We start from the raw sequence: 1153433 nt of genomic DNA on the forward strand, positions 1-1153433 counted from the left end.
AATTTGTTGAAGAACCTGGGGGCATATTAGCAACAAATAGCGATAATTATCACTAGTGTGCCTAACACATTTTTTTTAATCGCCGGCTATCGGCAGATATTATCGCAGAGATAACGTGCTATTAACAACGTATATTTCCAAAGCGATAAAATATCCGGCGATAGCAGCTCAATGCATGAATATTGCTGGAAATTGCTTTGTCTGCCTTGCTAATAGGCGATAGCTGTGTTAGCGACTGCTTTCAGTCGCTAACAGGTTGGGCCCGCCCACTTTGCATGTCGTTAGTGATAAGTATCACTGACATGCAAAGCGGGCACCAAACCTGTAGCTATCGCCTACAAGCTGTCGCTAACTGCTGTTAGCGACCCGCTTGCTAATAGGGGAAAGTCCTGCTAAAGCGGCGATATCGCCCTTGCTAATATGCCCCCAGAAACCTAGTTATTATAAAGAGTCTCGATTCAAGGTACTGGTAGCTGCTTATAAAGTGTGGAAGCAGGTTAGAAGATGTCTGCAACTTGGTAAAATATGCTACATTACACCTACATCTGCTTCACAATTGCTACCCCCCATCTTCTATGTTATAGTTATGGAAAGATGGAGACAAAAGGGGATAAACACATTAGGAGGCTTTTACACTGACAATCGGATTCGTTTGTTTTCTGAGTTGGAAGAAAAATACTTATTGTTAAGGACAGATTTCTTTACGTTTTTACACATCCGAGACTTTCTATGTAGAAAGAAAAATAGTATCACTACAATGTCTAAGAATACCTTAATTGAGGCAATCAGGCGGAGAGGCAGAATTGGTGTTCTATATGATTGGCTCTTAGAATCTCTGATGGATGATTTTGAGATTGAATAACAACAGAGAAATACTACAGGAATCCATTGCGATGGGGGAGAAGATTTTAATCTTATCTAATCTGAGGACACAACCCTATAAAAAGAACTTTAAATTATATTACACCCCAGCAAAACTATCGAAAGGGGGAGGAGCAGCTTATGGTAAATGCACTCGGTGTGGGGCTGAACAGGCGGAAATGCTTCATGTGTTTTTCATGTATCCAAAATTAAGGCAGTTAATAGGGGGAATCGAGCAATTGCTGAGCGATATTATAGGTTCATCTGTCACCCTTACACCCTGAATGATGCTGCTAAGTCTGTTGGATGAGTCACTGACCAGCTGGACTGTGAGAAAAGGAGAAAAGGAAGGTATGTGATCTTTGTTGCAACAGCAGTGGCCCGGTTATGCATTGCCTCACACTGGCTGAAAAGAGAGCCCCGCCCTTTGAAATGTGGAGAGCAAGACTTTTCCAATCTGTAATCTTGAGTCCACCCTCTATATCCTTAAGAGTCCTAGAAAATGTAAATTAGGAGAAAGAGTCTGTGGCAATATGGTAGATCGGATGAATTTCTAAATTCCTGTAGTTGAGCCAAATTTCTATCCCCAACATATGAAATAAGCATTTTTAGCTATAGAATGGGATTAGATAAAATGTTGTACTGTGCACTTTAGGTTTTGACCACAGGTCAAAAAAGAATTGAGTTATTACTAATATACAAACATATGTTAGTTATAAAGTATCATCAGCATTATGTGTTTGTCTGACCATGAAGAATTAAAAAAAAAATGACTAACTTACTAATGTGAGATGTGGAGAGAAAGGAGGGGATAATTGTAATAGGTGAATGGTTAATATGGGTATATAGTGAGAGGCATGTGGTCAGACAGGGAGACAGGGAAAACCTAATGTTGGATATAGTTTGGTGTACATAAACATAATGTTAGTGACATCGCAAATTCACATGGTGCATTTAAAATAGTTTTAAAAGTTGTACTTACCTTCTATTTTGTTGTGCATTGTATTGTTGTTCATCCATCAGTGTTAAATAGGGTCTCAGGGTTTAAAGGAGCTCATATATATTGCTGGAGTAGGGGTTGGCTATTAAAGCCCTTTTCCACCAACATAGGGTTGGAGGATGAAGCACAATGTTTCAGTTAATGAAAATTATACTTTAAATATGGTGGATGGAGTAGTGTCTATCTTTACATCGTATTTAGGGTATACTGGTGTCAACAGTAAAGACAATGTTGCAAATGGATGGTGGACTTTCATATGTCAAACCCCTGTACATACATAGGATGACTGTATCTCCAGTATGGTGGACGAGTAAACAAACAGCCCATCGGCAGCCCCAACCTTTAAATTAGGTGCTTAGGACCAGAGATGCTCCGTCTCAGCAAACCTGGGGTGAAGTTAAAATGCAAAGGTAGAAGGTCTTTTTTTATCATGGCTCATCCTATTGTAACTTAATACCCAGAAATATCAAGGGCATTTCTCTAAATTAATCCAAAATAGCCCTCAATATGCAGTGGCAACACAGGATCTGTTCTAAGATATCCTTGAGTACTGAGCTCTTGGACTATGTCATAAATGAATCATTCTCCTCCATCACCCTCCCCATTGTGTTGGGGGCTTGGTGATGTCTCTGTTCCACAACTTAAAAAAAGAACGTCTTTGCATTTAAAGACCAGGTATATCTACAAGTCAAATGAGTGGCCATGGGGAGTTTGTTTGCCAAATATCTATATGGCCTACTTCAAAGAAAAATGGTTAAAAGGCACCAGCAACATATATTTGACGTACATCAAATCCTGGCATTGGTATATTGAGGATATCTTTTTGTGTGTGGCAAGGACCTACTAGCCGCCTGACGGTGTTATTTGAGTGGCTTAATCACGACCTCCAGATTTACACTTCACAGTGACATATAGTGAGGAAAGACTGGACTTCCTTGATTTCTGGGCTATCATATGTGAAGGCTGCATTTACATTAGTTTCTACACTATGCCAACAGATGATAATACTTTGCTCCACTATACCAGCAGTCAGTCAAATTCTTTAAAAGACAAATCACCTTACTGGCAATTTCTGCATATTCACAGAAAATGCAGCTGCAAGTAAGACTATTTTCAAAATGGCATGATGCTTTGTCAAAAATTGATCGAACGAGGATATCCCAGGAAACTTGTTAAACATTTCCTAAGAAGCCCAAAGAGAACGTGGTTTACTCCAAGAGAGTCTCTCTTACTCCAAGGGGTAAAGATACAAGTATTACTTTAACCTGTGTGCTGACTTTTTCCAATCTGACTTATAAGATAACAAAAAGTAATTTCAGCCAATATGAAGATGATAACCTCTTTTACATCAGGAAACCGCTGTTTTAGTTTAAACAGGGCTATAAACCTGAGAAAACATCTTTTAAGGGCAGTCAGGAAAATGGAGCCAAAAGTTCTTACGGGACTCCTGAAGTTACAACCTGTTACTGTACATTACAAAATGCAGTCAATGTGTAGCATACAATTTAACTTTAAATGTGAAAGAAGTCGCAGTTCATGGAATCATAAATAAACATCAGAGATTCTCCAATTGCAACACCAAGAATGTGGTGTACTGCATTTGGTGCCCATGTGACAAATATTATATAGGCAAAACCACACAGCCTATAATAAAACGCATCCTGCAACACAGATTAAGGATCTGGTGCACAGCAGGGGCATCCTTAGTGGAACATTTTTCTGAAAGACAACATTCTGAAATGACTTGAAATGGTCAATGCTAGTCGTAGCCTCACTGGACAAACACAGCAGAGCAATGGAATCATTGCTGCTTCAAACCGAGGCCAAATTAATGACCAATTATCATACCTATGAACAGGACTCAATGAATTGAGAAGTACTATGGGTACTAATCAGACATTAGAATGTTTTTTGTTCCTTCTGAATTTATCTCAATATTTGTGAAGCACACATCATATAATGCAATTTCATCTTGTACATTTCAGTCTAGCTCCGTATTTTGTTGATGGATTCATTTTGTATGTTGTTTTTCACATTACAGAAAAAGAAGGGACATTCACTCTCATTTTTAGCTCTTAATCTTTACTCGTGGTTACAAATTAACCTTTTAGAACTGGGATAATGAATGTATTTATACATATTTGAAACTTCGATATGCACTTTATCTAACTACTATACATTTCTGTAAAAAATATTACGTGTTTTTGGAATGTTTTGATCCTTGTCTTGTTCTTTCTAATGTATCTCACTGTAAATAATATAATGTGCTCTACCCTCCTTTTGAAAACATACTTTATTTGTAAATTGCATAGAAATTGCAGAGCTCTGCACACCAGAGTCATCTGCTGAATCATACCGCACATTATTACAGGAGCAAGTGACTTTCATAGGTATTCTCCAAGAAAATTTTAAGAATGCAAAACACAATATAACCAAACCCCCCAACTCCCCCTCCCTCTCGCCACCCCCTGAAGTCGCACACAGTTAGACCTGTCTGCCTTTGGGTAGTCCCTCCAATTTATTATTTATTTTGTCCCCTTTTTGCCCCTCAAAACCCTTTTCAATCTTTTTGTGTCCACTGAATTTTTATGGTGTTGTCCTGGGGGATAGATGCTCTTTCGCCCTCATAGTTCTTTCCTGAGGCCTAGGTGCCTTTTCTGACTAAAAGTCATCCAGACTACAAAATGGTGGTTCCCAACTGCCATAACTGTCACCCCTGAGACCTGACCCATAGGATAGAATAGGGTATTCCAGAACCTTCTGGTCCCTTCTGGACCTCCTAGGGTCAGCCTACATAAGGCGGAAGGCTGGGCAGCCATTTTAGAAGGGTGCCAAGTAGTGGGCATCTGTGAGGAGCTGTCTGGAGCACCGACTGCAGTGAATAGGGAAGGGAGATCTTGTCAGGGTTGATGGTCCACTTAGGTCTACTGCTCGTACAAAGAATCTGCCTCCCTTGCTGCTGATCTAGCCCAGCTGAGAGAAACTTTATTGTGGCAGATTTCATGGTTATGAGCCAAGTGAGGACCGGAATGGTGGGAGCGTCATAGGAGCACTGCCTGGTTGGGCGTCAGGAGAAGGAGCTGAGGTGTCTTCCTCTACCGTTCCCCACCACGTCTGGATTGTGAGGGAGACTGGAGCAAAGCAACCCTTCGCTTCACTTACCCGCATTCCCGGATTCTGTTAAAGACCGGAAGGTTGTTCCGACATTGAGCCGGGGAGCATTTGGTTCTGGTGACCCAGTTCCTCGAGAAGAATCGAATCGAGGAGATTTGGCCGGGTGCTGAGGTGTTCGGAGAAGTGAGCGCTGCCGAGGGAAGTGTTCCGCCGGCCGCGCATGACAGGAAGCGAGTGAAGTCTCCTTCCTGAAGAGGGCGGCGTTGCGCTACAGTGTACTGGCTGCCGCGCACACTCCGTGAGGCGAGGGCTGGTGAGAAGTGTCTCCTCGACGGCGCAGCGCCGGAAGGAAGCAGAGGCTCGGCTACATTCAGCGGGAGTCACCCCAGGACCGAGGACCGCCAATCGGCACAAAGGATTACCCCCCTTTCAGCTGAGCTCACGGGAACACCAGCGGAGGGGAGGGCTCATCGCTCCGGGAGCTGGAAAACGGCCTGTACCTGCCACCGGGGGGGAAAAGTCTGTGGTAATATTGAGGACCACCCGGCGGCCAAGAGAGGTCATTGACAGTTGCCACACACACCACAAGTAAGCTGGGGGAGTGGGGCTTGGGTGGGACACCACTGCAGCAAGGTGATTGTCGAGATCGCTGAGTAACCCAGGTGAAGAGGGAAGGACTACCAGGGGTTCATGGAGAAACCAAGACACTCCTTCTTAGAGGCAGGAGTCTGGCCCAGATTAAGTCGGTCCTGGGAAGTTCAAATCAGAAGCCAGGGAACCGCGTGCTATTAGACCAGGGTCAGAGTCCTGATAGAGACTAACCATCCTTTGATTCCTATAGCAGCCTCTGGAGCCCACTCTGACAATAAAACTGCCTGAATCCCACCTGCCAAGGAGGGCGTGTGTGTGTGAATTGTAAAGTTGAGCCCAATTTCTAACTGGGTTTTATAAATAGGAGAAGGTTGAAGAATTCTGTAGAAAACTACAGGGTGTCATTCCTAAAACGTTAGCACTGAGTGAGTTTGCTAGGATCAGTGCTAAAGAGTGGGAACATATCATCCAGTACAATGCAATGCAATGTCAAGTGTTTGAATTGTTGATGTAATTAAACCAATTGAGTAACCTGAGTTGTAAAGAAAAAGAATTGACAAAAGAAGTGTGAAAAAGTATTAGAGATAACCAAAAGCTATTTTTATAAACCAGTCCATATTTTTCCATAAAATTGGTGTAGTGTCGTTTTTGTGTGGAAGTGCATTAAGTTACTGCAGGGTGGTGTGCAAACCTTACACTTGTGTTTCTGGGAACTGACTGTCTTACCCTGGGCCAGGGTACCCTATGTGATCTGGTAACACTAAGTCCAACACACACCATCTGCGTAATCCATGTCACTGTCTCGATATATATCAACAGAAGCTCAGAACAATTCAACACACCACCCCGGATCCCCCCCGTCCTGCACCCCCACGTCCAGGGGTACATCAGAACTCATCCCAACGGATGAGCCTCCAGGCTCCAGCCACAACCCCCGGTAGTCGGCCCATACAAAAATCCAATCCGTTCTTCCAGGCGGTCACCGATAGGGCCTGGGGCGCCTTCCACGCTCTGGCGATATCCCGCTTCGCCAGGGTGAAGCCAAGTTGCATGAGATGCCGTTTATAAATGTTACCCCCTATGCCCTCCATGACGTGGAGCAGAGCCAGCCGTGGCGTCCATGGGAGCTCCCACCCCAGGACCTCTGACAGACATGAAAACACCCCCTCCAAAACCGGTCCAGAGAAAGGCAGAGCTAGGTAGTATGTATGAATGTACCCTCGTCGCGACAAAATCTGAGGCACTTCGGGGAGGCGATCAATCCCGCTCGGTACAGTCTAGCTCAAGTAAAGTAGACCCTATGCAAATATTTAAACTGGATGAGGCAAAGATGCATTGCTATATCCCTATCCCTAGGCGCTGCCAAAGCCTCCCTCCAGTCCTCCTCCTCCTCCAGCTCGCCCACATCCGACTCCCAATCTCCTCACAGCTTCTAAAGGGAGGTGGAGCAGTGTATAACCAGGGATTGATACATCCGGGAGATCATCTTGGTCTCCAAATCCCCCATAAAAACCATGGCCTCCAGTGGAATAAATTCAGGGAGAGATTCCAGACCTTCGATGCTAGGGGACAAGGCATGGCGAAACTGGAGATACTTATAGAATCGTAGGGCCACTAGCTCTGGTAAGCGCCCGTTGTTCCAAAGGGGGTCTCCCTAGTCAAAGTATTCCACCAACCTATACGGCGCAACACCTTCGACCATACCAGGAAAACCACCTGTGTGGCTGACGGCATCCTGCCACGCAGCAGCGCTGAATACAGAATGGTGTGCAACGTATGAGACCCCATGAGCAGTCGAGCAGTGCATACGCCGGATCCCTTCTATCTCCATACCACCACTCATTGAGGACAAACAAGTGCGAGGCCTGATAATAAGAGAGGCTATCCGAAGACGCGAGTCCTCCGCAATAGGGGGACTGAAAACCCGTGCGTAGTGCCACGCGCACCTTGCCTCCCTCCCACAGGAACTGCCCCAGCACAGAATTCACCAGCCGGAACCATCTGGGCTGGATTGGGTACGGGTGATTCTGCAGCTGGTAGAGCAGCTGAGGAAGCGCCGCCATCTTGAAAATCGCTGACCTGCTGTACAGTGTCAGAGGCATACGTGACCAGGTCTTAAGGTCCGCGCGGACAAGTTCCCACACTGGTACCAGATTTCGCTCCCAGGATACGGCCGGTACATCTGACAGGAACACTCCCAGGCACTTCATCCCCCGCCGCTAACTGAAGTGTGTTCACCTAAGCGCCCTGCCTCGTCCGATCCCCCAGAACCCATAGCTTAGATTTGTGGGGCTCATATAAAGTCCCAACGTCTGCATGATCTCTAGGAGCCGTGGACTCATTCTATCTAAGGCCTGAGAAAAAACAAGACATCATCCGCGTACAACGTGATCCTGTCGGATAAATCCGATGTCCACTCAAAGCCCCGGACCTGTGCATCCATGCGCACCCATGCCGCCAGTGGCTCCATGGCTAGCACAAATAAATACGGAGACAGGATGCATCCCTGCTGTGTACCCTTCTGAATCGGGAAGATGGGAGAGGCCTCCCCCGCCACCCGCACCGTCACCGTCAGGCCTGTATCGAGAAGCATTACATAAGAGAGAAAGCGCATGCCCAGGTTAAGTCTGCGTAGCAATGCAAATAAATACACCCAACTCAGGGAGTCGAACGCCCTGCCCATATCAGCTAACAAGAGTGCCACCCACTCCCTAGTCTGATGAACCGCTGCCACTGTGACGTGTGCTCACCGTATATTATGCCTGGTTGCCCTCTGGGGCATAAACCCAGCCTGATCGGAGTGTACAAGTGAGGCAGAAGGCGATTAGCCTATGCCTTTTCCAAGATCTTAGCCTCCACATTTAGGAGGGAAATGGGGCGATATGAGGCCGGTTGTTTCGGTAGCCGGCTGGGCTTAAGAAATACTACCACCTCTGCATGCCTCCAGTCTGAAGGGAGTATGCCCTTTTCCCTGGCCTCTTCCACCACTGCCCGGTAGTAAGGAGCCATATGCGTGTTATAGCGTCTAATAAATTAACTCGGAAACCCATTGGGCCCGGGGGCCTTCCCAGTATTAAGCTCTCCCAGGGCCGGTCCCAATTCCTCGTCAGTTAAGGGGAGTTCCTGTAGGTCTTGCACGTCATCCAACACCGTCTTGGGCGACAGGTCGGCTAAGAATTTGTCGACTCTGGTCGCAGGCGAAACTCATGGGGGCATATAGATCTGCGTAGTAGGTGGCGAAGCTCCCTGCTATAGTAACTGGATCAGTGATCGGTGTCCCCTTCTCGTCTAGAAGATCCGGGCGGGCCTGGGCATGAAGGTGCCCTGACAAAGCCAATGGAGCATCTTTCCGGACTTGTCCGCCCATTGGTATACCCTGCTACGTGTCGCCAGCCATACTTGACAGGCCTCTTCCATTAGGAGGGCGGCACAAGACTGTTGTGCCTGAAGCAGTTGCCTCACAAAATGCCCCCCCTCCTCCTCCCGCGACTGGCGTTCGAGTGTCTCTATGGTAGCCTCTGCCCGAGCCAACTCCTCCCTGCGCTTAACGCGAGCCGCCGCACACCAGGATATATCCACAACACATAGAGTAGGCTTCAGAGCCTCCCACATAGTCCCAACACTAGACACTGACCCCTCATTCGAAGTGAAGTATTGAGCAATGGCCTCCCACATGTGTGTATCGTATTCGTCATTCTGTAGGTGCCACACAGAGAGACGCCACCTGAAGGGTTGTCGCCCCCGGCCCATATATACCTCAGGGACGTCGGGGAATGATCTGAGAGGCCACGGGGTAGAATCTCAGCCTGCGCCATCTTACCACCCAGCACCCAGGGGATAAAGATGTAGTCAAGCCATGAGAAGGTTTTGTGAACCGCCAAGAGGTATGTGTATTCTCGCCTGTCACCGTGAGCACATCGCCACACCTCCAGCCAGTCGAGACTGGTCACCAGTGAGTTTAACTTCGTGGTTTGCCCCTTTCCCGGTCCACCCCCACCCCCACTCCTATCCCTGACCAAGTCCATCACATCGTTAAAGTCCCTGCCCACCACAGAGAGCACATCTGGCATATCCACCCACAGGGCAAGTAACTTCTCCACAAAGGACCACTGTAAAGGGGGGGAGCATAAACACAGCCCAAAATCACCGGGACCTGCCCAGTTTCCCTCTGAATAAACAGATACCGTCCCTGAGTGTCAACTCACTGCTGCGCATGAATATATGGGACCCTGCGATAGACCAGGATCGCCACCCCCCCTGAAGCCCCTCATGAACCTTGCATGGAAGACCTGTTGGTACCCATAACGCTGCAGGCTTAGTGTCTTAATCCCCATGAGGAGGGTCTCCTGCAACAGAAGGACATTCGCCCTCGCCCTCTTAGCCTGATGTAGTATAACCCCCCGTTGAATCTTGTCCCGGGTCCCTCGCACATTCCAGCTTATAATCCAAAGAGTTCCCAGGGTCCCTGGGTCTACATAAGGCTCGCTAGCCATAGGGCAGGGGACCTGCCAATACCATCGAGAGAGAACCACGACTACGTGTGTGTAAAGATTCATGAAAACAAATCGGAATTGTGACTCGGAACTTTAAACAACCCCCCCCAACAAACCCCCCACCCCATACCTCAAGAACATTGAAGTATCTGTCGCGGCGAGGCGAGTTCCCGAACCTCAAAGGGGGTCCCAGCACTGCCCCATCCAATGCATCCCCAACTTACAGCCCATATTCCCAGGCACAGCCCGTGCCGGCGTTATACTAGGGCGGTGACGCCAGGCAGGAGAGGGTCAGGGTGGGGGGTTTGCAAAATGTGGGATATGGACCATTAGAGGAAAGTACCGATAAAAATAAATAAAACGAATTTCGTTGCCCACGCTGCATCACATTTGGCGATGGAGCGTAGCCAAGGAATTTTTTTTTTTTTCGGTACTTACCTCTTGTTAGAAATGGGATCCCTAGCTGGCCAGGGATTGCGCCAAAGTCAGTCAGAGACCACCACTCCTAAGTCAGGGCAAGGGAGTTACACGCCAAGATAACCCCTGCTCACCCTCTAGGTAACGTGGCGCGAGCAGCAAGGCTAAACTTGGAGGCGATGTGAGTTAAGTATTTGCGCACGCACCCCAGCAACAACACCCAAGGCCCACCAAAAAGGAAACTCCACACAAGGTTATATATAAAAATAGCCTTTGTATTACACCAAAACACATTAGATAAAATCACACACTTTACAATGTGCCAACAGGCACGGGCAGAATTTACAGGGGATATGTACAAGACAGGGCCACATGAACCACTGTCAGGAATCAGCACTTTTAGAAATTGAAATACAGTTAGAACTAGCACTTAGAACATAGAGTATAAATCACTGTAGCACAAAATAGAACATAAAGCACACAACCAGTAACTACTGGTAACCGGTAAGTACCCCCTACGCAATCCTAACCACCTTAGGAACAGGTCACGCAGGGAACCGGGACCTCACTAGCAACACCTGTACTAGCAAGAACAACCACCTAAGTATCACAATACCTGTAGGGGTATAAGCACATAACACATGATGCAGAACATACATTCAGAGGTGTAAGGAGCAAGGCACATGACGCATAAAAACACATTCAGAGGTGCAGCACAGGAGAACACATGATGCCTAAAAACACATTCAGAGGTGTAACAAAAGAACAATTGCGCCAACTCACATAAGTCACCACCTGTGACTGTCCAAAGGCCAACTGGCCTTGTTGGGGCTAGGACGCCCTGTGTCCCAAATGTCAGGGGCCTAAAGGTGGCAGTTGCCCACAAAGTGCTGGCCAACTGGTAGAAACAATGGTGGGACAACGTTGGAGCCTCGTGGCTCTAAACAAACAGAATGGCCCTCCCGAGCCTCTCAGGGCTCGTAAAACAAATGTGCCGCCTTGAGCTTCTGTGGCTCGCCAAACAGAGAAATGCCGCCTGGAGCCCTCGTGGCTCTGAGAACAACTGTGGCAGGGGGGCGGCCCTCTGGTGGAGCCTTGCAGCGCTCCAAACAAACAATGCCCCCACGAGCCTCTCTGGGCACGTCACTACCGTTGGAGTCCCTCCTGGGGGACTCAAAATAAAAAAGAAATGGGCCCGAGCCTCTCTGGCTTTCAATGAAAAAATGCCCCCTGAGCCTTTCAGGCTCGCGCACCAAATGCGGCCGTTGTTGGAGTCCCCCTCCTGGGGACTCATGGACAACTGTGGACACCAAGAGCCTCTCGGGGCTCAAAAACATAAAATGCCTCAGGCACTCACGGAGCTCCCGCCCAGCCCTTCGCACTCACTGGGCTTCGGCGGGAGATCTCCACTCTGGCTGCCGGGACTCTCTGGCGGGGAGTCCTTCGCATAGGAACCCTGTGGGGCTCCCCCATCACTCACGGGAGACTGCGGAGGCTGTGGACGGAGAGCTCCCGCTCCTCGGGACTCTCCGATGCTGCGGCCGGGTTCCTCTCTCCCCGGGGATCTCTCTTCACATGGGAGCCCCGGCAGGCAGCTTCCAACTTCCTCTTCTTCCGGGCTGACCTGCGGGTGCGGGACTTCCGGTCCTGGCCCCTAGAACTTCCGGGTCGCTGCGGGCAGCGCGGCGGCCCTTTTCAGGCAGGCAGGCAGGGAGGCAGACGACTCAACCGAGGGGTTGGCTCCCTCGAGTTGACCAACAACGGGGCAAATCAATGCCGGGTGGGCACCGGCCAAAGCAATCAAGGCGGCGCCAGAGCACAAATAAAGCGCTCCTAGTGCTATATGTGGAAAGTAAAGCGCTCCCTGCGCTAGGACACAAATAAAGCGCTCACAGGCGCTGTGGGGACAAAATACAGCGCTCCCAGTGCTGGGACAAAATAAAGCACTCTCAATCGCTATAAAGACAAATTAAGCGCTCCCAGCGCTTGAGGGTAACAAACAGTCCAGCAAAGTTCTTCAGGTGAGCAGGGGGCAAGGCTGGGCACAGAGCCAGCTCCAGGCAGGAAGACAATCCAAGTGGCGGTCCTCCTGGCGCCCAGCACAGCAACAGCCCCCCTCAGACAGGATCTTGGAAGAGAACAGTTTGTGTGGGGACACAGCCCCCTTTTTATACTATGAAAACCTTTGTCTGTAGGTGCAGGGTGGGGGAGAAACCAGTCGCAGCTGGTTTTGGAGCACCCTTGATGGCTCAACCACCCATTTCATTCACTGGGGGGCTAGGGTCGTTAGACGCACCACAGGGAGCGGAGCCAGCATTGTGTGGGGAAAGCCCAGCCCCATCAGGAACCAGGTGCACTCCTCCACAGCCATCAACATGCTAATCTCACACTCACCACCGGGCAGACCCATCCAGCCTTCCTGGAGCCAGGCTCACCAGCCAGCTCCAGCCAATCACACTCCAGCACCCTCACAGCACACGTACAGCCATGTCTAGAAGTGGCACTTCCCCACTAGACACATACACGCCGCACATACCATTGCGCAGCATTCACTCTCACGAGTTCGCACATACCAAACTCGCGCATGCACACCTCACGCATCAGGAACTACCAGGGACACAGACATTCCCCATGCATTCCTATGAGAGGGCAGGCCAACCTCATTCCACGCACTCAGAGTGCGCACGCACTTTCCGCTGGGACACAGTGAAAGTGTGCAGAAACCAAAAATCACTACCACTGGGTCACAAACACAAAGCAAAAAGTTTAGGGGTGAACCTGCCAGAAGGGCCAAGTCCAAGACCTCTAATGGTCCATATCCCGCATTTTACAACCCCCCACCCTGACCCTTCCCTGCCTGACGTCACCGCCCCAATATAACGCCTGGCACGGGCTGTGCCTGCATATTCCTCGGGCAGGACCCCGACCAGCCCAAGACTGGCGGGGAACTAGCCCACTCTAACGTTCCTCCGACAGATATACATCAGAGTACTTGGTGAGCCAAAGGGACCACCACTGCACCAACTCAACCCCAAGTGTCAAGGATCTAAAGTTTGGTGCCCAGAAGTAGGGCCCCCCTTAGCGGAAGCCCCACAAGACAGAGAGCGTCTCTGGGAGCGTGATCGCCTGTTGCCCCTCTGCTGCTGTCCCCCAGGTCCCTTCTGGGCAGCCACACTGGAGGAGTCCGACTCCCTGCTGAGTGGCGTGTGGGCCCTCACTCGCACCTTCTCATCCGTCCACTGAAAGACCTTTTCTGAGGTGTCAAGGAAGTGGGTGCGGGATCGATACACCACCCTCAGGTGAGTGGGATACAAGAGGGCGTATGGGAGTTTAAGGTCCCGCAAGTGGTCCTTCGCGGCCATGAACGATTGACGTTGTTGCTGCACTTGTCTCGTCTCGTATAGTCGTGAAAGATTAAGATGTGCACATTGTCATAGAGCAGAGGTTCCTTGGCCGGGGCCTGCTTGAGTATGGCGTCACGGTCTAAGTAGTTCAGGAGTTTCGCTATCACTGGCCGCGGGCGAGCCCCCGGTGGTGGTTTCTGCATGAGTGCCTGGTGGGCCCGCTCCACGACGAAACATTTCGACATAGCGTTCTGCGCCAGCCAGCTCTCCAACCACTGCGTGAGGAAGCGTTCCATGTTACCAGCCTCGCAGCCCTCCAGAAAACCCACGAATCTCAGGTTATTGCGTCGTGGGCGCCCCTCTGCATCTTCCACACGAAGCGCCAGACCCTTCTGATCCGCCTCCATATTTGCAATTTTCTGCTTCAGTATGGTAACATCATCCTCCACACCAGTGATACGGGTCCCCACCTCTGTGATGCGAGAGACTGCGTTGCGTACGTCTTGCCAAGCAGCATAACATCGGACCCTATTGCCCCGATCTTAGCTTCCAGCATGTCCTTGGATTGGGTAATGGCTACCATGAGGGCTGCGTTATCCGGGATAGCCTCCAATTGACCCCCCCCAACCGCACCTGCCGTCGCTCCTGGGCCTGTGAATTTATCGATCGACCCATGTTTGGTGGACCAGCTCCCTTTGTCTCTCGTCATAGCTGCCCCCGGGGTCTCCCCGCAGACCCAAATGAAGCGGGCTAGGTGCTGGTATGGATACACAAGGAGTGATGGGTCGCCTCCTAGGGTCCGATTCCCCCAGGTGCCCCGCACAGTGTATCCTGCTACTGGGGAGGGGGCCAGGCCCAGGCGTGCAGCCAGCCGAGTACCACCACTAGGCACAGTGATTTCTGAGTGTCAGAGTCATATGGCCAGAACGGCCCCCCGCACAGGTGTCTTTGGACCGGAGGATACGGCATTCAACCGCACCCCCGCGGCCCGATAGTGCCGCTGACCTATCACCGCCAAGGCGCGCCACCCACCACCGTCTGAAGCCACTTGGAGGATGTGGGCCCAACCTGCGGCAGTCCGTCTCACTCCCACTTCAAGCGACTCTCCTCCTGCCCACAGAACTCCCTCTCTCCTCACCTCTGTGGCCCGACCCGGCCTCCGCGCCGACCTCCCGCTTCCTCACAGGCAGCTCTACGCACTCAAGGGGGAGCAGCCCATCCCGGGGCCACCTCCACCAGCCCCCAATGTCACCCCAGCTTCCTGGGCAAGGCCGCACACAAGCGGGCAGATGGTCAAGATCCTGCAGGCCCCCGCTGTGGGCGCTCGTGTAGTAGGAGGGGGCCTGGTGCCAACTGCGGAGCTCAGCGCCACATGGCCCCACCGTGCACAAAGTCTACACCACAGCTCTGACCGACAATGAAGGATGCAGCTGGGGGGGGGGGGGGAAACAGAAAAGCACCCCCCGCAGCTACCCTGTCATCCGTGTGTCCAAGCACTCCACAGTCAGGAAGCGCCCCCGGAGTCAGGGAGCTAGGCCACGGCCACCACCTCTGCCACTGCTCAGTCCTCCTCTCCGGTGCCACTCACTCTGGCCGCCCGGTGATCCTGGGGCTCCACGCCGCCTGACGCCCCATGAGGCCTCGGGACCGCAGGACTGCCAGTGACCGTCTTTCCAGCACCAGATCCCACAGTCACTCGATCCACCAGTCACCCGTCCCCACTGCAGGCGGAGATCAGTAATGTGCGCAGTCCTCGATGCCTTCCAGGGATCCCCACGCAACTCCCCGGCTCCTCCTCAGCTGCCGGGCCCCTTTTTTTTCTCACACGATGCGATCTCGCCACCAAAGTGCGTGTGAGCGCCCCGAAATCCCGCCAGACGTCCACAGGGGTGAATCAGCAACTCGGTGGCTCCTTTAGTGTTAATCGGGAGTCAGGGGAACCAGAATAATTGAAGGATCAAAGACGGGCTGGACACATGTCCACCATACTGGCTCGCTAGGCCACGCCCCCGCCGCTCTACCCTCCTTTTAATGTTATTATTTTTTCATTGATTTCACAACAACTGATTTTCTAACATAACCCCTTTCTGATTAAACACTGTCCTGTTGCATGCAAGCATTTTCTGGTGCACTTCAGTTTTTGATAATTAAATTTTTTTATGTCAATTGTTTGCAGTCAAGCACCCTGGCAGATTTACATCATGCATATTTTTGAGATATGATCATTATATAAGCGGTGTCTTCTTTCCAGCATACGGAAGTTTTAGGAACCATCAGGCATTATAACTTTTTCAGCAGTGCAAGATAGAGGCTGTTCCAAGGAGTTTTTTCTATTCCATTTCCCAACTTTGGCATGCCTCTGATGGCAGTTCCACTAGTCCCAAAGGTGCCTGACGCTATATGAGGAACAGGGATCGTACGGTCCAGTTTACATTCCGGATTGGCTGACTGCAACAGTTTGTGTACTCAACCAAACTTGCTATCATAGAGTTTCCATGCCACGCAGACTCAGCCATATTAGTAGGTATTATGTAGGTTTGTCGTTCGACACAATTGGGGGCACACTCTTTATTGTTAAGCCTGAACATTTCCATCTGCTTAATTTAGGGGCGAGTTTTTGAAACCAGCATCTGGGGTGCAAAATTTGGAGGACGTTTGGTTTTTGCCTAGACATACTTGCTGACAGTCTGCTCCGGATTTTTGAATAATCATTTGGAGTTTTCTCTCAGAATTCTCCGTGTAAGATACATCTGGCTTACCGGTGTTCTTTTGCCCATTTTTACCTGATCAGTCATTGACATGTTTGACTTTTTTTGTTTAATCTTTAATTTAGATCTTTGTTAGAATCAGTTTTAGGTAAGCATGGTTTTCTTTACATGGAAGAGTGTTTTTGCTTGTTGGGCTCTACACACGGAGATTCACTTTCCACTCCGTTTAAAAAGAGAATAGATGCAGAGAAGGGTTCATTGAGACTGAGCATATATTTCATCATTTCTGCACAGGGTGATTACTCTTTTTTGTATGCTTCTTCTACTATGTCTGGTGCTGTTATTTTCTTTTGGTCCCTTAATTGATTGGGGCACGATGATTCTCTTGTGTGCTCTTTCACATTTGGCTGTTCTTATTTCTTACTGACTCTTTTAAATTGTTGGGCTTGGTTATGACTTGCAAAAGAACGACTGCTCATAACAGCATAGACTACACATTTCAGGGTAATGCACACAAGATGTCCAATTCAGTCGTACTTGCAGTAATATCTAAAATGTGAGTTCCATTAACATGTATTTATTTTATTTCTTTTGTAAGTCTGGGTGATTCTGGTTCCAAACTGTCCTAAGGAGGCCATAACTGGAATGCCGAAACGTGACAACTCTCACTATCCAGGACCAATGTAATTCATTCAAAAAAGATATACAACAAGCACTGGCGTTGCCAATAGGTCTCGCATTAGGAAAGTTTGAGCTATTGGTTTTGTAAATGACTATGCCCTTTATGTTTTAAAAATGATAAAAAAATAAAAGGCATTGTTATTTGCAATAGTAATGGCTCCAACTTTCCTACTGCGATACCTATTGGGAACGTGAGTGGTGTAGCGTGTGTGAGTGGCGTTGCGTGTGTAATTGGCGTTGCATGTGTGATTGGCGTTGCGTGTGTGAGTGGCGTTGCCTGTGTGTGTGGCGTTGCCTGTGTGAGTGGCGTTGCATTTGTTATTGTTGTTGCATGTGTGAGTTCCGTGTCATGTGTGAGTGGCGTTGCATGTGTGTGTTGCGTGCGTGTGCGAGTGGCGTTGCATGTGTGAGTGGCGTTGCATGTGTGAGTGGCGTTGCATGTGTGAGTGGCGTTGCGTGGGTGAGTGGCGTTGCGTGGGTGAGTGGCGTTGCGTGGTTGAGTGGCGTTGCGTAGTTGAGTGGCGTTGCGTGGTTGAGTGGCGTTGCGTTGAGTGTAGTTGCATGTGTGAGTGGCTTTGCATGTGTGAGTGGCGTTGCATGTGTGAGTGTTGTTGCATGTGTGAGTGGCGTTGCGTGGTTGAGTGGCGTTGCATGTGTGATTTGCGTTGCGTGGTTGAGTGGCGTTGCGCGTTAGAGTGGCGTTGCGTGTTAGAGTGGCGTTGCGTGTTAGAGTGGCGTTGCGTGTTAGAGTGGCGTTGCGTGTTAGAGTGGCGTTGCGTGTTAGAGTGGCGTTGCGTGTTAGAGTGGTGTTGCGTGTTAGAGTGGCGTTGCGTGGTTGAGTGGCGTTGCGTGGTTGAGTGGTGTTGCGTGGTTGAGTGGTGTTGCGTGGTTGAGTGGCGTTGCGTGGTTGAGTGGCGTTGTGTGGTGAGTGGCGTTGGGTTGTTGAGTGGCGTTGCATGGTTGAGTGGCGTTGCATGGTGGAGTGGCGTTGCATGGTGGAGTGGCGTTGCATGTGTGAGTGGCGTTGCATGTGTGAGTGGCGTTGCATGTGTGAGTGGCGTTGCATGTGTGAGTGGCGTTGCATGTGTGAGTGGCATTGCATGTGTGAGTGGCATTGCATGTGTGTGTGGCGTTGCGTTGTTGAGTGGCGTATAATAAAAAAAAACGGAGGGAGAAATGAAGGGAAAAAAATAAAAAAGGCTAATGGAAATTAAGGATATACATTAAAAAGCGTGGTATCCATTTGAAATCAGATGAAAGGTTTAGTGTCTAATAAATATTAGTCTTCAGGCGCATAGAGAAAGACCACACGAATGTTAATATTAATACCACACAAATGAAATCTGTAAAGATGAACAAACTGGTTGTCTGCAGCATTGAGCGTGCCCGACAGCGCTTTAAGACCCTTTAAAAGATATCCAGGCACAGTGCAGTGATTTTTTAATCTGCTCGACCCCGGCACGTGGTGAATCTGGCTGTCGGGATGCCAGTCCAGTCTATGAAGCGTTTCCAGGAACCACGAGAGAGGAGGGAGATTCTGGAAGCTGAGGGCAAGCAGCAGAGAGCAGTCACCAGGAAGAGGCGCGAGGTGGGCCGAGGGGAGCATGGAGTGGAGGGGGTGAGAATACTGGGTAAGTTGAGGGCGAGAGAGGAGAGGAGTGAATGCGGGAGTCGGCTTGATAGAGGGCAGAAGGGGACTGAAGAGGATGAGGGGAAAAAAGGAAATAGGTTTGGCAGGACAGAGGAGAGTAAGACATTAAAAAACAAGGCAGAGAAGGGAAGGGGGGAGGAGAAATCCGACACGGCGGGCATGGGAGGGGGCCAACGGCAATGAGAGTGTGAAGCAGCAGGGGCCTGGGGGAAGCTGGCTGGGGAGGGGGAGGAGAAGTGAACAGATGTCCGTGAGGTGTGGGAGGAGTGCCTGATGCCGGATGGGGGTGGGAGAGCCTGGGATGCGAGAGGCTGGGCTTGCATGCGATGCCTGGGGGAAGACGTCAATAATTCAATCGCAAAATTGAATGTTGTAACAAAAACAGACCAGGGTAGAATTACAGAAGGGATTAACACCCCCTCTGAAAATGGTAGGTGAGAAGGGGATGCTGCTTAATGAACATGACTGTACGATCTTGCATTAAGGTCAGAGCTTGGTGGAACTGACTGTAAAGTGAGCACACACACCAGAAATCACTACGGATGCAGATATGAAACAGATCAAGCTTAACAGGAAACGGCCAACACTGTGGAGGAATAATGAAAGAGTGCTTTTGTTGCACTGGCTCAAGGCGGTGCTGACATTCTGTAACACATGCAACAGAATCAAAACACGCTTCTGAGATAAAAAAAAATAATACAGGAAGATAAAAAAGTGTAAGGAATGACGAGGTGCCTGAATATTTAGATACAGCGCACTCAAACTTACCACATCACATGGTGGACATGATTTAGCAGTTTGGATCGATAACATCGGCCATGATGAGCAGATATGAGCATGTTATAAAGAGCACCACCCTGAAAGACGACCAAGTACCGAAACAGGCCTGCACAACGTGCTGAGGCCGAGTAAAATATAAACAAGAGTGGAAGGGTTGAGGAGAGCGAAAGTGAGCAAAGCAGAAGCCATGTGACGGAGCTGGGTTGTGTTGTTGGGACAGGCTCGGCAGTGCGGCAAGGCTGTGATTGCGTGGAGAGAGAGGGGAGGTGCTGGTGTGGGAGGGGGGAGGTGCTGGTGTGGGAGGGGGAGGCTGTGATTGCGTGGAGAGAGAGGGGAGGTGCTGGTGTGGGAGGGGGGAGGTGCTGGTGTGGGAGGGGGAGGCTGTGATTGCGTGGAGAGGGGAGGTGCTGGTGTGGGAGGGGGGAGTTGCTGGTGTGGGAGGAGTGCTGCTAGGGGAGAAGCCTGATGCCGGATGGGGGCGGGAGAGGCTGGGCTTGCATGCGATGCGCGTGCATGTTCACGTGAACTTCATGAAAACCGCGGGGCTGAAAGCCCTTTGGTTTGAAGATGTTTTCGCCACATGAATTCTCGCTCCGCTCGATGCGCTTGCGCACATCGATAGGTCGCGAGACCTAAAAAACCCACAGGGTCTTGGACCAAAAAAACACTTTTGGATGTAATTAATTTGAGCTATGATTTAAGTTGGTCTATTATAAATTGATGTTGTTACCCGAAGATGGTTTCTCTATTGTTGTTGTCCTAACAATGGCAGGTTATCCGTCATTACGGTAACTTTTTCACCAAGTCTAAAGTATTATTTCATGGTTTGTTTCACCTTTGTTATAACTTTGTGTTGGACTTGGCCCTTTTTGCAGGGTAATCCCTAAACTTTTTGCCTTTCTCCTAGCCATGGTGTTAGTGGTTTTAGGACTCTGGCACTTTAGCATTGCTATTCAGTGTAAAGTTTGTGTGCTCTCTGTGATAAACATGGTAGATTGGTCTACATCTAGTTGGCCTATTTAATTTACCTGTCAGTCCCTTGTAAAGTGGTATCTCGTATACCCGGGGCTGGTAAATTAAATGCTACTGGTGGGCTTGCAGCGCTGATTGCGCCACCCACCAAAGTAGCCTTTCAGACCTATCTCAGGCCTCTGCCATTGCAGGGCCTGTGCGCGCAATGCTACTGCCGCTGTGACGTGGCACCTATAGTGTGTGCCATGTCTGTGACCCCCCCTTTTACTACATGTCAGTCACCCCTAAGGTAGGCCCTAGCTAGCCCTATGGGCAGGGTGCTTTGTAAAAGGTAGGACATGCACCTTAAGTGCGTGACATGTCCTGGTAGTGACAAACAGCCATTTTTGTTTCTCACTGCTGTGAGGCTGCCCTCTCATGGGGATGGATAGGGAATTCCCTGATTGGTGTTTCAGTGGTGATTCCTGATATAAGAGGAGCAGCGTGGTAAAGTTTAGTAAGCCTGAACTCAAATTCTAAAGATGCAAATTTTCATGAAGGTGATTTTTACATTCTGTGTTTGAAAATACCACTTTTAGAAAGGAGGTCTTTTCTTGCTCAGTCGTCCCCTTTGCCTCTGCTGGAATGTGGATTGCCTATCTGGGTTTTGGATGACAGAAGGCTTGGGAGCCGGAGTGGCTCCAGATAATCTAGGGGGTCAGGAAAGGGCTGAATAGGCCAGGGCTGCAATAAGGGAAGGGGGAGGAGATTCCCTTGCACCTCAAAGGGCCTGGTCTGCCTCTGACCCTGCCCTCTCCTCCTCCTGCCAGGAAGTCACACCAGAGAAGGCAGAACTGGTTCTGGTTGGGTACAGACCCTCTCTGCTTGGGAGATCAAAGGACTTGGGAGTATAGGTACTGGGGCTGTGACTCCATGGGGTGGTTGTTCCTGTGCTTAGGGGGCTTGCTGCTGCTGGGCCTCAGGAGGAACCACCACGAGGGACTGCCTCCCTGCTGGAAGGCCCTGTGTACTGGCCTGCCTGGGCCCAGCTTTGCCCCTTTCCCCTCTAAGGACTTTTTGCCTCCAACACCTCTTGAGCACTACATTCAAATTGCCAAAGAAGAGCTTGTGGGCTCTGCAGCATGGAGCTGCTATTTACGTCAAGGGAATCCCGATGTGGGGATTCCCCCACCTGGATGCCAAGAGGAGCGGGAACCCACCCGCAGTGTGGTGCTGAGCGGGAGCCTACCCCGCTTTATGTATATTCAAAACACCCCGCATGCGGTGCTAGTTGGCGGGTGCCCACCCCGCTTATATGAGTATTTTTGAGGAGTGTGCCCACCCGCACTTTGCTTCTGCCAGAGAAGTCACCGCTGTGGCCCCGGAAGTCAGGCAACCCACCTGTTCGGGGGCAGAGCCTCCTGCAGCCAAGACCCAGAAGCTGACAGCTGTGTCTGTAGAGAGCGGGTTCGCGAGTGCTAGTGGGAGCCCCGGGGGTCATGGAGAGGAGGCGCGGTGACCTCCACTCCACAAGGAAATACGGAGTGCTGCCTGGTGACCAAGCAGCCTCAAAGGAGCGACTGGAGCCCCTAGAGGTCCCCATGCAGTGCTACCCCGCATTGATGGAGACAGAGACGGCCCATCCCATGCCCCGGTGAGTGGGGCAGAGCTAGTAGTATTGGGAGGGTACAGCGGAAGCACCAGGCGAGCCCGGTGAGTGGGGATGCCTGGTGACACATGGCCAGTGCCTAATTTCAGAGTGGACTGCAGGAGAGCGGGGGCACTTTGTCTTTTCTCAAAAGCACTGGGCTGTGTCGGGGCACATTGTCGGTGGCCTCCCCCTGTGGTTGCTCCTCAGGCACCAGTAGTGCCAGTGCCTTCATTTGCTTCTCACGGCTGTACCGCCGTGGTGGACTGCTACAACATGGGGAATCTTTCTGATGGAGCCCCAGTGGGGCCCACAGGGCACAGTAGTGCCAGTGCCTGATTTATGGTTCTCAGTTGCGCCGCCGTAGAGGGCAACTGCAAAGTTGGGTGCAATACTTGCGTTGAGAGTACCAGAGCGGGGCCCCAGAGTGCCAGTGGCCCCCATTTTGTTCCCCAACCACGCCGCACCAGAGCAGGCAGCTGCAATGATTGGCACATATGTCAGGGAAAGCCCCAGTGGGGAGCCCAGAGGGCACAGTGAGTGCTAGTGGCCACAGTCTCTGCACAGCTGCCCCGCAATTAGCGGCAGTTGCAACGTTTAGTCCAGTTCAGTGCTAAGAGTCCCAGTGGGGACCCAGGAGGCACAGTGGTGCCAGCGCAATTGCGCGCTTGTGATTCTGCTGCATTGGCAGCCAGCCCTGACACTTGGGACATAGGGCATTTGCGCCTTCTGAGAAGGCCAGTTGGCCTGGGGCCAGTTTCAGTGTGTGAGGCCCTGATTAATGCGTAATGTGTTGATGCTGAGGAGGTTTGGGCCTAATGTGTTTGTGCCTAATTTCATGTTATTATGCAAAAAAAGAGTGCCTGTGCTCGGATATGTTAAAGACTGCTCTTTATTTAAAAGCAGCCCTGGAACTTCGTTTTTTGGATTGCGAAGACTCCTGTATTTAATTCATACATTAAATTTCAGTTTACCTATATTTACACATTATAATTGAGTCAGAGGTTTTAACACATCTATAACATAAAACAGTTAATACAGACGTAAATCATACACATAATGATATGTGGGTACATAAATGACAACATTCAATGACATTTAAACATATTGATTAAACAAAATTATGTTAATGAAACAAAACAATTCGGTACACCAGAGTTTGTTTCTGTAGTAGTCCTAACTTTTTAGTATTCAAAGTTTGTAGGACTAGTCACAATGGGCCTTTCGACCTTATGATTCCTTAGAATTGACTTTGATCGCCCTATTTGTGAACTTAGGTATTCCAATCCTGTAACCACCAAGGTGTAACTTTCCTTGGAACAGCCAAACAGCTGACGCGTTTCCAAACCCTTAACTAAGTTAACCGGGTTCTTCCTCAGGGCTGAGCTGGGTACCTGCGGTGTAAAAATTGGGGATTTTTAGCTTCTCCTGTTCCCTGAATTATTTGAATTGCTATTCGTCATTTTGTATGAAGGGTTACCTTAATTTTCAGAGCGTTCGTTCTCTGCCGTCCCCAAGCCTGCAGCCTTTGTTCCCTTTTCAAGATCCTCATTGAATAATACTGAGCGATCGACGGCTCAAAAGCACCCTGCACCCAGCCGCCCGAGTGCCCCTGGCAGTACAACCTGTACCCTATCCTACTTCCCCATTTGCCCTGAGCAAGTGACCAGGAGCCCAGCTCCCACAGCCGCGTGGCCTGCTAGCCAGCAGCCACCAACCGAAGGCCCCCTGCCTCTCATTGGATAGCATAGGGCCTAACTTCCTCTGCACCCGGCCGTCCCTGTGCCGCTGAGGGTGTACCCATTGTACCTACCTGACCCTGGGGGACCCCTGATTCTATGACCAGAACCTTAACTTCACCAGTCGAGTATTCACCAGAAAACCGATGACTCATTTTCCTGCCATAGGATAACATTGACTGGTTTGACTCGAACAATCTTCAAAGTATGAAGTTTTGAAACTTTAAAATATTCCTATAAAATCAGCCGAATACCGAATTCTGAAGTACTCCCCTGGGATCAGGAGAGAAGCCGGTACTGTACCTTGTAGCCCAGTACTGAACCGCAAAAGTAACCCTAACCGGGTTTACTAGTAATCTGAATTTTCTCCATAGGAATCCATTGTCTGCTTTTCTATGAAATTTCTTCTTAGTGTCTACTTAGTGTCTACTTTTGAAAACTTGAAATATTTCCTAAAAATCGTACCTACTGCTGAAACGTAATTGCTTACCTGTTTTAAGTAGAGACCCAAGTGCTGGGCCTAGTAGCCCAGTCCTGGGTCACGAAAGTAACGCAAACGTACTGTACCTGTAACCTGAATTTTCTCCCTTTAGATAACATTGCTAGATTTTCACTGAAAAGTTTCTGTGAACTTTTAAAATACCTTTTTATTCTTTAAAAATCATTGCAATAACTAAAACGTTTTTACTAAACTGTTTTCAGCTTAGGTCTCAGGACTGAATCTAAGAGCCAGTCCTGGAGTTACAAAAGTAATCGATAAAGTAATCAGCTGCATTTATGTAGAAAAACCCATTGAGCTCAATGTTAAATTGTGTTTAGAATTGTGTTGCCTACTGCAACCATTGTATCTATTGTGTTCACAAAGTTTATTGCCTCTTTGCAAAGTAATTACATGAGAGTACTCATATCGAGAAAAGTACATTTTGATAGTTGTTCAGGGCTCGAAAATTCCACTCGACCGCTTGCATAGTCGATCTAAATTTAACAAGGTCGAGCTGATTTTAGGTCCTACTCACCCTTTCTGGCAAGTAGGAAAACAAACCAACTTTGTCCTCGGTCTGTGAAAACAGAAACAAATGTGACAAGATAACAAGATTTAAAGGCATTTTTATTGCTCACAAAGTTAATGAGCAATAAAGATGCCTCTAAATCTTGTTATCTGGTCACATTTGCTCTGCTTTCAGAGATGGAGGTCAAGTAGGTTGCAGTTAGCTCGAGGACATTTTTTAAGGAACTAGTCCTGCAGGACTAGTACCATTTTGGGATTTTTCGAGCCCTACCTGTTGGTTCTAAAAATAAAACCACTATATCTTTGGATATAAAAACAATTGGCTTAGAGTTCAGTTCTTGAGTGTGTGAAACCTTTTGCTGACTGAGTGTGTACAACAAATGCTTTACACTGTCCTCTGGTACTGCCTTACTGCTCAACTAAGCACCGACTTTGGAGAGTAAGGCCATACCTGGCTTTAACCTCTGGGATTTGTGGACTCTATACCCACTGTACCTTATTCTGGTCAGTATATATAGAGCCACTTTCTCACATCCTCCTTTTGACCCTTACCTTCATGCCCACCCAGCTCTTTCCCAAATTCACTTTCAGCCTGTGTGTCTCTCTGAGCTGTATTCCTAAATCTTTGTCCCCCTCTACCTGTCCCACCTGCTCTTTCTCTGTCCCCGCCATTCTGTTTTCCCCTCTGCTCCAGTAAAATGTCACTCAAAGTGTCACACAAAAAAATGCAGTAAATGTCACACATAGGTACTCTAAAAACAGAAAAATGTAACACTGGGGCAAATTGAAAACTTTACAGCTATGTTATTAACCCACCAACATCCATTTACACATTTATCCATACAAGCACCCATTGTACATCCATCTGTCTATCCATCAATGCAGCAAGCAGGATCCATCATCCACTCTCTCACCAAGATCCAAGCACCCATCAATCCATTCATCCATCTAGCACCTAAAAGCCAACCATTCGCCCATCCATCCACAAACATTATTCCACTTACCCATATTCATTCATATCACTTGTCCCATCCATCTACCCGTCCGTCTCTCCATCCATTCATTTATCAACCTATCAAGATCCATCCGCTGAGCCATTTTTTCCTCTCGACCAATGAAACTAACTATTCACCCATCCTCCCATTTACAATCTCCATTCATCAGTCCATCCACCTACTCATTAGATGTCCCTCTGTTCGTCTATCATTCAACATACATCGACCTCAAACAGTAATGAATGAAACATGAACGTGCTCAATTTAAATGAACAGTAATCTGCTATGTAATTAAAAATCGCAGTGTCCTATTGAGGGGGTGAATCCTAAAAAATGTAAACCTGCAATAAAAGCCAAACAAAAAAAATGAGCAAATGAAACAAGCTAGAGCTTTTAAATGTCCTACAATGTTACTGTGTGCTATTAAAATATCTATTTAATGCATTCAGTGCTTAAAATCTTTGACGCTGCACTGAAAGCCAGTTGTGATACTCGCAACATTAGTTGGCAGCTGCATAAGGAACCAGAAGGCCGTAAAAAGAAAGTGTCCAATTTACGGACAAATGCTGTCCGCTATCAGATAAATAACGGACAATGGACGTCAGGCTGTAATGACGGACCCGTTTGTGCAATTTACGGACAGAAGGAGATTCAAAAACCATCAGGCAAGTCAGCAATTATTTCACTCTGCGCTGTTTTTGTTTTTTCCCAGTTGATTTTTATGTTTAGGGTGAATCTATACAACTGCATGTTCCAGCATGCAATGCACGGCACGAAAATAAGCCTGTTGAAGGTGCTTCCAGGCAAACTTCTAATTTTCTGCACCAATCCAACATTGGACTTTTCCTCATTAGCAGTTCATTTGCCTTTGATGCATGTTTTCGATTTTCCTGCATCAATTCGACCACAAAAGGAAAGCTGGTCGTTAACTGCTAGATAGGCCGACTTTGAAGCTGGGGACCCGGGTTCGAGTCTCGGCGTTCGCTCAAACATTCTTTGATTCTGTGCAAATCACTTAAACTCCCCTTGCCTAAAAAAAATCCGTATGCAATTGGTGCTCTTGAAAAGCTCTCCGATACCTTCGGGTCGAGTTCGCGCTGTTAAAATTGAAGGGAAAAAAAAGCTGGTCTCACGCACTTCCGGTGGCGCCGGAACCGAGAGCTGGTTGACAAGCATGACTCTTACGCACTTCTGGTTGCACCGGAAGTTACCTTACCTGCAAAGCCTCCCCGTTTGGTCTACGCTGCGAACTGCGAGAGAGGGAGATGGTGGAGAGACATTGTGGTCTTTTAAAGTGTGGGTATGGCGTTTCTTGTGCTTTTCGTTTTCTGCGCGCAGACAGACCTTGAGTGCGTGGTTGAGAAAATATTTTATAAGCTAAGAACGCGAAGATCAGATTATCATCTCCAGGAGGACGATCCGGTTAATTATTGATTTCTGTTTTGGATGGAGATTTTTGGCTTCTGCTGTTCGATTAAAGGAGTTGTTTTTCAAATACTCAACGGGACACAAACAAACGGCGCAAACTGTAAATGTGTAAACATGTAGTCATGTGTACAGGGCTAAATTCTCGCAGGGACAATTGAAGTTGCTGGTGTATAGTGTTAGCAGTAACTTTAGAGGGGTAAAATCCCTCGCAGATTCCATTTTTTTTTTTTTACTTTCATTTTTTCTTTAAGTGCTATAGTGACCAAAATGGGTGATTTTCTAAGTGCAGGTCTGTCTTAGACAGGAAAAATAAACATTTCCTTTCAGGCTGGATAGGGAAATCGAGTGTTTTTAAAAGACAAAAGAAAGTTACATTTTGGTCAATGGTTTGAAAAAACGGGAGCTAGTTCTGTTAATGTTTTGGACAGTTAACCTGCTATAAAGAGCAAAGCGAAGCAAACTAGTTCTGTGCAGACTCAGCCTACCACATCAATGCGTCCTTTTACTTAACACTATTTCATTCTTTGTGAGCACTGAGATGTGAGTACACCTCCCTACATAGCAGACCGCAATGAATTTAGGGTTGTACCAAAGGTAGTGTGTGTGTTAGGTGTGGAAAACTCACCTGGGCTCGGGTTAATATAGGCTTTTTTTATTTTAAGTGGCCAAGGCTTGTTGCATTTGTACGTGTCACTGCTTCGGGATCTGGCGAGTCCCCTCACTGTATTTTCCTGGTAATTATCTGCAGCGCTATGAGTACGTTACTAAGGTAGTATGTGTAAATACAAAACTGGCTGTTCGTACAAGTGCATATGCTATACATGTGTGGTCAAATGCGTGTAGGTGAAGTTGAATTTATGTAGGGGTTTCTGACCAGACCAACGAACATAGCTTCATTCTGGACTTTGCGTAGAACAGTTTTACATGCATGCTAGTACGCGGCACAACTAACAATGTGGAGTTTTCTGTACAATACAAGATTATAAAGTTGTGTGTGCATGGTAGTAGCTCCTACAGTATGGAGACCATTTTTGTGTGCGCGAGGGTATATGTTTACTAAAAACGTTTGTACACATTTGCGCTCATGCTTTTGTTACAGTTTGTGCGTCTTGGTGCATACTTAAAAGGAAATACTTGTTTCGAGTGTGCGAACTGTGTGTGTATACAACCATCAGAGTGCATTTGTTTGTTTCGGAGTATATTTTCTTGTAAGTGGCTTACGTTTCAAACTAGTGTGCAATTAGGCGCTACGGGCACTTTGAAGTTTGACTTTGGAGTCTGTGAAAGGCACTGGAACGAACGCACTAGAGGTTAAGGATGGACATGTTTTACCTCCGGAGTTTTGATGTTCGTTTCCACCTTTTGAGTGCTGTGTTACTGCTAGTGTCTTGATGTAGTAGCTTTCCATTGGTTGTGATGCAGTGAGTTGTTTTTCAGTATTCTGAGGCTCTGGAGGTTTGAAGTTGGGAAGTGTTCTGAAGCAACAAGTATTGTAAATGACTGGTCTTGTATGCGTCTCCTGCTTTATTATTCTGATGCTGTGAGAATTTGAACATGTTTATTTTGAGTCGTGATTATTTCTTTATATTACAATTCAAACATCAGCTGGGGGGGGGGCACTTGCTTTATTGCACTGGAGCTCATGACTCATTGGCTTCGCCGCTGCTGGTTCCCCATGTGCATCTCTAGCCACTAGACCACATCTCCTGTGAAAGCTCAGGTCATTGAGGTTCGGGGTTCCAAGAGGACTTCACCCTGAGCTGTTAGTGGCTCGCCCACGTCTATTGAGCGGTGTGTGAGCTCACCTCTCAACACCAGTGGGGCAAGCTCAGTTGAATTTCATGCTTTATTAATGTAAAAGTGTGTTTGTGGGAGCCTATCTGAAAGTGGTTGAATGTGGCACTTAATTTCGAAAGAGGTGCCAGTGGGAGTTTGTGTCTCAAAGCCTGGTCATGTTATGTGTCATGAAATGTCAGAATGTGGTTCTCCAGTAAAACGTAATCTTGATGGTATGACTGACGCTTTATTATTTATAATCCAGAATAACTATTCTGAAGCCCAAAACAGTATTTAATAGCACAATGAAAGAGTCACTACTGTGTTTCTTGGTCAGCAGAGTTATACATTAGATGAGACTGGCCCAGGAAAGATAGTTGTCTATCATCATATTCAGATATTGTATCACTATACATTAGGAGGCAGAGGTGTACACTTTCTCGCTCTCCCTCAGTAGCTGCTTTTCTTGATCTACTTTTTACCTCCCTCCTTTCCTCCTCTCCATACTCCTTTCATGCACTGCCTGTTTTTCTTCCTACTCTTTGCTCTCCCCTCACCAATTGCTTTTCATTTCCTGTCTTTCCCTTCCAATTTCTTCTCTCTCCCCTTTTACTCTAGCCTCTAGGTCAGTTTCCCCCCACCCCCTCTTTCCACTTGCATAATTTTCCTTTCTTGCGCTCCAAAATCTGCTTTTCCCGGTTCTCTTCACTCATCTCATTCCTTGTTTACCCAATTTGTCTGGTTTCCACATACATCTCGTCCACACTCCCTTTATTAGGTCTCGACAATTCTATCCCGTAAGGGATAAATAGACGAGAGTATAGAGGGCAAACCAAGCTCTGAAACCACCGCGGATTGCGTCCAGTTCATGTGGTGCACTCGTGCGGAACGCGCGTCCACATCAAAGCCATCAGCCTCCCTCCCACAGGCATCTGAAGCTTCCCCAGTGTGCGCTCGGCCTCAGGCATTGAAGCGTGAAGCTTTCCAAGCGCACGCTCAGCCTCCCTTCTCCTCCCCTCCTAATTCACCCCTGCCAGGCCCCTAAGGCTGACTTCTTAGGACTGACTTTATCTAATCTCTGTCCCTCACCCCTTCTTTATTTATTCTTTCTCTCACCCCTTTATTTCTTTTCTCGTCTGCTTCTTTTCTATGTTTACTTCTGTCACCCCTATCGTTTTCTCTTGCTATCTCACACTTTTTCTTTCTCTCTCCACACTATTCTTTCCTACTTCCCGCTCTATTCTCCCTTTCATCCTCATTCTTTCTCTTTCATCTCCCCTCCCCTTCTATCCTTCCTCTCTTTAGCTCTCTCTTCGTATTGTCACGTCTTCTCCGGTCTCTCGCCTTTTCTCTTGTTTGTTCTCTTTCTCACTCTCTCTACTGTCGTTATCTCCCCCGCTGCTTCTCAAGTGACTGAAAGAGTGTGTTCTGAAATAGACGATTCAACAGAAGTTGGAATTTACTTGAAAAACCCACTATAAGCTACAACATAATGCATTTAAACCTGCGAGGATTGTACCTCGGGAAGACTGGGATAATTGCCGGCTTTGCCTTTCTGCCTTTGCCCTTTCATGAATACATGCCCTCTTTTGTTTGGTTTCAGTGCACCACAGTTGTCTTCTGTCTGTGTACACACACGTACAAACAAATCAGCCACATGAATGCACACGAACAAATGCTCCCACGTGCAACATCTAAGATACACATCTACCACGCAAAAAAGACACACACCTAAACAACCAACCACACAAACAAACGCACACGCAACTACCCAAATATACATACACAGTTACACACACAGACGCAACTACTCAAATACACGTATCTGGGCAAGCAAATAAACCAGACGCCTCACAGACACAAATAACCACATTAATACACCTACTCTGCGAAACGCGCAAATGCAACCACAACAATACACTTGGTACCCATGCAAATATATCCACACGCACAGACGCAGCTATGCAAATATACATTCGCACACATTCATAAGCTTCCATATACACACCTACCTGCACAACCACATAAATATGCACACAGACATACGTACATTAGCAAATATACCCACTCACACACGCAACCACACAAATAAGCAAAGATTACACCCACACAAACATTCACAAACCACCAAATACACATAAACCCCTACACACAAACGCCACCACACAAAATACATACGAGCACACAAATGCCCGTACATACTTACACACACACACACACACACACACACACTAAAACATGCTCACATATACACAGATATGCTTGCATGTACACCCATGCCTATACGTATCCACACACACACACACATACATACACGTGCATAAATACCTTCAGCGGTTCAGTTGTTTGATTATTCGGTAGTCACTGAAGCAATATTCTCGTGGTGTTTAGTAAATATGTATACTATTTGCCCGTGACGTTTCTCTGGGCTCAGATAGCTGGACCAAGGAATGTAATGTTTATGAAATGCGTGAATGGCCCCTCCACTGTTTTCCTCGTTAGTCAACAAAAAACAATATAGGGTTATACCTAATGTTTATGAAAACACAAGTCCTGTAGCAGGACCCATGGGAGTCGGGAGAGATACAGGCACAGCCTACGCTTTTAAAGTCATTGTCTTATCAGAATGTTCGACCTTCACCATCATTGGTCGCATTAGGATACAGGTAACTGGAAACAGATAGGGAAAGGCTGGGGATTTCGAGCACATAGAGGCAGTAAGGGCCTGTGTAGCCAGAACCACCACAGCACCACCCCAGCATCACTCAGCGCCACCCTAGCATCACTCAGCGCCACCCCAGCATCACTCAGCGCCACCCCAGCATCACTCAGCGCCACCCCAGCATCACTCAGCGCCACCCCAGCATCACTCAGCGCCACCCCAGCATCACTCAGCGCCACCCCAGCATCACTCAGCGCCACCCCATTATCACTCAGCGCCACCCCATTATCACTCAGCGCCACCCTAGCATCACTCAGCGCCACCCTGGCATCACTCAGCGCCACCCCAGCATCACTCAGCGCCACCCCAGCATCACTCAGCGCCACCCCAGCATCACTCAGCGCCACCCCAGCATTCACTCAGCGCCACCCCAGCATCACTCAGCGCCACCCCAGCATCACTCAGCGCCACCCCAGCATCACTCAGCGCCACCCCAGCATCACTCAGCGCCACCCCAGCATCACTCAGCGCCACCCCAGCATCACTCAGCGCCACCCCATTATCACTCAGCGCCACCCTAGCATCATTCAGCGCCACCCTAGCATCATTCAGCGCCACCCTAGCATCACTCAGCGCCACCCCAGCATCACTCAGCGCCACCCCAGCATCACTCAGCGCCACCCCAGCATCACTCAGCGCCACCCCAGCATCACTCAGCGCCACCCCAGCATCACTCAGCGCCACCCCAGCATCACTCAGCGCCACCCCAGCATCACTCAGCGCCACCCCAGCATCACTCAGCGCCACCCCAGCATCACTCAGCGCCACCCCAGCATCACTCAGCGCCACCCAGCATCACTCAGCGCCACCCAGCATCACTCAGCGCCACCCAGCATCACTCAGCACCACCCCAGCATCACTCAGCGCCACCCCTGCATCACTCAGCGCCACCACAGCACTACTCAGCACCACCACAGCACTACTCAGCACCACCACAGCACTACTCAGCACCACCACAGCACTACTCAGCACCACCACAGCACTACTCAGCACCACCACAGCACTACTCAGCACCACCACAGCACTACTCAGCACCACCACAGCACTACTCAGCACCACCACAGCACTACTCGGCACCACCACAGCACTACTCGGCACCATCACAGCACTACTCGGCACCACCACAGCACTACTCGGCACCACCACAGCACTACTCGGCACCACCACAGCACTACTCGGCACCACCACAGCACTACTCGGCACCACCACAGCACTACTCGGCACCACCACAGCACTACTCGGCACCACCACAGCACTACTCAGCACCACCACAGCACTACTCAGCACCACTCAGCACCACCACAGCACCACTCAGCACCACCACAGCATCACTCAGCACCCCCACTGCACCACTCAACACCACCACAGCGCCACCCCAGCATCACTCAGCGCCACCCCAGCATCACTCAGCGCCACCCCAGCATCACTCAGCGCCACCCCAGCATCACTCAGCACCACCCCAGCATCACTCAGCACCACCCCAGCATCACTCAGCACCACTCAGCATCACCACATCCTCACTCAGCACTACTCCAGCATCACTCAGCACCACCCCAGCATCACTCAGCACCACCCCAGCATCACTCAGCACCACCCCAGCATCACTCAGCACCACCCCAGCATCACTCAGCACCACCCCAGCATCACTCAGCACCACCCCAGCATCACTCAGCACCACCCCAGCATCACTCAGCACCACCCCAGCATCACTCAGCACCACCCCAGCATCACTCAGCACCCCCACTGCACCACCCTAGCATCACTCAGCGCCACCCTAGCATCACTCAGCACCACCACATTATTACTCAGCACCACCACATTATCACTCAGCACCACCAGATTATCACTCAGCACCACCACCACAGCATCACTCAGCACCACCACCACAGCATCACTCAGCACCACCACCACAGCATCACTCAGCACCACCACCACAGCATCACTCAGCACCACCACCACCACCACCACAGCATCACTCAGCACCACCACCACAGCATCACTCAGCACCACCACCACAGCATCACTCAGCACCACCACCACAGCATCACTCAGCACCACCACCACAGCATCACTCCGCACCACCACCACAGCATCACTCCGCACCACCACCACAGCATCACTCCGCACCACCACCACAGCATCCCTCAGCACCACCACCACAGCATCCCTCAGCACCACCACCACAGCATCACTCAGCACCACCACCACAGCATCCCTCAGCACCACCACCACAGCATCCCTCAGCACCACCACCACCACAGCATCCCTCAGCACCACCACCACAGCATCCCTCAGCACCACCACCACAGCATCACTCTGGAATACCACAGCAGCACTATGCGCTACCACAGCATCACTCAGGGGCACCACAGCATCACTCAGGGGCACCACAGCATCACTCAGGGGCACCACAGCATCACTCAGGGGCATCACTCAGGGGCACCACAGCATCACTCAGGGGCACCACAACATCACTATGCTCTACCACAGCATCACTGAACGCCACAGCATCACTCCGCGCCATCACAGCATCAATCTGTGCAACCATTCAACAACTGGTTCAAATATGTTCTCTCAATGTTTCAAGCTTTATTACAAATGTCACAAAAAGATGTTAATATTTCACTTCTGTTCTTGGATTTTCGTCGCAATAAAATACACTGAACATAATCTTCACAAAAGTTATTTACAAAAGTTTAAGCTATTGCCATTATAAATTACAATCCCTTTTATTTAAGTATTAATTATTTAAAAAAATTAAAAGCCATTGTTATTTGTAATATCAATACATCTAAGTCACGTAAATACAAAACATGTTACATTACAAATGCTATCGGTGTCATATTTGCGAAAGTTATAACTATTGGCATTGTAAATGACAAAGCTATTCATTTAGCTATTTTCAAAACAAACACATAAATAAAAAAAATGTAGTTAACAAGACCAATAGCTCAAACTTTCCTAATGCGAGACCTATTGTATTGCAAATGCTTGTCTGTTTAGGTCTCGACCTCTGGCAATGCCTCTGGCATTGCAGATGTCGAGACATATAGAGGTGAAACAGGAAAGCTGAACCAGGCGGATTACGCCGAGTGCACACGCTTGCAGTCTGCTGCCACAGCAATGCCGAAATCTTCACACTTCAAAGGAATGCTCTTCCCCGCCCCCCTCTGTGCAATGCCTCTTCTCTCACCCTTTCGCTATCTCCCCCGCCCTCCCTCCTTCAGCCTCTTTCTCTGCAGTGCACTCTCTCTCCTCCTCACACCCAACATTTGTCTCTCACACCACAGGCAGCTGCTATGTAATTTGGGGCATAGCTTTAAACCTGTTAACTAAAATCTTGTGCATCAAACGTGCCACTGTCTGTTGTATCTAGACGTATTACTAGTAGGGCTGGCGCACAGCGGGTTTAAGAAAAAGTTTCTCCAATTTAAGGTGCTATGCAAGTAACGTCAGGCGTCCCTCGACGTTCGTTATAACACAGTAAGTTTGTGGGGCCAGTGGACCACTGGTCCCATCCTTGTATGCACACTATTTTGCCTCCATGAAACACAGAGGATTCACGCTGTTTTAGTGGTGGTTTAAATGCGTTATTTATTCATCAGAATTTCCTCGATTTAACTTCACATTGGTTCAATAATATTGATCATTTTCACCACATGACACAATCCTTTATACACATCCAATGCATTTCGGGGTTATCGTGCACCCCTTCATCAGGGAAAGGACACTACAAACAAAACATGAAAAAATAACAGTAAAACAGTTTGTCGAACATATGGGTTAAATGCTAACAGAGTCGGGGAGGGGTCGGTTTGTGCAGGTTGGCAGGGTGTTGTGAGTTCAAGTGTCATTTAGTGGGTTCACCTTAATGGAAACAAAATCCCGTGAAAAAAATAAACTTGGTTGAACCATGCTTACGTGTAACACGTTTGTCGTGTCGCCTAGTTCTGTGGGTAAAGGGTAATGGAGAGTATGTTAAGTTAACGAATAACGGAAAAGGTTAGCGCCTGTGAAAAGTATCCAGGTGCTAGCGAAGTGAAACTAACCTGTGGGTAAATGGCGAATTGCTCCGATCGTGTACGCGGGTCCGGGCGGAAACGCCTCTGACCGCGTTTCGTGAGATTCAAAAAGGCACAATCACGTGATATCTCCAAAGTGAAAAAAACGCTCACTCGGAATTAAAGGGACCGGGAAAACGTGAACAATGGCTCGTAGTGAGTTAAAAGAACATGAGCAGGGTCAATGGAACGGGATGGGGTGATTTAGCTAGTGTATATGACATACTGTTTTGAGTAGGGAGAAATGGAGTCTGTAACAGGTGGTTAAATATATTGTAATCAGCGGAACCCAGAAACTGGATACTTAATAATCAGAGAATAACAGGATAAACACTGCAAAGAATAATATACAATAAAAAGGGTAAATGAATGCGTAATCATCCGATCACACAGGAATTACTGAGTCAGTCCATGAGCAACCTTATAGGTAACAAGAGAGTTCGATTCTGTCGTTTAAACCAAATGGCTTCTGTGTTGACAGTCTTTGGATCCAAGTGTTTTCTCTTTGGAGAAGAAATTTAGTATTGTCTCTACCTTCACATTTTGGAATCATTTCCAGTAGGGTGAACTTCATTTGGGAAATGTTATGTTTTTCTTCATGAAAATGTACTGCCAATGCAGATTTGGTATTTTTAAGACGGATATTAGATTTGTTGTCAGTAAGTCTTGTTTTGATTTTTCGTTCCTTCTTACCAATATATAGTTTTCCACATGGACATTTTAAAGCATAGATGACATTACTGGTGTCACATGTAGCATTGACCTGTAGTTTTATCTTGTGACCTTTCATTGGGTGGTTGATTGTGTTTCCTCGGATGATGCTATTGCAGTTTCCGCAATTGAGGCATGGTTTGGTGCCTGTATAGATGGTAGTTGTAACAGGTTTGTGTTGTACTAGTTCTCCAAGATTACGTGCTCTGGTGAACGCAAATAATGGAGGTTCCATGAAAATCTGATTGAAATCCGGTTCCAGATTCAATAATGACCAATGTTGGTGTATAATCCGTTTGAACTTGGTGGTAGCTGTCGAAAATTTTGAAACAACCACTATACGGGTCTGTTGTTTTTTGACACTGGGTTGTAAGAGTTTTTGTCTGTCTGTATTTGTAGTCTTCTGTTTAGAATCTCTGATGATATTGTCTGGGTATCCTCTATTTTGAAATTTGGTAGCAATTTCTTGGATTCTGTGTGTGGCTTTCTCTGGGTCTGATGTAATTCTTTTGGCACGTGCCATTTGCGAAAATGGTAAGTGTGTCTTTAAGTTTGGTTCATGGAAACTGGTGCAGTGAAGCATGTTGTTCCTGTCGGTTGGTTTAATGAATAGATCTGTTTCAAATCCTTGGCCCTTGATGGAAACTTAAACATCCAGGAAATTAACACTCTTTTCTGATATTTCCCACGTTAGTTGAATATGTTCATCAATATGATTGAATTCCGTCAAACGATGTTGCAGTTCTTCTTTGGTGTTTTTCCATACGATAAAGATATCGTCAATGTACCGTGTGAAGAGTAGTAGGTGGTCTGTCCATAGTTTGTTATTGAATATGTGGGTTTCTTTGAATTGCTGCATAAAGATGTTAGCATACACGGGTGCTGCTGAATTGCCCATAGCCATTCCCACAAGCTGTTGATACCATGTATCTTGATATCTAAAGTAGCTTTGGTACAGTGTGAAAAGCATGAGTTCCATCAGGAACGTTTGAAAAGATACCTCCATTTCAGAATTGAGTAGAGACTGTTCTATTGCTTCAATACCCAGAGAGTGGGGTATTGAGGTGTACAGTGAGCGTACATCTGCAGTGCACAAAATTAAGTTGTCATTTGCGTCAACAGTTAAGCTCATGAGTTTAGAAATGAAGTGTGTGGTGTCTTTGGTATAGGTTCGCATCGCTTGTACCATTGGTTGGAGATACTTGTCCAGCAGTTGACCTATGGGTTCGTGGAGACTCCCGCATGTAGAGACTATTGGTCTCCTGGGGGGGTCCCATAGATTTTTGTGAATTTTCGGAACCATTCTCAAGGTTGGACTCTTCGGATTGGTTTTAATAAGACTGTATACATTGCAATAACGTAATTCAAGGCTCAATTTTTACCCATCCAATGACAGGACAAAAAATCTCCTTACGACACTCTAGCACATTGATACCAAGGATGTTATTTATGGAATAAAGTGCCCTTGTGGTAAAATTTATGTTGGCCAAACAGAAAGGAAAATAAAAATCAGAATAACAGAACACAATAGCAATATTCGCCTTAAAAATTTGAAATCCACAGTGGCAACTCATTGGTCTGAAGCAGGACATAACATAACACAATTGAGATTCACTATACTGGAAGTAATGGAACCACAAAAAGATTTAGACCCACATAGAAAAAGACTAAGAGCTGAATACTACTGGATTAAAAAATTGGGAAGTCTACACCCAAGCGGTCTTAACGACAGAATAGCATTATCATGTTTTTTGTAACCACCAAATTAAGAATGTACTTGTCTTTTCTGCTCTACATGTAACTGCCTAAAATACATCTAACATAAGATCCTCATCCAACATGGCCGACATTATGTTCATTGTTATTTTTATTTTCCCTTTATTTTCCCTCCTTTTTCGTATCCTGATCCCCACATCTAATTACACCCGTTCTATTCTACCACCACACTATTAATATTCGTTTACCAGATGATTATAAATATCACCCCGATTATTGGTGCACACATCTAAAATTGCTTTGTTTATCTATTTATTTATTATAATGACCCGGGAGTTTTTTCTAGTAATCCTCATGCGTATTTATACCCATACATCACACACATTAATCTCTAAATAGTAAAGAACGATTATGCTCATATATCCCGATCACGTGACCGGCCGTCTACCAATTAGACGCGCTCGTTCAACGTACGACACCCATTTAATTCCAACACCCGGTCTGATTTGTTATCCAATCGACAATCTCCGAACGACGGGAGAACGCCGTAAGCAGAACCACAGAAGTAAGTTTCCACGACTGAACGTTATTTATACCCCCGATAATGCCGGTATTCTCATTTAACTAAGCTCTGTTTACACAACGTAGAAAATGGAGAGCCACCCAATAATCCCCCAGGGACTGGGTATATTCAATAACAAAATTCAATTGCCCCTCGAGGAATCATTTGATTCAATATGATAATTTATAACAATGTCACCTCCGTGATCAATAGTTAACTTTGAGCAGGAAACAGTCACCCAATATCAATGACCAACTGTATCAAAAACAAGTTTTATTCTTGTATCAAAATATTTTTTATATTTTCTTTATACTAGGCAACATACACAAAACTGAAAAGATACAATTGATTGCAGTCGTGTAAGATCACCATTCGCCAGGATTATGGACTTTTAAAATACCATAATATGTAACAAAATCACAATTATACATGTATTTGTGTGCATCCTAATTGCAACATGTACGCAAAATGGTGATACAGTGTCGACGTTTCGGTCCTCCTTTTGGTCCAAACGATCCTTAGGACCATCATCAGGACGATGTAGTTGCTCATGTATGTATCTTATCCTTAGTAGTTAGATCCCAAAACAAAACCGGGTTTTGTGTATGTTGCCTAGTATAAAGAAAATATAAAAAATATTTTGATACAAGAATAAAACTTGTTTTTGATACAGTTGGTCATTGATATTGGGTGACTGTTTCCTGCTCAAAGTTAACTATTGATCACGGAGGTGACATTGTTATAAATTATCATATTGAATCAAATGATTCCTCGAGGGGCAATTGAATTTTGTTACTGTTTACACAACGGGCAAGAAATCGGAAAGGCAATACCGACATTCAAACACCGTCTTGTTTGACACTCTAACCAGTTAATGCCCGATACTAGTTAGGACCCACATTGTACACATCGATCGTTTTTTTCATTTACAGTTAAACTTTATTTCTCACTAATATTCGATTCAAGCCAAGTCTTGCATTCAAAAATTGCTACTTCTATGTATGATTTGCAGTGATTCATTTTATTGTTGCATTCAAAACATGACTGTTTCACGATAAGATCGTATATATTTGCTCACCTACTTATGACTGTATTAGAAAGAGAGATATATTGAGAACATTGTAAATACTAAAAATCATGTTATATTTAGGCTAGCCTAAGTTTCCTGTTCTTTCCCTTTCACAGACCCCTGAGGAAGGGTCCAATCTTAGACCCGAAATGCATTGGGTATATGTGGAAATATGACAATCAAATGAAACTGATGCAATGCAATCAGCTAAACCATTGAATGTGATCAAAAGGAATATGGAATAATAAATATTTCTAATGAAAAACGATTTGAACTGTTTTGTAAAAAGAATAAATTGAAAAGACTTGAATGTTCAGTGAAGTGTGCACTCACCAACCAGGACGGAATATTTTCCTATCCTAACTATCAAAGTTTATATGAGTGTTTTTAGACAGAACACTGGGCAGAAGTTGCACAACAATTACTGAGGGAAAGCAAGACTAAATATTAAATAATTCAGAGTGCGCCGAAGGACTCAACTGTTTGTAAAACCAATTGCGCCATATTTGGCAGAAACATTATCTGCACTGTATTTTATTGACAAACTGAACAGTGAAAAGATTACCCTAAGAGTAAGGTTACAGGATCAGCACTTGTACTTGTACTGCAGTTTTACAGACCTAAAACTACTGTGGTAGAAATTGCTCTTGTGGAACATTGTTGGGAAGCAGAGGAAAAGGTGGTAGATGTCTCACTTCTTAGCTTTTGCAATTTAATTTGTATGCAGGAAACCTTTACAACTTAATGAATTTCGAGCTTTTCAAAGATTTTGGATTATTTTCAGCTAAAGGAAGTGTAAAAGGTGGCATAATGACAGAGTTCACTAAACATGGGCTACTGGAACACAGCATAGTAGTGTCCAAGGACTAGGCATTCACAAGCATCACCCATCAGACATCCACAAGCGTCAGGCATCCAAAAAGGGTCTGGCATGCATAAGCGTCAGCCACCCACAAGCGTCAGCCACCCACAAGCGTCAGCCACCCACAAACATCCGTCATCAGCCATCCAAAGGCATCAGCCATCCAAAGGCATCAGCCATCCACAAACATCAGGCGTCTGACATCCAAAGGCGTCTGACATCCAAAGGCGTCAGACATCCAAAGGCGTCAGACATCCAAAGGCGTCAGACATCCAAAGGCGTCAGGCATCCAAAGGCGTCAGGCATCCAAAGGCGTCAGGCATCCAAAGGCGTCAGGCATCCAAAGGCGTCAGGCATCCAAAGGCGTCAGGCATCCAAAGGCGTCAGGCATCCAAAGGCGTCAGGCATCCAAAGGCGTCAGGCATCCAAAGGCGTCAGGCATCCAAAGGCGTCAGGCATCCAAAGGCGTCAGGCATCCAAAGGCGTCAGCCACCCACACACGCCAGGCACCCACAAGCGTCAGGCATCCAAAGGCGTCAGCCACCCACAAGCGTCAGCCATGCAAAAGCGTCAGGCATGCACAAGCATCAGGCATCCATTTTTGTAATGCCAGAGGGAAGTGAAGATGAAACCGGTTCATGCATCACCCTCCTTGAAAAATGCTTTCCACAATCACCAAGCTGCCTTTCGAGAAGCCCTTGGAGTTTGACCGGGCACACAGATTCCAGCAAGGAAGCTACCGAACCTAAGGCACCTTAGACCCATTGTCTGTAAACCATTGAGATACCAACACGTCAAACTCATCTTATCATTCATGAGGAAGGACCAACATGTTCTCTAGAATAACAACAAGATCTTTATGTCACAAGACTATTCCAAGGCAACAGTGGATACTAGAAAAGGCGTTCTCGCTCTCTGTCCCAGACTGAGATCCCTCTAGCATACCAATTCTCATTTGTGGTTCCTGCTAAGTAACCAGTTGTGATACAGGGCAAGTCCCACTTCTTCTCGGACCACGATACGCGGAAGAAATTTCTCGACGACAATGAGGACCACACAATGGATAGTTCCACACAGAAAGACTCGGCAGAAAGGCGTTGATCTTCATGAAGCCAATTTGAGTATCATGAGAAAGATAACAAAGTCTATAGTCAATGACTAGATCTTGTTTAATGCTTTAGAAAATGCTTGCTCTTACTATATAGTTCTATAACTAAGTTGTATAAAGTCACTATGCCAACTCATTATTATGCTAGTTATTACACTAGTCAGACCAGGTTGCTCCTACTATATGATGCCATGGCTAAGCTGTTTAAATGTTACACTGTCACTATGCCAAACTCATTCTTCCGCTAGTTACTATGCTACTTAGATGAGGTTTATCATAGCTGTCATGCTGGTTAAAACCATTCAGCTAGGCATTATGATCAGTTGCTTGGCCTTTCATGACCTGACATACTATAATGTTTTCGTACTGTTGTAATGTTGTACTAACTACTAGTTACTTGTATTAGTTACGATGGTTAATCTTAGTCACTATACTCATCCTAAATAACCGAATGCGCTATTAGTGACTTCTATTACTGATCGAACAGGTAGTTTAACATTTGATGCACTCTCGGCTCGTTTAGGAATGTTATTAAGGAATCTTAATATTTTATGGTTTAAATCTTTTATTGTTTTTCAGAACAAATAGCATAGGTGAAAACACGACCCTCGGCTCTAAAAGTCAACGTAATACAGACATCAAGTGTCACAGTTAGCGTTTTTACAACAGTAAATGCATGGAGCGGGTCTGTAAGAGCAATTATTCAGAAGTGCTATAAGAGGCAGTGCATTAAAAGGAAAAAAGAAAAGGGGTGAAACCCAACTATCTCCCCCTCTCTTCCCCCCCCCTGCCCCCCCCCCCCAGCCCACCATACCAAATACATCAACAAGGGAAATGGAGAAATGTGAGGCACATTGAGGTTCATCGTGGTCTATGTGGCTTGCGCGAAGAGCTCGCTTGTGGTATATGTGTGTCAGCTAGGCGCAGTAAACGCAGGTATGTAGGGCAGGTCAGCTCCCTAAATTCTGTGATAAGCAACGCAAGAAAGGGGCGCCATAGCTCAGGGAACTCTGACCCCCTACCCGCTAGAGTGAGAGTGCATTTCTCCATCCCCAACACCATCCAGAGTCTCTGTAGCCATCCACAGTGTGGTGGAGGTTGAACAATGCGCCAGTGTGCAAGTATGTTCTGGGTGGGTGCCCCAGGGCGATGGCGATCAAGCGCCCCCTTCGGGACTTGGCTGGGTATATTAATGGGTTGGGTAAACCTAAGAGAATGTAGTCTGGGAAGTGAGTCTATCTCATCTATGATTTGGGACCAGTATGGTTGGATGCGGTCACAGCTTCACAAGAGATGTTCCAGTGTACCTACCGCCCCACAGCCCCTCCAGCACAAGGCACTCAGGCGAGGGTCGAAGTGATGGAGACGTTCCATCGTGTAGTAACAGTAGGTGATCACCTTTGTCAGTGTCTCTGTGAGGTCTGTGTGGTACGCTGAATGCCGGGCCCTGTAATACATTCTGTCCCATTCCTTGTGTGTAAGTGTGCGGCCCAGTTCCCTCTCCCATCGTGCCTGCCCTGCATTATACGTTTGTGTGGTGGTGAGCAATAAATGCTTGTAGAAGTCTGAAATGAATTTTTTGTCAGTAGAGCGGGTAACAAGCCATTTTTCGTACCCGGTCAATAGTCGCTGGGCGCCAGGCCTGACTTGTGGCTGGAGAGCACAGTGTCTGAGCTGCAAGTTGGACAGTCTCTCCGTTTCTGGACTATCGTAATCTGTCTATTTGCAGAAATTGTATAATACCTTCAAGGTCAAAGAGATGACCCGGCGCTTTACAGGGAGTGGGGCGCCAGTGTGTGAAGGCCTTGGCGACCGTGCCTGGATGAAACTCTGGATTGTTAAATAGTGGTGTGATTGGGGAGGGGAACGTCGTAAGCTCGTGAGCAGTGGCAGTGCGGTCCCAAGCTTCCATCGTGGTGCTCGTGATGTAAGAAGCATATAGGTTAGGCGGCCTATGTGCTTTAGGGAGGAAGCACCCCGGCTACTGCTTGGTCATAGAACAGCCAGTGCTTCTCGGATTCGATACTACTCCATTCTACTAAGTAGCGAAGCTGTGAGGCATAAAAATATAGCTGCAAGTCCGGGACCCCATCATGACCCTGTTCCGGTGGTATAATTGCTATGGTATGCTTGAACCTGGGTTTGCGACCCTTCCAAATGAAGTGCGCTAAATCGGATTAGGTTTGCTGGATCCAGCCTGCAGGTGGACGCAATGGGAGTGTCTGGAAGAGGTATAGAATCTAGGGGAGTATGGTCATTTGAGTAGCCGCTATTTGGCCGAGCCAAGATAGTGTGATGTTTCCATTGGTCAAGTTCTTTACGAATATGAGTACGGAGCCTCTTGTAGTTGGCAGTGACAGTAGTAGGGATGGAAGTGCCCAGCTGCACTCCTAAGTATGGTATGCTTGAAGTGGACCACTGTATCGGATGTTCCTCCTGGAGGTGGGCTAGTGTTTGCGGTGTAGGGAAGATGTCTAGGGCGGTCGATTTTTCCATATTAATCTTAAACCCTGACGCCTGTGCAAAGCCACAGAGTTCAATGAAGAGGGGCCTTAGTGCTTGGATTGGGTTAGGAAGGGAAAGGAGGATATAATCTGCATATAGGCTGATGGTATGGGTATCCCCGCCGAATTTGATCCCAGATATGAGGGGGTGTTGTCTTATTCGCCGTGCCAGTGGCTACATGTAGAGTGCAAATAGGGAAGGGAGAGTACACCCCTGCCTCGCACCTCTGCCTATGGAGAATCGGGACGACATCTGGCCGTTCACTCGAATCGTTGCATTAGTGAAGCAATAGCAGTTTAATATGTGTGCGTAATTTGTCCCCAAAGCCACATTTCACCAGGACTTGTCTCTAGATAAGGCCAGAGAACCCTATCAAAAGCCTTTTCTGCATCTATGGCCAGTAGCATAAATTCCCCCGAGATGCGAGAGACCTTTTCAATGAGGTGCAGTACCCTTTTAATGTGGGAGGACGTTCTGAAGTGGTCAGGATACGGCTTGAGGATAAGCCTATAGGTGGCTCATAAACACTGATAACTAGTCCAATGATTACATCAATCCATGGATTAGGTGGTGGGGGTTTTCAGCCCCTCTCCCTTTATAATAGACCAGTGCCATTGACGGTACGAGTCCGAAACTGCTTGGACCACAGGCGATTGACGGTGTCTACAATCGGCCCAGAGTGCAGTAGCCATGGTGTAATGAGGACTATTAAAAAAAAATAACAATCTCAAAAGGATGGAAAACTGAGTTTGTGTTTTGTAGGTATTTGAATTTGTGACCTGCAGATTACTAGACATCTATATGTGTATTTACCCACAGAGCCATTTTCTTGATGTCAAAAAAAGAGGGGGTGCAAGCTGTCATGACAGTAGACCAGTATGGATAGTTTGAGCATATGGTTCTTGGAAAAGAGTGAGATTGGAAGGTATTGGATTGAAAGACTGATGGCAGAAAGTGGCAGTTTGATTCACAGAAGTGGACCAATGAGTAACACTGAATAGATGTTTAATGGAACCGATCAGAAAAAATGGGGTTTACCATTTCATAGCAACAAATTCCTGGAATATATTTTTTTTCCAAATTGTCTTTGTCATACTTACTTTTAAGTTGTAAATGCAGTTGTTGCAGATCTTACTTTTAGAAACCGTTTTGTTAGATATGTATTTCAGTGCGTTACATCTGGAGAAATTAATTCAGATTTATATATTTTACATTGTCAGACAACTACATTGGATGCTTTTCATTCACTGCCCCACCCCATCTATTCCTTACACCTCACAACCCATAAATACCACCCATCCTCATCTCCTGAAAATCATTTACCACGCCTAAACTTCACCCATCTCTGAACTTCACCTATCCTTGAACCCTAAACGCCTTTCTTCCCCTATACTCCATCCATCCATGATCCCTTAAAACCACCCCCAAACCTAAAAAATGTTGCTGCCCTCAAAAAGCACCCATCCAGGACCCCTAAAACCCTTATCTCTCCTACACTCTACCCATCCCAGAAACCTAAAACCCCTTTCTACATCTTAATTCCACACATCCATGAATCCTTAAAACCCCTCAACACTCTAAACTCCACCCAATCCTGAATGTTAAAAAGTCTTCACCCTTTTAACTTCAACCATTCTTGAACCCGAAATCCCCTTTATGTGTCTTAACTCCACCCAGTCCTGCCAACAAAAATCCCCTCAGTACCCCTAAACGCTACCTATCCTTGAACCCAAAAACCAGTCACTTATCCTAAACTCCACACAGGTTTAATGTAATTTTGGATTTGTCCTTAAAATGATAGTTCCTTTAAAGTGTTTCCTTTATTGTTCAATTTATTTATATTTCCTTAAAATGGGGTTTTCCTAGATTGTGTTTCCTCCCATGTGGTCTCGCATTAGTTTTCATTTTTCCATTAATCATGTATATCACTGAAGATCATTTCAACTCACTTTTTAGAACAAGTGTCACGATCCACCTACCTTTAATTGATGTAGGTAGGGCGTTTTTTCTTTTTTTACTAACGAAAGCATTGTGTGGTAGCACATTGTCATTTTCAGAAAACACATTTTTTATTGAAATGGCAACTGCATTTTCAAAGGTATAAAGTTTTGCTGCACTGATTGGGGACACTCCAAACTAAGAACTCATTTAAGGGAGCAATGGTGAGGCTGCACACACAGCGCTGCTGAGCTCCTGTGAGGATGTTTATGAGGAACTCCAGGAAACTGCTGCTTTACACGTTTTGAGGAGATTGACGGAAGAGCGCTTGTTAAACTGCGTTCATAAGAAGTTTTGTTAGTTAGTTGATTCACAAGCTTATATGACACTCGTGCTGCGCAAGCTCTCGTGAAGGGCAAGAAGTTTCAAGAGACTAATGCATAACGAGCTGTCATGAGACTGCTGCTGTAGGAGCTTGTGTGATATTACTGCCTTACCCCTGGTAATGGCAAGTGCACATTTGTGCTGCAGCTATGGACGAGAGACCTATCCAGGACTGCAGTTGGATACGCCACATGGAATTTCAGTTCAGTTCTAAACAGAGAATGTTTCAAAAGCAATATGCAGCATGCCAGGCCAACCCCGGTTTAACCCCTTCGCTGCTAGGCCTTTTCCCCTCCTGTGCTAAGCATTTTTTTGGCTATTTGGGGTAGTGCGTGCTTAGGGCCCTGTAACTTTTTGACCACATAAGGGATCCACGTCATTTTTGCGTCCTTTTCTTCCAACATCATGGGGATTCTAAAGGTACCCAGGGTTTGTGGATTCCATTGGAGGGGTCCCAGAAATTAAGCAAAATACAGTGACCTTTTTGTTTTTTTCCAAACAAATTGGAAAAACATGCTGCAAAGGAAGGCCTCTGGGGTTTTCCCTGCAAATGGTATTAAAAAAGGGTTTGTGCGACTGAAATCACCATTTCCCCAGCTTTTATGGAATGGCAGTCTTCTGTCAGAGAACAAACATTTTTCACACAGTTTTGGCATTTTTCTGGGACATAGCCTATTTTTGCTATTTTTAGTGCTTCCAACCTCCTGCTAGTTAATGGTAAAAATGAGTATGAAAGCAATAATGGATCCTGGAAAGCTATACATTTAATGAAAGTAGACACAATTCTGAATTCAGAATGGGGTCATTTGTCTAAATCCATGAAGGTTTCTTTATAGAAACTAGCAGTTAAATATTGGAAAAAAGGAAAATTAGTTGAAAAAAACAGCCTTTTGTGTCAACGTTTTCACCTGTAACTTCTTATAATCATGACTGCTCTTTGCAAGCAATATACAGTTACATTTGCTGGACCTTCCTGGTTGTGGGGATATATAGGACTTGTAGGTTTACCAAGAACCCGATGAATCCAGAGCCAAAAACTGCGCAGCAACTTGCAATGGAATTTTATTATGTACCGGGTTTAGAGCAATTATTCTTTGAAAATGTATACATGGAAAAATCGGTATGAAAGGCACCTATGTATTTCTGAAATGGGTACGAATTATAGAGTTTAGAAACAGTACATATTTGCACATTTTCAAAATTGGGAATACTCCTACTAGCATGAGAAATATTGGTCATTTTTCAAAATTACTTCTGTTTTACACAATGTCTTTCATTTGGAAGGCAGAAATGCATCAAAACTCAACAGGAAATAACAGTTACTTTACAAATCTAAATTACCCTAAGTCTCCCGATAAAAATGGTACCTCACTTGTGTGGGTTGGCCTTGTGCCTGTGACAGGAAACGGCGCAAAACACAACGTGGACACACCTCAATTTTCGCAGTGAAAAATTACCCTTTTTTGACAGAGTGCCTAGCTGTAGTTTTTGTACCCTAGTTCGGCCGGCACGTAGGGAAACCTAGCAAACCTATACATTTTTGAAAACTAGACACCCAGGGGAATTTATGATGGGGTGACTCGACTGCCTCCCACCAGGTTCTGTTACCCAGAATCCCTTGCAAACCTAAAAAGTTGACAAAAACCACTTTTTCCTCACATTTCTGTGGTGGAAAGTTCTGGAATCTGCGTGCGACTTTGCCTATGTCAAAACCACCATCTTTTTGCAAGGGGGGGTCACCTGGGTTTATGGCCCGTGCTAGACGGCCATCTAGGGAAACCTACCAAACCCACACATTTCTGCAAAGCAGACACCCGGGGGCTTCCAAGGAGCTATGGCTTGCGTGGATCCCCCAAGGTTCTCTTACCCAGAATCCCTTGCAAACCTCAATTTTAGCTGAAAAAAATCATTTTTTTCACACATTTTTGTGTGGGAATGCGTGGCATCACTGGGCTCACACAAATTTCCCCCCCACCCAGCTTTCCCCCAGGTCTCCCGATAAAAATGGTACCTCACTTGCGTGGGTGGCTCAAGGACCCGCAACAGGTAAGGGCCCAAAACATAATGAGCTGACATCAAAATAACCTATCACAAACCAATCTGGTTTTGCAAGGGGGTTCCCACGAGTTTTTGGCCCCGGGCTCGGTGGCCATCTTGGGAAACTACAAAACCCAAACATTTCTGAAAACTAGACACCCGGGGGAATTCACAAGAGAGACATCACCATATATACTCCCATGGTTTAACAATAATATCTACATTTAGTAGGTTATTCTTAGCTGGAATGTACACCTTAACAGAGACACTCAAAAGTCAAACATTGTAGCACAGCTATGTATTCCTCAAACACACACACATACTGGTTGGATTTGGCACGAGGGCGAGTGATGGTTCAGTACATAAAATGTATTTAACAATAGATTTCACACAAATGAAATGCTCTGTCAATAATTAAATGCATAAAACCGAACCATTGACTCGCAACTCGTGAGCTGTAAAGCCACGACAAGACACCAACCGTTTTACAGGCCATTCACGCACCTTTCATACCCGATACACACAAGACCATTCACACCAGCCAAGAGCAAATACAACACATTACAATATTCACAAAAAGGGACAAGATACACCCTGCTTCAGAAAGAGAAAAAAGACAAATATTACTGCACAGCCATCTAATCCTCAAGCACACACACATACTGGTTGGATTTGGCACGAGGGTGAGTGATGATTCAGTATATACAATTGTATTAGCAAGTAATTTCACAAAAATGAAATGCACTGTTAATAATTGAAAGAATGAGAAACTGAACCATTGACTCACAGCTCGTGAGCTGTAAAGCCACGTCAAGGCACCAACCTCTTTACAGGCCATTCATACATCTTTCATACGTTTGACACATACAAAACATTCACGCCGCGGGCCCATCACATTACAACACTCACACCAGCAGACCGCGCCATTCAAGGGCCCATCACTTTCACAAACCCACATTCCAGACGCAGCAACTACACAAAGTGATAGACTGCGTGGAGTGGCGCTCAGCTAGCAGTGTGTGTAGTGACCCAACAGAAAGAAACTACTCACACACCGCCAGCCAAGCGCCAGTCCACCCACACCACCATCCAAACACCAGGCCATGCACATCGTCAGCCTAGCGCCAATCCACACACTCTGCCAGCCAAGCCCCAGTCCATGCACACCGCCAGCCAAGCACTAGTCCATGCACACCGCCAGCCAAGCACCAGTCAACACACACCGCCAGCCAAGCGCCAGTCAATGCATACTGCCAGCCAATCGCCAATCCACGCACACCGCCTGCCAAGCGCCAGTCCACGCACACCGCCTGCCAAGCACCATTCCACGCACACAGTGCCCGAACACGCACACCGCCAGCCAAGCGCCCGCCAACACACACCGCCAGCCAAGCACCCGTTCACACACATTGCCAGCCAAGCACCAGTCCACACACACCACCAGCCAAGCGCCAGTCCATGCACGCCGCCAGCCAAACACCAGTCCATGCACGCCGCCAAATAATTTTTTTAAAAAACAAAGACAAAAATGACAAACCATTTGGAACTAGATACAAAACTACAAACAGCGGTAACTAAAAAACAAAATACTAATGCCACAGGTGAAACTGAATAACCAATAAAAAAACCTTACAGACCATGCAGTAGACCATTAGACTCCCGGTAGCTCCCAAAATTTCTTTTGAGTGTGATACATTCTGAAACATCTGGGCACACACAGCCCAGGATGAGAAGGACAATTGGCACAGTGCATACGAGTATCCGACCGCAAATCTCTTCGATAGCAGACTTTACATCTCTTACAGGGATTGTTTTTTTGGGCGTGGGAGGAATGTAATCAGGAAAGTGGCGATCTCGCAATTTAGCCACTTGCTCCACCACTCTGACTCTAGGAACATGTGCCTGGCCCACAACAACAAGGCTGCCCATCACAGACTCCTGAAAGTGAACAAAAGTCAACTTTGACGCTGAAGAACACTCGTTGAACACAACAAAAGCATTAAAAGTTGCTAAATTAAAAAGATGGATTGCCAACTTCTTATACCAAATGTAAGACTTACGAATAGCAGTGTAAGGTTCCAACCTCTGATCTACTCTGTCAACACCACCCATGTGATTATTGTAGTCTACAATGCACACAGGTTTACGCACTTCAGCAACCTGACCCCAAACAGGCACAGATGTAGTACTTTCATCATGGATGGAAGTCAGCATGTACACATCCCTCCTGTCGACAAATTTTACAGCTAGCAGTTCATCACTACGCAAGACACTGCACTGTCTCCTCTGAAGCTTTTTGCAAACAAGCTCTTTAGCAAAACCTTAACGGTTAGAGCGGATTGTGCCACAGGCAAAAGTGTCCACTTTGAACAACTCCTTAAACAATGGCACACCAGTGTAGAAGTTATCAAGGTACACATGATGGCCTTTGTTAAACAGTCTTCTAGCATGATCCCACACAATTTTCTCAGACATTCCAAAAGTGGACGGACAACCAGGGGGTTCAATAGTGGAATCCTTACCAGTGTACACCTGTAAATTACAGATATATCCTGAACTACTCTGACAACATATACAGCTTAATTCCATAACGTGCCCTCTTGCTAGGAATGTACTGCCTAAAAAGCAAACGGCCCTTGAACAGGACCAACGACTCATCAATAGATATTTCTTTGCCTGGAGTATAGATCTCTGAAAATCGATCTACAAAATGATCAATAACAGGCCGAATCTTAAAAAGGCGGTCACAGTCAGGGTGATCTCGTGGCACTGGCAAAGCATTATCAACAAAATGCAGCATCCGAAGCAAAAGTAAATACCGATCACGACTCATAACTGCAGGAAATATAGACGTTGCCATCAAGGGACTGGAAGACCAATATGAAGCCAGGGAAGGCTTCCTTATCAAGCCCATCAAAAAAGTCAAACCCAAAAACCTCTTCATCTCATCCAGATTTGTGGGAGTCCACCGGGTAGCTCTAGAGTGGGGCCCAAGTCTGGCGCTGTTGTCCCTCAAAAAGTGTTCCGCATACAAATTAGTCTGCTCAACAATCTCAGCCAAAAATACATCATCCATGAACAACTGAAAAAACTGTATAGGCAAGACATTTTCACAATCCACTCTACACCCAGTAAAGTCAGACAACACCGGCTGCACCATGTTTTGATCAACCCAGAGTCCAGCACTTCCAATGGTAAGGCTTGCAGCCCCAGGCTGCAATCCAGATGTCTCTTGCACCATCGGCACATCAATCTCCTCCTCTAAAACAGGCACTTAGTCCGCACTGAGAGTGGATTCATCATCAAATGATTCCATGTGGAGAGAAAACCCACTGCCTGAATCTTCCCCTCCCTCCTCTCCCTCAGACGCACTGTCAGTCTCATAATCCTGCTCAGAGGAAGATTCAAGAAGCAAACCAATCACCTGCTGAGCAGTCATTCTATGGCTAGCCATAATGCTAACTAAAAAAGGTAACTTGTCAAACACGTGAACAACAAATCCTTTGGAAAAAAAAGAAATAAAAACAATGTTGCTTTATCTCAAAGACCTATATACTCCTCAAACACTATACCACTCACTTGACAGAAGCAGCTAGACTCAACACCACCTACTCTGCACAGACACAGAAAGGATCAACAATATCCCACTAAAAAAGAAAAGGAAAAAAACAAAATTACACATAAGACAACGCAAAACACATCGCAAAGAATTTCATGCTCAGAACACAAACAGAAATACAGCCATTATGACAGCACTTACAAAAAATACATTTATGCATGACATTAATACTCATTTGGAGTAAATCCAACAAAAATGTTTTTCTTGCCAAATAAATGCAAATAGGCAAAACAACCACTGCCGAAACCGGAACCACAAGCTTTACTCTACAATAAAAAGGAGAAGAAAAAACATTGCAATCACATATTCAAATAATGCACCAGTCAACACACAATACACCAGCTAAGCTAAGGGGTAGGTGGGCCTAAGTATAAATAAAATATTCACCCCTGTAAAAGGGGAGCAACCCTTGCCCTTGAGGCCACCCCCCACACATGGCTTCATTGGTGGTCCAGTGGGCGAATACATTACCAAACATTCAATCTGCCCCCGCCCGCGGGGGGGGGGGGGGGCGGCAGACAAAGCCAAAATAAATTGCACCCCTTGGGGAGCGACCCTTGCCCAAGGGGCTGCTCCCCACACACATCCCTGGTGGTCTAGTGGGCCAAATGTGGTGCGTAATAGCCCCCAATGGAGAGTGACCCTTGCCCAAGGGGTCACTCTCCTTACAAACATCCCTGGTGTCCTAGTGGGCCCTACAAAAACGTAAAAAACTGCTTGATCTGCCCCCCCCATGGGGGCAGACAGCCAAAAACATGCCCCTTTAAGGGGAGTGACCCTTGCCCAATGTGCCACTCCCCATATATGCCTGCATTGGTGGTCCAGTGGGCCAGTAAATGAAAAAGTATATACCCTGCAGACACCGTAAAATTATTGCACCCCTTGGGGAGCGACCCTTGCCCAAGGGGCCGCTCCCCACACATATCCCTGGTGGTCTAGTGGGCCAAATGGAGAGTGACCCTTGCCCAAGGGGTCACTCTCCTTACAAACATCCCTGGTGGCCTAGTGGGCCCTACAAAAACGTAAACAACGGCTTGATCTGCGCCCCCATGGGGGCAGACAGCCAAAAACATGTCCCCGAAGCGGAGTGAACCTTGCCCAAGGGGCCACTCCCCATATTTGCCTGCATTGGTGGGCCAGTAAATACAAAAATATATACCCTGAACCCCCCCCCCCCCCTCCTCCCCCGGGGGGGCACACACCGTAAAATTAATTGCACCCCTTGGGGAGCGACCCTTGCCCAAGGGGCCGCGCCCCCAAACAGAAAACACAGAGAAAAAAAATCCCTGGGTCTAGTGGGCATTCCTGCTGCACAATCGTGCAGCTGGAATGCAAAAAAGAGGCATCAGGGGAAAGGAAAACCCTTTGCATTCCCCCGATGCCTCTTTTGCTGGAATCGCCCCCTCCCCGGTGATGAAATTAACCTTTCTTCCCTGTGGCGCTGCAAAGAAATGGCGTCCTCCGCGTCAGGGAAACAAAGTAAACACCAATGACGTCAGCGCGGCTCGCGCGCTGCCATCATTGATGGCGTGGCGGGGGAACGGTGGGGGAGGCTTCCCCGGCCTTCCCAACTTGAAACTCCGCGATCGGAAAACCGCGGGGGGAGCACCTGAATTCCCCCCCCCCCCCCCCCCCAAATCCCCCCCCCCCGCCGTGGGTGGGAGCCATGACGGGCGGGAGCCGTCATCAGCACACGAGCACTGTGTGCCATTACGGCTCCCGCCGTCATCAGCACCGAAGAGGTTAAAGGACTCAACATTAGTTTGTAGTATGCAATTGGGCCTGTCTGTTTTGGGAAGTGAGAGACGCATGCTGAATCCATTTGCTGTGATTATCTTTGTAGTGCCCTTAGTGTCCAAAGAATGGAGCACCTCCTCGTGATGCGAATCTCGTATATTGAATGTAACGGGCTTCTTTGAGGAAGCAGGTTAGACATTCTGGGCTTGAAGCCAGTGGGAAACTGGGACCGGTAACTTGGGGATGCAGTCAATTGTTAACAGTTCTCTTTTAAGAAGATAGACTAGTTCATTATGAATTCTTTTTTACTAAGCTTACCGGAAGTAGAACACATTAGGGGCGCACCTAGACTTAAACTTTGGAGGGCTTGCATGTCAAACAGTGGGGGCCGAGGCAGCATTATAGCCGTGTACAAATTACTTGTACGGCAGTCATTTATTTGAGCCATTTGTTGAAAAGTTGCTTTTACAGCACACTGGCTATAGAACATTATTTTCAGCATACCCGTTATTTAATACAAGTTTTAGTGGTTTGGGAGTTCGATGTGAGTTATAGCATCGTTAATGGCAAATGTTTTCTTTTATTACAAGTTTGGCTGGTAGACCTAGCGCAATTTTGAATGTTACGTTCTACTTTGTGTGAGTTAATGGCGTGACATGCTTCAAACACACTCGACAGGCTACACCAACCTAATAGGACTTAAAACACACCTTTAAGCAGATATTTGATCATTTTTCCCTAAAGGAAGATTTGGGAAATTGGTAGTAAAAAGTGCAGTTTAAGAACATTTCTTTAATTATTGTCATATTTATGTTGTATTTATCTCCGCACATAATTTTGTTATTTGCCGAGTAGGTTGTTGGTATAATAAACTCTTATTGCTGTCTGGTAGGAAATGCCTCTTGCCCAGTCTCGGATACACATAGGAGTTTCAAAATATATTCATTAGTACTGATGTAACTCCATTACATGTTCTTGGTTTTGAAATGCTTGATAGGTATGCTGCGTAAAACATAACCTATGTTTCTAAAGATCTACTAAAATAGCATTCATGAAGGATTATCCATGCTAACCTCACATCACTCTTGAGATGCCATTAGGGTTTACCAGGTATAGCAGTTACAGCCCGTAGATTACCATTTGATATCCGTAGAACTACCCTTGCTACCCATTGTCTCGGGGTTAAGATTGTACTGGCAGGATCAAAAACTAAAAGCACTCTTAAAATCCCTGTTTAGCTATTTTATTTAGTTTAGACGGTTTTCCCTCCACCTAGACACAGGGCAGCCCAATACCTAGATGCTGAAGAGCCAGGTGTGTGTGTCAACTTTTCTGTGTAATATGCAAAAGAAACAATTGATGGACAGAATGCTGGACAATTCAAACATTTACCCCCAGTCACAAGGATCTAGGTTAAATCCATCATTCTTTTGTTCACCACACCACCCCAGTTTGGACCCAGCCATATGCAAATCCGTCTTGACCCTGTTCCTTGTGGGAACAGTCCAGCCCGAACTGCCAAGCCAGATCCCCCTGTGACCTGAAACAAGCATCTTGGGACCGGTTTCAGGGCATCACTCTTCCTCAGCCAGGCTAGCTTGAATCCAGGGGTGTAGTGAGCATAAGACCCACAACTGGGCATATTCTTCCCACTTAGGGCGACATGTGCAAAAGAAACAATTGATGGACGGAATGCTGGACAATGCAAACATTCACCCACAGTCACAAGGATCTGGGTTAAATCCACCATTATTTTGCTCACCACACCACCCCAGTTTGGACCAAGCCATATGCAAATCAGTCTTGACCCTGTTCCATGTGGGAACAGTCCAGCCCAAACTGCCAAGCCTGAAACCCCCCCCCCCCCCCCACCCCCCCGGACCGTAAACAAGCATCCTGGGACCAGATTCAGGGCATCACCCTTTCTCAGCCAGGCCAGCTTGAATCCAGTGGTGTAGTGAGCACGGGACCCACGTCTTGGCTGAAGAGGGGTGAAACCCCGAAACCGGTCCTAGGATGCTTGTTTCTGGTCCATGGAGGACCTGGCTTGGCAGTTCGGGCTGGACTGTCCTTTGAGGCACAGGATCAAGACTGATTTGCATATGGCCAGGTCTAAACTGAGGAGGCATGGTGAGCAAAAGAATTATGGATTTAACCTAGATCTCTTGACTGGGGTTGAATGTTTTGACACCCATAGATCCTTGTGACTGGGGGTTAATATTTGCATTGTCCATCATTCCGTCCATCAATTGTTTCTTTTGCATATCATATAATAGCATTTTCAATCCTGTTTACCTCTGTTCTCATATCAGCCTCATTCCCCCTCCAACTTCCCCTCCAGGCCCCCTTCAGCTAAATGTAACTGTTTCATGGATGCTCATGAAAAATGCCTTTAGAAACTCTGGGCCTAACTTAGAGTTTGGCGGACTGGTTACTATGTCACAAACATGACTGATATCCCGTCTGCTGTATAACAAGTCCGTAGAAAATCATGAAGCTGTAATACGGCGGATATGATATCGGTCATGTTTGTGAGAGATTATCCCCATCCGCCAAGCTCTAAATCTGGACCTATGTCAATTCCTGCTTCCCAGGGGATCTCTTTTGCCTGACCAGATATCATGTTTTCATTTTAACAAATTCTGTGACTTGTGTACTTTTACCCTTCGTATTAGTTCCTGGTAGATGAAAAGCAGTAATGTCTTTGCTGAAATGAGTTTTAGTTTTAGGTTCCCTTAGAAGGCACATATGACCTGCAGGTGCATTGTTTTGGGATGTTTTACAATTGCATTTATATAGTGCGTCAAACTTCTTAAGTCAGGATGCAATATTTATTTTCCCACTTGTGTAGTTTTGCACATTATGAGTGGTTAACTTGTAATTACAAAATAAAACAAACTGCTTCTGATATTGGTGTTACAATGTCATGCACTGTTCTGAGTTGAACCCTTTCTACTTTGAAATCTTAACTCATTCAGGCATACTGCTGTTAGCCCAGTGATATGACTTAATGTCTCGCTTTTGTTGCTCCGAAAGCGTTACAGAGGACTCCTTCTTCAGTTTGTGGATGGGGTGAGAGTTGACAACAGTGGCTTTCAACCCCCACTGCTGCTTTGCAATGTAAGGGGATTTGTAGAGCGCACAACTTGTCACCCGTTAGAGTATCCAGGCACTAAGTTGGTGCAGGTTTAACAAGCAGGATGAGTTGAAGAGACAGGTTTTCAGTTTCTTGCTTAAATCCGTAAGTGACACAGTTGTCCTGATATGTTGTGCGAGGGCATTGCAGGATTTGGCTGCCAGGTAGGAGACTGCCCTACCCTCCTTTCTTGCTTCTATGAGTGGGGTTGAGGGGGCAGGTGGCAGGGCAGGGCTGGAGGTTCCTGGTTGGTTAGTGGAATTGTAGACAGTGGTTGAGGTAGGTGGGACCTTGCTTGTGAAGTGCCTTGAAGGCGTGCTTGGGCATCTTGAGCTGGCAGTGTTTCTGAATAGAGAGCCAGTGTAGTTTTCAAAGGTGAGGTGTGATGTGCATTCGGTGAGGAAGGTTGAAAATTAGTCTGGGGGTTGCGTTTTGGATGGCTTGCAGCTTGTGTAGTGGTTGTGCAGAGATGCTGTTGTAGAAGGTGTTGCTATAGTCCAGGCTGCTTGTGATGAGGGCCGGGGTGACTGTCTTTCCTGGTGTCAGAAAGAAACCTTTCGGTGATTTTTCTGAGCATGAGAAGTATGTGAAAGCAGGCGGTGGTGATTGTTGATTTGATGTCTCATGGTGTGGTTGGTGTCCAGGATGAAGCCCAGGTTTCTGGTGTAGTTAGCGGGTGAGGGGGGGGATCGTAGTTCTGTGGACAACCAAGTGAAGTCCCAGGGCGAGTTATTGTTGCCGAATATCAAATCCTGAATCTGGTCAGCATTGAGCTTGCATTAGTTGTCTCTCATCCAGTTGACCATGTAGGTCATGTACAGTATGTTAGGTGAGTCCTGTATATGTTGGAAAGAGTGGGGCTGAGTGAATAGCCTTGCAGCACTCTGCAGATGAGGTTCTTGGGTTCTGAGGTGAACGGAGGGAGGTAGATCTGTTCGAGTCTTCTGGGCAGGAGGGAGGCTGTTCACTTGAGAGATGGTCCCTGGATTTCCATTTCATGGAGTCTGGAGAGAAATGCGCTGTGGGAGACTTTGTCAAAGGTGGCGGAAAGGTCCAGAAAGATGATTGCAGTAGTGTGGCCTCGATCTAGTATGTGCAAATGTCGTCTGAAGCTTCATTAAGGGCCGTCTCAGTATTGTGGTTGCTTGAAGGGGGTGGGAGGGTTAGAGGTGGGGGCTAAAGCCCTTTCAGTCCAATGGACGTTGCATGCATGGAACTCATGCAATGAAGTAGGACTTTTTTAGATAGTAAGAAGCAAGCCAAACTAGGTGTATTGCATTTGGTGTGGGTACTGACAAAGTATGTTCGATAGAAGTGTGTGACTTTCCGAATAAACCATTTATTCTAATGGTAGTTGTTGTAAAGTACACCTTTTTGACTCGTCATCCTAACGTTTTGCCTCATAAATAATGCAATTTTGACAGAAGTGCACCGGGCTCCTTCTATCTAGGCCCCTAGTGCCAGATCTTTCCCTTAAAACTGTACTATTGTTTCCTCAATTGGCAATACCTTTAGCACCCCTGTAATTCCCTTGTAAGTGGTACCCTTGGTAACCATGGCACAGATGCTAAAGGGGGTCCCTAAGGGGTGCAGCATGTATTGTGCCACCCTTTGGGGGTCTCTCGCCACTCTCGTGCAAACTGCTATTGCAGACTGCGTGACATGGTGCAGACAAAAGTGAAGACATGACCAAGCACACCTCCTTTGTGCCATGACTTCAAACGCTGCATTTAATATATGTAAGTCTCTGGGATACTTTTACCAGCCGCCCCATTATATTGATGCTAGAATGATTAGAGGTGATAGACCTGGCAATGATAACATTTTTAACGTGGCAGTAAATAGCAGGTTCGAACCCCTATCTACTTTAGAGCAAATAGATTGACTCAACAGTAGGACAGATGACTCGCTGCCGCAAAGGTATGAGGATATATACCCAACATTAGAGAGAACGGACAACAATTTGGAAGCTGCTTTGAGGCCAGAAAATGCACCTCTGAGTATTCACCTGGGTAAGCCATTCGGAAATATCATTAAAGGGCCTTTTAGTGAAGTGAGCAATATGGTGGTGCAACATCAAAGTGTACGGGGAACAGCAGAAGTTATTCTTCTAGACACGCTAGTGGACGACTCCTTAGCGGAGTCGGGTGAAAGACCAGGCTTAATATGTCCCAATAGAGAATGGCCTGAAAGGCTGGAGGCCCATGAAGACAAGATGGGGAAATATCTCAGTATTATTTTGGAACATCGCTGGCCTTCGCTCAAAGCTCACAAATTCACTATGGTTAGACTTTATTGAAAAATGTAACATTATATATCTCCAGGAAACCTGGATCGTTGACCATATAAATATTAATATATAAAGGACGTTTCATACATCAGCTGTCCCAGCCACACATGGCAGATGTAAGGGGGGGGATAATGTTAATAAGGTAGCCATGGTAACATTTGATACTTACTATCAAATTGTGACCATGTATATAGACAATTGTTGTTATGCATTGATAAATTGTTATAATAATGCTAAAAGGGACCAAATTGCAAATGTCCTACAAAGATTAAGTTGGGATCTGAATAAATTACAGCAAGGGAATGTGAGAGAAGTAGTTGTTGTCTGGGGGGGGGGGTTGATTTTAATGTTGGCCTATGCCCATTGAGCGGAGGGAAAAATTGTGGGCTTCAGCTAGAGAGCAGTGATGAATGTTCTCACTTTCCCCACTCAATGTATGGGGAAGGTTTATATGAGATTTTATTATATTTTGACCTAGGTTTTACGAACAACCTATTCTCCCCTCCAGTTCCTTTTACTCAGACGTTTAATGGAAGAGGCACAAACTCAATCATAGACAACATAATGTTACCTGATAGATGTTCCACAAGACTTAAAAACTTTAGTACCCATAAGATTAGTGTTGGCGATCATTTCCCTTTGAGCATAATTTTAACGTGCCCTAACAAAATGCATAATTTAAAAAATGATAGTTATATGCGGTTAAAAACATAGCTGTGGGCAAAACAAACAGCTATTCACTACAGTGGGGAAAGTTAGACTCAACAGAGTGTACTAGTAAAATTGTTTAAAAAAAGTTCGAATTCCCTCTTAGTCTGTTTGGATGAAACAAGCTCTCATGCTGACAATCTAGAATCCTACGTCCAAACAAAAAGAGAGGCAGGGAGAGTAGTGTGACACTCTTATTCCCCGGTAATAGTCAATAAACAAGAAAAGAGTGTCCAATGGTAGTATTCGACCACCGTCAGGAGCAAGTAAACGGCTTCACTTAAGGCGTTAAAGAAAGCCCTTACTCACCACCTAGTGATGACATGCTTCATCATCGGGCCCCACCAAAAAGACCGAGTGTCTCTTTGGTGTGCTACAACGCTAGATTTACTGCGGAGCGGGTTGGTGAGTTCAGGCAGTGATGTGCAAAGAAAACTAGTGAGTGATGGATGGTTAAAAAATAGTCCGTGGTGTATCAAAATTAACTTTATTCTAATGATCACTAAGGACGGGTTAATAAAAACGTATGTGTTGGAAATTAGTCCACAATTGATTGAGTGGTAGTTTCCTAATTATCAGTCGACATGTTTCAGCCACAAAACGGTATGAATTTACCTGGCATTCATCAGGACTCAGCGTGTACTAAACCCTGGTGGAATGGACTCTCTAAGGCCAACCCTTACCTAGGGACCTGAAAGTGAAAATTAACAAAAAGGTGTAAAGTGCAAAAAAATTTGGAGGAGACATTGTCTTCCTAATTACTCCTGGTTTAGGAGGATTCCGGCTTTACGGTTTCTGCACCTGTAGATAGAAAAGACAAGGACATACATGTAGGACAGAACATACATTGAGTAATGATGCTGATCACTTATGTCAATCCATTGTGCTCCAGTGTGTGGTTTAAGAGACATTTGTGGTAAAATAACAATACAGTTATCACCACCATGGCTCCCAGACTTTTGACTGCTAAAAGTGGGTAGTGCTGTGTATTATACGTGCTATGAAAAAGTAGTGTCACTTAAAAAGGAAGGGTATTTCCTTGATCGCTATCAAAGTAAAATGCAGGCGCGATCGCGCTAACAGATTAAAAATTCTCACTTTTGTGGTGTTAAGGATTCACACCATGGGTCACAGGAGGGGGGTGGGAACGTAATTGGCACACCCTGCGATTTGTCGAAAGAAAGGGAGTAAACGCACAATAAGTTACATAGCATTAGATAGGTACTTAGCTTAGTGGTGTAATCAGAGGACGATTTCTGCTTCTACTCACGCCCTCGACGCTCGGCACCCACTGTGTACCTGCATCTACCCTCAACTGGACCCCGAAGATGTGGACGCGAGGACAGGAGAGCATTAAATGGATGTTTTTCGCTGATCAGCTTCCGGGTGGGCGTGGTTCGGACTACGTCGATGCCCACGTGTGGGCCAATCAAGGAGTTGTGCCGTAATCTGACGATTATCGTCACGTGGTCGCGAGGTTGTGCGGGCCAATCAAGAAAGGTGTTGTCTGTTGTTAAGGTGACAGCAGACTGAAAGACCGAAGCGTTCATTCACTCGAGTGAAATGGAGGCTTGGTCAGGTGCTCCAATCGGGAGCCCTTTGTTATGGAGCCCGGGAGTTTGTTTACGTGAATGATCACATGGAGATGTCAAATGTCTGCACAATGCGCGGTAGAAGCGCAAATATGTGTAAAGTGACAGAGCGGTTATTTTTGCAGAACATGGTATTAAATTTATCGTGAGGGGATTTTTGCAGAACATGGTATTAAATTTATTGTGTGGGGATGCTGAGTGGAGCGCTCCCTTCCTTACCATATGTCAGTAGGTATTAGGACATAGGTGGTTGGGGTTCTGTGGCAAGTGGAGCAATATATAAGATGTGTACAGTGCAGAGTGCTGAACTATCCCACAGTTATGGAGATGGCTGAGTGACAAGGGGCCCCTAGAATTCATTTGATCAGAGTTGCATGGGATATCGTCATTTAATCCAAGAAGGTTGGTCCCCACCCTATAGACCCACCGCCGTTCTTTTTCAAAAAGACGGTGATTGATGTTATTGCCACTACTAACATGTTCAAAAACTGTCCATTGCATGTCATTTGTTGTGTGGTTGAGTTCTAGAAAGTGTCTGCTCATTTTGGTTGTAGATTTCTTACATCTAATATTTGATCGGTGTTCACAGATTCTCTGTTTGACCCTTCTGCTGGTCATGCCTACGTAGCGTAGTTCGCATGGGCACGTAATGAGGTATATCACGTTTTGCGTGTTGCAGTTGGTGTGATCTCTCTGCATCCACGTCTTGCCAGGCTCGAGTTCTAACGTTTTCGAATGCGTCGTCAAATGGCAGACGCTGCAGTTAGAACATAGGAAATGGCCAACCACTTTTGGCAAGCCCCAGGTGTCAGTCACTGATCTCACTGTCTCTGTGGCTTTAGGTTTTGGTCGTGTGTGGACCAGTGCATCCTTTAGGCACATGTCAATGGAATGGAATGGAATGACCAAAACCTAAAACCACAGAGACATCAATCACCGTCTTTTTGAAAAAGAACAGCGGTGGGTCTATAGGCTGGGGACCCACCTTCTTGGATTAAATGACGATATCCCATGGAACTCTGTGATCAAATGAATACAAGGGGCCCCTTGTCACTCAGGCATCTCCATAACTGTGGGATTGTTCAGCACTCTGCACTGTACACATCTTATATATTGCTCCACTTGCCACAGAACCCCAACCACCTATGTCCTAATACCTACTGACATATGGTAAGGAAGGGAGCGCTCCACTCAGCATCCCCACACGATAAATTTAAAACCATGTTCTGCAAAAATAACCTCTCTGTCACTTTACACATATTTGCGCTTCTACCGCGCATTGTGCAGACATTTGACATCTCCATGTGATCATTCACGTAAACAAACTCCCGGGCTCCATAACAACGGGCTCCCGATTGGAGCACCTGACCAAGCCTCCATTTCACTCGAGTGAATGAACGCTTCTGTCTTTCAGTCTGCTGTCACCTTAACAACAGACAACACCTTTCTTGATTGACCCGCACAACCTCGCGACCACGTGACGATAATCGTCAGATTACGGCACAACTCCTTGATTGGCCCACACGTGGGCATCGACGTAGTCCGACCACGCCCACCCGGAAGCTGATCAGTGAAAAACATCCATTTAATGCTCTCCTGGCCTCGCGTCCACATCTTCGGGGTCCAGTCGAGGGTAGATGCAGGTACACAGTGGGTGCCGAGCGTCGAGGGCGTGAGTAGAAGCAGAAATCGTCCTCTGATTACACCACTAAGCTAAGTACCTATCTAATGCCATGTGACTTATTGTGCGTTTACTCCCTTTCTTTCGACAAATCGCAGGGTGTGCCAATTACGTTCCCACCCCCCTCCTGTGACCCATGGTGTGAATCCTTAACACCACAAAAGTGAGAATTTTTAATCTGTTAGCGCGATCGCGCCTGCATTTTACTTTGATAGCGATCAAGGAAATGCCCTTCCTTTTTAAGTAACACTACTTTTTCATAGCACGTATAATACACAGCACTACCTACTTTTAGCAGTCAAAAGTCTGGGGGCCATGGTGGTGATAGCTATATTGTTATTTTACCACAAATGTTTCTTAAACCACACACTGAAGCACAATGGATTGACATAAGTGATCAGCATCATTACTCAATGTATGTTCTGTCCTACATGTATGTCCTTGTCTTTTCTATCTACAGGTGCAGAAACCGTAAAGCCGGAATCCTCCTAAACCAGGAGTAATTAGGAAGACCATTTCTCCTCCTAATTTTTTTGCACTTTACACCTTTTTGTTAATTTTCATTTTCACGTCCCTAGGTAAGGGTGGGCCTTAGAGAGTCCATTCCACCAGGGGAGTCCTGATGAATGCCAGGTAAATTCATACCGTTTCGTGGCTGAAACATGTCGACTGATAATTAGGAAACTACCACTCAATTAATTGTGGACTAATTACCAACACATACGTTTTTATTAACCCGTCCTTAGAGATCATTAGAATAAAGTTAATTTTGATACACCACGGACTATTTTTTAACCATCCATCACTCACTAGTTTTCTTTGCACAACACTGCCTGAACTCACCAACCCGCTCCGCAGTAAATCTGGCGTTCTAGCACACCAAAGAGACACTCGGTCTTTTGTTGGGGCCCGATGATGAAGCATGTCATCACTAGGTGGTGAGTGAGGGCTTTCTTTAATGCCTTAAGTGAATCCGTTTACTTGCTCCTGACGGTGGTCGAATACTACCATTGGACACTCTTTTCTTGTTTATTGACTATTACCGGGGAATAAGAGTGTCAAACTACTCTCCCTGCCTCTCTTTTTGTTTGGACGTACTTAGCAGCGCAGAGCTTTGAGAGCTGTTCTTACCCAAGCCTACCTTGGTTGGCTTTCTTACTAATTTTAAATCTATATTCTCTCACTACCGTGTGGTCACCATGTCGAACCTAGGACTAACGTACTCTGAGTCTGAGATAGCTGACATCCTGTCTGACTCGAACCTATTTGCTGATCTTGCAATTTCGCAAGCAATAGCCCATACCTCTGAATGGGAAAATCTTACTGAAGTCAAACGCGAGAGAATACGTACCCATTCTCCATGGTACCATACTGAAACAGTACCTCCTTAAAAATACGGCTCCTAGAGGGCTATTGGTCACCAACGCCCCTAGGATTTTCCTGAATGATGCCACCTTTAGGAAAGAATGGGCCATGATCGTGTGGCACTGTACCGCGACTGGCTCGTCCTTATAATTAAGACCGCTCTGAGACTTTCCGAGACCCTACTGGTTGAAATTCAAGAGACTGAGGCTCGTTTTAAAACAACAATAACAGTTTCCAAAAAAAAGCTAGATGAAATTAATAAAGATCTAAATGAGTACAAGGAGAACCTAATGCAAGCCAAAGTCACAAAGTTTCAAAAAGATTTACTCGCTCCTGACGGTGGTCGAATACTACCATTGGACACTCTTTTCTTGTTCATTAATCTAGAATCCTATGCACAGTTTACAAATAAAATAAAGAGACCCTGTGGGTCGTGAACCGGAAAAACCCAGTGAGTAATCCAGGGTGGTTTGGCTCACACTGCAGTAAAGCTGATGCAAAATTAAAATGTGCTTTGCACAAATCAGACAGGAACATCAATGAGAGAAGGCTGTGCAGAAGGGAATATAGTCAGGCCCAGAAAGTCCGGAAAAACAACCTAAAGGATGAGGCATGGGTAAGGTTGCACAAAGCATCACAAAAGAGGGACAGCGCAGCATTTTGGCAAGCAGTAAATGCCCAATTCTTTAAAACTAAAGCTATGCCAATCCTAGAGATTGCCATTAGTGAACACCAATAGGCGGACTTCATTTCCAAAGTATATAAAATGGAAAAAGAGAATAGCATTCCTGATAACATACTGAATTCACAGGGGCCATCAACTATAGCTAATTATTCCCATTGATCTCTCCTTTTCTCTTAAAGAAGTAACACGTGCGATAATTGAAAGTAAGGGAGGCAAGGCACAGGGCCCGAATGGGGATCTCGGATGATCTCTACAAATCCAATTATGGGGTCCACTTCTAACGCAGGCTTTGGCCTCCTGCTCCACTGGATTTATTGAGACCTGGTCGGAATCTTTCCTTGTGCCTATTTTAAAAAAAGGGGATCGGCAGTATCCTGCATGCTATAGACCGATATCCCTGCTGGATTCATTAGTAAAGTTTGCGGGTCGGATAGTGTTTAACCGGCTCCAAGACTGGGCGTAAGATAATCATGTGCTGTCGGACATGCAATTTGGGTTCCTTCAGGGTTTGGGTATACTTGAACAAGGACTGAACCTCAACATCCTGATCGGGAAGTAGACGTGGTCGAAAAAAGGTAGATTATTCCTTGCCTTTGTAGATCTATCGGCAGTTTTCGACTGCGTGATACATGACAAACTGCGGGAGATTTTAGCCAGTATGGGGGTAGAGACAACATTGATCCAATTTTTAAGACAATTGTACTGTAACGCTAAAGCAAGAGTCCATTACGGACTTGAGGGAGAATGCACTGCACATTTCAGCGTACATAGTGGGGTTAGACTGGGATGTGTCCTGGCACGGTTTTTATTTAAAATTTACACTAATGGCTTGGAACAAATGCTGATAGAGGAGTGCCAGGACTTACTACAAATAAACAATCGTCCTATACCTGCTCTCTTGTACGCAGACGATGCAGTTCTAATGGACCGCACTCAACTCGGCCTCCAAAGATTACTTACTAGTTCCACGAGGTACATGGAGAGGCTGGGTCTTCGTGTTAACATTTGTAAAACCTATGTAATGAAGTGCGGCAGAAATAGTTCTAGGTGCAGGGGCATTTTTATTGGCAATACAAAGGTGAAACCCACTATACCATTTCCCTATTAAGGTATTTTATTCGACAACAAGGGGACATGGCACCCGGCAGTAAATAATAGGAGCTCTTTATGAAAGCTACTGCAGCCCTGGCCAATTTTGCAAGAAAGCTGGGTAGAAAACCACCTGTGGAACTTCTCCCAAAAATATTGGGCAAAATGTACCAGCATAGCAATGTGTGGTGCGGGTGTGTGGGGTTACTGGGATACTAAATCTATTCAACAAGTAGAGAATGCCTTTTTAAAATAACTTTTTGCAGTTCCGGATAGTACTTCCACCTATGTATGCCACTCAGAACTAGGATTGCCCTATATTTCAGACCTAATAAAAATTCAACCGGTCCTGTTGTGGCACAGGATCTGGACTTCCCCCCAAAAACATTTTTAATTGTGATATACTGAAAGATAGTCTTGCGTAATATTTGGCCTTGGAGATCCCATGGCTGAATTACATAACATTTTTTATGAATTACATTGGCCACTCTGAATTTTTTAACAACCCTGGGATTTTACATTCTTTTACCAGAAAACATCTTTAAAATGTTGTTTGACACACATGGAGGCAAGTAGACTTCGTATTGAGGCAGTTAAGCCATCGGTTCAGTCGAATCAACTCATACTTACTTCTTATGGCATACAGATGTACTTAAATCACACATTAAGCGGGTTCGATCAATTTGTTTTAACCCATTTCAGACTTGGTCTCTATCATCGGTTGATAACTTTTCCCGAACCAAATGACTGGTCTCCTACACTAAGTAGTTGCCCTTGTGATAAACAATCTCAGCAAACAAATATGCATGTGGTTTTATTTAGTACATTTTATGTAATGCAAAGAAAAAGATGGATCTTACCTGTTTTACGATTGTTGGGGTTGAAACAATGCAGGCCAGCGTTTTTAGCATTGCAATTTTTAGATAATAATTGTTTCGCAAAGTCAATAGCATCTTTTTTTAAAAGCATTGTTAACTTCAGGAAAAGAATTGTCATATGAAATTTACTGGAGAGGATAAAACGGATCTGTAAATTATTGGAGGAACTAATCCTTGTATCCATGAGTAATGTATTTTTTAAGACATAGGGTGTATTTTATAATTATGTAATACTGTCTTTTTTAATTGTTTGCTTTTATGGTTTTATCTACAAAAATCGAATACAGCTGGCATTGATTGATTGATTGATATATGTAAGTCACCCCTACAGCAGGCCTTACAACCCTAGGGCATGGTTCATTATATTACATGTGAGGACATATCTGCATGAGCAGATATGCCCCTGTGATGTCCAATTCGGTTCTTGGATATTGTAAGTGAACAGGAAAGCCTTCTTGAGTATATGTACTGGGCACTGGTAATTTAGAGTTCCTCAGCTACATGATGGCTTCACTGAAACCAAAGATGTTTGGTATAAAAAATTGTGTATTAATAAGCCCACACTGATTCCAGAGATGGATTTATTAATACATGCAATCAGAGGGTACCTTAGAGGTACCCCCTGAAAACCTGCCAACCACTAGTGTACTGGCTGACTGGTGTAGACCAGCCTGCCACCACAGACTGGTTTTGGAACTCCTGCAGGTGAGAGCCCACGCTCTGAGGGCAGACACAATGCCTCCTCCAACTGGATCTGTTGTCACCTCCAAGCAGGATGGCTAAGTGATCAGCATAACCAGGTAGGAGGCTTCAAAGGCCTTTGCCGCCCTTGATATGCGGGTGGCATGGTGAGCAAAAGAATGCTGGATTTAACCCAGATCTCTTGACAGGGGGTGAATGTTTTGATTTGTTCTGCGTTCCGTCCATCAATTTTGTGTCTTCTGCTTTCTCGCCCTTTGATATGCAACCCAGGCTTTCCCCAGACGGGGGAAATGCCACCCCCTGCCCGGGGCCCATTTGGCAGTACTACAGGCAGGAAAATTAGCTAGTCCGAAGGCATGTTTACTGTTAGGCCAGTTCCACCTTTAAGGTGGGCTTCCCGATGTGATCACTAAAGCTAGAATTCCACTTTCTTGGATTTTGGTGTAATTGGGTTCACCGGGTCAGGGTTATGCCCACTTCCCAAAGGAAGTGGTCATATAGGGGATGTAGTCACCCTAAAGGTGGGTAGCCCATTGGCTACGGTCTGTCACTCCCCTTAGCACTCCTAGAGTATTTTGGTGACATCCCTGGTGCCAGAAACTCTGATAAGACTGACCCAGAAAAAGAGGACAAAGATGAGCTGCTGAAACAAGAACCGAAAACTGGCCATGGACTTTTAGATGCCAAACCCTGGCTGCACCAGTCTTGACAATAGTGAAGAAACCGACTCGTCCTGCAGCTGAAACTCTACCAAGAACCTTGGTAGACTGCCCTTTGCAAACTGCCAGCAATCTCCTTTGGAGTAGAGGAGATACCTACTCCTTTGCAGTCTGCAGTCACCAAAACAACAGAGTCCTTGTACAGTGCTGTCGCCCCCGGGTCATACTGACACTGCAGCTGCCCAAGAAGAAGTCACCATTCTCTGGAAGGTCAGATTTCTCTCTCCGCCAAAGATGAACCAGCGCCGCACAGCACCAATACCCTGGATACCAGACCCCTTCCAGCAATAAAAGCCTGGTTTAGGCCATTCCAGACTCAAAGCCGAGCAGCCATCGAGGGACGCCAGCACCACAGAAACCCACTTCCAGAGTGGCACAGCTGTTCTGGTTTTTGCACACTCAACCGGCGAGACCAACAGCAGCAAGGTTCTACGACTCACCAGCCCAGCTGATCTAACCGTTCTGCACCTGAGCACCCAGGCCCGGGTTCTCGATAAGGCTGTGCTGCCTTCCTCGCAACACCCTTGTGAATTTGAGCCCCCCGTTGGAAGCTCCCGGACGTGTCCCCAAGTCCTCCTCTGCAGCTTGTTTGTAGGTGGCCCGTCTCTCCTTTAGTGTAGCGCATAAGGCTGCCTACACGACTAGAACCTTTGCACACAGACTCCCCAGGGCAAGTAAACTCTAGCTGCTGGGAATACTTTAGCCCGTACCAACCTTTCACCTGATACCAAGAAACCTACGGCAAGTACCTGTATGTGTCTTTTTCTCCCATGGGAGAGCCTTATGCATAAAGACGCATTTAAGTGAATATTTTACATATTTTAAAAAAGTACTTCCTGCTTACTAAGTTCCAGGTATCAAAATCTATATAAAAATACGAGTTCTTTCTCTAAATTGGTTTTGAATTTGTTCTTTGTGTCTTATTTATTGCCTCTGTGAGTACAACAAATGCTTAGCACTACCCTCTGATAAACCTAAACCGCTTGCCCATTGTACCACAAAAGAGCATATAGTGTTCTCATTTTTGCATCTGTAAACCAATAAGAGTTGCCTGGAATCTATACAGTGTACTTTTCCTTTATATAGAGATCCAGCTACCTACACCAATGAACTGCTAATGTTTTATTCTAACCAGGAGAAATATATTTTTATTTTCTTGCAGGTGTAGGCTGTCTGACCCAGGTGGTAGAGAACCCTTGCACTGTTGTCTCCAGTCAAAGCTCCCTTCCCAACAGACCGGCTGCATCATCGCTGACCAACAAAGGCAATAAATGACAGTACTTTTGAATTGTAGCCATGCTAAACTGAAACTCCACAGCTCACCCAATCGTTCTCTGCATGTCTGTTTTGGACTGTTATGATGGTGTTAACATAACTACTGTGAGTTAGGTAATTATAATACTGTTAATTACATGGCCGAAAGTCTGGTTTATTGCATGATGTACATATTGTCTTATGGAATCTATTTTTGCATTTATTTTAATTGTTTATTTAAGGGATTTGTCAGTAAAATTTGGATGTCTTTTTGCATGATTCTTTAAATGATTTAAAACATTGGAAGAGTAGCGCATTGTCAGGCCCCGAACATCTCTTCATCTGCTTACCTTTGCAACAAAGATTTAATGAGGCCATAGGATTTGACCTCTTTACTCGACCCAAGTAGCAAGCAAGTCAACTCATTCTTAGTAATATTTGCATTCACATAGAAAAACTTTTCTTACTTGTATTACTATTAGCTTAGTGTATTATCACATGCATGTATCACGAGTAAAGTTTGGGCAGAGTCTATCACGTCACCCTTACCATTGACCTTCTTCAAGGGCTAAGTACTAGAACGTTCACATGCCAGCATCACCTGTCAAAGATCAGTATGGTTAGATAAGGGTCAGTCACAGGACGAATTGGCTTCTGAAAGACTGGTTCAGTGTTGCTTTACTGAAAGAGTAGATCTGGGCAAGTTCAATCACATATCTGGATCACATCGGAAAGGCTGGAAGTGGAATTAGTTATGTCTGTCTTGCATCACAGAGGGCAATCGAGTTGGGGCACAGTAACATCACATATACCTTTTTTGTATTTGTGGCTTCTCCCTAGCACTACTGTATCACATGAGAATTAAGACATAAAAGGTAAATGTGTAGAGAGCACATTCATCTAAGGGTCTCATGGCGCAATTGAAACAAAATTGATTTTTGTTAACAAACTAAATAGTACTAATTTTATCAACCCCCAACAAATAAAAGGCTTTTAGGTCTTACTGGGGTTTGAACCTGTGACCATGCGGCCAAACGTACCATCTGTGCAATAGATGCACAGGTTCGCTGAGTTACAACCCCTTTTTTTAAGGCAGTCATTTTGATAAGTTAAAATCTCTACACCTAAAATGTACATTCCTCTGATTGAAAACACAAGGTTGCATAGAGACATGGTTGCTCTAGAAACCTAACATTGTATTCAACCAGTATGCGCACCAGCTGGCAAATTGTTACGCATGAAGTACAACTAGAAGAGGAACAGATGTAAGTGCTCTTCTTTCTAGAGATACTGTTGCCGGACCAAAAGAGTAACCATTAACTCCCACTGTTTCAGACTTGTCCAGAGAGGTTATCAAGGAACCCACTGCAACAAAATCTATAACCCTAAGGGTGAAAAAGAAATAGTTTTTCCTCTGGATATCCACCAGATGTTCCAACGTGTGATTTCCCACATCCACATATTAATGGACATTTGTTGGATCAGATCGTCTCTAATTCCACCTAACTGGTAATAGGAGACCCAATCCCGGTCATTTGATCTGATCACTGTATTTTCTTGTTCAATGTCCCTCTGGCCAGTCCCATGGTAACCCGTAAGGAGGGTGTTAAATGTGAAACCAGAAAATGGGTGATGGTCACCCCGAAGACCCTCAACACTGCATTCTCGAATGGGGGGCACTCGGCCTATAAACGACATTGAGTCGGTCAACCAACATCTCGAAGACTGGATCATGGGGGCCCTTGATAGGATTGCACCATTGAGGGAACATCGCACTTCCTGCTCCAAACCATCAGCAGAACGGTTTAACGAGTAGCTCCTGTTATGGAACAAAATCCTGCAAATGTCTAGAACGTATATGGCGTAAAGATTTCAGTGGCAATAATAAAGCCACCAACTCTTTGACCCTGAAGGAATAGCACAAGCGTATCTGTACCATACAAAGCAAATTTTATGCACATAAGATAAAGTCCACATCCAGTTCCTCCCGAAAACTCTTCCAAATTGGTAAATCCCTATCATCTCTGGAATGTGCATCCGCCCACATAGTTCCATCCCTAGAGAGCTACCACCTGATTGCTCTCTTTTAAGACAGTCGCAAACATTTGACTACTTCCTCCCAACAATAAGAATTCCAGTGACAAAAGGCCTAGTTTGATGCTCCAGCCCATAACGATGACCTCCCCACTTTCACTCTGCCCTCCCTAGATGAATTTCACACTCTCCTCATTATATTTAAAATCTGGATCCCCTTCTGATCCATCTCTTCTGAGAATTCTGGTCCATGGAATGGAGACCATCGTTCCAAGGTTGAGCAATCTGCTCAACATCTCCTTCGCAACTGGAATAATCCCTACTTGGGGCCAAATTACGAGATTTTGGCATAGCGGTGCAAACCGCTGCACCATCGTTCCGCCAAAGCTTTCGTGGTCCGCCAGCCAGACGGACTACAACTTATTCGTAGTCTGGCAGGCAGTGTGGCGGTTCTCCTTGTAATGCCTTTTAAAAAGTCACTGCAATTGGATCGCCTCACAAGGATCCTGCATGGCATGGACTCGTAAGCACACACCGTGCAGGAGCCTATGTGCATGCACACAGGGGAGCACATGTTATTCCCCCCTGGGTGCATCCACATATGTCTGAAGCACGGGGGCCCTGTAGGGCACCCTTTGTTTTCTCTCTGCCAGGCTTTTCATAGTGGGGATACCATCATGAGAAGCCTGGCTGAGAGGCAATTCGTAATATGCTTTGCGGTCCCGCGAAGAATATTGCAGCCTTTGCCCGCCACTCCTACACCAAGTAACTGTGTTCCCTGGCGGAGCCGGCAGTTCTAGTGCGGTCAGATTGCGAGAGTCTTAATCGGGCTGTCGTACCGTAGGTGCGGAAATGGCTGGATCCGCCACCGCTGCACCACCACGAGTCTTGCGGTGAGAGGACAACCAGAATCGTAATCTGTTCCTAATGAAATCATGCTATTGTAAAACCTCTCCTTAAAAAACCTGTAATCGATCCGTCCCTTCCAGAAAACTTCAGTCCCATCTCACTTGTCCCCACGTTTAAAAAAATCGCAGAGAAACATATTAATGATCAGCTGATACGTTTCATGGAATCAAATAGCATACTCCACAAATCACAATCATGATTTTTTGTTCAGTACCGAATCGGTCTTACTGCCTGCCTTCAAACCTCTTCGATTCTGTGCTGACCAAGGCCAAACTGCTGCTCTGATTATGCTGGACCTTAGTGCAGCATCCAATACCATATCCAATGGCCTCCTGTAGAAGACCTAGGAAACTACTGTATCAGGAGCCTAGCCTGAACGTGGCTGGTCTCCTTTCTCCATGACCGTACCTTTTAATTGGACAAACTCTCTTCGGTTCGGGAGTGCTTCCCCTATATCTGGGATTGCCTCAGGGCTCAATATTTAGCCCTACATTGTTCAGTGTTTACATGCAACCCTGGCTGATGTCATTAAGTGGCACATTGTCACCATAGTGTCCTATGCTGATGACACACAGCTTATTGTCACTCTTTTTGGAGGAGGATAGGGCTGCACCTCAATTTAGATCTTGCCTTAGGTATGTTGCAGAATGGATGAATAGGAATTGCCTAAATTTGAACACTAATAAAACGGAGGGACTCGTTGGGAAACAACCCTCCGTCTGGTTATCAGTTGGGTAGCCAAAGGAACCTGGCCCTACTCCAGACCCTAAGCACAAAGTACAAAACGTGGGCTCTCTGTTTAACTCCAACCATACTTTTGACAGGCAAATATCCTGCATGGCTGGGAGGTGTTTCGGCACTCTTAAGACTCTGGCCAAAATCATGGACCTCCTTTTTATATCTTTCGCGAAAACAATTGTTCAAGCCTTCTAATGTCCAAATTGGACTACTGTAACTTACTTCGCATTGGAGCTACACAGGGCAGATTAAATAAACTACAGAGAGTGCACAATGCGGCGGCACACCTCCTGGTGAAACTTGCAAGAAGGGCACCCGCAGGCCCTGCCCTGGAAGATTTCCACTGACACGACTGAAGCAAGGACAGTAAAATGTAAGTACATGCCAACCCTTCTGTGAACATGGAAGTGGAAGAGGAGGGGGCACCAGGGGAGGAATCAATGCAAACAAGTAACTGCTCACAGAGTACCCTCCTACACAAGTCACCGGTGGGAGGGAGAATCTGAGAATTACTAGATGAATGGAATAAGGTCTCTGACAAATATATACAAAATATCCAAGATGTGGCTATTCCAGAGTTAAAGCCACCTCAAACAATATCACTGAAGAAGGGAGACTCAATATCGACTACGACAGGAAGTAAATGACCTGTTACGCAAACAAGCTTTAGAAGTAGTATCAATACATGCCTCAAAAAATTATAAAAATGTTACCAGACCTGTGGGTCTAGTGACTTGAATAATCTGCTCAACCTAACCCATAAACTGGTCTTAAATTGTATGATTCTATGCAAATATTTTATTTCATTGAGTTGCTGTTTATTGCATTACCACATAGAAGAGCACCTTCAAATATGTTGGTTTAGCATGTCTGCTGTAAAACGACTATTTAGTTTGAATTGATAGACTATAAACCTTTGCTCCATGTCTAATAAGAATGTAGCCCACATATAGGGTACATATAACCCCTGATTCGTCTTAGTTCTCAAATAGCATTTTCATGAGGATGGATAGGTATGTTGCTCAGTTCATATTTAAAAACTCTCGCTTTCATTCAATGTTTTAATTAAGCACTATGTGGTAGTGGACTGTCATTTACATACCGCACATTTCCCAATGAAATGGCTACAAACTTTCCCACTAACATGGAGTTAGATGCTAAAACTATATAACATAGTAACAATGATCTGTGGAAATATGGTTTAAAAATATTTTTCACATCCCCTTAAAGCAGTGGTTCGGGGACCCCAGGGGGTTTGTAAAGCCTACTTTGGGTCTGCAACTGCCTAGAAAATTAAATAGCAGATTTTTAAAGTGTATATAACAAAAAAAAAAGGCAATATGTAAAGTTGGAATTTTTTAAACTTTCTGTTAATATGAAGGAATTTGAAAATTCGGGGCTAAAAATTAAGTTAATATCCTCAGATGGATTTCTGCATTGAACTGAATGTAGTATGGACAATGAGTGGCCTCAATTGAAGTTGGAAAATCTCCCACATCCCCATATAAATGAATTATTTATTATTTTGTTGTGAATTTAAATAAAATTGTTCATCTTTTGTGTATTTGTTTGATGAATGCTTGTTTCTGTGTTTTACATTTGCAGTTCAATCACAAATACTGAGGCCGGGGTCCTCCGCTTCCAGTAATAATTTGTTGGGGGTCCTCTGTTTCCAAAAATGATACAATTGGGGTCCCCGTGTTCCAGTAATGATTAAGTTTGGGTCCACAGAAGTCAAAAAGTTAAGAATCACTGTCTTTAAGTTTTCTAATTTGTTTTACTCCTTTTAAAATCTTTATTTCCATCACACTACAGAATTACACAAAATATGCTTTTCTAATGCCGATATATTTTGAAATGTTTCTACTGTTCATTTGCAAGCTACTGAAATGTGTGTTAGGAACAAAAACTGACATCGGGCATTGCATTTTACACTCCCTGTAACAATGCATGATTGTAAAGCTGTTCACTTTATGGGTTCGTTGAACTTTGCCATCGGAGAAAGAAAAGTATACACAAATCTGCTCGATTAAGTAAGCAGCAAGTTGTGAAAAGACCTAAGATGACATTTAACCTCCGTTTTTGAACGGACAGCCAATATGACAAGATTGAAACAAGATTTAACTGCATCTTTATTGTTCATTCGCTTTCTGAATGAACAAAACACTAGTTATTTGCCAGCTCTCTCTGGAACAGAGCTGTAGGTCCTAAAATAGCTCACACTGATAAAATCTGACTTGCCATATTGAGTGGGCAAGTAGATATTTCAAAACCTGCACTAAGGGAAAGACTCACAGGGGTCAACTCAAAGTATTTTCTGGTACTAAAACCAGGCAAGGCACTAATACCAATACTAGTTCTAAACACTAAACAAGTCCATTAAACACAAATTCAAGATGACATCTCTTCAAGAAGTTGTTCCTTTTTAGGGAAAGAAGACTGACTGCATGGCAACTATAAACCACACGGGTGCTGACCTCTACATACCAATAAACAATCGGCACAGACAGTTACTAAGGTTCATAGTAGCTAAGATACACTACCATTTCAAGGTTTACCTTTCAGGATAAAGTTAGCACTGTGGTTATTTACAAAATGCCTAGCCATGTTGGCAGCGCAACTCAGACTAAAGGGCATACACATCTACCCATACGTGGGCGACTTGCTGTCAGTATGTTCAGCCAATGCAAGGACAACATCAACAAGGACATTAGATAAACTGGAATTCTCCTTCAACTACGTAAAGTTATCACCAAGACCAGAAAGGAAGATCATCCTTCCAGGGGCAGTCCTACATTTAGAGACCAGAGCATTACCAGTGCTTTACCAGTGGACAAGAGGATCAAGGCGATGATAGGGCATCCCCTAGTGCTACATGCAAGGCTACACAAGACCAATACAAGAATGGCCACAACATCAGTGGTCACAAGCATTGGGAGTTGGGACAATCTACTGGTTGTTTCTGACAAGGCTTAGAAGGAAATGCAATGGTGGAACCTGCAGAACATCACAGCAGGAAAATCATTTAAACTGCCAACTCCCTCAATGACCATCACAACTGACTCCTTCCACACAGGTTGGGGATCTCACATGCACAAGCTAAACATCAGAAGTCTATGGAATTCTGAAGAAGCAGTACAGCATATAAACGTGTTGAAGTTGAAGGCTGTCTACCCAGCCCTGAAATCTTTTCAAAAACATCTTATGGTAAGGACAATACTTGTTCAAACGTAAAATACCACAACAATGTTCTACTTGAATAAATAGCAACATACCTACTAGGAGAAGTAAACACAAAAGTGGATAGACCAGGCAGTCAAGAAAACACACACAAATGAACGAAAGCAATAAATACTGGTAAAGATCTTTCAGTTTTGGTGAACACCACAGGTAGACCTATTCTCAACTCACAGGAACGCAAAATGTCAACGCTTTGCATTCAGGTTTTATAATCCATAATCGCTAAGGATGCCTTGTTGATAAAATGTTATTAATCAAAGGGAGAGCGGACTGAACTGGTTTTCTGGTACCTGGGTTACCTTGAGTGTCAACCCGAAACCCTCAAACTGTAATTGCCACTGGTGGTGTCAAGAATCACCACTATGTTGTTTTATTGTATGCGGTTATCATTGGGTTTGACACCTAGGTACTCTCTTCCCGGGGTGAAACCCACCTCAATCTGAGGGAAGGTACTGGTTGGATCCATACAGTGATTTGTAGAATTACCCAAAAAGGTGAAGTTTAATACGTGAAGAGTATTAGGGGTAAGATTAAAAGGTGAAGTGGTGACAGTGTTGGGACGTGCTATTTGTCCTTAACATTACACTTGAATGGTCAATGTTTTTCCGCCTCAGTTGCCCTAACGGGTTTAGGCCTCTATCAGGACTTTCTATTTGTAGTAGTTGACAGATTCCTTCTGCAGTCATATTATTATGCATCCCTAAGAGATTTACCTGCGCGTCTTCTTTTGGTTTGTATACTTGGGTGTTGTATAGGTTTGTGTTGAGCCTGTAACTGCGGGAAAAGAGAAATTGAAAGGGAGTCCCAGACCAGTGATTGATCGGACACCATGTGGCTTTCTTGATTACATTTCTCCCTGTGAGCATATCTGACATACACAATGTGATTTTTTTATTTTTTTAAATGCTTGTGCAATCAAAATTGGTTTGTGCGAGGCATACTAGGACTGTTAGATCTTTTGTGTGTCCAACTAGGATACCTATTTTTTGGTTGCTATGGACATTTAGCTTATCCAAACATCTTCACCTTTTAATCTTAACCCTATACTCTTCATTTACATTGAACTTCACATTTTTAAGCTATAGGAGGTAATTTTATAAACCTCTGTACGGATGTCAAGTGCCCCACAAGACTTACCTCTGCTTGTGAAGCAGATTCCGCAGAGACAAGAGCACCCGTCCCTGTACCCACCTGACCCTCGTGGAACGCAGGACCCAGCAGGGATGAGATGGACGAAGGGAAGGGAGCCAGGATGAAGAGGCTAGCATGGGAGAGGAGCTTGCGGGGTATCTTGGTGCCAGCTAGAAACCAGAAAAGAACAAGATCAGAAAAAGAACCACACCTCCCGCTTTCCACGCAACTCCTCAAAACACACACAGAATCAGTGGCCCTCCGGGAACTCACCAGAACTTCTGTAGACTGCGATACCCAGATATCATGTCAGCTCCTGATAGGACAGTCCAGGTGAGGCGCTCCTGCGCGATGTACCCAAGCTAATACCAAAGGAAAGCGCTCCTGCGCGAGGTACGAATAAACCAATGTCAAACCAGAAGGCAAAGCGCTCCTGCGCATATGGCATGGAGTAGAACTTAGTCACAATACCTGTGGCATCCCTGGAAAACAAAAGTAAGCTATGTACAATGCTCCAGTTCAGCGGAGCTATTTCCCCAAGCAGCGCTCCTGCGCGAAGGGGAAACCAAGTTCAAGAAAACAAAACCCAAAAGTAAAGCACTCCTGTGCAACAGACTCTAAACCCCAGTACAGCGCTCCTGCACGGCAAGGGTTAATGGAGACAGAACTGTATAAACTCTGAATAGCGCTCCCGCGCGGTGTAGACGTTAAGGAAAATAAGCAAGCGCTCCTGCGTGGGTTTCAAATGGTGCAAAACACAAGCGCTTCAGCGCGGCGTATACCAAACAACAAACAGCGCTCCAGCGCGGCGTGGGCCAGACACAAAATAACGCTCCAGCGTGGCGTAGACCAGCTAGTCTCTGTTGTGTCTCGGCTCCGGATACGGCTCTGCGTATCAGGAGAATCAGGATAGATTCGAAGCACTGAGCCGGCGGGAAACGCGATGTTTAAGCGTTTCCCCCGGAAGTGCTTCAGTAACCCCAGGTCAGCTGCCCAGGACTAGATCGGGACCCGACTTCCACCCGGAAGTGAGTATCCCGGCAATTCTGTGTGTGGTATCGAGGATGGCAAGAAGCGGCAAGCGCCGCGAACCGTGACAACGGATCCCACCAGTACCTTCCCTCTGAAGGAGGGGGTACTCGCCTAGGGAAGCAAGTACCTAGGTGCAAAGCCCAATGATGATGCCACCCAATAAAACACCATAGTGGTTATTACTTACACCACCAGTGGCAATTACTTGTTGAGGGTTTCGGGTTGACACTCAAGGTAAACCAGGCACCAGAAAAAACAGTGCTGTTAACTCTCTCAACGCCTCTACCTCCCTCATTTTTGATTTCCTTGACTGTTGATGAAATGGTCTGCGAGATTTGCCTACATTGTACAAATAATCCCTTTTTATACCGCATGTTCTACAAAACTGCAGGCAAGAAAATATCACCTTGATCCTGAAAGCCTCACAATGTGTTGGACAGATCTAGTTCTCATATCTAATGGAGATATCTTAGGGACAGGTGATAGCACTCCCAATGCATCGGGATTTGTTGACAATACAGGAAGGTCAATTATGGCATCCGGAACCAGACACCCTCCGTTTTGCCAGCATGGCTCCTCAGGCTTTAGAGTTTGGTCTCCTTAACCTACCGAAATGAGAACTGGAAGTTCTGAAAGAAGTAAGGAATCCAACAAGAAGGTACAGCAACAAGTGGAAGAAAATCTTAAACTGGTGCAACAAGGAAGGAGGCCACAGGAATTTGTCACACAATACCACCATGATCCTATACCAGAGTGCCTCTCAAGAGGGGTACTAGGCAGAAATGTTTTCACTACACCAATGATGAAACATTTTCTAAAGGGAGTGAAAAAGGTATTGTCCCCAAGAAGTGCACCCATGCCCACCTGGAACCTGAATGTAGTGCCTACTCGGCTAATGAAATCACCGTTTGAACCAATGCTTAACCCACAACTCACTTTCTTAACCTTAAAAACTCCCCTTTTAAGTGTCATCACCTCACTAAAGAAGGTTAGCAAGATACAAGCTCATGTGGATGGATGATGCGCAGATTTTATCACCCCTGCAAGTGGGGTTTAGAGAGAGTACAATTACCATTGACCGAATTTGTACTTATTCTCTGGAAGTGTGCAATCATTAAAAAAGAGCATATCTACATGGTATTTGCCAATCTACATGCTGCGTTTTATCTCATCCGCAGAGGGAAATTATGGGCAGTCCTTGAGCATATAGGTGTCCCTTAGAATTGATTACATATTATTATTATTAGATTCCACACTGGAAACTATGCTTAAGTAAGATGGAGACATAGGGCTGACTTAACCGAACAAATTAAGGTGGACAGGGTACTGCGACATGTCTGTACCAGCCCTGACCCTGTTCACCCTATATATTAACAGGTTGATTTAGTCCTTGGCTGATTGTAATGGTGATTTGCCTGTTCTTGCGAGGCATAAAATAGTGTTACTACTATTTACTGATGCCACCTTAGTTTCTAGTAATAGTCATAGTAGTAGTAGGATGTACTTCTCTGTGTATGAGCAGCAACAAAAGAAGGAATTTGGCTGAAGGTTTCTTGGATATATGCATGTTCTAAAGGGTTCTAGAATGTTTTAATGTTGTATTCTATTACAAGTGTTTGTTGCTGCGTCACACACACACACGCACGTACGTTCTAAAACAAAATGTTTACACATGGCTAAAAGAGTGAGCTAAACACTATGAATGTAAGAAGGCTTTTGGTCAATTAGAGGTAGTGCATACATTGGACATATCCGAGGCCAGTGAGTACTCTTGGTGCACACCACTGACATGTACACAATTCTGCTTAACATTCTCCTGTGCCAAACCCTTTGTCTCAGACACTTGATTTTTAAAAGGAGCCATAGTTGCTTTCTATTCATTATCCGTGCATTGTAGGCCATGTAAGCTTATTGGGGTCATGGACTCTACTTCGGTTGTGCTGTGTGTAGGAAACCTGGAATTTTGTTGCAGTTGTGCCTCCACTTTTTGCCCCATTTACAACTACTATAGGCTAGTTTGCGACTGAGGCGCCAATGCTCTTTCCTTAAAACAAAGGCCTGCTCAATTGTTCACCAGTTTAGTACCCCTGTATCCCTAATAAATGGGTACTAAAGAGAGTCCCTTAGGACTCCCTAAGGGCATGCAGCCTGCCATTGCAGGATGCGTGAAAGGATGGAAATCCTCGTGAAAACACGACATGACACACTCCCTGTGTGCTGTGCCCAAGTATACTGCATGTATTTTATGCAAATCACCCTTACAGAAGGCTTTATTACCCTAAAGGCAGTGTGTATTATATACCATGTGAGGACATATCTTATTATGCAAATATGCCCCTGTGCTGTGTAGATAGTACAAGTTGTGCAGGGAGTCCATCTTAAATGTGTACTGGGCACTGGTCATTACGAGTACTCCACTTATGCAATGTCTTTACTGAAACCTATGGTGTTTGGTGTCAACCAACTTGTCTTAATACATCTGTCCTATTGCCAGTACTCAATTTCTTATGACATGTACCCAGAAGGCACCTTTGAGGTGCAACTGCCACCATAGATACGTTTCTGACCCCTGGAAGTGAGAGCCGGCCCACTCGGAGGTCAGAAACAATGCCTTCTCTGGCAGGAAGTGTTTACACCTCATCCAGCTGCATGGTTAGTGATTTCGCACATGAAGGCCACAGGCTTCAAAGCATCTGCTGCCTTTGATATTCAAACCCGGCTTTCCCCAGACCTGGCAGGTGGCACCCGATGCCCTGAGGCCCATTTGGCACCACGACATGCGGGAAAATTAGCTAGTCAAGAGGCCATGTTCACATTCAGGCTGGTTATACCCCTAAGGTGAGCTGCTTGAAGTGAACACAAAATGAAGGGTTCCATCATCTTATTTTTTGGTGGATTTAGAAACACTTGCACAGGGTTCTGCCAACTCCCCACAGGAACTGGTCATATAGGAGGTGTAGTGACCCCAGGGGTAAGTAGTGCATTGGCTACTATCCTTCTCTCGCCTTAACATCCCTAAAGTCTATGTTTAGATGGTCCCTTGACACATGGAAAACAGATCAAGTCAAGACTTCGACTACTGGGAACTGACTAAGACTAAGAAAGACCGACCGAGCGAGAATGAAAGACCTTCGCCAAAACCCTTCTAAGCTGCTTGTCCTTTGCCAATCTTCAAGGCCGATTTCACAAAGAGCTAGACACCCTCCCCAAACACTTGGAGGGCCATCCAGCACCGCAACAGCCGTGAAAAATCTCCCTTGGAGTCGAGGAGCTACTTCCCTGCACCAGCAGGAACCGACTGCAGCTGCCTGGTCCAGCCTTCTGTTGACACCAGGGCCTACCGATGGAGCAGCACCCCAGGAAATGGTCTTTGTGCACCAGGAGGTCAGATCGGTCTCCTCACTGAGTTTGGAGATTTTATTAACCCCAGGATCCGCCCTGCACCCAACAATACCTGGGGTAGCAGAGCAGTTGCTGCAACAAAGGCTTGTTGCGTGACCACCGGGTCCATCGATGCAGCAGTCCTTCAGTAAGAGGTCACAGTGCTCCTTTGAGTTCTGCCAGATTGGTCCCCAAGTTTTCTCTTGCAGTCTTTCTTGCAAGTACTTTCTGCCATTGACGTTCGGGGCTACCACAGCTGAAAGCATTTCTGCACTCGGACACCCCAAGGCAGGTAAAACTGAACTCTAGGTGCTTTCTTGGACCTTGGCGCCTGGCCCCTACTCACCATAAGTCCAGAAGATCACTCCTGTAAGTCATGTGCAAGTGAAACTATGCAGTGAATGTTTCTCCCATAGCATAACAATAACACGTTCAAGGCTCATGCCTCAAATCTGACAGCTGTAATTTTCTACTGTTGGTACTGTAAAATGTAATAATGTCTAAAGTACTTACCCGAATACAAAGATCTTGGTGTCTAAACTTATGTTTAAAAAGTTATTTTTCTAAATTAGTCTTGTTTCTAAGTGTGTGTCTCATTTATTGACTCTGTGTGTACAACAGATGCTTAACACTGCCGTCTGATAAACTTAAACTGCTCGCCCACAATACCACAAAGAGAGCAATTGGTATTATTTAAATCCTGTAAGCCAGTGAGGGGGGGCTGGACTTTTGACATAGAGGACCTCATTATACTACAACGTGGTTCCTTCAAGTCTTTTTTTTTTTTTTCCTCCCTTTCTTGGTTCTATCTCTTTTCATGGGAGCGTGTTAAAGGTGAGTATTTGGGGGTACATATGTCAAAATGCTAGCAAGGAAATTGCATTGCAAGAGTAAAGCCACTGACTCCCAGGGCTGTACAGAACCAGTAGTCCTGCAGCAGCTCCCTCGCCACACTCCAGTGTCTGAACCACCTCAAGCTCTTTGACCTCCCTCTGTCCCTCCACTCCCATGCCACAGCCTTCTTTGCTATCAGTGAGGGTGTTCCTGAACTGTCCCGGTTACCTGTCAGAATCTACTGATCCTGTGAAAAGGTAGTCTGTTCCGAACCAACCCTCACAGAACTAGCATAATGGTACGGCTGCTTCCATCTTGAAATACTGCCAGATCCAGGGGGCTACTCACCACTTTGTCCCATAAGGCAGAGGGCAATGTAAGATTATTTTGCCATGACCAACAATATTACAACTTTGTCCTTCACCCTCTCTGACTTAACCCTTTTGTACTCATACCTTGTACTGCTGTAAAGGCACATGTAAGGAGCCTCACTGGAGTTTAGAGCTGATCAGTCCCTATACCACCCAACGCCTCTTGAGGTCATCCTCTGGAAACTTTTTTGCACCCCCTACCTTCCGTCTGAAATCTAGAGGGGGGAAGGCAATGGCTGCCCTGGGAACGAAAGCCTGGAATTCCTTGCCCTTCCAGTTGAGACTTGCACATTCTGAACTCATGTTAAAAAAACTGCTAAAGACCTGGATCTTTGCTGCCCCAGACCACACTGCTATCTTTCATCTGAGACATATTTCATGTGTTCTCCTAACCCAGGGGTACTCATAGTGCGGCCCGCGGGCTGCCAGCGGCCCGGCAAGCCTTCCCTGGCAGCCCGCGGACCGTCCAATCGTCGTACCCGTGTTTTAATATATATATATTTTTTAATAGTGTTAGCAAACACCCCTGCGGCAGCGCGAGTCAAGAGACTGCTGCTCTGTGGGGGCCGGGCGATTCCGTGGAGCTGCAGGGCCCTACGAGGTGAACAACGCCTCATGAACATGGGAATGGTCTTTTAAAGACCTGTTAATTGCTCGGTGCGGCTGTGTGTGTGTGTGTGTGTGTGTGCCCGGAAGCGGTCTCAGCCCAGGCACACACAGGCAGGATTTGAAGACAAAGGTGTGTATAAATCTGGTAGACTTTGTGCTTTAACCCCTTCGCTGCTCATGACGAGCTCAGCTCGTCATGAGGCACACTGGTCGTGTGCTTATGACGAGCTGAGCTAGTCATGAAACAATGGGATTCATCTATCAATCAGCACAGGAGGGGAAAAGCCATAGCAGCCAAGGTGTTAAACAAGGAGAAATCTAGTTAGCGATACCAACTATAGTTTGGCTTCTGAATCTAAAAACATCTATATTTGGTATTTGTGAGCAAACCGGCACCAGGGGGAGGATGGCTGGCTACCTGGTCTAAAAGAGGTACAATTCATCCCAGTCTGCCAACCTACCAAATGGCGCGATTTGAAAGTCAGGGGGAGCTAGGGTAGAACCAGTCCCAGTACAGCCTTGTATCTCTAAGGGAATGAGGGCTTTGGACGAGTGAGACCCTGTAAGGCCGACGGGGCTGGGCCAGCGTCAGCCACACTTGTGCAGCTAAGCGATGAAGAAAGACTACTAGGCTGGTCACTGCATTTTAAAAGTGCAGAAAGGTAGATGTATACAGCAACATTATATCTATCGTCTCACCTTTAACATCTTCTCGGTTTTTACTGATGAATGACAACTTGGCCGCACTGTTTTTGTTATAGACATGCACGGACTATTTTCTCAGTTTAGGTCCTATCTGGAAATCAAATGAGGCGGGCGGAGTCAGTCGCGTTGTGTTATTAGGTTGGCATAGAAGGGTTTGTCATTCTGTTTGTATCTGGAAGAAAATGGAAAATGAAACACTAATTAAAAAGGGAAAAAGTGTTCCAAGAAATGACGTTTATAAGGGAAGACAAAAGCAAATATATGTTATATTAAAATGTCTATATATGGAGAGGAACTTGAGTTTGATCCTTAGTCTAGATGGGTCTAATGAGTTTTAATTAAGGGTCTCAGTTAAGGTTTGACGGGTTGGGCACCAAACCATTGGGCTGGGGCTTAGGACAGATACACATCTCCTTTCCACTGACATACACTGGGGTGAGTGTTGTGGGGCTTAGGACAGACACACATCTCCCTCCCTGAGGGAGAGCAAGGGAGAGGCAGACGGAGGGAGAGGCAGACAGAGGGAGGGAGAGGCAGACAGAGGAAGGGAGAGGCAGACAGAGGGAGAGTGATGGAGAGCGATGGAGAGCGATGGAGAGCGAGCGAGGGATGGAGACAGAGGCAGACCGAGGGAGGGAGACAGAGGGAGAGCCAGACAGAGGGAGAGCAAGGGAGAGCGAGGGATGGAGACCGAGACCAAGGGAGGGAGACAGAGGCAGACAGAGTTAGAGCGAGGCAGACAGAGGGAGAGCGAGGGAGAGGCAGACGGAGGGAGAGCGAGGGAGAGGCAGACGGAGGGAGAGCGAGGGAAAGGCAGACGGAGGGAGAGCGAGGAAGAGGCAGACGGAGGGAGAGCGAGGGAGGGAGACCTAGGCCGAGGGAGGGAGACCGAGGCAGACAGAGGGAGAGCGAGGGAGGGAGACAGAGGGAGAGCGAGGGAGAGTAAGGGAGGGAGACAGGGAGAGGGAGGGAGGCAGAGGCAGACAGAGGGAGAGCGAGGGAGGGAGGCAGAGGCAGACAGAGGGAGAGCGAGGGAGGGAGAAGGAGAGAGAGGGACACAGAGGGAAGGAGGGAGAGGGAAGGAGACAGGGAGACAGGGAAGGAGGGCGAGGGAAGGAGAGAGGGAGAGGGAAATAGAGTGAGGAGAGGGAAACAGAGAGAGGGAGAGGGTAACAGAGAGAGGGAGAGGGTAACAGAGAGAGGGAGAGGGTAACCGAGAGGGTAACAGGGAGAGGGAAACAGACTGAGACAGAGAGAAAGTGAGACAGGAAGAGCGGGAGTGAGCGGGAGTGAGAGGGAGTGAGACAGTCCGAGTGAGTGAGACAGACGGAGACAGAGAGACAGAGAGACAGAGGGAGAGAGAGGTAGAGAGAGGGAGACAGAGGGAGAGAGAGGGAGGGAGACAGAGAGAGAGACTGAGAAAGAACGAGAGAGAGAGATGTGTGTATGTCTGGTCTGGTGGCTCAGTGGACGAAGGCGTCCGCTGCAGGGACCAGTAATCAACCTCATGGTACCAGTTTTTTTTGGTGCTCGAGCCCTGCCCCCTCCCCCACTGACCCCGCCCCCACCGGTGCGGCCCTCGGCCACAAACCACACTTTAAATTTGGCCCAGAGAGAAAGTTTGTGAGTACCCATGGCCTAACCTTTCCCTACCACAGATCTCCGAGGTCTTTTTCCGCTAGCGCCAAGATGCTCCTTGGAGTGAACGCCACACTTTACAAACCTACCCATTCATCAGTTTGCTTCAGAACCCGGCTACTCCTGCGCAACCGCATGCCACTTTCTTATTATAGGAAAATCGTGCCTATTCTTGTTGAAGGAACATTTAGGTGTGTAACTTTGTAAATTTCTACCTTTTAACCCATTGTCAACAGCATAGTATAAACTAACTAATCCTTTTTAATTTTATGTTAATCTGCTAACAGTATATTTTCCATCTAGGCTACCAACAAAGACGTCTTATCAAAACCTTCCTGAAAGGCCACAGCACCATGCAACAAGGCACACACATTCATTTTTAAGGTAAGTCTCGCCATTGCTTGTTGTCACTGATGGTTGGAGTCGAGTTTCAGGTGTATTGTTGTTGAGCTCTTAAAGTGACCTCTGAAGCAGCTCAGTAAATCTACTCTCCAGCAGACCACTTCGTCATAAAGGCAGACAACCTAAAAAAGAACACTTCCGTATAAAAGCAGGCAGTAATTCTAATAGGCAATAAGCGCTCCCAGCTTTAGATCTCTACTAAGGAAGTTGCGTCCAAAATACAACCTATTTCATTCTTATTCAACCTGTTAGCAATAAAAGATATGGAAACTGTAAACACACCGGAATCGACTGCGGACTCTAGTCCTCCCAAAAATACATTAAAGCATAATTTCCCAAACTGCTTCTCTGGGTCAACTAGAGGGTCGTAAGCCATATTTTGGTGGGTCATAAAATTCCCGGTCTATATGTAACTTATATTGTAATAATTAGCCCTGTTTGTGTACCAGTGCAAAGGTGCTGACCGATGTCCCCAAGTCCAGTTTTAAAACTAACCCTTGCAATTATTCCCAAGCAAGACTCCGGATGAAACTTCGAGTGTTTGTTGCTGCTGTTTTTAATTTATGAAACCATTTCAATTCTGAATGTTCTCACTATAAATGACCATAAATAACCATACCACTTGTGTATGACTTTTACTCATAAATTGAGAAATAAGAATGTGGCCTAACGACTAGAGCTGCTAAGTTTGGATCTTTGGAACCAGGTTTGAGTCCTGGCGTTGGCTCAACGTCCTTTGATTCTGCATGAACTGAATCTACAGTGCTTCTAATCAAATTAATCTGACCTTTTGTAATGTAATCTGGTGCTCATGTAAACTGATCTAATGCTTTTGGGCTGTGTTCACTAATTATTTTGTGTGTGTTATTGGTATGTATGTATGTGTATATATGTATGTGTATATGTGTGTGTGTGTATGTATGTATATATATATATATATACACAATTCTTGCTACAGAGTTGCGGTAGCCACTCTATAGCTATAGTTAGGATTCCCAAGTACAGGAACTCCTCATAATTTTGATCGCTAATAACTGCCCCAGTTTGACGAATTGCCACAACTTTCTAGACCTATAGCTTTTTCCACGTAGGCGAAGGATGGAAAGTTACACTGATTGTGCAAGGAGGGTGCAATGTCTTGAGAACAACTTGTGAGAAAGTGCCATCTTTCTTGCATGGTATGTTACCTCGTCGCCAGTATTGTAAATAAGGCAGTCCTCAGAGACCAGTTGATGTGTAGATATATTCATAAGATTTATTGATAAGTAAATGACCTCAATATCCATGGAAGATGGTAAGTCCAAGTATTGCCCCACCAGGAGCAGCCTCTGTCCTGCTCAGCCTGCACACTCCAACTGACACTCCACAGCTCACCAAGCACCCAACACTCCATGACATCATCATACATCCAACATTCTAAACATCCTCAGGCACACCAACACTCAAACTGGCTGAGCAGTATAGAAGAGACTGCTGGAGGTAGCACTGCTCAAAGAATGAGGAGTGTCCCCCGGGCTCCTCGCCAGTCCTTATGTAAAGGTTTCACCAAAATCCACGATGAAAATCGGAGGTTTTACCAATGCTTGTTTATTATTTCTTCATAAATCTGGTTTCATTCACAAGAACATCATCGGTTCACAAGAGTCTTTCATTATTCAAAAATGCACTCGTATAAATCCCAATGCATTTCGGCATTACTAGGATGCCTTCTTCCAGGGGATTAATATCTGTCAATGAAGAAAATGGGATGTGTATGAGAAAAAGACCTTGGGTGTGAAAATATAAAAGTGCTATTGTGAGTTAAGAACGTGATTAAATATCGTGATGATGAAAATAAAGATGCCTGAAACGGTGAAACAGTCAGGGTGCCAAGTGCAAAGTGAATGAATTACAAAACCGACGGTGAAACTTTAAGCCCAAGAGCTGCGAGAGTAGTGCACGCAAGTTGGACATGCAAGTATAAAGCGTAGTTTACCAAAAGCGGAGTAAACGGGTCCCGGTTGCTAAGAGGCTTACCGTGGCGTGCACAGGAAAGTAGAATGTCGGTGACGCGTTCGTTTGCCGGGTCCGAGTGGGTTGTCAAATCCCGGAAGTATATGAAGATAGGCGGTTGCTAAGCTACCCGTGACGTAAGTGTGCCGCGTCATGGAGATTAATCAAACAAAGAAACGGGACTACGGAGCGTAATGTAAAGGTGAAAACATGCTGAAAAACGGGGGAATCGGGTCGTGATAGGAATAGACAGAGACTTTACGTGGTGAAAAAAAGAAATGCGTATCATGCTGCCAAATGTGTACAAACAATCACAATAATTATATTAATTATAAAAATTATACTGGAATCCTAAACTGGATAAACATGACATGGTGTATGGGTAGGGTAAATGAAACATGAAAAATAGGGTGTACAGGACTGTCCAAAAGTCGCATTTAGGAAAAACCCAAGGGGGTTTACAATAATAGTTTATAAGTAACACGAGAATTCTACTCGGTCATTGAGTCCATTGGGTTTCATGCTAGACAAAGCGAAAATCCAATAATTTTCGCGTTTTAAAAGTTCATTGTGATTTGTCTTTGCCTGATTCCTTGGGGATAGTTTCCAGTGCGCAAAAACGTAATTGGCTGATTCCATGTCCTGCTTCGAGAAAGTGTTGAGCAATAGTTGATTTGGTTTGTTTGGTTCTTATGTTGAATTTGTGTTCCGTTCCGTTAGTCTTATTTTGAGTTTTCTTTCGGTTTGACCAACATAGATTTTGCCGCATGGGCACTTCAACATGTAAATTGCTTTCGAAGTGTTGCACGTGGCTGTTGCTCTGATCTTGATTTGATGCCCTTTCATGGGATGACTAACAGTTGTGCCTTTAATTACACTGTTGCAATGATTACAGTTCCAACAAGGACTCGTGCCTTTGAATGTATGACTTGTGTCTTTGGAATGTTTAATGAGTTCCCCCACATTTTTAGCTCGGGAGTAAGCAAAGATGGGTTCTGTTTCGAAGATTTTATTGAAATCAGGTTCCACTCTGAGTATATCCCAATGCTTTTTAATGATTTGCTTGAATTTGCGGCTGGATGTGGAATATTTGGAAACTATGGTAATGACATCGGTTTTCGGGGTTTTTGGGCTTAAAGTTTCACCGTCGGTTTTGTAATTCATTCACTTTGCACTTGGCACCCTGACTGTTTCACCGTTTCAGGCATCTTTATTTTCATCATCACGATATTTAATCACGTTCTTAACTCACAATAGCACTTTTATATTTTCACACCCAAGTTCTTTTTCTCATACACATCCCATTTTCTTCATTGACAGATATTAATCCCCTGGAAGAAGGCATCCGAGTAATGCCGAAATGCATTGGGATTTATACGAGTGCATTTTTGAATAATGAAAGACTCTTGTGAACCAATGATGTTCTTGTGAATGAAACCAGATTTATGAAGAAATAATAAACAAGCATTGGTAAAACCTCCGATTTTCATCGTGGATTTTGGTGAAACCTTTACATAAGGACTAGCGAGGAGCCCGGGGGACACTCCTCATTCTTTGAGCAGTGCTACCTCCAGCATTTTAAGACACCCCCTGTCGGAGGGTGATACTCCGGAGCACCTCACAACTTTCGAGCTTATTTACAACAGCGCTGTGCGTCCAACTACACCCCATCAGTATAGAAGAGAGACATAGGCAAGGGGAAATGCAGCAGTAGATTATAACAGTATGCCCCCACTTTTTGCTGAATTGCTGATGTAGTTTGACTGAGTGTGCCCTGGGCTCCTGCCAATCAGGTACCCAGGGCCTGTGTTCCTTTCCTAAAACTGTGTTGAAGCTAAAACCGAGTTGGCATCTCTGGCCACATGTCAGCCCCTGGTAAATGGTACTATAGGTACCCAGGGCATTGTGACCAGAGAAGACCCCTAAGGGCTGCAGCACTTATTGTGCCACCCTTAGGGGCCCTGCACCCCGACACGCACACACTGCCTTTGCAGGCTGAGTGTCCTGGTGCAGAACTAAACAAAGAGTTGACATGGCACACATCCCTGTGTGTCATGCCTACAAACCCACTGCCCTGGCATACATCAGTCACCCCTCTAGCTGGGTGCCCTATGCCAGTGGTGTGGGCACAGGTGCATGAGCCCTGTGCCCCTACAGTACCCAGGGCCATTCCTGGGCACTGTAAGTGCAGTGATGCCATTAAGAGTATATGGTGCTAGGAGGTTGTCATTCCGAACTCCACAGCACCATAATGGCTGCACTGAAGAGTGACACGTTTGATATCAAACTTCTCAGCACATTAAACCCACACTGATGCCAGTGTGGGATTTAATGTAAAATGCACTACAGAGGGCATCTTAGAGATGCTCCCTGAAACCTAACCTACAATCCACGTCTTGTCTGAGAGGCTGCCACACAGCAGACACACAGCAGACATGTTGCTGGACCCCTAGGGGGAGAGCCCGTGCTCTCCCGGCCTGCAACAATGCACATCCTGGGCGAGGTCCTAGGTCTTCTCCCCCAGAATGGGCAGGGAGAAGCTTCAAAGGCATACCTCCTTTGTGAGCTTCTCCAGGCCACTTGCTGTACTCAGCAACTGGCCCGCACCGGTTCTGATCCCCACTCTGGCGGGAAGACTGGCGGGAAACCCTGCATGAGGAAAGGGTGTGCCAGCCTGTGCCAACTCCACCCCTCAGGTGGGAGAGACGAGGTGAAGCACAACTACGGGCTCTGGCCAACATGAGGATGAGGAGCCCAACCCAATCAGAGATAGGTTCCTGCCGCCCTCCCACAGGAGAGGAGCAGGATAGGGGCTGTACTCACCCTAGGACAGGGACCTATTAGTCCCTGCCTGCCTCTACATGTAACGCCCCTAAATTTAGTAGTTAGGGGTGTAGAAGGTGGATATTTGACTATATGGTTACCCCAACTTTTTGCCTAGTGTTTAGCTGGTTTTTGACTTAGTTGGCCTGGGATCCTGCTATTTAGGGCCCCAGGCTATCTGCTCTCTCTGTAAAGTGGACTCCATGTACTTTAGGTACATACTTGAATGGGTATTAAGTCACCTTTGTGAGCCCCTGTATAGTGTACCAAAGGTATCCAGGGCATAGGTGCATCCAAGGCCTACCAGGGGCTGCAGCATGTATTATGCCACCCCTGGCTGGCCATCCAAACTGACAACACAGGATGATAACTCAGCTTGGGCAAGGTGGTGTAATCACCCCTTGCTTAGATATAGTATACCTATATCTAACCTTATATATAGACGCATATATACCTATAAGTCACTCCTATGGCAGGCCTTGACAATCTTGAAGGCAGAGTGCTTGGTTTTATGTGAGAGGGTGCTCTAGCATGAGCTGAGCCCTTCTGCAGCTTTCAGAACCATATCCTTATAGCTGTTCTATGATACAGCCATAGCATATACTCTTAAGTGCATTCTAATCCTCGCGGTTAATGCTAACTTTGGTTTGGCTTTATCAAAACATGTTGTGTAAGGTGTCAAACACTTTAGAATACTACCCCCCGCCAGTCCTGGCGGCGGGGGTAGCATTCCACCCTTTTAGAGGGAGAAGACATGTAGTTACTGCTTTACCCGGTTAAAGTTAAACACCGCCTCAGCATCACAAAATGGATGCTGCTGCCACAGACATGAGTCTGACCTCCTGCAGCTGGACGAAACTCCGGCAAGGGAGGCCTGGACAATAGGTTTCCTGTCGAGGGAGGTGCCAGCACCTCCCCAGACAGCCTGTAGTGTAATGGGGCAGGGTGGGTTCAATGGAAAGATGCTTTTCCAGACACTGCCTGGGGCACACAAGGTGCTCCATGCATAGCCCTGTTCAAACCAGTTGCTGAGGCACTCCAGCCCCAGCGCGAAACTGGACAAAGGGAAAGGGGTGTAACCACCCCCTTCCCAGGTTCCACCCATAAGAGGGACCTAGCAGGTAATCCAGCCCCTTAGTTTAGTATAAAGATAGGAGCTGTGTCTAGAGACATTAGATTATCCAGGACTGAAACTTTGAAACGCAACTCCTTGGATTTTCGATGTTCTATTCTGACTAGAAAACTGAAGACATCTCCCTTGTGGTCAAGGAGTGACCACCCTGTGCAAACAGGCACCAAAAGTAACTTGCCGGTTTGCTTTGACTTCCAGACTTCTCCGACTCCGATCCACATCCACAGCAAAGCTGAGACCCGTGTCAGACACAAGAGACGTGGGATCGGACACCCTAGACTACCTACTCTTAGCTAACCGTGCAGCTTCGGAGGTATCCTCGAAGTTGTGCATTGGGGTTTTAGAAGCCCCAGACCCGAGCAGCATTTGCACCGAAGCTCAGCCCTCCACACTGCACTACTGCGCCTGCATTTCAGCTTGACGCGTCTTCCCGGTTGCTAACCCATTGGCTAGTGAGCCCTACGAAGACTTCCTTGTGAAACTATACCGCTTGCCTGGTTGCTCCAGCTTCTCTGCAAAGGAAAAGCTCCCCAGACCTTGCTGGTCTGACCTGAAGTCAATCTTCCCATCCTCTGCGGATTATGTTTGCCAAGGCTTGTTGGGTCCAATCCGGACACCGACACCGCAGTCAACAAGATCCTTCGTGGGACAGCTCGAACCCAGCGCCTGGTCGTCGTCGATGCCTCCTGGTCCTCGTGGCTGCAGAGACAAGCTTCACCTCTTCACCTAATTGCATCTCAACATCGCCTGGTTCCTTTCTGGCACTGGCTAGTGACCCAGACTCTGTCCCCTCTGCTTTCAGGTTCGTCTCATCTTCGACCCACCCTTGGATCCACCCGGACACTTTTCTTCTGGTCGCCTGCAGCACTTCTTTGCAGCTCTCCATAGGAAACAGCGAAGAAACCCGACACGAAAAGACACCTATGCACCCGGCTTTCCTGGGTAAAGTAACTCGAGTACTCCGGTGCTCCCGTGGGTGTTAACTATCCAAGTGTCCTAGTGTAAAAGGGTTTTACAGTAGTCCACCCGGAAGTGTCTTGAATCTACTACTTTGTAACTTTTATGTTCCCATTCTAACTCTATGGTAACTCGGGTGTGTGGGCTTAGACACTGCACACGGCTTCCATTGGTCTCCTACTTCCTAATCTTTGGTTGTTCAGTGTAGCCCTAGCTTCCTTAAGCCTATTCACTATTCCTGAAGTGGTTCTTATACCACTTACTTAGTATATGGTTCGTGAGGCCCCTAGGGCAGAATTGTATTTGTGCAACTTAAAGTATGCTTATTGAGTAACTTGTACTGTATCTCGATCTCTGACCTCATAAAGAGTTCAGAGGGGTTGTGTTAGTAACAAATACATATATATTTTATATATACCTTGTGTGGTGTCCTTTCATTTGGTATTCAAGGGATTATAATTGGTAAAACAGCTGGCTTTACATGCTCTTTGAAGTTTTAGCTTAAGACTGCTTGTCCATGCTACCACTAGGATAGCTGGTCTATAAGGTTGACTTTACAACCACCGTCGTAAGGGTCGTTTAGACTGGTGCAGGGTGCCCACTAGAATAGTGGACATCATATACCAGGCTAACTTCTCACATTGGTGTGCAGCGGTTGGGATAAGAGCTTGCTGTTGTTTTACCATATAATCTTAAGATATAATTTGAAAGATCACATTAAGGTACCTAGAGGTGCATATAAATCAAGTCTTACAATACTTAAGTTCTACTGAACTTAGTAGTTGTAGAGAAAAGGGCCTAGCACACCCTGACTACAACTCCGAGAGCGGTTTAGTAGATAACACTTAGTGTAGGTAGGTGCACACACCACACTAGAAAATGTTATTGGTTGGAGAGCCTAGTGTGCCTACACCCACAGAAGATGACCCTCCCAGGGCACCTTCTAGATATAACACATTTACCTTCCATGAGCTGAGAAGCTTATGTTCAACTAGAAAGTTGAAACAAGGTTCAAACCCTACTCTTAATCACCTGATAGAGATGCTAGAGAAGTATTGTGAGAAGTTGGCCTGATATGTAGTGCTCACTATTCTAGTGATCACTATGTATCATTCCAAACGACCCTTATTGATGATTGGTTGTAAGTCAACCGTTAGACCAGCTATCCTAGTAGCATGGACAAGAGCAGTCTTTAGGCTAAACTCTAGAGGGCGTGTTCAGCCAGCTGTTATACCATCACATATACCCCTTGAACACCAAGTGAAAGGACACCACACAAGTTGTTATGAAAATAAAGTATATTTATTTAGAACACAACAGCCCTGGACTCTTTATGAGGACAGGGCGCTAAGCACAATACAAAGCTCTTAGGAAAATACGCAAAGTCGCACAATTTACACAAATGCCCGAGAGGCACGAAAAACCATATACTCTAAAAGTGGAATGCGAAATTACTAGCAGGTAAGTACTACACTAATAGGCTTTGGGATCGCTAGGACTTGACTACTGAACCTTCAGATTACTAGTAGGAGGCCTAGGGAGATCGGGTGCAGAGTGTGCACTCTCACGCGGGATGCGGAACAAAGTCTATGGTTGCTAGGAAGTACAAAGTTAGTGATATCGGACGAATCAGACTAGGTAGAGCTGAAACGAAAAAGGATCTGGACCATTGGATAGCAAGACTATGCTGGAGCACCGGAATGCAGAGTTTACCTAGCCCAGGGGCTGCGGATGCATAGGTCTGGAAAGACGTCGGGAATCCTCGTTGCAGTCTATGGAGCCTGAAAGAAGTTGTTGCTGGCAGGCGACCAGTGAAGAGATTCGGAGGGATCCAAGCCTGGATCGAAGATGGAAGACACCTGTAAGCAGAGGGGACCACGTTCTGAATCACTAGCCAGTGATTAGATGGGCACCAGGATGGCACCGGATGGAGTCACCTCGACCAGGTGAGTGGGCGACGCTGGGCTCTGCAGTCTCACGGACCAGGAGGCGTTGTCGGCGACCAGGATGGAGGTGCGAGCTGTCCCACGATGGTATCTGCTGTAGACGTCGCTGGACCCAGGATTGGGGCAACAAGTCTTGGCAAATGCAAGCCCACGCGGTGGACTCAAAATGGCGTCTGGAGTGGACCAGGAGGGTCTGGGGTGCTCCTCTTTTGGAGGGGAGCAAGGGCCAGTCTGGAGCAACCAGACCAGCAGTGTTGATGTCGTCGGTCGTCGTCGGGAAAGCCACAAGCCAGCGGGCTAGTAGCCAGACAACGCGGTAAGCAGCAAAGAGCAGAAGGGCCCCACGCAGATCTGGTGGATGCTGGAGGGCTGAACTTCGGTGCTGGAGCTGCTCAGGGTTGGGGCTTCTCGTACCCCAAAGCACTCACTCGAGGATCCCTCGGCGGTCGTGCTGGGCAAGCGTCGTGCAGTCTTGAAGATGGCCGGTCCCTCGAGATCTCATCGCACCCACGGATCTCAGCTGAGCTGACGATGTGGGTAGAGGTCAGAGGTGCCAGGGAAGCCGGGTCTCGTCGTGCTGGTCAGTCGGATTCCGGAGGAAGGACGTGCAGCAAACCGCAGTGTTCTTGGATGGTGCCTGCGGGTGCAGGGTGACTACTCCTTAGCCACAAGGGAGAAATCTTGAGAAGAAGTCGAGAGTTCCTTTCGTAGAAAGTAGTTTCAGGATTCAAAGATGATCTAATTTGAAAGGGGGCCCGCTCCTATCTTTATACTAGGAAAAGGGGCTAGCACGCGACTAGGTCCTGCCCATGGGTGGGACCAGGAAGGGGGGTGGTTACACCCCTCTCCCATGCTGGACTTTCCCCAGCTCAGGGGCTGGTGTGCCCCTGGAACTGGTTCTAGCCGGCAGATGCATAGTGAGCACCGGGGTGCCACTTGCAGTCACCTTCCTCTAAAGCCCTGCCTACCCAGGATACACAAAACCCTGTCTGGGATGGTGCTAGCACCGCCCCTGACAGGAAACCCTCTGTCAAAGCCTCCCTCGCTAGAAGGACTCCCAGCAGCAGGAGGTCAGACTTGTGTCTGTGGTGGCAGCATCCATTTTGTGATGCTGAGGCTTGAGTTAACTTTAACCAGGGTTCACAGTTACATACATGTCGTGTCCCTCTAGAAGGGTTGAATGCTAACCCCGTCGCCAGAATTGGCGAGGGGTTAGTATTCCAATTCGTATGACACCTTACTCGACATGTTTTGATAAAGCGATACCAGAGTTGGCATATAACCGCGAGGATTATAATGCACTTGAGAATATGGTATGCGTTTTCATGGAAGAGCTATTAGGACTTGGTTCCGCAAGCTGTAAACGGGCCTTGCTCATGCCAGAGCACCATCTCACACGATTCCAAGCACTCTGCCTTCAGGATTGTCAAGGCCTGCCATAGGAGTGTCTGATAGGAATCTGTGTGCCCATTTTAGGGTTAGAATAGGTATACTATATCTAAAGCAAAGGGTGATTACACCACCTTGCCCCAGCTGTCGTGCAGCCAGTTGTGTCAGATTTAGATGGCCAGCCAGGGGTGGCATAATACATGCTGCAGCCCCTGGTAGGCCCTGGGTACACCTATGCCCTGAGTTACAGGGTCTGATAGGGTGGCCCAGTACCAATTGGTTATGTACCCAAGGTACATGGAATCCATTTTACAGAGAGAGCAGTAGGCCTGGGGCCCTGAATAGCAGGGTCCCAGGTCAACTAAGTCGGAAAACCAGCAAAACACCAGGCAAAAGTTGGGGGTAACCATAGTCAGGTATCCACCTTCCTACAAGTATGATGTAGCTAAAACATCTAACCAAGGTCCATCAGGCAGTTCAGAGGAGGGCCATCCCTCAACAGAAGATTCCCATGATGGCAATCTAGGGGATGATGATGATGAAGTGGATGCTGATCAGGTCCAAGTAGGAAAACTTAACCAGATCAACCTAAGCCTACGTGGGGCCGGAGGGGGCAGAGCCCTATCCAGGCCCTCAAACAGGCTTAACTCTGAGCACAGAAGGAGGAGATCCTTTTCCAGGGAATCTCACCACTCTGGGTGCCTCAGCTCTCAGGAGAATGAGTTCCCCTGAGGGAAGAGAACACAAGGCTAGGATGAGAGAAAGCAATCTTAGGGTCAAGAGGCAAGAAATGGCCCTTGCCAAAGAAACCCTGGCTCTTGCAAGAGAGCAAAAGTTAAGTGGGTTAGAATCCACTGGTGGCAGCAATATCCCTAGACATAGGGAAGGGTCATATGACCATAGAAACCTAAGTAAGATTGTCCCTCCCTATCAAAGTGGGGATGACATCCACAAGTGGATAACTGCTTTGGAGAGGGCCTGTAAAGTACAACATGTACCCCAGAGTCAGTGGGCAGCTATACTATGGATCTCCTTTTCAGAAAAAGGCAGAGATAAACTCCTCACAGTTAGTGATGAGGATGCTGATAACTACACTGTCATGAAGAGTGCTCTGATAGATGGGGTTGGCTTAACCACTGAGCAGTATAGGTTGCTGTTCAGGGATACCCAGTAAACTCAGGACTGGACTGATTTTGTAGATTGTGCTACTAAGGCTCTGGAGGGCTGGTTATTGGGCAACAAAGTACATGACTATACAGGATTGTATAATTTGATTATGAGGGAGCAGATCCTTAATAATTGTCAAAACCAGCTTCTACACCAGTACCTGGTGGACTCTGATCTGACCTCTCCCCAAGAATGAGAATTTGCCTAGCCTTGGTGCTGGTAAATTCCAATTCTATTAAGGACTCGGAGGCGAGGATTATGCCTTACTTTCTTCACTTTATTTCTCACAGCAGCAAGAAAAAACATGTAAAAACTACTTTTCCCATGAACACCAGGGAAAAAAACAGGAAATTGAACAGTAAGTCCTTTGTCAGTCTCTATGCACCGGCAGCAACCATCATGCCTTGCATCCACTTCCTCTTCCTTCGCGCGAAGCACTCCGTCCGGTAACCTCACGCATCTTGTTTTGGTCCATCATTCCCTGGAAGAAAAGCTCAGAGTCAGAATCCGACCTCTCGAAACATCCGGTACGTAGCATCAATGCAGACAGAACAGTACCATTAACAACCTCGTGAAAAAATCGTAAATAGATTACTTACAGTCCGTACGGGGAGGGTCCACTTCGAGGAAGTCCCTGGGGGGGGATAATGCTCGCCTCCGAGTACTTAATAGAATTGGAACTTACCAGCACCAAGGCTAGGCAAATTCTCATTCTATGGCAGGACCGGAGGCTTCAGATTATGCCAGTTCAAAGCTTATCGACCACAAGCCGAGCCACTTCTGTTACTGGCTTAAAATAGAACCTCTTGAAGGTGGAGTCCGAGGACCAATCCGCGGCCCTTATCAGGTCCTCCAACCGAGTCCCCAGCGCAAAAGGCTTTCGAGGCCATAGCTCCCCTAGTCGAATGAGCACCAAACTTCTTTGTATCAATCCCCGCCTCATGCATCACCCAACGCACCCATCTGGCGATGGTCGGGGAAGAAACAGCCTTGTACGGTTTCCGTAGGGCAATCAGCAGTTGTCTCTCACCTGGAGGGCGAGTATCATCAGTCATATCCTCATATGCACGGAGGCACTGCACTACACACAGCTTCGGGGAATCCGGGAAAGCCGGGTATGAAATAACCCTCGTAAGAGTCTTAGTTCTCCTGCTCACTGTAAAGGACACCCCATCCGGGGAAAAGGTCCGTGCCGTAATATTGAGCGCACGCACGTCAGATACTCTTCTGCAGGAAATCAGACACAATAGCATTGCTAGTTTAGCAGTAAGCTCTTTGCGAGACAAAAACCTATTCGGCTGCCAGGAAAGAAACAAGTTCAGGACCCTGTTGACGTCCCAGAGGACTGAGTATCTCGGTTCGGGGGGCAGCGAGAGGCGAGCCCCTCTTAACAGTCTGCAAACCAAAGGGTGCTCCCCAATCGGGGAACCCTGAACCAGGTCATGACCTGCCGAAATAGCCGAGCGGAAGGTATTTAGAGACCTATAGGCCAAACCCTCGTCCGCCAAGTCGGCAAGGAAATTAAGGACATGGACTATATCCGTCCCCACGGAATCGAAACCCCGTCGCACACACCAGCGACGCCACCTGTGCCATGCCGATCGGTATCTCTTGGCGGTGCTGTCCGCCCATGCCTTAGAGAGCAGATCCTCTGCCTTTCCCGAAAGGCCTGGGAGAGACCAGCGACGCCGGAGATCCGCCATGCCATCAGCCTCAGTGAACCTTCCTGAACCAACCTGTGGGGATTCCAGTCCGTGTTCAGGAGAATGTGAGGAGAGTGGGGGAGTAGGATTGGAAAATCCCAAGAAAGTTCCAGAAGAACCGGAAACCAAACTTGAGACCTCCAACAAGGCGTGATCATCACCACCTGTGCTGACTGACGGCGCAGTAACGCCGACACCCTCACACATCGAGAACGGAGGGAACGCATAGCCCTGCTCGCTCGACCAGTCTTGGAGGAACGCATCTGTCGCCTCCGCCGACGGGTCCGGGCGCCAACTGAAATATTTCGGCAACTGATGGTCCAGCCGCGAGGCGAACAGATCCACTGAAAACGGACCCCACCGGTCCATCAATAGGGAAAACACCCCCGGATCCAGCTTCCAAACGCTGGCATCCAGGAGGTGCCGGGAGTGCCAATCGGCCACCTCGTTCTGACGTCCCGGCAAATATTCCGCCGTGACCGAGACCTGATGATCCAGGCAAAAGTGCCAAAAATCCCGCGCGAGGTCCGCTAGCATCTTGGATCTGGTGCCACCCAGATGGTTGATATATCGGACCGCAGACACGTTGTCCATCCGTAGAAGGACACACGATTGTACTCGTTCCTTGGTCCAGCACTGGACCGCAAAGGAACCTGCCAGCAATTCCAAGCAGTTGATATGTAAAGACTGCTCGAGGGCAGACCAGGCGCCGCCTGTGGAGAAGTCCCCGCACCTGGCCCCCCAACCTGCGCGACTGGCGTCCGACTCTATCACAATGTCGGGGGCGGACCCAAATACGGCACGACCATTCCAGGCCTCCATGTGCGTCAGCCACCAGCGCATTTCGTCCCTCACGTCCGCTGACAGTGGAATCAGCTGCGAGTACGTGAGACCTTGCCTGAGGTGGTACGCTTTCAACCGTTGCATCGCCCGGTAGTGAAGCGGCCCCGGGAAGATGGCCTGAATCGAAGATGACAACAGGCCCACGATTCGTGCTAGGTGACGCAGCAAGATCATTGACTTCGCCAGGGTCTGACACAACTCGTGACGAATTTTTGACATTTTCCGTGCGGGAAGACTCAAGGATGCAGAGACCGAGTCTATGCTGAACCCGAGAAAGGTTGCACACTGAGCTGGGACCAGGAGGGATTTCTTCTCGTTTATTACAAACCCCAGGCCCTGCAACAGGTCCACCGCAAACTGCGACTGGGCCGTCAAGCGCCTTGGACACTGGTCCATGAAAAGCATGTCGTCCAAGTACACTATCAGTCTGACCCCGCGCGCCCGCAAGGCTTCTACCGCGGGACGGAGTACCTTTGTGAAACACCACGGTGCGGAAAAGAGCCCGAAGGGCAGCGTGGTGAACTCGTACACCTGTCCGTCCCACTTGAATTGGAGGAAGCAACGGTGCGGAGGGAAAATCGGGACCGCCAGGTAGGCGTCCTTCAAATCGAGCCTGGCCATCCAGTCGGCCGGCCGCAGGACATCCCGCAGGAGGTGGATTCCCTCCATCTTGAAATGGCGGTAAACCAGCCACTCGTTGAACTCTTTGAGATTGATAACCGGACGGCGGCCTCCATCTACTTTGTCGACTAAGAAGATATTGCTGAGGAAGCCGTCCGGGTGCTTGCACGCGCGGCAAATCGCCCCTTTGTGAAGGAGGGCGGAAACCTCGTCGCGCACCAATGCCCCATCACGCTGTGAAAATGCAATGGGGCGCGGACGCTGGGGCTGCCGAGGACGGCCATGGAACTCCAGCTGGAAGCCCTGAACCGTCTGTAGTACCCAGGCGTCCTTGGTAAGGGAAAACCATGCTGGGAAGAACTGCGCTAGGCGACCCTCTACTCGAAAACTCGCAGAGGGCAGGACACTCACCTCTACCACCTTGCTGTTGGCCTCGATAGACGCCACGTCCTCGGAATTTCTGACCTCTGGTGGGGTAAAAGTTATTGTATCTGGAGTTATGCTCTTGACCATGTCTGCGTCCGGAGCCTTGCCCTCTATCGGAGGGAGCACCCCGACCGAACGAGCGGCCCCTGCCTCGTCCGGCCCCTTCAAAAACCCGAGGGGCAAACACCTTTTTGATATTTGACTGGGCTCGGTCCAGAGACGTAAACGTAGCCACGAATTTGCCCAGCTCCTTGATAAAAGGATCACCAAATAAGCCGCCCTGCGCTACAGCGCCCGCCTCCGAAGAGGCGAGGTCACCCAGCTTGGGGTCGATTTTGATGAGCAGTGACCTCCTCCTCTCAGTAGAGAGGGCGCAGTTGGCGTTGCCTAGGAAGACTATGGCACGTTGTGCCCAATTTGACAAGATTTCCGGAGAAATGACGTCCCCTGACACCTTAGCCTCCTCCGCCATGTCGAGGATTTTGGTCATGGGGCCCACTGCGTCTAGCAGTTTGTCCTGGCACGTGCGCCAGGACCTTTTCAATTCCCTTCCGGGGATCTTTGACGAATTTAGCGAGAAAGGTGGCCATCTTAGGGTCAATATCTGGGGTCATTGCCACTTTTCCCTCCAGAGAAGGTCTGGGACACTCCGCCCTAAGGCGGCTGCGAGCGTCCTTGTCTACCGGTTTACGGAGACGGTTCGCCACATACGAGGCCACCTTGTCCCCCGGGACCCATTCTGAGGATCGTGGGTGGACGATATCGTCCGGATCCAATATATCCGAAGGGGACGTGGATGGCTGGGACGGGAGCCACGACCTAGAAGAGCAGGCTTCCTCCTCCGAGTCCGGAGAATCGTCATCCTGCCGTGGCTCTGGGGACAGAGTACAGGGAGTAGGAGGGGAGACAACCACCTGCTGGGCGAGAACGGGTAGGGGCTCCTCAAGCGCCTTAAAGGCGTGCCTGACCTTATCGAAGGCTACTGGATCAATCCCCTCAATGCAATCCTTCTTAGGCGGGGGGGGGGAACCGCAGACAGGGAAGGATCCGAGACCGGGGTAGGCGCCGGAATGAGGGCCGCAATTTTCGCGTACGCCTCATCCAAACGCGCCGTCAGGCGTTGTTCTAGGGGCACTATTGCTTGATCCACTGCCTTATAGATGGAATCATCCACCGCCTGGTAAAAGTCATCATCCCAGGAGGTATAATTCAGAGGGTCTTCCTCTGGGTACTGGCCTGACTCCCCCTGCATGATGAGGTAAGTTGGGCTCCACAGGAGGGAGGTACAGCGCAGCCAATTGACAAGACCCCTGAGGGCACGATATGGATCTGGGCAACTCAGAGGATATGGTGGCACAGAGGCACAAATTTCGGGACTAGCCCAGGGAACGCACAGCCCTCTAAGTACCAGGGCGCTACCCAGTGAAGCGTTCCCAAGCGCTGCGCACCAGCGCCAATTTCTACCCAGTCAGGGTGTCCAGCGGTCCAAATACAACCCACTCGGGCGTCAGTTTGAGGGAGAACCTAATTTCGACCCCGCAGGGTGTCAGCACCGGGTAGCCAGGGACAGCGCTGAAGCTGTAGAAAACGCGGTAAAAAACGCGTTTAAAACGCGAATTATAACGCGTCTAGCACAGAGAGAGCACTGCCCCCTAGCGGCGCTCGGAGCGCACCGCACTCTGCTGGGGCTGCAAATCGCGTAAGGAGCGCAAAAGCGTCCCGCGATGGCAAAGGGACCTGAAGGGGTCGCAAAACACCAGCGCTATCAACAAAGCCACGCGCTGCCCACAGAAAGCCCCCAAAACCCAGGAGAGAAGACAAAAAAACACTTATCTTGCTGCTGAGCAGCGAAGAAAGAGGAAGTGGATGCAAGGCATGATGGTTGCTGCCGGTGCATAGAGACTGACAAAGGACTTACTGTTCAATTTCCTGTTTTTTTCCCTGGTGTTCATGGGAAAAGTAGTTTTTACATGTTTTTTCTTGCTGCTGTGAGAAATAAAGTGAAGGAAGTAAGGCATAATCTGAAGCCTCCGGTCCTGCCATAGAATTGGGTAAGAAGGCAGACAAATGGGTCAGAACCAGGATTAGGCCTTAAAATCAGGGTGGTGACCAGAAGAAAGATTCTTCAAGCCTCAAGAGAAAGGTGGGAATACATCTAAGGACAAATCCACTACAGGGCCCCAAAACTCCTCTGAGTGGGGTAGGTCCCAAACTCCTTCCTCTAATATCAAGAAACCGTATTGCCATGTATGTAAGCAACCTGGCCATTGGAAAACTGACAGCAGTTGCCCAAAAGCCAACAATAAGGAAAACAGTCCTCCAAGTAACGCTCCAAGACCTCCTGTTACTACTAGTAGTAATCCCCAGGTGGTGGGAGTACCGCCGAAACTGTGGCTGGGTATACTTGGGGAACTCAGGTGGACTCTGGCCTAACCAGGTCCCCTAATACAGAAACTCTAGTCTGTGAGAATGGCATGGGGTTTGCCAACTTCACTGCTTGTCCCAATAACTTGGGCAAATACAGACAGGAGCCCCTCATTAATGGTCAAAGTTGAAGCCTATAGGGACACAGGGGCTAGCATTAATATGGTGACTGAGAGACTAGTCCCCTCAGGACAACTTTTACCTGGGTTCACATACCAGGCGATCAATATTGATGGAGTGCAGAAAGATCATCCCATGGCAGTAGTAAATCTCAGCTGGGGAGGTGTCACTGACCTAAAGAAAGTGGCAGTGCCTACAAACTTGCCTGTAGATTGTCTACTGGGAAATGATCTAGAGATCTCAGCCTGGGCTGAGACAGAAAAAGAAATCCATTCCAAGATGGTAGGCCTTCCTGAAAAGGTTGGTAGGGCTGTTATGGTCACAGCCCAAACTCAAACAGATTTTTGTGTTGTGAAGCCTGAAACTATGGATCACTCCACTCGGAGAGTATTGGGGAGGAAGAAAAGTCTCCCTATCACCAGAGATTAGGTGAGGGTCAGCCTCCTCAGGCAACTGACCCCAACCCCTTGTGAAGGAACTTCCCCAGAGGTAGTCGGGCCTAGCCTGGCGGAGCCCCGGATGTCAGTGGACCCTTCCAAGGTGGGACCCAGTCTGTAGCAGGTAACCTGTCCCTCTCTACCCTGCCTCAGTCAGCCCAGGGCTGTAGAGGTCAGGGAGGCCAGTGGACCCCAAAGGGCCCCCTGTCCAATTGAACCCCCCCATCAGCAGATTAGGGGCACCCAGGCTAGCAGCCCTAGCCAGGTGAAAATTCCAAAAACTTCTGAGGGATCTCCCTTCCCCTTAGGTAGGAACCTCCCGCAGAGGGACTCTGTTGGGCACAGACAAACCTGGGACCTAGTGGCCCCAAACCTGACCTGTCCCTCTAGTGGTCCAACAAAAGGGACCCAACCTGCAGCTGTAGGTAGCCAGAGGTTGACCCTGAGAGCACAGTGCAACTCAGTCATGGAAAGAAAGGCATACATGGTGGAAAGTGTTAGTAGGAAGCTGAGCCCTACATTAGTGGAGCCTCACTTCAGTACTTAATCTCAGCACCAGCCTTTTACTTTGCCAAAATACACCACAGATGGAGATTCCCTATGGTGGAGACCCTCTAATACCCTTAGAGTGAGGGATTGCTTAGTGGACCATGAGATAGGGGGTAACCATGCTAGTGCAGGTACTTCTTATATGGCCACTTAGGCAATAAAGGCTTACCTGGCCGCGGATAGCCTTATTTCCTTTAGTTTGGGGGGGGGAGGGGTGCGCGTAGGAAGGTGGATTATCTGACTATATGGTTACCCCAACTTTTTGCCTACTGTTTAGCTGGTTTTTGACTTAGTTGGCCTGGGATCCTGCTATTTAGGGCCCCAGGCTATCTGCTCACTCTGTAAAATGGATTCCATGTACTTTAGGTACATACTTGATTGGGTATTGGGTCACCTTTGTGAGCCCCTGTATAGTGCACCATAGGTACCCAGGGCATAAGTGCATCCAAGGCCTACCAGGGGGTGCAGCATGTATTATGCCACCACTGGCTGGCCATCCAAACTGACACCACAGGCTGATCACTCAGCTTGGGCAAGGTGGTGTAATCACCCCTATCTTAGATATAGTATACCTATATCTAACCTTATATATAGACGCATATATACCTATAAGTCACTCCTATGGCAGGCCTTGAAAATCCTGAAGGCAGAGTGCTTGGTTTTATGTGAGAGGGTGCTCTAGCATGAGCTGAGCCCATCTGCAGCTTTCGGAACCATGTCCTTATAGCTGTTCTATGATCTAGCCACCGCAGTCAACAAGATCCTTCGTGGGACAGCTCGAATCCAGCGCCTGGTCGTCGTCGACGCCGCCTGGTCCTCGTGGCTGCAGAGACCAGCTTTACCTCTTCACCTGATTGCATCTCAACATCGCCCGATTCCTTCCTGGTTCTTTCGTGGCGCTGGCTAGTGACCCAGACTCTGTCACCTCTGCTTTCAGGTTCTTCTCATCTTCGATCCACCCTTGGATCCACCCGGACACTTTTCTTCTGGTCGCCTGCAGCACTTCTTTGCAGCTCTCCATAGGAAACAGCGATGAAACCCGACATGAACAGACACCTATGCACCCGGCTTCCGTGGGTGAGGTAACTCGAATACTCCGGTGCTCCCGTGGGTGTTAACTATCCAAGTGTCCTAGTTTAAAAGGGTTTTACCGTAGTCCAGCCGGAAGTGTCCTGAATCTACTACTTTGTAACTTTTACGTTCCCATTCTAACTGACGTAAATAATTAATTTACTCTCTTAATTTCTATGCAGGTAAGTACTTAATCAATAATAACTCAATCGGAAAGAAAGAAAACAGAGTCCGTGGTGTTAGAGTTCTTAGGGGTTTTATTCCTCAAAAAGGAATGGTCTAGACCAGGATATCATGTCCTGACCACCACAGGGGTGTCAGAAGGGATAGAGCGCTCTTTTATTACATTACATAGCTTATATACTTAATTCATGTCATAGGAAACAGTTATAATGGGCGTAACAGCTGAGAGAAGACAAGATAACAGTATACACGTGTTACAAGTACGTAATCAGAAGGCGTGAACTAGAGGTGTGTGCTAGAAACGTCACAGGTAGGTGTCACAAAAGGGGTGGCACTAACAGAAATGTTGCAATGTCAGCAGAAATCGGAAGCTTGGATGCGCGCGCAGCTGCATGACGTGTGATTGACGTGAAGCTGGAGGGTGCAGGGGACTTGACATTTACACTGACGGAAAGAGACAGAAGTCTGGCATGTCAGATCAACTTGTGCTTCTATCATATCTGATATCTGGTGTTTAGGAACTAAGCTATCTGGGCGGAAAGGTCTCTAGGGCAGAAGCTATCCTGTACTGACTGTGAGTGCGTGTATAAGCGCCTGAGTGTCTGTATGAGAAGCGTGGGGGCATGGGCCTTCCATGGGAGCATGGCAACAAGGGCTATGAATTACTTGAATTATTTGCACAGAGACAGGCTGACCCTTTGGCTCTGCAGCTGAGGGGAATGTTTACTGAAGCTAGCAGGCAGGAATGTATTTTCGGGGAGCGGAACAGATAACTCGAAGGTTATAGTCAATCTTGGCAGGCAGCAGGCTAAGCTGAGCGCGAGGGGCCGCGCTGAAAGTAAGTCCGAGTTCACGGGTACAGAGGCAGCCTGGGCAGAGGCCCTTGGAGTCAGAAAGCCAGAAAAGAGGCTCGGTGGCAGAAATTCAGGGCCTACTCAGCTAGAGCTGAAAAACGTAGAAGTACACTACAAAAAGACGTTGGCATAGCATACTTAGGAACGGACCATTCAACCCATTCAGGATGGGTCTGAAAGAGGACATGTTGACGTTGGACGCAAATGTATTTGCGTCTTCATAGCTGGTACAGGAGGGAAGTTACATGCACTTTAACTCGTACATGGAGACGGTGGGGTACGCGCTAGGGAACACATCTTGACCATAAAATTTATATTTCCTCATAACTCTATGGTAACTTGGGTGTGTGGGCTTAGACACTGCACACACCTCCCGTGGGTCTCCTACTTCCTAACCTTTGGTTGTTCAGTGTAGCCCCAGTGATGCCCTAGGCCTATTCACTATTCCTGAAGTGGTTCTTATACCACTTACTTAGTGTATGGTTCGTGAGGCCCCTAGGGCAGAATTGTATTTGTGCAACTTAAAGTATGCTTATTGAGTAACTTGAACTGTATCTCGATCTCTGACCTCCTAAAGAGTTCAGAGGTGTTGTGCTAGTAATAAATACATATATATTTTATATATACCTTGTGTGGTGTCCTTTCATTTGGTATTCAAGGGATTATAATTGGTAAAACAGCTGGCTGCTTGTCCATGCTACCACTAGGATAGCTGGTCTATAAGGTTGACTTTACAACCACCATATTAAGGGTCGTTTAGACTGGTGCAGGGTGCCCACAAGAATAGTGGACATCATATACCAGGCTAACTTCTCACAAGGGGCACCCTGAACCTTCCTTCCTCAGATCCCTTTTCAGAAACAAGTTGAAGACCAAGAAGAAGAAGACCTGCTGTGCAGCTGCTAACAAGAGGACAATACCAACTGACTACCAGCCTGTTGATCCTTGAACCAACTCCTGGCATCGCCTGCGGACATCAACCTCGAGAACCCTGGAGGACCTGCCTGCCTTGACCCTCTTAGAGACTGGCACTCGCACGATCAGTGGTTCTGCTCAAACAGCAATACCCCTGGTGCCGGCCAGGAACCGCGAATCCAGCACACTCTGCATCTGCCAAGCCCGGCCTGTGCCTGATTGGACAAAGACCCTGAGGGCGTCCCGGAGATTTTGACCAGGAATCTAGTGCCCAAGGACCCTCCTCGACGACCCAGACAACGCCTGCAGCCTCAGAACCATTGACCCCTCCAACCACGACCGGCAGAGGCTAAGATTTCCCGCCGTCAAATGACACCCCTGCACCCGGAGCGCCCCCCCCCCCCCCCCGACACCTGTGCCTAACTCCGGGGTGCCCAGCTATCCTCCTAAATCCCAACTTACCCCTCGAAGTGTTGGTCGCTCCTGAAAAATCTCCGTCCCCGAGCCTGCAGCCTTTGTTCCCTTTTCAAGATCTCCATTGAATAACATTGAGCGTCCTACAGCTCAAAAGCACCCTGCACCCAGCCTCCCGAGTGCCCCTGGCAGTGCAGCCTTGGTCCTAACCTACTTCCCCATTTACTGTGAGCAAGTGACCAGGAGCCCAGCACCCATAGCCGCGTGGCCTGCTAGCTAGCAGCCACCAACCGAAGGTCCCCCTGCCTCTCATTGGATAACATTGGGCCTAACTACCTCTGCATTATGCTGCCCCCAGTGCCGCTGAGGGTGTATCAACTTTACCTACCTGACCCTGGGAGACCCCCCGAGTCTATGCCCAGAACCATAACTCTGCCAGTCGAGTACTTACCTAAAAGCTGATAACTCACTTTTCTTCCATAGGCTAACATTGACAGGTTTTACTTGGAAATTCTTCTAATTGTGGAGTTTTTAAACTCTAAAATATTCATCTAAAATCAGCCGAACAACAAATTCCGATTTACTTACCTGTTATCAGGAGAGACCTCAGTGCTGCATCTTTCAGCCCAGTACTGACCCTGAAAAGAACTTTTAACCGTACTTACCAGTAACTTGAATTTCCTTCCATAGGATATCATTATCTGCTTTTTGCTGAAAAAGTTTGTCGATTTTTGAAACTTACAAATACTCTATAAAAATCGTGCCAACGATGACAACGTAATTACTTGCCTGTTTTAGATAGATGTCCCAGTGCTGAACCTAGGAGCCTAGAACTGGATAACAAAAGTAACGCGAACATACTTTACCTGCAAATTTAATTTCCTTCCATAGGATAACATTGGTAATTTCAACTGGAAAAGTTTCAGAGTCTACTTTTAAAATGCAATGATATTCCTTAAAAATCAATACTGTAAACAAAACGCTTTTACTTAACTGTTTACAGGACATGTCCCAGAACTGAATCTAGGATCCAGTCCTGAGGTTAGAAAAGTAATCTACAAAGTTACTAATTGCATGTAACTAGAAATTCCCATTGAGCTCAATGTTGCATTGTGTTTAAAATTGTGTTGCCTATTGCAACAACTGTATCTATTGTGATCAAAAATTCTATTGCCTATTTGAAAAGTATTTAACTAAAGTAACTCATTCTGAGGAAGTATATTTTGATACCTTGTTGGTTCTAAAATAAAAAAAGAACTTTATTTTTTTTTATTTATTAGCATTTTTCATAGTTGCAATACAGTAACAGTTTCCAGCAGGAATGTGGGGACATTTCAACATCAATACCACAGCATCAATTTCTTTATGCAATAATAAACAGCAGGACAATAGTAGCATGTCCCATTGATCCCACTCTGTTCCGCCCCTACCAGCCCTCTGCCCAGCTCGTCTCAAAACCTCACTGAGATTCAGTAAGCGTAAGTCCATAGTGTTTAAGCCACGGCTTCCATATTCTCCAGAACTTTTTGGGACAGCCCCATGCCTGATATATTGTTTTCTTTCCCAGCTTATATGTATCCATGCTTCGCTTCCATTCAGTCAGTGACGGGCGTAGTACCGCCCCCCCCCCGTGTCCTGGCCAGATAACGCTTTGCCACCACCAGTCCCAGCTGGATTAGCAATACTTTTGTCCTATCAACCTCTGTTTGAATTCCCAGCAGAACTAACTGAGGGTTCAGTGGGATCGTCCCCTCCAGAATAGCCCCCAGTTCTTCCAACAGATTCACCCAGTACCTTTGAATCTGGGAGCATTCCCAAATTGTGTGGAAGAAGGTGTCCTCTGGCGCTCGGCAGCGCAGGCAGTTGGGCTCCTCCGCTCTCCCTATTCTATGGAAACATGTCCTATCGTAATATGCCCTGTGTAAATATTTGAATTGGATCAATCTTAGTCCCGATTTAATGGCCTCTTCGCGAGGATGCATCAATGCCATTTCCCAGTCCAGATCCTCTATCTCTCCCGCATCCAGTTCCCACTTAGCCCTTCAACTTCTGCAAGGAGTCCTGCTTATTATTGATGATAGTCCTATATGTCCATGAGACTGCCTTTTCTCCTATCAGGAGGCGACCCTCTAGTGGAGCGTACTACGGAATTTCTGTTGTGTGAATTTGTTGTGCCTGCCACAGGTGTACCAGTTGTAAATATTTATAGTATTGGGATTTGGACGTAGCATATTCAGCCTGGAGGTATGAGAAGGTCACCAACTTTCCTTGATACAGTACGTCTTTGCTGTGAGAAGCCCAGCAGGTCCCATTTCCGGAAACCTTTCAATTTTGAGATTTCCTTAAGTCTGTTGCTCACCCAAAGCGGGGTTTCCCTCGTCCCTCTACCTGCCCATTTCATCTGTCGTTCCGCTTTTTTCCGGATTGCTACCACTATCTGTGTGGCCGTTAGGAGACGTGTGAATCCCTTTCCCCCATATATGTAGTGCGTGTATGGATGTTCAGTGAATTATGAGTGTTCAAGTGCATATGTAGGGTGGCTCCGATCTACATGTTCCCAGTCATTCACCACTATTCAGACCCTCCAGGATATCGCGATTTCGCGATTTGCCGCGAAATCGGCACTTTAGTAAAAATGCCGCGATTTTTACAAAAGTGCCCGCGAAATCGGCACTTTTCGTAGAAATCGCGGCATTTTTACAAAAGCCGCTATATCCTGGGGGGGTCTGACTTAATTTGTTTATTGGGGCGGGCGGGAAGGACACAGAAGCACAAAAGAATGACATTCCGGGCTTAATGGGGCATTAGCAGCTCACTCAGCTCACAATCGATAGAAGCGCGCAGACCGACCCGAGACTGCAGGTGGCCAGAGGCCGGGGGCAGCTATCTTCCGGAGGGGCGGGGCAGAGAGCAAGAGGTGTCTGCTGGAGGGGGGCGGCGTGCTTTCCAGTGTGTGTGTGCCCTGTGTACAGACTGCGCTCCTGTGATGTGGGGTGCGTATGGACACCGCTGCAGGGCGGGCCGGGGGCTGCAGGTGGCCAGAGGCTGGGGGGCATCTATCTTCCAGAGGGCGGGGGGGGGGGGAGTAGAGACAAGGTGAGGGTGTCTGCTGAAGAGAAGCGTCGTGCCTTGCAGTGTGTGTGTCTGCCCTGTGTACAGACTGCGCTGCCTGTGATGTGGGGTGAGCGTGAACACGGCTGCAGGGCGGGCCGGGGGGGCTCGAAGTGGACACCCGACCCCCCCACCTTGAAGACCAGCCTCAGTGTAATCCCGACATTCCTCTCGGTAATGAACTCTGGAGCCGGGGGGGGGGTCTCGGGAGGGAAATTGAAACAAACACGAGGATTGTGATGGGATTGGATTCCCAGCAGGAAGCGGGGGCTCGCACCTCCACCGCCCACCATACGGCAGAGAACCCACAGCACTGAACTCCTCTTGCTTCACAGATAAAATTGGCAGTAAACCTAGGTCTGACATGCAAAGGCAGGTAATGAGCTTCAAAAGGAAATACGGCCATTATGGATAAACGATAATTAGAGTCAAATGTTCAAGTGTCCTAAACGATAAAGCCATGCTACAATTTCTACCGGCCCCTTGAAGATATCCTCAAGACAGTCTTGATACTATCAACAAATCACGTTGCAACGTCAGCAACTACAGAGTAGCACATCGGAATAAGTGCTACTTTCAAATTGCACATTATCTAGCATCAAAAAGTGTGTCACTTTCACTTAAAAGCCTGAGTAATCACCGATGTGAGTAGCCTCCAGCCAATGGAAGACAGCCTATAGCAGCCTGTGCTTACTTTTGCCCTATCCAGTAGCAGTGGAGCGCAAAGGTAAAGAGGGGGAGCAAGAATGAAAACTGAGGGTATGGGGCAGGTGAGACGAGAAAGAAGGGGTGAAAGAGAGGGGGAGTGAGCAAAGAAGTCACAGGTGGGAAAGAAGTAAAGGGTAGTAGGGGGTGAGAGAAACTGGGCGAATGAAAGTGAAAGGTGGAGAAAAGTAGAGAGGAGTGAGCAGGAGAGAAAGAGGGAGGGTGAATGCGCGAGAAATAGGGCGAGAGAGGAAGGGGAAGAAAGACAGTGTCTGGAAGAACAAAAGTATGAGAGTTAGAGAGAAGAGAGGGCTAGGAAGGGAGAGAGGGCGACAAGAGAGAACTAGAGAGGCAGGGTGCTAGAGAGATAAGAAGATGGAAAGAGAGAGGGACGGGGGGAGAAGAGACTGGGCTGATGAGAGAGATATCGATAAGGAGAGAAAGATGTGTGTGTGTGTGAGAGAGAGGATGAGTGAATGAGGCACAGAAAGGAGGGGGCATGAGAAACAGAAATCTGAATGGGACAGTGGAAAGAGTGAATTAGGAAGGAAGATAGAGGAGCTAAAAGCGGCAAAACACAACTAAGAGGGAGAATTGGGAGGCAGAAAGAGTGTAAGGAAGGGCGGGTGACGGATGGGGTCACTGGAGGCCGTTTTATGAAGGTCCAGGGCCAAATGAAATGCCGCAAAATTGCCGCTAAATTTCCTTATTTGTGCCGCTAAATTTCCATTTTTGTGCCGCTAAATTTGCTAATCCATGCCGCTATATCCTGGGGGGGTCTGACTATTAGGTGAGTTGCCCAGTAATAGGCCCGTAGGTCAGGCAGGGAAATACTGCCATTGTATAGGTTGCGTTGTAGTGTCTTGAGCGCTATCCTCGGTGGTTTCCCATCCCACAGGAACGTCCTCAGTGTGCCCTCAATCCTAGTGAACACCTCATCTGGAATCCATTGATACGTATTATGCAGGACATATAGGAACTTCGGGAGCACTATCATTTTATAAAGTGAAGCCTGTCCCAACAAGGTCAGTGGTAGAGTCTGCCATCTATCAATATCCCTCCGGAATTCCCTGTGTATTCTGTAAAGGTTTCGTTCCAGCACCATCGCTTTGTCCGTTGTGCCATATATACCCAAATATTTCATACCTTCTGAGGCCAATTGGAGTTGCCGCACACCCACTGCTGCCTTCCCCCGCGTAGAGACATGATTTCTCCCAGTTAATTTTGTACCCTGCATGAGCTCCGTATGTTTCACAACTATTCATTATGTTGGGGATGGATATGTCTGGTCTGGTGACATACATCAGTATGTCGTCCGCATACAGTGAGATGCGTTCGCCGAGCCCTCGTCTCCTAAACCTCGAATTACCGTTATGTCTGGGTGTACTCTGATAGCACATGCTAGCGGTTCCAGAACCAGTGCAAAAAGCAGGGGAGACAGAAGGCATCCTTGTCGTGTACTCCGGCCTATCGGAAATTTCCTGAACACTACCCCATTGACTAGTTCTGGCCAGTGGTTTTCCCTGAGCAGAGGTCATGTACACAGCCGTAACGCCAGCATCCCGGGGGCCTGGCGGCGCTCTCATAGGAAATAAAGAATAAAACAAAATCAGATTGTAAAAACAGCTGACGACTGATATCAAAAAGATAGTATAATTAAAACTGGTGCTGACACCCCTGATCTTAGTTCGGTGTGCAAAGGTAATGCAGTCCGATCTCAGGTGCTAAACCAAGTCTCGGAATCATGAAGATAAAATCTCCTAGGAGGGGGGGAAAAAAGGTGCAATAAACCCACAGTCAAATACAAACCCCCACCCTACAAACAAGCCAGCCTACCCATACCCGTGTCCACCCACCCACCTGCACTAACTACCGTGACTATAGATGAACGTAGGACCCACAGCTACGGACCCGAGGGCCCAATGGAATGGAGCAGAATTCAAGAAGGACCACTAAAGTCACCCTCCCAACACAGCCTTCCCAGGGATTCACACACTTGCTTCTCAGTTGAGACCCGGATAGAACCCGTCAACCACCTCCAAGAAGGGAACAGTCAACCACACATCTCGTCAACCTCTGCTATCGCCACCCCGCCCTCCTGCAGTTCATCCAACTCCTCCCCTTCAGGGTCTGATTCACTATCCCCTTTAGCGCACTGGTATTCCCTATATAACCCCCAGAGGACGACTCTTTGGGGTAGGCAGTTCATTATACACCTCAGACTGTGTGCAGCAATACAGCAAATCCGCCTCCCAGCGCTTTTTAGTAGGAACCGGCCCCCTCATCCAGCACAGCGCAATCAGGCGCTTGGCCATCAGCAAAGCCATGTCAGCGAGTCGCCTCATCGCCACCGGCAACGGTTTAGAGAAACCCAGCAGCGCCAGCGCCGGGCAAGGCAGAACCTCCGTACCCAGCATAGAGCTATGTTCCGTGAATACCTCCCGCCAAAACTTATGGATACTAGGGCAAGTCCAGGACATATGTAGGAAATCCGCGGTGGGAAAATGGCAACGCTCACACTCCGCTGACTCCCGCAGTCCATATCTATGTAACCTGACCGGAGTGTAATAGACCCGCTGTAGGTACTTAAAGTGAATCAGGCGATGTCGACTATTGAGTGAAATCTTCCTAGTGTTTGTACAGCAATATAGCCACATCTCATCCGAGATCGGTGACTGAAGGTTACACTGCCAGGCCGATCTGGCCTTGGAGGAAGGGTACTGCCGGTGCCCATCTCCGAGTTTCTTAAGAGTAGTTACCAATTTACGGGGAGAGGGGTTCTTAATAACGTGCGTAAGCTCAGGCACTTCCTGCGGCTCTGCCAAGTCCGGGCCCAGCAACTCCTGCAACGCTCTGCGAACCCGGTGGTATTGGAAGCTGTGCAATAGCGTCGCCCCAGGGTGGGAATGCAGGGCCTGCTGCGACGTCTTCACTATGCCATTCAAAAAGAGGTCCCCCATCTTGTCTATGCCCAAATCCCGTAACGCCTTCAGGACACCCTTCTCCGTTAGCGGGGCCAACCACACCGCCCATTCCACACGCAGTAGGGGAGAGTACAACAGCTCACTCTCACGGGAGCGGACCAGCTCATGCCAAGCGTGGTTTGTGGCAGCAATGGAGTCCAAGTTACCGACCCTGCGATCGACAGGACAGCATACTGTAGCCGGAAGCGGAATGGGGTCCGCAAAGAGGCGCTCCAGCTTCACGTGCGGGATGCCAGGGTCCCCATGGATCCAGGTGTGGAGATGAGCCCCCTGCGCAATCCTATAGTACCTTTCTAGGTCCGGAGCCCCCAGACCCCCGCGCTCATAGGGAAGCAGGAGAGTTTGCCATTGAACCCTCAGCTGTTTGCCCCCCCACGCAAGTCTAATAAGCGTTTGAGTAAGCTGCCGAAAAAAGGCCTTAGAAAGTACAACAGGTATGTTAGTAAAGAGAAAGAGGAATCTGGGGAGAACCACCATCTTCATTATTGCAATCCTACCCATGAGACAGCGGGAGCCTGCACCACACCTCAATGTCATCCACCAGCTTGGAATAGGCAATCCCATAGTTCTCACGTATCAGGATCTCGGGATCGGTGTGAATACGGATCCCCAAATAACGTATGGAGTCCGTGGTCCATTGCAGCGGGTATTCCGAGTCGAATGGGAGAGTCACCGGAGTCAAAGGCAATGCCACAGACTTATTCCAATTGACCCGAAGACCCGAAAGGGCCCCGAACCTCACCACCTCCCGCAAGACCGCAGATAGATTCGCCTCCGGGTCCCGGACATACAACAAAGTGTCGTCTGCGTATGTCGAGATGCCGATCTGATAAGAAGGGAAGTTGATCCCCCTCGAACCCGTGGTTTCTCTTATAGCGCAGGCCAGGGGCTCCGCCACCAGTGCATACAAAAGCGGGGAAAGGGGGCAGCCCTGCCGAGTGCCCCTGCTGATCTCAATCGGGGCAGTGACCAAGTCCCCTATCTTTAGTCGCGCAGTTGGCTTGTAATATAGGGCTCCTAGCATCTGAAGGAAGGGTTCGCCAAGCCCATATTTACGGAGGACTCTGAGCATAAATGACCACTCTACTGAGTCAAAGGCCTTTTCCATATCCAGGAAAATAGCCACAGCCTTATTCTCCTGCCGTACATGCTGAATAGTGCCCAGCACCGTACGAATGTTATAAGTCAAATTCCGGGCGGGGACAAATCCAGCCTGCTCTGGGGCAACCAAGTCTGGGACCAGAAGAGCCAACCGCGTCGCCAAAACCTTCGCATACAATTTAGCATCTACGTTAATCAGCGAAAGCGGCCTATATGAGCCACATTCGTTTGGGGGTTTGCCTGGCTTCGGGATGGTGATGAGAAGAGCCTCCCTCATAGACTTCGTCATGCTACCCTGTTGACAAATATCATCAAAAAGGAGCATCAAGTAGGGGACCAGCTTATCTTGAAAGGCCTTGTAGAAGGCCACAGTAAGGCCGTCCGACCCAGGAGCGCTGCCCGACCTCATCCCCTCTAGCGCCTCCGTGATCTCCTCTTTCTGGAACGGGGCCATCAGGAATTCCCTTTGCCAGTCGGCTAAAAAAGGCATCTGTATGTAACTCAAGTAGTCGTCTATTTCCTCCTCTAGGTGGCTCGATTTCGACGTGTATAGCGCTGTATAATAAGTATGGAATTCCGACAGGATATCCTGCTCCCCCGTCACCACATCACCATTAGCTGTTAACAACTCCTCGATCACCAGGGGCGGCCTGCTATTACGCATCAGTTTAGCAAGCAGGGAACCAGGTCGGTCCCGTTCTCCATACGCTCGCGCTGTGGCATATTTACCCATATGTTTTATCTCCCTGTCCGCCTCTTCATGAAATTCCGTTAGCAAGGGCTTAAGTCTGTCAGTTATGTCTGCGGCTCCAGCACCTCCCGCCTGCCGCTTCAGATCAGACTACTGTGTCTCCAGAAGTTTCAACCGTTGTCTGATAGCTTTAAGCACCCCAGAGTGTTTGGCCATCGTCATCCCCCGGATGTACACCTTAAATGCATCCCAGAGCACCTGGACACTATCCACCGACCCCACATTAGTTGAAAAGTACGTGTCTATGTCTTCAGCCAGTTCCCCTCTAAAGGCCTCGTCTAGGAGTGAATACGGAGGGAACCTCCAAGTAAACGGGGGTATCTTCCTAGCCGGGGCATCTAGTATCAAAAGCAGTGGCGAGTGGTCAGATAGCGTGCGAGGCAACACAGCACACCCCTTCACGGAGTCAAGCAGGGATCGGGAGGCAAACCAATAATCAATCCTCGTGTGGACATTATGGTAAGCTGAGTAATGAGTGAACCCACCCTTCCCCGGGTGCCTATGGCGCCACACGTCAAGCAAATCGAGTTTCACTAGTTCCGCACGCATAAGCAATGCCGAGGCCGCCGGGTTCCTAGGAGCACCAGCCGATCTATCCAACTCCGGGTTCAACACAAAATTGAAGTCCCCCCCCCCCCCCCATAGCAGCCTGGAGCCCACATACTGTCTACAGAGGTCCGCCAGCGAGGTATAGAAAGCGGGAGTATCGTAGTTTGGGCCATACACATTCACCACCAACAAATCGTGGCCTTTCCCCACGCACCGGGCAATCGCATACCGACCCTCCGGGTCCACAGCGACCTGCTGCAGAGACAACTGAGACCTGGGATTAGCCCACGTAATCACACCTCTTGCATGCGTAGTGAACCCTGCAGTCACACAAGCACTCCCAAGACCCCTGGTCTGCAACATAGGACTGGTTAGAGGCAAGTGGGTTTCTTGTAGCAAGGCGAGATCAACCCGGTGCCGCTGCAAATAGGCTATAACCTTCCTAAGTTTACGAAAATCATTCAGCCCCCTCACATTCCATGATAGCAATCGGAGAGAGTTGGGGCCGCTCTCCAGCCCTAGGGACTCAACATTCGCCATTGTAGGACAGGAAACAAATCGGAGTAGCACAGATGGTACAGTAGACACAATTCAGTAGCTGGCCCAACCAGACCCTCCCCCCCAACAGTCCCCAAACAACCCACATATCATGTGCATCAAAAGAAGAACGGAGCAAACACCCTCCCACCCACAGCCGACCAACCCCAACCCGGTCAGACAGGACTCGCCACCACCCACCATTGACCCTCCCCAATGAAACACACTACAAACCCAAGCGCCCTCCGGGGAGCCAAGAGCCGAAAGCGCAGGGGCAGAGGTTCCCAGCTAGACAGCAATGCAATCAGGACAAGGACCACAGACCACAGTGGCTCCCCCACCCTGCCCCCTAGCGTTGTCCGGCACCCTCACCAGCTCAAGAAAAAGAAGTATGACAAATAACAGACCCCCCACCCGGGGGAGAGCCTCCCCCAAAACTATCATCAAGCCGTAAACCATGGTGATGCCACAGCCCCATTGCAATCCACGAACAGCAAAATCAAACCCCACATTGTCTAGTAAGTAGGTTCATAGGACCTGCAGCCGAGACAAACGCACAGATGAGACCCAGCCAAGCCGGCTAAAAGGCCGCAAGGTAGATTACCCCTGGCCGTCCATGGAAGCTGCCTCCTCCGCGTCCTCACGCTGACCCCTCGGGCTGTTGCGTTGTTCCTTGGCCCACTCCTTCAGTGATTTTTTTCAGGGCTGCTGGGTCCGTGAAAAAGTGCGAGTGTCCTTGTTTGTTGATTCTGAGTCTCGCTGGGTACAACATGGCGTAGTCCAGCCCCAGGTCTCATCTGCTTCTTATATGGGGCAAAGCGCTTCCTCTCCTCTTGCACTCTCGCCGTGAAGTCAGGATAGAGGGAGATGTTCATGCCCTCGAATTGCAAATTACCCTTCTCCCTTGCCAGCCGCAGCGCCAAGTCTCGGTCCCTATAGTTCAAAAGTTTGGCGATAATCGGCCGCGGCGGAAGGCCAGGTTGCGGCTTCGGTCCCAGGGTGCGATGAGCCCTCTCGACGATGAACATAGGGGAGAAGGCCTCCTCCCCTAGCAGTGTCCGGAGCAACTTTTCCACAAACAACTCCATTTTACCAGTGTTGGTAGATTCCGCCACCCCAGTTATGCGGACGTTGGAGCGCCGTGAGCGTGCTTCCAAGTCCTCTGTCTTGTCCTGTATGACTTGGAGTAGGCGACCGAACTGCTTGCGATCTTTATCCCATTCCGTTTGGGCTTCCTCAGCTTCCGTTAACCGCCGCTCTGCCATATCTAGCCGCTCAGCATGTTTATCCACCCTCTCAGACATGCGGTCCATCCTGAAGGACAAAGCGTCGATTTTCGTGCCAATCGCCACCATACTGTCTTGTAAGCCCTTCTCCATGGCACCCAGCATTTCACGGATGTCCGCACACAATGAACTGTCGGCGGGCGTGGGCCGCTGTGAGGCATCCGGAGCCGGCCCCTCCGCACCTTTCGGCTTCCGCTGATCAAACGACAGCTTCGGTTGATTCTTATCGCCTTTCCCCATAGCGTTCTCGGTGGACCGTCAGCAAAGCGCCCTGCTGCCAGCAAAAATGTCGCCAGCCAGTACTGGTGGAGCGTAGGGGGGGCGCTGGGGAAGCGAGCTCCGTGAGGCGAGTTGTTGCGCAGCAAGAAATGCAGTCAAAATGGCGGCCGCGGGCCCGTAGACACAAGTAGGCCCATGAGCCAGAGGGGCACGCCACAAGGTGTTCACATGAGGCCAGGCCCCATCGATGTCAAGCAAGCTGGCCCCTCACACTCCAGTGCACTCCCGAGTCACCGCACCGCAGCGGTCTCCGAGGTGCCTCAGGGGCAGGCAACTGACGACTAACTTCGCCGTAAGGAGATAGCCAGCTGCCAAGGGTCTCCCGCGCCCTGCCAGCGCACCACAAAGCAACAGCAATCCTTCTCCAGTAAACGCACCACCATGAGCAGGTCCACCACAGTCGCTCCCGGGAACACAGCTCGAGTACACACAGCAGGAACTGTAGTGCAGTCACCAAGCGGGCGGACCGACTCCACTCCGGTACCACTTGCCGCACGTAGCGTGACGCAGCTCGGGCAGCCCCTCAGGATAGACCGCGGAGTACGGCCTGGTCCGCCACTCTGTTCTCCGTCGACCAGCGGAGCGAAACCACCACCGATTTCGATCGGGGAAAGGCCCCCCAACAGGCCGGGCGGTAGATGAAGAGTCCACCACAGAATTCAGGGCCGGCTAGGCGCCGAAAGGATAGATTTGTCGAATATTAAAGGGGCTCAGGCGAGGAGCTCAGCGCTCACACGTCTTTCATGGACGCCGGCAAGCTCCGCCCCCCCTGGCCAGTGGTTTTTCATAGAGAACTGCTATCCACTGTCTAAATAACGTGCTAATCCCGAACTCTTACAGTACTGACATAAGAAACGGCCAGTGGACAGTGTCAAAAGCCTTTTCAGCGTCCAAGGACAGGACGAAATGTGGATGTTCTTTAGTGGTTGCCATCTCTAACCAGTTATGTAATCTCCGGAGGTTGTGTCTCGTTGACCTTCTAGGCATAAAGCCAGATTGATCCCGGTGTATGAGTCCTGACACCACCCCAGTGAGTCTGGTGGCCAATATCCTAGCCAGTATTTTAGTTTCCATGTTGATGAGGGAAATCTGACTATATGAACTACACTTCTGCGGTGGTCTACCCTCTTTGGGGATCACCACAATTGTGGCAGTCTTCAAGTCTCTAGGAAGGCCACCTCATATGCCTCCAGGTACATTTGAAGGAGGTGTGGGCAAAAGAGTACCACGCTCTGCTTAAAATAACTCCGGAGGGAGCCCATTGGGGCCGGCGACCTTACTGGTCTTTATCTGGCCGATGGCCGTTACAATTTCCTCCTTGGTGATTGTCTCATCTAATATCTGGGAGTCACGATCTGCCAACTTTGGAAGGTGCGAATTCTGGTTGTAGGCTGGTATCTGTTGTAGTCCTGCCAAGTCGCGTTTGGAATAGAAGTGTTCATAATAATCTGCAGATGCGTTGGCTATTGCCAACGGGGTGTCTTGCGTCTGGCCGGTGTAAGTCTGTATCTGTGCCACCCACCTGCTTCCTACTGAGCCATGCAAGTAGCCGGCCTGTTTAGTCCCCTGCATCGTATAACCGTTGGTGCATGGCTTGTAGCGTATGTTGTGCGTCCTTTTTAGACAGTGCAAAATATTCCCCTCTGAGAAGTTGCATACTATGCTGTAGCCCCGGGGTACTACATGTGCTGGCCTGTGTTCCAATTACAGTAGTTGAGATTCCAGTCCTCCAATCTGTTCTCCCTCCCTCCGTTTCTTGTATGCTATAATGTTTTGGGCTCTATCTCTCGATACCGGTTTATAGGCCTCTCATAGTGTAATGGCCGAGTCCACGGACCCCACATTCTCACTGAAGTAAAGGTCGGAGTCCACCCTAATTTCTTTGGCGACCTGCGAGTCTCTGAATTCCCACGGGTTAAGTTTCCATTCCCCTGCTGGGTGTTGCGGCCGAGTACCCACCGTAAGCCACAGTGGCGAGTTATCTGAAAGGCCTCTCGCCAAATATTCCACTTCGTATACGTCTCCCTATTCTTCCACTGGAGTCAGTATATAGTCTAGACGCGAGAAGGAGTTGTGTGCCCCTGAGTAGAAAGAGTAGGCTCTGGTTAGGAGTTCCCACCCACAGAATCTTAAAAATAGCATTCCGTATGCAGAACAGCTCAGAATAAAAAGGAATCGCAGTGAAGCAACAACCCTGGAAATTGCACAAACTAGATTCAAGTATAGAGGATATAACTCACAGGTACTTAATCAAGCACTGACCATAGTAAATACCATCAATAGAATGACATTACATCCCAGTAAAAAAAGACAGAGAAGCTAAAAGAAATAAGAATGAGACGCACATGATCACTACTTACAATGCCTACCACAGCAGGGTGAGAAACTGTCTGAGTAGGCATTGGCATTTGGTCATCCTCTGCATCGCCTGGTCCTCGCAGCTGCAGAGTCAAGGCCCCTGTCATCTTTCCTGAGGCACCGGTCACTCCCGAGTGATATAGACTCTGTCCCCTCTGCTTTCAGGTACTAGTCTTCAAGAATCCACTTTTGGATTCCTCCGAACACTTTCTCCTTTTCCAGCTGCGGCACTTTCCTGAAGTCCTCCATTGGATTTTTACTACGGTTTCCAACGCCACTTTACACCTATGCACCCGGCCTCTCTGGGATAGGTAACTTGGGTACCACGGTATACAAGGGTGGGGTGGCTCACCAACCTTCTGTCTTCCACTAGGTTTCCTCAGGGTCCACTGGGAAGGGATCGTAATCTTTAAAATTCCAGCAGTGACTTACACATAGACTTGTACGGAGCACACAATCGTGTTCACACACTCCGTAGGGTCTCTATCCACTTACCTTGGGTGGTTCTGTGGGTCCCTAGCAATTCTACGTCCTTTCGACATTTTCCTGACTCCAGTCATGGTTCTTATACCACTTTCTTAGTATATGGTTTGGTCCTCCCTCTCCCCCCTGGGGCCAACTGCGTATTAGTGCTACTTACTGTGATTCCTTTGCTAAAGTACTGTGTGCTTTGTGTCTATCTCCTTGTAGGAGATACTGTAACATACTAGATAGTGGTATATAATAGATACATATTTTTACAAATACTTTGTGTTCTTTTTCATTTAATCTATAGTATAAGATTGCATTTTGGTTAAACAAGCTGCTTTACACTCCTTCAATACTAAGCCTGAAGGCTGCTCTCCACATCTACCACTTGGGTGGCTTTCTAAGGTTGTCTGAGACCTCCTAAATCACCATAAGGCTTGTCGAGACTGCAGCAAGGTGCCCACTTACATTTGTGGACATCCTATACCAGGCCAGCTTCTCACATTGCAGCGGTTGGGATTCAAGCCTGCATTGTTTTACCAGATACATCTTTGTATTGATTAACTGAAAAATAACTAGTACTAGGCACATATAAATACAAGCTTAGAATAGTAAGTTCTACTGAGTCATAATCCAACAAGGGAAAAGACAAAAAGAAACCTTGGTGTTACTTGTGTAAGGTAAAAAAGCCATTGGACAAAAGATGCAGATTGTCCAAAAGCCAAGTAAACTACCCCTACTACCCTTAAGGCAACTGCTCCCCCTAGCACAAGTACTGGTACAAAGGATTAGTTGGGTTAAACTTGGGATCTGAGGTGTGTTCTGGCTTAATCAGAACTCCACCTCAGGCTGTTTTAGTCTGTGATGGTGGCATGGATATTGCCACCTTACTTGTCAGTCCCTGTAAACTGGGCAAGTACAGACAACATCCTTTGATTATTGGAACAGAGGCAGAAAGTACCCTCTTTTTTGCATGACTGACACCACTTTTCCTGAACTGCTCTGACTGAGTGTGTCCTGGGCTCCTGCCAAACAGGTACCCAGAGCCTATGTTCTTTCCCTAAAACTGCATTGAAACCAAAACCCAGTGTGTGTGTGTGTGTATGTATGTGTGTATGTATATGTGTATGTGTGTGTATGTATGTATGTATGTGTGTGTATATGTATATATATATATATATATATATATAATTATACACATACTTTTTTTTTTTTTGCAGGCTGCTTTTTTTGGTGCAGAACAAAGTGAATAGTTGACATGGCACACATCCCTGTGGGCCATGCCTACAACCCACTGCCCTGGCATAGATCAGCCACCCCTCTAGCTGGGTGCACTATACCAGTGGTGAGGGTACAGGTGCATGACCCCTCTACCCCTACAGTGTCTAAGCCAACTCGTAGACATTGTAAGTGCAGTAATCCCATTAAGAGCATATGGCGCTGAGTTTGTCATTCCGAACTCCACAGTACTATAATGGCTTTACTGAAAACTGGGAAGTTTGGTATCAAACTTCTCAGCACATTAAACCCACACTGATGCCAGTGTGGGATTTAATGAAAAATGCACACAAAGGGCATCTTAGACATGCCCCCTAAGAACTGACCTAACACTAGTGTCCAGGCTGAGTGGCTGCTCCCCAGCTGCCACCACCAGACATGTTTCTGGACCCCTGGGCCAGAGCTTGCTGCTCTCGGGCTCTGAAACAATGCACATCCTTGGACGAGGTGCCAAGCCTCCTCCCCCAGAATGGGCAGGGACCATGACGGGGAAGCTTTAAAGGCTTGCCACTATTCTGACCCCCCACTTTGGGTGGGAGAACCGGCAGGAAAACCAAGTGAGGAAGGGAGTTGTGCCCACCTTTGTCAACCCCACCCCTCAGGTGGGGGAGGCGAGGTGACGCACAGCTCCCCGTCCGCACCATCTTGCAGATGGTTGGAGCCAGCCAACCAGAGTGAGGCATATGCTCCTCTCCCATTGGAGGAGGGTGGCATAATAGGGGGTGTACCTACCACAATGAAGGGACTCATTGGTCCCAACTTTTATTTGCCTGTAACACCCCTAAATTTAGTATTTAGGGGCACCCCGTCACCTTGCCTCCTGAGACCGGCAACGACCAAGAAGAAAAGAAGAAGGACCGAACAGCTGTGCCGAAGCTAAGAGGAGGAGGATGCCCACGGACTTGGTCCCAGCCCTACCAGCGTGTCCCCACCGTGAACCTACAGAAGCGTAACTCCGGTGTTTCCTGAAGCCAGCAACGGATATATGATGTTACAACGCGTCCTTTTACAACGCATACCATGACCACGGATCCATTACAACGCAGGTCATGTTACAACTGATCCCTTTACAACGCAATTCACTACAACGCAGGTACTATTACAACGCAATACCATTACATCGTAAGTATAAATACAGGTAAGTAAATAAAATTAATATTTAAAGTAAATAATTATTAATGTATTATTAATTTAAATTATTTATTATTAAAAAAATAAAACATATATTAATACAATTAATTTTAATTTTTTTAATTGTAAATATATATTAAAAATAACCCTGTACCCCAAAACCCAACCCCAGCCCTAAAACCTAAAAATACCCCTGTACCCCAAAACCCAAACCCAGCCCTAAAACCTAAAAATACCCCTGTACCCCAAAACCCAAACCCAGCCCTTAAACCTAAAAATACCCCTGTACCCCAAAACCCAAACCCATCCCTGAAACCTAAAAATACCCCTGTACCCCAAAACCCAAACCCAGCCCTGAAACCTAAAAATACCCCTGTACCCCAAAACCCAAACCCAGCCCTAAAACCTAAAAATACCCCTGTACCCCGAAACCCAAACCCAGCCCTAAAACCTAAAAATACCCCTGTACCCCAAAACCCAAACCCAGCCCTTAAACCTAAAAATACCCCTGTACCCCAAAACTTAAACCCAGCCCTTAAACCTAAAAATACCCCTGTACCCAAAAACCCCCAAAAAGATAATCTTACCTATAATTATACTTACGATGTAATGGTATTGCGTTGTAATAGTACCTGCGTTGTTGTGAATAGCGTTGTAAAAGGATCCGTTGTAACATGACCTGCGTTGTAAAAAATCCGTGGTCATGGAATCCGTTGTAAAAAATCTGTGGTAACAGTTGTACACCGCCAGCAACTCAAGAATCCCGAGGACCTTCCCTGCCATCCAAAGAAAATACTTTGTCTCCTTTAAACACCGAATTTGTTCACCCACTGAAAGGGCACACAATGCCAATCCAGCACCCTTCACCCAGCTTACACCTGCACTGCGGCGGGTGCACTTTTTGTGCTAAACAGGACCAACCTGAGACCCCTATCCCCCATTGGATAACATTGGGCCTCAGCACTCTGTACCCGGGCGCCCTAGTGCTGCTGAGGGTGTACCGAGGGTGCATCCTTGACCCTGGGCGACCCCTTGTTCTAACCCCAGAAACTCAACCACAAAGACAGATTACTTACCTGGTAACCGTTAACTTCATTTCTCTCCATAGGAACCTATTGACTACTTTTCTCAGAATTTTTTTTTAAGTGCGGAGTTGATTTGTATGTAAACCTGAAAAATAACAATTGTGCAAAACTGATTTTACTTACCTTTTCTCTAGGAAATGTCCCAGTGTGATATCTAGGCATATCACACTGAGTAGAAGAAGTAACTTAAAATGAATCTAAAAAGTAACTAAAAAGTAATCTGCATAGTAATTTCAATACCTTGACTTACCTGTATTTCAAACAACTGCATTTGAACTTGCATTCACTTGTGAACACTGGGGCCACAACCCCTACATCTCTCTTCACTAAAATCCGGAAATACACCTCTAAAGAACTCCGAACTATCAACTCTCAGGTAACTCTGACCTGTGCTCATAAATACGACCCGCTTGACCTACCTACTCAATGTAGGGACTGTAAGACTCATTTCAGGTCTAAACTCCACACACACAATCAACAACTGTTTAGATCGTTCCTGTTAAATTGCAGGTCTCCTCCAAGACACTGCACAGAGAGCTATCTCTGTTAATTGACGAGAGAAAACCTGACGCTCTTTTTAACTGAGACATGGCTAACCCCTCACTCCGATCCTGAGTTGGTTCAAACCCCGGGGCAGGGATACCAAATTGTAAGACAGGACCGGGAAAATGAAAGAGGGGGTGGCTTAGCCATTATCTTTAGAGACTGTTTCACCTGTCGCTGTACCCCCAACCCCTTCCCGGAATGTGAAAGCATGTCTTTTACCCTGGAATTTTCCCCCAATATAAGTTTCTCTGGAACACTTATATATCGCCCACCGGGCACACCCAAACAGTTCTACGAATCTCTGCCCCCGCTAGTCGCTGATTTGGCCCTATCACCCTCTAACTTCACGCTATTGGGTGATCTCAATATACACTTTGATGACCCTAATAACTCCACCGCCAATAAACTAATCGGGGATTTCTCCGCTTTGCAGCTGCTTCAGCTGGTCTCATCACCTACGCACACGAAAGGTCACTTGCTGGATGCAGTTTTCAGCAACTGTCCGAATTTGAAGGCATGCTCCCCTATAGCACTTCCTTGGACAGACCATGCTTTAGTCCCGCTGCTATGGACAACTGAGAAATCTATACCCCTCACACCTATAGTCCAAGAAACACGAAATTGGTCTAAAATCCCGCTGGCCCAGTGGACCCAGGAGTTACAAAAATCAACTCCCTTAGTCGGTCAGACTCCTTCGCAGGCCAATGAAACATTTAATGAATGGATATATAATTCTCTAAATGCCACGCTCCCCTTGAAGAAAACTGTTTTCAAAAGATCCAGAATCTCAGCTCCCTGGTACTCTAATGAACTACGGGAGAAAAAGCGCTATTGTAAGAGACTGGAACGTAAATGGCGACTAGGATATGCTGAAGCAGACAAAATTATCTATAGAGAGGCCATTAGGGCGTATAAAAAAGACATAAAAAGTGCGCAATCCCTATATTATTCAAACCAGATCGCAGAGGCCAGCTCCAGCTCGAAAGAGATCTACAAAATAATAAAAGCCTTACCACCCTCCCCACACCTCCTCTTACAAATGAGAATCCTCAGCTCCGTTGTGAAGATCTGGCCAACTTCTTTTCCCAGAAAATAAATCTCATCTACTCCTCCTTTCCATCCTCAGAACAGACTACTTTGACCAAAGCATCTTTATGCCCCCCTCAAGAAAATACATCTAACTGCCCTCCGGTGTTGGCGGAATTCCCCCAGTTAGAGGTGGATCACCTTACCTCCCTCATGCATCCAGTAAAGTCAGGCTCCCCTAGAGACCCAGCACCCCCACATGTTCTAGTCTCTGCTATACAGATCATCCTTCCCACACTGCTCGGAGTACTCAACACCTCGATCTCTACCAGCACAGTCCCAGTAGCGTGGAAACAGGCTATGGTGAGGGCTCTTGTCAAAAAACCTAACCTGGACACCAAGAATCTCAACAACTTCCGCCCGATCTCCTTGTTGCCTTGGGCAGCCAAAATCTTGGAGAAATATATAAACAGCTTACTAACAACTTTTCTCGAGCAAAACCAACTGCTCGATCCCTCCCAGACTGGCTTCCGCCCCAAGCATGGGACCGAGACGGCACTGCTGGCAGTCACAGAGGAGTCCAGGAGAATCTTGGATCGGGGAGGATCGGTGGCAGTCATCCTCCTAGATCTGAGCGCTGCATTCGATACCGTTAACCACGGTATCCTTTTGCAGCGTCTCCTGGACACCGGAATATCTGACAGAGCTCTAGAGTGGTTCAGGTCCTACCTGAGTGACAGATCTTTCCAGGTGTATGAGGGCAATGTCACCTCCTCTAGCAAGCCTCTGGGATGCGGAGTCCCGCAGGGATCATCATTGAGCCCGACGCTATTTAACGTCTACATGAGGCCACTGGCTGAGATCGTCCGTCCGTATGGTATTAAGATCGTTACTTACGCGGACGATACTCAGCTGGTGGTCTCTTTGGCACAGGCAGGGGGATCTTCGGCAAGTGTAGATCTTGCTGGTTGCCTGGAGATGGTCAAGAGCTGGATGACCAAGTCTTGTCTCAAACTTAATGGAGACAAGACCGAGCTCATGCTCTTGGGTCACACTGCACCATCTTCCATAGACACTCTTTGGCCATCCAGTTTAGGTCCTGCCCCTGTTCCCAAAGACACCATTAAGAGCCTCGGTGTATGGCTCGATAGGTCCCTGTCATTCGATCAACAGGCAATAAAACTTTCTGCCATTTGTTTCGGCATCCTGAGAGTATTCAGGAAGATCTTAGCTTTACTCCCCTTTGAAGCAAGACAAACCGTGGTTCTGGGCCTGATCCAATCACGGCTGGACTATGGAAACGCATTATATCTCGGAGCTCCTGACTTTACTTTGCGCAAATTGCAACTGATACAGAACTGCGCAGCACGAACGCTTTTACAAATCCCCCGCAGATCCTCAGTAAAGTCCGGTCTAAGGAAACTGCACTGGCTTCCCGTAAGGGAAAGAGTAAAGTTCAAATCACTTTGCATTGCACACCAGGCCTTCTGGTCTTTAGGTCCGGCAATTAATCTCCCTCTCATCACACCCTATCTTCCCACCAGACAGCTCCGCTCTACCTCTGCAAATCTAGCCATTGTGCCGCAAATAAAGAAATCAAGATCTGGAGGCCGCTCCTTCTCTTATAATATCGCCAAGCTGTGGAATGCCCTTCCCCAGCATCTAAGATCTAACCCCGACATCCTCTCCTTCCGTAAACAGCTGAAAACGCTCTTGTTCACCACGTAAATAGTGGAGCTGACACTTCCTTTTCCTGTTATTAGCTTTCAGCTGGTATTCTTAGCGCTTGGACGCCTCAGGGCAGCTATGTGCGCTCTAGAAATCTAAATTCACTCACTCAATATTTTGCAAAGTATTTATTTCACTTACCTGTGCCAGGCTTGGCTTGGGTTCAAGAAATGAAATAACTTAAGAACACAGAGAGTCCGCCTCCCCCCGTTTCGATCCGAGGCCACCGGTCATCTGCGGTGTACCGCAAGGATCATCACTCAGCCCCACCCTCTTCAACGTCTACATGAGACCCCTTGCGGCCATCGCACGCCAACACAACCTCAACATCATCTCCTACGCCGACGATACCCAACTGATCCTCTCCCTCATCAGTGACCCCGCCACCGCCAGAACTAGCCTACATGAAGGGATGAAAGACGTCGCCGAGTGGATGAAGAACAGCCGCCTGAAACTGAACTCAGACAAGACGGAAGTCCTCATCCTGGGACTATCGCCCTCCGCCTGGGACGACTCCTGGTGGCCCCCGGCAGCGCACCCAAGCCAATAGACCACACACGCAACCTGGGCTTCATCCTGGACTCCTCCCTCTCGATGACCAGACAAGTCAACGCCGTCGCCTCATCATGCTTCAACACCCTACGCACGCTCCGTAAGATCTTCCGATGGATCCCGACCGAATCCAGGAAGACGGTCACCCAGGCACTCGTCACAAGCCGACTGGACTACGGAAACACCCTCTACGCCGGAACCACAACCAAGCTACAGAAAAGACCCCAACGCATCCAGAACGCCTCTGCCCGACTCATCCTGGACATGCCCCGACGCAGCCACATCTCCGGACACCTGAGGGACCTGCACTGGCTCCCCGTCAGCAAGAGAATCACGTTCAGACTCCTCACCCACGCACACAAGTCCCTCCACTGCCTGGGCCTCAAGTACCTCAACGACCGCTTGACCTTCTACACGCCCACCCGCCAGCTACGTTCGACAAGCCTCGCCCTCGCCGCCGTACCACGCATCCGAAGAGCCACCGCCGGAGGAAGATCCTTTTCCTACCTGGCGGCCAAGACATGGAACTCCCTCCCCACCCACCTCCGGCTGACCCAGGACCATCTCGCCTTCAGGAGACAACTCAAGACTTGGCTGTTCGAGCAATAGCAGACCCCCCTTCCCCCAAGCGCCTTGAGACCCTCCGGGTGAGTAGTGCGCTATACAAATGCTATGATTGATTTACACAAACAAAATTGGTCTTAGTTCAGTCTTTGGGTGTTTGTTGGGCAAGTGACTAATGCAAACAATGTCAGAACTGACAATTCCTTGGCAGTTTTTAATTTCAGCTGGGGAGGGATAACTGGCCCTAAAAAGGTTGTGGTAAGTTCAGACCTACCAGTAGATTGTTTGTTGGGCAATGAATTGGAGACTTCAGCCTGGGCTGAAGTTGAATTTATGACTCATGCAACAATGTTGGGCATCTCTGCAGATGTGTTTGCTGTGACTAGGTCAAAGCCAAACTGACATCCACTGAACAGGCCCTGAATCCTATGGACCAGGTGCCTTCCAGAGAAGAAGCAGGAGGGGGTAAGGCTACGTCTTCCCCCGACTCAGAGTGAGGATCAGTCTCTTGAGGTAGATGATCTCAGTCCCTGTAAAGAACTGTCCCAGATGAGCTTGACCCTGATCAGGTTGAGTTATTGGGAACAGGGGGCCCTTCCAGGGCAGACTTGAGTTTAGAGCAGCAAACCTGCCCTTCTCTTGAACCCCTCAGACAGAAAGCTGCTGCTGAGGCTACTGGAAATGTCAGTGGGTCCCACATGATCTACTGGGATGAGGGACTCATTTATTCAGAGGGTAGAGACCCCAATTCTTGTGCTACCAAGATGCTGGTTATACCTCTGAAGTTTATGTGCTTCCTACTCACCCTAGCACGGGACGTTCCCCTGGCAGGACACCTGGCCTCACATGTCTGAAGACACCAAGGAGTTTTGTCGCTCCTGTGCCACTCCCAAGCCAGTGGTAAGGCAGGTGGCACCACAAAGGCCACCCTAATGCTACTTCCAGTGGTGGGGGCTCCTTAGAGAGGGTTGGGATTGACATCATTGGTCCTGTGAACCCTCCTACAGCCTCTTAGCACAGTTATATTCTAGTGGTGGAGGACCATGCCACCAGCTACCCAGAAGCCATTTCCCTTAGGACCTCTACAGCTCCTGTGGTGACAAGGGTCCTTTTGGGTATTTTTTCCAGGGTGGGCGTCCCAAAGAGGTTCTAACTGACAGAGGTACAAACTTCATGTCCAGTTATATTACTGCAATGTGGAAGGAGTGTGGGGAAAATTACTGATTCGCCATCCTCAATGCAATGGGTTAGTTGAGAGATTCAACAAAACCCTCAAGGGCATGATCATGGGTCTCCCAGAAAAGCTTAGGCATGAATGGGGTTTCCTTCTGCCCTGCCTTCTCTTTGCCTACAGAGAAGTCTCTCAGAAGGGGGTTGGCTACAGCTCTTTCGAGCTTCGGTTTGGGCATCCAGTTAGGGGTCCCTTGTGTTTGGTGAAGGAGGGATGGGAGTTACCTCGCAAACCTCCCAAACAAGACATAGTGACCTATGTACTTGGTCTCCGCTCCAAGATGGCTGCGTATGAAGAAGGCAAGTAAAAACCTGGAGGCCAGCCAAGAATGGCAAGAAGGTTGGCATGACCAAAAACTGTCCTGACTGTTTGCCTGCCAGGCGAGAAAGTGTTGGTGTTGGAGTCTGTGGCCCCAGCAGCTCTCCAAGATAAATGGAGTTGACCCCACACTATCATTGAGCAAAAAGGTGATGTCACCTATCTGGTGGACCTTGCCACTCCCAGGAGCCCCCACTGGGTGCTCCATGTGAACAGGCTCAAAACATTGTAGACAGGGCTGACATGGGCTTGCTCATAGCAAATGGTGAGGGACAGGAGGAAGAGAGTGACCCTCTCCCTGAACTCCTCTCACAAAACTCTAATGATGGGTCAGTTGATGGTGTAGCCTTGGCATGCAGTTGTACTGACCAACAGCAGATTAATTGCAGAAAGGTCCTCAATCAATATAGGTATATATTTTTTGGACACCCAGGCAAACCACCTGGTGTACCAATGAAGTGGACACAGGGGATAATCTTCCTGTCAAGAATAAAGTCTACAGGCAGCCTGACATTGTCAGAGATTTCATAAGGACAAGGTACAAAAGATGCTGGAGTTGGGAGTAATGACGTTGCCTTTTATTTATGTTTTAAAACCCAAAACATAGATAAGGGGCATTGTCATTTACTATGCCAATAGCTCAAACTTGTGTGGATGCGAGACCTATTGCATTGAAAATGCTTTTTTTATTATACCATGGGACTCCCACCTCGACGACGTGGAAAGATTTAAGAATTTGAATCTATCAAAGATGCCAATACTGGAAAACTACATGTACAGGTAAGTAACTTATTTTCTTATGTTGAGACTGAGTTGCCTGTAGATAGTTAATAGCATGGTTGATGTTTTAGATCTTGAAATTCGAGTTTCGATGAGAAATACTGAATTGGAGAGTTTTAAAAAAAAATTGTCCACTGTTAAATCACGTGCATCATTTCTGTGCAGATGATTTTTTAAGTTGCATACCATTTTTGTTGTTTTAAGTTCTCCACATTTAAGAGCTGGCAGTGTCCAAACAATGTTTGATATGATATTAACCTTGATTTCTCTACTAATTAAGAAGCAACATGGACGTACAATCTAAATATTGAAGTTAGTGAGAATGAATAGTGCAGCTGTGTGTTGTGATCCAAAAAGGGGTTTCCCCACTGTTCTGTCCAGATGTGACTTAGGTAAATTTGATAGCCTCTAAAAACGTTGGAGGCATTAAACTATACTATTGGACAACTTTTATGGTTTGGTGACAGAGTTGATATCTTTTTGGTAGCGCTATTTAAAAGAATTAACATGGGGTTTTGACAAATGCTTACAGTGGTCATTCTTAAGACACACTCTGCTCTTTTAGACCAGGCCTGCGGTAGTTCCAGTGAAGGTACTGGACTTTGCCTGAAGTGCCAAGTATTTGAAGCAACGCACTTGCAAGTTTTTCTTTTTTTTTAATAACAAGCTTGCAAACCCTGAGCTTGTGTTCAATAAAAACAAAATAGCAATGGCCCTGATGCACAGGAAGTTTTCTCGATGTGTGTGGGAAATGTGCTCTTGGGTAAGGCAAAAAAAGAAAGATGACTCTGCCTTAGATATGGCGAAGTGAACGCTACTGATACCCTATTACCCAGTGGTGGTGATCCATCAGGTCATGGATTTAAGTCTGCGATGCCAGCAGAGGCTGTGCCAGCACTCGAAGCAAAGACAAAGAGATGATGGGTGGAGTGCTAAAACTTTTCAGACACTCGCCTCCAGTCATAGATCTGGGTTGAAGCCATCATCGTTCTTTATCTCACTTCGCCACCCCAGTTCAGACCCAGCTGTATGCAAATCAGTCTTTACCCTGTGCCTCATGGAAACAATCCAGCCCAAACTTCCAAGCCAGGTCTTCCCTGGACCGGAAACAAGCATCCTGGGACTGGTTTCGGGGTAACACCTTCCAGTGCTCACCCAACTCTAAGCTGAATACAGGAACCATGGTGTGGTGTTCTCAATGACCCCATCTGACTTCATGTTGGGTGTCCCAAAATGATATGACATCTTATACAGAGGCCGAACGGCAGAATAAAAAGATATTTCACCATAAAACATAGGTGACACTAGCCCGCAGAGCCTGAAGGTAATGAAGCCACAACCTTTTTCTTCTAAAAAAGAAAGTGAGTTTGGTGTAACTGTCATTATAATTAATTTGATTTCTCTGGTAAAATTCCTGATTTTTTTCCTGAGGACAGTGTGCTAATTGCCAATAGACTGCAGACCAAGTTTAGAACTTGCATGATGTTCCATCACAGAAGTGGAGAATAATAAACACTATACATTTTATTACCGCTGGTATTGTTTTGCTTATGTTGACTAAAGGTCGTTTTTAGTTTTTCTTCACTACTGTTTGAGTATAAAAGCTTTTGATTTCTTTCACGTTTGTTTGCTCTTTTTCCAGTCAATACTTTTGCTGCAAGATTTTGTTTATCAGTTAAAGAATGCTGTTTAAGTCCCCAATCACTCAGAACATGTCCTCCTTGTCACCTGAACAGGTTGGTGAAAAAAAGCCAAGACAAACAGGATGTGGCACGAAGCTCGAAAGCATGAGCGAAAGCTCCGAGGGATGATGGTGGATTACAAGAAAAGAGCAGAGCGTCGCAGAGAATACTATGAAAAAATTGTGAGTTTGCATGCTGGCCAACTCTTAACAATGTTTTATCTCAAAGACTGATTAACTTGCAGTGATTAAAATTAACTACTTTAATTCCATTGTTTCTGCTGAGAAAATTACTCTTGATCCTCCTCGATTACAGAGCAAGTGAAATCTATAAAATAGAAATACTTTATCTCTACCACTCTAGAAAGTTTTCATATCCCACTTCTTTGAATCTTTCTAATTAATTTCACTTATGTTGCTGATATGAAGCTCAAAATATGGTCCTTGCAATGTCGCATGTATACAGACCAAGATTGGAAAATAGCCCTTTTCATTGGAATTCAAGCAGTGCATATTTAATCTCTGCAGTGTCTCCTCTCTTCTGTGCGTATTCAAGTTTAACAGTTGGTATGTCTTTAATGTTGGACAGATATTCAGTCAGTTGTGAGATTGCTTGCTTGACTATCGAGAAATGTAAAGCTGTAGTTTGTAAAATCTCTAGCAAATGACTTGAGCTGCTATTTTAACCCCTTTCATGCGGCACCAATTTTCGCACTGTGCGGGGATTGTACTAAGTGGGCCTGATTCGGACAGCCGGGGGCCGTACTACGCACACGCCCACCATGACGCTTGACTGCTTTTGGCCGTCACGAGCATGCAAGGGGTAAATGATAAAAACAGGTTTTGTTGCGCTAACTGATTAAACCTCCTACACATCGGATGGTCCCTAAGCACAGTGTTGAGGCTTGACACATTTGATAAAGAATGCTTTACAGCTCCTTAACTCCAGATAGGACATGGCCTAGAGGTGTTTTTGATACTTTAGGCACTCATCTTACACTTGCAAAATATTCCATAACTGCAGTCTACTCCAGAAAGAGCTGGCTTCTCTGGGTACAGTTTCTGAACATTCAAATGCATTGATGAGTTTAACACGGGTAGTATTGCCCGTCAACACTGAGGTTGTGTAAATGCATCTAAACGTACTAATGGACGATCCATTGTGATCTGAACATATAAATAGGTAAAAGTGTAATGACTGAATGACAATCTTCTATATGCCTAAAAAGGCTTATTCTTACTACACATGCATTGCAGAATGACATTTTAAAGGACTCCTGTAGGTAGGTAGGTAGGTATATATATATATATATATATATATATATATATATATATATATATATATATATATATATATATATATATATATATATATATATATATATATATATATATATACACACATTTACATGGTAGGAAACATTGAAAATACAGTCTAAAAATGCATATATGACATTGTAGTATGTACTAGCTGTAATTAGAAATCTTTAGTGTGACAACAGATCATCTTTTTTGGCTAATATGAACTTGCAGAATAGTAAATATTACCTGCTCATATTCTGCTGGGTTTGAGTTTACAGTATGTTATCAGTCATATCTGAAAGAGATAAGTTAGTGATACTTCCTTACCTTAGAATATTCCCCAGGTGTCAGACTGGATCCGAACGTTTTTCTGCTTAGCAGTACCCCTGTGCCTCGGTAGGTGGTTATGTGCGGCTCCGCGCCCGTCACTGGCATCGTTGGCGCCGGAAGGACGTCACGGAGACTACTTGGGCGCCACCCATGCCCGCTGATGTCAGTTTTCTTTTTCGGCGCCAAAAGCACAGATCCAGATTGAGCATGTACCGCGGTAATTTTTTTACCAATTTTTTGAGAATTTTGTCTCCTTCTCTTGTCTCCTGGTGCACGTAGGGATGCCTGGCCTAAAGTCTTGTGGGTTGTGCCGCCCTAATATGTCGGTGGCGGACCCCCATGATGTCTGCCTCTACTGCCTGTAGACCGACAATGACTCCCGGGACAGTCGCGACTGCCGTGCCATGGCCCCGAAGGCCTTGCGGGAGCGGCGCCGGAAGTTGCTGGAGGTCTGGCACTCCTCTCAATGCCGCTCTGGGTCAAAGGGCCGTTCGCGGGACCGCTCGCGGGACTGAAGCCGTCGCTCTTCGGGCTCTAAGTCGTCACCTTCAGATTCTGGTAAGCGACGCCATAAGAAGTCGAAGAAGGGTGTTCGCTCTCCCACGTCCCCCCGTTGCTCCTCGGAGGCGGACGAGGGAGACAGGGGCTCTGCCCCTGAGTCCCGCGGCCTATCCGCTATACCCTGGTCCCTGGACTCCCGAACAGATGCAAGACTTTCTTGCTGCTATGGACCGCCTGTGTAGACTTTGGGCTCCTGCCTGCGGGCCCGCGGTCCCGTGTCCAGATCCTGTTGGCCCGGCGGCACCGCCTCTGGCGCCGGCCCCAGAGCCACTGGATACAGTGCCCTCTGGGCCGGCCCCGGCACCACAAGGTGCAGCACCGCTGGCTCCGGCGCTGCCCTTGGCTCTGGCCCCAGTGCCGCCCCTGGTTCTGCCATAGGCACCGCCCTGGGTGCCATTTATCCCTCCCCTGCCCCGGTTCTTGGACCATTTCGTTCCGACCTGGGATCCACATTGGGATGCGGCTCCCGTTCGGCCCGGCCAGTGCTGCTCCCAGCGCCGCTGGCCCCCTCTCCGGCCCTGCCGCTGCGGCCGGCTCCTTCTACTCCAGAGCCGGATGAGGACTGGGACGGCTCAGAGGACCCACTTGCGCGGCAGTGTGACTCCGAGCAGGATTGGGTGGATGACCTTCAAGATGCGGGTGAACTTGATGTCTCTTCTAACCCGGGTTTGCCTCCCTTCCGCCTACTATGGATGAGGGCGCTTCCTACACTATGGTGCTGCGTTGAGCTGCGGAGGCTCTCCATCTCGACCTCCCTACGGTGACCCTTAAGACCAGCCTCCTTACGGAGGTGCTCCAGGCGGCATCTGTGTCCTCGGAATAGCTGCTCCATTTCAATGAGGCCCTTACCGAAGTCCTCTTGGGCACTTGGTTGCGGCCGGCCTTGGAGGCACCGGTGGATAAGAACGTCGCTTGGCGTCTGTGAGAAAGTGCCATCTTTCTTGCATTGGTATGCCCCCTCATTTTGCTGAATTGCTGATGTGCTTTGACTGAGTGTGCCCTGGGCTCCTGCCAACCAGGTGCCCAGGGCCTGTGTTCCTTCCCTAAACCGGTGTTGAAACTAAAACCCAATTGGCATCTCGGGCCACCTGTCAGCCCCTAGTAAATGGTATCCAGGGCATGGTGACCAAAGAAGACCCCTAATGGCTGCAGCCCTTATTGTGCCACCCTTAGGGGCCTTGTACCCTGACACCCACACACTGCCTTTGCAGACTGAGTGTCTAAGTACAGAACTAACCAAAAAATCGACATGGCAAACATCCCTGTGTGCCATGCCCACAAAACCCACTGCCCTGGCATACATCAGCCACCCCTCTAGCTGGGTGCCCTATGCCAGTGGTGTGGGCACAGGTGCATAAGCCCTGTGCCTCTACAGTATCCAGGGCCATTCCTGGGCACTGTAAGTGCAGTGATGCCATTAAGAGTATATGGTGCTGGGAGGTTGTCATTACGAACTCTACAGCCCCATAATGGCTACACTGAAGACTGTCAAGTTTGATATCAAACTTCTCAGCACATTAAACCCGCACTAATGCCAGTGTGGGATTTAATGTACAATGCTCCAGAGGGCATCTTAGAGATGCCCCCTGAAGCCTAACCTACAATTCAAGTCTGGTCTGAGAGGCTGCCTAGGCTGCCACACAGCAGACATGTTGCTGGACCCCTGGGTGGAGAGCCCCTGCTCTTCTGGGCCTGCAACAGTGCACATCCTTGGCGAGGTGCTAGGTCTCCTCCCCCAGGATGGGCAGGGGGAAGCTTCAAAGGCTGCCACCTTTTGTGAGCTTCTCCAGACCACTTGCTGTACTCCACAACTGGCCCCCACCAATTCTGACCCCCTCTCTGGCGGAAAGACTGTCAGGAAACCCTATGTCAGGAAGGGGGGTGTGCCAGCATGTGCCAACCCCACCCCCTCAGGTGGGAGAGGCGAGGTGAAGCACGACCCCGGGCTCCGGCCATCTTGAAGATGGGACGCCCTGCCCAATCACAGCTAGGCTCCTGCCCCCCTCCCAGAGGAGAGGAGCAGATTAGGGGGTGTACCCATCCCAGGACAGGGCCCTATTGGTCCCTACCCTACCTGTAACTCCCCTAAACTTTGTATTTAGGGGCACCCTGAACCTTCCTTACACAGATCCCGTTTTGAAAAACAAGAAGCAGAACAAGAAGGAAGACCTGCCGTGCAGTTGCTAACAAAAGGACACAAAAAATCACAAAAGGGGAGGTAGAGTACTGATCCATTCAGTCTCCTAGGATAATCAAAAAAATCAATTGGGAAGGATCACTGGTCCTGCATAACCAAGGGTATGCAGGTCGATTCGTGGTGTCTCACAAAGATAAAAGGCCCTCATGCACGTGTTTTTGGTAATGATTCGTAGCGGTATATTTTGTCTCCCCGCTTAGTAACACGTGTGTGCATAATCATTGGGTCAGTTGTTATGCAACCTCCACCCGGAGGATTTACCCATGGTTAAAAACAGTAGTGATCGTGAATCGGTGACGTGAGAAAAAAATTATTTAAAAAAATTATTAAAAAAACCCGTACAGCCAGTGGTCGAAAATTTATTAGCTCTGGATTCGGGTAATAATGGTCATCAAATAGGCGTGTTGCTCTAGAAAATTAAGGATTTCAGGCACACTGATAAGTGCATTTTAAAATGGTCGACATGTTTCAGCCTAAGTTGCCTATGTAGGTCGTGTGGCTTTCTTCAGGACCAGTGTGAGGTGAACAAGTGAGGTGAAAAATGGATTCTGACCTGATTTAGGTAGTCCACTGTAACTTTGTACCTGTTGTCAGAAGGTTAAGAACATACATAGTGGGATAGGGGGAGGGGTCAAGGACACATAATGAGACACACAAAGACATACCAGAAATAGACATATTGTTAGTCAATTCTAGGTTCTAAACATCTTTAAAATGGCAATACTTTAGCTCAGATACATGCTCCAAAAAAGTGTCAACTCACACAGTCCCATGCCGTGAGTGGAAAATCCATGCATGACTATTTGGTGAGGTTCTTTTGACATATATGGCAAAGTTAACTCATTGCGGCCGGAGGTAGGTCTTGTTAGGAGCCGCGTCTTTAAACAGTGATTTGTGTAGTTTATAGAGAAGTGAGACGTAATGTAGTGCTCTCATCAATGGTAAATTGCAGGATGCCCCATGGTGTTTTTGGTGCGATACATGCTGGTATTGTGTGGTCTAGGGGCCGTTAGCGACGGATGTACTTATTCCTATCAGTCAGGAAACAATTGTAATTAAGCTGCAGAGCTTAGTTAATGAGTCTGGCCTCGTGGTGCTTATCCCGTGGTACATGCGTCGTGGTGGTTTCACGTTGGGCATGTTACATCGTTTAACTAGAGAGGAGGTTGTAAGGGCATTTGGGTGCTTGAACAAAAACCAGCGTTGTCTGATTCGTGAGATAGATGTCAGAGAAACGGGTCGGGCGATAAGGGTGAATAGGCACATACCTCGTTGAGTACTAAAGTTCACTTCATCAGATATTGGGGCTGAGGAAGAGCGCCTCTCTAAGGAGAGGGGAGAATAAAGTACTGAAATAGTAGCATTACCTTCGTCTTTACTGGGTATATCGTAGCGCTTGCCACCCGACATTACCTGTGGCGTTTTCTCTTCCTGCCGCAGCTTGTGCTGTCGCTGCCACCTTCTATCCGGAAACAAAGTGTGCTGTTTCCCGGGCTAGAAGTAGTGCAGGGTAAACATGGAAGAGATACTTCCGTGAGTGTAGTGTTCTTTTTGCGATGTCTCATAAGCACTTTTAATAAACTATAAGAACTGATTGTGAAAAGTAGATAATACTGAATTTTCAAGGAAAATCGTATATTTAGAAATGGGACCCACTCGGCTTGATTTAGTTGATCAAGTTGGTACACTATTTGGTGAAGTGATGTTACAACACTGCTTACTCATATAAAGGAAGTTTTGATAGTAAATATGAGAGTTACTTCCATATCTGGTAATTCAAAAAAAATATAGTCATGTAATTTCCACAGTTTCGGTGGTGCTGGTGGTGGGGCATTTCAGATTAGAAAGAGTTCATTGGTTCATTCAAGGACCGTGTTTAAAACAGTAGTGGCGATGAGTTATCTGTTAAGGCTAAGCCAAGGGATACTGTCATTAAGGCCTCTGGAGTCCGTGCCCAATCTATGTATCCAACGCTGTTCTATTTCGAATAGAATTCTTTCTGCGTTGCTGTCTTTAAAATCCAGAGTTTCAAGGATGATCCATTGTAAGTCAGTTACAGTGTGGCCAGCTTCTAAGTAATGGGTGGCCATTTTCGTAGTACTTTTTTTGCAGTGTATATTACTCCTGTGTTCACATAGTCTTTGTCTTGCCTTTCTGCAGGTCATGCCTATGTATCGCATGTTGCACGGGCATGTGATCATATAGATCACATGGCTAGTTTGGCAATTGGTGTGTTTTCTCATAGTCCATTTGAAATCCGGGAGTAGATCAATTTCTTTAGTGGGCTTTGTCAAGTGGCACACAGAGCAGGTTCCGCAAGGATAGTGTCCCGTTATCGGGGGATTGTTCCATAGACCAGTCCTGTCTCTAGGTCTTTTGGGTGGGGGTCTGGTATGAACCAGTAGATCTTTCAAATTGCGGCTCCTTTTATTGGCAAATCTGGGTTTTTGCCAGCTGAGGGTGTTGGATGTCAAAATTCTCCAATTCTTTTGGATGATTTTCTTGATCTGGTTGCTTACTGGACTGTAAGTTGTGACGCAGGTGATGGTATCATCTTCTGGTTTTTGTGTGGTTTCGAGGAGGGCTTCTCTGGGTTGGTTTTGAGCCCTTTTTTTACATTTATTGATCACTACGGGTGGATAGTCACGTACTTTCAGTTTTTTGCAGAGATCGTTTGCTTGTCTCTTATAGTCCTGTGTTCTGCTGCAGTTCCTCCTCAGTCTGAGGAATTGACTGTAAGGGAGGTTTTCGCGAAGTGGTCTTGGATGAAAACTATTGAAAGAAAGTAAGCTGTTTTTTGCCGTGGGTTTGAAAAAGGTTCGTGTTTGGAGTGTGTTATCCTCAGCAAAAAGGTTGATGTCTAGAAAGTCTAAACTGTGTTTATCTGCCGTGTATGTGAATTTTAGGCAGGTGTCCAGTGAATTTAACCAAGCATGGAATTCCTGCAGGTTGATGGCATCACCTTTCCATATCAGGAGGACATTGTCAATATACCTTTTCCAAAAAAGGATATGACTCTGGTAGGGATTGCTTTCATTAAGGATGTGATTGTTCTCAAGTGTGCTCACGTAGAGGCCGGCCACGCTGGGGGCAAATGTACTCCCCATAGATGTTCCATGGCACTGTAGATAAAGGGTGTCTTTGTATTGGAAATAGTTTTCTGTAAGGGCTAGTCTGCAGCACTCGAGGACAAAGTGTCTAGGTGTTCTGTGTGGCCAATCAGAGTTGTACAGTATGTTCTCCAGGGTATCTAAAGTCTTTTGTTGGGGTAAGCTTGTGTAAAGACTCTCAACGTCTAACCCAACAAGCAGCATAGTCTCTGGGGAGTACTCAAAATTTTTTAATTTTATTAGGAGATCCCTTGTATCTTTTAAGTACGTTTGTGTCTGTTGTACCAGGGGTTTTAAATATTGATCTGCGAATTGGGAAAGAGGTTCCAAAACCGAATCGATCCCAGAAACGATAGGTCTTCCTGGTGGTGGTATCCTTCCCTTGTGAATTTTAGGGAGTGAGTAGAAGTATGGAGTCCTGGGGGATCTTCTTTCTAGATATTCCGCCTCTTTTTTGGATATCCATCTATTAGTTTCCGCTTCCTCAATCATCATTGAGATGGTTCTTTGTAATCGTGTTGTGGGGTCTATTGGGAGGGGCTGATAAAACTTGGTATCAGCCAGGAGGTCCATGCACTGTTTATCATAGCCAGTAGATTTTTTAATTTTTTAATTTTTTTGCTAACAAAAGGACGACAACAACTGACTTTGCCCCAGCCCTACTGGCCTGTTGATCCTTGAACCTGCTCCTGCTTAATCCCGGCGTCTCCTGCGGACAGCAACCTCAAGAACCCCGGTTGACCTGCCTTCCTTGACCCTCTTAGAGACTGGGACTCCCATGAGCAGAGGCTCTGCTCTGCTCCAACAACAATCCCCAGGAACCACAAACCCAGCCCACTCTGCACCCGCAGAGCCCGGCCTGTGCCCGAGTGAACCAAGACCACGAGGACGTCCTCCCGACGACTGGAACCCAAAGTCCAGTGCCCCAAGACCCTCCTCGATGACCCAGACAAGCTTGCAGCCTCAGAACCAGGGACCCCTCCAACCGCGACCAGCTGAGGGTAAGATTTCCCGACGCCAAAAGACACCCCTGCTCCCGGCGCCCCACGGTCCCCTGTGCCTTTCTTTGGGGTACTTACCTCTTCTCCAAGATCCAACTTACCTCTCGAAGTGGTGGTCGCACCTGAAGAATCTCCGTCCCCGAGCCTGCAGCCTTTGTTCACTTTTGAACTTTCCCATCGGATAACATTGCGCGCCCGACTGCTCAAAAGCACCCTGCACCCAACCACCCGAGTGCCGCTGGAAGTGCAACTACTTCCCTACTCTACTTCCCCACTTGCCCTGAGTAAGTGACCAGGAGCTCAGCTCCCACAGCCGCGTGGCCTGCCTGCTTGCAGCCACCAACCAAAGGCCCCCTACCCTCCATTGGATTGCATTGGGCCTACTCTCTCTGCACCTGGCTGCCCCTGTGCCGCTGAGGGTGTAACACTTGTACCTTTCCGACCCTGGGAGACCCCTGATTCTATGCCCAGAACCTTAAACTCACCAGTCGAGTACTCACCTAAAAGCCGATAACTCACTTTCCTTCCATAGGCTAACATTGACTGGTTTTCACTGAAATTTCTTCTAAGTGTGGAGTTTTTAAACTTTAAAATATTCCTCTAAAATCAGCCAAATAACTATTTCCGAATTACTCACCTGGGATCAGGAGAGAAGCCATTGCTGTACTTTCTAGCTCAGTACTGAACCGCAAAAGCAATCCTAACTGTACTTGCCAGTTACCAAAACTGACCAGAAATTTGAATAATATCCCCCCGGATGTACTGGAATCCAAACTCCATGCCCAACTTCTCGCCATCCCGCCCTCACTTAACGCAAATGAGCTTACAGAACACTACAACAAAGCAGTTATCGAAACCCTAGACCTCCTGGCCCCGCTTAAGCTCAAAAACCAAAGAACCGTCACTTCCAAATCATGCTTTAATACGGAGCTTAACAATGAAAGACGCTCACTGAGACAGACTGAAAGAACATGGAGACTGCACCCTTCCCCCTTGCACCTAGCTCGCCTCAGACTTGCAAGATCCTCCTACAAAAAACACATCTTTAAACTAAAAGCATCCTTCTTCAGAACACAACTTGACCAAGCCAAAAACAGACCCAGAGAACTGTTCAACATTGTTCGCAATCAAACCTCAGCCGCTCCACCTGTACTTATGGCCTCGACGACCAGATGCGAAGAAATAGCCCTCTTTTTCTCTGAAAAAATTGCGAAAATAGAGCAATCCTACCTACCCCTACCCCCATACTACACATCCCCCCCAACGGCACCTGCTTCCTGCCCACTCCCCCCCCACGACCCTCCATAATACTGATCTCACTCCCTCCTCCTTTCCCTCCACCCTCCAAAAATCTAATCCCCCTAACACTCGCCCTAAAAATAACGCAGCTTGGCATAATTTCCAGCCAGTCACTGAAAGTGATGTCTTGGACATCATTGCTAAACTCAAACCCTCCTCTCACACTAAAGACCCTCTCCCTTCCAAACTCGTCCAAAACCTCAAACATATCATCACACCTGCCTGGACCTTGATCATTAACACCTCCCTTGCCACAGGCTGTGTCCCCACCTCCCTTCAACTGGGACAAATCACCCCCATTCTTAAAAACCCTACGGCTGACCCTAATGACCTCAACAACCTCCGCCCTATCTCCAACCTGCCCCTCCTCTCGAAAGCCCTTGAAAAATGTGTCCTTCAGCTTGACAGACGCATTGAACTTTATAACTTACTTGACCCCCTCCAATCAGGCTTCAGGAAAGGCTGCAGCACCGAAACCGCCATGCTTAACATTATAGATGACATCCACCACTCCCTCGACAATGGCAAATCTAGCCTATTGACCCTCCACGATCTCTCCGCAGCGTTTGATACCGTTAACCACTCTGTTCTTCTCAAAGTCCTTAAAGAACGATTCGGCTTAATGGCATGACTCATAATTGGTTTGTCTCATACCTGCAACACCGCGCTCAGCAAATTAAAATCCACAATTGCCTTTCCAACCCCTCTCCCATCTCTCTAGGAGTTCCACAAGGATCCATTCTATCTCCCTCTCTCTTTAACATCTTCATGGAACCGCTCACCCTCATTCTCAAACAAGCAGGGATTAACTATCACCTCTACGCTGACGATACACAAATCTACCATAAGATAAAAACCCATGCTGACATCCTCCACCTCAACAACACCCTCATCAAAATTCAAGCCTGGTTCCACTCGAACCATCTCAAACTTAACCCAAAAAAAACTGAAATTATTCTTTTCTCCCCAAAAAACAACCAGCTCCCTATCCAAAAGTGGATCACAGACCTTAACGCCCTCAACTGCTCCTTGTCCCTAGCCTCCTCAGTCAAATCCTTGGGCATCTCCCTTGACAACCGCCTAAATCTCAACGTACACATCAACAACTCTGCCAAAGGAGCCCTCTTTACCCTCCGTAAACTTAAGAAAATTAAGCCCTTCATCCCAATTGATGACTTTAAACTGGCAGTCCAATCGCTTGTTCTTTCTCGCATTGATTACGGCAATGCCACCCTCACCGGAATTCCCAAAACCCACCTGGCACCTCTTAAATCTGTGCTCAACCTTGCGGCTAGGCTTATCACAGACTGCAAACGATTTGAACACATCTCTCCCGCCCTTAAATCCCTTAAATGGCTCCCCATTGAAGGTAGATCCACTTATAAAACAGCCTGCATTACACACAAAATCCTCCACCAAAACACACCGACATACCTCTCCAACAAACTGACGAAAGCAGGCTGCACGCGATCGCTGAGAAGCTCCAACACCCTCCTACTTATCCCCCCCTTCAGAAAAAGAATTCCACTCAGTCACGCTCCTTTTCAGGCAATTCCCCACTTATTTGGAATGCCCTCCCAAAAGACCTCCGCTGTAACCAGTCCTACCCCAGCTTCAAAAAAGAACTCAAACTTCTTCTCCTCAATAAATACTGGGGTTTATAATCACTCCCTGGTAGCCGCGCCCCTCTGCATCACCCCGACTAGCTGCTCCGCATATGACTTGTGACCTCCCGCCTGGCCAACTCCCTTTCCTTCTATAAGATCACCTACCTCCCCTCCTCATGACCCTCAGTTCTCTTGCATGTTTTCTTTTGTATACTTAAGTGAGGCTTCCTGCCAATCTGTGACTGCTATTTTGTATTATTCATAATGTCTAGCAATTTGTTTTTACTCGCTTATCTGAATGTCATGTATCCTATATGGACTTGCTCTTTTATTATTCCATTGTCTATGCTTATACACACAGTACCTGTATTGAAACACCTTGTAAAGCGCTCTGATACTCCTGGGTCCAGCCAGCGCTATATAAAACTTCTTAAATAAATAAATAAAAATAAATTAATACCATCATTTTCTTCCATAGGAAACCATTGACTGTTTTTCTCTGAAATTTCTTCTGTGTCGATTTTTGCAAATTACAAATATTTTTTAATAATCGTACCAACTACTGAAACGGAAATACTTACCTATCTTGGATAGAGGTCCCAGTGCTGAACCTAGGAGTCCAGTACTGGATTACAAAAGTAACGAGAATCTACTTTACCTGTGACTTGAATTTCCTGCCATAGGATAACATTGCCAGTTTTTCACTGAAAAGTTTCTAAGTGTCAACTTTGAAAATACATTTGTACTCTTTAAAAATTACAACTGTAACCAAAACCTTTTTACTAAACTGTTTACAGCTTAGGTCCCGGCACTGAATCCAGGATCCAGTCCTGTGGTTAGAAAAGTAATCCTGAAAGTAATCAACTGCATTTATGTAGAAAACCCCATTGAGCTCAATGTTAAATTGTGTTGCCTATTGCAACCCCAGTTACTATTGTACTTACCAAGTCTATAGCCTTTCTGCAAAGTAATTACCTAAAGTCACTTATATTGAGAAAAGTATATTTTGATACCTGTTGGTTCTAAATTAAAACAACTATATCTTTTGATATAAAAACAATTGGCCTAGATTTCAGTTCTTGAGTGTGTGAAACCTTTTGCTGACTGAGTGTGTTCTACAAATGCTTTATACTGTCCTCTGATACTGCCTTACTGCTCGACCAAGCTACAACTTTAGAGAGTAAGGTCAGATCTGACTTTAACCTCTGTTATACCTCTGTAGATTGGGCACTCTATACACAATGTACCTTACTTTGGTCCAGTATACATAGAGCCACTTTCTTACAGCGTCATCGCCCGGCGCCTGGTGACCCTGCCTTCTGGACCACTCACCCCACGCCTGAGAGCCTGGTCATTCAGGCCTCTGCGTCGCAGAGTGCCTTACCCACGGCTCTGCTGGATAAGGACTCTAAGAAGCTGGACCAATATGGCAAGAAGATGTTTTCCTCGGCCAGCTTGGGGTTGCGGTTGGTGAATACAACCGGCGTGGGGTGCTCACTGACGCTCGGATCAGGAAGGCTTAGAGGTGGAAGCAGCGGGGTGGAGAAATCGTCCTGCCCAAGGAATCAGCTGTGTTCAGACCACACCTGATGGCGAACTTTGCAGCATCCTTGCCCTCCGCGATCACTTGGGAAAGAACAGCCTGGACCTCTTCAGAACAAGCAGGCAGGGGGAGACCCCCTATAGTCACACTTACTTCAAGGGTGGTGCTCCTCCAGAACTGCTTGCCTTAATCTGCTGTGCAGGATTGAGGGGGTCTCTCCTTGCCCGCTGCCAGTTCTAACTTGAAATAGGGGTAAACTCGTAATCCTACAACTTGATAGAAGAAATCCCTTGAAGGAAGGCCGGCGTGACCCTACATGTGGGGCGCACACAAACAGCCGAAAAATGTCGACCACCTGGCAGTAAAGGAGGGGTGTTGTTTTTATCTGTGTTGAATTGTCTTCCCCCACCCTATTGCTCCACCCCGTGCGTGGATACCCCGGGGGTGTATTGTAAGCAGCCCTATGATGAAGCATGTCTCACATTTCTGTGAGGGCAATATTAGCACACACAGCACATGCCATCACAAGATGTAAACATTTAACTTTATATAGAGCCAGCTTCCTACACCACGCCTTTGTAAAATTACAATGTACAGCTGAGTACAGATTTTCTTTTTAAAGCTGTTGCCTTGGATATGCGAATCTGGCTCCTCGCACAGGAGAGGAAGACACCCCGCCCCCTTTTATCGAGAGCCTTTTTGGCTACCTGGACAGGCGGTAAGATTAGCTAGACAGGTAGGCATGCCCCCCAGGCTAATACCACCCCTAAGGTGGGCTAAACTGAGGTGGAAACAACTTTGCAGAAGTAGCCATCTTTGTGAATGCATGGTTAGGATTTCTGGGACAGGGTTATGCCCACTTTCCACATGAAGTGATCATTTAGGGGGTGTAGTGACCCCAGGGGCCAGTAAACTCTTGGCAACTGCCCTACACTCCCCTAACTTCCCGAAATGCTGTGTTTAGGGGAGACTCTGGCACCGGAAAGACAAATCCTGCCGAACCTGAAAGACGGAGAAAGATGTAAAGTCTCATCCTTGCAAGAACTGAAGACACAGCAACTGACTTGGCGCCAACCCTGCCAGCCTGCCTGCGGACTACGAAAGTTTCACCGAACAGTGACTTGTCCTGCAGCTGCTGAGTCCCCAATGCCCGGGAGACCTGCCAGCACTTCATCTAGGACGCAAGACCTCCTTAGAAGTAACGGACAGGCTTCCCTGCAACTTCCAGGCAACCTTTGGACTTTGTGAGGACTTCGTGACCAAAAAGGAAAAATTTCCAGAGACTAAGCTTCTAATTATTAGTAGTATTCGCCCCCTTTAAACACTCCTGAGCCTGCAAAGAGTCAGCCTCGGAGTAACACATATGAAACCGCTCATCCTTGATAATCGTGAGGCAAACTGGCTCCTGCAAAAATACTTGAGCCCCAACAGCTTTCAGAGGATCAATGAATTGACGCATCTTCCATTGTCGATCCACTGTGAATTTACAAAGATTGAACAGGCTACAATTGATTTTGCATTGACCAGGACAGGTGTAGTTTGGCATGCTTTAAGGGAAATCACCTCCCTAAGGAGAATGTTCCCAACATATATTACGATTGGGCAAGACCTTGCTGATTTAAACAGATTGCGATTGAGAGGGAGGTGATGGGCTCGCTGAATTTGAGTCCCAGTCCATCAGATCGGGAAAAGCCTTTCCGACAGTTGCACCATATATTGCATGGAGTAAGCCCCCCCTCCATCCCAATCCAGTACTCCAAACATCCTGAGCCTCTGGTGATTTTCCATGTCTTTGACTTTAGCTTGAAGATATTTCATCTGACCTTTGAGATTCTCTATTGCTTTAACTATTGCTGTTCCCACCTCCTCCACAAGGGAGACTCATTGCTGCAGCTCAGTAATCTGTGTTGTAAGGCTAGTAATCTGCCCAGAACCTCACCCAGTGATTGCAGCTTTTTCAAATTATCTTCCATGGCATGGGCGTAATGCGACAAAGCGCTGGGTCTGAAGAATCTGCAAGATTGCTATCCGCGATGGGCAGACCTCCTTAGTAATCAATGGAGTAGAGTGGTCAGAAAGAGTGCCAGATTATATGTCCAAGAAAGAGTGCCAGATTATATGTCCAAGGTTGAGCCAGAATTAGGAGTGGAGCGCTTAGGAGGGAAGTGTTGTTCTGGAAGCTGTTTATCCTCCTCCACCGCTGGAAGGACTGCAGATATCGATAGTTCTGTAGTAGGGGATCTCTGTGTATAGTCATAATCTAGTGAATAGTCCCGCCCATGTGCGTGGACCCCGGCAATCAAAAATAATCTCTTAAATTGTCAAAATAATGCAGAAACTGCAAAGACACTTAAGAGAGAATTTAAAGACAAATAATGCAGCCTATATCCACAGGCTACACTGTCCAGTACTTCAACTAGAAATTCCACCAAAAAACACTACACATAATACAGCCTGCCAGTTTCTACCATAGAGAAACTTGCCTCCCCCAGTCAAAGACTCTGGAATGATGGAGAGGAAGGTAGGGACAGACAAGCCCCATAGGCTGCCATTATGTGGCTTAAATAGGATACTGTGCCTTTAAGAGAACTTTCCAGAACTTCTCCCAGTATCCCAGAATGCATAGCAGGTCCCTCTACTTTCAGTTCTTTTTTCCGGCTCCTGCTTACAGGACCCTGGCATTGAGCTCTCCCTTGTTTCAAGGGTTTATTGGATATTTTGGCACTTTTGTGTTCTAAAAGTGTTTCAGTTTACTTGCTTGGTGTTCTCTTTCTCTCTTTTGTGCTGTTTCAGGCGTTTTAGGGCTCTAAAATGCCTGGCCTTTTTGATAAGTGCCCAGCGTGTGGGAGGAAGAAGGCCAAGAGCGATCCCCATGATGGCTGCATCGTCTGCCTCCCTGAAGATCATGTCCCTGAGGATTGTCATCTGCCAGCAGTTTACTGCTCGGACTCTGAGGGACAGACTGAAGATCAGGCTTTCTGGCCTTGAGGAGAGGCGTCTGCAGGCTGCAGGTGGGTCTGGGCAGGCTGGGAAGGTTCCCTCTGCCTCTGCTGAGGCCTCTGGGGGGCTCCCCAGGGGCAGAAAGTCCAGCAAACGGTCCCGGTCTCCGTCGAAGTCGATTGCATCGACGACGACGTCGAGAGGGATGACGGCGGTGTGCTCCCCTTCTCCCCGGGGCTCCGGGTCGAGACGGCGTGACGGCTCGACGTCGAAGATCATGGAGAAGTTGCTGTCGAAGCCACCGTCGACGTCATTGTCTTCGTCGACGTCAAGGTCTTCCTATCGACGCCGAAGGCGAAGTGACAAGCATCGACGCTCGCCGTCGAGGCGACGCCGTCGAGGCGACACCGTCGAGGCGACGCCGTCGAGGCGACACCGTCGATCGCCGTCGAAGCACCGGTCGACGTCGAGGGGCTCCTCGACATCGAGAGCATCAAGAAGACAGCGACGCTCGTCGTCGAAGACGGAACGCTCGACGTCGCGGAGGCGGCGTACGACGTCGCGGAGGAAGAGGTCGACGTCGAGGGATCGGCGTTCGACGTCGAGGAAAAGAAGGTCGACGTCGCGGAGGCAGCGATCGACGCCGGAGTCACGGAAGCGTCGTTCAACGCCAGAAAAGCGACGCTCTGCGTCTAGCAGAAAGCGGTCGGCGTCTAGGAGTCGTTCAGCCTCTCCGAAACGGCGCAAGAGGGATTCTAGTCCTAGAAGTCACGCTGCTTCTAGTGGAGGACGCAAGAGGAAGCGATCACCTGCTGATGGGGCTGGCTCTCTGCCCCCTTCGCCTAAAGGGTCACCGGGCTCGGTGTACTCAGAGGTGTACACGCCTTCTCGGCCTCGGACTCCGACTCCTCCTCCTGTTCCTAAGGAGGATCCTCCACCCAAGCCTCCACTTCCTTCAGGCGACCCACCACCACCACCTCCTGTCCCTCCGCATGGGCCCACCCCGCTGCCGAAGGTTCCTACGCCGAGGTCCACTTCCCTGCCGTCTTTGCCTGTTCCTCCTAAGGGGACACCAAAACCGAAACCCCGTGAGGAGCCAAGGAAGACCCCGCCACGAAAGCCGGCGGAGCGGCCACGGGCTGGCAGGTCACGCTCTCGCTCTGGGAGAAGGGAGAGATCGCGACGCAGATCATCCACGAGGTCGAGACGCCGCCATAGGAGGCGCGAATCTCGCTCACACACGAGGTCCTCTGGGACCCGGGACTATTCTCCTACCCTGTCGGGGTCACCGGACACGAGGGTGTCCCCGATTGATGACCTGGTGACGTTCCATGATGTCCTTTTAAGGGGCGCTGCGAAGTTGGGCATATCCCTGACGGTGCCTACTCCGAAGACTTCAGTCATTTTTGAGACATTGCATCAAAAACACCTGTCTCGTCCTCTCCTACCTCTGGTGCCGGGTCTGGAGGAACCGGCTATGGCCCTGTTTCTCACCCCTGCGGTGACGAGGGCGGCTCCATCAAGGTTGCTGAAGAAGTACCGGGCTCCCGATTCGGACCCGGCCTTTCTGAGAACGGAACCCCCTCCTGACTCTGTCATTGTGACGGCGGCCCGCAAGCAACATGCCACCACTCTTTCCTCCACGGTTCCCCCGGATAAGGAGTCCAGGTGGGTGGATTCGGCGGGGAGGAAAGTCTGTGGAACTTCCGCTACCTCCATGAAAGCTGCGAGTGCAACGGCGCTGTTGGGCCGAGACGACCGCGCCCTCTGGGACTCCCTCGAGCGGTTTGCTGAGCATTTACCTCGGGAGAAGCGTGAGGACTTCATGGAAGTGCTGAATGAGGGGATGCTGGTGGCGAACCAGATTATCAGCGCTGCGGCGGACTCTTCCCTGTTGGCTGCTCACGGATTTTGCCACGTAGTCAACCAACGACGCCACGCATGGCTCCGGCTTACGTCCCTGAAACCGGACGCACAGCAGAGGGTGGCCAACCTACCTTTCTCCGGTGAGACCCTCTTCGGGAAGCATGCGGATGATGAGATGGCCCGCATGAAGGCGGAGGCCGAGACGGTAACGGCTGTGGGCCTGGAGAAGCCTAAAGAGACCAAGAAGACGTACCGCCCTTTCCAACGGCGGTTCGGCGGGCAAGGCCGAGGACGAGGCCAGGCTAGGCTTCGTGACAATCGCAACAGCAACACCAGTTCCGTAAGCCGTTCCAGAAGCGCCAGAAAGGCAGGGGAGGCCAGCAGTCCGCCCCGGCGCCCAAGGGCCAGGCTGGGTCTAGGCCCTAGGAACCTACTTCCCCCGGATCTGTTACCTACTCCGGTAGGGGGAAGCATTAAATTTTTTTCTGGCGAGTGGAGAAAAATTACTCCGGACAAGTGGGTGCTGAATATTGTTTGCAATGGATACAGTCTTTGGTTCACCAGCCCTCCTCCAGCAATTCCCCCAGTCAGCTCGCAGTTTCAGCTACGCGAGCTTCAGGCGGAAGCGAATATCCTGTTGAGGAAAAGGGCGATAGAAGACGTACCTCTGTCTCAGAGAGTAAGAGGTCTGTACTCCAGGTTCTGTCTGGTTCGCAAGAAGGACAAGAACGAGTTCAGGCCCATTCTGGACTTGCGGCAGGCAAACAAATGGATTCGCAGGGAAAAGTTTCGCATGTTGTCGTTGCATCAGATTTACCCTCAGTTGCAACAGGGAGACTGGCTATGCGCTATAGACCTACAGGATGCTTACTTCCATGTGCCCATTGCACACAAACACAGGAAGTTCCTGTGGTTCCAAGTCGGCACCAATCACTATCAATTCACAGTACTCCCATTCGGACTGAAGTCTGCGCCGAGAACATTCTCGGAAGTGCATGGCGGTGGTAGCAGCACACCTGAGGAAGAAAAAGGTGTTCGTCTACCCGTACCTGGACGATTGGTTGATCAAGGCATCCTCCTTCTCGGAAGCGCGAGCACACTTCCAGAAGACGTGCGTTCTCTTGAACAAGCTGGGGCTGCACATCAACATGGCCAAGTCTGTCCCGATTCCGGTCCAATGCATACAGTACTTGGGAACCTCCATCAATACGCTGTCAGCAAGCGTGTCGCCTTCGGAAGAGCGACGATTATCACTCCTTCGGAAGGCTCAGGCTCTTATGACAACTCCATCTACAACAGTGAGGACGGTGTCTTCTCTACTGGGATCGATGGCCTCTTGTATCTTCCTGACGCCACACGCACGGCTGCACATGAGACCGCTGCAGGAGTGCTTGGAGGACCAGTGGGATCAGAGGAAAGGATCTTGGGACGACCAGATTCGACTGTCGCTGCATGCTCTTCAGTCTCTGAAGTGGTGGTGTTCGGCGGAGAATCTCCTGAGAGGGGTTCCCTTCCACAAGGACATTCCCTCACAGACTGTTGTGACGGATGCTTCTCTCCTGGGATGGGGAGCGCATTCCGGGACTCTACAGATTCAAGGAACGTGGTCGCCGATGGAGGCCACGTATCACATCAATTTCCTGGAACTCAGGGCTGTTCACTTGGCACTGAAGGCCTTTCTTCCGTCCTTCCAGACCAACTCTCTGCTTGTACAGACGGACAATACCACCACAATGTATTACCTCAACAAGCAGGGGGGCTCGAGATCACGCACTCTGTCACAGGAGGCGCAGGCTATCTGGCACTGGCTCCTAGCCAGAGGGCTGACGATAACGGCCACCCATCTACCAGGTGTGCAGAATGTTCAGGCAGACGCACTGAGCAGACTGGTTCAGGAAAACCACGAATGGGTCATAAACGACGAAGTACTAAGAGAAGTCTTCGCAAGGTGGGGTACTCCAGACGTAGATTTGTTCGCCACCGCCGAAAACAGCAAGTGCAGAAACTTCGCCTCCAGGTACTTCCAGCAAGGGACGCTGGGGAATGCGTTATGGATCAACTGGACGAACGGCTTTCTGTACGCCTTTCCTCCCATTCCCCTGATTCCGGCAGTGCTCATCAAGCTGGCCCGGTCCAGGGCTCGGATGATACTCATTGCCCCGGAGTGGCCCAGACAGTGGTGGTTCACGGACCTACTTCACCGGTCTCTCCTTCCTCACATTCGGTTGCCGTGCAGGCCGGACCTTCTCACGAAGCTCGGGGGACGGATGTTACACCCCAACCTCTCGTCTTTGAGTTTGGCGGCATGGCCCCTGAGAGAGTGCAATATGGCCATCTGAATCTGCCCGATGATTGCATGGACATACTGAAGGAGTCTAAGAGACCTTCCACTCGGACTTCATATGCTTACAAGTGGAAGAGGTTTTGTATCTGGTGCCAGTCTAAGAACCATGACCCTACGACCTGTAAGGAAGATGTCATCCTTCCTTACCTTTTACATTTGGCGCAGTCCGGCCTTAATGTGCATTCCATTAAGGTTCATCTTGCTGCATTGACTGCCTACAGGAAATGCCCTTCACAGACTTCCTTTTTCCAGATCCCTGTGATCAAAGATTTTCTGGAAGGATTGAAGAAAGTATTCCCTCCTGTCAGGCTTCCTTCGCCTTCATGGGAATTGAATGTGGTGCTGTCCAGATTGATGAAGGAGCCTTTTGAACCTATTCATAAGGCTTCGTTGCAGCACCTGTCCTGGAAGGCGACGTTCCTCGTGGCCATTACATCGGCCCGCAGGGTGAGTGAAATTCAGGCGTTGTGTTGTACTGAACCTTATACTGTGTTTCATGCTGCTAAGGTTGTTATGCGTACTCACCCTAAATTTCTTCCCAAGGTTATTTCTGATTTTCATGTCAACCAGACCATAACTTTGCCTACGTTTTTTCAGAACCCTTCATCCCCAGCGGAGAGGTCTCTCCATTCCCTGGATGTTAGGAGGGTGTTGAAATTTTATCTGGATAAAACCAAAGATATTCGTAGGTCTGACCAGTTGTTCATCAATTATGGATCGGCAGTCCATCTCTAGGTGGATTGTGTCCTGCATACAATTATGTTACCAAAAGGCTAATAAGACCTTAGGAGGTAAGCCTAAGGCTCATTCCACCAGGGGCAAAGCTGCCACGACGGCTCTGCTCCGTAACGTGCCGATTGCTGAAATCTGCAAGGCAGCCACTTGGAAGTCGGTTCATACCTTTGCTAAGCATTACTGCCTGGACACTGACGCCAGGGCAGACACTCAGGTTGGGCAGGCTTCGCTGCGGAATTTGTTCGCACAGTAGTGGCGTTATGTATTTATTCTCCACCGCCGCTTTGGTGTGGGGATGGGCTTGCCATTCTATTCACTAGATTATGACTATAACAGAGATACCCCTACTACAGAACTGGAGTTACAGGACAGAAACTACTCCATATGTGCTTTCACCTCTCCCTTAGATGTAACCCATCTTAGCCCTGTAGTCACCCGTCTTGCTTTCCTGATGCCGTTTCAGAAAATTAGAGGTTTGGTGTGATCTGGTCTGGTCCGCAAGCTTCCTTCTGGTGTTACCCTGGCCCTGCGAAACTGACTGTCCACACACCCCCTGAATGCCTATGAAATTATCATGGAGGGCACTATCTGTGTGCTGGGCAGAAACATGGGGGGCGGAGAGGGGCTCAGAACCGCTTGCAGTCCTTAGCGATGTGTTAGTCACCCACCAACTGTGCTGCCGCACCTACATTAGTTCCTACTTCCCGGTAGGCAGCCTCTGTAACCACTGTTGCACCATCTAGATCAGTCCTCAGTTTTCACAGTCTGCGCCAGTACCAGAGGGCAATGTTCCCCATTTAGCTACTGAGAAGGCAAAGTAGATGGGTCATTGAGACATGTCGGCTGAGCCCTGAAACAGTGCTGCAGAGCAGATGCATACAAGGAGTCTGAAGCAAAATCTGCAACAAGCTTGCCATGGTCTATGATCTGATCAAGAGAGCCTGGGGCCATTATTTGAAAACTCATGTCACCCTCCTCCAACTGCTGCTGTTCTTGTGCCTCAAGGATACGTACGCCCTTTTGCTCCCTACAGGCTTCATGACACCCCCCACCGCCTGGGGGTGCATTTTTCTTTTGTGGCGCAATGTGTGTGCTCTAGGGACTGAAATTACAGAAGAGGGGCTGTAAGTAAAGCAGTGAATCCTGGGCACAGCCAGCTAGAAAGTCTTATATAGCTGTAAATCCACCTGCCGCAGAGCTGCCCTATTCACGCTTGGAGGCAATGAGCGGCCACATCGGCAATTGTAGATCCAAGAAGGAAACATTTCTGATAAGCACCAGCTTTGGCACTCCCTGAATGCGGCACAGTGGTTGGCGGCGGTCACAGAGGCAATGGGAGGAGCGAGCACTCAGTGGCGAGGCTTTACCCACCATCTTCCTTCCTCCAGTTGACCGCACTCTGTATACTTTTCTAACTTGTCTACTCTTCTAACTTGTCTACTCTACGTTGTGGCTTTCAATTTCTTGCTTTAGTATTTTTGCTTTAGTCTTTGGTTTTACTATTTATTAATTATCTTACGCTCCCATTTGGAACTCTATATTCTTCACTGCATGCTGGATGGTTGGTGATTCGGGCGGAGGATGGCACACTTATAAGTCTGTCAACCATCCACAGCCAGAGTACAGGTTTGATTCCTTCCCAAGAGCATAGGGTGGGGGGGATGTCTGGGGAGGGAGAAGGGTTTGGGGGGTAGGCAGCAGTGGATGATCCTATGTTTCGGGGTGGCGGGCAGTGTAAAACAAGTTAGATTGTTCTTATCCATTTAGAGCGTATATCCTGCCTACCTTAGTTTGGTGAATTTACAGACTAGGACATGGATGGGTGTCTGTCTGATTCTCTGGGGCTTATGGATAAGATTAAATGCATGTGTTGGAATGTCTCTGGTATTAACGAACAGAGTAAGCGGCAACTACTTCGGGAGGAGATAGGGTTGTGTAAACCCCAATTCTTGACATTGACATAGACTCATTTGGCATACAGTGACCGTTTTTTACTTAGACAGCTGGAATATGATATAATCATTTGTACCTCCGTCTGTCTCCATTTGGGGGTTTGCCATACTCAGCAAAGAATTTTCAATGTAAGGTTTTAAAAAGCATGGCGGACTCAAGGGGGAGGGTGGCACTTGTATAATTGGTGCTACACTCTCAGCAATTTGTCATCTGTGTGGTCTATGGGGTGAACATCGATGACATAGGTATTCGATATGCTCTCCCTGGAACTGTTGGATTGGGTTGAGGAAGTGATCTTAATGGGGTATTTTAATTGTGTATTGAACTATAGCATATATTCCACTAATCGCACTACTACCCAGCGTATTATTCTCATTCAAATCCACTGAGACTAGAACCAGTCTCTCAAAGTTTTCATTTCTTCACCGTCTTTCGTTTAATGGCCGTAATAGAAGGTACATTACAGGGTTACTTATGGAGTTTTTTCCCCACCAATACTGGTATGGTGCCACATCCTATAATCTGGGATACAATTAAGCCATATATGTTCGAGGCATGTGGGCTGCTGAATTCATATCTGTGCATAGATCGCCGCCTAGTGTTGGGTTCGGATGATTGCACATTGTTGTCCTGGAAGAGTCTTCGAAGTATCACGAGATAGGTGGCTCCTCCCCCGGACTACAGTGCGCATGGGCATCCTATCCATCCTCAGATTGTTTTTTTCCGCCATTGGGTTCGGATGTACTTTTCTTTACTCAAGTTCGGAAACTTCTAAAGGCCAAAAGGCCTTCGGGGTCGTCGGTATTGTTTTGATCGGTGCCGAGTTCTTGTTCCAGTTTTTCTTGAGCAGGACGTCGAGAATGGCCTTTTCGACACCGGAGGCCTGATCGTCGATGGAACGGAGCCCGTTCAAACGATGCCCCCTTTGTAACTCAAAGTACCCGCACATCGATGTACACCCGGTGTGCAACAAGTGTTTATCACCGGAGCACGACGAGAACAACTGTCTAGCCTGTGCTCGATTCAGGTCGAAAAAGACGCTTAGACTCCGACGTGCAGGAAGGCAAACGATGTCGAAGCCAGCGCACGACCCGGTGAATATATTTGATGAAGACGACGATGAGGTCGTCAACGCAGAGGATCCAGAACAGCAGTCGGATCCCGGTTCGGAGCATGGCTCTGAGTATTATGAAGAAGACTATGACAACGTCGAATATGAAAACGTCGTAGAGGTAACGGACGACGTATCCCTCCATCGGAGCCGTTGATGACGACTCAAGCGATGAACCAGGCCCACCTGTGGGTACTGGGCCTGACACGGGCACTCAGAGACTTTCAAAGGCTCAGGTCGAGGCATCGCCAGAAGGCCTTAGCCGAGATCGTGAAGAACTTTCTATAGCCCCGCGTCAAGGCCCGGCCCGGCTAAGAAATCATTACATGAGCCATCGGTTCCAATACTAAAAACGAAACCGAAAGCTGTCTAGCACATAGCGAAACCAAAAGTGCTGAAAACAGCCCTCCCGTCGAAACCTTCGAACCCATCGGAGTCGACGAAAAAATCTTGTGTCGACGACCCTGTGGGGTCAAAAGTAAAAAGTGTTGAACCGAAGATCAGGGCGCTGAAGTCTGCCATTTAAACAAAGCACGTCGAACCGAAGACGTCTACGTCAATGGACAGCGACATCAACAAAGGACTCTAGTCTCGGAAGGGCCTCGATCCGAAGCATCAGGTCGACAGACCACAGCTTGTCAAAGGCCTCGAGTCGAAAGTCAAAAGCGCCTCGAAGGACCACGCAAGTCGAGAAAAAAGAGGACGCCTCCAACGCCACAAGCACCGAAGCCGGCGCACGCCCAGAAGATGGCTGGCGAAAAGGCAAAGTCGGTCGGGCCTACATCGACGCCGGCGCCGAAGAAGATCTGCCTGTCTAAAGAGCCACCGATAAAATTCGGACTTCCACCGACTGCACACCCCAAGGCGCTCGATCCAAAACCTAGGGTCGAAACCCCTAAAGTATCATTAGGGAAACTGAGTCATCCTTCAGAAGAGGACGTTATGTACCAGGAGCCCTCATATGATGTCCAGTCCAAATTGCATATGGACTCAGAATCTGGTAAACTCACTATTTATCAAAGGAAAATCAGATCTGAAAATACTTTGGAATCTTACAAAATTCCTCTCAAAAACTTCACCTGTCCTTTTTGAGACTGTGCGTTACTATGGCAAGGACACTTCGGTATATTCACCCACACGCACTACAGAGGATATTGGTTATGATGATGAGGAACAGTATCATTATCCTGTGGACACTGATCAGGATGACCAGGCTCAAACCTGGAGGGACCATGCTGACCAGGGAGAATCACAAACTATCCCTGATACTCCCTCTTATCCTGTAAAAACTTCACCTACTGAAGATACAGCTGCATTCAATGCTTTGATTGAAAGGGCACCACTAAATCATGATGTGGACATGCATGCTGACCCTGTTGAAGAGGATTTCCTGTTTGACACTTTCTCCTCTTCAGAGAAATCTGTAAAAACTTTGCCAATGCTAAAAGGTGTCCTTAAACATGCTGCAGACATCTTCAAAGAAACCACTAGAGCAAGGGTTATTAACCCCAGGATTGAAAGGAAATACAGGCCGGCGCCTGTGGACCCTACATATATTAAGGGACAGCTGCCGTTAGACTCCTTGGTGGTCTCCAATGCCCGTAAGCATGCCAATTCTCAGACTACGGGTGATGCTCCTCCTCCAGACAAAAAATCTAAAGTACTGGAAGCTTCTGGGAAAAGGTTGGCTGCTCAAGCAGCTAATATCTGGAGGATTTCAAATACACAGGCCCTTTTAGCCAGATACGATAGGGCACATTATGACACTCTAGAGCAACTGCTACAACATTTGCCTGAGGCCTACATGGAGGGAGCAGAGATGCTAATACAGGAAGGTAAACTCATTACCAACGCATCCATTAAGTGTGCACTAGACGTAGCCGACACTGCAGCCAGGGCCATCAACACCAGCGTCATGCTCAGAAGGCATTCTTGGTTGCACATCTCTTGTTTCAAACCTGAGATCCAGACCACGCTACTGAACCAGCCTGTGAACCCAGATTTTCTTTTTGGTCCTGATGTGGACACAATCTTAGAAAGGATTAAAAGACACAGACCCTGCCAAATCCATGGGTGCCCTCCAGTCCCAACAATTTAGAGGAGGTTTCTTTCGTCGCTCCGGTAACAGAGGAGCTACACGAGGCCAGGCATCACAACAGGTCCAGTACAATAAAGGTTGCACGCAAACCACCTACAATAAGAATAATAGAAGTGGATACCGTGGCAACAGCAGCAAAGGCAGAGGACGGGGGAATAACAACACCAGATCCTCCGCCAATACTAAACCATGACGCCTTGTCACTGCCCCCGGACCATATAACACCGGTCGGGGGGCGAAAACAACCGTTCCTGCCAGTCTGGGAGAGCATTACCACAGACAGGTGGGTGAGACAACTTATTCAGTACGGCTATTGTCTAGAGCTAACCTCCACTCCACCCAACATACCCCCAAGACACCGTCCTATGTCAGCAGAGCACATAGACGTATTGCAGCGAGAGGTCATCAGCATGCTGCAAAAAGGGGCCATAGAACTCGTCCCTATACAGGAACAAGGTAAAGGGGTATACTCGCTGTACTTCTTAACCCCCAAAAAGGACGGGTCTCTCAGGCCAATTCTAGACCTCCGGCCCCTAAACCAATACATATTGTCAGAACACTTTCACATTCGAGATTTCCTCCAACGCTAGACCTAAAGGACGCATACTTCCACATACCAATACATCCTGCACACAGGAAGTATCTCAGGTTCACCATACAAAACCAGCACTATCAGTTCAAGGTCCTACCCTTTGGGGTGACGACAGCACCCAGGGTGTTTACCAAGTGCTTGGCGACAGTGGCGGTGCACCTAAGGAGGAACCATGTCCACGTCTACCCCTATCTGTACGACTGGCTCGTACAGGCAAAGTCGGCCCAGCCATGTGCCAGCCACATGTTGCGCACTATTCACCTCCTACACAGCCTCGGATTCTCACTAAACTACGCAAAGTCTCATCTCCAGCCCGCTCACGTACGACAGTACCTAGGAGCGTCTATAGACACTCTGGTAGCAAAAGCACAGCCAAACTCCGCAAGAATCAGTGGTATTCAGGTGCTGATTCGAAAGTTCAGGCCCCAACACTCGCTCCCAGCACGAGTGTTTATGCAGTTGATAGGCATGATGGCCTCCTGCATCTTAATAGTCCCTCACGCGAGGCTACACATGCGTCCGCTTCAAGAATGCTTAGCACGGCAGTGGAACCAGGCTCAGGGACAGTTGAAAGACCTAGTGTTGGTGACCGGTCGTGCATACCACTCTCTGCATTGGTGGAACCCACACAACCTTTGCAGGGGACGACCGTTCCAAGAGCCTGTACCACAAATAGTGCTGACGACGGACGCATCTCTCCTGGGCTGGGGAGTGCATGTCCTCCATTACACCGTGCAGGGACTATGGACGACACAGCAAAGGAAGATGCATATCAACCTGCTGGAACTGATGGAGATCTTCATGGCAATGAAGGCCTTCAAAGTACACCTGTGCAACAAAGTCGTGCTGATCCGGACGGACAACATGACTGCCATGTACTACATTCAGAAGCAGGGAGGCACACACTCTACACAGTTGTCACATCTAGCGCAAAGCATGTGGAAGTGGGCCATTCAGAGGAACATCTTCCTCATGGCGAAACACCTCCCGGGCAGAGACAAACAGATGGCGGATCTGCTCCGCAGACACAGCCACCAGATGCACGAGTGGGAGATTCATCCCTCGGTGCTGCACCCGTACTTCCAGCAGTGGGGTCACCCAGAGATAGACCTGTTCGCAACAAGGAAAAACGCAAAATGCCAAAGCTTCGCCACCAGGTTTCCACATCCGCAGTCCCAGGGCAATGCGATATGGATGAACTGGTCAGGCAGGTTTGCGTACGCTTTTCCCCTAGCCCCGCTCATACCACTAGGGGCACGCAAACTGCGACAACACTCCATGACACTCATCCTAGTTGCTCCAACGTGGGCGAGGCAACCATGGTACACCACGTTCCTAGAACTTTCCGTGGTGCCTCATCAAAGGCTGCGGTTAACACCCCGTCTTTTAACGCAGAGCCATAGAGACATTCAGCACCCAGATCCGCAACAGTTGAACCTTGCGATCTGGCTCCTGAAGTCATAGTTTGGTTACCTGAACTTGCCTCCTGACTGTATGAACATTATCAGGGAGGCAAGGAGACCTACAACCAGAGCTTGCTATGCGGCAAAACGGTTTGTCATATATTGCACCAATAATGACATAAATCCGCTGGATGCATCTACTCAAAACATCATATGTTACCTGTTACATTTGCATAGATGCAATCTAGCCTATAGCTCCATCCGTATACACTTAGCTGCGGTGGCAGCTTATCTTCAGAACAGGCAACACCTTTCACTCTTCAGGGTTCCGGCTATTAAAGCTTTTATGGAGGGACTCAAACGCGTGATTCCTCCAAGGCACCCACCTTCACCTGTCTGGAACTTAAACGTGGTTCTAACCAGACTGATGGGACCACCTTTTGAACCTCTACACTCATGTGAGATACAGTTCCTAACGTGGAAAGTGGCTTTCCTAGTAGCAATTACTTCACTAAGAAGGGTTAGTGAGCTACAAGCCATCACTATTCAGGAGCCATTCATACAAATTCATGCAAATAGAGTAGTACTGCGTACAAACCCTAAATTTATGCCGAAAGTAGTATCCCAATTTCACATGAATCAGACTATCGAACTGCCAGTGTTCTTCCCAAATCCAGATTCAGTGGCAGAAAGAGCTCTACATACCCTAGACGTTAAGAGAGCTCTCCTGTACTATATAGACAGGACAAAACCTTCCAGGAAGACTAAACAACTGTTTCTTGCCTTCTCACCACAGCACAAAGGCAACCCCATTTCCAAATCAGGTATAGCCAGATGGATTGTTAAGTACATACAAATTTGTTATCAAAAGGCTAAACGCACATTAACAGTTCCCCCAAGAGCGCATTCCACACACAAGTTAGGGGCATCCATGGCTTTCCTGGGAAACATTCCTCTAGAAGACCTATGTAGAGCAGCCACATGGACTACCATACATACATTTACCAAACACTACTGCGTAGATGTACATGCCAAACAGCAAGCAGCTGTAGGACAGGCTGTACTCAAGACTCTTTTTCAGGCTGCTGCAGCTGGCACGGGCAACCACCGCTAGGGGGGACACTGCTATACATTCTATGCACAGATATGAATTCAGCAGCCCACATGCCTCGAACGGAATATGCTACTTACCAGTATGCGTCTGTTCTTGGCATGTAGGACTGCTGACATTCATATCGCCCTAACTCCTCCCCGGTGCCTGTCGCAGCTGTAGCACTCAGAATTATTCTTGGCATGGACATCACTTACTGTATCCTACTCCATCCCTGCCACAATGTCTAAAATGAATCTGAGGATGGATAGGATGCCCATGCGCACTGTAGTCCGGGGGAGGAGCCACCTATCACCTGATACTTCGAAGACTCTTCCAGGACAACAATGTGCAATCATCCGGACCCAACACTAGGCGGCGATCTATGCACAGATATGAATTTCTGATAGATCCATCTGCCGTGTGGATTCCTCACCTTGTGAATATCCCCCTTGCGCCAGCAACGTTCGGAAAATTCTTCGTAGCACGCCGGCGTGGACGACGTCATAGGAGCACGGCATCGCGCGCGACTCCATCTGACGTCACCGACTCCTCATAAGGCCCACGTCGGCGTGATGACGTCAGTTCCCTTTTTCCGCGTCGTCGACGCTAACGGTTTCTGGGATCTTCTGCGATACTTTTGTATCTTATCACTGTTTAGCTGTTACAGTTTCTCTGTTGAGTTTCACTTATTCGCCGAGGATGTCGTCGAGGAAGACGGGTTTCAAACAATGTGGTTCCTGTACCCGAATGATGTCGATCACCGATCCGCATTCCGACTGTCTGTGGTGTCTTGGATAGGGTCACGATGTTAAGAACTGTCGTTCCTGTGACAAGATGAACCCCAAGGCTTTGCGAGAGCGGGAGGCGAAGCTTCTGCTCGCGAAGGTGAAGAAAAGAGAAGCCGGAAGGTCTTCGAGGTCGGTGTCCAGGCGCTCGAAGTCGAGGCAGTTGTCGCGGTCGAAGTCGAGGTCGGCTTCGAGGACCAAGGCAAGGTCGAGATCGAGAGAGAGATCAAGGTCCAGAGAGAGGTCGAGGTCCAGAGGGAGGTCGAGGTTCGGATCCAAGTCGGCCTCGGGCCATGCTTCGAGCTCCTCGAGAAAGAAGCATAAGAGGAGTAAACATCACTCCAGACATCACTCTGGCAAGAAGTCTTCGGATTCGAGGAAGAAGTCACGTAAACATCACAAGGACTTCGTGTCTCCTTCTCCAGCTCAATCTCATGTTGGTTCTCCAGTTCAGGAGCAGGAACAGGATCTGGAGTCACACCGCTCTTCGGTGCATGAAGAAGAGGTTCCTCGAGCACCGACTCCGGTTGTGGAGCCTGAAGAACAAGAGGGCCAGGGTGCACCTTTGCCGGATCAGCCTACTTCGGAGCGGCCGTTGGGTTCGTACCCTCCCTTTCCAGGTCCAGGTCAATATCCCTCGCAGTTTTTAAACGCCATGTTTGGAGTTTATTCAAGGGCAATGTACCCCACTGGTGCGCCCGTTGGTCCCATGGGTCCCTTGTCTTTTAATTTAGGTGTGCCCCAGGCTTATGCCCCGGCCCCCTTTATGCCGTTTATGCCGACGCCTTGTCCTTGGCTCGGTTCGGCGCCGCCGAGGTCGTCGACTTCGCATGCGGCTTCGCCGACTCCGGATCGGCCTCGTGGTGATTCGGATCGTGGTGCTTCCTGTCCTCAAGCTCCTCGCTCGACTTCGGCTCCGGCGCCGCCGGAGTCGTTGCCGGATCCGTCGACTTCGGTCCGCATGGAATGGTCGAGGCGCAGGGCACAACGCCTCTTGGAGGAGAAGGAGTATATGGACTCCGATATTGAGGAAGGAGAGTTGCAAGATCAGGGAAATTGTTTTGAGGACCTCCAAAGTGCAAGTGGCCTGGAGCTTTCTCCTGAGTGGGGTTTGCCATCCGTTTCGGATACTCCATCTAAGGACATAGCACCCTATTATGTTGTTATTAGGAAGGCTGCAGATTTGCTAGGCTTGACCTTGCCCACAGTTGAATACAAGCCCAACATCCTTACAGAAGTTTTGCATTCGCCTTCTTCAATTGTAGAGCCTACACTCCCTTTTACGGATGCATTGACTGAGCCAATAAAGGAGGTTTGGAAGAGACCTTTGACTGCGCCTGCGGTTTCCAGGTCAGTGGCAAGGCGTTACAGGGTGGCCCCTGATGACCCTGAATTTCTTTCCTCGCATCCTGCACCGGAGAGTCTGGTAGTGCAGGCCGCCTGTTCCAGCAGGGCTGCGGGCTCTTTCTCTCAGGTGCCGGCAGACAAGGACTCTAAAAAATTGAACCAGTCTGCTAAAAAGATTTTCTCCTCGGGTAGCATGGCCTTGAAATCCACCAATGCTACTTGCCTATTGGGGAGATATGTTCATGCGTTGATGGACTCTGTGAAACAACTTTCATCTAAGCTTCCAGAGGACGATAGGAAGAACTTTAACGAGGTGGTCTCTGATACTCAGGCTGCAGCTCGTATGGTTATACAGAGTGGTATGGACACGGTGGACTCTGTTGCCAGGATTATGGGCTCTACTGTTGCAACAAGAAGGGCCGCATGGCTTAAGTCCTCCGATTTTTCTTCTGATGTTCAGTCAACCTTGTTGGACTTGCCATTTGATGGGACAGGCCTCTTTGGTAAGAAGGCTGACGTAGCTCTGCAGAGATTCAAGGACAGCCGGGCTACGGCGAGGTCTTTGGGCCTTCAGACAAGGGGCTCTGCGACTAGGAAGTTCAGGGGATTTGGCAGATCCACTTTTCGTTCCTACAACCAAGGTCAGCAGCAGCAGCAGCGACAGAATCCTCTGTATAAAACCTACAGAGGAAAGCAAAAGGGCCGTGGTCATGGACGCCAGGCCTCCTCCTCCTCCTCCTCTTCCTCTAATAATCAACCCCCTCCCTCTGCAGCAAAGCAGCCCTAGATCCGCCATTCTGGATCATGTGGCTCCGGTGGGGGGTCGGCTTACTCTTTTTCTACGGGATTGGGAATCGGTTACATCAGATCTTTGGGTTCTCAATCTCGTAGAAAATGGGTATGCTCATCCTTTCCAGGAGTTCCCTCCCAATTACCCTCCTTGCCAGGGTTTTTGTTCGGAGGACCACCTAGTTCGCCTGCAGGAAGAAGTCCTGGCTTTGTTCAAAAAGGGTGCGATAGAGGTGGTCCCGGAGCAGGAGAGGGGTCAGGGGTGCTACTCCCGGTATTTCCTGATCCCCAAGAAGGATGGCAGGTTACGTCCAATCCTGGACCTCAGGATTTTGAATCGCTATCTCAGGCAGGAGAAATTCGAAATGCTCACTCTTGCGCAGGTTCTTCAAGCGCTGTTGGAAGAAGACTGGATGGTGTCGATCGACTTGCAGGATGCGTATTTTTTCACATCCCGATCCTGAAGTCGCACAGGAAGTATCTCCGTTTTACGGTGGGTTCGCAACACTACCAGTTTGCGGTCCTTCCGTTTGGACTTACTACTGCGCCTCGAGTTTTCACCAAGGTGATGGCAGTGGTGGCGGCACATCTCAGGAGGTCGGGGATACCTGTATTCCCGTATCTGGACGACTGGCTGATCAAAGCGGAGTCGCCCGAGAAGGTGCTTCATCACCTGCAAGAAACATCGCAGCTGTTGTTCAGGTTGGGTTTTTCGATAAACGTGCCCAAGTCTCACCTTGTGCCCTCCCAGCGCAACCTGTTCATAGGTGCGGTACTGGACACTACTGTATGTCGTGCATTCCCTCCTCCACAAAGGATTCGCGACATTCAGGAAATGATTCCTTTATTTCACAATGGAGCGGTTGTTCCGGTCCTGAAGGCCCTTCGCCTGCTCGGTCTGATGGCTTCTTGCATTCTCCTGGTCAACCATGCACGCTGGCACATGAGGGCGCTCCAGTGGTGCCTCCGCAGGCAGTGGTATCAGCACAACGGAGATCTCGGGGAGTCAGTGAAGATCTCCAGAGAAGCTGCAGCGGATCTGTCTTGGTGGGGCGTGGAAGGCAACCTGTCACAAGGAAAGCCTTTTCATCTACCTCCATCGGTGGCCACGGTGATAACGGATGCATCCACTCTAGGGTGGGGTGCTCATCTGGGGGATCTGGAGGTCAAGGGTCTTTGGTCTCCAGAGGAAAGGTTGCTTCACATCAACCTTCTAGAGTTGCGGGCCATACGTTTGGCGCTCAATGCCTTCCTCCCTTCCCTTCGCGGTCGGTCGGTCCAAGTCCTGACGGACTACACGACCGCGATGTGGTACATCAACAAGCAGGGAGGAGTAGGGTCGTGGTGTCTTTGCAAAGAGGCTCTGCGTCTCTGGTCCTAGGTTCAGGACCACCAGATTTGTCTGATGGCAAATCATCTGGCCGGAGTCCTGAACGTACGTGCGGATGTTCTCAGTCGGCAGTTCTCTGCCGACCACGAGTGGAGGCTTCACCTGGAGGTTTTTCACGACATCTTTCAGATGTGGGGGACTCCTCGGGTGGATCTGTTTGCCACTTGCGAGAATGCTCACTGCCCGTCATTCTGCAGTCTCCAGTATCCGATGCAAGGAGCATTGGGGGACGCGTTTCAGTTGAACTGGGGAGGTCAGTTCCTTTACGCGTTTCCCCCCCATTCCCTTGATTCCTCGGGTTCTGAGGAAGATTCGCCAAGACCGGGCCCAAGTCATATTGGTCGCCCCGGATTGGCCAAGAAGGGTGTGGTACACAGATCTTCTCCACCTCTCCTCTCACCAGCCGCTCCGTCTCCCTCTCAGGGCAGACCTCCTCTCTCAGATGGAGGGGCAGGTTCTACACCCCCACCTCCAGACATTACACCTTCATGCCTGGAGATTGAACGGGGCAATCTGAATTCTTTCTCTCTCCCTCACGATGTGGTGGATGTCATTCTTTCTGCCAGGCGCGACTCCACCAAGTCCATCTATTCGTATAGGTGGTCTAAGTTTGTATCTTGGTGTAGGGAGAGGGATGTGGACCCGTTAAAGGCTCATCTGTCTGATATCTTGTTGTTTGCTCTTTCTCTGGCACGGCAAGGGTTTGCTGTTGCCACTGTCAAAGGTTACCTTTCGGCCTTATCAGCATTTCTCTGTTTGGCGGATCAGCCCTCTCTTTTTAAATCTCCTGTGGTATTAAGATTTTTGAAGGGACTTACTAATAAGTTCCCTCCTTCTCCCTTTATTGTGCCTCATTGGGACTTGAATCTTGTGTTAACCTATCTGATGGGTTCTCCGTTTGAACCCTTACACAAGTGTCCAATGAGGCTTCTTTCTTTTAAGACGGTCTTCTTGGTTGCAATTACCTCGGCAAGGAGGGTAAGTGAGCTTCAGGCTCTTAGTTCCAAGCCCCGTTCTTGTCCATCCATGCTGAAAGAATGGTTCTCAGGACCAGGGCTGCTTTTCTGCCTAAGGTGGTAACTCCCTTCCACCTAGGACAATCCATTACCCTTCCTACCTTTTATCCTCCCCCTCACCCTTCCAAGGAGGAGGAGAGGCTTCATCGCTTGGACCCGAAGAGAGCAGTTAGTTTCTATCTTGATAGGACTAAAGACTATCGTATTGTCGATCAGCTCTTTGTGGGTTTTGCTGGCTGCAAGAAGGGCAGAGCGGTGCACAAGCGCACACTTTCCAGATGGATTATTCTCTTCATCAAGATTTGCTACTCTCTGGCGGGTAAGGACCCTCCTGAGGGTATTAGAGCTCATTCAACTAGAGCGAAGTCTGCTACTTCTGCATTGTCTAGAGGTGTTCCTGTTGAAGACATTTGCAGGGCCGCGACATGGGCCTCCCTCCACACTTTTGCGAAGCACTACTATTTGGATGCTGAGGTGAGGAGGGACGGGCACTTCGCGCGCTCTGTTCTCCAAGATTTCCTGGTGTAGCAGAGTGGACACCCTCCTCCGGGAGTGGGGACTGCTGTGGGACTCTATTCACAAGGTGAGGAATCCACACGGCAGATGTATCTATCAGAAGAACAAGTTACTTACCTTCGGTAACGCTTTTTCTGGTAGATACATTATCTGCCTGTGGATTCCTCACTGACCCGCCCGCCTCCCCGTTGTCCACTCTGCTATTCCTGGTTTTGTGTGCAAATGTATTTATGATTTTGTATATCTGAAATTGTATAGTTTTGCACTTTAATTGTTTTTGGTTGCATGTACTGTGTACATTGTGTGTGTGTATATGTGTATATGTATATATATGTATATGTATATATGTATATATATATATATATATATATATATATATATATATATATATATATATATACTTACTTGTTGGTCCGTCCGGGTGCCTCGAAGGCACGGAAAAAAGGGCGGAACTGACGTCATCACGTCGACGTGGGCCTTATGAGGAGTCAGTGACGTCAGACGGAGTCGCGCGCGATGCCGTGCTCCTATGACGTCGTCCACGCCGGCGTGCTACGAAGAATTTTCCGAACGTTGCTGGCGCAAGGGGGATATTCACAAGGTGAGGAATCCACAGGCAGATACTGTATCTACCAGACAAAAGCGTTACCGAAGGTAAGTAACTTGTTCGTCAGCAGCCCTACATGCCAAGAACAGATGCATTCTGGTAAGTAGCATATTCCTTGTGGTATAACCCTTCATTATATTGTCAAGCAAAATAGGACTACTTTGGAGGATGCTCCCCTCTTGCGCCAAGCTTTTTTACATCTTGAAATAGTACACACTTTAAAAATTGTTCTAGGAAAGGCAGATAAGAAGATCATGTATCTCCAACTATTAGAGAAGCAGTCCCTGCTTGGACGTGGGCTGAAAGATCAGATAGCAGCCAGGTATGCTAAACATAGAACTCTACAATACAAGTATGGGGAAAGGTAGGCCGAGTTTTAGTCCAAATGTACTGTTCATTCGATCAAGGGCATATGTGGAACAATTCATGCAAGCCCTTCAACAGTCTTGGAGCAGTTTTGTCTGTTCTATAATAATCCACATTTGTAAAGCGCGAACAATCACCCGTAAGGGTCTCTAGGCGCTGGGGGTCGTCGGGAAGATTAAGCAAGCTATTGCACCGAGTCACATGGTGCTGGGCTAATCTGCCGCCGGCGCCGGGGATCGAACCGTGAACTCCCGGGTTCATGAGTCAGTCACCCTGACCGGTGCGCCACACCTCTTCCACAAAGAGGCGCTATACAGCCAGTGTCAAATAATCTATCAGGCTTGACTTGGGGAGTATATTCGGCGGTGTGGTTTCCCCTGTCTTGGGGAACATCAAGTAGGCTTGATGCAAGCTGAGTTCTCTATGACCGAGATTGATGATGCTCTGATGGCCCTTCCCACAGACAAGGCAGCGGGTGAAGATGCCTTACCTGTGGAATCTTAGAAGGTATTTAAAGACATAATAGCCGCCGAATTTCTAAAGGATATTCAACATATTCACATGGGGGTCGGGGGCGGTCTTGATACCACTGATACAACTAATATTGTGATATTTTTGAAGAATGGTAAACCTGCAGAGGACATCGGGTTTTATCGACCTATTTCTCTGATTAATACTGGATATGCGCCTTGCCCCCTTACTTTTGATCCTGGTGTCTCAACAGCAGCGTGGGTTTGTACTAGGAAGCTATACCACCAGTCATACTTAAAAAGCAATTGTGGCGTTGATGTAGCCGGCAAATTTAACACCAGTATAGGTATGATTTTATTAGACGTAGATAAGGCCTTTGATCGCGTGACATGGGACTGTATGTGGGCCACGATAGGCACCTTCGGCATTGACTATGGATTTATCGAATTGGTTCAGGCACTATATAAGACCCCACATGCCAGGGTGGCTTAGGCAGGAAGATATTCAAATCTGTTTCAGTTTGTCGAACATCCAATAGGGCTGCCACCTCCCTCCTCCTCCTTTTATTTTGCCCTGTATATGTTGAGGCATATTTACAATCGCTCGAACTGAATATGGGAATCCAACCTTTGATGTTTAGAGGCCCGCAACTTAAATTGACTGCGTATGCACATGAAATGGCAGTTTCTGCCCCTTTTCTTAGTGGCAATTGATCAGGTTGTTGGTGAAGCCGCTGGCTTCGGCGTGTTTTCTGGGTATAAGCTTAACCTATCTAAAACACAGGTTTTCTTGCATTTTTAACCTGATTCTCCTACTCCAGGGGTAATTTTTGTGATATATCTCAGTGTTAAATTGTGTTCTGAGGTCAGGAATATTGTTAAACTGCGCTAGGGACCCTTGTTATAAGCAATTTCTAAGATGAAATCATGCAATTAATAAACACTTTCTATTATTGGGTGAATTAACATTATCAAGATGAATATTCTCCCAAAAACTATTTTATTTGTTTAGAGCTATCCCATTGAGAGTCTCCGATTCTATTTTTCAGTCATCTGGAAGGTGCCATTGTAAGTTTTATATGGGGTTCTAAGCACACAAGACTAGCAATTCGCTTTATGAAACATCCATTCACGAAAGGGGGGAGCTACAACTCTCAGATTTTAAGTTATGTTTTTGGGCTGCTTTTTCTGGTTGTTTGCGTAGCTTACTAATCCCGGCTGATCCGGATCCATCATCTTTTAGCTATCAACCAGCTTTGGAGGCCGGGTTTAGGATTTTCTTCTATCAGTTTGGGGACCCAAATTAGTATAAGAGGGTATGTTTTAAATTAGGGATATCGTTCATATTTGACAGAAGATCTGCATTAAATGTTCAATAGCAATTTTAAATAAAGAAAAAACGCTCTGGGACATCCCTGCTTTTACCTCCTTTTTTCAGGACTCAATTTGCAGGGTTTGGGCTCGACTTTGGGTCAGACACTGGGCCAGCTCTATGATCTGAATGACTTTTGCTCCTTTTTGGGATTACAGGATACGTACGAGCTTCCTTATCACTTTTTCTTTAAGCACTTACAAGTTAGGGACTATCTTCTTTCGGGATGCTAATACTTGTCTGACATTGAAGGCACAGAACTAACGTCATATTCTAAGCCAGGCAGGAAACCACAGATTTGTTTGGTGTGCCTATATACTATTGATGACACTGCGCTATTCGCAGCTAAGTGGAGCCGGCTGCTTTCATCTGAGATTTTAGTCTCAGAGATTCAGATGGCATTTAAGATGCTGGATCATTCGGTACAATCTATTAACTTGAAGTTGGAACAGCTTTGGACACTCTGCCTTCTGTATTATACTCTGGAGAAAATCTCTAGATGGGGAGCGAACGCTGCCTCAGAGAAGACTAGATGCTCCAAATGCAGCTTTTCAGCTGTGAATATACTGCACGTTTGCATTTTGTCCTGCTTTACCAGAATTCTGGGCTTGGGTAATCAAGTTTGTCTTCTGGTTTGGTATGTCAAGTTTTACTATCTAGTAAACAGATGTTGCTGTGAGCTAAATTTTAGTATGATGGAGATATTATTATTGATTATTATTATTGAAGTTTGTAAAGTGCATGGCTACCTCCAACGTAAGTGTCCTGGCGCTAGCATCACATCCTTTTTTAAGGGAAAAGAGACCAGGTTGGACTGTTTGCTCTAGGGCGTAGGCCGAATAGCCAGGTTTTTAATGCTTTCCTGAACACGGCTTCCATGTTGATTTTTCTCAGATGGTTAGGCATGGTATTTCGTACGGTAGCGGTTTTTACCGAGAAAGCACGGCCACCTATTTTTGCCTTAGCAAAACAGGGAATAACCAAAAGATTCTGACCATTAGATCTGAGTGACCTGGATTGAATATATTTCAGAAGTCTCCGCTTCAGATATTGGGGGCCGGTCCCTCGAACTGCTCTGAGTTAGGACCAGAGCGTTGAACTCCACTCTTCTCTTTACTGGGAGCCAGTGTAGACTGCGCAGGTGGGTGGTAATATGATGTCGTGGGGGCACATTCCTAATCAACCTGGCTGCCGCGATTTTGATAAGCTGTAGTCTCTTAATCAAGTAATTCGGAAGACCAATGTAGAGACTTTTGGCATAGCCATGTTGAGAAGTGACTACTGCCTACACTACTGACTTCCTGCAAACCATGGGCAGGAAGTGGAGGAATCTTCGCAGAGCCTTCAGTTCCCAGAAGCACTGAGAGGAGACATGAGCAATTTGTGCCTTGCCAGTAAATTGGGAGTCAAACCTGAACCCTAGGTTTCTGTCAGAGGGAACTGGTAGTGGAGGCGGATTTAACTCAGTCGGCCACCACAGGGCTGATCGGGGTGTAGTAGGTTGATTAAAAAATAGGACCTCTGTCTTATCAGTGTTTAATTGTAGGCAGCTGTCCGTCATCCATGACGAGATGTTTAAAGGACACTGTCTAAAATTGGCGAAAGCTGTCTCGTTATGTTCTCTAAAAGAAAACACCAGTTGTGTGTCGTCTGCATACAAGACAACTTTCACCCCACATTGCTCGACAATTGCCGCAAGGGGAGTCAAATAAACATTAAAAAGTGTGGGGCTCAGAGCCGAGCCTTGAGGAACACCACACATGAGGGGGCTGGAACTAGAGACATGGGGATAAAGAGTCACTTGTTGAGAGCGACCCTCAAGAAATGAACTGAACCATCCCAAAACAGTTCCTCTTAAATGATGGAGTCTATTCAGGAGGATCCTGTGTGACACTGTGTCAAAGGCTGCGGACAAATCCAACAGAACCAACATTGCACAGCGTCCCTCATTTAAGTTTTCACGGATCGATTCGGCCACTTCAAGTAAAGCTGTCTCCATACTGTAACCCGACCTAAATCCAGACTGAGAATCATGAAGATGGTTGTTCGATTCTAGGAAGTCTGAGAGTTGTCTCTGGACTTTTTTCCAGAGTTTTGGCCAGGTCTGGGAGAAGTGATATAGGCCTAAAATGTTTTAGCTCTGCTGGATCAGCATCCTCTTTCTTGAGGATAGGCTGGACAGAAGATTTTTTTCCAGCTAGTTGGAAAAACCCCAGTCTCAAGTGAAGAGTTCCAGATAGGGTTCAATATGGCATTAAGCCAGGGGGCTACTAACTTAAAAAATCTGTCCGGGCATGGGTCCAGCGGGGAGCCTGATTTTATTTTATTTAGTTCTCCCAGTGATGCTTCCATCCCAAACAGGCGGAAAGCCGACCACCTATCTATTGGGGAATGGGTTACCATATCGGATAATCCCGCTAATGGAAAAGAGGAATAGATAGTTGAAACTTTTTTCTGGAAAAAAGTAGCTAAATCTTCACAGAGAGCCAAAGATGGGGGGATAGTGCTCTTCAGGGCTTATGGTTTCATAAAACCTTGGACTATCTTAAAGACTTCTTTTGCGGAGCTGTCCGAGGCCTTGATCTGCTTTGTGACGTAATCCCTGATGAACAAACGCTTCAGGCTATGAAATTTCCTCAGTGCTGCTTTGTATTCTCATTTGGCAGAGGGTTCATAATTTTTTCGCCGGACACTCTCCAGCCTCTTACATAGGCTTTTCTCCGTACGGAGCTCCGTGGTAAACCAGGAACCCGAAGGTTTATTCCTGGCTCGTTTAATAGTCTTGATAGGGGCTATTTTATCCAGGACTGAGTTAACCCATTCATTAAGAACAGAAGCATCGTCTAATGCAATAATGTTAGTGCATGCTTTGCATTGTTAAGGTCATGGATTTCTGTTACTCCCCTAAAGAAACTTGAATGGTGGTCCCTCATCTGACAGATCTACGAGTCAGAACTAGCCTTGCTAAAGCAGAGGTCCTTCTTCCTGAAAAAGTTTGATTACAATTTAGATTAACCTCAGCTGGTATCTTTCAGGGTGTAGCAATGACTGACTTTGTATTCCTCTTTTTTTTTTCTTGTCTCATAATTTTGGATTTTTTTTCTTTTTTTTCATTCTTTTTTCTCTGTTTCTCGATTTTGTCCTGGTGAACATTGTGCTTATATTTGTCTGACGTGAAAATAAAAAGAAACAATGTGAACACAGAGTATTTATTCATTAAAAAAGAGCAGAAACCCAACGCCTGAAGACTTTAGTGCACCCGTCGTTCCTTGCCTGAGTTGAAGTGGGCAAACGGTGTCATCAGTGTCTCCCAGCCCTCCAACGACAGAGTCCACTGTGGTTTAACACCCAGTGAACTCTCTAAAGTCGCCTGAAGCCTCTGCATGCAGGCCCCCTCTACCACGACTGAGAACTCTTGGACACTTTACACAATATAACTCACTTTGATATACCAGATAAAGAGTCATCTTCCTACAACAACCCTCTGAGGACTAGTGAACTTGGAACCACTCTTGGACAACACTGGTCTTTTATCATTATTAAATCTCCCTCTGAACACCTTCACTTCCAGATCCACATCGACCCCAAGACCACACTCAGAGGCACCCTCCTCTACAGACCACCAGGACCCCGCGCAAAATTCAGTGAAGACATCACGGACTTCATCACTCCTCACGCGCTCCCCTCCAAAGACTACATCCTTCTGGGAGACCTCAATTTTCACCTTGAAAAGATCAACGACCGCAACACCACCACCCTCTCGGACAATCTCGTCAACCTCGGACTTAAACAACTGGTCACATCCCCCACCCACATCGCAGGTCACACACTCGACCCCATCTTCACCTCCAGCAATCATGTCTCCTTCAGCCACACTACGGAGCTCCTCTGGACTGACCACAGCTGCGTTCACTTCACCTACAACAAACCAAAACCCACCAACCACCTCCAACCAACTCTGCAAAGAAACTGGAACAAAATCACCACGGACCAGATCTCCGCATCGCTCCTTCTAAACACCCCAGCCCACTCTTCTAACGCAAACGAAGCCGCCGCCAACCTCTCCCTATGGTTATCCAACACCGCCGACACCTTAGCACCACTGAAGAAACGTCAAAACAAACCTGCCAGCAAAAAGGCCTCATGGTTTAACGATGATCTTAAGAAGTCCAAGAAACTCTGCCGCTCCCTCGAAAAGGCCTGGAAAAAAGACCCAACCACTAGCACCAAGGACGCCTTCAAAAACGCCACCCGCACTCACCACCAGCTAATCCGAAAAGCCAAGAAAACAGCATTCAAGGATCGACTTGACAACAACGCCCACAACAGCAAGGAACTTTTCAACATCGTCAAGGAATTTTCCAATCCCTCGGCCAACTCCAACGACATCACCCCCTCTCAAGCCCTCTGCGACTCCCTAGCCTCATTCTTCCACAACAAGATTGCAGACATCCACAACAGCTTCGACAACCAACCCGGAAACCAACCCACCCTACCTTTTTCTGAACATTCTCCCCCCGTGAACACCCTTAACGACTGGAACCCAATCTCCACTGAGGACACAATCCGCCTGATGAATTCCATCCACTCAGGATCCCCCACAGACCCATGTCCTCACCACATCTTCAACAAAGCAGACTCCGTCATAGCACCGCACCTCCGAGACGTCATCAACAGCTCCCTCAACTCCGCCACCTTCCCGGAAGACTGGAAACACGCTGAACTCACCGCCCTTCTGAAGAAACCCACAGCGGACCCCACCGAACTCAAAAATTACCGCCCCATCTCGCTCCTTCCATTCCCGGCCAAAGTCATCGAGAAAGCTGTCAACAACCAACTCGCCGCCTTCCTCGAAGCCAACAAATCCCTCGACTCCTCACAATCTGGCTTCCGAGCAAAACACAGCACTGAGACCGCCCTCATCGCAGCAACAGACGACATTCGAACTCTACTGGACAATGGAGACACAGTCGCCCTCATCCTCCTCGACCTCTCTGCAGCATTTGACACAGTCTGCCACAGCACCCTTTTACAACGCCTCAATAACATCGGAATCCAAGGAAAAGACCTTGAATGGATCACCTCGTTCCTCACCGGAAGAACTCAGAAAGTCCGCCTCCCACCATTCAAGTCCGAGGCCACTGAAGTCATCTGTGGCGTACCACAAGGATCCTCACTCAGCCCCACCCTCTTCAACGTATACATGAGCCCCCTCGCGACCATCGCCCGCCAACACAACCTCAACATCATCTCTTACGCGGATGACACTCAACTAATCCTTTCTCTCACCAATGACCCCAGCACCGCCAAAACTAACCTACACGAAGGAATGAAAGAAGTTGCCGAATGGATGAAACAAAGCCGTCTGAAACTGAACTCAGACAAAACAGAAGTCCTCATCTTAGGTACATCCCCCTCAGCATGGGACGAATCCTGGTGGCTGGAAGCCCTCGGAAAGGCACCCATCCCGACAGACAACGCACGGAACTTAGGCATCATACTGGACTCTTCACTCTCAATGAATAGACAAGTCAGCGCCGTATCCTCTTCCTGCTTCAACATTCTTCGCATGCTCAGAAAAACATTTCGCTGGATCCCCACCGAAACAAGGAAAACAGTCACCCATGCTCTGGTCACGAGCCGACTGGACTACGGAAACACCCTCTACGCAGGCATTACCGCTAAACTCCAGAAGAAACTCCAACGAATCCAAAACGCCTCAGCCAGGATCATATTAGACATCCCACGCAACGAACACATCTCCGGTCACCTTAAAGACCTCCACTGGCTACCCGTCAATAAGAGGATCACTTTCCGACTGCTAACCCACGCACACAAATCACTCTACGACATCGGACCAGAATGCCTCAACTCACGACTGTCCTTCTACACTCCCTCCCGCCAACTACGTTCTTCCAGCCAAGCCCTCGCCACTGTACCTCGCATCAACAAGACCACCATGGGCGGCAGATCCTTCTCATACCTTGCTGCTAAAACATGGAACTCACTCCCCGCTTACCTTCGCCTTACCCAGAACCACCTAGCATTCAGAAAGCTACTTAAAACGTGGATATTTGACAAGTAATCTTCCTCCACTCTCTAAGCGCCTTGGGACCCTCTGGGTATGTAGTGCGCTATATAAATTCTCTGACTTGACTTGACTATATATACACTTTACACAAGGTTCTTAATGGGGTAGCCAGCAAATTAAATATTGATTTGCCTACTAACTCCGCTTGCTATCTGGGTAATCTTTAAAACACTCCATCAAAGGTCTGCCTCTAGACCATTGCTTCCAGGTCTTTTAGAACAAGCTATGGACCGATTTCTGACACCAGCTTCCGTACCAACATGCCTACAGAAATAATACAAACCTCCGGATCAGGATTCATCTTTTCATCGCACAGATCCTACACCAGACTTAGTCTTCATCTCTGCTGCCCACAAACTGCATTCCACAGCCCCATCCTCTACTGTTTCTCCTGACAAGGAAAGTAAAATGTTGGATTCTGCATGTGGAAAAGTGGGCAGTACCTCTGTGTCACCGTGAAGGCTGCTAGCTTGTTTTCTCTTCTTGGGAGATGTGACAAGTCCCTGTGGGACTCTATTCAACAATTCATTAAAGACCTTCTCTGAGACCGATATCAAGAAATTGTCATCGAGGGTGTGATGATGGCAAATCAGATCATTAGTGCTGATACCTCCACACTGGCAGCACATGGGTACGGTCATGGTCTAGCGCTTCATTGCTCATCTTGGCACAGACTAACTGGGTTGAAATTTGATGCTAAACACTGAATTGTAAGCCTCCCTTTTTCTCAAAACACATTTTTCGGTTCTCAGTTTATTTGTGAAGACTGAATTCAACACTTTAAGAGCTGTCAGACTGGAAAAAAGGAAGGAATATAGAGTATAGAAGACATTCCTATAGGCCCTATTACTGCAGTATTTCATCAAAGGGTTCAAACCCCTCAATGGCACAAAGGGCAACAACAGCAACCTTAACAGCCACAGAGATAGCAACCGCACAGACGTCCATCAAGGACAGAGGAGGTCAGCACCCATCAGCCCAAGTCACTAAAACTCCTACCAGTGACAAATAAGGAGTGTGTTCTTCCCCCTCCTTCCTTACCCACTCCGGTAGGGGGAAGTATAAAATCTTATCTGGAAAAGTGGAGACAAATAGGCACTGACAAATGTGTTCTGGATATTGTACAATATGGATACTGTCTCAAATTCAAGTATCCGTCCCCATCCATTCCACCAAAGAAGTCATCTCCTTACCATCGGGAAGAACTACAGCAAAAAGTCTCCATACTCTTGCGAAAACAGGTCTCCTCTGCTCTCAAAGGAATGGGAATTTATTCCTGTTACTTGCTTGAAAAGAAGAAAGGGCGGAGAAACAAATATAAACCCGTTTATACATCTGAAAAAACTAAAACAAATAGATTTGTAAAGAAACGTTCAGAATATGGTCTTTTCATCAAATCAACCCTCAACTTCATCATGGGGGTTGGCTATGCTCAATAGATGTGCAAGATGCATATTTTCACATTGGGATAGCAGAGGAGCATTGAAAATTTGAGGTTCACCATAGGAAGACACCATTACCAATATATTGTATCTCAAATCTCAGGATTTCAAGATCTCAAATCGGCACCACATTTTTTCCCCAACTGCATGGCAGTCGTGGCAGCTCACCTCAGAAAAATGTACATTTTTGTCTATCCATAACGGTGCCATCTTACCAACATTATCAAACGACTGTTGTAGCCCTCAATTAGCTAAGACTGCATGTAAATTACAAGAAATCTGTCTTAATGCCACTTCAATTCCTTTACTATACGGGTGCTGTCCTAGTCTCAGTGCACACAATTTCCTTTGGATTCTGAAGACAACAGCCTATACAACAGCGAGACCAATATCCATTTCCAGGATTCATTTTTCTGTTCCTGAAAGCATCCCCCTACATGAGACCTCTGCAATCGCGTCTAGAAGATAAATAGGACCAACTCTGGAAGATAGGAGGACAGAGTGATTCCAATCACTCATGGAAAACAATCACTTAACTGGTGGAGCTGCTCAGAGAACCTTCTGATTGGCATGAATTTCCATCAAGACACCGCAGCACACACCATTGTGATGGATGCTTCCCTTTTGGGTTAAGGACACTCACATGGAAATCTTCAACGTCAAGCATGTGGTCTTCGAAGGAACAGTCTTATGTCCGCCTCCTGAAATTGAAAGCAGCGCATCTTGCTCTCAACTTTCCTTCTGTCTTTCAAGACAAACTCCCTCTTTGTTCAAGCAGACAATACAACAACCAAGCATTATCTTAATAAGCTGGGTGGCACGAAATCCAGACCTCTATCCCTGGAAGCACAAACAATCTGGAAATGGTTAATCTCCAATAACTACAAAAAACAAGATTGGGGAGTGAAGAGGTAGTGTCCAGCGCGGACACTGGAGGTGGATACGCCCTCCTCTAGAAACTTTTACAAAAAAAAGGGATCTACCTTGAAGGAGGTTCAAAAAGGTGCGTTACCTATCTTGGTAGGGCGCACACAGTGTTTGCTTAAATACCCCTCACACACCAAAAGGGCCCTTAGTGACATACTTCAATATAGGGATCTTCCCGCCCCGGGACGGAGAGTGCTTCAACCTGAGACTACGCTGGAGCACTGATATTACAGTACTATGTGTGGTGAAGGGGTAGTGAGAGGAAGGGTCAGAAGTGAATGCGAGGAGTGAGTTAAAAAGGACCTTGCTTCGTGGACTAAGACACGTTCATAGTCCGTTGAGGCTGGTGCTGTTTAAAGGGGTGGTTCGGAGATGTCCTGCTTGTTATGTGCGGACACTCCTGATTAAGTCGACATGTTTCGAAGCTTCAAGGTTTCTTCATCAGGACTGGGAGTGATCCCTTCGGTACTCCCTATGTTACTATTGGGATGTGAATAAATAGTGAGCTATATACAAAACAGTGGACAAATGCAGAATATCATGCACTTCATACAGTACCTAATGGGTAATTCTAAATGTATGTCTGAAAAGAGAAAGCACAATTAGTAATAAGATTGCGCCTTCCAATGCGCAAACATGTGTACCCTGTAAATACAAAGTGCCACAATGTGACTGTAGTGTCATTAGCCTTAGTTGTAACCTCGAACAAAAAGTGCAGTGACCTGTTGGGATAAACCAGGACGAACGAGAGACACACACAAAACAGAAAACACACACTCTATATTGCAATCTGAGAGAATGAGAAAAGAAACGATGAGTAGGTAAGTGTATAGATCAAAAACCCAAAGGTTCATACATACGAGGATATGTTGGAGACAATGCTTCATGAGACTTTTGACAGGTGGGAAGGGTGTTGCCACTGTATTGTATTCGGTAAAGAAATAGGGAGCTCTCAGCGTTAGGGGCTCCTTGAGATCCTTTTAACAATCTGCAAAGATCTTATACCACTTGTTCCCTACACGGCTATGCCTTACTCACATAGTAGTCAACTCGGCCTCGTTCAAGGTAACGCCAGGACGTTGTGAGAACTAGAGCAGCGGAATTCAGCCAAAAAAGTCCAACCGGAAGTTGCTACACATGTCTCGTTCCAAACTGCTGGAGCGCTAACTCGGTGCTACCGCTGTACAGCAGGAAGTGTGGATGTTCAGAGTGTGAAGCTTTGGCATATTATGGCTGCGGAAATGCATTTGTTTGGATTTTAACTGAGCGCAGTAACTCCAAACACAACCTAACAAAGTTGGAATCCATAATGGGTATGGAATAACAGTCATTGGATACACGTTCCGAGTGGCAGTATGCATTGTGCATCCAGCTGCCTGACCCCAGCGCGTACCGGGAGGCCTTGCTAGTGAGGCCATGGCCTAGGAATTTATATTATTACAAGTCTAAACGGGCTCATAGTATTGTCAAAAAATGAGATTGCACCCATATTTGCATGGGAAGGCTAGTTTCTAAAAGAGTTGTAGCATGATTCAGAGCCTCACTGGATTTTATCAGCAAACAACCGAAGGGGGGGGGGGAGGAGGGGGGGAGGGGTTGGAGAGGGGGGGTACATAAAGAACGTGAGGCTCGTGATGAGGTGGTCCTCCAAGTGGCATTGCCTCTGAAGATGTGTTCAGAAAGTAAGACTTTAGTAAGGATTCGTAAGGAATTTTTGGGTAGAAAAGGAGGGGAGTAGTAGGGTAGAAATGTCTCAGAACCAGTGGTATGCTAGTTCCCTAGGGGGTTATTGTTGCAAGAATGTATAGTGTCTTCTACGATCTGCGGGCAGTATCCCTCTGTGATACTGTCGTATTTTCCAAGTTGTTTGTCCAACATGGTTTTAAGATAGTTGAGCCCAAGGTATGTCTTAGTTAAGACCAGTTATATGGGTTCCCAGACGGAACACCCATCGTTGTTCGGTTTCCAGCAGGCCTTCCTCTTTGTGGATTTGCTCGATCATGGTCCACTTCAAGTAGTCCACGCTGTGGGCCTTCGCTAGGTAGTGACTCGCCATCTTTGTGGTGCCTTTTTACAGCGGACATTGCTCTTGTGCTCGCCGACCCGGATCCTTATTGGTCTAGATGTTATGCCGACATATTCCAGTCTGCATGGACACGTGAACATATATATCGCATTCCTGCTATTGCAGTTCGTGAATCCTCTTTGATCCCAGACGGCGCCATTCCTGAATGTGATGTTCTTACTTCTTCTTGTGAGGTTACATGTGCTACAGTTACCCCATGGGTACTGACCCTGTACAGGTGGAAGGGTAGTGGTGACCATGTCCCTTACAGGTGTCACACGAGGTCTAGTGTGAACCAAGATGTCCTTCAGGTTCCTGCCTCTCTTATTGGAGAACATGGGTTTAAAAAAATTGACACTGCCGCTATTGAGAATTCTCCAGTGTTTATTTACTATTTTTGACTTTTGATTGGAGTGGGTGTTAAAAGTAGTTACTGTAGGAGAGTAGGGTCTGCAATCCTATGATCACCCAGATTTTTTGCTTTTGTTTCACTGGTTTACGACTTTCTCTGGCTGTGGGCCTGCCAATCAGACCCACAGCCTGGCTGTTCTCTTTCTAAATTACTTCATGTACCCTAGGTGCATCTACCAATTGGTACTGGGCCACCTTATCAGACCCTGTAACTCAGGGCATAGGTGTACCCAGGGCTACCAGGGGCTGCAGCATGTATTATGCCACCCCTGGCTGGCCTCCTAAATTTGACACAACTGGCTGCATGACAGCTGGGGCAAAGTCGTGTAATCACCCTTTGCTGTAGGTGTAGTATACCTATACCTAACCCTAAAATGGACACACAGATTCCTATCAGTCACTCCTATGGCAGGCCTTGACAATCCTGAAGGCAGAGTGCTTGGAATCGTGTGAGATGGTGCTCTGGCATGAGCTGAGCCTGTCTGCAGCTTGCGGAATCAAGCCCTAATAGCTGTTCCATGATATCGCATACCATATACTCTTAAGTGCATTATAATCCTCGCGGTTAAATGCTATCTTTGGTATTGCTTTATCAAAACATGTCGAGTAAGGTGTCATACGAATTGGAATACTAACCCCTCGCCAATTCTGGCGACGGGGTTAGCATTCCACCCTTCTAGAGGGACACGACATGTATGTAACTGTGAACCCCGGTTAAAGTTAACTGAAGCCTCAGCTCCACAAAATGGATGCTGCCACCACAGACACGAGTCTGACCCCCTGCAGCTGGGAGTCCTTCCAGCGAGGGGAGCCTGGACAAAGGGTTTCCTGTCAGGGGCGGTGCTAGCACCGTCCCAGACATGGTTTTGTGTATCCTGGGTAGGCAGGGCTTTACAGGAAGGTGACTGCTGAGTGGCACCCCGGTGCTCACTACGCATAGGCCGGTCTGAACCAGTTCCAGGGGCACACCAGCCCCTGGCCTGGGGAAGTCCGGCATGGCTGAGGGGTGTAACCACCCCCCACCTAGTCCCACCCATAGGCAGGACCTAGTCACCGGGTCAGCCCCCTTTTTTAGTATAAAGATGGGAGCGGGCCCCCTGTTAAAATTAGATCATCTTTGGAATCAAGATACCACTTTCTTCGAAAGGACTTCACGATTTCTTCTTCAAGATTCTCCCTTGTGGCTAAGGAGTAGTCACCCTGCATCCGCAGGCACCATCCTAAAGAACACTGCGGCCTGCTGCAAGTCCTTCATCACGAATCCGACGACCCAGCACGACGAGACCCGGCTTCCCTGGCACCTCTGACCTCTACTCACCTCTACAGCAAAGCTGAGAACCGTGAGTGCGACGAGACCTCAAGGGACCGACGATCGCCAAGACTGCACGACATCTTTATTGCAAGCCCACCGAGTCTTCCACTGGTGAGTGCTTTGGGGTCCGAGAAGCCCCAACCCTGCGCAGCTCCAGCACCCAAGATCAGCCTCCCTGCATCTCCACGATCGGCGTGGGGCCCTTCTGCTGTTTGCTGTGCACCGCGTTGTTTGGCTACTAGCCGGCTGGCTTGTGGCCTTCTGAACGACGCCCGACGACAACTCTTCTGCTGGTCTGGTTGCTCCAGGCTGGCCCTTGCTTCCTTGTTCAAGAGAGGCACCCCGGACCCTCCTGGTCCACTCCAGACGCCATTTTAGGTCCACCGCGTGGGCTTGAATTTGCCAAGGCTTTGTTGCCCAATCCTGGGTCCAGCGACGCCGACAGCTTCCATCTTCGTGGGACAGCTCGATCCTCCATCCTGGTCGCCGACAACGCCTCCTGGTCCGTGAGATCTTCGAGTCAAGCGTCACCCACTCACCTAGTCGAGGTGGCTACCATCCGGTGCCCTCCTGGTGCCCACTGACTACTGGCTAGTAGTCTCGAACTTGGTCCCCTCTGCTTTCAGGTGTCATCTATCTTCAAGATCCAGGCTTGGATCCGACTGAACTTTCTTCACTGGTCACCGGCCAGCATCTTTTCTTCCGGCTCCTGGTCCGTCTACGAGGATTCCCGACGTCTTTTCAGACCTATGCAGCTGCAGCCCCTGGGCTAGGTAACTTCGGCATTTCGGTGCCCCAGCATAGCCTCACTATCCAAGGGTCAGAATCTACTTTCGTTTTCTCCCTACCAGGTCGGGTTCGCCCGAGAACACTAACTTTCTAATTCCTAGCTACCATAGACTTTTGTCCCGCATCTCGCGTGAGAGTGCACACACTGCACCTGAGTCCCCTAGGCCTCCTAGAAGTAATCTAACGATTCCCTAGTCAAGTCCTAGCGATTCCAAAAGCTATTAGTACTGTACTTACCTGCTAGGAATTTCGCATTCCACTTTCAGAGTATATGGTTTTCCGTGCCCCTCGGGCATTTGTATATACTGCGCTAACTTAAGTATTTTTGTAAGAGTTTTGGTTTGTGCTTAGTACCCTGTCCTCATAAAGAGTACAGGGCTGTTGTGATCTTTAATAAATAACTGTTTATTTTCATAACACTTGTGTGGTGTCCTTTCACTGGGTATTCAAGGGGTATATGTGTGGTAAACAGCTGGCTTAACACGCCCTCTCGAGTCTTTAGTCTTAGACTGCTCGTATCCACGCTACTAGGATAGCTGGTCTATAAGGTTGACTTACAACCAATCATCAATAAGGGTTGCTGGACTGATACATAGTGTTCACTAGAATAGTGAGCACTGCATATCAGGCCACCTTCTCACATTGGTGAGCAGCGGTTGGGATTTGAGCTTGCTGTTGTTTTACCACACGTATCCTAAGAATATCTTGTTGAAAGATCACATAAGTACTGTTAGGTACACATAACTAAAGCTTAGAATACTCTGAGTTCTACTGAACCAGCTGTTGTAGCTCCTCAAGGCTTAGCACACCTTGGCTGCAACTCTTAGCAAGGGATCAGTAGGTAAACACATAGTGTAGGTAGGTGCATCACTTACACCACACTAGAAACAGTATGTCGGACAAAGGAGGAAACACTGAGGTTCCCCTTGTGTCAGTTGACCCTCCACAGGTCATCTCTTCAAGATATACTGCGCTTAGCTTCCATGAGTTACGACAAGTGTGTACCTCTAGGAAGATTAAGCAGGGGTCTAACCCCACAACTGCCTTTCTGATTGGTCTCTTAGAGACTCATGATGCAAGGAGGGCTGGTAACCCAGACCCTTCTAATTCAGATGGCAACATGCCCTCCTTACAGGGTCCCTTTGATGCCCAGGACCATCCTCTTCAGGAAGCAGATGATGCTGATGATGAGGATGATGATTTGGTATCAGGGGATGAGGCAGAAAAGGAACAGGTAGAAGTCAGCAGACTAACCAGGTCCAACTTAAGCAGACATGAGATGGGCACTAGGGGACCCTTGGGGCCACTCTCAGGTCAGCTTAACATTGGGAATGGACGAGATAGATCTCTATCAAGAGGCTCTATCAGATCCCTTCATACCAATGGCTCTCAACGTTCCTCTCAAAGGGGAATGACATCTCCCCAGAGGAGAATGTATGAAGCTAAGGAAAAGGCAGCCAATCTGAGGATTGAAAGGGAAGAACTTGCCCTGGCCAAAGAGAGGCTTGCCTTTGCTAGAGAGCAACAATTGAGTGGGACAGTCCCCACTGGTGGCAGCATTGTACCTAGCAATAGGGAAAGGAGTTTTGATACAAAACACCTTGGTAAGATAGTGCCCCCCTTTAAACAAGGGGATGACATCCACAAATGGATTACTGCTTTGGAGAGGGCCTGCACTGTGCAAGGTGTTCCCCCAAGTCAGTGGGCAGCTATCTTGTGGCTCTCCTTTGAGGGTAAAGGAAGAGACAAGCTCCTCACCACAAGGGTGGAGGATGCTAATGATTACCAAGTCTTGAAAAATGCACTGGTTGATGGGTTTGGCCTAACCACTGAGCAGTACAGGGTGCTGTTCAGGGATACCCAGAAAACTCAGTCTCAAGATTGGGCTGACTTTGTAGATTGTGCCACTAAGGCTTTTGAGGGCTGGTTGCTGGGCAGTAAGGTTACTGATTATAAAGGATTGTACAATTTGATGATGAGAGAGCAAATTTTAAACAATTGTCAGAACCAGTTGTTGCATCAGCATCTTGTTGACTCAGATCTGACCTCTCCCCAAGAATTGGGAAAGAAGGCAGACAGATGGGTTAGAACAAGAGTTAAACAGAACCAGGGCCAGAATCAAGGTGGTCAGAAGAAAGCAGACCAGAAGGGTAAAGATTCAAAAGGGGAACAAAATGACCAGAAGTCTTCGACAGGTCCCCAACAACCCAAAGAGGGTGGGGGTCAGGCTCCCCAAAAGAAGAAAGAAGGCCAATCTAAAAGGTGGTGCCAATACTGCAAAAGTAAAACTCACTGGTTTAGTGAGTGCACCAAGAAAGGAGGAGGGCAGACTCCTGCCACTGCAGCCCCTAAGGCACCTGTGCCCCCTAGTACAGCCAGCAGTGGTAGTGCACCTCCCAAGGGTTTAGTAGGGTTAACCCTGGGTTCTGAGGGGAGTGACAACTTAGTTGGCACCCTCACTCAGGCTGTCCTTGTCAGTACAGGGGATATGGATATGTCCCCTGACATAAGTCCCAATACTTTGGGCAAATACAGACAGACACCTTTTATTAATGGAAAAATGGCTCAGGCCTATAGGGACACTTGTGCCAGTGTCACAATGGTGACACCTAGCTTTGTGGACCCTGGACAGATCATGCCAGGTACAGAATTCCTGGTGACCAATGCAAGCAATGTCACTACCAATCATAGTATGGCAATTGTAGCTTTCTCCTGGGGAGGGGTAACTGGCCAAAAGAAGGTTGTAGTTAGTTCAGACCTCCCAGTGGATTGTTTGTTGGGCAATGATTTGGAGTCATCACAATGGTCAGAAGTGGAGCAGAGGACTCATCTGGAAATGTTAGGTTTGCCAGCACATGTGTTTGCTGTGACTAGGTCACAGGCCAGAAAATGCCCCACTGAACAGGTGCTGGATCCTGGAACAATGGACCAGACACCTTCCAAGAAAAAGAGCAGTAGGGTTAAGGCTGTGCCTTCCCCCTTGCCCCAGGTTGTGGATCAAGTCTCAGAGGAGGCTGACCTGCAGGAATTGAGGGAAACTGAGCCTAGAGAGTTTGAACTTGATCAAGTTGAATTCTTGGGTTCAGGGGGACCCTCAAGGGAAGACCTGGGGAAGGACCAGTTAGGCTGCCCTTCTCTTGAACCCCTCAGACAGCAGGCTGCTGCTGAGGCTGCTGGGAACGCCACAGGTACCCACAAGGTATACTGGGAAGATGGACTCCTGTACACTGAGTCAAGAGACCCCAAGCCTGGCATGACCAGGAGGCTGGTTGTACCCTTGTCTCAGAGAGGTTTCCTACTTACCTTGGCCCATGAGATTCCCTTAGCAGGACACTTAGGCCAGACAAAGACTTGGGACAGGCTTGTCTCACACTTTCACTGGCCTCACATGAATGAGGATACCAAGGAGTTTTGTCGCTCCTGTGTCACTTGCCAAGCCAGTGGTAAGTCAGGTGGCACAACAAAGGCCCCCCTTATACCAATGCCTGTGGTGGGGGTGCCCTTTGAAAGAGTGGGGATTGACATTGTTGGTCCAATGGAACCCCAGACAGCATCAGGGCACAAGTTTATACTGGTGGTAGTGGATCATGCCACCAGGTATCCTGAAGCTATTCCACTTAGGACCACCACAGCCCCTGTGGTGGCAAGGGCCCTAGTTGGAGTGTTCTCCAGAGTGGGCTTCCCTAAGGAGGTTGTCTCTGACAGAGGTGCAAACTTCATGTCAAGCTATTTAACTGCTATGTGGAAGGAGTGTGGTGTCAATTACAAATTCACTACACCCTATCACCCACAATGCAATGGGCTTGTTGAAAGGTTCAACAGGACCCTAAAAGGGATGATTCATGGACTACCTGAAACACTCAGGCGTAGATGGGATGTCCTGATGCCCTGCCTTCTGTTTGCTTACAGAGAGGTCCCACAAAAGGGGGTTGGCTACAGCCCTTTTGAACTTTTGTATGGGCATCCTGTGAGAGGCCCCTTGTGTTTGGTGAAGGAAGGATGGGAGAGACCTCTCAAAAAGCCTGCAACCAACATAATGGACTATGTACTTGGTCTCCGCTCCAGGATGGCTGAGTATATGGAGAAGGCATCAGAAAACCTTAAGGCCAGTCAAGAACTTCAAAAAGCTTGGCATGACCAAAAGGCTGTCCTGACTGTTTATCAGCCTGGACAGAAAGTGTGGGTGTTGGAGCCAGTGGCCCCAGCAGCACTCAAAGACAAATGGTCTGGGCCCCACACAATTCTTGAGCAAAAGGGAGAGGTCACCTACCTGGTGGACCTTGGAACTCCCAGGAGTCCCCATAGGGTACTCCATGTCAACAGGCTCAAAGCATATGTCGACAGGAAGGACATGAGCTTGCTCATGGCCATAGATGAGGGACAGGAGGAAGAGAGTGACCCTCTCCCAGACCTGCTCACTCAGAATCCTGATGATGGGTCAGTAGATGGTGTTGTCTTTTGTGGCAGCCTCTCTGAACATCAGCAGAAAGACTGTAAACAGGTTCTTCAGTCTTTCAGACATATGTTCTCTCTGACACCCAGTCAGACCAATTGGTGTACCCATGAGGTTGACACTGGTGACAGCCTGCCAGTCAAGAGTAAAATCTACAGGCAGCCTGATCATGTTAGAGACTGCATAAAAACTGAAGTGCAGAAAATGTTGGAATTGGGAGTCATTGAACCCTCAGATAGCCCTTGGGCTAGTCCAGTAGTTCTAGTGCCAAAGCCTCACACCCAAGATGGTAAGAGAGAGATGAGGTTTTGCGTAGACTACAGGGGTCTCAATGCAGTCACTAAGACTGATGCCCATCCAATACCAAGGGCAGATGAACTTATAGATAGATTGGCTTCTGCCAACTACTTAAGTACATTTGACTTAACAGCTGGGTATTGGCAAATCAGGTTAGCTGAGGATGCCAAGCCCAAAACAGCATTTTCAACCCCTGGTGGGCATTATCAATTTGTGGTAATGCCCTTTGGTCTGAAAAATGCACCTGCCACCTTCCAAAGGTTGGTGAATCAAGTCCTTACTGGGCTGGATGACTTCTGTGCAGCATATCTAGATGATATTGCTGTCTTTAGCTCCACCTGGGAGGATCACCTGGTCCACCTGAGGAAAGTGTTAGAGGCTCTGCAAGCAGCAGGCCTCACTATCAAGGCCACCAAGTGCCAGATAGGGCAGACACAGGTTGTATACCTGGGCCACCTTGTAGGTGGAGGCCAGGTTCAGCCACTGGAGAGCAAAATACAGTCAATCAGGGACTGGGCTCCTCCAACCACCCAGACTCAGGTTCGAGCTTTCTTGGGCCTGACTGGATACTACAGAAAATTTGTCAGGAACTATGGTTCCATTGTGACACCATTAAATGAACTGACAAGTAAAAAAATGCCAAAAAAGGTTCAGTGGACAGCAGGCTGTCAAAAAGCATTCGATGACCTAAAGCAGGCCATGTGCACAGCACCTATCCTTAAGAGTCCAGACTACTCCAAACCATTCATTGTCCAAACAGATGCTTCTGAGTTGGGTGTGGGAGCTGTTCTTTCTCAACTGAATTTTGATGGTCAGGATCAGCCCATTGCTTTTATAAGCAGAAGGCTGACCCCCAGAGAGAAGAATTGGTCAGCTATTGAGAGGGAGGCCTTTGCTGTGGTTTGGGCCCTGAAGAAGCTGAGGCCATACTTGTTTGGCACTCACTTCAAGATTCAGACCGACCATAAGCCCCTCTTGTGGCTAAATCAGATGAAGGGTGAAAACCCCAAACTGCTTAGGTGGTCCATTTCCCTACAGGGGATGGACTTTACAGTGGAACATAGACCTGGTACTGATCATGGCAATGCCGATGGGCTCTCCAGATATTTCCACTTAGAACAAGAAGACTCACCTGGTCAAGGTTAGCTTATTGTCCCAAAGTTTGGGGGGGGGTCATGTAGGAGAGTAGGGTCTGCAATCCTATGATCACCCAGATTTTTTGCTTTTGTTTCACTGGTTTACGACTTTCTCTGGCTGTGGGCCTGCCAATCAGACCCACAGCCTGGCTGTTCTCTTTCTAAATTACTTCATGTACCCTAGGTGCATCTACCAATTGGTACTGGGCCACCTTATCAGACCCTGTAACTCAGGGCATAGGTGTACCCAGGGCTACCAGGGGCTGCAGCATGTATTATGCCACCCCTGGCTGGCCTCCTAAATTTGACACAACTGGCTGCATGACAGCTGGGGCAAAGTCGTGTAATCACCCTTTGCTGTAGGTGTAGTATACCTATACCTAACCCTAAAATGGACACACAGATTCCTATCAGTCACTCCTATGGCAGGCCTTGACAATCCTGAAGGCAGAGTGCTTGGAATCGTGTGAGATGGTGCTCTGGCATGAGCTGAGCCTGTCTGCAGCTTGCGGAATCAAGCCCTAATAGCTGTTCCATGATATCGCATACCATATACTCTTAAGTGCATTATAATCCTCGCGGTTAAATGCTATCTTTGGTATTGCTTTATCAAAACATGTCGAGTAAGGTGTCATACGAATTGGAATACTAACCCCTCGCCAATTCTGGCGACGGGGTTAGCATTCCACCCTTCTAGAGGGACACGACATGTATGTAACTGTGAACCCCGGTTAAAGTTAACTGAAGCCTCAGCTCCACAAAATGGATGCTGCCACCACAGACACGAGTCTGACCCCCTGCAGCTGGGAGTCCTTCCAGCGAGGGGAGCCTGGACAAAGGGTTTCCTGTCAGGGGCGGTGCTAGCACCGTCCCAGACATGGTTTTGTGTATCCTGGGTAGGCAGGGCTTTACAGGAAGGTGACTGCTGAGTGGCACCCCGGTGCTCACTACGCATAGGCCGGTCTGAACCAGTTCCAGGGGCACACCAGCCCCTGGCCTGGGGAAGTCCGGCATGGCTGAGGGGTGTAACCACCCCCCACCTAGTCCCACCCATAGGCAGGACCTAGTCACCGGGTCAGCCCCCTTTTTTAGTATAAAGATGGGAGCGGGCCCCCTGTTAAAATTAGATCATCTTTGGAATCAAGATACCACTTTCTTCGAAAGGACTTCACGATTTCTTCTTCAAGATTCTCCCTTGTGGCTAAGGAGTAGTCACCCTGCATCCGCAGGCACCATCCTAAAGAACACTGCGGCCTGCTGCAAGTCCTTCATCACGAATCCGACGACCCAGCACGACGAGACCCGGCTTCCCTGGCACCTCTGACCTCTACTCACCTCTACAGCAAAGCTGAGAACCGTGAGTGCGACGAGACCTCAAGGGACCGACGATCGCCAAGACTGCACGACATCTTTATTGCAAGCCCACCGAGTCTTCCACTGGTGAGTGCTTTGGGGTCCGAGAAGCCCCAACCCTGCGCAGCTCCAGCACCCAAGATCAGCCTCCCTGCATCTCCACGATCGGCGTGGGGCCCTTCTGCTGTTTGCTGTGCACCGCGTTGTTTGGCTACTAGCCGGCTGGCTTGTGGCCTTCTGAACGACGCCCGACGACAACTCTTCTGCTGGTCTGGTTGCTCCAGGCTGGCCCTTGCTTCCTTGTTCAAGAGAGGCACCCCGGACCCTCCTGGTCCACTCCAGACGCCATTTTAGGTCCACCGCGTGGGCTTGAATTTGCCAAGGCTTTGTTGCCCAATCCTGGGTCCAGCGACGCCGACAGCTTCCATCTTCGTGGGACAGCTCGATCCTCCATCCTGGTCGCCGACAACGCCTCCTGGTCCGTGAGATCTTCGAGTCAAGCGTCACCCACTCACCTAGTCGAGGTGGCTACCATCCGGTGCCCTCCTGGTGCCCACTGACTACTGGCTAGTAGTCTCGAACTTGGTCCCCTCTGCTTTCAGGTGTCATCTATCTTCAAGATCCAGGCTTGGATCCGACTGAACTTTCTTCACTGGTCACCGGCCAGCATCTTTTCTTCCGGCTCCTGGTCCGTCTACGAGGATTCCCGACGTCTTTTCAGACCTATGCAGCTGCAGCCCCTGGGCTAGGTAACTTCGGCATTTCGGTGCCCCAGCATAGCCTCACTATCCAAGGGTCAGAATCTACTTTCGTTTTCTCCCTACCAGGTCGGGTTCGCCCGAGAACACTAACTTTCTAATTCCTAGCTACCATAGACTTTTGTCCCGCATCTCGCGTGAGAGTGCACACACTGCACCTGAGTCCCCTAGGCCTCCTAGAAGTAATCTAACGATTCCCTAGTCAAGTCCTAGCGATTCCAAAAGCTATTAGTACTGTACTTACCTGCTAGGAATTTCGCATTCCACTTTCAGAGTATATGGTTTTCCGTGCCCCTCGGGCATTTGTATATACTGCGCTAACTTAAGTATTTTTGTAAGAGTTTTGGTTTGTGCTTAGTACCCTGTCCTCATAAAGAGTACAGGGCTGTTGTGATCTTTAATAAATAACTGTTTATTTTCATAACACTTGTGTGGTGTCCTTTCACTGGGTATTCAAGGGGTATATGTGTGGTAAACAGCTGGCTTAACACGCCCTCTCGAGTCTTTAGTCTTAGACTGCTCGTATCCACGCTACTAGGATAGCTGGTCTATAAGGTTGACTTACAACCAATCATCAATAAGGGTTGCTGGACTGATACATAGTGTTCACTAGAATAGTGAGCACTGCATATCAGGCCACCTTCTCACAGTTACGCAGATAGGTCTGGTTTCCTGTTCTTTGGGAATGTTGTTTTCCAAATGGGCGTCTCTGTGGTTGTTTTGTGCCTGTTTCAAACCTCTCTTCACAATTCGTTCTCGATAGTTGTGTTTTAGGAGCTTGATTTCCAGATCAGAGGCTTGTTTTTAAAAATCATTGAGTTCAGAACAGTTCTTCCGGAGTCTGAGGAACTGTCCTTAGGGGATATTGTCCCGAAGGTGTCTGGGGTGGAAACTATTGTATAGCAATAGGCAATTCTTTGCCGTTGGTTTGAAATGTGTGGTAGTTTTGAGCTTGCCGCTGTCCGGATAAATGTTTAGGTCAAGGAACACCAGGTTAGTGTTGGAAAAAGTATGCGTAAATTTCAGGAATGTTTTTTGTTGGTTGAGCCATACTATGAAAACTCCAATAGATTTCAGCGTCTCCTTTCTATATCACCAGGACATCGTCGATGTACTGTTTCCAGACAATAATATTGTCATGGAACAGGTAGTGCTAATGTAGTATTTTGTTTGTTTCTAGATGGTGTACGTAGAGACCAGCCAGACTAGGGGCAAAAGTGCACTCCATGCTGGTCCCGTGTGTAGGAATGTGGATACCCGACTATGATTAGCCCAGAATTTTTTGCCTTGTGTTTAGCTGGTTTTCGACTTAGTTGGCATGGTTCCCTGCTAATCAGGGCCCCAGGCTATCTGCTCTCTCTGTAAATGGACTCCATGCACCCTAGGTGCATACCCAATCTGATACTGGACACCTTATCAGCCCCTGTACAGTGCACTATAGGTGCCCAGGGCATAGGTGCATCCAGGGCCTACCAGGGGCTGCAGCATATCTTTTGCCACCCCTGGCTGGACCTTAAATTGACACAACTGGCTGATCACTCAGCTGGGGCAAGGTGGTGTAATCACCCCTTGCTTAGATATAGTATGCCTATATCTAAACCTATATCTGGACATATATATACCTATAAGTCACTCCTATGGCAGGCCTTAACAATCCTGGAGGCAGAGTGTTTGGTTTTATGTGAGATGGTGCTCTAGCATAAGCTTAGCCTGTCTGCAGCTGTCAGGACCAATTCCCTTAGCTGTTCCGGGATAATGCTATACCATATACTCTTAAGTGCATTATAATCCATTGCGGTTATATGATAACTTTGGTTTGGCTTTATCAAAACATGTTGTGTAAGGTGTCATACGATTTGGAATACTATCCCCTCGCCAGTCCTGGCGATGGGGATAGCATTCCACCCCTCTAGAGGGAGAAGACCTGTTACTTTACTAAAACGAGGTTGATTTTAAAAGAGCCTCAGCATCACAAAATGGACGCTTCTGCCACAGACACAAGTCTGACCTCCTACTGCTGACCGAAACTTGGCAGGGGAGGCCTGGACAAAGGGTTTCCTGTCACAGGGAGGTGTCACACCACCCCAGACAGGAGATAGTGAATTGTAGCAGGGAGGTTTGAAAGAGACCAGACACTGCCTGGGGAGCACAAGGCTTCCCCTTGCATAATCCGGTCAAACCGGTTCTGGGGCACACCAGCCCCAGTGCGACCCTGGACAAAGTGAAAGGGATGTAACCACCCCTTTCCTGGGTCCCACCCATAGGAGGGACCTAGCAGGTAATCCAGCCCACTAGATTGGTATAAGAGGGGGAGCAGTGCCAATGCACATCAGATTATCCTGACTGAAACTTATGAAACGAAACTCTGGACCCTTCGACATCTTACTCGACGTAGAAGACTGAAGAATCTCCCTTGTGGTCAAGGAGTGACCACCCTGTCCAAACAGGCAGCATCCAGCACCTCAACGTTTGCTTTGTTGCAGTTCCCGCCGGAACTCGAGCGACAGAGTTCGACAAGACCCAGCGTTCCTGCCTTCTAACAGCCCGATCCACAGTCCCTGCAGAGCGGAGACCCGTGGAGGCGACCTGAAGCGTGGGGCCGGCCATCTTGGAAAGACCACGAGGCGCTGACCTTGCAGCTTCCGAGGCTCCCTCGAAGCTGTGCATTGGGGTTTGAGAAGCCCCAGCCCTGAGCCACTCTTGCACCGAAGCTCACCCCTCTACACTCACCGAGTGCTGCGTGGGGCCCTTCTGCATCTTTTGGCTCAACGCGTTGGTCCGGTCGCTTGCCTGTTGGCTAGCGGCCCCAGTACCGACGAGCCTTTGAATTTGAACTGGCAGTCCGGTTGCTCTGGACTGGCCCTCGCTCCCCTGAAAAGGAGCACCCGCTCTGACCTTCCTGGTCCGAGTAAGAAGCGATCTTCGAATCCTGCGTGGGTTGCGCTTGCCAAGGTTTGTTTGCTCCAATCCGGAAGCCGACACCGCCAACAGCGAGAGCCTTCGTGGGACAGCTCGTGATCCACTCCTGGACATCCTCGGTGCCCCAGAGTCCACTTGGCAGCGGAGACAAGCTTCTCGACATCTACCTGATCGCGCCCGACATTGCCTGGTTCCTTCCTGGTCCCACCCTGGTCACTGCTGAGTGACCCAGACTCAGTCCCCTCTGTTTTCAGGTCATCTACATCTTCGATCCACCCTTGGATCACACCAGACACTTCTCTTCTCGACGCCTTCAGCATCTTCATCTTCAGGCACCATAGACCTGCGTGACGAAACCCGACACTACTTTGCACCCGTGCACCCGCTTCCTGTGGGTGAGGTAACTCCGCAACGCCGGTGCTCCTGTACTGGTACACACCTCTAGTGTATATGTCTAAAGTTTTTTCCCTCTAGGTCAGTCAGAAGACTCTTAAAACAGTAACTCGATAACTTTTACGCACCATTGACTTTGCATTGGTGCGTGTGTGTGCTTTAAGCGCTGCACCCGAATTCCGCAGGCTTTTCCCGACTTCAGTATTGCTAGTCCCGATTAGTCCCAGCGATTCCCTAGGCCCTAGACCTAACCACTGTTCGATTAGTGATACTTATACCACTATTTTAGTATATGGTTTGAGTGGCCCCCCGCCCTCATCCTTAATTGTGCAACTTTTGTATGTTTAACTGTGCTTTTGTTTAAACGCTTGTGCCTCTGCACTCATAAAGAGTACAGAGGATTATTCTAGTAATAAATACATATATTTTTATAAAATATAACTTGTGTGGTGTCCTTTCATTTGATATTACAGGATTGTGATTGGTAAAACAGCTTGCTTAACACGACCTCTTGAGTTAAGCCTTTAAGGCTGCTTAGTCCATGCTACCCTTAGGATAGCTTGTCTATAAGGTTGACTTACAACCAGACACCATAAGGGATTGTTTGGACTGATACAAGGTGCCCCCAGAATTGGAGACATCATATATCAGGCCAGCTTCTCACACCGTGTTTTTGTAGGTAGTGTACCCCTTCGTACAGAAAGAAGTTATTTTTCAGGGCCAGGGAGATGCATTCCATGACCATGTTGCGTGGTGTATGATAGTCCTATGTTGTGGAGAATAAAACTACTTCTATGATGTCAAGGGTTTCGTCATGGGGTAAGCTAGTATATAAGCTTACGACATCAAGTCCCAATCCCTTTACTATATGGCTGCTTTTCTAGTCTCAGTGCACACAATTTCCTTCGGATTCTGAAGACAATAACCTATCCAACAGCGAGATCAATATCCTCTTTTCCAGGATCAATGGCATCATGCATTTTTCTGTTCCCGAATGCATCCCTTACATGAGACCTCTGCAACAGCATCAAGAAGATCAATAGGACCAACTCAGGAAGATAGGACAGAGTGATTCCAATCACTCATGCAAAACAATCACTCAACTGGCGGAGCTGCTCAGAGAACCTTCTGACAGTCATGAATTTCCATCAGGACACCCCAGCACACACCATTGTGATGGATGCTTCCCTTTTGGGTTGAGGGCGTTCACATGGATTATCTTCAAAGTCAAGCTTGTGGTCTCCGAAGGAACAGTCTTATGTCTGCCTCCTGATATTGAGAGCAGCGCATCTAGCTCTCAAAACTTTCCTCCTGTCTTTCAAGACAAGCTCCCTCTTTGTTCAAGCAGACAATACAACAACCAAGCATTATCTCAATAAGCTGGTTGGCACGAAATCCAGACCTCTATCCTTGGAAGCACGAACAATCTGGAAATAGTTAATCTCCAATAATCTCAGGATCACAGCTGTCCATCTTCCAAGAGTCCAGAATGTTCAAGTGGAAACTCAGTAGGACCATTCAAGAAAATCCCAAATGCGTATTAATTCAATTCTTCAAGTTCCCTTTTAACAAGAAGTGGTTCTTCCATTTCTCTTTTATTTGGCTAATGTTAAACTGCAATTTTCTTCCATTAATGTAGACCTTGCTGCAATTGCGGCCTACTGACGATGACCTTTACAAATGTCCTTTTGCAAAATACCTGTGGTCAAGGATTTCCTGGAGGGCATCCAGACCATCTGTCCTCTCCGGAGATCACTTTCTCCATCAGTTAAATATTTTCCTTTCTCGCCTTTGGGTCCTTCCTTCGAACCTATTAAGTAGGCATCTAACACCTATTCTTGAGGACTGCCTTCTTGGGCACTATAACATCTGCTTGAAAAGTTAGTGAGTTAGTCTCAATGTTCCCACAAGCCTTATGCAGTATTTCATGGTAACAGGGTAGTAATGAGGATCCATCCTAAATTCCTCCCTAAAGTAGTATCACAATTTCATGTTAATCCGACTATCTCCTTACCTACTTTTTTCAGTGCCTTACATCTTCTGCAGAGAGACCTCTTCATACTCTCAACGTTAGAGTATCAAAGTTTTATCTAGATAAGACCAAACCTTTGAGGAAGTCAAAACAACTATTTGTCAACTATGTTCCCTTACACACAGGATTGGTTACTGCAAAACACTCCTTGTCTAGGTGGATTGTCTCCTGCATAATCCTTTGTTACAAGAAAGCAAACCAGGTCTTACCTGGGAAATGGTGAGTCCGTTCCACCAGAGGTAAAGCAGCTACTACTGCATTATTTGAAAACATTCCAATTTCTAAGGTCTGTAAGCGGCAACTTGGAGATCCGGTCTCACCTTTACAAGACACTATTGCCTTGATTCAGATTCGAGAGCAGATGCTCAAGTTGGGCAAGCCTCCCTAACAAATCTTTTAATTTAATATCATAGTTTGACTCTTCCATTTGTTTAGGAGTTGCGCTAACAACTCTATTCAGTGCTTATGATTATCAATGGACATCCCCTGAGACAAATGGAGTAATTCCTTACCTGTAACCCTAGTTCACTCTCAAGGGAATCTCCATTGAAATCATAGGCAACCCTCCCTCCTCCGCAAGTGAAGAGAAAACATATGATTAACTCTATCCTCCTACTCGCTGCATAAAAAAAGGACCGGCTATACTGTCGCCTACAAGGCATAATGGGATATTGGAGTTCAGAGTGCCCTTGAAGGCGCAACCTTCTTTTCTCAATGTTTCAATTCTAAAGCCTCTGCATTTACATTGGCTTTCCTTCCTACTATTCACTTTAAAAGAAAGTAAAAAATAAATTGCTCTTATTTAGTTTTAAATACCTTTTGAAGACTATGCTTTTTTTCTTCCAGCTTTTAAAGCAAATTAGTGGACTTTTTTCAATATAGCCTGTCTTAAAGCAGCAAATTGTACATTTTGTCACATGCACCCCCCCTGACCTTTGTGAAGTAAGGCGAAGATACTGTAAAAAAAAGAAAAAAATGACTTTCTGTAAAAAAAAATGACTTTGAAAGCTGTCATCCAGGCTACCCCCACATCAGCGGGACTATTTAATCCTTAAGATTTTAATGGAGATTCGGTTGAGAGAGAACTAGGTTTACAGGTAAACTATTTTTGTCCACACTAATCGACTGACTGCCTGACTAAAGAAAATGCCTCACAGTCATCTTTGTCTAAGCGACCTGTTAGGGGTGCCAATGTGTGGATTGAATGACTTATTTTGTAACAGGCTCGAATCACCCCAGACCGGGGTATCTTGGAGCCAATAATGTTTGAATTACGTTTGTCAGATATCTGCTCAAACGCACCGATTCCTGGGCTCGGACCTCGATCCATGCAAATTAAACTACTGTTAGAGAGCTTATGTATTGTCTTTGGAAGAGCCGTTTTGCTTGTAAGTTCAAAGTGGATTGCAACTTAAAAAATATATAAATTGCTTGCTACCAATTGCTCTGTTATCCGAGCCTTGGTTTTCCTGGTTTTTCATTTGTTGAAATAAATGACTTGCCTCTACAGTCATCTTGCAGGCTCAAAAATTACTCCTCTTGAAGGGTTATTATGCATGGAATGAATCTTGGCTTCTCCGTTTTTCATCTTAGGTTTAGACAATTAGATGGTTTATTTAGGTTGATGAAATAACAAATTCATACTGTATAATGTTTTCTCAAAAGTTAACTTTAGTCTCATTTGGCATTACATATATAGGTTTTAAATTAAAATGAAATGTAATAAATGTTAATATTCACTCGCTTTCTATCCTATTTGGGTTGTTTGTAGACAGACAACAGTTCTGTTATTTTTTTTTTTGTAATGCAGTTGAGCTAAGAATTGCTGTTAGGTAACAAAATCACTTGGCTTTCTTATACCCTTGGTGCTGCCTTTTTTCTTTTTGGGGAAGATTATTAGAAAGTATTGGCACATATTAAACGTTTTTCTTGTCATTACCGTCAAGCTCAGTTTGTCGAGGTATCGTTTGACTACTGCATTGGCAATCCCTCAGAGGTTTACCTTGGCAGACAGTTATTGGCCAATCGTTGTTTGTCCTGAAATGGTAATTTTTATATCTTGAGTTAACTCTTAGTTAAATTGCAGAGGGAGGTGAGTGTAGACTTGCTGAAAGGTATGATGTTCTGTGGTTTATATAAGCTTATCAACTGCTTCTCTTGTTTGCAGTTTCCTATCTTCAACTAGTTGTAGTAGTCACCAGTCCCACATTTGAAAGTGATTCCATTTTGTGCCTTGTGAAGATATATCCCAAAACTTGTGCTGATAGAGTGCTTGCTTGATGAGAATAAAGTTATTTTTAGTTCACATATATGTTTGTCAGCACTAAAACATTTTAGAAGTTCAGATCTGTCTGTAAGACTTCCCATATGAGTGACCTAGTGGACATTTAGAACTAAAATTATAGAGGGCCAATGTTAAAAAGAACATATAAAATGCATTGAACTTCTTAGGGTATATCTTACTTTCAAATATCTTGCATGCAAGACTGTCCTGTTTAATTCACTTTAACATCATTTACAAGACTTTTACTATTTGTTTATATTTAAGAGTGAATTATTTTAACTAGAAAAACGGTATTCAGTATTTATTTGCTTTGTGGCTCACAAACTTCTATTACATTACAGAAAAAGGATCCAGCTCAGTTTTTGCAGGTTCATGGTCGGTCCTGCAAGATACACTTGGATTCCGCTGTAGCTTTAGCAGCAGAGAGCCCGGTTAATATGCAAGTACCTTTCTTTTTTTAATTATGGACATCTGTGTTGTGCTTCATATATTTCCAGTTATTGCATCATAACATACTGCCAACTTTCCAATCATGGAAGAAATAGGTCCAACTTGCTTAAAATGTGGTTTACCTTGCAGTTACTTCAACAGATCCAGACCACCCTTGAATTATTTTTTATATGTGGCATATTACTTTGCCATTTTAATTTTTGTTGTGATTTCGCATGCACGCATGGGTGCAAGAGGTGGCAGCAATATTTTACCCATCGGAAGAGGTGCTGGAGAGTTTGCGAGGGGCCCGGTAGAATCTGGAGGAGATGTAACTGGATTCTACGTAAAAGGACCCTAGGATAACATGCTGTAATAGATTGAAGGCTAGTTATGTGCTAAATTGTGGCTTACTCCAGTATTGGAACTTTCATAGATTCCCATGCTTGTATCATTCCCCGTTGTGGAAATGGGAGTCCCCGGTATACATAAAATAGCAATAGAAACCATTACCAAAACAGAAACTAGGCCTAGGCCCATTCTGCTTTTGCAACCTATCCACCTCTTTTAATAAAAGAGACCAAAAAAAATGAACAACCAATCTTATTAGCCTCACCCCTTGGAACCCTCCTGAGAGAAGCTCGGAACCTCAGATTTTCTACCGCACTTTCTGCAAGGGGTCTCCACTGAGTTCTGGTCAGTTTATTCCTACAACTTTAATTCTACAACCTTTTCACCAGTTTTTTCTTCAACAACGTCTTCAGGATTTCAGATAAGGAGAAGAAGGCCCTCTTTAAAGCCTGGGCTACTTGTGCTAAGAAGAGGTTATATATTGAGGACCAGCACAAAGATTGTATTTACTTTCTGTACCCAGACCATAAGGCTACAGACTGTAAGATATGCGGCACATTCTCTACCAAGACTCTACGAGACCGTGTAGGGCTTCTTTTGACCTGGCTCCAGAAGCTAAAATCAAGAAAGGAGCCAGTGTCAGCGAATGAGCATCTTCTCAGATTTCATCCAAAAGGTCTGTAAAAAGGGGTAGAGCTTCTCCTTCACCTTCTGAGAAACGCCCTGGTAAGGCCCAGAAAAAGGCTTCTGATAGGTCGAATCTCCTCACCAAGGTGTAAAGGAGAGGGAAGGACTATCAAAAGGAGTAAGTCTTGAGAGGAAATCCAGTTCTGTTCCTCCAACTTCTCCTCCTGCGGCTCCAAAGACCTTCAAAAAGCCATCATCGTTGACTTCGGAGGTAAAATCATCAAAAAAGGCTCACTCGTCGACATCGCCGTCATCCACTCCGTTGACAAAAGCACCAACAGTCTTCTTCATCTATGACCTCCTTCGATGGGCTCGTCGATGGTGGTTTCCTCGTCACAAGCAATGGCACAGGGCTCTGTGTCGACGAGTTCGACGCCTGTGGTAGTTGTATCGTCGAGGACGACAAGGATGTCGACGACAAGTATGACGACGCCTACTAGGTTGACAACGACTGCGGAGATGTCGACGATATCTACGATGGCTGCGTTGACCAAGTCTATTTGTCGACGATGCTTTCTTCTTCGTCGATGGTGGAAAAAAATTCTATTTTGTTCAGAAAACATCGAATTACACCGAAGATGACGTTCCTCAGGAGGGTGACTCCTTTTCCTCCTGCACTCCTCCTAGAAGAAGAGGAATCGGAAGAGGATGATCGACCTTTTGGATTTGCCGATAGCCCTTCTCAGCTACATGTTAAATGCCAGAACACAGATTCTGAAGGGGAATATGAGGATTTTGAACAGTAAGGTCCTCCCTCACAGTATCAACAAAACTACCAACAGGAGATGTTCCAAATGCCCTCCTCATTACTGACCGACTTGCAAGCTATGCTGTTGGATTACAGAAAAAGGTTCGTAACACAGCCGCCTGTTCCAATGGGGGTGCTGGTTACTACTGTTCTCCCGTATTAGGGGTGTCTTTCATAGATTCACATGCTTGAATATTCCGTCCCACGGTACATAAAATAGCAATAAATGCTAAAATATATGTATGTGAGAACATAACATAAGGAAAAAACTAGAAGTAAATACATAACTGAAACCTCAATTCCTCCATAGGAATGCATGATAGAGAAAGAAAACACTTGTAACATATCACTGTCATTATGTAGTCCAAACTACAGCCAATCAGGCCCCAGCACCCTCTAGAACCTTCTCAGAAGCTCAAGCCCTCAGATGTTCTACCGCACGTCGTGTGAAGGGAGTCTCCCTGAGCTCTGCTCGTTTTTTTCCTCAACTGCTTCTTGTTTCCTGAACTTTCAACATGTCAAGTAAGAAGTCTTTATTCCGACCTTGCTCTTCTTGTGGGAAGTTGCGTCTTTTTAAGGAGGACCCCCACAAGAAATGTATTTATTGTCTCTACCCTGAGGATGAAGTTGGCAGCTGCAAGTTTTGTAGAACCTTTTCTAACAAGACTCTGAAGGTCAGAGAAGGCAGTCTCCTCCTTTGGCTCCAACGTCTTAAAGACAAGGATTCAGCTCTGTCTGATGCTGAGTCTTCAATCTGGACCCTCCTCTGCAGCCTCTAAGCGTGGTAGTGTGCAGGATATGCCTTTTCCTTTTCTAAAGAAAAATAAACTGGCCCTGCCTTTGGTCTCTGTGGTGTCCCCACCAGCTCCTACTACTGCTACGCCCACGAGACCTGGCTCTCAGGCGTCTTCTGCTGCCTCACAGCGTGTTTCCATACCTAAACATGCTTCGTCGTCGACTGGAGCGTCTACGAGCGTTCCGAAGACGAGATCTGCATTGTATACATCAACGACAATGACGACTGTGTCAGCTTTTTGCTCGTCGACGATGGTCTCGTCGACTGCCTCTAGATCGACAAGAGTTTCATTGGCCTTTCAGACTGTCTCTTCGACGATTCCTATCACCTCGTCGACGAAGAAACCAGCATTGTCGACGAAATCCATCAAAAAGTCTTCATCGTTGACGAAGATTCCAACGACGAAGACTCCGTTGACGAAGACTCCGTCGACGAAGACTCCGTCGACGAAGACTCCGTCGACGAAGACTCCGTCGACGAAGACTCCGTCGACGAAGACTCCGTCAACAGGGCTCCGTCTACAGGGGTGTCTACTGCGTCGACGACTTCGGCGGCTTTGCCATCTAGAAAACTTGTGTCGGCGACGGCTCTGTCGACGAGCTTACCGTCGACGATGGATTCATCGAAGTAATCTTCATCGGCAGCCATTTCAGCACCGTGAACGATAACGTCGACGGCACCGTCTGTGAGAAGTTGGCCTGATATGCAGTGCTCACTATTCTAGTGATCACTATGTATCATTCCAAACAACCCTTATTGATGATTGGTTGTAAGTCAACCTTATAGACCAGCTATCCTAGTAGCATGGACAAGAGCAGTCTTTAGGCTAAACTCTAGAGGGCGTGTTAAGCCAGCTGTTATACCATCACATATACCCCTTGAACACCAAGTGAAAGGACACCACACAAGTTATGAAAATAAAAGGATATTTATTTATAACAAGTCTACTCTGCCCAACAGTGTCCATCTGTGGGAGGTCCCTAACTAAGTTTAAAGGGGATCCCTCAGGAGTCTGTTTTATTTTCACTTGGCTAGGTCTGCTAGCTTCAGTGACCCTAATCTGCTGATTGGGGAGTTCTTTTGGACAGGGGGCCCTTTGGGGTCCACCACTGACCTCCCTGACCTCTACAGCCCTGGGCCGGCTGAGGCAGGATAGAGAGGGGCAGGTTACCTGCTCCAGACTGGGTCCCACCTTGGAAGGGTCCACTGACATCAGGGGCTCTGCCAGGCTAGGCCTGACTACCTCTGGGGCAGTTCCTTCACAAGGGGTCAGATCAGTTCCCTGAGGAGGCTGATCCTTTCCTAAAGTCTGGTGGGAGGAAGATTTCTCTTTCTCCTCCATGCTCTCTGTCTGAGTGGAGTGATCCATAGTTTCAGGCTTCACAACACTATTATCTGTTTGAGTTTGAGCTGTGGCCATCACAACTCCAGCAACCTTTTCACGTAGGGACTCAGTTTGGGTATGGGCTGTGACCATCACAGCCTTGCCAACCTGTTCAGGGAAGGAATCTGTCTGAGATTGGGCTGTGACTGGCACAGCCCTCCTGACCTGTTCAGGGAGGACATCTTGCACTGGGGCTGTGGCTATCACTGCCCCACTAACCTTACCATGGAGGTTTACCATTTTAAAATGGGTTTCTTGCTCTACCTCAGCCCAGGCTGAGATCTCTAAATCATTCCCCAGTAGGCAATCTACAGGCTAGTTTGGTGACACTGCCACTCTCTTGCGGCCAGTGACACCTCCCCAGCTGAGATTGATCACTGCTATGGGATGATCTCTCTGCACTCCATCAATGTTGGTTACCTGGTATGTGGCTCCAGGTATAAGTTGCCTTGAGGGGACTAGGCTCTCAGTCACCATGGTGATGCTAGCCCCTGTGTCTCTGTAGGCCTCAACTTTTGAACCATTGATGAGGGGCTCCTGTCTGTACTTGCCCAAAGTGTAGGGACAAGCTGTGAAGTTGGCAAACCCCATGCCAGTCTCACAGACAAGAGTATCTAAGTCAGGGGACCTGGTTAGGCCAGAGTCCCCAGGAACTCCCAAAGTAAATGCACCCAGATTCTTGGGGGCACTCCCACCACCTGGGGGATTACTACTAGTAGTAACAGGAGGCTGGGAAGTTTTACTTTGGGGTATGTTCTCCTTATTGTCGTTGGCCCTTGGGCAACTGCTGTCAGTTTTGTAATGGCCTACCTGTTTGCAGGTATGACAATAAGGTTTCTTTTGGGAATTGGAAGGATTTTGGGACCCACCCTTTTCAGAGGATTTTTGGGGCCCTGTGGTTTGATCAGAAGATTTATTCCCACCCTTCTCTTGAGGCTTGGTTGATTCCTTCTTTTGGTCACCACCCTGGTTCTTAGGCCTAATCCTGGTTCTGACCCATTTGTCTGCCCTCTTACCCAATTCTTGTGGAGAGGTCAGATCAGAGTCTACCAGGTGCTGGTGTAATAACTGGTTCTGACAATTATTTAAGACTTGCTCTCTCATAATAAGATTATACAATCCTGTGAAGTCAGTAACTTTACTACCCAATAGCCAGCCTTCTAGAGCCTTAGTGGCACAATCAACAAAGTCAGCCCAATCCTGAGACTGAGTTTTCTGGGTGTCTCTGAACAGCAACCTGTACTACTCAGTTGTTAAGCCAAACCCATCAACCAGTGTATTCTTCAGGACTTGGTAATTGTTAGCATCCTCAGCTCTAGTAGTGAGGAGCTTATCTCTACCTTTGCCTTCAAAGGAGAGCCACAAAATAGCTGCCCACTGACTCTGGGGGTTGCACTGGACAGTGCATGCCCTCTCCAAAGCAGTCATCCATTTGTGGATGTCATCCACTTGTTTAAAGGGGGGCACTATCTTACTCAGGTGTCTAGTGTCTAAACTCCTGTCTTTTTCTCTTGGGAGAATGCTGCCACCAGTGGGGTCTGCCCCGCTCAATTTCTGCTCTCTAGCAAAGACAAGTCTCTTTGGCCAGGGCAAGTTCTTCCCTTTCAATCCTCAGATTGACTTCCCTCATCTTAGCTTCATGCTCTCTTCTCTGAGGGGATGTCATCCCTCTATGAGAAGAGGTCTGAGAGCCATTGGTACGAATGGATCTGTTAGAGCCTCTGGATAGAGACCTAACTCGTCCATTCCCAATGTTAAGCCTGCCTGAGAGTGGGCCTGGGGGTCCCCCAAATCTATTTCCATGCCTGCTTAAGTTGGTCCTGGTGAGTCTACTGACTTCTACCTGACCCTTGTCTGCCTCATCCCCTGACAACTCCTGATCCTCTTCCTACTCTTCACTTCCTGTTCCATTGAGGTTGAGGTCAGGGTCCCCAAGGGTTCCCTCTAAGGGGCGCATTTTCCCATCTGGATTAGAAGGGCCTGTGTTAGAAGCCCTCCTTGCATCATAAGTCTCTAAGAGACCTATCAGAAATGGGATGGTAGGGTTAGAACCCTGTTTTAGCTTCCTGGAGGTACACACTTGTCTCAACTCCTGGAAGCTAAGAGCTGCATATCTTGACATGACCTGTGGAGGGTCAATAAACACAAGAGGGGTCTCTGCAGACTCTCCGTGGTTAGACATGCTTCTAATGAGGTGTACGTGGTGCACTTACCTACACTATTTGTTTGCCTACTGATCCCTTGCTAAGAGTTGTAGTCAGGGTGTGCTAAGCCCTGTTAGACTACAACAGCTGGTTCAGTAGAACTCGGAGTATTCTAAGCTAAGTTATATGTACCTTGGTACTTATGTGATCTTTCAAATGATATTCTTAGGATACGTGTGGTAAAACAGCAAGCTCAAATCCCACCGCTGCCACCAATGTGAGAAGTTGGCCTGATATGCAGTGCTCACTATTCTAGTGATCACTATGTATCATTCCAAACGACCTTTATTGATGATTGGTTGTAAGTCAACCTTATAGACCAGCTATCCTAGTAGCATGGACAAGAGCAGTCTTTAGGCTAAACTCTAGAGGGCGTGTTAAGCCAGCTGTTATACCATCACTTATACCCCTTGAACACCAAGTGAAAGGACACCACACAAGTTCTTATGAAAATAAAGGATATTTATTTATAACAAGTCTACCCTGATCTCTTTATGAGTCAGGGAGCTAAGCACACAACAAAACTCTTAAGAAAATACTTTAAGTCGCACAATTTACACAAATGCCCGAGGGGCACGAAAAACCATATACTACAAAAGTGGAATGCGAAATACTAGCAAGTAAGTAACCAGATCCAGAGGCATTAGGATCGCTAGGACTACACTACTGAACCTTCAGGTTAGGAGCGGGAGGCCTAGGGAGATCGGGTGCAGAGTGTGCACTCTCACGCGGGATGCGGGACAAAGTCTATGGATGCTAGATTTCGTAAAGTTACAGTTATCGGACGAATCCGACTAGTTAGGCTGAAAACGAAAAAGGATCTGGACACTTAGATAGTGGACCTATGTTGGAGCACCAAAATACTCAAGTTACCTAGCCCAGGGGCTGCGGCTGCATAGGGTTCAAAAGACGTCGGGAATCCTCTATGGAGCCTGAAAGAAGAAGTTGCTGGCAGGCGACCAGTGATGAAGTTCGATGTGATCCAAGCCTGGATCGAAGATGGAGACGACCTGAAAGCAGAGGGGACTCAGTTCTTAATCACTAGCCAGTGATCAGGTGGGCACCAGGATGGCACCGGATGAAGTCACCTCGACCAGGTGAGTGGGCGACGCTGGGCTCTGCAGTCTCTCGGACCAGGAGGCGTTGTCGGCGACCAGGATGGAGGTGCGAGCTGTCCCACGAAGGTGTCTGCTGTCGGCGATGCTGAACCCAGGATTGAGGCAACAAACCTTGGCAAAGGTAAGCCCACGCGGTGGACTCAAAATGGCGTCTGGAGTGGACCAGGAGGGTCCGGGGTGCTCCTCTCTTGGAAGGGAGCAAGGGCCAGTCTGGAGCAACCAGACCAGCGGTGGAAGTGTCGGGGTTCGTCGTCATGAGAGCCACAAGCCAGCAGGCAAGTAGCCGGACAATGCGGTGAGCAGCAAAGAGCAGAAGGGCCCCACGCAGATCTCGTGGATGCTGGGGGGCTGGACTTCGGTGCTGGAGCTGCTCAGGGTTAGGGCTTCTCAAACCCCAAAGCACTCACTCGAGGATCCCTCGGCGGTCGTGCTGGATAAGCGTTGTGCAGTTTTGAAGATGGCCGGTCCCTTCAGGTCTCGTCACACCCACGAATCTCAGCTGGGCTGATGTAGGTAGAGGTCAGAGGTGCCAGGGAATCCAGGTCTCGTCGAGCTGGGCAGTCTTGATCCGGAGGATGGACTTACAGCAAACCGCATGCGCTTAGATGGTGCCCGCTGGTGCAGGGTGGCTACTCCTTAGCCATAAGGGAGAGTCTTCAGAAAGGTTCAAGAGTTCTTTCGTGGAAAGTCATCAAGATTCAGAATTATCTAATTTGGGAAGGCCCAAAGTGGCCAGCTCCTACCTTTTATACTAAAGAAAAGGGCTGGCACGCGACTAGGTCCTGCCCATGGGTGGGACCAGGAGGGGGGTGGTTACACCCCTCTCCCTTGTCCGGACTTTCCCCAGCTCAGGGGCTGGTGTGCCCCTGGAACTGGTTCAAACCGGCAGATCCATAGTGAGCACCGGGGTGCCACTTGCAGTCACCTTCCTCTCAGCTCTTCCTACCTGGGAAACACAAAACCCTGTCTGGGATGGTGCTAGCACCGCCTCTGACAGGAAACCCTTTGTCCAAGCTCTCCTCGCTGGAAGGACTCCCAGCAGCAGGAGGTCAGACTTGTGTCTGTGGTGGCAGCATCCATTTTGTGATGCTGAGGTGTGAGTTAACTTTAACCGGGGTACACAGTTACATACATGTCGTGTCCCTCTAGAAGGGTGGAATGCTAACCCCGTCGCCAGAATTGGCGAGGGGTTAGTATTCCAATTCGTATGACACCTTACTCGACATGTTTTGATAAAGCGATACCAAAGTTGGCAAATAACCGCGAGGATTATAATGCACATAAGAGTATATGGTACGCGTTATCATAGAACAGCTATTAGGACTTGGTTCCGCAAGTTGCAGACGGGCTCAGCTCATGCCAGAGCACCATCTCACATAATTCCAAGCACTCTGCCTTCAGGATTGTTAAGGCCTGCCATAGGAGTGACTGATAGGAATACATGTGTCCATTTTAGGGTTAGATATAGGGATACTATATCTAAAGCAAATGGTGCTTACACCACCTTGCCCCAGCTGTCGTGCAGCCAGTTGTGTCAGATTTAGATGGCCAGCCAGGGGTGGCATAATACATGCTGCAGCCCCTGGTAGGCCCTGGGTACACCTATGCCCTGGATACCTAAGGTATACTGTACAGGGACTGATAAGGTGGCCCAGTACCAATTAGATATATACCTAAGGTACATGGAATCCATTTTACAGAGAGAGCAGTAGGCCTGGGGCCCTGAATAGCAGGGTCCCAGGTCAACTAAGTTGAAAAACTAGCAAAACACCAGGCAAAAAGTTGGGGGTAACCATAGTCGGGTATCCACCTTCCTACACCGTCGACGATAACGTCGACGGCACCGTCTTCATTTGCCTCGTTTCCTCTAGTGCCTTTACCTTCTTCTGCATCTGTCGGCACCGATCTTCCACACCATCGCCGACCAACGCCATGCCACCAGTTGTCTGCTCCTGATCCGCAGCCTCCTTCACCTATGTTTGCCACTACCTCTGAGCCCGGCTCGGACTCTGGTAATGATGTGGATGACACTTTCGGGGCGGCCCACAGTCCGTCTGATCTCATCATCAAATGTCAAGATTCCGGCAGTGACGACGAAGGCGGCGACCAGGAGTTCCATGCTGAGGAACAGTTTGTCCAAGTTCCAATGGCTACTTTGCCTTTGATTTCAAATCTCCAGCATATGCTGGACGACTACAACCAGTGTTTTCCACCAACGCCGCAAGGTACTCCTAGACCATCACCTGCTGCGACTGTGACAGCTCCGCCAACGGTTCTGCCACCTTTGCCATCGACTCCTACACCCCAGGTTCAGACGTCTGTCAAGATTCACACAACTGTGTATCCACAGGATGCGGATGATGAGGCGATTCCTGAACGGGAGGACGGAGAGGTCCATGATGACACGGATAATGATGATGTCTCAACTGGCATGGCTGAGTGGGACAACTACCTAATGCAGACGCCCTCCCCTCCGCCAGGAGAATCTGGAAATTCCCCTCCAGTAGATATTGCCAGTTTTCATCTGTTGATGGATGGAGCGGCTCAGCGCTTTAAATTGCCAAGGACACAGAGAGAGGAGGACTGTTTCCTCTACGATTTCAAACATCAGCCTTTCAAACAAGTCCACACGATTCCAATAATCTATTTCATATGGAAGGAGGGAGTTTAGCTCATGCAGGCTCCGAATTTGTTACCTGCCCAAGTGCCACGCCTTGAGAAGAAATATAAGGCCCCAAATGGTTCACCAGCATGCCTGGTCTCTCACCCTAAGCCGGATTCGGTTGTAACTCAGGCAGCACAGCGTCGGGCCCGTAATCCTGCGTCTCCAATCACCGCACCTCCAGATAGAGAAGGTCGGCTCCTAGACGCTATTGGACGAAAATTCTCCACCATGGCTTCCACTACAGTACGGGCGGCGCATGCCTTAGCCATTTTGGCCGCTACGGCCGGCAGATGTGGTCGGACATATCTGCCCTAGTCGACCTCATCCCGGACGCTTCTATAGCTGACGCACAGCAAATCCTTCTGGACGGACAAAGAGCATCTGAAGAGATGATTGACTGCGCAGTCGATATTGCGGGCACTGGTTTCCGCCAGCTGGCTAGTGCGGCTGCTTTACGACGCCAGGGTTGGTTGAAGGCCACCTCCTTCCGGCAGAAAGTTCAATCCAAGATCCTTGATATGTCATATGATGGTGAATCGCTGTTTGGGTCCCACATTGACGAAGCTCTGGAGTCCATTAAGAAGGACACTGATACGGCTAAATCACTGGGCACTTTGCAATTTCGGAAACAGCCATTTCGCTGTGCGCGCGGACGCGGCACTTCTTCCACTTTTCGAGAAGGACAATCTCAATTTCGCTCCTACAATCAGAGCAACCAACATTACTGTTCCAATCAACAGCAAGGAAATCGACAACAGTCCTCTAAGCCCTATAGGGTAAAGTCATCCTATCGGGGATCCACTCCCAAACGCCAATGACTTTTGTCATCCCCAAAGTGTTGGAGGTCGAATCTCTCTGTTTTATTCTCAGTTGTCCTCCATCACCTCGGACCGCTGGGTTTTGGACATTGTGCTGAAAGGTCATACCTTAGAGTCCGTCAAGATTCCTCCTCACACTCCACCGCCTGGCCCGCCTCCTCCCCATCTCAAGGAGCTTTACCATCAAGTCCGTCTTCTTGTTCAGAAAGGTGCAGTCGAAGTGGTTCCAGTGTCTCAGAGAGGAGAGGGATTTTACTCTTTTTTTCTTCCTCATACTCAAGAAGACGGGAGATTGGCGACCAATTCTGGATTTGAGGGCTCTCAACAGATACCTAAAGAGCCAATCTTTCCGCATGCTGACACTACTGGAGATTCTGCGTCTTCTGGCCAGCGGGGATTTCATGACCACCATAGACCTTCAAGACGCATACTTTCATGTCCCAATTCTCCAACAGCATCGAAAGTACCTGCGCTTCAGGGTGGGGCAGACACATTATCAGTTCAAGGTGTTGCCTTTCGGACTCCGCTCCGCCCCTCGTGTGTTCACGAAGGTGTTGGCTCCTGTGGTGGCTCACCTACGCCTCCTAGGCGTCCACATTTTTCCATACTTGGACGATTGCCTCCTCAAGTCTCAATCACGCCATCAACTGAGCCAAGACACTCGTCTTTGTCAAAATGTGTTTCAATCCCTCGGCTTGGCCATCAATGTCGACAAGTCACAGTTTGCACCAGCGCAAACTAGGAATTTCTTGGGAGCGATCTTAGACACAATGCTTTCAAAAGCATTCGTTTCACACGAACGACAACGGAAAATTCTCCGCCTGGTGTCTCTCCTTCGATCAAGGCAGTCCGTTTCTGTCTGGACATTGAAGTCATTTCTGGGGATGGCATCATCTTGTATTGCACTGATCCAACATTGCAGACTGCGGACCCGTCCCATTCAAGAGGAACTGGACGTACAGTGGCGTCAGGTCTCCGTATCTTTCAACGACCAAGTGGCCGTTACAGCTCACATGAGAAAGGGTCTGTGCTGGTGGGCACAGCCGACCAACCTGGCGACTGGAACATCCTTCCTCATCAACGCGCCAGATCTCACGCTCACAACGGACGCCTCTCTGGACGGCTGGGGTGCTCAACTTCAAGGTCTCTCCAAGGGCAAATGATCTCCACCCCAACGCTTTTGGCCTATCTACAGGCTAGAGTTGATGGCGATCTTTCTGGGACTCAAGTCGTTTCTTCCTGTAATTCAAGGGGAGTCAGTGCTTATTCAAACGGACAATACCACCAGCATGCACTATGTGAACAAACAGGGAGGGACCAAGTCTCAACGCTTGTCTCGACTGGCTCAGTCGATTTGGGATTGGGCTCTCCGTCATCAGATAACCTTGACGGCGGTGCATCTTCTGGGCGTTTCAAACATCCTGGCAGACTCCCTTAGCAGGTCCACATCGTTGACACACGAATGGGAGCTGCATCAACCGATTCTGGATCTTGTGTTTCTCCGATGGGGTCGCCCATCTCTAGACCTCTTTGCGACACCAGAGAATCGGAAATGCCCGTCTAGCGCAAGTTGGCATCACCACCCCGGATCGTGCGGGAATGCCCTTTTGATCGATTGGTGCGATCTATTCGCTTACGCCTTCCGCCGATCCCGTTATTACCACAGGTGTTGTGGAAGATGCAGAGGCAGCCCTGCCACATTCTATTGATCGCCCCTTGATGGCCCAGACAGGCGTGGTTCTCGGAGTTGATCCTTCTGTCCCAGTGCGAGCCCATTCCTCTTCGTCCTCATCCAGACCTCCTGACGATGGACAGGGGCCAGGTTTGCCATCCGGATCCATCCACTCTACAATTGTCAGCATGGAACCTGAGCACCTTGAGTGCGCACACTTGAATATCTTGCAAGACTGCAGAGAGATCTTCGCTCATGCTAGGGCTCCGTCTACCATCAAAACTTAAAAACTCAAGTGGAAGAGATTTTGTAATTGGTGCTTGGCAACAAATGTCCATCCAATCCATTCAACTCCGGAGCAGCTTCTGCCGTTCTTTTTGAGTCTAGCTCAATCTGGACTCTCGCATGCTACCTTGAACGTTTTCCTAGCTGTTCTCTCGCTTCCGGCAAGATGGCTCCTCCTCCCTCTGCTCGTCCAGGATTATCCGCCAGTTTTTCAAAGGGCTTTTCCGGATGTTCCTGCCTATTCGGCACCCTCCTCCACCGTGGCATCTCAATGTTGTTCTGTCGCAACTTATGAAATCACCATTTGAGCCCATCCATAGGGCGGACATTAAGTTCCTCACCTGGAAGGTTGTTCTTCTTCTTGCTCTGACCTCATCTCGTCGTGTGAGTGACCTCCACGCCTTTACTATCAAACTGCCTTATCTTTAATTCAAACCTGATGGCGTGGTGCTTCGCACCAAGTCAAGTCATAAAATTTGTATAGCGCACTACATACCCAGAGGGTTTCAAGGCGCTTAGGAAGGGGAGGAGGATTATTTGTCAAATATCCACGTTTTAAGCTGCTTTCTGAACGCTAGGTGATTCTGGGTGAGGCGAAGGTAAGCGGGGAGTGAGTTCCATGTTTTGGCAGCCAGGTATGAAAAGGATCTGCCTCCCATGGTGGTCTTGTTGATGCGAGGTACAGTGGCGAAGGCTTGGCTGGAAGAGCGAAGTTGGCGGGAGGGGGTGTAGAAGGACAGTCGAGAGTTGAGGCAATCTGGTCCGATGTCGTAGAGTGATTTGTGTGCGTGGGTAAGCAGTCGGAAAGTGATCCTCTTATTGACGGGACCCATCTTTCCTACCTAAGGTGCCTACGGACTTTCATCTAAATGAACCTGTGTTCTTGAAAACTTTCTTCGCTGATCCCAAGTCTCCGGCTGAGCAGCGATTGCATTCCTTGGACATTAAACGATGCCTTAAATTTTACATTAGCAGAACTGCCTCCTTCCGCAGGTCCGACACACTGTTCATTGCTTATGGACGACTGCGTCAGGGGCATCCAGTTACCAAGCCAACGATTGCCTGTTTGATTTCTTCGGCCATTGCCTTCTGCCATCAACAGGCTGGCAAGCCTTTGCAGTCTTCGGTGAGGGCTCATTCTACAAGGGCTATGTCTTCATCCACCACCCTGTTTGCTGGTGTGCCACTTCATCAGATCTGCCGTGCAGCGACATGGTCCAGCAGGCACACCTTCACCAAGCACTACTGTTTGGACGCCATCAATGAGGCGGATACCGCAGTGGGACAGGCAGTACTTCGTCATCTTTTTAAATAAGGTGAGCCTCTGTTCCCTCCTCCTTTCTATTTTTTCAATGATTGCTATTTAAGCTTCCATGACTGTATTACTACTGTTTTCGAGCTTTTCCAGGATGTGCTTTGCAATCACATTGGAGGTTACTGCTCTCTATTCTGTTAAAGCATGTGAATCTATGAAAGACACCCCTAATACTGGAGAAGAACAATTGTTACTTAAGTGTAAACAGGTGGTTCTCCAGTATCGGTGTCCTTCATAGATTCACATGCAACCCACCCTCCTCCCCTCAGAGGCTCTCTTCTCCTCATGCACTCTGGATCACTTTGGTGCTACGAAAATTTGAGGGCGTGAGCTTCTAAGGAGAAGGTACTAGAGGGTGCTGGCGCCTGATTGGCTGTAGTTTGGACTACATATTGACAGTGATACGTTGCAAGTGTTTTCTTTCTGTATCATGCATTCCTATTGAGGAATTGTTTTAGAGGATTCAGTTATGTATTTACTTCTAGTTTTTTTCTTATGTTATGTTCTCACATACATATATTTTAGCATTTATTGCTATTGCATGTACTGTGGGACTCCCACTTCGACGACTGGGAATATTCAAGCATGTGAATCTATGAAAGACACCAATACTGGAGAACCACCTGTTTACCGGTAAGTAACAATTGTTCTTCCTCCTGCTCTTCCCATTGCCCGCAATTACCACAGCTTCAGCCAATACTGGAAGCGCAGGATGCTCCACCGGTTGCGCTCCGTGTCCAGGACGATACCTCTGACTATGACCAAGGCAATGTCACAATCCCGGATCCAGATGCGAAGTGGATTGACTAGGTTAATTCCGATCCAGCTTCTCCTGCTCTGGCACCTGTTGATTCCCCCTGGTAGATATAGGGGGTTTCCATAACTTAACGGAGAGAGCCGCTAAACGATTTGAACTGCCCATGACCAAGGTGGAATCTGAGTGCTTCCTTTATGACTTTAAGGAACCTTATAAGAGATCGGTCATTTCAATTCCAATTGTGGGCCATGTCTGGGATGAAGGCTTAAAGGTAATGCAAAATCCAGCCACAGTCATTCCAGTTCTACCTCACCTGGAGAAAAAATATAAGGCTCCGGAGGATAGCCCAGCCTGTTTTACCAGCCAGCCTAAGCCTGACTCCGTCATCTCGCAAGCCTCCCAGAAGGAATCTAGAAAACCTCAGTTCCCCTTACCACTCCTCCAGATAAAGAGGGCAGGCGTCTTGATAATGTAGGCAAACTGTTTTCATCTATGTCCAGCCTGCTAGTCAGAGCAGCTAATTCTTTGGCTATACTTGGACGATACGATCGCCAAATGTGGTGTGACCTCTCCCCCTATCTTCATCAGTGGCCGGAAGAAGGAAAGAAAGAAGCTGAAAGGATTCTCCAGAAGGGAGAAATAACATTGGCAGAAATCATTGATTGTGCTATGGGTATTGCAACAACTGCTTTCCGCTCCTTGGTTGGCGCGGCTGTCCGTCGACAGGGCTGGTTGCGGGCTACTTGGTTCCACCCAGAAGTCCTACATAAAATCTTGGATCTGCCTTTTGATTGGGGGAAGCGCATTTTGGAAAGCATATAGATGATGCGCTCCAGGATATTAAAAAAGATACAGAAACCGCAAAATATTTAGGGACTCTGCAGTACCGCAAGTTCCCATTCCGAGGAGCGAGGGGAAGAGGTAACTCTACATAAAGGGGAGGTTTTCAACAGCAACGTTACTCCTCTTACGGTTCTCAGTCACAATCCCACAAGCCGAACTACAATCAGCAGCAGAATCAACCTTCTTTCTGTCGCTCGACTAACGGAGTAAGACCAGGACGCCAGGGCAGAGACCACTCTAAGCACATAGTGGCTTGCTGGCTCTGACTACTGTCCCTTCTCCTCCTGTGACAGTGGAAGGCAGAATTTAATATTACCTCCGCAACTGGCAGCAAATAACTTTGGACCGTTGAATATTGATCATCATTAATTACGGCCAAACCCTGGAGTTTGTTCAACCACCGCCATCCAACCCCTCTCGCGCCACTGTATAGAATCATCTCCGTCTTCTACGGTTAGAGGTCCATCAAATGCTCCTCAAAGGAGCTATAGAACCGGTCCCTATCTCTCAAAGGGGAAGGGGGTTTTACTCCCGGTTCTCCCTAATCCGGAAGACGTTAGAAAAGTGACGCCCTATCCTAGATCTGAAGGAGTGACGCCCTATCCTAGATCTGAGGGAGCTCAACACCTATCATCAAATAATCCTTTTGGATGGTTTCTCTGCAAGTCATCCTTCGACTCCTCAACTCAGGGGATTTCATGGCCACTCTGGATCTAGAGGATGCCTATTTTCACATACCCATACATCCAGCTCACAGGAGGTTTCTTCGCTTCAAGGTAGCCTAGAGCCATTTTCAGTTCAGGGTTATTCTCTTTTGACTTCTATCTTCTCCAAGGATCTTTACAAAGATAGCTCTGGTAGCAGCCTTTCTTCGAAAACAAAAGCTTCAAGTCTTCCCTTACCTGGACGACTGGTTACTGAAAGCGCATACCAGGCAGGAAGCACAAGAATGAGTCATAGCATGTACAGGCCTGTTTGCCAATCTCGGGCTAACGCTCAGCGTACAGAAGTCTTCTCTCCGTCCTTCCAGAACCGCCAGATTTCTGGGAGCCATTCTAAACACGTCATTAAACAAAGCTTTCCCGACCTTAGAGAGGCAAGAGAAGCTGATTTCCATGGCCTCCCGATTGTTAAAAAGACAGTCACTTTCAGTTCGCCTCTACAAGTCCCTGCTGGGGTCCATTTCCTCCTACATAACCCTGATTCCTCACTGCAGGTTACAGATTCGCCCACTCCAGGAAGAGTTAGACTTGCAGTGGCCCCAAGTCGACGGATCCTTCGACGTCAAGATCTCAGTTACCGAGGCCATAAGAGACGCTGCATCATGGTGGATGACCAAAGAAAACATTTCTCAGGGTCTTTCTTTCAGGCTTGCCCCTGCTCCACACATAATCACTACGGACGCCTCTCTCGAAGACTGGGGAGCAGTGTTACAAGACCATCATGTAAGCAGCCGGTGTGGCCCCAGCATCGTCTGTTGCATGTCAATGTGCTGGAGCTCAGAGCGATTCGCCTAGCCTTGGAGGCCTTTCTTCCACGAATACCGCAGTCGGCCATCCTTAAACGTACAGACAACACGACAGCCATGCATTATATAAACAAAGAAGGAGGCACCAGATCTCCACTGTTGTCACAAGAAGCTTAAGCAATCTGGGAGTGGGCAATTCAGTAGGAGATATCTCTCCGAGCGGAACATCTTCCAGGTGTCCCCAACAAAGCAACGGACACGCTCAGCAGACTTAAATCAGTCTGCCACGAGTGGGAACTGGACAACTCCACTCTACAGAAGGTTTTTCACAGATGGGGCTCACCTTCCAGAGATCTCTTTGCCACTCCGGAGTACAAGAAATGCTGGTTCTATGCAAGCAGGCTTCACCATCCGGGATCGTTGGGGAATGTGCTTTCGATGGCCTGGTCAAGCGCACTTGTTTATGCTTTTTCCCCCCATTCCTCTGATCCCCAGGCTTCTCGGGAAACTCAAAGCAGAACCGTGCAGGATGATTCCGATAGCTCGTGCGTGGCCCAGAGAGTTTTGGTTCACAGAGCTTCACTTTCTCTCCCTGGACCTTCCTCTTCCTTTGCAGCCGACTAGGGGAGAGTGCTTGCAATGTTCAACACTCCGTCTATCATCCCCTTTGGTTTTGCTTTGTTCGCCCTAAGTTGGCAGGGAATTCCCAGACGTGGGTCCCTTGCTCACTTTGCCACTGGATTAAAGCTAGCCTGGCTGATGACTGCTGATTAGCCAGAAACCGGTCCCAGGATGCTTGTTTCCGGACCAGGAAAGACATGGCTTGGCAGTTCGGGTTGGACAGTTCCCATGAGGCACAGGGTCAGACTGATTTGCATATGGCCATGTCTGAACTGATTGAGCTAAAGAATGATGATGGACTAAACCCAGATCAGTTGACTCTGGGTGAGTGCTTGCAATGTTCAACACTCTGTCATCATTCCCTTTGGTTTTGCTCAGGGCCAAGTCTGGCATCTGGACACTCAGTCTCTACAGCTATGGGCATGGCTCCTGACCAGGGAGAATTTCTTGCTTTGAATCTCTCCCCAGAATGTAAAGAGGTGCTCTCTCCGGCAAGAGCCCCAAGTACAAACAAAACTTGCAGGTTGAAGTGGAAACGTTTCTCTATTTGTTGCCAGCAGAACGGCCTCCAACCTTACAAGTCTGAGCCGCATGAAGTTCTTCCATATATTCTATCATTACCGAAAGCGGGACTGTCTCACTCTTCTATCAAGGTGCATCAAGGCAATCTCTCACTTCAGACGCACGTCTTCAGGCCCTTCCCTCTGGTTGGCAAGAATCATTAAACTGTTTCTCTAAGGACTTTTCAGAGTTTTCCCTCCAGTCAAGCCTCCTCCTCTTCCTCGCTGGCATCTAAACTTGGTTCTCGCCCAGCTTATGAAGCCTCCTTTTGAGCCTATTCACAAGGCAGAGTTGAAATTCCTCTCCTGGAAGGTAACGCTTCTTCTAGCTTTGACTTCAGCAAGGTGTGGGGGAGAATTGCAGGCTCTCGCCATTCAGGAACCCTTTCTCCAGTTCAAAAGAGGAACAGTGATTCTATGTACTAACCCAAAATTCATACCTAAAGTTCCTTCGGACTTTCATTTGAATGAGCCGGTAATTCTTAATACTTTTTTCCCTCAGCAGCCTACTCTGGAAGAGAAAGCACTTCACTTTCTGGAAATTCAGAGGTGCTTAAAGTTCTATCTTCAACGAACTAAAGACTTCAGAAAGTCTTCTCAAATGTTTGTGTCTTTTAGTGACCCTCGTAAGGGTTTTCCCCTTTCCAAGCAAGGAATCGCTCGTTGGATTACCAATGCTATCCAGTATTGACATAAGGCAGCGGGCAAGCGCCTAGAAGGTAGAGTCTGGGCTCATTCCACGAGGGGGATATTTTCTTCTGCAGCTCTCTTTGCTGTTCCTATCCAGCGACCTGGCGCAATGCCCATACGTTTACAGGGCATTACTGCCTGGATTCTGCAATGCAGAGTGGCACAGCAGTTGGCCACACAGTCCTGAGGAACCTCTTTCCGTAATGGTGAGCTTTCCCTTTCATCCCTCCTTCCACGTTACTGTTTTATCATCTCTTGCACATTTTTGAACCGCATGTCTTTGTTTTCTGAAGTTTCTAAGTATGTTATGGAAAATGTCATTTTGATGAATATCCCATGGCTTTCTTCTTGGTTTAATATTGTTTATGGTTCCAATGTGCTGATAATTGCTAGCTACTTTGATACAAGCATGGGAATCTATGAAAGTTCCAATACTGAAGTAAGAAACAAGTTACTTACCTGTAACTTTGGATCTCCAGTACTGGAAACTTTCATAGATTCCCATGAGACTCACCCGCCACCCCCAGGAAAGCTCAGCTTCTTCTATCTTCAGTGGTTTGGTTACACAACGGGTACGAAAATTGGAGGTTCTGAGCTTCTCTGAAGAGGGTTCTAAAGGGTGAGGCTAATCTGATTGGTTAATTTTTTTTTTTGGTCTCTTTTACAAAAAGAGGTGGATTGGTTGCAAAACAAGAATGGGCCTAGGCCTAGGCTCTGTTTTGGTAATGGTTTCTACTGCTATTTTATGAATACTGCGGACTCCCATTTCGACGACGGGGAATGATACAAGCATGGGAATCTAGAAAGTTTCCAATATTGGAGAACCAAAGTTACAGGTAAGTAACTTGTTTTCTTCTTCAAGCTCGTATGAATAATCATTAAAGAATTGAGATCTTCTGCCTCGGCCACAGCATAGTTGATCCCTATGTAAAGGCTTGCCCCCTTGAATATGAAGTCAGCATAGTGGGGAAAAATTTGATCATTGGCAAATATTAGTGGAACACCTCAGCACCCGCTGATTAAACTTTTTTATTTTTTTTTAGCATTTCTTTATTTCAAGTAAACCAAACGAAATACAAACATTAACAGTATACATAGTGCAGTATTGTCTCTTCCGCTTCATTACAGTTTCATTACCTGAGCACGTAAAGGAGAAACAGAAGTCCCATAGTTATTTTTCACTGTAACAGGAGAAGAGAACGTATTTCGGTTATTGTTTCTCTTTTCAGAATTACAATCCTGCATCATAATTTACATTGACGTAACAATTTAGAATCCTGAACAATAAAAATAAACTCCCCCCCACCCCCCTTACCTGTTTTGTGTCAGATGTTATCTCCAATTCTTAAGTATTATAGTCCATTAGGTGTTTTATGCTCCTTTTTCCTAGCTATGTATAGCCGTTGCACTGTGGTGTTCCTCCTTCAACTGTTCAGATTGAGTCTGCACAGTCGTCTCTTCTATCTCTTGCACCATTGCCCCCAAGCCATCAGTATCTCTGGAAGCTTATCATCTTTCCTGTTATTTCTCATGTGTTCTTCCTCAGCCATTGCCCATTCTTTTAAATCCTTTTACCACTTTACTAACTTGGGGCCCTGCGAGGTCAACCAGTGGATTGCTATTCTCCTTTTTGCTACAATAAGTCCCAATATCAAAAATCGTCTGCTAGTCTTACTTTTGGGCTCGCTGATTAAACTTATGAAAAAATGTTTGTTTTTGTTGCCCTCTTGGTGTGTATCTAAATCTAAATAAACAAGAGTTCTAAAAAAGCGGTATAATTCTAAACGCCACCAAAACGTGCAATCACTACCTTTGTGTCCAGTCTGGTACCACTTCACCAATAAGAAAGGACAGAAGAGACTCCATTGGTGTTTGCAGGACTTTTCTTTTTACAGATTAGTGTGTGGGATGAGTACATGGTATGGAGGGGTATGTTAGTAGAGAGTGAGATACAGGAGGTCAAATGGAAATGTGTGTCTAAGTATCAATGTTTTTTTAACCTGTTAAATAATTGTGTATAGAGCAATACAAGTTGCTGGTGTTTTTTGTATAATAATGCATTGCAATCAGAAGGAATTGAATCATTTTTGATATGTGTATGTAAAGAATATAAAAAAAGAAAAATGGCAAAGTAATATGCTATGTATAAAAAATAAAGTGTGATCTGAATCTGTTGTAGTAATTGCTGTTGTTTTACCCAGCACCGCACTCCGGAGATCTTGGTTGTCCAAGCCTCCACATACAGGATTAACCTCACCCTGTTCCCTACTACTCCACCAGATAGGGAATCTAAGAGGCTGGATACTTTAGGTAAAAGAATGTTTTTTTCCACCAGCCCAGCACAGCGGTCTATTAAAGAGGAACTTTCATCACTTGCAGGTTAAATGAGATTATCCCTGGTTTCAAATATTCTGTAAGCATGCTTGCCTGTAACTCTACAAACATTTGTTGTTCACTTTTTCTAGTTTATAAAGTAGAATTTGTTTGAGTCTGGAATAATAACTATATTATTTGAAAATAAAGACGGTCCACTTATCAATTCAGCTTTATATTCCTCTGTATAAAGAGGGGCCTCCTTTGCTGGCATAGTGTTAATATACAAACCTTACCATAAGAATAGGGTAAAGACTTCAATTTAAGAAGCTGTTGCAGTGCAACCACTGCTCTAAACACTCTAATCAGGCTACAAGAGCAACCCTTAGACCCATGGGAACTCGGGTAAGTAACAATCTTGAGGCAACAATGGTTCTCATTGGTATAATTTAGAAAGATAATTCATGAATAAAAAGGACTAAATAGTCCATAAGCATAATAGCATACCAAATGATTTACACTTCAACACCTTACTTGAGAATGAAATTATCTTTGCAGACAATAGACAACAAACACAAGGGTTCAATTACAATTCAGTTCAAATCTGTGTATCATAACTCTTTATCGATACAGGCCCATGTCTGAGCGAGTAATTACTTTTTTCATTTACACAGCTGGGTGTGCATGTTAGCTACTACCCATGCCTTTGCACTTTTATACCTATTTTTCTGGGACTATCATGTAACGCCTTGTCTTTCAGACACCTTACTTAACTTTAAAAAAAAAAAAAAAATTCTAGGATGTCCCCTCTTCCTTAGTACTCTTTACTGTCTACCTCATCCTGGGACGCATTATTCCTAACAGAGACTTGGATTAAAGACTCCTCCAATCCTGACATCGCCCTAGCTCTACCCACCGACTACAGCTTCACGGGACTTAGCCGTGAAGGCTCCAAAACAGGAGGAGGAATCGCGGTGATCCTAAAGAATCACCTGAAAATCACCTCAAGAAAAATCTTAAACATTAACCCTATTGAAGCTCTATACTTCTCAATCACTGAGTCCACAACAGCCATTTGCTCAGGGATTCTGGTCTATAACCCCCCGCACACCCCACAACCCGCTGTCCTAGAGCTACTAGCCGTCACGGCAGATCTCTCCCTCAAACACCCCCACTTCATGGTACTGGGAGACTTCAACCACCACGTTAATGTAAGTAGCTGTAATCGCACATCCCAACTCCTTGAATCTATGCAAAACATTAATCTTACGCAAAAAGTAAAAGGCCCCACTCATACAGCAGGTCATACCCTCGACCTTATTTTCTCGAACAGCGAGAAACTCAAAATCCTTCCCCCCTACCTCTGTCATGGTCCGACAATTTTCTTATACCCTTCGAGATACCTCTGACTCTCAAAACAGAAATCCTCCATCAGATCTCAGGGCAGAAAATGGCACAAACTTAAACTTCAACCCTAGAGCAAAACTACCATAACAGTTTAAACCCTCTCCCGGACGACCTCAACGAAGCGGTGCGTACACTAAATAGCGACCGAACTACCGCTATCGAGAAAGTCGCCCCTCTTCAAAGCCTCACCTCCCGTAGACAACAACCATCGGCCCCATGGTTTACGGAAGAACTACGGGCACACAGAAGCATGTGCAAAAAGCTGGAACGACTATGGAGACAGAACTATGATCTAGGAGCCAAGGCCCTCTATCGGCAAAGCCTTAAAGAGTTTTGCAAACTCAAACGCCAATCTATGAGCACATATTTTTCTGAAACAATTGCCAAAGCAAAAAACTCGACCAAGGCCCTATTCAATATAGTGAAAGAATTCACCCACCCCAGCGCACTCTCCACTCCAGCGCCCATGTCCCAGACACTGTGTGAAAACCTATCTAACTTCTTCGAAGAAAAAATTGCCAACATAGCGGCAGCGATTCTTCAAAAAGATTCCGACATCACCAAAGACCCAACCCCCAACAGCACTCATGCATTCCAACCACTCACCAAAGAACTTACTCTAAATCTATTTCAGGAATGTAAATCTGGTTCACCTCTGGACCCAGCCCCAGCCCTTATCATGAACGAAATTGCCCCCATCATCATTAACCCCCACTCGGCATTTGGAATTCCTCTTTACTCACTGGGGTTGTTCCCTCCGCCTGGAAACACGCCATGTTAATTCCACTTAAAAAAAAAACTGGCGTTGATCCTGCCTGTTTAAATAACTACCGACCGATCTCACTTCTACCCAAGTCTGCAAAAGTTCTTGAAAAGGCCGTCCAAAAACAACTGTCCCACTACCTGGAATCCAGCTCCTTATTCCACGACACCCAATCAGGCTTAAGACCAGACTATAGTACTGAGTCGGCGCTACTCGAGGTATCCGAATCGATCCCCGAATGCACGGACAGGGGAGAGGAGGCCATGCTGGTCCTCCTCGACCTATCCGCTGCGTTTGATACCATCTCCCACAACAAACTTCTTACTCGCCTGCAAGAAGTTGGTGTCGGCGGGCCCCCCCTCGCATGGGTAAAATCTTTTCTCACAAACCGAATACAGCAAGTGATGTTGGGACCATTTCTCTCCTCCAAGAAACATCTGATCTGGGGCGTCCCACAGGGCTCTGCCCTCAGCCCGCTCCTTTTTAATGTGTACCTCAAACCTCTGGCAAAAGTGGTTGAATCCTGTGGCGTCAAAGTAACCTTCTACGCTGACAACACCCAACTGGTGTTCTCCTTCAAAGACCACACTGAAAAATCTTTTAACAACTTTCGCCTCTGTATGCTCAACATCGCCGCCTGGATGTCTGCCAACAACTTAAAGCTCAATACAGACAAGACCGAGGTCCTGTTCTTTAATCAAAAATCGCCTGTACCCTCCAATCTCTGGTGGCCGTCTGAACTCAACCCCCCCCCCGGAACCAGTTCAAACCGCCCGAAACCTTGGCTTTCAATTCAACACCACCCTCTCATGTAAGACTCAAATCAACAAAGTCACCTCAGCCTGTTTCGGGAAACTTCGAATGATAAAAAAAATCATCCCCTACCTACCACTTGAGTCCCGTAAAACGGTAGTTCATGCCCTCATCACTGCTCATCTGGACTATGCCAACAGCTTATACGTAGGCGCCCCTACTTACCTCGTTAACCAACTTCAAAAAGTTCAGAATGCTGCGGCTAGGCTAGTTTGCAATATCCCCTACCGTCATTCTATCTTACCCCACCTGATCAAACTGCACTGGCTCCCAATAAAACTTCGCATTCAATTCAAGGCCTTAACACTAGCCTTCAGAGCGCTCAATGACCGAGGCCCAACCTACCTATGTCGCAGAATGGGGTTTTCAAAGGCACCAAGAAACCTGAGATCCAATCATCTAATCCTCATGGTCTGCCCCCGCTTTCGCCTTACACGTGCAGGAGGAAGGGCCCTGGCAGTAGCCACTTCCAAACTGTGGAATCAGCTGCCCACAGAGTTAAGATTCCTGACGTCCGAACCCCAATTCCGGAAAAAACTAAAGACCTGGTTATTCTCCCAGATCTAACGATACTACTTTACTCCTTCTCGACCCTTCTGAGATTATGTCTTCAGCGCCGGGACACCTCCGTCGGAGGTAGCTGTGCGCTCTACAAAATTCTAAATAAATAAATAAATACTGATAAGACCCTTGTATCTTATGTAGAGGGTCTAAACTTCGTCAACATGTCCTAGTAACCTCCAAACAAGGACGTTTTCCTACTGTAATATGGAATATCTACAGAACATTTTGAGTTGTTTGTTACTCATACATCTGTCTAGGTTTGGATTACTGTAATTGTTTGGCTTTGGCACTTGTCGACAGATTACATTGTGTGGAATTTTGTAATTGAACCCTTGTGTTTGTTGTCTAATGTCTACATAAATAATTTTATTCTCAAGTAAAGTGTTGCTGTGTGAATCATATGATATGCTATCTGAAAGAAACACGTTGGTATTAGATTCCTTACCTTAGAATAACCCCAGGCGTCAGTCTGGATCCGGAAACTTTTGCGTAGCAGTACCCCTGCGCGTCGGTAGGTGTCGTCTGCAGGCGTCCCCTGCGGCTCCACGTCCGTCGTTGGCGTTGTGCGCCGTGATGACGTCGCTGGAGTATATAGACGCCGCCTCCGCGCGCTGACGTCAGTTCTTTTTTCCGCGCCAGTTAGCGCAGATCCGAAGAGCAGTACTCCGGTCTTTTGACCAAAGTTTTTGAATCCTTTGATACTTCTTCTTACGGTGCCGGTAGGATGCCTGGTTTTAAGAACTGTGATGACTGCGACCGCACGATGTCGGTCACGGACCATCACCGCCTCTGTCTCCGGTGCCTGGGCCCGACCACGACGTGGACGCCTGTGTCGATTGCCGGGCCTTGATGAAGAAAGCTAGGCGGGAGCGGTCCCGCAAGCTTCTCTAGCTGCGGGTGTCGGCCTGCGTCGTGAGAGGTCCCGGTCCGGCCGGAGGTCGAGGAAGCGGTCGAGGGAGCGGTCGCGGAGCCGTCACGATTGCTCCGGAAGTCATCACCATTCCCCTGGTTCCTCAGGTAGGAAGCACAAGAAGTCGGGGCGTCGTCATCGTACCCCCGACTCCCCCCGACGCTCGCACGATGCAGCTGGGGGTTCGGGTAGCCCCACCCCCACCCCCGCGGCTCCGCATGAGCTGCCGGCGCGGCCTGCTCCATACCCTCCGGTCCCTGGGCAAGGCACGACGCCCGAGGAGATAGAGGAGTTCCTCGTGGCCATGAGGAAGCTGTCTTCTCTGACGGGGCCTATGGCGCCTTCGGGCCCAGTGCCCTCGTCCGAGGGCCCTAGCGGGTCGGGTGCCCCTGCCTTGACGCCGTCGGGTGCTTCGGCCCCGGCGCCGCCGACGACACCGGTCCCGGCGCCGCAGGGGCCTTCGGGGTCGACGCCGGCTGGCCAGCCGACCTCCCTGGCGCCGATCCCATCGGGGCTGCCCCCGACGCCGTCCCCGCACGACGCCGGTCCTCCGGCTCCGGGCGGCGCCGCCCCCATACCCTCTCCGACTCCGGTCACGGAGGCGAACCGGCGTCGCACGACACAGAGTCCGGCGCCGATGGGGCCTTCGAACCCCGAGGAGCCGGTCTACTATGTTGATCCCAAATATGATGAGGAGGCAGATTACGGAGAGGATTGGGAGCCTCTGACACGTGAATGTCAGTACACTGCGGACTGGGCAGGTGACTTGGGTGACGCCAGTAGTCTAGACGACTCCCCTAACCCTGGCTTTGTCTCGCCTCCTACCGCGGCTTCGGAGGAGGGGGCTGCTTAACCGCATCGCTGCTGCGGTGATTTTTGTGCTGTGCTGCATTTTTCTAATTACCGCGATACATGACGAGCTCAGCTCGTCATCAGCACACGCCACCCGTGGCTGATGACGAGCTCAGCTCGTCATCCGCATCGAAGGGGTTATTCAGTGGTGTTGATGAGGGCTGCCAAGGCCTTAAACCTTGAGCTCCCCGTCGTGGCCGTGAGGACTAACATCCTCACTGAGGTCCTCAAACCGCAGTCATGCCCACAGGAGCCACTGCTGCCGTTCAACGAGGCCTTGTCTGACGTTCTTTTGGGCACGTCGTCCAGGCCCGCTTGAGGTTCGCCTGTTGATAGGAACGTGGCCAGACGCCACCGTCCGTGTTCGGATGACCCCAAGTTTCTGTCCACCCACCCCACCCCTGAGAGTCTGGTGATCCAGGCCTCCACTTCCCAAACCGCATTCCCATCGGCCCGCCCGACAGGGAATCAAAGAGGTACGACCAGTATGGCAAAAAGGTCTTCTCGTCCCTGAGTCTGGGACTGCGGTCTTGCAACACCGCGTGCCTCTTGGGCCGCTACACCCACTCTCTGTGGGACACGGTCGCGGAATTACTGCCACAATGCCCACCGAAGGTAGGGGCGAAGCTCGGCAAGGCTATGATTGAAGGCCGAGACGCAGCAAAATACTCCATTAGGTGTGGTCTTGATACGACCGACTCGCTGGGCAGAGCGATGTCCACGACGGTGGCGATTCGTCGCCACGCCTGGCTGAGATTTGCCAACTTCTCGGCAGATGTCCAGAATGCTTTGATGGACATGCCGTTTGATGGCTGTCGCCTGTTTGGTGACAAAGCGGACCACGCGCTGGAGCGCTTCAAGGACTCCAGGGTCACTGCCAAGTCATTGGGTCTTTCGACCCAGCGCCAGCAAACGGGTTCGTTTCGCTCCTTTCGTGGCCAAGGAAGGGGCGGTCCCACACGTGCTGCCAGCCACGTGCCGCAACAAACTTATCAACGCGGTGGCGGCCGTGGAAACCGCTGTGCAGGCGGTCGGGGACAACGGCGAGGTCAGGCCACACCTCCCCCTGCAGCATCTGACACAAAATCCTCCTAGTCCGTGCTTTCAGGCCCATGTGACTCCAGTGGGTGGCAGGGTTTGCCATCACCACTCCCACTGGCGCACCATTACCTCGGACAGGTGGGTGCTGCAGATCGTCCGAAGGGGCTACTACCTCCCCTTCGAGACCACTCCTCCAGCCATGCCACCGCAGCACCACCGTGTGTCGGGGGACCACTTGGCACTTCTGAAGGAGGAAGTTACGGCCCTCTTGGCCAAGGGGGCCATTGAGCGCGTTCCTGGGCCAGAAGTAGGGCGTGGTTGCTATTCCCACTACTTTCTGGAACCCAAGAAGGACAAGGGGGCCTACGTCCTATCTTGGACCTACGGAACGTCAACGGCTTCCTCCGGAAGGAGAAGTTCAAGATGTTGACATTGGCTCAGGTCTTGGCTGCTCTCGACCCGCAAGACTGGATGGTAGCATTGGACTTGCAGGATGCATATTTTCACATCCCCGTCCTGCCGGCCCACCGGCGTTAACTGCGGTTCACGGTAGGCCAAGAGCACTTTCAGTTTATCGTGCTCCCCTTCGGCCTTACCAGCGCCCCACGGGTGTTCACAAAACTGATGGCGGTGGTCGCAGCCCATCTGCGCAGGTTAGGGGTTTCAGTCTTCCCCTACCTAGACGACTGGTTGTTGAAGGCGGGCTCGCCCCAGACAGTCGTCCACCACCTCCAGATGACGGCAGCCCTCCTGCACGAGCTGGGGTTTTCCATCAATGTGCCGAAATCACACCTGTGTCCCTCTCAAAAGCTCCTTTTCATCGGAGCGGTTCTCGACTCGGCGCAGTTTCGGGTTTATCCTCTGGAACGGCGAGTCCAGGATATACAGGATTTGATTCCCATCTTCCAGCCGTTATCCCAGGTTTCGGTCAGGTTGACGCTGCGGCTGCTGGGGCTGATGGCTTCCTGCATCCTTCTGGTGCATCACGCCCGGTGGCGGATGCGGGCTCTGCAGTGGGACCTGAAGTTTCAGTGGGCCCAGCATCAGGGCAACTTGTCCGGCCATGTCTTGATCTCGGAGGGCACTGCGAGACAACTGCAGTGGTGGCTTACGGACCGCGATTGGGTCAGAGGCAGATCCCTCTCCCTTCCCCAACCGGAGCACGTTGTTGTGACGGATGCGTCCCTCCAGGGCTGGGGAGGCCACCTGGGAGAGGCGGAGATCAGAGGCATCTGGTCTCCGGCGGAGTCCCGGCTCCATATAAATTTGTTGGAGCTACGGGCGAATCGTCTAGCACTGAAGGCATTCCTCCCCGTTGTCAGCGGGAGTGTGGTGCAGGTGTTCACGGACAACACCACCGCCATGTGGTACTGCAACAAACAGGGCGGGGTGGGGTCGTGGACCCTTTGCCAGGAGGCTCTGCGTCTCTGGCAGTGGCTGAAACATCAGGGGGTGACCCTGGTGGTTCAACACCTGGCGGGATCTCTGAACGCCAGGGCGGACGAACTCAGCCGTCGGTGCTCGATGGATCACGAATGGCGTCTGAACTCGGACGTGGTGCAAGGCCTCTTTCTGCGATGGGGAGAGCCTTGGTTAGATCTATTCGCCACAGAAGAGAACGTGCAATGTCATCAATTCTGCGCGTTGGAGTTTCCAAGACGGCACTCGCACGGCGACGCCTTTCGGCGCGAGTGGAGTTGCAGTCTGTTATACGCCTTTCCGCCTATACCACTTCTGCTCAGAGTGCTGAAGAAGATCAGGCGCGACCGGGCCCAAGTCATCCTTGTGGCTCCGGACTGGGCTCGAAGGTACTGGTATACCGAGCTACTCAGCATGTCAGTCGGTCCCCCGATCCGCCTGCCCCTTCAGGAGGACCTTCTGTCGCAGCAGCAGGGGACGGTCCTCCACCCGAACCTGTCCAGCCTCCACCTCCATGCGTGGAGATTGAGCGGCAACAGTTGAGGCCATTTGACTTGCCTCCTGAAGTCTGTGATGTGATTCTGGCAGCCAGGCGTTCCTCCACAAAGTCGGTATACGCCTGCCGGTGGAACAAATTTGTGGCATGGTGCACAGCAAAGGCTGTGGATCCCCTTTTTGCCCCTCTTTCCGAGGTTCTCCTCTTTCTTCTCTCTCTTGCCCAGCAGGGCTCTGCTCTGGGCACTATCAAGGGCTACCTTTCTGCCCTTTCGGCCTTTCTGAGGCTGCCTGATCAACCTTCTTTGTTCAAGTCCCCTATTGTAACAAGGTTCTTGAAGGGCATCACACACATGTATCCTCCTGTTCCGTTTGTGATGCCTCAGTGGGACTTGAACCTGGTTCTGACTTTCTTGATGTGTGCTCCCTTCGAGCCACTTCATTCCTGTCCTCTCCATCTCCTGACTTTATAGACGGCCTTCCTGGTTGCCATCACCTCTGCCAGGAGAGTGAGTGAGCTCCAGGCTCTTTCTGTCAAACCTCCTCTGATGTCCATTCATCCAGACAAGGTGGTTCTGAGAACTAGATGTTCTTTCCTGCCCAAAGTAGTCTCTGCTTTTCACATTGGGCAGTCCATCACCTTGCCCTCCTTCTTCCCGCCTACGCATCCTTCAAAGGATGAAGAGCGACTCCATCGTCTGGACCCAAAACGTGCGCTTTCACTTTATATGGATCGCAAACGCCAGTTCCGGGTGGATGACCAACTGTTTGTTGGCTACGTGGGTGCGAAGAAGGGACGGGCGGTGTATAAACGGACCATCTCTCGGTGGGTCGTTCTATGCATCAAAGCGTGCTACTATTTGGCTTGGAAGGAGCCTCCTGTTGGGCTGAGGGCCCATTCCACTCGGGCCACGGCGGCTACTACTGCCCTGAGCCGGGGAGTCCCCTTGCAGGACATTTGCCAGGCGGCTACGTGGGCCTCGCTGCACACTTTTGCGAGGCACTACTGCCTGGACGGTCAAGTCCGGAGGGATGGCTTCTTTGGCCGTTCTGTCCTCCAGGACTTTCTGGTGTGAATTTGTATTGGTTCGCAGACCCACCACCGGGGTTTGGTATTGCTGGGGTATCTATTCTAAGGTAAGGAATCTAATACTAACGTGTTTCTTTCAGATGAACAAGTTACTTACCTTCGGTAACGATATATCTGTAAGAAACATTAGTTAGTATTAGATTCCTTACCGCCCCACCCATCCTCCCCGTTCTGCGAACTGATACTTAGGGTTAAGGACATCCCTTTCAGGGCCCTAGTTTCAATGGCACCAGTGTTGGTTCTCACATGGCTCTGCGTGTTCTGGCGCGGAAAAGCTGTGTGCAAAGAACTGACGTCAGCGCGCGGAGGCGGCGTCTATATACTCCAGCGACGTCATCACGGCGCACGACGCCAACGACATACGCGGAGCCGCAGGGGACGCCTGCAGACGATGCCTACCGACGCGCAGGGGTACTGCTACGCAAAAGTTTCCGGATCCAGACTGACGCCTGGGGTTATTCTAAGGTAAGGAATCTAATACTAACTAATGTTTCTTACAGATAGATCGTTACCGAAGGTAAGTAACTTGTTCATTAGGCCCTTTTATTCATGACTTCTCATTAAATGATAGCAATGAGAACCATTGTTGCCACACGATTGTTTCTAATATTATAGGCATCAAAACTAATTTACATCTATAACTAAGGCTTGTGCAATCCTCCTTTTGATAGAAGTATGCTTTTTCATGTTACCTTTTAGACTGTCAAATCTTTTCTTAAGAAACATTTTCAGTTTATTTACACTTGTTTGTCGCATGTTTCTGTATAGTATGTATACAAGTTTTATTTTTTGGTCATTTGTTGTTTTAATTAGATGAATATTTTGATTGTCTTTACTCAAAATAAATGAATTGTTCAAGCTACCAACATTGTGTTGCTTGGCCCCACTTGGGGGAAACCATGTTGTACCTCACTGAAGTCAATGTTGCCTTTATTTGGTTCTTGTTATAACTGGCAGTAGACCTGAATCTGACCTCACCCCTATCATGTTCTGCTTAGGATGCCATGGCAAGGAGACACGAACAACATGATAGACCGGTTTGATGTGCGAGCTCATCTTGACTATATCCCAGAGTACAGGCCTCCCCTCCTCACCACTATGTAAGTTATATATTTTTACACATTTGTGACATCTGTATTTCTTTACACGGTTGCTTTGTCTAATCAGCGTGTTGTGCCAGCCACTATCTAAAGTTCAACAACTTAGTTTATTCTGTAAAGTTACATTTTTTCAATGCTCCAGGCATTGCTCATCCTCTGCAGCAGACAGGCCTACTATTACTTCATATTATTCAAGATGTGTAGGAAGGTGGATACCTGACTATGGTTGCCCCCAACTTTTTGCCTGGTGTTTTGCTGGTTTTCCGACTTAGTTGGCCTGGGACCCTGCCAATCAGGACCCCAGGCCTACTGCTCTCTCTCTAAAATGGATTCCATGTACCTTAGGTACATATCCAATTGGTACTGGGCCACCTTATCAGACCCTGTAACTCAGGGCATAGGTGTACCCAGGGCCTACCAGGGGCTGCAGCATGTATTATTACACCCCTGGCTGGCCATCTAAATCTGACACAACTGGCTGCACGACAGCTGGGGCAAGGTGGTGTAATCACCCTTTGCTTTAGATATAGTATACCTATATCTAACCCTAAAATGGACACACAGATTCCTATCAGTCATTCCTATGGCAGGCCTTGACAATCCTGAAGGCAGAGTGCTTGGAATCGTGTGAGATGGTGTTCTGGCATGAGCTGAGCCCGTTTGCAGCTTGCGGAACCAAGTCCTAATAGCTGTTCCATGATAACGCATACCATATACTCTTAAGTGCATTATAATCCTCGCGGTTATATGCTAACTCTGGTATCGCTTTATCAAAACATGTCGAGTAAGGTGTCATACGAATTGGAATACTAACCCCTCGCCAATTCTGGCGAAGGGGTTAGCATTCCACCCTTCTAGAGGGACACGACATGTATGTAACTGTGAACCCCAGTTAAAGTTAAGCGAAGCCTTTCCAGACCTATGCAGCCGCAGCCCCTGGGCTAGGTAACTTCGGCATTTCGGTGCCCCAGCATAGCCTCACTATCCAAGGGTCCAGATCCTTTTTCATTTTCAGCCTACCTGGTCGGATTCGTCCGATATCACTAACTTTGTAAATTCTAGCTTCCATAGACTTTGTCCCGCATCCCGCGTGAGAGTGCACACTCTGCACCCGAGTCCCCTAGGCCTCCTGCTAGTAATCTGAAGGTTCAGTAGTCAAGTCCTAGCGATTCCAAAGCCTATTAGTCCAGTACTTACCTGCTAGTAATTTTGCATTCCACTTTTGTAGTATATGGTTTTCCGTGCCCCTCGGGCACTTGTGTAAATTGTGCAACTTAAAGTATTTTCGTAAGAGTTTTGTTGTGTGCTTAGTACCCTGTCCTCAAAGAGTACAGGGCTTTTGTGATCTAAATAAATACACTGTTTATTTTCATAACACTTGTGTGGTGTCCTTTCACTTGGTGTTCAAGGGGTATATGTGATGGTATAACAGCTGGCTTAACACGCCCTCTAGAGTTTAGCCCAAAGACTGCTCGTATCCATGCTACTAGGATAGCTGGTCTATAAGGTTGACTTACAACCAATCATCAATAAGGGTTGTTTGGACTGATACAAAGTGCTCACTAGAATAGTGAACATTATATATCAGGCCAACTTCTCACAATATGTCTCTGGGATATGTAAGTTTGTAGAACCGGAGGTGGTGTTCCTACCATATATACCAGCTGACAAACTTGTACAAGTCACCATGTATCTTTTCTAATTTGACATGCTATGCATTTTTCCACTATCTAGTGGTTTGGTCCGGCGATGTCTGTCTCTCTTTCTATTTTTCTGGGCATTGTTGATGACAACCATTTGTGGTGTGTCCGTCCCATTGTGACGTCCGACATGTACTCCTGAAGTTCTATGGTGTGGTCACCATCTTCAAATTCTTTTTTCTGCTGTTGGGTCTGGAAGCAGAATAGAGGAGCTCCAATGATTGCATCAATGGTTCATTGAGGAAAGGGCTATGGAGGCAGCAAAGGAAAAGGCAAAAAATTGTGTGAACCTTCATCGGTGCAGACTTTCCTTCGAGGTATCAGACTTCAACCACACGGTCAGAGGATGTTCACTCTGGTACCTTCGGGGACACCTTTTGGGTTTTTTCTCTGGTGTCACCACAAATTTGCACTGAACAGTCACGAAGTGTGCCTTATGTACCTACATAAAGACTGCACCTTCCAGAGGCTGCAAGGCCTCTACCAAATTTCAGCCGAAAACCATTAAGGCTAGAGACAAACAATGGTGGACACAATATGCGACAATGCAGTTGCAGCAACAGAACATCTCACTCAGACATCCGGGTATCCGGCGATAAAGAGGACGAAAACTTAGAGCAGACCGCGCTCGCACAAGGAGTGACTTCCAGGAAGGGGTAATCGACCTCGAAAGGCTGAATGCAGCAAAAGAGGCAGATGCCAAAAGATGCCAGCAGGTAATACCGTGTACACATGGGACCGGGCCATCAAAGATAGATGTGAAATCTCTGGAAAAAAACAACACTAAAACATTTGCCAATTGAAGGTGTTAAATACAAAAATAAGAGCCCCACGGTTAAAGGCCTGAGTACGCCAGGGGAGGTAATACCCTCTGAGAACACTTAGACATCAAGGAGTGATAGAGCGAAATCGAGCGAGAAAGAATCAAAGGGCAAGGAACCTTTGAATTCATTGAAGAAGTAGACTATCCTTGATGCCAGAGAAGTCCACGCAAAAGACGTCAAATGTTGGCTATTTTGCAAAAGAAGGAGGACTTTGACGAGTCCTTTAAGAAGTTTAGAATCAATTTGAAACCACAGGAGCCCTGAGGGGTCGTGTAGGAAGAGCTTCGATGTTGGAGCCATGCGTCAAGGAGCAAGAGGAATTCCTTTACACGTAGGAAGGAGGCAATGTGGAAATTAGCTTAGATGATGGGGATAGTACATAAGAAGAGACATGGCAGGAGCTCGTTGCCAACTCTCCAGAAGAAGCTGTTGACTCCTATCCCTCAAGGCCTTTGCCGCCTAATGTCCCAACAACGAACAACTCACTGGTAAAGCGAGCTGCGACTTGTATGGAGTCAACCTCCTGCAGATGATCATGCCGAGCCATAAATGGAGCCTTTACCTCCCTATGTCCCCTAGCATCTTTGGCAAGAAGAAGTAGGCTTTGCATTAGCTTTGCATTAGCCTGCTTCCTCAAAGATGGTCATCTCCCGATCCAGAAGAAGTATAAGCACTTGACGCAAGAACCTCTGTTTATTATTAGCAACACATGAGCTGACACAGTTATTGTTTCAACAGACAGGAAGAGAGGGAAAAATCCCACGTCTACTGGCAAACCCTCCATACTGAGAGAGTATGAGGTGTGAGATGTTCAGCAAGAAGATGGAGAGAGGAGTTGCGACCCAGTGCAAAGTTGAAAACTTGAGCACTCTCTTCAATCACTATGGCCTTCAGTAGTTGGAGAAAATCAAACACTTAAATCTGATAGAGACTACTAGCCGCAGATTCCTTCACTTAGAATTATCCCCAGGCGTGAGACTGGATCCAGAAACTTTTTTGCCACAGCATCTCTGCGTGCCGGGGGCGACATCACGTGACTCCGCCCAGGCGTCGTCCGTGCACGTGACATCAGCAACGTCACATAAGACCCGCCCCGGCGCACCTATGTTAGTTTTTTCCTTTTCCGCGTGCAATGCGGATCCAGTCCTTGCCACTTGGTGACCACTTCCTGGGGAGTATGGCATCTGGCTATCCCAGGATGCACCATTCTGCCCACTCTCAAGAAGGCTGTGTTCAATCCTCCCTAGCCTCCCCTAGATGTGGCCATCTCTTGGCTACACGCCCCTGGGGAAACTGGTTTGGCTGCTAGTCCTAGTTACCTCTATGAAAACTCAGACTTCCTCCGTCTCATCTCCTGATTGGAAGAAGTCTGAAAGATATCAAGATGAGGCGTTTTCTTTTTTGAAATCACCATGTCCCACATGAGTGGCTGCACAGAAATCCACATTTGAAACCCGTCTGAAATACTGCCTTTGTCCCCTTACCTCAAGTTTGTGTCCCTGGGTCTGTGGGCTCACCTGGTGTGGAAAATATTTACCTGTGACCTGTACTGTGAGCTTTTTAAGTAATGTTTACAAAAGTGCAGGGATTCCAGTGGAAGGGCACCTCAATGAGCCTTTTCACCCCAAGATGAAGGACTCCTATCATCTGTGCCTGTTCCCAGCACAGGATGCCTTCACAGACCCAACTATTTTGTGACTTCTGCATATTGTATTGCACAGTCTCCTGATCCGCTGGTACCTTTCCCTTCAACAAGTGGAAACTGTCCCAGATGGCTGCTGAACTGTATTTGATGAGAGCTGAGCTTGCTCCTGTAGGAAGGTACATCCTGACTATGGTTGCCCCCAACTTTTTGCCCTGTGTTTTAGCTGGTTTTTGACATAGTCGACCTGGGACCCTGCCAATCAGGACCCCAGGCCTACTGCTCTCTCTTTAAAATGGATTCCATGTACCCTAGGTGCATTTCCAATTGGTACTGGGCCACCCTATCAGACCCTGTAACTCAGGGCATGGGTGTACCCAGGGCTGCCAGGGGCTGCAGCATGTATTATGCCACCCCTGGCTGGCCTCCTAAATTTGACACAACTGGCTGCATGACAGCTGGGGCAAAGTCGTGTAATCACCCTTTGCTGTAGATATAGTATACCTATATCTAACCCTAAAAATGTACACACAGATTCCTATCAGTCACTCCTATGGCAGGCCTTGACAATCCTGAAGGCAGAGTGCTTGGAATCGTGTGAGATGGTGCTCTGGCATGAGCTGAGCCTGTCTGCAGCTTGCAGAACCAAGTCCTAATAGCTGTTCCATGATAACGCATACCATATACTCTTAAGTGCATTATAATCCTCGCGGTTAAATGCTATCTTTGGTATTGCTTTATCAAAACATGTCGAGTAAGGTGTCATACGAATTGGAATACTAACCCCTCGCCAATTCTGGCGACGGGGTTAGCATTCCACCCTTCTAGAGGGACACGACATGTATGGAACTGTGAACCCCGGTTAAAGTTAAACGAAGCCTCAGCTCCACAAAATGGATGCTGCCACCACAGACACGAGTCTGACCCCCTGCAGCTGGGAGTCCTTCCAGCGAGGGGAGCCTGGACAAAGGGTTTCCTGTCAGGGGCGGTGCTAGCACCGTCCCAGACATGGTTTTGTGTATCCTGGGTAGGCAGGGCTTTACAGGAAGGTGACTGCTGAGTGGCACCCCGGTGCTCACTACACATAGGCCGGTCAGAACCAGTTCCAGGGGCACACCAGCCCCTGGCCTGGGGAAAGTCCGGCATGGCAGAGGGGTGTAACCACCCCCCTCCTAGTCCCACCCATAGGCAGGACCTAGTCACCGGGTCAGCCCCCTTTTTTAGTATAAAGATGGGAGCGGGCCCCCTGTTCAAATTAGATCATCTTTGGAATCAATGTAGGAGAGTAGGGTCTGCAATCCTATGATCACCTGGACTTTTTTTCTTTTGTTTCACTGGTTTACGACTTTCTCGGGCTGCGGGCCTGCTAATCAGACCCACAGCCTAGCTGTTCTCTCTCTAAATTGATGCGTGTACCTTAGGTGCATTACCCAATTGGAACTGGGCCACCCTGTCAGACCCTGTAACTCAGGGCATCGGTGTACCCAGGGCCTACCAGGGGCTGAAGCATGTATTATGCCACCCCTGGATGGCCATCTAAATCTGACACAACTGGCTGCACGACAGCTGGGGCAACGTAGCGTACCCACTCGTTGCTTTAGGTATAGTAGCCCTATATCTAACCACACAATGGACACCCGAGTTCCTATCAGACACTCCTATGGCAGGCCTTGACAATCCTGAAGGCAGAGTGCTTGGAATCGTGTGAATTGGGTTCTGGCCCGAGCCGAGCCCGGTTGCAGCTGGCGGAACCAAGACCCAATGGCTGTTCCATGATAACGCGTGCCATATCGGTAACTTCGGTATTGCGTTATCAAGACATGTCGAGTAAGGTGTCATACGAATCGGGATACTGCCCCCTCACCAATTCTGGCGACGAGGTTAGCATTCCGCCCTTCTAGAGGGACACGACATGTACGTAACTGTGAACCCCGGTTAAAGTTAACTAAAGCCTCAGCTCCACAAAATGGATGCTGCCACCACAGACACGAGTCTGACCTCCTGCTGCTGGGAGTCCTTCCAAGCGAGGAGAGCTTGGACAAAGGGTTTCCTGTCAAGGGCGGTGTTCGCACCGTCCCAGACAGGGTTTGTGTATTCTGGGTAGGTAGGGCTTTGCGAGAAGGTGACTGCGGAGTGGCACCCCGGTGCTCACTACGCATCTGCCGGTCAGAACCAGTTCCAGGGGCGCCAGCCCCTTAACTGGGGACAGTCCGGCAGGGGAGAGGGGTGTAACTACCCCCCTTCCTGGTCCCACCCTTAGGGCAGGACCTAGTCATGTACCCACCCCTTTCTTTAGGATAAAGGCCGGAGCGGGGACCCTTCCAAATTAGATCATCTTTGAATCAAGAATACTTTCTACGAAAGGACTTCGAGACTCTTCTCAAGATTTCTCCCTTGTGGCTAAGGAGTAGTCACCCTGCACCAGCGGGCACCATCTAAGAACTCTGCGGTTTGCTGCAAGTCCTTCCTCAAGGAATCCGACAGCCCAGCTCGACGAGAACCGGCTTCCCTGGCACCTCTGACCTCTACCCACGTCATCAGCTCAGCTGTGATCTGTGGGTGCGACGAGACCTCGAGGGACCGGCCATCATCAAAACCTGCACGCTTTCTTAATCAGCACGACCATCGAAGCAATTCTCTGGTGAGTGCTCGGGGGTCCGAGAAGCCCCGACCCTGAGCAGCTCCAGCACCGAAGTGCAGTCTCCCAGCATCTCCACGAACTGCGTGGGGCCCTTCTGCTCGCTGCTCAGCACGTTGTCTGGTCACTAGCCGCTGGCTTGTGCCCTTCTTTGACGACATCCGACAACCAACGCTGCTGGTCTGGTTGCTCCAGACTGGCTCTTGCTTCCATCTTTGAGAGAAGCCCCCCGGACCCTCCTGGTCCACTCAAGACGCCATTTTAGGCCCACACCGTGGCCCTGAAATCTGCCAAGGCTTGTTGCCCCAATCCTGGGCCCAGCGACGCCGACAGCATCAACCTCCGTGGGACAGCTCGCACCTCCATCCTGGTCGCCGACAACGCCTCCTGGTCCGTGAGACTGCAGAGCCCAGCGTCGCCCACTCACCTAGTCGAGGTGACGGCCAACCGGTGCCTTCCTGGTACCCTCTGACTACTGGCTAGTAGCACGAACTTGGTCCCCTCTGCTTTCAGGTATCAACGATCTCTGATCCAGGTTTGGATCTCTACGAACTATTCAGCACTGGTCGCCGGCCAGCAACTCCTTTTCTTCCGGCTCCTGGCTCGTCAGCGAAGACCCCGACGCCTGTAAGACTTGTGCAGCCGCAGCCCTCGTGGCTAGGTAACTTCGGCATTTCGGTGCCTGTATAGCCTCCTTACTCTAGGGGTCCCGAGTCCCTCGCTTCCGACTTGCCTTATCGGGTCCGCCCGAGACCACTAAACTTCCCGTGTCCCCGGACACTTGTTTAAATTGTGCACTTGAAGTATTTTCCTAAGAGTTTTGGTTTGTGCTTAGTACCCTGTCCTCATAAAGAGTCCAGGGCTGTTGTGATTCTTAATAAATATTCTGTTTATTTTCATAACACTTGGGTGGTGTCCTTTCACTTGGGGTTCAAGGGGTATGTGATGGTATAACAGCTGGCTTAACACGCCCTCTAGAGTTTAGCCCGAAGACTGCTCGTATCCACGCTACTAGGATAGCTGGTCTAAGGTTGACTTACAACCAATCACCATAAGGGTCGTTGGAACGATACATAGCGGTCGCTAGAATAGCGAACGCTGCATATCGGGCCAACTTCTCACATTGGTGAGCAGCGGGTGGGATTTGAGCTTGCTGTTGTTTTACCATGCGTATCCTAAGAACATCTTGTGAAAGATCGCATAAGTACTCCAGGTACATATAACCTAGCTTAGAATACTCTGAGTTCTACTGAACCAGCTGTTGTAGCTCTTCAAGGCTTAGCACACCTTGGCTACAACTCTTAGCAAGGGCTCAGTAGGTAAACCCATAGTGTAGGTAGGTACATCACTTACACCACACTAGAAACAGCATGTCGGACAAAGGCGGAAACTCTGAGTCTCCCCTCGTGTCAGTCGACCTTCCACAGGTCACCTCCAGATATGCTGCGCTTAGCTTTCATGAGATGCGACAGATCTGTACGTCTCGAAAGATTAAGCAGGGTGCAAACCCTACCATTCCGTTTCTGATTGGTCTCTTGGAGACTTATGATGCCAAGAAGGCGGGTAACACCGACCCTTCTCATCCCGAAATGGAAATGCCTCCCCTCGAGGGAACCCGAGGTGACCCTGACCTTATCCATCTCTCTGCCGAGGGCGAAGAGGAGGACGAGGAACCAGAGACATCAGGGGACGAGGCAGACAAAGGTCCAGTCATAGTTAGTCAGCTAACTCAGGACAACTTAAGCCGGCACGAGTTTGGTACTAGGAGACCCCTGGGGCCTCTCTCGGGCCAGCTTAACATTGGGAACGGACGAGTTAGGTCTCTGTCGAGAGGCTCTAACAGATCCGCTCGAACCAATGGCTCTCGAGGTTCTGCTCGAAGAGGGATGACATCACCTCAGAGGAGAATGTACGAAGCAAAGGAGCGGGAAGTCAATCTGCGGATCGAAAGGGAAGAACTTGCCCTAGCCAAAGAGAGACTCGCCTTTGCTCGAGAGCAAGAGTTGAGTGGGACGATTCCCACTGGTGGCAGCATTCCCCCACGGGAACCCAGGAGTTTAGACACTAAGCACCTGAATAAGATAGTGCCCCCCTTTAAGCAAGGGGACGACATCCACAAGTGGATTACTGCTTTGGAGCGGGCCTGCACTGTACAGTGCGTCCCCCAGAGTCAGTGGGCAGCTATCTTGTGGCTCTCCTTTGAAGGTAAAGGTAGAGATAAGCTCCTCACCACAAGGGTCGAGGACGCTAACAATTACCAGATCCTGAAGAACACACTGATTGACGGGTTCGGCCTAACCACTGAGCAGTACAGGTTGCTGTTCAGGGATACCCAGAAAACTCAGTCTCAGGACTGGTCTGATTTCGTTGATTGTGCCACTAAGGCTTTTGAGGGCTGGTTGCTGGGCAGTAAGGTTACTGATTACCAAGGATTGTATAATTTGATCATGCGAGAACAGATTTTAAACAATTGTCAGAACCAGTTGTTGCATCAGCACCTTGTCGACTCGGATCTGACCTCTCCCCAAGAATTGGGTAAGAAGGCAGACAGATGGGTCAGAACAAGGGTTAAGCAAAACCAGGGCCCGAACCAGGGTGGTCAGAAGAAAGCAGACCAGAAGGGTAAAGATTCGAAAGGGGAACAAACTGACCAGAAGTCTTCGACAGGTCCCCAACAACCCAAAGAGGGGGGGGGGGTCAGGCTTCCCAGAAAAAGAAGAATCAAGAAGGTCAATCGAAAAGGTGGTGCCAATACTGTAAAAGTAAAACTCACTGGTTTAGTGAGTGCACCAAGAAAGGAGGGCAGACTCCTGCTACTGCAGCCCCTACGGCACCTGTGCCCCCTAGTACAGCCAGCAGTAGTAGTGCGCCTCCCAAGGGACTAGTTGGGTTAACCTTGGGTTCTGAGGGGTGTGACGGCTTAGCTGGTACACTCACTCAGGCTGTCCTTGTCTGTACAGGGGATGTGGATATATCCCCTGATATCAGTCCCAATACTTTGGGCAAATACCGACAGACGCCTTTAATAAATGGAAGAATGGCTCAGGCCTATAGGGACACTTGTGCCAGCGTCACCATGGTGACGCCTAACTTTGTGGACCCTGGACAGATCATGCCAGGTACAGAATTCCTGGTGACCAATGCCAGCAACGCCACTACCAGTCATAGTATGGCGATTGTTGCTTTCTCCTGGGGAGGGGTAAATGGCCAGAAAAAGGTTGTTGTTAGTTCAGACCTCCCAGTGGATTGTTTGTTGGGCAATGATTTGGAGTCATCACGATGGTCAGAAGTGGAGCAACGGACTCACATGGAGATGTTAGGCTTGCCAGCACACGTGTTTGCTGTGACCCGGTCACAGGTCAGACGATGCCCCACTGAGCAGGTGCTGGATCCTGGAACAACGGACCAGACACCTCCCAAGAAGAGGAGCAGTCGAGTTAAGGCTTTGCCTTCCCCCTTGCCCCAGGTCGAGGATCAGGACTCAGAGGAGGCTGACCTCCAAGAATTGCGGGAAACTGAACCTAAAGAACTCGAACTTGATCAAGTTGAGTTTCTGGGCTCAGGGGGACCCACACGAGAGGACCTGGGGAAGGACCAGTTAGGCTGCCCTTCTCTTGAACCCCTCAGACAGCAGGCTGCTGCTGAGGCTGCTGGGAACGCCACAGGTACCCACAAGGTATACTGGGAAGATGGACTCCTGTACACTGAGGCAAGAGACCCCAAGCCTGGCATGACCAGGAGGCTGGTCGTCCCCTTGTCTCAGCGTGGTTTCCTCCTTACCTTGGCCCACGAGATTCCCTTAGCAGGACACTTAGGCCAGACGAAGACGTGGGACAGGCTTGTCTCACACTTTCACTGGCCTCACATGAACGAAGATACCAAGGAGTTTTGCCGCTCCTGTGTCACTTGCCAAGCCAGTGGTAAGTCAGGTGGCACGACAAAGGCCCCCCTTATACCAATGCCTGTGGTGGGGGTGCCCTTTGAACGGGTGGGGATTGACATCGTCGGTCCCATGGAACCACCAACAGCATCAGGGCACAAGTTTATACTGGTGGTGGTGGACCATGCCACCAGGTATCCTGAAGCTATTCCCCTTAGGACCACTACAGCGCCTGTTGTGGCAAGAGCCCTAGTTGGAGTATTCTCCAGAGTGGGCTTCCCTAAGGAGGTCGTCTCCGACAGGGGTGCAAACTTCATGTCGAGCTACTTAACTGCTATGTGGAAGGAATGTGGTGTCAACTACAAATTCACTACACCCTATCATCCACAATGCAATGGGCTTGTTGAGAGATTCAACAGGACCCTGAAAGGGATGATTCACGGACTACCTGAAAAGCTTCGGCGTAGATGGGACGTCCTGATCCCCTGCCTTTTATTCGCTTACAGAGAAGTCCCACAGAAGGGGGTTGGCTACAGCCCTTTTGAACTTTTGTACGGGCATCCTGTGAGAGGACCCCTGTGTTTGGTGAAGGAAGGATGGGAGAGACCTCTCAAAAAGCCTGCAACCAGCATAGTGGACTATGTGCTGGGCCTCCGCTCGCGGATGGCTGAGTACATGGAGAAGGCATCCGAAAACCTTAAGGCCAGCCAGGAACTCCAAAAAACTTGGCATGACCAAAAGGCTGTCTTGACTGTTTATCAGCGCGGACAGAAGGTGTGGGTGCTGGAGCCAGTGGCCCCGGCAGTACTCAAGGACAAATGGTCCGGGCCCTACACCATCCTGGAGAAAAAGGGAGAGGTCACCTACCTGATAGACCTGGGAACTCCCCGGAGCCCCCACAGGGTGCTCCATGTCAACAGGCTCAAGGCATATGTCGACAGGAAGGACATGAGTTTGCTCATGGCCATGGATGAGGGACAGGAGGAGGAGAGTGACCCTCTCCCCGACCTGCTCACTCAGAATCCTGACGATGGATCGGTAGATGGTGTTGTCTTTTGTGGCAGCCTCTCCGAACATCAACAGGAGGATTGTAAACAGGTTCTTCAATCCTTCCGGCATATGTTCTCTCTAACACCCAGTCAGACCAATTGGTGCACCCATGAGGTCGACACTGGCGACAGCTTGCCCGTGAAGAGTAAAATCTACCGGCAGCCAGATCACGTTGGAGACTGCATCAAGAACGAAGTGCAGAAAATGTTGGAGCTGGGAGTCATTGAACCCTCGGACAGCCCCTGGGCTAGTCCTGTAGTTCTAGTGCCGAAACCTCACACCCCGGGCGGTAAGAAAGAGATGAGGTTCTGCGTAGACTACCGGGGTCTCAATGCAGTCACTAAGACCGATGCCCACCCAATACCAAGGGCAGACGAGCTTATCGATAGATTGGCTTCGGCCAACTACTTAAGTACGTTTGACCTGACAGCTGGGTATTGGCAAATCAGGTTAGCTGAGGACGCCAAGCCCAAGACCGCATTTTCTACCCCTGGTGGGCACTACCAGTTTGTGGTGATGCCCTTTGGTTTCAAAAATGCACCTGCCACCTTCCAACGGTTGGTGAATCACGTTCTCACTGGGCTGGACGACTTCTGTGCGGCGTATCTTGACGATATTGCTGTCTTTAGCTCCACCTGGGAGGATCACCTGGTCCACCTGCGGAAAGTGTTAGAGGCTCTGCAAGCAGCAGGTCTCACTATCAAGGCTACCAAGTGCCAGATAGGGCAGACACAGGTTGTATACTTGGGCCACCTCGTCGGGGGAGGTCAAGTTCAGCCACTGGAGAGCAAGATACAGTCAATCAGGGTCTGGGCTCCTCCAACCACCCAGACTCAGGTTCGAGCTTTCTTGGGCCTGACTGGTTACTACCGGAAGTTCGTCAGAAATTACGGATCGATTGTGACTCCGCTCAATGAACTGACGAGTAAGAAAATGCCAAAAAAGGTTCAGTGGACAGCGAGCTGTCAAAAAGCATTCGATGACCTAAAACAGGCCATGTGCACGGCACCTATCCTCAAGAGTCCAGACTACTCCAAACCATTCATTGTCCAAACAGATGCTTCTGAGTTGGGTGTGGGAGCTGTTCTATCTCAACTGAATTTTGATGGTAATGACCAGCCCATTGCTTTTATAAGCAGACGGCTGACCCCCAGAGAGAAAAATTGGTCAGCTATAGAGAGGGAGGCCTTCGCTGTGGTGTGGGCCCTGAAGAAACTGAGGCCATACTTGTTTGGCACTCATTTCAAAATTCAGACCGACCATAAGCCCCTCTTATGGCGAAATCAGATGAAGGGTGAAAACCCCAAACTGCTTAGGTGGTCCATTTCCCTACAGGGGATGGACTTCACAGTGGAGCATAGACCTGGTACTGATCATGGCAATGCAGATGGGCTCTCCAGGTATTTCCACTTAGAACAAGAAGACTCACCTGGTCAAGGTTAGCTTATTGTCCCAACGTTTGGGGGGGGGGGTCATGTAGGAGAGTAGGGTCTGCAATCCTATGATCACCCAGACTTTTTTGCTTTTGTTTCACTGGTTTACGACTTTCTCGTGCTGCGGGCCTGCTAATCAGACCCACAGCCTAGCTGTTCTCTCTCTAAATTGATGCGTGTACCTTAGGTGCATTACCCAATTGGAACTGGGCCACCTTGTCAGACCCTGTAACTCAGGGCATCGGTGTACCCAGGGCCTACTAGGGGCTGAAGCATGTATTATGCCACCCCTGGATGGCCATCTAAATCTGACACAACTGGCTGCACGACAGCTGGGGCAACGTAGCGTACCCGCTCGTTGCTTTAGGTATAGTAGCCCTATATCTAACCACACAATGGACACCCGAGTTCCTATCAGACACTCCTATGGCAGGCCTTGACAATCCTGAAGGCAGAGTGCTTGGAATCGTGTGAATTGGGTTCTGGCCCGAGCCGAGCCCGGTTGCAGCTGGCGGAACCAAGACCCAATGGCTGTTCCATGATAACGCGTGCCATATCGGTAACTTCGGTATTGCGTTATCAAGACATGTCGAGTAAGGTGTCATACGAATCGGGATACTGCCCCCTCACCAATTCTGGCGACGAGGTTAGCATTCCGCCCTTCTAGAGGGACACGACATGTACGTAACTGTGAACCCCGGTTAAAGTTAACTAAAGCCTCAGCTCCACAAAATGGATGCTGCCACCACAGACACGAGTCTGACCTCCTGCTGCTGGGAGTCCTTCCAAGCGAGGAGAGCTTGGACAAAGGGTTTCCTGTCAAGGGCGGTGTTTGCACCGTCCCAGACAGGGTTTGTGTATTCTGGGTAGGTAGGGCTTTGCGAGAAGGTGACTGCGGAGTGGCACCCCGGTGCTCACTACGCATCTGCCGGTCAGAACCAGTTCCAGGGGCGCCAGCCCTGGCCTGGGGAAAGTCCGGCAGGGGAGAGGGGTGTAACTACCCCCCTTCCTGGTCCCACCCTTAGGGCAGGACCTAGTCATGTACCCACCCCTTTCTTTAGGATAAAGGCCGGAGCGGGGACCCTTCCAAATTAGATCATCTTTGAATCAAGAATACTTTCTACGAAAGGACTTCGAGACTCTTCTCAAGATTTCTCCCTTGTGGCTAAGGAGTAGTCACCCTGCACCAGCGGGCACCATCTAAGAACTCTGCGGTTTGCTGCAAGTCCTTCCTCAAGGAATCCGACAGCCCAGCTCGACGAGAACCGGCTTCCCTGGCACCTCTGACCTCTACCCACGTCATCAGCTCAGCTGTGATCTGTGGGTGCGACGAGACCTCGAGGGACCGGCCATCATCAAAACCTGCACGCTTTCTTAATCAGCACGACCATCGAAGCAATTCTCTGGTGAGTGCTCGGGGGTCCGAGAAGCCCCGACCCTGAGCAGCTCCAGCACCGAAGTGCAGTCTCCCAGCATCTCCACGAACTGCGTGGGGCCCTTCTGCTCGCTGCTCAGCACGTTGTCTGGTCACTAGCCGCTGGCTTGTGCCCTTCTTTGACGACATCCGACAACCAACGCTGCTGGTCTGGTTGCTCCAGACTGGCTCTTGCTTCCATCTTTGAGAGAAGCCCCCCGGACCCTCCTGGTCCACTCAAGACGCCATTTTAGGCCCACACCGTGGCCCTGAAATCTGCCAAGGCTTGTTGCCCCAATCCTGGGCCCAGCGACGCCGACAGCATCAACCTCCGTGGGACAGCTCGCACCTCCATCCTGGTCGCCGACAACGCCTCCTGGTCCGTGAGACTGCAGAGCCCAGCGTCGCCCACTCACCTAGTCGAGGTGATTGCCAACCGGTGCCTTCCTGGTACCCTCTGACTACTGGCTAGTAGCACGAACTTGGTCCCCTCTGCTTTCAGGTATCAACGATCTCTGATCCAGGTTTGGATCTCTACGAACTATTCAGCACTGGTCGCCGGCCAGCAACTCCTTTTCTTCCGGCTCCTGGCTCGTCAGCGAAGACCCCGACGCCTGTAAGACTTGTGCAGCCGCAGCCCTCGTGGCTAGGTAACTTCGGCATTTCGGTGCCTGCATAGCCTCCTTACTCTAGGGTCCCGAGTCCCTCGCTTCCGACTTGCCTTATCGGGTCCGCCCGAGACCACTAAACTTCCCGTGTCCCCGGACACTTGTTTAAATTGTGCACTTGAAGTATTTTCCTAAGAATTTTGGTTTGTGCTTAGTACCCTGTCCTCATAAAGAGTCCAGGGCTGTTGTGATTCTTAATAAATATTCTGTTTATTTTCATAACACTTGGGTGGTGTCCTTTCACTTGGGGTTCAAGGGGTATGTGATGGTATAACAGCTGGCTTAACACGCCCTCTAGAGTTTAGCCCGAAGACTGCTCGTATCCACGCTACTAGGATAGCTGGTCTAAGGTTGACTTACAACCAATCACCATAAGGGTCGTTGGAACGATACATAGCGGTCGCTAGAATAGCGAACGCTGCATATCGGGCCAACTTCTCACAATCAAGACCCGACTTTCTGCGAAAGGTATCAAGATTTCCTTCTTCAAGATTCTCCCTTGTGGCTAAGGAGTAGTCACCCTGCATCAAGCGGGCACCATCCTAAGAACACTGCGGTCTGCTGCAAGTCCTTCTTCACGAATCCGACGACCCAGCTCAACGAGACCCGGCTTCCCTGGCACCTCTGACCTCTACTCACCTCTACAGCAAAGCTGAGAACTGTGAGTGCGACGAGACCTCGAGGGACCGACGATCGCCAAGACTGCACGACTTCTTTGCAACAAGCCCACCGTGTGCTCCACTGGTGATTGCTTTGGGGTCCGAGAAGCCCCAACCCTGAGCAGCTCCAGCACCGAAGATCAGCCCTCCAGCATCTCCACGATCTGCGTGGGGCCCTTCTGCTTTTGCGTGCTCACCGCGCTGTGTGGCTACTAGCCGGCTGGCTTGTGGCCTTCTACACGACGCCCAACGACATCACTGCTGCTGGTCTGGTTGCTCCAGACTGGCCCTTGCTTCCTTGCAACAGAGAAGCACCCCGGACCCTCCTGGTCCACTCCAGACGCCATTTTGAGTCCACCGCGTGGGCTTGAATTTGCCAAGGCTTTGTTGCCCAATCCTGGGTCCAGCGACGCCAACAGCTTCAATCTTCGTGGGACAGCTCGCTCCTCCATCCTGGTCGCCGACAACGCCTCCTGGTCCGTGAGATCTGCGAGCACAGCGTCACCCACTCACCTAGTCGAGGTGACTTCCATCCGGTGCCCTCCTGGTGCCACCTGACTACTGGCTAGTAGTCTCGAACTTGGTCCCCTCTGCTTTCAGGTGTCATCTTCCTTCGATCCAGGCTTGGATCCATCGAACTTTCTTCACTGGTCGCCTGCCAGCAACTTCTTCCTTCCAGGCTCCTGGTCCGTCTACGAGGATTCCCGACGTCTTTTGAGACCTATGCAGCTGCAGCCCCTGGGCTAGGTAACTTCGGCATTTCGGTGCCCCAGCATAGCCTCACTATCCAAGGGTCAGAATCCACTTTCGTTTTCCTCCCACCAGGTCGGGTTCGCCCGAGAACACTAACTTTGTCTTTACTAGGTACCATAGACTTTGTCCCGCATCACGCGTGAGAGTGCACACTCTGCACCCGAGTCCCCTGGGTCTCCTAGAAGTAATCTGAAGATTCTATAGTCAAGATCTAGCGATTCCAAAGCCTATTAGTACTGTACTTACCTGCTAGTAATTTCGCATTCCACTTTGCGAGTATATGGTTTTTCGTGCCCCTCGGGCATTTGTATATACTGTGCTAACTGAAGTATTTTCGTAAAGGTTTTGTTTTGTGCTTAGTACCCTGTCCTCATAAAGAGTACAGGGCTGTTGTGATTCTTAATAAATATCTTGTTTATTTTCATAACACTTGTGTGGTGTCCTTTCACTTGGTGTTCAAGGGGTATATGTGTGGTAAACAGTTGACTTAACACGCCCTCTCGAGTCTTTAGCCTTAGACTGCTCGTATCCACGCTACTAGGATAGCTGGTCTATAAGGTTGACTTACAACCAATCATCAATAAGGGTTGCTGGACTGATACATAGTGTTCACTAGAATAGTGAGCACTGCATATCAGGCCACCTTCTCACAGCTCCTTCTGTTTTTCAGTGTTGGGCCCAGAAACTGTTTGCCGTCACAGACCCAGTATTCATGAGCACAACTAAAATAACATATAGACTTAGTTCTAGAAATGTGAGCACTTGTGCATGCTGAGAAGTGGCTAGAGAGTTTTGATTTTGTTTGCTGCTCTTCATTTTATTGTGTACATCGAAGTCTTTTTTGGTTGTTTAAAAAAAATGCTAAGTAAGGGACTGATTGTCCATTAATATGCGATATTGAGAATTGTTTTATGTTCTGAATTTCCTACCAACATTACCACCCAAGACTGGGGTTAAAGAAGACTATTGTTAATGCAGCATGGAGTTCAGAAGTGTAGATGCCCAAGGCTCCACTGGTATATGGCTCCAACTGTCACAGTGAGAGTACGGTAACCTTAGTTTGCCGTGCAATCATTTAAACTGGGTCTCAGGGTTTGAGAAGACAAACCTTTCATTGTCAGTGGGTTAATCATATGGTATATTTCATGTTTCCCTAATGAAAGCATTCCTCCATGTATTGATGGTAATAGCTTTCTTTTCTTGCAGTTCTTCAGAACAGGAGTCTGATGAAAGAAAGTGCAACTATGAACGATACAGGGGCTTGGTGCAGAATGACTTTGCTGGCAGTAAGTTGACCTTCTTTCTTGTATGCAGTGTTAAAGAGAAGAAAATTATACAGTTAATGTGTCATATTGTATTTATAGAGTTTCTTTTGCTGCAGAGCTTTCAAATGGTAAAGAGTACAAAGATCTCTGTAAGAGGGTCAAGAGCTTTATGAATGTGGAACAATACATTCTCAGTTACCAATAAAACCTCTACAATGGTTCAGAAGGATTCAGGGATCTTCCCTGGATCCTTGGAAATATGTATTGGTATATCTGGCTCACCCAGATTCACACATTCATTCTCAGATACTACGAATTCCAGAAAGCGTAAAATATGGAAATATTGAAATGTAACACTGCATCTGTGGCTCTTTAGATCAACTTGGATGAACTCTATTTCAAATTATTTCATACAAATCGAACATTTAAAAAATAAATGCATGGTTTGCAGAAAGTCCCTTCTATGTGTTCGTGGATGGTTTGTGAACCTGTAAAAAGAGATGCCCTTTCATAATACTGTGTCCATTGGTTGATCTGCGAATCCTCAAACATCAAATTAAGAGACATCTGATGGTTGCACACTCTACACTTTTGAAAAATTTGTTAGTAGCCTACAGTAGACGAGCTCACTCTTTGGAGTGCACCATTCCACTTTCTACACAGACACTGAGATAGGCAAGTTTCTGGTGCATTCAAAAGGTCGGGACAGCAAATTGCACACATCTAGCGCAAACTTGTCCAGTCAAGGCCACTTATTTCTTGTCGTACTTCCAAGTGGACTGATTAAACACCCATCAACTACGCACCCACATGAGTACTCTGGAGTTCAACCGGAAGCTGTGGATGAAGAAGAAAAGCAGAGATTGCAGATGTTCTCCACATATGCAACAAATGTAAATAAAAAAAAATGTTCTGGAAAAATGAACGAATTGATCTTGTCTCATGAATTGAGTCATCACTTAAAGAATACCACCAAGCCTCTTAACACTTTTGAAGAATTGAAGAGTGCAATAAAAAACTGTTCAGAAAAATAGTTTAAAAAAAAAGCTTAAAGGTATATATATTTAAAAAAAGTCAAAGTTTAGCATAAGAATACAAAACAAAATAAAAAAAATTCTACTTGATGCAACATATTGAAAAATATCACCTCACTACTGGAGTCAGTTGCTTCCTGCATTTTCTTAGTTTCCTAATGCCAGACATCACAGAAGGACTCTTTGGAAATGTTTCGGAGGATTAGTGGTGCCGGTTCGTGGGCAACTGTTATCACTAAATCTTGGGCAACTGTGATCACTGAATCTGTGATCTGTCTGGGGCTTCTATCCAACCATTCATTTGAATGTACTGATCACAGATTCTGTTAGTTCTATTTCACCTAGATATCCCATCACAGACGTTTGTGAGATACTTCTCTCCCTCGGGCTGGAGCTTTCACATGGATCACCCCCAGGTTCCAGGGATTTCGTCCAAAAAATAGATACTGTACAACATTATTCATTTAGAGAAGTGGGCAGTCTATCTGGATATAAAGTAATTCCTCCTAGAATTCTGAACAAACTGCCTCCTTATTTAACGGATAATATAGCAACAGTCTAATATTTAAACAAAAGTAGAAAGACCAGTTCCAGGCTTCTATCATTTGAAAGTCAAGCAATCTGGAAAAGGCTCATAGTGAGAAACCTCTCTATCATTGCATTGCATCCTCCAGCTGTGCAGCATGCATAAGCCATCTTATTCAGAATATCATTCAAGAAAATTATAAGTTGATTCTTCACGATGTAGTTCTGCCATATATATCTCACCGATGGGGTTTTCCTCAATGAGACCTCTTAGCAGATGTAGACAATAAAAAATAGCAAACTTCTCCGCCAGATACTATCAACCAATGATGGAGAATCTCCTATTGATAACTTGGTCATGGATGTTTCTTTAAGCTTTTTTTCTGGTACACCTGAACATCATCCATAATCATTTAGACCTACAGCAGAGCCAGGATTGTCTTCATTGCTTTGGAGTGAGCACGTCAGTGGTGGTTTAATGACCTTCTGCACCTGTGGGTAAAACCTCAAAGGGGGCTGCCATACAGACCTGATTTCCTTCACCAATTTGAGAGACCAATCCTGCCTCTCAACCTTCTACTGTTGAACTTAGTGGCCTGGCTGTTGAACTATGATATGGTTATCTAAATCTACCCCAAGAGACTGTGCATTTTGAAGGACGCTAAACGTCATTCAAATCACATATCATACCCTTATAAAATGAAGAGATCTCTTCCTCTGGTGTATTCAAAACAGCTTTGATCCATTCATATGGCAAGAGGTAGTGCTTCCCTACTGTTTCCACTTGACAAGATCTGGATTGCACTTTTCTTCGCTTAAGGTAAATCTTGCAACTTTTACTGCCTATACAAAATGTCCGTCACAAACCTTTCTTAAGCATGCCCATAATGAAAGATTTCCTAGACTACATGTCCACGACTTGCTATATGAGGAATCTTCCAATGTCCTTTTTCTGAAGGAGACATGGCTGTCAGACATCATGGTGGCTGAGCCACGCTTGCCCCCCCCCCCCGGGTTTTAGCATTGTGACTCTCAATAGAGAAGCTAGAGGGAGATGTATCGCTGTTGTTTTCAAGTGTTGCTATACGTGCACTTTTGTTAAAGTTCCCCTGATAGGCTGCGAGTTTGCACTCTTCTGGATCTCTTAACATCAGTTATACTATGTCTGGCCTACTGATTTATCGTCCAGCCGGACATTCGAAGGAGTTCAGGACTGCGCTTATTGTCGCAGTAAGTTCCCTGGCTATGAGATGTGCCAATTTCAGTGTCATTGGTGACTTGAATCTGCATCTTGAAACAACCTTGACTCAGAAGTGGGCAATTTCTCTGCTGGCTTAGCGGCTTGTGAGTTGTTTCAGCTGGTTCAATGCCCTACACACTCGGCTGGTCATCTGCTAGATCCAGTCTTCTCTAACCTCCCTTCTCTCACAGTCACTATGCCCATCCCGATGTGCTGGTCTGATCATTACCTGATCCCCATGACACACTTGGGGGTCGAGCCCCCTCAAAGAGTGCTCCAAAAATTCTCTCTCAAACGCCCCTGGCATAAGTTGAACTTTGACCAGTTCAAAGCTCTTCTCTTTAGCCTATTGATCCGGATGCTGTCGACAAAGCGATAGTGGACTGGATACTCCAACCTCTGGACACACTTATTCCTGTTAAACTGTCCAAGTTTAGTAACACCAAATCTAGTCTTTGGTATAATGACAGGCTCTCTACCATGCGTAAAGCCTGTAAGAAGTTTGAGGGGGCGTGGAGACGAGATTATTACTCCACTCCACTCTGAAAGGGTGCTACCAGGAGGCCACTAAGAAATACCATAGGGCTATCCAGAAAGGGAGTGCAGCCTATTATGCAGACGAGATTAGGAGCAGCAGTAACCGCACTAAGAGTATTTTCTCCATACTCCAAGATCTTAAATCAGCTGGGGCATCTGCAGCGCCCTCTATCACGTCGCACGAGCAGTGTGAGGCTCCTGCCACCTTCTTTGTCAACAAGGTGGAAAACATCTATAAAACCTTTCCTCCAATGGATAAGGGCCCCAACGCAGCGGGGAGACCCTGCCCCATTCACACGCTTGCCATCTTCCCGCCGATTTCCGAGGATGTGCTGCACTCACTATGCAGCAAGATCAAATCCGGCTCTCCTGCTGATCCTATGAAGTCTGATCAATTTTTAAAACCGCTACCTGTGCTTCTTACACCCCTGGGCCAGGTGATCAACATGTCCCTGTCTATGGCAGTTGTTCCCAGGACTTGGAAGCAGGCGAGCGTTTTCCCCCTGCTGAAAAAACCTTCCCTCGACTCAGCCAAACCAGAAAACTTTTGTCCTATTTCTCTTTTGCCATGTGCTTCTAAGATCTCTGAGGCCTACATAATCTCCATCCTTATAGGCTTCTTGGAAGAGAATGACATAATTGATCCCTTGCAGAATGGCTTTCACCTGGGCCACAGCACGGAATCGGCTCCCCTAGCGGTGACGCAACATCTGAGGGCTGCACTGGATGAGTCGAACGTCGGCACTGATTTTGCTCAATCTCAGTGCCGCGTTCGACGCTGTCTCTCAACAGCTCTTACTGCAAAGGCTGGAGGAGGTAGGCATTGTGGGCCCTTCATTGGCCTGGTTTGCCTCTTTTCTTTGAGAGGTGCCCCCCCCCCCCCATTTCACCTCCACGGTTCATATCATCAAACAGGGCGTGCCAAAGGGCTCTGCTCTGAGCCCAGCGCTTTTCAACTTATATGTCCAACCATTAGCAGCGGTGGCCAGCAGTAGAGGGCTCACAATAGTATCATATGCAGATGATACGCAGTTGGTAGTTGCACTCTCCGATGACTGAGCGGGAGGCTCATACGTTTTGGTGCGATCTTACTGCTGTTGTGGGGTGGATGACTACCAACTGCCTCCAACTCAATGCCAGCAAATCTGAGGTCTTGCTGGTAGGGAAAGATCCTGAGCTGTGGAGAGAACACTGGTGGCCGGCTGTTACTCTGGGTTGTGCACCCACCCCCAAACAGGTGGCGAAAAATCTAGGTGTTAGGGTTGACTCGGCTTTCAGTTCCAAACTAAGAAGGTGGCAGGGATGTGTTTCGGCATTCTACGGCGCAAACCTCTATTGGGCCTTTTTCTTTTACCCATCCATCAGGCAGGTGATTATCCAGGCCTCAGTCCTGTCAAGACTGGATTACACTAGCTCGCTCTACCTGGGGGCTAACCAGTCTTATGTTGTGAGACTGCAGAGGGTACAAAACGCAGCTGCCAGAATTCTCCTTGGTCTGCCTAGAATCTGCCCCACCTCTGGCGCTATCCGTCGGCTTCATTGTCTGCCGGTGGCCAAAGGAGTAGAGTTCAAGTCTCTCAGCACTGCATTTAAGATCTTGAATTTCTCCTCTCCAGTCATCATGGCCAATATGCTCTCATCATACACCCCTACTCGCCAACTTCGCTCGATGGGTCATCACCTGGCGCTTGTTCCCCAGGTAAGGAGGGCACGAGCTGGTGGTCGATCTTTCCGCTTAGTGGCGGCTAAACTCTGGAACTCACATCCTATCCACATCCGCAGAATTGATAACTACTTAGCTTTCCGCAAGGCTATTAAGACCCACCTTTTTCCTTCAATTTAGGCCTCCTTTCTGTTAGCTGCCTCCCTTCTGTTTGCTATCAGCGCCGGGACGTCCCTTTGCTGGGGCAGCTGTGCGCTCTATAAAACCTCATAACATAACATAAAATGTTTTTTACCATGTTAGATATCCTGAAACCTACTTGGGAACTTTACGTAGTACTCTGTAAAATAAAGGAGACTCCCTTTGAGACAATACTTAAGTTATTGTTGCAACATCTAACTTGGTTGTCTGTGCTTCTGATAGTTATGACGTCTGTATACTGAGTTGGTGAGATTCATGCCTTGTGCATCCAGGGACCCTGTTCTGTGTTTCATAGAAATAAAGTCAGACTATTTCATTGCCATATTTTTTCAAAATACATCTTCAGCCGAGTGAGCCCTTTAGACTTTGGAAATAAAAAAGGTCTTAGGCAGTCTGATCATTTATTTTTGAATTATGGGACAATTTCAATGAGATTAGCTGTTCCCAATTGTAGGAAGCTGGCTTTCTTTATAGTGTACCAAAATGAGGTGCACTGTGCAGAGCGTCCAGGTATCCCTTATTAGTGTACAGGGGCTTGCTCTAGCCATCCCAAGGTGCTCTGTTAGTGGTAATGTGGTCGAGAAACCGTAGGCCTATCGTAGGGGAGTGTTAGGCATTTGTTACATACACAGTCAAGAAATGAGACACACACTCAATAAGAAAATCCGACACAAAATTCGAAAAATAAAATAGATTTTTATATTAATTTCTGTCTACGAGATTAGATAAGTACTTTAGCATATGAAGAAAACCTGTTTCAGAAAAATGCTGGAAATGGGGACTTGGGGAACTAATGTGTTGGAACCCAAAGGGTGGCTTGGTGCTTGAAGGTCTCTGAGGCAAGGGTGCACTGGTTGTAGGCTCGGACTTGGGCTGTGTGGTTTGGGTGACGATGTGTTTTGTCCGACGCGTTGCTTGCATTGGAGGCTCTAACTTTTGGGGTCGACCTGGAGATGGGGACAAAACAGGACAGTGGGACCACTCTCGCTGATGCCCTCTCTGGTGCTGATGTCCCACGTCAGTCCAGGTGGTGTTGGTGTCTAGACAGGACACTGAGTATGTCTTGGCTGCTGCAAGGGGTCCATCACGCCGGTTATTGGTGCAAGGTGGCTCCTGGGGTTCCTGGCATCTCCAAACTTGGTGAGGGGACGGAACTGACCTCCTAGAGCACAGCGAACTCCTCCTGTGCATCGGCTGTGTAGGTGGACCAGGTGGTCAGCAGATCAGTGAACTTTGGCATTGTGGTCGGTGGCTCCAGGGAAGTGGGTCCTCAACTTCAAGGGAGAAGTTGGCGGGTTGGCAAAGTGCTGGCAGCCCTCCAGGGCTTGTGGAGGATGCATAGCTGGAGGCCGAGTCCTGTCTGTGCATTTTTAGAGACTGGAGCAGGCAGGCAGGGTTTGGTGCCAAATCCTCAGTCCACCCATCTTAAGTTATTCGACTATTCTTTGTGTCATTTTTTATTAGAGTTCAAAGATAGGCAATTTCGTAGGAATCTGTGTTCCGTGTGTCAGGGTCACCTAAATACTGAATTTAGGAGCACTATGGGAGTCTGGTGTAGTAGCCAATGTGCTACTTACCCTTGGGGTCACTACACCTCCCTATATGACCATTTCCTGTGGGGAGTGGGCATAACCCTGTCCCAGAGTTCCTAATTCCACCGAAAGCAAGATAGTGTAATCCTTCTTTCGTTACGCACATCTGGCAGCCCACCTTAGGGGTGTGACTAGCCTGGTGGTGTAACACGCCTCCTTGCAAAGCTAACTTCCCACCTGTCCGGGTTCCAAATGTACCTCCGGGCAGAGAGTTGTAGCTCCTAGGTCTAGGGGAAGCCAGGGTTTCATATCAAAGACATCAGGGGCTTTAAAGCCCCCTGGCCTTGATATGCTAAATCATTAGCCAATCTGCTGGAGGAGGTGTGAAAAACTTCCTATGGAGCAGGCCTTGTTTCTGGCCTTAGATAGTGGCTCTCACCTGCAGGGGGTCAGAAACACATCTGTGGTGGCAGACTGGATGAAACCAGTGAGCCAGAACACAATATAGTGGTAGGTTTCTCAGGGGGACTTCTAAGGTGCCCTCTGGATGCATGCCATTATAAGTATTGTTCTGACAACAGTACCAAACACCATATTTTTCAATGCAGCTTTCGTGTAGCTAGCAAACTTGAAACGATCAGTGCAAAGTACATGCACTCAAGATGGCTTCCCTGTTCACTTTCACTGTCTAGCAATTGGACTAGACAGCACAGGGGCATATCTGCTCCTGCAGATATCCTCTCACATGTAATATAATGCACCCTGCCCTAGGGCTACAAAGCCTGCTGTAGGAGTAACCTATATATTACATGCAGTGACTTTGCCATGGGAAATGAGTGTGCCATGTCGTGTTTTCACCCATGCTCATGGTTTGTACCATGACACGCAGGCTGCATGTAGTTTGTATGGGGGGGCATAGTACATGCTGCAGCACTTAGGGACCCTCTTTGGTACCCATGACCTAGGTACCAGGGGTACTGCCTATTAGGGACTTATAGTGGTGCCAAAGTGTGTGTCAATTGTGTGACATTTTACCTTGTTTTAGGGAAAGAGCACTGCCATGACCTTGGTACCAGGGGTACCACTTACCAGGGACTTCTAGTAGTGCCAAAGTGTGTGTCAATTAATTGTGTGACAATCAGAACATTTTACCTTGTTTTAGGGAAAGAACACTGCCGCTCGGGCCTTTGTTAGTAGGGTTCCATTGCACATCAGTTGAAAAACATCATTACCAGTGGCAAATAATGGAGGTGACCATGACAAAGGGTCACTTCCCTACACCAGTAAATCTATTTCTAGGAGAATAGTGTCTTGTGTTCTATGTGCCATTTGGTAACAAAGTAAAACTTTTTAGAACAGTCCCAAAGATCATTTTACTAGGGACAAAACCGCTATAAAGGCTTTTCTGAGATGTGTCCCCATCTAAGATGTATGCAAAGCTGCCAACGAGAGGTCTGTCCATACCTTTACAAGACAGTCTTGAATCAGACTTTATGGGTCACACCCAGGTAGGCCATGCTTGCTTATGACCTGTTTCGATAGACAATATTATCACTTGTTCATTCATCTACTTCTTGTTTGGTATTTCCATTGCTATTCTGTTCTGTTCTTATAACTATTTGAGTATCCCATGGAGGAGAGTACAAGTTACTTAGGTAATCTAGTTCTCCTCCAGGGTTTCCTCGTTAAAGTTATAAGCAACCCCCCCCCCCCCCCCCCATCTCACTGGTTGAATGGACAAGGAATCTGTCTCATAATACCCAGAATCCAACGTTCTCTATAAAAGCAAACGTGCCTACTGGTACTGCCAGAGGATAATGGGGTTCTTGAAAACTTTAATCTTTTAAAGGAGCAGTGCTATTTTTTTAAGTCTATACGTTCTGCTGCTTTTCTGTCTACGTTGTCCTACCTATTTCTTGATTTCATTTAAAAAAGATTTGTGAAAGAAAATCTTGGGCACTGTCTTAATGTTGATTAGATAATTTTTCAAGAGTACGTTTTATTTCCTATTTGAAAGAAAATGAACATTTGGCCCTCATAGTGTTCTTTCAGGCTGAAAAAGCTTTTAATTTAGATTTTCTAATGAAAGGATCTATAATATAAAGATTACGCAATGCCGGTTGCCACTGTGTAGTTATAGTTTGGTCAGAGTTTCCATAGGAAGAACATTTTAGTTTCACTAATAACTTAGCTGCTGTTTACCGAACAAAAATTCATCCACCTTAGCTCCTTCCTGCAAAGTATCAAGCCAATGTGCCAAACAGGGGCCAAGAAAAAATGGGGTCACAAAATATTGATATACCATATTAATATCCATAGAAAACTCCAGTTGCAGTACAGAAAAATGTGTGAATGGAATTAAACCAAAATAGGAAAAAAGTTGAAACTTTGCTCAAATTATTCTGTTTACAGTTTGGTGTAAATCCATTCAGCCTTTTTCACGTAATTCGTGTTTAAAGAGAGGCTTGGATTGGGTATGACGGTGTTAAATGAGATCATATCTGGAAAGCAACAGCCCAGATACACCCAAATAGCTGCATTATAAGAGACTAGTCAATCCGGATTTGCTGGGAGGACTTACACCCTGTGACTTGAAAATGAATGAAAACAAATGTATAAGGGAGCAGAATGAGCACAGTGTGACCCCTCAAGGAGCATGTGAGCACCTCTTGGATTGGCTGCCCACAGCATGGACAACATGTTGTGGTATACATCACAATGCTCCGGGACATGGTTCCCATTAAAATGCCTGTTGTGAGCACACATTTTTCAGGGTCACAAAAGAACACATATGAAGGGTGATAACAGCGTTTAGTCATGTTATTTATATTTTGGTGGTGGTACCATGCAAAATTTTTAGAAATTTTGGTGTGTTGCAAGGTGATTTTACCTGGTGAAAAACACTGGCCTCTGCTGGGATGTGATGCATCATATTTCACAGGGAACTGATTTTCTCATAGAAGTTGTGGACGATGCTCCAAAAGCTAAAATGAGAGCACATTTTCTATAAATTCACACCATCTTCCCTAGCCATGTGACAAAGTCTGATATACTGAGTAAAATGTGTACCTTCAACCGCAGCAGCCTTTTGATGTTCTACAGGTTTCTAATGAACAACTAAAGCACTAAAGTTCTGTATGACATAATTACAGCACACCTGAAGCCATCTTGACTGGATCAAAGCTGTAAAACTCTAATATTTCTTTTAAAAATTAACAAAATTAAGGTTTTCTTTTGGTACTTGTGTAGGAAGCTAGCTCTCTATAAAGTGAACCAAAACGCGGTACACTTTGTAGCTAGTCCAGGCAGCCATATTGGTTACCAGAGGCAAAAATGAGAACACTAGATTTTTTCTTTTTTTGGTAGTGTGGTCGAGCAGTTTCGGCTCATCAGAGGATAGTGCTAAGCATTTGTTGTTTTCACAGAGGCAATAATTGAGACACACACCCAATAATAAATCTGCGAAAAGTTTAGAAAAATAAGTAGCATTTTTATAAAACTTTTGATACCAAGAACTTAGTAATCAAGTAAAAGTACCTTTTTAAATATAGATTTTCACATGTAAGTAAACATTTTCACGTAAATGCGTCCTTACGCTTCAATGCTTTCCTTTGGAGGATGGCAGGGGGGGGGGGAGAGATATGTTGCGGAAAGTTATTTACGGTTTCTTTCTGGAGGTCTCTTTCAGGACTCAGGGTTGTCGGGAGCCAAGGTCCAAAGTAACACCAGCAATTACTGAATACCTGCTCTGGGGCCTCCAGGTGCAGAGGCACTGGTAACTTTGCGCACTACGCAGGTGAAAGAAGGGGGGCTCCTAGAAACAGACTAGAGGGCGGAATTGGGGACAAGTCTGGGAGCTCCTAACAGGGGGCTTGGGTCTCAAGGGTCCTGGGAGCAAGACAGGTGGAAAAATTAGCTAGTCAGGTAGGCCACCTTCAGGCTAGTACCACCACTAAGGTGGGCTACAGAGAGTTGGACATGATTTTTCAGAAGTAGCCATCTTGGTGATGGCATACTTAGGAATTCTGGGACAGGGTTAAGCTCACTTCCCACAGTAAGTGGTCATAAAGCAGGTGTAGTGACCCCAAGGGTCAGTAGCTCATTGGCTACTACCATACACTCCCCTAATGTCCCTAAATTCATTTAGGGGAGCCCTTGACATGGAGATCCTAATGACCTATGAAGAAAGACATTGAAGAGCTGTGAAAGCAGAAGACTGAGGAGATCAACTGACTTGGCCCTAGCCCTGCTGGCCTGTCTGCTGCTCCTCATTGAAACTGTGCTAAAGAGTGGCGGGGCAAGATGGCCGCTGCAGAGTTGTGCTGAGAGGTCGCATCTATTGCCTCTCCTGCCCATCAATGGTCTGACTAGCGAGTAGGATGCTGTGTAACCCTGATATATACCCCTGATGGCTCCAGAACTATGGTGGCTTAGAGGATTGCAGGAGTATAGTCATTTTAAGAAGCAAACCCTTTGGATTGGACTGACTTGCGTCTGGGTTAAAAGAAAGGCTGCAAGGTTGCTTGGCATGCAGAGCATGGCACCTAAGATACCCCCCTGGTCTGCAAAATCGGAAAAAGGGAGCGAGAAGGCTAAAGAACTGCCAGACCCTCCAGCAACAAAAGCAGGGGCAGCTGCTTCTGCTACTTCGAAGACGGACACTGCCGCCGGGAAGGGCCCCGACGCGATCCGCAAAATATTTCCCCCGACAGAGAAAGGAAAGAAAGCAGAGATGCGGGGAAAGCCGAGCGCGGCTGCCAGAGGCAATGATGGAACCCCAGCGGAGTCCCAAAATCCCGCTATGATTAAATTCGGGAAAGGGGATGGCAAGCACAAGATCAGAGAGCTAGGAATGCGGCAACCTACCCTGGCAGAGGTTCTTTCATCGAGGACTCCCGAGCAGGCCGATCCGCCTCACGAAACAGACGCATTGGTGGATGCTGGAAGAAACGTCCTCGAGGACGTTACAGACGCTCAGTGCACGGAGAACTTGGTTGCCGGGAAACGGCCCGCTCTAACGCAGGATCAGAAGCTCAATGCAGAGGCTCAAACAGGTGAAGCACACAGCAGAGGTTAGCCAGCGAAAGGAATAAGAGATGGAGGCAAAGGGAGACACGGGGGGTATTCAACCATAGACTTGGGGGATACGAATGCCGATATGTTGGGGGCCTTAATACTCGTGGAGGCGGAAATGAATGCCTCAAAACATTCGGATAGCACCTGGGGCAGCAGGGTCAGTCTGGCAAACAAAGACGACCCCGCAGAAGGAATGAGCAAACAGGCGCCGGAAAAAGGGGATGGTGCTTCTATAGAGGGAGAGTGCTTCTTCTCCCTGAATGAAGACTCAGAATCGGTACTATCATCTGATCGGAGCTCGGAGGAGGAGGGGGAGGAGGAAACCGGTTCAGGGTTTGGTACATCAGGCAAAGAATCTACGATGAAGAGAAGATCCTCAAAATCAAGGAGGCAGACGTCCGCGTCCCCCCTACACCCCGAGAAGCGGTTAGTTTGGGACTACTCTGCTACCTCACAGGTCTATCAGGAGGACGCTAGTGCTGGGGGTGCCTCATCTGGGGCGTCCCCCCGCCGCGATTCTTTTGACATATTATTCAGCACTCTTAAGCAGATGCAAGGGGAGGCAAAGGCAGAAAGCCGCAGAGCAAGACAGGCCTCAAAGAAAATCCAGAGTACCCTGAGGAAAGTCAATAAACTGTATGATGAAATCGTGCACAGAGTAACGGAGGTTGAAGAGCGAACAGGCAGGCTTGAAGACTATGTCGGGAACTGGCAATCATTCAAATCAGAACAGGAGAAACTGGCAGAGGACATGCGTTGGAAGATTTTGAAAACAGGCAGAGACGGAACAATGTTAGACTTTTGGGTGTGGTAGAAGGGCAGGACATTAGGCAATTCGTGATTAATCTGTTAAAGGGGGCTTTTCCGGAATCTCAGTGGGAAAGGGAGGTCCAGAGGGCACACAGGTTCCCTTTTATGATGAAGAAAACCCGAGGTACGGGGGGTACAGGGGGTGAGGGCCAGGGGAACCTGCCCAGGGCAATATTAGTGAATATTGGGAACTACCTGCTGAGAGAAGAGATAATTGACAAGGCAAGGCCAGATAACAGGAGATCATTTGAGGGCACCACTTTCTTCGCCAGATCTGATTTTTGTCACGTCACTGTAGAGAGGAGAATGAAGCTCAGACAGATGATCGCTCCCTTTCAGGCCCTGGGATCGGGAGCGTGCCTCCTCTTTCCTGCTAGGCTCAAAGTAGTTGTAAGGGGGAAAACGTGGATGTTCTCTTAAGAGATTAAAGCCCAGCTATTCTTGGAAGGAATGAGGAAGCAGAAAGGTGGCTAGGGGGCTAGTACATGACTACTGAGCATAGGTATAAGAAGATGGGGTAGCACTGCGCACAGGTAGGAATAGTGGGAGATGGATGCGATTGGCTCAACTTAAGGCGGGCACACATAGGTCTCCTGACCGATTTGCCTGTAAGAGGGAGAGGGGTGGGGGGAGCAGGGGGAGGGGGGCGGGGGGAGGCACAGGGAGGATGGGGGGAAAAGTGCATGAAGTTTTGTTATTTTTAATATGCTGCCACATCACACTTATGAAAAGAATGTAGTAGAATGAAAAGAATGTAGTAGAATGTATACAGTACGTGAACAGGAATGTATTAGAATGTACACAGTACGTGAAGAGGATTGTATGGATTCAACAGATGCAGATCTTCTTTAATGATTCAGTAGCTACATTGGTAGGACAAGGGATGTATCTCTATGGCGTGTAGAATCGCCTCGATAAATGTATGTGGACTCAATGAAGTAAACAAGAGACTCAGGGTAGCTGCATTCCTTAAAACACTGCATCTCGATTTGGTTTGCCTGCAGGAGATTCACATAGAGGGTGCTAAAGGATATCTCTTGGAGCAAATGGGTTTTTCAGTATTAGCGAATTCTGAGCAAGGGACCAAGACTAGAGGGGTAGCAGTTATAGGGGGGAGTGGAGATATAATAGTAAAAAGGAAGAAGGAAGATCAATGGGGGAGGTGGGCAATATTGGAATTAGTTTTCAAGGGGGATACTATTACTTTGGTTATGATGTATGGGTCAACAGAGGATGATCCAGATGTTTTTCAGTACCTGGATGTCGAGCTGGCACAGTGGCCCGAACCGATCGTCTGTTGCAGAGATCTCAATCTTCATGATTTATGTAGCTCATTTGTCCAACCTGGGAGACAGTACTTAGGGAGGAAGAAGAAGGTGTACAGAGCACTCTCAGATATGGTGTTTCATAACTCCCTGGAAGACCCCTGGATGAAATGGCATCCGCAACTAGACGGTAGTACATTTTTTACAGCTCCTCATAAGGTACTGGTTAGGTTGGATTATTTTTTAATTTCAAACAGCTTGATTACTGGTTCAAAAATTGAAAGACACCCCCGAATGATCTCAGACCATAGCCAACTAGTTTTGACACTAAGGCTGGGTCAGGTACAAAGGAGAGATGTATCATGGACCTTTGAACGAGCACTATTACAGGATCAGGCATATCGGGCATATACGGCAGTATGGATAAAGGATTTTTGGGATATAAATAGAGGGACAGCACCTCCGGGGGTTGTATGGGATTCATTCAAGGCGGGGGTTAGGGGGGAAACATGGAGTTTTGTTATTTAATCAAAAGAAGGAGAAATTAAGGTCAGATGAACTACGACAAAATCTTTTGAAATTGGAAGCAGATCTAGCAGTAGCTATAAGTCAGAATTCCCCGCTTGACCAGCTCTTGCTTAAGATTACCGCAACTAGAGCGGAAGCCCTCGAACGAATGGCCAAAAGAGCAGCGGAGAAATATTTGACCCAAAGGGAGAAGGCATACGAACTGAGCGAGAGGGTGGGCCATATTTTAGCGATTCGGAGTAGGCAGAGAGCAGTTATATCTGATATTAAGGAGATCGTTGATACACAGGGCAACTCTTTAAAAGAGGCGGATCGGGTGAAGGAAGTCTTTAGACAATTTTATACAGGTCTTTACTCCTCTGATAATGCAGGGGGTATGGAGGAGGTAGAGGGGTATCTGAGGGATGTTCTTCATCCGGAGCTCGAGATGGATGACAAAGAGGAGTTAGATGCCACATTCCAATTGGAAGAATTTGTATTTGCTCTTGGTAGCCTACCTTCGGGGAAGGCAGCGGGTCCGGACCAGATTCCGGTGGAATTTTTTTAAATATTCCAAACGGTGTTGGCAGCAGATATGTTTAATATTATGTTGCTGGCTCAGAAGGGGGATTTGATACCTGAATCCTGGGGAGCTGCTGACATCATCGTGATAGCAAAGAATGGTAAACCACCAACGGCTCCAGGCTCGTATCAGCCGATTACACTAATGAACGCCGACGTAAAAGTTTACTCTAAAATGCTGGCCAAAAGATTGTCAAGGGTAATCTAGTGCCTGGTAAGTCCCTCCCAGCATGGGTTTATCCCTGGGAAAGGTACAACGCGGCACGTCAAGCAAGTAGTCGCGATGTTCGATGCAGCAGGAACCCTGGGAGACCCTATGGCAGCACTGTTTTTAGATGCAGAGAAAGCATTTGACAGGGTCTCCTGGGGTTACCTATGGTCTGTTATGAGATGGAGTGGCATAGGAGAGGGATTCATAAAGGCTACACAAACTTTATATAAAGACCCGACTGCTAAGATTAGGGTCAATAGGGGGCACTCTGCAGTGGTTAAGATCAGCAGGGGGACCAGGCAGGGCTGTCCCTCTTCTCCTTTGTTGTTTGCGCTTTATTTAGATCCGTTTCTCCGCAGATTAGAAAGAAATCCAGAGATTCCGGCAATGTTGATGAACGGCTGCTTGATAAAAACTCTGGCTGACGATGTGGCCATTTTGACACCCAATCCGGCAGGGGCTATTAGGGAGGTGGAACTGGAAGCCCAAAAATCTGGACAGGTATCGGGAGATAGCTTGAATAGTTCAAAAACGCTGATAGTAGAAAATAGGTATGTTGGTTGCAATGATGGCAGGGTAGTTGGCTCAGCAGTATATCTGGGAGCCGCGATATCAGCAAACCTAGAGGTTGTAGTAGGGAATAATATGGCTCCCTTAATGACACGAGTAAAAGCAGATTTAGATAGATTGAATAACCTACACTTGTCATTAGTGGGCTGCACTAATGTAATTAAGATGCTTATTCTCCCAAAGTTTCTTTTTCTTTTTAGATCCATCCCTTTATTTTTTGAAGAAAGCTGGTTTAATGCACTAGAGGTGATTTTGAATAGATTTATCTGGGCGCAGGGTAAGACGCGGTGGGCCTATAGGTTTATCTCCCTCCCGATAGAGAGAGAGGTGGGTGGGGAGCACCAGATTTTAGATTGTATTATATGGCGGCTTCCCTACAATACATGCAGGGGTTAATCGGAGGGGCGAATCTGGACCGAAGAGTTGCCAGCTTCTCCACGGAGGTGTATTCAGCAGTCCTGGGGGCAGAAGCGGGAATTTGCTTGTTAACCAGTATTGATTTCGGATACTTTAAACGAACAAGGTTTAAGACAATAGCCGCCGCTGTAAAAATTTGGAGAGCTTTTCTGAAGAAGTCAAGATTTACACAGTATATCAGCTTTTTGATATATCACATAAAGAGCCAGATTCCTACAATCAGGTAGCCCACCTTAGGGGTGGAGCTAGCTTGATAAGCAATACTCCTCTCTACTAGATAATTTTCCTGCCTTTTCGGTTGCCAAATATATCCTGGACAGCGGGTGGTATTTCTCTTGTCTGGGGGAAGCCTGGGTCGCATATCTAAGACGAAAGAGGCCTTTGAAACCTCCAGCCTTGATAAGCTGATTACTTATCCAGCCTGCTGGGAGAGGGCTGCAACACCTCCAGCCAGAACAGGTATTGTTTCTGCCCTCAGAGAGTGTGGGCTCTCGCCTGCAGGGGGTCAGAAACCTGTCTGTTATGGGAGTCTGGTCTGCACCAGTCAGCTAGTACACTAGGGATCAGTACGTTTTCAGGGGGCTTCTCTAAAGTGCCCTCTGGGTGCATGTTTTAATAAATGCATCACTTGTTGAACCAATGCCACAAGGTAATCAAGATACTTCATCTTCAGATGATGACGGAAGAGAAGAAGGCGAATTACCTCATGATGATGTGCCTAGAGATCCTTGGGATGACTACGTAATTCCTATGCCTCCGCCTCCTATACCACAACCATCTGACTCTCCACCGGAGGATATCGGCGGCTTTCATAATATCATGCAGAGAGCTGCTACGCGGTTTGAACTTCCATTTACTGTTGAGCAGTCAGATTGTTTTCTTCACAACTTTAAAGAAGGGCATAGGAGAATCACCAGGGCTATACCAATTATAGATTTCATCTGGAAGGAAGGCCTTAAGATTATGAAGACGCCTGCCTCTATTCCTGCAGTCCTTCCTCAAATGGAGAAGATGTATCGGGCAACACCAGATGCTCCATCTTGTCTGCTGGGTCACCCGCGCCCTGATTCGGTAATTTCGCAGGCTGCACAGCAGAGGTCAAAAAATCTGTCTACCCCAATATCTACACCACCAGATAAAGAAGGCAGACAATTGGACTTGATAGGAAAGAAAGTTTTCCACCAATGCTGCTTCATCCATCAAGGCAGCCAATTCTCTGGCAATTTTGGCCCGTTATGACCGCCAGATGTGGTCAGAATTATTAGAGTTTCTGGAGCTGATACCCGAAGATAGTCAGCAGGAAGCACGGAGGATAGTGCTTGAAGGAGAACTGGCTGCATCAGAAATAATTGATTGCGCTTTAGACATTGCAAACACTAATTTTAGGCAGTTAGCAGGATCTGCTGTTCTCAGACGCCAGGGATGGCTCAGAGCGACCTCGTTTAGACCCGAGGTGCAGACAAAGATTCTTGATATGGCTAACGATGGCGAGTCACTCTTTGGTAAGCATATTGATGACTCGTTATTGACCATCAAAACAGACACGGACACGGCTAAGTCGCTGGGTACCCTGCATATAAGAGAGGATCTTTCAGAGGATCTATGGGCCGTGGTTTTTCCTCGAGAGGAAATTACCACAATCAGCAAAACAGACAATATCAATCTCTTTTTTTTTTTTTAAATATGTTTATTGAAGACTTTGTTTTCCCCTTTTATGGGTATAGAGCACAACACAAAATAAAATTCAACTTAATAAACAAGACAAAACAATATATGATACATCTCAATGTACATTCAGGTTTCCCCAATTGTGATTCAAGTGCACATTATCACTCCTTAAATTAAACATACTCAAAGAAGAAAATAGACGAAAGAAAAATAATAAAGACATAAACTAAATATCGTTATTCTCGTCCTTCCATCTAGTTATAGGTTCCCAGATTTTCAATCCCAGTTTCCTCCCATTCTTTACTTTTCATAAATTGCCTTTTCCAGATTATATATCCTAAGTATCCTAGCTAACCACTGTTGATATGTCGGTGCCAATGGGTCGAGCCATGCTGTAGCAATGCATAATCTTAATACTGCCATAGCCACAAAGATGATACCCGCATTCCCTCTGAATGCCATCCGCATTCACACCCATCATTATTATCGAAGGCGTTAAATTAATCGGTATTTCTAATGATCTTTGTACAAATGCTTCGATCCACTTCAATAACGTACATAAGTGGGGACATGTTGCAAATACATGCACAATATCAGCCTGCAAGCTTCCACATCTTGGGCAATTAATACCAGTTAGCCCCCCCCCCCCCCCCCATTGCGCTATTCTTGCAGGGGTATAGTACAACCAATATAATGTTTTATAATGTTGCGCCTGGAGGGCTGCAGAGCACAGGACATTCTGACCCATCTCTAGTGACATTTTAAAGCAGTCTTTATCTACCTCTAGCTTGTTTGCCCAGCTGTCCCCCCATTTCTCCAAATCATCCTGTTTCGTTTCTATTAATTCGTAGTAAAACCTCTTGCGAAGACAGTCTGCCCCTCCCTGTGCCACCTCCATTATAGAGTTTTTAGCAAATCCCATCGGCCCCCCTGTTTTATTTGCTAAAAAACTTCTTACTTGCAGGTACTTGAAAAACTGTCTTGAATCCACTCCATATTTTAACTGTATCTCAGAAAATTGCAACAGTCCCTGCGTCCCCATAACGTCACCGATCTTCGTAATTCCCTTTCTACTCCATTCGTTAAAGACCGCATCCGAAAAAATATCTTGAGGAAGTGTTGGGTTATTCTTCATTCTCTTATATCTGTTGTATTTACCTAGCTCATATCTCTTGCTGAAAGCCTTCCAAATATTATGCGCTGCCATAATCGTCTTAAAACGGGTTCTCTTAAAGTAACTTGAGTCAAATTGTCTCAGCAACACATTTTCCGCCTCACCACCCAGCATCAGGGCGTATATTGCTATGGTTCCCAAGCCGTCCTCCCCTTCTACCTCCACACCGCCTTTCAGGCCCACCATGTACTGCAGGGCAGCCAGCCCAGTAGTAATGTTTTAAATCTGGTAACGCCCAACCACCCCTTTCTCTTGATAGTGCCATAAATCGTAGTGCTCTCCTACTTTTTCCTTTAGACCAAATAAATCAGTTCATAGATTCTAAATTCTTAAACCAAGTATTTTTAAAAAACAGCGGTATTGCCCTAAATATATACAAGAATTTTGGCAGAACCAACATTTTTATGATATTGGTTCGACCAAATATGGATAAATGCAGGTTATGAAGCCTATCTAAATCCCTTCTTACTTTAGTTATTATAGGGGTTATATTTAATTCTACCAAATTGTCTAGCTCTAAAGTGATTGTGATCCCTAGATATCTACCTGCCTGCACCACCTGCCGATCCTGGCAAACCACGTTTTTATTCTTGATTATTTGCGTCTTGGTGGTGTTTAAAGAATAGCCTGACACTCTGCCAAAATTCTGTGCCTCCTATTCCACATATAAGATAGCCTCCGTGGGGTTTGGTGTGAGGACCGCCACATCATCAGCATATGCGAGTATCTTACACTCCCCCTGTGTGTAATTAATGGAGCAATATTCTCATTCGTTGCCATTCTCCGAATCAAGGGATCCAAATACATAGCGAACAGCAAGGGGGAGCACGGGCACCCCTGCCTTGTTCCTCTCTTAATTTGTACTGGCAAAGTAACTCCTGCATTTACCCTAACAGAGGCTACCAGGTCTCTATACAGTGCTCTTGTGGCCTTAACGAAGCCCTCCCCAAACCCTGCCCTGATTAAAACACACCATAGATAGTCCCAGGAGACCCGATCAAACGCTTTCTCGGCATCTAGAAGCATTGCCGCCATCGGGCCCCCTGTGACTTCCATGGTGGGTGTCAAATAGAGTGATAAGCTTTCGAATATGATGAGTAGTTCCCCTCCCTGGTATAAAACCGTGTTGATTACTACTGACTAATGTACTTATAACACTTGCAAATCTCATTGCCAGTGCCTTTGAATAAATCTTTGTATCGGCATTCATTAGAGCTATTGGTCTGTATGAACCGGGTTCATTAGGTGGCTTCCCCTTCTTTAGTATGATAACAATGTCTGCCCAGGCCCAGGAACCTGGTATAGACGCCCCCATCTGTGCTTGTTGTATTGTATTTAACATGTCCTTACCCAGTACATTCCAAAATACCTTAAAACATTCTAGTGGTATCTGATCTGGTCCTGCTGCCTTTCCAGATGGGAGGCTCATCATAGCCACTTTTATCTCCTCTAGTTCTAAAGGGGTATCCAATCTGTCGTTCTTGCTCTGCTAAGACATCCAAATGTATATTCTGTAGATACACTGCTATCTCCCCTAGATCCTTCCCTTGCTGTTCACCATATAGGTCTGTATAGAATTGCCTGAATACTTCCCTAACCCCCTGAGTATCCGTGCTTAAGTTCCCTGAAGTATCCTTGATTTCCCCTACCTCTCCTATCGCAGCCTTTTGCCTTGCCCATACCGCCAACGTGCGCCCCACCATTTCACTAGCCTCGTGACATTTTTCTCTTGTTTGCCGTATATATCTTAGCAGCTCTATTTGCTATGTCCTCCTCTGCATCCATTTTTACCTTCGCTAATTTGAGTGCCTGCTCCACTGACCTACCTGCTACAGCACATTCACTCAGCTCACCCTCCGCTTGTAGCAGCGCCCTTTTTAGTGCCAGGTTTCTCTGCTGTTCTTGCTTCCGTTTATTAGCGTTGTAGCTCAAGGTTTCCTCCCGCACCCCCACCTTGAAGCTATCCCAAACCATGCCCACTGCTGCGCTACCCCTATTTATCTCCAAATAGCCTTCAATCCACTGCGTCATATGCTGTATATAATTCTCATCTTCCATAAGCCCTCTCTCAAAAGTCCATGCTCTCATCCCACTGTTGGTTACTGCCAAAGATAAATTTAGGATTAGGGGATTATGATCAGAAAGTAAACGTGGTAACCTCTCAATTTCAGACATGGACAAACAGGCACTAAGAAACCAAAAAATAGTCTAGTCGTACACTCACCCTATGTGGCGCTGAGTAGTATGTATCCCTTTACTCCCGGCTTCAGCTATCCCAGGCATCTATTAAAGCATTATTTCTTGCAAGGGTACGAACTGCTTGACAAACCCTCCTTTTCCTCCCTTGGTAAGTAGAGTGAGGTCCTAACCCCAACACTAGCCCATCTGCCCCATTAATGTTAAAATCACTGGCTCAATCATCTAACCACACTAAATGTCCAGCCCACCATCGTGGACTCTGCAAAATCCCTTGGCATCACACTTGACTCCAATCTTGACATGCAGCAGCATATTAGCAAAGCAACTAAGGAGCCAACTTCCAAATCAACACGCTGAGAAAACTCAAACCCTTCCTACCTCCCAAGGACTTCCGAACTGTTGTACAAGCCCTAGTCATTCCTCGCATAGACTACGGAATTGTGGCTCTCAGCGGGCTCCCCCTAACAACAACGGCGCCCCTACGAACCTCCTTGAACGCGGCCGCGAGACTCATCACTGGTTCAAGAAAACACTCGCATATATCCCCTGACTTAAAAGCCCTGAACTGGTTGCCTTTTGAAGCCAGAGTTCAGCTGAAAATTGCCTGTATGACACACTCGGCCGTACACCACAAGTCACCCAACTACCTCACTCACAATCTGACTATATCAGGAGGCTCAAGATCCAACAGAAGCACAAAGAATCTCCTACTGAAGCCTCGTAGATTCCGGAAGGAAAAAACATACAAACGCTCCTTCTCAGGAATGGCACCTAGGATCTGGAATGCACTCCCGCCAGAAACTAGGCTTATCCCCTCCACTGTACTCTTCAAGAAAGAGGTAAAAGCCATCCTTATGGCTAAGTTCACCTGAACCCTATTGCTACTGGAACAATGACAGTACATGGCTCCTATATTATCCGCTACCTGAATGCATATCTATGTTAGACTCTTTTATGACTGCCACTGGATCAAAATCATTGCACGGATGCTATATTGGTTTCTAGATTGTTTATTAGGGCTGTACACTATGACTTGAGTGCTTTACTAACTTGCAATCCACTCACTACTGCCTACTATTCTGCTTTCAACAGTGTGGTTACTCACCCTCTGGGGTGCTATAATCTTATTTGAGTCGACATTGCACGGCTTATATGTTATTGTTTCTTGATTGCTATTAGTGTGCATACTCTTGTGCGTTTGCTACCCTATCTCGCAACTCACGCACTTCCAAATTTTATACTGTTTTCAACAGTTTGTTTATCCTACCTACTGTTTCTGTAAAGCGCTCTGATATCTGCAAAGATCTTGTTTGCGCTATATAAAACTTTAAAAATGAATAAATAAATCCCCCGTTGATCCGTAAACTGAGCCAAATGTAATCCAGTCCCCACCAACTAAACACTCTACCAGAGCCCACCTCCCCCATATCTTCCAGTTTTTTCCTAGTGACAGTATCCCTACTTCTCGATAATCTAGCCACTCCCCTGTTTCTAGAACCCTGCTTTGAGAAAGCTAAAACTGAAAACCCTTACTGCTCCAAAAGATATATTTCAGTTGTCATAATGTGCGTCAACCCTCATATTCTTTAATAGAATGGAAACCGTTTGTCTCTTCTGCCTGTCATTTAAGCCACAGACATTCCAAGACAGTATGCGGATACCCATTAAAATACATCTGGTGACTGACCTAACCACTTCAACCTACAACTTTCATTTAGAAAAAAAAAATGTGCACTCTGAAATTGCTTCCTACAAGCAACCCATTGTTCTTTTTTGTGTTTTATATAGTATTTCCCTGTGCTGTGCCCTGTACCATCCCACTTACCCCTCCCCCTCTCCTGAGAGCCCACCCTGACGTGCCCCCCCCCCCCTTCCTGGCAAATATGTCCATACAGACCTATGTGTGACAGCTGTGACCCCGAATTTGTCGCTCCCCACTCCTCTCCCTTACCCTTATTCCTCCCTCTTTATAATGCTGCCACACCATATTTTTTGTTCAAAACATCTTAAAGCCTAAATCTGGGCCCCTTATCAAGAAAAGATTAGCGAGTCTCCTTCTATTGCAAAATCTATTGCTGTATCTTTCGGTTCCCTTGCGTCGTCAAAGCCGCCCTGCCAGACTGAGCTCTATTCTCTTTTAACCATGCCAGATATTCTTGAGCCTTGATCTCAGAATAGAATACCTTAAACTGACCATTCCTAACCAGTTTAAGTCGACTGGGGAACATTAAGTATGCCTCGTACCCTAAGTTGCGAAATGGAGTTATTAGCTCCCTCATCCGCCATCTTCTTTCCACTGTAGTGTGGCAGAAGTCAGGCCTTGCAAAAAACTCTACGTCTTTATAATGACATTTGGCCTGTGGCTTCGCTTTTGCCATAATTTCTTCTCTCAGCAGGTAGTTCCCTACGTAGATCAGTATTGCTCTTGGTTTACCTAAAGTTTTTCCCTGACTTTGAGCGAAAGGGAATCTATGCGCACGCGGGACTTCAGCTTCCCAATCCCACCCCGTTATCTCTGGCAGTGCTCCTCTTAGTAGCTCAATAACATAAGCCCACACATCCTGCCCTTCCATCCGCTCTGCCACACCCAAGAGTCTTATATTGTTCCTCCGTTGTCTGTTCTCAAAATCTTTCTAGCTTGCATAGAACATCTGACGTAATCCTCTCTTGATCCTGCTTAAACTCCTGCCATTTGCCAGCTTCATCCTCCAACTTCCCAGTTCTTTCCTCCACTTCTGTAACCCTGCCCACTAAATATACGTATAGCTTGTTCATTTTCCGTAGGGACCCCTGTATCTTTTAACTTTCTTGCCTTGCTCTACGGCTCTCAGTTCTGGCTTCCCCCTGCATCTGTTTCAGAGTTGAAAACATTAAGTCAAACCCCGAGGCCTGTCCTTGACTTTGTGAGCGATCTTGTGGTGGAATGTTCCTGCCCCCTCTTGATGTAATTGTGAGGTCGCCGAATAGTCTCAGTCCAGTCTCTTTACCACCTCTGGCTGTGGGGGGCTTACAGCCATTTTCGATCTATTCCGCAGCCTGTTCATAGTGCATTTTGATTTTCGACGGGAGGAGGAAGTATCTTTACGGCAAGATGGCCGCTGACAGGCCGTAAGGAGAAGTAGCACTCCCGTCTCTCCCGAAGGAACTTTGTTTGTAGCTGACATACCGAGGATTACTGGCTGCAACCCCCGTCCCCTGGCTATCTGAGACGGAGATCTCTTCCCCGGACTATGAGTGGGGCACGTGTTGATTAATGATTTAAAACAAAAGGCTCTGAAGTATGCACCAGGCATTTGGAGTATTCGACCGGACATTGTACATACCTTACTTCACTGCTGTAAATACCCCGCCTGCTTCAATTAACTTGACTGCCTCTGGCGAAGGGAGGCTGTCCCGCGTTCTGCGGCTCTTAGAGGCAATTAGCGGCGGGAGTAAGTACTGTTGGAGCAAACTGAGGAACGTAATGGCTCTGAAAGTACAGAAAGTAGCAAAGGAAGCCAAAGACCATAAAGAGCAAAGAGAGGAGAAAGAAAAAACAGCGTCAAGCGATTCAGGTCCCCCGGCAGATGCCCCGGCAGCCAACCTGAGGACGAAAACAGACTCCCGCAGATTGGAGGAGAGAACCGCGCTGAAGGATACTTTGAGAGATACTGGGTTAGTGAGATCCAGGCTTTCACAATATCAGAACCTTTTCTTCACTTCTCTAAGGATTACGTTACCTTGCGCACAAATCCAAAATTCATTCCAAAAGTACTGTCTCAATTCCACCTGAACCAGCCAGTAAAGCTTAAGACTTTTTTCCCGGATCCAGTTACACCGGCAGAAAAAGCTTTACATTCTCTTGATGTGAAACGTTGCTTGAAGTTCTACCTTCAAAGAATTAAGGCTATAAGGAAATCTAATCAGCTGTTGATCGCTTATGGCCAAGCCACGATGGGACGAGCTGTTACAAAAGCAACGGTAGCCAGATGGTTATCTTCTGTCATACAATTTTGTCATGATAAAGCCAACAAACCGTTGCTCTGAAAGGTTAAAGCACATTCCACCAGAACTATGTCGGTGTCTACATCCTTGTTTGCTAAGGTTACATTGGAGAACATTTGCCGTGCAGCGACATGGAAGAATGTCCACACGTTCACGAAACACTACTACTTACAATCTGCGTTGCAGGACGATGCAGCAGTGGGAGAAGCTGTTCTTCAACATCTTCTTCGTTAAGGTTAGACTTTTGAAGGTCTGTCATATAACTTGCTAATGTTTCTGATTGTTAAATTTTGTTCTTAAATGTCAAATATGTTAAATGGCTATAACCCTTTCAAATTGCTCGGAAACTTCTCAAAGTCCCGGATCCTCCACCCTTGGTAGAGCCATCTACCATCAGATGCAATGAACACGCAGAATTTTTCGACACAAAGATAAAAAACATCATTAATTCCCTTCCGCCACAAACTCCTGATGCTATCTCCACGGCCAACGGGCCCCATCTGGCTCCTGATGATCCAGCCTATCAACTGTCCCACTTCACCCATCTGACAACAGATACTCTCCTTCCAATACTTAACTCAATCAAAAGTGGTTCCCCCAATGACCCTGCACCACTCAATATCCTCAAGTTAGTTGCGCCCACCATTCTTCCACACTTAACAGAGCTGATAAACATCTCGCTAACCACTGGCATAGTTCCCCCCAACTGGAAAAAAGCTATCGTCAAAGCACTCATAAAAAAACCTAATGTAGACCCATTTGAGCTAGGCAATTATCGGCCTATTTCCATGCTCCCAGGCGTTAGCAAGATAGCCGAGAAACATGTTAATCATGATCTCTCAGCGTATCTTGAAACTAATGGGCTCCTGGAGCCCTCTCAGACAGGATTCAGGCCCGGCCAGAGCACAGAAACGGCGATACTGGCGGTTGTCGAAGAGGCAAGGAAAATCATAGATTCAGGAGGATCAGTGGCAGTGATCCTCCTGGATTTGAGCGCGGCATTCGACACCGTCAACCACTCGACACTGGTCCATAGACTTAGAGAACTCGGAATTACGGGCCTGGTTCTGGCCTGGCTAGAGTCCTTCCTCCACTATAGATCCTTCCAGGTAGCAGATGGTAATTTCACTTCCAGGCCCATTTCCATCAGCTGTGGGGTCCCTCAGGGCTCGTCCCTGAGTCCGACCCTTTTTAACGTTTACATGTCCCCCCTTGGTAAGATCGTCACCCCTTTTGGGATCAAGCTTTTAACCTACGCCGACGACACCCAATTGGTCGTCTCTCTAAGTCAGCAACACCAAGCCCTCACCAACCTCCAAAACTGTCTAATCCACTTAATGAAATGGATGAACCTCTCCCACCTCAAGCTAAATAAAGACAAGACAGAGATTATGATCCTAGACAACCAATCACTATACCAACCTAAAGCCCTGTGGCCGCCCTGTATGGGCTCTCCACCTAATCCAAAACACGAAATTAAGAGCCTGGGAATATGGTTGGACGAAGGCCTCAATTTCTTCACTCAGGCTCGAAAAACGGCTGGTGTATGCCATGGCCTCTTACGATCTGCTAGGAAAATTCTGCCCCTACTCCCACCAAAGTCCCAACAACTTTTGATCCAAGGTCTTGTGTTGTAACGCCTGGACTACGGCAACGCCCTCTATCTGGGGGCCCCTAAAAAGGTAATATCTAAACTGCAGATAGTACAAAACGCAGCCGCTCGCCTTCTCACAGGAACTCACCGTCGCTGTTCAGCCAAACCTGCCTTGAATGCCTTGCATTGGCTGCCTATTCAGGAGAGAATACATTTTAAAGCACTATGCACGACATATAAAATCCTGCATGGTAAGGATCCACCAATCCTACAAAACCTTATCATACCTCACACCACCAAGAGAACGGTTCGATCTTCTAACCGTAACCTAGCATTTGTTCCAAGAATTAAGAAAGCTCGCTCTGGTGGCCGACTGTTTGCATACAATGCTTCCAAACTGTGGAACACTCTGCCTCCAAACATTAGAGCCCAGCCTAACCTCCTTTCATTCCGTAGATCCCTCAAGACATGGCTGTTCCCGTAAGGCTCCCACTGATTCTGGTTCCTATCATTAGCGCTGGGACGCCTACGGGCAGCCATGCGCTCTACAAATCTGTAAAATGAATAAAAAATAAATTGTTTCATATCAGAAGGTTTTTTGCATTTATATGTATGTGCATATGTTAAGCGCTCTATAACCTTCCGGATGAGTGGGGGATATGTAGATTGACGCTTTGTCTCCCACCTTCTGCAAACGACATTTTTTTGGACTTACTGCTTGCTACTCTGATTCAGGCATGTGAATCTATGAAAGATACCCCAATACTGGATAAGAAAACATGTTACTTATCCGTAACTACAGTTATCCAGTATTGGTATCTTTCATAGATTCACATGCACCCACCCTCCCCCCCGGGCAGGACAGTTCTCTAATGGGGATACTTACTCCTCACTTGTGCTAAGAAAATCTGAGGAGAACTGCCTCTACTGGGAAGGTTCTAGAGGGTGCTGACTTCTGATTGGTTGGAACAATTTTCACTTCTTTTTACATAAGGAGGTAGATAGGCTACTAAGATTTGGGCCTGTTTGGGCCTATAGTCTTGTCAGCCTACTACAGTTTTTACGAAGGCACTGCTATTGTATATTTGTTACCATGGGACTCCCACCTCGGCGACGGGGAATGATTCAGGCATGTGAATCTATGAAAGATACCAATACTGGATAACTGTAGTTACAGGTAAGTAACTTGTTTTCCTACTTTAACTTACCTGTTGATATATTTAGTAGCAATAGATTGTGATTATCTTGTTTTCGTTATTTAGTTAATCTGTTTCTTGCTGTTAACTTTTTCTCTCCATTCGCCTAACTCTATTTCCTATAGAAGTTCATTAAGATAATTTTAGTATAGCTCTTCATGGATTTTTGTATTCACAGTGTGGTAAAGCTGTGATTGCATTTTTAGAACTAAAAAAGAAATATAGGATGAATATACTTTAAACAGTTCATACTTTAGCTAATCTGTTAGCACATGGGTTAACCACGCATCCATACAGTTGATGAATGTGCCAGCTACCTTCTTTAATGGTTGCCACAGTATTGAATCAGACAGATGGAGATTGCTTATGTTATGTTGATTGCCCTAGTCAATTGCATAAGTTTCTCTTTCTAAGCCATAAAGGCAAGAATTAGGCCAGTGGAAGATTTGTATACTTCCACGGCTTCCTGAAACAATAACAAATAAACTGTACATATATGTATATATAACTTTTGGTGGTTAGTGTTAACCATGAGATGGGAAATCCCCCAGAGCTCCTAGCATAGCGGTATGGCAGAGGGATGTAGTGAAATGGGGCCGGGCTGAGGGTGTGGCCCATAGGAAACAGGAGGAAACGGGAAAACGGAAGCACCCCATGGCAATGGACTGGGAGGTTATGCTGCTAGAATTGGATGGGCTGGACCTGTCACCATCCCAGGAAGACAGACCGTAAGGTACGCACTGAGTATAGATGCCGAGAAATAGATCATACCAGGGTAAGATTGGTTGGTCAGGATCAGCTGTCAAACATCAGACTGAACTATTTGACCTTTTAGATTCCAACTCCCCCTACCTACTGTTCCTAACTGAAACTTGGTACAGATCTGATTCCCTACCAAGTATACTGGCAGCCCTCCCGCCTCACTACTCCATGCTTCGCGCAGATAGACCTGAGGATAGAGCAGGTGGTGGTGTAGCCCTGATTGCCCGCAAGGAATTCCACTTTCAGATACTCGCGTCACCCAGACTGCCAGTAGCTGACTGCCTCGTAGTGCGTTCCACCTCGTTTAAGACCCCTATCACCTGTGTGTTGATGTATAGACCACCCCAGCCAATTTCTGGCTTTCTTGCTGCCTTCCAGGACTTATTGGCCACCTTAGTAGTCCATAATGCCGCTGTCCTCGTTTTGGGAGACTTTAATCTCTGGCCCACTGACCCCGCTGAAGACATCACTTCCAAAGATTTCACCCATCTACTCCTCAGTCTCAATTTCACTCAGCATGTCCATGGCCCCACCCACATCAGGGGCCACATTCTCGATCAGATATGGACATTAAACATCCCGACCTCCACTCCCACCATATCGCCTTGCCCATGGTCAGATCACTCTCTGCTCGCCTTTTCCTTGGATCTGAGCTAAAATAACATCTTCCTCCCCTAAAAACACCTGGGCAAGGAATTGGACTCAAGTTGACATACCATCCTTGTGTAATTCGCTAACTGCCACCTGCCCAGATCTATCGGGCCTAGCCCCACACTCTCAGGCCACTATTTTGGACCACTGGCTCTCTAAAGCTTGTGAACCAGTGGCTCCCCTGAAACGGGTCAACATCAACCGCACCCATAATGCCAACAAGTGGTTCAATGTTGGCCTTAAAGCCAAGAAACTAGAGTTACGGCAGGCTGAACGAGCTTGGAGAAGGACCTACTGCCCGACCCGAAAACAACTCTTCACCACCCAACTCAGTGAATACAAACAAGCCATCCTGACAGCCAATACAGAATACTTTTCTGGGTGCATCTTAGCCACAGAAAACCAGTCTAGAGAGATTTTTTCCACCGTCCACGAGCTGGCATCATCTGACAGAACCTCACCCAAGATCCCCCCCCCTCCCAGTCCTTATGCAACTCGCTTAACGAGTTCTTCATCGAAAAAATAGTTTGCATCAAAGCTAACATCTCGCCTCCCTCACCCACTTTCACCCATCCGCAGCCACCGGACAACATTCGGTCCCTCATTACCATTCCCTCACTGACTAAAGAATCCCTGCTCCCTCTACTGAGGCGTGTCAAGTCGGGCTCCCCAGCTGACATCTGCCCGGCACGAATCCTCTGTCAGATTTTTACTGAATGCCCAGCCCCCGCCTTTACCCTCCTGAATAATTCTCTTACCCTCGGTTCTGTCCCTGCCTCCTTCAAAACTGCCACTATTCTTCCAATACTAAAAAAACCGGGCGCCGACCCGTACTCCCGGGCTAACTATCGTCCCATATCCCTCCTCCCTTATCTGGGAAAGGTAGCTGAGTCCCACGTCACCCAGGTGCTCAGCTCTTTTATAGAGGACAGTAATTATCTCGCACCCTGTCAGCCGGGCTTTCGTCCCCGCCACTCCACTGAGAAGGTAGTCATTTCGGTTATGGACCAACTCAGGGAGGGACTTGACACTAACATCCCTCAAGCCCTGATCTTCCTAGATTTGTCCGCCGCATTTGACACGGTGGACCATTCCATCCTTTTGTCCCGTGTCAAGGCGGAGGGCATGGGGGAACAGGTACTGACTTGGATAGGTTCCTTCCTGGCCGATCGTACTCAGGCAGTCCACCTTGCTGAATTCGCTGCCCCGCCTTGCAGGGTAAATTGTGGCTTTCCCCAGGGATCTTCCCTTTCCCCCCTTTTATTTAATCTTTACATTTCCCCCTTATTTCTGCACTGCAGCAACTGGAGGTCACAGTCTACAACTATGCTGATGACCTCCAACTCCTTTTTAATTTTTCTTCCCCTTCATCCAGCGCAGCTTGCCTCCAGTCCGTCATGCTGTTTATCCGGGATTGGATGAATGCAAACCATCTCAAACTCAACCCGGATAAGACAGAACTGATTTTGACTGGAGGCAGTGTCAACCCCTGGTCTCCTTTATTTTGGCCCCCTTCCCTTGGCCCACCCCCCACTCCCTCTTTTTCAGTCAAAACCCTTGGTATTATTCTCAATCAGGATTTGACACTCCATTCTCACATTAGTTCTGTTGTTTGTTCTTGTTTTTACACCCTGCGCATTATCAGGAGAGTATCCCGTTTTTTCTCCCCCTCTGCACTGAAACTTATAGTGATGGCCATGGTCTTATCCAAGATCGATTACGGGAACATTATTTATAATGGTGCTCCCGCCTATGCACTCCAGCGCCTCCAGCTGGTGCAGAACCAGGCTGCTCGCCTGGTACACGGCTTATCCAAATATCATCACTCTTCACCCCTTCTCATTGCCCTCCACTGCCTCCCCATTAAACAACGTGCTCTTTTCAAACTTGGCTGTCTTACTTTTCAATCTCGGGCAGGTACTGCCCCTGCTTTTATCAACTCCACCATTGCTAATTACTGCCCCTCTAGAGCGTTACGCTCCTCTTCTAAATCTCTATTAACCATCCCCCTATTTAAGAAAAAAAGATCGGGAGGTCAGAAATTTTCGGTTCTTGCACCTACCTTCTGGAACTCTCTCCCACCCCAGGTCAGACTTTCCACCTCCTACCTTGAGTTTCGCAAAGCTCTCAAGACTTTTCTGTTCCAACAAGCTTTCAGCCTATAGTCCCCTGTGTCCGCCTTAGCTCAAGAACCCTCTAGCGCCAAGAAACTGCACAGTGAACGCACGCTTTATAAATCTTTTTAAATTCAAATTCAACCCTTAACTCTGTAGTAGTGTAGTCGGTACTGAGGGCCGGGAGAACTGTATTGATGAGAGATCACAGCGACCAGGAGAGGGGAGGGCAGAGGGTGGGACTGTTGGGGTGGGGGTAGGGGGATAACATGTCTTATTTTTTGGTTATTTATGTAGACAATGAAACTTAATACAAACTCTTGGAGTGCAGATTCGGCTTATAGCACATTAGGATGTCCGATCTGTCGGTCTAATGTTAAAAGTACTTGATGTAAAGGTGGAAGATTAAGCATTGTTTTAGATGTTGGTTGGGGTGAAAAAGAAAAACCGTGATTGTTGACTGAATGAGATGCTATACAGAGGATGAGCTCCATGTGTACAATCACGAATAAAGAATAAAAAATAAAAAAAAGTATATATATAACTTTTTACAGCAGTATACTACATCTGTGTTTGCAGCCTAAAGAAAAGGCTAACAAAATGGCCACATTTTATTTAATATCCATTTTTTTTTAAAGAATCCAATCTTCTAACAATTCGTCACTGATAAAGTAATTACTATATAGAATCTTTTAGAAACATTTTTTTTTAAAAGAAAGGAAAGAGACTGTGACATTCTTAGCTAACAGGCTGGACTGTAAAGCATAGGTGAGAAAACTGATAGTGTGCCTTCAAGAATCTCATAATATATCCTGCATCCTATCATTCATTACAGATGGCAGTTAGGTCACTTAATTTTTGTGGCTCCTGGAAACAGGATTGTGGGGTCACTGAGGGTTGCTTTATTGACTCTAAATTGTTGGAAAATCATTCCAAACCCTTTTATTTTTATATTCACTCGACATATTTTAGGGCTAAGAATATTCCTCTTTTTTGTGACAGAAAATAAAATATTTTCTTGTTGGAATCGGCTCATGTTAACAAAACCTATTGGATTTAATGACATGTGGTACTTTCCTGTATTGTTGCTGGCACGTTTAAACATATTTGAGTGCTTATAATGCTTTTAAGTAATGTTTTGGTACAATATTTGGCTTTTGACGCACAGAAATAGTCTATTAATCTACATTCTCTTTTTTGTTAACAGTCTCAGAAGAGCAGTGCCTTTATCAGATATACATTGATGAGCTTTATGGTGGTTTGCAGAAACCCACAGAAGATGAGAAAAAGAAGTGAGTACCTCTTTATACATCCACCTGACTGAAGAAATACCCTTGTATGAACTTCCTGAATAAAGGCATAAACTTGTGTTTCTTTGGTTTTAGTGTCCCAGAAAAATGCAATGCATCCAGATTTGGATCTTTCATTGTTCTGCATTCTTTAATAAATGCTCTTCTTCTGGTCAGAAGTCCCTTGTAACATTGCAAATAGTAGTAAACATTATTAATTTAAATGCTTGGCAACATAGCAGTCTTTATTATTAACAATTACCACCAAGGATCCTATGTTTCTGCACAAATTGTCTGACCGAACTGACACTTGTAGGCCTTGATGGGATTACTGGGTGTTTTGTGGGGATCTTAAAAGCACAGTGCCAGGTGTCTTTCTTTTGACTTGCAGTGCAGCATCACTAACAATGTCACACATTCCCTTTCCTTCTCTTTTAAACAAAAGTTTGTGTGAAGAATTATCTATAGTTACTACGTTATTAGTGACAATTTGTTTAGTAATTTAACTCCTTTTTAAAAATGAAAATGTTATTAAATTTAGCCATTTTGTTTGCTTTTTCTTTCTGCTGCAAACATATATGCAGTATACTATTGTACAAAGTTATATATACATATAAATATAGTTTATTTGTTTTTTTTTTTTACAAAGAGAGAAAAAAATGTGCTCCGGGATGCTAGTGAGAGAATGTTCAGTACCTATGACTTTGAGGTTTCACCTGGATGAGAACCAGGATTACAAGTGTATAACTTTTCCATTTCCACTAACCTATGGTATCTGACTCAGTTTCTGCGATATGTTTTTACAAACATCAGTTTATTTGCAGTGCTGTTTGTGTAATTTCATATATTTAGGTCAAAGATTTCCAACTGCACACCTTTCCACCTGGTGTGTATTCCAATTGCAAATTGTCCACACACTGTTGTATGACTTTACAACTCACTTCATGTTTATGATTTGGTGGGAGGGATTTTTTTATTAATAGGATTCAATTTGTGTTTTTACAGGCTGTCTGAAAAGAAGGCTTCTATTGGTTACACCTATGAAGACAGCACAGTAACTGAGATAGAAAACCTGCCTGAGAAAGATGAAGAGGACGATTCTGAGGAAGACAGCAATTCTGATGAAGATGAAGTCATTCCAGATATTGGTAAGTCCTGGCCTGGAACAGTGTCTAATGTTCCAGAAGACTTCATTTTTATTTATTCTTCACCTCCCGAGACCTCCTGTTCTTTGTACTGCTTTCTGTTCTTCATTCTCTTAGCCTTGTTTAATCGTTGCAGAAAATATGGATTTAAAGAATGATTACCTGCACTCCAAAGGAGATGGACAGATGAGTTTTAAATTGCTTCTTCTTAATTAGGGTTACCTTTAAAGATACTTGCCACCTGTTTGTCACCTGCTCTCTTGTGCTAACTTTTCACCCCAGAATTGTTCTGGCCACGCTAAAGGTCTCTAGACTCTTCTAATTAGTATCCAATTCCCATCTCATGCTCACATAACCTAGCTGCAGATGGCAAACTTTTTCAAGCAAATGCAACTGGTGCAGTGTTCTAAAACTGACAGAACTTGTTATGCAATGTGAATCTTTTTTGGATTCACATGTTATGTATTATTTCGTCATCTAATGGGTGGGCTCAGAATTCTTCTTTATCTGTAGTAGTCCTTTTTTTGTTTTGTTCGACGATTGCACCATTTGGTGTCCTATACATCCTCCTCGGACGTCTTACTCCCTTCCCGAAAGCTCCTGGGCGTGGTCGCCATCTGCAGAATCGTTTTTTCTGTTGTTGGGTCTGAAAGCATAGTTAAAGGCTTTCCTGTCTGCAAAAAAATTAGAAATTTAGACTAAGTTTATCGAAGATAACCAGAAGAAGAGAGAATAGCAAAACCGGGGGGGCTTTCTATCAACAATCAAACATACTGTGACTATTTCGGAGAATGCCCGGACAGGGGGGATCCCTGAACATGTGACTGATAAGACTATGTTCCAATTCTGCTCAAAGTGACACCATAAATTCATCAATAAAAGTAAACTTCAGGTGTGTAACTTTTGTCTATCACTTGACCATAAGAGCGACGACTGCGATGCCTGTACAGAGTTCAGTTTGAAAATGCTGAGGCCACAACAAAAACGGAGACAGCCATGCCCTGCAATGCAGGGTCTGAAGCAGGAGCTGCTATTAAAGGACCTGGGTTTGTCGAGTGACTAAGAGTATTTCATCGCCGAAGGGGCTGAAGGAAAAGGGTCGGATGTTGAGAGGGAACTGCATCTTGGGTAACGCCGAAAAAACATTCAGGGGCCGAGTCTTAAACAACAGACTCAAAAACGCAAAAGGGGGTCTTGACATTGAAAAAATCGCTGAAAAGGCAATTCAAAACATAAAGAACCCCTTGGATCCTTCAGCTGGGACACCACATGAGGTAACCCCCCGAAAAGACTGTCTAAAGACGTTGAAAGTAGAGATGTTTCAACAGTGAAAGACTGCAAGAGGTGTAAAAAAAAAAGGGATCGACACATCAGCGACAGACTCCTCAATGTCAGAGAAAATCGATGCTTAACCACAAAGAACGGACGAAATTTTCAAGAAAGAAAACGCGCCTCGAGGCAGAAATGGCAGCTTCATTTCAAAAGAAAAGGAATTTTGATGCTTTCATTATGAAATTCCGAACCCCACAAAAAGCCCCAACGCCAAAAGGACAGGATGAAAAGTAGGTCGAAGATTTGGACCCTCCCTTAACACCAGATCCACAAGAAGAAGAGGAAAACCAGGAATTCTACTTGGAACAGGAAAACCCAGAAGCCATGAGGGTATGTCAGGAGCCTGAGGACTCAGAGTATGCAAAAACAGTGGCAGGATCTGGAAACAGCATGTTCGAGGCATATGAGCTGCAGATAGTACACTATGCATTAGATCGCCATCTGGTGTTGGGCTCGGATGGTTGCACCTTGTTTTCTTGGAAGAAGTCTTTGTAGTCACGAGATAGGTGACTCCTCCCTTGGACGATAGTGCGCATGGGCATCGACTCCATCCTTAGATTGTTTTTTTCTGCCATTAGGTTCGGATGCAACTTCTTGCGCACAGATTTGAAACTACGTTTTCATAACTTTTTCGGCGCACAAAACATCTATAAATCTTCAAATCTAAACTTCGACGCGACCTTCATCTATTCGATTCCGGTTGTTGACCCCGGCCTTGGAGCTTTTCGACGCCACTGGGCCTACAGCTCATGGAAAGTACGCTGTTCAAGAAATGCCCCCAATGAGGAGTAAAATTCCCACACAGCAACCATCATAAGGTCTGTAACCTGTGTCTCTCGACAGAAAACGGCAAGTCCAGCTGCCAAGCCGGCACCTCTTTTCGATCGAAAAAGACTATTCGTGATCGCCAGGCTCGACCACACATCATGGCGCAGAGATCAGCTCCAGAACCAGTGAATATCTTCGATGAAGGCCCAGATGTCCCTGAAGAAGATTCCGAAGAATTCGAAATCGTGTCGGAGGCAGATGTGAAGGACTCAGATGACCCCATTACTCCTGGTCAACGAGTGAGTACTACTGCCCCTGCCCCAACCCCAACATCACAAAAGGCACTGGTCAAGACTTCGCCTGCGGGCCGCAGTCGCGACCGAAAACATGCTTCAGAAGCCCCACCTTTGAGCCCGGCTCCGAAGAAAAAATATAATCCTTCCGGTAGCTCGGTACAGAGTAAACCACATGTGATCTTACCACCGACGCCTAAGATACCATAGCCGAAAGGACACTTTACTCCGAAACCGGTTTCGATTCCGTCAGCGCCAAAAGACAAACTGGCCCGAACAAGCCTAGTGATAAAACGGCTCCGAACACTTCCAACCCTAAACATCACGATTCGGCTCCAAAACCCAAGTCTTCGAAACTGAAAACAGTGCCAAAGGATTCTTCCACGACTCCTAAGGACAAAGACCACAGAATTCAACCACGCTCGGAACCGAAGAACCCGGCGCCGAAAGCTGTTATCTACGAAGAGGAACTGTTTCATCCTGATCATATCGATCCTAAACAGAAGAAAATCCTCATTGATCCCAAAACAGGACATGTTATAGCTGTTCCATCCAACAGCAAGAAATCACATACTCCTGAGAAGGACGGTGCCACCTCACCTATACATCCTTCTTCTCCTGTACATCCTTCTAATCCCCTTCCTCTCCCTAAACCAGCTACACCACAGCCTGTACCTTCTACACCACATACACCACCACAAAATAATGATGATGATTTGCAGGGAGGGTGCGACCCTATGGATCCGTTCACAGTCCCACAGCCTGTACCACTAGATGACTGGGACTTTGATGACCCAGTAGGCCCCTAAACCTTTCAGACTCACAGCCATACCCAACAAAATCATCTCCCCCTGATGACAATTTTGGTTTTAGCTAACTTATAAATAGGGCTGCGGTTTTTCATGGTGTGACTTGAGCAGTCCTTCTTCCTCCTAGAAACCTTGCTGCCTTTGCAAACAAATGGTTGGTTTCGCCCAATGCTGCCCAGTATTCTGTATCAAGGAAGAGAGGCATTCAAGGAGTGTGCCGGGCTGTGACACTGAGGGCAGGGAAGAAATATAAACACTCATCTAAAGACCCACTATATATGAGTTACAGTACCCGTTGATTTAATCATGCACCCATGGCAAGGAAAGGGGCTAATATTGCTACAACATCTGGAACCCCACAGACTAAAAGAAAGCAAAAACAGTTCTCAGTGTGGAGTTGGAAAATCTAAGAAACCCTTTAAAACTGTAACTAAATAACAAAAACGTTTTTACTAACCTGTTTACAGGAAATGTCCCAGTGCAGTATCCAAGTATACTCCACTGTGTAAGAAAAGTAATCTGTAAAGTAATCTACTTGGCATACTACTAAAATACAAAGTATATGTACAATCTTTCAAAGCATTGCATTACTAGTAGTTCTACTGTAATCAAACCAAACGTATACATACAATTGCAATACAAACTGTTTACAAATTGTATTATTACTGCAAAGTACTTATCACTTACCTGTGCCAGGCTTGGTTGGTCCTAGGAAATAAAATAACTAAAAGCATATTTTTATACCAAACCAATTGGTCTGAAGTTCAGTCTTTGAGTGTGTGATATCATTTGATTAACACTAACCTCTGATGCAGCCTTACTGCTCGACCACACTACCACAAATAGAGAGTGAGGTGCTATCTACTTTACCTATGCCTACCTTTTGCGGTCCACTGGACTCTGTGCACACTATACCTCACTTTGGTATAGTATATACAAAGCGAGCTTCCTACAATTAGCAACTCAATTACAGTACAAGAAATGATCCAAAGAATTTCATCAGACCATAGGAGATATTTGCCGTAGGTGGATTTAGCTATAAAGTGCTTCCTTATGCTTTGCTATGAAGTATTTAGAAATAATAACTGGGCGGATACATTTTCTTTGTAAATGTAGAAGACACCGACAGAAAAAAGAAAACATGAACATATCCTGTTTCTTGACACTGCAGTATTGACAACCTGGATGAAAGCAGGTCCCATCCTTTTCAATCCATGTATTTATGTATCTGAAACAGACTATTTTGTATGGATTCCTTGCCATAAAATTAATTTGAATTTGAATTTAAAAACATTTATTGAGCGCACTTTTACCGAGCGGTTTCATGGCGCTTTTCAGGTTACGACCAGCAACAGCAGCAGAAAGAAGGCTAGGCAGTGAAAGCTCGGGAAAAAAGAAAGGTTTTGAGGTTTTTTCGGAACTCTATATAGGAAGGTAAAGTGAGGAGTCGCACAGGGAGAGCGTTCCAGAAAGCTGGGGCAAGGACCGCAAATTTTGCTCCACCAGCTTTCTTCTTTTTGAAACGGGGGGTGACCAGGATTGCCATATGGGAGGAACGGAGTTCTCTACCCGGCAGGTAGGGCTTGATGGCTGAGCATATAAACTCAGGAGCGGTACCCATCCTGGCCTGATAGGTGAGGCAGCCAAGTTTGAATAAAGCTCGCTCTCTCACAGGCAACCAGTGTAATGCCTGTAGCAAAGGGGTAGCGCGGTGAAATTTGGGCAGGCCATAGATCAGGCGAGCAGCCTGATTCTGCACTAGTTGCAGGCGGTGGATGGCGTAGGCCGGCGCGCCATTGTAGATTGTTACCATAATCAAGGCGCAAGAGCACGATTGCCATCACGATGACTTTTAATGCCGGGAGGGAAAAGAAGCAGGAGATCTTCCTGATTGTCCTAAGGGAAAAGAAACAGGAGGACACCACTGAACTAACTTGGGAGTGAACAAAGTTGTGAGTTGAGAAGAATCCCAAGGGTTTTAACTTTGGGGACCGGGAGTGGGGGAACACCAAGTGATGGGGGCCAATAGGAGGGGGACCAGGGACTGCAGTTCATCCAGTCCTGAATGAACAGCATAACTGTTTGAACATTCTGTGCGGATGAGGGGGAATGGAAGAGGTTGAAAATTAGGTGGATGTCATCGGCGTAATTGAACACCGTGACCTCGAGCTGCTGCAACATAAAAATGAGGGGGTAGATGTATAAATTAAACAAAAGAGGGGAAAGTGAAGAGCCCTGGGGAACACCACACTCCACCTTACGGGAGGCAGCGGTGAAGCCGGCAAGGTGGACCGCCTGAGCCCTCTCGCTCAGGAAGGACTCGAGCCATGAGAAGGCTAGGCCCTCTATGCCCGCCGCCCTGACACGGGTGAGGAGGATGGAGTGGTCCACCGTGTCAAAAGCGGCGGACAGATCTAAAAGGATGAGGGCTTGCGAAATTACCCCTATGCGTCAGACTGGATCTGGAGAATTACCCCTGCATGTCGGTAGGTGGCGTCGGTTTACTCTGCGTTCATCGTTGGCACGTGCTTACCAGAATGACATTGCGGTATCTACTTAGACGCCGCTCTTGCGCGCTGACATCAGTTCTTTCTTATTCCGTGCCAGTCAGCGCAAAGCAGGAGAGAGTGGTACCCTAGTCACTTTTTGACTGATAATTTTTTTGACTTTTTGTCGACTTCTTTTTGAGTCTTTGACTCCTGGTGCTTAGGGATGTCACATCGACGGACCAGCTTTATGCCTTATTACTCCTGCCACAAGCTGATGTCGGTGACTGACCCACATTTTGTGTGCCTCTGGTGTCTGGAGCGCGACCACGACCTGAAGTCGTGATCCGACTGCCGGGCCATGGTCGCGAAGTCTTTGCGCTAGCGGTCCCGAAAGCTTCTGGAGGCCCGGCAGTCGGCTCTGTGACGCTAGAGTTCCCGGTGGAGTAGGAGGTCGTGGGTCCGGTCACAAAGCCACCACCATCACTCCTCGTCAAAGTCTTTATGTAAGTCAAAGCACAAGAAGAAGGCAAAGAAGCACTGTCGATCTTCGCCTTTTCCCCGTCCGTTGGCTGATGAGACGAGGGATGCGGACAGTCGTCGTCCTTCGGCTCCCTTCACGAAGCCTGCTGGGTCGGGTCCGAGTTTCCCCCCATTTCTGGGAGCCGGAGCAAACCCTGCCCAACTTTGTACATTTTACGTAGCTCTACACTCCATCTTTGGGCAGCCTGACTCTGCCGGCGCACCTTCGGGCCCATGCGAACTCTGCTGGGAGGTCCCAGACCTTTGCTGGCTCTGGCCCCGGGGACCCCCAAGATCCAGGCCTGGGTCCGAATTGGTGCTGGTCGACCTCACAGCACCTCCTCAGGCGTCAAATCCATTGACGACACCGCCTCCGAAACCGGTTGGATCCCTGGCCGGCATCGACCCCGGCCTCCACCTCGACTTAGATACGGAGCAGGACCGACCCCAGCCGGCAATTTTGTGCCGATTTTCTATCCTGGTGTTCCCTATCGCCCTGAGTGGCAGCCAGGAGAGGGTGAGGAGAACTGGGAGGGGCCTGTTGACCCTCTTGCGGACCAACTTGAAGATCCGGACTGGAGAGAGAAGTTGGGTGAGGCCAGTGGTCTTAACACTTCTCCTGATCTTGGCATGCTTTCTCCTCGTGGCTATGGAGGAGGGAGCCTCCTACGCTGTGGGGTTGCTGAGGCCTTGGGCCTTGAGCTTTCTACAGTGGATGACAAGTCTAACCTCCTAACTGAGGTGCTTCAACTAGCGGCGGCCTCTTTGGAGCCCCTGCTGTCATTCAGTGAGGCCCTTACGGATATCCTTCTGGGCGCTTTGTCCAAGCCCAGCACAGGTGCCCCTTTGGATAGGCTGATTGCCCGACGCAATCGCCTGGCTCCGGCGACCCCATTTTCCTCTCCCAACACCCTACCCTTGAGAGCTTGGTTGTCCAAGCCTCTACCTCTAAAGACTCTCTCCCTTCTGCTCCCAAAGATAGGGAATCCAAGAAGCTGGAACACCTTGGTAAGAAGATATTTCCTTCTGCCAGCTTGGGACTGCGGTCGGTGCACACCACATGTCTATTGGGCTGTTTATCTCACTCTGTGTGGGATACGGTTGAGCAGGTGCTGTCGCAGTCCTGGAGGAGGCCCGGGTCGCAATCTCCCCTGCGGTTGCCGAGAGGCGAGATGCAGCAAAGTTCACCATTTGCTGCAGACTGGACACTGCTGACCCGCTAGGCAGGACTGTTTAAACACCGGTAGCTCTGAGACTCTACGCCTAGCTGAGGTCCACTGGATTTTTGGGTGATGTCCAATATACACTTTTGGACGCGCCCTTCTTCATCGTCGCTTGTTTGGCAACAAGGCAGAAAACGCGCTTGAGCGTTTCAAGGATTCTCGGGCTACCACCAGGTCCTTGGGCCTCGCAACTACATCTCGCCCCATGTAGTCTTCCTTTCGCCCCTTTTGTGGCTTCGGAAGGGGTGCTCTACTACGTTCCTCCCAGAGCCACAGGCCAGTGCAAGCTGCTCAGCCTCTGCACTGCCAGGGATGTGGAACTCAGCGTCGTGGGTCTGGGGGGGCCAGCGAGTGGGCCAGTCCACCAGTGCCCGCTCTGTAACAGCCTCCAAGCCCTCCTATTCTGACCTTTCAGGGCCACCAGTTGCCGGTGGGCGACAGAATCCGCCATCACCTCCCCCCACTGGCAAACCATCACGTCGGATAGGTGAGTTTTGCTGATAGTCCGAAGGGGCTACTCCCTCCCCTTCGAGACTACTCTCCATCCATGCCACCGCAACTCCATTGCATGCCGGAGGATCACTTGGCCCTTATCCACCAGGAAGTTACAGCTCTCTTGGCTAAAGGGAGCTATCGAGTGAGTTCCTGCCCCAGAAGTAGGTTGTGGCTGCTATTCCCACTACAATCTTGTGCCCAAGAAGGACAAAGGCCTGCTTCCTATCTTGGATCTCAGGAACGTCAACCGCTTCCTCCGGAAGAATTTCAAAGTGTTGACATTGGCTCAGGTCCTGTCTACCCTCGACACTGTAGACTGGATGGTAGCGCTGGACTTGCAGGACGCCTATTTTCACATCCCCGTCCTGCCTTCAGTTCACAGTATCCCACGATAATTTTCAGTTCACCGTGCTCCCCTTTGGCCTTACCAGCTCCCCTCGGGTGTTCACGAAAATGATGCCGGTGGTCGCAGCTCATCTGCGCACATCAGGGGTTCTAGTCTTCCCCTTTCTTCACAACTGGCTGTCGAAGGTGAATTCGCCCCAGGCTGTCGTTTCCCACCTCCAGTCTACGTCGAACCTCCTGTTGGCTGGAGTTCACTGTCAACTTGCCAAAGCCACACCTGATTCCCTCTCAGAAGCTCCTTTTCATCTGGGCAGTTCTGGACACAGCGCAGTTTCAGACCTTCCCTCCTGAGCAGCGATTCTGATCTTTAAGCCTCTATCCTGGGTTTCTTTCAGAATGACTCTGAGGCAGCTAGGCCTAATGGCTTCCTGTTTTCTGCTGGTGGATCATGCCAGGTTACACATGCGGGCTGTGCAGTGGGACTTGAAGTTCCAGTGGGCACAACATCAGGGGAATTTTTCTGATTGCGTTCAGATCTCAGAGGGCACTACACACCAACTGCAGTGGTGGCTGATGGACCAGGATTGGGTCAACAGCAAATCCCTCTCCCTTCCCCACCCAGAGTTCACAGTGGTGAGAAATGCATCACGTCTGGTGTGGGGCAGCCACATGGCGGAGGCAGCGATCAGAGGCCTCTGGTCTCCAGCAGAGTCTGGGCTCAACCTTCTGGAGCTCTGGCCTATTCGTCTTTCACTGAAGGCATTCCTTCCGTGTGTCAAGAGAAGAGTAGTGCAGGTGTTCACGGGCAACACTACTTCCATGTAGTATTGCAACAAACAAGGCGGGTGGGGTTGTGGGCCCTCTGTCAGGAGGCCCTTTGCCTCTGTAAGTGGCTGGAACATCAGGGCTTGTCCCTGGTGGTTCAACACCTGGCGGGTTCCCTGAACAATCAAAAAATCAAAGGAGGGGGTGAAGAGGAAAAAGGTAGAATCGTCCTCCTCTTGACACTGTTATCCAAAATAGGGATTCTACCATGTATTATGTGAACATATATGCACCCATGTGGGTGCTGCTATTTTTAAATTTGAAGTGTTTAATCATACTTGAAAATGGTGCAAAAGGATCAGAGCTCCTTCTCTCAATCTGTGGGAAGGGCAATGTTTCAAAAAATTGTAAAATACCCCTCACACACTGAAACCTTATTCAGTGTTATGCTTCATCATTGGGGTCTTCCCACCCCTCTACAGTACTGGGTGTGCTACGTCTTACGTAAACGCAGGAGCACTTTATTCAGTGATTGGTGAGTATGTGTACTGCGTGGGATCGTGAAAAGAAAATGTGAGATGGTTAAAAAGTCTCTGGCTAGTGGAACGAAAATACTTTGTCTTCCGTGGCTGAGAATAGTAAAAGTGGGGAGGTGTAGGTGGTGTACTAGGAGTCACCTCCTACAAGGTCGACATGTTTCAGAAGCCATCCCCTTGGCTTTCTTCCTCAGGACCAAAAAAACGATCCCTGTAACACCTCAATGGGTAATAGAATAAATGTACATATGCCTGATAGTCACAAACACTATTCTTTGTTCCCCGTTATACAAGTGGTAAATGTTTCTACTCCCATATCTTAAGAACTTTAAAATGTAATAGTTATTGCTCCATGAGCTCACACGAGCGGTGTAGGGTGCCTTCAAATAGACAATGCTGAAAGGAGCGCGATCACCAAAGGAAGTACCTTCTCGTGGCTCGTCGAAAACTGTGGCCACAACATCATTGGAATCTTTCTGATTGCGTTCAGATCTCGGAGGGCAAGCACACCAACTGCAGTGGTTGCTGATGGACCAGGATTGGGTCAACAGCAGATCCCTCTCCCTTCCCCACCCAGATTTCACAGTGGTGACAAATGCATCACTTCTGGTGTGGAGCAGCCACATGGCAGAGGCAGAGATCTGAGACCTCTGGTCCCCAGCGGAGTCCGGGCTCAACCTTCTGGAGCTCCGCCTGATTCGTCTTTTACTGAAGGCATTCCTTCCATGTGTCAAGGGAAGAGTAGTGCAGGTGTTCACTGGCAACACCACTTCCATGTAATATTGCAATAAACAAGGCGACGTGGGGTCGTGGAACCTCTGTAAGTGGCTGGAACATCAGGGCATGTCCCTGGTGGTTCAACACCGGGCTGGTTCCCTGAAAGCCAGGGCGGACAAACTCAAATGCCGGTGCATGATGGATCACACATGGCGTCTTCACTCGGAGGTGGTGCAAGGTCTCTTTCAGCAGTGGGGAGAGCCTTGGTTAGATCTGTTCTCCACCGAAGAGAATGTGCAATTTTGGCAGTTCTGTGCGTTGGAATTGCCAAGGTGGCACTTGCTCGGCTATGCTTTTCGTTGCGAGTGGAATTGCGGTCTTCGAAATGCCTTTTTCCGTGTATGCCCCTTCTGCCCAGAGTGCTGAAGATTAAGCGCAACCGGGCTCAAGTCATTCTTGTGGCTCCGGACTGGACACAAAGACTCTGGTATTCCAAGCTCTTGCACATAGCCATCGATCCTCCGATCAGACTGCCTCTTCGTGAGGATCTTCTGTCGCAGCAGCAGGGGACGGTCCTAAACCCGAACCTGTCAGGCCTCCACCTCTTTGCGTGGAGATTGAGCGGTGACAGTGAACAGCTTTCGACCTCTCTCCCGAAGTCTGTAATTTCATCTTGCCAGCCAGGTGTCCTTGCACTAAATCGGTATACGCCTGCAGACGGAAAACATTTGTGGCATGGTGCACAGCAAAGGCTGTGGATCCCATTTCTACCCCTCTTTCGGAGGTTCTCCTCTTCCTTCTTTCTTTGGCCTAGCGGGGCTCTGCTCTGTGCACCCTTAAAAGGCTATCTTTCGGCCTTTCTTCGCCTTCCAGATCAGCCTTCTCTTTTCAAGTCCTCTATTGTAAATAGGTTTCTAAAGAGCATTACTCATCTTTTTCCACTTACCCCTTTTGTAATGCCCCAGTGGGACTTGAAACTGGCTTTGCCTTATCTGATGTTTGTTCCCTTTGTGCCATTACCTAATTGTCCTCTCAGACTTTTAACTCTGAAGATTGCCTTTCTGATTGCCATCACCTCTGCATGCAGGGGGTTTGAGCTTCAGGATCTTTCTTCTAAGCCTCCTTTCTTTGCTGTTCATCCGGACAAGGTTGTCCTTCGTACTCGTCCTTCTTTTGTTCCCAAAGTAGTTACCTCTTTCCACATAGGACAGACCATCACTTTGCCCTCCTTCTTCCTGCACCCGCATCCTTCTAAAGAGGAGGAGAGGCTCCACCGTCTGGATCGAAAATGCACGCTCATTTTATCTGGATCAAAGACAATTCCGGTTGGATCATCAGCCCTTTGGCTATGTGGGTGCTAAGAAAGGTGAGGTCATGTAAAAACGAACCATATCTCGATGGTGGGTCATTCTTTACATTTAAATTTGTTATTCCTTGGCGAAAAAGAAACCTCCAGGAGGGTTGCGTGCCCATTCCACCTGGGCGACGGCAGTCACTACTGCTTTGGGATGTGGAGTCCCCTTTATGACATCTGCCAGGCAGCCAAGTGGGCTTCCTTGTACACGTTCACTAAGCACTACTGGCTGGATAGCCAAGTCCGGAGAGACAGCTTCTTTGGCCGTTCAGTTCTCCAGGACTTTCTGGTGTGAACTTAGTTCGCAGACCCACCTCCAGGGTTGGTATTGCTGGGGTATCTATTCTAAGGTAAGTAATCCATAACTAATAGTCTTTCAGATGAACAAGTTACCTACCTTCGGTAACGATATATCTGTAAGAGACCTATATTAATTATGGATTCCTTACAGCCCCACCCATCCTCCCCATTCTGCAAACTGACTTCTAGGGTAAGGGACTCCCTTTCAGGGCCCTAGGTTTATACACCATTGGTCAGTGTCTTGCATGGCTCTGTGCTTCTGGTGTGGAATGTCGTGTAAAGAAATGACGTCAGCACTCAAGAGTGGCTTCTAAGTAGATACTTCTACGTAATTCCGGTGATCATGACGTCAACGACCAACGCGGAGTTGAACGACCCCACCTATCGACACGCAGGGGTACTGCTAGAGAAAAAATTCTCCGGATCGAGTCTGACGCCTGGGGTTAATTCTAAGGTAAGGAATCCATAACTAATATATGTCTCTTACAGATATATCGTTACGGAAGGTAAGTAACTTGTTCATTTTCTCTGATCGGTAATTGACCAAACTTAAATACAAAAAAAAAAATTAGTGTGCAGTGGAGCATATATTAGTAGTATTGCATCACACCACACCACACCTTGCAAATGTAGAGCTCAATTGCAATCTATTTATCTGAGAGGAGTGGTGCAAATCATCCTGAAAACTTTTTGAATTAGCAGCCTTCTTTAAACGAAAGTTCAAAATGTTACTTTTCTTACATGTTAACACCTCGTCACAGTTCAAATCCATCTGTTTCAAGATGTAGGAATAAATCTTACCTAATGTATAACCACCTTTTCATATTCCGGGAAAATTCTCCTCATATAATCTTTTTCAACCAATTTTCTGGTCTACTAAACAGTTGAAAGAAATAGCGAAGGACTGGACAATAAGCTTGATAATTTATCCCAGTCAAGCCTAGACGAAAACTAATAATTTCAGTTGAGCTCAAATTACTAATAATAAAATATCTGTGAGAAAGTGCCATCTTTCTTGCATGGTATGCCCCCACTTTTTGCTGAATTGCTGATGGGCTTTGACTGAGTGTGCCCTGTGCTCCTGCCAATCAGGTGCCCAGGGCCTATGTTCCTTCCATAAAACTGTATAGAAGCTAAACCCAATTGGCATCTCTGGCCACATGTCAGCCCCTGGTAAATGGTACCATGGGTACCCAGGGCATTGTAACCAGAGAAGACCCCTGAGGGCTGCAGCACTTATTGTGCCACTCCTAGGGGCCCTGCACCCTGACACACACACACTGCCTTTGCAGGCTGAGTACCCTGGTGCAGAACTAAACAAAGAGTCGACATGGCACACATCCCTGTGTGCCATGCCCACAAACCCACTGCCCTGGCATACATCAGTCACCCCTCTAGCAGGGTGCTCTATGCCAGTGGTGTGGGCACAGGTGCATGAGCCCTTTGCCCCTACAGTTCCCAGGGCCATTCCTGGGCAATAAGTGCAGTGATGCCATTAAGAGTATATGGTGCTGGGAGGTTGTCATTACGAACTCCACTACACCATAATGGCTACACTGAAGACTGACACGTTTAATATCAAACTTCTCAGCACATTAAACCCACACTGCCAGTGTGGGATTTAATGTTAAATGCACTACAGAGGGCATCTTAGAGATTCCCCCTGAAACCTAACCTATAATCCGCGTCTTGCTGAGAGGCTGCCTAGGCTGCCACACAGCAGGCATGTTGCTGGACCCCTGGGTGGAGAGCCTCCTCTCTCCTGGGCCTGGGCCTGCAACAATGCACATCCTGGGCGAGGTGCTAGGTCTCCTTCTCCAGGATGGGCAGGGGGAAACTTCAAAGGCACGCCACCTTTGTGAGCTTCTCCAGGCCATTTGCTGTATCCAGCAACTGGCCCCCACTAGTTCTGACCCGAAGACTGGCGGGAAACTCTACATCAGGAAAGGGGGTGTGCCAGCCTATGCCAACTATAGGCGAAGTGAAGCCCAACTCCGGGCTACCAACATCTGGATGATGGGGAGCCCTGCCCACTCACAGCTGGGCTCCTGCCACCCTCCCACAGGAGAGGAGCTGGTTAGGGGGTGTACCCACTATTGGTCCCTGCCCTCACCCTACCGGTAACGCCCCTAATTTTAGTATTTAGGGGCACCCTGAACCTGCCTTTCTCAGATCTCTGTACGAAAACAAGAAAGAAGATCAAGAGTAAGAATACCCGCTGTGCAGCTGCTAACAAAAGGACAACACCAAGTGACTTGGCCCCAGCCCTACAGGCCTATTGATCCTTGAACCTGGTCCTGCTAAATCCCGGCGCCTCCTGCGAGCAGCAACCTTCAAAACCACAGAGGTCTTGCCTGCCTTGACCCTCTGAAAGACTGGGAATCCCATGAGCAATGGTTCTGCTCCAACAGCAATACCCCTGGTGCCAGCCAGGAACCGGATCTCCATCACACTCTGCACTTGCCAAGCCTGGCCCGTGCCTGAGTGACCCAAGACCACGAGGACGTCCCCCCCGGCGACTGGGACCCAAAGTCCAGTGCCCAAAGACCCTCCTCGATGAACCAGACGACGCCAACAGCCTCACAACCAGGGACCCCTCCAACCGCGACCAGCTGATAAGATTTCCCGACGTCAAAAGACACCCCGGCGCCCCACGGCCCCCTGTTCCCAACTCTTGGGTGGCTACCTATCCTCCAAGACCCCAACTTAACTCTCGAAGTGGTGGTCCCCCCTGAAGAATCTCCGTCACCGAGCCTGCAGCCTTTTTCTACTTTCCAAGATCTCCATCGGTTAACATTGAGCGCCCGATGGCTCAAAAGCACCCTGCACCCAGCCGTCCGAGTGCCCCTGGCAGTGCAACCTTTGCCCTATTCTAATTCCCCATTTGCCCTGAGCAAGTGACCAGGAGCCCAGCTCCCACAGCCGCGTGGCCTGCTAGCCAGCAGCCACCAACCAAAGGCCCCCTGCCTCTCATTGGACAACATTGGGCCTAACTACCTATGCACCCGGCTGCCCTGTGCCGCTGAGGGTGTACCAACTGTACCTACCAGACCCTGGGAGACCCCTGAGTCTATGCCCTGAACCGAAACTCTGCCAGTCGAGTACTTACCTAAAAGCCGATAACTCACTTTTCTTCCACAGGCTAACATTGACTGGTTTCACTCAGAATTTCTTCTAAGTGTGGAGTTTTGGAACTTTAAAATATTCACCCAAAATCAGCCAAACAACAAATTCCGACTTACTCACCTGTTATCAGGAGTGACCGTCAATGCGGCACCTTTTAGCCCAGCACAAACCCTGAAAAGTAATTTTAACCATACTTACCAGTAATCTGAATTTTCTTCAGTAGGAAACCATTTGTGAGAAGTTGGCCTGATATGCAGTGCTCACTATTCTAGTGAACACTATGTATCAGTCCAAACAACCCTTATTGATGATTGGTTGTAAGTCAACCTTATAGACCAGCTATCCTAGTAGCGTGGATACGAGCAGTCTAAGGCTAAAGACTCGAGAGGGCGTGTTAAGCCAGCTGTTATACCACACATATACCCCTTGAACACCAAGTGAAATGACACCACACAAGTGTTATGAAAATAAACAGTGTATTTATTAAAATCACAACAGCCCTGTACTCTTTATGAGGACAGGGTACTAAGCGCAAAACAAAACTCTTACGAAAATACTTAAGTTAGCACAGTATATACAAATGCCCGAAGGGCACGGAAAACCATATACTCTGAAAGTGGAATGCGAAATTACTAGCAGGTAAGTACAGTACTAATAGGCTTTGGAATCGCTAGGACTTGACTATAGAATCGTTAGATTACTTCTAGGAGACCCAGGGGACTCGGTGCAGAGTGTGCACTCTCACGCGTGATGCGGGACAAAGTCTATGGTAGCTAGTAAAGACAAAGTTAGTGTTCTCGGGCGAACCCGACCTGGTAGGAGGAAAACGAAAGTGGATTCTAACCCTTGGATAGTGAGGCTATGCTGGGGCACCGAAAGGCCGAAGTTACCTAGCCCAGGGGCTGCAGCTGCATATGTCTCAAAAGACGTCGGGAATCCTCGTAGACGGACCAGGAGCCTGGGAGAAAGATTCTGGCAGGCGACCAGTGAAGAGAGTTCGAAGTGATCCAAGCCTGGATCTTGAAGACAGATGACACCTGAAAGCAGAGGGGACTAAGTTTGTGACTACTAGCCAGTAGTCAGGTGGCACCAGGAGGGCACCGGATGGTAGTCACCTCGACTAGGTGAGTGGGCGACGCTGTGCTCTGCAGATCTCACGGACCAGGAGGCGTTGTCGGCGACCAGGATGGAGGAGCGAGCTGTCCCACGATGGATGAAGCTGTCGGCGTCGCTGGACCCAGGATTGGGCAACAAACCCTTGGCTAATTGAAGCCCACGCGGTGGACCTAAAATGGCGTCTTGAGTGGACCAGGAGGGTCCGGGGTGCTCCTCTTTTGGAAGGGAGCAAGGGCCAGTCTGGAGCAACCAGACCAGCAGCAGTGATGTGGTCGGGCGTCGTTAAGAAGGCCACAAGCCAGCGGGCTAGTAGCCAAACAACGCGGTGAGCAGCAAAAAGCAGAAGGGCCCCACGCAGATCGTGGAGATGCTGGGAGGCTGGACTTCGGTGCTGGAGCTGCTCAGGGTCGGGGCTTCTCGGACCCCAAAGCACTCACCAGAGGGTCACTCGGCGGGCTTGCTGTAAAGAAGTCGTGCAGTCTTGGCGATCGTCGGTCCCTTGAGGTCTCGTCGCACTCACGGTTCTCAGCTTGGCTGTAGAGGTGAGTAGAGGTCAGAGGTGCCAGGGAAGCCGGGTCTCGTCGAGCTGGGTCGTCGGATTCGTGAAGAAGGACTTGCAGCAGACCGCAGTGTTCTTGATGGTGCCTGCGGATGCAGGGTGACTACTCCTTAGTCACAAGGGAGAATCTTGAAGAAGAAATCTTGAAGTCCTTTTGCAGAAAGTCGTGTCTTGATTCCAAAGATGATCTGATTTGAACAGGGGGCCCGCTCCTATCTTTATACTAAGAAAAGGGGCTGACCCGGTGACTAGGTCTTGCCTATGGGTGGGACTAGGAGGGGGGTGGTTACACCCCTCTCCCATCCCGGACTTTCCCCAGGCCAGGGGCTGGTGTGCCCCTGGAACTGGTTCTGACCGGCCTATGCGTAGTGAGCACCGGGGTGCCACTCAGCAGTCACCTTCCTGTAAAGCCCTGCCTACCCAGGATACACAAAACCCTGTCTGGGATGGTGCTAGCACCGCCCCGGACAGGAAACCCTTTGTCCAAGCTCTCCTCGCTGGAAGGACTCCCAGCAGCAGGAGGTCAGACTCGTGTCTGTGGTGGCAGCATCCATTTTGTGGAGCTGAGGCTTCGTTTAACTTTAACCAGGGTTCACAGTTACATACATGTTGTGTCCCTCTAGAGGGGTGGTATGCTAACCCCGTCGCCAGAATTGGCGAGGGGTTAGTATTCCAATTCGTATGACACCTTAAAGCAATACCAAAGATAGCATTTAACCGCGAGGATTATAATGCACTTAAGAGTATATGGTATGCGTTATCATGGAACAGCTATTAGGACTTAATTCCGCAAGCTGCAGACGGGCTCAGCTCATGCCAGAGCACCATCTCACACGATTCCAAGCACTCTGCCTTCAGGATTGTCAAGGCCTGCCATAGGAGTGACTGATAGGAATCTGTGTGTCCATTTTTAGGGTTAGATATAGGTATACTATATCTACAGCAAAGGGTGATTACACGACTTTGCCCCAGCTGTCATGCAGCCAGTTGTGTCAAATTTAGGAGGCCAGTCAGGGGTGGCATAATACATGCTTCAGCCCCTGGTAGGCCCTGGGTACACCTATGCTCTGAGTTACAGGGTCTGATAAGGTGGCCCAGTACCAATTGGAAATGTACCTAAGGTACATGGAATCCATTTTACAGAGAGAGCAGTAGGCCTGGGATCCTGATTGGCAGGGTCCCAGGTCGACTATGTCAAAAACCAGCTAAAACACAGGGCAAAAAGTTGGGGGCAACCATAGTCAGGAGGTACCTTCCTACACCATTGACTGTTTTTTTGTGAAATTTCTTCTAAGTGTCGATTTTTGTAAACTACAAATATTCTTTAAAAATCGTACCAACTACCAAAACGTAATTGCTTACCTGTGTTAGATAGTTGCCCCAGTGCTGAACCTAGGAGTCCAGTACTGGATTGGAAAAGTAACGTGAATTTACATTACCTGCAACTTGAATTCTGTAGTAGGGGATCTCTGTGTATAGTCATAATCTAGTGAATAGTCCCGCCCATGTGCATGGACCCCGGAGCAATCAAAAATAGTCTCCTAAGGTGTCGAAAAAATGCAGAACTGCACAGACACTTGAAAGAATTAAAGACCGATAATGCAGCCTATAAAACCAAGCTACACTGTCCAGTACTTCAACTAGAAATTCCACCAAAAATCCACAAACAGCAAAGTCTGTCCAGATTTCCCTTGCCTTAGCAGCAAAAACCCTCTGGAATGATAGAGAGGAAGACCTGGACAGACAAGCCCCGTAGGCTGCCATTATGTGGCTCAGAACAGGATACTGTGCCTTTTAAGAGAACTTTCCAGAACTTCACAGTATCCCAGAATGCACTGCAGGTCCCTTTTACTTTCAGTTCTTTTTTCCGGCTCCTGCAAGCAGGACCCTGGAGCATTGAGCTCTCCCTTTTCAAGGGTTTATTGGTGATTTTTTCATTAGGTCTCCTGGCGTTGAACCGTGCGTAAGCGCGGTCTCGCCAGAGACCTATTGTGAGCGACTTTGCTTTCCAGGAGAGGGGACAGGAGCTGGCCGCGCGCTCGGAATTGAGCGGGCCACGCGAACGCGCTCGCTGTGGCCAGCTCCTGTCTCCTCTCCTGGAAAGCTCCAAGACCCAAGCATGCGCACACACAGAGAGACAGTCCCCACTGTCTGCTCTCCCCATCACGGCAAACAACTAAAAACAACATAATCCATTTTAGATATGCAGAGATGGGAGATATGCGATTTACATGATTGTGGCCGTTCTGTTCCGGTTAGCATGGTTGCACAATGTTGCTTGTATTGGTCCTTCTCAGTGGACCTCACACACTGACCACCCCCCCGCGAGCTCGGCATCTACAGGATACACAGGATGCCCCCCCCCCCAGCCTGTCCACCTCCAGCCCGGAGCCCCCTGCAGCCCCTGCTTCAAGACGCCCCCGAAAGACGAACAAATAAACATAAACTTTCGCCGGCGGGCAGAATAATAAAGGTTTAAACTTGGTGCCTGAAGGGCTGGATTCATATGGGTAATGCAGGACGCCCCAACCAGCCACCGTTTTGCTTGCAGGATGTGGTACCGGAGGGGTAGTCCTTCCTTTTGGGCCGCAGCACTTTTGCATGTTTTCTGTATTTACCACAAACGCCACCCTCTCTCGCAGTAGAAATAAAAATAACGGGATTGGAAAATGCACATTCCCGTGTCCTCTGTCCCGCTTTGTTGAGCAGTGCACCCCGCATCCCCACGCTCATTACTCTCAGTACGGATCAGACAGGCAGTACCTGCGGCGGGGGCAGCAGTTGCAGGCTGTGGGTGCTCTGCTCTGGATGCCTCTTAACACCTTTATCGCGTGACTGAGTTTGGCGCTGAAGCCCCCCCCCCACGCTCAGACAGGACCCCCAGGGTTGTTTATCATGAGTGCCGTATGGAGGGGGTTCGGGGCGCTCCCTTGAATGCCTCATTGGCAGCCTTGCTCCACAGACTGTACTTGGAGCTGAAGGCCTACCGCTTAGATCGGACGTTCGTGGTTCCAGTGCCTGGTGAAAGCGCCTGGGTAGGGGCTTGGAGGTGTGGCAGCGCCCAGAGCCGAGGGCCCGTTCTGGGGGGGGGCGTGAGTGGGGGGGGGGGGGGAGTTCTCTGACAAGATGGAGTTCGGCCCTGAAGCTTTCCCTCTCACCCCCACACCAAGTTCGTTCATTCTCCAGCGCCTTGTGAAGAGCCTTCGCGAAGGCGCTAGTTGAGGCCCCGCTGGCAGCTCACACAGCCGGGGCTGCTGTCATTACTAATTTAAGGAGCACGAGTGTTCGTCACAGCTTGGGTCGACCTAGGAAACTACACGCGCTGCACCCTCGTTTAGAGATGAAAACATCTCGGATGAGAGAGAACACAGAGGCCAGCCCGACTATACCCAGAATTTAAATCTGAGGATCATTCTGGTGTTTATAGAACACAGGAATCGCACATGACCTGCTATTACAGAGATTGCAAATATAGCCACTTGGACAGATTCTTTGACGGGCAGACTGCCGGGTGGATGCACGGATTGGCGGAAAGACAAATAAAAAGAGTAGGTAGATTTGTAGTCTGACTCTCAGATGTTTAATATATATTCATAGATTCTTAAATCATCTGGTAATACGACAAAGTGACAGCTGTAAATAGTGGGTTGTATGGACAGAAATACACAGATTGGAGTGCATAGATACACGTAGAGGGGCTTAACTAACAAATAATTCATACATAGATAAATGGAGTTGAAAGTATAGATAGAGGTATTGTATTGCAACATTTATATAGTGCTTTCTATCGCTAATTGGGGTGCAGCGCCTGGTACATTATACTTACCTTGACAGGCATACATAGATAGTGCACAGATAAATGTAGGTAATCCTAAGTAGTTAGGCGTAAATAGATGGATACATAGTTGAATAAATGGGTTGATAGTCGTGGGTAGATAGGTACAAGTGACAGGCGAATAGAATGGAGTGCATTGATGCTTTTAGGTAGTCATAAGTAGATAGGCATACACAGATGGCTAAATAGAGTTGAGTGCACAGAATCATGTACAGACAAACGTAAAAGGGCTTAAATATATAGATACATCGAGTGAAGTGCATAGATATATGTAGACACACGTAGATAGGTATACATGGATGGATAAATAGACTGGAGTGCACAGATTTATGTAGAAATATATAAATATATGGACGAACAGATACACCTAGAAAGAGCTAAACATATGGATAAATACAGTGGAGTGTGCAGATTATACACGTAGAAAGATATGAAATATGTGGAGGAATACAGCAGAGTGCATAGATGAAGACAGACATGTGGATAAGCATAAATGGATAAATAGAGGAGTGCACAGATGCATTTAGATAGACAAATGTAAATGGGCATAAAATTGATAGATACATGGAGGGAAGTGCATAGATATATGTATAGATATGTGGCTAGGTATGGATGGATACATTGAGTGAAATGCATAGATATATGTAGAAAGATCTAAATGTATGATTACTAGAAAGAGTACATAGATGTAAGTTTATGGATATGCATAAATAGATGAATAAATAAAGTGGAGTGCATACATAGCCGTAGACAGATATATATGGGTGAATAGAGCAGAGTGCATAGATGTACATACACGTTTATGGATAGGCATAAATAGATGATAGACAGAGTGGAGTGCATACATAGATGTAGACAGATATAAACATATGGATGAATGGAGAGGAGTGCACAGATGTAGATACATGTTTGTGGATAGGCATAAATAGATGGATAAACAGAGTGGAGTGCATACATAATTGTAGACAGCTATACATATATGGATGAATAGAGCGGAGTGCATAGGTGTAGATGGAAGTTTGTGGATAGGCATAAATAGATGGATAAACAGAGTGGTGTGCACTGACAGATGCAGCTAGACACATTAGATAGTCATACATAGGATAAATGAAGTGAAGTGCTTAGACGTCTGTAGGTAGACATAACTGTAGGGATTGATTGGAGGGCATAGATAGATGTACCTAGGCATACGCCTATAGATAGCATGGAGTGCATACTTGTATAGATTTGAAGAGACATAGGCACATAAATAGAGGAAGCACAGAGGGAGATTGCTGGAGTGGCAGACATAGATAGACAGATTAGTAAATGCACTGGGGTGTGTGAATGGATTAATTGACCTGGTAGATACAGACATAAGAGAGTAACATACAAGTAAACGAATAAGTGAACAGACTGGAGTGTGTTAATGATGAATCGACTGGCAGAGGAGCAGGCATAGGAGTAACATACATAAACGGATGGATAAGTGGATACCTCGGGCTGTATGAATGGTTTAATACGCTGGTAGATATGCAGACACAAGAGAGTAATCTACATAAACAGATTTATAGATAAGTGGATAGACCTGGGTGTGTGAATGATGAATAGACCGATAGCTTTGCAGACATAAGAGAAAATTAGACATAGATGGAGAGATAAGTGGATAGATTTGTAAGTGTGACTGGATGAATACACTGGTGGGTATGCAGACCACAGATACATGGATGGGTCAGTGCGTAGACTGGGGAGTGTGAATGGATGAACAGGCTGGTTTGTAAGCATATGCATTGAGTGTCAGACAGTTAACAGAAACGTAGATATGAAATGGACAGAGCGGGTAGTGGACTGATGAAAATGTCAGCTCTTATCCACTATTGTCAAATGTTTCATTCCTTGAAGCTCCCTGTAAAGCTGTTCTGTTCCGGTGACCCAGCTCTCTGCTCCCTAGCATAGGCATGTTCTCCTGTTCATCCTCATGTGACTGCCCCTTTCTGTCTGGAGCTCTGTGCCTCCGCTCGGTCTACACCTCAATCCTTTCACCTTCATATGATTATATCAGTTTGTTAAGCATCTGTAGCTCGTGCTCAAGTGCTCTCCTCTTAACCATAGGCACGGGCAGAGCCAGGATGCAGTTCTTTGTCACCTTGCTGCAGTTTGGATTCTGGGACCAACTATTTCCTTCCATCTATTTCCTACAGTGGGGAAGATCTGAGGGCCAGATTTACGAATACTTTGAGTTGGATCTGCATTTGTTTTTTAACACCGATCCAATGCAGAGTGTTGAGTTGGTATTTACATTCCAAAGCAAATCACGATTGGCGTTGGATTGTAACCCAAAGTAACTTAATGCAGTGCAATATGCTGCCTTGCGTTAATTTGCATCAAGGAGGCTTTCCATGGCTGGTGCTTGGGCATTCCCGTACATCCACCCATGGATTCTGGTGCAAGTCCACATAACAATGACTTATAGACATGGCTTTGCACCAAAAGCCTGCCACGCCCTGAAGCTGGCGTCACGAGAAGAAATATTTTTATTTCTCCTCGTTTTTTCTTCTTTGCATGTATGCTGCTTTTTGCAGCACACATACAAAGATGAAATTGCCTTTCAGCATAATTTTCATGGATGAAGGGATTCCTTCCTGCCAAAAAAGATGCTGACCATAACGTAGACACCCTTGCACTATGGTGCAAGGGTGTCTGTGTTGGCGCACAGCTGCTGATAGTGCATCAACGCAGGGAGAAAGCAGAACAGTGCCCCTTCTTTTCTAGATACAGCACAGTTCTGCTCTCTCACTTTTTCATTCAACGCAGGGCAGTAACTTCCTTTTGTTGCGCTGTGTTGCATGATTTATTTGTAAATCTGGGCAAGGGCCATAGGGTCGGTTTTAAAAAAGTAACGCAAAAGAGATGCAGTGTTTGTAAATCTGGCCCTGAAATCGCTTGCCAACACATCAGGATCTGTAGGCACTGGCCTTAATCCTAGGTTGGCCCCTATAGTAAAGCCATGTCTTTATCTTGTACCCAGTACAGAATGGGCAGGTGCAGCGTCATAGTGTGAGGAGTAAGAAACTTCAAATCTTAATGATTTATGAGGTTAACCTCCAGCAGTCTTTATATAGAGAAGGCCAGATGGGAACCTTGGCAGGGCTCTTTTTAGGTCTCGTGGCGTTGAACCTCGGTCTCGCCAGAGACCTATTGTTAGGGATTCTTCTTTCCAGGAGAGGGGACAGGAGCTGGCCGCGCGCTCGTAATTGAGCGGGCCACGCGAACGCGCTCGCTGTGGCCAGCTCCTGTCTCCTCTCCTGGAAAGCTCCAACACGACACACACATGCGCATACACAGAGACACACACACACACACACGAGCGCCCATGCACGCACGCACACATACATACAGAGAACCCCTCCCACCCCCGCCGTCGCACACACAGACACACGCGCACACACAGACACACGCGCGCACACATCCCCCTCACACCCCACTCACCAGGTTCTTCTCGCGTGTCCCTCGGCAGCCAGCGGGTCATTCTGGGCAACAGGCGGGGGCCGCGGGGCTCTCCACGAGCACGGGAGCCCCGCTAGCTGAGACGCAAATCTTCCGGCGGGCACAGGAGTGCGGCGGGGTAGGCTCCCGTCTGCTTCCTGCATTTGTTCCAGCCGGGCCCCCGTCCCAACAAAAGTTGCCTGGCTTCCTGTTGAAGCCGGGCTGCGGCTGTGAGTTTGCTTGCTGTTGAGTTGGTTACCAATTAACACATCTGTTTTTATTGGGATATGTTTGCTGACATTTATTGAGTATCAGAAACCCGAGAGCATGGGTAGAACCAAATTTAATCGGCTGGGAAACGGTAACTTGAATAGCAAGCACCCTCAGCATGTCTGATATCTTATAGAAAAAAAATACAATAGCTGAAACCCTGTAGGTGGTCTTACTACCAACAAGTAGCATTTTTTTCCAGGTCTTTGCGCATTTGGTTGTTTTTGCACAGAGCCGTTGGAGGTCCTCCTCGTCGTCTGCTCGTCAGTTTCCCTAAAACGAGAGAAAACATTTTTTCCCTGGTGTGCTCCTTTCCAATGGTCATAATCCGCTGCTGCGTTCTGCAGCTTCTCTTCTGGGAGCGGGCACTGCCAGCCACAGTGGTTTCCTAATGGTGAACTGTGCTTGCTGCACATCATGTTAATCGAAAAATCTGAAATAGTACTGTTTGATATGGCGATCGATAGGTGCCTGTGAAAGTAAACCCCGCGGAGCCTGGGGCGGGCGCCACCTGTGCTCAGAGCCCCTACCATCCCTATGTGAAAGGGGAGCCACGCCAGCGTTTAGGCTGAGGGAGGAAGGGGGCGAGTGTCCATATTACCATATAATCCTCCAAAGGCGCAGTTTGGGCGGCCACCTACCCAAAGAACTAATGCGCCGAGAGTGCGATCGTTAGACAGGAAGACAATCCCGCGAATCAGGCGCGCCGCGAGGATGAATGAGCGGCCTGGTTAAAAATAGCCCAGGCCCTCGTCGTCCGAGGCGGGGGCACTGGAGCTGCATAGCAAGCAGCTCTGCAGAGGCAGGAGGTAAATAATTGACACGCCGTCTGGCGAGGAGTCTGCTCGAGTCAGGCCTCTTGCGTGGCTGTAGGTGAGGATGATGTGGGGGTCTGAGGTGGGGTTTGAGCGCACTGCTCGCATGTTCTTTGCGAGGGTGGGTTGGGTTAGGTAGCACCTGTTTTAAGCATGCCGCTAGTTCCTCGGTGTAGACCAGGTGTCCATATATTATCTGCCATGGATTCTCGTCTCACTGCTCTTACCTGGTCTTTGTGCACCACAACCGCTTCATTGGGGCACACACACTTTTCATTCTGTTTTACCCCGTTTCTACTTCTGTTTCGCTTATCACTTCTTGCTCCCGCCCTCATTCACCATTTCCTCCTCAGTCATGCCTTCTTCCTTGCTCTATCCACCATGCTGTCCTCTCCTCTATTTATTATTTTTTGCTTTGCACCTCACACTCCAACACTGGTCTATGCTTCAGCGCCCACAGTCGTGATCTTTCTCCCATTACCTCCCGACCTCTCTGTCTGCTGAGATCTGACAGTAGTTCCTTAAAGAACCACTCATTCTCTTTGACAAAAAGTGTCAAGCAGTCTTCAGAACTGTCTGTCTGTTCACAGTCTGCCAATAACAGCTGTGAGCAACAGCATACTCTTGCACACACTCTCACTGCTCACCAATTCAAAGTTTGCTAAAAATGTTATGCAACGCATTGTCATACACAATGCCAATAACTCAAACTTAAATGCTGCGAGACCTATTGCATTGTAAATGCTTGTTTCAAGTTGAGTCCTTTTTTAAAGTACCTTGGTGCCTTTCTTCTTGTTTATTGCACTCTTTTGATGTCAAATATGCCTGCATTATTTGACAAATGTCCGGAGTGCTCCAGGAAGAAGGCCAAATCAGATCCCCATGAGGTGTGTATCCTCTACCTTCCCTCTTCCCATGTCCCAGAGGAGTGTGTGATTTGTAAGGGCTTCTCTGGCAGGAGCCTGAAGGACAGAAAGAAGATCAGGATTCAGGGCCTTGAGGAAAGAAGACTGAAGGCGCAAGGTGGGTCTGGAGGGGCTTCCTCTGCCCGTGCTGAGGCCTCTGGGGGGCTCCCCAGGGGCAGGAAGACCAGCAAGCGTCCCCATTCTCCGTCTGGGTCGATTGCACCGACTGTGGCGTCGAGAGGGATGACTACAGTCTGTTCCTCGTCTTCTGGGTCGAAGTTACGTCGACGCTCGATGTCAAAGGTACTGAACAGACCACCGTCAAAGTCTCCTGTGACGATTTTGTCGTCGTCGGCGTCATCATCGAGTGAACGAGGTCGAAAGGCCCTGCGTCGGCGCTCGCCGTCGAGGCGACTTCGCCGTCGGCGAAAAGGAGAAGATCGTCGTCGAGGGGATCCTCGTCGTCAAAGAGAAGATCGCCGTCGAGGCGAAGGAGGTCGCCATCGAGGCGAAGGAGGTCGCCGTCGAGGCAAAGACACTCGCCGTCAAGGGAAAGACGGTCGACGCCGAGGAGAAGACACTCGACGTCCGGTCGCCGTTCTTCGACATGGATGGAGGTCTGGCACCATGGGAGGTGCGCCAATGTCCCAGGCTGGAAAGGAAGGCGGATCGCCGGGTTCGGTGTACTCCGTGGTGTATACCCCGTCACAGAGGCCGGTTACACCCCGCCTCCTTTACCGAAGGGGCTCCCTCCGAGGGCCCCTACTCCTCCTCCTCTACCACCACTTCCTCAACCTATACCTCGACCTCAGCTGCCAGCAGACAAGCTGCCTCTGGTCCCTCCGAGGTCGGTCTCACTACCCAGATTTCTGACCCCTCCCAAGGGGACCCCTAAGCCGAAGGCCCCGGCTACACCAAAGTCGCCCGCTCCGGTGGAACCGGCGGATCGACCGAAGCCAAGGAAGTCACGATCACGCTCCGGACGGAGAGGGAGATCGAGTAGTCGACGTAGATCCTCCACCAGGTCAAGACGTCGCCATAGGAGGCGTGGATCTAGGTGCCGCACGGACTCCTCCAGGACCAGGACCTATTCACCGACCTTGTCGGAATCCCCAGGGACAAGGGTGTCTCCAGTGGACAACATAAGCACGTTCCAGGATGTTCTCCTCAGGGGGGCGGCAAAATTGGGAATCACGGCGACTGCTCCAACACCCACGACGTCCGTGATATTTGAGACGCTTCACAAGAAGCATTTGTCTCGCCCTGTACTGCCACTAGTGCCTGGTTTGGTAGAGCCTGCAGAGAAGCTGTTCCTCATGCCAGCGGTGGTGAAGGCCGCTCCCTCCCGACTTCTGAAGAAGTACAGGGCCCCGGATTCGGACCCGGATTTTCTGCGGATAGACCCGGTGCCTGACTCTGTTATAGTGACGGCGGCCAGGAAGTTACATTCTACCTCCCCGTCATCAACCGTACCGCCCGATAAGGCGAGCCGATGGATCGACTCAGCTGGTAGGAAGGCATGTGGGACTGCATCCACGGCCATGAAGGCGTCCAGCAATGCCGCGTTGCTAGGGCGGTATGACCGTGCCCTGTGGTAATCCCTGCAACAGTTCACGGAACTTCTGCCACGAGACAAGAGGGAGGACTTCCAAGAGATACTCAAAGAGGGGATGCTGGCTTCAAATCAGGTCATCAGTGCGGCTGCGGATGTCTCTTTTGGCTGCCCATGGGTACTGTCATGGGATCAACAAGCGGCGCCATGCTTGGCTCAGGCTCACATCACTCAAGCCGGAGGCCCAGTAGCGGGTGGCCAATCTGCCCTTTTCCGGGGAAACCCTTTTCGGAAAGCATGCCGATGATGAGATGGCCCGCATGAAGGTGGAGGCAGAGACCCTGGCGGCTGTGGGCTTGGAGAAGCCCAAAGAAAAGAATGCCTACCGCCCGTTCCAGAGACGGTTTGGTGCACAGGGAAGAGGACGAGGGCAGTCATCGGGACAGCAGCAGCAACAACAACAGCAGTTTCGGAGACCCTTCCAGAAGCGCCAGAAGGGTAGAGAACTCGACCCTGAGCGGTTACTTCCCCTATATCCGTTACCCGCTCCGGTGGGGGGAAGCGTTCAATTTTTTCTGGCAGAGTGGTGAAAAATTACTCAGGACAAGTGGGTGCTGAATATTGTTTGCAATGGATAGTTTTCGGTTGTAAATGTAAATGTAGTGGCATTTATATAGCACACTACTTACCCGTAGGGTCCCAAGGCGCTTCGACCGCTGCAAAACCCTTCCTGGCTTCCCTGAGAGATGGTCCCTTAATGGGTATCTCCAGGGTGAGACCAGGCATCCCCGGCGGTCTGGTGGGGCCGTTAGTGAAGATGAGGCAAGCTAATGCCCAGAGTTGCCGAGTGTGATCGCTGATCAGAGTGGGCACCGAGGCGAGAGAATTATCGAGTCCGCTGACCCTGGTCCAGAAACCTGCCGCGCCGGGAATCAAACCCTGGTCCCGGGCCGTCCTCTGCTCTCGGGTCTGCCGCCTCTAACCAGTGAGCCACACTACTTCACTGGTTCACCAGCCCGCCTCCATCAATTCCTCCGGTCAGCTCGCAGTTTCAACTGCTCGAGCTCCAGGCGGAGGCCGATATTGTGTTAAGGAAAAGGGCGATAGAAGACGTACCTCTGTCTCAAAGAGGAAGAGGTCTGTACTCCCGGTTCTTCCTGGTTCGCAAGAAGGACAAGAACGAGTTCAGGCCCATTCTGGACTTGCGACAAGCAAACAAGTGGATTCGCAGAGAAAAGTTTTGCATGCTGTCGTTGCATCAGATTTATCCTCAGTTGCAACAGGGAGACTGGCTATGTGCAATAGACCTACAGGATGCGTACTTCCATGTGCCCATTGCACACAAACACAGGAAGGTCCTGCGATTTCAAGTCGGCACCAATCATTATCAGTATACAGTACTGCCATTCGGGCTGAAGTCTGCGCCCAGAACATTCTCGAAGTGCATGGCAGTGGTAGCAGCACACCTAAGGAAGAACAAGGTGTTTGTCTACCCATACCTGGACGATTCATTGATCAAGGCCGCCTTCTCGGAAGCTCAGGCACACTTCCAGAAGACGTGTGTTCTCTTGAACAAGCTGGGGTTGCACATCAACATGTCCAAGTCTGTTCCGACTCCGGTCCAGTGCATTCAGTACTTGGGAGCCACCATCAATACGCTGTCAGCAAGCGTGTCTCCTTCGGAGGAGCGACGATTATCACTCCTTCGGAAGGCTCAGGCTCTTATGACCACTCCATCTACAACAGTGAGGACGGTGTCTTCTCTACTGGGATCGATGGCCTCTTGTATCATCCTCACGCACGGCTGCACATGAGACCGTTGCAGGAGTGCTTGGAGGATCAGTGGGATCAGAGGAAAGGGTCTTGGGACGACAAGATACGACTGTCTCTGCATGCCCTTCAGTCTCTGAAGTGGTGGTGTTCAGTGGAGAATCTCCTCAGAGGGGTTCCCTTCCACAAGGACATTCCCACTCAGACTATCGTGACGGATGCTTCTCTCCACGTTTGGGGGGCGCACTCCGGAGACTTACAGATTCAAGGAACGTGGTCCCCGATGGAGTCCTCGTATCACATCAATTTCCTGGAACTCAGAGCTGTTCACTTGGCACTGAAGGCCTTTCATCCGTCCTTCCAGACCAACTCTCTGCTTGTACAGACGGACAATACGACTGACTGACTGAAATATTTGTAGAGCGCACGATTGTCGCAGCGTCTTGGCGCTAACAGATACAGATGAGAGGGAGGCAGAGGAGCAGATCAATCTAGACAAAGAGCCAGGTTTTTAGGTCTTTTCTAAAGTTCGTTTTAGATTTTTGGGCACAAAGTGCTGGGGGTAGCGAGTTCCAGATTTTTGCCGCCTGGTAGGAGAAGGACCTTCCCCCCCAGCGGACTTTGTTTATTCTGGGTTGGCAGACGAGGTCGAGGGTGGATGACCTCAGTGCGCGCGGGGGAATGTATCGGGGAAGTAGGTTATTGAAGTCATCGGGTCCCTTGCCGTGAAGAGATCTGTGGACCAGGCAGAGCGCTTTAAATTGAATGCGACGTCTAACCGGGAGCCAATGTAGCTCCCGAATAGCTTTGGACGTGGGGTGGCGTCTGGGGATGTTCAATAAGGCTCTAGCAGCCGCATTTTGGATTGTCTGAAGTTTAGACAGCTGTTTTTCTCCTGCTCCCAGATAGAGGGAGTTGCAGTAGTCAATGCGGGATAACACAAGGGCTCCCATTACCGTTTTCCTAAGTGTGTCTGGGATGTAGGGAAGAACTTTCCTAATCAGTTTGATATTGTGAAAACAGGCTGAAGTCACCTGGTTCACCTGGGCTTTACATGAGAGTTCCTTGTCTAATAGGAAGCCAAGGTTTCTAACCTTGTCTACGGGAAGAGGGCGGGTTCCTGCTTCAGGGGGCCACCATAGGTCATTCCAAATGGAAGCTTTATTGCCAAACTCGATAACTTCAGATTTATCCGTATTCAGTCTTAGGAAGTTGTTGTTCATCCAGTTCTTAACCTGAGAGACGCAATTCCTGAATCGTTCTGCTGTGGCGTCAATGGATTGGGAGATGGACACAATAATTTGTGTGTCGTCGGCGTAAGACACCAATTGTAGTCCGTGGGATCTAATCAGGGCAGCTAGGGGGGTGATGTAAAGGTTAAAAAGAGTTGGAGACCGTGCCGAGCCTTGTGGAACTCCGCCTGGAAGAGAGAATTCAGCGGATTGCAATCCATTCCAGATCACTTGATTAGTGGGAGTAGTTAGGAAGGAGGCAATGAGGGCCAGGGCAGAACCGGTGAAGCCTAAGGATGTAAGTCTTTTTAATAGGACGGCGTGATTAACGGGGTCGAAGGCCGCTGTGAGGTCTAAAAGTATCAGGGCCTACCGTCCACCTTCGTCCATGGTTTTGCGAATTTTTTCAGTAGCCATGATGAGGGCTGATTCCGTGGAGTGTAGAGGTCTGAAGCCATGTTGTGACAGATAAAGTAGCTTCTTTTCCTCCACATGCACCATTATTTCCTGGTTTATAGCTTTTTCTAGGATTTTTTGAAGGTAATGGCAGACAGGAAATGGGCCGATAGTGTTTGTGTTCAGAGGTATCAAGGGATTCTTTTTTGAGGATAGGCCTAATGCAGGCCATTTTCCAGTTTTTTGGAAATTCTCCTTGAGAAATGATTTTATTGAGCAAAAGAGTTAAGGTATTTGTAATGATCTCAGGGATTTGATGTAGCACATAGGGGGGGGGCATGGGTCCAGCGGAGAGACGGATTTCATCTGGATTAGTAGGTCATGCACTTGCTGTTTTTCGAGTACAGAGAAACTGGAGAAGCGGGGGAAAGTCATACTGTGTCTCGTGGAGTTTTTGCTAGGTGGGCCACAGTTTTAAAACGTTCCCTGGAGGAATAAGCTGATTTTTGGATTTTTTCTGTGAAGTAGGTGGCCTTTGCCTGAACTATTATGGATTTGTACTCTTGTAAGGTTTTTGAATGTTCTAGTTTTTTCTCGAGGCTATAATCAGAGCGCCAGCTTCGTTCTGCGCGTCGGCACTTTATCTTAACAGTTTTTACCTCTGCCGTGTACCATTGAGCGGTGACAAGCCGTTTGCTGGATTTCTTTGGTTCAAGTGGGACAAGCTCGTTCATCGCATCAGTAACCCATTTATTGAAGTTGGAAGCCCAATCTTCACTGCTGCCGTAATCAAAGTCTGGAAGAGTCTTTCCCAGTGCCTCAGCAAGTTGGCTGGATTCAAGTTTTTTCCAGGGATGAGAAATTTCAGGAGGTTGGTAGCTTCTGCGCTGAGTTGCAAAGTTTTTTATTTGTAAATTAAAATAGATGACATTATGATCCGACCAAGGTATGGGAGTGATGGATAGGATTTTGATGGAATGACAGTTCGAGAAAATCCCATTGAGGGTGTGTCCTGCTGTGTGGGTGGGTTTATCGATCAGCTGCTTCATGTCGAAGCTGAGAAAGTTATCAATAAGGGTGGCTGAGTCAGGATCGTTCTTTAGCTCTAGGTGATAGTTGAAGTCGCCTAGGATGGTATAAGAGGCTGCATCAAAGGTGGTTTCTAGAAAGGTGTGTAGAGCTTTGGTGAAGGGAGTCCTGGGGCCGGGAGGGCGGTATACTAGCAGTCCTTCAAAGATCAGATGATTGTTTTCCTTGATCTTAAAGGTCATTGCTTCGGCTTCTAATTCTAGTTGGGCGCAGGTGGTTATTTTGAGGTTCGATCGGTGGATTATCGCAATACCTCCCCCAGTAGACCCTGTTCGATTCAAGCATTCGACAGAGTAGCCTATGGGCGTGGCGGTGTTCCAGTCGGGTCCGGAGGTCTGAGAAGCCCAGGTTTCCGTTAGGAACATGAGGTCAGTGCTGTGATCGTTGAGTAAGGCTTCGATCTCATGTTTGTTTGGGCATAGATCTTACATTGAGTAGTATGCATTTGAGGGACCTATTTCTGTAAAACCTATTTCTGTAAGACACAGTATGGGCCCAGTTGTCCGTGGTAAGAGAGGTAGCCTGTAGTAGGTTACTAACAGCAGGCTGCGATTTTTTGGGAAAGGGTGGTTTGGGTGGGTTCTGTGTGATAGTCAGTGAAGAGACTGGTATTTGGATGCCGCAGGTGGACATGTAGAGGGAGTGTCGATGTTCCCAAGATCCGTTTTAGTCGGTTGGTCGCAGTAGCATTGATCCAGTTTACATAAGTCGTATTTAGAGTATTGAAGGCTGGGAAGACCACGACCACGATGTATTACCTCAACAAGCAGGGGGGCTCGAGATCACGCACTCTGTCGCAGAAGGCGCAGGCGATCTGGCACTGGCTTCTGGCCAGAGGACTGACGATAACGGCTACCCATCTGCCAGGTGTGCAGAATGTTCAGGCGAACGCACTGAGTAGACTGATTCAGGAAAACCACGAATGGGTCATAAACGACGAAGTACTAGGAGAAGTCTTCGCAAGGTGGGGGACTCCAGACATAGATCTGTTCTCCACCGCCGAAAACAGCAAATGCAGAGATTTCGCCTCCAGGTACTACCAGCAGGGGACGCTGGGGAATGCGCTATGGATCAACTGGTCGAACAGCTTTCTGTACGCTTTTCCACCCATTCCCCTGATTCCGGCGGTGCTCATCAAGCTGTCCCAGTCCAGGGCACGGATGATCTTGATTGCCCCGGAATGGCCCAGACAGTGGTGGTTCACGGACCTGCTTCACTGGTCTCTCCATCCGCACATACGGACCTCCTCACGAAGTTCGGGGGCAGATGTTGCACTCCAACCTCTCATCTTTGAGTTTGGCGGCATGGCTCCTGAGATAGTGCAATATGGCCATTTGAATCTACCAGAAGATTGCATGGACATACTGAAGGAGGCTAAGCGACCTACCACTCGGACTTCCTATGCTTACAAGTGGAAGAGGTTCTGTATCTGGTGCAAGTCCAAGAACTATGACCCGACAACGTGCAAGGAAGACGTCATCCTTCCTTACCTTCTGCATTTGGCGCAGTCTGGCCTTAATGTTCATTCCATTAAGGTTCATCTCGCTGCATTGACTGCCTACAGGAAATGCCCTTCACAGACTTCCTTCTTCCAGATCCCTGTGAGCAAAGATTTTTTGGAAGGCTTGAAGAAAGTATTCCCTCCTGTCCGTCTTCCTTCGCCTTCATGGGAATTGAATGTGGTGCTGTCCAGATTGATGAAGGAGCCTTTTGAACCTCTTCATAAGGCTTTGTTGCAGCACCTGTCCTGGAAGGCGGCGTTCCTCGTGGCCATTACATCGGCCCGCAGGGTGAGTCAAATTCAGGTGTTGTGTTGCCAAGAACCTTATACTGTATTTCATGCTGCTAAGGTTGTTATGCGTACTCACCCTAAATTTCTTCCCAAAGTTATTTCTGATTTTCATGTCAACCAGACCATAACTTTGCCTACGTTTTTTCAGAAACCTTCATCTCCAGCGGAAAGGTCTTTACATTCCCTGGATGTTAGGAGGGTGTTGAAATTTTATCTGGATAAGACCAAAGATATTCATAGGTCAGACCAATTGTTTATCAATTATGGAACAGTCAGGACCGGTCTTGTTACCTCTAAACAGTCCATCTCTAGGTGGATTGTGTCCTGCATACAACTGTGTTACCAAAAGGCTAATAAGACCTTAGGGGGTAAACCTAAGGCTCATTCCACCAGGGGCAAAGCTGCCACGACGGCTTTGCTCCGTAATGTTCCCATTGCAGAAATCAGCAAGGCGGCCACTTGGAAGTCAGTCCATACCTTTGCTAAGCATTACTGCCTGGACACTGATGCCAGGGCAGACGCTCAAGTTGGGCAGGCTTCGCTGCGAAATCTGTTCGCACAATAGTGGTATTTTGTCTTTACTCTCCACCGCCGCTTTGGTGTGGGGATGGGCTTGCCATTCTATTCACTAGATTATGACTGTACACAGAGATCCCCTACTGCAGAAGGAGTAGTTTCTGTCCTGTAACTCCAGTTCTTTAGTAGGGGTATCTCTGTTATAGTCATAAGCGCCCGCCCTCCTCCCCGGTGGAGAGAGATTTTCATTTAAGGAATGCTACAGGTCTGGCGTGTTACGCCTTCAAAAAGAACTGAAAGTAAAAGGGACCTGCAGTGCATTCTGGGATACTGTGAAGTTCTGGAAAGTTCTCTTAAAGGCACAGTATCCTGTTCTGAGCCACATAATGGCAGCCTATGGGGCTTGTCTGTCCAGGTCTTCCTCTCTATCATTCCAGTTGGTTTTTGCTGCTAAGGCAAGGGAAATCTGGACAGACTTTGCTGTTTGTGGATTTTTGGTGGAATTTCTAGTTGAAGTACTGGACAGTGTACCCTGGTTTTATAGGCTGCATTATCTGTCTTTAATTCTCTCTTAAGTGTCTGCGCAGTTCTGCATTTTTTCGACACCTTAAGAAATTATTTTTGATTGCTCCGGGGTCCACGCACATGGGCGTGACTATTCACTAGATTATGACTATAACCGAGATACCCCTACTACAGAACTGGAGTTACAGGACAGAAACTACTCCTTTCCTTCCATAGGATAACGTTGGTAATTTCAACTGAAAACGTTTCTTAGTGTCAACTTTTAAAATACAATAATCTTCCTTAAAAATCACTACTATAACCAAAACGCTTTTACTTCACTGTTTACAGCTCATGTCCCAGGACTTAATCCAGGATCCAGTCCTGTGGTTAGAAAAGTAATCTACAAAGAAATGAATTGCATTTAACTGAAAATTTCAATTGAGCTCAATGTTGCATTGTTTGAAATTGTGTTGCCTACTGCAACAAACTGTAACTATTGTATTCAAAGAGATAATTGCCTATTTGAAAAGTATTTAATTGAAGTAATCTATGCTGAGAAAGTATATTTTGATACCTTGTTGGTTCTAAAATAAAATACCTATATCCATTGATACAAAACAATTGGCCTAGAGTTCAGTTCTTGAGTGTTTGAAACCTTTTGCTGACTGAGTGTGTACAACAAATGCTTTGCACTGTCCTCTGGTACTGCCTTACTGCTCGACCAAGCTACCACTTTGGAGAGTAAGGCTATATCTAGTTTTAGCCTCTGCCATACCTCTGGAGACTGTGGACTCTGTGCACACTGTACCTTACTTTGGTTCAGTATATACATAGCCACTTTCTTACAATATCGCTTCCACAAATCAAATTCAATACGAGGTACTTCATTAGAAGAGGACATCGAGCTTCCATCTATACCATACAGAGGTACAGTGGGTACTTTAGCTACGAACGCCTTTAAAAGTGATTGCACATCTCTCTCGCCTTGTGATTTCAAAATTGCAGAAGGCCAATGCCAGTAGACTTTATTGTAGAGAACTGCAATTAATCTTGATGAGCCCACAAAAGCTTGTTTGAATACTCACTACCAAGTAGGTATACTCTTGTAAAACCTTTAACTTACCCCATTTAAAAATCAAGACTGTGATGAATGACGACCTCTTACACCCACTATCATAATTTTAGTTTTTCTCTTATTAACTGAGAGTTTATGAATAAATGCAAAGGTTGCTAAAATATCCATTTGTTTCTGCGAACCAATCTGGGTAAGAGACATTAAAACCAGGTTGTCAGCATACAGCAGAGTACAAACTTCCTTTGATTCTAATTTTGGGGTATTGGTAACCGCTTTACTTAGTAAGGGCGTACGTCGGACAAGTATAAGGAAAATAACAAAGGGCCCAGTATACAACCCTGTTTTAAACCATTATTTATGTAAATTATATCAGAAGGCACTTCTAAAGTCAGCATATGCTATGTAAAACTTCATGTTCGAGACATATGAGCTGCAGATTCTACACTTTGCATTAGATCGCCACCTGGTGTTGGGCTCGGATGATTGCATGTTGTTGTCGTCTTGGAAGAAGTCTTTTGTAGTCACGAGATAGGTGACTCCTCCCTCGGACGATGGTGCGTATGGGCATCGGCTCCATCCTTAGATAGTTTTTTTCCGCCACTGTGTTCGGATGAAACTTTTCCGCTCCGGTTCGAAATCTACTTTTCAAGTACTTCGACGCGTGAAAACTTATTCAAACTTCACCAAACTACTCTTGATGGCTATAAACGTCGACTTGACTCCATCACCTCGATTCCGGTCGTCGACTCGGGCCATTGGGCCTATCCACGCCGTGAGGCCTACACCTCATGGAAAGGACACCATTCAAAAGATGCCCCAAGTGTGGAGCAAAGTTTCCACACAGTGACCATCACTAGGTCTGTAACCTGTGCTTATCGCCAGAACACGACTAATCCAGCTATACAGCCTGTGCATCCTTTCGATCCATAAAGACCATTCGAGATCGGAGGGCCCGTCGACAAGACATGCAGAGATCGGCTCCGGAACCAGTGGATATCTTCGACGAAGAAGATTCAGACAATCTCCAATTTGTATCTGAGGCAAACGACTCCGATGACTCCATACCATCGGGTCAGCGCGTGAGTGCTACTGCCCCTGCCCCATACCCAGAACCCAAATCAAAGGCAAAGGTCAACACTCCGCCTCCGGGGCCCAGTCGCACCCAAAAAACACTTCGAAAGCCCCGCCATCGAGCCCGGCTCCGAAGAAAATACGCAAGCCTTCCCGTAGCTCCTTACCGAGCAAGCCGCGTGCCGATCCCACCAGCTCCCTCTGCACTGAAACCAAAAGGTCCCGGCTCTGAAACAGTCGACTTCTAAAGACAAATCTATGAAGCCAGCGTCTGACTCCTCGAGGCCGACGAGACCAGCTTCTACTCCGAAGCCAATATCTTCAGTACCGAAACCTAAAAGGCCTGATTCCGATGCGCTCAAGCCCTCGAAACAGCCTACGACTCAGAAAAAAATACCTTCGGTGCCAAAACCTGAGCCAAAGGACACAGTAACAACTCCTAAGGCTGAAGACAAGCAGCAACCACGCCCTGAAAATTAAAAATCTGCACCGGCAAAGGTTCCGCAAAGAGAAGTACTTTTCCAACCTGATCCTCTACAAAAGAAGATCTACATTGACCCAAAGACAGGTCATGTATCCACTACACCACACAGGAAAAGGAAATCAGACGGAGCACCTACACCTGCAGTGCCTGTCAAGAAGAAGGACTCTGCCACATCTCCTATGCACCCTTCTTCTCCTATACTTCCTTCTCCTTCATCTCCTGTTCCCCCTAACATTTCACCTCCAAATTCTCCTCAGAACTCTCCTCCTCATACTTCACCACATACACCTCCAAATGATGAGTATAGAATAGGGGGAGGGGCAGACCCAGATGAGCCTTTTCCCTACCCTATTGATGATCCAGATTGGGAATACCCAAGCCCACAAGATGTGCCAGATATTCCTGATCCACATTCATATCCATCAAAACCTTCTCCACAGAAGACAATATTGGTTTTGGGCACTTACTGAATAGGGCTGCCATCTATCATGGGGTCATCGTGCATTCAGATGAGGCAGAGGAAGACTTTTTATTAGATACGTTTGAACAATCACAAAAGTCTGTTCAAATTCTGCCTATGATTAAATGGGTCATCAAACATGCTCCAGAAGTATTTAAAGATCCTGTACGTGCTGGGATTCTAAACCCTAGAATTGAGAAAAAGTATAGGCCTGCTCCTGGGGATCCTGCCTACATTAAAGGACTACTACCCTTAGATTCCCTAGTCATGTCAAATGCTAGAAAAAGAGCAAACTCACAGACATCAGGTGGAGCACCACCCCCTGATAAAGAATCTAAGGTGATAGATGCTTCAGGCAAAAGGATAGCTGCACAAGCTAACAATACATGGTGTATAGCTAACACACAAGCCCTCCTTGCAAGATATACAGGGCTCACTATGATCAGTAAGAGACACTACTACAACATCTACCTGACCAATATAAGGCACAGCCAAACAACCTTATACAAGAAGGCAAATTAATTTCAAATGCCTCAATCTAGTGCGCACTTGAGGTAGCAGACACTGCATCTAGAGCTGTAAACACTAGTGTCCTACTTAGACGTCATGCGTGGCTACGCATTTCAGGATTTAAGCAGGAAGTGCAAACTACCATATTAAATCAACCATTCAACCAACATCAATTGTTTGGACCAGAGGTAGACACAGCACTTGAGAAAATGAAGAAAGACACTGATACAGCCAAATCTATGGGAGCTTTGCAATCCACACAAGCTAGGGGCTCCTTTCGTCGCTCCTTCTATAGAGGAGGCTCCAAACAGACTGGAGCAGACAATACTGCTTCCTTCGAATCCAATACACAGACCTCTTCCAGTAAAGGATATTTTAGAGGAGGCTATAGAGGCAACAACAATAAAGGAAGAGGTTGAGGTAACAACAATAATTGAACCTCTACCACCACAAAACAGTGACTTCCTTCTGCTCCCCCAACAGCACTCCAATCCTGTAGGGGGCAGACTAACACAGTTCCTACCTGTCTGGAATTCCATCACAACAGACAGGTGGGTAAGACAAATTATCCAGTATGGCTACTGCCTCGAACTTACAGCTACCCCTCCACACATACCACCTAGGCAGCGTCCAATGTCTGCAGAACATCTTACACTGTTCAAACAAGAAGTCCTATCACTTCTTCAAAAGGACGTCATAGAAATAGTTCCTTTACAACATCAAGGAACAGGGGTTTATTCGCTGTATTTTCTTATACCCAAAAAGGACGGGACACTAAGACCAATTCTCGATCTCAGGCCCCTCAATCACTATATACACTCAGATCATTTTCATATGATCACTTTACAACAAGTGCTCCCATTGCTGCAACAAGGCGACTTCCTTACAACACTAGATCTAAAGGACGCCTACTTCCACATTCCTATACATCCTCACAGGACGTATCTGAAGTTTGTACTGGAAGGACAGCATTATCAATTAAAAGTCCTTCCATTCGGGGTAACAACTGCACCAAGAGTGTTCACAAAGTGCCTAGCAGTAGTAGCAGCACATCTCAGAAGACAACAGATACATGTCTTCCCATATCTAGATGATTGGCTCATAAAGTCATTCAATCAGTGTGTCCAACACACATCTCCGACAATTCAAACATTGCACGACTTAGGGTTCACAATCAACTACACCAGGTCGCACCTACAGCCCTCATGTACATCAATATTTAGGGGCTACAATAAACACATCTACAGCTCTAGCGTATCCCAGTCCAGCAAGGATACAGAGCATTCAAGCTTTAGTCACAAAGTTTCAACATCAACACTCTCTCTCAGCCAGTGTGTTCATGAGACTAATAGGTATGATGGTGTCTTGCATCTTTATTGTGCCATATGCAAGACTGCAATTGCGTCCGTTACAGGAATGTCTAGCACAACAGTGGAATTAGGCTCAAGGACAACTAACATACCTGGTGTTGGTGGACAGCCGCACACGTTTGTCTCTGCAGTGGTGGAACACCAAAAACTTGACAAAAGGGCGTCCGTTCCTCGAACCTGTTCCACAAATAGTACTTACAACAGACACATCTCTCACAGGATGGGGAGCCCATCTCCTACATCATACGACTCAAGGGCAATGGACCATTCAACAAAGATCGTTCCATATCAACCACCTAGAGCTGCTAGCAATATTCTTAGCGCTCAAAACCTTCCAAGTACAAGTACAAAACAAAGCTGTCTTAATCCGGACGGACAAGGTGACAGCCATGTACTATATACAAAAACAGGGGGGGACACACTCTCTACAGCTTCCCCGCCGTGCACAGAACATTTGGAGATGGGCCATACCACAAAACATACATCTGTTAGCAGAACACCTTCCAGGAGTTCACAATCCGGTAGCAGGTCTGGTAAGTCGACAGACACAACAGATTCACGAATGGGAACTACATCTGCAAGTTCTTCTACCATTCTTTCACAAGTGGGGTCATCCAGACATAGATCTGTTCGCCACACACGAAAACGCGAAATGCCAACCTTCACCGCCAGGTTTCCACACCTGCTGTCCAAGGGAAATGCGATATGGATGAACTGCCATTGGGTTCGGATGCAAACTCCTATACTCCAACTTTGGAATCAAAAACAAAACTTTTCTAAAGGCCAAAAGGCCTTCAATTCGATGGTATTGTTCTACGCTCGGTACCTCTCTACTCGATCCAGCCTTCCGTCTCCAAGCGGTCGTCGACGCGGGCCGTTGGGCCTTTTCGACGACACGTGAGCCGACCTTCGATGGAAAGAAGCCCGTTTAAAAGGTGCCCACAATGCCACTCCAAGTTCCCACATACTGATAAGCACTCAGTATGCAACAAGTGCCTTTCCCCAGACCATAAGGAGGAAAGCTGTCCAGCCTGCGCACAGTTTCGATCCAAGAAAACTATTCGGAACCGACGTGCCGCCAGGCAAGAAATGCAGCGACAGGCACCAGACCCGGACAACATCTTCGATGATGACCAAGATCTACAAGAAGCGCCAGACTCTAACCTAGAGATCGTCACCGTAGAGGACTACTCTGACTCCGATGACGACATCCCACCGGGTCAAATCGTGAGTACCCTGCCCCTGACACCATCTACCCCATTAACAACGGCTCCGGTCAAGCATCGCCAAAGGGCCTTAGCCAAGATAATAAAGTTTCGATTGCCCCGCCATCCAGCTCGGCTCCGAAACCGAAACCCCAGGGCCCAGTCACATCGTCCCAAAGAAGGTTCCAGAACCAAAGGTCGTCGACCCGAAGGGCGTCTATCTGAAAACGGCCGCACAGCCAAAGAGCGTCGAGCCGAAATAGACTGTCGACCCTAAGAAGGCCGTGCAGCCCAAACTTGCCGAGCCAAAAGTGGTTGTCGAACCGAACAAGGCCACTCAACCAATGGGCGCCGAACCAAAAACGGTCGCCGACCCAAACAAGCCTTTGGCACCAAAATCCGTCGACCCGGCAAAAGGCGCCTTACCTAAGCCCACGTCGAAGCCAGAACGACCTATCGGCCCGTAGACACCGACTCCGACGACACCAGTCGATCCAAAAAAGACAATCAACTCTGGAAAGGACACTCATCCAAAAAAAACGAAGTCTCCAGTCGATCCGAACAAGAACATCGATTCGGAAGAGGGCACTCCTCCAAAGAAGCCTACAGAGCACAAAAAACGCGTCGACCCAAAAGTCACGGTAGACCCGAAAAAAGTCCCCGAAAAATTCGGCTGCTAAACCAAAAGTCATCGATAAACCAAAGTCGAACACTCAATCCAGGACTGTTGAGGAAGAACTCTTCCACCCAGATCCCTCTGACGACCATGCAAAAATTTATATTAACCCAGAGACTGTTAAAGTTACCATCCTGCATAGGAAAAAGAGGCCTTTGGACATTGAACCTCAGTCCCCTATTCCACTGAAGAAAAAGGACTTTAAGACTTCTCCTTCTAGATACTTCATTCCTTTTCAACCTATCATGCCTACTACTCCTTTTAATCCATACACTCCTTATTCTCCTTCTCATCACGGGGACGACGAAGGTAACACAGGGGATGAGCCACAGCCTCAATATGACTTCCCACAGGACCCTGACCAACAAGAGGAACCATGGGAAGAGCCAACTGACCCTTACAACACCCATCCCATCCCTGACATGTCCTCTTATCCTACTAAGCCGTCACCTACTGATGACACCGTAGTTTTTAATCAACTCATAGACAGGGCTGCACAGTTCCACAACGTGGATATGCATAACGACCCTGTTGAGGAAGACTTCTTGTTTGACACTTTCCCTACATCAGAAAAAAGTGTCAAAACACTTCCCATGTTAAAGAGAGTTCTGAAACATGCACCTGACATATTTAAGGATACAGCCAGGGCAAGGGTAATCAACGCCAGAATAGAAAGAAGGTATAGGGCAGCTCCTACGGACCCTACTTACATCAAAGGACAGTTACCACTTGATTCCCTGGTAGTGGCCAATACACGTAAAAGAGCCAACTCCCAAACCACTGGGGAGGCACCTCCCCCAGACAAAGAGTCAAAAATACTAGAGGCATCAGGGAAAAGAGTAGCAGCACAAGCCTCCAACTCGTGGAGGATCGCTAATACACAAGCCCTACTGGCTCGTTACGACAGGGCACATTACGACCAGCTAGAGACCCTAATGCAACACCTACCTGAGCCTTTCAAAGCACAAGCCCAAGATCTCATACAGGAGGGAAAATTCATAACAAACGCCTCCATCAAATGCGCGCTTGACGCAGCAGACACTGCAGCTAGGTCAATCAACACTAGCGTTCTACTCCGCAGACATGCATGGCTGCGTATTTCTGGCTTTAAAAATGAGGTGCAGTCCACTATCCTTAACCAGCCTGTTAATCAGGATTTTCTATTTGGCCCTGCTGTCGACACCATTTTAGATAAATTGAAAAAGGACACAGATGGCAAAATCAATGGGGGCATTACAATTTCAGCAACATAGGGGCTCCTTTTGTCGCTCCTCGTACAGGGTGAATACACGAGGACTTACCTCACAAACAACGGCCTCATATAAAGGTAACACACAAAGTTCCTTTACCAAAAACACAACCAGAGGAGGCTACAGAGGTAACAATACCAAGGGAAGAGGACATGGAGGCAATAACACCAGAGCCTCCACTGCCTCAAAACAGTGACTCTATTACACTACCTCCAGACCACTTAACACCGGTCGGAGGCAGACTCCAACAGTTCCTACCTGTCTTGAATCCAATTACCACAGACAGGTGGGCGAGAGAAATTATCCAGTCTGGCTACTGCCTAGAACTGACTTCTACACCACCAAACATACCACCCAGACATCGTCCAATGTCCAGAGAACACATCACCCTGTTACAACAAGAGGTGAACTGCATGCTAGAAAAGGGGGCCATAGAGCAAGTCCCTTTCCAACAGCAAGGGACAGGAGTATACTCCCTATATTTCCTTCGTCCCAAGAAGGACGGCTCTCTCAGACCAATATTGGACCTCAGACCCCAGAAACAATACATACTGTCGGAGCACTTTAATATGATAACATTACAACAAGTGCTCCCGTTGCTACAACAGGGGGATTTCCTAGCAACACTGGACCTCAAAGATGCGTATTTCCACATACCCATCCATCCAGCCCACAGAAAATACCTCAGGTTCACAATAGAAGGTCAACACTACCAATTCAAAGTGTTGCCCTTCGGAGTTACCACGGCTCCAAGAGTGTTTACAAAATGCTTAGCAACAGTGGCAGCACATCTCAGGAGGCAGCACGTCCATGTGTACCCTTGCCTGGACGATTTGCTAATACAAGCAAAATCGTACCAACAATGTGCAGCACACACGTCGCAAACAATCCAGCTGCTACACAGCTTAGGATTCTCAATCAACTACACAAAATCACATCTGCAACAGTCCCACATACAGCAGTACCTGGGAGCCACCATAAACACCTCAGTGGCAAAGGCATATCCAAACTCAGCAAGGATAGCCAGTATGCAGATACTCCTTCGCAAATTCTTACCAAAACACTCTTTGCCAGCTCAAGTCTTCATGCAACTCAGAGGCATGATGGCCTCCTGCATATTCATTGTCCCCCATGCCAGACTTCAGATGCGCCCATTGCAAGAATGCCTAGCACGGCAATGGAACCAGGCTCAAGGACAACTAAAAGACCTAGTGTTGGTAGACAGTCTCTCTCACAACTCTCTGCAGTGGTGGAACACACAAAACCTTTCCAAGGGGCGACTGTTCCAAGAGCCGGTTCCACAACTAGTACTAACAGCGGACGCATCATTGACAGGCTGGGGAGCCCATATCCTTAAATGCACAGTACAGGGGCTCTGGACAAACAAACAGAAAAGGCTGCATATCAACCAACTAGAGTTGCTAGCGATATTCCTAGCCCTAAAAGCATTTCAGAAATACTTGTACAGCAAGACGGTGTTGATCCGGACAGACAACATGACCGCGATGTACTATATCCAGAAACAGGGAGGAACGCACTCTCCACAGCTGTCCCATCTGGCACAAAGCATCTGGAAGTGGGCGATTCCCAAAAACATTTTTCTCCTAGCTGAACACCTTCCAGGGAAGGACAATCAAGTTGCCGACCTGCTCAGCAGGCACAGCCAGCAATTACACGAATGGGAGATTCACCCTCAGGTCCTTCAGCCATTCTTCGAGGAGTGGGGTCACCCAGAAATAGACCTGTTCGCCACAAAAGAAAACTCGAAATGCCAATACTTTGCCGCCAAGTTGCCACATCCATTGTCATAGGGCAATGCAATATGGATGAACTGGTCAGGCAGATTTGCGTACGCTTTTCCCCCAGCACCACTGATCCCGCTGGTGGCACGCAAACTACGGCAACACTCCCTCACACTAATCCTAGTTGCTCCCACATGGGCGAGACAACCATGGTACACGACGTTCCTGGAACTCTCAGTAGTTCCCCATTAAAGGCTGCACCTTGCACCTCATCTTCTAACTCAGAACCATGGAGAAATCAGACACCCAGATCCCAATCAAATGAACCTAGCGATCTGGCTCCTGAAGTCTGAGTTTGGATACCTTAACTTGCCCCCAGATTGCATGAATATCATTAGGGAGGCAAGAAGACCAACCACACGAGCCTGCTATGCAGCTAAATGGAAACGATTTGTTATTTACTGCACCAATAACCAAATCAACCCCTTAGATGCTTCAATACAAAACATTATATGTTACCTGCTGCACCTACAAAGATGTAACTTAGCATACTCTTCAATACGGCTACACCTCGCTGCCATAGCAGCATACCTTCAAAACAGGCAACACCTTTCACTGTTTAGAATACCAGCAATCAAAGCCTTCATGGAGGGTTTAATTAGGGTGATTCCTCCTAGGCACCCCCCTTCCCCAGTCTGGAATCGTAATATAGTGCTTACCAGACTCATGGGCCCTCCTTTCGAACCTTTACATTCATGCGAACTACAATTCCTAATGTGGAAAGTTGCATTCTTAGTAGCCATCACCTCAATCAGAAGAGTGAGTGCGTGCGTTACAAGCGCTTACTATTCAAGAACCTTTCATGCAGGTACATGCCAACAGGGTGGTTCTTAGAACAAACCCTAAATTCATGCCTAAGGTTGTATCCAATTTCCATATCAACCAATCAATAGAACTGCCAGTGTTCTTTCAAAATCCACAGTCAATAGCTGAGAGAGCCCTGCACACACTAGACGTAAAGAGAGCTCTACTTTACTATGTGGACAGAACTAAATCCTTTAGGAAAATAACGCAACTGTTTGTTGCCTTTGCACCACAACACAAGGGGAATCCAATTTCAAAATCCGGAATAGCCAGATAGATAGTTAAATGCATTCAAATATGCTATCAAAAGGCAAAACGCACTTTAACCGTCCCCCCAAGAGCACACTCCACTAGGAAAATGGGGGCATCCATGGCTTTCCTAGGAAATATGTTTGTTTGTAATACTTTGTTCGATAACATTTTTTATCATAAAAGTAGATACAGTTTCATTTATAAAAATGTTAAAATACAAAGTGAATATATACAGCTAAAAAGACCATAGGACATCAAGTGCAGTGTTAGTATTTCCATAATCAACCAGATTAATTAATCTTTGTTTACTAGCTCATTTTCAACTGGATAAGTTTTGAGCGAATCTGCCAGGCTCTTCCCAAGTACTTTGCTAATCTACAAATGACCATCATAGAAGTTGTGTCCGTTCTCAAAATCCGAAGGGCCGTCATGCAATGCCTCACTCCTAGTTCCCTGCATACAGGTTTCATCCATTTCTTTCTGGCTCCCCTATAGGCGCTGCAAGCAAACAGGAAGTGTGCTAGGGACTCGGTGGGATTGGTACATCCTGGGCAAGAAGCTTGGTGGGACACGGAAGATTTCCAGCATTTGGTAAATTCGTTCAGCGGAAGTGTCCCATACCTCAATTTTAGATAGAGAGTTCTATCTCTAGGTGTTTTAATAAAGTCTAAAAAGCGTTCCAGCTTCTTCTCCGGTATATGTTCTAGGAACTGGTCGGTTAAAGTGCCCCACCTAGTGTCTTTTAGATCCTTGTCTTGCACCCAGTCCCAGTAGATTACTTAACCGTTTCTTTCGGGGGAGGAGACTGGGATAGCTAAACTTCACTCAGCCCTAGATTGTTAACCAACTCCTTCAGTTTGTTCAGCCATGCAATTTTCTTTCATCCATTCAACTTATTTAGTTCATCAAGAACTGCAGCATAGCTTGCCAACTCTGGTGTCCTTCTTAAACGCACCCAGTACAACAATGGGCGAAGGTAGACTTGGTCTTTGATGGATCGCCGCCCCATATCTTGTAGGAGTGGTTTTAAAGGGGTAGGCAGTGAGAGGCCAACTAGATCTCTTAAAAACTTGTTCTCTGCTTTTACTAGGTCTGCAGTCTTGTCAAAACCCCATAATTCAGACCCATATACTGCGGCGGCCAGTGCCTTCCCATCGTAAACTTCTAAAGCGGGGGCAATGGGTCTGCTGTAGGAGGCTCGATGATCTCTTGAGATAGCCCCTGACACTCTTTTGAGATTTAAAAGCATTTTGGCCACATGGCTGTCCCATTTCATTCTTTGGTTGACCCTTACTCCCAGGTAGTCAAAAGCATCCACCTCCTCAAGCTTGGTTCCGTTGAGGGTGACATTGATCTTTCTAGGTTTTTTTGTCTGGGATAGTACCATCAGTTTGGTTTTGGTTGTGTTGATGGTTAAGCCTCGTTCTTCGCAGAACAGGTGGAACCTATCTAGAAGTTTCTGAAGGCCAGAGGGGGTTTTGGACATCAGGAGGGTGTCATCCGCGAAGAGGAGGGTCGGTGGTTTTTCTCCCGCCAGGACTGGGGCATCGGCTGGGACCTCTCTCAAATGGTCTGCCACCCCATTTATAAAGAGAGAGAACAGAGTCGGGGCCATCGCACAACCCTGGCGGACCCCCCTGTTCACTGGTATCCTCCCCATCTAATTCTTGCGCAGGTGCCCTCATGTAGTCTTTTTATCAGGTCCAGGAGATATTGTGGGAGACCCATATCCCGGAGCACTTCCCATAATTTGGGACGGGGCACAAGGTCGAAGGCGGTTTTGAGATCTATAAAGGCCAGATATAGTGAGCCTTTCCGATGGACATGGTTTTCCAGTATGTTGCAGCAAATCTGAAAACCTGGTCCATCGTTCCCACCTTCTGTCTAAACCCTGCTTGTAAGTGTGTTAAGATATTTCCCTCCTCTAGCCAGGACACCATTCTAGAGATGAGGACCCTGCCAACCACCTTCTGAATTACATCGATCAGACTTATAGGTCTGTAGTTGGCAGGGTCCTCTTTGGCCCCCTTCTTATATATTGTAACCACTTCTGCCCCTTTCCATGACTCAGGGACTGGGTGGCCCTGGACAAGAAGGTTCATCAAAAGAAGGATGAAATTAGCCCATAAGGTGGGTTCATGTAGGAGTAGATCACCTGGCAGGCCATCCGGGCCAGCAGCCTTCCCAGGCGCTATATTTTTAATGGCCATTTGGACCTCTGTTAATATAAAAGGATCTACTGCGTTAAGGCATATATGCTCAGGTTCTAATACTGATTCTTCGTCTAATGTCTGCTCTGTGTCAGCCTCGCAGCAATAGAGATGTAAAAAGTGGGAATACCATTGCTGTTCAGTTATATGATTTGGGACGGGCTCTATTCCCCTTCTGTTAAGTTTATTTATTAGGTCCCAAAATAGCGTAGAGTCCTTTTCATAGGCCGCTCTTTTGAGTTTCTGCCAGTGGTCTTACTCCCAGACACGTTTTGCTAAATCGATGGTTCTATTATAATCTTTTCTGGCCATCCTTACTGCTATGGGATCTTTTTTCTGGAGAGCCAATGATATAGCCTTTCTCTTTTCTCTACAGTTAGCTGTATCCATAGATTGCCACTTTTAACTGGTTTACTTTTGTGACCTCTGGTAGCTTTAACCTTAAAATATGAGCTTATATTTAATATTAATTCCCCGTAGATTCCACTTAAATCTGTTACAACTCCTTCGTCCTGCACAATAAGGAGCGTTGTTAATTCCGCACTTTTTGATTTAATCAAATTGCCTATACTAGTCAGGATGTTCTCTTGGCAAGCCACCTTATCCCATTTTAGCCTGCGGTTGGAGTTTGTTGGAACTACTTCTTTGGTGAGCAGTAAGTCACTTGACTTCCTCTTGCAGTCCCATTTAATTTCCATGCAGAGAGGGTTATGGTCGCTCTCCGGCGTCTGCTTAACCTCCATATCGACCACATTCCCCCATAGTTTTGTGTCCAGGAGGATGTAGTCGATACGCGAAGGGCCATTTAGTCTGTTAAAGGTCATGGCCCCATCTGGATCCGAGGGTGTTCTACCGTTTAGTGCACGAAGGTTATATTCCAATGTTAGAGCATTAATTTGTAATGCCCTAGCTGACCATCTCTTAATTGGTCTTAATGTCAATACTGGAATAGAATGTTTCAGATCTTGTTCGTTAGACCCCAGTAGATCTTCCTCACTTAAGGGTTCATACGTGCAGTTCAAGTCACCTCCCACAATTATATTCGATCGAGGGGCTATGTTTGATAAGGCCAGTTCTAATGATGCTATTGTGGCAGAATTTTTAGCCCCCGGGGATCCTCTAGCATATACATTGAACAGCTCTACTCTATTGCCATTCAAGGGTCCTTTAAAGGATAGATGTAAAATATCTTCAGAGTTGGTATTGTGAACAGTGATATCCCAATTCAGTGATACCTTTACCCAGATATGGAGACCCCCCGAAGGTAGGAAATATTCCTCTTGAAGATATCTGTAAGGCAGCCACATGGACCACCATACACACTTTCACAAAACACTACTGTGTAGATGTGCAAACAAAACAGCAAGCTGCTGTAGGCCAGCTGTCCTCAAAACTCTTTTTCAAACTGCTGCAGCTGGCACAGGTAGCCGCCGCTAGAGGAGATACTGCTATACAGTCTATGCACAACATATGAATTCAGCAGCCCACATGTCTCGACCGGAATATGCTACTTACCAGTATGCATCTGTTCTTGGCATGTAGGGCTGCTGACATTCATATCGCCCGCCCTGCTCCCCGGTGCCTGTAGCAGCTGCAGCATTCTCTCTGGCATGGCCATCTCTTACTTTACTATCTCCATCTCTGCCACAATGGCGAAAAACAATCTGAGGATGGAGAGGATGCCCATGCGCACTGTAGTCCAGGGGAGGAGTCGCCTATCTTGTGATACTTCGACGACTCTTCCAAGACAACAAGTGCAATCATCCGGACCCAATACTAGGCGGCGATCTATGCACAAGAAATGAATGTCAGCGGCCCTACATGCCAAGAACAGATGCATACTGGTAAGTAGCATATTCCTTGCTACCTTCTACATTTACAAAGATGTAACTTGGCATATTCATCTTTACGCCTACATCTAGCAGCAATTGCAGCATATTTACAAAATAGACAACATCTGTCTTTATTTAGAGTGCCTGCTATTAAAGCATTTATGGAAGGATTAAAAAGAATCATTCCTCCCAGGTTACCACCTTCTCCAGTGTGGAACCTAAACATTGTTCTTACAAGGCTCATGGGACCACCTTTTGAACCTCTACACAGATGTGAGCTGCAATTCCTCACATGGAAAACAGCTTTTTTAGTAACCATTACCTCCCTTAGAAGAGTTAGTGAGATTCAAGCTTTCACTATACAAGAACCATTTTTACAATTACACCGTAATAAAGTGGTTCTCAAAACAAATCCTAAATTCCTTCCAAAAGTCATTACTCCGTTTCATTTAAACCAATTTTTAGTTACCTGTGTTTTTCCAAAACCCAGACTGGACCAAATCCTTTCGCAAGGCAACTGTTTGTAGCTTTCTCTCCACCACATAGGGGCGAAGCCATCTCTAAAGCTGAAATTGCAAGGTGGATTGTAAAATGTATACAAATATGCTACCAAAAAGCAAAACGTACATTAACAGTTCCTCCTAGAGCGCATTCCAAACGCAAACTAGGAGCCTCCATGGCTTTTAGGGAACATTCCCCTAGAATACATCTGCAAGTCAGCCACATGGTCTACAACACACACCTTCACTAAGCACTACTGTGTTGATGTGCAAGCAAAGCAGCAAACTGCAGTAGGCCAAGCTGTCCTAAAAACTCTCTTTTAAAATACTGCAATGAAAACAGGTGACCACCGCTAGGGGAGACACTGCTGCACAATCGATGCAAGGTGTAGAATCTGCGGCTCATATGCCTCGAACGCAAAATGCTACTTACCAATATGAATCTGTTCTTGGCATGTAGAGCTGCAGATTTCTACACGCCCTTCCGCCTCCCCGGGACCTGTATCTGTTCCAGTTTCATCTTAATTAGATATACACATGGACATCCCTTCTTTATTTCTACTAACTCAATCATTTCCCATCTTGGGAAAAAACAATCTAAGGATGGAGCCGATGCCTATGCGCACTATCGTCCAAGGGAGGAGTCACCTATCTCGTGACTACAAAAGACTTCTTCCATGACGACAACAACATGCAATCATCCGAGCCCAACACCAGGTGGCGATCTAATGCAAAGTGTAGAAATCTGCAGCTCTACAAGCCAAGAACAGATGCATGCTGGTAAGTAGCATTTTCCTTTTTCGAGATTTCACATACTTCTCACTCAGCGTATACAGACACACAATATTGTCTTTTTGTGAAGCATGCTTACCAAATCCTGATTGTTTAATTGGTAAAGACTGAGCTGCATCCGTCAAGGCAGCTAAATGTTTTAACAAATATTTAGCAAAAATCTTCCCCTTCACTTCCAGAAGTGCGATTGAGTGGTAGCTTTTTGGAAGATTACAATCCCCTTTTTAGGTCTCGCCTAGAGTGCAGCGCACATGTGCTGCTCTAGGCGAAGGCCTTCTGTCATGGCGACAGCTCACACGCTATTGGGCTTTGCATGCATCTTTATAAAAAGACGGCACGCAATTGGACTAAGGCAGGTGCATGTCCCACCTTTGTATCCACCCACGGCTTGCGAGCAGCAACGGCATCGGTTTTCAATTATCGCGCCCGCGTTTCGCGCTCGCATTAATTGTAAACAGATGGTGGTCGAGCAGCGGCTTTCCTCCCTCGTTTCTAAGTTGTTTCCAGAAACAGTTTGGGGTATTTCCATGGCAACGTGGCCATAGCTGGGCCTTTACTCGCTTTTGAAATGTCGTCAATTAGTTTCAAATAAGACATTTCTTGCCTCTCCCATGAGTCGCGTTTCAAAACCCTGGCACGCTCAGACTTTTGAATCCCTGTTTACACGTTATGGTTGTCTCCTCTTACCATCTGCAGAGACTAACAACCCTGCAGACTGGCCAAAACAATACAGCACTTCCACGCCCGAAGGAGATAAGAAACCCTTGCTCCCGCAGGTAGAGGGGATTCTTCGCAAGGAAACTACCATTATTGATCTAAATGCGGCTAAAACCTCCCATAATTTGCTTTTGTGAGAGAAAAATGCAGAGTTCTAGTGAATATAACATTACAGTACATGTGTGAGCCTTCAAATAATTGAGCCCTTTGAATATCTCTTTCAAGTCTGCTTCTGGCAGCCCGGCAGCCCTTTTCAATCACGGCTTCCACTCACTGATCTCACCCTTGTCTCCTCTAATCCAGGGAACGGAGTGACGTGCTGCAGTCTTCTGAAGCCCTTTGTGACCCATAAAGCCCTGAATCTGTTTTCCTTTCTTTCATTTGTGCCCTTTCGGTTTTTTCAGCTGTCTGGAATGTCCGCCTCGTTGACAGGTACTGATGGCGGGGCTTTCATTCCAGGGCGAAGTTATCCGGTTATTAAGCACTGACGGGGGAAGTTCATTTTGACGTATTAATTGAAGGACTTATTCTTACTCCCTCCACAGGGGATTGCTCGCCTTGTTGTTGCCCCATTCTTTCCCTTTGGTGCTTGGTTGATAAATTCATGGGTACTTCTGCGCCCCTGCATGCTGGGCTCCAGTGTGGGGTTCGCTCGTGCTCTTCTTCCTTTGTTGCTTTCACTTCTGACTATTGGTAGTCCTTGGGGTTGAGATACCTTGATTGGGTTCGACCCGTAGCTTTTCAGGAGACTTTCTCCCTGTTGATGTTGTCTGAGGTTGAATGGTTGTTGCTCTCTGTTCTGACCTTGGTGCCCTTTTCTGTTCCGTGCGGTGGCTGCAGACTTCTTGGTCTGATGTGTATTTTTCACATGCGGAGGCTCTTGTATTAGTTGGCAGTATTGCTTTCCAGTAGCTGTGCCCGGTTTTTTCAAACTGTAGTCCTACCATGTCTTTGGTGCCTTAGTACTTGGTACTATTCTGGATGGTGCTGTTCCTCACCTTTTGTTTCTTTCCCTTCTGTTTAGCTCTGGTTTTCGCACACTGTTTCAGTATTCTCTCAGGTTTGTTTGTGATGGCTCCACGTTGTGCGCGGAAAAGTTCTCCGAAGAAAACTGACGTAGGCGCGAAGGGGTGGGACTTATGTATCCTTGCTGACTTCACGAACATAGACGACGTCAGAGCGGCGTCATGTGGTGCCGCAACCCCCCCCCCCCGCAGGGATGCTGTGGCAAAAAGTTTTCCGGATCCAGTCTCACACCTGGGGATAATTCTACGTTAAGGAATCTGCGGCTAGAATTGTCTCTACCCGATACACTTTTACCGAAGGTAAGTAAGTTGTACGTTAGGAATCTATGACTAGAAGTCTCTATCAGGTAAATAAGTTTCTTACCTTCAGTAGTGCTTTGACTGGTAGAGACAATTTTTAGCCTCAGATTCCTTACCTGCCCACCCATCTTCCCCCGTTCTGTGAGAGTTCTAGGGTCAGAGATGATCCCTTTCAAGGCCCTAGTTTGGACACACCAGTGTCTCTGCACTTCATGGCTCCACGCTTCTGGAGTGGAAAGTTGTGAAAAGTAACTGACGTCAGCGTGCCAATGTGGCGCTTATATAGGTGACACAGATGTCACTTCCGATTGGGACAACACCATGGGCAGCCGATTGATGCCACCTATCTCCGCGCAGGGGTACTGCTCACGAAATTTCTTCCGGATCCAGTTTGATACCTTGGGAAATTCAAAGGTAAGAAATCTATGGCTAGATATCGTCTCTACCAGATACGACGTAACTGAAGGTAACTGACTTATTCATCACTTACTAGGGACTTACAGGGGTGCCAAAGTGTGTTCCAATTGTGATACAAACTGACCGTTGTACCTTATTTTTAGGGAAATGGCACTAGCACTGGGGCCTTGGGTTTTCCTCTGTTATGTCATCCATCAGCGTATTGTTCTATCTTCTGGCCAGCACACCAAACGGGTATGTGTGCACTTGCAAAATCACAAATTAAAGTACAAAGTTTTCCCACTAATTATCACTGTTGCATTGCTAACCGTGCTATTAGCGCTGTATTTATTATTGAACTGTTTGCTTTTTTAGATGTAGAAGTGGATGTGGATGATATAACTGAGGAGCAGGTGTCCGATTTAAATAAACAGGCAACTACATATGGAATGGCTGAAGGAGATTTTGTCAGGTGAGAGTGCTAGGCCTTTAATCTACATATTGTCTTTGGACTCAAAGAATGTTTAACTATTGACTAAAATGTGTGGGCTCTTAATTTGTTTTACTTAGATATTGGAATCTTTCAATGTAGTACACAACCAGGTCTTTGTAACTTGTAATTGTAAATATCTTGGGCTGACTGTTCATTCCGTCTGAACTGTTTTTGAGTCTTGTGTCCTGCTGTACCTCCTAACGAGTTGCTTGTGAGAAATTGCAACACAAACCTAGTTAAAAAACTTCTCTGCGTAAAGATGATTTTGGTTCACAATTAGCACTTTAAAAAGGGGGTTTTGCAAATCCTAAAAAGTAGTGCATCTATGCGCTCGTCCGAGACTGCAACATATTTTTTTTTATCAGAATCATGTTTTCATTCTACATTCCCTGTTAGGCAACACTTAGTGGTATGTTTATGTTCGAGGCATATGAGATGTAGATCGTATACTTGTTCATAGATTGCCGTCTGGTGTTGGGTTTGGATGTTTGCACTTTGTTTTGTCTTGTAGAAAGTCTTTTGTAGTCACGAGGTAGGTGACCCCTCCTTAGGACAATAGTGAGCATGGGCATTGACTCCATCTCCAGATTGTTTTTTTCCGTCATCGGGTTCGGATGTGACTTGCTGCACTCCTGATCGATATCGGTTACGAATCTCCATTCGACGCGCAATCCCTCTCCACTCGACGTTATTGTCTTGATCGCGTTTCCCTTTCGACGCGCATCTTTAAAAACAAAGTCCTCGATCCTCAACGCGGGCCATTGGGCCACTAACTTGGCTGCTTGGGCTGATTAATGTGGAGGTAATGCAATCTGCTGTACAATGTCTAGGGAATCAGAGGACTCATGCTGTTGGGCCCGAACTACTGCGGCTCCTGTGTACCTGACCCCTGTTTCTTGATCAATGGTGGAGGACCTGTCAACAAAATACCCGGTGCTATGCGGCAAGGGGTCCTCTTCTGTTGCTCCTGACTCATCTGCAGAATATGTGGCACTTTCATGAGTGTCATCATCTGAAGGGGGCAAAGGGGTGGGCAAAAAATGTGGCCGTCTAAATTTACTGGTGGGTCCTTTAGGGTGACATCATCCATCCTTCAGGCCTTAGGGACCCTCTTTAGTACCCATACCCTAGATACCAAGGGTACCATTTGCTAGGGACTTAGAGATTCTAAAGTTCTTGCCAATTGGTGAGCAATTTAACAGTTATCTTGTTTTAGTGAAAGAACCTGGTTAGCTGGAACCCACTGCACTTCAGTCAAAATTGCTTCAAATACCAGGCAAGAAGCGGGGTGACCATGTCAAAAAGGGTATATTTCCTACACACACACACCACACTCTGACACTTGTGCCGAGGCAGTTCAGTGTAGAGGTACAAGCTTGCACTAACACAGACAAGCACACAGATGGGGAACCCAGACTGTCGGACCCTGTTGGGGAAGGAAAGAGGGAGCCACAAGGCAGACGGGGGATACTGGGTCATAACCTTGGTAGTTTCAGGTTTTCTACTGGTTTCTTGAGTCCTTCCTGATATGGCTCTAAATTCTGGGCCAGAGCTTTCCCTCCCAGATGACCCTAGCCGTTACAGTCCCGCTAATTCTGTAGCGGAGGCATGTCTTTGGCACATGTACAAATTAGGTCTCACCCACTGGTTTTAGAGTCACTAGTTTTTACCTGTGTTTACATTGGGCAGTCAAAAATCCTTGTGTTCATCTTCTTAGCAGCGCATCTCAGTGCTTCGCTTCAGTCAGGGTTGAAGCCTTGCGGTATCGGCTCAGTGATCTAGCAGGCTGGGCGATGTGATGGCTGTGTTTCTTGACTTCCGTTTTCGTTGCAGCTTCCACTCGTCATCCGCATTGATGGATGGTTACAGTACAGCAGATCCGGGTGTCACAGCACGTCGGATGTATGACGTTACTCCGCATACTTTTACTCCGCATACCGTTACAACGCGACTTTTACAACGCATACCATTACAACGCATAGCGCTTTGAGGTGCTGGATAGTGGTAAGTATAATTTACTATTCTAACTCCAGTCCCCGTGGACCCTAGGGAAGGTGTTGGATAGTAAATTATACTTATTCCCTATCCTAGAGCGCCCCCCAGCGCAATGCGTTGTAATGGTATGCGGAGTAAAAGTCGCGTTGTAATGGTAGTGCGGAGTAAAAGATGCGTTGTAACGGGTGTATACCCAGCACGTCTTCTCCAGCTGTTGCTGCCTCTCGGGCTGTCTGTCTCCACTCTGCTTTGCCTCTTTCAGAAGACAGGCTTATAGGAACTAGGAAGAAGCTATGCTTCTTCAGCACAAAGTACATACTTAAGGCTGTATCACCTCACCTGTGGGAGACTGACAGACACCATCCCAGTTTACACAGCATTTGTTCAGGTACTCTGTGGAGTGGAGATTGACCTGGGTTTGGAATAAAGTGGGTGGTTTAGATCCTACATTTATGCTCATCTTCCAGACTGGGGATGTGAATCTATTTCCTCAAACTTTTGAACTGGTTTGGGTTGGTTCTTTTTTCAGATGTCCTTCTCAGGCTCTGCCTATGTGTAAATTGATGCCTCTCACAGTAGGGCTGTTTTCAAGTAGAAGCAATCATATATTATGAACTCAATGAACGTTTTCTGCACCCAGCTGTCATCAACCTTTCTAATGTCGTTATCTCCGACAGAGACAGGGTGAGCCTGTTGTAGAAAATGCCTCGCCGTTAATAACCGAAACTGTAGTCCTACCTTAAACACCTAGCATCTACAAAATAAAAGTGTTTAGGAAGAACTAAACAGAAGATTCCTGCTAATAACATCTTGGAATTTCTAAAGGTAGCCTTATCTCCATCCTACACTCTCCAGCCACATGAATACAGACAGTACGTTTCCATTGTCTGGGGAAGCTGTTGTCATCCTCCATCTTCTGCCTCGCTATACCAGGGACACCTAAAATGGATCTTGCTGACTTCAGTGTACACACACACACACACACACTACTATAAACACACTACTATAAACACAAACACACTCCCTCTCTCACACTCTTCTATTTATCACAGATACATCTTCTATTTATCACAGATACACCATACATGCACTTGACATACACAGGGATGGCAGACAAAAGTTCAGGGTTTCACATAACAGCTGGACATTACCCCAAAGGGACAGTAGGCCAAACTCTGACAGATACAGATAAAATGGTTTCAACTACTATAAATCACATATTGTGGTATGCTACTATCACTGCTTTATGTGCTCCACTCAGGACAGGGATAGTACTCTTCCTAGTCTGAGGAGACACTTGGTGCGCCTCTCCAGATCACAGGGCAGATTCTGGAACTTGCTCTGCCCAGTACAGGCATAGATCTCTGTTCACATGCTAGGTTAACTAAAGCCAGGAACAGATTAAAAGCCAATCATTTGTTTGCAGAGAAGTATGCAGGGGAAATGCCCAAGTAGTACTTAGAATTAAATGAGAATACATTCTTTGTAAGACAGAAGTCTAGCATCTCCAAGATCATCTGATTGGATTCCATGTAGTACACAGGTTTGGTGGCTAGTGTTCTCCATACTGCTTCCATTCCATGTTCATGACAAATTGAGGTATAGAGGCTTACTAAGTCAATGGTAGTTAGTATGCAATTCTTATCCCATGGGATGTTGTTCAATTTGAGTAGGATGTCTTTTGTGTCCTGTATGTATGAGGGGAGGTCCTTCATGAAGGGCTGAAGTTGCTGATCAATATATTCTCCTATCTTTGAGCAAATGGAGTTCACACCTGCAATGACAGGTCTCCTTGGTGGTTTTGTACTGTTTTTAAATATCTTTGATAAGAGATAGTCGCCATGATGGGGTGTTCTATGTATAACTTATTCCTTTCTTCAACGGTTAATAGATTTTTTCTGTGCCATCCATCAAGCTTCTTTTTGATATCTCGGAGTATTCATTTTTCCAATGGGGTTCTGATATCTAGGGTGGATGAATTCCGGAAACCTAACCGGTGTCTTAGGACCTCCTCTAAAATATTCACGCCCACTTTACTTGTTGTGGCTATAATCTCTGCTCCAGGAGATTCTGCCTCCGAGCTGGTGACTGTATCCTGTGTTTGTTGTAATAGGTAGGTTGTTGTTCCTTTAGTGACGTTGTTGTTGCTTTTTGTAAATGTATAGATCCTTCCAAGTTGGTAGTCTATTTGGTCCGCCGGAATTTCCTATTTTTCTGTTGAATCAGATCCTCCTCGTATTCATCAATGATTCTAATAAGTATCTCATAGTTTTTGGTAGTGATGTCCCCCAATTGGAGTCTTCGATTTTCTTCGGAAGTCCATCCTCTTCGGATTTTTGTTTGCTATGCTCTTCTTCCGCAATATCTATTATTTGTCAGATCATATTGTTGGAAGCTTCCCTTAAGTTTATTTCCCATTTTGTGATTTGATTTGGTTTAGTCGTCTCGACAGACGGAAATATTAGAATCCAAAGCCCTCTTGGGATCTTGTCTGCTTCTAAATATTTCTTAAGGCTGGCTGCTTCCCACCATTTGCTAGTTTCCTTTTTAAGTTCTTTTTCTAGGGCCAGATATACATATTTTGCAGATTGAGGATTAAGGGACATATGTATAAAGCCAATTTGCGATCGCAAACGCTGAAATTCGCAGAATTTCAGCGTTTGCGATCGCAAATTGGCAGTGTGCAATGTATCACACAAAAACCCCCTCGCAAAATAAGGAATCGCAAATTTAGCAATGTAAGAAGCACAAAAGAAAGTGCAAGTTGGCCTTAAGGAATCGCAATTGGTGGTAAATTGCGATTTCACTTAAAAATGCACTATTTTGCATTTTTTAAAGTGCCATGTAGGGCACACATGCACATTTCAGGGGAACAACAGGGTGTCCTTTTTACACCCTGGCACCCTTGAAATTGATTCTCAGTTTGCGATTCTCTAATTGCTAATCACAAATAGAGAATGCCTTCCCACTCATTCCTATGGGCGTCCTAGCCCGTAGGAATGAATGGGAAGGTATTCCTTATTTGCGAATCTCAATTTGCGATTTGCAAATAAGGAATATATATGGGATTTGCAAAATTATTAGCGAATCCCACACACATTACATTTTGCGATTCTCAAATTGCGATTCGTTGAAAATCGCAATTTGAGAATCGCAAGAGTCTATTTTGATAGATAAGGCCCTAAATTGTTGGGTTGAACAGGGGTTCCTGTTGTAGAGAACATTTCTTGTATCCGACTAATACGGTGCTCTCTCCGATCTCTGCAGTTGGCCATAAGTTAGGAGCTCAAGGCTTGATTCCTATAAATGTGTTATAAGTATTTCAGGGTCGACTCCGCGTGGCAAACTCCCATACTCAGCTTTGCATGCCACTCACTTGTGACCTTTAAGCCACTTTTCTCTGTGTTCTTATTAATAACTTTCAATTTCTGTAGTATACTCATGTTCTGCTGTAAAGTTCCCTTTCACCTTGTCCCTAGCTGCTCAGCCAGTGTGAGTGTTCCGTGTAGACTGTTGGCGTGATAGACATGAGTGGAATGCTTGGGTGCCTGGTGTGAGTTTTGTCAGTTGGAAGATGGGCTGAGCAGCTAGCAGGCTGCTCCTGGTTGGGTTTGCAGTAAATACTTCTTAAGGACTTAATAAACTACATGAATTTCATCTCGGCTACATCTACTATGTCTCCTGAACACTTGGGTCCAGCTCACTACAGTTTCATATACTAAGGCCTATCAGTCAGACAGTTGGGGTACCAGTCAATTATGTGATAACCCGTCTCCTAAGCCCTATCTCTCACTTTCCTTGAGCCTCATATGGGGCGGTTATTTTGCATGGGTCATGTGCTCTATATTCCAATTTTCATTTTTGGCCTGAGCACAGTTTTCTGGGACAGGGAGTCACCTGCAGCCTCTGCATGCAGGCTCCCTTGACAGTGACTGCTCCTGGTAAGGAAACCAGATGCCTAAAGGCACCTCTGCATCCGTCGACCCTGGGCAGGGGAGAAAAAGACTCCAGGCATCCCTATGCCCCTGAGCATCGCAAGCCTTGAACCCCCCTCTTTGTTCACCTGACTGGCCTTCCAACCAAAACCCGTAGCCTCTTTTTATAGTGGCCAATCCCCATTGAAACTCATTGGCCTCCCAGTGCTGATTTGCAGCCTGCACACCACCACCCTCATGCTGCTTGTGGTATACTGTTAATACTGCCTTGGACCTTGCCCACCAATGACCTTTACTACCAAAGAATGGTACTATAAGTAGATTTACTGTACTGGTTTGCAGAATCTGTTCATCCTTTCATGGGATAACATTGCTGAACTCCGGAATTGCACTAAGTTTCCACTTATTAAAGCGAAAAGAATTTGTATGTAAAAATGTACTTGCCTGAACCTAATCATGGTGTATATTTTGCAAATGTCTTGCACTCGTCTGTGTTAACCATAAGGCTGCTCACCCACACTACCGCCTAATAGAGCACTTTAGGCTTGCATAGCAAGCCCCTGTCAACTCATAAGTGAACTCCTGGCTTCTTTACACAGTAATGTAATTGCATTTGTATAGCGCTTATTACGCCTGACGAGGCGTCGAAGCGCTTTTTTCAGCGAGTAGCACGCTACTCCGGGACCCATAGAGGATTAGTGCTAAATTAATATAGTCAAACATGCAAGTAAATTTTAAGTGGTGGATAGGTTAGTCAGTTATTTGGATTCGGAAGGGTAGCAGAAAGATAGAGGAAAAAAGGTTTGTATTTATATAGCTCTTGTTTCCCCTGATGGGGTGTTGAAGCACGCTACTCTGGAAACCCATAAAGGATTAGTGGTGAATTAGTATGGTGAAACATGAAAGTAACTTGAGTGGTGGATATTAGTCCGTTATTTGGAGTGAGAAGGAAAGCAGAGGTATAGAGGGAGAAGAAAGGTTTGCATTCATATAGCACCTGTTACCCCTGATTGGTGTTGAAGCGCTTTTATGGCGAGTAGCACGCTACCCCGGAACCCATACAGGATTAGTGTTGAAAATTAGTATCGTGAAATATGAAGTAATTTGAATGGTGGGTATGTTATTTGGATAGAGAAGGGTAGGTGGTGGGATAGAAGAGGGAAAGAGGTTTGTATTTATATAGGGCTTGCTACCCCTGATCGGGTTTTGAAGCGCTTTTTTGGCGAGTAGCACGCTACTCTGGAACTCATAAGGATTAGTGTTGAATTAGTATGGTGAAACATGAAATTAATTTGCGTGGTGGAAATGTTAGTCAGTTATTTGGATTGAGAAGAGTTGGGGAGGGGTACAAAAGGGAAAAAGGTTTGCATTTATATAGCGCTTGTAACCCTGATGGGGTGTTGAAACGCTTTATTGGCGAGTACCACGCTACTCTGGAACCCATAAAGGATTAGTGGTGAATTAGTATAGTGGAATATGGAATTTGAGAAGTGAACATGTTAGCCTGTTATTTTGATTGAAAAGGATTGTTGAGGGATAAAAGAGTCAAGACCTTTTTTTCTTTTTAGGTCATAGCAGTATGAGCAGGCTTTTGGACGACTAAAATGGGTTTTTGGAGGAGAAGAGTCAGAGGGAAGAGTTTAGAAAGGTTTGTTTTTGGGGATCGGTAAAGTAAAAGAGGTGTCAGATGATGCAAGGAGGGGTAGAGTAGGAGAGGGTCTAGAAAGGGTTCTTTTGGGGCTCACGTAGTGGTATGGGGTTTGGGATAAATGAGAGAGTGGATGTAGAGGATATATTGATAGATGTATAGGGTGAGAGATAGGGAAGTGTAGTGTAGTTCCTATTTTCCCTATAGGCCCTGCGCATTGGAATAACATAAACAGCAGTGTAGACGTAGAAGTGCGGTCTTCCAGGTCTCTACTGACTATGCTAAACTTAATTGGGTTTGTACCAACTAGCTCAGAAGTCACTGGAAACTTTCTTGACTGAATAGGAAGTGATCAGCTCCCCTGGCTCAGACAAGAAGGGATTCAGTTTTCCAACAACCGAATAAACATGACAACTTTGCTCCTTAGAATAAGAGTCAATCTCTAGAGTCGTGTGAAACAATAGACCGCTATTTCACTCAGTCAGTTGTGCAGATTACTTTCACCAAGATGCAGAGAATAGAGAGACGGGCGTTTTCAATAAAAAGGTATTATTTATTGAACAGTCTTTCTTCTCATGCAAGAGAAATGAATTGCCACAATTGCAAGACTTGTTATTATAAAAAGTGCGTACAGTAAAAGGAGGATTGCGAAATAATACTGTAAAAGCATTGATATGGTTTCTTAGCCATACAATGGTTAAAATGAATAAAATATATACATTCATATATACATTTAGCTAACGTCCTCAACTGGTGCTTCTAACTACGCCTACCCCAGTGTACCTGACCTAAGCCTAATATGTGGAAGGGAGTAAGTAAGTAGCAGTTTAAGTTGAGTTGGTTTTGCCAAGGGTTTGCTTCAAGAATTCTCTCTAAGGGTTTAGTCAACACTGTACCTCTGGAATAGAATGTTGGAGGTCTTGTATCTCCTCTCAGGACTCGATATCCCAGTCACCCGCAAGGGTAGGCTGGAAACGCCGGGGCTGGATTTTCTCGGCAGGAGAAAAAACAGCGTCTTTCTCAGCGCGTCAAGGAGGAGGAGGGGCAGCGTCCGTGGGCTTCTCACATCTGCTGGGCTCTGCAAGGGACAGCTGTTCTGCTCCTGTATTCTCTACCACCACCGCTGTGTTTGCTTAAGGCAACGTTGGTAATATTTATACCTGGAAGGTGCCTTGTTTGACGTATGTTTTTGGACATAAGACGTCAATAAAGATGTCACTAAGAACCGGTCGTTCTTACAGTGCTCATTAGAATTCTATTACTAATCAAAACATAGCAAGCGGGGCTTTCCCAGGTTGCTGGGGGTTTTATCTGGTGAAAGAACTCTGTGTGTAATCTAGGAATCTTAGATAGTGGCTTCTGCTGTGTCATGTACTGTAATGAGCTGCAGAGGCGAGTTTCTGAAATATGGCTCTGATCGTTTATGCCATTATAGGGGTATGGATGGATTATAGCCGTATAGGGGCATAAGGTCACAATGTCACAATATTGATCGGGGTCCTAGATAGAACACGACACCCACTCCACGAATTTATGTCCATCAAATTACTAAAAACTAAAGCAATAAGATGCGTGTGTAATACTTCCCACCCCAAAATACATATTTGCATTTGGAATGGCGTATTTGAAATACATGAAAATATTGGTACTGTACGTCTTTAAGCATAGAAATCATTCAAAAATTATAGCATATATAATCAGTTGAAAGATTTTGCGAAAAAATTACACATGAAATATCTCTTTATACAGAAAAGAAGGGCGAGATTATTTCATCACATAGAAATGCAATTGCTGTAAAATGTGCTAGAGGCTGAGGTAAAGTTATTTTGTCTCTAGAATTACCTAAAAATAGAAGTTCTGTTCTTTATGAATAGTTCTACTTTAAGCAAAGGTTTTCGTGCCAGAAAAAAAGGTAAATATTTTGGGGAAAGTGTTCAATTAAAAAAAAAAAAAAATTCATGGTGAACGGGGAAATAGTTCCAAAACGCTTTTTAGTAGTATTTGTTGATCAAAACTGAAGGCCGAATTCAGAGTTCATGGGAACGCTGTGCAACGGAATGCTTTCCAAAAATTAATTGTTGTTGTTCAGGCGAGAACATCATAGCAGACAGGCTCTTAAAGAACAGGTCTACATATTCAGGTGACAGTTCGACCAAGTTCGATAACGCTGTAACTTGGCAGGTGTGAGAATGATTGCTATCATCGATGTTTGGATCAGCAAATGCTCACAGGAGGCCGTACCTGGGTGATGTTGCTTTCTTGTATCGCTTCACTGCCGCCACCTAGTCGTAGCACAGGAGTCTCAACGAATGCCGTCATCAGGATTGGTAGCCGCTGGGGACAACATGATGCATGAGCCGTTACAGGACTTAGCAAAGTATCCATATCCATTGGTACTGCTGATGGGAGTGCAAGACAAGTGTCTAACACGAATTCTTCTCCGCATAGCATACATCAAAGCACAGGTAAGATGCAGGTCTGCCATATAGGTCTGAATGAAAGAAACCAGGTCATGTTCAGATCTCTCAGCCTTGCCAATCCAAGGACTCTAGTTATGCGGTCCTGGTAGCGTACTGCTAGGATCGTTTCTTCCATCCGTGCCGGAGTCATGTCTGTGTTTTGGCTTGCCATATCGGAGCAGGAGGGTCAAAAATAAAATGCCTGCTACAAGTCACAAAATCAGGGGTATGCCGCCAAAGACTGAATGGACAAAATTAGGAATAATTCCTAGGATTGCTTTGAATGGTGTTAACAGTCCCGAAAAAATTGTCTTAAATACGCCTGGGATGCCTACGGCATTTAACATATTTAGAATTTGGCTAAGCATTTCTGTGAAATGCACGGGGCAATTTGTTGATAAAAGGTCATGTATCTCCGAAGCTGTCCTTGCAACTTGGAGATCATACGTCTCTTTTGATGACGTTATGGGCACTGTTGTCTGTAAAAGCACAGATTTCATTCTGCTTAAAGTATCAATTTGTATAGAAGAGACATTCAAACTAGGCCAAATGGGAGTCTCGGAGTCTCCAGGGCCGTTTGGAAACAATGCTTGCATACAGCAAGTGACCACGGAAGTTACGCTTACGAGATATGCTTTCCCTGGCAGCAAGCCACAACAGCTGTGATCCGTTATTAGAATGTAACTCCCGTTAGAAAGTTGCTTAAAGAAAGGCTCTATCTGCGTTGCAGGTGTGACATGTTGGTGGCATGAAAGGTTGTTTGAAGTTCCTTCACAGGCCCCGTGTAAATTTATACCCTGGCACAAAAGTATACCGCTTAGTGAATTTTCAATTTTCACCACTAAAATACATTTTTGTTGCTGTCACTATATAATGTGTGTGTATATGGTAATTTCCATGCTGACTTAATGTACCCTTTACCCAATCGTTCATACCGGCCAGTCGGTATATACTCAAGGCAATTTTTAAATCGGAAAGTTGTTATCGGAATTGTGATAATCCAGTGTATTATCCATTCAATGACAGGTCTTTCTGACATTGTCAATGGTAATCTCTCAAGTTTTTCGATGCTCAGGATTGTATAGTCTGCTCCTTTCTGTGCCAAGCTGATTTGTTTATCAGTAAGGTTAAAGATGGAAAACAATGACGTTCTGTTGATTAAACGCCATGGCACATAGCCTGAACGAAGATTTTGCAGCGTCCAGCCTAGCTGTACAATAGAACGCAATTGCGACTGGCCATGCTGTAACATTAGCAAGTCTTTATCTATTATATCGATGGCAGATGATACAATACTGTCCAGTGAATATATTCTGGAGGACAGAGTCATTAACCCATTGTCCACAACAGAAAGTGATTTTTCCAAATTAATACGATCAATTTCTCGTATTTTTTTCAGCTGTTTCAATTTGTGTTACTTTCCAAGCCTCGTTGTATGCCGCATAGATGCTGGCCGCTATGAAGCGTTTTTGACGCTGTTTGCGTGGTCCCATAATGAAATCACCCAAGTCAGCACCATCTTTAAGTAAAGTTAAGTGTTGCTTAATTTCTGCCAGTGTGGATGATTCTAGCCATTCAAGGCACAGTTTCCCTACCCTGTATGTTGTTACTATCCCTGGATGTTGTCTCTGGGAGTATCTAGGGTCTGGTCTGGTCATTTTTTAACCCCTCTGTTTTGTTCAGGAATCTATCTTGACAGTTATTCGTGTCAGTAGGCCAGATTAACCACTTTTTCCAATCAGGATGTGTTCTGTTTAGATGTAAAATTTTAGATACGTCTATTTCAACTTCTGTTGTTGCATTATCAGTTATTGGCTTTGGAATAGACGGTTTGTTAAGGTCTTTAATCTTAGCTAGACCAAGACAGGTTGTTTGGTGAATTGTGTCATTTAAGAACATTATTTGTTCTGGGATCATGCAGGCTCGAAATAATGCTTCTAGGCCTTGTACCTGCCAATCTTTTGTACCCCAGATGGTTTTTGTTTCAATATTATTTTTCCAAAAATCAAAACCAAATGTCATCATTTTTTCATAAAATGCTTCTGAATATATCAATTTAGTATTTGTCAGCATAGTTTTCAACCCTGTTTTATCCAACAGTTTATAATAAAACGTTTCTGCATCACTTGTGTTAAACCCTGAGAAGTACTGGAATTTCTCATAGAATGTTTTCGAACTGCTTTTAGGTGGAGTAGCACAATGTTCCCATTGGTTATATTTAAAAACATTTCTAGGTTGTGCAGATTTATGTAAGTAATGGTCACCGTAATGTGAGAAGCAGTACATCTGTTCATAATTAGACGAACCTTGTAAATAATCATGTTCTGTAAATGTTGCTGACAACACTAAATCAGATATCATATTATTTATACTTTCAAAATCCCAATCATCAGAGAATGTACTTGGTTTAACAAAGTCACTTAATGAAACCTTGAACTGGTGAGGATATTTCAGAATTTCGACCGGGCCATATACTTCATAGTCAGTCTTGTCCCACACTACCCCGCCGAGTATTGGAATGGCTGTGACATTTACTGATAGTCCTCTTTTCTTCACAATGGGATGATTTGTGCGGTTTTAGAACTAAGTTGATGTTCTGACTTGCTGTGTCCATTGAACTGTATTTCCCCTCAATTAATTTTCCCAAAAAAAGTATCATGATGAGCCAAAGTAGGAGGAAAAATGCACCTAGCTCAAACCAAAACTCTAACCATGGAGAAATAAGGTAAGTTTCCTTGAGTTGATTTAAGAGTTCTGTTTGTTTTTCTTTAAAAGTCTTTGTTTCTGGCGTCACTTCAGGGTCGTTTTGATCTTCAGAAAAGGTATCGAAGTTGATGAAGTAGCCAGAGGCAGTTCTGTCAATTGTTGGAATTGTTTTCTCAATTTGTCTTTCTGTAGCACATTCTGATGCCACATCATTGTAGACTGGTGTTTCATGACGAACTGTTTCAATCTGTGTTTCAAGAGGCACGAGTTCCATGGCATTATTGCATAGTCCCTCTCTGTGCACTGCAGGTTTATCAAATGTGATTAGTCTTTCAGTTTGAACCTCTTGGATTGTTGCAAATTTGGGTATTCTGTTATTTCTTGGGAGTCCACTTGGCCTACTGTTGATTATAGGCCACATGATTGTGGTTTTACCAGGTCGATTGATACAACTCGGTTCTCCTTTTTACCAGCAAGAGGCGGTAGTACTACTGATCTTGTTCCGTTGATTGCCAAGACAGGTACTGCTTTTCTGTTAGAAGGCCCAAATTCCTTCTTCACCGCTATTTTCTCTCTGACTAGATCCCCAATCTTTGTAATCCAGACAGGTCTTGCTGGGACAGGTGGTGTGTCTTCAGTGGCAGTTGGCTGTTGCTTTAACTTTTTGTTGCTTAAGGATTGTCTTGTTTCATTCAAGTCCTGTAAAACAGCCAAACGATCTTTGATGTCAAAGTCTTTATTCTTATCTGTTACCACTGAAGCCTGACCATCAAGATCCTGAATATGCATTCTAGTTCCGAACAATAGTCCGTATGGGCTGAAACCTTTTAGAGAATTTCTTGGCAAATTATTTAGACTAAGTTGGACACTTATTAAATGTTTGACCCACCCATCACCCGAACCTAATACCTTCGCTGTTATAGATTGCTTTATGTCTCAGTTTTTTCTTTCCACTACACTGTTCCCCTCAGGGTGTGATGGACAAGAGTATCGCAACCCAACGCCCATACTGGCCATGGCCTCCTTATAAGCTCGAGAGCTGAAAGCAGGACCCTGGTCAGAATGGAACATGGCAATTACGTATGTGCCGATAAAGACTCGCAGATCTTTTATAACAGTTTTGGCGTCAGCCGGAACCAGTGGCCACATTTTTTAAGTCAATCTAGTCTTAAACAATTAATAGGACGCTGGATTGCATATAGACAGCATTACCCTGTCCACAAACGGTAACTGGGCAACAGACTGGACCGGTTCATTACTGCGATCTCTGCTGCAGTCTTGACAGTTTTTTGCAAATATTTGATGTTGCACGCTCATCCCCGGCCACCAGTTAACTGATTGTAATTCAGTCAGGGATTCCTTCATCTGTATGTGCCTTGGACCTTCACCCATGTGTGCGTCTGCTATTAATAACTTTCTCCGGTTCGTGTTTGGAATTTGGAATTACCCTATCCCCCACTCCAGGGATTCGAGCAAAAGGAACGGAGTTTGCATCAATTACGCATGCATAATTGAGTGGATAGTTCACGGGTAGCGCTGCACAGTCGCCTTTTAAGGACGTTTTTACTGCCAGCATGGTTTCCCCATCTATGTATTTTCTGAACGCTTTTTTGTGGCTACGGAAGCCGGTTTATTTGCTTCCGCTGTGGCTGTGTTAGCCAATAAATTCCCTGCAACATGAACGTCAGCACGTTGATGACTCAGAGTGTGTATCACGTGAGTCTTTTGTAGTTCTTTCTGTAAAAGAACTTCCTGTTTCCAAAGCATTTTATGCTTGATTGTGGCACCTGTGTCTCTTTGAAACCATTTTGAATCCAGCTCTGCAACTTATTATTGTAAGAGTTGACGCAAAAATGCGAATCGCACACAATTAGTGTCGGGAATTCACGTTCTGCATTTTCAAGCGCCATCTTTAAAGATCTGATTTCAGCTCGCTGAGCCGAACATTTTCTCAGTGATTCAGTTTTTGTTATTTTTGATCTGAATTTACCGCTCAGCCAGCGACCTTTAACAATCGCACAAGCTGCATCGTAGGATTTGTTTTCTACATTGTAATGCTGTACAAATCTGTCTGTGTAGATTATACAGGAGTATTGTTGTAGAGGAAGAATTTCGATTGGCAGAGGATATTCTTGTTCATAGGTTAAATCATTCAGTTTTTTCATGTGTGGGGCGAAATAGTATTTCACGTTTTCCGCGCCAAGAGAATTTACACACTGTATCCATTTCGGATCCAGTGACACTGTAGGCAGGTTTACTGGGCTGAATAGTGCCTCGAAGGCGGATTCTGCTGTAAGGACAATGATCCTTTTGCCGTGTGCTAGTTCTCGTTCATTCGCTATTGCAGTTTGTACTGCTTTCACAGTATTGTCTGTGAGACTGAATGTTTTTTCTGCTTGTGTGTACAAGTGAGATTTGTTAGCTATTGGTACCGGTTCTCCCTCATTAGAGGTCAGGTACGTGAATCTGCATCTTCCTGGGATGACTCAGATTACAAGGTCGATTGTATTGTCACGTGTCTCTAATTTTGTTTTTGAGTCCTGTTGATTGGTTTAAAATCAGGTTTAATTAATTCGTAGAGGTTTAACCCTCTCTGCGTAATTTAGAATGTGAGTTCTTCCGAAATTCAGGAAGCCTTGAATCGATTGTAAGTTCTTCAGCGTTTTTGGTGCGTTTGATAAGCGATCACACTCGGCAACTCTGGGCATTAGCTTGCCTCATCTTCACTAACGGCCCCACCAGACCGCCGGGGATGCCTGGTCTCACCCTGGAGATACCCATTAAGGGACCATCTCTCAGGGAAGCCAGGAAGGGTTTTGCAGCGGTCGAAGCGCCTTGGGACCCTACGGGTAAGTAGTGCGCTATATAAATGCCTATACATTGGAGTACAGCGCACTTCTCTAAGAAGTTGTCCGCTAGGCTTTTTCCTTCACTTGATAATTCGTATCCTAAAAATAATACTGTCAGATGGGCAATTCTTGACTTTTTAAAGTTGAATTTCTAACCCTTTGCAGCAAACCCAAGTATTATGGTGTTCACCCTTTTCAAGTGAGTATCCAAGTAGTCGTCTGTGAGATAGATGTCATCGACATATGATAATGCCTCATCATCATACATTTGTAGTAACTCTGTTACTCTGGCTGAGAATAATCCTGGGCTGTTCTTGAATCCCTGTGGGAGCCTACAGAAATTTTTCTGTGACCCCATTACTGAGAAAGCGGTCCAGTATCTGCTTTCTGGTGCAATATTTTGACAAAAGAAACCATTAGATAGGTCTAATGTCGTTTTATATTTTTTGCGAATTATGTTATTCATTAGTGCAGCACTATGCGAATTTTGTACTGCAAATGTTTTGCAACATGAGTTAAGGTGTCTGTAGTCCAAAACTAGACAATATGAATTGTCTGGTTTGGAGACAGGAAACAAAGGATTGTTCATTTGAGAGGTGCATGTTTCAATCACCCCCTGGTATTCAAGTTGATCTAAAATCTCCCTGACCTGTTTTTTAGCTTCTTGCTTAATTGGATACTGCCTTTGTGCAGTCGGTTGACTTTTTAACTGGATTCTGTAAGGAGGAGAGTCCTCATCCTATCCTACATGATTTTTGTATAATGCTGGTGCCTGGGCTACTGCCCATTTCCTCGCATATATATATTTAGTGTGAATCGGAATGTGATTCGAGAAGGCAGGCATAATCATTTCTTCGCCACAAGGGCACTCCCTGACAAACTCCGGGGGCCAATCTTTTTCAGCTAACAGGATGTCATAGCCTTTTGAGAGTTTATCCCAAAATAGACCCCTTATTTTCCTAGTCTATCTCCCTCTATACGCAATGTTATTTCGTATATCTTATGAGGTTCGCTAACTCTGGTGTCAGCAGTTTCTACTTGAATGAATTCATTCGTGTCAACTGTCTCCAGATGACTCATCAGGATCTTGCGAGCTATGGTGATTTCTGCTGCACTGTCTAGCATTGTCTGTGCCCACTCCCCGTTTTTCAGCTGTGTCCTCAGTATTCTCGGCATGTTCGATTACTCTAATACTGGCTAACTTCTTTCTTGGAAATTGTGATTATTTTAAGCAGGTTCCTTGTCTTTGGACTTGGTGTGCTCTCCTGGGTCTGACCGTCCTCTTCTTTCCGATTTCTGCGAAAAAGATCGCGAGGGACGTGTATCAATACTTTGATATCTATCAGGCTTTTTCAAGTTCTCCCTATTTCTAAGGTTGTATCTTTTTTGAGAGTGCTCCCTCTCGGGAGATTGGTGTTCTCGAGTCAGAGTCCTTTCCCTCCGTCGAGGAGACCTTCCTCTGGACTGGAAAACTTTTTCCTTGGGAGTGGATTGTTTATTTCCATCCCAGCTTTTTTTTTTAGGAGTGTTTGAATTATTTTTAATAAATAATTTTTCGGATTTTCGAGTAGTTGGGGTTTTATTGGTTTCCCACCCAAGCTGTCTCTACCTAATTCTTCATAACATTTTTCTATAATTCTGGCAAGCTCAATTGGTTGATCTGTTATATCTGTTTCCTTCAATTTCTGGCGGATCGCCACAGATGCTGCTTCTCCTTTTATATTGGCTAGTAATATAGCCGAGACCTGCTTGAAGTCTTTCAGTAATTTCATACCAAGAGTTAAAGCAGGTTCTGGACCGTATTCATTCTGAATCTGTTTTAGCACAGCTGGTATTACCGCCATTGACGGAACACCATGTGCTTTTGTGTAAATGGAAGCAAAGACTGTACCCCAAGTGTCACAGTCTTCCACGTGTGGTGCGACCCCCATTGGAAGGCAGATGGTCAGAATTCTGTGTTTCTCAATAGGGGTAGTATTCGGAAATACTGCCTCTATTTGAGTAATTTTCTGCGCTAACCAGAAAGGAATTTGTTCCCGTTTTATGGGTGTTTTACCAAGACATGATTGAATGGTCTGTGGTGTAATTTTATTTGTGTTCCCCTGATACGGGGTCAGCTGTGGGACATTAACAGCTGTTTGGACTGTTGCAGTCCGCATTACATATTGGACTAATTGTCTATGTATTTTAATTAATGTTTTTAGCTGTGCTAAAAGTTCTTCTTTTGACATTTTTGCAATGTCCGGATGTGGTGCGTAGCTGGCTAGAACCGGCCACGTTGCTCCTGGTCAACCTAGTGGACCGAGCCTGGTAATATGATCATTGTGTTTTAGGGCGCCTTTAAACCAGAGCAGGTGCTCTTGGTATTTTGATGGGATTTCAATCTCCTCAAAAGGAGCGTACTCTTCCGGAGGTTCCTCTGTTTTGTAATAGTGGAACTCGTGTGTTGCAGCGTTTGCCGCTGGAAATGTTATCCAAGAATAGAATACCTGTCTGCCGATATTCGTGTGCCTCTATTACGAAGTCGACTGTGCCACCTTGTGTGGTCAGTCCATTTTCTATAAGTTTTAACGTTATAGTTTTTCTTATGTGGACCAGGATGATTATCGCACCCGGTTCATTAATTTCATCGGGACCCTGCTGAGTCTCATTTACTGCGGCTTCAGTGGTGCCGTTGTTCCCGCCTTCTCCTGGCATTTTACTGTCAGGAAGGTCTTTTGTTGCAGATCAGGTTTCAAGGAGACAAAGATTAGGTGCACATTAATTTGGAACACTGTATCCTTCAACGTTGAATAAACCAGAGCTTTACATAGGAATCTCTTCCTACTAAGTTCGGGCGGATTTTAGCCTTTCACCCACTCCAGACGTCTATTGGAGTATTTACGGGAGAAAGGGTCTGTGTGAAAAAGCACGACTGAGTTACTCTAACGTCTTGTGTTAGTTTTATCGCCTTACCAAACGTTGGGTGCCATGTAGTGTAGTTCCTATTTTCCCTATATGCCCTGCGCATTGGAATAACAAACAGCAGTGTAGACGTAGAAGTGCGGTCTTCCAGGTCTCTACTGACTATGCTAAACTTAATTGGGTTTGTACCAACTAGCTCAGAGGTCACTGGAAACTTTCTTGACTGAATAGGAAGTGATCAGCTCCCCTGGCTCAGACAAGAAGGGATTTAGTTTTCCAACAACGGCATAAACATGACAACTTTGCTCCTTAGAATAAGAGTCAATCTCTAGAGTCGTGTGAAGATTACCTTCACCAAGATGCAGAGAATAGAGAGACGGGCGTTTTCAATAAAAAGGTATTATTTATTGAACAGTCTTTCTTCTCATGCAAGAGAAATGAATTGCCACAATTGCAAGACTTGTTATTATAAAAAGTCGTACAGTAAAAGGAGGATTGCGAAATAATACTGTAAAAGCATTGATCTGGTTTCTTAGCCATACAATGGTTAAAAGGAATAAAATATATACATTCATATATACATTTAGCTAACGTCCTCAACTGGTGCTTCTAACTACGCCTACCCCAGTGTACCTGACCTAAGCCTAATACGTGGAAGGGAGTAAGTAAGTAGCAGTTTAAGTTGAGTTGGTTTTGCCAAGGGTTTGCTTTAAGAATTCTCTCTAAGGGTTTAGTCAACACTGTACCTCTGGAATAGAATGTTGGAGGTCTTGTATCTCCTCTCAGGACTCGATATCCCAGTCACCCGCAAGGGTAGGCTGGAAACGCCGGGGCTGGATTTTCTCGGCAGGAGAAAAGACAGCGTCTTTCTCAGCACGTCAAGGAGGAGGAGGGGCAGCGTCCGTGGGCTTCTCGCATCTGCTGGGCTCTGCAAGGGACAGCTGTTCTGCTCCTGTATTCTCTACCACCACCGCTGTGTTTGCTTAAGGCAACGTTGGGAATATTTATACCTGGAAGGTGCCTTGTTTGACGTACATTTTTGGACATAAGACGTCAATAAAGATGTCACTAAGAACCGGTCGTTCTTACAGTGCTCATTAGAGTTCTATTTCTAATCAAAACATAGCAAGCGGGGCTTTCCCAGGTTGCTTGGGGTTTTATCTGGTGAAAGAACTCTGTGTGTAATCTAGGAATCTTAGATAGTGGCTTCTGCTGTGTCATGTACTGTAATGAGCTGCAGAGGCGAGTTTTTGAAATATGGCTCTGATAGTTTATGCCATTATAGGGGTATGGATGGATTATAGCCGTATAGGGGCATAAGGTCACAATATTGATTGGGGTCCTAGATAGAACACGACAGAAGTGCATCTGAAAGAGTAGTAGAAAAGTTTGAGATGAGTCAAACTTGGGCTAGCAGATATATTGAGAGAAGTATAGGCTGAGAAATAGGGTACTGCATTGAAAATGCTAAATTAGAAGAAGGTGATAAATATATAGATCCATAAGTACATTGAAAGTATATAGATGCATAAAGGAGGTAAGTATGTGTTATGTTATTTATATTTTTATAGCGCGCAGCTGCCCCAGCAAAGGGGCGTCCTGGCGCTTTGACAGACACTATAACATAACACACAAAGGAAAGAAAATTAACCAGACACGGGAAACAGGAAAGTTTTAATCGCCTGCCTGAAGGCGAGCAGGTCTTCAAGAGCTCGGATGTGTACCGGGTGAGAGTTCCATAAACCTGCCGCAAGCACCCTAAAGGAGCGGCCACCCATTCTGCTCAGTTTAAAGCGTGGACAAGCAGCCAGGTGAAGCCCCTCCGATCTCAAGGATCTTGAAGGAGTGTAGGGCGTGAGTAGGTTGGCGAGTGCCGGCGGCGAAGAAAATTTCAAAATTTTAAAGGCCAGACACAACGCTTTGAACTTAATTCGTTGTCTGACCGGGAGCCAATGTAAGGCCGTGATGGTTCCAGACACTGAGCAGCGTCTGGGAAGGCCCACAATGGCCCGTGCCGCGGCATTTTGTACCCTTTGGAGCCTAGAGGCCTCCGCTTGATTCACCCCTAACATCAGCGAGCTGCCGTAGTCCAGCCGAGATAGTATTGAGGCCTGGACCACAAGCCTGTACATTAAAGCTATTGATAGAGGTACAGGATGAGAAATAGGGTAGTGCATTGGATATGTTTTTTCATGAGAAAAGTAACACACACAGATCCAAGTACATGGAAGGTACATAGATGCACAATGGGAGCAAGTACATGTAGACCAAAGATGATTTTTTTTAACACAATTATTCTACATGTTTATACAAAGCAATACACAAAGATAGGTACATATCTATAGTGAAAAAACATTGTGGGTGGGTATTACTAAATGGGAGCATGGGCAGCATTTCTGGCCCTGGTCCCGACCAGTCTCGAACAGGCTCAAACAGGCAACTGCCCTTGTCCTTTCCGCCGATAACAGGCTCAAACAGGAAACTGCCCTTGTCCTCTCAGCCCTTAGTCTCGAGGCCCTAACCCTGGCCTTTTATGGCCTTACTAATCAGGTGACCCCGCCAGCCAATGAGAACCCTAGGCCTAACACTATGCAATTACAACACTACCCATAAAATCTGGAACCAGTAGGAGACCAGGACCTAACAGCCAATCTTAATCGTAGTCCAAGCAACTAATCTGTTTAAAAAAAACCCTGATCTCTACGACCAATAGAGGCCCTAGCCCAACCAATGGCACAGAAAGGGGGTGGAGCTTGCCTGAGACCAAGATGGCTGCATACATTGAGAGCTCTGCCGTGCCATGTAGCTATCCTTCACTTATCCGACAAATGTGTAGACTAATTGCTCAATAATAAACCGGCAATAACACCGAAGAGTGCCGAGATCACAAAGAGCTGCCCTGCTTTCGCTGCGGCCATTCACAAGTGCTGAAACTGGCGACTAGCTTGAATGCCCGGCGGCAGACCGTGAAGTCTGGGCCTGGATTGCAAGCTGAAACTCGGCCAGGAGCTTGAAACGACTTCCCCTCCAAGAGAACATACGGAGAGTGTACAAGCAAAGTCCATGCAGAGAGGGCGCCTGTAGGAAAACAGCACATACCTGGTGGCTCGGAGGGCTGCAGGGAGTCAGGACGGCTGCAGAGACGCTGCTGGGCTCCACCTCGGATTGTTTGATCTTCGAGGCCCCTGCTGCGGAGAGACATGAGGGGTGCGCCGCCGACCTGGGGACCTGTCACAAGCAAGGTAGTGTTGACCCCGGTTGCTGCTGCGTGAGCGGACGTGCGGAGCGAAGAGGCAAACACGCATGTCAGGGGCTCCCCTGGGTTGTGCTCCTCCTTCCTCCCTTGACCGACCCAGTAGCAGAAACAAGGCCTGCTGACATGAAGAGCAGCCCGGTGCGGCCATTTTAGGACCTTATGCAGATGCAAACACTGGGGCGACCTTCTCCAACGCGCTGAGGTGACCTACCTATTGTGAGAAGTTGGCCTGGTATATGATGATCACTATTCTAGTCAGACGCTCCAGATTATCGCGATTTCGCGGTTTGCCGCGAAATCGGCACTTTTGTAAAAATGCCACGATTTTTACAAAAGTGCCTGCGAAATCGGCCACTTTTGTAGAAATCGAGTGGTATTTTAACAAAAGCTGCTATATCCTGGGGAGTCTGATATGAGCATTCCCTGCCGGCGCTGCAGCTAAGCGCCTGGCGCATCTGTTATCCAGCGACGACAGTTCATTCTGCTGCTCTAAAATCTCCTGCAGATTTCCATCTCTGAGCACCTGTCTGCTTCAGACTCCCGGAGTTAGTAAACTTCTTATCCCTTCTCTAGACATTTCTCGCGGGCCTCTTCTAATTCCGTTTGCATGGACGGTCTCCATCACTGCCCGGCCCGGCTCGTCCCGCCGGGGATGAGCGGTGCTTATCTCTCCGCTTCCTGCAGGTCTCGTCGCCAGGATGTTGTGGCCTCAGCTGCCTGACCCCCTCCCGCACTCACATGCGGGGCCTCGGCTCTTTCTCTGCTGTGGGTACTTTGCTCGCATGTTTGCTTGCCTTTATCCTGGGGTTCTCGGATGGTGCAAGCAAAGCGAGGGGCGCAGCAGGAGGGAGCTGCCGGGCGTCATGTCATGCAAACAGCACTTGCTCTCAATCGGGTCCCATTAATTTAATGGGACCCGATTGAGAGCAAGTGCTGTTTGCTAAAGACCTTGTAATCAGCCCTAAAGTGCCTCAGCGTCACTTGTAGCACCGCCATTAACCCCCTCCCCTCTCCTCCCATCTTCCTCACACCTCCGCGCCTCCGTCCATGACAACGCAACGACTCCCCTGCCCCCTCGCCCAATATCAAACACCACATGGCAGACATCACTGCGTTGCAGTTCTGGGCAACTCCGGGTGCTCGCACTGCAGGAAGGCTGGAGTGATTTCTATCCTTTCTATCCAGTACTGTTGTTCTACACTGGATCATCGTGACCCAGTGGCATAATGCAAAATAATGGGTCCCCCTGCAAATGGAAGGATGCACATAAAATGCCGCAAATTTGCCGCTAAATTTCCATATTTGTGCCACTAAATTTCCATTTTTGTGCCGCTAAATTTGCTAATCCATGCCGCTATATCCTTGGGGGTCTGTCTAGTGAGCACCTTGCACCAGTCCAAACAACCCGTATGGTGATGGTTGTAAAGTCAACCTTATAGACCAGCTATCCTAGTGGTAGAATGGACAAAGAAGTCTTAGGCTAAACTCAAAAGGGCATGTGAAGCCAGCTGGTTTACCATATGTAACCCCTTTAATACCAAATGAAAGGACACCACACAGGATATATATAAAATATATGTTATTTATTTCTAGACAGTCCCTCTGAACTCTTTATGAGGTCAGAGCACAAGCACAATACAAGATATTAATTAAAATACAATAAGTTGCACAAAATACAGTAGGGCCCTAGGGGCACGCTAAACCATATACTAAAATAGTGGTATAAGGACCACTACACGGAAAGTGAATAGGCCTAGAGCCCAGGGAATCGCTGGGGCTACGCTGAACTACCAAGAGTTAGGAAGCAGGTGGCCCACGGGATGCGTGTGCAGTGTCTAAACACACACAGGAGTTTCCATAGAGAATGAATGGGAACGTAAAAGATGGAAACTAGTTCTTTTAGGGCACTTCTGACTGGACTCGATGAAAGTTACTTGAAACCTAGACACTTGGATAGTCAATACCCACAGGAGCACCGGAGTACTCGCGTTACCTCACCCACAGGAAGCGGTTGCATCGGTGTCAAAGTGTGTCGGGTTTCGTCGTTGAATCCTATGGAGCCTTGAAGAAAGCTGCTGCAGGCGACCAGGAGAGAAGTGTCTGGTTGGATCCAAGGGTGAATCGAGGATGAAGAGTACCTGAAAGCAGAGGGGACAGAGTCTGGGTCACTAGCCAGTGACCAGGAAGGAACCAGGCGATGTCATGAAGCTATCGGGTGATGTCGGGAATCGGGTCTCTGCAGCCACGTGGACCAGGAGGCGTCGACGACGACCAGGAGTCGGGCACGGACTGTCCCACGAAGGCTCTCGCTGTCGCCGGTGTCTGCTTTCGGAATGGATTCAACAAACCTTGGCAAAGGCACCCCACCCAGGAATCGAAGTTGGCTTCCTAATCAGACCAGCAAGGTCTGATGGGCTGCTTCTTTTCAGGAAAGCAGGGGCCAGTCTGGAGCATCCAGAACAGCGGTGTAAATTCAAAGGTTCGTCGCCAAGATGGCCACTAGCCAAAGGGCAAGTGACCGGGCAGACGCGTCGAGCAGGAAAATGTGGAAGGGCCCCACGCAGAACTCGTGGAGTATGCAGGGCTGATCTTCGGTGCAGATGATGCTCTTGGCTGGGGCTTCTCAATCCCCAATGCACAGCTTCGAGGGGGCCTCGGTTGCTGCACAATTAGCAAGTCGCAGACTTTTCAAGATGGCCGGTCCCATGTCTCTCGTCGCCTCCACGGGTCTCAGCTCTGCTGGGACTGTGGAAGTCGGGAAGTCCGGTTCTTGTCAGGCTCTGTGCTGGGGTTCCGGCGGGAGCGTCGGCAAAGCAAGCCATTGATCGCTGGATGGTGCCTGCTTATGCAGGGTGGTCACTCATTGACCACAAGGGAGATTCTTCAGTCGTCTTCTTGCAAAGTAGATCGTCGAAGGTCCAGAGTTTTGTTTCAGAGTTTCAGTCAGGATAAATCTAAAGTCTTGGGACTCAGCTCCTACCTATATACCAAATCTAGGGGCTGGATTACCTGCTAGGTCCCTCCTATAGGTGGGACCAGGGAAGGGGTGGTTACACCCCTTTCCCTTTGTCCAGTTTTGCGCCAGAGCTGGGGCTGGAGTGCCCCAGCCCCCGTTTGAGCTGGACTATGCATGGGACACCTTGTGTGCCCCAGGCAGTGTCTCATTTCTTTCAGCCCTCCCTACCCCAATACACAAAAGCCTGTCTGGGGTGGTGCTAGCACCTCCCAAGGCAGGAAACCTATTGTCCAATCCTCCCTCGCTGGAAGGACTCCTAGCAGCAGGAGGTCAGGCTTGTGTCTGTGGCAGCAGCATCCATTTTGTGATGCTGAGGCTCTGGTTAACTTTAACCGGGAATAGTAGGAACAACATGTCTTCTCCCTCTAGAAGAGTGGAATGCTACCCCCGTCGCCAGAACTGGCGAGGGGGTAGTAATCCAAAACGTATGACACCTTACTCGACATGTTTTGATAAAGCCAAACCAGAGTTGGCATTTAATCGCGAGGTTCATAATGCACTTAAGAGTATATGGTATGGCAATATCCTAGAACAGCTATAAGGACATGGTTCCGAAAGCTGCAGACAGGCTCAGCTCATGCTAGAGCACCATCTCACATAATACCAAGCACTCCGCCTCCAGGATTGTCAAGGCCTGCTATAGGAGTGACTTCTAGGTATATATGTGTCTAGATATAAGGTTAGATATAGGAATACTATATCTTAGCAAGGGGTGATAACACGTCCTTGCCCCAGCTGAGTGATCAGCCAGTTGTGTCAATGTGAGTTGCCATCCAGGGGTGGCATAATACATGCTGTAGCCCCTGGTAGGCCTTGGATGCACCTATGCCCTGGGTACCTATAGTACTCTGTACAGGGGCTCATAAGGTGACCCAGTATCCAATTGGTAATGCACCTAAAGTACATTGTAGTGAATTTAGAGAGAGAGCAGCTGGGCTGTGGGTCTGATTAGCAGGCCCACAGCCACATTTTATTTTTTTTGAAAAATATGTTTATTGCTGAAAACATAGAAGACATGATCAGGTATAACCTCTCAGAAGCACTGAGAGGTGAAATTAACCACATGCAACATTCAGGATAGTACACAGCCACGTGGCCCACATCCCGGAGGCCAGGCGGCGTAGAGTCTGTAAGTGCCACAAATATAATCATAGTCGTTTGCATACAGTACACGTGCATCTCCAGTATCCGCCGATTTTCATGTATTTCCCCTCCTACGTCCTCCACGGCCACAGCCACATTAAGTCGAAAACCAGTGGAGCAAAAAGTTGGGTGACCATAGGAAAGCAGACCCTACTCTCCTACACCTATCAACAGCTACAAACGGTCTGCGGACGTACCGGTGCCAGGCTGAGTGCCTGGACGCAAATATAGTTAATTTGCATCTCTGCGCGCCTGCTGGGCGGCCAACTGGTGCCACAGTCTTTCCCCGCCAGGCTGGGTGCCTGGACGCAGATATAGATATTTCGCACCTCTGCGCACCGACGGGTGCCACAGTCTTTCCCCGGGGGCTCTCATACTTCCCCAAGCATTGCCTGCACACCTCTCTGCCTTTGCTCATGCAGGAGGTCAGGCAGGGCAGGCCAAAGCGCTGGAAATCTGTCTGGCCTTGAGCAGGGGGTGAAATTCAGACTCTGCAACTCTGAGAAGGGTGCTTGAGACGATCCTTGTCCGGCCCGCAGATTCGCCCCTAATAAATGATGGTAGCGGCCCGTCTTCACAGCGGGCTCTTACCTATTGCTGATACATGTGCACGGAGCCGCGAGTCGCTGGTGACCATCACAACAATTGCTAGAGGACGCTTTGAACAATAGCTCGAACAATTGAAGTGCTCCGGATGGGATAGCTGACCTCTGGCCACATAGTCACTTGAGAGTTTTAATCAAACCTTTTGGTCATGAATGAAAATAAGACAAATTGTCTTTGGTGGCAAATGTTGTTTACACATACTTTCAATGTTAACAGGGTAAAAGCTAGAGATAGTCTTAGAGCCCACTTTTTATTGGACTCAGTGGCAGATTATAGACAGGATACGCATCATTCAAGTTAGGTGCTAGAAGGTTCAGCGACATTATCCCTAGATGAAGTGTGCACTATGCTTCTCTTCAGTTCTCAAAGTACCTTCTATATGTTGCCGATCGGAAGATTGCTGACCTAATTTCATCTTGAAAGCTATTTTGGCTACTATTTTCCACAATTTAAACTCTAATAAAATTATGGACATATTGGGAAGAAACTATAATGGTGACCACCATTTAGGCCTTGGAAATTTCCGCAAACATTCTTTCTGTAACAATTCTTTTAGACAAAACTCCTTTTAGTAATTTCTAAACTACTTGCTGTATTTCTAACTGTATCTGTTACATAGTCTACTTCTTTTCTATGACACGTTTTGCTACATTTCATTTTGTTTCTCCAGTACAAAAAATGGCTTTGTGTTCATACATCTAAATTTTATCTTTCCTGATGTTTGACCACCACAGAATAACTGGCAGCAACCGGTACCTGGTGACCATAGTTAGGATGTCCACAGGCCTCACTACATGTACATCAGCAGCATTGCATTCGTGGGATACAGGAAGTGCAGAAAGTAAACAAACAGATGCCAGAATTTCTCCTGCAACACTTTGAGGATGGGGAATTTAATCATATGTGAAATCCACCAGCATATCCACGCTTTGCTTATAGATTAGTTTCCTACTTATTATACTTCAAAACACAACTTTTCACAGTATAATCTCTGTCAGTGGATACTGAAGAAAGTTTCTTCCTTATCTCCAGCCTACTTCTGTAACTTTACAGCTTTGGATATCACCTCATCCACAGCCTGAAACCAAACATCAGCCCAATTTGTGACGGTCATTACAGATTTCTTAATACGTGATGACTGTGCCCCCTGAAGTGAACACCACTGTCTAAATAAATAGATTTTTGGAAATTGTGTCGATTTTGAAAACTGGAATTCTGAATGTCCTGGATCTTAGGCCTCACACAAAGCCCATATTATCTCTACATATAGTAGGTCCATAATAGCATACCTGTAAAAGTAAACAAGAATCATTCCTAGAAACAGATGTTGAGAACATCTCCACGAGCAAGTAGGGATCTTTAAAGAGCCCTGCAAAACCACATATGAGAGGGTTCAAAACTACCAACCTCAGAGGAATTTGTGACTCCACAGAAGAATCCAAAATTGTCTCTAGTTAAAAATATTTTTCCAATTTTTGATTTGTCTGTGGTTCGGTCCTCCCAGGCACTCAACATGGCACCCTATGAGCACCTTGGAGTACCCCAACTTAAGGAGCTCTTTAAGGCATTGAAAATTGCCAGTGGACCTAAACCCACAAAAGCTCATCTGCAGCAGTTGCTGGCAAAAAATGACAAAACCTTGGTAAATAAAAGTAGCCCCCCAAGGGAAGAAGATGACTAAGACCAAGATACGGATGAGGTTCATACTGGTTCCACTTCTACCCCTTTAGAACACAATACCACTGGGAGCACTCCTTGTAGTGTCTCAGAAGAGATGGACACAGAAGATGCAGCTCTTCGGAATCTAGCCCAGAAGATAGCTTTAGAGGCTAAACTCTTCGCTATAGAAAAGCAAATACCAGAGTTGTGCCTAGAACCCCTCTCTGATGGCAGCAAAATTGTAAATAGGGATGATGGTTTTGACCTTAAAGGGATTTTCCAAAAATACTCAGGGTGATGCCCTCACCAAATGATTTACGGCCTCTGAGAGGGCCAGTAAACTGAGACTGCTAAACAAAAAGTACTGCTGTTCTCGTCTTTGGGAGTTGATCTCAGGAAAGTGTAGGGATAGGCTCCTGACACTGAATGAGGTAAATGCTGATTCTTATGATCTCCTAAAGGCCAACCTAATTGAGGGTTTTTGACTCCCCATTGAAGGATACAGGATAAGGTTCAGGGAGACTCGAAATACAAAGTCAGTCCTGAGGTAGATTCTGTAGACTTTTCAGTAAAAACACTAGGTGGCTGAGGTGAGAGAGTGCACTCTTTCTGCATGGTTGCCCCCACTTTTTGCTGAATTGCTGATGTGCTTTGACTGAGTGTGTCCAGGGCTCCTGCCAATCAGGTACCCAGGGCCTATGTTCTTCCCAAAAACTGCATTAAAAACTAAACCCAATTGGCACTCTATGGCCACAGGTCAGTCCCTGGTAATTGGCACCACAGGTACCCAAAGCACTGTGCCCAGGGAAGGCACCTAAGGGCTGCAGCACCTATTTTGCCACCCTTAGAGGCCCAGTACATTTACTCTCACACACTGCCTATGCAGGCTGCGTGTTTTGGTGCAGAACAAAGTGAAGTTGGCATGGCACATATCCCTGTGTGCCATTCCTACGACCCACTGCCCTGGCGCAGATCAGCCACCCCTCTAGCTGGGTGCACTATACCAGTGGTGAGGGTACAGGTGCATGAGCCCTGTACCCATACAGTGTCTAAGTACATTCTTAAGACATTGTAAGTGCAGTGCTGCCATTAAGAGTATATGGTGCTGGGAGTTTGTCATTACGAACTCCACAGCACCACAATAGCTGCACTGAAAACTGGGAAGTTTGGTATCAAACCTCTCAGCACATTAAACCCACACTGATGCCAGTGTGGGATTTAATGGAAAAGGCACACAGAGGGCATCTTAGAGATGCCCCCATAAAAACGACCTACCACTAGTGTCCAGGCTGAGTGGCTGCTTTCAGCTGCGGCCCCAGACATGTTTCTGGACCCCTGGATTGAGAGCCTTCCTTCTCTCGGGGACCTGAAACAGTGCACATCCTGGGACGAGGTGCCAAGCCTCCTCTCCCAGGATGGGCACGGTCCACGAAGGGGAAGGTTTAAAGGCTTGCCGCCTTTGTGAGCTACCCCAGGCCTCTTGCTGCCTTCAGCAACTGGTCCCCACCTGTTCTGACCCCACTTCGGGGCAGAGAACCGGCGGGAAAACCATGTGAGGAAAGGAGGTGTGCCCACCTCTGCCAACTCCACCCCTCCGGTGGGGGAGGCGAGGTGAAACACAATTCTCATTCCCCGCCATCTTGCAGTTGAGGGGACCCAGCCAAACAGGGTGAGGCTTATGCCCTGCTCCCACTGGAGGTTGACATAAGAGGTGTACCCACCCCAGGAAAGAGACCCATTGGTCCCAACTTTTTACCTACCTGTAAGCCCCTAAATCTAGTATTTAGGGGCACCCCTGAACCTTGCTTCCTCAGAAAAGAAACCAGAAGAAGAAAAGAAGGACCGAACATCTGTGCCGAAACTAACCAGAGGAGGACACCCACTGACTTGGCCCCAGCCCTAAGGGCCTGTCCCCACCTCTTACCTGCAGAAGCGAAACTCCAGTGTGTCCTGCATCAAGCAGCCTTAAGGTCCCCGAGGACCTGCCCTGTCTTCAAAAGAAAAGACTCTGACTCCAGTGAACACCGGATTTGTTCACCAATAGACTCCAGGTCCAGCAAAGTCCAGGAGTTTGCACCACCCGACACCCACAGCCCGAATTCGAGTGGCTCAGCACTACAAGGTGGTCTCCCCGGCAATCCTGAGCTGAGATCTTGTAATCTCTGACCTTCCTCGAATTTCCAATCTACACCTGCAGCCTCTTTCTGGAGGATCTTCCTGTCCGAAACCTATAGGAAAAACCTGATGCCTAAAGACACCCCTGCACCCGACGTCCCACTGCCTTGGGTGGCCCAACCGACCGTGTCCCAGCATTATTTACCTTGCAAACTGGTGGTTGCCTCTAGAAGATCTTTGTCCCTGAGCCTGCAGTGTTTGTTGCAAGAATCCCCACTGAAATCAACAGGGCACCTGACACCAAAACAGCACCCTGCACCTAGCAGCCCCTGCGCTGCTTCGGGTGCATCTTGTGTGCTAACTCTGATCCCCCTTTGCCCTGAGCCTAACGCCAGGAGCTTTGCTCCCACGAACTTGTGGCCTCCTTGTGAGCAACCACCAACCGGAGGCCCCTTATCCCCTATTGGATAACATTGGGCCTCCGCACTCTGCACCCAGCCACCCTAGTGCCTCTGAGGGTGTTTTGAGAGTGCATCCTCGAGGAACCCTGGTTCTAACCCCAGAAAACAAAACCCCAAACCTAAGTACTTACCGATAAAACAATAACACTGTGTTCGAGGCATATGAGCTGTAGATTGTATACTTTAGCATAGATCGCCATTTTGTGTCGGGCTCGGATATTTGTACTTTGTTTTTGTGGAAGAAGTCTTTGTAGTCACGAGATAGGTGACTCCTCCTTATGATGATAGTTTGCATGGGCATCGACTCCATCTTCAGATTGTTTTTTTCCGCCATCAGGTTTGGATGTAAACGGCTGCCCTTCGGGTCGGTGTCTTATTCGATTCCCCTTTGCCGCGCAACCCTTCACCACCCTACGATATTGATTCGATTGCACTCCTCGACCCGGATCCAACACAAATCTCAACACCGTCGATTCCAGTAGTCGACGCGGGCCGATGGGCCTATCCGCGCCATCAGGCCCTACAGCTAATGGAAAGCACTCCATTCAAAAAATGCCCCCTGTGTGGTGCCAAATTCCCACACACTGATCATACGAGGTCTGTAACCTTTGCCTCTCTCCAGAGCACGAGGACAAAGATTGCCCGGCCTGCTCTTCGTTCTGATTGAAGAAACCATCCGTGATTTACGTCACGTAATGTCTCGATCCACTACCTCGGTGCCAGACAACATCTTCGATGCAGGCCCCAATGCTCCATGGGGAACAAGAACCGAACAATGAAGACATCTGCATCTCCGAAGCCGACAAATCTGAGGCTTAAGATCAGACAGTTACTCCAGGTCAATGAACTGTGAGTACTGACATCAACACCCCTACCTCTTCTCAAAAACATAAGGCTCCGGTAACACCTTCGCCTTCCGGCTCAGGTTGACACCGTGAATAAACTTCTGACGCCCCGCCTTCGGGTTGTGCTCCAAAGTCCAAAGATAAGCCTCCAGGCGACACAGGACAGAGCCAGCCATGCATTGGTACTGAACTAGCATCCCTGGTACTGAAACCTAAACATTTGGCACCAAAACACCATCAAGATAAACCCTTGGAGCCGAAACCAGATTACAAATCTTCAGAGCTGAAAAAGAGCAAATCTTCGGAACCAAAAAAAGACCAAAAAGTCCTCGGACTCCACAGCCCTGCCAAAGCAAAAGGACACTAAGACCCCTCCTAAAGCTTCAGAACCAAAACAACCAAAATGATTCGTACCGAACAAGGATACTGGATTAAAATACCTTTTTCAACCAGATCCACAAAAAACCTTTCACATTCACCCGAAAACTGGTCATATCAAGACAATCCGACCCAAAAAGAGACCTTTGGACTCCCCAGAAGAACCCAAGGTACCCTTACAGAAGAGACATGGGAACTTCTCCACTCAGACCCTTCTCTCCTCCCAATATCCCCACAACACCGCTTTCTTCAGCACACTCTCTAAACCTTCCATATTCCCCTACACCACAAGATGATGATGATGATGATGATGATCACCTTGGGGGTGGGGATGAAAACCCACAAGAGGATAATGATGATGACACTACTCTCTCACCACCCGATCCTTGGGAGGATTATGTTATTCCACCAGATGTCCCATATCTCCCCAATCCAGACTCCTACACACCTAGCCCCCCCCTCCCCCCGAGACGACAAAATAGGTTTTGCACAGCTCATAAATAGAGCTGCACAATATCATGGGGTAGAATTACACTTGGACCCACAAGAGGAAGATTCTTTGTTGGAGACTTTCACACAGTCACAAAAATCAACAAGCATTCTACCTATGTTAACCCCTTCCATGCTGAGGACGCACCCCAGCCATCATGCACTACGGTGCTCGTGTGCTGGGGTTCGTCACGGCCCACCCCTGTTCGTGTTGTTTACAGCACACCAGGGGAATCGCGGCCGCATGGAAGGGGTTAAAGGGTATTGTCAAACATGCACCCGACGTTTTTAAAGATCCCGTCAGGGCTAGAGTTCCCAACCCCAGGATCAAGAAAAAATACAAAGCAGGTCCCAACGATCCAGCTTATATTAAAGCACAGCTCCCTTTAGATTCCTTGGTTGTGTCAAATGCACGTAAACAAGAAAATTCCCAAACATCAGGGGATGCCCCACCTCCAGATAAGGAATCTAAATTACTAGATGCATCTGGTAAACGCATTGCCTCACAAGTAACAAATCACTGGCGCTTGCCAATACCCAAACGTTACTGGCCAGGTATGATAGGGCTCATTACGATGAGCTTGAAAAGCTCATACAACATCTTCCAGATCAGTATAAGGCTAAGGCTAATGACCTCATACAAGAGGGAACATTTATTACAAACACTTCTATAAAGTATGCTCTTGATGCAGCCGACGCAGCGTCTTGTGCAGTTAACACAAGCTTTTTACTATGCAGCCACGCATGGCTACTCATTTCTAGGTTTAAATAGGATGTCCAATCCACAATTCTTAATCAACCCTTTGATCAAGAACACTTCTAACTCACTTCAACCCCCCCAATTCATGCCACCCAAACGTCTAATGTCCACAGAACATCTGACACTGTTATAACAAGAGGTTCTCTCCTTATTACAAAAACATGCAATAGAACAAGTTCCCTTACCTCCTCAAGGAACAGGGGTTTACACCCTTTACTTTCTAATCCCAATGAAGGACGGTACTCTCAGACCAATACTGGACCACCGACCGTTAAATCTCTACATACAGTCGGACCTCTTCCACATAACCATTCTCCAACAGGTTCCCCACTGCTCCAACAGGGCGATTTCCTTGCCACTCTAGACCTCAGGGATGCTTATTTTTACATTCCAATTCACCTCGCTCACAGAAAATATTTACGGTTTGTAGTGGACGGACAGCACTATCAGTTCAAAGTTCCCCCATTCGGAGTGACTACAGCACCCAGAGTCTTCACAAAATGCCTCGCAGTAGTTGCAGCTCATTTGCGCAGACAACACATTCACGTGTTTCCTTATCTCGATGACTAGCTCATAAAAGCCAAGTCACACACACTGTGTGCACAATACACACAAAACAATCCAGCTGCTCCATGACTTGGGATTCACAATAAACCTACCCAAGTCACACCCTCAACCGTCCCACCTGCTTCAGTATTTAGGTGCCACAATAGATACCTAAAAAGCCCTTGCATACCCCAATATAGTCAGGATAGCCAGCATGCACCCTCTCATATCAAAATGTCAACCTCCACACTCCCTTCCAGCTCGAGTGTTCATGCAGCTAATAGGGATGATGGCCTCTTGCATCCTCATCGTTCCTTATGCAAGACTTCAGATGCGTCCCTTACAAGAATGTTTAGCACATCAGTGGAACCAAGCTCAAGGTCAGTTAACAGATCTGGTGTTGGTGGACAGCCGCACGCGTCGCTCTCTGCAGTGCTGGAACACACAAAACCTAGCCATTCATCGACCCGGTTCCACAGATAGTGCTAACCAGAGACGTACCGCTCACTGGCTGGAGAGCTCTTCTCCAAAACCGTACCGTACAGGGTATATGGACCCATCAACAGAAACCACTCCACATAAATCACCTTAATTTACTGGCAATCTTCCTAGCGCTAAATTCTTTTAAACTCTTACTAGTAGGCAAAGCTGTCTTAATCCGTACAGACAACATGACAGCAATGTATTGCATCTAAAAACAGGGGGTGGGGGGCACACTCTCTTCAGCTCATCCTCTCCCAATACCGCCAGACACAATTTTCGCGAAGGCAGGGAAGCCATCGCCAAATGGATGAAAAACAGCTGCCTACAACTAAACGCCAAATAAACAGAAGTACTCATCATGGGCCCAAACCCCAACGCCTAGAATCACACCTGGTGGACCCCGCCCTCGGAAGCCCGCCCACCCCCACGTAGCACGCAGGCAACCTGGGAATCAACCTGGACTCCAAGCTCAAAATGGACCGCCAGATCAACTCTGTCTCGTCCCCCTGCTTCCAAACCCTCCGCCTCCTACGTAAGGCCTTCAAATAGATCCCCCTCGAACACAGAAAGACCATCTCTCACACCCTGGTCACCAGCAAACTCGACTACGCCAACGCACTCTATGCCGGAATAAACAAAACTTTATCCGCAAGCTACAGAACATCCAGAACGCCGCCGCAAGACTGGTCCTTGACCTGCCAAGACTCTGCCACATCTCCCAGCACTTGCGCACTCTCCACTGGCTCCCCATCGAAGCTAGTCACCTTCAAAATGCTCGCCCACGCTCACAAGGCCCTCCACGACACCGGACCAGCATACCTGAACAGCCAACTCAAATTCCACGCACCCCAGAGGACCCTATGATCAGCCCAGCTCTCCTACACCGTGGTTCCCCGCACCAGAAAGACCAGATCGGGAGGCCGCTCCTTCTCCTTCCTTGCGGCTCGAGCCTGGAACGCCATTCCGCTCCACCGCAGTCAGACAACATCGCTCCCCATCTTCGCAAGGAGCCTCAAAACCTGGCTCGTCTACAGACCCCTCCCCCCTTGATGGACTGGAACCTGCTAACCCCCCCCCAGGGCCTTGAGATTCTTATGGGTGAGTAATCATGCTTAACAAACGACTGATTCATTCAGCTTTCACAACTGGAGAAAAGCATATGGAGACTGGCCATCCCTCAAAACATTTACCTCCTCGCAGAACATCTACCAGGAGTACACAATCTGATCGCCTATCTGCTCATTCGTTAAACGCAGCTGATCCACAAATGGGAACTTCATCCTCAAGTTCTTCTTCCATTCTTTTGCATGTGGGGACACCCAGAAATAGATCTGTTTGCCACACACCTAAACGCAAAATGCCCAAGCTTCGCCACCAGATATCCACACCCATTGTCCAAAGGCAATGCACTATGGTTGAACTGGTCAGGTAGATTTGCATATGCTTTTCCGCCTCTCCCGCTCATTCCGTTACTGGTTCGCAAGCTCATACAACACTCCCTCACAATTATCCTAGTTGCTCCAACATTGGCACGCCAACCATGGTTCACGACCCTGTTGGAACTTTGAGTAGTGCCTCATCAAAAGCTGCACCTCTTCCCCAAAAATCTCACTCAGAACCATGGAGAGATAAGGCACCAAGATCCCAATCAACTCAATCTTGCGATCTGGCTCCTGAAGTCCTAGAGTTTAGCTACTTTAATCTCCCGCCAGACTGCATGAACATCATTAAAGAGGCTATACGTCCTACCACTGGAGCATGCTATGCAGCAAATCAGTAGATTTGCCATTTATTGTACAAAATTGGACAAATAACAAAATCGATCCGCAAGATGCTTCCATCCAAAATATTATTTGTTATCTTTTGCATCTACAACAATGTAACCTAGCATATACATCTATACAGCTACATCTTGCTGCAATTGCTGCTTACCTCCAAAACAGACATTTGTCCTTGTTTTGAGTACCCGCTATCAAAGTGTTTATGGAAGGACTTAAAAGAATAATTCCACCTAGAGTTCCACCTTCTCCTGTATGGAATCTCAAGATAGTTCTCACCAGACTCATTGGTCCCCCATTTGAACCTCTGCACAAATGCGAGTTACAGTTCCTTACTTGGAAAGTAGCCTTCCTGGTAGGTATCACATCACTTAGTAGAGTTAGTGAACTCCAGGCATTAACCATACAAGAACCATTTTTACAAATACACCATAGTAAAGTGGTTCTTGGGCCTAATCCAAAATTTCTGCCTGAAGTGATATCTGCCTTTCACCTTAATCAGTCGGCTGAACTTCCAGGATTTTTCCCTTAACCAGACTTAGTGGCAGAACTCGTTCTCCACACGCTAGACGTTAAAAGAGCGATACTATACTACATCAGGACTAAAAGTTTTAGAAACACAAAACCTTTTGTAGCTTTCTCCCCATCTCACAAAGGTAATCCCATTTCAAAAACAGGAATTGCAAAATGGACTGTTAAATGCATCCAAATATGCTATCTCAAAGCTAAACGCACATTAACCATTTCCCCTAGAGCTCATTCCACACGCAAACTAGGGGCTTCTATGGCATTCTTAGGGAACATTCCCCTAGATGACATCTGCAAAGCCGCAACTTGGTCTACACTGCATACTTTCACTAAACACTATTGTTTAGATGTGCAAGCTAAGCAACAAGGCTGTATTAAGAACACTTTTTCAAACTACTGCAACGGATACAAGCTGCCACTGCTAGGGAGGAAAAACTGCTTTGTAGTCTATGCTAAAGTATACAATCTACAGCTCATATGCGTCGAACGGAAAATGCTACTTACTAGTATGCATCTGTTCTTGGCATGTAGAGCTGTAGAGTTGTATACGCCCACCCACCTACCTGGGTACCTTTATCTGTTACAGTATTATCTTATTTAGATACATCACATGGACATATTTTTCTACTTTCTTACTAACTCCATCACCCTTTATGGCGAAAAACAATCTGAAGATGGAGTCGATGCCCATGCTCACTATCATCATAAGGAGTCACCACCTATCTCGTGACTACAAAGTCTTCTTCCACAAAAACAAATTGCAAACATCCAAGCCCAACACCAGATGGCGATCTATGCTAAAGTATACAACTCTACAGCTCTACATGCCAAGGACAGTAGCATACTGGTAAGTAGCATTTTCCTTTCCGCCTTAGGACTGCATTGACTGTTTTTCTTTGAAAATTCTTTCAAGTATGGAGTTGATTTGTATGAAACCTTGAAAAACTGCATATGTGTAAAAAGTTAATTACTTACGTTTTGTCTAGGAAATGTCTCAGTGGGATATCTAGGCATATCACTCTGATTAGCAAAAGTAACTTAAAAAGTAATCCAAGAAGGAACATGTACAGCAATCTATAACATAACTGAAAAGTAATTTTAAACTACCGACTTACCTGTACCGCAAACCAAATGCATTTGAACCTGCATTCAAATGTAATTCACTGTAATTGGTTTATCCCTGGAGAATACAGACGGAAATCTCTTCAAACACCTCCCCTCCCGGGAGATTGTAATTGAATTTTTTATGCATACCCTCAGGAAGTGTCACTTAAAAACTAACAATCGCGTTGCAGTCCATGGATGTTGTTTGGACCCCTTTCCTACTAAATATTCCCATAACCTTAGGAGGCTCTATTTTATTCTAGATTTCAAGACATACGATTGGTAGATCCACTTCTGAATGTACTGTTTGTCATTTTCTGCATTTATACTTGCAATGGGTGTTTGCCATTCTTCGTCCTGATGATAACCCTGCACAAATAACCTTAAGGGGTCGAAACGTTGACACTATAGTGTTCTGTACTATTTATGAAATTCAGGAGCCTGCAGCTCTGTTAGAGTTTAGATCAAACAACTGTGCATCCTCCACAGTCACGATTTATGTATGTATTGTATTGCACTATCGCACATATTACTCACTACTTCACTTTTGCTGTGGCGTTGCGTCATTTGGGAACACCTCTCTAATTTTGAATGTTACATTGTCCTCCTAAGATTCCAAATGCTGAATAATCAAATAAAATGTATTCTTTTTAGTAAAATCAATCTATTGGTTTTTATTCTCTAGGTTTCCTTGGAAGTTGAGTTCACACTTCTCCCTTGTTTCCTATATTTCTAAAGCGCGAACAGCTGCTTCCACGAAGCGCCCCGATGCTCGTCTGTAGGAATCATCTAAACCGTCACCTTGTCCTGCCTTCCAATCTTTTTTAAACTGTAGCTCAGAATCATACTTCCTAAGCTCCCGGGGCAAACTTTTCCAAAGGTTGGCATCCAGATTAGAAAAAGCACACCCTACTCCTGGCCAGCATTATTCTTAGAATGGCCAGAAGACCCTGATTTAGTGCAGATCTCTCTGTTGTTTTTGCATTTGGCACACCGAGTGGGACGGGTATGCTCAGACATGAGTCCCGTGCTCTCTAAGCCACTGGAATCAAGCTATCCTGGCTGATGAGAGCTGAAAGCCCGAAACCAGTCCTAGGATGCTTGTTTCCTGTCTAGGGAGGTCCTGGCTTGGCAGTTCGGGCTGGACTGTTCCCATGGGGCACAGGGTCAAGACTGATTTGCATATGGCTGGGTTCACACTGGAATGGCATGGTGAGCAAAATAATGATGGATTTAGGGCCAGATCTCTTCACTGCGGTGAATGTATGACATTGTTCTGCATTCTGTCCATCAACTGTTGCTTTTGCAATTGCCACCCCGAGTGGGACGGGTATGATCAGACGTGAATCCCGTGCTCTCCATGCCACTGGAATCAAGCTATCCTGGTTGATGAGGGCTGAAAGCCCGATAACAGGTTCTAGGATGCTTGTTTCAAGTCCAGGGAGGACCTGGCTTGGCAGTTCAGGCTGGACTGTTCCCATGGGGCACATGGTCAAGACTGATTTGCATATGGCTGGGTTCAAACTGGAATGGCATGGTGAGCAAACAAACGATGGATTTAGGCCTAGATCTCTGTACTGGGGTTAATGTATGACATTGTTTTGCATTCTTTCCATAAACTGTTGTTTTTGCATTAGATCTATCCTGCAGCTCATCAGTAACAAAATTGAAATTCCTACCTTCTGCATTCTGACAGCAAACTGCAGTAATTGCATTAAAACTGTCCATGTTGTCCGTATTAGGCCCATACACATGTATGATAACGATAGAATGGCCCATCCATGTCCCAACTACTATGATGTATCTACCCTCCAGATCAATATACTCATATTTATATTTATAATCAATGGCTCTATTGATCAAGATTGCCAGCACACAGGAAAAGGCGCTTATAGATGTATAAAAGAAATGATCTCCCCATTTTCTCTTGAATCTACCAGGATTAGTATCACATGTCTGTGTCTTGCAAGAGGGCTATGAAAACATCATGCCTGTTCAAATATCCCTGGAGCATCCTACGTTTTTGAGATTATTCAGCACCTCTAATATTCCAGGTCATGAGATTTAATGTGGTTGCCATGTATACTCTATCCAGTGAGCTAAACATTGATTCAGACCAACCCTACACTGTTCTGCAGGCCTCAGAGGAGCACACAGCTGTTAGCTGCCCTAAGTCTCTTTTTAGGTCTCACCTATAAAGTGCATGCACCGTGCTGTGAGGTGTATTGTTTACGGTTCAGTGGGTTTACAACTTGCCCACAGCATACCATTAGTTATTTTCATTGCCACTCTCATTTGTCATCTTTTGAATGTATAGTTTCCATAGGCATCCCTTCCATTCTTGTGTTGTATCCTCCCAGGTGCAAGCATGTGCGCTCTTCCTCATGTTTTTAAGTTTCGGTATTATTCCCGTACATGCATTGTGCTGTCCTACTTTTAACACTGCCACACGGTTTCTTATTTGTCGCTTTCACCTTATCTGCCGTTGCTAGTGACGCTTTAGTTACTTACACCCACAACTTTACTACTCTATGCCATTTTACAATACTCCACTTTTTGCCACTCCAGTCTGCAATACTCCATGCCAGTCTACTCTATAAGCTATGCTCCTCCTCTCCCCTCGGTGCTCCTCGACTCTAGGCCACTCCCCTCTACTCTAGGCCACTCCCCTCTACTCTAGGCCACTCCCCTCTACTCTAGGCCACTCCCCTCTACTCTAGGCCACTCTATTCTGCTCCACCCCACTCTATTCTGCGCCACCCCACTCTATTCTGCCCTTCTTTGAGCCGCGCCACTCGACTCCGCGCCACCCGACACCGTGCCACTCGACTCCACACTACTGTACTCTGCACCACACCACTAACTTAGTCAAGCTGAACAGCAGCCACCCTGCTGTCAAAATTGGCTAAAAGATATTGGCAAAGCCAATAGCTCTCAAATAGGCAAGACCTATTGGCTGTGCCAATGCTTGTTTGAATGTTTTCTTTGGATCATACCATCAGTGCAGCTAATACTAATGCCCCAGGGCGAGTTAGCTTCAAGATCTGTGTATGAAAGAGCCTTATTTGGTTTTCCATGGTGGACTGCAAAAAGGATGCCCTTTAGAACTCGCACATCTTTTTCATGCCAAAGTTATTTAATACTAGCACGTAAATCATGGCATTGCAAATGTATTCTTTATACATCAATGTATTATACTTTCAACCTTTGTTCATGATCTTTATTTTCCGGCAAAAAGATCTCTTTACACACTCTATGTAAAAAGAGCTCTAAGATACTGCCAGGACAAAACAGAAAATCTCAGACAAACTGCAAAATCATTTAACTGTACTTCCTACTTTGCAAAAAGCAAGAACCGAGTAAGCGAGCCTGAGGGGATAGCAGTACATGGAATACAGGAGACCCCAGGATGCTTAATTGTTAGAGGCTTGTAGTGTTTCCATATTTAGTTGCTGAGCAAGACTTAAAAATTGCTTCTTGCTGGGTGCAACATTACTTAACTGTTTTAATTTGTTTTACTTTTCTATATACTGTAGTGGTGTTTAGAATTTGAGCGTGTCCAATTAAATTTCTGTATAGAAGTTTAATCTATGGCCTATCATACTATTATACTCTTATTGACTTTTTCATTTATTAACCTTGTATGTTTTGTTTTTATTTGTCAGGATGCTTAGGAAAGACAAAGAGGAGGCAGAAGCTATTAAACATGCCAAAGCTCTTGAGGAGGAGAAAGCCATGTACTCTGTAAGTGAAAAGTTCTGCTGCAAGAAAGATTTACTTTATTTAATTAATTGTCATTTGTTTCCGAGTATTGCACAACAGATATTTTAGATGCACAGTTTTGTAAATAAACACTCACTATGTGAAATGTAAAGCTTTATTTTCTAGCTTTTGTCAGGAATTCCACAAATTCTCAATAACAGACCTATAGTTTATCCAGTATTTGGGTTTCTTTCATAGATTCACATGCCTGAATCATTCCCCGTTGCCGAGACGGGAGCCTCCGGTACATAAAAAAGTAATGTCCTATAGACATACATAGAGAAAATAGGCCTAAGGGCTTCCCCTTAGCAGCCTTTCTTCGTCCTTATGTGAAAAGGACCAAACTCTCACCGTTAGCCAATCGGCTCCGACCTCCCTCTAGAACCTTCCTGGGAGGAGCCTCAGTCCCTCAGATTTTCTACCGCACGTTGTGCTAGGGAGTCTCCAGCCTGAGCTCTCCTCAGGTTTTCTTCGAAATCATCGAACTTTCTCTGAAAGTGCTTCTTCGATCTCAAATCTGCAATAGGCTACTTCACTGCACTGTTCTTACAGTACGTGTTTCCCTTCCACTGCCTTATTCCATGTCGGAATCGCAGAAAAAGGCCTATTCCATGTCGGAATCGCAGAAGAAAGCCCTTTTCAAGGCCTGCTCCTCATGTGGAAAGAAACGGATCCATGCGGATGATAAGCACGATCTGTGCTTGTATTGCCTGTACCCTGACCACGTCTCTGACAAATGCAGGGTGTGTAGAGCCTTCCCTAAAAAGACTGTGAAGGATAGAGAGGCTCGCCTTCTCGCATGGCTCGACAGGCTTAAGGACAGAGACACTCTGGAATCTTCAGAAGGCAGTGTTTCCATGTCCTCGAAAGTCTCTAAAAAGAGGCCCAGGGTACATTCCCCTGGCCATACAGACACTCCTCCTAAGAAGGCACACAAGAAGTCTTCAGAGGCGAGATCTACGACATCGTCAGTGTCTGTTCGAGACGATCAAACTTTCAAAAAGCCTGCTCCGTCTACCACTAGACATGGCCAGAGGACTACCTCGGTCACAACCACCGTGTCGACGACGTCAGCGTTGTCGCCCTCAGCGGCGGCAACCACGACTACACCCTCGTCCTCAGGTAGACCTGTTTCCTCTATCATTCAGCTGAAATCATCGTCGAAGACGAAGACCTTGTCGACGACGGAGTCCCCGCCGCCGACGTTAGCGTTGACGAGCCCATCGTCGTCAAAATTGCTACCGAAGAACCCACCGTCGACAAAGAAGACGTCGACGGGAGGCTCGAACACTAAGCCGCCGACGAAGGAGTCGACGCCGAAGACTCCGGTTTCAACGGCAGTGTCGACGAAGGCTCCGACACTGGGCTCGCAGTCGACGTGTGCATCGACGACTACATCGACGTCGAAATCGTCGCCCACGACAAAGGTGCCGTCGACTACCCCGTCCTCGGTCAGGTCATCGTTGACGACAGAAGCTCCGTCCACGGGCGAATCGTCGACGGAGACGGCGCTGTCGGCGCCATGGAAGAAATCCAAGCTAGTCGAGGTGTCGGCCCTCTCGTTAATACCGTCAATGGCTCCCTCCACCGTGGCAGGATTGCAGTCCACGTCTGGCAAAACTACCAGGGTGCAGATTACCCCGAAATCAACGTCTCTGAGCAGAGTGGAAAAGCAGCCACCTCAGGAAATCTTGCAAAGTGAGGAGTCTGAAGAGGAGGACCAGCCAGGTCCCCCTACCTCTATCTCGGACCTTAACGTCAAATGCCAAAGTACTGATGAGGAGCAGGAAGACTTCGCTTATCAGGAACACTCAGTCCACACTAGTGTCCGCACGGAGGTCACCCCAATGATATGCCTGCCGGCGACCCTTGTCAATGACCTGCGGTACGTAGTGCAAGATTACAAACAACGCTTCCCGGATGCGGACAGTGGGATTCAGACACCTGTCACACGTGCCCCGACGTCCGCCCCAAATCACCCTCCCGCCCAAAGCAACCACGAACGGGCCCGGCCTCAGGTGGTGAGACCCCGTGACCAGGTCCAACCTCAGGCGGAGGAGTCCTCAGAAGAGGAGGAGGAGGAAGAAGAATTAGTGGAAGGAGAGGTCCAAGACGTCCTCTCGGACCAGCATGACTAAGATGAATATGTAGCGTCCTCCCCCGCTTCGTCGTCTCCGGCTTCGCCGCACCCACGCCAAGCGGACTCGGTGCCAGCGGACATTGACGGCTTCCACAAACTGGTGGACAGGGCGGCTAAGAGGTTTCATATGGTCGTGGAATCGACTGAAACTGAATGCTTTTTGCATGACTTCAAAGAGCACAGCCAAAAGTCGGCTAAATCTATTCCGATTATTGAGTTTCTATGAGACCAGGGCAAGAAATTGATGCTAACGCCCGCTTCTGTGCCAGCGGTGGTGCCACGCCTGGACAAGAAATATAAAGTCCCACTTACGGCGGCGGCTTGCCTCAACGGCCACCCTAAACCGGATTCAGTGGTGACTCAGGCGGCACAGAAACACTCCCGCAACCCATCCTCCCCGCTGTCCGCGCCTCCTGACAAGGAAGGCAGGAAACTGGACACGATTGGAAAGAGGTTCACGACTACGTCAGCAATGACAATCAAGGTGGCAAACTCCATCGCCCTGCTGGGGCGCTACAATCGCCATCTCTGGGAGGACATTGCCCCTTACGTACAAGAACTGCCCGACGCTGTCCAGAGCGAGGTCAAGGCTCTCCTTGTGGAAGGTCAGAATTCCGCTGCAGAAATAATCGACTGTGCTATCGATGCAGCCATGACTGGGTTCCGTCAGCTCGCTGGAGCTGCGGTTCTCCGCCGTCAGGGCTGGCTAAAAGCTACGTCTTTCCGCCAGGAGGTTCAATCGAAGGTGCTGGACATGCCCTTCGACGGCCAGCATCTTTTTGGTGAAAAAATCGATGAGGCACCGCAGGCCATAAAGAAGGATACCGATACCGCCAGGGCGCTGGGCACCCTGCAGTCACGAAACCAGTCCTTTCGGGGCGGCCGCTCCAGAGGTCAGTCCTCCTATAGGGGTTCCTACCAGAACAGGTCCTCTTACTCGTACAATAACAGAAATCAGTTCCAGCACAAGCAGCAACATGGTAGACAATCTTCCTATGGCAGATCTACCTTCAGAGGCAAAAATACCAAGAAGGGCGCTGGCGGCCGCCAGTGACCGATTACTCCAGCCAGTCCCACCACCGTCTCCATCCTTTCAAATTGGAGGAAAACTGACCCATTTCCTCACCAATTAGCACCAAATTACCACGGACAGGTGGGTCCTGCAAATTATACGATTTGGACATTCTCTCGAATTCACAAACATCCCTCCCAATACGCCTCCCCTGAGACGGACGCACAAGCACCTACGCCTCCTTCTCCAGGAACTGTCCGTCATGCTACACAAAGGAGCGATCGAAAGGGTTCCAGCATCCTTGAAGGGGACGGGATTTTATTCCCACTTCTTCCTGGTGCGACAGAAGGAAGACAAGTGGAGACCCATCTTGGACCTCCGGGCGCTCAACACCTTCCTACGGAGCCAATCGTTCAGGATGGTGACAATCCAGGAAATCCTGGGCGCGCTGGAATGACTTCCCTGGACCTCCAGGACGCCTACTACCACATCCCCATCCTCAAGCGTCACAGAAAGTTCCTGAGGTTCGAGGTGGCAGGCAGCCATTATCAGTTCAAGGTCCTACCGTTCGGCCTCAAATCCGCGCCCCGGATCTTCACGAAGTGCCTTGCACCGGTGGCGGCTTTTCTACGTCAGCTGGGCCACCAACTCTTCCCCTACCTCGACGACTGGCTGGTAAAGGCACCCTCACCCGAAGGCGCAGCCGAGTCCTCCAACGCCTGTGTGAGAAGGTGGCCTGATATGCAGTGGTCACTATTCTAGTGCCCACTATGTATCAGTCCAGCAACCCTTATTGATGATTGGTTGTAAGTCAACCTTATAGACCAGCTATCCTAGTAGCATGGATACGAGCAGTCTAAGGCTAAAGACTCGAGAGGGCGTGTTAAGCCAGCTGTTTACCACACATATACCCCTTGAATACCCAGTGAAAGGACACCACACAAGTGTTATGAAAATAAACAGTTATTTATTAAAGATCACAACAGCCCTGTACTCTTTATGAGGACAGGGTACTAAGCACAAACCAAAAACTCTTACAAAATACTTAAGTTAGCACAGTATATACAAATGCCCGAGGGGCACGGAAAACCATATACTCTGAAAGTGGAATGTGAAATTCCTAGCAGGTAAGTACAGTACTAATAGCTTTTGGAATCGCTAGGACTTGACTAGGGAATCATTAGATTACGACTAGGAGGCCTAGGGGACTCGGGTGCAGTGTGTGCACTCTCACGCGAGATGCGGACAAAAGTCTATGGTAGCTAGGAAATAGAAAGTTAGTGTTCTCGGGCGAACCCGACCTGGTAGGGAGAAAACGAAAGTAGATTCTGACCCTTGGATAGTGAGGCTATGCTGGGGCACCGAAATGCCGAAGTTACCTAGCCCAGGGGCTGCAGCTGCATAGGTCTGAAAAGACGTCGGGAATCCTCGTAGACGGACCAGGAGCCGGAAGAAAAGATGCTGGCCGGTGACCAGTGAAGACAGTTCAGTTGGATCCAAGCCTGGATCTCGAAGATGGATGACACCTGAAAGCAGAGGGGACCAAGTTCGAGACTACTAGCCAGTAGTCAGTGGGCACCAGGAGGGCACCGGATGGTAGCCACCTCGACAAGGTGAGTGGGTGACGCTGTAGCTCGAAGATCTCACGGACCAGGAGGCGTTGTCGGCGACCAGGATGGAGGATCGAGCTGTCCCACGAAGATAGAAGCTGTCGGCGTCGCTGGACCCAGGATTGGGCAACAAAGCCTTGGCAAATTCAAGCCCACGCGGTGGACCTAAAATGGCGTCTGGAGTGGACCAGGAGGGTCCGGGGTGCCTCTCTTGAAGAAGGAAGCAAGGGCCAGCCTGGAGCAACCAGACCAGCAGAAGAGTTGTCGTCGGGCGTCGTTCGGAAGGCCACAAGCCAGCCGGCTAGTAGCCAAACAACGCGGTGCACAGCAAACAGCAGAAGGGCCCCACGCCGATCGTGGAGATGCAGGGAGGCTGACCTTGGGTGCTGGAGCTGCGCAGGGTCGGGGCTTCTCGGACCCCAAAGCACTCACCAGTGGAGGACACGGTGGGCTTGCAGTAAAGATGTCGTGCAGTCTTGGCGATCGTCGGTCCCTCGAGGTCTCGTCACACTCACGGTTCTCAGCTTTGCTGTAGAGGTGAGTAGAGGTCAGAGGTGCCAGGGAAGCCGGGTCTCGTCGAGCTGGGTCGTCGGATTCGTGAAGAAGGACTTGCAGCAGACCGCAGTGTTTCTTAGGATGGTGCCCGCTTGATGCAGGGTGACTACTCCTTAGCCACAAGGGAGAATCTTGAAGAAGAAATCGTGAAGTCCTTTCGAAGAAAGTGGTATCTTGATTCCAAAGATGATCTAATTTGAACAGGGGGCCCGCTCCTATCTTTATACTAAAAAAAAGGGGCTGACCCGGTGACTAGGTCCTGCCTATGGGTGGGACCAGGAGGGGGGTGGTTACACCCCTCTCCCCTGCCGGACTTCCCCAGGCCAGGGGCTGGTGTGCCCCTGGAACTGGTTCTGACTGGCCTATGCGTAGTGAGCACCGGGGTGCCACTCAGCAGTCACCTTCCTGAAAAGCCCTACCTACCCAGGATACACAAAACCATGTCTGGGACGGTGCTAGCACCGCCCCTGACAGGAAACCCTTTGTCCAGGCTCCCCTCACTGGGAGAACTCCCAGCTGCAGGGGGTCAGACTCGTGTCTGTGGTGGCAGCATCCATTTTGTGGAGCTGAGGCTTTGCTTAACTTTAACCGGGGTTCACAGTTACATACATGTCGTGTCCCTCTAGAAGGGTGGAATGCTAACCCCGTCGCCAGAATTGGCGAGGGGTTAGTATTCCAATTCGTATGACACCTTACTCGACATGTTTTGATAAAGCAATACCAAAGTTAGCATTTAACCGCGAGGATTATAATGCACTTAAGAGTATATGGTATGCAATATCATGGAACAGCTATTGGGACTTGGTTCCGCAAGCTGCAGACAGGCTCAGCTCATGCCAGAGCACCATCTCACACGATTCCAAGCACTCTGCCTTCAGGATTGTTAAGGCCTGCCATAGGAGTGACTGATAGGAATCTGTGTGTCCATTTTTAGGGTTAGGTATAGGTATACTACACCTACAGCAAAGGGTGATTACACGACTTTGCCCCAGCTGTCATGCAGCCAGTTGTGTCAAATTTAGGAGGCCAGCCAGGGGTGGCATAATACATGCTGCAGCCCCTGGCAGCCCTGGGTACACCTATGCCCTGAGTTACAGGGTCTGATAGGGTGGCCCAGTGCCAATTGGAAATGCACCTAGGGTACATGGAATCCATTTTAAAGAGAGAGCAGTAGGCCTGGGGTCCTGATTGGCAGGGTCCCAGGTCGACTATGTCCAAAACCAGCTAAAACACAGGGCAAAAAGTTGGGGGCAACCATAGTCAGGATGTACCTTCCTACAGCCTGCACCACTCTTTTTCAGAAGCTGGGATTGACCCTCAATCTCAAAAAATCCTGCACTACTCCGACGAGACAGATTACCTTCCTCGGGGCTACCTTGGACACGGAGTGCGCAAGGGCCTTCCCCTCAAAGGAAAGGACGGAAAAGATACTGTCCCTGGCCACGGCTGTGGCAGCAAAGACGCACCTCAAAGTCCGGACTTACACCTCCTTACTCGGAATGATGTCTTCCTGCATACTGCTCATCCCTCACTGCAGGCTCAGGATGCGCCCCTTGCAGGAAGCTCTCACGAGACAATGGACTCAAAGTACTGGCTCGTTCGACGACACGGTACGGATAACGCCAGGCATTTCCAAAGGTCTTCAATGGTGGAGACGTCGAAAGAATCTTACGACTGGCTTGCCGTTTCTCCTCCCGCCGGCCCCTCTGGTAATCACGACGGACGCCTCCCTGGAGGGCTGGGGCGCTGTTCTCCAGGACCTTCGGATCAGCGGCAAATGGGAGGATCAGGAGAAACTGCTCCATATAAATCTTTTGGAGCTGAGGGCGGTATATCTTGCTCTACAAGCCTTCCTGCCACGCATCCAGAATTCCCCGGTGCTCGTCAAAACAGACAACACCACGACGATGCACTATCTGAACAAGCAGGGGGGGGAACGCGGTCGCTCTCTCTATCACGCGAATCGCAGAAAATCTGGAACTGGCTAGTGCTGCACGGAATCTCGCTCAAGGCGGACTATGTTCCCGGGAAGGACAATACCATCGCGGACGCCCTCAGCCGGCAGAAATCCCTCTCCCACGAGTGGGAACTAAACGACGACACTCTGGCTCACATCTTCTCTCAGTGGGGTGTCCCCAAAATCGACCTCTTCGCAACCAAGGGGAACGCCAAATGCCCAAGCTACGCAAGCTGGCATCCCCAACAGGGGTCACTGGGAAATGCTTTTTCCATCGGCTGGTTCAGCGTGTTTGCGTACGCTTTTCCTCCGTTTCCGATGATCCCAAGGCTCCTCCGGAAGATGAAAGCGGAGCCTTGCACCCTGATCCTTATTGCTCCGTTCTGGCCGAGACAACACTGGTGTTCTCTGATCTGCTTCGCCTCTCCATCAGACCTCCGATTCACCTGAAGAGACACCAGAACCTCTTGACGATGTCGAATGGGCAGGTACAGCACCCGAGCCTCCGCTCGCTCAAGTTATCGGCCTGGCTCCTGAGCACAGAGAGTTCGGCGACCTAGATATCCCGCAGGACTGCAGGGAGGTTCTGGCGAAAGCGAGGGCAGGTAGTACGAACAAAACCTACTCGCTCAAGTGGAAAAGGTTCTGCATTTGGTGTTCGGACCAGGGCCTACGGCCACTTGACGTCACCCCTGAACAGATATTGCCGTACCTCCTGCAATTGGCGCAGTCAGGACTAGCACATGCATCCATTAAAGTTCACCTAGCAGCTATCTCTAGGTTCACCAGAACTTTCTCGGGACCTTCTCTGTGGTCAAGTAGACTGGTCAAACAATTCCTGAAGGGGCTCTACAGATCCTTTCCGAGGCCTAGGAAAGTCCCTCTAACCTGGCAACTGAATCTGGTACTCAACCAGCTCATGAGACATCCGTTTGAACCCATTCATCGTGCATCCATCAAACACCTCTCTTGGAAAACGGCGCTCTTGCTCGCCCTAACATCGGCCAGGAGAGTTGGCGAGCTACAAGCATTGTCCATTCAGGAACCATATATGCAATTCAGACAGGACAAGGTGGTGCTCAGACCGAACCCTAAATTTATACCAAAGGTGCCTTCGGACTTTCATCTCAATGAACCGATTGTCCTTAGGTCCTTCTTTGCGAACCCTTCCACGGCGGCGGAAAGGGCGCTGCATTCTTTGGATCTCAAACGATGCCTAAAGTTCTACTTGGATAAAACCAAGGATCTCAGAAAGACTACACAATTGTTCGTGGCATACAGCAGCCCAAGAATGGGCCTGCCTCTTACGAAACAGAGTATCTCCAGATGGATCTCCTCAGCGATTGCATTCTGCCACGACCAGGCCGGACGGCCTTTGACTGATCGTGTTACTGCTCATTCCACCAGGGCGATGTCCACGTCAGCGGCGCTATTCGCTGGAGTGCCGATCTTGGACATATGCCGGGCGGCGACCTGGAAGTCTCCGCACACTTTCTCCAGGCACTACTGCCTGGATATCGAGCTTCAGAAGGATGCGGCAGTGGGCCAGGCGGTGCTGCGCCATTTCTTTCAGTGAGGTGAGCCTTCCTAAATCCCACCATCCAGGTATGCACATTCATTATGGTTGTATGTTTCTGCTTCCGCTGTTTTTACCATGTCGTTGATGATTTGTATATTGTCTGACATGACTGCAGAACTAATTGCTTTGCAAATGTGCATATATAATTGCTAGCTACTCTGATTCAGGCATGTGAATCTATGAAAGACACCCAAATACTGGATAAGAAATGCGTTACTTACCTGTAACAGCAGTTATCCAGTATTGGTGTCTTTCATAGATTCACATGCAACCCTCCCGCCTCCCCTGGAAGGACTCACATCCCTCTCTAACACTACTACGCCAACCTAGCTGGGTGCGTACGAAAATCTGAGGGACTGAGGCTCCTCCCAGGAAGGTTCTAGAGGGAGGTCGGAGCCGATTGGCTAACGGTGAGAGTTTGGTCCTTTTCACATAAGGACGAAGAAAGGCTGCTAAGGGGAAGCCCTTAGGCCTATTTTCTCTATGTATGTCTATAGGACATTTCTTTTTTATGTACCGGAGGCTCCCGTCTCGGCGACGGGGAATGATTCAGGCATGTGAATCTATGAAAGACACCAATACTGGATAACTGCTGTTACAGGTAAGTAACGCATTTCTTATCATGCCTTTACTGTACACCCCTTGGGCATTATATGTTGAAGGTTTTATTAACCCCTTCGCTGCTGATGACTAGCTCAGCTCGTCATCAGCCACGGTGGTCGTGTGCGGATGACGAGCTGAGCTCGTCATGTAACGCGGCTTTTAGAAAAAAGCTGCACAGCGGTAAAATAACCGCCGCAGCGATGCGGTTAAAGGACCATACCCGTAACTCTTTATTCTGCATCATAGGATCCTCACTGATAGTCATAAACGTAGAATATTTCTGCCATTGCAGCCAGGACTCAAGTACGCGTCTTTTATATATGACAGTCAATCTTTAGTGAGGTAGACGCCTCATTGTGAAATAGTCTGGTGGCACCACCTCCAATATGTGAACAGCACACATTTACCAACATTAAGTTTTTTTGTCTTCATCTGGCATCTTATAACTTGAGCTGCCTCTTTTTCACCAATGCTTGCCATCTCTGAGGAATAGTTTAACTGAAAATGGCATCTCATTTCATGAAATGTCCTTCTTGTGGTAGATAAAGTCTCCATAAGATCCTCATGCAGTCTGTCGGGTGTCTTCCTCCCTCACACACAGTAAAAGACTGAAAAGTTTGTCAGAAAATGACACAACCTGCCCTCAGTGAGAGTAAGAGTTAGAGGGAAGCCCGAAGTTCTTTAAGGGGAAGAATAGAGAAAGAAACAGAAAACCGAGAAGGGGGCTACCTCTTCGAAAACTGTTCACTCATGGAAAAGAATCCGCTAGGGGAGATCTACAGAAAGGAGGTGAAGAAAAACATCATCTCCACCATTTAATACTCTCTGAATGGCAGACCATAGGCATCATCATGCTTGCCGGAGAGGAGCTCGACAGCTCCACCAAAGTCGACACCTATGACTTTGACTCCAGCATCAAAGTCCCGACCTATGATGTCTTGTCTCTCTACATCGATGAAATTAGGATTCAAACTAACGCAGAGATCACTGTCAAGAAAATCACCATTGAGGAGATAACCATTGAGAATGCCATTGGTTTCTGTTTATTCTCTCTCTTCAGCTATTACTTTGGAGAAAACTGACGCTTTGTCGGCTGAAAGATAAATAATTCAAGCTGAGGATTCAGTTCAGGATCCGCTAGAGCCACTGAATCTTCCTTTAAGGACTACTGTGTCTCCAGCTCCTCTGATGTCACAGTGTCCTGTAACAGAAGTCTCTTATGGTCCCTGTAGCTACATCCACGTCACCTGAACCTTCTAGATCTCGAGTAAAAATACCAGCTCTACAAGAATCATCTAGACATACTCCTGGCAGGCAACTGCAAGTGGAGACAATCTTCATCTTTCTCTTCCACAACTACAAGGTTTCATTATACAGACTCCTTTATCTCTTACACACCGACTTCTCCCGCTGTATCACTAGTCAGAACATCTCAGTTGGCTGAGATATTAACCTTTCAGGGTGACCTAATAATAGGGGCTACGAACCTCAACATATAAATGATAGCTACACCAATGGCTGTTTCCGTTCTCATGAAGACATTGCAACCCAGGGCCTTACCAAGACTTTCTCTTCCCTTCCCAACATACAGCCAAGAAACTGCTGGCATCTTTTCTGTCCGATAGGACCCAGGCTGTCACACTGGGCCCCTTCCAATCGTCCAACCTGTCTCTGCCATGCGGGGTACCACAAGGCTCATCCCCAAGTCCGACACTTTTTAACATCTGTGTCGGACTTAGCCAACATCATTCGAGCACACGGGATGAGCCTTACCTCCTATGCGGATGACACGCAGTTGGTCCTGGCCATCAAAAACAATGGCCATAAAGTAGCAGAGGACTTTAAAGAGGGCATGTTGGCAATTGGGGACTGGATGGCCTCCAACTGTCTAAAACTTAATTCAGAGAAGACTGAAGTCGTCCTATTCGGACAACTGACCCCGGAGTGGTCCTCCGCATGGTGGCCCATGGCCTTCGGTACCCCGCCTAAACCTGCTAGCAAGGTGAGGAACTTGGGAGTGGTCTTTGACGACCGTCTCAACTTTTTCCCACACGCCAACCAAATAGCATCCTCTGCCTTCCATAAATTGCGCCTAATAAAGAAAATAATCCCCTTCCTCCCTGAAACGGCCGGTAAAACCCTGGTCACCTCATTGGTGCTGTCCACTCTGGACTACTGTAATGCCCTGTTTGCAAATGCCCAAGTAAGAGTCATTAACAAAATGCAAACCATCCAAAACTCAGCAGCTAGACTCTTGGCCAGAATCCCCAAATATAAGTCTGCGACCAACACCATTAGAAATCTACACTGGCTGCATATCAGAAACAGGATCAAGTTTAAAACTCTTTGTATTGTGTATAAGTCTCTGCACAATCAAGGACCTTCATTTCTCAAACAACATCTGATTCCTTACCGTCCACCCAGATCTCTACGTTCCTCTACTCTAAATGATCTAGTGGTTCCCCGCATCAAAACAGTTTCCTGGGGGGACCGAAGGTTCTTGGTCTCGGCCCCGAAACTATGGAACACCTTACCCCAGTCAATAAAAACTAGCCCTTCACTCTGGTCATTCCGCAAGCAGTTAAAGACCTGGCTGTTCAACCATTAACACAACACCATTATGGAGCGACATTTCGCACCAATCCGTCGCACAGCGTCACAATGTCTTCTGGCACATTTTCCATCAGGTACACCATTTTTTATTCAAATTAATCATCCTTCTTCCAGTACTAGTCTTTCCACATATTAGTATATTCCTCACTCAGACTGATCATGCCATTTGTCCAGGTTTCTAATGTTCCCACCATGTCCGTCCAGACCTTTCAGTGAAAACACGAATGAAGCATTCTTCGTTCAGGAAAGTGTTAATTTGTTTAAAAACCCAATGCATTTCGTGCATAGTTGCACTTCTTCAGGGGTGACTATAAATACAAAAATAGTAGCAAGACTCAGTTCATAAATTGATATCTTGACAGTTGGGCATAAAACAACACTAACGTATCTTTACATTAAACTCCTCCAATAATCTAACGGGTGTCAATGTTAACCCCGCAATTATCAAACTAAATAATAACCAACCCTTGCTGCCTCCTCTGGATATGTGGACTTTAGTGTTTACTGATTACGCTATATAAACATGCCATAGTTGTAGCAGTAATTATACTCGGCTGTCACAAAACATTTCTATTCTTCTCAACTTACTCGAGAGATTTGCTATTGAGCTTCTGTTGCTAATAAACAAGTTTTTTAACATTTAAATGTATCACGCATTTACCCAGCCTTCAAACTTCATGCATCTGCCTAGCTGCTAATGACTCACTTGTGTTCGCATGCCCTCTGTTATTTTCCCAAACACATATATTCCCTTCCAGCAGGAGAATTTATTAGCAGATATCTCAGCGCCGAGACGCCCACGGGCATTTGTTCGCGCTCAATAAATGTCATTAATAAATAAACAATAAATAAATAAATTTGTCCCATGCTTTGTACAATTAGCTGCAGAAAAAGTTCCCGCACATGCTATTGTACAGTCAGCCGAGCCTAGAATGTAAACCATTGGATCAAGACCCATCTACTTCAGTCAGGAACCCTAACTGGATACCTATATCTGAATGAGACTATTAGTTATAGATTCCTTACCTTAGAAATACCCCCAGGCGTCAGACTGGATCCGGAGAAGTTTTTTCTCAGCAGTACCCTGCACATCGGTAGGTGGCGTCTGTGGACTCCGCATTTGTCGTCAGCGTCATGATCGCCAGGATGACGTCGCAGTATCTACTTAGACTCCATCCCTGCGTGCCGACGTCAGTAATTTCTTTTTCAGCACCAGCCGGCGCAGATCCAGAGAGAGCAGTACCCTTAGTCATTTTTTGACAACGTTTTCGACTTTTGTCGACATCTTTTTTGAAGTCTTTAGACTCCCGGTGCATGAGGGATGTCAAGTCGTTAACCCAGTTTCAAGCCTTGTGACTCCTGTCACAAGCTGATGTCGGTCACTGATCCGCTCCTCGTGTGACTTTGATGTCTGGAGCGCGACCACGACCCGAAGTCATGCTCCGACTGCCAGGCCCTAAACCCTCCTGAAAGGTTTTGGAGGCCCGGCAGTCGGCTCCACGCTGTTCAAGGTCCCGGGCGAGGGGAATGTCGTGGGCCTGGTCGCGAAGCCACCACCACCTTTCGTCATCAAAGTCTTTGTCATCGGGTAAGTCGAAGCACAAGAAGAAGGCGAAGAAGTAGCGTCGCTCTCTGCCTTCTCCCTGTCAGTCGGCCGACTGGACACGAAGGGTCGTCGTTCTCCGGAGCCTGCTGGGACGGCTCCTCTCTTCCCTCCTTTCCGGGAGCCGGAGCGTCCCCTGCTCAGATTCATGCATTTTACGAAGCCCTCCACTCTATCTTTGGGCAGCCTGACTCTTCCGGTATGCTTTCGGACCACACGGACTTGGCTGGGGGCTCTAGGCCTTCGATGCTGGCTGCTCTGGCCTTGGCGCCGCAAGGCCCCCGAGGATCCTGGGTTGAATCCGGTTCTGCGCCGTTCGACCTCAGGTGACCTTCCCCGGTTCAGATTCAGATTCCAGGGAAGGTAATGTGGGTTGCGCCCCCAGCCTGCGTGGACACGAGCCGGACCGATGTCGACCGATGCCGGCCCCGGCGCAGGAGGATACTTTTGTACCGCTGTTCTTCCCTGGCATTCCCTATCGTCCTGAGTGGCAGCCAGAGGAGAGTGAGGACTGGGAGGGGTCTAATGACCCTCTGACAGACCAACTTGAAGAGCCGGACTGGAGAGAGGAGTTGTTGGGTGATGCCAGTTGTGAGAAGGTGGCCTGATATGCAGTGCTCACTATTCTAGTGATCACTATGTATCAGTCCAACAACCCTTATTGATGATTGGTTGTAAGTCAACCTTATAGACCAGCTATCCTAGTAGCGTGGATACGAGCAGTCTAAGGCTGAAGACTCGAGAGGGCGTGTTAAGCCAGCTGTTATACCACACATATACCCCTTGAACACCAAGTGAAAGGACACCACACAAGTGTTATGAAAATAAACAGTGTATTTATTAAAATCACAACAGCCCTGTACTCTTTATGAGGACAGGGTACTAAGCACAAAACAAAACTCTTACGAAAATACTTAAGTTAGCACAGTATATACAAATGCCCGAGGGGCACGGAAAACCATATACTCTGAAAGTGGAATGCGAAATTACTAGCAGGTAAGTACAGTACTAATAGGCTTTGGAATCGCTAGGTCTTGACTATAGAATCTTGAGATTACTTCTAGGAGGCCCAGGGAACTCGGGTGCAGAGTGTGCACTCTCACGCGGGATGCGGGACAAAGTCTATGGTAGCTAGTAATTGCAAAGTTAGTGTTCTCGGGCGAACCCGACCTGGTAGGAGGAAAACGAAAGTGGATTCTGACCCTTGGATAGTGAGGCTATGCTGGGGCACCGAAATGCCGAAGTTACCTAGCCCAGGGGCTGCAGCTGCATAGGTCTCTAAAGACGTCGGGAATCCTCGTAGACGGACCAGGAGCCTGGAAGAAAGATGCTGGCAGGCGACCAGTGAAGAGAGTTCGAAGTGATCCAAGCCTGGATCTTGAAGACAGATGACACCTGAAAGCAGAGGGGACCAAGTTCGTGACTACTAGCCAGTAGTCAGGTGGCACCAGGAGGGCACCGGATGGTAGTCACCTCGACTAGGTGAGTGGGCGACGCTGTGCTCTGCAGATCTCACGGACCAGGAGGCGTTGTCGGCGACCAGGATGGAGGAGCGAGCTGTCCCACGATGGATGAAGCTGTCGGCGTCGCTGGACCCAGGATTGGGCAACAAAGCCTTGGCTAATTCAAGCCCACGCGGTGGACCTAAAATGGCATCTGGAGTGGACCAGGAGGGTCCGGGGTGCTCCTCTCTTGGAAGGGAGCAAGGGCCAGTCTGGAGCAACCAGACCAGCAGCAGTGATGTCGTCGGGTGTCGTTAAGAAGGCCACAAGCCAGCGGGCTAGTAGCCAAACAACGCGGTGAGCAGCAAAAAGCAGAAGGGCCCCACGCAGATCGTGGAGATGCTGGGAGGCTGTACTTCGGTGCTGGAGCTGCTCAGGGTCGGGGCTTCTCGGACCCCAAAGCACTCACCAGAGGGTCACTCGGCGGGCGTGCTGTAAAGAAGTTGTGCAGTCTTGGCGATAGCCGGTCCCTCGAGGTCTCGTTGCACTCACGGTTCTCAGCTTGGCTGTAGAGGTGAGTAGAGGTCAGAGGTGCCAGGGAAGCCGGGTCTCGTCGAGCTGTGTCGTCGGATTCCTGAGGAAGGACTTGCAGCAGACCGCAGTGTTCTTTAGATGGTGCCTGCGGATGCAGGGTGACTACTCCTTAGCCACAAGGGAGAATCTTGAAGAAGAAATCTTGAAGTCCTTTCGAAGAAAGTCGTGTCTTGATTCCAAAGATGATCTAATTTGAACAGGGGGCCCGCTCCTATCTTTATACTAAGAAAAGGGGCTGACCCGGTGACTAGGTCCTGCCTATGGGTGGGACTAGGAGGGGGGTGGTTACACCCCTCTCCCATGCCGGACTTTCCCCAGGCCAGGGGCTGGTGTGCCCCTGGAACTGGTTCTGACCGGCCTATGCGTAGTGAACACCGGGGTGCCACTCAGCAGTCACCTTCCTGTAAAGCCCTGACTACCCAGGATACACAAAACCCTGTCTGGGATGGTGCTAGCACCGCCCCGGACAAGAAACCCTTTGTCCAAGCTCTCATCGCTGGAAGGACTCCAGCAGCAGGAGGTCAGACTCGTGTCTGTGGTGGCAGTATCCATTTTGTGGAGCTGAGGCTTCGCTTAACTTTAACCGGGGTTCACAGTTACATACATGTCGTGTCCCTCTAGAAGGGTGGAATGCTAACCCCGTCGCCAGAATTGGCGAGGGGTTAGTATTCCAATTCTTATGACACCTTACTCAACATGTTTTGATAAAGCAATACCAAAGATAGCATTTAACCGCGAGGATTATAATGCACTTAAGAGTATATGGTATGCGTTATCATGGAACAGCTATTAGGACTTGGTTCCGCAAGCTGCAGACAGGCCCAGCTCATGCCAGAGCACCATCTCACACGATTCCAAGCACTCTGCCTTCAGGATTGTCAAGGCCTGCCATAGGAGTGACTGATAGGAATCTGTGTGCCCATTTTTAGGGTTAGATATAGGTATACTATATCTACAGCAAAGGGTGATTACACGACTTTGCCCCAGCTGTCATGCAGCCAGTTGTGTCAAATTTAGGGGGCCAGCCAGGGGTGGCATAATACATGCTTCAGCCCCTGGTAGGCCCTGGGTACACCTATGCCCTGAGTTACAGGGTCTGATAAGTTGGCCCAGTACCAATTGGAAATGTACCTAAGGTACATGGAATCCATTTTACAGAGAGAGCAGTGGGCCTGGGGTCCTGATTGGCAGGATCCCAGGTCGACTATGTCAAAAACCAGCTAAAACACAGGGCAAAAAGTTGGGGGCAACCATAGTCAGGATGTACCTTCCTACACCAGTGGCCTGGATACCTCCTCAGACCTTGGTATGCTTTCTCTCCCTACCGTGGATACGGAGGATGTAACTTCCTACGCTATCTTGTTGCGTAGAGCGGCTAAGGCCTTGAGCTTCCTACGTTGGCAGTTAGGACTAATCTCCTGACTTAGGTGCTTCAGCCAACAGTAGTCTCTTTGGAGGCCTTGTTGCCTTTCAATGAGGCCCTCACTGACGTCCTTCTGGGCTACTGGTCCAAGCCCAGCACAGGGGCTCCTGTGGATAGGATGATTGCCCAAAGCCATAGCCAGGTCGACCCACTTTTCCTCTTCCAACACCCTACCCCAGTGAGCCTGGTGGTCCAAGCTTCATCCTGAAAAGGAAGCACTTTCCCTACAGCTCCTCAAGATAGGGAATCCAAGAAGCTGGACCATCTTGGATTCTTCCTCCAGCTTAGAGCTGTGGTTGGTGAACACCTCATCTCTTGGGCCGTTACACACATTAGGTGTGGGCCACGGCTGGGCAAGTGCTCCCACAGTGCCTGGAGGTGGCCCGGGCTGTGCTTGCCTGCGCTGTTGCTGAAGGTCGAGACGCAGTGAAGTTCACCATCTGGTGTGGGCTGGATACCGCCGACTCGCTGGGTAGGACGATTTCCACTTCAGTAGCCCTGAGGCGCTGTGCCTGGCTGAGAACCTCTGGCTTCTCTGGGGATGTCTAATCTACCCTTTTGGATATTCCCTTTGATGGCCGTCACCTCTTTGGTGACAAGGTGGACAACTCGCCCGAGCGCTTCAAGGACTCTAGGGCTACAGCCAGGTCCTTGGGCCTTGCAGCAGAACAAGAACAAAACCTCTCCCAAGTAATAATTCAATATCTAGGCACAAAATCCTTCACTGAATCTTTTGTTGACATTGTCCCAAACCAAAAAGTATTATGAAAATATATTCTCTGTTTAATTTTTATTATTTTCAGACATTAAGAGCATCATCAAAACAGAATAACATAATCATCATATTCCTTATATATACAATCTATACAAAATATATAATCACACTATATACAATAGCCCCCAAAGAAAACAATGTACATATCAAATCATTCATACATCTCATCACACCAAGATATCAGACATCCATCAAAACACTCTCAAACAAAAATATATTACAGTGCAACAATAAGGACAAAACCTAACAATACAAAATAACAAAAATTGTACATCAAACAGCAGCAAAACAAAAGTGGAGCGCCGACGCGCGTATCGGAAAAGGAATAGTGTCCTCACTTCCTTTGTCAGGGCGCAGCAAGTCAAATTTCTTGTAAATATCAGAAGTCCTTTAAATCGTATACAGTTACTTCAAAATCAAAAATTACTAGCAAGGGGGCTCAATCTTGAATCTGTACCAGGGTTGGCAATATCATCTGTAGGGGTCAAATGACAATAAGGGATACATATCGATCATAAAATACTTCGCTAAGCACTGAGTTGCTGAAAAGAAACAAACACCAATGTCAAAATCGTGAATATAGAGCACAAAATACCAACTCGGGTGCTCAAAAAAACTGAAAAGGTAAAGGATCCCAGTGATAAAGTCAGTAAAGTGAAGAACATAGGGATATTAAGAAACAGACGGGATAATGGATGAATGAAGTGAACATAGCAAGAGCAAGAAACAAGCATTTACAATGCAACGGTTTCGCCTTCGGAAAAGTTTGAGCCATTGGCATTGTAAATGGCAAACTTTTTATTTATGTGTTGGTTTTGAAAACAGATAAATAAATGGCATTCTCATTTACAATGCCAATACACACACCCACACAAGAGCCCCCCACACACACAAGAGCCCCCCACACACACCACACAAGAGCCCCCCACACACACACACAAGAGCCCCCCACACACACCACACAAGAGCCCCCCACACACACCACACAAGAGCCCCCCACACACACCACACAAGAGCCCCCCACACACACCACGCAAGAGCCCCCCACACACACGCAAGAGCCCCCCACACACACACGCAAGAGCCCCCCACACACACACACGCAAGAGCCCCCCACACACACACGCAAGAGCCCCCCACACACATACGCAAGAGCCCCCACACACACACGCAAGAGCCCCCCCCCACACACACACGCAAAGAGCCCCACACACACACGCAAGAGCCCCCCCCACACACACACGCAAAGAGCCCCACACACGCGCAAAGAGCCCCAAACACACGCAAAGAGCCCCACACACACGCAAAGAGCCCCACACACACGCAAAGAGCCCCACACACATGCAAAGAGCCCCACAATTAAGAGTGGAACTACGGATAGATAGATTTTTTTATTTTTTAAACGAGATAGAAAATTACTTTCATATGTAAACCTAAGGAGGCATGCAAGACTACTCCCCGGTGACCTACGGTTATACTAACGCCCTGTATATAGAGTCTAAGAAAGGCTAACAAATCAAAGAAGCTGTCTGAAGGAGAACATTTTTTAAAGAAGCAATAAAGCTAAGGATAGAAACATGGTAAATGTTGACTCCATGGCAGACATGTGGTATTGAAAATAGGTAGGGCAAAGTGTAAAATAATTTGACATGGCAAACATTATCTGCCCTAAATTTATCATACGTAATAAAAAGTAAATCATTAAATACCTGAAGGAAAAACTACACCAGTGTAAAAAAAAATATTTAGATAACAGAAAGCAAGGTTCCAAGTAAACCATCACTAAATGGGTGAACCTATGTGGCACAAATCAAATAAAATTGTTTCAGGAGCACCATTACATATCTCCTTGGCATCCCTTTTATGTACAACTCCCTTAAACATGTATCTACTCCATACATTTAATCACCTTATTATCTACTTAGACTCCTTTGAAATCTCAACCCTCCTGTCTGTTTATCGAAAGCAAAGGTTAAATGGAGGGCAAGGGAATCTACTTTCACTTGCTAGATAGACCTACATCTAATTTGACAAATAGCAGTAGCAAAACGTGGACATTATATTTTGTAGACTCTGGGGGGAGTTAATATCATTGAGGTCATACCAGAGAAAGATCTTGTATATTGTTCCGATTTAGGATTGCGAGGTCTCCAAATCTCACCGACGTAGCGGTCGGCTATATGAAGCCTATTACGCGATTTGGCGATGCAGGCTATAGTGTTCACACATCCTCACTGGGATACTTTATTAAACGGCTTAGAATTAAACAGGCATGGTCAGCAAGTTGAGGCTGTGTTCAGTGGGGGTGTGCATAACAATCGGAGTCTGCAACTATAAAAAGTTGGTTGCAATGTTTTACTATAGAACCTTGACGCGCTGAGTGCTCAGTTCATTAACCAGATTGTTCGTTCCGTCAATATTCAACCAGGCGCAGCAGAGTTCTGCCCCCCCCCCCCCCAAACTGTAGGAACCCCGCTACCAGCCAAGAATCGCAGCCAGACCGTACAAATGCATTACAAGCCTGGTACCTTACACCTCCACTTCCCCCCGTCATGGGCTGGGCCGTGCCGTGCCGTACAGTACCCTTGTTGAATCACGCGCCCCATACTTAGCTTTTCTTACGGACTCACCTTGTGGGTAACTTTCGGTCCCTTCTTCTTCTCTTCGGCCTCGGAGAAGCCGGAGAGAAAGAAAATAATGGACCCCGCGACGAGCGCAGCAGCAACAAGCAGCTTCATGTTCTTTGCCAAGGCCGGCCGCATCAACCAGGACTCACGGGTGCTGCCGGGAATAAAAGGTGCCGGAAGTGACGTGACCAGAATTGGCTAGGCTGTACCATAGAGTTGGGTTCGGGGTGCATAGCCTTTTGTCTGATACTCTCCGTGATGCAAGACGAAAAGAACAAGTGACGAAGATGTAAATATGCCATATTTTAAATGAGTACCGAGGCAACTAATAGTGCGTAACACTCTTTCTAATATGTTCTTAAAACAATAGAGCCCCCGCTGTGGCAATGGAATAGCCGACCTCCGAACCCCTTGTCAGTAAACGTACGCCCACCTCTCATCGACGTGTAGTTAAACCGCTCCCCGTTCATTCCTGTGGCTGATTCTGTCTCGCCACGTTTGTGGTAGTCCACATAACAGCCAATCAGAGAGGAGCATGTCAGACTACAGGCACGAACTCAGGGTAGAGACTAAAGTAGGACAAAGGCATTTCGGAAGAATAAGCCTAGCCAAGCCTATGGTTGTCCCACCCAAGCAGAGCTTCAGTAATTTTGCATTATTTAGAAAAGCGCACGAAAGAACATAGATTTAATTACGGAAACCAGGTTCCTAATCACAACTCTTTTTGTATTTATTTATTTATGCAATTTTATATAGGGGGGGGCGGGAGAGGAACGGACGGCGGGAGGGGGCGGGAGGGGGGCGGGAAAGGACACGAGAGGAACGGACGGCGGGAGGCGGCGGGAGAGGACACAGGGGGCGGGAGGGGGGCGGGAAAGGACACGAGAGGAACGGACGGCGGGAGGGAGGAGGGAAACGTGGGGACGGCGGGAGGAGGGACACAAGGCAGGACAGCAGCAAACACGGCCCGGCCGGACCAGACACGGGGGCGTTCCCGGCGTCGCGTGACGTCGGCAAAAGCCAAAGAATCTCGGGAACGCCCCCGTGTCTGGTCCGGCATTGACGGACGCCTCTCTGTTCCAATGGCTAGCCTCCATTTATGGAGCTAGCCAATGAAGCAGAGAGGCGGGGTAAAGTCACCCATACTAGAAACTACAGATTTCGCTGGAGGAGGAGCCTAACGGCTCCGCCCCCCAGCGAAACCTAAAAACGGGGTAGGCCAAATCACCAGACGAGGGTATATCAAGATAAAAAGCCTATTCACACATACCATGTATTCAGCTCACATCTCAAAATATACAGAAAATAGCAGGCTGGTATTTTACAGACCACTCATGACGGGGTGCCTGACTCCAGAGGAATACATCTAAAAAATAAGCAGATTATAAATACTGCGAACCAACAGAACTGAAATATACGATTCTACTGCATGGTGTAGTCATGTGGGACACTGTATAATTGTCCACTATAATCCCAGACTTGAGCAATCATCCTTACAAATCCGGTATAAGTAGGTAGCTGTTGTCGTTATCGAATAAAAGTAAATGCCTTATTACTTATATAAATGTTTCATCTAATGTGGTGCAACTGCACCTCTCCCATCACTAAGTTAATGCCTTACTTACCCAAAAGGGTGCAGAGTCAGAATCTGTCATAGTCCTAGTTCGAAGAAGGCCGTTCTACGGCGGGGCCGATGCCCCAAAAAGATAGGAGTCACCAATGTCTCACAGCACTGCAGTAAATCGGACAGGATGGATAATAATACTTTATTTGATTTAAAACAAATCATAAAAGGGTGGACTTACCACCATGCAAGAGATATTTACATCATAAAAACAACACAGAATAAACTTTGAGTCGAGTTAAAAAATTAATAACATGCTCTGCAAAAGTGGCGGAAAAAAAAAGATCTAAGAAGAGAAGAAAAAGTATAAGAGAATAATGGTTAATCAAACAAGAGGCTCGTTATTATTAACTTGTGCTGTGTAAAAACAACCATTGGAAAGAAGGGAGGAAGAGTCTGTGGTCTGCCAAAGCCTGACCTATTGTCCAGGAACCTCTTTGGACGGTGCTCTTTTTTCCAGCTCTATGGAGGCAAGGTTATGGTTTTGCATGATAGTTCAATCCAAGTCCCGCTTAGGCATCTTATCACCGCCGCCCTGCAAGTTCTCACCTGGGCTTCTCTTAAGGGAGATCAAAGGAGCGTTTTTCTTAGATTTTGGAGTGCCGGGCATATACATATGAGGTGCAGTAAAGACTCTGCACCGTTGCCGCATAGGCGGCAATCGGGAGTTGCCCACTGCCGTAGCCATTTGGGAGTGAGGTCTTTGGACGAGAAGCTGCCCAACCTTAGAAGGCTTAGCTTCCTTTTATAGTGGTCCCTGAAGCATTCTTTCAAATAATCCTGTGGTTTTAGGTGGGTATATGACGGCAAGACGATCCAGGCATGGCTTTTGCCAGCCACTGCTGCTTTGTCCATGAATAGTGATGATTGTTTGACTGCTTTCTTGGTTAGCAGTTTGAAGGCAGAATATGTCATGGGCAGACGCCAAGATTCATCTAGTTTTAATGCCTCCAGCGCTTGCCTCAAGATCTTGTATATTGAGTCTGGCTGCCCGGCCTGTTTTTCGACTTCTAACCAGCAAAGGTGGGCGAGGGATTCCTCTTCTGCCTCCCTCATGCGCCAATAATATTGGACGAGTGCTCCTTGTCTTGCTGGGAGCTGGTTAGTGAGACCGTACTCCAAACGGATTTGGGCTTGCGAAATGTGTCTCGGAATTGAGAAAAGAGTTTTGAACAGCCTAGATTGGGCGAGATTTAACGCTGTAGCGTCCCGGGTTGCCAGTAGTTCGGAACCGTATGTCAGTGATGGCAAAAATTTGGCAGCTACGATGTTGAGAATGTGGCCGGTGGAATGACCTTTTAATTGCTTTTGGACTGTTTTGAAGGCAAATTGGAGCTGCTTTGCTTTGGATTCCCCCTGGTCTTGGTGCAGTTTAAACTTTAATCGGTGGTCTAGTAAGATTCCCAGGTATTTGTAATGATTTACCTGGATTAGAGGGGTAGAATTAATCCTCCAGACAATTTTTTTTTTTCTAGAGCCACAGAAGCATATGATGTTGGTTTTCTTTAGGTTTATAGTCAATTGTGCGTTCACAAGGTACTGCGACAGTTTAGAGATCGAACGTTGTAAACCTATGGGGGTTTTTGAAAGGAGAACAATGTTGTCAGCGTATTGGAGACTTGTTATAGGCGAGTGGGCCAATTTTGGTGGATCTCCCGGGATGGTGCTTATGACACTTTCTAGGTCCGCAGTGTAGATGTTAAAGAGGCTTGGGGCCAGAACGCAGCCTTGCTTTAAACCGTTAGTTGTGTGGAATTTCCTGGTCAGGCGTCGACCATCTCCTTTTTTCACTTGGACCCAGGTATCTGTGTAGAGCTCAATAATTGCTCCCAGCAACTTTGGCGGCACGCCCCAGGCTTTCATTTTTGCCCAAAGACTTGATCTAGGCACTTTATCGAAAGCCGCTTTTAGTTCCAGAAAACAAGTATACAGCGGGGTGGAGTTATGGATAGCTTTGTTAACAAGGAGGGTTAACGCGGATAGATTGGTCAAGGTGCCAGGCCTGGTAAATCGGACAGAAAAACGATCGTAAATAACAAAAAAAGGTCAGAACGTGAATCCTGCCTAGGTTCGAAATAAAGAGAACTGCATACCTATATGGTAGTTCTGACTGTAGCAATACGGTCAATTATAGAGGTAAAGTAGGCGTAACCCTTCATAAGCTGAGTTGTTCCAACTCTATATGCGGGCACTGTGAGAGCAAGTCAAAAAGTAAATAATACACATAAGACCGGGGGCAAAAAAAAAATTGAAAACGACCAATAGCCCCCTGTAATATTTGTGAGAAGTTGGCCTGATATGCAGTGCTCACTATTCTAGTGATCACTAAGTATCAGTCCAAACAACCCTTATTGATGATTGGTTGTAAGTCAACCGTAGACCAGCTATCCTAGTAGCATGGACAAGAGCAGTCTTTAGGCTAGACTCTAGAGGGCGTGTTAAGCCAGCTGTTATACCATCACATATACCCCTTGAACACCAAGTGAAGGGACACCACACAAGTTGTTATGAAAATAAAGTATATTTATTTAGAACACAACAGCCCTGGACTCTTTATGAGGACAGGGCGCTCGCAAAGTCGCACAATTTACACAAATGCCCGAGGGGCACGGAAAACCATATACTACAAAAGTGGAATGCGATATTACTAGCAGGTAAGTACTACTCTAATAGGCTTTAGGATCGCTAGGACTGGACTACTGAACCTTCAGATTACTAGCAGGAGGCCTAGGGAGATCGGGTGCAGAGTGTGCACTCTCACGCGGGATGCGGGACAAAGTCTATGGATGCTAGATTTCGTAAAGTTAGTGATATCGGACGAATCCGACTAGGTAGAGCTGAAACGAAAAAGGATCTGGATCTTTGGATAGCAAAGCTATGCTGGAGCACCGAAATGCTGAGTTTACCTAGCCCAGGGGCTGCGGATGCATAGGTCTGGAAAGACGTCGGGAATCCTCGTTGCAGTCTATGGACCTGAAGGAAGAAGTTGCTGGCAGGCGACCAGTGAAGAGATTCGGAGGGATCCAAGCCTGGATCGAAGATGGAAGACACCTGTAAGCAGAGGGGACCAAGTTCTGAATCACTAGCCAGTGATTAGATGGGCACCAGGATGGCACCGGATGGAGTCACCTTGACCAGGTGAGTGGGCGACGCTGGGCTCTGCAGTCTCACGGACCAGGAGGCGTTGTCGGCGACCAGGATGGAGGTGTGAGCTGTCCCACGATGATATCTGCTGTCGACGTCGCTGGGCCCAGGATTGGGGCAACAAGTCTTGGCAAATGCAAGCCCACGTGGTGGACTCAAAATGGCATCTGGAGTGGACCAGGAGGGTCCGGGGTGCTCCTCTGTTGGAGGGGAGCAAGGGCCAGTCTGGAGCAACCAGACCAGCGGTGTTGTCGTTGTGGAGCGTCGTCAAGAGGGCCACAAGCCAGCAGGCAAGTAGCCGGACAACGCGGTGAGCAGCAAAGAGCAGAAGGGCCCCACGCAGATCTGGTGGATGCTGGGGGGCTGGACTTCGGTGCTGGAGCTGCTCAGGGTTAGGGCTTCTCGAACCCCAAAGCACTCACTTGAGGATCCCTCGGCGGTCATGCTGGATAAGAGTCGTGCAGTTCTGAAGATGGCTGGTCCCTCAAGGTCTCGTCACACCCACGGATCTCAGCTGAGCTGACGATGTAGGTAGAGGTCAGAGGTGCCAGGGAAGCCGGGTCTCGTCGTGCAGGTCGGTCGGATTCCGGAGGAAAGACGTGCAGCAAACCGCAGTGTTCTTAGATGGTGCCTGCGGGTGCCGGGTGACTACTCCTTAGTCACAAGGGAGAAATCTTGAGAAGTCTTGAGTTCCTTTCGTAGAAAGTAGTTTCAGGATTCAAAGATGATCCGATCTGGAAGGGTCCCCGCTCCCACCTTTATACTAAAGAAAGGAGCCGGTACGGGACTAGGTCCTGCCCATTGGTGGGACCAGGAAGGGGGGTGGTTACACCCCTCTCCCATGCCGGGCATTCCCCAGCTCAGGGGCTGGTGTGCCCCTGGAACAGGTTCTAGCCGGCAGATGCATAGTGAGCACCGGGGTGCCACTTGCAGTCACCTTCCTCTAAAGCCCTGCCTACCCAGGATACACAAAACCCTGTCTGGGATGGTGCTAGCACCACCCCTGACAGGAAACCCTTTGTCCAAGCCTCCCTCACTGGAAGGACTCCCAGCAGCAGGAGGTCAGACTTGTGTCTGTGGTGGCAGCATCCATTTTGTGATGCTGAGGCTCGAGTTAACTTTAACCGGGGTTCACAGTTACATACATGTCGTGTCCCTCTAGAAGGGTGGAATGCTAACCCCGTCGCCAGAATTGGCGAGGGGTTAGTATTCCAATTCGTATGACACCTTACTCGACATGTTTTGATAAAGCGATACCAGAGTTAGCATATAACCGCGAGGATTATAATGCACTTAAGAGTATATGGTATGCGTTATCATGGAACAGCTATTAGGACTTGGTTCCGCAAGCTGCAAACGGGCTCAGCTCATGCCAGAGCACCATCTCACACGATTCCAAGCACTCTGCCTTCAGGATTGTCAAGGCCTGCCATAGGAGTGACTGATAGGAATACGGGTGTCCATTTTAGGGTTAGATATAGGTATACTATATCTAAAGCAAGGGGTGATTACACCACCTCGCCCCAGCTGTCGTGCAGCCAGTTGTGTTAGATTTAGATGGCCAGCCAGGGGTGGCATAATACATGCTACAGCCCCTGGTAGGCCCTGGGTACACCTATGCCCTGAGTTACAGGGTCTGATAAGGTGGCCCAGTATCAATTAGATATCTACTTAAGGTACATGGAATCCATTTTACAGAGAGCAGTAGGCCTGGGGTCCTGATTGGCAGGGTCCCAGGCCAACTATGTCAAAAACCAGCTAAAACACAGGGCAAAAAGTTGGGGGCAACCATAGTCAGGATCTACCTTCCTACAATATTGGCCATCAAAATAACAGCCCACGGAACCATTGAGGCTTATACATGTCTCTAAGTCGAGAAGTGGTTCAACATAGTAGTTGGAGATAGAAAAAGTCACTCTAGGGTGTCCAAACACCTGCGTACCTGAATGTGCGGGAAGCGACTCGTAGTCTCAATCGGCGTCCAAACAGACGGCAGGAAAGATCTCACCGTCCTGCTCAGAGCATCCACTTTTATATATTCTTCCTTCAAGCTAAGACTCAGTCCACCTGGCGCAAGAAGCAAGACATATCCATAGAAAGAGGACTACACACATATATCTATGGGCGCCATATTAGTCTAGTCAAACAAGAGTAAGTTAAAGGAAAAATCCGACACCCATAGGAATCGCATGAACGTCCGGCCCGTGATACCTAAGAATAAAGATTTTAACCAAAAAACCTAAACTGAGCCCACTAATGTTCAAAATAGGATGACCGTATTAGGACGCCCTAAACAAAACTTATATAAGAAAAATATTACCGTGGAGGCAATAAGGCCATCATGTTCACCAAACGGTCTGCATATAAACACCAGAATGAAGAAATGTGTATATATGCTCCCATACCAGACAGGTGTATTGATGGTACATCGACCAAAGTGGGTGGACGGCCTTAAATCGCAAATATATCTATCTCATATAGAAAACTGATAAATATGGAGAAACAAGCTAAGAGGTGATAGAGATCAAGGATGAAATTAACAAAACACCAGATTAAAATCACATCTACCTCACGACTGGAGTTAATTATGAACATAATCACTACACGCTATGTACTGATGGAATATTCAGAGGAAACAGTACAGAGTCGCTCAAAAAGAGGGCAGAGGAACCAGGATTACAATAAGGCATTACTCCACGGAATATATTCATTCAACCTTGTAACCGCTGTCTGGAGGGTGTAGATCCAATATACCTCTTTCCTTTCAGGCCATTGATGTTGTTGTCCTTTGGATTATCGACTTTTTCCAGAATAATCCATTTGATATCTGTGAGCTGATGCTGTTGTTCTTGCCAGTGTGCCACCAGAGGTGCCCCTCTTTTGCCATTTCTTATTGAAGATTTATGTTCACTGAGTCTAACTCTGAACTCGCTGCTCGTTTCTCCCACGTAACCTTTGGTGCAAGGGCACATGATAAGATATATTACATTAGAGGACCTACAGTTAGTCATTTCATGAAACTTGAACCTCTTCTTGCCCCATTCTAACTCAGCAGATGTAATCGCTGAGGTACAGGCATGGCAATTACCACATGTTCGAGGCATGTGGGCTGCTGAATTCATATCTGTGCATAGATCGCCGCCTAGTGTTGGGTCCGGATGATTGCACATTGTTGTCCTGGAAGAGTCTTCGAAGTATCACGAGATAGGTGGCTCCTCCCCTGGACTACAGTGCGCATGGGCATCCACTCCATCCTCAGATTGTTTTTTTCCGCCATTGGGTTCGGATGTATATTTGTTAACTCAAGTTTGGAATCGATAAAAAACTTTCTCTTTGGCCAAAAGGGCTTTAGTTATCGTCGGTATTGTCTTTGCGATCGGTGCCCAGTTCTTGTTCCAGCTCTATCCTCGAAACGAACGTCAAGAAGAGCCGCGTGGCTTTTAAGCACCAAGGCCCGGTCGACGCCAGAGGCCTTATCGACGACCCATCAGGGAACAGGGCCCGTTCAAGAGATGTCCCGTTTGCAACTCCAAGTATCCTCACATCGATGTCCACCCGGTGTGCAACAAGTGCCTGTCTCCAGATCACGATGAAGCCAGCTGTATGGCTTGTTCTCGGTTCCGCTCCTAGAAGACGATTCGCCTTTGACGCGCAGCGCGAAAGAAGGCCCAGCAGACGGCACCTGACCCGGTGAACATCTACAATGCCGAGGAAGATGAGGGAGTCGAGCAGGAAGTTCGAGAGAACCTGTCTGATCCTGCATTGGAGTTCGACCCCAGTTACGACGCAGATGTGGAAATGGTCAATAATGAAGAAGTCGTCGACGAGGTAGGAGATGACGACGAGGCCTTTGGGGCCGTGGAAGTTAGTTCCAGCGAAGAGCTAGGCCCAATCGTTGGTATGGGGGCCGATACCAAAACACTCGATAAGGCTCAGGTCGAGGGATCGCCACATGGTCTTACCCGAGATCAAACACTTGGTTCTACAGCCTCGCCTCAAGGACATTTCCAATGAGCCATCAGTTGACCGATCGAAATCGAAACCAAAAGCATCGGTGACTACAAAAACGAAAGCACCGGAAACAAAATCAAAAAACGAAAGTGCGTATTACTTTGGTCGGATCGAAGGCTTCTGAACCATCGGCACCGACGAAACAGAAGAGTGTTCTCGACCCAGGGAGGTCGCTAAAGAGTGTTGAGCCGAAGACCGGGGCACCGAAGAAAATGGTCAAGAACGTCGACCTGAAAAAGTCGGCGCCAAAGGCCGTAGACACTAACAAGGGACTCGAAACTCCAAAACGTTCTCGATCCTAAACGTCGACTCTACAAGGCAAAGGGCAGTAAAGACCTCGAGTTAACGACTAGCAGTGGCTCTAAAGACCCCGTAGAGTCAACACAGCCATCCGCCTCTTTTTCCAAGCAGGTGTCGGACTCGCTGCAACGCATTAAAGAAAAGGCTATCGCGGTCAGGCCGAAAGCCACTCCACCCCCGGAGCCAGTCAGTAAGCCTCCGAAGTCGTCGGCACTCACACTGCCGCCGAAAGTGGTACCTAAGGCGTTCGCCCCTAAGACAGGCGTCGAAGCGGCCAAAAAGGTGTCCATGGGGCCGAAGCCTACAACTACGGAAGGGGCCACCAAGCATAGACAGCCTCCGCAGGAAGATCAGTCGAGGCAATTCATCAACACTGAGATGGGTAGACTTTCCATTTTCAAGCGGAAAATCGCCCCAGAACAGCCTATGGAGTCATATAAAATTCCATTAAAGAAAGAGGGATTCTGTTACGTCACCTCTTCTTTTTGAACCTATGCAACCACATGGACAAGACACTGCTCCTATTTCACCCACATACTCAGATGTGGATGTAGGGGATGGTGACAATGAGGATTACAGTTATCCTGTAGACACTGATCCAGAAGATCACACTGAACCCTGGACAGACGCTGTTGACCCAGGGGATCCACAAACTGCCCCGGACAGTCATGTCTATGCTATTAAAACATCACCTACAGAAGACACGGCTGCGTTTAATGCACTTATTGAGAGGGCAGCAAAAAATCATGATGTCCAGCTCCATGCTGACCCTATTGAAGAGGGCTTTTTGTTTGACACCTTCTCAACCTCAGAGAGAACTGTCAAAACTCTACCCATGCTAAAAGGTGTCCTAAAACACGCTGGAGACATCTTTAAGGAGACCACGAGGGCACGGGTGATAAACCCCAGAATTGAGAAAAAATACAAACCAGCACCTGTGGACCCTACATATATCAAGGGACAGTTGCCGTTGGACTCTCTGGTTGTTTCCAATGCCCGCAAACGAGCGAACTCGCAAACAACGGGTGATGCTCCTCCCCTTGACAAGGAATCTAAAGTGCTAGAAGCGTCAGGGAAAAGGGTGGCAGCTCAAGCAGCCAATGTCTGGCGAATCTCCAACACACAGGCACTCTTAGCCAGATATGATCGGGCTCAATATGATACACTCGAGACCCTGTTACAACACTTGCCAGATGAGTATAAGGAGGCAGCAGAGATGCTAATACAAGAAGGGAAACTTATATCAAACACATCTATTAAGTGTGCGCTGGACGCAGCAAACACTGCAGCCAGGGCGATTAATACAAGTGTAATGTTACGAAGACATGCCTAGCTGAGAATCTCCGGCTTCAAGCCCGAGATACAAACCACCATACTCAAATCAGCCGGTTAACCCTGATTACTTATTTGGCCCAGAGGTGGACACCACCTTAGAAAAAAGGACACAGAGACTGCAAAGTGTATGGGGGCTCTACAGTCGCAGCAGTTCAGGGTTGGTTCCTTTCGTCACTCCAACAATAGAGGAGCTTCCAGAGGACAACTGGCCCAGCAGACACAATACAGTAAAGGAGGCACGCAGACCACCTACAACAAAAACAATAGGGTTGGCTATCGTGGAAACAGCACCAAGGGCAGAGGTCGTGGAAACAACAGCTCCCGATCCTCCGCCACTAATAAACAGTGACGTCTTGTCACTGCCCCCAGACCATACCACACCGGTCGGGGGGAGACTACAACAGTTCCTGCCGGTCTGGACATCCATCACTACAGACAGGTGGGTGAGGCAGCTTATCCAGTACGGTTATTGTCTGGAGTTAACATCCAGTCCACCCAACATACCCCCAAGACACCGTCCTATGTCTGCAGAGCATTTACAATTATTGCAGCAGGAGTTTGTCAGCATGCTGCAAAAAGGAGCAATAGAGCTTGTGCCTCTGGAACAAAAAGGTACAGTGGTTTACTCTCTGTACTTCTTGGTCCCAAAAAAGGACGGGTCCCTCAGGCCCATACTGGACCTCAGGCCCCTAAACCAGTACATTCTATCAGAACACTTTTACATGATCACATTACAGCAGGTTCTACCGTTACTCAGTCAGGGAGATTTCCTCGCAACACTCGCGGCTTATTTCCATATACCGCTACACCCGTCACTCAGAAAATATCTTAGATTTACCATTCAGGATCAGCATTATCAGTTCAAGGTCCTCCCTTTCGGAGTGACAACAGCACCCAGGGTGTTTACCAAGTGCTTGGCGACAGTGGCTGCACATCTACGGACACAGAACGTTCACGTCTACCCATATCTGGACGACTGGCTTATCCTGGCAAAGTCGGCCCAGCAATGTGCCGCCCACATGTCCCACACCATTCACCTTCTTCACGATCTGGGGTTTTCACTGAATTATCCAAAGTCCCACCTTCAGCCCGATCACGTACGGCAGTACTTGGGCGCGACAATAGACACTCTGGCAGCCAAAGCACAGCCAAATTCAGTGAGGATCGACAGCATGGAATTGCTGATACGAAAATTCAAACCACAACACTCGCTTCCAGCACAAGTGTTAATGCAGTTGATAGGCATGATGGCCTCCTGCATCTTCATAGTCCCGAACGTGAGACTACACATGCGTCCGCTTCAGGAGTGCTTAGCACGTCAGTGGAAAATGCAAAAATAACAGGTGATGGACAGAATGCAGAACAATGTCATACATTCACCCCAGTACAGAGATCTGGGCCTAAATCCATAGTTTTTTTGTCACCATGCCTTTCCAGTTTGAACCCAGCCATATGCAAATCAGTCCTGACCCTGTGCCCCATGGGAACAGTCCAGCCCAAACTGCCAAGCCAGGTCCTCCCTGGACTGGAAACCAGCATCCAAGGACCGGTTTCGGGCTTTCAGCCCTCATCAGCCTGGATAGCTTGAATCCAGTGGCATGGAGAGCACGGGACTCACGTCTGAGCTTACCCGTCCCACTTGGGGTGACAAATGCAAAAATAACAGGTGATGGACAGAATGCAGAACAATGTCATACATTCACCCCAGTACAGCGATCTGGGCCTAAATCCATCGTTTTTTTGCTCACCATGCTTTTCCAGTTTGAACCCAGCCATATGCAAATCAGTCTCGACCCTGTGCCCCATAGGAACAGTCCAGCCCAAACTGCCAAGCCAGGTCCTCCCTGGACTGGAAACAAGCATCCAAGGACCGGATTCGGGCTTTCAGCCCTCATCAGCCTGGATAGCTTGAATCCAGTGGCATGGAGAGCACGGGACTCCCGTCTGAGCATACCCGTCCCACTCGGGGTGACAAATGCAAAAATAACAGGTGATGGACAGAATGCAGAACAATGTCATACATTCACCCCAGTACAGAGATCTGGGCCTAAATCCATCGTTTTTTTGCTCACCATGCCTTTCCAGTTTGAACCCAGCCATATGCAAATCAGTCCTGACCCTGTGCCCCATGTCAGTGGAATCAGGCTCACGGACAATTGAAAGACCTAGTGTTGGTTACCGGTCGTGCATACAACTCTCTGCATTGGTGGAATCCTCAAAACCTTTGCAGGGGCCGACCGTTCCAGGAGCCTGTGCCACAGATTATACTGACGACGGACGCATCTCTCCAAGGATGGGGAGCTCATGTTCTCCATTACACAGTGCAGGGACTATGGACAGCACAGCAGAAGATGCACATCAACCTTCTGGAACTGATGGCTATCTTCATGGCAATGAAAGCATTCAAAGTACATTTGTGCAACAAGGTTGTGTTGATCCGGACGAACACCATGACGGCCATGTACTACATACAGAAGCAGGGAGGTACACACTCTCCACAGTTGTCTCATCTGGCTCAGAGCATGTGGAAGTGGGCCATTAAGAGAAACATCTTCCTCATGGCAGAACACCTCCCAGGCAAGGACAATCAGATGGCGGACCTGCTCAGCAGGCACAGCCACCAGATGCACTAGTGGGAGATACATCCATCAGTACTCCAACCGTACTTCCAGCAGTTGGGTCATCCAGAGATGGACCTCTTCGCCACAAGGGAAACGCAAAATGCCAAAGCTTTGCCGCCAGGTTCCCACACCCACAGTCGCAGGGAAATGCGATATGGATGAACTGGTCAGGCATATTTGCGTACTCTTTTCCCCCAGCACCACTAATACCGCTAGTGGCACGCAAGCTGAAGCAACACTCGATGACTCTCATCCTGGTTGCTCCGACGTGGGCACGCCAACCATGGTACACCATGTTTCTAGAACTCTCCGTGGTACTGCATCAAAGGCTGCACCTCACGCCCAGGCTTTTGACACAGAGCCATGGCGACATTCAGCATCCAGATCCGCAACAGCTCAACCTGGCGATCTGGCTCCTGAGGTCTAAGAATTTGGCTACCTCAACCTGCCTCCTGACTGTATGGATATCATAAAGGAGGCAAGAAAGCCCACCACTAGAGCATGTTATGCGGCAAAACGGAAGCGGTTTGTCATTTATTGTGCTAACAACGACATTAATCCGCTAGATGCATCTACTCACAACATCATCTGTTATCTGTTACATCTATACAAATGCAATCTGGCCTATGCTTCCATTCGTATACATTTATCCGCAATAGCAGCTTATCTCCAAAACAGGCAGCATCTCTCACTTTTCAGAGTGCCTGCCATCAAAGCTTTTCTGGAGGGACTCAAACGAGTTATTTCTCCCCGACACCCACCAGCTCCTGAATGGAACCTGAATGTGGTCCTCACCAGACTGATGGGTCCACCTTTTGAGCCTCTACACTCATGGGAGATACAATTCTTGACGTGGAAAGTGGCTTTCCTAATAGCAATCACATCGCTACGACGAGTTAGTGAACTTCAGGCACTAACTATCCAGGACCCATTCATACAGATTCACTCCATCAGGGTGGTACTACGCACTAACCCTAAGTTTCTGCCTAAAGTGGTTTCACAGTTCCATATGAATCAAACTATTGAATTGCCAGTGTTCTTCCAGAATCCTGATTCAGTGGCAGAGAGAATGCTCCACACGCTAGACGTCAAAAGAGCTCTGATGTACTACATGGATAGAACAAAAGATTTTAGGAAAACAAAACAACTGTTTGTTGCCTTTTCACCACAACACAAAGGCAACCCCGTTTCCAAAGCAGATATAGCCAGGTGGATCGTTAAGTGCATACAGATTTGCTATCAAAAGGCTAAGCGCACATTAACAGTTCCCCCCTAGAGCCCACTCCACACGAAAGTTGGGGGCCTCCATGGCTTTCTTTGGAAACATTCCTTTAGAGGAAATCTGTAGAGCAGCCACATGGTCTACCATACACACATTTACAAAACATTACTGCGTAGATGTGCACTCCAAACAGCAGGCAGCTGTACGGCAGGCTGTTCTAAAAACACTTTTTCAGACTGCTGCAGCTGGCACGGGCGGCCGCCGCTAATAGAGGGACTGCTATATATTCTATGCACAGATATGAATTCAGCAGCCCACATGCCTCGAACCGAATATGCTACTTACCAGTATGCATCTGTTCTTAGCATGTAGGGCTGCTGACATTCATATCGCCCGCCCTCCTCCCCGGCGCCTGTAGCGGCTGCAGCACTCAGAATTACTCTTAGCATGGTCATCACTTGCTGTATTACACTCCATCTCTGCCACAATGGCTAAAAACAATCTGAGGATGGAGTGGATGCCCATGCGCACTGTAGTCCAGGGGAGGAGCCACCTATCTCGTGATACTTCGAAGACTCTTCCAGGACAACAATGTGCAATCATCCGGACCCAACACTAGGCGGCGATCTATGCACAGATATGAATGTCAGCAGCCCTACATGCCAAGAACAGATGCATACTGGTAAGTAGCATATTCGGTTCGAGGCATGTGGGCTGCTGAATTCATATCGGTGCATAGATCGCCGCCTAGTGTTGGGTCCGGATGATTGCACATTGTTGTCCTGGAAGAGTCTTCGAAGTATCACGAGATAGGTGGCTCCTCCCCTGGGCTACAGTGCGAATGGGCATCCTCTCCATCCTCAGATTGTTTTTTTCCGCCATTGGGTTCGGATGTACTTTCTGACTCGAGTTCGGAATCAGTATAAAACTCTTTGCGCAAGGCCAAAAGGCCTTCGGGGCGTCGGTATTGTCTCGTTCAGTGCCTATACTTCATCCAGTTCTTCGAACAGGACGTCGAAGGCCGTTTGCCTTTTCTACACCAAAGTCCCCAACTACGACGACAATGGAACGGAGCCCGTTCAAGAGATGCCCCGTCTGCAACTCAAAATACTCTCACATTGATGTGCACCCAGTGTGCAATGATTGTTTATCCCCGGACCACGACGAGGCCAGCTGTATGGCCTGTTCCAAGTTCCTGTCGAAAAAGACGCTTCGATTTCGACACGCAGTGCGACAGTTGGCGCAGAAAGCGGCGCCCAACCCGCAGAACATCTTCGAGGCCGATGACGATGAAGGCGTCGATGAAGAGGATCCTGACCAGCAGTCGGACCCTGCGTCGGAGCAGGACTCTACCTTCGATGTGGACGAAGGAGAAGACTACGTCCATGAAGAAGACGTCGTCGAGGTAGGAGACGACGCAGAGGCCATCGGAGCCGTCGATGACGACTCGAGCGATGAGCAAGGCCCACCCGCAGTCGCGGGGCCTAAAAATTACACTGTGCTCTCTAAGGCTCAGGTCGAGGCATCGCCGTAAGGCCTTAGCCGAGATCTTACTCCACATTCTATAGCCCCGGGTCAAAGCCCGGCTAAGAATACTTCAAAGGAGCCATCTGTCGATCCATCCAAATCGAAACCGAAACCAACAGAGGCGAAAACTAAACCGAAACTGTTGAAGACAGTCCTCGGATCGACGCCCTCGGACTCCTCGGCTCCAGTCCAGTCAAAAAGTGTTGTTGACCCTTCGGGGTCACAAAGGGGCGTCGGCCCGAAGAGCGGGGCGCCGAAGCCAGTCTCGATGGTCAAGCACGTCACTCTGACGCCGTCGACGTCAATGTCCAAACATGGCGACACTGCCAAAGGACTCCAGCCTAAAAAGACTGTCTAACCGACGCTTGCATCCTCCAAGACGATAGTAAGCAAGGCCCTCGAGTCGAAGACAAAACCCAACCCGAAAGAGCATATCGCGTCGAAGCCCAAGGCCGTGCCTGCTGCGCACCCGGCGCTCGAGTCGACGCAAGGCCGCAAGCATGCTGGTGATCCCCCAAAGCAGATCGGATCAAAGACGCCGTCGATCTCGAAGAAGGTCGGTTCGTCTCAGGTGCTTCCTCCAATTAAATACGGACTGCCCCCGACCGCTCGAGCCAAAGCGTTCGAACCTCAAAAGGGTGCCGAAGCGTCAAAGGTGTCGGGACCTTCCAAGTCTCAGTCCATTCCAAAGGAGGTAATGTTCCAAGCACCCTAGTATGACAATCAGTCGAAGCTCTTCATCGACTCGAATTCTGGCAGGCTCACCATTCACAAACGAAAAATCGCTCCAGAACATCCTTTGGAGTCATACAAGATCCCTCTCAAAAGGAAAAGGGATTCAGCCACCTCACCTGTTCTCTTCGAACCTGTGGAGTCATATACCCAACAATATGCCTATTCTCCCACACGCAGCGATGAGGATGTGGGAGACGGTTACTGTCAGATTGAATTTAATCACCATGCTGACGCAGATCAAGATGAACCTCAACCCTGAAATGACCCGGTTGACCCTGATGGACCACACACTGCGCCTGATGCTCAGTCCTATAATGTCAAGACCTCGCCTACTGAAGACACGGCGGCGTTTAACGCTTTACTAGAAAGGGCGGCCATTAACCATGACGTGGAAATGCACGCAGATCCAGTTGAGGAGGACTTTCTGTTAGATACTTTCTCCACCTCAGAAAAATCAGTAAAGACATTGCCTATGCTGAAAGGTGTCCTGAAACATGCTACTGACATTTTCAAGGAGACCACCAGGGCAAGGGTTGTAAACCCAAGGATTGAAAGAAAATATCGGCCTGCGCCTGTGGACCCTACGTACATCAGGGGCCAGCTCCCATTGGACTCCTTAGTTGTGGCTAATGCTCGCAAGAGAGCAAACTCTGACTAGTGGTGATGCTCCTCCTCCGGACAAAGAATCCAAGATCTTGGAAGCTTCTGGCAAGCGTGTAGATGCTCAAGCGGCTAATATTTGGAGGATTGCAAATGCACAGGCCCTATTAGCGAGATACGATAGGGCTCACTACGACACGTTAGAACAGCTAATGCAACACCTGCCTGATGCTTATAAGGAGGGAGCAGAAATGCTAATACAGGAAGGAAAGTTGATTTCGAATGCATCCATCAAGCGTGCACTCGATGCAGCAGACACGGCAGCTAGGGCCATCAACACTAGTGTTATGCTGAGACGTCATGCCTGGCTCCGCATCTCTGGATTTAAACCAGAAATCCAGACAACTTTGCTTAATCAGCCAGTTAACCCTGACTTTCTTTTTGGTCCTGATGTAGACACGACCCTTGAAAAGATTAAGAAAGACACTGAGACAGCAAAATCCATGGGGTCCTGCAGTCACAGCAGTTCATGGGCAGTTCCTTTCGTCGCTCCGGTAACAGGGGAGGCTCTAGAGGTCAAGCACTGCAGCAGGCCCAATACAAGGGGAGCACGCAGACCACCTATAACAAAAATAACAGGGGTGGATATCATGGAAACTGCACCAAAGGCAGAGGACGTGGAAATACCCATGCCAGATCCTCCGCCCCCAACAAACAGTGACACCTTGTCACTGCCCCCAGACCATTTAACACCGGTCGGGGGAAGACTCCAGCAGTTCCTGCCGGTCTGGGAAGGCATCACCACAGACAGGTGGGTGAGACAACTTATCCAATACAGCTGTTGTCTGGAACTAACCTCCACTCCTCCCCACATACCCCCAAGGCACCGTCCTATGTCCGCAGAGCACATGCACTTATTGCAGCAAGAAGTACTCGCCATGCTGCAAAAAGGGGCAATAGAACTTGTGCCTTTAGAAGGTACAGGGGTGTACTCTCTGTACTTCTTAATCCCAAAAAAGGACGGTTCCCTGCGGCCCATTCTAGACCTCAGACCCCTGAACCAGTACATCTTGTCAGAACGCTTTCATATGTTAACTTTACAGCAAGTCCTACCATTGCTCAGTCAGGGAGACTTCCTGGCAACCCTAGATCTAAAAGATGCATATTTCCACATTCCCATCCACCCAGGTCACAGAAAGTATCTCAGGTTCACCGTCAACAACCAGCATTACCAGTTCAAGGTCCTGCCTTTCGGGGTCACCACTGCCCCCAGGGTGTTCACCAAGTGCTTAGCGACGGTGGCTGCGCACCTTCGGAGACAACACATCCATTTCTATCCCTACCTGGACGACTGGCTTGTCCAAGCAAAGTCAGCCCAGCAGTGTGCCGGCCACATGTCACGCACAATTCACCTCCTACACAGTCTAGGATTCTCATTGAATTACCCAAAGTCGCACCTTCAGCCCGCTCATGTACAACAGTACCTAGGTGCAACAATAAACACTCTAACAGCAACAGCGCAGCCAAACTCTGCCTGAGTCAACAGCATGCAGTTGCTAATTCAGAAATTCAGGCCCCAGCACTCGCTCCCAGCGCAGGTATTCATGCAGCTGATCGGTATGATGGCCACCTGCATCTTCATAGTCCCGCACGCGAGGCTACACATGCATCCGCTTCAGGAGTGCTTGGCACGACAGTGGAACCAGGCTCATGGGCATCTGAAAGACCTAGTGTTGGTGACCGGTCGTGCATATAACTCTCTGCATTGGTGGAACACACAAAACCTTTGCAGGGGACGACCGTTCGAGAGCCTGTCCCTCAAATAGTGCTGACGATGGACGCATCTCTCCAGGGCTTGGGAGCGCATGTTCTCCATTATACTGTGCAGGGACTATGGACGACGCAGCAGAAAAACATGCATATCAATCCGTTGGAGCTGATGGCAATCTTCATGGCGATCAAGGTATTCAAATTGCACCTGTGCAACAAAGATGTGCTGATCCGGACGGACAACATGACTGCAATGTATTACATCCAGAAGCAGGGAGGCACACACTCTCCGCAACTATCTCATCTAGCCCAGAGCATGTGGAAGTGGGCTATCCAGAGGAACATCTTCCTCATGGCAGAACATCTCCCAGGCAAAGACAACCAGATGGCGGACCTGCTCAGCAGGCACAGCCATCAGATGCACGAGTGGGAGATACACCCCTCAGTGCTCCAACCATATTTCCAGCAGTGGGGTCATCCAGAAATAGACCTGTTCGCCACAAAGGAAAACGCAAAATGCCAATCCTTCGCCGCCAGGTTCCCACACCCGCAGTCTCAGGGCAATGCGATATGGATGAACTGGTCAGGCAGATTTGCGTACGCTTTTCCTCCAGCACCGCTCATACCGCTAGTGGCACGCAAACTGCGGCAGCACTCCATGACGCTCATCCTGGTTGCTCCAACGTGGGCAAGGCAGGCCTGGTACACCACGTCCCTGGAACTTTCAGTGGTGCCTCACCAACGGCTGTGCCTCACGCCCAGTCTCCTCACTCAGAGCCATGGAGACATTCAGCACCCAGATCCGCAACAGTTGAGCCTTGCAATATGGCTCCTGAGGTCATAGAGTTTGGCTACCTCAACTTGCCCCCTGACTGTATGAACATCATCAAGGAGGCAAGGCGACCTACAACTAGGGCATGCTATGCAGCCAAATGGAAGCGATTTGTCATGTACTGTTCCAATAATGACATTAATCCGCTAGATGCGTCCACGCAGAATATCATATGTTATTTGTTGCATCTATACAGATGCAATATGGCATATAGTTCCATCAGGATACATTTGGCCGCCATGGCAGCATATCTTCAAAACAGGCAGCATCGTTCCCTTTTCAGAGTTCCTGCCATTAAGGCTTTTTTGGAAGGACTCAAAAGAGTGATCCCTCCCAGACACCCTCCTTCACCTGTCTGGAATCTAAATATAGTTCGCACCAGACTAATGGGGCCACCCTTTGAACCTCTTCATTCTTGTGAGATACAGTTTCTTACATGGAAAGTGGCTCTTCTGATAGCCATCACATCGCTAAGAAGAGTTAGTGAGCTTCAAGCCCTATCAATTCAAGAGCCTTTCCTACAAATTCATGCTAATAGGGTAGTGCTACGTAACAACCCTAAATTCATGCCTAAGGTGGTGTCGCAGCTCCACATTAATCAAACCATAAAACTGCCAGTTTTCTTTCCAAATCCTGATTCTGTGGCAGACCGAGCACTGCACACCTTAGATGTTAAAAGAGCTCTCCTGTTTTACATCGACAGGACAAAAGACTTTAGAAAGACTAAACAACTGTTTGTTGCCTTCTCTCCACAACACAAAGGCAACCCTATTTCCAAATCAGGTATAGCCAGATGGATTGTTAAGTGCATACAAATCTGTTATCAAAAAGCTAAACGCACATTAACAGTTCCCCCAAGAGCCCATTCAACACGCAAGCTAGGGGCATCCATGGATTTCCTAGGTAACATTCCCCTAGAGGATATATGTAGAGCAGCCACATGGACCACCATACATACATTTACCAAACACTACTGCGTAGATGTACACTCCAAACAGCAAGCTGCTGTAGGACAGGCTATTCTCAAAACCCTTTTTCAGACTGCTGCAGCTGGCACGGGCAACCGCCGCTAAGGAGGTAACTGCTATTTATTCTATGCACAGATATGAATTCAGCAGCCCACATGCCTCGAACGGAATATGCTACTTACCAGTATGCATCTGCTCTTGGCATATAGGCCTGCTGAAATTCATATCGCCCGCCCTCCTCCCCGGTGCCTGTAGCAGCTGTAGCACTCAGAATCATTCTCAGGCATTGTCATCACTTACTGTATTACACGCCATCTCTGCCACAATGCCGAAAAACAATCTGAGGATGGAGAGGATGCCCATGCGCACTGTAGTCCAGGGGAGGAGCCACCTATCTCGTGATACTTCGAAGACTCTTCCAGGACAACAATGTGCAATCATCCGGACCCAACACTAGGCGGCGATCTATGCACAGATATGAATGTCAGCAGCCCTACATGCCAAGAACAGATGCATACTGGTAAGTAGCATATTCCTTATGTGTTCCAGAGATGGGATTACTGCCTGTAATAGATTTCTGTGAAATGGCCTTGGTCGAGTCAAACTTGGAGTGGACCAGGTGGTTTCGCAAATTTTTGTTTCGCCGAAAGGTAAACGTGGGTTTGGGTAAGGCTGATTCTCGAGTTCCCACATTAAGAATATGCCAATTAGAGAATATAATCAGTCGTAATTTGTTTATATTAGAGTGACTAATCACGCATATGAGTTTAGAATCACCATTGGTGTTTCTGTTCTGTAGTAGCACATCCCTATTATAGTATTCGGCCATTTTATAAGAGTCTCGGACCCTTCTCGGGGGGGTGGGGGGGAATGGGGGGTGCCCACGTGAAAAAAGTTTATTCCTCAATTTCAAAGTTGGTCATACTCGTGCAGTTGCGTTGCAACCGTAAAAATTGGCTAAACGGAATGCCATCTTTCTGGCTCCGTGGATGAAAGCTTTGATATTGGAGGAGTGTGTTAAGAGCAGTTGGTTTGGTGTATAATGAGACCTCAATCAGCCCATCCTTGACCTGGATCCATATGTCTAAAAACTAAATCCGGTTTTTACTCATGTTTGTACTAAACCTTAGGTGAGGGTCACATAAGTTTAACCAAAGGGTAAACTCATTGAGTTGTTCTTCCTGCCCACTCCAAATAAAGAAAATATCATCGATAAAACGATACCAATGATGAATATTTTCAAAAAAAGGGGCAATTTAGTTGAAAATAAACCGATCCTCAAATTCGCCCATGTAAATATTGGCGACATTCGGCGTGCAGGCTGCGCCCATGCTGACGCCGAGTATTTGTTTAAAAATGGTCTTATTAAATTCAAAATAATTCTCCTGCAGGATAGTACTCAAACATTCTAAGATAAACAAATCATCCACATGGTTGGTATGCTTCTCTAAAGCTTTCTTAACTGCTTCCAAAGCGCCTTGTTGGGGGACATTTGTATATAAAGCCTCCATGTCCATAGAGACTAAGATGTCAGTATGCTCGTTGAATGCCAATCCTTCAGTGATACCTATAAGGTGTCCTGTGTCTTTAATATACGCCGGAAGTACTTCCACCATAGGTCGCAAAAATGTATCAACATACTTTGACAATGGTTCCGTGACGGAGCCAATCGTCGACACTATGGGTCTATACGGGGGCTGAGATACGCTCTTATGTGTTTTAGGTAGCCCATACAGTACAGAGACACTAGTATAGGTCTGGTTGAGGTATTCAAACTCTTGTTGACATATGGTACCTCTCCCTAGGGTGTAACGGCTAAGATCTCATTTTTAATTCTTTTACCCGGGTAAGAGTTCACTTGCTGGTAATGTTCAGGGACACTAAGCATCTTATCTATTTGTTGCACATAGTCCGTACTATCCAATGCAACAATTCCTCCTCCTTTATCACACGGCTTAAAAGTTATTTCTTTATTCTGAGACCGCTTTTTCAACGCAATGTATTCCTCATAGTTGAGGTTGTATACTGGTTTGGGGACAAATTTGGTAAGAGTTTGTATTTTTGAGTTAACAATATTCTCAAAGATTCCCACTTCAGGTCCAACTTCTTCCAATGTAGGTGTAAAACTAGAGTCCGGGCGTAATCCGGTACGATTATCAATCTGCGGGGGGTTCATGATGTTCAAAGAATTTCTTTTGCCAAATTTTCCTGATAAAAGATTGTATATCTTGATTGAGTTCAAACCTATTCAAACCAATACTCGGGACAAAAGATAGTCCCCGTGATAATAAACTCAAAGCATTGGTATCAAGGGGAACCTTAGAGAGATTAAAGATCTGAATAAGATCCATATGACTAGAACCATTCATTGTCTCCAATAATGGTTCCTTCTCTGTTTGGGATATTGTTGGTAGGTCTCTGGGTATTGATACTGATCCTCTGTCTGCTGGTATTGTCCTCTCCCCTGTGCTCTCTATCTCACTCTGGGTGTGTATTGTAGATTCCCTAAAAAACGGTTCCCCCGATAGTGTTGTTCAAAGGCGGGTCTCCTATAGTCCGTCCCCCCCCCCTAAACGAGCTGGGTCCTGCTTCACCTTCTGATTCGGACAAATCAGAGAAGGTGAGAATCTTTTTATTTGACCAGTATTGATGATCTCACTGGGGGTGTTGTAGTAGTGTGCTCCCAAATAAGGATATACTTTCTCTTCAGAGAAGTAGCAAATATCTTTAAGTTTCTCCGTTTTTTTTCTTTATCAAATAGTCATTAAGGGAGCAGAGCTCTAAATTGACTTCATCCAATTTCTTTTATGCTTCCTCTACTGAGTTACTTCTGCCCAACCTCTTCTATTTCTGCTATTTCTTTGAGAAGCGCCTCAACAACTTAACGTGCTGTTTCTGTAATGAGTATCATAAGATCCCTAGAACAACGATTGGCGATGAGGGACCACTTTTCTAGGAATTTCCTTATTTCAACACATAACCCTGGAATATTCCTTACTCTAAGTCCATTTGGAACGACCCCAGCCTTCAAATACGCCAACATAAACTCCGCATGTGATTCTGTTCTTTTTGCTTTCTTTTTTAGGTTTAAAAGTTTAAACCATTCGTCATTATCTGTTTTATTAAGGGTGAAAGGGCGATCAGTGGAAATACTCTGCCCGATAAGTCTAAAAAAATCCTAGTCTGTAAACCCAAAGGTTTTGATCTTCTCCATGTATCTAACTACCCCACTAGATGAAAACGGGGTAGAGAGATAACCCAGCTAAAACACCCACGTGAAAGAACTGTCAACACACGCTCAGAGATAAGCGAAAGTATTCACACTAGAAAAGATAAGAATAGATAAGAATACAAAAATAGATCGGCATCAGCAAGCTCAAAAACTAACTACCCTCACAGCAAAAGTGCTGGGGAAAACTTACAAAAACAGAGGGTCCCTGAAAAAACACAATACTCTGAAAGGGAGGCAGGGAAATCAAAAGAATAAGAACAAAACCTCTCCCAAGTAATAATTCAATATCTAGGCACAAAATCCTTCACTGAATCTTATATTGACATTGTCCCAAATCAAAAGGTATTATGAAAATATTCTCTTTTTTATTTTTATAATTTTCAGACAATAAGAGCATCATCAAAACAGAATAACATAATCATCATATTCCTTCTATATATACAATCTATACAAAATATATAATCAATTATATACAATAGCCCCCAAAGAAAACAATGTACATATCAAATCATTCATACATCTCATCACATCAAGATATCAGACATCCATGAAAACACTCTCACACAGCAACTTCTCGCCCCAGGCAATCTGTCTTTTACCACTTTCGTGACCACGGAAGGGGTGCCCCACCACGTTCCGCCTATAGCCACAGGGCTGCACAAGCCACCCAGCCTCTGTGTGGACGTGGGCCGAGCGTCGTGGGTCTGGGAGCCAGAGGGCAGGCCAGTCCAACAATGCCCCCCCTGTGGTTCCCTCCAAACCTTCCTAGTATGACTTTTCAGGGCCACCAGTTGCCAGTGGGCGGAAGGATCCGCCATCACTTCCCCCACTGCCACAACATCACGTCAGACTGGTGGGTTTTGCAGATAGTCTGAAGGGGCTACTCCCTCCCCTTCGAGACTACCCCTTCCTCCATGCCAGCAACACTCCATTGCATATCAGAGGATCTCTTGACCCTTCTCCATCAGAAAGTTACGGCACTGTTGGCCAGGGGAGCTATCAAGCGAGTCCCGGTGCCAGAAGTAGGTCATGGTTGCTATTCCCACTACTTCCTGGTACCCAAGAAGGACGAAGGCCTGCTTCCTATCTTGGATCTCAGGGACGTCAACTGCTTCTGCCGGAAGGAGATGTTCATAATGTTGTCATTGGCTCTGGACCTGTCTGCCCGCGACCCTGGAGATTGGATGGTAGCATTGGACTTGCAGGACGCTTATTTTCACATCCCTGTCTTCCCTGCCCACCGGCGCTACCTGCGGTTCACAGCAGGCCACAATACAGTTCATACTCTGAATTACATACATTTCTTTTAAGAGTCTACATATTTCCTCTTCTCCTCTGGATGTCTTTTCCACATTTTATCCCCCCTGCTCCCCTCTTCCCCTCCCAGAACACCCACCCCCCACCTTCCCCTCCGAGACACACTCAGACAAGTGTCTGTGTGTAATGGATGCATCGCCAGTGGCGGCTGGTGACATTTGAAAGTAGTGTGGCGTAAAGGTTCAGAGTGCCCTATGGTGAATGAGCGTAGCAAGAGAGCCTGACCGCCATAAGGGTGGTTCGGGGGGCTTCTCCCCACAAGAACATTTTTAAACAAGAGTGGGCAAATGGTGCATTTTCAAAATAATTTGAGAAAGTGAGAAGGTTAATAAAGCAATTGTGAAAATGTAGCTATGATATCAATGAAGAGATTTCATAAGATAAGTATATAGGTAGCTGCTTATTCAGTATAACCACAGAACAGACTTTGGGATAACAATGAATCATATCTGTGTAAATCACTGTATAGAAAAATATTACATAAGACAAAGGGGACTTCAAGGTGTAGGATTCATGTCATTCATACTAGTAGGCATTTTTAAGAGTGCTTGGTGATATGGAGAACACAAACTCAGGATTCAGCCATAACACATTGATTAGTGTTAGCTTTGCTAATAAGAATGTATTTCTATCCAAACAAACCCTTTTTCTGATGGATACATCTGCCAGTGGATTCCTCACCTTGTGAATATCCCCTGCGTCAGCAGCATTCAGAAAATTATTTTGCAGCTCGTCACGCCGACATGGACGACGTCCCAGAAGCACGGCATCGCGCGCGGCTCCGCTGACGTCACTGAATCCATAAAAGGACCCCGTCGGCGTGATGACATCAGTTACCTTTTTTCGGCGGCTGCGGCGCTAACAGTTTTTTCTTGGGATCAACAGTAGCTTGTGTGTTACTTTGTTACTGTTACTTGTTTTGAGTTAAAACTTGTTTCCTTTTGACATGTCATCGAGGAAATCAGGGTTCAAGCCCTGTGGGGCATGCAGGAAGTTGATGTCGATAACGGATCCGCACGAGGACTGCGTTTGATGCCTTTCATCTGACCACGACGTCCAAGGATGCTCCAGCTGTAATAAAATTAACCTGAAGGCGCTGCGAGAGAGGGAGGCGAAGCTACTTGTAGCGAAAATGAAGGAGAAGAGAGGTAGGAGATGTTCGATAGCCCAGTCGAGGTCGGCTTCGAGGTCGACTTCGGGACATGCTTCTCGATCTAAGAAGAAGCACAAGAAGAAGAAGCATGGATCGCGACGTCGCTCTGTAACAGATTCGAAGTTGAAGTCTCCGAGGCATCGACATCGGAAGGACTGTATCTCTCCTTCTCCTGTTCCATCGAATCCGGAGTCGCAAGGTGAGCCTTCTCCTGATGCTTCTCCGGAGCATTCCCCGGCGACTGCTTCGAATCCTTCTCCGGCGCCGTCACACTCTCCATCTCTAGAGGAGGTTGAAGCTCCATTGCCTGAAGGGTTTTCGACGCCGATGGATCCGTCCTAGGGTCCGGTTGTCCCGACTCCTATTGTACCACGACAGGAGCAGCCTATGGGTCCATACCCACCCTTTCCAGGCCCGGGGCAAGACCCGACGCATTATTTGAATGCGATGTACGGCGTCTTCTCAAGAGCCATGTGTAGGAGAGTAGGGTCTGCAACCCTATGATCACCCAGATTTTTTGCTTTTGTTTCACTGGTTTACGACTTTCTCTGGCTGTGGGCCTGCCAATCAGACCCACAGCCTAGCTGTTCTCTCGCTAAATTGACATGTGTACCTTAGGTGCATTACCCAATTGGAACTGGGCCACCTTGTCAGACCCTGTAACTCAGGGCATTGGTGTACCCAGGGCCTACCAGGGGCTGAAGCATGTATTATGCCACCCCTGGATGGCCACCTAAATCTGACACAACTTGCTGCACGACAGCTGGGGCAACGGGGCGTACTCGCCCTTTGCTTTAGATATAGTATACCTATATCTAACCCTCAAATGGACACCCGAATTCCTATCAGTCACTCCTATGGCAGGCCGTGACAATCCTGAAGGCAGAGTGCGTGGAATCGTGTGAATTGGCGCTCTGGCAGGAGCCGAGCCCGGTTGCAGCTTGCGGAACCAAGACCCAATGGCTGTTCCATGATAACGCGTATCATATATCGCTAACTTCGGTATCGCGTTATCAAGACATGTCGAGTAAGGTGACCCCTCACCAATGCTGGCGACGGGGTTATCATTCCACCCTTCTAGAGGGACACGACATGTACGTAACTGTGAACCCCGGTTAAAGTTAACTGAAGCCTCAGCTCCACAAAATGGATGCTGCCACCACAGACACGAGTCTGACCTCCTGCTGCTGGGAGTCCTTCCAGCGAGGAGAGCTTGGACAAAGGGTTTCCTGTCAGGGGCGGTGCTAGCACCATCCCAGACAGGGTTTTGTGTATCCTGGGTAGGCAGGGCTTTACAGGAAGGTGACTGCGGAGTGGCACCCCGGTGCTCACTACGCATCTGCCGGCTAGAACCAGTTCCAGGGGCACACCAGCCCCTGACCTGGGGAAAGTCCGGCATGGGAGAGGGGTGTAACCACCCCCCTTCCTGGTCCCACCCCTAGGGCAGGACCTAGTCGCGTACCCACCCCTTTCTTTAGGATAAAGGCAGGAGCGGGGACCCTTCCAAATTAGATCTTTGAATCAAGAATACTTTCTACGAAAGGACCTCTCGACTCTTCTCAAGATTTCTCCCTTGTGGCTAAGGAGTAGTCACCCTGCATCCGCAGGCACCATCTAAGAACTCTGCGGTTTGCTGCACGTCCTTCCTCAGGAATCCGACTGCCCAGCTCAACGAGAACCGGCTTCCCTGGCACCTCTGACCTCTACCCACATCGTCAGCTCAGCTGAGATCTGTGGGTGCGACGAGACCTCGAGGGACCGGTCATCATCAGAACCTGCACGACTTCTAAACCAGCACGACCACCGAGGGATCCTCTGGTGAGTGCTTTGGGGTCCGAGAAGCCCTGACCCTGAGCAGCTCCAGCACCGAAGTTCCGCCTCCCTGCATCTCCACGATCTGCGTGGGGCCCTTCTGCTCTTTGCTGCTCATCACGTTGTCTGGCTACTAGCCGCTGGCTTGTGGCCTTCTCGACTATGCCCGACAACCAACGCTGCCGGTCTGGTTGCTCCAGACTGGCCTTTGCTCCCTTCTGAAAGAGGAGCACCCCGGACCCTCCTGGTCCACTCAAGACGCCATTTTAGGCCCACCACGTGGCCCTGAATTTGCCAAGGCTTGTTGCCCCATCCCTGGGCCCAGCGACGCCGACAGCATCAATCTTCGTGGGACAGCCCGCACCTCCATCCTGGTCGCCGACAACGCCTCCTGGTCCGTGAGACAGCAGAGCCCAGCGTCGCCCACTCACCTAGTCGAGGTGACGATCATCCGGTGCCCTCCTGGTACCCTCTGACTACTGGCTAGTAGTTACGAACTTGGTCCCCTCTGCTTTCAAGTGTCATCCATCTCTGATCCAGGTTTGGATCTCTACGAACTATCTCCACTGGTCGCCGGCCAGCAACTCCTTCCTTCCGGCTCCTGGTTCGTCAGCGAGGACTCCCGACGTCTGTAAAGACTTGTGCAGCCGCAGCCCCTGGGCTAGGTAACTTCGGCATTTCGGTGCCCGCATAGCCTCATTATCTAAGGGTCCAGAGTCCCTGTCGCTTCCGACTTACCTTATCGGGTTCGCCCGAGAACACTAAACTTTCCGTGCCCTCGGGCATTTGTGTAGATTGTGCACTTGAAGTATTTTCCTAAGAGTTTTGTTGTGTGCTTAGTACCCTGTCCTCATAAAGAGTACAGGGCTGTTGTGATTCTAATAAATACACTGTTTATTTTCATAACACTTGTGTGGTGTCCTTTCACTTGGTGTTCAAGGGGTATGTGATGGTATAACAGCTGGCTTAACGCGCCCTCTAGAGTTTAGCCCGAAGACTGCTCGTATCCACGCTACTAGGATAGCTGGTCTAAGGTTGACTTACAACCAATCACCATAAGGGTCGTTGGACTGATGCATAGTGATCACTAGAATAGTGAGCACTGCATATCAGGCCAACTTCTCACATTGGTGAGCAGCGGTTGGGATTTGAGCTTGCTGTTGTTTTACCACGCGTATCCTAAGAATATCTTGTGAAAGATCGCATAAGTACTCCAGGTACATATAACTTAGCTTAGAATACTCTGAGTTCTACTGAACCAGCTGCTGTAGCTCCTCAAGGCTTAGCACACCTTGGCTGCAACTCTTAGCAAGGGATCAGTAGGTAAACATATAGTGTAGGTAGGAGCATCACTTACACCACACTAGACGCAGCATGTCAGACAAAGGAGGAAACTCTGAGTCTCCCCTTGTGTCAGTCGACCCTCCACAGGTCATGTCCAGATATGCTGCACTTAGCTTCCAAGAGATGCGACAGATCTGTACATCTCGGAAGCTAAAACAGGGTGCAAACCCTACCATTCCGTTTCTGATTGGTCTCTTAGAGACTTATGATGCTAGGAGGGCTGGTAACCCAGACCCTTCTCATCCAGAAGGGAATATGCCCCCCCTCGAGGGAACCTTAGGTGACCCTGACCTTATCCATCTCTCCGCAGAAGGTGAAGAGGAGGATGAGGATCTGGAGCCATCTGAGGACGAGGCAGACAAAGGTCCGGTAGTAGTTAGCCAGCTAACTAGGGACAACTTAAGCCGGCACGAGAATGGTACTAGGAGACCCCTGGGGCCCCTCTCAGGCCAGCTTAACATTGGGAATGGACGAGTTAGGTCTCTGTCTAGAGGCTCTAATAGATCCGTTCGAACCAATGGCTCTCGAGGCTCTTCTCAAAGAGGGATGACATCCCCTCAGAGGAGAGTGTACGAAGCTAAAGTGCGGAAAGTCAATCTGAGGATCGAAAGGGAAGAACTTGCCCTGGCCAAAGAAAGACTCGCCTTTGCTAGAGAGCAAGAATTGAGTGGGGCAAACCCCACTGGTGGCAGTATTCCCCCAAGGGAAAACAGGAGTTTAGACACTAGACACCTGAGTAAGATAGTGCCCCCCTTTAAGCAAGGGGATGATATCCACAAATGGATTACTGCTTTGGAGAGGGCCTGCACTGTACAGTGCGTCCCCCAAAGTCAGTGGGCAGCTATCTTGTGGCTCTCCTTTGAAGGTAAAGGTAGAGATAAGCTACTAGAGTGGAGGATGCTAACAATTACCAGGTCCTGAAGAACACACTGATTGATGGGTTCGGCCTAACCACTGAGCAGTACAGGTTGCTGTTCAGGGATACCCAGAAAACTCAGTCTCAGGACTGGTCTGATTTTGTCGATTGTGCCACTAAGGCTTTGGAGGGCTGGTTGCTGGGCAGTAAGGTTACTGATTACACAGGATTGTATAATTTGATTATGCGAGAACAGATTTTAAACAATTGTCAGAACCAGTTGTTGCATCAGCACCTTGTCGACTCGGATCTGACCTCTCCCCAAGAATTGGGAAAGAAGGCAGATAGATGGGTCAGAACAAGGGTTAAGCAAAACCAGGGCCAGAACCAGGGTGGTCAGAAGAAAGCAGACCAGAAGGGTAAAGATTCTAAGGGTGAACAAAATGACCAGAAGTCTTCGACAGGTCCCCAACAACCCAAAGAGGGGGGGGGGGGGGGGGTCAGGCTTCCCAGAAAAAGAAGAATCAAGAAGGCCAATCAAAAAGGTGGTGCCAATACTGTAAAAGTAAAACTCACTGGTTTAGTGAGTGCACCAAGAAAGGAGGGCAGACTCCTGCTACTGCAGCCCCTAAGGCACCTGTGCCCCCTAGTACAGCCAGCAGTAGTAGTGCACCTCCCAAGGGACTAGTTGGGTTAACCTTGGGTTCTGAGGGGTGTGACAACTTAGTTGGCACACTCACTCAGGCTGTCCTTGTCTGTACGGGGGATGTGGATATGTCCCCTGATGTCAGTCCCAATACTTTGGGCAAATACCGACAGACGCCTTTATTAAATGGAAGAATGGCTCAGGCCTATAGGGACACTTGTGCCAGTGTCACCATGGTGACACCTAACTTTGTGGACCCTGGACAGATCATGCCAGGTACAGATTTCCTGGTGACCAATGCCAGCAACGTCACTACCAGTCATAGTATGGCGATTGTTGCCTTCTCCTGGGGAGGGGTAAATGGCCAGAAAAAGGTTGTTGTTAGTTCAGACCTCCCAGTGGATTGTTTGTTGGGCAATGATTTGGAGTCATCGCAATGGTCAGAAGTGGAGCACAGGACTCACATGGAGATGTTAGGCTTGCCAGCACATGTGCTTGCTGTGACTAGGTCACAGGTCAGACGATGCCCCACTGAACAGGTGCTGGATCCTGGAACAACGGACCAGACACCTCCCAAGAAGAAGAGCAGTCGGGTTAAGGCAGCGCCTTCCCCCTTGCCCCAGGTCGAGGATCAAGTCTCAGAGGAGGCTGACCTCCAGGAATTGCGGGAAACTGAACCTAAAGAACTCGAACTTGATCAAGTTGAGTTTCTGGGCTCAGGGGGACCCACACGAGAAGACCTGGGGAAGGACCAGTTATACTGCCCTTCCCTTGAACCCCTCAGACAGAAGGCTGCTGCTGGGAACGCCACAGGTACCCACAAGGTATACTGGGAGGATGGACTCCTGTACACTGAGGCAAGAGACCCCAAGCCTGGCATGACCAGGAGGCTGGTTATCCCCTTGTCTCAGCGTGGTTTCCTTCTTACCTTGGTCCACGAGATTCCCTTAGCAGGACACTTAGGCCAGACGAAGACGTGGGACAGGCTTGTCTCACACTTTCACTGGCCTCACATGAACGAGGATACCAAGGAGTTTTGTCGCTCCTGTGTCACTTGCCAAGCCAGTGGTAAGTCAGGTGGCACAACAAAGGCCCCCCTTATACCAATGCCTGTGGTGGGGGTGCCCTTTGAACGAGTGGGGATTGACATTGTTGGTCCAATGGAACCCCAGACAGCATCAGGGCACAAGTTTATACCGGTGGTAGTGGATCATGCCACCAGGTATCCTGAAGCTATTCCCCTTAGGACCACTAAAGCACCTGTTGTGGCAAGAGCCCTAGTTGGAGTGTTCTCCAGAGTGGGCTTCCCTAAGGAGGTTGTCTCTGACAGAGGTGCAAACTTCATGTCGAGCTACTTGACTGCTATGTGGAAGAAATGTGGTGTCAACTACAAGTTCACTACACCCTATCATCCACAATGCAATGGGCTTGTTGAAAGGTTCAACAGGACCCTGAAAGGGATGATTCATGGACTACCTGAAAAGCTCCGGCGTAGATGGGACGTCCTGATTGCCTGCCTTTTATTCGCTTATAGAGAAGTCCCACAGAAGGGGGTTGGTTACAGCCCTTTTGAACTTTTGTACGGACATCCTGTAAGAGGACTCCTGTGTTTGGTGAAGGAAGGATGGGAGAGACCTCTCAAAAAGCCTGCAACCAACATAGTGGACTATGTCCTTGGTCTCCGCTCGCGGATGGCTGAGTACATGGAAAAGGCATCTGAAAACCTTAAGGCCAGCCAAGAACTCCAAAAAGCTTGGCATGACCAAAAGGCTGTCCTGACTGTTTATCAGCCTGGACAGAAGGTGCGGGTGTTGGAGCCAGTGGCCCCAGCAGCACTCAAAGACAAATGGTCTGGGCCCCACACAATTCTAGAGCAAAAGGGAGAGGTCACCTACCTGGTGGACCTTGGAACTCCCCGGAGCCCCCACAGGGTGCTCCCTGTTAACCGGCTCAAAGCATATGTCGACAGGAAGGACATGAGCTTGCTCATGGCCATAGATGAGGGACAGGAGGAAGAGAGTGACCCTCTCCCAGACCTGCTCACTCAGAATCCTGATGATGGATCAGTGGACGGTGTTGTCTTTTGTGGCAGCCTCTCTGAACATCAACAGAAGGATTGTAAACAGGTTCTTCAATCCTTCCGGCATATGTTCTCTCTAACACCCAGTCAGACCAATTGGTGTACCCATGAGGTTGACACTGGCGACAGCTTGCCCGTCAAGAGTAAAATCTACAGGCAGCCCGATCACGTTAGAGACTGCATCAAAACTGAAGTGCAGAAAATGTTGGAGTTGGGAGTCATTGAACCCTCGGATAGCCCATGGGCTAGTCCCGTAGTTCTAGTGCTGAAGCCTCACACCCCGGGTGGTAAGAAAGAGATGAGGTTCTGCGTAGACTACAGGGGTCTCAATGCAGTCACTAAGACTGATGCCCACCCAATACCAAGGGCAGATGAGCTTATAGATCGATTGGCTTCTGCCAACTACTTAAGTACATTTGACCTGACAGCTGGGTATTGGCAAATCATGTTAGCTGAGGACGCCAAGCCCAAGACAGCATTTTCTACCCCTGGTGGACATTATCAATTTGTGGTAATGCCCTTTGGTTTGAAGAATGCACCTGCCACCTTCCAAAGGTTGGTGAATCACGTTCTCACTGGGCTGGATGACTTCTGTGCAGCGTATCTTGACAATATTGCTGTCTTTAGCTCCACCTGGGAGGATCACCTGGTCCACCTGAGGAAAGTGTTAGAGGCTCTGCAAGCAGCAGGTCTCACTATCCAGGCCACCAAGTGCCAGATAGGGCAGACACAGGTTGTTTACTTGGGCCACCTTGTAGGTGGAGGCCAAGTTCAACCACTGGAGAGCAAAATACAGTCAATCAGGGACTGGGCTCCTCCAACCACCCAGACTCAGGTTCAAGCTTTCTTGGGCCTGACTGGTTACTACCGAAAGTTTGTCAGAAATTATGGATCGATTGTGACTCCACTTAATGAACTGACAAGTAAGAAAATGCCAAAAAAGGTTCAGTGGACAGCAGGCTGTCAAAAAGCATTTGATGACCTAAAACAGGCCATGTGCACAGCACCTATCCTCAAGAGTCCAGACTACTCCAAACCATTCATTGTCCAAACAGATGCTTCTGAGTTGGGTGTGGGAGCTGTTCTATCTCAACTGAATTTTGATGGTAATGACCAGCCCATTGCTTTTATAAGCAGGAGGCTGACCCCCAGAGAGAAAAATTGGTCAGCTATTGAGAGGGAGGCCTTTGCTGTGGTTTGGGCCCTGAAGAAACTGAGGCCATACTTGTTTGGCACTCATTTCAAGATTCAGACCGACCATAAGCCCCTCTTATGGCTAAATCAGATGAAGGGAGAAAACCCCAAACTGCTTAGGTGGTCCATTTCCCTACAGGGGATGGACTTCACAGTGGAGCATAGACCTGGCACTGATCATGACAATGCAGATGGGCTCTCCAGGTATTTCCACTTAGAACAAGAAGACTCACCTGGTCAAGGTTAGTTTATTGTCCCAACGTTTGGGGGGTGGGGGGGGTCATGTAGGAGAGTAGGGTCTGCAATCCTATGATCACCCAGATTTTTTGCTTTTGTTTCACTGGTTTACGACTTTCTCTGGCTGTGGGCCAGCCAATCAGACCCACAGCCTAGCTGTTCTCTCGCTAAATTGACATGTGTACCTTAGGTGCATTACCCAATTGGAACTGGGCCACTTTGTCAGACCCTGTAACTCAGGGCATCGGTGTACCCAGGGCTACCAGGGGCTGAAGCATGTATTATGCCACCCCTGGATGGCCACCTAAATCTGACACAACTGGCTGCACGACAGCTGGGGCAACGGGGCGTACTCGCCCTTTGCTTTAGATGTAGTATACCTATAGCTAACCCTCAAATGGGCACCCGAATTCCTATCAGTCACTCCTATGGCAGGCCGTGACAATCCTGAAGGCAGAGTGCGTGGAATCGTGTGAATTGGCGCTCTGGCAGGAGCCGAGCCCGGTTGCAGCTTGCGGAACCAAGACCCAATGGCTGTTCCATGATAACGCGTACCATATATCGCTAACTTCGGTATCGCGTTATCAAGACATGTCGTGTAAGGTGTCATACGAATCGGGATGCTGACCCCTCACCAATGCTGGCGACGGGGTTATCATTCCACCCTTCTAGAGGGACACGACATGTACGTAACTGTGAACCCCGGTTAAAGTTAACTGAAGCCTCAGCTCCACAAAATGGATGCTGCCACCACAGACACGAGTCTGACCTCCTGCTGCTGGGAGTCCTTCCAGCGAGGAGAGCTTGGACAAAGGGTTTCCGGTCAGGGGCGGTGCTAGCACCATCCCAGACAGGGTTTTGTGTATCCTGGGTAGGCAGGGCTTTACAGGAAGGTGACTGCGGAGTGGCACCCCGGTGCTCACTACGCATCTGCCGGCTAGAACCAGTTCCAGGGGCACACCAGCCCCTGACCTGGGGAAAGTCCGGCATGGGAGAGGGGTGTAACCACCGCCCTTCCTGGTCCCACCCCTAGGGCAGGACCTAGTCGCGTACCCACCCCTTTCTTTAGGATAAAGGCAGGAGCGGGGACCCTTCCAAATTAGATCATCTTTGAATCAAGAAACTACTTTCTACGAAAGGAACTCTCGACTCTTCTCAAGATTTCTCCCTTGTGGCTAAGGAGTAGTCACCCTGCATCCGCAGGCACCATCTAAGAACTCTGCGGTTTGCTGCACGTCCTTCCTCAGGAATCCGACTGCCCAGCTCGACGAGAACCAGCTTCCCTGGCACCTCTGACCTCTACCCACATCGTCAGCTCAGCTGAGATCTGTGGGTGCGACGAGACCTCGAGGGACCGGCCATCATCAGAACCTGCACAACTTCTAAACCAGCACGACCACCGAGGGATCCTCTGGTGAGTGCTTTGGGGTCCGAGAAGCCCCGACCCTGAGCAGCTCCAGCACCGAAGTTCCGCCTCCCTGCATCTCCACGATCTGCGTGGGGCCCTTCTGCTCTTTGCTGCTCATCACGTTGTCTGGCTACTAGCCGCTGGCTTGTGGCCTTCTCGACTATGCCCGACAACCAACGCTGCTGGTCTGGTTGCTCCAGACTGGCCTTTGCTCCCTTCTGAAAGAGGAGCACCCCGGACCCTCCTGGTCCACTCAAGACGCCATTTTAGGCCCACCACGTGGCCCTGAATTTGCCAAGGCTTGTTGCCCCATCCCTGGGCCCAGCGACGCCGACAGCATCAATCTTCGTGGGACAGCCCGCACCTCCATCCTGGTCGCCGACAACGCCTCCTGGTCCGTGAGACAGCAGAGCCCAGCGTCGCCCACTCACCTAGTCGAGGTGACGATCATCCGGTGCCCTCCTGGTACCCTCTGACTACTGGCTAGTAGTTACGAACTTGGTCCCCTCTGCTTTCAGGTGTCATCCATCTCTGATCCAGGCTTGGATCTCTACGAACTATCTCCACTGGTCGCCGGCCAGCAACTCCTTCCTTCCGGCTCCTGGTTCGTCAGCGAGGACTCCCGACGTCTGTAAAGACTTGTGCAGCCGCAGCCCCTGGGCTAGGTAACTTCAGCATTTCGGTGCCCGCATAGCCTCATTATCTAAGGGTCCAGAGTCCCTGTCGCTTCCGACTTACCTTATCGGGTTCGCCTGAGAACACTAAACTTTCCGTGCCCTCGGGCATTTGTGTAGATTGTGCACTTGAAGTATTTTCCTAAGAGTTTTGTTGTGTGCTTAGTACCCTGTCCTCATAAAGAGTACAGGGCTGTTGTGATTCTAATAAATACACTGTTTATTTTCATAACACTTGTGTGGTGTCCTTTCACTTGGTGTTCAAGGGGTATGTGATGGTATAACAGCTGGCTTAACGCGCCCTCTAGAGTTTAGCCCGAAGACTGCTCGTATCCACGCTACTAGGATAGCTGGTCTAAGGTTGACTTACAACCAATCACCATAAGGGTCGTTGGACTGATGCATAGTGATCACTAGAATAGTGAGCACTGCATATCTGGAGCTCCTTCTGGTCCCATGGGTCCAATTGCCTATAATCTGGGCGTTCCGCAGGCTTATGCAGAGGGACCGTTTTTGCCTTTCATGCCGGCGGCGCCTTCCTGGAATTTCCCGGCGCTGAGGTCATCGACGCCGATACCATCTTCTCCGGCTCCGTCTCGACCTCGTACGTTCCAGACTGTGTCTCCAGATCCGAGCACGGTGCCGGCTCCATCGGAGTCGCTTGTAGCTCCATCGATGCCGATCCCGAGGATGAGGTCTAGGCGTGATGCTCAAAGACTACTGGAGGAGCAAAGGTATCAAGCAGAGGAGATGGAGGAGTGAGAATTGCAAGAGTCTGAGGACTTGTTTGAAGAGCTTAAAGAGGCTAGTGGTCTGGAATTATCTCTGTAGTGGGAGCTTTCTTCGACTCCTGATGTCCCATCAAAGGATGTTGTACCTTATCACACGGTCATTAGAAAAGCGGCTGAGCTCTTGGATTTGAATTTGCCTACTGCAGAGTTTAAATCTAACATCTAACGGAGGTGCTTCATTCCTCTTCTTCGGTTGTAGAGCCAATGCTGCCATTTAACGATGCTATTAATGAGCCAGTTTTGAAGGTGTGGCGTAAGCCCTTTTCTTCTCCTGCGGTATCAAGGACTGTAGCAAGGAGGTATAGGGTTGCTCCTGGGGATCCGGACTGTTTGTCTTCACATCCATCTCCTGAGAGTCTGGTAGTTCAGGCAGCCTGCTCCAAGAAATCTACCGGAGCCTTTCCTCAGGTACCAAGTGATAGGGAGTCAAAGAAATTGGACCAATCAGCAAAAAAGGTTTTCTCATCGGCCAGCATGTCTTTAAAATCTACGAATGTGACATGCCTTCTGGGGCGTTATAGTCACCCTCTTAAGGACTCTGCGAAGCAGTTGGTTTCAAAGATACCTGTAGAGGATAGGCAGAACTTCAGTGAGGTTTTAGCAGATAAGCAGGCTGCCGCTCGCCAGGTAATCAGAGCGGTTTAGATACGGCGGACTCTGTGGCTAGGGTCATGGGTTCATCTGTTGCCACTAGGAGGGCTGCTTGCCTGAAATCTTTTGAGTTTTCTCCTGATGCGCAGGCGACTTTGATAGATCTTCCTTTTGATGAATCGGGTCTGTTTGGCAAGAAGGCAGATGCGGCCTTGGAAAGGTTCAAATACAGTAAGACAACGGCTTGGTCTCTAGGCCTACAATCCAGAGGATCTTCAAATAAGAGATTCAGAGGATTCGAAAGGTCTTCCTTTCGCTCTTTCAAACAGCCACAGCAGCAGCAGCAGAATTCCCTGTACGAATCCTACAGGGGCAGAAACAGGACCCGTGGTCGAGGTCGTCAAGCCTCCTCCTCCTCTTCCTCCTCCTCTTCCTCCTCCTCTTCCCACTCCCTTCCTGCCACAGCAAAGCAGCCCTAGATCCACCATTCTGGATCATGTTGGTCCTGTGGGGGTCGGCTTACTCATTTTCTGCAAGATTGGGAATTGGTCACATCAGACCTTTTGGGTTCTCAAACTTGTAGAAAATGGGTATGCTCTTCCCTTTCGGGAATTTCCCCCAAATTATCCTCCTTGCCAAGGATTTTGCTCACAGGACCACCTACTTCTCCTGCAGGAGGAAGTCTTGGCGTTACTGAGAGAAGGTGAGATAGAGGTGGGTCCGGAGCAGGAAAGGGGTCAGGGATGTTAGTCCCGGTATTTCCTGATCCCCAAAAAGGATGGCAGACTTCATCCAATCCTCATGATTTTGAACCTCTTTCTGAAGCAGGAGAAGTTGAAGATGCTCACCCTTGCGCAGGTTCTTCAAGCGCTGCAACAAGAGGACTGGATGGTGTCGATCGACTTGCAGGATGCTTATTTCCACATTCTGATCCTGAAGTCGCACAGGAAGTATCTCCGTTTTATGGTAGGATCTCAACATTACCAGTTTGCGGTTCTTCCGTTTGGTCTTACTACTGCACCTCGAGTCTTCACCAAGGTGATGGCGGTGGTGGTAGCCCATCTCAGGAGGTCGGGGATTCCAGTTTTCCCCTCCCTGGACGACTGGCTCATCAAAGCAGAGTCGCCAGAGAAGGTGCTTCATCATCTGCAGATTACAACTCAGTTGTTGTACAGGTTGGGTTTCTCGATAAACGTGCCCAAATCTCACCTGGTGCCCTCTCAGCACAACCTGTTCATAGGTGCGGTACTGGATACCACTGTGTGTCGGGCATTCCCTCCTCCACAAAGGATTCTCGACATACAGGAAATGATTCCTTTATTTTACAATGGAGCGGCTGTTCCAGTCCTGAAGGTCCTTCGTCTGCTCGGTCTGGTGGCTTCCTGTATTCTGTTGGTCAACCATGCACGCTGGCACATGAGGGCACTCCACTGGTGACTCCGCAGGCAGTGGTATCAACACAACGGAGATCTCAGGGAGTCAGTGAGGATCTCTAGAGAAGATGCAGCAGATCTATCTTGGTGGAGCTTGGAAGGGAATCTGTCTCAAGGAAAGCCCTTTCATCTGCCTCCATCGGTGACCACAGTGATAACGGATGCATCCACCCTAGGGTGGGGTGCTCATTTGGGGGATCTGGAGATCAAGGGTCTTTGGTCACCAGAAGAAAGGTTGCTTCACAGCAACCTTCTAGAGTTGCGGGCCTTCCTCCCTTCCCTTCACGGTCAGTCAGTTAAAGTCCTAACCGACAACACTACTGCGATGTGGTATGTCAACAAACAGGGAGGAGTGGGATCGCATTGCCTTTGCAGAGAGGCTCTGCGTCTCTGGTCCTGGATTCAGAACCATCCGATTTGTCTGATGGCAAATCTGGCCGGAGTTCTGAACGTACGTGCAGACAATCTCAGTCAGCAGTTCTCAGCCGACCACGAGTGGAGGCTTCATCCGGAGGTAGTTCATCACGTCTTTCGGACGTGGGGAACTCCTCAGGTGGACCTGTTCGACACTCACAAGAACGCTCACTGCCCGTCATTCTGCAGTCTCCAGTATCCGATGCATGGAGCTTTGGGGGACGTGTTTCAGTTGAGTTGGGGCTCACAACTCTTTTACGCGTTTCCTCCCATACCCTTGATTCCTCGGGTTCTGACCGGGCCCAAGTCATATTGATCGCCCAGGATTGGCCAAGAAGGGTGTGGTATACAGATCTTCTCCACCTCTCCTCGTGCCCTCCGCTTCGTCTTCCACTGAGGGCAGACCTCCTCTCACAGGGGCAGGTTCTTTACCCCCACCTCCAGAGCTTACACCTTCATGCCTGGATTTTGAACGGGGAAACCTGAATTCTTTTTCTCTCCCACCTGACGTGGTGGATGTTATTTTATCAGCCAGGCGGCACTCCACCAAGTCTATCTATTCTTATAGGTGGTCCAAGTTTGTTTCATGGTGTGGAGAGAAGTCCATTGACCCCTTGCCGGCTCGCTTGTCTGATATTCTTCAGTTTTCTCTCTCTCTGCCTCTGCAGGGATTTGCTGTAGCGACAGTGAAAGGTAATCTTTCGGCTTTGTCAGCATTCCTTTACCTGCCGGACCAGCTGTCATTATTTAAGTCACCTGTTGTTTTAAGATTCTTAAAGGGTCTTATGAATACATTTCCTCCCACTCCTTTTATTGTGCCTCAATGGGACTTGAATCTTGTCCTTACTTTCTAAATGGGTTCACCTTTCTAGCCCTTGCACAGGTGTCCCTTGAGGTTGTTATCTTTTAATACGGTTTTTCTGATTTAGATTACCTCGGCAAGGAGGGTAAGTGAGCTTCAAGCTCTAAGTTTAAAAGCCCCGTTCTTGACTATTCATGCTGAAAGAATGGTACTCAGGACCAGGGCTGCTTTTTTGCCTAAGGTGGTAACTCCCTTCCATCTGGGGCAGTCCAATACCCTCCCTACCTTCTATCCTCCCCCTTACCCTTCCAAGGAGGAGGAGAGACTTCACCGTCTGGGCCCTAAGAGGGCGCTGAGCTTCTACCTTGACAGAACCAGGGAGTTCCGAATTGATGACCAATTCTTCGTGCGTTTTGTTGGATGCAGAAAAGGCAGAGCGGTGCACAAGCGCACGCTTTCTAGATGGGTTGTCTTGTGTATCAAGATATGCTACTCCCTGGCCGGTAAGGAACCTGCAGTAGGTTTGAGAGCTCCTTCTACTAGGGCAAAGTCATCTACATCTGCCTTGTCTAGAGGTGTTCTTGTGGAGGACATTTGCAGGGCGGCAACTTGGGCCTCCCTCCACACTTTCGTAAAGCATTATTGTTTAGATGCAGAGGTGAGGAGGGATGGACACTTTGCTTGTTCCGTCCTTCAGGACTTTTGGTATAGAAGGGTGGACACCCTCCTCCGGTAGTGGGACTGCTCTGGGAATCTATTCACACGGTGAGGAATCCACTGGCAGATGTATCCATCAGAAGAACAAGTTGCTTACCTTCGGTAACTGTTTTGCTGGTGGATACAGTATCTGCCTGTGGATTCCTCACTGACCCACCCGCCTCCCCGTTGTCCACCCTTGTAGGCCTATAATAGTTGCTATTGCTTTTGTGCTTGTTTTTAAGGCAATTTCTTGTTTCTTTTTGCTCTACTGCATTGTCTTCACACTGTGTGTGTTACCTTGATTATTTTGTACTGTGTACACTGTGTATATATACTGTTGTTGGTCTGTCCGTGTGCTTCGAGGGCACAGAAAAAAGGGCGGAACTGATGTCATCACGCCGACGGGGTCCTTTTATGGATTTAGTGACGTCAGCGGAGCCGTGCGCGATGCTGTGCTTCTGTGACGTTGTCCACGTCGGCGTGACGAGCTACGAAAGAATTTTCCGAATGTTGCTGACGGCGGGGATATTCACAAGGTGAGGAATCCACAGGCAGATACTGTATCCACCAGAAAAAGCGTTACCGAAGGTAAGTAACTTGTTCTTTAGCAACATTACGATAATGAAAGAATTAGAAAAAAACATAACTTTCTAACCTGTACCATGTAGCGTGCATATAACTCTTTGATGGCAGTTAAAAAGTCACTGTGTTAGATACAATTGTAATTTATGAACTACACAGTAACAGAAGGGCCTCTGTGACAAAAGCAGTAACCCACTACACTGTGCACATAAAATGCTGTTCTGTAATCTGCATATTACATCCATGTTCTTTCTAGCAGGCATATGAACCCTCTGTGCTACCTTAAATGAGTCAAAAGTGCCACGAGACAAAACTGTGATCTCTCTCCAGGAAGAACATTCATCATTAGAGTTAAATTGAAACTACTGGATGTAGAGGGAAACTCTGCAGTTGATGCTTTTAAAATTACGGGATTGCTACAAAACCGGCCCCCACTCAGTCCCGCCTGCACCCCATAACGACGTCTGTGCTGTACTTACTGAATAGAAATACACAAAACCTGAGGGTGGAGATCTCAGCCCATTTAACATAACCCTGATGGGTGATTGCACCTACTGATGATGACTGCGGTTAACCTGCATACCACAAGAAATGCCCAATAGGATAACTGACTCAGCACATGCACGAGGTGCAGAGCTCGGCAGTTGCCTACTGGCCAAAGGCTCAAATGATGTAAGATAGATGAATCTGTGCATAAAATAATTACAAATGTTATTGTTCAAGGTGGATATGTCTCCGTACCTTAAGGCAAAATGCTTACTATTAATTTGCACATAAAGTTTTCCCTGAAAATACGCCAAATAAGAAAACAAGCTTAAATGCATTGATCAAATTATGTCACAAAGGAATTGATTTGTGGAAAAATGAATCGTTCTTGAAAACAAAGGAATTTGTGAAAAATGTAATGAAGGCAAAAAACCAACACAATTTTCACAGAAACACTTTGTTTCAGTTCAGTTTTGTCTGTATTCGCTGAACCCAGGTTTACGCTTTTGTGAAAATTATAAAAACATTTTTGCCCACTCTTAAACTCAACATCCCCGATATAAAAATTTCCCACCCCCACATTAGACCATTAGAATTTTGTTTCAACGTACGGCTGATGGTGCTCCTCATTCTCTCCCACAATCATCGACCTTCCCTCCCAAATCACTGACCTCTAATTTTGTTTTCATTCAGGGGAAAACAATGCAACTTTGGGAAGAAGTTTACCTGGAGTTTAGCCCGGGGACTAAGACAGAGTCGGGGAGCAAGGCGCAAGGACAGAGGTAGCATGAAAGGAGAGGTGATCCAAAGGGAGAACGAATGGGTGGAAAGAAAACATAGCAGTAAGGGTGATTCCTTATAAACATACATAGGTGCCAACCTGTATTCTTTTGGGCCTGTGTTGCAACAAACGTGTTTCCAAAAGTGAAAGCACACAAGGAATGAGAGAATCCAGCTGCACCCCTCCTACAGCCCGACCCCTCTCGTGATGACTTTAAATTGTTAACACCCCTTACCTTATTTAAAACCTCTTTTAAAAAAGTTAAATTTTAGACAGGTACCCCCCCGCTCTCTATTATCTGTTATTGTTAAGACCAGAATGTATCCCTTTTATAGCAGGCTTTTTGAGACGTTCAATGAAACTTAGAAAATGTTTGGACCCCTAAAGGATTTGGAATATGTACTGTATGACAATTTTTTTTTTTTTTAATTTTGTGATATTGGAATCTGTGTCCTTCCCCCACATACCCCTACTATTGAACACTCAGTAGAACTTTTGCACTGTACACTCGGGCCTGTACTTTTAATGCAATGTAACATGTAACATGTCTTGTGCTTTTAATCAGTGCTTTAAATAGGCACTTTTTTCTAGAAGAAAGAGAGTACCGGTACTCATGGGGATCTGACTTTAACTGAGGCAGCGCGATCCCTTTATCCCTCAAGTTATACTACGGCAGCACCTTTCAAGCACTGCACGGAATCAATCAATGGAGCTCGTCACCAGGACCCAGCGTGAGCTGCTTTGTAAATCAGAGCAGGGGTGTGTCTGCTGAGCCATTTGCTTATCCAAAGATCTTTCACAGTGGGCGCTAAGAGGGGGCTGTAAAATCTAATGGGTGGCGGTGGGAGGCACTATTCAGGACATAACAAAAGAACGTATGGGAAGGCTTTTGCAGTCACCATGCATCTGAATTGCTTTCTTGCACACTTCCACACACTCGCTGATTCCTATTTCATCCACCTTGGACAGACCTTAAGACCAATCAAAAATGTGGAGATTAGCACCTGGTTCCCCAGTACAGACGTTGTCAGCTCTGGCCCTAACTCCGGTTTACAAATGTTCCAGGAGAGACTTGTTTATTTTTTTTATGCGTTTTTATATAGCGCAGACTTTACCCGAAGGTGTCAGAGCGCTTCACAATAGTAACAGAACTGATACATGAGGAGAAAATTACAAGTGAACAAATTACAAAAGCGAACGTTAAGTTACATGAGGTAAAAGTGACAATTGTGAGCAATCAAAATACAAGAGGTAGCAAACGATACATTACAGGAGGAAAAAGTTATATGTGTGCAGGTTACAAAAGCATACAAAGTACAAGTAGAGGTATAGTACTGCAATAAACGGCAGACACTCCAGCACAAGAACAAACGTTACTTGACGCAATTGTGGCACTTGCGCAAGTATCTAAAGCAAACAAAATGTAAGAGTTAGCAAACAGTATGTTACAAGAGAAAAGTGACTTGTGCATGTTACAAGAGTACCAGTACTGGACAGATGGCTCAGTGGGCTGTAGGCCACCGGTTCGATTTAAGGCAGGCTGAAGCAGCATGTAATCCTTAGGCGGTTGATAAAATGCATGCAGATTTCGTGCATACAAACTTGGAACGGTCTAAAAGCTAACCCCGCCCCTTGTTCCCCTTAGCCCCGCCCTAAACTCCGCCCACTGCTCCTTTTGGTGAGTACCTGCACTTATTTTTTCCATTTAAAGCATTGCTTTTAATGGATATGTATTAGAATTTGTAAGTTGTAACTTTTATGGTTTCATAATGTGTGAACCGAATAAAGTTTATTTGACTTGACTTGACTTACCTCATGCTTCTTCTCAGCCTGCCCCGCCCCCTGCCATTGAAATGAATGGAGTTCTGTGAACTCCTCCCAGGGCCATTGTGTAAGCGCCCGAAATCCAAACTTATTTACTGCATTGAAAATTGGCACGCCCTCTGCCCTGATCTCACAGCTGTAGCTTGTACCTGCAGATCGAAGAATACCTCGCACAGCAGGCACATACGCAGCAGTAGATCTGCAAAGTTCATCACAGCTGCCCTTAAAAAAAATTAAGAGAGCAGCAAGTAGTAGTTTGATTTCAGCTGCTGTGGCGATTTTCTAAATTCTCTTTTTTGCCTCTCCTCCCAACAGAGGAGTAGGAGCAGGGCGGGGCAACGCCCATTAGTACCAGCCGCCACTGTGCATCGCACAAAGCTGAGAGCCCATAAACACATACTACCTTTAGTCAGTGCATGCTGTGTAATTACTATATCTTATCCTTTTACTAGTGTTTTAGTTATACTACCCTACAGAAAAAAAACAAGAAAAACCCCACATTTTTAGTTTTTCCCTTTCTTATACCCTATTTATATCTTCTCACCCTGTCAGACTACCCAGATATTCCTTAGTTTTCACCTCAGACGTAAAAAATGTTTGTCCACACCAGACAACTCAGGCCTTGCCTTTTCAAAGATAGCTTGGCGTAATGGAAAGCTACCGAAGTATACCAAAATGGCTCGTAGCAATGCCCCTGCCCTTACTGGCTGCTTTTGTACAAAGGGCGCCTTATGTGCCCGCTGAACCTCCAATGACCAATTCCAGTCTGAGAGTTCTAGCAGCGTTTCACTGAACAATTCAATGACATACCTACGGGCATTCTCCCGCTCCACCTCCTCCGGAATACCCAAAACGCATGTTATTTCTCCGTTGGTGGTTCTCATGTTGTTCCAGTTTCCACTGAAGATCAGCTATCTGTGCCTCTTGTGATTTAGCCTGCTCCTGAGTGCTTGCAAGATCTGATTCTGTGGTGCAGATCCTTGCCTCCAAAACCGTCATCCGCTCCCCAAAAGCACTACACGTTTTTGTCAATTTTCGCACTACCTCCTGTACTTTCCTCATCGCAGCCTGAGCCTTGCGCCCATCCTGCTGCGTCTCCTCGCGGTGGGTGGATATTGCCTGGAAAATAGCCTCTAATGTCGGTGAGCTAGACCCACACACCTTTCCCCCTTTTCTTCATTTGCTGGGGCGCTAATAAGCTGGGTCAAAGGGGTATAGACCCAAGTAAGGTCTCTCTTGTGTTTTCTTTCTTCTCCGGATTGTCCTTGATTTTCCCCCATCGGGCAGTTCTATCTCGATATCATTGTTACTTAGATCAGTGATACTGCTGTCCGTAATCCCCTCTGACCATTCTCCCCTGTATTCCTTTGAGACTGCTGACTGGTTAATGCCTTGCCTAACTTGGAGTGCTTCTGACTGTAAGGGAAAGAGCGTGGCCTCCTACACCCCGAAGCCAAGGACGTGGAAGTCAGGAAGGGTGTTGCTGCTTCATAGATATCAGGAAAAGGCTGCTTGGAGCCAGCAAAGGCTTTAATTTGTATAATCATTTGATACTTCATGGTGACAAATATTGTATTCTTTAATTGTTTTTGAGTGGAAACATGAGTGTGAGCCTGACTGGGTTGTGCAGTGATGTCTTCTAATGAAAACCGCATAATTTCACCCCATTTATTAAAAACCGTTGCATGGGGGAATTGCCCCTAAACCCCCAAGAATCAGCGAACCCCCCCCCCCCACGTTGTGCCCCCCACAGCCTCCCCACTTTCAGAATTCAACAGCTGCCACTGCATAAGAACCTACTAGGCATACCTGTATGTATGTATGTATGTATGTATGTATGTATGTATATATATATATATATATATATATATATATATATATATATATCTGTCTGTGAACACAAGAGCACAGACAAAATCATAGAGCGAAAATGAGGTATTGGAGCCGGGAATAATGACCCAAACTTCCAAGAGAAAAGGCAAGAAGGCTGGGAAACCAAATTCTGAATACACACAGTAGAGCTCCTAGGACCAGGGGGACCCTCTATGTAAGATCTGTACCAGGGACAAAAACATATCCTCCTCTTGAGTGCCTCAGACAGCATACTGCTGCACAGGAAAGGGAGATGTGAGTGGCTCCTATAGGACCTATTGGGACAAAGGACTTCTGTATACTAAGGTCAGAGATCCCAAACCTAGGGCCACTAATAGTGTAGTACCTCATCAGTGAAGAGAGTTCTTACTAGCTGGGCATCTTGGCCAGACTAAAACATGGAGTAGCGTGGTTGTCCACTTCTACTGGCCAAACATGTCCCTGAAATTGAATGGCTTTTGCAACTCCTGTCTTAACTATCAAGCCAGTGTTAAGACAGGTAGCAAACCAGGTAGTGGATCATGCCACCAGGTATCCTGTGTCTTTTGCTTACCAGGTATCATAAGGCAATTCCCTCAGGACCATCACTGCTCTTGCTAGGAACCTCTTAAGCATTGTTTTTACAAAAGTTGGTTTCCCGAAGGGGGTGGTTTCAAACAGAGGTAGTAACTTCATGTCTGCTTACCTTAAGAACCATGTGGCTTAGTGCGGGGTGCCGTAAGTCTCAAATAACTTTTCATCAAATTTGACTTGTTGTTTTAGAATTTGATATTTGAGTGCTAGAGAAACGATTATTCCCGAAACGGGTTAGCTGTTATCAATTAATCGTATTAAGAATCATGATTATCATGTATTTTGTGTGAAGAATCATGTCAAATTGGCCATTTATCTGACATTAAAAATAAATTTCAATGAAATATTCACAGTTCAAGGACTTTATATTGTTTCTCAGATAATCAGTTATTTCATTTTGAATGCCTACATTTTCAATAATTATCCTGCACTAATCTCTTGAATATAGGTAAGCTGTAATACCTGATTTCAGCAAATGTTTCCAGTTTTGTCATTTATAAATGACATTACATAATTTGCAGTTTTATTCTGTTCATTTTTAATATATTTTCAGGGCCGGCGGTCTCGTCGCCAAAGAAGAGAATTTAGAGAGAAACGTTTGAAAGGAAGAAAAATAAGTCCTCCAAGGTCAGTGATTCTTGTTAGTGCATTTTAGTGCTAAAAAGAGCATGCAGGTCTAAATCTAGATGTGTTAAGGATTTCAATAACCATGCCTTTTTGAAATTTGTTGTGGGTTTGCAGAGAGGTTTGCTTTGTTTATTCCTAACACACCTTAAGGTCAGTTCTTCATGAGACACTATTAGTTTGAGGCATGTGTGCTGTAGATACACATGCTGTGCTCCTGCCATCTAGGGCTGGGTCTGGACGTTTGCAAGTTGTTTTTCTTCGAAGAAGTCTATCCCAGTCACAAAGGTAAGGTGACGCCTCCTTTTCGTGATAGTGGACATGGGCATTGACTCCATTGTTAATTGTTTTCTTTCTGCCATCGGGTTAGAACGTGTGTTGCTGCCATCTTTTTCAAAACAGTCATTCGCTTTCCACTGTACCCTCGACGGTCTTGTTATTGTACGTGTTTCCCTATTCTCGATTATCGATTTATTCACAAAACTCTGTATCTTTGGTCGAAAACATCGTGGGCGGCCTTCAGGCCTAACTGCGTCACTCCATCCTTCTGCTGATGTAATGGACTCAGTTTCAATTCTGTCCTCAGTGTTACTCCAAGTACACTTGCACTGACCTACATAAAGTCTGCAACTTGTGCCACTCACCTGAGCACAAGGAAGAAGATTGTGAGGTTTGTTGATCATTCCAATCGATAAAGGCACTTTCGGGATCGTCTGGGTAGACTAAGAGAAATGCAGTGCCAAAGCATACAACATACACCAGATATCTTTAGAGCTATCCGAAAGAGTCTTTGGATGAAGACTTTTTATTTGAGACACTAGGGTCTTCACATAGGACTAGGCAAAGTCTACCCATGTTAAAAGGAATGATGGGACATGCACATGAGATATTTAAGGAGCCTGTTTGTGCCCGCATTTTAACACCTAGGGTTGACTAAAAATACAACCCCCCACAATCTGATCCTACAGAGAAGAATCCGAACAGGAAGAATTGACCGCAGAAGAAGAAGAGGGGGAGTTTTGTGTCTTAAGAATCTGATTCCGGGCTGGGAATTGAACTGGAGTCCGAGGACGTTCAATCGGGATATGGTGCTGTGAGTACTAAAATCCCTTTACCCCATAAACTCTCTTACACCAAACATAAGGCTTTGGCACCACCTCTGCCTCCGGGCCTTGGTCAGCACCGAGACGTTGTTTCTGACGCCTGCCCTCGGGCCGGGTACCGAAACAAACAGTCAAGGCTTCCGGCTCGGGATCGCATAGAGACAGATTGTCTTCAGATCCGAAACCTTCCTCTCCGAAAGATATGTCTGGTTCGAAGCCGAAAGCTTTTGCTTCGAAATACAAAAAGGAGAATTCCAGTTCGGCACCGGAACCTTCTGCGCCATTATTGAAAGAAGATATTTTAAAGCCCCCGGGTCCATTCCTGGACTTTATGCAAGAAAGATTAGACCCTAAATAGAAGATATGCATTAATCCAGGTACTGGACACATTTTAGCTAAAACACCTTCTGAAAACAGTCAGTTCAGAGGACACTGGTTATAATATTCCTCTCAAGAAGGAGGAAGGGGGAGGAGTCGCGTTATCTAGCGGAAGCAGGAAGCATGAGAGGCGCGGGATTGGAACGGACGATGTGCAAGGACGGAGAGGAGGTAGCGGAGCACCTGGCAGCAGAGAACCGAAGACAGGAGAGTGTGAGAGTAGCGGAGGACCGAAGTGTGGAGAGCGTGAGAGCAGGGGAGGACCGAAGAGAGGAGAGCGTGAGAACAGCGGAGGACCGAAGAGAGGAGAGCGTGTTGGGAGCAGCAGAGACCAATGATCCAGACACTGCTTCCAAACCCGGCGGGCTGAAGGGAGAAGAAGCCACGGGTCCTGCTGCTGCGGTCCGAGAGGCGGGCTGTTTTGAAAGGGGCATTCTGGTGGGGTGTGTGGGGAGAAGGGAGGTAGTACGTTTGGGGAGGCGGGAGGTAGGGCACGTCCGGAGGTGAGCCTTGCACAGAAACCCCCCCCTTTGGTGACGGTAGCACGACCACTTAAAGCTGAGAGCAGAACAATAATCCCTGGTTGTTTTCTTTTCCCTGAGGCTCCAAGAACCGGGATATCAGACAAAACCTCTGAGGCTCCAAGAACCGAGAAAACCCCAGTGAAGAAAAGAAAAACCGGAACAATCCTGACCTGTAGTGTGGTGCGATTGGGCTTCATAATAAAAGTGAACCTTAGAACAAAGTCGCTACTCTAGTCTCGTACTCTGTACACCACTAGCTCCTGACAGAGGACATGGCTACAAGTCCTACTCACCCTACTTTGACATCCCCGCCACCATCTGCACCGTTGACACAACTGACAGGCTCAGATCCACTACGCATAACTGTTAGACCTAGCACCAGTGGCGTGGGTCTCCCTTCCATTTTTGCTGTTGCCTCATGTATTTTTGCTGGTGTTAGATCCTTTGGGCACTGTGCCACTGCTATTCAGTGCCACTGTGCAAGTGCTCCCTATTGTAAAATTGATGTATCTATTAGTGATTCTATGTTTTGCTATGTTTGTTTACTTGTCAGACCCTAGGCTAGTGCACTGAGTGTGCCAGAGCGTGTAATCTAAATGCTGCTAGTGGGCGTGCAGCACTGGTTGTGCCACCCACAGAAGCAGCCTGGAAAAATGTGTCTAAGGTATGCCATAGCAGAGCCTGCATGCAGTCTGGTACTGTCAAGCTGACTGGGCAAGTGCACCCACTTGCCAGTCCCTAAACCTTCCCTTTTCTTCATATTAGTCACCCCTATGGTACACCCAAGGGCAGGGTGCATTGTAAGTATAAGGTTTGACAAGCCCTGGTGTGTGTGTGGCATGTCCTAATAGTGACTTACAGCCATTTTCGTTTTTCACTATTGCAAGGCCACCTGTTCTCCATAGGCCAGAATGGGCTGTTAGAATTGTAACATTTTATAATCCTAACAGGCTCAGAGAACATGGTAGTAATTCGACTTTAGTATGCCTGAACTCAGAATAATAAAATACATCTTTTAGTAAAGTTTATTTTAATATTCTGTGTTTGCAAATACCACTTTTAGAAAATAGGTATTTGCTTGTCTAACCATTCAAACCTGCCTCTTCTAGTTTGTGTATTCCTATGTCTGGTTTCTGTGAGTAGCAAAACGCACAAGATGATGGACGGAATGTTGCACATTGGCAAAACATTCACCCCCAGTTACAGATCTGGGTTTAATCCATCGTTATTTTGCTCACCACGCCACCCCAGTTCAGACATAGACATATGCAAATCAGTCTTGACCCTGTGCCTCATGGGAACAGTCCAGACCGAACTGCCAAGCCATGTCTTCCCTGGACCGGAATCAAGCATCCTAGGACCGGTTTCTGGCTATCAGCCGTCTTCAGCCAGGATAGCTTGACTCCAGTGGCGTAGTGAGCACGGGACCCACGTCTGGGCATACCCTTCCCACATAGGGTGAACAGCGAAACACAAGGTGATCGACGGAATGTTGCACATTGGCAAAACATTCACCCCCAGTCACAGATCTGGGTTTAATCCATCGTTCTTTTGCTCACCACGCCACCCCAGTTCAGACATGGCCATATGCAAATCAGTCTTGACCCTTTACCAAATGGGAACAGTCCAGACCGAACTGCCAAGCCATGTCTTCCCTGGACCGGAATCAAGCATCCTAGGACCGGTTTCTGACTATCAGCCGTCTTCAGCCAGGATAGCTTGACTCCAGTGGCGTAGTGAGCACAGGACCCACGTCTGGGCATACCCTTCCCACATAGGGTGAACAGCTAGCCCTGTGAGTGACAGGGCTGGGGAATTCCAGGAGACAGGCTGAGTCAACCAGTGGTAAATAGAGAGATCTGCATCTAGATGGGAGGGAGGAGTGCACCTGAACTCTGAATAGGGCTTTGCCTGCCTTCCACAATGCTGGCTCCACCCCCTGGGGAGCGGCTGATGTCTCTGCCCTGCACACTGAAAGAAGAGAAGGAGTCCTGTAAACAAAGAGCTTGCTTCCTGCTGAAGTCTCAGGGACAATAGACTTCACCCCCCAGCTACCCAGAGTTCTTGTGGAAGTGCCTGCTGCTGTTTGGGGCCTTCTGAGGAACTGCGTGTCGCAAGGAGCTGGAAGCGCGACTCAAGGAGAAGAAGCGTGTCGCTGTGCCTGCCGTATCAGCTCCGGAGAAAGGAGGGTGTCGCCGCTGGAACTGGCTCACTGCACCGCATCAGAGAGAAGATGGCCGCAACGGAGAGGAAGCGTGTCGCCGTTGCTGTTGCTGCTGCTGCCGTCACAACTTCGAAGGAGGGTGTCCTGCACCGCACCGCATCAGGAGAAGAATCTCGCAACGAGGTCGGGGCGTGTCCCCGTTGCTGTGCCTGCCGTCGCAACTCCAAAGAAGGAGGGTGTCGCCGCTGGAACTGTCACATTGCACCACATCGACCAAGAGCACCTAGCATCCCTGAGAAGCGCGCCGCCGTCTGAGCTGCTGCCGTCGCATATTGGATGTTACTGCTGTAGTTTTCGCATCGAGCGGAAGCTTCACGCATCGTGGAGAAGAGCGTCGCCGCTGGAGCTGTTACCATTGCATCGTAAGGTGTCGCCGCTGCAGTCCACGCATCGAACCAAGAGTTTCTCGCATCCCCGAGGGGCGTGCCGCTTCTGGAAGATCTTAACGTCTTTATTTCTTAGTATCTGAACTTTGCCGCATTTCCCATCGCTGCAACATTGTTTGTCGTGGAAGCGCAACGCAACTTAAGGTACATTGACGCAGTGTCGCATCTAAGAACTGAACCGAACTAAGCTTAAATCTACCATCTTAAAGTAATCATGGTGTGTATTTTTGTCGTTTATGGTCTTGTGGTAACTCTCTATAAAGTCTACTTATTTTTTATATAAAACCTGTGTGGTGTCTATTTGTAGTGTTGTCACTGGGTCACTGTAAGTGGTCACAACTGCTTAACTTACAACGCCTCTGAAATAAGCCTTGACAGCTCGCGCCACACAACCTAGAGGGTGAGCAGGGGTTATTTTAGGAGTGTAATCCCCTTGTCCTAACTAGAGGAGAGGGTCCCTACTTGTCACAAGTACCTACCTGTGCCAACTAGAGACCCCCAAATCTAACAATAACACTTCAGGGGTCTCCTCATACACAGCCTGATTTAGGGGATGGTGCTGATGAAGACCATGGTCATTTACCAGCAGATCAATGGGATGACTATAAAAATGATCTACCCATTGATTATGATCCTGATTTATACCGTTCAACACTATCACATCCAGATGATAATGTATCTTATCAAGAGCTAATGTTCGAGGCATGTGGGCTGCTGAATTCATATCTGTGCATAGATCGCCTCCTAGTGTTGGGTCCGGATGATTGCACATTGTTGGCCTGGAAGAGTCTTCGAAGTATCACGAGATTGGTGGCTCCTCCCCAGGACTACTGTGCGCATGGGCATCCTCTCCATCCTCAGATTGTTTTTTCCGCCATTGGGTTCGGATGTTACTATCTTAGCTCAAGTTAGGAAAACTTTCTATAAAGCCAAAAGGCTTTCGATAGCTTTGGTATCGTTTCGTTCGGTATCGGTGCCTTTGCTTAGTGGACATCGAGGACTCTACAGGTTTTTTCTTTCCACGCTACAAAAATTCATACCTCAATGCTCGCTTCCAGCGAAAGTGTTCATGCAGTTGATAGGTATGATGGCCTCCTGCATTTTCATAGTCCCGCACGCGAGACTACATATGCGTCCGCTTCAGGAGTGCTTAGCACGTCAGTGGAATCAGGCTCAAGGACAGTTAAAGGACCTAGTGTTGGTGAGCGGTCGGGCATTCAACTCTCTGCATTGATGGAACCCACAAAACCTTTGCAAGGGCCGACCGTTCCAAGAGCCTGTCCCACAAATTGTACTGACGGCAGACGCGTCTCTCCAGGGATGGGGAGCTCATGTACTCCACTACACAGTGCAGGGACTATGGACAGCACAGCAAAAGAAGATGCACATCAACCTTCTGGAAGTGATGGCAATCTTCATGGCGATGAAAGCTTTCAAGGTACACTTGTGCAACAAGGTCATGTTGATCCGGACGGACAACATGACTGCCATGAACTACATACAGAAGCAGGGAGGAACACACTCTCCACAGTTGTCTCATCTGGCTCAGAGCATGTGGAAGTGGGCCATTCAAAGGAACATCTTCCTCATGGCGGAACACCTCCCGGGCAAAGACAACCAGATGGCGGATCTGCTCAGCAGACACAGCCACCAGATGCACGAGTGGGAGATACATCCATCAGTACTCCAACCGTACTTCCAGCAATGGGGTCATCCACAGATAGACCTGTTCGCCACAAGGGAGAACGCAAAATGCCAAAGCTTTGCAAGCAGGTTCCCACACCCACAGTCGCAGGGCAATGCGATATGGATGAACTGGTCAGGCAAATTTGCGTACGCTTTTCCCCCAGCACCTTTGATACCGCTGGTGGCACGCAAACTACGGCAACACTCGATGACCCTCCTCCTGGTTGCTCCAATGTGGGCACGCCAACCATGGTACACCACGTTTCTGAAACTATCCGTGGTACCGCATCAACGGCTACGCCTCACACCCAGGCTTTTGACGCAGAGCCATGGAGACATTCAGCATCCAGATCCGCAACAGCTCAACCTGGCGATCTGGCTCCTGAAGTTCTAGAATTTGGCTACCTAGAATTTGGCTACCTCAACTTGCCGCCGGAATGTATGAATATCAGCAAGGAGGCAAGATGGCCCACAACCAGAGCAAGCTATGGGACTAAATGGAAAAGGTTTGTCATATATTGTACCAACAATGACATTAACCCACTGGATGCATCTATTCAAAACATCATCTGTTATTTGTTGCATTTCTACAGATGTAATCTAGCGTACAGTTCCATTCGCATACATTTATCCGCCATAGCAGCCTATCTTCAGAACAGGCAGCACCTCTCCTTATTCAGAGTGCCTGCCATTAAAGCTTTTCTGGAGGGACTTAAGAGTGATCCCTCCCAGACACCCACCGTCACCAGTCTGGAATCTGAATGTGGTCCTCACCAGATTAATGGGACCACCTTTTGAACCCCTACACTCTTGTGAGATTCAATTTCTGACTTGGTAAGTTGCTTTCCTAGTGGCCATTACATCACTGAGGAGAGTTAGTGAACTCCAGGCACTAACCATTCAAGAGCCATTCATCCAGGTCCACGCAAATAGGGTAGTATTACGCACCAACCCTACATTTATGCCTAAAGTGATTTCGCAGTTCCACATGAACCAGACCATAGAACTGCCAGTTTTTCTTTCCCAATCCGGAAAATGTCGCAGAGAGATCCCTACACACGTTAGATGTCAAAAGGGCTCTCATGTACTATATAGACAGAACAAAGGATTTCAGAAAAACAAAACAGCTTTTCATTGCATTTTCTCCACAACACAAAGGCAATCCCATTTCCAAAGCAGGGATAGCCCGGTGGATCGTTAAATGTATACAGATTTGCTATGCTAAGGCTAAACGCACACTAACCGTTCCACCACGAGCACACTCCACATGTAAGTTAGAAGCGTCCATGGCTTTCCTGGGGAATATTCCTTTAGAAGAGATATGTAAGGCAGCCACTTGGTCCACCACACATACATTTACGAAACACTACTGCGTAGATGTGCATTCTAAACAGCAGGCAGCTGTAGGACAGGCTGTTCTCAAAACTCTTTTTCGGACTGCTGCAGCTGGCACGGGCAGTCACCGCTAACAGGAGGGACTGCTATGTAATCTATGCACAGATATGAATTGAGCAGCCCACATGCCTAGAACCGAATATGCTACTTACCAGTATGCATCTTTTCTTGGCATGTAGGGCTGCTGACATTCATATCGCCCACCCTCCTCCCCGGCGCCTGTAGCAGCTGTAGCATTCAGAATTATTGTCTAGCATGGACATCACTCACTGTATTACACTCCATCTCTGCAACAATGGCGAAAAACAATCTGAGGATGGAGAGGATGCCCATGCGCACTGTAGTCCAGGGGAGGAGCCACCTATCTCGTGATACTTCAAAGACTCTTCCAGGACAACAATGTGCAATCATCCGGACCCAACACTAGGCGGCGATCTATGCACAGATATGAATGTCAGCAGCCTTACATGCCAAGAACAGATGCATACTGGTAAGTAGCATATTCGTTCAAGGGCAGCAGCTATCATGGAGTTGCATTCCATTAAGAGTCTTTGAATGAAGACTTTTTATTTGAGACACTAGGGTCTTCACATGGGACTAGTCAGAGTCTACCCATGTTAAAATGAGTTATGAGACATGCAGATGAGATATTTAAGGACCCTGTTTGTGCCCATATTTTAACACCTAGTGTTGACGAAAAATGCGAACCCCCACCATCTGATCCTATTTTATTAAAGGACAGCTACCCTTAGACTCACTAGTAGTCTCTAATGCTCGTAAGAGAGCAAACTCACAGACCTCTGCAGATGCACCTCCCTCGGACAAAGATTCTAAATTGATCGATGCATCTTGTAAAAGAGTGACCCCTCAAGCTGCTAACCACTGGTGCATTGCCAACACACAGGACCGACTATCTAGGTATGACAGGACACACTGGGATGAGATGGAAGGCTTACATCAACACCTCCCAGAAGAGCACAAAAAGAAAGCACAAAAGTTGATTCAGGAAGGCAAACTCCTATTCCTTCATTAGATGTGCTTTAGATGCGGCTTACACTGCAGCAAGAGGAGTTCCCACCAGCATTCGCCTACGTCAACATGCATTGCTTAGAATTTCAGGTTTTAAACCGGAGTTCCAGCAGTGTGTTTTAAATACCCCTTTTGACAAGCAACATCTTTTCGCATCTCAAGTAGAGGAGGATTTTGAAAAGATGAAGACACAGATGTGGCAAAATCCATCAAATAGAGGCTTCAGTCCCCATCAAATAGAGGCTCCTTTCGCTGCTCATTTTATAGGGGAGGGTCCAAAGGTACATCCTCAGACCCTAACGCTTCCTCATATAAATCAGACACACAACCCTCTTCCTCTACAGGCTTCATAGAGGAGGGTACAGAGGAAACCACTACAGGGGAAAGAGACTGCCAACGTCAAACTCCCCTTCTCCCAATAAACAGTGACTTGCTTACAATTCCCCCGATCATTTAACACCTGTTGGGGGGAAAACTTCAACAATTTCTCCCCAATTGGCAATCCATAGCATCAGACAATTGGGTGCTAGACATTATCCAACATGTTTAATCAAAAAGAAACACTGGGAGTGCTAAAGTCTTCTTGTAGCTCTTATTTAATTTCACTTGATCTTACAAATTAACAAGTGGCGGGATTTTATCGCACCCGGGCACAGGAGACGATCACGAGATTTTGCTCATGGCTCCATTATACATAGGAGGTCCTCCATGATAAAAGTAAGGTAGACGAAGGAACAAGATTATTGGGATTGATTTGTGATTGAATGACCTTTATTGAAGATAGAAGTGGGCGATACTACCTGTTACCGACAAGGATTTCCAAGTGAACCACATTTTCTAAGGTTTGTGTAAAAAATTGTGACTCAAAAAGATAAACGCTAATGTTTGAAATTAGAGGATTCAACCTAGCATATAACATTGAGATAGTATTGGAAGAAGTCTGCTCGGGGGGTCACAGCTGGGATATCACCAGCCGGGGATATTCTGATGCAATTCAAGTTCGTTTACGAGAAGGAGAAGATAGTGAGTGTTTTCATAACCTGCAAAGCAAAGACCAGATAATTTTGGAAGAAGTTAGCCCTGATGAAGTCCTTCCTATAGGACGAAACCTGTCGGCAACTGGCTGTTACAGAAGAGAAAAGGACAAAGAGAAAATTAATCTTGAATATTGTTGTAAAGTTCATTTGTTTGGAAGCAAATTTGGGTCTTTGTATGTTAATTTGTAAGATCAAGTGAAATTAAATAAGAGCTACAAGAAGACTTTAGCACTCCCAGTGTTTCTTTTTGATTAAATTTTGGTCAGCATAGGTGTAGGACGATACCCTATTACTGGTAGAGTGCAATCCTTGATAACCATATAGGTTCAGTAATTGTCCCTCTTGAGTGCCATCTGTTTGTACCCTATATCGTCCCAATTTGTGAGAATCATTATCCAACATGGTTATTGCCTGGAGCTCACCAGTAATCCTCCCAATATTTCTCCTCACACTCACAAACTCTCGTCGGAGCACCTGCAGCTCCTCAAACAAGTCCTACAGGCTCTTTAACAAAAGGAGCTATAGAACCAGTTCCGTTACAGTACCTAGGTTTAGGAATTTACCTCTGTACTTTCTAATCCCCAGAAAGGACTACTCCTTAATCCCAATTTTAGACTTAAGGACGTTAAATCTGTTCATACAGTCAGATCACTTCCACATGGTAATGCTCCAACAAGTGCTTCCACTTCTACAGCAAGGTGATTTTATGTTCACACTGGACTTAAGACGCATACTGTCACATTCCAGTTCACCCAGCACATCGCAAATATCTCAGATTTGTGATAGCAGGAAACCACTACTGCTCCCAGAGTGTTCACAAAAAGTCTAGCATTAGTAGCAGCACATCTCAGAAGACAACAGATTCATGTCTTCCTATACCTAGACGGCTGTCTCATCAAAGCCAGCACACACCAAAAGTGTTTACAAAACACTCAGGCTACATTAGACCTACTCCACCAATTGGGTTTCACAGTCAATGTGCAGAAGTCTCAACCTCAAGCTTCACAAATGCAGACCTTTCTGGGATCCACTCTATACACTTGCACAGCTTTAGCCTCTCCCAATGCAGTCAGAATTCCAAATATTCCAACTCTGCTACTATAATCTGAAAGAAACACGTTAGTGTTATATTCCTTACCTTAGCATATCCCCAGGCGTCAGTCTGGATCCGGAAACTTATGCGTAGCAGTACCCCTGCGCGTCGGTAGGCGTCATCTGCAGGCGTCCCCTGCGGCTCCGCGTCCGTCGTCGGCGTCGTGCGCCGTGATGACGTCGCTGGAGTATATAGACGCCGCCTCCGCGCGCTGACGTCAGTTCTTCTTTTTTACGCGCTAGTAAGCGCAGATCCGAAGAGCAGTACTCCGGTCTTTGACCAACTTTGTTATCTTTCTAATCTCTTTTTGGTGCCTGGTAGGATGCCCGGTTTCAAGAATTGTGACGGTTGTGACCGCACGATGTCGGTCACGGACCATCACCGACTCTGTCTCCGGTGCCTGGGCCCTGACCACGACGTGGACGCCTGCGTCGACTGCCGGGCTCTCACTAACAAGGCTAGACGGGAGCGGTCCCGCAAGCTGCTTGAGCTCCGGGTGTCGGCCCCGCGTCGGGAGCGGTCCCGGTCCGGCCGGAGGTCCAGGGAGCGTTCGAGGGAGCGGTCGCGGAGCCGCGCCGAGCGTTCCGGAAGTCGTCACCATTCGTCGGGCTCTTCAGTTAAGAAACACAAGACGTCGGGGCGTCGTCATCGTACCCCCGACTCCCCCCGATGCTCGCGCGACGCGGCCGGGGGTTCGGGTGACCCCAACCCCGCGGCTCCGCGAGAGTCGCCGGCGCGGCCTGCCCCATACCCTCCGGTCCCTGGGCACGGTGCGACGCCTGAGGAGATTGAGGCGTTCCTCATGGCCATGAGGGCGCTCAGTTCTCCGACGGGGCCTACGGCGCCTTCGGGCCCAGTGCTACCGTCTGAGGGCCCTAGCGGGTCGGGTGTCCCTGGCTCGACGCCATCGGGTGCTCCGGCCCCGGTGCCGCTGACGGCTCCGACCCCGGCGCCGCAAGGGCCTTCGGGGTCGACGCCGGCTGGCCTACCGGCCGGTCCGGCGCCGATTCCATCGGGGTTACCCCCGACGCCGTCCCCGCGCGGCGCCGGTTCTCCTGTGCCGGCTCCGGGCGGCGCCGTCCCCATACCCTCCCCGAATCCGGACGCGGAGTCGGACAGACGTCGATCGACGCCGTGCTCGACGCCGATGGGGCCTGTGAACCCCGAGGAGCCAGTCTACATCGTTGACTCCGAATATGGAGATGATGAAGAGTACGGGGAAGGTTGGGAGGGGTCTGAGGACCCTCTGTCACGTGAGTGCCAGTATGACCCGGACTGGACAGGTGATTTGGGGGATGCCAGTGGTCTGGACGACTCTCCTAACCCTGGCTTTGTCTCTCCTCCTTCCGTGGCGTCGGAGGCGGGGGCTGCATATTCAGTGGTGCTGATGAGGGCTGCCAAGGCCTTACACCTTGAGCTCCCCGTCGCGGCCGTGAGGCCTAACATCCTCACTGAGGTCTTCAAACCACAGTCATGCCCACAGGAGCCACTGCTGCCGTTTAACGAAGCCTTGTCAGACGTTCTGTTGGGCACGTGGTCCAGGCCCACTTCAGGTTCGCCTGTTGATCGGAACGTGGCCAGACGCCACCGTCCTTGTCCGGACGACCCCAAATTCCTGTCCACCCATCCCACCCCCGAGAGTCTGGTGATCCAGGTCTCGACCTCCCAGACCGCATTCCCGTCTGCCCCGCCCGACCGGGAATCTAAGAGGTATGACCAGTATGGCAAGAAGGTCTTCTCGTCCCTGAGTTTGGGACTGCGGTCTTGCAACACCGCTTGTCTCTTGGGCCGCTACACCCACTCTGTGTGGGATACGGTCGCGGAACTGCTGCCAGAATGCCCCATGGAGGTGAGGGCAAAACTCGGCAAGGCTGTGGCTGAGGGCCGAGACGCAGCTAAATATTCTATACGGTGTGGTCTTGATACGACCGACTCGCTAGGCAGAGCGATGTCCACGACGGTGGCGATTCGTCGCCACGCCTGGCTGAGATCCGCCAACTTTTCGGCAGATGTCCAGAATGCCTTGATGGACATGCCGTTCGATGGCTGTCGCCTGTTTGGTGACAAGGCGGACCACGCGCTGGAACGCTTCATGGACTCCAGGGTCACGGCCAAGTCCTTGGGTCTCTCGACCCAGCGCCAGCAAACGGGTTCGTTTCGCTCCTTTCGTGGCCAAGGAAGGGGCGTCCCCACACGTGCTGCCAGCCACGCGCCGCAACAATCCTTTCAACGCGGTGGCGGCCGTGGAAACCGCCGTGGCGGCGGTCGGGGTCAACGGCGGGGTCAGGCCACAACTCCCCCCGCAGCATCTGCCTCCAAATCCTCCTAGTCCGTGCTTTCGGCCCCATGTGACGCCAGTGGGTGGCAGGGTTCGCCATCACCACGCTCACTGGCGCACAATTACATCGGACAGGTGGGTGCTGCAACTCGTCCGAAGGGGCTACTCCCTCCCCTTCGAGACCACTCCTCCAGCCATGCCACCGCAGAACTACCGTGTGTCGGGGGACCACTTGACACTTCTGCAGGAGGAAGTTACGGCCCTCTTGGTCAAGGGGGCCATCGAGCGCGTTCCTGGGCCAGAAGTAGGGCGTGGTTGCTATTCCCACTACTTTCTGGTACCCAAGAAGGACAAGGGGGGCCTACGTCCTATCTTGGATCTACGGAACGTCAACGGCTTCCTCCGGAAGGAGAAGTTCAAGATGTTGACGTTAGCTCAGGTCTTGGCTGCTCTAGACCCGCAAGACTGGATGGTAGCGTTGGACTTGCAGGATGCGTACTTTCACATCCCCGTCCTGCCGGCCCACCGGCGTTACCTGCGGTTCACGGTAGGCCAGGAGCACTTTCAGTTATCGTGCTCCCCTTCGGCCTTACCAGCGCACCACGGGTGTTCACAAAGGTGATGGCGGTGGTCGCAGCCCATCTGCGCAGGTTAGGGGTTTCAGTCTTCCCCTACCTAGACGACTGGTTGTTGAAGGCGGGCTCGCCCCAGACAGTCGTCCACCACCTTCAGATGACGGCAGACCTCTTGCACGACCTGGGGTTCTTCATCAATGTGCCGAAATCACACCTCTGTCCCTCTCAAAAGCTCCTTTTCATCGGAGCGGTTCTGGACTCGGCGCAGTTTCGGGTTTATCCTCAGGAACGGCGAGTCCGGGATATACAGGCTTTGATTCCCATTTTTCAGCTGCTATCCCGGGTTTCGGTCAGGTTGACGCTGCGGCTGCTGGGGCTGATGGCTTCCTGCATCCTTCTGGTGCATCACGCCCGGTGGCGGATGCGGGCTCTGCAGTGGGACCTGAGGTTTCAGTGGGCCCAGCATCAGGGCAACTTGTCCGACCACGTCTTGATCTCGGAGGGCACTGCGAGACAACTGCAGTGGTGGCTTACGGACCGCGATTGGGTCAGAGGCAGATCCCTCTCCCTTCCGCCAACCGGAGCACGTTGTCGTGACGGATGCGTCCCTCCAGGGCTGGGGTGGCCACTTGGGAGAGGCAGAGATCAGAGGCATCTGGTCTCCGGCGGAGTCCCGGCTCCATATCAACCTGTTGGAGCTACGGGCGATTCGTCTAGCACTGAAGGCATTCCTCCCCTTTGTCAACGGGAGTGTAGTGCAGGTGTTCACCGACAACACTACCGCCATGTGGTACTGCAACAAACAGGGCGGAGTGGGGTCGTGGACCCTTTGCCAGGAGGCTCTGCGCCTCTGGCAGTGGCTGGAACGTCAGGGCGTGACTTTGACAGTTCTACACCTGGCAGGTTCTCTGAACGCCAGGGCGGACGAACTCAGCCGTCGGTGCTCGATGGATCACGAATGGCGTCTGAACTCGGACGTGGCGCAAGGCCTCTTTCTGCAATGGGGAGAGCCTTGGTTAGATCTATTCTCCACAGAAGAGAACGCGCAATGTCATCAGTTCTGCGCGTTGGAGTTTCCAAGACGGCACTCGCACGGCGACGCCTTTCGGCACGAGTGGAGTTGCAGTCTGTTATACGCCTTTCCGCCTATACCACTTCTGCCCAGAGTGCTGAAGAAGATCAGGCGCGACCGGGCCCAAGTTATCCTTGTGGTTCCGGACTGGGCTCGAAGGTACTGGTATCCCGAGCTACTCAGCATGTCAGTCGGTCCCCCGATCCGCCTGCCCCTTCAGGAGGACCTTCTGTCGCAGCAGCAGGGGACGGTCCTCCACCCGAACCTGTCCAGTCTCCACCTCCATGCTTGGAGATTGAGCGGCGGCAGTTGAGGCCATTTGACTTGCCTCCTGCAGTCTGTGATGTAATTCTGGCAGCCAGGCGTCCCTCCACAAAGTCGGTATACGCCTGTCGGTGGAACAGATTTGTGGCATGGTGCACAGCAAAGACTGTGGATCCTCTTTCTGCCCCTCTTTCCGAGGTTCTTCTGTTTCTTCTCTCTCTTGCCCAGCAGGGCTCTGCTCTGGGCACTATCAAGGGCTACCTTTCGGCCCTTTCAGCCTTTCTACGGCTTCCTGATCAGGCTTCTTTGTTCAAGTCCCCCATTGTAACGATATTCTTGAAGGGCATCACACACATGTATCCACCTGTTCCGTTTGTGATGCCTCAGTGGGACTTGAACCTGGTTCTGACCTTTTTGATGTGTGCTCCCTTTGAGCCCCTTCATTCTTGTCCTCTCCGTCTCCTGACTTTAAAGACGGCTTTCCTGGTTGCCATCACCTCTGCCAGGAGAGTGAGTGAGCTCTAGGCTCTTTCTTTCCAACCTCCTTTCCTGTCCATTCATCCTGACAAGGTGGTTCTCAGGACTAGACCTTCTTTCCTGCCCAAAGTAGTTTCTGCTTTTCACATCGGGCAGTCCATCACCCTCCCCTCCTTCTTCCCGCCTCCGCATCCCTCAAAGTATGAAGAGCGGCTCCATCGTCTGGACCCAAAACGTGCGCTTTCATTTTATATGGATTGCACACGCCCGTTCCGGGTGGATGACCAACTGTTTGTTGGCTACGTGGGTGCGAAGAAGGGACGGGCGGTGTGTAAACGAACCATCTCTCGGTGGGTCGTTCTGTGCATCAAAGCGTGCTACTCTTTGGCTCGGAAGGAGCCTCCTGTTGGGCTGAGGGCCCATTCCACTCGGGCCACGGCGGCTACTACTGCCCTGGGCCGGGGAGTCCCTTTGCAGGACATTTGCCAGGCGGCTACGTGGGCCTCGCTGCACACCTTTGCGAGGCACTACTGCCTGGACAGTCAAGTCCGGAGGGATGGCTTCTTTGGCCGTTCTGTCCTCCAGGACTTTCTGGTGTAGGAATGTATTGGTTCGCAGACCCACCACCGGGGTTGGTATTGCTGGGGTATCTATTCTAAGGTAAGGAATCTAACACTAACGTGTTTCTTTCAGATGAACAAGTTACTTACCTTCGGTAACGATATATCTGTAAGAAACATTAGTTAGTGTTAGATTCCTTACCGAACCCACCCATCCTCCCCGTTCTGCGAACTGATACCTAGGGTTAAGGACATCCCTTTCAGGGCCCTAGTTTCAAATGGCACCAGTGTTGGTTCTCTCATGGCTCTGCGTTTTCTGGCGCGGAAAAGCTGTGTACAAAGAACTGACGTCAGCGCGCGGAGGCGGCGTCTATATACTCCAGCGACGTCATCACGGCGCACGACGCCGACGACGGACGCGGAGCCGCAGGGGACGCCTGCAGACGACGCCTACCGACGCGCAGGGGTACTGCTACGCAAAAGTTTCCGGATCCAGACTGACGCCTGGGGATATTCTAAGGTAAGGAATCTAACACTAACTAATGTTTCTTACAGATATATTGTTACCGAAGGTAAGTAACTTGTTCGTTATGCAGCGTGAATGTTTTCTGGATTCTCTGTGCTGTGCATTATTCCGCCATTTAGTGGTTGGGTCCGGAATTGTAGTATTTCTACATTTTTTTTTTTTGCTGTTGGTGGGCGTCGACGACGTAGTACCATTTGGTGTACTTCTGTGACGTTGACGGGCTTCCACCGGAAGCTCCCACCTTTGGTAGCTATCTTTAGATTATATTTTTCCGCTGTTGGGTCTGGATCGTTACGGAGAAGCTCCCAAGATCCCAAGATTGGAGAGAAGAATCAAAGAAAATAAAGGAGAAACACCGTGGTGAGTCATGCCTACATCATCTTCGGAGAGGTTCTGATGTGGCTTGCAAATGGGTGCAATTAGGTGGTACCTGTAACATTAGATGATATTTCCAATAATTCCTGGTCCCTAGGAAAGGAGGGAAGTTCTGAACTTACTATAGGCTTTCGAATACCTTTCAGGATGAAGTTAAAAATGTCTCTCGCCAATCCCCATCCCTATCTTTTGCAGATCTCTTTTCATGCACGACTCCCTCAAAGCCACCTCGTATGAAGAGGTCTTATTCTTGTTCTTCCTCAAAATGGTCTTTGCAGAAGCTCTCATACCCCAGTTCATTTTTATCAGTGTCTTCTTTGCGTAAAGTATCTTCCCAGAAGCTCCCACAACAGAGCATGTCCTCCTGCTCCTGAGGAAACCCTGATGACTTCGCCAGTTACACACCAGTCACTTACCATGCCTTCTTTGACAAACTCAGCGAAAAAGCAGCCTATGTTCACCTCAAAGATCTCATCGCCACCAATCATTTCATGATGAACAGTAAGCTGGCTTCAAATCATGCTAAATCATGGAGATCGCTATCCTCAAATTCATAGACCTATTTCTGCTTCCTGCTACACCTGCTTCCTAATATTGCTACAACTCTCAGCTGTCATATATACAGTGTACCATCTCACTATCATCCACACTCTCAAGTGGGATTACCTCACAGTGTTGGTCACTGGTTGTCCTCCTACTTACCCAACTGGCAGCAGTTCATTCATATGTGCAACTTCACATCATGGATCCTTATCACCTGTTCGTCCTCCCTTGACTCAATTTGTTTTCCCGCTTTCTTCATGTTCTGCATGCAGACCTTTTGGTCTCTGCTCACATCAAACTTTCTCAGTCTGGCGTTGACACCCAACTTTTCTATAGCGTCCTCTGCTCCAGTCATCCTATGCTTCAAAGGCTGTGTACAAACACCTCAACAAAACTGGATTTCTGACGCTTAACCTGAAATTCAGCAATCACCAAATTGAATTTAATTTGCCAAGAGCAATCAACACCTAGTCCAAACCTGGTTCAAAAACATGAACCTGGATACCCCAATTCTCACACAAAGCCAGGCCACTTGGATTTACCCAGAACTCCAGCCTCACCCTCCAGAAACACATTAACTGACAACAAAGTTGTCCTGGCACAAGTTTTCTCTCCTAAAGAAGATGAAACTGTTCCTACCAGAAGATGACATTAAAACTGCTTTTTAAACCTTCATACTCTTTCATCTGGATGGTGGCAGCACCCTGCCCCCCTTGCCTTCCTGACTCCACAATGGCCCTTTTCATGTTTAAATTATGTTATTGTTGCTGTAAAGGTATGTCAATTTTTGCATTGTGAATCTATTCTGGATTCACTATGCTGTGCATTTTTCCGCCGTCTAGTGGTAGGGTCCGGAATTGTTGTATTTCATTTTTTTTTTCTGTGTTGGTGGGCATGGAGAAAATAGTACCATTTGGTCCCCTTCTGCGACGTCGACAGACTTCCTCCGGAATCCCCACCTTTGGTAGCCATTCAGATTATTTTTCTGTCGTTTGGTCTGGATCGATCCGGAGAAGCTCCTGAGATTGGAGAGAAGAATCGTGGGGAAGACCGAGAAGAATCGTTGGGAAAAACCGGTAGAGCGGAGTCTTCCATTTTATCTTTGAATCTACGACGACCGCAGCTCGATGAAGAGAAGAAATCCAGAACTTACTCGACGACCGGATAATGCACATGCATGGGGATCCCTGGGCATGGTAATGGACAAAAACCCAATCTGAAAGAAACAGGTTAGTATTAGATTCCTTACCTTAGAATATCCCCAAGCGTCAGTCTGGATCCGGAAACTTTTGCGTAGCAGTACACTTTGCGCGTCGGTAGGCGTCGTCTGCGGCTCTGCGTCTGTCGTTGACACCGGGATGACGTCGCCGGAGTACTTAGACGCCGCCCTCGCGCGCTGACGTCAGTTCTTCTTTTTCCAACGCCAACAGCGCTGATCCGGAAAAAGTGGTACCCATAGTAAATTTTGGACTAACTTTTTCGATCCTTTTTGATCAATTTTCGAAGTCTTCTCGACTTCGAACGGTGCCGATAGGGATGCCTGGATTTAAACCCTGTGAGGACTGCGACCGACTGATGTCGGTTACCGACCCTCACCGCCGGTGCCTTCACTGTCTCGGCTTCGACCATGACGACAAGGCCTGCCCCGACTGCCGAGCGCTGACGTCGAAAGCTACACGGGCGAGCGGGTCCCGTAAGCGGCTCGAGCTCCGGCAGTCGGCCCCGCGCCGCGAGAGGTCCCGGTCCGGACGGTGGTTGAGGGACCGGTCGCGGGGTCAGATCCATCATAGCTCCGGGAGTCACCAACGGTCTTCGGGCTCGAAGTCATCAGGTAAGCACAAGAAGTCGAAGAGATGTCATCGCTCTACTGACACCCCCCAACGCGGCGGGGGGGTTCGGGTGACACCGCCCACACGTCTCCGTCGGAGTCGCGGGCGTCGCGGCCTGCTTCATACCCTCCGGTCCCTGGGCGGGACACAACGCCGGAGGAGATAGAGCGTTTCCTCATGGCCATGAGGTCGCTCGCTCCTCAGATGGGCTCGGCGGCGCCTTCGGGCCCAGCGGACCCGTCTGGGGGCCCTAGCGCTTCGGGTGCTTCGACGCCGGCGGGTGCTTCGGCCCGACGCCTTCGGGCCTGGCGCGGCAGGGCCCCGCTGGATCCGCTTCCGGATCCGGGTGTCGCCGGTTGACCTGACGACCTCACCAGCGCCGATCCCTAGGGTGTCATCTCCGGCGGCGCCTTCGGGCGCCGCCGTCCCCGATGCCTCCCTCGGCCCGGTTCCGGCGTCGGAGCGGCGCCGTATTCGCCGCCGCTTCGAGATTTTTACTTCAACGAACCGACCCCATCCTTTGACATCCCTGGTTATCAGGAGATGGGTGATGAGGTGTATTGGGAGGGATCTGAGGACCCTCTGACACATGATTGTCAATCCCAGCAGGACTGGGCAGGTGAACTTGGGGATGCCAGTGGTCTGGACACTGGTTTTGTCTCATCTTCTACCGTGGCTAAGGAGGAGGGGGCAACCTACATGCTGACGCGGGCAGCCAGGGCGTTGGGCCTTGAGCTCCCCGTCGCGGCCGTGAGGACTAACCTCCTCACTGAGGTCCTTAAACCGCAGTCAAGCTCGGCTGAGCCTCTGCTGCCATTTAATGAGGCCTTGACTGACGTTCTTTTGGGCACTTGGTCCAGGCCCGCTACAGGTCCACCTGTAGATGGGAACGTGGCCAGACTCCACCGCCCGGCCCCAGGCGACCCTTGTTTCCTGTCCACCCATCCCACCCCCGAGAGCCTGGTCATCCAGGCCTCCAACTCCCAGACCTTATTCCCGACGGCTCCGCCCGATCGGGAATCCAAGAGGTATGAGCAATACGGCAAGAAGGTATTCTCCTCCCTGAGTTTGGGACTGCGGTCTTCCAACACCGCATGCCTCTTGGGCCGCTACACCCACTCTCTGTGGGACACGGTCGCGGACGTGCTGCCAGAATGCCCGGCGGAGGTCAGGGCTAAACTCACCCAAGCCCTTGCGGAGGGTCGAGATGCAGCAGTTTTTTCCATCCGGTGTGGGCTGGATACCACCGACTCACTGGGCAGAGCGATGGCAACGACGGTGGCGATTTGTCGCCACGCCTGGTTGAGGTCCGCCAACTTTTAGGCCGATGTCCAGAATACACTCATGGACATGCCGTTTGATTGCTGTCATCTTTTTGGCGACTAGGCAGACCATGCGCTGAGCGCTTTAAGGACTCCAGGGTTACGGCCAAGTCCTTGGGCCTCTCGGCCTCGCGCCAGCAAACTGGTGCCTTTCGCTCCTTTCGTGGCCAAGGAAGGGGCGCCCCCACACGTGCTGCCAGCCATGCACCGCATAATAATTTCCAACGCGGTGGCGGCCGTGGAAACCGCCGCGGTCGGGGACAACGGCGAGGTCAGTGCACACCTTCCCCGCAGCATCTGCCTCTAAAGCCTCCTAGTCCGTGCTTTCAGGCCCACGTGACGCCAGTGGGGGGCAATGTTCGCCATCACCACTTCCACTGGTGCACTTTCACTTCGGACAGGTGGGTGCTGCAAATCGTCCGAAGGCGCTACTCCCTCCCCTTCGAGGTGACCCCTCCAGCCATGCCACCGCAATACCACCGCGTGTCGGTGGATCACTTGCGACTTCTGCAAGAGGAAGTTACGGCCCTCTTGGCCAAGGGGGCCATCGAGCGCATTCCTGGGCCAGAAGTAGGGTGTGGTTGCTACTCCCACTACTTTCTGGTACCCAAGAAGGGCAAAGGGGGCCTACGCCCTATCTTGGATCTACGGAACGTTAACGGCTTCCTCCGGAAGGAGAAGTTCAAAATGCTGACACTGGCTCAGGTCTTAGCTGCCCTGGACCCAGGAGACTGGATGGTAGCGTTGGACTTGCAGGACTCTTATTTCCACATTCCCGTCCTGCCGGCCCACCAGCGCTACCTGCGGTTCACAGTAGGCCACAAGCACTTTCAGTTTACCGTGCTCTCCTTCGGCCTTACCAGCGCCCCACGGGTGTTCACGAAGGTGATGGCGGTGGTCGCAGCTCATTTGCGCAGGTTAGGGGTTTCAGTCTTCCCCTACTTCGACGACTGGTTGTTGAAGGCGGGCTCGCCCCAGACAGCCGTGAGCCACCTCCAGACGACGGCAGACCTCCTACACCAGCTGGGGTTCTCCATCAATCTGCCGAAGTCACACCTGTGCCCCTCCCAGAAGCTCCTCTTCATCGGAGCGGTTCGCGACTCGGCGCAGTTTCGGGTTTATCCTCCCGAACAGCGGGTTCGGGATATTCAGGCTCTGATTCCGATCTTTCAGCCTTTATCTCGAGTCTCGGTTAGGTTGACGCTGCGGCTTCTGGGTCTGATGCCCTCCTGCATCCTTCTGGTGCATCATGCCCGATGGCGGATGCAGGCTCTTTAGTGGGATCTGAAGTCCCAGCATCAGGGCAACCTGTCCGACCATGTCCTGATCTCGCAGGGCACTTAAACCGCTGCAGTGGTGGCTCACGGACCGCGATTGGGTCAGCGGCAGATCCCTCTCCCCCAGCCGGAGCATGTAGTTACGACGGACGCGTCCCTCCAGGGCTGGGGTGGCCACATGGGAGAGGCAGAGATCCGAGGCCTCTGGTCTCCGGCGGAGTCCCGGCTCCATATCAACCTTTTGGAGCTGCGGGCGATTTGTCTAGCACTGAAGGCATTCATCCCCTCTATCCGGCCGAGTGTAGTGCAGGTGTTCACGGACAACACCACCGCCATGTGGTACTGCAACAAACAGGGCGGGGTGGGGTCGTGGGCCCTCTGCCAGGAGGCTCTGCGCCTCCTGGCAGTGGCTGGAACATCAGGGAGTGACCCTGGTGGTTCAACACCTGGCAGGTTCTCTGAACGCCAGGGCGGACGAACTCAGCCGACGGTGCATGATGGATCACGAATGGCGTCTGAACTCTGACGTGGCGCAAGGTCTCTTTCTGCAGTGGGGAGAGCCTTGGTTAGATCTATTCGCCACTGAAGAGAACGCGCAATGTCATCAGTTCTGTATGTTAGAATTTCCAAGGCGGCACTCGCTCGGAGGCGCTTTTCGTCGCGAGTGGAGTTGCGGTCTGTTGTACGCCTTTCTGCCTATACCACTTCTGCCCAGAGTGCTGAAGAAGATCAAACGCGACCGGGCCCAAGTCATCCTTGTGGCTCCGGACTGGGCACGAAGGTTCTGGTATCCCGAGCTACTCAGTATGTCAGTCGATCCCCCGGTTCATCTGCCTCTTCAGGAGGACCTTCTGTCGCAGCAGCAGGGGACGGTCCTCCACTCGAACCTGTCCAGTCTTCACCTCCATGCTTGGAGGTTGAGCGTCGACAGTTGAGGCCATTTGACTTGCCTCCTGAAGTCTGTAATGTAATTCTGGCAGCCAGGCGTCCCTCCACAAAGTCGTATACGCCTGCAGGTGGAACAGATTTGTGGCATGGTGCACAGCAAAGGCTGTGGATCCTCTCTCTGCCCCTCTTTCTGAGGTTCTTCTCTTCCTTCTTTCTCTTGCCCAGCAGGGCTCTGCTCTGGGCACTATCAAGGGCTACCTTTCTGTCCATTCAGCCTTTCTAAGACTGCCTGATCAACCGTCTTTGTTCAAGTCCCCCATTGTAACTCGGTTTCTGAAAGGCATCACACACGTTCCCCCTGTTCCGTTTGTGATCCCTCAGTGGGACTTGAACCTTGTTCTTACCTATCTGATGTGCGCTTCCTTTAAGCCACTTCACAACTGTCCTCTCCGCCTTCTTACTCTGAAGACTGCTTTCCTAGTTGCCATCACCTCTGCCAGGAGAGTGAGTGAGCTCCATGCTCTTTCATCCAAACCTCCTTTCCTTTCTGTCCATCCGGACAAGGTTGTGTTGCGGACTAGACCCTCTTTCCTGCCCAAGGTTGTCACGGCCTTCCACATCGGGCAGTCTATCACCTTGCCCACCTTCTTTCCGCACCGCATCCCTCAAAAGAGGAAGAGCGTCTCCACCGTCTTGACCCAAAACGTACGCTTTTATTCTATCTAGATCGCACACGCCAGTTCCGGTTGGATGACCAGCTCTTTGTTGCTTATGTGGGTGCTAAGAAGGGAAGGGCGGTGCACAAGCGGACCATCTCTCGGTGGGTTGTCTTGTGTATCAAGGCGTGTTATTCCTTGGCGAAGAAGGAGCCTCCTGTTGGGCTGAGGGGCCATTCCACTTGGGCCACGGCGGCTACCACTGCCCTGGGCCGGGGAGTCCCTTTGCAGGACATCTGTCCGGCAGCTACGTGGGCCTCGCTGCACACGTTCGCAAAACACTACTGCTTGGACAGCCAAGTCCGGAGGGATGGCTTCTTTGGCCGTTCCGTCCTCCAGGACTTTCTGGTGTGATTATTGGTTTGAAGACCCACCACCGGGGTTGGTATTGCTGGGGTATCTATTCTAAGGTAAGGAATCTAATACTAACCTGTTTCTTTCAGATGAACAAGTTACTTACCTTCGGTAACAATATATCTGTAAGAAACAGTAGTTCGTATTAGATTCCTTAACGCCCCACCCATCCTCCCTGTTCTGCGAACCGATATCTAGGGTTAAGGTCATCCCCTTTCAGTGCCCTAGTTTCATTGGCTCCATGGTTGGTTTTTTACATGGCTCTGCGTTTCTGGCACGGAAAAGCTGTGTATAAGAACTGACGTCCGCGCGCGAGGGCGGTGTAGGAAGGTACCTCCTGACTATGGTTGCCCCCAACTTTTTGCCCTGTGTTTTAGCTGGTTTTTGACATAGTCGACCTGGGACCCTGCCAATCAGGACCCCAGGCCTACTGCTCTCTCCCTAAAATGGATTCCATGTACCTTAGGTACATTTCCAATTAGTACTGGGCCACCTTATCAGACCCTGTAACTCCGGGCATAGGTGTACCCAGGGCCTACCAGGGGCTGAAGCATGTATTATGCCACCCCTGGCTGTCCTCCTAAATTTGACACAACTGGCTGCATGACAGCTGGGGCAAAGTCGTGTAATCACCCTTTGCTGTAGATATAGTATACCTATATCTAACCCTAAAAATGGACACACAGATTCCTATCAGTCACTCCTATGGCAGGCCTTAACAATCCTGAAGGCAGAGTGCTTGGAATCGTGTGAGATGGTGCTCTGGCATGAGCTGAGCCTGTCTGCAGCTTGCGGAACCAAGTCCTAATAGCTGTTCCATGATAACGCATACCATATACTCTTAAGTGCATTATAATCCTCGCGGTTAAATGCTATCTTTGGTATTGCTTTGTCAAAAAATGTCGAGTAAGGTGTCATACGAATTGGAATACTAACCCCTCGCCAATTCTGGCGACGGGGTTAGCATTCCACCCTTCTAGAGGGACACGACATGTATGTAACTGTGAACCCCGGTTAAAGTTAAGCAAAGCCTCAGCTCCACAAAATGGATGCTGCCACCACAGACACGAGTCTGACCCCCTGCAGCTGGGAGTCCTTCCAGCGAGGGGAGCCTGGACAAAGGGTTTCCTGTCGAGGGCGGTGCTAGCACCGTCCCAGACAGGGTTTTGTGTATCCTGGGTAGGCAGGGCTTTACAGGAAGGTGACTGCTGAGTGGCACCCCGGTGCTCACTACGCATAAGCCGGTCAGAACCAGTTCCAGGGGCACACCAGCCCCTGGCCTGGGGAAAGTCCGGCATGGGAGAGGGGTGTAACCACCCCCCTCCTAGTCCCACCCATAGGCAGGACCTAGTCACCGGGTCAGCCCCTTTTCTTAGTATAAAGATAGGAGCGGGCCCCCTGTTCAAATCAGATCATCTTTGGAATCAAGACACGACTTTCTGCGAAAGGACATCAAGATTTCTTCTTCAAGATTCTCCCTTGTGGCTAAGGAGTAGTCACCCTGCATCCGCAGGCACCATCCTAAGAACACTGCGGTCTGCTGCAAGTCCTTCCTCAGGAATCCGACGACCCAGCTCGACGAGACCCGGCTTCCCTGGCACCTCTGACCTCTACAGCCAAGCTGGGAACGGTGAGTGCGACGAGACCTCGAGGGACCGACGATCGCCAAGACTGCACGACTTCTTTGCAACAAGCCCACCGAGTCTTCCACTGGTGAGTGCTTTGGGGTCCGAGAAGCCCCAACCCTGAGCAGCTCCAGCACCGAAAATCAGCCCTCCAGCATCTCCACGATCTGCGTGGGGCCCTTCTGCTTTTGCCTGTTCACCGCGTTGTGTGGCTACTAGCCGGCTGGCTTGTGGCCTTCTTCACGACGCCCGACGACATCACTGCTGCTGGTCTGGTTGCTCCAGACTGGCCCTTGCTTCCTTCTGCAAGAGAAGCACCCCGGACCCTCCTGGTCCACTCCAGACGCCATTTTGAGTCCACCGCGTGGGCTTGAATTTGCCAAGGCTTTGTTGCCCAATCCTGGGTCCAGCGACGCCGACAGCTTCATCCATCGTGGGACAGCTCGCTCCTCCATCCTGGTCGCCGACAACGCCTCCTGGTCCGTGAGATCTGCAGAGCACAGCGTCACCCACTCACCTAGTCGAGGTGACTACCATCCGGTGCCCTCCTGGTGCCACCTGACTACTGGCTAGTAGTCACGAACTTGGTCCCCTCTGCTTTCAGGTGTCATCTGACTTCAAGATCCAGGCTTGGATCACTTCGAACTCTCTTCACTGGTCGCCTGCCAGTACTTTCTTCCAGGCTCCTGGTCCGTCTACGAGGATTCCCGACGTCTTTTGAGACATATGCAGCTGCAGCCCCTGGGCTAGGTAACTTCGGCATTTCGGTGCCCCAGCATAGCCTCACTATCCAAGGGTCAGAATCCACTTTCGTTTTCCTCCTACCAGGTCGGGTTCGCCCGAGAACACTAACTTTCTGAAATCTAGCTACCATAGACTTTGTCCCGCATCACGTGTGAGAGTGCACACTCTGCACCCGAGTCCCCTAGGTCTCTTTGAAGTAATCTGAAGATTCTATAGTCAAGACCTAGCGATTCCAAAGCCTATCAGTACTGTACTTACCTGCTAGTAATTTCGCATTCCACTTTCAGAGTATATGGTTTTCCGTGCCCCTCGGGCATTTGTATATACTGTGCTAACTTAAGTATTTTCGTAAGAGTTTTGTTTTGTGCTTAGTACCCTGTCCTCATAAAGAGTACAGGGCTGTTGTGATTTTAATAAATACACTGTTTATTTTCATAACACTTGTGTGGTGTCCTTTCACTTGGTGTTCAAGGGGTATATGTGTGGTATAACAGCTGGCTTAACACGCCCTCTCGAGTCTTTAGCCTTAGACTGCTCGTATCCACGCTACTAGGATAGCTGGTCTATAAGGTTGACTTACAACCAATCATCAATAAGGGTTGCTGGACTGATACATAGTGTTCACTAGAATAGTGAGCACTGCATATCAGGCCACCTTCTCACAGGCGGCGTCTAAGTACTCCGGCGACGTCATCCATGGCGCCGCCGACGATGGACGCGGAGTCGCAGACGACGCCTACCGACTCGCAAGGGTACTGCTACGCAAAGGTTTCCGGGTTTCCAGACTGACGCCTGGGGATATTCTAAGAAAAGGAATCTAATACGAACTACTGTTTCTTAATGATATATTGTTAATGAAGGTAAGTAACTTGTTCATCAGGTTTTGTAAGAAATGCCACAAAAAATACGCTCAAAAGGATCAGCACCCGGTGTGTAACCGGTGCCTACCACTGGACCATCAAAGCGACGACTATAACTCCTGCTCCATCTTCACCCCAAAGATGTTGAGGATAAAATAAAGGCAACGACAAGCAAATTGCAACATGCAGGGCCAAGGACCACCGCCATTTCTGCGAGACCTGGGCCTCTCCAGTGAGGAAGAAGACCACGTCGCCGAAGGACCTGAAGGGGACGAGGAAACAGAAGTTTTGGTTGTGGAAGTTGAGAGGAAGACTTCGAGGGAGGCAAGAGAGTCATCGACCTCGAAAAAAAACCAGAAGAGTCTAGAAAATGAGACTCTAAAACACAAAAAGGATCCTTGGCGTCGAAGCATTCAGCGACCGTAGCTGCATCCAAACAAAAACAGACCGTAATATCCTTGGATAAGGATTCTGGAGTGTCAAAGGTTCTCGAAAAAACCAAGACGACGAAGGACAGTCTGGAGATGGACGACTCAGCGTTGAAAAAGGAGAGACCAAAGCAAACTTCGATGACCGCTTCGGCGTTGTCAGTCCAAAACGGAAAGAGGGCAATCTAGGCGCTGGAACACATGAGGCCGAGATTGATAAAAGGAGAAGCCGAAATGAGTTGTCGAAGAAACATTACCACCAAGAACCCCAGAAACAATCAAAGAAGAGGAGGAAGATTCTTACTTCTTCGGGGAAAATGACGAACAAGACAAACAAGCATGCGCGAAGTCATCTAACTCGGAGACTCAAGAGTCCCAGTGGCAAGACCTCAACGCAGAATCTCCTGAAGAGTCTGTAGAATCATATCCTTCGAGGTCATCTCCCCCAGATGACATTGACATGTATAACCAGGTGATAAAGAAGGCTGCAGAAACATATGGGGTTCAGCTAGAGGAAGAAAAACCTCAATCCTGTTTTTTATTGTAGACTTTGATGCCTTCATAATCTAGAAACCAATTCCTACCAATGCTACCTAGTGTTCGAGGCATGTGGGCTGCTGAATTCATATCTGTGCATAGATCGCCGCCTAGTGTTGGGTCCGGATGATCGCACATTGTTGTCCTGGAAGAGTCTTCGAAGTATCACGAGATAGGTGGGTCCTCCCCTGGACTACAGTGCGCATGGGCATCGACTCCATCCTCAGATCGTTTTTTTTTCCGCCATGGGGTTCGGATGTATATTGGTTCCCTCTAGTCGGAATCGATAAAAAACTTTCTTAAGGCCAAAAGGTCTTTAGTTTTCTTCGTCGGTATAGTCTTGCGTTCGGTGCCTATTTCTTCCAGCTCGGTTCCGAGCCGGTTTCCATACACCCGCGTGCTTTCGGCGCGGAGGGCCCAGTCGACGCCACAGACCCTATCGACTACTCATCATGGACCGTAGTCCGTTCAAGAGATTTCCCGTCTGCAACTCGAAGTATCCCCACATCGACGTCCACCCGGTGTGCAACAATTGTCGCCGGACCATGATGAAGCCAGTTGCATGGCTTGTTCCCGTTTCAGGTCCAAGAAGACGCTTAAGCATCGACGCGCTGCGCGCCAGGAGGCCCAGCACACTGCACCGGCGCCTGTGGACATTTTCGATGCCGGGGATGTCGAGGAAGAAGCTGACCGGGAAGTAGGTGACAACCTATCGAATCCCGCGTCGGAGGTCGAATACAACTACGACGCGGACGCTGAAATGTTCGAAGCTGAAGTAGTCGTCGACTAGGTAAAAGACGACGACGGGGCCTTTGGAGCCATGGAAGATAGCTCGAGCGATGAGCTACCTCACACTGACACTGGGGCCGTACCGCTTCATAAGGGTCAGGTCGAGGGATCGCCACTAGGCCTTACCCAAGACCTTACAATGGGTTCTACGGCCCCGCCTTCGGGCTCGGCTACGGACATTACTATTGAGCCGCACCCTGCAAAATCAAAACCGAAAGTGAAACCAACGGTCTCAACGCAAGCAACAGCACTGGTGCCCCCCTCGAAACCGAAAGTGCGCATTACTTTGGTTGGATCCAAGGCCTCGGAGCCCTCAGCGCCAAAGAAGCAGAAGGGTGTTGTCGATCCGAAGGCACAAGTCAAGGGCGTCGAGAAGAAGTCTGCCACGCCTAAGACAAAGGTTGAGGTGGTCGAGCCTTGTAAATCGGCTCCGAAGACGGTCGACACCAACAAAGGACTCGGTGATCCGAAAGTTCTCAAGACTCCGCGTCAACAAGACAAGGCCAAAAGCGGCGCAGCCCGCGAGTTCACGCCTGGTGCTGGCTCAAAGGATCCCGTCGGATCGACGCAACCGTCCGCCGCTTTCACCAAGCAAGTGGCGGACTCCCTACAGCGCATCAAGGAGAAGGCCTCGGCTGTTGGACCAAGAAATCCTCCACCTTCGAAGCCGGTCGAGAAACCTCACAAAGCGTTGACGCCCATTAACTTCACATTGCCGCCGAAGGTGGCGCCGAAGGCTTTCACCCCAAGAATGGTCGCCAGCGTGCCCGTGAAGGTGTCCTCGGTGCCGAAGTCGACGACGGTGGTTCCCACTTTGAAACATCGGCAATCTTCATTAGAAGAACAACAGGAACACTTTATTGATGCCGAAACGGGCAGACTTTCCCTCCGCAAGCGGAAAATTGCCCCGGAACAGCCGATGGAGTCCTACAAAATTCCTTTAAAGAAAAAGAAGGACTCTACTTCGACTCCTGTCCTTGTGGAACCACTTTCTCCACATGCCCATAATGTCTCGCCCACTTACTCAGGAGTGGACGCTGGGGAGGGCGATGATGAGGATGAGTACAGCTATCCTGTCTACACAGACCCTGATGATACCAATGAACACTGGGCTGCTGGTGCTGACCCAGGTGATCCTCATTCTGCCCCAGACGCTCAACTTTATTCTGTGAAGACATCACCTACAGAGGATTCAGCAGCGTTCAATGCCCTCATTGAACGGGTGGCTAAAAACCATGACGTCCAGCTCCATGCTGACCCCATTGACGTGGATTTTCTTTTTGATACCTTTTCAGTCTCAGAGAGAACTGTCAAGACTCTGCCTATGTTAAAGGGTGTCGTAAAACATGCTGGGTAAATCTTTAAGGAGCCTACCTGAGCCAGGGTGATCAACCCTAGGATTGAGAAGAAGTATAAACCAGCGCCTACGGTTCCTACTTATATCAAGGGACAGTTGACTTTGGACTCTCTTGTTGTTTCAAATGCCCGGAAGAGGGCTAATTCTCAAACAACGGGTGATGCTCCTCCCCCAGACAAAGAATCTAAGGTGTTTGAGGCATCAGGGAAAAGGGTGGCAGCCCAAGCGGCCAATATCTGGCGCATTTCCAATACACAAGCCCTTCTAGCAAGGTATGACAGGGCACACTATGACACACTGGAGACCCTGTTGCAGCACCTGCCAGACGAATACAAGGAGGCAGCTGAGATGCTTATTCAAGAGGGGAAACTAATATCCAATGCTTCAATTAAATGTGCACTAGACGCGGCTGACACCGCGGCCAGGGCTGTCAACACTAGTGTCATGTTGAGACGACATGCCTGGCTCAGAATCTCGGGGTTTAAGCCAGAGATACAGACCACCATTCTTAATCGAACAGTAAATACAGATCATCTGTTTGGCCCAGAGGTGGACACCACCGTGGAAAAGATTAAGAAGGACACTGAAACTGCTAAGTCCATGGGGGCCTTACAGTCCCAGCAATTCAGGGGTGGGTCTTTTCGTCGCTCAAGCACTAGAGGCGTTTCCAGAGGCTAGCTCTCCCAAACCACGCAGTACTACAAAGGCAACACGCAGTCCACATACAGCAAACAAAGTCGAGGTGGATATCGTGGTAACAGCGCCAAGGGCAGGGGTCGTGGAAACAACAACTCCAGATCCTCTGCCACCAACAAACAGTGTAGAAAGGTAAAGATGCCTTCAAGGGACTTTGTTCAATCTAAGTTTTGTTATTTAAAATTAATATGAGAAGAACCAATTTATCGTCCTTACAATGAGTAAATCAAAACTGATCAAATTGTGTTGTCAACATGAAACATATAAACAAAGACACAGGGTGTATACGAAAAAAGTGTTTTTATCAAATAATTCATTAAGAAAAATCAGCTTCATATACAGACAAATAAGCGAATAAGATTTTAGGACTGTGGGTACACATAAAAATAAATTGCTAAGTGACTCAACAGAACCTAAAAGACACCTATCCCAAAACACATTGAGTGAAACAAAGCAAGGGATGAAGTGTAAAGTCGACGTTTCGGTTTCTTAGCAGTTATTTGATGAAACCATCCTCAGGACTGTAATCAGTTCAGATCTGTATAGAAATATTGTAGTCTGTATGCGGATTATCGTCATCCGCAAGAAGATCTTGGAAGGATCACAATATCCTAGGGACCTGACTATCAACTGCGGAGATCGCTCATCCAAGTTGGATGTAGCGTCTGAACTTCACTCACATAGGGTTCACGTATTCATACACAGTAGAATTCATCCAGTGTATGTTAGGTGGCTTCACTTTGATGACACACGTTATTGACTTCACCTCGCTGCATCTTAAGACACTGCAGGATCTCTGACTGCTCACAGGCTCGTTTAAGCGCAAATTATGTGCATCGACCCCTGATTTGTCTCCGAAATTTGATAATAATTCACCTAACATACACTGGATGAATTCTACTGTGTATGAATACGTGAACCCTATGTGAGTGAAGTTCAGACGCTACATCCAACTTGGATGAGCGATCTCCGCAGTTGATAGTCAGGTCCCTAGGATATTGTGATCCTTCCAAGATCTTCTTGCGGATGACGATAATCCGCATACAGACTACAATATTTCTATACAGATCTGAACTGATTACAGTCCTGAGGATGGTTTCATCAAATAACTGCTAAGAAACCGAAACGTCGACTTTACACTTCATCCCTTGCTTTGTTTCACTCAATGTGTTTTGGGATAGGTGTCTTTTAGGTTCTGTTGAGTCACTTAGCAATTTATTTTTATGTGTACCCAAAGTCCTAAAATCTTATTCGCTTATTTGTCTGTATATGAAGCTGATTTTTCTTAATGAATTATTTGATAAAAACACTTTTTTCGTATACACCCTGTGTCTTTGTTTATATGTTTCATGTTGACAACACAATTTGATCAGTTTTGATTTACTCATTGTAAGGACGATAAATTGGTTCTTCTCATATTAATTTTAAATAACAAAACTTAGATTGAATAAAGTCCCTTGAAGGCATCTTTACCTTTCTATATTTACTTACCCAAGCCCTCAAGGGTATTCCGGGTTGCTCACTTCCTTAATAATTACCAACAAACAGTGACGCTTTGTCACTGCTCCCCGACCACGAAACACCGGTCGGGGGGAGACTTCAGCAGTTCCTGCCGGTCTGGAAAACCATCAACCCAGACAGGTGGGTCACACAGCTCATACAGTACGGTTATTGTCTGGAGTTAACATCCACTCCACCCAACATACCCCCAAGACACCGTCCTATGTCCGCCGAGCATTTGCACTTATTGCAGCAGGAGGTCCTAGTCATGCTGCAAAAAGGGGCAATCGAGCTCGTGCCTGTGGAAGAAAGAGGCACAGGAGTTTACTCACTGTACTTCTTGATACCAAAAAAGGATGGGTCCCTCAGACCCATACTGGACCTCAGACCCCTCAATCAGTACATTCTGTCGAAACACTTTCATATGTTGACCCTGCAGCAAGTACTCCCGTTGCTCAGTCAAGGGGATTTCCTCGCAACTTTAGACCTGAAGGATGCGTATTTTCACATTCCGCTGCACACGTCACACATCAAATACCTACGGTTCACCATCCAAAACCAACATTACCAGTTCAAGGTTTTGCCTTTCGCGGTCACCACGGCACCCAGGGTGTTTACAAAGTGCTTGGCGACAGTGGCAGCGCACCTAAGGAGACAAAACGTTCACGTCTACCCTTATCTGGACGACTGGCTCATCCAGGCAAAGTCAGCCCAGCAGTGTGCCGCCCACATGTCCCACACCATTCACCTTCTTCACGATCTGGGATTCTCACTGAATTACCCAAAGTCCCACCTGCAACCCGCCCACATACGGCAGTGTCTGGGTGCGACGATAAACACTCTGGCAGCCACAGCACAGCCAAATTCAGTGAGGGTCAACAGCATTCAATCGCTGATACAGCGATTCAAACCCCAACACTCGCTTCCAGCGCAAGTGTTTATGCAGTTGATGGGCATGATGGCCTCCTGCATCTCCATAGTCCCGCACGCGAGACTACATATGCGTCCGCTTCAGGAGTGCTTAGCACGTCAGTGGACTCAGGCTCACGGACAGTTGAAAGACCTAGTGTTGGTGAGCGGTCGGGCATACAACTCTCTGCATTGGTGGAATCCACGAAACCTTTGCAAGGGACGACCGTTCCAAGAGCCTGTGCCACAGATCATCCTGACAACGGACGCTTCTCTCCAGGGATGGGGAGCTCATGTACTCCATTACACTGTGCAGGGACTATGGACGCAACAGCAGCGGGAGATGCACATCAATGTTCTGGAACTGATGGCAATCTTCATGGCACTAAAGGCCTTCAAAGTACATCTGTGCAACAAGGTCGTGTTGATCCGGACGGACAACATGACGGCCATGTACTACATTCAGAAGCAGGGAGGAACACACTCTCCACAGCTGTCTCATCTGGCTCAGAGCATGTGGAAGTGGGCCATTCAGAGAAACATCTTCCTCATGGCAGAACACCTCCCAGGCAAGGACAATCAGATGGCAGACCTGCTCAGCAGGTACAGCCACCCAATGCACGAGTGGGAGATACATCCATCAGTACTCCACCCGTACTTCCAAAGGTGGGGTCATCCAGAGATAGACCTGTTCGCCACAAAGGAGAACGCAAAATGCCAAAGCTTCCCTGCCAGGTTTCCACATCCACAGTCGCAAGGCAATGCGATATGGATGAACTGGTCAGGCAAATTTGCGTACGCTTTTCCCCCAGCACCTCTAATACCGCTGGTGGCACGCAAGATGAAGCAGCACTCGATGACTCTCATCCTGGTTGCTCCAACGTGGGCTCGCCAACCATGGTACACCACGTTTCTGGAAGTGTCTGTGGTACCGCATCAGAGGCTGCGCCTCACACCCAGGCTTTTGACGCAGAGCCATGGCGACATTCAGCATCCAGATCCGCAACAGCTCAACCTGGTGATCTGGCTCCTGAGATCTTAGAGTTTGGCTACCTCAACTTACCTCCTGACTGTATGGACATCATCCGGGAGGCAAGGAAGCCCACCACTAGAGCATGCTATGCGGCAAAGTGGAAGCGGTTTGTCATTTATTGTGCAGGCCACAACATTAACCCGCTAGATGCATCTATTCAGAACATCATTTGTTATCTTTTACATCTGTATAAATGTAATCTAGCCTATGCTTCCATTCGCATACATTTATCTGCAATGGCTGCTTATCTCCAAAACAGGCAGCACCTCTCACTCTTCAGGGTGCCTGCCATTAAAGCCTTTCTGGAAGGCCTCAAACGAGTCATTCCTCCGCAGACTCTGCCAGCTCCTGAGTGGAACCTCAATGTGGTCCTCACCCGGGTAATGGGTCCCCCTTTTGAATCACTGCATTCCTGCGAGATTCAATTCTTGATATGGAAAGTGGCTTTCCTTATAGCGATTACATCGCTGCGACGAATTAGTGAACTCCAGGCACTAACTATCCAAGAGCCATTTATTCAAATTCATTCTAACAGGGTGGTGCTTCGCACTAACCCTAAATTCCTTCCTAAGGTAGTGTCTCAATTCCATATTAACCAGACTATTGAACTACCTGTGTTCTTCCAAAATCCTGAGTCATTGGCGGAGAGGATGCTCCACACGCTTGACGTCAAAAGGGCCCTAATGTATTACATTGATAGGACCAAGGATTTTAGAAAAACTAAACCACTCTTTGTTGCCTTTGCACCACAACACAAAGGTAACCCCATTTCCAAAGCTGGTATAGCCAGGTGGATCGTTAAATGTATTCAGATCTGCTATCTGAAAGCCAAGCGTACTCTCACCATTCCACCACGGGCCCACTCCACCAGAAACTTGGGGGCCTCCATGGCTTTCCTTGGAAATATTCCTTTGGAAGACATATGTAGAGCAGCCACATGGTCTACCACACACACATTTACAAAACATTGTGTTGATGTGCACTCTAAACAGCAGGCAGCTGTAGGGCAGGCTGTTCTAAAAACACATTTCCAAACTGCTGCAGCTGGCACGGGCGGCCGCCGTTAATGGAGGGACTGCTATGTATTCTATGCACAGATATGAATTCAGCAGCCCACATGCCTCGAACCGAATATGCTACTTACCAGTATGCATCTGTTCTTGGCATGTAGGGCTGCTGACATTCATATCGCCCGCCCTCCTCCCCGGCACCTGTAGCAGCTGCAGAATTCACATAAACTTCTAGCATGGTCATCATTCACTTAGTTTCACTCCATCTTGGCCACCATGGCTAAAAACAATCTGAGGATGGAGTCGATGCCCATGTGCACTGTAGTCCAGGGGAGGAGCCACCTATCTTGTGATACTTCGAAGACTCTTCCAGGACAACAATGTGCGATCATCCGGACCCAACACTAGGCGGCGATCTATGCACAGATATTATTGTCAGCAGCCCCACATGCCAAGAACAGATGCATACTGGTAAGTAGCATATTAGTTATTAGACCATGGGAAAGAGGCATTCAAGGAGCCTGCTGTTTGCAGGGCTATAGTACCAAGATCAGAGAAAAAATATGAACACTCCTCTAAAGACCCTTTATACATCAGGGGATCAGTGCCAGCTGACTCTTATCATTGCCTCAACAGCAAGAAAAAGGGCAAATGTGCATTCTACAGTGGGACCACCTCCGGACAAGGAAAGTAAGAGGATGGACCTCCTAGGTAGAAAGACGGAAATAAAGTGCAGCAAACTAGTGGCAGATTGCAAATTCCAGTTCATTGCTCAACAGGCATCCGTACCAGCACTAGGAAGAGGTAGGGGAACTGTTGCAAAACCTACCAGAATAATTCCAAAAGAGAGCAAGCCACCTGGTGGAAGAAGGCAAGAACATTGCAAACACATGTTTGAAATCTGCCCTTGATGCTGCTTAAACATCCAGCAGACAAATGATGATTGGCATAACTGAAAGGAGAAACGCATGGCTCAGAATCTCAGGTTTTAAGGCAGAAGTGCAGCGCAACATCATTAATTCTTCATTCAATGGTGAGCAATTGTTTGGAACGGTGGTTGATGACAAATTAAACCAACTAAAAAGGAAGACGAAACAGCAATATCCATGGGAGCCCTGCAGTTCAGAGGTATGCGTAAAGGCACACCATCAAGGTGGCCAGCGGGAAGAGGTACACAACAATCTATTACCTCACACAAAGGTTACCAGCAAACATACCAAGCCGGGAACCAGAACACACAACAGAGACCGCAACAAAGCTGGAATTATCAAGGGAGAGGATCCTATATGTCACCAGACATTGAAATGCTCCATGCCATGACTGATCAGACTCGATAGGAAGGTCCTGTTCCCTTGGAAGATCATCATTGCAGTCAAAGTCTTCGGTTCAGGCCAAAATGAAGCATTAGTGGGAAATGGCTCCTTCTTGCCACTCTTGGGCTCAAGCGAAGGTTCGAAGGTGTCTGCGTGCCTCTTGGTCTCGCTCATACTATCAATTGGAGCCACTTCAGAGTCTAATCATTATGCACCCTAACTTCCCAGGTCATTTGGCGACGTCGCAGCAAATGAAGGCCTTTAGGGGGGCCATGGTGCGTGTCATTGGTCCTTCACCAGTTCTGTCTAGTGAGCTTACAAACCCCAAGTATCCTCAGGAGCCTCTTGTGGGGACCAGTGTGTGCCCTAGAACTGGCATCATATTCAGCACAACTCTGGTGGCACCATCTACACTGGCTTATTTTGCACCAAAGTCGTAGGAAGATTTACAGCCCATTTTGCTCGCAAACGCTAAGCAAAATCCACCACGTTCTAGACTAAGACAACACCTGGTGCCTATCCAGGAAGCCGCCTGCAAGCAGCCCCTTTGTTTCTGATACTTTGCCTTTACCTTGCGGTAAGACCCATTAAGTTCCTGAATATGCTGAAGAAAATTGATATAAGAACACCATGATGCTAGTGGTTTGGACATTTCTCCAGAGACCTACCTTGTTTCGCCTCTTGGCCCTGCCACTATGAAAAGTTTCTCCGCTGTTATGCAAAGGGCGGCAGAAGAACAGGACCTACAACTTGCCTATATGACGGGGAAGGCCAATGGTTTCACAGCAGTGCTCTAGGCTGGTCAAGCACCTAAAGAATCTCTGTTGCAATTTAATGAAGCACTTATGGATACTCTATCTGATAGAGATTTTTAGCTGCAGATTCCTTACCTGTGAACTTCCAGGTGTCAAGCTGGATCCAGAAGTATTTTCTTAGCAGGACCCCTGCACTCAAGTAGGTGGCGTTGGTCGACTCCGCATGACGTCGTATGGCGTCCAGTTCATTGTGACGTCTGCGTCTATATAGGCACCACTCGGCGTGCTGACGTCAGTTCTTTCGGCACCAGCCATCACAGATCCGCCGAAGAAAGCTACCCCCGGTCATTTTTTCAACAGACTTTTTGTTCAGTTATTTTCAGTATGTAGGATATCCAAAAAGACCTCTGGGTTCAAATCGTGTGGTGCCGGTCACTGCACCATGTTTGTTACGGGCCCCCACTTCGTGTGGCTTTGCTGCCTGGGGCATGATCATGACCTGAAGTCACACTGTGACTGCCAGGACATGGCGTAGAAAGCTTTGAGAGAGCGATCCCTAGAGCTGCTTGTGGCCTGGCGTCTGGCGCCTCAGCGGTCTCTTCAGAGAGCTCATTCCCGCTCCCAGTCGAGAGAAGGTCCGAGCACTGCTCCCAGGATTCTAGTCTTTGTCCTCCTATTCGAAATCTTCGAAGGGGTCAAGTAAGAAGCACCATAAGAAGCACAAGAAGTCGAAGCGTGCATCGTCGTCTGCCCGCCTGGTGTGGGGTAGTTGCCTGGGTCTGCTCTGCGTTTCCCTCCCTTTTCAGGGCCAGGAGGAACCCCCACAGAGTTAAAAAAAAAAAAAAATGTATGACTCCATGTGCACTATATTTGGGCAGCCTAACCCTGTTGGCCCAAATTTGGGCCCCACAGGCTCGGCTGAAGGAGTTCCTCTGGATTCCGCACTGGCGGCTCTTGCCCCAGTGCCCAAGGCTCTTCATTTATCGTCCCCAGATCCTGACCGGTGCCAGTCGTACCTAGGCGACCTTCCCATCTGCCGGTTTCCAACACAGAGACCCTCGACGTAGCTAGTGCCAAGGGCATTCTTATCCCAGACGACACAGAGCCAGCCGGGCAACTACCGATGGTGAGACCGGCGCTGATAGAACCTTTGGGCTCTTTGTCATATCCTCAGCCTTATTCCGAAGGGCTTGGATTGGCATTCTTCTTTTCATGCTGTCCCTTGCCCTGCAGAGCTCTGCTCTGGACACTCTAAAAAGTAATCTTTTGGCCCTTACTGCCTTTTTTACGGTTTCCAGACCAACCGTCACTGTTCAAGTCCTCTATTGTACATATATTTCTGAAGGGGCTTGTGCATTTTGTTCCTCGTTAACCTTTCATCATGCCCCAGTGGACCTTAACCTAGTCGGCACTTACCTTGTGTGCACCATTTTAGCCGCTGCACAAGTGCTCCCTCTGGCTGCTCACCATCAAGAACGCATTCTTAGTGGCAGTAACTTCTGCCATCAGGGTGAGTGAGCTGCAAGCACTTTTACATCAGCCTCCTTACCCGACAGTCTTTCCTGGCAAGGTAGTGCTCCGCAATAGGGCTTCCTTTTTGCCTAAAGTTGTGACACCTTTCCATCTAGGACAATCTGTCCGCTTGCCCAATTTCTATGCTCCTCCACTTCCTTCTAAGTGGAACGTCTCCACCGTCTGGAGCCAAAAAGAGCGATATCGTTCTACCTTGACTGAACTAAAGAGTTCTGGGTTGATGGCCAACTCTTTGTTGGGAACGTTGGAGCAAAGAAGGGACGTGCTGTACAAAAAAGGACCATCTCACAATGGGTTATCCTTTGCATTAAGATCTGTTATGCTCTGTCAAAAAATAGCCTCGTGAAGGCATCAGAGCTCATTCCACCAGGGCTAAGGCAGCCACTACGGCCTTTCATCCTGTTCCCAGTTCTGGACATCTGCCTAGCAGCTACGTGGGCATCCTTGCACACGTCTACAAAGCATTATTGTCTGGACAATCTGGTAAGTAGGGAGGGCCTCTTTGGCAGTTCTGTTCTACAGGACTGTCTGGTTTAAACTCTGCAATCCCTTTTTGGGGGATAGTATTGATTGGATGTCTGTTCACAGGTAAGGAATATGCAGCTAGATATCTCTATCAGATGAACAAGTTACTTACCTTCAGTAACACCTTATCTGGTAGAGACCTGATCTAGATGGATTCATTATTGACCCACCCATCCTCCATGCACTGCAAATCAGTTCATATGGTCAGGGCTGCTCCCCTTCACACACCACTGTCAGTTAATGTTATGGCTTCTGGGTGTGGAAAGTTGTGAAAGGTACTAATGTCAGCGCGCTGAGGTGTAGCCTTTATAGAATATGTGGACGTCACGACGATGAACTTGACGCCATGGAACGTTTGTCTGAGTCGACCGATGCAACCTACCGGCGCACAGGGGTACTGCTAAGAAAAATCTTCTGGATCCATCCTGACGCCTGGAAGTTCACAGGTAGGGAATCTGTGGCTAGATCAGGTCTCTACTAAATGAGGCATGAGTAAAGTTAAGTAACTTTTCCGACTGACCCTGAACACAAAGAAATTATCTATTCATCTTGACAAAATTGCAATTTCTAGAGGCAACCTTGGGCACTCAATTGGGAAAAGCTTTCCCCTTGGAGTAAAGTTACATAACTTCAGGCCTTGCCAAAGGATTTGGCTCCAATCGGAAAGTGTCCGTTAGTAGTATAACAAAAAAAACTTTCTGCTGGCTCTAAATGAGACCTCTTCAGCAGTAGCTAGATTAACAATGGAAGTTGATGACTGGCATCTGGAGCCACAAAGTGAGTGTCACCAGACGACTTAAACAAGCTCTGCTTCATTGAAGGTTCCCATTAAACCTTAAAGCAGGTCTTCTGTTGCAACCCCCAATGAATGTGACACTGCATGTTTTGGGCACACACATGCACGAGCTATCTACGAGTATCTACTAGTCTGAGGTGGAGAAGCAACTCCACATAGTCAACATGGAGTTATGAACCATCAGGCTAGGCTTGTATTCGTTCCTCAAAGGTTAACAAAGCAAGCTCTGTTAATGACAGCACAAAGTATCATGTCTCGAAGCAAGTAGTAACAAGGTCCTTTTCTCTGTCAGAAGAGTCACAGATGCTGTGGGTCTGGGCCATCATCAATGAGGTGGAAAATGCAGTAGAAAATCTTCCAGGATGCCAAAATGACAAGACAGTTGCAGTCAGCCGCGACCTTAGATTGGCATGAATGAAAACGTCTGCAGGACCAAGCAGAACAAATCTTTCAAAAGTGGGACCAGCCAACCATAGGCATATTTGCCACCCTGGAGAGCAAGTCATGCTGGTTTTCCTGCAGCAGGCTATGGCTTAATACTAGCTCTCACCTCAGCAAGGAGAGTCGAAGAATTACAAGCGTTCACCATAAAGGATCCTTATATTTGCTTAGTCAATGACAAGGTGGTTTTACACACCAATCCACGATTTGTGCTAAAAGTCCCTTCAGACTTTCACTTGAATGAACCGGTTCTCTTTCTTTCTTAATCCATCCACTTCTGCAGAGATATTCTTGTGCTTTCTAGATGTTCACAGGTACATCAGGCTCTACATGAACAAAGCTAAGGACTTGCTTACTTCGGATCAATTATTTACCTAGTTCCGCCATCCAGGAAGAGACCACCTGTGGTCCAAAGAAGGCATCACACGTTAGCGGTTTGCCTGTATCATCTTCTGTCACAACGAGGTACATCATCCACTTCAGGGTAGAACGAGGGCACACTCCAAAGGAAGCATGGCAGATTCACTGTATGCTGGAGTATCTCTAAAGGACATTTAGTGTGAAACCACATCTTAAAGGGGGCATACCTACACCAAGCATTACTGTCTGGATGGGAAGGCAACTGCAACTCAAAACTGGGACTCTCAGTGCAATGCATTCTATTTCAATAAGGTGAGCCTGCTTCCCGCACTATTTAAATGTTATGTACAAATTGCTCTCTTGGTTCAAGCATGTGACTATAGGAAAGATCTAGTGCTGGGAAAGTAGTTATTTACCTGTAACACCAGGTTCGAGGCATGTGGGCTGCTGAATTCATATCTGTGCATAGATCTCCGCCTAGTGTTGGGTACGGATGATTGCATATTGTTGTCCTGGAAGAGTCTTCGAAGTATCACAAGATAGGTGGCTGCTCCCTCGGACTACAGTGCGCATGGGCATCCTCTCCAGCCTCAGATTGTTTTTTTCCGCCATTGGGTTCGGATGTACTTTCCTTTACTCGAAGTTCGGAATCGAAAAAATGTATTCTAAAAGGCACAAAGGCCTTAGAGTTCGTCGGTATTGTTTTGATCGGTGTAGAGAAACTTGATTTAGATTTATCCAGCTCCGGACGTCGAATCGGGCCGCAGGGCCTTCTTGACGCCACGAGGATCGGTCGTCGATGGAGCGGACTCCTTTCAAAAGATGCCCTCAATGTAACGCTAAATTCCCACATACAGACAAACACCCTGTATGTAACAGATGTCTATCCCCAGATCATAACGAAGACGACTGCCTAGCCTGTGCCCAGTTTCGATCCAAAAAGACGATCCGGAATCGAAGGGCCGGTAGGTTAATAATGCAGCAATCAGCGCCGGAGCCAGAAAATATCTTCAGCGACGAGGAAGAACTTGTCGAAGCCGAAGAATCGGAGGTGCAGTCCGATTAAGACTCCGAGCAAGAATCCAATTACTACGTCGACGACGACGAAGACATTGTCGAGGTAGGAGACGACGATCAAGGGATTGGAGCTGTCGAGGACGACTCCAGTGATGAAGCGGGGCAAACCGTGAGTACACCGCCCCACAAAAACATTACGTCGGTTCCAAAGGCTCAGGTCACGGCATCTACGCAAGGCCTTAGCCAAGATCTCAATATCGATTCTATAGCCCCGCACTCCAGCTCAGCTAAGAATATTCAAAAAGAGCCATCTCTTAAACAACATCAAAACTGTTGGTATCGAAACGAAAAACAGTGGAACCGAAACTGATAGACAATACAGTCTTCGGACCGAACTACGTAGACCCATCGGAGTCGAACAGAAAGGTCGCCAAGCCGAAGGCCAACGTACCTATACAAACTCCGAAACCGAAGGCCGTCGACCCGATAAAATCTGCTCCGACTGCCAATAAAACAAAAGTGGTTCTTCAAGAAGGCCTCGATCCCAAAAGGGTTGTCGAACCGAAACAGAAAGTCGACAAGCCATCGAAAACTATCGAGCCGAAGCCAATCAATCCAAAGAGGGGCATCGAGCCAAAAACTCAAGGCATCGTTCCGAAACAGCTTCCGAAGACGCCTCAAGTTCAAAAGGGGACGATCGAGCCGACTAGAAAAGTCGAACCGATCAAAACATCAGCCTTAAAGAAACAAACATAGCCAAAAAACACGGTTGTACTACCGAAGCCATTGGGACCGATTAAATTTGGACTTACAACTCCCCTTGACAAAACGCCAAAGACTCTTGTAACGTCACGACTGGTCGACCCAAAGAGCAGTGTCGGACCGAAACAGTTAAAAACAAAGGCATCAGTGCAAAAGACAAAAACTGCTGAAGAGGAGATCTTATACCCAGACCCCTCAGCAGAAGAACAGTCAAAACTCTATATTGACCCTAATACTGGCAAAGTTACTCTCTACAAAAGGAAAGTCTGACCAGTATCCAGTAAAGACTCCTATACTATCCCACTAAAGAATAAAAGGGACTGTGCTACTTCCCCCTATTCAATTTGATCCTATCCATCCAGCTATGCCTAACCCATACACATATTCACCCACACACTCAGAGGAAGAGGTGATTGATGAAAATAACGAGGATTACATTTACCCAGTAGACCCTGACCCAGACACCCAGCCACAACCATGGCTGGACTCAGCGGACCCTTATAGCTCTACACCTATTCCAGATACACCTGCATACCCTGCTAAGCCTTCCCCTACAGAGGATACGGCTGCATTTAATGCACTAATAGATAGAGCAGCCCTCCATCACAATGTAGAGATGCATGTAGACCCCATTGAGTAGGATTTCCTTGTTGACACTTTTGCTACATCAGTAAGGTCTGTCAAAACATTACCTATGTTGAAAGGGGTACTTAAACATGCAGCAGACCTATTTAAGGAAACAACTAGGGCAAGGGTAATTAACCCTAGAATAGAGAGGAAATACAGGCCAGCACCATTAGACCCCACATATATTAAGGGCCAACTGCCTCTAGATTCATTGGTTGTATCCAATGCACGTAAACGTGCAAACTCTCAAACAGGAGAAGCTCCTCCTCCAGACAAAGAGTCGAAAATTCTTGAGGCTTCAGGCAAAAGGGTAGCTGCCAAAGCAGCAAACACATGGCGTATTGCAAATACACAAGCCCTGCTAGCTAGGTACGACAGGGCACACTATGACACCTTAGAGACACTCCTCCAGCATTTACCAGAACCTTACAAGGAACAGGCTGAGGAACTAGTACAGGAGGGAAAGTTGATAACTAATGCCTCCATTAAATGTGCCTTAGACGTTGCAGACACAGCTGCCAGGTCAATTAACACCAGTGTTATGCTCAGAAGACATGCGTAGCTTCGCATCTCCGGTTTCAAAAATGAAGTTCAGTCCACTATATTAAATCAGCCAGTAAATCCAGATTTCTTGTTTGCTCCAGCTGTCGACAACATTCTGGACAAAATGAAGAAGGACACTGAGACTGCTAAGTCGATTGGAGCCTTGCAGTCCCAACAACATAGGGGCTCCTTTCGTCGCTCCAATTACAGAGGAGCTGCAAAAGGTACCTTGTCAAAGCACAGCTCAAACTACAAGGGGAGCACGCAAGCCACCTACAACAAAAACAATAATAGAGGTGGTTACCGAGGCAATAGCAACAAGGGCAGAGGGAGAGGAGGTAATACCACCAGATCCTCTACCAACACCAAGCAGTGACATCTTGTCGCTACCCCCAGACCATACAACACTGGTCGGGGTCCGACTACAGCAGTTCCTACCTGCCTGGTAAAACATCACCACGGACAGGTGGTGTGAGAAGTTGGCCTGATATGCAGTGTTCACTATTCTAGTGATCACTATGCATCAGTCCAAACGACCCTTATGGTGATTGGTTGTAAGTCAACCTTAGACCAGCTATCCTAGTAGCGTGGATACGAGCAGTCTTCGGGCTAAACTCTAGAGGGCGTGTTAAGCCAGCTGTTATACCATAACATACCCCTTGAACACCAAGTGAAAGGACACCACACAAGTGTTATGAAAATAAACAGTGTATTTATTAGAATCACAACAGCCCTGTACTCTTTATGAGGACAGGGTACTAAGCACACAATCAAAACTCTTAGGAAAATACTTCAAGTGCACAATCTACACAAATGCCCGAGGGCACGGAAAGTCTAGTGTTCTCGGGCGAACCCGATAAGGTAAGTCGGAAGCGATAGGGACTCGGGACCCTTAGATAATGAGGCTATGCGGGCACCGAAATGCCGAAGTTACCTAGCCCAGGGGCTGCGGCTGCACAAGTCTTTACAGACGTCGGGAGTCCTCGCTGACGAACCAGGAGCCGGAAGGAAGGAGTTGCTGGCCGCGACCAGTGTAGATAGTTCGTAGAGATCCAAGCCTGGATCAAGGATGGATGACACCTGAAAGCAGAGGGGACCAAGTTCGTAACTACTAGCCAGTAGTCAGAGGGTACCAGGAGGGCACCGGATGATCGTCACCTCGACTAGGTGAGTGGGCGACGCTAGGCTCTGCAGTCTCACGTACCTGGAGGCGTTGTCGGCGACCAGGATGGAGGTGCGAGCTGTCCCACGGAGGTTGATGCTGTCGGCGTCGCTGGGCCCAGGATTGGGGCAACAAGCCTTGGGAAATTCAGGGCCACGTGGTGGACCTAAAATGGCGTCTTGAGTGGACCAGGAGGGTCCGGGGTGCTCCTCTTTCAGGAGGGAGCAAAGGCCAGTCTGGAGCAACCAGACCAGCAGCGTTGTTGTCGGGCGTCGTCGAGAAGGCCACAAGCCAGCGGGCTAGCAGCCAGACAACGTGATGAGCGGCGGAAAGCGGAAGGGCCCCACGCAGATCGTGGGAGGCTGGACTTCGGTGCTGGAGCTGCTCAGGGTTGGGGCTTCTCGGACCCCAAAGCACTCACCAGAGGATCCCTCGGCGGTCGTGCTGGTTTAGAAGTTGTGCAGGTTCTGATGATGGCCGGTCCCTCGAGGTCTCGTCGCACCCACAGATCTCAGCTGAGCTGACGCTGTGGGTAGAGGTCAGAGGTGCCAGGGAAGCCGGTTCTCGTCGAGCTGGGCAGTCGGATTCCTGAGGAAGGACGTGCAGCAAACCGCAGAGTTCTTAGATGGTGCCTGCGGATGCAGGGTGACTACTCCTTAGCCACAAGGGAGAAATCTTGAGAAGAGTCGAGAGGTCCTTTCGTAGAAAGTATTCTTGATTCAAAGATCTAATTTGGAAGGGTCCCCGCTCCTGCCTTTATCCTAAAGAAAGGGGTGGGTACGCGACTAGGTCCTGCCCTAGGGGTGGGACCAGGAAGGGGGGTGGTTACACCCCTCTCCCATGCCGGACTTTCCCCAGGTCAGGGGCTGGGGTGCCCCTGGAACTGGTTCTAGCCGGCAGATGCGTAGTCAGCACCGGGGTGCCACTCCGCAGTCACCTTCCTGTAAAGCCCTGCCTACCCAGGATACACAAAACCCTGTCTGGGATGGTGCGAGCACCGCCCTGGACAGGAAACCCTTTGTCCAAGCTCTCCTCGCTGGAAGGACTCCCAGCAGCAGGAGGTCAGACTCGTGTCTGTGGTGGCAGCATCCATTTTGTGGAGCTGAGGCTTCAGTTAACTTTAACCGGGGTTCACAGTTACGTACATGTGATGTCCCTCTAGAAGGGTGGAATGATAACCCCGTCGCCAGCATTGGTGAGGGGTCAGCATCCCGATTCGTATGACACCTTACTCGACATGTCTTGATAACGCGATACCGAAGCTATCTATATGGTACGCGTTATCATGGAACAGCCATTGGGTCTTGGTTCCGCAAGCTGCAACCAGGCTTGGCTCATGCCAGAGCGCCAATTCACACGATTCCGCGCACTCTGCCTTCAGGATTGTCAAGGCCTGCCATAGGAGTGACTGATAGGAATTCGGGTGTCCATTTTAGGGTTAGATATAGGTATACTATATCTAAAGCAAAGGGCGAGTACACCACCTTGCCCCAGCTGTCGTGCAGCCAGTTGTGTCAGATTTAGGTGGCCATCCAGGGGTGGCATAATACATGCTTCAGCCCCTGGTAGGCCCTGGGTACACCGATGCCCTGAGTTACAGGGTCTGACAAGGTGGCCCAGTTCCAATTGGGTATTGCACCTCAGGTACACATGTCAATTTAGCGAGAGAACAGCTAGGCTGTGGGTCTGATTGGCAGGCCCACAGCCAGAGAAAGTCGTAAACCAGTGAAACAAAAGCAAAAAATCTGGGTGATCATAGGATTGCAGACCCTACTCTCCTACAGGTGGGTAATACAAATGATCCAAAATGGCTATTGCCTAGAGCTCATCTCCACACCGCCCAACATACCACCCGTATACCGTTCTATGTCCACAGAACATCTCAACCTATTGCAGCAAGAGGTTATCAGTATGCTACAAAAAGGAGCCATAGAACCAGTACCAATACAACATCAGGGTACAGGGGTATACTCTCTATACTTCCTAATCCCCAAAAAAGACTGGTTTCTCAGACCAATATTGGACCTCCGGCCCCTAAATCAATACATTCTATCAGAGCATTTCCGCATGCTCACTCTACAACAAGTCTTACCACTGCTGCAGCAAGGAGACTTCCTCACAACTTTAGACCTCAAAGATGCATACTTCCATATACCGATACACCCGGCTCACAGGAAGTATCTCAGATTCATAATACAAGGTCAACACTACCAATTCAAAGTCCTTCCTTTTGGTGTGACAACAGCCCCACGGGTGTTCACAAAATGCCTAGCGACAGTAGCTGCCTATCTAAGAAGACAGCATATTCATGTCTACCCGTACCTGGACGACTGGCTAATACAAGCAAAGTCAGCCCAGCAACGTGCCAGCCACATGTCTCGCACCATTCATCTCCTACACAGTCTAGGCTTGTCGCTGAACTACCCAAAATCTCACCTACAGCCATCCCATGTACAACAGTACCTGGGAGCAACAGTAGATACTCTAGCAGCAAAAGCATACCCAAGCACAGCAAGAATCAACAGTATGCAACTGCTCATCCTAAAATTCAAGCCACAACGCTCGCTCTCTGCACGAGTGTTTATGCAACTCATAGGCATGATGGCTTTGTGCATATTCATAGTCCCTCACGCAAGACTACACATGCGTCCGCTACAACAGTGCCTAGCACAACAATGGAACCAGGCTCAAGGACAATTGAAAGACCTAGTGTTGGTAACTAGTCGTGCATACAACTCTCTGCATTAGTGGAATCCACAAACCCTTTGCAAAGGTAGACTGTTCCAAGAGCCTGTACCACAGATAGTCATGACGGCGAACGCATCCCCGTTAGGATGGGGAGCCGATGTCCTTCAGTACACAGTGCAAGGCCTATGGACAACACAACAAAAGAAAATGCACATCGACTTACTAGAACTGATGGCAGTTTTTCTGGCACTGAAAGCATTCAAAATACATTTGTGCAACAAGACTGTTGATCCGGATGGACAACATGACAGCAATGTATTACATACAGAAGCAGGGAGGAACACACTCTCCACAACTATCACACCTAGCTCTAAGCATGTGGAAGTGGGACATTCAAAGAAAATTTTTTCTCATGGCGGAACACCTCCCAGGCAAGGACAATCAAATAGCGGATCTGCTCAGCAGACACAGCCAACATATGCACGAGTGGGAGATTCATCCCAAAGTGCTACAACCATACTTCCAACAGTGGGGACAACCAGACATAGACCTGTTCGCCACAAAGGAAAACGCAAAATGCCAGTACTTTGCCGCCAGGTTCCCACTCCGCAGTCGCAGGGCAATGCGATATAGATGAACTGGTCAGGCAGATTTGCGTACGCTTTTCCCCCAGCACCACTAATACCGCTGGTGGCACGGAAACTACTCCAGCATCCAATGACACTAATCCTAGTTGCTCCAACATGGGCGAGGCAACCGTGGTACACAACATTTCTAGAACTCTCCGTGGTGCCTCATCAAAGACTGCATCTAACACCTGCTCTTCTAACGCAGAGCCATGGAGACATACAGCACCCAAATCCGCAACAGCTGAACCTTGCAATCTGGCTCCTGAAGTCCTAGAGTTTGGGTACCTAAACTTACCTCCAGACTGCATGAATATTATGAAAGAGGCAAGAAAACCTGCTTTCCAGAGCATGTTACGCTTCAAAGTGGAAGCGTTTTGTCATTTATTGTAATAATAATGACATAAACACATTAAATGCTTCAACACAAAACATCATTTGCTATCTTTTGCACTCACATCGTTGCAGTTTAGCTTATTCATCTATACGAATACACTTAGCTGCCATAGCAGCTTATCTTCAAAACAGACAGCATCTTTGGCTGTTTCGAGTGCCAGCAATTAAAGCATTCATGGAGGGACTCAAACGAATAATTCCTCCAAAACACCCACCTTCACCAGTCTGGAACCTAAACATTGTTTTACCAGACTGATGGGACCACCATTTGAGCCGTTACATTCATGTGAATTACAATTTCTAACATGGAAGGTGGCTTTTCTAGTAGCGATTACTTCGCTTAGAAGAGTTAGCGAGCTGCAAGCCCTAACTATTCAAGAGCCATTTATCCAAATACATGCAAATAGGGTGGTGCTTAGAACCAATCCTAAATTCATGCCAAAGGTGGTATCCCACTTTCATATCAATCAGACAATAGAACTGCCAGTGTTCTTTCCAAATCCACAGTCAGTACCTGAAAGAGCACTACATACACTAGATGTCAAAAGAGCTCTTCTTTCCTACATTGACAGAACTAAGGATTTTAGGAAAACTAAACAATTGTTTGTTGCCTTTTCACCACAACACAAAGGCAACCCATTTTCAAAATCCGGGTTAGCCAGATGGATCGTTAAGTGCATTCAAATATGTTATCAAAAAGCAAAACGCACCTTAACAGTTCCCCCAAGAGCGCATTCTACACGCAAACTAGGGGCATCTATGGCTTTCCTAGGAAACATTCCTCTAGAGGAAATATGTAGAGCAGCCACATTGTCTACCATACATACCTTCACAAAACACTACTGTGTAGATGTACATTCCAAACAGCAAGCTGCGGTAGGACAGGCTGTTCTAAAAACTCTTTTTCAAACTGCTCCAGCTGGCACAGGTAGCCACCGCTAAGGGAGAGACTGCTGTACATTCTATGCACAGATATGAATTCAGCAGCCCACATGCCTCGAACGGAATATGATATTTACCAGTATGCATCTGTTCTTGGCATGTAGGGCTGCTGACATTCATATTGCCCACCCTCCTCCCCGGTGCCTGTCGCAGCTGTAGCATTCATTCTTTCTTGCATGGACATCTCCTACTTTACTATACTCCATCTCTGCCACAATGGCGAAAAACAATCTGAGGATGCCCATGCGCACTGTAGTCCGAGGGAGGAGCCACCCATCTCGTGATACTTCGAAGACTCTAACAGGACAACCATATGCAATCATCCGGACCCAACACTAGGCAGCCCTACATGCCAAGAACAGATGCATACTGGTAAGTAGCATATTCCTTCTCCAGCGTTATCTTTAATATATGCTCATACTATCCTCTCTGACCAGAGGTTCACAGTTCTGATATGCACTTGTCACATTTGTGCTATGAAATCTGAACTACTGTGGCCTGTAGGGATAGTAGGAGAGCTTAGCACTTCATCTGAGTGGCTGTAATTCGAGTTGTTTCAAATGAGGTAGATGTTCTACTAAACAAAAATTGTTATTAAGGCCTATGGCCGTTTTAGTAGTGTGTACTGCTTTTTAAATTTATTGGGAAATCCCAGAATGATGACTGAGAATGATTCATGCATCGGTATGTTAGAAAGATACCAACACTGGAGAACTGAAGTTTCAGGTAGGTAATTGATTTCTGATTTACACATTTTATCTCCTCAAATACTTGTTTTATTTAACTAAGTTCTCACTGATACTTTGTCATAGGTTTTTCAATGATCTGGCTCCCTAGAGTTCTTTTTGTTTACTTCGTACCATCTTCTCATATTGCCGCATCAAGTCACTTTTTATTGTACAGTTAATAAAAACCTTAACAAACAACCATCTTATTGGTAAATAGTCAAACAGCAATTAAAACCAGGGCACCTATCAAAAAAGTAGGCAATACAGGATAACATGCTGAGTGCAAAGTAACATTTGTGATAAATGACAAGTGTATTATGACAATCATTTTAGCAGCAAAAAAGTGCAAAAAGCAAAAGGCAATAATGGAGTGTCCCAAAGTTGATTCAGAAGTCATCTCATGCCGTTCCACAAAGTGCATTTATACATTAGTAATAAAAGAAGTGCCTTTAGAATGCTTCAGAAGCTGTCATAGAGTGTTCTACAAAGGTATGTTTGAGTGTACAAGCAAGCATGAAAAGTCCTAATGCAAGCAGCACATAACAGGTATGCCAAAAGTGGGATCACCGTAGTTTCTGATGCACTAAAAAGACAGTGCATGGCGCAAAGAACAATGGAGTAATGTCCCAAGCACATGACAGGAGAATTGTCACATATGTTTTTGACGCGCAAAGAAGTAAAGTGCAATGTTCAATGAGCAGAAAAGGGAATGTCCCATGGTTGCCTCAGACCTAGTCCCTGAGCTGTCCTCAAATTTCAGTGTGCAGAAACAATACTGCTGCCACTTGTGTTGTTGACCACACAGAATTTCACCTAAGCAGACTGTTTAAGAACTGAAGCAGGCAATAGCATGAAAAAGAAAAGAGAATCAACTGTTTTTTCTTTTTAAATGAAAAATGTCTGATTTAATTTCTGTTTTTTTTTTTTTTAGTGTCATTGTTCTCTAGCCCCTTGTTAATTAGAGCCAGTGGGCTGACCTTGTCCTGTGTGGAATGGAGTTGTAGCCTTACGTTTGACCTCCAATTTCTCTGGGATTTGTCAACCACTTATTCCTGACTTCTAGAAAGCATAATGATTATGTTGGAATTCTTTATCTAATATGTTTTTATTTGTCAACAGTTATGCCAGAAGAGATAGCCCAACATATGATCCCTACAAACGGTGAGTCCTTTCATTGCAAGATCTGCAAAATGTTATTTTATAAACTACCTTTCACAAAAACCCTATTGTCCATGGCATGTGTGGCTGTAGATACCCATTCTCTGCATACTCCTGTCATCTAGTGTTGGTTTCGGATGGGTTCAAAGAAGTCTTTCGAGTCACAAGGTGTAGTAACTTCTTCCATTCCTGGTAATGTTCTAGAGCATCTGCTCAATTGTTAGATTGTTTTTCTCCACCGACTGGTTTAGATAGGTTCCTTTGAGTGCCGGTTTGATGCCGCTTGGTATTCTCGCAGGCCTGTCTGGATCCTTTCTTACTAGTCAGAGGAAAAAACAGTAAATCTCAGCATCAGTTACAAGCAATGGGTGCCTTTGCTTTACTTCCATGGTCAAACAACTTTGACACCCCGTACGGGGCTCCATCCATTTCTCAGCACCAGAGAATGTACACATAATGGAGAAGACTCCATTGAGTACTGTCCGAAGTGCTGAGCGAAGTATGTGAGGACAGACCGACCTCGATCAGATGTGTAGCCTCTATCTGTCCCTGTACCATCAGGAGGCCTCCTCCTTGGTGTGCCCTGCCTTCAGGAACAAGAAAACTCTCTCCGATAGTGTTGGGATCGTCTCATCACTTTGGTGTCCATGGTGTACCACCAGTCGAGGACTCTGGTTCCAATGTAGAAACGAATCAGCCTCCACCTGCACAGTGCTCACTTCAGAAGAAGGCCAAAGTGAGTATCAACATCCCACCTCCCTCCCCTCGACACCACTTGCAAGGCAAGTATTGCCTCCGAGGAGGTGTGAGTATCGGGCACACAGGCCAGTTATGAGGCCTCCGGTCCACAACTGCCCTAAGTGCATGGTCTGCACTGGCCTGCCAAGTCTGAGCCGATGCACACACAACTTTGTGTCGAAGCCTTCTGCCAAGCCATGCCCTTCGACTTCGACCGGCTCTGTGACTCTAGCATCGAAGACACCCATGAGGTCGGTCTTGGAGTCCAACCCTTCAGATCTGAAAATCGGCTAGTGCCAGCGGACATTCTCTGCGCAGAGAAAACTGGCATTCAAGGCATCATCCTTTGTGGCTACCGAGGTCCAGGATCAGCCAATCCTCTAGCGCCTTCAGGAGAAGTTAGATGCCAAACAAAGTAAACATATTTATCCTGAGGCTGAATATGAATTCTCCTTGAAGAAAGGGCACTTATCCTCCAATGAGGAAACTGACTTTTGATGAAGTTCTGAATCTACTGTCTAAACCAGTGCCCACAAAATCTCAACACCATAAGAAGGGCACCTCTCCTCCACCTCCTTTGCCATGCTTGCCTCTGCCTCGCTGCCTTCCTGCCGAACTATCCCCTGAAGGAGCGCATACTGAAGGCGGCGCGCCTCAAGCAGCCCCTGCGTTTTCGAGACCACAATGTGGAGCTTTTCCAGGACCAGTCGGCGATATCACCCTACAGAAGCGGAGATCATTCAAAGTTGCCACCGCCTTCCTGCGCAAGGAGGGGGTCCCCTACTCCTGGGGGCACCCTTTCAGACTAATCTTCAAGTGGAATGGCGCCCTGCACCAGCTCCGCTCCCTGCGTGACACCTGTGCTGTTCTGGGCATCCCACACGAGGAGGCGCTGACGGACGATGCGGACGAGGGTCGTTCATCTAGGACTGCGTCTGGATCTCCTCGGACGACGGGGGACGGCTGGCAGAAAGTGCGTCGAGGCAGGCAGCAAAAGAAGCCTCTTAAGCCTAACCCCGAAATTGTGGCCCAGGAACAGGCTGCTGCGATCCAAGTAGTTTCCAAGGACACTGGTGCCGACTCGTGAGACGACTTCAGCGACGGTCGACATCAGCTAAGTTTTTGCCTCAGGGTCAGGGGGCCAAGGGCCGCCGCTGCCACACACCCACACATTGACTCATTTACCACAGGCCTAGACTGACGAATGATTGGCCTGGGACTATGTTCACCGGTTGGGGTTATGGGGATGTGCGGGGATGGGGGGTAGGGGGGGGCGAGGGGACGAGGGCGAAGGTTGTGGGGGGAGTTGGGGTTAGGGAGGGCGCAGGAGTCCGGGGTGGGGGACCCAAGGGTGGTCGTTCCAATGAGGCGGAGCAAGAGGGGACACAAGGGAGTTCTGCACAAGGATTGGTGGAGGTGGTCACAGGGGCTCGAGGGTACACCTGGGGCAAGCGCAGCGTTAGCGGGGCTGAGCCTTCGTTCCTAAATGACTTCTGACACACTACAGGTTTTAACGCTCAACGTTAAGGGCCTCAACAACCCCATTAAGAGGCGGGCGGTGCTCTCGTACCTAGAGAACTCCGGCGCAGCTATCTGCCTCCTACAGGAGACACACTTGCTGGCAAAAGAATGGCACCGAATGCAGTCCAGAGCCTTCCCAACACAGCTCTACTCCTCCACCATGGAGAAAAAGGCAGGGGTGGCCATTCTGTTCGCTAAGCATTTCAAGGGCCAAGTAAGGGACAAAGTGGCAGAAATAAAGGGCAGGCTGCTGGCATACACTGTTAGCATTGGAAATGTGGGTTTTACAGTGGGAACTATATATGCACCCAACGCTAAACAAGAATCATTCCTCACCGGGGCACTGGCTGAGGTTCTGGGGGCTGCAACCAAGTACACCCTGGTGGGAGGGGATCTGAATCTGGTGATGGACAACGCGATGGACAGGTCGGGGCGCAGATTTGGCGACTCGGGCGCCCTATCCACACAGGGGAAGCAATGGCTCACTAGTAGGGGCTTCAAGGATGCATGGCGGGAGGTACACAACATGGCACCTGGGTACACCTTTTACTCACACGTTCACAAGACTTACGCCAGGTTAGATCATTTCCTTGCATCGGCGGATATCACTCCCACGGTAACCGACGTGGAGGTCATCCCAGCGGCCCTGTCCGACCATGACGCAGTCCTTCTGCGCCTGCGGGTCCCCCGCTCTCATTCTGGCACCTGGAGATGGCGCCTCAGAGAGTCCCTGCTCACGCGCAAAGCAGTCACTCAGCAACTGACCCAGACTATCTCGGACTATCTAGGCAGGAATGACACAGGGGAGGTGGCCATGCCCGCGGTGTGGGGGGCGCTTAAGGCGGTGGTCAGGGGGGATTTACTGGCGATCTCGGCCGCTGACAACAAGCTACGTAAAGAAAGGCGCCAAGAGTTATCCGCTCAGGTGCTGGAACTCGAGCGTGTGCATTGTCGAACGGGGGCCCCCAGGATCTGGCGCCAACTGAAAGCTGCCAGGGCCCAACTGGCTAACCTAGATTTGGACAGGGTGGAATATGCGGCTCTGCGCCTCAAGCACACTTACTATGTAGGGGGGGACAGAACAGGTCGACTGCTGGCTAGCAAACTTAAAGCGCAAACGGTCAAAGCCAAGGTGCAAGTCATTCGAGGGGACGACGGTCGAGAACACTGTGATGACGAGCACATTGCCGAGTCCTTTAGGGCATTTTATGCCAAGCTGTACGAGGCTGAGCCGGCGGTGGATGCGGAGGTCGGGTCGGAGTATCTGGAGGGGTCCAACGTGACCGCTCTGAATGGCGCAAACGCTGAGGCGTTGGAAGCTCCCATCCGCCTAGAGGAGGTGGTGTCCGCCATTGCACGCCTGAAACCACTCAAGGGAATTTGTTTTAGTACGTATTTAGTAATTTGTGATGGGTTTAAAAGGATGAATTCATAATCCTTAATGTGAACAAATCGAGTACTATTAGACTCTAATTCAATGTAAACTCAATTTTGACAGGACACAACATATAAACAATAGACGAGGTGTATTAGAAAAATAGATTTTTATCAAAAGGAATTTTAAAGGAGACACTTCATATACAGATAAGTAAACAAACAAAGAATAGGTCTGTGGGTACACACAGAAATAAATCAATACGTGACTCAACAGAACCTAAAATATATAGTTAATGTAGATTTGTAATTGTAAATATTTTTATTTCAGATTACAATATCTCTGTACAGATTTCAATTGACCGCAGTCCTGAAGATGGTTTCTACAAATAACTCTTAGGAAACCGAAACGTCGACCCTACATCTTATCCCTATCTTGTTTTATTCAATGTAACTGGGGATAGATGTCTTTTAGGTTCTGTTGAGTCTGCAGGACAGATCAGATGGGAGAGAGAGATCGGACGGGAACTGTCGGTCAGGGAATGGCAGGACATATTTTACAGGGCCCATCACACGGCTAGGAATATGGCGAGCAAGGAAGCCGCGGTTAAAGTGGCCTGCTACTGGCACTTGACACCGGAACGCCTCCACAAGAGCAACCCCCGGCGCGATCCAAAGTGTTGGCGGGGCTGCGGTCAGATTGGGACCATGCTTCATTTGCTGTGGGAGTGCCCGGAGGTGCAAGCCTACTGGGAGGAGGTACTGAAAGACATAGATTTGCACTTTGACACAGAAATCCCACGTTTCCCGGCATACACGATCTTAGGCCTACCTAAAAAACTGACCTTCCCACTTAAATCCATCCGAGGGAAACAGATGGGGCTGGCCTTGGGAGCAGCGACACACCACATCCTTTCGCTGTGGGGCAGCTCACGCAGACCATCTCACACGGGTTGGCTCCACAAAATCTGGTTCATAATGGGTATGGAGCGCATACAGGCCTCCCTCATGCAGACCACGGACACGTTCCGAGAGGTGTGGGCGCCATTGATTGCACTACTCTTCACTGAATTCCACGAACTAACATGCCCCAAATACCTTCGAGTCCTAAGACTGGTGGATGAATTCCGCAAACCGGCTGCCGCTCAGGGACAGAAGGGCAAGCGGAGGCCTACATGATCCCCCTACCTAGACATTGGCGAAACGCACCCCGGGGGAGAGGGATGGCATGGGGGAGCAGGGTGGGTAACGCGGTTGTTCAGTTGGGTGGGGACCCGGGCTGAGGGGGGGTGGTGGGACGGGGGTATGTTGGGGTGTTCTCTCACTTAAAAATGGCCTTTGATGCACGCATGGACACATGGCCCGAGGCCGGTTGGCCCTGATGCTCTCTCCCGGGAGTCATGGGAGTAGCTCGCAAGACATGGTGAATTGTTTTTGTCCTATCACTGTGATGTACTATGATGCTGCCAATAAAAACATATTTGATCCAAAAAAAAAAGAAGAAACTAGAAAGGTGTCAAGAGCCATTCCTATTATAGATTATATCTGGAAAGAAGGTGTCAAGGTGATGAAAAACCCTGCTTCAGTTCCAGCAGTGTTGCCAAGGATTGATAAAAAAATATCGCGCTCCTCTCACTAGTCCTGCATGCCTCATTGGACACCCGCGGACGGATTCGGTCATCTCGCAGGTTGCACAGCAAAGATCGAAAAACCCAGCCACCCCTATCACTACACCACCGGATAAGGAGGGGCGTCGTTTGGACCTTGTTGGTAAGACATTTTCCACCATGGCTGCTGCCTGCAAATTCTTTAGCGATTATAGGGCGCTATGATCGCCAAATGCGGTCCGAGATGGCTGGTTTGAATAATCTAATCTCAGAGGATAAACGACAGGAGGCACGCAAGATTTTAACGGAGGGGGAACGTGCAGCGGCAGAAACCATTGACTGCGCCTTTTGATATTGCCAACACAAACCTTAGACAGCTGGCAGGAGCTGCAGTTCTCAGACAGGGCTGGCTAAATGCTACCACCTTTAGGCCTGAAGTCCAACTTAAGATCCTGGACATGGCTTATGATGGAGAGTCTTTATTTGGGAAGCACATCGATGAGGCTCTCCAGGCAATCAAGACGGATACTGACACTGCAAGATCCCTAGGCTCTTTGCAGTACAAGGGAGGATCTTTTAGAGGTGCTAGAGGATGTGGATACTCCTCTAGAGGAAACTACTACCAACAAGGCAGACAATATTAGCCTCAGTACCGGCAAAGTTATCAGTCTTCTTTTCGACAGTCCGGAACAGCTAGTTTCTCTCGCCAAGGTAGACGAAAGCGCACCAACAATCAAGGGCGAGACACTCACAGAAAACAGTGAGGTCAGCTGGGCGCCAACCTTATTTCCTTCCCTCCCTGTGGGCGCGAAGATATCTGCCTTTAAAGAACAGTGGCAGCGGATTACATCCAATCAGTGGGTACTGGACTTAGTACAACATGGTCTCCAAACTACCAATAACTCCGCCCAGGGGTCCCCCTCCCCCTCGTCTTCACTTATTGTTCAAGGAAATTCATTCGATGCTCCTCAAGAACGCTGTAGAAAAAGTTCCAATACATCAGAGGCAGACAGGCTTTTATTCCCGTTTTTTCCTCATAAAAAAGAAATCCGGGGAATGGCGACCGATCCTAGACCTGCGCAAACTCAACAGATATCTCAAGAAGCAGGGTTTCCACATGGTCACTCTTTCGGAAATTCTAAATTGCCTCAACAAGGGAGATTTTATGGCGTCCTTGGACATGGAAGACGCATACTTACACATCCCAATCCATCCAAAACATCGAAAGTATCTCCGTTTCACTGTGGCTGGCACCCATTATCAGTTCAAAGTTCTCCCATTTGGCCTCAAGTCGGCACCAAGGATTTTTACAAAGTGCCTAGCCCCAGTAGCAGCAGCACTACGCTCATCAGGGATCTGGTTTTCCCGTACTTGGACGACTGGCTAGTCAAAGGTCCATCAAAATGCAGGCAGAGCGACATAAGTGTGCCGCAATCTCTTTGCATCCCTAGGTCTCACTGTCAACGAAAAGAAGTCTCAATTGGTTCCGAAAAGAATCCTACTTTTCCTAGGAGCTTGTCTGGATACAATACAATGCAAGGCATTCTTGTCTCAAGAAAGACAGCTCCGTCTACAGACATTGGCCATAAAGCTATCTAAAAGAGAGTCAGTTTCAATTCGCCTCTTTGCCTCACTTCTGGGAATGTGTTCCTCAGCCATAAACCTCATTCCGCTGTCACGTCTCAAAATGCGGCCTCTACAGGAGGAGCTACATCTTCAATGACAGCAAGCGACAGGCTCCTTCGAGGACATTATCAAAGTCACCCCACATATAGTGGCTGCTCTTCAATGATGGACACAGCTTCACAATCTAAAACAAGGACTCACATTCTTGCAAATTCCTCCAGACTTTGTCTTGACGACGGATGTGTCCATGGAAGGCTGGGGAGGCCATTTCCAAGACTTGCAGGTGCAAGGCAAATGGTCTCAGAAACACAAGAAATGCCACATCAACAGTCTAGAGTTGAGAGCCATCTTCCTCTCTCTTACAAGCGTTCCTCTCCAGAATTGCTGGGTCTTCAGTCCTGGTCCGAACGGACAATACCACCAGCATGTTTTATATAAACAAGCAGGGAGGGACAAGGTCGCCTACACTATCAAAAGAAGCTCAAGAGTTATCGGACTGGCTAATGCTTCACGACATAACTCAAGGCGGAACATGTCAAAGGTCTGCACAATACCCTGCCAGACAAACTGAGCAGATTCTTGTCTGATTGCCACGAATGGAAGCTGGACAACACACAATTGATCAAGGTGTTTCAGACCAACGTTGGATTTATTTGCGACCCACCAGAACAAGAAATGCCTGTATTACTCCAGCAGATACCCTCAACAGGGGTCAAGAGGGAATGCCCTGTCCATGCGATGGTCAGGGATCTATGCTTACGCCTTTCCTCCGATCCAGCTGATTCCGTGAGTGTTGCGCACAATGAAATTGGAGAGCTGCCGTCTCCTTCTGATTGCTCCCAGATGGCCTAGTCAATATTGGTTTCAGGAGCTCATGTTGCTGTCACAGGAGCCTCCGATCAAACTTCTACTGGCTCCAACACTACTGTTACGCAACGGGGTCAGATACTTCACCCAGACCCTCAATCTCTAAAATTGCACGCATGGCTCCTAACTTCTTAGAATTCCAACACCTACAAATTCCTCAAGACTGCTGGGACATCTTGAAGAAAGCACGAGCCCAGAGCACGTTGAATACCTATCGTCTCAAATGGAAGCGTTTCCGTTCCTGGTGTGCTTCAAACGCTTTACACCCTATCGAAGCTCAAACGGAAAAAATTATGCCTTATCTTTTACATTTGGCTCACTCTGGTCTTTCATTTTCGTCCATAAAAGTCCATTTAGCGGCTTTATCCAGGTTCAGGAAAGTGGCTGACACTCCATCACTATGCTCTTCGTCACTTATAAAACAATTCATGAGGGGTCTTTTCCGGACTTATCCTCCAATTAAACCTGCACCACCGGAATGGGAACTCAACACGGTCCTCTCACAGCTGATAAAACACCTGTTCGAACCGATCCACAAAGCCGACCTCAAATTCTTGACATGGAAGGTCGCCCTGCTTTTAGCCCTAACTTCTGCCAGAAGAATAGGAGAAATTCAGGCTTTCACTATCAAAGAACCTTTCTTACATTTTTCTCAAGAGTATGTCACTCTCCGAACAAATCCAACTTTCATACCCAAAGTGCCATCTGAATGAACCAGTGAAATTGCGGGCTTTTTTCTTCCCAAATCCTACAACCCCGGCAGAAAGAACACTACATTCTTTGGACATTGAACAATGTTTAAAGTTTTATCTTCAAGGAACAAAGAGCTTCAGAAAGTCAGATCAGCTATTCGTGGCTTATGGCCAAACTACATTGGGGAAAGCGGTCACTAAAGCCACAATTTCAAGATGGATAGCCTCTGCGATCCATTACTGCCATGTTAAAGCTAACCGAGCACTACAAAGGACTGTAAGGTCTCACTCTACAAGAGCTGTAGCAGCATCTACAGCATTGTTTGCAGGAGTAAAGCTAGAGAACATTTGCCGTGCTACGACATGGAAGAATGTCCACACGTTTACAAGACATTACTGCTTGCAATCAGCAAAATCAAGAGGTTGCGGCAGTTGGACAAGCGGTTTTACGTCACCTGTTTCCATAAGAACATATTCAGGTAACAATGTTTGGTTCATTTTATAATGTGTGTTATAATGTGTGTATACTATTCAGTATTTTTGTTGATATAAAAGAAGAGCATATTAAACAGATTGTTTGTTTGTTATGCTATTTTTCCTTTCCGGTGGAGTACTAGATGACATACTTTTATTAGTAGATCATTTACTTTGCAATTGTTGGTTGTTACACATAAGTTTATGGGGGTGCACCACAATAAGAATCCCACCATCCGCAACCGACTTTTGCCTGGCTTACTGCTTGCTATTCTGATTCAGGCATGTGAATCTTTGAAAGATACCCCAATACTGGATAAGAAAACAAGTTACTTACCTGTAACTTCAGTTATCCAGTATTGGTATCTTTCATAGATTCACATGCACCCACCCTCCTCCCTGGAGAGTCTGTTCTCTACGTTTGGGATACTCATTCCCACTTGTGCTACGAAAATCTGAGGAGAACTGGCTCTGCAGAGAGGGTTCTAGAGGGTGCTGTGAGCGGATTGGTTGGTGCAAAGACTTTGGTCTTTTTAGCATAATGAGGTAGATAGGCTACTACAATCTAGGCATCAGGCCTTCTCATAGGGGCAACTACAATCTAGGCCTCAGGCCTTCTCATAGGGCCTACCACTGTAATTTACTTTTTGCACTGCTTTTTTATATACCATGTGACTCCCACCTCGGCGACGGGGGATGATTCAGGCATGTGAATCTATGAAAAATACCAATACTGGATAACTGAAGTTGCAGGTAAGTAACTTGTTTTCTTCTTCATGGTGACACTGGCTACCACCCAAAGATTCATGCAGTAGTTGCCAACTATTTGGGGGATGCTCAAACCAGCCTCTGACATCTTCAAGGAGCCGGTCAAGGCACAAGTCATCATACCTAGGGTCGACAAGAAGTAAAATGCTTCTGTGTTCGACCCTTGGTACATTAGGTCACAACTGCCCACTGACTCCTAGTAGTCCACAGGCCTGGAAAATAGCATATTTAAACTAAATGCTCTGAAAACTGAGTTCCTTCTGATCTCACCTCCTGCGAAAAAGGCCATCACCCAAACCTGGCTCAATCATCTAACCGCACTAAATGTCCAGCCCACCATCGTGGACTCTGCAAAATCCCTTGGCATCACACTTGACTCCAATCTTGACATGCAGCAGCATATTAGCAAAGCAACTAAAGGAGCCAACATCCAAATCAACACGCTGAGAAAACTCAAACCCTTCCTACCACCCAAGGACTTCCGAACTGTTGTACAAGCCCTAGTAATTCCTCGCATAGACTACGGAATTGTGGCTCTCAGCGGGCTCCCCCTAACAACCACGGCGCCCCTACGAGCCTCCTTGAACGCGGCCGCGAGACTCATCACTGGTTCAAGAAAACACTCACATATATCCCCTGACTTAAAAGCCCTGAACTGGTTGCCTTTTGAAGCCAGAGTTCAGCTGAAAATTGCCTGTATGACACACTCGGCCGTACACTACAAGTCACCCTACTACCTCACTCACAAGCTGACTATATCAGGAGGCTCAAGATCCAACAGAAGCACAAAGAATCTCCTCCTGAAACCTCGTAGATTCCGAAAGGAAAAAACATACAAACGCTCCTTCTCTGGAATGGCACCTAGGATCTGGAATGCACTCCCGCCAGAAACTAGGCTTATCCCCTCCTCTGTAATCTTCAAGATAGAGGTAAAAGCCATCCTTATGGCTAAGTTCACCTGAACCCTATTGCTACTGGAACAATGACAGTACATGGCTCCTATATTATCGGCTACCTGAATGCTTATCTATATTAGACTCTTTTATGACTGCTACTGGATCAAAATCATTGCACGGATGCTATATTATTGGTTTCCAGATTGTTTATTAGGGCTGTACACTATGACTTGAGTGCTTTACTAACTTGCAATCCACTCACTACTGCCTACTATTCTGTTTTCAACAGTTTGGTTACACCCTCTAGGGTGCTATAATCTTATTCGAGTCGACACTGGACGGCTTCTATATTATTGTTTCTTGATTGTTATTAGTGTGCATACTCTTGTGCGATTGCTACCCTATTTTGCAACTCACTCACTACTGAATTTTATACTGTTTTCAAAAGTTTGTTTATCCTACCTACTGTTTTCTGTAAAGCGCTCTGATATCTGCAAAGATCTTGTTCGCGCTATATAAAACTTTAAAAATAAAATAAAAATAAATAAATATTCCCTTCTCCTGACCTGGAGGATAAGAAAATTGTCGCAACAGAGAAATATGTAGTGGCCGAGCCTAGTACAAAAAGAGGGGTCAGAAGTTAGAAGCAGAGGGGAAAATTATTTCCATCACTAACATTAGATGTGCTCTATATGCTTTAAATGTTCACACTCCTTCGCTGTGTTCCGTGACTCGGGCAGATTGGACAGGGCTGGCCCAGAGAACGATTGTGTTCTTAGGGAGACCCCCCTGGCGGACACCTGTTCGGGCTCGTGAAATTCATGAACTCGTAAATGTTTTCCCGCATTACTGGGATCAGCCTCGACTCCTAAATTAGAAGACTTGAAACTTGATACTGATGACCTACTCTCCTCTGAGGGGCCTTTAACCGGATTACGGAAGGGCCAACAGTGGTACTGATTGCGACAGTCCTGACGAAGACCGGGGTGACCTTTTTAGGCGCATTTCCAGCGGTCGAAACATGTTGACTTCAGCAGTGGTAGGAGGGAAGTCTTGAGGAACCTCACTTTCTCAATAAGACATTTCCCAACCTTTTTCTTATTCTTAATCCTGGTAGGGGTACCTAATTGTGTTGAATAAAGTAATTCTTTCTATTGGCACCCGTAACCAGTTTTAATCACTTTCCTATACTGCACCTTTTTGTCGCACTTTCAGTCCCAGTCACAGGGTGTTTTGCACACGCTTTTCACCTCATTTCATGTTACTCGTATGTGTTGATATTATTTGGTTGTACGTCTTGTAGTGTGGAATTTATTATTTTTTCCCCCTCCCTAATGCTCCGCCCTGGATGTGGCTACACCAGGGCGTTTGTAGCAGGCCCTATGATGAAGTATGTCACATACTTCGGCATGTGAGTGAGGGCAGTTTTTCAAAACTGAGAATTTTTTTGGGGTTATGTCTATTGTGCACTCTATATACCCCTTCAGTATGAACATTTGATCTGGTATAGGGGCCTGGGGCATTGGAGTTTAAACAGTAATGGCCCTCTCCCCTTCTTTGTGTTAAGTCTCTATGCTTTAGACATCACTGCTCAATGGGGTAAATACCAGTATCCTCCTTCGAAGACATGCCTGACTGTGTGTTTCTGGTTTTAAATCAGAGGTACAGCAGCACCTAAACAGCTTGTCTTCTGACGGCCAGCAACTGTTCGGCTCTCAGGTTGACCAGATGCTGGAAAAAATAAAGGATACTGAGACTGCTAAAGTGTTGGGTGCCTTACATACCCCATCTGCCCTTGGCTCCTTTCGGCATACACAATATCATGGAGGGACTAAAACCACCGCCCCAAGATATCTGCTTCCTTTCGCCGGCAACAGCAAAAGCACACACACTCTGGGGGTTACTACAGGGCAGGATATAAAAATTTTTATGGCAGGGGTAAAGGCGCAGCACCTCAAAGGAGCTTCAACACCGAAGTGACTCCCTTACATCCTTGCCCCCAACCTCCCCCGTCCTGCACAGACACAAACTCTCACTGGAACATCAGCATCTGCTCCAAGAGGGAATTCATGATTACTCAGCAAAAGGTCCAAAGAAACTGTACCACCACAACACCGCAGCAAGTGGGGGTATACTTACTCATTCCCAAGAAGGATGGGACACTAAAGCCCATTCTCGACCTCCGACCCCTCACCAATTTCATCCTGTTAGAACACTTCTACATGGTGACACTCTAGTACGTCATTTCTCTACTACAGTAAGCTGATATTATGACCGCTGTCCATCTGAAGGATGCCTACTTCCACATCGCCATTTATTCACCCAGCTCATCGCCTGTTCCTCTGGTTTGAGGTAAGTGGTCAGCATCATCAGTTCAAAGTGCTACCCTTTGGAGTGACTTTAGCTCCCAGGGTCTTTACAAAGTCTCTTTCCATCATAGGCGCTCACCTCAGAAGGAGCAGTGTACACAACGTCCCTTACCTAGACGATTGCCCGATCAAGAAATCAACGGAATAGAAATACCTAGCCTGCACCCAAGCCACAATAAATCTCTTGCACAGCCTATGTTTTAACATCAGTGCTACTGTTGCCACCAAATCGTATTTCCAGCCCCTTCAGGTGCAGCCCTTCCAAGGAGCCATATTCTACACTCGCACTGGGAAGGCGTACTCCCTGCAAGGGTCCATGCGTTCCACATGCTGCTCCCTCTTTTCCAGCCAGATCGTCGGCAATGGTCAAAAAGTTCATGCACCTCCTAGGCATAATAGCTCCTGCTTTCCTATAGTCCCACCTGCCAAGTTACTCTTGTGCACGTTGCAGGAGTGCCATAGCAGCACTGTGGTCACAAGTGAAGGGTAATAGGCAGGATCTAGAGTTGATCTGGAGCGTTACTCAATGCTCTCTGCAGTGGTGGAATTCTAACACCCTGTTGCTTGCAAGACCTGCACTTCTTGGACCCAGTGCCACAGAGGGCCATTACAACAGATTCCTCTCTTACTGGCTGGTGGGTCCATTTGCAAGAGCTGACCAATCAACAGGGTCTCCACATCAACCACCTGGCGTTTTAGCCATCCAGCCAGCTCTCAAATTGGTTCTACCCTACATCTAACTCAAAGTGATACTAGTTCGGACAGACAACCCAGCTGTCATGTTTCATTTACATAAACACTCATTCCCTGCAGTTGCCGCTCTAGCCAAGTTCATTTGTCATGGGGTAATAGACCATAGAGTCAATCTCCTGATAAAGTGCATACCCGGGATGGAGAATGATTTTTCAGACCTGCTTAGCAGGATGCAGCAATAAGTCCACAAAATGGTAACTCCACCCCAAGGGCTGCCCCACATTTACCCGATGCCACCGCAGAAAACTCAAAATGCCCAAGCTTCGCCTCCAGGTTCCCACACAAACAGTTCATGGGCGGGCCACTATGGATGAAGTGGTCAGGAATATTTGCCTACACTTTTCCTCCTCTCCCACTGCTTCTGTTCAGGATTCGCAGGCTTCAGCAAACATTCCTTACTTCCATCTTAGTATCCCCAACCTGGGCCAGGTAGCCATAGTTCACCCTACTCCTTGACCTAGCTCTAGTCCATCAGGAGAAGCTACCCAACTGGCTGGATATCCTCTCACAATATCAGGGCACGCTCAGACATTCAAACCCCAAACTGCTCCATCTTGTGATGTGGCTCCTCAAGTCTAAGAGTTTGGGTACCTCAGTCTGCTTTCAGAATCTGTGGCCATTCTTAAAGAGACATGCAGGCCTACAACCAGAGCCTGCTGTGCCGCTAAAGGGAAAGTGTTTGTGCACTATCTTCCTAGACATATTGCCTCTCTCCAGGCACCGGTTCAGGGTGTGTCTATGATCTGCTCAACTTGCAGAAGTCAAGCCTTGCTTGCACTTCCTTCAGGCTTCATCTGGCGGCTGTGTCTGCTTACCTTCAAAACATCAAACATACTTTTTAGGGTTCCTATTATCAAGGCTTTTATGGAGGGACTCGAAAGGATTATCTTACCACCTGCCCTGGTGTGGAACCTCAGTATTGTTCTAACGAGGCTTATGGGCCCACCTTTTGAGGCAGTCCATTTGTGCCCCTTTCAGGTCCTTTCCTGGAAGGTAGCTTTCTCGGTGGCTATCTGTAGGGAGCTGGCTCTTCTCATAAAATATCAAAATTAGATATATTGTGCAAAGAGTCCAGGGTTTCCCTTATGAATGAAAAGGGTCTTGCTCTGGAAATCTTAAAGTGCTCTTGTAAGGTAGAGCGTGATGGAGCAGCCTTAGGCTTATCAGGGAGGAGTGCAAAACATCAGCAATACACACAATAACCAATATGTAATACACTCAGCTCAATAAGGAGATCTACACCAATTTATAACATGAGTTTGCAGTGCAATAGGTCTCGCATTTTCAAAAGTGAGGGTTATTGGTATTGTACATGACAATGTCTTTTACCTATGTGTTTTGGTTTGGAGTGCAGTGGCCTTTAAAACCTTCTAAATGGTAAGTGATGTAGTATGTTATCCTGGGTATAGAACAGTTATACAGTTACTATACAATGCAACTGCCTTACATTCCTCCAGCGTATAAAGTAGGGTAGTGTGAAACTGCTCATGGTATCCTGGAGGTGTGTTTACAGCAGTGAAAAAGAAGTGAGAAAAAAAAAGACATTACTTTTGCGGAACGACAAGCATGTGTGACTACGAGGGTGCTTTCTAGCAAACAATTGTATTAGTTAGAGAATTTTTTAATTGTTTTAGTTTTAATGCACATCACTGGAAACAGTGATATTTTTGGTGCAAATGCATATTGTTTTGAACTATTGAAAGCAAAAAACTGTTTAATCGCAAAAGGATAAGTAAAAAAAAAATCAAACGAGAATAAAAAGGAATGCAAATAAAAAAACATTGGTAATGAATTATCCTACATACCCTGGTGCTAACCTACAGTTGCTTTTAGCAGCTGTGCACATGCAAGCAGGCCAGGTGTCATCACTCAGAGCAAAATAGTCAGTGATGAAGTAACCCACAACCCTATGAATTTTGTGGGGTGGGAATGACATTGTTGGGGGTCCGGGGGGGATCCGTGGGGGGTAGTGTGGATCCGGTTGGGGGGGGGGGGGGAGGGGGGTAGGAGGAGAAACACTAGGTATACCATTACTATAAAAAAGCCCTTTTTTACAATTACATTTCAAGCCCTTATTACAGACTCCTTCTCAAATCGCAGCATACAATTCCCAAAGCTTTGAAAATGCACAATTCTGAACCTGTCATAATAAACAGCTCACGACTGAAGTTCCCGCTAGACGCCTTGCAAAGAACGACTTTTTACCATGTACAAATCCAAATAAAAAAATGTACTACTTATTCCAAGTAATATCATGATCATCAATACAAATGCGGAGAAGTAATTTTACTTTATGAAGGGAAAAGGTATGCTGGGTTTTAAGCAATTCGCGAAAATAACTTTAACGACCGTGTGACTCAACCAGCCATATAATTTCACTCATTAAGAATGAGGCTCAAATAAATTAACAAACATAAGAATTTTCATAATTTTGTTTTTTCGCAAGTACCTCTATAAGCGCTCATATGATATTTTAGTAAGAAATACATGTTTCATAAAGAGATCAAAAAGGAGGGTCGTGATCTGGTCACAAGTATAAGATAAGCTTCCAAACACACCACTTAGCACTGTAATAATGCTGACCTGCAGAAATAGTTCTACCAATTTACAATCAGGGCTTTAAAGATAACTGCATTTATTTCTAGTTAAATAGAACAGCTGTTTCAATGCAATGCTAATAAACTTTTGATGACTGAAAATAAAGAGGGTATCTGAAGAGGCAGAAACAAAATCAATTTAGATTGCTATTCTTGCCATGGAATAATTATTGGATGCTTCCGTTGGTGGCAAATTATGGCACAACACATGCACAACATTGGTACACTAAACATGCTTTTACAATCAGACATTATTGAAAGCAATCAACACGTTAAAGTTAGTTGTGTGTTTTAGAACTCTAAACAAATGTTAAATGCATGCAATTTCAATTTATCCCAGCCACAGTAGTGCAAAAAGAAATTGCTCGGTTACAAGACCCCCTAAAGCGGAGCATCCTTTAGAGTGTAACTTTACTGATGATGGTTAGCTTTAAGTGTGAAATTACAGTGCAAACTCTCATTCACAGTCGATTGATGTAGACCACTAGTTGGAACATCGGCATCCTTCTTAGGCGTTTAATAAAGCACAATTACAAACAACTACAGCAAATATGAATCTTTCTAAATGGCAGCGAAGTGTTATATAAAGGTTTCATCTAAGGCTATATGAAACGGAATTTGGCAAAATCACTACATTCTCTTGTAATAAAATTAACCATTTTGAACTTTATAGTGTTGTTGTACAGTTAGGCACTACTTCGGTTAAAAAACACAAAGCAAGCTACTCCAGTGCTATCCTGAGTTGGAGAAGACAAGCAGGGGGGTGGAGGGTCAACTACCAATCAGGGTAGTGTCAGTGTCATCCGATACAGACTTCCAGTTACAAAGATGGGCAGAGAAAGCTAACAAAGAGCCAACAGGGATGGTGTGCAAGGCCAGAGGCAGTGCGGACTAATCAGATGGCTCTGTTACACTTGATATGATGAAATGCGGCACCTCGGTAATGGCGTCAGTTAGAGGTGCTTTGCGTGCGGGTCCTCCTCTTTAACCAGGTCTGAGTCATTTAGCTCTCTGTGGGTTGGCAAGAACTCAGGAGAGAGAGAGAGCACAGGAGCAGCAGGCACCCACAGGGTGGGGAGACATGGCAGATGGTGGTGAGTGCTGAGGAAAGAAAGACCAGCAGAGGAGGAGAGTGACAGGGAGGCAGTCATCTGAGCAAACAAGGGGGTGGCTGAGAGCGGATCTGTCTGCTCTCTCTCTCTCTCTCTCCTGGGCCTGGCCGGCAGATGTCTCTTGTGCAGTTACCAGCGCTTCATTTAACTGCAGCTGTCGCAAAGCGCCGCCCTGAATAGGAGCCAGGGCAAGGCAGAGTCTACCCTGATGTAAGCGTAAGCACACACACAACAGCAGGAGCTCTCGCCCTCTGCTCTCCTACATTTGTGGAATTGAAAACGGGGCAAAAGCGTGGCACCCATTTTGATAATAAAAGAGGGTGCTGTGCTGAAGTATAAACTTTTAGACTTAATGCTGCAGCACCGCACTCACCCACATATTATCAACACTGGCACCACGCTTTATTATAGCTTGGGAATCATGCTGCAGCATAAAGTGCCGCACCAGTGTTGATATTAAAGACGGTGCCTTGCTCTGAGAGGAGGAATACCATCGAGCTCCGCGGCATCCATTGTTGAAGCTAAAGCGGGGTCCCACTGCTTTGAAAAAGTATAGTAGTGCATGTGCAGAGTTAATGGTGCGGTCATCATTGTTAAAGTAAAAACAATAGATAAGATAAAGCAGGGTGTGCTGCAGTGCTTAAAAAGCAAGCGATTGCAGGAGAACATCTGAGTAATTTAAGAAAAGATTGCCCACAAATTGTAAATAAAACCTACGAGTAACATCACATGTTAAAGGGGCAGTCCTCATTAGAGGTTACAAAAGAAGAAAAGTTGGTACTAAGGAAGGACTACTAAGCCTATTCACCAATCAAAAGTCACTATTTACAAATGACAGTAGGAGGAACCAATTGAAAAGATGGGTTGGGCTTCAAGTCCATACCTGAACACAGCGTGTCTCGAAAACACAGCGCAAGTACTGCCTAGGAGACACCTAAAAATAGCCAGTATCCATAAATCTGTTTAGGTACCAGAAGCAATTCTTTCAGGTAAGTACGTTTTTCAATAGAAATACTTTTGAGTTCAAAAAGTCGACAGTGCAAGTTTCTGAAGTTGCAGTGTTCACCTATGGGAGGAAAAGCAATTGCGAAATTCAGGTACAGTACCGTGACTTATGGGACCAATCTCCAGGAGTAAAGATGAGTGGTGGGCCAGGTCCAAGGCACCACCAGCGGCACTAGTGTGGCCGGGTGAAGGGGTGCAAAACCGCGTCGGATGCCCAATGTTACTCTGTGTGAATCGGCCGCAGTGTAAAGAGGCTGCAGACTTTTGACTGGGGGCCAGTCGGGCTGATTAGCACAGGGCGGGCTAGACCTCACGATGCTCTGGGACGCAGGAACACAGTTTGTCCTCTTCTCCACGACCCAGGGGCAACAGGTACAGCGGTGTATTTAGGCGTTGGGCTTTTCTTAGCGGGAGCAGTTGCTGTAGAGGGGGTCTGCATGTGGAGGCTGCAAACACTGTTGAAGAGTTCTCTGAGGGTGAAACCACAATGGACTCGGACTCCTGGTTGCTAGGGTACCCCGTTGGCCCACTTCAACTCGGGCTTGGAACGACAGGTGCAGTGATGTCTGCAGGCGTCGGGTTTCTTTGGTCACAAAGTCCTCTCACAGGTCTTTGGTTGCCTGCAGGATATAGGGAAGCAGGTCCGCTTCTTCTCGGGAGGTCTTGGTTCCTGGTTGAAACACTGGCAAGTCTCCCAGGCTGGGGGACTGAGCAGCTGCAGGACAGGTAGACTTTTAGCGCAGTTGGCGAAGTCAGCGGGCTGCCGGCAGGGTTGGTGCCAAGTCAGTTGCTGGGTCTGATGGTCTTGCTGTTGCCACTCATGTCCGACATAGTTTTTCAGGTCGGCAGGATCTGCTCTTCTGGTGTCAGGGGCTCCTTTAAATACTGAATCTGAAAGAGACACGTTAGTGAAAGATTCCTTACCTTAGAATACCCCAGGCGTCAGACTGGATCCGGAAAGTTTTCCGTCAGCAGTACCCCTGCGTGTCAGTAGGTGGCGTTGTGCGGCTCCGCGTCCGTCCCTGGCATCGTAAGCGCCGAGATGACGTCACTAAGACTACTTAGGCGCAAACCATGTGCGCTGAGGTCAGTTCTTTCTTTTTCCCGGCCAGCAAGCGCAGATCCGGTTAGAGTACGTAACCTAGTCACTTTTTGACTAACTTTTTTGAGACTTTTTGTCTCTGCTTCTTTTGAGTCTTTGACTCCTGGTGCCACGTAGGGATGCCTGGGTTTAAATTCTGCAGGGCCTGCTGGCGTACTATGTCGGTGGCCGACCCCCATGGCGTCTGTCTCTACTGTCTGGAGCGCAACCATGACTCCTGGTCATGTTCCGACTGCCTGGCCATGGCTCCGAAGGCTTTGCGGGAGTGGTCCCAAAAGCTGCTGGAGCCCGGCAGTCATCTCTGCGCCGTTCGAGTCCAGGGGTCACTCGAGGGACCAACCACGGAGCCATCATCATCGCTCCTCGGGGTCCAAGTCTTCACCCTCTGAATCGGGTAAGAGACGTCACAAGAAAAAGTCAAAGAAGCGCGTACGCTCTCCGACACACCCGCGGCAAGTTCTATGGAACCCCGGCTTCCGTTCAGTGAGGCCTTGACAGATGTTTTGATGGGCACCTGATCTAGGCTAGCTGCAGGGGTTCCGGTGGATAAAAATGTGTCCAGGCATCACTGCCCTGCACTGGATGACCCTTCCTTTTTAACAAATCATCCGACACCGGAGAGGCTGGTCATTCAGGCCTCCATTTCCCAAAGTGCATTCCCTACCGCTCCGCCGGATAAGGAATCTGAAAAAACGGAGCAGTTTGGCAAGAAGTTCTTTTCCTCTGCCAGCCTGGGGCTGCGGTCAGTCAACACCGCATGCCTCTTGGGCCGCTACTCTCACGCTGCGTGGGACTCTGCCCCAGTGCCCGGAGGAGGTTCGGGCTGTACTTTCCCAAGCTGTTTCAGAGGGGATGGATGACGCGAAGTTCGCCATTCGGTGTGGGTTGGCCACTGTGAACTCTTTGGGGACAGCTATCTCCACAACGGTCCCTTGTGACGCCAAGCCTGGATGCGGTCCACAGGGTTTTCGGGGGATGTCCAGAGTTCCCTCATAGACATGCCTTTTGATGGTACTCGCCTATTTGGCGATAAGGCAGACAGTGCACTGGAGCGTTTCAAGGACTTTCTGGCTACAGCCAAGTCCTTGGGTCTCTCCACCACACGCCTGGTCACGTCTACCTTTCGTTCCTTTCGTGGCCACGTAAGGGGCGCCCCTACACGTTCGTTCAGCCACAAGCCTACGCAGAACCAACCTCAGTGCGGGCGTGGTAGCCGGCGTGGCGGCACAGGGGGCCAGCGTGCGGGTCAGTCCACCTCCGCAGCATCTGCCTCAAAGCCTTCTTAATCCAAGCTTTGGATTGCACCCCACACTGGTGGGCGGCAGGATTTACCATCACCTCCCACACTGGCACTCTTTCACTTCGGACAGGTGGGTGCTGCAAATCGTCCGAAGGGGCTACTCCATCCCCTTTGAGTCTGCCCCCAATCTATGCCACCTCAGGTTCGAGGCATGTGGGCTGCTGAATTCATATCTGTGCATAGATCGCCGCCTAGTGTTGGGTCCGGATGATCGCACATTGTTGTCCTGGAAGAGTCTTCGAAGTATCACGAGATAGGTGGCTCCTCCCCTGGACTACAGTGCGCATGGGCATAGACTCCATCCTCAGATTGTTTTTTTCCGCCATTGGGTTCGGATGTTTATTGGTTCACTCTAGTCAGAATCGATATTAACTTTCTTAACGCCAAAAGGCCTTTCGCTTTTTCGTCTGTATAGTCTTGCGTTCGGTGCCTGATTCTTCCAGCTCTGTTCTGAGCCGTTTTCCAGAGAACCGCGTGCTTTCGACGTGGAGGGCCCAGTCGACGCCACAGACCCTATCGACTGATCATCATGGAACGGAGCCCGTTCAAGAGATGTCCCGTGTGCAACTCCAAGAATCCCCACATCGACGTCCACCCGGTGTGCAACAAGTGTCAGTTGCCGGATCATGATGAAGCCAGTTGCATGGCTTGTTCCCGTTTTCGATCCAAGAAGACGCTTAAGCATCGACGCGCTGCGCGCCAGGAGGCCCAGCTGACTGCACCGGCGCCTGTGGACATTTTCGATGCCGGGGATGATGAGGGAGCTGACCAGGAAGTTAGTGAGAACCTGTCGAATCCCGCGTCGAAGGTCAACTACAACTACGACGCGGACGCTGAAATGCTCGAAGCGGAAGAAGTCGTCGACGAGGTAGGAGACGACGATGGGGCCTTTGGGGCCATGGAAGATAGCTCGAGCGAAGAGCTAACTCAGACTGACATTGGGGCCGACACGCTTCAAAAGGCTCAGGTCGAGGGATCGCCACTAGGCCTTACCCAAGATCTTCCAATGGGTTCTACGGCCCGCCTTCGGGCTCGGCTACGGACATTGCTATTGAGCCGCACCCTGCAAAATTGAAACCGAAAGTCAAAACAACTGTCTCGACGCAAGAGAAAGCACTGGTGCCCCCCTCGAAACCGAAAGTGCGCATTACTTTGGTCGGATCGAAGGCCTCGGACCTGTCTGCACCGACGAAGCAAAAGGGTGTTGTCGATCCGAAGACACAGGCCAAGGGCGTCGAGACGAAGTCTGCCACGCCGAAGACAAAGGTCAAGGCAGTCGAGCCGAGTAAATCGGCGCCGAAGATAGTCAACACCAACAAAGGACTCGGTGATCCGAAGGTTCTCGAGACTCCGCGTCAACAAGACAAGGCCAAGAGCGGCACAACCCACGAGTCCACGTCTAGTGGTGCCTCGAAGGATTCCGTCGACTCGGCGCGGCCGTCCGCCGCTTTCTCCCATCATGTGGCGAACTCCCTAAAGCGCATCAAGGAGAAGGCCTCGACTGTCAGGCCAAAGACCCTCCACCTTCGAAGCCTGTCGATAAACCTCAAAAAGCGTCGACGCCCATTCACTTCACGTTGCCGCCGAAAGTGGCGCCGAAGGCTTTCACCCCTAGGATGGTCGCCAGCGTGCCCGAGAAGTTGCCCTCGGTGCCGAAGTCGACGACAGTGGTCCCGGCCTTAAAGCATCGACAATCTTCGTTGGAAGAACAGCAAGAAAATTTTATCGATGCCGAAACAGGCAGACTTTCCCTTCATAAACGGAAAATTGCCCCAGAACAGCCAATGGAGTCCTATAAAATTCCTTTAAAGAAAAAGGATTCCACTTCAACTCCTGTTCTTGTGGAACCACTTTCTCCACATGGCCATGATGTCTCACCCACTTACTCTGACGTGGACGCTGGGGAAGGTGATGATGATGATGATGATGATGAGTACAGCTATCCTGTCTACACTGACCCAGATGATACCAATTTGATATTTGATATTTGTGGGTATTTGTAAAGCGCAAACTTTCGCTCCGGAAGGAGCATCTTGGGGCTGAGCATGCGTGTGGGAGATAGGTGGTGAAAGATCTAAATAGCTGCCAATACATAGGTATCTGATTGCTGATATACCCATGTCTTCAGTTGTTTCCTGAAGAGACTCTCAGTCTCGATCAGTCTGAGATTTACGGGCAAGTTGTTCCAAGCCCTTGCTGCCAGGACTGTGAAGGTTTTTCCACCCCTGGTTTTGTACTTGAACCTCGGGATCTTCGTGAGGTTGGCCTTTGAGGATCTCAGACATCGTACGGGGTTGTAATGAGTGAAGCGATTGACAAGGTAATGAGGACCTGTATTTTTCAGGGATTTGAACACTGTGTAAAAGTTTTAAAAGAATTCTCTTATGAAGTGGCAACCAGTGGAGGGAGTTCAATGCTGCTGAGGCCGAAGATTTTCTGGGGAGTTTCAACACTAATCTTGCAGCCGCGTGCTGTATACTTTGCAACTTCTTAAGGGTGGACTTTTTCACTCCTGCCATTAATCCATTGCAGTAATCAAGTCGGGAGAGTATTAGTGCTACCACGACCGATTTCCTAGCGGTGATGGGGAGGAAGTCAAAGAATTTCTTTAGAGATTTAATTAGTCCAAAGCAGCAACAAGCCGTAATCCTGACGTGATCGTCAAAGGAAAGGGATGCATCAAATTGCACGCCCAGGTTGTGCGCAGAAGACACCGCACTAGGCGGGGCCTCTGAGTCTTTGGGCCACCAATCTTTCGGGCAGAAGGATACATTTTTACCCAATGGTATGATTTCGGTTTTCCCACTGTTGCATCTCAAGTGGTTTTTATTCAGCCACTGGAATACCTCGGTGAGACAATTCCGAAATCGCAGCTCTGTATCCATGCAGTTTTTGTCAATGGAGACGACAAGTTGGGTGTCGTCAGAATATGACGTGACAAGGATCCCATGGGACTCGATCACAGCGAGGAGGGGTGCCATATAGATGTTAAAAAGAAGTGGGCTTAATATGGACCCCTGCTGTACACCCGATGTAATGGGTTTTTCGCTGGATAGGTAGGGACCCAAGGACACAGATTGGGACCTATTGGACAAGAAAGATTTTACCCATGCCAAAGCTGTGTCTGTCACGCCAATCTCTCGCATTCTATCAATCAGGATGACATGAGAGATAGTGTCGAACGCTGCTGTTAGGTCAAGCAGGATGAGGACGGCTTGCCTTCCCTCATCCTGCAGGAACTTGATGGAATCAGAGAGTTCTATCAGAGCTGTTTCGGTGGAATGACCGGGGCGAAACCCAGATTGCTGGGGATGCAGGATGTTATGATTCTCCACAAATGTTTTTAGCTCCCAATGTACTATCTGTTCAGTGATTTTTCCTAGAACAGGCAAGAGTGAGATGGGGCGCATGTTGGTAAGATCTGTTGGAGATTTATTCTGCTTCTTCATCAGGGGTTTAACGATAGCCTTTTTCCATTCATTAGGCACTACTCCTGAATCAAGGGATGCGTTAATGATCGCGTTGATGTTAGGGTTTACTACCTCGATTAGATGGTGCAGAATGCGAGGAGGACAGGAGTCGGTTGGTGCTCCTGATTTGCAGGCCAAAATTGCCTTGTGGGTCTGCTGGAGGGAGACAGGTTGGAAGCTGCAAAGGGAAGGATGGTTGTCAGCTACCTGATGAGGAATAATCAAGGGAGGCGGAAAATCCTTTTGAATATTGGTGATTTTTTCCACAAAGAAATCAGCAATTTGGTTACACAGAGTTTCAGAAGGAGGGATTTCGGGCAGAAGAGCTTTAGGGTGGGTGAAGGATTTAACTATGGAGAAGACGTTTTTTTGCTTCTGGTGGGCTTCATTGATGGCCTTTGTATAGTACTCCTTTTTAGCCGCCTTTATACTAGAAAGGTATGATTTCCTCGGCTGAACATAGAGGGCTCTTGAAGCCTTGTCATATGTTTTCCTCCACTTCCTTTCTTTTATTCTACATAGTAGATGACTCTCAGTTAGGGCCTGGGTGTACCATGGTGCATTTAGTTTCCTTTTAGGACATTTCACGCGGTCCCCTTTTGGATCAGATTTTTCCGAGATAATTTGATCCATCCAGACGTGAAAGTTGCGAGAATCGACCGATACTTCTCCTATCAATTTAGGGGCCTGTGCCAGTGGTTGGGAGTCCAGCTTAATACGGTCGGTCACCTTTCTCCAATTTATTGTGAAGGAAGGTTGAGGACGCTTAGTTATGAGTGAGGCATGAGCTTGTTTCTCGATGTCAAAGGGAATGAAACTATGGTCAGTCCAAATTTGTGGAATGGGGGGGACGTAATCATAGTGGTTAAGTTGGAGCAAATACCGTCAAGAGTATGGCCAGCTAGATGGGTGGGTGCGGTAACTAGTTGAGCCAGTCCAAAGATATTTAGAGTGTGTTGGAAACAGGTGGCGTGAGGGTCAACGCACGATTCCAGTTGCATGTTCATGTCTCCTAATAGGGTGAAGTTGGGGTAATGTAACATAAGTGACCCTAGAGCTTCATCTAGGGAGTCTAGAAACGGGGTGGCATTGCCTGGAGGGCGATGGATTAGTCCTCCCGAAAAAGAGGTGGAGGCGTTAATTTTAATCGAGAAGCCGGTGCTCTCACTTTCTTTAAGGTGGCCTAGATCAAATGTATGGCATAAGAAGGACTTTTTAATAATGAATGCAACCCCACCTCCTCGCCCAATTGGCCTGTCCCGCCTGAAGATAGTAAAATCCGGAGGGAGGGCAGTAGCCAAGTCAGGATTGGAAGAGTCGTTGAGCCATGTTTCGGTTATAAAAAGGGCGTCCAGGTCGTGACACGTTATTAAATCGTGCATGTCTTGGCAATGGCAGGACAAGGACCGGGCATTAATAAGACCTCCCTTAAAGTTATTAGAGCAGTGCCTTGGGGGGGCAGAAATATTATGCGTCTCTGTAGGTATCCCAGGGGACATCCATTTACAGTGTAAACATGAAAAGGGGCCCCAGAGAATGTCAATAGGGGGACATCCCTTACACGGTTCACCGACTTTAGATCGTAGTGCCAGTAATTCCTTACTGTCGTACCTGATGGTAAGTGGATGTTGGCCGGCGTGCCCTGCGCCCGACGCGATCCTGGCGCAGACGGGCTAGGCGTAGACGCGGCTTCGGCGCGCGTCCGGCGCGCCCGCTTCGCCAGCCCGCTGCGCCGTCTGGCCGGCCTACACATTATATAGGGAGAAAGGAGGGTGGGAGGACGGCGCGACTAGAGCGCTCTCCCCGCCTCACCAAAGATGGCGCCCACTGCCGCAGAGTGTCTGCTGGAAAGCGGCTGGGCAAAGTGAAGGGAAGTCAAAAAATGGTCAGAGTGTCAGTGTGCCTGCATTAAAATTCCCGTTTACACTAAAATAAGCCCCCAATAATAAAATCACAGCAAATGTAAAATCGCTCTAAAGTGCAATGAGTATTGGTTACAAGTATCAAGAATGTCACCACGTTATAGCAACACGCAGCTCGCAGCCCCAATTACCCTCACTAGGGAGAGCTCCGTTAGGCACCGAGCTCGATGTGAGGCTCTGTTAAATATTCCAGGAGGGCGGGAGGACGGCGCGACTAGAGCGCTCTCCCCGCCTCACCAAAGATGGCGCCCACCGCCGCCGAGTGTCGGCTGGAAAGCGGCTGGGCAAAGTGAAGGGAAGTCAAAAAATGGTCAGAGTGTCAGTGTGCCTGCATTAAAATTCCCGTTTACACTAAAATAAGCCCCCAATAATAAAATCACAGCAAATGTAAAATCGCTCTAAAGTGCAATGAGTATTCGTTACTAGTATCAAGAATGTCACCTCGTTATAGCAACACGCAGCTCGCAGCCCCAGTTACCCTCACTAGGGAGAGCTGACCCAGGTGATCCTCACTCTACCCCAGACACTCAACTCTATGCTGTGAAAACATCGCCTACAGAGGATTCAGCGGCGTTTAATGCCCTCATTGAAAGGGCGGCTAAAAATCATGACGTCCAGCTCCATGCTGACCCCATTAAAGTGGACTTTCTTTTTGACACCTTTTCCGTCTCGGAGAGTGTAGGAAGGTGGATACCTGACTATGGTTGCCCCCAACTTTTTGCCTTGGTGTTTTGCTGGTTTTCCGACTTAGTTGGCCTGGGACCCTGCCAATCAGGACCCCAGGCCTACTGCTCTCTCTGTAAAATGGATTCCATGTACCTTAGGTACATATCCAATTGGTACTGGGCCACCTTATCAGACCCTGTAACTCAGGGCATAGGTGTACCCAGGGCCTACCAGGGGCTGCAGCATGTATTATGCCACCCCTGGCTGGCCATCTAAATCTGACACAACTGGCTGCATGACAGCTGGGGCAAGGTGGTGTAATCACCCTTTGCTTTAGATATAGTATACCTATATCTAACCCTAAAATGGACACACAGATTCCTATCAGTCACTCCTATGGCAGGCCTTGACAATCCTGAAGGCAGAGTGCTTGGAATCGTGTGAGATGGTGCTCTGGCAAGAGCTGAGCCCGTTTGCAGCTTGCGGAACCAAGTCCTAATAGCTCTTCCATGATAACGCATACCATATACTCTTAAGTGCATTATAATCCTCGCGGTTATATGCTATCTTTGGTATTGCTTTATCAAAACATGTCGAGTAAGGTGTCATACGAATTGGAATACTAACCCCTCGCCAATTCAGGCGACGGGGTTAGCATTCCACCCTTCTAGAGGGACACGACATGTAGGTAACTGTGAACCCCGGTTAAAGTTAACTCAAGCCTCAGCATCACAAAATGGATGCTGCCACCACAGACACAAGTCTGACCCCCTGCAGCTGGGAGTCCTTCCAGCGAGGGGAGCTTGGACAAAGGGTTTATTGTCAGGGGCGGTGCTAGCACCATCCCAGACAGGGTTTTGTGTATCCTGGGTAGGCAGGGCTTTACAGGAAGGTGGCTGCAAGTGGCACCCCGGTGCTCACTACGCATCTGCCGGCTAGAACCAGTTCCAGGGGCACACCAGCCCCTGGGCTGGGGAAAGTCCGGCATGGGAGAGGGGTGTAACCACCCACCTTCCTGGCCCCACCCCTAGGGCAGGACCTAGTCGCGTACCCACCCCTTTCTTTAGGATAAAAGCAGGAGCGGGGACCCTTCCAAATTAGATCATCTTTGAATCAAGAAACTACTTTCTACGAAAGGAACTCTCGACTCTTCTCAAAATTTCTCCCTTGTGACTAAGGAGTAGTCACCCTGCATCCGCAGGCACCATCTAAAGAACACTGCAGTTTGCTGCACGTCCTTCCTCCGGAATCCGACTGACCAGCTCGACGAGACCCGGCTTCCCTGGCACCTCTGACCTCTACCTACCTCTACAGCTAAGCTGAGAACCGTAGGTGCGACGAGACCTCGAGGGACCGGCCATCATCAGAACTGCACGACTTCTTTCCAGCACGACCGCCGAGGGATCCTCCGGTGAGTGCTTTGGGGTCCGAGAAGCCCCGACCCTGAGCAGCTCCAGCACCGAAGACCAGCCCCCCAGCATCCACGATATCTGCGTGGGGCCCTTCTGCTTTTTGGCTGCTCACTGCGTTGTCTGGCTACTAGCCCGCTGGCTTGTGGCCTTCCCGACGATGACCGACGACATCACCACTGCTAGTCTGGTTGCTCCAGACTGGCCCTTGCTCCCTTCCAAAAGAGGAGCACCCCGGACCCTCCTGGTCCACTCCAGACGCCATTTTAGGTCCACAGCGTGGGCTTGAATTTGCCAAGACTTGTTGCCCCAATCCTGGGTCCAGCGACGTCGACAGCATCAACCATTGTGGGACAGCTCGCACCTCCATCCTGGTCGCCGACAACGCCTCCTGGTCCGTGAGACTGCAGAGCCCAGCGTCGCCCACTCACCTGGTCGAGGTGACTCCATCCGGTGCCATCCTGGTGCCCATCTGATCACTGGCTAGTGATTCAGGACTTGGTCCCCTCTGCTTACAGGTGTCTTCCATCTTCGATCCAGGCTTGGATCCATCGAACAATCTTCACTGGTCGCCTGCCAGCAACTCCTTCTTTCAGGCTCCTGGTTCGTCAACGAAGGTTTCCGACGTCTTTTCAGACCTATGCAGCCGCAGCCCCTGGGCTAGGTAACTTCGGCATTTCGGTGCCCCAGCATAGCCTCACTATCCAAGGGTCCAGATCCACTTTCGTTTTCAACCTACCTTATCAGGTTCGCCCGAGAACACTAACTTTGTCTTTACTAGCTACCATAGACTTTGTGCCGCATCCCGCGTGAGAGTGCACACTCTGCACCTGAGTCCCCTAGGCCTCCTACTAGTAATCTGAAGGTTCAGTAACGTAGTCCTAGCGATTCCAAAGCCTATTAGTCCAGTACTTACTTGCTAGTAATTTTGCATTCCACTTTTGTAGTATATGGTTTTCCGTGCCCCTCAGGCATTTGTGTAAATTGTGCAACTTCAAGTATTTTCGTAAGAGTTTTGTTGTGTGCTTAGTACCCTGTCCTCATAAAGAGTACAGGGCTGTTGTGATCTAAATAAATACACTGCTTATTTTCATAACACTTGTGTGGTGTCCTTTCATTTGGTGTTCAAGGGGTATATGTGATGGTATAACAGCTGGCTTAACACGCCCTCTAGAGTTTAGCCCGAAGACTGCTCTTGTCCATGCTACTAGGATAGCTGGTCTATCGGTTGACTTACAACCAATCACCATAAGGGTTGTTTGGACTGATACATAGTGATCACTAGAATAGTGAACACTGAATATCAGGCCAACTTCTCACAGAGAGAACTGTCAAGACTCTGCCTATTTTGAAGGGTGTCTTGAAACATGCTGGGGAGATCTTTAAGGAGCCTACCAGAGCCAGGGTGATAAATCCTAGAATTGAGAAGAAGTATAAACCAGCACCTACTGACCCTACTTACATCAAGGGACAGTTGCCTTTGGACTCTCTTGTTGTTTCTAATGCCCGGAAGAGGGCTAATTCACAAACAACGGGCGATGCTCCTCGACCCCAGATAAAGAATCTAAGGTGTTTGAGGCATCAGGGAAAAGGGTGGCAGCTCAAGCGGCCAATATCTTGCGCATTTCAAATACACAAGCACTTCTAGCAAGGTATGACAGGGCACACTATGACACACTGGAGACCCTGTTGCAGCACCTGCCAGACGAATACAAAGAGGCAGCTGAGATGCTCATCCAAGAGGGGAAGCTAATATCCAATGCTTCTATTAAATGTGCACTGGACGCGGCTGACACCGCGGCCAGAGCTATCAACACTAGTGTCATGCTGAGACGACATGCCTGGCTCAGAATCTCGGGATTTAAGCCAGAGATACAGACCACCATTCTTAATCAGACAGTAAACCCTGATCATCTGTTTGGCCCAGAGGTAGACACCACCTTGGAGAAGATCAAAAAGGACACAAACTGCTAAGTCCATGGGGGCCCTGCAGTCCCAGCAATTCAGGGGTGGTTCTTTTTGTCGCTCAAGCACTAGAGGTGTTTCCAGAGGCCAGCTCTCACAAACCACACAGTACTATAAAGGCAACACGCAGACCACATACACCAAACAAAGTCAAGGTGGATATCGTGGAAACCGCACCAAAGGCAGGGGTCGTGGAAACAACAACTCCAGATCCTCTGCCACTAACAAACAGTGACGCCTTGTCACTGCCCCCCGACCACTCAACACCGGTCGGGGGGAGACTTCAACAGTTCCTGCCAGTCTGGAAATCCATCACCACAGACAGGTGGGTCACACAGCTTCTACAGTACGGTTATTGTCTGGAGTTAACATCCACTCCACCCAACATACCCCCAAGACACCGTCCTATGTCCGCCGAGCATTTGCACTTATTGCAGCAGGAGTTCCTCGTCATGCTGCAAAAAGGGGCAATCGAGGTCGTGCCTGTGGAAGAGAGGCACAGGAGTTTACTCACTGTACTTCTTGATACCAAAAAAGGACGGGTCCCTCAGACCCATACTGGACCTCAGACCCCTCAATCAGTACATTCTATCGGAGCACTTTCACATGCTGACCCTGCAGCAAGTACTACCGTTGCTCAGTCAGAGGGATTTTCTCGCAACTTTAGATCTAAAGGATGCGTATTTTCACATTCCGCTGCACCCGTCACACAAAAAATACCTCTGGTTCACCATCCAAAACCAACATTACCAGTTCAAGGTTTTGCCTTTCGGGGTCACCACGGCACCCAGGGTGTTTACGAAGTGCCTGGCGACGGTGGCGGCGCACCTAAGGAGACAAAACATACACGTCTACCCTTATCTGGACGACCGGCTCATCCAGGCAAAGTCAGCCCAGCAGTGCCGCCCACATGTCCCACACCATTCACCTGCTTCACGATCTGGGATTCTCACTGAATTACCCAAAGTCCCACCTGCAACACGCCCACATACGGCAGTATCTGGATGCGACGATAAACACTCTGGCAGCCGCCGCACAGCCAAATTCAGTGAGGGTCAACAGCATTCAATAGCTGATACAAAAATTCAAACCTCAACACTCGCTTCCGGCGCGAGTGTTCATGCAGTTGATAGGCATGATGGCCTCCTGCATCTCCATAGTCCCGCACGCGAGACTACTTATGCGTCCGCTTCAGTAGTGCTTAGCACGTCAGTGGACTCAGGCTCACGGACAGTTGAAAGACCTAGTGTTGGTGAGCGGTCGGGCATACAACTCTCTGCATTGGTGGAATCCACAAAACCTTTGCAAGGGACGACCGTTCCAAGAGCCTGTGCCACAGATCATCCTGACGACGGACGCTTCTCTCCAGGGATGGGGAGCTCATGTACTCCATTACACTGTGCAGGGACTATGAACACCGCAGCAAAGGAAGATGCGCATCAATGTTCTGGAACGGATGGCGATCTTGATGGCACTAAAAGCCTTCAAAGTGCATCTGTGCAACAAGGTCGTGTTGATCCGGACGGACAACATGACGGCCATGTACTACATTCAGAAGCAGGGAGGGACACAATCTCCACAGTTGTCTCATCTGGCTCAGAGCATGTGGAAGTGGGCCAGTCAGAGAAACATCTACCTCATGGCAGAACACCTCCCAGGCAAGGACAATCAGATGGCGGACCTGCTCAGCAGGTACAGCCACCAAATGCACGAGTGGGAGATACATCCATCAGTACTCCACCCGTACTTCCAACGGTGGGGTCATCCAGAGATAGACCTGTTCGCCACAAAAGAGAACGCAAAATGCCGAAGCTTTGCCGCCAGGTTTCCACACCCACAATCGCAAGGCAATGCGATATGGATGAACTGGTCAGGCAGATTTGCGTACGCTTTTCCCCCAGCACCCCTAATACCGCTGGTGGCACGCAAGCTGAAGCAGCACTCGATGACTCTCATCCTGGTTGCTCCGACTTGGGCTCGCCAGCCATGGTACACCACGTTTCTAGAACTGTCCGAGGTACCGCATCAAAGGCTGCGCCTCACACCCAGGCTTTTGACGCAGAGCCATGGCGACATTTAGCATCCAGATCCGCAACAGCTCAACCTGGCGATCTGGCTCCTGAGGTCTTAGAGTTTGGCTACCTCAACTTACCTCCTGACTGTATGGACATCATCCGGGAGGCAAGGAAGCCCACCACCAGAGCATGCTATGCGGCGAAGTGGAAGCGGTTTGTCATTTATTGTGCAGACCACAACATTAACCCGCTCAATGCATCTATTCAGAACATCATTTGTTATCTCTTACATCTGTACAAATGTAATCTGGCCTATGCTTCCATTCGTATACATTTATCCGCAATGGCTGCTTATCTCCAAAACAGACGGCACCTCTCACTTTTCAGGGTGCCCGCCCTTAAAGCCTTTCTGGAAGGACTCAAATGAGTCATTCCTCCGCGGACGCCACCAGCTCCGGAGTGGAACCTCAATGTGGTCCTCACCAGGCTGATGGGTCCCCCTTTTGAACCACTGCATTCCTGCGAGATTCAATTCTTGACATGGAAAGTGGCTTTCCTCATAGCGATTACGTCGCTACGACGAGTTAGTGAACTCCAGGCACTAACTATCCAAGAGCCATTTATTCAAATTCATTCTAACAGGGTGGTACTTCGCACTAACCCTAAATTCCTTCCTAAGGTAGTGTCTCAGTTCCATATCAACCAGACTATAGAACTACCTGTGTTCTTCCAAAATCCAGAGTCACTGGCGGAGAGAATGCTCCACACACTTGACGTCAAAAGGGCCCTAATGTATTACATTGATAGGACCAAAGATTTTAGGAAGACTAAACAACTCTTTGTTGCCTTTGCGCCACAACACAAAGGTAACCCCATTTCCAAGGCTGGTATAGCCAGGTGGATCGTTGAATGTATTCAGATCTGCTATCAGAAAGCCAAGCGCACTCTCACCATTCCACCACGGGCCCACTCCACCCGAAAGTTGGGGGCCTCCATGGCTTTCCTTGGAAATATTCCTTTGGAAGACATATGTAGAGCAGCCACATGGTCTACCACACACACATTTACAAAACATTACTGTGTTGATGTGCACTCCAAACAGGCAGCTGTAGGGCAGGCTGTTCTAAAAACACTTTTTCAAACTGCTGCAGCTGGCACGGGCGGCCGCCGTTGATGGAGGGACTGCTATGTATTCTATGCACAGATATGAATTTAGCAGCCCACATGCCTCTAACCGACTATACTACTTACCAGTATGCATCTGTTCTTGGCATGTAGGACTGCTGACATTCATATCGCCCGCCCTCCTCCCCGGCGCCTGTAGCGGCACCAGCATTCACACATACTTCTAGCATGGTCATCATTCACTTAGTTTCTCTCCATCTTGGCCACAATGGCTAAAAACAATCTGAGGATGGAGTCGATGCCCATGCGCACTGTAGTGCAGGGGAGGAGCCACCTATCTCGGGATACTTCGAAGACTCTTCCAGGACAACCATGTGCGATCATCCGAACCCAACACTAGGAGGCGATCTATGCACAGATATGAATGTCAGCAGCCCTACATGCCACGAACAGATGCATACTGGTAAGTAGCATATTCGTTCCACCGCATGTTGGGGGATCACTTGGCGCTTCTTTAACAGGAAGTCACGGCACTCTCGGCAAGTGGGCCATCAAGCGCGTTCCTGGCCAGAAGTAAGACATGGTTGTTATTCCCACTACTTTCTGGTACCCAAGATGGAGAAAGGGGGCCTGCACCCGATCTTAGTCCTCAGGAATGTCAATTGCTTCCTCCGGAAGGAGAAGTTCAAGATGTTGACTCTGGCTCAGGTCTTGGCTGCCCTCGACCCCGGAGACTGGATGGTAGCGTTGGACTTGCAGATCTGAAAGAGACACGTTAGTGATAGATTCCTTACCTTAGAATATCCCCGGTAGCTTGTCTCCTTTCTGGTGAAGAATTGGCTTGGTAGTTTAGTCTGCCCTGTTCCCATGATGCACTGGGCCAGGGACAGACTGATTTGCATATAGCCAGGTTCTGAGCTGACTGAGCTGGGATGGTGCAGTGAGATAAAAAACGGTGATGGATCAAGCCCTGATCTTTGGACTGGGTAAGAGTGGTCTGCTTAATTCAGACACTCTGTTCATCACCACCCCCTTTTCTGAATCTTAGAATATCCCCAGGCATCAGACTGGATCCGGAATTCTTTTGCGTAGCAGTACCCTTGCGCGTCGGTAGGCGTAGTCTGCGGCTCTGCGTCCGTCATCGGTGCCGTGATGACATCGCCGGAGTACTTAGACGCCGCCTCTGCGTGCTGACGTCAGTTCTTCTTTTTACCACGCCAACTAGCGCAGATCTGGAAAAAGTTGTACCCAAGTCACTTTTTGACTAACCTTTTGAGATCCTTTTTGATCCTTTTCTCGAAGTCTATCGACTCCGACGGTGCCGGTAGGGATGCCCGGGTTCAAGCCCTGCGCCGACTGCAACCGAATGATGTCGGTTACTGACCCCCCATTTCCAGGTGCTTGCACTGTTTGGGCCCGGACCACGACGACAAATCCTGCTCCGACTGCCGGGCCCTGACGTCTAAGGCTAGACGGGAGCGGTCCCGTAAGCGACTCTAGCTGCGGCAGTCTGCCCCGCGCCGCTCGAGGTCCCGGTCCGAAAGGAGGTAGAGATACCGGTCGCGGGGCCGGAGCGCCCACAGTTCCGGGAGTCGTCATCGGTCTTGGGGCTCGAAGTCCTAAGGTTAGAGGCACAAGAAGTCGAAGAGGCACCATCGCTCTTCTGATTCCCCCCGACGCTCGCGCAACACCCGCCGGTCCCTGGGCAGGACGCGACCCCGGGGGAGATTGCTGACTTCCCCATGGCCATGAGGTCGCTCGCTCCCCCGTCGGGTTCCGCGGCGCCTTCGGGCCAAGCGGTTCCGACTGGGTCCCCACGCCGGCCGGTTGCTTCGGCACCGGCACCGTCTGGGGCTTCAGCCTTGGCACCGTCGGCGACTTAGGTCCCGACGCCGCAGGGCCCCACTGGGTCCGGTTCCGGATCCGGGTCATCGCCGGTCGACTTAACGACCTCGCCGACGCTGAACCCTCGGGTGTCGCCCCCGGCGCCGTCCCTGGACGTCGTCGTCTCTGGTCCTGTCCTCTACGCCGATGGGAGATTTTTATTTCAATGACCCGGCCCCATCTTTTGAGCCTGAGTACCAGGCTGTGGGTGATGAAGAGGATTGGGAGGGGTCTGAGGACCCTCTGGCACAGGAGTCTCAGTCTTCTGTGCACTGGACAGGAGAGCTTGGGGAGGCCAGGGGGCTGGACACTTCGCCCGACACTGGCTTTGTCTCCCCTCCTAGCGTGGCTACGGAGGAGGGGGCAGCTTATAGGGTGGTGCTGACGAGAGCGGCCTGGGCTTTGAGCTCCCCGTCGCAGCCTTGAGGACTAACCTCCTCACTGAGGTCCTTCAACCGCAGTCAAGCTCGGCAGAGCTTGTGCTGCCGTTTAATGAGGCCGTATCAGACTTTTTTTGGGCACTTGGTCCAGGCCCGCCACAGGACAGCCTGTGGATAGGAACGTGGCCAGACGCCACCGCCCGGCTCCGGGTGACCCTTGCTTTCTGTCTACCCATCCCACCCCTGAGAGCCTGATTATCCAGGCCTCCAATTCCCAGACCGCATTCCCGTCGGCTCCCCCCGACCGGGAATCTAAGAGGTACGAGAATTACGGGAAGAAGATATTCTCCTCCCTGAGTTTGGGATTGCGGTCCGTTAATACCGCATGCCTCTTGGGCCGCTACACCCACTCTCTGTGGGACATGGTCGCGGACGTGCTGCCTACAGTGCCTGTTGGAGGTACGGGCTAGACTCGGCCAAGCCCTGGTGGAGGGCCGGGTTGCAGCACGGTATTCCATCCAGTGTGGGCTGGACACTACAGACTCTCTGGGCAGAGCGATGTCAACAACGGTGGCGATTCGTCGTCAAGCCTGGTTGAGGTCCACCAACTTCTCGGCTGATGTCCAAAACACACTTATGGACATGCCGTTCGATGACCGTCGCCTATTTGGCGACAAGGCAGACCATGCGCTTGAGCGCTTTAAGGACTCCAGGGCTACGGCCAAGACCTTGCGCCTCTCGAGCCCGCGCCAGCAAATGGGTGCCTTTCGCTCCTTTCGTGGCCAAGGAAGGGGCGTCCCCACACTTGCCGCCAGCCACGCACCGCAGCCTAATATCCAACACAGTGGCGGACGTGGAAACCGCCGTGGTGGTGGTCGGGGTCCACGGCGAGGCCAGTCCATACCTACCCCTGCAGCATCCGCCTCAAAACCTTCCTAGTTTGTGCTTTTCGGCACATGTGACGCCAGTGGGGGGCAGGGTTCGCCATCACCACTCCCACCAGCGCATTGTCACATTGGACAGGTGGGTGCTGCAATCGTGCGAAGGGGCTACTCCCTCCCCTTCGAGACGACTCCTCAAGCCATGCCACCGCAACACCACTGCGTATCGGGGAATCATTTGCGGCTTCTGCAGGAGGAAGTTTCGTCCCTCTTGGCCAAGGGGGCCATCGAGCGCTTTCCTGGGCCAGAAGTAGGGTGTGCTTGCTACTCCCACTACTTTCTGTTACTCAAGAAGGGCAAAGGGGGCCTACGCCCTATCTTGGACCTACGGAACGTCAACGGCTTCCTCCGGAAGGAGAAGTTCAAGATGCTGACGTTGGCTCAGGTTTTGGCTGCCCTAGACCCTGGAGACTGGATGGTAGCGCTGGACTTGCAAAACGCTTATTTTCACATCCCCGTCCTGCCGGCCCACCGGTGTTACCTGCGGATCACGGTAGGCCACGAGCACTTTCAGTTTACCGTGCTCCCCTTCGGCCTTACCAGCGCCCCACGGGTGTTCACGAAGGTGATGGCGGTGGTCGCAGCTCATCTGCGCAGGTTAGGGGTTTCAGTCTTCCCCTACCTCGATGACTGGTTGTTGAAGGCGGGCTCGCCCCAGACAGTTGTCAGCCACCTCCAGACGACGGCAGACCTCTTGCACCAGCTGGGGTTCTCCATCAATGTGCCGAAGTCACACCTGTGTCCCTCTCAGAAGCTCCTTTTCATCGGAGTGGTTCTCGACTCGGCGCAGTTTTGGGTTTATCCGCCCGAGCAGCGGGTTCGGGATATACAGGCTCTGATTCCAATCTTTCAGCCTTTATCCCGACTTTCGGTCAGGTTGACTCTGCGGCTTCTGGGGCTGATGGCTTCCTGCATCCTTCTGGTGCATCACGCCCATTGGCGGATGCGGGCTCTGCAGTGGGACCTGAAGTTTCAGTGGGCCCAGCATCAGGGCAACCTGTCCAACCATGTCCTGATCTCGGAGGGCACTGCGAGACATCTGCAGTGGTGGCTAACGGACCGCGACTGGGTCAGTGGCACATCCCTCTCCCTTCCCCAACCGGAGCACGTAGTTGTGATGGACGCGTCCCTCCACGGCTGGGGAGGCCACATGGGAGAGGCGGAGATCAAAGGCCTCTGGTCTCCGGCGGAGTTCCGGCTCCATATCAACCTTTTGAAGCTGCGGGCGATTCGTCTAGCACTGAAGGCATTCCTCCCCTCTGTCCGGGGGAGTGTAGTGCAGGTGTTCACGGCAGTGGGGAGAGCCTTGGTTAGATCTATTCGCCACCGAAGAGAACGCGCAATGTCATCAGTTCTGCGCGTTGGAATTTCCAAGGGGGCACTCGCTCGGGTACGCTTTCCGTCGCGAGTGGAGTTGCGGTCTGTTGTACGCCTTTCCACCTATACCACTAATGCCCAGAGTGCTGAAGAAGATCAAGCGCGACTGGGCACAAGTCATCCTTGTGGCTCCGGACTGGGCACGAATTACTGGTATCCCGAGCTACTCAGTATGTCAGTCGATTCCCCGGTTCGTCTGCCTCTTCAGGAGGACCTTTTGACGCAGCAGCAGGGGACGGTCCTCCACCCGAACTTGTCCAGTCTCCACCTCCATGCTTGGAGATTGAGCGGCGACAGTTGAGGCCATTTGACTTGCCTCCTGAAGTCTGTAACATCATTCTGGCAGCCAGGCGTTGTGAGAAGTTGTCCTGATATATGATGCTCACTAGTTCTAGTGATCAACTTGTATCAGTCCAAACAACCCTTATGGTGATTGGTTGTAAGTCAACCTTATAGACCAGCTATCCTAATGGTAGCATGGACAAAGCAGTCTTTAGGCTAAACTCTTTTGGCATGTGAAGCCAGCTGTTTTACCACATATACCCCCTTGAATACCAGATGAAAGGACACCACACAGGTTGTTATGAAAATAAACAATATATTTATTAATAACAAACACCTCTGAACTCTTAATGAGATCAGAGGGCTAAGCACATGACAAGACTCTTAGGAAAAATACATTTAAGTTGCACGAATTACAATGTTGCCCTAGGTACGCAACAAACCATATACTAAACAAGTGGTATAAGGAAGTTGATAGAAGGAATGTAGCTGTCCAGAGGCTGTAGGATCGCTGAGACTACACTACCCTAACTTTAGGTAAGAAATAGGAGGCCCACGGAACGCGTGTGCCGAGTGTGAACTCACACGCGAGATGCGTACAAACGTCTATGGACAGTACAGTTTACGAAAAAGGTGAGTACGGACAATCCTGACTAGGTAGGACTAAAACGACTGGAAATCTGGACACTAGGAGAGTCAATCTACCCTTGAGCACCAAAATGCTCTTGTTATCTCACCCACGGGCTGCGGGTACATAGGTGCGAAGTCGTGTCGGGTTTCTGCGTTGAAGTCTATGGAGCCTGAAAGAAAAGATGCTGCAGGCGACCAGGAGGAAGATGTCCGGTGTGATCCAAGGGTGGATCAGTGAAGAGGAGAACCTGAAAGCAGAGGGGACAATGTTCAAAGTCACTAGCCAGTGACTGGAGTGGAACCAGGAAGGAACCAGATGCTGTTGTCTCGATCAGGTGAAGAGTGGGCGCTTGACTCTGCAGCCAAGTGCACCAGGAGGTGTCTTCGAGGACCAGGATGGAGGCACGAGCTGTCCCGCGCAGGCTCTCGCTGTCGGCAGTGTTGGTTCCGGATTCGGCGTCAACAGGCCTTGGCAAAGGCAACCCACGCGGTGAGTGGAAAAGGCGTCTGGTGCGGACCAGGAGAGTCCGGGGTACTTCTTCTTTGCAGGGAAGCAAGGGCCAGTCTGGAGCAACCAGACCAGCGTCGTAGATGTCGTGGATCGTCGTCTAGGAGGTCACTAGCCAGCCTGCAAGTGACCAGACAACGCGTTGAGCAGCAATCAAGCAAAAGGGCCCCACGCAGATCTCGTGGATGCTGGAGGGCTGATCGTCTGTGCAGGAGCTGCTCGGGGCTGGGGCTTCTCAATCCCCAAAGCACTTCGTCGAGGATGCCTCTGAAGTCGTGCTGGAAGCGAAGTGCAGTCTCTAAAAGATGGCAGGTCCCACGTGTCTCGTCGCACCCACGGATCTCAGCTGTGCTGCAGAGGTAGGTAGAGGTCGGAGAGGTCTGCAAGTCCGGGTCCCGTCTGGCTCTGAAGTCTGGATCCACTCGGGAAGACGACTAAGTGAACCGCTGGAACGCTTGATGGTGCCTGCTTGTGCAGGGTGGACACTCCTTGCCCACAAGGGAGATTTCTTCAGTCTTCTGTGGAGCAGAACGTCGAAGTCCAGAGTTTCTTCTTGTAGAGTTTCAAATCAGGATTAATCTAATTTGGAATGGGACCAGCTCCTACCTTTATTCTCCTAAAGGGGGCTGTACTATGACTAGGTCCCTCCTATGGGTGGGACCAGGAAGGGGGGTGGTTACACCCCCTATCCTTTGTCCGGTTTCGCGCCAGAGCTGGGGCTGGAGTGCCCCAGCAACTGGTTTGAACCGGTGTATGCACAGGGCACCTTGTGTGCCCCAGGCATGTCTCATTCCTTTCAGGCATGTCCTCCCTAATACACAAAATCCTGTCTGGGTGGTGCTAGCACCTCCCAAGGCAGGAAACCCTTTGTCCAAGCCTCTCTCGCTGGAAGGACTCCCAGCAGCAGGAGGTCAGACTTGTTTCTGTGGTGGCAGCGTCCATTTTGTAATGCTGAGGCTCGAGTTAACTTTAACCGGGGTTCACAGTTACATACATGTCGTGTCCCTCTAGAAGGGTGGAATGCTACCCCCGTCGCTAGAGTTGGCGAGTGGGTAGTATTCCAATTCGTATGACGCCTTACTCGACATGTTTTGATAATTCTATGCCAAAGTTAGCAATAACCGCGAGGATTATAATGCACTTTAGAGTATATGGTATAGCGTTATCATGGAAACAGCTAAAGGACTTGGTTCCGAAAGCTGCAGACAGGCTCAGCTCATGCCAGAGCACTATCTCACATAATTCCAAGCACTCTGCCTCCAGGATTGTTAAGGCCTGCCATAGGAGTGACTTACAGGAGTATATGTGTCCATTTTAGGTTTAGATATAGGTATACTATATCTAAAGCAAAGGGTGATTAAACCACCTTGCCCCAGCTGATTGATCAGCCAGTTGTGTCAGATTTGGATGGCCAGCCTGGGGTGGCATAATACATGCTGCAGCGCCTGGTAGGCCTTGGGTGCACCTATGCCCTGGGTACCTATGGTTCACTGTACAAGGACTTACAAGAGTGACCCAATACCAGTTGGTAAATGCACCTAAAGTACATGGATGTCAATTTAGAGAGAGAACAGCTAGGCTGTGGGTCTGATTAGCAGGCCCACAGCCAGGGAAAGTTGTAAACCAGTGAAGCAAAAAGCAAAAATCTGGGGTCACCGTAGGATTGCAGACTGTACTCTCCTACAGGCGTCCCTCCACAAAGTCGGTATACGCCTGCAGGTGGAAAAGATTTGTGGCATGGTGCACAGAAAAGGCTGTGGATCCTCTCTTTGCCCCTCTTTCTGAGGTTCTTCTCTTCCTTCTTTCTCTTGCCCAGCAGGGCTCTGCTCTGGGCACTATCAAGGGCTACCTTTCTGCCCTTTCAGCCTTTCTAAGCCTGCCTGATCAACCATCTTTGTTCAAGTCCCCTATTGTGAATAGATTTCTGAAGGGCATCACACACACATTTCCACCTGTTCCCTTCTTGATCCCTCAGTGGGACTTGAACCTGGTTCTTACTTTTCTGATGTGCGCTCCCTTTGAGCCACTTCACAACTTTCCTATCCGCCTTCTTACTTTGAAGACTGCTTTACTGGTTGCCATCACCTCTGCCAGGAGACTGAGTGAGCTCCAGGCTCTATCTTCTAAACCTCCTTTCCTTTCGGTCCATCGGGACAAGGTTGTGTTGCGGAGAAGGCCCTCTTTCCTGCCCAAGGTAGTCACAGCCTTGCACATCGGGCAGTCCATCACCTTGCCCACCTTCTTTCCGCCTTCGCATCCCTTGAAAGAGTAAGAGAGGCTCCACTGTCTGGACCCGAAACGTGCGCTCTCTTACTATCTGGATCGCACACGCCAATTCCGGGTGGATGACCAACTCTTTGTTGGTTACGTGGGCGCTAAGAAGGGAAAGGTGGTGCACAAGCGGACCATCTCGCGGTGGATCATCTTGTGTATCCAGGCGTGTTACTCCTTGGCTAAGAAGGAGCCCCCTGTTGGGCTAAGGGCTCATTCCACTCGGGCCATGGCGACTACAACTGCCCTGGGCCGAGGAGTGCCCTTGCAGGACATTTGCCAGGCAGCTACATGGGCCTCGCTGCACACGTTTGCAAGACACTATTGTCCGGACAGCCAAGTTCGGAGGGATGGCTTCTTTGGCCGTTCCGTCCTCCAGGACTTTCTGGTGTGATTATTGGTTCGCAGACCCACCACCGGGGTTGGCATTGCTGGGGTATCTATTCTAAGGTAAGGAATCTATCACTAACGTGTCTCTTTCAGATGCACAAGTTACTACTTGTGTAACGATATATCTCTAAGAGACATTAGTTAGTGATAGATTCCTTACCGACCCACCCATCCTCCCCGTTCTGCGAACCGATATCTTGGGTTAAGGTCATCCCCTTTCAGGGCCCTAGTTTCATTGGCACCAATGTTGGTTTTTAGCATGGCTCTGTGTTTCTGGCACGGAAAAGCTGTGTCTAAGAACTGACGTCAGCATGCGGAGGCGGCATCTAAGTACCTAGACGACGTCATCACGGCGCTGACGACGGACGCGGAGCCGCAGACGACGCCTACCGACACGCAAGGTTACTGCTACGCAAAAAATTTGCGGATCCAGTCTGACGCCTGGGGATATTCTAAGGTAAGGAATCTATCACTAACTAATGTCTCTTACAGATATATCATTACACAAGTAGAAACTTGTGCGACGCATATTTTCACATCCCCATCCTGCCGGCCCACCGGCGTTCCCTGCGGTTCATGGTAGTCCAGGAGCATTTTCAGATTGCCCTGCTCCCCTTCGGCCTTACTAGCGCCTCTCGGGTGTTCATGAAAGTGATGGTGGTCATCGCAGCTCATCTGCACAGGTCAGGGGTGTCAGTCTTCCCCTACTTTGACGACTGGTTGTTGAAAGCGAGCTCGCCCCAGGCAGTCGTCACCCACCTTCAGACTACGGCGGACCTCCTGCATTTGCTCGGGTTCTCCATCAACATGCCGCAGTCTCACCGGAGTCTCTCTCAAAAGCTCCCCTTCATCGGAGCGGTTCTGGATTCGACACGGTTTCGGGTTTATCCTCCAGAGCAGCGAGTCCGAGATATTCAGGCTATGATTCCAATCTTTCAGCCTCTATCCCGGGTTTCAGTCAGGATGACCCTCCGGCTCCTGGGCCTGATAGTCTCCTGCTTCCTGCTAGTGCAACATGCCAGATGGTATATTCAGGCTCTGCAGTGGAACCTGAAATTTCAATGGGCACAGCATCAGGGAACCTGTCGCATCATGTCCAGATCTCGGAGAGCACTGCACGAAAATTGCAGTGCTGGCTTACGAATCGCGATTGGGTAAATGGCAGATCCCTCTCCCTTACCCAAATGTAGCACACAGTGTTGATGGATGTGTCCCTCCCAGGATGGGTTGGCAACTTGGGAGAGGCAGAGATCAGAGGCCTCTGGTCTCCACCGGAGTCCCGGCTCCATATCAATCTTCTAGAGCTTTGGGCGATCCAACTTGCACTCCTTCCCACTGTCCGGGGAAGTGTAGTGCAGGTGTTCGTGGACAACACCACCGCCATGTGGTATTGCAACAAACAGGGCGGGGGGGGTTGTGGACTCTAGGTTAGGAGGCTCTGCGCCTATAGACATGGTTGGAACATCAAGGCATTACCTTGGTGGTTCAACACCTGGCAGGTTCTCTGAACACCAGGGCTGACAAACTCAGCCACCGGTGCTTGATTGATCACAAATGGGGTTTGAAATCTGACGTGACGCAAGGTCTCTTTCGGCAGTGGGGAGAGCCTTGGTTAGATCTATTCGCCACCGAAGAGAATGCGCAATGTCTTCAATTCTGCACGTTGGAATTTTCAAGGATTCAAGGGGCTTGAACCCTTATTTCGTTTACATTTCAGGGAAGAGCCAGAACTTCCAAAATTACTGGACACTGAGAAAAATACTCTTCACCTTGTCATTGCAATAAAATGTAAGATTCATCCCTTTGCAGTCCCAGTGTTTAGCTGAAGAGTAGGAGCGGTACATGTGCTTATGAGAGTATTGGCTTTTTCAGATAAAACCTGGATCGGCTGATCCAGCGGCCTTATAAATCAAGGTAAGATGTACACTCTAGAAGGGACTTAACGAGGAGGGCGTTTTATGCTAAATACTATAAGTAAGAATACTGTGTCATTTGTTATTTTCACAGCTTTCTGGTCCTGAGGAGAACCCCGTAGTTGGAGGGGTTCAAAACGCATCGACCTTTTGTAGTGGCAAATTGTTTGTTTATATTTTGTTAAGAATCAAAAAGTCTGTAATCATCAAAATTGTTTGTGTCTTTGGCCTATCTTTTGATGTATATCTTTTGATGTATATCTTTTGATGTATATCTTTTGATGTATATCTTTTGATGTATATCTTTTGATGTATATCTTTTGATGTATAAAGTTTGATTGAAAAAAACATTTTTTTGTAATAAAGGGCTCAGTGTGTGGGTGGTTCGTATGGGAAATGTGACTTGGAGTATGGTTTGAAAGGTGCAAAAAAGCTTTGGTGTGAGTGGCTTTTGATATGAATACAAATCAGATAGTGTGTTGAAACAAGAGGAGTGGTGTGATGAGATGAGGATGATGATTATATGTGTAGAGTTTTAAGGAGATGACATTGTGGTTTTTGAAAACAATTGTTTTTGTCTATGGTTCAAAATACATTTTGATGAACTCAAATTAAATTTCTGTGAAGACATTGTTTTCTTTCAATGTTCTGGTTCTAAAAGGTGAATAATGGATCAGTACTGCCATTTTTGTTTTCTGCTGTGGAATTTCCAAGGCGGCACTCGCTCTGCGACGCTTTTCGTCAAGAGTGAAGCAGCGGTCTGTTGTACGCCTTAATGCCTATACCACTTCTGCCCAGAGTGCTGAAGAAGATTCGGGGCGGCTGGGCCCAAGTAATCCTTGTGGCTCCGGATTTGGCATGAAGATACTGGTATCCCTAGCTACTCAGCATGTCGATCGATCCCCCGATCAGACTGCCTCTTCGGGAGTATCTTCTGTCGCAGCAGCAGGGGACGGTCCTCCACCCGAACCTGCCCAGCCTCCACCTCCATGCGTGGAGATTGAGCGGCGAGAGTTGACAGCTTTTGATCTTCCTCCCGAAGTTTGTGATGTCATTCTAGCAGCCAGGCGTCCCTCCAATAAGACGGTATACGCCTGCAGGTGGAGCAAGTTTGTGGCATGGGTCACAGCGAAAGCTGTTGATCCCCTTTCTGCCCCTCTTTCTGAAGTCCTTCTGTTCCTTCTCTCTTTGACCCAGCAGGGCTCTGCTCTGGGCACTTTCAAAAGTTATCTTTCGGCCATCACCGTCTTTCTACGGCTTCCAGATCAGCCTTCTCTTTTTAATCCCCCGGTTGTTAATAGTTTCCTGAAAAGGCATAACGCACACGTTTCCCCCGTGCCTTTCATAATGCCTCAATGGGATTTAAATCTTTTCTTGACTTATCTGATGTGCGCTCCCTTTGAGCCCTTCATAACTGTCCCTTACGTCTTCTCACCCTAAAGACGGCTTTCCTGGTAGCTATTACCTCTGCCAGAAGAGTGAGTGAGCTCCAGGGTCTTTTTTTTAAACCACCTTTCCTTTCTGTTCATCCGGGAAGGTGGTTTTAAGGACCCATCTTCCTTTCATGCCAAAGGTTGTCACTTCCTTCCACATCGGGCAGACCATCACTTTGCCCACCTTCTTTCCGCCGCCGCATCCTTCAAAAGCGGAAGAAAGGCTCCACCGTCTGGACCCAAAACGTGCGCTCTTGTTCTATCTGAAGTGCACACAACAGTTCCAGGTGGATGACCAACTTTTTTTTTGCTACGTCGGCGCCAAAAAAGGTCGGCCCGTGCACAAACTAACCATCTCTCGGTGGGTTGTTCTGTGCATCAAAGCATGTTACTTGTTGGCTAAGAAGGAGTCTCCTGTGGGGCTGCGTGCCCATTCTACCAGGGCAACGGCAGCTACTACTACTGCCTTGGGACACAGCGTTCCCTTGCATGACATTTGTCAGGCAGCTACATGGGCCTCGCTGCACACCTTTGCCAAGCATTGCCTTGACAGTCCAGTATGGGGAGACTGCTTCTTTAGCCGTTCTGTTCTCCGTGACTTTGCGGTGTAATCTTGTTCGCAGACCCACCACTGGAGTTGGTATTGCTCGGATATCTATTCTAAGGTAAGGAATCTGTGACTAACATGTCTTTCAGATGCACAAGTTACTACTTGTGTAACAATATATCTGTAAGAGACATTAGTTAGTGATAGACTCCTTACCGCCTCCCGCATCCTCCCCGTTCTGCAAACTGATTTCTAGGGTTAAAGCTTTCGCTTTCAGGGCCCTAGTTTCATGGCACCAGTGGTCAGTTTCTTGCATGGCTCTGCGTTCCTGGGGTGAATAGATCCAACCCCAATAGTTTAATGTCTCTAGTTGGGTAAGGAATTAAATGCCTTTGTAGGAATAAATGCCGTTGCTGACGCGTTTCGAGTCCTGGTATTTCAATTACAGGACTCTCTTCAGGGCGGGATTAATCATTTCCATGGGAAACTGTTTGGAACAACAAAAAACGAAGTGATTTTTAGTGAAATTCCTCAATCCGTTAAACACTGATGCTGCATAAACTTGGTCATTGTGGGCAACATACCTTCATTTGGCACCCTTGTATGAACTGAATAGGGATATTCAATCATTTATACACCAATGGTTTTTATTGTAATCAATTCTGTTTGTAAATGTATTGAGTTGTTCAACATGTGATTATTTGTATAATGCATAATTTATGTTTTGTGTTTATATTGTACAATTCATATTGTTGTTTACGTTACAGTATAGTCATTTTGCACACTGTTTAGTTGATAATGTTTTCTTTCTTTGCCAAATTTACAATCAAAACTTTAAAATTTAATAAAGAAAAGGCATGAGTAATTGCCAGGATAAACCTACAAAGTTGTGTTTATCTTGTTTCACACAAATAAATGTGCAGAAATGACTAGAGGCCTAGGTACAATTTTCTCTATTTCTTCAATTTCTGGCCCTACCTACCCTCTAACCCTCAGGGCCAAACCCCTTCCTTTTTTACACGTGTTTGGGAACATGGCACACAAGGATGTGTCATGTTGTGTTATGACTTTTGTCTGCACCAAAACACGCAGCCTGCAATGGCAGCCTTGCATGTGTTTGGTGATGGATCCCTTAGTGTGACACAATTTGGGTTTCAGTTCTTGGGAACCCTCTTTAGTATCTCAGGCCCTAGGTACCAGAGGTACCATTTGCTAGGGACTTACAAAGAGTGCTAAAGGTATTGCCAATTGGGGGAAACAATTGTATAGTTTTCTATAGGTCTGGCACTGGGGATCTAAGTAGCAGGGACCCAGTGCACTTCCAGTCGATATCACATCAAATACCAGGCAAAAAGTGGGTGTAACCTTGTCAAAAGGGACACTTTCCTACATTATCACATCCCCATGGCAAATCAGTGAACTTCATGCACTTACCCTGGAAGAACCTTTCACCACAATAGAATATTCCTTAGGGCCGAACCCCAAGTTCCTTCCTAAGGTGGTCTCTAGTTTCCATCTTAATCTATAGTACTGCTAGTCTTCTTTCGACATCCACAGTCAGTAGCAGAACAAACTCTTCCTACTCTAGATGTCAGTAGTGAGCTTATGTATTACATTGACAGGACTAAGCCCTTCCGAAAGATACAACCGCTCTGTTTCTTTCTCCAAACCACATAAAGGGCGTGCTCTGGTCAAAGCAGGAATAGCATAGACCTCACTCAACCCTGTAAAAACTGAGATGCTATGACTATCTTAGGTAATGTTCCTATAGCTGAAATCTGTAAAGTAGCTAATGGGTCTTTTTACCACACTGTTACTAAACATTACTGTGTATATGTTTTAGCCCGCCAACAAGCTAGAGTTTGCCATGCCATTTTACGTACACTATTCCAGTCTTCAGCAATATCTCAGGGCTAGCCACCACATTAAGGGAAGACTGCTTTGGACAGCAGGTGTATCTATGGCTACAAATGCCGCAAATGGAAAATGTTACTTACCCTGTAAGTATGTGTTTGCGGTATGTAGGGCTGTGCACATGCACCCAATCTCAACCCCTGAAGGACTTAGCAATTACAGACACTTTTTTATCTTTACTATTCTTTTGCCTGGTCATCTTTGCTGTATCTCCATGCTCCGTCTACATACTCGCTCTTTGGTTGGAAAAAACAATTTTAACAATGGAGCCGATGCCTACGCATATTACGAATAATTGATAGTCACTATACCGCCTGACTGAAATGACTTCTTCGAAGAAAAATAACATGCGCGTGTCCGAACGCAGCACTAGATGGCAGGAATATGCACAGCATGTGAATCTACAGCACTACATGCCACAAACAGATGCATATACAGTAAATAACATTTTCCTATCCGGAAAACATTGTCATAAGCATATACCTACCTCAATCCATTCTTTTTGATAATCGACAGATGCCTTAAAACTTTTTATTTGCTTTTTAATACAGTGCCCGATCCAGATAATAAAAATATTATTTACACAAACTTTTTTTAAGGGGACAACCCCCATTTTACTATGAATTGTTACAACATGTTTGGTTAATTTTGGGCATTGTATTTTAGAGGTATCTGACAGAGACTAATAATTATAGATTCTTTACCTTAAAATTACCCCAGACGTCAGACTGGATCCGTAGAATTTTTCTTCAGCAATAATCCTGCGTGTCGGTGGGTGGCCTGGATGACTCTGCGTCCATAGGCGGCAGCGTGGTCACCAGGATGACGTTGCGGTGCCAGTTCTTTCTTTTTCCGCGCCAGCCTACAGCAGATCCGGAGAGAGCTTGCCCCTAATTCACTTTTTGACTTTTGTCGACTTTTTTTTCCTCCTCTTTGACTCCCGGTGCTCAAGGGATGTCCAAATTCGAACCAGCTTCAAGCCATGCGACTCCTGTCACAAGCCGATGTCTGTGCCGTGCCCGCACCTCGTGTGCATCTGGTGCCTGAAACGCGACCACTACCCAAAGTCGTGCTCCAACTGTCGGGCCTTTGCAGAGCGGTCCCGAAAGCTTTTGGAGGCCGGGCAGTCAGCTCTGCGTCGTTCCCGGTCTCGCTCGAGGGGAAGGTCGCGGAGCCACCACACATCGTCCAAGTCTTCGCACTCTTCGGGTAAGTCAAAGCACAAGAAGAAGGTGGGAGGCACCGTTGCTGTTCTCCTTCTCCCTGTCTGTTAGCTGACGTGAGACAGGATCCGGAGCGTTGTCACTCTAAGGCTCAGTCACCTGACTCGGGGAGGACTCCGTGCCTCCCCCGTTGCCAGGAGCCATGGCATCCCCTGCCTAGCTTTGTATGTTCTACGAAGCCCTCCACTGTTTATTTGGGTAGCCCAACTCCGCTGATGCGCCTTCGGACCCAACAGAGTCGGTTGGGGGCCTTGGGCCTTCGATGCTGGTAGCTCTGGCCCCGGTGGGCCCCAGTGGATCCAGGCCTGGATCCGGAACAACGCCGGTTGACCTTACTCAGCCTTCCCTGGCGTCGATCCCAGTGACAACGCCCCCAGCTGTGCTCCCTGCCAACGCCATCCCCATCCCGGAGATGGAGCGACGTCAACCGTCAACAAATCCAACACCGGAGGGTACTTTTGGTCTTTTGTTCTTCCCATGTGTTCTCTATCACCCTGAAGGTGGTGATGAGGACTGGGAGGGGTCACTGGACCCTTTAAAAGAAGAACCGGACTGGAGAGAGGAATTGGATGACACCACTGGTCTGGACACCTCCCCAGATCTTAGCATGCTTTCTCCCCCTACCGTGACTACGGAGGAGGGAGCGTCCTATGCAGTGGTGGTGCGTAGAGCAGCTGAGGCGTTGGGCCTGGAGCTATCTACAGTGGCAGTCTGGACTAACCTCCTGCCAGAGGTGCTTCAACCGGCGGCAACTTCCTCTGAACTTCTCTTGCCCTTCTATAAAGCCCTCACAGACGTCCTTCTGGGCACTTGGTTCAAGCCCAGCACAGGGGTTCCTGTGGAACGGACGATTGTCAGCCGCCACCAGCCGGCTCCGGACGATCCCATTTTCCTCACCTAACACCCTTCCCATGGGAGCTTGGTGGTCTAGGCTTCTTCTTCCAAGGGGACATTCCCTTCTGCACCCCGGACAAGGAATCCAAGAAGCTGGATCATCTTGGAAAAGCGCATGTTCTCTTCCTCTAGCTTGGCACTGCAGTCTGTGAAAACTGCATGCCTCATGGGCTGATAATCCCATACCATCTGGGATACGGTTGCGCAAGTGCTGCCTCAGTGCCTGGAGCATGCCCGAGCCGTCCTCTCCCAAGCTGTGGCAGATGAGTGATGCAGCAAAATTCACATTTCGCTGTGGACTGGATACCACAACTAACTGGGCAGAACGATTGCCACGCTGGTTGAGGACGTCTGTTTTTTCGGGGGATGTGCAGTCAGTTCTGCTGGACATCCCCTTCGATGGCAGTCACCTTTTTGGTGAGAAGGCAGACTCTGCGCTGGGACGATTTAAGGATTCTTGGGCTACGACCAGATCCTTAGGACTCGCTGCATCCTCCCGTCCACCTCTGCCTTCCGTTCGTGGCTACGGAAGTGGCACCCTACCACATCTAACCCAGTCCAGCAACTGGCCCACGCAAGCTGCCCAGCCTCTGCGTGGCCTCGGACGTGAGACCCAGCAACATGGGTCTGGGACCCAGCAGGCGGGCGGGCCAGCCAGTCCACCCTTGCCCCACCTGTAGTAGCCTTCAAACCCTCCTAGTCTGAGTTTTCAAGCCCATCAGGAGCCAGTGGGTGGCAGGATTCACCATCACGTCAGACAGGTGGATTTTGCAGATAGTCCTAAGGGGCTAATCCCTCCCCTTCGAGACTACCCCTCCCTCCATGCCACTGTCTTTAAATCGCATGTCTGAGGATCATTTGGCACTTCTCCGCCAGGGAATCTCAGCTTTCTTAGCCAAGGGAGCTATCAGGAGGGTCCCTGCGCCAGAAGTAGATTATGGTTGCTATTCCCGCTACTTTTTGGTGCCCAAGAAGGACAAAGGCCTGCGTTCTATCCTAGACCTCAGGGACCTCAACCGCTTCCTGCGGAAGGAGAAGTTCAAAATGCTAACCTTGGCTCAGGTCCTATCTGCCCTGGACTCTGGATGGTGGTGTTGGACTTGCAGGACTCCTATTTTCACATCCCCGTCCTGCCAGCCCACAGATCTTAACTATGGTTCTCAGTAGGCCACAAGCATTTTCAGTTCACCGTGGTCTCCTTTGGCCTTATCAGGGCCCCTCCGGTGTGCACGAAAGTGATGGCGGTGGTCGCAGGTTCCAGTCTTCCCCTATCCTGACGACTGGCTGTTGAAGGCTGGCTCGCCCCCGGCTGTCCTCTCCCACCTCAAGACTACGGCAGACCTTCTGCATTCTCTGGGGCTCACTATCAACGTGCACACTTGACTCCCTCTGTCGCTCCCTTTCATCGGAGCTGTTCTGGAGACAGTGCGGTTTCGGGCCTATCCTCTCGAGCAGCGAGTCCAGGATAATCGGGCTATGATACCTTTGTTTCAGTCTCTATCTCGGATTTCAGTGAGAATGACCCTGAGGCTACTGGGCCTAATGGCCTCCTGCATCCCGCTGGTGGATCATGCCAGATGGCATATGTGGGCTCTCCAGTGGGACCTGAAGTTCCAGTGGGTGCAGCATCAGGGGAATCTCTCCGACTACATCCAGATCTCTGAGGGAACTTCGCAACAACTGCAGTGGTGGTTAACAAGCCAGGATTGGGTCAGAGGCAGATCCCTCTCCCTTCCCCAACCTGACCTCTCGGTGGTTGCCATGCATAACTCCTGGGATGGGGTAGCCACCTGGGAGAGTTGAAGATCAGAGGAGTCTGGTCTCTGGTGGAGTCCGGGCTCCATATCAACATGTTGGAGCTTCTGGCAATTCACTTGGGACTGATGGCATTTGCTCCCTCCCTAAAGGTGAAGGCAGTGCGGGTTTTGCAGTGTGAATCCTATTCTGGATTCACATGCTGTGCATTATTCCGCCATCTAGTGGTTTGGTTCAGAATTGTCTCCTTTTTTTGGGGGGGGGTCGCTGTCGACCACCATTTGGTGCCAGGTACGTCCCCTGTGTGACGTCAGATGGTATCCTGGAGATCGATGTGCGTGGTAGCCATCTTCAGATTCTTTTTTCCGCAGTTGGGTCTGGAAGCACGACGGGAGTCTGGGAAGAAAGTTTTGTTTTTTCCCGAAAAACTTCAAGAAAAGAAGATTATCCCCGAAAGTTCAACAGAACAGCGTCAAGTAACAACACGCGATTGTGTGCAGAGGCAGACCACCAATAATTGGCAACACACGAGGCTCACTTCAGGACACAAATGGCGAGGTAGGGGCCATGAAGAAGACCCCTTTCAAATTGTGTCCGAAGTGCCACCAGAAGAACGCACAACAAGGCCCACACACCGTGTGCAACCTCTGCCTGCCGTTAGATCACCAAGACGAAGATTGTGGGGCCTGTTCAGCGTTCCTGCCAAAGACTCTCAGGACGCGCCAGAACCAGAGAGTCCCACTAAACCACAATGTCGCAGGCCACAAAGAGACCTACCATGAGCGAAATGGAGTTCTCCAGCGACAAGGACCAGCTCGCAGCTCCAGCAGATTCGACCGGAAGGTTCGGACGTCTAACTTATAAAAAAAGGACACCGAAAAGAGACACGCTGATAAGTAGGCGAAGGAGTCGAAAGAGAAGACGGTGAAGGTAAGAAACAAAGCTCCATCAGAACCGAAGGGCCACGATCCAAAGCCGGCAGCCTCGACGCCGAACAAAAAGGTGATCGAGGGTCAGCCAAGATCGAAGGAAACCCACAGGACCTACCCAAAGGTCACCGATGAGGGAAAATTGCACAAGCAGCCGAAACCAAGGGTTGACGGCGAACCTGCGAAAAAAGGCATGATGCCGAAAACAACCATCAACGCCAAAAAGAAGAGAGTCCCCAGCCTCAGACGCCGAGAGGGCCCTCGAAGTCCAAAACAAAAGGAGAAGACTCAAGGAAGAAATGGCTGCTCTCTTACAAAGGAAGAGGAATTCTACGAGTCGTTAAAGGATTTCCAAATCCCTACAGCACCGAAGCAGAGCCGGAGAACGTCTCTGCCGAAGAGGCAGAAGACGCCGGAGAGGAGGAAGAGACTATCCTCAACTCCCCACCAACACAGGAACCTCGAAGCGAAGGTCCTGAGGAATACAGAAACTTACCGGAGGATGACGAGATCTAAGAAAACTTCGAAGATGACTGTAACGATCTCAACACCGAGAGTCCAGAGGAGGAAATCTGCTACTATCCCTCGAAAGCATCCCTCCAGATGACATCGCTTTCTACAACGAAGTGGTGAAGAGGGCAGCAAACCAGTTTGGGGTGCACCTGAAGGAAGAAAAAGGGGATACATGTTTCCTACTGGAAACACTGGCACCTACATCTAAAGGCACACAATACCCCCCCATGCTCCCAAGTATTTTGGACCAAGGCAAGGAGGTGTTCAAAGAACCAGCTTCCATCAAACGGATAACTCCTAGAGTTGAGAAGAAATTCAAACCTTTGACAAAATACCCTAAATACATACAGGGGAACGTTACAGCTGATTCAATCATCGTAAAGAACAGCCAGAAGGAGAGTAAATGCCGTCTCCAACACAGGACCTCCTCCAGAGAAGGAGAGCAAAAGGATGGACCTAGTGGGGAGAAGAATGGAAAAGGAGGCAGTAGTGCATTGCCAACTCAAATGCCTTGCTCAGTAGATATGGCCACCAACACTGGGATGAAATGGAGGAGTTTATCAACTAACTCCCAGAAGATGACAGGAAAAGAGCAAAGGCGGTCATCCAGGAGGGTAAAAATACAGTCAACAGATGCCTAAAACCTGCTCTAGACGCGGAAGATACCACAAGCAGGCAAATGTGCACAGGAACCATACTCCGGAGGCATGCCTGGCCCACGATCTCTTGATTCAAGCAAGAAGTTCAAACATCAATAATGAAGAGGCCCTTTAATGAACCGGAGCTATTTGGAGAAGAAGTGGATGAATCACTACAACAAATTAAGAAAGACAACAATGGGCAATGGGGGCCCTGCAACAAAGAGGTACTTTAAAAGGAGAAGGCTACTCTAACAGAAAGACCACTGGAAGAGGCAGCTTCAGCCAAAGCCAACAGCCACCGCAACAAAGCCAGGGGCAAAACCCTAACCAGCAAATGAGTCCGCAATCTAGCTACCAGGGATGGCAGCAGCAGAAGCAGCCCTTTAGAGGGCGATGTAACGGGAGAGAAAGAGGCCAAACCTCCAGAGGGAGAGGGAATGGCGCGAACTGACTCCAACACAAGAAGGGACCCACAAGACACCAGTGGGGGGAAGATTATCCCTTTACCACAATGAGTGGAATAGGATCACAACAGACAAATGGATACATTTGATACAACATGGATATTGATTAGAGCTAACAAACACACCTCCTGCAAGTCCTCCAAAAACCAAAAGACTATCACAATCAGAACAGACTCAGCTAAACACAGAGATCAAAGAACTGTACCAAAAACAGGCGATGGAGAGAGAGTACCAAAACAAGAATGGCACACAGGAGGCTACTCCCCATACTTCCTTGTACCAAAACAGGACCTAACCCTGAGACCAATCATGGACTTGTGATTCATAAACAAATTCATACGACTCAATACTTCAAAATGTGTACCCTTCAGGAAATAATCCTACAAATCCAAAAAGGGGATTTCTTGGAAACATTAGACCTCAAAGACGCTTATTTGCACATCTCGGTGAACAAAGCACACAGGAAGTACCTATGGTTCCTACACAACAGAATACACTATCAGTTCGAGGTACTCCCGTTCGTAATAAAATCAGCTCCACAGGTGTTCACAAAGTGCTTAGCAGCGGTGGCCTCACACCTAAGAAAGGACAAAGTCCACATATACCCCTACTTGGACGATTGGCTAATAAGGGGATGCACAAAACAAATATGCCTCTTTCACGTCCAAAAGACAATTCAAACACTGGAAAATCTGGCTTTCTCCATAAACCACAAGAAATCGTCAATCACCCTGGAAAAAGAAAAAACATTTCTAGGAGGAAGGCTAAATACAAAAGACTCAAAGGCGTATCCCACACATGAGAGGATACAAGCTATCCACAACGAAGCAGCCCTTTACCACAAGGAGCTGTCTCTGACAGTGGGAAGGTGTTGAAACTAATGGGCATGATGGCATCATTCTGCCCACTCATTCTCCACCCTCAACTACATTTGCGCCCATTCCAGGAATGGCTCACCAACAGCTGGTCCCAAGCCACAGGGAGTTGGGAGGATCTAGTGGTGGTTACACAAGGGGTGCAAGCACAGACAAAATGGTGGGCATCCAACAACATAGTACATGGATTAGCTTTCAGGGACCCAACTCCATCTGTGACAATCACAACAGATGCATCCCTCAACGGATGGGGAGCACATCTCAACAAGCTAAAAGTACATGGACGTTGGAGCGTACAAGCCTCCACGAAACACATCAACTACCTGGAGTTGAAAACGGTTCTTCTGGCAATAAAGGCATTCCAGAAACATATTCAAAAGATAACAATTCTGATATAAATAGACAACTCTACCACAATGTTCTACCTCAACAAGCAAGGTTGGACAAAGTATTTTCCTCTGAGCAAACTAGCACAGGAAATATGGCATTGGGCAGTACCGCGGGACATACATCTGCAAACTATACATCTAGCAGAATTAGACAACATCACAGAGGCCCAACTGAGCAGACCGAACTGCTCTCACAAATGGGAGCTAAATTAAACAATAACCCAGTACCTGTTCAACATCTGGCGAACACCAGTGTTAGACCTATTTTCAACAATACAGAACAAGAAATGCCAATACTTTGCCTCAAGGTTTCCACACCACCTGTCAAACGGAAATGCTCTTTCACTAAACTGGTCTCAGGCATTTGTTTACGCCTTTCCACAAATACCCCTAATACAAAGTGTACTGCAAAGGGCAAAAGAACCAGGGATAAACTTGATTCTCATTGCCCCTCATTGGCCAAGGCAAACATGGTACTCACCCCTCCTGGAACTATCCAAGGGACAAATGATCAGGATCAAACCTGAAAAAGACCTACTGATATTGCAACAGGGTATAATCTGTCACCCGGAGCCAGCAACGCTACAACTAGCAGCCAGACGCCTGAATACATAGAACTACCACCCCAAACCATGGAGCTACTCAGAGGCAAGAATGCAATCCACAAGAAAATGCTATACAGCAAAGTGGAAGCGATATACCACATGGTGCATCGCCAACAACAAAACAAGTACGATAAATACACAAGAAACAGTTATCACATATCTAACGTACCTCTTGGACAGTGGCATACATTTCTCAAGCCTAAAGGTGCACCTGGCTGCCATAGTGGCATACACAAGAGGAGAATCATGCAAGAGTTTTTTCACAAGACCAGTAATAAAAAGATTCCTAGAGGGAGCAAAAAGGATAGCTCCATCAAGAGCCACACCAGTACCGACATGGAGCTTGAATACCGTACTTTCCCAACTGATGAAAGGACCTTTGAGCCTATGCATTCAGCAGACATCAATCAAACCACCCTAAAGACAGTTTTCCACACAGCGATTACATCGCTACGCAGAGTGAGTGAATTACAAGCTTTAACAAAACAGGAACCCTACTTACAAATCCACAAGGATAAGGTAATCTTAATGACCAGCTTAAATATGACCAATATTGTTAGGACTCTGATTAGATTTGTCATGGGCACCTCGTTGGTGAGTTCATGAAGCCCTCACCCACCAACCTGGTTTGTGGCATGCTTCATCATCGGGCCCACCCAGTGACACCTAATGTGTCCCGGGTGTGCTGCAACGCCTGATTACAGCGGAGATGGCATTTTACTGAGAGTGCAGTGTGAGATGTAAAGTGAAGTGTGAGTTAAAACGGCTTGGCGAGGGTCCCAGTACCCGAGGGTAAATTAAATTGTAATAACTGGGCCCCCGTCAGCGGTTAAAATAAGGCTTGGGGATGTTTAAGGGAGGCTAGTTACCACCTCCTACAACCATCAGTTGGTCGACATGTTTCAGCCAGTGCCTTGAACTAAAACTGGCTTTCCTCAGGACCTTTTTAAAATAGAGTGTGGTGCAGGATAAAAGGGAGTGTAATCCAGGCTATGTGTTACACTCACTAAGGTGTTTCTCAAAGTGTGAGAGGGGATTCCCTTCTCATATATGCCTGTACCGACAACATTGAAGACCTAGACAAAACATGTAAGAAGAGGAGAGTCAAATAGACGTCTTCGCCACATAGTCATATACATAGAATGCCGAATCTACAGTGCTCAGTGGGTAGACTACAGTCGGCAAAAGTGTAATGGCACTGGTGGTACCATTATTATGATTATCGCAAATAATTGGGGGTGGTGTCGCTAAAACACGGGTATCACACATATGCATGAGATACAAAGTGTGATGGGGCGTAAGTAAACACTCTTACGCTTAGATTTTGCAGCCAATGCTTCCAGGAGTGAAGCGGTAAGGGGTTGACCCTGTAGGGGAAATAATGTTGGCCACTGGGAGTTAGAGACCTGTAAGGAGGGAAAAGCGCTTACCCAGAGATTGTTGCTTGGAGGTTGTCATACTCGCAGCTCACGCTGCAAAACGAAATGGTTACTTACCAGTAGGAGTAGTTTTGCAGTTTGAAGAGTTTTCTGGATTCACATGCGACCCACCCAGCCTACTCCTGCAAAAGCAGCAAACAGGTGGGGAAGAAAAGGACTACAGTGTTTATTAAGGACCATCGGAAGGATTTCAAAACAAAGTAACACAGAAAAAAGAATCCGAAGATGGCTACCACACACGTCGACCTCCAGGATACCGTCTGACATTAAACAGGGGACGTAACTGCCACCAAATGGTGGTCGACAGCGACCCAAAAAAATGTGAGACAATTCCGGACCCAATCACTAGATGGCGGAATAATGCACAGCATGTGAATCCAGAAAACTCTTCAAGCTGCAAAACTACTACTGGTAAGTAACCATTTCATTTTCAAAGACAACGCTACTGCCATGTGGTACTGCAACAAACAGGGAGGTGGGGTTTTGGACCCTTTGTCAAGAGGCTCTTCGGTTTGGACATGGCACGAACATCAGGACATGACCCTCCTGGTTCAACACCTGGCAGGTTCTCTGAAAACCAGAGCGGATGTACTCAGCGGTCAGTGCCTAGTGGATCAAGAATGACATCTTCACTCCGAGGTGGTGCAAGGTCTCTTTCAGCAGTGGGGAGAGCCTTGGTTAGATCTATTCACCACCCAAGAGAAGCGCCATGTCAACAATTTTGTGCATTGGAGTTTCCACAGCGACACTCGCTCTGCATCGATTTTCGTCGTGAGTGGAGTTGCGGCCTCCTTTATGCCTTTCTGCCTGTGCCACTTCTGCCCAAGGGCTGAAAAAGATCAAGCGCGACCGGGACCAAGTCATTCTTGTGGAACTGGACTGGGCATGAAGTCTAGTACCCTGAGCTCCTGAGCATGGCTATCGATGCGCCGGTCAGACTGCCCCTTCTGGAGGATCTTCTGTTGCAGCAGTAGGGGACTGTCCTCCACCCAAACCTGTCCAGCCTCCACTTCCTTTTGTGGAGATTGAGCTGCAACAGTTGACAGCTTTTGACCTTCCTACCGAAGTCTGGAATGTGATCTTGGCAGCCAGGCGTCCCTCCACTAAGACGGGACAGCCTGTTGATGGAACAAGTTTGTGGCATGGTGCACAGTAAAGGCTGTGGATCCCCTTTCTGCCCTCTTTCTGAGGCTAGTTTGTTCCTTCTCTCTTTGACCCAGCAGGGCTCGGCTTTGGGAACTCTTAAATGCTATCTGGCAGCCATTTTTGCTTTTCTTCGGCTACCAGATCAGCCCTCTTTGTTCAAGTCCCCTATTGTAAGTAGGTTATTTAAAGGCTTTATTCATCTCTTTCCTTCATCTCCTTTTATAGTACTTCGGTTTGGACTTGAACCTTGTTTTGACTTACCTTATGTGCGCACCCTTTGAACCTCTTCACAACTGTCCTCTTAGGCTTTTCACCATGAAAACTGCTTTTCTTGTTGCCATCACCTTATCTCGCAGAGTGATTGAGCTTCCAAAACCAACCTACATGAAGGAATGAAAGAAGTAGCCGAGTGGATGAAGCACAGCCGTCTGAAACTAAACTCAGACAAAACAGAAGTCCTTATATTAGGTACCTCCCCCTCCGCTTGGGATGACTCTTGGTGGCCAGAGGCCCTTGGAAAAGCACCCATCCCAACGGACCACGCACGGAACCTGGGCGTCATCCTGGACTCCTCACTCTCTATGAACAGACAAGTCAACGCCGTTTCATCATCATGCTTCAACATTCTTCGCATGCTCAAAAAAAACATTTCGCTGGATCCCCACCGAAACCAGAAAAACAGTCACTCATGCACTGGTTACAAGCCACCTGGACTACGGAAACACCCTATACGCCGGTATCACCGTAAAACTCCAGAAAAAACTCCAACGCATCCAGAACGCATCAGCCAGACTCATACTAGACATCCCGCGTAAAGACCACATCTCTAGTCACCTGAAAAACCTCCACTGGCTCCCTGTCAATAAGAGGATTACTTTCCGCCTCCTAACCCACGCACACAAAGCACTTTACGAACTTGGACCCGAATGCCTCAACACACGACTTTCCTTCTACACCCCCTCTCGCCAGCTACGATCTTCCAACCAAGCCCTTGCTACCGTACCTCGCATCAACAAAACCACCATGGGAGGTAGATCCTTCTCCTACCTCGCAGCTAAAACCTGGAACTCACTCCCCACTCACCTTCGTCTCACTCAGAACCACCTAGCATTCAGAAAGCAACTTAAAACTTGGATATTTGACAAGTAATTCCCCACCCTTCTTCAAGCGCCTTGAGACCCTCCGGGTATGTAGCGCGCTATACAAATCCTCTGACTTGACTTGACTTGACTTTCTTCTAAGCCTCTTTCTTTTCAGTGCCTCCGGAAGAAGTGGTGCTTCGAACGAGACCCTCGTTCCTACCGAAAGTTGTTACTCCTTTTCACTTTGAACAGACTATCACTCTGCCCTCCTTTTTCCCGACTCCGTACCCTTCCAAGGAGGAGGAGAGACTCACCCGCCTGGACCTGAAATGTGCGCTGCCTTTCTATCTTGACCGCAGGAAGGATTTCTGGGTGGACAATCAACTCTTTGTTGGCTATGTGGGTGCCGAGAAAGGTTGGGCTGTGCAAAAGCGTACCATCTCTCGATGGGTCATCCTTTGTATAAAGATTTGTTACACTTTAGTTTAAAAGGAACCTCCAGTCGTGCTGAGAGCTAATTCCACTAGAGCTACCGCAGCATCTACTGCTTTGTCACGTGGAGTCCCACTCCTTGACATCGTCCATGCGGCCACGTGGGCTTCTATGCACACGTTCACCAGGCATTACTGCCTGGATTGTCAAGTCCGGAGGGATGGTTACTTTGCCCGTTCTGTTCTCCAGATTTTTCTGGTGTGAACTTGGTTTGCGGTCCCTCCCCCGTGGTTGGTATTCCTGGGGTATCTATTCTAAGGTGGAGAAGTATGGCTCACTGGTTAGAGGAGGCAGACCCTGAAGCAGAGGTCCGACCCGGAACCAGGGTTCAATTCCTGATGCGGCATGGTCTTGAGCTCAAATGTCCACGGACTCGATAATTCTTGCTTAGGTGCCTACTCGAATCACGGGTTCACACTCTGCCACTCTGGGCATTAGCTTGCTTAATCTCCACTACGGGCCCCCCCCCCCCTCCCCCTCCCCGCGGCAGGATGCCTGGCTTTCACCTTGGGGATGCCCAGTACGGGTTATCTCACAGGGAAAAGCCAGGACGGGTACCCAAAACAAGCGCCGAGATGCCTCACGGTGATTCGAGCGCTATAAAAGAAGACATAACATAACACATAACATAAGGTAAAGAATCTATAACTAATAGCCTCTTTCAGATGAACAAGTTACTTACCTTTGGTAACGATTTATCTGTATATTAGGTATAGATTCCTTGCCGCCCCATCCGTCGTCCTCGCTCTGTGAACTGACTTTTTGGGATAGGGACTTCCTTGCATGGCCCTAATGTGGCACACCAGTGGTCAGTGTTTTCATGACGCTGTACTTGTGGTGTGAAAAGTGGTGTCAGAACTGACGTCAGCGTACAAGGGCGGCGTCTAAGTAAGCACAGCGACGTCATCCCGGCAACCAAGACGCCGCCGACAGGTGCGTACTCGACCAACGCCACCTACTGCTGAAGAAAAATACTTTGGATCCAGTCTGACGTCTGGGTGTAATTCTAAGGTAAGACATCTATAACTAATATATGTCTCTTACAGATACATCGTTACAGATGGTAAGTAACTTGTTCTCTATGCTCCATTTTTAAAATGTTCTGTGTTTTCAGATTGCTAATAGTTTTATGCAAATAAAATACAGAAAAACACATCCACGCTATGTTCTTAGCTGGAGGCAATAAAGGAGCTAACATTAGTAATTATAGTAAAGTGATATCTTGCAGAATAAGGAGGTATTTCTCGCTGTAACATTTTGTCTTTTCCGTCTTCATAATGCTCGTTAGTCCTGAGTTAGAAAAAAAATGCTGTGATTATAAATTCCCTCCATTCCTGTCATATTTGGCTTCTTTGCAACTTATGCTTTTGTGGACGTCTGTTAACTTAATCATAATGCTCTTTTGGTAAAATCAGTAAGAGCTTAAAAAATCTTGACTTAGTTTCGTTTTCCTTCTGGTTAGCTCCCAGTCAGAATCCAGCTCTGAATCCAGAACACGTTCCCGTTCGCCAACCCCTGGCAAAGAGGAGAAAATCACCTTCATCACAAGCTACGGCGGTAGTGACGAAGAAGCCGCAGCAGCAGCTGCTTCCTTAGCTGCCGGAGGAGTCCTGGTGAAGCCCCCCGCTTCTGTCAAACGCACTACACTAACGCAGCAGGGCGGAGCTGCAGCAGGTCATAGCACCTCCTCCCGGTCGGTAATTTTCAAATTTGTTAATTTTGAAACAATAAAAAAAAGCACAGAAGCCTCGGTCACTTCTTAGGACTTAAACGTTCAGAAGCTCATGTGCGAAACCCATAGGAAGAATGCTTTTAAGTACCCCTAAGAAACATCTTGTTTGAAGTGGTGTACCCTCATAACTTATACTGTTCATGTTGAATCCTCAGCAAAGCTTTTTGTTGATTGAATTCATCCCGCACCTTTTGTGCCTAGAACTATGTGACTATCTTCAGTCCTCTGCTTTGAATTCCTATCTTACACTTCTGATGATTTTCGATTACAGATATCTCCCATTCTTTGGCGTGAAAATTTGAGACACTGTCCATATTCACTGAATGGACTGGTGTTTGGAGGCTATTTATTGCTTTTTGTATGTAAGAGACGAGTATACGTACAGAGTTTTGTTTTCAGCTCCCTTTGCAGCTACTATTGTTCAGTTCAAGGTGTTCTTGCAATCTACTACTGTTTGCTGTTAACTGAAGGATTTTGCCAATTTGTAGTCTGTCCAATGTAAAAATATTTTGTATATCCTAAATATAAACTTTCAGCCTGTCTCCAAGAACTCCAAAAGTAGAATAATTGAGACATACATAAAAAAATGTTTGCAGTGCAAATGATATGAGGTTTGGTGAGAAAGCAGCAACTAAAATTTTTGTTCTTAATATCCCATTAGTCCGTGGGTGCATTTTTATTAGAGTTGCTGCTTTTAGGAGTGAGCGACTGAACCGGACAGGTGTGCTCCTGTCCTCTCTTCATTCATCAGGGGTTGTTTCAACGGCACGCCACCACCACTTTTCCCTTCTGCTTATGGCTAGTCTGCAAATGCCCTGCCAGTTACCCAGTCGGCCACTGTTCTATGCCCGCTTTGGTTTACAGCTACCACCAAGCGGACTGCAGATTATGGGCACAGCGACCGCCTGGGTGAGAAGGACTGAAGCAGAAGCCTTAAATTAAGTTGGTGGTTGAGAAGGCAGTCCTGCTGCAGATTGTGACAGGGGATCTGGTGGTTTAGCAGAGGCAGGGTTGTCTATGAATGCTCTGCTACTACACTACACAAGACACTAAAGGGCACCAGTATCTGACCCTTCTTCCTGACCTGACTATGAACAAGGACCTAAGCCCATGATCTAAGGGGTGGTGCCAGCACATACTGACCCCCTACGACCGTATTGGAGGACCAACCAAGCTGACAGTCAATCCGACAGTGGACTGTAGTCTGAAAACTAACTAAGAAGTGAAAATACTTGGTGCACAGCTTAACACTGTACTTTTCCACTTTTCCACTTCCTGTGCCTGTGTTTTGTTCTGTAACTGGCTGTTTTACTTAATTACTCCAGTGGTCTGTTAACAGAATAATTGTTTGTGACTGCTTGTGATTGTAACTTGTGACTTCCCTGAACATTTTGCCCATTCGAGCTACCACCAAATACATTTACCAATAATTTTGCATCAGGCTAACCCCAGGCAACCGCCATTATTTGACTGAGTCACAGATTCTGTTGCAAGACACCAAAATTGTCACAGTCTGCAAGTTTTATTTAACAAACTCTTCAATGTCTGCTAAAGTGAACCTAACCTTGTTGTTACATTCTGTAAGTTTGTCTGTAAAGTTTGGAAAACTGCAAAAGCTAAATCATGCTGATTTTGTCTAGGTCTAAAACTGTGATTCTACCTGCCCAGTAGGCCATAACTTCAGCCCTGAAGTCAAGTGGGTTGGGAAGGGTGGTTGGGTTAGGGGGAAACGACAACTTCCACACAAAATTCTCCATCAGAGCACACAGACCTACCTCGCTAACAAACTCACTAAAGCCTATTGCTCCCATTCCTTCAGAAGTACTTACACCCTCCTTCTTATCCCCCCCTTCTAAAAAAGAAAACCACCCAGTCACGATCCTTTTCCGGCAACGCTCCTTGCATTTGGAATGCCCTTCCAACTCACCTTCGCTGCAACCCTTCCTACTCTAGCTTCAAAAAAGAACTCAAACTACATCTCCTCGATAAATACTGGGGACCCTAATCTCTATCTGTTCTCTTCCACTGGCCACATCTGTCCGACCCTAGATGCATCCACCCTCTCTTTATCAGCCTTACTCGTCCTTCCTCCTAGTCACTTCCCCCTCCCTGTTTACCACCTTCACTTTTCCTTGCACCCCCCTTCCCTTGTCCACCCTCAGCCCTCAGCCCTCATCCCCTCCAAACCCCCCCTCTTCTGCCCCTCCCTCTCTCTTCCTTACCAGCCTAACTGACCACTAACCTCCCTATACTGACTCTGCAATTTTCCGGCTCTCTTTTCAATTTGTGCCTTATGATATTTTTGATTACCACTTCTTTCACATTTTGGTGTGCTTATTTCCCATACTTATCATTTTGAAATCTGTCAGGTGGAGACTTATATGTTGTTTATATACATTGATGCTATGTATTTTCCCTGTCTTATTGACCTTCTTGTCTCAAAAATGTAAAGCGCTCTGATACCCCTGGGTCCAGCCAGCGCTATATAAAACCTCTAAAATAAATAAATAAATATTGGAGGACAGGTTTATAGGTACTTTGGTGCCCTTATGCTCTGGTAGCTCCAGGTTGGGGCCTACCTTCCACCCGTCTCCCCCCTCCTTCCACTGTATTACTAGGGTTCTGGGCCCTCTGCTGTCCTCTAGGTTGTGGTCTAATGGCTGTGCCTCTGCCTTTTGTTCATTATGAGGGTTGTCGCACTCTGTGATGGGGCTGTCTTGGACTTTTGCCATTCCTGGTTTGTCCCGGACTGGATCCCCTTCATTGTTTGTTGTTGGAGTAATAGTTCTGCTACATGTTATCATGACATTTTTTACATAAGTTCTTTGTCTCCAAGGGGGGCTATCTCTGTACTGGCAGGGTTGCTGCTCACGGCTGGGCTCTGTTATTTATTCTTTTCCCTGCTTTTGGGTACTGCAGTGCCTGGCACTGTTCTTTATGGTGTTCATCACCATTCCTTTTTACACTTTTTCTGCTCTTTCGCACACTGTTCCTATACACTCACAGTTTTGCCTGCTGGCTCCTCGTTGTGGCGCAGAAAAGTTCTCAGAAGAAAACTGACGTAGGCGCGCCGGGGTGGGACTTATGTGACCTCGCTGACGTTTCATACACGGACCACGCTTGGGCGGAGCCGCGTGGTGCCGTCCCCCTGGTGCGCAGGGATGCTTTGGCAAAAAGTTTTCCGGATCCAGTCTCACGCCTGGGGATAATTCTACGTTAAGGAATCTGCGACTAGAATCGCCTCTACCAGATACATCGTTACCGAAGGTAAGTAACTCGTACTTTAATTGCCTATACAGCATTGTGTGTCTCTACTTCAAATTACATAGATGATCGGTACTACCCAAGATTAACATTCACCAAAGCAACGTAGATGAATAATCCTTATGCCCTAAATGCAGCACCATACCTCCTACAGCCCAGTTAACCAACGAGAACTCATGCTAACTACCAACAACTATCTAAGCCATCAAAAAATCAACCATCCGAAACATTTTTAAATAAGCATAACCTACTGTTATTTTCAGTACTTGGTCGTAAATTACCATACTCAAATGAAAGAAAAAAAAGTGGAAATAGACTAGGTTACCTTTATAAATCCTTCAATATAGGCTTCTTCCAAGAAGCCCTGGCAACAGAAAAATTTTGAGTTGGATGGTTGTACTTCCCATTGTGTGATGCAAGAGCTGAAAGAGGGTGGATTAATTATTTAGTCTCAACATCCTTACAGTTAAAATGCTGATAATCGTCAAAATTCAGAACATACAATATCTAATGCTAAAAATCGACAACCTGTTATTCAACATCTTGAACCTAGATCTCCCTCCAGGTAATGAGAACTAAACTCACATAAGACAAGACAAAAACTAGTAGTGTGTAAAAGAGGAAAGGAGGAGAATCATAACTAATAATATTGGGCTGTGGCGGTTTTAATACTAGACCACATCCCATGATGCAGGGGCCTCATGTGAGCAATCCTCCTTGTATCTCAGGTCCTAGGTTCCAGAGGTACCATTTCCTTTGGACTTCCAGAGAGTGCTAAAGGTATTGCCAATTGGGGGAAACAACTGTACAGTTTTGGGAATGAGATCTGGCACTGGGGTCTTGGTTCTCAGGAACCCAGTACACTTCCAGTTGAAATCCCATCAAATACCAGGCAAAAGATGTGGGTGACCGTGTCAAAAAGGTGCATTTTCCTATGGGGTCCTGCGCCAAACTTGGAGGCGAGAGATAGCACAGCAGAATGAAACTAGCACTTCTCAGCCTTCTAAAAAAAAAAAAAAGCCAGCAACTCAGATTCTACTTTCAAGGAGGTTCTATTACGCACAGCATGTTACCACTAGCACCAGACAATATCCCAGTACCTGAATTTACAGAAGAGATTACTTAAGCAATAAACAGCCTAATACTGTTAACCTCGCCAGTTCCCAATATATTCCCCTCTGGCATTTCCAGTTCCAATTTAACACTTTGGGCTCCTATCCTAAAAATAGCATTTAACACTATTTAGAAACATGGAGAAGTTCCATCCACATGGAGAAATACAATTATTGTTCAAGTCCATAAAAAATTCTCGCTCGGATCCTGGAAACTGTCACCAGATTTCCCTGCTGGACAGCACATGGAAATATATGGTAAATTGCTCCTCAACTTCACCTAGGCAGAAAACATGTAGATTTTCTCTAGTTGGCTTTAGAAAAGGAGTTGGGTCTGTAGACCAAGCAGTAAGACTTTACTTCACATGCATGAAAAGTGATGTTCAAAAAAATCTACTGTGTACATGGTCCTTATAGACCTAAGAAGAGCATTTAACTTACTACAGTTGACAGAATCCTCCTCTAGTCAATACTGAAGGAGCAAGAACTAACAAAAAATTCTCCTTGCCGCCCTGTAAAGAGTCCACTGAAAGAACAAATTCACGGTTAGGTAAAGGATGAAAGGTGAATGTAAACCTGACTTTGAGATCCAAACTGCAGTCAGGCAAGGTTGTGTACTTGCACCTATTCTGTTCCACCTGTTTATAAATGACATCCGTAAACTTCTACTGCAGCTGAATTTGGACTTAACAATGAGAGAGCTGATGCTGTTCGAAGTTTCAAATCCCACTAGAGCTCCAAAAATGTTATATCCACAACAAGAAAACAAAATGTATGATACTGAATCCAACAAAAAATCTTACATCTGAAAGAGACACGTTAGTGATAGATTCCTTACCTTAGAATATCCCCAGGCGTCAGACTGGATCCGGAAATTTTTGCGTAGCAATACCCCTGCGCGCTGGTAGGCGTCGTCTGCGGCTCCGCGTCCGTCGTCGGCGTCGTGAGCGCCGGGATGACGTCGTCGGAGTATTTAGACGGCGCCCATGCGCGCTGACGTCAGTTCTTCTTTTTTCCGCGCCAGCTAGCGCAGATCCGGAAGAAGCTCTACCCCCAGTCACTTTTTGACTGAAAACTTTTTTGATCTTTTTGATCCTCTATTTAGTCGCTTCTCGACTATCGGTGCCAGGGATGCCCGGGTTCAAGCCTTGCTCGAAGTGCGGCCGACTCATGTCGGTCACGGACCCCCATCGCCGGTGCCTGAAGTGCTTAGGCCTCGACCACGACGATCGAACCTGTGACGACTGCCGGGCCCTGACGTCGAAGGCTAGGCGGGAGCGGTCCCGCAAGCGTCTCGAGCTGAGGCAGTCGGCCCCGCGCCGCTCCAGGTCCCGGTCCCGGTCCCACGGGAGGTCGAGGGACAGGTCGCGAGGTCGGAGTCATCGACGCTCCGGGAGTGGTCACCGATCGTCCGGTTCCAAGTCCTCAGGTAAGAGGCATGAGAGGTCGGAGCGACGCCATCGATCCTCCGACCCGCCCCGTCGCTCGCACGATGCGACCGGGGACTCGGGCGACACCGCCCACGCGGCTCCGCGGGAGTCGCAAGCGTCGCCGCCTGCCCCACACCTCCGGGTCCCTGGGCACGGCGCGTCGCAGGAGGAGGTCGAGAGGTACCTCATGGCCATGAGGGCCCTCCCTCCTCAGTCGGTTCCCGTGGCGCCTTCGGGCCGATCGGCTCCGTCTGGAGGTCCTTCCGGGTCGGGCGCTTCGGCCCCAACGACGTCGGGTGCTTCGGCCCCGGCGCCGCTGGCGACTTCGGTCCCGGCGCCGCGCGACCTCGCTGGATCCGGCTCCGGATCCGGGACCTCGCCGGTCGACCTTACGACCTCACCGGCGCCGTCCCTTCAGGTGTCGTCCCCGGCAGCCGATGTGGTTGCCGACCCCAATGCTTCCTACGGTCCTACTCAGGTGTCGGAGGGGCGCCGCTGGGCGCCGATTCCGTCGGCCTTCGGAGAATTCTATCTCCACGAGGAGGCCCTGGCTGTTAATCCTGGTCTCCAGGAGCCAGGTGACGAGGAGCAATGGGAGGGGTCCGAGGACCCTCTGGCACGTGATTGCCAGTCGCATCAGGACTGGACATATGAGCTTGGGGAGGCCAGTGGTATTGACACCTCGCCAGACACTGGATTTACGTCGCCCCCGACTGTGGCTTCGGAGGCGGGTTCTGCTTACAGCGTAGTGTTGACGAAGGCAGCTAAGGCCTTAAACCTTCAGCTCCCCGTCGCGGCCGTGAGGACTAATCTCCTCACTGAGGTCCTCAAACAGCAGTCCGGTTCCACGGAGCCCCTTCTGCCGTTCAATGAGGCCTTGTGTGACGTTCTGCTGGGCACTTGGTCCAAGCCCGCCACAGGCCCCCCTGTGGACAGGAACGTGGCCAGACGCTACCGCCCGGCACCGGGCGACCCATGCTTTTTGTCCACCCATCCCACCCCCGAGAGCCTGGTCATCCAGGCCTCTAACTCCCAATCCGCATTCCCGTCGGCCCCGCCCGACAGGGAATCCAAGAGATATGAGCAGTTCGGGAAGAAGGTCTTCTCGTCTGTGAGCCTGGGGCTACGGTCAGTGAACACCAACTGTCTCTTGGGCCGCTACACCCACACTCTGTGGGACACGGTTGCGGAGGTGCTGCCACAATGCCCTGAGGAGGTCAGGGCTAAACTCAGCCAAACCCTTGCGGACGGCCGAGATGCGGCACGCTTTTCTATCCGGTGTGGGCTGGATACCACGGACTCACTGGGCAGGGCGATGGCAACGACGGTGGCGGTTCGACGCCACGCCTGGTTGAGGTCCGCCAACTTCTCGGCCGATGTCCAGGCCACCCTCCTGGACATGCCGTTTGATGGCCGTCGCCTCTTCGGCGGCAAGGCAGACCATGCGCTGGAACGTTTCAAGGACTCCAGGGCCACGGCCAAGTCCTTGGGCCTTACGGCCCCACGCCAGCAATCGGGTGCCTTTCGCTCCTTTCGTGGCCACGGAAGGGGCGCCCCACCACGGACCGCCAGCCACACGCCGCAAAATGTCCAGCAGCGCGGTGGCGGACGTGGGAACCGCCGTGGCGGTGGTCGGGGTCAGCGGCGAGGCCAGTCCACACCTCCCTCAGCAGCCCCCGCCTCAAAACCTTCCTAGTCCGAGTTTTCAGGCCCATGTGACGCCTGTGGGAGGCAGGGTTCGCCATCACCTCTCCCACTGGCATACAGTCACTTCGGACAGGTGGGTGCTGCAAATTGTCCGAAGGGGTTTCTCCCTCCCCTTCGAGTCTTCCCCTCCATCCATGCCACCTCAATACCACCGTGTGTCGGGGGATCACTTGCAACTTCTGCAGGAGGAAGTTTCGGCCCTCTTGGCCAAGAGGGCCATCGAGCGCGTTCCTGGGCCAGAAGTAGGACGTGGTTGTTACTCCCACTACTTTCTGGTGCCCAAGAAGGGCAAAGGGGGCCTACGCCCTATCTTGGATCTGCGGAACGTCAACGGCTTCCTCCGGACGGAGAAGTTCAAGATGCTCACTTTGGCTCAGGTCCTGGCTGCCCTGGACCCAGGAGACTGGATGGTAGCGTTGGACTTGCAGGACGCCTATTTCCACATCCCCGTCCTGCCGGCCCACCGGCGTTACCTGCGGTTCACGGTAGGCCTAGAGCACTTTCAGTTTACCGTGCTCCCCTTCGGCCTTACCAGCGCCCCACGGGTGTTCACGAAGGTGATGGCGGTGGTCGCAGCCCATCTGCGCAGGCAGGGGGTATCAGTCTTCCCCTACCTCGACGACTGGTTGTTGAAGGCGGGCTCGCCCCAGACAGTCGTCAGCCACCTCCAGACTACGGCCGACCTCCTGCACTTGCTGGGGTTCTCCATCAATGTGCCGAAGTCGCACCTGTGTCCCGCTCAGAAGCTCCTTTTCATCGGAGCGGTTCTCGACTCGGCGCAGTTTCGGGTTTACCCACCCGAGCAGCGGGTTCGGGATATTCAGGCTCTGATTCCTGTCTTCAGACCGTTATCCCGAGTCTCGGTCAGGTTGACGCTGCGGCTTCTGGGACTGATGGCCTCCTGCATCCTTCTGGTGCGTCACGCCAGGTGGCGGATGCGGGCTCTGCAGTGGGACCTGAAGTTTCAGTGGGCCCAGCATCAGGGCAACCTGTCCGATCATGTCCTGATCTCGGAGGGCACTGCGGAGCAACTGCAGTGGTGGCTCACGGACCGCGAATGGGTCAGTGGCAGACCCCTCTCCCTACCCCAGCCGGAGCACGTAGTTGTGACGGACGCGTCCCTCCAGGGCTGGGGAGGCCACATGGCAGAGGCGGAGATCAGAGGCCTCTGGTCTCCGGCGGAGTCCCGGCTCCACATCAACCTTCTGGAGCTGCGGGCGATTCGTCTTGCACTGAAGGCATTCCTCCCCTCTGTCAGGGGGAGCGTGGTGCAAGTGTTCACCGACAACACCACCGCCATGTGGTACTGCAACAAACAGGGCGGTGTGGGGTCGTGGACCCTTTGCCAGGAGGCTCTGCGCCTCTGGCAGTGGCTGGAACATCAGGGCGTGACCCTGGTGGTTCAACACCTGGCAGGCTCTCTGAATGCCAGGGCGGACGAACTCAGCCGCCGGTGCATGATGGATCACGAATGGCGTCTGAACTCGGACGTGGCGCAAGGTCTCTTTCGACAGTGGGGAGAGCCTTGGTTAGATCTATTCGCCACAGAAGAGAACGCGCAATGTCAGCAGTTCTGCGCGTTGGAGTTTCCAAGGCGGCACTCGCTCGGAGACGCTTTTCGTCGCGAGTGGAGCTGCGGTCTGTTGTACGCCTTTCCGCCTATACCACTTCTGCCCAGAGTGCTGAAGAAGATCAGGCGCGACCGGGCCCAGGTCGTCCTTGTGGCTCCGGACTGGGCACGAAGATACTGGTATCCCGAGCTACTCAGCATGTCAGTCGATCCCCCGATTCGTCTGCCTCTTCGGGAGGACCTTCTGTCGCAGCAGCAGGGGACGGTCCTGCACCCGAACCTGTCCAGTCTCCACCTACAAGCTTGGAGATTGAGCGGCGGCAGTTGAGGCCATTTGACTTGCCTCCCGAAGTTTGTGACATCATTCTGGCAGCCAGGCGTCCCTCCACTAAGTCGGTATACGCCTGCCGGTGGAACAGATTTGTGGCATGGTGCGCAGCAAAGGCTGTGGATCCCCTCTCTGCACCCCTTTCGGAAGTGCTGCTCTTTCTTCTTTCCCTTGCCCAGCAGGGCTCTGCTCTGGGCACTCTTAAAGGGTACCTCTCTGCTCTTTCAGCCTTCTTGAGGCTACCAGATCAGCCTTCTTTATTCAAGTCCCCTATTGTAAGTAGATTTCTGAAGGGCATCACGCACATGTTTCCTCCTGTTCCCTTCGTGATGCCCCAGTGGGACTTGAATCTGGTTCTCACCTATCTGATGTGTGCTCCCTTTGAGCCACTTCATAACTGCCCTCTTCGTCTCCTTACTCTAAAGACGGCCTTCCTGGTTGCCATCACCTCTGCCAGGCGGGTGAGTGAGCTCCAGGCTCTTTCTTCTTCACCACCTTTCCTGTCTGTTCATCCTGATAAGGTGGTGTTGCGTACACGACCTTCCTTTCTGCCCAAGGTTGTCACGGCCTTCCACATCGGGCAGTCCATCACTTTGCCCACCTTCTTTCCGCCTCCGCATCCCTCGAAAGAGGAGGAGAGGCTCCACCGTCTGGATCCAAAACGTGCGCTCTCCTACTACCTAGACCGCACTCGCCAATTCCGGGTGGATGACCAACTCTTTGTTGGTTACGTGGGCGCGAAGAAGGGAAAGGCTGTACACAAGAGGACCATCTCCAGGTGGATCATCTTGTGCATCCAAGCATGCTACTCCATGGCGAGGAAGGAGCCCCCGGCTGGATTGCGGGCTCACTCCACTCGGGCCACGGCAACGACAACTGCCCTGGGCCGCGGTGTCCCCCTGCAGGACATCTGTCAGGCAGCCACGTGGGCCTCGCTGCACACGTTCGCAAGACACTACTGCCTGGACAGTCAAGTCCGGAGGGATGGCTTCTTTGGCCGTTCCGTCCTCCAGGACTTTCTGGTGTGATATTGGTTCGCAGACCCACCACCGGGGTTGGTATTGCTGGGGTATCTATTCTAAGGTAAGGAATCTATCACTAACGTGTCTCTTTCAGATGCACAAGTTACTACTTGTGTAACGATATATCTGTAAGAGACATTAGTTAGTGATAGATTCCTTACCGCCCTCCCGTCCTCCCCGTTCTGCGAACCGATATTTAGGGTTAAGGTCATCCCCTTTCAGGGCCCTAGTTTCATGGCACCAGTGTTAGTTCTATCATGGCTCTGCGTATCTGGCGCGGAAAAGCTGTGTTATCAGAACTGACGTCAGCGCGCATGGGCGCCGTCTAAATACTCCGACGACGTCATCCCGGCGCTCACGACGCCGACGACGGACGCGGAGCCGCAGACGACGCCTACCAGCGCGCAGGGGTATTGCTACGCAAAAATTTCCGGATCCAGTCTGACGCCTGGGGATATTCTAAGGTAAGGAATCTATCACTAACTAATGTCTCTTACAGATATATCGTTACACAAGTAGTAACTTGTGCGTCTAGGTTCCAAATTAATGGAGCTGCTCTGGACTGCATAAAGAGCTTTTATTAACTAGGAACATGCTTTGACAGCAAATTTTCAAGGGCAGAGCAAGTTTCAAAATGTGAGGCTGCTGTGAGCCAGAATTCAGAAGCTGTCTAACATTCCGTGAACCAATGCACAATAAGGTTGACAGAACGCTCTCAAAGGCCATGGAATAAAAGCGTTGACTTCCTATACATCTGGGACTCACCTGAGGGGTTTCAGAAAAGTACGACGACTGCAAAACATTGAGATTTGCTTCCTGTGTCTTTTGTTACGTCTTGACCTAGATACATCGATGGGGGCACTAAGTGCCGAGCTGTGATCTCCTTAAAACCCTGCTTGTACTGCTCTCAGCTATGACAAATCCGGCTTTGACAGTCTCTATAAATTATTCCTTGATGTTGGGTCTAGTAAGCACCGAATAAAATCTCTCAGGCTGGCTCACATCTCACAAACCTTTAAAAGAAATAGGCTGAGATGACTTCTTAAGGATCCAAAATCAATTAACAGATCAAGCTCTGCAATAACTCAAATATGTTACTGTGGGCAGATCCAGATAAAATTTCACAAAAATGCAGATAGTTTGCTAATGCTGTATTAAAGCATTCTGGCCCCTGACCACTTAAGAAGTTTGAGCCCAACATGTGTTTTGTGGCATCCTGTATTTATAAAGGTACATATAAGTTGAAAGAAGTGATTCAAGTTACCCATTAAATAATACATAGTTTGTTTAAAATCAATAATTATAGGAGCTTCACTCATTAGCTTAGATTGCATCTTGAGAATTGTTTCACACAAACAACTTAAACGGCAAGAACGAGAATACCAATTAGAGCTAACAGAGACCAACTTTAATTACATCACTGGAGAGTACTACAGGATGATTTTCATTTGGCCACACTTGTTTTATCATATTCAATCTATTAATTCGTATTTAGATATGTACATCCTGTAAGATCTTTAGAGTACCAACAGAATGTCAAGATAGTACATTATCTATTATGTTTTATTGAGATGGCCATCTCATATGTAGTCTTTGCAGTACAAACTGAATATCCAGTTAGTATTGCAGCACAGGTGACTTCAAAGGTACTCAAATGGCCAAATTCATGCCTGACTTTTAGTCACTCTCTCTCTGCATGCAAAGTAAAAATACAAACTCACATGAAGAAACCACATAATAACAAAATCCTTTCTGGATGTTAACATTTTTAAAATCATTTGAATACTATACCGATGTAATCATTTTCAATTACTATACACATCTAGTCTTTCACTGTTTGGTAAAATTATATTTCGGAGCTATTAACACAATGTAACTTGAAAATCTGATAGAGACTTCTAGACGCAGATTCCTTATCTTAGAATTATCCCCAGTCGACAGACTGGATCTGGACATTTTCTGTGAGCAGTGTCCCTCTGCACCAGTAGGTGCACAGGGATACTGTAGGGATTCTCCTCCCTCCTCCCTCCCCCCTTCTCCCCTCCTCCTCCAGGGACTGTAGGGATACTGTAGGATGAGTGAATGGATGAGGAGAATTTAGTATAGCGCATAGCTACTCAGAATAGAGTGTCCTGGCGCTGAGACTAAAAAGTAAGCAGGTCAGTGAAGAAGCAGTTCTTAAAAGCAATGTTTTAAGGTGTTTCATGAACGTAGATAGGTCAGAATTGGCTCTCAATGAGACTGGTAGACTGCTCAATGCTTGGGTGTATGTTTCTACTGTGGCAGTGGCGGAATGAGTCTCATTCACTGTAGTGATGTGGAAGGGGGGGGCGGCTGAAGTACTAGACCTTTATCTACTCCCTGTGGCTTTCAAGTTAATGTCTTTACTGAAGTGCTTCATCATGCAGTCAGCACATCTGAATCGCTTCTCCCTTTTAACAAAGCCCTCACAGACATCCTACTCGGGGTCTGGTCCAAGCCCAGCACAGGCATTCCATTGAATAGGTTGATTGCCCGCCGACATCGCCCCGCCCCAGGGGACCCAAGTTTTTTCACAAGACACCCCACCCCGGAGAGCTTGGTGGTCCAAGCCTCCACTACCAAAGTAACTCCTGCAACATTCCCTACAACTTCCCTGGACAGGGAATCCAAGAGGCTGGATACCTTGGGCAAGAAAATATTTCCTTCTGCCAGCCTGGCCTTGCTGTTGGTGAACACTGCTTATCTTTTGAGCCGAAACTCCAACTCGCTCTGGGACTTGGTTGCGCAGGTGCTGCCTGTGGTCTCAGAGGAAGCCCGAGCTGTACACTCTCAGGCTATAGCTTAGTTCACTACACGCTGTGGGCTGGAAACAACCTATTCGGAAGGCAGACCTGTTCCATCATCTGGCCTTATGCCGTCACGACTGTCTGAGGACGATTAGCTTTTCTGGTGTGTCCAGGTCTCACTTAGCACATGCCCCTTGATGGCTCCTGTCTCTTTGGAGACCAGGTGGACATGGCGCTGGTGCCCTTCAAGTACAGTAGTACTACAGCCAGGTCCTTTTGTTTTTTTCATGGCCCCTTGCTAACCACTGTCTGCCTTTGCTCCTTTCGTGGCCACGCACGGGGATTCCAGCCGCATCTGCAACTGCCTAGGCACCACGGCCAGTAGTCTTCGGTCCTTCCGTGACAGAGGAACCTGCACCCACAGGACTCATAGGTCAGATAGCCAGAGGTCGGGCCAGTCCACCACTCCCTGGCAGCCGCAGCCTCCAAGTCCCTTTACTTTGCCTTCCGACCATCATGGGAACATATTTGGGGCAGGATAAGCCATCACCTGCACCAGTGAACAGCAGATGCTGTCATCTCATCCTCTGTACATCTATTTTTGCCCTAACAACCTTGTCCTTTAGACTCTAGAATCCTTCTTGCCGAAGGAAGTCACCCCTTTCAACGTATGCCAGTCCATCATCTTGGCTAACTTTTACGCTCTGCCTCATCCCTCTAAGGAAGAGGAGAGACTCCACCGGCTGGACTCAAAAAGAACCTTTGAGTCCGGGTGAACAACCAACTCTTTGTGAGGTATGTCGGAACCAAGAAAGGGAAGGCTGTGCAGAAACAAACTATCTCCAGATGGATTGTGCTCTGTATTAAAATACGCTACCCATTGGCCAAAAATCAATCCCCGGAGGGCTTATGTGCTCTTCCACCAGGGCAAAGGCTACGACCACTGAGTTAGCACACGGACTTCTGATCCTGGAAATCTGGCAGGTTGCAACTTGGGCTTCGAGGCACATGCTCACCAGGTACCACTGTCTGGACCGTCAAGTCCATTGGGATGGGCACCTTCCTAGTTGGTCCTGCAGGACTTTCTAGTCTAAATCCGGTTCGCAGACCATCCGCCGGGGAGGTATTGCTTGGGTATCTATTCTAAAGTAAGGAATCTGCATCTAGAAATCCTTATCAGATAAACAAGTTACTTACCTTTGGTAACTCCTTATTTGGTGGAGACTCTATCAAGCTGCAGATTCCTTACCGACCAAACCTTCCTTCCCGCTCTGGGATACATTTTTTAGGTACAGGGCTGTTCCCTTCCTAGGACCCTAATTTCACACACCAGTGGTCGGTGTTCTTCTTGGCTACGTGATCCTGGCGTAGGAAGTCATGAAAATAAACTTACATCAGGGGGCTGGAGTGGTGCCCATATAGGCACCGCGCACATCACCTCCAGCCCAGACCCCGCCAACTATGCCACGCAGAGCTGAACTACGCCACCTATTGGCGCAGGACTACTGCTCACGAAAAATGTCCAGATCCAGTCTAATGCCTGAGCAATAAGTCGAAGGTAAGGAATCCGTCGCTAGATAGTCTCTACCAGATAAGGCATTACCGAAGGTAAATAACTTGTTCAGCACAGCCAAACACGTACCACAATCTGTATATCCTGTCAATTAAAAAAAAATTATAATAATTTCAAGCAGATCAAAGATCACATTATACCCTAAATCAAGTTATTGCCAACATAATTAACAATATCCACACCTATGTTCTCTTACTGATTTATTCAATTGCCTCTTATCTTTATTTACATGCAGTCTCCTCTCATATATGGACTGTATATATATCAGTCATAAACCCCTACTCTCATCTACTCTTCCGTAGATGCACCTCAACTTATACAATTTCAGTACCCCAAACCACCACCTCAGCCATCTAAATTGATTTCTTGAAACAGATTAGCATGAAGTCACACAAGGTGATGCAGGCTCAAAAGTGGTAGCATTAAAGTGTTGAATCATGCTATTTTTAAAAATAAATGAAATTTCTTGTACAACCAGAGGGTTTCAGCAATTTTCAGAGTCACCTATAAGAAAGGACTACAACCCAACCCATAAACAAACCACTATCTTAATCACGCTCATTTACAAATGTCATTACCCCTGTTAGAAGCATACTTGATACACTGGATTTCAAATCTAGCCTCCAAGAAACTCACTGCTTGTACACATCCCATGTCTCCACTACTTCTGACCTCATTTCCTGCTAATCATCACATCTGGTTTTTGAAAATGCACATTTGGATTCTCACTAATACTGGATGTTGGGGGCCATAAATTAGCAAAACAATTCAGTTTTCATGTTTTTACCCCTATTCTCTAGTTATGTACAAACCACAATAAGAACGCACAACTCTGTGCATTGTTCTTCACAGAATTTGAAGTGTAGAAATAAAATTCACATGTTGTCCGCTCAGTATCACAAATCAGCATTTTTATTATACAGTACTGAACCTCTAATGTTCAGATTTTACTCAAGAATTCTGGTGCCATTCAGCTTCTGCTGTTGATCACCAACCTATACCAGTTGGGTTAAGTCACATACCATCCGTGGGAAATTTAATTATTATTCCATTAAAGTGTTCGCATTTTCCATTAATAACACGTATATTATCTAGAAATGGAAAATAAATTTGATACCCTTCAAAAAGAAATTCCTTAAACCTTCTTATAAAGTCAGTTGTTACTTCCCTGATAAACGATGGCTGCAAATCAACCTAGAATATGGTCTTGATGTTGCATATTAGAGGTTATACCTATAAACACCAAATCTTCTGACCTCTAATCCAGTAGTATCTTACACACACTGCCTTGCTCAGTAATCTAAATGAGCAGAGAGAATGTAAGTAGTCCTCATTCTACAATGTGAAAAAAAATAAACCGATGTATTCCAACCTGTGAATGCAATAATTGTACTAATTGGAGTATCCTACCTATAGCTATTCATATCTGATATCCAGTATCCTGTCAAGACATCCACCATCTAACTCCATCATCTAAACACTCTGACAAAAAGGTAATCATTCACTTCAGATTTTTGCTATTTGCCAAGCTGTAGTAGGAAGACATCATAAGTAAACAGAGAAAAAAGATAATAAATATGTTAGCACCACACAGACAGCTATAATAATTTATCTAATGGTGGTGTCTAATTATGTATCTATATTTAATCATTGTTCAACTATTCACGGGTTATTAATCCACCAAGTTTGCTTTAGTCTTAACCAATGCTCGCCTCTCGTCTATAGCTAACTTGGATCTGCAGTCTCAAGAAAAGTGATCTTGTCATTTTCTTTAGATTTATGATTAATCACCCAACATGGATCTGTCGGATATCTTTTAGTATGGTTTTTAACAACATTTGTATGTTTTTTTTAATCTTTCAACAGTCTCTTTATGGACTCAATATATGCCATGGAATGTTTTTGTTCTAATGAGGGTGTTGGTAGGTGTTCATGCATGCAAAGTTAATTTACAGACAGAGGTGATTGGAAGTGAAGCAGGGTCCCCGTGCTGAAGTACTAAATGCATATTTTGTTTGTATTATAAAGCCCATAGGTGAGGTGCATATCTAAATAGATGTAATAGATTGAATATGTACTATATGGATATTCTGTTTTAAGATGTGCGTATTAAGTAAGAATTAATAGATTAAATACGGTAATACATCTGTAGCCAAATGAAAATTATGCAGTAGTAATCTCCAGTGATGTAATTAAAGTTTCTCTCTGTTAGCTCTAATTGACTGTCACGTTCTTGCTGTTTAAATTGTTGTGTGAAAAAATTCTCAAGATGCAATTTAAGCGAATTAGATAGATAACTATAACTATTGATGTTAAACTATGGATGGTTGTGTAAAAGTAACCCCTTTTTGACCTGGTCACCCCCACGTTTTGCATGGTATTTGATGCAATTTTGATTGAAGTGCATTGGTTTCCTGCTAACCAGATCCCCAGTGCCAGTGCTCATTCCCAAAAAACAAGGTAGCTTTGCAATTGTACCCCAATTGGCAATACCTTTAGCACCTTATGTAAGTCCTTAGTAAATGGTACCTAGGGCTTGGCACTAAAGAAGGTCCCCAAGGTCTGCTGCATGTATTGCGCCACCCTAAGGGGTCGCTCGCCACATTTATGCACACTGCCATTGCAGGCTGCGTGAAATGGTGCAAACAACTGTGAAAACAAGACATGGGGCACACCCTGTATGCCATGCTCACTGACACTGCATGTGATATATTTAAGTCACTCCTATAGCAGGCCTTATAGCATTAAGGCAGGGTGCATTAAGTTACATGTGAGGATATATCTGCATGAGCAGATATTCCCCTGTGCTGTCTAGCTCAATTACTAGATAGTACAAGTGAACAAGGAAGCCACCGTAAGTATATGTCCTGGCCACTTGTCATTACTACTTCCCCAGCTATATGATAGCTTTACTGAAACCTGTGGTGTTTGGTATGCCAGTATTGGATTTATTGAGATATGCACTCAGAGGGCACCTTAGAGGTGCCCCTTGAAAGCCTACCACTATCTAGTATGCAGACTGGTATCGCCCTGCCTACCACCACAGACATATTTCTGACCCCCTGAAGGTGAGAGCCCATGCTCTGAAGCCAGTAACAATGCCTGCTCTAGAGGAAATTGTTCAGATCTCCACCAGCTGGTAGGGTAGTGATATATTAGGGCCAGGGGCTTCAAAGCCCCTTCCGCCTTTGATGTGGGACCCTGGTTTCCGCCAGACTCTGAAGATGTCACCCACCCCTCCCCTGCCCTGAGGGCCATTTGGCACCAGTCCAGGCAGGAAATTAGCTATGTAAGTAGGTATGTAGCACCACCAGGCTAGTCACACCCCTAAGGAGGGTTGCCTGATGTGCTCCACAAATGAAGGCTTCCACCATCTTGGCTTTGGTGGAATTAGGAACTATGAGACAGGGTCATACCCAATCCCCACAGGAAGTAGTTTTATAGGGAGTGTAGTGACCCCACGGTAAGTAGCCCACTGGCTACTACCCTTCATGCCCCTACATTCAGTTGTTAGGTGGCTCCCTGACTTAAGGAACAAGGATTCAACTGATTTTAAAACAAGAAGGACAAAGAAGAGCTGAATAACGCAAGAATAGAGGACTAGCTGTGGACTTTGGTGCCAAACTCTGCTTGCTCCTGTCCTGACAATCACCCAGACCCAACTCGTCCTGCAGCAGTGCATCTTCCAAAAGCCACGGAAGGCTTCCAGCACTTCATCAACTAGCAAGCCTCTCCCTTGAAGTGGTGAGCCACTTGACTGCAGGCACTGCCCACGACATTAGGTACGCCGATCTGCTGACCAGTTGGTCCACCGATGCAGCAGCCACCCAGGAAGAGGACACTGTGCTCCAGGAGGTCAGATCCATTCCCCACCAAGTTTAGAGACACCAGGAGCCCCCCTTCTCCAATACCCAATGTACCTGAGCCTGTTGCAAGCATCAAGGCTTGTTTGTTTTCAGTTCGAAGACCACCACCGCCAAAATTGACATTGAAATTGACGGTGTCTCTATGGCCCTGAGACCTCCAAGAGTAGTGACCCCTCCTTTGGGTTCTGCTTGACTCGACTCCCAGTCCACCCTTGCAGCCTCTTTTTTACAGGTATTTTCCCATTGACTATGGCATGTAGCATCTGAGGCTACTTCAGCTGAAAGCACCGCTGCACCCGGACATCCATGGGCAAATAAAACTGAACTTGTGGTTCTTTCTTGGGCGTTGGCCCCTACTCGCCTTCAGTCCGGAAGAACAGTCCCGTTAGTCGTTTGAAAGCCACCCTATGCATTGAATGTTTCTCCCATATGATAACATTACCACATTTGAGACTCATGCCTCAAATCTGCCAGCTGTAATTTTCTACTGTTTCTCCTGTAAAATATGATAAAGTCTTACGTTGTTACCCAATTGCCAAGTTCTTGGTGTCTAAAATATTATGAAAGCACGTTGTTTTTCTAAATTGGTCTGGAGTTTCTGCTTGTGTCTCTCTCCTTTATTGACGATGTCTGTACACCAAATGCTTAATAACGTCCTCTGATAAGCCTAACCCACTCTTCATCTAAAGAGAGCATTTAAGATTATTAATTTAAGCCCTTTAAGCCAATAAGGGTCGCCTGGACTTTCTACATAGTGTACCTCGTTTTGGTACACTACATTGAAAGCCAGCTTCCTACAATGGTTTAATGTGTAATTTAAATCTTTTCTTTCAGATTTTATGTTTGTAAAATCAGAGCGCTGAAGAAGCGACAGGATGCCATAAAATACTTGCTTGCTTGATTTGTGAAAGTACTCTGGTATTGCTAAACAACGTGGATTGTGAACTGTTACTAATAGAACGAAAATACATATTACAACTTTCTTAAAACATGGAGTGAACTTATAGACCAAAAACGTTCTTGAAGTGTTCTGGAATTAAATTACTTTTGACATGTTTTGAAAAAACCTTTTTTGCATTAACTTTGGGTAAATAAAGATTTTGTACCCAAATTGTGTTTTTTTGAATATTTGATTAGATATTCTCCCCCTGTAGGAAGCTGGCTCTCTATATAGTGTACCAAAATGAGGTACACTGGGCAGAGAGTCCAGGCAACCCTTATTGGTTTGCGGAGGCACAAGTAATAAACTCAAATGCTCTTATTTTTGGTGGTGTGGGCAAGCAGTTTAGGCTTATCAGCGAGTAGTACTAAGCACTTGCACTCACAGATGCAATAAAAGAGACACGCTCAAGAATAAATCTGAGACCAACTTACAAAAATAACACATTTTTTATATAAATTTCAACACCAAGAACTTAGAAATCAAGTAAGTACTTTTCGAGAAATTAATTTTTACAGGTAAGAAAAATTTTCACTTTTTTTCTTGGTTTCTCCCTACTAAATCTTATCTGCATCTCCTGTTCTCTGTTTTCTTCACAGTTTTACATTTGTCCAACCAATTGTTCTTATATGTCAATGCACTCCTGCAAACTATTAACTGGATTTATTAAGACAAGATGTTTGATACCAAACACCATAGGTTTCAGTGAAGCCATCATGTAGCTGGGGAAATCATAATGTTCAGTGATCAGTACATGTACTCAAGATCCTCGTGGAAAGGATGTGGCAAAACGGCTAGTGCAGTCGACCTCAACTCTGCGGAACCGGGTTCGAGTCTCGGCAAAGACGGTCAACATCATTTGATTATGGGAAAATCGCTTAATCACCCCATGCCTAACAATAATGAATGTGTTTTTATGGTATGCAACTGGTGCTCATGTAAAGCACTCTGATACCTTCGAGTTAACTTTGTGTTATATAAAACTCAAAAAAAAAAAGATGCCTTTAATGTTCACTTGTACTATCTAGCCATTTGACTTAACAGCACAGGGGCATATCATCTCATGCAGATATGACCTCACTTGTAATATAGTGCACCCTGCCTTAGGGCTGGAAGGCCGGCTGTAGAGATGACTTGCATATATTTCATTCAGTGTCTGTAGACATGGTACACAGGGCATGTGCCATGTCGTATTTTCACTTTTATCTGCACTATTCCACACAGTCTTCAATGGCAGTCTGCATGAGTTTAGATGTGGGTCCCTTATGGTGGTACAATACATGCTGCAGCTGTTAGGGACCCACTTAGGTACCCCTGCACTAGGTACCAGGGGTACCATTTACTATGGACTAACAGCGGTGCTAAAGGTCATGCCAATTGTGGAACAACTACCTTGTTTTTGTGAAACAGCACCGTCACTGGGGACCTGGTTAGCAGGAACTCAGTGCTCTTCAGTCAAAGTTGTGTCAAATACCAGGCACCAAATGGGGGTGACCATGGTGACCATGTCAAAAAGAGGCTCTTTCATACTCTCACATTTAGATTAATTGATTTATCAGCCTGTTGGGTTACTGGCTCTAAGGATTAGGCTGACCATAGGGTGGAAAGTACTGGTGTAACCTCTTTTTTTTTTTTTTTGGTGAGTTTTACTTATGAAGCATATATGGACATCATATACCCAGAGATAAAGAGGAGCCTCAACACAAAATGCTTCCAGCCCTGTCTTATCCAAACAAGTGGTCCATTAAGAAGAACTTCCCAGCTGTTTGTGCGTGTATGATTGGAGTGTTGAAGAGACTTTGTTGCATTTTATGCTCCTAGGAACAAACCCCGGCTGTCAAGGAGGCAGTATCACCATCCACTCCTAAAGAAGCCTAACATTAGACTTTGCGAGGCGGTTATGGTACTGTGCTGCTGGAGAGATTAGTATGCCATCTTCATGGCGTTTGTTTCCTTCATTGCCTCCGACAGAAACACAGCCAGACTTGGCCTATCTTAGGATCTTAACTTTCTTAATACTAATATGTTTTAACTTCAAGTTATCATTTGGATTTTAACACTACTAATTAATTGTTTTATGTGCATTGCATTATTTGTATTTTTTTAGTTGTTTTTTTAAGCTGAATCATTCATAAAATATCGATAGATAGATGAGACAATACTTTGAAAAATGTAGAGTAAAAAACACAATTTAGAAAATCTAAATAAGCCAATGGGGCACATCTCAAATGGAAACTTCGAATCTCTTGGTCATTAAAGCAAATGAATCAGACATATATTCACGAATCTGTAGGAATGGTAGGACAGAAGCAGTTCAGTTTCTTTACAGGGCCGTAGGTCTATACATCTTCACCTAAATATGCAGTGTGGCAATAGAGTTTATTAATAGTAAGTCAGTTTGAGGAGTTGGAGATTGCTAGTTAGGGCACTTCAATCCGCAGGAGACTAGTATGAAACCCAGACGACCCCATTTAGCCGCTCTTCTTCCTTATTAAGTAAATAGGATGATTGATAGTATCATGTGTTTTTAATGTTAAAACACTTTTGTGTGTGTTGTATACAAATTAAGTTATGTATTCATTTTTTTTTCCTGTTGCTGATATTTTGTTGTAGGCCTTGATGTCATAAAGTCTTACAGTGCCTCCAAAAGTAGCAACTTTAAATCGCCGATGTGTTACCTGTACAGTTTGGCTGTGTTAGAAGAGGGTGTGGGGGTTGCTACTGCTTGTACTATATCTCTTATTCACTGTACGAATATGCGCGCTGCTGCTGCCGCCGAATGTGTACCTGTTCTGTGAGAGTTAATGTTGTTGCTGCTTGTGCACGAGGGAAGCTTACATTGTGGCTGCCCAGAATCATCAGTAATCCATTTCACTCTGCAAAAGACGAAATTGACAGTGCTCATGCTCGCATGCTTGTTGATGTGTTAGCCATATTTGGATGTTGTGTTGGCCATAGACTATTGAAAGAATTCAATTCTCTCTAACCATTATGCGATTTTAAGAACGTTTTTTTAGTTACCTCCAACTGCTGAGTGCTGATGTCTCAAGTGCAGGGCCAACACCGTTGCACGATTTTGTGCCTGTAGTGCATACTGAATGAAATCGTTTTCTCATAATCCTATCAATCACCAGTGCCAACATACTGACTTGTACTCTTTTGTAAACGAGTTGGAAAAAATGTTTGGATATCTCAGTGATGTCCCGCACTATAATTAACTGTTAAATGAAATGTTTTGTGATTCTATTTGTCTACTCTGGTGTTTTTTCAAGACACTGGTGTTGTATTCAGTTTTTACTTGGACGTAGTACTTCGAATCGTAGTAAAAATGCAGTGAGCAGTTGTGTTCGTTATTGTCTGTCTTAATACACAGTATTTTTAATTCTTAAAACACTTAGTGCAGGCTTTTATTTTCATTGTATTTTTTAAGGTTAAGGAGAAGAAGTCCTGTAACAGAAGAAAAGTGAAACAATGTTTCATGTGAACGTGGCAATAACGAGCAGTTGTTGCGATTTGTCAAGTAATCTGTGCCCAAGACACCGGCATAAAGCAGATGGATTTAGTTTAAACAAAACCGCTTATTTAATGAAAATTGTACATATTGAATGTAAGAGTGTACTATTCTATGAGAGTCAGACATTGACTGTATATATTCACTTTCCCTATATGCAAAATGGACGTAGTAGCTGATGGTCATCAGAGATTGTTTGACCTACGTACCCAGCATAGTTCGAGGAGGGCTAAATACCTACCTCATCTTCATATAAATAATTAGTCAAAGTGCAACTCTTGCCAAGGCCTTGTTTGCCCTGAATGTCTCACAATGAGCCGACTCTGCTGGGCAACTGTGATCTAGGAATTGCCCATTCTTGCGTAGTTGTAGTGCACTGGTCATCATTTAGATACTTTGGCTTATGTACACTTCCCTGTAGACTATATTTCTTGTGAAATATTGGTTGTTAGGATCATGTGTTATAAGAATCAGTAATTGGGCTGTAATGTTCCAAATATATTTACAAATGGCTATGGCGGCGACAGGGATGTTGAAGCAGTGACGTGGATGCTAATGTTTTATTAGAGGCTAATTCTTTAGAACACGCATGGTGTATGTTTTTGGTTTACGTTTGTGTGTGCATTTTAAAGTGTTAAATACTCTGCCACCTGTTCAGAGCTTGCGTTCTCTTTCTTTCTTTGCGAAGCCCCAGGAATTATTACAAATCCTTTATATTCAAGCTATGACGCTACTAAGCGTTTGTCGGAAGGGGTGTTTGAATGCAACTTATATTTGACTGGGGGTCTGAGAGCCAACCTACCTCAGTTCTGAGAAGGATGCTGCATCACGTTAAATGTAACATTAATAGTCACTATACGGAAACAGCCTCAGTTACCTCTCTGCAAGGCTGTTTAACGTACGGGTAATTCTTTGTTCAGGGTATATACAAAGACATCCCAAGGCTGTGTGTCATCAGTTTTTGCATGAACGTAATTGAATCTGATATTAACTTGTATCAAAGTTTAATTGTTGAGCTTTAGCCATAACATGATAACTTACAACGTGATGATGATTGTATATTGCAGAATGGTAAAATATAGTTTTCTGACCAGCAGTAAAAAAAAAAAAAAAAAGAAAATGATTTAACACGTTATAAAAAAAAGTTAATTGTGACTCTTTCTTTAGCATAAGCCATGCAGATCATAAACAGGACGCAAAGTGATGAATAAATAGTTGGATTTATAGAGTGCTGCTATTCACCCGTGAGGGGATATAGGCGCTGCTTATAGGCAATGGGGAGATACATTTATTTTGCCCAGAATCACTGGATGATGAACCGACACAGAGCCAATAATCTGGATCCCCAGTTCCAAAGTTGACAGATCTGGCTGTTACACCACATCCTCTCCCTCCCTCCCTAAAGCATAGAAATAATGTCTCACACTATTGTTCCTAAATAAGGAAAGGAGCCAGTTTCATCTTGGAACCCCACCTTAGACCAAAAAGGCGTAAAATGAAAAATGTATCTCCGCCTCCTAGCTTGCAGTTAAAGAATTGTGACAGTTGTGCATCCCATTTTGAGCGATAAACTCTGGTTGGAAACATCTCTAGTTTAAACTTACTATATGAAGAATGTTTTATTAGTCAAAATAACTGGTCTGCATAAGGCTCTTATCCCCAAGTATACTGCAAACGATATTTAATAGTCAAAGTGCCTGTTGTTTGGGTGTCTGTGATAGTTCTTTAGCCAGTAATGTCTCCTTTGAGGGTATAAAACTGTCAGCAATAATTTGGCGTGGGTCATTCCATGGATGGCTGAGATTCAGTTCATTAAGTCTGCTTTCATGCCTTCCCCAGATAATGATTTTTGTCCCATTTACTGTCAACTTTTCCAGAGTTGATTTCAGGTAAACTATGGAAAGGTGGGGCCCTATTTGGTCGAATCTAGTACAAGGTTGATTAGAGGAAAGCTTGGTCGTAAATTGGTTTTATACCCAAATCCAAATACAATAGGATCAGTGCATAGGTAGTTATTTTCTGTTACCTGGAATTCCTTAGCTTTGCCATCCCCAGATCTCTACTCCATTAAGTGGCAGCAGTCGCTTTCTGCCTGCAAATTTTTTAAATTACTTATTGGTTGTGTGCCTAATCTATTTGCAAATCTTAACACCACATTGAAGCATGTCTGAAATTTAACTATGGTCTTTTTTAGATCCATGCTCCAATTAAGTTTGCGGTGAAAGAACATGCGTGAATAATTAAAATAATCTGCCCTTCGAAAAGTTTGCTACTTTAGATGAGTTAAGTAAGGAGTAAATAGTGGAAGTGGGGGCAATGAGAACATGTACACTGTATTGAATTCAGCGTTTTATGGCCCTGCTCATTTATTTTATTAACTTCTCTATTCACTTAGTCTGGGGTTCAGCGATCATCTTAGATGAAGCACATCTTAATTTAGGCCCATTCTCGTTCATCTGCTTTGTGAAGGACATGGTTCGTGATTCTAAACCTATTTATTGTGGAACAAATATAGACCTTCGTTATCAGGAACCTGACTATTCGACCCCTGCTCTGCTTCATGTATGTCTTTGACACTTGAGGAAGGTAATCAGAGTAATGCTTAAGAACCTCCTTTTACACTTTAGCCCCATTAATCCCACTTTCATGTCATTCTTTTAATATGTTGTCTGTTCTTTCCTCTCTGTTTTAGGAAGCAGTCTACTTCTCCCTCTTCCTCCTCATCCTCTTCAAGTTCTCGATCTAGTTCCCGATCCCACAGGACAAGCGGGCATCATAGATCTAACAGGCACTCTCGCTCTGGTTCAAGGACTAGGAGGTACTCCCGCTCCCAGAGCAGTAGTCGGCGTTATTCAGGTGGGGGGTCAAGGGATGGACGCCGTCATTCCCGATCGGATTCCACAGACCGCAGCAGACACTATGACTCTCGCCACAGATCCAGGTATCCACAAGACCATAATATTCTTATAAGCTCGTTGTGAGGGACTGATTGCAATGTAATTTATTTAGTTAATGAAGTCTGTGAGATATGTTTACTTATTCTTATTCCTAGGTCTGCATCATAGTAATCTTCATTGGAGTCCCCTCTACATAAGGGAACCTGAAACACTTAAATCATGCACTCATTTATAAAAATGGGTACAAAAATTGGCATACCCAGTGCTAGAGTGCACTTTCCAGAGTCTTGTCAGCGACTGTGTTTTTTTCCTTCAATTATCTTTATTCAAAAAATAAACCATCTAACAAAACTATGTTGCAGCACCATAACCTAAAATACTGTCTATCTTTTCGACAGGGAAGGAAAAAGAAGGCCTAATAGGCTTTGCTTTAGTAGGCATAAAAAAAAGCACCCTGGGCCTCGAAGAGACCTGTAGACTACTTTCCCATGATCCCATGTATTGACAGTTGCCTGTCGTAGTCCGTTCTTTTTTTAACGGAGGAATAGGATTGAATTGTAATTAACCCTGCTGGCCCTTATCCAACATCATGACTGTGACAACGTCATTTATAACTTCAGTGAAGATGTCTTTGGTTCAGAACTAAGAACACAAGTAATTGTTTCTTGTAGGTCCGAGGATCTTCATTGATGGTCATAAATGTTTAACTAAAGTAGTAAACTAATCCCCAATTCAGCAACACTCTATGCTAAAGCAGAATGATCAGAAATAAACCGTAGCCAGCATATAGGACACCAACTGGCTTAAGTCAGAGATTTGTAAGTGTGGCTCGATCCATTCTTGAATCCACTTATCCCCTACAGCAGAGGTGTGGTATACATACAGGAGAGTTGGTACACCTGCCCACACATTCCCTATGGCAAAGGTGGTACATCTCTCCACACAGCACCTACAACAAAAGTGGTACATCTTCTCACACATTCTCAACCGGAGAGATGGTACACAGGTCAACACAACATATACAATAGAAGTGGTACACCGGTACACACATCCCCTACTGCAGATGTGGTAAATTTTTCCACACATTCCCTGTAGCAGAAATGGTTTTCCTGTTCACACAGCACCTACAAAAGAAGTAACAGTTTTACTTCCATATCCCCTACAGCACAGGAAATACACCTGTTCACACAGCTTCTACACCAGTGTTCGAGGCATGTGGGCTGCTGAATTCATATCTGTGCATAGATCGCCGCCTAGTGTTGGGTCCGGATGATTGCACATTGTTGTCCTGGAAAAGTCTTCAAAGTATCACGAGATAGGTGGCTCCTCCTCTGGACTACAGTGCGCATGGGCATCCCCTCCATCCTCAGATTGTTTTTTTCCGCCATTGGGTTCGGATGTTACTATCTTAGCTCAAGTTAGGAAAACTTTCTACAAAGCCAAAAGGCTTTCGACAGCGTCGGTATAGTTTCGTTCGGTACCGATAACTTTGCTTCGGAAGGACATTGAGGAATCTGCCGGTTTTCTTTCCAATACTCGATCCGATCTTCGACCTACGATGGAAAGAAGCCCATTCAAACGGTGTCCACTTTGCAATGCAAAATACCAGCACATCGATGTCCATCCGGTTTGCAACAAGTGCCTGTCCCCGGATCACAACGAGGCCAACTGTATGGCCTGTGCCCGGTTCAGGTCGAAGAAAACTCTTCGGATTCGTCGCGCGGCTCGATTGGAGTCACAGAAATCAGCGCCTAAGCCAGTAAACATCTTCGGGACCGAAGACGAGGAGGTCGTTGATCTAGAGGATCAGGGTGAACACTCGGACCCTGTTTCGAGCCATGACTCGGAGTATGACGCCGAAGATGAGGAACTATTCGAAGAGGAAGAAAGCGTCGTCGATGAGGTAGGAGACGACGCAGAGGCCCATGGTGCCGTAGAAGATAGCTCAGGCGAGGAGCTAGGCCTCACCGTCGATACGGGAGCCCGAGATAAAACACTCCATAAGGCTCCGGGCGAGGGATCGCCACAAGGTCTTAACCTGAGATCTACAGACTCGTCCTATAGCCCCGCATAAAGGCCCGGCTACGGACACATATAAAGAGCTATCAGTATCAAAAATGCCATCGGTCGATCCAAAGAAATCGAAACCGAAAGCTTCACTGCAAAAACCGAAACCGAAAGTGCAGCTAACTCTGGTCGGCTCCAAGGCCTCAAACCCCTCGGAGCCGAAGAAACAAAAGGACGTTGATACCGACAAATTCAGAAAGGTCATCGAGCCGAAGATTGGGGCACCGAAGGCCAAAGTCAAGGCCGTCGAACCAGTGAAGTCGGCGCCGAAGACAGTCGGCACGGACAATGTGCTCGACCCGAAAGAGGGGGTCGATCCCCAGTCGACGCCTGCGGCAAAGACAAAGACAGGCTCCAAGGACCCTGTCAAGTCGACGCAAACGACCCCATTCGTGTCCAAAGAGGTGTCGGAATCACTCCAACGCATCAGGGAAAAGGCTGCAACGGTCGGACGAAAAAGGCCCCAACCCCAAAGTTGGTCGGAACAGTTCCAACCACTTCTACACCAATCGAATTCGGGTTGCCATCGATGGTGCGACCGAAGATGTTCGAACCAAAAAAGGGTATCGGAGCCAATAAAGGAGTGTCGATGGGACTGCAGGCTACAGAAGAGCCTGAAGAGCAAGAGTCAAGGCAGTTCATCGACTCGGACACTGGTAGATTGTCCTTGTATAAAAGGAAAATAATACCTGAAACGCCCATGGAGTCATATAGGATTCCACTAAAGAAAAAAAGGGATTCAACCACATCGCCAGCTCTTGTGGAACCTCTGCAATCCTATGGACAAGAACCTAACTCTTTTTCACCCACATACTCAGATGTGGATGCAGGGGATGACGAAGACTAGGATGACACTTATCATGTGGACACTGATCCCGATGATCAAACCCAACCATGGGCGAACCCTGCTGACTCAAAAAATCCGCAAAATGCCCCTGACACTCAGGCATACAATGTTAAAACATCTCCTACTGAGGACTCTACTGCCTTTAACACCCTTATTGAAAGAGCGGCAGGTAACAATGATGTACAACTACATGCAGACCCGGTTGAAGAAGATTTTTTGTTCGACACCTTTTCCACTTCGGAAAGAACTGTCAAAACTCTGCCCATGCTCAAAGGGGTCCTCAAGCATGCTGGTGACATTTTTAAACAAAACACAAGGGCAAGGGTATTAAACTCTAGAATTGAAAAAAAATATAGACCGGCACATGTGGACCCTACTTATATAAAAGGACAGTTGCCATTAGACTCATTAGTAGTTTCTAATGCACGAAAAAGGGTGAACTCCCAAACTACAGGTGACGCACCCCATCCTGACAAAGAGTCGAAAGTACTGGAAACTTCAGGAAAAGAGTGGCAGCGCAGGCAGCTAACATCTGGCGCATTGCCAACACTCAGGCACTCTTAGCCAGATTTGACAGGTCCCATTACGATACCCTTGAGACACTGTTGCAACACCTACCAGATCAGTACAAGGAGGGAGCAGAGCTACTAATCCAAGAAGGCAAGCTTATCACTAATGCTTCCATTAGGTGCGCGCTAGACGCAGCTGACACTGCAGCCAGGGCCATTAACACTAGCGTCATGCGAAGACGACATGCCTGGTTAAGAATCTCTGGATTCAAACTAGAAATACAAACTACTATCCTCAATCAGCCGGTTAAACCGGACTACTTATTTGGACCTGAGGTTGACACCACCCTTGAAGATTAAAAAGGACAACAAGACTGCAAAGTCTATGGGGGCTCTCCAGTCACAGCAGTTTCGGGGTGGCTCCTTTCGTCGCTCCAATACTAGAGGACCTTCAAGAGGCCAACACACACCGCAAACACAGTATAATAAAGGAGGTACGCAGACCACCTACATTAAACAGAACAGGGGTGGATACCGTGGAAACAACATCAAAGGCAGAGGAAGAGGAAACAACAATTCCAGATCCTCTGCCAATAACAAACAGTGACGCCCTGTCACTGCCCCCCGACCATATAACACCTGTCGGGGGGAGACTCCAGCAGTTCCTGCCGGTCTGGAAATCCATCACCACAGACAGGTGGGTAAGATACATTGTCCAGTACGGGTACTGTCTAGAGATGATATCCACTCCACCCAACATACCACCAAGACACCGTCCTATGTCCGCAGAGCACTTACACTTATTGCAGCAGGAGGTCGTCAGCATGCTGCAAAAAGGGGCCATAGAGCTCGTGCCTGTAGAAGACCAAGGCTCAGGGGTGTACTCTCTGTATTTCTTAATACCCAAAAAGGGCGGGTCTCTAAGACCTATACTGGACCTCAGGCCTCTAAACAGCTACATTCTGTCAGAGCATTTTCATATGCTCACTTTACAGCAGGTTCTACCGTTACTCAGTCAGGGAGACTTCCTCGCGACTCTAGATCTAAAAGATGCGTATTTCCATATACCCATACACCCATCACACAGACAGTATCTCAGGTTCACTATTCAAAATCAACATTATCAGTTCAAAGTCCTCCCTTTCGGAGTAACGACGGCACCCAGGGTATTCACAAAGTGCCTGGCGACAGTAGCAGCTCACCTAAGGAGACAGCACATACATGTCTACCCTTATCTGGACGACTGGCTTATTCAAGCAAAGATGCCCAGCAGTGTGCCAGCCACATGTCCCACACCAGTCATCTTCTTCACAGTCTGGGATTCTCGCTGAATTATCCAAAGTCACATCTTCAGCCCGCCCATGTGAGTCAGTACCTGGGCGCGACAATAAACGCTCTGGCAGCCAAAGCTCAGCCAAATTCAGCGAGGATAAACAGCACGCAATTGCTTATACAGAAGTTCAGACCCCAACACTCACTTGCAGCAAGAGTGTTCATGCAGTTGATAGGCATGATGGCCTCCTGCATCTTCATAGTCCCGCACCCGAGACTACATATGTGCCCGCTTCAGGAGTGCTTAGCACGTCCGTGGAATCAGGCTCAAGGACAATGCAAAGACCTAGTGTTGGTGGGCGGTCTGGCATACAACTCTCTGCATTGGTGGAACCCACGAAACCTTTGCAAGGGCCGACCGTTCCAAGAGCCTGTACCACAAATAATACTGACAACGGAGGCATCTCTCCAAGGATGGGGAGCTCATGTACTCCATTACACGGTGCAGGGACTATGGACAGCACAGCAAAAGAGGATGCACATCAACCTTCTGGAATTGATGGCAATCTTCATGGCAATGAAGGCTTTCAAAGTACACTTGTGCAACAACGTCGTGTTGATCCGGACGGATATCATGACTGCCATGTACTACATACAAAAGCAGGGAGGAACACACTCTCCACAGTTGTCTCATCTGGCTCAGAGCATGTGGAAGTGGGCCATTCAAAGGAACATCTTCCTCTTGGCGGAACACCTCCCGGGCAAAGACAACCAGATGGCGGATCTGCTCAGCAGGCACATCCACCAGATGCACGAGTGGGAGATACACCCATCAGTACTCCAACCGTACTTCCAGCAGTGGGGTCATCCACAGATAGACCTGTTCGCCACAAGGGAAAACGCAAAATGCCAAAGCTTCGCCAGCAGGTTCCCACATCCACAGTCGCAGGGCAATGCGATGTGGATGAACTGGTCAGGCAAATTTGCGTACGCTTTTCCCCCAGCCCCTCTAATACCGCTAGTGGCACGCAAACTGAGGCAACACTCGATGACACTCATCCTGGTTGCTCTAATGTGGGCACGCCAACCATGGTACACCACGTTTCTAGAAATATCCGTGGTACCGCATCAAAGGCTGCACCTCACACCCAGGCTTTTGACGCAGAGCCATGGCGACATTCAGCATCCAGATCCGCAACAGCTCAACCTGGCGATCTGGCTCCTGAAGTCTTAGAATTTGGCTACCTCAACTTACCGCCAGAATGTATGAATATCATCAAGGAGGCAAGACGGCCCACAACCAGAGCATGCTATGCGGCTAAATGGAAAAGGTTTGTCATATATTGTAACAACAATAACATTAACCCACTGGATGCATCTATTCAAAACATTATCTGTTATTTGTTGCACTTATACAGATGTAATCTGGCGTACAGTTCCATTCGTATACATTTATCCTCAATAGCAGCTTATCTTCAAAACAGGCAGCACCTCTCACTATTCAGAGTGCTTGCCATTAAGGCTTTTCTGGAAGGACTCAAAAGAGTGATCCCTCCCAGACACCCACCTTCACCAGTCTGGAACCTCAATGTGGTCCTCACCAGACTGATGGGACCACCGTTGGAACCTCTACACTCTTGTGCGATTCAGTTTCTAACCTGGAAAGTGGCTTTCCTAGTAGCCATTACCTCACTACGAAGAGTTAGTGAACTCCAGGCCCTAACCATTCAAGAGCCGTTCATACAAGTCCACGCAAATAGTTGTACTACGCACCAACCCTACATTCATGCCAAAGGGGATTTCGCAGTTTCACATGAACCAGACCATAGAACTGCCAGTTTTCTTTCCTAATCCAGAAAATGTCGCAGAGAGATCCCTACACACATTAGATGTCAAAAGGGCTCTTATGTACTATATAGACAGAACAAAGGATTTCAGAAAAACAAAACAGCTTTTTGTCGCATTTTCTCCACAACACAAAGGCAACCCCATTTCCAAAGCAGGGATAGCCAGGTGGATCGTTAAGTGTATTCAGATTTTGCTATGCTAAGGCTAAACGCACACTAACCATTCCACCAAGAGCACACTCCACACGTAAATTAGGAGCGTTCATGGATTTCCTGGGGAATATTCCTTTAGAAGAGATATGTAAGGCAGCCACATGGTCCACCACACATACATTTACAAAACACTACTGCGTAGATGTGCATTCTAAACAGCAGGCAGCTGTAGGACAGGCTGTTCTCAAAACTCTTTTTCAGACTGCTGCAGCTGATACGGGCAGCCGCCGCTAACAGTAGGGACTGCTATGTAATCTATGCACAGATATCCATTCAGCAGCCCACATGCCTCGAACCGAATATGCTACTTACCAGTATGCATCTGTTCTTGGCATGTAGGGCTGCTGACATTCATATCGCCCACCCTCTTCCCGGGCGCCTGTAGCAGCTGTAGCATTCAGAATTACTATGTAGCATGGACATCACTCACTGTATTACACTCCATCTCTGCCACAATGGCGAAAAACAATCTGATGATGGAGGGGATGCCCATGTGCACTGTAGTCCAGAGGAGGAGCCACCTATCTCTTGATACTTCGAAGACTCTTCCAGGACAACAATGTGCAATCATCCGGACCCAACACTAGGCGGCGATCTATGCACAGATATTAATGTCAGCAGCCCTACATGCCAAGAACAGATGCATACTGGTAAGTAGCATATTCGTTAACATTCTTAAGATATTTCCCAAAACAACTAGTGTTGAATATGGAATAAAAGAAAAGGATATATAGCTAAAAATAGCTAAAACATCTTAGGCAAGCTTCTTCCAAAATCTCATCACAGGCTTTAATTTGTTGTAACAGTAAGGATCACACATAGTGGGTTCTTTTTTTGTTTTGGCTGATTTCGTTTCAGGGAAACTCTGAATACTCTCTGCCTGAGTGTAAGTCTGAAATCCAACAGTTTCACTTAATTCCTACTGAAATAATTCAGTAGTGAACACCAGGCATGCACATAGAAACCTGCGATAAAGAACACTGCTTACCCTTTTTTCTTTGAAGACCATAATGCATCTGCTAAAAAGACACACACACTTTGCTATTATAAGGAAGGTTTTCTCACATCCCTGAATCTTTTTTTTATTATTATTTTTTTTTTTTAAAGAAATTAAACCTCCTTTCCACACTCCTCAATTGCTCCCTCAGCAAAGTTGATTTGCTCCCTCCACCGCCTGATCCTTTCTTGCTCTCCTTACCTCTATTTTTTGTTTTTACTTTCAAAGTGCTGACAGAATACCCATGGCTTTGGTAGTTTTCCAGCTAGCAGGACAATCACAATTGTTGAGAGTTGCTAGCAGGCAGGTTTTTTCACCAAATGTTCTCTGCTCTTCTGCAGTTCTTGCCAGACTGTGACTCTTTGTTCTCCTTCTCTTGATCTGTTGAATCGGAGTTCTTAGGTTCAGGGGTGCAATCTGAAAACTCAATATAGGGGTGTTAAAGGGGACTGTCAGGTAGTAGCCAATGGGCTACCTACCTTTAGGATGTCTGCATCCTCTATATAACCACTTCCTGCGGGAAGTGGGCATAACCCTGACCCTAGAAGGGTAATTCCATCCAAAACAAGATGGAGGAATTTGAAAAGGTGGTGCCACATCAGCTAGTCTACCTTTGGGGTGGTTAGGGGAGGCACACCTGCTAATCTTACTAATTTTCCTACCTATCTTGCAGCCCAAATGTAGTGTCAGGACAGGGGTGATGGCATATCCGCTATCTGGAGAAGCCTGAGTCGCATAACAAAGGCGGCAGGGCCTTTGAAGCTTCCTGCCCTGAAATGTAGCTCCTGTGTGGAGGAGGTGTAAGCCCCTCCACCTTTAGCAGGCATTTTTCCCGACCTCTGAGAGCAATTGCTCTCTCCTCAGGTGGTCAGAAACTTGTCAAGGCCTGAAATGTGCTATTCCGCACCATCTAAGCAAGTGTTTTGTCTATCCAAATGTTCCCCCAATGCGATCCTGGTGGCCTGCGAAAGTGTTGAACTTTGCATCTATGGCGCAGAATCCAGGACGCAGCTCCACCATAATAGCATTGGTGCCAGACAGTTGTCCGGTGTTGGGACACCAGCCGCACCTGCCTCTTATCAGGCACAGACTCGGGTGCGTCATTGATTTGGGACTTTTCAAATGATAACTTGTACTGTATTGGGTCACTGCATCATGTCTAAAGAGGATTCCGGAGTGGTGGCTCCGTACTCGGGCGGAACAGATGAGAGGGGGCGATGGCAGGACCCAGGGAAGCTCCATTTATTGTTACAGATGTACTGTGGGCCTAAGATGGTTTACAACCAGCAGGATAGCGGCCATAGGATGGGGCAAACCAGCGTTGGGGCCTAACTTAGGGTCACATTAGTCATCCGTTCCTGTGAGTCTTTGGTTGCCACTTGTCTGAGGATAGCCAGGAGCAATAAGGCCAGTGAGCCAAGTCACTGAGGTGAGGTCAGATCTGAAACCCCCTTGGAGCAACTCAAGACAGCCATTAAGGGTGCAACCAGGACCCGATGCCCAGCGCCAGAAGGCCCAGAATAGTAGATGTGTGGAAGCAGTGGAACTGCAGAACCTAGGAGAGTATAATAGGCCCCCAAGGGGGCCCCGGACTTGCCCTCCAGGCAACCACCACGCAACAGGAGCCGGTGTGGTCGTAGCCTCCTACCTCTGTGGAGCAGGAGCTCCACAGGTCTTAAATCCGCCTGGCAGCCACTCAGCCTGCACACTAGTGTCAGGTAATTTTTCATGGGGCATCTCTAAGATGCCCTCAGTGTGCATTTTTCATTAAATCACACACTTACAGCAGTGTGGGTTTAATTTGCTGAGAAGTTTTTACCAAACTTCTCAGTGTTCATTACAGCCATTATTGTACTGTGGAGTTTGAAATGACAAACTCCCAGCACCAAACATTCTTAATGGCAGTACTGCACTTAGTGCCTAAGAATTGGCTTAGACACTGTAGGGGTACAGGGCTCATGCACTTGTACCCTACCACTGGTATAGTGCACCCAGTTAGAGGGGTGGCTGATCTATGCCAGGGCAGTGGGTTGTAGGCATGGCACACAGGAATGTGTGCCAGGTTGAGTCTTCACTTTGTTCTGCACCAGAACACGCAGCCTGCCAAGGCAGTGTGCGAGTGTGAAGGTACAGGACCTCTAAGGGTGGCACAATAAGTGCTGCAGCCCTTAGAGGCCTTCCCTGGTCACAGTACCCTCAGTACCTGTGGTACTATTTACCAGAGATTGACATGTGGCAAGAAAGTGCCAATTGGGTTTGGTCTTAAATGCAGTTTTAGGGAAAGAGCATAGACCCCGGGTACCTGATTTGCAGGAGCCCTGGACACACTCAGTCAAAGTACATCAGCAGTTCAGCAACAAGTGGGGGCAACCATGCAAAAAGAGGTCACTTTCTCACGCTTACTTCTTGACGCAGTACTTATTTTGGCTTTTTTTACTGATGCATTTCTCCATCACAGCACGCTGTTTTGCTTATTTTTGCTAATGCTTAACTGTTTGACAGTTAAATTGGCAAGAATTTTGCTATTTACTTTCAAAGGCAAGACCTATTGGCTTTGCTAATGCACGTTTCTAGGTCTCGCGTGCGCCAGCGTTTGCGCTGCTCTGCGAGACATTTAGTAAGTGGGTTTTCAAAGTGCTACCACATGTTTTTGCTGGCCTCAAGCTTGCGGTTACACGCACGTGCGCAGCTGCCGCCATCTGCCTTTCTTTCATGGCTCATTAGACCTTCCAGCGCATGAATCATGCTCTTCCACCTCCTTGCTCTCTGCTCTCTCTATCCCCTCCCTTCTTCCCCTCCCTCCTCGTCAGCTCATGGCAGCACGTTAATCAAGCTCTGCCACCCCCTTGCTCTCTGCTTTCTCTCTCCTCATTTCAGTGTTAGCCGAGATCAGACTCACACTACACACATCGCAGAAATCTGACACGCAACCCTCCTCTGTAGCAACCCCCTTCCTTTCCTAGCCTTTCCTTACGACCAAGGCCCCCCCAACACACAACCCGGCGCCCTTCCCGCACACACACAACCTGGTGCCCCTCCCATGCACACACAACCCGACCCCTCCCGGCCACTCACTGCCTATCAGCCTTCTCTCAGCCAGGTCCCTCTCCTTTTTTTCCTCCTCACTGCCCCTGTTTGTTGCCTGGCCTCTTTTTACCGTCTTTCCTCCTCAAACTATGATCTTACGTGCCACTTTGGCTAGTGCAATGTAAATAAATCACTGCCACAGATCAGGGGATTAACAAGAAAAGTGCAGCAAACTGAATAGGTGGAAAGAGCGACTAACACCAAATAATTTTTGAGATATACCATCTGTCATAGTCCAGGCTGCCAGAGGCAGTCCTAGCTAGATAAAGCACCGCTTCTGAACTGAGAATGTGACAGCCACAACATTTCAGAGAAAGTTAACTCCAGCGTGAACTGGGCACTTTATTTCCCTGACAAAAAAACAGCGCGTGCGCCCACCGCCTCCCACGCGCTTCGGAAGCTGAGCAGCACTCCGCCGTTCCAAATTAAACTATTCCAGCCTCAGTCCCCACACCCCGGGGCCATATAGTACGTGCTAGCAGCCAAGAGGGAAAACTCGGATTTATCAACCCCGGACTGCGTTCCTTCATTCTTCACTGAAAGGCGCCTCGCAAGAACCCCATTTCCACTTCTAGATCGCCCCCTTCCCCTCGAGGCCACGCGCTGCCTGCCCAACAAAAACATGGGCTGAGGTAAAAATGCATCCCTCAACAGAAAGCAAAACTGCAGCGCCACGTCTGAACCGGTGCTCAGAGACATTTTGTTTACTCTGTGGAAAGCTGTTCCGGTACAACCAATACCTTTTCAATTAAACATTTTGAATGCAAAACTAAGCAATACCAAGGGCACATATAAACATCCAACCAATAAAGAAGAAAAGGGTCGGCTTGGAAATCACACTTTAATTTCTTAAAGTCTTAAATCGCTAGCAAAAGGGGAACTGATAGAAGGATGAATTGTATGTTCTGTTAGCAAGATTTGTATAGCACACAAATACTCAAAAGTGTGTCTTAGCGCTGAATCAGGCAGCCTGCAATAACCGTGAATGTCCTGTTAGGCTTGCTGGAAGAGCCATGTTTTTATTCTTTCTTGAAAGAGTAGAGTTCCATTGTGGTTCGAAGTTTCAAAGGAAGTTTATTGTATGTAATTGGCCCGAGTTAAGAAAAAGACCTGCCATCAGATTTTGGGTACACCAGCCAGACAGTGGCTCTACATTTCTAGAAGGGATGTAATCACAAATCCTCTCAAATAGCCAGATCCCAAGTTGTGCAGCGCTTTGTGGATCAAGACCAGGGACTTAACAAGCATTGGCATAGCCAATAGGTCTCACCTTGGGGACCTTATACGTGTTTAGCCATGCAACGGTTGATGTTGTTGCACCAAGGATATTGTGCTGCATAACTAAATACTATTAAGTTCCCAAAAGCGAGAACTGTTGGCTATGCCAATGCTTGTTCACTTTGCCATTTCTATGGATATTTGAGGAATAGATTGTAATTTCTAAATATGAATATTCAAAACATAGCCTGACCTCTTCTAGTCACTGTAAATCAAATGCATGGTGCGCATTCTGACACCACCTTGTTTTTGCTATTCCCCTTTCCGTGAGCTGTTACGATAGTTTATCAGTGTGCTTTTTTCTCGTTGGAGACCGAACTGTTAGTAGGTTACTAGGTGCTTCAGCTAGATCATGACTACTTTAAATGGAAATTTAATAGTGCAGCTATATATTGCAAAAAGGTGAATGTCCATTTGAATGCCACAATTATATTCATTTGTATCATTCTGCATTGTTTGCCCCCTTCGTGAGTACACAGTGCCTTTTGGGAAGGGTTAAGCCTATTGTAATGTAAATCACTTTCTCCCTAGGAGTCATTCACGGTCGACAGAATGGCACAGGCGCAGTGACAAACCATCTGATAGGTATCGGAGTAGCAGTCGGAGCAGCCAGAGTCCAAGCATCTCAAGAAGTCGGAGCAGATCTGAATCTCCTTTGAGAGAAAAACTGGGAAGGCCTATGATGTCGTCACCAGGTGTGGGGGAGAAACTGAAAAAGTGAGTAATGCATTGTAACTGAATTTTGTTTTGATTTTCAGTTGGACAAAAGTTGGATAAAAGGGGATGTGACCTTATCAAAATGAATCTGACAGCTAAGTAAAAACATGGAGAGGAATATGGATAATGTTTTTGAAGCGGTTTATAAAATCAAGTATTAGGGTATAAGAATTTAAAAACTAACCCTATATAGTTTTTAACAGTATCAATTGATCCATAGCAAAAACACAGTCAAGCAATCATTGCTCGATTGTAGATTATTGCAGATGTGTTGTAACAAAGCTTGCATGACTTGATATGCCTTCAAAAAGTGTAACATTTTGATGAAATTTAGCACTCAGCCAGACCACACTTTTAAGGCTCTTACAGTCTTTTGTATTTTACTTTGAGAACCTATGAATAAAAAGTTATTTTAAAATGAGTCGATTCTACAGAACTTCTTAATACACCATGCACGTTTTCCATATATTATTCGTTTTTCGGTGCCCCTAGACAACTAATCATGTGGAATTCATTCCTGCCTTGTACCTAAAGGGACAGTCTATTCCGAACTGCTGGATCACATTACTTCTGGGTGTGTTTTAGCCTCATAGGTCCTCCACTGTAAACTTTATCTCAATTTTTGCAGCCCAACAAATTAATGGTTGGTATCTGGCTACGCCCATTATTTCAGAGATCAGTCGAGATATTTATTGAATTCTGTTTGATATCCAAATATCTTGTGTATTTTGCAAATTTTTTTTTGCTTTTTCAAGGCTACTGTAATCGTGTAAAATCCTAAGTCCCTCTTTGCTTTTTCTCATAGGCTTAGTCACAGCTGCCCAATCAGATTTTTGTTCAGTCATATGATTTAATGTATCATTCGCTATTTACATCAACATTTATCTTAAAAACACCCATTCCATGTATTAAGTCACATTCCTTTGCAAATATTTTTTTACGCTGAAGCAGCAGGAGCCAGTTCCCTAGACTTGAGTAGCTATAAATTGAACAATCAGCCATGCTTAGTTGATATCATTATTAAAGGATGTTGCTTGTTTGTTGTTCTTTAATGCTGTAGTATGATCAAAATTAATTTCTCAGTTGTGGTAAATGAGGGACTACTGATGGGAGCTGCTCTGTATTGAAGTGAGTAGACCACTGTTATGGAATTTTAGTTCCAGAAAAGGAGTGAGATGAAGATTATCAGATGTTCCAGATATTTAGGGTGAAGAAGCAGTTCATATACACATTTTAATTTGCATTGGGACGATGAAGGCTTTGAGAGCAAACGAACAATACCTTTGTTTATGGCGTTAGCCTGCAAGTTTGAGTTACCTACCCATCATTATCAAAGATGTTGCACTTACATAAGTTGGGTGTTGTGCATGGTGTGTAATCATGCTTTCAGTGGTGGTAATTCATATTATATTTTAAGGGTTTTTAATTTCACATTTATTTGCGATGTGATGCTATAGTGAAAACTGTAAATTGGCTTTTTGATACCAGTTCTGTGTTATTAGCAAGCACTGTTTAAGCAGTGCTGGTTGTGTAAAGATTAATGTTTTTTGTCTGTTTTGAAAATTAACTGTGGCTTGGTAATATCTGGTGTCTGTCATACTGTAATAATTTCTTTGTTAATGTTTCACTATTGTATTGTTAGCTCTCTGCACATAATTTTTAATGTAGAAACATGCTGTTGGATTTCAATTTTAATGTGTACTTGATGGTATGTATATGCAATTCTACATTTGAAGATGTACACGTTGCTTGCATAGTGTGTGCGTGGTAAAGAAATGATGCAAGCAGTTTCAGTCTCTGATGCAGTGGTTATGGGTTAATTGCTAGCGTTTAGTTAATACGAATGGTCCGGTGCATTACTCTCTCATGGTGTGGAGTTACTTGTAGGGCCTACTTTGCATCACAACACAAGGCATTCCCCCCTGTGCTTTGGTACAAGATTCATCTCCGTGTCCGTTGGCCCCATGTAGTGCCACCATACATGCTAGCGATAACCAAGAGTATCTTGTGTTTATCCTTTAGAGATCAATTGGATGGAGTTTTCAGATTCCAGTGCATGGAAGACTTTCCTCAGTTTCATTCTCAGTGAGCATTATAAAAATCTCTTTTGGTTCTTTCCACCAGTTAAGCGTGCTCCAGTTCCATGGGAGCTAAACACTGCATTGACCCATCTTGGTGCCTCCTTGTGAATCCATCTAATTTTTCTTGTCAGGATTCTGTCCTTTTTTGTTCAAGGCCACCTCCTTGTAGCAGAAAGAAAACAGCCTCCGACTTATCAAGTCTGTATGGTACCCTTTCACTTCACAACAAAATGTGAGTTTTGCTTCAAAATGTAGAAAAGGGCCCTTGAAAGATGGAGAGGGCATTACGTTGTTAGGGAAATTGAAGAACATGCTGGTGAAGGACATAAAAGAGGACAAGGCCTCCAGGAACAAATTTGAATCCACTGTTAGGCTTCCCTTTGACTCCAAAAGACTCCTACCAATAGAAAGCCAATGAGAAAAGGTTCAGAAAGGAGCAGAGGTACATCTAATCACACCACATAGACCCCCCTGTTCGAAGGTTTCAATGTCTGTCTGGAGTGGCACCGACCATAAGGAAAGGCCAATCACTGAGGGAGCACAGACTAGTGGTTTTGTTCTACCCTCCTCCACATGGGCCTCAACCACCTTCAAATTTGCCTCTGCCACCTCCTCATTCGTCTCAGGCTGCTAATGTTCATCCAACTGGGAAGCACAGTCTCATTCTCCCTACCTGACAGGTCCTCAGATGGGTGGGATTCTAGTTCATCTTACATTCCCACATCAAGTTCTGGCTGCTCATCTAGAGTGTCTCCAGTTGACGGTGTTATTACTTTTTAGGAGGTCATGGCAGGAGGAAAACCTAAACATAATGTTCGAGGCATGTGTGGATGTAGTAGATAAACATGCTGTGTTTACACCTGCCATCTGGTATTGAGCCCGGAGGTGTGCAAGTTGTTTTTCCTCTAAGATATCTTCTCAAGTCACAAGGTACAGTGACTCCACCTATTGCTGGTTATGCGCTTTGGCTCCATTGTTTAATTGTTTTCTTTCCACCATCAGGCGCAGACGTGTGTTACTAAGCTCCGAATTTACGCCATTGCGGACACTCCTTGGGCCTTGGCGGTTCCTCTTCCTCAGTCGGTATTGTGTTCAGCGTCTTACTCCTTCCCTCAATGACTTGGCATGCATCTTCTCATCTGGGTCAGAGATCGGGATGATTTGGACGCCACTGTAAAGGCCTTGCCCTTCAGGGCCTTTCCTGTCATTTGTCCACAGCAAACCTGTATCGCCTCTGATGGAATGGAGGCAGACCTCTATTGTCCTTTGTGTCATGCCATCAATACCCCTGGACTGATCTACACCAGGTCTTCAACCTCTACCTCTCCACAGAGCATGACAAGGAAGCCTGCTGCTCCTTCCGTACAAAGAAAACCTTTTGCTACCGTCGAGCTTGACGTTTTGAAATGTTGCAGAGGAGTGGCAACAATACGTTGGACATCTTTGGTGCTCAGGACCTCGAGGACAAGCCAGAGCCGCCTCACCAGAGTCCAGCTCGGTTCGTACTTGGGATTAAAGGACTATCCTCCTGCCTAGCAGGCTGGGAGTACTGACCCACCTCCCCTGCACCAATCGCACTTTGAGCACCCTCTACCGAGGGGGTCAGGTGCCCAGCCTCTAAGCCCGCTAACAGATTTCCAACCCGCACACTGCCTCGCAGCCATGGTCAGTGTTGAGCGCACATGTCGGACATCACGCCCAGCTGACTCGACACTGAATATGATCCTAAAGCCGAGCCACTGTGCGGCGACTGCTCTCTTAGCACTAACAGCTCTCTTCGTGCCAACAGCTTCTTCGAAGCACCCCTTTTCGGAGCGAAAGTCTTTGGCATCAAAGCCTTGTCCAGCGGCGACAATACACACGCTGGCACTGAAGCAATCCAAGTCGAGACCTTCCTCCTCCGCTGGCTCTATCTGAAAGAAACAGGTTAGTGTTAGATTCCTTACCTTAGAATATCCCCAGGCGTCAGACTGGATCCGGAAAGTTTTGCGTAGCAGTACCCTTGCGTGCCGGTAGGCGTCCGCGGCTCCGCATGCGTCGTTGGCGCCGTGATGACGTCGTCTGAGTACTTAGACGCCACCCTTGCGCGCTGACGTCAGTTCTTCTTTATTCCGCGCCGGCAAGCGCAGATCCGGAAAAAGCAGTACTTTAGTCACTTTTTGACTTAACTTTTTTCAATCCTTTTTGATCTCTCTTCGAGTCTTTACGGCTCTCGGTGCCGGTAGGGATGCCCGTGTTCAAGCCCTGTACCGATTGCCACAGACTAATGTCGATTACCGATCCCCACCGCCGGTGCCTATATTGCCTTGGGGCCGACCACGACGACAAGTCGTGCCCCGACTGCCGGGCTCTGACGTCGAAGGCTAGGCCGGAGCAGTCCCTTAAGCGCCTCCAGATCCGGCAGTCGGCCCCGCGCTGCTCCCGGTCCAGGAGGGGGGTCGAGGGACCGGTCGCGGGCCACAGTCGTCGAAGCTCCGCGAGTCACCATTCGTCGGGCTCCCAAGTCCTCAGGTAAGAGGCACAAGAAGTCGAAGAGGCGACATCGCTCTTCTGACTCCCCCCGACGCTCGCGCGATGCGGTCAGGGTTTCGGCTGACACCGCCCACGCGCTACGCCGTAGCCGCAAGCGTCGCGGCCTGCTCCTTACCTGCCGGTCCCTGGGCTGGAGGAGATCGATGGCCATGAGGTTGATCTCTCCTACGTCGGGTTCCGCGGCGCCTTCGGGCCCCACGGTCCCGGCTGGGAGCCCAAGCGGGCCAGGTGCTTTGGCCCCGGCGCCGTCGGCGACTTTGGTCCCGGCGGCGCAGGGCCCCGCTGGATCCTATTCCGGATCCAGGTCGCCGCTGGTCGACTCTACGACCCCACCAGCGTCGACCCCTAGGGTGTCGCCCCCGGCCCCGTCCCTGGTTCTTCCCTCGGTCCGGATCCGGCGTCAGACCGGCGTCGCTCGACGCCGCATTCGACGCCACATTCGACGCCGGCAGAAGAGCAATTCTTCTATGATCCGGCTCCATCCTTTGACTGGGAGGGATCTGAGGACCCTTTGACACGGGCGTGTCAGACATTTCAGGACTGGACAGAGGAGCTAGGGGAAGCCAGTGGTCTCGACACTTCAGCTGACACTGGCTTTGTCTCCCCTCGTACCGTGGCTACGGAGGAGGGGGCTGCTTATAGTGTGGTGCTGATGAGGGCGGCCAAGGCCTTGGCTCCTGAACTCCCCGTCGTGACTGTGAGGCGCGCTACATTTTCCCCTGTAGATGGGAACGTCGCCGGGCGCCACCGCCCGGCTCCGGGCGACCCTAGTTTTCTGTCCACCCAGCCCACCCCGAGAGCCTGGTTATCCAGGCCTCTACTTCCCAGTCCGCATTCCCGACTGCACCTCCAGATCGGGAATCCAAAAGGTATGTACAGTTTGGCAAGAAACTGTTCTCCTCCCTCAGTTTGGGGTTGCGGTCAGTCAACACCGCTTGCCTTTTGGGCCGTTACACCCACTCTCTGTGGAATACGGTTGCAGCTGTGCTGCCGGAGTGCCCGGAGGGACGAGATGCAGCGCGGTATTCCATTCGATGTGGGCTGGATACAACGGACTCGCTGGGCAGGGCGATGTCAACGACGGTGGCGGTTCGCCGCCACACCTGCCTGAGGTCTGCCAACTTCTCTGCTGATGTCCAGAATACCCTCATGGACATGCCGTTCTATGGCATCCACCTCTTTGGTGGCAAGGCAGATCATGTGCTTGAACGCTTCAAGGACTCCAGGGCTACGGCCAAGTCCTTGGCCCTGTCGGGGCAGCGTCAGCCCTCTTCTGCCTATCGCTCCTTTCGTGGCCAAGGAAGGGGTGCCCCTTCACGTCCGGCCAGCCACGGACTGCAGTCTAACATCCAGCGTGGCGGCGGACGTGGTAACCGCCGTGGCGATGCCATGGGACAACGGCGAGGCCAGCCCACATCCACCCCCGCAGCATCTGCCTCAAAGCCCTCCTAGTGCGAGCTTTCAGGCCCATTTGACGCCAGTGGGGGGCAGGGTCCGCCATCACCTCCTCCACTGGCGCAACATCACTTCGGACAGGTGGGTGCTGCAAATCGTCCGAAGGGGCTACTCCCTCCCCTTCGAGGCGACCCCTCCAGCCATGCCACTGCAGTACCACCACGTGTCGAGGGATCTCTTGCAACTTCTGCAAGAGGAAATATCGGCCCTTTTGGCCAAGGGGGCCATCGAGCGCGTTCCGGGGCCAGAAGTAGGGTGTGGTTGCTATTCCCACTACTTTCTGTTTCCCAAGAAGGGCAAAGGGGGCCTACGCCCTATCTTGGACCTGCGGAACGTCAACGGCTTCCTCCGGATGGAGAAGTTCAAGACGCTGACTTTAGCTTTTCTCCTGAGCTGAGGGAGTTAAAACTGGGTTGTAAAAAGTTAGAACGAGTCTGGAGGCGTGGGAATAGTTTGGACGCAAAGGCCGCCCTGCGCACAGCCCAAAAAAACTATTATGCCGCTATTAAAACTGCTAAAGGGATCTACTATGCAGGGAGAATTGCCAAAGCGGAAAATAATAGTAGAGACATTTTCTCTATTAAGTTTTGTGTCCCCAGTTGCAGAAACCACCACACTCCCATCCTCTGCGGAATGGTGCGAAGTTCTGTCTAACTTTTTTATAGACAAAATAGCAAAGATTCAGCAGGACCTCACCTCTGCGTTACCGGCTGAGAGCCTAGGGTTGGACCTTTCTATTAGGCCACATCTCTCTGATACTCAACAGCTCACTAACTTCGCGCTGGTGGCAGAGTGTGATGTCTTGCCTCTTCTTCAGTCCCTTAAATCAGGCTCTCCCTCCGATCCGTGCCCTGCCCGGGTACTGTCAGAGGTGGCCAGCACTGTCTGTAGGGATGTCACCCAGATCGTGAATCTTTCTCTTTCCTCGGCAGTGGTTCCTGTTAAATGGAAACAGGCAAAGCTTCTGCCGCTTCTGAAGAAACCAGGCCTTGATGCCACTGTTCCCGGAAACTACCGGCCCTTTTCCCTTCTGCCTGCATTGACTAAAATTTGTGAGAAAGTAGTCTTTCGACAATTGGAAAGTTTTGTAGAGACCTCCAATGCTCTGCATCCAGCCCAATCAGGCTTCAGGGCAGCATATATTACGGAGACGGCCCTGGTAGAGATGACGGAGTCGATTCGGGAGTGTCTGGACGGGGGCGGCAGAGCGGTCCTACTCTTAGCCCCCTACTGTTCAATATTTACATCACCCCCCTGGTTTATCTTGCGGAACAGTTTGGGGCTAAGATTATAGGGTATGCTGATGACACACAGCTACTCTTCACCTGGCCTGACGACCATCTGGACACTGCAATGGTCCAGCTCTGCCTATCCTCAGTTTTTCGATGGCTAACCTTGGCCCAGTTAAAATGCAACGAGGATAAATCGGAGGTCCTCTTTTATGGCTCCTTCCCTCTCAGTTTTAAGAATTCACTGTGGCCCCCGAATATCCCCTGTCCTAAGGTGATGGGTGGCCCTGCGAAAAATCTTGGGATTTGGTTTGGGGAGGATCTAAGATTTGAGGACCATATAAAAAAATTAACTGGGACATGTTTCGCTACCTTGAGAATGCTCAGAACATTTTTTCCATTGCTCCCTAGAGAGGCCAGGGAAACTGTTGCTCGAGCACTTATTTTAGCAAGGCTGGACTATGCGAACTCCCTGTTCAGCGGCATTCCTGCTTATTTGATCAAACTTCTGCTGGTCATTCAGAATGCCGCTGTCCGTCTCCTTTTTAACGTTCCAAGATGGAAGAGCGTTCGGTCTCATATGTCCAGCCTCCACTGGCTCCCAGTACCTCAACGCATTCTCTTCAAAGCTCTAGTACTTTCATTCAGAGCCACTTATGACCATGGTCCGGTCTGTCTAAAGAAGAGATTCACTCTCTATGCCCCCACAAGAGTACTTAGGTCATCTTCGCTGTTTAAAATGACCCTTCCCCGGTTCAAGCGAAACAGACTAGGTGGACAGTCCATTGCAGTGGTAGCGGCTCGAGTTTGGAATGCTCTCCCTTTCCATCTGCGTTCCAGTCAATCTGTAGCCCAGTTTAAGAAAAATCTAAAAACCCACCTGTTTAGCAGTATGACCTAAGACGATCCTTGTACGCTCATCTTTGTTCTTTCCCACCACGCCAGGATACTCCCAAGTAACAGTGCGCGTTACAAAACAATTTATACATACATATACATACATACAGCTCAGGTCTTAGCTGCCCTGGACCCCGGAGACTGGATGGTAGTGTTGGACTTGCAGGTTGCTTATTTCCACATCCCCGTCCTGCCGGCCCACCGGCGTTACCTGCGGTTCACGGTAGGCCACGAGCACTTTCAGTTCACCGTGCTCCACTTTGGCCTTACCAGCGCCTCACTGGTGTTCACGAAAGTGATGGCAGTGGTCGCAGCTCATCTGCGCAGATTAGGGGTGTCAGCCTTCCCCTATCTCGACGACTGGTTGTTGAAGGCGGGCTCGCCCCAGATAGTCATCAGCCACCTCCTACGTCCGACCTCCTGCACTTGCTAGGGTTTTCCATCAATGTGCCGAAGTCACACCTGTGTCCCTCTCTAAAGCTTCTCTTCATCGGAGCGGTTCTGGATTCAGAGCAGTTTCAGGTTTATCCTCCCGATCAGCGGGTTTGGGATATTCAGGCCCTGATTCCGATCTTTCAGCCTTTATCCCGGGTCTCGGTCAGGTTGACGCTGCGGCTTCTGGGGCTGATAGCCTCTTGCATCCTTCTGGCGCATCACGCCAGGTGGCGGACGCGGGCTCTGCAGTGTGACCTGAAGTTTGTGGGCCCAGCATCAGGGCGACCTGTCCTACCATGTCCTGAACTCGGAGGGCACTGCGAGACTATTGCAGTGGTGGCTCACTGACCGCGATTGGGTCAGCGGCAGATCCGTCTCCCTACCCCAACCGGAGCACGTAGTTGTGACGGATGTGTCCCTCCTGGGCTGGGGGGGCCACATGGGGGAGGAGGAGATCAGAGGCCTCTGGTCTCCGGCTGAGTCCCGGTTTCACATCAACCTTCTTCAGCTGCGGGCGATCCGGCTTGCACTGAAGGCATTCCTTCCCTCTGTCCGGGGAAGTGTGGTGCAGGTGTTCACTGACAACACCACCGCCATGTGGTACTGTAACAAACAGGGCGGGGTGGGGTCGTGGACCCTTTGCCAGGAGGCTCTGCGCTTCTGGCAATGGCTCGAACACCAGGGCGTCACCTTGGTGGTTCAACACCTGGCAGGTTCCCTGAACGCCAGGGCGGACAAACTCAGCCGTCGGTGCACGATGGATCATGAATGGCGTCTGAACTCTGACGTGGCGCAAGGTCTCTTTCGGCAGTGGGGAGAACCTTGGTTAGATCTTTTCGCCACAGAAGAGAACGTGCAATGTCATCAGTTCTGCTCGTTGGAATTTCCAAGATGGCACTCGCTCGGCGACGCTTTTCATCGCGAGTGGAGTTGCGGCCTGTTGTACGCCTTTCCGCCTATACCACTTCTGCCCAGAGTGCTGAAGAAGATCAGGCGCGACCGGACCCAAGTCATCCTTGTGGCTCCGGACTGGGCACGAAGATACTGGTATCCCGAGCTACTCAGCATGTCAGTCGATCCCCCGATTTGTCTACCTCTTCAGGAGAACCTTCTGTCGCAGCAGCAGGGGACGGTCCTCCACCCTAACCTGTCCAGCCTCCACCTCCATGCGTGGAGATTGAGCGGCGGCAGTTGAGGCCATTTGACTTTTCCTCCTGAAGTCTGTGATGTCATTCTGGCAGCCAGGCGTCCCTCCACAAAGTCGGTATACGCCTGCAGGTGGAACAGATTTGTGTCATGGTGCACAGCAAAGGCTGTGGATCCCCTTTCTGCCCCTCTTTCAGAGGTTCTCCTCTTTCTTCTTACCTTGCCCAGCAGGGCTCTGCTCTGGGCCCTATCAAAGGATACCTCTCTGCCATTTCAGCCTTCTTAAGGCTTCCTGATCAACCTTCTCTTTTCAAGTCCCCTGTTGTAAATAGATTCTTGAAGAGCATCACTCACATGTTTCCTCCTGTTCCTTTCGTGATGCCTCAGTGGGACTTGAACCTTGTTCTTACTTATTTGATGTGCGCTCCTTTCGAGCCACTTCACAATTGCCCTCTTCGTCTTCTCACTCTTAAGACTGCCTTCCTGGTTGCCATCACCTCTGCCAGGAGAGGGAGTGAGCTCCTTTCCTTTCTGTCAATCCGGACAAAGTTGTCTTGAAAATGCGTCCCTCTTTCCTTCCCAAGGTAGTCACAGCTTTCCACTTCGGGCAATCCATCACCTTGCCCACCATCTTTCCGCCTCCGCATCCCTCGAAAGAGGAAGAGAGGCTCCACCGTCTGGACCCAAAATGTGCGTTCTCATTCTATCTGGACCGCACACGCCAGTTCCGGGTGGATGACCAGGTCTTTGCTGGTTACGTGGGCGCTAAGTAGGGACGGGCGGTGCACAAACGGACCATCTCTCGGTGGGTCGTATTGTGCATCAAGGAATGCTACTCTTTGGCTAAAAAGGAGCCTCCTGTTGGGCTGAGGGCCCATTCCACTCTGTCCACGGCCGCTACTACTGCCCTGGGTCGGGGAGTCCCCTTGCAGGACATCTGTCAGGCAGCTACGTGGGCCTCGCTGCACACGTTCGCTAGACACTACTGCCTGGACAGCCAAGTCCGGAGAGATGGCTTTTTCGGCCGTTCTGTTCTCCAGGACTTTCTGGTGTGATCATTGGTTCGCAGACCCACCAACGGGGTTGGTATTGCTGGGGTATCTATTCTAAGGTAAGGACTCGAACATTAACCTGTTTCTTTCAGATGTACAAGTTACTTACCTTCGGTAACAATATATCTGTAAGAAACAGTAGTTAGTGTTAGATTCCTTACCGCCCCACCCATCCTCCCCGTTCTGCGAACCGATATCTAGGGTTAAGGTAATTCCTTTGAGGGCCCTAGTTTCATGGCACCAGTGTCGGTTTTTATCATGGCTCTGCGTTTCTGGCGCGGAAAAGCTACGTATAAGAACTGACGTCAGCGCGCGAGGGCGGCGTCTAAGTACTCAGACGTCATCACGGCGCCAACGACGGACGCGGAGCCGCGGACGACGCCTACCGAGGCGCAAGGGTACTGCTACGCAAAACTTTCCGGATCCAGTCTGACGTCTGGGGATATTCTAAGGTAAGGAATCTAACACTAACTACTGTTTCTTACAGATATATTGTAACTTGTGCGTCAAATCCTTTCTTCCACGGCTGCAGGAAGAACTTGTGGCTAGTCAGTGTTGCATCCTGATCCATCCATGCACTTGACACTTTCTTGCCCAGGCTCCGAACAAGGATGGCTCCAAGCACAAACTCTGCTTTCGAGGAATCCCTCGACCTACCACCACACCCTAAAAAAGCCTACATGATGGGTAACCAGGCCTCCACCATTGTCTTGTCCACCTCCCCCTCTTCCTTCTCTTCCTTTTCCTCCCTGTCCACTTGCTGATCCCGTTCCCCTCTCTCCTCAGGGGTCACCACACTCAGTTTGGGGGGCATAGTCCAGAGTAGTCCGGGGGGGGGGGGGGGGGGGGGGATTCCTATAACCTGCTTCTCCGGGATAATCCCGGAGTTGATCATGATGTAGATCTTCCTGGAGACACAGACCCCAACCTTTATCCTGCTCATCTCGCCACAATCGATGACACCACGCCCTACCACAAGTTCCTCAGCCGGGTTGCCTCTTTTGACTAGGTGGAAATGCTTAAAGATGCCATTGATGCAATCTATGCAATGCAATACCTCCCATTGCTTAAGAGGATGGTCAAACCGTCTCCTGATATTTTCAAGGAACCTGTTGAAGCCCAGGTGGTCACCCCTAGGTGGAGAAAAAGAAGAGACACTTGGAACCGGAAGTGGCGGCACTCCTTCAGGGAAAAAAGGAGTTCAACAAAGCGCTGAAGGAATTCAGAATTCCTGCCGACGCCGAAAACACCGAAGAGGAGGGAGATACCCTCGAAGCTCCGGCAACCCCTCAACCTCAGGAAGAGGACGTCTAAGAGGAGTTAGACGCTCCAGAAGAGGAGGAAGCCTCGGAGACTATCGAGTAAGAATGAAACAACCTTGACACAGGAAGCCCAGAAGAAGAGGTCTGTAGCTATCATTCGAAGGCTTCGCCACCAGGTGACATAGCCTTCTACAGCAGCCTCATCAAGAGAGCAGCTGATACCTTCGCTGTCCCATTAGAAGAGGAGAAAGGAGACTCCTGCTTCCTCCTGGAGATTTAACACCATCCACCAAGGGAACAAGATACCTCCCAATGCTACCAAGCATCCTGGACTAGGGCAAGGAGGCTTTCAAGGGGCCTGCCTCACCAAAAGGGGTAACCCCAAGGGTGGAGAAAAAATACAACAAATACGACAAAGGACCCTAAATACATTCAGGGAAACACAGTGCCAGGCTCCATCATTGTCACAATGGCAAGGAGGAGCAGCAACACTCATTTCTGTAGTAGGGGATCTCTGTGTATAGTCATAATCTAGTGAATAGTCCCGCCCATGTGCGTGGACCCCGGAGCAATCAAAAATAATCTCTTAAGTTGTCAAAAAATGCAGAACTGCAAAGACACTTAAGAGAGAATTTAAAGACATATAATGCAGCCTATATCCACAGGCTACACTGTCCAGTACTTCAACTAGAAATTCCACCAAAAATCCATACAAACAGCACAGCCTGCCCAGTTTCCTCCATAGAGAAACTTGCCTCTACCAGCAAAAGCCTCTGGAAGGATGGAGAGGAAGGTATGGACAGACAAGCCCCATAGGCTGCCATTATGTGGCTTAAACAGGATACTCTGCCTTTAAGAGAACTTTCCAGAACTTCTCCCAGTATCCCAAAATGCACAGCAGGTCCCTTTTACTTTCAGTTCTTTTTTCCGGCTCCTGCAAGCAGGACCCTGGAGCATTGAGCTCTCCCTTTTTTTAAGGGTTTCTTGGTGAATTTTTCACTTTTTCAAGTTATGTAAGTGCTTTTCTAAAGTACTTTGGTGCTTTTCTTCCTGTTTACCCTTTGGTGCACTCTGATTGTCAATATGCCTGCATTATTTGACAAATGTCCAGAGTGCTCCAGGAAGAAGGCCAAATCGGATCCACACGAGGTGTGTATCATCTGCCTTCCCTCTTCTCATGTCCCACAGGAGTGTGACATTTGTCAGGGCTTTTCTGGCAGGACCCTCCGCTTCCTCAACCTCTACCTCAACCTCAGCTGCCGGCAGACAAGCCGCCTCCGATTCCTCCGAGGTCGGTGTCACTACCCCGATATCCTACTCGTCCCAAGGGGGCCCCTCGGCCGAGGGCCCCAGCTACGCCAAAGTCGCCCGCCCCGGTGGAACCGGCGGATCGACCGAAGCCAAGGAGATCACGATCACGCTCCAGACGGAGGGGGGGAATCGAGGAGTCGTCATAGATCCTCCTCCAGGTCAAGAAGACGCCATAGGAGGCGCGGATCATGGTCCCGCACGGACTCTTCCGGGACCAGGACCTATTCACCGACTTTGTCGGAATCCCTGGGGACGAGAGTGTCTCCTGTGGACGACATCAGCACGTTCTAGGATGTTCTCCTGAGGGGTGCAGCGAAATTGGGAATCACGGTGACGGCTCCAAAACCCACGACGTCCGTGATTTTTGAGACGCTTCATAAGTAGTATTTGTCTCGCCCTCTACTACCGCTCGTACCAGGATTGGTAGAGCCCGCGGAGGAGCTGTTCCTCACGCCTGCAGTGACGAAGGCCGCTCCTTCCCGGCTTCTTAAGAAGTACAGGGCCCCGGATTCTGACCCGGCTTTTCTACGGATGGATCCAATTCCGGACTCTGTTATAGTGACGGCGGCCAGGAAACAACATTCTACCTCCCCCTCTTCTACTGTGCCTCCTGATAAGGAGAGTCGATGGATCGATTCAGCTGGCAGGAAGGCCTGTGGGACGGCATCTACGGCCATGAAGGTGGCTAGCGATGCGGCTCTGCTAGGGCGGTATGATCGTGTCCTGTGGGAATCTCTCCAGCAGTTCACGGAACTCCTGCCATGAGAGAAGGAGGATTTCCAGGAGATCCTGAAGGAGGGGATGCTGGTATCGAAACAGGTCATCAGCGCGGCTGCTGATGTCTCTCTTTTGGCGGCCCATGGGTACTGTCATGGGATCAACCAACGGCGCCATGCTTGGCTTAGACTCACATCACTCAAGCCGGAGGCTCAGCAGCGGGTGGCCAATCTGCCCTTCTCGGGGGAAACCCTGTTGGGCAAGCATGCGGACGATAACATGGCCCGCATGAAATCGGAGGCCGAGACCCTGACAGCTGTTGGGTTAGAGAAGCCCAAAGAAAATAAGGCTTACCGCCCGTTCCAGAGACGGTTCGGGGCATAGGGCAGAGGGCGAGGGCAGGCTTCGGGACAGCAGCCGTTCCGGAGGCCCTTCCAGAAGCGCCAGAAGGGGAGAGGAGGCCAGCAGTCCTCTACAGCGAAGAAAGGCCCAGCTGGGTCTCGACCCTGAGCGGTTACTTCCCCTACATTCGTTACCCGCTCCTGTGGGGGGAAGCGTTTAACTTTTTCTGGCAGAGTGGAGAAAAATTACTCAGGACAAGTGGGTGGTGAATATTGTTTGCAATGGATACAGTCTTCGGTTCACCAGCCCGGCTCCATCAATTCCTCCGGTCAGCTCGCAGTTTCAGCTGCTCGAGCTCCAGGCGTAGGCCGATATCCTGTTAAGGAAAAGGGCGATAGAAGACGTACCTCTGTCTCAAATAGGAAGAGGTCTGTACTCCCGGTTCTTCCTGGTTCGCAAGAAGGACAAGAACGAGTTCAGGCCCATTCTGGATTTGCGACAAGCAAACAAGTGGATTCGCAGAGAGAAGTTTCGCATGCTGTCGTTGCATCTGATTTATCCTCAGCTGCAACAGGGAGACTGGCTGTGTGCTATAGATCTACAGGATGCGTACTTCCATGTGCCCACTTCACACAAACACAGGAAGTTCCTGCGATTCCAAGTCGGCACCAATCATTATCAGTACACAGTACTGCCATTCGGGCTGAAGTCTGCGCCCAGAACGTTCTCGAAGTGCATGGCAGTGGTAGCTGCACACCTGAGGAAGAACAAGGTGTTTGTCTACCCGTACCTGGACGACTGGTTGATCAAGGCCTCCTCCGTCTCGGAAGCTCAAGCACACTTCCAGAAGACGTGCGTTCTATTGAACAAGCTGGGGTTGCACATCAACATGTCAAGTCTGTCCCGACTCCGGTCCAATGCATACAGTACTTGGGAGCCTCCATCAATACGCTGTCAGCAAGCGTGTCTCCTTCGGAGGAGAGGCGATTATCACTCCTTCGGAAGGCTCAGGCTCTTATGACCGCTCCATCTACAACAGTGAGGACGGTGTCTTCTCTACTGGGGTCGATGGTCTCTTGTATCTTCCTCACGCCTCACGCACGTCTGCACATGAGACCTCTGCAGGAGTGCATGTAGGATCAGTGGGATCAGAGGAAAGGGTCTTGGGACGACAAGATACGACTGTCTCTGCATGCTCTTCAGTCTCTGAAGTGGTGGTGTTCAGCGGAGAATCTCCTCAGAGGGGTTCCCTTCCACAAGGACATTCCCACACAGATGATCGTGACGGATGCGTCTCTCCATGGCTGGGGAGCGCACTGTGGAGACTTACAGATTCAAGGGACGTGGTCTCCGACGGAGTCCACGTACCACATCAATTTCCTGGAACTCAGAGCTGTTCACTTGGCACTGAAGGCTTTTCATCCGTCCTTTCAGACCAACTCTCTGCTTGTACAGACGGACAATACGACCACGATGTATTACCTCAACAGGCAGGGTGGGTCGAGATCGCGCACTCTATCGCAGGAGGCGCAGGCGATCTGGCACTGGCTTCTGGCTAGAGGACTGACGATAATGCTACCCATCTGCCAGGTGTGCAGAATGTTCAGGCGGACGCACTGAGCAGACTGATTCAGGAAAACCACGAATGGGTCATAAACGACGAAGTGCTAGGAGAAGTCTTTGCAAGGTGGAGGACTCCAGACATAGATCTGTTCGCCACCGCCAAAAACAACAAATGCCGAGACTTTGCATTCTACCATCAGGGGATGTTGGAGAATGCCCTATGGATCGACTGGTCAAACAGCTTTCTGTACGCTTTTCCGCCCATTCCCCTGATTCCGGCGGTGCTCATCAAGCTGTCCCAGTCCAGGGCTCGGATGATCCTGATTGCCCCGGAATGGCCCAGGCAGTGGTGGTTCACGGACCTGCTTCACCGGTCGCTCCTTCTTCACATACGGCTGCCGTGCAGGCCGGACCTTCTCACGAAGTTCGGGGGGCAGATGGTGCACCGAACCTCTCGTCTTTGAGTTTGGCGGCATGGCTCCTGAGATAGTGCAATATGGCCATTTGAATCTACCAGAAGATTGTATGGACATACTGAAGGAAGCTAAGCGACCTTCCACTAGGACTTCCTATGCTTACAAGTGGAAGAGATTCTGCATCTGGTGCAAGTCCAAGAACTATGACCCTACGACGTGTAAGGAGGATTTCATCCTTCCTTATCTTCTACATTTGGCGCAGTCTGGCCTGAATTTCCATTCCATTAAGGTCCATCTTGCTGCATTGACTGCCTACAGGAAATGCCCTTCAAAGACTTCCTTCTTCCAGATCCCTGTGATCAAAGATTTTTTGGAAGGCTTGAAGAAAGTGTTCCCTCCTGTCCGGCTTCCTTCGCCTTCATAGGAATTAAATGTGGTGCTGTCCAGATTGATGAAGGAGCCTTTTGAACCTATTCATAAGGCTTCGTTGCAGCACCTGTCCTGGAAGGCGGCGGTCCTCGTGGCCATCACATCGGCCCGCAGGGTGAGTTCAATTCAGGCGTTGTTGCCAAGAACCTTATACTGTATTTCATGCTGCTAAGGTTGTTATGCGTACTCACCCTAAATTTCTTCCCAAGGTTATTTCTGATTTTCATGTCAACCAGACCATAACTTGGCCTACGTTTTTTCAGAATACTTCATCTCCAGCGGAAAGGTCTCTACATTCGCTGGATGTTAGGAGGGTGTTGAAATTTTATCTGGATAAGACCAAAGATATTCGTATGTCAGACCAATTGTTTATCAATTATGGATCAGTCAGGACCGGTCTTGCTACCTCCAAACAGTCCATTTCTAGGTGGATTGTGTCCTGTATACAATTGTGTTACCAAAAGGCTAATAAGACCTTAGGAGATCAACCTAAGGCTCATTCCACCAGGGGCAAAGCTGCCACAACTGCTTTGCTCCGTAATGTTCCAATTGCAGAAATCTGCAAGGCAGCCACTTGGAAGTCGGTCCATACCTTTGCTAAGCATTACTGCATGGACACTAATGCCAGGGCAGACGCTCAGGTGGGGCAGGCTTCGCTGCGGAATCTGTTCGCACAATAGTGGTATTTTTTCTTTACTCTCCACCGCCGCTTTGGTGTGGGGCTGGGCTTGCCATTCTATTCACTAGATTATGACTATACACAGAGATCCCCTACTACAGAAGGAGTAGCTTCTGTCCTGTAACTCCAGTTCTGTAGTAGGGGTATCTCTGTATAGTCATAAGCGCCCGCCCTCCTCCCCGGTGGAGAAAGATATTCATGTAAGGAATGCGACAGGTCTGGCGTGTTACGCCTTCAAAAAGAACTGAAAGTAAAAGGGACCTGCAGTGCATTCTGGGATACTGTGAAGTTCTGGAAAGTTCTCTTAAAGGCACAGTATCCTGTTCTGAGCCACATAATGGCAGCCTATGGGGCTTGTCTGTCCAGGTCTTCCTCTCTATCATTCCAGTTGGTTTTTGCTGGTAGAGGCAAGTTTCTCTATTGAGGAAACTGGGCAGGCTGTGCTGTTTGTGTGGATTTTTGGTGGAATTGATAGTTGAAGTACTGGACAGTGTAGCCTGTGGATATAGGCTGCATTATCTGTCTTTAAATTCTCTCTTAAGTGTCTTTGCAGTTCTGCGTTTTTTGACAACTTAAGAGATTATTTTTGATTGCTCCAGGGTCCACGCACATCGGCGGCACTATTCACTAGATTATGACTATAACAGAGATACCCCTACTACTGAACTGGAGTTAGAGGACAGAAACTACTCCTTCTCCACTGGCCCACCTCAAGAGAGAGTAAGCAAAAGCATGGACATGATGGGGAGAAAGATGGAGAAGGAGACAGCAACACAATGACGTATTGCAAACTCCTGTGCGCTCCTCTACAGGTATGGCCACCAACAGTGGAATGACGTCGGAGAACTGATGAACAAGCTCCCAGAAGAGGATAGGAAAAGAGCAAAATCCATCATACAGGAGGGAAAAACACAGCGAACACCTGTATGAAATCGGCCCTAGACTCATCTGACACACGGCAGCAGACACATGTGCACAAACACAACATTAAGAAGGCACGCCTGGCTCAGAATCTCATGCTTCAAGCAAGAGGTCCAAACCTCAACAATTAAATGATTCACAGGAGACGCCCTGTTTATAAGTGAGGTAGATGAACCCTTCAACGAATAAAGGACAATGAGACGACCGGGGCTATGGGAGTCCTGCACAGAGGGCACCTTTAAGAGAGGAGGTTTTAACCTCAGAAGACCCACAGGAAAGGGAGTTTTCTCAGCAGGTGAATAACAACAGCAAACGAAGGGCAGCGGACAGCAATCAAACCAGCAGTCCGGATACCAAGTAGGGCAACCGCAATCAAGGCAGCCCTTCCGGGGCAGAGGAAGAGCTAGCGGACAACCCTTGAGAGGGGGAGGGGCTAACTCAAAGTGACTTGCCCACAACAGAATTTCCCCACACAACACCATTGGGAGGCAGAATAGCGCACCACCTATTTCAGAGAGAAACATCACCACAGATAGTTGGATTAAAAATGTGGTACACCGTGGCTGATGAATAGATCTAACAAACAAACCATATGTTTCTGTAAACCCTTCATGTAGCTGGTGAACTCGTAATGACCAGTGCCCAGTACATATACTTAATATGGCTTCCATGTTCACTTGTACCATCTAGTAATTGAATTTGACAGCTCAGGGACATACTTATTCATGCAGATATGCCCTCACATGTAATGTAATAAAACCTACCTTAGGGCTACAAGGCCTGCACACATTGCCATAGTGGTTGCTACCTCTGAAGGGAACTACTTTCTGTGGGGATGTGCTCCTTGTGAAATAGAAGAATGTTGTCACTCAGCACACTTCAGTCATCGGCTAAATACACTTACCTACTGTATGCTGTAGTGTATGCAAGACAAAAGGTAAATGACCCAATACCAGCCCCATGGGTGAAGAGGGATGGCTGAAAACCCCTTTAAGTAGATTATACATATTATTTTAGTAAAATCAAGAGTCTTGGTTAATACCGGACATAAAAAAGGACCAGCTTTTCTAGTGAATATATCCATGACATGTACATGGCCCTACACGATTATCAATCCACACTTCCACAAATCATTGTGTGGTTATTCATGTAAAGTGGGTGGCACAGATGGTCAGTAGATTCTGAAACACTTTTTTTTGCAACTACACATACTCTTCACCCTATCTTCCTGCAAAAGGTTAATGCGGCTACATAATCTATGCATAGCATGTGAATACAGAACAGATTTGTGCTGCAAAAGGAAAAAGTTACTTACCTGAAAAATAATTTGCAGGTTGATGAAAAAAAGATTATGCAACTTTATTTCAATTTTTAGCAGCTGGACAATGGGGCTGATCTGTGACAGACCTGTATTGATATACAATTCAATTGAAAACTTTATTCAGCAAAAAATGCTGTAAAAGTACATCAATAAAAATATATTCATATATACAGCTTAATATTACATTCCAACAAGTTTTAAAAAATACATAAAGATAATTCATAATTTTTAAGATTAAAAACAAAACATTATAAAATTTGAAAATACCACAAAAGCTGTTCGTACATTTGAATACTTGTAAAACATTAAAAAAAACGTTTTATGTATTTCTTTTCCTGATACTGAATGCAGTTCTACTAAAATTAAGGACTTCACAACACAACTCTACCTATTCTAACCTTATGTTGTTACTGGAAGCCCAGCCTATATTATTTAAAATGCGTAGGCTGTACAACTGTAACTAAGAGCCGGTCATGCACCGTTTTATAAAGGGAGCAAAAGGGCATAAGATGAACAGTAGATTGATCTAAGCGATTCTCGCAAGGATCCTTGGCGAGATTATCAAACCAGCTACCTTGTTGTGGAAAGGCAAGACAAATAAGAGCCTAACCTTACCTGGTTGGGTATAATCTAAATTGTGAGCTCTCCACAAAAGTTAAGTTGAGCTCTAACTCGTATATTTAAAGCAAGATATGCTCCTTGAGTTGTAAACCGAAAAGCATTAACTCGGCTTGAGTTCTGACGTTGGCCATAACAATTAGTCTTTATCCAAGCTTTCGTCACAGATCATAATAATTCCGGGTTAGTGCAAAACTCTGGAACCACCAGATTCAGAAAGATATTCTTATTGTAAGCCATGGCATGCTGGCCCCCTTATCAATGGTCATTCAATCTAAAAGTTTAGTTTTAGTACAACCCTACTCAAGTGATTGCCATAGTTTAACCCCTAGCAGAAGTGGAGACAACCTAAATAACACATGCCAACTTCAGAATGGCCAAAAAAAGGAGGGGGGTGCCTGTGGGAATGGAAAGTAATCTGTAAAAAAATCTATTTCGTAGTTTCTGCAAATTGTTGAGGTTCAATACCACCACACTCCTGCCCCATAGGAGGCGACGGAGATGCATTATGATTGGTACATGTAAACACATACACCACCAGCCGTCAGTGCATGCTTTCACCAGGCACACACACACACACCACCAGCTGTCAGTGCACACTTTCACCAGTCACACACACCACCAGCTGTCAGTGCACGCTTGCACCAGGAACACACACCACCAGCCAGCAGTGCACACTTCCACCAGGCACACACCACCAGCCATCAGTGCACAATTTCTACAGGCACACACACCACTAGCCATCACTGCAAACATCAATTGTTAACGCATCCACAATTAACTATTGCAGCAATCGCAATATGGCACACTTTACTTTTAAACCTATTCATCTAAAGTGCAGCACGACAGCATTGCTACTAAAATAAATACACTTTTTTTGGGCCTACAATTTATTGACTTTTGTTGCAATTAGTGTTGCAATATTTAGCAATGCCAAAAGCTCAAACTTAATTACTGGGAGACCTATTGCATTGCAAATGCTTGTTTGTTTTGGTACTTTTATGCCCCTAAGTTAAAACAAAGGACTTTGGCTGATTAACCGTTAAGTCTAAGGAGGTTATACATTCTGTAAAGCCCTACGACAGTCGCTACAAACCGTTCACATTCCTAGCTATGAGGACTGTGTCAACGGCATAAAGTAGTGTAGGGATAAAATGTTTCCCCACCTTCACTTTATCTAGCCTCTTTTCAAGAAGGTCCCCCTCGAGCCCATTAAAATGCATTTTTGAAAAAAGAGAAACTGAGCTAAAATAAAACCTTGTTGTACTCCCTGACCCTCCCGCTGCCTCAGGGACCGCCACCCCCTGGGGCTCTTTTAAAAAAAATTATTCCTGTGTGGGGGGGGCTCGAACCCCCCAACACGCCCCAGGGACCGTCACCTCCCCGGGGCTCTAATCATTAAAATGAGGGGATCCGTGACGGGCCCCCAAGCCCTGGGGACCACCACCCCCGGGGGCTTTGCAAATGGTGGGAGGGGGGGAATCGTGGCCCCCCTGTTGGAGCCCTTGTTGTCCCTGGGGACCGCCACCCCCCAGGGCTGGCTCCTGCAGTGTCCCGGGGTGCCCACCCCCGGGACACTGCTGTTTGCAACTTAAAATGCCATGTGGCGCGTTTTAAGTTGGGGAATTAATTCCTCTTCAATCCTGAGGGTCCCTAGGGGCCAACTAGCCCACCAGGTACCTCCAGTAAGCGCTACAGAGCTGCATTGCAGAGAGGTGTAAATAGTGGTGTGGCCTCTGAACACCTCTCTGCAACACAGCTCCCTGGCACATACTGGAGGTATCTGGTGGGCTACTTGGCCCCCAGGGACACTCAGGATTGAAGATGAATTAATTACCCAACTTAAAATGCGCCACAGGGCGTGGTTGCACATGTCACCTCAGGCCCCACTCCCGTCTTTCACCACTGTACAAGTTGTAAGTTGGGGAATTAATTCCCCTTGAATACGGATGGTTCCTGGGGGCCAACTAGCCGACCAGGTACCTCCAGTGTGCGCCTGAGAGCTGTGTTGCAGAGAGGTGTTCAGAGGCCACGCCCCTTTATACACCTCTCTGCAACGCAGCTCTGTGGCGCTTAATGGAGGTACCTGGTGGGCTAGTTGCACCCCAGGGACCCTCAGGATTCAAGGGCACTCAATTCCCCAACTTAAAGCGCGCCACGGGGCATGTTTATACAGTGGTGAAGGGAGGGGTCAGGGTCTGAGGTGACGTGTGCAAACACACCCTGTGGTGCGCTTTAAGTTGGGAATTTAATTCCTCTTCGATTCTGAGGGTCCCTGGGGCCAACAACACCACCAGGTACCTCCAGTAAGCGCCACAGACATGCATTGCAGCGAGGTGGTCCAGGCAAAGCCCCTTTTTACACCTCTCTGCAACGCAGCTCGGTGGCGCTTACTGACGGTACCTGGTTGGCTAGTTAGACCCCAGGGACCGCCAGGATTCAAGGGGACTTAATCTCCCAACTTAAAACGGCCACAGGGCGTGTTTGCTGACAAGTCACCTCAGCAGCCCCCCCCCCCCCCCTTCACCACTTTGCCAATGCGCCCCGTAGCATGTTTTAAGAGGTAGTTTTAATCCCCCTGCCCTATTATGTACTAGGGCCTTACAGAGGAGGTCATGCTAATCACAGGGGTACCCCAACGCATAGTGTTCCTTAGTGTATATAGGCGTTTTAACTGTATTCTAAGTGTGTTTTAGCATAGCACTGGCTCTGGGCCTGGCTAGTTAGTCAGTTACCACCCATACCCGTCTGAAAAAGTTGTGGGCACAGGATAATTTTGGAACAAGGCCTCTTTCTGCTCCTCTGTTGGTTCTTTCTGCACGTCTTGCTTCTTCCTGCACTTTTCTTCGTCTTTGTGGACTTCTGTTGCTTCTTTCCGCATTTCTTTTGCTTCTTTCTGTGCGTTTTTTCTTCTTTCTTCACATGTCCTACCTCTGTAGGCATAGTTAGAAACTAGCATTTGAAAAACCTTTGAAATTCACTGAGAAAACCATAGGTTTCAGGCACGTTCTAGTTGGAAATTAGCATTTAAAAAACCTTTGAAATTCACTGAAAAAACCATAGGTTTCAGGGACGTTATATTCAGTTTGACTTTTCAGTTGTACAAAACCATAGAAATTCCCCAGTTATAGTTAGTACAGCTTACTATAACTCACGCGCCTGCAATGCACTGCTGATGACCTCCCATATTACATCACTTATGACCTGGCCAGTGACATAACTGATGACATCTCAAATGACATCACTGATGACATCATCCTTGTGATAGTTGCAGACCTCCTGTCACCCTAATATAACCTTTGATACACACACTCAAATATACAAACTAACATTTTCAAAACAATGGACGTACCAATATCAGTTAAAACACATCTATTCAGTAATTCAAAGATCTACACACACATCCACTCATTCACCAACAGTCCTATACAGTCACTCATACATGTACTCAGCATATGTACTCATACACCTATACATCCTGTTACAAACCGACACGCATTCATAGAGTGACTCACACACAGTCACACATGCAAACAAAGTATCAAACATCCATTTACTTGCATATACAGTTGTACACACACCACCACACTTACTTCTACAGAAACTTACACATTCTTACTCGCTTAAACCATCACTTATAAAAACACATACTTATTTATACAGGAACTCTTCCAATCTCTCATTCTCACATATACTCACTTATATACACAAATACTGACATATACAAGTTTAAAACATATGTAGTTACTCATAAAGACACCATTGACGCAGTCATTCACTCACAACCACACTCATACACACACTCATCCACCCATACAGTACTGCACAAACTGTCTTCAACACATACAGTGACTCACTCATTCATGCATCTAAGCACAAGTAATACTCCCCAGCAAACCACACACTCACACACTTGTACTGATACTCAAAAAAACAACTAATAACCCATATAGGCACTAATGTAGCTACTAACTAACCCATGCAGTCATTTATACACAAAGTGAGAGACTGATACAGATATTTACATACTTAAGCATTACTCGCTAACCCATGTATTCACTAAGGTACACTTAATCAGTCAGTTATACAATCAATTTTACAAAAACAAAATGATCCATTTATACACTTTTATACCCATTTATACTTCAAATGAACTTGATATAGATATATAAAACCTATTTAATTTTCAGAAAATAACACATTCACTGGATGATGTCATAAGTGATGTCATAAGTGATGTCATAAGTGATGTCATAAGTGATGTCATCAGTGATTTTACTGACCATGTCATGAGTGATGTAATATGTCACGTCATCAGCAGTGCATTGCGGGCACGCGAGTTATAGTTAGCTGAACGAACTATAATGGGGGGATTTCTATGATTTTGTATGAGTGAAATGTCCAACTGACTATAACGCCCCTGAAACCTATGTTTTTTTTCCAGTGAATTTTTAAGGTTTTTTTAAATGCCAATTTCTAACTATAAAGTGCCTGAAACCTATGCTGTTTTCAGTGAATATATATATATATATATATATATATATATATATATATATATATATATATATATATATATATATATATTTTGCGAATTGCCATGTCGCAAAATTATGCATACCTGAAAATACCTGAACTTGCGGTTTGCTATTAAAACTGAATTACCGTGTCGCGAACAGATGCATTTCTAAAAGGTGTGTTGCCAACATAAAAAGTTTGGAAAGCACTGGTGTATTGGGTAATGTAGTAACTGAACTAGGCCAGACAGCTTTCCGCCAGTGGTATAAGTGGTTATAGTAGACTAGTATAGAAGTCTTCTTTGTCTGTGGGACCATTGCAGGTGCCACAGAAGGTGCTTCAGTAGGATTTTACTGGTCGACGGTTTCAACCATGCCCAGGGTTTTCTTGTAGAGGATACCCATGTCAGAGCTAGGATAGTTAGGGTTGCTTTAATAATACCGTTATCATGAGGACCTACCAACCCTTCTTTGAAAGGTGATCTGAATGGACCTGTGGTGTTTTGTTATTTCAGATAAAAACTATATGTTGTTCTGTATAATTTAATAGTATTGCAAGAAGCTTGAAGCTATTTTAGAGACACATGCGACCCGCCCATCTCCCCAATGAAGGGAGTATAGGTAAGCAAAAAGGTAAAGCCTCAAAATGAATAAAGCTACACACTATGAGAGACATATTCCACGGCATAGAAAATTAAAATCTTAAAATGGCAATCCTGTAAAGAGGCATTGTGGGCTTGCATTCAACCTCATAAAGGTCTAGTATTGTACACCTGTAGTCGACTTTCAAAAGGCAAGAAAAAGGGGTGGGGAACGAAATGGGGACAGTTTCAAACCCAACCACTAGTTGATGGATAATATACAACATATGGATATAGAATAGCTTCAAGCTACGATCCTAATTTGACAGGTAAGTAACTTTCTCTTTTGCCCCCTCTTCCTTTCCTTCCCAGAGTAGACCTGCTCTTGTTCAGGCTGGCCATGTCCTTGGACCCCTATCCTCAGATGCTGTGGCTGCACTCATGGAGATTGTGTGGTGTCAGCTAGAGTCTTTCTTTTTACCTCCAGAAGGGGCTCATGCTACCTTGGCTGCCAGAAAAGTGCATAAACTCAATTTATGCGGGTCGCTATTGTAGGTTTATTAAGTAGTGCCGATAAGAGTGCTGGATCCCCTTTGTGTCCCACCTCTACGACGTTCTTCTCTTCATACTATCACTTGCCCAGCATATAGTGGAATTTTTTCTGAAGGATGTCTAAATACAGATTTCTCACCTGATGAATAGTCCCAAGGGCCAGACTGGATCCAGAAACATTTCCATAGCTTGCCTGTGCTGGTAGTAGAAGGCTGTATCTCGGTGCCTGACATTGATGCCATTGAGTCAATACTGGGACCATGAAGTGCCAACCATGCCCACAGGCATCATTTTTACGTGGATCTGGAGCTACTGTCTTCAATATTCTTGTCACTTTTAGTGTGTTTTTTTCACAATTTCTGTATAAAAAAAAGTCTGCAGTTAGTAGAAAATGTCATTTTCCTAGAAGTCTGGTTTTAAGCCCTGTTGTCACTGCACCGGGCAGATATCCATTTTGGATTCACACACATCCTATATGTGGTGCCTAGAGTTAAAGCAGAATTCCACGTCATGCAAGCAGTGCAGCCAAATGCACTCCAGAGCGATAAAGGAGCACAAGACTATGTTCTTCTTGGCCCATGTCTGTGATGACAATCAGGCTGGACCCCATTAGCTCTCCAAGTCGGAGTCCTCCTCCTGGCCCCACTCCTCTTCTTTCTCTAAATCCTTTAAGGCAAAACAGATTAACCGCTTGAAAAAGAGTAAGCATGAAGGGGAGTATCCTCAACATTAGGCAAGGTTCCTAGGTAAATATCCTTTACCCACTCCACATCCAGGGGGGGCCATCCTTGTAGTAGAGTTCATGGATAGAACTCCCTCAAAGAACCGCTTCCAGCTTTGGGGCCAGCTCCTGGGTTCTTAGTGGTTCCACTGCTGCCAATGTCTTTAATGCCACTGACACTGAGTTATCCAGAGTTTCTAGCACAGGGGACTGCTGCAGCCATTTTACTCCATATAATGATGGAGATTTTCCAGGGTGTGTTGGACCCCTCTGTGAGCCTCTGGACTGCATGGGACCCTCCAACACTTTGCTTGACGTTCTCCTGGTGGGACCTCCCACAGAGTAAAGCTTTCCTCTTGTTCCACAAGGAACTTCTCCAGCTTCAGCTGGAGCCATCCCAGCATTGAGATCCTCCGTGGTAGGTGTTGATTGGTACTGCTGGCACATGCTTCACAAACACCTGGCCCCCAAAGAACAGTCGATTAACAAATTAGCAGAGATCTTTCTGAGGTCCAGAAGAGAGGCCCAGAGAATTGTGTAGGAAGAAAGGTGCAGATAGGAATGCTCCTCCGATTGCCATCTTTACTGGTAAACCATGCCTGATGTATATCAACTGATTTGGTTACCTTGTAGATGGCAGAAGGGGTTCCTCATGACACCGATGAAGGCAGCGAGGCAGCCAATTTCCTACCACCATGTCTTCTGGTACTACAGATTACCTTGTTTTAAGAGATGCAAGTCGTCTACAAACTTCACCTGACATAGACATTAGCCCCGTGGGAAAGGCTCCCTTTCACGTCCTCCATAACAAAGGGGGTGACCTATTTGAATTGCTGCTTCCTTCAGTGGAATCTAAATCTATCATTCATATGTAAGCCCTACAACCTGCTTTCACCTTGGCGGAGTCACTACTACCCTTTGATGAGGTACTAATGTAGCTAGTAAGAGATGTTTAGGGAAAAAGCACACATCAGTCCCTTCAATAAACTACATTGTAGGCAGGAAATGCAGGCTGGCTCTAGGTGATCCATTGTTCTTAAATAGTGCAATCTTTCTTAGTCTAGTTGTGCAGGCATTATCATGTACTACACAGGCCCTAGGAGCTTTCCCTGATCCCCCTGGTGTTGGGAAATGTAAAAAAGTTAGAGGTCATGGGGAAAACGATTTTCTTGACAGATGGCCTGTTTCTTTGCTCTTGTAAAATAACTTCTCCAGTATTGAATCTTTCATAGATTCACATGCTTGTATCTTCCCCGTCGTCATGGTGGGAGTCTCACGGTAACAGAATGACCAAAGCAGTACCATAGAGAAGAAAACTGCATAGAAAAGCCCATAGGGCCTGAATTATTTGGTAGCCAGACCTCCTTACTGTTTGGTCCAAAACTCAGCCAATCAGCAGCAAGCCCTGACATCACACTCCCCAGCAGAACCCTACTACCTCAGATTTCCAACCACCTTCGTCTGAAAAAGGAGTCTCTCTGAGCTCTGCTCAGCTTCGTTCCAGTGTGAACTTTTGCCCTTTCCAACTGCTGAACCTTATCTCGATTAAGGTATTGTGATTTATCTTATACCTTATAATGGCTGAAAGCTCTAAGAAGAGGCTTTTCAGGCCTTGCAGATCCTGTGGAAAAGCTAGGATCTTCTCAGAAGATCCACATAAGGACTGCCTATAGTGCCTTCATCCCAAGCACGTAGCAAAGGACTGCAAGCACTGCAGGACTTTTTCTGCTAAGACTCTAAGGGATAGAGAGGCACACCTTCTGTTGTGGCTTCAGAAAAAGAAAGCCACCTCAGACTCTGATTCAGAGGAGGAATCCACAAGCCAGCCTTCCAAGAAGAGGAAAGCTTCCACTTCAGAGGAACCTGTGGATCCTAAAAATATCAAATCCAAGGAAAAGGAGGCACCATCTCTTCCTCCTACTCCTCTGAAGAAATCTTCAGGTCATAAAGGGGCATCTTCAGCTCCGCCGACCAGTTCTGTGGTGTCTCCAGCAATGCCTGCGGTGAAAACGTCGACAACGCCGTCGACGACTACAGCGTCGACGACTACCATTTCGACGACGACAGCAGCGTTGACAACAGGAACTAGATCTACACCGTCGACGACGACAACACCGTCGACGAGAGTGGTTGCTCCGTCGACAAGACAATCGATGACGACGACACCGTCGACGATCTCGTCGTCGACTAACCTCATTTCGACGATGGGAACCTCGTCAACGGCAGCTCCGTCGACGAAGGCTTTTAAATCTCCGCAGTCGAGGACCTTAATCTCTATTAGATCTTTTCACTCGTCGACGGGACTGTCAGCGATAAGGAAGTCTTCGGAATATACGGCATGGACAATGATATCTCCTCTGCCTCCATCCACCTTACTGGAAATGCAGGAATCGGAGGATGAAGAATCCTCAGGGGTAGCATATAGTCCTTCCCAGCTACAGATCAAGAGCCAGGACACGGACGAGGAGGAAGTTTTCTCCTTTAAAGATGCTGCTCAGGCCAAGTCTTCGAGGTATGAATTTTTTCAGGAGCCTTGTGACTACGAAGAGGAAGAGGAACAACAGGATGATACAAGGGAGGAATCCATTTCAATGCGGGCATCGCTTGTAACGGATTTGAGTCTTATGATTAATGATGATTACCGTTGCTTCCCTGAGGCTAATGCCCCTGTTTCAATGCCTACAGTGCCTCAGACTCAAGCACCTGTGACACAATCTACGCCTCAAACGCAAAAACTTTGTTCACCGCCAATAGTCACAATCAGAGATGACCTGGCCGACAGCGACGGGGACGAGCAACCTGAAGAAAGTGAGCTTCTCCAGGATACCACGGGAGGACCGGAATGGGATGAATATGTTTTGCCAACAACTCCTTCACCTTCTCCAGCAAATTTGCCTCCTCAGGACATTGGAGGATTCCATGATATCATGGAAAAGGCCGCAAGAAGATTTGACCTGCACATGCCGGTTCAAGAAACAGTGTTTCTTATACGATTTTAAAGAGGACTCCAGAAAGTCAACAAGATCGATCCCAGTCATACAGCACATTTCAGATGAGGTTCTTAAAATTCTGAAGACACCAGCTTCAGTATCAGTTTTGGTCCCAAGAATCGAAAAGAAATATCGCATGCCAGAAACCTCCTCTGCATGTTTAATAGGACACCCACGCCCAGAATCGGTGGTGATGCAGGTGGCGCAGAGAAATTCCAAAAACCCTGTCTCCACATCTATGGCCCCGCCGGATAAGGAAGGAAGGAAGAAGAATGGACGGAGCGGGAAAAAGATTTGCAGTAATGGCAGCTTCTACCATCAAAGCAGCTAATGCTTTGGCCCTCATCAGCCGTTATAACAGGCAGATGTGGTCGGATATAGCACCACTACTAGCTCTTCTGCCAGATGATAACAAAGAAGAGGCAGCAACTATCCTTCAAGATGGAGCGAAAGCGGCCTCGGAATCTATAGATATCGCCATGGATATCTCCTCGATGGCTTTTCGTCAGATGGCGGAGCGGTGGCCCTTAGAAGGCAAGGCTGGCTGAAAGCTACTTCATTTAGACCAGTAGTACAGGCCACAATTATCGACATGCCCTTCGATGGCGAGAATCTCTTTGGGAAACATATAGATGACGCTTTACAGGGCATTAAGGCAGACACTGACACAGCGTGGGCGCTGGGGTCCCTTCAGCAAGGAAAATTTCAGTCCTTTTGGAGTAGAGGAGCTAGAGGACAATTCGGTCAGCGATCATCGTAACAATCTAACCTATACCAGCCATATAACCAACAGGGTTACCGGCAGTACAGTTCAAACCAGCAATATAGATCTTCAAACACCTCCTTTCACCAGCAGTCCAGAGACAAGTCCGCAACCAGAGGAAAGACCCAGCAATCTAATAGGAGACAATGACTTAAACATGGCGCTCTCCAACTGGTGGATTCCCGACAACGACCACTATCTGTCTCTATTCTTGAAGCATTGGATGTCTATAACTTCAGACAAATGGGTACTGGATGTAATACGCAAAGGCCATACCCTAGAGTTTGTTCAAATACCACCAAACCATCCCACGGTTTTCAAGCAACAGCAACATCGCTCTGCACTAAAAGCGGAAGTTCTTTCGCTTCTACAGAAGGGGGCTATAGAGGAAGTGCCTTTTCAGCAGAGAGGAAAGGGATTTTATTAGCATTTCTTCTTGATAAAGAAAAAGCAAACTTCAAAATGGAGACCGGTATTGGACCTAAGGGATCTAAACCATTACATCAAGAAAATTCCCTTCTGTATGCTTTCTCTGCAGGAGATTCTCCTGCTCCTGCGGAGGAAAGACTTCATGGCTTCACTAGACCTTATGGATGCATATTTCCATATACTGATTCATCAGAAGCACAGGAAATATCTACTTTTTGTAGTGGGGAGTCGCCACTTCCAGTTCAGAGTACTGCCCTTCGGCCTCAAATCAGCCCCAAGAGTCTTTACAAAATGCATGGCTCCAGTTGCGGCTCACCTGGACGACTGGCTTATAACAGGTCCATCTTACAAAACGGCCAAGAAATCCCTAAAACGCTGCATGAATCTGTTTCAACGACTGGGTCTACGACTCAACCTACAAAAGTTTTATTAGTGCCTTCCCAAACGATTAAATTCCTAGGGGCCTTGCTCCGCGCAAAGGAAGTAAAGGCATACCCATCGGAGGAGAGGATTTGAAAAATAGCAAGTCTGGCCTCCTCCCTCGAGTCAAAAAACTACACTTCAGTAAGGATATACAAATCCTTGTTGGGAATGATGTCCTCCTGTATCCCACTGGTTCCAAACTGCCATCTTCAGATGAGGCCTTTGCAGGAACTCCTCGACGAACAGTGGATTCAATCAAAGGGGACATTTGAGGATCGGATCACCATATCTCCTCAAATGAGAAAGGCTATGTCATGGTGGAAGGTTCGGGAGAACTTGGTACGAGGCCTAGATTTCGAACCCCAAAGTCACAGTTATGTGATGACATCAGACGCTTCGCTATAAGGTTGGGGGGCGCATCTGCAGGAGCTGGAAATCCAGGGTCACTGGTCCGACCGGGAAGCACAATTACACATCAATATGCTGGAGCTAAAAGCGGTCTTGGGTCTACAGGCTTTTATACCCAGGATAGGCGGCTCTACAGTACTGATAAAGACAGACAGTACAACGACAATGTTCTGCCTCTTGAAACAAGGAGGAACAAGATAAAAACTACTCTCCTTGCAGGCTCAAAAAATTTGGAGATGGCTAATCCGTCACAACATCTCAATTCAGGTTCAACACATCCAGGGGATTCACAACACAAGGGCAGATGTCCTGAGTCGGAACAGCCAGTGTGTCACACGAGTGGGAAATAGATCAGGATCGGCTGCACAGAGTCTTTCAGCGGTGGGGCACATCGATTTGTTTGCAACACGGGACAATTCAAAGTGTGAACAGTTCGCATGCAGATACCCACAGCAAGGATCGCTGGGAAATGTGTTGAATCTGAATTGGACTGGAATGCTCGCTTATGCCTTCACTCCATTTCCATTGATCCAAAAAGTACTCCGCAAAATGAGGGCAGAGTCATGTCGTGTGATTCTGATAGCCCCAGCTTGGCAGAGACAAGCTTGGTTTTCGGAGCTTCTCCAGCTTTCAGTGTGCAACAGGATACAGTTCCCGATATTCCAGAACCTGATATCCATGAGCAACTGTCAAATTCTCCACCCAAGTTTGACATAGCTGAACTTATCAGCCTGGAACCTCACGCGCACGAGTTCCAAGCTCTGAACATACCTCAAGATTGCAGGGACATTTTATTACAATCTAGAGCAGTCTCCACAAATAAAACGTATGTGGCAAAATGGACAAGATTCTGTCAATGGTGCGCTTCTCATGCGTTGCATCCTTTCACAGTTGCTCCGGAACACATCTTGCCTTATCTCCTCTCATTGTCGAAAGCTGGTCTTTCACATGCCTCATTGAAAGTGCACTTGGCAGCAATCTCAAGATATAGGAGAGTCCCAAATCAGCCGTCGCTCTGGTCTCACAGAGTAATCAAGGAATTCGTCAAAGGGCTTTTCAGAGCATTTCCTCCAATTCAACGACCGCCAATACCTTGGCATCTCAATACAGTGTTGGCTCAGCTTATGAAGCCCCCATTCGAACCAATACATAAGGTTGACCTACAATTCATCTCATGGAAGACAGCACTACTTTTGGCCCTCACATCTGCGATGAGAGTTGGCGAAATTCAGGCTTTCTCAATAGAAGAACCCTTTCTTCAGTTTCGGCAGGACAGGGTAATACTAAGGACGAATCCCAAATTCATCCCTAAGGTCCCTACAATATTTCATCTCAATGAGCCAGTTATTCTGCCCACTTTCTTCGGCAATCCTTCAACAGAAGCAGAGAGGGCCCTGCAATCGCTAGACATCAAAAGATGTCTAAAATTCTATATTGACAGGACAAAGAGCTTTAGAAAGTCAAAGAAACTGTTTATTGCTTTTGAGGGACAAAGAAAAGGACTACCTTTATCCAGGTCAAGCATTTCGAGATGGATTACATCTGCTATTGTCAAATGTCATGAAAAAGCTGGAAAGCTGCTGCGCTTCAAGGTTCAAGCACACTCCACGAGAAAGATGGCGACATCTATGGCCCTGTTTGCAGGAGTGTCGCTGCCAGACATCTGCAGAACAGCAACTTGGAAGAGCGTACACTCATTTACTAGACACTACTGTCTAGAGACTGCGTGGAAAGAGGACACAGCGGGGCAAGCCGTCCTGCGGCGTCTTTTTCAATAAGGTATTCTTTCGATTCATTTAAATGTTGAATTGTGTATACAAGTCTGTACATATATTCATGCTTTTATTCAGAATTAAAATATCTAATGTACATTATGATGAATAATGTTTCATTGATATTCTCATTTGCTTCAGTTAGATGCAAATCATCATGTTCTATCTTTAAGATTGTTCAGAGATTATTCATTTATTATACATGGTGTTTAATAGTATTGACATCACAATGTTTAGGAACAGAGCCAGAATACTTGAGTTCTATCCTGGAAACCCCGACATTTTTTCGGTACTACTTGCTACTCTGATTCAAGCATGTGAATCTATGAAAGATTCAATACTGGAGAAGGAAATAGTCACTTACCTGTACACTATAGTGCTCCAGTATTATCTCCCGTTTCTCAGGAAGAACCCTTTACCTCTGAGTATATCCATGTCTCTCATTTGGGGCTGGAAATCTGAGGTAGGAGGCTTCTGCTGGGGAGTGTGATGTCAGGGCTTGCTGCTGATTGGCTGAGTTTTGGACCAAACAATAAGGAGGTCTGGTTACCAAATAATTCAGGTCCTATGGGCTTTTCTATGCAGTTTTCTTCTCTATGGTACTGCTTTGGTCATTCTGTTACCGTGAGACTCCCACCATGACGACGGGGAAGATACAAGCATGAGAATCTATGAAAGATAACACTAGAGAACTATGGTGTACAGGTAAGTAACTATTTCCTTGTCTCCTGGGACGATATACCTGTGCTCTTTGGGACATGGTTGCGATGATTGTCTTAAATTTTCTGGATTGCCATGGGAACCACTTAATGGAGGTTATCCACGATGGTCAAAAACGTCATTAGGGCTCTGCTAGACAGTGCATATTGTGGTGCTAAGGCTATGGCTACCTGGTAGCTTTTGGACACATGCTTGTCTTAGGTTGATGGGCCTATAGGATGTCTACATCATGTTGCTGGATATGCCTTTCGATGAAGCCTGTCTTTTTGGAGACAAATCAGGCGCAGCCTTGGAAATGTTCAAAATGGGGAGGGAACAGCCCTATCTTTGAGCATACAGTCACCTATGAGGTAGTATAGGCAGTGTCAAAAGCTTTGAAGCTTCACAAAGGGAATCCACTTTTGAAAACGCCAACCCTATTAGCCTCTCCAGCGGCACCAACCACTGCTCTGATAGGGGCGCTAGAGGGCGCACTGCGGGATGGCTGCCTGAAGTGACAGCTCCGCCGGACAGACCTCGGCCCTGCGTATCTTTGCCCCTAAAACAGACGACATGCCGCTGTAAATTGGCAGCGATAGGCAGCTGAATGTGTCTAGCAGCAGAGGAGAGCTTTTGGTGGACTTTGGAGGCCGGGATGAAGGTATAGCGTGCATTTGCATTTCCAGTGCGCTGCGACCGGAGCTCCACACAATGGCGCCCACTGAGTTACTGGAAGGCTGAGCAGTGCGCTGATTGCTGCTGCGCAAAGGAGTGGAGCGAGCGGAGGCCCGGGACCGTGGCCAATACGGCCCACGCTCGAAACTTGAGGTGAAGTTGTTTGCAGACTTCTACGCCCTCTGTGAACCTTTACGGGTGCTTCAGCCCGCATCGTAGCAGCCAAACTAACATGGCGGCCCCCACGGAACAGATCGGAGCGGGCCTCTGGGTCAGGTAGGAGAGATCGTATACTCCTCCCTGTCATCTTTGCTGCCCCTGCCCATTATGCTGTTCCCATGCTGAGGATGACATCGGCTGCAGGAGTCCACCGGCACTCACTGCGTGTTCACTACTCGCCGCAGTCCAGCAGAGGCCGCGTGGCCGCGCCAGCACCCGGAGGACAAGCAGGCCTGAATTTCCCGGCTCGGTAAGCGATATTATTTACGCTTGAGTGCTGTTTTCCGCTCCCGCCCGCTACGCTATGTGTGCACTGAGGGGGCCAGAAGTGTTTACTTATCGCTGCAGCCACCCTGGATGCACATTGTCAACAGCGTGAATACTGTGCGCCTGCCCTGACCACCTGGCATGGCGTAATGGCGTTGTCGCCCGCTGGACTATGCCCATTAGTTTGCTCAGTGCACTAAGTCTTTGAATCACGGGCAGCTTTGCACTGTGGTTGGCGGGATTGGTCTGGAAGTTTCCGGGAGCCAGCCTTTTTGTGGAAACTGATACCAAGTGTTGGCGCGCTTGGGAGCTCATGTCATGCGGACTTGCTCCACGCAGAGAGCTGAAGGAATGGACCTGTGCCGAAGCCTACTGCATTATTAATGCCGATTCCCTGTGCAGACATTCCCGGGTTGTAGTTACCTGGTGGTTGAGGGTGACACGCCGGCGATGGGGACTCCTGCTGCACAGCCCTAACTGATAACACCGCCCTGACATCGCCTTCTGAAATAGGCATTTTCATACTGGCTCGGTATATTTCCTCCTCCAATGCATGCGTTTTTCGCCTGAGTGACCCTGCGCCTCTGACCTACGATTATCCTTGGTTATAGTGTGTGGCGGAGGGGAGGGTGGAGTTCACTAGAAGACGATAGCAGTTTCAAAAGTGCCCCTCCTGAGATCGGCCGTGCTGACATTGATCTGCACTGAAGGGCCCTGTTAACTGTTTAGTGCTGCTCACCGGCCAGTGTCCCAAGGTGACGACTCGCCTATCCAAGATGGGGAAGCCAGACAAACAGCAGCCAAAGCTTAACTTTGAATCACGTAGGACGGTGCGTGGGCCTACGGCACACTCAGATACAGAAACAGATGTGGACATTGCCACGGAAAGCAGTATGGAATCTATCCTTAAGGCAATACAATCCAACTTGCAGGACATTAACGGGAAGCTCGACCACCTTACCTGCTGCGTGGATAACATGGCAGCAAAATTGGACAAGCAAGGGGAACGACTAGGCGCGGCTGAAACCCGTATATCAGCGGTAGAGGACGAGGCGCACATTACTGCTAATAAATGTGGAGGAATGGAAAAGGTGTTGGAAGTGATCAAAGCCAAGGCGAAAGATTTAGAGGCCAGATCGCGCCGAAATAACGTCCGAATTGCAGGTGTCCCGGAAACAACCAACACGGGCCACATGGAGACGTATGTAAAGGAGCTCTGTCAAGCAGTTTTTGGAGCGGAACAACTATCTCCACTCTTCATAGTCACGCGACCACACATTTCACTAGCGCCACGTCCCCCACCAGGCGCTCCACCCAGACCTATAGTGGCTCGAATTTTAAATTATCGGGACCGAGACAACATAGTGCGGATGGCGCGGGAGAAACGTCAAGTAACCTACCAAGGTAATCAACTAGAATTCTACCCGGACTACACTATAGCGGTGCAACAGGCCCGCAGGGAGTTCGCTAATGTCAAGATGAAGCTGAGAAACATGCATGTGGACTACGCCATGTTGTACCCGGCACGACTGAAGGTAACCGGGGAAGGTAAACCAACAATCCTCCCCACTCTAAAGGCGGCCCAGGACTTCATCAAAAAAATTGCTGGCGAACGCAAGGAACAGAAACGTGCTGACCAACAGCAGGATTCCGACTAACCAGCATAAGCCCCTCTACTACAGTGATCTTCGCTGTTGTGGATGTTATAATATGTGTCCTTGATGTGACTGATCCAGGTACGCCACACTAGTTGAGAATTGAACGATCCTTGGGTGGTAAGTTTGCGTTTTCAGCACAATATATAACATTTGGGCACTATAGCACTGTGCAAAATAGCCATAGCTGGATGCTTGAGGAGGAAGCCCACTGATGGCTGGAAAATGGGACATATAGCTGTAAGACTGCTGTGCAGATGACGGACTTGCATGTATTTTCCAGACCCTATCTATCGTACGTTAAGTCTTTTATTGAGTTCCTGCTGGTGGCACTGATCCCGGCTCCCTCCTGTAAGGTGTTGGGGTTGTTATTCTCAGCATTAGTACATGTGCTGTTTTGATTTGTTCCCAGCCTCACTGAACAGTTGATATACAGTGATTGTGCAAAATTATGGTTCTAAGATGACCACTTGGCGCTGTCTGCTGGGGGAGTTTACGATCCGAGAACTTTAGGCATGGTTGCTAGAACATTCTCACCGCCATGTACTGTCCTGGGGCTGTAAATAATATGATTTTGTGCTTCTTGGCTGCAGTAGCACCCCCCTGATTATCGCTGAATTTGGATCGCAATTACCTGACGCTTATGTTGAGAGGAGGTGGTCTTACAGGATATATCATGTGTTTCCTGATCTAAAACTGTAATACACACGGGAAGCTGATATGTTGTTAATTGTACTATTTGCAATGTTGTCAATACTAGTCAAAAATGTTCATGATGATTTAGTCTGTATTAATAACTATGGTCTGTCCACATCCATTAGCTTGGATGGTGGTGTGTACCCTGGGCGGACCTCCACATGGGTGTTCCCCATACAGTTCATGGTTCAAAAGGGTGTCAAATAACGGGTATGGCTTCGACAAGATTGGGTTGCTGAAGTGGGTGGGGGGAGGTTGAATTGGGGGTTAGATAAGTTTAACGGACCAGACCACTTAAGATGCAATGCTGAGATCCAAGCTGTAAGCACTTATTGTGTTGAGATTCTTGCACTAACACACTACAGTGTCCGCGCAAGGGGAGGACACTGCAAGCACGATTTTCCATGGCTATTACTCCAATGACCATGACCGCTACGCCTAACACCACACCGGGCCGGTTACACCTAAATCTGCTCACATGGAATATCCGTGGATTCACAAATCCAAAGAAAATTAGACAAGTGTTTGCGTGTTTTGATCGATGGCAGGTTGACATTGCGTTATTACAAGAGACTCACATCGCTCCACACACACACAGTAGTATAGGCCGAAGGTGGGCCGAATCGACTCACAATTCCACATATTCCTCATACTCCAGAGGGGTCACGATTTTGGTGAAAAAAGGCACAAGCTTCAAAGTTGAGCGCATGATAAGGGACAGTCAAGGTCGATATATCATACTAACAGGGATATTGCGAGGGCAACGGGTAGCGATCATCAACACCTATGGTCCAAACATTGATGCACCTGATTTCTAACCAGAGGTTTGGCAACATTTTCACGACGAGCTAGACAGAACGTTGATTTGGGGAGGGGACCTAAACCTTGTTCTAAATGACCATTTAGGCCGCTCAGGACCTACCACAGAACCACATAGGAAGGCGTGAGCTAAGGTTCTAGACATCATGGTTGAAATGCAATTACACGACATCTGGAGGGCGCAGAATCCAGGATCTGGCGAGGCAACACACACATCTGCAGCACATGGTATCCGAGGGCAGCTGGCACGTTGCGAGGCTAGATTGAAGTCACTTGAGAATCAATACGAACACACACAAAACCTGTCCTTACTGGGGGAACTGAGGCAAGTGCTAACTGACTATCAATCCTTTTCTACTGATGAACCTAAATATATCTACAAGCGCCCGCCGCTAGGGCTTTTGGAGAGGGAGGCAGACCGGGCAGAGTGTTGGCATCAAAAATATGCGAAGGTCGTAGCTCCCAAACAGTTCTGCAAATACGAGGTGAAGATGGCTCCATCTGTGCAGATACGACTGGTATCTTGCAAGGGTTTGTAAAAACCTATAGCGCGCTATATGAATCACGTCCCACGGCGTCCCCAGCGGAAGTCTTGGATTATTTGGAGGATGTGGCCATTGCGTGGCTTTCAGACACGCAAAGGTCCTATCTCTCGCTGCCAATCACGGTAGAGGAAGTCACAGGGGTCATTAATTTGTTACCAAACGGCAACGCCCCGGGCCCGGACAGGTTCACTTGCGAATTTTACAAGACTTATGCTGAACTGCTTGCCCCTCATCTGGTTGAGATGTACTAGGATGCCTTTGAGAAGAATATACTCCCGCCAACATTACGGGAAGCAGTGGTGATTGCCCTTCTGAAACCTGCAAAAGACCCTGACCTCTGTGACTCATACAGGCCCCTATCGTTAATAATGTCGACTCCAAAATTTTAGCCAAGGTGCTTGCCATGAGACTGCAACCCCTTATGACCAATCTGGTCCTCCCAGACCAGTCCGGTTTTATACCCTCCAGTGCTACCACGCATAACACCCAGACGCTATTCGCGCTCTCCCATTATTTGATACCTAGCACTAAAGCAGTGGCGGTCATGTTAGATGCCGCCAAGGCTTTTGATTCAATTGAACGGTCATATCTACTGACGGTGCTCGGGAGGATGGGTTTCCCTCCTATGTTTCTTCAATGGGTGCAATTATTATACACGCGGCCTGTAGCTAAAGTCCGAGTGAATGGCTATGTATCTGACCCGATGAGTATAGCGCGAGGGACGAGGCAGGGGTGTCCTCTGTCCCCTTTGTTATTTGCCTTAGCCCTTGAGCCGCTAGCATGTAAAGTCTAACAGAAACACCAATCATCCGCCTTGCAGTTTCCGAGTAGGCCCTTACATATTTCGCTATACACAGATGATATGTTACTATATGTACGTGACCCCGAATAGAACTTAGCCCCACTGTTGCGAGAATATATTAAATTCGGGAGGCACTCTGGGCTCCAAATTAATTGGTCGAAATCTTCTATTATTCCACTGACTGACACCACCCTGCCGCATACCACAGAATTCCCCTTAGAATGGCAAACTGACCCCATAAAATACCTCGGTGTCTAGTATCATAGAGATCCTGAGATTGTTATCAGAACCAACTATGGTAGAGTGTTCTCCTCATTAGTTGATAAAATAAATCGCTGGATACAATTGCCACTATCGCTAGCAGATCGTATAGCAATTGTAAAAATGGTCATTCTACCCAAACTGCTTTCTTTTTCTTTTCAATAATATCCCGATCCCCCCCAGAGAAGTGTTCAGACAAACAGCCTCAGTAGTGCTCAAATTGATCTGGGCAGGTAAGCAGGCGCGTGTTGAGCTGCAAATTTTATCCTTACCATACTCCAGGGGCGGTCTCTGCGTGCCTGATTTCCTATTATATTATTTATGTGCTCAGGCACAATACGCCACCTATTGGTATCACAAGATTCCATATTTGGCGCACACTGCCATAGAAGAAGGGGATTCCCTACCTACACCTTTAACAGCTATTATCACGCATCACCGACCTCCGCTACATGCTAAAGATATTAACACGATTGACACCACTAACACAGCGTGGCATAGACTAGGACAGCAAGCAAATAAGTTGCCTCTTTATGCCCCAGCCCTACCGCTACATCCCCATCCTGAACTTTCTGTTACAAGTGAGGAGGTTGGTATGAACCTACTGCACCAGGTAGGAATAGACACCTTGAGAGACCTCTATCATAACGGGGTGTTCAAAACGACGCAAGATTTATCGTATATTAAAAATCAGACATTAATGTTTCGTTTCACCTATCACTGGCTCCAGGGGGCGATTAGGAAGTTATAACCCAGCTACCCCACTGAACCACCACAATTAGATACATTACAGCTCATTTTGTCCTCACCAAACACCACGCATTTAGTCTCGCGCCTATAGACTATGGCGGAGAGCGAAATTGCTTATACTACACACAAGGCAATGGAGAGATGGAATGCAGTACTAGATGTCCCCCTTACTGAGGTGGAGTGGCAGACTGCTTGTACCCTAACTCAAATGTTAACGTCCAACTGCAATTTAAGGATTTTACATTTTAAATATTTACATCAAACATATATACGCCTGCAAAACTTTATAAGTATGGCCTCCGTCCGGACATTGCAGATTTTGTCCACCTTGCGTGGCACTGTCCAAAGGTACGGGATTATTGGGAGAAGGTGACCTCATTGTTGGCAGAAATGGTGGAGATTGATATTGCTTGCAATATTCGCACCTGTTTACTGGGGATATTGGGTAATGTACGTGCTATGAAGCGCAAATTCTGTATGGTGGCACTCTTGCTTGCTAGGTGAAAGGTCTCCTTGTGCTGGGAGAGTAAGACTGCACCCAGCATCACGCAATGGATCTATGACATGTCCTATGTCGAGATACTTTACACACATATGAAGAAGAATTGTCTGCTCGATCCCGGCCTAAAGATTATTGGAAGTATTTAACTAGCTATTTAACTGTGAATCCAACTGTCTAACTGTTATCTGAACATGTCTTCCTTTTCCTTTATGCGATATATGAAAGTTTGCAGAATCTGTTATTATGCATTTATTATACTTGGATGATGAATGCGGTAGTGTAATGGTCCGTACTGTTACTTGTATTTGAGCTATTTGCTTTATGAAAATTCAATCAAAATAAAAAAAAATTAAACCACTGCTCTGAAATTACAGAGGCAGTGGCAAGGGTAGCGACAGGCAGGCGCAGAAGGCCTGCTCTTTCACTACCTTTACCCCACCTGGAAAGCTGCTTTAGCTTCCCCTTGAAGGAGCATGTGCCACCCGTGGGAGGATGGGTATCCTCCTTTTTTACAGACCTGGAAGGTCATAACTTCTTGACAATGGATCCTACTGGTTATTGAAAAGTAGTAATGCCTTACTCTTCCAACTGATGCACTACCTCCCCAGATTCCCCCCACCAGTCCTTTCATTCGAAGACCGACTTCATATACTGCAGCAGGGGGTGTCTGCACTGCTGCAGAATAGAGGTGGAATTGCTTCCTGTGCATGAACAGTGTTGTTCTTTGTAATAACCAATTCCAAAGAAGGAATAGGGGTCTTCATCTCATCCTTGAACTCAAGATTTTGAACAGTTACGGCTGCACGTAGAAGTTCAGGGTGCTGTCCTGTGGGTCAGTTTCTTTTGGTGCTGGAAGCAGAAGGCTGAATTGCATCCCTCTAATTGCTAGGCACTTATTTCCATATACGGATCCTGCATACAATCACACCTGAGGTACGTGTTTTTTCGTTGTAGGGAGAAGTGGAGTCTGTTGTGTAGTTCAGAATTGTGTGCTTGGGCACCTCAGCATGGGATCTGGTGGAATGCCAACCTTATGGTTTTGCTCTCTGAGTACTAGGGCCAGCAGTCTGCATCATCTTGCAGACTAAAAATGTTATCTTCATCTGCAGGTGATTCAGAACATCTTTTCCCTGTGTGGTACGTTCCTCAGGACTGTGCCCAAGTCATTTTCATTTCCCGGACTTTTGATAAGTGTCTGGTGCAAGGGCCTTCTTGACCTCTCTTTGTGACAACCGTTGTCGTCCTCTCAGGGTGGAGCCCATCTACCAGTCAGAAGGGCAACTACTGCACCCCAGTCTCTAGAGTTTCCAAGGTATGCCTGAAGATTGAGAAGAGGCACCTGAGCTCCCTCCACCCTCCACTGAATGTGGTTCATGTGATCCTTTGAGCTTGTCGTCCCTTCACCAAGACTATTTTCTCTGTAAGATGGAATGGATTTGTTCGCTATGAGTTGGCTATGAGTAAGAATACAGTGGATCTTTTGACGGCTCGCCTGTTTGAGGTGCTTCACTTAGTGTTATCACTGTTAAAGTGTTGTGCTTTAGGCACAGACAAGGAATACATTAAAGTCATGTCAATCTTTCTCTGCCTTCCATACTAACCATGCCTGCTCACATCCCTGATCATGAGATTTTGAAGGGTATGACAAATGTTTTCACCCTCCTCATTGGTCATGCCTCAATGGGACTTGAATCTGGTGTTGATTTTATTGGATGGGTTCTCCTTTTGAGCCTCTCCACAGTTGAGGTTGACACATGCTTCGTCCTTAACAAGTTGCTCCTTAGGATTAAGCTGCTTTCTTTCCCAAGATGGTGACCACTTTCCACCTGGGGAAACCCATTACCATCTTTTACCCTCAACCGCATTCCACCAAAGGGAAGTAGGGCCTAAACTGACTGAACCCCATGAGGGTTTTTATATTGACTGCATCAAGGAGATCCAGTCTGATAACCAGCTGTGTGGGGTATATAGTCAGCAAGAGCAAAAGTACTTTATCCCGATATACAAGTCTGTCCATTAAGATGTGCTATGCCATTGCCAAGATGGAAACCACCACTGTGGGATCAAGGCTAATTCCACTAGGGCAAAATCTAACCATCTGTACTAACCAGGGGCGGTCCTGTGACTGAGATCTGTTGCGCTGTGACATAGGCTTCCTTTCACACCTTCCACAAACCTTGTTGAGAAACGATGGCTGTTTTGCATGCTTGGTGTCCAAGATTTCCCAGTTTGATCATTACCTGAGACCCACCATGTAGGAAGCTGGCTTTGTATATACTATACCAAAGTAAGGTATAGTGTGCACAGAGTCCAGTGGCTCCCCAGAGGTACAGCAGAGGCTAAAGTAGATAACACCTTACTCTCTTTTGTGGTAGTGTGGTTGAGCAGTCAGGCTTATCAGGAGGTAGTGTTAAGTATTTGCTGTACACACTTAGGCAGGAAATGATGTCACACTCAGACTGAATCCAGACCAGATATTTGTATAGAAAATTGTTATATTGTTATTTTATTTCTAGAACTAAGGTATCCTTAGTATCAGGTAAGTGATACTGCTCATCAGATTTTTCAGAGGAAACCCACCATACAGTCATATGGAGGGTAACAAAGTGTTGAGTTTACAGGTAAGTAAATCGTTTTAGCAATGGACTTTTGGGGGATTAGACCCAAGGTTCCCCTAAGTTCAGGTTGGCACTCAAGGGGCACCTCCTGCGACGCTAGGGAAGTTTAGAGAACAGTGAGGACACTGCAGCTAGAAGTCTCTATCAAAAAAAGACTTACTAGTAGAGTAAGAACAAATTACCTGCAGAGTGTTTTGCTGTAGTTGTATATTACAAGGGATGGAGTGTTTATACGGGAAAGCTTATCCTTGAAGTGTGATTATTTTCATTGAACCTGTGATCTGTCAAATTTTTCCAATTCATTTCTAGAGATAGAAACCCTATAATCTGATATAAATTCCACAACCAATGTATGCTTATTAACCTTTGTCACCCAGATTGAATTTACATTGCAGTTATAGGGCTAAGGAGGACAAAGGGTAAGTGTTTAAGCTAAGAAATGTTCTTACAAATGAAGCGTTCCTCCCTAGCAACGAGTATGATGAGAAGTAAATTGCATGTTCGAGGCATATGAGCTGCAGATTACACACTGTTGCATAGATCGCCATCTAGTGTTGGGCCCGGATGTTTGCACTTGTTTTTGTCCTGAAAAGTTCTTTAGAAGTCACGAGATAGGTGACTCCTCGTTTGGTTCAGATTGCGCATAGGCTCCATCCTCAGATTGTTTTTTTCCACCATCGGGATCGGATGTGTTTCCTGCGCTCCGGTTTCGAACCGAGTTTTCGTTCGGCGCGCAATCCCTCACCCGTTTCCGATGGTATTGTCTCGAACGCATTTCCCTCTCGACGCGAGTCTCAACAACTTCGAAGACTTCATTCCGGTCATCGACGAAGGCCTTCGGGCCTACCTAGGCCTTATCTTCTGGCTCATGGAAAGGACGCTATTCAAGAAGTGTCCTCAATGTGGGTCGAGGTTTCCCCACACCGATCTCCATGAAGTGGGCAACCGTTGCCTCTCACCAGAGCATGAGGCCAGGGACTGTTCGGCTTGTGCCTCCTTCCGCTCCAAAAAGACAATTCGGGACTGACTAGCTCGAAGGACCATGGCTCGTTCGTCAGCTTCGATCCCCAATGACCTCTTTGAAGAGGGTGTCGACGTGCCAAAACAGCAGCGGGCCGAAGAAGGCGTACGCTACTCCGAAGACTCAGGCGTCAAGGACATCACTCGGGCACAGCGGGTCGTAAGTACACACGTCGGCCCGATCCTCCCTCGACACCCTTCAAAAAGGCTTCGATCACACCCTCTCCTTCTGGCCTGGGTGCACACCGAGAGACTGCTTCCCATGCCCCGCCTTTGGGCTCGATAGAGAAGCCTACTAACCCTTCAGGCGACTCGGGTCGAGTCAGCCTACCTCTGGTGCTGACACACACCTACCCACACCGAAAAAGAAGCAATATTCCTCCTCATCCACGCCGACCGCTGCTTCGACATCCAAGCACTCGGCACCGAAGACTGCCACCCTCTTATCGACGCCGAAAACCCACTCGAGCCAACCAAAAAACTGCCACCTAAGGGCCCCGACTCCCATGTTTCAGAGCTGAAAAAGGCATCGGAACTGAAAAAACAACACGATCCGCCGGCCAAGGACACTGCAAAAGGTCATGGTTCCAAGCCAAAAGAACCTAGAACAGCTACCCAGTGGGTGCTGAAAAAGCCTCCGGAACCAAAAACTTCGACACCGAAGGATCTGGCATATACAGAGGAACTTTTTCAACCAGTTCCTACCCAAAATACTCTTGTGAAAGAGCCTAAGACTGGTCAATTGGCTCTTAGCTCCAAGAAGGGACCACTAGATGCACCGGTACCGGCTCCTCCTCCTAAAAAGAGACATTGCAACCTCTCCATTAAGGATCCTTTCTCCTCCTCCTCCACCGCCTCACCCACCCCATCACTCTCCTACACCATCACCTACTCCAGTTGGACATGATGATGATGATGTGGATAGCGATTCTGATGATCCAGGGGGAGGTGCAGATGATCCATTAGGGAACCCTAGTCCTCCTCACTCCCCTAACCCATTGGATGATTATAACACCCCGGACGTCCCTTATGTTCCCCAGGATGATATATATCCCTCCAGAGGACACAATAGGCTTTAACCAACTTGTCCATATGTCTGCCCAATACCATGGGGATGACCTACACACAGACACAGTGGAGGAAGATTTTTTAATGGGCACTTTCAACACCACACAAAGGTCCACTTCAATTCTACCCATGCTTAAGGGGGTCATTAAGCATGCACAAGAGGTTTTAAAGATCCAGTCAGGCCTCAAGTTCTCAACCCCTGAATCGAGAAAATATATAAGGCTGCCCCTACAGATCCAGTCTATATTAGGGGCCCGCACCACTAGACTCCCTTGTAGTCTCCAATGCATGGAAAAGGGCCAATTCCCAAACATCAGGTGAAGCCCCCCACCAGATAAGGAGTCTAAACTCCTTGACGCCTCTGGCAAACGAACAGCGTCACAGGCAGCAAACATATGGCGCATTGCAAATACTCTAGCACTGTTAGCAAGGTACGACAGGGCACATTATGATGAGCTGGAATCCATAATGCAGCATCTCAAAGATAAATACAAAAATAGGGCCAATGAACTCATACAAGAAGGTAAATCTATCACTAATACCTCCATCCGTTGTGCCCTAGATGCAGCAGATACTGCTTCAAGGGCAATTAACAGCTTCCTTTTGCGTAGGCATGTCTGGCTACGTATTTCAGGTTTCAAACCCGAAGTCCAGAGTTCCATCCTCAATCAGCCATTCGATGAGCAACACCTATTTGGCCCTAATGTTGATGTATCCCTTGAAAAGATGAAAAAGGATACCGACACAGCTAAATCTATGGGAGCCTTGCAGTCGCAAGCTCCCAAACGCTCCTTTCGTCTCTCATCCTACAGAGGCCACACGGGAGGCTACTCCTCAGATAGCCCCTCCACTTCTTACAAAACCCCTAGCCAATCCACCTTTACTCGGGGCTACCAAAGAGGGGGTTACGTGGGTAACAATAACAAAGGCAGAGGCAAAACTAACAACTCTCGCTCTGCCTCCACCCCTACCCAATGACTTTCCTCCACTTCCCCCTCACCATTTCACTCCAGTGGGGGGAAGATTGCAACAATTCCTTCCTGTCTGGAACAACATCACATCAGACAGGTGGGTGTGACATATAATTAAATCAGGTTACTGTCTTGAACTAACATCTACCCCCCCCCCCCCCTCCCCAAACATACCACCCAGACAGGGTCCAATGTCACAAGAGCATCTATTACTGCTAAAGTAAGAGGTAATATCCCTCTTTCAAAAAAGTGCAATGGAACCAGTTCCTCTGCACCAACAAAACAAGGGAGTTTACTCCCTGTACTTTCTTATCCCAAAGAAGGACAGCTCTCTCAGGCCTATTCTAGACCTTAGACCCCTAAACATATACATACAGTCGGACCATTTCCACATGTTCACACTCCAGCAGGTCCTTCTTCTTCTTTCACAAAATGACTTCCTTGCTACTCTAGATCTCACGGACGCCTACTTCCACATTCCCATTCACACTGCTCACAGGAAGTATCTCAGTGTCGTTACACACATGGAGACCAGAGAAGTTTGTAGGGTTTAGATAGGATTTATTTGTATAAGAGGTAACAGTCTACTATTTTTAAGTCTCTGCTTCTTTCTTTTCAAGGCTGGTGAGGGTACTCAGTCTTTCACGCTTCCTTCATCTTCTCTTTCTCGTCAGGGAAACATAGTGGCGTGGAGGTCCCAAACATGAAGCCATATACAAAAGCAAAGGGAAAAAGAAAGGTTTTAGGGTTTTGTCCTCTCTTTGCTACAGTGTTTTGTTGGGAAAGGGGGTGAGGGGAGGGCACCCGTACCGTCACCACGTGGTCCCTAATGTTTGCATCACATTAGCACTGGCTTTTAAGCACCATTAATCCGCCTCCCCTACCCCACAGTGGAGCCCTCTAGGAGCGGTCCATCTTAGTGAACCACCCGCGTACCCTGGCACGTACCTCTGGGAGCCACGCAACCCCAGGTGCGCGGCTAGCAGGCTCGTAGTGCCGGAAGGGGCCCGGCTCCCTCTTTGGCAGCAGGCACTCCGGTTCCATCCTTGGAAGCCGCTAGCGCCGATATCTCCAGTTTCTCGTTGTCCCGGTCGGATCCACTGCTCCCAACTCCGGTCCTCTGACGTCGAGGGTCCGATTCGGCTGAAGGGTAGGAGGTGTGTCTTTTCCGGTGTCTTCGGCGTCCTCGAGGCGTTCTCTCCCGTAAGCTGCCTCTTACTCGTTCTCTGGCCATTCCTCAAATATCCCCGCGTTGGAGGAATCCGCCCCTTGGCAATCACGTGATTCACCCACATGGGTCATGACGTCATCGGGTATGTAGTCCTTGTTAAAGGGACCTTCTCTTTCCTGGAACTGCAAATCTCCCGGGGACTGCAAGCAAAGAACAGGGGAGACGTAAGGGGGCAATTGTGAGTCTTCCTCTTCAGAAAACGGGCTGGGTAAAGGTAAAGCATGACACTCAGATTTGTAATAGACGGTCAACACTATCAATTCAAAGTACTCACATTCAGAGTCACAACAGCAGCAAGGGTATTCACCAAGTGCCTAGCAGTAGTGGCAGCGCACTTAAGAAGACAGCACAGTCACGTCTTCCCATATCTAGACTGGTTCAAAAAAGCCAGCTCTTACAACCAGTGTGTACAACACACTCACGCCACTATCCAGCTACTTCACGACTTGGGGTTCACAATAAACCACACCAAGTTCCATCTGCAACCGTCCCATATACAACAATACCTCGGTGCCACAATAAATACCTCAAAAGCGCCAGCTTATCCCGCTCCTGTCAGAATAGCAAACATGCAAGCTCTTCTCACAAAATTTCAACCGGAACACACTCTTCCAGCTCGGGCGTTCATGCAGCTCATAGGGATGATGGCCTCTTGCATATTTGTAGTGCCTCCTGCAAGACTACAAATGCGTCCCCTTCAAAAGTGCTTAGCACGCCAATGGAACCAGGCTCAAGGTCAGTTGACAGATCTAGTGTTGGTGGACTGTCGTACTCATCGCTCTCTGCAGTGGTGGAACACCAAAAACCTTTCCGAAGGGCGACCGTTCCTCAAATCGTCTTGACAGCGGGTGCATCGCTCTCCGGCTGGGGAGCTCACCTACTGCACAACACCATGCAGGGCAGTTGTACACCACAACAAAAGTTACTCCACATCAACCACCTGGAGTTACTAGCCATATTCCTAGCCTTGAAAGCATTCAAAAAGCAAATATCAGGCAAGACTGTATTAGTCCGCACGGACAACATGACAGCCATGTATTACATACAAAAACAGGGCGGAACACACTCCCTGCAACTCTCTCAGCTAGCGCAGAACATATGGCGGTGGGCTATACCTGAGAACATATTCCTCTTAGCCCAACATGTTCCTGGAGTACAGAACACCATGGCAGATCTGTTGATCCGTCAAACACAACAGATCCACCAGTGGGAACTTCATCCACAAGTTCTTCAACCGTTCTTTCAGATGTGAGGACGACCTCAGATAGACCTCTTTGCCACCCACAAAAACGCCAAATGCCTAAACTTCGCCGCCAGATATCCACACCCACTGTCCAAAGGCAATGCGACACGGATGAACTGGTCAGGCAGATATGCGTACGCTTTTCCGCCTCTCCCACTCATGCCGCTAGTAGTGCGCAAACTACAGCAACATTCTCTAACCCTCATCCTAGTTGCTCCAACGTGGGCCAGACAACCGTGGTACACCACAATTCTGGAACTTTCTGTAATACCACACCAAAAACTATACCTATACCTATCTCCATGCCTCTTAACCCAGAACAATGGAGAAATCAGACACTTGGACCCAGCTCTGCTCAACCTTGCCATCTGGCTCCTAAGGTCCTAGAATTTGGTTACTTTAGCCTTCCTCCTGACTGCATGAACATCATAAAAGAAGCTAGACGTCCAACCACTAGAGCATGCTATGCAGCCAAGTGGAAACTTTTTGTAATATATTGTCACAACAACAATATCAATCCCCTAGATGTGTCTATTCAGCCACGAGTTACATCTCCAAAGATATAACTTAGCCTACACGTCTATTAGACTGCATCTTACTGCCATAGCAGCATATCGACAAGATAGACAGCACCTATCTCTTTTCAGAGTACCTGCTATAAAAACCTTTATGAAAGGCCTTAAAAGAATAATTCCTCCCAGAGCACGGCTAATGGGACCTCCCCTCGAAACTTTACATAAATGGGAACTACAATTCTTAACATGGAAGGTTGCGTTCCTAGTAGCTATTACTTCTCTACGGAGAGTTAGTGAACTACAAGCACTAACTATTCAAGAACCTTTCCTGTAAATGCATCATAATAAGGTTGTTCTCCGTACTAATCCTAAATTCCTTCCTAAAGGCATTTCTCCCTTCCACCTCATTCAATCTGTGGAACTGCCCGTTATTTTTTCTCGCAGCCACAAACAGTCGCAGAAAGAGCTCTTCATACCTTAGATGTAAACAGAGCGTTACTATACTACACTGAGAGAACACAACCCTTTCGTACGACCAAACAACTTTTCGCGTCTTTCTCACCACCACACAAAGGCAACCCTATATCAAAATCTGGGATTGCCAGATGGATTGTCAAATGTATACAAATCTGCTACCACAAAGCTAAAAGTACATTATATGTTCCTCCTAAAGCCCACTCTACAAGAAAGATAGGGGTTTCCATGGCATTTTTAGGGAACATTCCCTTAGATGACCTCTGCTAAGTAGCTACATGGTCTACACCGCACACATTCACAAAGCACTATTGTGTAGATGTGCAAACTAAACAACAAGCTACTGTAGGCCAGGCTGTACTCAAAACACTATTTCAGACTACTGCAACAGATACTGATGGTCACCGCTAAGAGGGGGTACTGCTGTATAATCTATGCAACCGTGTGTAATCTGCAGCTCATATGCCTGGAACGGAAAATGCTACTTACTAGTATGCATCTGTTCTTGGCATGTAGAGCTGCAGAGTTGCACACGCCCACCGCCTCCCCGGCTATCTTTTATCTGTTCCAGTATTATCTTAATTAGATACAGCTTACATGGACATCCTTCCTTTTCTTGCAAAGCTCCATCATTTCCCTAATGGCGAAAAACAATCTGAGGATGGAGCCGATGCCCATGCGCAATGTGATCCAAAGGAGGAGTCACCTATCTCGTGACTTCCAAAGAACTTTTCAGGACAAAAACAAGTGCAAACATCCGGGCCCAACACTAGATGGCGATATATGCAGCAGTGTGCAACTCTGCAGCTCTACATGCCAAGAACAGATGCATACTGGCAAGTAGCATTTTTCTTCTTGCTGTTCCTTTTCAGCCCCTTCATTAATTTTGTCTGAGTATAGGACCTGCATGCAGTCCATTTTGGATGCCCTTTAGGTGCTTCCAAAAATCGTCATTCTTCACCTGTGATGTTCATTGTGATCTTAACGTAAACAATTCTGGAAACCTTATCTGTTTGTAAGTTTTGACTTTTCTGAGCTTCACAATTAATCAGTTACTAAACAGTCAATGTTTGGACAGTATTGCTGTTCGTTTTCACGCACCAAAAAAATGCATGCAGCTGGTCTCGGCCTGTCTTTGTTCAGTTTGGAATTCAGGGTCTAGTTGTGATTTCCCTAGAAGCTGAACAGAGCTGAACATTTGGGACACTTACTCCCATGCTTTCTGTAGAGTGTTTAATTTTCTTTCCAGACTGTGTTTTGAAGATTGTAACGTGTATCTATTTAACATTTATCTATGTGTCATCAGCTTAAAGATTTCATTTTGAATGTAATTGGTATTGGCCGGTGATGCATTGTCTTGTCTTTCTACAGGCCTGAACCTGCTGCTTGTAAGGAGACTGGAGCTTCCAAAGTCAGTAAGAATTTAGACCTCATCTATTTAATTCACATCTTCACAGAATCAGTTACACTGGATTGCGGACTTTCAGCCTATGATGAGTTTAAACATGCTTTAACACCCACCTGATTTTGAGGACAGACCTCTTGCATGAAAACATATCCATGTGATGTTTGTTTTTTTCAAGAAATGCTGGCAGGTGGAATACTTGGATAGCACACACTCGAAACAAAAGGTCCAGTTTTACCGACCCTGTATTGCCTCAACATCTTGACCAATTAGAGTTCCTCGTTTGCTAGTGTTAAGCCCAATCTTGCCTGATGGCATATAACCCTAGGTTCTAGAATTGCTGTGTTATTTGTCTCGGTCTTTGGGGATGGGTCAGAACTTGGAAGTATTTCAAGGTTTCAAAACATTTTCTAAGTCAAAGCCAATTGATTTATGCGTACATCCAGACAGCCTGCTGTCCGATGGTGGTGTTGAGTGGGTTGGGTCAGTGTGTACAGTGTTAAACTTTCTATTCTTGTTATTCCATCTAGCATGAGATTTTGGCCGTAGTTGGTTTAATACTTAAGACAGATGTTTAAACTGACATGGAACTGATGTGACATTTCGCCATACACTGGGCACTGCAGCATTCCGGCAGAGTGAACTTGCAAATAAAAGTAGGGGTGTGAGCCTGTTCTAGAACGGGGGCAGAGTGCCTGTGGTTCTGCACGATAGAACATTCAGCCCAAAAAAGTACTTTGTTTACATGAACTTTATTTGAGTTAGTTCTCATGAGAAAAATCTAAGGTATGCGTACACATAACAAAGGCTTGTAACTTAGTAACATGGCATCATTTAAGTACTGCTAAACCAAAAATGCACTGTCATCCAAATGCTTCCACGTTTTCAACTCCAACCATCTCAACCAAGAGAAAGCTATGATTGTTTAGCTGAAGGAAAATAAATAAACTCCACAACCTACAGATAGGTCAATATTTGTGGAACTCCAATAAGTTAGTGCTTACGTAATAAACTTTAAAAAGCCCCAACTATATAAGCATGGTGAAGGTGGCATGCAAGATAATGTAAAAAAGATCCCACAGATGTTGGAAAAAGGAAGGGAGAGGGAAGTCCTATTTTGGAAGGAAACAATAGAATGGTTTTTGCTGGCATTGGATAATGAGCCTTAGAAAAGGTCTTGCTGAGGTTAAAACTTAGCTGTGCACGGCTATTTAGTATTTGCTAGCAGAGAGGCCACCTAAAGTATATGTTTGAAGTGTATCTGCAAGGAATGGAGCCATTATTTGGGGGTCTGGATTTAAACCAACAGATATGTTGAAGAAATAACGTGTATAATGAACAGGAAGGAGCCAAGGACAGAATCTAAGCCTATTTACTGGCAGTCAATTGCTCTCCAAGCCAAAGAAGCACAGGGATGATGAGTAAAAGGTAGGAGGAAAATTACAAAGATGCTGCCACATTGATGCCCGGTTGTGGTGAAAAATCAAGATTTCCCAATGCTACAGGATCCGCTTCTTTTGGCATTCAAGTTCATCTACAGGGAAATTGTGGACCAAAGTCTGGGGGGAGGGGGTTTGACTTACAGCAGAGGAATTTCTCCTAGTCAGCCAATCTGCCCATGTCCGTTCTTCCGTTGCTGATCCACCAAGTCTTCCAGGATGAGCAAGCTGTCCCAGATATGCTGATTGACTACCAAGTCTTGCATTCTTACAGCAGACATGCACAAACCTAGTGTTTTGGAGCGTGTGAGTGATTCTATATTGCTTAATACACACCTTGTGTGCATAGTGACTAGTGAATTTAAGGCTTTGTTTGTACATAGATGATACAGGACTAGTTTATCATCTAGAATCAAATGATTTGATTTTAAAGTCTTATCAGCTATGCCATACATTTCTACGAATTAATAGGTAATAATATTAAAAGTATACTGTACCACCAAGGAAAATAGCTCACAATTGAGACATCTGAGCCCAGATCACAAGCTTTAATTTACCGTAGGTGGTGTGAGCCTGGCTTTAAAAGTTCAGGGCCACAAAGATAGCTTTAACAATTAAAACAAATAGTAAGCTAGAAGTATAATTTGACGTTTTATGGAGGAATCCTCACCCAAACATAATTTTTTGAAAACGGCCTTTTCGCCCGTTTTGCTCCAACGATTAGTTTTTGAGGGCGGACAGCAGGTATGAGGCTAGAACGGAAGTGTCCATGCGTTCCTGACAACTTGTGGTTATTCGAAATTGAACAATACGTATAGCTGTTGCTTACAGGCAAAAATGTCACTCATTAGTGTAATTCGAATCTTGAAAGAATGCTAGAGTACTAGTGTTTTAGGGCCATAGGCCTACACACCGAAAAATGTCAAATGACTAGCTGATGTAGCAAGCCATTATTATGTAGAATTTCATCATCAGAATTCGGTCTGGCTGTGCGTGTGACTGCATTATTCTTCATAAAAGCATATTTTAAGGGTTTTTGTGAAGCACTGGTATAGCTTTGTTCACGTGTTCAAACCCTTTTATATAACCCCTTCGACGCTAATGACAAAGCCAGCTCGTCATGGGTGTTACCTGCCCTGCGCTTATGACGAGCTGGCTTTGTCATGAATAATGGGGATCTTGACATTGCAGCACCCAGCGGGAAAACCCATAGCAGCCAAGGTGATAATGTATTTTCATACTTACCACTAATGGAAGAGGTGCGTACTGTAAAGAGAACTATGACAATGGCTGAACTTTCCTGTTGCAATGGTGAGCATTGTGTGCTTGTATTGAATGAAAGCTTTTTTATAGTCGGAAAAGGGTGTGGTCTGTGATGATTGTCAACAGCAGTGTTGCTTGATTTTGTCTGAAAACTGTATATTTTTTTAGCTGAAAAGTTCCAGCAGATATCCTGCACAACTGTTGCCTCCTCCTCCCAACCAAACATTGAGGTAGCAGACTATGTTTCACTTTAGTCTTCTGATTTTTTTTCCCCAGTTGAAGCTGAGACCTCATGAAAAGCTAAAGCTGCGCATGCAGAAAGCCCTAAACAAGCAGTGTAAGCCCACAGACTACTTTGAATCTGCTAGTCTTTGTTCTAATACTGCAGCATTCGTAATCTACTTTTCTGCCTGTCTTTACAGTTAAGGCAGATAAAAGAGCAGCTCAGGAGAAGATGATGCAGCAGGAGCACGAACGACAGGTAAGACTTTCTGTGTCTTTAATCTCAAAGACCTCTGTATCATGAGAATTTGCAGTAGGATGTGGACATCCTGTGTAGCTGACCAAGTTCAGCAGGGAAAGTTGTGTTCGAGGCATATAAGCTGCAGATATGACACTGTGCATTAGATCGCCACCTGGTGTTGGGCTCGGATGATTGCTTGTTGTTGTCGTCTTGGAAGAAGTCTTTGAAGTCACTAGATAGGTGACTCCTCCCTTGGACGATAGTGCGCATGGGCATCGACTCCATCCTTAGATTATTTTTTTCCACCACTGGGTTCGGATGAAACTATTCCGCTCCGGTTCGAAATCTACTTTTCAAGTATGAAACTTCAACTCTGCGATGAGGGAGTACATTTGTGCACAGTGAGACGTGTTAATAGATTAATCCTAGCTCCATATCACTTGTTTCCACAAAGGTTGTGACACTACCACTTGGAGTGGTCCACTGCAAGCAACCACTTGAAAAATCATAAACAATGAAAACCAAGAGTGTCCAAGTAAACAAATACATTTTTAGCACCATTTCTGCTTATTCAAAAGTAGACCAAGAATTCTCAGCAGGCTTGCTAGATGATTTCATTCAACAGTCTTTTTTATTTTTGATTATTTCATAACATCCACTTGCATTGTATAATCAATTTTCCGTCATTCATGGAAATTTGTTCAAATGGCAAAAATTATCCCATCGCTACACCCTACGCGTTTCGTCCCCTCCGGGACATCATCAGGGCTTAGAACAATATTATGATGTTCCCAGAATCACGTAATGACCCAATAGCTTGTCTCATCCATAACAGATCCTTATATATCACCACTTCGTTTATTCAAACTTCTCCTATATCCCAATCGGGCGTTGTTTCCTTCCAATCAGTAGTGTTATTTAGAACTAGAATTTCAGTTCAATTCCATCAATTCCATATCTACCTCTCCTGATGTATTAGAACAAGAACCTTGTCCCTCGCTGATTCACCTAAGATCCATGAGTGTAACCTTCTTACATCTTAAAAATTCTTCCTAAGTACTGGTATCAGCTCCCAACGTCCTCTTCCTGTGGCGACCGGTACGATAAATCCGTTGTCAAACAAGTACTTCGAAGCGTAAAAATGTTCTTCAAACTTCAGCAAACACCTACGATTCCGGTCGTCGACGCGGGCCGTTGGGCCTACCCACGCCGCGAGGCCTACACCTCATGGAAAGGACGCCATTCAAAAGATGCCCCGAGTGTAGAGCAAAATGTCCACACAGTGACCATCACAAGTTCTGTAACCTGTGCTTGTCGCCAGAACACGACGAATCCAGCTGCACAGCCTGTGCATCCTTTCGATCGAAAAAGACCATTCGAGATCGGAGGGCCCGTCGACGCAACATGCAGAGATCAGCTCCGGAACCGGTGGATATCTTCGAAGGTCCATGCGTCCCAGAAGAAGATTCTGATGATCTCCAGATTGTATCCGAGGCAGATGACTCCATACCTGCGGGTCAACGCATGAGTACCACTGCCCCTTTCCCAGTCCAAACACCAAAATCGAAGGCAAAGGTCAACACTCTACCTGCAGGGCCTAGTCGAGACCGAAAAAACACTTCGAAAGCCCCGCCATCGAGCCCAGCTCCAAAGAAAATAATGAAGCCTTCCGGTAGCTCCATACCGAGCAAACCGCATGTGCCAATAGCACCTGCTCCCTCGGCACCGAAATAAAAAGAAGTCCCGGTTCCGAAACACACTCCGAAGCCGTCGACTCCGAGAGACAAAATGGCTCCGAAAACAACGAAGCCGGTTTCCGATGCCTCGAAAACTGCTTCCACTCTGAAGCCGATACCCTTGATGCCTAAACAGACAAAGCCTGCTTCCGATGCTTCCAAGTCCACGAAACAGGCTTCGGCTCCAAAGACAATCAGGTAGATTCATCAAGCATTTTTGCGAGCGCAAACGGTGCGAATCGCAAAAATCGTCCGCTTGCGCCCGCAAAAATTGCATTTGGGATTCATCAATGGTTCATGCTCTCGCAATATAAGAATTCGCAAATCATAGCGAATTCTCAAATTGCGATAGCATATAAGGAATCGCAATTTGCGATTCCTTATATGCAATGCATGAACCATTTTAAAATTGCGATTTTGCAATCCGGGGCCGCTATTTACCGCGAAGTCAAACCTCGTGGTAAATAGCGAAAACTTAGAAAAATGCACTTAAGTGCATTTTTCTAAGTTGTATGTTACACACACACATGTCCTTGGGACATGTGTGTGCGTAACACCAGCATCCCATATCATTTCAGGGGTGCAACAGGGTGTCCTTTGGACACCCCTGCACCCTTGAAATTGCAGAATCAAAATGCGAATCGCTAATAGCGATTCGCACATTGATATGTCTTCCCATTCATTCCTATGGGCCTTTAGGCCCATAGGAATGAATGGGGAGTTATTCCTTATTTGCGATTAGCAATTAGCTAATCGCAAATAAGGAAGCTGTAGGAATCGCAATAAATATTGCGATTTCTACATGAATCCCGTTTTGCGAGTCTGTAATAGCGATACCTTAATAATCGCTATTACAGACTCTCAAAACATGCCGATGATGAATCTACCTGAATATCTTCAGTGCTGAAATGTACGCCAAAGGACTCAACATCAGCTCCTAAGGCTAAAGACAAGCAACAAACAGGTTTGGAACCGAAAGAATCGTCGCCGAAGGCTGTGCCTCAAGAAGAGGAGCTTTTCCAACCAGATCCCTTACAGAAAAGGATCTACATTGATCCTGAAACAGGACATGTTTCCACACCACACAGGAAGAGGACATCTCCTACGCACCCTTCTTCTCCTGTATCTCCTTCTCCTCCTCTACCTTTAAACATTTTACCTCAAAATTCTCCTCCTCATTTTCCACCAAATACACCTCCTCAAGATTTTGATGATGATGATGATGATGAGTATAGCATGGGGGAGGGAGAGACCAAGATGACCATTTTCCCTACCCAACAGGTTCACCAGACTGGGAGTATCCATCCCACAGGATGTGCCAGATATTCCTGACCCCATACATATCCATCTAAACCTTCTCCTCCAGAAGACAATATTGGGTTTGGACACTTAATTAATAGGGCTGCCATCTATCACAATGTCACCATGCCTTCAGATGAGGCAGAGGAAGATTTTTTATTAGACACTTTTGAACACTCCCAAAAATGTGTGCAAATACTGCCAATGATTAAAGGAGTCATTAAGCATGCACCAGAAGAGTTTAAAGATCCTGTACGATCTAGAATCATAAACTCAAGGATAGAAAAAAAGTACAGGGCGGCTCCTGGGGACCCTGCCAACATTAAAGGACAGCTACTCCTAGACTCCCTAGTAGTTTCAAACGCAAGGAAAAGAGAAAATTCCCAAACATCAGGCGAAGCACCACCTCCTGATAAAGAATCAAAGATCATAGATGCTTCAGGGAAAAGAATAGCTGCCCAAGCTAGCAATACATGGCGATTCGCTAACACACAGGCCCTCCTCGCAAGATACGACAGGGCTCACTATGATCAGTTAGAGAAGCTCTTACAACATCTACCTGACCAATATAAGGCACAAGCAAATTATCTCATACAAGAGGGTAAGCTTATATCAAATGCCTCCATCAAGTGCGCACTTGATGTAGCAGACACTGCATCCAGAGCAATAAACACCAGTGTCCTCCTTAGACGTCACCCGTGGCTATACATTTCAGGATTTATGCAATAAGTGCGAACTACTATCTTATATCAGCCATTGAAACAACAACAATTGTTTGGTCCAGAGGTAGTCACAGCACTTGAAAAAATGAAGAAAGACACTGACACAGCAAAGTCTATGGGAGCTCTGCAGTCCACTCAAGTGCGAGGCTCCTTTCGTCGCTCCTTCTACAGAGGAGGCTCCAAACAAGCTGGAGCAGACAATTCAGCTTCCTTCAAAGCCAATACACAAACATCCTTCAATAGAGGATTCTTTAGAGGAGGCTACAGAGGCAACAACAACAAGTGAAGAGGTAGAGGAAACAACAATAATCAAACTTCTCCCAACACAAAACAGTGACTTCCTTCTGCTCCCCCAACAGCATTCCACTCCTGTAGGGGGCAGACTAACACAGTTCCTACCTGTCTGGAATTCCATCACAACAGACAAGTATCCAGTATGGTTACTGCCTAGAGCTTACAGCTACCCCTCCACATATACCACCCAGACATCGCTCAATGTCCGCAGAACATCGAACGCTGCTCCAACAAGAGGTTCTCTCATTGTTGCAAAAAGATGCAATCAAGCTAGTTCCGTTTTAACATCAAGGAACAGGGGTTTACTCACTCTATTTCCTAATACCCAAAAAGGACGGAACATTAAGACTAATTCTAGACCTAAGGCCTCTCAATCTGTCTATACACTTAGATCATTTTCACATGATCACTGTTCAACAATTGCTCCCATTGTTGCTACAAGGCGATTTGTTGCTACTAGACCTCAAGCACGCCTACTTCCACATTCCCATACATCCTTCTCACAGGAAGTATCTCAGATTTGTACTAGAAGGACAACACTATCAGTTCAAAGTCCTTCCATTCGGGGTCACAACTGCACCATAAGTGTTTACAAAGTGCCTAGCAGTAGTAACAGCACATCTCAGAAGACAACATATCCACGTCTTCCCATACTTAGACGATTGGCTCATAAAAGCCAAGTCATTCAATCAGTGTGTCCAACACACATCTCAAACAATTCAAACACTACACAACTTGGGGTTTACAATCAACTACACCAAGTCACATCTCCAGCCCTCTCATGTACATCAATACCTAGGGGCTACAATAAACACAGAGACAGCTCTAGCTTATCCCAGTCCAGCCAGGATACAGAGCATTCAAGCCCTAATCACAAAGTTTCAAAACCAACACTCTCTCCCAGCCAGGGTGTTCATGCAACTAATAGGCATGATGGCATCTTGCATTTTTATTGTACCATTTGCAAGACTGCAAATGCGCCCCTTGCAGGAATGTCTAGCACATCAGTGGAATCAGGCTCAAGGACAACTTACCGACCTGGTGTTGGTGGACAGCCGCACACATCACTTTCTGCAGTGGTGGAACACCAAAAACATGTCCAGAGGGCGGCCGTTCCTCGAGCCTGTGCCACAGATAGTACTGACAACAGACTCCTCCCTCACAGGATGGGGAGCCCATCTGCTCCACCATACAACTCAGGGAAAATGGACCGATCAACAAAAGGTGCTTCACATCAATCACCTAGAGCTGCTAGCAATATTCCTAGCACTAAAATCCTTCCAAGTACATGTACAGAACTAAGCTGTCTTAATCCGTACGGACAATATGACAGCCATGTACTATATTAAAAAACAAGGAGTCAGACATTCCCGGCAAAGCAACTGTTTCAAGCTTTCTCTCCACCACATAAAGGCAACCCCATCTCTAAAGCTGGAATTGCAAGGTGGATTGTAAAATGGATACAAATATGCTATCACAAAGCAAAACGTATATTAACAGTTCCTCCTAGAGTGCACTCCACACGCAAACTAGGAGCCTCCATGGCTTTCTTAGGGAACATTCCCCTAGAAGACATCTGCAAGGTAGCAACATGGAATACAACACACACCTTCACTAAAACTCTACTGTGTTGATGTGCAAGCCAAGCAGTAAGCTGCAGTAGGCCAAGCTGTCCTCAAAACTTTCAAACTACTGCAACAGATACAGGTGACCACCGCTAGGGGAGACACTGCTGTACAATCTACAATCTATGCACGGTGTGAGATCTGCAGCTCATATGCCTCGAACGGAAAACGCTACTTACCAGTATGCATCTGTTCTTGGCATGTAGAGCTGCGGAGTCTCACACGCCCACCCGCCTCCCTGGGGCCTGTATGTGTTCCAGTTCTATCTTAATTAGATACACACACATGGACATCCCTTTTTCTATTTCTACTAATTCCATCATTTCCCATCATGGCGAAAAAAAATCTAAGGATGGAGTCGATGCCCATGCGCACTATCCTCCAAGGAAGGAGTCACCTATCTCGTGACTACAAAGACTTCTTCCAAGACAACAACATACAATCATCCGAGCCCAACACCAGGTGGTGATCTAATGCACAATGTGAGACTCTGCAGCTCTACATGCCAAGAACAGATGCATACTGGTAAGTAGTATTTTCCTTTCCCGTTATTCCTAGAGCCTGCACCATTAAAAACAAAAGATGCCTTTATAGCTTTCCTGGGGAACATTTCAATAGCTGACATATGTAAAGCAGCCACCTTGTCCACACCCCACACTTCACAAGTCAATGTTGGTCGAGCAGTACTACATACACTTTTTCAATCTATTGCAACACCCACTGGCTAGCAACCGCTTTTGGGAGGTCTGCTTTACAGTTGATGCACAGCATGTGTATCTACAGTCACACATGCCCCGAATGGTAAATGTTACTTATCCAGTATTGGGGTATCTTTCATAGATTCACATGCCTGAATCATTCCCCGTCGCCGAGGCGGGAGTCCCACGGTAAATAAAATAGCAGTGCCAAAAGTAAGGTAAATAACAGTAGTAGGCCCTAAGGAAAAGGCCTGAGGCCCAAATCTTAGTAGCCTATCTACATCATTATGCTAAAAAGACCAAAATCTTTGTCCCAACCAATCAGCTAGCAGCACCCTCTAGAACCTTCTCTGCAGAGCCAGTTCTCCTCAGATTTTCACTGCACGTCGTGTGGAAGGGAGTCTCCCTCAGTGCTGCTCAGTTTTTCCTTCATGATGTCTGACAAGAAGGCCTTGTTCAAACCTTGCAGAACATTCGACAAAAAAAGAGTCCATGTTGATGATCAACATAAGGACTGTATCTATTGCCTCTACCCAAAGCATGAGGCTAAAGATTGTAAGATCTGCCACACCTTCCCTTCAAAAACTCTAAGTGATAGGGAGGCTAGAGTCCTGTTGTGGCTCAAATCTTCTTCATCTGAAGATGATGATAGAGCTTCAACCTCCAGCAATAGAGCAAGATCTCAGGACAGTTCGCCAAGTCAGAGGAGAAAACCTATCAAATCCTCATACTCTACTTCTGATCCTTCCCAATCCTCTGGGCCTATTCAGTCTACAGAAGCTTCAGCTCTCAAGGACTCTAAAAAGCAATTAATCAAAACCGTGAGTAAAAGCAGTTCTGTCTCTTCAGCTTTACCTTTGTCGACTATCTCTGTCACATCTTCAGCTCCTTCGTCGATGGCCACATTTTCTACTACTTATATTACTTCTCCTATCCTGTCGACGAGGATTTCCATAGTGTCTAAAAAAGCCGTCGTCGATGATCCACCGACGAAAGCCTCATCGTCGATGCCGTCTAAACAATAGTCGACGAAGGTACCATCGACGAAGCTTCCGTCGTCGACGAAGACATCTTCTGTGCCGTCTTCGAGTGACCCGTCGACGAAGTCAAGTCCATCGACGAGTGACCCATCGACGTCAAGTCTGACGACGATGGTTCCGACGACGTCGAGTCCGTCGTTGCGTTCCCGTCGACGACGACTAAAATGAAGAGTCCATCGACGGTGAATCTATCTTCTTTGCCCCTGTCAATGACCATACAATCTACAGGAGTGGAACCTGCTTCTAAGTCTTTAGTGGCGGTGCAAACTTTTTCAACGCCTATTTCTATGATAAGTTTCCAGCTTAAATCTTTCCAGGGGCAAGAGTTTTCGTATATATCACCACTTACTCCATCTCACCTCCTTGACACATATGCCCAAGAGGAGGATGATGACTATGATGATGACGATGAAGGAGCTTTTGTAATAGCTCGTCATCCTTCAGAACTGAACATTAAATGTCAAGAAGACGAGGAAGATGAATACTACACGGAACACTACTACCAGGAGGACATTGTTGTTCCTCACCACACAGCATGCCAGAGGCATTCTCGGATTTCAGAGTCCAGCCATCTGCCTCCTACCCTCATTCAGGACTTGCAGGCCATGTTAGCTGGTTCTAGGCAGCGCTTTCCACCACAGCAAGTCATTCCACCACCCCAGCCTGTGGTAGTTCCAGATCCTATACCTCAGCCGGAGGTTCCGGCACCAATGTCTCCAATTACAGAACCTCCTCAACAGCACCAGCCTGTTCAGCCTGTTCAAACTCTGGACACTTCTTCGGATGAAGAAGTTGAAGTTGAACTGCCAGAGAATCCTCACTTGGATCCTGGGATTCATATATTATTCCCATGCCGTCTCCACCAACTCCACAACCATCAGAGTCACCTCCAGAAGATATAGGTGGATATCATAACCTTGTGCAGCAAGCTGCTACTACGTTTCAGCTTCCAGTGACTGTGGAACAAACTGATTGTTTCCTCCACGATTTCAAAGAGGAGGCTAGGAAAGTTATCAGAGCAATTCCAATAATAGATCACATATGGACTGAGGGCATCAAGATTATGAAGAATCCTGCATCCGTGCCTGCAGTGCTTCCACGGATTGATAAAAAATATCGTGCTCCGATCAACAGCCCATCCTGCCTCATTGGTCACCCCAGGCCGAATTCAGTAATTTCACAGGCCGCCCAACAAAGGTCTAAAAATCCGGCCACACCCATCACCACACCACCGGACAAAGAGGGACGTCGTCTTGACCTCATTGGTAAAAAGTTCTCAACCATGGCTGCCGCCTCCATCAGGGCAGCAAATTCATTAGCGATCATAGGGCGTTATGATCGCCAAATGTGGTCGGACATGGCGGGTCTGATTGACCTTATTCCAGAGGGCAAACAACAGGAGGCTAGAAAGATCTTGTTGGAGGGAGAGCGCTCAGCATCAGAAACTATCGACTGCGCTCTGGATATTGTCAACACAAATTTCAGGCAATTGGCTGGGGCTGCAGTTCTCAGGCGCCAAGGTTGGTTAAAGGCTACCACCTTCCGACCAGAAGTCCAAACCAAAATATTAGATATGTCCTATGACGGCGAATCTTTGTTTGGCAAACCTATTGATGAAGCCCTCCAAGCAATCAAGACAGATACTGATACCGCAAGATCTTTGGGTTCCCTAAAGTACAAACGGGGAACATTCAGAGGTGCTAGAGGGCGTGGCTATTCCTCTAAAGGAGGTTACCATCAACAGAGCAGACAATATCAGCCTCAATATCGGCAATTTTATCAATCATCGTGCCACCAATCCAATACGGCGGGTTTCTCTCGCCAAGGAGGCCGAAAACGCTCCAACAATCTAGGGCGAGACTCTCATAGAAACAAGTGAGTTCAGCCGGGCGCCAATCACATTTCCTTCCCTCCCTGTGGGTGCAAAAAATTATTTTTTCCTAGAAAAAATTACATCCGACCGCTGGGTGCTAGACCTCGTGAAGCATGGGCACACCCTAGAATTTGTCACCAAGCCACCAACGACTCCACCCAAGGGACCCCCTCCCCCTCGTCTTCACTTATTGTTCAAGGAAGCTTATTCAATGTTGCTCAAGAACCCTATAGAGAAGGTCCCAGTTCTTCAGAAACGGACAGGTTTCTACTCCTGTTTTTTCCTCATCAAAAAGAAATCAGGAGAATGGCGACCTATTCTGGACCTTCGCAACCTCAACAGGTTCCTCAAAAAACAGGGTTTTCGTATGGTCACCCTATCAGAGATTATGAGCTGCCTGAACCAGGTAGATTTTGTGGCTTCCTTAGACATGGAAGACGCATACTTCCACATCCTGAATCATCCGAAACATCGAAAGTATCTCCGATTCACTGTGGCTGGCGCCCATTATCAGTTCAAAGTGCTCCTGTTTGGTCTCAAATCTGCTCCAAGGATCTTCACAAAGTGCCTGGGCATTCTTATCTCAAGAAAGACAACTTCGCCTACAGAAATTGGCACTTCAGGTTTCAAAAAGAAAGTCACTTTCTGTTTGCTTCGCTCCTGGGTATGTGTTCTTCAGCCATAAATCTCATCCTCTTGGCGCGCCTGAAAATGAGACCTTTACAGGAGGAACTACATCTTCAGTGGAAACAAGCAACAGGTTGCTTCGACGACGTCATCAAAGTCACTCCACGAATGGTGGATGCTCTTCAATGGTGGTCACTGTTACCCAATCTGACACAAGGACTCGTGTTCATACAGAACCCTCCAGACTTCGTTCTGACAACGGATGCGTCCATGGAGGGATGGGGAGGTCATCTCCAAGATTGACAAGTACAAGGCAAATGGTCTCAGAAGTACAGACAACGACACATCAACAGTCTGGAACTGCGGGCAATTTTCCTATCATTGCAAGCGTTCGTTCCAAGGATTGCAGGGTCTTCGGTCTTAGTTCTAACCGACTATACCACCAGCATGTTCTACGTGAACAAACAGGGAGGGACAAGGTCGGCAACGATGTCAAAGGAAGCTCAGGAGTTATGGGAATGGCTAACACTTCACAACATAACTCTCAAGGCAGAGCATGTCAGAGCCTCCACAATACAATAACGGCAAACTCAGCAGGTCCCTATAAGACTGCCACGAGTGGGAATTAGAACACGTTCAAGTGAACAGAGTTTTCCAGGCTTGGGGCAAACCGACTTTGGATTTGTTTGCAACAAAGCAAAACAAGAAATGCCTGTATTACGCCAGCAGATACCCTCAACAGGGGTCACTAGGGAATGCCCTGTCCATGCGATGGTCAGGGATTTGTGCTTACACTTTTCCCCCGATCCCGTTGATACCAAAGGTGATGCACAAGATGAAATTGGGGGGCTGCCATCTCATCCTGATTGCTCTCCGGTGGCCACGCCAGCACTGGTTCCAAGAACTTCTGTTGCTATCCCAGGACCGTCCAATCCGTCTTCTTCCAACTCCAACAATGCTGTCACGGAACGAGGGACAGATGCTTCACCCAGACCCTCAATCTCTAAAATTACACGCATGGCTCCTGACGAGCACAAAGCACCTTGAAGACTTATCGTCTTAAATGGAAGAGGTTTTGCTTTTGGTGTAACTCTAATAGTATACACCCGATAGAAGCTCCTGCAGAGAAAATTCTTCCTTATCTACTGCATCTGGCTAGCTCTGGTCTCTCTTTTTCATCCATAAAAGTCCATCTAGCAGCTCTATCCAGGTTCAGGAAAGTTGCCAACATTCCCTCACTATGTCCGTCCTCTCTAATCAAACAATTCATGAGAGGTATTTTCTGAGCTTATCCTTCGGTTAGGCCTCCACCACCGGAATGGGAACTCAATACGGTTCTCTCACAACTGATGAAACATCCATTCGAACCCATTCATAAAGCCGACATCAAGTATCTCACATGGAAGGTCGCCCTACTTCTAGCCTTAACGTCTGCCAGAAGTGTAAGTGAAATTCAGGCATTCACTATTAAAGAACCTTTCCTGCATTTCTCTAAGGATTATGTCACTCTTTGAACTAATCCAACGTTCATACCTAAAGTACCAGCACAGTTCCATTTAAATGAACCAGTGAAGTTGAGAGCTTTCTTTTCCAAATCCTACTACACCGGCCGAAAGAACACTACATTCTTTGGATATGAAACGATGTTTAAAATTCTACCGGCAAAGGACAAAAACCTTCAGGAAATCTGATCAATTATTTGTGGCTTACGGTCAAACCACGCTTGGTGCAGCAGTCACTTAAGCCACAATTTCTAGGTGGATAGCTTCCACAATCCATTTCTGCCATATCAAATCGAATAGACCACTACTGAGAAAGTTCAAGGCTCACTCCACAAGAGCTGTGGCAGCGTCTACAGCGTTGTTTGCAGGAGTGAAGATGGAGAACATCTGCCGTGCTGCGACATGGAAGTATGTCCACACGTTCACAATACATTACTGCCTGCAATCAACGAGTCGAGAGGATTCGGCAGTTGGTCAGGCTGTCTTACGACACCTATTTCTTTAAGAACAGCTTCAGGTAACCTGTGTTCTTTACTTTTGTATTTATACAGAGGTTTCAGTATATTGATATACAGATATATTGTATTTTAAGGTATATATATATATATATTTATACATGTTTCGATTTTAACAAATGGATGTACGTGACGTTAGATATTCATGTTTTTACTACTCTATGAATGTTCTTTTAATTTTCTGATCATGTTTTACTTATGAAAAGTTCAGTTGCCTTACTCTTGTTTATTAATGGTGATGTATCTGGGAGTTTATCAGTACAAGTCTCCCACCATCCGCAACCGACTCTTACATGGCATACTGCTTGCTATTCTTATTCAGGCATGTGAATCTATGAAAGATACACCAATACTGGATAAGAAAGCAAGTTACTTACCTGTAACTTCAGTTATCCAGTATTGGTATCTTTCATAGATTCACATGCACCCACCCTCTGCCCCGGAGAGTCAGTTCTCTATTTGGGAAACTCATTTCCCACTTCTGAGGAGAACTGGTTCTGCAGAGAGGGTCTAGAGGGTGCGGCTAACTGATTGGTTGGGACAAACACTTTGGTCTTTATAGCATAATGATGTAGATGGGCTACTAAGATTTGGGGCTCAGGCCTTTTCCTTACGGCCTACTACTGTTATTTACCTTTGGCCCTGCTATTTTATTTACAGTCGGACTCCCGCCTCGGCGACAGGGAATGATTCAGGGCATGTGAATCTATGAAAGATACCAATACTGGATAACTGAAGGTTCGAGGCATGTGGGCTGCTGAATTCATATCTGTGCATAGATCGCCGCCTAGTGTTGGGTCCGGATGATCACACATTGTTGTCCTGCAAGAGTCTTCGAAGTATCACGAGATAGGTGGCTCCTCCCCTGGACTACAGTGCGCATGGGCATCGACTCCATCCCCAGATTGTTTTTTTCCGCCATTGGGTTCGGATGCATATTTGTTAACTCAAGTTCGGAATCGATAAAAACTTTCTTTTTGGCCAAAAGGCCTTTAGTATATCGTCGGTATTGTCTTGCGATCAGTGCCCAGTTCTGTTCCAGCTCAGTTCCCGAGCCGTACATCCAGAGGAGCCGCGTGGCTTTTCAGCACTGAAGGCCCGGTCGACGCCAGAGGCCTTATCGACGAACCATCATGGAACGGAGCCCTTTCAAGAGATGTCCCGTGTGCAACTCGAAATATCCTCACATCGACGTCCACCCGGTGTGCAACAAGTGCCTGTCGCCGGATAACGATGAAGCCAGCTGTATGGCTTGTTCTCGTTTCCGCTCCAAGAAGACGATTCTACTTTGACGCGCAGCACGCAAGGAAGCCCAGCAGACGGCACCTGACCCGGTGAACATCTTCGAGGACGATGAGGGAGCAGAGCGGGAGGTTCGAGAGAACCTGTCTGATCCCGCATCGGAGATAGACTCCAGCTACGACGCTGATATTGAAAAAGTCGATACTGAAGACGTCGTCGACGAGGTAGGAGACGACAATGGGGCCTTTGGGGCCATGGAAGATAGCTCAAGCGAGGAGCTAGGCCCGAACGTTAAAACTGGGGCCGAGACACTTAATAAGGCTCAGGTCGAGGGATCGCCACATGGCCTTACCCAAGATCTTACACTGGGTTCTACAGCCTCGGCTTCGGACACTTCTAAGGAGCCACGGGTTGCAAAATCGAAACCGAAAGAGAAAGCTTTGGTGTCTACGCAACCAACAGCACTAGAGGCGAAATCGAAACCGAAAGTGCGTATTGCTTTGGTCGGCTCGAAGTCCTCTGAAGTATCGGCACCGACTAAGCATAAAGGTGTTATTGACCCGGCGAGGTCGCTAAAGGGTGTCGAGCCAAAGACTTGGACACCGAAAAAACTGGTCAAGGACGTCGACCCGAAAAAATCGGCGCCGAAAACCATCGACCCAGATAAAGGACTCGGAGCTCAGAAGGTTCTCGATCCTACGCGTCGACCAGGCTAAGAGCGGTACGAACCTAGAGTCCACGCCTGGCGGCGGCTCGAAGGAATTCGTCGAGTCGACGCTGCCGTCCGCCTCCTTCTCAAAGCAGGTGTCGGAATCGCTGAAGCGAATTAAGGAAAAGGCTTCGGCTGTCGGACCAAAGGATACTCCACCACCAAAGCCTGCCAGTAAACCTCAAAAATCGCAGGCACCCATCCAGTTCACGCTGCCGCCGAAAGTGGTGCCTAAGGCCTTCGCCCCTAAGATGGCCATTGAAGCGTCCAAGAAGGTGTCCACGGGGCCGAAGCCCACAACTGCGGTACTGGTCACAAAGCATCAACAACCCTCGCTTAAAGAGCAGTCTGAACAATTCATCGATGCCGACACGGGTAGACTTTCAATTTACAAACGAAAGATCGCCCCGCAACAGCCTATGGAGTCATATAGAATACCATTGAAAAAGAAAAAGGATTCCACTACAACACCTGTTCTTGTCGAACCTATTTCTCCACGTGGCCAAGACACTGCTCCTGCTTCGCCCACTTACTCAGATGTGGAGACAGGGGAAGATGATAATGAGGAGTACAGCTATCCTGTGGACACTGATCCAGAAGATCACAATGAACCCTGGGCGGACGCTGCTGACCCAGGGGATCCACACACTGCCCCGGACACTCATGTGTATGCTGTAAACACATCGCCTACTGAAGACTCGGCTGCGTTTAATGCACTTATTGAAAGGGCAGCCAAAAATCATGATGTCCAGCTCCATGCTGACCCTATTGAAGTGGATTTTCTGTTTGACACCTTTTCCACCTCAGAGAGAACTGTCAAGACTCTGCCAGTGCTAAATGGTGTCTTAAAACATGCTGGGGACATATTTAAAGAGCCCACAAGGGCCAGGGTGATAAACCCCAGAATTGAAAATAAGTACAAACCGGCGCCTGGGGACCCTACCTACATAAAGGGACAGTTGCCGTTGGACTCTCTGGTTGTTTCCAATGCCCGGAAGAGGGCGAACTCGCAAACAACGGGTGATGCTCCTCCCCCTGACAAAGAATCTAAAGTGCTAGAAGTATCAGGGAAAAGGGTGGCAGCTCAAGCGGCCAATATCTGGTGCATTTCAAACACTCAGGCACTCTTAGCCAGATATGACAGGGCGCATTACGATACACTTGAGACCCTGGTACAACACTTGCCAGATGAATATAAGGAGGCAGGAGAGATGCTCATACAGGAAGGAAAGCTCATATCAAATGCTTCTATCTAGTGCGCACCTGACGCAGCAGACACCGCGGCCAGAGCCATTAACTCAAGTGTGATGTTGAGGCGACATGCCTGGCTCAGAATCTCCGGTTTCAAGCCAGAGATACAGACCACCATACTAAATCAGCCTGTAAACCCTGATCATTTATTTGGCCCAGAGGTGGACACCACCTTGGAAAAGATCAAAAAGGACAATGAAACTGCAAAGTCTATGGGGGCTCTACAGTCGCAGCAGTTCAGGGGTGGTTCTTTTCGCGCTCAAACAATAGAGGAGTTTCCAGAGGCCAGCTGTCCCAGCAAACACAGTACAATAACGGTGGCGCGCAAACCACATACACCAAACAAAGTAGAGGTGGCTATCGTGGAAACAGCGCCAAGGGCAGAGGTCATGGAAACAACAGCTCCAGATCCTCCGCCACTAACAAACAGTGATGCCTTGTCACTGCCCCCCGACCATACAACACCGGTCGGGGGGAGACTACAACAGTTCCTGCCGGTCTGGAAATCCATCACCACAGACAGGTGGGTCAGGAAGCTTATACAGTACGGTTATTGTCTGGAGTTAACATCCACTCCACCCAACATACCCCCAAGACACCGTCCTATGTCCACAGAGCATTTGCACTTATTGCAGCAGGAGGTACTAGTCATGCTTCAAAAAGGGGCAATCGAACTCGTGCCTGTGGAAGAAAGAGGTACAGGAGTGTACTCACTGTACTTCTTGATCCCAAAAAACGACGGGTCCCTCAGACCGATACTGGACCTCAAACCTCTAAACCAGTACATTCTATCAGAACACTTTCACATGCTAACACTGCAGCAGGTCCTACCGTTGCTCAGTCAGGGAGATTTCCTCGCAACATTAGATCTGAAGGATGCATACTTTCATATTCCGCTACACCCGTCACACAGAAAATACCTCAGATTCACCATTCAGAATCAGCATTACCAATTCAAGGTCCTCCCTTTCGGAGTGACGACGGCACCCAGGGTGTTTACAAAGTGCCTGGCGACAGTGGCTGCACACCTACGGAGACAGAATATTCACGTCTACCCTTATCTGGACGACTGGCTTATCCAAGCAAAGTCGGCCAAGCATTGTGCCGCCCACATGTCCCACACCATTCACCTTCTTCACGATCTGGGATTCTCACTGAATTACCCAAAGTCCAACCTTCAGCCCGCCCACGTACGACAGTATCTGGGCGCGACTATAGACACTCTGGCAGCCAAAGCACAGCCAAATTCAGTGAGGATCAACGGCATTCAATTGCTGATACAAAAATTCAGACCGCAACACTCGCTTCCGGCACGAGTGTTCATGCAGTTGATAGGCATGATGGCCTCCTGCATCTTCATAGTCCCGCACGCGAGACTACATATGCGTCCGCATCAGGAGTGCTTAGCACGTCAGTGGAATCAGGCTCACGGACAGTTGAAAGACCTAGTGTTGGTAACCGGTCGTGCAAAACCTTTGCAGGAGACGACCGTTCCGGGAGCCTGTGCCACAGATCATTCGGACAACGGACGCATCTCTCCAAGGATGGGGAGCTCATGTACTCCTCTATACAGTGCAGGGACTATGGACAACGCAGCAAAAGAAGATGCACATCAACCTTCTAGAACTGATGGCTATCTCCATGGCAATCAAAGCATTCAAAGTACATCTGTGCAACAAGGTCGTGTTGATCCGGACGGACAACATGACGGCCATGTACTACATTCTGAAGCAGGGAGGTACACACTCTCCACAGTTGTCTCATCTAGCTCAGAGCATGTGGAAGTGGGCCATTCAGAGGAACATCTTCCTCATGGCAGAACACCTCCCAGGCAAAGACAATCAGATGGCGGACCTGCTCAGCAGGTACAGCCACCAAATGCACGAGTGGGAGATACATCCATCAGTACTCCATCAGTACTCCACCCGTACTTCCAGCAGTGGGGTCATCCAGAGATTGACCTGTTCGCCACAAAGGAAAATGCTAAATGCCAAAGCTTTGCCTCCAGGTTCCCACACCCACAGTCGCAGGGCAATGCGATATGGATGAACTGGTCAGGCATATTTGCGTACGCTTTTCCCCCAGCACCTCCAATACCGCTGGTGGCACGCAAGCTGAAGCAGCACTCGATGACACTCATCCTGGTTGCTCCAACGTGGGCACGCCAACCATGGTACACCACGTTTCTAGAACTACCCGTGGTACCGCATCAAAGGCTGCACCTCACACCCAGGCTTTTGACGCAGAGCCATGGCGACATTCAGCACCCAGATCCGCAACAGCTCAACCTGGCGATCTGGCTCCTGAGGTCTTAGAATTTGGCTACCTAAACTTGCCTCCCGACTGTATGGATATCATAAGAGAGGCAAGGAGGCCCACCACCAGAGCATGCTATGCGGCAAAATGGAAGCGGTTTGTCATTTATTGTGCAGACCACAACATCAACCCGCTAGACTCATCTACTCACAACATAATTTGTTATCTGTTACATCTATACAAATGCAGTCTGGCCTATGCTTCCATCCGTATACATTTGTCCGCTATAGCAGCTTATCTCCAAATGAGGCAGCATCTCTCCCTTTTCAGAGTGCCTGTCATCGAAGCCTTTCTGGAAGGACTCAAACGAGTCATTCCTCCCCGGACCCCACCGGCTCCTGAATGGAACCTAAATGTGGTCCTTACCAGACTAATGGGTCCACCTTTTGAGCCTTTACATTCATGTGAGATTCAGTTCTTAACATAGAAGGTGGCTTTCCTGATAGCGATTACATCGCTGCGACGCGTTAGTGATCTCCAGGCACTAACTATCCAAGAGCCATTCATACAAATTCACTTCAACAGGGTGGTGCTTCGCACTAACCCTAGGTTTCTTCCTAAGGTGGTTTCACAGTTCCATATCAATCAGACTATAGAACTGCCTGTGTTCTTCCAAAATCCCGAGTCAGTGGCGGAGAGAATGCTCCACACACTAGACGTCAAAAGAGCCTTAATTTACTACATTGATAGGACCAAAGATTTTCGGTAGACAAAACAACTATTTGTTGCCTTTTCGCCACAACACAAAGGCGACCCCATTTCCAAAGCAGGTATAGCCAGGTGGATCGTTAAGTGCATCAAATTTGCTATCATAAAGCCAAGCGCACTTTAACGGTCCCCCCACGGGCCCACTCCACCCGAAAGTTGGGGGCCTCCATGGCTTTCCTTGGAAATATTCCTTTAGAAGACATATGTAGAGCAGCCACATGGTCTATCACACACACATTTACAAAACACTACTGTGTAGCTGTGCACTCCAAACAGCAGGCAGCTGTAGGGCAGGCTGTTCTAAAAACACTTTTTCAAACTACTGCAGCTGTTAGAGGCGGCCGCCGCTAATGGAGGGACTGCTATGTATTCTATGCACAGATATGAATTCAGCAGCCCACATGCCTCGAACCGAATATGCTACTTACCAGTATGCATCTGTTCTTGGCATGTAGGGCTGCTGACATTCATATCGCCCGCCCTCCTCCCCGGCGCCTGTAGCGGCTGCAGCACTCAGAATCACTCTTAGCATGGTCATCACTCACGGTGTTACTCTCCATCCTTGCCACAATGGCTAAAAACAATCTGGGGATGGAGTCGATGCACATGCGCACTGTAGTCCTGGGGAGGAGCCACCTATCTCGTGATACTTCGAAGATTCTGTAGGAAGGTGGATACCTGACTATGGTTACCCCCAACTTTTTTGCCTGGTGTTTTGCTGGTTTTTCGACTTAGTTGACCTGGGACCCTGCTATTCAGGGCCCCAGGCCTACTGCTCTCTCTGTAAAATGGATTCCATGTACCTTAGGTGCATTTACCAATTGGTACTGGGCCACCTTATCAGTCCCTGTACCCAGGGCATAGGTGTACCCAGGGCCTACCAGGGGCTGCAGCATGTATTATGCCACCCCTGGCTGGCCATCTAAATCTGACACAACTGGCTGCACGACAGCTGGGGCAAGGTGGTGTAATCACCCTTTGCTTTAGATGTAGTATACCTATATTCAACCCTAAAATGGACACATGTATTCCTATCAGTCACTCCTATGGCAGGCCTTAACAATCCTGAAGGCAGAGTGCTTGGAATTATGTGAGATGGTGCTCTGGCATGAGCTGAGCCCGTCTGCAGCTTGCGGAACCAAGTCCTAATAGCTGTTCTATGATAACGCGTACCATATACTCTTAAGTGCATTATAATCCTCGCGGTTATTTGCCAACTCTGGTATCGCTTTATCAAAACATGTCGAGTAAGGTGTCATACGAATTGGAATACTAACCCCTCGCCAATTCTGGCGACGGGGTTAGCATTCCACCCTTCTAGAGGGACACGACATGTATGTAACTGTGAACCCCGGTTAAAGTTAACTCGAGCCTCAGCATCGCAAAATGGATGCTGCCACCACAGACACAAGTCTGACCCCCTGTAGCTGGGAGTCCTTCCAGCGAGGGGAGCTTGGACAAAGGGTTTCCTGTCGGGGGCGGTGCTAGCACCAGCCCAGACAGGGTTTTGTGTATCCTAGGTAGGCAGGGCTGAATAGGAAGGTGACTGCAAGTGGCACCCCGGTGCTCACTATGCATCTGCCGGCTTGAACCAGTTCCAGGGGCACACCAGCCCCTGAGCTGGGGAAAGTCCGGACAGGGGAGAGGGGTGTAACCACCCCCCTTCCTGGTCCCACCCATGGGCAGGACCTAGTCCCGTACCAGCCCCTTTCTTTAGAATAAAGGTAGGAGCGGGGACCCTTCCAAATTAGATAATCTTTGAATCCTGAAACTACTTTCTACGAAAGGAACTCTCGGCTTCTTCTCAAGATTTTTCCCTTGTGACTAAGGAGTAGTCACCCTGCAGCAGCAGGCACCAACTAAGTATCCTGCGATTTGCTGAACGTCCTTCCTCCGGAACCAGACCGACCAGCACGACGAGACCCGGACTCCCTGCCTTCTCTGACCTCAACCTGCCTCTACAGCACAGCTGAGAACCGTGGGTGCGACGAGACCAGAGGACCCGGCTATCACCAGAACCAGCACAACACTGATCCAGCACGACCGCCGAGGGACCTTCGAGTGGGTGCACTGGGGTAAGAGAAGCCCCAACCCCAAGCAGCACGAGCACCGAAGTCCAGCCCCCCAGCATCCACCAGATCTGCGTGGGGCCCTTTTTGCTCCTGGGTTGCTGCTACGTTGTCCGGTCACTTGCCCATTGGCTAGTGACCCTCCAGACGACGTCCTACGTTTGTTTCACCTCTGGTCTAGCTCCTCTAGACTGGCCCTAGTCTCCTCCTGAAGGGGACCTTCCTCGGACCCTCCTGGTCCACTCCAGACGCCATTTTGTGTCGCCACGTGGGCTTGCCGTAGCCAAGGCTTGTTGCCTCCTTCACCGGATCCAGCATCGCCAGCAGCAGACATCCGACGTGGGACAGCTCGCAGACCTCCAGCCTGGTCGACATCAGCGCCCCTGGTCCGTGCAGCAGCAGAATCCAGTGTCACCTCTTCACCTGGCTGAGTGACCTCGTCCGGTGCCATCCTGGTGCCCACCTAATCACTGGCTAATGATTCAGAACTTGGTCCCCTCTGCTTACAGGTACTCTTCTTCACTGATCCAGTCCTTGGATCAGCCCGGAACATCTTCACTGGTCGCCTGCCAGCAACTTCCCCTTCAGGCTCCTGGTTCGTCAACGAAGATTCCCAACGACACTTGAACCCTATGCAGCCGCAGCCCTTGGGCTAGGTAAACCGAGTACCACGGTGCTCCAGCGTAGATCCACTCTCTAAGTGTCTAGATCCACGTTTTTGACCTACCTAGTCGGGTTTGCCCGAGAACACTAACTTTGCATTTACTAGTATCCATAGACTTTGTCCCGCATTACGCGTGAGAGTTTCCACTCTGCACACAACGTCTCTAGGCCTCCTGCTTCTAATCTAAGTTTTCAGCATTGTAGGCCCAGCGGTTCTAAAGCCTCTGAGAGTAGTACTTACCTGCTAGTAATTTCGCATTCCATTTCCATAGTATATGGTTTCTCGTGCCCCTCGGGCATTTGCGTAAATTGTGCGACTTGTAGTATTTCTTTAAGAGTTTTGTATTGTGCTTAGCACCCTGTCCTCATAAAGAGTCCAGGGTTGTTGTGTTATAAATAAATATCCTTTTATTTTTAATAACAACTTGTGCGGTGTCCTTTCACTTGGTGTTCAAGGGGTATATGTGATGGTACAACAGCTGGCTTAACACGCCCTCTAGAGTTTAGCCTAAAGACTGCTCTTGTCCATGCTACTAGGATAGCTGGTCTATAAGGTTGACTTACAACCAATCATCAATAAGGGTTGTTTGGACTGATACATAGTGATCACTAGAATAGTGAGCACTGCATATCAGGCCAACTTCTCACAGACTCTTCCAGGACAACAATGTGCGATCATCCGGACCCAACACTAGGCGGCGATCTATGCACAGATATGAATGTCAGCAGCCCTACGTGCCAAGAACAGATGCATACTGGTAAGTAGCATATTCGTTACAGGTAAGTAACTTGTTTTCTTACTCTGTAAGCATCTGTTTGCGGCCTGTAGTGCTGTAGATTGACATGCACCCACACACCTCTCCGGACGCCTGTGGCGTTGCAGTGTCTTCTCTCTCTTTTCCCTCTTTCCCATGGACATCTCTATACATAGCTTCGCTTCACTTTGCATCCTCATCTAGGGTGTGGGAAAACTATCTAACTACGGAGTTGCTGACCACGTGCATTACCAACAAGAGGCGGAGTCACTCTACCTCGTGACTCGAAAGACTTCCTTGAAGAAAAACAATTTGCACACATGCAGGCCCAACACTAGATGGCAGTATTGTGCACCTTATTTGAATCCACTGCATGACTTGCCACAAACAGATGCTTGCAGGCAAACTAACATTTTCCTTACATTTAAGACTAGTATTAGAACTTGACGTTTATATATAGATTGGCACACTATCCAACCTTGCTATGGGGTTAAAAGGTAACACTGATCACAGATGTGACTCCTCATTTAGAGAATATTAAGATTGTTTATATTTACTGATGATTTTAGGGTTGTGGTTAACGCTAAATCAACGTCCTTCAAGTTATTTTAGAAGTTCTTAAAATATTTAGAATCTAGGTATTGGATTCCAGAACACAAAGCTTGTGAAATATTAACATACATCTAGTTCTGGCAGCTATGAGATGCTAATAAGTTTGAAGCAATTATGAATGGCCATATTTTGCAAGCAAACATGATTTCAATCTCTACCTTTTACGTCCAGCAACATACATTCATTTATTTTGATGTTTTGATTGTAAGTTTATTTCGAAACTAGTAAATTATGAGCCAGAAGTACACTCTATTCAGTGCATGGTATCTGAATTGTTTGATTTTTCATTTTTCTTCTAGGAACGTGAAGATGAACTCCGAGCAATGGCCAGAAAAATCAGAATGAAGTAAGAACTGCAAGATAGCAATACTTTTATTGCCCATCCTACTTTTGATCTCCAGGTTTATATCTTTACTTGTATATTAAATTAGGGAACGAGAGAGACGAGAGAAAGAGAGGGAAGAATGGGAGAGACAATACAGTCGGCAGAGTCGCTCACCGTCACCAAAACACAGTAAGTGTTCCTGTTGGCAGCAAGCCGCTTGTTTTCCTCAGCAATTGTGCATGTGTAGATTGGACTCTTTCCCATGCCTCGGTTATCTATCCTATATCTATTTCTCATAACCAAACATTCTACATAGTATTTTCCTTTTTATCCTGATTGTTCCCAAACTCTCTTTGGCTTAGGTTCGGATCTCTTTAAGTATATAAACTCCTTATTTTGCAACTGTAGAAAATAAGGGAAAATTGTTACGAAAAGACAGACCTCGAAAGATAGGCTGTTATCAAATTGTGGTGCCCCAAAATGAACTTAAAACTATATTGGATTTCTCATCACAGACCATACCCTATTACACATCACAAATTACTTATTTATCATGGAGTTTTATTGAGCACCGTATTACCCTGGCCTTTTACTTCAGAGTGGTGGAACTCTGGATTCCAAAGTCACCTTAGTGCATTCGTCGGTGTTAGTCTGGTCAGTGAGGAAAAAAGTTTACCTCTGATTTTCTTCTGTCATAACCACTTTTTAGGTACTTTGAGAATTCTGATGGAGACTTCTAACTTCAAATTCCTCAACCTCCATACATAAGAATGGATCAGGATAATTCTCAGAAGTACCCCTGCATGCCAGTAGATGGCATTTTGCTGCTCTGCAGCAACATAATTTTGCTCTGTAAATGATAAGCCGAATCTTTTGTGTCATAATTTTTTATTGGTTATGTATGCTCCACACTGCACGCTGATGTCAGTTGCTTTCTGAGCTGTCTGCTCCCTCTTAACTCTCAGCACAATCGCAGGCTGGCTTGTACCAGTGTGCAGATCTCCTTTAGATAAAGAGTCCTCTCCTGTGATGGGAGCCAGATTTGCATTTCAAAGATGTCAGCTTACTTGAAGCTCGCCAGCCCAAGCATAGTAATCAGCAGGTCGTCCTGGTTGTGTTTGGGTTTACACTCTCTTCCCAGACAGGCTTTTGTTCTGCGTCTCCTTAGAGCAAAAGGCACTCACCCTAGGAGGTCAGAACAGCGTCTCGGGTGGCAGACTAGTAGTGTTTCAGGGGACACTCTGGGTGCATGTATGAGAACAAGTTACTTACCTGTAACTGTAGTTCTCCAGTATTGGAAGCTTTCATAGATTCACATGCCTGAATCATTCCCCTTCGTCGAGATGGGAGTCCCCGGTATATAAAAAAAGCAATGCTTAGATAAGCACAAAACTGAAAAGAGGCCTAGGCCCATTTCCATTTTGCAACCCATAACTCTTGTTATGTAAAAGAGACCGAAATTGTCCCTGAACCAATCAGAACCTCTCATCATCCAGAACAATCCTGAGAGAACCTTTTGCCCCTTAGATTTTCAAGCACTTGTGCCTCATATTTTTTGTTCCAAAAATCCAAAGGTGAGCCTTTCAGGGGAGGAAGGGTGGTTTGCATGTGAATATATGAAAGCTTCCAATACTGGAGAACTACAGTTACAGGTAAGTAACTTGTTTTCTTACTCCAGTATTGGAGCTTTCATAGATTCACATGCCTGAATCAGAATAGCAAGCAGTAAACCAGCACATTTTATTGTGCAGACATCTTACCTCAGGCAGCATAGGGATTGAAAACTGCACTCTTTATACATATATACTTGTCGATATCATACAACAATGAGATCACTTTCAATATTAAGATAATAAAATAGAAAACTCTTAACATTTTACATCATAAAGCATAACAATAAAATGTGAATATGCAACTAATAAAGGAAGGAGGGATGAGAAAGAGGGCTCACCGTCACTGGAAAAGGTTTCTCAGCACCCCTTGTCCCACTGCCACATCCTAATCAGCGGCTGCATCCAGGCAGTAATGTCTGGTGAAGGTGTGCGTACTCTTCGAGGTAGCCGCCCTGCAGATATGCTGGACAGGCACCCCAGCAAATAAAGCAGTGGAAGTGGACACTGCTGTTATTGAATGAGCACAAACTTGTGCATTCAACAGCTTCCCTGCTCGCTGCCTGATGACAATATTGTATCGCACTGGAAATCCATTAGATAGAGGAAAACCCTTCCTGGGCCTACTAAAAGATACAAAAAGTTGTGAAGACCCCGCCTTCTCTCCAAGCCATCTAAAAGCTGTGGTCGCAATGTCCATCGCGCAATCAATGACTTCAGCCAAAGCCCTTTCTCCTTCCTGAAGGATCTTCCTGACCTCCTGTCTACTATCCTCAAAAATCAGGTCTATGTAAGGTTGCACCACATCTGCCTGTCAAATCTGCTTAGAATGGTAAAGGCATTTGCAGTTTTTACCAGAAGAGCAGACATGGAAGAAAATCTTTTCCCTGCATTATCCAAGCGTCTACCCTCTCTGCCAGGAGGCGTTGTAATCGGAGCTGACGGATTTTTGGACTTCTGCTGAACAGCTTGAGATCTGACAGAGTCCGGTTTGGGATGACCCATTAAACTAACTGGAGCATCCAAAGAAGCTTTATACTTCTTATCTAGTCTGGCGAGCACCAGTGTGATCGTAGCCGGTGTCTTCATGCCCTTCAGGCCTCCCTCCCAAACGTGGTTAACGATCGGGATGGCACAAACCGATTTCTGGTACGGCTCCTTGAAATCGTACAAAAACACTCTGGGTAGTTGACATTGGAAGTTCAAATCTTTTTGCCGCCCTTTCCATCAAATTATGGAATCTGCCAATGTCATCCGGCGGTAAGTCAATCGGCACTGGAGAGGGAGAAGAAGGTAAAGGAATAAGGTAATCATCCCATTCCTTGTTAGGGTCCGTCATCTCACCCTCTTTCTGGTCATCATCCGAGGTGATCGGATCCTGTTGAGGCATTGGTTGAGGTGATCTTGGCAAGGGCTCTGACAGTAACTCCCTATTTCTCACAGGAGTAGCTGGAATGGAGCGTGGGCGCTGAACAGGTACTGGTACTTCCTGAGATTTTGGAGTTGGTGGAAACCTCTTCCTATAATCAGCCAACATAAATTGTAAGTCCATCAGTAAAGAAGACGGCATGCCAACCATCTCTTCCTGGTAACCATGACGATATTGATGATGTTAGGGAGGGTATTAATACTCCCCGTATTCCTCCCCAAAGTCATATTCTTGACGATTCACATGTAACTGTGAAGGGCTACTCGCATCGCCAAAATGACCTTCATCCTCCTTCTCTGACTCCTGCTCCTCCAGCAGATGTGATTGTACAAGAGGCATAATCTTACTCGGTGAGGTGATTTCCGGTGTAATTCGCCTCTTCCTGGCTCCTTCCAATTTCTCCTGTGTTTTCTCCCTCGTCGATGCCATAGTCGTCGATGCCATAGTCATCGCCATAGTCGTCCATGCTGATGTCGTCCATGCCATAGTCGTTGAAGCCGCCGTCAACATCAACATCAGTGTCTTATCCATCATCGACGACGTAGTCACCATTGTCGTCGACGATCCCGCCAACGGTGTAGTCGTTGTCATCGTTAAAATTGATGTCGACGACTTAGTGGTCTATGATACCGGTGTCGATACAGTCGTTGATAGTGCCATCATCGACGAAGAATCACTAGTCATTGATCGTGAAGTCTTCTTTGGGACTAACTTTACCTCAATCGTCGTCGTTGACGACGAAGCCTTCTTCGTCGACGATCCTGAAATTGTTGATTTGACCTCATGAGGCATTGAAGGTTTCTTGAAGGCTTCTTTGACCTGAGGGGGTGATTTAGTTGGCTCAGAACCAGTCTTTTTAACAGTCTTATCTCCTGAAGCATGTCCCTTACTCTCCTTTCCTCTTTGTAGAGGAGATTTTGAGGGACTTCACCCAGAAGACACATGAGTGGTCTTTTTGAGGGCCTTCTCAGGATGCTCTCCTGAGGTATGAGAATGAGGTGATTTCTTCCTCTTTTGGGACCTCCTAGATGAAAAAGAGGATGCCTCATTGCTATCACTGGAGATATACTCCTTTCTGGCCTTAAGCTTTTGAAGCCATATTAAAAGGCGTCCTTCACAGTTCCTTAGAGTTTTACTTGAAAAGGTATGACATACCTAAGAGTCTTTCTCTTGATGGTCTGGGTAAAGACAGTAGATGCAGTCAGAATGAGGGTCATCCGTGTAGAGCCTCTTCTTGGAACAAGTGGCACAGACTCTAAAGAAACCCTTCTTCTCTTTTCCAGACCTTCTCAGGTAGAATGTATTAATAGTCACAGGGCTCGAAAAATTCACTCGACCGCTCACATTTGTCAGTCAGTTTAATTCAGGACCAGCTATTTTTAGGTCCTACTCACCCTTTCTGGCGAGTAGGAATACAAACTGACACTTGACCTCTGCCTCTGAAAGCAGAGGAAATGTGACAAGATAGCAAGACTTAAAGGCATCTTTTTGGCTCAAAAAGTCAATGAACAATAAAAATGCTTTTAAATCTTGTTAACTTGTCACATTAGCTCCGCTTTCAGAATCAGAGGTCAAGTGCATTTCAGTTAGGTCGAGGAGATTTTGTAGGTTACTAGACCTGCTGGTCTAGTGCATTTGTAATGATTTTTCGAGCCCTGAGTCAGCAATGCAGATGAAATCAGCAGTTGAAATTCACTGGAAAAAACTCCAAATCCAAAGTAGTAAGAGAAAATGTGAGCAGAGCTCAAAGGAGACTCCCTAGCACAACGTGCGGTAGAAAATCTGAGGGGAAACAGTACTCTCAGGAGTGTTCTAGAGGGTGAGTGTAGGAGAGTAGGGTCTGCAATCCTATGGTCACCCCAGATTTTTGCTTTTTGTTTCACTGGTTTATGACTTTCCCTGGCTGTGGGCCTGCTAATCAGACCCACAGCCTAGCTGTTCTCTCTCTAAATTGACATCCATGTACCTTAGGTGCATTTACCAATTGGTATTGGGTCACTCTTGTAAGTCCTTGTACAGTGTACCATAGGTACCCAGGGCATAAGTAAACCCTAGGCCTACCAGGGGCTGCAGCATGTATTATGCCACCCCTGGCTGGCCCTCCAAATCTGACACAACTGGATGATCAGTCAGCTGGGGCAAGGTGGTGTAATCACCCTTTGCTTTAGATATAGTATACCTATATCTAAACCTAAAATGGACACATATACTCCTATAAGTCACTCCTATGGCAGGCCTTAACAATCCTGGAGGCAGAGTGCTTGGAATTATGTGAGATAGTGCTCTGGCATGAGCTGAGCCTGTATACAGCTTTCGGAACCAAGTCCTTTAGCTGTTTCCATGATAACGCTAAACCATATACTCTCAAGTGCATTATAATCCTCGCGGTTATTGCTAACTTTGGCATAGCATTATCAAAACATGTTGAGTAAGGTGTCATACGAATTGGAATACTACCCCCTTGCCAGTTCTGGCGACAGGGATAGCATTCCACCCTTTTAGAGGGACACGACATGTACCTAACTGTGAACCCCGATTAAAGTTAACCCGAGCCTCAGCATCACAAAATGGATGCTGCCACCACAGACACAAGTCTGACCTCCTGCTGCTGGGAGTCCTTCCAGCGAGGGAGGCTTGGACAAAGGGTTTCCTGCCTTGGGAGGTGCTAACACCACCCCAGACAGGATTTTGTGTATTGGGTAGGACAGGGCTGAAAGGAATGAGACATGCCTGGGGCACACAAGGTGTCCCTGTGCATACACCGGTGCAACCCAGTTCCTGCGGCTCTCCAACCCCAGCTCTGGCGCAAGACCGGACAAAGGATAGGGGGTGTAACCACCCCCCTTCCTGGTCCCACCCATAGGAGGGACCTAGTCGTAGTACAGCCCCCTTTAGCAGGATAAAGGTAGGAGCTGGTCCGATTCAGAGTTAGATTAATCCTGAACTGAAATTCTACAAGAAGAAAGTCTGGACTCCGACTTTCTGCACAGAAGACTGAAGAAATCTCCCTTGTGGACAAGGAGTGTCCACCCTGCACCAGCAGGCACCATCAGCGTCCATCGGCTTCCCTTTGTCGTCTTCCCTCGAGGATCCAGACTTCAGAGCCCGACGACACCCGGATTCCCAGACCTCTCCGACCTCTACCTACATCTGCAGCACAGCTGAGATCCGTGGGTGCGACAAGACACGTTGGACCGGCCATCTTGGAAGAAGCAGCACTTCGCTCCAGCATGACTTCTGAGGTAACCTCGACCAAGTGCTTTGGGGACTGAGAAGCCCCGACCCCGAGCAGCTCCTGCACCGAAGACCAGCCATCCAGCATCCATGAGATCTGCGTGGGGCCCTTCTGCCTGTTTGCTGCTCGACGCGTTGTCTGGTCACTTGCCGGCTGGCTAGTGACCTCCTAGACGACGAACCTTGAAATCCAAACTGCTTGTCTGGTTGCTCCAGACTGGCCCTTGCTTCCCTGCAAAGGAGAAGCACCCCGGACCCTCCTGGTCCACTCCAGCTGCCGTTTCCACTCACCGCGTGGGTTGCCTTTGCCAAGGCCTGTTGACTTCAAATCCGGATTCGACACCGCCGACAGCGAGAGCCTGCGTGGGACAGCTCGTGCCTCCATCCTGGTCGTCGAAGACACCTCCTGGTCTAAGTGGCTGCAGAGACGAGCGTCCACTCTTCACCTGATCGCGACGACGACATCTGGTTCCAAGTCCTGGTTCCACTCCAGTCACTGGCTAGTGACTTTGAACATTATCCCCTCTGCTTTCAGGTTCTCCTCTTCACTGATCCACCCTTGTATCACACCGGACATCTTCCTCCTGGTCGCCTGCAGCATCTTTTCTTTCAGGCTCCATAGACTTCAACGCCGAAATCCGACATGACTTCGCACCTATGCACCCGCAGCCTGTGGGTGAGGTAACACGAGCATTTCGGTGCTCAAGGGTAGATTGACTCTCCTAGTGTCCAGTTCCACAGTCGTTTTAGTCCGAACTAGTCAGGATTGTCCGTACTCACCTTTTTCTTGAACTGTACTGTCCATAGACGTTGTTACGCATCTCGCGTGTGGGTTCACACTCTGCACACGCGTTCCGTGGGCCTCCTATTACTTACCTAAGGTTAGGATAGTGTAGTCCCATCGATCCTACAGCCTCTGGACAGCTCCATTCCTTCTATCGACTTTCACATTCCACTTACTTAGTATATGGTTTGTTGTGCCCCTAGGGCAACATTGTAATTGTGCAACTTAAATGTATTTTTCCTAAGAGTCTTGTCATGTGCTTAGCCCTCTGATCTCATAAAGAGTTCAGAGGTGTTTGTTAGTTAATAAATATCTTGTTTATTTTCATAACTACCTGTGTGGTGTCCTTTCATTTGGTATTCAAGGGGTTATATGTGGTAAAACAGCTGGCTTCACATGCCAAAAGAGTTTAGTCGAAGACTGCTTTGTCCATGCTACCATTAGGATAGCTGGTCTATAAGGTTGACTTACAACCAATCACCATAAGGGTTGTTTGGACTGATACAAGGTGATCACTAGAACTAGTGAGCATCCTATATCAGGCCAACTTCTCACAGTGAGAGGTTCTGGTTGGTTCAGGGACAATTTTGGTCTCTTTTACAAAAAAGTGTAATGGGTTGCAAAATGGAAATGGGCCTCCTAGGCCTCTTTCTAAGCATTGCGTTTTTTTATATACCGGGGACTCCCATCTCGACGATGGGGAATGATTCAGGCATGTGAATCTATGAAAGCTCTAATACTGGAGTAATTGTAAATCCAACACTGGCATAAGTGTAGGTTTATCAATATGAGATATTTGATTTAGAGCATCCTTATTTTCAGTGAAGCCATTATGTAGCTGTGGAACTAATTTTCACCTGTGTCCAGCACGTTTTTAAAATGGCTCCCCTGGTCACTTGTACCAACAGTAATAGGATTGACTACCACAGGACATATCTGCGCAGGGAGGTATGCTCTCACATGTTATATTCAGCACCCTGCCTTAGGGCCGTCAGACCTGCTGTAGGGGTGACTTATGAATCTTCCATGCAGTGTTAGGGACATGGCACACTGGTTGTGTTGTGTTTTCACTTAGTAGGGACCCAGAGCACAGCAGCCGAAAGACATCAGTACCAGTGACAGAAAGTTGGGTTGTCCATGACAAAAAAGAGCACTTTCCTGCAGGCTACCATCGCCATCACTTTGTGAACTCCTGAGGGGCACTGGTAAGGCCAAAAGGAAGCACATTGAGCCAAAAACACTTTTGGTCTACCCATTGTAACACCTTTGCGCCTGCAGGACGGGGATGTGGAAACCAGCATCTTGCGGACCCTCTGCTACCATCCAGTCTTGGGGGTTAGAGGCAGATCCAACTTGGCCAAGGTGGGCAACTTGAGCGTTTTCATCCGCAGAAAGGCATCTTAAATAGAATGAAGGCATCCATCCTTTCCTCGTTCCAGAAAGTAGCAGAAATAGCAACTGCAGCCTACCTTCAATGCCAGCACCCTCTCTGTGGCTCCTATGGTCAGGAGCACCTGCACTTCCTGCTGCCAGAGGGGACAGATGGTCCGATGTCAGCCGTTCTGAGGGTTATAAAAGTAGTGGCGGAGTGTCTAGAAATGGGAAGGTGTAGTGCAGCTGAACAATTTGCAAGGCCAGCTTGTCTGAAGTAACTGCTTGTCACCCTGGCAAGAAATGACCGATCCTGCCTGACTGTGTGCGGTAAGGACACACTAAAGAAGTTTGGCAGCGCCAGCTGGATGGGTGGAGGACTGTGCTGCATGCTTCCTCTGATGTCCACTTGACCACGGCCACGAAAAGGCTGGGACGTTTTCTGTCCTAGCTGCATCTGATGGCAGTATTGGAAACCCCTACCATATCCACTAAGTGGGCGAAACTGCTGATGCTGCGGTCATGGTGGTGAAGAGAGGTCTACTTTATCCACAAAATCCCAGAGATATCAAAGGTGATATCCATGAGGCTGAATGTGACATTTGCGGAGAACCCCTTAAACCTCATCCAGGTGTGCCTACGAAGTGCCACACTGGTGCGAATAGCCCTGCCCAAAAATTCTTTGGTGTCTAAGCCACAATTAATAGTGAACTTGGCAGCATCATCGACCATCTGGTGTGGCCTACATCAAGGTGAAACGCTCAGCATGTGGGACCGTGGGAAGGACCTGTGCTACAGAGGCCCAAATAGTGTGGCAATAGCGACTCAACAGACATCTTGTGTACTGAATAAAGAGCTAGACTTGTGAAGAAAAACACAAATGTCTTAATTCGTTTTGATTCTCGATCTGGTGCTATAGTAGGGAACAAGTTGAAACCTGCATAGAAAAACTTTAATGGGTAGGTTGGTGGGTTAAAAAGTCTTGGCAACAGTAAATGGCACCTCACAATCCATCAAATAACTAATATTCCACTGCAAGGTTTCGTCCATGCCCCTATAAGAGTGTCTGTGAAGGCCTTGTTAAATGATATCTGGGGCTCAAAACATGCTTGCCTTTGTTGGAGGACCTCAGTCAATAAATAGAACTTGACTTTGATAGTAGGGAGACGTAGTTCAAACACCACCCTTCGCATGACCACTGCAAAGGATGCGCACTCTTCTGCTGCAGGGTCTGGAGGAGACACTAGCCCAGTGTCTGATGAAGGGTCATCTGAAAGAAACACGTAGTGATAGATTCCTTACCTTAAAATGACCCCCAGGTGTCAGACTGGATCGGGAAAGTTTTTCGTCAGCGGCACCCCTGCGCGACGGTAGGCGTCGTCGGTAGGCTCTGCGTGCGTCGTTGGCGCCGTAATGACGTCGCCTGGCGCTACTTGGACGTGCCCACGCGAGCTGACGTCCATTTTCTTTTTCCGCTCCAGCAAGAGCGCAGTTCCGGGACGAGCAACTACACCCAGTCAATTTTTGACTGGCTTTTTCGAGGCCTTTGACCTCAACTTTTCGAGTCGTAGGGATGCCCGGTTTCAAGAAATGTGGGGACTGTCATCGCATGATGTCGGTCACGGACCCCCACTGTGTGTGTCTCTACTGCCTGGGGCGCTACAACGACCCCAAGTCGTGCTCCTACTGGCGGGCCATGGCGCCGAAAACTTTGCAGTAGCAGTCCCGAAAGTTGCTTGAAGCCCAGCAGTCTGCTCTGCGCCGCTCGTGGTACCGGTCTTGTAGGAGGTCGAGGGACCGGTCGCGCAGTCGGCATCACCACTGTTCTGGATCTAAGACTTCTCGGGGGCAGGTAAGTCGAAGCATTCCAAGAAGAAGTCGAAGAAGCCTCATCGCTCTTCGACTTCCCCTCGCCCGTAGCGGGCTCAGGGTGTGGGCGGTGCCACCCCGCGGAGCCTGTGACATCGCCCCCCCTTCCCGGTTGCGGGGGCGATGCCTGCCCAGGTCCAAGAGTTGCTTGCGGCCATGGCCCGACTCCTTGGGCCGCCTGGCCCTGCCGGCGCGCCTACGGGCCCAACGGGGGTCCTGCCTTACCATCTCCGGCAGCTCTGGCCCGGTGTCGCCGCCGACCCCGGCCCGGCACCGCAGGCCCCCCAGGGATCCCAGATCGGACCCCGATCGACGCCGGTTGACCTTGTGACACCTCCACCGACGTCAGCCTCCCCAGCCCCGCTTCCGACGTCGCCCCCTCCTCGAGACGACGTTGTCCCCAGCTTCAGCCCTGACCCAGACACGGCGCCGGATCAGCTCGCTCGGTGCCGATACTGATGCCGATGGGGCCTTTCATGCCTTATGTCCGTCCTCCTTATTTTAAGCCTGTTCCGCAGACTTCGGAGGAAGGGGAGGACTAGGAGGGGTCTGAGGACCCTCTAGCACAGGACTGTGCTTATGATCAGGACTGGGCAGAGGATTTGGGGGAGGCCAGTGGTCTTAACACCTCACCTAACTCTAGCATGCTGTCTTCTCCTACCGTGGCTACGGAGGAGGGAGCCAGTTACACAGTGGTGTTGCGTAGGGCAGCCGAGGCTCTACTCCTCAAACTCCCTACCGTGGCCCTCAGGACTAACCTCTTGACAGAAGTGCTCCAACCGACGGCTACCTCTTCAGAGCCCTTGCTGCCGTTTAATGAACTGCTGACGGACGTTCTTTTGGGCACCTGGTCCAGGCCCAACACAGGGGCTCCTGTGGATAGGAACGTGGCCCGACGCCATCGCCCGGCTCCGGGCGACCCCCTCTTCCTCACACAACATCCCACCCCCAAGAGCTTGGTGGTCCAAGCCTCAGCTTTCCAAAGTTCGTTCCCTACCGCACCTACGGATAGGGAATCCAAGAAGCTGGATCAGTTTGGCAAGAAACTGATTTCATCTGCCAGCTTAGCGCTTCGGTCAGTGAACACTGCATACCTCTTGGGCCGTCATACCCTCTCTCTGTGGGACACGGTTGCGCAGGTGCTGCCCAACTGCCTGGAGGAGGCCCAGGCAGTTCTCTCCCAAGTGACTTTGGCTGGGAGAGATGCAGCACAGTTCACCATACAATGTGGGCTGGATACCGCTGAATCACTGGGCAGGTCGATTTCAATGACGGTGGCGCTTCGGCGCCACGCCTGGTTGAGGACAACTGGCTTCTCGAGGGATGTTCAGAACACCTTGATGGACTTGCCCTTTGATGGCATCCACCTTTTTGGCAACAAGGCAGACAGTGCATTGGAGCGCTTCAAGGACTCCCGGGCTACGGCCAAGTCCTTGGGCCTGTCGGGCGCTCTGCCTCCTCCGCCTTCTGCTTTTCGCTCTTTTCGTGGCCACGGAAGGGGTGTCCCACAGTGTTGGCAACAGCAGCACGTGGGAACCGTCGAGGCGGCTTAGTGGGCCAGCGGGCAGACCAGTCCAATTCCACCCCGCAGCATCCACTTCAAAGCCTTCCTAGTCTGACCTTTCAGGCCCATCAGACGCCAGTGGGTGGACGAATACCCCATCATCTACACCACTGGCGCAACATCACTTTGGACAAGTGGGTGCTGCAAATTGTCCGAAGGGGCTACTCTCTCCCCTTCGTGGCAACACCTCCAGCCATGCCACCTCAGTACCACCACATGTCGGGGGATCACTTTCTCCGGAAGGAGAAGTTCAAGATGCTCACGCTGGCTCAGGTCTTGTCTGCCCTAGACCCGCAAGACTGGATGGTGGTGTTGGACTTGCGGGACACTATTTCCATGACCCCTTCCTGCCTGCCCACAGACGCTACCTTCAATTCACGGTAGGCTACGAGCATTTTCAGTTCACCCTGCTCCCCTTTGGCCTTACCAGCGCCCCTCGGGTGTTCACGAAAGTGATGGCGGTGGTCGCAGCTCATCTGCCCAGATCAGGGGTTTCCGTCTTCCCCTATCTCGACGACTGGTTGTTGAAGGCTGGCTCGCCCCAGTCAGTTGTCTCCCACCTCCAGACGATGGCCGGCCTCCTGCATTTGCTGGGGTTCTCCATTAACGTGCCAAAGTCTCATCTGATTCCCTCACAGAAGCTCCTTTCCATCAGAGCGGTTTTGGACTCGGCGCGGTTTCGGGTTTATCCTCCTGAACAGCGAGTCCGAGACATTCAGGCTATGATTCCGAATTTTCGGCCTCTGTCCCGGGTTTCGGTCAGGATGTCCCTTCGGCTGCTGGGCTTGATGGCCTCCTGCTTGAGGATCATGCCAGATGGCATATGTGGGCTCTGCAGTGGGACCTGAAGTTGCAGTGGGCACAACATCAGGCTAACCTGTCAGATCACGTCAAGATCTCGGAGGGCACTGCACGGCAATTGCAGTGATGGCTCACGAATCGCAATTGGGTCAATGGCACATCCCTCTCCCTTCCCAAACAGGAGCATACAGTTGTGAAGGACGTGTCCCTTCTGGGATGGGGTGGCCACATGGTAGAGGCGGAGATCAGAGGCCTCTGGTCTCCGGCGGAGTCCCAGGTCCACATCAACCTGTTGGAGCTTCGGGCGATCCGACTGGCACTGAATGCATTCCTTCCCTTTATCCGGGGAAGTGTAGTGCAGGTGTTCACGGACAACACCACCGTCATGCGGTACTGCAACAAACAGGGCGGGGTGAGGTCGTGGACCCTATGCCTAGAGGCTCTACGTCTCTGGGCTTGGCTGGAACATCAGGGCATGTCCCTGGTGGTTCAACAACTGACAGGTTCTCTGAACGCCTGGGCATACAAGCTCAGCCGTCGGTGCATGTTGGATCTGAAAGAAACAAGTTAGTATTAGATGCCTTACCTTAGAATATCCCCAGGCGTCGGACTGGATCCGGAGACTTTTGCGTAGCAGTACCCCTGCGCGTCGGTAGGCTTCAGCGTTCGTCGTCGTGTCGTTGACGCCGGGATGACGTCGCCGGAGTACTTAGACGCCGCCCTCGCGCGCTGACGTCAGTTCTTCTTTTCTCCGCGCCAGCAAGCGCAGATCCGGAAAAAGTGGTACCCCTTATTCAAATTTTGACTAACGACTTTGACGGTGCCGGTAGGGATGCCCGGGTTTAACCCCTGCGCCGACTGATGTCGGTTACCGACCCCCACCGCCGATGTCTTCATTGCCTGGGCCTCAACCACGAAGACAAGGCCTGCTCCGACTGTCGAGCCCTGACGTCTAAAGCTAGGCAGGAGCGGTCCCGCAAGCGACTCGAGTTCCGGCAGTCGGCCCCGGTCTGGGAGGAGGTCGAGGGACCGGTCGCGGAATCGGAGCCACCATAGCTCCGGGAGTCGTCCTCGGTCTTCAGGCTCGAAGTCCTCACGTAAGCACAAGAAGTCGAAGAGACGTCATCTCTCTTCCCACTCCCCCCTGACGTTTACGTGACGCGGCCGGGGGTTCGGGCGACACCGCGGCTCCGCTGGAGCCGCGTGCGTCGCGGCCTGCTTCATACCCGTTGGTCCCTGGGCAGAACGCGATGCCGGAGGAGATCGAGGCCTTCCTCACGGCCATGAGGTCTCTCACTCCTCCGTCGGGCTTCGCGGCGCCTTCAGGCCCAGCGGTCCCGATTGGGGATCCCAGCAGGTCGGGCGCTTCGGCTCCGACGCCGTCGGGTGCTTCGGCCCGACGCCGCTGGTGACTTCGGTCCCAGCGCCGCAGGCCCCCGCAGGATCCGGGTCCGGAGCCGGGTCGTCGCCGGTCGACCTCACGACCTCGCCGGCCCCCAGGGTGTCGCCCCCGGCGCCGCCTCCAAGCGGCACCGCCCCGATCCCTCCCTCGATGCGGGTTCTGCGCCGGTACGGCGCTGTATCCGACGCCGCTAGGAGATTTCTACTTCTATGACCCGGCCCCATCCTTTGGTCCTGAGTCTCAGGAGATGGGTGGCGAGGGGGATTGGGAGGGGTCTGAGGACCCTCTGGCACGGGAGTGCGAGTCTTATCAGGACTGGGCAGGTGAGCTAGGGGAGGCCAGTGGTCTGGACACCTCGCCGGACACTGGTTTTGTCTCCCCTCCTACCGTGGCTACGGAGGAGGGGGCTGCCTATAGTGTGGTACTGACGCGGGCGGCCAAGGCCTTGGTCCTGGAGCTCCCCGTAGCGGCCGTGAGGACTAACCTCCTCACTGAGGTCCTTAAACCGCAGGCAAGCTCGGCCGAGCTTCTGCTGCCGTTTAATAAGGCCTTGTCTGACGTTCTTCTGGGCACTTGGCCCAAGCCCGCTACATGTCAGCCTGTAGATAGGAACGTGGTCAGACGCCACCGCCCGGCTCCGGGCGACCCTTGCTTCCTGTCCACCCATCACGCCTCTAATTCCCAGACCGCATTCCCGACGGCTCCCCCGATCAGGAATCCAAGAGGTACGAGCAATAAGGGACGAAGGTATTCTCCTCCCTAAGCTTAGGGCTGCGGTCAGTCAACACCGCGTGCCTCTTGGGCTGTTATACCCACTCTCTGTGGGACATGGTCGCGGACGTGCTGCCACAATGTCCGGTGGGGGTCCAGACTAAACTCACCCAAGCCCTTGCGGAGGGTCGAGATGCAGACCTGAAGTTTCAGTGGGCCCAGCATCAGGGCAGCCTGTCCGACAATGTCTTGATCTTGGAGGGCACTGCAAGACAGTTGCAGTGGTGGCTCACGGACCGCGATTGGGTCAGCGGCAGATCCCTCTCCCTACCCCAACCGGAGCACGTGGTTGTAACGGACGCGTCCCTCCAGGGCTGGGGAGGCCACATGGGAGAGGCGGAGATCAGAGGCCTCTGGTCTCCGGTGCAGTCCCGGCTCCACATCAACCTTCTGGAGCTGCGGGCGATCCGGCTTGTACCGAAGGCATTCCTCCCCTCTGGCCGGGGTAGTGTAGTGCAGGTGTTCACGGACAACACCACCGCCATGTGGTACTGCAACAAACAGGGCGGGTGGGGTCGTGGACCCTTTGCCAGGAGGCTCTGCGCCTCTGGCAGTGGCTGGAAAATCAGGGCGTCACCCTGGTGGTTCAACACCTGGCAGGTTCCCTGAACGCCAGGGCTGACGAACTCAGCCGTCGGTGCTTGATGGATCACGAATGGCGTCTGAACTCGGACGTGGCGCAAGGCCTCTTTCAGCAGTGGGGAGAGCCTTGGTTAGATCTATTTGCCACAGAAGAGAATGCGCAATGTCATCAGTTCTGCGCGTTGGAATTTCCAAGGCGGCACTCGCTCGGAGACACTTTTCGTCGCGAGTGGAGCTGCGGTCTGTTGTACGCCTTCCCGCCTATACCACATCTGCCCAGAGTGCTGAAGAAGATTAGGCGCGACCCGGCCCAAGTTATCCTTGTGGCTCCGGACTGGGCACGAAGATACTGGTATCCCGAGCTACTCAGTATGTCTGTGGATCCCCCGATTCATCTGCCTCTTCAGGAGGACCTTCTGTTGCAGCAGCAGGGGACGGTCCTCCACCCGAACCTGTCCAGTCTACACCTCCATGTTTGGAGATTGAGCGGCGACAGTTGAGGCCGTTTGACTTGATTCCTGAAGTTTGTGATGTGATTCTGGCACCCAGGTGTCCCTCCACAAAGTCGGTATACGCCTGCAGGTGGAACACGTTTGTGGCCTGGTGCACAGCAAAGGCTGTCGATCCCCTTTCTGCCCCTCTTTCTGAGGTCCTCCTCTTCCTTCTTTCTCTTGCCCAGCAGGGCTCTGGTCTGGGCACTATCAAGAGCTACCTTTCTGCCCTTTCCGCCTTCTTTAGGCTACCTGAGCAGACTTCTTTGTTTAAGTTCCCGGTTGTTAACAGATTCTTAAAGGGCATCACTCATATGTTTCCCCTGTTCCTTTCGTGATGCCTCAGTGGGACTTGAACCTTTACTTATTTTTCTGATGTGTGCTCCCTTCGAGCCACTTCATAACTGTCCTCTCCGTCTTCTTACCCTTAAGACTGCTTTCCTGGTTGCCATCACCTCTACCAGGAGAGTGAGTGAGCTCCAGGCTCTTTCATCCAAGCCTCCCTTCCTTTCTGTCCATCCGGACAAGGTTGTGGTGCGGACAAGACCCTCTTTCCTGCCCAAAGTAGTCACGGCCTTCCACATCGGGCAGTTCATCACCTTGCCCACCTTCTTTCCGCCTCCGCATCCCTCTAAAGAGGAAGAGCGGCTCCACCATCTGGACCCAAAACGTGCGCTCTCATTCTATTTGGATCGCACACGCCAGTTCCTGGTGGATGATCAACTCTTTGTTGGTTACGTGGGCGCTAAGAAAGGTCGGGTGGTGCACAAGCGGACCATCTCTCGGTGGGTCGTGTTGTGCATCAAGGCATGCTACTCTTTGGCTAAAAAAGAGCCTCCTGTTGGGCTGAGAGCCCATTTCACTCGGGCCACGGCGGCTACTACTGCCCTTGGCCGGGAAGTCCCCTTGCAGGACATCTGTCAGGCAGCTACGTGGGCCTCACTGCACACGTTAGCAAGACACTACTGCCTGGACAGCCAAGTCCGGAGGGATGGCTTCTTTGGCCGTTCCATCCTCCAGGACTTTCTGGTGTGATTATTGGTTCGCAGACCCACCACCGGGGTTGGTATTGCTGGGGTATCTATTCTAAGGTAAGGAATCTAATACTAACCTGTTTCTTTCAGATGCACAAGTTACTTCCCTTCGGTAACGATATATCTGTAAGAAACAGTAGTTAGTATTAGATTCCTTACCGTCCCACCCATCCTCCTCGTTCTGTGAACCAATATCTAGGGTTAAAGTCATCCCCTTTCAGGGCCCTAGTTTCATGGCACCAGTGTTGGTTTTTATCATGGCTCTGCGTTTCTGGCGTGGAAAAGCTATGTATAAGAACTGACGTCGGCGCGCGAGGGCGGGGTCTAAGTACTCCCGCGACGTCATCCCGGCGCCGGCAGGCGACGCCTACCGACGCACAGGGGTACTGCTACGCAAAAGTTTCCTGATCCAGTCTGACGCCTGGGGATATTCTAAGGTAAGGAATCTAATACTAACTACTGTATCTTACAGATATATCATTACCGAAGGTATGTAACTTGTGCATCACGAATGGCGTCTGAACTCTGACGCGGTGCAAGGTCTCTTTCAGTAGTGGGGAGAGCCTTGGTTAGATCTGTTCGCCACCGAAGAGAACGCGCAATGTCATCAGTTCTTCACGTTGGAAATTCCAAGGCAGCACTGGCTCAGCAACGCTTTTCGTCGCGAGTGGAGTTGCGGGCTGGTGTACACCTTTCCACCTATACCACTTCTTCCCAGAGTGCTGAAGAAGATCAGGCGCGACCAGGCCCAAGTCATCCTTGTGGCTCCGGACTGGGCTCGAAGAGTATGGTATCCCGAGCTACTCAGTATGAGCATTGATCCCCCGATCTGTCTGCCTCTTTGGGAGGATCTTCTGTCGCAGCAGCAGGGGATGGTCCTCCACCCGAACCTGTCAAGTCTCCACCTCCTTGCATGGAGATTGAGCGGCGGCAGTTGACGTCTTTCGACCTGCCTCCCGAAGTCTGTAATGTTATTCTGACATCCCTCCACAAAAACGGTTTACACCTGTAGGTGGAATAGGTTTGTGACATGGTGCACAGCAAATGCTCTGCATCCTGTTTCTGCCCCTCTTTCAGAGGTTCTGCTTTTTCTTCTTTCTTTGGCCCAGCAGGGCTCTGCTCTAGACACTATCAAGGGCTATCTCTCGGCCATTTCCGCCTTTCTAAGACTTCCAAATCAGCCTTCCCTTTTCAAGTCCCCTGTTGTAAATAGATTCTTGAAAGGCATCACGCACATGTTTCCTCCTGTTCCTTTCGTGATGCCTCAGTGGGACTTGAATCTATTTCGTACCATTCTGATGTGCGCTCCCTTTGAGCCACTTCATAATTGCCCCCTTCGTCTTCTGACTCTAAAGACTGCTTTCCTGGTTGCCATCACCTTTGCCAGAAGAGTGAGTGAGCTCCAGGCTCTTTCTTCTAAACCTCCTTTTCTCTCTGTCCATCCGGATAAAGTTGTTCTGAGGACTCGTCCTGCCTTTCTGCCATAGGTTGTCACCACCTTTCACATCGGGCAGACCTTCACTTTGCCCACTTTCTTTCCGCCTCCGCATCCCTCTAAAGAGGAAGAGAGGCTCCACCGGCTGGACACAAAACATGCACTCTCCTTCTATCTGAGTCGCACACAACAGTTCCAGGTGGATGACCAGCTCTTTGTTGGCTACGTGGGCACCAAGAAAGGTCAGGCTGTGCACAAACGGGCCATCTCTCGGTGGGTTGTTCTGTGCATAAAGGCTTGCTACTCTTTGGCTAAAAAGGAGCTTCCAGTAGGGTTGTGCGCCCATTCTATCAGGGCGACCGCGGCCACTACTACTCTGGGACACTGCGTTCCCTTGCAGGACATTTGTCAGGCAGCTACGTGGGCCTCACTGCACATGTTTACGAAGCTCTACTGCCTGTACAACCAAGTCCGGAGAGACGGCTTCTTTGGCCTTTCTGTTCTCCAGGACTTTCTGGTGTGATCTTGGTTCGCAGACCCATCACCGGGGTGGGTATTGCTGGGGTATCTATTCTAAGGTAAGGAATCTATCACTACGTGTTTCTTTCAGAGGTACAAGTTACTTCCCTTCGGTAACAATATATCTGTAATAAACACTAGTAGTGATAGATTCCATACTGCCCCACCCATCCTCCCCGTTCTGCGAACTGATTTCTAGGGTTAAGGTCATCCCTTTCAGGGCCCTAGTATCATGGCACCAGTGGTCGGTAACTTGCATGGCTCTGCGTTCCTGGCGCGGAAAGTCGTGTACAGAACTGACGTCAGCGCGCATGGGCGCGTCTAAGTAGCTCCGACGACGTCATCATGGCGTCAACGATGCACGCAGAGCCGCACGAGGACGCCTACTGCACGCAGGGGTACTGCTGACGAAAAACTTTTCCGATCTTGTCTGACGCCTGGGGATAATTCTAAGGTAAGGAATCTATCACTACTAATGTTTCCTACAGATCTATCGTTTCCGAAGGTAAGAATGTAGTGTAGTTCCTATTTTCCCAATAGGCCCTGCGCATTGGAATAACATAAACAGTAGTATCGACGTAGAAGTGCGGATCTTCCAGGCCTCCACTGACTATGCTAAACTTAATTGGGTTTGTTACCAACTAGCTCAGAGGTCACTGGAAACTTTCTTGACTGAAATAGGAAGTGATCAGCTTCCCTGGCACAGACAAGAAGGGATTCAGTTTTCCAACAACCGTGCAACATGACAACTTTGTCCTCAGATCAAGAGTCAATCTCTAGGGTCGTGTGAAACAATAGACAGTTATTTTACTCAGTCAGTGGTTGTGCAGTTTACTTTCACAATATGTAGAGAATAGAGAGACGGGCGTTGTCAATAAAGGGTAACCTTTATTGAACAGTCTTTCTTCTCGTACAAGAGAAATGAATTGCCACAATTGCAAGACTTGTTATTATAAAAAGTACGTACAGTAAGATAAGTATTGCAAAATAATACTGTAAAAGCATTGATATGGTTTCTTAGCCATACAATGGTTTAAAAGGAATAAAACATATATACATTCATATATACATTAGGCTAAAATACTCAACTGGTGCTTCTAACTACGCCTACCCCAGTGTACCTGACCTAAGCCTAATACTTGGGAGGGGAGTAAGTAAGTAGCTTTAAGTTAAGTTGGTTTTGCCAAGGTTTGCTTCAAGAATTCTCTCTTAAGGGTTTAGTCAACACCATACCTCTGGAATAGAATGATGGAGGTCTGGTATCTCCCTCAGGGCTCGATATCCCAGTCACCCGCAAGGGTAGACCAGAAACGCCTGAGCTGGATTTCTCTGCAGGAGAAAGACAGCGTCTCTTCTCAGCGTGTCGAGGAGGAGGAGGAGGGGCAGCGTCCGCGGGCAGCTTGCATCTGCTGGGCTCTTTGCAGGGGACGGCTGTTCAGCTCCTAAGTTCACCACACCATCGTTCGCTAGTTAGCAGCGATAGCAGTAGCGATAGCAGCTATGGTATCATCAGCATGACAGCTTCTGCAGCAGCGATGGCATTGATTGCTTCAGCGAAAACATCAGCAGACAGCTAGCAATGAGACAGCAGCAGCATCAGCTTCAGCGAAACAACGGCATTGATAGCTTCAGCACAGCGTTTGCTTAAGGCAACATTGGTAATATTTATACCTGAAAGGTGCCTTGTTTGACGTAAGTTTTTGGACATAAGACGTCAATAAAGATGTCACTAGGAAGTGATCGTCTATCAGTGCTCATTAGAGTTCTATTACTAATCAAAACACAGCAAGCGGGGATTTCCAGGTTTGCTGAGTTTTTATCTTGTTGAAGAACTCGGAGTGTTAATCTAGGAATCTCAGATAGTAACTTCTGCTATGTCATTGCACTAATTGGTTGCAAAGGAAGTGGCAGAGAAAGCTATTCTGGAATGTGGCTCTGTTCGTGCGAGGCCAGAGACGAGTTTCTGAATATTGCACTTGAACGGTTATGCCAATATAGGGAATAAATGGAGTTATAGCCGAATAGGGGCATAAGGTCACAGTATCGATCAGGATCCTAGATTAGAACGCTACAAGAAACTTGTGCGTCATTCCACTCGCATCCTAGAGGGCTTCATATCAGTTGTCCTCATTATATGGCTGGGCAAACCCATTCAATGTGTCATATTCCTCTTATCCAAGTCAATACCAAACAAAGTATGGAGGGTATAAGCCCGTCCTTGGATCAAAGGCAATGTGTCAGAATTGGATGGTTGGTAAAAAGCTGCAGCACAGTTGTATGATCACACTGCTGGATGTCATCCTGCGCTGCTAGGCAACTTCATGACCATACTCCGTCTGAAGTGTTGTTACTTCCACTTACCTATCCATCCCACTCTTCGCCCCTACCTTCGTTTCGTGGTAAGAAGCCAACATTATCAATTGAAGTTATTGTCATTCAGTGTCACCACATCCCTCAGGATAATCACCAAATCCTTCGCTGTGGGAGACGCCCATCTCAGAAGAGGGGGCACTCGCATGTGTCCGTAACTTGGCGATTGGCTGATCAAGAGTGCAGGCAAGTGAGTGGGTTAGGGTTCACCATAAATGCTGGCACATCTCTGTGGTACATAAATGAAGGTCCGTAGTCCAGGTGTAGTAGTAGATCCCTCTTTATTAGCAGGTAGATAGGTGGCAAGTTATAAGGTAAGAAGGTACAAAGGAGAAACCCCACCAGGAGAGAGCTACCAGCTCCTCAGCCTGAGATGACCAACTGACTCTCTCAACACAGGGAGGCACACTAACATTCCATGATGTCACAGGACATTCTGATAAGGTGGTAGAGAGGGAAAATACATAGAAACTATTTACCACAATCTACCCTCCAACCACTTCAGATTCAGCCTTTCTTGGGGGCCGTTCTCAGTGCCCTCACTGTCAAAGCTTACCCCAGCCAACCTAGGGTACAGCAGCTGCTGCCTCTTTTTCAGCCAGATTGTTAACTCAGTCAAAACAGTAATGTTCCTCCTAGGAATGATGGTCTTATGCATAGCCATCGTCCCCCATGCCAGACTACACATGCATCTGCTCAAGCAATGTGTTAAAATAAAGATGATCTGTAGTCCATAGATGTATCCAGGATTGTAGCTTTATTGTTCACTTAAAATCCTTGGTATAAGATATTATATAGTTACTGGAAACAGACCCCACCAGGAGCAGTACCACTGCTCAGCCCCTCATACCAACTGACTTCTACTTCCACTCAAACACTCTCAACATTCTGATGACATCACATAGACTGAGCAGCAAAGGAAGGGCATGAACAGAAAGGATGCATCAATTACTTACTAGATTATAACACATCCCCCTTTCATCAGAATTGTAAAAAAATGGATGCATGCAAGATCAATGTACATACATGCAAATTGACAGAATTATATAAAATGTGTGGTGATGGACATGCACACACAGAAAGGGTCAACAAGCTTCAAGAATAACACAAAGCTTAAAGACGTAACACTAAAGGGTAATTTTGCAACCCTCGTCACAGGTTGATATACATACTTCAACCAACAAAAATACAAAACAGGAGATACTAAAAACCATCTAACCATCCTCCTCTTCCCCAAACAAGGGTAAATCCAAAGAACACAGTCCAACACACCACAGGAGGTTAAAATCAATACCAGGACTACCCAAAGAGGCAAATCCGAAAAACTACTCAAAAGACAAAGTTGTCATGTGCATACCCGTCATGCACAGTCCAACACCTCATAGGAGGTAAAAACCAATTCCAAAGGGTAAAACCAAAGAGGCAAAACAGAGAAACTACCCAAGAGGCAGACTTCTCATGTGCGTACCCGTCACGCACAGCCCAACACCTCATAGGAGGTAAAAAACAATTCCACAAGTAAAACCAAAGAGGCAAAACAGAGAAGCTACTCAAAAGACAGAATTCTCTTGTGCATACACGTCATGCACAGTCCAACACTACAACACAACTGCAAACTGCATACAATAACTAGACTAGGAACACAGTGTCCTACCACTTCATCATATACAACTGATACCACACACACACCTCCCATTTTCCATACATAAACACAGTCCAAAAAAACATACAAGCACAACAACTCCCAATACACTTCCAATATGACCCAAAATACACACAGTAATGCCCAAACATGCGCTGGTTTCATCATAAGGTAAACTTAACATTATAACTCAAGCACATTCAAAATAATGAAAATGTTCACTTTCACCAGTCTTGACCACCCTCAAAATGACAATTTTAAAACTGTAAGATGACAAAAGATAGCATGTTAAACATGTTAAGCAAGCAATTAAAAAACATAAGCAAATAACAGTATAAGTCAATTAAAGGTCAGAGAAGGTGTGCGTGTCACCGTAGACAAGCAGAAAAGATGACTCGCTGTGTTAAATTCAAGAACAGCACTGCAAGGAAATGCATCTTTGAAAAAAAAAAACAACAGTCACTCCACAGTACCTCTACGAAAGTCCCAAATCCCTGCACCAAGCTGAAATATTAATGTGACACAAAACCACAAGATGGCACTGTTGATGCATTTTGAAAATATCTAAAGTTGCTCCGAAGAAACTTCGAATGAGTTCAGAGTTCTGCCAAAGAATGGTCTGCATGAAGAAATCACGTCGTTGACGTTCCGTTAAAAAGTTGATTGAGTCTCTCTCATTTTTTTCCTGCACCAATTAAACAGCTTGTGGCAACGTTGAGATTATCATTTTCTACCCATTAACTCCATTCCGTGTCAATTCAAGACACCGCACTTGAGAAGCGTTGGGTAGTGCTCCGGTGACACCGTTGCTATGGAAACCCATATTCACAAAGCAAATTGGAAATTAACCCCTTCGAGGCTAATGACGAGCTGGGCTCGTCATGGCGCTTACCTGCCGTGCGCGGATGACAAGGCCAGCTCGTCATAAAACAATGAAAATCAATCATCTGCAGCGCAGGACGGGAAAACGCCTAGCAGCCATGGGGTTAAAAAAAACGGCCACTTTACACTACATCCAATGACGCTGTAACGTGCACACGTCCTTCAGGGGTACAGGTTGACGTGGATGACGCAACAACACTGGAAACCGGAAGACTCTGTTTCTCCACCATGAGCCCCGAAGATTCCAACACGTCATCATACCACAGACGAATTCACCGTGAAAGGATCTCCCTGTGTATGAAGAGCACGGCATTTGGCAGTTGAAACGAAGTAAGATTACCCAGCAAGGTTTAAGCATATTCTTTTTCCAGACTATTTTAGACTTTCTCAACTGTATTTCCTTTCAAAATCGCTCGATTTTGCTTCCGTTCCTGACACTGTAATTTTCTTGTAAATCGCAGATTCATTTAAACTGTATTTTCAAGAAAATCCCTCGTTTTTCAACAAAAATGACAAAAAGTCTTTCACCATGCTTGGTATCATTCTCACACGTATAAACCTGTTGAAACACCCAAGAGGGTGAAAGATGCTCCAAGTCTTAAGTACCCGAAGAGTACATCAAACTGCTTTTGGCAATAGCACAGTTGATATGTAGACGTTGTTAATCACATAAATGATGCGCAGAGACCAAAACGATGGCCCTATCAATACCAATACCATTGTTGTAGTTCTCACTTCATTTAATTCGTACAGAGAGACAAATACCAAACTCCATCTGTACTTCCCCAAACAGTTTGTAGAAGTTTAGAGCAGACCAAAGTTGATAAAGAGTCGGTGAGAAAGAAACTGGCACTTACGGGGCGACCGTTGATGTGGTCACTGGTGGGGTCTATAAGGTGCCAGATTTCTTTAAATCCATAATTACTTGAGATTCCTTAAGTTCAAAATCCATTTTCCATGAAAGACAGCACGCGGGTTCTCCTCGTCGTCAGTGTTAAAATAAAGATGATCTGTAGTCCATAGATGTATCCAGGATTGTAGCTTTATTGTTCACTTAAAATCTTTGGTATAAGATATTATATAGTTACTGGAAACATGCCCACCAGGAGCAGTACCACTGCTCAGCCCCTCATACCAACTGACTTCTACTTCCACTCAAACACTCTCAACATTCTGATGACATCACATAGACTGAGCAGCAAGGGAAGGGCATGACTAGAAAGGATGCATCAATTACTTACTAGATTATAACACAATGCCTGTTGAGACAATGGTCACAGGCAAAGGGTCATTTGGAAGATCTAGTGTTGTTACTGGCCATCACCCATCGCTCTCTGTAGTGGTGGAACATCAGCAATTTGTTACAGGGCCTGCCATTCACAGATTCCGTTCCGGAGTTGACCATCACAATGGATTCAAGATACGTTAAGAGTGTCTACCCATGTAGTAATCAGTCATAGTCGTATCCGTTTGTAAATTTCCTATTTTGTTTGTAGGTAGATGATTTGATGTGTAACCGGATTGAGGAGCAGCCAATAGGTGTTTCATCCCCTCTGGCTAATGTGCCTGGGGCTTTCTCAATGCTGTAAGAATCAAACATAATAAATGGTAACATTGATTTTGAATCCTATGTGCCAAAGAAACCATCACCATCAGTGAGAGTAAAGGCTGTCATTCTCCTTGTGCAAAGAAAAGGAGTTGAGATTTCGGTTTATGACTCTGGAGCAGAGGTAGGTGCTTTAAGTTGTTTAAAATGAATCCCATGAGATAAGAGCAGTGGAAACCTTAAGAGACAAGTGGAGTAAAAGTAGAGGAGTAATGGTATATATCCAAATCCAGAGTACTGGCAGGACTCAGTGTGCATTATTTATTAGACCTAGATGTGAGAGTAGAGTTTAGACAAACCTGGTAGATGTATTGTATTGTATTGTATTTGTAGAACGCAACATTCATCCCAAGAGACATCACGGCGCAAGGAGAGCATAATCCTGAAGTGGGGAAGACAAATGTAATCAGTTTCAGGGTGAGGCATCAGTGGATAATCGGTTGCTTTAGTTATTGTCTAGGGAACAGGGAGGTTTTCACTTTCTTCATGAAAAGCGGATATACCTCTGTTAGCTGTAAGTCTAGTGGAAGTTCATTCCATTGGACGGCTGCAAGTTTGGAAAAGGATCGTTCTCCTGCTCTAACTCTTTTGGTCGGTTTGATCTTCGCCATGGCCTGATGGCGAGACCTCAAGTTTCATGGGGGAGTGTAGAATTTTGTCTTGTTTTGCAAGATATGAGGGCCTCTCATGTAGTGTGCTCCGTGTGCGTAGCAAAGGAGCTTGAACTCGGCCCTTTGACGTACTGGTTGCCAATGCAGCTCCCTCAGACTATTAGATGCCGAGCTATGCTTGCTTTTATTGCAAACCAGCCTAGTAGCTGCATTTTGAACCACCTGCAGGCAAGAGAAGAGATACTCGGGCATGCCCACGTAGATCACATTCCCATAAGCCAGTCTGCTTGAAAATAGGGCCTGGGTAATAGATTTTCTGCAGTTTAAGTGGATCCAGGAAAAGAGTCTACAAAGTAGTTTCAGTGCAGCAAAACTTTTTCCACACAGCATTCAAACTTGATCTTGCATGGACAGTGCGTTATCAAAAAGGATGTCCAGATTTTTTGCAACTCGCTTGGGTTCGGGAGCGGCTTCCAGCACCCAGGACCCCCAGGTACCAGATTAGGTGTGCTCCACCGAAAAGTAGAAGCTCTGATTTTCGGGCATTTAACTTTAGACAGTGGGGGGCGCTAGAGGCGCACAGCAAGATGGCCGCACCCGAGTGAGGCTCTGCCCGGCTAAGCCATAATCTGCATATTATCCGCCCTTAATCCTCGACATCTGTGACCCTGAGGTGGCGTGCCGGACATGTATAGTGCCCTGAACGCTTTGCTGGGTTCGTGAGGCAGTTCCCTGGAGGAGATCGCGCTGACGATGGCAGATACCTGGAAGGCGCGAAATGGCGGCGCCTGAGGGCCTGTGAGGACGGAGACCTGTGGGCCTAGCATCGAGGCGGGAGCGGTGCGACCGGCGCTTGCATTGCATCGGCTCCCCTGCTGCTGGATGCTGTGGGCTGCTGCTTCGAGGAGCGGAGACGGGCGGTGTGTGCTCCTTCGCCCCCACGGACACGGAGCGGTGTGCTGATCATAGCCGGCAAACGGAGAGGAGCGGAAGGCCCTGCCAAACGGAGGTGACTGGGTCCTTGGTGCCGGTAGCGGTGAGTGGGGCACGGGGTGTGCCGTGCTGTGTCCGTGGAGGCGGGGGCGGTTCTGGTGTGCTGCCTGCCTGGGCGCCGCTGCTGTGTGCCTGGGCTCGCGGGTGGCAGTGGAGGCGGGGCTACGCAAGGCCGGGACGGAGGAGCTGGCTAGGCCCTGCGGCCTATGTGAATGGATGCGGTTCTGCCCGCTGATGCTGTGAGCCTGCCTCTACGATAGCGGGTGAGACGGTGCTGTCGCTGGAAGTGCTGTGGCGGGCGGTGCTCCATATTAAACCGCGTCGGGAGCAGCTCGGCCCCGTGACCACTGGGACTTGTAAACGCCGCCACTTCATAACGTCGCATTGTTTGCTGATCGTAATCAACGCTGGTGAGGCCCATCTGGGTCTGTGGGCTGAGGAGTACAGCCGTCTCATACCGTAGTGGGTTGACTTTTGCCTCTCCTACCCATGTACTATTGACTCTGGCCTTTGATAAATAGTAACTAAGTGCACTGAGACTCTGGGCCTGGTGGTGGGCCGAAGCTCTTGGTGCTTTAGTGCTGATTCATACGGTGGAGCGGTCCGCTGATTCCCTGCCTCAGAACCTTGCTACCTGACCCCCTCACACGCGCCACTGGTCGCACTCGACATGTGAGGTGCAGCCTGGCTGCCTATCCTTTAGCGAAAACTGTGCACGTTCCTGTCTATTGGGCGGAGTGCAAGGCCCTTACTATTGCGCCCGGACCTACACCGGCTTGGGGGTCCCTCCTGCCGCATACAGAGGTGCAGTCTCCTCCTGTGTGGGGACATTCTAGTTGGAGACATAATGGGCAGGAATGAGAATTCGCAACCCTCCTCACGTTTGAGGCGCGTAAACACCAAAACCTTCCCAAAAGGAACAATCCACTCTGGAGACTACGCTCCTTGCCATGCAACGAAGCTCCAGTCTATAGAGGCGCGATGACTGCAGTTAACCGCTCCTGAAGATGGTCTAAGTGACGTGGCGGGGAAGACCCTAAATATGTAGAAGGTCCTCTCCCTCATTCAAGCGAAGAATGAGGATTTGGAGGCCCGCTCTCGGCGGAACAATATACGCATCATTGGACTTCCAGAGTCCACGAATGTGGGGAACATGGAGACCTTCATTGAGCGGCTGATTACTTAGATCTTTGGGACCACCCATCTGTCATCTATGTTTGTTATTCAACACGCGCACCGCTCTCTGGCTCCAAAACCGGTCCCGGGTGCGCCGCCACGCCTGGTGATTGCCAGGGTGCTTAATTATAGGGACCACGACTCAATCCTGCACATGGCCAGGGAGAAGGGTACTATTGAGCATCAAGGGAACACCCTGGCTTTCTTCCCGAACTTCACTGTGGCTGTGCAGGCAGCTCTCAGGGAGTTTGGGTCTGTGAAGAAGTTTCTACAAGCAGAAGGGGTCCTGTACGCAATTCTATACCCGGCTCACCTGCGGATAGGGTCCGACAATGCCTCAAAAATTTTCACTACTCCTAAGGCAGCCATGGACCTCGCAAAAAAGTTGAAGAGGCAGTGAGAATCTCGAGCGACCTCTGAGGCTGAGGACTGAAATGGATGTTATCACCATCACAGAGTTATAGCTAGTATTGTTATGTATGCGTTTTGTGGGCAGGGGTTTCATTGAATGTTGGTCTTCTATTTACGAGATTCAACAGAGGTAATATTTCACACTGCAGGTAATGAACCTCTACCATGTCGTCTGTGGTCGCCCCATGGGGCTACAGGCACTATTGGGCTGGACTAGAAAAAGGATGTAAAGGCTGATGCTTAGCCACCTCCTATCTGAGAGGAGGACAGAAGTTCTCAGCGCCCCCGATGGGGTGTACCCCATGTCTAGATGTTCTTTTTTGTGTTGGGTTGGGGTGGGGGATGTTCAAGGATGGGATGGCTTTGGCTAGTTGGGGGTGCTGAAGTGGGTGGGGATGGGGACCTGAGAGGCTGGGGGTACTGATACAGGGTTGGGACAACTGAGATGGAAATGTACCATGCAATCTGTCATTTGGTCATTTCTTTGCAATGGTTTGATTATCATCGTTTGGCCTAGCCGATGGGGTTTTGCAATGGGGCAACTGGCTACTGTATTGAACACTGCTGAAAGTGAATAACACTGTTCGTTTTATCACCTGGAATGTGCGAGGGCTGAACTCACCCAAAAAGATTAGGTCTGTCTTTGCCTACTTAGATCATATGGTAGTGCAGGTGGCACTGCTGCAGGAGTCCCACCTTACTGTGAACTCGGCCAGCGAACTGGGAGCGCTCTGGGCTAGCACCCGGGTTGCGTCCTGCTACTCCTCTTATTCCAGGGGAGTATTTGTATTCGTTAAAAAGGGGGTTCCATTCACAATCATGCGGGAGGAGACGATGAGCAGGGAAGAGTGGCGCTCCTTCATGGCTACTTGGGTGGCATGAGTGTGTTGCTGGTGAATGTGTTTGGCCCAATACGGATGACCCTTCATTTTACTTGGATATGTGGCGGAGGATCTCTGCGTTTCCCCATTTGATAATCTTTTGGGGCGGCGATTTTAATGTGTGTCTGGATTTAAGATTAGATAGAACTAGTAGTGGTGAGATGCGCCCTAAGCAGGCTTCTGAGGCGCTACAGGGAATCTGCGGTTCGGAAATCTCTGTGATGTGTGGAGGCGCTGCCACCCTGACAGCAGGGAGAGCACGTTCATATCTACAGTCCACGGGTCCTGGTCCCGTTGAACTTCTGGTTACTTTGAGGCGGCCTGCTTGTGGGTGGCGGGGGTGCAGCACGAAGCGCGAACATTGTCGGACAATTCCCCAGTTACCATGGACCTGTGGGTTCCCACGTGCGAACGCCAGCCTTATTCGTGGAGATTGCTGCCCACAGAGTTGGCTGACCCAGTTTTTAAACGGACTGTTACGGAGGCGATTGGCAACTATTTCTGTGAAAATGAGGGCACTGTTGACAGTGCGGGGATGCTCTGGGAGGCCTTACGGTGACTATTAGAGGGGTGTGCATTGGGGCACAGGCGGCGGTGTTCCGAGATATCCGGCGCCGCATTAAAAAAGTGGCCTCCGATATCTCCGCCCTCGAGTGGGAATATGAAGTCAACCCCTCTCCGACAAAACTGGCAAACATACGGGCACTCATCACTGAACATGACGAAACAGTGGATCAGGAGCTGCTTCACTGTACCCGTCTTAAGACGGTGCATTATTACGGGGAGGGGGGCGCCCGAGTAGATCGTTGGCGCAAAAATTAGCTGCGCCTAGGATCCAGGAACATATTGCGGAAATGCTGGATCAGGATGATGTGCCTCACTACTCAACCCCCGAAATCAGCGAGACAATTGTGCAATTCTATACCCGGCTATACGCCGCCAAACATGACCTATCTTCTGACGACATTAGCACATACCTGGACAATGTGGCTTTGGGCTGGCCCTTCAGTCCGCACAGGGAATATCTGGTGTTGCCGTTTGATGAGGAGGACGTGAAAATTTCTATCATGTCGCTGCCGACCTGTAAGGCAGCCGGAATGGACGGACTGCCTAGCGAATTTTATTAGGCGTACGCGTCTGAATTGGCCCCACGTTTGCTGGAAGTTTTTGCGGAGGCTTATGATACTGGAAAGCTGCCCCCATCCATTCGGGAGGCGCTATTAGTCACACTGTTGAAGCCTGACAAGCCTCCGTATAAATGTGAATCATATCGGCCACTCTCAATAATAAATATTGATGCAAAAATTCTTGCAAAGATGATTGCAACTAGATTGCAGCCATTGGTTCCCCTGCTGGTTCTACCTGACCAGTCTGGCTTTGTCACGGCGCGCTCCACTACACATAACCTCCGTACTATTTTTTCCACCTTACACTATTTTTATCCTGATTTTCAAGCTGTTGCTGTACTCCTGGATGCAGCAAAGGCCTTAGATTCACTACAATGGCCATATATGTTTACGGTCCTGCTCCGGATGGGTCCGATTACTACCTCTTTGGCCGCGTTGTGGAGCCGCACTGCGGTTACGGCATTGAGCCTTGGGCAGAGTGAGGAAATCGCGGGAGTGACTGTGCCGTGAGGCAGAGGACGCGGCAGCCGCCATTTTCTGGCAGTGTGTAGCAAACTGGTGAGGCGAGCGGAGACTTGTCGGAGAGAAATTAGGATGTCTGGTGGCAGCGGGAGGCGATGCAGAGGGCTTCCCTTGCTGTCTGTGACCCCCTTGCGGCCCCGATAGCACCACTTTGTTTACCCTGGCGAGGAATTGTAATTCAGCGGTGCCTGACTCTAACGTGGCGCCCGCGGTGGACGTGATAGCGGCGCCAGCCGCCATTTTGAATTTGGGGGCCGATTTTATCCTCTGGCAATCTTCTGACTGTGAGGAGACGCCCACCCAGTGTTCTAAGGTATTAGGACCCAGAACCCGCTCAGCGGCACCGCTCGGAGAACTCCTTAATGGCGCCTGTGAAGAAACGGACCTGCTTTTTGAATGCCTCGCAGCAGATCCATGGGAACTTTTTACCGAACTACTACCCCCTACCCCTCCCTGCTCTACTCCTCTTCTCTTCCTTGCCACTAACCTCTGCCCTCACCTGTCCTTGCCCTAGTCCCCACCCTGTTTACCTGTGAATTTTCCGCGTCATTTGAGAGCTAGCTATTTTGTCTGATGCCCGATGGAGCTCCCTGGTTTAGCTGTAGGGGAGACAGGTCGGGGATTCCCTCCTTGGACGTCACCTACCCATACGGTCTTTAGCCAGACTTCCTTTCGTCTCTCCTGTTGTCTCTTCCCGCTTCCTCCCTCTATTTATATCTCTACTTTTCTCCTCTCTCAATGTATTGAGACTGAACTATTCTGTCTGATGCCCGGTGGAGCTACCTGGTTTAGCTATAGCATGGGTACCCACAAACTTTCTCTCGGGGGCCAACTTTACAGTGTGGTTTGTGGCTGAGGGCCGCACCGGTGAGCGCGGGGTCAGAGGGGGAGGGGGCGGGGCTAAAGCAAACAAAAATTGTGACCATGAGGTTAAACACAGGTCCCTGCAGCAGACACCTTCGTCCACTGAGCCACCAGAACTAGCATACACACATCTTTCTCTCTCTCCCTCCTCTCTCTCTCCCTCCCTCCCTCCCTCTCTCCCTCCCTCCCTCTCCCTCTGTGTCTCCCTCCCTCTCTCTCCCTCCCTCTCCCTCCCGGTGTGTCTCCCTCCCTGTCTCCCACTCTCCCTCTTTGTCTCCCTCCCTGTCTCCCACTCTCCCTCTGTGTCTCCCTCCTAGTCTCCCTCTCCCTCTGTGTCTCCCTCCCAGTCTCCCACTCTCCCTCTGTGTCTCCCTCCCAGTCTCCCACTCTCCCTCTGTGTCTCCCTCCCTGTCTCCCTCCCTGTCTCCCACTCTCCCTCTGTGTCTCCCTCCCTGTCTCCCACTCTCCCTCTGTGTCTCCCTCCCTGTCTCCCACTCTCCCTCTGTGTCTCCCTCCCTGTCTCCCACTCTGTTTCCCTCCCTCCCTCTGTGTCTCCCTCCCTGTCTCCCACTCTCCCTCTGTGTCTACCTCCCACTGTGTCTCTCTTCCAGTCTCCCACTCCCCCTCTGTCTCCCTCCCAGTCTCCCACTCTCCCTCTGTGTCTCCCTCCCAGTCTCCCACTCTCCCTCTCTGTCTCCCTCCCTGTCTCCCACTCTCCCTCTGTGTCTTCCTCCCAGTCTCCCACTCTCCATCTGTGTCTCCCTCTCCCTCTGTGTCTCCCTTCCAGTCTCCCACTCTCCCTCTGTGTCTCCCTCCCAGTCTCCCACTGTTTCCCTCCCTCCCTCTCTGTTTCCCTCCCTCCCTCTGTGTCTCCCTCCCTCCCTCTGTCTCCCTCCCTCCCTCTGTGTCTCCCTCCCTCCCTCTGTGTCTCCCTCCCTCCCTCTGTGTCTCCCTCCCTCCCTCTGTGTCTCCCTCCCTCCCTCTGTCTCCCCCTCCCTCTGTGTCTCCCTCCCTCCCACTGTGTCTCCCACTCTGTTTCCCTCCCTCCCTCTGTGTCTCCCTCCCTCCATCTCCCTCCCTCCCTCCTTCTGTGTCTCCCTCCCTCCCTCCCTCCCTCTGTGTCTCCCTCCCTCCATCTCCCTCCCTCCCTCCCTCTGTGTCTCCCTCCCTCCATCTCCCTACTTCCCTCCTTCTGTGTCTCCCTCCCTCCCTCTGTGTCTCCCTCCTCCCTACCTGTCTCCCTCCCTCTCTCTGTGTCTCCCTCCCTCTCTGTGTCTCCCTCCCTCTCTGTGTCTCCCTCCCTCTCTGTGTCTCCCTCCCTCGCTCTGTGTCTCCCTCCCTCCCTCTGTGTCTCCCTCCCTCCCTCTGTGTCTCCCCTCCCTCTGTGTCTCCCTCCCTCCCTCCCTCCCTCTGTGTCTCCCTCCCTGTCTCCCACTCTCCCTCTGTGTCTACCTCCCACTCTCCCTCTGTGTCTCCCTTCCAGTCTCCCACTCCCACTCTGTCTCCCTCCCAGTCTCTCACTCTCCCTCTGTGTCTCCCTCCCAGTCTCCCACTCTCCCTCTCTGCCTCCCTCCCTGTCTCCCACTCTCCCTCTGTCTTCCTCCCAGTCTCCCACTCTCCCTCTGTGTCTCCCTCTCCCTCTGTGTCTCCCTTCCAGTCTCCCACTCTCCCTCTGTGTCTCCCTCCCAGTCTCCCTCCCTCCCTCTGTTTCCCTCCCTCCCTCTCTGTTTCCCTCCCTCCCTCTCTGTTTCCCTCCCTCCCTCTCTGTTTCCCTCCCTCCCTCTCTGTTTCCCTCCCTCCCTCTCTGTTTCCCTCCCTCCCTCCCTCTCTGTTTCCCTCCCTCCCTCTGTGTCTCCCTCCCTCCCTCTGTGTCTCCCTCCCTCCCTCTGTCTCCCCCTCCCTCTGTGTCTCCCTCCCTCCCTCTGTCTCCCCCTCCCTCTGTGTCTCCCTCCCTCCCTCTGTGTCTCCCTCCCTCCCTCTGTGTCTCTCTCCCTCCCTCTGTGTCTCCCTCCCTCCCTCTGTGTCTCCCTCCCTCCCTCTGTGCTCCCTCCCTGTCTCCCACTCTGTTTCCCTCCCTCCCTCTGTGTCTCCCTCCCTCCATCTCCCTCCCTCCCACTGTGTCTCCCTTCCAGTCTCCCACTCTCCCTCTGTGTCTCCCTCCCAGTCTCCCTCCCTCCCTCTGTTTCCCTCCCTCCCTCTCTGTTTCCCTCCCTCCCTCTGTGTCTCCCTCCTCCCTACCTGTCTCCCTCCCTCTCTCTGTGTCTCCCTCCCTCTCTCTGTGTCTCCCTCCCTCTCTCTGTGTCTCCCTCCCTCCCACTTTGTCTCCATCCATGTCTCCCACTCTGTTTCCCTCCTCCCTCTGTGTCTCCCTCCCTCTGTGTCTCCCTCCCTCCCTCTGTCTCCCTCCCTCCCTCTGTGTCTCCCTCCCTCCCTCTGTGTCTCCCTCCCTCCCTCTGTGTCTCCCTCCTCCCTCTGTGTCTCCCTCCTCCCTCCCTCCCTCTTTGTGTCTCCCTCCTCCCTCCCTCCCTCTTTGTGTCTCCCTCCCTCTTTCTGTGTCTCCCTCCCTCCCTGTCACCCTCCCTCCCTCTGTCTCCCTCCCTGTATCCCACTCTGTCTCCCTCCCTCCCTCTGTGTCTCCCTCCCTCCCTCTGTGTCTCCCTCCCTCCCTCTGTGTCTCCCTCCCTCCCACTGTGTCTCCCTCCCTCCCACTGTGTCTCCCTCCCTCCCACTATCTCCCTCTCTCCCACTGTCTCCCTCTCTCCCACTGTGTCTCCGACTCTGTTTCCCACTCTCCCTCTGTGTCTCCCTCCCTGTCTCCCACTCTGTTTCCCTCCCTCCTGCCCTCTCTCTGTCTCCCTTCTCCTTCCCTCTGTGTCTCCCTCCCTCCCTCTCTGTCCTCTCACCTGTGTGTGTGCGTGTGTGTCAGCCCTCAGTACTACATGGGTCTTTAAAAGACCATTTACATGTTAATTAGGCTTTGTTGAAATTCACCTCTTAGGCCCCTGCAGCTCCCCTCTGACAATCACAGGAATCACCCGGGGCCCCCACAGAGCACAGTCTGAGTCCGAGCTCGGCTGTATTTGCGAACACTATTTCATGTATTTAATTTTAAACACAGGTGTCTGTAATGTCCGCGGGGCCACCCAGGAAGGCTTGCCGGGCCGTACTATGAGTACCCCTGAGCTATAGGGTAGATGGGCCGTGACTCCCTCCTTGGTCGTCACCTACCCAGTCGGCCTTTAGACAGACTTCTCGTCGTCTCTCCGTACTGTCTCTTCCCTTATCCTCCCTTTCTCACCTCCCCTTCCCCCTCCACTACTTTTCTCTCTCCTTTCTCTCTTCTAATTGTATTGTCTATTTTATTTTAATTTTTTATTTTTAGGATTTATTGTGTAATTGTTGAACTTTTTCTGTTACATTGTTGATTCTCATGTAAAGCGCTCTGATACCTCCGGGTCTAGCCAGCGCTATATAAAACTCTTTAAATAAATAAAAAACATTTTTCTAAAATGGATCAGGGTACTACTGTACGACGACCCTGTTGCCAGGGTGCGTGTGAATGGGTGGGTGTCTACACAGATCCCAATCAGGGGTGGCATTCGTCAGTGATGCCTGCTGTCACCTAAACTATTTTCACTTGCCCTTGAGCCTCTTGCCTGTAAACTTCGGCAATTGCATGGTGCAGCTGCGTTGCGGTTCCATCAGAGGCTGCTGGTAGTTTCACTATACGCGGACGACATGCTGCTCTATGTGCGCGACCCCGAGGTGTACCTACCTGAGCTGCTTAGGGAGTACATTAAGTTCGAACGCTTCTCGGGCTTGGGGATCATTTGGTCTAAGTCAGTCGTCTTCCCCCTTACGACACACACAAAGGAGATTGCGTTAGTTTCCGTTGACCTGGACGTCAGACCCTGTGAAAAACCTAGGAGTCTGGATCCGTAGGGACCTGGAAGTGGTGATTTCGGAGAACTATGGGCGGGCAGTCACAAATATCACAGAAAGAGCCGAAAGATGGGCCCACCTTCCCCTTTCGTTAGCAGACAGACTGGCAGTCGTCAAAATGGCCTTTCTTCCCAAATTATTATACTTCATCAACATCCCTGTTAAATTGAATATGGCATTCTTCAAAACCCTACAGTCTGTGTTATCGACATTCGTCTGGGGCGGGAAGAAGGCGAGGTGTGGGTGGGACCTTCTGGCGCAACTGTTTGAGCGGGGGGCTTCGAGGCTCCTGATTTTAGATTGTACTACTTGTGTGCTCAGGCTCAGTTCGCTCATTATTGGCACTACTCACAGCGCTATCAGCCCCATGAGGCCATAGAGGCAGATGCGGTGCTTCCCATGGCGGTTCAGGCGGCGACTGTCGGGTGGAACGGGTGTCCCCCGGACTGAGATTAACCCAGTGCACAATTATCGTATTTATATGCCCTGTTATTGCCCCAGGCTTCACATCCGGGTATATCAGCTGCACGTGAGCAGCGAGCGATTTGTGAGTTGGCCAAAGTGGGAATCGTGCGGATCGGGGATCTTTATGAGAAAGGTCGCTTCAAGTCTCTGCAAGAGGTGCAGAGGGGGACCAAAGGGAGCTTTATGTTGGGCTTCACGTACGTGAGTGTGAGGCAGGCCGTTAAGACTGCATATCCGGATTATCCGGCTGAGCCTACCACTGCGGGTATTGCAGGTGATGTTGGCGAGTGCAGAACGTCGGGGACTAATCACAAAACTGTGTAACACATCTCTGCGCGAACAGGAACAGCAAGCGCATCCCTCCTTTGTAAAATTGCAGGCAGTGCTGGGAGACGTCCTCACTTCTGACATGTGGCTGGCATGCTGTACACTTACTTGCCATCTGACGGCTAATTGTAACCTTATAATAATACACTTTAAGTTTCTGCGCCAACTATATTATACCCCGATACAGCTTTTTAAATTTGGTTTAAATGAGAGTGCTAACTGTGTGAGATGTGGAGGAGCAGACACAGATATTGTGCATGTGGCGTGGCAATGTGGGCGTGTGTTTGCTTTCTGGAAGGAGGTGACCGGGACACTAACGGATATCATTCAGGAACCGGTGCAATGCACCCCCGAACTCTGCTTACTAGAGTATGTCAAATGTCTCAAGCCCTGTAATAGACGACTAATTGCACTAGCTACCCTGTTTGCGAAGAGAGCTGTGGCACAATGCTGGGGGGCGAAGGCGGCTACGACCAAGAGAAAATGGTTTCATTATCTGCTGTACTGTAAGACTCGGCTACAAACTTAGGAAGAGGAACTCCTTGAGACCTCGCGTCCGGAGGATTTCTGGGCCCCACTAACGGCATACCTGCTCACTTGCCCAGATTCAATATGAGGGTATGTGTATGGGTCTGGGTTGGCCTCCCTCTGGAGCTCACTTGTTACCCTCAAAACACTCCATGGTGGGAACATTAATACACCATACTGCTTATGATGATTGTTCAATTCTACTTTTGCGATATGTCTATGTTAAGACCTGCGTGGTATCAGTTTCTACATATACAATGATTTTCAGCCACATATACGTTTGGACCAGGTTGGTCCTATATCAGTCTCAGCCTTGGGTCAGGTGGGAAGGAATGGGGTGGAGGTTTGTTTATCTCTGTTTGTATGGATCATAATGTGCTATCAGACATGCATACGGATGTTCATCTTTGATGAAAATCAATAAACATTTTTTTAAAAAACCTTTAGACAGCGTTCCGTCATCCAAGTTGCTGTTTCAGTGAGACAGTTAGTTAAGTTACTTTTGGTGTCCATATTCTTGGTATTTAGGGAGATTAGTAGTTGTTTGTCATCAGCGTAACAGCAGATATTGAAGCCCCATTTCCTGGTAACGCTGCTAAGGAGGAGACCTAGGCATTGAAAAGAGTGGGGCTCAAAGATGCTCCCTGCGGGACTTCTTGTTTTTGGACTTAATGAGTACGGGCCCATTTGAATTTTTTGTGTTCTATTTTGTAGGAAGGAGGAGAACCACCGAAGAGCTTTCAAATGTATCCCTTTTTCATGGTTATCATGGGATACTGTATCAAAAGCCGCCGTCGGATCTAGAAGGATCAGTGCCACAACTCTACCATGGTCCAACAGGGATCTAATGTTGTCTGATACGGCAAGTAATGTGGCTTCTGTATTGTTGGGGGCTCTAAATCCTGTCTGAGAAGGATCTAAGAGGTCATTGGTTTCTAAAAAGTTGACTAGTTGTTTATTGACCAATCTCTCCAATACTGTAGAAAAGTATGGTAGTTGTCGATTGGCCGGTAATTTGCTGCATCATAGATTTTCAATCCTACTTTTTTTAGCAGTGGAAAAACCACGGTTTCCTTCAATATGACTGGGAATGACGTTGACTCCCGAGATTTGTTGAAGATTTGGGTGACATGTGGGCATAGAACTTACAAGTCGTGGGAAGAAAGTGAGGTCAGGGGTCGAGTGGGGATCCTGCTTTAACCTCTTTCATGGCTTTTGTAACCTGTTCTTCTGAGAGAGGGCCCAGGTTGCCTAGATAGGCATTTGCTAGAGGATGTGGTGCTATTGTTTCCCAATCCATATTGTCAACCACAGACTGTTTGTTGAATGAGGCGTAAAGTTTGGCCACTTGATCAGTGAAGAAGTTGTTGGTTACCTCACAATTATCAATTGTAGGAGCCATGGTCTGGGACATACTAGTTGGTTTGCAGAGTTCTCTTACTATTTTATGTAATTCTTTAGATGATTTGCCGTTGTCTTCTATTCGTTTTGCGTAGTAGTCTTTTTTGGTATTGTTTAAGCCGTTATGATAGCTTTTCAGCTCGGATTTGTAAATCTGTCTATCATTACTATCTTTGGATAGTCACCACTTGTGTTCCAGAGATTTACATTTTTTTCAAGTTTCAGTTCTTGTGAGTACCGCTTGTCTGATTGTGCTGCCCTGCTAGTTTTGCTATCTAGTTTAAGGGGCGCACTGATCCAGTGTATTCGCAATCTCTTTATACAGGTGTTCTACCTCTGCCTGGGCAGTAAGGGTTTTGGTGGCGCTGGTCTCATAAGAGGAAAAATGGGAAGCAAACAATGTAAGGGGTAATGCGGTTCCAGGGTCTTTTTCCCATTGTTGGCCATGTGGTAGCATGGGATGGTTTGATTAGCAGTTTAAAAGAGAAGGAAATTGAAGAGTGGTTGGTCCAGGACAGAGACATAATCTTTGAAACATTGGTGGTCTCAAAGTTGGAGAACAGTAGATCTAATGTGTGTTCGGTGGTGTGAGTTGGTCCTTTAATCCACTGATTTAGCTTCAGTATCAGCATGTCATTTTCCAAGTGTTTGGCCCCTGGGTTCATTGAGTTTTCAAATTGGATGTTGAAATCACCAATGACTACAAAGGGTTTTTGTTTTAGGCAGAGAGGTAAGAGTTGAGACCGCAATTTCATGCTAAAATCTGGCTGGTAGCCAGGAGGGTTGTAAATTACTGCTTCCCGAGTAATTTGAGTTCACCATTAGACACTAAAAAATCTAAAATCTCATGTTCGCCCAGATGGGCCACTGCCTCGGGATGCAAGTAAAGCACTCTTTAAATTGGACAGCTATGCCCCAGCCCTTCCTCCCCTTTCTGGCCATTTTTTAATAACTTATTTACCACCAGTTGAGCAGTGGCAATATCGGGGGTGTTGTCATCTAGCCAAGTTTCATTAAAGAGTGCGAAGTCAGGTTTTAAATCTGCTAGGACGTCCCAGATTCCAAGGCAGAGTTTAGGCATGGATCTGGAGTTGAAATAAATGCAAGTCTTATGGAAGCTGTCTGAATTGGTAGCTTTCATCATGCATTGTACATGAGTTATTTGGCACCCCCATTTACAATGGCGGCATGAGAATACACCTTCCAGATTTCTAGGGGATGATCAACACAGAGTTCACGGGGTTGCTGTGATTTAGCCAATTTTAAAAGCATTTCTCTAGAATAATTGTGCTGTGCGTTTAGGTTAAACACACAAGATGATGGACGGAATGTTGCGCAATGACAAAACATTCACCCCCAGTCACAGATCTGGGTTTAATCCATTGTTTAGGTTTGGCATTGCAGGAGCAGGGTTCCTGTGAAAGGTTAAGCGGGTTTCATACTTAAATAGATTAGTTACAGATAGTGTGTTAGATGTCCGTTCAGTGACTAATCTGTTTACTTCAATGAATTCTGTAAGTGACAATCATGAGAACTTTATGTTCGAGGCATATGAGCTGTAGATCATATGCGTTAACATCGATCGCCATCTAGTGTTGGGCTCGGATATTTGCACCTTGTTTTTCTTCGGAGAAGTCTTTGTAGTCACGAGGTAAGTGACTCCTCCCTTTGGTGATAGTGCGCATGGGCATCGACTCCATCCCTAGATCGTTTTTTTCCGCCATCAGGTTCGGATGTGTGTTGTTGCACTCCAGTTCTTTATAGTTTTCGAACCCCTTCGACGTGCAATCCTATACCCTCAACGGCTATTGTCTTTTTGATCGCGGTTTCCCATTCCACGCGCATCGTAGAGTTTGTAAAACCTTCGATTGGGAACTTCGAGGCGGGCCGTCGTGCCTACCCGTGGCGACCACGCCAGTAGTAGATGGAACGGACTCTATTTAAACTATGTTCCTGGTGTCGTGTTAAGTTCCCAAACATCGACCTGCACAAGGTCTGCAACCTCTGCTTATCCCTGGAACACGACGAGAAGGACTGTGAAGCGTTTTGATCGTTCTGATGGAAAACGACTCTTAGTGACCGTCTGACTCGACACCACGAAATGCAGCGAGACAGCGGCTCCGTACTGGACATCTTTGGTGAAGATTCATAGGTTCCACATACAGACGTTGAGTCCAAAGAAGAACTGGTCTCCGTCTCCGAAGCGGACTCTGACATGGAGGAAGACCTCAGCATCACCCCGGGTCAACGTACTGGGAGTACAAATCCCCATGTGACCACACACCCCAAAAAGCCTATGGCTCCGGCATCACCCCCGCTCTCGGGCTTGGGTTGACGCGACAAAAAGTTTCTAATGCCCCACCCTCCGGCCCGGCTACAAAACATAAGGGCAAGCGTTCCGTCTCCGGCACAAGCCGGCTCTATTCCGGTACCGATATACCACCTTCTCTATATTTTACAATAGCTGAATTAATCAATAACTTTTTAATTCAACAGATTTCAGGAGCATGTCACTAAGGATCAGCTCTATTCAAATAAATGTTTCTCGTTCTCCATAACAGCAAAAATGCGAAAAAAGGCAACAGCAAAACAAATATCCAACCTAGAGAATTATTTAATGTCTCAAGGTCAACATGTTAATCGTTTCTAACATTGTTTTGAATTAATAACAATGGTTCCCCAATTGGAGCGTGTAGATAGAAAAGATATAAGTAAAAATCAATTGACGTACTGTTCAACCTTGCCAAAGTAAAACACATTTACTAAAGCTATTATTAAATGTTCATGACTCATCAGTGTCAAAAATGAAGTCTGCACATCAATATACAGAAACAAAATTGGTCCAGGTTTTAACTAAAAGCTCGGAACCGTCGATCTCTGCACCAAAACACTCGCAGCCGAAACATCCCGCTCCGAAGGATTCAGGTTCTTAACACAAAAATAAGCATTTGCACTTGGAACATTCGGCGCACAAAGACCCTCATAAATCTTCCAGGCACTCACCGCTCTCTGCAGTGATGGAATACAAAAAACTTTGCCAAAGGGCGGCCATTCCTCGACCCGGTTTCACAAATGCATCCCTTACTGGTTGGGGAGCTCCTATTCAACAACATACCATTCAGGGCATTTGGACACAAAAATAAAACTTCAAATAAACCATATAGAGCTGCTAGCAATTTGTCTGGCAATCGAAAGCTTTTCAGCGACACGTAGTTAAAGCTGTCCTAGTCCGTACAGACAATATGACGGCAATGAACTACATACAAAAACAAGGGGGGGGACACACTCTCCACAACTTTAACACCTAGCTCAAAGCATATGGGCCATACCTCAGAAGATATATCTCCTTACAGAACATCTCCCAGGAGTAAACAATCAGATTGCAAATCTGCTCAGTCGTCAAACACAACAAATCCACAAATGGGAGATACATCCTCAAGTACTCCTCACATTCTTCCAGACCTGGGGCTACCCAGAAATAGATCTGTTCACCACACACCTCAACGCAAAATGCCCAGAATTTGCGTCCAGGTACCCACACCCATTGTCCAAAGGCAATGCGCTATGGATGAATTGGTCAGGGAAATTTGCTAACGCTTTTCCACCTCTTCCGCTAATTCAATAATGGTTCGGAAGCTTCCCCCAAGCTCCTCACTCAGAACCATGGTGAGATAAGACATCCAGATACCAGGCATCTCAACCTTGAGATCTGGCACCTGAAACCATAGAGTTTGGCTACCTTAATCTCCCACCAGACTGCATGGACGTCATTAAAGGGGCTAGACACCCTACCACAAGAGCATGCTGTGCAGCAAAATGGAAACTATTTGTAATTTATTGTACTAACAATAAAATCAATCCGTTAGATGCTTCTACTCAAAACATAATTTGCTATCAGTTACACTTACAACGTGTTAACTTAGCATATACATCTATACGATTACATCTTGCCGCAATAGCGGCTAACCTACAAAACAGACAACACCTGTCTTTGTTTCGTGTACCCGCTATCAAAGCCTTTATGGAAGGGGTCAAAAGAATCATTCCCCCTAGACTTCCACCGTCTCCCGTGTGGAATCTTAACATAGTCCTTAAAAGACTCATGGGCCCGCCATTTGAGCCTTTGCAAAAATGCGATCTACTGTGCCTGACATGGAAGGTAGCCTTCCTTATAGCCATCACATCTCTTAGAAAAGTTGGTGAGCTCCAGGCTCTAACCTTACAAGAGCCAGATTTACAAATTCACCACAATAAAGTGGTTCTTAGGGCTAACCCACATTTTTTACCCAAAGTCGTTTCTGCCTTTCACCTCAACCAGTCAGTTGTTATCTGTGTTTTTACCTCAACCAGACACAGTAGCAGAACGTGCTCTTCACACGTTAAATGTGAAAAGAGCAATACTTTATTACATTGAAAGAACTAAATCTTTTAGGAAAACTAAACAACTCTTTGTTGCTTTCTCCCCACCACATAAAGGCAATTCCATTTCAAAAGCAGGCATTGCACGGTGGATAGTTAAGTGCATCCAAATATGCTACCTCAAGGCTAAACACACCTTAACAATTCCCCCTAGAGCTCACTCTACAGGCAAACTAGGGGCTTCTGTGGCATTCTTAGGGAACATTCCTTAGATGACATCTGCAAGGCTGCAACATAGTCTACACCACACACATTCACAAAGCACTATTGTGTAGATGTGTTAGTGAAACAACAAGCTAGTGTGGGCCAGGCCGTTTTAAGAACATTATTTCAAACCACTGCAACAGATAAAGGTTGGCCACCGCTGGGAAGATAACTGCTGTATAGTCTATGCGAACGCATATGATCTACAGCTCATATGCCTCGAACAGAAAATGCTACTTACCCAGTATACATCTGTTCTTGGCATATACCGCTGTAGATGCATATGCACCCACTCGCCTCCCCGGGTACCTTTATCTGTTGCAGTATTATCTTACTTAGCTACACTATACATGGACTTCTCTTTCTACTCTTACTAACTCCATCATCACCATCACGGCAAAACAATCTGGGGATGGAGTCGATGATCATGCACACTTTCACCAAAGGGAGGAGTCCTCTACCTTGTGACGATAAAGACTTCTCCGAAGAAAAACAAAGTGCACACATCAGGGCCCAACACCAGATGGCGATCTATGCTAACGCAATCTACAGCTTTATATGCCAAAAACAGATGCATACTGGGTAAGTAGTATTTTCCATCCAGATATTAGTAGACCTTTATATTAAGGCTTAGCTTTGAAACATCAAAAGTTAATCTCTTCACGTCTTCAATCAAGTTGTAGTTACAATTCTGTATACATCTGGGAATAAATACAGCTGAATAAAAGACATATTACGATTTTTTAAATATCAGTTGCCCGGAACCATGTAAAAGATTTAAGCAGACGCAGATTCTGCTCCTAAATTATCATTATTTATGGCGTAGCTCACCAGTGGCACAACTTATATTCATAAAAATGGCTCCATTTTAAGCTTAGTAAAAGATGTCTTTAACCTTGCGATATAACTAGACGCTACAATACGGTTACTCGCCCGGTAAAATTATAATGGGCCTTAATTAAATAGAATGTGGGCAGACTATGGAATTGCTCAGCGTTTTCCTCCACCTTGCCTGCATACTACCACCAAAGTGCACCAATACTACACCAAAGTGCACTAATGCCCACTAATATGCCACCTAATCTAGTTCTAGTGCACGCAATGACCCCAACGATCAAAATAAACTTGCGGTGCCCGTATCAAAACAAGCATTTGCAATGCAATAGGTCTTGCATTTGATAAAGTTAGAGCTATTGGCATTGTAAATGATTTTTTGTTGTTTTTTTTGCTGCCAAGTACTTGCCTACTTCTATTGTAGTATAAGGTTCCCAATAACAAAATATCTGCCTACCAGCTTTAACAAAATGTCATCACAATTCATCAAAACACCACTTGGCTTTAGAATGTGATTTTCACAATAAATAAGTCAGGGCTACTGACTAATCATGACTTTTCAAAATAAGCATATCAGTCCTATAGCCTTGGTCAATGGCTTGTCGCCATAACTAAATTATTCCTTCTGTGTTGAGCATATGCTGCCCCCTAAAGTCAAAAGTGCAATGCACGCAATATTCTTTAATGAAAGCACGTAACATAAGGCAAATACAAATCTGTACTCAAAGAAAAAAATTCTGAACCACTCTCTAAGTGTTGGTTTTTAAAGTTATTTTTTCGGGGGCTCTGCTCAAATGATGTTGGAGGGAAGACAGAAACTGTAAGGATGAAGGTTTAAGGGTAAAGTTTAAAAAGCGAAAACAGAGTGAAGGGAAAAGAGGGTGAAAGGAAAGAATTAACTGAAAGAAAAAAAAGTGAAAGATGGAGGGAATTATGGAAGGAAATGTAAAAGTAAATAATGGGTACCTGGGCTGGGAGAGCTAGCAGCGGGGGCCGATTTGATCCACAGCAACATCAATTCAGGGATCGGGGTGATCAGAGGAGCAAGCCCTGATGAGTGGGAGGTGAAATAGGCAACGGCCAGCGAAACCATGATTCAGCATAAGATGGCCCAGCACTGACACCTGAGGCGGGGAAACTCCTGAGGACTTCAGGGAGCCGCGCAGGGCGGCCCGGCGAGGCTACAGCAACAACCAAATACAAGCAACACAAGGCCCACCATTTGTGAAAGTGAAAGCGATGAACATGACACCTAATTAACCAAGCCCCCTTTGAGGCCACTAGGACCGCACACCAAGGCAGAAGAGACGCTGCAAGCAATAGAGATGCTGTGCGCGTGCACAATCCCCAGTCCGGGTGGGTGATCCGGAAAGGAAACAGGGAGGGGACCAAAAAGCCTCTCTCCAAATGAAGTGCGCGCGTTTAACACAAAGTATGACGCGCACAAATGAAAAGTGGAGGCGGACCTTCCACCCCGCTTCCCAAACAAACCCGACGACAATAGATCTCGCAGAGCGATAGCGCATGCGCTGAGACGCTCGGTGAGACCTAAAAACCTTATGAACGTTTGAGACAGTCCAAATTCCAATCTGCAATTGACTGTCTGATATTTTAAAAATTGCAATATGTATTCTAGATTCGAGAGTTTGGTTGTCTCAACCTACATCAAGCATGCCTGGCTATCCTGAAGGAAGCATGCAGGCCACCAAGTGAGCTTGTTGTGCTGCCAAATGGAAAAGGTTTGTCCATTACTGCATTTCCAAGCGTCTGAACCTTCTAAAGCTGCCGTACAAGATCTTATCTGTTACCTCCTTCACTTGCAGAAATCTGGCATATCTAACATTACCATACACCTCCACTTAACTGCTATTGCAGCCTACATGCAGAACAGGGAACACTTGTCATCAAGACTTTCTCGAAAGAACTCAAACAGGTTATCTCACCCAGAGTTCCACCCTCCCTGGTCTGGAACATTAATGTTGTTCTTACTGATTAATGGGCCCTTCTTTTGAACTGCTACACCCATGCTCTTTACAGTTCCTGTCCTGGAAGGTCCCCTTCCCTGTTGCTATACATCCAAAAGACGTGTTAACGATCAACAGTCCCTCACTTTAGTGCAGCCTTTCTTCCAGGTTCAAGACACGATAGTCCTCCCAATCAACCCTGTGTTTCTCTCCAAGGTGATGTCCCCCCTACACCTCAACCAGCCCGTAGAGCTCCCTGTGTTTTTTTCCTCCGGCAGAATCTGTAGCAGAGGACACTTTACACCCTTGACTTCAAGCTTGCCGTCATGTACCACTCTGAGCGGACCAAATGCTTTCACAAAACACAAAAACTTTTTGTTGCTCTTGCTAAACCTCACAAACAGCTTGTTTTCTCATAAGCAAGCATAGCCAGATGAACTGTGAAAATGCATCCATATCTGCTACGTTCAGGCTAAAAGAGCTGTGGCTGGCCCACCTAGGCCTCGTTCCACAAGTAAAAAAGGGGCTTTTATGGCTTCCTTGGAAATATCCCCATGAATGATGAAACTGAATGATGAAATTTGTAAAGCGCTGCACTCACCCCCTAAGGGGTATCTCTGTGTGAGGAATCAAACAAAAGGATGTCTGCTCTCAAGGTTCTGTCAGGGTTTTTATTTTCGTTATGTACGCAGCATTTATGTGAAGCCAGAGTTCAACCCAAGAATAATGCTTCTTATTCTGGATAGGTACTGTTTTCCTTCTCGAATTCAGGACAGCTCTCTTCTCTGGCTCTTCTCTCAGTTTTCTCAGCCGGACTTCTCGGGTTCCGTCAGACACAAAAGAACAATAAGTGCAGGAACCGTGAATCAGTGGTTCTAACAATACCACGGGACAGGGAGTGAGGAGATCACCAGTGGTTACCTTTGGTACTGAGGACGTGAAGGAGTGCACGGGGAAGGATCCAACAGGCACGAGCAATATGTATAATTCTCGCTAATAGCCGGTCTTCCCTCTCCTCCTAGCCCACCCTGAGAAGCGTTCACGTACCTGACTAAGCCACACTCCTCCTGGGTTGTGGCGGCGCGCAGCACTGGGTCTTTGGCCTATTGGCTCTTCCAGTGTGCCGCCTTTCTCAGTCTTCACAGGTATTACCGGGACCTCGGCGTCTCGCATCTTCAATTCTCCTCTCTGCGCTCCTCAGACGGCGTCTTCTTCCGGGGTTCGCCTTACGGGGTGTTCCAACACACCTCCTCTGACTCGGGAGTGACCTCTTTATTAGTGGCTTCTGTGGCAGTGACACAATGTCCGTGGGCGGGGCTGTTGCGGCATGATTCCCAATTAAAGGAGCCCTGGTAAGCACCGACTGATTCATCCGAAGTTGTGGGCTCCCCAACCCAAGTCCAGTCCGGATGTTCCTCTTGCTGTGGAGAGAGAAGAGGACCGATCCTGTGATGTACACTCCACCACTCTTGGGTATTATAAGTTCCCTCCCGGGACTCGATGTGACTCGTGACACTACGCTCAATAGGAGCAGGGACACAGTACCAGAAGAATCAACTGCAGAAAAGTTCAGTTTTAAGAAGTTTGCTAGAACGGAGAAGGTCAGAACACTTTCGAAGGTGCAGAGGCAGGAGATTCCAATGGTGAGGAGCCAAGATGGAGAAAGCTTTGCCTCACTCACTGGACTGCCTGAAATGGGTGGCAACCAGAAGAGACTTTTCCCCTGAGCGTAAAGATCTGCTCAACTGATTGCGGATTCGTTTTTCAGTGAGAGAGCTAGGACCCTTGCCATTTAGAGCTTTGCATACGATGCAACAGATCTTAAACTTCTCTGTGGTATAGGAAGCTAGTGAAGTCATCGCAAAAGAGGAAGAGAGGTTGTTCTGTATGGCATATTGAGAACCTGATGGGTTGCAGAATTTTTAACCACATGTTTATTCAGTAAAGTTTCATTTGAGGATCCTAACCGCGCATTGCGATAGTCTTAAAGACTAATCACCAGAGCGTAGATTACAGTAAAGATAAAGGGAGGAGATGAAATGCTGTACGCAAGAGACTCAACATATGAAACCAAGTACCAGTCATAGCTACTGCCTGATCTTTCATAGTGAGAAGATTGTCCAAACTGACACCCAAGTTTTTAACCACCGACTTGGGGACCGGTGCTATGCCTAACACTGGGGGACAGTATTCCGAAGACCACTATGTTTAAGAATTACCAAAAAGCGTAATCTCTGTTTTGTTGGCATTTAGCAGGAGACAATTTTCTGTCATCCAACCAGAAATTGCTCAAATTCCTTTCGCAAGGAGGGATTTGGTCGTGTCAGTGCTATTGTTAAATGATAAAAGAAGTTGGGTATCAGCATATGAAAAGGGGGTAAACCCAGCATTTCTAATAATCCTCGCAATAGAAGCCATATAAACATTGAACATAGTAGGGCTAAGACTGTGGTTCTCCTTTCATGAGCTCAATGGTACTAGAGCAGACGGGGCCCAGGTTAATGGTTTGTGTGTGCTGATTTAAAAAACAAGAGAACTACTTTAGAGATTTTAGAGCAAGTCCACTGATCACTATTTCCCTCAGACTTTGGAGTAATTTGTAATGAGACACTGTATCAAAGGCTGCCGACAGATTCCACAACTCCAGAACCACTGCTTGATTTTTGTCAAGAGAGTGTCCGATGTAGTCCGTAACAGCTATGAGAGTTAATTCAGTACTGCTCATTGGTCTAAAACTGGACTTTGATGGGTCCAGGCAGCCTGGTGACGCAATGTGATCACATCTTTAAGACATGATTCACTCTACACTTTGGCAGGCATTACTTTATGAATGTTTTAGCTAATCAGCAAACTAGAATTGGTCAGACAACCTTGTTTCAGAAATATGCACCATCCACCGGTCAATCACTGTTTAAGGCAGTACTGTTTCATAGTTTATGCCAAGAATGTGTTTCTACAGTCACAAGTGCTACAAACCGAATGTTACCCTGTAAGGATTTGTTCTTAGTATGTTATGCTGCAGATTCACATGTGCCCACCTGCCTGTCTGGAAGAAAATGATTTCTGCAGATGTACACTTTTTCATGCACATACTTTTACTTTGTATGTAACTTCTTGCATAGTCACCAAACTGTTCTGTCTACTGTTCCATCTATTTCATCAATTATTGTGTGAAAAACAATCTTAACAATGGACCATGCACATTACCAACTAACAGAGGAGCCACTCACTGTACCTTGTCACTCAAAAGACTTATTTGAAGAGAAACAAGTTGCAAACTTCCAAACCCAACACTAGATGGCAGTAGTATGCAGATGATGTGATTCTGCAGCACAGCATGCTATGAATAGATGCTTACAGAGGAAGTAACATTTGCCATGCACCTGTCAAACACACTTACACTAAAGAATGTTGTGCTTTCATGTTGCAATCCACTCATCCCTGGCTTGTATGTAATATGCATCATGATGCAAAACCCCTGCCACCACAATCCAGTTACATATGCAAATTAATTGGCTTTACACCCACTTTAGTCCCTCCCGGGAAGGTCTCTTTTGGTGCCTGCCAACTTTTTTTAAAAATAAGAATCTGGTAAACGTGTGAATCTAAAGCAGATGCAACCTTTTTTGTTCTTACACAGATGCTCTCAGTTCAAGTAATACATCCTTCTTTGAATTGGGTAGGTAACTGTTGAGTCTTTGTGCATTCCTTGCAATTCCGGCCCCCTTCTCGCTCAATGCTTCATGACACATAGTGAGTGGGTGTCCAAACATGGGGTTCTGTTGCAGTACCCCCTCCCCCCCACACACAATTTTTACCTGTTATCTGATGCAACTTTGGCTGACCGTGTACTTGGTCCCTCCTTACCAGGCCCCAGTACCTGTGCTCTTTTCCCTAAACTGTACCATTGTTTTCACAATTGCCACACCTCCGGCTCACATACAAGTCCCTTGTAAAGGGTACCAGTGGTACCAAGAGCATTCTGACCAGAGAGGGTCTCTAAGGGCTTCAGATTGTATTATGGCACCCTGATAGAACCCTCATCCAGCACATACACACTACCATTGCAGACTGTGTGTTTAGGTGCAGCTAAAACTGAAGAGTCAACATGGCACACATCCCTGTGTTCCAAGCCTACAAGCCACTGCCTGTGGCATAAGTGTGTCACCCCTCTAGCATGCCTCAGCCCTAAGGCAGGGAGCACTATACCACAGGGGAGGGCATAGCTGCATGAGCAATATGCCCCTACACTGTCTAAGTCCATTCTTAGACATTGTAATTGCAGTGAAGCCATATTGAGTACAGTGGCTTGAAGTTTGTCATTACGAAGTCCACAGCACCATGATGAATTTACTGAATGCTAGGAAGTTTGATATCAACGTCTCAGCATAATAAACCCACACTGATGCCCATGTTGGATTTATTCTAAAATACATTCAGAGATGCCCCTTTATAAACAACCAACTCTATGGTGTGCAGCTAACTGGTCTGCAGCAGTGCCGCTTCCAGGCATGTTTCTGACCTCCTGAGGTGGGAGCCTTTTGCTCTCGTGGGTCCGAAACAAAGTCTGCTCAGGGTGGATGGGTATTCATACCTGGCCCCAAGCAGAAATTGCATTCAGAGCGGTGAGCTCCCTTTGATATGCTAGCTAGGGGCTCTCCAGGTAGTGGAGAACCCCCCCCCCCGCCTTCCTTCCTCCCTGCCTGCTTCAGGCAGCAAGGTCGGTGGGAAAATTGGTGATAATAATAATAAAGACATTTGTTAAGCTCGCAGCTACCCCCAACGGGGTATCCCGGCGCTATAGCAGACAGAGGGCAAGGAGAGGAGTCATGCAGAAACTAGTCGTTCCTACTAAAGAGCCAGGTTTTCAGAGACTTACAGAATTCCTGTTCGGACTGTATTATGTGTAAAGGGGGGGGGGGGGGGGGGTAGGTTATTCCAACATTTGGTGGTGCCCACCTCAAATGATCTGCCTCCCCTCCCATTCTAGCTTTTGCAAACTGCGGCGTGACACAAAAGCGTTTATTGTTACACCTTAAAGATCTGGATTGTTGATAGGGTCGGAGTCTCCTCCTTAGATAGGCCAGGCCTCTCCCTTTGTCTGCCCAGTATGCGAATGTCAGGGCCTTGAATTTGATCCGTTTGGCTATTGGCAGCCAGTGAAGGTGTCGAAGGTAAGGGGAGATGCGGTGTCGAAGCGGTACACCGCAGACCAAAAGGGCTGCAGCGTTTTGAATGATCTGAAGTCTGTGGATCAGGCCAAGCGGAAGACCCATGTATAGACCATTCGGATAGTCAAGGAGAGAGGTTATCAAAGCATGGACGACGGTTTTGCTGGTTGCATTAGGCAGATAATTGATGAATTTCTAAATAACTTTAATTTTTACCAAAACAGGCTGCCAAGACCGTTTGGACATGCGCAGAGGGGGACAAATCTTTGTCCCATCTCAGACCTAAGTTTTTAACCGAATCATTAGGTATGGGAGCAATACCCAGTTCAGGAGGCCACCATGCATTAGGAGGGGGAGGGCTGATTAAAAACAAAACCTTAGTCTTATCCACATTAAGTTTTAGAAAATTGCGGTTCATCCAGGCGGCGATGTTCTTAAGGCAATTTTTTTAGCTGGTCGAAGGTGGAGACTGACACATCACTAAAGGTGAACAGTAGCTGGGTATCATCCGCGTAAGATGTTACTTTGATCCCAGTTTTGGAGATCAGCTCTGCCAGGGGGTTAAATAGACATTGAAGAGGAGCGGGCTCAGGGCCGAGCCCTGGGGAACTCCCAACTTAATTGGTTTGGCGGGTGAAGTGATGGGGTGAGACCGAACCTGTTGCTTATGGTCATGTAAGAAGGATGATAGCCAGTTCAACACAGTTCCCTGGATGCCAATGCCCTTTAGGCGATTTAAACAGATGGGGTGAGAGACCGGGTCGAATGCTGCAGATAAATTTAACGGCACCAACATGGCCTTTGAGCCTCCATCCACGGCCCATCATATGGAGTCGGCCATTTCAATGTAAACTGATTCCGTGCTGAAACCAGGACGGAAACCAGATTGGGATTTATGGAGAAGGCTATTAGTCTCAATGAACCCAGCCAGTTGCTGGTGCAATGGTTTCTCGAAGACCATCGCTGGAGTGGGAAGCAGGGAGATAGGTCTGTAGTTACTGGTGATTTCAGGGACAGCGTTGGCTTTTTTTTTAATATGGGTAAAAGAAAAGCATGTTTCCAAATTGCAGGGTACGTACCCAGTCTGAGTGAAGAGTTCCAGATGGCTTTTAGATAAGGGTTAAGACACTCCGCTAGGATGCTATATTGTTTGGCTGGCCTGGGGTCGCCAGGGGATCCTGATTTACATTTCTGCGATTCAATCAACGAAGCTTCTACAGAGATCACAGCAAATTTTGAGAAAACTGGCTTCAGAGTCTGCTCGAGACAGTGATCATTGATCGTCTGGGATACGTCGAATGAGCCAAGAAAAGAAGCATAAATCAAATCGATTGTCTCCTCTAAGAAATCGGATATTTTGTTGCATAATGTCTGTGAGGGGGGATGAGTATGGGAGAGCACAAGTGGATTGGTGAAAGATTTCACAATTTAAAAAATTTCCCTGGAGGAGTTATTGGCACTATTAATCCGTTCTGCCAGAAAGTATATTGTTTTCTCAATAAGGAGCTTGCAGTACTCTTTAAGCGCAGCACAATAGCAAGTTTTACTTTCTACGGAATATGTACGTCTCCAGCTACGTGTTAGTTTTTTTCAATCAGATTTTTTAGATCTGTTCTCTTCAGAGTACAGGGCTTGAAAATTCCACTCGACCGCTCGCATAGTAGAGCTAAATTTAACAAGGTTGAGCTGTTTTTAGGTCCTACTCGCCCTTTCTGGCGAGTAGGAAAACAAAACAACGCTTGTCCTTGAATTGTGAAAACGGAGCAAATGTGACAAGATAACAAGATTTAAAGGCATTTTTATTGCTCACAAAGTTAATAAGCAATAAAGATGCCTTTAAATCTTAATTTGTCACATTTGCTCTGCTTTCAGAGACGGAGGTCAAGATGGTTGCAGTTAAGTCGAGGACATTTTTTAAGGTACTAGTCCTGCAGGACTAGTGCCATTTTTTGGATTTTTCGAGCCCTGGAGTACCAAGGTGCAGAGGGGGACAATCTAGGTGACTTTACTGGTTGCAGGGGGGCCAGAGAATCAAGAGCTTTGCTAACCCATGTGTTAAAATTAGACAGGTGTGTCCTCTCCCATACAGGACCTTCCTCGGGTGTTCTGAGCTGAAGTGACCCCCTCCTTTGAAAATCCTCCATGTTGGATGGAAGGATTTTATCCTAAAGGGTTAGGAATGTGTTCACCCCCAAAGGGAGTAAACCCTCAAAGGGTGTAGTCATCCTAAAGGTAAGTAGCCCATTGGCTACGACCTGTAACTCCTGGTAACGCCCCTAAAATTTAGTTCTTTAAGGGCATTCCTGAACCAAATAATTCAGAACTGCGATGACCTAAGAAGATACCCTGGAAGCCGACCCTGCAGAGAAACCTGAAGACGACTACTGCATTGGCCCCTGCCCTACTGGCCTGTCTCCAGCTTCGAAGAGCCTGCCACTAAATGGCGACCTTTCTTGCAGCCAGCGATCTCTGAAAACCCTAGGAGGACTGGTTGCTCCCCTGTCCAGTGTAATCTCCAGATCGATCCTGACCTCGAATCCAGCGTTGGCTGACGAAGCCTGCAGTGTGAATCTGAAGGGTCCCCTCAGCCGCATCCGGCACGTAAAAAGAAATAGAAGTCTAAAGGCACCCCTGCACCTGCAGCCCCTGGGCTTTGAGGAACTTGTCCAGCAGTGCACCTGTGACCCCCAAGTTACCTGTGCTCTCTCCAGTTTTCTGCCTGCACCCTCTGGTTCAACGCATGCAGCCTGTTTCCAAAAGGAAGAATATTCATAGGATTGCATTGGACGCCCGACGCTGTATTTGCACCCTGACCCGGCCTCCCGTGTGCCGCTGGTGTTGTAACTTTGATGCCGCCTTGTAGACCCCTCCCTCCTGTGCTTACCTTATCCTCCGGGGCCTGGGCCCTGAAACCATGGGTACCTATCTGCAACCAGTCTCAATTGACTAACATTAGGCCCAGTGGCCTCTGCACCAGTCTTCCTCAGTGCCGCTGGTAGTACAGTACCTACCTTGATCTGACCGCTGCCCAGTGTTGGTCTAAACCCTTGAATACTGGATGTGTCAGTAGAGTACTTACCTGCAAATGTGCATAAGTTTTCCTCCAGTAGGATTGCATTTCTTAAATTTTTTACTAAGTGTCTATCTTGTACATTGCAAAGTTACTGCCACTGTTGAGTGACACCACAAAGTATTTTCATTATCACTGTAAATTATTTGTACTGCTTTTGCAAGGACATTTCCACTGTAGCTGAAAAGTATTGCTATTTTAAAACTGTACCTACCTGCGACTGAGTTTCTCTTGGTTCTAAAATAAAAGTAACAAAGTAACATTTTTGTACAAAACAATTGGTCTTGGATTCAGTCTTAGTGTGTTCTTGCCTGATTTTCTATAACAAATGCTTAAAACAGCCCTCTGATGAGCCTGATTACTCTCTTTAGTGGCAGTGTGGTTGAGCAAGGTATTATCTACATCTGAAAAGAACAGTTATAGATTCCTTACCTTAGAATTACCCCCTGCGCGTCGGAAGGTGGTGTCGGTCGACTCCACTTTCATAGTCTGCGTCGTGGTCGCCGGGATGACGTTGTGGATGCCGCCGCCCTTGCGCGCTTACGTCACTTCTTTCTTTTTCCATGCCAGCAAGTGCAGATCCGGAGAGAGCGGTACCTCGAGTCACTTTTTGACAGACTTTTTCTCGACTTTTGATGACTTTGTTTTTTGAGTCCATCGATTCCTGGTGCATGAGGGATGCTGTTCCTGTAACCTACTGATGCCGGCGACGGATCCGCACCGCATGTGCCTCTGCAGCCTAGAGCGCAACCATGACCCCCAAGTCGTGCTCCTACTGACGGACCATGGCCCGAAGTCTTTGCGGTAGCGGTCCCAAAAGCTACTTGAGGCCCAGCAGTCTGCTCCGCGTCTCTAGAGGTCCAGGTCGTGTAGGAGGTCGAAGGACCGGTTACGGAGCTACCACCATTCTTCTTCCAAGTCTTCCCACTCGGGGTCAGGTAAGTCGAAGCACAAGAAAAAGTCGAAGAAGCATTGTTGCTCTTCGGCTTCTCCCTGTACGTCGGCTGACACTACGAGGGATTCAGGTGGTTTCCCTCCCGCTGCTCCGCAAGTGGAGCTTAAAGGGTCGGCTTCAGGTTTCCCCACCCTTCGCTGGAGCTACCCCTGCCCAGCGTAGTCAGTTTTACAAAGCGATGCACGGCATCTTTGGGCAGCCCGACTCCGCCGGCATGCTTTTGGGCCTCGCTGACTCGGCTGGGGACCCTGGGCCTTCGATGCCGGTGGCTTCAACGCCGCAGGGTTCACTTGGAACCAGGCCTGGATCCGGATCGGCGCCGGTCGACCTAGTTACGCTTCCCCCTGCACCGATTCTCCCAGCACTACATCCGCAGCCGATGTCTGCTGTGTCCCCAGCCGACGTCGACCCCGGACTCCACCTAAAGGTAGACACAGAGCCGTACCACGTCGACCGACGCGGGACCCAGCGCCAACAGACGCCAGACCCGGCGCCGAAGGATACTTTGTCCCCCTATTCTACTCTGGTTCTTTGACACCAGATTGGAAGCCAGAGGCGGGTGAGGATGACTGGGAGGGGTTTGGAGACCCTTTAACTGACCAATCTGAAAGAAAAAGGTTAGTATTAGATTCCTTACCTTAGAATATCCCCAGGCGTCAGACTGGATCCGGAAACTTTCGCGTAGCAGTACCCTTGAGCGTCGGTAGGCGTCATCTGCGGCTCCGTGTCCGTCGTTGGCGCCGGGATGACGTTGCCGGGGTACTTAGACGCCGCCCTGTCGCTCTGAAGTCAGTTATTCTTTTTTCGCGCCAGCAAGCGCCAATCCAGAAAAAGTTGTACCCTTAGTCAATTTTTGACTAACTTTTTCGATCCTTTTTGATCATCTTTCGAAGTCTCTCCACTTCGACGGTGCCAGTAGGGATGCCCGGGTTCAAGCCCTGCGTCGATTGCAGCCGACTGATGTCGGTTACCGACCCCCATTGCCGGTGCCTTCACTGTCTGGGCCCTGACCACGACGACAAGTCCTGCTACGACTGCAGGGCCCTGACGTCCAAAGCTAGACAGGAGCGGTCCCGCAAGCGACTCGAGCTCCGGCAGTCAGCCCCGTGCCGCTCGAGGTCCCGGTTCGGAAGGAGGTCAAGGGACCGGTCTCGGGGCCGGAGTCATTACAGTTCCGGGAGTCGTCATCAGTCTTCGGGGTCGAAGTCCTCCGGTAAGAGGCACAAGAAGTCGAAGAGGTGACATCACTCTTCTGACTCCCCCCGACGCTCGCGCGGTGCGGCAGGGAGTTTGGGCGACACCGCCCCCGCGGCTCCGGAGGAGATCGAGGCCTTCCTCATGGCCATGAGGTCGCTCACTCCTCCGTCGGGTTCTGCTGCGCCATAGGGCCAAGCAGCCCCGACTGGGTCCCCAAGCGGGCCGGGTCCTTCGGCCCCGGCGCTGTTTGGTGCTTCGGCCCCGGCGTCATCGGGTGCTTCGGCCCCGGCGCCGTCAGGTGCTTCGGCCCCGGCGCCGTCGGGTGCTTCGGCCCCTGCGCCGCCAGATCCGGGTCGTCGCCGCACGACCTCGCCGGCGTCAGCTCCCAGGGTGTCGCCCCTGGCGCCGTCCTAGGACGAACCCGTCCCCGGTCCTACCATCGATCGGATCCGGCGTTGGAGCGCCATATTCGACGCCGCTAGGAGAATTCTACTTCTACGACCCGGCCCCATCCTTTGAACCAGAGTATCAGGAGATGGGTGGCTATGAGGATTGGGAGGGGTCCGAGGACCCTCTGGCACGTGAGTGCCAGTCTTCTCAGGACTGGGCAGGTGAGCTAGGGGAGGGGACACTTCGCCCGACACTGGTTTTGTCTCCCCTCCTACCGTGGCTACGGAGGAGGGGGCTGCCTATAGTGTGGTGCTGACGCGGGCTGCCAAGGCCTTTGGCCTTGAGCTCCCCATTGCGGCCGTTAGGACTAACCTCCTCACTGAGGTCCTTAAACCGCAGGCAAGCTCGGCTGCGCCTCTGCTGCCGTTTAATGAGGCCTTGTCAGACGTTCTTCTGGGCACTTGGTCAAGCCCGCTACAGGTCCACCTGTAGAAAGGAACATGGCCAGGCGCCACCGCCCGGCTCTGGGCGACCCTTGCTTCCTGTCCATCCACCCCACCCCGGAGAGCCTGGTCATCCAGGCCTCTAACTCCCAGACCGCATTCCCGACGGCTCCCCCTGATCAGAAATCCAAGAGGTACGAACAGTATGGTAAAAAGATGTTCTCCTCACTTAGTTTGGGGGTGCGGTCAGTCAACACCGCGTGCCTCTACACCCACTCTCTGTGGGACACAGTCGCGGACGTGCTGCCACAATGTACGGAGGGGTTCCGGACTAAACTCACCCAAGCCCTTGTGGGGGGTCGAGATGCGGCACGGAATTCCATCCGGTGTGGGCTGGATACTACGGACTCTCTGGGCAGGGCGATGGCAACGACGGTGGCGAATCATCGCCACGCCTCACTGAGGTCCGCCAACTTTTCGGCTGATGTCCAAAACACCCTTATGGACATGCCATTTGATGGCCGTCGCCTCTTTGGCGACAAGGCAGACAGTGCGCTTGAGCGCTTTAAGGACTCAAGGGCTACGGCCAAGTCCTTGGGCCTCTCTGCCCCGCGCCAGCAAACTGTTGACTTTCGCTCCTTTCGTGGCCAAGGAAGGGGCGCCCACACACGTCCTGCCAGCCACGGCCTGCAGACTAACATTCAGCGTGGTGGCGGACGTGGTAACCGTCGTGGCGGTGGTCGGGGACCTCAGCGAGGTCAGTCCACACCTACCCCTGCAGCATCCGCCCCGAAACCCTCCTAGTCCGAGCTTTCAGGCCCATGTGACGCCAGTGGGGGGCAGGGTTCGCCATCACCTCCTCCACTGGCGCACCGTCACATCGGACAGGTGGGTGCTGCAAATCGTCCGAAGGGGCTACTCCCTCCACTTCGAGGTGACCCCTCCAGCCATGCCACCGCAGTACCACTGCGTGTCGGGGATCACTTGAGTCTTCTGCTAGAGGAAGTTACAGCCCTATTGGCCAAGGGGCCCATCGAGCGCGTTCCTGGTCCAGAAGTAGGGTGTGTTTTGTTACTCCCACTACTTTCTGGTTCCCAAGAAGGGCAAAGGGGGCCTACGCCCTATCTTGGACCTGCGGAACGTCAACGGCTTCCTCCGGAAGGAGAAGTTCAAGATGCTGACTTTGGCTCAGGTCTTAGCTGCCCTGGACCCGGGAGACTGGATGGTAGCGTTGGACTTGCAGGACCCTTATTTTCACATCCCCGTCCTGCCGGCCCACCGGCGTTACCTGCGGTTCACGGTAGGCCATGAGCACTTTCAGTTTACCTTGCTCCCCTTCGGTCTTACCAGCGCCCCACGGGTGTTCACGAAAGTAATGGTGGTGGTCGCAGCTCATCTGCACAGGTTAGGGGTTTCAGTCTTCCCCTACCTCGACGACTGGTTGTTGAAGGCGGGCTCGCCCCAGACAGTAGTCAGCCACCTCCAGACTACGGCCGACCTCCTGCACCTGCTGGGGTTCTCCATCAATGTGCAGAAGTCACACCTGTGTCCCTCTCGGAAGCTCCTCTTCATCGGAGCAGTTCTAGACTCGGCGCAGTTTCGGGTTTATCCTCCCGAACAGCGGGTTCGGGATATTCAGGCTCTGATTCCGATCTTTCAGACGTTATCCCGAGTCTCGGTCAGGTTGACGGTGCGGCTTCTGTGGCTGATGGCCTCCTGCATCCTTCTGGTGCATCACGCCCGATGGCGCATGCGGGCTCTGCAGTGGGACCTGAAGTTTCAGTGGACCCAGCATCAGGACATGATGTCTTGATCTCGGAGGGCACTGCAAGACCGTTGCAGTGGTGGCTCACGGACCGTGATTGGGTCAGCGGCAGATCCCTTTCCCTACCCCAACCGGAGCACGTAGTTGTGACGGACGCGTCCCTCCAGGGCTGGGGGGGGCCACATGGGAGAGGCGGAGATCAGATCCCTCTGGTCTCCGGCGGAGTCCCGGCTCCACATCAACCTTCTGGAGCTGCGGGCGATCCGGCTTGCACTGAAGGCATTCCTCCTCTCTGTCCGGTGGAGTGTAGTGCAGGTGTTCACGGACAACACCACCGCCATGTTGTACTCCAACAAACAGGGCGGGGTAGGGTCGTGGACCCTATGCCAGGAGGCTCTGCGCCTCTGGCAGTGGCTGGAACATCAGGGCGTGACCCTGGTGGTTCAACACCTGGCAGGTTCCCTGAACGCGAGGGCGGACAAACTCAGCCGCCGGTGCATGATGGATCACGAATGGCGTCTGAACTCAGACGTGGTGCAAGGCCTCTTTCAGCAGTGGGGAGAGCCTTGGTTAGATCTATTCGACACCAAAGAGAACGCGCAATGTCATCAGTTCTGCACGTTTGAATTTCCAAGGCGGCACTCGCTCGGGGACGCTTTTCGTCGCGAGTGGAGCTGCGGTCTGTTGTACGCCTTTCCGCCTATACCACTTCTACCCAGAGTGCTGAAGAAGATCAGACGCAACCGGGCCCAAGTTATCCTTGTGGCTCCGGACTGGCCACGAAGATACTGGTATCCTGAGCTACTCAGCATGTCTGTCGATCCCCCGATTCGTCTGCCTCTTCAGGATGACCTTCTGTCACAGCAGCAGGGGACGGTCCTCCACCCGAACCTGTCTAGCCTCCACTTACCTGCATGTAGACTGAGCTGCGGCAGTTGAGGCCATTTGACTTGCCTCCTGAAGTTTGTAATGGGATTCTGGCAGCCAGACGTCCCTCCACAAAATCGGTATATGCCTGCAGGTGGAACAAATTTGTGGCATGGTGCACAGCAAAGGCTGTGGATCTCCTTTCTGCCCCTCTTTCAGAGGTTCTCCTCTTTCTTCTGTCTCTTGCCCAGCAGGGCTCTGCTCTGGGCACTATCAAGGGCTACCTCTCTGCTATTTCCACCTTCTTAAGACTCCCTGATCAGCCCTCTTTGTTCAAGTCCCCAGTTGTAAATAGGTTTTTGAAGGGCATCACTCATGTTTCCTCCTGTTCCTTTCGTGATGCCTCAGTGGGACTTGAACCTTGTTCTGACCTATCTGATGTGCGCTCCTTTCGAGCCACTTCATAACTGTCCTCTTCATCTCCTTACTCTGAAGACTGCATTCCTGGTTGCCATCACCTATGCCAGGAGGGTGAGTGAGCTCCAGACTCTTTCCTCTAAACCTACCTTCCTTTCTGTCCATCCGGACAAGGTTGTGTTGCGGACGCGACCCTCTTTTTTTTGCCCAAAGTAGTCACAGCCTTCCACATAGGGCAGTCCATCACCTTGCCCAGCTTCTTTCCGCATCCTTTGAAAGAGGAAGAGAGGCTCTACCGTCTGGACCCAAAACATGTGCTCTCATTCTATTTGGATCGCACACACGCCAGTTCCGGGTGGATGACCATCTGTTTGTTGGTTACGTGGGCGCTAAGAAAGGTCGGGCGGTGCACAAACAATCTATCTCTCGGTGGGTCTTGTTGTGCATCAAGGTATGCTACTCTTTGGCTAAAAAGGAGCCTTCTGTTGGGCTGGGGGCCCATTCCACTCTGGCCACGGCGGCTACTACTGCCCTGGGCCGGGGAGTCCCCTTGGACATCTGTCAGGCAGCTACGTGGGCCTCGCTGCACACGTTTGCAAGACACTACTGCCTGGACAGCCAAGTCCGGAGGGATGGCTTCTTTGGCCGTTCCGTTCTCCAGGACTTTCTGGTGTGATCATTGGTTCGCAAACCCACCACCGGGGTTGGTATTGCTCGGGTATCTATTCTAAGGTAAGGAATCTAATACTAACCTGTTTCTTTCAGATGCACAAGTTACTTACCTTCTGTAACGATATATCTGTAAGAAACAGTAGTTAGTATTAGATTTCTTACCGCCCCACCCATCCTCCCCATTCTGCGAACCGATATCTAGGGTTATGGTCATCCCCTTTCAGGCCACTAGTTTCATGGCACCAGTGTTTGTTTTTATCATGGCTCTGCGTTTCTGACACGGAAAAGCTATGTATAAGAACTGACGTCAGCGCGCGAGGGCGGCGTCTAAGTACTGCGGCGACGTCATCCCGGCGCCGCGACTAACGAGGAGCCGCAGTCGACGCCTACCGACGCGCAAGGGTACTGCTACGCAAAAGTTTCCAGATCCAGTCTGACGCCTGGGGATATTTTAAGGTAAGGAATCTAATACTAACTACTGTTTCTTACAGATAAGATCCGACCATGGAACGGAAACCACTCTCATCAAAGCAGCGGATGATATTAGAATCATCCGCGACCAAGGAGGAACAGCATTGCTGGTACTCCTGGATCTCTCAGCAGCCTTCGACACGGTCGACCATAAGATCTTGGTCGACCGTGTCGAAAAGATGGGTATACAGCTCACTGCGAGAGACCTACTTGCTTCCTACTTGGCCAACAGAACTCAGGCGGTCACATTAGGACCATTCCAATCAGCCAATCTGTCGTTACCTTGTGGGGTTCCTCATGGCTCATCCCTAAGTCCGACACTATTTAACATATGTGTCGGACCTTGCTAGTGTTATCAAAGCACACGGGATGAGCCTAACCTCATACGCAGACGACACCAACTGGTGTTGGCCATAAAGGGTGATGGGCAAGAGGTGGCAGCACGGTTCCAAAATGGAATGATTGCTATTGGTGAGTGGATGGCAAGAATTTGCCTGAAGCTCAATTCCGATAAAACGGAGGTGGTTATCTTTGGCACTCTTTTGCCAGCCTGGTCTGCAGCCTGGTGGCCATCGGCTTTTGGCACCCCACCTTGCCCTACCTCTAAGGTTAGAAACCTGGGAGTCACATTTGATGACCAGCTCAATTTTATGGCACATGCAAATAAGGTTGCGGCCACTGCCCATTTCAAACTCAGAATGATAAGAAAAATCATCCCTTTTTTACCAGATACGGCCGCCAAGACTTTGGTTACTTCTCTGGTTTTAACATCATTAGACTACTGCAATGGACTTTTTCTTAATGCACAAAACAGAGTCACTAAAAAGCTGCAGACTGTACAGAACGCGGCTGCACGCTTGCTCTCTAAAAAACCTAAATTCGTGCCCATTTCAGATACCTTGAAGACCTACCATTGGCTGACCATCTAAAACAGGATAAAGTTCAAATCACTGTGCACAGTCTACAAAATACTGCAGGATCAAGGACCTCGCTTCCTTAAAGATCAACTAATACTTTATAACCCGGTCAGAAAACTCTGATCCACATCACTTAACCAATTAGTGGTTCCACGCAGCAGAACAGTCTCCTGGGGCGACCGCCGCTTCCTAGTTGCGGCTCCTAAAATCTGGAATACTCTGCCACTCCATATAAAAACAAGCCCCTCACTCCTACAGTTCCGGAAAAGACTGAAGACGTGGCTATTCAACCAATAAATACAGCATACGAGTCCGCACACACTTCAGCCTGAGGAGGGACATTACTGTAGTCTAGCGCCGAGACGCCCACGGGTAATTGTTCGCGCTCTATAAATGTCAGTAAATAAATAAATAAAATAAATATATTGTTACCGAAGGTAAGTAACTTGTGCGTTAGGTTATGAACCGGACTGAAGAGAGGAACTGGGGAAAGCCAATGGTCTGGATACCTCCCAAGACCTTGGCATTTTCTCTCCCAACACCCCACCCCTGAAAGCTTGATGGTCCAAGCCTCCACCTCCAAGGACGCATTCCCTACCGCTCCACCTGATATGGAATCCAAAAAGCTGGACTGTAGGAGAGTAGGGTCTGCTATCCTATGGTCACCCCAATTTTTGCTTTTTGCTTCACTGGTGTTCGACTTAATGTGGCTGTGGGCCTGCTAATCAGACCCACAACCTGCTGTTCTCTCTCTAAATTCACATGCATGTACTATAGGTACTAACCCAATTGGAACTGGACTCCTTGTCAGCCCCTGTACCATGCACCATAGGTGCTCAGGGCATAGGTGTCACCAAGGCCTACCAGGGGCTGCAGCATAGCTTTTGCCACCCCTGGCTGGTTCTTAAATTGACACAACTGGCTGATCACTCAGCTGGGGCAAGTTGGTGTAATCACCCCTTGCTTAGAGATACTATACCTATATCTAAACCTATATCTGGACACATATAAACCTGTGAGTCACTCCTATGGAAGGCCTTGTCAATCCTGGAGGCAGAGTGCGTGGTTTAACGTGAGATGGAGCTCGAGCCTGAGCTGAGCCTGTCTGCAGCTGTCGGGAACAACTCCCTAAGCTGTTCCGGGATAATGCCATCCCATATACTATTAAGTGCATTATAATCCTTGCGGTTATATGTTAACTTTGGAATGGCTTTATCAAAACATGTCGTGTAAGGTGTCATACGATTTGGAATACTATCCCCTCGACAGTCCCGCAGACGGGGATAGCACTCTACCCCTCCAGAGGCATAAGACATGTTACTTTACTGAAACTCTGTTGATTTTAAAAGAGCCTCAGCAACAACAAAAAAATGGACGCTTCTGCTACAGACACAAGTCTGACCTTCTGCTGCTGACTGAAACTCAGTCGAGGAGGCCTGGGCAAAGGCTTTCCTGTCGTGGGGAGGTTTCACACCACCCCAGACAGGAGATAGTGGATTGTAGCAGGGAGGTTTGAAAGAAACCAGACACTCCCCTTTCATAATCCAGTCAAACCGGTTCTGGGGCACACCAGCCCCAGTCCCAGCGTGACCTGGACAAAGGGAAAGGGGTGTAACCACCCCCTTCCTGGGTCCTCCCATAGGAGGGGACCTAGCAGGTAATCCAGCCCCCTAGATTGGTATAAGAATGGGAGCAGTGCCAAAACACTCAGATTATCCTGACTGAAACTTATGAAACGAAACTCTGGACCCTTCGACATCCTACTTGACGTAGAAGACTGAAGAATCTCCCTTGTGGTCAAGGAGTGACCACCCTGTGCAAACAAGCTCCATCCAGCACCTCGACGTTTGCTTTGTTGTAGTTCCCGACGGAACTCGAGTGACCGAGTTCGAAAAGATCAAGCGTGCCTGCCCTCTAACAGCCCAATCCACAGTCCCTGCAGAGCTGAGACCCGTGGAGGTGACAGGAAGCGTGGGGCCCGCCATCTTTGAAAGACCACGAGACGCTGACCGTGCAGCCCACGATTGACCCTCGAAGCTGTACATCGGGGTTTGAAAAGCCCCAGCCCTGAGTCTCTTTTGCACCGAAGCTCACCCCTCTACACTCACCGAGTGCTGCGTGGGGCCCTTTCTGCTTCTTTTGGCTCAACGCGTTGACCCGGTCACTTGCCCGTTGGCTTGTGGCCCCTGTGCCGACGAACCTTGAAATCTAACTTGTGATTCTGGTTGCTCCTGACTTGCACCCGCTCCTCTGAAAAGGAGCACCCGCTCTGACCCTCCTGGTCCGAGTGCAACACTGAAGGAAGGTGGATATCTGACTATGGTTGCCCCCAACTTTTTGCCTGGTGTTTTGCTGGTTTTTCGACTTAGTTGACCTGGGGCCCTGCTATTCAGGACCCCAGGTCCACTGCTCTCTCTGTAAAATGGATTCCATGTACCTTAGGTGCATATCTAATTGGATACCGAGTCACCTTATCAGTCCCTGTACAGTGTACCTTAGGTACCCAGGGCATAGGTGCAGCCAGGGCCTACCAGGGTCTGCAGCATGTATTATGCCACCCCTGGCTGGCCATCCAAATCTGACACAACTGGCTGATCAATCAGCTGGGGAAAGGTGGTGTAATCACCCTTTGCTATAGATATAGTATCCCTATATCTAATCCTAAAATGGACACATATCCTCCTATCAGTCACTCCTATGGCAGGCCTTACCAATCCTGAAGGCAGAGTGCTTGGAATTATGTGAGATGGTGCTCAAGCATGAGCTGAGCCCGTCTGCAGCTTTCGGAACCAAGTCCTTTAGCTGTTTCCATGATAACTCTATACCATATACTCCTAAGTGCATTATAATCCTCGCGGTTATTGCCAACTTTGGTATAGCATTATCAAAACATGTTGAGTAAGGTGTCATACGTATTGGAATACTACCCCCTCGCCAATTCTGGCCACGGGGGTAGCATTCCACCCTTCTAGAGGGACACGACATGTATGTAACTGTGAACCCCGGTTAAAGTGAACTCGAGCCACAGCATCACAAAATGGATGCTGCCACCACAGACACAAGTCTGACCTCCTGCTGCTGGGAGTCCTTCCAGCGAGGGAGGCTTGGACAAAGGGTTTCCTGCCTTGGGAGGTGCTAACACCACCCAAGACAGGATTTTGTGTATTAGGTAGGACAGGGCTGAAAGGAATGAGACATGCCTGGGGCACACAAGGTGTCCCTGTGCATACACCGGTCTAAACCAGTTCCTGGGGCACTCCAGCCCTAGAGCTGGCGCAAGACCGGACAAAGGATAGGGGGTGTAACCACCCCCTTCCTGGTCCCACCCAGAGGAGGGACCTAGTCGTAGTACAGCCCCCTTTAGCCGGATAAAGGTAGGAGCTGGTCCCATTCCAGATTAGATTATCCTGAACAACTTTACAAGATGAAACTCTGGACTTCGAAGTTAGTTCCACCTAGTCAGGATTGTCCGTACTCACCTTTTTCTTGAACTGTACTGTCCATAGACACTGTTACGCATCTCGCGTGTGAGTTCACACTCTGCACACGCGTTCCGTGGGCCTCCTATTACCTACCTAGAGTTAGTATAGCATGGTCCCAGCGATCCTACAGCCTCTGGACAGCTCCATTCCTTTTATCGACTTTCACATTCCACTTACTTAGTATATGGTTTGTCGTGCCCCTAGGGCACCATTGTAATTTGTGCAACTTAAGCGTATTTTTCCTAAGAGATTGTCATGTGCTTAGCCCTCTGATCTCATAAAGAGTTCAGAGGTGTATGTTAATAAATACTTGTTTATTTTCATAACAACCTGTGTGGTGTCCTTTCACTTGGTATTCAAGTGGTTATATGTGGTAAAACAGCTGGCTTCACATGTCAAAAGAGTTTAGCCTAAGACTGCTTTGTCCATGCTACCATTAGGATAGCTGGTCTATAAGGTTAACTTACAACCAATCACCATAAGGGTTGTTTGGACTGATACAAGGTGATCACTAGAACTAGTGAACATATATCAGGCCAACTTCTCACTAACGTCATCTTCGAATCCTGCGTGGGTTGCCCTTGCCAAGGGTTGTTTGCTCCAATCCGGAAGCCAACACCGCCGACCGCAAGAGCCTGCGTGGGACAGCTCGTGATCCACTCCTGGACATCCTCGGTGCCCCAGAGTCCACGTGGCAGCGGAGAGAAGCGACCCGTCAGCAACCTGAAAGCGCCCGACATTGCCTGGTTCCTTCTGGTTCCACCCTGGTCACTGCTAAGTGACCCAGACTCTGTCCCCTCTGCTTTCAGATCATCTTTAACTTCGATCCACCCTTGGATCACACCGGACACTTCTCGTGTCGACGCCTGCAGACTCTTCAGCTCCAAGCACCAACAACCTGCGTGACAAAACCCGACACTACTTCGCACCTGTGCACCCGCTTCCTGTGGGTGAGGTAACTCAGCAACGCCGGTGTTCCCACACTGGTACACACCTCTAGTGTATGTGTCTTAAGTTACGTCCTTCTAGGTTGAGCGGAAGTATTCTTAAACAGTAACTTTATAACTTTTACGCACCATTGACTTTGCATTGGTGCATGCCTGTGCTGTAAGCGCTGCACCCGAATCCCGCAGGCTTTTCCCGACTTCAGCATTGCTAGTCCTGACTGCTCCCAGCGATTCCCTAGGCCCTAGGCCTAACCACTGTTCGATTGGTATCTCTTATACCACTTTCTTAATATATGGTTTGAGTGGCCACCCGCCCTCATCCATAATTGTGCAACTTTCATATGTTTAACTGTTCTTTTGTTTAAACGCTTGTGCCTCTGCACTCATAAAGAGTACAGAGGATTATTCTAGTAATAAATACATATATTTTTATAATACATACTTGTGTGGTGTCCTTTCATTTGATATTACAGGATTGTGATTGGTAAAACAGCTTGCTTAACACGACCTCTAGAGTTAAGCCTTTAAGGCTGCTTAGTCCATGGTACCATTAGGATAGCTTGTCTATAAGGTTGACTTACAACCAGACACCATAAGGGATTGTTTGGACTGATACAAGGTGGTTCCAGAATTGGAAACATCATATATCAGGCCAACTTCTCACATGGACCATCTTGGGAAGAAGAAGTTTTCTTCCTCGAACTTGGGACTGCGGTCGGTAAACACTGCATGTCTGTTGGGCCGTTACATCCACTCTCTGTGGGATACGGTTACACAAATGCTGTCTCAGTGCCTGGAGGAGGCCCTGGCTGTGCTCTCTCGAGCAGTTGCCAAAGGGAGACACGCAGAGAAGTTTACCATCTGCTGTGGGCTGGATACCGCTGACTCACTAAGGACGATTTCCACATCGGTAGCCATGAGACGCTATGCCTAGTTGAGGTCAACTGGTTTTTCGAGGCATGTGCAATCCACTCTTATGGACATGCCCTTTGATGGCCGTCGCCTTTTCGGCGACAAGGCAGACAACACGCTGGAGCACTTTAAGGACTCTCAGGCTACTGCCAGGTCCTTGGGCCTCTCCACCACCCGCCCTGCTCAGTCTGCCTCTCGCCTCTTTCGACAGAAGAGGTACCCCTCCACGTCCTGCACAGAGGCACAGGCCGGCACAAGCTGTTCAGTCTCTGCTCTGCTGAGGATGTGGGAATCAGCGCCGTGGTTCTGAGGGCCAGTTCACTACTGCCCCCTCTGCAGCAGCCTCCAAAGCCTCCTAGTACAACCTTTATGGGCCACCAAACGCCAGTGGGCGGCAGGATTCGCCATCAACTCCCCCCACTGGCACACCATCACGTCGGACAGGTGGGTTTTTCAAATTGTCCGAAGGGGCTACACCCTCCCCTTCGAGACTACCCCTCCATCTATGCCACCTCACTACCATTGCACGCCGTAGGACCATCTGGCCATTCTCCAACAGGAAGTTTCGGCACTCTTGGCCAAGGGAGCCATTGAGCGCGTTCCTGTCCCAGAAGTAGTTTGTGGTTGCTATTCCCACTACTTTCTGGTACCCAAGAAGGACAAAGGCCTGCGCCCTTTCTTGGATCTTAGGAACATCAACCGCTTCCTCCCGAAGGAGAAGTTCAAAATGTGGACGCTCGCTCAGGTCCTGTCTGCCCTCGACCCTGGAGACTGGATGGTAGCAGTGGACTTGCAGGACGCTTACTTTCACATCCCTGTCTTGCCGTACCACCGGCGTTACTTGCGATTCACGGTAGCCCATGAGCATTTTCAGTTTACTGTGCTTTCCTTTGACCTTACCAGCACCCCTCGGGTGTTCACAAAATTATGGCGGTGGTCTCGGCTCATCTGCGCAGATCAAGGGTTCCAGTCTTCCCCTATCTCGACGACTGGCTGTTTAAGGCGGGCTCGCGTCAGGGTATCGTCTCCCACCTCCAGACTATGGCCGACCTCCTGCATTTGGTGGGGTTTTCCATCAATGTTCGGAAGTCACACCTGACTTCCTGTCAGAAGCTCCTCTTCATCGGAGCAGTTCTGGATTCGACCCAGTTTCGGGTCTATCCTCCCGATCAGCGAGTCCGGGAAATTCGGGCTATGATTCCGATCTTTCAGCCTCTATCCGGGGTTTTGGTTAGGATGACCCTCAGTCTACTGGGTTTGATGACTTCTTGCATCCTGCTGGTGGACCATGCCAGATGGCATATGCGGGCTCTGCAGTAGGACCTGAAGTGCCAGTGGGCCCAACATCAGGGCAACCTGTCCGATTGCGTCCAGATTTAGGAGGGCACTGCACACCAATTGCACTGGTGGCTAATGAATCAGGATTGGGTCGGCGGCAGATCCCTCTCCCTAACTCAACCAGAGTTCACAGTGGTGACCGATGCCCCACTTCTAGTATGGGGCGGCAATATCGGCGAGGCCTCGGTCTCCGCAGGAGTCTGGCACCATATCTACCTTCTGGAACTTCGGGCGATTAATCTTGAACTCAAAGAATTCCTACCCTCTGTCCGTGGAAGAGTAGTGCAGGTGTTCACAGACAACACCACCGCCGTGTGGTCCTCCAACAAACAGGGTGGGGTGGGGTCGTGGACCCTATGTCAGGAGGCCCTCAGCCTCTGGACATGGCTGGAACATCAGGGCATATCCCTGGTGGTTCAACACCTGGCAGGTTCCCTTAACGCCAGGGCAGACAAACTCCGCTGCAGTTGCATGATGAATCACCAATGGCGTCTTCTCTCAGAGGTCTCTTTCAGCATTGGGGAGAGCCTTGGTTAGATTTATTCGCCACCAAAGAGAACGCGCAATGTCAGCAGTTCTGTGTTTTGGAATTTCCATGGCGGCACTAGCTAGGCAATGCTTTCCGTCGCAAATGAAGTTGCTGTCTCCTATACGCCTTTCCACCTATACCACTTCTGCCCAGAGTGCTGAATGAGATCAGGCGCTACCAGGTCCAAGTCATTCTTGTGGCTCCGGATTGAGCGCAAAGAGTCTGGTATCCTGAGCTGCTCAACATGGCCATCGATCCTCCGATCCGACTGCCTCTTTAAGAGGATCTTTTGTCGCAGCAGCAGGGGACGGTCCTCCACCCGAACCTGTGGTGATATAGCGGCGGCTGTTGACTTCGTTTGGCATGCCTCCCGAAGTCTGCGATGTTAACTTGGCAGCCAGGCGTCCCTCCACTAAGACGGTATACTCCTGCAGATGAAAGAAATTTGTGGTATGGTGCACAGCAAAGGCTGTGGATCCCCTTTCTGACCCTCTTTCTGAGGTTCTCTTGTTCCTCCTTTCTTTGGCCCAGCAGGGCTCTGTTCTGGGCACTCTAAAGGGCTACCTTTCGCCCATTTCAGCCTTCCTTAGGCTTCCTGACCAGCCTTCTCTTTTCAAGTCCCTGTTGTAAATAAATTCCTTAAGGGCTTTCTTCATCTTTTTCCTCCTGTTCCCTTTGTAATGCCCGAGGGGGACTTGAACGTGGTTCTTACAAATCTTATTTGCGCTCCCTTTGAGCCTTTACATAACAGTCCACTGAGACTTCTCACTTTAAAGACTGCCTTTCTGGTGGTCATCATCTCTGCACGCAGGGTGAGTGAGCTACATGCTCTTTCTTCCAAGCCTTTCTGGCTGTTCATCCGGACAAGGTCGTCCTTGAAACTAGACATTTCTTTCTTCCCTAGGTGGTTACTTCTTTCCACATTCGCCAAACCATCATTTTGCCCACCTTCGTCCCCCTTCTGCATCCTTTGATGAGCCGTTCTGTGCGTCAAAGCATGCTATTCTTTGGCAAAGAAGGCGCCTCCAGTGGGACTGTGTGCCCATTCCAGCAGTGCGAGGGCAGCAACCAACGCTTTGGGACGAGGAGTCCTCCTAAATGTCATCTGTCAAGCTGCTACGTGGGCATCGCTGCACACGTTTGCCAAACACTAATGCCTGGACAGCCAAGTCCAGAGAGGCGGCTTCTTTGGCTGTTCTGTTCTCCAGGTCTTTCTGGTGTGAACTTAGTTTGCAGACCCACCTCCGGGGTTGGAATTGCTGGGGTATCTATTCTAAGGTAAGGAATCTATAACCAGCTGTTTCTTTCACATGAACAAGTAACTTACTTTCGGTAATGTTATATCTGTAAGAAACATAGGTGAGTTATAGATTCCTTACCAACCCACCCATCCTCCCTGTTCGATGAACTAACTTCTAGGGATAAGGTCTTCCTTTTAGGGCATCCTTTCTCCCAAAGTGGTTTCATCTTTTCATATGTAGGGAAGTCTGTCACGCTCCTTTCATTCTGTTCTCCACTTAAAACGGCAGGAGAGGGTGCACTCGTTGGACAAATGGCATGGGCTCAGTTTATACATTGACAGAACTAAGGAGTACCTCATTGATGTTGAACTGTTTTTGATGCTTTGCTATGTTGAAAAACACTGACCCTTGAGGGTTTGGTGGGGACGGGGGGAGCCGCATAGATTTAGTAATGATTCATAAGTTAAGGAATCATTGGTTAGAAGTATCCAGCAAAATAATATGAATTCCCTTAACCCTCTTGGTGAAACTAAATCAGATCACAGAGTCTTCACCATGATCCATGGGAGTCTCCAAGTTAGTTTTTGCACACTGCCAGCACAAAAATTCAATGTTATCTTTCATGCTCTGTGCCTAAAGATCCGGAATAAATAGGTAAACTATTGTTGATGTACACGCCTTTATGTAGGTCCCTGTCATATGTGGAGGTGGGACAGATCCTTAACAGTGGCCCATTGCAATAGTTGCTGGAACACAGGAGCTGTTGCCAGAGTTACCAGATCCAGTCTGGCATCTGGATTGATTTACCTGCAGTTAGGGCATCTACCAGAATGACTTTTACCAAGGATATGTATATGTTTGATGCATGTGTGCTCTAGATACACATACTTTGCATACTCTACCATCTAGTGTTGGGTCCGGATGTTTGCATGTTGTTTTTCTTTGAAGAAGTCTTTTCCAGTCACAAGGATAGTTAGCTCCTCCTTTCGGTGATAATGCCCATGGGCATCGACTCCATTGTTAGATTATATTCTTTCCGCCATTGGGTTCAGAGGTGGTTTGCAGCACTTCGATTCAAAAACATACTACGGGATCCCCTCAGTGCACAATCCACTGTACCCTCGTTTGTATTCTTTTGTACGCTTTCATCATCTTGTGTGTGTCGAAAAAAATTAGAAATCTCTCCATCTTCAATCAAGGAGACATCATTGGCAGCCTTCGGGCCTAGTCGCATCAGTTACTTCCACTCATCACATATCATCGAGTCTTCTGCTGATGGAACAGACTGTGTTCCAATTCTGTCCTTGGTGCCACTCTAAATATCCGCGCACCGACCTGCATAAAGTCTGCAACCGAATCACAAAGAAGATGATTGCAACACTTGGCAGTCGTTCCGATCAAAAAAGACTTTGCAGGACCTTTAGGCTCAACGAAGGGACATGCTGCTGCAGAACATCGAACACACTGCGGATATCTTCGAAGAAGATATGCAAGCAGGAGGAGATGGAAGTGTCCACTGCGGAAGAGGAGGCATCAAAGATTCAGATTCAGAATTAGAGATCGAGCTAGACCCTGAAGACGTTCCATCTGGACATGGTGCCGTGAGTAACAAAGCCCCTTTGCCCACCAAACTTGCTTCCACCAAAATAAAGGCTTCTGGGCCCCCGCTGCCTTCTGGCCATGGTCTGCACCGAGACACTGCTTCCAACGCCCCTCCATTAGTCTCTGTACTGAAATGTCACACCAAGCCTTCCAGCTCAGGCTCGAGCCAAGACAAAACTCCTTCGGCACCGAAACCTTCTGATTCAAAGGATAGTCGGCACAGAATGTTTCGGCACCAAACCCAATGGATGCCGTTCAAAAGCCTCCACAACCAATTCTGGAAACTATGAAGGAAAAGCTGGATCCTAAGCAAAAGAACATTTCTATTAATCCAGACACTGGACATAGATTGGCAAAATCTGTAACCTCTTTCAAAAGGAAAATTCCTCCAGAGGACATGACCTACAAAATCCCTCCAAAAAAGGACATAGCTACAAGCCCTGTCCACCCATTCCCTCAGTCCCCTCCACCAACTTCGCCACTACCCATGTCAAACCCTTTAGACATTACACCACAGGGTTCTCCGCTTACACGTCCTAATATAGGGGATGACGATAGTCCACCCCCAATAGATGCATGGAATGATTACAATATTGATCCACCAATGGATAATTCTCCTGATTTATACCCTGCCAAACCATTGCCTCCTGATGACAACACATCATACCAGGAGTTAATATCCAGGGCAGATTCATACCATGGAGTTACACTAAACAAGAAATCTTTAGAGGAGGATTTGTTTTATTTGAAACTTTAGGAACTACACAATTAACAACTCAATCTTTACCCATGTTAAAAGGTATGATTCACCATGCTGGTTACATTTTTAAGGACCCTATACGTGCATGTATAGAAACACCCAGGGTGGACAAAGATACAAACCTCTACCATCTGACCCACTTTTTATTAGGGGACAGTTACCTTTAGATTCCTAAGTTTTATCCAATGCTTGAAAAAGAGAAAACTCACAAACTACAGCAGATGTACCATCTCCAGACAAAGTCTAAATTAATAGGTGCGTCAGGTAAAAGAGTAGAAGCACAATCCACCAACCATTGGCATATAGGCAACACACAAAGCTTATTAGCTTGGCATCTTAGGGTCCACTGGGCGAAATGGAGGACTTACTCCAATACTTCCCAGAAGAACATTAGAAAAAATGACAAGAATTAGTGCAAGAGCGAAAATGTATCTCTAATTCATCTATTAGTTGTGCACTAGATGCTGCTGATGCTGCATCTAGGGGAGTTAATAACAGCATGTTCCTAGGAAACATTCATGGTTGCGAATTTCTGGTTTTAAACCAAGAGTACAACAAACTATTCTCAATGCTTCTTTTGATAAACAACATCTTTTTGGACCTCAAGTGGATGAATCGCATGAGAAGATGAAAAAGGATACTGAAGTGTCAAAGTCAATGAGAGCACTGCAGTCACCATCCAATAGATGGTACATTTGCCACTCATTTTATAGAGGAGGATCCAAAAGTAATTCCTCAGATCCTAATGTGTCCTCATACAAATCAAACAAACAACCCTCTCCGTCTAGAGGCTTATATCAAAGCGGATATGGAGGGAACAATTTTAAAAGCAGAGGTAAAGGTACACCAACCCGTACCTCTCCATCTCCCAACAAACAGTGACTTCCCTATAATTCCCTCGAACATCTTACCCCAGTGGGGGAAGACTATAGCAATTGTATCCCATTTGGCAATCAATAACATCGGACAAATGGGTATTGGACATTATCCAACATGGTTATTGCCTGGAGCTTACCACCAATCCTCCCAATATTATACATGTCACTCACAAACTTGTGTTACAGCACCAACAACTCCTCAAACAAGAAGTACAAGCTCTTCTAACAAATGGAGCTATAAAACCAGTTCCAATACAACACTAAGGATCAGGAGTTTACTCTCTTTACTTCCTAATCCCCAAAAAGGGTAGTTTTCTACGACCAATATTAGCTCTCACACCGCTTAACCTATACATACTATCAGAACACTTCCATACGGTTACGCTTCAGCAAGTGCTTCCACTTCTACAAGAAGGCAACTTTATCTCAATACTAGACTTAAAGGGTGCATACTTCCACATTCCTATTCACCCAGCACATCGCAAATATCTCAGATTTGTGATAGCAGGAAATCACTATCAATTTAAAGTACTCCCAATCAGGGTTAGTACTGTACCCAGAGTGTTCACAAAATGTCTGGCAGTAGTAGCAGCTCTTCTAAAAAGACAACAAATTTATGTCTTCCCTTATCTAAACGATTGGCTCATCAAAGCCAAGACACATCATATGTGTTTACAACACATTAAAACTATCATAGAACTTCTCCATCAATTGGGATTTACAGTCAATGTGCAAAAGTCCCATCTTCAACCCTCATAACTGCAACTATATCTGGGAGCAATGCTAAACACTCACACAGCTCTTGCCTCTTCTGATGCAGCGAGAATTCAAAATATTTAGACCCTATCACTACAGTTTCAAAACAACCAATACCTAACAGTCAAAACTTCCATGCAGCTATTAGGGGTGATGGCATCATGCATTGCAGTAGTGCCTCACGCTGATTACACATCGTCCTCTACAGGAATGCTTAGCACTTCAGTGGCATCAATCAATGGGTCAGTTAACAGATCAAGTGTTGGTACACAGGCGCACTCATCGCTCTCTGCAATGGTGGAACACACAAAACAAAACAAAAGGGCGGCCCTTCATCGACCCGATTCCACAAATCGTACTAACAGCAGATGCATCTCTCACAGGCTGGGGTGCCCATCTCCAACATCTAATAATTAAGGGTCTATGGGACACTATACACAAAAGTTTCCACATCAGTTACTTGGAGTTTCTAGCACTAACGCATTTTTGGCCTCACCCCATAGGGAACATTGCCCTAGTCCGGACAGACTATATTACAGCTATGTACTATGTACAAAAACAGGAAGGGGGGCACACTCTACAGTTGTCACGCCTCTCTCAGACCATTTGGCATTGTGCAATACATCACAAATTCATCTTCTCGCAGAAGACCTACCAGGGATGCACAACCAATTTGCCGACCTCAGCAGGATGCGGCAACAAGTACATAAATGGGAACTTCATCCCCAGGTTCTGCTTCCATACTTCCAGAAATGAGGGTGTCCAGAGTTAGACCTCTTTGCCACAATAGAGAACTCAAAATGCTCAAACTTCACCTCCACATGCCCACACCATCTAGCCAAAGGCAATGCCCTATGGCGTTTTCGCCTCTCCCTCTTTTTTCATTTCTGGTTTGGAAACTCGGGCAGACATCACTCACACTGATTCTAGTGGCTCCCACATGGGCTCATCAACCATGGTTGACCACAACACTAGAACTGTCAGTGGTTCCACACCAAAAGCTGCACCTCACTTCAAACCTTCTCATATAGAACCATGGAGAAATCAGACATCCAAACCCCAAGGAGCTCAACTTAGTGATTTGGCCCCTGAAGTCATAGAGTTTGGATACCTAAATCTAACACTAGATTGTATGAAAATTCTTAGAGGCAAGGAAACCCACCAGTAGAGCATGTTATGCAACAAAGTGGAAAAGGTTCGCTATATATTGTAATGAAAATACAATTGATCCATCTATACAACAGACTATTTGATAATTCGTACATCTACAACAAGCAGGCTTAGCCTGCACATCTATTTGTTTACATCGTGCAGCAGTAGCTCTTTATCTTCAAAATAGATAACATCTAATCTTATTCAAAGTTGCTTTAATTAAAGTCTTTATGGAAGGCCTTAAAAGAATAATACCACCCAGAGTTCCACCTGCAACTGTCTGAAACCATATCATTGTTCTCACTAGACTTATGGGGACACCTTTTGAACCATTATACGATTGTTCATTACAATTTCTTTCTTGGAAGGTTGACTTTCTCATTGCTATCACTTTATTTTCCTTAGAAGAACTGTTCTTTCAATTTGATAAAGATAATGGTTCTTCATACAAACACAAAATTCCTCCTAAAAATCTTCTCTGCTTTTCATATCAACCAATCAGTTGTTACCTGTTTTTTCCCTAAACCCGATTCGGTAGCAGAAAGAGCTCTACACACACTTGATGTTAAAAGAGCACTGTTATACAATATCTGAAAGAAACCGTTATGGATTCCTTACCTTAGAATTAAGCCCAGGCGTCAGACTGGATCTGGAAAGTGTTTCATCAGCAGTACCCCTGCGCGTCGGAAGGTGCCGTCTGTTGACTCTGCGTTCGGTGTCGTGGTCGCCGGGATGACGTCGCAGTCTGTACATAGATACCGCCCTTGTGCGCTGACTTCGGTTCTTTATTTTTTTGCGCCAGCAATCGCAGATCCGGAGAGAGCGATACTCCCAGTCATTTTTTGACTGAGCTTTTTTTCTCGACTTTAGTCGACTTCATTATTTTTTTTAATCCTCACGACTCCTGGTGCATGAGGGATGCCCTGTTTTAAGGCTTACGGTTCCTGTAACCAACTGATGTAGGTGACGGATCCGCACCGCATGTGCCTCTACTGCCTGGAGCTCGACCACGACTCCAAGTCGTGCTCAGATTGCCAGACCATGGCCCCAAAGTCTTTGCGTGAGCGGTCCCGAAAGCCACTTGAGGCCCGGCAGTCGGCTCTGTGCCGTTCAAGGTACCAGGTCGCTGAGGAGGTCATGCAACCAGTCGCAGAGCCACCACCATTCATCCTCTAAGTCTTCGCACTCTGGGTCAGGTAAGTCAAAGCTCAAAAAGAAGTCGAAAAAGCATCGTCTCTCTTCAATTTAACCCTGTCCGTCAGCTGACGCAACGAGGGATGCAGCTGGTGCTCTTACCGCGTCTCCCCGTGCTTAGCCCGTAGGGTTGGCTCCGGGTTTCCTTTCCCGGGACCAGGAGCAACCCCTGCCCAGCTTAGTCAGTTCTACAAAGGGATGCACACTGTCTTTGGACAGTCTGACTCCGCCGGCGCGCCTTTGGGCCCACGGACTCGGCTGGGGCCCTGGGCCTTCGGCCGCTCCGGCCTCGGCGCCGCAGTGTCCCTGTGGATCCATCCTGGATCCGGATCGGTGCCTGTTAACCTTGTTATGCCTCCCCCGGCACTGTTTCCACCGGCACCATGTCCGCCACCGGCGTCAGCTGTGTCCCCAGCCGACGTCAACCCCTACCTCCACCTCGAGGTAGACCAGGAGCCGGACCGGTGGGTACTTTTGTGCCCCTGTTCTACCCTGGCTCTTTAAGATCAGATTGGCAGCCAGAGGAGGATGAGGAGGACTGGGAGGGGTCTGGGGACCATTTAACCAACCAGTAGGGGGAAGCCAGTGGACTGGATACCTCACCAGACCTTGGCATTTTATCTCCTCTTACCGTGGTTACGGAGGAAGGCTCGTCATACCCAGTGGTGTTGCATAGGGCAGCCGAGGCTCTCCACCTTGAGCTACCTACGTTGGCAGTCGGTACTAATCTCCTGACAGAGGTCCTTCAGCCGGCAGTGAGCTCCTCTTAGCCCCTGCTGCCATTAAATGAAGCCCTCACGGACATCCTTGTGGGCACATGGTCCAGGCCCAACAAGGGTGCTCCTGTGGACAGGATGATTGCCCAATGCCACTGCCCGGCCCTGCTTTTCTCTCCCAACACCCCACCCCTGAGAGCTTGGTGGTTCAAGCCTTCACTTCTAAAGGCGCCTTCCCTACCGCACCACCGGAAAGGGAACCCAAAAACTGGACCACCTTGGGAAGAAAATGTTTTGTTCCGCCAGCTTGGGACTGCAGTCGGTAAACACTGCATGTCTGTTGAGCCTTAACACCCACTCTGTGTGGGTTATGGTGGCGCAGGTGCTGCCTCAGTGCCCAGAGGAGGCCCGGGCCGTACTTTCGCGTGCAGTTGCAGAGTGGAGAGACGCAGCGAAGTTTACCATCTGCTGTGGGCTGAATACCGCCGACACACTTGGCAGGACGATTTCCGCGTCAGTAGCCCTTCGATGCTACGCCTGGTTGCATTCGACTGGTTTTTCCGGGGATATCCAATCCACCCTCATGGACATGCCAGCAACAAGGCAGACAACGCGCTAGAGCTCTTTAAGGACTCTCAGGCTGTGACCAGGTCCTTGGGCTTCTCCACCACCCGCCCTGTACAGCCTGCCTTTTGCCCGTTTCGCAGCTATGGTAGGGGTGACCCGCTACGTCTCCCCAGAGCTACAGGCCGGCTCAAGCGGTTCAGCCCCAGCACAGCCGGGGACATGTGAACCACCAGCGTGGTTCTGGGGGTCAGCGGGCGGGCCAGTCCACCACAACCCCTTCTACAGCACCCTCCTAGTCCGACCTTTCAGGGCACCAAACGCCAGTGGGCACCAGGATCTGCCATCACCTCCTCCACTGGCTCACCATCACGTCGGACAGGTGGGTTTTGCAAATAGTCTGAAGGGGCTACTCCCTCCCCTTCAAGACTACTCCTCTCTCCATGCCACCTCAGTACCATTGCATGTCGGAGGATCACCTGAATCCTTCACCAACAGGAAGTTTCAGCAATCTTGGTCAAGGGTGCCCTTGAGCGCGTTCCTGCCCCAGAAGTTCGTTGTGGTTTCTATTCCCACTACTTTCTGGTATCCAAGAAGGACAAAGGCCTGCGTCCTATCTTGGACCTCAGGAACGTCAAATGCTTCCTCCAGAAGAAGTTCAAAATGTTGACGTTCACTCAGGTCTGGTCTGTCCTCGACCCTGGAGACTTGATGGTAGCTTTGCACTTGCAGGACGCTTACTTTCCCATCCTTGTCCTGCTGGCCCACCGGCGTTCCCTGCGGTACATGATAGACCACGAGCACTTTCAGTTTACTATGCTCCAATTTGGCCTTACCAGCACCCCTTGGGTGTTTACGAAAGTGATGGCGGTTGTCGCAGCTCATCTGCACAGATCAGGGGTTCCAGTCTTCCCCTATCTCGGCGACTGGCTGTTGAATGCGGGCTCGCCACAGGCTGTTTTCACCCACCTCCGGTCTAGGGCCGACCTCGCTGGGGTTCTCCATCAACGTGCCAAAGCCGCACCTGACCCCCTCTCAGAAGCTCCTCTTCATCTGAGTGGTACTGGACACAACGCAGTTTCGGGTTTATCCTCCCAACCACCGAGTCTGGGATATTCGGGCTATGATTCCGATCTTTCAGCCCCTATCCTGTGTGTCAGTCAGTATGACCCTGAGGCTGCTTGGCTTCATGGCCTACTGTATCCTGCTGGTCGCTCATGCCAGGTGGCATATGCAGGCTCTGCAATGGGATCTGAAGTTCCAGTGGGCGCAGCATCAGGGGAATCTGTCCAATTGCGTTTGGATCTCGGAGGCACTGCATGACAATTGCAGTGGTGGCTCACAAACCAAGATTAGGTCAACGACAGATCCCTCTCCCTTCACCAACTAGAACACACAGTGGTGACACACTCATCCCTTCTGGGATGGGGCGGCCACATGGGAGAGGCGGAGATCAGAGGCCTCTGGTCTCTGGAGGAGACCGGGCTCCACATCAACATTCTGGAGCTTTGGGCGATCCATCTTAGACTCAAAGCATTCCTTCACTCTGTGCGGGGAAGAGTAGTGCAGGTGTTCAAGGACAACACTACAGCCATGTGGTACTGCAACAAACAAGGCGGGTTGGGGTCGTGGACCCTAGGTCAAGAGACATGGCTAGAACATCAGGGCATATCCCTGGTGGTTCAACACCTGTCAGGTTCTCTGAACGCCAGGGCAGATGAACTCAGTCGCAGGTGCATGATGAATCTTGAGTTGCGATCCTTTATACGCCTTTCCACCTATACCACTTCAGCCCAGAGTTCTGAAGAAGATCAAACACGACCGGGTCCAAGTCATTCTTGTGGCTCTGGATTGGGCATGAAGAGTCTGGTATCCTGAGCTGCTCAACATGGCCATTGATCCTCCGTTCTGATTGCCTCTTCGGGAGGATCTTCTGTTGCAGCAGCAGTGGACGGTCCTCCACTCGAACCTGTGCAGCCTCCACCTCCTTCCGTGGAGATTTAGCTGCGCCTGTTGACTTCGTTTGACCTGCCTCCCGAAGTCTGCGATGTTATCTTGGCAGCCAGGCGTCCCTCCACTAAGACGTATACACCTGCAGATGAAACAAATTTTTGGCATGGTGCACAGCAAAGGCTGTGGATCCCCTTTCCGCCCCTCTTTCTGAGGTTCTCTTGTTCCTCCTTTCTTTGGCCCAGCAGGGCTCTCCTCTGGGAACTCTAAGGGGTACCTCTCTGCCATTCCAGCCTTCCTCAGGCTCCCTGATCAGCCTTCTCTTTTCAAGTCCCCTTTTGTAAATAGATTTCTTAAGTGCATTACTCATCTTTTTCCTCCTGTTCCCTTCGTAATGCCCAGTGGGACTTGAAGTTAGTTCGGACGTATCTTATGTGTGCTTCCTTTGACAACTGCATAATTGTCCTCTCAGACTTCTCACTTTGAAAACTGCTTTTCTGGTGGCACCTCTGCACACAGGGTGAGTGAGCTGCAAGCTCTGTCTTCCAAGTGTCCCTTTCTGGCTGCCCATCCGGACAAGGTCGGCCTTAGAACTAGACCTTCCTTTCTTCCCAAGGTGGTTACTTCTTTCCACATTGGCCAAACCATCACTTTGCCCATCTTCTTTCCGCATCCACTTCCTTCAAACAAGCTCGTGCACGAGGAGCTTGTGGTCACGTGATTTCACGTGAACTGTTGAAAATCCTCATCGTAAAAAGTCAGCTTTGTGGATGGACGGCAAAAGGTCTCTCTACGAGACCTAAAAAGGAAGAGAGGCTCCACCTTCTGGATCAAAAACATGTGCTTTCTTTCTACTTGGATCGTACCAAATAATTCCTGGTGGAAGACCAGATCTTTGTTAGTTACGTAGGCGCTAAGAAAGGTTGGGCCGTGCACAAATGGACCATCTCCTGGTAGGTTGTTCTGTGCATCAAAGCCTGCTTTTCTTTGGCTAAGAAGGAGCCTCCAATGGGGCTGCACGCCCATTCCACCAGGGCAACGTCAGCTACCACTGCTTTCGATCGGGGAGTCCCCTTTAATGACATCTGTCAGGCAGCTACGTGGGCATCTCTGCACACGTTCACCAAACACTACTGCCTGGACAACCAAGTCCGGAGAGACGACTTCTTTGGCCGTTGTGTTCTCCAGGACTTTCAGGTGTGAACTTGGTTTGCAGACCCACCTCCGGGATTGGTATTAATGGGGTATCTATTCTAAGGTAAGGAATCTATAACTAACTGTTTCTCTCAGATGAACAATTTACTTACCTTACTGGCCTACACATCCTCCCCGTACTGACTTCAAGGGTTAAGGACATCCTTTCAGTGCCCTAGTTTTATGCACCAGTGGTCAGTGGCTTGCATGGCTCTGCGCTTCTGGCGTGGAAAGTCATGTACAGAACTGAAGTCAGCGGGCAAGGGCAGCGTCTATGTAACTACCGTGACATCATCCCTGCCACCACGACGATGAACACAGAGTCGACCAATGCCACCTTCCGACATGCAAGGGTACTGCTGACGAAAAACATTCCGGATCCAGTCTGACTCCTTGAGGTAATTCTAAGGTAAGACATCTATAACTAACCTATGTTTCTTACAAATATATCGTTACCGAAGGTAAGTAACTTGTTCATTGATAAGACAAACAATTTTGGCAAAACAAATTTTTGTTGCCTTTGTTTCACCTCATAAAGGGAATCCTAAATCTAAATCCGGTATTTCCAGATGGATCCTTAAATGTATTCAAACTTGCTATGTTAAAGCTAGAAGAACTTTAACTATACCTCCTAGAGCACGTTTTAGTCACAAAATAGGAGCATCTGTGGCCTTTTTAGGTAACATTCCCAAAGCTGACACATGTAAGGCAGCTACATGGTCTACACCACACACATTTACCAAACATTATCCTGTGGATGTATTAGCATGTCAACAAGCTAATGTAAGACAATCGTTGCTAAAAACACTTTTTCAAACGACTGCAACACCCACGGGTTAGCCACCGCTTTGGGAGAATACTGCTAAACAGTCTATGCAAAGCATGTGTAACTACAGCACACATGCTTTAACTGATTATGCAACTCTTAGCATGTAGAGCTGTACATTCACATGCGCCCTCCTTCCTCCACGGACACCAATTGTTGTTGCAGTTCTTATTATTCACGTTACATACGCATGGACATCTCAATACTGCACTTACTCCATTCTCAACTTCTTGCGGGGAAACAATCTAATAATGGAGTCAATGCCCATGCGCATTATCACCTAAAGGATCAGTCACCTTACCTTGTGACTGGAAAATACTTCTTTGAAGATAAACAACTTGCAAACATCTAGACCCAACACATGATGGCAGGAGTATGCAAAGCATGTGAATCTACAGCTCAACATGCCAAGAGCAGATACTTACAGGGTAAGTAACATAATTATTTTCTTCAGAACATAGTTGTTCACTGAAAGGCAGCTTTATTTGAGTGTGGTAGTTGCAAATGGTTTTGTCCCTCATAGTATCTTGTGCCCTGGTGATGCACCTAAATATGAGGCCCACTCAACTGCATCTGTGTATGTTGGGGATTGGAAAATGAAACCGCTTAAATCTGCTGTGTTACAGTAATAATCTATCAAAAAGTATAGTTTGGAACGTGCTGCTATAGATCACTTGCTGTCCTGTCATCTAGTGTTGTGTTCAGAACATAGCAAATTGCTGTTCAAACAAGGCATTACAGTTTCGAGGTGACTTGTGATGCCTACGGAGCACCAGGACACAAATTCCACTTCAGATTGTGTTTTTTCCATTTTCTGGTTTGGACATGTTTTTGACTTCTCCATTGTTGCTGTGCTTCAAGGAAAACCTACAACTACTGAAGACTGAAAAACTTGAAGACCTCCACAATGGCATTAAGTAATATTTGAAGAACATCAACCACTTTAAGTTTGTTTGATTTGAAGAGCCTTTGGACCATGTCATGTGAGACTGACTCACTTTTTAAGGAAGATATGGAAAGTATTTTGTTTACATTTTGTGTCTGGAGCCTCTACCCACCGATGGACCCCATCAAACGTGCCAGTTGATCATGCAGTGATATGCCATTTTATGAAAACTATTGGCCACCATAAGGACAGAAGGTGGGCGCTTTAGACAGATATGCAGCACCAAAACTCTACAGAATCCCAGGTCACCAATGAGGAAGATAAACAGTTAGTCAGACTACAAAGTGACTGAACCTTTGGATACTCTGGAAGCTCAGCAAAAGTGATGTTGCCTGAACAACCCAAGCCCACACCTTAGGTTTCAATCCCCAACACAAGGACTAGTCACAACACCACCAGCTTCAGTTACTTATGTTCCCTTTACAGGTCGAGGGTCTCCACCCCAAGGAATCAATCTTGAAAAGACCCTTGCTTCAGTGGCAGGGAAAGCACAATGCCTTGACTGAAGGACCTCAGCTGCAAGTCTCAAGTCTGCTCTGCCTACAGTGATTGAGACCATTGTGTGCTCAGCTCCTGAGGAATCTCAAAAGCCCAGAGCTAGAACTAATTAAATTGAGCGGATTTCAGTCGGCCTCTGGGGCAAAAGAAGGCTTTGAAGCCTAGGAAGTCCTTCACATCTACAAGCCTTAGCAGGAAGACAGTGAGGCTACCCTAGATACCACAGCCTAATGCTAGGCAGAAGACGACTTAAATCAACCCTAACACTGGTCATATTGTCCCTTTCCCCAACCACACAGCTGCTTCATGATGAGGCAATTTCTGAAGACACTTTGCCTTTTTCTGTCCCAAAAACATAATTGTAGGAAACATTGAAACCCCTGTATGACCACCACTTGCCTACATTGCACTCTTGTTTCAGAAGAGGACTCCTCTATAGATCCTCTCCATATCGAGAGACAGGGCCAACAAAACAGTAGGGTGACACCTGGTTTGATTACTGGATTAATTGGCGTTATTACAGTGTGGATGCTCAAGAATGGTCCTCTCTAGAGCCGTTCTTGGTGAATGCTTCATTTCCTGACTAAACTTTGGTGTACCATGTTGTCATAGTGCTAGTGGTAGTACACCATACACTTCCCCTCTATGTGGAAGGAGAGGATGATGCTCTCTTCACAGGCTTGCAATATTTGCACATGGTTTCTCCTCTCCCACTAATTGTTTGTTGTCAGGAAGCTAAAGCAAACATCATTCACTCTTATCCTAGTCGCTACAACATGGGCAACCCAACCATGGTTCTAGAAATGTCCATTGCCTCCCACGAGAAGCTCCCCCACTTGCCTGACTTTCTTGCCCAAACCACAGCCAAGTCTGCCACCAGACGACTCAACCTAGCGATTTGGCCCCTGCGGTTTTAGAGTTTGGTTATCTCAAATTATCCTAAGAGTTCATAGGCATACTCTGGAAAGCCCGTTGCCTACAACATGCATCTGCTATGCTGCTAAATGGAAGTATTTTGACCACTATTGTACTCCAAACCACGTAACCCCTCTTATTCCTACAGTGCAAAATATTATCTGCCACTGCCATCATGCCAATTCGGCTATATTTAGCTGCTATTGCAGCATACAAAATGTAAATGTATTTGTCTTGTAAAGCGCACTGCTGCCCTGAGGCGTTGTGGCGCTGTAGACCGCTGGGGAACCCGTCCTGGCTATCCCTGTGAGATGGTCCCTACTGGGTATCTCCAAGGTGAAACCAGGCATCCCCGGCGAATGTGTGGGGCCGTTGTAGAGATGAGGCAAGCTAATGCCCAGAGTTGCCGAGTGTGATCCCTGGTTAGAGTAGGCACCGAGGCGAGAATTATCGAGTCCGCTGACCCTGGTCCACGACCCTGCCGCGTCAGGAATTGAACCCTGGTCCCGGGCCGTTCTCTGCTTCCGGGTCTGCCGCCTTTAACCAGTGAGCCACACCACTCCACTATCTTCTCTTTTCAAAATTCCTGTATAAAATTTTAAGGAATCTAAATACTGTCCTCGCCAGACTTATGGGGCTCCCCTATGATCCACTGCATTCATGCCCCTTGCAGTTTCCCTCTTGGAAGGTTGTTTTTTTAGTATTCATAACATCTTTCAGAAAAATTAGTGAGCTGCAAGCACTCAAATTATAGAAACCTTCCTCCCAGAAACATCAGGACAGATTGGTTCTTGCCACCAATACAAAAATCTTGCCCAAGGTGGTCTCTCTGTTCCACCTTAACCAGAACATTGAGCTCCTAGCCTTCTTTCCACACCCAGACTTGGTAGCTGAAAGGGTACTTCACACACATGATCTCAAGCGTGCTCTTATGTACTACATTGATAGTACCAGATCCTTTCGCAAAACATTGTTGTTTGTGGCCTTTTCACAACCTCATAATGGTCATGCCGTATTTAAGGCAAGGATTGCCACTTCCAAACCTGTTATGCAAATTCTAAAAAACCCTTCCTTGCCATTCCAGTCCTCACTCAACCCTCAAATGGTGTGCTTCTTTGTCGTTTCCAGGGAACATACTCATAGCAGTTATTTGTATTGCTGCTACACAGTCCAATGCACACACTTTTACAAAACATTATTATGTGGATATTCTTGCAAGGCAGAAAGCTAAATGTGGTCAGACTGTCCTTAGGACTCTGTTTCAGACATCTGCACCATCCACTGTCTTGCCACTGCTTAGGGGAGTACTGCTTCTTGGTGTACGCAAAACGTGTATCTACATCTGTTCATTGCATGTAGTGCTGTTTATTCAATGCACCCGCCCTCTGACATGGAAGCTAGTGTTTGTTACAGACTCCTTTCACTTAATACATTTGTCTCTATACGCGTGGACACCGTTTTTTTCTGGTCACTACTCCATTATTACTCTCTCCTGAAAAGTGAAAAACATCCTTAACAGGGAGTCAGTGCTCATGCACATCCTAGGTGAAAGCAGGAGTCACCGAGACCTTGTGACTCTAAAGACTTTTTTGAAGATAAACAAGTTGCCTCCGACCATGCCCAATACGTGATGGCAAGAGTATGCAGAGCTTGTGAATCTACATGCAACTAACAGATGCTTACAGGGTAAGTAACCTAATCCTTAAATTCCCTCCTCACTCCTTGTTCATCTATGCGCTTGTCTCTTCGGTGGTGTGGAAGAAGGCACTCATGTAAAGGGGGACACTCTGCCTCTCATAAAAGAAGCAAGATTGATGCTGCAGGGCGCGTTGGCGTACAGCAACGGAAGCCTCATTGTAGTGGCTTATTGAAAATGTTGTGGTCTTACTAGCAAGATGTGCGCAAAAGTGGGAGAAATGGAGGAGATAATGCAACCTCGTTCTGATGTGAAGATAAAGAGAGTAAAGAGAATGTGGAGGAGGGAAATGTCAACTCCAGTCTACATCAGATGTACCGTGGATGTGATGGAGAGACCTCCTCCAGGCATGACAATACAAGAATGCTATTACAACACCATGCTTGAATTAGGATATCCCGCTTTTGCTTGGAGTTTCTGCAACACCTTATAAGGCTACCTTTGCTGAAAAATACATTTTCTCACCCCCAGGGACATAAAATGCTGGGGAAGATTATGAAAAATTTGGGGGTAGTTAAGGTCAGTGGCCTTCTCCAGCATCAAGATGAGAACACACCACATTATACTCAATTTAAAAAACATGACTTTAATCAGAATCTCATGCAAGAGTGTTAAAGGTTACTTGCATGTAGATGTGGTTCTGCTAAGACTATCCTTGTGTTTCAAGAGAACCTCTGTTCTTTTGATTGTAGAAGCAACACTTCATGTTTCTGCTCTTGAACAGAATCGAATATCTCTGCTGATTTTCTTAACAATCATTGGCAAAGGAAATCAGTCTTGCGTTTTGGGTATCCCTACGCAGGTGTTTTATCTTTGCCAATCTTTTTGGCTGATGCTATTCAGTGTCAGCAAGGAAAAATGGGTAAGCAATTATGTTGTAGGCCTGCATGCTTGGTGACTCTTTCATGTATGTGTCTTGAAGGTACCTGCTGTTGCATGATGATTTAGACATACACATTATTGCACACATTCATCGTGATGCAACTGTTAATTTTTTTTAATTTTTTTATTTAATGTTTCAGTTTGCAAATGGCAATCTTGTATCAGTAAGTTTAAAAAATGTGCATGACAGCACTTGAAAAAATAAAGCAGCATCCCCGTAGGAAGGAGGGAGGGAGGGAGTGAGGGAGGATAGCAGGTTGCTGGTGCAGAACCCTCCTAGAAAGAATATTATTATTATGTTTTTAATATATAAAGGAATATTATAGGGGAGCAACGAAGGAGCGGGGAAGGTGGAAGGAAGATAGTGCTTCCAAGCAGCAACAGTAAAAGTAGGTGCAGAGACGCCACAGAGGAGCGAGTAGGGGTTTTAAAAATATAAAAATTAAACAAACGTAATCATAAGGAAGGTGGGCGGGGCAGCAATGGAATAACGTTGAGCGAAGAGATGGTAGCAACCCATAGAACTAGAGGATGTGTTAATGGGTAACTGGGGGACGTTTTTTAGGAGAGAACAACCAAATATTTTCACTACCATAGAGTACTAAAAGAAAAACAATTCTTAATAGAAATAGTGGAAAGACGCATAATATGAAAGACACACTTCAGAGGCTGGGGAAACGAACAATTGGGAGGCCATCAATTAAGCTGGGAAATAAGATCAACAAGAAAGCCATCCACACTTAAGCAATGGGTCCATCCAAAGCCAGGCATATGTATTTATTTTAATGTATGAGACAATAGTTCTTCTTTGGGCGAGGCCTAAAAGGGAAGGATCATAAACCCTAACCTAGTAAAGGTAACTCTCTAACAGCAGAGACACATAGGGCATCATCACTAGTGAACCATTTTTACTACTGGGAAGGTACTTTTCTTTGATTACATGGGTTTGAAAATAAATGTTTCGACGAACCTATCAGGCTGTCCAATTTCTACATGTATTTTTGTTTTCCATTTCCCAGTGAGGAGATCAGGTCAAGTTTCTCTCAATGCAACTCCAAGAGAAAGATCAAGCACGTACCGAAGCAAAAGGCAGAGCCATTCTGCAGGAGTTAGCCAGTCATTGATGCATTGCACAGGTCAGTCCATATTTGCTTTTGTCTCTTGCACTTCTTTTACAGTTTCCTGCTTTTGAATCTCATTCAGAAGTCTTACAGAAGTGTTTTTTAATTATTTTATGGCTGTTTAGGGGATGCTTAAGCAATCTAAAGGTAACTCAGTCATGATTGTGTCAGTGTTAGGACTGCAGTATTCCATCGACAGGGAGTGAGACACAGGAAAATTCTTTGCAGCTGGTAAAAGCAGCAGTCTGTCGATAAAAGCATAAATCAAATTGAATCAGCTTGGCACAAATTTCTAAATTCTCAGGCCAGAAAGTCTGATTCCACTGTTCTTCCATCATTTTCTCGCCCTCACCTCACTTTTATGAATGTTGAGTTTGAGCCAGTGGGTATCCTTTCATCCCATCCCATCACTCCATCCATGCAGTTGCAAATGCTTGTGGCTTTGACTCCCAGATTATTCGAAATTAATAACATGATCCATGGAGTCGGGAGCTGCTTAACTGGCTACCAATAACTTTCGGAGTTGGGCAATGATCAGGTGATTAGACTTGGAGACGTCTACTGGATGAACTTATTTATCACTAAAACTCGCAGTTTTCATTTTTCCTCTCCTGCGCGTTTCATTTTATTTTTCTATTTTAGAGTTATTTTTTATTCAAACCCTTTGTTTCCATATTGGTATTATTTTTTGTTATTTTGACCTACAGTTTGCATAATGTTATTTCTATATTCTCCAGTTAAAAGAATGATTTAAAATAATGTATTCCGGAGCATCTTTGTTAATAGTAACCCACATGTAGATTCCTAAAGCACTTTTGAAATATAAGTATACATTTAGAACGTATAATATAGGCTTTTAATAAACCATTATTACCCCCCCCAGAAAACTCTTACAATATAACCCTTGACAGAGGCTGGGTGGCTTAGTACTTTAAGGAGGATTCCCATGGAGATGAATTGGGATTTAACATAAGTTTATTTTCCCTCTCCACTAGTTAATCTTCATTAGTGGTCATAAGCCTCTGATAAATCTAAAGAAAAGTATGAACTGTATGTATTGAATGCTCCTCTGTAGGAGCAAAGTTTCCATCTGGATGTCATTAGACTGATAAGGCAGAAAATCAACATATACATTAAATTAACTGGGAGAGATTGTGTAATGGAACCATGTATAAGATTACCATGCATGCCGGTTCAATGCGAGCGTAACCATGCATGCCTCAACTACATATATACCGATACCACGCATACCTTTACAGCGAAATACACGTTAAGGCATGTATGCCTACAAAGCCCCTTACCCTGATCCCTAAAACGGCCCCCAAGCCCCTGTCCTGAGACCTAAAACGACCCCCTTTCCTCCTGATAACCACCCCCTGCGCCCTAAAAACTACTGAGAAACTACTCCACCCTCCCACCCAGAACCTGAGAAACTACTCCACCCTCCCACCCAGAAATTGAGAAACTACTCCACCCTCCCACCCAGAACCTGAGAAACTACACGAACCTGAGAAACTACCCCACCCTCCCACCCAGAACCTGAGAAACTACCCCACCCTCCCACCCAGAACCTGAGAAACTACCCCACCCTCCCACCCAGAACCTGAAAAACTACCCCACCCTCCCACCCAGAACCTGAGAAACTACCCCACCCTCCCACCCAGAACCTGAGAAACTACCCCACCCTCCCACCCAGAACCTGAGAAACTACCCCACCCTCCCACCCAGAACCTGAGGAACTACCCTACCCTCCCACCCAGAACCTGAGAAACTACACCACCCTCCCACCCAGAACCTGAGAAACTACCCCACCCTCCCACCCAGAACCTGAGAAACTACCCCACCCTCCCACCCAGAACCTGAGAAACTACCCCACCCTCCCACCCAGAACCTGAGAAACTACCCCACCCTCCCACCCAGAACCTGAGAAACTACCCCACCCTCCCACCCAGAACCTGAGAAACTACCCCACCCGGAACCTGAGAAACTACCCCACCCAGAACCTGAGAAACTACCCCACCCTCCCACCCAGAACCTGAGAAACTACCCCACCCTCCCACCCAGAACCTGAGAAACTGCCCCACCCAGAACCTGAGAAACTGCCCCACCCTCCCACCCAGAACCTGAGAAACTGCCCCACCCTCCCACCCAGAACCTGAGAAACTGCCCCACCCTCCCACCCAGAACCTGCCCCACCCTCCCACCCAGAACCTGAGAACCTGCCCCACCCTCCCACCCAGAACCTGAGAACCTGCCCCACCCTCCCACCCAGAACCTGAGAACCTACCCCACCCTCCCACCAAGAACCTGAAACTACCGGACATTATTCCAGTCTCAATTGGGGTATCTCAAGGATCCGCACTCTCTCTACTGCTATTCAACTTGTTCATGGAACCGCTTAATAAAATTATTGCACACTCAAATACACAGTACCCCATGTATGCGGATGACACAGTTCTATATGAAAATTTCCTCGCCTGAAGATACCAAAACTCTTAGCCTTGCCCTATTGAAAACCCACAATCACCTTATGCTAAATACGCTAAAGACTAAGGGCCAGATGTAGGAGGCCAAATACCGGTCAGTAACGGCCGATTTTGTCCGTTACCGACCAGTATTTGGAGTTTTAGATGTAGGGGGCCTTAAAAATTACCGATTCGGTAAATTTACCGAATTGGTAAATTTACCGAATTGGTAAATTTGAGATGTAGGTGGCACTGAAAACAGTGCCACAGGGCCTTAAGGATTCGTTATTTACCACCAACTATTAGTTGGTGGTAAATAACGAATACCTGTTTATATGCAAATCTGTGCATGTACACCTGTGCCATGTGGCACACATACATGCCCTAAGGGCATGTATGTGTGTCACATGGCACACAAGCCTGAATCAGGTGTGCAACAGGGTGTCAAAGTGACACCCTGCCACCCTTGACTATTTGGTAATTTTACCGAATCAGTATTTACCGATTTGGTAATTACTGAATTTTAACAATTCGGTAATTGTTAGCGAATATTTACCTACATGGCATTTACCGATTTGTAAATACCGAATCGGTACAATTCGGTATTTACGAATCGGTAAATGCCATTTACATACATCTGGCCCTAGATTTCTCCTGATCGCCTCCCCCATCTCTTCACTCCCATAAATGAATGGCTCAAACAACTTAAAGCACTCTACTGCGCCCCTCATGTTGCTGATTCTTCTAGATCTTTGTGTTACTCTGGACACCTACCTCAGTATGCAAGATCACATCAATGCAACTACCAGAGGAGCTAATTACCATTTGAGCACTCTAAGGAAAATTAAACCCTTCTTACCTCCAGAAGACTTTCAGCTACCAGTTCTATCATGCCTAGACTACGAGAGTGGCATTTTTGCTGGTCTACTCAAAGCTTGGTTGGCCCTGTTAAGGGCCACTCTAAACTCAGCTGCTAGGCTCATAACTGGATCCTGTAAATGTGACCACATTACACCTGATCCGAAATATCTAAAATTGCTTCTGTTTGAAGCTTGAATTCTGTTTAAGAAAGCCTGCATGACCCATAAGGCTCTTCATCACAACACTCTCGCCTACCCAGCAAAATAAACTTGAACTATCAAGTGAGTCGTTCTGTAGGAAGTTCTAACTCTGCTAACTGTATTTTTATCTGTTTATTACCAATGTTTTATATGTCCAACTTGCTTAGCTATTTATACAGTGTTCTGATACCCAGATGGGTCATGTTTGCGATATAGAAAACTCCTAAAATAGATAATTAGCGCTTATGTAAGAGATATCAAATATTGTTAATATAGGAACTTCAGAAATGTTCTTAAACTGTTCATTGGGATGTGATCAGTTAACTATAATTGACAGCTTGAAAATGACTTTCCATAATTTAAAAACCCTTGTCTCAATTTGCAGATAGTAATATAAAATTTTAGTGCTAAGATTTATATTTATTTTCCCCAGTGACTACTATAGGCATGCCATCTGCCTCCTTAAATATGTTCACTGCCAGTTCTACAGATACCAGTGGTTTTGCACTGGATATTTTAGGTTTTGATTTACTTGTAATGACTGAGCAGGATGTTCTAAGACCAAGATTTGAAAAAAGTAAAGCAACAATCAGTATCACTTGGCTAAAAAACATAGACCTACTTCAGTGAGTATATCTAGTTTTTTTTTTACAGAGGAGGCGAGTAGTGTTACTCTTTACAGCGTGTATAATAACATAAATGACTACATCAGACCAAGCTAAAGAAACCACACTCATGGGAAATAACATTTTGTGCAAAAACATCAAGTTTATGACCCTCAGTGTGTCAGGCTGATGAGCAATTGGTGTATGTCTCATGCACGTAAATGAATAAGATCTAAGATTGGCGTCAGAACAATCAGCACAAAGATTTAAATCACCAGAAACATGAATCTGATTATAAAGCAAAACTATTGGAAAGCAACTCTAAAAAAGGATGTTGGAAGCTATCATCATAGCCTGAGGCCAGTAAGCATTTACAAAACTTGTAATATATTTTGAAGTAAGGTAACTTTTATGACTACAAACTCAATTTGAAAACAAAGTGGTTAGAGGACAAGGTAGCAGCATTGTAGTCATTTAGTGTACAAGTAATTCTACTTCAAGGTTTCTGTAAAGTCATTATTACTCGTAAAATGTTATAACCAGTTAGATTTGCCTTCTAGATTCTTGGGGTTCCTGGTGCAGTCACTGGCTACTTTGTGGTATCCTGTATGGTTTCTGATATTTACCATTGGGGTTACAGGGCCACAATACTGGTGCACTCCAATTGAATATCCAAGTATCCTTTCCTTACTTGAATTTCTTTACAGGTAGCTAGCTTGAATTGCCAAGGCTTAACTGGGTGGTTAGAGGGGTAAGAAATACAATAAATAAAAAAAATTGCTTTTAAGTCTATATAATTTGAATAAGAGACAACGTATTATCTCGTCTTGAGAAAGGTGGTGCAATATCAAGTCACAACATCGAAACACGTCAACGCATATAACCCATCATTAAATCTGAGGAACTATTAAGGGTGCTATCAGCTGATATCAGTTGCACAGCATATATTGATTCTAATCGGATTAATAATTCAAGATATTTCCAAAATGATTCACTTTCTTTTTTGTCTCTTACGTATAATTTATTGGGATATCATGTGTGTTTTTGAGTACATTTTGTTTTTAATATTGTGATTTTATGTAATTTTTAATATTTGATGTAACAATTGTATAATAAATTTGCAATAGATCTTATATCAGTCAGTTTTTGTTATACTTTACATTTATTCTTTTCCTTTATGTATGGTTTAGGAGCATTCTGATCTCTGACACTAGTGTGATTGAAGGGTGTTTTAATTAGTATATCATCACTAAAAAAAATCATATTCTAAGGGGCTTTTTCCTTTGTTGTGTGCTTAAGACGACAAAAGATTCTTTGAAACTCATTGGACCTATGTTTATTTTTTTGTTAAAATGACCTTTTCCCTTAAGTGGTTTTGGTTTATGCTCCCTGTACTTGTGCAGCTTTCAGTACCATACTGGGCCACGCAACAGGTTGGAAGCCTCAGATGCTGACTTTTCAGAACCGAAAATAAAGTGTCTCAGAAATCCCAAAACCCACCTGTCACCAGTGTCCGGTTAGACTGTTTTAACAACCAGAGTCCAGGAAACAATTCAGAACTGGGGTAGAGGAGGATGTTTACCTAAAGAAATTTTATTTTGGAATCTCACCATTATCTATACCAATCCCCACTTGGAACTGGACTTGGGATGAGTGGCTCATCCCAGACTTCGAATTCTGATTGTGCTAGAACAGTGGCTCAAGGCCTTACAGAACTGGGATGTTGGGACAGGATTTTCCCCTGCATGATACATGGGCGTGTTTCACTGCTCTGAGTGCCCGACTTGCCTATGTATCTGGTATCCTGACTTTTATTTTGGCCCTTGTGTCACATTAATCTAAGCTTGAGCACAAGGGCATAGGGCTGTCCCTGACTATGCAAGGTCCTGTACCTCTTCTGTGGCCTGAATGTGGACGTAAAGCGTGGTTGACAGCTTACAATGTTTTGAGATTGATAATGTGGCCAAACATTTTATCTGTATTAAGTTTGTGGCCTACTGGTCCCTAGTGTGTAAAATGTTTGTTATGTGAGTGCTCAGAACCTTACATTACCATTCTATGTGTATGTCATGGGTGTGTATGGTGTATGTGGAGCACATATGCAATCAATCAATCATCGCATTTATATAGCGCACTACTTACCCAGAGGGTCTCAAGGCGCTGGGGGGGGGGGGGGGGGGGGGGGGGGGGGGATCTGCTACTGCTCGAACAACCAGGTCTTGAGTTGCTTCCTGAAGGCGAGGTGGTCCTGGGTCAGGCGGAGGTGGGTGGGGAGGGAGTTCCATGTCTTGGAGGCGAGGTAGGAGAAGGACCGCCCCCCTGTGGTGGCTCTACGGATGCGGGGGACGGCGGCGAGGGCGAGGCTGGTCGATCGAAGCTGGCGTTTGGGAGCGTAGAAGTTGAGGCGGCTGTTTAGGTATCCTGGGCCTTGGCTGTGTAAGGCTTTGTGTGCGTGGGTGAGGAGACGGAAGGTGATTCTCTTGTTGACCGGGAGCCAGTGCAGATCTCTCAGGTGTCCGGAGATGTGGCTGCGACGGGGGATGTCCAGGATGAGTCGTGATGAGGCGTTCTGGATCCGCTGGAGTCTCTTCTGGAGTTTGGCGGTGGTTCCGGCGTAGAGGGTGTTGCCGTAGTCCAGACGGCTGGTGACGAGGGCATGGGTGACCGTCTTCCTTGTCTCGGTGGGGATCCACCGGAAGATCTTACGTAGCATGCGCAGGATGTTGAAGCACGACGAGGAGACGGCGTTGACTTGTCTGGTCATGGAGAGGGAGGAGTCCAGGATGAAGCCTAGGTTGCGTGCGTGGTCTGTTGGTTTGGGTGCGCTGCCTAGGGCGGGGGCCACCAGGAGTCGTCCCACGCGGCGGGTGAGGATCCCAGGATGAGGACTTCCGTCTTATCTGAGTTCAGTTTCAGGCGGCTGTTCTTCATCCATTCGGCTACCTCTTTCATCCCTTCGTGAAGGTTGGCTCTGGCGGTGGCGGGGTCGTTGGTAAGAGAGGATCAGCTGGGTGTCGTCGGCGTAGGAGATGATGTTGAGGTTGTGCTGGCGTGAGATGTCTGCGAGGGGGCTCATGTAGATGTTGAAGAGGGTTGGACTGAGCGAGGAGCCTTGAGGGATGCCGCAGATGACTTCGGTGGCTTCTGATCTGAACGGAGGGAGGCGGACTCTCTGTGTCCTTCCGGCGAGGAAGGAGATGATCCACTCCAGTGCCTTCTCCTGGACTCCGACGTTGCTGAGGCGTTGTACTAGGGTACGATGGCAGACAGTGTCGAAGGCCGCGGAGAGGTCGAGGAGGATGAGGGCCGCTGTTTCTCCGTTGTCGAGCAGCGCTCGGATGTCATCGGTGACTGCGATCAGGGCGGTCTCGGTGCTGTGGTTCAATAGTAGTGCAGTAGTAGGACTCTGTATCGAAGTACTGAAGCCAGCTGGATCCATTTTGGATGACCCTCGTTTGGCACGGCACACGATGGAGGATGGCGGAAGCATCCCCAGTCAGTAGAAGTGGTTTGCCTTTATTCCTGTGGTTTCAGGGTGCAGGGTGAAGTGCCATACACTGAAATGAGAAAACTGGAGACAGGGCTACTGTAGGAAGCTGGCTCTTTATATGATAAACCAAAAGAATGACTAAGTAGGATGTTCTAAGATGAAAATTTGAAATCGGTAAAGGAACAATCATTATCACATGGTGACACAACAGACACCTATTCCAGTTAACATATCAAGGTTTTTTACAAAGGAGGTCAGTAATGTTACTCTTTATAGCGACAGGGGTCTGTATAATGAAATAAATAAATACATCAGACCAAACTGAAGAAACCACACTCAGGAAAGAAATAACATTTTATGCAAAAACATGAAGTTGATCACCCTCAGAGTGTCAGGCTGATGGGCAATTGCTGTGTACCTCAAGCATATAAATGAATAAGATCGGAGATTGGCGTATCCTCAGAACAATCAGCACAAAGACTGAAGTCACCAGAAACATGAATGTGATTAAAATGCAAAACTATTGGAGAGCAAGTCTAAACAAGCATTGGCATAGCCAATAGGTCTGGCCTTTTGGGTGTTATAAGTGTTTAGACAGAGCTATTGGCTTTGTTAACGTGTTTAATGTGTGTTGTAGAGCATTGTGAATGGATGGATGGAAAGACTCAATGATGGAGAGATGGATGGAAGAGTGTGAAGGAAGGGATTAAAGAAAGACCGGAGAGTGGGAGACAATGGGGGTTAAAGGGCAGGAGTGATGGATGGTGGAAAGATGGCGGGAAGAAAAGGCGAATATTTAAGAAAGGACATAACGGGAAGGTAAGAGTTGTGCGAGTAAATTGGTTGATAAATAGAGAGCGGTAATGGGAGGACCGGATGGTCGTGTGCCAGGATAGACGGATGAATGGAAATGGAAAAGAATGAGTGTAAGGAGGGTGTGACTGATGGGCAGGAAAAGGCAGGATGGAGGTAGCTAAAAGATAAATAATGAGGTTGTGGCTGGATGACTGAATGAATGGACAGATGGATGGATAACATATGGACTAGATGGAGTGTGAGTGGTGTGATTAACGCAAAAATGGAGAGAGGGTGAGAAGGATGGATGTATGGAAATTAGGTGGATGTATGGATGGCGAGCGAGAGAAGTTGAGAGGGTGGTTGACTTTATACAAGTGTGTGTGTATATATATATATATATATATATATATATATATATATATATATATATATATATATATATATATATATATATATATATATATATATATATATATATATATATATATATATATATATATAATGGTTGAACATGGATAGCTTATGGAGGGAGAAATATTCCTTTTAGGATGGATAACAATTTTCGAAATTACACAGCATCTGTGCAGAAAGGGTGGCTTCTGCTGGGCTCCTCCAATGGCACAATGATTGCACTCCTCGCGTGACAGGAGCCTCTTTAGTTCTTTAGTTTCACGGACACTCATTGAGTGATCGATGCTGCTGGCAGTGATTAAGGGAATAGGCTGGGGTGGCACTGTGGTGTTTTTATTTGGGGGACTGGGCAATGTGTCTTGACACCCCACTCATCCGAAATAGGTCCACGGGTAAACTTGGAAAGCGCCCCCTGTGACCACAAAAGCGCAAATTCGCTACATCAGACACACCAATTTGCAAGAAGCGAAAAGAGCGGAAACCTAGTCTTTTTTCTATCCATTTTATTCATGCCCTTTACTAGCACTGACTGAAAGTACCTCAAACAGACGCCATGTGGTTCCAAGTGGAGAGGGCCCTTTGAAGGTTCCCCCTGCAATTAGGTAAAACAGCCTTTCAGGCAGCTGATAGAATCGGAAAGGGTACTGCCCCCAGGCCCCTCCCTGCAGCCCCCCCCCCCCCCCCCTCACTGGGACCAGCCTCCCCTGTTTGACTTTTCAAAGCTAGCCTAACACAATGTTTTTCTTCAGGACAAAGGGAGCCGAGGAGAAGTGATAGGTCCCGAGACACACTCGTACATCACTGGAATATGTAACTCATTTCATGGCTCAGGAATTCTCTGAAGGTGGGGGTTAGAGGAGGGAGCCTTAGGCGAGGTCAGGTTTCAGAGGCTGGTTAGAGAACTTCAAGCTCAGCTCCATTTGCAAGTCAAAGCTCGCCTGCACAGACCTGTGGTGTGTCTGCAGCTGGAACAACCTTTGTGGACAGTCAGAAAGGAAAGTAGCATGAGGTAATGCGCAGGTTACTGCAGAGGTGGACCCCAAGCTTGTGTCCACATAGTGTCCACAACATGAGTGACGCCCGTCCTACGAGCTTGATGCAATTTATCTACGAGATCAAGGTCACTTGTGATGATGCAGTGTACCTGAGAGATGTTAAAAAGCCCTTTGTGTACTGCCGTGCAAGCACATCATAGGAGGCGCACCGAACACCGAGCAGCCAGTAAGGAACAGGAGGGGAGATAACACCCCTCTGTGCTAAGCCAAAGCTCTCTGTTAAACCTTAAAGAAAGGTAAGAATTAATCAGCAGACAGTTGCCCAGCCAGACCTAAAAACGTAAGGAGCAAAAACGGTTTCTGGAACAAATAAAACTAGGATGTAAGAGCGAGGAAACATTATTTCGGGGCCAGTACAGCAATATAAAAAGAATAACTCCCAACAACTCAGTCAGCAAGACCCTCTTAGTTTGCGAGGTGGGGGCGGGGACACAGATGGTAAATAAGGAAGGTTTAGGGACGAAAGAGTGTTCTGGATGGCGCATTCTCCACAAATTCAAATGAAAGTTACTGAAAGGCATGGTGGTTTAGGCGCAGCTCTCGTTACGGCAAGTAAATCATTATAGGAAACAGGTGATGTCACGTTTGAATTTAGTTCGGCAATCTGCGTACTGCCAAAGTTTGTGTTTTGCATTATTGTTACCGAAAAACGTGGTGGTTTAGGAGCAGCTCTCGTTACAGCAAGTTAAGAATTGCAGGAAGCAGCCGATGTCCATATGGAATTGTTGCACAACTTCAAACACTTTTTTCCACTAACATTAAACGTTTTAGTGTTTGGACCTTTAAAAGTGGCAGGAGCTCAAAGCAAGCATCAAAGAGGGAGGAGAAAAACAAATTGTAATAAACAAACGTGGCTGGGGAAAGCCAAGATAACGACCAGGGAGGAGAAGTTATAAGGGAAACAGAAGTAAGAAACTGATTGTGTGGCTGCAGATGGGCTGGCGCACGCACAGCTTAATGAGCCTTGACAGAAACCTACATGGCGGCTGCGCACGTTCACGCAAGCTTGAGGCCAGCAAAAGCCTCTGGTAGCACTTTGAAAACCCCCTTACTAAAAGTCGAGCAAGCAGCGCATGCACTGCTCTAGGCTCAACCTAAAAAGGATGTTGGAATTGGGCAAGGGTCCAAGGCAACACCAAGCCTTTACACTTTGCGGCACTAGGACGGTCGGATGTAGAGGTGCAATGCAGCATCTGGTGCCCACTGTTAGTCTTTGGGGATCGGTCTTCGCGTAAAGAAGCTGCAGGCTTGGACTGGGAGGCCAGTCACCTTGAACCAACAGGAAGGCTCAGGCCTCATGTTGCTCAGGGCGTGGGGACACCTTTGCTCCTCTTCCCTGCAGGCCCTGGGTGACCACTGCAGAGGTGTATTGGGTGCCGGGTTTTCCTTACCGGGAGCAGTCTCGGTAGAGGGGAGGCCTGTGTACAGAGGCTGGAGGCAACGTCTGGGAGTTCACGAGGCGTGAAACCACAGTGGATCTGTCTCTGGAGGGCTGGGGAGGGGGTCCACGCTGGTACCATTGGCCCACTTCAACTCTGGCTTGGAGTGACTGGTTCAGTGGTGTTATATTGAGCGTCAGGTTTTTGTGGTTTTGGAGTCTTCTCAGGTCTCTAGTTGCCTGCCGAATGCACGGAAGGTGCTCCGCTGCTTCACAGGAGTTCTTGGTTCCTGGGTGAAGTGCTGGCAGGTCTCCCAGACTTTGGAGACAGTTAGTTGCTGCGTCTTCTAGTCTTGCTATTTTAACTCTTCACATCCGTTGTCTTCTTTCAGGTTGACAGATCTGCTTTTCTGGTGCCAGGGACTCCCCTAAATACTGCATTTAGGGACATTAGTGGAGTCTAAGCTAGTAGCTAATTGGTTAACTACCCTGTCCCAGACTTCCTAACCACCAAGATGGGCAACTCTGAATAGTCCTGTCCATTTCAGGTAAGGTCACCTTAGAGGTGGTGCCCACCCCCTTACCGGAGTAGCTAATTTCCCCACTTATCCAGGTGTTAAAGGGTGCTGGACAAAGGGGTCTGCTTCCTCTCCGGTGAGGGGAGCCTGACACTCATTTCATAATGGTGGCTTTGTGAAGCACCCCTGCCTTGGAATGTTAATCAGCAGGTCATCCTGCGGAAGGAGGTGGGCACTCCCTCTTACCGAGCAGGCTTTGTTTCTGACCTCCTGAGAGCATAGGCTCCCCAGTTTCGGGTTAGGAACTTGTCTCTGGTGGCAGGCTGGCAAAAACCATTCATTCAACACACCAGTGTTGCTAAGGTGCCCTGTGGGTGCATGTATTAATAAACCCAACACTGGAATCACTGTGGGTTCATTAATACGAGATCTTAGGCCTGCTGTAGGGGTGACTTACAAATACTACATGCAGTGATAGGGGGCATGGCACACAGGGAGGTGTCATGTTGTGTTTTCACTTTTGCCTGCACCAAAACATGCAATGTGCAATGGCAGTCTTGCATGAGTTTGGTGAGGGGTTTCTTAGGGTGGCATAATTTGTGCTTCAGCCCTTTGGCATCCTTTTTAGTACCTCAGGCCCTAGGTAATAGGGGTACAATTTACTAGGGATGGAGAGAGTGCTAAAGATGTTGCCAATTAGAGGAAACAGTTGTGGGAAAGAGATCTCGTTCTGGGGACCTGGTTAGCAGGAACGCTGTGTACTTCCAGTCAAAATCACATCAAATACCCTGCAAAACGTGGGGGTGACCTTGTCAAAAAGGGGCCCTTTCTTACTGCTACCTTGAGCACTGGCTGTGATTTGTTTTTTCTGAGCACCGCCATTTGTTAGATGGCAGGCGTGCGGGATGGAACTGCAGTTTCTGTTGTGCAAAGTGAGGGAGTTTGAGGATCAGGCCTGCCCTTTTAGTCTGTCCCTATTTACTGCTTCAGAGAGACTGATGACAGTCCGGTACCAACACCTTACAGTTGATTGTGCCCATGTTATGGGTGCCTCCGGCTGGCTACAGCCCCATTGCTTACCTGTAGAGTATTATTCTACATAAAGTCTGTGTCTGGAGAGCAGCAGTAGGCCAACACTTAACAAGAGAACCACCCCCTAACTGGTTCTGAAAGGTGGTTCACATCACTGTCTAGAAAATGCATAAATGTCAAACCTAAACCCCACCCCACCTTGTTCCAGTTTCATGTCCGTCAAGGACCAATTAACGGAGTGTTCTACAGAGTGCTGGAAGGATTTTGTGACTAGGGCTGGTGTCTACACGACCACAAATCTACCAGAGACTCCAGATCCATCTCCAGCTCAGGATCGGACTTTAAAATGGAAAAGGCCTCTTTTTCTGTGGCCGACACTTCGATCTCCTCCTGCTCGGATTCTTCCCCGAAGATATCCTGAGTGTGTTGAATGCTTTGACATTGCGTTTCCCATCGTCGGACCAGACGATCATGTAAAGTCTTCTTGGACCGAACCGATTCACAAGCGTTGCAGCAGTACTCTTTCTGCTCCGTAGGGATGCACAAGTTACAAACTTGATGTTGGTCGGTGCAAGGGTACTTGGTGTGGCACCGAGGACTAAATTTTAATTGAGTCCGTTCCATCGGCAGAAGACTGGCCCGACGCTGCTAGGCCCGAAAGCCACCAACCAGGTTTTTGATCGAAGATGGAGAAATTGTTGACCGATTCCATATACTTAGAACAAAGAAACGCGTACAAAATCAATACTGCCGAGGGTACCGTGGATTACTCACCGAGGGGAACCCGGAGAACGGTTGCGAACCGGAGCGCAGCAATACACATCCGACCCCAATGGCAGAAAAAAATAATCTAATAATGGAGCCCATGCGCACTATTGCCGAAAGGAAGCGTCACCTTACCTCGTGACTGTAAAGACTTCTTCGAAAAAAAAGAACTTGCAAACATCCGGACCCAACACTAGATGCTAGGAGAATGCAAATTGTGTATCTACAGCACACATGCCTCAAACCCACATTTGTTTTTTGAAGGGAACAACAAGTTGCATAATCAGTCTATAAAACACATCATCCTGTGACAGTTACAATTGGCAGCAAGCCCATCAGCTTATTCAAACCAACATATATAACAATAAGAGACATGTAACTAGTGCGTTCTCATTCTACTCAAGCGTTCATACCCGAAGCCCCAAGCCATTTACCCCAAACATTTGCATTTTTAGCAGGACATCCCCTGGCCTCATACACAGGTTTTTAGGTCTCGCCTGTTGATGCGCATGCGCATCGAGCAAGCGAGAGTATTGGGACTTATCCACTCTTTCCCCAACTTGCAAGGAATGGTGGCGATTCCTTGCAGTGCCCGTGACTTTTAAGCTCAATGCGCATGCGCATTGAGCTTAAAAGCGCGTGCACGTCCGTCTTGGTTTACCCGCTCCGCCCCCTCCCCTTCCCGCCGTGTCGCATTTCTCCTCCCCCCTCCCCTCTCTTCCCTCCGTCTTGTTTGGTTGTCCCTCCCCTTCCCGCCGTGTCGCATTTCTCCTCCCCCCTCCCCTCTCTTCCCTCCGCCATAGCCTTCGTGGTCTCTCCCCCTCTGCCATACAGCCCCAGCAAGTCCGTTATGAAAGGGAAACACTTCTATTTTCCCACAAGTATTGCTCTGCAGTAAGGAGCCTCAGAGAGTCAGACGGCGTGTCTCAGTTAATCTTGCGCCGCCTGCGATTTCCTCAACCAGCACCCAGCGCCGGTCAGCAGTCTCACGCCTCACAGCCACCAGTCAGCCTCCGTCCTCGGTGCCTCCACACCATTGTTGCTGCGTAGCAGGATCGGTACAGCGCTGCCACCTCACCTCTCAATGCTGTAGGTCAGGGCGCAAGGTGCGTGTCCCAGCGGCCACTCCAGCATTCAGCACCTCCTCGCCTCACCGCCTCGGTCTGCCTCTCACCTTCGCCGGCATCAGGCCTCCGCCCGCATCCCATAACTGCCATCTTGGGAGCGTAGTGCACCACAGGAAGGTTAAGGCGATCTTGCCCTCCAGACTTCTCCCCCAGGACTGCCGCCTCCGCAGTTTTCCGCTGTGAGTCTGCACGCCGAATCGCCTCCCAGCCGCTCACAAACAGAGTGCACATCTCCCGTTGCCGCAGCCGGTGGAAGTCTCCCCCTCAGTGCGCTGCCGTCATTTTAGATGCGCAGCGCCCAGCGCTCAATCAGGTGATTTTGCTGCACTTACACCCTTGTAACAGCGCCAATGCGCCCCAGCAGCAGTCCAGCTCATGCACCAGGATTTCCGCAACCAGTTTTGCAGTAAGGGGCCACCTTAGAATCGCCAACCCCTCACCCTCAACCCCTCACCCTCACTCACTCACCCTCAACCCCTCACCCTCAAACGCTCACCCACCCTCAACCCCTCACTCACTCACCCTCAACCCCTCACTCTCACTCACTCACCCTCACTCACCCTCAACCCCTCCCCCTCGACCCCTCCCCCTCAACCCCTCACCCTCACTCACCCTCACTCACCCTCAACCCCTCACCCTCAACCCCTCACCCTCACCCCCTCACCCTCAACCCCTCACCCTCAACCCCTCACTCACCCTCACTCTCACTCATCCTCGCTCACCCTCAACCCCTCACCCTCACCCTCACCCTCACCCTCACTCACCCTCACTCACCCTCAACCCCTCACCCTCACTCACTCACCCTCAACCCCTCACTCACCCTCACTCTCACTCAGCCTCAACTACTCCCCCTCACCCTCACTCACCCAAAACCCCTCACTCACCCTCACCCTCACTCACCCTCAACACCTCACTCACCCTCACTCACCCTCACCCTCACTCACCCTCAACACCTCACCCTCAACACCTCACCCTCAACCCCTCACCCTCACTCACCCTCACTCACCCTCACTCACCCTCACTCACCCTCAACCCCTCACCCTCACTCACCCTCACCCTCACCCTCACTCACCCTCACTCACACTCACCCTCACCCTCACACAGTGCAATAGTTCTCAGACCATTTCAGTTAGAGCTTTTAGAAATGTTTGTCTTTTTTTATTTGTAATACTTTAGCATTGGCTACAGGAAACAAAAATGCTAAACATTTACAAAAAAAACCCATAAACAATTCTAAAAGCACTAACTCTAATGGTGCGAGACCTATTGCATTTCCAATGCTTGTTCTTGTTATGTGCACCAGTCCACCCTGTGCCTCCATAATGTTAGTAAAGGTGCCCTTGGGGCCTTCCTCTGGGCTGCAATATCTCTTTTAGCTACTACAAGAGCGGTTCCCAAGAAAGCTTAGTCTGCCCAAGAGCCCCCCCACATCATCCACCCCTACGAGGAGCAGCAAAGGGGAGGGTTCCAACACCAGGCCAAATTCTTCTGACAGTTCAGCCATCATCGCCTCCGAGTAACAGGCTATGATAGGGCAGGACCACTCCAAGTGAAAGAAATATGCAGACGTATAAGAGCAGTGATAGCAGACGGGCCGTTGATTAGGCCAGCACAAAACAGCCTGACAGGAGACAATTGTATAGGTAATAAGTTTGCACCAACCAAAGCAGTGCTGAAACTGCCATTACTCTAGGGGTCATCAGCACATCACACCAGTCATCTTCTAAGGGTCCTATCCTTTCCTCCCAACGAGATCTGAGGTAGTCTAAAGATCCAGGGGCATTATGATCAAGGTACGATAAATCTGGGCGACCTCCCCCTCTGCCTATGGCACCCATCAGTACCCTGGCTTCCAGGGGGCTGAACTCTGGGATCGTCGAGTTCGAGGGATTGTGATTGTGTAGCGCATGGTGCAGCTGTAGAGATTTATGAAATTGTTTAAGTAGAGAAGGTATAGGTTTGCTGGAGATCCTGGAAGGAGACCATATCGGAGCCTGCCCAGACGTTGCCCAGTGGTGTGATAACTATGGTGTCCCAACGAGCAAACCCGTTGAAAGTCGTCTCTTCCCCCAACCATGTGCCATGCCATAATGGGGTATGTTGAGTAAGTTTCATCCACCACCCTGTTTGTTTAGGAGCTGCCCTGAACCACTAAAAACCAGGCAGGTCACTTCCGGTATCACATTAGCGATGGTAGTCTCATAGAGTTACGCCATAATGCGTGGGAACCCCAGCATGTTGAGCTCTCGCCTGAATTCTGGATGTGACCAACCCCGGGTTAATGACCAAGAGATGCGTAGCCAGGTAGTATAAACATAAGTTAACCATTCCAGGACCCCCTTCATAGGACGCGCACTGGCATGTGGAAAAGGCCAAGCGGGCCCCGGTGGTGCACCATAGAATTGAGATAGCTAATAAGTCAATCTTTCTGAGCCTCTGACGCGGGATATATTGGGTAAAGTTTTGGTGAAGGTATAAAAAATCTTGTTAAAACAATCATTTAATACAGAGCCATCTGCCCCATGATATTCAGCAGCAGTGTCTGCCACTTCTTAAGATCAGCTTCGATCTTGCGGGTAAGAGGGACCATGTCAGTTCGAGAAGGATTGCCATCTTAATGCTCAGGTACCGAAAACTGAGGCGACATACTGGGATGGTCATTTGCCAATCAAAGCAATCCTGTGTGTGGGGGCAACAGCACTAAATTCAACTTGGCGGGTTAACCAGCAAGCCGAAATAATCTGCAAAATATTGCAAGAGACAAAAAATCAGCGAGGGCCACTGTACGCCGGGTGTGAAACGTACAGCACCACATCTGCGTGGAGGGCAATACGGTCTTTATGGCCAGAGTCCCACTCCGAAATCTGAGCATTGCATCATATGACTCTCGCAAAAGACTCTATAGTTAATGCAAAATGTAGAGGGGGACACCTGTCTAGTCCCGTTGGATGGGAAAGTGGTCAGAAACCACTGCATTCACCTGTGCCCCAGCTGTTGGATTAGAATAAAAAATGCGCACCAGATTGTGAAAGCGGGGACCGAGTCCAGCCACTTCCAGCACTTGAACTAAATAGCCACAGTCCACTGTGTCAAATGCTTTCGCAAAATCTATTAGGAGCGAGGCTAACGGAGCTGTGAGTAGGTGACGGTGACCCATTGCCACATGCATGCGCTTCAAGCAGTGTTTAGTAATTCTACTTGGAAATAAAGCCACATTGGTCTGGATGAATAAGTGGCCACAAAACGCGTCGCAACCGTGTGGTCAGGATGGTTGCAAACATTTTAACCTCCCCATTAATTAGAGAGATTAATAGATAATTGCCACATGAATTGGACGCCGGCTGTGTCTTAGGTATGATCACAATAGTGGCTTGATCAATATCCTTGGGGAAGGAACCTTTGTGGACAGCTTCCTTGTAGAGATTCCCAGACTGGATGTTTGCGTTCATGTAGCCTTTTTATAGTACTCTACAGGAGCCTTCAGAGAGAACAAGAAATCCTCTCTTTCAATGGGTGTCCTCCATCAAGGGATAGACTGGGCTTCTCCTCCCAGAGTCTTTTCTCTAGATGGGCGAGGCAGATTCTTGCAAATGAGGTTAAAGAGGATGAGATGCACACCGTCGTAATCCATGTTCAACCAATTTTCTGTCATTCCACTTTTAAAGGCGTGCAAAACTCGCTCCGCGCTTCGTGTCATTGCACTAACAACAAAACAAATCCATAAAAGAAACCAGCTTCGATTCCTCAAGCTGCACAGCCGCGACATTTGAATCTAATGAATTAAATTCATGTGCTTTACTCTTTACTTTTCTTCAATTTTAACCGCTACTTTTAGTCCATTCTTCATATTGTGATCAATTAATTTTATTCAATCGTTTCTTCATATATGTATTTCGTTGGTATTCAAAAAGACTCAGGAGTTCAAAGATGGGTTCCACATGCCATGATTTATTAAAAACAACCCAATGCATTTTGGAAACTGATTCTCTTCATCAGGGGCATCATGACATCCTGGTCACTCCAAAAATAATCATTATATCCCCTCGGCTTGGCACCAAAAAAGACTGTCAAGACTTCTGGCTCTGGTCGAACAAAATCTTCTTCGGATCCGAAACCATCATGATCGAATGACAAATTTAGTTAGGAGCCGAAACCCTCCACTCAGAAACAAAACAAATGCTTCAAAACCAAAACCCTCCGCTTCGAAACAAATACATGCTTCAGAACCGAATCCTGCCACTCCCAATGACAAGTAGATTACAGCGCCAAAATCCAAGGACAGCCTCCCTGAGCCTTCAGAACCAATTTTAGACATTCTTAAGGCCAAATTGGATCCTAAGCAGAAAAAGATTTAAATTAATCCTGATACTGGAGATATTTCTGCTAAAAGTCTTATCAAAATGCAAACTTCCTTCAGAGGACCCTGCCTACAAGATTCCTTTGAAGAAGGAGGAGGACATGGCTACTAGCCCTGTTTATCCTTCCCCACAACCCTCTCCACCATCACCATCTTCTTCACACTTAATAATTGAGGATCCCTTTCATATAACACCTCAGGGATTGCTTCATACAGATCCAGATGGGAATCATATTGATGAGGAGACACGTTTGCGTGTAGATCCATGGAATGACTACACCATTGACCCTCCAGTAGATAATGACCCAGACCTTTATCCTGCAAAGCCATCACTTCCAGACGACAATATGGCTTATCAACAACTCTTTGCTAGAGCAGAAGAGTCACATGGGGTGGCCTTACATAAAGAGTCCTTAGAAGGATTCTTTTTATTTGAGACACTTGAATCCACACACAGGTCCAGTTGATAACTCCCCATGCTTAAAGGCATGATGAGTTATGCAGAGGATATCTTAAAAGACCCTGTACAGGCACGTATTTTAACTCCAAGAGTAGATAAAAGCTACAAACCCTCCCCATCAGATCCTGTGTTTATCTAGGGGCGACTACCTCTCGACTCCCTAGTAGTGCCCAATGCTCGCAAAAGAGCCAATTCACAATCCTCTGGTGATGCACCTCCCCAGACAATGAATCTACACTCATTGATGCATCAGGAAAACGAGTGGCTGTTCAAGCTGCTAACCACTGGCTCATCGCAAACACACAGGGCCTACTACTCAGGTACGACCGGGCACACTGGGATGAAATGGAGCAGCTGCGCCAATACCTTCCAGAAGAACACAAAGCTAAAGCACAACAGTTAGTTGAAGAGGGAAAACTCATCTCTAACTCCTCAATCAGATGTGCTCTAGATGCAGTGGACAATGCAGCTAGGGTGAATTATACCAGCATTCTTCTTAGAAGGCATACATGGCTTAGGACTTCAGGGTCGAAGCCTGAGATCCAGCAGTCCATTTTAAACACCCCCTTTGACAAAGAACACCTGTTTGGTCCTGTAGTCGACCAATCCCTAGCAGAAAATGAAAAAAGATACCAAAGTGGCAAAGTCCATGGGGAGCGCTCCATTCCACATCAAATAAAGGCTCCTTTCATCATTCCTTTCACAGAGCAGGGTCTAAAACAACATCCTCAGACCCAAATGCTTCCTTATAAAAGCAATACCCAATTATTTCCTTTTAGATGTTTCTATTGAAGAGGGTATAGAGGAAACCATTCCAAAGGTAGGGGTAAAGGCAACACACCACATAATACCCCTTCCCCTAACAAACAGTGACTTGCCCACACTTTCCCTCGATCACTTAACACCTGTCAGGGAAGACTTCAACAATTTCTCCCCATTTGGCAATCTATAAAAACCGACAAATGGGTGATCGACATTATAAAACATGGTTATTGTCTGGAGCTTACCACCACTCCTCCAAACATCCCACCTTGCATTTACGAACAGTCGTCTGACCACTTACAGTTACTTAAACAAGATGTGCAATCTCTTCTAGACAAAGGAGCCATAGAACCAGTTCCATTCCAGTACCAAGGTTCATAGGTTTACTGTCTTTATTTTCAAATACCTTAAAAAGACGGTTCCTTAAGACCAATTTTGGATCGGAGTGTTAAACTACTACATACTGTCATAATACTTCCATATGGTAACACTTCAACAAGTCCTTCCACTTCTACAGCAAGGCAATTTTACGTCTATTCTAGATTTAAAGAGGCCTGTTTAACATCCCCATTCCTCCAACTCATCACAAATATCTCAGATTTGTGATAGCAGGCAAACACTACCAGTTCAAAGTACCCCCATTCGGAGTAACTACAGCTCCCAGAGTGTTTACCAAACGTCTAGTGATAGTGGCAGCTCATCTCAGAAGACAACAAATTCACATCTTCCCGTACCTAGACGACTAGCTCATCAAAGCCAGCACACACCAACAGTGTCTAGAACACACAGACCATGCTACACCTACTCCACCAATTGGATTTTAGGGTCAACATACAAAAGTCTCACTTACAGCCCTCACAGATACAATCCTATCTAGGAGCCACTCACACAGCTCTAGCCTCTCCCAATGCAGCCAGAATGTGCAATGTCCATACTCTATTGCTGCAGTTCCAAATCGACCAATCCTTGCCAGACCGGACTTTTGTGCGTCTACTAGGAATTGTGGCGTCATGCACTGCAATAGTGCCTCATGCAAGACTACACATGCGTCCACTACAAGAATGCTTAGCACGTCAATGGAATCAGTCACAGGGTAAATTCACAGATCAAGTGTTTGTAGACAGCCGCACCCATCGCTCTTAGCAGTGGTGCAACCCACAAAAGAGCAGACTTTCATCTACCCTGTTCCACAAATCGTGCTACAAGCAGACGCATCTCTCACAGGTTGCGGTACACATCACCATCATTGCACCATTCAGGGTCTCTGGGATGACAAACACAAGCGTCTCCACATCAACTATCTAGAACATCTAGCAGTATTTCCAGCGCTGAAAGCTTTTCAGTCTCATCTCACAGGCAAAGTTGTCCTAGTCCGCACAGACAACATGACTGCAATGTACTATGTACAAAAACAGGGAGGGACACAAACTTGCACACTCTCCAACTCTCACGCCTGTCTCAGATAATTTGGAAATGGGCAATCCATCACAAAATTCACCTTCTGGCAGGACAACTTCCAGAAGCGAACAATCAAATTGCCGGCCTCCTCAGCAGATGGAAGCAGTGAATACACGAGTGGGAGCTTCATCCCCAAGTTCTCCTTTATACTTTCAACAGTGGGGTTGCCCACAAATAGATCTGTTTGCCACAGTACACCATGCACAATGCCCAAAATTTGCCTCCAGGTTCCCACACCCTCTATCCAAAGGAAATGCCCTATGGATTAATTTTTCAGGGATATTTGCCTACACCTTTCCGCCTCTTCCACTACTTCCGTTTCTGGTTCGGAAACTCAGGCAAACATCACTCTCACTGATTTTGGTAGCTCTCTCATGGGCCCGTCAACCATGGTACACCACCCTGTTAGAACTATCAGTAGTTCCACATCAAAAGCTACATCTCACCTCCAGTCTTCTCACTCCGAACCTTGGAGAAATCGAGCATCCAAATCCCAAGGACCTCAACTTAGCGATTTGGTTCCTGAAGTCATAGAGTTTGGATATTTAAATTTGCCACCAGACTGTATGACTATTCTAAGAGAAGCAAGAAAACCTACCACCAGAGCTCGCTATGCAGCAAAGTAGAAACGATTTGTAATCTATTGTAACAAAAACAAAATTATTTCTCCCTAGATGCTTCTGTTCAGAACATTATGTGTTACCTTCTACAGTTACAGCAAGGTGGTCTAGCTTACACATCTATTCATTTGCAACTTGCAGCAGTAGCTGCATATTTGCAGAATAGACAGCATTTATCTTTATTCAAAGTTCCTGTCATTAAAGCCTTTATGGAGGGCTTAAAAAGAGTAATACCACCAAGAATCCCTCTGGCACCAGTATGGAATCTTAACGTTGTGCTTTCAAGACGTATGGGTCCACCCTTTGAACCATTACACAATTGTCCTTTACCTTTACAGTTTATTTCATGGAAGGTTGCCTTCCTCAGTGCAATCACTTCATTAAGGAGAGTTGGTGAGCTACAGGTGTTAACCTTAGAAGAACCCTTCTTTCAAGTACATAAAGATAGGGTAGTTCTTCGCACCAATCCCAGATTCCTTCCCAAAGTAGTTTCTGCTTTTCATATCAGTCAGTCAAATATCTTTATTCGGCTGACTTGCAGCCATAAAAGTATGCATCATCAAAAAAAAAAAAAAGTTTAAACCTGACTTGAAAATATAATACAGGCAATGATTCATATACTTCAAAGTAGTAGTAATTCATAGTCAGGATGTAGTAGTAATTCAATAAATTGGTATTTCTACAAAATAGCAGCATAAACTAGAAACAGTATATAATAAACTTCATGAGAAACCCCTCTCCTGTGGGCTTTAAAATCCAAAGATGAATCATTAAAACAGGACAAAGTAGTAGTAATTCATAGTCAGGATGTAGTAGTAATTCAATAAATTGGTATGTCTACAAAATAGCAGCATAAACTAGAAACGGTATATAATAAACTTCATGAGGAACCCCTCTCCTGTGGGCTTTAAAATCCAAAGATGAATCATTAAAAGAGGACAAAGAAGATCACTTCCTAACAATATTACGCAAACGGACAGCTGCAGAAATGTATCTGTAAATCATTAAAAAAATGAATTCATCATTTACAAACTGGAGATGATCTAAAGCTGTCCGGCACGTCCAAATGTTTAAAATCGTTAAAAGAGGGATAATAAAATCCTGCCTTGGCTTTATATAGAGTTGACAAAAGATAAAAAAATTAAGCGTACTCTGTATAGACTTGGAATCACAAGATCACAGATCCAGTTTAGCATCGCAAAAGGCTTCGGCGGGGATAAGAGACCAAAAAGTGCGAGATACCAAACCTGATAAGACAAAACAATTTAATATGACTGAAATACAAAGAGAAACAAGGCTCAACACCTGGAAAACATACTTAAAGTGAGTGTTCCAAAACATTCTTTTTCACCATCTCTAGGTGCTCACTAGAAGACTTTAGACAGGTCAAGAGATCCTTTTTCAATTTCGCTTTTGGGATCCTGGTAATATTCGCTGGATTATAAAAACAATACGCCAACCCCAATATCTCCAACTGTTTTTTTATTTATGTAACTGAGCCAAGAAATCTTCAACATGTAATCAAGTTTAAAACAGTCTAAAATAATTCCGCGATTAAGGGCTGGCTCTTCATTTGCCCAAATTTAGTACCACAGTAAAATTGGTGCAATTTGTATGCGAGAAGACAAAGGGGTCAAACAAAGTTCACCATGACAAAGAGTTGCTGAAAGACTATTGGGGACTGTCAACAAACTTCTCATAAAGTTGTTCCCAGTTATTTGGAGACGTGCTGTATTACAAGAGCCCCATACAAGGTAACAGAGCACGAGCGAGCCTTATAAATATCAATTATAATTGATCGGTCTTGAGAATAATTTCTTGGTGAACCTGAATACGGCCTCCAGGTTTTGATTAATACTACTGACCCTTGTTTCGACTAGATGGTGCCAGGTGCTTTTCTGATTGAACGGCATTCCCATGTACGAAAAAGTTGGGACATAGGACAGCTTTTCATTGTTAATAAACATGATTTTAAAATGGTGGGGTATATACCCACCACCATGGTATAAGATTTAGCTATGTTGGACCCTAAACCCAGTTCGTTCAGAAAATCATTACACCTGGTCACTAACTTCTGTAGGCCCAACCTGGTTCTAGACATTAGGACATAGTCATCGGCATAAAGTAATTCCAGGAGATATCTGATACCTATCTTGGAAGCATTCACATTCCCATGATTATTGTAACTTTCTAAATCATTAATATACAGGCAAAATAAAAAGGGGGCAAGGACACAGCCTTGACGAACCCCACGCTTCATTTTGATTTGAGCAGGGTTCCCCACCCACTCCGTACCTAAACCTCTCACTCCCATCTTGATGCATTTTGGCAAAAAAACTAAAGATGGTTCAATGCCCAGATCCAGCATTTTTCTCATAATCTCCCTCTCTGCACCCAGTCAAAGCTGGTGTAAGATCCATGAACCCGAAATAAAGAGATCCGGGCTTAATTATTGTGTACTTGCTTATGACCAGGTGCAGATTAAGACATTGTTTGATGGTTCCCAGGCACCTCCTGAAGCCATATTGTACATCCGAAAACTTCCAGCTTTCGGTTGGCCTCCAACCCTTTTAATATAACCCTAGCCATCAATTTACAAGTACAGTCAATTATTCAGATGGGCCGATAACATTTTGGGTCCGACCTATCCCTTTAAAAAAAAAATGGGGACTATTATCACAGATCCCCATGATTGGGGGGGGGGGTGCTGGGATGCTATGCAACTTAAAATATTGATCAGCAGAGGGAGCCATAGGGCGGGGTTGGCCAAAAACAAATCGGTGGGGTCGCCACCAGGGCTAGGTGTATTATTCTTTATTGTTTGATTTAATGCCCTTTCAACTTCGAACGTTGCTTGAACCAGCTCTAAGGTCCCATCATTTAGGATGGATCATATGCTAATACACAGACAATAGACAGAAAACCAACAAAACGTGTTAACTTGTCCAGATATACTAAGGTGTGACTGTGTATGAGGTACGAGTGAGAGAGAGTGGTGTTTGTTTTAGTTCTCTACCTGGTGATATGTGTATTATTATGTGTATTAGCATATGAACAATGAATTTTGTATTATGATTTACAGATGATAATAATGTATTCTATGGTGAAACAAATGTTTTAAGCTGAAAATGATGATATGAAAAGAAGTGTTAAATGAAAAAATAACTTAAATGAGAAAGTAAAATAAATCTGTTGTTGTAGTATGGTTGTGCCCATGCAATTAGAGGTTGAATCCCGTAACAAATAAGGAGGTCACGAGCGAGTTGTCTCATAGTGTTTGCTGTTCTTTCCCCTCTTCTCCTGGACTTGAAAGTAATTGCCTTAGAGGGGGTCCCATAAACTTAAGTTAACATTTCTATAGCTGACATTTGTGAAGCAGCAACATGGTCTACACCACACACATTTATCAAAGGATAGAGTTTGGATGTACTAGCACGCCAACAAGCCAATGTAGAGCAGGCAGTGCTAAAGACACTGTTCCGGACAAGTGCAACATCTACTGGTTAGCCACCGATTTGGGAGAATACTATTATATAGTCTTTGCAAAGCATGTGTATCTACAGTACACATGCTTCAATCAGATTGTTACTTACCCAGTAAGCAGCTGTTTGTGGCATGTAGAGCTATGTGCCCACTCACCTCCCCGGGCACCTGTAGTTGTTGCAGTTCTCATTATTTACAGTATCTACGCATGGACATCTCTTTACTACACTCACTTACTCCATTCTCACCCTCTTGTGGGAAAACAATCTAGCAATGGAGTCAATGCCCATGCGCACTATCACCGAAAGGCAAAGTCACCTTACCTTGTCACTGGATAAACGTCTTCGAAGAAAAACTTGCAAACATCCGGACCCAACACTAGATGGCAGGAGTATGCAAAGCATGTGAATCTACAACTCTGCATGCCAAGAACAGATGCTTACTGGGTAAGTAACATCCTTATAAACAACAAAAAGGACCCAGTCTGGGCTGCAATTGCTGTGGTGGCTGTCAGCCCAATCGGGCTTGCCACATCCATGGGGAATGTCCGCCTGGCTGCAGCTGCTTTTGTGAACGTAGCAGCCATATTAGGGCTGCAACTGTCCTGGTGATTGTGTTGCACTGGCTGGAGCCCTTACCTTCCTAGCTTCCGGGGACTGCCTCCAACTACCGCGGTCTTCCATCTGTGAGAGGAAGGTTAGGCTGTCAAAACTGTGTAGTCTAGTGTAAAGGACTCTGGCTGCTTCACCGCCAGGGATAAGGACACGCAGTACACATTTACTGGTTTGACATTTTACTTTTGGGGCACCAGACTCTGCACCTTAAACTAATTTATACTGCTTTCATAATGACCGCTGTGGGGACAAGCTTATCAAGTGCACCAGGTGGGAGATGGCACAAGAGGGAATTATTGGGTCTAGCGCTACAAGGGACATCCATGAGCAAGATCACTACTCAATATACTGGATTGAATCATGTTGTATTTAGTACTGGGGTGAGGCTAAAAAGGACTTCCTTTTCTAAAAAGTTAAGCGCAAGGCTGAAGATTGATTTTCTTGTGTCCATTGATTGTTGAGTTCTGAGCTTGTGTCCCCACGCTGCCTCCCCGAGAAGTCCGACTGCTCACTCATTCAAACCTGAGAGTCAGGGGAGGAAAGTGTTTTACTTTCCTCAGTTTGCAAAGCTGTAATAGGACTGACCCCAGTGACAAACGTCCCCTACCACCACAGTTCGGGCTCAGCACCCCCTCTGTGCCCTCTGACCCCTCGAATATGGCTCAAATAGGTAATTCTGTGCCAGACCAACAGAACCGGACACTATTCTGAAATTGTGAAGGCAGACTGACTTCAGACTTCCTCGGAAGCAAGAGAATTGAATTCCTGGTCTGTCCTTTTCCGCACAGCACCAATCATAGATGAGAGGTCTTCATTACAACTCACAACATACATAGAATCCCTGTCCTAATTCCAGCTTGCAGGTGGTTAAGTCCTGTAACATGGGCATGTAATTGCAATGGAACAGGAAATCTGTCATTTTGGTGACCCTGTGACACAAGTCAGTCAGAAGGTTGCCTGCTTGTGAATTCTGAAGGGTGTTGTCAACGCCCATTTTGCTAAAGTTAGCTCTACACATTTTGCCTCCTCTAGCTGATCTGATCCCAGCGCTACATGTAGTAGGGCAGCAGAGAGTGATGGTGATAACAACTTGGTGCCAAGAAGGGCAGAAGACAAGACTTGAAAAAATTCCTCACTTTGTAAATCTACCCAGGCGCCCACCTGGATTCCAAAACTCTTGCAATAACACCTGCATGATAGTAGGTGGCTTCATCAGTTTTTGTTGAAACTTTACCCTGCTTCCTGACATGATGACACAGAACAGCATACAAGTGCCACCCCTGCATGCTGACACCAGTTCCTCTTGTTCTGTGCCTGAAAATGCTGATCAAATAGCTCCACTCTAACTGACTTCAGGTATTTTAGCCAACTTTGTTTCTAAAGTGTTTTTTTGACAGTGTGCAGGAATGTTGCCCCTTAAAATGATTGGATTCAAGCCATGAAAGGTTTTGGAAATGGAAGCTGTTCACAGAGCCACACAATGTATTACTTGGCGCCTTGGCACTCCATGACCTGCAACACATTCTCTCTGATGTATTCACAGGCCATTACAGCATAATGGGCCATACACTGTGGCTGAGCACAAGAAACAGGGACCGGTCCCACTGCAAGTCACGAGGTTGCTCCTGTTTACCCCCTTTAGACTAGCCCAAATTGAAGTTGAAGGTCAAGTCAAAGAAAATAACGCAAGAAAATTAGTAAACAAAGTTACTTGATGTCCAAATGCCCCCACTTCAGGGAAAGGGGTCTACATCTGCATTTGAGGAAACCAATTCTGTTTTTGAACGCTCAACTCTGAACTAATGCTGAATCGCAATTCAGTGCACTGGAGTTACTCTGGCTATTGAGGCCTACGCAGCAAATTGGAGGCTTCAACATGATCGTGGTTCAGCTCTTCCACTATGGATCCATCGGGTACCCCAGTTAAACTTCTGGCTCCAGTCTTCCCGCTCCACCTTTGTTGCAGGGCAGTGACTCCACTCTAGCACGTCAGACCCAGTAAGTTATACCCCTTGGTAAGGCATTAGATCAACTCCAGTTTTGATCTGGAACCCGTTTCATCAAGGGTGCACCCTATGACGTGTTTCTCCGTTTACAAAGCTGAACCTCGGAGTGAAGATGATGGTCCTCTTGCTCCTCTGCCTCAGCAACAATACTTCTAGAGAATCTATACTCTTCGGCTCAGATTTTGATGTTGTACAAGGCCTTGAATAAGTTTCACATGATGATGATTAGGCAGTGGATCATTTTCTTCTTTCTTTTTATACTGATGCTGGCTCTTTGCTTGACTTCCAAAAATCCAGTGACCGAGATGCCTTGCTAGAGCGTGAATTGAGCTCACCTTTAGGGTCCTCTACAGAGAAGCTGCTTCTTTTGTAGTGATCTGTTTGACGTCTGATCAACGAATGGCAACTCCACACAGAGTAGACTAAGACCTTGAGACTCTTCAATGAAACTCTTTCTGAGCCTGTTATGGCGGTCTGGCCAATGCCTTGCTGGGCACTGTAATTGAGATGCCGTAGTGCAGGGCGATACAGACCTGCACCAGTTGACCTTAAATTCCTGACGGAATACTCTGCTTCTCAGAGCCTAATAGTTTCTGGTTCCGCAAGTAAAGGTAACTCAAACTCGTTTTCAACATTCCCTAACATACGTTACGTGTGAGAAAGTCTTTGTCATCCAGCCTAGTGCTATGCTAATTCTGTTTGTTTTCTAGAACATGTCGAATGGGTGTTCATGAACACCAGTGTTGGCTGCAGATGCCACACTTGAATGCACTCAATTGGATTATCTGGGGAAGTTAATCCCTCTCCTGTTACCATGCCCTATGATTGATCTAGGCTGTCTGGCAAACAAAGCTGATGCGACCCATAAGCATTTTGAATACAGCAGAGATGAAGCTCATGTTCTGGGATTTTTTTACCCAAGTTCTTAAGGAAATCAGATGGGACAGAGTGCTACTGTTTTGGACTCAGGGAAGCTGATAGTCCAAGCTACAGGCTATGAGCATCTCCCTCCACTTCATCTTGCTCTTCAGGAGAATCTACATGTCATAATAACAGAAGGGCAAGAGTATTACATGGAACCTTTTCAGTCTACATCTCTATGCATGAAGATTAAGCATAATCATCTGAGGGGTATTAAGCTTCTTACTTATTAAATCTCAGTTGGGACAGGCTTGACAATCTCCGTCCCATCTCCCTCCTCCCCTACCTGGCCAAAGTGGCAGAAAAGGTGGCAAATCTTTAACTTCTGGCATTTGTGGAGAAAGCCAACCTTCTCCATCCTACTCAGTTTGGCTTTCGCTCACGCCACTCCACGGAGTCCGCGCTGCTCATGGCCACTGAGACCATCAGGCAAGGGGTAGATGAGGGGCATACTATGGCTCTCATCTTACTTGACCTGAGTGCCGCCTTTGACACTGTAGCACACTTCACCTTGCTACAGTGTCTTAACAAAGGCGTAGTAAATGGGGCAGCGCTGAGATGGATCCAATCTTTCCTCACTGATAGGGCCTTTCAGGTTATACAGGGAGTACACTACTCCCGCATGTTCAACCTCGATCAAGGGGTCCCTCGGGGCTCTACCCTGAGCCCTACCTTGTTCAACCTATACGCTTCCCCTGTAGCCACCATTGTGGAAAGCCATGGTATCCAACTAGTGTCATATGCCGATGACACACAGCTGGTCATCTCACTGTCACGGGCACCTGTAGTTGCGGCATCCAGCTTCAGTGCTTGCATGCAGGAGCTTGCTTCCTGGATGTCTAACAACTGCCTGAAGCTGAATGGGTCCAAAACTGAAGTGCTCGTGGTGGGAGGTGGTCCGACTGTGTGGTCCTCGGCATGGTGGCCAGACTGCCTGGGCTCTACTCCAGTGCCTTGTCAACAGGCCAAAAATATCGGGGTATTATTTGACTCCGATTTGTCATTTGCTGCCCAGGTTAATCGGGTGGTCGGAATGTGCTTCAGTATACTCAAGAGCTTACGTAAGGTCCTGGACCTACTTCCTGTTGGTGCCAGGCAGACCCTTGTGCATGTCTTGGTCACATCCAGGCTCGATTACGCTAACCTTCTATATCTGGGTATAACAGCTAGAACCCTCAACCGTCTCCAGGTACTTCAAAATGCCACAGCCCGGCTGGTGCTGAGGCTTCCTAGCAGAACGCCCTCTAAAGCTGCTCTGAAGTCCCTTCACTGGCTTCCGAACAGAGAAAGGATTACCTTCAAAGCACTATGCATCGGTCATCGCATCTTTGGAGGCAGGGCGCCCGCCCCCCTAAATAGCCTCATTACCCCCTACAGACCAGAGCGGATGCTTAGATCCTTTGGCACCGGTCTGGCAGTTGTCCCCAAAATTCGTAAAGCTCGCATGGGGGGCAGATCTTTCAGGCTCCTCGCAGCCAAGAACTGGAACCTGCTTCCAGCAGAACTTCGCCTCGAACCTTCTGAGGCCAAGTTCCGAACAGCCCTAAAAACCTACCTCTTCCGCCTAGCACTGCTGTAACCTCTTGATCTGAATACTCCATACTTCGCTCTCAGCGCAGGGACACGCCGGGGTGCGTAACCATGCGCTTTATAAAACTCTATAATAATAATAATATAATAATAATAAATGGATATCATTCTGTCTGCCCAGGTGCCCTTGCTCCAATGCTATTTATTGCGGCAGTTGGGCAAAATGTCTCCTAATGTGAGGAAGAAGCAAGTTAACCATCTAAAGGCCAACAATCTGTTGTTCTGTCGTTTGTATTCATATCACCTGTGGTGATGCATTTATTAAAGGGCTTATACATATGCTTCTTCCTGCTCCCCATGTTAATTTAGCTGTGGGATCATAATTTTATCTTAACATCCTACATATGTACTCCCTTTGGACCTTTTCACATCTGTGCTCTGTTGACTTTGAAGACTGTTTCACATTGCAACTACTTCTGTGCATCATTAGCTCTAGGTGTTATTCCAGTCTCTGGACACTACCTTTATTTCTAGACAAGCTGGTACTTTTGAAAGTAGTCTCACTCTATCAAGTGAATATACTTTACATTAGGGCGTGTTATGCCTTTGCCAAAAAAGATCATACTGAGGGGATTAGGCTTTATTCCACTACGGTAAAAGCAGTGACAACAGCCCATGCTCTGGTGTCACTGTGTTGGACATTTGCCAGGTAGCCACATCCATACTTTCACTAGGCACCTCTCTATAGGTTTTCATATCTACATAGCGGGTCATTTTGCCTGCTCCTTTCTCCAGGACTGCTTTGTCTAGTGCCAACTCATCTGGCCTACTACCTCCGTGGATGGGACATAGCTTTGGTGTTAATTCACTAGGTGAGGAATCTGGGATAAAGATTATCCATCAAAGAATAAGTTACTTACCTTAGGTAACAATGTTTGTGGTGAACATTCTGACAGAAGATTCCTCGCCACTAGCCTACCTTCCCATTCAGTGTAGTAGACATTTTGGAATGAATAAGTTCCTAAGTTAGATTTGCACCCAGTGGAGTCTATATGCGGCTTCATCTTGTCATGTTCAAGAGTGGGATGAAGTTGTAGAGAGACTGATGGCGCCACCTGCCAGCATGCAGAATCTTTAGTGAGCGCTTAAAAATCTATTTTGATACCTATAGAGATTAACAAGGTCGAAAAGTCTATGGTTTAAGTATCCACTAGAAATAACTTCACAGAAGGTAACTTATGTTGGAGGCATGTGAGCTGTAGATCACATGCTTTGCATAAGATCGCCATCAAGTGATGGGTCCGAATGTTTGCACTTTGTTTTTCTGGAAGAATTTTTCCCTAGTCACGAGGTAGGGGACTCCTACCTTAGGTGATAGTGCGCATGGTCATCGGCTCCATCTTCAGATAGTTTTTTTCCAACATTGGGTTCAGATGTACCTCGCTGCGCTCCGGTTCGACTTCGATCCTTCTCGGCACGTATCACATTCACACTCAACAGTATTGTTTCTGTTCGTGTTCCCCTTTCATCGCGGATCGTTATTCCTAACGAAGATTTCGATCGGAGAGCTTGTGGTAGGCCATCTGGCCTAGTCCCTGGTTGGACTCGCAGTCGATGGAACAAACTCCTTTCAAGTTCTGTCCTCAGTGCCATGTGAAATACCTGCACACCGACTCACATGAGGGGTGCAATTTGGGTTTGTCACCCAACCACAGAGAAGACCATTGCAACGCTTGCCGAGCTTTCCGCTCCAAAAATACTCTTCGGGATCGTCTGGCCCGACGACTCAACATGCAGAGACAACAAGCAGGTTCCATTCCGGACCTCTTCGGACCTCAATCAGAAGAGGAGGAAGGTGACTAGTCCATAAGAGCCGATGAGGAACAGGAACATATCTTAGTTTCCGAAGATTCTTCCGATGAGGATGAAGACATCCCTCAGGGACAACGTACTATGAGTACAGCCCTTACCTCGCCCCACTTTCCACTCCCATCCAAGAAAAAGTATCTGCACCAACCTGCGCTCTCGGGACCCAGTGGCCACCGAGAACACGCTTTCGAAGCCCCGCCTTCGGGCTCGGCACCAAAGCATACTAAAAAGCATTCTGGCTCCAAAAAGCCCCATACCAAATCGGGAACCGACCCAAAGACTTTAAGGCCGAAGAAAATGTCTGGCACTAAACATCCTCCGTCGGCACTGAAACAAACTTCGGATCCGAAGACCCCGGCAAAGAAACCATCAGCGCCGAAACATTCTGAACCGAAACACACGGGGACGCTGAAGTCACCAAAGAAACATGTTTTCGGTGATCCAATCGACAAATTGGATCTGAAACAAAAAATCCTGGTTCTATACCCAAAGACTGGACATATCACCACTAAAGTGACTTTAAAAAGAGGTGCTACTACTGAAGAGGAATACCACATACCTTTGAAGAAGATAACTATTGGGATAAATCCTTCCCCTCCTACTCTTCCTCTTCCTTCACCTTCTGCACCCCAGACTATACCTGTGCCAACTTCACCTGAGCACTCACCACCACACACACCTAACAATCAGGGTGATTGGGATAACAATGATGTCGATCAGCCTGGAGACGTGTGGGGTGACTATAATACTGATTCTCCAGTTGATAACGACCAGGACATATATTCTACCAAACCCTCTCCACCAGATGACAGTGTAGGATTTGACGAGTTATTAAATAGGGCTGCTACTTAATATGGAATCCCACTACACAAAGAATCCCTTGAAGAGGACTTTCTTTTTGAAACTCTACAAAACACACAAAAATCTACACACATGTTGCCCATGTTGAAAAGCATGACCAGACAAGTAAACAACATAGTTAAGGATCCTGTTAGGGCACCTATCCTTACACCGAGGGTAGATAATAAAGAAATACAAGCCTGCCCCATCAGATCCAGTATACATAAAAAGTCAACTACCATTAGATTCACTAGCAGTTTCTAATGCACGGAAAAGGGCAAACTCCCAGACTACTGGAGACGCACCAGATAAAGAGTCCAGACCGGGGGGGCACTGGAGCAGACGAGACGGACTTGGCAGAGTCTCGCCTCGAGGAGCTTGCGGGGGCTCACAGCGAGCCCGTCCCCTTAGCTCTCCTGATTCCTCCTGACCCGGTCGACCACCTGCACTGGGGACCAGGACCCTGGGGATCGCCGGACCTGTTTTTAAGGTACTGGCATGCAAATTATTATTTTATCACCCATGCCGGCTTTTCATTCTCTGCCCGGAACTTTTTAAAAACTGCAGAGGCTTTCAAACTATCTTCACGGGCATAACGGTCTTTTCCCTCTCCACTCCCCATTGTCTAAAATGACGGGGGCCAAAAACTGCTGCAATAAATCGCCTCCACTGCCCACAGATGACCATGAGGCAGCATACCAACGCGGTCAGGGGTCATCAAAACGGAGATAAGGCTCTCTCCTCCCGACCGAGCAACATAGAAGCTGGTCTTCTCCTCCCCGTCTAGCAACATAGAAGTTGGACTAACTCGACTGCCCCAGAGTAGAAAGGGAAACCTAACCCTATAAATCCCAACAACAACAGACAAAGGACTACTACTCTTGTCTCCCTATATTCCATTTTGGCGGCCATCTTAGACTAGTCCTCAACTTTGGTGGCCATCTTAGACTAGCCATCCTCATTAAACTGCCCATACCTATGGCTATCCCTAATTCCTCATTCTCTTTGCACTTTCTTATCATTCTTAGAGCCCTGTAACGTCACCCACTCACCCTCGCACACCCCCCCTCCCCAACCTACCCAACCTACACCTCCTCTACCATCGAACGCATGGGCACTTCACTTTCCTATCATTCTTAGACCCCTGTAACGTCACCCACTCACACACGCACACCCCCCCTCCCCAACCAACACCTCCGCCACCATGGAACGCATGGACAAGCACACATACAAAATTAACTACCCACCGCAATGCACCAAAAGAAACGCCAAACGCTTCAAACACAACTTCCTGAAAGCCCACCCTGATACCCCGTTTGTGGACACCTACTTCTCACTGATCAATGGAGCCACGAGCACCAACATCATCCTCTACACTTTACGTAGAGCACAATGGAGGAAAGCGTTCCTCTCCATTCTCACTGTCCCCACCACCAGAAAATCCGCTCATGGTCTAACGCTCTCTATCACGCCATCCCAAGTTTTCCCAGGCAAGGCCACCATCACCATCTACAACAACTGGATCATCCTACTCCAATCCACAGATAGGAACCATGACCTACTCGACAACCTGTTCCCCACCTTCATTGAACATATCTCCAACCTGCGGACCCCCTTTCCTAACACCTCAGACTATTCAACACCCTCTACTTCCAATCATCAATCTAACCGATCACAACATCTGAACGACACACACCTCTCCTCTCATCGCTGTAGTCAGTCACCCACTCGAGGTAACTTCTCCACTCTCCTCACTCACTGGCAAAGTTCACTCCTACACCCTCCATACCCCCACCCTCCCTAGCCCACACCTCACACCTCCTTCGAGTCCCGCAGAACCTACCTCACCCCTGATCCTATCTCCCCCGCCCCGTGACAGGACCATCTCCCACTCACTCGCTGAGGAAGATCACTCCCCGTCATACACCCTCCATACCCCAACCCTCCCTACCCCCACCTCTCACCTCCCACAAATCACGCAGAACCCACCACCGCCCTCTTTTCTCCCCTGCCCTGCGACAGGTCCATCTCCCACCCTATCTTCCCCCCATTCTTACTCCCCACTACCCCACTCTCCCAACTAGTCTCACAGAACACACCTCCACCGCCCTGAGCATATCTCCCACGCCCACGACATGACCAACTCTCACCCTATCTCCCCCCCCCATTCTCACTCCCCACTACCCCACTCTCCCGGCCAGACTCACGGAACACACCACCTCCCTTATCCTAACCCCTTATCCTCTAGCCCCCCCATTCTTAGCCCCCACTATCCTACTGTCACTCCCACCTTCTCCAGCCTACTCATCCCTCAACTCACCTGCGCCGCCTTCCACCAGCGCCATCACCTACGCTACCAACCTCCCCCTTCCTCATCCACGCCCCTTACTCACAAACTCTCTCATCCATCGAATGCCACCCCACCTACTACGGCCACAGAGCCCTGCACCGTCGCGTGCACATCCCGCCCCAATCGATCCATTGCCCACCCCATTGCCCCACTCAATCACTCACCCACTGCTCTCAGTCCCAATACCATCCCCAATCCAACCCTGGACATGATCATATCCACCCTCCTACAAGTCAAAGAAGATCTTCACACCATCAAAGAACTTCTTTTCGCACACCCCAGACACCCCCTACCCACCACTTCCGCGCCCAACAAGTACACCACCCGCCCTTCCAACCATTTCACTCATCACTCCCCATGCTGGCCCTCTATCCCCGATCGCAAGGCCACCGGCCGCCCCCGTCGCACCCTAAACCCCCTCTCTGATCGAGACTTATACACTCTACTCCGTTCATATGGCCCAGGTCCCACAAAACACCCACCCACCACACACCTTCCCATACCCACGATTCTCACAAATCCCCTCAGGCCCCCCACACTGAGCAACAGAAGCTCCGTCCCCAGTAATCTCAGAAAAGTCCCCCTCTCCCTAGAACACTCGTCCACTCTCCTCACCCCCAGACTAAAGTGTATCCTGCTCAACTGCAGATCGGCCCCGAGACACTCCTCTGGCATCGCGAATCTCATCTTATCAATGGACCTCGATCTAGCCATTCTGACTGAAACGTGGCTAACTGAAGCCTCCACACCTATAGTGGACATACTAGTCCCCCCCCAACTATCACATTATTAGACTAGACAGAAATGGCAAGACGGGCGGGGGAATCGCATGCATCTATAGGAGCAACCTCGCTGTTACTAAAGGTCCCTCCCCCTCCCTCACCTCCTGCGAACTCATCTGCCTCGATATTACTAGCGAGGGCAAACCTGTATGCTCCCTACATGTCATCTACCACCCACCCGGGGACAACCTCACCTTCTCTCAACACCTCATGGACACGATAACCACCAACGCCGGTCGACAGATCACTCAAATATACTTGGGAGACTTCAACCCCCACTGGTACGACCAGAAAGACGCTGCGGTGAATAGCCTTAAAACTTTCCTCAACGCGCTTGACCTCATCCAAATCTGCAACCGTCCGACACATGAAAAAGGCTCTATCCTCGACCTTATGATCGCCAAAGAAGACTACCCAGCTGGAGGCAATCCAACCCTGTGACTGGTCAGACCACCACATTATCACCTTCTTCATCAACGAAAAGGTCAAACTTAACCCGGCTCAACCTACCAAAACCAAGATCTGGAAGAGGGACATGAAGAATCTTAACCTAAACTCCTTGCCTGCCCACACAGGCAGTCTCCTACTTCCCCCGACGGGCGTCTCTGATGTTCATTCTCTGACCGACCTCTACCTAGACACTATGACTTCAATAATCAATGAAGCCGCACCCCTGCAACTGAAGAGAGTCTCCACCAAGAACTCGAACCCATGGTATGATGGTAGACTCAATGAAGACAGACGTGCTATGCACATGGCAGAGCGCACGTGGAGATCTGGCCCCTCAGCACTGCACCTTAAAACGCTTAAGAATAAGAGAAACGCCTACTTCAGAAAAATCAAACGCTCGAAATCAGTCTTCTTTAGCCAACAGCTGGACCAAGCAAAAAACCGACTAAGAAAACTGTTCGAGTTAGTCAAAACCCAAACCAAGACGCAACCTCTACAACCTAACAGCTCAACAAATGATATTCCAAGCTGTGAAGACTTTTCTGCTTTCTTCAAGCAAAAGACCGACAATATAAGAAGTGATCTCCTCAAGGATGTAAGTCGATACTCCTGCTCCATCTGCATAACTAACACTCAACCTAAAAACAACGCTGCATGGACGTCCTTCGACACCTATTCTGAAGAATCAATTCACAAACTGCTTGGCACCTTGAAGCCCGCTAATCACCTCGCAGACCCCCTACCTGCCAATCCTGTCCAAGCCCTCACCCCCCTGCTCCTCCCACTCTGGACTAAAATCATCAACGGTTCCCTTCAACAAGGACTCATCCCAGACTCCCTCAAGATAGGGCAAGTCACGCCTATACTCAAGAAACCCACAGCTGACCCGGCCGACCTAAACAATTACCACCCTATCACCAATATCCCCACTCTGGCCAAATTGCTAGAAAAATGCGTACAACTCCAATTGACAAAACACATTGATCAGTTTGACCTCCTCAACCCTCACCAATCAGGATTCAGAGCAAAACATAGCACGGAAACGGCTATGACACACATAATTGATGACGCCCTCCAAATCCTTGATCACAATGAGTCCTGCCTCCTCATCCTTCTTGATCTCTCCTCAGCATTTGATACGGTCAAACACGAGAATCTACTGGAGCTGTTAAATACCAGAATGGGCATATCCAGGACTGTTCTCAAATGGTTCACGTCCTTTCTACACAACCGGTCTCAGAAGTTCAAGATCAACAACGCATTGGCCTCACCTGTGCCCGTAACACTAGGCGTCCCTCAAGGTTCCTCCCTATCCCCCACATTATTCAACCTCATCATGGAACCACTCACTACCTTGCTTCAAGCATCAAATGTACACTTCCATATGTACGCCGATGACACTCAACTCTACCTCAAGTTACAATCCCCGGAAGACATCAAACTTTTGAACACCACACTAAGAAACACCCAAGCATGGCTGGCCGATAATCAATTCAAACTAAATGCTCTGAAAACTGAGTTCCTTCTGATCTCACCTCCTGCGAAAAAGGCCATCACCCAAACCTGGCTCAATCATCTAACCGCACTCAATGTCCAGCCCACCATCGTGGACTCTGCGAAATCCCTTGGCATCACACTTGACTCCAATCTCAACATGCAGCAGCATATTAGCAAAGCAACTAAAGGAGCCAACTTCCAAATCAACACTCTGAGAAAACTCAAACCCTTCCTACCACCCAAGGAATTCCAAACTGTTGTACAAGCCCTAGTCATTCCTCGCATAGACTACGGAATTGTGGCTCTCAGCGGGCTCCCCCTAACAACAACGGCACCACTAAGAGCCTTTCTGAACGCGGCCGCGAGACTCATCACTGGCTCAAGAAAACACTCGCATATATCCCCTGACTTAAAAGCCCTGAACTGGCTGCCTTTTGAAGCCAGAGTTCAGCTGAAAATTGCCTGTATGACACACTCGGCCGTACACCACAAGTCACCCAACTACCTCACTCACAAGCTGACTATATCGGGAGGCTCAAGATCCAACAGAAGCACAAAAAACCTCCTCCTGAAACCTCGTAGATTCCGGAAGGAAAAAACATACAAACGCTCCTCTCAGGAATGGCACCTAGGATCTGGAATGCACTCCCGCCAGAAACTAGGCTTATCCCCTCCACTGTACTCTTCAAGAAAGAGGTAAAAGCCATCCTTATGGCTAAGTTCACCTGAACCCTATTGTTACTGGAACAATGACATTACACGGCTCCTATATTATCGGCTACCTGAGTGTTTATCTGTGTTATACTCTTGTTGGATTGCTACTGGATCAAAGTCATTGCACGGATTCTATATTATTGGTTTCCAGATTGTTTATTAGGGTTTACACTATGATTTGATTGCTCTACTAACTTGCAATCCACTTACTACTGACTACTATACTGTTTTCAACAGTGCGTTTACTCACCCTCTGGGGTGCTATAATCTTATTCGATCGCTACTGGAGCAAAGACATTGCAGGGCTTCTATATTATTGGTTTCCTGATTGTTATTAGTGTGTATACTCTTATGCGATTGCTACCCTACCTTGCAACTCACTCACTACCGAATATTATATTGTTTTCAAGAGTTTGTCTACCTTACCTCCTGTTTCTGTAAAGCGCTCCGATATCTGCAAAGATCTTGTCCGCGCTATATAAAACCTTAAAAATAAAAAATAAATAAAATAAATAAACTCCTCAATGCTACAGGGAAAGGGATAGCTACCCAGGCCGCTAACTTCTGGTGTATTTCCAATACACAAGCATTACTAGCACTCTATGACCACGCCCACTGGGATGAAATGGAGCAACTCATCCAGTTTCTCCCTCAAGAACACAAATCAAAAGCGCAAGACCTGGTTTGCGAGGGACAGTTAATTTCTAACAACCAAATTAGTTGCTCCCTAGATGCTGCTGATACATCTGCCAGAGCTGTAAACACTAGTGTTATTTTAAGAAGACGCGCCTGGCTGCGTATATCAGGATTTAAACCGGAGGTTCAAACTTCCATATTAAACACACCTTTTGACAAGGAACAGTTTTTTGGGCCAGTGGTAGACACTTCATTGGACAAAATGAAGACTGATACTGAAGTGGGTAAATCCATGGGAGCACTTCAGTCTCCACAAGGTTGTGGTTCCTTTCATCGCTGCTTTTATAGAGCAGGATCTACACCACGTCCACCTATAAGGGCAACACCCAGCCCTCAGGTTCCAAGGGAGGAAACAACGGCAAGGGCAGAGGTAGAGGTTCCAACACACTTACCTTGCCATCCACTACAAAACAGTAGCTTGCCCATAATTCCCCCCCACCACTTAACACCTGTAGGGTGAAGACTGTCACAATTTCTAGAAAAGTGGCAGTCAACAACAGACAAATGGGTTCTCCAAATTATCCATCATGGTTACTGCCTGGAGTTCATCAACAGTCCTCCAAATATTACCCCAAAGTCGCACAGTCTTCCACCAGATCACCTAGACCTTCTCAAACAAGAAGTACAATCACTGCTACTAAAACGAGCCATAGAGCCTGCACCACCTCAACACCAAGGGGTGGGCGTGTACTCCTTTTACTTACTAATTCCAAAAAAGGACGGCTCTCTCAGACCCATACTGGATCTCAGAGAACTCAACCTTTACAAACAGTCAGACCACTTCCACATGGTAACGCTGCAACAAGTACTGCCTCTTTTGCAAAAAGGCAATTTTCTTTCTACTCTAGATTTAAAGGACGCCTACTTTCATATTCCAACCCATCCGGCTCACCGCAAATTTCTCAGGTTTGTGGTAACACTACCAATTCAAAGTGCTTCCATTCTGGGTCACCACTGCCCGCAGAGTCTTCACAAAATGTCTGGCAGTAGTAACTGCGCATCTCAGAAGACAAAGCATATATGTCTTCCCTATCTGGATGCCAGCACATACCAGCAATGTCGCAAACACACTTCACTAACCATTCAGCTCCTTCAACAGCTGGGCTTCTCAGTCAATGTGTTAAAATCACATCTTCAGCCAAACAAAGTTCAAGATTACCTAGGAGCCACTCTAGATACTCACAAGGCCCTAGCATATCCCATTGTAGCCAGAATTCGAGACATTCAGGTGCTCCTTCTCAAATTTCAACCCACTCAGTCACTTCCGGTTCGAGTCTTTATGCTACTCTTGGGAATGATGGCATCTTGCATCATGATCGTTTCCCACGCCAGGCTACACATGCGTCCACCTCAAGAGTGTTTAGCCAGTCACTGGAACCCGTCGCAATGTCCATTAACCGATCTAGTGTTGGTAAGCGGCTGTACTCCTCGTTCTCTGCAGTGGTGGACTGCACAAAAGGGTGGCCAGTCATAGACATGATTCCAAAGACAGTGTTAACAGCGGACACATCCCTTACTGGCTGGGTAGCTCATCTTCAACAACACACAGTGCAAGGACTGTGGAGTCGCCAGCAAAAGATGCTCCACATCAATCACTTAGAGCTCATGGCAATCTTTTTAGCTCTCAAAGCTTTTCGAGATCAGCTCTCTGGCAAAGCTGTGTTAGTCCGAACCGACAACATGACAGCTATGTATTACGTACAAAAACAGAGGGGGGTGGGCACACTCTCTCCAGCTGTCCCACTTAGCATCTGGAAGTGGGCTATTCACCACAACATTTATCTCCTAGCGGAACACCTCTCAGGAGTCAACAATCAGATTGCAGACCTCAGCAGGCAGAGGCATCAAATACACAAGTGGGAACATCACCCTCGAGATTTCCACCCATACTTCCAAGCTTGGGGAGTCCCTCACATAGACCTGTTTGCAACGCCCGAAAACGCAAAATGCCAAAGCTTCGTCTGCAGGTATCCAAACCCAATGTCCAAAGGCAATATTCTATGGATGAACTGGCCAGGAATATTTGCCTACGCTTTTCCGCTTTTCCCACTCATTCCAACAGTGGTTCGGAAACTCAGGCAAACATAACTCGCGCTAATACTACTAGCTCCAACATGGGCATGTCAACCCTGGTTCACAACCCTTTTGGAACTCTCTCTGGTACCACACCAAAAATTACATTTAACTCCCAGTTTCCTCACACAGAGCCATGGAGAAATCAAACACCCAGATCCCAAACAGCTGAACCTTGCGATCTGGCTCCTGAAGTTATAGAGTTTGGTTACTTCAACCTTCCACCAGACTGTGTGAACATTATTAGAGAGGCTAGAAAGCCTACCACAAGGGCCTGCTACGCAGCCAAATGGAAGTGTTTTGTTATTTATTGTAATACCAATCATATCAACCCTCTTGATGCTTCCATACAGAACATACTGTGCTACCTATTACATTTTGCAGCAGTCGGCATTGGCCTATACATCCATCAGACTGCATCTTGCTGCCATAGCAGCTTACCTTTAAAATAGGCATCACTATTTAGAGTGACCGTAATTCAGCATTCATGGAAAGGCTAAAAAGGGTAATACCACCAAGGCTTCCACCTGCCCCAGTATGGAATCAACATAGTCCTCACAAGGCTAATGGGTCCGTCATTTGAACCCATGCACAAATGTGAACTACAGATCCATACTTTGAAAACTGCTTTCTCCTCATTGCAATCACGTCATTGAGGAGAGTAGGTGAATTACAGGCACTAACCATAGAAGAACCCTTTCTCCAGTTACATAAAGATAAAGTAGTTCTTCGTACCAACCCTAAATTCCTACCTAAGGTTGTATCTGCATTTCACATCAATCAGTCGGTTTAATTACCTGTATTCTTCCCTTAACCTGACACTGTTTCAGAACGAGCTTACATACCTTAGATGTCAGAAGAGATCTTTTGTATTACACTAAACGAACAAAATCATTTCGTAAAACCAAACAACTCTTTGTAGCTTCTGCACCACCTCTCCAAATCCTTATTGCTGATATCTGCAAAGCTGCAACATGGTCCACACCACACACATTCACCAAACACTATTGTGTAGATGTGTTAGCAGACAACAAGCTAATGTGGGCCAAGGAGTACTTAAAACGTTATTTCAGACAACTCGAACAGTTACAGGATAGCCACCGCTTTGGGGAGGCTGCTGTATAGTTCCTGCAAAGCATGTGATCTACAGCTCACATGCCTCGAACGGCGCCCACCCACCTCCCCGGGTACATGTACTGCTGTAGTTCTCTGTCTTACTACACATACTTACTCATGGACATCTCTATTCTTTACTACTACTCCATTCTGTTAACCTCTGAGGAATAAAACTGAATATGGAGCCGATTACCATTCGCACTATCACCTAAGCAAGGAGTCCCCTACCTCGTGACTAGGTTAGTAGCATTTTCCTTTTCATAGGATTTCCTTGGAAAGCTGCCAAGGTTTTAAACGTATGCATGTACATCTGTGGTTCCCATTCATTGAGCTTCATGTGAACTTTTTCTTTTTGTATGTTTAGGAGAATTCATAGTCTGCATCATAATCGATTATCCAGTCTTAAAAACTACTAAAATAAAAAGCATTGTCTAGCAGACCTTCTTGTCCTTCCGCCCACCACCGGAAATGTTTGGTGCTTCAAGCATCTTCAGGCAAGACGTGGCCTAATTATTTTTCCTCCATGTCCCTGGAAATGGAGCCCAAGAAGTTGGATAGTCTTTGCCATTAGGCTTGTGCCTTGGGTTCTTTGACCTCTTAAGCGCTGCTGACGGCCAACGGTCGTCACGAGCGCTACCTCCACAGTGCTGCGCACGACCATTGGACGTCCATTCAGCACTAGTTCCAATGGACAGCGCAGCACTGGGGAGGTATATTTGCGAAGCAGCTAAGGTGTTAACACCTGTCATTTTTGTACATATACTCCCATTATTCCTGCCTCTGGTGAGAGATAGAACTGATGGGTCACTTAGCCTCACCACATGAGTGATCATTTCATGCAACTGGTCATTGATAGCCCACCTTGTCCTCTGACTTGAATGTGGTAGATTCTGTTTCCATCAGCAGAGTGGTCAGCTTCATGGTAGTGGCCTGCAGAAGGGTTTAGCTGTGTGTCAGATTGAAAGTTAACAAAACAAGAATAAATCAAAAAATATATATTGAGAGGCTTTGGGTCACCATGGCATGTTTTCAGTGCCCTTTACGTTTCGATCAGCCACTGCTTTTGCATCAATTTTACTTTTCCTTGCTTACATTTACAATGGTTATTTATTAACCCTATTGTTAAACCCAAAACTGAACACCAAGTACACCCCTTTAGCACTTGACCTTCACAGTAGCAAAATTGAGCAATCAAAGACGTTGTCTGTGGCAAGGTGTAGGGTTAGAGATTCGGAACACAACAAACCAATTAATGCGAGTCAGTAACTAAATAATCAGCCAGTGCTTAGTCTTTAAAAAAGAAAATGTACTTTACATAAATCGTACACCATGTAAAACTGTACATAATTGCTTCAAAAGCAACAAAGTGAAGGGGGAATATTACTGTTCATTGATGATTGCAGGAGGTAGCCTACAGTACTCCTCTGTTGCAGCCTCGTAAGATACAACTTGTGCCACCATCCTCTCAGTCTTCTGAGGCTCCTAGTGGTAGTACATCGAAGGTTTAAGAATACCATAAAGTTCAGCCAGCTAGATCGGTGGTCTGTTTCAGTTGTCCTTCCCTCTTGGGTAATAGGGGCTTCACTCACCGCCTTCCCTTTCAAGTGCAACGCACCTTCTGTTGTTAGTTTGTTCATAGCACTGGCTGCGCTTGTGGTGTTCTGGCATTTTAGATGGAACATGCTGCTCACAGGGTGTTGGCCACATGACCCCTGGACACAGTGAGCGGAGTGCTAGCCCAAGCACTAGTAGCTGGTATTCAGTTGGAAGTTACAGCGCAGGCTTTAGGTTAATGATGCAGTGTCAGCACTAGATAAAGAGGCGATGTTGGAGAAGCAGTGCTTGCACTTCAGAGGATTTTGCGGTTTGGCAATCTTCCTTGTGCCCAGTCACAAAACTCACCACCCAAGAAGCTTGTTGCCCACCTTGGTGAGTGCCTAAAAGATGTAATTCAACCACTTCACACACACCTATAAGAATTATCCACCAGAAGAGATTTAGAATAATGTATACGTTAGTCAGATCGTGGTTGCAAAATCATCCCACAGAACCCTTATTTCATTAAATATAACTCTCCCAAGTATAGGGAAAATGAAGAATAAAGCTGTCTGCGCAGTCTTATTGTTAAAATAATTTTTATATCATGTATTCATCTATGTGCAGTATTAAAGCCATCAGATATCCATGAACAATTGTATTCAGATATCATAATTTTTCACTATCTTCTGGACATGACCGATGTAGGTGAAATGCTGCCATTTGATAAGTCTTCTTTAAAAACTTGACTTGATTTTTTAATTAAATCAGGTATTGAAGGTGTTACCGGTGATGATCAAACTTGTGATATTGATACAAGTGGGAAATGCTTGCTTTGAAAACTAATGTTGAGTTGCATTTTCATGTAAAATATTAATTTTTCCTGATTATCTTGTGTATTAATGACACTGAGACCAAAATGTTGATGTCTATCTGCAGTTGGCTTGTAAAATCGAGGCCTTCAAGTGAAGTTTTTTTAAAGGGCCCTATAAAATTGCAGATTTTGTCTCGTATATATGTCAAGTCAAGAAGTCAATATTGTGTTGAAAAATGATGATATTTAATTGAAGTGATATACTAGACTTTGTATAGTATTTTTATACTTGTTTTTCTACTGTACATAGATGATTAGATTAATTAGCAATTTTTTAACAATAACACTATGTAGTCAGCTTGAGTCTTCAATTTATCTATTTTTGAAAGGATTATACTTAATGAAATTATGATTCTGTGGTATAGTTATGCACCAACTATCTGACTAATGCATACATTTTTCTAAATCTCTATTTGTGAATAGTTCCTTCAAGAGTATGTGTTTTACCCAGTATCCTAAGGGAGTCTTGGGTTGCTTTGTATAGGTTGTAGATCTATATGTAGGCTTCTCTGGTCAGGTGGCTCTCCTCTGGCACTTCAACTTTTCTCTTGCATAGACCGTGGTCTGCGATCAGATTTCTTTTAACACTTTGAAGCACTTAAATGTCGGAACTGACACAGAATTGAGTACCCGCTTACTCTCCATCCAAGGGGGTACACAGACTGGTTACTCTGTAGTGACCCTTTGGGGACTCCTAGGCCAAGCCCTTGATAGGAGGGCTGATTGTTCCCGGGTGCACATTTGACACCTACAGTTCATCCAAATTCTAAGCAACGTCTCTCATGCAAGAACACCTCCAATGGACTACTTGAACAATTGATCTGCTCTCTCCCTCGAAGCGGAGTCCAGCAGCCTCTTCAGGCCATTTTGCTTGATAATCTCTAGATTATGGCCTCGGACCTGGCACGAGGAGTTAGCCAAATCTGGAGCTCAGAGTTTCTAGTCGCCACTGCTGTGTAGACTCGCCATGGCTTCTGGTAGAGCAATCCTTTATACTAAAGTTGCGGATTAGAATTGTGTAACAGTAGGCTCTGAAACTGGTTTTGGGCAGTACTGCCCCTTTTTGATGAGTCCATTCTTACTGTCCCAGCAAGGTCTTTGTCACAGTGTGAGTAGGAAATCTGGGAGTCTTCACACAAAATAGCCACAAAACAAGGGCCCCAAAGCAAGGGATACTTAAACACATAAGTACCTTTTAACCTATTAGGGGGAGGAGTTGCTCTTTTGGAGAGAAGTGGGCTTGGAAAGGGCCCTCTCAACCCTCTATCTTAGTTATCACTGCAATATGTCCCTTAGGGTTTGGCGACGGGTCCAGTTGGAGGGGACTGGCTGACTGTGAAAAGTGAGAGGTTAGTGGGTAACTCTCCCCGACATGGGCCAGTCGAAAGACCTCCTTTGCCACCATAAAAGGTGTCGCTGCAACTCCTCTGCTGCTCAGTGAGTTATCTGTAGTCACACTCTATAAAGATGGTGTACATGGTGCTCCACTCCGAACCTTGTTCACAAATTAGTGTGCAGTTCTGAAATCTAGGTCCTGGTGGCCAGATGCTGGTGACAGGGCCAGTTTCTGGTCAAAAGAGGCATCCTTTATAGAATACACAGACAATCACCAACTGTGCTGGCATGCTTCATCATCTGTTCAATGGTCGACATGTTAGTAGCTGTGTGCCTTGAACAGATCAGTGGCAATTCATTAGGACCGGATAATATCAATCAATCAATAAATCATTTGTAAAGTGCACTACATACCCACGAGGGTCTCATGGCGCTGGGGGAGGCTACTGATCGAACAGCCAGGTCTTAAGTATCCTCCTGAAGGTCAGCAGGTCTTTGGTCTGTCGTAGGCTCAGTGGGAGGTTGTTCCATGTCTTGGCGGAGAGGTGGGAGAAGGATCTCCCACCGTTGGTTGTTCTTCAAATGCGCGGGACGGTGGCGAGTGAGAGGTCGGCGGAGCGGAGCTGGCGGTTGGGGGTGTAGGAGAGCCGTCTGTTAAGGTAGGCTGGGCCAGTCTTGTGGAGTGCCTTGTGTGCGTGGGTGAGGAGCTTGAAGGATATCCTCTTGTTGACGGGGAGCCAGTGCAGGTTTCTCAGGTGGGGGGTGATGTGGCCGTGGCGTGGTACGTCGAGGATCAGTCGTGCCCAGGTGTTTTGGATGCGTTGTAGTAGTTTGATTAGCTTGGTCGGAGCTCCCGCGTAGAGGGTGTTTCCGTAGTCGAGTCTGCTGCTGACGAGGGCCTGGGTGACTGTCTTTCTTGTATCTGTCGGGATCCATCTGTAGATCTTGCGGAGCATGCGGAGGGTGTTGAAGCAGGAGGAGGAGACAGCATTGACTTGCTTGGTCATTGAGAGCGTTGAGTCGAGGATGATTCCCAGGTTGCATGCGTGGTCGGAGGGTGTCGGGCTGCCCCCAGTGCCGTCGGCCACCAGGAGTCGTCCCAGGCTGAAAGGTTGGAGCCGAGAATGAAAACCTCCGTCTTGTCCGAGTTCAGCTTCAGACGGCTGGTCTTCATCCAGTCGGCAACGGCCTTCATTCCTTCGTGGAGGTTGGCTTTGGCGGTAATGGGGTCCTTGGTGAGGGAGAGAATCAGCTGAGTGTCGTCGGTGTAGGTGATTATGTTGAGGTCGTACTGTCTGGCTACGTGTACGAGCGGGCCATGTAAATGTTGAACAGTGTCGGGCTGAGGGAGGATCCCTGCGGTACGCCGCAGATGATCTCAGAGGCTTTGGAACGGAATAGATAACCTAATCGACTAATGTGGCCCCCCCAGAGTTGCTTGATTTGGTGACCCAAATCGTAAGATGATGGAGGTCATGCTTCCTTTTTAATAAATGTGACACTTCTGACCAAGTAGAATAATTTTACAAATTGCAGCCGTTCTTCCTCATTGATGACTACTGTAAATGTGTCTGATTTATCTAATAGAGACATCTAGCGGCAGATTCCTTTCCTTCGAATATCCCAGGCGTCCTGCTGGATCCTTAAGACTTTTGCTCGAGCAATATCCTTGCATTCTGGTAGGTTGCAACGGTCAGCTCCTCGTGGAGTTATTCTTCCCGGAAGTAACTTTGTGTCGCCTGTATAGTTGCCACCTCGCCGACGCCGGTTCTTTTCTTTCCACACCAGCTAGCGCAGATCCATGATGAGAGCTACCCACTGACATTTCGTTGTAAATCTTGGGTGTGTAGGTTTTTTCCTCAATGTCGAAGAAGGCATCTGGTTTAAAACCATGTGGCGCCTTCCATCACACCTTGTCAGTGACAGACCCATGCTTAGTTTGCTTATGAAACCACAACTCTAAGTCGTGCTGGAAATCCCAGGCCATGACTCCGAAGGCTTTGCGGGAGCAGTCCCTAAAGCTGCTTGCAGCCTGGCGTTCGGCTCAATGTCGTTCGTCCCGGAGGTCTCGTTCCCGCTTGAAGGGCAGGTCCCGGCACCGCTCTGGGAGTCCTATGTCATCGTACTCCCACTCTAAGTCGTTGACTCGGTCAGATAAGAGGCATAAGGAGCTCAAGAAGTCTAAGCATGCTTAAACGTCTCCCTGTCTGTGGGCCGATGTGACGGAGAATCTATGACACTCCAGGATTCATTTTGCAGAATCCGTGCCTGGGTCGGCTCTGCGTTTCCTTGCCTTTCCAGGGACTGGAGCAACCCCCATCCAGTTAAAAGACTTCTCTGTTGCAATGTGTCTCATATTTGGGTGACCGGACCCTCCTGGAGTGCCTTTGGGCTCCGGAGGTTCAGGAGAAGCTCTATCGGGTTCGGCACCTTCAGCTCCAGTGCTGATGGCCCTCCAAAGGATCTCGTAGGGGATCCTACTGTGCTAATCGTTACCCTCCGACCTTCCCTGACAACCGGCCCCAGTGTCAAAACTCCTGGCGATACCTGCCCCATTCTCATCCCTGACAACCAGGAGACCGATCGGTGCCTATTGACGCTAATTCCTGTGCTGGTGGCACCACCCTTGGGTCCTAGGTTGATTATTCAGCCGTCTTTTGAGGGGCTAGGAATAGAGGATGATTGGGAGGGGCCGAAGGAACCCTTACAAGACCTGCCTGAGCACAAAATGCACTAGTATGATGACTTGGGTGAGGCCAATGGCCTTGACACCTCCCCAGATTCTTGCTTGCTTTAGCTCTCTACCGTGGCTACGGACGAGGGGGCTTCATATCCTATGGTGGTGAGAAGGGCAGCTGAGCTCCTGGGCCTTCAGCTCTCTTCAGTGAAAGTCAAGATGAACATCTTGACAGAGGTCCTGCAGCTGTGTGTCTCCTGCTTGGAACTCCTCTTGCCTTTCAACAAAGCCTTGACTGATGTCCTTCTGGGAACCTGGTCAAAGCCCAGCACTGGTGCCCCTGTGTGAACAGGACAGTTGCCCACTGTCATCGCCCTGCTCCGGGCGACCCTAAATTCCTTATCAACCACCCTACCCCAGAGAATTTGATGGTCCACACCTCTGCCTCACAGTGTCCGTTTCCCTCTGCTACCCCGGGCGGAGAATCTAAGAGACTGGATACTTGGGATTCCTTTCTTCCGCTAGCCTTGCATTACAGTTGATTAACACTCCATGCCTGTTAAGCTGTTATGCTCACTCCTTGTGGGAAACTGTTGCACAGGTGCTGACACAGGTCCCGGAGGAGGCCCGAGCCATTCTCTCCCAAGCGGTTTCAGACAGGAGAGATATGGCAAAGTTCACTATTCACTGTAGGCTTGACACCACCAATTCGCCTGGCAGAATAATATCTTAGACAGTGGCCATTCCATGCCACGCCTGGCTCAGAACTTCTAGCTCTTCGGAGACCAGGCAAACATGGATCTGGAGTGCTTTAAGGACTTGCAAGCCTTGGCCAAGTCCTTGGGCGTTTCTGTGCCCACCCTTGCCCGTCTGCTTTCCGCTGCCAATAAAGAGTCTTTTAGCCATACCAGCCATATTCCATCCACAACACGGCGCAAGTTCAGCAACTCTGCGTGGCCGTTGGCACAGCTCTTTTCGACCCCGTTGGCCAGAGATCTAATCAGTCGACTCCACCCCCTGCAGTCTCTAAGCCTTCCTAGTCAGGCCCTTCAAGATCATGGGCGGCTGTTTGGTGGCAGGATCAGCCATTAACTCCACCCCTGGCAAAACATCACATCAGACAAGTTGCTTCTTCAGATAGACCGAAGGGGCAACTCCCTCCTCTTTGAGCCTACTACCCCTCCCTCCATGCCTCCAACTTAGGATCGGTTGACGGAGGACCACCTTAACATGCTACAGGAGGAAGCCAGGACTGTCTTGGCTGATGGAGCCATAGAGAGGGTTCAGGTGGCAGAAGTTGGCTGTGGTTGCTATTCCCGCTACTTTCTGGTCCTGAACATGGACAAGGGCCTTCATCCTGTTCTAGATCTGCCAGCCCTCAACTACTTCCTCAAAAAGTTAAAAATGCTCACCCTGGCTCAGGTCTTGTCTGCCCTGGAGAATGGATAGTGGTGTTGGTCTTGCACAACACCTTTTTTCACATTACCGTCCTGCCTACCCATCGGCGCTACCTGCAGTTCGCGGTAGGCCACCAGCATTGTCAGTTCACAGAGCTCTCCTTCGGCCTAACCAGCGCCCCTCGGGTGTTCACCAAGGTGATGGCGGTAGTCGCAGCTCATCTGCGTTGATCAGAAGTGCTGGTCTTCCCTTATCTCGACAACTGGCTGTTGACGGCGTGCTCGCCCTAGACTGTCCTCTCCCACCTCCAGTCTACGACGTACCCCCTGATTTCGCTGCGGTTGCCGTAGTCATACCTGGCTCCCTCTCAGATGCTCCCTTTCATCGGAGCTGTTCTGGGCACAGTGCGGTTTGGGGCCTATCCTCCCAAGCAGTGAGTCCAGGATATTCAGGCTATGATACTGATTTTTCAGTCTATCCTAGATTTCGGTGAGAATGACTCTAAGGCTGCTGGGTCTCATGGCTTCCTGCATCCTGCTAGTGATGCATGCCAGATGACATATGCAGGCTCTGCAGTGGGACTTGAAGTTTCAGTGGGCGCAGCATCAGGGAAACTCTCCTTCGTAGTCCAGATCTCGGAAGGGACTGCACAGGATCTGCAGTGGTTGCTGACCAACAGCGATTTGATCAGAGGCAGGTCCTTGTCCTTGCCACCACCAGATCACACATGAGTTCCAGATGTCACATCTGAAATGGGGCAGCCATCTGGGAGAGGTGGAGATCAGAGGACTGGTCATTGGCGGAATCGGGACTCCACATCAACCTATTAGAGCTCCAATCAATTTGCTTGGTATTGAAAGCTTTTCTCACTTCCATCAAGGGAAAGCTAGTTCAAGTGTTTACGGACAACCCCACCGCCTTTGTACTGCAATAAACAGGGCGGGGTCTTGGGCCCTTTATCAGGACACCCTGTGCCTCTGGGCATGGCTGGAACAGCAGGGTATATCCATGGTGGTTCAACACCTGGCAGGTTCTCTGAACGCCAGGGCGGTTAAACTCAGCCGTCGATGCCTAGCCGATCACGAATGGCGCACGGTCTCTTTCAGAAGTGGGGAGAGCCTTGGTAAGATCAGTCCGCCTCCGCCGAGAACTTGCAATGTCATCAATTTTGCACGCTATTGTTTCCAAGTCGGCACTCACTTGGTTAGGTTTTTCATCTCAAGTAGATCTTGGGCCTCCTGTATGCCTCTCCGTTAATACCATTCCTCTCCATTAATTCCATTCCTCTCCAGAGTGCTCAAGTAGATCAGGAGCAACCGGGTCCAAGTCATTCTTGTGGCTCTGGACTAGGCATGCAGAGTCTAGTCTCCCCAGATTCTTCAACTCCGCCTCCGATCTGCTGCCCCTTTGGGAGGATCTTCTGTCTCTAGAAGGGTCCTCCACCAGAACCTGTCAACTCTAGGCCTTCTTGCGTGGAGATTGAGCAGCAGCAGTTAACAGCATTTGACTTTCTTCTGAAGTCTGTGATGTGATTTTGGCTGCCAGGTGTCCCTCTTCCTAGAATGTGTAGTCCTGGTGGTGGCAGAAATTTGTAAAATGTTGTACAGAAAGGTCTGTTGACCCTCTTTCTGCTTCCCTCTCCCAAGTCCTCTTTATTTTGACCCTTGCCCAGCAGGCCTCTGCTCTGAGCACTCTTAAAGGGTACCTTTCAGTCTTGTCTGCCTTCTTGAGGCTGCTAGACCAACCCTATTTATTTAAAAATCCCTATTGTGAACAGATTTCTAATGGGCTTTTACATATGTTCCCACCTGCCCCATTCATCATGCCTTCAGTGGGACCTTAATTTGGTTTTCACCTTCCTCATGTGCGTTCGGTTTTGACGTCTGCACAGCTGCCCTCTTCGAAACAGCCTTTTTAGTGCCACTTCTGCCAGGAGGGTGAGTGAATTGCAGACTGTCACACAAGCCCCCTTAACTGACCATCTTCCCGATTGGGTGGTGCTTCGCACTAGGCCATCTTTGGTACCAAAAGAGGTAACGCCATTCAAAGTGGGGCAGTCCGTCACCTCGCCCACTTTCTGTGCTCCTCCGCACACCTTAAAAGAGGAGGAGCGGCTCCGTGAGTTCTGGGTGGATGACCAACTCTTCGTGGGGTGCATTGGATCAAAGAAAGGTCGTGTGGTGCAGTAGAGGACTATCTCTTGATGGGTCATCCTCTGCATCAAAATGTGCTATGCACTGGCCAAAAAACAGCTTTCTGAAGGTTTAAGAGCGTATTTCACATGAGCTAAGGCTGCAACCATAGGGTTGCAAGTTGGTATTCCAGTTCTTGACATTTGTCAGACGGCAACGTGGGCGTCACTGCACATGTTCACTAAGCACTACTGCCTGGACATTCAAGTCCACCGGGATGGGATTTTTGCCCTCTCTGTCCTGCAGGACTACCTAGTATAAACTTGTCCACAGTCCCTCCTTCGGGGTTGGTATTGCTTCCGTATCTATTCTAATGTAAGGAATCTGCGGCTAGATGTTTCTATCAGATGGACAGGTTACTTACCATCAGTAACACTTCATCTTGTAGAGACATAATGTAGCCGCACATTCCTTACCGACCCACCCGTCCTCCCCGAGCTGCAGACAGGTTCTTAGGGTCAGAGCTAATCCCTTTCAGGGCTCTAGTTGTTCTAAACACACCAATATCAGTGCACTTCATTGCTCCGCGCTCCTGGCGCGGAAAGTCTTGAAAGGTAACTGACGTGAGCGTGCCAAGGTTTGGCCTATATAGGTGAGACAGACGTTGCTTCCTGCGTGGACAACGTTGACGACTCCACGAGGAGCCGACGGACGCCACTTACTAGCACGCAAAGGTATTTATTGCTCAAGCAAAAGTCTTCTGGATCCACCCTGAAGCCTGGGATATTTTAAGGTAAGGAATCTGCTGCTGTGTTATGGCTCTATCAAATAAGGCGTTACCGAAGGTATGTAACTTGTCCATTTATTAAAGAACCCTACTGCTGCTTCCTTTGTGTGTTTTTTTAAGAGGTCTGTTGTAACCAATTAATTATCTACCTGTCCTTCAGCCAGCACTGACTTCTGCTTTACCTAGCCGCGCCCACTTTGTGTTCCGGGCGTGCTTTTTCTTATTCAACTTTATTGTATTCGTTCCTTGTGTACGTGAACCGCGCAATTGGTATTTAGTCTAAAAGCCGTAGTATAAGCATAAACTTTACCATTGCTTTCAGAGCCCACGATTTTGGTGTTCATCTTCTGTGTGCTTGCAGTCAAATCACTTTAATTTAAGAGCACCAAGAGAGAGCATTAGGGTAATCTTAGACGGACATTCGGATATAAACTGCAAATCCACTCGTTATTTACTCGGTGTGAGTAAGTTAATATACTATGAAAAGCAAATACTAGCTACAGCTAATATTCACAGATGTAATCCGTATATATTATAGGCAGCTGATAAATGAAGGACTTAGTGTGTCTAGACAGTCAGAACTTTGTGAAGAAGAGCAATGTTTTTGTTTGAATAGTTTCTCAGCCCTAAGGTATAGAGTGCTGACAAACTCGCGCATAACACACGTATATACTCTTTTGTAAACCTGCAATGACATCGTCTGGGATTAGGTCCAGACTTCAAGCCTCGAAATAGCATTTTTGGGCAAGTCCAGGCAGGGCAGTATTGATCCCTTCTGCTGGTTTAGTCGTTTCAGGATTTTCATCTTCGATTGTTTTGACACTCTTTTTAAATATTGAAAGTAGTTGTTGTGTGAGGGAGCTCGACACAAATAGATGCGTCTCCTTCTTTAATAGATAAGTGTCCGCTGTTAAAACGTTGCGTCGGTCCACTTCAATGAACTCCATGTTTTGTCGGGTAGTACCTCTGCTTTCCATGCCCAACACGTGTTTCCTGATCTCCGGTGTGCGTTGCAATCAATCTAGATCACGTCGTACATTTGACTCTTGAAGAGCAAGGAGGCAAATTTCCATAAAACTCGACGCTCTTTGTCCTTTTTCTAATTTGGTATTTAATAAAATGGTGATGTGAATACGTGCTACATGTACAACCTTGATCCCATCGATGAAATAAATGTTTTTTTTTGGTTGTATGTTTGTTTAAATTAAGCACGATCTATATGAAGCAATTTAAATTTTTTCACCAAGTTCGTGGCCTCGCAGCAATGTGCTTTATAAGATTATTTTGTATTTATTTGCAACACAAGTTTCCGGATTTTCAGGCTTATAAAGGAATGTTTCAGTTCAGTTGTTATCAAACTTTTGCAAAAGGTCACGTTCTTACACCTAGCAGTTGCTGCAGTTAGTGAAAAAAATATATATTTTATGAAAGGTTGTACGTATATTCTCTGACCTGACTGGGTATATTTGAATCTATTTCACAAACCTTTCTTTTTTCAGTTAAATCCTTTCTGAAAATCAATAGTGTAGTCCGTTGATATTAAGATGGGTTAGCTCGATTGGTGTGAACAGTGCACCAGAAGGTGTCTACATCATTTTGTGCAGATTGTTTCCTTCACAGCTGGGAGTATTGAAGTACAGTGTAAAAAGCTGGCTCTTTATATATCTCAAAATGAGATATATCGTGCAAAGAGTCCAGGGTTTCTCTTATGAGTGGACAGGGGCTTGCTCTAGCAATCCCAAGGTGCTCTTCTAGGGGCTGTATGGTCGAGCAGCCTTAGGCTTATCAGAGAGGAGTGCAAGACATCAGCAAATGCACACAATAGTCAATAAGGGATACACACAACTCAATAATGAGAACCACATGAATGTATAAAATATAACCAGTATCTTTAAATATGTTTAGGCACTAGAATCAATTTGTTCAGGTAAATACGTTTTTCAAGAGAAATGTTAACTGAACCAATCTCCAGGAGTTAAGGTGAGTAGTGGGCAAGGTCCAAGGCAGAGCCAGCAGAACACCACAAACGACACTGCGTTGGCCGGGTTCAGAGATGCAGCACCGCATTGGGTGCCGAATGTTATTCTATGGGATCAGTCTTTGCGAAAAGAGGCTGCAGGCTCTGACTGGGGGGCGGGGGGCGGCAGTCGAGCTGAACTAGCAGGGGGCCTCAGGCCTCTCAGTGCTCGGTCCTCTAGTTTCGTGAGGCCTTTGGTCCTCTTCTCCACGGACATGGGGCAACAGGTGCAGAGGTGTCCTTAAGCGCCTGCTTTACTTTACCAATAGCAGTCGTGGGTGAAACCCTTTAAAACCCCAACAGGTCAAGAGATCGTGAGGGAACATTCTATGCCGAAGAAGAGACCATTGCTGACGCTCGAAGCAGAAAATGCGCAAGTGGTCAAAAGTAAAAAGCGAAGATTAGAGGCAGTGTGGCAATGCTTCTTCAGTGAAAGGAGTTTGACAACTCCTTAAGGTAATTTCGAAATCCAAGTAAACCTTTGAAGGGCCTCGACCCTGAAGGGGAGGAATCTGCTTTTGAAGCTCCAGCAACATTGGAACCTCATGGAGAGGACGTCGAAGAGGAGTTCTACGAACCCAAGTGGGAGGAAGGAGAAGACGGGTTCAATGAGGAGTAATGGAACTACCTCGACACACTCTCTAGACACACTCTCTAGAAGAGGTTGACAATTAACTTTTGAGGCCATCACTTCTTGACGGACCTCACTGTGTATAACCGTCTGATCAGAATGGCTGCAGACACTTCTGGAGTGCCATTAGAGGAGGGGTAGGGAGACTCCTGTGTTCTCCTCGAGACATTACTGCCTGCCAACAAAGGAAACTTCTATCTACCAGTGCTGCCCAGCATATTAGATCAAGGCAAGGAAGCTTTTCAGGAGACTGTCAAAGCAGTGACACCACAAGTGGAAAAAAAATATAAACCCCCAACAAAAGACCCGAAATATATTCAGGGGAACGCACCAGCAGACTCCATTATTGTTACTACTGCCAGAAAGCGCAACAACATACACACCTCGACGTGGCCTCCACCAGTAAAGGAGAGCAAGAGGCTCAACATGGTAGGAAGAAAGTTAGAAAGGGAGGTTGCAACACGATGGTGAATTGCAAATTCAAATGTGCTGCTGTACAGAAATGGTCACATGCCTGTGGAGAAGTGTGGCTCACTGGTTAGAGCAGGCAGACCCTGAAGCAGAGGTCAGACCCGGGACCAGGGTTCAATTCCCGACGCGGCAGGGTCTTGAGCTCAAATGTCCATGGACTCGATAATTCTCGCTTTGGTGCCTGACCTAATCATGGGTTCACACTCTGCAACTCTGGGCATTAAGCTTGCTTAATCTCCACAACGGCCCCCCCGCGGCGGGATGCCTGGCTTTCACCTTGGGGATGCCCTGTAGGGGCTATCTCACAGGGAAAAGCCAGGACGGGTTCCCAAGGCAAGCGCGGAGATACCCCTTCGGGGGTCGATTCAGGCGCTATATAAGAAACATAATAATACAGCAGGCACTGTCAGCAGACAGATGTGCACAGGAACAATGCCGAGGAGAAATGCCTGCCTGTTTAAACAGGAGGTGCAAGCTGAGATCATCAACATACCCATTGCTTGGGGATGCACTATTCAGCCAGGCGGTCCATGAGTCCTCGAAGCAAATAAAAGGACAATGAAACAGCTAAGGCAATGGGAGCCTTGCAATACGGAAGCTTATTCAATAGGGGTGGAAGCACAACACGAAGACCCACAGGCAGAGCTCCCTCCCAATCTAGGCAGCAGCAGCAGCAACAAATACAAACAAGCTCCCACCAAGCCACACAGCAGACCACATATTAACAGCGGCAGCACCCAGCAATGCAGCCCTTTCGTGGAAGAGGACAGACTCCCCGAGATGGAGGGGCCACAAGCAAGTGACTTGACAAACAAAACAAGCCTCCACAAAATACCAGTGGGAGGCAGAATAGGTGATTACCCACAGCATTGGGAAGAAATCACTAAGGATAATTGGATTTTTAACATGATGTTGCATAGAACTGCTAAAAAAACAACCACCAATTCCCCCCCAAAACGAAAAGCTTCAAGGAGTGTAGTGGTCGTACAGCTCAGGAAAGAGGTCGAAGAACTCTCACACAAAAAAGGCAATACAGAAGATACGAGTGGAACCCAAACTGTGCTAATGCAGTTGATGGCAAAACCATTTCAGCCTATGCACAAAGCAGATCTCCGATCACTCACACTTAAAATAGCATTCCTAATTGCATTCACCTCACTGCAAAGAGTGAGGGAACTACCAGCTCTAACAATACATGAAACATACCTGCAAGTACACAAGGACAAACTGGTTTTCAGAACCAACCCACAGTTCTTACCAAAAATAGTGAGCAAATTTCACGTAGGTCAAAGCATTCAACTACCAGTATTCTTCAAAGAACTTCAAAAACATATGGAAAGAACCTACACACTTTAAATGTAAGGTGAGCTTTAATATACTATCTGCAAGAAACAAGAGTTTCGCAAGGGAAATCAATTGTTGGTCTCCTACACAAAAGCAAGCAAGGGTTCTCCAGTATCAAAGGGAACAATCTCACAATGGATTGTGGAAATACAGGCTTTCTAATCTGGCGCAGGGGAGGCACTATCTGCATGCCCAAGAGCACACTCAACAAGAAAGAAGAGCACAACTTTACACTTTCTAGAAAATATACCTATAGACACCCTCTGCGCAGCAACAACGTGTTTTTACCCACGCACGTTTGCGAAACATTGCATTGTGGACATTCAAATGACCAAGAAAGCACAGGTGGGACAAAAAGTACTTCAGCTCCTTTTTACAAATTCATGCTAATTTTATCCCGACTAATCCAAAGGAAGGGACACCACTACATAATCTAAATCACAACATGTGAATCCAGAAATGGATTCCTGAGCTAAAACTAAATGGTTACGTACCAGTAGGAGTACTTTTGTAGCTTGACAAGTTTTCTAGATTTACATGCAACCCACCCGCCTCCTGAGAAATTGGAAACAATGCAATTGTGTGGGAAAAGAGATTTAAACAAGAGTAAAAATCCAAAGCCAAAAAAAAGAATCCAAAGATGGCGACTACGCGTATGAACATCTGGGGTGCCGTCTGAAGTCATACATGGGGCAGACATATAATGGTGTTCAAGGATGCCCATGGGGAAAAAAGGAGAAAGAAAAGACAATTCCAGACCCAATTACTAGACAGCAGAATAATGCACAGCATCTGAATCTAGAACAATGTTCAAGCTGCAAAACTACTTCACCTAGTAAGTAACAATTTCTTTATTTTTCTTCCTCAGGTCTGACCCAAACAATCTCGGTGCCAACTCCCTCTTGCTGCAGCTACCACTTGGTATGGGTGAAATCTCCTTCATTGCTGCTGATCTTCTTTTGCCACTTGTAGCCCCTTCATATCCTGGCCGTGGACAGCAGTGCAAAGCTCTTTTGCTTTGGGTGCTTCTTGATGCTATGTAAGGTGGCGGAGCTCACTCCCAGTGAAGTTCCACAACACCTTCAGCCTCCAGCATCTGTGCAATTACCTCTGCTGTGGTTGACCCCTGTGGGGCCCTCTGACTTCATTTTTAGTACTGTTATAGAGAACCGTGGTCCCTATTCAGGGGGAATACAGTGTGATAGATAACCATACACTAGAATAGAATGTATGTCTTTTGTCCAGCCGGACAAGAATTTATTTTCATAGTATTTTTCAAAAGTAGTATCAAATAGAACATTCAAATGACAAGTAGGCACAGCCGTGAACCACAGAACACAAGACAGAACAATGAACACATAATTGGCCAAAAGGCAAGCCAAAATGGGTCTGTTCACTTGTACTCATTATAGACCGACACAAATTAATCATTTAACACCGTTGCACAATGTGTTATAGCTTGAGTCAGGTGCATAGGGTGTTTGGGTGTCAACGACGTTTCGACTTTGGAGGTTGGTGGCACCAGCGGGATCTAAATTAACAAGATGCAGAGGTGGAGGTTTCTAAATTTAAGAAGGGGTGGAGTTGACACGGAAATGGAGTGTAAAACAGAATAATTTAATAATTTAATAGAATAATTCTGCATGAAATTCAGTCCACACTGATCACGCAAATCCAAGCACCTAAGTCACAAACATTATGCTGAAAACATGCCTAGTATATTGTAGTCAAATGTGGTTAACATTCTTCCTTTTCATTTTTATCCCCCCTTTTTTCTCCCCTTCTTCCTTCCTTTTTTGTATGTAAAGAATTGTTAAAAAGGTGTGATACATTATTATCAAGACAGCAATGCATTATTTGTTTGTCCTGAAGATGATGCCCTAAATTTAATGTTGGCAGCGAAACGTCGTCGACACCCAAACACCCTATGCACCAGACTCAAGCTATAACACATTGTGCAACAGTGTTAAATGATTAATTTGTGTCTGTCTATACTGAGTACAAGTGTACAGACCCATTTTGGCTTGCCTTTTGGCCAATTCTGTGTTCATTGTTCTGTCTTGTGTTCTGTGGGTCACGGCTGTGCCCACTTGTCATTTGAATGTTCTATTTGATACTACTTTTGAAAAATACTATGAAAATAAATTCTTGTCCGGCTGGACAAAAGACATACATTCTATTCTAGTGTATGGTTATCTATCACACTGTATTCCCCCTGAATAGGGACCACTGTTCTCTATAACATGAAATTGCCCAAGGTCCCTGTCTAAAATTCCTTTGGGTTCCCTTGTTCTGTATAATAGTTCATTTTTAGTACAGCCGTGGAGCCCGTCCCATATTATGGCATCGATTCATCTTGCCTTGGCTCCTTCAAAGTCCATTTCTTTCAGAGCAGATATTTTTCATGCAAAGGCACCTCCACTGCTCTTCCTGAGCAGTAAGACCACTCTTTTCCTCGAAGTAGGGTCCAGGCAGGCAGCCTCTCCGGGCAGACTAGTCGAGTTTACTGCCTTTTTATGATGCTTTAATGGAAACATTGACGACAATCTGGTTTAACCCCTTCGCTGCGGCGGCTATTCCGCCGCAGTGCTAAGGGGGCGGGGTGGCAGCGCGGCGAGCCGCATGCTGGTGACGGAACCGCTCCGTCACCAGCCTCTGTTGAGCTGTGCTCATGACGGAGCGGTTCCGTTATGGCCCGCCCCGCTCAATGGAACGTCCAGCGCAGGCGCGTAATTCGCGCCGCGGAGGCGTTCCGAGCGGGCCATGACGGAACCGCTCCGTCATCAGCACAGCGCACCCGCAGCTGATGACGGAGCGGTTCCGTCATCAGCATCCAAGGAGTTAAACTGTTTTGAGGTGTCCTAGCCCTGCTGCGGAGACCCATTCTTCAGACCCACCACCCAACCCCTAAGAGCTTGGTGGTTCAGGCTTGCACCAGCAAGGTCAACTCTCATGCGTTTTCCCACAGCCTGTTGGACAGGGAGTCAAAAGCACATTGACTCCTGTTAAGAGGATGTTCGAGGCATATGAGCTGCAGATTCTACACTTTGCATTAGATCGCCACCTGGTGTTGGGCTCGGATGATTGCATGTTCTTGTCGTCTTGGAAGAAGTCTTTGTAATCACGAGATAGGTGACCCCCCCCCCTCCTCTTGGACGATAGGGCGCATGGGCATCGGCTCCTTAGATAGTTTTTTTCCGCCACTGGGTTCGGATTAAACTTTTCCGCTCCGGTTCAAAATCTACTTTTCAAGCACGCGTAAAAATTTCTTCAAACTTCACCAAATAACTTTCGATACCAGTGAACATCGACTAGACTTCGGCAGCTCGATTCCGGTTGTCGACTCAGGATGTTGGTCCTACCCACGCCGTGAGGCCTACACCTCATGGAAAGGACGCCATTCAAAAGATGCCCCGAGTGCGGAGCAAAATTTCCACACAGTGACCATCACGAGGTCTGTAACCTGTGCTTATCGCCAGACCACGATGAATCCGACTGCACAGCCTGTGCATCATTTCGATCGAAAAAGACCTTTCGGGATCGGAGGACCAGTCTATGCGACATGCAGAGATCAGCGCCGGGACCAGTGGACATCTTCGACGAAGGTCCATGTGTCTTGGAGGAAGATTCCGATGATCTCCAGATCGTATCCGAGGCAGATGAATCCGGTGACTCCATACCTTCGGGTCAACGTGTGAGTACCACTGCCCCTACCCCAGCCCAAACACCAAAATCGAAGGCAAAGGTCAACACTCCGCCTGCGGGGCCCAGTCGAGACCGAAAAAACACTTCAAAAGCCCGCCATCGAGCCCGGCTCCGAAGAAAATAATGAAGCCTTCCGGTAGCTCCATACCGAGCAAACCGCATGTGCAGATACCACCTGCTCCCTCTGCATCAAAACAAAAAGAAGTCCCGGTTCTGAAAGACACTCCGAAACCGTCAACTCCGAGAGACAAAGCGGCTCCGAAAACAACGAAGCCTGTTTCCGATGCCCCCAAAACAGCTTCCACTCCGAAGCTGATACCCCGATGCCGAAACAAACAGCCTGCTTCTGATCCTTCCAAGTCCACGAAACAGGTTTCGGCTCCAAAGACAATACCTTTGGTGCCAAAATCTACGCCAAAGGACTCAACATCGGCTCCTAAGGCTAAAGAAAAGCAACAAACAGGTTCGGAACCGAAAAGATCGGCGCCGAAAGCTGGGTCTCAAAAAGAGGAGCTTTTCCAACCAGATCTTTTACAAAAAAGGATCTAAATTGATCCAGAAACGGGACATGTTTCCACCACACCACACAGGAAGAGGAAGTCCGGTACAGCACCTACACCTCCAGTGCCTGTCAAGAAGAAGGGCTCTGCCACATCTCCTATGTACCCTTCTTCTCCTGTATCTATTTCACATGCTCTTCCTTTAAACATTTCACCTCAAAATTCTCCTCATTCTCCACAACATACACCTCCTCAGGATGTTGATGATGAGGAGTATAGCATGGGGGAGGCAGAGACCCAGATGACCCTTTTCCCTACCCAACAGGTTCACCAGACTGGGAGTATCCAATCCCACAGGATGTACCAGATATTCCTGACCCACATATTTATTCATCTAAACCTTCTCCTCCAGAAGACAATATTGGGTTTGGACACTTAATTAATAGGGCTGCCATCTATCACAATGTCACCATGCATTCAGATGAGGCAGAGGAAGATTCTTTACTAGACACTTTTGAACACACTCAAAAATCTGTGCAAATACTGCCAATGATTAAAGGAGTCATTAAACATGCGCCAGAATTATGTAAAAATCCTGTAAGAGCTAGAATCATAAACCCAAGGATAGAGAAAAAGTACAGAGCAGCTACTGAGGATCCTGCCTACATTAAAGGACAGCTACCCTTACACTCCCTAGTAGTTTCAAACTCTAGGAAAAGAGAAAATTCCCAAACATCAGGTGAAGCACCACCTTCTGATAAAGAATCAAAGATCATAGATGCTTCAGGAAAAAGAATAGCTGCCCAAGCTAGCAATACATGGCGCATCTCTAACACACAAGCCCTCCTCGCAAGATACGATAGGGCTCACTGTGATCAGCTAGAGAAGCTCTTACATCATCTACCTGACCAATATAAGGCACAAGCAGATGACCTCATACAAGAGGGTAAGCTTATATCAAATACCTCCATTAAATGTGCACTTGATGTAGCAGACACTGCATCCGGAGCAAAAAAACCACCAGTGTCCTCCTTGGACGTCACGCGTGGCTACGCATTTCAGGATTTAAGCAAGAGGTGCAAACTACTATCGTAAATCAACCATTCAACCAACAACAATTGTTTGGTCCAGAGGTAGACACAGCACTTGAAAAAATGAAGAAAGACACTGACACAGCCAAGTCTATGGGAGCTCTGCAGTCTACCCAAACAAGAGGCTCCTTTCGTTGCTCCTTCTACAGAGGAGGCTCCAAACAAGCTGGAGCAGACAATTCAACTTCTTTTTAAAAAAATGACAAACATCCTCTAATAAAGGATACTTTAGAGGGGGCTACAGAGGCAACACCAACAAGGGAAGAGGTCGCGGAAATAACAATAATCGAACCTCTCCCAACACAAAACAGTGACTTCCTTCTGCTCCCCCAACAGCATTCCACTTCTGTAGGGGGCAGACTAACAAAGTTCCTACCTGTCTGGAATTTCATCACAACAGACAAGTGGGTAGGACAAATTATCCAGTATGGTTACTACCTAGAGCTTACAGCTACCCCTCCACATATACCATCCAGACAGCTTCCAATGTCCACAGAACATCTGACGCTGCTCCAACAAGAGGTTCTCTCATTGCTGCAAAAAGATGCAATAGAGCTAGTTCCGTTAAAACATCAAGGAACTGGGGTTTACTCACTCTATTTCCTAATACCCAAAAAAGACGGAACACTAAGACCAATTCTAGACCTAAGGCCTCTCAATCTGTGTATATACACTCAGATCATTTTCACATTATCACTTTACAACAAGTGCTCCCATTGTTGCAATAAGGGGATTTCCTAACCACTCTAGACCTCAAGGACGCCTACTTCCACATTCCCATACATCCTTCTCACAGGAAGTATCTCAGATTTATACTAGAAGGACAACACTATAAGTTCAAAGTCCTTCCATTGGGGGTCACAACTGCACCACTAGTGTTTATAAAGTGCCTAGCAGTAGTAGCAGCACATCTCAGAAGACAACATATCCACTGTGAGAAGTTAGCCTGGCATATGATGCCCACTATTCTAGTGGGCACCTTGCACCAGTCTAATCGACCCTTATTGATGGTGATCGTAAAGTCAACCTTATAGACAAGCTATCCTACTGGTAGCATGGACCAGTCTTAGGCTAAGACTTCAGAGAGCATGCAAAGCAAGTTGTTTTACCAATTATAATCCCTTAAATACCAAATGAAAGGACACCACACAAGGTATATATCAAATATATATGTATTTATTCTAAACACAACCCCTCTGCACTCTTTGAGGTCAGAGGTAAAAGTACATCACAATTAATCAATTAACATTCGATAAATTGTACAAATACAGTAATGCCGTAGGGGCCTCACAAACAATATACTAAAGAAGTGGTATAAGAACCACGTGAGGGGTTAGACAGCAGGCCTAGAGCCTGTAGAATCGCTGGGACTACACTAAACAACCAAAGGTTAGGAAGTAGGAGGCCCACGGGAGACGCGTGCAGTGTCTAAACACAGTCGCGAGTTACCATTGACTTATAATGGGAAACAAAGAAGTTACAAAGTTACTGTTTAAGGACACTTCCGGATGGACTAGAATTGAACCCTTTTAAACTAGGACACTTCGAGAGTCAAGACCCACGGGAGCACCGGAGTACTAGTGTTACCTCACCCAGGGAAGCCGGGTGCATAGGTGTCTTTTCGTGTTGGGTTTCGTCGTCATTTTCTATGGAGATCTGCAAAGAAGTGCTGCAGGCGACCAGAGGAAAAGTGTTCGGGTGGATCCAAGGGTGGATCGAAGATCTGAAGAACCTGAAAGCAGAGGGGACAGAGTCTGGGTCACTAGCCAGTGACCAGGAAGGAACCAGGCGATATTGCATGCTTGCAGGTAAAGAAGGTGAGTTTGTCTCTTCAGCCACGAGGTCCAGGAGGCATCGACGATGACCAGGCGTTAGATTCGAGCTGTCCCACGACTGATCTAGTTGACTGCGGTGTCGGTATCCGGATTGGACCCAACAAGCCTTGGCGACCTCCACCCACGCAGGATGTCGAGATTGGCTATGTTGCAGACCAGCAAGGTCTGTGGCGCTTCTCCTTTGAAGGGAAGCTGGAGCAAGCCTGGAGCAACCAGGAGAGCAGTTTAGTTCAAAAGAAAAGTCTACAGGGGGCTCACTAGCCAACGGGCAAGGAACCGTGAAGACGCGTCGAGCTGAAATGCAAGAGCAGGACCCACGCGGCAAAACCAACACTCTCTCCCAGCCAGAGTGTTCATGCAATTAATAGGCATGATGGCATCTTGCATTTTTATTGTACCATATGCAACACTGCAAATGCGCCCATTGCAGGAATGTCTAGCACATCAGTAGAATCAGGCACAAGGACAACTAACAGACCTGGTGTTGGTGGACAGCCGCACACATCGCTCTCTGCAGTGGTGGAACACCAAAAACTTGTCCAAAGGGCGGCCGTTCCTCGAGCCAGTTCCACAGATGGTACTGACCACAGATGCATCCCTGACAGGATGGGGAGCACATCTGCTCCACCACACAACTCAGGGAAGATGGACCGCTCAACAAAAGGTGCTTCACATCAATCACCTAGAGCTGCTGGCAATTTTCCTAGCACTGAAGTCCTTTCAAGTGCACATACAGAACAAAGCTGTCTTAATCCGGACGGACAACATGACAGCCATGTACTACATACAAAAACAAGGAGGCACACATTCCCTGCAACTGTCCCAGCTCGCACAAAACATTTGGAGATGGGCCATTCCACAAAACCTATATCTGCTTGCAGAACACCTTCCAGGAGTTCACAATCAGATAGCCGATCCGTTAAGTCGACAGGCACAACAGATTCACAAATGGGAACTACATCTGCAAGTTCTTCAACCATTCTTTCACAAGTGGGGTCATCCAGACATAGACCTGTTTGCCACACACGAAAACGCAAAATGCCCAACCTTCGCCGCCAGGTTTCCACAACCGTTGTCCAAGGGCAATGCGATATGGATGTACTGGTCAGGCAGATTTGCATACGCTTTTCTGCCAATCCCACTAATACCACTTGTGGTACGCAAGCTCAGACAACAGTCTCTCAAACTGATCTTAGTAGCTCCCACATGGGCACGCCAACCGTGGTTCACCACACTGCTAGAACTCTGTCTAGTTCCCCACCAAAAACTGTCTCTGACACCATCCATGCTAACGTAGAACCATGGAGACAATCAGGCATCCAGATCCAAGTCAACTGAATCTGGCTCCTGAAGTCTTAGTTTGGTTACCTTAACCTGCCACCAGACTGTATGAATATCATTAAAGAAGCCAGAAGACCTACTACTAGAGCTTGCTATTCTGCTAAATGGAAACGATTTGCCATTTACTGCACTAATAATCAAATTGATCCTTTAGATGCTTCCATCCAAAATATTATCTGTTACCTTCCCCATTTACAGAGATGTAATCTAGCATATTCATCTATACGCTTACATTTTGCAGCCATTGCGGCATATCTACAAAACAGACAACATATGTCGTTGTTTAGAGTACCAGCAATAAAAGCTTTTATGGAAGGATTAAAAAGAATTGTTACTCCTAGGTTACTACCCTCTGCAGTGTGGAACCTAAACATTGTTCTTACCAAGCTCATGGGACCCCCTTTTGAACCATTACACAAATGTGAACTGCAATTTCTCACATGGAAAACAGCTTTCCTCATTGCTATTACCTCTCTTAGAAGAGTTAGTGAGATTCAAGCTTTCACTATACAAGAACCATTCTTACAATTACACCTTAACAAAGTGGTTCTAAGGAGTGATCCTAAATTCCTTCCTAAAGTAATTACTCCTTTTCATCTAAACCAATCTGTAGAGTTACCAGTGTTTTTTCAAAACCCAGACTCTGTAGCAGAGAGAGGTCTACACACACTAGATGTCAAAAGAACTATTTGTAGCTTTCTCTCCACCACATAAATGCAACCCCATTTCTAAATCAGGAATTGCAAGGTGGATTGTTAAATGTATACAAATATGCTATCACAAGGCAAAACGCACATTAACAGTTCCTCCTAGAGCGCACTCCACACGCAAATTAGGAGCCTCTACGGCTTTCTTAGGGAACATTCCACTAGAAGACATCTGCAAGGCAGCAACATGATCTACAACACACACCTTCACTAAACAGTATTGTGTTGATGTGCAAGCCAAGCAGCAAGCTGCAGTAGGCCAAGCTGTCCTCAAAACTCTTTCAAACTACTGCAACGGATACAGGTGGCCACCGCTAGGGGGAAGACTGCTGCACAATCGATGCTAAGTGTACAATCTGCAGCTCATATGCCTCAAACAGAAAATGCTACTTACCAGTATGCATCTGCTCTTGGCATGTAGAGCTGCAGATTTCTACCCGCCCTCCCGCCTCCCCAGAACCTGTATCTGTTCCAGTTTTATCTTAATTGGATATACAAGCATGGACATCTCTTGTTCTTTCTACTAACTCCATCATTTCCCATCATGGCGAAAAACAATCTAAGGATGGAGCCGACGCCCATGCGCACTATCGTCCAAGGGAGGAGTCACCTATCCCGTGACTTAAAAGACTTCTTCCAAGACAACAACAACATGCAATCATCCAAGCCCAACACCAGGGGGCGATCTAAATCAAAATGTAGAAATCTGCAGCTCTACATGCCAAGAACAGATGCATACTGGTAAGTAGCATTTTCCTTTCTCATTTGCTGGTTTGGCATTGGGGTCATGAAGGTGTCTATAGGTGTACACATGCTCTGGGATATGTCCAGCGAAATCATGCCAGCTGTTCCTGAAAGTTTCAAAAATTCATTTACAGACAGCCTGAAGTTCAGGTTAGGGCTAAATATGTTGGTAGAACTAACTGTAAATGATGCATAGCATGGGTCACACCATGTGCACTAGTGTAGTGATCGGACGTCCCACATGCATGTGTGCCACATAGTGTTCTGAGGACACGCACTTATCCCTTATAGATATGCCTTTTGATAGCTTCAGACTTTTGGGGAAAAAAGACAGGTTCTGTCCTGGAGCACTTCAAGGAAGGTCTAATTACAACCCATTCACTCAGCTTGTTGTCAGCTTGTCAATTCCACCAGTAGTATTGGAAATTCAAAGGGTACTCACAAGGCCTTGCTTACTGACAAAGGCAACTTTTCAAACGCTCCATACATTCGGTACTTGGCTTCCTAGGAAGATGGCGGCATAGGCCATAGTCGGCAGCAGGGACCGCATTAATCTTCTTCCTCTTCCCTGGCCACAAATGCAGCCAAATCACTCTGCTACCCAATCTTCAGTTATTCGTGACTGGTAGTGGACAGGAATTTTTTTCTACTCTGTTGGCTTGCAGTTACCACATACTGGTGGGTTCTGCAGGTGATTCAACATGGTTTGGTCTCTCCTTCTTGGCTTACCCCAGTTCCTGTACCTCTTATCCCTACATATCTCCAGCCTCGCCTAGGAAGTCTGATAACTTGTTCAAAGGGGCCATCAAGAGAGTTTTCATAGAGGCTAATGGTGCAGCTTGCTACTCCTGCTACTTTTTGGTGCCTAAAAGCCTTGGATCAGAGTTAGATCTTCAGGTCTTGAATGCTTTCCTTCAAAGTGACTAGTTCAAAATTTTGACTCTGGCCCAGGTCCTTTGTCCCGTGGATTGAGAAGACAGGATGGTATCCATGGACTTGCTGGACGCATACTTTTATGGGCCCCTCCTGCAGTCCAAAGACCCTTCCTCCTTTTCGTCACAGATGTAGCAGCCCAGCGTCTTCATTGGTGGCTGATAGAATCCAATCTAACATACGGCAGGCATGTTTTCTGTTCTCCTGCAAAGTTCACGTCTGAAAGAAACAGGTTAGTGTTAGATTCCTTACCTTAGAATATCCCCAGGCGTCAGGCTGAATCCGGAAAGTTTTCGTCAGCAGTACCCCGTCTGCGGCTCCGCTTCCGTCGTCGGCGTCGTGATCGCCTGGATTACGTCGTCAGAGTACTTAGATGCCACCCTCGCGCGCTGACGTCAGTAGTTCTTTCCGCGCCAGCCAGCGCAGATCCGGCAAGAGCAGTACTAAGTCATTTTTTGACTAACTTTTTGCTCTATTTTGGATCTCTTTTTCGAGTCGACTTCGACTCCTGGTGCCGTAGGGATACCTGACTTCAAGCCGTGCTCCGCCTGTCACCGCCTGACGTTGGTGACTGACCCCCACCATCCATGTCTCTACTGCCTCTCGGCCAACCACGACGACAAGTCGTGCCCCGACTGCCGGCCCTTGACTTTGAAAGCTAGGCGGGAGCCTTCCCGCAAGCTACTCGAGATCCGGCAGTCAGCTCCGTGCCACTCGAGGTCCCGGTCGAGGGACCGGTCGCGGAGACGCAGTCGTTGCTCGTCGAGTCATCACCAGCACTCGTCGGGCTCCAAGTCCTCCAGTAAGTCGAGGCACTCCAAGAAGTCGTCGAAGAGGAGACATCGCTCTTCTGACTTCCCTCGGACGACGCTGCTGAGGGTTCGGGCGACACCGCCCACGCGGCTCCATCGGAGCCGCAGGTGCCGCCTCCAGGCCCATACCCTCCGGTCCCTGGCCTACGAGCGACGCCGGAGGAGATTTGTGATTTCCTCATTGCCATATGGACTAACTTTCCACCGTTGAGGCCTGCCGGCGCGCCTTCGGGCCCCGCATACGCAACTTGGGGCCTAGGCAGGCCGGTGGCTCCGGCCCCGGTGCCGTCGTCCACTTCGGTCCCGACGCCGCCGGCCCCCGTGGGATCCGTGCATGGATCCCGGTCAATGCCAGTTGACCTTACGACCCCTCCGCTGGCGCCAACCCCCATGGTGTAGCTCCCCGCTCCGTCCTCGGACGACGTCGGCCCTAGTTTCAACCCTGGTCCGGGTCCAGCGTCGGATCGGCGCCGCTCGGTGCAGTCTCTGACGTCGATAGGTAAGGCCTTCACCTACGACCCAACTCCGTCATTTCAGCCTGTTTACCAGGACACGGATGAAGGCGAGGACTGGGAGGGGTCTGAGACCTGGCTCCAGTTGAGCCAGGACTGGGCAGACGAGCTAGGGGAGGCCACTGGTCTGGACACATCGCCCAACACTGGATTCATCTCTCCTCCCTCTGTGGCTACGGAGGAGGGTGCCACTTATGGTGTGGTGTTGCGCAGGGCAGCCAAGGCCTTGGCTCATGAGCTCCCTGCTGTGGGCGTGAGGAATAACCTCCTCACTGAGGTGCTTCAGCCGCCAGTAAGCTCCTCTGAGCCTCTATTACTGTTCAATGAGGCCCTCAATGACGTTCTGTTGGGCACCTCATCCAAGCCCTCCACAGTGCCCTCTGTGGATCGGAACATGGCCCGACGCCACTGCCCGGCTCTGAGCGACCCTAGCTTTCTGTCCGTGCACCTCACCCCCGAGAGGCTGGTGAACCAGGCTACTACGTCCCAGACCGCATTCCCGACCGCTCCCCCGGATCGGGAATCCAAAAGGTTTGATCAGTTTGGGAAGAAACTGTTCTCCTCATTGAGTTTGGGGTTGTAGCCTATCAACACCGCTAGCCGTTTGGGCCGTTATACCCACTCTTTGTGGGACACGGTTGCGGACGTGCTGCCCCAGTGCCAAGAGGAGGCCCGGGCCCGGCTCGCCCAAGCTCTTGCGGAGGGGCTGTTTGCGGCGAGTTATTCCATCAGGTGTAGAATGGATACCACGGACTCGCTCGGAAGGGCGATTTCCACGACTGTGGCGGTTCGCTGCCATGCCTGGCTGAGGTCCGCCAATGTCTCAGGCGATGTCCAGGCCACGCTCATGGACCTGCCCTTCGATTTTCGTCGCTTCTTTAGCGACAAAGCAAGACAGTGCGCTTGAGCGTTTTAAGGACTCCAGGGCCTTAGTCGTGTCGGGCCAGCGCCAGCAAACGTCTGCTTTTTGCCCCTTTCGTGGCCAAGGAAGGGGCACTCCCACACGTTCTGCAAGCCACAGACTGCAGAACCAGCCTCAACGCAGCTGCGGACGTGGTAACCGCCGTGGCGGTGCCGGCAGACAACGGCAAGGTCAGTCCACATCTGCTCCCGCAGCATCTGCCTCAAAGCCTTCCTAGTCTGAGCTTTCAGGCCCATTCGACGTCAGTGGGGGGCAGGGTCAGCCATCACCTTCTCCACTGGCGCTCCATCACATCGTACAGGTGGGTGCTGCAAATCGTCCGAAGGGGCTACTCCCTCCCCTTCGAGGCAACCCCTCCAGCCATGCCACTCCAATGCCACCGCATGTCAGGGGATCACTTGCAACGTCTGCCGGAGAAAGTTATGGCTCTCTTGGCAAAGGGTGCCATCAAGCGCGTTCCTGGGCCAGAAGTTGGACGTGGTTGCTACTCCCACTACTTTCTGGTACCCAAGAAGGGCAAAGGAGGTCTACGCCCTATCTTGGACCTCCGGAGCATCAACGGCTTCTTCCGGAAGGAGAAGTTCAAGATGCTGACTTTAGCTCAGGTCCTAGCTGCCCTAGACCCTGGAGACTGGATGGTAGTGTTGGACTTGCAGGATGCATATTTTCACATCCCCGTCCTGCCGACTCACCAGCGCTACCTGCGGTTAATGGTAGGCCACAATCACTTTCAGTTTACAGTGCTCCCCTTCGGCCTTACCAGTGCCCCTCGGGTGTTCAGGAAAGTGATGGCGGTGGTCGCAGCTTATCTGGGCAGGTTAGGGGTGTCAGTCTTCCCCTACCTCGACGACTGGTTGTTGAAGGGGGCTCGCCCCAGGCTGTCGTCAACCACCTTCATACTACGGCCAACCTCCTGCTCTTGCCTGGGTACTCCCTCAACGTGCCAAAGTCGCACCTGAGTCCCTCTCAGAAGCTCCCCTTCATCGGAGCGGTTCTGGACTCGACGCAGTTTGGAGTTTATCCTCCAAAACAGAGTCCAGGATATTCAGGCTCTGATTCCGATCTTTCAGCCGCTATCCCGGGTTTCCGTCAGGATGACCCTTTTGGTCCTGGGCCTGATGGCCTCCTGCATCCTGCTAGTGCAACATGCCATATGGCATGTGCGGGCTCTGCAATGGGACCTGAAGTTCCAGTGGGCACAGCAGCAGGGCAACCTGCCCGATCATGTCCAGATCTTGGAGGGTACTGCACGACATCTGCAGTGGTGGCTCACAAATCGCAATTGGGTCAATGGCAGATCCCTCTCCCTTCCCCAACCGGAGCACACAGTGTTGACGGATGCGTCCCTCCTGGGATGGGGAGGCCACTTGGCAGTGGCGGAGATCAGAGGCGTCTGGTCTCCGGTGGAGTCCCTGCTCCATATCAACCTTCTGGAGATGCGGGTGATCCAACTTGCACAGAAGGCATTCCTTCCCTCTGTCCGGGGAAGTGTAGTGCAGGTGTTCACTGACAACACAACCGCCATGTGGTATTGCAACAAACAGGACTGGGTGGGGTCCTGGACCCATTGTCAGGAGGTTCTGCGCCTTTGGACATGGCTGGAACATCAAGGCATTACCTTGGTGGTTCAACACCTTGCAGGTTCTCCGAACGCCAGGGCGTAGGAACTCAGTCGGCGGCGCTTGATGGATCACGAATGACGTCTGAACTCTGACGTGGCGCAATCTCTTTCTACAGTGGGGAGAGCCTTGGTTAGATCTATTCGCCACCATAGAGAACGCGCAATATCATCAATTCTGCACGTTGGAATTTCCAAGGCGGCACTCGCTCAGAGACTCTTTTCGTCTCGAGTGAAGTTGCGGTCTACTGTACGCATTTCCGCCTATACCACTTCTGGCCAGAGTGCTGAAGAATATCAGGCGCGACCGGGCTCAAGTTATTCTTGTGGCTCTGGACTGGGCTCGAAGAGTATGGCATCCCAAGCTACTTAGTAAGAGCATCGATCCGTCTGCCTCTTCGGGAGGATCTACTGTCGCAGCAGCAGAGGACGGTCTTCCACCCGAACCTGTCCAGCCTCCACCTCCAAGCGTGGAGATTGAGCGGCGACAGTTGACGGCTTTCAACCTTCCTCCCGAAGTCTGTAATGTCATTCTGGCAGTCAGACGTTCCTCCACTGAAACTGTATACAACTGCTGGCTGATTGAACACATTTGTGGCATGGTGCACAGCAAAGGCCGTGGATCCCCTTTCGACCCTACTCTGGGCACTATCAAAGGCTATCTTTCTGCCATTTCCGCCTTCCTGAGGCTTCCTGATCAGCCTTCTCTTTTTAAGTCTCCGGTTGTTAACCGCTTTCTCAAGGGCATTACACACACGTTTCCTCCCGTGACTTTCATAATGCCTCAATGGGACTTAAATCTTGTCTTGATGTTTCTGATGTGTGCTCCTTTTGAGCCCCTTCATAACTGTCCTTTACGTCTTCTTACAATGGTGGCTATCACCTCTGCCTGAAGAGTGAGTGAACTCCAGGCTCTTAATTCTAAACCTCCTTTCCTTTCTGTTCATCCGGACAAGGTGGTTTTGAGGACCCGTCCTTCTTTCTTGCCAAAGGTTGTCACTCCGTTCCACATCGGGCAGAGCATCACTTTGCCCACCTTCTTTCCGCCTCCGCATCTTTCCAGGGAAGAGGAGAGGCTCCACTGTCTGGACCGAAAAACGTGCGCTTGCTTTCTATCTGCAGCGTACACAATAGTTCCGGGTGGATGATCAGCTCTTTGTTGGCTACGTGGGTTCCAAAAAAGGTCGGGCTGTGCACGAACAGACCATTTCCTGGTGGGTCGTTCTGTGCATCAAAGCATGTTACTCCTTGACCAAGAAGGAGCCTCCTGTGGGACTGCGTGCCCATTTGACCAGGCGACTGCAGCCTCTACTGCCTTGGGACGGGGCGTTCCCTTGCAGGACATTTGTCAGGCAGCAACGTGGGCCTTGCTGCACACGTACACGAGGCACTACTGCCTTGACAGTCAAGTCCGGAGAGACTGCTGCTTTGGCCGTTCTGTACTTCGTGACTTCCTGGTGTAATTTTATTCGCAGACCCACCACCGGGGTTAGTATTGCTGGGGTATCTATTCTAAGGTAAGGGATCTATCACTAACGTGTCTCTTTCAGATACACAAGTTACTACTTGTGTAACGATGTATCTGTAAGCGACATTAGTTAGTGATAGATTCCTTACCGCCCGCCCATCCTCCCCATTCTGCTAACTGATTACTAGGGTTAAGGTCATCCCCTTTTAGGGCCCTAGTTTTATGCACCAAGGGTCAGGTTTCTTGCATGGCTTTGCGTTTCGGCGCGGAAAGTCGTGTACAGAACTGACGTCCGCGTGCATGGGTGGCACCTAAGTAGTCTCCGTGAGGTCATCTTGGCACCCACGGCGCCAGTGACGGACGCGGAACCGCAAGACGCCACCTAACCAACGCGCAGGAGTACTGCTAAGCAAAAAATTTCCGGATCCAGTCTGATGCCTGGGAAATATTCTAAGGAATCTATCACTAACTAATGTCTCTTACAGATATAGTTACACAAATAGTAACTTGTGCATTTGAAACTGTAGATTTATGCTGCAGAGGGATACATTACCATTTCAGTAGGCGTCCTCTACAATTAAAATACAAGAAAACTAAATGATTGCGATTGGCGGCCTCCTTGTTTTTATGTCTCAAATAGTAGACCAATGAATACAGGGGTTGGGAAATAGATTTCTTTTCAGAGGACTGAAGTTCACTGGCATGACCGTGGAAGTTCTAAATTTGACTGGACAAGACCTGGGGTTATATGAAGAGTTTTTGTTTAAATTTGGGTGAACATTTGTGCAGAACACTTTCACTATAATTTTATTTTCAGCCACTAATCTAGGGACCTGTGTGTGAGCCTCCAACTATTATGTTGCTGCTTTATTTTTTTGGAAAAAGTTAATTGCAATCAATCAGAGTACTTGTAGAGCGCGCTACTTCCCCGTGAGGGTCTCAAGGCGCTGAGGGGAGGGGGTGCTGCTACTGCTCAAAGAGCCAGGTCTTGAGGAGTCTTCTGAAGGCGAGTAGGACTTGGGTCTGCCGTATGTGTGTAGGGAGGGTGTTCCAGGTCTTGGTGGCGAGGTAGGAGAAGGATCTGCCGCCAAGGTCGTTTGTTGGATGCTGGGGGCAGTGGCGAGGGTGAGGCTGGCGGAGCGGAGCTGGCGGGTGGGGGTGTAGAAGTTGAGTCTGCTGTTAAGGTGGGCTGGTCCGGCGTTGTGGAGTGCTTTGTGTGCGTGGGTGAGCAGCTTGAAGGTGACCCTCTTGTTGACAGGGAGCCAGTGTAGGTCTCTCAGGTGGGGGGTGATGTGGCTGCGGCGGGGGACGTTGACGATCAGTCGGGCGGAGGCGTTTTGGATGTGTTGTAGTCGTCGTAGGTGTTTGGCTGGGATTCCTGTGTAGAGTGCATTGCCATAGTCCAGTCTTCTGCTGATGAGGGCCTGTGTCATCATTCTTCTTGTTTCCGTCAGGATCCACTTGTAGATCATGCGGAGGGTGTTGTAGCAGGAGGAGGAGACGGCGTTGACCTGCTTAGCCATGGTGAGGGAGGAGTCGAGGATGAATCCTAGGTTGCGTGTATGGTGAGTGGGTGTTGGTGCTGTTCCCAGTGTGGTCGGCCACCAGGAGTCGTCCCAGGCCGTGGGGGTGGGTCAGAGGATAAGTACCTCCGTCTTGTCCGAGTTCAACTTTAGACGGTTGCCTCTCATCCAGTCGGTGACGACCTTCATTCCCTCATGGAGGTTGGTTTTGGCGGTGTGAGGGAGAGGATGAGCTGGGTGTCGTCGGTGTAGGAGATGATGTTGAGGTCATGCTGACGGGCCACTTGTGGGAGGGGGGCCATGTAAATATTGAAAAGCATCGGGCTGAGGGATGAGCCCTGGGGGCGCCACAGATGATGGTGGCTTCGAATCGGAAGGGTGGGAGGCGGACGCTCTGAGTTCTGCCGGAGAGGAAGGATGTGGTCCAGTCAAGGGCCTGCTCTTGGATTCCGGCTTCTAGGAGGCGTGTCTTTAGAGTGCGATGGCAGACCGTGTCGAAGGAGACAGACAGGTACAGGAGGATGAGAGCTGATGTTTCGCCGTTGTCTACTTGGCGCCTGATGTAGTCTGTGGTGGCGATGAGGGCTGTCTCGTTGCTGTGGTTTTGTCTCAATCCAGACTGGGACGGGTCCAAGATGTTGTTGTCTTCGAGGTTGCGGGCCAATTGCCTGTTGACGATTTTCTCTTTGCCGGGAGCAGGGAGGTGGGCCTGAAGTTCTTGAGGTCCTTGGGGTTCGCCTTGGGCTTCTTGAGGAGGGCGTTGATTTCGGCATTCTTCCAGCTTTCCGGGAATGTTGCTGTTTCAAAGGAGATGTTGACTACCTTCCGTAGTTGGGATGCGATGGCTGTGTCTGCTTTGTTGAATACGTGGTGGGGGTACGGGTCTAACGGAGATCCTGAGTGAATGGAGTTTATTATGTTGCGTGTCTCGTCGCCGTTGACGTTGGACCAGGAGGTCAGGTGGTTGGCGCTGGTGGTGTTCGCAGGGGAGGTGGAGTCTGGCGTAGTCGGCGGTTGTGGTGTTGAAGCTGTCGTGGATGTCAGCGATCTTGCGATGGAAGAAGATGGCTAGTGAGTTGCACAGTTCTTGTGAGGGCTGGATGTAGTTGGCTCTGGGGTTAGAGTTCTTTTACGATGCTGAAGAGCTCTTTGCTGTTGTGTGCGTTGTTTTCAAAGCGGTTTTTGAAGGAGGATCTCTTGGCCACCACCACCTGATGAGGTGGTGATGTCTGCGGGTGGCGTCCTTGTGGGCTGCATGGTTGTCCGGTGTGCGTTCGTGGAGCCATATTTTCTCCAGTTTCCGGCATGCGCGTTTGGTGATCTGGAGCTTGTTCGGTGAACCAGGTGGCTCTCTTGCTGGAGTGGCTGTTGGAGGGTTTCTTGAGCGGGGCGAGGTTGTTGGCGCAGTCGTCGATCCACTGTCTGAGGTTGCGGGCTGCGGCGTCTGGGTCGGTGGGTGGGTTCTGGGCGAGGGTGGTGATCAGCCGGGCTTTGGTGACTTTGCTCCAGCAGCGACGAGGTAGCTGTTGGGTGCGGTGGTGCGTGGTTGGTTTCTTGAAGGTGAAATGAATGCAGCGGTGGTCGGTCCAGTGGAGTTCGGTGGTGTGGTCGAAGGTGACATGGGTGCCTGTGGAGAAGATGGGGTCCAGCGTGTGGCCGGCGGTGTGGGTGGGTGCGGTGACGAGTTGTTTGAGGCCGAGGTTGGAGAGGTTGTCGATCAGGATGGTGGAGTTGGGGGTTGTTGTTGTTCTAGAGGTGTAAGTTCAGGTCCCTGAGGAGGATGTAGTCCGTGGAAGCGAGTGCGTGGGTGCTGGCGAGGTGGCCGATGGAGTCGTCTAACTTTGCCCAGTGTCCGGGGGCTGTAGATGAGTGTTCCTCTGAGGGTGGTGTTGGGGTTGTTGTGAATCCGGAAGTGCAGGTGTTAGGCGGTGTGGAGGGTGTCGTCTGCGTGGGTGGCGACCTTGAGGGTGGACTTGTGGACAATGGCTATTCCTCCTCTGGTTCAGTTGGCGCGATCCCTGCGGGAGATCTTGTAGCCTTCTGGGATGGCAATGGGGATGTCGGGTACCGAGGAGTCTTTCCACCAGGTCTCGGTCAGCAAGGCCACGTCTGGGGCGGAAGTGTCCAGCAGATCCCAGAGCTCGACGGCGTGTTTGCTAGCGGATCGGGTGTTGAGGAGTATGCAGCGGAGGTGGTTGGGTCCAGTCCTTGGAGGTTTGGTGGTTCTGTCGCAGGTGAAGCTGCAGGTGCAGTGGGAGAAGGGTCCGTGGGTCCGGAGAAGGGTCCGTGGGTCCGTTTCGGAGTGGCCTGGAAGCATGTGTGGTTTTGGCCAGCGTTGAGTGCGTGGAGGCTGCTGGCATCGTAGTGGAGTCTGGTGTTGTGGCGTTCATAGGGTCCAAGGGTTCTGGCACTGGGCGCGGACGGGCGCAGACGGGCTAGCCTTAGGCCGCCATTTAAGGTGGGGAAGGAGGGAGGGGGGTGATCAGCTGGGAGGCGGGGCGGTGAATGGGAGGCGAGGGGGCAGGGCCGCAGGGACACAGTGGCGGGATCGGGCAGGGATACACAAGAGAAAGGGGAGGGGGGACTCGAGGGCAGAGACTGAAACAGAGCACAAAGTAAGATCAAGCACAGTACAGAATAGTGGTACAAGTTCACTCACTCCAGACAGGGGCGTTCAGGGGCACAGCAAGAAAGAACTCACTCTCAGAGCGGCAGCTAGGGGGGAGAGGCACTGGCACAGAGGTGGAGCTGTGCGACAGGAGGGGAGCCACCTGGCCTGCAAGCAGCGTCAGGGGTCGCACCCCTGACAACTTACACACTCACTTTTTTTGATGGCATGGTATCAGAAGATTAATATAAATGAGCACAATTTACTTATTGTGTTGCTTTTTTCGAAGTGTGATGGTGTAGCCTGTACTAGAATGACTTATGTTTGTGTTCTAACCACTTCTCTTGGATTTGCAGGTCGTGAGTACAGCTCATCTCGAAGGTAAGTTTTCTTCTGCCTTTTCTTCAATATTCTACTGTTAAACTAAGATTTGAATATGTTGGCTGTAGTTTGACTCTTTTGTTTAAAATGCAATTTCAAGCATCATATTAAAAGCCCAATCCATCCCGTCCAGACTTCACTACAAGAAAGGATGGAAATTTGCTTGCGGACTTCAATAGTGTGGGCCATTTTTTCTGCTGCAGGAAAGTAATGCTCTAGATTCCTACACCAGACCCCGAAGTTATAAGGTAGTCTAGTGTCCCATTCTTTGGGTGGGAGTACAACTACTTACCCCCACCAAACGCCACTGGGGTATGCTCATCGGCTTGGTGCAGTATGGAGGTAGTATTATTTTTTCCAGGGCCATTCTGTCCATTTTATTAAGCTGTCTTTTATGATAGGATCTAAAATTGGGATATTCAGACGAGTATTAAAATTGCCTAACCTATTGTTACTACGCAGTGATTGAGATGGCCCTTTTAACTGGTTCTCTGTTACATTGGTATAATAATCAAGGATTTATTGAAACTGACACAAACCCTTTAATCATGTCAATCGCTTTTCTACTTGGCCTCCTGATTTTCAATTGATTGCCAGTGTTAGGATTTTACATAAAGAACACGTAAGTCCAATGTGCTAGCATTCAGCATGTTTTCAAAGTCCAACTTCTGCCTGACTCGCCTCCCAGCAGTTTTCTACGACTGTCTTTCTCAAATCCTTTTTTTTTAACCCTGTCATAGTTGCAATCAAGTGAACACTGATTTGATTATTTTTCTGTATTTTTAGTGATAATTCTTTTTTTCTGTGCCAGTATTTGATCTTTCACCCAACGTTTATTTACTGCTGTTCCTCCTCAATCACGTTTTGTTTTATTTATTGTATTTATTTTTATTTGTGCCTAAATCTGTTAACAAGCAGAGATCTTACCATTGTTGTGAGCTTGACTTATTGCAGTACTGATCATGCTTAATAATTCTGGAAGTTCTATGAGTGACGTTGAACCCAAAATTTGTACACTCCACTCATGCGGTAATTGTGAGTTCGAGGCATGTGGGCCGCTAAATCCATATCTTGTGCATAGATCGCCGCCTAGTGTTGGGTCCGGATGATTGCACCTTGTTGTCCTGGAAGAGTCTTTGAAGTATCACGAGATAGGTGGCTCCTCCCCTGGACTACAGTGCGCATGGGCATCCTCTCCATCCTCAGATTGTTTTTTTCCGCCATTGGGTTCGGATGTGTTCCGTGACTCTTGTTCGGAACCCATAAGAAAAACTTGTTTTCTTCAGGCCAAAAGGCCTCTTTAAGCGTCGGTATTGTACTTCGTTCGGTTCTGAGTTCCTTATCCGGTTTCCCGCATACTTGAGCACGTGTGCTCTCAGCTTTTTAGACCCAAACGGAGATTGACATCGACGATGGAATTCCAGGCACCGTTTAAACGTTGCCCAGTCTGTAACGCGAAGTACCCTCTCTCAGACGTGCACCCTGTGTGCAACAGATGTCCGTCTCCAGACCACGATGAGGAGAGTTGCTTGGCCTGTTCGAAATTCAGGTCGGAAGAGGCGCTCGCTCGTCGACGTGAGGTGAGACTACCGGCGCGGAGAGCATCGGATGTGGGGGATATCTTCGAGGCTGGGGACGACGAGGGCGTCCAAGAGGAGGAACCGGAGCACTTCTCCGACCCGGTCTCCAGTCATGATTCTTACTACGGAGAAGAGGTAGACGATGAACACATCGAAGACGATGAAGCTGTCGAGGTAAGAGACGACAGTATGGCTATTGGAGCCACGGAGGGCGGCTCCAGCGATGAGTAAGACCCGCCCGAACATTCGGGGGTCGAAAGTGACACTGTCTTGTCAACGGCTCAGGTCAAAGCATCGCCGGAAGGCCTTAGCCAAGATCTTTCTACTCATTCTACAGCCCCGCAACCTTGCCCGGCTAAGAATAATTCAGAGCCTTCAGTGGGTACGCCTTCGAAAACGCAACCGAAACTGACTAAAGACAAATCAAAACCGAAAATGAAACTGGCCAAACCAGTATTCGTTTCGCGAAGCCTCGTTCCATCGGATCCCATGAAGGCTCAGAGTGTCAATGCCCCTTCAGGGTTACAGAAGGGTGCCAACCCGAAGATCGGTACGTCCAAGAAGGTGCCAAAGGCCCGAAGAGACGGTGCAACGTCATCTAAGGCTGCCCTCGGGGGCGTGGACACTGAAGACGGACTTGAGTCGCAGCCGCCCCTCAGTCCGAATGCATACAAGTTGATGCTGGTGAAGGTTCTCGAAGACAAGCACAAAATGGCCGCGTTGGAATGTGACGCATCAAGCCGCGGCCATTTTGGGGATCCCAGGGCAACACCTGGCTCGGAAGTTGACGATGGCTGTGATAAAAGCCAAACAGCCATCGGGCCCCCACCTATAGTTTTTGGACTGCCTCCGACTGCAAGACCTAAAACTTCTAAGCCGGCACAGGGCACCGACCCTGGCAAAATGATGTCAAAGCTTAAAGGAACAACCGCCACCCCTGAAGGCGTCGGCTCCACTCCACCTTCTTCTGAAAGCTCAAAGAAGTTGTACATTGACTCTGCAACCGGAAGACTCACCCTCTTCGAACGGAAGATCTTGCCGGAGAAGCCAATGGAATCCTATCAAATTCCGCTCAAAAGGAAAAGAGACTCTGCTTCCTCGCCGGTCCTTTTCGAGTTGGTAAGGCCTTATGGACAAGCCTTTACTCATTCCCCCACACGCACTGAGGATGGTGGGGGGGGATAACCAGAATGACGAGCAATTCAATTATCTTGATGAATCTATTCAGGATGACTTGCAGGATGTGCCCGACGATCAAGGCACGACGGACACCCAGTCTTACCAAGTAAAGACAGCCCCCGCAGAGGATACTGCGGCGTTCAACGCTCTAATTGAAAGGGCGGCGTTGAACCATGATGTGGTCATGCATGCAGACCCAGTTGAGGAGGACTTTCTGTTTGATACCTTCTCCACGTCGGACAGGTCAGTGAAGACGCTGCAGATGCTGAAGGGTGTCCTTAAGCACGCCAATGACGTTTTCAAGGACACAACCAGAGCAAGGGTGGTGAACCCACGTATTGAAAAGAAATACAGGCCTGCTCCTGTGGACCCTACGTATATAAAAGGGTCAATTGCCATTGGACTCTTTGGTGGTCTCCAATGCCCGGAAGAGGGCGAACTCACAAACAAGTGGTGATGCTCCTCCCCCAGACAAAGAATCTAAAGTGTTAGAAGCCTCTGGGAAGCGGGTTGCTGCGCAGGCAGCTAATATTTGGAGAATAGCGAATACACAAGTTTTACTGGCTAGATACGATAGGGCTCACTATGATACCCTAGAGCAATTATTGCAATACTTGCCTGATGCATATAGAGAGGGGCCGAAATGTTGATTCAGGAAGGGAAACTGATATCAAATGCTTCTATCAAGTGTGCCCTAGATTCAGCTAACACTGCAGCTAGGGCCATTAACACTAGTGTGATGCTACGGAGGCAGGCATGGTTGCGAATTTCAGGGTTTAAGCCAGAAATACAAACGAGTTTGCTCAATCACCCCGTTAACCCATATTTCTTGTTTGGGCCTGACGTTGACACGATTCTTTAAAAGATCAAGAAGGACACCGAGACGGCTAAGTCTATGGGGGCCTTGCAGTCTCAACAGTTCAGAGGGGGTTCTTTTCGTCGCTCAGGTAGTTGAGGGCCGTCAAGGGCGCAAACATCTGAGCAGACACAATATAGTAAAGGTGGTGCACAGACCACCTTTAACAAGACAAATAGAGTTGGATACCGTGGTAGCAGCACCAAAGGCAGAGGACGCGGAAATAACACCAGGTCCTCAGCAAATACCAAACAGTGACGTCTTGTCACTGCCCCCAGACCATATAACACCGGTCGGGGGACGACTCCAGCAGTTCCTGCCAGTCTGGGAAGGCGTTACCACAGACAGGTGGGTGAGGCAACTTATCCAGTACAGGTATTGTTTAGAACTGACATCCACTCCACCCGACATACCACCAAGACACCATCCTATGTCCGCAGAGCACTTAACTTATTACAGCAGGAAGTGGCCGGCATGCTGTAAAAATGGGCCATAGAACTGGTGCCTCTAGAGGAGCACGGAGCAGGGGTGTACTCTCTCTATTTCTTAGTCCCAAAGAAGGACGGGTCTCTCAGACCGATTCTGGATCTGAGACCCTTGAACCTGTACATCCTTTCAGAACATTTCCACATGCTGACTCTGCAGCAGGTCCTGCCATTGCTCAGTCAGGGGGATTTCCTGGCAACTCTGGATCTGAAGGATGCATATTTCCATATACCCATACATCAGGCACACAGGAAATACCTCAGGTTCACTATACAAAACAAGCATTACCAGTTCAAGGTGCTACCCTTTGGAGTGACCACTGCTCCCAGAGTGTTCACCAAGTGCTTGGCGACAGTGGCGGCACACCTTCGGAGACAACACATTCATGTCTACCCTTACCTGGACGACTGACTTGTGCAAGCGAAGTCGGCCCAGCAGTGCGCCAGCCACGTGTCCCGCACAATTCATCTTCTGCACAGTTTGGGATTTTCTTTGAACTATCCCAAGTCGCATCTTCAACCCGCTCAAGTACAGCAATACTTGGGAGCGACTTTGGATACTGTGACGGCTACAGCCCAGCCAAACTCAGTACGAATCGACAGCATGCAACTACTGATTCGCAAATTCAGGCCACAACACTCACTACAGGCGCAAGTGTTTCTGCAGTTGATAGGCATGATGGCCTCCTGCATCTTCATAGTCCTGCACGCAAGACTGCACATGCGTCTGCTCCAAGAGTGTCTAGCACGACAGTGGAATCAGGCTCAAGGACAATTGAAGGACCTAGTGTTGGTGACCGGTCATGCGTACAACTCTCTGCATTGGTGGAATCCACGCAACCTTTGCAAGGGACGACCGTTCCAAGAGCCTGTACCACAAGTAGTGCTCACGACTGACACATCCCTCCTGGGGTGGGGGGCGCATCTCCTTCATTATACAGTGCAGGGACTATGGTCGGATCAACAGAAGAAGATGCACATCAATCTGCTGGAATTGATGGCAATCTTCATGGCACTGAAGGCTTTCAAGATACATCTGTGCGGCAAGGTCGTGTTGATCCGGACGGACAACATGACGGCCATGTATTACATTCAGAAGCAGGGAGGTGCTCACTCTCCACAGTTGTCACACTTGGCTCAGAGCATGTAGAAGTGGGCCATTCAGAGGAACATTTTCCTCATGGCGGAGCACCTCCCGGGCCAGGACAACCAGATGGCGGATCTGCTCAGCAGACACAGCCATCAGGTGCACAAGTGGGAGATTCATCCCTCGGTGCTGCAACCGTACTTCCAGCAGTGGGGGCATCCAGACATTGACCTGTTTGCCACAAACGAGAACGCAAAATGCCCAAACTTCGCCGCCAGGTTCCCACACCCGCGTCTCAGGGCAATGCGATATGGATGAACTGGTCATGCAGATTTGCGTACGCTTTTCCGCCAGCCCCGCTCATACCTCTGGTGGCACTGAAACTCAGACAGCACTCGATGACTCTCATCCTGGTTGCTCCAACGTGGGCAAGGCAAGCATGGTACACCACATTCCTAGAACTTTCCATGGTGCCTCATCAAAGACTGCGTCTTACACCCAGTCTTCTCACCCAGAGCCATGGCGAAGTTCAGCACCCAGATCCGCCACACTTGAACCTTGCGATATGGCTCCTGAAGTCATAGAATTTGGGTATCTGAATCTGCCTCCTGATTGTATGGACATCATCAAGGAGGCAAGACGGCCTACCACTAGGGCCTGCTATGCTGCCAAATGGAAACGTTTTGTCATTTACTGTTCCAACCATGACATAAACCCGCTGGATGCATCAACACAGAGCATTATTTGCTACCTGTTACATTTATACAGATGCAATCTGGCATACAGTTCTATACGTATTCATTTATTTATTTATTTATTTATTTATTTTTTAAGTTTTATATTGCGCGAACAAGATCTTCGCAGATATCCGAGCGCTTTACATAGAAGGGTACATGAGGGAACATAGTCAAACAAGTAAATCAATAGATCACACAGTACAATTAGTACAGATAAGTGACTGCACAGCCAATCATGTGAGTAATAAGACAACTCAAACACATACGTAAAGGTGTCAAACATGTAGTACAGATCGGTGCTGGGTGTTAATAGGGTTCGAGATAGTAGTTCAAGTGTATTTGGCCATGAGGATAGCTTTTACTTCTTTTTTAAAGAGTGTAGTGGAGGAGATAAGCCTGGTTTCGGGAGGGAGTGAGTTCCAAATCCTAGGCGCCATTCCTGAGAAGGAGCGCTTGTATGTTTTTTCCTTCCGGAATCTTTGAGGTTTCAGCAGAAGATTGTTTGTGCCTCTCGTGTTTCTAGTTCCCCCAGAGATTGTCAATTTCTGTGCGAGGTAGCCGGGTGAGTTTAGGTGTACCGCCTTGTGTGTCATGCAGGCGATCTTCAGATGTATTCTGGCTTCAAAAGGCAGCCAATTCAGGGATTTCAAGTCAGGGGTAATGGAGTGCTTTTTTGACCCAGTGATGAGTCTCGCTGCAGCATTTAGAGAAGCTTTTAGTGGTGCGGTTGTAGTTAGGGGGAGTCCGCAGAGGGCGGTGCTGCCATATTCAATTCGTGGGATGACTAGTGCTTGTACTGCAGTTTGGAAGTCTTTGGCTGGGAGGTAGGGTTTAAGTTTCCTCAGAGTATTGATCTGGAAGTTCGCTCCCTTTGTTGCCTTGCTGATATGTTGCTGCATGTTGAGATTGGTGTCGAGTGTTATGCCTAAAGATTTTGCTGAGTCCACGATGGTGGGTTGGACATTGAGTGCGGTTAGGAGTTTAAGCCAATGTTGAGTGGTGGATATCTTCGCTGGAGGTGAGATCAGGAGGAACTCTGTTTTCAGGGCATTGAGTTTGAGGTGATTATCGGCAAGCCAGGATTGGGTGCATCTGATCGTTGAGTTCAGGAGCAGGATGTCATTGGGTGATTGTAATTTGAGGTAGAGTTGGGTGTCATCGGCGTACATGTGAAAGTGTACATTGGATGCTTGTAGCAAGGTGGTGAGAGGTTCCATGACTAGGTTGAACAAAGTTGGGGATAGAGAGGATCCTTGGGGGACGCCTAGCGTTACAGGTATTGGCGAGGACATCAGGTTGTTACTCTTGAATTTCTGCGACCTGTTGTGAAGAAAGGAAGTGAACCACTTTTTTAATTCAAGTCGTTTTTATTGAAATAGGAAAACAAAAGGAAAAGACAGTACAATAATTCTTCCAGTATACAAAATGTTCGGTTCATCAATCGATAATCACATACAGAGAATAAACTTAATATAAAAATAAAGTGAACCACTTAAGGACAGTTCCGGATAAGCCCATTCTTGTGTTTAGTAGTTCTAGTAGATTCTCATGTTTAACGGTGTTGAATGCTGAGGAGAGATCAAGAAGGATGAGGAGGCAGGTGTCGTTTTGGTCTAGCATTTGAAGTGCGTCGTCAATTATGTGAGTCATAGCAGTTTCTGTGCTGTGTCCTGCTCGGAAGCCTGACTGGTGAGGGTTGAGGAGATCGAATTGCTCAATGTGTTTAGTCAATTGTAGTTGTGCGCATTTTTCCAGCAGTTTGGCGAGAGTGGGGATATTGGTGATGGGACGGTAATTGTTGAGATCAGAGGGGTCGGCTGTAGGTTTCTTTAGTAGAGGTGTGACCTGTCCAACTTTGAGGGAGTCAGGTATGTTTCCTTGTTGGAGAGAGCTGTTGATAATTTTAGTCCAGAGAGGGAGAAGCAAAGGGGTAAAGTCTTTTACTGCGAAAGCAGGGAGGGGGTCCGTGAGGTGATTGGATGGGTTCAGGGTGCTGAGCAGTTTGCCAATTTCATCTTCCGAGTATGTGCTGAAGGTTGACCATGTAGCATTGTTTTTTGGTTCAGTGGGTGCTAGGCATTGGGGTTTGGAGTAGAGGCTCGCGTCAATGAGGAGATCGCTTTTTATTTTGTCAGTTTTTTGGATAAAGAAAGCAGCGAAATCTTCACAGGAGGGTGCCTCACGCCCAGTGTTGAGTGGTTGTGGTTGCTCCTTGGATTGTGACTTGATTAGCTCAAACAGTTTTCTCGGGCGGTTTTTTGCTTGGTCGAGTTGGAGGCTGAAGAAGTCCGATTTTGAGCGTTTTATTTTCCTGAAGTAGGCGTTTCTCTTTTTCTTCAGATCTTTTAGGTGCATTGCGGAGGGAGCAGATCTCCAGGTCCGTTCTGCCATTGGCATGTCTCGTCTATCCTCGTTGAGACTCCCGTCGTACCATGGTTTGGAGATTTTAGTAGAGACTCTTTTTAGCTGCATAGGTGCAGCCTCATTAATTATAGAGGTCATAGCGTTGAGATAGTGGTCAGTCAGAGTTTGGACGTCCATGGCGCCTGTAGGTGGGAGTAGGAGATTGCAACTGTTAGGGGGCAAAGAGCCTGGGTTGAGCTTTTTCGAGTCTCTTTTCCAGACTTTGGGCTTGGAGATTTGAGCATGGTTGACTTTGACTTTTTCATTGATAAAGAATGTGATAATATGATGATCTGACCAGTCACAGGGTTGGATGGATTCGAGTTGGATAGAGTCCTCTTTGGAGATGATCAGGTCGAGGGTAGAACCTTTCTCGTGAGTCGGGCTGTTGCATATTTGGGTGAGGTTAAGGGCATCTAGGAAATTTTTAAGACTATTTACCACCGCGTCGTTGCGGTCATTCCAGTGGAGGTTGAAGTCACCAAGGTATATTTGGGTGAGCTGCCGTCCGGAATTGGTTGAGATCATATCCATGATTTGTTGGGAAAAGGTGAGGTTGTCCCTGGGTGGGTGGTAAATGCTGTGAAGAGAGCATATCGGTTTTCCCTCACTAATAATGTCAAGGGCGATGTATTCCCAGGATGTTGGGGATGGTAGGGATGTGGAATTGACTTTCTGAACAGAGAGGTTGTTCCTGTAGATGCATGCGATTCCACCCCCTATTTGGCCTGTTCTGTCGAGCCTGATAATGTGGTAGTTGGGAGGAACCAGAATGTCCATTATGGGTGTCGAAGATTCAGTTAGCCACGTTTCAGTCAGGATGATTAGGTCAAGGTCCCGCGATAAGAGGAGTTCAGCAATGGCTGCGGAATGTTTCGTGGCCGATCTGCAGTTGAGAAGAGTGCATTTGAGACGGGGTGTGTAGAGGGTGTTAGATGGTTCTAGCGAGAGAGGGACTTTTCTAAGGTTATTGGGGATGGAGAATCTGCTGTTTAGTGTGGGTGGTAAGGGGGTTTGGGTGTATCGTGGGAATGCTGCGGTGTGGGGTGGTTGTGTGAATTTGGGGGGCTGGGTCATAGGAGCGGAGAAGGGTGAGTGTGTCGAGGTCAGAAGAGGAGTTGTGGGTGCGGCGAGGGCGGTTGTTGCGATTAAGAGCTGGGATTGAGGTCAGATTGGGGGATAGCTGAGTGCGAGAATTAGTCGGAGGGGTGGAGGATAGCGGAGTGCGAGAATTAGTCGGAGGGGTGGGGGACAAGTTGGGCGGGGAGGTGTAGATGCGTGAGGGGTTGCAGGGGCGATGCGGTGGACGAGGGCAGTTGCTGCGCCTATGAGCAGGGATTGACGCCTGGTGTGGGGCGCGATGAGGGTGGGAGTCCGCAGGCGGAGTAGGGGACAAGTTGGGAGGGGAGGTGGAGGTGGGTGGAGGGTGTATGGGGTGTGTGGAGAGTATTTCTTTGATGGCGTGTATGTCTTCTTTGATCTGAGTGAGGGTGGCCGTGATGTATTCCATCGTAGGGTAGGTGGTGGGGGTGGCAGTCAGGGGTGAATGGCTGACCACGGAATTCGTGTGCAGGTGGGAGAGAGGGCTGGTGTTCGAGCAGGTCTGGGTTGTGTTGGTGTGCGGGATGGAGTTGGGAGGCTGGAGGTTTTGGGCGGGAGGGGTGTGGATGAGGTAGGTAGGAGGTTGGTGTTATGGGTGAGGGCATTGGTGGTAGGTGGGGGGGTCCAGGTGTAGGCTGGGAGACTGATAGCCGTGGTGGGGGTGTAGGGAGGGTAATGGGGGCTGAGAGTAGGAGGGGAAGTGGGATTGGAGATGGTCCTGTTGAGGGGAGGGGAGTTAAATTAAGAGAGGGGGTATGTTCTGCGAAGTTGGTTAGAGGGAAATGAGGACTGAGAATGGGGGGGAAATAGGGGGGGGAATTGTGCGTGTTATTCTGGTGATGGACTAAGTTAGGTGTGTTATGGGTGGGAGCTGTGCTGTCAGCGGCGAGCGGGGTGTTAATGCCCGCTGTAGGTGTGATAGGAGTGTTGAAGGTATGTGTGGAGATCCGCGAGTTGGTAGAAGGGGCGGGGGAGAGAGCGGTGTATGAGGGGGAGCAATCTGTGTCTGTGATTGAGTGCTGAATTGGGATAGTGGGGTTGTGGGTAGGGGATGGGAGGTCCGGGGTGGGAGGTGTGTCCCTGATTGAAGAGTATGTAGCTGCGAGGTCATGGTTGGTGGGACTGGGGGAGATATGGGTGTTTGTCCGTGAATTGGAGAGGTGTTCTTTGAAAGTGGGGAACATGTTGTCTAGCAGTTCCAGGTTCCTGTCTGTGGATTGTGATAGGACAATCCCGTTATTGTAAATAGTGATGGTGGCTCTGCCTGGAAAGACTTGGGATGGTGTGATGGAGAAGACTTGGGATGGTGTGATTTGGCGGCAATAGCGGCCTACTTACAGAACAGGCAACACCTTTCACTGTTTCGAGTGCCAGCCATAAAGGCTTTTATGGAGGGTCTCAAACGAGTCATTCCACCCAGAAGCCAACCTTCACCGGTCTGGAATCTTAATATCGTTTTGACCAGACTGATGGGACCTTCTTTCGAACCTCTCCACTCTTGTGAGATACAGTTCTTAACTTGGAAGGTTGCTTTCTTGGTAGCAATCACGTCGCTGACACAGGTTAGCGAGCTGCAAGCCCTAACCATTCAAGAACCTTTTATACAGGTTCACGCAAATAGGGTGGTGCTACGCACTAACCCTAAATTCATGCCCAAGGTAGTTTCTCAGTTCCACATTAATCAAACTATTGAACTGCCGGTTTTCTTCCCTAATCCAGACTCAGTAGCAGAAAGATCACTGCACTCATTAGATGTCAAAAGCGCTCTCCTGTACTATATAGACAGGACGAGGGATTTCAGGAAGACTAAACACCTCTTTGTCGCTTTTTCACCACAGCACAAGGGCAAACCCATTTCCAAATCAGGTATAGCCAGATGGAATGTTAAGTGTATTCAGATTTGTTATCAGAAGGCTAAACGCACACTAACAGTCCCCCCAAGAGCGCATTCCACACGCAAGCTAGGGGCATCCATGGCTTTCCTGGGTAACATTCCATTAGAGGACATATGTAGAGCAGCCACATGGAATAACATACATTCACCAAACACTACTGTGTTGATGTACATTCCAAGCAGCAAGCTGCTGTAGGACAGGCTGTTCTTAAGTCCCTCTTTCAGGCTGCTGCAGCTGGCTCGGGCAACCACCGCTAAGGGAGAAACTGCTATTTATTCTATGCACAAGATATGAATTTAGCGGCCCACATGCCTCGAACGGAATATGCTACTTACCAGTATGCATCTGTTCTTGGCATGTAGGGCCGCTAACATTCATATCTCCCGCCCATCCTCCCCGGTGCCTGTCGCAGCTGTAGTAGTCAGAATTATTTGTAAGCATGGTCATCTTGTATTGTATTGGACTCCATCTCTGCCACAATGGCGAAAAACAATCGGAGGATGAAGAGGGTGCCCATGCGCACTGTAGTCCAGGGGAGGAGCCACCTATCTCGTGATACTTCAAAGACTCTTCCAGGACAACAAGGTGCAATCATCCGGACCCAACACTAGGCGGCGATCTATGCACAAGATATGAATGTTAGCGGCCCTACATGCCAAGAACAGATGTATACTGGTAAGTAGCATATTCCATAATGGATTTAAGCAGTATGTCCTGTTCAGAGAAGTCTCCATCTCAGTTTTTGGGCAAGACATTCTTGTAAAATTTTGGCCTCCTAAAAAATGTATTTTGTCATTGGAAGGAGAACTGGTTACTGTAGCACTCCTACTTGAAAATTGTGATACACTGCAATAAGTACTTGGTAATCCAGGGACTGGGGACCACGTTCACACGCCATCTGAGGGCAATTCGCTGTTTGCCAAAAGCAAGGCCAGGTCAACAAACCTGTGCCCAATTTTTCTCGCTTTAGGCCTCGGAAATAGTCTTATCTGAAAGGAACAGGTTAGTATTAGATTCCTTACCTTAAAATATCCCCAGGCGTCAGATTGGATCCGGAAACTTTTGCGTAGCAGTACCCTTGCGCGTCTGTAGGCGTCGTCTGCAGCTCTGCGTCTGTCGTCAGCGTCGTTGGTGCCGGGATGGCGTCGCCAGAGTACTTAGACGCCGCCCTCGCCCGCTGACGTCAGTTCTTTTTTTTTTTCCGCGCCAGCAAGCGCCGATCCAGAAAATGTTGTACCCTAGTCAATTTTTGACTAACTTTTTCGATCCTTTTGATCATCTTTCGAGATCTCGTCGACTCGGACGGTGCTGGTAGGGATGCCCGGGTTCAAACCCTGCGACTGATGTCGGTTACCGACCCCCATCGCCGGTGCCTTCACTGTCTGGGCAACTACCACGACGACAAGTCCTTCTCCGACTGCCGGGCCCTGACGTCCAAAGCTAGACGGGAGCAGTCCCGCAAGCGACTCGAGCTCCGGCAGTCCTCCCCGCGCCGCTCGAGGTCCCGGTACGCAAGGAGGTCGAGGGACCGGTCGCGGGCCGGAGGCACCACAGTTCCAGGAGTCATCCTCAGTCTTCGGGGTTGAAGTCCTCAGGTAAGAGTCACAAGAAGTCGAAGAGCCGACATCGCTCTTCTGACTTCCGCCATCCCCCCCCCCCCCCGACGCTCGTGTGACGCGGCCAGGGGTTGGGGTAACACCACCTCCGCGGCCTGCTCCACACCCGTCGGTCCCTGGGCAGAACGGGGCCATCGAGCGCGTTCCTGGGCCAGAAGTAGGGTGTGGTTGTTACTCCCACTACTTTCTGGTACCCAAGAAGGGCAAAGGGGGCCTATGCACTATCTTGGACCTGCGGAACGTCAACGACTTCTTCCGGAAGGAGAAGTTCAAGATACTGACACTGGCTCAGGTCTTAGCTGCCCTGGACCCAGGAGACTGGATGGTAGCGTTGGACTTGCAGGACGCTTATTTTCAGATCTTCGTCCTGCCGGCCCACCGGCGTTACCTGCGGTTTACGGTAGGCCACGAGCACTTTCAGTTTACGGTGCTCCCCTTCGGCCTTACCAACGCCCCACGGGTGTTCACAAAAGTGATGGCGGTGATCGCAGCTCATCTGCGCAGGCTAGGGATTTCAGTCTTCCCCTACCTCAATGACTGGTTGTTGAAGGCGGGCTCGCCCCAGACAGTCATCAGCCACCTCCAGACTACGGCCGACCTCCTTCACCTGCTGGGGTTCTCCATCAATGTGCCGAAGTCAAGCCTGTGTCCCTCTCAGAAGCTCCTCTTCATCGGAGCGGTTCTAGACTCTGCGCAGTTTCGGGTTTATCCTCCCGAACAGCGGGTTCGGGATATTCAGGCTCTGATTCAGATCTTTCAACTGTTATCCCGAGTCTCGGTCAGGTTGGCGCTGCGACTTCTGGGGCTAATGGCCTCCTGCATCCTTCTGGTGCATCACGCCAGGTGACGGATGCGGGCTCTGCAGTGGGACCTGAAGTTTCAGTGGGCGCAGCATCAGAGCAACTTGTCCGACCATGTCTTAATCTCGGAGGGCACTGCAAGACAGCTGCAGTGGTGGCTCACAGACCGCGATTGGGTCAGCGGCAGATCCCCCTCCCTACCCCAACCAGAGCACGTAGTTGTGAGGGACGCGTCCCTCCAGGGCTGGGGGGGCCACATGGGAGAGGCGGAGATCAGAGGCCTTTGGCCTGCGGCGGAGTCCCGGCCACACATCAACCTTCTGGAGCTGCGGGCGATCCGGCTTGCACTGAAGGCATTCCTCCCCTCTGTCCGGGGGAGTGTAGTGCAGGTGTTCCGACAACACCACCGCCATGTGAAACTGCAGCAAACAGGGCGGGGTGGGGTCATGGACCCTATGCCAGGAGGCTCTGCGCCTCTGGCAGTGGCTGGAACATCAGGGCGTGACCCTGGTGGTTCAACACCTTGCAGGTTCCCTGAATGCCAGGGCGGACAAACTCAGCCGTCTGTGCATGATGGATCACGAATGGCATCTGAACTCGGACGTGGCGCAAGGCCTCTTTCAGCAGTGGAGAGAGGTTAGATCTATTTGCCACAGAAGAGAACTTGCAATGTCATCAGTTCTGCGCGTTGGAATTTCCAAGGCGGCACTCGCTCGGAGACGCTTTTCGTCGCGAGTGGAGCTGCGGTCTGTTGTACGCCTTTCCGCCTATACCACTTCTGCCCAGAGTGCTGAAGAAGATCAGACGCGACCGGGCCCAAGTCATCCTTGTGGCTCCGGTCTGGGCACGGAGATACTGGTATTCCGTGCTACTCAGCATGTCTGTCGATTGCCCGATTCGTCTGCCTCTTAAGGAGGACCTTCTGTCGCAGCAGCAGGGGACGGTCCTCCACCCCAACCTGTCCAGTCTCCACCTCCATGCTTGGAGATTAAGCGGCGACAGTTGAGGCCATTTGACTTGCCTCCTGAAGTTTGTAATGCGATTCTGGCAGCCAGGCATCCCTCCACAAAGTCGGTATACGCCTGCAGGTGGAACAGATTTGTGGCGTGGTGCACAGCAAAGGCTGTGGACCCACTCTGCCCCCCTTTCTGAGGTTCTCCTTTTCCTTCTTTTTTATCTTGCCCAGCAGGGCTCGGCTCTGGGCACTATCAAGGGCTACCTTTCTGCCCTTTCCGCCTTCTGAAGGCTACCTGATCAGCCTTCTTTGTTCAAGTCCCCGATTGTAAATATGTTCTTGAAGGGCATCACTCCTATGTTTCCCCCTGTTCCTTTCGTGATGCCCCAGTGGGACTTGAACCTGGTTCTGACTTACCTGATGTGTGCTCCTTTTGATCCGCTTCATAACCGTCCTCTCCGTCTTCTTACTCTTAAGACTGCTTTCCTGGTTGCCATCACATCTGCCAGAAGAGTGAGTGAGCTCCAGGCTCTTTCCTCCAAGCCTCCTTTCCTTTCTGTCCATCCGGACATGGTTGTGTTCGGACAAGACCCTCTTTCCTGCCCAAGGTAGTCACAGCCTTACACATTGGGCAGTCCATCACTTTGCCCACCTTCTTTCCGCCTCCGCATCCCTCTAAAGAGGAAGAGCGGCTCCACCGTCTGGACCCAAAACGTGCGCTCCAATTCTATCTGGATCGCACACGCCAGTTCCGGGTGGATGACCAACTCTTTGTTGGTTACGTGGGCGCTAAGAAGGGACGGGCGGTGCACAAACGGACCATCTCTCGGTGGGTCGTGTTGTGTATCAAGGCATGCTACTCTTTGGCTAAGAAGGAGCCTCCAGTTGGTCTGAGGGCCCATTCCACTCGGGCCACGGCGGCTACTACTGCCCTGGGCCGGGGAGTCCCCCTGCAGGACATCTGTCAGGCGGCTACATGGGCCTACTGCACACGTTCGCAAGACACTACTGTCTGGACAGTCAAGTCAAGTCCGGAGGGATGGCTTCTTGGGCCGTTCCTTCCTCCTGGACTTTCTGGTGTGATTATTGGTTCGCAGACCCACCACCGGCGTTGGTATTGCTGGGGTATCTATTCTAAGGTAAGGAATCTAATACTAACCTGTATCTTTTAGGAGTTACTTGCCTTTGGTAACAATATATCTGTAAGAAACAGTAGTTAGTATTAGATTCCTTACCGCCCCACCCATCCTCTCTGTTCTGCGAACCGATATCTAGGGTTAAGGTCATCCCCTTTCAGGGCCCTAGTTTCATAGCACCAGTGTTGGTTTTTATTATGGCTCTGCGTTTCTGGCTCGGAAAAGCTGTGTATAAGAACTGACGTCAGCGTGCGAGGGCGGCATCTAAGTACTCCGGCGACGTCATCCCTGTGCGGACGACGGACGCGGGGCCACAGACGACGCCTACCGACGCGCAAGGGTACTGCTACACAAACGTTTCCGGATCCAGTCTGACGCCTGGGGTCAGGTAAGGAATCTAATCCGAACTACTGTTTCTTACAGATATATTGTTACCGAAGGTAAGTAACTTGTGCAACAGGCAGGCTTCCAAGCAACATTTCATAGTGCATACCCAGACTCAGTTTAGGTTCTCTATAATCTGTAGCCAGTATGTCTGTACCACTGTACAAGTCCAAATCATATGTGCAAAATTGGCATCTAGTTCTACCCATCTAAGGCATTTCTGATCTTTCCCATACATAATGTTGAGAAGGTAAGTCATATGGAGCAAGTTTAAAGAGAAAATCCCTACTCCTGATGGTTTTCGAAGGCAAAAGGATCAAAACGTAGTCACTTGCATGAAAAGTGTTACATCTCCTCTCCATAAACACAGACCCTAGTAGAAGGCACAATACTGTGCCACCAAAGTTGTACTTTGGGGGCTTTGCTTTTAAATATTTGGGACTCTCAAGACTCCTGGAATAAGACATGTGATGATGATCTGAAAATTCCCAAATGCAACTGACTGGAGGAATAAGGAGTAAGCTGCTTTATTTCTAGGTGACACTTGAGAGAAAAGTCTTGCAAACGTTAAATACTTCAACTGCACATGTAATCCATTATGCTGCTGCAAATTAAGTTTGCTGCTCACATGAAACTTCATTTTGTAAGCATTGCTTACGCTATCCTTTATCAGGGAGCCAAATATAAAATTTTGTTGCAGTTGATGGAAAATGAACAGCCACTCGAGAGCAGGTTGAATTACCCTTATTTCTGCAACATGCATGGTTGTTAGAGGTTTCGCTGTCTTTGTTTCTACATGGAGTTAATTGTGATGCTACCATCTAATTGTCTTGTTCATAAGAGCACTTTTGTTATGTGCATCTTACATTCTAGTATGCAGTCACATTGCACCTGTATCATCTGTGGAATGTTCATCTCTGCTTGGTTTAATAAATTAAAGTGGAAAAGATCTCCTTTTTATATTATTAGAAGAAGGCATATGAATGAATAAAGTAGTTTTGTACAGCGAGCATTACCCGAAGGTGTCTTAGCGCTAGGCGAATCAAGGACTGAGGAAGGAGCATCAAACCGAGTTAGGTCTGAGTGACTATGTTGTTTACAGGCTGAAATAGCCAGGTCTTTATCTGCTTTCTGAATAGATACAGGCTGTGTTGGGACCGGAAGGCAAGAGGAAGTGAGTTCCATAACTCCCCCCCACAAGAGGGTGAGTGTTCTACCTCCTCAGTTTACTAGTTTAATTCTGGGAATCAGTACCATATGCACCAAACTAGATCTGAGTGTTCTACTGGGCGCACACCAGGTAAATCTCTCCTGGAAATGGAGGGGACCAGTAACATGAAGAACCTTGTGCATTAGGCACAGAGTTTTAAATGAGATTCTCTTCTCTACCGGTAGCCAATGAAGGCCATGTAACAGATGAGATACTGATTTAAACTTAGGGATTTTCGGAAGGGTTCTGGCTACCGCATTCTTTAGGGACTGCACTTTTTTTACCAGGTATTTCGAGGTGCCACAATAAAGGGCATTGCAGTAGTCCAGTTTAGAGCCTAGGAGCACCAGCATTTCGGTCTTCTGAAGGTTCGTTGGAATGAAAGGGAGGATTTTATTGAGGACCCGTAACATAAAGCATCCCCAGAGGTCACTGCATTGATCTGAGCAGCAAAGTGTAGTTTGGTGTCAAAAATTACTCCTAAATTTTTAGCCTTCTGCAAAGGCTTGGGCAGGTCACCCAGCTCCTGGGGCCACCTGGATGCATTCCAGAAGGAATTCTCATTCCCAAGAAGCAATACCTTCATTTTATCCAAATTCAATTTAAGACAGTTCCCCTTCATCCAACTCTGTGTCATCTGCATAAGATAGTACGGTCAGGCCGAAGCTCAGAATAAGCTTCACCAGGGGGGTGACGTACACATTGAAAAGAGTGGGGCTAAGCACTGAATCCTGCAGCACTCCACAAGGGAGGGAAAAGGGGCTCGACCCTCTGTTGCCTATTTTCGAGAAATTAGCCCCACAGAGATAGTGCAGTGCTCCTAAAGCCTAAGGAGTGCAGGCATTTCCTAAGAAGCACGTGGTGGACTGTATCAAAGGTGGCAGAAAGAATTAATGCAGCTCTGCCACCCTTGTGCACCCTCACTTCTAATTTCCTCCGATGCTTCCGCCAGTGCGGACTCCGTGCAGTGGTTCTCTCTAAACCCTAATGAGCGGGATCCAGCAGTTGATGGGTGTCCAGAAAAGTTAGAATTTCCACATTCATGGCCTTCTCTAACCCCTGAGCTGTGAGCGGGAGTCGAGAAATTGGTCTATAACTGTCCCACAACTTGGGGTCCAGGGAGGGTTTCTTCACCAAAGGAAGAATAGAGGCCTTTTTCCAGATGTCGGTGTAGTGCCCCGAACTCAGTACTTGGTTCAGTACATCTTTAAGTGGCCCAACCACCTGACTAGTCAGCTTGTTGATGATCCCCGGAGGGTAAGGGTCAGAGGGGGCCCTGGGCTTGATAGAACTCGTGAGGCTTTCTTTTCTCCTGCGTGAGAAAAGAAACCTTCTCAAAGGTGGGAGATACCTCACGACCCAATAATTTACCCTAATTCGAGGCCTCTTCCAAATTACAGATGAGGTTAGTGCTAGGAGACTGCTGAGAGAATACCTGAAAAATAGTTGACCTTACATTGGAAGAAATCTGCCGGCTTGTTGCAGAAAGATTTGTCCAGAACAAATGAGTTGCTAGTGCTCCAATTCGACAAATCTTTAACCGTTTTAAAAAGTTCCCTGGAGGAATTTGCTGCTAGTCTGATTTTCCCTGCAAAAAATTTTGACTTTTCGGCTTTAATGAGCTCTTTATACTCCGCAAGGGTTTTTTTGTATGTATCCGGGGGGGATAATATACCCTCCTGAAGCGCACTTCCCACCTGCACCTCAGCCGTGCTGCTTTCAAAGCCGGAGGAAACCAAGGAGTAGATGGATTTTTCCTATGGCTCTTCAGTTTTTTCACAGGCACTACTTTGATGCATGCTGTCTCCAGGCAGCTCGTATAGCTAGTTGCTGCATCAATATCCTTGACAGGAACAAGGTTGGAGAGACTCTCCTATAGAGCATCCACCTGGGTATCCTTCCATGGCCGGTACTTAATAACTCTAGCTGTGCTATTTGATTCAGCTCTATTACACTGGGTCCTGATTGAAAAGAAAATGGCCATGTGGTCCGACCATGGAAGTGGAAGGATCTTGTCTTAGCCTAATTCGTCATTATTTGTGAAGAGACCATCCAATGTATGGTTGGCTATGTGAGTAGGTACTTCAATTTGTTGGAGTAAATTAAAACTATTAAGAGTGTCCATCAGATAACCTGTATCTGCATCCGAGGACAACTCTAAATGAAAATTGAGGTCCCCTACCAGCGTAAAATTTGCATACGTTATGCTGGATTCCATAAAGGATTGGATTTTGTCAACAGAGCCCCTCCTTGGGCCAGGGAGTCGGTAGACTAGCAATCCTTGAAATGTATAGGATCTGTTCAGAGTAATACTGAACCTAAGTGCCTCACAATCTAAATGATGCACCAGTGTGAAACTGGCCTCAAGCGAATTGCGATAGATAATCGCTAGCCCCCCCCCCCCTCTTTTATCTGCTTCATCTAATCTTTAAATGTTGAACCCACACGGGACAGCAGCCTTGATGTCTGGGTCAGACATATGGTCAGGCCAGGTCTCCGTGAGGAAATAATGTCAGGATCAAACTGGGCCATTAATCTGCAAATTCATAGTTATGCTTATTAAGAGACCGAGTGTTAATAAGCAAACAGTGGTGTGCCTTTACAGCTGTTTGCCTATCAGTTGTTATTCTGATAGGGGCTCTGGGGGGAACATACCCGGTCCCCACACTCGCGCTATGGGAGAAACATAAATGGCACCTAGGTTCAATAGAGCTGTTGCACCAATCGTGAGTAGAGCAATCAATCATATCATTAATAAAGCGCACTACTCACCCGTAAGGGTCTCAAGGCGCTGGGGTGGGGAATGCTGCTACAGCTCGAAAAGCCAGGTCTTGAGGAGTTTTCTGAAGTTTAGCAGGTCTTGCGTCTGCCGTAGGTGGATGGGGAGGGTGTTCCAGGTCTTTGCGCCGAGGTGGGAGAACGATCTGCCGCCTGAGGTCGCTCTAAGGAAGCGGGGGACTGTAGCGAGGTTGGCGGAGCGGAGCTGGCGGGTGGGGGTGTAGAAGCTGAGTCGTCTGAGGTACGTTGGTCCGGTGTCGTGGAGTGCCTTGTGTGCGTGGGTGAGGAGCTTGAAGGTTATCCTCTTGTTGACCTGGAGCCAGTGCAGGTCTCTCAGGTGGGGTGTGATATGGCTGCGGCGAGGGATTTCGAGGATCAAGCGTGCAGAGGCGTTCTGGATGCGTTAGAGCAGTCTCATGAGTTTGGCCGAGGCTCCCGCGTAGAGGGCGTTTTCATAGTCCAACCTACTGCTGACAAGGGCCTGGGTGACTGTTCTTCTCATTTCAGTGGGGATCCACTTGTAGATCCTACGGAGCATGCGGAGGGTGTTGAAGCAGGAGGAGGAGACGGCGTTGACCTGTTAAGTCATGGAGAAGGTGGAGTCGAGGGTGACCCCTAAGTTGCGTGCGTGGTCAGTGGGTGTTGGAGCGGTTCCCAGTGCGGTCGGCCACCAGGAGTCGTCCCAGGCCAAAGGGTTGGATCTGAGGATGAGGACCTCCGTCTTGTCCGAGTTCAGCTTCAGTCGGCTGTTCCTCATCCATTCAGCAACGGCCTTCATTCCTTTGTGAAGGTTGGTTGGTGAGTGAGAGTATCAGCTGGGTGTCATCAGCGTAGGAGAGGATGTTGAGGTCGTGCCGATGGGCAACGTGGGCGAGCGGTGCCATGTAGATGTTAAACAGAGTTGGGCTGAGGGATGAGCCCTGGGGTACGCTGCAGATGATCTTGGTGGCTTTGGAGCGGTAGGGGGGAAGGCGGACGCTCTGTGTTCTGCCGAAGAGGAAGGAGGTGGTCCAGTCCAGAGCAGAGACTCTTGGTAACAATTTGGCGTAGAGCAAGGAGTTCACTCCTCGTGTAGATGGTGAGTGGAACAGGGCTCCTGACACCGTTCAAGCGCAGACCTGCTTGCCTTTGGCGCGCCTACAGCGCGCTAGCGGTGTGCCTGCTGCACGCCTGCTCCCTCTCCAGCATTTATGGCTGGGTGAAGGGAAACTACTAGGGTGCCTACCCCAAGATGGCTCCCTGCCCGTTAGTGGGTCAGGAGTGAAGGGGGTGTGGAAGCCTTTTCCCGGCTCTCCACGCAAACCAGAAGCACCAGGCGGTCGACCGGGGAGTCGGGAGTCAAGGAATCATCACAGAAGATCAGAAGCGGTAAGGAGATGTAAAATAGCAGCCCAAAAAATAATAAAATAGCAGCTGTTGGCAATACAAAGGGCCCTACAGAGACTGTTAAAACATTAAAAACAATATCCCCCAACTTGCCTATGAAGTTTTAGCTTGCAAGAGTGCATAAGCAACGCTGCTCCGTATCGCAGGAAAAAAACGGGTAAAAACTGGCTTAAAAACAGACTTAGTAAACTTGCCTCAGAAACGGAGTAGATCCGCATATGTATTATGTTTTGTCTTAACTGTGACCTGTTGCAGTGCCCAAACATCTTGAAATATATTATTTCTGATGGCCATTGTCCTCATCTAAACCATCACTCTGACACCCAGAGGTTCTGGGTGTTGTGTATTGCACCAGCTAATGCAGGTTAGAGATAATCTTTTTAAGCATGAATGTCCTTAAATGGACATACTGGTTTTGGCCAGTCAGTGATTAGGAGCATATTGAGTAACTGGGGCAACCAGATTTAGTATGTTTACTTTTGGAGACTGCGAATTGTGGTGGTGGCGATTTAGAGGGTCAATCTTGCAAGCTGCCATCTTCCAGCCAATCATTGGGCAGGTAAAAAATGTACATTGCTAAATTTACTGTGCATGATTCATACTTGCTGATGGGTAATTCTACCTGCAAATTCTTTACCTTCTGAATCCACCCAGGCGCAAGTTTGGATCCAGAAAAAGCCTTCCATATCTCCTAAGTAGGTATCCCCATCGACCTCCATCATGAAAAGGTTCTGCACCAAACATGACAAAACAGAACCATGTATAGCCTTCGTTCCTTTGAACTAGCATCTGGTTTTTGTATTTTTGTTTTTCCCCCACTTCCTTCGATGCTGATCCAGAGCTCCACTCTTCCAATTTTCGTTCAGATTTGAACAACTTTTTGAAACTTCAAAAAAAAAATCATAGAAGTAGGACTATCACCATCAGACTACAGATTTCAAACAGTATTGTATGTGTCATTAACTATGTCTGGCACAGACCTTCACAACAACTGTCTGTGGCTTTTGGGGTCTAAACATAGTTTCAGGTTCTACTACAAATGCTCTCTTAAGCTCACAAATGCAGTAAGGCAGCCTGAGGCCTAACTTTACATCGTTGAGCACAGGATGCGAGACTGCTTCCGCTAGTTCTCTTTGGTTAAACTGAAGATAAAGGACAAAGATTCCTAGAAGAAGCACTAACATTCCATAAACTGGACCTTTTGGCTCCTAGATGATCGTTTACGGAACAGGTTGCATTGGTGGTCTAGTATCAAAATCCCATTTAATCTTTTCCTCCCAACTCATCCTGATCCTTAAATAGATCCACCCGAACTCTCTGGACTGTCTTCAGATCCACAGCAGATTGCAGCCCTTAAATAGGCCATGATGTAAATCATCAATTTTACTCCACATGCTGCACCTTTCAGCACCAAGAAACCTCTAGTCTGGCCCTGCTGCAGGCCATATTGATGCATCTTCTCCCAGCCCTCAATTTCCTTCTAGACCAGAGGTTTTCATACTGTGTGACACACCCACCTGGGTGTCAGTGACACTATTCCAAAGGGGAGCAAATGCTTCAGTAAGTACTTGTAAGGGAGGCTGGCCCGGAAGCACACTAAATTAGGCGAGTTTCCAGGTTGTGGTCATTTACGTGGAGCAGTTTAAGTGTTTATTAAAACTATGGGAACTGTGATTCTGAGTGCTGTGGAGGCAGGCTCAATAACGTGGCTAAAAAGAACAAAGTGTTCTGCAAGTGTCTCTTGTTGTGTCACCTTCCCATAACTGCATATAAAATATCGCACAATCCTTACATTTTTGCCAAGATTTGTTGTGTCAACATGGCCTGTTTCTGAAGTGCCCATCCTCTAGAAAAACAAGCATTGGAAATGCAATAGGGCTCGCATTAGGAAAGTTTGAGCTATTGGTGTTATAAATGATTTTTTTTTATTTATGTGGTTTTTTTAATAGCTAAATTAATAGCTTTGTCACTTACAATGCCAATAGTTATAACTTTCGCAAATGTGACACCTAAAGCATTTGTAATGCAACATGTTTTGTATTTACGTGACTTAGATGTATTGATATTACAAATAACAATGACTTTTAATTTTTTTAAATAATTAATACTTAAATAATTTATTTAATTTGTAATGGCAATAGCTTAAACTTTTGTGAATAACATTTGTGAAGATTATGTTCAGTGTTTTTTATTGTGACGAAAATCCAAGAACAGAAGTGAAATATTAACATCTTTTTGTGATTTGTAATAAAGCGTGAAAGCTTGAAAACAGCTTGAAACATTGAAAGAACATATTTGAACCAGTGATGCTGTGGTGGTGATGAGTGATGCTGTGGTTGCGCTGAGGGGTGTGTGCATTGGTGGAGCTGTGTGATGGGTGCATCGGTGGAGCTTAGTTGGTGCATCGGTGGAGCTGTGTGGTGGGTGCATTGGTGGAGCTTAGTTGGAGCATCGGTGGAGCTGTGTGGTGGGTGCCTCGGCGGAGCTGTGTGGTGGGTGCATCGGCGGAGCTGTGTGGTGGGTGCATCGGTGGAGCTGTGTGGTGGGTGCCTCGATGGACCTGGGTGGTAGGTGCCTCGGTGGAGCTGGGTGGTGGGTGCCTCGGTGGAGCTGGGTGGTGGGTGCCTCGGTGGACCTGGGTGGTAGGTGCCTCGGTGGAGCTGGGTGGTGGGTGCCTCGGTGGAGCTGGGTGGTGGGTGCCTCGGTGGAGCTGGGTGGTGGGTGCATCGGTGGAGCTGGGTGGTGGGTGCATCGGTGGAGCTGGGTGGTGGGTGCATCAGTGGAGCTGTGTGGTGGGTGCATCGGTGGAGCTGTGTGGTGGGTGCATCGGTGGAGCTGTGTGGTGGGTGCATCGGTGGAGCTGTGTGGTGGGTGCATCGGTGGAGCTGTGTGGTGGGTGCATCGGTGGAGCTGTGTGGTGGGTGCATCGTTGGAGCTGTGGTGATTGCATCGGTGGAGCTGTGGTGGGTGCATCGGTGGAGCTTAGTTGGTGCATCGGCAGAGCTGTGTGGTGGGTGCATCGGCGGAGCTGTGTGGTGGGTGCATCGGCGGAGCTGTGTGGTGGGTGCATCGGCGGAGCTGTGTGGTGGGTGCCTCAGCAGAGCTGTGTGGTGGGTGCCTCAGCAGAGCTGTGTGGTGGGTGCCTCAGCGGAGCTGTGTGGTGGGTACATCTGCGGAGCTGTGTGGTGGGTACATCTGCGGAGCTGTGTGGTGGGTGCCTCGGTGGGGCTGTGTGCTGGGTGCATCGGTGGAGCTGTGTGCTGGGTGCATCGGTGGAGCTGTGTGGTGGGTGCATCGGCGGAGCTGTGTGGTGGGTGCATCGGCGGAGCTGTGTGGTGGGTGCCTCGGTGGATCTGGGTGGTAGGTGCCTCGGTGGACCTGGGTGGTAGGTGCCTCGGTGGAGCTGGGTGGTGGGTGCCTCGTTGGAGCTGGGTGGTGGGTGCATCAGTGGAGCTGGGTGGTGGGTGCCTCGGTGGAGCTGGGTGGTGGGTGCATCAGTGGAGCTGTGTGGTGGGTGCATCGGTGGAGCTGTGTGGTGGGTGCATCAGTGGAGCTGTGTGGTGGGTGCATCTGTGGAGCTGTGTGGTGGGTGCATCGGTGGAGCTTAGTTGGTGCATCAGCAGAGCTGTGTGGTGGGTGCATCGGCGGAGCTGTGTGGTGGGTGCATCGGCGGAGCTGTGTGGTGGGTGCATCGGCGGAGCTGTGTGGTGGGTGCATCGGCGGAGCTGTGTGGTGGGTGCCTCGGTGGAGCTGGGTGGTGGGTGCATCGGTGGAGCTGGGTGGTGGGTGCATCGGTGGAGCTGGGTGGTGGGTGCATCAGTGGAGCTGTGTGGTGGGTGCATCGGTGGAGCTGTGTGGTGGGTGCATCGGTGGAGCTGTGTGGTGGGTGCATCGTTGGAGCTGTGGTGGGTGCATCGGTGGAGCTGTGGTGGGTGCATCGGTGGAGCTTAGTTGGTGCATCGGCAGAGCTGTGTGGTGGGTGCATCGGCGGAGCTGTGTGGTGGGTGCATCGGCGGAGCTGTGTGGTGGGTGCATCGGCGGAGCTGTGTGGTGGGTGCCTCAGCAGAGCTGTGTGGTGGGTGCCTCAGCAGAGCTGTGTGGTGGGTGCCTCAGCGGAGCTGTGTGGTGGGTACATCTGCGGAGCTGTGTGGTGGGTACATCTGCGGAGCTGTGTGGTGGGTGCCTCGGTGGGGCTGTGTGCTGGGTGCATCGGTGGAGCTGTGTGCTGGGTGCATCGGTGGAGCTGTGTGGTGGGTGCATCGGTGGAGCTGTGTGGTGGGTGCATCGGTGGAGCTGTGTGGTGGGTGCATCGGCGGAGCTGTGTGGTGGGTGCATCGGCGGAGCTGTGTGGTGGGTGCCTCGGTGGATCTGGGTGGTAGGTGCCTCAGTGGACCTGGGTGGTAGGTGCCTCGGTGGAGCTGGGTGGTGGGTGCCTCGGTGGAGCTGGGTGGTGGGTGCATCGGTGGAGCTGGGTGGTGGGTGCCTCGGTGGAGCTGGGTGGTGGGTGCATCGGTGGAGCTGTGTGGTGGGTGCATCGGCGGAGCTGTGTGGTGGGTGCATCGGCGGAGCTGTGTGGTGGGTGCATCGGCGGAGCTGTGTGGTGGGTGCCTCAGCAGAGCTGTGTGGTGGGTGCCTCAGCAGAGCTGTGTGGTGGGTGCCTCAGCAGAGCTGTGTGGTGGGTGCCTCAGCAGAGCTGTGTGGTGGGTGCCTCAGCAGAGCTGTGTGGTGGGTGCCTCAGCGGAGCTGTGTGGTGGGTACATCTGCGGAGCTGTGTGGTGGGTGCATCGGTGGAGCTGTGTGGTGGGTACCTCGGTGGAGCTGTGTGCTGGGTGCATCGGTGGAGCTGTGTGGTGGGTGCATCGGTGGAGCTGTGTGGTGGGTGCCTCGGTGGAGCTGTGTGGTGGGTGCCTCGGTGGAGCTGTGTGGTGGGTGCCTCGGTGGGGCTGTGTGGTGGGTGCCTCGGTGGAGCTGTGTGGTGTGTGCATCGGTGGAGCTGTGTGGTGTGTGCATCGGTGGAGCTGTGTGGTGTGTGCATCGGTGGAGCTGTGTGGTGGGTGCATCGGTTGAGCTGTGTGGTGGGTGCATCTGTGGAGCTGTGTGGTGGGTGCATCTGTGGAGCTGTGTGGTGGGTGCATCAGTGGAGCTGTGTGGTGGGTGCATCAGTGGAGCTGTGTGGGGGGGTCATCTGTGGTGGGTGCATCGGTGGAGCGGTGTCGGTGGAGCTGTGTGGTGGTTGCATCAGTGGAGCTGTGTGGTCGGTGCATCGGTGGAGCTGTGTCGATGGAGCTGTGTGGTGGGTGCATCGGCAGAGCTGTGTGGTGGGTGCCTCGGCAGAGCTGTGTGGTGGGTGCCTCGGCAGAGCTGTGTGGTGGGTGCCTCGGCAGAGCTGTGTGGTGGGTGCCTCGGCAGAGCTGTGTGGTGGGTGCCTCGGCAGAGCTGTGTGGTGGGTGCCTCGGCAAAGCTGTGTGGTGGGTGCCTCGGCAGAGCTGTGTGGTGGGTGCCTCGGCGGAGCTGTGTGGTGGGTGCATCGGTGGAGCTGTGTGGTGGGTGCATCGGTGGAGCTGTGTGGTGGGTGCATCTGTGGAGCTGTGTGGTGGGTGCATCTGTGGAGCTGTGTGGTGGGTGCATCGGTGGAGCTGTGTGGTGGGTGCATCGGTGGAGCTGTGTGGTGGGTGCATCGGTGGAACTGTGTGGTGGGTGCATCGGTGGAGCTGTGTGTTGGGTGCATCGGTAGAGCTGTGTGTTGGGTGCATCGGTGGAGCTGTGTGATGGGTGCATCGGTGGAGCTGTGTGATGGGTGCATCAGTGGTGGTGGGTGCATCTGTGGAGCTGTGTGGTGGGTGCATCGGTGGAGCTGTGTGGTGGGTGTATCTGTGGAGCTGTGTGGTGGGTGCATCGGTGGAGCTGTGTGGTGGGTGCATCGGTGGAGCTGTGTGGTGGGTGCATCGGTGGAGCTGTGTAGGTGGAGTGTGTGGTGGGTGCCTTGGTGGAGCTGTGTGGTGGGTGCCTCGGTGGAGCTGTGTGGTGGATGCATCGGTGGAGCTGTGTGGTGGATGCATCGGTGGAGCTGTGTGGTGGGTGCCTCGGTGGAGCTGTGTGGTGGGTGCCTCGGCAGAGCTGTGTGGTGGGTGCCTCGGCAGAGCTGTGTGGTGGGTGCCTCGGCAGAGCTGTGTGGTGGGTGCCTCGGCAGAGCTGTGTGGTGGGTGCCTCGGCAGAGCTGTGTGGTGGGTGCCTCGGCAGAGCTGTGTGGTGGGTGCCTCGGTGGAGCTGTGTGGTGGGTGCATCGGTGGAGCTGTGTGGTGGGTGCATCTGTGGAGCTGTGTGGTGGGTGCATCTGTGGAGCTGTGTGGTGGGTGCATCTGTGGAGCTGTGTGGTGGGTGCATCTGTGGAGCTGTGTGGTGGGGGCATCGGTGGAGCTGTGTGGTGGGTGCATCGGTGGAGCTGTGTGGTGGGTGCATCGGTGGAACTGTGTGGTGGGTGCATCGGTGGAACTGTGTGGTGGGTGCATCGGTGGAGCTGTGTGTTGGGAGCATCGGTGGAGCTGTGTGTTGGGTGCATCGGTGGAGCTGTGTGTTGGGTGCATCGGTGGAGCTGTGTGATGGGTGCATCGGTGGAGCTGTGTGATGGGTGCATCGGTGGTGGTGGGTGCATCTGTGGAGCTGTGTGGTGGGTGCATCGGTGGAGCTGTGTGGTGGGTGTATCTGTGGAGCTGTGTGGTGGGTGCATCGGTGGAGCTGTGTGGTGGGTGCATCGGTGGAGCTGTGTGGTGGGTGCATCGGTGGAGCTGTGTAGGTGGAGTGTGTGGTGGGTGCCTAGGTGGAGTGTGTGGTGGGTGCCTCGGTGGAGCTGTGTGGTGGGTGCATCGGTGGAGCTGTGTAGTGGGTGCATCGGTGGAGCTGTGTGGTGGGTGCATCAGTGGAGATTAGTGGGTGCATTGGTGGAGCTGTGTGGTGGGTGCATCGGTGGAGCTTAGTTGGTGCATCGGTGGAGCTTAGTTGGTGCATCGGTGGAGCTTAGTTGGTGCATCGGTGGAGCTGTGTGGTGGGTGCATCGGTGGAGCTTAGTGGGTGCATTGGTGGAGCTGTGTGGTGGGTGCATCGGTGGAGCTTAGTTGGTGCATCGGTGGAGCTGTGTGGTGGGTGCCTCGGTGGAGCTGTGTGGTGGGTGCATCGGTGGTGCTGTGTGGTGGATGCATCGGCGGAGCTGTGTGGTGGGTGCCTCGGCAGAGCTGTGTGGTGGGTGCCTCGGCAGAGCTGTGTGGTGGGTGCCTCGGCAGAGCTGTGTGGTGGGTGCCTCGGCAGAGCTGTGTGGTGGTTGCCTCGGCAGAGCTGTGTGGTGGGTGCCTCGGCAGAGCTGTGTGGTGTGTGCCTCGGCAGAGCTGTGTGGTGTGTGCCTCGGCAGAGCTGTGTGGTGCGTGCCTCGGCGGAGCTGTGTGGTAGGTGCATCGGCGGAGCTGTGTGGTGGGTGCATCGGCGGAGCTGTGTGGTGGGTGCATCGGCGGAGCTGTGTGGTGGGTGCATCGGCGGAGCTGTGTGGTGGGTGCATCGGCGGAGCTGTGTGGTGGGTGCATCGGCGGAGCTGTGTGGTGGGTGCATCGGCAGAGCTGTGTGGTGGGTGCATCGGCGGAGCTGTGTGGTGGGTGCATCGGCGGAGCTGTGTGGTGGGTGCCTCGGCGGAGCTGTGTGGTGGGTGCCTCGGGGGAGCTGTGTGGTGGGTGCCTCGGCGGAGCTGTGTGGTGGGTGCCTCGGCGGAGCTGTGTGGTGGGTGCCTCGGCGGAGCTGTGTGGTGGGTGCCTCGGCGGAGCTGTGTGGTGGGTGCCTCGGCGGAGCTGTGTGGTGGGTGCCTCGGCGGAGCTGTGTGGTGGGTGCCTCGGCGGAGCTGTGTGGTGGGTGCCTCGGCGGAGCTGTGTGGTGGGTGCATCGGCGGAGCTGTGTGGTGGGTGCATCGGCGGAGCTGTGTGGTGGGTGCATCGGCGGAGCTGTGTGGTGGGTGCATCGGTGGAGCTGTGTGGTGGGTGCATCGGTGGAGCTGTGTGGTGGGTGCATCGGTGGAGCTGTGTGGTGGGTGCATCGGTGGAGCTGTGTGGTGGGTGCATCGGTGGAGCTGTGTGGTGGGTGCATCGGTGGAGCTGTGTGGTGGGTGCATCGGTGGAGCTGTGTGGTGGGTGCATCGGTGGAGCTGTGTGGTGGGTGCATCGGTGGAGCTGTGTGGTGGGTGCATCGGTGGAACTGTGTGGTGGGTGCATCGGTGGAGCTGTGTGGTGGGTGCATCGGTGGAGCTGTGTGGTGGGTGCATCGGTGGAGCTGTGTGGTGGGTGCATCGGTGGAACTGTGTGGTGGGTGCATCGGTGGAACTGTGTGGTGGGTGCATCGGTGGAGCTGTGTGGTGGGTGCATCGGTGGAGCTGTGTGGTGGGTGCATCGGTGGAGCTGTGTGGTGGGTGCATCGGTGGAGCTGTGTGGTGGGTGCATCGGTGGAGCTGTGTGGTGGGTGCATCGGTGGAGCTGTGTAGGTGGGTGCATCGGTGGAGCTGTGTGGTGGGTGCATCGGTGGAGCTGTGTGGTGGGTGCATCGGTGGAGCTGTGTGGTGGGTGCATCGGTGGAGCTGTGTAGGTGGAGCTGTGTGGTGGGTGCATCGGTGGAGCTGTGTGGTGGGTGCATCGGTGGAGCTGTGTGGTGGGTGCATCGGTGGAGCTGTGTGGTGGGTGCATCGGTGGAGCTGTGTGGTGGGTGCATCGGTGGAGCTGTGTCGGTGGAGCTGTGCAGTGGGTGCTTCGGTGGAGCTGTGTGGTGGGTGCATCTGTGGAGCTGTGTGGTGGGTGCATCTGTTGAGCTGTGTGGTCGGTGCCTCAGTGGAGCTATGTGGTGGGTGCATAGGTGGAGCTGTGTGGTGGGTGCATCGGTGGAGCTGTGTGGTGGGTGCATCGGTGGAGCTGTGTGGTGGGTGCCTCGGTGGAGCTGTGTGGTAGGTGCCTCGGTGGAGCTGTGTGGTGGGTGCCTCGGTGGAGCTGTGTGGTGGGTGCCTCGGTGGAGCTGTGTGGTGGGTGCCTCGGTGGAGCTGTGTGGTGGGTGCCTCGGTGGAGCTGTGTGGTGGGTGCCTCGGTGGAGCTGTGTGGTGGGTGCCTCGGTGGAGCTGGGTGGGGGGGGTCATCTGTGGTGGGTGCATCTGTGGAGCTGTGTGGTGGGTGCATCGGTGGAGCTGTGTCGATGGAGCTGTGTGGTGGGTGCATCTGTGGAGCTGTGTCGATGGAGCTGTGTGGTGGGTGCATCTGTGGAGCTGTGTGGTGGGTGCTTCGGTGGAGCTGTGTGGTGGGTGCCTCGGTGGAGCTGTGTGGTGGGTGCCTCGGTGGAGCTGTGTGGTGGGTGCCTCGGTGGAGCTGTGTGGTGGGTGCCTCGGTGGAGCTGTGTGGTGGGTGCCTCGGTGGAGCTGTGTGGTGGGAGCATCGGTGGAGCTGTGTGGTGGGAGCATCGGTGGAGCTGTGTGGTGGGTGCATCGGTGGAGCTGGGTGGTGGATGCATCGTGGAGCTGTGTAGGTGGAGCTGTGTGGTGGGTGCCTCTGTGGAGCTGTGTGGTGGGTGCCTCTGTGGAGCTGTGGTGGGTGCCTCTGTGGAGCTGTGGTGGGTGCCTCTGTGGAGCTGTGTGGTGGGTGCCTCTGTGGAGCTGTGTGGTGGGTGCCTCTGTGGAGCTGTGTGGTGGGTGCCTCTGTGGAGCTGTGTGGTGGGTGCCTCTGTGGAGCTGTGTGGTGGGTGCCTCTGTGGAGCTGTGTGGTGGGTGCCTCTGTGGAGCTGTGTGGTGGGTGCCTCGGTGGAGCTGTGTGGTGGGTGCCTCGGTGGAGCTGTGCGGTGGGTGCATCAGTGGAGCTGTGTCTGTGGAGCTGTGTGGTGGTTGCATCAGTGGAGCTGTGTCGGTGGAGCTGTGTGGTGGTTGCATCAGTGGAGCTGTGTAGGTGGAGCTGTGTGGTGGGTGCATCGGTGGAGCTGTGTCGGTGGAGCTGTGTGGTGGGTGCATCGGTGGAGCTGGGTGGTGGATGCATCGGTGGAGCTGTGTAGGTGGAGCTGTGTGGTGGGTGCCTCTGGAGCTGTGTGGTGGGTGCCTCTGTGGAGCTGTGGTGGGTGCCTCTGTGGAGCTGTGTGGTGGGTGCCTCTGTGGAGCTGTGTGGTGGGTGCCTCTGTGGAGCTGTGTGGTGGGTGCCTCTGTGGAGCTGTGTGGTGGGTGCCTCTGTGGAGCTGTGTGGTGGGTGCCTCTGTGGAGCTGTGTGGTGGGTACCTCTGTGGAGCTGTGTGGTGGGTGCCTCTGTGGAGCTGTGTGGTGGGTGCCTCTATGGAGCTGTGTGGTGGGTGCCTCGGTGGAGCTGTGCGGTGGGTGCATCGGTGGAGCTGTGTCTGTGGAGCTGTGTGGTGGTTGCATCAGTGGAGCTGTGTCGGTGGAGCTGTGTGGTGGTTGCATCGGTGGAGCTGTGTGGTGGTTGCATCAGTGGAGCCGTGTGGTGGGTGCATCGGTAGAGCTGTCTCGGTGGAGCTGTGTGGTGGTTGCATCAGTGGAGCTGTGTGGTGGGTGCATCTTTGGAGCTGTGTGTGGTGGGTGCCTCGGTGGAGCTGTGTGGTGGGTGCATCAGTGGAGCTGTGTGGTGGGTGCATCGGTGGAGCTGTGTGGTGGGTGCATCGGTGGAGCTGTATGGTGGGTGCCTCGGTGGAGCTGTGTGGTGGGTGCCTCTGTGGAGCTGTGTGGTGGGTGCCTCGGTGGAGCTGTGTGGTGGGTGCATCGGTGGAGCTGTGTGGTGGGTGCATCGGTGGAGCTGTGTCGGTGGAGCTGTGTGGTGTGTGGCACTTTTTATAAATCATTAGTAAAAGAGATCAATGAAATTCAACTAAAACCCATATATAGCAGAAGAGGAGAAAGCTCTAGTAACGGGATGCAGGATGAATGTATTCCTTTGAAGCAAATCGCCAGCATGTGAAAGGTGTAAAATAGCAATCAGGATAAAACGAAAATGCCAGCAAAAGACTTTATAAAATTATGTGTGGCCCTGATAAAATAATTAGAGCGTTTAATTATATCATGACCAACAACGGGATTGTTTATATTGCAATATAAACAAGCCCTCGGCATTGCTGTGGTGGGAGGGGGGAGGGGGGGGGGGGGGGCGGGGAGAGGCAAGAAGGGAAGAATAGGGGCCGGGAGCAGCAGCCTTTGATGTGCCGGCCGGCCGGCCTGCCGGCCGTGTAGTGAATAATTAAGGGAGGAGAAATGCCGGATGGGGGAGGCTTGAGATGCCTGAGGAGGCTGGTGGCTTTGATGTGCACGCGCTTCGGGCACTGCAACAAATCGCCGAGTTAGGTAAACTCTGTTCAAGCTGCAATATAGCTTGCCAGCTATGCGCCTGCGCATCAGCAGGCGAGCCCTAAAAACTGCCTCAGATCCACACTAGAGGTGTGACGATACCATATTCCCATTCAATGAGGATGGAAAATTCTGTGTGAAGATCTTTAAGGAAAAGAAAATGAAGAAGTAGACAAGCCATCTAGGGAATGCTCTGCTTCCTCTGTAAATATATCTGCTTCCCTAAAGAAATCTCACCGACATAGAACCAGGGAGAGAACATCATAAAAATAAACAGTAAAGATTTCCTTCATCAACATTTCTATTGACTTAAATCTTTTTACTGCAAATGAAACGGTCTTCAGCGAGAACATCAACTCAGGAGTGCTCACAGTTGATGTTGCAGAATCTGCACTACAAGTGACTGATTCATTAAGAGTTTCTGGTCCCAGTCGGAGCAATGTTGCCATGAATCTGTCGGTGCTGCTCTCACCATACCTTTGACATTGATAATATTTCTACTGTCATTAAGGGGCAAGTTAATCAGTTAATGGAGTTAGCCAGAGCGAAGAAAGAAAAAGTAGTGAAAAAACCTTTAATGCTGGATTTTTCTCTGTATCTGACTGTGTTGTGTCTGGGCTAAAAATGATCTTCAGGACTCACTACTCCAGATCGTTGGTTATAGCTCTCGCTCATGTTTCTGTCTTTAACATCAATGAGACCTCTGTGAGTTTCCAACCATACATTCTGTATTGATTCTTAGGACAGTGAGGACCATTCTATATAATCTCAGGTCAGTGATGATTCTCAGAACTACATGGAGAGCCATTTTGCATAACTTCCCTGTGTACGTTCATTTTTCAGACCTACCTATTTTTATGGGTGGGGAACTGCTTTGGAACTGATTAAAAATGTGAGGAGGTGCTCGGTAGAGAAATGCATCAGAAGAATAAGTTACTAAGCTTCAGCAGTGGTTTTTCTGTTGGATACTCTATGTACCTTTAGATACATCACCACCTGCTCACCTCTATTTTTCTGAAGTAATCATACCCCAATTTAGATGTTGTCAGTCTTGTGTCCACACACCTGGGGACGTGGACAGAAGGAAACAAAAAGACTTTGCAGGACAATGGCTACCACTTTTATGCAGTTTTTTTTTTATTAATGTCCAAGTCAGGACGGTATTACAGTAAGAGCTGATGGGGCCAGCTTCTGGTACATAGGAATTATCGAACTTTTTTTTCTAGATCTAGTCTGATGCTTGGGAGGTTGTAAAAGTTAAGAAATCAGTTGGTTGAAAGACTTTTATCGAAGGAAAGTAACATAATTGTCCATTTACTACAGTATGTTGAAATAATGAATTCCAGTATGGATGCAAATATATATGTTTGCACCCTGAGGACGTTCATATTCCATCCCACTCTGCTCTCTTCATAATTGAGGGTGTATCCATGAAAGGCAACTTTGGTTGCACAGAGCCACTTTCCCTTTTAGTAATGATTTTAACAGTATGCAATCTTTTTTCCTGCTATCCTGAGCCTAGCTAGCATAGCCTCATTACACAATCATCACCCTGTATTTGTAACAGGGAGAGCTGGGCGGTGCTAATTGTTCACGACACGACTTTATTATACAAGCATGCCAAAGTCCAGTTATAACAGTTTTTGTGTTTAGGAACTGATGATGCGTAGCAAATGAGTGGGATTCCTTGCAGCCTCTTTATAGGCTAAGGCAGGATAAATGTGTAAATTCCTAGATTCCGTTGTGGTGTCAATTATTCTAGTATTTTAAAGTTCTAGATAAAGATAACTATAGTTGCTTGAGTACATGATTGCAACTTTTCTTCGATCCACCTGCCTTCTGTCTCTTAACTTTCTGGTGGTTTTGTTAAAGAGCGGGTGTACAGTTGTTAAACTGTTCTTCTCCAACTTTACTTAGGGAGGTGCTGCAAACGACACCCTTCCCAATGGATTGTGACCCTTTTTTCTTTGTAAGACTGTCCCTGCTTGGAAAACCTGACCCGAATTGTGTGCTGCAAAGTTAGCAACTTCATGATTATTAAAAGGTGCCTACATATTAGCCCTTAATTCTTTACTGAAAGGCATTGTTCGCAGTGAGTTTAAAATTGAAGCAAAGTAATCATGTGGTTAAACAAAATCTCCTTCACAGTCAGCAAATCTTCAAACTATAACAATTTTATGATTTATTATAGAGCTGATCCTGTTGGTTCTATTGATTATGTTCAACACCATGCAACATGCTTACCAGCTGCAGCTTTTTTTGGGCCTCCCCATCTGATTTAGTTGTTATCCTCTCTCTCAAGATGTGGTCACCTGCTTAGTAATGTGCTTTGGGAACATTAAACCTTATTTTGTACCAACTGGCTCCCATTTAATTTCATGTGTCTAAAGTAATCATCATCTTTGGTATTTATCCAAAAACCTCTTATCTATCTCATGTGTCTGTTTCTTTTTTGAAACTGCTACCTTTGGTCTTCCTGAATTTCTAGAGGACATTTTAAATGGGAAAAGATATTTTTTTTAAAGAAGTTTAGTATAAATACATGGTTAAGAGGCATTTTACAGTCCATAACTATCAGTTGTAATTTGTAATTCAACGCTACAAATTTGTGTGAGCTTGTTTGTAGCCCTGTTCAGCTAGAATGGAACGTCTTCTTTCTTCCTCAGAACTCGTGGGGACCCTTTCCGACACATGAAGAAGTCCTTTGGTTGAAGGACAGCAACATTGATATTCCAGAACATGCTCAGCATTATGACCTAATTCTCGTTCTTTAAGCATTTACGGCCACATGCATCATCCCGGCCTTTTGCAAATTCCAAATTGCGAAAAATAGGAAATCGCAATTTGGAATTCGCAAAATGGGATGCATGTATATTTTCGCTAAATATTTGCGATTCGGTAAAAATAGCAATTTTTACCGAATTCCAAAGTGCGAATTCGCAATTCCCATTGATTCCTATGGGCCAAAAGGCCCATAGGGATCAATGGGAAGGCTTTAACAAATTGTGATTTTCTTTTTGAAAATCGCAATTTGTTAATGCATTCCAAGGGTGCAGAGTGGGGTCCAACGGACCCCCCCCCCCCCCCCCCCCCCCCCCCCTTGCACCCCAGAAATGTAATTTGAAGTGAATGTTTCATACACACATGTCCTAAGGACATGTGTGTCTGAAACATGAAAGTTTAAAAAATGCATTTTTGAGCATTTTCAAAACTTTTCGCAAATTACCACGAGGTTCATGCAGGTTGATGCATGTGGGGGTTAATATCATAGCACTACTGATATATTACCCTAACAACATGTATATCTTCACAAGATGCTGAGGCACTATGCACATTCGTAATCCAAATAAAAGTACTGTGCATGGGGTCATAAAGTTGTGCCATCTGGAGCTCTTTCCTAGCTGAACAAAGTGGACGCCTCAATTTTGTCAACCCCATTGAAGGTGATCTATGTCAGGTTTTGCCCTCATCAGCACTATAGCTGTTTTGTGATGTCGGAGAACACCTGAAGATTACTCCCCTTTGTATGTGAATGTGACTATTGCCTTTCAACGCATACTATGCTGTTACTGGCAGTATTGTTCAGTGGCAATCACCTTCAAGCTGTCCTCCGTAAGATTCTCCCAAACTCCAAAATTCGGAAATCCTTGCCATCATTCAGTGTGGGGCACTCTTATACAGTACATGTGTAATGTGTTATTCGAAGGTGGAGGTCCAGAAAAAGTTTCCCCTCCCTTGCGCGACGCTTTTTCCACCATTTCTAATATTGACTCAGTCTGCGTTAGAAGCGGGAGCAGGGCTCGAATCCTGTGAAGTGTGGTGATCATTAGAGACAGGATGCTTCTCCAGGTTTGAGTGAGGCCTGTAAAATTAAAAATTGTGCAGATCCTCTGTCATCCCCCTTTGAGTACTGGAGATGCATAAGGAATGGGCAGCCCAAACATCATTTGTTGAACACAGAGGAGACATGCACCCATGCAGGAACAGATAAGCCACTTGGCTAAAAGTGGAATCTGTTTGACACCCTCCCTCCCCTAACACCGCCCCACCCCCCCTTTCCCTGACTAGGCCTACATCTGAGAAGCTTGCAGAGTCCTGTTGTTGCTGTGAACTTGGGAGGGACGGAAGGCTTCTCTTCTGAAGATTTGGACTGCACCTGCCAGGAGGCACCGACCTGTTCCACCAAACAAACTTGCACAAAACCCAGCTGATATCGAAGATCTGCATGAAGACAGCTAGACATAATCAGCCAAATGAGCCACAACTGTTGCCTATGCTGAAACTAAGCATAAAGAGGAGCATCATCCAGGTCCAGGACTTCAAAAGTCAAGCCTACTCTCTTGGAGGTGATATCCAACCATCAGGGCCCGATGCAGGCACAGCTAAAGACATCTGGGTTCTCTAACCAGCTCAAGCTCTTGTTCAAAAAGGAACACCCATACCATAGATACCTAACGGTGTATTCAAGTAATAGATTCCCATTGGTGAACCCTACTCACCATAGATTCTAAAGATTATTTTGCATTCACTTTTCAATCTTGATGGGCTCCGAGATTACCTAAATTGCATGACTGTCAGTACTCTCAAAAAGTGTTTTACATAGCAGATTTTCAAGCTCATCCCTTTGCAGTTTTTGTATGTTTTACAGTTATTTGGGGAGGGGAGTCTTTATTAACGGCAATCTGCAATCCTAGAATGGACTGCTAATAGTTGCTGGCGAATAGTACACAGTGTGGGAATTCACATAGTCTGTTGAACGAAGAGATGGAAGAATCTCTTCCTTGAACATGTAAGGCCCGGCCCTTACTCTCAGTGAAAGAGCAGATGTGTCCGAAGCTGGCCTCTGTGGCTCTTAAGTTTGTCAGTCAATGTTCTCCCTAATCTAAACCAGCTCACCCAGTACGCAGGTAATGTCGTATGAACATCATCTTGATCCTTCTTCCTTCCGTCCTTCTGTTCTCTAAGGGTAAAGCTTGTCTTTTTAAAAGTGAACAGCTCTTGGCTACTGATGCATGATTGTTATGTTGGAGACCGTTTCGATCCCTTGTGGTTTTCTTGAAAAACATACATTTTTGGGATTTATTTCATCCTCTTAGCAATTGTAGTCAGGCCTAGTACGATTCTGGTTATGACCTACAGGCTTCAGAAACCCTTAAGTAATTGATTTTAAGCGATTGAGGAAGAGCCCACTGAGTTATCATTGGTTAGCTTATTTGATAGAAACTTCTAGCCACATATTCTTTACCTTAGAATCCCAGGCGTCGGACTGAATCTGGGAATTTTCAAGCAATACCCCTGCGTGCCGGTAAGTGGCATCATTTGGCTTTGCATCGGCAGCATCAACGCCAGAAATAATGTACACAATAACTATATAGTTGCCCTCGATAAACTGACATGTTTTTTCTTTCCACACCAGATAATGCAGATCCGTGAAGAGCTACCCCTTCATTCAGTTTTTGAAGGGCTTTTTTCCACTTTTTGTGGACCACTTTTTGAGAAATACTTTTCTCCTGGTATAACAGGATGTCTCATAAGAAACCACCTGGTTTCAAATCATATGGTGCCTGTCGCAGGTAGACAGACTGTATTTTTAGGTCTTTCAGCTTAAAGATGAATACTCTGTGGTTGAATGATGGTTGGATAATGAGATTTTCTCATTAATAGTTAGAGTTTCCATAGGCCAACACATGTTTCACAACAACCTGTCACTTCAGCAGGGCCCAAAAATATTTACTTTTCAATTGTTATTGAACCAAGCATTGTAGCAACAAATTACATATCCACAGAGAACAAAGAGATCACAGAAAGAGTGCACAGAAATATAAAAAAGCAACAAAGTGTTGATTAGCATAATCATTATTTAACAAACAATGTCTTTGTAATGAGATACTAAACATGCGGCTAAAAGGGGGAGGGGAAAAGATAGGGTAGGGAGATACTGTTACCCAAGTGGCAGGAGTAATACTCAACAACACAACGTGATTAAAGAAGACCAAAGTACCCGAAAGGGTGAAGAAAAATAGAGTGCAAGGGAGGACAAACAACAGAAATAGATAAGCCTGTTAACACTAGCAAATAACAATTCTGCATATATGCGGGTGGTCCCAAAAAGATGTAACAAAATAAAAATTTAATTAAAAAAGGGAGAGTGTGTTGGATGTATTGCACACAGTTGTGACTAAATATCTAGACTGAACTTCGAGATACTTAGTGAACACAAAGGGGTATTTGTGAAGGAACATACAAGAATAGTTGTATGTGAAATCATACCAATGCAGCAGTCTTTGACGCTTTTCAGGGTAAGGAAACTAACAGTAGTAGTCTTGACCATAATATACTCTTGTGAAAAAACAATAATTACATTAGAAGCGTGTCACACATTTTATTTTATGATTACCGTCTAACGAAAGAAGTGACGACTTAGTGAACTAACACCAATTAAAAGTGAGTGCAATACTTACTTTTTAAGCAAATAATTCTGTGACTGTAGGATGATAATTGCCTCCAAATTTTCTGAAAACAGTAAAAGAAAAAAAGGGTGGGGATACCATGTTTACGAATGGCATCCCAAGAGAGGAAAAAGACTTAAACTATTACAAACTTAAAATAAAAGATTCTCCTATTAATGTGGCATGAGACGTCTGTCAACAACTATCTGTAACAGGCTGCTGTAACACATTTAACGAGCATGAAACTCTAAAATAGATAGTCAGTCATAGGCATCCATTTTACACTTACTGGCCCCTGAGAGCTCGGCAGAAACTCCGCAAGTATATTATTGAGCAGATATCAGGAAGTATCACTTGTAAGATCATAAGAAATAGTGACATACATTTTTACAGATAAGATTCACTCATGTCAAATTTATTCTAAATCAGCAAAGTTGCAAAGATATCTAATGACAAAACAATTGTCTAATTATATCCCCAGTCCGCCATGATGTCCGCAGGTTACTAGAACTCATCGAAAAAACAAGCGTGTTTCTTCAAACAGCCAATGCACTCATATATAAAAAGCCCAAACATCCATTCAAACTCAACGTATGTCACTGCAATTTTGAGTAACTCTCACAAGCACTAGGACACAAAGGACCCCATTATGACTTTGGCGGTGCTGGGCCGGGTCCGCCCTGCCACCTCACCGCAAAAACTGTGGTCCAGCTGCCTGCCAGAATAAGAGTTTCCTCCTGTCTGGCGGGCTTTTTTTTTTTTTTTTTTAGCATTTCCATGTGCTGAAAGCGGGCACTGCAAAGGGAACGCCAAAAACAGTTCCTGCACGGCATGGACTGAAAAGTCCATGCTGTGCAGGAACTGGTGTGCATGCACACAGGGGGGCATACATTGTGTGCCCTCCTGGGTGCAGAGGCAAAGGGGGCCCTGTGTGGCCCCCTTTGTTTCCTCTCCGCCAGGGTTTTCATGGCGGAGGAGCAGCCATGAAAACCCTGGCGGAGAGGACACTCCTAATAGGAACCGCAGCGGTCTCACCAAGCATATTGATGCCCTATGCTGCCTTAACACTGTCAGGGAACATCGATTCACTGGCGGCTGTGGCGGCCGTGGTGGTCCCACTGCCCAACTCATAATAGGGCGGTGGGAGGCAGCTGCGCTGTTGTGGTCAGTAGACCGCCAGACACTGAATTTGGGCCAAAATGTCCTTCAGAGTTTTCCCTCTTTATTAGGTAATCTGGGGTCTTATGTTCAAATGGTTACATAGTTCATTATCTAATCTCAAAGGATGGCAAGGATATTGTGTATCTCAGAACTTTCTTGATTATATCTTGATATATTATATTGCATCTGATTGTACTGCTGGTGGGTATAGTCTTCAATGGAGCTCTGGCTGGTTTACTGATATTTTTATATAATAAGTATTTCCTCTTTACACGTTTAATTTGGTTCAAAGCTTCCTGGATAACTTGTGGATGGTGACCTCTTTAAATAAAATGTGCTCTAGTGTTTGTAACCTCATTCATAAAATCAGAATCTTTACTGCATATCTATCTAGCTCAAAGTAATTCTCCTTAAGTAATATTGTATGTCTAATGAGAAGGATGTACAGAAGTTGAATGTAAAATACTGTTCACTGAAGTGGGCTTCCTATCTATTTTACTAATAAGTTTCCAATCTTCTACATATATTGTGCAGTCTAGAAAATCAATAGTTTTTTTTACTGTACTCTACAGACAGTTCAATGTTGAGTTCTGGTTTAAGATTGAGTGAAAATTTACTATTGTGGTTGTCACCTTTCCATAATATAAAAATATCAATGAAACTTAGCCAGGTAGGTATCTGTGACAGACCCCACCCCCACACCCCCGGTCTGTCTATGGTGCCTCGTGAACGACCATAACTCGAAGGCCTGCAAGGATTGCTGCACCATGTACCCGAAGGTGCTGAAGAAGCACTCCCTCAAGCGCCTCGCTAATGTCTGACAACCCCATGACGATCAAGACCTGGGCCACATGGAAGTTCTCAGGACCACACGCAGTGCTGCACCGGACCGTCGTTGTCCTGGTCAAAGACGTTGTTAGGTAAGTCGCATAAGAAGAAAAAATCTAAGAGGTCTTCAACTTCTCTGCATCCGTCCAAATCCTTGGTTGAGGTGAGAGAGCATCGGCACGCTAGACACCTCGCCTCTGGGAAGCCGCAATCGGGGTCGGCTCTACACGTCCTCAAATTTCCTGGAGACGGAACAACCCCTGCCTGACTTGAATGAGGCCATGCACCTCATTTTTGAGTGGCCCGACCCCTCTAGAACTCCTTTGGGTTCCATGGGGTCCCTCACCGGATTCCCACCAGCAGGTACACCATCTGCACCAGTTGGATCCTTTGGATCTCTGCTGGATCCGGTGCACCATCGCCACCATAAACTTCTCCGGCACTTGCTTCTCTACTGGCACCCCTGCCTTCTTCCACTCTGACACAGAGTGGGACAGGCATTGCATGATGCCTGTCCAGTTGCATTCATACCTATGCCTTTTGAGTCAAAGCCAGGGCCTTTTGGCTTTGACAGGGATGGTATAGGGGACAATTGGGAGGGATATGACGACCCTGATGAAAAGTGCCTACCATTGGATTACGAAGAAGACACCTTGTGTGAGGGTCCAGTGAATGCCAGTTGGTTAGACACCTCACATGACACTGGCCTGGTCTTCCCTGCTACTGTAGTTGTGGCGGTGAGAGGCCTCTTTTTCCATGGTGGTGCGCGGTGAGTAGGGCGGCTGACCTTCATTTGCCCTCAATGGTGCTTCAGCTAGGGACTGCCCCTTCTGAATCCTTGCTCCCCTTTAATGAAGCCCTCACTGACTTCCTCCTTGCTGCCAGGTCCAAGCCCTGCACAGGACTATTGCCCGTTGCCACCATCTGCTCCTAGGGACCGCAGTTTCCTCACCCTGCACCCTACTCCAGAGAGCTTGGAGGTCTGAGCCTCTACTTCCAGAATCAACACGTTCCCTTCACTCCACTGAATTCAAGAGGCTGGATACCTTTGGAAAGAGACGGTTCTCCTCCGCCAGCCTAGCACTGCATGCCTATTGGGCCAATACTCCCATATGATCTGGGACTCCATTGCACAAGTGCTGCCCATGGTCTCGGAGGAGGCCCGAGCCATACTCTCCCAAGCAATTGCTGACGGGAGGGATGCAGCCAAGTTCACTATACAAATTAGGGCTTTCTATAGTAGGGGATCTCTGTCATAATCTAGTGAATAGTCCCACCCATGTGCGTGGACCCTGGAGCAATCAAAAATAATCTCTTAAGCTGTCTTCATTGCAGTCCTGCATAGACACTTAAGAGAAAATTAAAGACAATAATGCAGCCTGTACCTACAAGGCTACACTGTCCAGTACTTCAACTAGAAATGCCAAGGATATTCCTAACACATTTAACACAATCTGTCAAGTTTCCCCCTTTAGAGAAACTTTCCTCCCCTCACCAAGTCCTTGAAATGATAGAGAGGAAGAAATGGACAGACAAGCCTTCATAGGCTGCCATTATGTGTCTGGAAAAGGGATACCGTGCTTTTAAGGAACTCTCTAGAGACCCTCTGTATCCCAGCATGCACATCCCACTTCTTTTACTTTCAGTTCTTTTTTTCCGGCTCCTGATAGCAGGACCCTGGAGCATTGAGCTCTCCCATTTTGGGTATTTTTGTGTAATTTTGGGCACTTTTAAAGTGTTAGTGTGTTAACTCGACATATTTTTGCTTCTGCTTCACTTTGCTGGAGTTTTCTGGTGCTTTTGGCCCTTTTTTTGTCATCCCAAATAAATGAGAGCGACTTTATTCACCAAAAGGGAATGGAGCACTAGATTACTTCAAGTAAAAACAGAGTTTTACCCTTTTGGTCATTAATTATCAAAGCACGCCTTGTGCAACAAGGTCTACTTTAAATCAATATCAGGGACTGTCACATTCATACATGAAACATTTGAAAAGAAAAAAAGTGATAATTCCAAACATATGTAAAAAACAACGGCCTGTTTTATTATAAAATTTAAAAATACATTACACCACATATAGGCAAAGTACATAATTTAAAAACAATACAGTACATAGTATGAAGTTTTTACAATTCAATGTAGTGCAACATAAGGCTGGATTTAATGACCAATGCCCTCACTGATGTTGACCCTTCCTCATTTAACTCTATAACGAAGTGTTGACGCGCTTCGGCTGTTAAATCGGTTTACAACCACCTTCTTCAGGACCAATATAGTACACTTCCCCTTAATGTAGCATCACCTGTGCGGTCTGGAAATATTTTTCTAGTAATATTTTTCTTGTATTCAACGTCAATTTGTTACACTTTAAAACTTCTTATCCATGTCTGATAGACCTCTTTCTGGATATAATTAAAACTCGCTGGGTTCACTTCAAAACCTGAAAAAGTATTTTTAAGTCTTCTATTCCAGATCTTCTTTTGCTGTATATTTGTTTTTCTCTCTGAGTATAATCCTTGTGGGTGTTCACCTGATAGCTGATTAAAGCACTCGTGGTTATATCCTCAGTTTGTATTATCCCCCGGTAATGTGATGCTCGTGGCTGATCAGTCCGACGGCACTCTTTCCGGGGGAAACCTCTTCTGGCGCGTTCGTGTTACTCCGGGTAATAGAAAAAAGGCTTTTGTCAAACATGCCTGCCTGATTTGATAAATGCCCAGAGTGTGCCATGAAGAAGGCAAAATCAGATCCACACAGGGTGTGTATCCTGTGTCTCCCTCCTTCTCATGTGCCTGGGACTTGTGAGATCTGCCAGCAATTCTCCAGCAGGACCCTGAAAGACAGACACAAGATCAGGCTCCAAGGACTGGAGCAAAGAAAGCAGCAGGGTCCAGGAGGTTCTGGGCAGGACGGGATCTCTTCCTCTGCCCGTGCTTCAGCCTCTGGGGGGCTCCCCAGTAAGGAAAATAAGGAAAAGGCCAGAAAACGCTAGCCTCGACGTCTGCGTCAAGAGGAATGACCACGGTCTGCTCCCCGTCTCCCAGGGCTCTGGGTCGAAGCGACGTCAACGTTCGACATCGAGGGAATTGACGTCGAGGCCTCCGACGAGGTAGACATCGAGGACTGCTGCGTCGAGCCATCATCGACGTCGAGAGGGTTTAAGCAGGCGCTCGCCGTCGAGGAGGCGATCATCGACGTTGAGGCAATCATTGACGTTGAGGAGGCGATCATTGACGTCGAGAAGGAGATCATCGACGTTGATCGTCGACAACTGTCATCGACATCGAGAAGGCGCTCCGCATCGGGGAGGAAAGCATCGTCCTCCAGGAGGCGTTCCAAAGCCAGGACTGAGTGCTCGGTTTCCACGAGTACACGGTCGCGGCGGCTCCGTCACTCGGCTACCAGGGGTACGGCCTCGAGGTCCCCCCATTTAGGTCCCGCGAAAAAAAGGAGAGGGGAAGAGTCTCCGGGCTCAGAGTACGCGCAAGTCTATTCGTCCTCCAAGCCGAGGTCCCCTACACCTCCGCCGTTACCCAAGGACCCTCCTCCACGTAACCCGACGCCTCCTCCACCACCTGTTCCTCCACATCGTCCTCCGCCTCTTACACTGCCACCTCCACCGAGGTCTGTCTCGTTACCACATCTCCCGACGCCGCCTCCGGGGTGCCACAACCTAGTCTCCCGTTTCGGCCTCCACAGCTCCCTCTGCTACGGCCCGTGGACCGTCCGAAGCCGCGGAGGTAGAGATCTCGCTCTAGACCAGGGGTCTTTAAACTGTGGGGCGCGACCCCCATGGGGGCCATGGAGCGATGCAAGAGGGGTCGCACCTTCACAGTGTCACTTCTGCCCTGGCCTCGCGTATCCCTGTGGATTGGGAGGCCCTTCACAGAGGTTGACTAGACATCTTTCTGATGTTAATTGCTGTATTTTGGTTATGAACTGGTACTGATGGGGTGAAATCTTTCCTCAGTATTACTGTGTTTAAAAAAATTCTAAATAATAAAGCAATGCTACCCCAAAATACGCAGCATCACAGAACATTATTTACATTTTCTACTCACACAGTTTAGTCAAGCCTGTCGCATATTTTGGTCCCCACCTTCCTCATAACCTAGAGATTTAGACATTTTTGTCAGGAGGGGGTCCTTACGTTTGAAAATGTTGACAAGGGGGTCTCGGCATCCAAAAGTTTGAAGACCTCTGCTCTAGACAGAGGGATAGATCCAGGAGTCGCCGTCGCTCTTCTACAAGATCCAGACGGCGCCACAGGAGGGACTGGTCGAGGTCCCGCTACACAGATTCATCCCGTGCCACGGACTATTCACCTACTCTGTCTGACTCCCCTCGGACGAGGGTGTCTCCAGTAGACAACAGAGTCTCCTTCCAGGACGTGTTTCTGCGAGGGGTGACTAAGCTGAGCATCACGCTCACTGTGCCTGCGCTATTGACTTCCGTCATCTTCGAGACTCTGCACAAGAAGCAGTTATCTTCCCGTTGCTGCCCTTGGTGCCTTGGCTGGTGGAACCTGCCATGGAGCTGTTCCTCACCCCTGAGGCTACGAGATCGGCGCCTTCAAGGCTACAGAAGAAATATAAGGCTCCTGACTCGGACCCTGCGTTTCTTCGTTTGGATCCCGCGCCTGACTCGGTAATTGTGACGGCAGCAAGAAAACAGCACGCCACCACCCGTCATCGACAGTGCCTCCAGACAAGGAGAGCCGCTGAATGGATTCGGCAGGCAGGAAGGGTTGCGGGACGGCCTCCACCTCAATGAAGGCCGCGAGTGCCTCAGCACTGTTGGGGCGTTACGATCGGGATCTGTGAGAGTCCCTCCAACAGTTCTCGGAACACCTTCCCCGGGAAAAAAGGGAAGATTTCCAAGAGATCCTTGCTGATGGACTGCTGGTCTCCAACCAGGTGATCAGCTCGGCTGCGGATTCCTCCCTCTTGGCAGCCCACGGGTACTGCCATGGGGTCAACCTGAGGCACCACGCCTGGTTACGTCTTCCATCCTTGAAGCCCGAGGCGTAGCAGAGTTACCAACCTACCCTTTTCGGACGAGGCCCTCTTCGGGAAACATGCGGACGACGAGATGGCCCGCATGAAGGCGGAGGCGGAAACCCTGACGGCTGTCTGGTTAGAAAAGCCTAAGGAACAGAAAAAGACCTTCGGCCCGTTCCAGAGGCGGTATGGGGCGCAAGGCAGAGGGCAAGGTCGACAGGCTGGACAGCAGCAACAACAACAGCAGCAGTTCCAGCGGAAACCGTTCCAAAAGCGCCAGAGGGGCCGAGGTGGTCAAAGTCTTACTCAGCGACCAAAGGCCCGGCTGGGTCTAGGCCCTGAGGTGCTACTTCCCCTTCATCCGTTAACTGCTCCGATGGGGGGAAGCATTCAACATTACCTGGCAGAGTGGAGAAACGTTGCTCCGGACAAGTGGGTGCTGAATATTGTTTGCAATGGATACAGTCTTCGTTTCACCAGCCCGCCTCCAGCGATTCCACCGGTTGGCTCGGAGTTCCAACTACGCGAGCTCCAGGCAGAGGCCGATACCCTGTTAAGAAAAAGGGCGATCAAAGACGTCCCTCTGTCTCAAAGGGGAGAGGGTCTTTATTCACGCTTCTTCCTAGTACAGAAGAAGGACAAGAACAAGTTCAGACCCATTCTAGATATGCGACAAGCAAACAAGTGGATTCGCAGGGAAAAGTTTTGCATGCTGCCTTTGCACCAGATTTATCCTCAGCTGCAGAGAGGAGACTGGCTGTGCTCGATAGATCTGCAAGATGCATACTTCCATGTGCCATTGCATGGAAACATCGGAAGTTCCTGCGCTTCCTCGTCGGCACCCAGCACTATCAGTACACCGTACTACCGTTTGGACTGAAGTCTGCGCCCAGGACTTTTTCAAAATGCATGGCTATAGTGGCAGCGCACCTGAGAAAGATCAAGGTTTTTGTCTACCCGTACCTGGACGATTGGTTGATCAAAGCCTCAACCTTCCAGGAAGCGCAATTGCACTTCAACAGGATGGCCGTCCTGCTGAACCGACTGGGGTTGCACATAAATCTGCCCAAGACTGTCCCGATTCCTTTACAGTGCCTGCAGTACTTGGGAGCCTGCATCGATACGCTGTCGGCAAGCGTGTTTCCTTAGGAGGAGAGACGCTTATCCATCCTTTGGAAGGCTCAGGCTCTCATAGCTGCTCCATCTACAACAGTGAGGACGGTGTCTTTTCTACTGGGATCAATGGCCTCTTGTATCTTCCTCACTCCGCACTCGCGCCTACACATGAGGTCGCTACAGGAATGTTTGGAGGACCAGTGGGACCAGAGGAAAGGGTGTTGGGACGATTCGATCCAGTTGTCTCTTCACGCCCAACAGTCCCTGAGATGGTGGTGCTCGGCAGAGAACCTACTCAGAGCGGTTCCTTTCCACAAGGACATCCCGACTCAGACTATCGTGACTGATGCGTCTCTCCTGGGCTGGGGAGCGCATTCAGACCATCTACAGATCCAGGGAACGTGGTCTGCGGCAGAGTCCACGTATCACATCAATTTACTGAAATTCAGAGCTGTTCACTTGGCACTGAAAGCCTTTCATCCGTCCTTCCAGGCCAACTCCTTGCTTGTACAGACGGACAATACGACCACAATGTATTACCTCAACAAGCAGGGGGGATCGAGATTGCGCGCACTGTCACTATAAGCGCAGGCAAACTGGCACTGGCTGTTAGCCAGAGGACTGACGATAACGGCGACTCATCTGCCAGGTGTGCAGAATGTTTAGGAGGACCCCTCAGCAGGTTGCTTCACGAAAACCACGAGTGGGTCATAAACAACGAGGTGCTCAACGACATCTTTGCCATGTGAGGCACTCCAGAAGTGGATCTGTTCGCCACCGTCAAAAACTGCAAATGCCGCAACTTCGCCTCGAGGTATTACCAGCCGGGGACTCTGGGGAACGCGTTATGGATCAGCTGGTCTAACAGCTTTCTGTACGCTTTTCCACCCATTCCCCTGATTCCGGCGGTGCTCATAAAGCTGGCCCGGTCCCGGGCGGGGATGATCCTCATTGCTCCGGAATGGCCCATGCAGTGGTGGTTCACGGACCTCCTTCACCGGTCGATCCTGCCTCATCGGCGGCTGCCATGTCGGCCGGACCTTCTCACGAAGTTCGGGGGACAGATGGTGCACCCCAACCTCTCATCGTTGAGTTTGGCGGCATCGCTCCTGAGAGAGTACAATATGGCCACTTGAATCTTCCTGAGGATTGCATGGACATATTGAAGGAGACTAAGAGGCCGTCTACTAGGACCTCTTATGCTTACAAGTGGAAGAGATTCTGCATCTGGTGCATGTCTAAGAACTATGATCTGACGACCTGCAAGGAGGATGTTATCCTTACATACCTTCTGCATCTAGCTCAGTCTGGACTTAATTTCCATTCCATTAAAGTTCACCTTGCTGCATTGACTGCTTACAGGAAATGCCCTTTGCAGGCATCCTTCTTCCAGATTCCTGTGATTAAGGATTTTTTGGAAGGGTTGAAGAAGGTGTTCCCTCCTGTTCGGCTTCCTTCGCCTTCGTGGGAACTGAATGTGGTGCTGTCCAGGCTGATGAAGGAACCTTTCGAGCCTATTCATAAGGCTTCACTGCAGCACCTGTCTTGGAAAGCGGCGTTCCTCGTGGCCATTACATCGGCCCGCAGGGTGAGTGAAATTCAGGCATTGTGTTGCCAGGAACCTTATACTGTATTTCATGCTGCTAAGGTTGTTATGCGTACTCACCCTAAGTTCCTTCCCAAGGTGATTTCTGATTTTCATGTGAATCAGACTATAACTTTACTAACATTTTTCCAGAATACCTCCACTCCAACGGAACGGTCTCTTCATTCCCTGGATGTCAGAAGGGTGTTGAAATTCTATCTGGATAAGACCAAGGGTATTTGTAGGTCCGACCAATTGTTTGTCAACCATGGGTCGGACAGGACTGGTCTGGCTACTTCAAATAAGTCCATCTCTAGGTGGATTGTGTTGTGTATCCAGCTCTGTGATCAGAAAGCGAATAAGACCTTCGGGGGTAAGCCTAAGGCTCATTCTACCAGGGGCAAAGCAGCTACAACAGCTTTGCTTCGAAATGTTCCCATTGCAGAGATCTGCAGGGCGGCCACTTGGAAGTCAGTCCACACCTTTGCTAAGCATTACTGTCTGGATTCTGATGCCAGAGCAGATGCTCAGGTTAGGCAGGCTTCCTTGCGGAATCTGTTCGCACAATAGTGGTGTTGTCTTTTTTTCTCCATCGCCGGGTTGTTTTTTGGATGGGCTTGCCATTCTATTCACTATATTATGACTATACACAGAGATCCCCCTACTACAGAAGGAGTAGTTTCTTACCTGTAACTCCAGTTCTGTAGTAGGGGTATCTCTGTTATAGTCATAAGAGCCCGCCCTCCTCCCCGGTGGAGAAAATGGTACTGTGATGTATGCTACAGGCCTTGCTTTATGCACCTTCAAAAAGAACTGAAAGTAAAAGGAGTGAGCTGTGCATGCTGGGATACCGAGGGTCTCTAGAGAGTTCCTTAAAGGCACAGTATCCCTTTTCCAGACACATAATGGCAGCCTATGGAGGCTTGTCTGTCCATTTCTTCCTCTCTATCATTTCAAGGACTTGGTGAGGGGAGGAAAGTTTCTCTAAAGGGGGGAAACTTGACAGATTGTGTTAAATGTGTTAGGAATATCCTTGGCATTTATAGTTGAAGTACTGGACAGTGTAGCCTTATAGGTACAGGCTGCATTATTGTCTTTAATTTTCTCTTAAGTGTCTATGCAGGACTGCAATGAAGACCGCTTAAGAGATTATTTTTGATTGCTCTGGGGTCCACGCATATGGGCGGGACTATTCACTAGATTATGACAGAGATACCCCTACTACAGAACTGGAGTTACAGGTAAGAAACTACTCCTTCTTTGACATTCACTAGGCAGAGCAGTTTGCTTGTTGATTGCCCTTTGATGCCTTGCCTGGTTGAGAACCCACTTGCTTTTTGGGGGAAGCCCAATCTTCACTCATGGACATGCCTTTTGATCTTTTCCCGTTAATTGGAGGGAAAGCGGACTCAGCACTAGAGTACTTAAAGTACAGCAGAGCTACTGCCAGGTCCTAGGGCCATTCCATAATCCCTCACCAACTCCAGTTCGTCATCTGCCCCTTTTATTGCCATGTGGCTTTCTACCGCATCTTTACACACCCAGCCACCATGGCCAACAACCTGCACAAACGTTTTGTGGCCAAAAACACAGTGAATGACCGCATGAGATAGTCAGCCAGAACTCGAGCTAGTCAACCACCCCCAGTAGCCGCAGCCTCCAAACCACTTTAGTCTGCCCTCCAACCCTCGTGGGCTTCCAGTGGGGAGGCATGGTACACCCTCACCTACTCCTCTGGAGGTCAACAACATCTGACCTTTGGGTTTTGATGCTCGTCCAAAGGTGCTACTCCCTTCCCTTTGTGACCACCACTCCTACTGCTCCATGCCACTTACTTACGACAAGCTGACAGAGGACCACCTCTTTGCTCAGTCAGGAAGTGTCTGCTCTCTAGGCCAAAAGAGTATTGAGGATGTAGCTGGTATCAGAAGTAGGTTGTGGTTGCTATTCCCGCCAAGGGACGCGCCTGATGTGCTAGGCGCTAGCGGCGATAATTGTGTGTTTTAATCAGTGGAAACTGCTCTGACAAACGTGTGTGATTTTAAACTCTGCTCATACTTTGCTTAAAAAATTTGGTCTGCGCCTCGTTCTACCACGGCTGGTGCCGATTGTTGTGGAGGTCGTTTCAGACCTGGGACCGGCCCCTGAAGGTGTCACACTTCCGCCAGAGGCGGGACCGGTGCCTTGATAAACAGCATCACCCTCTCCCGCGCAGCGGGCCGCCGGGGTCGCCAAAGGCGAGCCCGTCTGCACCCGTCCGTGCTGGACTGTCGCCATACGCCAGGATTCCTGGTTGGCTAACATCGCGAATTGCCCCATACGCTCGAGAGGAGTTAATCGCTCACCGCAGTCAGGCAGTCTGTGCGGCTCATCTCTGGCACCCCTACACCCAATGCCTGCGGTTTAATAATTGTGGGTACAGGGCCACAGAGGCCTTTCTGACTCCACCAGTCATAGCCCCAGCATTAGAAAAAACTGCGAACCTGAACATATTAAGCCTGAACTGCAGGTCCTTAGCGAAGCATTATGAAGATGTCTTCGAGCTGCTTGCGGACCGAACTCCCGACCTATTGTGCTTAACTGAAACGTGGCTAGTTGGTGACTCGTCGGCCATCCTAGCCTTGACCCTCCCTACGGGTTATTTAATACGTGTTCAGAATAGGCCGAGACGGAGGGGAGAGGGATTGGCGGTGATTTTTAAATCTAGCTACTCTTGCACCCTTTCCCCCACAAACGTAGCTGACTGCGAATGTGCCTTGTTTAAGATCAGGATCTCAGACATCTTTACCCTCACGGGTCTCTTGATTTATCGCCCCCCTGGGCACTTTCCAAGAATCTCTGGCCTTGACCATCTCGACCTTAGCCTTACAGTCAGCAAATTTTACTATACTTGGGGACTTAAACCTTCATCTTGAGTGCCTTGACTCCCGGCCATATTGAACTTCCTGGGCGATCTGGAGGCCTGCCAGCTAACTCAGTTGGTCAAAGGGCCTTCGCATTCAGCAGGCCATCTGTTAGACCCTGTGTTTTCTAACATTCAGGGAACCACAGCTTATGCCCCCCTTCCTCTTAGCTGTCCGACCACTTTCTTATTCACATCTCAATCAGGTTACCAGCCAGCTCCAGGCAAAAGCCCCCCCCTCCCCCGGATGCGTCCCTGGCTTAAATTAGATGGCGCCCTCTTTGAGTCTAGACTTAAAACCTACCGCCCCGATTGGCCGAGCAATCTGGAGGAGGCTGATATAGCATACAGGGAGTGGATCAACAAGTCGTTGGACCACTTTATCCCCAAGAAAATGTCCAGGCCCAAACGTGAACAGTCCCATCCATGGTACACTGAGGCACTTGCAATTAAAAAAAAAGCACTGCAAGACCCTCGAGCGTACCTGGAGGCGCGCTTATGACCCTCTTGCAAAAACCAGCTATAGATCTTCCATTAAAGCCTATCATTGTCTGATAAAAAAGGCTAAAGCCACTTATTACACCAACTGGATTAATTCCAGCACTAATCGCTCTAAAACCATTTTTTCTCTGCTAAAGGATATGACCAAAGCGCCTGAGGCAACTAGCAGTACAATACTCTCTGACTCAGTGTAAAGAATTGGCCTGTTTTTTATTAACAAAGTAAAAGGGATCTATAGCTCATTAAACTCCGGTGGGCATGCAATGGCCCTCAGCCAAGTTACAGTCCCACATGATCTCCCTCACTCACTGCAAATTTTACCTCTTCTCTCTCAGACAGATCTGGAACTTCTGGCCTTAAAAGTGAAGTCTGGGTCACCATATGACCCGGTAAAACCTGAAACGTTCAGAATATTCCAGGACTCCATCCTGCTTGAAGGGCGGGAGTTGATCAGTAGATCGCTCCAGTTAGCTACAGTCCCCAGCTCCTGGAAACATGTCAAGGTTGTCCCCCTGATGAAAAAAATCCACCTTAGATCCCTCACGGCCAGATAGTTTCAGGCCAATCTCCCTGCTGCCGTATCTGGCCAAGGTGGCGGAATCACACATGAACTCCACCTTGACCAGGTACCTGGAGACCAAGGGGATCCTGGTCTCAAAGCGGTCTCAAAGCGGTTTCCGGGCCAAACACAGCACGGAGTCTGCCCTTCTGGCAGTCACAGAACAACTGAGGGTGGCACAAGATCTGGGCAACACCTCAGTACTGATCCTGCTGGACTTAAGTGCGGCCTTTCACACGGTCTCCCACAAGATCTTACTCAAGCATCTTTGGGAGACCGGGGTCGGGGGCGGAGCCCTGGATTGGTTCGCGTAATTTCTATCTGGCCGTCCCTTCCAGGTCCACGCCCCACCGTACTCGTCCAGCAGGCTCCCCCTCAGCTGCGGGGTCCCTCAGGGGTCTGCCCTCAGCCCCACGCTGTTTAAGGTGTACGTCCGCCCCCTGACATGTTGGCCAGGGAACGCAAGATGAAATTAATTTTCATACGCGGACGACACACAGCTTGTCTTCACCTTCTCCAATGACACCGAGGTGGACCGAGCTAAATTTCAAGAAGCCATATTAGCCATCTCAAGCTGGATGTCAGACAACTGTCTCCAACTTAATTTGTCTAAAACCGAGGTGCTCCTGATCTGCCGTGATCCACAGAAGTGGGATGAGCACTGGTGGCCCTCTACACTGGGTCCGCCCCCGATTCCAAAGAAGGAAGTCAAAAACCTGGGGGTTCTTATGGACAACTCACTCACTCTTGACTCCCACGCAAAAGGAGTGGCAGGCACTTGCTACGGCCGCCTACGCTCCCTCAAGCATATTCTAGGTTTCTTTGAGCCTCCTACCCGCCAGATAATAGTCCAGTGCTTGGTGCTATCTCATCTGGATTACTGTAATGTTCTTATGCTTGGCTCAAACCTGACGGTTACAAAAAGACTTCAAAGGGCTCAGAACCCTGCCGCCCGCACTCTTTTTGCCTTGCCGAAACGCTGCCACACCTCACAGATTTTACGAGGTCTACACTGGTTACCTGTAAAACAAAGAATCCAATTCAAAACCCTCTGTCTAATCCATAAAATTCTCTACGGCCATGGCCCTCAAATACTACAGGGACTTTGTACCTTCTACACCCCCACGCGTGCTCTCCGCTCTGCTGATCTCCACCTTGCCCGCACCATCAGGGTCCACAGGAGTAGAGCAGGGGGTCGTTCATTTAAGTACATGGCTCCGATACTTTGGAAATATATCCCCCCAAAGGCACGTACCACCACGAACCATCAGCTCTTCCGGAAACAAATTAAAACTTGGCTGTTCTCCTCCATCTAAGGCCCCCACACTCCGGGTGCCGGTCATTCTGTTACTCTGTGTCTGCTGTGTTCTGCCGTTCGGCCCGTCCGCAAGTGCTGGGACGCCCCGTTGCTGGGGTAGCCATACGCTATATAAACTTGTTTAACATAACATAACATGGTCTGGTACCCAGGAAGGAGAGAGGCCTTCATTCTAGGCCTGTGCCTTCTAATCGCTTTCTGAAATAAAGGAGGAATTAAAAATGCTTGCTCAAGTCCTGTCTGCTCCGGATACTTGATGGTAACGCTGGACTTTCAGGACACTCATTTTCACACCCCTGTCCTGCCTGCCCATAGGCTTTACCCGCGGTTCATGGTCATCCAAGAGCACTTTGTTTGCTGCGCTGTCCTCTGGCCTTGCCAGTGCCCCCTGGGTGTTCATGAAAGCGAGGGCAGTGGTCGCAGCTAATCTGCAGAGGTGAGATATTCCAGTCTTGACCTACTTCGACGATTGGCTGTTGAAGGGGGCTCACCCTTGGCAGTCATCTCCTACCTCCACACTACGGCAAACCTTCTGCTCTCTGTGGGGTTCACAGTCAGTGTGATGAAATCACTTCTGACTCCCTCTCAGGTGCTCCCTGTCATCAGAGGCATTCTGGATACTGCAGTTTCAGGCCTATTCTCCCGAGCGGCGAGTCCAGGATATTCAGGCTATGATACAAATGTTTAAGCTTTTATCCTGGATTTCGGTGAGACTGACTCTGAGGCTGTTTAACTTTGTGGGTCCTGCATCCTCTTAGTAACACATGTCCATTGGCATATGAGGGCTCTGCAGTGGGAGCTGAAGTCCCAGTGGACGCAACATCAGGGGAGTCACTCCGACATGGTCCAGATCTGAAAGGGAACTGTAAAAGATCTGCAGGGGGAGCTTTTGGACCGCGAATGGGTTAGTGGCAGACTCCTCTTTCTTCCTCAACCAGTGCTAACTATAGTGACAGATGCCTCACTCCTGGGCTGGGGCGGCCATCTGGGAGAGGTGGAGATCGGAGGCCTCTGGTCTCCGGAAGAATCTGGACTCCACATCAACCTGTTGGAGCTTCCAGGGATCCGGTTGACTTTGAAAGCCTTTCTTCCGTCAGTCAGGGGAAGGCTGGTACAGGTGTTCACAGACATCATTACTGCTATGAGGGTTTGCAACAAACTGGGGTTGGGGGGTGGCGGGGGCGTTGTCGATCTTTCGTCAAGAGTCAGCATGCCCCTGGACATGGCTGGAACACCATGGCATATTCTTAGTGGTTCAACACCTGGTGGGCTCCTGGATCGCAAGAGCAGTCAAACTCAGCCATCGATGCCAAGACGAGCACGAATGGCATCTCCATCCAGAGGTGGTGCAAGATTTCTTCCAAGAATGGGTAAAAACTTGCGTAGGTCTGTTTGCCTCCGTAGAGAACGCACAATGTCAGCAGTTTTGCGGATACACTTTTTGGCGCAAGTGGAGCTCTGGCCTCCTTTATGCCTTTCTGCCCATACCACTCCTGCCAAGAGTTCTCAGAAAGATCAGGAACGACTGGGCCCCCGTCATTTTTGTGGCTCTGGCTTGGGCGCGGAGAGTCTGGTATCCCGAGCTGTTGAGCATGAGCATTGATCCTGCGATCAGTTTGCTTCTTTGAAGGATCTTCTGTCTGAATGTTTGGCCCGCCTTATACGGCCGGCCGACCGTTCATGTGCACCTTGAGTGGGCAAACCACTCCTCCCCCTGGGCCCTGCTCTGTCAGCAGAGCAGCCCTGCCCCAGAAAACAGAACGCTAAAATGATAACGTTGGTTATCATTTTGGTTTTCCTTTAACTACTGCTCGCAGAGCAGTGGGGCAACGCTCCGCCGCTTTAACGGAAAAGCCGCCGCTGACTTTTAGACATAGGATTTTTACACTAAAACAGTAAAATGCTCAAATAACGTTTTTGGAGGCATGAACTGTAATGATATGCTATGTAGTTAACATTGACTGCAAAGAAATACTTGCATACAGTTTAGAGGCCAATGTCTAAGAAACCACCTGCAGTTTGGTTTTACCTGCCCTGGGGTGTCTAGGTGCTGAGGTGCTGTTCACATTGGTAGCCTCAAGCGCTACACAGTAAAGTCAATAGAGAAGAACTTGCAAAAATAAAGGCTGCAGTCTGGCAGAACCCAAAGAGGGGCTCGGCTCCTGAGGGTCTTTAGAGCAGATTGGTTCACGTGGACCAGCCTGGGGCGGGCTCGGGAGCAGAGTTGTTTTATGCAATAGGATGCTTGAGTCAGGGTCTCTCACTTGGTTTCGGTGACCTGGAGAGTGGGAGAAAACAAGACTGCATGGCACTCTCAGTGATGACCTTGGAGATCCTGACGTCCCTTATTGGCAGGTTGGTGTTTGCATTGGTGGTGTACGGGCTGGATACGCAATAAGCCTTAGTGCTTGCAGGGGCTCCGGTACCCTCCGAATTGGTGCAGGGAGGCTCCAGGAAGGCTCAGCACCTGGAGACTTGGTGAAACGATGATGCTGACCTCCTGGACTGTCAATGACCTCCTCCTGCCGAGTTGCTCCCTCTGTGGACGCGATGGACAGCAAAACTGTGAACCTGGCAGATGCGGTCTGTGCCTGCAGGTGCAGGGAAATGGCTCCTCCACCTCAAGGGAGATGCTTGGTTGGCGAAGTATTGGGCAGTCCTCGAAAGGGTTTGGGGAGGCTGTTTTGCGGCAAGACGAGTAATTTCTTGCAATTCTCAGGAGAGAAGCAGCCCGGTAGGTTTTGGTGCAGATTTCGGTGGTGGTCCACAGTTCTTGCATGGTTGACTCTTCTTTGTCCTTTTTCTTTTCCCAGGTAGTCAAATCTAAGTTACTGGTGCAGGGGACCACCTAAATGCTTAAATACTGAATTTAGGGGCTACCTGTCCCTTGGGTGACTACAGACCCTATATGATCACTCTTCAGGGAGAGAGGGCATAAACCTGACCCAGAGTTCTTAGTTTCCCCAAAAAACAAGATGGTGAAACCCTTCTTCAAGTCTCCACTTCAAGTGGCCAACCTTAGGGATGTGCCTAGTCTGATAGTCAGGCACGCCTACTGATTAGTTTTCCTGCCTGCTCTGGTGCCAAATGGGCCCCAGGGCAGGGGGTGGCATTCTCCAGGTCTAGAGGAAGCCAGTAGGGTATTTCAAAGGTGGCAGAGGCTGTGACGTCTCTGGCCTTGGTATGCCAATTTGATAGCCATCCTGCTGGAGGAGGTGTGATCACCTTCCTCCAGAGCTTGTATTGTTCCTGACTTCTGAGAGCATTGGCTGTCCTGAGCAGGGGGTAAGAAATTCATGTGTTGTGGCAGGGTGTCCAGTCAGCCAGCACACTAAAAGACTTTTAGGATTCAGGGGGTACCTCGAAGGTGCCCTCTAGGTGCATGTCCTAATAAAACTATATTAGAAATGGGATTTCTGGTTGGCCAGGGCTTGCACCTAAGCTAGGCTGAAGCCACCACTCTAGTCAGGGCAAGGGAGTTACACGCTGAAGATAGGCCCTGCTTACCCCCTTGGTAGCTTGGCACGAGCTGTCCGGCTTATTTCAGAGGCAATGTGTAAAGCGTTTGCGCAACACACTAGGTATACCACAAAAGAAACTCCACACAAGATTATATAAAGAACTTCCTTTGTATTATCCAAAATGCATTAGAATCATAATCGCACATATACACTGTGCCAACTGGCACCAGGCAGTAATTTACAGGGGATTATATACATGACCGAGCCAATCAGACCACTGTCCGAACCATCACAAAGCACATAGAAGACAACCAGCAGCTACTGGTAAAAATACTGTACTTCGCATCATATAACATTACATTAGGCATCATCCTAAGCATAAACATCATAGCATGACATTAGGCATCAGCATAAACACATTATGCATAATCTTAGGGCCTTGTGCCCTACCAGTACACACAGGTACTCCAAATGACCCCAGGCCAACTGGCCTTCTCTGGGGCTCAAATGCCCTCTGCCCCAAAAGTCAGGGCGCAATTATTGGACCTTACACGGCCCTCTGGCTGCCTCGGCAGCAAACGCAGTGTGCGCAATGCACTGGGGGTGGGGATTGTATCTCACCCTTCCTGGCTTATTCAAAGAAACATGCCCCGTCATTGCAGCTGCCCGCACTCTCGCAGTGCAGCTGGGAAAGCAAGCACTGGCACTACCGTGCCTCTCAGGTCCCACTCCGGGACTCATGGAACCAAAATTGCCCCCACGTTGCTGCTGCCCTCAAACAGGCGGATCAGCTGTGCGAAATAAGCACCAACCGTGTGCCTTGCTTTCCCCACTCACTGGGGCTTCTCCTGGTGCCTTTGCGGCACCCACCAATACTTCAGGCTCAGCTCCACTCACCGGGGCTTTGGATGCACAGGCTCCAGGCACCTACAATGTGCCTCGGCAGGCCCCGCTCACGGGACCTCTCCCTCCTTTCAACCGGTCTTCTCCTGATGACTCTAATCTCCCACCTCCGAGGGGAAGGCGGCAATGGAGCCCACGAGGCTCCGGCTCCGTCACTGTGGTAGGCCCTGCCCACGGTCGGGCACGGGCGCCTGACTTCCGTGTTTGCTGATCTCGGCGGCTCCTAACAACTGCGGGGTGGGCTCCTGCTTCTCCATGAGCCCAAACGCCCGGTTCGCTCCCACTCAGAATGAGCCCAACGTTGTACTCCAGGGAGCACATCAATGCGGGGTGGGGTCTCGCTCCCCCTAGGAACACCACAGTGTGGGGTAGGCTTCTGCTTCTCCTGGAAGCACAAGGGAATTCCCACGCCGGAATACCATTTGCATACTGTGCAGCTCAGCGCTGCAGGCCACACACGCTTCTCCCACCTTGGGAGAAAGATATAGCGCTCACGAGGTGCTCAGTCCCAAAAGTTGAGGGGCACAGCTGGGCCCAGGCAGGCCAGCTCACAGGACCCTCCAGCAGAGGGGCAGTCCCTTGTGGCGGTTCCTCCTGTGGTCCAGCAAGCAGCACCCCAAAAACATCACAAGGAAGCACACTTTTATGGGGTCACAGCTTAGGTGTATATATATACAGCATTTCTCTTTGTCTGACCTGGCACAGGGCTTGGGGGAACCAGTCTCAACTGGTTCTGGGGGGGTGTTGAAGCACTCTGTTTACCAGGCTTCCACCCTCCTTTGTCAGATTGGGCTCAGTCATCAGACATACCACAGGGGGGCGGAGCCATCATTCACCTAGGCAGGCACAGACCCGTTCAAGGTCAGGGGACTACTCCTCCCACTACTCCAAATGCAGATCTTCCATTCAGCCTAGCGCTAACTCACCCTGCCCTCCTTGGAGCCACACACCTCACCAGCCCCTGTCACTCCAGTGCCAGACATCCAATACACATCAGGCAGGCAGACACATAGCACACAGAAATGCCAACTTCTAAAAGTGGCATTTCTAAAATAGTGAAAAGAAATCTGCGCACACCAATGTGCAGCATTTATTATTACTTTCCCAAACATAGAAAACTTGACCACGCTGCTCCTCTCATATCAGGAATTACCACTGAAACCCTTATCAGGGAATCCCCAATGCATTCCTATGAGAGGGCAGCCTCACAGCAGTGAGAAACCAAAATGGCTGTTTGTCACTACCAGGACATGTCACACACTTATGGTACATGTCCTACCTATTACCTACAATGCACCTTGCCCATAGTGCTAGCTAGGGCCTACCTTTTACGGTGGCTGACATGCAGTAAAAGGGGGATCACAGACATGCACACACTTTAGGTGTCACGTCACAGCGGCAGTAGCACTGCGCGCACAGGCCCCGCAATGGCAGAGGCCTGAGACAGGTTTGAAAGGCTACTTTGTGGGTGGCGCAATCAGCGCTGCAAACCCACCAGTACCCTTTTCATTTACTGGCCCTGGGTGTCTGAGATACCACTTTACAAGAGAATGACAGGTAAATTAAACAGGTGTAGACCAATCTTACCATGTTTACCTCAGAGAGCACACACACTTTACACTGGACAGCAGTGCTAAAGTGCCCAAAGTCCTAAAACCACCAACACCATGTCAGAAAAAAGGCTTAGAAGTAAGGCAAAAAGTTCAGTTTTGACACTGCAAAAAGGGCAAAGTCCAACAATCCAATTCAGACATCAATGTGGATTTATTAAGACAAGGTTTTTGATGTCAAACACCATAACTTTCAGTGCAGCTGTCAAGTAGCTGGGTCACTCGTGATGACCAGTGACCAGGACATGGTTTTGAAATGGCTGCCTGAACGCTTGTCTGAACTGGGGTGGCAGAGTGGGCTAAAGAACGGTGATGGATTAAACCCGGATCTCTTGACTGGGTGTGAGTGTTTTATTGGTTCAGATGCTCCGTTCATCACCACCCCCTTTTGTACCGCTTTGAACGCTTGCAATGACCAGCAATGGAACTGGGCATCACAGGGGCATATCTGTTCATGCAAATATTGCCATGCACATTATATAATGCACCCTGCATCAGGGCTCTAAGGCCTGTTATAGGGGTGAAAAACATGCAGTATATTCCGTGTACATGGGCAAGGTACAGGTAGTGCTCCATGTTGTATTTTCAAAACAATTTAAATTTTTCACGCATCCTGCAATGGCAGGCAGCATGCAGTTTGTGTGGGTCCCTTTGGGTGCCATAATAGATGCTGCAGCCCATACAGACCCTCTTTACTGCCCATGCCATCAGAGGTACCATTTGCGAGGGACTTATAGGACTGCTAAAATCCTTGCTCATTCGGTTACAATTAGATATTTACCTTGTTTTAAGGGAAATAGAACTGGGTGCTGGTCAGCAGGGACCCAGTGAACTTTGTCAAAAAGCATCAGTACTAAGGCAAAAAGTGGGGCTGACCATTTCAAAAGGGGGCCCTTTCCTCTTTCCCCGCCTCACCCCTCTAAAGAAGAGGAGAGACTCAGGCTGGACTCAAAGAGCATTGTTGTTCTCCCTTGACTGCACGAAAAATTTCCAAGTGTATGATCAACTCTTCCTAGGGGTACGTTGGAGCCAAAAAAAGGGAAGGCGTTGCAGTAAAGGACCATCTCACGATGAGTCTGCATCAAGAACTGCTACGCTTAGGCCAAAAAGCAACCTCCTGAATTATTGCGCACTCGCTCTACCAGAGCCAAGCCTGCAACCACTACTTTAGCTTGCAGAGTTCATGTCCTGTCTGTCCGTCAGGCCGCAATGTGGGCTTCCATGCACACTTTTGCGAAGCACTACTGCCTAGACAGTCCGGTCCAATGTGAAGGTCACTTTGCCCCCTAGGTCCTACGGGACTTTTTAGTTTAATTCGTATTGCAGTCCTTCCTCCAGGGAGGTATTCTTGGATATCTATTCTAACGTGTCCTCTCCGCTCTGTGATATGATTTTAAAGTTGAGGTTTGTTTGCCCTTCTAAGGAGCCCTAGCTTAACACACCAGTGTTCAGTGCTCTCAGTGGCTCCACCCTTCTGGCATGAAAAGTCACAAAAATAAAATGGCATCAGCGCACGGGGATGGTGCCTATATAGGCACTGTGTGTCACTTTGCGGCTCGAATGACGCTACGCAAAACTAAGCAATGCCACCTACTGGCATGCAGTAGTACTGCTCACTAAAGATTTCCAGATCCAGTCTAATACTTGGGGATTATCCTAATGTAAGGAATGTGTAGCTAAAGTCTGTAGCAAAAGTACCTTACAAAAGGTAGGTTACTTGTTCATCTCAGCCAATGGCGATCAATTGAGCCGCGTTCCAGACACAATTGTTTTCCCCCCTCTATGCAACTCGAGACATAGGCCTGCCGTATGTAAACCAGTCTTGAGAATACTCCTGTCTGAACTGCCTGTCCCAAATTCCCAGGCCCAGTTCCCCCCCCAGATGGGAAACACAAACACTCCCAGACCAGTTTTGTCCTTGTTAGGTCTTGTCATTGTTGGTTCTGTGGCACAGTGTCAGTCCTGTGGCATAGTGAGCAGGGACCTATGTCTGGGCATGCCTGCCAAACTTAAGCACTTTGCACAACAAACATCAAGGTGCTAAAAGGAATGAATATGCTAATCTCGGCTACATGTGTTTAATCATGACGTATACAAGACCATAGTTTTTTACCCACTATGCCACGCTACCGTGACTGACACCCAACAACTGGAAGTACAGAAAACAACTTCAAAACCATATCTTTATTTAGAATGTTCTCCACTTACATTTATATTGTCATTACCCGTCTTCCTGTAACCATAATCCACACTGAAAGCACTTTTAAGTTACCTGAGTGCGAGTAGGAAAGTGAATTAAATTCACAGTGTACTACAGTCTATATATCAATGCTAGAGCCAATAGGTTTTTTAAATCAGACTTGCAGTGTCTTTTTCTGCAAATGATATATGCAGCTGGTTACCTCACACCACTGGCATTGTTTTCAGTATCACTACCAGCATTTAACATTTGCTGAGAGGGAATGCTATGTTATCTTTTAAATGGTGATCCCTGAGCCATTTTCCACTATTATATCTGAAAACGGCAGATGGGGTAGTGTATTTAATATTTGAAGCATAGAAATACATAATATTTAATAATGACATGCTGCTATACCTACGTTGAATGAGATAAACATGTTTTGCCTTTTAGGAGAGAATCGCACCTTGACAAGTGGGAAGATTCAAAGAGTGGAAATCTGCATAGACCACAGGGTCCGGGTGTCCATAATTACAGGTAGGTATTTTTGTGGGCATCCTTTCCCCAGTAACATTTCACTTGATAGTTTGATGTCCATGAGTCAGTGCAACTTTCTGAGAAGAGTAGACCGCTTAATTTATCCATAACATTTAAAAACATGCCCACCTCTGGATGGCCATTTTTCCAGGTGTAGCAGTCTCTGTATCTTATTTAGCCAGCATCCTTGTTTCCCAAACATATGACAATGCACGTCTATGTTCAGTATCTTTTACTACTTTCTTGGTATGCCCTGGTCAGAGTTGAGTGGAATTAACTATCTTTTGCACAGCAAAGAGTTTTTATTAGGAAGCTAGGGTACATGTGCAATGCTGAGACCCCACAGATCTGCCTTCATTGCACCTTTGCAATTCTTTCTCTTCGGTCTTTGAAGAACAAACTTCTTTGGGAGCCCTGTTTTTTCTAATTTGCCACTGTTATCAGTAGCTTCTCTCACAGGGCCGAGGGGAGCTCACTGTCATCAGATAATCTTATTCAAGTTTCCTCCAAAGTGCTTAAAGAATATATATTTTACCAAGCCTCAAATCTAAACCCTAGCCACAAGATCCAATTTGTTCTTTATACTGCTACTACCAGTTCCAATTTGGTGCTGGTAGGACAGTAACTAATGTGATGTGCTCTCTTCTTCATGTAAAAGTACAACCAAACTGAGGAATTAGGAAAATTCTTTCCTGGTAAGAATGGTAATTTTTAGTATTGGGTGCAAGTTTAAAGCTTCCTAACCTCAGCCATATCTGTAGCATCATAACATTCCAAGCAACATCCTATAATTTAGAGAAGCAAAATAAATCCAAAAAGAGCTTTCTTTGGCAGCGGCAACTAATATTGCAGCCCAGTTGCCCACACACAGTATGGCATGCCCTTTCTTCTATTATTAAGTTGAAATAGTTCCTATAGACATAAGTGAATATCAGAACCTCTCTATAGGATTGTATGGTATATATCACATAAGGAATTGGCAGTAGACAAGATCAGAGATTTATATATCCTGGGTTATTCTAGCCACCTTTGGTGAGGTACCTGCTTCTCTTGGACCTTTGGTGCCACTTTATTTCTTATAACTGAGGCTTTGGTATAGCAGGTGATCACGATCCACTCTAGAGTCCGGGCCTTCCTTTGTTGCAGATGGGCAAGCATTGCGGAGACACCCATCCCCAACTTCCTCTGATAATTGCAGGTAATGTGGGCCTTTCGTCCAGAATCATGAAGTTTGATGCCATGAAGGCAGATTTAAAATCCTTAGCTTGCAGATAGACCTTTCAGTCTGGCACTGGCCCTGCCAACGACTTCTTGCAATTCTGTTTCTGTTGAAGAATGCACTTACTTATCTAGCCCTATGACCCTGGGTTCTCTAAATGCTCCCGGTGGTCACAGCCCAATTTGATACCCCAGCCCAGACATCTTTGGATGGGTAGATGAAAGGTCGAAGGTGGATGAGTCCAGTTAAAAGACAGTGTCAAAAGCAACTGTTTCTTTCACAACATTTTTAATAGCATGATGGTTTGCGTTAAAATGAAAAGGTGGATATTGGAGGCTTCCACCTCCTCATTGAGAGACCAACTCAAAGATTCCTTATTCCATAGAGACGAAGAAGGAAGAATGCTTCCTGTATGACTTTAAAGATCAGCCAAGGAGGCAGATACGGACAATCCCCATTATAGATTTTATATGGAAGAAGGGATAGAAAGTAATGTCAACTTCTGCGTTTATCCCTCTAGTCTTGCCCCGGCTGGATAAGAAGTATAAAGTGCATGGGCACCCAAAGGCTGACTGCGTAATCGTGCAAGCTGCTTAAAAACAGGCTAGGAATCCATCTTCTCCGATCACAACCCCACCTGACCGGGACGGCAGACGATTGGACTCAATTGGGAAAAGTTTCCACCATGGCAGCAACAACAGTCCGTGCGGCCAATTCAGTAGCCATTCTGGGTCGCTATGACGGACAAATGTGGTCAGACATTTCACTGTATATCGACATGTTACCAGAACCTTCAAAGGCTGAAGCTCTGAAGATTTTACAGGAAGGGGAACGTATCTCTGCGGAGATAATTGATTCGGCCGTAGATGTAGCCTCCACAGGTTTCAGACAGCTAGCGGGTGCTGCTGTTCTGCCTAGGCAAGGCTGGTTGAAGGCTACATCTTTTCGCCAGGAGGTACAGGCAAAGGTAATCGACATGCCGTTTGATGGAGAGGCTTTGTTTGGCTAACACGTAGAAGAAGCCCCACAAACCATCAAGAAAGACACAAACGGCCAGATCTCTTGGTACTTTGCAATTTCATAAGCCGCCCTTTCGGGGTGCGAAAGGACGTGGATCGTTCTCCAATCGAGGGAGCTACAGCAGAAATCCTACCAGTCGTATCAAGGTAATCAGCGATACCAGTCACAAAGACAGCAGTCGTATGGTTAACGCAACACTTCCTATTCGCAAAATAAAAGGAGGCCGTCCTATTGTGGTAGAGTTTCAAATAAGAAGCAATGAGAACTGCCACCGCTTCTACCGCAGTCCCGTGTTAAGGTTGGAGGAAGAATCTTACAATTTTACTCAAATTGGTCGTCAATGACATCGGACAAGTGGGTCCTAGACATCGTATCCAAAGGCCATGCTCTAGAATTCGAAAAGTTTCCTCCAAATTTTCCCCCAAGAGGCCCACCTCCAACTCATCTCAAAGAGTTGTTTTCCCAGATAAATTTGATGATACAAAAAGGAGCGATTGAAAAAGTCCCTCAATTGCAAAGAGGAACAGGATTTTATTCAAGGTTTTACCTAATAAAGAAAAAAATCGGGAGAATGGCGTCCCATTCTCTATCTTCGCTCCCTCAACAAATACCTAAAGAAATTGTCCTTTCAGATGTTAACGCTTCAAGAAATCCTACAACTTCTGTCAGCAGGGTATCACATGGCCACCCTCGACCTTCAAGATACGTACTACCATGTTCTCATTCTCTCCAGGCACAGAAAGTTCTTGCGGTTCAGAGTGGCTGGCAGGGACTTCCAGTTCAAGGTCCTTCCCATCTGACTAAGGTCGGCTCCCAGGATGTTTACGAACGTTCTAGTTCCAGTAGCGGCGCACCTCCGTCTGAAAGGGATTCAAATATTTCCTTTTTTGGACGACTGCCTTATCAAGGCGAGTTCTTTCTCAGACACCCATGTCCAGAGATGTCTGATCTATTTCAGTCGCTGGATCTCTCTATCAACCTCAACAAATCTCATCTTGTTCCTTCAGAAAGGCAAATGTTTTTAGGGGCAACGTTGGACATGCAGCTGATCCAGACTTTTGTCTCAAACGAAAGGCAACAAAAGATCCGCAAGCTAGCTCACAAGTTAAGATCAAGAAAATCCTTTTCAGTCCGACAGTTCAGGTACTTTCTAGGAATGATCTCTTTTTGCATCCCCTTAATACCAAACTGCCGCCTCAGGATGAGGCCCCTACAAGAAGAGCTCAACCAACAATGGTTACAGATCTCAGGATCGTTCGACGATCTTGTTCATGTCACTCCTCGGATGCGTGAAGCCTTCCTCTGGTGGACTCAGAAGAAGAATGTAGAGAAGGGATGTGCATTCCTTCAATAAACGCCAAATTTTACAATCGCCACGGATGAGTCTCTCGAGGGTTGGGGAGCACATCTTCAAGGGCTAACGGTCAGCGAAAAATGGAGCCCTTAACAACAGAAGTGGCATATCAACCTGCTAGAACTACGAGCCATCTCCTTATCCCTGAAATCATTTCGAACAGTCATTCTAGGAGCCACAGTACTGATTCGGTCAGACAATACTACAAGTATGCTTTACTTAAACAAGCAGGGAGGAACAAGGTCGGCTCTTCTTTCTCAAGAAGCCCAAAAAATCTGGGATTGGGCGATTCAGCACAGGATCAATCTTTCGGCAGTTCACGTGCCGGGAGTTTCCAATGTTCTGGTGGATTCCCTCAGCAGGTCCTCGGTATCCACTCACGAATGGGAAATACATCAACGGACGGTGGATCGAGTTTTCCAAGAGTGGGGTCATCCCGATCTAGACCTCTTTGCGACCAATCGGAACAGCAAATGCCTATTCTTTGCTAGCTTGCTTTCCCACAAAGAATCTCAGGGGGACGCGTTTTCGATGAACTGATCTCAAATATATGCTTACGCTTTTCCTCCGATACCTTAGGTTCACAGAGTTCTCCGGAAGATGAAGAGAGAACCTTGTCGCCTAATTCTCATTGCTCCCAGGTGGCCTTGCCAGTTCTGGTTCACCGAACTTCTCCAGTTAACTTCTCCTCCTATCAGAATGCGATCCCATTCAGTTTCGACCAATACCGAACCTCCTGTCCATTCAGAACGGTCAAATTTGCCATCCGGACCCTGCATGTTATGTTATGTTAGCCGATTTGTAGAGCGCACAGATGCCCCAGCAAAGGGGCTTCCTGGCGCTGACAGAACAGAAAACCGGACAAAAGCAATAGCAGGAACCAGCACACAACAACACTAAGGATCTAAAGGAAAAAGGAAAGTTTTAACAGCCTTCCTGAACGCCAAGAGTCCGTCAATCGCACGGATATGAACACGAAGGGAGTTCTCTGAAATTAGCTGCCTGGCCCTGAGCACCTTGAATTCACTCATCTAAATATCCCTGTGAATTGCAAGGAAGTTTTGGCTAACGCTCGAGCGCCTGCCACGATAAAGACATACAGACATACACAGACATAAATGGAAAAGGTTCTACATATGGTGTCAATCTGCCAATGTTCACCCGATTCATGCAACACCTGAGCATATTTTACCTTTTTTCTTACATTCAGCAAGATCAGGCCTTTCCCATTCAACCTTAAAGGTCTTTTTGGCGGCCATCTCAAGGTTCCGACAAGATGGTTCCAATTCTCTCTATTCGTTAAGGATAATACAACCATTCTTTAAAGGGCTATTTCGAATGTTTCCTTCTGTCCGTCGTCCACCTCCATCCTGGCATCTCAATTTGGTACTAGCGCAGCTCATGCGGCACCCCTTTGAACCTATTCATAGAGTGGATTTCAAATTTCTATCCTGGAAGGTATCTCTACTACTGGCCTTGACTTCAACCAGAAGAGTCAGCGACATTCAAGCTTTCACCATAAATTCACCTTTTCTGCATTTCACTTCCACTTCTGTGGTGCTACGCACAAATCCCAGTTTTATGCCGAAGGTGCCTTCGGACTTTCACCTTAACGAACCAGTCATCGTAAAGACATTTTTTCCTAATCCACAATCCCCTGAGGAAAGGGCGTTTCATACCCTTGACATCGGAAGATGTCTTCAGTTCTATTTGCAAAGGACCTCTACCATTCGTAAAACAGATCAATTGTTTGTTGGCTACAGAAGAATACGGCAAGAACATGCAGTGTCCTAACAGACCATAGCTCGCTGGATTTCTGCTGCTATTGACTTTTGCCATCAGCAAGCTGGAAGACCTTTGCAGACAACTCCAAGAGCGAACTCTACGAGGGCGGTTTCTTCCTCAACTGCTCTCTTTGCTGGTGTTCCTCTTCAGCAAATCTGCAGAGCAGCGACTTGGTCCAGCAGACACACTTTTACCAAGCACTACTGTTTGGAGGCTGCCCACAATGCTGATACGTCAGTGGGACATGCGGTTCTCTGCAATCTTTTCCAAAAGGTGAGCCTCTGTTTTTCCCTTCTCCTCTGTACTGCTTCTCAGACGCTTATTATCATGCCTAATATATAGTAGCATTCTCATGTGTTTGCAAGCTTACATGTATTTATGCATATTATAGCATTTCTTGGTATGTGATTGCATATGCTTTCTATGTGCAGGTTTATGTTACAAATCGCGTCTTCCAAGCATTATTTGGGTACTGCTATCTACTCTGATTCAGGCATGTGAATCTATGAAAGACACCCCAATACTGGAGAAGAACAATAGTTACTTACCTGTAATCTCTGGTTCTCCAGTATTGGTGTCTTTCATAGATTGACATGCAACCCGTCCACCTCCCCTCAGAGGCTGGTTTATGCTCTTTTCTCTTGGTTGGACTCTTGTGCGAGAAAATCTGAGAGCCTGAGCCTCTGGGGAGAACATTCTGGTGGGTGCTGGCGCCTGATTGGCTGCAGTTTGGACCATGTATAATGACTATGCTAGTCATAGATGTGGAACTTTTTTCTTGGTAGCTTTGGGCTTCTTTACTTCCTGGTTTTATGTTACCAAGGTTTTTTGGTTCTTATGGATATATTTATTGCTCTTTTATGTACCGTGGGATGTCCACTCCGACGACGGGGAATGATTCAAGCATGTGAAGCTATGAAAGACACCAATACTAGAGAACCACAGATTACAGGTAAGTAAGTATTGTTCCTCGAAATCCTTGCTGGGGCATGGAGCTGTCAGGTGCATGGTAATCACTTATCTTGGTTCTCTTCTCTGTGGCCGTCGTTACTGCACCAGATATAAACATTTTCAAAGCCAAAAATTCCAGGTTTTTGTTTCAAATAAAAAAAGACTGTGCTCACTGGAACAGAGCATTAGTTCCTAATTCACCTGAAGAATCACTCCGCATGAACCGTGGAAACATGGTTGGCACAAGGGGGAACCGCTCTATTATAGTGCAAAAAGGTGCACTGAAACCAGAAAAATGTCTCGCATAAGCAATCTGAAAACTTGGCAACTATGGACTCTGTGTCATGTCGGTTAGTACCCTTCCATTTCTGGTGCTTAGCAGCAGTTTTAAGGTATTTTGTAGTTTCTCATTGCTCAAATGGGTGTCATTTCTGATATTTGTTTTCTCGTCTTTATTGCTTGTTTGTTCTCGCAAAAAGTGTCACTCATAGTTGTTGAATGTCACTCATAATTACACTGAAATTATGAAAATGTCACACTTAAGCAATATGAAACTTTGGCAGCTATGTATCTGTGTGCCTACAATAACTTGATTTAGTGCGTCCGATATAACTATTGTTCATCTCAAGTTTGTTTTATATTTTCCTGTCTCTTAACAGGCGATCCCGCTCACGGAGCCCTCACTACCGCCACTAGCCCTACAGCCAGATGATGAGCAAAGTGAAAATAGCTCAACCGAATCTTCCATGAAAATTCCATGGCGTAGGATGTGGAGATGCAGAGCCAGCGCTTTAGCCTGCATTGTGTTTAAAACAGCACAGTCGAATCCTGCTCAGGCTACAGCACACGCTAACACTCTATGGACAATCTTCTGAGCTTATGGCAGTTCAGTTACACCAACAAAGAAAACTTACCATTTTTGTCCGCAGACACATTTGAGGCTTAGAACCAGTACTAACGTTGTACCTGCTTAAAGTGTGTTAAAACAGTTAATGCAACGTTTGTCTTCCTTCGTAGAGGGAAAAGGCACGTGGTGTATTTCATTTATGTTCTTCTCCTTAACTTTTTGCGCCTTTTTTTTTATTTCCAAATACTGTGCTTTAGTTTGTATCTAAATTGTAATGAAAATGGTTTCGACATTTTTCTGCCACTTTCTGATTTTTTGTGCCTGGTGCAGGGAAATCAACTGATTTTCAGCGTCTCAAGTAAAGCACATACGTGGGGTTGTGAATGCCAAAATGCGTCCAACAATGTCCATAACTTGAAAAGGTTAGCCTCTTGAGATTATATTCTTTTAGACCACCGTCAATTTTTTCCATCTCAGTAGATCAGAACAGCATAATTTCTTTGATACGTTGCTATATGTTAGTCTTCTATGATGGCCTGTTATCCTTTTGATACTTTGTGGTTCTTGTTTCACCTATTGGTGCATGTCCTCTTTCATGCTGCTCCCCTCTGTGGCCACTCATGTGCACTGCTGCTCTTCCCGCTTCTTGTGATCTGATTTTTCTCTTTTTTCCCCCAGCACTCTTGCATATACAATACAGTATCTGGGACCCTCGGTCTCAGTAATGCGCTTCCTATCCACTAATTCTCACCATTAAAATTAATTTTCCCTACATTTCTCCCTCCTTCTTTTGACACCATTAGTTACCAATGCTTTTCCTGCTCTGGTACACGTGCCAGTTGTTTATCCAATCTTTGAATCGCGCAGCATTTCGCTGCATGTGTACTTTTGCTGGCTCTATTCAGTCTCTAATGCTTGCATTAACTTTCCACTCTTTCATTCTCAATGACTTTTTCTAGTTACTGACCTACTTGATGCTAAACTCAGCCCATTTGTGAACTTACTCTTACACTCCCTGACTCTTTCCAGTCTTGACTTGCACGTATTCTTCCTGGGTCGTGACTTGGTGCAGTGCTCTTTAAAATCCCTTGTCACTTAAGCCCACCATAAGCCGCTGTTTTGAATCCTGCGCTGTTAATGCAGCTTACTGGTGCTCCTGCACCTCTGTTCTCCGAGGCGCCTGCTGGCTCTCGCTTAAGTCCAGTACTGTAGCCTGTGCCTTTGCTACTATTTGCTGGCAAATACTATATATTTCATGTTTCCCTTTGTGGTTTGCTGTGACTGACCATTGTCCAAGTTTCTTCCACCAGGCCAACTGTGGTGATTACTTCCCATCTAATGTATTGGAGTTGGTGAAAGGTTAGCTGAAAATGATATTTTCTTTGATGAAAGCAGCAACTTGTATGAGTATTTGTTTGCTGAAGAGCAAACTGGGTACAAAATTTAAATTAGGACAAAAGGTGAGAGGAAATTTTCGGAGTGCTACTTCTAGAAATCAACATGTTAAACTAATGAAAGTGTAAAATACAATGTATTGTTGATTGCGGCCATTTTAGTCTGCCTAAATCTGGACTGACTTTTGCTAAAACACTCTTCAAAGTGTTCTCATTCAGTTAATTATCAAGATAAGGAACTCTCCCATGTTTCATTAAGTGTCCCCCTTTCAATAGTTTAAAACTTATTTTCGTTGTATAATTCCATCTTAAATTGACGATGCGGTCATGTTCTAAACCTTTGTTCAATATGGATGTGTTGTTACTCAGAGAGAAGCCATTATCTGCAGTTGTTGCTTGCTTGATTCAAAGACAAGTATGATGCTTCTGAGGGGAGGAGTGGGACATAAACCAACCTTTGTTCAGAACAGCTCAACACTCGTGACTGACTTAAAACCGACTAGGTCCGGGCGTGCAAGAAATTAGGTCAGAGAAGTCCCTAGTGCTTTTAAATTGACCCTAACTTTACATAACCAAACACCTCTTTGGACCTTAAAACTGCGCATTTTAGACTTCATACATCTGTTTCATTATCATACATAACTCGATTGTTTATCTATGTAGAGTGTGCAGGAAGAACTACGCTGGAGCAAATTGAACCGTAACGTGGAGAAGACCCACTTCGAGAGTGGCTGTATTTGGAATTTTGATTGTAATTCATGTGTACAGCAGTCTGAATTACAGCAAACTGTTTGTAGTTACAGTTTCTGTTTTAATAGCTGAAAATTACTCTGGCTTGTATCTTTTTGACCAGGATTTCGCTCTGTTTTAACTTTGAAGCTCCGCCGGGATGTAAATACAGTTTAAGTGGTTAACTTTGCTGAGCTTTTTTGTGTGATTTTATTAAAACGACAAAATGTAAGAAATTGGCTTACCAGGAAACTGTAATCATCATACCCAGATGCTCAGTAGCGCAGTGTACACTTTTCTGCAGGCCATCTGCACTGCTAAATAGTTTAAATATAAATGTTTTTGCTTTGTGTAAAACCAAATACAATTATGAAACCAATGGAGCACTTGGAAGCAAAATTAGAAATACACATGTATTTACTGTTTTTAAAAAGCCTGTGCACGAGTGTCTGTATTGTACGAATGCAGGAAATTACTGTTCAATAGTCATCAGAAAATATAAGCCTCCTCCCACAAAGGAACTGGTATTTTATTTAGATTTCGAATCATTTCTGTAGAAACACGTATTTTGTGAATACACTTAAATGCGCTTGCTCACACAAAACAGTATGGATTTCTCCTGCTGTAATTACTGAAACAATCCTTAATGCAATCCCTTTAGACATTTTGGAGCTTTTGCTATGCTAGTATCTGTAGGAAAGGCCTCTTTTCGTAGGGTAACCCACAAGTTTTTGGACTGATGCTGCTGGTTCGTTGTGGATTGAAACCTGCTAATCAGACCTCCATGCCAGTGCCCTGACCGCCAAAACGTGTATGTTAATTTTGCAATACACAATTGGCACAGGAAAGTTACCTTCAAGTCCCTAGTACCGAGGGCATGTAAGTTGGAAGGTCATTCCAGGGATTGTATCACTGGTTTTGCAACCCTGGGTGTGACACAAGTAAAACGAGCCTCCCAGCCTGAAATTGCAGACTGGAAAAGCCAGTCAGTCAGTCAAAAATACTTTATTTCGGCTTTACAGCCATAAGAGCAATATACATTTTACGTCCAATAAAATAAGTTAAAATATTAGCATAAAAAGAACAATTTAGTGTGGAAATTCAAAGCGGACATTCCAAAATATATTACATCTTTAGCTCAGCTTTGGCAGACATGGAATGAGTACCTGGTATCCTAGATAGTAGCGTGCAGGTTGTCAGTAAGACCAGAGTCACTTATTTGGGATTTGTAAGACAGGTTGGAAAAATATCAAAACATTTTCAGAATTAGGTAAACTTCTTATTAAAAAAAATATTTTAGAATAAACATTAAAAGTTACATTCCTGCATAACCAAAGTAAACACAATTACTATCATCACATTTTCTAGACAATACCATATAGCAACAAGTGGCGGTAGGAGTAAAGTATAGGGGGCAACATCATCTATTGCCCAGTTCTTACCCCTTCAAAATTCGTCTACGCGTGCACCACATTCCAAAGAGGAATTTCGAGGTGGCAACTACAAATAATGGTGTCGTTTCAACTTTAAGTAGCCTAAAAACCTTGGTGTGGTTTCTAAACCCTAAGTTTCTGCATATTTGAAGAACCCACTTTGATCTCGACCTATGATATGCAGGACAGAAAAGCATTACATGACATTCTGTTTCTTCCGAAGCAGAGCAGCCAGGGCAATCTAATTTTACTGCGCACTTCCAATTGTTTGTAAATGCCCGCAGCGGGAGTGTGCCATGCCTGATCTGTAAAAATAGTTTTTTTGCCAAAAATGGCTGGATACTGTCCAAAGTAGTTTCAAGTTTATATTGCTGCTTCACATCGAGAAACCTCAATGTCAAGGAGCATGAGATCGAGCTTTAGACTAGTTTTGCCATCTTAAAATCCTTAAAGGCTAAAGCTAGAGTTTTTTTTTTGAGCTGCTGGAACAGGTCTCTTCTGGCTTTGACAACATGTTCCCGCACCCCAGTGCAAAGCAAAGACTCTTGACGTAGGACAGCCAAGGTAATTTGGTAGCCCCCAATTTACACATCACATCACTCAGTTCCTCCCTGTAGTTAATTAACTCTGGTGTGCTCCAGATGCAATGCCAGAATAGGAGAGGGCGGGAGGCGGTTAACTCTGAGATGGGGCCAACCCCCAAGTCCATCCTAAGTGGGGTCAGAGGCGTACTTTTTGGGAGACCCAATAGTTACCTAATAAATGTATTCTCAGTCGCCAATAAGGAGTGAGATGAACAATGACCCCAAAGTTTGTCACCGTAAAGGTATGCACCCCTTACTTGGGTTTTATAGATTTCATCAGGGGAACCAATCACTTTTTGGGAACAATTTTTTGAGCCTTCAGAATACCTCCCATTGATTGGGTTAATTTCAAATTGGCCTTCGTTATTTGGGTCCTCCAGTCCATTTTGCCATTTAATGTAATGCGCAAATAGTCAAAAATGGATACTCTCTCAAGCGGCCTACCATCCATTCAGGGGTGTGAGCAATTAGTAGTTTTAGCGTGGAAGACCATATATATATATATTTTTTTTTACGTTAATCACCAAATTCCTTTTCCTACCAAGTGCACTGAACTCATCCAAAACACGCTGCATCCCCATAGATGATTTAGACAGGAGCAGCGTGTCGTCAGCAAACATTAAAGCTAGCATTTTCCTATTTGCTAACCTTGGTGAGTCTATATCCTTCACAGCCAAAAGAGTGTCAATTAAGCTGTTCAGGAAAAGAGGAAAAAAGGGTAAGGGCTAACACGCATCCCTGCCTCACCCCTTTCTCCACAGGGAAAGGGGCAGTCTGCTCCATTCTTGCCGAATCTTACCCATGCATAGGTGCCTTCATGAAGGCGTTTTAAAAGCTGTCAAAGGTAGACCGGCACCCCCAGATCGTATAGGAGTCCCCATAGCTGCTCACGGTGGAGCATGTCAAAAGCGGACTTAAGGTCCACAAATGTCAAGTAAAGGCTACCCCTCCCAAGACTATTTTATTCCAATAGATTAGCTGCCATCTAAAGATTTGGTCTATAGTTGAATTTTGGACCTAAATCCTGCTTGTAGAGGGGTTAGAACTTCTGACTCGTCCATCCATGATTGCAGACCCCCCAGAAGGACCTGAGCAAATATCTTTTGGGTGACATCAATAAGGCTAATAGGCCGATAATTTGCCGGGTCTAATGGGGAACCTTTTTAGGTCGAGGGACCGTAGGCCAAGCCGGAAGTCCGGAGAATTATTGTTTCTTAGAGTGGCTGCTGTATCCCGCCTCTCTTTTAGTCTCTCCTCCATTGGCTGGCTTCCTAAACGTAGGCCATCCATTGGAGGAGAGAACCGTCACTCCAATTTAGCCCCGTCTCTTTCGGATTCGGGGGCGTACATTTTGCTGTTCTTTCGCCAGTGACGTCATCCGTCACTCAAAACCACAAATACACACCCCCGAATCCGAAAACGTTTCGAGCTTTGCGCCGCCATTTTGCTGTTCGTTAAAGATGAGGTAGGTCGCCTGCTCCCGCTGTCCTCGTTCCCGCCCCCTCCCGATGTTCGCTGCTCCCGCCCCGAATCCGAAAATCGTTGCGGCCGCCATTTTGTTTTTGCCGTTTTTTCTTGTTCCCTTCTGCTCGTCACTCCGCATGAGCATTTTGCTTTCCAGACACTTTGCATACTCAGGCACACCCACATGGCCATACGTGCACTAGCTCCAGCAACCACAGTATCCTCACCCCGTACTTAGGTAAAGAATTCACCGCCGGCCCCGGGGATCGTGGAGGAGACGCCGTGCCCGCCTCCCTGCTCAGGGCCGCGCTGCCATTAACGGCCCACCGAGACAGCAAGCCAGGCAGACTCTGTGAAGACGCGGGCGGGGAATGGTCATTTTCCGGTGTCCGGAGAGAAGCAGCCTGCTGGCTCCCCTGCGGGGCTCTCCCGTGGAAGAGAGCCCCGCCCGCCACCACTACCAGCAACCGGCCCCCAGGTGCAGGACCGGGTGAAGAGGAGGGCCCCCCCTCCCTCTTGTTATTATTTATTTTCATGCCGCCTTTCTTTTCCCTTTTTTGTCATGTTAGTCAGTCCTGCAAGTTTTTGCTGTTTCTGACGGGCCTGCCCACTGTTTCATTTTCTTACTGTCTTTGCCTCTTTTTTGTTTTTACCATCCCCGTCACCTTAACTTCTTTTATTCAGATTTCTTTGTTGTCTTTGCCTCTATTTCTGTCCCTGAAGCCTTATCCACCTTTTTGGTCTCCTTGCACCTTTTTGCCGTGCCTGTCACACTGTCCGCCTTCAGCCTTTTTGCCAGGTATGTGCATGTCAGCCTTCCACCTTGTTTAATGCCTTTCGGGGAAACACCTTTTCAATCTATCATAGGCTTAGTTTTTCTTTAACTGTACCCGATTTGTATTTATGTATTTAGTTGTGCGTTTTTATATTGTGCGGACATTACCCAGAGGTGTCAGAAGGTTTCATAATAGAGCAAAAGAACGTTACATGAGGAATTTAGAGAAACAAGGTAGTATGTGACAATATGTATAACTACTACGGTTACTCATGTTGAGAGTTACATACCTACAACTTCCATATTCAATGCAAATTACATATTTAGAAACGTTAAATCGATCAGGGATACATTAATATATATTACAAATTTACATAGTTGAAGAAAGGTTGTTATAGCTCTATAGGGTGTCTTGTAACTGTCAGGGTAACATCATTAAATAGGAGGGCGTGTGCCTGGTGGGAAGCTTAACGAGGAGTCTTATTTTGAAAAAATTATTTGGAAGAGGTTTTAAGGTCCTTTTTGAAGATCCGGAAAGAGGTGGTGGTGTGAAGGTATTGCTGTAAAGAGTTCCAATTTCTAGTCGCACTACTATGGATGGATGTGGCGTAACAGCTAGATCTGCTGTCTTTGAAGCTGGGAAACCCGGTTTTAGTCTGATGGGAGACTGAAGCATCCTGTGATTCCTGGTAGATCACTGAATCTCTCTGTGCCAAAAAGTGAATGTGTCTGTCTTAAATGCAACTGGTGCTCATGTAAAGCGCTGTGTTACCTTTGGTTCGAGATCATGCTATATAAAACTGCAACAAAAAAAAACATGCGCCGTAAGTCCCTTTTGAAAGTTGGAGGTTCGAGCAGCAAGATTTTCAGCCTTTTTGCCTTTAACTTTCACCCATAACACTCAAAGCCATCGCCTGCTATCACACACCCCTGTTACTGCCTATCCCTCCCTCTTCCATCAACCCCGGCTGCCACTACCCCGTACCCTACCTTCACCCCACTGACTGCCCCAGCACCCTCAGTCTGGGGTGTCCGACCCCCTTTCGTCACGCCCACTGCCGCACCTTCGCTTCTCCCTGCTAAGCACCCTCTACTTTATTCACTCGTAGGCCAATACCCCCCCTCTGTGGGGGCTCGAGAGCCCTCTCTTGCACTTGGGTGCGCTGTGCGTTGAGGCCTGGACGCCTCGTAGCCAGGCCCGGTTCTAGAGGGTGGGCCGGGTGGGCCAGGTCCACCCAAACATGAGCCTGGCCCACGCAAACATAAGCCTTGGCCCTAGTCTTGATGTGAGCCCTCCCCCCCCCGCCCCCCCCCCCCCCCCACAAGTGTTCAGGCTGGCTCTCCTGATCGAAGTCAAGAGGCTGCTGCAGCCTCTGCGCAGCCCAGCACAGATTATCGCGGCCCATTGTCACATATAGAATGACAATGGGCCAAAGCCAGCAGGCACAGCATGTGGTGGGAGCTCCGGCCCTGGCCTTAGGTCACAGGTCTTCAAATGGTGGTGCACACCTCCCTGGGGGTCTGCAACTGCATTCCCAGGGGGACACAACTGCCTCTGAAAGGAAGGAATTGTAAATGAAGATAGCCGGGAAGGGGCGACGTTTATCTGGTGAGTTCACAGGATGTCTTCTTTTATATGCAGAAATTAAACCGCATAAAAAGTTGCACCTGTAATTCTGAGTGTTTCCTGGGGCACTGTCAGTGAGTAAGGAGACGGGGCTCAAGGCTAAACACAATAGGCTAATAAGTATATAATTTTTCATCTTCATATAATTGCATATATAAAAAATGCGCACACACAGTAAATGAAAAAACAAAGCAAATGAAACCAATTTTGGGAAAATATACTCTTACGTTATAAACCTCTGTTATCTAAAGCAATTACTGCAGATTTCTGTGTCTGACCAGAGAGTCGCCGATTTGAATCCTGGTTTTCACAGTGGGATATAGTGACTAGTGTATTTATAGAGCTACACGTTCCATGCCTGTGGTAAAAAGCACTCTGGCATCACATAAAGCATATATTAGCTCCTCGGCTGCTTTTATGTGTATTGCTTAACCAGTTGCATAGGGTCCAGTGTCATGAGAGGCCTATTAAAGCCAGGGTCACTGGAATTATGCGGCAGGGGAGGACCAAATCATGTGGCAGGGTTCACTAAATAATGTGGGGTTATACAGAACATTTTGTTATGCATCTACTTTTTTACTTTGTCATTTGGTAAAAACTATCTGGGCATTGATTTCACCTCATTAATGCTGGTTTAATATCCAAATATAGCTAAAAGCAAAGGTAAGGTGACCAGTCAAGCTTTGCGAAGGACGTTTCACAGAGAGATGAGAGCACATTTACTGTGAAAAGGTGTAGGCAGCACGTTGGAGCTCATTATTTCTAAAAGGGAGGAGTTGTGTCCTAATGGCAAGAGCTTCCTACTTTGGAACCTAGTTCAGGTCCTCCTGTCAGCTCAACTCAAATCACTTAATAGTCTAGTGCCTAAAATAAAAAAATATATAAAATAAATTTATATGAACTTGTGTTTGTGTAATGTAAATGGTACTTATTTAAAGTTTCCCAATGCCCTTGGGATGAGTACTCCCTACTTTAAACCAAAAAAGGGATGGATAACCTGTTTTAAGATTGAAGTGATACCCTTGGTCGGTAAGTTATCCAGTATTGGGGTATCTTTCATAGATTCACATGCCTGAATCATTCCCCGTCGTCGAGGCGGGAGTCCCACGGTAAATAAAAAAGCAGTGCCAAAAGCACTTTGTAGTTGTAGGCCCTAGAAAAAGGTCTGAGGCCTATATTATAGTAGCCTATCTACATCATTATGCTAAAAGGACCAAAGTCCTTGCTCCAACCAATCAGCTCACAGCACCCTCTAGAACCTTCCCTGCAGAGCCAGCTCTCCTCAGATTTTCACCGCACGTTGTGTGGAAGGGAGTCTCCCTGAGTCTTGACTCAGTTTTTCTTCAGAGCTTCAAGATGTCTGACAAGAAGGCCTTGTTTAGACCCTGCAGAACATGTGAGAAGAAGAGGGTCCATGTGGATGACCAGCACAAGGACTGCATTTATTGTCTGTATCCCAAACATGAGGCAAAAATCTGTAGGATCTGCCTTACCATCCCTTCCAAGACCTTAAGGGATAGGGAGGCCAGAGTCCTTTTGTGGCTTAAATCCTCTTCCACGGATGATGACGACAGAGCCTCTACCTCTAGCAAGAGGGCAAGGTCTCAAGAGGATAAGACAAGTGAGGGGAGAAAGCATGCTAAGACCTCCCACTCTACTTCAGGCTCTTCACAGAGATCCAAACATTCTGTCTCTGGAGCCTCAGCCACCAACGATCCGGCAAAGAAAACTGTGAGTAAGACTTCTACTGTCTCTTCTCCAGTGACCACTGTCTCTACTTCAACCTCTTCTTCTATGGATATGATATCCACTACATCTGTTACTACTCCGATTGTGTCTACAAAAATGTGTATTGTGACAAAAAACTCTCGTGGACGACTCGTCGACGAAGACGCTGTCGTCATCGAAGAATTCGTCATCCAAGAAGAGCCCGTCGACGAAGTCGTCGACGCCGCCGTCGACGACTGCCTCGTCGACGAAAAAAGCATCGTCTATCTCGTCGACGACGAGCCCGTCTTTGGTTACCCCGTCGACGACCGTCCCATCGACGGTGGCTCCATCGACGTCGAGTCCATCGACGACTGTCCCGTCGACGTCGAGCTCATCGACGACGGTTCCGTCGACGGCAAGTCTATCGTCGACGATGCCCTCGTCGTCTATCTCGTCGACGATAAACCCGTCGATGACGGCATCTTTTCAGCAGGTGGATGCACCTTGGTCACCGGGGCAATCAAGATCGATGGGATCAACTTTATTAAGACCTACCACTGGGAATCAGGCCTTTTGTACACCAATAGCGGCAAAAAACTTTCAACTCGTGTCTTATAAGAGACAACAGGGTTCATATATATCACCACTTATGCCTTCTCATCTTCTAGAAACTTATGCTGATGATGAAGAAGATGACTTTGAAGGTGATGATGATAAGGGTGCTTTTGGTGTGGCACGTCACCCATCCGAGCTTGTCATCAAGTGCCAAGATGATGATGAAGACGATTCTTATGCTGAACACTACTACCAGGAGGATATCATAGTGCCTCATTCATTGGAACATCAGAGACGGCCTAGAGTCCCGGAAGTCACTCAGTTGCCGCCTAATTTGATACAGGATTTACAGGCTATGCTGGCGGATTACAAGCAGCGTTTTCCACCGCAAGTACCTCAATCTGATACGGCAGTTCCTCCTCAGCAGCATCCACCGGTTTCTCCAGTCGTGGAAACTCCGCAACCGGTCTTGCCTCCACAAACTCCGGATACGTCATCAGAAGAGGAGGTAGAAGATGGAGAGTTGTCTAACATACCTTCATCAGACCCATGGGATGAATATGTTATACCCATGCCGTCCCCTCCAACTCCACAACCTTCAGATTCACCGCCTGAAGATGTAGGTGGTTTTCACAACCTGATGCAGAGGGCATCAACCAGGTTTAAGCTCCCGGTTACAGTGGAGCAAACTGAGTGTTTTCTCCATGACTTTAAAGAGGAAACAAGGAAGATATCTAGAGCCATTCCCATGATTGAGTATATTTGGAAGGAAGGCATAAAAATAATGAAAAACCCTGCATCTGTGCCTGCTGTGTTACCCAGAATAGAAAAGAAATATCGTGCTCCGCTTTCTAGTCCGGCGTGCCTTATTGGTCATCCACTCCCGGATTCGGTAATCTCTCAAGCGGCGCAACAAAGGTCAAAGAACCCAGCTACCCCTATTTCTACTCCACCAGATAAAGAGGGGCGATGATTAGACCTTATTGGGAAGAAGTTTTCCACTATGGCTGCAGCATCCATCAGGATAGCAAATTCAATGGCGATTATTGGGCGCTACGATCGCCAAATGTGGTCAGAGATGGCTAGCTTCATAGAGCTATTGCCAGAGGACAAAAGACAAGAAGCCAGGAAAGTTTTAATGGAGGGAGAGCGGGCAGCGGAAGAATCCATCGACTGCGCTCTAGATATGGCTAATACGAATTTCAGACAGTTGGCTGGGGCAGCTGTCCTGAGACGTCAAGGGTGGTTAAAAGCCACTACATTTCGTCCGGAAGTTCAATTGAAGATACTGGACATGGCATATGACGGAGAGTCCCTCTTTGGGAAACATGTCGATGAGGCTCTCCAAACGATTAAAACTGACACAGATACTGCAATGTCACTAGGATCATTGCAATATAAAAGAGGGTCGTTCAGAGGAGCTAGAGGACGAGGTTATTCGTCCAGAGGAAGTTATTACCAGCAAGGCAGGCAATCTCAACAGCAATACCGCCAAAACTATCAGTCCTCTTATAGACAATCTGGATCGGCTGGTTTCTCTCGCCAAGGAGGAAGAAGGCGCGCAAACAACCAAGGAAGAGACAGTCACAAGAAACAGTGAGAGCAATTGGGCGCCACCTCCAATCCCTTACCTTCCCGTGGGCGCGAAGATATCTGCTTTCCAACAGCAATGGCAGAATATAACAACGGATCGGTGGGTGTTAGAATTGATCCAACATGGTCACACCCTAGAGTTCATCACCAAACCTCCACCAACTCCGCCCAGGGGTCCCCCTCCCCCTCGTCTTCACTTATTGTTCAAGGAAGTGCAAGCTATGCTTCTCAAAAACGCAATAGAGAAAGTTCCAAATAATCAGAGAGGGGCAGGTTTCTATTCCCGTTTTTTCCTCATAAAAAAGAAAACGGGAATGGCGACCGAACCTAGACCTACGCAATCTGAACAAATATCTCAAGAAGCAAGGATTTCAAATGGTCACCCTCTCGGACATTCTCAGTTGCCTCAACGAGGGAGATTACATGGCTTCCTTGGACATGGAAGACGCATACTTCCACATCCCAATCCACCCGAACCATCGGAAGTACCTCCGTTTCAAGGTGGCCGGCGCCCATTATCAATTCAAGGTTCTCCCATTTGGCCTCAAGTCGGCCCCAAGGATTTTCACGAAGTGCCTGGCCCCTGTGGCAGCAGCTCTTCGGGCAGCAAAAGTGTAGGTCTTCCCATATTTGGACGACTGGCTAGTCAAAGGTCCATCAGAAGCCAAAGTAAGATCCGACATTACAATATGCCGCAATCTCTTCGCATCGCTAGGCCTCACAATCAACAGAACCAAATCTCAAATGGATCCAAAACAAAACCTGTTGTTCCTAGGATCTTGCTTGGACACAGTGAAATGCAAGGCATCCTTATCTCGAGAGAGACAGCTCCGACTACAGGCGTTGGCCAGAAAACTGGCAAGAAGAAGGTCACTTTCAGTTCGCCTATTTGCATCACTTCTGGGGATGTGTTCTTCAGCCATCAACCTCATTCCGTTGGCGCATCTAAAGATGCGGCTACTGCAAGAGGAGCTAAACTGTCAATGGCATCAAGCGACAGGTTCATTCGAGGACACCATCACGATCACCAACAGGATGGTGCATGCACTCCAATGGTGGTCTCAGATCAACAATCTGGAACAGGGGCTTTCATTCTTACAGAATCCTCCGGATTTTATTCTGACGACGGATGCGTCCATGGAGGGCTGGGGTGGTCACCTCCAAGACCTGCAAGTGCAAGGAAAATGGTCTCAGCAACACAAGAAATGCCACATCAACAGTCTAGAGTTGAAAGCCATTTGTCTGTCTCTTCAAGCGTTCCTCCCCAGGATAGTAGGGTCCTCGGTTCTAGTCAGAACGGACAACACTACAAGCATGTTTTATATCAACAAGCAGGGAGGAACGAGATCAGCAACGTTATCCAAACAAGCCCAAGAGTTATGAAAATGGTTAACAGTTCACAACATAACTCTCAAAGTGGAGCATGTCAGAGGCCTCTACAACACCTTGGCAGACAAACTGAGCAGAACATTGTCAGATTGCCACGAGTGGGAACTGGACAACGACCAGTTGAACTATGTGTTTCAGAGATGGGGCAAACCCAGGTTGGACCTATTTGCGACCCATCAGAACAAGAAATGCCGGTACTACGCCAGCAGATATCCTCAACAGGGGTCATGGGGGAATGCCCTTTCGATGCGATGGTCAGGGACATATGCATACGCTTTTCCTCCGATCCCTCTGATTCCACGAGTGGTGCGCAAAATGAAAATGGAGAGTTGTCGCCTTCTCCTCATTGCTCCCAAGTGGCCTCGCCAATATTGGTTTCAGGAACTCATGCTACTTTCACAGGAACCACCGATCAAACTGCGTGTAACTTCAAAGTTACCGTCACGCAACGAGGGTCAGGTACTTCACCCAGATCCTCAATCGCTGAAATTGCACGCATGGCTCCTAACTTCCTAGAATTCGAACATCTTCAAATTCCTCAGGACTGCCGAGACATTTTAGAGAAGGCAAGAGCCCAGAGTACATTAAAAACTTATCGTCTCAAGTGGAAGCGTTTTTGCGCATGGTGCATCTCTAGTGCTTTACACCTTATAGAGGCGCCAGCAGAAAAGATATTACCCTATTTATTGCATTTAGCGCAATCTGGTCTTTCATTTTCATCGATAAAGGTCCACTTAGCGGCCTTATCCAGGGACAGAAAGATGACTAACACTCAATCACTCTGCTCTTCATCGCTAATCAAGCAATTTATGAGGGGTCTGTTCCGGGCTTATCCCCCAGTGAAGCCCTCACCACCGGAATGGGAGCTCAACACGGTTCTATCACAGCTAATGAAGCATCCGTTCGAGCCTATCCATAGAGCCGACCTAAAGTTCTTGACATGGAAGATTGCTTTATTACTGGCACTAACTTCCGCAAGAAGAGTGGGAGAAATTCAAGCTTTCACCATAAAGGAGCCCTTTTTACATTTCTCCCAGGACTATGTCACTCTGCGAACGAATCCAACGTTCATACCGAAAGTGCCTTCCCAGTTTCATCTAAATGAACCTGTCAAGCTGAAAGTTTTCTTTCCAAACCCGTCAACCCCGGCTGAAAAAGCATTGCATTCTTTGGACATCAAACAATGCTTAAAATTCTATCTTCTGAGAACCAAGACTTTGAGAAAGTCAGATCAACTGTTTGTAGCTTATGGCCAGACTACATTGGGGAAAGCGGTTACTAAAGCCACGATTTCCAGATGGATCGCATCCGCTATTCAATTCTGCCACGTCAAGGCTAATCGACCATTGACAAGATCTGTTCGATCTCACTCCACAAGAGCTGTGGCAGCGTCTGCGGCTTTGTTTGCAGGAGTGACGCTTGAGAACATTTGCCGTGCTGCGACATGGAAGAATGTCCACACGTTTACAAGACATTACTGCCTGCAATCAGCAAATCAGGATGATGCGGCAGTGGGCCAAGCTGTTTTACGTCACCTGTTTCCATAAGGAGTATGTTCAGGTACTGATGTTCACTTACTTCATATAAAGTACATGTAATTCAATAGATTGTTTTAAATATGCAGACATATGCTAACATGTTGTGTATTTTTGGTATAATGCTTAAGATTTCTTTCCAGAAAAAGTGCATAATTTCAATATTGAACTTGAACATGATTTATTAATAGTTCAATCTCTAGGCGTTTGTTGGTTGTTGACGATACATTCATGGGGGTGCACTGCAATAAGTCTCCCACCATCCGCAACCGACTTTGCCTGGCTTACTGCTTGCTATTCTGATTCAGGCATGTGAATCTATGAAAGATACCCCAATACTGGATAAGAAAACAAGTTACTTACCTGTAACTTCAGTTATCCAGTATTGGTATCTTTCATAGATTCACATGCACCCACCCTCCTCCCCGGCGAGTCAGTTCTCTAAATTGGGGATACTTGTTCCCACTTGTGCTACGAAAATCTGAGGAGAGCTGGCTCTGCAGGGAAGGTTCTAGAGGGTGCTGTGAGCTGATTGTTTGGAGCAAGGACTTTGGTCCTTTTAGCATAATGATGTAGATAGGCTACTATAATATAGGCCTCAGGCCTTTTTCTAGGGCCTACTACTACAAAGTGCTTTTGGCACTGCTTTTTTATTTACCGTGGGACTCCTGCCTCGACGGGGAATGATTCAGGCATGTGAATCTGTGAAAGATACCAATACTGGATAACTGAAGTTACAGGTAAGTAACTCTTATGAAAGAGGCAGATGAGGTAAAGGGCTACTTCGGGCCTCAGCTATCATTAGTGCAGAAAGTTCAATTCCATTGGGGCCCAGGAGTGCGAGGGGCTCACAAGAACCAAATGATGGAGAGAACAGTTTTTTTGTCAATTTCTGTTGTTGTTTGATGATTTTCCCTATCATATGTTTCATATTTACTGTGGATTATGAGCTACAAAAAAGTATCCATGATAGGATCTCAAAAGCTCTGCCTTTGCGCTCAGCCCTGACTCTTCTGTTTCCTGATCCTTGGAATAAAGTATTGTATGTGGCCCCCGACTTCAAAACATTTTGCTTTGGGGGCTCAGTGCAAAAAAGTTTGAAGACCACTGCCTTAGGGTATGACAGTGAGGCCTCACCACGGGAGATGCTGCTACTGCGGGCCAGAGTTTTCACTCCCCTTGGAACAGGAAGTGATGGGGGCAATAAACAGGGTTTTGCTCCCTCCCTCCTCGCAGTGGATGGCAGGCCCGACTCAACTCATTCTGGCAAGGCAAGGCATCCTCACTGCTCTACCAACCACCCATCTCAAACTCCGAATTGAACCAGAAACCAACCTCCACCTTACCTGTCTCTTTGAGATGTGGCATTTAATAAGCTCAATGGCTCCAAGATGGAGGTTATGGTGATTGGAGGAAACAACTCTAACTGGACAGTGGACTGGTGGCCAACATGTTTGGGCCCCACGCCCAATCCCAGTAAGGAGGCAAAGAACCTGGGAATATGGGTTGATCCCAAACTGTCCTATGAGGGCCACGTCAACCGTTTAGTGGGAAAGTGCTTTGGGATATTGAAAACCCTCAACCACACATTGGATTTACTCCCGCTGGAGGCTCGACGCACCATGGCCCAAGCCCTGGTCACGTCCCATATGGACTACGGCAATGTGCTGCTCTTAGGCACCACGGAAAAAAACCTAGGGCAATTGCAAGTCCTCCAAAATACTGCTGCCCGTCTAGTGCTGAGACTTCCTAAAAGAGCAGCTTCTAAACCTGCTCTTGCTGCGCTACACTGGCTACCATTCAGAAAGAGAGTGATGTATAAAGCATGTCACAGGATTGTATGGCATAAAGCTCCATCCTATCTTTCTGACCTGGTACATATTTATGAGCCAGCTAGAGCACTACGCTCAGTAGGAGCGGGTCTACTAAAAATTCCCCACGTCAATAGAGCTAAATTGGGTGGGGGCTCTTTCAGACTGCTGGCAGCCAGCAACTGGAACAAACTCCCGATCAGCCTAAGATTAGAAGGATCTGAAATCAAGTTCAGAAAACTTCTTAAGACCCACTTGTATAACATCTAACTTCACAGCTGAACAGAGGAGTTTTCTTGCTCTGAGCGATTTTCCTCTCTCCGTGGCGCGGGGACACGCCGAGATGGCGTCACCGGGCGCTTTATAAATCTCTTTATTATTATTATTATTAATAATGTATAGGCTTTGTTAGCAGAAGCCGTTGGCAGCGAGGTTCCTGGGCCCTACCCCTAGTGCCACCGCAGTGCAACTTTTAAGTTACCTCAGTCAAAGGAGGGCCACCACAGAAACTGTTATGTTTTTTCTGAGAGACCAAATGTTTGATCATGTACCCCTTCCTTGGAAAAAAAATAAAGCCCTGTCAATCAAAACCAGCGAAACTGAAAATGTTTACATCATAGTTTATTCTTTCAGACAGAATAGCCATTAACTGCTGCCTGCTGAGGTGTATTGATATCACCAGGGCCACTGGAATAATCAATCAAAAGATTCTTTATTCGGAGTTTCAAATTTAGAAATCCATAAAAAGCAATATATAATAATTTCTTTCTTTAAAATATTTGAGATTCAAAAATTATGCAATACAATACATTTTCATAAAAAATCGTTTTTCACTATTCTTTAGGAATGCTCTAGTTAAAAGAGAATTACTCACAGTTCATTTAGGGTGCTCTTATCAAACGGAGGTTACTTTACAGATTTTTCCTGTGTCTAAATATGCATTTCAGAAAGTTTAGTATGTGATAACAGGTAATTTCTGTGTCTAGGAGCTGAAGGCACAACATAGCAGGACGACATTGTCTGAAACCCCAAGACTTTAGCAAAGATAATAGCCACAGTTTTCGATGTTCACTATAAAATTTGCAAAACATAACTACATGTAAAGTGGATTGTGCAGACTTTTCGTCACAAGGACAAGAGGGTAGATTTGGCTCCCATGCATTCATTACTGGGAATGCTGTTAATCTATGGAATAGGTTTAATCTAAATCTTGTCAGAAGGAAACTGTCAAAAGTGCTGATTTCAAGATTTAGGTAAGGCTGAATGTGAAAAGTGGATTGTACCATTTTAGCATGCTGGACGGATGGTTTGCCTGCTTCAGAGAGAAGCCTTAAATTATCCAAATGTCCCAGGGCCAGAACTTTTAAGTCATTTTTCGAAAGTTCACTGATCTTTTCAGGGGTGGAATAGTATTTCTCTAACCCTAGGTCAATAAAAAAGTTCTTGATGTAGGCTAGCCATTTTATTCTTTGAGCATGGTCTAGTGTCATAGCATCTGTTACTATTAGCTTAGTAAGAGCGTTTTTTTCCGAGGTCCAGATGCGGCGCCATAGAAGTAAAGGTTGTATTCTTGCTAGATCCTCGATGTATGGGACGCCTAGTTCAACATGGCATGCGTACGTTGAGGATCGCTTTGGGGCCATCAGGAGGAACCTCAAAAAAGCGTTCTCTGCGATCTGTAGGGCTGAAACATCCGTGTGTCCCCATATAGAGCTGTTGACTGGCATTTGGCTCTATATATTGCTAATAGTTCCAGAGGTGGTCGTTTTCCCAATTCTTGCGAGAAGGACACCAGAGCTGCTATGGCTCTCTTAAAGCAGTGTTTCCTTGCTTCTACTGCCACTTTCCAGGACAATTTCTCATCTATTGTAATGCCCAGGTAACAGTATTCAGATGTGAACTCTATTTTTTGATTTTTGAGAGTTAGGTCTTTAGGGTGTTTCCTCCCTGTGCCTGCCGTCATCACAAAAGTCTTTGATACATTTATGTGGAGGTCAAGGCTGCCCATAAATAGGGAGTATCTGGTAAGTACCTTCTGGAGTTCGCGAGGAGTCCGTGCCAGCAGGACGGCGTCATCCGCAGAGTAGAGCGGGAATCGGGCGATGTTTTGCCTGTAGGAGGTCCTGGGCACCCTTCAAAAGCTCAACCTCCAAGTTGTTAGTGTAGAGGGAGAATAGGAAGGTGCCAAGACACATCCTTGTCTGACTCCACGCTCCACACTAAATGACGCCGACAGCTCGCCCTTTGTACCAAAACGGACTCTGGCAGAAGGTTTTGAATACAGTTCTCTCAGAAAATTCAGGAGTGGCAATTCTACCCCCATTTGTAAGAGCACGTGCCATAATTTGGTGTGTGAAACACAATCAAACGCGGCAGATAAGTCCACGTAAACCATGTAGAGTTTATCTTGTTTTGCGTGTAGGTATTTCCCCATGATGATAGAAAGATTTAGAGCCTGTTCCACTGTTCCAAAGCCTTCCCGGAACCCGAATTGCAGCTCGGACAAAATGCCTCTCTCTTCCACCCACTGCTGAAGTCGGTCCAAGATCGCCCTACCTGCTATCTTTCCCAGCGAGTCCAACAAGGATATTGGACGATAGCAGGCAGGGTCCTGGCGATTGCCCTTTTTAAAGATCGGAACCATCACGGACCTTGTCCAGGACTGCAGAATTCCTTTCCTCGCAGCTGCCGTACATACCCTAGTGATAATAGGGGCCCAAAGGTCTGTGTTGTGCTTGAAAAAGTCTACCGGGACTCCATCCGGCCCTGGAGCTTTTCCGTTTTTACTTGATTTCAGGGCCCGGAGGACCTCAGAGATTTCAAAGTCTATTTGGATTGGGTAAGTTAGAGCTGGCAAATTTTCTCCTTCTGGTTCTTGGTCTGTTGATTGGTTTTGAAAAAATTTTGAGAAATGCGATACCCAGGCTGCCTCATCTATGGCGACTTCAATGTTTGGGGTTTTATCACCTACCAGAAATGGAGCTCTCACTGCTCTCCAGAAAGCTTCACTATTTTTTTGTTGGGCACTAGAATGAAGTTCATCCCACAAAGCTTGCTTTAGCTCCGCCTTTCTCTTTTTCCGAATTGCGAGATATTCCTTTCTCAATGTGGCTATTTGATAGGGGTCTCTATCATTCTTGTTAAGTGCTATCTTGAGCTTAGTATGAGCCTGGGTGCAGTCGTGACTAAACCAACCTTTTTGGGGAGGACCAGTTTTTAGTTTTGCTGTAAGTAGGGCTTTAATTTTTTCCATGATTTGTGAAAAGTTACTAAGGACTTCCTCATCTCCTGTCGTTTCATCTAGGCATTCCTTAATCTGAGGATATACTGATGTTATCAGCTCTACAGTGAGTGCCCCAGGGTTTATCTTCCCCCACTTTATTGTATATCCATTTAATTGGCCTAGGTTTATGTTATCCTGGCTCAGAGCTTTAGCTATTGTCAGGGGTAAGGATTGTTGATGGGTTAAGTTCAGTCCCAGTTTGAGCGCTGAGTGGTCACTTAGGGTGTTTGGTATAACTTCAAAGTGTTTCACTCTTGGTTGAAGATCAGCCGATAATATTATATAATCGACTGTTGTGTTAAAACCCCTTCCTAGATAGGTCGGTTCTAGGCGTTTGGTGGTATCATTCAGGGTATTTGCTATTTGGAGATCAAGGTCTGATATGAGATCATTCATTATTCCACCAGTTTTGTTATGGGAGAAATTAGTAAGGGGGTTGCCCTCCTCTGTCACCATCTCTGGGCATATATTTCCTGAGTGATTACAATAGTGTAAATTAAAGTCCCCAACCCATATTAAAAATACGGGGCCTTTTGCTCCTCTTTTCTGCCTTAGGGAGGTTAGCTTCTCATATAGGTGCCCCAATACTCTCTGGAGCTGCTGTTCCTCAAGATTGTTATAGAAATTAATCAAGAGAACTGTCTCATTCTTGGGTAGTGAGAGACAAATAATCTGAAAATTTTTATCCAGTTCGATGGTAGTTATTTTTATTTGTTGAATGGTATTAGCTATATGGATATTCAGTCCTCCCTTTGGCCTACCCTTTGGGCCCACCAAAGCAGGTGATAAATATGTCTTGTAACCCTGTAAATGGAGTTCTGTTGGCGACCATGTCTCTTGTATGCAGACTATTTGATGACTACATACAAGGTGCATGATGCTCCCATCTTCAATTTTTGACCGCAATCCCGCGGAGTTCCAGGAAACTATAGTCAGAGAATCACTCACAGAATCACTCACTGCTGGGGTGTATTGATATCACCAGGGCCACTGGAATTATGCACCATTGGGAAGGGAGCCTGGCTCCTTGCATCCTGGGCAGGAGCAGAGAAGACCTGGGACCCGGTAAGCTACATTAAAAAAATATATATTATTAAATTAAAACACCCCACTGTGGCCCCCGCGTGACCCCCCTGCTCCCTCTCCCTACCCCGCGAGTCATGCCGGCCACGACTAACTCAGTGGCCCACCCGAATGCACCATTGGCCCACCCAAATAAAAATTCCTGGAGCCGGGCCTGCTCGTAGCGCTTTGCGCCTCGTAGGATCACCGGCACAGGAGCCTACCGAGTCTCACGCATCCACCGTGACACGCATACTCCGGTCACTGCAGGCTGGTGCGAGGCGTACTGCCAAAGGACCAAGGTGCCCCTCCCTCCAAGCAGAGCCCCTAACCCTCGCACCCCGCAGCCCTGTTTTAACGTTGGGTATGGTTTGAGTGGCCTGTTATGGTAATCAGTGCGCATAGGATTCAAAATGCCTTTACCAAGTTAATCAACACCTCGAAAAGCCCCAGGCAATCTTTGGTAGAGTGAACGGCAACTGTCGCAGCTCTGTGGTGAAACAAGATACTGTGTCAGGTAGGATAAATCGTTTATTATTGCTCTTACTACCGTGTGGTGCAATAACCCTGAGATACTAAGGAGGATGAGTGGCTGAATGCTGCACGGACTGCTCTTTGGTATAATCATCATCTTAGGGAGTACGCATGCTTGAATGTGAGTTGCCTCTCACTGATCCAAGGTCTAATTACCCTGAGATGTTACCCTGATTGCACTCGTTTTTTTCTTGCCTCTGCCCCCCTGATTGTGCTCGTTTTTCTTGCCTTCTTCCCCCTGATTGCACTAGTTTTTCTTGCCTCTGCTCTCCTGATTGTGCCATTTTTCTTGCCTCTGCTCCCCTGATTGTGCCATTTTTCTTGCCTCTGCTCCCCTGATTGTGCCACTTTTCTTGCCTCTGCCCCCTGATTGCACTATTGGCAATGTAAATGACAATGCCATTTATTTTTTTTGTAGGTGGCTCTGTGTGGGTGGCTCTGTCTGTGTGAGGGTGGCTCTGCGTAGGGTGTAGCTATTGGCATTGCCAATGACAATGCCATTTATTTAACGATTAAGCTATTGGCAATGTAAATGACTGCCATTTATTGATGATTTAAAAAAAAAAGAAATGTCATGAGCAATGCCAATAGCTCTACCTTTAATGATGCCGAGACCATTGCATTGTAAATGCTTGTTTAAATATAAGGATAATCTCCGCACCAGCCCACGTTGCGGGGAACTCCATACCTTGGATGATAGCATTGAATATGAACTGCAAGTAAGGTGCCCAGATAGCCTGTTCTGTTCTGAACAGGTCGCCAGGGATTCTGTCCAAACCCGGTGCCTTGTTTGGAAGTAGCTTGCCCAAAGCCCGAGAGACTTCCAACAATGTACAAGGTGGTGGGTCCATGTTTAAGGGAATATGGTAGACATCGACCACTCCTTGTGCCATGGTATCGTCGATAGACTTGAATTATAACATTTCAAAGTGCGATCTCCAGGCTTTCGCTAGATTTGGGATAATAGCAGAGTTGCCTTCGGAATGCCCAGTCTTCACTAGGTTCCAGAAGGATCTCGAGTCTCTAAAGTCCAAAGCTTTCCTGATCGCTTCCCATTTTTCATTCTCCCGGGCTATTTTCGCTTCTGCCAAGGTATTTTTATAATGAGACCAGGCTACTCTGGTACCTAGGACATCTTTATTTTATTTTCTCGATATCAATACACTTTTAGCTTCCCTGCATGCCTTATTAAACCATTGGTGTTTCAAGTTAGGCTCCGGCTTATCATTTTCAGGTTAGGAGGGGTATAATCTCAGAATACAGATGAGCAATTGTTTCATCTTATGCAGCTAATGTACCCCAGCGAACTCTTCTACCACCTTCTCTTACTAGTAAATTTGGAGGGGGTTGAATTGGTTAGCCAGAGACTATCCTGAATTGGGAAATACTCAACTCCAATATTAGTGGGTTGTGGTCACTTTCACATCGAGTTTGAACAGTGAAGTCACTAATTTTGGGCCAGTACTCAATGTCAACCAAAATATAATCAATTATAGAGGCCTGACCTGTTTTATTAAAAGTAGGGTTTCCCAGGCTTTCTGAGGGAAATCGACCATTACAGGCCCTAAGCGAATAAGTAATTATAAGAGAGGACAGCTGGAGAACAAGGGGGGGACCACCCCCTAGTTGGGTAGGTGTTACAATCTGGAATAGACCAAACAGAATCTTCTTCACTCGTAATATTGGAACTAATGCCGTTGAGAGGTACGAAATGACCTATTCCCCCCCCCCCCCCCCCCCCCCCCCCAACAAATAGAAGGACAGATTCCGGTAAAGTCAACAAGAAAGAAGACAGAGTCCAGGGTCTGTGAGATATGCCCCGGCTTCACTGGGCGAGAATATACATTTATAATAGCCATCTTGGAATGATCATCAAACAGGAGGAGTATACAGAGTATGTCAAGAGGACCAGTGTCCAGAACTTATTTGACCACCCCAAGTGAGTAGCTACCCAGATACATAAGCCCCCTGATGGTCTCCCCCTAAGGCCCTTAAGGGCTGGGATTGAGTAAGTTGTGTATCCTTGCCTCTATAGTGGAGTAACGGACCATGTCAATTGAAAGAGACATAGGTCATGCTTATCAATGTATGCACCCCAATCAGGATGGTCCATTTTAGAAGCAAGACCTGCTATATATTCCACGAGAGAACCTTTGTATTATATGTATCTTTTATATCTTAGGTCAGAGATTTCCACCACCTGCCGAAGTTTTTGGCAAAGTGTCCCCTCATGGGCTTGAGTAGTTCCCAGTAGATCCCCTGAAATGTTCAGCGTGACTCCCCATCCACCCCGGGCTAATATGGCCTCTTGTTTCCGCAGGGGAGCAAGAGTTGAAGCCGAGGGTAAATCTATGCATTGTTGAGTGGGTTTTGGTATGGCTCTATTATATCGGCCATTGTTCTCACAGTCTCCTCTACTTTTGCTGGGATTATTAGATTCCACTTTGGGGCACGGGGTTATTACCAGTGTGGGAGGACTTTGGCCATCCGCCCTCCTCTCTAGAACCCCAAATTGTAAGCCACCCAAATCTACAGAGTGGTTAGCTGGAGGGGGGAGCCCCATTACAGCATTAACTTCTCTAGAGACGATATATGGGGTTGTTGCCACGCTATTGCTCAGTAATATAGGTGCCTGTTCTAAAGCCTTGGATCTGACCAGGGTTTTACAGAGGTTGTCAATTTTGGTCCCCCATAAGTCAATTGTCAAAGTGAGCTTCTCTAGATGTTTTTTGAGGGGTTCTATCTCGCTATGGATATAAGTTTCCAAATGGGTTTTGATTTCACGTGACGTATTTATAGCCCAGGTTGGGGGCTCCAATGCTATGGGGCTACTTACACCGGGTGTGCTATTCAGTCTGAGTCTTGGGGGCCAGTCTCGTGGAAAGATTCACTTGCTTTCCCCCTTTGTGTGTTTTCTGTTTCTTTTGGCCACCTTTCTTGTTCTGCCCCCCATATCGGATTTATCAACCGTTGCAGAGGGTACCCTTTTCATAGCTAGCATTAAGTCAGGAGTATTCGATAGGTTTACTGTCTGGGACAGGTCAGAGGCTCCTGATTCCACAATCATGGAGGGGCTTAGTATTGAAGTTGTTGGTGCCAGGGAGAGTCGGGCCTCTGTGCGTTCTATCTCATGTGAGACAGCACCTATCGCCTGACGCAGCATTTTATCGATAGCTGTTGGTTTGGTGGTAGGTGTACGTACAGAGGCTTTGTATCGGGTGTTTGGTCTTGTGGGCGGGCTCTCCCCCATACTTCTACAAATAAAAGGATTACTCGTAAAAAACAAAGAATGTTGAAAGGTCAAGCAAAATATACACGCTCCCTGCAATTAGTCAATAGCAGCAGACTTTGAACATACTAAACCCCTCAAAATACTCTATGGAGCATCATCGGTTAGACAAGTCTCAAATAACCACAAGGTCACTCACTTTTGCCAACTTATCAGCAGGGTGGCCCAGTCCAGTCTCGGACAGGCTCAGATGGGCCCGCCCTTGTCCCGGGCCCGCCCTTGTCCCGGGCTTCGCCCGGCGCACCTGCGCGCGTCCCTCGCCGTGGGGGTTGAGGCAGCGCTTTATAGCACGATCACCACGCCTCCCCCTGCGGCAGCTGGGAACAATGATGGAGTTTGTGGAGCCGGTGCAGCCTGGGACTGTGAGTCCCACCAGGCTGTGCTGGACGTATACTTGGAGCCACAAAGACATGTAATGCAGCCCGAGTTCTGGTGCACAGGGGATAAAGGCTCTGGCAGCAGGAAACTGCAGGAAGGCTCCCTAAAGCAGTTTTAAAATGCTAGCCCAACTTTGCCATTTAAAGTAATGGCAAAGCCAAATCTCCGTCTGAAATACGTGTAAGTCACCTATGTGGCAGGCCTACTGATTCCTAAGGCAGGTGCAGCATATTTCAGAGATAAAACTTGGATTTTTCATGTTCTGGCAATAAAAATGCAAAACGATTGCTTTTTACTTTGGAAAGACCTGGTCACCCTGTTGGCGAGTACAGAGTTAACCCCCTAAGCTGTGCAAACTCATGAATGGTGTGAACAAAGTTGATATTCCAAGGTATCACATCACTCATTACATTAACCTGTCTTGGTTTTCAAGTTGAAATTAATGTAACGTGGCAGTGTGCAACTATTGCAAACTTTCCACTTTGTTGCCTTTCATCTCCTGTGCCCTTAACGGTTGCACAAGGCACCTGTCCTAACACTGTTTTCAGCCCTCCTGGGGAGGCCTGCTAACAACGCCCAGTAAAGGAGGCAATAGAAGCCTGCACCAGAGAGAGGTGTTGCCTGCCTCCTGTAGGAAGCCACATTGGTGGTGACCCAAAAGGCGAGCTTCAATGTAGAAGTCACCTTTGAAGAGGAAATTGGTAACTCTTGGGAGAGGGACGGCCCAATTGTCTACTTAGACAGGCAGGCACTAGGGACATGGAAGGAGAAATCAGTTGCCACATTTGTTTTCCAAGGACGTGTAGCCACAACTCTGAGTTGGGCTAGGGAGCTTTGGACGCAGAGAGGGGTTCTACCATGTTAGATGTTGGCAGAATGGTGCATCTTTGGATAACAAGATGCCACACTTCACAGGAAGTATTCATCAGGAGAGAGAGCCACATCTTACCGTGAGGGCATTTTCTCAGCATAAATAGGGCACCCAGTACTCCGATCTCTACTGGATTGAAAGGACTGCCCTGCTGCACAGTGGAACCAGCAAAGCAACACTGCACCACCGCCGACTGCACCTACTGAACCTGGTTGCTAGCAAAGAAGAAAGGACTCTTCCTGCTGTGTCCTGCTCATGGAGGAGTTGTCTCCAGAACCCAGCTGAGGCAAGAGATACTAAGGTTCAGGTGGTTGATCTCACAGCACAGGGCCAGAACACCTGAAAAAGGCTGCTGGGGCAAGTTGGTAGATCAGAATCTTCAGACCGCCACCGGGAGGCACCAGAGGCCAGTTCCAGACGCTCAAAAGTTAAACCTGATTCTCTTCCAGGGGATCCTCATCAATAGTCATAAGCATTAGAATATTCCCGCCCATGCGCGGGACCCCGGAAACAATATATTATATGTGCCCCACATATACATATACATATATATATAAAAATATATATATAAAAATAAGCAATTGCAGCCAAATAAAACAGTAGAGCTGGAATATGCTGTGAAGAATTTCCACCATACATGTGTATTAGCATTAGAAACGTGATAAACAACACCAATGCTTGTTTAGAAACTGTTTTAATGCTTAGAAAGCAGTAGAAATTCTTATAACACACTGTAAGCATATACAGCTCCCAGGCTGCATTGCAAATACCCAGTCTAAAAAGACTGAAAAGCTAACCCTGTGGCTGCATGTACCAAAACTGACGCTGTGCCTTTAAGGCACCTCTGCCCCTAGCTTCCCATCATGCCTCAGGGGTTACAGTTAGGTCAGTTGTTCTTTCCGGCTCCTTCAGGAAGGACCCTGGATACACAGCTCCACATTTTTTCTGCCTTTTTCAGTCAGAAAATCTTCAAAAGAACAATTTTTTGATTTACTTTGACTTTTTACATCAGGGTCAAGTAAATAACTGCTTAGCAGTCGAATTTTTGTGAGGTTTTCCTGTCAGGATGCCTTCATTATTTGATGATTGCCCTTCTTGTGGCCACAAGAAGGCAAAAACGGACTCTCATGAGGTCTGTATTTTATGCTTGCCAGAAGATCATGATCCAAAGGACTGTTCTCATTGTCAAAACCTGTCTGACAGAACTTTAAAAGACAGGGAGAGGAACAGGCTCTATGGTTTGGCCCAAAGATCCATGAGGGGAAGATCTACAGAGAGGAAGAGTTCAAAGAGACCCAGAACTCCCTCCAAAGGCAAGTCAGAGCGTCCATCGACCTCAGCGCCGGGCTCGGCGCTGAAAAAACAACATCTGATGGAAAAATCGAAAGATAAAGCTCCGTCGACGTCGGGACCGGCGTCGATGAGGAAATCGTCGTCGAAAAGAAAATCACCGACGACGAAGAAAGCTCCGCCGTCGTCAACTAGGCGACGATCGGCGTCGAGAGAAGCCACGAGATCTCCGTCGACGAGAAGATCGGCGTCAAGACGTAAGTCAACTCCGCCGCCGTCAACCAGGCGACGGTCGGCGTCGAGAGACAGAATACACTCGCCGTCGTCTCAACGTCGACAGGCTTCGAAGAGTGTGACACCTCCGCCGAAGTCTCCACGGAGGCGCTCGGCGTCGAGGAGCAAGAGCCCCCTCGGACGATCGTCGTCGAGGAAAGGATCATCGTCGAAGACGTGTCGGCGCTCGACGTCGAGGATGTCCGATCCTCCGGCCTCGCCACATGCCAGGTCGACATCAAGGGCTTCGTCGACGACAGGACGTCGAAGGCCATCTCCGTCGCCGACAGACCAACGTCGGTCGACGTCGAGACCTCCGTCGACGGCAGGGCAACGCCGTTCGACATCAAGACCTCCGTCGACGGCAGGGCAACGCCGCTCGACGTCGAGACCTCCGTCGACGGCAGGGCAACGCCGTTCGACGTCAAAACCTCCGTCGAAGGCGGGACGACGCCGTTCGACGTCGAGGGAGAAGACCCCGTCATCGGCTCGACATCACAGGTCGACGTCGAGAGAACACAGGTCGTCATCGAGGCGTTCGACGTCGAAGATTATCACTCCGTCGACGCCGCAGAGGCGTCCAACGTCAAGGGAAAGACTTTTAAGACGTCCGCCAACACCGGTGAGACGAAAATCCCCTTCAGTGCCTTCGACTATTTTGGTGACCCAATCGGCTTCTCACCATTCCTCCTCAAGTGCCTCTAGCTCATCGAGGTCCACTTCCAGGAGTAGAAGTCCGTTGCCCCAGCGAAAGATAACACTCTCGCCAAGATGGTATGCTCCTTTGAACAAGTGGAAGGATTCTGGAGCGACGGAGAGGCTGCAAAGATATGTAAGCCCACTCCACAGGTCACCCCTTCAGAGACTGATAGAAGAGACAGACAGAGTCCTATCAGGCACCAATCACGCTCTCGGGAGAGGAGAGCGGAAAGGTCGCATACCCCCAGGGTCTCCCGATCGCCAAGGTCGAGATCTCCACGAAGGGAGCATCGGAGAGAATCACGTTCTCCTCGAAGGGAAGACCGACCGAGAAGATCGCCAGTGAGGAAGGAAAAATCTCACCACAGGAGAAGGAGAACACCATCATCCTCCTCCTCATCTTCTTCGAGATCTTCTAAAGGGGATTACTCCCCAACGCTGGCAGACAGCCCTCGCTCCAGAGCTTCCCCGCTTGACGACGTCAACACATATCTGGACGTTCTTCAAAGGGGCGCTAAAAAACTTCAAATAGAAATGGCTGTTCCAGAAGTTTCCACTACTGTGATTTTTGAGACCCTTCGGCACAAATCATATTCACGGCCTTTGCTCCCATTGGTTCCAGGGATAATGGACCCAATCAAGGAGGTCTTCCTCACGCCAGCGGCGATCAGGGCGGTTCCGGCACGTATCCAGAAAAAGTATAGGCCGGCCGACTCGGATCCAATCTTTGTTAAAGGGGAGCCTGCGGCGGACTCAGTTATCGTAGCCTCAGCTAGGAAGAATCACGCAGTCGCTCCCTCTTCTTCAGTTCCTCCTGACAAGGACAGCAAGACCCAAGATTCTTGGGGACGCAGAGTGTGCAGCACAGCAGCTTCATCACTGAAAGTCTCTAGTGCCTCAGCACTTCTCGGCAGATATGATAGAGCTCTGTGGGACTCCATGGAACGATTCAAAGAGAAATTGCCCAAGGAGGACCAGAAGGACTTTGAGGAAACAGTGACGGAGGGCTGTTTGGTGGCAAACCAAATGATCAGTTCATCCGCAGATAACGCCCTTCTAGCAGGACATGCCTACTCACATGGGGTTTGCGCGAGAAGATCTTCTTGGTTGCGGTTAACTGGTCTCAAACCAGATGCCCAGCAACGCATCCTCAATCTGCCCTTCTCAGGATCTTCACTCTTTGGGGAGCATGCCGATCAGGAAATGACCCGCATGAAAACCGAATTGGACACGGTGAAGGCGGTTGGTCTGGAAAAGAAGAAAGAGCAGTTCAAGCGACGCTTCAAGACCAACAAGAACCGGGGAGGCCAACAGAGGGTTCAAACCCCTCAATGGTCTCAGAACAAGCCGCAAGGGAAGACACAATACAGAGGAGGAAAATCGGGCAGAGGCAGAGGCGGACATCATCAGTCCTCTGCCACGCCTAGAGGAGGCAAGGCCTGAGCAGTGGCTTCCTCTGGCGCCGTTACCCACTCCAGTGGGAGGAAGTGCTTCGCAACACCTGGCAGAGTGGGTCAGCATCACAAAAGATCAGTGGGTGCTGAATATACTGCGCAATGGATATGCGCTACGTTTCCGGAAGAGACCACAACCGATTCCTCCAAAAAAGACTCGCTCGTACCATCTAAACCTCCTCAAAAGGGAGGTGAGCGTCCTCTTAAAGAAAAACGCAATCGAAGAGGTACCCCCATCCCAAAGGGGGAGAGGAGTGTACTCAAGGTATTTTCTAGTCCCCAAGAGAGACCAAGAGGACAAGTTCAGACCGATTTTAGATCTTCGGACCCTCAACAAGGTGGTGGTCAAAGAGAAGTTTCGCATGCTGGCACTTCATCAGATATGTCCTCATCTACAAAGTGGAGATTGGATGTGTTCGGTGGATTTACAGGACGCGTACTTCCACATTCCTATAACACCAGGTCATCGGAAGTACTTGAGGTTTCTGGTAGGGAACAAGCATTACCAGTACAAAGTACTTCCGTTCGGTCTGAAATCCGCACCAAGGGTGTTCACCAAGTGCATGGCAGTGGTAGCGGCATGTCTACACAAAAAAGGTCTTTTTGTGTACCCATATCTAGACGACTGGCTCCTGAAGAGCCCGTCCCCTCATCAAGCCACCAAAGACTGTCGTCTGTGTCTTCAACAACTACACAGGCTTGGGCTCCACGTGAACACAGAAAAGTCAGTCCTGCATCCCACACAAACCATCCACTATCTGGGAGCAGTCCTAGACACAAATTTAGGAAGAGCGTTTCCTTCGCAGGAGAGACTATCTTCCATGGGGCAGAAATGCAGAAAGTTACTTCAGTTTCCTCGTCCAAAGGTGCGAGAAGTAGCGTCTCTACTGGGCTCCATGGCGTCCTGCATCTTCCTAATTCCAAACGCCAGGTTGAGGATGCGTCCTCTACAAGAGTCTGTGGAAGATCAGTGGGACCAAGCGACAGGAGATTGGGAGGATCGAATCATCCTATCTCAAGCAGCACTGTCCTCAATACAGTGGTGGACTCGCCCTCGGAATGTCTTGCAGGGAGTCCCTTTTCAGCAGCCTCTTCCTTCGATGTCTGTGGTAACGGACGCATCTCTGGAAGGTTGGGGTGCTCACATGGGTCATCTTCAGATTCAGGGTCTCTGGTCGACCAACCTTCAGACATACCATATCAACATGCTGGAACTTCGAGCAGTTCATCTGGCGCTCAAAGCGTTCCTTCCAGCAATCACAACGGACAAAATCTTGGTTCAGACGGACAACACTACAACAATGTTCTATCTGAACAAGCAGGGAGGAACCCGGTCTCGCCCTCTGTCTCAGGAGGCCCAGACAATATGGCACTGGCTTCTGGCTCGGGGACTGTCGGTGGTGGCAGTACACCTTCCAGGCGAGCTAAACACAAAGGCGGACGCACTCAGCAGGCACTTCGAAGATCAGCCAGACTGGGTGCTAAACGACGAAGTAGTCGAAGAACTCTTCCGTTGCTGGGCCGTCCAGACATAGATTTATTCGCGGACGACGAAAACGCCAAATGCCACGCCTTCGCGTCCAGGTTCCACCGACCAGGGACACATGGGAACGCTCTCCTGCTGGAGTGGACAGGAATGTTCGCCTATGCGTTTCCTCCTCTGGCACTGATTCCGAAGGTGGTGGCCAAGCTCATCAGATCGAGCATGTGCATGATCCTAGTTGCTCCGGATTGGCCGCGACAATGGTGGTATCCAGACCTATTACATCTGTCGCTGTGTCCACACAGACGTCTGCCATGCAGACCAGACCTGTTGAGCAAAATGAACGGGAGGATCCTGCATCCCAACCTCCCGTCACTGAACCTGACTGCATGGCTCCTGAGGTCTTGCAATACGGACACTTAAATCTGCCTCCAGAATGTATGAATATTTTAAAAGAGGCAAAGAGGCCTTCCACAAGGGCGTCTTATGCGTTCAAGTGGAAGAGATTTTTCATTTGGTGTAGGGACCATGGCTTTGATCCCACCAAAGGACAAGAAGAGGTAGTCCTCCCTTACCTCCTTTACTTAGCGACATCAGGGTTGAAATACGCTTCTATCAGGGTTCACCTATCTGCCATAGTAGCGTACAGAAAATCACCTACACAAACGTCGTTTTTTCAGGTCCCAGTGGTTAAGGATTTCCTTCAGGGATTGAAGGTCTATCCCCCTGTGAGAAATCCTTCTCCTCCCTGGGAGTTGAACCTGGTTCTCTCCAGGCTGATGTCTGCACCGTTTGAACCTATACACAAGGCCTCCTTGCAGCATCTCACTTGGAAGGCGGCCTTCTTGGTGGCAATAACCTCTGCTCGCAGGGTTAGCGAGATTCAAGCACTCTGCACCAAGGAACCCTACACTGTGTTTCACCACAACAGAGTGGTAATGAGGGCTCACCCTTCTTTCCTTCCAAAAGTGGTATCGGATTTTCATATAAACCAAACGATTACCCTTCCTTCGTTCTTTCCTAACCCATCGACCCCAGCTGAGAGGTCGTTGCACTCGTTAGATCTTAAACGGGTGCTAAAGTTTTACCTAGAAAGAACAAAGGGCACCAGAAAGACAGACCAACTCTTTGTCAATTATGGTTCAATGAGGACCGGGTTTGCAGCAGCCAAGAGGTCCATCTCCAGATGGATTGTCTCATGTATCAAACTAGCATACCAGCTGGCTGGCAAACCTTTGTTACAATCACCCAAAGCTCATTCCACTAGAGGGAAGGCAGCCACAACAGCATTTTTACATGACATTCCCATGTCAGAAATTTGCAAGGCTGCGACGTGGAAATCAGTCCATACCTTTACAAGGCATTATTGCCTAGAGTCTGATTCCAGAGCGGATTCTCAAGTAGGGCAAGCCTCCTTGAGAAACCTATTTGGGTAGAATAAGGCCTACTTTTGGGCCTACGAATGTGAATGTTACCTGTTGATTCCTTTGCCCGCAGGGATGAGGTGAGGCTCGCTACTCTATTCTAATGCTTATGACTATTGATGAGGATCCCCTGGAAGAGAAGGATTAGTTACTTACCTGTAATCCTAGTTCTCTTCCAGGGGTATCCTCATCAAAGTCATAAGCAACCCTCCCGCCTCCCCGGGCAAAGGACTTTGTTTATTAAGTAGGAGATGTTTTAACCTGTTATTACCATGGTTTTGTTTTCAGTCTCCGCAAAGAACAACTGACCTAACTGTAACCCCTGAGGCATGATGGGAAGCTAGGGGCAGAGGTGCCTTAAAGGCACAGCGTCAGTTTTGGTACATGCAGCCACAGGGTTAGCTTTTCAGTCTTTTTAGACTGGGTATTTGCAATGCAGCCTGGGAGCTGTATATGCTTACAGTGTGTTATAAGAATTTCTACTGCTTTCTAAGCATTAAAACAGTTTCTAAACAAGCATTGGTGTTGTTTATCATGTTTCTAATGCTAATACACATGTATGGTGGAAATTCTTCACAGCATATTCCAGCTCTACTGTTTTATTTGGCTGCAATTGCTTATTTTTATATATATATATTTATATATATATGTATATGTATATGTGGGGCACATATAATATATTGTTTCCGGGGTCCCGCGCATGGGCGGGAATATTCTAATGCTTATGACTTTGATGAGGATACCCCTGGAAGAGAACTAGGATTACAGGTAAGTAACTAATCCTTCTGTTATATCTGGGAGCGTCATTGGAGTGCAACTTGTCCGCGCAGAAGACAAGTTACCGCCCAGGAAAGGATTTAGCAGTGACAGCCCTACCGGGCAACTGGTAGTCCAGTGGCGACTGGACTTCTGCTATACCCGAGGCAACTTGGAGAGATTGACCCCATGGCCAGGACAGCCTGACCCGCTCCATGGGCGGTAAAGTAACTGCAGTAAGGCTCCTGTCGACCACATTACATTCACAGCATCCTTGAGCATCTTCAGCATCCTGTATCCCATGCATCAGGACCTCTTCCACAAAAAACCTATATCAAAGGATAAAAGTGCCTGGTACGGACTGAAGTCTGATTCACCTGCTGAGGTAACTGTTTCTGAGGGTTTAATTGGTCCTCCTATTGGAGTGGGTCACCCAAAGTAACTCTAACTGATAACAATATAGTTTCTAAATGTCAATTTTGTTGAATTTGCCAATATTGTTTGCGATTGAGTAAAAAGTGCATATAAACTGTTCCTTGAAAAATCGATGCCTCCGGAACACTCCTGTGGATCTTTTTCGGTGTGGTGTCTCTTTTTGGACAGTAGTTCTTTTGCGATGTTCTCTTCAGAAAATGGTATATTTATTTGCTTATTCAATAATAGTCGTCCAAAAAACTGTTTCCGTCGCTCTGCTGCTCATTCCTCTTTCATGGGGCTCTCTGCGGGTCATTAGATACAACAAGCAGTTCTCAGGTACTGACCCTCATAAAAACGGTGTTTTAAGTTAAACTAACCTTTATCCAATATCTTATCTAGCTTTGGATATTTGATAGCGTCACAGCTTGAATCATTCTTGTTTGACGCAGACTGCCATTGCCATTATTTTCGTTGTTTCACCTTTAACCTCTGAGGTAGATGGTGCGCTGAACTCCATTCTTGTGGAGTTTTTCTTATCTCAGATGTCCACCGGTTAAAGCTCTTACGAACAAAGCGGGCATCAACGAGATTGAGCTGGAGCAGCCGCCAAAAAAAAACAAGCCGGGAGACCACCAAAAACATCCTCAGACAGCACCTAAAATACCCAGTGAAGCCACGCCAAAACTACCTTGGCTCTCAAACTTTGTTGACCGAAGGGAAGTCGAAACAGAAATAGCCCCACAGGTCCCGACACAGGGACACGAGTGGAGGACATTCCTCCAGTGAACACCTGACGTGGAAAGATAAACAAAGGAAGACCAAGGCATTGATGCCCAACTCAGAAGAAAAAGCAGTCAACAGCTTTTAATGCTGAAAAAAGCAATTGAGATAGAGTATAAGAAAAGACACCTCAAAGCAAAATTGGCAACAGTCCTCCCAGAACAAGATAGTTTTCAATCTGTCCCCACCAGAATTTTGGGTTGTTTCAAAGCCATCCAGGAAGAGGAGTCTGTTGGAGGAAGAGCAGGGTGAACTTGAACCTCCCACTACGCCTGAGCCGGAAAAAGAATACCAGATGTTCTTCCATGAAGAAGACCTGGAGGGACAGGGAATTTTCCAGGGTGCCAAAAGCATTGATCACCAGTGACAGGCACGCGACCCGACTCACCAGAGGAGGGAGTCGACTCATACTCATGAAGACCATCCGATGCCCTGTACATTTCGGTGATAGAGAACCTGCAGATAAGTACGGGTCCAATCTGATAAAGAGAAAGGCACAGCTTGTTCTCTTCTATCGAGTCTCCTACCCTCACAGAGGAGGTGTCAGTACCTCCCTATGCTACCTAGCCTTCTAGATCGGGAAAGAAGAAATTCAGGGACCCAACTGGCTGAAAAACTCACTTCCAAGTGTGCAGGAAAAAATACACATTCATCCAAGGACTCCCTATACATGCAGGGTAATGTAGTGACAGATTCCATCATAGTGGCCACAGCGAAGAAAAAAGCCACCGTCCCAACATCCATTGGGCCACTTCTGAGGAGAAGAGTAAGATGTTAGAGTTAGTAGGACGGAAAGTGGAAAGAGGATCAGCAACTCAGTTGAGGATCTAGAACTCCAATGCTCTGTTGATCAATTAGTAAGCTCACTAAATGTGGGTGGAAGTAGAACTGATAAAGTACTTCCCAGAGCAGTAATGGAAAAGGTGGCCTCCCTCATAGAAGAGAGAAAACAATTGCCAACACCTGCCTGAAATCTGCCCTGGACGCCACATACAACAAAGCAGGGAGGTGATCACAGGGAATACCCTGAGGAGACACGCCTGGCTGTACGTGTCGGACTTCAAAAATGAGGGACAAGCCAACATCATTAACTTACCCTTTACTGGAGAACACTTGTTTGGGTCGGCAGTGCTCGACGCACTACAAGAAATAAAGCAAAATGACATGGCAAAGGCCATGGGAGCTTTGCAATTTCAAGGAGGACCACAAAGGGAAACCCACATGAGAAGGCCAATAGAATGGGGGAGCTTGTGAAGCTCAACCCCCCAATCTTCTCACCAGCACGCAGCCCCACAACAAGCAACACCACAGCAGTGGCTGCTTCTGGCAGCCCAGTTCCAACCGTTTTGGGGGAGTACAAGGGGCAGGGGATAGTCCTCTAGAGAAGCACTCTCCTTAAGCAAGTGAGTTCACACAAACATACCCACCACAGGACACCAGTGCACTACCAGTTCAGGGTGCTCCCTTGGCATCCAATCAGCACCAAGGGTGTTTTTAAAATGCTGTAGCTGTTCCCTTGAGAAGAAAGGGGGATACTCTTATACCCCTACCTAGACTGACTGGTATAAGCAGACTCATTCTCCCGGTGCACGAGGAGCATCCACATGGTCATGGGCACACTTCACAAGCTAGCGTTTACAACAAACCCTGAAAAATCATTATAAGAACCGTAGAGGGGACAAGACTTTCCTGGGCGCAAGGCTTAACACAGTGAAGACAATGGCCTTCCACACTACTAAGAGGATCCTGGTACTAGCAGAAGAAGCTTGTGGCGCCCCGAGGGTGTAGTATAACAGTGAGGATGTTGGAGAAAATGCCAGGCATGATGGCCTCCTGCATCCCACTGTTACCCTGTGCATGATTGCATGAGACCAATTCAGTAACTGGTCCATAATCAGTGTTCGGATTGAGACTTCTAACTGCGAATTCCTCACCTTGTAAATTTTCCCAAATACCAGACTGGATCATGAAATATTAGTAGCAATTCCCCCACACGTCGTTAGGTGATATTGTGTGGCTCTGCATTGGATCTGACCCCGCCCCAGATATATTTGCACTGCCACTGTGTGTTAATGTCTGTTCCTTTCTTCCCACGCCTTCCAACGCAGATCTGTAGCTTCGAATCTTGTAATTCTGGCAGACTTATTTCCCTCTAAACTTCGTCAGTGTGCAGTATGTCTCCCCCGAAAACAACAGGTTTTGAGCTGTGTCATGAATGTTCTCTTCAATCTCAGTAACTGACACCCAAGGTGTGTGTCTTGGGTGCTTTGATTCCACCCTCCAAATATGACTTGGCTTCTTACGACTGCTGCACCAACATGAACCGTAAAGCTATTTGCAAAGCGAAACTCGCTGTCGCTGAACTTTGTAGGTCGAAGTTGAGGGCACGTATGGCTGCCAAGACCACTCCTGTGACGGGTCGTGAGCATAATCAAAGTGTTTAGGTAGGTCAAAAAAGGCCAAGAAACAGAAGTTCAGTCATGGGTCTCCATTGTCCCACCACTCACAGCAATTGAATTTGTGTGACTCACCTGGCACCTCTACACCGAATCAGTCCTCTACATTGGAACCAATTCCAGTGCTGGTCCAATGTGCCAAAAATGTCCCGAGCCCTCAATGCCACCACAGTTGTACGAGCTGAAACACCTGGCATGCCTTTGTGCCCCAAAGATCCGATAGGGCCACCAGTTAGGTTACTGCTGCTGACCTATCTTCGTCACAGACTGTGAACCCCGATTGGATGATAGCCCCTTCCTTGGCATTTTCTCTGCCGACTCCAGCCCAAAGTCATGCTTTCCACCACTCAGGGCGTCACATCTGATGCCACTGGTTCGACATCAATGCCTTTACCAATGTCGGGAATGGAGCAGATTGCCTTATCAGACTCTCAGACCCATGCCATTCCACCCAAACCTCAACAGTACGCCCGAGCAGAACCTGACACATACGTGCCTCAATATATTGATGGTGATGATGATCAAGACCAACAGATGAAAGCAATATATTTGATAACCTTCAGGATACAAGTAGTCTGGATACATATCCTGATATTGGCCTGTCATCCCTGACTGATGTTATGGCAGTCGAAGAATCCACCTCCTTCGCTATGATAATCTAGCTTCGACCTTTGATACGTAAGCACCTCTTGCCTCCTAGGCAGGTACTCGCACACATTGTGGGACAGAGTGGAGGACGTCTTGCCTGCTGTCAAGGAGGAAATCCGACCAACGTTATGACATTTGATTTTAGATTGTCAGGATGCAGCAAAGTACACTTTTTCCTCAAGTCTGTATACCACTGACTATCTGGGTAGGGCATTTGGAACTACCGCTGGCTTCAGCTCCACACCTGGATTCACTCCATGGTCTCTGCCTCCAGCTTCCAACAGTCCTTTACAGACATGCCCTTCTACAGCTCTATGCTGTTTAGAGTGAAGGCTGACTTGGCCGAAGAAAGGTTTAAAGAGAGCAAGACCACTGCTTGCTCTTTCAGCCTAGCCCAGCCTGCTTGGCAGTTCAAGCAGCAACTTTGTGCCTTTCAAGCAAATCAACAGCGTCCAGGCCCCCAGGGGCGACATGCTATCCAGACCCCAGCCACCCACCTTTCAGTTACTGCAAAACCACTTTAATATGCCCTCAGCAGCTCGTGATCGACTGGTCAGAGGTCAAATCACCTTTCACAGCTGGAGGAGCAGCATCTCCAACCAATGAGTGCTCCAAATCATGCAACAGGTCTACTCTCTATCTATCTTGTCCTGAACCCTGAATAGACCTCCAACACGACAATACCTTCCTGAGGTCCATATGGCCATACTTGGCAGAACAGTTCAGGCTCTCTTAGCAAAGGGAGCAAGAGAGAGGGAGCTGGCACAGGACATCCGGGCTGGCGGTTACTCCCATTATTTCCTGGTGACAAAGGAGGACAGAGGCCTTTTTTCTGTCCTAGACCTTTACCCTCTAAACTTCTTTCTCTGGAAGGACAAGTGCAAAATGCTCACCCAGGCCCAAGTTCTGTCTGCCCTGAATTCAGGAGACTGGATGGTGGTGGTTGATTTGTAGAACGCTATTTCCACATTACCTTCCTGCATTCCCACCGGTGCTATCTGTGGTTTCAGTAAGGCAAGAGCACTTTCAGATATCTTATAGGGACATGTAACCGCAGATTCCTTACCTGTGAACTTCCAGGCGTTAGGCTGGATCCGGAAGAATTTTCACAGCAGTACTCCTGTTTGCCGGTAGGTGGCATCGGTTAACTTTGTGTGACGTCATCGTCGTGACGTCCGAGTGGTCAATATAATCTCCACTCCGCTGACGTCAGTTTTTTTATTTCCGTCCTAGCCAGCGCCGATCCGTTGAAGAGAGCCACCTCCTGTCATTTTTTGACTACTTTTTTTCAACTTTTGTCGAATTGTTTGGTGTGTAGGACGTCATCCAAGAAGACATAAGGGTTCAAGCTGTGTGGCACCTCTCATCGCACCATGTCGGTTACGGATCCCCACTTGGTGTGTCTGTGGTGTCTGGAGCTCGACCATGACTCGAAGTTGTGCTCCAACTGCCGGGCCATGGCACCGAAAGCTTTGAGGGAGCGGTCCCTAAAGCAGCTCACAGCCCGGCGTCCAGCAAAGCGAAGGTTGCCTCTTCGCTCTCAATCCCGGTCTCGGTCAAGAAGAAGGTCCAAGCATCGTTCCCGCTAATCAAAATCTTCTTCGTCGAAGTCCGGTAAGAGGCGCCTTAAAGAACACAAGAAGTCGAAGCCCCCTTCGACTATACCCTGCCCGTCTGGCAATATGGCGGAGGAACCTTGGTGTTCGAGGCCCCGCTCTGCGTAGCAAGTGCCTGGGTCGGCTCCACGTTTCCTTGCCTTTCTGGGTCCGGGAGCGCACCCCGCACAGCTTAAGGAGTTTTACGATGCTATGTGCTCCGTGTTTGGCTGTCTGACCCTGCCGGCACGCCTTTGGGGCCTCGCAGGATCAGGAGTCCCTTTGGGTTCCGCTCCGGCGCCACGGCCTCCAACTGGACCAGTTCCCAAGACTGGACGGGTTCCAGTCGCACCTCCACAATGACCTTCCCCGGTGCCGCATCCAGTGCAGAGGCCCCTGGGTGTTGCCGGCATCCACCTGCGGTACCTCCCCAATTCTCATACCCGATGGCACGGAGCCATACGGTGCCATGTCGTTCAACCTGCCTATTCTGAAGGGTTGGGGATGGATGAAGAGTATTGAGAGGGGAGCAGGATCCCTTAAAAATGCAGCAACCACAGGAGATGGACTGTTACGAGGCCCTGGATGAGGCCAATGATCTGGACACCTTTCCAGATTCTGGCATGCTGTCTCCACCTACCCTGGCTACGGAGGAGGGGACATATTTTGCTATGCTGGTGCATAGGGCTGCGGAGGTCCTGGACCTGCAGCTCCCTACAGTGGCAGTCAAGACTAACTTCTTGACCGAAGTCCTGCAGCATACGGTCTCCAGCTCGGGACCCTTGCTTTCTTTTAACGTGGCCTTTAAGGACGTCCTTCTGGGTACATGGTCCAAGCCCAGCACGGGCTCCTGTGAATGGGCGATTGCCCGCTCCCATTGCCATGCACCGGGCGACCCACTTTTCCTCACCACCCACTCCACCCCACAAAGCTTGGTGGTCCAAGCTTCCACTTCCCATGGCGCGTTCCCTTCCGCACATCCGGACAGGGAATTCAAAAGACAGGAACATTTTGGGAAGAAGATTTTTGCTTCCGTCAGTCTTGCATTGCAGTCGGTGAACACTGCATGCCTTTTGGGCCATTATTCCCATTCTATGTGGCACGCGGTTGAGCAAGTGCTGCCCAGAGAGTCGGAGGAGGACAGAGCTCTACTCTCCCAAGCTATTTCTGATGGGGGAGATGCAGCAAAGTTAGCCATCAGATGTGGCTTGGACACGCCAGACTGGCTGGGCAGAGCAATTTCCACGATAGTGGCCGTCTGTCGGCCACGCCTGATTGAGTACGTCAGGCTTTTCGGGGGTTGTCCAAGCCAACCTCATGGACATGCCCTTCGATGGCTCCTGTCTCTTCAGAGACAAGACAGATGCCACCCCTGAGCACTTCAAGTATTCAGAACCATGGCCAAGTCCTTGGGCCTCACTACCACATCCCGGATTGCATCCACTTTTCGCTCCTTCCGTGACTACTGAAGAGACTACCAACCACGCCAACCATATTCCAGCCAGAAGGACCTGCAAGCTCAGGAGCCTCTGCGGGGATCTGGATGCCGTTCACCCCGACCCCGTGGATTGGGAGGCCAGAAGTCGAGCCAGGCCACAACCACCCCCTCCACTTCAAAACCTTCCTAGTCCAATCATCCAGGATCATTTACAGCCAGTTGGTGGCAGATTATGACATCATGTTGGACAGGTGGGTTTTGCAAATAGTCCAAAGGGGCTACTCCCTTCCCTTAGAGACTACCCCTCTATCCATTCCTCCGGTATACGATTGGCTGATGGAAGATCTTGCCCTACTCTGCGAGAAAGTCAAGACTCTCTTGCCCAAGAGAGCTGTAGAGAGGGTTCCTGGGCCAGTAGTAGGCTGTGGTTGTTATTCCCGCTACTTTCTGGTCCCAAAGAAGGATGGAGGCTTACGTCCTATCTTAGACCTCAGAGCCCTCAACTACTTCCTCAAAAAGAAGTTGTTCAAGATGTTCACCCTAGCTCAGGCCCTGCCTGCCTTAAACCCAGGAGACTGGATGGTAGCGTTCGACTTGCAGGAAACCTATTTCCACATCCCCGTCCTTCCTGCCCATCAGTGCTACCTGTGGTTTACGGTGGGCCACAAGCACTTTCAACTTGCAGTGCTCCCTTCCGGCTTCACCAGCACCCCTTGGGTGTTCACAAAGATGATGGTGGTGGTCGCAGCCCATCTGCGGAGATCAGGGGTTCCAGTCTTCCCCTATCTCGACGTCTGGTTGTTGATGGTGGGCTCTCCCCCAAACAGATGTCTCCCACCTCCATACTACAGCGAATTGCCTGCATTTGCTGGGGTTCACTATCAACGTGCCAAAGCACACCTGACACCACTCAGGCGCTCCCTTTCATTGGTCCAGTTTTGGGTCTATCTTCCCGAGCAGCGAGTCCAGGATATTCAGGCTATGATACTGATATTTCAGTCTCTGTCCTGGATTTCGGTCACAATGACTCTGAGACTGTTAGGCTTCATGGCCTCCTGCATCCTGCTTGTGACCCATGCACGTTGCACATGCAAACTCTGCCACGGGACCTGACGTTCCAATGGCCAGGAAATCTCACCAACCTGGTTCAGATTTCAGAGCGCACTGCAAGAGACCTGCAGTGCTGGACACCAGACCGCGATAGGTTAAAGGGCAGAACCCTATCCTTTCCCCACCCGTCAATTAAGGGAAGGCTCGTACAGGTGTTCACAGACAACACTGCCGCCATGTGGTACTGCAACAAACAGGGTGAAGTCGGGGTTGTGGATTTTTATCAAGAGGCCCTGCGTCTCTGGTCTTGGCTTGGACAACAGGGCATTTCCCTGGTGATTCAACACCTTGCCGGTTCTTTGAACGCCAAGGCGGATGAGCCCAGCCAAAGCTGCCTTTGCGATCGCGAATGGCGCCTCCATTCGGAGGTGACACTAGGTCTCTTTCAGCAGTGGGGAGAGCCTTAGTTAGATCTGTTCGCCTCCGAAGAGAACACGCAATGTCAGCAGTTTTGCGCATTGGAGTTTCCAAGGCGACTGACACTTTTCGCCTTGAGTAGAACTCAGGCCTCCTATGCGCTTTCCGCCCATACCACTCTTGTAAAGAGTGTTCAAGAAGATTAGGAGCGACCGGGCACACGTTACTTTTGTGGCTCAAAGACTGGGCATGGTGAGTTTGGTATCCAGAGCTTCTAGACATGAGCATCGATCCTTCGGGAGGATCTTCAGTCGCAGCAGCATAGTAGGGTTCTCCACCCGAACCTGTCCACTCTCCGCCTCCTTGCATGAAGTGTGAGCGGCGTCAGTTGACAGCTGTCGACCTCCCTTCCGAAGTCTGTGAGGTTATTTTGGCAGCTAGGCATCCCTCCACAAAATCGGTAAATGCCTGCTAATGGAACAAATGTTTTAAATATTGTACAGACCGGTCTATTGACTTCCTATCTCTTCCTTTATCTGAAATCCTTCTGTTTATACTTTACTTGGCCTAGCAGGGCTCTGCTATGTGCACATTGAGGGGCTATCTTTCGGCCCTTCCATTTTTTTTCGACTGCCTGATCATCCCCCTCTTTTAAAATCACCTCTGGTGCAGAGGTTCTTGAAGGGGTTAACCCACTTGTTTCCTCCTTCACCTTTTATTATGCCACCTTAATTTGGTTCTCACCTTTCTGATGTGTGCACCGTTTAAGGCGTTTCACAACTGCCCTCTTCGGTTGCTTGCCATCAAAACAACTTTTTGGGTGGCAATAACCTCTGCCAGCAGGGGGAGTGAACTGCAAGCACTGTCTTCACAGCCTCCTTACATTACGGTCTTTCCAGACAAAGTGGTGCTCCACACAAGAGAATCTTTCTGCCTAAGGTGCTAACACCCTTCCATATGGGGCAGTCGGTTACTCTACCCACCTTCTATGCACCTCCGCACCCTTCCAAGGAATAGGTGCATCTCCATCGTCTGGACCCAAAAGAGCGCTATTGTTCTATCTCGATCGAACCAGAGAGCTCCGGGTGGATGACCAGCTCTTTATAGGGTGTGTGGGTGCAAAGAAAGGGTGTGCTGTCCAAAAGACGACTATATCCCGCTGGGTTATCCTCTGTATAAAAATATGTTACGCCTTAGCGAAGAAAGATCCCCTGAAGGGCTTAGAGCCCATCCACCTTGGCAAAAGCGGCCACCACGGCTCTACAGCGTGGTGTTCCCATTTCTGATATCTGCCAAGCAGTCATGTGGACATCACTGCACACATTCGCCAGACATTACTGCCTGGATTCCCAGGTTCGCAGAGGCCTTTTCGGTCGCTCTGTTTTTCAGGATTTTCTGGTCTAAAACTTTTCTGCAGTCCCTCCTCCAGGATGGTATTGCTTGGGAAGCTGTTCAAAGGAAAGGAATCTGCGGAATCTGCGGCTAGATGTCCCTATCAGATGGACAAGTTACTTACCTTCCCTAACACCTTATCTGGTATAGTCATGATCTAGCCACATATTCCTTACTGACCCACCCATCCTCCCTGCGCTGCAGAATTGTTTTTAAGTGTCTGGAATGTTCCCCTTCAGGACCCTAGCTGTTCATTTTTTAACACCATGGTCAGTCTCTTCAGCGCTTTGTGCTTCTGGCGTGGGAAGTCGTGAAAAGTACTTATGTGAGCGTGCCGGAGTGGCTGTTATATTGATGATGCAGACGTCGCCACCACGACAATCACGACGCCGACAACATCACGTGGAGTCAACCGGTGCGCAGTGGTACTGCTATGTAAAATCTTCAGAATCCATCCTGACACCTGGAAGTTCAAAGGTAAGGAATCTGCAGCTAGATCATGTCTCTACCAGATAAGGCGTTACCGAAGGTAAGTAACTTGTCCATAGGTGCTCACGTTTGGCCTTACCAGTGTACCCCCGGTGTTCACCAAGGTGATGTTTGTGGTTGCAGCCGATCTGTGATGGTTGAGAATACCAGTCTTCCCATACCTTGCCAACTGGCTCCTGAAGGCGGGTCTTGTTCCAAGCAGTCGTAAGCCACCTTCAATCCTGTTGACATCATTAGGATGTTCCATCAACGTGTCAAAATTACACCTGATCCCTTCAGAATAGCTACTCTTCATTGGCGCAATACCTGGATATCGTGATTTTCCAAGCCTTTCCTCCGCCTTAATGCGTCCAGGACATTTGGGCTATGATCCATATGTATCAACCCTCTACCTGGGTCTCGGTAATAGTGGCTCTGAGGCTTCTGAGTCTCCTGACATGCAGCTTCCTGCTTGTGAACCACACTAGGTGGCAGATACGAGCTCTACAGTGGGACTTGAGGTCTCCATGAGCTCAGCACCATAGAGACCTGTTGGAGTCTATCCAGTGGTCAAAGGAGACTGCAAAAGAAGACCTGCAGTGATGGATGCTGGGCCACGTATGCTCGGCGACAGACCCATTCTACACCACCCAAATTATACAGTGATGACTGATGTGTCTGAGTTGGAGAGGAAATCCGGGAGAGGTGGAGAGTCATCTGGTTTCCGATGAAAGGTTGACGCCAAACCAATTTGTTGCAGTTAAGAGTGATTCACTTGGCATTGAAAGCATTCCTTCACATCATCAGAGGAAGGCTGGTGCAGGTACTCTGACAACACCACTGTCATGTGGTACTGCAGCAAGCAATGTAGGGTGGGGTCAGGTCTTGGGTCTTGTCCCAAGAGGCTCTACACCTCGAAGTGGCTCGACCGCCTGGGAATTGCTTTGGTGTTAAACCACTTGACTTTTTCCAAGAAGGTTATCTTTCGGTGGCGCATTCCACCTAGAGTGAATCTCAGGACTTCTGTCTGCCTTCCTGCCACTGCCTTCAGTTCTGAAGAAGATCAGGAACAACCGGGCCCTGGTCATACTAGTGGCTCCGGATTGTTCAAGGAGAGTGTGGTATCAAACTCCTGGGCATGAGCATCTGTCCTCTGAGCAAGCAGCCACTTCAGAAAGATCTTATGCGTCGCAGCAGGACACGGTCTTGCACACAAGACTGCACAGTCTGCATCTTCATATGCGAAGATTTGGCAGCGGCAGATAACTGTATGACTTTTCTGCTGAGGCCATTTATGCCATCTTCGTGGCAAACGTCCCTCTACAAATCAACGTTCACTAGCATTTGGGACAAATTTGTGACTTTGTGTGTAATGTGCCAAATTGATCCACTATAGCCATGTTTTCTGAAGTTTTTGTCCCTGCCCAACAAGGACCTTTTTTTCGGCTCTTTTAAAGTGTGTCAGCTCTTTCGGCTTTTTTTGTAGTTGCTGGATCAGTCTTATTTATTTAAATCCTCTGATGTGATGAGATTTTTCTTTAAAGGCTTGCAACACTTTGATGCCACAGTGGGACTTTAATTTAGTTCCCGCTTTTCTAATGTGCACTTCTTTTGAGCTGCTGACTTGTGACTTTGAAATCAGTGTTTCTCATCATCATAACTTCAGCTAGGAATGTGAGCAAGCTGCAGGTTCTTTCTGTCAACCCACTTTATACAGCATTGTTCCAAAATAAGTTGGTGTTGAGGACCCTAGTTTCCTTTCTACTCAGTGGTCACTCCATTTCATGCCAGGCAGGCTAACATCCATCTGGCATTCTTTGCCCCACCTCATCCCTCCAAGGAGGAACTGAGACTCCATTGTTTGGACCCTAAGAGGGCACTAAGCTTGAATATAGATCTTACCAAATAACATGGGGTTGACGACCAACTCTATATGGGGTTCCCAGATTGGCTAGAAGCAACCTCCTGAAGGCTCACATACGTATTCCACTGGTGCCAAAGCTGCTACCACTGTGCAGTCACTCAGTGTGCATTTCCTGGATATTTTCAGGTCGCTATGTGGGCGACGGTACGTATGTTCAAGAAGCACCCCTGCATCAATAGATCTGGTAGGGAGGTCATTTTGCCAGCTCGGTCTAGCAGGAGTTTTTGGTCTCAGCCAATTCACATATCCATTATCTGGGGAGATACGGATGTGTATCTATTCACAAGGTGAGGAATCTGTGGTTATGAGTTTCAATCAGAGTACAAGGCCAAGACTACAACAAATGTGTTGTAGCCGTTCTTTTGCTCGTCTGTTCAAAAAATAAAATTGAAATGTTGGTTTACACAATCACACTGCATTTAATTCATTTCAGTGGAACATGCTTGCTGAGAGTAAAAGGTTTTCTGCATGGCGACAGAAGTGCACTTCTGCCCTGAGTTCCTAAACCGCATGGGCATCTGAACCCTTGTTAATAATTTTTGGTAGGTAATAGCCATGTGTGCCATGGCCTTTTCCTCCCTCGTGGCTAAGTGGACTTGTTAGACCAGGAGGGCTAAACAAAGCGCTACCCTCATAGTTGAGGGCTACTGCCCTTACCTGAAATTATGTGACATGACCCTGGTGGTGGCCGCATACCTGTTTTGCATTTAGTAAGAATCAATAATGTGAATCTGCCTTTTTAGTTGTCACTGGTGTGGTGCCTGCTAGCCCCACTCATGTAAAGTTCCTTAGTGCTGTACTTGATTTACCCTTGGCCTCCATGGATTGTGCGTAGCACCAGACTACATCTGATATTTGAGTATGCATGCTGGGATGTACAACTGTGTGTGTATTGTACATAACTTGGGGGACTGTGGGTTATATTTTGGAAGCCTGGGGCCTGGAAAGACCAGCGGAGGTAAGAATTGCAAACACCCAAGCAGAGAAGTGGATTACTGACATTCCTGAAGGCTGGCAAAACACACTGGTGGGAGGAAAACTATGTATACTCTGTGCACATCAAAGATCTCTGATTCCAGGAAGAGTTACTGATCAGTGGTGTCTGGGCTCATTGTCATGTTGGAGATGTTGGGACTGATAGTGCTGGCACTGTGGACAAAGGCATCATCTTAGAAGGGAAGGCTTAGGCTTTGAACCTTTGTACAGCATATTTCAATAAAGGCTGAGAGCAAGGTGTGATCCCTGGTTGCTCCCTTGTCCTGTGTTGTGGATCCTTCGGAATTGGAGCAACTCTTACTGTGGCAGTCTGTTCCTTTGACAAAGGGCAGGGCAGAGAAGAGAGCACCTTAAGGAAGTTAACACCCACAACCCGAATTCCAAAGCACCAGACATTAAATTATATTTGTGTCTGGATTTGGACTATAAAGGTGGAATTAGGAGTCCCACACTTTGTTCAACATCACCGTTCATTAGGAGAAAGAAGATGAACAAGACTTGAAGCTACTGCAACCATGGCTGCAGGCCAAGGTCGGCCAGTCTTCCATCTCGGGAAGCCAAGAGCACTTGCCTTGTGACTGGAGAACCAGTCATCTGCCCTCCAAGACCAGTGTACCCGGAGATAGGAATGAGAGAGCCGGGAGGGAGCAAAGTCCTGCGGGGAACCTGGTAGTGTGAAGCGTTCATGGCAGGTGATACCAGTGTTGCTAGAAATCCTGCTGCGCTCTCACGAAAGTGAGACTGCATGATGTTTCGGGTCATTGTCGTTACAATTGCCTTTATTGGGGGTAGTGACCTTGGCCCATGTATGCCAGGAGGGGGTTACTGGGACTGTTGGGGTTGTTGCTGTTGCAATTTCCTTCATTGAGGTTGTCACCCATGTCTGTGACCCAATGTGCTGGAAGGGGCCACTGAGACTGTTGGGGCTGTCTCCCTATACAACCAAACTCGTTAATGTCGTCACCTGTGACTGTCTCCACTGTATGCCAAAAATGGGTTGCTGGAACCGTGGTGGGCTTCACCTGTGGGAGTACTCCCCGCAGTCAGTGGAGGGGCTCTGGTTCAAGATCAGAAGCTTCTATTTTCCTCCATCACCTTTCTGGCAGGAACCATGATGAAGAAGAGGCCATCTCTGACTGCAACCGCCTCAGTGCGCCGCCTAGCTAACTGCTGTGTAAGTAGCTCATTGCCAGTGTGGCAAGATGCACCCAAGCTCCTGGACATTTCTGAAGGCCTGGTTGAGTAAGACTGGTGCAGAACCGCAGGCCCTTTTCAGACTTGCATGAGCTTGTCAGATTAGTGCTAGAAGAGCTGAACTTTCAAGGCTGAAGTCAGACTTTGATGCTTACCGCTAGTGCGGGCAGTACCTCTGGGTCACCTCAGTAGGGGAAACATCCTAAACCACGATGATTTAACCACGACTCACCTGAACAACGAGGGGAGAATAACGAAGAATAATGAACAACGTCGGACGGAACAACGAAAGGCTGAACAACGAAGTATAACGTGTCCTGTATAACGTCACTCCTCATAATTAAGGGAAGATGGGGGGTGGGGGGGTCTCCCCCCAAAAAAGGATAAATTAAAAATAAATGAATAATGGTATGCGTTGTTAAAATTAAAAAAATATATAACATTTAGAACAGTTTTAAAAAAAAATTGGTTTATGCAAGAAGTATTGCAAGTACAATAGTGCCATCTAACGGCCAAATACGAGATGTTTAATTTCGTGGTTTAGGAAGTCGTGTTTAAAAAGGTAGTGGTTAAAAATAGATCGTGGTTTGGCTTTCGTGGTTAAGGCAATCGTGGTTTAGGCAGTAGTTATTTAGACATACAAGCCCTCAGTAGATCTGCCTGGGACACGTTGATTAGCGTGGAAGAGGACCCATGGGAAAGACACTGTCCAGACAAGCGATAGAGCGCTAGCTATGACTTGATGTGTGGAGTTTTGCATGTATAATAAATACTGCTTTTGTTGCTAAAATCCGGTATCAGACTGAGCATTGATATTATTGGGGTTACTGGGTTTTATGTGCCTACTCTTTCCTTACACCTACCTCCCCTTGAAGAGCCTTGAACTGCTCGACCCGGTCTACCACGGAGTCAAATGCTGAAAGGGTACTACTTGGCCCAATTACCCATGGCCCATAGTAAGTTTGGCTCCGGAACAGCAGGAGTAAAAGGCCACAATGCCCATGGTTGGGCCCAGTAGTCCGACTTTGCCCTGTAGCCCTCTGAACAGGGTCTGACAATTGTTGGGAAGCGGTGAACACCTAATATCTGAAAGAGACACGTTAGGGATAGATTTCTTACCTTAGAATAATCCCCAGGTGTCAGACTGGATCCAGAAAGTTTTTGCTTAGCAGTATCCCTGCGCTTCGGTAGGTAGCGTTGTGCGGCTTCGCATCCGTCACTGGCGTCGTGAGCGCGAGATGACGTCACGGAGATTACTTAGACGCTACCCATGCGCGCTGACGTCAGTTCTTTCTTTTTCCGCGCCGAAAGTGCAGATCCAGATTGAGCACGTACCTCAGTAATTTTTGGACTACTCCTCTTGTCTCCTGGTGTATGTAGGGATGTCCAGCTTTAAATTTTGTGGGTCGTGCCGCCGTGACATGTTGGTGGCGGACCCCCATGATGTGTGCCTCTTCTGCCTGGAAACCGATCATGACTCCCAAGACTATCAGGCCATGGCCCCGAAGGCCTTGCGGGAGCGGCGCCGGAAGTTGTTGGAGGTCCGGCACTCCTCTCACCGCCACTCCGGGTCTAAGGGACGTTCGCGGGACCGCTCGCTGGACCGGAGCCATCGTTCCTCGTGCTCTAAGTCTTCGCCTTTTAGATTCCGGTAAGCGATGCCATAAAAAAAAGTCAAAAAAGCGTGTTCACTCTCCGACGTCCCCCCGTCACTCCCCGGAGGCGTACGAGGGAGACAGGGGCTCCGACCCTGCGGTTCCTCTAGAGCTGGGGAGTCTCGCTGCCTACCCGCTATTCCCAGGTCCAATTGCGATTCCTAAACAGATGCAAGAGTTTCTTGCAGCCATGGACCGCCTCTTTAGGCCCTGGGCTCCCGCCGGCACGCCTTTGAGCCGCGCAGTCCCGTGTCCAGACCCTTTGGCTCGGCGGCTCCAGCCTCGCCGCCACAAGATCCTGCGCCGCAAGGTGTAGAGCCGCTGGCTCCTGCCCCGGCGCTACCCTTTCTTCCGGCCCTGGCTCCGCCACAGGTGCCGCACTGGGTGACATTTATCCCACCCCTGCCCCGGTTCTCGGACCATTTCGTTCCGGCCTGGAATCCGCATTGGGTCTCGGCTCAGACTGGTGTCGTTTTCGGCGTCATTCCTGACTCTGCTTGCACCCTCTCCGCCGCGCAGCCGGCTCCCTCTACTCCGGAGCTGGACAAGGACTGGGAAGGCTCCGGGGACCCCTTGCCCGGCAATGTGACTCCGAGCAGGATTGGGTGGATGACCTTCAAGATGCCAGCGAGCTTGATGTGTCTACTGACCTGGGGTTTGCCTCTCCTCCGCCTACTATGGAGGAGGGCGCTTCCTATACCATGGTACTGCGTCGGGCTGCGAAGGCTCTCCCTCTCGACCTCCCTTCGGTGGCCCTTAAGAACAACCTCCTTACGGAGGTGCTCCAGACAGCATCTACGTCGTCTGAGCCAATGCTCCCTTTCAATGAGGCTCTCACCGAAGTCCTCCTGTGCACTTGGTTGCGACCGGCCTCAGGGGCGCCGGTGGATAAAAACGTTGCCAGGTGTCATCGGCCAGCACCTGGTTACCCTACCTTCTTGACAACTCCCCCCACGCCTGAGAGCCTGGTCATTCAGGCCTCGACGTCACAGAGTGCCTTTCCCACGGCTCCGCCGGATAAGGACTATAAAAGGCTAGACCAAATTGGCAAGAGGTAGTCTCAGCCAGCTTGGGGTTGTGGTCGGTTAACCACCCCTGCTTATTGGGCCGTTACTCTCACGCAGTGTTGGATTCGGTAGCTAAGGTCTTGCCTCAGTGTTCCGAGGAGGTCCAGGCTGTCCTTTCCCAAGCGATTGCGGAGGGCAAGGATGCGGCGAAATTTGCCATCAGGTGTGGTTTGGACATCGCTGATACGTTGGGCAGGGCAATTTCCACGACTGTGGCGTTGCGGCGCCATGCCTGGTTGCGTTGCACTGAGTTCTCACCCGATGTCCAGAGCTCGTTCATGGACATGCCCTTTGATGGCTCCCGCCTCTTTGGCGATAAGACCGACAATGCCCTGGAGCGTTTTAAAGACTCTCTGGTTACGACCAAGTCTATGGGTCTTTTCGCAAAGAACCCTGCCACGCCTGGGTTTTGCTTCTTTCGTGGGCTGGGGCACCCAGGCACCCTCTTCCAGCAAGCCTGTGCAGAACCAGCCTCACCGCGGCCGTGGATTCAGCAGGGGCAGGTCTAGTAACCAGCGCGTGGGTCAGTCCACTTTCACCCCCGCTGCTTCGCATCTAAGCCTTCCTAATCCGAGCTTCAGGGAGCAGCCCATGCCGGTGAGTGGCAGGATCCGCCACCACCTCCACCACTGGCGCAAAATTACATTGGACAAGTGGGTGCGGCAGATAAACTGCCAAGGTTACTCCCTTCCCTTTCAGTCCACCCCTCCAGTTATGCCACCTCAGTACCACTGCATGTCGGTGGAACACTTGGCACTTCTCCAGCAGGAGGTTGCGGCCCTCTTGGCCAAGGGGGCCATCGAGTGCGTTCCTGGGCCAGAAGTAGGGTGTGGTTGTTATTCCCACTACTTTCTGGTTCCCAAGTAGGACAAAGGAGGTATGCGTCCTATCTTGGACCTCCGGAACGTCAATCGCTTCCTCTTGGCTGCCCTCGACCCTTAAGAGTGGATGGTAGCGTTGGACTTGCAGGATGCATATTTTCACATTCCCGTCCTGCCGGCCCACCGGCGTTACCTGCGGTTCGCGGTAGGCCAGGAGCATTTTCTGTTTACTGTGCCCCCCTCCGGCCTTACCAGCATCGCTCTGGTGTTCACGAAAGTGATGCTGGTGGTCACAGCTCATCTGCGCAAGTCAGGGGTATCAGTCTTCCCCTACCTCGACAACTGGTTGTTGAAGGCAGGCTCGCCCCAGACAGTCGCCGACCACCTTCAGACTACGGCCGACTTCCTGCATTTGCTCGGTTTCTCCATCAATGTGCCGAAGTCGCACCGAGTCCCTCTCAGAAGCTCCCCTTCATTGGAGTGGTTCTGGGTTTGACGCGGTTTCGTGTTTATCCTCCCGAGCCGCGAGTCCGGGATATCCAGGCTATGATTCCGATCTTTCAGCCTCTATCCCAGGTTTCAATCAGGATGACCCTCCGGCTCCTGGACTTTATGGCCTCCTGCATCCTGCTAGTGCAACATGCCAGATGGCATATGCGGGCTCTGCAGTGGGACCTGAAGTTCCAGTGGGCACAGCATTAGGGCAACCTGTCCGATCATGTCCAGATCTCCGAGGGCCCTGAACGACACTTGCAGTGGTCGCTCACAAATCGTGATTGGGTCAATGGCAGAACCCTCTCCCCTCCCCAACCGGAGCACACAGTAGGGACGGATGCATCCCTCCTGGGATGGGGAGGCCACTTGGGAGAGGCGGAGATCAGAGGCCTCTGGTCTCCGGCGGAGTCCCGGCTCCATATCAACCTTCTGGAGCTGTGGGCGATCCGACTTGCACTGAAGGCATTCCTTCCCTCTGTCCGGGGAAGTGTAGTAGTTGTTCACGGGCAACACCACCGCCATGTGGTATGGCAACAAACAGGGCGGGGTGGGGTCCTGGACCCTATGTCAGGAGGCTCTGCGCCTCTGAACATGGCTGGAACATCAAGGCATTACCTTGGTGGTTCAACACCTGACAGGTCCTCTGAACACCAGGGCGGATGAACTCAGCCACCGGTACTTGATGGATCACGAATGGCATCTAAACCCGGACGTGGCGCAAGGTCTCTTTCACCAGTGGGGAGAGCCTTGGTTAGATTTATTCGCCACCGAAGAGAATGCGCAATGTCATCAGTTCTGCGCGTTGGAATTTCCAAGGCGGCACTTGCTCAGACGCTTTTCGTCTCGAGTGGAGCTGTGGTCAACTGTACGCTTTTCCGCCTATACCACTTCTGCCCTGAGTGCTGAAGAAGATGAGGCGCGACCGGGCCCTAGTTATTCTGGTGGCCCAGGACTGGGCTCGAAGAGTATGGTATCCCGAGCTACTCAGTATGAGCATCGATCCCCCGATCCGTCAGCCTCTTCAGGAGGATCTTCTGTCGCAGCAGCAGGGGATGGTCCTCCACCTGAACCTGTCCAGCCTTCACCTCCATGCGTGGATATTGAGAGGCAACAGTTGACTGCTTTCAGATTTCATCCCGGGGTCTGTAATGTCATTCTGGCAGCCAGGTGTCCCTCCACTAAAATGGTATATGCCTGCTGATGGAACAAAGTTGTGGCGTGGTGCACAGCAAAGGCTGTGGATCCCCTTTCGGGCCCTCTTTCTCAGGTTCTTCTGTTTCTTCTATCTTTGGCCCAGCAGGGCTCTGCTCTGGGCACTACCAAAGGTTATCTTTTTGCCATTTCTGGCTTCCTGATCAGCCTTCTCGTATTAAGTCCCCGGTTGTTAACCGTTTCCTCAAAGGCATTAAACACACGTTCCCTCCTGTGCCTTTCATAATGCCTCAATGGGACTTAAATCTTGTCTTGTCTTTTCTGATGTGCGCTCCCTTTGAGCCCCTTCATAACTGTCCTTTACGTCTTCTCACTCTCAAGACGGCTTTCCTGGTAGCTATCAACCCTGCCAGAAGAGTGTGTGAGCTCCAGGCTCTCTCTTCTAAACCCCCTTTCCTTTCTGTTCATCCGGACAAGGTGGTTTTAAGGACCCATCCTTCTTTCTTACCAAAGGTTGTAACACCCTCACTTTACCCACCTTCTTTCCGCCTCCGCATCCTTCCAGGGAAGAGGAGAGAGTCCACCGTCTGGACCCACAATGTGCGCTTGCTTTCTATCTGCAGCGTACACAACAGTTCCGGGTGGATGATCAGATCTTTGTTGGCTACGTGGGTGCCAAAAAAGGTCGGGCTGTGCACAAACGGACCATATCCCGGTGGGCCGTTCTGTGCATCAAAGCATGTTACTCCTTGGCTAAGAAGGAACTTCCTGTGGGGTTGCGTGCCCTTTTAACCAGGGCAACTGCAGCCACTACTGCCTTGGGACGCGGCGTTCCCTTGCGGGACATTTGTCAGGCAGCTACGTGGGACTCACTGCACACGTTTACAAAGCACTACTGCCTTGACAGTCAAGTCCGGAGAGACTGCTTCTTTGGCCGTTCTATTCTCCGTGACTTCCTGGTGTAATATTGTTCGCAGACCCACTACCGGGGTTGGTATTGCTGGGGTATCTAATCTAAGGTAAGGAATCTATCACTAACGTCTCTCTTTCAGATGCACAAGTTACTACTTGTGTAACGATATATCTGTAAGCGACATCAGTTAGTGATAGATTCTTTACCGCCCCTTCCATCCTCCCCGTTCTGCGAACTGATTACTAGGGTTAAGGTCATCCCCTTTTAGGGCCCTAGTTTTATGCACCAATGGTCAGTATCCTGAATGGCTCTGCATTTCAGCGCGGAAAGTAGTGTACTGAACTGACGTCAGCGCGCATGGGTGGGGTCTAAGTAGTCTCTGTAACATCATCTCGGCGCTCACAATGCCAGTGACGGATGCAGAGCCGCAGGACGCCACCTAGTGACGCGCAGGGGTACTGCTAAGCAAAAACTTTCCGGATCCAGTCTGACGCCTGGAGATTATTCTAAGGTAAGGAATCTATCACTAACTAATGTCTCTTACAGATATATTGTTACACAAGTAGTAACTTGTGTGTTTAGGAATCCAGCATACATGTGCTACTGAGGCCATTTACACAAGTGGCAAAATATGTCCTTTTTCCTCCATGGTCCACACACGTAAATAATAGAGAACATCGGGTTGGAGTAGACCTTAGCACAATGACTACAGATAAGCGGAAGGATGTATGCATGGACAGAGGGTGGAGACACACTAAGTGTGTCTGCTAATGCACATTCCTGAGCTTCCGCAACATGCACACCACTTCTAAATTCTAGAGTACCACTGTCACCAATTCCAGAAGTAAATCCCTTGGATGACTTGAGTCTAGTAGACACCCTGAAGTTGCAGTTGGCTCTCCAGAAATTGAAATCCGAGCAGGAGGAGCTGGCCAGGGAATTTGAACAAGAGGATAGCCAGAGGAAGTGACAAAGGGAATGGGCCTGGAAAACAAATTAAGAGTTGGAAAAGAATTTGAGAGGGGAAATGGAGCTGGAGAGGAAGATTATTGTCCCTGAGAAGACAGAGCTTGGGATGGCACCAAGAACAGCTCCACTGGAAGAAGCAACTCTAGTTCCAGCTAGGCAGTGGTCAAGAGTCCAGGAGAGCTTGTACACATGTATGTGGAGGGGCAGGAAATATTGGAATGATTTGTGAGCTTTTAGGTCGCTAGTAAGACACAGACATTGAATGAGGTGATAAAGACAGTTGTCTTAAGGAATCTTTTGCCTTGAACGGAGCAGCCTGTGGCAGACCAGATGGCCTATGAGAGCATGAAAGAAGCTTATTAGACAATGTGGGTTAAAGCCAGCTCTGTACCTTCAGAGGTTTAGAGGCTGTACGTGAGCGGATGCTGTTCTGATTGAGACTTTTATTCATAGTGTGTTGCATGAGTGGGATGGAGGGCAAGGATTTTTTTCTCTTAACCAGTTGATGGTGACAAAGTGACTCTGGAAGAAGTGCCCTACCCCACTCAGGCATAACTTGTCCTATCTGACTGAGAGGGACCCAGAGAAAAGTGGAGTGTTGGCTGACGAGTGATTAGCTAACAGGGCTCACAAGGGGCTAGAGCATCATGATTCTAAGCCAAGAGGAGATAGAAATTCTCCACAGATTGGTTCCAAACTGGATGGTATAGGCCAAAATAATTCTCAAGGGACTTGTGGATGTAAGAATTCTCCTGCCATGTTTCAGTGCCTAGTGAAACATTTTCTTGCAGGGCTGAAGGAGTTCTATTTGGCCTACCTAGATGACAATGCGATATTCAGCAATTCATAGCAGGACAACCTGAGGCTGCTAGGGCATGTGTTAGCTAGGAGACCAAGTGTCAGGTGGGGCAGTTCTCTGTAGTCTACCTTGGGCATAAGATGGGTAACAAGGACATTTTCCCACTTTCAGTATACAGTCTGTGATGGAGTGGGAGATGCCCATTAACGAGGCTAAAGTAAGTGCATTTTGAAGACCCACTTGGTAATAAAGGACCATTGTGGTTAACTATGGGAGTATTGTTGCCCTATTGACTGTGATACAGCTAAGGAAAGTAATTTGGACTATAAAGTGTCATATGCCATTTGAGAAGCTGAAGAAGGCCCTATGCAATGCATTTTTAAATTGACATGGTAGAGTGAGTCCTTTAACCTTTTATTAATAGTAGATGACTACCAAGGGAAACTAACCAGGCAGCCATTGAAAAAGAGTGCTTTAAAATAGTGTGGGCCTTGCAGAAGTTTCGCTTTTACTGGTTTGGCACTAAATTTGTAATGCAAACAGATTATAAGCCATTAAAGTGAATGGTTGCTATCAAGGAAGAGAAACCCTAAGTTTTTGAGATTGTCTATTTCACCGCAAGTGTTTGAATTTGTAGTGGTGCACTGCCTGATTGAGCCATGGGAATGCAGATAGACTTTGCCTTCTCTGTTGCTGATCTGAAGACCCAACCTCTTCAAAAGTTGGTTTGGGGTAGTCTGAATTGGTACGGACATTTGCTGGGACAAAAAAAACCCTGCATGGTGACCGACGTGCACCCCTTCCCTGAGTGCCCCTGCTGCATGGATATCTTGACCCTTGTACATTTCTGGTTATGGGCAAACACAGATCACACATGTGCACCACATTAATGCTTTTTGTTAGACGTGGAGGGCTAAACCAAATGTTATCAACAGTATGGTAGAGGGCTACTGTGCTTACCTGGAGTTAAGTGGAGGTAGCATACCCGCTTTGTGTTTGGTAGCAATCTCTAGTGTGAACAGATCTTTATACCTGTGTCACTGGAGTGGCGCTTACTAGCCAACTCGTGAAGTTCCGTTGCTGTGTACTTAACTCACCCTTGGTCTGGATGGATTGTGTGTAGGGCTGGACTACATGAGATACATGAGTGTGCATGCTGGGATGTTTGCGTGCCTGTGTACGGTACATAACATGGAGGCTTGTGTTTTGGGAGACCAGGGCCTGGAAAGTATAGTGGAGATGAGGACTGCAACCCCAACAGGATGTGTAGATAGCTGATATTGCTGATGGCTGGGGTTGGAACACACTGGAGTAAGGGGAACAGAATCTCCTCTGTGCATATCGGAGATTAATATGATTCCAGGAAGTGTTACTGGTCTCATTGTCAGTTAGATGATGGAACTGAAAATGTTGGCGCTGTATACCAGGGCATTGTGATAGAGGGGAAGAATTAGACCTGACAAACTTTGTGAAGCATAGTTTAGTGGACACTGACAACCAAGTGTTATCTGATTCTCCCATGGCCTGTGATTTGAGTCATTTAGGTGCTGCTTAGCTGTTGAGAATTTTCGCTGATTGCTGCGAGGAAGACCTGGGGGGTTAAGAGAGCACCACCCGAAGGTCCATTGCATCGCCCTCACCTGGAATTGCCGCGGGGGAAAGGAGAACGCTGCCACAGGACTTCAAGTCCCAAGAGCCTGTGCCTGCCCCACCTGTGCACAAGGCCCGCCCACAGACCTACATAACTCCTCGCGGCACCCGCTGCGCGGAACGCGTGCCGGGAGAAGCCCGGGACAAGGGCGGGGCCGTCTGTGGCCGTCCGAGGCCAGAGGAGGTCGGGCCAGGCCATTTCCCTTTCTCTCATTCTCTGTTTGTGTATGAGGTACTTTTGATACTTACTTGGGCCGATTGGACATTTTTTACTACAGCCGTAGACTGTTGTTTGTTAACCGTAAAAGGGTCTCACCCTCGCTTTGAACTACCTGGCAATAGAACACTCTCTCTATGAAACTGTGAACTAGCTATACCTATAAAAAAAAAACGGTTGATTACTGCCAACTTTACTGCTAAGTGAGTTCTCTTTGTTATAATTGATTGATTCAAATATTTGTATCAATTCTCCCAAATACTATTATCATTTGAAATTGGGATGGGGAAGAGAAAACTACCAAGTCCAAACCCAAGCAGTGGAAAAAGGCCCCATATTGAGACCCAACAAACATTGCTAAGCTGTTTAACTGGTGCAATGGGGGCGATAGTTAAGCAAATAAGCTCAGTAGTGAAATCCCTAGAGGCAACCTCATCCAGATCCAATGAAGATGTGACTCACTTGGAGGCCTCTTCCGTTCTAGGACAGATCTCCACACACAAAAAAGTCAGCTAAAGGGGGGTGCCCAACACAGTAATGATAACATCGATCCAATCGAGTATGACCAACCATCCCAGTCCCTTCGAAAGAAACAAGGGCCCCCTATATCCTCACAAAATCTTGTCACTGATATAAACGCGTCACAGACTGAAGTTATAATTTGTCCGGAACCCTCCCCATTGAAAACCAACTTCACCCATAACACCAAGAAAAAAAGAGGGCTAACAAAAACCAATCTAAAAGAGAGGACAAGGGCCAGGAAACCATCTGATACACAGCTTACTGAACCAAAGAACTTAGTACTACTAATAGAGAGGCTCGACCTATATCTAAGAGTCAGGCTAGACCAGATGGATCAAAGATTGATATCTATTGAAGAACATCTAGGCAAGGTTAGAAATCAACAATCCACAGCTTCATCACTAACACACACTCGAAATAAACTGTCCCAACCCCCCTCAGATCTCCAACTACGTACCAAATGAGAAGATTAGATGTGATCCTAACCCGCCTACTGCTGTTCACGAAAATCGCTTATCCGTAAGAGGTGATTTGTTACCCACAATAAGTTTCACAGACTCATTAGCTTTGACCTCCCGTAACTTACCCCCCAACCCGGCGAAATATTCCGATAAAAATGCCACTGTGGGTAGGACAATCTTGGCCCCAAATGAACATCTTGATCTCCCCCCAGCAGCTACACCACATATATTAGTACTGGCAAACGTTCCAAAGATAGAACCTCTGGCAAGGGAAGGTTGGGAAACTTTGAGAAATAAATCCCTAGATTGGCTGGGTAAGAAAACTGGCCTAACAGGCCATCTGTTCAGAGAATTCAAAATGGCCAGAAGGGTAAAAAGCGTGGGGTCTCGAGGAGACACATTCACAGGTGACTCAATTGTCTTGACCTTCCGTTCCCCCACCTGGTAAATAGAGTGTTGCAACAGAGTGGAACAAGGGTTATTTCTAGTGATAAAATAAACATTCTCCCACTAGGTTTTTTCTATCCCCCGGTAAAGGGGGTCATTGGAGTATTGGGGAAGGCTAGAGCACCCTTAAACCAATACTATCCACCCAGCATACCTATAAGGAACAGATTTGAGATTTTTTCGGGTCTAGACGAACTTGATTAACTCACTCCGTTCATCCTGGGTGAACTCCCCATTATCCCCATAGAACACCCTATAACTCCAAATACTAGTGGCCGTGATTCACAGTTACCTCCGGCCTATCAAGAATGCTCCCCCATCGAAATCACGGGAAAAGCAAGGTGGGATGCCTAACCACATGGGTATCTCGAAACTTAATGAACAAATACATATCACCACCCAATTAACCCCCTTACAAGTAACCAAAGATAAATCAAGAATAGCCATACTTTATTGGAACATCGCCGGACTGTCTTCGAAGGCAAACAACGACATCTGGTTTGATTTTATCCAAATGTCAATGTCCTATGTTTCCAGGAGCTTTGACTACCATAGAAACCCACATAGAAGGGTAAAAAAAACTACTTCTCTCCTGCACAACCTTCGTCCTCTGGTAGAGCTAAGGACGGGTTATCTATTTACGTATCCAATTTGATAGTGACGTCTGAAATTAGCATTATATGATCCGAATGCAACTACCAAATACTAAGTTTTCGCTTGAATAAGGCCAACACACTCCTCATAGTTAATTTTTATAATAATATCCCAGAGGGAGAACTTCTGGCCACAATACGAGAGATTCATCTTTTAATACAGCATGCACCAGTAGAGGTCACAACATTATGGGGTGGCGATTTCAACCGACGTCTATGTAAACATAGCGACCAAAATATCTGTGGCATACTAGATGAAAACGATCTCCCGATAAACCATTTCTCACACTCAGCAATAGGGAATGCCCTAAATAATACTCTTTTTGAATTAGACCTGGGCCTGGCATACAAAATGAAAAATCCTTTAACCCCCTATCGCCCCACTTTTAATGGGAGAGGAAGTTTAAGCACAATAGATTGTATTTTTATCTCCTGCACAGCTGAAAAACGCATTATCAATTCGGCAACGCATGACATCGCAATAAGCGATCATTACCCCAATAGTATCACCTTGACTCTACTCCAGAAATACTCTAATCAAATCACAGAGGGTATTTTAGACAAAAACAGGTTAACCCTGGACAGAACAAATGGCTATGCACTGAAATGGGAGAAAGCCGATCCACTAGCCATAACTTCAATAGTAGTAAAAAAAAGCTCACTCGGCCATAGAAAGTGCCTTGACTTAGCCTTATCTAATGTGGAAGTCCTAAAAAACTTCACGGTGATCACAAAATCAATAAAGGAATCACTTTTTATCAAATTTAATAAATCTAGGTCAAATAAGAAAGGCTGGTTCAACAAAAGATGTTGAAGGAGTCATTCAACTGTGAAAAAGGCACTACAAAAGCCAGTAAGAGACCTTCAAGAAATTAAAATAGCTAGAAAGGAATATCACCTGGCCATAAAGGATAGAAAAATAGAACTCAAACGGGATCTTTGGAATCAACTCTGTAAAAGTAGCACCCTCAAAAACAGTGCTGACTTTTGGGCCATCGTTAAATCTCCCTTCCTCATCGACGAGAAAGACTCCCCTAAAATTGACATAGCCATAGATGAAAAAGCCTGGGTTGAGTATTTTAATAAGACATTTGCAAAGGACAAGGTCTCAGGGCATGGTCAGGGAGAAACCCTTTCTGAGAAACATACGTGTGTATATCCAATACTACTAGATATTACACACGACAAAGTAGTCCAGGCTTTAAAAGCCAGTAAAAACGGGAAGGACCCAGGCCTGGACGGAGTACCAATCGACTTCTTTAAATCCAATTTAGATCTTTAGGCTCCAATATTAACCAGGGTCCTCCAGGCCTCTTGTTCCGAAGGGCTCCTGGAATCATGGTCCAAGTGGATCCTAGTACCCATTTTTAAAAAAGGGGATCATCAACAAACATCGTGCTATCGCCCAATCTCGCTGCTGGACTCCTTAGGTAAAGTTGCGGGTCGAGTTATTCTCGAACGCCTCCAGCAGTTAGCGGATGATAGCGGGACCTTACCTGACTTAGTTTGGTTTTCGAGAGGGGCTAGGGACTACTGAACAGGCACTTAACCATACCCTGCTGATAGGCAAATATGTTAGCACAAAAGGCGGGGCACTTTACATGGTATACGTTGACCTATCTGCTGCCTTTGATTGTGTGAGTCATGCCAAACTCTGGTCAGTCCTTGCAGAAATGGGGGTAGAGCAGAGGCTTGTAAATTTCTTGCGTGAACTATACTCAAATGCCACAGCTAGAGTGCGGTACGGGACAAATGGCGAGCTTATCGCACCTTTCAGCGTGGAGCGGGGGGTGAGACAGGGCTGCGTCCTGGCACCCTTCTTCTTTACACTCTATACCAATGGCTTAGAGCGGGCCATGGTCCAAGGGTGTATACAATCAACAGGAGAGAAAGGGCTTATAAGGCCACTCTTACACCCCTTAGGAGTAATAGTTCCGAATCAACAAAAGAGTGACTAAAAAAGTACAGGGATAGTTAATGGCTACCACCAAGTAGAGAAATTCATTCCAAACAAAGAGCAGTCAAACAAAGGAGATTGCAAGCAGAGTGCCACAAGAAGAACCCTCAGGCACCAACAAGACAGTCGGTTGCCATTTGTCTTCATTGGGTCCTTTTCGGAAGGTAGTGATTGGAAAATTTAAAAGAAGTATGGAATACTCCCCAAAAGTGAATATTTTATTAAGAGGGTAGCTCTAACTTCGTTAAAATTCTTAGTGAGAAAAAGAAAAGAAAAGCGGACAGGAAAGTGGCTAAGTTAATTTGAACCACCCAGTCCTAAACACAAAACAATATAGGTTGACATGTTTCTGCTAATACGAGCCCAAACTCGGCCCAGCTTTCATCAGGACCAAACGTAACTACTTCATGTGGGTGAAGCACGCTAACGCCTCACTGCCACCTGAGGTAGACAAATATCTAAAAAAGATTACGACCTTTCGTGTAACCAGGACACTGGGACTTCCAAGTGTTTCTCCTCCTATATGTGAGGGATATAAGTATGCGTGTGAACTCCCCGCGGGTAAACCTGTTTCATGCCAGGTCCACTGGTTCGGGCCGTGGACCTGGCATGGAACAGGTTTACCCGCGGGGAGTCGCCGGGTGCTAAATCCCAGAGCGTGAAGATTTGTCCCCCAGCCGCGAGCCCATGTAGCGCTGTAGAATTCACACGCATACTTATATCCCTCACATATAGGAGGAGAAACACTTGGAAGTCCCAGTGTCCTGGTTACACAAAAGGTCGTAATCTTTTTTAGATATTTGTCTACCTCAGGTGGCAGTGAGGCCTTAGCGTGCTTCACCCACATGAAGTAGTTACGTTTGGTCCTGATGAATGCTGAGCCGAGTTTGGGCTCGTATTAGCAGAAACATGTCGACCTATATTGTTTTGTGTTTAGGACTGGGTGGTTCAAATTAACTTAGCCACTTTCCTGTCCGCTTTTCTTTTCTTTTTCTCACTAAGAATTTTAATGAAGTAAGAGCTACCCCCTTAATAAAATATTCACTTTTGGGGAGTAGTCCATACTTCTTTTAAATTTTCCAATCACTACCTTCCAAAAAGGACCCAATGAAGACAAATGGCAACCGACTGTCTTGTTGGTGCCTGAGGGTTCTTCTTGTGGCACTCTGCTTGCAATCTCCTTTGTTTGACTGCTCTTTGTTTGGAATGAATTTCTCTACTTGGTAGTAGCCATTGACTATCCCTGTACTTTTCCATGGTCAAAGGGTGCCGGGACCTTCCGCATATATACGGCCGCCCGATCCCGGCCCTGCTCTATGTGGACGATGCAGTGATACTCGCCCGCACCCCCATAGAATTGCAAAGAGCCCTTGACAGATATGCCTCTTTATGGCCAACTTGAATCTAAACATCAATATCAAAAAGACTTTTGTCATGTCCTCTGGAACTAGAAAGAAAGGAATAAAAGGTATCTTCCTGAAAAATGAAAAACTCGACCATACAGAAAAATATCCATATTTAGGGATCATTATTGACCATAAAATCTGCTGGAAACCAGCCATAGAGTCTAGAAAGCTTCTCTTTACGAGAGCCACTTCCGCTCTGGTAAATTTTGCCAGAAGGTTGGGTAGAAGGCCACCCGTTGAATAAATAACAATATATAAAGCCAAATGTATAACTGTGGCGACATACGGGGCTGGCGTGTGGGGCTATGAAAATACTGCTGCCCTACAACTAGTTGAGAACAGATTCCGGAGGTACCTTTTGGCCCTTCCTCGGAGTAGTCCAAAGTTCTCATGCCACTTGGAATTAGGCCTATCCTATCTGGAAGACATTATAAAAATACAACCACTCTTATTGTGGCATCGCTTATGGACCTCTGATCGAACTACATTCTCTCAGGGGTTCATTATGGACTGTATCTCGCTGGAACATGCAAAAAATATAGGTTGGTTGCGCTATATCAAAGCCTTCTTGTATGATATGGGGCTGGAGAAATACTACAACACTCCGACCCTAATTTGTGAGTCATCAAGAAAAGCATTCCAGACGCAGTGTCTAACACACCTAGCTGACCTGCGGCTGGCCAAAGAAGCTATTAAACCATCAACTGCGCACAGTTTGGCCATTCAGACCACTTTTTTAATCCAACCCTACTTAACCATCAATACCACCAGTTATGAAAGATTTTTGCTGATCCGGTTCAGACTAAACTTTTTCCATCGACTGGTCACTTTCCCGAAAAGAAACGACTGGTCAACAGTCCTACCACCTTGTCCATGCGATGGCCTTTCCACCCAAACCACTATATACACCATTTTATTTTGCAAATTTTATAACGAACAGAGAAAGACATGGATCATTTCAGTATTAAAACATATGGGATTCAGGAGATGCCGACCTGCAATGTTATTCTTACAGTTTCTGGAAGAGGAGTGGGTAGTAATAATTGTAATTAAATATTTAAAATTCACTGTACGACACAGACTAAACTTGGAATAGAGTACAACTCACCTGCTTAGGATACAAAACCAACCGCACAGTAAACATCCAATTGTCCGGGAAAACAAATAACTGTACTGTACTGTTATCAACTAACTTGTGTCTTTTTAACTCACCTCTTCTTAATATTTATACTGAATTTTTTAATGAAACATTTTATCCAATTAACGTTCTTTTAAAAATCATGAAATTCCTTCCTCTGTAACGATGAATGGAATTTTAATCATACTGTACTTTTATGGTTTTGCAAAAAATGAAAACCGAATAAAGTTAACTTTGATTTGATTGAGTCATTTAGAATTGAATCTTCTCCTACTGTGCTATGTTGTGACTTAGATAAAAGACAGGGCAGATGAGAGAGCACTTCAAAGGAGCTGGCACCAGCAACCCAAATGTCAAAGGACCAGACCCTAAATCACATTTGTGTCTGGATTTGAAGTATAAAGGTTGGAGCATGAGTCCCATACTTTAAGAGCACTGCTCCTCAAGAGCAAAATCATCAAGATTTCAAGCTGCTGCAACCAGGGCAGTGGATCAAGGTCTGGCAGTCTTCCATCTTGGTGAGGGGCAGTCCCCCTGAAAGCCAAGAACACCTGTCCTGTATGTGGGACACCAGCCTTCTGCCTGCATCAGGGCCGGCGCTATGCATGGGCAGTGTGGGCAGCTACCCGGGGCCCCACTCCTGCTGATAACTAAAGCAGTGTGTCCTGCAGGGCTCACAACAAAAGAAAGTATCATGTCTCATCACCTAGAATGGAGGAAAGGGAGACCGGTGTCATCAAAATACAAAAAAGCTAATTTCTTTAACAAACAGAAGTGTTTTTCCTTAGTACGTGGAATTGTATCCCTGGATTGAGAGGTATTTAGTAAAAGCGAGAGTTTTAAAACATGAACTGAGAAACTCTGCTGCCCCTGCCCAGATGATCATGCTATTAGTGAACAAAAAGAAGAGCTACTGGAATTATGTGGCAAGAAAGGATCAAATTACAGGGTTTACTAATTTATGCAGCAAGAAAAGGCAAATTATGTGGCATAAAGCAGCACATTTTCTTTCACTCACATACATCAATAAGCAACAGAAAGCTGACCAGTTAACCGTCGTGAAAGAATATCCGCTGTGCAGGAACAAGTGTTGCTGCATTTTTAGGAACATTTGAGCTAAAAAGAAAATTATATTTTCATTAAAAGCGGCACATTATGCAGCAGATGGCTTATGCAGCAAATCCATAATGTTGCATATATTACTAAGTATTATTAATTTTTTTTAAATAGATTTACTATACATTTCACAAATATACTTAATTTCGAAAAAGGTAAACGCGTATAGAATATATATATTTACATATGTCTACTTAAAAACAATTATGAAACCAATAATTTTAATTAATATAATTTCATTTTTTTCAAACATTATATGTACATATCTGTATACCAAAAACATAACCTATTTAAAAAACAAACCGGAATTACGTTAAAAATATAACCAACTTAAAATTCAGTATAAATTGTTTCAGACATTAAAAACAATAATTAAACATAGATTTTCAAATAAACTAAAACATAATATAAATTATAACAATAGAAAATAAAATATAAAATGTATACATATACTATTCCCTCAACAATGTATGCAAAACTGTGCAAACTAATTATAGAAAATATATTTTAAAAGAAATACTACTCCCACTTTACACAGTGCAAAAATAATAAAATTGGGTAAAATTTACAAATCTCCCTCCAGTGAATGCAACAGTAGTGAAAGTGTTTGATTGTGGATAGATTGTATTTATTCTAACCATTCCAGCCAGTCCAACAGTAAGGAAAGTGTTGGAGCGTGGAGGGGTATCATTTACTATTCCCACTCCAGTCAGTACAACAGTAGGGAAAGTGTTGGCTAGATGAAGGGTAAACTGTACTATTCCCACTCCAGTCAGTGCAACATTAAAAACAAACAAAATATCTTAAACAAATTAAATTATTTCAAAAACAAGGTAATTAAATATAAATGTAAAAAAAGAAAAATTCAAATATATTTAATATTAAAAATGAAAACCTATTCCAATGTCAGATACCTATGACATATACCTACAAATATTATAAATAAAATACTAAAATATTTATCATATGCACATTTTTATTTAGAAATGATTTATTATAAAAAAATGTATTACATACATTTAATTTGCTTACTTCCCACCCTATAACCCCACAAAACTAAAAGCTTCACCTTACACTTAACTTATATATATATATATTTACACTATTAATATTATCAACAAACCAATTATTAATTAAATATATATTCTAATTAATATGCTTCCCACAATATTCCCTTACAAAACCCACTCAGAATTGAACAAAAAAGTATGTACACATTATCAAATTAATTATTAATATTAATTAAAACAATAATTATCAATTACTTAAAATGAATTTACTTCTTACCCCATAACTCTACAAACCCCATAACCAAAATCTAAAACAAAATTGAATTGCATAATTAACAAAATTAATTATTAAACAAATATTTATTAATATACATTTAATTTAAAATATAAAATAAAATAAATTAAAAAACTATATTTCAAACTATGGGCCTTACTACGATGTCGCGTGGAAACTTTCCGCCCGACACAGCCTTGGAATCTGGACCGACTGACTTGCGGTCTGTGGTTCCGCCCGACCGATTATGATGCAACCGCACACTGTTCGGTTGGAGTCCCATTGATTCCTATGGGATCCTGTGTTCCGCCCGACAACACAGGCTCCTATGGAGAAATGGATTTTGTGCGGAAAACCCTCCACCCTGTTGCAAGCACCCCATTGTGCCTGCCACACAGTGCTGGGTTTTACAGGAGGGTCCTTTAGGTACCCTCTAGGCCCCCAACCGGAGGCTGCAGGATGAAGGGGGCTCTGCCATGGGCCCCTTAAGTCCGTTTCTGACAGCCTTTTCATGTCGGACAGGCCAACTCCTAAAGACTGTTGGAAATCGGCATCTTAATCGCTCAGTCAGAAATGCTGTCCGTAGAGCTGTATGATGCGGTTCCGACCGACAGGAATTCTCTGAGAGCCGGTAGGAACTGATTCGGAAAGACTGTTGCAATTAAGAGGCACGCTTGACTAAGGGGTCCGGGTTTTCACCGGATGTACAGGACTTCCCTTTTGACGGTTCTCGTCTTTTCGGCACCAAAGTGGATTCAGCGCTACATCACTTTAAAGATAGCAGAGAAACCGCAAAATCGTTGGGTCTCCAGTCTCAGCCCTAGGGTTTTGGATACCGCTAGTTTCACAGTTTTGGCAGGACTTCATCCTTTCGAGCAAAGCAGCTGCACCAGTCACAACAGTAGCAACAGGTGAACCCTCTGTATACGTCATACAGAGGAAAAAGTAGAGGTCGGCTGCGAGGCACAGCGCTGCAGAAAGTCTCCTCCTCCTCCTCTTCTGCCCCTCCAACAGGTAGCACAGGGAAGCAGCTCTAGCTCCTCTATTCAAGATCATGTTGGTCCCGTGGGAGGGTGGGTGTCCTACTTTCTACAAAATTGGAGGTCTGTTACTTCAGATCTCTGGGTGTTGGATCTCATGGAGAATGGGTATGCCCTACCCTTCCGGGAGTTTCCTCCTCCTTTTCCCCGCACCAGGGTTGATGCTCAGAGGAGAACCTGTTGCTACTACAGCAGGAGGTTCTACCTTTGCTGCAGAAAGGTGCGATAGAGGTGGTTCATGAGCAGGAATAGGGCTAGCGATGCTACTCCCGGTACTTCCTGATTCCCAACAAGCACCTTGTGTCTTCACAAAGGTGATTGTCGGTGGTAGCAGCACATCTCAGAAGGTCAGGGATTCCAGTTTTCCCCTATCTGGACGACTGGCTGCTCAAAGCAAAGCCGCCGGAGATGGTTCTTTATCATTTGCAAGTGACAACGTGTCTGATGTTCGACTTGGGTTTTTCAATAAACATAGCCAAATCTCAGCTGGTGCCCTCTCAGCACAAACTGTTTATAAGGGCAATACTGGACACTACTGTGGGTCATGCCTTTCTGCCTCTGCAGAGGATTCAAGACATCCAGGCAATGATTCTGCTTTTTCACAATGAAGCGGTTGTTCCAGTCCTGAAGGTCTTGTGCCATCTCGGTCTGTTCGCTTCCTGCATACTGTTGGTCAACCATGCACGCCGGCACATGAGGGCCCTCCAGTGGTACCTATCTCAAGGTAAGCCGTTTCAACCTCCTCCACCGGTGGCCACAGTAATAACGGATGCATCCACTTAAGGGTAGGGAGCTCATTTGAGGAATCTGGAGTTCACAGGCCTTTGGTCTCCAGAGTAAAGATTGTTTCACATCAATCTTCTGGAATTGCGGGCGATACGTTTGGATCTCAAATCCTTTCTTCCCTCCATTCGGTGTCAGTCCATTATTACAATCCAATACAATACAATTTGTAGAGCGCACTACATACCCGCAAGTGTTCCAAGGCTCTGAGGGAGGAAGAGGGGGTGCTGTTGCTACTGGTTGAACAGCCAGGTCTTGAGTTGTCTCCTGAAGGTTAGAAGGTCTTCGGTTTGTCGTAGGTAGAGGGGGAGGGTGTTCCAGGTTGTGGCGGTGCGGTGGGAGAAGGATCTGCCTCTGGCTGTAGCTCTACGGATGTGTGGGACGGTGGCCAGGGAGAGATCTGCGGAGCAGAATTTTCTGTTGGGTGCATAGAAGAAGAGTCGATTGTTGAGGTACGCTGGGCCGGTCCTGTGGAGTGCCTTGTGTGCGTGGATCAGGATCTTGAAGGAGATTCATTTGTCGACAGGGAGCCAGTACAGGTTCCTGAGGTGGAGGTGATGTGGTCGCTGCGCGGGGCGTCGAGGATCAAACGTGCAGAGGCATTCTGGGTCCTTTGCAGTCTGTTGATAAGCTTGGTCAGGGCGCCGGTGTAGAGGGCGTTTCCGTAGTCGAGTCTGCTGCTGACTAGGGCTTGGGTGACTGTTTTCCTTGTGTCTGTCGGGATCCTTCTGTGGATCTTGCGGAGCATACGGAGGGTGTTGAAGCAGGTGGAGGAGACAGCGTTGACTTGTTTGGTCATGTTGAGTTTCGAGTCGAGGATGACTCCCAGGTTGGGTGCGTGGTTGGTGGGTGTGGGGCATTTCTCCAGTGACGCGGGCCACCAGGAGTCGTCCCAGTACTAAAAGCCTCCTATGAATCTCACTGTAATGGTCACAAAACATCATAAAATGCATTGTGTACTGTGACGAAAAATTGTCACAAGGACATGGACCTAATTCCTCTGGTCTGCACCAACCTTGCAGATTACCTAAAGAAAAGTGGATTAAATCAAAACTAAACTTAGTTAAAAGCCAACGATGAAAGGGCTTGGTAACAATTCTTAGGAAGGGCTCGATCAAAGGGGAGGCTTTTAAAAAAAATGTGCCCAAACTGAGGGTTTCAATAGCTCCCGCTCCTCACAATCTGCCAACAATAAATTAAAAAATTGGAATTTAACCCATTTAACTTCCTCTTTTTTTCTTAACCTAATGCAACCAAGGGATACTACTAGCTTTCTCCAGTGTAATACAGTTCCGAATAATCTGATGATTCAGTATTAACACCTTGGCTGCTAGGCGTTTTCCCCCCCTGTGCTGGAAAATGCTTTATTACTTTATTTATGACGAGCTCAGCTCGTCATCAGCACAGCTCAACTGTGCATTATGACGAGCTGAGCTCGTCATGAGCATCGAAAGGGTTAAGACTGGTTTAAGTCAGGTCTTAAGCCAGCAAACCACCGGGGCCAACCTCATCCTGTCTGACACATATCCAAGCCTCAATTCTTGATAAATAGCAAAAGTTGGAGTTGATTGAAGTACCGACAAAAGGGTACACAGAAATTTATTTTCGGCTATCTGGACCCTTTCCAAGTGCTTTTAGCCCCAGATGGCAGAGCAATAGCCAAGCATTTAGATCTATAAATATTAAGCATGGCTTCGATTGGCCTAGCCCCCAGATGCAGTGCAAACCCTTGAATAGCAGCCGTTGATCTTACCGTTGCACTTCTTTTGATTTTCTGTTCGGGGACCGAGGAAACTCTCTCGTCGAATAAAACACCCAAAAAAGTAAAAGTGGACACCCTAAACACCTCAGCTCCGTTACAATTAAAGGATTTTACTTTTTTGTTTCTTTGGCCCGTAGACATAACATGAGATTTCGATATGTTCACAACTAAGTCCAAGGACTTTATATAGGCCCCAAAGGCATCCAATAGCCTCTGAAGGCCTATGGTTGTAATTAATTAACTAATTGTGGGTTTGTAATGCGCTAGAATCGACTCCCGAAGGAGTATCTCTGCGCAGTAGACCGCTGGGGAACCCGTCCTGGCTTTCCCTGTGAGATGGTCCCTACTGGGTATCTCCAAGGTGAAACCAGGCATCCCCGGCTTATGTGGGGGGCCTTTGTGGAGATGAGGTAAGCTAATGCCCAGAGTTGCCGAGTGTGATCCCTGGTTAGAGTAGGCACCGAGGTGAGAATTATCGAGTCCGCTGACCCTGGTCAACGACCCTGCCGCGTCAGGAATTGAACTCTGGTCCCGGGCCGTCCTCTGCTCCCGGGTCTGCCGCCTCTAACCAGTGAGCCACACCACTACGGGCTAATAACACAGCATCATCCCCGTATAGGAAAACAGGAATACCCCTTTCCCCTACTCGCACAATGTCCAAACTAGCCAAGTCTAAAAATGTGTCTAAATTATTAATATAAAGGGTAAAAAGTAATGGCGCCAGAATATATTCCTAGCAAACCCCTCTGCCAGATTTAAAGTGCCTTGTGCATTTTCCTTCCTGGGTGACCCTAACTGTTGTTGAGAGATCCCTGTGTAAATCCGCCAGGAAATGAACTAGACAATGCCCATATCTAGCAGGATAGACCACAGCTTCGATCTGTTAACCAGATTAAAGGCTGTGGAGACGTCCATAAAGGCCAACTGTAAAATACCCGCTTTAACTATGGTATTTATACCTACTATTAAATGTAAATTAAGGCCCTGATCGATGGTACTCCTACCTTGTCTAAAGCCATATTGAAGGTTAGATAAAACCTCATTTTCGTTCACCCATTCCGTGACCTTAGATGGGATCACTCTCCCTAGGATTTTCACAGCGGAAACAATTAGAGATATCTGTCTATAACACCATGGATCCCCCTTTCTGGCCCTTTTTAAAAACAGGAATGATCGTGGATAAAGACCATGATGTGGGGAATCCCAGGGAACTTGGTACATTAAATATATTAGTCAGTATTTTGGATTAAGTTTATACAGATCAGCCGGAACGGAATCTTGGCCGGGAGCTTTATTACTAGACATCTGTATTATCGCCCTTTCTACATCATCTTCATTAGGAACCACAGAAAGGGAGACCCTATTGACCTCTAAACTAGCGGGTGAGTCCGCAGTAACATTAGACCCGTAAATTGCTTCAAAAGGGGAAAGCCACTGGGCTTCTGTAATATTACATTCTAGAGAGCCATTTTCTGTACCAGAGAAAAAAGGTTTATTAACAATGGCCCAAAATCTAGAGCTGTCCTTAAGAACCTCAACTGTAAAAGGGCATTCCAAGCATCCTCTTTAATGCCCCCGGCGGAAGCCGGGGGCATCTCCTTCTTTCCCTCATTATTTGTAGCGGAAGGCATTATTGCGTGTGATTGAAATATTCTGTATGCAATGTGATTTAAGACTTGTGTGCAGACTTGATTACGAGTGAATTTTTTAAAAACTTGTACATATTTTAACCGATACGCTTTTAATCGGTAATTGCCTAAATTGTCTGACCTGACGAGATTTCTTCGTCACAGGGGTCCTTGACACTGCTCTCTCTCCCCCGGCGCAGCCGAGCACAGCGCTTTTGCCGGCTGGGAGAACGCGAAACCGCCATCTTGGGGGGAGGCAGGGTAGCGCTCCAGCTCCTGGACGCCTCCCGCCCTCCCACACTACTTAAGGCGTGCTGCTACTACGTGTGCCAGATTACTTGTTTTCACCCCTGAGGCGGAAGCCGGGGGCATCTCCTTCTTTCCCTCATTATTAGTAGCGGAAGGCATTATTGCGTGTGATTGAAATATTCTGTATGCAATGTGATTTAAGACTTGTGTGCAGACTTGATTACGAGTGAATTTTTTTAAAACTTGTACATATTTTAACCAATACGCTTTTAATCGGTAATTGCCTAAATTGTCTGACCTGACGAGATTTCTTCGTCACAGGGGTCCCTGACACTGCTCTCTCTCCCCCGGCGCAGCCGAGCACAGCGCTCTCGTCGGCTGGGAGAACGCAAAACCGCCATCTTGGGGGGAGGCAGGGTAGTGCTCCAGCTCCTGGACTCATCCCTCCCTCCCACACTACTTAAGGCGTGCTGCTACTACGTGTGCCAGATTACTTGTTTTCACCCCTGAGGCGGAAGCCGGGGGCATCTCCTTCTTTCCCTCATTATTAGTAGCGGAAGGCATTATTGCGTGTGATTGAAATATTCTGTATGCAATGTGATTTAAGACTTGTGTGCAGACTTGATTACGAGTGAATTTTTTTAAAACTTGTACATATTTTAACTGATACGCTTTTAATCGGTAATTGCCTAAATTGTCTGACCTGACGAGATTTCTTCATCACAGGGGTCCTTGACACTGCTCTCTCTCCCCCGGCGCAGCCGAGCACAGCGCTCTCGCCGGCTGGGAGAACGCGAAACCGGCATCTTGGGGGGAGGCAGGGTAGCGCGCCAGCTCCTGGTCGCCTCCCACCCTCCTCCGGAAATGGATAAAAGTAAGGGGTCATCCCGCCCGCGCAGTGGGCGGGCGCGCCTAAGGCAAGCCCGTCTGCGCCCGTCCGCGCCAGGCCCGCGCCTAGCACCGGTCCCCCTGCCTCTCGCCCCCAATAATCACCTGGACCAGCAGTCAGCTTAATCTACTAAGACAAGGCGCCTGCACCCCCGCTGCCTGTTGTAACCCCCTAGGCCTTGAGAAGTCTACTTATACCTGTTCTCTGTGCAATCTCGCCATTTCCGTCAAGCAAAATCGAGACCTTCGCATTCAGAAAGCCATTAAACCCCAGTCCCCCTCTAAATTAAAAGCTGCCTTAATAAACTGCCTATCTTTGCCTGCGCATGCCTCTGATATTTGGCTTTCGTTGGATACTCACAAATGGGATAAATTATTCCTTACGGAAACTTGGCTTAAAGACTCTTCCAAACCGGACATACACTTGGCCACTCCCCCTGGCTATCGATTGCTAGGCATCAATCGAGCCAATTCTAAATCTGGAGGGGGCCTTGCTGTTATCTTGAAATCCCATCTCATTCTGAATATTAAAAAAAATACCTAACCTTGGGCTTACTGAAGCCATGCATCTCACGATTATGGATTCCGCCATCATGATCTTTGCCGGCATCCTGGTCTACAACCCCCCTACAGCCACTTCCTCATCTCTCAACTCTCAACTGCACTCAATCGCTGATCTCTCCCTCAAACACTCTTATTTTACGGTGCTGGGAGATTTCAATCTGCATGTCGATAACCCCTCCTGCGCACAAGCATCCTACCTTCTCGAAACCTTACAAGGATTAACTCTGTCCCAATTAATTAAGGGCCCTACCCACAAAGCGGGACATACACTTGATCTTATTTTCATGTATCACCCTGGCATAACTTCCCTTCCTTCTTTACCCCTGACTTGGTCAGACCATTTTCTTCTCCCTTTTGAAATCACTATTCCTTCCCTGCCCCTTCCCTCCTCTATTAACAGAGATAATGGTCGCAAATGGTCCAAAGTCACTTGTGAGACCATTGACAGTTGTTTCCTCTATCAGTTTAATTCAACGGAAGATCTTAATGAGGAAGTTGTGAGATATAACTCTGTCCTTACCGCTGCACTAGATACCATTTCCCCTCTAGCTCCTATTACTTCCTCTAGATCTCGCCCGTCTGCTCCTTAGTTTTCCCCCATGCTGCGAGAGGAAAAGAGTAGGTGCAAACAGCTGGAACGTAAATGGCGCCAGTCTTATGACCCTACTACCAAATTTGCCTATAAGACGGCCATGAACAAATTTCAAAAACTTAAAAGTTCCACGATGAGAGCCTACTTCTCAAAACTTATTCAACTGGCTGAGAATTCTTCAAAAACTCTCTTCACAATTGTGAAGGATTTTGTGAACCCACCTGCTTTGAAATCCCAGAGTGCTCCCACTCAAGCTCTTTGCAATGGACTTTCTGATTTCTTTCAAGAAAAAATTATTAAACTTTCTTCCTCCTTTGATTCCGCACCTTCTAGTCCTCGGCCAGAAGAGTCATACCCCCAACAATGCTCATTTAATTTTTTTGATGAGCTGACGCCAGAAACAGCCATGAAACATCTACACCAGGTTAAGTCAGGATCACCATTAGACCCAGTCCCTGCCAAAGTGATGGGTAATCTCGCCCCGGTTTTAATCAACCCTCTCCTCTCCATTTGGAACTCTTCCTTGGCCCGTGGTCAGTTCCCTTCAGTCTGGAAACAAGCTAGGTTGCTCCCCATTTTAAAGAAACCAGATGCGGATCCCTCCCAACTCAGTAATTATCGCCCTATATCGCTTCTGCCTAAACCTCCCAAAATCCTAGAGAAAGTGGTCCAGAAACAACTGGCCCTGTACCTAGAAACCAACCAGCTGCTGCACGATTCCCAGTCCGGATTTAGAACCGGATACAGCACTGAGACTGCGCTGCTGGAGGTTTCTGAGACAATTCGGGAATCAGTGGGCAGGGGCGAGGAGGCAATGCTGGTCCTCCTCGACCTGTCCGCTGCATTCGATACTGTGTCACATGACATACTTGCGACTCGCCTTCAGCAGTTGGGGATTGGTGGCACGGCCCTGGCATGGATTAAATCTTTCCTCTCAGGGAGATCCCAAAGGGTACTTCTTCGTCCCTTTGAATCAGAGGATAAACCCCTTATGTGCGGTGTGCCTCAGGGCTCGGCCTTAAGCCCTCTTTTGTTTAACGTGTATTTAGGCCCGCTTGCCAGGGTAGTTGAGTCATGGGAGGTCAGGGTGGTCTCATACGCTGATGATACTCAGCTTGTCTTTTCCTTTAGAGACCACTCATACTCCCATTTTTCCAACTTTTGCAACTGCCTTGGCAACATCTGCGCATGGATGGCTTCTAATCACTCGGCCCTAAATACGGATAAAACGGAGGTGCTCTTTTTTTGGCCAGAAATCAGCCCCCCCCGCCGCCTTGTGATGGCCTACTGTCTTGAACCCCCCTCCCAATCCAGTACAGTCAGCCCGCAATCTCGGCTTCCTTTTCGACAACGCCATGTCCTGCAAAGCTCAGGTCAACAGAGTTACCGCTGCCTGCTTTGGAAAGCTGCGCATGATTAGGAAGATCTTTCCCTATCTCCCCCAGACGTCCCGAAAAACGATTGTCCATGCTCTCATTACGGCACATCTGGACTATGCCAACAGCTTATACGCCGGTGCCCCCCTCCATCTCATTGACCGACTGCAAATTGTTCAGAATGCGGCAGCTAGACTTATTGGAAACATCCCTACCCGCAATTCGGTCACAGCATACCGGAATGACCTACACTGGCTTCCCATCGCCCGACGCATCCAATTCAAAATCTTGATCCTTGCCTTTCGGGCTATTCATGGAATTGGCCCGGCTTACCTGAGTAAAAGACTCAAATTATCTATATCAGAAAGACATCTGAGATCTAACAGCCTCCGTCTATTGGTGGTTCCCAGATTTAGGCTCACCAGGAGTGGCGGCAGAACGTTCGGTGTGATGGCGGCCAAGTACTGGAATAGCCTCCCTCTGGACCTTAGGTTCATTGAGTCTGAGCAAGTCTTCCGACGCAAACTAAAAACCTGGCTGTTCACCAAACTCTGATTAGGCGAGCCTGTGGCCCTCTGTAGCTTCAGGTTAGGATGGTTTTGAACCTGGTAGCCCCCTCCTGTGATTAACTTGTACTCTCAGCGCCGGGACACCCCCGTTGGGGGTAGCCGCGCGCTTTATAAGCTTCTTAAATAATAATAATAATAATAATAATCTCAACAGCAATCTTATACTGTTTCCTGAGCATAGCTATCTGGCCCTTATTTCGTGGTATGTTTTTCAAAGCTTGAACCAGGTTATGGTGAGCCCATGAGCAATTACTATCAAACCACCTTTCAAACATAGTTAATCTGGGTTTATTTATCATTGTCAGATCAGATGCTACCTGACCACAAATACCTTCAAAGGCTCTAAGAACCTTTTCCCCTTGGATGATATTATCGAGACATATTGCAATATTATCTTTAGCCTTCTCACAAATGTCTGTGAAAAAGAGGTCTGGAATTACCTTGGCCCATTTAAGCCTCCACCCCTGATCCCTTCCTTTGTATGTTGCTGAGATTTTAAAGCACGCAGACCTACCTCTCCTTATTCGTCACCCGCAGATTCCCTCCACAGCCGATTAGGCGCTGGGACGGGGAAAAAGACGCCGCCATATTGGGGGTAGACCCAGTTGCCGCACTAGCTGTTGAGACCTCTCGACCCCTACCAGCAGTATTTAAATCGCGCAGATAACCTCGCACGTTAATCAGAACTAGGTGCTGTCTCCTGAGGCGGAAGCCGGGAGAATTAGGTTGTCATATTTTTTAAAAACTGTCATTATTATTTTGCATTTCCTTTGTATTTTGCTGAGATTTTAAAGCACGCAGACATACCTCTCCTTATTCGTCACCCGCAGATTCCCCCCACAGCCGATTAGGCGCTGGGACGGGGAAAAAGACGCCGCCATATTGGGGGTAGACCCGGTTGCCGCACTAGCTGTTTAGCCCCTCCCTCTTTTTCTGTATATCATGAGTACCCTACGCCGGCCGCGAAGCGCTGCGGGCGTGCCGAAGGCGCGCCTAAGGCAAGCCCGTCTGCGCCCGTCCACGGCTGGCTGGGGCCAGGGGCCACAACCCCTGCATCATTTGCTGGACAAAAAAGGTATTATAGCTCTGATCTTCTTAGCATGAGGCCTACTGGGGAAGCTAGGAGCGCGCACTTTTATTACCCTCTAGATCTGCCCGTGACTTGTTCCTATTGTAAACATAAGCTGAACGCCACACAGTACCAGGATGAAAAGTTGGATATCAATATGCTGCTTTTATATTGTAGGTCTTTACCTAAACACAGTCTAGAAATTGCACTCCTGCTGGATGAATATATGCCAGACGCAGTTTTTCTAATGGAAACCTGGCTGACGCCAGACTCTGAACCCGATGTAGTACAAGCATTACTGCCGGCTATCAGATTATGCGGAAAGATCGCGCCCTTGGGAAAGGAGGGGGCGTGGCAATCATTTTTAAAGAACAGTACTTATGCCGATGTACCTTTGATTCTATCCCAGATTGTGAAAGCATGTTTTTTTGTATTGCTTTCTCTCTGAATAACTGTTTTTCGGGCACTCTTGTATATCGCCCCCGAGGCCCTCTAAAGCAGTTTCATAAGGCCTTACCATCTATTGTCGCTGATTTGGTTACCACTCCTGCCAACTTCACGTTGCTGGGCGATCTCAACATGCATTTCGACACTGCCTCTGATCGCACTGCCGTAGAGCTGGCGGGCAGTCTAGCTGCATTACAACTGGAACAACTGGTTGTATCCTCTACCCACATTAAGGGTCATCTTTTGGACCCAGTTTTTAGTAACTGCACCGAGCTTAAGGTAGGCTCGACTATCGGCCTCCATGGACTGACCATTTGTTGATCCATCTTACTTGGTCTATATACAAATTATCCTCTTTAACTCCCACTCCACGAAAATCGAGAAACTGGTCCAGACTCCCAGTGGACCAATATTCTTATGGCCTCTACACCTCCATTTAACGAGGAACCTCTTTTAGCCAACAAGGAGTACAATGAATGGATTCTGAACTCTCTTGATGCCACTCTTCCCCTGTGTACAACCACTCCAAAGCGGTCGCGGAAAACCGCTCCATGGTATTCAGTGGAGCTCAGGGGAAAAAAAACGACAATGTAAAAAACTAGAAACAAGGTGGCACCTGGAATATGCTGCCCCAGATAAAATTTTATACAGAGAGGCGATAAGAGCATATAAACGAGATAAAAAGTGCGCAATCTGTCTATTTTACAGGAAAAATCACGCTGGCCAAATCAAAACCGAAAGAAATCTATCAGATAGTAAAGAGTCTTACCAAGCTTTCTCCTCTTTCTGTTTCCAAGTGCAATACAGTGGTTCACTGCAATGATTTAGCAGAATTCTTTTATCAAAAAGTACATCAAATTTATGTATTGTATTGTATATTGGATTTGTAGAGCGCCTTATCACCCCGGGGTCTCTAAGCGCTTAGCGGAGAGTGGACACAGTGTTAGGGGAGCAAGCTAGATGGTACCCCATGCCTCCTGAAACAGCACGGTTTTTAGCTTTTTTCTGAAGGGCAACAGGCTTGTTTCTTTACGCAAGCTCTCTGGCAGTTTATTCCATGCACTAGGATTCTGCAGGAGAAAGTGCGCCCTCCTAGAGAGGACAGTTTGAACCGTGGACATACCAACAGTGCAGCATCTACTGATCGTAAATTCCTGCTAGGGGCGTACGGGACAAAACGTTCCTTAATGTATTTAGGGGCTTGCCCGTATAAGGCTTTATGCGTAATGCATAGGCCCTTGAACTTGGCCCGCTGTTTCACCGGCAGCCAATGAAGTTTGCGAAGGAGGGAGGTGGCATGAGTCCTTCTTGGTTTATTGAAAATGAGTCTGGCCGCGTCGTTCATGACTATCTGGAGTTCATCAGCTTTTGTGGAGTACCGACATACAGAACATTACCGTAGTCCAGACGTGCCAGGATTAATGCTGATACTGCTCTCCTGAGAGTGTCCACCGTCAAGATGGGGGACAATTTACGCAGTTGTCTCATTAGGCCCACACAGGTGCCCACTACAGCTGAGACCTGGGCTGACATAGTGAGATTGGCATCTAAAACTATGCCTAGGCTTTTAACGGTTTCTGCAGGTACTGGGGAGTTTCCTAATTCAGTGGGCCATAAGAGGTCACTCCAAGGGCTAGATGTTGTCGTAATTGCAAGTAGCTCAGTTTTGTCAGGATTAATCTTTAATGAATTTGCCGTCATCCAATTGACTGTAAATTTTAGGATGTTTTGCAATTTCTGATCTGCTGTTGGAGAGTTACCAATTTGAATGATGATCTGTGTGTCATCAGCGTAATTGTATATACTACAGTCCATCTGATTTAGTGATGAGATAAGGGGTTGCAGATATGCATTAAACATCAAGGGTGACAGGGCCGAGCCTTGTGGGACTCCACATGTGATCCTTGCTGCCTCGGATACCAGGTTATCCAGCTGTATTCTCTGGACCCGTTCACCAAGGAACGAGGTCAGCCAGGCATGGGCCGTGCCCTAGATACCGAAATCCCACATCCGCGACAGTAGTAGGTCGTGTTTGACCGTATCGAATGCCGCGGAGAGGTCAAGCAGTACCAGGGCACAGGGGTCTTTTTTATCTGCTTTCAATCGCAGGTCGTCCAGCACGGAGAGCATGACCTATTCCGTGCTATTATGGGCCCTGAATCCAGCCTGGTTGGGTTCCAACAAGGAGTTGTTCTCAAGATGATGTGAGAGGCTGAGCAGCACATGCTGCTCCATTATTTTGGCTAAGAAAGGAAGCTGTGAGATGGGTCTGTAGTTTTTCAAGATCTTGGTGTCTGCCCCGGCCTTTTTTAAGAGAGGAATTAACCGGGCTTCCTTAAGGTTGGAAGGTACCTGTCCGGATGTGAGTGAGCTGTTTAGGAGCGATAGTATGTCATCCTCCAGTCCTGACCAGGCTTGTTTGTAGATCCTCGGCGGGCATGGGTCTGCCGGTGAGCCTGATTTGACTTGACCCATCACTATTTTCAGAGTTTCTTTAGTGAGTAATGGAAGTGAAGTTAGGGGCTGGGTGACTGTAGGGGTAGGTTTTTGAGTAATTCCCGGGCAGTCCAGTCTAGGGGTGGTCTCGATTTCTGTCAGGAGGTCAGATATCTTGGTGGTGAAGAAGGACTGAAATTTATGGCAGTCTTCTTGCGTGAAGGAGGGGGGCTGTTCCTTCTTTTTTCTCAGTTCTGTAAGGACTTTGAAAATTTCCTTCTGAGGATTGGGTGCTGTCGCAATTCTGCTTTCGTAAAACTCACTTTTCCTTGCCCTGATAGCTTGTTTATAAGTGGTGAGCTCTTTAACATACGGGGCTTGGGTATTGGGATCATACCCCTTTCGCCAAGCTCTCTCGCTCCGACGCAGGGAGCGTTTCAGGAGCCTCAGAGCGTCATTGAACCAGGGGGCCCCTTTCCCTTTGTCCCCAATTTTTACCCTTCGTGCAGGTGCCACTGCCTCAATGGCGTTTCCCAATGGCGTATCATTCACAGATGCCGATCGAGGTTTCTCTGCCCAAGAACGGCTATTGCCGTTAGCTGTCCATCTGCCCTTATTCACTTTGGATCAGTTTAATTTATTGGATAAGGAGACTCTTGAACCGTTGATGCGTCAAGTAAAGTCAGGCTCCCCATGTGACCCAGCTCCCCCGGACATACTGGTTTCGGCCAACCATGTTGTTCTTCCCATCATTATGAGCCTACTCAATGCCTCCCTGTCTTCCGGTATAGTTCCGTCCACCTGGAAACAAGCCATGGTGAACGCACTTTTAAAGAAGCCGAACTTAGATCCCAGCAATTTTAACAACTATCGCCCTGTCTCTCTGCTACCCTGGGTGAGCAAAATCCTCGAAAAATATATTAATACACATCTAACGAACTTTCTCGAGAGTAACCAACTGCTTGATGCCACCCAGACGGGTTTCCGCCCTAGACATGGGACGGAGACCGCTCTACTGGCACCAAGGAAACCAGAGGGATTCTGGATCGAGGGGGATCAGTGGCAGTGGTCCTCCTCGATCTGAGCGCAGCGTTCAACACGGTTAACCACAATATGCTACTGCGTCGTCTCCTTAGCTTGGGAATTTCAGGGTTGGCATTAACCTGGCTCAGATCTTTTCTAAGCAACAGGACCTTTCAGGTCTTTGAGGGAGACATGGTCTCCTCCAGTAAACCTCTGAACTGCGGGGTACCGCAGGGCTCATCATTGAGCCCTACGTTATTCAACATTTATATGAGACCACTGGCTGAGGTCGTCCGTCCATATGGCATTAGGATCATTACATATGTGGACGATATGCAGCTAGTGGTCTCCCTTGCGCAGGAAAATGGCCAGTCAGCACGGAGTGGTCTGATGAATTGTCTGGAGGAAGTAAAAAGTTGGATGACAACATCATGCCTTAAGCTTAATGGAGATAAAACTGAGCTGATGCTCCTTGGTCCTCCTGCCTTGCTCACTATTGACTCCCTTTGGCCCTTCAGCTTGGGCACGCCACCTACACCTATGGATAATATAAAAAGTCTGGGTGTATGGTTGGATAAGTCTTTGACTTTTAGCACCCAGGCAACCAAGCTATCGGCAATTTGCTTTGGTCTTCTCAGGCTTCTGAAAAAAGTTCTCCCACTTCTTCCTGTGGAAGCTAAACAGATAGTCATCCAGGGCCTGATTCAGTCTCGATTGGACTTTAGTAATGCCCTGTACCTAGGTGGACCCGACTATACACTGCAGAAACTGCAGATCATTCAGAACTGCGCTGCACGGACGTTGCTTCAGTTGCCCCACAGGATGTCAGCAAAACCTGGGCTCAGGAGCCTACATTGGCTCCCGGTGAGGGAAAGAATCACTTCTAAAGCAATGTGCAACTCCCACCAAGCCTATTGGCAGATGGGCCCGGCGATTAGCCATGCGTTGATTACGCCATATCACCCCAGTAAACAACTTTGCTCAAGTCACGCCTTTCTGGCCACAGTTCCCCGAGTCAGAAGAACCAGAGCAGGTGGTAGGTCGTTTTCTTACAATGCAGCTAGGCTGTGGAACTCGCTTCCACTCCAACTTAGGTCCAACCCCAATCTGCTTTCTTTCCGTAAGCAACTCAAGACTTTTCTTTTTAATATACATAACTGATTCTCTGTGACGACTGTGTCTGGAAGGTAGCACCATTTCTTTTCTGTAGCGCTTGGACGCCCCAGGGCAGCAACCGCACTCTACAAATCCCCTTTTCATTTCATTTCACTTGTTATCACACTATTAGCTCCCCCTATCTTTACAGGATTCCCCAAAAGACCACATTCTTTATCTAGCACAAGTATAACCGGATTATGATCACTAAAAGGCGACCACCTGGCATTATAAAACAGAACCTAAGATAGCATGGTGGGGGAGATAAATATATAATCTATTATATAATCAATAACAGTCTCCCGCTCCTGCGCTTTGAAAGTGGGGATCCGGTCTGTGGGATCACTAAAACTAGGTTCAAAAAGATCTACCCCAGCCAAAAGCTCCTCCAAGGCTTCCCCCTGTTGTGTATGCTCAAAGTGGGGAGTTGAGGAATAGACTGGGCCTAAATGATCATCAACCTGACAGTTCAGGTCGCACACATGAATGTTAAAATCGTCCATAAGTACAATAGAATATAAAGTGGTTTACGTTATTGATCCAGCGCCACTATAGAAATTCTGTCTCAACACCACCATTCACTACCTAATACTTACCACTAAACTAATTAATACTAAGGCCCATAAACTGAGACAGAAAGTCGTGCAGCTGAATCATGTGGCCTAATTAATCACGCTATTCAAACATCACTATGTACATAATATACAACTGCAGTATAACATTTTAATCATTTAAATTATAAAACATTTAATTAGACCACTTTTGGCCAATGGATTAACTGATGGTAACGACAAAATAAATCAAGACCAGCTTGACGTTTTAAGTCATTTATTTTTGAAGAGTCATAGTTTCAATTTCAAGCTCTTTTATTAATAGCAAAACATTTTTAATAAATCAGTTCAAACTATTAATTTATTGGCACAAAGTCTGACACTCCAAAATTGCTCAAAATCAAAGAATTTTAATAAACATTAACCCTAATTCCCTAGATTAAGCTTTCTGACCTGTTAAGAAAAAGTCATATATTAAGGCATTTAATATTCTTACGTGTCAAAGGGAAATCGGACAGCACTTCGCCCTCAGGAACAGTCAGCCCCGCTCCCCTCAAAGGGCTTAGTTCTTATACTTTTTCTAACTCACTAATCTAACTAAACGATATATTTTTAATGTCTTTTGGCAACCTGATTGGTTGCTGTCTGTCAGACCACCAAAAGGCCACCGCTTCCAAATATCATAACGTCATTTTTTCATTGTTCATTGACGTGAAGCGACACCGGCTTCCGCGGGTTGAAACATAATACTCAAAAGTTCTCAGTTTCCTCCAGGACTTGGCCAAACTGCCCCTGGTTGCTTCCGCGGCCTGGATAAAATAACTTTCTGGAGCACATCCTAGCACAAAAGTCTTTGTTTGAGCTTCAGTTCATTTTCAAGAAATTGTTCTACGAAAAAGCTTCAACATGGCTGTGCTTGGCTCCTTTCAGTCAGCCTAACCAACATTCTCCAGAACTAGGCCTTAAGCCTTTCACTCGGGCTAGTATTTAAACAAACACAAAAGAGTGATTAATTCAAGCAATGAAAGTCATTCTGTTACCCACCCTCCATTGCTAATATTTAACCCATTAATTTATGTCACCTAGCAGAAGCGAACAAATAAAGCAGCACATTTAATATCTACCATTCTTCATAAAATCCAGCAGGATTCTTCATAAATCTGAAAGATAAAAAGACAAACACACAACATAGAAAAACAGACACAACATAGACAAAACACATAAGCACACACAATAAAAGCACATGCCATTAATTAATCAGCCGCATTAATGTTGACAAAGACATTAGGACAAACAAAACAATATTAGTTATGTGTTACAAAACAGACTCGCAAATGCAACATGAGCACATTAACATTAATCCCGCGTGTAATGTAATGGAGAACTTTAATCTAGAGTTATTAGTACAACAAATCATGCAATAACTCATTAATAAATTAGTTCATGTTACTACGAATTTAATTTCACGAGCCAGAATAAAATTATTTCTGAAACTCGCTCCATCAACTCCCTCATCTGGTGATTTCAAAATCACCAAACACCCAAAATGTAGAAAATTTTGAACCCAATATAGAGACGTCACATTTTGAGTTCTTTCAGTATTAGTCTCCCTAAACCCCTGTCTCTGCTGTTTGCTCAATACTTTCAAACTGAGTCCTTCGCATCTCCTCTAACTCGTATTCCTTCTCTTGTTCCTTTCTGAGTTTATAAATCCTCCTATTTTCCTTCTGATGCATCTTTCTTTTGTGAATCATGCAACTAATTTTCAGCAGCAATATCACCATAATAATGACAATTACTGGACAGAGCACTTTGCCAATGATTGAGCCACCAATCTCTGAAAACCATTCCTTAATTGCCTCAATCCTTTTGCCTATTCGTTCAGTGAAATTTTCTTTCTCCAAGGGTTCTATTTCTTCATGAAATTCTGTTATGTTTTTAATAAGCGACTCTATATTCCGACTCTTGTCAAGAATATAAGTACAACAATGCTGGACATGTAAAACCCCACAGACTCCTCCCTCTTTTGCGAGCAGAATGTCTAATGCAAGATGATTCTGCATAACCATGCTTCTGGTAGCAACAAGTTCTGTGTTAACTAATTGAAAACCACTTGCAGTATCTGTAGACAATCTGTCTACAATTGTGGAAACCTTTCTAATTTGATTGAATTCATGGTAATTCCTACCATAGGGATGACTGCACCAAAAATATCTCCCAAGATTTCTGTAAAACTTTCCCTCTTAAACCTGTTCAGTTGTTCACCAAATTCAAAGTCACCCTTTTCATTTCTGTCAACATGAAAACTTTTGGAAAAACCAATCCAAGATAACACGTCCCATACCAGTGATCCGGAAGGCTAAAGTATGCCTTGTTCCCACAGATAAAATAAATTCCAGGAAAAATAGGATCTTTCCCACCTTTAAATCCCCATCCCCCTACAATACGATAAGTGTCCTCACATTGACTAGCACCAACAAATAAATTATCATATAATGTATTATCTCTCCTAATGCAAAATTTACCACTAACTGGTTCATCAATATGAATTGCTGCATTTGTGTTAACACCATTAAGCTTAGCATCCTCAATTTGCCAAAATTTTGACTTGGCATGCTTATGGACTTCATTTCTTTTATAAATTGCCCTTCTCTCTTCAACCATATTCAGGAAAGTCTTTTCCTCAGCTCTCATCTTGCATGTTAAATTGTTTCTATAAGCGTATTCATAATTAAGTTCATTAAATACTATAAAGAATTCCCTCATCTGTTTTGCAGGCTTATCTTTATTTAAACTACTTACAATCTTGAGATTCGCAAAAACCTCATCAAAGTCTGAGTAATAGTATTCCAATCGACCTGTTTGATAAAACAAACTAGCAATCACACTGCAAGTAATGCCATATGTGAGAGGTAGCATATTATAAGTAACCCCCTCTGAAACAGAAGCTGGAAGCTTCACACAGACATAGCAATCTTTTACATTCATCACTTTAACATATTCAGATATAATCCTAGAAAATGAATTGCTAGAAAAATCTCCAACAGATCAATCAATCAATCAGTGACACTTGTAAAGCGCGCTACATACCCGTAGGGTCTCAAGGCGCTGGGGGGGGGGGGGGGGGTGCCGCTACTGCTCGAACAGCCAGGTCTTCAGCTTCTTCCTGAAGGAGAGGTGGTCTTGGGTCAGGCACAGGTCGGTCGGGAGGGAGTTCCAGGTCTTGGCGGCCAGGTAGGAGAAGGACCTTCCTCCTGTAGTCGCTCTTCGGATGCGGGGGACGGCGGCGAGGGCGTGTTTGGCTGATCGGAGGTGGCGTTTGGGAGCGTAGAAGTTGACTCGGCTGTTGAGGTCGCTCGGGCCTTGGTCGTGTAGGGCCTTGTGTGCGTGGGTGAGGAGGCGGAAGGTGATTCTTTTGTTGACGGGGAGCCAGTGAAGGTCTCTCAGATGTCCGGAGATGTGGCTGGTTCGTGGGATGTCGAGGATGAGTCTGGCTGAGGCGTTCTGGATCCGCTGGAGTCTCTTCTGGAGCTTGGCGGTGGTACCGGCGTAGAGGGCGTTGCCGTAGTCCAGTCGGCTGGTGACGAGGGCCTGGGTGACGGTCTTCCTGGTCTCGGTGGGGATCCACCAGAAGATCTTCCGTAGCATGCGTAGGATGTTGAAGCACGCCGAGGAAACGTTGTTGACTTGCCTGGTCATGGAGAGGGAGGAGTCCAGGATGAAGCCCAGGTTTCGTGCATGGTCTGTCGGTTTGGGTGCGGTGCCCAGGGCGGGAGGCCACCAGGAGTCGTCCCAGGCGGAGGGTGAGGAGCCCAGGATGAGGACCTCCGTCTTGTCCGAGTTCAGTTTCAGGCGGCTGGTTGTCATCCACTCGGCTACCTCTTTCATCCCTTCGTGCAGGTTGGCTCTGGCGGCGGCGGGGTCGTTGGTCAGGGAGAGGATCAGCTGGGTGTCGTCGGCGTAGGAGATTATGCTGAGGTTGTGTTTGCGTACGATGGCCGCGAGGGGGCTCATGTAGACGTTGAAGAGGGTGGGGCTCAGAGATGATCCTTGGGGGACGCCGCAGATGACTTCGGAGGCCTCTGACTTGTACGGTGGAAGGCGGACTCTCTGTGTTCTTCCGTCGAGGAAGGAGATGATCCATTCCAGCGCCTTGTCCTGGATGCCGATGTTGCTGAGGCGCCGTACTAGGGTGCGGTGGCAGACCGTGTCGAATGCCGCGGAGAGGTCTAGGAGGATGAGGGCCGCTGTTTCTCCGTTGTCCATCAGGGCTCGGATGTCATCAGTGGCGGCGATGAGGGCGGTCTCGGTGCTGTGGTTGGCTCGGAAGCCGGACTGTGAGGGGTCGAGGGATCCGTTCGTCTCGAGGAAGGCGGCCATCTGCTTGTTGACGGTCTTCTCAATGACTTTGGCTGGAAACGGGAGGAGCGAGATGGGGCGGTAGTTCTTGAGTTCGGTGGGGTCCGCTGTGGGTTTCTTGAGTAGAGCGCTGAGTTCGGCGTGCTTCCAGCTCTCAGGGAAGGTGGCGGTGTCGAAGGATGTGTTGATGATGTCTCGCAGGTGGGGTGCGATGACAGCGTCGGCCTTGTTGAAGACGTGGTGAGGGCAGGGGTCGGTCGGTGATCCGGAGTGGATGGAGTTCATCGTGCGGATGGTGTCTTCGGTGCTGATCGGGGTCCAGGCGTGGAGGGTGGTGGTGGGGGGCGGTTGTTCGGTCATGGTGTGCGTTGGTTGGTTGTTGAAGCTGCTGTGTATGTCCGCGATCTTGTTGTGGAAGTATGAAGCGAGGGAGTTGCAGAGGTCTTGCGATGGGGTGATGTCGTTGTTTCCTGCGCTGGGGTTGGAAAGCTCTTTCACGATGTTGAAGAGTTCCTTGCAGTTGTGTGCGTTGTTGTCCAACCGGTCCTTGAATGCTGTTTTCTTGGCGGCGCGGATCAGCTGGTGGTGTTTCCGGGTGGCGAGTTTGAAGGAGGTCCTGTTGTCCGGTGTCGGTTCCCTTCTCCAGACTTTCTCGAGGGCTCGGCAGTTCTTCTTGGAGCTCTTGAGTTCGTCGGTGAACCATGGGGCCTTCTTGCTGCCGGGTCTGCTAGGCGGGGTCCTCAGTGGGGCGAGTTCGTCCGCGCAGTTGCTGATCCACTTCGTGAGGTTGTCGGCGGCCTGGCTGGGGTTCGCTGAGCTGGCAGGAGGGTGCTGGCTCAGGGAGGTGGCGAGCTGGTCTGCTGTGATCTTGTTCCAGCATCTGCGGGCGGCCTGTTGCTGGTGGTGGTGGGTCATCGTTCTCTTGAAGGTGAAGTGGACGCAGCTGTGGTCCGTCCATTGAAGCTCAGTGGCGTGGCTGAAGTCGATGTCTGTGCTGGAAGAGAAGACTGCGGTGAGTGTGTGTCCGGCGAGGTGGGTGGGGGTGGACACCAGTTGTTTGAGTCCCAGGTTGGCGAGGTTGTCGAGCAGGGTGCTGGTGTTGCGGTCGTTGTTGTTCTCCAGGTGGAAGTTGAGGTCCCCCAGGAGGATGTAGTCAGCGGAGGGGAGGGCATGCGGGCTGACGAAGTCGGCGATGTCCTCGCTGAATTGTGTGCGTGGTCCAGGGGGTCGGTAGATCAGGGTGCCTCTGAGGGTGGTCTTCGGGTTGGTGTGGATCTGGAAATGCAGGTGTTCGGCGCTGGTCAGGGTGTTGTCGGTGCTGGTCGTGAGACGGATGGTGCTCCTGTGGACGATGGCGATGCCTCCTCCCATCTGGTTGGCGTTTCGGTCCCTCCGGACGATCTTGTAGCCCTCTGGGATAGCGATGGCGATGTCGGGAGCTGAAGAGGCGTTCATCCAGGTCTCTGTGAGGAAGGCAACGTCTGGGGCTGTGGCGTCTAGGAGGTTCCAGAGTTCGATGGCGTGTCTGTGGACGGAGCGGGTGTTGATCAGGATGCACTTGAGGTGGGTGCTGCTGGTGTTTGACTTGGCGGGTGTTGGTGCGAGGCAGGTCCGGATGCAGGAGAACTTGCAGGCGTGGCAGCTGAAGGGTCCGTGGGAGTGACGTGGTGTGGCTTGGTGGCACTCTGGGCGTCGGCCGGTGTTGAGTGCGTTGAGGGTGGCGGCTGAGTACGTCCTGCGGGTCGGTCGGGGTCTTCGAGGGCCAGGGGTCCTGGCGCTGGTCGCGATCCGGTCGCGGACGGGCGCAGACGGGCTTACCTTTGGCGCGCCTTCGGCGCACAATCGGCGCGCCCGCTGCGCGTGACCGCTGCACGTTCGCACGGTCGCCATTTAAGGCGAAGTGCGCGGGTGGGCGGAGCAGCTGGGAGGCGGGAGCGGGGAGGGTTACAGAAGAGAAAAAAGGGGCGGGAACAAGCGGCGGTGGCGGGAAGGGAGGGCGGGGGGCGGCGAGGTAGGCGGACAACAAGGAAGGAGAGCCTAAAACACGGGCAAAGAGAAAAATGCTAAACAGGCACAAAAATACGACAAAACAAGGAGAAAAAGAAGTTAGACGAAGTAAAACAAAAACAGGCACAAATGCTCGTCAAAACCAGGCAAAACAATCCCCGCAGCGGAGGCAGTCGGCAACCGGCAAAACGAGGCGGCAGCGAGGCAGAGGGCAGGCAGGGGGCACACGCAGCAGCTGGTGGCCGTGCGGCGCGGGGGTGTCCCACAAGTGGGTCACACTCACCTGCGTCGCACGGTCGCCATTTAAGGCCAAGTGCGCGGGTGGGCGGAGCAGCTGGGAGGCGGGAGCGGGGAGGGTTACAGAAGAGAAAAAAGGGGCGGGGACAAGCGGCGGTGGCGGGAAGGGAGGGCGGGGGGCGGCGAGGTAGGCGGACAACAAGGAAGGAGAGCCTAAAACACGGGCAAAGAGAAAAATGCTAAACAGGCACAAAAATACGACAAAACAAGGCGAAAAAGAAGTTAGACGAAGTAAAACAAAAACAGGCACAAATGCTCGTCAAAACCAGGCAAAACAATCCCCGCAGCGGAGGCAGTCGGCAACCGGCAAAACGAGGCGGCAGCGAGGCAGAGGGCAGGCAGGGGGCACATGCAGCAGCTGGTGGCCGTGCGGCGCGGGGGTGTCCCACAAGATCTATCTTGATGGATCTCAGGATTATGCTCAATAATTCTGCTAGACTTGCCAGCATGTTTTTCTTGCTTAGTCTCTACCTTACTCGTTATATTAGACTTTAGTTTCTGTTTATCAATACCAAAAGGGTATACTACAGCTACAATTAACCGAACCAGTATTAAGAGAACCACACAAATTGAAGACATTTTGCAACATCTTCTCAAAATTGAACACCTTGAAGTATCTGAGCTAGGCATTTTTGAAAGAACAACAAAAAGTGGAAAAACAAACATTTTTAAATAATGTAAGCAATATGAACTATAAAACTAAAACCAAAATATTCCCCCCTTTTTAATTTTTTTTTTTTTTTAAAAGAAACCCTATAACAGCTTTTCTTCGACCTTGCATCACATGAATGTGGTTTTTTTTCAGCTAACACAATTTCTTCAACCTTGAGTCACCTAACAAGTTTTCTTCAGCCTTATGCCAGGAACTAAAAACCCCTTATCTAAAATGTAAACAACTTCAATCATTGTCACTAGCTTCTTCCAAATCCTCTTGACTGCTGCTCCCTACCTCAACAATCGGCGGGATGATGATATAAGTCCACTCTGGAGACTTATATTTTTGATTCTGTTTTATCACTCTCTTTGTCTTACGAGTGATCACTTCAATTTTCTTATTATTCTCGTTTTTCTTATCAGAGTCTCCTCCCTGACTAGACACTTAGTTGGTCTGTTCTTTTGATTTCTTAACTAACTTGAATTTCAGATAATCTTCTGGCCAAATATCTCCTCTTCTCAAGACCTTTTTCTTTGGCACTGTTTCATTTGACTCACTTTTCCAAGATCTTTTTCTGAATTTTCTTATTTCAGATTCTTCATCACTCCCATCTGTATCTGTTTCTAAGACTTCAAATCTGTACCTAGGAACTTCTTTACTCAGCAGCTTCACTCCTTACAGCTGGTACTTGGTAATTCTTCCTCTTCTTCAGGGATCACCTTTAGCTTCCCAGTTTCAGGTTTCTTGCTCCTGCATACAGAGCTACTCCTTTGCCTTTCAATACTCTCCTGGATTAGATTTCTGTCTTGCTCAGAGTCTTCTGCTTCTGAATCTTCTTTTTCTTTTTGAGATTATTTTTTTTAACAGATCTTCATCAACTTTTTGATTTTCAGTCACAATTTCCAGATCTTCTTCATTCAAGTACTGATTTGCATCTAGATTCTCCAGATGTTGATTTTCTTGATGATCATAAGATTCTCGATCTTCAGGATCTCCTTCTGAATCTGAGTCAGTTGTTGTCTCACTTTCTTCATCAGAATTATCAGGACACATTTTTGAGATCCTGTTTTTGATGGTTCCATTTATTTGCTCTACAACACCTGATGCCTTTGGTCTGTATGCACAGTGTAGTTTCTGTTCAATATTTAAAGCCTCACAAATCAGTTTTAGCTATCTGTTTTCAAAATGCGTTCCGCGATCACTTTCAATAGTTACCGGAAAACCATATCTAGGTATGATCTCCCTCAAAAGCAATTTTGCCACAGTGACTGAGTCATTATGACGAGTTGGGAAAGCTGCCACCCATCTTGAAAACAGACAAACAAACACAAGCACATACTTAAAATTGTTGTGCTTTAGCATATCAATGAAATCCATCTGCAATCTGGTAAACGGACCACCCTCCCGTCCTATGGTTCCCATCCTTACAACAGTTTTCCTGTTCGGATTCATTTGTTGACAGGTCAAACATCTTTGGCAAAGTGACTCTACTCTGATTCTGAATTTTTGGACTGAACCATGTTTCTCTGAATAGTCTGATCATGGAGTCTCTCCCTAAATGCCCTGGACCATGGTACATCCGTGCCATGTCAGAAATCATACAATTTGGCATTACTGGTCTGCCATCTTTGTAGACCCAAACTCCATCTTCCTCTCACTGTCTGCACTCTGCTTTTAACCATGTGTTTTTCTCTTCTTCATCTGCCTCATCTTGTAATTCCTTTACTCCCTGCCATGTTTCAACTACAGAAATTAGCATGAGAGAGTTCAACATGTGACTTTTGTCTTTTTCCCGATTGATTGAATAATTATTCTTTGCACAGTACCTTGCAATTTCATCTGCATAAGTGTTACCTTTGGTAATGTAATCCTCACCCTTTTTATGAGCTGCACATTTTATGACAGCAATTTGTTCTGGTAATTGAATGTCATCAATCAGTCTTTTGATCAATTTTGCATTTCTGATTGGCGTTCCTGCAGAGGTCAAATAACCCCTTTGAGACCAGAGCTGTCCATAATCATGAACTACGCCATATCCATACTGACTATCAGTCACTATGGTTACTTTTTTACCATCTGCTTTTTCACAAGCTCGAATTAAACCAATTAATTCTGCAATTTGGGCAGAACGAATTCCACCAAGAGGTGAACCCTCTACAACATCTGAAACTGTACATACTGGGTATGCTACTCTCAGAATTCCTTCGTCTGTTCTTAGACAGGAACCATCAACAAAATAAACCAAATCTGATTCAGGTAAAGGAACATCTTTTATGTCCTGTCAAGGTTTAGTGCAGTAATCTACAACATCCAGGCACTCATGATCAATGTCATTTTCAATATTTACCTCAGTAACTATTCCATCTGGCAATAATGTGGAAGGATTTAAATTCACACACCTTGCAATAGAAACATTATCTGATCCCAGAATTGTTTTCTCATATTTTGTCAATCTGTTACTTGTTAGATGCTGAGATTTGCTTCTGGTAAGAAGAATTTCAACCGAATGAGGTACATATACTTTTACAGGAAATCCCATAATGATACCCTCACTCTGTTCAAGACTTACACTTGTTGCAGCCACTGCTTTTAAGCAACCTGGCAAAGCTTTTGCAACAGGGTCCAAAACAGCTGAGAAATAAGCAATTGGCTTTCTCAGTTTTCTATGTCTCTGGATTAGAACTGACAATGCACAACCTTCTCTTTCACTGCAGTACAACTCAAACTCCTTTTCATAGTCTGGCATACCCAAAGCTGGAGCTTCACATAAGCTTCTTTTTAACTGTTCAAAGGCTTCTAGTTCAATTTTTGACAATCTTATTGGATCTTTTATGTCTGCTTTTGTCAGTCTTTGCAGTGGTTTCGCAATTACCGAAAATCCACTAATCCACTGACGACAATATCCAACCATTCCTAGAAACATTCTGACCTGTCTTTGTGTTGTCGAAGGCTGTATTTCTCGAATCATTTTAATTCTTTCAATAGTCACCTGTCTTATTCCTTTCGCAATTCTGTGACCAAGATACTTTACTTCTTGTTTACAAAAGTGCAATTTTGCAGGTGACACTTTATGTCCCTCATCTGCCAATCGTTTAAAAGATTAATGGTGTCAGTTACACAATTTTCTCGTGTCTTTGCTGCCACCAGCAAGTCATCAATATACTGAACCAATGTTGAATTTCCAGGTAAAATCAAATCTTCCAGGGATTTCTTTAATAACTGATTAAAGATAGATGGACTCTCAGTATACCCCTGTGGGATACTACACCATGCTAAAATGCGATTCTGGAACCTAAATGCAAAAATTTGCTGGCTCTCTGGATGCAGTGGAACTGTAAAGAAGGCATTACATAGGTCAATAACCGTATACCATTCTGCATCATGCGGAATCTGATAAAGAATTACTGCAGGGTTTGGAACAATTGGACAACATGGAACAACAATTTGGTTAATCTTTCTTAAATCCTGAACAATTCTGTAAGTTCCATTTGGCTTTTTGATACTCATAATCGGTGAATTACATGGGCTACTCTCAATCTCCTTTAGCACACCTTGGCTTATGAACTTTTCAATCACTGGAATGACACCTTCAATCGTCTCAGCTTTCATTTTGCATTGAGGAACATTCGGGAAATCTATTCCTTGCTTTACAGTAATTTTTACTGGATCCACATTTTTCATAAGAGCGATATCATTTCCAGTTAAGTCCCACATTTCTGGTTTCACTGGCTTTTTGAGCTGTTCTGGCAAATCATTTTTATCAAAGACAGGAAATAATAATTTCCTTTCCTCTTCAACCATCAACATTATTAATTTGTAAAGACCATCTTCTTCTGATGTTTGTAACTCAATGCCATCTGGTGAGCAATATATCTTGCAATTCATTTTGCACAATATATCACGACCCAACAGATTTACGGGACTGCTGTCACAAACCAGAAACCTGTGTTTATCCTTGAAATTTCCAATTTCAACTTTTACAGGCTCTGTCAGACTTGTTTTAATTTGCTGATTTGCTACACCTACAACTTGGATGGACTCACCAGAGAGAGGAAGGTTTTCTATTTCTGTTGATCTAACAGTAGAACGGGTAGCACCTGTGTCCAAAGAAAAGTGATATCTACATCATTCACTTTACCATTAACAAATGGACCAGACTGATCTACCTCAAGAGTGGGTCCAAGCACACACTCTTCTTCCTCTCTCAGGCACCGTCATGAGTAATCTTCTGATGAATCACTCTCTTCCTTATTTTTCAGCCCAAACTGTTGTGAAGCATTTGACATCTCCATTCTTGGCACATTATTTACCTGATTACTTCCACAGAACCCTGTTTCTGGTGTAAACCTTTGAGCATTTACACTGTTTGGAAATGGTGCTTGTGGAAACTGGCTCTGCTGAATTTGGCTCTGCTGTATCTGACTCTGCTGAATCTGGCTCTGCTGGTTCGCTACCTGTCGCTGTTGCTGCTGACTTAACTCGTTTAACTGCTGCTGTAGCTGTTGCTGCTGACTTAACTCATTCTGCATCTGTGGATTCAATGAAGTATTTTTACAATTTCTGGGCGGGTTTTTACACTCGCGCTTCCAGTGTCCAATTTCGCCGCAATTAAGACATGGGAGCTTTTGTTTTAGCTCTTCAACATTTACTTTAAATTTAGGTTTATTATTATTAAAATTATTCTTAAATTTGCCTTGATTCTGTTGCATATTTTATTCTCAAAAGCCATTTGCTGTTGCTCAGCTACTTTCACTTGTGCCCACATTGCTTTTTCCTTAAGGTTTTTCTGCTTTGCATCTATCTCATCACTGCAATATTTTGCCTTTCTTAGGATGTCTTCAACCGAAAGTGATTGCCAGCACACAATTGCATTTTTAATCATTTCACCAATTTCAGGTCTCAGGCCATAAACAAATCTGTAAATAAAGTGGCTCATGTCCTTTTCTCTTAATTTTTCGTAGCCACTATATTGCTTAAAGACTAACAGCAACCTTTCATAAAATGAATGTACTGATTCTTTTGGCTCTTGATTTGTTCTGTCAATCTTAACCCAATCTACTTCTTTCGGGGAAATTTTTCCTTTCAGCCAATAAATTACTTTATTATATAAATCCATAACATCTTTTGATGGGGCACCTGTAATTGTGTCTCAGGCAGGTTCTTCTTTTGGCCAACTCACAGAAATTTTACATTCTGTCCAAAGATCTGATGGGACAACAATGTCAAAGAATCCATCCAGATCAATCCACAGAACTTTTGACACTTTAATAAATCTGTCTACTTGACGATACCATTCAACGGGATTTTCTCTCAGCCGAGGAAAATCGTTAGTGAACAACAGAATATCTTGTCTTGACCAAGGGACATGCACATACCCTCCACCTGCTATTTCCCTCATTGGAAATTCTGAAACTGTTTTGCCCTGTTCTTTATTCTTTGACCATTTTATTCTCCATTTACCTAATTCACCTAATCAATTGAGAAAAGCTATCAATTCTTTTATATGGGTCATTCTTCCAGCAACATTGAGATTATCAATATCTTTTTCAGAAAAATCCACTCTGTAATGTTTCTGTAAATGTTTCTGTTTACTCAAATCAATTTCTAATTCAGCAGCCATTTCTTCCAGTTGCTCATACCTGTTTTTCGTCTTCCACTGGATACTCTTACAAATAAAAAGAAGTTCATCATCCTGATACAATTTCAAACTGTCAGTACCAATTGTGCCAATAATTAATTCCTCCAAATCAGCTTTTAATTTTGCAACATCAAGCTTTTTAAATTCAGGAGCTTCTGGAGACAATGCATTTTGTGTTAAATCTATTCTGTTTAAACTTCTTTCTGACGGACCTGGATCTGATTCTGCAACAGATGGTGTCTGAGAACCTGTCAAACTTCGATTTAAAGTTACATTTGGCATCATAGATTTTTCTCTATGGATTTCTGAAAGTTCTGAATAACATTTCTCAGCCACTTTTTTAATTTCTGCATTTAATGGAACTGTCAAGGCAGTGTCTACTTTCTCCCTGATCAAAAACTGACACAACAGGACCAATCGTTACTGGTCCTGTTCTGCTTCCATGCTTTTTGTTAATTGTTGAATTAAATCTTCTTTTGCTTTGTTATAACTAGAAATTTCTGGCATATTGGCAAGTGTTCTTTCTTAACTTCTCGGAAAATTATTTCTCTGTTCTGGAATTCTATTTTCTCTGGGTGTTCTACAATTATTTATTGACCCTACTCTTTCAGGTAATTTTAAAAATCTGGGTGAACCTTCATCAGCTTCTCTAGGAGGTGCACTTGGAGAAGTTTCTGTAGAAACTCTCGGGGTAGATTGAGAATCTACTTGATAAGTTGGCGGTTTGCGTTTTGTAGAATATATGTCTTCTGAAATTGCATCATCTAATTCCTCATCAAGTCCATTTTTCTTTTGAGCTTTCTTTTGACCTGGTTCATTAGTGACCATTATTCTCACTGGGTACAGACCATCATATATGTCAGCTTTTCTCCAGCGTCTCACTTTGTCCTCATGTGTTTCTCTAGTTAAAATCTGCTTTGAATTTCTAGGTGTTAAGCATTTGCTTTCACGTTCAAGTTCCATCATCTCAACTTCCCATTCAACTAAAGCCTCAAATTGTGTAGGTCTAGGCTTCGGTACAAGATCCATCATCTTTTCTCTAAAGTTCCTCAAAACTTTCATATTAAATGACCCATCTTCCGGCCATGCTAATACACCATCCTTTTGTGTATAATGCATCCAATTTTCAAACCAAATTACAGTATGATAACCATATTCGCCTTCCATATAGGCTGCGGGTGTTTTGTACTTATGAAGTAATTTACCACCACGCGTTTCAATTTTCTTGTCAGTCTTAAATACATTTTTCATTTTCTGAAACCATGAAGGCTTATTTTTCTCTTCATTATACCAATATTTGAAATCAAAATCGCTTATTCCGAAACGTTCTAAATGTTTTCTTGATGTTCCGCTACTTCAGCCAATCCGTGCGCGAAAGACACCAACAAGCCAATCAAGTTAAGCTACGTCACCACCTTGCTCAACCAATAGAAATACAGTATTCGGAACTGGCCAATCTGGTATCAGCTCGTCACTGTCACGTGAACCAATCAGTGCGCCATCTGGGACGTATGTTAGCCAATCACAGCACGGACCGAAATGACGTACACTGCCGGTGCAGCTTCACTGTGTGTTACTCCGTAAACTCACCCCTCCTTCACAAATATTTTTCACAGCGCCATTTTAAACAATACTTTTCCAATGGGTTTCAATTAGTAACTACAAATAAACAAACCACGTGTCTGTTTCGCTAAATAAGTAATAGTTTTTCAAACATTCAGAATTCTTTTCGCGCTAAATAGACAACGCTATTTTCATAAACATTCACGCATTCAAACGGAAAACCCTGATCATACTCACACGAAATCTTGGCAGGACTTTAACCAACCACAGAAATCGTCAAACGTTAATAAGAATAGACGACGCCATCTTACCTTTCTCTCAAGGTCAAATAAGTCTATTACTCTTTTCACAAAAAGTTTTAAAACTGGCTCACCAGGTCCCTATGCTTAATGCTACAATTTCATAGACAATCCTCGCTATTATATTTAACCAGTCACATCTAATGTCCCTAAACTTGTGCTGTACGTCCACAACACTTTGCGATATATTCTATACCACAATTTTGAAACAGAACAAATGCACTGGGTAACTTTTCTAGCCACACTACTCTTTTGCCGGCAAACAACCAGGAATTTTTCACACTGCAGGAAAAAATCCTTTCGACTACATACAACGAGTGAACAAACCTAACAACATATTTTAGACATGTATCCTATGTAATTAACATGTCAGTTACCATAGCAACCGAACTCTGCTACCAGAGAAATTGATCCAGCGCCACTATAGAAATTCTGTCTCAACACCACCATTCACTACCTAATACTTACCACTAAACTAATTAATACTAAGGCCCATAAACTGAGACAGAAAGTCGTGCAGCTGAATCATGTGCCCTAATTAAACACGCTATTCAAACATCACTATGTACATTATATACAACTGCAGTATAACATTTTAATCATTTAAATTATAAAACATTTAATTAGACCACTTTTGGCCAATGGATTAACTGATGGTAACGACAAAATAAATCAAGACCAGCTTGACGTTTTAAGTCATTTATTTTTAAAGAGTCATAGTTTCAATTTCAAGCTCTTTTATTAATAGCAAAACATTTTTAATAAATCAGTTCAAACTATTAATTTATTGGCACAAAGTCTGACACTCCAAAATTGCTCAAAATCAAAGACTTTTAATAAACATTAACCCTAATTCCCTAGATTAAGCTTTCTGACCTGTTAAGAAAAAGTCATATATTAAGGCATTTAATATTTTTACGTGTCAAAGGGAAATCGGACAGCACTTCGCCCTCAGGAACAGTCAGCCCCGCTCCCCTCAAAGGGCTTAGTTCTTATACTTTTTCTAACTCACTAATCTAACTAAACTATATATTTTTAATGTCTTTCGGCAACCTGATTGGTTGTTGTCTGTCAGACCACCAAAAGGTCACCGCTTCCAAATATCATAACGTCATTTTTTCATTGTTCATTGACATGAAGCGACACCGGCTTCCGCGGGTTGAAACATAATACTCAAAAGTTCTCAGTTTCCTCTAGGACTTGGCCAAACTGCCCCTGGTTGCTTCCGCAGCCTTGATAAAAAGAACTTTCTGGAGCACATCCTAGCACAAAAGTCTTTGTTTGAGCTTCAGTTCATTTTCAAGAAATTGTTCTACGAAAAGCTTCAACATGGCTGTGCTTGGCTCCTTTCAGTCAGGCTAACCAACATTCTCCAGAACTAGGCCTTAAGCCTTTCACTCGGGCTAGTATTTAAACAAACACAAAAGAGTGATTAATTCAAGCAATGAAAGTCATTCTGTTACCCACCCTCCATTGCTAATATTTAACCCATTAATTTATGTCACCTAGCAGAAGCGAACAAATAAACCAGCACATTTAATATCTACCATTCTTCATAAAATCCAGCAGGATTCTTCATAAATCTGAAAGATAAAAAGACAAACAGACACAACATAGAAAAACAGACACAACATAGACAAAACACATAAGCACACACAATAAAAGCACATGCCATTAATTAATCAGCCGCATTAATGTTGACAAAGACATTAGGACAAACAAAACAATATTAGTTATGTGTTACAAAACAGACTCGCAAATGCAACATGAGCACATTAACATTAATCCCGCGTGTAATGTAATGGAGAACTTTAATCTAGATTGATTAGTACAACAAATCATGCAATAACTCATTAATAAATTAGTTCATGTTACTAGGAATTTAATTTCACGAGCCAGAATAAAATTATTTCTGAAACTCGCTCCATCATTATCTTATATTCTTCTAAGAACATTTCAAGTGGCATAAAAGTTGGTGTAAAAAACAGCTCTCACCAGAGTTGTAAAAATTAACAAATAAGGGAGATTAGGGGTATTAAATTCTATTGCAAGGCAATTATGAGACCCCACATCCATCCTCCTTTGGGTCCCTTTCAATTTTAACAAAAATAGCTTTAAGAGCCCCCCTTTGCACTACCGGCTGGAGAGGGACGTGCTGGGGAACAGTATGATTTAAACCCGTCTACCCAGAAGTTATCTGCCTTGTCCCAAGTCTCCTGTAAACTAATTATGTCATAGTTTTTAGAAAACCCAGCCACCTGGGGTCATCTTTTTTGCTTCTAAGGCCCGCTATGTTCCAACTAATAATCTTACAATTGGGGGCTACATCTATTACCTGACCATTACGGCTGTCCCCGGGAAAGCCCTTTTGAGGAGGGTTGTCTCCAGTCAATCAATCACATCTAATTGGAACAAAGCGAGAAATCAATTGTTTTTTTTAGAACTAAGCCACCTCCTTCTTCGTTCCACACAGTGGGCAGGGTTAAGGGTTGTGGGGCTATTGCTGATCTCCACCCTGGCCTATCGGAGCAGTTCACTACCTCATCATTTAAAGAGGTACGTTTACCACCCTGGTTATACATCATTGGGCAGGACCCACTTGAGGATCTGCCAAGTACCTGTGTTCCTCTTGCTGGTGGGTAAAAGAAGCCAGGGGCAAAGCCCTGATGCCCCCTTTCCCCTCCATAGAGCTGTACCCAAACAGCCGGCCAACTATATCCCTTTTATCAAAATGAACGACGATACAATCGCCGTCAACTTGTTTGGGACAATTGCCAACACACCCCACACATCTAGCCATTATAATATGAGGTGAAACCTTGGAGTTGCCATTACAGTGCTTCTCACACCTGTATTTGGTTTTGCGTAACAGATCCAAGGTAGATTCATGGCAGCGCTCCCTAAGAGCGGGCACCCATGCATCCCGCCAAGCCATAGCAAACTGCCATGTCCGAGGTTGGGCACCCAGGGACATTGCTGGAGCAGGCACTGGGAGGAGAGCCAGTCCCAAGGGCTGTCTAGGGCCCCCTCTAATGTTAACCATGTTTGCTGTGAGGGAGGCCACAGGGCTTACCCTACATTTTTTATTTTATTAATGTATGTGCCCCAGGGAAGTGGCAGTCCCCAGGGCAGTGGGGGAGGCGTAGCGCCTCCCCTGCATTTCATAAAAGAAACAGTGTGCCCCAGGCAACTGACTGCCCCATGGCAGCAGGTGAGGCCGTAGGGCCTCTCCACATTTTGTTTCTAAGAATGTAGGTGCCCCCTGGGAGGTGGCGATCCCTGAGGCACCGAAGGGCATCACCACATTTTGTTAAAAAAATAGTGTACCCCAGGGAGGTAGCGGTCCCTAAGGCTGTGCATAAGCCTGAGCGAGGGGACCCATAAGCCGCCCATCTTCATGCCCGCAGAATTTGACCAACACGGGGCTTTAAAAAAAAAAGACCTGTGACTCTGCAGCAAAAAAAATAAAATGTTTTTTAACCCCAGCGAGGCCCCTGAGGAACCCCCCAACCATATCTAGGGGGTCAGGGTATTCCTACCCTTTCCACTTTGCTTTCTTTTTTACATTGTTTGTGGGACTCTGCTTCAAGCTGAGTCCCAAGATGGCTGTCAACACTTCCTGGTTGAAGTGTTGGCAGCCAATGAAATGTTAGTAGGATCCCCAAGTCCACTGCTAGGACTCACGTCCCCAGATATCTATATTTTTTAAGTTGGATATCTCAAAAACTACTGGACTGTTTTACACCAAATCAAAAAAAGCACGCTTTCTGGACCAACATCTAGCTTTCTGCCAAATTTTGTGTGATTCCATTCAGCAATTCAGGCTGTAGTTGTGTTGAAAAAATGAAAAATCCACATAGACTTAACATGGGGAAAACGTGTTTTGGGAGCCCCCTTTTTTCTCGCTTGACATATCACCATGAAACATTTAACACAGGAGGCGAACCAATAAGGGATAGTCCTGTGAAAATTTCATGGAGATTCGTCCAGCGGTGCCAAAGTTATTGGGAAAACAAAAAATACTTTTGCTATGGATCTTTGGTTCTAACTATAACTACGTACTGGCAACCGCCAGTAGGAAATATATATATATTTCCTGCGGTTATGCAATTTTCCACAACCAGCCCTGAAGAAGAGAATCCTTGAAACGCGTCGGCCTACCTGGTGAGGACTGTGAAAGCAGCAGGCAGACTTTTTCCTTTTCGCATTAATAAAGGTGCAATGCTTGGAGCACTTTGGTGTTTTTCGAGTGCCGTTCAAATGAACGATCCCATGCCAGAGCATGATATATATACATACATACATACATACACACGCACGCATATGCCTTTATCACAAAAATGTAAGTATTTTACAGGTAAGTATAAACCCTTTATACGTATGTATAAAGGGTTTATACTTACCTGTACAATTTTTACCACACAAATGCCTTTTGGGGTGAAGGCATAAGCATGGTAAAGATGCATGTGGTGTAATGACAGCTTTGTCAAGGAATGCATGGTAATGACATTCGTAGTTCCGTCATACGGGTGGTGGGTTTTTGGGTTTAAAATTTTTTGGGGTGACCACTTTTATTCTGTCTTCACTTATTTCGAGGGTTGACCTCTTTTACTCCACTGTTTGGAGCCTGAGTTGTACTCAAAGTTCGAAAGTGGGTGCAGAGTTCTCTGCAACCCCTGCTCACAACAGTTTAGCTCCTGCTAATAACTCAAGACATGAGTGTTTCTAAGTTCCCTGGACTGGCTGAACCAAACTTCGTAAGATAAGATTGTAATTTGGGCCAACATTATCATGAATCCAGAACCTCATGCTGATGAGCTAGAGTTTCTACCCATACCGATAATACCATGTTCTTTCACCGTATCTATTTTTGTATGCATCTTCTTTTAATCTGAAGTATGCTGATAGGTCTAACTATATTTATTGGATATGAAAGGGAATACAGAGACCCACCTGCATCCAAAGGCCTGTGGTCCAGCAGTCGCCAATCAAAGAAACAATCCTTTTTAACAAGATATTTCCTAACTTGGTAAATCTCCATTTAAATAGCACTGTGGCTTATCAAAGCTTATTGGTGGGTAAAGGAAGCGTAAAGAGACAACGGAGCAATGCTAGAGAAAAAAATAAAAATAAAAACATCTTTCTCTCCCCGGGACGGACCAATCACAGATCCCCTTAGGCATAAAATTCCACATGCAAACAACATCATTCATGAACCCTTAACTCCACCTCAATAAGACCTCCCAAAGATGGAGTCATTGTTTTAAGGAGCACCTCTGTGGACTCTGCCTTAGAGTGGGTGGGCTTATTGCCACCATGCTCTACCATCATTATCCTCTGAGTTATTCTGAATACAATACAGTTTTTTTACCTTTCTCCTGGAACGGAGAGTCCAGGACATTTAGGCTATGATCCCGATGTTTCAGCTCCAGTCCTGGATCTCGGTGCAGATTACTGAGAGGCTCCTAGGATTGTTGGCCTCCTGCTGTCCAAAGGTACCAGGTGGCACATTCTGGCCCTGAATTTAGATCTCAAATCTCAATGGGCTCAGCATCAAGGGAGAATGTTGGCTTTTATCAAGATATCTGAAAGTACTGCAAAAGACCTGCGGTGGTGGGTACTGGACTGCAATTAGGTCAGTGGAAGAACCCACTTCTTGCCCCACAAAGAGCTGACAGTGGTCACAGATGCAGGGCAACTGGATTAAGGGAGCCATCTGGGAAATGAGGAGTTCAGAGCCTCTGGTGATGTGCTGAGGGTAGTTTTCTTGGTGTTGAAGACCTTTCTGCCCACTATAAGAGGAAGGCTGGTACAGGTGCTCACGGACAACACCATTGCCATGTAGTACTGCAATAAGCAGGGCAGGATGTTGTCTCTGGACCTGTATCTGGAGCCTCTTCCCTCCTGGAAGTGCCTGGACCATCTAGGAATTACTCTGGTGGTAGACCCCTGGCAGGATCTCTAAATCCTTGGCTTAACTATCAGGATGAATTTCTGGGGTTTACCAGCACCATTTTCAATAAGGAATTGGTTTTCCTCGACCTGAATATATACCCCAAGGAAGGAAAACTTGTGACTACAACACATTTCAAATCTACTTCTAAGAACTGCCAGTTATTATATCAAAGCTTCCACCCAAGACACCTTCACGATAATCTTCCTTATTCCAATTTTTACGCCTAAGGAGAAATTGTACGGAAATTACTGACTTCAAACAACAGTCGGAGGATTTGAAAAAGAAAATGGAGAAAAGGCTATACCCCAGAAAGGTGACTGACCAGGCTTACAAAAGAACAACTGCAGGGAAAGCCTGTTAGAACCTTTGCCACTAAAACAAGATGAGAAATGTCCATTTTACATAACCACATTCAATACCAACTCCAACCAGATAACAAAGATTGTTAATAAACACTGGCGTATCCTGAACAGTGGGAGAATGAGCCTCCCAAAACCAATATTCGCCCACAGGAGAGGAAGGAGCATCAGAGATATGGTGGTGCACACCAGACCACGTGAGAGTGAACCTACGAGACAAACTACATTATTACCACAAATCAAGGGACATCATCCTGGCGGACTGTGCAATGTTTGCAGACTAATTAAAAAGAGCAGAGAAATTGTCTTCTGTAACGGCACAAGGTGGGAGCAGAGAAAATTCACAACATGTAACACCAAGAGTACGTAGGTATGACCACACATCCAGTAAAGATCAGAATTGGGGAACATAAGAGCAATATCAAGGGCAAGAAGAGCACTACAAAAATGGCTTCGGACTTCCTAGAGAGAGGTCACACACATGATGAAATCTCCTGGACAGTGATTAAACAGGTCCCCAATGAAAGATATCTTTTTGAAAAAGAACAGCGGTGGGTGTACTTGTAAAGTTGTAATTACCCCCAAGAAAGACGCTGCAGCCACTGTGAGGTTAACTGGCCTTTATTAGATAATTTTCCCTAAAGAGCGCCGAGCCGCTAATGCTCCATACTCAGCTGTTCGCGCCACTGAAAGCGCGATGCGCGCGCAGCCCCAAACATGGCCGCCGGCACGTCACGTCGGTGCGTGACGTGCAACCACTAGACCGCGCCACTACATATCTCCCCCTTTTCCCAACACAGAAACTTTTAACTCGCAGTCCGCCGTTCATGTCAAAGTCTCGGAACCTTGCTGGTTTGATCAACGCTCTACCCCTCCGGGTCAGTCTCACCGGGGTAGTTGAGGTCTCCCCTTCCTGAGTCCCTTCGTTTCTTCCTCTACTTCCAAGCGCAGCCGCGCTTACATCTCGTCTGCTCATGTCCTCTCCGACCACATACTCCTGGTCGCCATTATCAGTCCTTTCCCCTTGCTGTTCTCCTTTTCTCTCGCCCGGTTCCACCTCCAATTGTTCATGCTCGACGGTTCCTTCCTTCTCATCTCCTAAGTCTGCTCCGCCTTGGTCCCATCGTAGAATTCTGTTGCATCTTGCCATGCGGTCCTGTGACCACACGTTCCCATCGCTCAGCAAAGCCGCTCTACCCAGCACTTCCTTAACCTGCATGGGCTTGCTGTATTTACTCTCTCCTTTCCTTTGTAGCGTGGCCAACTTTACTCGCACCCATTCACCTTTTTCCAATTCTGTGTCCTTCACGTTTCTCCAGTTATTGTAGTGTTTCGAGTAAATGGCTTGTGCCTTTTCTAAGTTGGCTCGCACCACTGCAGGGGACCACTCGCTCGTTATTGTTTTCTCCTTCCACACTCGATTGTCCTGAGTGAATGGTTCGCAGCCCCTCAATATTTGGAAGGGGCTGTAACCTGTCCCTGTGGGGGTGATCCTGTACGCCCACACCATGTGCTATATCTCCCTTTCAAAGTCCATTGTTGTTGGAGATAGCAGCCTGGACCAATCCCATCACCACTCTGTTAAATCGCTCTACTAGTCAGTTTCCAGCGGGGTGGTATATGGACGTGTGCTTGGCTAGAATGCCATTCCTCTGCATGAAGTTGCTCCATTTCTCTGATCTGAATTGGGGGCCATTGTCGCTTAGGATGGACTTTGGGATACCTTCCCTCACAAAAGTGTCAGCCTGGAACTTTATAATGGTCTCTGTGTCCATCGCCTCATCTACCTTCAACTCTGGCCACTTCGAGTACCTATCCACGAGGACACACACGTATTTTTGGACTCCGTGTACATCTAAGATCGGGCCCAGGATATCCACAGACAACTCCTCCCACGGATTCCTCGGGCGGTGAAATTTGCCAAGAGCTGGGCGCAGTGGTTTGAGTGTCTTATCTGTGCCTTGGCACTGTGAGCAGTCCCTGACGTGTCTCTCGGCCCTTACATCCATTCCTGGCCACCAGTAGTTTTGCTTGGCCCTCAGCTTCAGTTTTCCAATTCCCAAGTGTCCCTCGTGGAGCATGTCTAATAGTTTGGGGATGATGCCTGCTGGGGGAATTACCTTCTCCCCCCTGTAGACAAACACTCCTTGGTCGTCCATCGACAACTCTTCCCTGACTTCAAAAAAATGGGTTGAGGTCCCCACGGGTCTGTCTTTTGTCTGGCCATCCCTTTGTGATATATGATTTCACCTCCTCTAGGATATGGTCTTCCTCGTACGCCTCTTTCCATTCTTGATTGCCTATTGTTTTTTCCTGGTCTCCATTGTAAAGTCGTAATTATCCCCAAGAAAGACGCTGCAGCCACTGTGAGGTTAACTGGCCTTTATTAGATAATTTTCCCTAAAGAGCGCCGAGCTGCTAATGCTCCGTACTCGGCTCTTCGCCCCACTGAAAGCGCGATGCGCGCCCAGCCCCAAACATGGCCGCCGGCACGTCACGTCGGTGCGTGACGTGCAACCACTAGACCGCGCCACCACAGTACTGCTTAAATACTCAGGACACAGACCTCAATGATGAAATTCCCTGGGGCCAATTATAAACGTTCTTCCAGACTGCATTTTTCTACAAACCGTTATGAGGAATTAGATCTCTTCAACAGGATCAACACATGGGATGTAACGAAATTACTGAATTGAATGTTAAAACACAGTGTGAGTAGCCACTTTGAGGGGTTAACATACTAGCATCCTCACACACAGATCGTATCAATGCGAAAACCCTTGAAGTCGGGCACATCAATGAGGAGGAGTAATACAGGAAGTGAATTACCTCAATTGACTTGCATGGCACAAAGGAGGCAGCCATTTTTGGAAAGGTTACGTTTCAGTGTTCTCACACTATTTGAACATGGATCTGGGTAATCACAGGATTTTCCAGGAGAATGAACCACACAGCATTTCCCTGGACTGAAAACATGAGTAAGACTTTGGCGGGTCTTTAAAATAGCCTCCTCTCCTTTGTTTTTTAGCTGAATAACGAACATTGTAACAAACTTAAATTTGAACTCTCTACTGTGATTTTCCCTGCTGTGTTTGTCTACAGGCGCCCTCCCCCTTCCGTGACAGCTCATGAGTCTATAACTTCCTAAAAATAATGTATGTATATTGTGTGACCGCAATGGCAACTGCGCATGTATAACAGAACCAAACAGAAAGTATGTAGAATACATCCCAAGAATGCTCTCCAGAATGCTGGGTCTTGTGTGTGAGACATATATGTGTGTGTGTTTTTAAATGTTTTTAGAAGTGACTTGAGAATCAGCCTTGGGCAGCACAGCACCCCACTTCAAAGAATAAGTATGATGCTCCTCGATAAATTTGAGAAAAATATATCACAGTGGTATTTACCACCAACTTCCGTTTCCACACGATGGTGATACGTATTATACAGTGCAATACTGCCTCGTCTTATTATTTTGTTCTCTCATTACAGATTGTAATAGATACTGATTAGGAAAGGTTTTTGCATACTCATTTAATTAGCATGAACTATGGTTGAATATTATTAGGCACACAAATATCACATAATTAATGTTTGAGTGGAGTAGGGAACACGCAAGGTCCTTAAGAGAAAGGGAAGGGGATAGCTTTTCAAACATGTAGACCAAGTAGGAGTTAACTCATAACAGTATACCCCTGCCATCTCCCCATTTTTAACGCTGCCAGCTAGGGAAGGCAATAACATTTATTTTTTCCACTAGCCAGGAAACTTTTAATTTTGCACCACTATCTCCCTTGAACCTATCACTCCAACCTCTGCACAACACATAGTTTTTCACTTAAATAAGTGCTCCCGTGTCTCCACAGGTCGCAGCATGCCCGCCCCGTAGAGGGACGGGAAGACCCCTATGATGAATCATGACACTAAAAAAAACTTTTGAGGGGTATCAAAAAAACTATAGTGTTTCCCAGGACAATTCTTGGGTTCAACACTTTTCCCACCACCATCATTATAATTTTTCTAAACTAGGAAGGATAAATTGTAAGTTGTAGAATCCTTTTGTTGAATTAGGATCTCTATATGGCAAGGTGGGCAAACTCAGCTACAGGCCCTTAGCGGGACACCAGTGGCAGTTTCACCCAAGTAGGCACAGGACATCTTCCATCAATGGGGATAACCCTGACTAGATCTGTCCACCACAACCGAGATTGTGCAATGTCAGCACTGCTGCTCATTGGAGCTTCCAAAGTAGCTTTCCTCAGAGATGCCTTCCATCTAGAGATGAGCTTTGGACTCCTGTATGTCTTACCACCACTAGCTCTCCTACCCTGAGTTCTAAAAAAAGATCAGGAATGACCAGTTGCAAGTCATCCTAGTGGCACGAGATTGGGCCAGGAGAGTGTGGTATCCAGAGTTCCTGGGTGAGAGCATCAGTCCTCCGGTCAAACTCACTTCGGGAGGATCTTCTGCCGCAGCAGCAGTGTAGGGACTTGCAGCCAGGCCTGCACAATGTACATCCCCATGATTGGATATTGAGTGACAGCAGTTGACCTCCTTCAACCTTCCCTCTGAGGTCATTAGTTATGTCGTCAGCGAGGCCTTCCTCCACAAAATCCATATATACCAGTCACTGGGACAAATTTGTGGCTTGGTGCTGCGGCAACCATTGTAAACCACGTTGTCTGAAGCTTTGTTTGCGCTATCCCTGGCCAGGAAGGACTTTGTGTGGGTCCTGGAATAGGCTTCTTTATTTAAATCACCTGTTTTTATGAGATTTTTGAAATATTTGTTACAGTTATTTCTGCCAAAGTCCTTTGTGATGCGTCATTGGGGTGGGATATGCACTCCTTTTAAGCTGCTGCACAGTGTTCCATTGAGATATTTGACACTGATAATTCTCTGTTCAACAATATCTTTGGAAATTGAAAATTGTCTTTCTCATTGCCATGACATCGGCTAGACTTGTGGGTGAGCTGCAAGCTCTTTTTGTCAATCCACCTCATACAACATTCTTCCACGAGAGGTTGGCGCTTAGGAACTCTGCTTACTTTTTTAAAAAAGTAGTCACTCTTTTTCATGTTATGCAGGCTGTCCCCCTTCTAGCATTCTCTGCTCCACCTCATCACTCTATGAAGGAAGATGGACTTCATTATTTGGACTCTTAGAGGCCACTAAGCTTTTATACTGATCGCACCAAGGAATACCAGGTGGACGATCAGCTCTTTGTGGGTTTTTTCTGGAGCAAGGAAAGGCAAGCCAGTGCAAAAACTGACCATCTCTCAATTGATTGTTCTCTGTCTAAAGATCTGCTACACACTTGTTAAGAAGCTACCTCCAGAAGGTTTATGAGCTCATTCTACCAGAGCCAAATCTGCTATCACTGGGTTATCACACAGAATGCCTGTGCTAGACATTTTCCAGATGGCTACGTGGGTGTTGGTACATACTTTCATGAAGCACTGCTGCCATGATAGTCTGGTCCATTGAGAGAGGCATTTTTCCCACTTGGACCAGCAGGACTTATTTATTTAGAGCCAGGTCAGGCCCACCATGTGGGTAGGTACTATTATGGTATCTATTGGTAAGGTAAGGAATATGCAGTTGGGCGTATCCATCAGGAGAATAAGTTACTTACCTTTGTTAACAATCTTTTTGGTGGCTAGTCTATCCAACCACAGATTCTTCATCAACTCTCGTACATCCCTGTTCGGTTATCTCGGCTTTTATCCATCCAAAAAGGTCCCAATCAAAAGATCTGCTCACTGTTCATGCTAATCTGCAGACGGACTCTCTCTAGACGGTGCCATCAGCCTAAAAAAGCAACTGGCGGCAGCACACATGAATAGCGCTTATATGCAGCTCTGATTGTCAATTCCTGAGCGGCACAATGGTGAGAAGCTGCATGATGCCACCTACCAAACACACGGGAACCATTCTGTAAAAAATGTGGGGTCCAGTATGACACCTGAGAAATATTCACAAGGTGAGAAATCACCGGCTAAATAGAGCATCCAACAGAATGATCATTACTGAAGGAAAGTAACTTTGTTCTTTAGTACAGTGTCACCTGAACCCTATCAAATCCATCATCAAATGTGTCAATACAACAACACATCTAGCTACAAATCGCTTGATGAAAGAGACCCTCTTATCTCACATCAAAAGTTATATAGATGAAAATGCTAGCTCCATCCATGCAGATGTGAAAACCCATGCCTCCATAAGTCCCTATCTGGTATGGTGGCATTGGTTTCCGTGGCTCCATGCTCTACCGACCCGGTCCAGAGCTCTTCTTCAGGGTTAAACAAAAACTACAACAAAAACAACTCTGTGATCTCTCATCAGAGTTGTTCTCTGTGAATTCAGCAGAAATTATTCAACTAGCAGATCCTCTCAATATAGCTCCAAATTTTTACTCAAATAGAGGAGCTGATTGACTTCGACTCTAACTCTCTTTACATGCCTAACCAGGTTTATGGGCTGATGAATGGAGGTTATTTGAAGGCTGATAACCTCCTTCTTGCTTATCAAAGCGTTGCTAAACTCTTCCTCTGCCTTAAAAATGCTAGTGGTTTTGATAAACCCCCAGAAGGTGAGATCACACACATTTATCCTTCTATACCACCTGACAAAGTCTGCTTCTTAACATTATTAGTAAGCAAGGCCACTGAGGTCCAGCATCCGAATGGAAATCATGCAGTCTGTCATTTTTGGCGGCCCCAAAACTGCTCTTGCTATTTACGGCGGTGTTGCTCGAACTAGTAACGCTAGTAACTCTTTTTTAGTACGGAAGTTTGAAGACCATATGCACAATGTCAGAGTCCTGTGCCTTCCACTCATGCATTTCAATGAATGCATCATTTTCCAGAAAGCTTGGTATTTAAGGCTTGAGCCACAAAGCTAAATTCTAACTCTTTCCCACTGCTCCTCTGTGAGTGCCTGGACTGGCATGTTCTCTCTTTGTTCATTCCTGACCTGCATTCTGCCAATTTTACGTGCGCCCTTAGATGGTATGTCAACAACTTCACAAAGATGGCTATAGTAAGCATTCTTGATGGATGAAGAAGTACTTCTTTTGATTTGTCGTCAAACCATGTTCCCAATTCTAATCCTCCTGAATCATTAGAGAAATTTCAAGTGCCATTGAACCGACTTCAGATATTCATAATGAAATGTGGCTCTGTCTCACACTGTTATCCCATTCCCATAAATAAATCTACCGAAGAATATACCACATCTAAGCAGGCTTATCTTCCAAATATTTTCTTTGTCCCTGAACACTGGTATTCTACCTTCCAAATTAAAGCTGGGTATTGTTAAGCCATTGATAAAGAAAGCAAACCTGGATCCTGTAGAGGCTGACCGTTCGCATCCTATAACCCAGAGGTCTTCAAACTGGGGGCGGGCCCCCCTAGGGGGGCCTCGAGTGATCTCAGGGGGGCGCAAGGCTCTGGCCAAAAGAAACATTATGCTTTGTTTTCAGCCTAAAAGAATGAGCTGCAGTAAGCACGTCTGTAATGGGCCATCATTCACATCCTTTGTCATTGAAATCCTGGCTGGGAGAAGGTGTCAAAAGGGAAGGGACTTCAAATTTTCTCCAAGACCCACACTGCCATTTTGAATAACCACACTGGATCCTTTGCACATTAATAAGGCCTGCCTCACCGGAATAGTATGTTTGGAAATCATGTATTTGTTTGCATTTCTAAAACAGTGACAGAACTTAGCTGCAATGTTTGAATAATTCTAGACATATTTAAACATTGGCAGTTAAATAAAATAATTGTGAAATATTTTGAGGGGGGGCCCGGCGAATTGTTTTTCTACACTGGGGGGGGGGGGAGGGGAGGAGGGGGGGGGCGCAGAATAAAAAAGTTTGAAGACCACTGCTATAACCCTTCTCTCTGCCATGGTCAAAACCTTGGAGTCAATTATTGCTAACCATTATTCAATTTTTAAGATTATAGCGCCATGATTGTCAAGTAGTATTAGGCCCAATTGCGACACTGAAACCACTTTGCTGGTGGTGCTTGATGACCTTAAAATGACAACCAATAACAATTCCACCTCTGCTCTAAATCTGATGAATCTCTCGGCTGCCTTTGACACCGTAGATCATAACATCCTAATTGTGAGATTGAAACATTACTGTGTCAAAGGCATTGCTCTAGAGTGGTTTGTCTCTCTCCTTACTGCAAGATCCCACAAAAAGGATATTCTAATATTTTTTTCACGAATGGGGGAGCACCTTAGGGCTGCATTCTCTTCCCTTCTTTTAAATATGTCTAAACTCCTTTTGTACTTTTAATTTGGAAATGTGTGGGCTCTGTTTAAACTTACACGTGCTAATCATTCAGCTCAGCAAGTCTGGCTCACAAATTGACATCTTGATGAGCTGTCTTTCTAATGTCAAAAAATGGATGGATCAGAAATTGCTAATGATCAACCTGGATTAGAATTTGTGATAGTGGACAGTAATCTGTTGGTTTGATATCCATCCATTTGGTCTAATTCCCTTTGTTCTTTTCCCACTAATAAGACTGGGGTTAAATCATTAGGAGTGAAATAGGATCAACATCTTAAACTTGATTCTCATATTTCCGCTGTAGTTTTGGTCCTGCCCTTTATTTTCATGAGTTACGGTCTATTCTCCACTATCTTTCTGAAGAAGGCAGACCTATTGCAATCTCGGCCATAATATGCACAAGACTGGATTATTGCAGTTCTATTTATCTTGGGATTTCCAAGAATCAAATTCAAAAGCTTCAGGCTATCTAGAATTAAGCTGCTACAATAGGTAGTTGAACCAACATTTTTTCTTAAGCCAAGCCTTCTGTACTTAGGCTTCGCTGGCTACCAAATAGAGCATAGAATCTAATTCAAAGTGGTTTTTATTTTGATTTCTCAGTTCTAGAATCCATAAACATGTACCTACCAGAGCTCTGTGGTCCTCAAATTCTAATCTTGCTATTCCCCATTTAAATATTAATACTTGTGATGGTAAGTCCAATGTTGTGTTGGCTGCTTATCGTTTGAATAGTCTTTCTTCCTTATATAAGATTCGGGCACCTATCTTAACTTTAGGAAAATACTTGAACCCACCTCGTTAATTTCTCTCTTCTATCTGCATAGCACCAAGAAAATCTCTGGTATGTGTCACTCACTAAATTACATTTTACATAATATTTTTTAAAACATGCTTTTAATGTTTTGGCATGAGAAACGTAACATATTAACACTACATTACACAGTCCTTCTTTACAAGAGCCTTATGGTTGGTTTACATTAATGTTGCATCCCACCTTACATGGTATAGTATAGCATGATATGGTTCACATCTTGTGTTTCTGGCATGTCGACGGCCACTGCCCCATTTAGCAGGCGTCTACAAACACAACTTTGGCCCTACCCACCCTCCCCCTTTTTGCCCCAGAGTGTATTGTAATGATTAGAATACAGGCGGTATTTATTTATTTATTTATTTATGTAGAAGTTTGTAAAGCGCGCAGCTACCTCCGACGGAGGTGTCCCGGCGCTGAAGACATCTAGTGAGGTTCAGTGAAGTTCAGGGGGATAAAGAGTGGGCTAGATCAAGGAGAAGAGCCAGGTCTTAAGTTTCTTTCGAAACAGAGGCTCAGAAGTCAAGAATCTCAGTTCTATTGGCAGATGATTCCACAGTCTGGAGGTGGCTACTGCAAAGGTCCTTCCTCCCGTTCGCGCTAGACGTAAACGGGGGCAGATCATTAGGCAGAGATGGTTAGATCTGAGATTTCGGGATGCTTGTGAGATCTTCAGTCTGTGTCTCAGGTAGGCGGGGCCTCGACCATTAAGAGCTCTAAAAGCAAGGGTCAGGGATTTGAACTGAATACGTAGTCTCACTGGGAGCCAATGGAGTTTGATCAGATGAGGTGAAATGGAATGACGGTAGGGAACATTACAGATCAACCTGGCAGCTGAATTCTGTACTGTCTGCAATCGATTTATGAGATACGCCGGGGCTCCAACGTACAGACTATTTGCGTAGTCCAAATGGGAAGCTATGAGGGCGTGGACTACTGTCTTGCGTGAGTCTAATGGCAGGAAAGGGATGATTTTTTTAATCATACGGAGCTTTCCAAAACAAGACGCTGTGACTTTGTTAATTTGGGTTTTGCAGGAGAGGGCAGTGTAAAATTGAAAGCCCAGATTGTGGGCAGCTTGGACAGGCACAGGGGGAGGATCTAATTTGGCCGGCCACCAGAGGCTAGTAGAGATGGGGGATTTCTGATTAAAAAATAAGACTTCCGTCTTATCTATATTCAGTTTTAAATTGTTTGAGGACATCCAGGTGGCGATATACGACATGCAGTGGCGAAAGTTTAGCAAAGAGCTTTCAGAGTGATCCTTGAAGGAAAACACCAGCTGAGTGTCGTCAGCATAAAAGATCACTCTGACGCCCCATGATTCCACCACTTTTGCCAAAGGCTTCAGGTATACATTGAACAGGAGCGGGCTAAGGGCAGATCCCTTTGGGACCCCCCATGTCAACGGTTTCTTGGTGGAAAGGAAAGAGCCCAGCATCACTTGTTGGAATCGATCTGTGAGGAATGATTTGACCCAGGCGAGAGGGGTCCCACCAACTCCCACCTCCTGCAGGCGTGTAAGTAGAGTTTCATGGGAGATGGTGTCGAATGCTGCGAATAGGTCGAGGAGGACCAGCATGGCCTCCTCTCCCCTATCCGTGCATTCACGAATCGACTCGGACACTTCTAGTAGATCTGATTCGGTACTGAAGTCTGGCCTGAATCCTGACTGAGAGTCGTGGAACAGCAAATTCGACTCAAGATAGTCGGACAGTTGTTCTTGTACCGCCTTCTCGAGCACTTTGGCTGGCTTGGGTAGGAGTGAAATCGGTCGGTAGTTGCTCAAACACATTGGGTCGACACCAGCTTTTTTTTTAATGGGGATTAGCAACGCGTGTTTCCACTCGTTTCCACTCGGGTATTAAACTTGCAATTCAATACACATCTAAAGAGTGGTTGGGGTGTCTGAACAACTCTTTATTTTGGATTGTTGTGCGTTCGTGTGCCGCATGGGGAATGGCGGGATTAGGCAGTGTGGCCTCTGGGGAATGGCAGGTTTAGGGCATGATGTATGTGTCAGTAGTATGTGGTGTACATGTCCGAGTGAAGGACTCGGAGTGGCAGTTCATCTTTTTTCACACATCCCTTTAATGCTCGTCCCACCGCTATGGATTATTTTTGCAGCCCTCTCTTTTCATCCCTTTAGAGTACCTTGCTCGTTTCCTCTGAGGAGTGTTCAACATCTTTTCTTCACGTGCTAACCGTGGGGACTTGGGTGGCGGAGGCTGAAGATTTCCATTTCATAATTATGACTGGTTAAGTTAGTAAAAGTGCCAAAATCAGTCAATTCATGCACCGTGGGTTGCGAGGGCTATTGTGACGCCACTGCCACTTTTTATCATTATATATACACACGTCCAGAGAAGTGCCGCTCCCATATGTTCTCAAGTTGTTGCAGGGATATCCTGTTATACCCTAGAATGGCTTTATAGAACCACATAATTCGCCTATGGACCTGTCCAATGAAGTAGAAAGTTTGTGCAATAGTAAGCGTTATAGATTCAGAGCCTTTCATGCGCCATTATGTTTTGATTGTGGTATTGATCATATCAAACAGTAGGAAATGTCTGCTTTGTAGGTGTAGGAAGGTAGGATCCTTCTGCATGGTTACCCCTACTTTTTGCCAGGTGGTAGGCTGATTTTTGACTGGGATCCTGCTAATCAGGACCAAGTCTATCTGCTTTCTCCCTAAACTCTTATGTACTTAGGTACACTCCAGATTGGATACTGTGGTACATTTGTCAGTCCCTAGTATATGGTACCCAAGGCGTAGGTACCCCAGAGGTCTCCTATGGGCTGAAGCATGTATTATGCCACCCATGAGAGACCGTGCAAAATGGAACTATAGGCCTGTTATTGCAGCCTGTGGAATTTGGTGCATGTGCCACTTACAAAAGATATAGGTTTACTATATCTAAGGGTCATTGCACTTGAAACCTATAAGTCACCCCAATAGTAGGCTTTTACAATCCTGAGGGCAGGGTGCTTGGTCCTACGTCAGAGGGTGCCCCTGCATGAGCAGGACAGTGGAGTGGTGTGGCTCACTGGTTAGAGGCGGCAGACCCGGAAGCAGAAGACGGTTCGGGACCAGGGTTCCATCACCGACGCGGCAGGGCCGTGAACCAGGGTCAGCGGACTCTATAATTCTCGCCCCGGTGCCTACTCTAACCAGGGATCACACTCGGCAATTCTGGGCAATAGCTTGCCTCATCTCCACAACGGCCCCCCACAAACGCCAGGGATGCCTGGTTTCACCTTGGAGATACCCAGGAGGGAACATCTCACAGGGAAAGCCATGACGGGTTCCCAGCGGTCTATAGCGCCAGGACGCACCCGGGAAGCAGTGCGCTTTACAAGACACACACATTTACATTTACACCTCTGCAGCCTTCGGCGTCCGTTCTTTTGGGTTGTCAGTGAAGCAGCCAAATACTATATAGAGGGGCATCATGTGAACGCAGGATGACCATATTGAAAACGGCTGCAATGAATCCTATCATGTTTGGTATCTAACATGTTAGAATCATACCTCCGGTATGAGTCCAAGCACTGGAAGTGCCCTCCGTTAGGCTCTCGGTGTTCCCGGTACCAGCCTTCTAGTCCCGGACACCACAAAATGGTTGCTGCCGACCAGAGACACATTTCTGCCCTCCTGATGCCGAGCCAAGCTCGAGCAGGGGAAGACAGAACAATAAGCATCCTGTCACAGGGAGGTGTGACCACCTCCCAGACAGGATTTAGTGTATTAGGGCTGGCTGGCTGCGCTTGCCAGCATCTGAAAGTGTGCTGGAGGGGCACATTTGGTGTCCCTGTGCATAGTCCAGTACAAACCAGTCCTGGGAGCTGTTGGTTCCCGCTCTGGTGTGAAATTGGACAAAAGACATGGGAGTAATGCCCCCCCTGTCCAGACCCTCCCCTGGGAGGGTCCCCTGAATCTTCCCAACCCTTTCCCTAGGACACTTAAGGGCTTACCTTGGTGTAGGTCCCTAGATTTGTCGTGGGATAAGATTAAGAACTGAAACCACTGCACTTCTACTATCGGGGTACTCTGGACTTCGTTTGGGCCTGACTTCGTCTGTGATTCTGGGCAAATCACTTAATCTCCCCGTGCCTAAAATGAATGTGTGTCCCTCCTCATGTAACATAACGGGTGCTATATAAATCTCTCTGATACCCGATTCGGGTCCAGTTCGCGCTATATAAAACTCTGAAAAAAAAAAAAACAGGAACCTTTCAATGCCTATGAAGCATCAAGGACAACCAAAGTAATCTCCCTTGGAGTGAAGGGTTCACTCCCCTACATTCGTCGGCACTTCAACACTGTTGACAGGTCTGCTGATCCCAAGCTCCTGCAGACTCTGAAGGGTTCAACAACACAGGTGGTGGTTATCTACATCTCCTGAGGCATGAGCTACCCTCTCACCAAGTCTGAGGGCAGAATTCCTTGTGGGGGCTGCATTAACTGAACCCCTGTGCACTGCGTACTTTTGCAAATGCATATGCTTGCTGGCAACTTTGCGCCAAGTACTTTGGGCTCCACGTGGCCCCAACCTCCGTAAACTTCTTCCACCAAGATATTCAGCCACATCATCTCATGGGCCCTGTGGCCTGCTCCTTTTGTTGAGCTCCTTGAGGTCCTTTTGCGATCCCTGTGCCTCCGACCTGTGGGTCCACTTGAGGGTCATCTTTGCTTTCCTTGGATTCCACTGATTGCTTGGGGCCTTCCCTGATTCCCCTGCTTGTGGTGAGTCTCCTGGACCTTGCTGGTCCCAACCGTGCACGTTCCTGACTTCCTGCAGGGGTTGCATTTGCCATGGCTTTTTGGTGCTCCCGCTGGACACTGACCCCTCAGCACTCGACATCGTTTGTGGGGCAGCTCGTATCCGGGTCCTGGTTGCCCTCCCCATCGCCTGGTCCTTGCAGCTACAGAGTCAAGGACACCGTCATCTATCCTGAAGTACCCGACATCGGAGGGCATTTGTCTTCCAAGTCACTCCTGAGTGACATAGACTCTGTCCCCTCTGCTTGCTTTCTGGTACTCCTCTTCACAAATCCACGTTTGGATTCCTCCAGACAATTTCTCCTCCTACTGCAGTGGCACTTTCCTGAAGTCCTCCATTGGGTTCGACTGCGGTTTCCGACACCACTTAACACCTATGCACCAAGCTTCCCTGGGATAGGCAACTTGGGTATCTCTGCATCCACGAGTGGGGTGGCTCTCCAACCTTCTGTCTTCCACAGGGTTTCTTAAAGTTCCACTGGGAAGGGTCCCTAATCTTTAAAATTCCAATCACGACTTGCACATAGACTTGTACAGAGCACGCAGTCGTGTTCACACACTGCACACGCTCTCTGTGGGGTCCCTATCTACTTACCTTGAGTGGTTCTGTGGGTCCCCAACAATTCTAGGAAAATTCCCTCATGACCTTTCTACTTTTTGTTTACCAACATTGTTTATATATTTCATATTGCATATTATTCGTCATCCGAAAGCACTGGGTTGCTGGTACTTTGTACGAGGAGATCGAGTGAGCCACAGGTCGAAGCAGTGACATCTTAGGAGCTATCGCTCTCATTAGAAAATGGAGTCCATTATGAAATGAAAAGGATATATCATATCACTTTTTACAAAGAGGAATTGTGTGAGCTTTTTTACAATTTTAATTAACATGTGCAGTGGGAAAGGATTTATCCTATGAGAACCATCCCTTCAAGGCACTAGATAAAACTAGAAGGAATAACAATAATTTAGCAACCCGGACTGATGAAATTCCCTGCACCACTAATTGAATTGTGGAGAAAGATAGCTGTTACAGGTTAAAAATCCCCTGGCCTTTGGTTTACATGGAGTGTGTGTATCTGCATAGGTCCTGAGGAAGGTGGTGGATACCCCACCGAAACGCGCGTCGACCTTGCGTGGAATCAAATCTAACATCTTATGGTTCATAATAAGGCAGAATAATTTCTGCCCTACAGATCAAGATTTGTTCAGATACTCTGTAGAGGACGTGTGCGGAAGGTTATGAATTGGAATGAATGATATGGAGTGAGTGGAGTATGGTTAGTATTGATGTGCTTTTATAGCCAAGGGGATATTTGTTATGAATTTGTAATTGTATTTTTTGTAATATGACATTTTTTTCAAAACTTATGTCTGTATCATAGATACAATGAATATAAAAATATTATACAAGAAAATAATGAAAAATGAAAAAGAAATGATGAAATAAAAAAATACTGAAGAAATGATTTAGTATTGATGTTGTTGTGATTGAATAATATGCAATATGAAATATATAAACAATGTTGGTAAACAAAAAGTAGAAAGGTCATGAGGGAATTTTCCTAGTATTGTCTTTATTTTTTCCCTGACCTCAAAGTAACGGTAGAGGGGTCCCCTCCTTTATGTTTTTGGTCCCCAACAATTCTATATATTCTCAACATTGTCCTGACTAGAGTCATACTTCTTATACCACTTTCTTGGTATATGGTTTGGTCCCCTCCCCCCCCGGGCCCACTGTGTATTAGTGCTATTTACTGTGATTTCTTTGCTAAGGTATTGTGTGCTTTGTGTCTATCTCTGTGTAGGAGATACTATAACGTACTAGAGAGTGTTATACAATACATATTTTTATAAATACTTGGTGTGGTTATCTTTCATTTAATCTATACTATAAGATTGCATTCTGGTAAAACAAGCAGTTTTCAGCTCCTTCAAGACTAAGCCTGAAGGCTGCTCTCCACAGCTACCACTTGGATAGCTTTCTAATGTTGTCTGAGACCTCTTAAATTACCATAAGGCTTGTCTGGACCGGTGCAAGGAGCCCACTTACATTAGTGACAACAATAATGACCTAGGTTCCTGTGTCACTTAGATTCCATTCATTTTAGGGAAAGAAACCACACTATTTTCTGTTGGTGGTTGGGTTATTTATTTTACCCACGTTTTTTCAAATTCATTCATATATGGTAAAAGGGGGCAACTGTTCTCCACAGATTTACACGCAAAATTTACTTACAAAGCATTTAGAAATACATACACTACTTCATACATTTAATACAAATTCAATAAGACAAATAAATTCACAACTTTTTACACGCAATGTTCACAATTATAATCAATAATACAATGTGGACCAAAAAAAACCTTTTTCGCACGACTAATCAATTGCGCTGCAAGTCTGCGTAAATGTGGACAATAAGAATGTTTTCGCAAGGCTAATCAATTGCACTGCAAGTCTGCGTAAATTTAGACAATAATCTCATATCAATCCAACTCAGCGGTATCCTCGCTGTGCCTTATCGGTATTCTCGCTGTGCCTAACACAACTCAGCGGTATTCTCGCTGTGCCGACGCATTTCGAGACACACTTCTGCCTTAGTGTGCTCTCATCAGGGCATCCTACTTATCCACATTTCGTTATATCTGCCAATGTGGTAAAGCACATTGGCAGATATACCGAAATCTGTGGAGAACAGTTGCCCCCTTTTACCATATATGAATGAATTTGAAAAAACGTGGGTAAAATAAATAACCCAACCACCAACAGAAAATAGTGTGGTTTCTTTCCCTAAAATGAATGGAATCTAAGTGACACAGGAACCTAGGTCATTATTGTTGTGGTTAGTTTATACGGGTCCTTCCTGGTTCCGGTCCTTTGGGCCCATCCCCTCTCGTTGTTTCACTTACATTAGTGGACATCATATACCAGGCCAGTTTCTCACAGTAGGCCATAGGTATCAACTAATGCCTGGAATTCGTGGAGCCTCCCCTCTCCAAAGATGTCCCTAACCTGAAGGTATGTTGACCTCTTCTCATTGAGATAATACCTGAAAACTATAGTCTATGAAGTGCGCCTTCCCTGTATTGTTCCTCATTAATTCCAGTTTCCATCAGGTAATGGCCTGCCAAACTATTGGAGTTGAGCAGCAAAATAATATGCCTTAAAGTCTGTGTCATCCTTACCTCCTTTGCTAGTAGATAGTTTCAATTTAGATAGGCTCACTCTGTGCTGGCCGGTTCCCAATATGAATTACATTAGGAGAGAATCCAATTGTTTAAAGTATGATGGAGGTATTTGCAAAGGCAAATTTGCACACAAAATACATTTGGGGGCAGAAAAACATGATCATTGTTAGAAATGGGGGTTTCTAGTCAGCACTGGCTGGTGCCACTGTCCAAATAGAGACCCCTTTTCCTAAGTCAGGGCAAGTGCGTCACCCCCTTTGACAACCCCTGCTCAACCCTGTGGTAATGTAGCACAAGCAGTTAGGCCTATCTCAGAGGCAGTGTGTGAAGCGTTTGTGGCCATGTACAATAAGGCAGTAATGACACCACAAAAGGAGGCAACTCGGGTAGATATAGAAAAATAATATCTTTATCTAACAGTTTAACTCAAAACTCTGAAAGCGTTTCAACAACTACATTTCACGTAAACCTGTAGGGACTCAAAAAGACAATAATGTATTCACCCAAAGCGCGACACTGACTGAGTTCAGGGCCGGGGCCTACGTGAAGCGTTGCGCACCAGATACCTGTCATTGGAAGGGGATACAGCACGCAGCTTCTAGAAGAAGCAGAGACGGTGACAGGCGAACTCCCAGTGACCACAAGTCTTGCAGGCTGAGATCCGCAGCGTGCACTCACAGTGGTTCGGTCACTCAGGGACATGTGGGTGTGCAGTGGCAGCAGCGTGCAGCTGCTGCGGCCTGGGCTGGTGGTGGAGATGACTCTTGTCGTGCAGCTCCGTGGTGGGCTCACAGCGGCAGCAGCTCTCTCTTACCTACGGTGGCCCACAGGACAAATCCCAAGGTTGCAAAGTTGTCAATGGTGCAGGCGTTCAGCGGCCACAGCTCCCTCTTAGCTGCGGGGCAAATTATGAGGATGCAAAGTTGTCAATGGTGCGGGTGCTCGTTGGCCACAGCTCTCTCTTAGCTGCGGCGGCCCATGTGGCAAATTACGAGGATGCAAAAATAGCACAGGGTGTGGGCACTCAGCGGCTACAGCTCTCTTGACATTGGCGGCCCACGGGACAAATCGCGATGATTCACAGTAGCAAAGGGTGTGGGCACTCAGCGGCTACAGCTCTCTCTTGGCTGCGGCGGCCCACGGGACAAAACACGATGATGCACAGTAGCAACGGGTGTGGGTACTCAGCGGCTACAGCTCTCTCTTGGCTGCGGCGGCCCACAGGATAAATCATATTGATGCACAGTAGCAAAGGGTGTGGGCAATCAGCGGCTACAGCTTTCTCTTAGCTGCAGCGGCCCACTGGACAAATCATGATGATGCACAGTAGCAAAGGGTGTGGGCACTCAGCGGCTACAGCTCTCTTGGCTGCGGAGGCCCATGGGACAAATCACTATGAGGCAAAGTGGCAAAGGATGCGGGCACTCAGCAGCAGCAGCTCTCTCTCAGCTGTGGCGGTCCGCACAACCCAGGATGATCTCGACCAGGCGGGCACCACGGTGGACGCTCAGCGGCCACAACTCTTTCTCAACTGCAGCAGTCCACACAGATTCAGCGGAAGGTACGAAGGTGCAGATTCAGGCGGGTGCTCAGCGGCGGCAGCTCTCTCTTAGCTGCAGCGGCCCACACAGATCCAGCAAAAGGTTTGAAGATACAGATTTAGGCGGACTCTCAGCGGCGGCAGCTTTCTTCTTAATGGCAACGGCCCACACAGGTTTAGCAAAAAGGTTCAGTCAGGCGGGCGCTCAGCGGCAGCAGCTCTCTCGTAGCTGCAGCGGCCTACACAGGTTCAGCAAAAGTTTAGAAAGTCTCAATTCCGATTCAGGCGGGCTCTCAGTGGCGGCAGCTCTCTCTTAGCTGCAGCAGCCCACACAGGTTTAGCAAAAGTTCAGAAGTGCCCATTCCGCGGTCCACACAGTAGAACTAGAGGCTCCGGATTACTCGACGGAGACCTCACCTGCAAGCAGAACTCCTCGCACAGGAATTCCGACGGCTGACGGGGTGAAGTCTAATGTCCCTGAGACTTCTGCAGGAGACGCTCTTGATTTAGGCCCTCGGGTAGTTTCTTCAGCAAGCTTGATGAAAGTTGCAAAGTCCTTTCCTCTGTTCACTCGGACAGAGTTTCGTCTTGACATCCAGAAGGAACACACTTGGACAAAGTTCCAGGGCAGCGTTTTATACCTAAAAAGTCTTTGTTCTCTGAAGTCACAAATCACTCGGTCCAGTCAGAACCAGTTCGGTGGGGTCGGGAAGCACTTGGTTTACGAGGCGACATCCTGCCCTTTCAGAATGAGACACCCAGTGGGAGGTGGAGCCATCATTCACCTTGTCAGGCACGGCCCTGCTCGGATCAAAGAGACACCCCTCCCCATGCTCTGAATACCGATCTCTCTCTCTCCAGCCAGGTCTGACCCAGCTGGCCCGGCTGCTCTAAAACCCGACAGCCAATACACATACCCGCAACAGCCTACTGTAAAGGAGGCAGACTAGTGCTGTCTCTTCCCAAAACAAAAGTTGTTTAAAAAACGATTTTCCCTTTCTGTGATTACTGTCTTTGCATGTGGTTGTTACAGTTTAAAATTGCAGTTTTTACCTGCCTGTGATTGCAAATTTTATCACACGTTTTGTGTTTTAAACTTGTGGTTTTCCCTGCCCATGATTGCTTGCATTTAACGTGATGAATTGTGGGATTTGCAGTCCAACCTCTGTAGTTTGACCCTCTCATTCCTTGGTGACAAATCTGTTTTCCCTCCAAATTTCTCCTTTGCTCTGTGCTAAGATCTGTGTGTTAAAACTGTGCCCCCCCCCAGCCACCATTTTAAATTCACAAGCCAGTGAGGCCAGCCCCCCTGCCTCCCCCCCCCCCCCCCAGCAACAGGAATATTCTACATCAGAGAGTGCTTCTGTGAGCTGTTTAAACTCTATTTACTGGGGCCTGTGTACTTCGTTTTTTGGCCAGCAGGGGGAGTACATTTTTTTTTCAAACAGTATTGTTAGATTTCGAGTTAGTGAAGCCTTTACCTGCAGAAGTCCAAAGTGTGGATTGAGCCTGCCTGTCTCCTAGGAGATTCTGAACCGGAGAAGCAGCTTCCAACTCCCTGGCCAGCAAACCTTGTCTGAGGTTGCTGGGACATTATATGGTCTGCTAGTGGTTGGCACATGTGTACACTGATTGGTGGTTGTAGCTGGTGTTTCTATTAGGTTAGGGTTAATGTCCTCATTGGTTGGGTATTTGAGGGTTCTGATTGGTTTCTGGGTCTGTGATTCAATCATTGTAGGGTTGAGACTAGGGCTAGGGTTAGGATTTATATTGGAAGTAGGGTCAAGGGCTTCCTATGTTATTGGTTGTTGGGAGTAGGGTGGGGCTAGGGTTAGACCTTTAATTGGAAGTAGCTATTTAGGGCTTCTGGTGTGATTGGTTGTTGGACTAGTTGTGGGACTAAGAGTAGGGTTAGGCTTTCTGTTGGAAGTAGGGACTAGGGCTACCTGTACCATTGGCTGCTTGGGCTTGGGTTGGGACTACTGGTAGGGCTAAGGCCTTTATTGGACGTAGAGATCAGGGTTTTTGAACTGATTGGGTACTTGGACTAGGGCTAAGATTGGCAGTAAGGTCCTGGTCTCCTATTTGTTTCTAGATTTTAGGGCTAGTGTTGTGATTGGATAGTTTTAGGGCTAGGGTTCCCATTGGCTGAAGGGGTCACCTGATTACTAGGGCTATAAAAAAGGCCAGGCTTAGGGCGTCTCAGCCCGGGCATCGAGGCTAAGGGTGGAGAGGACAAGGGTAGTTCCCTGTTTGAGCCTGTTCGAGACTGGTCGGGACTAGGGCCAGAAATGCTGCCCTTTTTCTCATTTAGCAATACCGAAAACTCCTTTTTACTCATCCAAAAGCCCCCTCCTATTGCTAAGACCGTAAAAAAAATGTTTTTAAATCTTTCACTCTTTTATCCCTCCACTATCCTTTTCAATTAAAATTAACAGACTAACATGTTCACTTCTCAAATTCCATATTTAACTATACTAATATACTACCCAAATAACCGAATAACATATCCACTACTCAAATTACCTCATATTTCTTTTTACAATACTAATTTTCAACAGTAATCCTTTACGGGTTCCGGAGTGGCGTGCTACTCGCCAGAAAAGTGATTCAACACCCATTACGGGTAACAAGTGCTATATGAATGCAAATCTTTCATCCCCTTTTATCCCTCCGCTATCCTTCTCACTCCAAGTAACTGACTAATATCCACCACTGAAATTACTTCATATTTCACCATATTAATTCACCACTAATCCTTTGTAAGCTTCCTGAATATCGTGCGTCAACAAGCGCTACATAAATACAAACCTTTGTCCTCCTCTATCATTCTGCTATCATTCCAAATCCAAATAACTGACTAACCTAGCCACCACTTAAAATGTACTTGCATGTTTCACTATACTAATTCAACACTCATCCTCTATGGGTCCTGGAGTAGCGTGCTACTCACCGAAAAAGCGTTTTGACGCCTCGTCAGGGGTAGAAAGCGCTATATAAATGCAATTACAATACAATACATATCAAACTTGAGGTTCCTATTGGGTTCCTAGGGCCCGATAGAATGATAGAAAGCAATATTTAACCGGCCCATCCTGGCCTTTGAGAATGGATCGTTTTGCAGTAGCGACAGTGAAATGGAGGATAACTCACTATTGAAACAGGCTATACCGATGTAGGTATTATAGTGATCCTTACTCATACAGTCATTTATATACAGGAACACTCGTGCTGTGGCACTGAGTAGCAGTGGCACGGTGCCCAAAACATCTAAATCCATGCAATATAAAAGATAGGAAGAGCACAGAGGAAGGGAGACCCACGCCAATGATGCCAGGTCTAACAATCATGTTAGCCATTGCAATGCAGCCTGATGCCTTGATGGGTAAACCAGTCCAGAAGGCTATCTGGGATCGCAGATTGAATCACTCTATCTAGATTATCCTAAAAAAAATTGCCTGTGAGTGATAGATGTTGATCCCCAAACATTGAAAGGTGTTGGGTGCACACTGTTGGGTTCGTTCTCCCAGCACTATCTTGTGTCAGGGTCTGCTGGTGTGGAAATACATATGATTTAGGATAATTGACTCACACACCTGAGACTTCGTGGCAGTCTTGAATAATATTGGAGATTGGGATAAGGTCTGGATACATGTCTTGTGTATATATAGCAACATGTTGTCAGCATATCAGGAAATGATATGTATTTTGTCTGCCAGTGGAATGCCCTAATTATCTGTCGCTGATCTCGCTATTTCACTGCCAGGGACTCTATTGCCATGGCAAATAGCAGGGAAGATAGCCGTCATCCCGGTTGTGTACCTCTGGCTATTGCATAGGTGCTAGAGATATGACACCCATTTTTTGTCATGGTTTTTGTTTTGGCACAGAGAAGTCTAATCGACTCAATCAGTTGATTATTGATGCTATATCTTCCTAGCACCCTAAGTAGACATGTCCCATCAACAGTATCAAAGCCTGGTTGAGGTCCAATGCTAGACATGCAGGGTTGGGCTGCACTGTAGGTGCCGGTTCCAGGACTTGGTAGAACCTTCTGATGGTAAGTGAGGTGTTCTTCTGGGGAATGAAGCATTTTGTTCTTCATGTATATAAGATCTGATAGCAAAGAGAGGAGCCTCTCTGCTATAAATGTACTTACTATTTTATATGCTGTATTTAAGATGGAGAGTGGCCTATAGGACGTTAAATTCAGTGGGTCTCGTCCAGGCTTTAGTATAAAAGTGACACCGCCTCCTAAGCAGTGGATGACAGATAGCCAAGCTCTATCAAAGCCTCATATAACCTTTAGTCGACGCACCAGTGAAGACTCATAGATGGCATAACACTCGATGGGCGAGCCATCAGAGCCCGTTGTTTTGTCCTTGGCAAGCTAAAAATTGGTTGTTATGTCTCCTGTTTAGAGAAGGCGGCCACCAGACCCTCTACAGCAGCACGAGGTATCTGAGGAATGGCCACTCTTTTTAGGAAATGATCAATGGATATAAGTGTTGAGTTTATGGGGCTAGAGTATAGGCTATCAAGTTTTAAGTTTTATTGTTTGATTATTTAAAATCATTACAAAAACCCCCCTAGAAAAATAGAATACATCTGCACAGGCGGCTAAGATTGTCATACTATATAAAAGGTCGAATTGTATCTGTGCTTTGTCTTACATAAATTGCAAGAGTATAAAATTCAGTTATTATAAAATTGTACTTTAAACAGTTTTAAAATCAAATAACAGAAGAATATAAAAATATGTACCCCCAATTAAGGGTATGGGGTGGTATTGCGTGAGATTATATTTAGTCATCGTCCGCTTGCAATAAGAAACTATTGACAAGTTTCAAAAATTTTACTCCTCGGCAAGCCAGGATGCATGACGAGCCCTCCAGCCAGCATATAACTGCTTGTCTGCTAGATCAGATTTTCAGTTCGATAAAAATCGCTTTTAGGTACTGTCTCCTTTGGCTTAGGATGGCTGGACAGGCACATAACAAATGGATTAGAGTTTCTAGTTAAAAGCTGGCTTCCATTAGAGGGATAAGTCCTTGGAGTCATGCACGCCCATCCTGAACTTTAGAAAACACATTTTTAAATAAGAGCTGAAATGGGTAGATAAGTAGAGTTGAGGCTTTGACGTCCTATTCGATTTTATAACTATCCATCCATGCCGCCTCTTTGTGAGCGCCATTTTATCCTCCAGTAAAGATTTCTTTTTGGCCACGACATTTACTACTTTGTTAAAAGAAACTCTGTCCATCGTATTGTCCCATGCTGGTTGAAGTTCCATCGTAGCCAGAGCAGTACTTAGGAAACTCCCCCAGGAGTTTGGCATTTCTTGCTCCTTCTGTGACTTGATTTCGTCCCAGCAAAGGCTGTTCAGAGTGCCCGCTTCGGAGGATCGGAGAGTGTGGCAGAATTTTATGAAGTTACTCATTCCCTGTATTTCTGGTCCTGGAGATCAAATTCTAGTCTTACCTGGGCAGGCGAGGTGCATTTCGGCAGATCAAAAACCGCTTTGTAGATTTTTGACTGTAACTCATTCTGTAAATGCGAATCTTTGCCACACCAGGGGACCAAGCCGTAGGACAAACTGGGTTGAATTTGGGCGCCATTACTTTTAGCAAGTGGGAATAGTTTGGGCAGTCCAATTTTTTTCGAATTAATCTATAGGCATAGATCAGCGACTGGGCCTTGGCTCTGAGGGCCAGTTTATGTTCTTTGTGAATTGTACCCTGCCCTATAGTTACACCCAAGTATTTATATGAACTTTTTTCTTCTACGTGAGCCCCATTGACCATCCATTTGAACTTTAGTTTTCTAACGTCAACTAGGCGGACGATTTTTGTTTTCTCTTTATTGAGCTCCAGCTGTTCCTTTTCCAAGTACGATACCAGATTATTTATTGATCTCTGTAACCCCACTGGGGTTTGGCTCAGCAAGACTATATCGTCCGCATATTGATACGGTCAACCATGAGATCTTACTGGGCCGTTTAAGTGATGCTGGGGTGAGAGGTAGTGCTCTGCTGTGGTTTCGGTCATTCTTGCAGGACAGACAGTAGGCGGTGTCCTTGCCCCCCTTTCAATCTGTGTTTTCTCATGTTCCACACGGGGTGCCACAGGGATCAGCAATTAGCCCCATCCTGTTCAACCTATATCTAAGACCTCTGATCTCGCTTATTAAAGCCTATAAAATCAAGATAATAAACTACGCAGATGACACGCAGATGATCCTCTCCTTTGAGGCAGAGGAATCGACTCCTGTGGAGGTATTCCACAACTGTTTGCGGGATACGTCACGTTGGCTGAAGAACAATTCTCTTCAATTCAACGCTGGGAAGACGGAGGTATTTTTTAGCGATGGGAGTAAGATCTCCCGTCCTTTTCCAGAGAATTTTTGGTCCCCTGAGACAACGACCAAAGTGCGGCCAGTGAAATCAGTCCGCAACTTAGGGGTTATGCTTGATCAGAAGCTTAGCATGGAGACTCATGTTAAAAAAAACGACCTCCTGCTGCTTTGCTATCCTGCGGTCTTTGCGGAAGATCCTGCCATTACTTCCACTTCAGGCGCGCGCCCAAGTGGCAAGGTGTACTATCCTTAGCAGGTTAGATTATTGTAATGCTCTACTATTGGAGTCCCCTGGCTTCTTGTTGGATAGGCTTCAAAGAATGCAATCAGCGGCCGCTAGGTTGGTCCTGGGGCTTCCTAGGAGATCACATGCGCCGGCAGCCCTGGTGAAACTTCATTGGCTCCCGGTGAGACAGAGGGTACAATTTAAGGCCCTCTGCCTCGTTTTCAAGGGTCTCCATGGAATAGGTCCTCTACCCCTGCAATCTAAATTTGCCTGGTATACCCCAGCCAGGCGGCTTCGCTCTTCAGCGGCTAGGCTGGTGAGAGTGCCTAGGTTTAGGAAGGTTAGATCAGGGAATAGATCCTTTGAGGTGGCCACTGCCAAATTATGGAATCTGCTCCCGTGCGAGATTAGGCAAATTGGGGAGATTCTCCCCTTTAGGAAAAAGGTTAAAACCTGGCTTTTTCAAAAGTAATGTAATCTGACTGTCCTGTTCCTGTCCCGTCCGACTCTTGTCCGTCCTTTTTTTGAGCCACCAGCGCCAGGATGCCTGCAAGGTGATAGTGCGCTTTATAAGACTAATAAATAAATAAATATTGAAGGATTGCAACTGGCTCGTTAGTCAATTTCGGGGGGGTGGCAGTCTGGTTTTTCAATGTGTTAGCTATGTCGGATAAATACCGGTTGAAGAGGCTGGGGGCCAGGACACAGCCTTGTTTCAAACCGCCTTGTGTGTGAATACTTGCGGTGGTACTCAACCCATTTCCCAACATAACTCTACTCCAAGTATCAGTATACAGGGTTATAATGGTGTTGAGCAGTGCATTCGGCAGGCCCCATCTTTTGAGTTTTTTCCATAGGTGACACCGGCTCACTCTATCAAATGCAGATTTAATGTCCACAAAACAGGCGAAGAGGCGGAGTTTCCTTCTTTGCGCTTGTTCCGTCAAGAGAGCTAGTGTTGCGAGATTAGATTGCGTGCCCATTGTGAGAAGTTGGCCCGATATGCAACGTTCGCTATTCTAGCGACCGCTATGTATCGTTCCAATGTCCCTTATGGTGTTTGGTTGTAAGTCAACCTATAGACCAGCTATCCTAGTAGCGTGGATACGAGCAGTCTAAGGCTAAAGACTCGAGAGGGCGCGTTAAGCCAGCTGTTTACCACACATGTACCCCTTGAACACCCAGTGAAAGGACACCACACAAGTGTTATGAAAATAAACAGGATATTTATTAAGATTCACAACAGCCCTGGACTCTTTATGAGGACAGGGTACTAAGCACAAACCAAATCTCTTAGGAAAATACTTCAAGTGCACAATTAAAACAAGTGTCCGAGGACACGGAAAGTTTAAGGTCTCGGGCGGACCCGATAAGGCAAGTCGGAAGCGAGGGACTCGGGACCCTAGAGTAAAGAGGCTATGCAGGCACCGAAATGCCGAGTTACCTAGCCACGAGGGCTGCGGCTGCACAAGTCTTACAGGCGTCGGGGTCTTCGCTGACGAGCCAGGAGCCGGAAGAAAAGGAGTTGCTGGCCGGCGACCAGTGATGAATAGTTCGTAGAGATCCAAGCCTGGATCAGAGATTGTTGATACCTGAAAGCAGAGGGGACCAAGTTCGTACTACTAGCCAGTAGTCAGAGGGTACCAGGATGGCACCGGTTGGCCGTCACCTCGACCAGGTGAGTGGGCGACGTTAGGCTCTGCAGTCTCACGGACCAGGAGGCGTTGTCGGCGACCACGGCGGAGGTGCGAGCTGTCCCACGAAGGATGATGCTGTCGGCGTCGCTGGGCCCAGGATAGGGCAACAAGCCTTGGCAGATCTCAGGGCCACGTGGTGGGCCTAAGATGGCGTCTCGAGTGGACCAGGAGGGTCCGGGGTGCTTCTCGCAGAGATGGAAGCAAGGGCCAGTCTGGAGCAACCAGACCAGCAGTGTTGATTGTCGGATGTCGTCACAGAAGGGCACAAGCCAGCGGCTAGTGACCAGACAACGTGCTGAGCAGCGAGCAGAAGGGCCCCACGCAGATCGTGGAGATGCTGGGAGACTGCACTTCGGTGCTGGAGCGGCTCAGGGTCGGGGCTTCTCGGACCCCAGAGCACTCACCAGGGAATCGCTTCGATGGTCGTGCTGGTTTAAGAGCGTGCAGGTTCTGATGATGGCCGGTCCCTCGAGGTCTCGTCGCACCCACAGATCACAGCTGAGCTGATGACGTGGGTAGAGGTCAGAGGTGCCAGGGAAGCCGGTTCTCGTCGAGCTGGGCCGTCGGATCCTTGAGGAAGGACTTGCAGCAAACCGCAGAGTTCTTAGATGGTGCCCGCTGATGCAGGGTGACTACTCCTTAGTCACAAGGGAGAAATCTTGAGAAGAGTCTTGAGTGTCCTTTCGTAGAAAGTAGTTCTTGATTCAAAGATGATCTAATTTGGAAGGGTCCCCGCTCCGGCCTTTATCCTAAAGAAAGGGGTGGGTACATGACTAGGTCCTGCCCTAAGGGTGGGACCAGGAAGGGGGGTAGTTACACCCCTCTCCCCTGCCGGACTTTCCCCAGGCCAGGGCTGGCGCCCCTGGAACTGGTTCTGACCGGCAGATGCGTAGTGAGCACCGGGGTGCCACTCCGCAGTCACCTTCTCGCAAAAGCCCTACCTACCCAGAATACACAAACCCTGTCTGGGACGGTGCGAACACCGCCCTCGACAGGAAACCCTTTGTCCAAGCGCCCCTCACTGGAAGGACTCCCAGCAGCAGGAGGTCAGACTCGTGTCTGTGGTGGCAGCATCCATTTTGTGGAGCTGAGGCTTTAGTTAACTTTAACCGGGGTTCACAGTTACGTACATGTCGTGTCCCTCTAGAAGGGCGGAATGCTAACCTCATCGCCAGGGTTGGTGAGAGGGCAGCATCCCGATTCGTATGACACCTTACTCGACATGCCTTGATAACGCGACACCGAAGTTACCGATGGGGTACGCGTTATCATGGAACAGCCATTGGGTCTTGGTTCCGCAAGCTGCAACCGGGCTCGGCTCGGGCCAGAGCCTAGTTCACACGAGCCCATGCACTCTGCCTTCAGGATTGTCAAGGCCTGCCATAGGAGTGACTGATAGGAACTCGAGTGTCCATTGTATGGTTAGATATAGGGCTACTATATCTAAAGCAAAGTGTGATTACACGACTTCGCCCCAGCTGTCATGCAGCCAGTTGTGTCAAATTTAGGCGGCCAGCCAGGGGTGGCATAATACATGCTGCAGCTCCTGGCGGCCCTGGGTACACCTATGCCCTGAGTTACAGGGTCTGATAAGGTGGCCCAGTACCAATTGGTAAATGCACCTAGGGTACATGTCGTAATTTAGAAAGAGAACAGCCAGGCTGTGGGTCTGATTAGCAGGCCCACAGCCAGAGAAAGTCGTAAACCAGTGAAACAAAAGCAAAAAATCTGGGTGATCATAGGATTGCAGACCCTACTCTCCTACATGACCCCCCCCCAAACGTCGGAACAATAAGCTAACCTTGACCAGGTGAGTCTTCTTGTTCTAAGTGGAAATATCTGGAGAGCCCATCGGCATTGCCATGATCAGTACCAGGTCTATGTTCCACTGTAAAGTCCATCCCCTGTAGGGAAATGGACCACCTTAGCAGTTTGGGGTTTTCACCCTTCATCTGATTTAGCCACAAGAGGGGCTTATGGTCGGTCTGAATCTTGAAGTGAGTGCCAAACAAGTATGGCCTCAGCTTCTTCAGGGCCCAAACCACAGCAAAGGCCTCCCTCTCAATAGCTGACCAATTCTTCTCTCTAGGGGTCAGCCTTCTGCTTATAAAAGCAATGGGCTGGTCTTGACCATCAAAATTCAGTTGAGAAAGAACAGCTCCCACACCCAACTCAGAAGCATCTGTTTGGACAATGAATGGTTTGGAGTAGTCCGGACTCTTGAGGATAGGCGCTGTGCACATGGCCTGCTTTAGGTCATCGAATGCTTTTTGACAGCTCGCTGTCCACTGAACCTTTTTTGGCATTTTCTTGCTTGTCAGTTCGTTTAATGGTGTCACGATGGAACCATAGTTCCTGACAAACTTCCGGTAGTATCCAGTCAGGCCCAAGAAAGCTCGAACCTGAGTCTGGGTGGTTGGAGGAGCCCAGTCCCTGATTGACTGTATCTTGCTCTCCAGTGGCTGAACCTGGCCTCCACCTACAAGGTGGCCCAGGTATACAACCTGTGTCTGCCCTATCTGGCACTTGGTGGCCTTGATAGTGAGGCCTGCTGCTTGCAGAGCCTCTAACGCTTTCCGCAGGTGGACCAGGTGATCCTCCCAGGTGGAGCTAAAGACAGCAATATCGTCAAGATACGCCGCACAGAAGTCATCCAGCCCAGTAAGGACTTGATTCACCAACCTTTGGAAGGTGGCAGGTGCATTTTTCAGACCAAAGGGCATCACCACGAACTGATAATGCCCACCAGGGGTTGAAAATGCGGTTTTAGGCTTGGCGTCCTCAGCTAACCTGATTTGCCAATACCCAGCTGTCAGGTCAAACGTACTTAAGTAGTTGGCCGAAGCCAATCTATCGATAAGCTCGTCTGCCCTTGGTATTGGGTGGGCGTCAGTCTTAGTGACTGCATTGAGACCCCTGTAGTCTACGCAAAACCTCATCTCTCTCTTACCACCCTGGGTGTGAGGTTTCGGCACTAGAACCACGGGACTAGCCCAAGGGCTGTCCGAGGGTTCAATGACTCCCAGCTCCAACATTTTCTGCACTTCACTCTTGATGCAGTCTCTAACGTGATCAGGCTGCCGGTAGATTTTACTCTTAACGGGCAAGCTGTCACCAGTGTCAACCTCATGGGTACACCAATCGGTCTGGCTGGGTGTCAGAGAAAACATATGTCTGAAAGACTGAAGAACCTGTTTACAGTCTCTCTGTTGATGTTCGGAGAGGCTGCCACAAAAGACAACACCATCTACCGATCCATCGTCAGGATTCTGAGTGAGCAGGTCGGGGAGAGGGTCACTCTCCTCCTCCTGTCCCTCATCTAGGGCCATGAGCAAACTCATGCCCTTCCTGTCGACATATGCCTTGAGCCTGTTGACATAAAGCACCCTGTGGGGGCTCCGGGGAGTTCCCAGGTCGACCAGGTAGGTGATCTCTCCCTTTTTCTCCAGGATGGTGTAGGGCCCGGACCATTTGTCCTTGAGTGCTGCTGGGGCCACTGGCTCCAACACCCACACCTTCTGTCCGGGCTGGTAAACAGTCAAGACAGCCTTTTGGTCATGCCAAGCTTTCTGGAGTTCTTGGCTGGCCTTAAGGTTTTCAGATGCCTTCTCCATGTATTCAGCCATCCGCGAGCGGAGGCCAAGCACATAGTCCACTATGTTGGCTGCAGGCTTTTTGAGAGGTCTCTCCCATCCTTCCATCACCAAACACAGGGGTCCTCTTACAGGATGCCCGTACAAAAGTTCAAAAGGGCTGTAGCCAACCCCCTTCTGTGGGACTTCTCTGTAGGCGAACAAGAGGCAGGGGATCAGGACGTCCCATCTACGCCGAAGCTTTTCAGGTAGTCCATGAATCATCCCTTTAAGGGTCCTGTTGAATCTCTCAACAAGCCCATTGCATTGTGGATGATAGGGTGTAGTGAACTTGTAGTTGACACCACATTCCTTCCACATAGCAGTTAAGTAGCTCGACATAAAGTTTGCACCTCTGTCGGAGACGACCTCCTTAGGGAAGCCCACTCTGGAGAATACTCCAACTAGGGCTCTTGCCACAACAGGTGCTGTAGTGGTCCTAAGGGGAATAGCTTCAGGATACCTGGTGGCATGATCCACTACCACCAGTATAAACTTGTGCCCTGATGCTGTCGGTGGTTCCATGGGACCGACGATGTCGATCCCCACCCGTTCAAAGGGCACCCCCACCACAGGCATTGGTATAAGGGGGGCCTTTGTCGTGCCACCTGACTTGCCACTGGCTTGGCAAGTGACACAGGAGCGGCAAAACTCCTTGGTATCTTCGTTCATATGAGGCCAGTGAAAGTGTGAGACAAGCCTGTCCCACGTTTTCGTCTGGCCTAAGTGACCTGCTAAGGGAATCTCGTGGGCCAAGGTAAGTAGGAAACCACGCTGAGACAAGGGTACAACCAGCCTCCTGGTCATGCCAGGCTTGGGGTCTCTTGACTCAGTGTACAGGAGTCCATCTTCCCAGTATACCTTGTGGGTACCTGTGGCGTTCCCAGCAGCCTGCTGTCTGAGGGGTTCAAGAGAAGGGCAGTCTAACTGATCCTTCCCCAGGTCTTCCCTTGAGGGTCCCCCTGAACCCAAGAATTCAACTTGATCAAGTTCGAACTCTCTCGGCTCAGTTTCCCTCAATTCCTGTAGGTCAGCCTCCTCTGAGACTTGATCCACGACCTGGGGCAAGGGGGAAGGCGCAGCCTTAACCCTACCGCTCTTTTTCTTGGGAGGTGTCTGGTCCGTTGTTCCAGGATCCAGCACCTGTTCAGTGGGGCATTTCCTGACCTGTGACCTGGTCACAGCGAACACATGTGCTGGCAAACCTAACATTTCCATGTGAGTCCGGTGCTCCACTTCTGACCATTGTGATGACTCCAAATCATTGCCCAACAAACAATCCACTGGGAGGTCTGGACTAACTACAACCTTCTTTTGGCCAGTTACCCCTCCCCAGGAGAAAGCTACAATTGCCATACTGTGATTGGTAGTGACATTGCTTGCATTGGTCACCAGGAATTCTGTACCTGGCATGATCTGTCCAGGGTCCACAAAGTTAGGCGTCACCATGGTGACGCTGGCACAAGTGTCCCTATAGGCCTGAGCCATCTTTCCATTTATGAAAGGCGTCTGTCTGTATTTGCCCAAGGTATTGGGACTTATGTCAGGGGACACGTCCGCGTCCCCTGTACTGACAAGGACAGCCTGAGTGAGTGTGCCAACTAAGTTGTCACGCCCCTCAGAACCCAGGGTTAACCCTACTAAACCCTTGGGAGGCGCACTACCACTGCTGACTGTACTAGGGGGCACAGGTGCCTTAGGGGCTGCAGTGGCAGGAGTCTGCCCTCCTCCTTTCTTGGTGCACTCACTAAACCAGTGAGATTTACTTTTACAGTACTGGCACCATCTTTTGGATTGGCCTTCTTTCTTCTTTTGGGGAGCCTGACCCCCTCCCTCTTTGGGTTGTTGGGGACCTGTCGAAGACTTCTGGTCATTTTGTTCCCCCTTAGAATCTTTACCCTTCTGGTCTGCTTTCTTCTGACCACCTTGATTCTGGCCCTGGTTCTGTTTAACTCTCGTGCGAACCCATCTGTCTGCCTTCTTTCCCAATTCTTGGGGAGAGGTCAGATCCGAGTCGACAAGATGCTGATGCAACAACTGGTTCTGACAATTGTTTAAAATTTGTTCTCTCATCATCAAATTATACAATCCTTTGTAATCAGTAACCTTGCTGCCCAGCAACCAGCCCTCAAAAGCCTTAGTGGCACAATCGACAAAGTCAGACCAATCTTGAGACTGCGTTTTCTGGGTATCCCTGAACAGCACCCTGTACTGCTCAGTGGTTAGGCCGAACCCTTCAACGAGTGTATTTTTCAAGACTTGGTAATCGTTCGCATCCTCCACCCTTGTGGTGAGGAGCTTGTCTCTTCCTTTACCTTCAAAGGAGAGCCACAAGATAGCTGCCCACTGACTCTGGGGAACACCTTGCACAGTGCAGGCCCTCTCCAAAGCAGTAATCCATTTGTGGATGTCGTCCCCTTGTTTAAAGGGGGGCACTATCTTACCAAGGTGTTTCGTATCGAAACTCTTTTCCCTATTGCTAGGTACATTGCTGCCACCAGTGGGGACTACCCCACTTAACTGTTGCTCTCTCGCAAAGGCAAGCCTTTCTTTGGCCAGGGCAAGTTCTTCCCTTTCGATCCTCAGATTAGCTGCCCTTTCCTTAGCTTCGTATACTCTCCGCTGAGGGGACGTCATCCCTCTCTGAGAAGAGTTGCGAGAGCCATTGGTTTGAAGGGATCTGCCAGAGTCTCTTGACAGAGATCGGGCTCGTCCATTCCCAATGTTAAGCTGACCTGATAGTGGCCCCAGGGGTCCCCCAGTACCGCTATCATGTTTGCTTAAGTTGGACCTGCTTAGTCTGACGACTTCTACCTGTCCCTTATCTGCCTCATCCCCAGAGGGATCCTCATCCTCATCATCCTCCACATCTTCGTTCTCAGTTGCGAGGTGGATGAGGTCAGGATCGTCTCTGGTTCCCTCGAGGGGAGGCATGTCTCCTTCTGGATTAGAAGAGCTAAGACGGGTCTCAGCTTTTCTGGCATCATAAGTCTCCAAGAGACCAATCAGAAAGGACGTGGTGGGGTTAGACCCCTGCTTGATCTTCCTGGAGTGACACACTTGTCTTAACTCCTTGAAGCTCAGCACAGTATATCTTGAAGGGATGACCTGTGGAGGGTCAACTGACACAAGGGGAGACTCAGAGTTTCCTCCTTTGTCCGACATACTGTTTCTAGTGTGGTGTAAGTGATGCACCTACCTACACTATGTGTTTACCTACTGTTCCCTTGCTAAGAGTTGCAGCCAAGGTGTGCTAAGCCTTGAGGAGCTGCAACAGCTGGTTCAGTAGAACTCAGAGTATTCTAAGCTTTAGTTATATGTACTAACAGTACTTATGTGATCTTTCAACAAGATATTCTTAGGATACGTGTGGTAAAACAACAGCAAGCTCAAATCCCACCGCTGCCACCAATGTGAGAAGTTGGCCCGATATGCAACGTTCGCTATTCTAGCGACCGCTATGTATCGTTCCAATGTCCCTTATGGTGTTTGGTTGTAAGTCAACCTATAGACCAGCTATCCTAGTAGCGTGGATACGAGCAGTCTAAGGCTAAAGACTCGAGAGGGCGCGTTAAGCCAGCTGTTTACCACACATGTACCCCTTGAACACCCAGTGAAAGGACACCACACAAGTGTTATGAAAATAAACAGGATATTTATTAAGATTCACAACAGCCCTGGACTCTTTATGAGGACAGGGTACTAAGCACAAACCAAATCTCTTAGGAAAATACTTCAAGTGCACAATTAAAACAAGTGTCCGAGGACACGGAAAGTTTAAGGTCTCGGGCGGACCCGATAAGGCAAGTCGGAAGCGAGGGACTCGGGACCCTAGAGTAAAGAGGCTATGCAGGCACCGAAATGCCGAGTTACCTAGCCACGAGGGCTGCGGCTGCACAAGTCTTACAGGCGTCGGGGTCTTCGCTGACGAGCCAGGAGCCGGAAGAAAAGGAGTTGCTGGCCGGCGACCAGTGATGAATAGTTCGTAGAGATCCAAGCCTGGATCAGAGATTGTTGATACCTGAAAGCAGAGGGGACCAAGTTCGTACTACTAGCCAGTAGTCAGAGGGTACCAGGATGGCACCGGTTGGCCGTCACCTCGACCAGGTGAGTGGGCGACGTTAGGCTCTGCAGTCTCACGGACCAGGAGGCGTTGTCGGCGACCACGGCGGAGGTGCGAGCTGTCCCACGAAGGATGATGCTGTCGGCGTCGCTGGGCCCAGGATAGGGCAACAAGCCTTGGCAGATCTCAGGGCCACGTGGTGGGCCTAAGATGGCGTCTCGAGTGGACCAGGAGGGTCCGGGGTGCTTCTCGCAGAGATGGAAGCAAGGGCCAGTCTGGAGCAACCAGACCAGCAGTGTTGATTGTCGGATGTCGTCACAGAAGGGCACAAGCCAGCGGCTAGTGACCAGACAACGTGCTGAGCAGCGAGCAGAAGGGCCCCACGCAGATCGTGGAGATGCTGGGAGACTGCACTTCGGTGCTGGAGCGGCTCAGGGTCGGGGCTTCTCGGACCCCAGAGCACTCACCAGGGAATCGCTTCGATGGTTGTGCTGGTTTAAGAGCGCGCAGGTTCTGATGATGGCCGGTCCCTCGAGGTCTCGTCGCACCCACAGATCACAGCTGAGCTGATGACGTGGGTAGAGGTCAGAGGTGCCAGGGAAGCCGGTTCTCGTCGAGCTGGGCCGTCGGATCCTTGAGGAAGGACTTGCAGCAAACCGCAGAGTTCTTAGATGGTGCCCGCTGATGCAGGGTGACTACTCCTTAGTCACAAGGGAGAAATCTTGAGAAGAGTCTTGAGTGTCCTTTCGTAGAAAGTAGTTCTTGATTCAAAGATGATCTAATTTGGAAGGGTCCCCGCTCCGGCCTTTATCCTAAAGAAAGGGGTGGGTACATGACTAGGTCCTGCCCTAAGGGTGGGACCAGGAAGGGGGGTAGTTACACCCCTCTCCCCTGCCGGACTTTCCCCAGGCCAGGGCTGGCGCCCCTGGAACTGGTTCTGACCGGCAGATGCGTAGTGAGCACCGGGGTGCCACTCCGCAGTCACCTTCTCGCAAAAGCCCTACCTACCCAGAATACACAAACCCTGTCTGGGACGGTGCGAACACCGCCCTCGACAGGAAACCCTTTGTCCAAGCGCCCCTCACTGGAAGGACTCCCAGCAGCAGGAGGTCAGACTCGTGTCTGTGGTGGCAGCATCCATTTTGTGGAGCTGAGGCTTTAGTTAACTTTAACCGGGGTTCACAGTTACGTACATGTCGTGTCCCTCTAGAAGGGCGGAATGCTAACCTCATCGCCAGGGTTGGTGAGAGGGCAGCATCCCGATTCGTATGACACCTTACTCGACATGCCTTGATAACGCGACACCGAAGTTACCGATGGGGTACGCGTTATCATGGAACAGCCATTGGGTCTTGGTTCCGCAAGCTGCAACCGGGCTCGGCTCGGGCCAGAGCCTAGTTCACACGAGCCCATGCACTCTGCCTTCAGGATTGTCAAGGCCTGCCATAGGAGTGACTGATAGGAACTCGAGTGTCCATTGTATGGTTAGATATAGGGCTACTATATCTAAAGCAAAGTGTGATTACACGACTTCGCCCCAGCTGTCATGCAGCCAGTTGTGTCAAATTTAGGCGGCCAGCCAGGGGTGGCATAATACATGCTGCAGCTCCTGGCGGCCCTGGGTACACCTATGCCCTGAGTTACAGGGTCTGATAAGGTGGCCCAGTACCAATTGGTAAATGCACCTAGGGTACATGTCGTAATTTAGAAAGAGAACAGCCAGGCTGTGGGTCTGATTAGCAGGCCCACAGCCAGAGAAAGTTGTAAACCAGTGAAACAAAAGCAAAAAATCTGGGTGATCATAGGATTGCAGACCCTACTCTCCTACACCCATGCCTTGCCTAAATCCTGTCTGGAATTTGGGAATGATGTTTTTTTCCTCCATCCAGCCTTGCAGGTGGATTAGTAGGCACTAGCATACAATTTTGCTTCCACGTCAATCAGTGAGATTAGTCTGTAATTTCCCGGCTTACAGTGATCTCACTTTTTTAATATGGGGTGGATGATGGTCCCCCTCCAAGAAGCTGGGATGTTGGAGTGCAAATAAATCTCATTGAAGACTGGGGTGAGGATTGAGGACCACAGCTCTGGGTTATTCCTGAATATTGCATTTGGTATACCGTTTGGCCCGGCCGCTCCTTGAGACTTTAGATTGTTTATAAGTCTGCTTAGATCTTTTGCATTTGTTAGGGAGCTTTGCTCATTGGAAAAAGAGTTCAATTGAGATTAAATATTTTCTGCTGCAACGTGAATGGATGCGGCTTTGGCTTCCTTTTGGTTGTGGTGTGGCCCCTGAAGTAATTGTTCGGGACCCATCGTCGATTTGTTGAACAGGGTTTCTACGTGGGCTGTCCAAATATATGCACTGATTCCTGCCTCTTGCTGAAGTGTTGGACCGGCTGTTAATGTATTGATGATCCCCCAAAAATCACTGCTATTGGGTTTTTTGCTGGCAGATAATAGTTGCTGACAGATAAATTCTTTGTACACTGATTTTGCGTATCCCAAGTTCCTTTTGTAGGTGCTCCTTAGTGTTTGCAACTTTGTTTTTTTTCGTTTTGGGCCATTTTCTCCCACTCCGGCTAGGCGTCGCACTTCTCTCGCGATCTCTCTTTTGTGCATTTTGAGATCTAGATTGAACCATGGCTCCCTTCTGGCGGCTTTTGTTGACCTCTGTAGCGTGGAAGCCGGGAAAGTTTGGAGCAAGAACTTGGCCAGACGCTCCCAATGAGTTACGTGATCCTTTTCTTTTACAGGGCCTTGGATTTCTTTGAAGGCCTTTACTTTTTCCTCAATGGATTGTGGGGCCACTCCTCGCCACTTTAATTTGCGCAGATTGAACGTTTCTGGCGGCTGCATGAGGTTATCGCACTTTTGAGCGATTTTTGTTTTATTCTTCAGGTTCAAGGTCAACGGAAGGTGGTCACTTTCAGCTCGTTGTATAGTTCTGAAGTTGTTAATCTGTGAAAACAGGTTAGTGCTGGTTATTATAAAGTCTATTGTCAAGGCGACCTTTCCACTCAAGTATGTTGCCGCAGGGGGCGAGTCCCACGGGGCTTTACCGTTCATGATTGTCATGTCGAGTGCTGCTAGTTTGCAAACAAAGTCGGACGCACCCTGTGAAGATTTACTGTTTCTTCCCCTTTTAGTTGCTAGAAGATTGATATGATATGATATGATATTAAGGAGATTTATAATGCGCAGAACAATAACCCGCAGGTATCAAGGCGCCTAACAAAATAATCAGTAATAGAGATAGAAGACCTTACATGTAGGCTTGCCGAAAGAGGAGAGTTTTTAGGGCAGTCCGGAAATTCTGTAAAGACGGAAGGGATCTCAGGTCCAGGGGAAGGTCGTTCCACCATTTGGGAGCTAGAGTGGAAAAGGCCCTGCCACCCCATCTAGCTCTTCGAACGCGGGGGGCTGTCAGAAGCAATTTCCCGGAGGAACGCAGGTCCCTTCCAGGAATGTAGTGGGAAATGATGGACCCGATTCCAGAATCGCTATTTTTGGCGATGGCTCTGTAGGTCAAGCATAGGACTTTGAACCTGATTCGATGTTCTACCGGTAGCCAATGCAGCGTTTTCCTGGCCGCAGAGGCCGAGGAACGTCTGGGAATATCCAGAACAAATCTGGCTATGGCGTTTTGGACTACCTGTAAGCGCTGTAGGTGGCTCCTATTAAGCCCAGCATACAGCGCATTACAGTAGTCCAAACGAGAACCAATGAGTGCGACAGCTATCTGTTTTCTAGCCTGCAAGGAAAGATATTTCCTGATCCTTCGTAGGATGTGAATCAGACCCCAGCAGGTGGAGACGGTTCTACTCACCTGGCTGCCCAAGTCAAGGGCAGGGTCTATCAGCACCCCGAGATTCTTGGCAGATGTTGTAGGGGAAGGGCATGTTCCTAGGGAGTCAGGCCACCAATTGGCTGACCAGATGTTTTCTTTCCCCCCAAACACCATCACCTCGGTCTTCTCCCCATTCAGTCTAAGAGAGTTCTGAATCATCCAATGACCGACCGCCTCCATACAAGATCTAAACTTGGAGGCGGTTAGGACATCAGAATGAGGGAGAGAGACGAGGATTTGAGTGTTGTCTGCGTAGGAAACTACCTCCATCCCGAAAGATCTTATTAGCTTGGCTAGTGGGGTCACATAGATGTTAAAAAGGGTCGGGCTAAGTGCCGACCCTTGAGGGACCCCACACAGCACTGGTCGGGATGAAGATAGGAACTCCCCCAGCTTGACTCTTTGTTCCCTCCCTGTGAGGAAAGAGGTCAAGAGATCCAGAGCTGTGTCTTTCACCCCCACCTCCCTCAGCCGAGATGAAAGAACTGAGGGGGAGAGGGTATCGAAAGTCGCAGATAGATCTAGCAGGACCAGGAGAGAGGTCTGGCCCCCATCTACTGTCGTGCGGATCTTATCGAGCACGATGGTGAGGGCTGACTCAGTACTAAATTCTCTCCTGAATCCATGCTGGGAGGAGTCTAGGCATCCCGAGCTTTCCACAAAGACAGCGAGGTGCTTGTTGAGATGTGCCTCAAGCATCTTCGCTGGGGCAGGAAGCAGCGAGATAGGCCGGAAGTTTTTTAGGACCTCCGGATCCAGGGAGGCCTTTTTTAACAAGGGTTTTACTACCGCCTTCTTCCATTCTGTAGGGAAAACACCGTCTCTAATGGCTAGATTCATGACCTCTAGCAACGGTGGCAGGAGGGTCTCCCTACACTGCTTGATGACTTTCAGCGGACAGGAATCCAAGGGAGAACCAGACTTGGTCTTATTTAGCAGTAACTCCAGGTCTTGTAAGGCCAGCGGGGGAAAAGAGTCCAGAGTGCATGGCGGGGAGATGTCTGTAGTGATCGTACTCATCTCAACTCCCGCGGTGGGCGCACTAATGCAGGTTCTTTGTACCTCGAGGGCCAGATGAATTTCCTGAATTTTAGTGTGGAAGAAGGAGGCAATCTTATCACATAGATCCTGCGAAGGAATGACAGGGTCCGGAACTTGCAGTTTGACTAAGGAGTGATTGACTAAGGATTGATATTAAAGTCACCTGCGATCACCATATGGGATTTCATGTGGCTTTTCTGCAGTGCGTTTAATAACTCTACTAGAGTTATGTATTTTCTGTTCTGCTTCTTTCTCTATGGGTGGATATAAACGTTGATTAGGAGGAGTTGTGTAGTTGGTTTCTTACTGGTTACCTTGACCACTTGGAACCAGTTTGGCCCTGTGTATATTTCTTCAGTTTCCCAACTCAATTTTTGAGTAATGAAAGTTGATAAGCCACCTCTCGGATGCCCATAATTTGAATATCTTTCTGCCAGGCAATGATGTTCATTGAAACCGGGTATTGAACTTGCCCCCATGTTCCATGTTTCTTGAAGCAAGATAATTTGTTGTTGCATAAGGAAGGTTACGGTTTCTTGGTCTTGGCCCATGTCCCTGAAGCCATGCACGTTCCACGAACAGAGCGAGATGTTGGTTAATTGGGTGTCTTCCCTTGCCAGTCTAGTAATTTTACTTCCTTGGGTAGGAGTACTTATTATTCAGCGTTTTTGGGAACCAGGACCAGTCCTTGATTTCCTGTTGGCTTCCCCCGGTAGCACCAGGACATTCGCTTTTGTGGTGCCTGTTCTTGTGAAAGGGCGGTATTGGTGAGTTGGAACGCGCTCTGCGTAAGCATGTGGGCTGGAGATTTCCTAGGCTTTTCCCTTCGTTTGGTTTGTTGAGGAAGGGATATGGATACCTTGGGCGTTGAAATGCCTTGAGCCTGATGCCCCATGCCTCGAATCTTCCACTCATAGCTGCAATTTTGTCCACCTGGTCCTTGGATGACCAAGTTGTCAGAGACTCCTCCACCCCCCTCCCAGTTGTCTCCTTGAATTCCACCAAGATTAGGTCACGCGAACTGATTCCTTTTAATTCGGGGATTTCATGGAAGAGTCTCAAAAGGTTTCCCCTATTGAGCGTATCCTGGGTGCCTTTTGATGATTATTCTGGGATAAAAGACAGTTTCAGTTCACACTCATCGAGTTTGACTTGCTTTTCGAATGACGAGGGTATGAATTCATTTCTTCCACCGGTTCCTCTGAGGATTAGCGAGGATTCTCGACAGCTTCCTTGTTCATACTCTGCCGAGTTTGAGATTGGTACCTCTTGCCTGGCACTCGGTGGGCCTGATGCTTTTCGGGCCGACGTCCTTGTTTGTTGGTCCACTTGATCCTGGTCTGAAAGCTTACAGTGGTGATCCTTTCCCCTTATTGTTACAGGAATAAGTTTGGGGAGGCTTTGAGAGATGGCAAACGTTTGAGCCTCCGACCTGTTATCTGGGTGTTGATTATGCTTTACTAAGTCAGGCCCCTTGTTTGTTTCCGCTTGTTGAGGTGCAGATTGTTGAGTACTTTGTACTTTGCTGCCCCTTGGACTTCTATTTCCCACTGTTTGCTGATTTTTCGTGTGTACTAGTTCTCCTTGTTCATTGTCATGTGATATTGTATTCCTTAGTTGCTGCACGGCCAGGGTTACTTTTCCGATTGCTTTGTCCTCTAGGGATGAGCTTCCGGCTCTTTGCTTGGTTTGAGAGGAAGTATGTGGTTTAGCCGTGTGACTAAGACCCTGACTGTTTGAGAAGGAGGTCCGAATACAGTGTGCTTGGTTTCTTTCAGCAGTTCCTGCCTCGGACAAGGAGATAGGTTGTTTGTTTTGTTTTAGCCTTGCCTTCCTTGCGCGCTTTCTTTCCCGTTTTGTCATTTTTCCTCCCGCCCTTGTTGTTGTCTGTGGTGCCTCTGTTTGATCTTCGCGATGACTTTGATTTATCTCAAATTCTAATTTTGTTTGTGCTTCGTTGGTATTTTTTACTCCCTCATTGTTGGCTTTGGGAAGGTGAACAATTTGCTCTTGCACGACAGATTTTTGAGAAGTTCCTTGGGAGTGGGTATTGAAAGAAAGTTTTGCTGCCCCTAGAACGTCTTTTAAGAGTTCCGGAAGGGTTGCCAGTTTCTCAATTATCGGGCTGCAGTGGCATGAGGCTTTTTGGTTATTTTTGTCTCTATGATGGTTTAGAGTTTCTCTTTTTGTTAATAACGATGTTATTAAATCTAATTTTGTGTTTACTCCAGAAATGTGGCTGGTGATGAGATTAATAAGGTCAATTTGTACATCCATTTTATCTGACTGAAAATGTTGTACTTTTATGGATTGTTCAAGGGTATGGATCAGTGTTTGAGCCCATTGCATGTTGGTATTGTCTTCGCTGTGCTGTGCCAGAGCAACCAACCCGGGGCTTGACACGTTTCCGGAGGAGATGGTTATTAGTGACAAGAGAATTAGTTGTTTGATTGTTATAGGGCTGTGGCCATCCTCCGGCCGCTCTGTAAACTGGGCGTCTTGATTTCTCTGAGGGCACAGGGGGATTGACGAGACCAAAATGGCTCTTCTTTGTGGGGTTCTTTTCCCTTCTAATGACTCCAGAATTTCAATCAGATTCACCTCACTTATACTGATGAACGATTTGCCGGTCGGCACTTCCTTTGAGGCGGCGCTTGCTGCTGATTTGATTAGATCGATTTTTTTCTCCTTTGACCATCTTGTATTTACTCTGCACTGTTTCTTGGTTTCAGAGGGTTAGAATTTGCAACGAGTGAAGGCTCGTTTTGTGCCTGTATTGATCCTTCTTCGAGTTTTCCACACTCTCTACTTGTCCCCGTAGGGGACTCTAGATCCAATGGATCCACGGGATCTCCGATATTAGTTATTTTAAATTCTGTTCTGGGTTCTTTATAAACTTCGGTAGACATTTCGGATTTTGATTTAGGGGTTAGTCCTGGCGATTCAAGAGCGGCCTGGTGCACCTGGGCTGTTACTGGCACCAGTTTCCTGCCGTCTGTGTGAGCTAACCGGTTTTGATGGTGCAGTGGCCAACATGCCTGGGGTACCTTTAAGAGAAGGTTGTGTTTTGGCTGGCTGCATTGGGGTGGAAGCAGGGCAGATTCCTTTAGGGGGGCGTACATTGCTGCCATAGGGTCTTTTAGGAAAAAAACTTTTGAATCCCTGTTTGGTGGTTCGGTGTGGGCTTTGTCTTTGTTGTTGGGGTGGGAACTGAGACCAACCTATTCCTGTGACCCGCACCGTTTTCGATGATGTTAGTTTGGGAGGCCTCCTCTTCTCGTGGTTTGAGTTTCGTTTTTTGTTTTTATTTCCTTGTTTTCTTTGCGGTCTTTCTGTCGTCCCCTGTCAGATGGTTCCTGATCGTATCTGTGTGAAGCCCTGACGCTATGTTCTCTAGCGTACACCGAGGCTGGAGACCGAAGTGCCCTTCCTTAACTTTTGCTAAGAGGTACTGGTTACTGGTGCTGGTTGCTGGTGCTTAGCTGTTGCAGCTTCCGCCACTCATCGAGTGCTGCGGAGGTGGATTCTTGGTGCCTTTCTCTAGGTGCTGCGGGGGAGTCTCACACGGATGCTGCCGTTGTCACGGGGAGACTGGCGGAAAGAATCTATTCTCCCGCCGCTACCGGAAGACTCGCGGTTCCTGCCGCTGTTGAAAAAGGCGTGAAACTCCTACCTCCTACTTGTGTCAGGGCGCTTGCGGCTCTTGCCGGATGCAAGTGGCTTCTAGCGCTGTGGGAAGCTTGCGGTTCCTGCCACTATGGGGAACACGCAGCTCCTTCTGGTGAGCAGAACTTGCGGGCCCTGCCACTGTGGGGGGCTCACGGCTCCTGCCGCTGTTGCTGGGGTGACTCTGCTGTTGGTAGCTCTGCTGGAGGCCGCAGTCTGCACAAAATAGGAGCTTAATTGAGGGCTTTACGCCACCTTGAGGGACCCTGTAGTCGCTGTGGCCCCTCGTGACTCCTGCTGATGCGGGAGTCAGGTCTCTGCCCTCCTGCTGCCCCCTGCTGCAAAATGGGGTGCTCCTGCAGCACTGCGAGACTGGACCAGGCTGCCTGTCTCGCCTCCTGCCGACTCACAATGTTCACCCTGTGAGTGGACAGCCTGGGGACCCCGGGCCTGGGTCCAGGACTAGGCTGTGGGACGGGCCGGGATCAGAGCAGAGCAGGGAGACACATTCCTTCTTCTGCAAGAAGATCGCGCTCTCTATCCCGTGTCTGAAGAGAGATTTTTTGATTTTTTTTTTTTGCGCTGCCGCGTTGCCAGGGCCAGGGCACTCTCGCGGCTCCTTTCCGTGAATCAGGAGGAATGCTGCTTCTGCTGCAATGCCGAGCTCCATCGCCCACGGGCGGCTCCAACAACCCTCCAAACCCCTCCTGCAGGCTGGTATGCGACGGTGTGCAGCGGGGGGCGGCGGCCGGTACTCCGGTTTGCTGGTATGCCGCGGGTTGGTGATCGCCCCCTCCTCACGCCACCTCACACCACGCCGTAATCTGCTTGTGGATTCTCTGGCTCTCGCTGTCTCCTGCAACACCCGGACTGGAAGTGGAAAAATGTATATATATATATATATATATATATATATATATATCATGATGGTCCATGAAGGATTTCTTTATTGCTTCTTGTGTTTGGACAACAACCCCTCTTTGGTTTCTAATGAGCAGTACGAGCATGTGTGTGCTTTGCAGTCTAGCATGCCATGCTAACAGTTTCCACACTCAATCTCCCTCTGAATGTGTTTTGCTGTGTATGTAGCATTTAGGGAAATGGCTTCAGTGCTGTGAAATCAAAGGACAGGCTCCCATTCACCCCAACCCCCCTGCAGTGGCACCTTCCCAGTGTAGTAAAATTGGAAGACTGGCTCCTATTCTGGCTGGGTCAATAGTTTGCTCACCTTAGCAAGGTGAACAATTTGGGGCACACCAGTAGGTGAGGGGGGGAAGCACTGACACAGACAACCAAAGTAGTGTGAAAAAGGCCTCTTTATTGGAATCAGGTGCACCTACAACAATGTCCCACCTGGCCTGTGCCGAACAAAACTACTGCTCACTAAATAACAACTGCCTGACAGCCCCCCCACCCCTACCCCTAAACTTAACCCCAACATTCCAACTTAAATACAACCATCCGCTCAGCAACCTACCCCTCGACTGAATGCCCCAGTGACCTCCATGACCTCACCCCCGCCTACCATACAGTCCCAGGCCTCCAGCAAAACCACCCTATCTCCTTAGGAAAGCGCCCCCAGTAACCGCACCTGTTCCAGCGACAACACAACTGTAACCCTAACCAGTGCACCATCATCCAACAAAACCCCTCAGGACCAGGATCACCCCGCCACCCCAGACCCAGAAAGAAAATAAACAGGGAGGGTGGGAGGGACCACGAAACTGCCTGAGAAACCCTGGCTGCGGTGTCACTGCCATGAACAGTGTGCGGTGACACAAAATGGCCGCATTTATACACAGCCAGCCCAAAACCAGCCCAAGGAGCCCAACCAGCCCAAAGAACGCTACCAGCTACGGCGAGCCCAAGGGTCAGACTTCCTCCCCCCCCCTCCCCTGGTGCCCCAAACTTCCCCCGGGGGAGAGCCTCCCGCTGGTCGGCCACCCCCCCAAATCCCCATTGGGGCACACCAGTAGGTGAGGGGGGGGGAGCACTGACACAGACAACCAAAGTAGTGTGAAAAAGGCCGCTTTATTGGAATCAGGTGCACCTACAACAATGTCCCACCTGGCCTGTGCCGAACAAAACTACTGCTCACTAAATAACAACTGCCTGACAGCCCCCCCACCCCCACCCCTAAACTTAACCCCAACATTCCAACTTAAATACAACCATCCGCTCAGCAACCTACCCCTCGACTGAATGCCCCAGTGACCTCCATGACCTCACCCCCGCCTACCATACAGTCCCAGGCCTCCAGCAGAACCACCCTATCTCCTTAGGAAAGCGCCACTCGAAAGTCGCTTACGACTGTCGACCCCCCCTTAGGACTCCTGCCTCCTGGGATACCTGAGCACCCCCAATGCCCCATCCAACGCCTCCTTCAGCTGGACCAAGTACAACTCCATGCCATACCTGGACAGGTGAACCCCATCCTCCCTGAAAAAATAGACTGCGCCATAGCGCAGTTCCGGGTGCTCCATTCTCCCACCCCCTCCCTGGCACAGAAATCACGCATCTCCCGATTAATTTTCCTCCGTGCCCTGTCTATGGCTCCCGGGCGCTCCGCCCCCCCCCCCCTCCACACTGGCCTGGGAATAAACTCGGACCAGATGATATGACAGCCCGCCCATTGCTTCTTAATTTCCCTCAGGTCCCGCTTCATCTGTTTGAGCAGCGCCAACCCCTTGCACTGCACCAAGTCGTTCTCGCCCAGATGAATCACCACCACATCCGGGCAGACCCCCCCTCTCACCAACGTGTTCAACAAAGGCAATAACTAGTGCCAACGTCTACCCCCTTCCCCCTCCAATGACAACGGTACAACCCTGCATCCAATCCCAAATTGAGTGTCCGTTGCCTGTCCCACTCTGCCTGTTCTGCCCTCCTGACAAATGAGTGTCCCACAATGTATATATTCAACACCACCACTTCTGGCCCTGCCACAGCACCTGTAAAGACACACATGTCAAATCGGGAAACACTGTTACAACACCCCCTCCGCCTCCCTCAACCGCACGTACGTCCGGTAACAATCCGACTTCCACCGTCCCAGCTTTTGTATCTCCTCCTTACCCCAACCCCTCCGTGCCGCCTCCGTTGCCGCCCCGATCCGAAAGGAATGCGTCCCGAACGCCAGCGGGTCCTCACCCATGTACCGCAGCCAATGACTCCCCCCAGCAATTCCACCGTGATGGGACGCCGCAGCCGCACCTTCGCACCCCTCTCCCTCGCCCACCCCTCCAGCAGCCGGGCCCCCAATTCCCCCGCCGGCGGGGGGTAGCCCCACCACAACTTTCCCATGAACGCCACCGCCGACAACTTGCCCGCAATCGACCCCGCGACAGCCCTCTATCCATGAGCGCCAGCATGAACCTTACCACCTGTTCCTCGCACTGCCACCGGTCCCCTCGCCTCACCGCACCTGACCTCAGGAATTCCTCCCACGCTAGCTCGTATGCCTTCCACGTGGACAGAGCTACCGACGCTTTCACCAATTGAAAGACCCGGCCTTGCCCACCGACCACAGCTCCTCCGGCACCGGCGTCCTGACTTCCTCCGCCGCCGTGGCTAACCCATGGAACCTCTCCCACTGTGAACGAGACAAGGCATCGGCAATGTCATTGTCCACTCCTGGAACGTGGCGCGCCTGAAACAGTATGTCATTCTCCAAGCAACGCAAGACAAACACCCTCATCAACTTCAGAACCTGCGGGTCCCGAGCCGACTGCCTGTTCACCACCTGCACGACGGCCATGTTGTCCACTCGAAACAGCACGCGCTTGTGCGCCAGCGCCCCCGCCCACACCGTGACTGCCACCACCAAGGGGAACAACTCCAAGAACGCAATGCTCCTCCCGCCCGCCTGCCACTGTTCCGCCCACTGTTCTGCGCACCATTTTCCTTCCCAATACAGACCGAAACCGCCGCCGCCCGCCGCATCCGAGTACATGGTGACGTCCCACTCCCAGTCCTCCGCCGGCGCCATGGGTACACCATTGAACCGCTCAAGGAACGCCCGCCACATGCGCAGATCCTCCTTCATTCCCGCTGAGAGGCGCACATGGTGATGCGGCAAAGTCAAACCGGACAACGCCAAACCCAAACGCCTGCAAAACATACGGCCCACCCGCACCACGCGGCAAGCAAAATTCAAATGCCCCAACAACACCTGCACCTCTCGCACCATCACCTTGCTCTTGGACAACATTTCATCCACCAGAACCAGCATCACTGACCTCTTATCTTCCGGTAGGCGCGCTTCCATGGCGACCGAGTCGAGCTCGATACCGAGAAAGGACAACACCGTACTGGGACCGCACGTCTTCTCTGGCGCCAGGGGAACCCCAAATTCCCTCATCAACCCGGCCAAACCATCCAGCTACCGCTGACAGTCCGCCGTTCCGGGCCGCCCCACCAGAAAGAAATCATCCAGGTAGTGCGTCACTGACTCCGAGCCTGTGCGCCTGGAAAAAAACCACTGCAGGAATGAGCTGAAACGCTCAAATAGCGCGCATGAAATGGAGCACCCCATCGGCAGAGCCTTGTCCACGAAGATGAGACCTTGAAACTGGATCCCACAACTGGTGATCCGCCGGGTGCACCGGAAGGAGTCGGAAAGCCGACTTGACATCGCATTTTTCCATCAGTGCGCCCTGTTCCGCTGCTGCGACGAGCCTCCGCGCCACATCCACCGACGAGTAAGTCACCGACGCCAAATCTGCCGAAATGTATGCGTTGACCGACTCCCCTTCCGGCCAAGACAAGTGCTGTATCAGCCGGAACGGTCCCTCCTCTTTCTTGGGCACTACCCCGATGGGGGAGATGATCAAGCCCGGCAACGGCGGTGACCTCTTTGAACAGTTTCTCTCTCACAATGCCCTTGTGTGCGTTCACTGACTTCAGATTGTCCGCCCAGCGAGCAATCCAAGGGCCCTCATACCCCAGCCTGAACCCCTCCCTGAAACCCCAACGCAGCACTTCAGCATCCTCCGCCCGCGGATACGCTCGATCCTAACCGGCCTACGAGCCTTTTCCCATAGCCCCAGCGCCACCCCCTCCGCCCCTCCCCTCCCCTCAGCTTGTCCCCCATGGCTGGCACAGCCCCCTGCCCGGGCTGCTGCCCCGGGGGGCCACCGGGCCCCCAGCACCGCAGCACTGGATGCCGCCGCCCGCATGACAAGCACTCGTGCCGGAACCGGCATGCTGCCCGCCCGCAGGCTCCTCCATTAAAGTCCCAGCAGGCCCCAACCGTGGCCTGGCCTCCAGAGTCTCCCTGCCCCACCCCCTCACGGGTGGGGCGGGCCGCAAAGGGGGGCGGCACCAGCGGCAAACCGCTCGCCGTGTAAATGGTGCGGCCAAACTTGGCCCCTCCCATCGTCTGCTGGTACAGATCCGAGTCCAGTTCCCCCCATTGCGCTTCCGGGTCCGCCGCCATGCGCGCCCGGAATTCCTCATCGTAGTGTGACCACGCGAACCCGCCGTAAGTCACCTGTGCCCTCCGCACCACGTCCATATATTTGAAGAGCGCGATGGACCGGTCCGGGAACTTCGCGCAGTACACGCTCGCGTATATGAGGAAAGCCGCCGACCAGTTGTCTAACGTCAGGGGCACCCTTGGGCGCCTTGCCAACTCCTGCTCCTCCTCCTTTGACCCCTCTTTTGACGTCAACTCCCTGTGGAGCAGCTTCAAGATGTCAATGTACTCCCCCTTCCATATCTTTTCTTTTGTCGCCGCCGAAAGGTGGGCCCCCAGCGGCTTGGTCAGCCCCATATACGGTAACTTACGCACCGGCACCACACAACTCTCCTTCCCCCCCGCCGGATCCTTCTCTCCAGCCGCCGCCGACCCGCCGCCCGCGCTTGACCCGTCGCCGCCCGGCGCTGCGCCGTCCGTGCCCACTCCCGCGTCCTGCACGTACCGGCCCCGCACCAGCCACCACCCGTCTTCCCCATCGCCCCCCCCGTCCCCACCGACACATGCACACAGCGCCGCTTGCCACTCCCCGCTCCGTCACCCGTCTTACCTGGCGTCAAGGTCGGCGTCCTTGCTGGATCCCGCCGCCTAACCAGTGGAGCTGCGGGGACCGTCACTCTGGGCGCTTCTTGCCTTGCTGGCACCTGTAATACACTGCTAACAACATTACAAGACCGCCCGTCCTCCCGAATCTCCCCTTTTTCCTCCGACTCTCCATCAGCCGGCTCCACGCCACCCCGGCCCCCCACTTGGGGTTCCAGCCGGCTCAACACCGCTCTCTCACGACCCACCGACTCCATCAGCCGGCTCTACACCACCCCGGCCCCCCACTTGGGGTTCCAGCCGGCTCAACCCCGCTCTCTCACGACACACCCGCATCAAGTCCATCAAGTCCACACTCGCCCTCCTACCCTCCATACTCGCAGTCAAATCAGAAACATTCGCATTCATCCTCATTCCCCCACTCCCGGCAGCCGTAAAGACCCTTCGGGGAGGGGCCGGCGGAGACGCATCCCGCCTCCAGTCGCCGTAGTCATGAGTTTGGTCCCTCGCTGGAGCTCGGCTGCCCACACCAAACAGAGCCGGCCCATCCTCTCGGTGGGTGGGAGCCGCATGCTGCTCCCCCGAGCGCCTCACAAAGAGCTCCTGCCAAGGGAAAAAGGTGGAGTCCAGCATGCCAGGGTGAACCCCCCCCTTCTCCCCCCACGCGCCGCCCCCTCCCCCACTCCCCCAATCCCCCAGCCGCTCCCCTCCCCCATCCTGCCGAATGACCGCCGCGCCGCGATGGGATCCCCCCGCCCCCTAGCTCCCAATTCCCCTCCCCGGCCCAGCCCCCCGGCCCACCCCACCCCCCGAAACCCCAGCTCGTCCCCGCACCCCCCCCACGCCCAGCAACCCAGGCCCCCCCATGCCGCACCCCCGCTCGCCTCCCCCTCGCCGTAACCCCCCCTCCGCCCGCCACTTCCCCCTGCCCCCCTCCCCCGGCCCACCTCTCCCGCCCGCTGCACCGCCGCCTCCGCGCACGCCCCAAACACCCCTGACCTGCCGCGCCCCTCCGCCTGGCCCCTCCCCCCACCCCTCCCCCGCTGCCCCAGTGCCCCAATCCTGCCCTGGCCCCCCACGCCCCCCTCCTCCCCTGAGGAAGAATCCCAGTCCAACTCCGTGTCCACCCCGCCTCCCCCCCCACCTCCTCCTCCACATCGGTCTCCTCAATCAGCAGAGGGGACCCCGCCTCCCCATCCCCTCCCGCCAACTGTCCACCTGGCTCTACATGGCTCGGCCCCCCTCCTCCTACTGCACCGCGCCCCCCTCCCCCACCGGTCCATCACCACCCTCAGCCCCCCGATCCCCTACCCCACCCCCCACAACTTCCCCCGGCAACACTAACTGGGCCCCCACCTCAGCCGCCCCTCGCCCTCCCAGCTTGGCCACCGCCTCGCGTGCCGCCCCCGACACCCCCCTCCCCCCCCACCTCTTCGACAAACTCCAGGGCCTGCTTCTTTCCCTTCCGCCCGGCCCGCTTGACGCCTCCCTTCGCCCTCACACGCGGCGCTGCCGCCTTGCGCCGACCTCCGCCCTTCGCTTCTCCGCCCCCCCTCCCACCCCGCTGAGCCGGCCGCGGCGGCTCACACGCCGCCACAGCCGCAGCGGCACCGTTGGCAGCGCGCCGCTGTGGCCTTACCTTGAGGTCGGGCCGCACGATGTCCAAGCGGCCCGCCTCACTCAGCAGCCTGAACGCCTCGGCCACACGCAGATCGGAGCACTCCGCCATCACGCCCGCTACTAGGCCGCCTGCACGACAACGCTCAAAACACACCAGCGACAGTTTGCGATCCACCCGCGGAACCACGCCACCGCCTACAGTCCGCCTCTCCACTCCGCAAAAGACCACGAAAAACCACGAAACTGCCTGAGAAACCCTGGCTGCTGTGTCACTGCCACGAACAGTGTGCGGTGACACAAAATGCCGCATTTATACACAGCCAGTCCAAAACCAGCCCAAGGAGCCCAACCAGCCCAAAGAACGCCAGCTACGGCGAGCCCTAAGCGTCAGACTTCCTCCCCCCCCCTCCCCTGGTGCCCCAAACTTCCCCGGGGGGGGGGGGGGGGGGAGAGCCTCCCGCTGGTCGGCCACCCCCCCAAATTCCCATTCTGCCGAGATCAGTGTGCGATGTGTAGGTCTCACATTTGAATACTGGTGACGATCTTTAGACAGTTAACTCTGCCAAGGTCGACAGACTAGATACCAATTTCGAATTAATGAAAATAATGTTATACTGTTTTATGTAAAGGGTTTAGTGAAAGTGGTATAAAATAAAAGTTTTTTGTTTTAGTGTATGGAAAGGTCCTTTCTTTGCCACAGGCCCAAAAACATGCTGAATCCCGTGAACAATTCACGCAGTGTGGGCTCTGCGCAGGTTTAGGCTAACCCCTATGTTTTCTGCTTAACTTGGCACAGCACGCACATAGCAAGAATCTGCTGAAAGTCTGCAATACTCGCTGAACCTCCACGTTCCAAAAAGAGATGTAAAGGTATCTCATCCAGGTGGGTGTAAAACTTAAACATATACATTAAGAATAGTAAAGAGCCGTGCTTTGGTTCGAAACGAAGTCAGGAAACGTGAAAAGGTACTGGGGACTCTGATCTCGGTTTTGCATTCTCGTGTGGTGAGTATGTTCTGTGTGTTTGTGAAAACCATTTGGGGCACAGTACATTGGCTTTTCCTAAAAAAATGATTTTTTTTAAAGCAATTTAGTAAGTAAGCTCAGTGCACCCATCTGAAGTAAGCCTCTCTGGGCCTGGCTCCAATTTGCCCATGCTTAATGCTGGCCCTGCTCTGTAGACGTTTGTGTGGGATTTCTTTTTGTTTTATCTTCTTTCTGAGCAGATTTCAGACTGCTTAAAATGTTTACATCATTTATTAGCGTGAATTAAAATACGCTTGTGGGCTCTGAATTGAGAACGGTCAGTCTTACCAACTTCCTTGTCAGTGGATTCTTGTGCAAGTCTGCCATGTGCTGCAGTGGAGAGGTTGTGATACTTTGGGTAAAGTTTAGGTATTCTTTGGCACCACTCTCTTTAGCACAGCAGGCCAAACGTGTCTGAGGGATGCCAAGAAGTGGCACACATAATAAAGTGCCCACCCCCAATAACCCATTTAACCCCACAACGTGGCAATGTCTGCTATACCTCCTATATGGTGTCTATTGATTGTGCCTTTGGGCCATGTAACAAAAAGTAGCCAGGTAAGTTCTGTCTTTGCCAAATACTCCCTCTGTAATATGCACACTTTGTGAAGAATTGTTTCAAAGCTGTAAACACCACAGTTATGCTATTTCCCTATGGGAAGGCCCCTGCCCATTTCCTCCACTTCCCTATTTGGGTCTCTTGAGATAGGCCTGAGTTCCCTCTAATTACACTTCTTGGCACAGGGTACATCTGCATCAGTAGGCGGTGTCATAGCTCTGGTCTTACAAACGAGGCTTTGTGATCTGGGTGGGTTGAGGGAGTGGATGGTGGGGTAAGATTTAATAGCTTCGGACTTTCGTAAGACGGCAGTGTGAGATTCTCATTGTGCTTGCCATTGGGACACAAACATGCACATCCAATCCCTGGCCTCTCAGCAGAGAGCACAGCGCATATGGTTTTATATTTCCCAATTTTAATTATAAATATATAGAGGGTAGGCGGGTGCTGAAATATTGACAAAAGAAAATTGTGTGTTTACAGATGAGGAGAGAGTGAATGAGCGCATTTATGGGTGTGAAAGAGAACAGTGAAGGGGGGGGGGGCGTAGACAGGATGCGAAAGGACAGCTTAAAGACATTTGAGAAGACAGAGATACTGAGAAGATTTCAGAAAGAAAAAAAAGGGTGCAAATGTCTACCCGTAAAAATAGCAGAATGGGGTTGACTAACACTCTAAAGACCACTACTCCTTCTAGACCTTGTTGATGTCTAATTCAGCCTGAAATTTCAGAACCGAAATATTTTCAATTTTAATTAATTGTAAAAAAAAAAAAAGAAAATCAAACTGACCACATTAGTCATAATTGTATACAGTACCATAATTCTACATTTTGTTCGTACCATCATTTGTGCACAGGCAATCTGCACATATGTCAAATATTAAAGGTATGCTTTTGTGCATGCAAGGGAAACTAGAATACGCGAAAGATAACAGAAATGTCTCTATTATACGTACCAAGAAAATCTGGATCCTATTACATGTTTGCCATCTAGCTCCACCCCCAAGCCACACACCCTGGTCCACCCCGCCCACAGCCAGCCTAACTTTCACTTATGTGTGTTTTTTACATTCAAAACACCGTTTTTTGTTGTTTGTTGTATGCAAACAATCCGTCATGATACAGGTTTTCTGTTGCCTCTTTCGGGATTATTCCGCACAGAATGAAAAAAATATCCCAAAAGTGATAAAATAGTACTCTGCAACACCTGTGAGGAAAATAAACGACGATGTTAATACTTAAGGTACCGTCCACTAAAGAGGGGGACAACTAATGAAAATGGCACCTTCTAAACTTAAAAAATTGAAAATTGTATGCCCTAAAACGGACTATTGTGTTCCCGATTCTGGCACTGAATTATTTTCATAATTGGGGGGATTTCCTGCAAGTGGCGCCCGAGGGCTGCTCGTCGCCTGGGTCAGCTCAGCTCCTGCCCAGTCAGCCCCAGGGCTCCAGGTGACCAGACACGGGGGTCGCACAGGTCGCTTTGCTCTCAGAGAGCCAGACAGGAGATTAGCCGCCGGGGCTGTGGTTGAACAGGCCCAGCCCTGCCCTGCAGATAAAAGAGTTTGGCTTTCAAAGGATTAGACACCTGTGGGAGAGGCGGCCAGTCCAGGGAAGGGGCGGGGCGGGAGTTAGAGGAAGTCACCGAGGACTTTGCTGCGGGACCTGCCTGCCAAGGGATGAGGGCTCCAGAAGACGGTGAATAGCGAGCGGCAGTCAGCAGGTTTGAAGTGAAAACAATAGATTTCCTAAATAATCCATAGGGAGCTGACAGGTGCCTCCCTTAATGAGCTATCCTGTTCAGCTTTGTACTGCTGAAGAAGGCGAGAGTCCGGCTTTTCTTTAAAAACAGATTATTTATTTATAACATTTTCATTTGTAGAGTAAACGTAGTTAAAAGTGGGGGCTAGGTCGGTGTACAAAAGAACTGGCGTAGAAAGGTATATATAAATAATATTTATAAAATGCCCAAATTTTCATCAGAAAAACAGTACACGGCAATGCAAATACGACAACTCGCATTGATTCATAAAACAAGCTGCTCAGTGTGACGTGGTTTAAGGTTACACAGAACGGCTGATGTTTGCCTCTCCAGTCCACTCAGCAAAGCAATTCGCAGTTCGGGAAAAATTCGATTGGACAGCTAATGCATTTATGTTTTATCGTCACTTCCGTCCCCAGAGTCCAAGTAACCATTTTCGTATGTTAAGCTCTTCCACCGAATAGCTGCGGATTGTCTGGGGCATACGAACGAGCATGAGGGACAGCAAGCCACGCTGAGACTTTCGGGCCCTTTCTGAAAGTTCTGTAGGGCTGAACAGAGTCAGCCACAATTTCATATAAGTATATATGAAAAGCGAGTAGGTATATGTGCCTATGCACGCCGCTCTGTTCTGTGAGGGTGTCAGGCCGGGTATTATAGAATGGGGCATTTCTGGGACACAGAGTTCTCGGAATGAGAGGAACCTCGAGGTATCTCGCAATCAAGTTTCAGCGCTTGTTTAAAAAGTAAAAAATACATCATTCAATGTATATATTCCAATGTCGAAAATGTTTCTCGCATCGCTGCCGTCTACGTCCACAATTGTCACGGCCCACTTCCGACACTGGCGCCACAACGTCCTGCATAGACCACCGAAAATGTTCGGTACTCTCACTAACCCCCATCTATTGCTTGGCTGGGGGCCGCACTTCCGCCAACGCAGTCGTCGCCGACCTGGTGCCACTCATACTCCAGGAACTTTTGTGTAGCCCGCTCCCACCTAATATTAACATTTATACTCCCTCCTTGAAATGCCACTCGGTGCCCACCCTTTTCGGCCCCAGTTTAAAAGGACAATAATCAATCTTCTCCCAAGTCCTGGCTGACTCCTTGGATCTCGCCGATGCCCGCGGCGTAGGTAACCAAACCCTTGGGACTTCAGGTATATCACCTACCTGAAAACGGGTACGGTATCTGTGGGCATTTAATGACTACACCTGCGCCTAACTCACGTCACTGTGATTACCAGTAAAGCACGGTCCCCTCAGCTAGTGGGAGTAAGAGGGGACGGGGTGAGTGTGTAGTCTACAAGAGGATGCACACAGGACCATTGGATTGACCAGTATATTTCTGGAAGTGTGTCATGTTTAGTACAGCTGTGATTAAAGTTCTTTCTTGTGAGAGCAAGCCCTTAGCTGAAATTTAACATTGTTGTGTATGTTGGTTGATTGTTGAGTGTTGAGCTCAGGCACTCACACACTACCTCCCTAGGAAGCCTTTGATTGCTTGCCCTCACTATCCTGAGCGTTAAATGCATTGTAGTTGACTCAGTATGCAGAGTCCTAGCAGGAAGGGCTCTGGGAGATCAGTGACACATGACTTTAGCACCCTTGGTTTAGGCTCAATCCTTTTCCCTGCCCTGTGGGGTCTGACATGGCAAGTGTGGGTACATTTGTTAATTATTTTTTTAGTATTAATGGATGTATGTATTGGTGTGAGTATGAGTAGGTGTGTGCTTGGAGGAAGACTGCTTGGGGATGGGCTGATAGATGTGCAGGTATTGGCACGTGTTTGTGGAGGGTGGATGAATGTGTTATGATGGAAGGGTCGGAATAAACAGAGTGCATGGATAGATGAGTGAGAATAGACGGGTGTTTGGACATAGACGTGTGGGCAGACATATGGGCATAAAGAGGAGGGTAATATGATGTATTGGTGTCATGACATGGAAAATGAACTAATTACTAACTACAATACTCTGCTAGTGAATAATATGTATATTATGATCAAGAAACCCAAATGAGCCTTGCCTCCAGGTTTGACACACAATCCTACTATGTGACTCCATGAACCCTGTCCGAACAGTATTCCATGCCTTATGTCCCATGGACTGATTCATCAGACTTTCAGCTTTGCCCAACACACCTTAGCTGCTCCCTCTGTCGATGGGCAGTAGTGACATTTAGAAAAGTAACAAATTGACTCCACTATATAAGGGTGATCGAGGATTTAGTATCTTCAGATGTCGTGTGACCCTTTGGAAAATAGAACACATGAGCCGAGTTTATTATCCCAGTGCTACAGTGGGTGGGGCCAGTTAGCCTTGCTGCACAAGAGATGTGTGTTCAACAGATTTGCATTGTAGTAACATATTTATAAATATATATGACTGATCACAAGTACTGAACTAGCACGTCACAGGTTGGTGATGCCTTCACGTTGGATGAAGGTAGAAGAGTTACGTTGCGTCGGTTTGTGGCCCTGAGCTAAGCCTTGTGAGCGTATTGTAAAGATGCCGCCTCCTTCTGCGTCATATCCTGCCTCCCGTCTGTGGCTGTGACGGTGAACTCTGAACACCACCCCCTCTATTTACCTCCTATCCAGCCCTGTTTGCCCTGTCAGGCCTGAACCTTAAACCCTTTAAGGATCGTGGGATATCTGATCGTACTGGTATGCCCTGACCCCTGGGGAGAGAGCTGCCCCTGGGCAGCAGGTCCGAGACAAACAGGCTGCCTGCGAGGCCGGGGCACGCAAAATGCAGACCCAGGGACATTCCCAGGGAAGGGTGGCAGCGCTGTATCTTGTGGGGAGATGATCCCTTCACCTCTCCGCTTCTGCTTAATCCATATCACGAGGGAGCAGGGATCTCATTTCAAGAGGCGGGGAGGAGACGGGATGGACATTAGCTGGGGAGGGCGGGAGAGGGTGAGGGCAGATAAGAAAGGGAGCAGGAGGCCGAAAGGGGAAGCCTGTCTTTCTCTCAGACGGACAACATCAGAGAAACTTGAAACCGAATCTTATTAGTGACCTGCAAAGTGTATTTTCCATGCCACTGACCTCGCGCACTGCGAGTGGTACATCGCACATGAATGTTTAATCAGTATTTGTTCACAGAGCTCCAGAGAATACAGGAACATTTTACACCTGCAGTTTTGTATTTACACTGGTCACTGCAGTTTATATTTGAATATTGACCAGAATATTGTTGCAGCGCACGGTCAAAAGATAAGTGTAGTGCAGCAGTGACGTGTATAGCAGCCAATGTAATGTACTGTCATACCTACCTACCTATAGGGCTGTAAGAAGTAAGGATGGAAAGTGCCTGATGCGGAGAGAGGAATGCAGGAAGGAAAGCTGGGAAACAAGAATAGGGACCCCAGGTTCTGTCTCCTGCCCCACACTGACACCCACAACGTTTGGAACCCAGACCAACACGATCCCTGCATTCCCATTTCATGCTGTTGATGGTTAGAACAGGAAGCCATCTGGCACTTGAGACTGGGCCCAGCCACATGAGCCAAATATGTTGCAACTTTATCTTTAAGGAATGCTTACACCCTTTAGCATTCCAGGGAATGTTGTCAACCAGCAATATGTGGATTTAAATTGGAATCTCTTTGTGAACAGTTAAGCTGTGCTGCCTGACCTCAACAGATGAAACTCGGTTGTTACTAGTAAACATCATCCTGTTCTCGAGGAACTTGCCAAGGAGTTTTTACTACAATTAATATTATGGCGACCAGTTGGACAAGGACACCACCAATGGGACAACCCTGATGAAATAGTATGCTGTCAATATTTCCCCAATATTTCCCCAACCAAAGACTTACTTTCAAATCCTTAAGAAAATTAATGCTGTTAAATTCAATTTCTTCCTTTCCTCAAAAATCCTGCTTCTGAAAGCTAGTATTTTATAAAATAAAAAAACAACACATTATCAGCTTGTCGCCGTGTACCCCTTTATTGCTTTAGGCCAAAGCATAGGAAAGGAAGTGTTTAAAATGTGCTTAAACTTACTGACACCTAACACTCTGCAGTTATGAAGTCTGCTAATTTGTTTTCCCTACTACAATTCAAGCCGCATTGCTTCTCCTTGAGCATTCTGTTGCAGCGGGCACAAGCCTCATGCTCTCACTTGCGTCCAAATTGTTATTCAAACCTCACTGCTTCTAGGGGCGTCGATTAACCAAAATGCCTGGGGTACCAGAATTGACATCATACACCCTTAGACATAAAAGATGTCGCAGGAAGTGACATCATATGATCTTTTTGCCCTGAATCTTCCCAGGAAGTGATGCCACATGACTTTAACCCTGATGACATCACAATAATTAACTGAACGCTGAATTTCCATGACAACTTTATGATTAAGACAACAACACAGACAAATGTCTATTTTAGATCCATCCATATTAAGGTGCCCACATGATATGTCAAGGAAACATTTGCCTTAATTGTGGTAAGTGAGCAAAATTAATTAGTTAGTCTGACATCTTCTGGTGGGGACAGGGTGATTAGGGAGGTGGGTGGATTTCTCGCCGCGAGAACATTTTAAAAATGTTGTTTTATTACTGGATTTTAAACCACAATTTTCACATAAGACACTCATTAAATATTCAAGTCCTTTCATGGTGTGGAAATCCAATGAAATCTGTCTGTCCCATGTGTTGATCCCATTAAAAAAAAAATGTTCTATGGGTGCTTCCATATGTCAAAAATACTTCCAATGTTAGGGCCATATTTTGTCATGGGTATCCCTTCTGCTTACAAATTACATACAATATTCTTGATATATGTCTCTAAAGAAAGCAATCGACATTGCTAAAGTGATTAAAAAAATTCTGAAGTGGATGAAGGAGATGCGATGATTAGAAATTTAAAAAAAATCAGTGCATTTGGCAGAAATAGATTAATAGCTAGAGGACATAAACAGTGGGAAAGGGCAGTGTCAGTAAGAACTACCACTTTAAGTCAGCGCTAGCAAATGGTGGTGTTATGAGAACGGTAACAAGACCCTGTCACAGATGTAGAAGCAACATGCATTCATGTGATTTCAAGAATTGCTATGTGGTGGGCAAGGAGTTCTGGAATTGTAGAAAAAAGGGGTATTTTGCGAGAGGATGGAGGGTTGCGTAGAGGGCCAGTTGTGGCTGTGGAGTAAACAATTATGATACTCTCAAGGTACTCAATGTGAAGCACAGCACTGATAATAACAGTATGAGTCCTCTAAGGTCAAATAATGAACTAAAACCTAGAGTTCAGATCATAGACAAGGACGTAGCACTGATGGTGGATTCATGGTCACTAGAAACAGTAATACAGAAAGACTTGTTTGTCATCACGTAGTCAAATGCCAAATTAGATTCCAAATATATCAATTTGAAAGGTTACCAAGGAGCTGGTATTGAAGTCATAGGGGCATATTTACAAGAACTGATGCATCAGCGCATAAGATTTCTTGCGCCTGCCACAAATGCTGTAACAAACGCCATGGATGTGTTGTACATCCATTACAGTGCTCCATGGCACAAGGATTCACGGTTGTGTCTGAAATTCTGACACATCTTTTGGTGCTAAAGTGAAGCATTGCTGGAGTAGGTCGTAAGACTGACGCAACTCCAGCAATTCATCAGAACACAGAGGCAAGTCCCATGTTAAAAGCCCTGCATCACTCCTTACGCCTGGTTTGCGAAGACGTTGGGATTTTGACACAGTCAAGTCGGAGAGTGACACAGTGAAAAGTTGTAAATTTCACGGCGTCAGTTCTGCGTGTCTTTTAACGTGGGAACTACTACCCTGTATAGATTGTACCTGGCGCAGGTATAGTAACGCAAGCCTCTACAAACCGACGCATTGAGTCCAATGCGTCAGTTTGAAAATATGGAGCAGTGTGAAGCAGTCAAAACAATGACTCTGCGGTGGCGCAAGCTCTTTGTAAATATGCCCCATAGGGTTCATGGTGGAAAAAATCATATTAAAAAAGCATCAAATTACAAGAAAAGTGTATGTTGCGGACTCATGGCCGCCCATACTAGGTTGGATACATAAGTATGGCTTACACATCGTGGTTAACCAAAGGTCTAGGGACCAATTGATGACTGTAGAAGATGAAAGCCTAGATGAAGTTTTAAAGAAATTTGGAAAATATATATGAAAGGTTAGGAGAAACAAAAGGATATGTGCACAAATTCATCTTGAGGAAAGGAGCTGTGCCAGTTTGACATACTGTGAGAAGTATCCCCATGCCTATCAAGGGAGAAGTAAAGGAATTATTGTATCAAATGTCAAAAATGGGGTTATAGAACTCAGTGGCGGCTCCTCCGCTAAGGCTGAGGAGCGTCGCCACACTGCTCAAAAGGAAGAATAAAATGATAATAACATATAGTTATTATCATTTTATTTTCCCTATGCAGTCATTTGTGGGGCATGGCGAGGTGGGGCTGGCCAGAGGAGGGAAGGAGTAGTGTGCACCCCCTAAATGCGCATGCACTATTAGGCCCATTTGGGCCGACCAAACAGTTCATGCACACTTTGCATGTTCCTACCTGGCTGCATTACACAGCCTGGTCAGGAACATGCACAGGCTCCCCGTTCCAGTCTGAGCGCCGATTCACGGATTTCAGACCAATCACATCACTGCATTGCAGCGTTGTAATTGGCTATGGGGAGCCTGAATACCTGGGTGCTTCCTGCTGCCACCGGCCGGCCGGTACAGGAAGATGAGTGCGAGGATGGAGGACAGAGGTGAGGCGACGGCAGATATCAACAAGAGACTTTTGATGTCATCTGGAGGTAAGTACTTTCCCAAACTGGGCTTGAGAAGTGCTTACACCCAAATCGAGCTACACCCAGACTCTGATGCATTAACAGCTCATATCACCAGCAAGAGTGTGTACCAATTCACCAGAATTACCTTTGGGTTTCCGTCAACAGCCAGTGTGTTCCAGAGCATAATCTTCTTTCAAGATGACATTCTAGTTTTTGGTAATTCTTTAGAGGTACATAATGACATGTTGCAACCAGTCTTAAATTGGATTTCCACCTTACAATCCATGATGTAGATGTCAAGAAGGTAAGCATCTATTTTACATTCTCAACAGGGGATGGGGCATTGAACTTGTAAGATGAAACCTTAAGGACTTGACTAACTGGGAGTCCACTATAGGTGTTCCTTGTTTTTAAAAATATGTCCAACTGGAGGAAGTAGTTGGTTACTGTGTGAAACCAAGGTGTAACTCAACCTAAAGTCAGGAGTTGCAACAACCCATCAGTCCAGATTAATAGGAAATTTGCAGTTGATTGAATTTTAGTCTCAAGGGCAGCCGTCTTTGTACCTCTACTCCTTCAGTGAAGAGGCCCTTCTAGTTTGTCCACCTTTAAAACCATATGTGAAGTTGTAGGTTCTGTGAGTAGCATGTCGGCTGTGTGGTTCATGTGGGTGTGGTATGAGTAAAAAGTGCCTGTATAGACACAGGGAAGATTGCTGGATGAGCACAGCTGTTTGTTGTGGGGCATACTGCCCCAACCTGTGCCAAGTGGGGCGATGTCTGTACACCTAAAATTGTTAAGAGCAATAATAATGGCCCCAATATTTTGAGGTGTGTTTCCTCACACAGTCAACCCACAGAGGCTGAAGGGCAGACAGCGGACAGACATAGCCCAGTCTCCACCTGACCACATCCTTCTTATGACATAGGAGAAGCATAAAATAGTCATCCCACCCCAAGCAGCCCCTGAGCCTCCCTTGCACCAAACACACTCCACACCCTATGGTCTTCACAGAAGCTTACATTTACAATCTGTGCAGAGGAGGTGTTTAATGAGAGTGGAATATTTCCTCAGATCAGGAAAAACCTCAGACTTTTTACCCAGTATTTCATGATCTACATTGTTATTCCCTATTCTGACCTCTACAACTCAAAGTTGTTGTAAACTCTTGGGGGGGATATAAGCTGGAATCTTTAATCTCTGCCCTGGCATCTCTCCATGGCGTTTTCATCTTACTCATACTTGGGCAAAAATATATCTGCTACTAACCAAACTAATTTCTGTTTTCCATTCAACTGTTCCCTTTCCCACTACCTTTGTTGTGGTGGAAGCCACATAGAAATTCTTAGGACCGTGGCTCAATCTGTCTGGCATCAGTTGGTATCATTTTAGCGCTAGCTGCTCCCCTGCTTCCCTCTGCCATGCAAACAACCTGGAAAAACTACCCCAGTTATTTCAGTGCTTTGTTGTTTATGAAGACAGTACAAAATAGGACTTAAATACACTGTCATAGATGTTAGAACTGGGGGTCTCTAGTTGGCAATGTTATTCACCTTTGTCCCAATAGGGACCCTTGCTTCTAAGTCAGGATAAGGGGATTACACTCCTAGATAACCCCTGCTCACCCCCTTGGTAGCTTGGCACGAGCAGACAGGCTTATCTCAGAGGCAGTGTGTTAAGCATTTATGAATATACACAGTAATACAGTGAAAACACTACAGATGGACACACACATGTTTTATAAAAATAAGTATTCTTTATATAGACTTAACACAAGACCACAAACGGCAAAAATCCACAATACTGTACTTAAGATTGACCTAAAGATGGTAAAAGTTACTTAGTTCAAATTGATGTTAAATGCGACAAAGTTCCCAACAAAGTAACTGGATGCGTAACGTAAAGTGAACTAAAGGCTCGATAAAGAGGAGATGCATGTCAGTTCCGTGATCCAGGGGAAATGATGCGTCGTGTCTCAATGCTTGGACAGAGTAGGGGATGCGTCGTGATCCTTACCGGTGCGGGGTTGATGCATAGGTTCTCGGCTTGCGGTCCGGTTGCGATGCGCAAGATGGCGCCTCGATGTGATGTGATGATCCTGGTGTGATGCGAGAAGATGGTGCTGATGATGCGATGATGCTGCTATGACAATGAGTAGACGCCCTGGCAGCCTTGCAACGACTCTGTACTTTGGAGCTGTAACAGGTCCTGCGACACGCTTCTCCGGAGAAGCAATGGCGACTCTCTCGATGGCGTCACGCTTCTCCAGTAATGCAACAGCAGGCAGCTTTCGGCGAAGACACGCTTTCTGGGAGATGCGGCGGCGATACGCTTCTACGGCGGAGCGACAATTTCAGCTGTGGCGGCGACACGCTTCTTCTCGTTGGGTTGCGCTTCCAGCTCTCAGCGACACGCAGGCTTCTGCAGTTAGAATTCTCAGCAAGGAAATTCAGGGGGGAGCTGGAGATGAGGTCTTTTGTCCCTGAGACTTCAGCAGGAGGCAAGCACACATTCAAGCCCTTGGAGACTATTCTGTAGATGATGAAAGTCCTTAAAAGTTCCTTCTCCTTTCCCTTGGCAATAAAGAAACCACTGCAGGCCAACCCAGCAAACAGCACACTGGCAGAGGGGCAGTCCAGACTCCTGCAGCTTCCTTGATTTTTTCTCCTTGGCAAAAGGTTTCTTGTTCCCAGAAGTGATCTAAAGTTCTTGGGTCTGAGTTCCAATATTTATAACCTAAAATCATTTGTTCCCTGAAGGCAGAGGGGCCTTTGCCCAGTCTAAACCAGTTCCTGAGCCCTCTGTTTACAGGACTCCTTCTTTCCATTCACAGTGCAGGGCAGAAACATCAGACGCCCCACAGGAGGTGGAGCCAGCATTGTGGAGGGAAAGCATAGCCCTGGAGCACTTTTTTGACATGATTCTTTCTCTTCTTTCACAGTGAAGGGCAGAGACATCAGCTGCACCCCAGGAGGTGGAGCCAGCATTGTGGAGGGAAGGCTGTTAGACCTGGCACCATTGGTGTGGGTCTCCCTTCCATTTTTGCTGTTGCCTTATGTATTTTTGCTGATGTTGTATGCTTTGGGCACTCTGCCACTGCTATTCACTGCCACAGTGCAAGTGCTCCCTATTGTAAATTGATGTACTAATCAGTGGTTCCATGTTTGGCTATTTCGTTTACTTATCAGACCCTAGTCTAGTGCACTGAGCGTGTAAATCCAAATGCTGCTGGTGGGCTTGCAGCACTGGTTGTGCCACCCACAGAAGCAGCCTAGTAAAATGTGTCTAAGGTCTGCCATTACAGAGCCTGCAGGCAGTCGTGTACTGTCATGCTGACTGGCAAGTGCACCCACTTTCCAGTCCCTTAACCTTCCCTTTTCTTCATATCAGGCACCCCTATGGTAGGTCCATTATAAGTATAAGGTAGGACAAGCCCTGATGTGCGTGGCATGTCCGAATAGTGAATTACAGCCATTTTCGTTTTTCACTATTGCAAGGCTACCTGTTCTCCATAGGCCAGAATGGGCTATTAGAGTTATTACATTTTATAATCCTAACTGTCTCAGAGAACATTGTAGAAATTCGAGTTTAGTATACCTGAACTCAGAATAATAAAATACATCTTTTAGTGAAGTTGGTTTTAATATTCTGTGTTTGAAAATACCACTTTTAGAAAGTAGGTATTTGCTTGTCTAACCTTTCAAACCTGCCTCTGCTAGGTTGTGTATTCCTATGTCTGGTTTTGTGAGTGACAGGGCTGGGTAATTCCAGGAGACAGGCTGAGTCACCCAGTGGTGAATAGAGAGATCTGCATCTAGATGGGAGGGAGGAGTTGCACCTGAACCTTGAATAGGGCTGTGACTGCCTTCCACAATGCTGGCTCCACCCCCTGGGGAGCGGCTGATGTCTCTGCCCTGCACGCTGAAAGTAGAGAAGGAGCCCTGTGAACAAAGTGCTCCAGGACTGTACTTGATTTCCACAATGCTGGCTCCATCTCCTGTGGGGCGTCTAATGTGTCTGCCCTGTACTGTGAAAGGAAAGGAGAAGTCTGGTAAACAGAGTGCTTCAGAACTGGTTTAGACTGGGCAAAGGCCCCTCTCCCCTTAGAGAACAAAGGATTTTGGAGTATAAATATTGGGACCCTGATCCCATGAAATTAGATCACTTTGGACTACAAGAAGAAACCTTTAATGAGGAGAGGAACCTGAAGAAACTGAGGAGAGACTATTCCCAAGCTGAAGTGCTGCCTGCTTGGGGATTGGCCTGCAGTGGTTGCCTTACTACCAAAGGAAGGAGAAAGGAACTTTGTGTACTTTGCTTTCAACTTGTGAAGGATCTCCAAGGGCTTGGAAAAGAGCTTGCCTCCTGCTGAAGTCTCAGGGACAACAGACTTCACCCCCCTAGCTCCCCAGAGTCCTTTGGAAGTGCCTGCTGCTGTTTTGTGCCTTCTGAGGTACTGCTTGTCGCAAGGAGCTGGAAGCACGAGTCAACGAAAAGAAGTGTGTCGCCGTCGCTGTGCCTGCCGTCGCAACTCCGAAGGAGGGTGTAGCCGCTGGAACTGTCGCACTGCACCGCATCTGAGAGAAGCGTGCCACAACGAAGAGGAAGCATGTTTTGCCTCGCTGCTGCTGCCGTCGCAACTCCGAAGGAGGGTGTCGCCGCTGTAATTGTCACACTGCACCGCATCAGGAGAAGAATCTCGCAACGAGGTCGGAGCGTGTCGCTGTGCATGCTGTTGCAGCTCCGAAGGAGGGTTTAGCCGCTGGAACTGTCGCATTGCACCGCATCGACCAAGAGCACCTTGCATCCCCGAGAAGCACGCCGCAGTCTGAGCTGCTGCCGTCGCATCTTGGATGTCACCACTGTAGTTGTCGCATCGAGCGGCAGCTTCACGCATCATGGGAGAAGAGCGTCGCCGCTGGAGCTGTTGTCGTTGCATCGTAAGGATGTCACCGCTGCAGTCCACGCATCGAACCGAGAACTCCTTGCATCCCCGAGAAGCGTGCCACATCTGGAAGATCTTCACGTCTTTATTCCTTTGTATCGGAACTTTGCCGCATTTCCCATCGCTGCGACATTACTTGTCGTGGAAGCGCAACGCAACCTAAGGTACATTGATGCAGAGTGTCGCATCTAAGAACTGAACTAAGCTTAAATCTACCATCTTAAAGTAATCTTATTGTGTATTTTTGTCATTTATGGTCTTGTGGTAACTCTATATAAAGTATACTTATTTTTATATAAAACCTGTGTGGTGTCCATTTGTAGTGTTGTCACTGGGTTACTGTATGTGGTCACAACTGCTTAACTTACAACGCCTCTGAAGTACAGCCCTACTGCTCGTGCCAAGCTACCAAGGGGGTGAGCAGGGGTTATTTTAGGAGTGTAATCCCCTTATCCTGACTAGAGGAGAGGGTCTCTATTTGTCACAAGTACCTACCTGTGCCAACTAGAGACCCCCAAATCTAACATTTGTCGTCAGCAGTGAGGATTCTGGATTTGCATTTGTGACTCATGTACAGTGACTGGTGAACACTACTTAGTGAGTACAGACCATAACAATACCACATACTTTTTGGTAGATTCCTGTGAGGAAAAGTGGGATATTCAGGATTGACTTACCGGGACGTCATCCTGGGGAGAACTGCCACATCAAGTTACACCCCGAAACCGGGACTTAATCAAACTACCACAACCATGCGCCTCTCGTGTCTGTCCACAGCAAAACGTCGGCGTCACCAACGACCTGGAAACAATACATGAGGCCGCCGGAAACACTCTTTTGGAACCAATGAAAGGAAGCGTACAGCAAGAGCAGGGGTCGGAGAAGGTAGGCGCGCTGGAAACAGGAAGCAAGTCGAGGAGAGAAGACGGACCCTGGGCATGGAACTGCCAAGACGCAAGACCTGGAAAAGAAGATGCGGGACCCGAGGGAAAAGACGCGGGCCCCGAGAGAGAAGACGCGGGACCCGAAGCCGAAACCGGAGAACGAGACGAGAGCTGGTGCGAAGATTGGTGGTGTCCGGAGGAGGCTGGGGAGCGGCCGCCACTCTGGAGAGTTGCGGCGGAGCTGGTGAGTGATAACGGCTCAAGGGAAGGTGGGTTGTGGGAAGCAGGTGGTAGAACCGGGACAGGCTATGATTAAAGGGAGAGAGCGTTCTGCATATGCGGGGGTGTAGACTCTGCACGAAAATCCTGGCAGCATTCTGACGATATCTTTGCCTCAGGTTATATATTCTTCACCAACTTTAAAGACTTGCACAAATCACTATTTCCCCGATTCCTTAAGCACTGAATAAATTCCCTTCCCTCACTATTCCCCCCCCCCCAGCAGGACATACAGAATTCTATCTACACAACGGTGGAGTGACGGGTATTTCAACTTCTATTGAAACAATCCCTTATCTCACGGTTCCTCCTCTTCTTCTTCTCCTATGAGCCTTCGGGGAGACCACCCTTCCACCAAGCAAGAGGAGGCAGTCAAGCCTTCCGTGGGATCCCAGACCAGCTCTGATTCTTCACTGAACACTTCGGATGAAGAACAGGAAAAATCACCTATAACTCCTGTCACTGCTCATATTGAAAATAAAAATCCTCCTTTACACCAAATAATAAGACCTCCTCGCCTGTTTATCAAACCTGCCCTCCCACTATTCCTTTTTGGATTTTTGTTATATTTTTGAAAGATGCCTGATTCAGTTGTAGTTGAGAGATCAGAATCCGTAGCCTCCCTTGATTGTGAATGGGAAGAAGAGAAACTAGAAAGCTACAAAGTATTTTTGCAAGAAATTAAAGGTTTCCACTGTTGGGTGCACCAAGAAAGAAGAATTCTACAAGGTGCTGAGGGTCTGGGTAGAAGCAAGGATAACCTCTGAAATTGAGGAGGGATGACCTGGCAATTGTTCAACAGGAAGAGCCATTGGGCTTAGGAGGAAGGGGAGTACCTTCCCCTGCAGGTAGCAATGCTTCTAACAAGAGTCTGTCTCCAGAGAAGTTGGAGGACAGAGAGAGATCAAGAAGGCATGAAATGGAGATGACCAAGTTCAAGGTGAATAGGCAACTGGAATTAGAAAATAGAAGATTAGATCTTGAGAAAAAGAAAATGAGGTTTGAGCATGAACAAGTTTTGAGGGAGTTGGAGTTTAAGACCAAAAGTTTAGAAGTTACTCCCTCTGTTGCAGCATATCGTTAGTACACACAGAAAGTAGAGTGTATATTCCCAAGGATGTGGTGAAGGAGTTTTACAAAAATTATGATATTGGCCAGAGGTTCAGAGCCTATGAGGTAGCCATGTCTTCCCACCGGGTCCCTGAGAGAGATTGGGGCACAGGGGTGTGGGGAAGGTTTCTTAGTGAGGGGCGGGACACATTGTTAAACTTACCTTCTGAAGTCTACAATTCATACAACCACATGAAAGATGCATTGATGTCTAGATATGGTTTGACACCTGAGCTCTATAGGCAGAGGTTCAGGAAATGTAAAAAGTTAGAAAACAGTACTTGGGTTGAATATGACACTTTCTTTTGCAGAGCATTGAATGGTTGGGTAAAGGGCAGCAAGGTTAATGATTTTCAAGGTCTCTTTGATTTGATTGCATGGGAGCACTTGTCTGATAATTGTTTTCCAGAGCTGCACCACCATCTGATAGATAGCAAGCTGACTAGCCCAAGGAAGCTTGCTGAGGAGGCGGACCGCTGGGTGAGCACCCGGGTCCACAAGGGTCATGTGAGAGACTCAGCCAGAAGAGTGGGCGGGGGACAAGGGTAATCAGAAGGAGTTCTGCAAAGGGCCCCAAAGTAGTTCCCAAGGGAACCCCGTGAAAGGTTCCCAGCCTCCCCTGAAAGAAAGCAAGGGGCCCAACAGGTAGTCCCGTTCCCCAGGGGCCCCTGGAGTGTTACAAGTGTGGCGACCTGGGTCATAAGGCGAATGATACCAGGTGCCGCCTGTTTGGTAAACAAGCACCCACTGGTGCTCCGCCCTGGCAGATGGCTAGTGTAGCTTTGAGGGAGGAGATTGATGTCCAAGGTGGGTGGGGTCCCGCACAGATGACCTTAGTCTCTTTAGGAGACTGTGAGATGGACTCAGAAGTTCAGCTGCCCAGGAACACTAAGAAATATGGGCAGCGAGTGACCGTCAATGGCCAAAAGGTGGAGGCTCTTAGAGATACAGGAGCCACCGTGACAGCTGTCAGGTGACATCTGGTATTTCAAGAGCAGGTTGTCCCTCACACATTTTGCAGAGTTGTTAACGCTGACAACACAGAAAGTCATTGTCCAATGGCTCAGGTTCCCTATGAGTGGGGGGGGGGGGGGTCTCTGGTACTCTTCAGGTAGCTGTGAGTGCCTGTTGACTATTTGTTGGGGAATGATTTGGAGAGCTCCCCTTGGGATAAGGTGGAGAAAACAACTCACTTGAAGATGGTTGGACTGCCTGACCTGGCGTGCGTGACCACCCGCCCGGTCAATGTCAGCCAGTAGGGATTCTCAAGAGGACTTGGAGCCTGAGAGGGATGCCCAGGACTCTGCTGAAGAGAAAAGTGGTGAGGGGTGTGGGAAACCGGCCCGAGGTTCCCATGGCCCAGGAGGAGTTAGACCCTGAGTGGGATGCCCTGGAGCCTACCGGGGAGCAAGTAGCTGAACTGGGGGCCCTGCCTGAGCTGACCAATTGGCAGCAAAAAGGAGGCCCCTCCAGGGTGGAATTTTGCAAAGAGCAGAGAGGGTGCCCTTCTCTTGTGGGTTTGCAGCAACAGGCTGCGAGCCAGGCAGCAGGTGATCAGTCAGGGTCACACTTGATTTACTGGGAGAATAGTCTCCTGTATAGGGAGCCTAAGGTTGCTGAACCTGGGTCAGCCCGTATGCTGGTGGTACCCCAGAAATTCATAGCCTTCCTACTGGGGCTGGCTCATGTGCAGTTAGCAGGACATTTGGGGCAGGACAAGACCTTTGAGAGGCTTGTCACCCACTTTCATTAGCCCCAAATGCACAGGAGTTCTGATGCTCATTGCAGGACTTGTCAGACTTGCCAGGCAAGTGGAAAGAGTGGGAGGAAGCACAAGGCTCCTCTCCAGCCATTCCCTGTGGTCAGTACCCCCTTTGAGCGGGTGGAGATTGACATTGTGGGGCCACTGGACCCCAAGACAGCCATGGGCAACAGGTTTATCCTGGTCTTGGTGGACCATGCCACCCGGTACCCGGAAGCCATACCTTTGAGGACAGTGACGGCCCACATGGTAGGACGGGCACTGATGGGAATTTTCTCCCTAGTGGGATTCCCTTGCGAGGTAGTGTCTGACCGGGGGACCAACTTCATTTTCAAGTATATGAAGTCCCTGTGGCAGGAGTGTGGTGTAACCCACAAGTTCACCACTCCTTACCACCACCAAGGGAATGGGTTGGTTGAAAGGTTCAACCGGACCCTGAAGGGCATGATAATGGGTCTTGAGGAACCCATGAGGCGTAAGTGGGACTTCCTCTTACCGTGCCTACTGTTTGCATACCGTGAGTTGCCACAGAAATCTCTAGGGTTCAGTCCCTTTGAGCTTATATATGGACACCCAGTCAGAGGACCTCTGAGTTTGGTTAAAGAAGGCTGGGAGCAATCTCCCAGGAAACCTCCCCAGGATGTATATAGCTACATGCTGGCCTTCAGAAATCATACTAGGCGTTTCAGGCAACTCACTGAGGCGAATCTGGAAGCCAGCCAGGAGGAGATAAAGCGCTGGTATGACCAGAATGCCACTCAGGTAGAGCTTCAACCTGGCCAGAAAGTGTGGGTCATGGCCCCAGTGGAGCCCTGCGTGCTCCAAGATAAGTGGACCAGACCATTTGAGGTTGTGGAGCGCAAGAGTCCAGTTACCTACTTGGTGGACGTGTGGTATCCTAGGAACCCCTTGAGGGTCCTACATGTCAACCGCCTTAAGCCCCACTTAGAGGTCTGAAGTGGGCATGCTCTTGGCAACATATGCTGGGATGGAGGAGGAGACTGAGCCTCTTCCTGTCAGCCTCAGAGCAAGATGGGTCAGTGGATGGTATTAAACTCTCTTCCACCCTGACCCCTGAGCAACAGAATGACTAGCGCCAGTTGCTGGGACAGTTTTCTGATTTGTTCTCCCTGGTTCCTGGTGTCACAGATTGGTGCGTCCATGATGTGGACACAGGAGACAGCTTACCTGTGAAGCACAAGTCTTACAGGGTAACTGACAGGGTAAGGGCTGGCATCAAAGAGGAGGTCTCAAAGATGCTTGCGCTAGGGGTGATTGAGTCATCTAGCAGTCCTTGGGTCAGCCCAGTGGTCTTGGTCCCGAAGGCTGCAGCGCCGGGATTCACACCCTAACTCCGGTTATGTGTGGACTACTGAAGGCTCAATTCAGTCACGAAGACTGACACGCACCCCATCCCCCATCCCTGATGAGCTCATAGATCGGCTAGGGGCTGCACAGTACCTCAGCACGTTTGACTTAACGTCTGGGTACTGGCAGATCGCCTTGATTGATGGGACAAAGGAGAGGTCAGCATTCTCCACACCAGATGGGCATTTCCAGTTCCGTGTTATGCCCTTTGGGATGAAGAATGCTCCTGCCACCTTTCAGAAGCTGGTCAACCAGGTGTTGGTTGGACTGGATGAGTTCAGTGCCGCCTACCTGGATGACATCGCAGTGTTCAGTGCCAGTTGGGAAGAACATCTGCGCCACCTCTGGGAAGTGTTGATGGCACTGCGGAAAGCAGGCCTCACGATCAAGGCGATCGTCAATCATCGACGAGGTCACGTCATCGTCGGCGGCGGGAAAGGTCACTGTCCAGGTACGCGGACTCATCCAGTGACACAAGGTATTCTCCCACCTTGTCGGACTCTCCTCCTATGAGAGTGTCGCCAGTGGATGACATTGTGACATTCCAGGATGTGCTGCTGAGGGGGGCAGCGAAGTTGGGGATCACACTGACGGTGCCCACGCCTTCCACCTCTGTGATATTTGAAACTTTGCAACGCAGGCACCTCTCTCGCCCTTTGCTGCCATTGGTGCCAGGACTGGAGGAACCAGCCATGGAGCTGTTTCTGACGCCGGCTTCGGTGAGGACGGTGCCTTCTCAGCTTCAAAATAAGTACAGGCCCCCGGATTCAGATCCAGCGTTTTTAAGATCAGATCCGGTTCTGGATTCGGTCATTGTGACAGCGGCCAAGAAGCAGCATTCTACTGCCCTTTCATCTACGGTCCCTCCCGACAAGGAGAGCCGTCATATGGATTTGGCAGGGAGAAAAGTCTACAGTACCGCTGCAACCTCGATGAATGCGGCAAGTGCATCAACGCTTTTGGGTCGGTATGACCGCTCCTTATGGGAGTCCCTGCAACAATTCATTGAGCTCCTCCCGAGGGGCAGGAGAGAAAACTTTCAGGAGATCTTGAACAAGGGCAGGATGGTCTCGAATCAGGTCATCAGTTCAGCAGCAGACGCCTCTCTCCTGGCTGCTCATGGGTACTGCCATGGCATAAACCTGAGACGTCACTCCTGGTTGCGCCTTACCTCTCTTAAACCAGAGGCGCAACAGCGGATTGCTAAGTTGCCTTTTTCAGGATCTACCCTCTTTGGGACTCGTGCGTATGAAGTGATGGCCCGCATGAAGGCAGAAGTGGAAATGCTGAAAGCTGTAGGCTTAGAGAAACCTAAGGAGCAGAGGAAGTCCTTCCGCCCCTTCCAGGGGTGTTACTCTTCCCAGAGATTTCAGCGAGGGCAAAGTCGCCAAGCTGACCAACAGAAGCAGTAACAACAGCAATACGAGCGACAACCCTTCCAGAAGCGTCAGAGGGGCAGAGGTGGCCAGCAGGCCTCCTCAGCGAATAAGGGCCCTGCTGGGTCTTAAGGGCCCTGCTGGGTCTAAGCCCTGAGATGTTACTTCTCCCTTGTCCGTTACTCGCTCCGGTGGGGGGAAGCATACAGAATTACTTGGCAGAGTGAAGAAAAATTACTCAGGACAAGTGGGTGCTGAATATTGTTTGCAATGGATACAGTCTTCATTTTGTCAGCCCTCCTCCAGCTATTCCACCAGTTCGTTCGCAATTCCAGCTGTGCGAACCTCAAGCGGAGGCCGATACCCTGTTAAGAAAAAGGGCAATAGAAGATGCCCTTCTGTCTCAAAGGGGAAAGGGTCTATACTCCAGGTTCTTTCTGATATGCAAAAAGGACAAAAACTAGTTCAGGCCCATTCTGGATTTGTGACAAGCAAACAAATGGATTCGCAGGAAGACATTTTGCATGCTACTCTCAGCTGCAGCGAGGGGACTGGCTTTGCGCAATAGTTCTGCAGGATGCGTACTTCCATGTTCCCATTGCACGGAAACACCGGAAGTTCCTGCGCTTCCTGGTCGGCACCAATCACTATCAGTACACCGTACTACCGTTTGGTATGAAGTCTGCACCCAGGACTTTTTCAAAATGCATGTCAGTGGTGGCAGCGCACCTGAGAAAGAACAAGGTGTTTGTCTACCCGTACCTGGACGACTGGTTGATTAAAGACCCCACCTTCCAGGAAGCGCAATTGCATTTCAACAGGACGGCCGTTCTGTTGAACCAACTGGGTTCGCACATCAACATGTCCAAGTCCGTTCCAACTCCTGTTCAGTACCTGCAGTACTTGGGAGCCTCCATCAATACTCTCAGGGCAAGCGTGTCTCTTTCGGAGGAGCGACGCTTATCGATCCTTCGGAAGGTTCAGGCTCTCATGTCCGTTCCATCAACGACAGTGAGGACGGTGTCTTCTCTTCTGGGATCGATGGCCTCTTGCATCTTCCTCACACCACATGCACGACTCCACATGAGACCGCTGCAGGAATGTCTGGAGGATCAATGGGACCAGAAATGAGGGAGCTGGGATGACAGGATCCAACTGTCTCTACACTCTCGACAGTACTTGCGATGGTGGTGTTCGGCAGAGATTCTCCTCAAGGAGGTTCCGTTCCACAAGCACATTTCCATAAAGACTATTGTGACGGATGCCTCTCTCCACGGTTTGGGAGCGCATTTAGACCATCTGCAGATCAAAGGAAGGTGGTCCCAGGTGGAAGCCACGTATCACATTGTAGTGTAGTTCCTATTTTCCCTATAGGCCCTGCGCATTGGAATAACGTAAACAGCAGTTTTGACGTAGAAATGCGGTCTTCCAGGTCTCTACTGACTATGCTAAACTTAATTGGGTTTATCACCAACTAGCTCAGAGGTCACTGGAAACTTTCTTGACTGAATAGGAAGTGATCAGCTTCCCTGGCACAGATAAGAAGGGATTCCGTTTTCCAACAACCGCATAAACATGACAACTTTGCTCCTTAGAATAAGAGTCAATCTCTAGAGTTGTGTGAAACAATAGACAGTTATTTTACTCAGTCAGTTGTGCAGATTACTTTCACCAAGATGCAGAGAATAGAGAGACGGGAGTTTTCAATAAAAGGTATTACTTATTGAACAGTCTTTCTTCTCGTGTAAGAGAAATGAATTGCCACAATTGCAAGACTTGTTATTATAAAAAGTGCGTACAGTAAAAGGAGGATTGCGAAATAATACTGTAAAAGCATTGATATGGTTTCCTAGCCATACAATGGTTAAAATGAATAAAATATATACATTCATATATACATTTGTCTAACGTACTCAACTGGTGCTTCTAACTGCGCCTACCCCAGTGTACCTGACCTAAGCCTAATACTTGGGAGGGAGAAACTAAGTAGCAGTTTTAGTTAAGTTGGTTTTGCCAAGGTTTGCTTCAAGAATTCTCTCTAAGGGTTTAGTCAACACCATACCTCTGAAATAGAATGTTGGAGGTCTTGTATCTCCTTCCTTTACCTACGTTTTTTCAACATCCTTCCTCTCCGGTGGAGAGGTCTCTTCATTCCCTAGATGTAAGAAGGGTGTTGAAGTTCTACTTAGATAAGACCAAGGACATTCGTAGGTCAGACCAATTGTTTGTCAATTATGGTTCTGTCAGAACTGACCTTGCCACGTCTAAACAGTCCTTCTCTAGATGGATTGCATCTTGTATCCAGTTATGTTACCAAAAGACCTTAGGCTCATTCCACCAGGGACAAAGCGGCTACAACAGCTTTGCTACATAATGTTCCCATTGCAGATATCTGTAGGGCTGCCACTTGGAAGTCGGTCCATACCTTTGACGCTCAGGTTGGGCAGGCTTCGTTGAGAAATCTGTTTGCACAGTAGTGGTTTTGTCTGTTTCCTCCACCGCTGGTTTAGTTTGTTGGGATGGGCTTGCCTTTCTATTCACAAGATTATGACTATACACAGAAATCTCCTACTACAGATGGAGTAGTGTCTTACCTGTAACTCCAGTTCTGTAGTAGGGGTATCTCTGTTACAGTCATAAGCGCCCGCCCTCCTCCCCGGTGGATGAAACGATAATGTACTGAATGCTACAGGCCTGGCTTTATACACCTTCTAAAAGAACAAAGTAAAATGCCTTTGTATTTGTATGGAATCAATGTTTATTGGTATTATCTAAACAGAAATTTATGAATGTTCTTCCAAATTGTTTAATGTCTTATATCTTGTATCATGCACTTTATGCCACATATGCTGCTCATGCCTAATTGGGCTGTATTTTAACTTTTATACATGTTTTATGTATTTTAAATGATTCATCCTGTATGTACTTTTATGGATTTTTCATAATCCGAATAAAGATCATTTCATTCATTCATTCATAAAATGCCTTTGGCTGTGCATCCTGGGATACCGAGGGTCTCTGGAGAGTTCCTTAAAGGCACAGTATCACTTTTCCAGACACATAATGGCAGCCTATGGGGCTTGTCTGTCCAACCCTTCCTTTCTATCATGACAAAGGATTTTTGTGAAGGTAGTTTCTCTAGGTGTGAAACTTCACAAAGTGTGTAAAATTTAATATTATTTGGCTATCTTTTTCACTTCGAGATTAAGTTCTGGCCAATGTAGCATTGTAGTTTTAGGCTGCACTATTTGTCTTTGATTTTCTCTTAAGTGTCTATGCAAGACTGCAGAAGAAGACAACTTTTTTTTTTATAGACTTTCTTTTTGCATTTTCAACAAAGAACATGGAGAGGGTTTGGCAGTGCAATACAGAGCGTTAACACCAGTGGCCCACAGTTCAATCAGTGCATGTGTGAACAGCAATATAACACGGCAGGAAAAGAGCAATGTCTTGCACGATGCATTGCAAATAAGAACATCAGTCCGCTTTCACAGTACATTACAGGAGCACCATAGGACAATTTGTTTAGAGAGTAAACAGTTAGTCAGCGGCTAGGCCACAATACAGTAAGAAAGTAAACAAAAGCGGTACATGTGAGATAGTCAACCATACATTTGCATAAGGAGGTAGTGTCCAGAAGTGTTGCCCACTGACAGTAATTCACATGTGTTTAATCAAGCAAAGCCCACTTGTACAGCGTCACCATTTTGTGCCTCTCTGTCATTCGGCACGTTATCGTCTGCTCCCCGGGCTAGTAAATATGTGACTAGGGGGCCCCAGATGTCCTTAGGTCTACTAGAGGTAGGGAGTGTCTCAGCAAAAATAGCAGATTGTTACTGACAGTGGGTCATATCCGCGAGCCAGTCCTTAAACTCTGGGGCCCTGCCACGACCCCATCTACAAGCTACGCAGCGTTTCACAAGAAGCAGAGCAATGTCAAGGAGTTTCCTACAGGACTTAGGGATGTGTGGTGTATGCCCCAGTAGCATCAGCAAAGGGTCTGAGTTTATCGATACCCTGGTCATGGACTCGAGGGCAGCATGCACTCGTTGCCAGTAGGCATAGATCGGGGGCCATTCCCCGGACAGGTGAAAGAATCCAGAGTGTTCCGCGCGACAGCGTTCGCATCTATCATCGCTGGACAGACGGAACCTGAATTTCCTTACCGGGGTGTAGTACAGCTGTTATAGGAACTTGTAATGGATTATCTTGAGTCGAAAGGTGGCGGATATCCTAGCCATGAGATTGCAGCAGTAAAGCCACTGTTCATCAGTAATCTCTGCTGCCAGGTCAGTAGCCCAGTGTAAGCGGGCTGGGTTTGCCAGTCCTGGGCTGGACCCTCTGACGAGGCGATACATGCCTGAAACCAAATGCGAGCCATCTTGTGAGCATAGCATGAAGTGCAAAGGAGGAAAGCTCTCAGGCTCACTGGGAAAGTCAGGGAGAATCTCCCTCATTCCTTGACGCAGTCACATATAATAGAAAGAGTCGAGTGGAGTAGGCATATGAGATTTGAAGAAGAGGTCTGTAGAGTTGAACTGACCATTGGTGAAGAGGTCACCTCAGCAAGTTACTTGCAGACGCTGACAGAGCGATTGGAAACCCGCTCCTGGAGTAGCACTAGTTTGGGGTGGTACACCAATGGCATCCGAGGAGAGTATGGGAAGATGCATCCCAGTAACCTCGCCTTGCGACGCCAGGCATCTATGGTGCAGGTGACAGTGGTGAACGGTGTGTCTATGGACAACACTGGGCAATGTATGAGCCCGTTCAGTGGGAGGGGGTTTGCAATCCAATCCTCGACCACCAGTTGGGGCATGTAGGTTGTGGGGGTCATCCAGTGGTAAGCATAGTGCGCCTGAGCGTATATATAATAAGTCTCAAGATAAGGAATATCAAAGCCCCCTTTATCATATGGCTGAGTCAGCAACGACCACCGCAGTTGGGGTTGTTTACCCCCCAGAGTAGTTGGCACAGTTCAGCTTTCAATGTCTTAAAGAACAACGCACCCGGGTGATAAGTGTATTAAGAAAAAGGTACAAAAAGCGGGGTAGCACCACCATTTTGATAAGGGATGCTCTCCCAGCCATGGACAGGGGGAGGGAGATCCAGCGATCAACCGATGTGATGAGTTTCGTGATCGCGACCCCGTAATTCAGGCGCAATGTTTCGTCTTTATCGCGAGAGATTTGGATACCAAGGTAGCTGAGGTCCGATCGGCACTACTCTAAGGGGAAGTCGAGTGGGAAGTCAGCCACTGCATCCGTAAGGGGGTAGAATTGCGACTTAGCCTAATTGATACATACACCGGAAAGCCTTCCGAAGACAACAAATTCCCTTAACAGCGGATTCAAGTTGTGCAACGGATCTTTGACATATAACGTCATATCATCTGCGTACAGTGACACATCAATCTGTCGCCGAAAACAGCGAAAGGCGCCCTCTCGGTGTAACTGACGGAGTCTACAGGCCAACGGCTCGACGGCTATCGCAAAAAAGAGAGGGGATAGCGGGCAACCTTGTCTGGTGCCTCTCGTGATTGCGACTGAGGAAGAGAGACACCCATTGATCAGTACCTTCGCTGATGGTTGCGTGTACAGTAATTGGACCCAGGAGATGAATAATTTCGGGAATCCCATACGGGTCAGGATGGCGAATAGATATGACCATTCGACCGAATCGAAGGCTTTAGTAGCGTCCAAAAAAAACGCCGCAACGGGGAGATCAGGGTGCACCGTGCGAATCAGGGAGAAGAGCATGTGTAGATTATGGGAGGTGGAGCGATTAGGGACAAATCCAGATTAGTCGGGTAGTACGATTTGGGTCATAAGGAGGGACAGCTGGGTAGCCAGTACCTTTGCCAGTATCTTAACATCGCAGTTCAACAAAGAGAGTGGGCGATAAGAATCACAAGTGTTAGGACTCTTGCCAGGTTTCAGAAATGACATAATTACGACCTCTCTCATGGAGCGGGGGAGCATCCCATCAGCCAACGACTCCTCAAAGACCTCTTTAAGGACAGGGGCCATTATGTCTATATATGCTTTGTAGAACTCAGCAGATATCCCATCGAGGCCAGGCGCTTTGCCATTTTTGAGTGACATGATGGCATCCCTGATCTCGTCTAGTTCAAAAGGATCAGCTAGAAAGGCCCTATCCGCGTCACTAATCCAACACAGAGCATCAAAAGTCATGTCCGGGGTCGCAGCAGTGGTGTTAAGTGCATGATAATGAGACGTGAAAACTGTCAATATATCATCCTTTCCCTAACTGGTTGACCCTGTGTATCCAGAACTTCGAGAATCGTATTGTGAGTGTGAGGAGGGCGCGTTAACAGTGCTAGGACCCTACCAGGTCTATCTCCCTCGCAGTATTTTCTCGTCTGCCAGTATTTCCCTTTGAACTTAGCTTCCCTGGCCGCCTCTTCCTCGTACTTCGTCAACTTCTCCCTAAATTACGAATGTACATCAGCACGATCTCCCGACGCCATACGAATTTCTGGGCCCTTCAGATCCCGGTCAAGGGTGCGCAACGTGCGCTGTATATCGCGTAGCACTCCAAAGCTTTTCGATATGCAGTAGCCCCTGACCGTAACCTTGAATGCCTCCCAGATGATTTTGACAGAGTCGACAGACCCCTTGTTGCGAGGGAAGAAAGACGCTATCTCCTCGCCGAGTTCGGCGCGGAACACCGCGTCCAGAAAAGCCACAGGCTGCAGCCCCCAATTTGGTCGGGGGCTGTCCCAGCCAGGCACCCGTAGAAGCATTAAGACCGGGCTGTGGTCGGAGTATGTCCTGGGTAAGTGAGCTACTCTAGTTACCCCAGCACTCATCTCTCTAGACAAGTCAAGTCAAGTCAAGTCAAAAACCACTTTATCCGATTTCGTTAAAAATCATAAAAGCATTCTACAACAATTAAAAGACAATCCAGATACATATTAAAAAATTTCATACAATACAATGTCAATATCTAATATAAAAACAGTAAAAGAGTCCGATTTAAAAGATCATCGTGTGCAAAAAAGCAAAGTATACCACATTCATCACAAACCCCAATGTTAGACTTGTAAATTCCTCTTCCTAATCCGAACAGCAGCAACAAGGTAATTTGCCACACTAAACATCACCAAGGGCGATTCAAGCATTTGTAGGAACAGGAGAGCTGGTTTTGCTTCTGTGAAAGCTTTCCCCTTCAACAAAGGTACCTAGACAAGAACAGGTAGTCCATGCGTGCCCACGTGCCCGTCAGTGATGTGAAGTGTGTGCCTTCTTTCCGTAGGGGGTGTATGCATCGCCAAGCATCTACCAAATCACCTTCAGTGATCACACCTAGAAGGGCCTCCCTGGAGCGAGGCTTGTAGTGTGCGATTCCGTCTGCCCTATCCAGGTGAGGCACCAATGCCACGTTAAAGTCACCTCCCCAGATAACATGTTGGGACCCCACGTCTAGGATCTTACCCCACAGTGTGGTGAAGAAATGTGGCAGATCTACATTAGGCGCATAGCAGTTTACTAAAGTAATAGTGTCTCGGCCCAGGCGACCCCACAACATAGCAAAGCGGCCATCCACATCTGATAGTTCGCCACATACCTGGAACGGCACATTGCGTCTAATCAATATAGCTACCCATCTCGCATAAGTGGAGTAAGACGAAAAGATGCGGGTGCCGGCCCATTTGCCTGCAAAGGTAGTACGTGTCTGTGGTGACAGATGCGTCTCCTGTAACATGGAGATCTGGACCAGGTGGCGATCCATGTAAGCAATCACATTCCGACATTTTTTGGCATTATTAAGGCCCCTGACATTCCATGACATACAGTTCAATTGCGCTTTGGGCTCAGTCCCCGCCATAAGATAAAGGTCATTGTATAATTATAACATAACAATGCACCATTCATTGGGCCGACTCTTCTCAGGTGAAGCCCGGCACCGCACAAACCAAACAGCTTTATCCCCCCCTGCAAGGAAAGACCCCGCCCTCAACCGTACCCTGCCCCCCTCCCACTACTGCATCCCAATCATGCCAGCAGCCGCCATCTCCCACCCCCTCCCACCACCCTCAGCAACCCCAACTTGTCAAAAAGATGCCCCAAACACCCACCCACCCGCCTTCCCTCAAGGTTCAGTCTCATTTGAAAAACAAAACCCATGTGTGAGGTATACCCGTAGGGGGAACAGCATAGAAAAGCGCACAGCCACAGCACCCCCCTCAAGCCCCACAACGATTGCCGCCCTTGGGTGGGACCGAGGAGGGGCAGTGGACCCTGGAGTACGTTACCACTGGATGCAGGTCGCAGCTCCGTGTCCAAATGACCTGACATGTCCACCATAGAAAAGGAGTGCTGTCTCAGCAATCCCAGAGTACCACATTCAAACTAGACAGAACTGCATCAGGGACATGTCAGGCGTCGGCTTCCGAGTCTGGATGATTGTCGTCGTGCGCTGCACCACGGTCTCGCTGCCCATTCCGCATTCTCTTGATTACTTTTAAGTAGTCCTCCACCTGCTGCGGATTGGTAAAGAATCGTTGCTTCCCTTGATGTGTTACCCCGAGCTTAGCAGGATATAATAAGGCATAGTCCAGTTGTGCAGCACATAGCTTTTTCTTCACCTCAATAAACTTGCGTCTTTGTTCCTGGACCACTGGAGTGAAATCGGGATAAATGGAAAAATTGATGCCATCATAGGACAGAGACTGCTTGGCGCGCGCCGCTCTCAACGCTGTATCGCGATCGCGATAGATCAACAGACGGGCACCGGGCCCAGAGATCTGTGCGCTCGTTCGACTATGAACTGCGATGAATAGGCCTCGGCTCCGATGGATGTCTGAAGAAGCTTTTCCACATATAATTCCATTCTGCCTGTGGCTGTGGACTCTGGTATGCCCGTGACGCGAATGTTGTTGCGTCTGCCGTGGGCCTCCAAATCCTCATTCTTTGCAGCGATGACCCACAGTAAGTTGTCCATTCGGGCAAGCTGAGTGGCATGGGAAGCCGTGGCATCTTCGGAGATACGCTGCTCGGTGGCTGTGATCCGCTCCTCGTGCCGATCGACCTTGTGCACGAGGGCGTCCATCCTCGACGATATTCTGTCCACCTTGTCCACCACTGTAGCGAAACCCTGTCACATCTTTTGCAGGATTTGTTGCATGTCCTGGGCTTCAGGGGGGGAACAGTGCTAGATGCTCCCGCGCCTCTCATGCCGGACCTCTCACTCGGCGTTTTTTGAACTTTCTTAGCAGCCTCAAAGGAGAGTTTCTGTTGGCGGGTGTCCTGTCGGACCATCGCGCCACTGCACAAGGCCCAGTCGGCGCGCTACAGGCCAGGAAATGATAGCCCCTTCAAAATTACTCAGACGGTGGACTGGTCGCCCAGGCGTGTCCCAGGCCCCCAGTAGTTCACGATGCTGGTGGCACCAGAGTTCGCCTTTGTCTCTGGAGGAGGTAAGGCGATATGGTGACGGAGGGGTTATATGCAGATGGGGAGCCCCTCGCAACGCAGCTCCTCAGCAGGGTAGACCATGGGGTGAAACACCACAATAGCGCTCCGGGTTAGGCTCATGCAGTGGTACCATCAAAGGGCACAGTCGGATAGAATAGGGTGTCCACGCCAAGTCACCAAGGCCCAGCACGCAGCTCACACGCCAGGCGCCTCCAGCAATGTTAGTCCCAGCCGCGTAGCGCCATATTCAGGCCCTCCGCAATGGTCGTGCACGGCAATGCAAGGTAATGCAGGGTAGCGCGTTTCACAATTTAAATTGCACCAGAACGTTTTTTTAGCCCATTGCTTTTACTGCTGCTTCTATACTTGGGGGGCTCACAAGAGTTAAGGGGAATTATTTACTAGGCACACTGACACCACTGTCACATTTTAAAAGAACACAGTCGGCACTGCCGCTCTGCCGATTCTCGGCGACGGTGGGCGCCATCTTGAGGGAGGCAGGGAGAGCACTCTAGTCGCGCCATACTCCCGCCATCTTTTCTACCTATATTATGTGTAGACCGGCCAGACGGCGCAGCGGGCGCGCCGGACGCGCGCCGAAGCCGCGCCTAAGCCAAGCCCGTCTGCGCCCGTCCGCGACCGGACCGCGCCGGGCGCAGGTCATATTACCAGGTTGCAACCCGCCATCAGGTATGACAACAACTATCTACTGTCCCTACGCCCTCCATCTGCTCCCCACTGTTCTGACTGCCCCCATATTGACCCCCTCACCAGCCCCCTTGTATGTCCTCGTTGTGAGTGGACTCCCCCTCTGACTATAAATGACGTTACCGACGCGCAGCCCCCCTTAAAAATTCGCCCCACCAACTTCAAGGGAGGTCTTGTTAATGCCAGGTCCCTAGCCTGCCACTGCCAAGACGTGCATGACTTAATACTAAGCCACGAACTGGATGCCCTGTTTATCACCGAAAGCTGGCTCAGCGACTCCTCCAACCCCGACTTGGCCATTGCCCTCCCCCCTGACTACACCATCTTCAGGCGGGACAGACCTTCTGGTCGAAATGGCGGGGTCGCCCTAATCATCAAGGAAATGTTTCCATGTCACACATTTGACCTATGTCACCTCAAGGATACTGAAAGCTTGGGTTTTTCAATCAAAATCAATGCCTCTTTTTCCCTCTCGGGAGGGCTTCTATATCGTCCTCCTGGTAATCCTACTTCCTTCCTCAACTCTTTGGATGAGGCCCTTGGAGCGCTCATGCTCCAGTTTCCAAACGTCACTCTTATTGGCGATATAAACCTACATATGGAATCGCTTGCTGACCCCCATACTATCTCTTTCTTACAGTCCTTAAACATCTTTGGACTCGCTCAACATATCACCACAGCCACTCATAGGGCTGGACACACAATTGATGGCATTTGATCCAATCTTTCAACCCTCTCTACCTCTCCCCCGCTTCCCCAAATTTGGACCGATCATCATTTTATCCCATTTGATATTATGATACCTCTGCCTACCCCATCCAGTACCAGGCATACCCCAGCCAATTTCACAGTTAACTGGAAGAAGGTGACCGAACGTATAAGTCGGGAGTCACAACCACTTCCCCCATCCCCTACAATAACTGGAGATGTTGAAATTGACTCCTGCAACTTCCATACTTGGATGAACCAAATTGTCACGGCCAATACCGAGTCCAAAAACCATCAGGAAAAGGGTCCTAAGAAGAAAAAACCCAATGCCCCCTGGTTCACTCAGACCTTAGCCGACAGTCACCTTCTATGTCGGAGACTAGAAAGACAATGGAGACAAACATATGACACGGTCTCCAGAACATGTTATGTACAACAGAGGAAATTGTACCTCTCTGACATAAAAACAGCAAAAAAGGAATACTACACTAAGCTTATAACGGAAGCTCACCAAAACCAAAAAAACATCTTTACTATAGTTAAGTCATTCACCCATCCGAAAGCCCTCACTACCGAAATTCCCCCCTCAGAGAGCTTATGCAATCAAATTGCAGATTTCTTTGTTGACAAAATTGTCAACATCCAGAAAGATTTTCCTCCTCCTCAGACAACCCCTTTAGAGGTAACAGTCGACTACCCTCCTCTCTCCAGTTTCAAATCGGTTTCCCTGCAACAAACTAGCAAGGCAATTCGGGCCTGCAAATCAGGAGCGCCCACTGACTCCTGTCCTCCCATCATTCTACATCACCTTATTGAGGCAGTTAACCCCTACATCAACGCCATTATTAATGAATCCCTTGAATCCGGACTTGTACCAGCTGACTGGAAGAAGGCCATCGTAAAACCCCTGTTGAAAAAGCAGAACAAATCGCCAACAGACTTGACCAACATGCGCCCCATCTCCCTACTTCCCATTCTTGGCAAAGTCACGGAGCATTTAGTTCATGAGGAGCTTAAAACTTTTGCAGAAGCCCATAACATCCTGCACCCCCAACAATCGGGTTTTCGCTCCGGTCACTCCACCGAAACAGCATTGATCGAACTTGCTGATTCCATCAAATTCCTGCAGGATGAGGGCAAGCAGGCTGTCCTCATCCTGCTGGATCTTACAGCAGCGTTTGACACTATCTCGCATACCATCTTAATCAACCGAATGCGAGAGATTGGCGTGACAGACACAGCCTTGGCCTGGATTTCATCGTTTCTATCTAATAGGTCCCAGACCGTGTCTCTCGGTCCCCACCTATCCTGCGAAAAACTCATCACATCTGGAGTGCCTCAGGGGTCCATATTAAGCCCTCTATTTTTCAACATCTATATGGCACCCCTCCTAGCTGTGATAGAATCTCATGGGATTCTTGTCACGTCCTATGCTGACGACACTCAATTGGTCGTCACCATTGACAAACAGCGGGCTGACGCAGATCTCCGGTTTAAAAACTGTCTTTCTGATGTTTTCAAGTGGCTAAACACTAACCATCTTAGATGCAACAGTGCCAAGACAGAAATCATCCCACTGGGTAAAAATCTGTCTTTTTGCCCGAAAGACTGGTGGCCCTTAGGATCAGAAGCCCCTCCCAGTGCAGTACCATCAGCCCGGAATCTAGGCGTGCAATTCGACTCATCTCTCTCCTTCGATGACCACGTTAAGATTACTGCCGGTCGCTGTTTTGGACAAATAAAATCTTTGAAGAAATTCTTTGATTTCCTCCCAATTGCAGCTAGAAAGTCAGTCGCGGTAGCTCTCATACTTTCCCGACTTGACTACTGCAATGGCCTTATGGCCGGAGTGAAAAAATCTACTCTCAGAAAGCTGCAGAGCATCCAACATGCGGCAGCCAGACTGGTTCTACAACTCCCCAGAAGGTCATCAGCGTCTGCAGCTCTAAATTCGCTGCACTGGATGCCGCTGCATAAAAGAATCCTTTTCAAACTGCTCCTTACAGTTTTCAAAACCATGCAAAATACAGGGCCCCGCTATTTTGCAAATCGTTTCAGGCGCTATAATCCCCCGTGCTGCTTGAGATCCTCCGGGACAAATCTGGTCTTAATCCCGAGATTCAAATATAAGACCAAGGGTGGGAAATCCTTCACTGTTCTGACAGCCAAAGCCTGGAACAACCTACCCACCAATCTTAGATTCATAGAAAATGAGAACAATTTTAGAAAACTTCTCAAGACATGGGTCTACCAACAACCAGACTCATCTGTCTTGGCTGCCATTTAGCTTCACTCCTTCATCACACTCCACCCCCTCAGTTATCCTCCGCAGCTTGCTCAGCGCCATGATGCTCCCCTGGGAGCTAACGTTCGCGCTTTACAAATGCACATAAATATCAAATATCAAATAAGGGGAAGATGCCAACTAACACACGTCGTATTTACGAGCTGCACACCGCTTATCTGACTCCATCATGGTGCAGTCTCATTTGGGAATTTCGGAGGGGCCCTGGGCCTGCAGGGTGCGGAGGCGCAGGAAACAGTGCCAGGCAATGGCGGACGCCTCTCCTAATGGCGCCCCATCAAGTTCGGTTGCTTCCACAGAGCCCAAATTCGCAGCGAGATACCTGGGGGCCCAGTTCGAGAGCTGTGGGCGCCTCACGCCAGGGCCATTGGCAGATCGCAGCGGCCACTTCGATCCTTCCTCCAGCAGCAAGAGGCAGTAGTCGCTCCCGATTCACAGCAGCTCCGATCCGGCCCGGGGATAATGGTGTCGCTTCAGGGGTCGTTAAGCAAAGTCAGTGGGCTCAGCTGTGCGTCTGCAGCCTGCGAGGAGGGATCCGGCGAGAAGCCCGCAGGAAGGGGAGCCGGGGCCGATAGTATCCCGAGATGAGGCCCTCCGTCTAGGCCTACCGCCTCGCGGTGATCCCCGACCTGTCCTGACCCCTGGGATCCGTTCCTGGCCGCACAGCAGCTCCAGCGGCAGCAAGCGAGTCTCAGTGTTCAGGCATCATTGCTCGGATTCGCCCCAAACTTGGACCGAGTCAGGAGGATCGGTGCCGGAGCAGACTGAGTGGGTTGCGGAGCTGCCCGGACACCAGTAGGTAAGGATTATTGGAGGATGTTTGCTCCAGGGTACAGGAGCCTCACCGTTAGGCGGCCATTCTGTGTGCGCGCCCTCTAGCGCCCCCCCCCCCCCAGAAGAAGACAACTTAAGAGACTACTTTGATTGCTCCGGGATCCACGCACATGGACGGGACTATTCACAAGATTATGACTACAACAGAGGTACCCCTACTACAGAACTGGAGTAACAGGTAAGAAACTACTCCTTACGCTTCATTGGATCCTCAAGACCCAAGATCATGCCTTTAAGGGTCCGGTTGAATCTTTCAACCATCCCATTACCTTGTGGGTGGTAAGGAGTAGTGAACTTATAGGTAACACCACACTCCTTCCACAGAGACTTCATATAAGTGGAAAAGAAGTTTGTATCTTGGTCAGACACAATCTCTCTGGGGAACCCCACATGAGAGAAAATCCCCATCAGTGCACGTCCCACCACGGGGGTCGTCACTGTCCTGAACAGGATGGCTCTCGGGTACTGGGTAGCATGGACCACCAAGACCAGGATAATCCTGTTGCCCATGGCTGTCTTGGGGTCCAGTGGCCCCACAATGTCAATGCCCACCTGTTCAAAGGGGGTACTGACTACAGGGAAACGGCGAAGAGGAGCCTTGTGCTTCCTTCCACTTGCCTGGCAAGTTTGACAAGTTCTATAATGAGTATCTGAACTCTTCTGCATTAGGGGCCAATAAAAATGGGAGACAAGCCTTTCAAAGGTCTTGTTCTGCTCCAGATGTCCAGCTAAAGGAATGTCATGAGCCAACCCCAGGAGGAAGGCTCTGAAGCACTGGCGTACCACCAGCACATGGGCTGACCCAGGCTCAGCAACCTTAGGCTCGCTATACAGGAGAATGTTCTCACAGTAGATCCAATGTGATCCAGACTGATCACCTGCTGCCTGGTTTGTGGTCTGTTGCCTCAAACCCTCAAGAGAAGGGCTCTTCTTCTGCTCTGCACAAAATTCTTCCCTGGAGGGCCAATGTGTCAGCTCAGGTAGGTTCCCCACTTCATAAACTTGCTTCCCTGTAGGTTCCAGGGCATCCCTTTTAAGGTCTGCCTCCTCTTCAGGCACCAAGTGACACTTAACAGCTGTCACACTGGCTCCAGTGTCTCTCAGAGCCTCCACTCTATGGTTATTGATGGTCACCCACTGCCTGTACTTTTTAGTGTTATCAGGCAGCTGAGTTTTTTGGGACATCTCACAGTCTCCTAATGAGACAAGGGACATTTCTGCGGGACCCCATCCACCTTGGCCACCCATATCCTCCCCACCCAGGGCTACACTGACCATCTGACGGGGTGGTGCACGGGGTGGCACATACTGACCCTTTTGGGGACACTGGGGATCATACCAATGGTGTCCCACCTGCTTACACTGAAAGCAGGTAACAGGCCCCCTATGAACAGGTTTACATTTCAGGATCCTGACTTCTTCTCAGGGGGAGGCTAGGAACCCTTACCTTGGTTCCCTTGGGAATTACTTTGGGGCCCTTTCTGGAACTCCCTCCGTTTACCCTTGTCCCCCCACTCTTCTGCTGGGGACCCTGCCCACCTTTGGTGGAGTCTCCCACATGACCCTTGTGGACCCTGGTACTGACCCACCGGTCCGCCTCCTCAGAAAGCTTCTTAGGGTTAGGCAACTTGCTATCAATAAGGTGCTTCCGTAGCTCTGGAAAACAATTAGCAGACAAGTGCTTCCTTGCAATCAAATCATAGAGCACTCCAAATTATCCACTTTGCTACCCCTTACCCAACCATCCATAGCTCTGCAAAACAAAGATACATATTCTACCCAAGTGGTTCCCTCCAGCTTCTTACAATTCCTGAACCTCTGTCTATAGAATTCTGGGGTCAAACCATACCTTGTCATCAGTGCATCCTTCATGTGGGCATAAGATATTCTATTCTCACTGGGCAGGTCTAACAAAGTATTCCTCCCCTCATTCACAAAGCGGCCCCACAACACCGCTCCCCAATCCTTCTCAGGGACCCGGTGAGCCAACATTGCTATTTCATAGGATGCAAACCACTGCCCAATATCTTCATGCTTATGGAAATCTTTGATTACATCCTTGGGGATATATATCCTGCCTTCTGAAGGCACAGATGGTGTGCTGCCACCAGAGGTATTGATCTCTAATCCCTTCGCCTTGATCTCTAACTCCCTCAACATCCTCCCATGTTCCATTCTCATTCTCTCTCTCTCCAAGGACAATCTATTATTCTCTGCTTCCCTCTGACTCTCCATCTTAAGCTTAGTCATCTCCAGCTTGTGTGCCCTATTTCTCTCCCTGTCTTCTAACTCTCTGGGGGACAGGTCTTTGGAAGAGATACTGCTGCCAGGAGGCAGCGGTACCCCTCCCCTGGCTGGAAACACTGGCCTATCCAGTTGTCCATCTGACTCCACCACAAGATCAGGGGCATATCTTGCTTCTTCCCAGTCCCTCAGTGCCTTTTGGTAATCATCCTTTTTAGAAATGCCTGGTGTAGCAACTTTCAATTTCTTGCAGAGATACTTGAGCTGTTTCAAAGTGTAGGTTTCCAACTTCTCCTCCTCAAAATCAAGATCCATAGATGCAACAGATGCTGATCTACTAAAGGTAGTAAGAATTGGGAGTTTTCAGGAAAAAATAACAGTCCAAGGAAAAAGATTCTACCAAAAAAAAGTATGTGGTCGCGTTTGGTCTGCATTCACTAGTAGTGTAAGCCAATTACTGTATATGAAACACAAATGCAGGTTCAAATCCTCACCGCTGACCACCAATGTGAGATCTGGGGGTCTCTAGTTGGCAATGGTATTCACCTTTGTCCAAATAGGGACCCTTACTTCTAAGTCAGGATAAGGGGATTACACTCCTAGATAGCCCCTGCTCACCCCCATGGTAGCTTGGCACGAGCAGACAGGCTTATCTCAGAGGCAGTGTGTTAAGCATTTGTGAATATACACAGTAATACAGTGAAAACACTACAGATGGACACACACAGGTTTTATAAAAATAAATATTCTTTATATAGACGTAACACAAGACCACAAACGACAAAAATCCACAATACTGTACTTAAGATTGACTTAAGGATGGTAAAAATTATTTAGTTCAAGTTGATGTTAAATGTGACAAAGTTCTAAGCAAAGTACCTGGATGTGTAACGCAAAGTGAACCAAAGGCTTGCAAAAGGGGAGATACGTTAGTTCCATGATCCGGGGGAAATGATGTGTCGTGCCTCAATGCTTGCGCAGAGTAGGGGATGCGTCGTGATCCTTACCAGTGCAGGGTTGATGCACAGGTTTTCGGCTTGCGGTCCAGTTGCGATACGCAAGATGGCGCCTTGATGTGATGCAATGATGCTGGTGTGATGCGGGAAGATTGCGCCCTTGATGCAATGATGCGATGACGCTGCGATGACAATGCGTAGGCGCCCTAGCAACCTTGCGCCGACTCTGTACTTTGGAGCCACGACTGGCCCTGCGACACGCTTCTCCGGTGACGCGATGGCGCCTCTCTCGATGGCGTATCGCTTCAGCGGTGCATCGATTTCAGCTGCGGTGGCGGCGACACGCTTATTCTCGTTGCGTCGCCCCCAGAGTGAAGGAGGGGTGGGTGGTGCACACGGGGGGTACCTGTGGTACCCCCATCATTTGCATAAACAAAGCGGCAGGCACCACGCGGTGCCTATCGCTTTGTTTATGCAAATGCGCGCATTCATTTTTAACATTGTGACAGGCGGTGCAGTGAGCACCGCCCGCCACAATGCTAAAAATGCAGGTGGCGGGCACATCCTAATGCAGACATCGGGACCCCCGCCCTTGAGGCGGGCGGTCCCATTTTCCGCCCGCCATCCTAATGGGGCCCCTTGTATATTTAAAATAGGCTGTATCAACCAAACATTTCAACAGTGGGATACATTGCTCATGAAATTTATAATCAGGAACAGACCCAATAAGGGCAGTTTGCAATGACCCATAGCTGCTGATAATCGAGAAATAAAAGGGGACAGGAAATATAGTTAGACATTTGGAACAGACATGCTACCACAAGTATCAGGCAGTTGTATGAAATTAATGACACATCAAGGTTTCTTATTCTGCCAGGTACATTTTTGCCAGCTGGCCTTGACTTTCTTAAAGAACGCTCTGGAAGAATACAAGGGTACTGATCTAAACAAATACAAGTAGCGGGGCAAAATAATCATCTTAATTACATTGCATGTACAAAATAGTCTGAGTCTGTCCCAATTCCTAAAAACTGCTACAGAATTTGTATACGAGTCTTCATAATTTAAGTTGATTGTGGCCAAACAACTGGTCGAAACCTGAATATCCAAGTATGGCTGAATTAACAATCCAGGGTTTATATGTAGCCGAAGAGAGATTGGTATTAATTTGACTCCAACAAAGTTTATCCTATAGCCCAAGCCCTAACCAAACCTCAAAGCAGTTTGCTCAGTCGACTTTTAATCCGAAGAGAGAATAATTATATCATCCGCAGTTGTTAAGATCCTTTTCTTCAATTTATGTGAAGTTAAAGAAACAAATGTTGCTAAAAATCTCAACGCCTGAATAAAAGGTTCTAAATCAAAAGCAAAAAGCAGCGGAGATAAAGACCAGCCTTGCGTTGTCCCAAGGGTGATGCACACAACATCCTTGAGGGTACCCATGTACATTTCACAAGTTGTCTGAGAGGAATATACAGCTTTCGTGTGATTAAGAAAGCCAGATCCAAAACCCATAATATCCATAAAAGGCCACTGAAACCGCCAGGAGACCCTGTTAAATGCCTTGTACATGTCCAACAAGATTAGCTCGGTAAGGGGGGGGGGGGGTAGACTTGCAAGTTTCTCCCCCATCTTGAGCCCTGAGAAGGCCATATTAATGTGAGAAATTGTATTTATTTGAGGTATAAATCCATACTGTAAAGGGTCAACAAGTGAAGTGACAACCTGAGCAAGAAGATTGCAGCAAATCTGAGTATATATTTTTGAGGCTAAGTTGAAAAGCAAGAATGGCCGAAATGAACTAAAATCTATTGGGTCATTATATTTCTTTAAGAAGACCGAGATAAGCATTTCTCCTCATGAGGAAGGTCCAGCATGGCAGAACGCATACACACTCTAAAGTGCAAGCAACATTGGAGTAAGAATGTAACCAACAACCTTATAAATTTCAGTTGGGGTAAGGTCTTGATCCTTTGCCTTACCAGCGGGAAGCTAAGATATAGACTCTACTACCTTTTGTTGTGTAATACAAGAATCCAGAATAGATTGCTATTGGTCAGTTAGCTTTTATAAATGGACAGTTTAAAAAAAGCTGTCTATTTCCTTCTGAGAGGCGATACAATAATCTGTATCAAGATTAGCCTAAAATTGACTAAATACTGCAAGTGTACCACAGCGACATGCTATTAATTCACCAGCCTTTTTTTGGCTATTCGCAATTGTAGTTCTGTTGGTACGGTTCCTAACTTGAAATGCCAACAATTGCCCCATCTCTTCACTATTTTCAAATCAATAAACTTGATAAACCCAGTGTCTAATGACAGGACTTGTCTCAAACCCTTTTTTAAACAAGTTGTAGTGCTGGATTCCTACAAAAAAGCGAGTACTGCAATTCTAAGGAGAGAAGCACTTTCCGTAAAAGTGTCTCTGTTTCTCTATCTGTCTTCCTTTTCCAGATAGTGTGCTCAATCTAAAACCCAAGCATTACGCCTTAAGGATGTTCCAAACCACTGTTGTATTGACGGTTCCAGCATAAAAGTCAATACATTTGCTAAATTGATCAGTCATATTGCCAACATAGGAACACTCCAATAATAAATCCAGATCGATGTGCATTGATGTGGAGCTGAAGACACTTAAACAAAAAATCTTGGTGTACAGTAATAAGGCATTATGGTTGAAAATAATCCTTGGATTCATTTTAATATCGAAATATGGAATCATAGAATTACTCCCAAAAACATATTTATCAGAGAATAGGACTGATGTGGGGCTGAGAAAAAAGTCAATCCAAACTCAGAACTTCGAAGCCCTCGCTATATGTCTGCCAGATCAAATGATGCACTAATTCGCTTAGGAGAAGTTATTTATCTCCACACACACAGTCTAGGGGCCTCTTCTTCTGATCTAGAATCAAGGTGAGACTGACATTACAATCACCACAAAATAGAATCGGTTCAGTTACTGGTGCAGTAAAGAATTATATACTGAAGGATCATCTATATTTTTGGCATAGATGGAACACACAGCGAACCTTGCCCTTCCATTATTAATGATATCCAGCTATCATGCCATATTTTCAGACTTTACCTCTGTAGCAGTCCAACCCGCTCTTCAGACTAAAAACACAAGCCATCTTTGTGGCGCATTACACTCAGAAACCACCAATACCTTATACCCAAGTGTTTTCATTTGATGATGCGCTAACTTAGTGAGATGAGTCTTGTGAAGATAGAGCAATTGCAGTTTGAGTATGCTAAGCTCCTCTCTGATGTAGTTAATAGATCTCATCCCATGAATTTTCCAGCTAAGTATGTGTGGATCCTGGCACCCCATTTGAAGTGACTTAGCCTTAGGGAATAAGAGACTGATATGTATGATGCAACAATTATCTCAAGCATTTGCTACTTCAAGATTTTTCATTGTCTACTGCTTTGTACATGTGATAAAACCCACAGAACTCACCACAAGCAGCCTCCCCGTACAGCCCATCACCCAGTCAACCACAAAAAATATAACTCTTAGACCATACAACCCACCATCTACTTCCATCCATTCCTGTCCAAATTCAGTACAATAAGTACCTAAAAAACCCTCACAAGCACAGGTGTGATTAGAGCTTCCAGCCACCAGCATAAACAGTGCCCACCTAAAGACAGCAACAATAAATGGCTTATAAAAATATAGCAATGACAAAAGTTGGAGCGAAACCCCCATTCAAACATAAATGACAGTAACAACGATCAGTAAAAAACATTAGTTCCAAAGATCCACAAATTCCTAGACATACTGACTATTACTACAAATATGTTTTAGGGGCACCTAATATATTAACTGACAGATGTTTCATCTAACTAAGATGCATCATTCATCACTTAAGGAGAAGAAGCCCATTTCCCATAAACACCAACTAAAGCACAAATTATTACAATGTTTGGGCACAACAACTAGCTATCTATCCCATCTTTTAGATGCAGTTGGCTAAACAAATCCTTCACGTAAATAGCAGTCTGTAAAAAAGATGTTTTTGTGGTTTGTTTTCAGAGATACGTAAAAAATATTTGTTGCCAATTTTAAGGGAGGCAGGCTTCCTTCAAGTGAGGCCGGCATTACTTTACCTCCAGTCACTGAGCAACACTCGTATCATATTTTGCTTGGCAAATTATCTAGTGGCGGCATCAAGAATTAGATTACGCAACGCACCACTGAGTGTATTTTAAGAAGTCTTTATTAATTGCATACCTTATGTAGCTTAACTTTTGACCCTATGTATTGATTATAACCCAATGTACTGATTATAACGCAAGTGTAATATATATTTTTTATATGTACATAAATGTTTTATACCTTTTATGATTTTAATGAAATTGAATAAAGTATTTTGACTGAAGTTCAACCCATGTGGTTACATCGCAGATTTGCTGGCTCAAAAAGTGTGACTGTGGCTCCTGCTTTTTGATCGGAAGGTACATATTTAAAAAGCTGCCATCGGCATTTGACAGTCTCGTGACGGAAGTAACATCTTACAAAGAAATCAACCCAGCATGCTATCACAGGGATGGGCAGTTTGAAAAGTAAGAGATCGAAATATGAAGTTACCCACATATACAAGATTTACTCATGGGTATTACACTGTTCTGCCCTTGCCACCCATATGAAATGGAAATCGATATGCTCTCTGGATCAAACAGACCATATTCTAATCGTCAAACTGTGGAAATACTTCTTCAAACAGCTCGACAGTGTATGCTTTTGCATAATAGCCCTCATTGTCTTCTGGAATCCCAAGGACTTGAAGATTATTTTGTCGCATTTGATTTTTCATGTCCTCCATTTTAGATGCCATACTCCTGAGTTTGCCTTCATATGCCTCCATCTGTGATTGAGCAGCCTGAACTAGCGCAAGTTTGCAGAGCAAGATTCCATTTTATTGAGGTGGCTGTGGAATAAAGCCATATTTTCGGCCATCTTTTGAAGAACAACCTGTGTTTTAAGGTGAGAGATTTTCAAGGCCATTGAATCTTTTTTATATTCTTCCGTGTGAAACTGAATCAGATCATGTATAGAAGCCATCATTGGTGGATTACAGACTGCCAAGGGCAATTTAGAAGACGCACTACCATTATGTGCATTTGTTGAGGCTTGAATTGATATGGGGGAAACATCACCGTCGGTCATGATCAGCTGTGGGAATTATTTTGGTGAGGACTGGAGGAGAACTGTAGGATTGGTAGGAGTCAGCAAAAACCCCTCAGGATCTTATGATAATTCCTTAGACATGTACGGATCCAGCTTCCCTGAAGCATAGATCTGAGCATCTAGATTGCTCGTCAGATCTAACCATCTTTCTTGAATGCTTCCGTCTTCCTTCCCCCTTGTCCTTGAAACTGATTTAGACAGCTGCTAGTTTTCAACTGAGTTAAGTCTCTGCCATGCTCTTTGTCCTACTCTTTGTCTCGCTCAATCTTGCCCTCCGATTCTAAGCCTGAAGATGAGTTAACACTCTCAATCTCAGAGGCATATGAAAGTGGAAAAAAGCCTTTAGTGAAACTTGTGTCTCGTGACAATGGCAAACTGCAACGGTTATAAAGAGTTCTACGAAGTTAGAGCCGCTTTTAAAGTTGGATCTTGTGAGTCCTGTGTAGAATCAAGTTCTGATACAAGTATATCACATTTAGCCAACTGAAAGTATTTCTCCTTCATTTTAACAGAAGTGCCCAATCAAGATTATTCACTGCAGAGGCCATTTAAAGAGTCAGCAGGAAGGATGTGAGCATTTAAATTAACGCACATTATTGACAGATCCCGACGCAGATAGTGATTGAAGAGGTTAATTTAGAGTGCACTTGTTAAACTGAAAAAAATGCCTTCAAAGTTCTCTGGAACGGGATACTGGTGCAGTGCAAAGACAGTAGTTTTAGAGGCCTTTGAACTAGCCCCTCGAGTAGTCTGACGAGCCCCCCAGGGCGCCACTATTCCACCAGGGAGACACACAAGGAGCCCTCTGACCCTAGCCCCAGCAGTGAAAGAATGCTGTGAAAATCATCATCATCACAGAACGCAAGTGGGGGGAGGGAGAAACCTCCACTGAGCACAGGCAGGGAACAGGAATGCTAAAATGCCACTGTGTTCCAAGATGCCCCTTGATGCTGGGCAGAGGGTAAGTATAGCCATTTTGGCCAACCTGGTAAGTACAGGAGCCCCGTCTGTAGCAGCTTATGCCAAAACATTATTAACTCGATCCGGCCTCTGAAAGAATCAGCTGCCGATATCCAATATGTACCACTGCATCTGAACAATTCCAGCCTCTAGCTACCATCTTGCCAAACCACAGCTTGTGTCCATTTCAGTGCTGATTGGACCTGACGGTAAACTTTACAAAAGCTTATGTTTTGGAAGTTGTCCCTCGGTCGACTAGGTTCAAAACCTTTATGGTTCTGGCTTTTTCTAATCTGGGATCTTTGTTTGATGCAAAACTGAATTGGAAACCGCTAATGGAGGGAAACTTGGGTGATATGAACAAATCAACAGGGGCCATTGCCAGCTATGCCCATAGATTGGATCATGGTCGCTAAGCGATACTTTTAAAGTTATATTAGTCCAAATGTATTTCTAAGGTTTATACAGAAGTGAAGAATGGGGGTACACCTCAGTGCATAAGTTACAGCTTGCCCAAAATTACTTTTTTATAGATGAATTATGAATGTCTCCCAGAGCACTCCCTCATGAAGAACTTGGAGTAAACTATATTGCCGATCTGGGGGCAGTGAAGCCCCTGTTGTTTTGGGTGAAGATATGGTCCAGAGAGGACGCTGAGCTTAACTACTAGATCATTTCAGATTGTTTGTTATTAGACCATGCACTTAAAATTCCTTGGATATTGTATGTGGAGGATTCCTTATCTACTCTAGGCAGGGCAGACATTTTCCTCAAACACGACTCATTGCAGCCTCAAGAGGTCAACATAGTAAAGGAATTGTTTTTCAAGCACCGCTGCTCACCACGAAAACATTGAGCTCTTGAAACCTGCAGGGAGGGGGCATGCTCTGTTGAAATCAGTGCAGGGCATGGAGGATTATCTTTTTATCCTTACTAGCACAAGTTACAGGTTTCTGGTGGCCCAATTTAGGTTCAATCAGCGTCATAATCTTTTGGCTACCCCATCTATTTATATTCACTCAGACTTGAGAGGGCCCTGTGGCTCCGACTCTAGGTCTTCACAGGATACCCTACATTTTGTACTTTTATGTCAATATTTCAGTAACCCTAGGAGGCAGTTTCTTTGGACCCTTTTAAAATATCTGAAGTGGTGCTCATGTACTTGCAGCTCCTGCCCAACGATCATACCCTGTTTGTAGTTTGTTCAAGACAATCAAGATCCGATTGATTGTTGTATGGATTTATCTCCCTTCACTTTGTTTTATACCGGATGTATTCAGGAGGTTTTTTTAAAACTATTTATGGAATTGCAATGAATGTATTTTGTAACATGATTTAATCTTTTCTGTCTGTGATCGCTTCTGAATAAAGATTAATTTCATGTCAGTGCTCTAAATTTAAAGGAAGTTAGACTATTGGACAATGCTCCATTATTACCATTTTTGATGAAGAGGTTGCGCATTATGATCTATTTTAAAGTTTGTCAAAGATGCTTTGATTGATAAATGTCTCATTTTCTGTCCAGCATTCAAATTGAGCATCAGAATTTTGATCTGCACCAGTTTTTTAGGCAGGATTTTCTTCTGTTTCGCCACTGGCCTAGGGTAATAAATTGGATTATTAATTCAGGTGGATGACTGCCCACCTCATGGAATAATCTAAACCTTTGTCATGGTGAACCCTAAAAGACACTAAATTAACCTAAGCTCAACCCACCTGTAGTTAAGGCACAGAGCAGACTGGCTTAACTTAGGGCAATGTGTAAAGTATTTACATCATATTTAAACAGTAATAAAGTTAAAATGCACCATAACAAAAATCCCATGCCGAATTGGAAAAGTAAAATTTAATAAGCAAAACGTAAAAAGTCCAATACGGGAAACTGGATATAAGACGTTTTAAAACTTTAAGCAGGAACAGCTGAAAAGGCATAAAGTGCCATTGAAAGTTAATGGTCGCGTTAGATCGGGACGTAGGTGCAATTTGATGTTGAAGGAATCAACAACTGAGTTCATCTTGTTCAAAGATTTTACCTTCTAACTGTAGTCCTTTAAGTCTCAATCCACCACAGGAGTAAAACATCTAATGCCCGAGGACCTCAGGGGAGGCATGTAGAGCCTCACAGTGTGTCAGGCAGGGTCCAGTCTCGGTCCAATTGCCACTTGTTAGCATGGTAGTTACAGGAAAAGGCCTCTTGATGTTTGTTCTGTCCCTGTAGCTTTAACAGGAGATCAAGCTTATGACCTTGGAGTCTACTACGTTGCCCGAAGGAAATTAAAGGGCATGTCCAGTCCTTTCAGGGCTGTTACTAGTTCACAGAAAATGTTAAATCCTCTTCTGACCTTCCTTAGGTCTAGGAGTGTTCTGTCCTCTTCTGATATGCCTCAGGTCTAGGACTGTTCTGAAGTGAGTACCCGGAGATTCAAAATTTTTGCCTGGCATTAGCTAGTGGGTGAGAAGGATTAATGGGCAAGCTCTTACCAATAGGGTAAAAGTTCTTGGGGCCAACACTACCCTCTTTGGACATTTTCAAGATAGAGGAAGTCTTTGACCACACTAAACGTGGGTTCCCAGTGCTGTGGGTTTATGGAGAGTATACTATGGTAATCCTAGTGTCTTCCGATATCAAACACTAAAATCCAGTTTGGGGCAGTAATTGTATCCACAATAGACCCAGAGATAGAAGTCTAGTAAACAAAAGAAGGAATTTTCATCAACTAGACAGTCAATACACAAGAATTGACTTGATATCCTGTTTCCACTTTTTGAAGTGCTCCACAAGAGTTATTTATAAAATCCCTGAATACTTGCCTTGCAAGATTTAACACTAAAATGTCAAAAGGATGTTCACAGCTCCATCTTGCATATTCTGTCAGGTTCAGCAGTGATATCTCTGCCAGTTCAATTCAGCTTATTTTCTGTTTCTGGGAGACATTTCACACATATTCATACCTATTCAAATCTAATTACGGGCTTGCTGAAGTGGAAGAGCAAATACAAATGGGGCTCCAGAGGCTTTAGGCAGGGGAAAGGTAACTCTCTAAAAGTACCCTTTTCCTTAATATTCATCAAAAGTCTAACTTAAACATGGAATTAGATTTAATAACTATTAAAATAGTTGTTTAATTATTTTTCTAGCAGTTTCCTAATCAACATTAGAATTATTTAATGTATTAATGTAACCCACCATTTTCCTATGGAACAACCAACCTTCCTATAGTGAAAAGAACTTTTGGTAATTTTTCACAGTAAGGATATGTTTAACATTAAATTCCTAGATGTCCTGTTTTTAAATAGCTTGCACTTTGCCTTATGGGATATAAGGCATACATAGGGGTAACTTACAAATATTTAAAGGATTGTTTTCACCTGACAAATTGGGTTATTTGGACTGTTTGAATTTGCAGTTTAAAACTACAACAGGCAGGGTACAAATGGTAGGCCTGCGGTCATGTTTGTACTCTCACTGTAGTGGATGGCACAATAGGTACTGCAGTACACTAGTTACATTTGACTAACAAGCGCCAAGAAGACTTTGTACCATACACTTGGGGCTTATTGGTAAGTAAACTATGCCAATTAGGGTTATGCTAAATTCACCATGTTGAAAGGGGGAGCACAGGCGCTTTACCACTGGTTAGAATGGGTAATGTGCATATCATTTTAATGCCAGCAAAAATATAGGGTCCAGCAAAAGGTGGAAAATCTGGGGTCACACTGCAGAAAGGTCTCATTTCCTGCACCTAGTTTATTATAGGTTCTCTAAGTCTCTTGATTTCAAACCTATAATACAGGCAGGCAGAAATCTACTTTCAACCAAAGTGTTCTCTTTAGTTTCGATATTTTCAGCTTAGTGTTTGGTGGAGCACCACACTTTTATAGACTATAAGCCCTCTTTGAGATTTTGTTTGCCTTGTCAGTATTGCGAATTCCAGAAGCAAATTTTGAGCTTAACTTTTAATCATACTATCCCAGAAATTGTGATATTGTTTACTTCGCTATTTGTTTCATCTTTTTTCTCCAGAACAGATTAGCTGTTCTTCTGAGAAAGGAGTTCCCCAATTCAAGTCATGCAGAATACCCCAGCAGAGCACCTGCCAGAAGCCTTGTGTATTTTGCCATGTTCAGAAAGGCATGTGACCAACATGGAGAAAATAACCTAATCTCCACCCCCTGACTTAATTTCGAAGTCCCCCCTGTCAAGGATGGACACAACACTATTAAAGGAATGAAGAACTGCAAAAGAGAATACATTTGAAGTAGAAATACAAAAGTGAGCACATGTATGTAGTTGTAGTTGAGCTTATATAGCGCACAGCTACCCGCAGTGGGTGTCCCGGCGCTTGCTTAGGGAACCCGTCCTGATATTCCCCTGTGTGATAGCCCCAGCGGGTATCCACAAGGTGAAAGTCAGGCATCCCGCCGCGAGGGGCCGTTGTGGAGATTAAGCAAGCTATTGCCCAGAGTCGCAGAGTGTGAACCCGTGAGTCGAGAAGGCACCGGAGCGAGAATTATCGAGTCCGTGGAATTTTTAGCCCAAGACCCGCCGAGGCGGGGAATTGAACCCTGGTCCAGGACCGATCTCAGCTTCCGGGTCTGCCGCCTCTAACCCCTGAGCCACACTTCTCCACATCAATCGAAGATACACGAACGCATACTCAATACTACTCAGGGTATGTTATGGTTGCAGTTTTGAAGAGGATAGACTCTTCCCAGTGGACCCCGAAGATACCCCGTGAAAGACAGAAGGTTGAGGAGCCACACCCCCATGGATACACTGGAATCAGGATACCTACAACCACTGTCGAGCACAATCGATGACTTCAGGACAAGGCCGCTGTAGCAGAAGGTAGAAAGAGTCTGTTGGAACCCTGGTGCAGGTTCATGTGGAAAAGTACCTGAAAGCAGAAGAGACAGAGTCTATGCCACTCTGGGTTGCCCAGGAGGCACGGAAGACAAAGGCCACTTGAGTTCAATGAAAACAGGTCAGTTGATAAAGCTTCTAGTATGGGTACATCTAATCAAGAGCTCTACCCGAGCCACCATAATGCTGAAAACAATAGAATCCGTCCGTCCAACCAACCGCGTAGGTCTGGGTCAGTTATTGCGAGGATATTCTCATCGACAGAACCTTTCGATGCGTCTGACTCCGCTGACACAAGTTGGTCATGGTAACCGATGCGGTTACCATCTGTTGAAGCGATACAGCAATGCTGTGCACAGGGTTTCAGTTGCAGGGCGTTCAACGAAGGATGCTGGCCTTAACTCAACGAGAGGATAACTCAGGCTGTTGCTGAGCCTTTTGAAGTCCGTTGGAGCCCAGGTTCAACAGACCAGTAGATTGTAACTCCTTCACTCTAAGGGAGATTCCTTTGGATGTCTTTAGATGTCCACAGGCCCAGGCCGGAACCTGTATGGAGCCTGGACCCTGATGCTGCAGCAGGTTTGCAGGACAACGAGGTCAGGGGCAGACAGAGTCTTCCCAGTTGCAGTCTTGGTTCCAAAGCAAAGGATGATGCGATCAGTCTGGCCCGGTCAGCACGACTCGGCCAGAATGTCTAGATGGTCAAAGAATAAGGGGAGTTGGAGCTGAATTGAATCCCATGACGAATCTAGGGTTCCACCCACAGGTAAACCCTTAAGTACCCTCAGGAGAGGGTTGGAATGATTCAGTGGTCCTTCCCAGAGGAGGGGCTGGACAGAGGGGAGGATACATGTCCGTTATCCAATTTCGTCCAGAAAGGGAGCGAACAGCTTCCTGATCTGGTTGAACTGGAGTATGCAAGGAGGGCACCAAATGTGCCCTTCTACCAGACTATGTGGCGCTGGCAAGTGCCCCACCCCGGCCTCATTCACTAAAACCTGTCTGGGAGGTGGTCACACATCCCTGTGACAGAAACCTATTGTCCTACCTTTCTCTGCTCGTGTTTGGCCAAGCAGCACGAGAGCAGAATTGTGTCTGTGGTTGGCACCAGCCCTAGGTTGCTGTCAGGCTCTATAAGATGAATGAATGAATGAATTCGGATTTCTAAAGCGCGGGTAGCTGCCCTGAGGCGTCCAAGCGCTAAGAATATTGCTGAGGTTTAAGTTGGAAGGAAGGCAGATTCAGCTTCATTGATTATGCAGTAAACAGTAGCGTTTTCAGCTGTTTGCGGAAGGAGAGAATGTCAGGGTTTGATCTGAGATGCTGAGGCAAGGCGTTCCACTTTTTTGCGACATTGTAGGAGAAGGAACGGCCTCCGGACCTTGATTTCTTTATTTGCGGCACAGTGGCTAGATTAGCAGAGGTGGAACGCAGCTGTCTAGTGGGTAGGTAGGGTGTGATGAGAGGGAGATTGATAGCCGGGCCTCGAGACCAGAAAGTCTGGTGTGCGATGCAGAGTGATTTGAAATCTACTCTTTCCTTTACGGGGAGCCAGTGCAGTATCCTTAGTCCTGGTTTTACTGAGGATCTGCGGGGGATTTGTAAAAGTGTTCTGGCTGCGCAGTTCTGTATTAATTGTAGTTTGCGTAAAGTGAAGTCAGGAGCTCCGAGATACAATGCGTTTCCATAGTCCAGCCGCGATTGGATCAGGCCCAGGACTACGGTTTTTCTTGCTTCAAAGGGGAGTAGAGGCAGGATCTTCCTGATGACTCTCAAGATGCCGAAGCAAGTGGCAGAAAGTTTTGTTGCCTGTTGATCAAAGGACAGGGACCTGTCGAGCCAGACACCAAGGCTCTTAATAGCGTCTTTGGGAGCTGGAGCCGGACCTAAGCTGGGGGGCCAGAGAGTGTCTATGGTAGATGGTAAAGTGTGACCCAGGAGCATGAGCTCTGTCTTGTCTCCATTAAGTTTGAGACAAGACTTGGTCATCCAGCTTTTGACCGTCTCCAGGCAACCTGCGAGATCTACATTCGCCGAGGGACCGCCTGCCTGTGCCAAGGAGACCACCAGCTGGGTATCGTCCGCGTAGGTAACGATCTTAATACCAAACGGGCGGACGATCTCAGCCAGCGGCCTCATGTAGACGTTAAATAACGTCGGGCTTAGGGATGATCCCTGCGGGACTCCGCACCCCAGAGGCTTGCTGGAGGAGGTGACATTGTCCTCGTACACCTGGAAGGATCTATCGCTCAGGTAGGATTTGAGCCACTCCAGAGCTCTGTCAGATATTCCGATGTCCAGGAGACGCTGCAAGAGGACACCGTGGTTAACGGTATCGAATGCGGCGCTTAGATCGAGGAGGATGATTGCCACCGATCCTCCCCGATCTACAATTCTCCTGGACTCCTCCGTGACTGCCAGCAGTGCCGTCTCGGTCCCATGCTTGGGGCGAAAGCCAGTCTGGGATGGATCGAGCAGTTGGTATTGTTCGAGAAAAGTTGTTACTATACTGTTTATGTGTTTCTCCAGGATTTTGGCTGCCCAAGGCAGCAGGGAGATCGGGCGGAAATTGTTGAAGTTCTTGGTGTCAAGGTTAGGTTTTTTGACCAGGGCCCTCACCATAGCCTGCTTCCACGCTGTTGGTACTGTGCTGGTAGCGATCGAGGTATTGAGTACTCCAAGCAGTGTGGGAAGGATGGTTTGAATAGCCGAGACTAGAACATATGGGGGTGCTGGGTCTCTGGGGGAGCCCGACTTCACTTGGTGCATGAGGGAGGTGAGGTGATCTGCCTGCAACTGGGGGAATTCCTCCAACACCGGAGGGTGATAGGGTGAGTGGTTATGAGGGGGACTAGGGAGTGCTTTAGTCAGAACAGTCTGTTCTGTAGATGGAAATGATGAGTAAATAAGGTTGATTTTCTGAGAGAAGAAATTAGCCAGGTCTTCACAGCGGAGCTGTGGATTCTCCGTTATAGACGGAGGGGTAGGGAGGGTGGTGAGGCTTTTGACTATTTTATATATCTCTTTCGAGCTGGAGCTGGCCTCTGCGATCTGGTTAGAGTAGTATGATGATTGCGCACTTTTTATGTCTTTTTTGTATAGTCTGATGGCGTCTCTGTAAATAGTTTTATCTGTTTCCGCGTATCCTAGTCGCCATTTGCGTTCCAGTCTCTTACAGAAACGCTTTTTCTCCCTTAGTTCGATGGAATACCAGGGAGCTGAGATTCTAGATCTTTTGAAAACTGTTTTCTTCAAGGGGAGCGTGGCGTTTAGGGAACTCTGGATCCATTCATTGAATATTTCATTGGCCTGTGAGGGGGTCTGGCCGATTGAGGGAATAGATTTTTGTAGTTCCTGGGTCCACTGGGCCAGCGGTATTTTAGACCAATTTCGGGTTTCTTGGACAGTGGGTGTTGGGAGTGTAGGTTTCTCTGTTGTCCAGAGCAACGGGACTAAGGCATGGTCTGTCCAAGGAAGTGCTATAGAAGGACAGGCCTTCAAATGAGGACAGTTGCTGAAAACTGGATCCAGCAAGTGGCCTTTCGTATGTGTAGGAGATGAGACCAGCTGGAGCAACTGCAGGGCAGATAGGTCCCTGCTTAATTTGTTAGCGATGGAGTTATTGGGGTCGTCAAAGTGTATATTGAGATCGCCCAATAGCGTGAAGTTGGAAGGAGATAGGGCCAAATCGGCGACTAGCGGTGGCAAAGTTTCGTAGAACTGTTTGGGAGTGCCTGGTGGGCGGTATATAAGTGTTCCGGAGAAACTTAAATTGGGGGAGAATTCCAAGGTAAAGGACATGCTTTCACATTCCGGAAAGGGGTTAGGGGTGCAGCGACAGGTGAAACAGTCTTTAAAAATGATGGCTAGTCCACCCCCTCTATCCTGTTCCCGGTCCAATCTTACAATTTGATATTCCTTCCCCAGGATTTGAACCAATTCGGGGTCAGAGTGAGGGGTAAGCCATGTCTCCGTTAGAAAGAGAGCGTCCGGTTTTTCCTCTTCAATTAACAGGGAGAGCTCTGTGCAGTGTCTAGGAAGAGACCTGCAATTCAGTAGGAACAGTCTAAAGAGTTGTTGGTTTGATGTGGGGGGTTTAGGCTTGAGGTGAATCTTGCAGTCATTGCATTGGGAAGGTAGCTCGAGTGGGCCGTGTTTATGAACACAAGACAAGTTTACCTGAGAATTGATGGTTCGAAGTTCATCGGAGGTATAGTGCCAGGTTTGCGTAACAGGAGATGTAGGGGTTGTGGCCCCTGGTCCCGGCCCGTCGCGGACGGGCGCAGACGGGCTTGCCCTAGGCGCCCGTCCGATCTGTCTCGGGAGCATGGAGGGCTTCAAGGAGGAGCCCTACTGTGGTTGGAATCATACCACCAACACCGGATACGGTGTTGGGGTATGATTCCAACATGCTTGATACCAAACATGCCCCTGTTTGTCCAGCCAATTTAGCGATGGTCATCGCATAATGATCATAATGGCTGATTCACTTACAATAACTGGAGAATGGACTTCGGGGTTCGTAGGGGTGGTCTGTTCATGCAGGGTCACCATCACACTCGGAACAGCACGCCCTGCCTTTGGGACTGAAAGGCCTTCCAGAGGTGTGACTTACAGGTTTCAAGTGCAGTGATGTAAGATATAAGGAATTATATCTTTCATGCGAGGTGCATGCACCAACTCACACAGGCTGCAATGGCAGGCCCGTAGTCAAAGTTTGGAGGGTCCCTAATGGGTGGCATAATACATGCTGCAGCCCATAGGGGAACCCTGGGGTACCCATGCTCTAGGTACCTTAGTACAATATACTAGGGACTTACAAGGGTGCCCCAGTAGCCAAATAGGAATGTACCAAGGCACTCACCATAACCAATTTAGGAAGGAAGCACAGTGAATGGGATCCTGATTAGCAGGATCAAAGTCAGACTAGTCAGAAAAATAGTAGAACAGTAGAACACCAGCAAAAAAGTGGGGGTAACCATGAAAGCAGATCCTACTTTCCTACAAGCACCAATTCCTATTGCCTAATAAGTCTTCTTAATGTGGACTACAAGTTATTTACAAAGATCTGAGCATCAGGTATAGCAGAGGTTGGGCAGACTCTGGTCCATAAGGAGCAGAATGGGTTTTTACCAAAGTGAACAATGGCAGCAGATACACAGAATTTAGACTATTATTATTATTATTATTATTATTATTATTATTATTATTATTATTATTATATGAAATTTATAGCGCGCTCAGCTTACCCGGGGGCATCCCGGCGAGAACAGACCAAAGGAGGAGCTCAGTCTAGTCACTACTGTGGGAACAAATAGGTCTTGAGAAGTTTCCTAAACAGTAGGATCTTGGGCTCTGAGCGAATCTTAAGGGGCAGCGAGTTCCACAGAGTCGCCACCTGCACAGAGAAACGCCTGCCCCCAGAGCGAGCTCTCCTTACTCTCGCTGACTGCAGAAGATGTTTCTGGTCTGAGCGCAAAAGACGTGGGGGCTTATAGGGACGGGCCATGTTAAACAGGATGGGGGGGCCCTTGCCATGCAGAATTTTATGGGCCGTACAAAGCGCTTTAAATTTCACCCGCTCCTTCACGGGGAGCCAGTGAAGCATTTTAAGGGCCGGGGCAGAGGACTGCCTTCTGGGAACATCCATCAGGACTCTCGCAGCTGCATTTTGCACCTGTTGGAGGGTTTTAAAGGTCGCTTCGGGAGCACCGAGAAACAAAGCGTTCCCATAGTCGAGCCTCGATAGGATTAAACCACGTATCAGGAGCTTCCTAGCTGAATCAGGAAGCAGTGGTAACACCTTACGGGCAGACCGCAGCAGACCAAAACAAACCCCCGCGGTCTTCCTGGCGTGGGTCCTAAAGGACAGATCTTCCTCCAACCATACTCCCAAGGATTTGAGCTCCTTCTTGGGAGATGGCTATAGACATTTCTTCTAGTGGCCAAGATAAGGCTGAAATTGTAATGACTAATGCCAAAAAGGTATTCGACCCCGGCAACTGTGATTCCTTGGTTTTTGCATTAGAGAGGCTTGGATTTCTGGCTAGAATATTGGCAGTGCTCAAGAATCTATACCAAGGGGTTGAAGAACAGGTAATAATCAACGCAAAGCCGGCAGATACTGTGGAGATTAAACATGGCACCAGGCAGGAATGCCCAATGTCCCATGTGGTTTTTACTTTATTTATTGAACCACTAGCAGAAAGAACATGCAGTGTTGTTAATATTGCCCCACCCCACTGCAAGGGATGTCCAAACTTAAGTTGTTTGCTGACGACATGGTCTTATACTTAAGAGCTGACCAGGTTAATATCAAGGGTGCTCTGAATGCTATTCAAGAATACACAAATTTGGGGGATATGAGGTTAATCAAGATAAAACTGAGACTTTGATTTTTAATGTCCAGCCCTCAGTGTTGCCTGCAGACATAAGTAAGAATTTTATATATTAATCATTTTATGTGTTATCTTGTGATCCATGTGACAAATAAATATACCAACTTATTCAAGTTAAAGTGTGAGAAGACAATAGAGAAGGTCAAAGGCCTTCTAAATAGATGGTCCTTGCTGCCTCTCACATTAGTAGGGAGAGTGTCTTTAGTAAAAATGTCTATCCTGCCCATGTTTTTATTCTTATTTGCGTATCTCATGACAAAGGTTAATAAAGCATTGCTTAAATAACTAGTTCCCTCATAATTGATTTCTTATGGAAAGGGAAAAATTGAAGAGTGAGATATTCAATTCTTCAGCTGGCCAAAGAACTAGGTGGCATGGCTCTTCCTGATTTGTTTTTGTATTACCAGACCACATGATTGAGAATTTTCGTGAGCATGGGCACAGTGGAAGGATGTTTTGATTCCTTCTTTTATTAAGAGGGTGGTGCAGGAGAGTGGGGGTAACATACCAGTGTTTTTGAAGATAGCAAGACAGCCGAAAAGAACCAGATGCAAGGTGATAGGCAAAATCATTTGGCTAGTGAAAAGCTTTTTTTTAAATTGGACATGTCTCAGCATGTTGTCGTATGGTAATGTTGCAGGACTGTCAGGGGTTAGGGTTTGCGATACCTGAACCTGCAGCAATTTGTAGGATATGGAACTCTGGAGGGTATTGGTAATTGGGCGACTTCTATCTAGGAATTATGATTGCAGATTGGGAGGAAATACAGCTGCAGGTAGGGGCGGAACATGTGAAGCTGTGGCACAGTTTTGTTAAACTGAAAGAGTTGATAAACAGTTGTCTACCGGAAATTAGCCATTCCTCAGAGGAGTTGATGGCATAAAACCCAATTGATGGGGATTGGGAATTGGTACAGACTCCTCATTGATCGAAGACCATCTGAGAAAGATAGAACAGGAGAAAGGATGGCCGTTGGCAGTAGCAGAATGGGCACCTATTTCGATACTAGAGTATAAATCTCTTAAGGCAGCTAGCTTCAAAAGAATTCGTTGTTTATCACTATGGATGGCTTATTATACTCCAAAAGCAATCCATAATATGTTTCCATCTATCCATAATAAATGATTTAGATGCACCCAAGAGGAAAAAGGGGCGTGGCTACATAATTTCCTTAATGTCCCAAGCTGTCACAAATATGGGAGGGGATATTACAAGAACTAAGCCAGGGTATTCAAGCTGTGCTACAGCCGGAAGCAAATTTAGTACTGTTTGGGGTAACCAGTCAAACCTCGCGGCTAGACAAATTTGCTCAGAATTTATTGTAGCATTTCTAGATGCAGCCCAGATTACAATTCTGGTGCACAAAAACAGTACCGACTTGTAAGATGTGGATATTGAAGCTACAAAGAACTGGGCGGTTCGAAGAAGTGTATGTGGGGAGAAGGGACAGTTTGAGAAAATATCTTGCTGTATGGGCACCGTTGAAGAACATAACCCAGCATGAATCAATATATTAGCAGGTGGTACCCAGGGATCCCCTCACTTTATTAATTGCTGTTAAAGATTGTTGCTCGTTCAGCATAGAGGGACCTAGTAGATTGATGGAAATAATGTAGCACTGTAGCACTTTCGAGCACATAAAGCGTGCAATTGTTTTCTTTACCTTGGCTGTTGATGTATTGTTCTCATAAAGCACTGTAGCACTTTAGTAATGAAGGAAGGTCTTTCATTACTAAAGTGAGGTCTTTCGATCTGTACTTTTGCTGTTCATGCGTCCATAAGTGAAAGAAATGTTACTATAGTTTGCTTTTTTGGTCGGGATCGGCTGCAACAACCGTGCAGCGGGAGCCTTGCGAGAGGACTCCCCCCCCCCCCCCACCTCCCTCCATCATCCATACCTGCCCGGTACTGAAATGCTGCGGGGGCTCCCGCCGGCATCCATAAATACTGTTGAAAAGCGCAATACTTAACTTATGGCTTGATGGGGCGCGCCCCAGGGGGGCAGCCGAGCAATCATGGGGGGAGCGTCTGGCTGCGATTTTTGCAGCGGTGGGCTGCAAAGGCCCCTCCCCTTACGGATCTGGATGTTCCAGCGTGTGCAAAGGAGATAGCGGCCTGTGCGTGCAGAGATGGTACATCGAGACCTGGCTACTCTCCGCGACCTCCCTAGTGCGGGGTGGTGACCGGACGCGCTCTGGGGCGGAAAGCAAACCACTGGGCCTTCTCTGGATAAGTGCAGCAGCAGTTGGCCCTGAAGTGTCCTTCAACCCCACTGAGGCGGCCTGTGGGGTGACCTGATCAGGTACACTGGGCATTCATCATGCTAACGATCCCGGAGTGATCACCTGCTCCAACCTCACCGCCTGACCACCTAACCCAGCCCTACACACAACATAGTAAAGCGGAGCTTAATCTTTGGGCGAAAGTGGCTGTACCTTGGAACTGGCCGGTCCTCATCCCTCTGCGGCATAGGTATCCTGCAGAGGCAGCCTCCCCTGTCTGAAGTGGGAACTTACCTGGTCGGTATCACAAGACCCGCCCAGAGACGCAGGGGGCCCCAGTCACCCTGAGGGACCAGCAGTGACCCACGAGAACACACACGCTACTTAAGTGAACCCGCTAAAATACTCCTGGTGAAGCTGTTCGACATCTAGCAGTACTACTGCCATCTACTGACCATCCCTGGACTCACCAGCCATGGGGAAAGACCGGGGTCAAACATCAGCCGCAACACAGACCAGAATTTACCAATACACTGTCAACGCGGCTGGAGCCCAGTCTGAAGCCGCTGAGGTCATACTCCAACAGGATGAAAACATAACACGACCCTGCAAGCCATCAGCACCTCACAGGCCTCGGTTGAGAACAACATTGGAGAGGTCCGGGTTGATATGTCACTGCTTTGACAAGACCTCTGTAATGCAACAGCCCCTATTATCGAAACTGAATTCCGCATCTCCTCTGTTGAAGATGACAAACGTTGGCCAAAGAATTCCACAAGAGGGCAGAAGATGCCAAGAACAGGTCCAGATGCAACAACCTATGCCTGGTGGGATTCCCAGAGGCCACAGAACATGGATCGATAAAATCCTTCATTGAGAACTGGATCAATTCATGGATAGCCAAGGACACACTATCCACCTGGTTCGCTGTAGAACATGTGCATCACTCCCTGGCTCCAACCCCCCCCCCCCCCCCCCCTTGCAGGTGCCCCACACTGACCCATTATAGCCAGGATCCTCAACTTCAGGGACAGAGACTTGATTCTGCTGCAAGCCTGAGTCCAGAAAACCGTAACCTACCAGAACCACACCATCATGATATTCCCAGACTACTTCAGGGAACTCTAAAGGCAAAGGCTCTCTTATGCAGAAGTTAAACAAAAACTGCGCAACCTCAACCTGCAATATAGGCTACTTTTTCCAGTGCGGCTGCGTGTAGTCTTTGAAGACAAAACACACTTTTTGATAATCCAGAAGCAGCCTGGACCTGGCTGACAGAAGAGTGCCCTCTTCGACTTAAATCCATGGCTCCTGCATCAGGGCCCGAGCCGCAACCACCACTAACCCTGCTCCACGAAGAAGGTGCACTCAATCTCACAGGGGTCGGAAGGCGGGCAGGGCCAGATCGGACTCACCGGCGGCCAAATCCCCTACCTCCTAACACCAGGACCTGTCTCCAGGATCCCACCTTCCTCAACATTCCAGTTCTCAAGGTCACTCACCAGCAGCAAGCACTTCACCCAAAACTATGGGCGTAGACTCCACAGACTCGGATCTTTCCCGCAGCCTGGCTCTCCCCAACTGAAGCTCCTGAAAAACGCCATGAACAGAACCCGACAAACTGCAGGGAACCCTTGTGAATAGTCACATGACACCATGCCTATCAGATACTTCTGCCGCTGTGCGAACTGATCCTATAATGAAGAGGGGTCCACCACGATACCTTGACTCTAAACGTTCTAGTTTAGCTTTTTCGCCACAGTTGTAGGGCAACAGATGCTTCGGTTCTCAAAGTATACGGTGGGGGTAGGGTAGCAGTTTATTCAGCAATTCAATGTTCACAGCATCTCAGCTTTGCACTTGCACAACAATATACCTCAATCACACACCAGCAGGCGAGACCCCTAACCAGCACAATCCAAACCCTAAGCACGCTCATCACGGAGCAGGTTCCCAGGGCCCTGGAGGCTTTTCAGCCTGACCATGACACAAATGTCATATAAAGGAAACTCTCTCTGGGTAATGTCGTGGAATGTCAAAGGCCTGTTAGACAGAAAAAAATGAACTGCGGTCGTGCGGCATTCCCAAAGACACGCCCCGATATTCTCCTGCTCCAAGAAACCCACCTCATGGGCAATTTCTGTCCCTTCCTTGCAAGGTACGTGTTTGATAGATCCTGGCACTCAGGCTTTACATGAGGTTCACATGGGGTTGCGATCCTCCTGAAACACAATTTGCCTTTTGTACCTACTCAAATCACCAGGGATCCCCATGGCCACTTAGTTGCCCTCTCTGGAACTCTTGGTGAAGAGGCCTTCAATGTCCTCTCCATCTATGTTCTTGGCGCCACCCATACACGGATCCTACGTGAAGTACTCGGCTCCCTAACGCCTGGAGCAACGGTGGTGGTGGGAGACTTCAATGCAGTCATCCGCCATAGACTTAACATCACAGGGAAAGCCTCTGCCTCACGTATCCTACACACCAAACAATTGGTGGCCTTCAATGTCCTCTCCATCTATGTTCCCGGCGACACCCATACACGGACCCTAGACCGCATAGGTGAAGTACTCTGCTCCCTACCGCCTGGAACAACGGTGATGGGGGGAGACGTCAATGCCGTCATGCACCACAGACTTAACATCACAGGGACCCCCTCTGCCTTACGTAACCTACATTTCAAACAACTGGTGAGTGGGACCGATCCCATGGGGGTCTGTGACATGCGGCGGTCATGGAATCCACAGGAGATCCATACCACCCACACCTCAGTAGCGCATCACAATCAATCTCGCATCGACATGATGTTCAGGCCAGACCCTAAATGTCGCAAAGTTAGAGAAATACGTATCCTCCCCCGGGGCATCTCAGACCACTCACCTCTGCTCCTAACCCTAGGCGACCCCCCCCCCCCCTCTGCACTGTGCCCAATGTGGAGGATGAATGCATGGTTTCTCCAAGACGGGAAATTTAAAGAAACAATTGGAGCGGAACTCCAACAATACTTTCTCACGAACCAAGACTCTGTCTTGTCCTTGGCACCCTGTGGGAGGCGGGTAAGGCCACCATCCGCGGACTCACCAAGAGCCACTATAAAGCCCAACTAGCAGCTCAGGATATAAGGATCACGCTCCTTGAGTCCCAGCCAACCCAGCTCGAGAGAGATATATCTGGAACACCAGATGAAGCCCAGCTGCGCCAACTGGTATTGGTGCGGGATGAAATGAGACAGATCTCACTGGACACTGCAAAACTCATATGGAGATCTTCCATCGCATGGGTATATAGTTCGGATGAAAAGAATGGGAGAATACTGCATAGGTTAGTATCTTACCCCTTAGCAAACCAGATAATCCGGGAAATCCGTGACCCAGAAGGAAATACTCACCGCTCTCCCCAAGCGATGGCCCAGACTTTTGCAGACTACTACTCTAATCTATACTTTGCCTGAAAACCAGAGTTCTCACTTACAGAGCTGATCACCCTAGAAAACCTCCACCTCCCTAGGCTCAACGCAGTGGAGTCGGATGGAACGGAGGGCCCAATCACATGCAAAGAAATACAAGGTGCCCTCTCACTGGTCGCTGCCGGGAAAACTCCTGGCCCGGACGTCTACCCACAAGAACATTATTCCACATACCACAACATACTTATCCCCCACCATGCGGCCCTTTACGGGGAAGCCTTGAAAAAGGCTCCTTCCCTCCGGAGACTGACACCGCCACAATAGTCATCATTCCCAAAATGCAACCACCCTCACCAACTTGTACAGATTACCTCCCTATCTCCCTAATCAATACTGTAGTCAAATTTTACGCCACAGTCTTGGCCGAACGTCTTAGGACATACCTTAACAAATTGGTCCACCCCGATCAATGCGCCTTCATGTAGGCACGGAGTACCAGACACTGCCTCTGGCGCCTTCACCTAGCCTTGGCCAACCGACAGTCACTAACCCTCTACCTTGTGCTCCTCCTAGTTGACTTCGAGAAAGCCTTTGACTCAGTCGACTGGGGATACCTAGTGATCGTCCTAACGGCTATGGGCATGGACCCCGACATTCGCCGTATGGTCCACATCCTATACTCCAAACCGACTGCAAGAGTGCTGGTCAATGGAACACTCTCAAATCTCTTTCCAATCAGAAGAGGGACGAGGCAGGGATGTCCCCTCTCACCCCTCCTTTTCACTCTGGCAATGGAGCGTCTGGTCAACCTCATCCGCTCGAATAATCGGGTTCGGGGCTAGAATTGGGCAGACTCTCATGAGGACAAAATTGCTTTAATGCAGCCGATGTCCTACTTTTTCTCGCAGACCCGGCCCAATCTGGTCCTAGATGCCTTCAAATACTGCAGTCCTTCAAGCAAGTTTCTGGGTTACGCTTGAACTCGGCCAAATAGACTCTAGTTCCCTTGCATCTATCAAGCGAGTGTTTTGATTGGCAATCTACCATCCCTATCAAGCGGCAATCTTTCAAATACTTAGGTATATGGGTCACCCTACTCCCCGAGCTGGCATGGGCGCTTAACATTACTCCTCTGGGCAATAAGGCCAAGATAGACCTCCAGAAATGGCAAAAACTACCACTCAACCATTAGGGAGTATATCACTTTTTATAAAGATGGTCCTCCCCCGATTCCTCTACACTATTCAAAATACTTCATTCCACATCCCCCGGGCCTGGTTCAAAGGAATAGACAGTCTAATTACAAGGTTCCTCTGGAATGGTCTATGGCGCTTTCTCACTGCCAGATCCCACCCTTCGATGGAGGTATGGGTCTAACAAAATTGTACTTATATTACCTAGCAACGTGTCTCCTAGCATTACATGACTGGGTCATTTGGGACTGGTCTGACCCTGCTTATAGGACTGAGCTCAAAGACTTGGGCCTCTCAAATTCAAACTATGATGGACGTGAAACCCATCCCCAGGGATCTGCCCACAGTAACCCAAGCAATCCTACTGACCTGGCGCGCCTCCCTGCGTCACACCGAATGGAGGGGCAAACTGACTCAACAAACACCCCTTTGACAGGGTACAAGGCTGCGGGAGGTGGGGGGTCTGGAGGGATGCGGAGGTTGGGACCTTATCGGCATCTCACAGCTCGGAGATTTGTGGGTTGATGACCATATCCATTCCTTTACGGACCTGCAGACCAGGCACTCGCTTCACCCATCCCAGTTTTATAAATATTTGCAACTCCGCCATGCCCTAGACGTGCATATAAAGACAGGCACATCACTTCCAGAACACAGCTCCCTTGAAGCTCAAATCACAATTGGCAATCTGTGGAAAGGATGAGTCCCACACATTTATTGCTCCTTAACTAACAATGGTCCTATTTCCCTTGACCCGTTGAGAGCTAGGTGGGAGACCTGGTTGGGTCCTGAGGTTCTGTAAATTCTGAACCTGGGTCATAAAGGTTGTGGTTCTGTTACGAATTTGGTAACAGCGAACCGTAAACAGTGAGCTCAGCAAGTATGAGTGTTTTCGTCATATTACACCGATGGATTCACTGTGTATTTGAAGATTTCGTTCTGAACCCCTGGGTTCCAGTTTGTGCATGGCAGCCATTTTTTGGTTGCCCTCACATAGGCCGATGACTTTAGCTGACTTTTGGATGACCTGAGTGAACTGACCCTGTTGCCTGAAGCTGACCTTGTTAGACCAGTTCCTTGCCCAGTAGCTGATCAAGATTAAGGATCAGAGCACAGGAGATTGTAAAGTTTGGTATGCACATACACACCCCTTATCCTACTTCTCATCTGTTTCTGTTCCTCCTTTTATGGCTTGTTTACGATATGGGTTGTGGTCTTTTATTATGGGTTTGTCCGGCTTGTGTAAGAAGGAATGTTGGGCTTTTTGCATGCTTGCAAAAGCTAGGACTGCCCCTTTCTTTTATGCTGAGTTTTGTAACCCTAAGCATATAAAAGGCCTCTGTTCTCTGTATTCCTCAGACTGCCTCATTCAGTTGCTAAGGCAGCTCGGTGACGTAGCCTCACTTATTGAAAGTTTAATAAAGATGTCTTTTCATATTTAAGCTTCTATGCCAAGTTCTTTATTGATATTAGTAAGACCCCTGAGAATGAAGATTTTCAATTTCCTCAGTCCTCTGGAAGACGAAGACTGGAGGGATGCCCTGATGGCCTCCAAAAATATCACTGTATCTGCCAGACTCTTCCTGGTCCAACTTTACCACCTACACGCCTCTTATCTCACCCCTATCGGCCTACACAAGGTGGGCTGAATGTCACACCCAACCGGTACATGATGTGAAGCTGAACATGCAGATTTCTTCCATATGGAATGGTCCTGCCCTTGCTTAACTTCCTACTGGGAATCACTGGAAGCAGATCTTACAGGGGTGCTGGCATGGGATGTTCCTCACAGCCCCTTGTACATATTATTGGGAGTCACTGACTGACTGACTGACTGGATGGGTCTAGAGTGGATAAAGTGTTCCTGGGTACTGCCCTTGTGGTGGCCAAATGTGACATTGCGATGGCGTGGAAGAACCCCATCCCGCCCACTATAACCAGGTGGAGCAGGGGAGTAGGCTGGTGTGCCACTCAAGAACTGATAACAGTATGGAGCCAGGGGTTGTTGTTATATCCTGCTCTTCCTCTATCTTTGTCCCTCCTTAGTGTTAGTGTCTGCTTGTCTATGTCATGTCTCTGTGATGTCATCCATGATTCTACCTGTTGCTATTCAAGGGTTTTATCAGTTACCTGGAGGCTGAGCAGGAAGTTATCTGCTCCTGGTGGGGTTTCTTACCATATTACATTCCTACCTGAATGCTGTACCTTCTATCTAATCTCAAGAATAAATATACTACATGTACATTACAACAAGGACCCTTCATCTTTATTTTATTGAATTCAACAGTTGTCCAGCCAAATACCGGAATATTTGGGGAAAATGGTTGAGAATGGTGGACTAACTAACTCCTTTGTCTTTCTTAGGCCCAATCCTATATATCTTTTAGAAGACAGAGACATGCCAATGTATACCAACATAAGATTGTTTCACTCGTCTAACGTCACATGTTGTTGTGCGGCTGAGTATGCTGTACTGTTTATACTGAGGTTTTTATTATTGTCTCTTTGCAAAATCAATAAAATTGATTATCACTTTTTTATCTGTATGTTTTGGTTATTATGGGGTTAAAGTGTGGGAAGTTATTTTTTTTTCAATAATAACATTTCTTTAATTGGTAATTAGTTATGTTAATTACAGAAGTAAATTTTTGTCAAATTTAGATGTGGGTTGCAGTTTGTGTGGTGTTATTGGGTAGGAAATAAAATAAATATATTTATGTAATAATTATTGGTTTTGTTTGTAAACATTTTCTAGTTAAAAATATGTATTTGTTCGAAGTTTTTTATTTTATATAATCTCTGTAAGTTTCACTCGTCTAACGTCACATGTTGTTTTGCGGCTGAGTATGCTGTACTGTTTATACTGAGGTTTTTATTATTGTATCTGCAAAATCAATAAAATTGATTATCACATTTTTTTATCTGTATGTTGTGGGTATTATGGGGTTAAAGTGTGGGAAGTTATTTTTTTTTCAATAATAATATTTCTTTAATTGGTAATTAGTTATGTTAATTACAGAAGTACATTTTTGTCAAATTTAGATGTGGGTTGCGATTTGTGTGGTGTTATTGGGTAGGAAATAAAATAAATATATTTATGTAATAATTATTGGTTTTGTTTGTAAACATTTTCTAGTTAAAAATATGTATTTGTTCGAAGTTTATTTTTTATTTTATATAATCTCTGTAGGTTTCATATGTAATTAACATTAACTATGTTTTTTTATATTAAATATATTTGTATTTTAATTTTATATATATATATATATATATATATATATATATATATATATATATATATATATATTACCTACTGGCGGTCGCCAGTAGGTAGTTATAGTTAGGATTTTTTTCAATGTTAAATCTCAAAATTCTATTTGGAATAACTTTTGCGCCGGTTGACGAATCTGCCTGAAAATTTCCTGAAAATGGCCTCGCGGCGTTCCGGTCCTTCCCTGAAAGTTTGGGGGGGATTTGTCAAGCGGGGGCCGAGATAAAAGGGGGGTCCCAAAACGCGTTTTCCCCATGTTAATTTCCATAGGGCGGTCGATTTCACTTTTAGCCCGAACGGCTGAATGGATTTCCACCAAACTTGGCAAAATTGTAGGGACTGGTAGCCCGATGTGCCTTTGCTATGTCTCAAGATATGTGCTCCAGTGGATTTTGAGTAATTTAGGTTCAAAAAAATATATATATCTATAGCAGCGCACCGGTGCGCGCACCGGGGAGCGCTCCAGGCGCGCCACGCGAGGTGCGCATGGAAAGCTGATTGGCTCTCGGGTGTCTGTAAACATTCGAAACAGTCCAGAGCGGTCGCCATCTTGTGTCTCGGTAAAATCGAGACATAAGAGGTGGCTAAAAGAAAGTGGGAACTGACCATAAGGCGTCAGGGATAGACCCCTTTGACCCCCTAGGTTTGATGTGGGGGCTATAAAAGGGCCCCGCGGGGCATTTAAAATATTTTTTTTTTTTTCGTTTTGCGCGGGGGAAGCGCACGGTGCGCGCACCGGGGAGCGGCCCTGGGAGCGCACTATGATGAAAAAAGGTGACAGAGTGTTTAAAAAATGAAGTTTTGATTTAGAAATTGGAGGTAGTTCTAAAAAGAACTTTTTTTTTTCTTCTTTTTGTTGTTTTATATTTTTTTTGTGTTTTTTGAACTTTTTGTAGTTTTTTTGGCTTTTCAAAACAGTTTTATATATTTTTTTGTATTTTTTTGGGGGAGAAACAAAAAAAGGGAATTGAAACTGGCTCAACTGGAGCAAAAAAACAAAAAACCCAAAAAATTACTTCTTTTTGGGGCACTTGTGATTATCACCTGCAAGGACGATGAGTTTCACACTTTGTTCCCCATAGGAGATAAGTTTGCCACAAGCTTTGCAAGTAATTTTAAAATCAGCAAACCTCGGCTGAATGCAAGGCATCACTTCAGATGTTTCTGGTTGCGAGGAAGTGGGTTGGTTTCTTTGGGAGGGGGTCCTTGATGAATGGGGGAGGTTACTGGCCAGTTCCCGGAACTCTGCACGAGAGTAGTTGTTTGGATGCTTTCTTGTCATGTGCCGAATCATGGTATAGTTACCAAAAGAATATTTCTTATTTGGGTTGCCCCGTGAAAGTTCATCATTGCAGATGAGGCAAGTGACTTTTGGCGCATTCACCTTTTTTTTCCCCTCTGGAATTGAAAAAAACTCCCAAATGAAGTGTGGTTTGGGTTTATAAGGTGTGTTTTCTTCAGGCAGCCATCTTCTTCTCCCCTCCTCCTGTTCCTCTTCCTCTTCCTCCTCCTGTTCTTGACCACCAACATAATTTGGAGCTGGTCCTCTTGGTGGTTGTGGTGGTGGTGGTGGGGCAGATGCACCAGCTGATGCTACTAATGAAGCCATTTTATAGTACAAAATATTACTCAAAGAGCAAAAAAGTAGACAGAGCAACAAACAGGTCTTCCTCAGTCAAAGGACAAAGTCAGAATAAGGAAAAAAGGTGGGGTCTTTCATCATTTAGAAAAAAAAACTGTCCTGAACCAATGAGAAGTGTTATTTTCAGGTCACAAGACCAGGGGCTTCATCATTATGAAACCAAAACTGTTATGAACCAATGAAAAGTGTTATTTTCTGCTCACATGACCCGACGCGCTTACGCTACGCGCCCGGGGCGCGCCCGGGGGCGCGCCCCGGGTCGCGCAGCGTAAGCGCGTCGGAAGTTTACGTTGTGCGATCGTATTCGCTCGAGTACTTCCGGGTGCGTTTACGCCGTGCGTATCACGCGGTCGCGGCTACGCGATACGTCACGATTATGTTTTCGTTTGCGATATTGGCGCTTACGGGACGCTCCCCGGAGCGCGCCCCGGGGCGCTTTGTAAAAATACGCTTTTCGGGGCGCTCCCCGGGGCGCGCTCCGGGAGCGCTCCCCAAAATAATTTTTTTAAAAAAAATTGGGAAAATTGTAGGGACAGGTAGCTCTATTCTGAAGTGGTTTGTAAAAAACATTAACTTTAGAAAAATATGTATTGTGCTACATTGGGCTTAATATATGTTAGAGCCAAAATGTAGCCCAAATGTAGCCCAAAGTAGCCCAATGTAGCCCAAAGATGGCCACCAGAGATCAAAAATTGAAAATGTAGCCCAAAATTCAACTAGATGTAGCCCAACTGTAGCCCAATGAGAAAATGTACCAGATTGTTAAAAAGAACAACTAGAGTGCTAACAGTCTTATTTATAAAGTGAAACTTATAGTTAGGAATTAGCATTAAAAAAACCTTTGAAATTCACTGAAAAAACCATAGGTTTCACACCAGTTATAGTTAGGAATTAGCATTTAAAAAACCTATTAAATTCACTGAAAAAACCATAGGTTTCACACCAGTTATAGTTAGCTGGAAATTTTACTGATATAAAACCATTGAAATTCCCACGTTATAGTTAGTCGGACTCACTATAACTTGCGCGTGCAATGCACTGCTGATGACATCACATATTACATCACTCATGACATGGTCAGTGACATCACTCATGACATCACTGATGACACCATCCTTGTGACACAGTCACAGACCTCCTCTCAGTGTAAAGTAACCCTTGAGACACATATTCAAAAATAGAAACTGAAATTTTTTAAAAATGGACATACCTATATCAGTTACAACAAGCAATTCTGTACTTCCACTATCTATATACACATCCACTCATTCACCAACAGTTCTATATAGTCACTCATACATATACTCACTCATCATATGAAGAGATACACCTATACATCCTGTTACACACCGACATTCATCCAAAAGTTACTCACACACATATTCACACGTGCAAATAAACTATTGAACAACCATTTATTTGAATATAGAGTTATACACACACTTCCACCTTACTTTTATTGAAAATTACACATATTTATTCTCTTAAACAATCACTTATAGAAACACATACTTATTTAAACAGGAAATCTTACAATCTCTTACTCTCACATATACTCACTTATATACATCAATATTCATATATACTAGATTAAAACATATGTAGTTACTGATAAAGACACTAGTGAGACAGTCATTCACTCACTAACAAACACATATAGACACTCATCCACCCATACAGTCCTGTACATATGCTGTCTTCAAAACACATACAAACAAAGAGTCAGTCACTCATGCATCTATGTGCTAAGTAATACCCCCACCAAACCATATAGACACTCATAGTGATACTAATAAAAATATCAAATAACCCATATACATACGCATGTAGCTACTTATCAACACATGTAGTCACTTATACACAAAGTGAAACACTAATATATGTATTTAAATATTTAAACATAACTCACTAATATTTATTTTTCAGAAAGACACATATTCACTGGATGGTGTCATCAGTGATGTCATGAGTGATGTCACTGACCATGTCATGAGTGATGTAATATGTGATGTCATCAGCAGTGCATTGCACGCGCAAGTTATAGTGAGTCCGACTAACTATAACGTGGGAATTTCAATGGTTTTATATCAGTAAAATTTCCAGCTAACTATAACTGGTGTGAAACCTATGGTTTTTTCAGTGAATTTAATAGGTTTTTTAAATGCTAATTCCTAACTATAACTGGTGTGAAACCTATGGTTTTTTCAGTGAATATATATATATATATATATATATATATATATAATCTTCACCACCGCGTCAAGACCACAGGAATCCTCCTTGCCCCATGAACAAAGGGCACGGACCAAAAGGTAGTGCAAATTCATTTATTCCAAGTATGCTGCCATAACGTTTCGGCTCATCCGAGCCTTGCTCACATGACAATGTACCATTATTGAGATCACAATTTAAAGTGACAGTGCATGATTAAGACGATCACGTGGGAGGCATGTTCAAAGACATTGAAGAAATACTATCCTTCATTATAGTAAATGTGCAACAATGACATTGCATATATTCTGCTTAACAATCCATGTAATATAACATTTAATGAATCAAAAAATCGAAATTCATCGATAATATCATTATTATATCAAATAGCAGTAATATAAAAGTATGTGCAAATTGAAGTGCCAGTGCTAAGCTAATGTGCAAAACAACGCCTGTTTGACCTCAATCATTGCTTAAATGCATTGTGGTCAAGGTCCTGTCTAAATGTGCAGGGCAGTCTAAAGAAGCCGTTTAGCCCTAGATATTGTAAGCCTAACTAACGCAAATCCCAAAACTCAGGACAAATATAATTTTATAGTAGGATAAATCCTTGAGATCGGGAGAGCATTGTCTATGCTTGCTTTGCAAAAAAATGTCAATGTAGCAGCCTCCGGTGCATGAAAAATTAAATACAAATACAGTGATGAGAAAATTCAAGTAGTGACTGTTAATAACCTTAACTACGGACTTTCACAAAAAAATAGATAAAGTAATCAACTCATTCCTCTGGGGTGGCAAGAAGGCCAGAATCAGCCTATCAAAACTTAGACTAAAAAAGTATCAAGGTGGGCTAAACCTTACGAACTACAAGGTCTTCCAAATGGCCTGCCTAGCAAAACACTGCATACACTTGAACTTCCCCACACCAGAGTACATGCCAGTCTGGCTCAACCTGGAAAGATGCATCCTGGGGGGGGCCGACCCAATCATGGCGCTGACGGCCAACAGACACCCAGAAGAAAAGAATGCAATCATCAGGAACACAAAGACGGCACTACTCAGAGTAGACAGAGAACTGGAGGTCAGCATCAAAGGGTCCAAATGGGAATCAATATGGTACAACTCCAAGGTGACATACAAAGGGGGGACATTAGAGAACACAGAGTGGTACAGCAGAAGCATCACGACGCCGGCCCAACTAGAGCTAGACAGCAACCCGCTCACATTTGAAGCACTACAGCGCACGCATAAACTACCAAACAAGGAGTTCTATGAATTCCTCAGGATCAAGGCAGCCATCACCAAAGCTAACCTCTCGAAACACAAACCATCCATCATACAGTACTCACAAAACCTAAACAAGACAGGCCACCAAACTGCTCACATTTACAAAATCATCACCCCCCACACCACAACACTAAACAACAAAACACTAGCATTCTGGGAAGGGGAGTTACAGAGACCACTAAACGAAGATGAAAGGGCCAGACTATGGATCTCGGCATCCAAAAACAAGATAACCCCACAATTAGCCCAAACAAAATACTGGCTATTGCACAGACTACACTGGACCCCAGCCAAGCTAGAAACAGTAGGAGCCAGAGAGAGCGGCACCTGCTGGAACTGCCACAAAGCAAGGGGGGATCTTGCTCACGTCCTATACGAATGCCCCAAGGTCAAGGTTTTTTGGCGCAAAGTTTACAAACTCATAGACACGCTTACAGGCTGCCACATACAACGCGGCCTACCAGGCATAACCATGGCCTTCCTGGCCACAGAGCTCGACTCCAAAGAGAACCGCGAACTAGTTGACGTCTTGCTAACCGCAGCCGCCAAAACAATTCTAGGTAACTGGACAAACACGAGTAAAGCCACGTTCACACGTTGGTTCAACTAGGTAACATTTCTACGAGGGGCCGACAACATTACCGCCAACCACCACCCGGCGAATCACACAGCCAGAGGGGACATGTGGGCGGCCCTGGATGCCCACCTGGAACGATAACCCCCCCCCCCGTTCTCTCTCTCTCTTTTCTTTCTCTCTCGTGCTCCACCACAAGCCAGACATTATATTTTGGTCTAAGCAGTCAAGAATTGTGACAAACTGTTTGTATATGTCAAATTTATTTTCAATAAAAATATTTTGAGATTAAAAAAAAAATTCGTTTTCGACTCGTTCTCTGACAGTTCCAAATTAAACAAGTTATATTGTTACGCAGTTGCTCTTAGAGCTTGTTCAAATGATTTAACAGTGGGTGAATTGTCCTGAGTCTTCCTCAATGAATACTAACCAGGCTAAGTTTGTTAACTGGATATGATGGTAGTATAGGCTTCATGTGCAATCCTCCACATACTATACTGGCATAAGAAATATATAAATACATAAAGAAATAGGTGTTAAAAAATGATTAATACAACACCATGCAAATTTCACATATAAATATATAAATAAGTACAAAAGACATTGATTATATTATAAATTTCACCCATTAGTTATGTCCCAGTAAATTAAGACCGATACTACACAAAATCTGTTCATCCAGATTTGATGCTGTGTACCTGGCCCTGGTTAAATGTATTCTCTGTTTCGACCAATCCAGCATATTTAAAATTAATGTATGACATTTCAATAAAACATATTCTCTAACACAAACATGTGTTCAGATTCTCCGTGATGTTAAGGCCGCCTGGGGACTTGGAATATAGTTGAAGGATATATTGTGTCTCTAACCTCTGTAACATAGACTCTCTATCACCTCCCCTTCTACTCGGTGTAATTGCATCAATGACATAATATTTAAGTCCACTGTTGTTACTGTTGTGGACCTCCCTAAAATGCCTCGCCACAGGGTAAGTGTTGTCCTGATTTGAAATGGCACGGAGGTGTAGCAAAATGCGTTTATGTGCAGCCAATTTTGTACTGCCAACGTACCTGAGCCCACAGGGACAAATAAGAACGTAAACTGCATATTCAGTCTTACAGGTCAAAAGCTTGTTAATCTTACGCTCTCTGTGGCTGAAGGGGTCTGTGTATGTTTAGGTGTTTATCCCATGTAGGCAGGCCTTGCACGTTTTACATTTATAAAATCCACTGTTGGTCTGTAGCCATGTGGTTTTGTCAATCATTTCTGGATTCATGTTGACCAGAGAGTCCCTCATGGAGGGTGCCCTGCTATGTGTAATAGACACTCTCTTCAGAAGTGTCGGTCCAATGACAAGGTCGCTGAGTACACTGGGCCAGGTCTTGTTAATGATTCTGTGGAGGCTAGAGTGTTGCCTACTGTAGAACATGATAATCCTAAAGGGGTTAGATATATCGCCCTCTCCCCTTCCATCCATTGCACTATCCTGACATGCATCATTTTCCACTGCCTTTTTGTAAACAAGTAGCTCATTTCTGCTGTGCCTCATAGATTTCATAATAGCACTATCAATGGTGTGTTCGGAATATCCCCTCTCCCGGAATCTCTGTTTACTCAGTTGCTGTGCCCATCTCAGATCAGTGTCATTGCTACAGATCCTTCTGCGGTGTCGCATTTCCCCATAGGGGATACTACTAATGAGATGTGGTGGGTGTGCACTGCTTGCATGTAAGGTTGAATTGCCTGAGGTTGTCTTACTATACAATCTTATCTCAATATTGCTGTTATGCATGTATACCTCAGTGTCTAAGAATGTGATGGATGATTGGCTCATGGTGACAGTAAAATGGAGGTTCAGGTCATTTACATTAGTCTCTGTAATACATTTCTCAGCCTGATCCGTAGTTCCATTCCATAATACAAATAAGGCATCAATATAATGTAGCCAAACAATGACATTCTCCTCAAAGGTTTTGCCGAACTTGTTTCTGAGGACCAGTTAATCCCAACTACCCATGTGCAGACAGGCTAGCTTGGAGACAAACTGGCCCCCATGGCTACACCCCTCTGTTGTTGGTATAGAGATTATTGTACATGAAATGCTCCAACAACTCCAAAAGCATTTCATTGTGGTCCTCTGTACTGTGGGAGTCTTTGTGATAGGTAATACTGGGTTGCTTGTATACCGTCCTCATGTCTGATGCTGGTATAGAGGGATGTTACATCCAAGGCCAACATCCAGTATCCCTCTCTCCATGTCACATCCTTGATTTTGCGCAAGAAATCCCCTGTGTCCTGAACATAAGATTCCAGTGATTTGACAAAGTCTTGTATGAAATAGTCTATGTATATTGATGTTTTCTCAAGGATCCCTTCCCTGGCTGAAAAAATTTTTTTTTTTGAAATATTTTTATTGTGGCGAAGATAGTAAAAATCAAAGAATCAAAAAAGGGCCTTGACTCATTACTCAGTGAGGCTGAGTCCAACTAATACTAATGACCAACACAAGAGCCAAAACTGGGGTTGCAATAATTAAATGAACTGATTTCAATGAGGGTTGTTTTGATTAAATCAAGCAACAACCGGTTAACTTGTTAAACCGAGCAATTTTATTTTTTGCAAGCGGTCTTGTTTTCAGATTTCAACACATTATTTGTTGTGCGTGGAAAATACAAAAAATGGACAATGAAATACGTTTTATATACAATATATACAAACATATAAATGCACCATATCATACACACTTGGCCATACATTCATACACAGACAATACAAAGCAAATAATAATACAAGAAACACTGTGTCCAGGCAACTGACAGAAAATCAGTAGAAAATGATTTTTTCTATTTTACAATGTCGTTATGATTGTCATGAGATCCCTCATGAAACCAAATTAATGAAAACTCTATTCCGACATGATAATGGTAGCCAGATGCGGGACAGAAAAGCTGGTCGACGCGTTTCAAACCCCTAAGAATAGGTGGGGTTCTCCTCAGGACCGGTTTTTGGTTCTGAAATGTTAAAAATAACTAGCTTTAGCAAGGTGTCTTAGAGCGACTATCAAGTGAATAAGACAAGGGTTCAACTACCAGAGAACAGCTGGCACTCCCTACCTCAATCCATAGGTTCGACCGACAACTTGAGAATATCTGATCAATAATGTATTTCCCAACAGGTTTTTTAACAGCAGCTGTGTGAGAAAACAAAATACACACGACAACATTTTAGTGTGGTGCAAAACTCTCAAACATCATTCATCCCGCTTGCAGAGGGCGCGTCACCTTACCTGCGAGCGAGCGGCTTCAGTGGCGCTGCTCTGTTGTTTTCTTTAGCGGCTGCTCCTAATCTGTGGGGCGGGGGCGAAAGCGTTTGTTAGTGATGAGGCGGTAACCAGTGGGCGATTTAGTTCTACATCAATCGGGTCAACATACCGAAGCAGGAGCAAGGCGGTAATCCTTCTCCCTCTCTGGTGTACACGGGTCCACCGTCTGGAGTCCTCGAGTGAGGGTGTGGCCTCAGTACTTCCTGGTTGGTGTTTAGGAAGGGGAGAGGCCCGGGACTTCTGGGACTTGTAGTCTAGCGACAGTGCGCTGAAAAACGGGAGTCAAAAGTGACAGCTGATTTACACATTCGGCTTATATATTTCAGAAATTTCATTAAGTCCTCTTGTGGCAGTGTTAAACTTCATGATGAGCATTGCTTCACGTTGTGCTAGTCTTGCATCAATGTCCCCTCCCCTGGGGTCATTTTCAATTTTGGACAGAACGGTCCAACGTAACTCAGTAATCACATGTTTACATCTAGTCCAATGGTTAACTAAGGGGGCATTCTCAACCCCTCTGCGGATCCGCGATTTGTGTTGCGTAATCCTGGTTCTGATTTCCTGTGTTGTTTTGCCAATGTATACTGAAGGGCAAGGGCAAATGATAGCATAAACCACGTTTTTAGATTTACAGTTCGTAAACGTCTCATGTTTCCAGTGGGTATTCTCGAATGTAAAAACTGAGTCTTCAATAGTCTCACTGCAACAAGTGCACGTTCCGCACTTATGGTGCCCTTTTGGTGAAGGTAATCCAAAGATACTTTGTAGTGTGGGAGCCCTTGTTATTGGTAATGCTGCCCTGACCACGTAGTTGGCAACACTTTTGTCCTTTTTATATGCAAAAAGTGGTGGGGCTGAGAAATCCTCATGCAGATTTTTTAATAAATGCCAGTTAGACAAAATGAGCTTTCTGTGTGCGTTGGCTGCCGAACAGAAAGTGGTAACGCACACTATCCTTTTGACTTCGGGTCTCAGTCTTTTTTCTAACAATGTCTCTCGTGGTGTCCACCACGCTCGTTTGAGTGAGTTTTTTAGTAATTTTTTAGGATAGCCTCTCTGAATCAAACGATTCATTAAGTGTTCAGCATGAATGAAGTACTCTTCCTTACTTGAACAATTACGGTGTATTCTCAAAAATTGCCCATAAGGCAGATTTTGTTTCAAGCTGCGGGGGTGGTTGCTATTAAAATGCAACGCTTTGTTCCTGTCCGAAGGTTTTCGGAAAAGTGTTGTGCTTAGGCCACCCTCACAGGGTGCCACTTTCACATCTAAAAAGTTGATGGATACATTAGATGCTGAGACAGGGAACTGGATGTCTATTGTTCTCGAGTTAAGCCAGCTAACAAATTGACCAAGATCTTCATGTCCTCCAGTCCAAACCATGAATATATCGTCAATATATCGCATAAAATGCGAAATGCTCTTGTCGAAAGGATTGGTCTGGTAGATGAATTTCTCCTCAAATAACCCCATAAACATGATGGCTAGCTCCGGGGCAAAGGGGCAGCCCATTGCTACTCCTTTGATTTGATAAAAAAACTCCGAGTCAAATGTAAAAAAGTTCTTCTGTAGCGCAAAACGTGCCAGGTCAAGAATAAACTTGGTGGGGACTCGTACTGGTCTTTCCCTTTTGTCCAAGAACACTGTCAAGGTTTCCAGTGCTTGCTCTTGAGGGATCTGTGTGTATAGAGACACCACATCGAGTGTCACTAGAAGTTGACTGCTTTGATCGAATTTAATGGTGGAAATGCGATTAAGGAAGGCAGTGGTGTCTTGGAGATGGGCCGGAATGGTTTCGATAAAGGGTTTCAAGAAATGATCGATATATTTAGCCACAGGTTCAAACAGCGATTCGCAGCCTGAAATGATAGGTCGTCCTGGGGGATTTTTCTCGTCCTTATGTAATTTAGGGAGTACATAAAATACAGGCGTCCTTGGGTTTTTGTTTTGTAGGAATGCGAACTCCTTGGGTCCTATAATCCCTTCTTCAAAGCCCCTTTGGATAATGTCAAATAATTGATTCTGTAATTCAGATGTAGGATTCTTCCCTATGCGTCTATAGCAGTTCAGATCGTTAAGTTGACGGTGTACTTCGGACTTGTATTTGTTAGTGTCCCATATAACCACCGCTCCGCCTTTATCGGCCTGTTTGACCACGATGGTAGTGTCATTCTTGACTGCTATGAGTGCGTCTTTTTCCGCTTTGGAAAGATTGAATTTGACAAATGACTTCTTTTTTTCAATTGATGAAATCCCTGATAGCACAGTGGTTTCAAACGTTGAGACTTCCTTTGGGATTTTGGGTCCTTTGGGACAGAATGTAGACTTTTTCTTTAGGCCTGTAGTTTCTTCATGTGTATTTTCCATGGTATCTAGAAAAAATGTTTTAAGACGTATTTTACGGCAGAACTCCAATGTTTCTAGTTTCATTCGGGTGAAGTCCGTGGGTCTTGATGGGACATAGTTGAGTCCTTTAGTAAGAATAGAGATCTCTGCCGCTGATAGCGTCCTATCTGATAAGTTATAGATTGGTGAGACTTCTAATTGTTGTAGGATTTCTGGCGCGTCCTCATTTGCCATGGTTGTGTGTAACGGACTCGGCCTCTTTTCTGTTGGCCCCGTCCTAAAAAAGGTTGTTGAGTTTGGCCTTGTTGTTGATACTGGTTTGGTCTACTCCATGTTCTGTTTTGGTTTTGGCGATTACTGTTGTCTGGTTCGCTCCCAGAGGAAGATGTGGTGTCTGAAAAAGTTAGAAATTTACGGCGTGATCGTCCTTGGTTGTCCTGTAAGTAACGTCGTGAGTCAGAGTATGTGTAGAAATCCTTATTAAGATATGGGTATATGGATTCCAATGAGAAGTTCTTTTTGTCCAATTCAAATTTATTGTTTTTTTGGGTCACCGTGAAATCCTTAAATTCTGATATTTCCTTATCAATTTTTTCCAAGAGGGATTTTGAATCTGTGATTAGTTGGTTAGTTTCAATTTCTTTTGTTAGTGTATCGATCTCCTCTAGCTCCTTAATTGATGTCCTATGAGCAGTCTCAATGGTAAGGACCATGAGATCCCTGCTGCACTTAGTCTCAACGCCGCTGAAGGCTTTTCTGTATACTGGATCGTCCGTAAAAACAACTGGTATATTGCGAATCACCAGGCCCGCCGGAATGGTACCAGACCGAAGGTGTTGCAATAAAAAATGACCGTGTAGGTCTGTGCGGATTTGTTTTTTCCGTAGCCGAGTAAGTTTGTCAGACTCGTTCTGAGTGCTGGCTGTGAGGCTGAGAGTCGCCGAGGCGAAAACTGGAGGATCCCTAATCAAATTCTTAATGTGCTCTTCGCTAAAAGATACTGCATCACTTTCAGCCATATCAAACAAGTGAAACACTTAAACACGACACACATAGACAGTGTGACAAACGTGAGAAGATAGAGACAATGAAAAAGTTACCCACTATGTGCACACACACAATGGCCCAAGCTGGGCCAAACTCAATCTAAACAAACAAATAATACCCTGTGGTAGAAACTGCTACCTTAACAGGACCTCGCGGGTACCTACCCGCTCAAAAGTCAAAGAATCAAAAAAGGGCCTTGACTCATTACTCAGTGAGGCTGAGTCCAACTAATACTAATGACCAACACAAGAGCCAAAACTGGGGTTGCAATAATTAAATGAACTGATTTCAATGAGGGTTGTTTTGATTAAATCAAGCAACAACCGGTTAACTTGTTAAACCGAGCAATTTTATTTTTTGCAAGCGGTCTTGTTTTCAGATTTCAACACATTATTTGTTGTGCGTGGAAAATACAAAAAATGGACAATGAAATACGTTTTATATACAATATATACAAACATATAAATGCACCATATCATACACACTTGGCCATACATTCATACACAGACAATACAAAGCAAATAATAATACAAGAAACACTGTGTCCAGGCAACTGACAGAAAATCAGTAGAAAATGATTTTTTCTATTTTACAATGTCGTTATGATTGTCATGAGATCCCTCATGAAACCAAATTAATGAAAACTCTATTCCGACATGATAATGGTAGCCAGATGCGGGACAGAAAAGCTGGTCGACGCGTTTCAAACCCCTAAGAATAGGTGGGGTTCTCCTCAGGACCGGTTTTTGGTTCTGAAATGTTAAAAATAACTAGCTTTAGCAAGGTGTCTTAGAGCGACTATCAAGTGAATAAGACAAGGGTTCAACTACCAGAGAACAGCTGGCACTCCCTACCTCAATCCATAGGTTCGACCGACAACTTGAGAATATCTGATCAATAATGTATTTCCCAACAGGTTTTTTAACAGCAGCTGTGTGAGAAAACAAAATACACACGACAACATTTTAGTGTGGTGCAAAACTCTCAAACATCATTCATCCCGCTTGCAGAGGGCGCGTCACCTTACCTGCGAGCGAGCGGCTTCAGTGGCGCTGCTCTGTTGTTTTCTTTAGCGGCTGCTCCTAATCTGTGGGGCGGGGGCGAAAGCGTTTGTTAGTGATGAGGCGGTAACCAGTGGGCGATTTAGTTCTACATCAATCGGGTCAACATACCGAAGCAGGAGCAAGGCGGTAATCCTTCTCCCTCTCTGGTGTACACGGGTCCACC

At 47.8% G+C, this 1153433-nt stretch overlaps 2 protein-coding genes across 11 annotated transcripts; both read left to right on the top strand.

Moving 5' to 3' along the window:
• Positions 1-27165: 27165 nt before the first annotated feature.
• Positions 27166-920581, top strand: CLASRP (CLK4 associating serine/arginine rich protein). 10 transcript variants are annotated; one of them, XM_086938423.1, is made up of 25 exons: positions 27166-27278; positions 70225-70451; positions 87242-87322; positions 135411-135538; positions 202102-202199; positions 233837-233938; positions 251806-251885; positions 284584-284668; positions 285671-285813; positions 339807-339903; positions 381253-381331; positions 449926-449999; positions 501729-501770; positions 563520-563750; positions 589573-589821; positions 602426-602611; positions 654572-654611; positions 657584-657644; positions 657730-657788; positions 680326-680372; positions 680458-680540; positions 768749-768865; positions 848031-848055; positions 911010-911093; positions 918082-920581. In XM_086938423.1, exons 4-25 carry the CDS (start codon positions 135440-135442, stop codon positions 918116-918118), a joined length of 2118 nt encoding a protein of 705 aa, XP_086794549.1. In that variant the 5' UTR covers positions 27166-27278; positions 70225-70451; positions 87242-87322; positions 135411-135439; the 3' UTR covers positions 918119-920581. The 10 variants fall into 10 exon arrangements, with proteins under 10 accessions (XP_086794549.1, XP_086794555.1, XP_086794551.1 ...); XM_086938425.1 differs by having other exon boundaries at positions 27180-27278; positions 70225-70442; XM_086938427.1 differs by having other exon boundaries at positions 27183-27278; positions 70225-70326.
• Positions 533411-534506, top strand: LOC147692131 (uncharacterized). Its single transcript, XM_086937368.1, is given in 2 exon segments — positions 533411-534463; positions 534465-534506. Coding segments are annotated over 2 exon segments (1095 nt in total).
• Positions 920582-1153433: the final 232852 nt, after the last annotated feature.

The sequence above is a fragment of the Lissotriton vulgaris genome, chromosome 9, assembly GCF_964263255.1.
Source record: "Lissotriton vulgaris chromosome 9, aLisVul1.2, whole genome shotgun sequence".
NCBI lineage: Eukaryota > Metazoa > Chordata > Amphibia > Caudata > Salamandridae > Lissotriton > Lissotriton vulgaris.

Bases quoted from the DNA above. Each gene is read 5' to 3' on its own strand.
- CLASRP (XM_086938423.1), top strand. From the start codon at position 135,440: ATGTGGCACGAAGCTCGAAAGCATGAGCGAAAGCTCCGAGGGATGATG. The intron at 233,939-251,805 runs GTAAGTTATATA...CTTTTCTTGCAG, and splicing joins CCTCCCCTCCTCACCACTAT to TTCTTCAGAACAGGAGTCTG. The intron at 284,669-285,670 runs GTGAGTACCTCT...GTGTTTTTACAG, and splicing joins ACAGAAGATGAGAAAAAGAA to GCTGTCTGAAAAGAAGGCTT.